Source organism: Urocitellus parryii, chromosome 5, assembly GCF_045843805.1.
Source record: "Urocitellus parryii isolate mUroPar1 chromosome 5, mUroPar1.hap1, whole genome shotgun sequence".
NCBI lineage: Eukaryota > Metazoa > Chordata > Mammalia > Rodentia > Sciuridae > Urocitellus > Urocitellus parryii.
Genome location: NC_135535.1, coordinates 182,291,576 through 183,417,459, shown reverse-complemented (window position 1 = coordinate 183,417,459; position 1,125,884 = coordinate 182,291,576). Strand labels below are relative to the sequence as shown.

General features: G+C 39.0%; 7 protein-coding genes, 2 non-coding genes and 2 pseudogenes across 15 annotated transcripts; 7 read left to right on the top strand and 4 right to left on the bottom strand.

The window, feature by feature from the left end:
• Window positions 1-12,955: 12,955 nt before the first annotated feature.
• Window positions 12,956-23,524, top strand: Slc25a28 (solute carrier family 25 member 28). Of its 4 annotated transcripts, XM_026394827.2 has the most exons (5): window positions 13,295-13,366; window positions 13,480-13,679; window positions 20,153-20,381; window positions 21,485-21,541; window positions 22,697-23,524. In XM_026394827.2, exons 3-5 carry the CDS (start codon window positions 20,159-20,161, stop codon window positions 23,212-23,214), a joined length of 798 nt encoding a protein of 265 aa, XP_026250612.2. In that variant the 5' UTR covers window positions 13,295-13,366; window positions 13,480-13,679; window positions 20,153-20,158; the 3' UTR covers window positions 23,215-23,524. The 4 variants fall into 4 exon arrangements, with proteins under 4 accessions (XP_026250611.2, XP_026250614.1, XP_026250612.2 ...); XM_026394826.2 differs by lacking the exon at window positions 13,480-13,679 and having other exon boundaries at window positions 12,956-13,366; XM_026394829.2 differs by lacking the exons at window positions 13,480-13,679; window positions 20,153-20,381 and having other exon boundaries at window positions 13,072-13,366.
• Window positions 23,525-80,189: 56,665 nt separating this feature from the next.
• Window positions 80,190-82,766, bottom strand: Nkx2-3 (NK2 homeobox 3). Its single transcript, XM_026394852.2, has 2 exons — window positions 82,421-82,766; window positions 80,190-80,926 (listed from the first exon to the last, which is right to left on the bottom strand). The coding sequence occupies exons 1-2, from the start codon at window positions 82,764-82,766 to the stop codon at window positions 80,190-80,192; spliced, it is 1,083 nt and encodes a 360-aa protein (XP_026250637.1).
• An 81,826-nt stretch (window positions 82,767-164,592) lies between these two features.
• Window positions 164,593-165,776, bottom strand: LOC113187148 (large ribosomal subunit protein uL3 pseudogene; annotated as a pseudogene).
• A 5,161-nt stretch (window positions 165,777-170,937) lies between these two features.
• Window positions 170,938-194,133, top strand: Got1 (glutamic-oxaloacetic transaminase 1). Its single transcript, XM_026394778.2, has 9 exons — window positions 170,938-171,166; window positions 179,984-180,165; window positions 185,812-185,935; window positions 186,391-186,503; window positions 186,757-186,861; window positions 188,635-188,785; window positions 188,872-189,037; window positions 190,047-190,189; window positions 193,342-194,133. Exons 1-9 carry the CDS (start codon window positions 171,049-171,051, stop codon window positions 193,479-193,481), a joined length of 1,242 nt encoding a protein of 413 aa, XP_026250563.2. The 5' UTR covers window positions 170,938-171,048; the 3' UTR covers window positions 193,482-194,133.
• A 4,897-nt stretch (window positions 194,134-199,030) lies between these two features.
• Cnnm1 (cyclin and CBS domain divalent metal cation transport mediator 1) lies at window positions 199,031-258,914 on the bottom strand. Its single transcript, XM_026394774.2, has 13 exons — window positions 258,588-258,914; window positions 246,260-248,024; window positions 225,545-225,688; window positions 222,648-222,788; window positions 221,418-221,587; window positions 219,508-219,607; window positions 219,016-219,063; window positions 215,540-215,602; window positions 207,675-207,838; window positions 202,036-202,219; window positions 201,733-201,882; window positions 200,150-200,251; window positions 199,031-199,110 (listed from the first exon to the last, which is right to left on the bottom strand). The coding sequence occupies exons 1-13, from the start codon at window positions 258,912-258,914 to the stop codon at window positions 199,031-199,033; spliced, it is 3,438 nt and encodes a 1,145-aa protein (XP_026250559.2).
• Window positions 258,915-268,238: 9,324 nt separating this feature from the next.
• Window positions 268,239-268,300, top strand: LOC113187170 (U7 small nuclear RNA). The gene has a single exon (XR_003301387.1). It is a non-coding gene; the product is annotated as a U7 small nuclear RNA (small nuclear RNA).
• Window positions 268,301-342,468: 74,168 nt separating this feature from the next.
• On the top strand, window positions 342,469-999,550 carry Hpse2 (heparanase 2 (inactive)). Of its 3 annotated transcripts, XM_026394810.2 has the most exons (12): window positions 342,469-342,758; window positions 345,824-345,981; window positions 424,334-424,495; window positions 744,671-744,844; window positions 756,478-756,649; window positions 777,978-778,025; window positions 848,133-848,226; window positions 862,825-862,931; window positions 867,813-867,927; window positions 973,770-973,915; window positions 980,983-981,129; window positions 999,385-999,550. In XM_026394810.2, exons 1-12 carry the CDS (start codon window positions 342,469-342,471, stop codon window positions 999,548-999,550), a joined length of 1,779 nt encoding a protein of 592 aa, XP_026250595.1. The 3 variants fall into 3 exon arrangements, with proteins under 3 accessions (XP_026250595.1, XP_026250596.1, XP_026250597.1); XM_026394811.2 differs by lacking the exon at window positions 744,671-744,844; XM_026394812.2 differs by lacking the exons at window positions 424,334-424,495; window positions 744,671-744,844.
• LOC113187171 (small nucleolar RNA SNORA18) lies at window positions 376,052-376,185 on the bottom strand. The gene has a single exon (XR_003301388.1). It is a non-coding gene; the product is annotated as a small nucleolar RNA SNORA18 (small nucleolar RNA).
• On the top strand, window positions 603,173-603,515 carry LOC113187104 (cAMP-regulated phosphoprotein 19 pseudogene; annotated as a pseudogene).
• Window positions 999,551-1,007,483: 7,933 nt separating the features above from the next.
• On the top strand, window positions 1,007,484-1,030,852 carry Hps1 (HPS1 biogenesis of lysosomal organelles complex 3 subunit 1). Of its 2 annotated transcripts, none has more exons than XR_003301381.2 (20): window positions 1,007,484-1,007,529; window positions 1,008,827-1,008,941; window positions 1,010,390-1,010,506; window positions 1,014,494-1,014,631; window positions 1,014,853-1,014,995; window positions 1,016,118-1,016,226; window positions 1,018,522-1,018,682; window positions 1,019,069-1,019,174; window positions 1,019,551-1,019,652; window positions 1,019,807-1,019,876; window positions 1,021,677-1,021,726; window positions 1,022,987-1,023,154; window positions 1,023,235-1,023,414; window positions 1,023,858-1,023,919; window positions 1,024,307-1,024,441; window positions 1,024,531-1,024,596; window positions 1,025,569-1,025,713; window positions 1,027,980-1,028,224; window positions 1,029,564-1,029,646; window positions 1,030,138-1,030,225. XR_003301381.2 is itself a non-coding variant. In XM_026394777.2 (20 exons), exons 3-20 carry the CDS (start codon window positions 1,010,390-1,010,392, stop codon window positions 1,030,298-1,030,300), a joined length of 2,112 nt encoding a protein of 703 aa, XP_026250562.2. In that variant the 5' UTR covers window positions 1,007,484-1,007,529; window positions 1,008,827-1,008,941; the 3' UTR covers window positions 1,030,301-1,030,852. The 2 variants fall into 2 exon arrangements, 1 of the variants encoding a protein (XP_026250562.2); XM_026394777.2 differs by having other exon boundaries at window positions 1,027,980-1,028,093; window positions 1,030,138-1,030,852.
• A 2,003-nt stretch (window positions 1,030,853-1,032,855) lies between these two features.
• Pyroxd2 (pyridine nucleotide-disulphide oxidoreductase domain 2) lies at window positions 1,032,856-1,058,237 on the top strand. Its single transcript, XM_026394806.2, has 16 exons — window positions 1,032,856-1,033,006; window positions 1,036,921-1,036,940; window positions 1,039,313-1,039,406; window positions 1,039,476-1,039,549; window positions 1,043,350-1,043,505; window positions 1,045,296-1,045,449; window positions 1,047,278-1,047,339; window positions 1,047,431-1,047,528; window positions 1,049,365-1,049,506; window positions 1,049,845-1,049,979; window positions 1,051,242-1,051,314; window positions 1,051,549-1,051,705; window positions 1,054,343-1,054,497; window positions 1,055,388-1,055,494; window positions 1,057,156-1,057,276; window positions 1,057,974-1,058,237. Exons 1-16 carry the CDS (start codon window positions 1,032,880-1,032,882, stop codon window positions 1,058,048-1,058,050), a joined length of 1,752 nt encoding a protein of 583 aa, XP_026250591.2. The 5' UTR covers window positions 1,032,856-1,032,879; the 3' UTR covers window positions 1,058,051-1,058,237.
• Window positions 1,058,238-1,125,884: the final 67,647 nt, after the last annotated feature.

Below are 1,125,884 nucleotides of genomic sequence, written 5' to 3'. Positions count from 1 at the left end.
TTTTACAAAATGAGAGAGAAATAAGAGAAGGCTTCTTTTCTTTCTTCCTGGTATAATCTTAAAGATATTGGGCCTTACAATCCTGGGAAGACAAGCCCGGGAAGAACAGAACACAAACACTGTATAGACTGAAAACTTAGGTCCTTGATTACATCATGGATTAAAGTTAGCAAAAGCTAAAGTGTTTAATAGTACAGCACACACTGCTAAAAGGTAAAAAGCACTTCATTCTTTCAGATGCTGAGGCCCAGAATCTTGGATTCATCCTCTCTTCCTCTCAGGCCCTCCTCACTTCCTCTCATACCCACATTCAGTCCATCAATAAAGCCTATTGGCATTAAAATGTATCCAGAATCCAGCTATTTCTCTCTAACCTCATTGCTACCATCCTGGTCCAAACTGCTACCATTTCTTCCCTGGATTATTGCAGTAGCCTCTGAACTGGTCTTGTCCCCTCTGCAGTCTGTTCAGAATTTTGTGATCAATATGAATCTTTCAAGTCCAAGCCAGATCATGTTGTTCTTCCAAACCCTCCAGGAGTTTCTCATCTCACTCAAACTAAAAGTCCTCATGATCTACAATCTGCAAGGTGCTATGTCATCTGTGGACCACATGAACTCTTACCTCTCTGACCTTATTTCCTACTGTTATTTCCTTCTCTCAATTTACTCCAGTCACACAGGCTTCCTTCCTCACTTACTTCCAGAACATGGCAGAACTTCTTGCCTGAAGTCTTTTGTGCTTTTCTTTCCTTCCCCAGAGACTCTATGTGTCTGTTCTCCCTACCTGATTCCAGGTTCCTTGACAAGAATGTGGTACCATGTGCTACCACATCATGAGGATACTTAGGCAGCTCCCTGGAGAGATCAACATGGAGAGGAACAGAGACTTCCTGCCAATAACCAGCATCAACCGCCAGTCATGTGAGTCAGCCCCAGTTGAGCCTTCAGGTGTCTGTAACCCCAATCAACTGTATCAAATTTTTCACCCACAGAAAGGATAAAAAATGTTTATTGGTGGGGGTAGTGTTCATGATAATAAATATTAATATCTATTTTTAAGTCATCATGTTTTATGGTAATTTGTTATGGAACAATAGATAACTAATGTGCAACCATGCAGGATTAAACAGAATAATGTGTAAATTTGGCTGGCAATAGAAAGCCCTTCAAAATAATTAGCCGTTAGTTACGGTTGTTGCATAATGCATGCGTGTCTTTTTTCACCAAAGATGGCAAGTCTCTTGAAAAGGAGGACTGCAACCCATTCCTTCCTTTTGTTGTACTCTCTGCCTCTTCTCATCCCTCTCTCCTACTTAGCACAGTGCTGGGCACACATATAACTGAAGCCTCTATCGGTAATTCTTAAGTTGGCTGAATTAAATCTAAAGGTGATTTTTTTTTTGTCTTGTCACTGTGAGGATAACTTCCCACTTCCTAAAATATTTGATGATCTCTTTTTGTGTAATTGATGTGTTTCTGGGCTTTTATGTGCTAGTTTGTAATGAGGAAGCTGTAAAGGCAAGGGAGATGAAGTGGTGAATAGGAAAGAACTGACTGGCTAAGAGAAGGCAATGAAGAAGTGAACATTGGACAGGACAGAAGACCAAGCAAGAGGGGCAGGGATGCGTCTGTAACAAAAACGCAATAAAAAAAAAAATAGGAATGGGGGTTGGGAGTGTAGCTCATTGGTAGAACTCTTGCCTAGCATGCATGTGGCTGTGATCACCACAGAGGGGTGAGGGCGTGGGGGAAGGACTGTGACCTGGAGAATAGCCAGAAAAATCAGAGAGAATATAGGGATTCAAGACTCATGGGTTTGAGACCCACATGTGCTGACATAATTAGTTTTTTGTTCAGATGGTGGTGTTGTGATTGTTGATGTCCATGACCCTGGCTAGTTGCTTTGATTATAAACATGTCCCATGTTTATAAAGGATTTAATACCACAAAGTATTAAAAGCATAACCAAACCAAACATCATCCCCTGCTGATAGCTTATCTTCTTTGTATGTCAAGGACAACAGACCATTACATTCTTTGATAACACTCTAGGAAAGATTTGTAATTCTAGCCTTTTAATTTAAGCATTTATTCTGTTCTTTATGATACAAATTTCATAGAATCAAGAAAGCCCCACACAACATGGGCCTGGAATTCAAGGATGTTATTGATAGGAGAAAAGTCCACTTATTTGTGAGATATTAAAAATTTGGAGTTGAGCAACAAGATAATTGTGTAAACAAGCAGAGGACAGTAACCAGTCACGGTCATTTTGGTTTCTTGCTTGGGAATAAAATATGCTGACACCATTGATTTCTGTGATGGCAGATGGGCATTCAAAACGGAAAATAACTGCAAATAATAATCAACATTAGTTGAGTTCTAACTATATGCTGGAATGTACTAAGCACTTAACATTCTTTTCCTAATTAATCCTCAAACAATCCAATTAGGTACCTGCTATTATTATTATAAACACCAGTTTACAGTTGAAGAAGCTGAAACTTAGGTCAAGCTAGGGAATCTCAGCTACCCTGGGCTATCCTCTTCACTCTCATTTTCTGATGGAAAGTCAGAACTCAAGCTAGGATGGAATGAGTTACATAAGGCTTTCTCCTTCTTTCCTTTCTTCTTTTAGTGTTTTTTTTTTTTAATAATTTGGACTAACTCTCTTGGCAGTTGATTACAAACCTGATCCAAGAGATAAGAGACTGTGTATCAAAGAGTTCATCCTCTGGAGTCAGGCAGACCAGTGAGTGAAACCTGGCTCCAACACTTCCTAGCTATGTGACCTTGAGGAAGTTATGTTTCCTACAGCTCATTTTCTTATCTTAAAATAAGAATGATGGCCCAACTTGTAGGGTTGCTTTCCTCAATCTTTTTCCACAGGAACCTAAATGACCTTTTCAAAATGCAAAACTGACCAAGTTGCCCAACTCCAACTTAAAATTTCACCATGAGATCTCATTGTTCTTAAAGATATAAACTGATCCCCTTCATGTGACTTTCAAAGCTTTTCCTGGTATGGCCCCTCTCACCTCCCAGAACCCATCTTCAGTGGTACTTCCCCTGGGCCCTAAACACTAGCCTATCCTGTCATTATAGGACTTTTGCCACATAGTGTTCTTTTTGTCCAAAAAGTTCTGCCTCCCTTCCTGGTCCACCATCCCTCCATCTCTCATAGCCTGAATACACGCTCCCTTCATTGCACACATCCCACTTATAATTTTACACGTTAATGTCTCTCTTCCCCAACAGACCCGAAGCCTCACCAGGGGAGAGACTATGGCTCTGATGGCTCATCTTTGTATCCCAGCTCCTAGATTAGGGCCTGGCACATAACATGTAGAACAATTAATGAATTGGCTACTAGCACTGTTAAGCTTTGCTGCTTCTACTGGGTCATAAATTTTAACTTATGAAACAAGATTATATGGAGATAACATAACAGAATTTCTCAATGACCACCATGTCAGAATAACCTACTGCTTAAATGTAGTTTCCCATGCTTCACTCCCAGAGATAAGATTTGTTAGGTCTGGGATAGATTCCAAAATTTTACATGTCTAATAATCTCACCTGAGTAATTTGAGAATCACTGGTAAGGAAAGAAGAGGAATAAACCTATTTACAGTCTCACTACGGTTTAATAAGCTCTCACAGGTAGTGGTAGGGGCTCCATTTCCAGTGCTGGCTCCTGTACTCACTGTAGAGCCTATTGCTTCCAAGAGAATTTCTTAGAAGTAAGGCCAAGATTAGGAAAGAAATTACTCTTTTCCCAGCTCTCTGCTGGGTGATGTTCCTGGCTACAACTATAAGATACCTAGGATATTAGACCTAGGACTGAGGGGAGAGGGTAAAGAAACTGGAATTCAGTAGACAAGCTATCGAGCCACATGGTGTTCTCTTTGTCCAGAAGGTTCTGCCTCCTTTACCCCTTCCACCACCTCCCCAACCAAAATAGCTTAATTATGCCTAATTATGGAGGTCCAGGATCCAGGAGTGTCTCATTCATTATTTATCAATTCAAATAAACTCTACTTCAAATATTTCAAGTACCATGCTTTTTTTTTTTTAAAGAGAGAGAGAGAGAGAGAGAATTTTTTAATATTTATTTTTTGGTATTCAACGGACACAACATCTTTGTTTGTATGTGGTGCTGAGGATCAAAGCCAGGCCACACGCTTGCCAGGCCAGCGGGCTACCGCTTGAGCCACATCTCCAGCCCCAAGTACCATGCTCTTCTAAAGATACAATGGTGCAGGAGGAAAGAAAGTTAAATGGATGCTTCCAGCCTACTGGTGAGGCAGTTACCATCTATTGGCAAAATAGATATTAGCGAAATGATTTTATAAACATATGCACAATTATAACTATGGAAACCCTACAAAAGACAAGACCTGCCAGGCGCGGTGGCGCATGCCTGTAATCCCAGCAGCTCAGGAGGCTGCAGCAGGAGGATTGCAAGTTCAAAGCCAGCTTCAGCAAAAACAAGGTGCTAAGTAACTCAGTGAGACCCTGTCTCTAAATAAAATAAAAAAATAGGACTGGGGATGTGGCTCAGTGCTTTAGTGCCCCTGAGTTAAACCCCTGGTATCCAAAACCAAAAAGGCCAGATCCGAGGCATGTGATAGGGGAACTGAACAATTGGGATACTAAGACAATATAACTATAAATAAGATTTTGATAAAGAATTACCTACATAAAAAGTAAAATTGTGATACACTGCACTCTTAATATATGGGTGGAGCTTTTAAAAACATTTAAAATTACATTCATCACAAATTATTAGATGATTATTATATTTTGCTAAAGTGATATAGAGTTCATCACCAATTCTATTCCTATTTTTTGTTATAAATGTAAGTGTCAGGGCTTTTTCACAACTAAGTGAATAGATGAGATTTCTGTCAAATCATCATCACTCTATTTTTCCATCTCCTTACATTTTGTGAGAGGATCAAAAACCCTCTCATTTGCAAAAAGATGTGCTACTCATGAAGTAATTACTTTATCTCTGAAAACATCACCACAAAGATTTTACCAAATATATTAAGTGCTGATTAATTGTTCTTTTTACTTTTTCACTTAGACACATCTTTATTTTGGAGCTAAAATTAGATGAAATTGTATTTTAAAATTCCATAAAAGTTGAATTTATGCATTTCATTACAGTTCTTTTTCTTTTCTTTTCTCTGTGTGTGTTGCTGGGGACGGCGGGGGTGGGGGGGTGGGGGGGTGCGCTGGGATTGAACCCAGAGCTGTTTTACCACTGGACTACATCCCCAGCTCCTTTTATTTTTTATTTTGAGACATGGTCCTGAAAACTTGACCAGGCTAGCCTCAATCTTGCAACCCTCCTGCCTCAGCCTCCTAAATTGCTGGGATTACAGGTGTGTGCCACAACACCTGGCTACAATTTTTCTTCTTTATTGAAAACAAAGTCCTATTTCAATTATTTAGACCATTTTAAGTACCTTAAGAAGATATTACAGATAAGCAGAAACTGGTATTATAAAATATGCAGATTTGTAATTTCATTTCAAGATTAAGCAATAAGTTTACAATTATATGTTGTAAATTGATAGAAGTAACAGAACCTATCAAAATCTGAGAAAGAGAAATTAACTCTAATGAAAAGAAATGGTTTCCTAAAGTCCATAGCATTATATCTCAGATTACATTTTGGGAACACTTTGTTTTTCCAGGTACAAAAATGAATGCTTTTAAGACAGCAAATTTATCTTCTTTATAAAGCAAACAAAAAAAGAAGATAATGTATTATATGATTAATAGTTGTAGGACTTACAAAGGTATAAAAATAACTGGGGGCATTATTTATAGAATTCAGATATAGTTCTATCAAGGCAACAAGGATATGATAGAAATGAAAAATGAACAAAATGAGTGTCAGTGAGATTCATGCCTAAAGAATGAACATGGATTTCCTATAGCATTATTACTCCTAACTATATCTGTTTCAGCTTAACTTGAGTGTGGTTATGAAGTGAACTGAAACTTCCTACTGAACAACAATCAGCAAAACTAATTTTCCTGGATTTTTTATTCTGTGAGCCCAAGATAACATCAGATTTGTTTCTCAGACCAAAACTGATAATTTTTCTTGTGACTTTTTCTTTTTTGAAATAAGATCTTCTAGGAGAAAACTTTTAAAAAGAAAGTGGTGGTGGTATGATTGCAGTAACCCTCTCCTCAGCCAAAAAAAAAAAAAAAAAAAAGATGTGCAAAAGGAAACAGTTTGTTGCTTAAAAAATAATGAAACTAATGTTTCAAGAGAGATACTTTCAACTTATCCCAAATAGACCTTTGCTTTTAAAAAAAAAACAGCTTTATTTAATTTTAATTCGTATAACATAAAATTCATCCAATTCAAGAGTTTTCTTTAGTATGTTCACAGGCTTATACACTACAATATAACTTTAAAACATTTTCACCCACACACACACAAAAAAAAAATTAGCAAATATTTCCCAGTCTTTCACTTTTGTCCAGGGTAGATTTCCTTGGAGTCTATGTGAGGCAACCCTGAGCTATATAATGACTGGTTAGAGCTGTTCTTTGGAGTTACAGAGGCATCAATGCTTGAGAGGATAATGAGATTCTAGCCTATTCAGCTTATCTATTTAGTGCTAGCCAATCTTTTCCTTTTTTAAATAGAGGTACAATTCACATAGCATAAAATTAGCCATTCTAAAGTTGATAATTCAGTGGTGGGGCTGGGGATGTGGCTCAAGCGGTAGCCCGCTCGCCTGGCATGCGTGCGGCCCGGGTTGGATCCTCAGCACCACATACAAACAAAGATGTTGTGTCCGCCGAAAACTAAAGAAATAAGTATTAAAATTCTCTCTCTCTCTCTCTCTCTCTCTCTCAAGAAAAAAAAAAAAGATAATTCAGTGGCATTTAGTACATCTACAATGTGCAACTACTATTGCTACCTAGTTCCAATATATTTCATCACCCCAGCAGGAAACCTTTTACCCATTCAACAGTTATTCCCTTGATGCCCTTGGATCACCAATCTGCAATCTTATAGAGCTACCTATTCTGGATATTTCTGGATATTTCATATAAGTGGAATTATATGTAACCTTTTGTATCTGGCTTGCTTTACCTAACATAAGATTTTTCAGGTTCATTCACATTATAGTATACATCAGTATCTACTTTGTTCTTTTTATAACTAAATTATTTCATATATATTCAACTTGTTTATCCATTTTTCTGTTGATGTACTATTTCCATTCTCTCCCTCCTTTTCCTTACACACACTCAGCACTGAAAGCCTAGCACAGTTTCATGACCTATTTTTAAATTTTTTTACTTTGTTATATATGACAGCAGAATGCATTACAATTCATATTACACATATAGAGCACATTTTTTCACATCTCTGGTTGTACACAAAATAGTCATACCATTCGAGTCTTTATATTAGGGTAATGATGTCCATCTCATTCCACCATCTTTTTTACCCCCTTGTCCCCTCCCTTCCCTTTCCTTCCCTTTACCCTATCTAGAGTTTGTCTAATCTTCCCATGCTCCCCCTCCCAACCTCACTATGAATCAGCCTCCTTATATCAGAGAAAACACTCAGCATTTGTTTTTTGGGATTGGTTAACTTTACTTAGTATTATATTCTCCAACTCCATCCATTTACCTGCAAATGCCATGATTTTATTCTCTTTTATTGCTGAATAATATTCCATTGTGCATATATACCACATTTTATTTATTAATTCATCTACTGAAGGGCATCTAGGTTGCTTCCACAGCTTAGCTATTGTGAATTGTGCTGCAATAAACATTGATGTGCTGTGTCCCTGTAGTTCGAGGTTTTTAAGTCCTTTGGGTATAGACCGAGGACTGGGATAGCTGGGTCAAATGGTGGTTCCATTCCCAGTTTTCCAAGGAATCTCCATACTGCTTTCCATACCGGCTGCACCATTTTGCAGTCCACCAGCAATGTACGAGTGTGCCTTTTCCCCAACATCCTCGCCAACACTTATTCTTGTTTGTATTCTTAATAGCTGCCATTCTGACTAGAGTGAGATGAAAAAGAGTAGTTTTGATTTGCATTTCTCTAATTGCTAGTGATGTTGAACATTTTTTCATATATTTGTTGATTGATTGTATATCACCTTCTGAGAAGTATCAGTTCAGTTCCTTGGCCCATTTGTTGATTGGGTTATTTTTTTGTTTTTGGTGTTTAGATTTTTGAGTTCTTTATATACCCTAAAGATTAGTGCTGATATCTGATATACAAGTAGTAAAAATTTGCTCCCAAGCTGTAGGCTCTCTATTCACCTCACTGATTGTTTCTTTTGCTAAGACAGTTTCATGATCTATAATAGAGTGAAGGAAAAACAATTGAGAAGCCAGTCAGGAAACTTTTTTTTCTTTTGTACTGATGATTGAACCCATGGCAATCTACCACTGAGCTACATCCTCAGCTCTTTTTATTCTGAGACAAGTCTTGCTAAATTGCTGAGGCTGGCCTTGAACTTATGATCTTGATGCTTAGAGTTGCTGGACTACAGGCCTGTGCCATAGCACCTGGCTTGTGATTAACTTTTTCATTATTTTTTAAAAATATAGATGGACACAATACCTTTATTTTTTTTTAAAGAGAGAGTGAGAGAGGAGAGAAAGAGAGAGAGAGAGAGATAATTTTTAATATTTATTTTTTAGTTCTCGGCAGACACAACATCTTTGTTGGTATGTGGTGCTGAGGATCGAACCCGGGCCGCAGGCATGCCAGGCGAGTGCGCTACCGCTTGAGCCACATCCCCAGCCCACAATACCTTTATTTTATTTATTTATTTTAATGTGGTGCTCAGGATTAAACCCAGTGCCTCACATGTAAGGCAAGTGCTCTACCACTGAACTACAACCCCAGCCCCTTATGTTTAACTTTTTGAGGATGCACCAAACTGTTTTCTATAGTGGCTGAACAATTTTATATTACCATCAGCAATGTATGAGAGTTCCAATTTCTCTATATCCTCACTAATGGTTGTTATTTTCAACTATGATTGTGTTTTTTATTATAGCCATCCAAGTAGGTATGAAATGGTATAGTCAATAATCTTTTGACAAAGGAAAAATGAAAATTTTTACAAGCCTGAATAAACCTTCATTAAAGCTAGGCACAGCAGTACACACCTATAATCCCAGCAACTTGGCAGGCTGAGGTAGCAAGATCTGAAGTTTGAGGCCAGCTTAGCAACTTAGTGAGACCGTCTCAAAATGAAAAATGAAAAGGGCCAGGGATATCTAGAGATAGAGTGCTCCTGGGTTAAATCCCCAGTACACAAATACAAAATAAATATTCAAGAAAATATAAAATGCAAATTTTCTTTTGACATATTTTCTTGAAGGAGTGTTAATCTCTGAAAATATATAAACATGTGCTTTCCCTAGCAATAATACAAAATATAAAATTGAGACCTAAGGTGAAGTTTGAGTAGATGAAGAGTGCTACAGAACTCTTTCTGACCAAAGAAGAGCACTGACTTCTTGCCCATTATTATTTCCTAACTCAAAAATAAAAATGATAAATATTTAATATCCTAGCCCAAAATAAGGTAAGCACAGAAATAATGAAATAAGGTACTACCACCTTTAATATTTCACATTACACTCTTTGATTTCAGGGATTACAGCAATGGATTCTTTGACAATAAACAGAGATTGGAATAGGTGACATAGTTAAATTAAAAACCCATGGCTCTGCTGTACAATATATAAGTATACAGAATATCCCACAAGGGCCAAAATAGCTATTCTTAAAAGCATGGCTTGCCTTTAACAGAAATATATGTAAACTAGGAAAGACAATCTACAAGTGTATCTTGATTAAAAGAGGCCTTGCCAATCAATACTAAGATTGTTTGACAACCTGGTTTTTATGCACCTGGGGAATGAATCATAGCAAGATGAAGGTTGAGTGAGGTCAGGAGTACAGATTGAGAAAGGAGGGGAAGAAAACTGCCTCAACTGCTTTTTCAGGAAGGTAAGTTTTATGAAAGAATACATGTAGATGAGAAATGATAATTGATTCCCTTGAAATTTCATTTTCCACATATTCCCTGGAAAATCTTCCTGTGTTCATTCTCCAATTTGAAAACTGCTGAAATATGTAATGCTAGCTCTTCATCCCTTTAATCCTCAGTGATTGCCCATCACTGATGGCCTATAAATCCCTACAGCTCTCATGGTCTGTTCTTCATTTAGGAATCAGTTTCTCCTTAAGTGACTACAAAGCAGTCAGCTTTATTTTCATGTGTGGCTGCTGGAATTTATCTCATTTTATACTATTGCACTCATACTTCATGCCAGGTACAATAGCATTTCAGGAAAAGATGATAATGAAAGTTTTAAACCATTAAGAATAAGAATTTTGATTTTTTTAAAAAGGAGGAATACATTTTAGGGAAGAGCATATATGTTTATTAGGCTATAAGTTCAGCTGTTGTAACCAAAATTGTTTAAACAAGCCCCTTTGGCCTTCTTTCCCTTTCTTAACATGCTTACCTTGTTCTCACCTGAGGGTTGTTGTACCTGTTTCTTTGCTGGAATGCTTTTCACCAGGTCTGTCCTGACTGGCTCCTGCTTGTCATTCAGAACTCACCAGGTCATCTCCTCAGGAAGGCTTTCCTTGACCATGCAAAAGTAGCCACCCAGTCATATTTTACCACATAACAGTGCTTGTCTTAGCCTGCATGAAGCCCTAAGTCCCATTCCCAGCACAGCCAACAACAACAAAAAAGTATGCAGAAAGGAATAGGGTGCCAATGAGGAAACCAGGTTTGACATGGCAAAGTTCCTCAAGGTGGGGGGTAGAGACAGATAAGCATCAAATCTTTATGAATGTCCCACCTAAGTGGTTAGAGAAGTGTAAAAGACCTTATAAGGAATCTAAAAGGTTGAATAGAGTGGTTCCTGAGGATAGGAAAAAGTTTCAGTGAAGGATGGGTCAATGGGGAGCAAGTGTTCACTCAGGAAAAAAATGGGAATAAGAAAAAGGCAATTGAATCTAGAAAGAGTATTTGTGACCACTGAATAAAGGAGTGAAAATGTAAAGCTTAAGGAAAGGACACAGTATGTATAGGTCATTGCTGGAGGAATTTGGCAGTAAGGGGAATTTGTAAATATTCTAGTGGGATTGAATGGGTTTCTTTTTGTGAGACCTATTCATGTCTTAAGGGAAATGAGCTATAGAACAGAGAAGACTGAACCGTGCTGTAGCTCGAAATTAATGGACCTCTAGGGAGTGCAAGAGTCACCTTCTGGAACTTTGAAACTCAGAAGTTATATGCAAAATTTAGTGCACGCATCAGGGGTTATAGAAACGGATTTGTAGCGTTACCATTTTCCAAAAGGTGGCGACCCAAAGGTTACTAACTACTACTGTACAGGAAGAGAACAGGCGAGTTGCGGGGGCGAGGGGGGCGCCCAGAGAAATCTAAGCTTTAAGAGAAAATGGAAAACCTCTTCCTGATCGAAGGAAATGCTATAAACAGATGGAAGGTTAGTTCATAATTACTTCATCATCTCATTAAAATAGGTAGTAAAGACTGAGCTGGAAACTGGGGAAACTTGTGCAAACACGCTCCAGCAAAGGAATACTGAGGAAGCCGGGCAGACCGAGTGAAAACGGGGCCTGCTGGAGTCTAGAGTTGTTTCCTTGCGCCTTAGTGCAGCACAAGCCTCTGTGCAACTTCTTGGCGCTGGAGTAGTCCTGAGGGCTGGGCATCACTAACTTTGTTCTACAACCAGTACGCGCCACTCTCAAGACTAACCGACCCCGACTGGGAGCAAGAGCGGTCTTATCACAAAAGGCAATCAACACGGTCCCTGAGGTTTGTCAGTGAGTCAGCTCGAGGGCAAGAAGCTGAAGTTTTAGACTCGGTACAAGCTGTATGTCCGAACTTCCCCATAATTGTCATACTTTCTTTGCTTTAAACGCTGCCTCCAGTCGACCTCTCCACCTGTCATCATCTCTGAATCATCCCGCCCTATTTCGACATCTCCTTCCCCAGCCTTTGGCTCTCGGCCTGGCGCAGAGCCCAGCCACTGCCGAGGCCCTGGAGAATTCATTCATTCAACCACTGCAGGGTTTACTGAGACTGTGTAAGGCTCAGTGCTAGAGATTGGGGTCTCGGACCCAACGGGTTATCCAGACCCTTCACCCCCGCGGCCGGACAGTCCAGAATCGACCCCGGCCTAACGGGCCGCCGCGGTCTTCCCTGGCAGTGGGGAGGGCTCCTGCCCACATGTCGCAATAACTTCCCAGATGAGCACGCTGGCACTGCCAGGGTGATGCAGGGTCCAGGCTGGCTCCGCCTCCCGCCCTCCACAAGATCCCGCGGGAATAGAGCTCTCGGTACCGGGAACGCATGTCTAGGAGCTGCGCGTCTGGGCACTCGGGTCGCGCGCTCGAGCGCCTACCGTAACGGCACCCGTCAGCGGTTGGACCTCGAAGGCCTGGCACCGCCCCCACCCTACGTTCCCGCCCGCAGTGCTTGCAGCCCCTTAGGTGCCAGTCTGGGCCCCAAAGTCAGTCCCTATCCTCTCCCAGCGCTTCGCTCTCTTTCTTTAGCCAATCGGAGGCAGAAGTGGTGCGAGCCAATGGCCACAGCCAAAGTATCTAGAGTGGTGGAGCCTATCAAAGTTCTACCTTAAGTTTCTCCCGCCCCTGAAAAGTCAGAGGCGGGCTAATCTTACATGTCGGCCAATCAGTGACCAATAAACAAGAAGCTTCCAAGATCAAAGGGGAAGGGGTGGGATCTAGGCGGCAGCAACGCCTCGGGGAAGAGGAATGACAGGCAACTTCGCGAATACCGCAGACATATTTCCCCTACGTGAGGAAAGGGGTGGGGCTAGGGTGGCGCCTTCACCAATGGTTGGTTGGGGGGCGTATCCGCGGGCCAAGCGGGAGCCGGAGGCCCGGGGCTCTCTGGGCCGCGCCTGAGGCGGAGGCAACGGGGCCGGGGGGCGGCGGCAGTAGTGGCGGCAGCGGCGCAGGTGTGCGCCGCGGCTGGCCCGGGTGGATGGAGTTGGAGGGGCGGAGTGCAGGCGGTGTGGCGGGGGGGCCGGCGGCTGGGCCCGGGCGGAGCCCCGGGGAGTCTGCGCTGCTGGACGGGTGGCTGCAGCGGGGCGTGGGACGGGGGGCCGGCGGTGGGGAGGCCGGGGCCTGCAGGCCCCCGGTACGGCAGGATCCGGACTCCGGCCCGGACTACGAGGCGCTGCCGGCTGGAGCCACTGTCACCACGCACATGGTGGCAGGCGCCGTGGCAGGGATCCTGGAGCATTGCGTGATGTACCCCATCGACTGTGTCAAGGTGAGACCTGGACTGGGCTCGGAACCCGACCTGGGGCTGACCCACCTTAGTCCCATCTAGAGCCAGGATCCTAGCTGAGAGCTGGAGTCGACGGGGTTCCTTCTTGGCTCCAGGCACTTCACACGATTCGAACCGGTACTCCGTGCAAGCAAGGTCCGGGCTGGGAGTTGAGCCCACTCAGGAGCCAGGACTTATTTCTAACCGTCAGTGAGATCTGAATCGGGACTCATGATCAAAAATCTGTCAGCCAAAGTCGGAGATCCCACCTGGGACTTAACAGGAATAGGGTGGGATTGGGGATCCCGAAGCCCAGGTAAGTGCTACTAACTCGATTAAGGTGACGCCAACTGGCGTGAATCAGATGGTAAACTGGATCTGATGGCTTGAGATGTTCTTCGGGTAGGTGCTTTTACCAGCTTCTTGCTGTGTCTTTCCTTAGAAGTGACGAGGCAGGAACCGGAATCTGGGATCTCTCAGCTAGATAAAGGACGTATTAAATCTTATCCCGTGAGTGATTGTAAGTCGTTGTGCAGTCAGAAATCAGAGTTTCAGACTGAAAGTAATATGGGAAAGATCGTGTTCAGGAAAAGGTTTCGATTTCTCTCTGAAGCAAGCATGATATCCCACCCATTTCCTGAACATGAAAATTGAACTGGGATTAAGATTGTGTATGTGCAGGGAGCACATCAGCCCCCACACAAGAGAGGAAACTTAGTGTATTTCTTTGGGCGCCTGAAGTTGACAAAAAGGGGAAAGTTGCCTAGAAGGGAAGTGTGACGGTATTAGAAAGTGGATGTAAGTGTGAAGAACGTGGAACAAGATCGACACAATTAGTGTGAAAGTAAAACTAATTGCATCCACAACCAAGCAGGATGATTAATGGATCCAGAAGTGAGATCCTTCTGAAGAAAGCTGAGTCTCCCCTCTGAAGATGGGAAAGATTGTTTTTACAGTTTTTATTCTCCACCCTTAGTAAAGATGCAAACCACTAAACTTGAGATCTAAATTGAGGGGGAAGTAAATCCGAGGAGACTGTTGAAAAAAATATGATGGAGCCTTGTGCTTCCTTTACATGTTAAGGGTAATAGTCAACAATATCCTGGCAGTTCTTTGTATGTTTTCTCCTCAAATTAGGAAAATGTTGTGTATTCAAAAGGAGGAGAGTGTCAATTTGGGCAATGCAAAGCAACCCTTTTCTGCTTGCTGCTTGTTCCAGTTACCATTTCATGTTTTCATAGTAATATGGATGAAGAAATAGGGAAAGAGCTCATGAAGCTTTGTGAATGACACTGAGTTGGTTCTAGTGCATTGCAAGGTTAACTCCTAACAAGGACCATAGCCACTGAAAATGTGGTTAAATGCACTTAACATGATTAGAATTTTAAATGCCCTTGTTGATTGAGAGAAATAAACCGGTAAATTCCATGAGAAAGAAATATAACCATTGAAATGTAAAATGAATAAATACTAATAAAAAAGAGCCAACATTTATGTAGTGGACTCTAGGTTGAATGGGAGTTGACAAAAAGGGGAAAGTTGGACATGCTACATATCCAAAAGTTAATATGATCTGGCTGCAGAGTAACCTCATTCTACTCAATCATGAGTAGAGTGCAGGATTTATGTTGCTATTTCAGGATGAGTATCAAATGGGAAACAGATAAGTGAAAGCAATGAAAATTATTTAATGGCTTGAAAAATACAGTGTAATAATGTGACAAAAATATTACTACAGCTTTCACCGTTATGCCATAACAACATAATGGGAGACTGTCTCCTTACACTGCATATTTTCATAATGCTATTGTTGCTTTGGACATTTTATAAATTCCCCTGTTAGAAATGCCTCCAGAATCTTTGTATGCATATCCTTAAAGATAGCAAATCTTTTTTCTGTACACACACACACACACACATACACATCTCAGAAGATTGGTTTAGGGGCTGGGGCTATAGCTCAGTGGCAGAGCACTTGCCTAGTGTGTGAGAGCACTTAGCACCACATGAAAATAAATAAAGGCTTTCTGTCCATACACAACTACAATTTTTTAAAATAATTGATTTAGTAGAAACAGAGACCACTCAAAATCATATACTATGAATAGGTGAGAGCTCACAATGGGAAGTACCTCTTGGGGTACTTAAAGATTAGGTGGAGCTGGAAAGCAAGGAGATGATTTACTCCTTGAGACCTGTGTACCCACTGGTTGTGAACAGTTGTGAAAGAGGAGTTCAAGAAATGCTTTGCATAACCACAGCAATACTGGAATAAGTCATTTCTAGCCTTCCAAGGCAGCTATTTGGAAGAACAGTTCTTATTCATTTACATGAACTTTGGAATTTTTGTTTTTGAAAAATTAGTCATGTAGGGATGGGGATGTAGCTCAGTGGAAGAACCCTTGCCTAATTTGCACAAGGCCCAGGGTTCAATCCATAACAACGCAAAAAAGAAAAAATTAGTCATGCAACATTATAGTCACGCCTCAAAACCGTACATCAAGGAAGTAATAATTTGATCTGAATGAAAAATATTCAGGAGTCTTCAAAAATACCAAGTCTTGTCTTTGAAGAATAATTTTCATTTGCCATTAATGCTGGGATTTAAATGATTAGAGGGGAGACCAATATGAGTTAGTGTCCATATGTCAAATGCTGTTGTGCTTGCATGAAAGTAAAATTCAAATCCCAGCCTGCCTGGTTCACTTGTCACCTGGCAGTTTTTCTTTTTACCATAATGCATGGTGGAGAGGAAAAGCAGGTCAATTTTACCACAAGACTGGAGGCAGGTATCCATGTTGTAGTCAGGAGGGCAACCACAGTGTTTGCAAATGAAAGCTAGTGTTGTTTCTTGGCATGCAAACCTGTGTATCCTCACTCACTTATCAGGGTCAAGTTGACTTAAAATATCCTTGGGAGGGACTATGGGAAGTCAACACAGCCTTGCTAGACCATGGCTATCCACCCATCTATTTCTGTGGTCATAATAAGGAGGTTTGGGAACCCAGATAAATCCCAGTTTCCTTTTCTAGGCCTCAGAAGCAAGCATCAGTCTTTATCTATAGGGATAGGCTCTGCAACCCAAAGCAGTGAGAACCCTTCTCAGAACCATCTGGCTAAGTCCCCACCTGCTTCCAAGGTACTGTTTTTGGTTCTGCAGTGGTGAAACAAGTTATCAACTTACATAACAAAGAGGGAAAGAGCAGAGGGAGAGAAATCTTTTCCATTCTAGATGTAAATTGATATCTATACACCAGTGAAAGGTTAAGAAATAGAAACAATGACATTTGATTTTCTTGCGTCTAATACTGATTAGTTAAGTGTTCAATAAATGCAAATTTCTTGTGTGCCAAGTACCTATCTCTTGTGTCCCACATACATTTAATCTTTGAAACAACTTCATGAAGTAGACACAATTTTCATTATTTTATAGATAAAGAAAGGAGGCTTAGAGGGCAGTTAAGTAACTTGTCCAACATGGTAGAATGTAAGAGGCAGGGACATCATTTGAATCCAATCTGTGTGACTCACAAATCTCCCTTATAGCCTCTCAAAAGAAGATTTACAGACCCAAGCAAAGCAAACAATCTCACAATAGAGCTCATCTCTGAATATGTGTCCTTCAGATTAGCAGCTGAACACTATATTCATTATAGCCACATAGAAACCTTAAAATAAACTTTTAAAAATGCAGAATTAAACCGGACTTATTAGGTTTAGGACCAATTGTCAATGCCTATTTCTGAAAGCTTTACACAAGAAACAATGCTGTCATAATTCTGTAACTTCTTGGATATAAGTAAATATACCTTAGCATATTTCTTTAAAAGAGTAAAAAGCCTTTACAGCACATTGTGAAAATTACCAGTGGTTTACATGTCTTATTTTTTTAAATTCCTCCAGCAGTCCCAAGAGCCAGCCATTCTTGGCCTCATGTTACAAATGACAGTTTTGAAGCTCAGAAAAAAGGTTAATACTTGGGACAACACATCTGGCAAACTGGGACTCAAACTCAGGCTTGCTTTTTTTTTTTTTTGTACTAGGGATTGAACTCAAGGGTGCTTAACCACTGAGCCACATCCCCAGCCCTTTTTTGTTTGAGACAGGGTCTCACTAAGTTGCTGAGGCTGGCTTTGAACTCATTATTCTCCTGTCTCAGCCTCCCAAGCTGCTGGGATTCCAGATGTGCACCACCATACCCTGCCAAACTCAAGCTTTTGTCTTTTACCAAACCACTTAGCTCCCTACTAGTTTGTTTTTCTTCAAAGCAAAGCATTCATAAATTCTTAAGAGATTTTATCTTTCTAAGAAAAGTAGATTTACTGGCTCCCAAATTTGGGCATCCATATTCATTTTTATATTTAGCATAGCTTATACTCAGGTCCTCTCCTTAAGGGAGAAGCATTGAGTAGAACCATTGTGTTAGATCTAGATGTGCATGTAAAATATTCAGTATAACTTACCCACAGTCTAGTTTTCCTCCGTCTCTCACTGGGGATTGAACCCAGGGCCTAGCATGTGCTCAGCAAGAACTCTACTACTGAGCTACACTCCCAGTCTTTTAGGTTTGTTTTTGTTTTAATCTTTATTTTTACTTATTTATTCTTATGTGGTGCTGAGGATCAAACCCAGAGCCTCACATATGCAAGATAATTGCTCTACCATTGAGCTACAATCCCAGCCCCAGCATTTTAGTTTTGAGACAGAATCTAAATTGCCCAGACTGGCCTTGAACTTGTAATCCTCCTGCCTCAGTCTCCCAAGTGGCTGCATTTGCAGGCATTCACCTCCTGGCCTGGCCCAGGTTGTTTTTTTTTGGGGGGGGGGGCGGGGGTAAAGAGTTCCAGGTTTCTGAGATCAGACCTTTCAGGACTGGCTGCCAAATAAGCCAATGACTGAAGCAGAGCAATGTGATTTCTAAATGTCCCTCCTGTACAAGGTCAGTTTTACACAAATTTTTGGAAACACATAATTGTTAAGCTGCCAGGCCAATTTTAAAACATACCCTTTGAATAAAGCACACCCTTTATTGGAGATTCATGGGGTCTTTTGGGGAAGTGGGAAAGAATGTGTCCTTTGTGATATCTGTATTTCTGATTGAACACCAGTAATTAGCCTTTTAAAAAAATATTTTTAGTTGTTGATAGACCTTTATTTATTACTTTATATGTGGTACTGAGAATTTTACCCAGTGCCCCACACATGCTAGGCAAGCACTCTATCACTGAGCCACACCCCCAGCCCTAACCTTTGAAGTGTGAAGTTTTTTTGTTATTTGTTTTGTTGTTGGTGGTGAAGACGATAGGAGGCAGGAAAAAATAACTCCAGGAATGTGGTTTACTTGTGGCTAACCAGGACCTGTTAATCTGGTTAATTTCTTTTTCCCATGCTCTTGAGAAAAGGCATTACTCTTGGATTCCAGATGACCAACAGGAAACTTCAAGCTTTTAAATCCAGACTGAATCTAGTGATTGGAATGAAGCAAGATTTTAAATTGTACTTGGACATCGGTTACCCCTTGTTGGTTCACCAGTGGCTATACTCATTACTTTCTGACCTGGTGCAGACATGGCTATGTGACAAAAGATTCATTCATTCAGCAAACAAATCTTAAGTGCATTCTGTGTGTCAGGCACTAGACATTAATTTTATTAACTTATTTTGAGGTACTGGGAATTGAACCCAGAGGTATACTACCAACCACTCAGTTATATTCTTAACCTTTTTAATTTTTTTTTTCTTTTAATTTTCAGACAGGATCTCACTAAGTTGCCCAGGCTAGCATTGAACTTGGATCCTCCTGCCTCAGCCTCCAGAGTTACATACATGTGCCACCATACTCAGCTAGACTGATTTTAAACTGTTAGTCTCCGTGCTACTTTAACCTGAAATGGTTCATAGACAAAAGAGATTTTTGTGGGAAGGCACACAATTCAGAGAAGGTCTGATTTGAGGGAGTGTTTCAGATGAGATTAATTGCCCAAATTTCAATAAAACTGTCCAAGAACATTATGCAAGTGTTTATAATACACTTTTCATTCCAATCATTGAATCTTTTTAGAAATTCCAACGATTGTGTCACAGAAACTGATTTGTATTTGCTGATGCCGATTTGGGGATTCAGTCAATTTAGATCAGAAATCTGAAAGACTTTTGAGTTTTAGAGACTTAGGTTGGCGTCCAGCTAGACTCTCCCCACTTTCATAGTTTCAGGGCAAACTCTTTCCCAGGGAGTTGCAGCAGCCTCTGTTAGGAATGCTCATTCTGCCAAGACCTAACTTGTACACCCAGTTGCCCATGCCAAACAGTCTGAAAAGGTATCAAGAGATGAGCACCCATCTCATTAATCAGTGTGTTGGGGTCAATAAGCAGCGCCAGGATAGGTCTTTAGAAATAAATGCAGTAAATACTTGAATTTAGAATTCATTTGTAAAACTGTTAGCCTGAATTTATTAAGGCACAAAAACAACTTCTGAATCAGAGGCTTGATATTTATTGCTGGGGCAATGAATCACCTTGGAGTTCTGGGAAATTACCAAGTGGCCATGTCCTTGGGGAAAGCCATGATGTTCCACTCTTGGGGTCATCAATGACTAGAAGAGGAAAGGTTCAAGACTTGGAGAGATGGGACACAGATTTGGAAAGAAGTAAAGCAGGGAGCTATGTATTGCCTCCACAAATTGGCATGGTTGCCTGTAGAAGACCAGTTCAGTGCCCAAAGCCTGGGTGTTGATGTGGGGCAGGATGTTGGCCTCGCTGACATTGCACTTCTCCTTGCTGTAATTTCAGACCCGGATGCAGAGTCTACAGCCTGACCCAGCTGCCCGTTATCGCAATGTGTTGGAGGCCCTCAGGAGGATTATAAGAACGGAGGGCCTCTGGAGGCCCATGCGGGGGCTGAACGTCACAGCAACAGGCGCAGGCCCTGCTCACGCCCTCTATTTTGCCTGCTACGAAAAGTTGAAAAAGACATTGAGTGATATAATCCACCCAGGGGGCAATAGCCATATTGCCAATGGTATTGAGCCTTCATGTGCCGGTTCCCCCATTTTCCCAACTCTTTGCACTTTGCCGCTTCAGTGCTTTCCAGAATCAGCTTGGTTTGGAGCTGCAGCTTTGGGCTGGGGTAGGCCAGTTTATAGGGGAGGGACTTCTAAACCTGATGTTCTCAGACAACGGGCTGCTGCAACCCCACCCCTCCTCTGGGGCACCTCAACAAAGGGTTACAGCATCCTCCCTTACCTACCAGCTTGACTTTTTCCTCATCTTCTCCCTGGCATCAACTTCTAATGCCTGGTATGGAGACACACACTGAACTACCCCTACTGTATACTTCTTGATAGTTGGGTGGTATATTGCTCCTCAGGACGGGATTGGAGGTGGAGGTGACCCAGCTACCCAAGGAAGACACTAACGGAGCCCCAGATCTTCGCCTCACCTTTTCAGGATCCCAGTTGACCACAGGCAGTTTGTGTCATTGAGGACACGACACAGCCTTGACAAGTGAAGGGGGGAAGGGCCAAGGGTCTGTGGAGAATCCAGAAGGTTGGAGGTTGGGTGGAATTAAAGGAAGAGATAATAGCCCAGGATTTCAGATTGTCTGAAAACCAAGTTGAGTGGGGAGAGGGTGGGGGATATAGTAGTTCAGGAATGAAAGAAAGGTCTGGATGGACAAACGTTGGGATCTGGAGATGGGCGAGCAGCACAGGGGCAGCAGGATGGAAGGCAGGATTCTGTGGTGAAGATCTGACTACCTGGCACCACATTCTCCCTGCACTGGTGGCAGTCAATATACTGGCATCCCTTGGCAGCAGAGGGTTTGCTTCCTAGCTGGGGCATAAGCTGAGGTTTTTCTTAGGACCATCTGTATTGATAAAAACTGGGCTGTTCTTGCCTCTTCTGAGATAGGTGTGGAATGTACATTGATGACCTTTCCTAAGTTTGTGAGAACAAATATCTTTGTTGAAGCTGAAGTTTAGGAGCAGCGGGTGCCCTCTTGGACTGGCTCCTAACATTCCCTTTCCTCACTGCTTTAGCACAGCCACTCGCCTTCACTTGGGCCTCAGTGAATTGGTCAGCCTCTCCTGGCCTTAAATGTGGCAGTTGTTCTCTAATTTGCAGGTGCAGCCGGGTGTGTGGCAACATTACTTCATGATGCAGCCATGAATCCGGTGGAAGGTAATGATTCTTCAACCTATCTCTCTGGGTAGCTGCAGCTGCCTGTCTGGGTTTTTCCTTTATTTTTGTTTGCAGAAAAAAGCAAGAGAGCATTTCAATTTTTGTGAGAAGTCCTCCCATGTTACTTTATTTTACCACCAGAGGGCGCTAACTCCATATGTTTAGTCCTCTAGGGGAACCCCTCAGACAGGAAACATTCATTGGGATTTAATCCATCTTTGGGGCTTCCCTGCAAAAGAAATACCTCTATCCGCTTATCCCTGGGCTTTTCTGGAAGTCCCTTTTGTAGTAAATTTGATCTCTTCTGAAAGTTTAGCAGATTATTTAATTTTTCTTCAAAGAGGTGAAGATGGATTCTGACATTTAAAATTCTTACCTTTCTTCTTGGAAGGAAGAACATAGTTGAGATAGGAATGAAAGATTAAATTGTAGAGCTCAGTCTCTGCATTTCTACCTGGCTCTTGGCTTCTCAGTTGGAGGGAAATTCTCCAAAAACTGTGCACTGAGAGCAAGGGATAGCAGACAAATAAGAGAGGATAGCATAGTTCTAGTTCTTTGACTAGGCAAGGCCATGCGTGGGTAAGGGCCACACCTAAGCTGGAGACTGACAGAACTCACACCATGTTGTCCACTTGAGGAAGTGGATGATGTCTGGAAACTAAATCCTGACTCTTTTTGGCTAAGAATCTTGTTTTCTTTTTGGTAGTACTTTTCCTTCCTCCCCTCAGGGAGAGTAACCATCCTCATGTTTAAAGAATAAGGTGCTTCTCATACCTGAGGATTAGGATTGTTGGTGTTCTGTGTTCATCATTACACAGTGAAAGGTCAAGATTCTGATAGATACGTACCCATTCCAAGGAGACCCTCTAGAGGTATTAAGCCATAGATATATCTTGCGTTCTAACTGGCTGGTTTTAAAGAAATCCTGCTGGGAGTGGGCCCATTATTTTTTGACCCTTTGCCAAGGCTTTGCCTACCTCCTGGCCTCAAGAGGGAAACATAAACTTATCCTGTTAACTGGTAGTTAGTTCATTTATACTATCTTCTCTCTCCATTCCATTGGCTGATCTGCTGATTTGGGACCCTGAATCTGGATACTCTTGGTCACCGGCTATTTGCTGTCTCCATTTTCCTCCTTGTTGATGGCACTCCCAGTGGTCAAGCAGAGGATGCAGATGTACAACTCACCATACCACCGGGTGACAGACTGTGTACGGGCAGTGTGGCAAAATGAAGGGGCTGGAGCCTTTTACCGCAGCTATACCACCCAGCTAGCCATGAACGTTCCCTTCCAAGCCATCCACTTCATGACCTATGAATTCCTGCAGGAGCACTTTAACCCCCAGAGACGGTACAACCCCAGCTCCCATGTCCTTTCCGGAGCCTGTGCAGGAGCTGTAGCTGCCGCTGCCACAACCCCACTGGACGTTTGCAAAACACTGCTCAACACCCAGGAATCCCTGGCTTTGAACTCAAACATTACAGGACACATCACAGGCATGGCTAGTGCCTTCAGGACGGTATATCAAGTAGGCGGGGTGACCGCATACTTCCGAGGAGTGCAGGCACGAGTAATTTACCAGATCCCCTCCACGGCCATCGCATGGTCTGTGTATGAGTTCTTCAAATACCTGATTACTAAACGGCAAGAAGAGTGGAGAGCCAGCAAGTGAAGGAGCGCTGTGTGCAGCCAGGGGTAGACGGCACCGCTGCAGCCTGCCCCCTCCAGCCGTGTTCTGCCTCCTGGCACACTCCAGCCTTGAGTGGAGTTGGGAGCAAGGGAGAGGGCTCTCCCTGGGCTCTCAGTGTTGTGGCTAACACCAGTTCCCGCCAGCCTTGTTGCCTCACCACCTCTCCTCCCAGGCCTTGAGCGAGTGCAGCAGAGCACCCCTCAGCACTTCTGTCAACCTCCATCATGGGCCTGGTGACCCGCTCTAGACTGTTATAGAGGGCTAAGCAGCACATTCCCCTGGTTCCTAATAAAAAGCCTTTAAATGAAATGGTTTTGTTCTGTTTGTCTTGTCAAAGGGGAAGTGAAATGCTGTCAGCTGTTATTTACTTGGCTTGAAGCATAAATCAGGGAACCCAAAAGGTTTATTGAGGATGGCTGTAAGTTTTTGTTTCTGCTGACGTTCATGATGGTTTCAGTCTCCCCGTCACCTTGAACACTGGGCCTCTGACAGACCCTAACTTGGCATGAGTGCTTCATGTTCCCACCAGTGCCTCTTCCCTTGGGCAGCAGTGGGCACAGCAGAGTCGATTTTTCTGCTCCAATTCTGAGCTCTGCCTGAGCAGTGGAACTTTGCACTCAGCCCTTTGTTTTCTGATGTAGTTTTGAAATTAAAATTATTCAGTGAAACTGCAAGTCCTGAAGATTGTGTGAGCAACAACACATTTTGTTTGACTTTAAGGTTTTTACCAAGTACTTGAACACATGTGATCACATCTGGTTCTCACGAATTAGTGAAGCAGGTGGTGCAATTGTCATGTCTGCATTATGGGATGGAATCGCAGAAAAGCTGTGACTTCCCTGAGACCTCACAGTAAGTGTAGAACAGAGTCCCCAGCCCTTTTTTTTTTTTTTTTTGGCCCCAGAATTGAACCCAACTGTGGAAGATAGGAAGTGAGCTGAGGCGTGATCCCCAACATGCAGGTTACTGAAGAAGCTTCCTGCTGATGTCCACCAGGGCTCTTCCTGGAGACCTTCAGAGGTGGGGCTTTCACAGTTATGTGAGTCAGGCTGTCCCTTTTCTGGCTACCATAGTTACTAGCAAGTTCTTCAGAACACAGAACAGGCATCTAGCCCCTGAAACTCCCACCTATCCTCCTTGTTATGTCATCTGCTCACTCATTCAGTAACTACTGAGGGTCTCTGGATCAGGTACTAGAGTTGGGGATACAATGATAAATAAAGCAATCCTGGCCCTCAGGGAGCTTATTGTCTGGAAAGAAAGATACATGTAGGGGCTGGGGATGTGGCTTAAGCAGTAGCGTGCTCGCCTGGCATGCGTGTGGCCCGGGTTCAGTCCTCAGCACCACATACAAACAAAGATGTTGTGTCTGCCGAAAACTAAAAAAAAAAAAATTAATATTAAAAAAAAAAGAAATGCCCATAGGTGGGAAAGGGGAATTAAAAAAGAAAAAAGAAAGATACATGTAAACAGGCAGTTATAAGATCAAACAATGAGACAAATGATGGGATAGACCTAGGATACACTTAGAGGGGGATACCAACCCAGCCTTGGGTGACAGCTTTTGGAAAAGGTGACATTTCTGGTGACATCCAATGAGATGAAGAGGGGAGGAGAGATGTTCTAGTAAACGACCTGGAAGTGGGACAATAAGAAGTGTTCGAGGTCCTGTGGGCAAGTGGTTCAGTAGAACTGAAACAATGTGGGCAAGGCTTGCAGCTAGACAGCTAAGCAGGTGCTGGGTCTTAAAGCAATGCTAAGGAGTTCAGGGTTTATCCTGAAGGCGATGCAGAAGCATTACAGGGGTTTAAGCAGAGGCAGGGTGTGATCAGATTTGCCATTTAAACAGATCACTTAGGCTCTCTGGAGAAAGGATTAGAGGAGCAAGACTGGGCAGGCAGGTTAGAAGGCTGCTGCACTAATCCAGGCAACTGCATGGTGGTCTGGGCCAGGACTGGCAAGGAGACTGGAGCTGTGTTAGAGTTGTAGAAGCAATAGGATTTGGTTACAGAATAAATCTTGTCCTCCTTCCATCTGACAGCCCTTCAAGTATCTATGGAGAATCATGTCTGAAAGCACTTGAAAAAAAAAAAAACTGTCAAGGAAACTTCAGGAGCTCCTATTCTCAACTTTATTCCAGTAAGCTAGGCTGCCCATCTGATTTGGTGATGGAAAGGAAAGACGTGAATAGTGTTGAACGGTGATACTGGAGTTTGGATCCCTGTGGAGAAAAAAAAAAAGTGTGATACCACTGTAGAGGCAATTTCAGAGGGTCTGCAAGTAAAAAATGTAAGTGGGAAGCTGCCTCCGGATGTGGACTAGGCAGGAGAACAAAGGATGATTCTCCAGACCATGTTCTTGCAGTCGACTTCACAGAACTACTGTTTGGCTTAGTATCCAGCACAAAATAGGCACCATGGCAATAAAGTTCATTTTTCAAAAGGAGGATGTGGAGAAATTTTTTTTTTGTACTAGGGATTAAATCCAGGGGCACTGAATCAATAAGCCACATCTCCAGCCTTTTTTGTATTTTATTTAGAGACAGGGTCTCACTGAGTTGCTTAGGGCCTCACTAAATTGCTGAGGGTAGCTTTGAACTCGAGATCCTCCTGCCTCAGCCTCCCAAGCCTCTGGGATTACAAGCATGTGCCACTATGTCTAGCATGGGGTAATTTTTGAAAGAATGGTAGCTGTTGAAGACCCCCTCAGGCTCTGCACAGTAGTTCACACCTGTAATTCCAGAAACTCAGGAAGCTGAGGCAGGAGGATCATAAGTTCAAGGCCAGTCCCCACAATTTAGCAAGGCCCTATGCGCCTTAGTGAGACTGTCTCAAAAAAAAAAAAAGGCTGGGGATGAAGCTCAGTGGTAAAGCCCCCTAGATTAAATCTACAGTACTAAATAAATAAATACCCACTCAGCCCTACCACTGATCACAAATGAGAAATGAATCCAGAGTGACCTTCCAACCTCCAATTATGCTCTAGCTACCAGAGGACATCTAGTTTGGAATGGGGGTGAGGTAGGAGGAGTCATTAGGTTCTGCAGGTCTCTTGGTCCAAGTCATTAGAGGAGATAGATGCAGAATACTTGACAGGGCTGCAGTCTAGAGTGCCAGTGACTGGATACCTGGGTCACTTTGTGGGGGCTCACCATACCCAGGAGAGCTGTGGGTGTTTGGTGGCCTCCTAGAGCCAGAGCCTTTCCAGAAAGCCAGGTAGCTTGTTGTTACCTTGAGGATCCAGTACCAACATACCAGCTTTTGGGAGAGGGCCAATTTAAAGAAAATGAGAAAATAACTTACGGTTTCCCCAGAGAAAGCTCTTTTTAGTGAATGAAACAATCTCATAACAACACAAGACAGTATCTGGCTGTACGCTGGATTATACAGAAACAACAATGAATTTTAGAAATAGAAAAGGAAAAGTGTAGATCAGATGAACAGAGAAGAGGGTGATTTTGATGAATAGCAGAATAAAAAATACTTTTGCAAAAGTAAAGTTGAATCATGTTAATTTTACAAAATTTCAGAAAATATTAATGAAAAGTAAACACTTCCAACCCCATCACCCAGAGAATATGACTTTTTTTTTTTTTGCAGATTGCAGATTTTTTTTTTTTTTTTTTTTTTTTTGTGATTGAACCCAGGAACGTGTACACATTAGACAAGTGCTCTGCCACTGAGCCACATCCTCAGCCTAGACAGGACATTTTTGATGTACACATCATCTGGTATTTTTATGCATAGATATTTTCTGTTAATTTTCAAAAATAAGATCTCACTGTAACCCGATTTCTTCACATAATAAACTGTGGTGTTCATCTTTCCATATTGCTAAATTTCCTTCCACCACTTTAATTGTAAATGGCCATACCACATCCCATGATATGAATGTTCAATGATACATTATTCTCTCAAGTCCCCTGGTGTGCCTTTTTAATAATTTATTATCAGAAATATTGCTGTGGTAGGTAGGATCTGAATAATCAAAGAAGAGTATTAAATTTAGACATATGGTTCAGAGTAGAGAGATATTTTGGCTGAAGAGATCTTACCTGAGACCAGGATACAGGTAATAGGTTGGTGGGGCTGAGCCTGGCCAATGAGAATGTCAGGGCTGGGAAACACCTTAAATATCATCTGGCTTCCCATGCTTTCTGGAGCCCTGCTTCAATTCTATAGCAACCCTGACAGGTTCACTAGCCCCTGCTCCAGCGTTTGGGAACCCACTGTTATGTAGGGCCATCCACATCATTGCTACCATCTCTTAGAAAGTCCATGGAGTCCTGCTTTACTCAGGGATCATGCACTAGCCTGCTTCTGTTGCCTTGGGAAAAACAGCCAAATTCTTCATCATGGCCCAAAGGACTTTATATAAGGAGGCCGTAGCCTCTCCAACCCCAACCTGCCACCTAATGGTGAGGCATTAAACACAAACGCCTATTTTCTCCAAGATCCAAGTCCTTCCTTCTGTTATCTTCATTCATTAATTTAGGAGACTTGCTAGGTCTGTCTAAACTGTCATAAACTTCACACAAGACGTTTAGACTGGTTGTGCATTATCGTGCTATTTCCTGCTACTTTAGACTGTTCATGGAGAACACGTCTCACAGGAGCTGTACGGTATTTCAAGCATTGTCAGAGCCCCATAAACACAACCTGACACCCCCACCACCATCACCACCCCTGCCACCCACCTTCACTTCACACACTTAAAATCAAGGAGAATGTTTCTTTATAAATTGAGGCACTTAAGTGTGTCTGTAATTTCCATCTCTGATGACACCTTCTGCCTGGCGGGGCAGTGCAGAAGCAGAGTAATCCTTCTTCTCTCTGACAGCCCTTCAAAAATATTAAGATGGCTGTCATGTCCCTAGGGAGGGGTCAGAGCACAGAGCACAGACAGAGGAGTTTAGACTTGACTTGGCAACTCATGAGAGCTCTCGTGGTTCCTGAGCAAGGGAGAGACTTAATGTCTGAGGATGATTCAACCTACAGCCCAGACACAGGACAATCGGAGACATTTACTCGTCTGAGGGGCTGTTGTCAACATCAAGACAAAGATGAACCTGAGGAAAAAATGTTACAAGATGAAAGTCACTTGCTGATTTAGACACTCATGTGGGAAGCTACCAGTTGGTTGTCTAGCACTCATCTGGCTGGGTTTTGCCTTCTTGGTTAGACTGGGGCCCAGAATCCTGCTTTTCTGGTATGACCTTCAGATGGAATGGTCACAGTCTGGTATGACCACAGTCCTCACAACAGGTGCCAATAACTACTTTCTCACCATGGACTGGTTGTGGCCTGACACCAAGATTTGTCTGCGAAAATGATGATACTGAGCTAGTCGTGAGCCATATCACTTCACAAACATGTACTGAACAGAGACGGCCATTGGGGTAAATGCTGGGCCTATGTCAATTTTATATGTTAACATGGAGAGGTTACTGTGAGGCTCTTATCTTCAGTTATTCAAACACAATCTAGGTGTTGTGTCACTTTGATGATGATGAAACCCAAGCAGAAATGAGGGACACCTAAACAACGACAGTGAGGAGAAGCGGAGGAAGAGACAGAGTGGAGGGATATTTAGGAGATAGAATCAATCAAACTTGAAAGTCAGATGTATTCAGGGTTATAGAGAAGTAGGTTTTTTTTCTTGTAATTTTCTAGGAAAGAAAGCAAGTTTTCCAGGGGGGACTAATAAACATAGTTATGAACTGGTTTGGAAGCTGGGACAGATTTTCAGGATCTGCAATATGGATGTAGGAGTCAACCATGCAGAGGTTAAACCTAAACTGTACAGTGAATGGAAAAGGTTAGCATTTAGAATAAGTACTCTTTCTTTTTTTAACCCCTTTAAAAAGTAACATACATAACTGTACACCTAGGTGAAATCTTACACATATTTGTACCTGCAGAACTGCTATGCAGATACACAATGCTTTCAAAACTCCAGAAGGCTCCTTTGTGTCCTCTCATAGTTAATACCACCCCTGCAAAGGTAACCACTATTGTGACTTTTGCCATTATAGATTAGTCTTGCCTGATTCTGAATTTCATAAAAATGTATTAATAGAGTATGTACTCTTTGTCTCGGCATGACACCTATAAGATTGATTGATGTTGAAGCATAGAGCAGTTGGTTGTTATTATGTATCAGTTATGTATTTATGGGTTATGTATCAGTCATGCTTCTCTAGAGAAACAGAAATAAGATAAGATATATAGATAGGAGAGAGAGATCCTTCTTAAAAAGGAATTAGCTCATGTTATTGGGGGATGCTGGCAAGTTCGAAACCTGTAGGGTAGTCCAGCAGCCTGGAAACTCAGGCAGGGTTTCTGTGTTAGTCTTAAGGCAGGCTCCTTCTCTGGGGAACTTCAATTTTATTTTATTTATTTTTTTTTATGTTTTAAGCTGATTGGATGAGACCCACCTATGTTATGAATAACCCTATTATGTGAAGTTAACTAATTTTAAATGTTAATCACTTCTACAAACTACCTTCACAGCAACATCTAGATTAGAGTTTGACAATAAAACCAAGTTGACATAAAATTAACCTTCACAGGTTGCTTCTAGTTTTATGTTATTGCCAGTTTTTAACAGAAGCACTCTTTTCTGTTGGGCAAATATAAAAGTAGACTTGCTAGGTCATAGGGATGTATGTGTTCAGCCTTAGTAGACATTACCAAAGTTCTAATATGGTTATATCAGCTTAGACTCCTTCTGGTAATGTAATTACAGTTTAAAGTGAGCATTCTTTATGCCACTTTTTTTGTTTAATATTGTTTTAGTTGTAGATGAACACACAGTATCTTTATTTATTTTTATACAGTGCTGAGGATCAAACCCAGTGCCTCACACATGTGAGGCAAGCACTTTACCACTGAGCCAGCCCCAGCCCCTTTGTGCCACTTTTTAAATTTTAATTTTTATATAATTTCATACTTGCAGAAAAGTTGCTGAAACAGTATAAAGAATCCCCAAATTCACTAATTGCCAACATTCTGCCCCATTTGGTCTATCATTGTATCCATCTATCCATCCATCTACACTCACATGTGGACACATGCATGCACACATACATGTACATACACATCCTTTTTCTAAATTCTGCCCCTATATCCTTTTTCAGTGCATATTTCCTAAGGACAAGAACTTTCTCTTACATAATCACAACACATTCATCAAAACCAAGAGATGTAACATTGATACAAGATTCTTATCTGATCCATAGCCCATATTTGAATCTCACCAATAGCTCCAATAATGCCTTTTATAGCTTTTTTTCTGACCCAGTATCTAGTCTAATAGTATACATTATATTTGCTGTTTATTTTTCTGTACTCTGGATCAAATACTAGCCTTCCCTTTTTTTTTCTTATCTTACAAAAAACTTGATTTTTTTTTTTTTAGATGACAGTCCAATTATTACATCAAGTGCCCTTCAGTTTGGTCTGTTATGCAGTTGTTCATGAGAATGACATTGATTCCTTTACAGAGTCCTTCTGCCATAGCAGAAGGCACAGGGGTCAGTATCTTCCTCGCCGGGCCCCATGCTGGAGATTAAACCCAGACCTTACACATGTGAGCAAGGGCTCTACCACTGAGCTACATCTCTAGACCTTTAAAAAAAAATTGTATTTTGAGTTTTGCTAAACTGTAGTGGCACATGCCTGTAAATCCCAGCTACACAGGAGGCTGAAGCAGGGTGATGGCAATTTCAAGGCCAGTCTGGGCAACTTAGTGAGACCCTTCTTGAAATTAAAAACAGAACTCAGTGGTAGAGCATTTGTCTAGCATGCATGAGACCTTCCTTGGGTTCCATCCCCAGCATTTCCATTTGTTCCATACCCCAAAAAAAGAAAAAAAAAAAAGAAGGAAGGAAGGAAGGACAAATGAACAAAATCTGGATGCCAGTTATGTTCAATGCTCCTGCCAGTCTACCTCTAAGCCTTTTAGCAAACAAAACTAAAGAATATGGATATTTGAATCTTCATTTCTTTCTATGTCTATAAGTATACATGCACACACACAGACACACCACACATACACACACACACACACACACACACACACACACACACATAGATACTTCCAATTCCAATCTAGCACCTTGAAATTCATTTTAGTCTTCCCTGTCTCCATATTCTGTTTTCCAACAGCAAGAACTGGGCTCCCATTATTCCCTGCATATTTACTTATTTGCTCAGTTTTATAGCACACAAAAAGTTATTTCAGCTTGTTAACCCATCACTACAGGGAAAATTCCTTCTAACCAGAATTCAGTGTTTATTGAGTTCACTTGTTTGTTTTAATGTGTTTGTGTGTTTATGAATGATAATACTATCTATTTGAACTAGAGTTAAATTCATTAGTTTCTATTTAAGGACTCCTCTATCCTTTTGACTTAAAAAAAAAAATCTATTCCTCTACTGGGGCTTATGTGTTTGGGAATAGGCTCCATGGTATTCATAACCATAATCCTCTGGAGTTTATGCCAAATATTAGGTATGTCTGCATGGGGGTGGTTATGGAGAATTCATAACTTTTACAAGATTCTCAGTGGTCTTTAACCTAAAACATTTAGTAGAACTAGAGAAAAGAGCAGGATCCAGGGACCCCTCCAGAGACCTAGGGATGGGAAGCTCTGACAGACTGGAAGATTCTCAGAGCAGGCAGAATCTTTTTTGTCTTATATTTTCAGTGCTGAGTACAGTATTAATATGGAGGGGAAAGAAACCAATAAAGGGAAGAGAAACTTGGGAGCAAATCTGTACCCTGAAGCAAACTCAAGATAGCTTTCTTAAGCATCTCTCCACCAGTGACAATGTGGCATCTTAGATTCCAGGCCCCCTGGGGCAGGCCTAGAACTAAACTGAGCAGGTAGTGGGGGTGGGAGCAGAGTACCGGCTGGACATCTGTCTGCAGGTGCAACTCTGAAACTAGAGGAAAAACTCCAGTTTGCACAGGAGACACTGACCCAAGGCCTTGATTTAACCCCTCAGGTTTTTGTGAGGCAGCAAGGTCTCTCCCAGCCAAACTGGAGAACAAGCCCAAATAAGAAGGAAGCTGAAAGTGAAAAAGGCTCTACCCACTGTAGGCACCAACCGAGAAAACTTTCTCCCAGGCATACGGAATTAGGGACCCACCAGGTAGCTGAAACAAACTATTTAATCAAAGGGCAGCACTGCTCTCCAGGAGCTCCTGTGCTGAAGGAAGACCTGGGAAGGCAGCCAATGAGGGGAGGGGCTCAAGGTCAAAGGACAGTGTCCCCTGAGAGCCTGCTCTGCAGGGTGCATTCTGCTAAGTGCTGGTGAGTAACCCAAAAGGAGTAGAGGACTGGATCCCTGCCACCGGCTTAAAGAATGTTTAGCAGATCAGGTGTGCGCCAAAGCGAAACAGAACCCATACTGGCCCAGGCCTCTGTGGCGCATGGTAAATCAAGAAGCTCCTTAAAGGAAAGGCTGATAAGAATTTTGAAGAAGGGTCTGGAATGAAGAAAGAAAAAAAGAGACAAGGGTGTTCCACCTGCCAGTGATGGTTCGGAAATAAGCAGAGGTGTGGAGAGGAGATGGCTTAACCCCAAGAGCAGAGAAGGAAGGGTGTTTCAAAGACCCAGCTGGTGGGTGCTGAGGTTTCAGGCCTATACAAAGCCCTGATCTGCAGGAAGGTCATAATGAAAACGGTGTTTGAGAAGAAGACTGAGTCCAGGGCTGAGCTGGGGGGAGGGGGTTGCCGAAAGCAAGGAGGATGGCAGGGGATAACTGAGGTCCCTTGAATGAAAGCAATTTGCCAGGCTGGAACAGCTGACAGTGGATCCTGTGTTAACTCTACGTACTAGCCAACAAAAGACAAAACTAAGAATTTTCATGTTACATTACTCTGCAACTTAAAATCACATTTGTACTTGGAGAGTTTTATAAGCAATAATAATTATTTATGATTACCATACTGAGCATCTATTGTGTGTCGATCATGTATATAACTCCTCAGAGAACCTCGCAGCCATCTCTGAGGGAGAGACATGTACTATCAATTTTGATATCATACATTATAAATTTGCTCAAGCAAATGGGGATCTCATGAGAACCCCAAGTAAAGTATAGCAGGAATTATTATCTCTATTTTATAGATGAAAAAAACTGATACTAAGAAAGCTAAGGCTCTTGCCCTCTGTCAAACAGCCACAGACTGTCAGCCAGCAATTTGGACCTGGGGTCCTTGCACCCGACTTTCATTCTGATTTCCTGTGCACAGTGTTAATAGAGACCTCTGGGTTTTAGTACAGCACTACTTTGGCCTACATCTGTTGCCCACTTTAGTTACATGCTCTGAATTCCTGGCAATGACATATCAGCTCATTCAGGGTTACTCAGCTGAGTCTGGTTGGCTTGGACAAAGTGTGCAAGGAAAGAAAGTTAGGGGTGAGGACAAGAGGATTAGTCCTGTCACCTCCCCATCTTTCAGAAGTGAACACTTCCTTTTTCCTCAACTGCCAACTTAGGGACTAGATTGCCAGAAGGCAGAAGACATGTTGGATCTGTGTGGGTCAGGTTGTGCAACAAGATAAAGGCAGACAGAGTAAGGACAAGTTCTCAAGGTCACATTATTGCTGCATGCCATGGTTGGGTTTCAAGAAAGCAAACAAAATACTGACAGGTGGCTGCTTAGAATCAGAGCAAGCAAGGAGACCCCCGGGAAGGTGCCTTCCCAATCTTGTCCATCACAATCTTTCCCAATCCTGCCAGCCTGCCTATTGTCAGAATTCTTTTGTAGCCAGGCAAGCACCAAGTTCTCTTGGAGAACTTTGAGGTGTCCTCCCCTTGTCCTTAACACCCCCCTTTGCCGGACTGTGAGCTTCTTTTCTAACCCACACAATTAAATGGCCAAGAAGGTTTTCAGTGGTCTCACCTTCAGAACACATGAACTTCAGGTGAATTTGTATCTGGCTGCATCCTGAGATCCCCGCTTTGTCTGCTACCCAGCTCACCCTGTTCTTTACACAACTGAGGTGGGGGCAAGGGAGTCCAAGGCCCACACACAGCTGGAGAGAGAGGGCTGGTGGGAGACCCTGTTCTCAGGAGCTGGAAGTCAGCCAAGCCTGGTCGGCTGGTGAGTGCACTGCTTCTTAGCTTCAGGCAAAGATCAGGCACTGTATCTGTGTATATCAAGTTAATGCCCTGACATGGCTTCCATCTGAGAACAAGACATTAAAACAGCTTGGGAGCAAGGAGTTAGATTAGGGATTTAGCTTGTCTCACAGGTGTTCCAAGACAGATGGCTCTATCCCTCTCAGGGGCATGCTCCAGGTAAGCTCATCTCTCCCCTTAGCAGCAACTCTAGGTATGAAACACTCCAGCATTTTCTTACGCCAGACTTCATATGTCACAAATTTGTTGAGCACTTACTCTCCACCAGGCATCCGGAATGTGGCTAGTGAGAATAATTTATACTCTTGATCCTACTAAGTGCTGGGCCCTGTTCTTTCTCACAATAGTCCCAGGAGTTAGCTCTGAAAATGCTCCTGTTTTACTGATGAAATAATGAGGCTCTAAAGGTAAGGAATGTACCTGAACTCACATGGCAAGAACTCAGCAGAACCAGAAGTCCAATTCAGGATCCCAGAGGCTGTGTGACTCATCACTGCCCCACAGGGCCCCTGGGGAATGAGAGACAGTCCTGCCTTCAGAAGTCCATGACCCACGGGAAAGACTGTCCAAATAGGCCACAAATTGTAGGTGCTCCTGGCTCTAACAGAGGCATGAAGAAAGTGTCATTTTCTTTTTCTTTCTGCCGGCTCCCAGCTAGTGCTCATAAGTGAGATCTGGGGACCTTTGGAAATGCCAAGTATCACACTTAAAAAAAAAATTCTAATTACTTACTTATTTATTTTTGGTACTGAAGATTGAATCCAGGGGCACTTAACCATTGAGCTATATTTCCAGTCTTTTTGATTTTGATTTTGATACAGGGTCTGGCTAGGTAGCTGAGGATGGCCTGGAACTTGTAACCCTCCAGCCTCAGGCTACCCGTTGCTGGCATTCCAGGCATGCACCACCACGCCCAGCTGCATACTTATCTTTCAGTAGCTGGTCACTTTGCTATCTGTCGGAAGATCAAGAAGCTAGTGAGGGGTGGCTATCTGGGAGGGTCTTTCTGTTCATATATGATGTCCAGATAGGACTGACCAGGGCTGTCATATCAACTATCTCACTTAAACTTCTCTCACTGCACTTGCTACTCCCCAGAGGCCACCTGGCTTACTCTCTCACTTTTTCCAGGTCTTGGCTCTGGTCTCCCTAGAGAGGTCTTCCCCAAATTCCCTATCTAATATAGCCTTCACTATCCCTCCATCCCTTTCACTTGGCTTTATTGCTTCTATTGTATCCGTGTCCAAAGTTTTATCATACATTTATTGTTTATCATCTGTCTCCCCTCCATGAAGCCCAGGACCTTTTCCATCTTGGTCACAGCCCTATCCCCTGCACACAGAATGGGACTTGGAAGACAACAGATGCTCAATAGGCAATTTGTTGGGTTAGTAAATTCATTTAAACTTTACAATGGTCCTTCAAGGTAGATATTGTTAAACCATTGGCCTCATCCCCAGTTTAGAAAAGGAAACAGGCTTAGAAGGGTCATCTGGCAAGTCCAGGTCACACAATGTGTGCACATCAGTCTGCATGCATGCCCGGGCCCCTCTCTTTCCCACACCACCCCCTTCACCCAGCACAGCGCCCTCTCCTCTGACTCAAACGTTCAATAGTCCTGTGGTCCAGAGACTGTTGGCTCATTGTAGAAAGGAAAGAAACTCAACAATACCCGGGAGAGCCATTTATAATTCCTGGGCAGGGCAGGGTCGTGTCCTCTGAGAAACACAACATAGCAAGGGTGTCACCAGCTCTTAAAGGACTGCCCTTCCAGTTTCTGCCTGGTGTCCAGCAGTGGGCCATTCCTCGAGAGCCCTCCAGATTGCAAGAGCAGCTCAACTCACCCCTTTTGTAAGGGACGCTTGCCTTCTCCGCACCCCCCCTTTCCCTAAGAGCCCTAGAGCGGTGCCCCAGTACTGTGTCTCAGCAGGCTCAGAACAGCAAAACTACTCTTGTCACATGCGTGCATACACATGGCCCATGTGGGCAGCACACACTGGCCCAACACAGTGCAGTCTTAGGACCCGTGAAGACTGACCCTGGATTCCTTCACGTGTGGGTGACCAGGACTGTGCTACGGAGAGGCCACACAGAGGGAATGGCAAGGGAGAGTGAGGGTGAGGCTGCAGATGTGTAGGTGAGGGGTTGGCAAATGCTCCCCAGTACGCATGTGCATGTGCAAAGTCTTAAAGCGGGAAGAAACAGTCAGAAGACCTGGCTTATGTCAAAGCCCACCTCATATAAACTGTTAGGGAAGTGATTTCCTCTGTTAAATGGGGATAATAAAGTAACACCTGCTCAGAGTACTTTCTATGATTTTTTTTGGTGGGGGGTGGGGTACTGGGGATTAAACCCAGGTGCACTTAACCACTGAGCTACATCGTCAGCTTTTTTTTAGAGACAGAGTCTCCCTGAGTTGCTTAATGCCTCGATAAGTTGCTGAGGCTGGCTTTGAACTCATGATCTTCCTTCCTTAGCCTCCTGAGCTGCTGGGATTACAGGTGTGTGCCACTGTGCCCTGCCAAAGTACATTCTATGATTTAAGAATATAATCTAGTAACAAAAATGTGAAAACATCTTAGAAGTCATAAAGTATCTATAAGCACAGAGAAGTGTTACATGCATATCTTTTCTGATTAAGAAAAGATACATTATAGAAAATATAATCAATATATAAAACGCTTAAAGAGAGTAAAAATATGTAGAATTACATATTTTATGTAATTTATGCTCATAATCACTGTTGCCATTTTGTATATCTCCTCCCATCATATATCCAAAGCACATATGTGCAAAAAGATATATTACATATGCTCAGCTCACTTACCACAAGACTGGATTATACAGACCAACCCCAGGAATTTCAGATTTTTTTTTTCAGTTCTGGGGATGCAATCCAGGGCATTGCACATGTTAGGCTAGTGTTCTGCCACTAAGCCACACCCCTAGTATAGAATCTTGCCATTAATTTCATTAAAATGATGATAACCTCAGTCTACACGGGAACTTTTTCATTGAATATGAATTTTTAGAAACTTGCTGTTAATAATTCCTCAGTCCTTGAGTTTAATAAATCCATAGTTAACTGCAACATGGCACAACAGGGAAAAGGGGATGTGAGCTCTTTTTCTGCATCTGCCAATAAAGAGCAGCAGATGCGCTAGTGAGAAACTTCTGTGGCTCAGTTTCATCGTCTGCAAATGAGGATGATAGTCTATGCCTTGAGGGTCAGATGAGATCAGGCTTGGGAAAGTGCTTAGAAACAGTAAAGAAACACCCACAGATGGGTACTATCTGTACCCATCTGCACACAAGTACAGCTAGAGAGACATAACACCAGAATTAATCCCAATTCCATTCAACAAGTCCCAACAACCTAAGGCAACCTAAGACTGCTGGTTCCTAAAAATGCTAATATGCCATTCCCTTTACATCCAGCACTTAATAATGAGTCATTCCACCTAAATGGAGCTAAAGTGGCTCCCAAAGTGGTTTACTGTTAACTCAGCAACAGTAAATCCGACTTAGAAGGGTAGGATCTGTGGGCCAAGTGTCACATAGAGTGTTTCTATTTGCAGACTGGCCACATCCTTGGTTCAAGAACAGAATCCAGGCTGGGGAAGGAAGGAGATCCATCTTCCCTCTCAGAGCATCATTCAGCCAGCATGCTGGGAACACCAGAGAGTCAACACCTGGTATCCTTTGACAGCCTGGCAGCCTTAGTAGGACATGCAGGGCCATAAAACGTCATCTCCCTGGATTTTAATGAGGTTTTGAATGGGTTCCCACTTAAGTAGTCCTTGAGAAACTTGGAGAATCTGGCTGAGTGTGAATGTTTTATTAAGCAGGACGTTGGGGGAAGTTGGTGATGCCATTTAGCACCCCCCAAAATCTTTGCTGGCATTAATTGGCTTTGCCCTAGATGGTCTACAAGCCTCCCTTATCTTATTTCCCTTCTGTTCTTTTCCTAATCTCAATGGTCCTTTAAAATCATATACCATCCTTCAAAGCACTTGTACAACTTGAAGCAGGGTTGTAAATCAGGGTTTGCATAAAAACTGGGGTCAAGGGACCTATACCAGAATGATTTAAGCAAACAAAGGCCACTTTATGTTCCAACCTAAGTGTCTAAAACATAAAACAATTCTTCAATATATGCCAACTGAGAATGGAGAGAATAAAACTTCCTTTTGAAAATAAACTTTGTCTTCTATGGTCAGTTCATTTGTGTATCACAGCAAAAGTGTGGTGGGGGCAGAGCGAAGACATTGCAAAGGCAAATTTTCAAAGGCAGGAATTGTCCAGTGGGTTCAGAGTCCAGGAAAGCCATGGTGGCTGCATCTTAAGGATATGAGGTGGCCAAAAGCTGAGAAATTGCTGTCTCTCTTCCTGGACAGTGAACCCCGTAAATTCACAGCTACCCACCTGTAAGCCCATGATACAGAATGGAGAAAATAATAACTATAGGTATTTACAACCTCAATTTACTGGGTATCTCTGAAAGGCAGAGGGCTGTGCTGAGATTTCTGCATGTGCTCTTACTTGACTTCTCCAGAAATTAAGCAAGGGAGGTATTATTCCTTACTTTACATGATCATCCAGCAAAGGTGAGATTAAACACAGCCTCAATACCACCATCCCAAAGTTCATATCCCTCTCTCCTTTTTTTTTTTTTTTTTTTTTTTTTTTTTTTAGTAAACTCCATGATAGAGAAGATGCACATAAGGGCTGTAATGGTGTTGACCTTGGCATTTCTCATGGTTTCCCATATTTATTGGTGTATTTTGTCTTTAAAAAACCATTTTGTTAAAAATATTCTTTAGTTGTTGATGGACCTTTATTTTATTTATTTGTGTGTGGCGCTAAGAATTGAACCCAGTGCCACCTGAATGCTAGGCAAGTGCACTACCACTGAGCCCCAGCCCCAGCCCCTGAAAAAACATTTTTTTAAGAAAATATATAAGTAATACACATTCAGTGCGTTCTTAGAAAAGCCAAACGATTCTGAGTGAACAGAATGAAAAGTAAGAATTCTCCTTAATGTTCCCTGCAATTACAAGTGTACTCTTAGAGGCTAGGAATGTGACTCAGTGGTAGAGCATGTGCCTAACATGTACAAGGCCCTGGGTTCCATTCCCAGCACCAGAATTAAAGGGTAAAAATCATATAATAAAAGCATATTGGAGAAAAAAACTTTTAATGGGAAAAGAAGAAAAATCTATAGTCCCTCCAAAAACTATTTTCCTCTGATCATGTCGTGGGCTTTCCTATGTCATCTGCCTGCTCTTCTCAGTCCTTGGAGTTAATGGCTGGGTAACAGTTAATTGATAACCATAGTGTGCTTAGTCACCCCCCCCCTCCATTGCTGGCCATTTAGGTTGTTTCTAATATTTGCTGTTATAAAGTGTGTTGTGATTAAGATCTCCATGCATTTTTTTTTTCTTTCTCTAGTTTGGATGATTTCCCTAGCATTCCCAGAAGTGGAATTACTGGGTCAAAGGGCGTGACCATTCTTGAGGATCTCAATCCATAGTGCCAAATTGTTTTCCAAAATGATTGAAGCAATTTTCACTATTTGGAAGCTTGCAGCTTACTCTGTGTGAGATGTTCTGGGGAAAGGCTTTGTTTGGGGCTTATTGTTCTGCTGCTTAGCTGGAATCCTACACTTTAATTTTGCCTTTTCGTATAGCCTCTGTCAAAGTCTGTTGATGATGTTTGGCCATCTGATTCCTGGGTGGAAGATTTATATTGGTCTCCCTGTCTCCAGGCTCTTCCTGCCTTCAGTCTGTTTTGCACATTTGGGCCACATTAGCTCTTTTGGAAGCATCCCTTGCCTCCTCTCACTGCCTCACTCAGAAGCTTTATTCTTTTTCCCTTCAGGATCAAGTCCAGCTCCTCTCCTAGGCCTTGAAGACCCTCCACAACAGGGTCCCACTCTCTTCCCCATTCAATCTGATCTCCTACCACGGCCTCAGCCACTTCCCCTCTAGTCCCCAAATTGTGTTCCTTCTGCTTCCCCTTTGACTTATGTTTTCACCCACCTGGAATGCTTCCCCTTCCTTTCCACCTAATCCAAACTCTCTGCTTTCAGGGTGGTTCAGTCCCACCCAGGCAGTGTCAGAACTCTGCAAAGAGAGGGATGAAAGTGTGAAATCAGGAATGCAGAGATGAAACTTGCCAGGGAAAGCAGAGAGGATGCCGTGCATGTCACTGGGGCTGGAGGACACAGGTGACCCCCCTACAAAACAACATTAGAGGCCTGAATGGATTTGCAGCAGAGATCAGAACAAGGCAAGGCTCTTTGCCCTATTGGTGACATTCAGGTTGTTTCTAATGGGTGTAAAGATGGGATCTGGGAGAGAATAGGATTGTGGGCTAATAAGATAATGATGACAATAATAATTATAATATATTAGATATGATTAGCTTCACTTTGAGAAATTAAGACCTGAAAAACAATGGCTTAAATAAAAGAAAAATTCATTTACAATTAATGAAAAAATATCTTCAGGAAGTCCAGAGCTGGAATAGCAGCTTCCTGCTTATCAAGAATCTGAGCTCTTTAGTTTTTTGCAATGCCATCCCTAAGGTGTGGCCCTCTTCCTCATGTTCCAAAATAGCAGCTGGGGCACAAGCCATCATATCTGGAGTCCAAATCAATAACAGGCAGAAGGATGATGAAGAGTATGTCCTCAATTTAGGGAGATTTCTTGGAAATCCCATGCAACGACATGTTCAAAACCCATTGCCCTTGTACAAGGCTGCACCTTGTTCCAAGGAAGTGCCTATGTCCAAATAAAATTCTGGACTATATTACTGAAAAAAAGAAGGGAATAGATGTCAGTATATACAGCCAACAGTCTCTACTTCCACTTATTGAGGTTCTCTGGTAATTGATTTATAATCTATCATGTCTTTTAATTTTTATGCCAATTCTATATCCAAGTACTTAGTGGAAGGCAGTGTAAGACCTGGAGACTGGGCTTTTTTCTTTTTCTTTTTAGGCTTCATATAAAATTACTTTTCATAATATAGAAACACAAGAATAATTGATAAACATATTTTTTTCATTGACCAAACACACATAAATCCACTTTTCAGAAATTAAGTCTTACGCTTGAATATCTTACTATGCAGAATTCACTCAGGGCGCTCCTTTAATATGAGATTAATTGTATTTTTGGTATATGGTGGATCTTATCTGTGAGAAATATACAAGACTTTTTCAAGCTGGAGGTGTAGTTCCGTGAAGAGCACTTGCCCAGCATGCATAAGACCTGGCTTGGATACCTAGCACTACAAAAAAAAAAAAAAAAAAAAAAAAAAATCTTTCTTTCTAAGTTGTAAGACACAAGCAGTTCTCAATAATTGATATTAAAACAATATCCTAAAGAGAAAAATAACTTATTTTCCTTGAGAACAGTTTTCATAAGTGGGAGATTCACTAAAATAGTTACGAACATGAACAAGGATAAGACAGATGAAGCTCTAGCTGGGTGTGGTAGTGCATACCTGTAATTGTGGTGACCCAGGAAGCTGACGCAGAAGGACTGCAAGTTCAAGACTAATCTGGGCAACTCAGCAAGACCCTATCTCAAAATAATAAAATAAAATAAAAGGGCTGGGATGTAGCTCAGTGGTAGAGCACCCTTGGGTTTGATCCCAGTTACTACGGGTGTTGGGAGAGACGAAATTCTTCACACCTTGGTTTATGTTTAGATTGTTATCCCAGTTTTTGGTAAAATAAATGACCAGGAAAAATCTCCACATACAGATTGGGCAGTGCTATGATGCTCATTCTGTGATTGCCTGGACATCTGGATTCTCGGAAGGTTGGACAAGTATCTCCGACCCCATTGCAGAGGCATGGGAGGGAGGGTCAGGGTGGGAGTGAGAGGACAAAAGGCATATTCAAGTAGGAAAGGAAAACTGTTTAGAAAAGACAACCACAGCTCCTGCTATGGTTGCAGCTCAGCGGCTGAGCACTTGCCTTGCACGTGGGAGGCACTGGGTTCCATCCTCAGCACATAAAAATAAATAAATAGAATAAAGGTATTGGGTCCATCTACATCTTAAAAAAAGAAAGAAAAAAAGACATGTAAGGCTGATAAAAATTACAAACAGTGAATGAAATGGTCTTGGCAGAGAATAGTTGTAAAAGTCCCACAGGTGTGGAATGGGGAGGTGGGTGGCCTACTGGAGCTGAAGTGTTGCAGATAAGGCAGCTACAGCTTGGTACTACTGATACCTTAGAACCTCCCATGGCCAAATTTTACCCAAAGACTGCAGCAGAAGAATGATCAGGCCACCATAACTTGGCACCTCTTGTCATTATGCCCTGGTCTGTGACTGTGTGACACTGAGTTATCTGCATATTGCAGAAACTGTATCCAGAGAAATGAGTGAGCCTGGGGGGTACAGAGCAGGAGGGAAGCTGGAGAAAACCACAGCCAAAGGCTCGTTCCCAGGATGTAAGCACCTGGAGGGCCAGGACAGGTCATGGTTGCATGATGTTCCACAGGTCAAGTGCAGTGCCTGCCCCACGGTTCCTTTTCCCCTCACCCACTGAACAGCTGTTGGATGAATGAACAAAAAAAGGACTGTGGCCCTAAGGTTACAAACTAAGTCATATTCATAAGTACCCTCCTGCAGTCCCTTAAGATAACCAGTTGGGAATGTCAGGAAGCCACCTAGGGGCGGCAGCCCAGGCCTATATCATCACAAGGACAACTGAAGGTCCAAGCCAGGGTTATGTCAGTGTGGTGAGTCTCTGGTGCAGGGTTAGGGACCCTCCATGGCAAAGACTGATACGTCACAGGGATTGGACAGAGGAGGATTTTGTCTTTTCTGTCTCTCTTTGTCCTCTTTCTACCATTTACGGAGACTTTACTATGTCCCAGGCATCGTCCCAAGTGCCAGACATGGATTACCTCATCTCATTTGATATCCCATCCATCCTCCCCATTTTTCAGATGAAGAAACTAAACAACCTGTCCAAGTTGTGAGAGCTCCTAAGTGGGAAAGCTAGATGCCAACCCAGCTTTCCCTGACCCTGCAGCCCTCCTCTTAACTACATCCTTCCCTCCCTCTCTCTGTTCCATGCTGTCCCTCAGGTCCTTAGTTACTTGGTTGTGAAACATATTGTATGTGTCTATGTAACATTTTATTTTGAGATATTTTCAGATGAACAGAAATTTTTCAGAGGAGAACAAATCCCCATATGTCCTTCATCTACTTTCCCCAAATGTTGGCATTTTTCTGCTGGGAATAAATATTGATTACATTTTCTGACTGTGTTTTTATATTCCCTTGGATTTAAATTTTCATTTGTTTTTTTTCAACAACCACAGACCTTGCCAAGGGCCAGGAAAAGAAGCAACGTGGCGCTGGCTCGTGGGCAGCAGGCTCCACTCTCCACATGGGAATCCTGAGCTACTAGAACAGATGGGCTGACTCCCAGCATTCCCCTAAAGGACAGGAGGGTCATCCAGTGACTCGCCTCATGGGAAGGCTTCTAAGGAATGTCCCAGACGCCAAGCCTTGAGAGATCCATTACTTCATAAGATGTCTAAGCAAGAGAAGCATCATCCGTGACAGTCCCTCCGAACAATTCTGCCTCCTCCTCCCTTGTGCTGTCAATTCAGAGCAGAAAGTCTTTCTGTGAACCTACTACGCGTTGGGCCACGGGATTAAGCACTGGGGCAAATGATAGTAATGGTGCTACCTGCATCAGAGAAAAAAACCAGGTGATTGACTAGAATAGAGATAAGAGAGCATCAGTAGGAATTTCCCCCACGAGTCCTTCAGGGACCCTGGGCTGGGAAAATACCTCACAAGTATTTTGGAAACAGAAATTAGGAGAGAGAGAGAAAGGGAGAGAGAGGAAGGCAGGAAAAGATACAACAAGTTCTTGCATGAGAACAACACTATCCAGATCTGCTTCCTGCCTGCCGCTGGTGGTCTTCAGAAGAGGTGGGGAGGGCTCCTGGGGAAGGAGGCTCTGAAGTGTGGCAAGAGAAACAGGGGGCCAGAGACTGCAGTTCTAAGTGTGAAAACCATTCAGGACACAGGAAGAGCCCCCAAGCAAATCTATAAACCCTGCAGAGAAGGGGGGATCTGGTTAAAGCTTCTGGGATGATGTCTGCATATGCAGCAGAGGACAGAGCCAATGGAGAGTCAGAAAGAGGCTCTGTCCCCAGGATTATTCACTGTACACACAAGCCTTCCTGGTCCTTTTTCCTGTGATGTCCTCTGTGCCTCCCTCACACCCAGTCTCATTCCAATTTTCATCAATCTGAAAAAGTCCAGTGGAGACCTATTGAGGCGCTCAAGTGAGACAGATTTGGTGGATTCAAGTCCAGCTGTGTGGGGCGGGGGGGGGGCGGGGGGAGAGGGGGTTACTTACCTCTTTGAGCCTCAGTCCATCATCTGTTAACCAGAGGTGCTGAGACTCTGCTCATGAGACTGATGCGAAGACGGGAGGAGATAAGTACCTAACATAGCTCCAGTGGTCCTCTCTGGGCTTTCACAGGCCACTCTTCCCAACCGCCTGCTTTCTCTTCATTTTTGCTACATTAGTGCCAGCCGGCTGCTCTCTCCTGTCCCATCCTTTCCATGTTACAGTAGGAAGCAGCACTAGACCTACGAGCCTGAAGATCTTGGTTTGATCCCTCATCCTCCAATGAACCAATGGTGTGACCTTGGACAGGTCAGTTTACCTCTCTGCGTTTCACGTTCCCCACTTTCAAAATGGAAATAACACTTACCTTGAATGAGATCGTATAGGGAAGTGCTTTGTGTTAAAACAATTTATGAGAGTCAGTTGAATTTTTGATACACTTCCCACCTCTCTCCCCAATAGTCCCCTCCATCCCCACCCACCTCCCCACCAAACCCAACCATGATGGGAAGGAGCACCAGATAGGGAGTTAGGTGCTCCGATCGGAGATACCAGTACCATCATCAATTTGGGATCCTTAGGCAAATTATGATCCTCCCAGGGCCTCCATTTCCTCATGCGTAAATTTAAAGTGTTTGCTCAGAATGTCTTTCATGGCCTCCTCTATTGTGAGGTTCCACACATAGTCATTGTTGAAGGGGTCAGGAGTTCATTTTCCAACAGGAATACCGTTGGGTTGCGAGGGCGTCACTACATCTGTGCTCAAATATGCTCCTGTTGGATTCTTTCTATTAATATGGCCATCATGCACTTCTTGGTCGTGTGTGAGCCTGAGGGTGTCTCCAATACTCCGTTTAGGAAAATTAGTCTTTTTGACCCTTAGCAGGGGAAATGTTTCCAGTTGAGGGGGAAATGAAGTTGTCAAACATAGTCCTTAAGAAAAGGGAGATTTATAGGGGATCACATACAAAAGCACAGGAATTAAACAAACAAACAGGGAAAGAGCACTTAAGAGCTCAGACCAAACAATATATACAGCACGCTATGTTCAGGCAGGTCAAGCAGTGGACTGAGGTCTCCCCAAGCACCACCCAAGCATAACAGCCCAGACAATTGTTCATCTTCCAAGAAGCCCTTCCCAGAAGCCATAGGGTTGCAGGAAGGTAAAGCCAATGACTTCACTGAGGGGAAGAAACAGAGGCAGTCAGTACAACCCACTGGTGACCATTCTGTTTCTTAAAACTGGCTTTTGGGTAGCTCAAGCTCTGGGCTCTGCCATCTCTCCTAGCCCTCTTCATGGCACCCAGTCACACTGGTACCCCAGTCACACTGCCCCTTCTTGTGCCCTTCCAGCTCTGCTCCCCCATTTGAACCTCTTACAGGTAGGATCCAAATACAAAAAAAAACAAGACATCTAGTTAAATTCAAATATCAGCTAAACCACAACATTATGCAATACTTGGGATATATTTATATTAAAAAATGTCTATGGTTTCACTGAAATTTAAATATAAGTGTGCATTCCATATTTGTATTTGCTAAGGTTTTATTTTCTGTTACCTCTGTCCCCAATACCCTCACATCTTCTCTTGGCTGGTTCCATGTCATTCAAACTCCACTCAAGCATCCTTCCCTTAAGAGGCACTCTGACTCACCCCCTAACTTCCCAAGGTAAAGGGAAGGGGAAGGGCCGTATGGAGCAGCCCAGGATACATTAATTAACGACGTAAAGTAGCTGTCCTGGCCCATGGTTCCTCTCTAGCACATTTCCCTGTATTACTGATACGCCAATTATCGGTGACAGTTCTGCTCTCTCACCTGTTGCAGTATAACATTAGAGAAGCTTGACGAGGCAAACATACAAAGCAGGGTTTATTTAAAAGGGGTAACATAGACTTTTCCTGGGAGGGAGAAGGGGGACATAGCTGGTATTCTGTTGTCCTCAAAAGAGAGGGTGTTTTGCCTTTTTATATGTCCTCCTTTGTTCTCCTGCTCTCTTCCCCTTATCTTTCTCCTCCTTGCATACATGACTAGGTCCAGGAGATGCTCTGTGGGATAGTCGAAAGGTGAGAAGCAGATGGACAGAGGAAGGGGAGGGGTCGTATAGAGCAGCCCAGGACACATTAATTAACAACTTTTACAGTTCCCTGTAGGGAGAGGCAATTCCTGGGACAGTTACCTTAGCAACAGTTTGGAGCAGGGACAGGTTATCTTGATAGGGTGGAAGAAGGGCTCTGAAGTCATTTCAATCCCTCAGGGGTAGTGTCCAACTTCCCTCCTTAATCTGACCTGACTTGATTTACCTACCTATCCTGACTGTCTAATTCTGGCTTCATTGCTGCCACTCTGAAATGAGTTTGTTTGTTTCTTGCTTACCATCTGTTCCCTCTTGCTAGAATGACAGACCTTGCCATTTTTTTTTTCTCTGACCCGTCTCCATCACCTGTGTATACCTGGCACACACCAGGCGTTTAATAATAGCTAAACGAATGACTCAACCAATCAATGGTCTATAGATTTTTTAGCAGGACTTCCCAAACTTTAATGAAAAACTGTATATATTTTGTTTAATTTTTATTCTCATTCTACCTATAGGGAAACTGAATGAAGCACATAGAGGTTGAGTCACCTGCCCAAAGCCACACTTGGATAGTGGACATGGAAATACCTGGTGTTCATGTCTGCAACATACTGCCATTAAGGGGGTTAGGGGTGTAGCAGTATAGCACTTGCCTAGCACATGTGAGGCCCGGGGTTTCATTCCCAGTACCAGAAAAAAAAAAGATACTTCCATTAAGACCATCCAAATAACACCGACTCTTCAAGCTCATGCTCTCCAAGCTTTCCTCAAAGGCAATGCTGGTCAAGAATCAGCCTACTGGAGTTCAAATCTTGGTTCTGTCCCAGTTAAGTTTCTTAACCTTTTCCTACGCCACTCTCTGAAATGGAGAGAACAACACCTGCCTTGCAGGGTGGTGAGAATAAAATGACAATATACTCAAAGCACATGGCAGAGAGCACCGTTTGGGAAACCCTCCTCGCTACTCATGATTACTAACCAGCTTAGTCTCCCCTCCCCTAAATCTTAAGAAGCCTCCTGAGTAGCAATGGCTCCTGTTCCCTGCGGGCTTTCCCGAGCCACACATTTTGCTAAGAGGATATCCTCTCAGTTGCAAGGCAGGTAAGTGTTAGCATCCCAGTTGAAAACATCTGAATTGTGGTTTATGCATTTGCTCCTTGTGAGTGAAACCATTTCCCCTGAAACAAATCTCTTCTGGGTAGAGAAACCAAACAGCACTTCTGAGCCTGCAAAGAGGAGGCCCAGATACCAGAGGGCTCTGCAGGGGGTGCCCCAGCTGGCCCCTTCAGGGTTATGGATAATCACAAACTATTAAAAATCAGTTCACTGTGTGGCCTTCTATATCTTTTCATATGTATACGTACATGTATTTTTTAAAAAAGTTTTGTAGTTGTAGATGGACAGCACGCCTTTATTTTATTTGTTTATTTTATGTAGTGCTGAGGAGCGAACTCAGTACTTCACATGTGCTAGACAAGTGCTCTGCCACTCAGCTACAGCCCCAGCCTGTACATGTTTTTTTTTTTTTTGTTTTGTTTTGTTTTTTAAACAAAAAATGGGATCTCAGCTGGGCATGGTGGTGCAGTCTTGTAATCCCAGTGACTCCAGAGGCCAAGACAAGTGGATCACAAGTTCCAGGTCAGCTTCAGCAATTTAGCAGACCCTAAGCAACTTAGTGAGACCCTGTCTCAAAATAAAAAATAAAAAGGGCTGGAGTGGGTTCAATGGTAAAGCTCCACTGGGTTCAATCCCCAGTACAAAAATAAATAAAGAAAGAAAGAAATAAATTTAAAAAATCTTATTTTAGATACTGTTCTTGCTTTTTCACTTAACAAATGATATAAAACTTTCCATGTCAGAATAGATAGCTCTATATCATTTTGCCAGTGTTTTGTAATGCTTCAATTCTGAAAATACATTACCTAAGTTAAAAGAGGTCATAAATGCTTCTTAAAAATGAAACCAGTATTGCAAAGCTAAAACCATAAAAGTAAATAGTTTCATTTTTGTTAATATTTTTTAAAGTTCTTGTCCATATATAAAAATTAGAACAGATTTTTGTTCTTAATTTTTTTTTTCCTGCAGTGCTGGGGACTGAATCCAGGGCCTTGTGCATGTGAGGCAAGCACTCTACCAACTGAGCTATATCTCCAGCCCCTTGTTTTTAATTTTTACCTAGCTTTAACTATGCTGAAAGACTCCCTTGTCACACTGCATTTGAAACGTCTGTCCATGTTTCTATAGAATTTCCTTAATGACATGTACGGAGTACTGGAGAGCAGAGGGGTGGGAAAGGTGATGGACTCTCCAGGGATGGATCCACCAGCAGTCAAGTGTGCCCCTGGGCCCTTGTCAACGTGTAAAATGAAATATGTAGGGTTTCCTACATATTTTATATATCCCTTCCCACTACTTTGATTGCATAAAATAGACCATGTAAGATTAGAAAACAATTCCACTGAAATATAATTATCAAAATAAAAATATCTAACCAGGTATCATGGTGCATATCTGTAATCCCAGCCAGTCAAGAGGCTAAAGTAGGAGCCCTGCAAGCTCAAAGGCAGTCTGGACAACTTAGCAAGATCCTGACTCAAAATAAAAAATAAGGTCTGGGGGTGTAGTTCAGTAGTAGGATGCTCCTTCATTCAATCCCCAGTGTGGCAAAAATCAAACAAATAAAAATAAAGCGTGTGGGCAGGGGTTGTGGCTCAGTGGTAGAGTACTTGCCTGGCACATGTGAGGAACTAGGTTCGATCCTCAGCACCATATAAAAACGAATAAAGGTATTGTGTCCATCTACAACTAAATAGGTATATATAAAAATAAAACGTGTGATATGGTAATACTCTATGTGCTTCTTTATGCATTAAGTAACAAGGTCTTGCAGTAGGTCTAATATCTATCATAATTTCAAAGTTGTCACATACATCTGACGATAGCTACAACACATCATTTGAAAGTGTGTGATTTCTACTGGTGACAAGTCTCAGGTTCACTAATAACTATGGTCCTGGCATTCACTGGTAATTAAAGGAAATGCTACCCTTCATCTGAAGTTAGCAGAAATATCATTGCCCCCCATGCCCTCCGACTCAAGTTCATAGACCTTCTGGATTCTAGCCTCACAGAAATATAGTCAGGGAGTTCTAAGTCAACAGAGCCCTGCGATGGAGAATTTCTACACAAATTAAGGAGAAGGGAGAGAATTATTTCCAAACTTTCTTTTCCCCTTCATTATTTTCCCATTCTTTCCACCCAAGCCACCAGTCTCTCCCACAGCTCCCACAACCATGGATCATTCAGAGTTAATTCTGGGCTTTCTCCCAGCTCTCACCATCTGCCTGCTCCCCACCCACTGCACTCCCTGCACATACATAGGAAGAAACCTGGCTTGCCATCTTCCAGCGCAGTTCACATTTGCACTAGATCTAACATGCACTCGCCACCTCCTTCCTTCCTGATGGTTATGAAGTTGTCCAACAAGTCCAGTCAGTTACGAACCAAGGAAGCTGGGTAATCCATCTACTTATTGGAGGCTGCCTAATCCAAATAGATGTTTTTCATCACTAAAGGTATTTCCCAGGACCCTGCAAATCCAGAGGATCAGTCTCCTTCCTTCACACAAGCATCAGCACTGGATTCATTTCTGAAATCATTGGCACCAACCAGGTTGTGGTTCTTAGCCAATGTTTCAGAAATGATCTGAGATTGTGCTCTCTTTTCCTTTTGCAAATAATTATAAGAATATTGCACTTGTATGGCACCTTAGATTCCTCAGAAGTAAAAATACTCTTATCCCAAAGCCAGGATGTGAACCCAGAGCTCAGGATTCCTAACCCAGTGGATATCCCAATACACCATGATTCTATTATTACTCTTTCCATTAACACAGGATTCCCTCACATGTGTTCCCTTTAGCTAAACATGAAAACCTCATGTTCTCAACTTAAAATTGGTTGACGGCATAGCTCGGGGGGAGAGCCTGTGCTCAGCATGCCCAAGGCCCTGGGTTTGACTTTCAGTAAATAATAATAATAATAATACTTAAAATATTGTGGCTAGAACCATATCAAAATCAATGGGAATTGAAAGAAACACTCTTTGGTTGATTTTTAATAATGACATAATTTAACTTTCAACCATAAAATCCCAGAATAGTGAAGTTATCTCAATTTGCCTGGACTGTTCCAGTTTTAAGACTGAAAATCCTATATTTCATAAACTTCATAGTCTCAGGAAATTCTCAGTCCTGGGCAAAATGTCAGTCCCCGGTATTTTTAATAAAAAGAGCTGGGGGTGTAGTTCAATGATAATATGCCCCTTGGTTCAATTCCCAGTGTGGCAAAAATTAAACAAATAAAAATAAAACGTGGGGCTGGGGATGTGGCTCAAGCGGTTGCGCGCTCGCCTGGCATGCATGCGGCCCGGGTTCGATCCTCAGCACCACATACCAACAAAGATGTTGTGTCCGCCGAGAACTAAAAAATAAATATTAAAAAATTCTCCCTCTCTCTCTCTCTTTAAAAAAAAATTTTTTAAAGTGTGATATAGTAATAATATATATACCTCTTTATGCATTAGGTAACAAAGTCTTGTGGTAGGTCTAATATCTATCATAATTTCAAAGGAGTCTTGAAATCAAATTTTGAGTTTGCTTTTCTGACAAATTCTTTATCAGATCAAACACAGCACACTTGATTTCTCTGCCATAGCTGTACTGCTTCACAAACAAAAAAATAAGAATATTTCTTTTTAACTAATTTAAAAACATTAATTGAATGACTCTTTCATTTTGAGATAACCTGAGGACTTAACCACTATTTTCAATAAAATTTCTTTTTTTCTTCTTCTTTTTCTTTCTTTCTTTTTTTTTAGATGGGGTCTTGCTGTGTTGCTCTGGCTGTCCTTGAACTGCAGTTCCTCCTACCTCAGCCTCCTGAATAGCTGGGATTATAGGTGTGTGCCACCATGCCTAGATTCAAAGGAATTTATATGAAAAATATATTTAAATGCTAAAAAGTTAGGCTTCTCTAGTTGTAAACAATGGAAGCCAACTCACTCTAACTTAAGCAAAACAAGGAATTTCTCCAATTTAATAATTTATATCAATAGACTGAGGGAGCTTTGGCTATTAAATACATTAGTAATTAAATAACAAGATTTTTTTTCTTCAAATAAAGTACAACTATGTACAAACTAAAAAAAAATAAGAATTTCTTAGGAAAGTATAGAGTGGCTCAGAGAATCCAAGGAAACCTTGAAAAAATGACTTTTTTTTTTTTTAAAGAGAGAGTGAGAGAGGAGAGAGAGGGAGATAGAGATAGAGAGAGAGAGAGAAAGAGAGAGAGAGAGAGAGAGAGAGAGAGAGAGAGAGAGAGAGAGAATTTTAATATTTATTTTTTAGTTTTTGGCAGATACAGCATCTTTGTTTGTATATGGTGCTGAGGATCCAACCCGGGCCGAACGCATGCCAGGAGAGCGCGCTACCGCTTAAGCCACATCCCCAGCCCCAAAAAAATGACTTTGAAATAAATAGGAACAAGATGCCTTCTGGGATCAAAGCAGCAGAATTAATTTAATGGGTGATCCCTTTAGGGCAAAGACAAGCAAACTTTTTCTGTAAGGCCAAGATAATAAAACATTTTAGGTTTGGTTGGGCAGATAGACTTTTTTTAAAAACATTTTTTTTTTTTAGTTGTAGGTGGAAGCAATACCTTTATTTTATTTTTATGTGATGCTAAGGATTGAACCCAGTGCCTCATGCATGCTAGGCGATTGTTCTTCTCTTGAGCCCAGCCCCAGCCCCAGAAAGACTTTCCATAACTACTTAACTTTGCCATTATAGCATGAGAGCAGCCATAGACAATACATAAACAAAAGATTGTGGCTATGTTTCCATAAAACTTTATTTATAAAAAGAGCCAGAGGGCCAGATTCCATCTGAGCCACAGTTTGCAACATCTGTTTTAGAGTATTTCCTTTGGCCTGGATCTGCTCTATTTCCCATCTTCATATCACTTGGCTCAAAATTCAAATTTAAGGCAAAGAGCATGTGATAGGAGGAAAGAACTTGGGTTGCTCACATGCTCTTTGGCCAGCAAGGGTGACCACCTTGCCTGGCCAGACTCTTAACCAATCTGGAATTTACTCTCCCAAATTCTGAAGAATCGGGAGTGGGTGCAGGCCCCGGTGAAACGATGGGTACTCTCCACATCGTCTGACTTCCTTCTGCATGTTGTTATTTCTCTACCACTATACTCTCTAAGGAAGGAATCAAAGAAACCCCTGGGGGCACGAGCATCAGAATGCAGTTTTCCCAACTACTTAACTACTCCCAGGTCAGTGACTAGAATTGCACCATAGAAATGTTAAGAATGGTAAAGGACATCATTACATTTAGTCCTTCATTTTACAGAGGAGGAGGTGGAGTGCCTGAGAGAAGGTGGCAGTCCCAATATTGTCAGCTGCAAGGGGAAGTGTTGGCACTTCACTGAATGACAGCTCTTAGAGTCTCGAGGAGAGGCTCTGGGAGAGGTGCCTGGCTTGGGGTTACCAACTTAATCCACAAAGGGATGGGATGAGAGTTTTGTTTTCTGACTTAATTCAGTCCTCTTTCCATTGCAAGGTTACATCAAGTCTGAGTAAGCCCATGGCTTGATTTCTCCAACCCACACAAACTTCTCTCCCCTCCCCTCTAAGTGGCAAAGGCCTGGCATTTTTGTCCTTGTGGATTTGGAGCCGGCTCCACACCTCAGCAGAAGAGGCCCAGTTTCGGTGGCAGGGTTTGAGCCTTACCTCCCAAGCCATATATCCTCACTAGTCATTGAAAGGTCTAAAGTGAGAAGCATTAGTGGGTGAGGAAGGCAGGGCTCTTTTACATTCTAGCAAGAAAGTCCTGGGGAGATTGCTTTGTGGATTTTTGTTTTGTTTTGTTTTAGTTCTAGAAGCAACTAACCCCAGACTCCAACGTCTTGGAGTCACTCTGCCTTCTGTTTTTGTGGGGCCCTATTCTGACCCCCACCCCTATGCCTCCTCCCCCAACACCTCCCCTGCTTGGGAATGGGGCTCTTTGATCCTGGCTCAGGTAGAAGCCAGAGGAAATCCTAGATTAGGCTCTGATGGCCAAAGAATGTCTCCCAGCCCTGGGGAAGGGCACTGTATTGGAATGAGATAAGAGCATGGATTTTATGTTTATGAAAAAACATGTATTTTGTGATATTTCTGTAAAACTTGAATTAAGTAATGTAAGAACTGAGTAGTATGGTTTGTTGATTTGTTTTTGGTCCTGGGAATTGAACCTTTATCACTGTGCCACATCTCCAATTCTTCTTATGTTTTATTTTGAGACAGGGTCACTCTAAGTTGCTAAGGCTGGGCTTGAACTTGCAATCCTCTGCCCCAGCCTCTGGTATTAGAGGTGTGTGAGTAGTATGATTTTGATAGAGGAAAAACAAACACAGATTCTTTTTTTTTCCTCTCTTTTTAAAATATTATTTATTTATTTATTTTTAATTGTAGTTAGACACAAACCTTTATTTATTTATTCATTTTTTATGTGGTGCTGAGGATTGAACCCAGGGCCTCACACATGCTAGGCAAGCGCTCTACCTCTGAGCCACAACCCCAGCTCCCAATCACAGATTCTTAATGATTGCACATGGCACCAAGGTTTAGGGTGATCAAATGCCCTGGTTTGCTCAGAACTGAGGAATTTCCCAGGACTTAGGGCTTTCAGTGATACAATGGGGAAAGTCCAGACAACAGGGATGAGTTGGTTACACTGGAATTAAATCATAATAGCAATGAATCAATAGCAGTTATTTATCATATATCAGGCACTTTGCATTCATTTACTTCTCAATCCACTCATTGAGAGAGGATCTATATTTATTTCTGTTTTATGAAGAAACGGAAGATTGGGTAAGACAGCTCACTCACCCAAGGCCCCACAGCTGAGTGTGGATTTGAGACTGAAACCCAGGTCTGTCTGATTCCAAATCCATGTTCTTAACCATCATGATAATTTTCCCCCTCAAATATATGTAGAAGGATTTCAAGGGTTATTGTATTGAATTGGTTGCTCTATACAAGTCATATCTATGACCATTTCCAAGTTGGGAAGAGGTTTAGAAAATCTTTTTCTTTTTTATACACATGTTTAAACATTCTAATAAATGAAACAGACTGTTCAGAAACATAAATACACACATGAAATAGAATGTTCAGAAAAATAAATAGAATTTACTATCTGATAAAAATGGAACTTCTAATCAGTGGCGGAAGTGAATTATTTAATAAATATTTCTGGGACAATTAGGTAGCCAGTTTGGAAAAAAAATAAAGATAAATCCCTATTTCATACATTATGCTAAAATAAATTCCAAATGGAGCAAAGGTTTATGTGTGAGAATGAAATCAAGAAATTCTGTAAGGAAACATGGGAATGAAGATCTTTCAGCCAAATTCAGACGCCATAAGAGGAAAATTGATAAATTCAAATACATTAAAAAATATTCTATATGTCAAAACGAAGATAAGAAGAGGAAACATTGGGGAGAATTGCAAAGATTAAAAAAAGGTGTGAAAATTCTGTATTGCTAGGGTTATAAATTAAGGTAATTGCCTTAGAGGGCAATTGGCAACATCTATCAAAATTTATAACAAACTGTAACCTTTGACTTGACAGTTTCACAGAAATACTCTCATAAGCAGGAAAATGACCTGCTTGGATTTTTGTTGCAGCATTTTGGTAACTGGAAGAAAGATCTATATCCACCAAAGGGAATTGGCAAAATAAATTGTGTTATGTCTGAACAGTGGCATGCTATGCAGCCATGGAAAAGAATAAGGAGACACTATCTATTGGGATAAAGAATGATCTCCAAGACATATTGTTAAGAACAAAATGCAGAACAATTTGTAAAGTATGTTATTGTTATGTGTATGTCCTGAAGGAAGGCAGATAATGCATTATATATATGCATGGTCATTACTGAATGAAAATCTCTGGAAAGATACACAAGAAACTGGTAATAGTGGTTCTATAGAAAAGGAAGCTAAAAGGCTGGGAACTCCCCTAGCATGGGCAGGACCTGGATTCGATCCTCAGCACCACATAAAAATAAAGGCATTGTGTTGTGTCCATCTACACCAAATAAATAAATAAATAAATAAATAAATGAAAGGAAGCTAAAGATTTATTTTTCAACCTTTTAAATTTTGGCCAGGCATGGTGGTACATGACTATAATCCCAACGGCTCAGGAGGCTGAGTCAGGAGGATGGGCAAATTCAAAGACTTCCTCAGCAATTCATCAAGGCCTGAGGCAACTTAGTGAAACCCTGTCTCAAAATAAAACATAAAAATGTGACTCAATGGTTAAGTGCCCCTGGGTTCAATCCCTGGTTGAAATCAATCAATCAATCAATCAATTTTGTAAGAGGTAAGCATCTTATTTCAATCAACCAATACATAGGGTAAAAAAAAAAAATTAAAACATAAGAGAGACCAGGGCCATCATGGACATGAAAACTATGCACTTGCAAAGGGCCCTGCCCTTGCTTTAAATGCTCTGATGTTGTCATATTGAAATTTCTTTTCAATGCTAGGGATGGGACCCAGGGCCTCTGCATGCTAGGCAAGCCCTCTACCACTGAGCCACTTCCCCAACCCTTTGAAAAGCTTAACTTTTGAATAAGGGTCCCTTCCCTTTTGTTTTGTACTGGATCCTATAAATTACTCAGCCAGTCCAGGAGAGACCCCTGCTTTACAAATGCTGTGTGAGACTGAGTACTTATTCAAAAGGAGATACTTGTAAAATTCAAACCCATTTTCATTTTCTTGAGGTTACTAATGACCATAATTGGAAAATAAATATCCAACTAAATCTTTGCAATTGCAGTGCAAACAAGGAAAGTCATCAGTATTTACCTGATGGATGAAAGATACACATTTGCTGGCAGGAACATCTACTGGCAAATGATGGAGTACACTTGCCCCAACTAGAACAGCTAGTCACAGCTCTTCAAAAACTACCTGACATTTTAGTTTTCTGTAAAAGGAAGCTGTACTCGATAACAATCTTGCATTGTTTCTGCCTGTCAAGCCGACTAAAGAAAAGCATGGTTCTGTTAAAACATATGCATGAACTATTTTGCTTTTAGGAATTTTGTTATGATAATCTTGGGAGGCAAACAAACAGAGCAACACTGGCTCTTAGTTAGCCAGAACTGTGCTGATCTCAAATTCAAAGCACACTCCTAATTTGGGCAGTTTCAGCTAAGGATGTTTATCCACAAATGAATGAATTATACATATATTTTATTCCAAGACTAGAACAACTCTCAAGGGATAAGGCAATGAAAAAGATGCAGTCTAGACAATACTAATGTGCATTTCTTGTGCATTAGTCTCTGGGCTGTAAAGTAGATAAGATGCTACCTGCTTCACAAAAGCATGCCATGGATTAAATGAGATAATGCATGTGAGCATGCTATGCAAATTACTAGTTACTAAGTTACCATTGTCCATATTATTCCAGGAGGACATTATTTGAGGTGAGTATCTGAGTTTTTACTGCTGGTGCCATTCTGAATGGGAGGAGATAGCCACATATAATATTTACATTAACAACAACACACACAAAAATACTTTTCTAAATTACAAAAGTAACACAGGATCTCACAGTATGCAATAAACAGCCCAGAAGTTAATAGAGAGGAAAATGAAAATCCCCTTTACCTTCTGACATAAACCCTACTCCTCTGTTGGCATAGTGTGAATTGTCCCAGGGGGTTCTTTTTAAAACATGCATCTGAATAATTTAAAATAAAACCATGAGAATATTATGAGACATACAACAATAGCCTTCTCAACTTTAGAGCTCCATCGTGGGACAAGATCCTTACTGCTGAACTCTTTGCAGAAGCAGAAATACCTGCGGAACCCCTAGTCTTGCCTTGCTAAGCTAGTTGCCATTGAAAATATTCAGAAGTAATTATTTTAAAAAGCAGACTCTTCCATTAGAATAATCACTTGACTGATTACTGGAAATATACTTAGGGCATGAAGTCTGGGGGGAGCAGACCCTTGGGTAACCCTAACCGTCCAGGAAAGTCATAATCTAGAATTGCCTGTTGGTATAAGAATTGAACATTTTACAAAGCACTTTAATATACTGCCTCTTCGATTTTCATGATCCTATCAGGTGGAAAGCATGATGGATCCCATTGCAGAGATGAAGAATCTGAAGCACAGGTGGGTTCTGGGGCTTGTCGCACGCTGGGAGTGGCAGTCTATACTTAAAGCTCCTGCCAGTGAAGGAGCCTCCTATAGCAGGGCTTTTGGAAAGCATGAACAGCCCCACCACAGAAGATCGATGTTTTTCTAAGACAACCTGCCCTCAAACCCCAGGGGCTTAAAAATGCAAATCTTAGGTCTACATCTCAAACCTATCGAATCAGTAGTATGGGACCCAGGGAGTCACACTTGAGACTTTCTCTCTCTCTCTCTCTCTTTTACTTTATCATGGTAAAATATACGAAACATGAAAATATACCAGTTAAATTCTACACGTGTTTGATTCAGTGGTGGTAAGTACATTCACTTTGCCATCAACCATTGTCACCATCCAACTCAAAAAAAAAAACAAACAAAAAACAAAAAACAAAAACAAAGATTTTGTCTCTGATCTTGGGTAGCCACTCGGAGTTAGGCAAAGGTGAGGAAAAGAGTCCTACATATCAGAGTTCCTCACTGCAGTCTTGGCCAATACTTTGAAATAATAGGAATTAAAAAGAGTTTCTTTCAGGAAATGTTTGGCTGAATAAATAATGAGGCCCTGCTGGAGCAGAACAGGTGAGCTGATGCCAGTTGAGACGAAGAAGAGGAAAGAAGGCAAGAGGAGATCCCATAAATGGGGAACCTGGAGCTTGTGACCTTGGGATTCCCTCTGCCTGAGGCTTCCCTGATGCTTAGGTTTGCATTCACACTCTGGGAAAAAAAGAGGCAGGATTTCAAGTGATGACAGTGTGCCCCCTAGTGGTTGCACTTTGAAACATTCAAGACATCTAAATTCCCAGACCCCTGCAAAGAGTAGACTGTGGAGAAGGTCCCAGGCTTAGTGGTAATTTATCTCAGTTGGTGGAATGGGGAGAATTTAGAAAACACTCTCCTCAACCCTGTTTCCTGTGGTAACTTGGATGCTGGCAGTACTGCCAAGCAGCGTGACATCAGCTGCATTCCTTCCTTCCTTCCTTCCTTCCTTCCTTCCTTCCTTCCTTCCTTCCTTCCTTCCTTCCTTCCTTCCCTCCCTCCCTCCCTCCCTCCCTTCCTTCCTTCCTCTCTCTCCTTGCTTGCTCCCACCTTCTTTCTTTCTTGTACCAGGGATTGAACCCAGGGGTGCTTAGCCACTGAGTAACATCCAAAGCCCTTTTTATATTTTATTTAGAGACAGGGTCTCACTAAGTTGCTGAGGCTGGCTTTGAACTTGCAATCCTCCTGAGTCACTGGGATTACAGGCGTATGCCACCACACCTTGTACCAGGCTCCTCCGCACCACACCAAGGGGTGGATTTTATTATTACACCAGGGGTGGATTTTATTACTGTTGTTTTCATTCCTATTCTCACTTAATGGGTGAAGATATGGAGGCTCAGAGAGATTAACGGACTTTTCCAAGGCCCTGGGTTGTGCTTTTGAACTGCACAGCCCCTCTCCAAATGGAAGCACATAGTAACATATTGGAGAGGAAACTGTGAGACTATGGGAGGAAGATCACACCTCCTTGCCTGAGTTCTCTGACAAGAGGAAAGCAGAGATATGCTTGAAAATAACTTTGTGCCCTTTGTCCTATACAGAAGTGTAACCACCTTGTGAAGAATTAAGCAACATATGCCTAATCTCTAGAATCTGATGTAGCCCAGAATAACTCCTCTGTCCATTAGGTGTCCCTGGAGGCAACATCAGAGATGCTCAAAAGATGGACCACAGCCCAGCCCTGTCTGCCATTTCTGTGTCTAAAGCACTTCTCTCTGGGGCCTTCAACCCTGCAGGGCCCAGCAGTGAGGTCTAGGGGCTGCCTGAGCTGTGCAGTCATTCCTCTTTCTCCCTGATACAACACTGCATTGGGCTCTGAGTGCAACCTTTAAATCTAAGGCCGTGTGTACTCTCTCCACGTCTAAAGGACAGGACTCTCCCGCTTGTAATATACAATTTAATATTTTTCAACCAGGGGTTATCTTACAATCAATACCAGCAGAAACCTGTCTACTACCACTTCCCAGGGCCTGGCCCTCGGGAGTGCTATTACATCGGTAGCATCTTTGATTGGAGAAATCATTGAGCCCCTCAAGGCAGGGATAAGAAGAAAAAAGAATTGCTGGGGGGAAGCAGCCGAGGCCTTTTAATGATCCTGTGACCCTGTGATTGGTGAAGTGATTAATCCTTGATTAAGGTACTGACCTCCCCTGGCACACAACTTAAATGAACATCAACTCACTGTCACACCATAAACTACAGACATTCAAGAGCTGACTGCACTTCTCCAGGTCTCTGGTACCTCCAAAGAAAAACTTAAACAAAAAAACATATAGGGGCCAAACATCTAAATCCAGAGTCCACTAACATTACAGAAAACCTCCCATGAACCAGTCACTCCTTAAATCCTTCTGCTCATTTAAGTTCTCACAACAGGCCTTTGGGGTATGGATTATGACTCACTTTGCCCCCAGGAAACAGAGGTTCAGAGAGACTGTTACTCATCTCAGAGCCACAGAGCTGTAGGGTACTTGGCAGTAAGAAAATAAGGAGAAAAAGAAATGCAGGTCTCCTATAATGTGCTGTCTCACGGTAGGTGAGGAGCAAAAAGAGACCAAGTATGGCCATCAAGCCAGACCCCGTCCCCTGTGGAGATCCTTCCCTTAGCAGAGTCACTTATCCTCTCACATCATCCCAGCACATCTAATTTGTCTCCATTTGAGCATTAATCTCATACTTTAAAATGACCGCAGAGAGATGCACTCTCTTCCCGTGATGGGGCAGAGGACCTCTCCACCTGTGCATGCTGCCCGTCCACGCCCAGCCCCAGACCACCTCCATCTAGTGTGACCGCAAGCCGAGGCTAGGGTTACTGCACTTAGCACTGAAAGGCCCCTCACTCCAGCCTTTCAGAGCCAGGAGGCTAATCACTCATCGCTTGACAGTTGGCCGGTGTATTTTAGGCTTGTTTGTTTCTGCCAGGGCTGAAGACAAGCAAAGGGTGAGGGCCCACGGGGGCAGAACAGGCTGAGCAGGGCTGGAGGACGGGGAATTCAGAGAACCAGCATTCCCGGGGTGTCAGGGCTGTGGACAGGTGCGAGGGTCTCCACAAGTGAATTGTGCCGTGAATTACTGAATGGCTCTTGTGCACGGTCCCCAACTGGGTCTAGGGGGCGGGGCTACTAGGTGCTAGGGAGTTTAAATGTGAACTTCAACACAGTCCCTGCCTTTGAAGGGAGCCTGGTAGTAGGGGGGATGTTAGGTGTCCCTCTAGTTTATTTCCAACACACCCGATCAACCTGTCCTCCCTTCTCCCCTCTTCTGCTTGGCTTCATGTATTTCTAATCTCCATGAAAGATACACTTGTTCTCCCTCTCACCTAGCCCAGGAACCTGGGGACCACCCTAGTGTGTGACCTTTCCTTCACCTGTTCTGATCAACTATCACATTCTACAAAGGTCACTTCTTCTTCTTCTTCTTTTTTTTTTTTTTTTTTTTTTTTTTTTTCAGTGCTGGGGATTGAACCCAGGGCCTTGTACTTGTGAGGCAAACACTCTACCAACTGAGCTATATCCCCAGCCCCCCAAAAGGTTACCTCTTTTCCTTTCCCATTTCTATGACCCAGGCTCAACTTAATCATCTCTCACTTGGACTCCTGCAATAGCCTCCTCACCAATATCCCTGATCTAGGATCAGTCCCTCCAGCCACCCCTCTCCACCACAGCCAAGGTGATCTCTCTAAAATCTATACTTGAGGGGCTGGGGATGTGGCTCAAGCGGTAGCGCGCTCGCCTGGCATGGGTGCAGCCTGGGTTCGATCCTCAGCACCACATACCAACAAAGATGTTGTATCTGCTGAAAACTCAAATGTAAATAAAATATTTTTTAAAAAATGATGACAAAATAAAATAAAATAAAATGCATACTTGACCATGCTAGAAATCCTCCCGCACATGTCCATCACCCGCAGAACAAAGCCCAAGCTCCCCATTCCTTCTGTCTCTCCAGTAAGTACTTGATGAGCACTTCTTTCTCAGAGCAAGCTTACAGAACAAAAGACACATAATCACTGCCTTTGGGAAGTTTGTAGTGGGGCAGACAAACAGAACTGATCAAGAAAACATAATACAATATCAAATTAAGGTAAGAGCTGCCTCTGGGGACTAGGATGGAGAAAAATGGGGTACCTACCTAAGACCAGACATTCAGGGAAGAAATCTTTTGAGAACTTAAAAATGAGGAGGAGGTAGCCAGGTGAGCACTGGGCAGAGCATAACAGAGCTTCATACAGTTTGGAGAAAGTAAAAAAAGTGGTAGGGATGGGGAGGTATGGAGGGTTTGGGGAGGAAGATAGGGTCAGACCATGCCTTGCAGGCCCTGGGAAAGATTTCTAAGCACATGCAGAAGTCACTGAAGGCTTCTAAACAGGTAACATGGTCTGACTTATTAGATCACTTGGCTGCATGAAGAATGGTTCAGAGGGATGCAAGAGTAGAAGTCAAGTTATATCCTAGATCATGTCCCTGAAAAAATCATATGTTGAAGTCCATATGCCTAGGACCTCAGAATGGGATGGTATTTGGAGAAAGAGAGTCTTTAAAAAGCCAGCACACCTACAATGCCAGTAACTTTGGAGGCTAAGGTGGGAGGATCACAAGTTTAAGGCCAGCCTCAGCCACTTAGGAAGAACTGACTTAAATTTTTTTTTAATTTTGTTTAAAGGTGTGGGTGGAACTAGGGATGTAGCTCAGTGGCAGAGTGCCCCTGGGTTCAAGACACAGTAAGAAGATGGCCACCTACAACCCAAGCAAGAGGCCTCAGAAGAGGCCGACATGGTATGGACGTCTTGATCTCAGACTTTCAGACTCCAGATTTGTGAAAATTTAAATTTCTGCTGTTCAAGCCACCCCACCACGGCACTTCACTGTGGTAGCCCTAGCACACTAATACAAGTGGCATGTCCAGCTAAGAGGACTCTAAGAAACTGAGCTGAAGAAGACCATTGTTCTGGAAGGAGGCAAGGAGGTGGAGTCCAGGGGTACAGAAAGCACAGGCTACAGGACAGGGCAATGGACAAGACATGGGGTGAGGGAGACAGAGGGATCCAGGATGACTCAGGTGTCTGACCTCTGCAACCAGGGGATGGTGTGCCCGTCACAGACACGGGAAGGACCCGGGGGATGCAGGTGGGAGTGAGAGCGGTCCCACATCCTGACCTCCATGATGTCATGTTCTCAAGGACAACTGAGATAACTTTGGCTACTCTCCCAAAATAAATAAATAACTTAACACCCCAACATAAGTTTTCTTAAAAATCAGTGTATTTTATTTTTTAGAATTTTTAGAGATAGAAAACCGAGCTGAAAGCATAGAGAGGTCTCCTGTGCTACTCTCCCTGGCAGCCCCCCTATTATTCTGACAAAAGGATCTGTTTAAATTATTGTTTTAATTGGCAAATAAAACTGCATCTATTTATGGTGTACAGGATGATGTTTTCATGCATGTATAAATTGTGGAATAGCTAAATGACGCCAGTTAACAAATTCATTACCTCACATATCTTTTTTTGTGGTGCGAACACTTAAAATCCAAGCTCTTGGCAATTTTCAAGAGCATAGTATATTGTTAATAACTATACTGTGGAATAACAGACTCTCTAGAACTTACGCCTCTTGTCTGCTATTTTATGTCCTTTGACCGACAGACGTCAATGTGACTCTGTCCTGTCCAAGACCCTCACCTGGTCTCCAGTAACCACCAGTCCACTCTCCACTCTGGGAGCTGGACTTTTTCAGAGACCACATATGAGTGAAATCACATATATATGTCTCTTTAATGTATGTTTTAAAGTCAAAGGAAATTGTTCCTAGAGTAAGCACAAAACCTGTGCATCTCTACTTGCTTCTCCTCAACACAGAAATGGTGTCCACATGGAAAACAGCACTGGCCCAGCAAGTGAGCACAACCTGCCTGAGCTCCCTCCTCTGCTTTCTCTCCTGCCAGCATCCTACCTTTCCTCTTACAGAACTAGTTTTCTTCTCTTCACTAGTCTGTGCATACTCCTTCCTATTCCTCAACATCTGGCTCAAATGTTACCTCCTCCCAGGAGTCTGTCCTGACCCATCCTTCGGGCCAACAGCACCCTGTCAACCCACAGGTCACCTCTTCCCATTGCAGAGGGAAGGAAATATTCTTTGTGACTCTGTCCTGACCCCCCTTCTTGATTCCCAGTGACATTCTAACCCCCTGGAGTGCAGGGAGCCTGGCTTACTGCATCGGTATCCCCAGTGCCCAGCACAGTTCTTGGCTATCATAAATACCCCATAAATATTTTTTTGCAACTGAACAAAAATGGACAGGTGCCATTGAACAACTACAAGAACAACCAAAGTGCTTTGGGAATCTGGAACTCAATCAATAAACTCAAAGCCACTGAGGAAGACTGCCTGCTAACTGCAGATCTACGCCTTCCCCGGGAAGAGGAATCACATGGCTTATTGCGGGAGAAGGTCCTTTGTGGGCATGGGAGGGCACACAGTAATGGGACTATGTACTTGTGGAAAGCTGCTGTCAGGCGCTTCAGTGAGCAAGACCCTGGGCATCCGTGAGAGTTAAAAGGAAAGCAGACCCTCCTCTGTATGGATGTGCATATCCCCGACCCTCCATTAGAGTGACTGATGGTGTGTGGATGTGAATTTGACATATAATCTATAGACTTTAGGGTTGAATCTGATTTTGTCCACCTGGTAAATGAGTGTGAGTTAAATGACCTACTTTCTCCCCAGAGGTCATAAATTGCCCTTAAGTGGTGACTGGGTCTGACTGAGGAGTCCAGCTCTGTTAGCTCCTACAGAGGAGAGCATAACATAGCCCATGTTGTGTATTTTGTTACATGAAGCCAATAGGTTCTTCTGAAGGTTTTACTGTGCCTTGGCTGGGTGAGTGGAGAAATCAGGTTACTCCTCTGGGCTTCCACTCTGTCTAGGGTAGGATGGGGAAGAGCCCAGCTCCAACCTTGCATCACCTGCATGGGCTCTCTCTCGTCCAGCGAGGAGGTCCACGGAACAGGGTAGAGGAGACTGTGGCTGCGGAGTTGTTAACCAAGATCTCCGGAGACCAAGCAGGAAGCAGGTCTGATTTTATTGCAGTTAGTGCATACACACACACACACACACACACACACACACACACACACACTCAGGCAGTAGCTAAGCTGATTACAGGCAGTCACCAGTGCAATTTTTGCTAACTGCTCTTCCAGCGACCAATCGAAGAGTGGGCCGTGGAGCAAACACTGGGACTGCAATACATGGCCTCACACCTAGGGATGTGCCTACGGGGTAAGCGGCCTGCTGCTCACTCGCCTAGCATGAAGGGAGTGGCCTGCCACTCAGACGCCCTTAATGTATGCCATGTATGCAGTACTCCATGTACATGTCCCCGCAATCACCCTAAAACTGTCCTGCTGCTGGCATCCTAGGGATCTTCCTTGGATACCAATTAGATGAGTGCCTCCCTGTTAGCTTCCCTGCCTTCCTTTGTATCATACAAAACGTGGTGAGGAGCATTTCTCTACCAAAAATCATTAGCCAGGCGTGGTGTTGCATGCCAACAATCCCAGCAGCTTGGGAGGCTGAGGCAGGAGGATCACAAGTTCAAAGCCAGCAACATACCGAGACCCTATGCAACTTAATAAGACCCTGTGTCAAAATACAAAATAAAAGGGCTAGGGATGTGGCTCAGTGGTTAAGCACCCCTGGGTTTAATCCCCAGTACAAAAAAAAAAAAAATCATTGATGTTCAGAAAAAAAGTGCTTGTGACTTATATATAAATAAAATATATTTAACATACCTGCCATTTTTATGAGAGAACTATGACTTAGTCAAGTTGTCAGTTGTCCAACTTTTAAAACATAATTTATACAATTTATAAAACTGTTGAATATTCTTTAATTCCATCTGTGATAAGTAAGTTAGTGGATAAATAGAGAACCCATGGGTGCTTTACCACTGGTCTACATGGCCAGTCCTTTTTTTTTTTTTTTTTTTTTAAAGAGAGAGAGAGAGAGAGAGAGAGAGAGAGAGAATCTTAATATTTATTTTTTTTTAGTTTTCGGCGGACAACATCTTTGTTTGTATGTGGTGCTGACTGAGGATCGAACCCGGGCCGCGTGCATGCCAGGCGAGCGCGCTACCACTCGAGCCACATCCCCAGCCCATGGCCAGTCCTTTTTATTTATTTACTTTTATTTTTGAGATAGGGCCTTGCTAAGTTGCTGAGACCGGCCTTGCACTTTCGATCCTCCTGTCTCAGCCTCCAGAGTCACTGGCATTACAGGTGTGTGCCACCATGCCTAACTACATGAAGAGGCTTTAAGAGGAATGTAGTATTTAGAGAAGGTGGCAGAGAGGAAAGAGAGAGAAGAGATGGGGGACGAGTTACAAAGGGGAGGAAAGAGAGAAGTGGAAGAAGAGAGAGATGACACTAGGGGAGAGAAGAAAATAGAGTCTAGCATTCCCCATAGGCCTTGGCCCTTACCAGGGCTGCCATCTTTCCTGGGTGGTGGTGTTCTCACTCATCCTCAGGCCTCGAATCCATTGCCGTCCACAGCCCACATCTGCATCTATAAGTCACCTACCTCAGTGACTAGGAATTATGGTCGGTTAAGAGAGAAACTCTTCTTTAGGCCTCAGAACTAGTGACAAGAACAATATTTTCCCCATGACTGAGAAAACATCAAGCAAACCCAGTCAGAGGACTGAACTTTTCCTCCCCCTAAAGAGAGTCAAGCCACCTACTTATTGCTCAGTTATTCCTAAAACAATGTTTGTTTAGTGTCATGTCAATGTGACCAGCAAACCCATTTAGGGCTGTGTTAGGGAACTGAGAGAGGAATTTATAGATGTATGTGACACCAAAACCACCATGTTCAGTCGTATGCATTGTTCACGAATAAGAGGCTTTGCCCCAAAGAAACTCATATCTACTCACAAAGCCAAGCACCTGGCAAACGCTGTGTCCATTTGGGGGAAGTGATGCTGTTTTCTAATTTCCCAAAGGTACCAGGAGTCCTATATGAGCCAGGGGCCCATCAGAGCTGTTGGTTTGTTTATCTGAGGGAAGACTGTGATCTTGTGGACAGCTCTGGAGGCTGGATATGCACACGGGCTCTGTTTCCCCAAGACAGCAATGGAAGAGGAGGGCGAACCTCCTTAACCCTCACACCTGCTCCGTATTTTCCCTCTAGCTTGATCCTCATCATACCCCAATAGGGAGGATGAGGCAGGATTTCCATTCTGTTTTCAAATGAGGGCACTATTCAAGGTCCGACAAAATAAATTCTGGAACTGATCACAATGCTAGGCTTAGGTGCATGTCCACAGAGGACTTGGGAGTTAAGAATAGACCTCAGCTACACAGAGAGATACCCTTGCTGACTCCTCAGATGGGAATTTGGGGCTGTTGCCAAGTTCCTTCCTTATCCGACTTTGGTCACTGTCAGGCATGGGTGGGTCTTCCTTAAAGGACTAGCAGAAGTAGGAACCCAGAGAATCTAGGACCTTCCTCAAGAAGGCCCAGGAGAGACTGGCCTCAGGTCCCTGGCTAACACCAGAGGGTGCTGACAGGTCCTCAGAGACAGTGCCTCCAAGAGCCGAGCATCCCCTTATGACCACCAGAGGGCGCAGGCAGGGCACTGCCTCTGAGAACTTTGGGATCCTAAACAGAGGGGACTATTGATGGAACCAACATATGGGAGCAGTTTTTAGCTGAGACAACACCAAGAGAAGCTATTGAGGAGGAAATGGGCATCCCATTGAAGTGACCAACAGAGTTTTGTAAAGAAAACAAATAGATCAGTTCAATTTCCTGTTCTGATACTAGCTGGGTGACCTTGAGCAGGTTGCTTCACCTTTCTGATCCTCAGTTTTCCCAATTATAACATGAAACTACTATGATTTGGGGTTGTTGTAGAGTTGCTGTAAGCCTTCTAGGATGCCTCGTATACTTCCTGGCATTTTAAGCAGTTGGACTATCGTTTATTATTATAAGAACCCCACAGTTTCTAGATAGAGGGAAATTCTGAGAGAGTATTTGAGTCCTGGAGGTAGCCCCTGAAAGAGATCCTGAATGGTAAATTCCTGGTGGAGGTTGTGTTCCTTCCAAAAATAGTCACATGCTATTAAAATGTGGATGTTCACAACCTCAAGGGTATTTTTTGCTTACATTCCCATCAGCACTGTGTACAATATTAAACACAAACTGGGGGCGTGTGGAATACAGAGCTGGGAGAGGGGATGTGGGAGAGGGAACTTTCCAGAGAGGAAGATGGGCTGGGGGTAGGTACAGGGACAGAAATTTGGAGGGGAAAAAAAGGAAGGTAGTGAAATGCAGTGGGGGAAACATTGGATTGAACTTGTGAAGAAACAGGACTCTAAGGACAGGTGACCCAGGGACAGATGTTCTTCTCTCTCAGGTCATTTCCTCATCTTTAAAGGAAGGTTGGCCTGGTTCCTCCATCTCTGACACTCTCTCATTCCAAAGGGGAGAAGGAAGAGAACCCCAAAGGAATTGGAAACGTGGGACAAGGTCAACCTCTGCTCCAGGTCCTACCTCCAGTTCTTCTCATTCTTCCCTCAACACATATCGAACATCCAAAAGGTGCAGGGCCCTGTACTAAGGTGCCTCTCTTTTCATATGTTCAGTCTGAGGGGGGCCGAGGGCACGGAGGAGGAGTAAATAGGAGGAGGAGGAACCCTTGCCTGTATTCTTTTCCTGTCCCTCCAGTTTCTGGGTTGGCTGAACCTGTACCTAATCCCAACCAAGACAAAAAGTTCTGCCAATGCTTAACACGTTAGTGATATTAAGACTGACATACTTTATTATTTATGTACTTTCTTAACATTTTATTATACTGATATTTACATTGCACTTGATTTTTTCTAAAGCTTTTAATCCTAAATTATTTCACTTATATTCATCTCTGTATGACAAAGGAAGCATAAAGCAAGAGCCTAACCCTCAAGAAGTTTATTTCCTAACTAAGGATAGAAATATAAGATAATAAACAAAACTATTTGGATTAATATATTCATCTATATTCAGAGAACACAGGATTGCTGTGGACTGTGGTGGCTGGAAAAGACTTCATAATTGGAAGGAATAGACTTAAAATCAGGAGGAGGTGTGTAGGGGTGGGTGGGTGTGTTGTTTGGTTCCTGGGGATTGAACCTAGGACCTCACACATGCTAGGCAAGCATTCTACCACTCACCTACATTCCTAGCCCCTTTTGTTTTGAGACAGGGTCTCACTAAGTTGCCGAGGCTGGCCTCAAATTTGAAATCCTCCTGCCTCAGTCTCCCAGTAACTGGTATTACAGGCAGGTGTCACCATGCTTAGCTGTTAGGAGGAACTGGACTAGAAAGAGCTGAGAGGCTCCTCCAGGAATGAGCATGGCAGGTGACGACGTGAAGGTAAAGGAGCATTAAAGAGATTATGTAAATCATCAAAAAATAAAGGAGAGAGAGAGAGAGAGAGAGAGAGAGAGAGAGAGAGAGAGAGAGAAATTTGATTGTGAGGCAAGGAAATAGAGGTTCACTAATGGTCTTAATGGATATTTGGTCTTGGGTGAGGACCACAGTACGGCTGAGAAAATATAAATGCCTTTAAGTAAGATGCATTTGGGGCCAGGTGCAGTGGCACACACCTGTAATCCCAGTGATTTGAGAGTCTGAGGCAGGAGGATTGCAAGTTCAAAACTAGCCCCAGCAATTTAGTGAGACCCTGTCTCAAAATAAAAAAAATAAAAAGGGCTGGAGATGTAGCCCAGTGGTTCAGTGCCTCTGGGTTCAACCCCAGTGCCAAATTCAAACATATCTACATTTGGAGAAAATGAATCTGGTGCCTGTGTGAGGCTGGGGCTTATGAGTGACATAGCCAAGTCAAGGGAACAAGTGCTTAGACTTCAGAATCAGAGAGACCTGGATTTGAACCCTGGATGCTGTCATTTCAGGGCGGGGTGTCATTCACAAAGTGTTCATGTTCTCACATTTTGATTTCTTAATCCATAACATGTGAATAATGGCACTTACTTTTCAGGTGGGTCTAGCATGCAATGGATCAGGCTATGCAGAGCCCCAGGGCTTGACAGGTATTAGGGTCTCTGCCAACTTTAGTTCTCCCACTCTTTCTGCTCAAGGGGCAGGGAGACTCTGGAGGAAAATATTTGTTGACTGATTAGCTTCAGACAAAGGGAACAGAACAAGGAAAGGCCAGGCCATTGGCAGAAGTTGAGATGTGAGCAGTTTGGGGACAGTGATGGCCTCAAGATAACAATAGTATGTATGTGTAGGATTATCCCATGAGAATGCAGAAGTAGGACAACAGAGGGGGACCAAGGCCAAAGCTGTAGACAAAGGGACTCTTAGTGTAAAAATGACAGCTGACACTGTGCAATGACAAGCTTTAGGACAAGGAGGGTGCAGAATATCTGCTAAGACTTGGAGAGTTCTAGTTAGAGGGGCTGAAGGAGGAGGAGTAACAACACTTTGAGAAAGAAAACGGTCAGGAAAATACAAGGTGTCAAACTCGTGATACAACTTTCCAGAAAAAAATAGTCATTATGCCAAACATTGGAAAGAAGTAATGAAGAAGCCAGGTATGGTGGCACACACCTGTGATCCCAGTGGCTCGGAGGCTGAGGAAGGAGGATTGCAAGTTCAAAGCCAGCTTCAGCAAAAGCAAGGCACTAAGCAACTCAGTGAGACCCTGTCTCTAAATAAAATATAAAATAGGGCTGGGGATGTGGCTCAGTGGTCAAGTGCTCCTGAGTTCAATCCCTAGTGCCCCACCCCTGAAAAAAAAATGGGAAACTTGACTAAGGCTGATATCAAAGGCTCAGACAATTAAAGACAGTGGTAGGATACTAACTTCCCAGGGATACTGCAGAGGGCACCCAGGCACTGGGGAGAGAGTTCAACCACATGACCATAAAGGCACCTTCCAACTGGGCATCAATATTCACCACTTGGGGGGTGAGCCTTGTAAGGCTTAGAGAAAGGGGAGAGTTAATGAGCATATAAATCCTATAATCCAACAGAAAAGGGGAGGAAAGATACCTGAGGAAGAAGCACCAACGTTAAGAGAAGATAATGGAGATATTGTTACATGTTCAAGGGTGATAGTATACAGGTAGAGAATACTGAATTACAGGATGGGTCTCAAATTCAAAATTAGAAGCATTATTCCTGGAAGTAGTAAAGAAATTCTATCTAGACTTTAAGGGTAGGTGTAACTTTGAGAGAGAATGGAAATATTCCTTTGAAGTCTGAGGAACAAGGACATAAAATGAGAGCTTGGGGTATAGTCCAGTGGTAGAGCCTTCACCTAGCATGTGCAAAGGCCTGGGTTTGATCTCAACCACCAAAAATAAAATAAATTGAGGAGAATGAGGACCTTGAGGCAGTCTCCCAGTTGGCCTCAGCCTTCTCAGAAAACTGGAATATGGCTTAGGAAGGGGAAACTACTGTGGGACAGTTTCTTGTCTAGAAAGCTGTAGACATAATCTGGCATCAGAGAAGAGTTGGATTTTGGTGATTTATTACTGAACTTCATAGCTGAATCTCTAGGCAAGTAACAAATTTAAGTAATCTCAGGGTTGGAAGCAATCATAATGGTCATGTCATCTGATAATCTATTTGACTCTTGAGGTCCCTCTGTGAGAGCCTCATCAAGTGACCAGAGATGAAGAAACACCGAAAATTAGTGGAGATCATGAACAGAGGTGGTCTCCATCACCAAAAATGATAAGGAAGATGATTCCTCATGTTTCTTAGTTAATGACAAAGTTTGTGCAGAATGTCTCCCAAGTAGGATGACCAGTCCTCCCAATTTTCTTGGAATATCCAGGTTTTAGAACTGGAAATCCAGGAAACCCCCAACAGTCAAACCAGGGCAGTTGGCACTGTACTCCAGATTTTTTTTTTTTTTTTGTACCAGCGATTGAACTCAGAGGCACTCGACCACTGAGCCACATCCCCAGCCCTATTTTTGTATCTTATTTAGAGACAGGGTCTCGTTGAATTGCTTAGTGCCTTGCTTTTGCTGAGGCTGGCTTTGAACTTGCATTCTTCCTGCTTCAGCCTCCTGAGCCACTGGGATTACAGGCATGTGCCATCATGCCCAGATACTCCAGATCTTATCAGTTGTGACTGAAGAACTCTAAAATTCCATAAACATAGAGGTCAATGCACACACATGACTAAAATATTACCAATGGGCTATGTGGTTATGTTCTCATTTCTCATTTCTCTGAGATGGCCAGCTCTGAGGTTCTCTCCATCACTGTTAAGCACACCCAATCTAAGTCTGAATCCACTAGTAGCCACTGGGGACAATGAGTTTCTAGTTAACTTATCATGAAGTTTGAGAACTAATCTGAGTACCTCCCTGAGAACTCACTCCCCAGATGGTCCAGGGGAAGTTTTCATAATCTTTCTCTGCAAACAAGGAAATACATATGAGATGTTGATGAATCTTTTTTTTTTAATTTTGAGTTGCTCAGTTGTTTATAACTTGGAACCCTAAACTTATAAAACATATGCTGACTTATTCATATTTCAAAGGGATCCTTCACGTCACAAAATAATTCACTTTGGGACACTTTTAGTGACAAATTCCAGTAATAAGCTTAAAATATACTCAGTTTTCCTCTCTATCCCCAAGTGAAAAGCTCTTTGCTCAAAACTTTCCAAGAATTCATGTGTTGTACAAAGTGAATTCCACTGGTATTGCAATGTAACAAATTCATCTGCTTAATTATCAACACACAATTAGTCAAGGATCAGTCTAAGTCCATCCAAAGGCAGGCTTAGTAGAGAGCATCTGATTTAATCTAGAATTTCAAGATCTCTTCCTGTAGGGCTGAGGCAGAAAATGAAGAGAAATAGAAAATGTCACACATGTTCTCAATGGCATTGAATCAGAAGTACTACTGGGTCATTGTTACTACTTACTAGATGTGGGTGTTGGGAGGTGTAACTTACCCTCTTGGAGCCTCAGTTACTACATGTGCAAGCAAGAAATTCTTAACTCACATGTTCATTCTGACAGGAGAGGACATCTATGAAGCAACACACACAGCCTGACACATGGCGGGACATCCCTCTGTTCCCTCCCCAGGTCTTACTTTGCTTTCCAATGTGTCAGTGAGGTAGTGTACGGAAGGATTGTTAAACTGAAACTGCAGCCAGAACAAAGCCTGGCTTCTCTGCCTGACTGCAGCTTGTCGGCAATCTCACCATCTCCTCTGGTGAGATATTCCAATAGGTAGTAGTAAAGGAAGAGGGGGCACTGACGTTAGGAAAGCTGATGATGCCCTGGATCCCCTTCCTAGAGGAGAAGGCTGATGGGTGAAGGTCTGACTGCAGGGGTGTGGTGGTAGAAAGGATACACTTTAGAAGTGTAGAAGGTCTCTCAGCTTCCAAGAAACCCTCCAACCACCACCACCAACAACACCACCATCTTTACTATAGCTACATGGCAACTTCATTCATAAAAGTGAATGAATGAAAGACTCTTTTAATTCCATGACAACCAAAATGACTAAAATGAAAGAGAAAGGAAAATGAAAATATTAAGTATTAAAGACCACGTATGCTACTGGGAGTGGGAGTGCAAATTGATACAACCAACTGTAGAAATGGTGGACTCTACCAAAGCTGAGGTTCCCACTCTGTGACATAGCAGTTGCATTCCCAGGTATATTCTGAATAGAGATGTGTTTTACAGTCACCAAAAGATGGACTAGAACTGTGCTGTCCAATACAGAAACCCTAACCACATGTGGCTATTTTAAATATAAATTTAATTAGAATTAAACTATAATTTTAGAAAATTAAAAATTCAATCTTCGGTCACACCTGTTACATTTCCAATGCTCAAAAGCCACACTGTGGCTAGAGAACATATTGAACGGCACGAATACAGAATATTTCCATTATCACAGAAAAGTCTATTAGATGTTGTTCTAGAATGTTCTGAGAATGTTCCAACCACAGCCCAAACTATCCCAATGTCTAGCAACAGAAGAATGAATAAAAGTGGCCTAGTGATGAATGGATGGATCAGCACATCTCATCCATTTTTTTTCAAAGCCAAGATAATGATTGGTATGTGAGTGCTTATACATACAAACATTCACACCATTAGTACCACATGGTGACTTCACTACTCAATGGATACTGAAAATGAACTGCATCCAACTGCACACAGCAATATGCAGGAATCTCACAAACGAAAGAGGCCAGGCATGTAAGAATACATGCAATATGATTCCATTTATAAAATGTTCCTCAAACGCGTAAAACTAATCCCTGGTTTTAGAAGCAGGGACAGTGATTACCCTGGGGGTGGGGGCTGTAGCAGTGACAATCAAGAAACGTGAACTGGGGTTGATAACGCTTTCTCCACCAGGCTGTCGGTTGCTCGGGAATGTTCCGTTAGTGAAGACTGAGCGACCCGTACTGTTACGCTTTTCTAGGTGTACTGCATACTTCAGAAAAATTATTTAGGCGCCCCTTAAGAAAACATTGCTATTATTAATCTCTTGCAACCTACAGTCCAGTTTGGGGGGACGGAGAGAAGGAGTTGAAATTTGCTATCTCAACATACCAAATGTGCTTTTGAGATCAGTGCTGGCTCCCCCAAACTTCCTACAGAGACCCGGTGGAGGCACCAAACCGCATCCCGGATGTCCTACCTCCGCGCAGTGCTGTGTCTGGCTCAGCGCCCAGGTTGGGATGGCCAGGACGGCTGGCTCTTCCAGTTCGGGCGCTCACGCCAGCAATGGTCAGGCTCTCCCGGGGCTAGCTGGTGCGCTCCTTGCCCAGCCGGCTTTGGCCGCCTGGGGCCTGCCTGGGAGGCGTTGCCTGGCGCCTGAGCCGCGCGTCCGGCGGCACCTGCGCAGCCCCTGGAGGTCGCGAGGGTCCTTCGGCTGCTCTCGGAGCCAGGCTGTGGCTGGTCACTGAACTTTGTCGACTCATCGACTCACCGACAGCTCGGGCCCCAGGAGTTGGGAGAAGGCGCCCGGAAAATCCCCTGTGGGCCCCTGACCCTTTACAGCGGAGGAGGAGGAGGAATGAAACCTTGAACCACCCCGCCTCCCGCACGCGCATTTCTCCAGGGAAGCCCCCGCCCACCCGACCCCACCCTGGAGGTGATGCGCGGCCCCAGATCAACCCGCGGTGCAGGTCCTGGAGAAACCCTTTCTGGGTCTGGTTTCCCTCCTGATCCTATGCTCGCTACAGTTATGGGCTAGCGGGGATTCATGGCCCCACCAGCAAATCCTTTCACCTTTCCCTTCAGTCGAATTCCTGAAGAATAGTCAAGGTCCAAGCCTCTGCTAAGTGTTCCTGGACCTGCAGGCAATCACTCGGGATGCCGCTAGCCCAGTTCTGCCAGTGTGACACTGTTGGGTCTCTGTCATGAGCATCTCTGCAGTGTTGGGGTTCTAAATCCTTAGGATTGGCCCACTGCTCCACGGCATCACGCGGACTTGGTTCTCAACATACACACAGCGCCAGCCCGCCTGATGAGTACTAGACTGCCTAAGCTTGTATATGGATCATCTCATTAAATTTTTCAAAGCCAAAGTAATTGGCACATGAGTATTTATATACCTAAACATTTGATAAATTGTACATTTAATATCTGTGCGTTTTATTGTAGGTTTTTTAAAAAGCCTGAGATGCACTTAGAAGGATACCCATTTATAGAGGAGGAAACTAATATTCAGAATGCTCCTAAATTACTCCAGGCACATACTGCTGCAGCCGGTGGTGGTGTTGAGATTAGAATGGAGGCAGTTCCTAACCTCTCAAAATCAGTCTCTTCAGGAAAAAAAAAAAAAAAAAAAAAAAAAAAAAAAAAAAAAACCTCTTGCGATCTGGAACCTATTCCATCTCTCCCACCAGTCCAGCCTACCCACCTCCTGAGCTGGTATGACACAAGTCAGCTTAATCTGAGAAGGAAGGAGGGCTTGAGCCAGAAGTGACCTCTGAAATCATAGACTTCACCCTTCCCCTCTGCCTTAAAGCTCAGAAAGCAGAGCCCAGAAAATTGACTTACTTTACTTGCTCTAAATCTCATGGAATTTTAGAAGGACTGCTTGATTCTTGCTGGCTCAAAGGACAGTCCCATGAAAAAGTAGTTTGGACTTGGGAGGGGGTGCCTAGGGAGGGAGCTCAGGGAAGATAGAGCTGTGCTGGTTAAAGGTTTCCACTCTATAATGTTCCTGGCCCTGGAACCCCAGCATTGACCAGTGCGGAAATCCTTGGACAAAGTGATGGGAGCTATTTATACCCAGAAACTGCAGGCTCCAGAGCAGGGTAGAGAACAGGGAGGGGGCTGGTCCAGGCTGGCTTTAAGTATCTTAAGACACGCAAACCACAAGGAAGCCAGTCCACAGAACCAGCTGTGTTTCCTCTATGAGGGTCACACGCTTCTTCCAGAACAGGAGAGGATGCAGAATGAAGGAAGAACTAATGTGGGCCAGGAGGAAACCAGGCAGGGAAGGTGAGGGTCTGATGCTGGGAGCACTGAGAGGCCAAGGCCCCGCAGGATACAGGACTGGGTTGGAGGAAAAAGTAGTTGCTTATTTACAAAAACCTAGGGTTGTCAGAGACTTCTGCTCCTATAGTTAAGGCACTGAAATTTGGCCTTGGGAATCATATGGCTGGGTATTGCTGACCTCCTATTCTCAGCACCTAGTGAATGTAGAAGAAGCCCAGTTGGGTCCCAGACCCTATCTCCAAGTTCTCCCCAAACTCCAAACTGTGTGTCCTGGGATCAAGGTCTTAACCAAGGTCTTATTCAGCTTCTTTTCCTAGATTTTGAGCTGTAGGGTAAAGTGTAACATCTGTGGGAATGGAGGAGAAGCTATTTCATCTTGTGGATACAGAAGGTGGGACCTGGTTCTGAGATTAGAATGGTTGCCAAGAGTCCTGTTCAGCATCTCCCTCATAGCTGGTGCCCAGTTCCACACCACTGGGGCCACCTAAAAGGCTCTGGAAAACCACTGAAGGGAACAATTGAAGGAGCCTGGAAGGAATCCCCCAACCGGCTTAGCTCCATGAGCTCCTACTGTGATATCTGTCCCAGAGGGAACAGATGCCAGCTAGGTCCTCCATGACTTTACATGGAGGGAAAGAGACAAATAAATCTTTGTACTATATTATGTCATGATATTGGAAAATACCTAAGGCTCCAGTGGTCCAAATGAAGGAGCGATTTCCTCTACTTGGGTGGTTCAGGAAAAAAGCTGGGCTTTGAAGCAGGAGCAGGAGTTCATCAGAAAGATGAAGGTAGAGGACATTCCAGACCAGGGAAAGTTGTGCACAGACATGGAGACAGAAAGAAAGCTGTTTTAGATTGGCTTCCTTTTTGTCATTCAGGTAGAACTTAAATGTCATCTTTTCAACAGGCTTTCCCTGACCACCTACCTACTCTCAAGGGTCCTCAGCTCTCAGCATTTGGTTCAATTTCCTTTTTAAAGTGTATCTAGATTTTTACACTTATTTAGTTGTCACACCCCACCCCACACACCTGAAAACAAGCTCCATGAATCTAGAAACACTATTTCCCCCCACTCTCCACCATTCCCAGCATCCAGAACAGTACAAAGAAATATGTGCCCAGTATATATCATTCAGTGAATTGATGGATGAATGACTTTCGCAGCCAGAGGCAATGAAGAGCCTCCCTAAAGCTTAGACTAAGCAACCCTTGGGAAGATGACTCTAGGAGAGGGAGCTTTGGAAGAGGGGGGTTTGGGATATCTTGGGGTAGGATAGTGGGAGGCTCTGTCCCAGCTCCAGCTCGGAGTGAGGGAGGAGGAAAACTGGCCTCGAGGAGCTGTGGGACAGGCAGTCTGGTGCACTAACTCACGCCCAGCTCCGAGGTCTTTCTGCCGGCTGGAGAGAAGAGGGAAGGGAGGGTCTTCGCCCCCCAAACACCGCTTCTGCAGTCTCCCGCTAGGCTCTTTTGGACTTGTCCAAGTCGCATCCTGGGCGGTCAGAGGGTTTCGCAGGGCTCCCTAGCCTGCCTCCCGGCCTCCCTCCCTCCCCTCCTCCTTTTTCTTCCAGCTCCTCGCGTCTCTCCAGCTCCCCAGCCGGGCGGCCCCGCAGCAGCTAGCAGCCCCCACCCCCTCCTGTAAGGGCGAAATTGCTAAACTTGTAGCAATAATGACCCTGCATTCAAGCCGCCGACTCCCGCTGAAAGTCTCCGCGCCCTGGCCGGCGCGGCCTAATCAGCGCGCCCCTCCCTGCTGCCCGCCCAGCCCCCGTCCCCTTGCCGCCCCTTCCCCCAGCGCACAAAAAATGGGGAACAAAACCCCCACGCATTTCTCTGTCCCTCTGTTGAGCAGACTGCTGCACAAAGCCCCCGCTCTGAGAAGCAATGGGGAGCTCGGGGGGGACGTCAATCCGACGCGCTGGGGTTTTTGTTCGCGCAGGGGACCTCGCCTTCCTACCACACCTTTTGTTCGGGACTCCAATAAAAAGCCATTCTTTCCGCACCTTCCCGGCCCGGAGCCGCCTTTCAGCGAGGCCCGGCCCCACAATGGCGCGGCGCTCTGAGGCCTCTCCATTCACCCGCCTTGGCACGCTCACAATCGGCCGTGTGGCAGCACAGGCCTCGCACAGGCATTCTCCGCAAGTGACAAGGAGCCGCATAAAGCCGCGGCCGCCGGGGGAGAAGGGAGGGCGGCCGAGGGGGAGAGATCGGCCTCGGCGGGGCGCAGTGCAGCGCCCCCGGGCGCGCTGGAAGCCCTGGCGGCGGCCAAAGAAGGAGCCGCCTTCGCGCCGCCTGCGGCTGGGCCTGGAGTCGAGGTTTCCTCGTTCCTGGCGACCCTCGAGGTGGGGCAGTCTAAACCTTGACCGAGGAGAGGAAGGTCCAGACAGTTATTTCAAGCATGTGGGTAAAACTGGGGGTAATACAAAGCAGGGACCTCAAAAGGCTCTGAGTCTGTGGCGGGTCCTAGCCACAACAGTAAAGATAAATTAATGAACAAAGCCCTGAAGAGAAACTTGCAGCCTGGGGCCTGGCTCGGGAGAGACCAGGCCTCCCATTGCCGAGGATACTGCTTTTCTTTACCACCTTTTCCTTCCCTTCCCTCCCGGTTTAAGAGATCCCTCCCCACATTTTTTTTTTTTTTTTTTTTTTTTTTGGCTAAAGAGTCTGTAGCCGGCCAATAGTTTGTAAGTATTGCACCTTGTTTATTGACTCCTGTAGTGTATGGCAGCGGGTGTGTACACGGCGTGTGGATATAGTTATATATAAAAATAATATGTGCTGAATACAGAATACGAAACAGAAAGGAAACCTGGTAACATCTCCAATGGGCCACCAGGTCCTGGATTAGCTCAGCGCCCCCTCCCCCAACTTTTGATCTCACTTGGCTGGTTTTCTTCGCGGAGTCCTGAGTCCCCTGACAATCTCTGGAGATCTGGGCCAAAGTCTCCCCTATGGAGGGGAGGCAGTTGGAAAACGAAAATCCACTGTAGTGTGGAGCTCTGAGCCCCGCAAAAGGGGCAGAGGGTCGGTAAAGCCTGATATTTCTCAAGCCACGATCCCCATTTTTCTCTTTCATGCCTTTCTGTTTTCTTTTTCTTTTAGGTCCGGGTTCCCCGCCAACGCTTTGCGGAGGCCACAGGAAGATGGAGGGAGAGAAACCCTTCTTGTTTTGGGGAGAACAAACGGCAGCCAGAGTCCCAGCCTCCTGCATTCCCCTCGGGGCCAGGGTAGGGGTTAGAGTCCTCCCTGACGCCCAGGCAGGGAGTTTCTGACTCGAAAAACGGTTTTGGCAACCGGACTCGGGCATCCTCCTTGCCCCTGAGTCGCCATCCCCAGGCCTCGAGTGGGCTGCGGTTCTGAGCCCTGGGGAGCGAGACATATGTATACATATATATTTTAACGAGGGGACCTGACCCTTGGGTCTGGCCTTTCTCGCGCTGCGTTCCCGCGGCTCCAGGCTGCGGTAGGCGCCCGCCGCGTGATCCGACTGGTCCTTACCAGGCCCGTATGCCCTGTAAGGTACCCTGTGCACACGCGGTCCCGGCTGTAGCACCCTGGTGCAATGGCTGTGAGCCGCCACCGCCGCCGAAGCCTCCCAGGTTGCTCACGTTCATGAAGGGGCCGCCTCCGGTCGCGCTACAGGCGGGTTGCATGGTGGTGGCCGCAGCAGAAGCCCCCCCACCGCCACTGCCGCCTGTGGGGTAGGCACAGCCATAGCTGCCGCTGTAGGCCGCGGCAGCGGCGGCGGCTGCTGCTGCGGCGGCGGCCGCCGCGGCGGCGGAGTTCCCATAGCCATACGCAGGGAAGCTGTTGTACGAGTAAGCGCCAGCGCCCACACTGTACGGTGCACCGTAGGCCGGAGCGCTGGGCGTGACGCACGGTTTGCCATCCCGCACCAGCACCGGTACCGCCACACGGCGCGGCGGCTGCGGCGGTGCATGTGCTCCCAGCTCCAGAGACTTGTCCTGCCGCTGTCTCTTGCACTTGTACCTGCGATTCTGGAACCAGATTTTCACCTGCGTGGACGTAAGCTTCAGGCTGCTGGCGAGGTGCTCGCGCTCGGGCGCCGACAGGTACCTCTGCTGCTTGAACCTGCGTTCTAGCTCAAAGACTTGGGCTTGTGAGAAGAGGACTCGGGGCTTCCTGCGGCTGCGTGGCTTTGGCCTCTCGCTCTCCTCCGCCGCCTTACAGTCTCCGGTTGTCTCTAGAGGCTTCTTTAGCTGACAGTTTTCTGCGAGAGAAGAAAAAACAACAGCATCCATTAGCTATTCCTGGTCTCTCCCGGGCTTCCCCTTATTTGGTGGCAGCTCGGAGCATATGGTATTAAATGCCTGGACTTTTTAGAAAGTTTGTGGCTCCTGGTGCCATGACACACTGAGGCGACAACCCGAGTTCCCAAAGAACACCCTCTGCGGGCCAAGGCACTTTTGATGGGATAGAGTAGTTAGTGCGCATTTATTAAAACTTGAGCATCAGCAAAAGAAGAGATTACCCTGTATTAAGTGTGCGACTCAACATGCTAATGACTATTTTCAGAATGAAAGCTACAAATAATACAGTATTTGCAAACTCGTTTGCCTTCCACAACACCATGCATAGCTGAAGGTGTGAGACATGCTGGTATTAGGTGACCCATGTACATGGGTTGCGCGAAAATCTTTCTTTTGGGAAATGCATTGCTCAGGGACAGTTCTTTGCTTATAAAAGACTGCATGCAAATGTGTGTTGTGTGTTACCTTAGAGAGAAAAAGAAGTTGATTAACTGATTTTAGACAGTTTCATGTCTATTTTAGGCTAGGGTGAGCTGTCAGAGTACAGGCCGTGGCCTCAGCCACATCAAACTTCCTTTTGAAGAAAGAGATTCTTTAACTCTGTCCCCTCGGAAACAATTCTTTGGGAGCTTTGTTCAGTTATCTGATCACCCCTCCTAATTCTCTTCTGGTTAGATATGAACGGCTAGATCTGACACTAAGTTCGGTGTGTTCTCTATTGGGCCTACAGTCTGAGACACAAAGCAAACGTTCGCCGGGGCCCCAGGGGTGTTAGAGCTACAGATCACACGGAATGAACTGTATTCTCATGAACTCTAGGACTATCCCCTCCTCTCTGCAGCCGTGAGAACGTTGATCTTTAAGCAGAGAAGTCAGAAAACCACCTAGGTGGTCTCTACCAAAGTCCTGCACCCTTAGGACACTTGAGACACAACCTGCTTGTTCTGTCTTTTTGGAGAAGGGTGGTCACCTGGCCTCAGAGAATTCATGTTGGAGGGAAAGTGAAAAACTAGGTCAGGCTCCATTTTTTTTTTTTTTTTTTTGAGAAGAGCCTTTGGGATGGGGGTCAGGGGTGGGAGGAGATAAAAAATATTTCTAGATGTTGGGACTCAACAGTTAAGCCTGTGTTGCTTATCAACATCAGGGCAGCAATAACCACTTTCCCTTCCCTAGGGGCTGCATCATTTCTGCCCCCATCTGGGGGAGTAATTGTCAGGGCCACCAAGTCCTTCTTCCTCCCCAGCGAGATCTCTCTCTCTCTCTCTCTCTCTCTCTCTCTCTCTCTCTCTCAGGTAGCTGCACTTTATTGAGCTGCTGTTAACCAGGACCCAGGCGTGACCCCAGCCAAAGGTTAAAGGGGCGAGTAACCTGCCTGGTAAGGTTTGTGGACTGATTGTGGGCGCTGTGCCATTGCTTCAGGTGTGCCGGTGCGTTTCTTTTCCCCCTCTACTCACTTTGGTTCCGATCTCTCACGACCTCCTCTTCATGTTCCTTGGGCCCGCTGCACGAGTCTCGAAGGACCGAGTGGACATAGCCCTGGTGACAGAGACCCGAATCCCCCTGGCCGTCGGCTGTGGCTAGTGAGTTCAAATAGGACAGTTTCTCCCTTTCTTCTTCCTCGTCCTCCTCCCCTCCGTCAGAAAATTGCGTTCCCTCAGCTGCGGCCAGCATACAGGGCACGGAGTGGAAGTGGTGCTCCAAGTCTGTCTGCAAGTGCGCCCCGTGTAAGTGCTGCTGCTCCAGATTCAAAATGTCTTTGACTGAGAAAGGGGTGGAGGTGACCGGGCTTGGTAACATCATCAGGGCCACTTAATTGTCCAGTCCAAATACTCAATAAATCCCGGCGGGGGCGGGGAGGCAGCGCGGCGACTCCCGCTCTCCTTCTGGACTCTGCGGTTGCTGCCCAGTCGGGTTTTTGACAGACGCGGTCCCGCTCCAGTCTAAATCGCCTCCATTGGCCGGGATCTGGGGGTCTGGGTTTTGTTACAGCCACTGCAGGGACTGGGGCCGGGGCTGAGAAGCCTCTGTCCGAGGGCCTTGCGTCACGTCGGAGGCGGGGCCGGCACTCCGGCCTCCCTCCTCATTGGCTGTGGCTCACTCGGGCCACGCCCCCGCATTCACCGAGTGGATTCTGGCAGCGCTAACCAGAAATAGACAAGGACTAGTATAGGGCCTTAAGTCCAAGTGGCTGCAGGAGAGGTTGCACCACCGACTCGAGTGTCCGAACCACCGACTCGAGTGTCCGAACCACCGATTCTCACTCCGCCCGACTGCACCTTCCCGACCTGGGCCAGTTCTGGGATGCCCACTGTCCACGGGAAGGATGCCACAACAGTGCGGTTTTTTCAGGTGCTGAGAGGACAGGAAGACTTCCTGGCTGGTAAATACCCGGCGCTGCATCAACAACCCGTGTTTCATCTATCTCTGAGCGACGGGTCAATTTCCTACTTCTTGTCTTTGCTCAAGAGATTCTTCCACATGGAACGTCTTTCCCGCCCTTGTCTCCAACAGTGGAAAGCTGTTCTTCAAGGCTCTACTCAAATACTACCTCCTCCAAGGAAGCAGTCCCTGTTCGCCGGGCCGGAAGTCCTCTTTCCCGCCTCTGAACTTGCAGCTCCTGTTAGCAAAGGACATTCGTGTCACTTATCATTTCCCATTTAGTTTATAGCTTTATGTGTCTGGTTGCCTCAGACTGTGAGCCTCCTGAGGGCCGGGTCCGGGTTGCACTTGCCCAGGGTCCAGGGTTGCCTTTGCCCTTGTAGCCCTTAGTTGGTGCACAGAGCAGGTATGTGAAAGATAGGATGATGGAGTTCTTGACTACATTTTGGTGTCCGAGTGCTCTTGCTTTGAATCTGGCCTCCGTCAGTCTGTGGTCTTGGATATTTGTTTCATCAGTTTCTTCCTCTTTAAAAGAGACAGTAATACTCGCTTTGGGTTATTGTTCTGATTAAGTAAGGTAAAACATTCCAGGAGCTTAGTGCAGTTTCCCAATGTTAATTTCTCAGTATATGTCAACTACTGCTATTCCACATCAGAGGTCAGCGCAGTGTTTGTTGACTGTATTAGGGGTGAGGTGGCTGGAGTGCTGCACACACTGGGTGGCTTCATATGGTTTGGAGAGCAGGATCTGTCCTCAGAAGGGAGGTTACCCTGCCGTGGCTACCGTTTTTTTTTCCAACTATTGAAATCAGGAGTCTGAGTCTAGGCCTTGAATCTTGGACACTTGTTTCTAATTTCTCTATCCACGGAGCTTCTGGCGCCCTCCTGAGATTCTGTTGTTTTCTGGGTAAATCAGTAGACTCCCTAGAGATTTTGGATTGTTCCACCCCTTAGGCTTTCACCCATTGCCAGCATAGTCCAGTGAGTAGGCCCGGGTGCTGCTATGAGCCCACAGAAGCACGCGTGGGCAACTGCTGGCCTTGAAAAAATTGGAACCGGTTCAAATCCAACCGTGGCGTCCTTCATCTGGTGGCCCCAAACTTTTTTTTTTTTTCTTTTTGGACCTGAATAGCTAAGTTGGGAGAAGCTGGCCTCAGCTAGAAGGAACAGGTGGAAGGTGTGGGGGCTGTGGACAACGTTCCCGGGAAGGGGCAGGCACCGTGTTCGAGTGGGGGGAATGAGGATTGAAAGTTGCCTTGCCGGGAACCGGTAATGCAGAGGAGTCGGTGCCCTTGGCCGGGGAACGAAAGTACAGCCTGTTGGGAGGGCAGAGAGGCGGGGCTATTCAGGAGAGAGCGGAAATGTTGAGGGGAGGCAGCCCCTGGGGGCGCCTGGGGAGTTGAGCTGCCGCCTGGGCCACAGCTCCGGGGAGTACCCTTAGGACCAGAGCGGTGGGGAGAGACCATCTGTGGGCAGGGCTCTCCTCCCCGAAGGCCATCCCTCAGCCACAGGACAACCGGTTAACTTTTGCTTAAATCCTGAAACTGTTGAAGCCTCAGGCGGAGGCTGATGTCTCCTAAACCGGCCGTGAATCCGCAGAGGGAAGAAGGCGCCCGGTTTTGCAGCGGATCCCGAGCTCTCGGGCTCAAAGATACCGAGAGAGAGGTGGGGGTGAGTGCGCGGCACTGCAGGGTGGGGGACCTTGGTGAATGTGCGTCACCGCGGCAGGCTAGTAGAAAGAAGGAAGCTGCGTTCCAGTCTAAGCCCTCCTCTACTCCCACTCCCCAAGGCAAAACCATTGAGGGGAAATGTTTCTGGTCCCTCTGTACCCACTTTTCTTAGTTCTTAGGTGATTTCAAAATTTAGACAAAAGAAAAAAACAAAACCTACCGAAATAATTTTTCTTTCATCAGTTTCCCACAGAAATCTGCTAGTTTTTTTTTTTGCTACATTCCTTGCTTCTCAGCGCGCTTCCCTCCTAGGCTTTACCCAAACTTGGTCCCAAGAACCCGTGTCTTAGAACCGTGATCTGGACAAAGCGCAGCTCCAGCGCCCTGAACACAGCGACACGCCCACACACCCGCTGCTGTCTCCCGAGCCCACCAGATCGCCCTCTCTCTGCATGTGCAGAAGACAGTCTCCTCCCCTCCCACGCGGGCGGGTCTCCACTGCCGCGCCTGACGCCCTCCGATCAGGCCTCGGTTCTCTCTCGTGGATCCTAAACAAGTGTCTTCTAGGCAGACCGCTGCGGGACGCAGTCACACCCCTAGTTATTCAATTACCGGTTAGGCCGAGAAAGTTAGAGGCCTGAGAGGCTCCCTGTGGAGAGCCACAACCTAGGGGCCTAGCCTGATGCTTCTATGACTATCCGGTTTCCTTTCTCCATCTTCAGACCTGAGCAGGGCTGATCCAACCATAGGAGGTTTGGACTTTCTATCCAGTCCTTAGGGTTGATCTTTGTTTTATGGCCAGAGCAGGGATCCCAGTCATCTCCAGCTACCCTTTCCGTATTGTCCAGGCTCCCTTTAGTCTGCCAGTAGCGGGGCTTCCCAGCATGGATCCCAGCCAGGCCAATCCCATCTAGGTGGCTTCCCTTTCCCGCTCAGGTAGCTTGTCCCCTGACGAAGGTGGGCCAGTGAGCCGCTGTCGGGGAGAAAAATTCAAGTGCGATGGATAGTTCTACAGCGGTGGTCGCTTCGCAGGAGTAGCTTATCAGCGTGTGGAATCTGGTTTGAACGCATATCCAGTTACTACCGTTCTGGGGCATTTACATTCTCTTGTCTGAAAAGGGAATCTTTGAAACCCCCGAGCTGTACTCAACTAATAAAAGATCTTCCTTCCAGACAGTTTAGCTAATTGCCGTCAGGTAAAGTAAATATGGCTGCATCCACAGAAGCGTTTCCTTTTATTTTAATCGGGTGTATCTGCACTGGTAGCTTTCGTCACATTATACATTTTATACACACACCCTATCACGTATTTGATTAAGGATCATAGTTAAATGGTGGCAAATTCCAGGAGGGGAAAGAACTATATAGGTGCATAAACAATAAATAGAATTATACCTTTAAGAAAATCCGTGTGCTCACCAATACAATAAATACATTATCAAGTGAAAATGTAATAATTATTCAAAAGCTGTAACGTGGTCCTATGTTATTCTTTACACCTTGCTTAATTAACTTTTTTAAAATATAGGCAGTTAATAGTTTTAGTTATGTATGCCACTGTTTATCTTGTTGCATAAATAGTCATTTAATTATGTAACCAAGTCCACAAAGAAGTTGAAAGTTGTCGTGGCTTCCTAATTTAAATATAGCACCACAGTCAGAAGTGATTTTCTATTAAAGCAGGAAAAAATCATCCTGTGATGAACTCAACTATCCAAAATTATATCACATTTCAGGTGAATTTTTCACTGTTTCTTAAAGCTGTCCTAGAAATTTCATTTTCATTGTATCTAACCAAAAAAGAAAAAGAAAGAAAGAAAAATATCCTTGTTAGCAACAGCACTAAATAGGTTTTTGTTAACGGTGGAGTGTGTATTTGTGGATTTTGTTCTTAATTGAGAGATGGCAGAAAACTATCCAGAAGTTCTGGGCAATCTGAGGCAATAACATTTTAATTGTGAGAAGACTGAATACACTTCCTACTTTTAAAGACATGTCAACTGGGTTGTTCAGTTCTAGAAAGCATTAAACTGATCTAATTTCTTGGAAGTATTTTTTCTTTGTTGAAGTAATTTCCTCTGAGGGATTCTTAAATGCTGCCGGGAGCTCGTAGCTTGTTTTGCATACGTTTGCATACTTGCCAGATTTTTCTAGATTTTTGTTTGGAGTTGAATCTGCTAAATGACCCACCGCTTCATTTTTTCTGGAAGAAAAATCAGTCCAAATTCAGCGAATCTCATAGTTCTGAGTAAATTACAGGCCCTTCCTAAGAAAGCAAGTTTCGATTTCTCAGCGAGAGGACTTTTCACGTCTACCTACGCATGTCTGGTCCCTTCCAACGATTTTAAAGATAAAAAATATAAATTTAAAATGTCTCACCAAACCAATTCTGTTGCCAATAAAGCACTTAACCCAGAAAGACTAACTGTATGTTTGTTGAATGAACATCAATTCAATATTTTTTTCCAAACATAAATGCCTAAATAAAGGATGCTTGCATTATACAGGCATGTATTTGTACTGATGTGTGTGCTATTTGGGAATGCAGCGAGAAGTTTTAACTAGGGGATTAAATTGGAATTCTGAACACATTCCTAACTTTTTAAAGAATAAGCGTCAGTTTAACTTCCTGTAGAGAATTTCAACGTCTGTAGACCTTTTAAAGTATAATCTTAACTTCAGAAGAACTGTTACAGTCTTCTGCAGAATTAATTCACTGAAACCAGAGCGCCTGCCTGCTCTGTGCGGGTGGCTGAGCAGAAGAGGGGAAAGAGAAATGTGTGTTCCAAGAATGTTCCAAGAAGCAGAGATTCTTCGTGTCCCTTCCTATCGCTATCTTCTCAGTATTGTCTACTCAACCGCAAGCCAGCTCCGAGGGACCTCGGACTCCCGGAATGTAGAAATCTTTCCCCAAGTTTCTCTGGGGGTTACTTTGGAACGCATATCTTCAAACTATTTGAGAACGAAAAAGAAGTTTCTTACTTGGAAATAAACGTTTGCCAGAGTTCTGTGGTCTAAATAATATTTTATCTGGCCCTCTCTGTGTTCAGGCTGGAGGTCCGGGACTTTGGTCCGCACCGGGAGAGAAGTTGCCGAGGTCAGGCAGTACTTTTGTTGTCAGTAGACAATGGACAACAGGGAGGGCATAGCCACCCACGGGCTCTCGGCTCCTGAAGTTGTGGGGGCACACAACACTTACTATTGCTCTGAGGCAGCCCTCGCTCGCCCGACAGGGCGCGGGTGTGTGGGGTGGAATGGAGCGGTGAGTTATGGGCTTCGCTAGGAATTGGCTGGGGACCCGACAAACAGAGGACCGAGTCCCCAGTTGCGCACGGTGCAGCGCAGCCCAGGGCACGCTCCCAGGGGTTAAAAGGGGCAAAGCGGCCCAAGAACCAGGTCCAGACCTGCAATTTGGGGCCATCCGAGTCCTACAGAGATTTCGGTATGTCAAGTCCAAGGACAGGGGTTTGCAGAGTACAGGCTTCGGGAACCGAAGGCCTTTCTCCCTGGAGCCGCGCGCTAAGCCGGTGACTTTACCCACGCAGACAGGGTTGCGAGTGCTGGGCTTCCTGCCGGGCAGGTCTCTCTCCACTACCCGCCCAGGTCCCGGACTCTAGCTAACAGGGCGGGGGAGATCTGGCTAGCCCGCGCGGGCAGCGTCTTTGTCCTTCCTTGAACATTCCTCTAGATTCCCGAACTGCCCTTCTCCCGACCTACCTGCGCCCGTGCCATCCCGTGGGAAGGATCTTACCTCTCTGAGGCTAGCTGCATCCAGAGACCTGGCACGGCATCTGAGCAGGTACCTCAGCACTCCAGTGGCTTTCCTCCTCACAGACCTCCTCCTCGCGCTTTGGGTCAATCTCACCCCTTTCAGCCCCCTCCTCTTTCACTGAGTCCATCTCTTTCTCGCCACCCCTTCCCTTCCTCACTCCCCCTTTTCCTTACTGCCCTACCCCCACTTCCTTTCTCTTTCACCTCCTCTTCCAACTCTCAGGCTTCCATTTTCACTTGGTCTCCTCCCTACCTTTTGCTTCCTCCTTTTCTCACCCCCACCCCATCTTTAGTTCATTCCCTCGCTTCTTAACCTCCTGTACTCTGATGCTATCAGGTTTTTTGATCCTGGTCCCCACAGGTGTTGAATAAAAAGAATCTGGGGTTGCAAAGTAGGGCTGCATAGGTCACACTAGTTGAGCAAGGTCCCACTTCTGAGCCCATCATTCCTTTCTACCATCCTCCCTGTGCCCTTGGGGCTGCTCATGACCACGCCAATGCATCCTTGGATATGTGAATGTTACTCTCTGCACTGCTTCAGCTCCTTAAACATTCCCTACCTCCCAGTCCCCTGGCCCTCAGTAAGGGGCCCTAGCTGGTCTGTGGGGCTCCAGGTGGCAGGTTGGACCACCCTCCTCATGGAAATCCCCACTTCAGGCAGATCCTGAGGAACCCTGTTTCCTTCTATTGTGGCAGTTTAGAGTAGACCAGAGCAGAGCTGGAGGTGAGCAGGAGGCCCTGGCCCCAGACATCCCTTGAGAGCAAGTGGGGGCTCAGAGACCAGTGACCACCCTCCTCCCCCACCACACACAGTGAGAGCAGACTGACCTTCCCTTCTTTCCTGCCAGTCTTATTTTAGACTGAGGGTTGTTCAGCCTTGAGATTACTCCTGCTAGGAGGTGACTCCTTGAAATGCATGGACTAAATCAGGGAGAGGAGAGTGCAGTCCTCAGCTTCTTACTTCAGCCACGGGGAGTAGGAGTTAAACATTCTGTAGCTGTTCCAGGCCCAGGCACAATCTCCTATTTCTCAGAGCTGCCAGGGATGTGGCCACTGTGTCACTTGTCTCCACGGAGATTGGCTTCGGGCCGCCCTTTCTTCACTGAGTGGGGCTCCCAATTGCATGCTAGACCACTGGTCACCCACTACTCCACCCTTTTCTCTTCCATCTGCAACAATGTTCCTGAGGTTGGTGGCAGTTGCATCACTCTGAGAAATATGGGTTTCCAATAGATGCATACAGACCTGACATACCTGTTTCTACAGACTTGACTCTCTCTCCTAGAATAAAAAGAAAGATCCTTTCCTGTGTGAACATAGTGTGTGCACATGTGGATATGTGTGGGGAAGCATATATTTAGGATTCATAAACGTAGACAGTACTCTGGTGCCTTGTTCTTTCAGAGGACATGGTCATCATAGGAAGGCTGAGCCAACACTCATTTTCAGCCCCTCCTTCCTCCTTTTTATTCCCCCACAGTAATGCAAATTACTGGTAGTGACATGAGATTTGGAGGGAAATGTTTACATGATCCAAGATGAAAACTGGCTTCCATGGCTATCAGATGCACCATTTCCATATAGGCTATTGATGGAATCCTTACAATTAATCTCGAACAAAGTAATCCCATAAGGACCCATCTAAGCTGCAGTTAGAGAAAAAAGAACAGGTTTTATTGCCAGAGTTGTAATGACTGTGGGTGTTCTTAAAAGTAATAAAATCACATTGAAATATTCTATTCCATGGGGCATGACCCAGCATTAGTATAGTAGAGAGAGTGGCCTGTGTTTTATCTATGCATTTATATTTAGTGCCCCTAACTGAATGAATATGTACCTGGACATGTGTGAATGTTTTACTCCTCTTTTAATTCATGAGCTAGTAAACATGTTTGTGGATGGATGCACAAAGACCTTAGGAGCAGGGATGTGTAAAAGCTGAGACCTGAGATACTCTCCACTGCATGCAGATCCCAGAGTGAGGAGGCTAAGTGTGGGATGGGGAGACTTGACTTTCTCCAAACCATAATCAGAGCCCATGGCTCTGTATTGGGACAGAGCACTAGCTCTGGAGTCCACTAAATTTAGGTTTTAAATGGAATGCAGCCAGTTTTATAGTCTTGTGACCTTGATCCAGTTCCCCAACCTTACCAAGCAGCAGTTTTCTCATCTATAAAAAAAAGATAATAATGGTATGGATTTTACAGGCCTGCAGTAAGATTAAAGAAATGATGGTAGAAAGGCACTTACAGAATGCTTTACAGAAAAAACACTAGGAAATGGAGATGCTCTTGTGGTGATGGCTGGGGTGAACATGAGGGGTGGTTGTTAGACACAGTCAGGGAAGCAATGAATCAGTCCTTGGTGGGGCAGAGAGCAGAAAGTAGGATTCCCAGGCCCTCCATTTCCCTCCCCGCCATAAAAAAGCATTATTTATCAATCACACTGTGTGCTTATGTGTGCTTTTATTATTATTATTATTTTACTTGCTGAGATACCAGCAGCCTCCTTTGGTCTCTTCTCTCCCTATTCCTGTCACCCCCACCTTCCAAAGCCCCAGCAAACAAATCCTGAACTCCGACTGAGTTTCCAGCTCCCACAAATGCATCATCTTCAGCTGCTGTAAACACATCCCCAGAGTCTCATGTCATTGTTATCGTGTTTAGATAAAAATCTGACCAATTAGTGTTTTTGCTGGAATGCAAATAAATCAGCTGTCCTGGACCTACCCCAGAGGTGGGCATCTCTCTCCCACCCGGGTCTCCAGTCTCCGGGTCTCATAAAGCATTCTGTTGCTTCTTTTCTCCTTTTAACTCTGGTTTTGGACAAAAATGTCTGGTTTTGGATACAATCTGGTTTGCAATTTCTCCACTATGCCTCAGACTGACTTTGTGACTTTAGGCTGTCTCTTCCCTTCTCTGAGCCTGTTTCCTTTTCCACAAGGGACTTAATGATGACTATCTCTTAGGATTGGTAGAAATCATAGAGTAATAGAAATGATACAGCTGACAACAAGAACAACAATAATCCCTCCCACCACCAGTGACCATATGGATAATACTAGCTACTGTTCATGGCCTCCCTACAAGCGCCATATGGCTCAGTGGTTAAGAGCCTCCTCTTCCCCCATCTCCCAGATAAACTGGGCTTGCTGCCTCCACAGAGCTAGGAGAATGAACTGACTCATGGGTATGAAGCTCCTAGAATACCACCAGGCTGCTGTAAACTCCTGCTAAGTGTCCACCATTGTTAGTGTTTCTGCTTCTTGCAGCCGCTCTTGTCTCTGGCCCTATTAATATAACCATGTCACCCAGGAGGAAACAGGATTGGAGAGGCAAAGGTTGTTAAAATTCCTTGCTTTGCACACCCAGCTTCCTCTCTGCCCTCCCCTCCCTCCCCTCAGCAGCTCCCCAGGAACCAGGCTGTGCCCCACTCTGGGACTGCCTTCCAAGGCTCCTGTTTTCTCTGCTTCTGTGATTCCTGCTCTGTACTGGAAGCCCTCCACTCCTTCAAATCATTCTGCCAGGACCAGACAGGGGTTCACAGCACCCAAGAAGAATGTGCTCTAGGGACAGGATTGACTGGAGTCTGCCCTGAAAATAAACACTGCGCAGGGTGGTTGAAGCCTCCTGAAGACCCCTCCAGGTCTTTGCCTTCCCCCAGCTGCTTCCTTCCTCCCCACCTGGTTCTCCTTCACTGTCTTCAGTCTGATCCTTGCCATCTGAGGAGTCTACGGTCAAGTTAATATTAATTATAACAACACATTTCCCACTAGCCAAGCATTTCAAATGTGCATCTTTTCTGATTGTTACAACAACATCCCTATGAGGCAAATATCGTTGCCCCCCAGTTGTTTAGAGCCATGGAAATTTAGGCCTTCAGAAGTGAAATTATTGTCTAAGATCAGGAAGCAAACGGGTTGGTGAAAGACTTGCAGGCCAGAGAAGCCGCTCCACACCCGGGTGGTTGAAGAGAGCATCTTGCCCCAGCCAGATTCCAGAAACCAGGCGTCCACTGTCAGCGGATCCCAGGGAGACCTTTCCCAGTGTGTGGACGTCTGCAGCTCCCACGCTATGGCTTGGCCCAGAGAATTGTCTGCAAGCATCGAGACCCGCACAGCGGACTCTCTGGGAATAGGTCACGGGGCTTTTTGAGGTTGCTCCCCTCCTGCCTTTACCTCTACCTCTCACACCACTCTGCCCATGCCCTCGGGAGAAGTGGGGACAATCCACCGGCAATCAAAGCTTGGGAACCCGGCATGTCGGAACCTTCGCCAGTGTCTATATCTCAGGTATGCATCATGCGCTCCTTGGAGCAGAGTTATGAGTTCAAGTCCTGTCTCCACTCGCTTTCCGGACAATTCCTTAAACTCTCTGAGCCCCGTTTTTTCTAATTTGTAGAACTGGGAATACTAAAAGAACCTACCTCATAGGTTGCCTGAGGCTTAAAGGAGATTACCTCTGTGAAGCATTTAAGGCAATGGTTGCCACAATAAACGCTCAATAAATATTAGTTTATTGTAATTAACTCCGGGACAAGTGGAGACTGACTTTCCGTTTCTGGGTGTGAGCTCTGGATCCCTGTGCGCGCTGAAGCTGCGGATGGGACCAGGTGGCGCCCTTGGGAGGAAGTTTTTGAAGAGCGGGGTTAACCCGGGTTGGGCTGTGTTTTGGGCAGGCTCAAGCAGTTCCATTAAGTTGAGTTGCGGCCGCGTGGCGACCTCGGTGTGTGCGTCTGTCTGAAGCTGCGTGCGTGTCGCTGCCTGCGCGTGTCAGGAGCAGGGGCCACGCTGACGCGCTTGCGGGGTCCTCACCTGCGTTGGATTTAGATTTCGGCCGCGACAAGAATTTCTGGTTCACCTGACGGATGCGTGGTGTCCACGCGGTGTACACAAACCCGAGCGAGGCTGGAGTACCGGGTGCTCAGTCTCCGGCTCATCGAACAATTTGCGCTATTAATGGTTATTTTATTTATATCGTTAGAATTGTCCCTCTGGGTCTGTTTACACCAACGTCTGGCTGTCCGGGCCGCAGTGTTTGGACAGGGGATTACACTAATGGATGGCGAGCTGGGAGGGGAGAAAGAGGTGCGGCTGGAAACGGGGGCTCCTGGACTCCGCGCGGGGTGGGCCTGGGAAGGGGGAGCAGACCGCTCCCGGGCTCGACCTCTGACCTTAGAAGGGAAGGAAACGTGTCTGTTCGCGATAGGAAGCCGGGGTGGTGGTGGAGGCTGGAGATGGCTGCTCCCCGGGGCCCCTACCCCTCTTCTCAAAAGGCCGACACCAAACTCTAGGCTGTCCAGTGTGGGTGCACACAGGTCAATAAGTAAACAAGACCGGGAGCTATGACGTTGGCGGGCGCTTTGATTCCCCCCTGTAGGTGGTGGCCGGTTTAGTGCTTCGGCCTCCAAATCCGGATTATGGCCGTGCCCCAGGCGCCTGGAGGCCGGCTGGGTTAGAGCCACCTTCAAAGGGAGGCTGCGCAACGAGTTTGCAGCTCCCGAAATTGGGCAGGTCCTGTAGCGCCTGGCTCCAGGTGCGCACCCGCACACCCTTGCACACACAGGAGTAAAATCTGGCTAGTGCAACCGATTAGACAATGGAAAGGCTGCCAGGGCAGGTGGCCCATTGGTGCCCAAGGCCAATGGAGGGAAGGTTGCCTGATCTTGGCAGCTTGCAGCAGAAAAAGACTAGGCCTGATTTTTTTTCCTGTTTTTGGAGGCAAGCATCTTTGCTTACAGGGCTAGGGGCTGATGGGGAAAAAAATAACTAACGTTTAATTAACATTTATTATGTGTCATACACCTAGTACTGTTATGTGAGTGTACTTTCCTCAAAGATCCTAGGAACTGTTATTCTCTCCTTTTACAGAAGCGGAAACAGGACATCAGAACTTGAACACCATCTCACAGTTAGTCAGTGGCAGAGCAAGAACTCTAACCATGCACTATGAACTCGTGGGTAGTGCTCCACGTCTTGGATTTGGAGTACTGGTTTGGGATCTTGGCAATAAACTATGAACCCTCTCCTCCAAAGAATGAACACAGGAACATGCATCCTATGGCAACAATTCCAGGGGCTTCTTGGAACTTCCTAGACCTATCCACAGACCTCTGGTTAATAAGTTTGGATTTGCAGGCTATATAAGTGGCATTTGATTTAACGTTAATTTTAAACACAGAGTAGAAAAGTGGTATTTTTATATCGTTTTAAACTATGGATTCTTGAAGCTCAGGGAGGTAAAGTCACTTGCTGGAGATCACACAGCTGGGAAAGGTGGAAGTGGGCTTTGGACTCCAGTTTCCTGACTACCATTTCTCCAGGGTCCCAGGTCCTGAATTCTCCTTTTCCTCCCCCTTGGCTCCATCTCACCCCTCTTGCTGGAGGAGAGGGGCCAATCCTTCTGAGGATCTGGAGGTTTCTTGGGGGAGGGGGGAGTTTGAAGGTGATTTGTTGGCAGGAGCACAGCGCCAGGCCTGGGTTGCCCTGAGCTCCGAGGACCCCACTGCCAGGACGCACGCTCCGGTAAACCGTTTATCTAAAGACAACTTCTGTTTCTCGTTGGCTGTCTGGAGTTGCCCTGCAGCCAGCAATGAAAAATGCCTCTTTTCCCGAGACTCTGGCGCTGGTGATTTATGTGGGAACCTTGCTGGCCCATGAGGCCTGGGCTGCTGAACCCTGCCTAGCGGGTGGAGGGCTGGGGCCTCCTGGAAGAGAACCTGGTACCTCGCCCATCCAACGCCGGCTTTCACGGCGCCCCCTTCCACTTCTAACCCCAGAACATTTTACAGGCGCTCCCCCAGGAAGCTGAGCGCTTTATCGCGGTCAAGTAAACACCATTATCCCAGGTCCATTAACACGGAGATTTTGGTGTTGTAAATAGACCGCGAAAGGGACAAGAACAGCCCTCGCAAACTCCTTGTAAATCGGTGAAGGGTCTCTAAGATTTATGGCTGCTGATTGGCCCCCCAACCTTCTAAGAAATCCCAGTCTTAGCCAAAGTCAGAGGTGGGGCATTCGCCCTAGCCTAGAAATCTTGCCCCCTGTCAGTACTGCAAGGGTGGGGAGTCCTCAGGTCGCGTCTGACCTAGTCATTAATTTTCTTTAAGTCACAAACCCAGGAATGCTGATTCCTTTCCGGCTGTGGATGCCTAGATAAACTCTTAGCAGGGAGCAGGCAGTGTAGATGGTGCCCACACCCTCCCCCTGCCCCTGCGCTGGGGCCAGGATGCCTGTGTTCCAGGCTCCTTCCTCGTTTGTAAATTGGATAGTGCTTTCGGCAGCAGCTTAGGCATCTATAAAGCGCAAGGCTTGTAGTTGGTGAGCACCGCCCAAGTACCCTGTGACCTAGGGCAGGCATTTGGCCAGCTTGCATGCCCTTGCTTCTTTTGCTTCTCTTTCCGAAAGGATATGCCCAACCTATTTACTCTCAGGCCGCTCTATTAATATGAAATCAAGTAAGGATGATGGTGTTGGCTCTCAACAGAGTGGGCAGTTCTAGTTCACCTCTCTCAGTTTCTATTTCTGATGAATATTGAGCGACCTATTCCAGGAAGTTTCTGGTCATCTGGAGTGTGGTTTTCTTAACCCCTCAAATCAGTGTTCATATCAAAAAGTGGATTTTGAAGGGTGACTCAGTTTGACTGGTAAAATAAAGGCACAAGTTCTCCCGGTCAAGGAAAGCAGGAGAACCCAGATTCTCTTAACCCTTGCCGAGGTTACTTTCAGGACACAGTTTACTAGGGAGATAACTCAGTCTTTAGCCCTGAAAATTCAGCAATTCTTGGGGAAGGGGTGAATCACCAACAGGCAGAAAGGGTGCTTTTGGGATGGGACAAGAAAGAGAAAACAGGAAGCAGAAGGGTGCTGGAATTTTTTTTTTTTTATTCTTTGGCATACTCATTTTGTCGAGAACAGTGGCTTTTAAACTGTGCATGCATGCTCACACATGTATGTACACACTCACCAAAGACCCCTTTGGCAGTTTGGTGAGGGCTATAGACTCCCCTTTCAGGATAGAAGCAAGATCTGGTGGTAGATCTAACAACCATAATTTCAAAATATGGGGAGTGTAAATGGAATTTTGAGGTATCTGTAGCAGCAATAATCACACTCACACAAAGCAGGTGGGTCTGTGTATGGAATTCAGAGTTTAGTGAAAATGTAGAGTGAAGAGTAGAAAGGGAGTAGGGCTTAGAGTCATATCTGGGTTTCAAATCTGTTTCTATAACTGAGGAACTTTGTGACTGGAGCAGGTGTGTTGTTTGAGTTTGGTTTTTATTGGTAATGAAGGCACAAATACTCTTAATAGTCCTGGGCTAGTTGCTTACATTCAGAAGGCATTCAAAATTATAAATTCACTCAAAATATGAGAATTACTGCATCTGGACTTCACAAATTAGCATCTGCATTTGAATGGGCTGCTTGGATGATGAAAGAAAGAAGATCCCCTTAAGAGCTGGGCAGTGGAGTGGGGAAGCAGGGATTCTGGACAGAAGCTCTTCTGCTGAGACTGCTTGGAAGTGGTATACATGAACTTGGTGGGTGCAGCAGGGTGGAGCATGCAAGAATACCAGTAAAGAAAGCTGGAATAGGGCATCGTGGTGAAGTGTTCCATGGTACTGCAAGAAGCTTCAGAAATTAACTGGTCCCCTATCCTCATCTATATTTGTACATAAGAAGGGAAACTTGTTGACTCCACATTGTTAGTGGCAGAGGTAGTCCACTTTACTGAAATGTCAAGTTTAATCCTCACACTTGCTGGCGGTGAGTTCGGGACATAACCATGTGGTCAGTGGCAAGCCACATATGTAATTTCTCTCTATACTCTAAGTATTGACTTCTTTTGCACTCTCAGGTGCTTCTGGGTTCTAAGGTCTTTCTGAGTTGGCACATTTGGGGATTTTATTCATTCATTCGTTCATTCACTCAGTGAGTAACTGCTTGTAATTGACCCAGCTTGTCCCTTAAATTATGAAGGATAAAAAAAAAATGAATAAACTGGGCACATGCCTCTAATTCTAGCAATTCAGGAGGTCGAGGCATGAGGATTGCAAATTTGAAGCCAACCTCAGCAACTTAGAGAAGCCTTAAAGATTTAGTGAGACTCTGTCTCAAAATAAAACATAAAAAAGGGCTGGGGATGGGACTCAGTGGTTAAGCAACCTTGGATTCATTTCCTGGTACAAAAAAAGAAAAAAAAAAGAAATGAATAAAGTGATTACTACCCTTAAGAATTTTCACCAATGTCTTTTCTCATCTCTACCAATTTTAAGTAATCCTGATATCCACCAAACTTTCCTTGACAAAGTTCTGATTTGATGTTTGTGCCTTTACCAAAAGGCACAGGCATATTATTGGAAGGGAGGAAGAGTGTTTAGAATATTAATTGGGGACCTCTCTTTTCTAGTGTAAAAGGTAACTAGTTAGACACTTTGATAAGTATCATTACAATGTTAAGTTGCTAAGCAAAATAGGGCTTGTGCCAAATGTTAAGAAATGTGCAAGACACACCCAACATGAATTTGCTAGTCCTAGATTAAGCAAGTGATTATAATTGACAGTGCAGAGTAAACACGGCTCTAATAAATTTTCACCTGGCATGAGCCTCTAACTCTAGCATCACTGTTTGCCTTGCCTCCCAGGTGTCTTCATGGGGACTTAGATCACACTCATACAAAGCAGGTGGGTCTGTCCGTGGAATTCAGAGTTTAGTGAAAATGTAGAGTGAAAGGTGAAAAGGGAGTAGGGCTTAGAGTTATATCTGGGTTTCAATTCTGTTTCTATCACTGAAGAACTTTGACTTGAGCAGGTGTGTTGTTTGAGTTTGGTTTTCAGTACAACTAGTATAGTAATGCCTATTTCACAAACTTATAGCTGGAGTAAGGTAATATATGATAAAAGTACTTTGTAAACTATATCGCTATATAATGTGCATAGTTATTACATGCTTTTGGAGCCAGACAGACCCTAGACTCTATGTCTACCAAGAACAACTTACTTGCCATTTGTTTAAATCATTTAACTTTATCTGCTTTAGTTTTATCTTTCATAAAATGGGACCCATTTCTCTGGATCAATGTTCTAATATTTAAATGAGATTATTATGTATAAAAATATCCATCACATTGTAAGGCACTCAACAGCCATTCCTAGGCTGTCAAGGTTGGGGTGGCAATGACCTTGTCCAGTTTACTGCTGTGTTCTTAGAACATGTCAGAGACTGCTGTACACAGTAGGTTCTCAATTTTGGTGAGTGAATGGCTAAGGAAGTTTGTATATGTATCCACATGCACAGCATAAGTTATGCTTACATTAAGTCCTCCTTGGCCAAGAAGAGCTAGTCCCAGGTTTATTTCAACCTCCACTTTACCTGGTGGGCCTACTGCATGCATCCATCTCCCTGGAGGAAGATGGGGCATGATGAGACTCAGTGTCTATAGTAGGAAAGAACTCCAGCATATGGCTTTGAGAAAAAGATACAAGTTCTAAAGTACATACCACTCATCAATCAAGCAGTCAATCAACAAATGTTCATTGAGCTACAACTGCATGTAGGAGGCACTATTCATCAAGATAGAGAAGATTTCTGTCACCAGTTCCTTTAGCCAGTACAAAGAATGACTCTAAAAATTTCTGTTTCTTTTGGAGATGAGTGGATTTGAAGATCTGAAGGGTGAATCATAGGGAGTTTGCTGCAGTCACTGAGATGGCCTCTGTTTGAGAAATTCAAGGATGAATAAACAGCTGGAGCGTCAAACATACAGTAGTCACATACATTAGTCAGTAAGGACAGAATTCACATACACATGCAGAAAAGGAGAGAAGGAGGGAGAGTAGGAGAAGAAGAAGGAGAGAAAAGAAGCGGAGAAGGGAGAAAGGAGAAATGTTTGCCAGGTGTCTTTCCCAGAAAAATAGACTTCCAATAACTGCACGTTTAAGACTTAAAGGTTGACATTTGAACACAGCTAAAGGTTGACATTTCCTAGTAAATTACATTTTACTCTTTGCTACACACTCAGCAGTTGTAGACATAACATAAGACACTCCGGGCATAAGCCGATGCTATTAACTTCTGCCCTCTCTTCTCATCCAGGAGTCTCCCGCTACAGGCAAGTTATTTTTGAGTGTACAGGAAATCAGCTCCTTGTTAACGGCACTTTAATCTTTGTTATATTTTCAGGTTTCGAAATGATGCAAGATGAGCCCCAGGCCAAGCTGTGGAATAGCTGAAGTTTGTCTTTGGTGCTACATATGTCTTTACCTTACCACTGAGCAGACTCTTCTACTTACACCTTACACACATGCACACATATTCTTTTTTTCTCTTTAAAGTTACATATAGAGAAAGACTGGAGGAGAGTACTCTAAAATGACAATATTTGTTAGGAGGAAAAATTATGGATTTCTTTACTATTTCTTTTCAAATATTAATTAATGTTCTTTGGTATGTATCAATAAATATGTATACTCACAAGTGTTAGCTATTTGATGAAGAATTAGTTTTGCTGAGAGTTGGAGGTCAACACTTAGGTTTTTTACTTTTGTTTATGAGGATGTAGGCTTGCTCAAAAAAGTGAAGAATATAAGAATCAGGCACATTGGGTTGGAATTCTAATTCCATATGCAACCTGATTGTCTCTGGGCAAGTGACTTAGTTTTCCTTAGCTGTGAAGTGAGGAAATTAAATAATTTTTAATTCATAGTGTTATTGTGAGAATTAAAGTAGAGATGCATGTGAACTTCTTGGCAGACTGTAGGCCCTCAATACACACTATTTTTATAGCTCAAACATTCCTAAGACCATCCATTAAAATGATGTCAAATCTATTCTCAGTGAATAGCAGGGTGGTCAGGTTTTCAATTTCTGAATGTGTCAATTATGCACAAATTGGGTGTTTTCATTTGAGAACCTTCAATTTGGATAAAAGCCTGATGTGACTTAGTCATACAGACAAACTATTTGTAATGAAGAATATTAAAGCAAAGAGTTAAAAAGTAGTCTTTCAAATTTATTTACCTATTACTTATGGAGAACTTGGAATTTTTTAGGTTCTTTAGAGACAAATTTCTTTCCCCAAGAACTTTAGCATAGGAAAGAAATGAACACACATAGCTCTAAATAAAGGCATAATAAGCTAGACAAAGTGGTGCACATCTATAATCCCAGCCTTTCGGGAGGCTGAGGTAGGAAGATTGCAAGTTCAAAGCCAGCTTTAGCAACTTAGTGAGTAGTGAGGCTCTGAGCAACTTAGCAAGACCTCATCTCAAAAAAAAAAAAAAAAAAAAGAAAGAAAGAAAAAGACTGGGCTGGAGATATGGTTCAGTGGTTAAGTGTTCCTGGGTTCAGTCTCTGGTAATAACTAACTAACCAACTAACTAAATAAATAAATGTAAAATAGAGAGAGCATGTGTTCTGTAAGCCTGAAAAAGTAAATTTTGATTCATTGTTCATAATTGCAGCACAACTTTTCATTTCTCTGGTTGTACACAATGTAGCATGGCACCACAGGTGGAGTCATACATGTACCTAGGGTAATGATGTTCATCTCATTCCACCATCTTTCCTGCTCCTATGCTCCCTCCTCAGCTCTCCCTCCTTTGCTCAGTCAAAGTCCCCTCACTTCCCCCATTATGGATCAGCATCCACTTATCAGAGAGAATATTCGGCCTTTGGTTTGGGGATTGGCTTACTTCACTTATCATGATATTCTCCAACTCCATCCATTTACCTGCAAATGCCATAATTTTACTGCCCCCGCTGACCTGCTAAAGAAGTTTTTTCTGAAGGTGGCTAGGGAAGGTGGTCATAGAGGAGATGGGGTTTGAGTGGACCTTGAAGGAAGGTGGGGTTTGGACAGGTGATAGGTGGTTGGAGGACATTCTGAATTATTTCACAAGCATCTTCAGATAAAAGCTTCTATCAACACAAAGATTCAGCCCATGCTATTCTCAAGAGTTGTGCCCTTTGAAACAGGGAAAATTTCAATGCAATCAGCTAAATGTGGTTGCATGTGCTGCAGTCCCAACTATTCAGTATGCTGAGGCAGGAGGATCACTTGAACCTCTAAGTTTGAAATCAGCCAGGGCAATGTAGCAAGACCTCATCTCAAAAAAATTAAAGAGAAAGAAGGAAAAAAAGATCAATGGAATCTTACAGGATTCCTAAATGATAAATATGTGAAGAATTCAATAAAAGATGCTTATGTTAAACAGTCTGTCAACAAATAAGTGTATCAAAAACGAATGCACAGTTTGATCTTGGTTCTATAAACTGCACAGAAAAAAGATGAAAGGAAATGTTAACATTCATTCATTACTAGGTGTTAGAATTACAGACTTTTCCTTCTGTATAGTTGCTGTGTGTATGTGAAGTAAATACTCAAAAAGGAGTGTATAAAACATATGCTCAGTTTTAACAATGACGGCAACAACAACAAACATAAAAACTTATGAACTCACCACCGAAGCAAAGAGATAAAACATTGTTGGGACTTAGCAGTCTCCTTCCCCCATTGTTATGTCTTCCTTTCACTTTCCCCTAGATATTATTGTGTCAACTATTTCCTTATTTTTTTCCCCTTAGGCACAACCTATGTGTGCCTCCCTAAACACCCTGTAGCTTAGTTTCATGGGAAAACTTAAGTAGGAAACACAAAACTAGCTGTGGAAATAAAGGACAATAGTTCCCAGCGACTCAGGAGGCCGAGACAGGAGGATTGCAAGTTCAAGGCCAGTCTCAGTAACTTAGCAAGGCTCTAAGCAACTTTGGGAGACTCTGTCTCAAGATAAAAAAAAAAAAAAAAAAATTAAAGGACTGGAAATGTAACTCAGTGGTAAAGCACCCCTGTGTTCCCTAGTACAAAAAGAAAAAAGATAAAGTCTCCCAGGAGGAGGTAAGGTGACCAGCTAGGATCTGGGTCATAGTTTAACTGCAGATTTTACCTGAACTATCTTGGAGATGTCAGTGGGCAAGCTCATAGCTGAGTTGAAGCTGAGGGTACTAGAACCAGGCGATCTAGAGTTTCTGTAGATTGGGATAAGATTTGTATGTTCAGTAGATATATAAATATAGGAAGTGGACTGCTTTGCATGGCTTCTTTCTGGGCATCCACAGACTCCCTATAATCCCCAAATAAAGTCAAAGAAGACTTCTGTAGGATGAAATGAATGTCTCTAGCTGGCCCCGTTAACTGGCATGGAATGGAATGGCTAGAATGGAATGGCTAGAATCCGGTCCCTACATTATCAGGGCAAAATAAGAATAGACAAGATCTGAGCCAGATTCACCTGTGTATTGTCTTCAGGTTAAAAGATGGTACAAGGATAGAGGAAATTCTGGTGACAACAGTGCTCAGAACAACTAGTCCTTGAATCCTACTGCCTCAATGTCTACTGAATGTCCTCTTCAGTGGGGGCAAACTGTTCTCTGGGGATCTCTATCACTGTCACAGGGATTGCCTTCACCCCTGAGTTGGGATGCTAGTTTCCTGTATCCCATGCCCTCTCGTGGTTACTGACTTATTTTGTAGGAATACCACTTCCAAGTTTTTGAAAAAAGAAGGTGTACGGGAACAATTTGAGACCTTGAGTATCTGAAAATTTTGTTGACTTCTTTGTTTGGATCTAGAATTCTTGCTTGGGAAATAAATTTCCTTCAGAATTTAGGACACATTGCTCCGTTTCCTTTTAGCTTTCCGTGTTAGTTTCAAGAAATCTTAATAATCTCTAAATCACATGTGTTTTCTCAGGAATCTTATAGAACAACCCCTTACCCCTCTGCCCTCCCCTCCAAAGGTGTGAATTTCTACAATAATATACTTTATTGTGGGTCTGTTTTCACTCATATGTGCTAAACACTTGGTGGACCCTTTCAGTCCCTCAATTCATGTCCTTTAGTTTTGTAATTTTCTTGGATTATTTCATTGATTTTTCCCTCTAGTTTCTTCTTTCTTCTGATATTAAATATTGGGGGATCTTTTGGACTATTATTTTTCTAATCTTTTACCTGTGACCTTTTTTTTTCTTTCTTTCTTTCTTTTTTTTTTTTTTTGGTACCAGGGATTGAACCCAGGATGCTTAACCATTGAGCCACATCCCCAGGGTTTTTTATTTTTTGTTTTGAGACAGGGTCTCACTAAGATGCTTAGATTAGGGCTTTACTAAATTGCTGAGCCTGGCTTAGAACTTGTGATCCTCCTTCCTCAGCCTCCCAAACAGCTGGGATTATAGATATGTGCCACCGTGCCCAGCTCCCTCTGACTTTTTGCTCAACTTTCTGGGAGATTTCCTGAACAGTAAACACTTAATCAAAAGCTGAATTTTTAAATTTTCGTTTTCATAAGCTCCTTTTTATTTTGTTCTCTGAACGTTATTTTGTTGAAATGCAGCATTCTGTTCATTTCATGATTGTAATATCTTCTGTTACTTCTCTGAATGTAATATTGTTTTGTTCTATCTGTAAACTTGTTGTATTATTTTTATCATAATTTTTTTTTTTTTGCCACACAGGAGACTGAACCCAGGAGTGCTCTTCCACTGAGCTACATCCCCAACCCATTTTGTTTTTTCATTTTGAGATGGGGTTTTGCTCAGTAGCCCAGGCTGGTCTTGAACTCATGATTCTCCTGCCTCAGCCTCTAGAGTTGCTGAGATTACAGGCTAGCACCAACATGCCTGGCTTACTTGCCCTGTCTTCTAAGTTTTTTTTTTTTTTCCTTTCAAGGCCTAGCACATACTAGGCAAACATTCTACTACTGAGCTACTCTCTCAGACCCGCAAATTTAATTTTCTCAGTGTATGTGCCTGTGTGTGTGAGTGTGGGGATTGAACACAGGGCTTGATGCGTGTTGAGCATACTCTGTACCATTGAGCTACATTCCAGCCCCTCTTTCTCTTTTTAATAATTGTAATTTGTGATAATGGTTTTCCTCAGATGTCTGATGATAGTTTAGGATCAGATCTAAATAAATGCTGAGCTCAGGAGTGATCTGAGAGCAGGAGTGATGCTTTTGACTCTGAGCTTCACAGTATTATGATTTGAGTGAACTATTGGTTTCAGAATCTTTGATGTCAGAACCTTTAGGTATTTCTGCTGATGCCAGTCAAATTCTCAGGGAAGAATCTTCTAGGTGCTGCCCCTTCTGAGCTTTAGGAGTCCATGGTATAAATCTGAGTGGTTCTTAGCTTTCCCTTTTACTAGCTAATGATTCAGCTTTCTTCATTCTGCTACCACTCCCTATCCTATAGCTTGGGAGTGAAAAAACTAAACAACAAACAAACGAGTAAACCTTTGTTTAAAGGTAGGGCTACTGAGCAAGGTTAAATTCAGGATCCTAATGTCAAACTTTTATTTCAGAAAGGAGTCAGACCTAGATAAGAGGATCCAAAAACCAAGTCAATTGTGCGTATCATAGATTTTCAGCTAACTCTGTAATTCCTTGGGTAATGGAAGGAATCTGATTCCAAGAATATCAGAATGTAGGAATTGAAAGGCACATTAAACCTAATTCAAGGTTGATACACATGCAGAGAGCCCTCAAGCCTTTGTCCTGTATCTTTTCCAGAAGGCCTTCTCTGTGCTCTGGGTTTGCTATCCTAATACACAGATTATTCCAGATCCCTAAGAATACATCCCACCCACCCAGGGAGGGGAGAGAGCTCGAAGTCTGGCTCTGGAGGGAAAGGAAACTTGTAAAGGCAATATTCCCAGCAAATTATATATTCAAAGATACACCAAAGCAAATTGTATAAGAGGTGCCTCCTTGGGTTTTGCCACCTTTGACAAAGCTCTGAACACCTGGAAAAAGCATGGTCTTGGAGGAGAGAGTCAAAGAATGATGAAGAATGATGAAGGAACACTTCACTTCTTGTCCTACAAGGGGCAATGCATTCTCTTGACTTACCCCTCCTTTCCTCTTATATGACATTTTGTATAACCCTGAGGATCGCCTTCCATTTCCATGCAATTTCCCTTCTCACTCGGGGAGGGGAGGGGAGGGGAGAGGGGATAGTAGACAATAGGACAGACAGCAGAATACATCAGACACTAGAAAGGCAATATGTCAATCAATGGAAGGGTAACTGATGTGATACAGCAATTTGTATACGGGGTAAAAGCGGGAGTTCATAATCCACTTGAATCAAACCGTGTAATATGATGTATTAAGAACTATGTAATGTTATGAACGACCAATAAAAAAAAAAAAGGGGCAATGCAGAACTAGAACTCAAATTTCCAACCCCATTGTTTAAACCCTTGCCATGGGGCAAGTCAATAAAAAGCGTTGTTCTTCGAAGCCTCAGTTGGCAGAATTGTAGTAAAAATCAAGAACTAGTGGGGTTTAAGGTGTTCTTAGATGTTATTCTGGTTGTTCTTTCTTTTGCAGTTTCCAACGGTGATTCCATTTATTTGCTTGAATAAGTGTTACATTCACGGTTTTCAAATTTCAAAGGGTGTAAATATTCTCCTCCCAGGTATCCAACCCTTATCTTTCTTTCAGAGGTAACCAATGTTGTAAGTTTTAAAATGTAACTTTCAGAAACATTTTATGCACATGCAAATAAATAAGTACATATTTTTTCTTTTGGGGCAGATGGTAGCATTCTGTGCAAGGTTTCTGCACCTATCACAGGATAGCACTTGTTGATGTTGAGCACACTGCTGCAGAGCCTGTATGGATGAACCATGAATTTAAACAATTCACTGTCCTGAACCCTTGGGTCATTTCACACTCCCTCCTTTTTTGAATGGTTTTATTTCCTAGTATTCTTTCTCCACTCTTTTTTTTAATCCTAAAAAAAAATGGGACATAAACATTTAGAATTTTAATAGATATTGCCAAATTTAGAGTAAAAGACTTTTACAGACTTAAATAGGTATAATAGTGTTTGGTTGGGGGTAATTTTATTAATATATATTATTCTCACCTCTGAAATATTCATCCATCTAATAAGTATTTTAAAAATTTATTGGTGTGGGGATTGAACCCAGGGACTCTTGCATGCTAAACAAGTGTTCTACCACCGAGCTAAACCCTTACACAATTCACAGGCTTATATATTTAAGTAGCATTTTCCACAGTCTGATTACACAAAAGGCAAGTAATTTTCCTTGGTAAAATCATTGGCATTTGGTAAAATTTACAAAATACAGTAAAACAAAATAACATGATTTTTCTTTCTTTTTTTTTCTTTTTTGGTGGTGCTGGGGATTGAACCCATGGCCTTGTGCATGCAAGACTAGCATTCTACCAACTGAGCTATGTCCCCAGCCCAAAGTAACATGATTTTAAAAATAATCATAAGCATAACCAGCAATAACCAATTTTACAATTTTGGGCATATTTACTGTCAATGTCAAAGTTTATATTCATTTTCTTCCCTTTTTGGGGAGTACAAATATAGTAACATCCCATATGTATTATTTTACAACTCACTCTTCTCACCTTTGAGGTTAATAACATGATGGACATTTTATATATTAGTCACTATTTCTTTAATATATTTCAATTCTTCTTTTAAAAATGTTGAAACATATGTAAAAGTAGATAGAATTTCATAGTGAACATCCATATACAAACTGCATAGGTTTAAAAGTCATTAACATTTTCCACATCTCACTTCATCTATTTCTTTTTCTTTACTAAGAACATACTTTGGGGGCTATCATGACCTTTTACTCTAAATATATTTTTCTAGATTGTAGTAGAACCAGTCTTCTTCAATTATCTCCTCATCTGGAATATATGGTGATCGTGTGTGCGCGCGCACATGTGTTTGAGTGTTTATATCAAATAAGCACTTATATGATAGAATTATATAAATGCTTATTTGATACATTTGTCCTGAGGCAAAATGGTGGGAGCAGGTAGATATCCATTCATGTCCTTCAGTGTCTGGCATTGTTGCCTTTTCTCTTAAGAAACCTAAAAAAGGCATTCATATGTGTGCAGTCTGGCTGGGCACAATTCACTTATCAAGCACGCAAACTTTATTTTTAGAAACACACGCTCCACCAAGAGAGCTCTTCAGGAATTCCCTCAGAGCCCAACTGCCACCACTGGCTTTTCCCAGGAGCACCTCAACCGGCACTCTTCCCACCCTTGAGGCTGATTGGCTGGGTCGTGTGGGCGGAGCCAAAAGAATCTCTTATGAGCGGCTCTGTGGTCTGAAAAGGCAGGGAAACAGCCCAATGAGCCTCACCCCAGAGGAGCCAATCAGCTGGAAGTTTGCTGGGGCCTCTTTGGCTGTGGCTCTCAACACACATGAAGTTGCTGAGAATATAAAGTAACACTTACTGAAGAGCACATAAGTTTATAAATTTCTCTTTAAAGCGCCATTAGTTACAAGCTAGCTAGGGGAGAGTTGAGTATCTTTGTTTCAAAGACTAGAAAACCAAATTAGGGACTTGCTATAGGTTATACACTAATGAATAGACTTGAAATTCAAATTTGTCTTCTTACTTTAAAACTAAGTATTCTTCCTCCCAGGAGTTTTGCATCTTAAAAAAGGATTGCAGGAGATAGTGATGCTTTACATGAAGTGATGAATTGGTGGTGTAGTATTTGGGCTTTGAAGGAAGACATTCAGTGAACTACCTTTCCATAAACTCTGGTCTCCTTGCCTGCTCTACTGGAAGTCTCAGAAGAACTGATGAGAGTCTGCCTTGGAGAAGGATTGAGCGGGGGAGATTTTGCAAAGGAAGATATGATGAGACTTAGGATTTATGGATGCTGGAAAAGAGGAAGAGACAGCAGGGAAGATGCCAATGTTCAAGCTTGGATTTGATTATTGGGAAAGGATGACAAGATCCATCCAATTTAACATATAGCCTTTGGAAAAACTTCTAGGTAAAGATCCAGAGTGATTATTTGGAGATTCAGGATCATAGTTTAGAAAAGGAATCTGTAAGGCTGTAGAGTAAGGAATCATTGAGGCAGAAGTGATGTTGGGCAGGAAATGGAGACAGAGAATGGAGAGTTAGTTGTGAAGAGGGCCAGGGCCAGGGATGAGTTCTTGAAATTACTCCTATTCAAGGCCACCAGGAGAAGGAAATGACATAAATAAAGGAAAAAGAAAAGAGGAGAGAGAGAGAGGGAGAGAGAGAGGGAGAGGGAGAGAGAGAGAGAGAGGGAAAGGGAGGGGGGAAAGAGAGAGAGAGAGAGAGAGAGAGAGAGAGAGAGAGAGAGAGAGAGATATGAATATTAGAGGAAGATAATGTCATACCAAAGACTAATGAAGAACCCCTCCAAAGGAGGCAAGGTTGCTCCACAGATAAAAGGTTGCAGGATGTCAAGAAGGATCATCACTGAGAAAAGATTATTGGATGTGATGAAAACTTAGAGCATGTTCTGAATTGAGAAGGTGGGGAAAAAATCAGGTTGAAGGAATGTGAATCGGGTGAAAAGGTAAAAACAACGAGGCACATTCTCCTCTTTCCGTGCTGCTCCAAGTCCCAGCTTCCATTCTCTCACGAGTACACATTACATCAAATCTACTGTTGCTCATTTAAACCATATTCTTCCTAAATACTGTCAAATGGGCCGGAGATATGGTCCGGTAATAGAGTGCATGCTGAGCATGTGCAAGACCCTGAGTTTGATCCCCAGCACCAAAAGAGAAAAAGAAAACTGACAGGAGGTTATAATACAAGGTTCTTTGCCCTCCATTTCCCTGTGCCTTACCTAGTTGTGATGTAAAACATTCATATTTAGGGTCCTGATAATAATGGTGGGGGCAGGGGTGGGAGAGAGAGAGAGAGAGAGAGAGAGAGAGAGAGAGATTAATATATTAATATAAGGTACAGGAAGGTGTCCATATCTTAAGTGTACAGGATGATGGAGTTTTACACAACATATAGTATGTAATCACTATCCTGCCCTGATGCATAATATTTCCAGCATTCTAAAAAACTCCCTCAGTGGCTCTGGCTGTGACTATAGAAAACAGGTTGAAGTCCAGAAAGAGCTCATGATGGGAAAGGGAAAGGGGAAATCCTTCGGAATAGTAGAGGGAATGATTTTTTAAATATACATTTACCTTTCTGAATTGATAGTCCTGAATTCAATGTTTTGGTTGCTCCTAAGGTGTAGGGTAGTATGATGGTACACTGTGGACACTGGGTCACTACCTGAATTTGAATATCTGTTCTCATTTCCTGGCTCTGTGACTTTCTGTGGTTTACTTTACATTTCTCTACCCCCATTTCCTCATCTGCAAATTGGAGCAATAAAGGTACCTGCTTTACAGGATGGTGAAGATTAAATGAGGCACTGAGAACAGTGCCTGGCAAATAATAAGCACTCAATAAATGTCAGATCTTGTAAAGCAATTAGTGAGAATCCCAGTTGCACTACCAGAGCCAATGGAGCATATATTTGGGATGAATCATGTTAACCCTTTACATCCCATCCTCAGCTCTATCCATCTTGCTTACAAAGAATCAGAGCTTCCCATAACATCTCCCCTTTTCTCACATATATACTCCTTTCAGAATTCAGTCCCTCTACATTATCTCTGTTCTGTCCCATCTCTAGTCTCTGCACACACAGCTGAGGGAGTAGAAAGGCCACGCCTAGCTCTGGTGGTGATTTTATCGAGACTTTTCCACCACACTGGCTGGGTCATCGGAAACCCTTGCTTAGTGTACATGTCAGCCAGTTCCCAAGAAATTCATCAGTGAGCTGAAGCTGAGATGTGTGTGTGACCCTCAGCTGCTCCCAGGGTTTGCGCCTTCCTTCTCCCACCCTGAGTTCGCCTCAGGAGTTGGACCAGTTCTCCATAATCACAGCCCGGAGTGACAGCAAGGTGTGATGGATGGATAAGGAGCCACGGAGTGGCACGGTGCTTGGTCAGGAACCCAAGGCTGTGTTTATGAGAAGGAAGAGGCTGTTTCCTGGAGCAAGCATAATGCAGCTCTAAAAAAGGCAGGGGAAATACATCATGCAAGGGAGCACAACCCTGGGAGGGCCGCTGGGAATCCGAGTACCCCAGCAGCCCTGGCGGGTCAAGGTGCCTCCGACAAGGCCTTTTTTTATAGGCCATTTGCGTGAGGGTTTGCTGCTGTTCCCTGCCCAGCTGACAGCCACTCAAGGTCTCAGTGGGGAGCTGGGAAGCTAATCTTAGCTGTTGCTTTCCAGGTCTTCTCCACTGGTCCTGCTGAAGCATTCAGAAAAGAAAGAAACTCTATTGTTTAAAAAAAAAAACTGCAAAAACGACAATTTTGGCTGTTGGCTCTTGAATTGATGCAAATAGATGGAGACCATCAGCTTCTTCCTTTCCCTCTGGACTCAGGGGGAAAACAGTTTAACTGGATTTTCCCAGTGATCAAGAGAGGCACCAAAATGTGTTTTCTCCAGAGTATTAATATATCCGCTTAAAGCCTAGCTTGGTGGTACTTGCCAGTTATCCCATCAACTTGGAGGTTGAGGCAGGGGACTCTGAAGTTTGAGGCCAGCCTCAGAAACTTGGTAAGACTCTCAGCAACTTACTGAGGTGCCATATCAAAAAATAAAATAAAAAGGACTGAGGATGTAGTTCAGTGGATGCAATCTTTAGTACCTCTCAAAAATCTATATTTATATATCCATAACTATTTATCCCTAAGGATTCTTTTTCCTCTGACTTCTTGAAGGTCCTGCTATGCTATGAAGGGGACTCAGGATAAAATGAGCACTCAGTATTAGCTTCACATGGCTACAGTAACAAAAGACCACAAGCTTAGTGGCTCTTCACAACAAAAATCTTCTTACAGTTCTGGAAATGAGAAGTCTAAGCTGAGTTTTATGAGGTTGAAGTCAAGGTGCTAGTTGGGCTAGTTCCTTCCAAAGGCTTTAGTCTGCTCCTTGACTCTTTGGGCTTCTGGTGGCTGTTGGCATTTCTTGGCTTTCAGACCCTACCTTCTTTTTCAAAGCCATTAATAGTGTCCTCTATCTCTAAATGTACATTCCCCTGCTTCTGTCATGTGATCTTCTTTTTTATAGTCCAATTTCCTTCTGCTTCCCTCTTATAGGACACTGTGGCTAATTTAGGGCCACCTGGACAATCCAGACTATTCTCCCCATCTCCTGGTGCTGCAAAGTCCCTTTTGCCATATAAGGTAACGTCCACAGGTTCCAGGGCTAGAACATGGATATCTTTGAGGGCCTTGTTGTTTAATTATATGTTTCAACTTGACTGCACTTAGGTATGATGATAACTGGTAAAATATTATTTCTGGATATGTCTGTGCAGATGTTTCTTGATTCAGTAGACTGAATCATGAAGATCTACCCTCACCCATGGTGGGGGCAGCATCATTCAATCTGTTGGGTGGCTGAATAGGACAAAAATGTGGAGGGAGGGGGAATTTGGTCTTTCTGCTTGAGCTGAGACACTCATCTCCTGTCCTTGAACATTGGACATCAGCACTCCTGGTTCTCAGGCTTTAGGACTCAGATCAGTACTTATACCAGTGACCTTTGATTCACAGACCTTCATTCTTGGACTGATTTCATGCCACTGGCTTTCCTAGGTCTCCAGCTTGCAGATGGCGAGTTATGGAACTAGTTGCATAGTTGAATGAACAAATTCCTGTAATGTATCTCCGTGTGTGTGTGTGTGTGTGTGTGTGTGTGTGTGTGTGTATAGAGAGAGAAAGAGAGAAGCAGGTACTTCTCATTTTCAGACAATAACAAATAATGTTCATTTCATTCTTGATTTGTGCTGCCTTCTCATCTTGGACCTTAGATGCCTTAACTCTTTTAACTTTTACAGCAACCTACAAGGTAGGTACCATTATTAACCCCATCTTAGAGTTGGAGAAATAGAAGCATAAACAGGTTAAGTAACTTGCTCAGGATTTCTAGCAAGAAGCAAAACTGGAATGTGAACCCAAGCACATAGCTATGGAGCTTTCTACCAGTTCCTCTCTGTTCTTCCTACATCCTAGCAGTAGAAAGTTTATGTGGCTTGTGATTATCCTTGTTTTACTGATAAGGTGAAAGTGATACTGTGAACTAAGGGTCATCTAGAAAGTCTGTTGGCCAAATATTAGTTGTTGTGTTTTTTTCATTGTCTAGGTGTGTTCTTTTGCGCTCAGTATTACTCTTTTAACTGAACAATCTTGGAGGCATAACGTGCTGTTGCTGACACCATTGTGTGAATAGGTTGACTAAGTAGTTTTTTGTAATAGAAAGAGAAGCATGAAATTGGAGAGTTAAGAAAGAGAAAGCTGAGATGTCAGGGTCAAAAATCGTGAAGTGGGTAGAAGGTTGGGGAATTAAACACTCAAGTTCAGCTCTGGGAAGAAGAGGTCATGGTGAAAACAAGGGTGAGATAGGGGAGGAGAAATAGAAAGGGAAGAAGAGGGAGAGGGAGAAGTGGGAGGAGAGAGAGAGAGAGAGAGAGAGAGAGAGAGAGAGAGAGAGAGGAATAGTGGGGCAGGTTTGAAAAGTGAGAACTGAGGGTGTCAAGGCCACTGAAGTTTACTTTGAAGTAACCAAGCTGGAAGTGTGGGAATGAATGAACAGCCAGGCATTGGAGGGGGCACTTATTGGGATGCAAGGTGGGGAAATAAGATGATGAAAGAGACTCACTCCACTGATTTTTGAGCTCAATAAAACACTAGTCCTTTACCATAATCCATTAATTTAGGAAGTAGCCATTGAATTACTGTATGCTCAGAACTTTTCTAAGAGCCACTGCCGGAGAGACACTGACCATAAAGAGTACAATCAGACATGATGCCTGGGTCCCAAATTGGCAACCCAAGGGACTAATTCTGGAAGTAATAATTTTGCCAGCAAAACATTTAAAAAACTTGATCTAGAATATTTATGTTTGTTTAAGCATGTACTTTCCAGTTCACCACACTTCTCACATTCTATATTGACATATTCCCAACCCACTTCATTCGTTGCTTATCCAACTCCTGAATAAAAAAAATGTTTGCAAAATTGGAGGTAAGGTCTTTTGCCCTGGAGTGGAGACTGCCAAACTTTCAGAATGAAAGCTGTTAAGCCAAGGAAAACCATACTTACGACCATCTTAGTAACTCTAGAAGGTCACATGCCTGACCTTTTAGCCTCATTTGCCCACTAAGTGTACCTCATTAGAAGATCTGTGTGTCATGAATTTTACTACCACAAATTATAGGGTCAGATCCTTCCCATTTTGCCCTATACCCCTGGCTCTCCTGGGAGCCTTGAGGCTTTTCTTATTTTGAGGAAATGGGAAGTGTGTGTCTCAGTGGTTTTAACGGGTGTGCAAGACTAATCTTTTTGCCTTCCCATGGATGTAGGTTGTATGGCAGAGAGGGTGGTTTAGGTCAGGACTCACTGGGTCCTGGCAGGGGCTGAGGAACTAATATTAAATCAGATGATTCTTCCCCAGCCTGGGAAAGTAGCTCAGTGACAGAGCACTTGCCTAGTACTTGATACTTGAGACCTTGGGTTCAATCCCCAACACCAGGGTAAACAAACAAGCAAACAAACAAACAAAAGACGTCAAAACAAAACCAAAAAACTGTCCATGTAGATGATTCTACCTCAAGTGATAGATAACAGACATAGGAAAGAGCTTAAACTCATTTACTAATTCAACAAATATTTATTGAATGCTAATATTTTGGTGAGTACTTGAGTCACAGCAGTAAGACAGTCTCTGCCTTTATGAAAGATCTAACAAAGCAGCTACTCAGAAATCGAGTACGTAGTTCAAGGCATTTATTACACAGACAAGGAAACTAGGACCATATTGAGCACATAGAACTTGTAAATGATAAAACCAGGACTGAACATACTTCTTGCCTCACATCCTCCTGAGTGATTTTAAATATGTTTTCATCTTCCACAATGATCCATCCATCCTACTGAAGTTGATCTTATTGTGGTTCCTTGGCCTTGATTGTCTATTGTTTCTCCTATTTTCAAGGATGAACAATTTACCCAGTATTTGTAGAGCAACTTCTCTCCCTCATTTCTACTCCTTCCTCTATTTATGTTACATTCAAAGTCTTCATCTTCATTGCTTTCTATACTAATGGATTAAATCTATAGGTGATGGAAATATTCCATCTCTTGAATGTGGAGATTAAATAGGCATATAAATTTGTCAAACTTGTCAACCTGTACACTTAAAATGGGTGTGGTGAGTGCCTGTAATCTCTGCTACCTGAGAGGCTGAGGGCAGAAGAGTCTTTAGTTCAAGGGCAGTCTGGGCAACATAGTGAAAACCCATCTCAAAAAAAAAAACAAAAAAAACAGTGTGTCTAATTGTGGGTTACACATCAATAAAGTAATTTTTTGAAAAGGTATCTTTTGAAATAAAATTGCCTCTGCAAAGAGGCAGATAGGATCTAAACAGCACAGAGTCAGGGCTTAAAATGCAAAGACTTAATGCGTGATTTTATGCAGACAGCCAGTGAGAATTGCAAAGGAAGATGGTCTCATCTGCTATATGTCTGTTATGATTCTAGTGTTTAAATATTTGTTTTATTTTTGTGTATTTTCTGGAAGGAGGAGAAAGAGGGGGACAGGAAACAACATAGTCTTTAATATTAAAGCCCAATATTCTGTCTATTACTCTATAAACTAAGCACTGTTACTTTATAAACTAAGCACTGTTCTTGACCTGGAGCATGACTTACGGAGGTGGCATCAGAGAGGCATGTAAATACAAGCACATCGATTCTATATTATAACTGATTTAAAGACTTTTCAAGCATAGCTTTAATTAAACATGATTTTCACAATCTGAGCTGACTTAAAACTTTATGATCCCAAATGAAAATCAACTCCACTATTTGCAGCCTGATTGGGGTCTAAAAGACAGAAATGGAATTTTAGGTCCACCACAGTCTAATTTCCTTCTGGGGCATTTGATAAGATATTTTTCTGGGGTCCTGGCTCAGTTTATCAACCTGCAAATAAGTTTGGCGCTTTCCACATCTCTGAATATGGACATCTGTGTGCATGTGTGCCTGAAGTTGGCAGTCTCCTTATCTCTTCTGTCAACTAAGAAGCATCTTCAAACTCCTGGAAATGAGACATTACATTCATTTTTACAATAGTATAAGTATGTACCATGGCTTCTGTGGTTACCTGATAGATCTTATTTCCTTTTCCTTTTCTAACCTCAAATTATAATTGAAATTTTATGCTTAAGGGGCTCAGTTAAATACCCTTGGTATGCCCCCGTGGAAGCACCATAGAGCTGGTGAACTCTTGACAGGGGGTCCAAACAATAACTAGTTCACTGAAGTCACCCAGTTTTTCTCCAGCCTCACCTCAGTCTCAGGATGATGGACATTGCATTTTGGTGAATGATTCATACAGGACGTAATCCTAATAATACCCTAGATTTGCTGGGCACTTTATGCATTTCATGGTACTTTCACATGCATTATCCTCATAACCAGTCTGGGAAGTATATTGGACAGATTTTTATCCCCATTTCATTGATGAAAAACCCAGACTCAGAGAATACTTGAGATTTGCCCAAGGTCATATGGTGAGTCAGCAGCAGAATTGGAACAAGGACCAGGAGCCATGGATGATTAACTAGACAAAGATGGAATAGAAAACCTTTATAATTATCTTATAAGGATTAAGCAGACAAACACCTAAGTAGGGAAGCCCAGTACCTACTCTGGGCCCAGCATTATAAGAGGTGCTTTATCAATGTTATCATATTTATGATCATAGAGAGTAGGTAGGGTTGTGGTTATGTAGGTAAAATGAATTTTTATTATTCCATTTTGCAGGAGAGGAAATTAAGGGTCCCAAAGGATGAGTAACTTGTTTAAGGTACTAGAAGGAAATCCATTCACTCTGCTCTTCCTTTTATTTTTTATTTATTTGACAATTAAAAATTATCTTATATTTGTATATATTTATGGTGTACAACATGACATATATATATATATATACACACACACATACACACACACATACATACATATATACACATACATGCATATGCACATTGTGGAATGACTAAATTAATCTAATTAACATATTCATTTACTCAGATGCTTGTTTTTTGGTGGGGAGATCACTTAAAAATCTACAAGCAGTCTTCAAGTATACAATGTGTTGTTAACTGTAGTCACCATGTTGTACAATAGATCTTTGTCCCTCCTATCTAACTGAAATTTTGTATCCTTTGACTGACATCTGCCCCTCTTCACTCCAGCCCCTGGTTATACCATCATTCCATTCTCTGCTTCTGGTAAGACTTTTTAGATGACACATATAAATGAGATCATGTCTTTCTGTGCCTGGAATGTTTCACTTAGCATAATGATCCCCAGGTTCATCCATGTTGTCACAAATCATAGGGTTTCCTTCTTCTTAAAGACTGAATAGTACTCTATTTTGTACATATACTATATCCATTTATCTGTTGATGAACACTTAGGATTCCATATCTTGACTATTGCAATGAACATGGAAATGCAAACATCTCTTTACACACTGAGTTGACTTCTTTTGGATATACCCAGGGGTGGGATTGCTGGATCATCTGGTATTTTAATTTTCAAGTGTTTTGTTTGTTTATTTTTGAGGAATGTCCCTACTGTTTTCCATAATGGTTGTACTAATTACATTTCCACCAACTATGGACAAGGGTTTCCTTTTTTTCTACATTCGCTCCAATAGTTATTTTTTATCTTTTTTATAATAATCATACTAACAGGTGTGAAGTGATTTCTCATTGTGGCTTTTATTTGCATTTCCCCAGTGATTAATAATGTTGAACATTTTTTCAAATGCCTTCTTTTGAGAAATGTCTATGCGTATCCTTTGTCCATTTTAAAATTGGATTTTGTTTTCTTGCTATTGAGTTGCTTAGGTTCTTTATGTCTTTGGGGTACTAATCCTTCATCAGATTTATAATTTGCAAATATTTTCTCAAATTCTGTTGGTGTCTCTTCACTCTGTTGATCACAATCCCTTTAATAAAAATATCCCCCAAATGCACAGATAACCAAGCCCTAGTCATTCCTTAAGCATAGCTTCAGCCTCTACTTCCTTCTCCTTAGCCTCTACCATCATTCTATATCTTCATGTTTACCTCATCTTCAACTTTATCCTCAATCTCAACCTCACTCATAGTCTTCATTTTATCTATATGATCAGATAGAATCAGTCTCAATAAATAGTATTGTCAATAAGGAATTTTATGTTTTCTGCATAACCCCACCTATTCTCCAAAATGATAATGCTGTTTCTGACACACCATCTTTCTCAGGCCAGTGTGTATATAATTGTTTTAAAACATTTTTGTTGAATAAACATGTGTGTTGTTTTCTTCATTAATTTTTAGGCTCCCTCAATATAGGAATTATGATTATACTTTATTATCTAGCTAAGAAGCTATCATAGTTATTTTTGCATTGTGAAAGGTTAATCTATGTTTGTTCCTGATAATGACACGATTAAAGTCACATTGGATACACAGGATTTCTTTATGACTATATTAATTTGCTTTTTGTATTGGGTCCGGAAGTTTATCATCTTTTCTTATTTTCACAATATATTATATACTATTTTCATTAGATTTCACTCAATGCATTTACTTACTCAACAAACATTTACCATGCTACATTACAGAAATACAAAAAGAACAAGACTCGATTTCAGACTTAAGTCTAGGGGCATTGACAAAATTTTTTCCATTTTAAGTGAATTTATTTATTTTGGTTTTGTAAGTAGTAATTTGACTTGAAAGAATAGCCAAAATTCTGTGAAAAATTGTTGGATTCTTCTTGCAAGAACTGGTAGGTTTTTTGTTTGTTTGTTTGTTGTTGTTTGTTTTTTGGTGCTGGGGATTGAATCCAGGGTCTTGTGCATACGAGGCAAGCACTCTACCAACTGAGCTATATCCCCAACCTGAGAACAGCAACTTTTGAAGTCATATATGATTCTTTTCAAATGGTCCTTTAATCGTGATATGGCTTAATTTTCTCCTATATTTGGTATGCTTTGCATTTCTCTAGCATTGAATTAGATTCCCCTACTTCTTTTTCATGAACAGGAAGATTAGGTTAAAAAAAGTAGCCCCTTAAGAGAGTAAGTTGCCAAAGAAAGATTAGGAACAACTACATAGAAAGAAAGAAAAAAAGAAAAAAAGAGAACCTTTCAGGATTCATGGTCTTTATCCTACAGAGAGACTGATTTCCTACCTTGGAATACCAAGGTAGACAGTTGCAAGGTGCCCATGGTAGGAGAAAAGTTGTGGGGCTCTGGCCAGAGTGAATCTTGGTAAAGGACGGTGTAGAGATGCGTGCTGCCCTTTCCTTTCAGTGTACTGATTTAGAACCAGGGTAGATCAGTGTGTGAAAGAAGAGAGGCTTTCTTTCCTAGAGTCTTCTAATTAGGAAAATGCTTTGTTGCATCTTTTAGAAAATATCCAACAGAATAAACATTGTTTTGTTTCTGAGAGCATAAAGACTAAATCTCAAAGTGTCCCTGCCTACATATTGAATCTATATGTATCATATAACTGATGATATTATTGTTGTAATTTCCATTGTTCCACATTGTTCACTATGGTGGTCTTACAGCATAGACCACAGTGATTAATATTTTCAAAGAATGAAGGTATTGGATATATTCTGTGATAATGAGCAGATAAGAAGTTGGAACATATCCTTTACCAAATATCCCGTCCTACACTTTTTTTCTAGATCCCTCATAATTAGGGGCTCCCTTATCTCCCTAAACTTATTTTCCATGTGGTTCCTCAATCAAAACTCCTCTCACAGGTTAGGTCAAGTTTCCTTACTTTTGTCCCTCCCCCACAGGATACAAATCCCTCTCTCAGTTCCCCTTGGGAGAAATGCCTTTTCTGCCTTTCCCAATCCTTTCCTTCCTCCAAGGTCCACTTTAGACCAACGTCCTCCATCAAGCCCTCCCTGACAGCTCCTGCCCAGTTCCCTCTTCCTTCTCTGGCCTCCTAGCACAATGGTATGTGATAATAATAGACTTCATTAGCCCCAGTGGTTGACAAAACACTGTACTCACTTTTGACTTTTGCAAGCTCCTGAGATTGGTAAAGAGGATTTTCTTGGCCCCTCAGAGAGAAACAAAAAGTAGACCAAGACCACATTGCAAGTGAACGACCAGTTTGCAACTGGTCCTTGAAGTGCAGAGCTTTTCGACTACAGTCTTTTGCCTCCAGTCTTGTATCTTTATACTTCAACAGTGCCTAGTTCAGTGTTGGGAAAAATTAGATGCTCCAGTAACTATTTGTGGGTTGCTCTACTGACCTTGCAGATCTTTGTTTTCCTTCCTATGTGCTACCTACTCCTAACTCAAAGTGGCTGCTTCTACACTTCATGAACCATGAGTGCGTATGAGTGAGAGTCTGCAAAGCACCAAAGGTGGAAGGTCTGCTTCTCCAGACAGCAGCTGGGAGGGAAACTGTCATTGGGGTGGGACTGGCATCTGTTCTCCAGGGACGTTGTCTATGAGGGGCATGGTCTCTCTAAAGGGCTGAAAGAGGAGCATCTCTCTAAAGCACAGCAGAATGCGGACATGATTTCACTTGTTTGTTATGAGGGTTTTTTTTTTTTAATTGAACCAAAGAAAAAGGATATTTAAAAAAAAAAACACTAGTAGAGAAAATCTCTTTCCTTTGACTGAGTGACATTTCATGTCTGTTCCTATCGTTATGTCAGTCTTTGAAAATGAAGAATTAAAACAGTCTCTTTTCTCACTAGACAAAAGTAAAAACTGGGTGTTTCCCTAGTAGGAGACCCAGATGTGATGAGTGAAGCGTTCAGATTGAAGCTGAGTCACTAGCAGTAGGAGGGGGGTGCGTCCCAGCTTTCTCCAGAGCTTTCAAAGCCAGCAAATGCACTTAGGGCCATAGTTACACACACCTGCTAGCTGCAGCCAGTGCTGGTATTGTCAGCATTGGGGACCTGGCTTAGGGAATATCTCTAGCTGCCTTTAGCTCTTTCAAAATGTTGGTTTTGTTGTTGTTTTTTAATTTAAAAACATTTAAAATTCACAAGAAGTTGTAAATTTTTTTATATTACAAAAGACATTAATGATGATATGGTTATAACTATATGGTAACTACAGTTATATGGTTGTTTGTTTTGGGTGTGGTATGTAAGCACACATAATTTATTATTATCATCTCTTATGGTTCTGAGTGTTAATGGACTCCCTTGGGTCATTCTCACATGGGGTCTATCAGTTGGCACAGTTGCTAGCAGAACTATCTCTACTCATGTGAGGCTGAGTCAAGCATCTCTTTTTCCATGCGGCCTGTCCAGTGGGAAGCTCAAGCTTCCTAACAGCAGGGCAGTCTCAGAGTGATCAGATTTCTTACCTGGTAGCTGGCTTACTCAAGAGTGATTGCTCTAAAGGCCTCAGTGGAAGCTTTAAAGCTCTACTGACCCAGTCTTGAAAGTCTCGGGAATCACTTCCACCACAATTCTATTGGTGAAGAAAGTCACTGAGGCCAGCCAGCCTCAAGGAAAGAGGAATTAGATGCCACATCAGAACAGGAGACATTAGGACTAAGGATTTAGCTCAGTGGTAGAGCCCTTGCCTAGCCTGCATGAGGCCCTGCATATCTCTGTCTCTGTCTCTGTCTCTCTGTTTCTCTCTCTCTCTCTCTCTCTCTCTCTCTCTCTCTCTCACACACACACACACACACATACACACACACACACACACACACAATGGATCCACAGAAGAAGTAAGAAAAAATTGACAACTATCTGCAGTCTACCACAATTTCCCTGCAGTTGGTTGGTTACCAAATGGGTTACCAAGAATGCTAAGAAAGAGATTAGAGCTGTTCAGGTCACTAGTAGGCTAAATCCTTATGTCTGATTAGTCCTCTAAGAACTTTCATCCAGTCACAGTGTCACAATACCATGTTGCCTGGCAGAGCAATCAAATTACTTTCTCAACCTACCTATAGTAAGTGGAAATAAGCAGGAAAGGAGTAATATCTCTGTGGACTTTGGGGTTCACCCTGGAATTGGCCTTGCACTGCCACAGCTCCCATTCTCTAAATAGGCTGGAATCCATTCTAAATATATATTTTGCTGTATTTGTGTCTGGTACAGAGGAATTGCCTGGAATAGATAAGGCATGGTGCTATGTGGACTCCCCAAGATGACTTAAGTATGGTTCCTGCTTTCAGGAATGCTGATGACAAACCTCCTCACTTTTCCACTAGGTTGTTCTTTTCCAGTCTAGACATTAAACATGACCAGAAAAATAGAGGGACCCTAGGAGATGAGCGGAAATGGTTAGGATAACCAGTTGAGCAATTGCCACAGTTATAGTGGTTAAAAAAAAAAAAAAAAAAACAGATGTATAATTATTCCAAGAAGGAATCGCAGCTTGTTCCTGAAGAGTAACCACCACATGACCCGTCTGCAAAGAACTATCTTTTCTGGTTTGTTTATAGGTGGAGAGCAGAGTATGGGGTTGGCATGCTAGATCCTGAATTTTTTTTTCTTCCCCTGAGAGACTTATCCTTGTCTCTGGTCCAGATATCAAATCATCTGGGGAACAATTCTTTGAACACGCATTGCCTGTGTGGAAGGAAATCTTCACTGAGAGGTGGGAAACAACCAGCCTATGGTGAGTGGAGTTGAGGAAGCCTTTTAGGCAGGAGCACAGTGAACTTCAGTGGGAGCTGGAAAAGCCAGGAGAGAGCCAAGAGGAATCGTGGGCTGCCTGGGGGAGGGAAGGACTCAAGGTGACCAACTAACAGGTTCGTGTATTGAACATGCTTCCTGTGATCCTTTTCCTCAGATTAAATATGATTCGAGATCCAGTCCTGAGGTTTGTGGGTGGAAATTCAGAGGAGAGGAAATTATGGAGGAAACATAAAATGGGCGTGTCTGACAATAGCTACAAAGAACTGGGTGAAAGGGCTCCACCTGCAGGCCCTTTCTGGCCGTGGGAGGGACAGTGGAACCCAGGTGTGTCTGGGCAGTGGTCTTCTAGCACCACCTATTTATTTTGGTCTTAGGTTTCTTTCAACATGGCTTTGCAGCTTAGTGTACAGTACTTTCACATTTTTTGTCCAATTTATGTCTGAGTACTTCATTTCTTTTGATGCTTTTGTAAATGGTATTTTTAAAAATCCTACTTTCCAATTATTCATTGCCATTGTATAGAAATACCATTATTTTTTGCAGTTTTGATCTTGTATCAGGCAGTCTTGCTGAACTTACTAGTTCTAGAATTTTGTGGTGTGTGTGTGTGTATGTGTGTGCACATGCATGCACGCACAGTCGCTTTTTGTTTGTTTTGTAGATTCTGTAGGGATTTTCTACTTAGAGAACCATGTCATCTGTGAACAAAAATAGTTTCACTTTTTTCTTTCCGATTTGAATCCTTGTTGGATATGCTAGATCCTCAGTGCAGTGTTGAATAGGAGTGGTAAGAGTACATATTCTTGTCACATTCCTGACTGTAGGGAGAAAGCATTCAGCCTTTCATCATTAGTATAATGTTAGTTGTAGATATTTCAGAAATGTTTAAAATATCAGGTTGATGATGTGCCTCACTATTCCTAGTTTGTTTAACTAAAAAAAAAATCAGAAATGGACATTGGATTTTGTTCAATGATTTCTTTGCATTTTTGAGGTGATTGTATTTTCTTTCATTGTTTATTAATATGCTGAATTAAATTCATTTTTGAATGTTAGAGCAATCTTGTATTCCTAGATTAAACAACTTGCTCATGATATATTATCCTTTTTATATATTGTTGGGTTCATTGATAAAATTTTGTTTAGAATTCTTGTACCTATGTTTATAAGGAACAATGGTCTGTAATTTTTGTTTCACCCCTAATCTCTCTAATTTATTTATAATGTCTATCTGGTTTTGGTATTAGGGTAATGGTGACCTCATAGAATGATTTGTGAAATGGTTCTAATGTTTCAATTTTCTGGAAGAGTCAGTGAAGAATTGGTATTATTTCTTCCTTAAATGATTTGTAGGATTCACCAGTAAGACCAATTAGGTCTGGAGTTTTCTTTGTGGAAAGGGTATTAACTACAAATTCAATTTATTTCATAGATAAAGGCTGTTCAGATTGCCTATTTCTCTATCTTTTTCAGTAGTGTTGGGAATCGAACTGGAGTCCTGTACACACTAGGGAAGTACTCTACCACTGAGCTATACCCCTAGCCCAGGTTGTCTTATTTCTTGTTGAATGAATTTTGATAGTTTATGTGCTTGTCTAGAACATGGGAGGCATTGGGTTCAATATTTAGTACCACATGAAAATAAACAAATAAGGGCTGGGGTTGTGGCTCAGCGGTAGAGTGTTTGCCTACCATGTGCGAGGCCCTGGGTTTGATCCTCAGCACGGCATAAAAATAAATAAATAAAATAGAGGTATTGTGTTCTACTACAACTAAAAAATAAATATAAAAAAACAAATAAAATAAATGCATGCTGTCCATCTACAACTACAAAAAAATTTAAAAGAAATTTGTCCATTTCATATAAGTTGTTACATTTATTTGCATTAAGTTTTCGTAAAATGCCTTTTTTTAATTTTTTGGTAGTACTGGGGATTGAACCCAGTGCCTCATGCCCCCTCCATCATTCTTTTAATATAGGTAAGATCTGTAGTAATGTCACCTGTTTCTTCATTGCTTACATTATCAATTTTATCTTCTCTTTCCCTGAATAGTTTATGTAGTTTTATTAATTTTATGACCATTTCAAAGAATCAGATTTTGTTTTTATTGATTTTCTCTATTGTTCTGTTTTCTATTTTATATTTATATGTAAATATATTTCTATTTTGTATTTTACATTTCTATAATATTTTATAGCTTCCACTTATTTTAAATTTAATTTGCTTTAATTTTTCTAGTTTCTAGAGGTAGAAGCTGATGTCCACTGATAATTCCATGCATTAAGACTTATTATTTTCTAATATAGACACTTTAGTGCTACAGCTTTCCACCTAAGTGCTGCTTTGGCACCATCCATTTTTTTTAATCCAACAAATTCTGATATGTCTTCATTTTTCTTCAGTTAAGAATATTTTCTAATCTTTCTTTTCATTTCTTATTTAGTTCATGAGTTATTTAGAAGTTGCCATTTAATTTCCAAATGGTTTTCCAGAGATTTTCCTAGAGATCCTTTTTTTTCTTTGTTTCTACCTTAATTCTAATATGGTCAGTAAACATAGTTTGTATGATTTGAATTATGTTAAATTTATTTAGACTGGTATGTGGGTGAACAAACTTGGTAAATCATTCATGTTCACATGACAAGTGTATGAATTCTGCTGTTGTGTGGAGTATTTTGTGAATGTCAGTTAGGTCAGGTTGATTGATAGTGTTGTTGAACTTAACTATATTCTGATTTTCTTTCTACTTATTCTATGAATTGTTGAGAGAGGGGTATTTAAACATCCGACAATATTGTGGATTATAAATTTCTTCTTGCAATTCTATCAATTTTTGCTTCATGTATTTTGAGGTTCTCTTATAATATATATTAATATCTAGGATTATTATGTTCTTTTGATGACTTGATGCTTTGTCCCTGATAATAGCCTTTTCTCAGGAATCTATCCTGTTTTATATTAACAGAGCCACTCCAGCCTTCTTTTGCTGAATGTTAGCATGGCATATTTTTCCTATCTTTTTATTCTTAACCTATTTGTTTATATTTGAAGTGCATTTATTATAGATAGCATATAGTTGGGTCTTGGGTTTTTTTTTAAGTCCAATCTGACAATTGAAGTAGTTAGACTATTTACATTTAATGTTGTTATTTATATAGTTAGGTTTAAGTCTACTATCTTGTTCTATGTTATCTATTTGTCCCATCTGTCCTTCATATTCCTATCCTTTTTTCCTGCCTTTTCTTTTTGATTTGATTTTTTAAAAAAAATATTTATTTTTTAGTTTTAGGTGAACACAATATCTTTATTTTACATTTATGTGGTGCTGAGGATTGAACCCAGTGCCTCATGCATGCTAGGCAGGCACTCTACCACTAAGCCACAATCCCAGCCCCTTGATTTAATTTTTTATGGTTCCATGTTGTCTCTCGTGCTGGCTCTTTTATTTTAGTGTTTGCTTTAGGGTTTTAATACACATCTCTAATATATTACAGTGTATTTTCAGGTGATGCTGGGCCACTTCATGTTCATTACAAGATCTTTAGAATGGTATACTTTCATTTCTCCCCTCCTGACTTTTGCACAGATGTTATATGCCTTATACTAGTGTTATTATATTTGTTTAGTCATTTAACTTTAAAGAGGCTCTAAAAATGACACAATAAAACATATATTTACCTATGCAGTTACCATTTCCATCTTTTTTTATTTTTTTCTGTAGGTTTATATTTCCATTTGTCATTTTTTTTTTATTGTTGGTCGTTCAAAACATTACATAGTTCCTCATACATCATATTTCACAGTTTGATTCAAATGAGTTATGAACTCCCAATTTTATCCCGTATACAGATTGCTGTATCACATCAGTTACCCTTCCATTGATTGACATATTGCCTTTCTAGTGTCTGATGTATTCTGCTGTCTGTCCTATTCTCTACTATCCCCCCTCCCCTCCCCTCCCCTCCCCTCCCCTTTTCTCTCTCTACCCCTTCTACTGTAAATCACTTCTTCCATTTGAATTATCTTGTCTTACCCCTCCTTTCCTCTTATATGTCATTTTGTATAACCCTGAGGATCGCCTTCCATTTCCATGCGATTCCCCTTCTCGTTTCCTTTCCCTCTCACCTCTCAACCCTGTTAATGAAAATCTTCGTCTCAAGCTCTTCGTCCCTACCCTGTCCTTGTTTCCTCCCCTTATATCAGAGGAGTCATTTGGTATTTGTTTTTTAAAGATTGACTAGCTTCACTTAGCATAATCTGCTCTAATGCCATCCATTTCCCTCCAAATTCTATGATTTTGTCATTTTTAAATGCAGAGTAATACTCCATTGTGTATAAATGCCACATTTTTTTAATCCATTCATCTATTGAAGGGCATCTAGGCTGATTCCACAATCTTGCTATCGTGAATTGTGCTGCTATGAACATCGATGTAGCAGTGTCCCTGTAGCATGCTCTTATTAGGTCTTTAGGGAATAGACCGAGAAGGGGAATAGCTGGGTCAAATGGTGGTTCCATTCCCAGCTTTCCAAGAAATCTCCATACTGCTTTCCAAATTGGCTGCACCAATTTGCAGTCCCACCAGCAATGAACAAGAGTGCCCTTTTCCCCACATCCTCTCCAGCACTTATTGTTGTTTGACTTCCTAATGGCTGCCAATCTTACTGGAGTGAGATGGTATCTTAGGGTAGTTTTGATTTGCATTTCTCTGACTGCTAGCGATGGTGAGCATTTTTTCATGTACTTATTGATTGATTGTATGTCCTCTTCTGAGAAGTGTCTGTTCAGGTCCTTTGCCCATTTATTGATTGGGTTACTTGTTGTCTTATTGTCTAATTTTTTGAGTTCTTTATATATTCTGGTTATTAGGGCTCTATCTGAAGTGTGTGGAGTAAAGATTTGTTCCCAGGATGTAGGCTCCCTGTTTATCTCTCTTATTGTTTCTTTTGCTGAGAAAAAACTTTTTAGTTTGAGTAAGTCCCATTTGTTGATTCTAGTTGTTAACTCTTGCGCTATGGGTGTCCTATTGAGGAATTTGGAGCCTGCTCCCACAGTATGTAGATCATAACCAACTTTTTCTTCTATCAGATGCCGTGTCTCTGATTTAATATCAAGCTCCTTGATCCATTTTGAGTTAACTTTTGTGCAAGGCGAGAGATAGGGATTCAGATTCATTTTGATGCAAATGGATTTCCAGTTTTCCCAGCACCATTTGTTGAAGATGCTATCCTTCCTCCATTGCATGCTTTTAGCCCCTTTATCAAATATAAGATAGCTGTAGTTTTGTGGATTGGTTACTGTGTCCTCTATTCTGTACCATTGGTCCACCCGCCTGTTTTGGTACCAGTACCATGCTGTTTTCGTTACTATTGCTCTGTAGTATAGTTTGAAGTCTGGTATCGCTATACCGCCTGATTCACACTTCCTGCTTAGTATTGTTTTTGCTATTCTGGGTCTTTTATTATTCCATATGAATTTCATGATTCTTTTATCTATTTCTACAAGAAATGCAGCTGGGATTTTGATTGGCTCCATTTGTCATTTTAAAAATAATTCTCTTAGTGTGGATCTGCTGGTGGTGAATTATTTCAGCCTTTGTTTTTTTTTTTAATTTTTTATTTGTTCTAATTAGTTATACATGATAGCATAATGCATTTTGATTCATTATACACAAATGGAGCACAACTTTTCATTTCTCTGGTTGTACACAATGTAAAGTCGCAACACACGTGCAGTCAAACATGTTCCTAGGGTAATGATGTTCATCTCATTCTACCATCATTCCTGTCCCTATGTCCTCTCTCATCTCTGCCCTACCCTTTGTACAATCAAATTTCCTCCATTCTCCTCACTCATCCCCCACATTATGGATCAGTATCTACTTATCAGAGAGAACTTTCAGCCTTTGGTTTTGGGGGATTGGCTTATTTCGCTTAGCATGCTATCATCAACTCCATCCATTTACCTACAAATGCCATAATTTTATTCTCTTTTAATGCTGAGTAATATTCCACTGTGTATATGTACCATAGTTTGTTTATCCATTCATCTGTTGAAAGGCATCTAAGTTGGTTCCACAGTTTACCTATTGTGAATTGAGCTGCTATGAACATTGATGTGCCTGCATCACTATATGCTGATTTAAAGTCCTTTGGGTATAAACTGAGGAGTGGGATAGCAGGGTCAAATGGTGGTACCATTCCAAGTTTTTTAAGGAATCTCCATACTGCTTTCCATAGTGGTTGCACTAATTTTCAGTGCTACCAGCAGTGTATGTGTGTATCTTTTTCTCCACACCCTTCATAACACTTATTATTGCTTGTGTTCTTGATAATTGACATTCTGACTAGACTTTAGCTTTTATTTTTTAAAAAATTTCATAGTATATAGAATTCATGGCTGATAACCCCCCTGATAGTTTAGTGATAATATTCCACTGTTTTCTCATTTGCATTATTTTTTAAAAAAATCTGCTAGCAACTGTCTTTGTTCCTCTGAATGCAGTGTCTGTATGTTCATCCTTTGTTTCTTCTTTCTTTCCTTCCTCCCTCCTCTTGCTTCTCCCTGCTTCCTTCCTTCCTTTTCTGGCTACTTTTAACATTTTCTCTTTATTCTTGCTTTTAATTAATTTGTTTATAATGTGCTTTGGTGTAGTTTTCACTTTCTTTATGACTGGATTCATTAAGATTCTTGGATCTCTGGATTTTCACAATGTGGAATTTGGGGGCCATTATTAATTATGTGTTTTTTGGCCCTTCCTTTTCTCCTTTCTTTTGAAGATCCCAATTGCATGTATATTGGGTACCTTGATAATATCCTAGGTATCAATGATTCTCTGTGTTTGTTTTTAATTGCTATATTTTCTCTGGATTGTTCTATTGCTATATTTTCAAGATCATTAATATTTTCTTCTTGTGTCTAATTTACCATTAATTTCATCCAGTGTATTTTTCATCTTACACATTGTTTTCACATCTACAAATGTGACTTGGATCTTTTAAAAATATGTATATCTTCTCTCTACAACTCAACAACATAACAAGCCCCAGATTATCCAATTTTAAAATGGGCAAAGGAGACCCTGGGTGTAGCTCAATGAGGCCCTTGGTTCAATCCTGCACCTCCCCCAACCAAAAACAAACAAACAAAAAAAAAAAAAAAGGAAAAAACAAAAGTGGAAAAAAGTTGGATAGACATTTCTCCAAAGATGTTATACACATAGCCAACAAGCATATGGAAAGAGGTAAATATCAATGATCATCAGGGAAATGCAAATCAAAACCAGTAAGGCAGCCAGGCATGGTGGTGCATGCCTGTAATCCCAGCAACTCTGAAGGCTGAGACAGGAGTTCAAAGCCAGCCTCAGCAATTTGGCAAGGTCCTAAGCAACTGAGACCCTGTCTCAAAAGATAGTGTAAAAAAGGGCTGAGGATGTGGCTTAGTGGTTAAGCACATCTGGGTTCAATCTCCAGTAACTCCCGCCCCCTGAAATAAAAAAACTCAATAAGGTATCATCACACAGCCATTAGGATGGGTACAAAAAAAATGAACAATACCAAGTGTTAGCAAGGATGCGGAGAAATTAGAATCTTTGCGTACTGTTGGTACAAATGTAACATGGTGCAGCTACTATGAAAAACAATATGGTGATTTCCCCAAAATTTGAAAATAGAAATATCATATAGTACAGAAATTCCACTTCATGGTGTACATCTTAAACAATTAAAATAAGGGTCTTAAAGACTCTTATTTATAGCAGCACTATTCACAACCAAGAGGTGGAAGTAATCCAAGTGTCCATTGAAGAATGAATAGATAGGCAAAAATGGATATATACATGAGATATCATTCATTCTTGAAATGAAATTATGACCCAGGATGTAGTATGGATGAACATTAAGAATATTATGTGAAGTGAAATAAGCCAGTTATAAAATATAAATAATGTATATTCAAAGTAGCCATATTCATAGAAATAGAAAGTAAAATGATATTTTTCAGTGGTTGAGGAGAAGAGGATATGGAGAGTTGTTATTTAATGGATAGAGTTTCAATTTTTCAAGATGAAAAAGTTCTGGAGATTGTGTCTGAAACCATGTGAATATATTTAACAATTCTGAATTGTACACTTAGAATTGTGGGAAGATGGTAAATTTTATGTTATGCATTTTTTACCACAATCAAGAAATCCATAGCAAAAAACAAAATACATTATAATACAAAAAGATAATAAGCAAGAAATCTATTAACATAATTCCAAATATTTTTGGGAAAAGAAACACATTATCCTTCTAAGAAAGTCTGCTTTTCAAACATATTTTTTTCCTAATCATATAATCAGAAACAAAATGATATTTTAAAAACCTTCTATGTCACTACTTAAATTTTACAACATATGTAATAGATGTAATAAATATTTGAAGTTTTCCTCTGCCAAATCTAACATCTGTATCTGTTTGATGTCAGTTTCAATACATTGTTTTATCTCCTAGCTATGGATTGTACTTTACCTGTTTTTTTTTTTTTTTTTTTTTTTTTTTGATGCTTGGTAATTTTTAAAACTTGATTCTAGGCATTTGAGTTTCATTTTGTTTGGTTCTTGGTGTTTCTGTGTTCTTATAAATATTCTAGAGCTTTGTCCTAAGCAATTTGCCTAAGCCACTTGGAAAGAGTTTGAACATTTTGGGACTTTGTTTTTAAGATTCATTAGGCAGGAGTAGAATAATTTTTTTTTTTTTGGAGTAGAATAATATTCAGTCTAGGACTCATTTGTCCTTATTACATTGAGGCCACACTCTGTTGCATGTTCTACCCTTCATGAAGCTTGAGATTTCCAAGTCTGGCTGGTGGGAACAGAGACTATCCCCAGTCCATTATCATTTGGATCATTTTGGATCATGCTGACCAATCCTCACCTGAATACTCAAGTGGAACCTCCCTGCATGCCTCTAGAACGTTCTCTCTCTATGCGGATCTCTCCTTTTTTTATACTCTGCCCTTAGAATTCCAGCAGCCTTGTCCTCCCCACACTCTGTATTCTCAAATCATGGAGTTTGCCTGCTCTTTATGGGCTCCCTCTTTTTGTGCCTATGTCTTAGAAACTTTCTCAAAGCCATAAACCTGGGGAAATTGTGGTACTTGCTTAGTTTGTTTCACATATCTCAGGGAGCACTGTCTTTCTTCTGATATCCCGTGTCTTTCAAACTGTTTTTAAAATATGTTTTCTCAATTTTTTGATTTGTTTTAGATGGGAGAGTAAAACAATACCTGCTATTCCGTCTTGGCCTGAAATAGAAGTTTGTATTTAAACTTTAAATCATGCTTCTATCATAAAAGCTATTTATGTGTTTTATAAAATTAAAATAATCAATTTATGTTTTGAATAAAACCATCATCTGTTCACCTGAAAATTGTTTCTGACCCTGTGAATTGCCCTTTGCTTTAGTAGCAACCCCATCGCTTACTCTGAGATGTTAGAGTAGAACTGCATCTGAATGTAAACCAAGCTGCATTAAATCACTGTGTGTGTACTTCACCATGACTGCTAAAACACAACTGTAGTTCTAGGTATAGCCACTTAAACCAAAGCAGCAGCATTAAATCTTTGCCTCACTCAAGTGTGGCCATTCTGTGGTTTGGTTTACAACTGACACGTCAAAGACATTATGAGGAAGAAGATGAAACTCAAAGGTAAGATTTATAAACACATGCTCCCTGCTCTTAGATTAAGTGTCCCTGAAGACTTCAACCTAAAGTGGATCTCTCTAAGTCAAAATCCTGATCATGCACATGCTGATGTCTTCTGCTTGGATCCCAGCGGGAACCATTAAGTGACTATGTAAATCTGACGACAGTGAAGCACAAGCATTTATTGGATAGTGTTGAGTGGAGGGAAGTACAAAATGTGAAGTAATAACAAATAGAAAACTTCCTGTAGACAGAGAGGAGTGATGAGGCGATTTCAGGCATGTACTGAGGTATTCAATTAAAGTGTCCTGCAAAAGTAATTTAGACTCTGGAGACTGGATTCAAATCCTGTGACAATAATTGGAGGAATCTTGGGGAGGTCACTTAGCTTTCCTGTCTTAGTTTCCAATGGATTACCTCACAGGGTTGTTGGAAGAATTAAATAAAATGATTTGTGTGAAACACGTAGAACATTAGCAAGAATTAAATAAGATGATGTATGTGGACACAGTGAGCTTGATGTGAATGGTGGTTATTCATATTTTCATATCACTCTTCTTATTATGGAGAATTACATGTACAAGGGCAGGAAGGGACATAGAATGTGTGGAGCATCAACAGGAAGGCCTCCCTGAGAAGGTAGAATTTGAGCTGGGTTTTGAAGCATAGAAAGGATTTCAGATGATGGAAATGGGCAGTGATTCAGTGTGGAGGAAATAGAATGAGCCAAGGCGGAAGGGGGAAAAAAAAGTTTGAGATCTGCTTTTGGTAAAAGTAGGTAGTCTGGCTAGAGGGTCTGATGTTGCTGGGCAGTAGAGAGTGATACGGCTACAAGGGGGGAATTACAGGATTTGATATTGTGATACAGCAAATGAGAAGAAGGTTTATGCATAACCCAAATATAAGCTGGCCCTCCACGTGGCTCAGTCTCAATGCAGCAATGAACCAAAAAATGTCTAATGACCAAAAGTATTTTAAAGTGAATTCAAAATTTTACTTGCCATTGTTTAAAACATTAAAAAAGTATTCAATTCTCAACTTTCTTTTACTCTCCTCATCAATTCTTAGATATCCTCAACTCTAGTGCTTTTCTCTTTTGACCTCTCACTTTCCAGTTCTCCTGCTTTGAAACTCTCCCAAAGCCTCACCCCCCACCCCAGGTCCTAGTGCTGTTCCCCTCCTCCTTTCCATCTGCCTCTTCAGTCTTGTCTTTGTTTATTTTTTCTCTTGATTTTTGAATCATGAAGCCTAGGGATTGTCTTGAAATAGTCAGAACACTCCTAGGAGGGCAGGTTTAGTCAAGTCATTGAAGGTGATATTCTCTTTATGGATGGGCGGTAGGGAGCTTGGGAACACTCTCGTGCTGATACATTTTTTTTTAATTGGTGCATGATAATTGCACATGTGGTGGGATTCTTTGATACCCTGCACTGAAAAGAAAAAGAAACAAGAAAAGAAAAAAGTTAAAGAGCTTCTGTTGCTGGCCTTGCTGGCAGAATCCTGAGGGAGCGTAGGGCATCACAGGCCCAGGGGCAGGAAGCATGTCCTCATGTGTCCAGTTTGGTCTCGCTCCCTATTCTTATAAATTTGCCAATTCTAAATCATGGGGATTCTACCCTGATGACCTTATATAATCCAAATTACCATAATCTAAACACCATAGTCAGATTACATTTTCACCCTTGCAAAAAATACTAATGGATACTCAACATGAGTTTTGGAGGAGATAAACCACACAGCACCTCTCTCTTTTCATTTCTCTTCTTTCACTCCACTCCTCTTTGCCCCAGCCCAAGACCTCTATTGCCCTTGTCCCGGGGCTTCCCTGCCTCATTTTCCAAAGCCATGCAGTCCTTCCAAGGGACATAACTAGCCTAGAGTAGACTCTTAGAACTGGTCCTGATTCCACTCTCAAGTGAGCCCAGGAGGAAGGGTAGCCTCTCCAAGAAAAAGGGAGGGGGCATCCTGTAGTTTGAGGTGCTAGAGGTGATGATGTTCTGACTTCTAGCACAGCCCCCTCCCAGGACTCCAGCAGCTCCTTCCATACTGTTTACAAAGTGGCGTCGAAGTCTGGGCTGTGGTGGGGAGTCCTGCCAGAGCTGACGAGGACACAGCATTTGTGGGAATTCTGTGACTCAAGAGGCGAAAGGTCAGTTTCTTTTCATTGACAGTATTCTTGCTGCCTGAGGGTTTATCTCTGGGAATCTTGACTGGTTTCCAGGGTCAGGCTTCACCTCCATTGTTATCTGGAAACACAGGAACAGCCCTTTTGTCGTGCCAGACCGGGTTAGACATTGGACCCCATTCCTCATGCCCTCCCCCCACAAGTAAATTTCTACACCCTTCAAAACATCTGGAAGAGTCTTTTTAAAAACACAACACTGCTCATACTCTCGCCTACACATGCATTTCTGCCTGATTTATCCTCCCTTCTGTATTTTATTTTCTCTCTGATGCCACAAAATTATCCTTGAATGTGATCTAACATTGGAATGCACCCTGGAGCTTGTGGACATGCCTGGAATCCCCTGCAAACACTTGTCTTTCACTCTTTGCTGTACACATAAAGGAAATGCACATATCCCCCCTGAACCCACACAGGGCTCAACCAGCCCACAGTCACACACAGAGTGGGTTCAAGTGGCACATGTGCTGCTTATATGTTGGCTTTCACAATCCCACCTGGAGGATTGTGTGCACAGGGCCTGTTCACTCCCAGCAGAGCCAGCGTGTGTACTCCCAGCTGCAGTAAAATCACACTTTTAGATTTCTAAGAAACAAATGGCATCATAGAAAGGAACTAAGGCAACTGAAAGAATGATGCTGTCTCTTTGATCCTGAAGCAAAGCAACCAGGATCTTTTGAGCTAACTTGGCATGCTGGGTTCTAGTGGAGACTCTTACAACAGGCCCTGATTCAACTCCAAGGCCAAGAACAGTAACCTCCTCCCCAACAGTGTCTGCTGGGTTCCTCCAGCTGTCTCCAGGGCAGTTCTCCCTGAATGCAAACTATTAGCATTTCCTGTTAAAACATTTCTAATAAATAAATGAATACATCATCTTCCTAACCCAAAGCAGGTCTGCAAGCAGCCTAGGAGCTACTCTGAACTGAGGACCGACATGGACCACCCAGCACCAGCCCACTGGACCAGGGCCAAGGCTGCTTTTGTTTGAATTCCTGTATGAGTAACTGCTCAAGCTGACGCCAGCCAAACTCAGTGAAATATTATTTTTAATATTAAATAAATAGATGGCGGGGTGTGTTGATCTTTTTCTTTCCTTGGTAAATTGCAGCATCACAATCCAGAAGCTGGCTCTTGTGTCCAGATTTCCTCAGATAGCAGAAGGAAGGTTGACATTCTCTTTGACCTTCCTCATGGAGCACTTATCCCCTTAGAGACAGAGAAGTCCCAGTTGGTGTTGACAGGACCCTATTTGGAGTAAGATGGAACTTCAAATGGTAACAAAACTTGTAAAGGATCACCAACCATTTTTTGTTAATTTTTCCTAACTGTTTCCTTTCAATATACAAAAAACACATGCTCTTTATATAAAAATCAGAAAGCACAGATAAACAAGAAGTTGAAATAAACTACCCAGTAAGAGATGATACTGCCAAATTTTGGTGAATACTCTTCCCAGCTTTTACATGTTTATATGAATATTTCATACTCAGTATATATTGGTTTGATGAAAATGCACTCATATTTTACATATGGTACTTTGAGGCATCTGTTGTGTGCCATTAAATACTCTATTAGAACTCTAATCTGAAGGACTGCATAATACCCTGCCATCAGACTATGCCACAGTGTACTCCACCAATCTTCTCTTGTTGGACTCTAAGGTTGTTTCCAAGTTTTGGCATTATAAACAAAGACTCAACGGGGAAAAATCCTGTAGCTAAATCTTTGCTTACCTCTTTAATTATTTTCTCCAGATGAGAAAGGCAGACACACACACACACACACACACACACACACACACACAATCTTCTTTAAAACTTTTGTTGTTGTTCTTTTTAGACAGAGAAAGGCAGAATTTTAAGGCTTTGGTCACATAGTGCCAAATTGCCTTCTGGAATGATAATACCAATTCACATCACCACCAGTAGGGAATAAAAATATTTCCTATTGTACCTCTGCCACTGCACATTATTTTCAAGAACCATCTTTGATACTCTGTTAAGGAAGAAGAAGAAGAAGAACAACAACAACAACCACAAAAAGATGGCTCAACTCAAATATTTAACAGGAGACCCTTTAAAACCAGGTGAAACCAGTGCTACCATGGAATTTCCCAAAGTGCAACCTCAATGCCATTCATTTATCTGGAGGGAGAAGACACTGAGGTCAAGACAGTTTGGGGAACCCTGGAATAAGCCAAGTTTGACCAGTTTCTTCACTGCAGAATTTCTCAAACCCTGTGGAATGCTAATGGACATGCCACAGCTTCAGGAGGGGGGTGTGGTCTGCAATGTTTCCTGAGCTCACTTAAATCCAGACCCCTCCCCCATGTTCTTTATTTTCCACAAAACATCTCATGAATCTAGTGCTGGGTGGAGCACTCTTTGGGAAATGTAGTCTGATGCCGTAAAGGAGAGATGTTTTTTTTTATAGAAAGAGAAGAGAATGGAAGAGAGGACAGAAAAGAAGGGATAGGGGAAAGAAGAAAATAAGGTGGGGGGAGAAGCAGGAGAATGGAAGGGAAATTAGAAAAACAAAGTCACAGGAAAAAAAAACACTAGGGGGAAAGGAAAGGAGAGAGATGCAAAGAGAGGGAGGAAAATTTTAAGATAACAAGGAAAAATATCCCTAGAGAGGCTATTATTTACCACATCCCCATTGCTTTTAGGAGAGGCCTGGGTCTTGTGGTCTCTCCCATGCTCATCTTCCCATGCAGGCCACCCCAAACCCCAACGTGTCACTCTCCAAGGTGCCTTTGTTTGTTTGTTTTACTGAAATGTTCCCATTTTATGGTTGTTACTTAAAATGCAAGAATTTATTTGCAAAGGAAGCTCAGAATAGAGAAATAAATGATGGACCTTCAAGAAAACCCGGAATAACAAAACACAGAGTAAGAAATGGCAAAATATTTAATCACCATGTCTTTTCTTCTGTGTGTAGCCTTCTGTGGAGCACAATAGGATAAGACTGACATGACGAACGTGACACAAATACCCCCTCTCAGCCTGAGGGCCGCCTGGCAAATGGATGGTGTTTAAATGCCAGCTCTACCTTTCACCCACAAGGGTCTGCTTCCAGTAAACTGAAAGCACCAAAGTGATCAAATAAATTCCTAAAAGTTTAAATGCAGCTTGCATACCCTTTAGAATTCCACAACAAAGTGACATTTAATTATTTAATAGAAGCTATTTGTTATTTTAGAAACATCTCAAGTAATGCATACTGCAGTCGAAGGAGGCATTTTTTTTTTTTAAAGTTAACTCATGTCACATTCATCGAAATCTGAAACCCCTAGAATTTTCAGAAATGTGGGGTAGGATTTGAAGATGTTATATTAGGATTCACATCAGATTTCATTAGACGAGTGATTTCCAACCTCTTAAGCCACTAAGATTCTTTTATTAAGTCTTGTTCCCTTACAGCAGGTCACTTATCATAGGTCATCGCTCTGTATTCACGTCCACAATTGTTTATGGATTCAATTGGCATACTGGACTGTCAAGTCAACCAATAACATTCCAGAGATTTCTGTGATTTCAACAAATATAAATCATAGTGACTAGCATGATACACCCAGGGTTAGTGACTAAAGTTGATAGTATTCAATCCAAAAGGAAAGAAACTTGACATTTAGTTAACCTAGTCAATACTATAACAGATAAGAAGCTGGGCTTTCATATCACAAAACTAAGACCTAAGTTGTTTTTAATTGACTTCGTGAATGTCATCAGGGTCCAAGATCTCAAGAATGGAAACCCCTATGTCTGACATTTTCATGAAGACCTTCTTCAGCTTTCAATTATTGCTGCGTTTTTTCCAGTAGATTCATCTTGGTCCTCTAAACCAGGGTAGCACAAGTGCTGCTGTTCTTATCCTGTGCCCAGGACAAACATCACTAACTGATCACTACAATCTTTCCCATCAAGTGGACTTTTTGTTTTTGTTTTTGTTTTGGGGCACCAGGGATTGAACTCAGGGGCACTCAACCACTGAGCCACATCCCCAGCCCTATTTTTATGTATTTTATTTAGAGACAGGGCCTCACTGAGTTGCTTAGTGCCTCAACATTGCTGAGGCTGGCTTTGAACTCACAATCCTCCTGTTTTAGTCTCCCGAGCCTCTGGGATTACAGGCATGCACCACTGAGCCCAACTCCCATCAAGTGGTTTTAACTTCCTAAAACAGTGGTATAAGCAACCAATGAATCTGTGCTGAAGATGAAGCCAACCTACTTTCTTGCTCTGCCTTTATTGTAGGTGATTGTTCATAGGGTTAGTATGAGTAATAGGCTCGGATTCCCCTGAGTAGGCAGCTTGAGATCCCTAACGAAAATATAGGATGTTGAAATGAGGGGAACGAAAAGATGTAGAAATACATGAGACTAAGAACTTGGGTTCTCTCCCATTCTCATTGACAACTCATTGTTGATACAAATCCTCATTCTTTTGCCTCCTATCCTCCTCTTCCTAGCACAAGTACAGGGTTGGACAAAAAGGCATCAGAGTGCCTAGGGTAGGTGAGGGCAAGCATGGATTATTGGGGCTGGAGAAACATCCAGTGATCTTGAGATAATACGGATGTCACCCTATATGGCCACAGGGTCAGGGTTTCCTGGTCTCCCAGGTTCTTTTTCTCACATTAGCCCCTTGGAGCTTGACAGCCTTATAAGAAAGACAGAGGAGTTGTCATTCTTCCTTACTCACGAGGAAAGATAAGCTTAAAGAATGCAAGTAAGTTTTCAAGGTCAAACATCCAGGAAGGGATGGAATTGGAAAAGGAACCTGGATTTAAGACTGTGAGTCTAGTGCTCTTTCTGATATACTTCTGCTTCTTGTCTTGGGGTGTGACCACCCCAAGGCAGTCAAGGTGGGACTAAGAAATTATTTCAAAAGTTTGGAAAAGGCCAGGTGTGGTGGCACATGCCTATAATCCCAGCGGCTTGGGAGGCTGAGGCAGGAGGATCACAAGTTTAGAGCCAGCCTCAGCAACTCAGTGAGACCCTGTCTCTAAATAAGACATAAAAAGAGCTGAGGATGTGGCTCAGTGGTAAGAGCTTAGTTGAACCCAGTTCAATCCCTGGAACAACAAAAAATAAAAAATAAAAAAAAAATAAAAGTTTGGGAAAAAAAGTGAATCTTCTCAAAGATTTTCAAGGAAAAAAGTCATGTGAAGGCACATTATGAAATTCAACACATAATTTGTATGACTTTTTACAATAAAATACAAGATCTCAAAGACTTGGCACTAACAGCAGTGGCCTTTCTGGCCAGACTCCCAGCCTTTCAGATGTGTGCTTTTTCTTTTCCCTTATTGCTCTGGTGAGTGTGGGTGACAGATACTGCTCTTCTCCATCCTATCTCTCACCTCTTCTTACCTCCTCCTCATTTTTTTTTTGTCTTCATTTATTTAGATGGTGCTGTCATTCTCCCAGCACCCCAAGGCCACTTGTTTGTGCAATCTTTTCAGAGGCACAGGGCTGCTGTCAGGACTGCAGTTATGGGAGGAGCTGACTTTCGGGGGAGGGGGTGTGATGCAGACACAGGGCTGGGGAGAGATTGAGTCATGCTCCAGGCTCAGTCACCCTTATTGGGTAAAGGTGGACCTTCAGCTGAACCACTCTGCTGCACTATGTATCCTAAGATGTCTGTGTTAGTTAGTATATTAGTTAGTGCCAGCCACCATAACAAAATACCATAGATGTAGATGTAGAAATGAGGGGTGGTTCAAATGATGGAATTTATTTTCTGTTATGAAGGATGAAAGTCTGAGATTAAGATGTCAGCATTATCAGATTCTGATGAGGGTTTGCTTCCTGGTTTGTAGACTGCTACTTTCTTGCTGTGTCCTAACCTGGCAGAGAGAGTTTTCTAATGTCTCTTCTTTTTTTAAAATTTATTTTAGTTGTAGATGGGCACAATACCTTTATTTATTTTTTTGTGGTGCCAAGGACTGAACTCAGTGCCTCACACACAAAAGGCAAGCGTTCTACCACTGAGCCACAACCCCAGCCCCTAGTATCTCTTATAAGGACACTAATCTCATCGTGAGGGCTGAATCCTCATGACTTCATCTAAACTTAATTACCTCCCAATGGCCCCATCTCCAAATACCAACGTATTGGTGTTAGAGCTTCAACGTAAATTTTTTGGGGGAGGGTCACAATTCAGAACATAGCAATTAGGATCATTTAAGTAAGAAGTAACCGAAGACCCAACTCAAAGGGGCTTAAATAAAAAAGGGCATCTGTTGGCCCAGATAACTAGAGGCAAATTAAGGTGGACCTTACGATCTGTTGATCTTGAACAGGATCAGGAACAACCTGAATTATGTCTTCAAAGGACTCTGACATTCATAATATTGCTTTCATACTAAGACTACATACTCTTTAATGCAGATTTTGTGCTTCCTAGTTTACCTCTAGAGGACTTGTCCCATCAGTTGGAATTATGTTGTGGGTCCATTCTCAAATCAATCACTGTGGTCATGGTGATGAGCCTTACTGATTCATTTAAGACAATTGAAGTTTCAAACTAAAGGCTCAACCCCTCCAAATCTCATAGCTGCTTCATAATCTAGAAAAGAATAGAGATGATGGGAAGCAATTATGTTGTCCACTACAATTTCCTCTTTAAAACTCTCACTTTAAATTGTTGACTTTGTCTGGCACACAGCAGATTCTCAGGAAATATGAGTTTTCTAACTCCCTGCCTGCCTATGTATTATGAGCTACTGTGAATGTTCTGGGAAGGGGAAATAATGGAGTGAGCCCTACAGAAAACATAAAGGGGAATGCTGTCAATCCTAAGGTCTATTATCTTGTGAACTCCTTTTGTGGCAACACAAAGGAATTCAAGAACAGGGCAGAAGTCCCTGGTTCTGAAAGCTGCATTTAGTTTCTTGTTGGGACCATATTACATCCATACCCCTCCCTCTTTCAGATTTGGGAAAGGCCTTCTTCATTCTTCTTCCATGTGGAAATTGGCATTGGGTCATGCCAACCTGGTAGCATCTGGGTTTTCACTTTACTGAAAACATTTACAATGACTAATATCCATAAATCACTTTGCAAATGACTTTGGAATATATCTAGTTTAAAAGCTGGGAGTCCACAATGCTGAGTGAAATAAACCAGTCACAAAAAGATAAATACTGTATGAGTCCACTTATACGAAGCATCCAGAGTAGCTGAATTCATAGAGAAGGGAAGTAGAATGGTGGAACTGGGGCTGGGAGGCCTGAATGGGGAGTTATGGGTGGTTTCAGTTTAGCAAGAGAGATGGATGGATTGCAAAACAATGTGAATGTATTTAACTTAAAATACATTAAAAAATCGTAAAGATGGTAAATTTTATGTCATGTGTAATTTACTACAATTTAAAAGGTATTAGAAGCCATGTGTGGTATTTCCTTTATTACCTTACTTTTACCATCATATTTTTTTTTTTAAATATTTATTTTAGTTTTCGGCGGACACAACATCTTTGTTTGTATGTGGTGCTGAGGATCGAACCCTGGCCGCACGCATGCCAGGCGAGCGTGCTACCACTTGAGCCACATCCCCAGCCCTTACCATCGTATTTTAAAAAGTTCTTTTCTATTATTATAAACATCTCTTACTTTTGACACTCAGCAAACAAGATGATTTTTTTTTTTTCACCCCGGGCACCAAGATTTTTTTTTTTTTTTAAGATTGAATTTAGACTTTATGTTGAAGCCTTCTAGATTATTTCCCAGATTTGCTGTGTGTTGTTTTTCTTCTTAAATCTTCGTTTCCATTTTTGCCTACTCTGATAATGGAATTCTTTTGCAGTTCCTCTTTCTTTTCCCCAAGTGGACTAACTTTAGTGGCTATTAGAGTTATCATCACCACATATTTTCTATTCAGAATAGCCCAGCCAAATTTTGGGTAAGATACAGCAAAATCTAAATTCTAGCACTTATTGGGCTGCAGCCTGAGTGTCCCATCCTTCCCCAGGTGTTCAGGTCACCTACTCTGCAAGGTCATTTATGAACAGATTCCATCGGTTGGGCACAGCTTTCCTGCTAGGTGTGCATAGCATCCCCATCCCACCCCATCCCACAGGGGGACACTCAGAGAAGTTAAGAAACTTACTCAGATCTCACAGCTGGTGTTCTTGGCTCCAAAGCTTGGCCATGTCTTCCTATGCTACCTGCCTCCACCCAGTCCTTCAGGAGGCATGGCATCTTTGACCGCCCTGCGCACTGCCTGCCTTTTGTGGGAAACTGGAAAACCTGCTGGGCAGAGCTGGTGGTGGGATCCCCTGGAGTGAGAGATGAATCTTCACAGCTTCCTGACTTGCTTTCACCTTCTCCTGCTCCACGCCTGGTTCCTCTGCTTTCCCCAGTTCCCCAGCTGACACCACCACACCTCACCCAAAGGACACGTTGGTCCTCCTCTTGAGCCAGCCTGGGTAGAGACAAACCCTTTCTTTCCTTTGCTCAGTAGAAACAAGGATTAGCACTACTCAAAAACAAAGTAATATTTACTACAAAAGTGAGATAAACCAAACCACGCTAGAATCAGAAAAGACAAAGGCATCAGAGTAGAAGTCCTGACAGGGAGGATCCTCTTCATCACTGCACTGGAGTCCTGCCAGGGTGGCTACAGGTTGATTTGGCTGCATTTCTACCAACCATCTGCGCCCTCAGATACAGAGGGAAGCAGAATCCTCATTCCCTCATCCTTCCTGGGCCACGAGTTTGTCTGAGACCATTGTCCCTCAGGGGGGTAACCTTTGTGTTTCTCCAGAGTTAAAGTGACTTGACTGATTTCCATAACTGAAACTTAGTATCCTTCTCTCTCATTGAAGGGATTGAAGGGAACACTTAGTGTGAGAGGAACTTGACAGAAGTTTAGCTTTCAAAGCTTCTCTCTCTCTCTCACCCCCCATAAAAGGTCTTGTAAGGAAGTGCTAGGGATGTGTTCAAATTCCAGCACTGTCTGCACTAGCTCTGAGACCTCAGCCCCTCCAAATTCCACTTCCCTCCTATGTAGAGTAGCAGAGAAGATCAAGAATGTCAGCACACACAGCCCCCTAAAAAGTTATTAGTGGCTCTCTCAGAGCGAGGTGGCAGCATCCATGAGGCAGGCTTTGAACCAGGTCTGACAAGGTCAAGGTTCATGTGCTTTCCATTTCCCTGATGCTGCAGCCCTCACCTGAGCCCTTGTTCCCACACTGTCTTACACCGTTAGCAGGCTGGGCATTTGTGGAGGCCCTGATAGCCCTAAGTAAACAACTGTTTGAATTGAATGCATGAATGCTCATGTGAGCAAAAGGAAAGGAAAGGATTTGAATTTGAGAGACAGCAAAAGTACAATACCAGAGGCTAAGAGATTAATTCATTTAGAAAGTTAGTTAATATTTACTGAGTATTCCTAGAGTATTTGGCCTTATTCATATAGAGTTCACCATTTTGGATGCCTGGAGGGAGTGGGAAAGGCAAAGAAGGGGTGCTGGAAGAATGGGGAAGTTGGTTTAAAAATTAAGTCTGAATTGTAACTTTTAATACATTTTATTATTTTTCTCATAATTATAATCCTCAAATTGGGCTAAAAAGTGTTGCTAGATTAGGTAAAAATAATAATATAATTTTAATAGCATATTAGTTGTTATTGTGTGAAAGCATTTCTATCCTCTTCTATCCCAAATCCTGGTTTTAAAAATAATATGCATCTCATAAAGTTAATGATTTTAAATTCTAAGTTTTAGTGGACAGTCTAAGTGTCTAAGAGAAAGGTTTTTGTTTTGTTTTGTTTTGTTTTTTGGTACCAAGGAATGAACTCAGGGACACTTGACCACTGATCCATATCCCCAGTCTTCTTTTGTATTTTATTTAGAGACAGGGTCTCACTGAGTTGCCAAGCACCTCACTTGCTGAGGCTGGCTTAGAACTTGCCATCCTCCTATCCCAGCCTCCTGAGCCACTGGGATTACAGTAGTATGCCACCAAGTCTGGCTCGAGAGAAGGCTTTCATTGGATTATTGGTTTGGGCAGAAAGCAGTTCAAAAGAAGATATTGTGCCTGGGATTGAAAGACAGTATTCAGAGAAAAGAACTTCCTATCTCAAAGATGGTTTCTGCACCTTGACATAGTAATTCATTTGATTTAAGAAGGGGACAAACAAAACAGGTAGGAATCCCCCAAGTCAGGGGCATTTGCTATTAGTAGGGGTAACATCACTATTGCTGGATAAAGCTTGATGTACAGTCAGGGCTATAGATAGATTGGTAGAGAGAGGGGAAGAGAGGGGGAGGATCTCAGGGCCAAGAATCCCTTAGTGTGGGCATCTGCAGGTTGAGACAGGTAAGAGAACAGACAGGTTAAAGCAGGTTGGATCAAAGTTGACATGGTGAGAAAGAGCTCACAGGAGTAGCTCCTGAGCACTAGTTCTTAAAATTAATGTTAAAGCAGGAGTGAGATGAATCTGGGAACCTCACTCTTGAGTCATTTAATGGATTCAATCTTGCAGTCAATCTTCAGTCATTAAGTGGATTCTGGTTGGTGCTGAGAGGGACCTGTGAAGAAAGCCTAGTAGTAAGGTGCCTCCAAACATATTTGAATCCCAGGCTGTCACAAGCTGAGTGATCTTGGTAAAATATTTAAATTTGGGACTTCTACTACCTCAGTTGCAAAGTGAGGATAAGATAACAGTATCTGGCTCATTGGGATGTTATGAGAATTATATAATTTAATGCCAGGCTTGTTTTTCTTATCCTCATTCCCTGAACATTAACATTCCCTTAACATTGTATCCAGCACCTAAAAAAGGTGCTCCATACCAGGCAGAGGTGATTATTATTGAACATGTAGCGTCTAGAACTGCCACATTTGGTTTGTGAGCTCAAGGACAGGTTCTATGGTCTTATCTTTAAGTACTCCTAAGTGACTTAGTTCATCATGGTTATTGTTGTTAATAAAATAACGCTCAGCTATTTTGAAATATGGCTTCTGTTTCCAGTGGTGACTAATGTCTGATGCCAAGCAACCTCTCTGTGGACCTGGAAACAACTCTTCCAGGTTTTTTCCATCAGCAAAGAGACGAGTCAGCCTTTAAGCTGTCACACGCATCATCCCTGTGCTCATCACATGTAGTTACACTATTCCCTGGTCCTCAGACCCCAGTAAAGGAGACAGCAAAGAAAGAAAGAAAATATAAATGTGAAAACAGATGTAGATAAATGTTGACTCAGAGGGTTGGAAGTGACCCTGAAGGTCCTTTAGACCCAAATACTCCAGTGAAACAATAAAGGTAATACCAGACGTGCAGAGAAGCAAGGGAAGACAAAGGGGTCATCCAAGAAAAGGCAGGTGTGAAGGTCCAAGGTGGTTTACCAGAAGCTTTGCTTCTGACTACATTGTGGCCAAAGGGTCTCCTTTTGTTTGGATGGGTAGGAACCTGGGGAATAGATGGGATAGTCTTCAGGTACTAAGGTCTCTGACCCAGAATCTCTTTTGCAAAGAGGCAGCTATCATCTCTTGTATTCTGGTGAGATAACTTGTTAAATTACAAATTGCAGTTGACTTCCTTTTTGCACCCTAATTGCTCTTTTGTGGATCTTTCTTAGAAAGAAGTTAACTTCTTTCTTTGCAATCCTCTCCTTTTGTTTAAAGCCTCTGTGCATCTCTCTTGCATTGAGTATAAATTTTTTCTTAAAAAGTACCCTTCATTTTCTTTTCTCCCCTACGGCCTCTCCGGTTCTCCATCTTCTACCCTTTTGCTCTTCTGTTCTTTTTTTATTATTTATTTCCTTTTCTGTCTTACTTGCCATTCATCTTGCTTCAGCACTGCACGAAGTTTCTAATTATAGTCAAGTCTCCATCATTGGCCTAAGAGTACTTCATTTTTTTCATAGGGAGGAAAAATCAGAGATTCTACCCTGAATTGGAAACCACAGTTCTGGATTCTGGCCCTTCTCTTATTTGTGTGTCTCTTCTGTTCCTTTAGTGCTTTCAATCCTTAGGTCTCAGATTTGAAGAGAGAGGGAATTAGTGCATTGCTCAGTAATGCACTCCATGAATCACCTTTCGACTGAGGCTTAGAAGACATAGCTTCACCATTTAAGGTGCAAGATGACTCGAGTTAAAATTATGCCATGATATTATGGCAGGCTGACATTATGCTCTTACAAGCCTAGGTGTTCTGGCCACAGTCCACTCTCTGATGTTCTATAGCCCACAAGCCTGGGGACACTCTGCAATGCTGGCAAGGCTTTGCTTTGGATCAGAAGCTTTGGGAGAAAAATTTATCCTTTAAAGTCATGTGGTCCATCCAGCTATCTGACAACTGAATCTCTGAATCCATGGAAGGGAAACTCACTGCTTGCCAAGGCAGCCCAAACCTTCCCATGGCTAAATAATAAGCTGAATTTTCAAAGAAAACACTCCTCTTTGGTCATGATGCTTGCTTGCTTAATAAACTCTCCTTCCATGAATGATAGTTATGTTTACAATTTTTTAGTTGATATGCTCATTCCTTTTCTATCAAGGTTTTTGTAAGAGAAAGGGCTTTAAAGTTACCAGAATACTGGATTATTTCTTTTTTTTCTTTTTTAAAAATTTTTTGTAGTTGTGTATGGACAGCAGGACTTTATTTTATTTGTTTATTTCCATGTGGTGCTGAGGATCGAACCCAGTGCCTCAGGCATGCTAGGCAAGTGCTCTGCAACTGAGCTACAGCCCCAGCCCATTTCTTTTTTTAAATTGCCAGATGTGGTGGTAAAAATATGTTGGTAGTGCATGGATCTATCCCTGTGACCCGTATCATCATGTCAATGATAATAATAGCTTTTACTTCTCTATGTGCCAGACATTCTGAGCATTTTTGCATACATTAATCAAGAAAATGTTCTATCTTTAAACAATTTTCCCTCTTTGATTCTAATTAGGAGCACAGAATATGATGCACACCATGAAAGAAGAAATCTAGATGTCATCTTGTCCAATTCCCAACTTCCCAGATAAGTCCCAGAGAGGGTATGTACCTTACTGAAAGCCACACAGCTGTTAGTCAGATCTCCTAGGCTCTGGTCCAGGAAACATCATGAGAACTTCAAATATCTTAACAAGAATAAACTGACCATTCATAGCTAGGATCACATAAGGTATTTTAGGAACCTGAAAATCATTTTGTTCTACATGAACACATTTCTTCCAGATATGCCAAGATTAAATTTTCCATGTTCCTACTTTTTTATCTTTAAAAGTAGGTCCTTCTTTGAATTTCCTTTTAGACACTTCCATCATCTCTCTTTCCATTTCCCAGGTTCATTTGTTTTCATTTTGACAGGGTCTTGCTATGTTGCCCAGGCTGGTCTGAAACTCCTGGGCTCAAGCAATCCCACTATCTACACCTCCAGAGTAGCTGGGACCCCGGGTATGTGACACCATGCCTGGCTCCCAGCCTCTTTAAAACTTTCCTAATGCAGCCAAGTAAATACTTCTTCATGTTGGAATGGGCTTTCTGGAGGGGGAAATCATTTGAACTTCTCTGTCATTGACTCTCTTATCAGAACACTAACAAAGAGATTCAAACTGTTTGAGACCTGTTGAGTCTCACTCCTGTGTGGTTTGTGGTAAAGGATGTAAGAAGCAGAAGGAAAGAAAGTGTCAGGAGGAGGGGAACCCTGGGTGGAAGGGTTGCAGACAGCTTCTTAGTTGGCTACAGGATAAACAGAACACCTCTCCAGCAGGTGAGAAGAGCTGGCTGCATGGTTGTTTGATTCCAAGAAAATTCATCTGAATTCTGTTTCTGGGGCAGTCCCTAACCTATTCTGGTACTGAACGGATCTTCCCAAGAACCCTGTGTCCCACCCACATTTGGAACTGGGTCTGGCAACAAAAGAGGAAAGACTTTGGTCAGATGTTTGGGGAATAGATGGGATAGTCTCCAGATATTAAGGTCCCTGACCAAGAATATGCCCATGTTTCATAGGGAGGAAAAATCAGAGGTTCCACCCTGGATTGGAAACCACAGTTCTGGATTCTGGCCCTTCCTTATTTGTGTGCCTCTTCTATTCCTTCAATGCTTTCAATCCTTAGGGCATATTATAAGTCAGTACATCTTTTCAGTAGGGATTTGAATTACATAGAATACTTGAAAAATTATATTTGCTTTTAAGCAAACAGATTCATAAACAGCACAGACATGGAAAAACTGCATCAAATTTAACTTAACATGATGCTAACACAATAGCAAAACTAAATAAATAATGAAATTTTGTTCAGAATTTGTTAATTGGATTTGAGCTTTTTATAAAATTACAAAGAAATTATAGCTCTATTTGTGGGGGAAAACTGTTGAAAAGAGACTGGTTTTTAAATTAAGTATTGGGTGAAAAGTATGTTTCCACTACTTGTCTGAACTTTCCTCCACATTAATAGCTAGAAATATGGGATTTATATGGGTTTTAGAGTTATACACACCTGGGCTCAATCTTTGTTGTATCACTTAGAATCGTGGGAGCTTGTTCATGCTATTTTACTCTCCCAGTTTCTGCTTCTTAACATGTGATGGCACTTATCTCACAAGCCCTGATAGGTTTCAAATAAGATGGTAAGTGTGGAATAAGTTTGCACAGTGCTAGGTATATAGACACTCAGTGAGTGTCAGTTGCCTTTTCTCTCTCTCGGTGTGTGTGTGTGTGTGTGTGTGTGTGTGTGTGTGTGTGTGTGTCTCCTTGGAGTGAAAAGGAGTTGAGTTGCTAAATATTGAAGCACTCTTCCAAAAAATAAAAGATCTGTAGATAATCATACGAAAAACCAAATACCAAGCCAGAAAGGATCAGAGGAAAGAAATAGAAAAAGAACTTTAGAAAAAAAATGTTATCAACAACAAATACTTATTAAACACTTCCTATTTGGCGAGCCCTGTCACGTAACCAATGTATGGGACTCTAGGACAGTTCTTGACCTCAAAGAGCCTGCAGTCCATTTGAGGACACATTGTTATTGCTACAGTCAAGCAAAGAGAGAAACTGTGTCTTTGGAGACCAAGCAGAAGTTCAGAAGTGCTGCAGGTAGGAGGAAAAGGCAGATGAGGACACCCTGAAATTGAAAGGTCAGCCATCTGAGCATGATGGCAGACTTGTAAGCATCCACATAAGGGAAGACAGTTGGCATTGTTCAAACAGCAGTGGTGAAAATTTATCTTAACATTCTCGGAAACAACAGAAAAATCCCCAAAGCTAAATGAGGCCCAGTAGCCATGTTGTGTGTATGCCAAGGGGGAAGGGGATGGGTGAAAAGCCGAAGTCATCCAGCAGCACTCTTCTGAGTCCCTTATTGGGCCTAAGAGACACTGATACCCTTTGTGGAGTTACTTATCCAGATCCTGCTTAAGGTCCATTTCTTTCTTTCCCCAGCAGATCCCTAGGGAGATGCCCTTTCAACCCTCCCTGTCTGCTGAATGCCTGTTGGATCCCAGCAGCAGAGCAGAGCACATTTGATGGCTGGATTTACTTAGAACAGACTATTAGGAAGGACTGAGAAGTATTGGCTCAAAGAATTCTAGCCAGACCTTCCAGGTTAGAAGAGACTTGACAGCTCCTCCCAGAGGAATTCCCGTGACCAAGCACAGCAACCATCCTACACAGGGTTAATATCCCCCCTGCACTGCCCCCCAACTTGCCGCCAGAGATCAGCTAATCTGATAATTACGGCAACAAACACAGTTTAGACAAACAAGACCTGACCCTGAGGGTTTGGAATGAAAACATTTACTCTCTCCCTCCCCAGAGAGACGGTGCCTGGAGCATACACACAGAGAGACACTGGGAAAATACCCTCGTGCTGGAGCAACAGGGTGAAAACATCTGTGCTCCTGCTCTGTGTAGAAGATAAAGCTAATGGGGGGAAGGCAGCGTGGGGGAGGGGGCGGGGCCAAGAACCCTGCCGTCCAAGGACGTGCATGTTTGGAGCAGATGGAAAATGTACCCATCCCCGGAGATGTAAGCGAATTGCAATTGATTTTGCAACAGAGACAAGAGTGAGAGGAAAGGTACAGAGGAGACGGACGGCTGCAGGATCCAAGTGAAAAACCTGGAAAGTGGCTAAAGGAGGAGAACCAGCTTAAAACACCAATGACAGATTTATTCCTGAGAGTCAGAGGTGGTTCGTGATGCGAAGAGAATTTAATATGCGCCTGCTGAGGGGAGACCCAAGTTCTAATAGTCTAAGTTGGTTGGTCACCCTTTCCCCCCAGTTTTGCTTGTAAACTAAACAACATGCTTCCCCTCCCCTCTCCCTCCCCACCCCCCTTGCCTGCCTCAGATTTGTTAAAACTATTTTCCTCCTTCACTTCTAAAGTGTGGTTTCCTAGATAAAACCTTTTTTAGTCTCTTAAACCAGAGACTCTGGCTTGGGCCTGCCTCAACCTGGAATTCCAACATTTACTTCGTTTCCACCTAGACCCTCAGGTTTTGCCTCAAGTATCCATATCCTAATGCCAAACATTTTTACTTTTTTAAACACATGGCTGGTGCTGTGTCACCTAGTAAACACTCAGTGTCCTTTAGAACTCTGCAAATTTCCTCCAAGCATCCATACTCTTGGGGGTATTTGCAGATCATGTGTATGGATGGCACCAAGCTAAGAGGAATAACTGCTGTGATTGATGATAGGATCAAGGTTTAAAATGAATCCCATAAGCTGAAAGATGGTCTTAAATCAATAAGAGGATGCACTAGAAATTAACATAAAGCACTGCATTTAGGTCCAATAATCAATAGCATGAGTATGTTTTACATAAACAACAATTTATGTAAAAACAAAGCAGTTTGAGTTTGGCAATTGGTACAATATGAGGCAGCAATGAATCTGTGAATATGATCACAGTAGGTATTAATAAAAACATTATGATCACATTAATATCTCTTCTTAACAAGAGAAAGTTAGGGTAGAATTGAATATATTCATAAAAACTGTTGACTGAACAAGCACGTGGTCAAGTTGGCAATACAGAACAATTTTCTTTCTTTGTGTTTTAACTTAATTTCACATTCAAATTCTGTATTAGCTGAGGGCAGCTCTTTAACACCTTCTTCAGTTGGTTCCACTTGCCTCTGTGTTTTGAATCTCATTAGGTCCACTTGGCTGCCCCTGGGCTGATCTGTTAGTGTGTCCCACACTAAAGAAGGGAGGTACCTCTTTCCAAACAGACCAGTCTTTCCACTGTTCCTCACTTACAGCATGATCATTTGTTCTTTCATTCATTCAGCCACTGAATAGCCACTATGTGCAGGCATTGGTCAGGAACTGGGGATTCACTAGTGAACAGAATTGGTCTCTGCCCTCATCAAGCTTACCCTCCCATGGAGATAGGCACACCCTAAAAATATTTATGTTTTTTAATGTCACTTAATAAGAAGGTAAGAAAATCCTACCATAGTTACCAGGCACTTGCAATACATTCTGCATTCTGCCTACCCTTCTCAGAATGTTACCTCCTCTTCCTAACTAAGCTCTAGTTACACTTTCCCCTTGGAGGCAGAGCTCCTGTCTTCCCTCACTGTAGCCCAGGGGCTTGGAGCACATAATTGAGCACTCAACTGCTTTCTAATTGCTTCCCTAATGCTCATTTTGTCTCCCCAACAGACTGCGGGAGACTCTTAGCCCTTTGAGGCTATAGGATATGCCTTCAATTTACATATATTCAGTCAATCTCTAGCTAGGATACTCTTTAAAGGGAAATGAAAAGCACAATTCAAACATGACTTGAGGTTTTTAAGCCGATTCCCAGATAACAAGAGAACTTCTTGCAGGGCCTCTGAAATCCTCTGAACTGAGAATATAAAGTTAGGACAATAGTTTGTTTATTTGCTGAGCTTACATCCTCCAAAGAGTCCTAGACTCTGTAAGAGGATCTTTAAAACAACAAACATAACTTAAACTGAATGGTGGCGAGATTAGAGGGAGCAGTAGCGAGGAAACAGCCAAGGAGCTCAAAGAGGGAGGAAAGGTAAGGACAAACAACGGCAAATCCAGAAAGACGCTTAGGCCAAAATGTAGCCCAAACAACATTCTTTTGGACCCCTCATAATCTGCAGAATAAAAGCAGGCCAAGAAAACCCAGAAACAATACAGATGGGCATCCATAGAGGATCTTTAAAGAAATAATGACTCATCTATATGTGAACTGATATGTGGAAAGAATAAAGTAGATAAAGCCACATACACCAACGTAAAATGATAGGTCACCACAGAGCCAGGAAGCAAGCCTCAGAACACCACAGATAATATGACCCGTTTCATTAAAAAACCTTATTTAGATATTTATATGAGGGCTAGAGATATAGCTCAGTGGGTAGAGTGTTTGCCTTGCATGCACAAATCCCCGACAGCACTAAATATATATTTATACGTGTAGAAAAATGTTTATAAGGGCTGGGGCTGTGGCTTAGCGGTAGCACACTTGCCTGGCATGTGTAAGGCATTGGGTTTGATTCTCAGCACCGCATATAAATAAATAAAACAAAGGTCTATCAATAACTAAAAAAAAGAAAAAAAGAAAAAGAAAAATGCATATAAGAAAATATTGTTAACAAGAAATATTTCTGGGGATGAGGTTATAAGTAATGAATGGGGTAGGGAGACTGAAAGAAAGAGGAATTTAATAACTTCTTTTTGGGGCTGGGGTTGTGGCTCAAGCGGTAGCGCGCTCGCCTGGCATGCATGCGGCCCAGGTTCGATCCTCAGCACCACATACAAACAAAGATGTTGTGTCTGCTGAGAACTAAAAAATAAATATTAAAAAAAATTCTCTCTCTCTCTCTCTCTCAGTCTCTCTTAAAAAAATAACTTCTTTTTACTTAATACACTTCTGAAATGTTTTATATCCTACATTTAATTATATATATATTATTTTAGAAAGAACATTTATTGTTTCAATAAAATAATAAAAAATCAATAGAGCAACCAGTGGTCATTAATTTGCTATATGGAGAAGACACTCTTTTTTTTTTTTTTTTTTTTTTTTTAAGGAGCAAGATCAATACGGTTATTTGGTTTGCTCCTTGGAGAACTGTGGATACCCAAGAGTGGCTCCTGGATCTGCATAGATGTCCTTGTGCTACAGAGCAGGACTTCTGAAGATAAATTCTGAATATTTGTCCCTGGACTATATACCCTGGGGGATGGTCCTTGATAAAGAGAGAACATATCCAAACTCAAGACAAGGCAGGGGACACAAGGAGAGAGATGAGCTGGCAGCTGGAAGCACGGTTTCAGAAATTTCTTCTTAATGCAACTCAAGAATGCACATAATAAATTTCTTGACAACTTTTTAAAAAAATTGTACTAGAAAAATACATATAAGTAACATTTTTATGTTGGTCATGATTTTAGACACTAAGGAAAAACAATATTTATGAGATACTGAGAGGTCAAGAGTGTGGTTTTGGAATATCAGAGACATTTTGAATTTTATGTTTGCTACTCACTAGCTGTGTGATCTTGGAGGATTTATATCACCTATCATTTCTTCCTCTCTTTTGGTCTCCTTCAGGGGCTCCTCCTTCCCTTTCCATCTCCAAAATGCTGATGCTCCTCAAGCTCTCTTCTGTCTTCTCTGGGTATTGCTATCTTCCCACTGCATGCCCATGACATACAATTCTGTGGATCTTGGCTACATGCTCTGCCTAATTCTTAATAGCTTTCCACTGACCACACATTAAAACTCTAGACGATGTTTTACAGGGTCCTTGGAAACCTGGTTCCAGTGTATCTTTCCAATTTTATTATTCACTCCTTTCCCTCTTTCCTCTCTTCTCCAGGCATAGCAAGCCACTGTTCAATTCTTAGATTAATATGCTATATATTTTCTTACTGCTTTTGATAAGATACTATGGTATCCTTAACTCTGAGCCCCCTTTCTCTTTCTTTTTCCTTGGCTAATTCACACACATCCTTAAGTTTCAGCTTAGACCTCATCAAACCTCTCTTGATCCTTGTTCGGGCTATCATGTTAGCACCAGACCTGGCATTTTCCTTCAACTGTGCCCTTGCTCTGCATTGAATGGCTCACTTACACATTTGGATTGCTAACTATATCATAAGCCCCATGAAAACAAACAGTATTTTCTTGTTTGCCACTGTACATTTAGAACAGAACCCCTAATATATTAAGCAAAAAATATATCACAATAAATACTTGTTGAATGAAGTACTATTACTACTAATATGAGCAAGGTGACATAATGTTTAAGCATTGGGCACTGAGTTCATATTTTTGCCCTGTTTAACAGCTGTATAAATCTTGGCAAGTAAATGAACTTCTCTGTGTCTCAGTTTCTTCATCTTAATCCGTCTAAAGCACTTACAAAAATCAATAAAATTTTATTATAGTTTCTATAATTTTTATAATGATAAAATAGCTCTAATTAATTTTAAGAGTTTAGGTTTTTGAATATAGATTTTTTAAAACCACACAGCAGCATATTTGTACTGGGTAAGTCAGGTAGTCTAATGCCTTTTCCACCTCAAAAAGTGTAGGAATTCCAGGGTAGAAAACTATTGAGCAACTGAAGAGGGCAAGTGATTGTGTTTAGTGTTAATAATGCTTTAGATTTTAGTTTTCTCAATACAGTGGTTGGGCTTTTAAAATGATATTGTTTCTTTGGTATATGCTTTTGTTTTAGAAGGCAATTCTCAAACTTTGGTGTATATGAGCACCCTCTGGTAACATATAAAACTATTGATCAACAGCTTCTGTCCTGGAGGTGGTTCTGAGGTGGGGCTTGTATATGTGGACATTTTACTCAACTCTCTTTGTGATTCTGACGCATAACAAGGTTTGAGAACTTAAGGGTTTTAATAAAAGATGATTGGTTAAAATTAGCAACAACTACGACAAAATCACTTGGTGGCATCAAGCTTAGCAGGAACTTCATTTTGGTAGTTGCCTACTACAGGGGGGCTCTGAGAGGTTGATACCGAGTGGTCTCTAGGAGATCTCTGCTGCTGGGGTGGCCTCTGGGGATTATTGTTACCTTCAGGGGAATCCAGGAGATGAAATGGCTCTACTTTAAGTGGGAGTACCGCTGGGATCCAGCTCTGGGTTTGGCAGGCAAGGAAGGGAAAGAGACTCCTAGCTAAGAGGTGCTACTATAAGTGTCACTAGGGGGTCATGCTAGAAGTACTGCCTGGAGCAGCAGCAGGTAGGAGCAGTCCTTCTAGGAGGGCCCAGAAACCTCATCCAGAATCAGCTAGAGAGTTTGTTGAAATGCAGATTCCTTGGCCCTCCTCAAGACTTGAATCAGGATCTGCATTTTAAACAGCTTTCCCTGATTTTTCTGGTGCATGTTAAAGTTGAGAATGAGAAAAGGCTGAGTTAAGAAAATCTTGAGATACCCGTATGTCCAACCCCCTCTTCTCTGGAATGGACAGGTGTTTTTATTTTTCTACATCCTGCTTTCTGGGAGTGTGGCAAAATTGGAGGCTCAGACCCTCTGTGTGGACCCCCAGATTGACTTCTCAGACCTTAAATAGTCACTAGTCCTCAAGGGCTGGGGTTGTGGCTAAGTGGTAGAGCATTTGCCTAGCATGCATGAAGCACTGGGTTGGATTCTCAGCACCACATATAAGCAAATTAATAAATAAAGGTCTATTAATAACTGATAAAAATAAAAAAAAATAGTCACCAGTCCTCAAAAGCAAGCTGGAGGGTATAACCTAGAAAATATTTTTGTAAATGAAAGTATCATTTTGTTCAAGTTATTCAGTGTGATAGGCACTTTTCTGAGGACAGCCAGAATGGACACTTGGTTTTCAGGAATTGCCTGGTTAAAGATGATTTTCTTTTGCAAGAAATCTCACCTGTAAATGGGCTTTGGTCTGGATTCTTCCTGTTGAGTCCTGTGAGGGTGACAGGATCATTCTGGCACACTTGGTTCCAGTGAGTGAAGCATTTTGTAGGTGACATGGACTCTCCTTATCTGTCAAACAAAGAGATGAGGCGGGAATTGGCCGCTGCTGCGGGGAACATCACTGCCTTAGGTCAAACACTGTCAGACGCAGTAACTTGAAGAAATAAAAGGGGAGCTGGAGAAAGACAGTTTCTAATGAGCTGTCGACCGTGGTAGGGGCCCCACCGCTGGCTGGAAGCCTCCCGCTGCCAGCCTGACTTTGTTCTGACCAATGCTATTAAGATAAAAAAATCCTTGAGTTTCTCTCAGAGAAGAAGAAGTGGCCTGGGGCTGAGAGGCACAGACTCCTAAGTAATTTCTCTTATTATATACTTCCAGTGCTTAATCACCATTTCACAGAGGAAGAGCCATCACAGCAGACTCCAAAATTTTGCCCTAGACAGGACGCAGATCCCTCGCACTAGAGCTTCATCAGTGCGTTTTCCTGGTTTGCCTAAGTCAAGGAGACCTGACTCAGCCAGACTGAGTGGTAGGTGGTCTTCTGTTCCCAGCGATGTTTTGGACTGAACCAAGGGAGACATTACAAAGTACTAATGCAGAGATCCTTCTAGAAGTGGTCTGCTTGCACAGGTGAGTTATCTTGGGAACTAGAGAGGTTGGCAGAATTGATGCCAAGTATAAAGTTGCATGAGGGGTACACCTAGAAACCAGAGCACCCGCTTCCAGTGATCCCCGGTGGAGAAGCTGACAGGTTAATAACAATAGCCACGAGTGCCCTGCAGCTTTTGTTTAGAGTAGATATAATAGATTTGTTTTATTTTTGTCAGCCCACTCTGCTTTTCACTATAAAATTATGCATTTAAGATTATAATAATTAGTTTGAATAGTTGATTATTTAGGATTACAGAAGGTATGACAGGCAATAGTCCTGGAAATAATCTTTGATGAGTTGCCCTGTAGCACATGAATACATTCTTGTAGAATATTTAGAAGTTTATACAGCAAAATGTCCCTTTCCCTCCTATTCCTTTTCCCAGAGGTAACTACTGTCAACAGTTTGGTAACCATCCTTCAGTGATCTTTCTAAACATTTACATACTTATGTATGTATACAAATATAAACATACACACACTTCTTTTTTCCATAAATGAGATCATATATCATGTATTGTTATGTAACTGTGCTTTGTTTTGTTATGCTTCATAGTAAATATCTCAGAGATATTTCATGGCAGTATTCATAGATCTGCTTCACTCATTTTAACTCAGCACAGAATTGCATTGTATGGATGTGTCCTGGTTGTGAAATCACTCACTCATTGGTAGACAGTAAAAACGTTCTCATTATGTTCACTATCACAGTGTTGCAATGAGACTTCAGGACATACATCTTTGTAAACATACTTTGGAAGGATAGATTTTTAGAGGTAGAATTGCAGAGGTGATGGCAAAGCTCAAGCCATTTTTCTTAGTTCATTACCATTTCTACATTTGTTTATTGCATGATGTGTCTAACTCGGCTCATCTCCCAATTCATTTCTATCAGGTTCTCAACCCTGGCAGTATGTTAGATTCACCTGAGGAACTTTCAAAATTACATATGCCCAAGCTGCACCCAAACCATTGAATCAGAATATTTAGGAGTGGAAATAGCTCAGGTTTTTAGATGTTCAGAAAAAAATTCTAAAAATTTTAACATGCAGCAAGGATTGAGAATCACTGTCCTGAACATTAAATAAAACAGAACTCTAGAGCATTTCCAGATAGTATAATTAATTATTGTGGAAAAAGAATCAGTTAATAGTTACTGGTTAATCGTTATTTGCTTACTCTGAAAATAGGTTGAGTAAATAAAATTGTGCAGGTGAAATTAAGTGTGATGTTTAATAATTGTACAGCATTTCATCTTTTGAAAAAACTGTCCTTTTTATGCCCTTCCCCTTAAAAAAAAAAAATTTAGATCATCTTCAAAGCTGTAAGCAAGGTGAACCAGGAATGACCTTGACCAGAAAGTTGATTGAGGATTTACTGTGTCTCAGAAAAATCTGAGGAGCTTCTTAAAATTCAGATTTTGATTTAGTAGGTCTGGGGAGGGACTTGAGATTTTTGCATTTCTAATGAGCCCATAGGTGGCACTATGCTGCTGGACTGTGATTAGTAAGCACCTAGATAAGAGGTAGCGAATTCAGTTCAATGGAGAACCAAATTCCATAGAAAAAAACTAGGTGTCATTGAAATGATAAACACTTTGTGTTTGAAATGATAAATACTTTGAGGAGCAAAAAAAAAAAAAGAAGTTAATAAAGGGTAGGGAAGAAAGAGGCATTTCCTCTACATCAGCTACATGGGGTTGCCCTTCATCCTCCAGACCATGTCCTAAACTGGGGCACCTCCTAAAGGGCATGAACAGCATTGCAAGGCTGCTGACATTATATCCTCTCTATATAAAACTGGAGCTTCCCCAGGATTGTCTCTTGCTTTTGATTATAACCTTCCATTCTTGGGGGCCTCGATGGGAGCCCTTGGACCCCTTGGTATTCATCCCACTGTCTTCTCTGCCTCAGCAACAATCTGGTTCCACCCTGGGGAACCAGTTTCCCACCCTGAACTTGACCTGTTTCTGCCCATCACCTCCTCCATTGGTACAGTGGTCTCCCAGAGAAGATTCTGTGGCCCAGCTTGGCTCCCATGTCATCACATACTGAAGAAATGCTGTCCTTTGTTGATGTCCACTTACCATCAATGGCAGGCTGTCCTCTTTGGGCAGTGGCAGTCACCAGAAATTTCCCTTCAAAATTGTATCATTTTTATCCATGTAGGGGTTCTTGTCCTACATGGATAAAAATAATACAAATAAATGTTTCCGGTTCCCTCTTTTGTTAATATTTGTATCTTTCTTTAACTTAGCAAATAACTTTGTTACACAGAGTATATCTCTTATTTTCTTCACATTTCTCAACTAGATAAAAATACCTATGTCTTACTAAATGCAAATTTAGATTTTTTTTTAAAGTGAAGTTTTGCACTTTTGGAACAAAGAGTTACAAGCAATTATAGAGTAAAACAAAATAAGTTAAAGATATTATTTTTATTTCTCTTGAAAACATTGGCTGTCAAAATGGATTTCAGAAATTCAGAATTAATGCTTCTAATGAGAAGGGTCTAAGAGGTGTGGCTAGGGTAGAAATTAGAACTGCAATCCTATCCCTGCTGGAGGGAACATTCTGAGGGGAAAAGAACTGGCCTCAACTAGATTAATTCCTTGTAAAAAATGCTGCCCTAGACCTTAGCTGTGAAGATCTGTAGCATGAAGTGAAGCTAGCCAATCCCTAAAAAACAAGTGCCAAATGTCTTCTTTGATATAATGAGAGCAACTAAGAACAGAGCAGGGAGGAAGAGCAGGAGGAAAAGATTAACATTAAACAGAGACATGAGGTGGGAGGGAAAGGGAGAGAAAAGGGAAATTGCATGGAAATGGAAGGAGACCCTCATTATTAGACAAAATTACATATAAGAGGTTGTGAGGGGAATGGGAAAAAAAAACAAGGAGAGAAATGAATTACAGTAGATGGGAGGGGAGGGGGGATAGTAGAGGATAGGAAAGGTAGCAGAATACAACAGTCACTAATATGGCATCATGTAAAAATGTGGATGTGTAACCGATGTGATTCTGCAATCTGTATTTGGGGTAAAAATGGGAGTTCATAACCCACTTGAATCTAATGTATGAAATATGATATGTCAAGAGCTTTGTAATGTTTTGAACAACCAATAAAAAAAGAAAGATTTGTAGCATGTAGCATCGCTGTATCTTAGTGATTTCATTTGCGCAATGTTCTTCTTATTCCTTATTAGATTATAGAATATGTTACTGTGTTATTCTTAGCACCTAGCATTCTTAGCACATGGTGATTGGTCAATAAATATTGATGGAATTAATGACTAAATCATAAAGATAAAGAAGCACTGGTATTAATTTATGAGATGAAGTTAAACTAAGGTTAAAACTAAAATTGAACAAAAACCAAACAAAAAGCAACATAAGCTCTCAAGAAGTCTTTAAAGCTTAGGAACAGAAGAAAGAGACCTGATCCAAACAACTGGAGAATCATTGCTCTAGTTACATGGAAGATAAATACACACACACACACACACACACACACACACCACCTTACCTCTTTAAGTAAGTTTGCTATGTAATTCTCCATATGCCTTCACTCCTCTTCCATTTACAGAACAAGATGTTTCTCTGTTCCAAACTTGGTTTCCATGACTGTTGTCATGGAAATTAACATGATATCATCATAAGAAAATCATATGTATGTCATGGAAATTAATGTGACCTCATAGGAACAAGGACCTCCCGCATTATTTTTAAGCACAATTAGTAACTTAATGATTTACTCTAAAGTTTTTTTTGTAAATATGTTGTATCTGAAAAGGAGATTATGGGAAAGATTTTCAAGCACAATTTGATATAAAATATTCTGAGTTCTCTGGGACAAAAGCAAAATATAAATTCAAAAAACATTACCATCTCGTTCATTCTATATTTATTTTAATTTTTTTCTGGTACTGAGAATAGAACCCAGGGGTGCTTTTCCATTGAGCTACATCCATCCCTTTTGGTTTTTAAGTTTGAGATCAAAAACACCTTCTTATAACTTCTGAAGTTTTAAATTGCTACATGTACAGTGCTTTGAAAAACTAAGTTTTCCATCCTTCTATTTATTGCTGTGAGCAGATATCTTAATTTTGTATTCTTGTGAAGTTTCTTTCAAACCTGTTTATTTTTAATAAAAACTTGATTTTTAGTTTATAAAAAGAATAGTTGTCTATTATTTTTCTATTAAAGCGATTCCACAATGCATAACTATATACCTATATATTTTTGTAAACTTGTACAAATTTCTTTAGGATGGATTCTTAGGGTAGAAATTCCTTGTTTAAATGGCATATGCATTTTGACTGATATTGTCAAAATGCACTCTAAGAAAAGGCTTTACCAATTGTCATTCTTCCCAAAAATGTGTATCAGTATTCTTTCCCTTAAATACAATTTTTATCAATATTTAAAATATTTGCCAGTCTGGTGGGAAAATTGATACATTGGTATGATTTCAATTTAATAATGAGGTTGATTTTGAGCACATTTATTGCCCAGTTGTATTTATGATTGATTGATTTATATCCTTAACTCGTTTTTCTAACAATACAATGATGCTACTATATAATAGATGTGACTGATAAGAATGTTGAAAGTACTTTCCCAAATTATTGTTATTTGCAAATTTTTATTTATGATGTCTATCACCATACAAAGTCAATTTTTTTTCTTTATAGTTTCCGAGATTGAGTCATGATTAGAAAAGTCTATTCTAACTGAATACCATGTCTAAAAAAATCTCCATTACTTTCTGTATTTTGTTTGTAATTTAAAGTATTTAAATCTTCTGTCCATCTAGAGTTTATTCTTGTGCTTATTGCAAAGGACAAGCCAGTTTTTTAAAAATCTCAAATGAATTTGACATAATTCACAGTTACACTATTAGAAGAAGGCCTGTGTTGAAAAGGGACATTGTTTCTAAAAACACTTATTGAAAGTTAAATATGGTCATGCCATACTCAGAAAATTCCAAAAACACATATATCTATAGCCAGTGAATCTTTTTGGGGGGCAAGGGAAGTTTCTCTCTGTAATACAGTCCTCGTACACACTAGCTAAATAAAAATACTACTTTGATAGCAGTAATGATTTTTAAAAATCCATTGTTTTCAGTAATTAATAGAAGTCAAATATTATGAAAATCAAATGATTGGCAAGCAAGTTTATATTTCAAACCTAATGGTTTCCTTCTCATAAATGTTTAATTGTATGCTAGACATAAATAGTCCATGAAAGCATTTTATAGAGGCACCTCCTTTCCTGAGATCCCAAGAGTACTTTCTTCTCTGTAGTCTGGAGGTGGGCAGAACCTCTATGAAGGGAGAAGGTATTAAAAGAGTGAAAGTGTTTTGATGACCTAGCTCCACATATCCCCTGCTACCCAGTAAAAGTCCTATATTCTTTTCTTGTTTTGTTCTATCAGTGAAACTCTTTGGAAAGCAGGGACTAGTGATGTGGAAGGCAGTGGTCCAGTTACTGAAGAGTTAATTCTGGATGAAAAAGTTCTAGAGATCTGATACACAACAATGTGCATATGATTAACACTCCTATACTGTACACTTAAAGTGGGTATGATGGTAAATATGTGTTTTTTACTACAATTTTTTAAAAAAGTTAAATATGCATTATAGTGCTTTTTGTTGTTGTTTGTTTTGTACTGGGGATTGAACCCAGGGGCACTCAAACACTGAGCCACATCCCCATCCCTTTTTTTTTTTTAAATTTTGAGGCAGGGTCTAGCTAAGTTGCTCAGAGCCTTGCTAAGTTGCTGAGGTGGGCCTTGAGCTTGTGATACTCCTACCTCAGCCTCCAGGTTTCTGGGATTACAGGTGTGCACCATCCTGCTGGGCTGCACTGTTGTCTGTTTTTAAATCAGTCCACAAATTTTTGAGTTCTATTATGTATCTTGTTACTGGATACCAAGAAATGTAGCTGATGATTTTAGGTCTTAAGAAACTAGCAATTAAGTTGAAAGAAAAGTTAAGTACACACAACAAGTAACTGACAACCGCAGGCAACATAATGATACCAAACAAGGGGGAATTTAGGAGTAGACAGGACTCTCTTTGGGCTATAATGATAGAAATATTTGTTAATTATTTAAATGGCCTTTGAAGCATTTTCTAAAGGGATCCTTTTAATACATTTAGGAGATATTATCTTTGTTTAACAGAGTAGCAAACAAAGGCTCAGAGATTGTCATTTACTCAAGTTTACACAGTAGAACTGGGAACTAGTCTCATTGTTTTTCAGCTCTTATTCTTGGTGAGAGTTGTTTAAATTGGCATTGAAGTTTTGCTGCCAGAAACATTTTCAGGGCTAGTATAGAACCCAAATGCACTGGGAATATTTGGTTATATATTTGCTACAATTAGAATAATTCATTCTTCTCTATCTTCCTGCCTTAGAGCATGGAGTGACTTTTAGTACAAAAATCACAATTTTTTTTCTCCAATCACACTGTGATACAGTGAGGACTAGCATAAAAGTATTCAATTCCACTGCTTTACACATAGCCCTTTTGTTGTTAGATGTTCCTTACTCATAATGTCTGACATCATTCTTCAAAATCATAACATATGTGCTATTTTTGAGATAGTTCTGATCTGACCCAGGTATGTCAGAAAGGAACACATGGATCAGAATAAAGATAGTAAGAATTCAGAAGCAGTCATTGGGGCTAAGCCCACATGCCTTACACACATTTAAAAAACCATATCCTGCTACTTCATAGGTTGACTTCTATCCAGAAAGTACAGGAACATTATGTGTGTTCACACAATAACCCTATCTGATTACCCAGGGTCAAGCTTCTGTTTACCTTTGTAGAAACCATATCCAGAGCCAGCGGGACAACTAAAACCTGTGCTTTTCACCAATTACCTTTTCTACCACTTCGAGGCAATATAAGCTCTGAAATTATTTCTACAATATCACCCAAACAATAAGAAAAAGCCTCTGTTCCTCCCCACTCCCAACCCTACCCCCAAAGTGTGTCCGGTTAAAGGTAACACACAGATACAACTGTCAGGGGCTTAGCATTTTGAAAAAGAAGGGTAGTGCTGCCCTCTACTGCTGGATGTTAAAAGTGTTAAAAATAAATCCTGCTGGTTTTGGGCAAGATTGACAATCTGCTACATTGTTCTAAACCATTTTTCACATGTTTTAAAGACAGTGTGTTCTTGGCAAACACATTGAATTTGTTTCTTTCATTATTTCTTCATTTATATTCATCTTGTACCAAAGCCAGGGATTTCAGGACAGCCCTTCCCCTGCAAAGGACATCACAACTTAGGGGGATGGAGCTTAAGACTTTGCTTTAGCAGCAAGACACTATCTGTGATAGATGGTTTAGGGAGCAGGGCAAGGAGGGGGAGATCTTTTCTGACTTTAAGGCCTATAGCCTTCCCATTCTTTTGTGAATTGGAGTGTCTTCATTTGCTTTTTTGCTCAGGTAATCCATTTCTTTCTCTCTTTTTTAAATATTTATTTTTTAGTTGGACACAATATCTTTATTTATTTATTTTTATGTGTTGCTGAGGATCGAACCCAGGGCCTCGCACGTGCTAGGCAAGCTCTCTACCGCTGAGCCACAACCCCAGCCCTCCATTTCTTTCTTTGTGTTTTTTGTTTGTTTTTGTTTTTGAGTAGAGATGACAGCTACTCTGCTGTTCTGAGTAGAGTGGAATTGTGTTTCAAAAACACTTTTTCTCCCCCACTGGAAAACAACTTTTATTAAGATCCTGCCAACTGCACAACCTGTCCCTGACATTAAGCACCTTCTTCCTTCTCAATCCTGTCTTTTTAAAGTGGTCCCATGAACACTTTTTTTTTTCCTCCTCCATTGTCTAGAATTGGCTGTGGCCAAACTTGGAATTGGTGACCATGAACTTAAGGTTGATCTTCTTTAGTTCTGTGCCTTATCAGCAAAGACATATGGAAGGTGAGCAACCGCTTTTTGGATCCCACCACACAGACTTTCAGGATGACAAAGTCATCGGGTCACTTCACCATTGTGGATAAAACCACCCAGAGAGTTGATGCTCTTTTCAGACAGGTATCGTCAGTGGAGGCATTGTTCTTGACCAGTTTGCTGTCCTTAATAAGGTAGCCTTGATCATTCTTGTAGATCTTGTTGATCTCAGTGTGGTGACAGTAGCCTTCTGTCCAACCTTTGCCATAGAGAAGGCCATATGGGCAGGGTGTCATGCTCCAATAAGGCAATCTAGCACAGCCCTCAGTGGGTCTTATGGGGCAGTTTCTTGATGTGCCAGTGACTGGTGACTCCTTTGTAGCGTTTGCCTTTGGTCACCCCAGTGACATTGATTATCTTATCCTGCCCAAGCACCTGGTTCATGGGGACATGCTGCTCCAGCCTCTCCTGAAATCAGTCAAGTTTATGGGCCACAATATCCCTTAATCACCTGGATCTCCATCAGGTGGGCCTTCTGGCATATAGTAAGCAGGTGCATCTGAGGGTGGGCAATAATGCAGATGATCTGGCAGTACTTCAAGCTGCTAAAGTCCTTCTTTAGCTGCTTCTTGTCCCTGTCATCCTGCCATTTCTTGCAGAATTTGGTGAAGGCCTTCTTCTTAGGTCTATGCCAGTTCTTATGTAAGTGATCGTGTGCACTAATGTACTCTGCAAAGATGGACTTGTAGGTCCTGAGGCCTCCAGAGGTTTCCATAGAACACACAGTTCCTACAATTGCCCCACGTGGCGTCTCCACAGTGGTCACAGCCTTTACAACTTCCTTCTTGTTCACTTTGGATCCTGGCATACAATGTGAGTCATGCCAACCTTGAAGCCCAGAAAGGCTGTGGGGTGGATGGACTTGGAATGGTCCATCTTCCAAGGGGAATCTCCTTACCTTTCCATGGTGCCTGATGCTGCACTGCCAAGTAAAGAAGCCCAAGGATCCACATTTGGGAGCAAAGAACTTCCTATGAGACATCAAAGCCCATAGATAAGGCTCTAAAACACTTTTTATTCTTCAGAAAAAGGCAGTATAGAATACAAAGGGCTAGTATTAACACACTTGCAAATTAATTAATTATATGGTCTTGTTACCTTTAAATTGCTTTGGGAATTTACAGATATCTACAAAGTTTTTCTTTTCTTTTTTTTTTAGGATTTTAGATACTTTAAAAATTGTCTTATCTGCTTTCTTTTTCATTTAAAAAATATTTTGAAGCGCATGACTGAAAGAGGCCAGATCAGATAGATTTCAAAGAGAGTTAGCCTATTACACCACAGTTAGGCAGTAAATGTAATATCTGTGACAATAATCGTAGTTTCTACAACTATGTGTATATCCCCCTGTCTACATATACATGTGTATTATACACACACATATATACATATAAACATGTATTTATATATATATGCATATATACATGTATATTATATATATATATATATATATATATATATATATATATATATATATAAAACACATATATGTATTACAATTTACAGGTAGGAATACCAAAACTGACATATAAGTAATTTACTCAGAGTTTCAAAACTAGTAAGAAGCAAAGTTACAATTTTATTTCAGGCCCAACACTATGTGGCTTATCATTCATTTAAAAAAATAAATAAGTATCAAAGCCAAGTGCTTGGAAACAATATTCATGATGATGATGAGGATAAGGAGGAAGAGGAGGAGGAGGAGGAGAAGTGGGAAGCTCAAATACTTATTGAAGTTTTATTAAGTATCAGATATAGTTTAAAGAGTTTTACATGAAATCATTTAATTATATGAATTCACTTAATCTTCATGACAAAACCATGGTGTAGAATTATTATCTTCATGTTATAGATGAGGAAACTGAGGCATACAGAAGAAATTCAGTTCCAGAGGCCATGCTTTTAACCATTATGCTATACTGTTTCTAAAGTAAAGTACAAAAACTCTACAGCACAACACTTTCTAAATGATGCCCTGGAAATTCATTGCAATCAACACTTAGGTGAAACCATCAAAAGTTCGGAATCCTGTTGATATCTGTTAAAAATCTCAGCACCTCCCCCTGCCACCCATCCTTAGGAAATGTGAACCCAGAGACGCTTTACCACTGATTTAAATCCCTGGTTCTTTTTATTTTGAGACAAGGTGTCACTAAGTTGTTGAGGCTGGCCTTTAATCTCGTGATCCTCCTGCTTCAGGCTCCCCAGTAGCTGGGAATTTATAGGCACACATCACCATGCCCAGCTCAGTAACTTTAAATAAAGTCATGCATAGGTGGGTTCCCAGTTTAAGAACTAACCTTAGACTTCGTCCATTCCAGGACTCAGATATGCCTTTCTATGAGACAGGAAGCAATAATCCTCGCTTGGTCCAGTTCCATGTGTGTAGATAGGGAAAGGGGTCATACATAAGGGAGGGAGGTAGAGAATCAAGGAGATAGGATTTCATCGAGACTCAACCAGGATATAAGCTAGTTAATTTTGGCATAGAGGTTGGTCATCAAACAAGTTCATCATCAAGATAATCCTTATTACAGTGGGAGAAAAATAACTCCTGAGTGGGGCTCTTACCGCCCATTATTTAGCCACACTATGACTCTTTTCTTTTCTTTCCTTTTGGTACCAGGGATTGAATCCAGGGGCACTTAACCACTGAGTTACATCCTAGCCCTTTTGTTATATCTTATATAGAGATGGGGTCTCACTGAGTTGCTTAGAGCCTTGCTAAGATGCTAAGGCTGGCTTTGAACTTTGCGTCCTACTGCCTTAGCCTCCTGAGCCAGTGGGATTAAAGGCATGTACCACCACACCTGGCCACACTACAACGCTTGAGTGGATTTCTTTCTTTTTTAAAAAAAATTGTATATGTATTTTTAGTTGTTGATGGGCCTTTATTTAATTAATTTATTTATATGCAGTGCTGAGAATTGAACCCAGTGCCTCACATATGCTAGGCAAACGCTTTACCACTGAGCCACAACCCCAGCCCCTTGAACAGATCTTTTATAGTATTTTTTTCCCCAGAACTGAACTTGAACCCAGGATATCACACATGCAAGACAAGCATTCTACCACTGAGCTACATCCCCAGCCCCCCCCTTTTTTTTAGAAATTGACAGTCATTTATCAATTATATTACAAAGATTTTTGTTGAAAAATACCTATTTTTCTCCAGAATTAAAAGAATTCAGTAAAGAAAAGTGTTTTGTCCATAGGATTAAAAAGAAAATTCTACAAAAATGGAGAAATAATTATTTTTATTTTTAGACAGGGTCTCTCTAAATTACCAAGGCTAACCTCCAATTTTTGATCCTCCTGCTTCAGTTTCCTGAGTAGCTGGGATTAGAGACATGTACCACCATACCCATAAAAAACTTTGTTTTTTAAAAGAAATATTTGTTCAGCCTACAACTCAGTTTCCAAATAATACCCTACCCTTAGTGACAGCATAGGCCCAAATATAACCATCCCCAAAGCATTATGTACTTGAGTGCAAAAAGTGTAAACTCCTCCCTCTCCTGACTTGTTCTTAAGTTTAGTAGACCTCCTGGGTATTTGTAGGGGCAAGACTGAGTAAAATAAGCTGGTATGAATTTGCTTAGAGGACCATGCAGTGCCCACTGCTGAGCTGCCTCTTATGTTCTGGAACAGCCCTGAAGGTTTCAGATTTCCAAGAGTGTATATCTAAAGAAATTCATTACAGATACAGCTATTGCTGTGTGGGCTCTTAGTTCCTGTTTTCCAGTTCTTGTGAGAAGAGGGAAACAAGTCAGAAGGAATATAGTAGGCAGAATGCTTGAAAAGATCGTTTTAAGGAAGTCAGGAAGCAATGAGAATGCCAGCCCCTTTCTCTTCTGACCCTTACTGCCCATTCCCTAGCCACTTTGCCAGGCTGCCTACCTGATTGTGTGGTATTAGACTCTGTGAGTCTTTTGTTTCAGCAAGGAGGCAGTGTTGAGTCAATTCTAAGTGTTAAATTTAGCCATGACCTAGAAGGCATTTTGTTTATTTCAAGATTGGTATTTTACTTAAGGGGACAGACTTAAGAGCTCAAGACAGAACAGTACTAAACTTAATCTCTAAAATCCTTTCATTCCTGAGGAAAAGAGTTGGAGACTTGGATCCCATATGATATATAGGATTCTCTCCTTGTCCCTACCCATCCTCAGTTACTGTCCTTTCTAAAATTCAGAGTGGATATTATGGGGACATGAAAAAAAAAAACAAAAAACCAAAAACACTTCATATGACACTTTGTCCCTATCAGCATTGGCTTGATTATGGAGCTGATTACTCTGTCAATAAGTTTTATTTAGTCTTATCACAACTGATAATATTTAGGCAAGCTAGGCTTGTTTTTCTTGCTGGGAATGACGCAGAGAGTGACCAGGATATTGTTGGCCAATACTGTGAAGATCATACTTATAAATCAAATTCTGGAAGGGCAAGGTTGTGGAACACCCCTCTCAGCAGTTGCCCTCTGCCTCTGCCTTTGGAGGCATCAAAAGTTCATTATCATTTGACCTTCAGTGCTACCTTGCAATCTGTGGAGGAAACTGTTATTAATGAAACACCGAGGGCAGTTACCTTTAGAACCAGAGGCAAAGTTTCCAAAAAAGAAGTAGATGATACAAAAGGTCAGCAGGTGTTACACTAAGTACTTTGGCTTATATTTTGAATGGAAAACTCATTTTAAGATTTATCATATTATCTGATGATTAGAGTCTATAACATTTTCTTCAGAGACAACAAGAGAACTAACTCCAGCATTTGTTGTTAGTAAGTACAAGAAACGGAGGGGGGACTTATACAGGTTAAATCCCTGGCCAAAAAGCATCTACATGGGGTGAGGCAGATGTGCAATAACAATAGTTAACATTTGTAGGGTGCTTATTATATGCAACTAAACACTTAATGTGTATTAACTCACATAATTCCCACAACAACCCTGAGGAAAATATTATTATTTCCACTTCACACAGCTGGAACAAAGAGGTTAAATAACTTGCCTAAACTTGCTTGAGTTAGTAAGAGATAACCAGAATGCAAACTCAGGTAGTCTGGCTCTGGAGCCAGGTTCCTCACCATAAGGATATTTCCTAAAATTGTAATATGGCTAACAAAGCACAGAAGCACAGGAAAACAATTTTGACTAGAATGAGGGTTAAGGGGAGGCTTGACATTTGGTGTTGGTCTTCAAGGTCACACAATAGGTGCAGAAGGAGACTGGCGTGGAAAGACTCTCAGGGAAAGGATTAGCCTTAAAAATGACAGCAATATCTGGCCCAGTGCATGAGTGGGAAGACAGCTGCCGAGGGAGGGTTTTTTTGGAAACATTTTTTTTAGTTGTAGATGAACACAGCTGAGGATGGAACCCAGTGCCTCACGTGTCCTAGGCAAGCCCTCTGCCGCTGAGCCAGGACTCCAGCCCCTTCCTTAGGGTTCCTGAAGGTCCCTTGAGGACCAAGACCCTCTTTGTAAGGAACTGCGGAGCAAAATTCTCAAACTAGAAGAGCGGTAGAAAGGGATTCGTGATCATCGCCCATTTTTAGAAAGATCTTCCTGTCAGCAACCAAGGCAGGGAGCACATCCACATTTCTTTCTGGGGGAAACACCCGGCAGGGACGGTCAAGGTCGCCCGCGTGGCCTCCCGAGCTGCACGTCTAGGCTGTAGACGCCCATCCCACGTACAAACGCCGGGGATTTGGCTGCCAGCCCGGCCCGGTCGGGTCAGGAACGTGCGCGCAGCCAGGCCTGGCAGTGACAACATCTCCTCAGCGGGAACAGAAGGACCCGTCCTTTGGATTTCCCGCTGGCCACCTCCCCCTCGTCTTCTGGTCCTGGAAGGTCAAGGAGGATGCCCCATGGGGACTGCGGCCGCTGGGTTCCTCCTCTCAGCCCCCAAGGAATAAAAGCCTCAGTGATTGGAACACGCTCTGCCAATCAACCCTAGTCTCCCCCCCCTTCTCCGTCAGCGTAAATAGCATTGGTTGCATCATTACCGGCCTCCAATAAGATTCTCTTCTTGGATTGGCTAATAACACCCCCTCCTTCCTCTCTGGTTTAGTCAGGAGCTTGTGATTGGTTATTCGCGTTGCCAAGCTCCGGACGCGGCTCGACTATTGGAGGCCGGGAGCCCGCCTCCGCCAGCTAGTGAAGGTGAGCGTCTCCTCCAGTCGCCGAACCGAGCCCCAACCGAGCAGCTAGCTCCAGGTCCCCTGTCAAGGCTCTCCGCAGATTCCTGCTCTGTATCCATGGCGCCTCCGTCAGTCTTTGCCGAGGTTCCGCAGGCCCAGCCCGTCCTTGTCTTTAAGCTCACGGCTGACTTCCGGGAGGATCCAGACCCCCGCAAGGTCAATTTAGGAGTAGGAGGTAAGGATGCTGTGCCCTGGAATGTGAGCAGCGTGGGAGCGGACCCAATCCCGGCCTGGAGTCTAAGGCCCGGCTGGACACTGCCTGGAGAGGGGCACCCTGGAGAGGAGGCAGGATCACAGAGTTTCGTTCAACGTGCCCATTTTACAGATGGGGATATGGAGGCCCTGGAAATGGGAGATGTGTTCAAGGTCATTCAAAATAGGTATAGTAGCCAGAACACAAATGCATTCTTTCTGATTCCCCATCCTGTGTTCTTTATACTACATCAAAGGATTGTAAAGAGAGGGAGGAAAATAGGCTTGGAAAATAGGGGGTGGAAATAAGCTTCGTAGGCTTGGGGTCCTAGTAGCTGGGGAGTGTGTAAAGGAGAACTGTTAGCCTTAGGGAGCTTTGGTCTGGTAAATATTTGAGTGATCACCAAGTGTTGAATATACCCTATTAAACTTTGTGGGGAAGACTGAGGCTTGGTTTTGTTTTCAAGGATTTCAAAATCAGCAAGTGTTGCACACCAGAGATCTGAAATGCTTCTGAGATGTGTTAATACTGCCTGGAGGGATCTAGGAAGATGGTTCTGACCCTCACAGATGTGGTAGGAATGGGTAGATACCGTGGAGTAGATCTTACTTTCCACACATCCTTGTCTTCATTTCTTTTTTCTTTTTGTTTTTAATTAATGTATTATAGTTATACATAGCCATATTCATACACACACATAATTTGATCATTCTTTTTTTTTTTTTTAAGAGAGAGTGAGAGAGGAGAGAGAGAGAGAGAGAGAGAGAGAGAGAATTTTTAATATTTATTTTTTAGTTCTCGGTGGACACAACATCTTTGTTGGTATGTGGTGCTGAGGATCCAACCCGGGCCGCATGCATGCCAGGCGAGCGCGCTTGAGCCACATCCCCAGCCCAATTTGATCATTCTTATTCCCAAGTACCTTTCCTTCCCTTGTCTTCATTTTTTTATTGTATTTCTTGGGCCTTGAACAACTCAGAGCATTGGCCTCAGTTTACCCATCTGTCAAGAAAAATATTTGTATTTCAAAGCCTCTGAAATTCCTTTTAACTCTAACCTTTTCTGGTGAATTTGTTATTCCAATCATTCTCATTTGTATGTTTGAAGTGCCACAGACACTTTCTTGATTTGTTTTTTTGCCACATAAAAAGGCCAGCCAGGAATATGAAAATGAGTAGGCTGATGTCCTGTGGGAGGAAATAGGCTTAGAATAAGAGGATTAGAAATTTTGGAAAGAAAAATTGAAATTATTTTGTAGTATAGGGTGACAAGAGGGATATTCAGAATTGTGCTTCCCATAGAGAGTATTTGTGTCTGTACAGAGTGCTTGTTTAAAAACGAAACAAACACAACAACAAAACTCCAAAGAGCAAAAGCTTCACCAAGAAGTAAAGGAGGAGAGGTGAGGGTAGAAAAATCATTAAAAAGTAATGGTTTTTTGAAGTTGGGTGGTAGGCACATGGCATACATGAATATTCTCTCAACTTTTGTATATGTTTGAAACCTTTCATAATAAAGCATTTTTAAAAAGTCAATACTGCATTGTCTGCCCATAGAAGGAATGTGATGTTTTTAGCAGACCTCAGACTGGGAGAAATAGTACAAGATTGTTTCAAATTAAATTTGAATGGGTACCATTCAAGCTTTTAATCCTGAACCTACCAGTATTTCTTTATTGATTAGTATTAATCTAAATATCTTAATCTCCTTTGAACAATCTTACAGTTTTCCCCCCCTTTCCACATTTTTTTTACTAGTGCATTATAGTTTTACATAATGATGGGATTCATTTACATATTTGTACATGCACACACTATAACAATATCATTTGGTCACAATCACTCTCCGTACTTTCCCTCTCCCTCCCCTCTTCCCACCCTCCTCCCTTTCTTCTATTGATCTCCCTTTGATTTTCATGAGATTCCCCACCCCTTCCCACCTTTCTTTTTCCTCTCTAGCTTCCATACATGAGAGAAAGCATATGACCCTTGACCTTTTTACAGGGTTTTTGTGAAGATTAAATGTGTTTAAAGTATTTAGAACCATGTCTGGCACAGAAGTGAAGGTTATATAAATGTTCACTATTGTTGTTTTGGCATTTCTTTGAATGGATCTTATAAAAGATGTTGAGTAAATATTTTCAGCACAAGAATTGAAAAATGAAATATGACATTGGTTCAGAAATAAACTGCTTATGCAGAGAAAAAGCTCCCAGTTCAGCCAGGAGTGATTGGCTTGGAATCCATCTTTAGCTTAGATGGCCACCTCATGTATTATTTTCCAGGAACCCAGGAACTGTGAACAAATGAGTAATGCATGTGATCTCATTTAATGCTCATAGCAAACCTGGAAGGTTGTTTATAACCATTACTCCTTTTTTTTTTTTTACATTTAAAAAAATATTTATTTTAATTAGGTATATATGAAAGCAGAATGCATTTTGATTCATTGTTCACAATTGCAGCACAACTTTTCCTTTCTCTGGTCGTACACAATGTAGCGTTGCACCATATGTGCAGTCACAGTGTACTGAGGGTAATGATGTCTATCTCATTCTGCCATCTTCTTACCATTTACTCTTTAGAAGTAAGGAAGCTGAAGCCTAGAAAGAAGAAAAGATTTTCCTGAGGTCATGTGACCACAAGTAGAAGAGCTGGAATTCCAGCCAGGTCTCTTAGACCCAGTCCTCTATTTAGGTTCCTTTAGATGGTCTGGGGACAGCCAGTGGACTATAGTGGGAAAAGCCAGGAGACCTAGGCCCAGCTCTGTGGTTCAGTGACATGACCTTGGGAGGATTATTTAACATCCTTCCAATTCAGTCTGTAAAATGAGAAGCCAGAAGTGAATGAGCTGTCTCTAAAATTTTACTCTCAAGATTCAACTCTACCATAAGTCTACTCCAAGATCCACTGACACATTCTGTGACTGTACTATAAGATGTTAATTTTGGTGACCTCATCAGTTAGTTGAGAAGGAAATGAATGAGGTTAGGTGTGAAATTTGATATGTAAATGAAAGATGTTATATCTAAATGTTTTTAATCGTTACTGTGAACCATCTTTTTATGAATGGTAGGTGCTCAGATAAGGATCTAATTGAAATAGAGTAGAATAAAGTTCTCTTTCCAGCTTTGGTATGTCCCAGCTTTACTTACACACATCCCCAAGTATATCCTTTTTGAAGGAAATGTAATTAATTGCTGACTTTGGGAAAGATGCTCCCCATCCTCCAAGTTAAGATGAAACCTAACGAAGGTTATTTAGCTGAGGTTCTAGAAATGTTGGGCATTTTTGATAAAGTACAACTATAATCTCATTAGCTAGTTCCTATTTGCAGATGGTTTCCCCAGGGAGTTTCTTCTTGCTGTGATGAGTTCAGTAGTTTCCTTATACTTAAATAGAGCAGAGTATCATATTTTCCACTGTAGCACAAGGCTTACTTTCTGAGTGGATCATTTTAGTGCTTTGCAAAACTGAAGACTGAAGTAGCTTTAAGGGTAGGGAGACAAGGATCTAACCTGATGCAGCCTGCAGCAGAAAATTTCTTTGAAGACTCTAGTACATTTTTTTCATGTAAATTTAGCTTCCTTTTGGCCCAGATAAACTGTGTTTGCTTTAATAGTTGTTGTTTTCAGTGTGGTTGTCTTAGTATCTTCAAATAAAATTGTTGGAAAGATGTACTTCAAACAAAATTGCTGGAAAGAGGTACTATCTTAGGTGTTTCTGAGGATCCCTGGTCCCTTCCTAGTTGGAGAAGGGTCTTGGAGGTGTACTTGCATAGGCTCTTGGGTGGGGATGGGTGAGGGAAGTGGAGAACTTGGGAGGAGGATGAGGATGGTAGTTGGATCATTTAGTTTTCTGTGTTCTTCTTTTCTTTCCTTCTGCAAAACAAGACTGCCAGGCCCACGTGAAAGCTGTGTGAAACCTCTGAAAGGCCAGGAAGAAGGGCATTAGTGCATGGAGCAGGGAAGAATGTTGATAAGAAGATTTCTGATACAGTTCCCTGGGGCTGCTTGCTTCATCTCTTACTCTTAAAAAAAAAAAAAGTTCTTGTATGCCTTCTTGCTTCTTGGATACTGTTGCAGTCTAATTTTTATTATCCTTATGATCTTGGGAAAATTAATTTTTTTGCCAAATAGATATTTTTGGGGTATTTTAAGAATTAAATGAGAGTCAAGAAATGTAAAGTATTAGTACCATGCCTAGTCTGTAGAAAGTAATTCGGAATTCCTTGTTCTATTACTGTGGCTTCAGCCACGGCAGTGTCTATAATGATGGTATCTTCCCATCCCAGCCCTTTTCTCTGAATGACCTTCATCTTTTCTTTTTATTCCCCTGTGTTCTGTGTTCTAGATCTTCATTAACTCTATCACCACTATCTACTTGTTATCCAGACTACCTGGGGACTTTGGAACCATTAGCAACCCTTTCCCCAGTTCCACATTTATTTGTTTGGTCATCGGGTTCTGATTTTTCTACCTCATAAGTCTGTTTTGAATATCTTTCCTTCTCTTTGTCCCCCTCTGCCTCTACCTTAATTCAAGACTTCATGATTCCCCTTCTGGATTGTTGCAGGAGCCTTCTGACTTAGCTACCTGCCTCTGTCCTCTTCAGTTTGCTTTCTGTGGTGTCACTGAAGTGATCCTGTCAAAATAGACAGCTGTTCACATCACAGTCTTGCTTCACTGCCTTTAGTGGTTTCCCCATGGAGAGAAGTTCCTTAGAAGTGACTCCTTGAGCCACTCCCTGCTGTTCCTCCATGGATACTATTTCCAAGCCATGAAAATGCACAACCTCAAAAACCCTGTGTTCTCCAAGCCTCTGGGACCTTGCACAGGTGTTCCCTCTGTCGGGAATACCCCTCTTCCTTTGCCTGTCTTTTAATCTGTCATCTTTCATACCTCATCCTCTGTAAAATCATCTCTGACCCTTCAAAGAAGAATTAAAGACTTAATGTACTGTGCTTCTTGGAAGGCAGACAGTACCTTATTTTATCTTTTCCATCTCTGTGTAGCTTTTCCTGATGTGTCTGGCTTATGGTAGATTTAGTAATTCTTTGTCAAGTGAATGAGTAAAGGAAAGGAAGAATGAGAAATGCATGGGTTCAACAGGAACGAACCTCCCAGGAGAGGAAAAATAGTGATTATTGATAATATAATACAGGTGTTGGACCTCCCTGCTCCAATCACCCTAGAGGAATCTGTGATTCTGCCTCCCTAGGGCAGTTAGGTGAGGTGGGCAGTTAGGTGAGGCATTGGGAACACATCTAGAACTGAACCTGGGAGGAACTGGGCAATGACAAAGGATGGGGAGGACTGAATTGGCCAACTTGTCTGTTGTCACGGTACAGAACCAATGCCTCTCCCCTCATCCCCACCCTCAGATGGTATTAGAGTTTTCTTGAGGATTTCACAGAGTATACAGTAGTGCTGAGAACAGCAGTACTATGGTCTTCCTCTTTCATATCTTATTTATTTAGAATATATTATTTATGAATACTATTACCAAAACATATAGCATAATTGTATTACATAATGTATAAACAACCAAACACAGACCCTAATCATAATAGAACTGGTTTTTCTATGAACATTTAAAATTTTGTACATCAAAATAATATCCTTTCTAGGTAGTCCAGATGTGCAGCTATTGCTAAAGATTTCTGGAAATTCTCTTTTGAAATGGCCTTTGAAGCAGTAAGACTCCCACGAGAAACCATCTCTTCATTATATCAGGCAGTTTGTTCACCCACCCTCTATGCTGGAGATAATGCAAGTTTCACTTCCAAAAATTAAATCAGTGTTCAAAGAATGATTTGGCACTGCTGAGGATGTTGCCAGTATTGAGATGCTGCCTCTAAAAACAATTCCACCAAAGAGCACCCAGAATACTTTGAACAGTGGTAACATTGTGTTCAGATAGGGCGATCTGCTTCAGGACAGCTGTTACTCGAAGTAGTTGTTTTGGTATGGATTTAAAGAAACCAGCTCAAATCCTACCTGGTGAAGGAGACTATTGGAACTTGTGGCAAGGGAGTTAGTTTGGTGGGTTGAGGGTAAATATGAGTGGTACGACAGTATTGTGAATTAGATTCATCAACCCAGGGACTGACTTTGGTTGTTTAGTGGTGTGTCAGTCTGGAGCTCTGCCCATGTTTTTATTGTTAGCTTGATATATTTCCAGAGTTGCAGATGTCACATTTCTGGAGGGTAGATTAGCTGAGAGAAGACAGACACAAGATTAAAATGATCCCACAAGGTCTTTCATGTGTTGTATACCTTCTGACCTAGTAGTTTTACATTTAGCAATATTTCCTATGAAGCCACTTATGAGTATGCATAGTAACAGCATTCGCCATGATGTTCATAATAGCAAATAATTAAAAGCAACATGATTAATTATGATGGAAAAGTACATTACCTTGCTACTAAAATATGTTGTAAATGGCTTATATGTATGAAAAATGTACAATTGCATTCATAATAAGTAAAATGCAAATTACTCATAAGATACATTTGCACTTTCATACTGGTAAAATTTCACTCAGTGGGTGAGGCCGTGGGGAAGCAGACACCTTTTTGTATTGCTGGTAGGAATGCAAACTGATATATTCCTATGGAGAATAATTCAGAAATAGCTGTTCCAATTACAAATATACTTACCTCTTAGCCAACTCTTCCATTTTCAATCCTGTAACTTGTAGATAGGTTTGCATACATGTGAGATAGCATACCTATAGGGTTGTTCACTGAAGTATTGTTTTAATAGCCAACAATTATAACTCAATGTTTAACAAGAGACTGGCAAATAAAATATGATTCATCAGTTAAGTAGCTATAAAAAAGAAGCGAAATATAAAAAAGACCTTTAGGTGGAAAAAGTATGAATAAAACAGTGTACAGTATATTATACACTACCTTTGTTTAAAAAGACAGATATAAGAAACTGTATTTGCTTGTGTATATGGAGGAAGATTCTGAAGGATACATATGAAACTGACAACAGTTGTTATTTATGGAGGGAGGAACTAGGAGAAAAAGAAGGATGGGCTGGGCGTGGTAGAATATGCCTGTAATCTCAGTGGCTCAAGAGGCTGAGGCAGGAGGAGCGCAAGTTCAAAGCCAGTCTCAGAAAAAGTGAGGCACTAAGCAACCCTGTCTCTAAATAAAATACAAAATAGGGCTGGGGATGTGGCTCAGTGGTTGAGTGCCCCTGAGTTCAATTCCCGGTAACACCCCCTCTCCCCCCAAAAAGAGAAAGAAGGATGGCATGGGAGTATGCAAGCATATCGCCTTTCAGAATAGTTGGTGAAAGATATTTATAATATAAATATAAATGGAAAAATGTATGGAAAATCCTGTGTACAGTAGGATTCATATTTTTATAAAAGAATATACCCATAGGGGGGAAAACCCAGGATGGTTTCACACCACATTTGCATGCCCCTTGTCTGAGTGCTTTTTACTTTTGGATTTTTCTAAATTTATTACCATTAACGTGTGTTGTTCAGTAAATATTAACAATACCTAAAATGTGATATTTTAAAAAGTCAGGGATTAGTGTTGAACAGAAATCATCAAGATAAACTTGATCAGAATTACTCTAAAATTTTAGCCAGGTGGTGCATTCCTGTAATCCTAGCAACTCAGGAGGCCGAGACAGGAGGATCATGAGACTGAAGGCTAGCCTAAGCAATTTAGTTTAGACCCTATCTCAAAAAAGTATAAAGGGTCGGGGTTATAGCTCAGTGGTAAAGTGTTCTTGGTTTCAATGCCCTGTGCTGAAAAAACATTTATATAGTTATATATTACGTTTCAGTTTTCCAAATACTACACCTTCCATGTAGGTGTAGTATTGTTGGAGACATATACATCCAAGCAGAGAGGCAAATGATCTCTCAGGAATTCTACTCAGTCGATTTGCTTGAGTGCAAGGCTAGAACAGCTGCCTCCTAAAGCTATAATCCCAGCACATCCATAGAATAGTGTAGGGTCAAAATCAGTGGATAGGATAACTCAAAGTGCCCTAAAAAACTTTCATTGTGGAGGAAATGTTTAGACATTTCCTATAAAGTAAGATTAAATATTGTGAAATAGATAAGTTTAGATCAATGGAAGGGTGAGGCAGATGATGTGGATAAACAGTCAAAATGGTAAACACTGGCTGCTGTCAAAATGCAGAGAGGGGACAAAGATGTGTTTGAGTGGGTCCTTGGGTGATTGTGTAACCGGTTATCAAACTCCAGTCCAGAGCATTTGTTCACTGTCCATCCTGTTTCTGCTTTTTTGAGACAAGAGGAAGAGATAGGCCTTCTCCCACCCTGTCTTTCTCCATGTTTAGGTTTGAAGGTGCAGAGTTCTTGTGAAGAGTACTTTCTTGAAACTCTTTTAGGGATATGAAGAAGGAAGAAGATTGCCGGGCCAGTGTCTGTAGAGACCGCAGTGCACTGGCAACAGGAACAGCATTTCCAAGACATTTTTTGCAAAGTGCTTTTTCCCTTCCACTTTCTCACTTGATCAGGCTCTGTGTTGTCCCAGTTTAGTTCAGCATTCTACTTTTTGGAAGACACACATTTCCAAGACTTGTAAGTTCTGTAAGGAAAACCACCATGATTGTCTTTCCATTTGCCCAGCATCTAGCCCAGGGCTTGGCCCAAAGCAGGTACTCAGCAAGTGAAGGTGCTTTACTTCAGTTTTGGTCACTCTTCTGACTGGAAGGTGCTGAATTCTGTTCACAGTTTTAGATTCTGACTTGAGTGAAGCCTGAAACTCCTCTGTCTGTATCTCTTTTCTGTGCTCAGCTTATCGCACAGATGATTGCCAGCCCTGGGTTTTGCCAGTAGTGAGGAAAGTGGAACAGAAGATCGCTAATGACAGTAGCCTCAACCACGAGTATCTGCCCATCCTGGGCCTGGCAGAGTTCCGGACCTGTGCTTCTCGTCTTGTCCTTGGAGATGACAGTCCAGCTCTCCAGGAGAAGCGGGTGAGTTTGGTTTGAGGATATATTTTCTCTTGAGAAATCATGAAAGTGAGAAGAGGTTGAAATTTTAATTTGTTGTAAAGTATTAGGTATTATGCCTAGTGAGCTGTCAATAAGTGTCTAAGTAGTGTGAGTTCAGAAACCTGAGGGTGCAGATAACTTGGCCATATCCAAAGCACAGTTTTTTAGTTGTTCAGTTTTGTCCAGTTGATCATCAGATTTCAGCTGTCAGGTTTGAGCCTGTCAATGGAGGTGCCAAGCAAAGGAAATTTAATGAAATCCTAAGAGACTGGAGTTCTAGACCCCCAACTCTGCCACTATTTTTGGCTACAGGAATATCATTTACCTCCTGGTCCCTACATCTATATGTTAGAAAAAGATTTATGGCTCATAGTCTCATAAGGAGTACTTGAATAGGGGATCATTTAAAGGGCTTTTCCTGAAATTATATGCAGAATTTTTTTCTGTGTACTTATTTCTGGGGAGTAGGTTTACAAGCTTTTTTATAAGATTTTCAAAAGATATCTATGGTTTCTAAAAGTTTAAGAACCACTAGTCTAGATGCTGTTTGAAGTCCCTGCCAGTTCTAATATTCCTTAATACTTCTAGTCTTGATCTCAGCATATCTCATTTAAGGGTTTATGTATATAACTAGAGACAAATGGAATGAGAACATGTTTGGAACCAGACACAGCAAAATAGGCTGTATGTAGCAGGAAGTGGTATGGGATAGGTACTTGGTGTTGTAAAAAGCCAAGGGGAGAAGGAGACCCTTGAGGACCGCAGGTGGTTCTTGAACTGAGCCTTGGAGAATGTGTGAACATGGCTAGGACACCCACCCTCAACTCTGTCATTTAGTAACACCTGGAGAGTATGTAACATGGACCCCGGGGACCTCACACCAAGGCAGTTAAATCAGAATCTTGGAGGGTACCACCTTCTACCTTTCTGTTTCTATTTCCTCTTTCCCTGCCCTCTATGGAAATATTTTTTTAAGTTCCCCAGGTAATTCCAATTTGAGAACCACAAAATACAGAGAAGGGGAAAACTGAGGGGTATTCCTCGAGACGGGGGAGTCCAGGGATAGAGGTGGATGGTAATCAAGTCTAGGTTGTAAAGAGACCTGCCTGATTAGAACTGGGAACCTGCTGGACAGACAAGGCAGGCCGATTTTGGCAGCCAGGGCAGGGGAAGCTGACTGAAGGTTTGAACAGAGAAATCACCCAATGAAAGTGTTGTTTGAAGAAGATAAGCCTGGCTGAATGGGTGGGAAAGGGAAGAGATCAGGTTTTTGCAATAGTCCAGTTAGGTGTGGTGCAATTTAAACCAGCTGCCCTTGTTGTCCTCCCAGGCCATGTTGTAGTCCATCGTGCAGTTCATGCATTGAAGGGACCACATCTTGGAGGCCTTTGAGGTATTCTTCACATGTTGCTTACAGCAGGTTTTTTCTTTTGTGTATCATGTTCCCCAGATGCTCTGCTAAGTGGAGAGGTAGGATAAAATAAAGGCTCTGGTGGAGAAACTGGAACTCAGGTCAGTGATTAGGCAAGTAACTAACTTAATTAGGGTTTTGAATGGATTGGTGTGCAAGACTGTCACTTATCTCGAGGAACTGAAGACATGTGGGTAGAAATGTTAGAGATTAGGTGTCACATGGGGAAGTTGCTCTGAAAAATCCAGTGTTTCCAGAGAGAGAGAGAGAGAGAGAGAGAGAGATTGGAAAGTTGTAATGAAGTTGGAAGGTGGGGAACTTTGGTAACTGGGGACCTGTCTTCCCAGATACTAGATAAATTAGATAAATTAGTTGGAATTAAGTTGTTGACAAATGAAAACAGATTCCATGTTGGGGAACTGCTTGCTTTAAGACTGTGCATTTCATACATAGTAACTATGTTGGCAGAGGCTTGTTTCTTCTGCTCATTGATTCCTATTTTGACCTCTTCACATTATAAGACTTGGGGCTATTGCTTGTGTCCTTGACCTGGCAACCCAGCCCTCCTTTGAAGTCCTATTCATCCTGTGCAGCGTTTTTTGATCATAGGATGTCAGTCTTCACCAGTATTCACACTGGATGCCAGTGAATATCTGAAGATCTTTGGACTGATTTAGGATACTCTGTATCTCCTTCTCCCAGGCACCAATTGCTCCTGAGCTCTGAGCCTTTCTTCTTTCCCTGGAAGTCCTTACTATTCTGAAACTACTTAGTTCAGCCCTCCATCATCTCATGTAGATCCTTCTATCAGCCTCCTCATTGATCTTCCTGTCTTTAGTCTCCTTCTCATTTTAGTATATTCTGCAAACTGCAGATAAGTGATCTTCCTTAGAAGAAAAGCTAATCGTGACACACGCCCTTTCTCCTGTAGTGGCTCTCCCATTTCCTGCAGGGTAGAATCCAGACTTTGAACTTGGCAGTGAATTTAATCAATAGTCTTTATCCTGTTCTTCCAGTTGCTTTCTTCTCATCCCCACCTGTCATTCTAAGTGCCTTGCTGTTTTTCAGACCCACCCAGCCTTGTCATGACTTAGAGCCTTGTCATGATTAGAGTATTATCATAACTTAGAGCCTTTGCCTGGCTTAGATTCCCCCTGCTCCAGATTCCCTCTCTCACTTCTCCAACTCCCTAGGCCCCATTTCCAAGTTCTTTAAGACCTGATCAAGGGTCAACTCTATGTTGAATCCTTAACTTTCTCAGGCAGGGCCAGTTGTGTGTGTCCTCTGAGTTATTCCAGCTTGGAAATAACAGTACTTACCATGTATAATTATTATAATAATGTATAGTTTTATAAGACTTTCTCTCCCACAAGACCATAACTTCCCCCCAGGGTGAGGATAATGGCTTGCTCATTTACCTGGCAGGTCTTCAGCATCTGGCTCCTATCCTGGGACCTTCCAAGATTCCTGGATGTTTGGATTCATCATTCTTCTGTTTAGTAAATGCTTGCCACAAGAGCCGGGCTCTCTGCTAGATTCTATAGTGAGCCTAGTGGAGATCAACACACAGAATCCCCTGCTCCTGCTGTTAGTTTTATGGAGACAGGCTATAAACACAACAAAGTGATCTATTATATTAAAATGAAAATGCTATTAAGAGAATCAGGATTGGGATATGTGGGAATAAGAGTGGATTCAGTTTTAACTACGGTGGTTCAGGATAGAAATACAAATGATATTTGAGCCAAAACTTGGAGAGGAGGCATAAAGAATAAATGAACCAGAAGACAAACAATAATGATGTCTTCCCTTAGATCATTCTTCTCAAGGTTTTAACATTACCAGGTCCTTTATCCATTTTGAGGAGACCTATTTTCTAGATTGCTCACTGCTTCTTATACTTTCCCATTTTCAGACTTTGGGATCTAGATGAAGTTTCCATTCTTCATCTCTCACCTAGTCATTTTCAGGTTCTGAAGTTTTGGAGCCATTGTAGGTAGCCATTGTAGGGCTCATGGGCCATAAATCCTTGTCATGTAATGACAGGCCAGTCTCTTGCTTTGACCATTGCCTCTGGGAGACCTGGGCCTTGCTGTGGTTCCATTCCACATCACCTTTCTTCAGCTAGGTGAGCACATGTTTATGTAGTACCATATACCAGAAACTGCCACAGGCACCCAGATGAACACAGCATAGCCTTGGCCATGAGTAACTCCGGTCAGCTCCCACAGTGAAGTCATAACATCAGCAAATTGTGATTCAGAAAAGGTTCTAGAGTCCAGCAGTTCTGTACTGTGTGTAGTAAACACAAAGTCCTGCCTTAGCTGGCTTCACACCAGGAAATCTGACTGGATTTCCCTTGTTCTGGATACTCCTCTTTAGCCATTCAGTTCCAGTGGAGAAGTCTGGACTTATTTACTTTGATATTAATGATTTTAGGACTTTGTTGGGCTCTAGATTAATTTGTCAAAATTAGTTCCTAGAATGACCAAATTGCTGCATTACTGATCCCAAACTTGTTTCTGTTAATTGCTGACATTTAGAGCAACTTGTATTTTGCTGAAACTATCCAGTGTTTAATACATTTTTAGGGAATGAGAATTTTTTTGAGAATTTGGTATTTCATATGTCATATATGTTATAAATGTCAAGGAGTAATACATGTTAGTGGAGTATCTGTTTCAAGCACTTTTTCAATCTTGTCTACTGACTTTCTGGCTTTTAATGAATTTACTTTCTGGATTAGGCAGAAGGTGGGGTTAAACATAAGGAGCCTGGTCTCTCACTTTTTGCCTTTGTCAACTTTTGACATCAATGTTAGGTTTTCAAAAAGACTTGAGAAGCTTCTCTAGGAAGATTTTTAAAAACCTTTTTATTATGTAAAAATTCAAATTTTTTTCTTGTGAAAGTAAGAAAAACAGTGTAATAAACAAATCCCATGTGTCTCTCACCTAGCTTCAACGTCATTTGTATGCATCATTCTTGTATAAGACTGACCCACTGTCAAAGCTGGATTATTTTACAGCAAGTTCCAGAATGAATGGTTTTAAAAATTACTGTAAAATTTTACAAATAATACTTGCACATATTCTTCTCATTAAAAAGAAAAATTTATAGATTTGACTACTCTTCCTACATCCTAGACCCCTCTTAAGAGTTTCCCCTATTAGAAGATTGGTATGTACCCCTCTTATTTAAATGTTTTCATAGGATCTTTTCCTTTCTCCTTATTCTCAGATACATTAGGTAACATGTCATTTATAATATTTGTCTACTGAGAGAATTATCCTGAAAATGAGAATTTTAAAGGGGCAGAATTAAAAGATAGATAGGCAGAATGACATACACAGGATATAGTGACCAGATGTGGGGGGTGGGTGGGAAGACCTGGATTTATTCTCAGTCCTGCCACTCACCACCTGTGTATCCTTTGGTAAACCATTTCTTTGGATCAGTCCTTATGTTTAAATGGGATATAGAATATACAGGGTGTGTGAGGATTAAATGTAAATGCCTGCAAAAACATTTAATAATGGTAAAACAGGGCTTTTATTATTGTCCATATTAGGTCACTTTTAAGATGAGAGAAGCTAAAGAGAGGAAAGTAGCATTCACATAGGGCCTTTGTTTTGTTAGAACATATCTCTATGGATTCATAAGCCTGAGTCCTAGACATGAGAGGGAGTATTACAGACTATGTCAGTGGCAGCTAGAAACACTGTTTTACAGGCTTCTGCTGGAGGGATCTTGATCTTGAGATGGGTGCTGAAGACATAGGGTTTGCCATCCAAGGCACGCAGTAGCATGGCTTAAATCTGCCCTTAACCTCTGTGTTCAGAAGGGAAGCTCCCTCCTAGAGTCAGACCTCTGTGTAAAAGACATGGTCCTTCTGCTCAGTAGCTGGTGCCTTTGCGCAAGGTGTTCCATCTCTTTTAGCCTCAAATTTCCTTATTTGCAAACACAGGCAAATAAAAGGACCTTCAAATAGTAGTTATGAAATTTTGTTTTATCTGCCCCCACCTGCCATTCGGGGGATTTGACCCAGGGCCTCACACATGCTAGGTGGTTGCTCTACCACTGTGCTACATTCCCAGCCCCCTGTTGTGAGGTTTTGATGAGACAATATAATTAAAGGATTAATTTAATTATAAGTGCTTATCATTACCTTATTTTGCTAATATTATTTGACCTCACCATTATCTGCTTTTTTTTTTCAGGTGGGAGGTGTCCAGTCTTTGGGGGGAACAGGTGCACTTCGAATTGGAGCTGATTTCTTAGCTCGATGGTACAATGGAACGAACAACAAGGATACACCTGTCTATGTATCGTCCCCAACCTGGGGTGAGTCTTTTAGTTGTGGTTAAGAGGAGAAGCTGAGAAGCCAGAGAGAATTATCCTCCTGATGTTCACTGGTTACAGAGAAATCATAATCCAGCCCTGGAATAGCTGACTTGGGAGTAGTTGAGCAATGGATTATGATAGGACTTGAGAAACCTGGAAAGCTCAAATTCAGATTAGGGACACTTTTTCCCAAGACTCTTGGTAGACTTGTATTTTAGTCTATGTTGAAACTTCCTAGAGGAGGCATAAAATACAGATGTAAATGATATAAGTTTGGCATTCATGTAACTGGTTGAACTTGTTCTTGTTTACAATCATTTATGTCTTAATGCCTACTCTCCATGATGCCAAGTGAGCATGAGCCTGGGAGGGCTCTGGAAGCTGATTTGTATTTTTTCTAATTATGTCTCCTAGTGTTTGTGAAAGCACTTAACATTTTACCCCTTTGCCTGCAGAGAACCATAATGCTGTATTTTCTGCTGCTGGTTTTAAAGACATTCGATCTTATCACTACTGGGATGCAGAGAAGAGAGGACTTGACCTCCAGGGTTTCCTGAATGATCTAGAGGTGGGTGATTTAGAACAAAAATTAAAGAAAATTCTTGGTGTCAGGTATAGTGGGGAAAATCTTTGGATGGAATGATAAGTGAGAATCTGAGGCATTGTCCCCAAACCAGATAGTAGATTCTAAAAGAGCATGTAAGAGAGGGATTGCTCAAAAGAAAACCATGCATAGGGATATGATTGCCTTTTGCTCTTCATTGCTGTGTCTCCTGATCTCACTGCTAGTGCCAAAGCTGATGTAGCTTCCTTTTCCTCAGAATGCTCCCGAGTTCTCCATCTTTGTCCTCCATGCCTGTGCACACAACCCAACTGGGACTGACCCAACTCCAGAGCAGTGGAAGCAGATCGCTTCTGTCATGAAGGTAAACTCCTCCTGCAGAGCATCTCTTTAAAAAAAAAAAGCATATATAATTGAATGTATTCAAAAGCAAAATCTGTTTACTGAAGAATTTGGAAAATGGAGAAAATTTCAAAGAAGATGATAAATATTAACTGTAAATTCTGTTACTCAAAAAAAGGTAGTATTAATGTTTTTGTAGTGGAATGCCAGACTTTGTGTGTGTTTTACAGGTGGGATCATTTGCCTGTAATGTTTTGTAACACACTTTGTTTTTCACTTGAAATTCTATATTTATATTCCATTTAATGTTTTTGCAGCATTATTTTTCATAGCTTTCATGGATATGTTGTCTTAGGGATTGGGTAAATGGGTCCATTTAAGGGATGGACATTTAGTTTCATTTCAGATTTCTTGGTCTTATGAATAATAATGTAATAAAACTTCTTTTTATTTATTTGAGATAACTTTCTAAATTGGAATTTCTAGCTCAAAGTGTGTATGTTCTCCATTAATGTGCTTATAGAATGCTTATTGAGGAACTGTTAGGTAGCTGGGTACCATGGGGATATAGTAGTGAACAAAACAGAAATGTTCCCAGCTGTCAAAAAGCACGTAGCCTACCTGAGGAGACTGATGAGTTCTAGGGCAGCTTCAATACTGTGAGATGCTGGGTTAATGTGGTAAAGAGCCCAAATTCTGGGCATTGTATGGAGGTGGTACTGGTGGTGGCGGAGTCTCCATGTGAGTCTTGGGAGGGAAGGAGTTAACAAGGCATTGGTAGGTAGGGGCTTGCAGGAGCAGAGGGCAGACCATGGTCAGAAACCCGAGGCAGAGATCATGGCCTATTTAAGGAAGTGACCATTCTTGTTATGGTCTAAAGTCCTGGGGACGTAGGGGAGCACAAGTGATGCAGCTGGAGAGTAAGTTAGGCCTTTCCCTGTGCTGAAGGCTTGGACTTCATTCTGAGGCCAGCAGTGAGCCACTAAGATCTGCAATGTCTACTGTGAATGCCCATCATTGTCTTAAGTCACCCTGACTATACAGCAGGAAATGGATCAGAGGGAGGCAACATTAGATGGGCCAAAGAGCATTAGGAAGCTACTGTCACAATCCAGGTAAAAGATGGTGACCTGAACGTAGGTAGCAGTGGGGATAATGAGATGCAAAAGGTCCTTGAGCTCTCAAGAAGCAGGATGGAGTGGACTTGGGGTGTGGTTGGATGTGGGGTCGAGCTGCAGAGGTCAGAGTCAAGAAACACCCTGGTCTCTGATTTGGACATTTTGGAGGAGGGAAATGGTGTCCACTCAGAGAGCGCAGCTAACAGTAGGAGCAGGTTCAGCGTTGGGAGCTCTTTGAGGCAATAAGGGTGCTTAAGGTAGAGACCAGTCTGCTTGTTTCATCCTGAGTACCTGTTAGCGTAGCCCTGAGGTTGATGCAGCCCTGGGGATGCTGAGCCTTACTTAACCCCAGGAATTCATGGAGAAGAATCCATTAACATAGGAGAGTACCTCCACACCTCAAAAATAAGCCTTGTTTACAAAGCTGCATCTTAACATTTCAGAATGGTATACTGTTAAAAAGTGAAGTTTACTGAAATCGTGATGTTTATTGGTTGGTGTTTAGCTGAACAGAGGAACAGATATAAAACAGTGGGGGTTGAGTGCATATAGACAATAAATAGGAGAAAGGTTAAGGGTCAGAAATTCCTTCCAGGCACCAGTTGAGAAAGGAAGGCCCATGTCTGAGGTTGGTTCCAGAAGGATTCCCTGCCTTGACTTGCTTTCCTTCCTCGCAGCGCCGGTTTCTGTTCCCCTTCTTTGACTCAGCCTATCAGGGCTTTGCATCTGGAGATCTAGAGAAAGACGCCTGGGCCATTCGCTATTTTGTGTCTGAAGGCTTCGAGCTCTTCTGTGCCCAGTCCTTCTCCAAGAACTTCGGGCTCTACAGTGAGTGCTCTCCAGCGTTGTAGCCCTACTTCCCCTTCCTGCCCCCAACAGCAGCCAAGCCTGATTCTCGCCCACTCTCTCTTTAGATGAGCGAGTGGGTAATCTGACCGTGGTTGGAAAAGAATCTGAGAGCATCCTGCGAGTGCTTTCCCAGATGGAGAAGATTGTGCGGATTACATGGTCCAATCCCCCTGCTCAGGGAGCACGAATTGTGGCCACTACCCTTTCTAACCCTGAACTCTTTAAAGAATGGTAAGGGGCTCAAAGCCTGATGGGCAAGGGTGGAAGGCAGAAATTAACTGTCTTGTTACATCTAACTAGGTCTCTTCCTTTTAGTTTGGCAGAGCCGGGACGCAATTACCTCTTTGAATCTCAGATATTTTGTAAAGTAGGGCTTATCCCTATTCACACGTGTGCAACACAACATCTGCAGCAGAGGAGGAGGAGGCATTCAATAAATGGCAGTTTCCCCACTTCTCTGCCACCCTGTCTTCTCCTTAAAGTTGGAAAACACAGGATAGAATTCCTGATTGGATAAAATACCAAACTTCAGGAAGTCTGCCAATTTGGGGGTTCCTCATTCTTATCTGTAATTCGCATATACAGTCGTTCCCCCCTCTTAGCCTAGTGGATGCTTGCAACCACAGATAGCACCAAACCCTGTCTGTGCTGTTTTTCCTGACATACATGCCTGTGATTTAGTCTAATTTATAAATTAGGCATAGTGAAAGATTAATGATAATAACTAATAATAAAATAGAACAATTAAAACAATGGTAATAAAGGTTTTTTACAACTTATGAATTAGTTCTAGAATGTCACATTTAATAGTTTCAGACTGTTATTGACCATGGATAACAATCCCTGGATGGGGAGTGGAGAGGCCTCTGTACTTTATCTTATTTTAAAGCAGAGTTATTTTTTGTAGACCAAATCTGCAATCTCTACTTAATTAGGTCTGATAAACTATCTTATTCTAAATATATCAGCATCTCACTGAAGGCTGAGTTGAAACATTAGTGGCATTACAGCCGTGTACTTATGTCTAGCACTAGACTCCGTCAGTATATACAGTCCTTGTCTTCTGCCTGCTAAGTCTATCACTCTGGTCTGCTTATTTGCCCATCCAGGGCTAACATACTATATTAGGCAGGTTGTGATACCACTTTCTGCTTATAGCTTAAATTACAGTTTTTTAACCTTTGTGTTTTCATGTACTACCTCCCCTTGATTGATGTTTATATCACTGTCTACACTTCAGGACAGGCAATGTGAAGACAATGGCTGACCGGATTCTGACCATGCGATCTGAACTCAGGGCCCGATTAGAAGCCCTCAAGACTCCTGGGACCTGGACTCATATCACTGAGCAGATTGGCATGTTCAGCTTCACTGGGTTGAACCGTAAGTGGTGCCTACTGCTTGGAGCACGCATGTGTGCGTGTAGATGCAGCACTCCTCTTAGTTACCAGTCAGGAACTCACCTCTGTTAGCTGTTACCCAATTGGTCTGTCAGTGCTTTGGGCCAGGACAAGTTAGGTTTCCTCAGTGTGTCTCACCATCTCCTGAATCCCTTGGGACTCAGAAGAGCATTGTTGTGGTCTGTTGTACTGATCCATAACCAAGATATTTTCATTACTGTGGGCTGAGAAGAGGCTCAGAGCCAGCTGGGAAGTAACAGGACTTGTAGCTTAGAGACTTGCTTTATGAAAGGTTTCTTATAAATCTTCAGGTAATTTTTGGCTTTACCTTAATCCTAAGTATAAATATTACATATAATTATTCATCCTTCTGTTACTGTAACAAATACTGAGACAGTCAGTTTATGAAGAGAAGAAGTTTATTTTAGCTCACAGCTTTGGGGGTTTTAGTCTGTGGTCAGTTGGCCCTGTTGCTTTCAGGCCTGTGGTAAGACAGCACATCATGGCAGGAAATGTGGTGGAGAAAAACCACTTACCTCATAACCAGGATTTGAAAGAGACAAAGGAAGAGACCAGGGTCCCTTCAAGTCCTCTTCAAGGGCATGTCTCCAGTGTCCAGAAGACTTCCCACTATTTCCTACCTCTTAAAATTTCTACCATCTCCCAACAATGCCAAGCTGCGGACTAAACTTTGACCATATGGGCCTTTGGGAGACATTCTGCATCCAAACTATAGCATTCAGGGGCCTAACTTCTTAACAGGTCTTTCCTGACCGCCAGGCATTTCTCTCAAGAGGTTTATAAGCTGGGGGCTATGGTATGCACCTCTGGTCCCAGCTACTCAGGAAGCTGAGGTGGGTGTAACACTTGAGTCCACAAGTTTTGAGACTAACCTGGGCAACATAGTGAGATCCCATATCAAAGAAAAAAAAAAAAAAAGAAGTAAGAAAGTTGTTTTTTTATTTCATAAATAAATAAGAATTTAGATTATAAATAGTTGAAATTAATAGCTGATTGCAAATCTTGTAGGTAAACATGCATGATTTTGATCAGCCATCAGTAGGGCGTATCAGTGAGCAGCAGTTCCTTCTGAGGATTCATGTATTTAATTAAGTGATACTGAGTACCTACTGGTCAAGCCACCAGTTGAATGATGCAGATGTGGCCACTTACCGGTGTCCTGGGGACTGTACAAGGGATGTGCACTGGTTTGGGCTAGAGGTGGAGCATCAAAGGTGCCAGGAGGTATGATAGCAAGTGGCAGTTTGAAACAGGCTCAGAAAAAGCCAAAGGAAATAAATATAAATTAGAGAGGTGGTAAGAGATTATATTGTAGACCCCTCAGAATACTTTGGGTAAAATAAGGCTATTCAAGAAAGTAAAAGAAATAACTTAATTGTATGTGTCCCTGGGACTGTGGAATTTAGAATTAGTTCACTAGAATAAGAAAAGCCATCTTTATATAATTGTAAAAATATCAAGTGTTAATAGAAATGGTCTTTAGTAGTAATATTCTAAAAGTTCACATGATGGGGATGTCTCCCCACAAAACAGCCTTGTCCTCCTGCTGTCCAGGATTGGAAACTAGTTTTGTCATGAATTGAGAGGTGATGAGAATAGACCTGTGCTGATAACATTGAAGTTAAATGGTTGGCACTTCTTGACATCATTTGTCCTTTTACAAAAACAGCATTTTCCCCCTCCTTCTCTTCCCAATCTTTTATTAGGAAAACATACAGAAAAATTGGAGGACTTGTATAGTCCCCATGTGCCCACCCCAGTTTCTGCAGTTCTCTTGGTATACTTCCTCTGTTACCCTTCACCTGTCAGAACAGGGCTTTGCACCTAGTCTGTGGATGTACTTTAGGAGATCTGTGAAGCCCCTGGAACTACAGTATCCAAATTGCATGGGTGGATATTGGCTATTTTTTTGGGGGAAAGAGCTTATTACTATTTATCAACTTCTCACATTTTTATTAAGAAGAAGAAGAAAACAAACAAACCAGGATGGGAGGAGCCCTGTAACAACACCTGCCTCCAGGGCTCTGGTTTTATAAACAGGGGTAAGCCTGTGGCTCTCTTGGCCCTGAGGTTTGGCTTTATCTCCTTGGATGACTATCATTCACACGGTTAAAGTCAGTCGGATGACTTCTGAAGCTTGCTTTGTTTGTTCGTTTGGAGGGGCATGTGGCAGCACTGCGTCCAGAGTCCATGATTCGTCTTCTTCAGAGAGGCAGCGGAGAGCCCAGACTCAGCCTTAAAGTCACACATCCACACTTACCAGCTGCCTTGGGAAGAACATTTAACTTCTCTGTGCCTCATCTATAAAATGGGGATGACAAAGTTATCAGAGTTGAAGTGCCTAGAAACTGCCTAGCACATATAGTATTTGCCCTTTTGATTATATTATGATTTTGTTATTATTACCCTCTTCACTCAGATTGGTGGTGTCTTCAATGTGCTAATTAGGCAAAATGGCTAGGGTTTCTATCATGGATCTGCAATAAAGGAAAACCATTCTAAGGCATCATAGCATCAAGGCTGTCCCTTCCTATTTCACACATGTGGCATTTCTACAAAATGGAACCCCCTTCTGCATCTGAGAGGAAGGGCTGAGAAATGAGGAGCTGGGGGTGCCAGAGGTGTAGCTTTCCGGCTTATTGGTTCCTTCACACAGCATTTATCAAGTACCCAATGCATGGTGCCTTGTCTAACGTACTGTAAAAATGAAATGTCAAAGAGAAGTTGCTGCTAGGTGCCCAGGAGCAGCCAGCAGGTTGGGGAAGTGGTAAAGGGAGCACCGTATAACCAGTTTTTCACGTCAGCAGAGTATTTTTAAGTCTGGTGGTTGTTTTAGTTTATGGGGGCTTGGTGGATGTTTGGTGGTGTAGTTCCAGGTTAAAATGCCATCAATAGTAATCATGTTGAACTTTCTGGGGACTAGGAAGTCAACTAATAGGAGTGCTTTCCAGAATCTGGCAAGTATATTTTTGTTTGTGATTTGGACAGAATAGCTCCTTTTGTCTTGCTTCTTTACGTTAAGAGCAAAGAAGGAAAATTGTCCTATAGTTACCAAACCTACACTGGGTAATGATCCCTATGACTCTGATTCTGTCTTCTTTTGGTTCTCAACAGCCAAGCAGGTTGAGTATCTAATCAACGAGAAGCACATTTATCTACTGCCAAGTGGTCGGATCAACATGTGCGGCTTAACCACCAAAAATATAGATTATGTGGCTACCTCCATCCATGAAGCAGTTACCAAAATCCAGTGAAGAAACCCCATCCAGTCCACACCACCAAAGCTGCTGTGTCACGTGTGTTCCCTGCCTGCGCAAACCTAGTTGTACATATCATGGATTAGAGATGACTGAAGAACTGAAAGGTTGCCCTGGTGAAGCCACCTCTATTTAGGTTGGCCCCACGTGAACAGAATATCCTTGAAAATAATTGGGGGCTTGAGATTAGAACCTTTTGAAGGCCAGAGAAAATTAAGGTTTTTATTTAAGAATAAATATTTTGATCATGAGACGTAGGTACCTTGCCCCCTTGCTAGAAGCGGGAGTGCTGTTTGTGTGCTTCTGCTGCGTCTTATCTGACTCTGAACAAAGTCTAGTCCCAAAAGAACATGTTGTCTGAAGGAGCCATGTGTGATTGATGGCTGTGGCATTAAAACTCATCATCTCCACCTTGTGTCTTGTCTCCCTGCTCCTTCTGCATGGTCTTGTTGCTAGTCTGCAACTAGTTCCGTAGGATGACCGTGGAAAGAAATGTATTTACATCATGACACAGAAACACACTTGCGCTTAATTGAAAAAAGTTTCACCACACAGTATCAACCCTTGCCATGTGTAGTGTATTCTAAGATTTTTCTATTCTATTCAATTGTGTTCTGTTTCATTGGAAAAATAAAAATGCTGATCAAGACCCATGGAATTGATTTTGTGATCCATTAATGGGTTGTGATGCACAGTTGAAAATGAAGACTTTAGAGGGATTCACTAGTGGCTAATGGAAAAACGAAAATGTATTTTCAAAATACAAGTCCCTTTTGGGGCTGGAGCTATATAGCTCAGTGGCAGAGCATTTGCCTAGTACATGTGAGTCACTGGGTTCGATCCTTAGCACCTCATAAAAATAAACAAAATAAAGGCATGCTGTTCATCTACAACTACAAAGAAATTTTAAACAAATCCCTTTAGTGAAATCACCTTATCCTCAAAAGTCTGTGTTGGCATCATGTACGACCACTAAGATAAGAAGTTATATTTCATGTATATCTGATATGTCAAAATACATTCTACTGTCATGTATAACTAAAAAGACCAAATTAAAAAAAAAAGTGTGTCAGTTTTGTGGGCTTGTCCTTCAGAAGCCAGCTGTCTTCTTGTATTAAGAAGTTGGACTTCATGGACTGACTCATGGGAAGGATAGCTTCACTCTGGGTGATTCTAGAATACTAGCCCCTTCTATTGAAGTTGGAAGGATTATCTGCTCTATCAGAAGGATTACAGCCAGTTGAACATAGATCACAATTTCCATGTGCCAGAAATCTCCAACTGGTGGTTTTGTAGAATTTGGTGGGGTTGTTTCTTAAGAGGTTTAGTACTTAGGAGTTTCAAAATAGTATTTTAATAGGATCTGTTCCTTTCTAGGGCTCCTATGAGTTATAAATTCCTAGCCTTGAAGGGTGGTTGATATTTTAGGAGTCACCAAGTCTAGCCTTTGTCCCCCTGTGAAATATTCTTTTCTGTATTGTCCCTGACTCATCATTCCACCTGGGGGGATGGATTCCTTCCATACTTGGTGAGGCATCCTGTTCTGTTGATGGAGTCCTTGGTTAAAAGGATCTTTTGCCTTGAACCAGAATTTGATTTATATTTGTCCTATTCCCCTGCTTTTAACCACAGTGAGTCTACTGACATGTGTAATGGATGACGTTTCAAGTATGTGAAAGCACTCATTCCTTGTTTCTGCTTTTCCACATGAGCCCCCTCTCCCCTCATTCTTCAGTGTTTCTCAACAGGCTATAGTTTCTGGATCCTTCAGCATCTGCCTGGCATCACCCTGCAGGTGTGTGACTGGCCTGGGGATATGGATGGACTGAAAGTGATCAGATGCTGTCATCTTCGTGCGTTCAGTTCTCATTTCCCTTTTACCAACATTTGTTCTTCCATTTTAAAGATGCTTATCATTTGTAGGGGAAGGAGCCAAAATAGAAGTTGAATGAGTCTACCTTCTGTCAGTCTTCTATCATTTTCCCCAAATGTGGCTTTAACCCATCCTGCATGAGGATGACAGTAAACAGGCAGAACTTGGTTCTTGGGAGCAAGGAAAGTTGATATTAAAATCATCTGTGGCCCTCCAGAATACAGTCCTATCCAACCAAATCTTAGTGTTTAATTTCTCTTGCTCAAATCATTAAAAATCATTAAGAAACTGCTTTAAGCCTAAGTGTCCGTACCAAAGCACTAAAATGTTATTATTTAAAAAATTTTTTAAAAGCCCAGTCTCAATGGGACTTTGGCTTTCTTAATTCTAACCTATATTTTGGTCAGTGTATCCCCACTATGTCCAGGGCTCTGTGTAAGTCTGGGGAAAGCTGCGGGACTTCTCAGGGCTGTGTGTGGTGAAGGTCAGAGGCAGGACTACTAAGCAGATGGTCCCTGTACATGAGCAGGGCGCTCAGACCTATGAGTCATCCAATCTCTCAGGAACACCGTGGAGAAAGAAGTGAGGCAATGGATACCTAAAGCCCAAAGTAAAATAGTTGATACTGTAATTCATCATTACTGTTAATAAAATGAAGAGCCTTCATCAAGGTTCCCGGCGTAGGCCAAGCTTGTTCGGGCACAGGTCATTCATTGTCTTGTTTGCTGGTTGAAGAAATGAACAGATCTCAGCTTTCCATTCAATGCCCAGGGACATCTCATTTGGCCGTTTGCTTTCCTGCACTGGTTTACAACTCACTGACAGGTCTGGCCCGCTGCTCCCCTGGTCCTTCCTCCAGCCTTGGGCTGGAAATGGCTGGAGTTGTGCCACTTTGACTCCTTCCTGAAGGGTCTGCAGAGGCAAGCCAGGATGACCAGTGCATAGCCTGGAGGTCTGCATCCGCACCCAGGACCTTGAATTTGGAGAGCTCCCACCACAGTGCCTCACCACCACATGCCAGCTCTCCTCATCCTTTTAGTGCTCCTTTCTTGTCTGGGTTTTACTTCCTCTATCTACCATTTGCTCCTGCAAAATCATCTACCTGCTTCTCAGAGTAGAGCACCAGGGCTTCCCAGTGACCTTCCTCAGCCTCACTCCTGGCCTTGAGAGGTACCCTTGTCAGCAGGTAGCCAGAGGTGGAGTTAGTTACACTTGTGCACCATCCAACCTGCAGCTCAAGTGAAGCCACTTTGAACTCCACTTCCAGGGGCAAAGAAAACAGCCACATTCCAGGAAATGCATTTTCATTTTATTTAAAAATTATTTACAATTTATTGAGCCTTCATAAATGCTTTATTTTAAAATCTTTTTTTTTTTTTTAACCTGAAGAAAATACTTGGGGGTGGGGATAGGGAGAGAAGTGGTGACAAGCTCCTCAGGGGTTCTGCCAAGGGATAGGTACAATGCAACAGGAGTGGGCTGAGCCTGGTGGAAGTCTGGCCAGCTGGGCAAGAAGACTGCAGGATGGCAGTTCTTGCTCAAAACTCACTATAAACAGTCTGGGTCTGAGGCAGCACTGAGGGCTTACCCTCTCTGTTCCAACCAGGCAAGAGCAGGTGAGGAGTAGGTGGCTGTGGAGTTAGCAAGAGAACACATGCATGCTGAGCCTCCAGCCAGGCCAGGCCAGGCAAGGGGTGTGTCAAAGTCAATAATGCTTTGCTGGAAGAGGCAACTCCAGCTCAATTCTTTACTCCCACATGCTGTGGTCCTCTGGTCTGCAATACCTGTTCTGGTTTGGTGGGGGTGATAGGCCAAAGTTATGTGGGATGGAAGTTGTATAATACTTTAGGGTGTGAATTTTTGAGGACTCTTGCTTCTTGGTAGATGCCAGCCTTTCCCATCAATTGAGGGACACTGGAGAAGACCACTTATAATTAAAAATGAACTGCCCAGTATTCACTCTGCATTGCAGAAAAGCTGGGCTGAAAGTTCCACTATTGAAAATAGTTTTTTAATTTTTATTTTTTAACCCTTGTGGGTCTGAGAACTTTGAGAAGTTTAAGCTTATGAAAACTTTCAACTCTCTGGAAAACACATACACTAAATTCTGACAGTTTTAAGACCTTCTGAAGGTTTCAGGAACCTTCTGAAGTCCAGCAATGGACCCCCCTGGGGTGATGGACCCCAGGTTAAGAACTCCTGAGTCAAAGGTTCCTGTGGGTAAGCATTTTCCTTTGAGATGCAAATAACCCAGAGGAATTGCTGGTCTCCTACTTCCCAGGAAACTGATTGACTGGGTGTGGAGAGGGAGTGGTGATTTGGAGAAAGGGGAGGGAGGCTTGAATGGTGTGCAACAGGGAAATGCTTGGGAATGGTTTGAATATTCATCAGGCAGCACAAGATCATTGGGCCCTAACTGAGGGCTTTCCAATGGGTGGGAAATAGATTGGAAAGGCAGACAGGTGTCCCACAGACAAACTGCACTTACTTCCAAGATTTTCCTAAGCTTGTGGTGGTTCCTGATCACAACTTGGAAGTGGGTATGTGCAGTCATTCTTCCACCTTGTGGTTCTCCTTAGAACTGCATGTGCCCCAACATTCAGGAGAAAACCCAGGTGTAGTTAAGTTCTTGGAATAAAGCACACTTAACTGACCTGCCGGTGTTTAGTAAGGGGTGGGGGAAATGGATGAAGAAGAAAAGTGATTTTTCAACATTCCTGTGTAATGCACACTGAAGTCCCATGCGCACATACATCCTTCTTGGCTGACCTGGGCACTCTTTGGTTTGTCATGGCTAAACTTGCTTTAATAGCTTAGAGCTTTTCCACATAAGTTTTCTGTTTCGTTTTTCTTTTTTTCACTTAAAACCTGAAATTCCATCTCTGGCTCCCAATTGGCTTTCTCCATTCACTGCTCCCCCTCTTCCAGAGCAGATTCATTGATCGATTAATGCCTGTGGATTGGGAGCCAAAACAGATGTGTCCCTGGGAAAAACAGTGACTTGAGATTCCATCTTACATTCTTTCCAGTCCAGCTGAGACACTTTGTCTCCAGGCTGTGAAGCTGCTATCTAATAGGAACAGTCACTGACAATTTTCTGTGCTGTAACATTAATCACAGCCCAACACAGCTCAGTCCCATTCTCCAAAGTTCTGGAGAAATTCTTGGTCCATTCCCTGAACTAATCTTCATACCTGCTACTCCAGCCTCCTATGTGCCTATTTGCCAGTGGCACCTTCTGAGTTAAGCTAAGCATGAGACATGGCACGAAGTTATCATTTTTTTCTGGAGGAAAGAATGGTGAACCCCAAGACATGGGTCTGCTATGGCACAGGGGATCCCAAAGAACAAAGAAGAATGTCAGGGGTCCCAGAGTGGCATTGTCAGCTTGGAGGTCATCTCCCAGACTGTGCTATGGACAAGACCATTTCTAGCATGTTCCATTAGAGGCACCTTCTTCTGTCAAGGCTCTGAGTCAAACTGGAGGCAACAAGGAAAAAATCTGCCAAAAAAAAAACCAAACAAAAAAACCAGCTAGGGGTGAAGAGGTGGAAAGGAAAGCAGAAATGTTCTGTCACCTGCGGGAGGCCCTGGGGGAAGCAGATGATGGGCAGGGCCGGCCTTCCCCCAAAGCCCTGGAATCTCACACATCCAGCAAATGCTCTTTGTCTGGTCATGTGATCAGAGGTGTTAAATTGGAGTTTTCCTCAGAGGTTCTCTCCCCATCTGCTGACCTCTTCCTTTTTCGACCACCTGAAAAACACAGTCTGTGAGTCTGAATCTGCAGGCCCAGAGGGCATTCATTCTCCCTCAGTGGTCTGAGCTTTCTTCAAAATAGAAGCAGAAATGGAGATAAAGCCCTTGAAGTTTGGCTGACATTCATGTGCATTCTATCCTGGTGCTGATATCAGCATATTTAAATCTTGAAGGATTAGGAAGTACCTTCCACATAAAGTGACATTTCTGAAAAGCCACAAGCCCAACTATTGCCTACAATGGACATTTCTTGGAGGGGACTGGGTGAATGAAGCCCATGTAACACCTTGACATTGTGCCTTTCTTCCCCAGAAAGCCCAGCCCTAGTTACTTCCAGACACACCGGCTTAGAGAGGACTGGTCACACAGTAGGACATCCCAGGAGCTCTGGTTGGTGGGCACAACTGGGAGTCATCCCCCAGGAACTCTAGTTCAGCACTGGGGAAGGTGCGGGTAGTTACATAATCTCCCTCAAGGATGGACGAATCATTTTTTCCAGCTCTGTTGTTTTTGGAAGGATTATTTTCACGTTGTTCTCTCTGCCTTGATGTCCACTTATGGAAGATAAGAAATTCTTGGTCCATTCCCTGAACTAATCTTCATACCTGCTACTCCTTTTATGGAATCTCTTGAACACAAAGTTTTTCTTTGAAGGATTACATGGTAATTATTATAGACTTTGTGAACCGAACCTTACAGACTCCTGTCACAACTACTCAACCTTCACCCTTGCCACAGTGGCCACTAGAAACAATGGGTCTATGATCCAATGAGTCTTTTTTTTTTTTTTTAAACAAGTGAAGGCAGGAGGTCAGAATTTAACCCAGGGGCCTGGTCTGCAGACTCCTGACTTAGAGGACCACTAACTAAATGGGACGGATTCCTACACTACCAAGGTACAATACTGACCTGAGCCCTATTATGGATTTCCACAACTGTACTGCCTTGGAGTCAACGGCTTCTTTGGGAGGGAGATCCCAGTATGTTTTCCTACTAAATTGCAGCGTGGCTTAGGTCTGGGTGAGGAGATACTCACTTAAGGTTCTCAGCAGCTTCTTGCCCATGGTTTCCTCAAAGTCACTACTGCAAGGGCTGGTCTCTGTGTCCAGGTTGATATTACAACATTCATTATCTGATGCTGAGAGAAATGAAAGGAGAGTGAACTCAAGTCAACCACCACATTCAGGGATCAAGGCTGGGGCATTCTGGGTAATGTCCCTCAGCTTTAAGACAAGAACCAAGACGGGGTAGGTGTGACAAAGGAGGGATCCCGAGAAAGGTGTGGCTCTGTTAGTTAGCAAGAGGCCTTTCAGTGCCACAAAGGGAGCAAAGAGATGGAGAATAGGCACAGGAATCCAACATTCCATGCCAAGTCAGAAATTATTCCCTCCTCAAACACATTTGAATACAGGAGAGGACAACCTCCTCCACTTGCACAAACCCTAGACAACTACAGGGCTCACTAACAACTGGACACATGCCCCTGGATTCTCCCTCATGACCAGTGGCTATTCAGAGAGCCACAGAATCCCAGAGCAGGGAAGGGGTCCAAGCCTTCCTACCAATTCAAAAGAAATGTAGCTGGGGAAGTGGGGTGCTGTGCTAGCAACTGCACTGCACCCAAAGTCATGGGGCTGATGGTGCAGCATGTGGACAGGTGTGAGTCATTCCCTTCACCTGGAACTCAGGGGTTCTCATGTGTCACCCCAGGATGGTGGACCAGATGTTCTCCAAACCCTCCATTGCCTCCATACTTATTTATTTGCTATGTTTTCTAGCTACATGCTTTAGCTACTAAATTTAGTGTTTGGGGGAGAAAAAGAACAACAGTTCTAAATTCAGGTCCTAGACTGGTAACTATGTATGTCCCAGATTTTCCAGGTTAGTGTTCATGATCTCATTGACCTTAAAAACTGATATGCCTTTTCAGGTCATTGCTTTGGACTGATAGGTCTCTAGCACTGCAAACTGGGGTATTCTCCAAGAGCAGGAGAGGAACTGTTGGCCTGGGGTGGGGAGGGGATGCTGCAAACTTGGTGAGGCAAGCACAGAAGGATCACAGGACTGCGGGGACACTGGGAGCTTGTCAAAGGGAGGTGATTGGAAACCTCAGGAACAAAGGAAGGGAAGAGTCCGCTCAGCAAGGTTGATGACTAATGTCAGTTTCCTAATCTGTAAGGTGGGTCTAATAACAACAACCTAATATTTATGGAAACACCCTGGTGTGCTCTTTAGATATGTTCATCATCTCATTTTTACAAAGCTACTTTATGAAATAGCTACTACAATTTATATCTACTATGATAAAAAAAAAGGAATCTTTTACAACTTGCCTAAAATTGCAAAGTTCCTAAATGAAGGAGGCAGGGTCTGAGTCCAGGCAGAAACACAGCTCCTCACACCTGCCCTACGTGGTTTTCCTGGGAGAATGAATTAGGCCAGGCTGGCGCATGGCAGGTGCTCTGTGTTAGTGTTTCCTTCATGGTTGTGTAAGGAGGAGAGAGTTTGGCTCAGGGGCTGGGGTCCTAGAGCTCCCCTCACCCAGCTTGCCCCTGGTCATCCTAGTCCCCCGGGGGCAGAGGCAGCGATCCCCCTTGCTCCTGGGGGCCCCTCCCTGACCTGCTGTTGTGGGAACAGCTGTAGGAGACAGGGAGAGTTGCTGTGTCTTCTGCTCCTCGAAGTCAGTCATTTCTTCTTGGGTGAAGGACATCTCCTCCATCCTCAGGTATACCACCTCGCCAGGGCTTCTCAGCCCATCAGAGCGGCTGCCTGGGGAATACAGTGAGCATATCACCTCTCTGCCTTGGAGGGCACCTGGGGCTTCAGGAGGCAGAAGATGGCAGCCCTGAGCAGGCCTAAGGGATGGAAGGCAGGGCCATTCTCACCCTGCAGAAGCCCAGCCCATTCGCCCGATTGACTTACAAGGCAGGCTGGTCCTGTGGTTCAGGAGCGTGAGGGCAGGGTCATCCTTGGGGGTTTGGGGTGTGCCCCGGGTTGTGGGAGCCTTGGTGGAGTCTCCGTCAGTGAAGGCCTCCATGTCTGGAGACTGGGGCGAGCTGTCCATGTGGCAGGCTGTGAGCGCATTCTGGTATTGCTGTCGTGTGACCTGGAAGGAAGCGAGCAGAAGCTCAAGAGAACTGAACAGAGTACTTCCCTGGATGCAGCCAGCTTTCCTAAGCTCACAAGTTACTCCTTTGGGGGTACTTGGAACCCCTGAGATATGTGAACTAAGGGTCTTACCAAAGCTGTACCAGCTGAGCAGCTGCAACATGGGGCTCTTTGTTTGCCACCAGTCCCCACTGTTCATTTTTATTAGCTTCACACTTTATAGGGCATCTGAAGAAGCCTAAGTTTATTTTGTGTTGCTATAATAGAATACCTAAGTCTGGATACTTTATAAAGAAAAGAGGTTTATTTAGTTCAATGTTCTGGTGGCTGAAAAGTCCAAACAGCATGGTGCTGGCATCTAGCAAGGGATTCCCTGGCTACTTCACAATTTGGTAGAGAAGCAGAAAGGAAAATGGCTGAGTACACAAGGGGCCAAGCACATGTGTGTGACCTTGCCTTAATACAACAGAAAATAACCCAGTCCTGAGAGAGTTCTACATTAATCCCTTCCATGGGTGGTAACCCTATTTCCTAATCACTTTCCACTAGGCCCCACCTTTTAAAAAATCCACCATCTCTCAATACATTACACTGGGGACCAAGGTTCCAGCACATGAAGCTTTAAGGGATACCCCAAGCCAAACCCAAATCATAGCACACAGTTATGTAAAACTGTCCAAAATCAGGGACTCTCAAACTTCAGCATCAGGACCACTTGAAGGGCTTGTTAAATAAGATTGCTGGGCCTAACAGTTTCTAATTCCCTTGGTCTGAGGTAGAAACAGAATTTGCATTTCAAACACAGATCCAGGTGATGCTAATGCTGCTGGAGATAGAAACCATGGACTTGAGACCTACTTAAAATCAGACACAGGTCCCACTCAAGTTTCTTGTTTTTTCCCTCCGAGGAATTTAAAGGATAAAGTAGCAGAGTGTTAGTACCTTGTGTTGATATTTTTCAGTTCAAAACTGTAGGTTCTATGCTTTATAAACGCTGGCATTTGTCCAAAGTCTTCAACAGGTTGGTTCAGTGTTGTTTTTTTTTTTTTTTTTTTTTTTAGTTGTATATTGACACAATACCTTTATTTTATTTGTTTTGATTTTTATGTGGTGCTGGGGATCGAACCCAGTGCCTCACACATGCTAGGTAAGCGCTCTACCATTGAGCCACAGTGCCAGCCCCCAGTGTTCTTTTTTTAATATGTGTGTGTGTGTGTATGTGTATGTATATATATATATATATATATTTGTAGGTGGACACAATACCTTTATTTAGTATTTTTCATGTGGCATGAGGGATCGAACCCAGTGCCTCAAGTGAGTTAGGCAAGAGCTTTACCCCTGAGCCACAACCCCAGCCCAGTACAGTGTTCTTGAGGACATCTCACACGTGTGAGGCACTGGTTTGATCCTCAGCACCACACAAAAATACATAAATATATAAATAAAGTAAAGTTATGGTGTCCATCTACAACTAAAAAAAAATTTCTTGAAGCAAGCTCTAAATTACAAAGGAAAAGTGGGTCTGCTTATCTAGAAATTAACAAAAAATAAGGTTAAATTTTTTGAACATTTTGACTTGGCAGCCGAGTTGCTGGAGAAGTTAACCTTGAGGCTAGTGTGTGATGTCTCCTGTCATTTTAGGATGTTTTGTTTGAACTTTCAACTTTCACGTGGTTTATTTCTCCCTCTAAATACAATCCTGCAATATAGGGATCCTGCCACCAGATGGTGATGGGGTATTTTGGTCAAATTACACAATCCAGACTGTAAGACAACTGCCAAATATTCTTAGTTTATAATAATACTTATACTACATTTTATATATATATATATATATAGTAGTATATCTCCTCATAAGGGTTCTTTGGTACCTTCATAACTTCATCAACAGAGGCAAGACCACCACCCAAGATTAAAACCCCAGACTGAAGCTTCTTTTTTTGTTTTTGGCTGCCTGATTGGAAGGCCCCACTCACACCTGGATGCCCAGACATTGGTGGCTGCCCCAGGCTTCCTTCACTATCCTAACATTAGTCAACTCCAAAGAGTTGTTTTGAACCCAAGTAATTCTTTTGTTTTAAGGAACAAATACAGGACAAACTCAGCTTAACAAACACATTAGATCATCCCATTATGGGAACAAGAAATTAAAATTGTACACTTTTGATTGAGTCAGAGAAAGAGAACAGTGAACTCCCCAATGAAAGATTAGTTTCTCATCAAAACACTATAAAGCCCCCAGGCAGAAAGTCCCCAACACTACTCTCAGAGGGTCCTCTTCCATGCTGTGGGAGCTTTCCTTGCTTGTTTCTAATAAATGTGCTACTGAATTCTCACCCTCAGACTTTTGCGTACTTCATTCTTTGAATATATGAGATAAGAACCCTCCATTGAGCCACACGTCAGCTCATTAATTACTATTAGTCATGGCTGTGTTTAAAACTTTTCCCAGATAATCACTAGATGCACCTTTCTATTTAATTTTGTAACTTGAAATCAAATCACTCCTGGATCTTGACACTTCTGGAATTTCGGTTCATTGGACTCAGAGAGCCCCCCATGGACCCTTCCTGCAGCCAGCAGCAGGGGCTTGAGCAGGGAAAACATTTCTCAAAACTCTTCTTGGAGTACAAAAGGAGGAAGCCTAAACAATGGCCCTGACAAAGCCAATTAAATCAGGAGGAGGTGATTTGCATCTTTATATAAGGTATCTTTTATTAAAAATCAAAAGACAAAAATCAAACCAAAACAAACGCATGTGTTAAAACAAGAGCTCTGAACTCACAGAGTTCCCTTGTGTAGGACTACAATTATAGTCAAAGTTTTTAAGAAAAGGAAGTCACAAGTTTGAAGAGGTTTTTGAATATGCTTTAATTGGCTAATCTTCTCAACTTCAAGATGCCTGGGTAGGCTCAGATCACAGCAAGGCCCTTTGATCTAACAAAAGGACAAACACCTGATCAGAAGATCGGATTTGAGGTTTCCCAATACTACTGCTACTGCTGTATCACATCCTTGTTATTTGTAGACTGTTCCTTTTCTTATGTTCTAGGGGTGGGGATACAGGGTCATTTGTAAGTGTTACGAAAATCCTTACAGCTTTTTGCAAGGTATTTGTCATAGCACATTCCTCCTTGAGGAGGGGACAAAACCCATCTCCCCAAAGTACTCTCCAACCTATGCAAGTCTAGTAATGTCTTGGAAAATCGTATGACTTTCTGAACTTAGGATGTAAATGATGTTATGGTCTGGATGTTTGTGTCTCCTCCTACTCCAAAAAGAACGTCTCTGTTGAAACCCAATTCCCCATGTGAGAGTATTTGGAAGAGGGGCCGTTGAGAGGTAACTAGGTCCTGAGGTGGAGCCTCATGGGTAGGATGAGTGCCCTCTAAAAAGAAGGTGGCTCCTTCCCTTTCTCTGCTTTCCATCACGTGAGGACACAGTGAGAAGGCTAGATCTGCTGGCACCTTGGTCTGGGACTTCCCAGCCTCCAGAACAGTGAGACAAAAAAATTTTTTTTTTTTTGTTCTTTAAGTCACCCAGTCAATTGAAATTTCTTATAGCATACTGACATGACTGTGACAACTGGAAAGACTCAAGAAATAAAGTTAACAAAATTCCCAATGTACTTGCTCACCACGGGCCAGCTCTCAGATCTTCTACCTACGAAACTTCTCCCTGTCTCTTGTTTTCATCTTGAACATTCTCCTCACCTCCCTTGTCAAGTCTCAGCAAAAGTGTCCATTTCTCGGCCTGCTCTGATAGCCATTTCAAAAGCAGAGGCCTCCTCTGTTCTCTGGTCTCCCTGACGATCACTGTTTACCCACAACCCTATTTCCTTCATGGCTTTTATTACGACCTGAACTCCCCTAGGTTATTTATGGGGTCCCTGTCTATCATCTTCTTCCCCTATTGTCACATAAGCTAGAGAATGGCAGCCACTTGCTGTCTTTGCCAGTTTCTCAGTGACAAGTGCAGAGAGGATGTTGATTAGATATTTATTGAATCACATACTTATATTTGGCTTTCCCTTCCTTTTCCTACAAGCCATGTGCCCCACAGAAACCAATAAAAGCTAGCACATTAAGGATTCCCTTCTTCCATTTCCCCTACTTCACCTCCAAGGACTGTCAGCAGTAACCATGAAAAGCCTTCAAGCCACAAGGCACTGGGAGGAGAGTCAGGAGCTATGGCTTTATAAGGTTTAACCTGCTAGTCTCATTAGACTGCACCTGTGGGTACTGCTCAGCTGGTTCTCCGTCACTTCTCTCTGCCTCTGATTTCCTACAACTCTCCTTAAAGCCATAGGATCTTATGCTCCTCAAGCCTCAACTTCCTCATCAATACAGTGGGAGTGACAGGAGTCTCTACCTCATAGGCTGGCAGGAGAGTGCAAGGATAATTCAAAGGACTCAGTAAAGTTTCTTGCACCTCGCTCCCCACACAATAGTTAATATCCCAACCCCTTCTCCACTAGTCACTGCCCATGGGTACTTCTTTTCATGGCTATGTTTATCCGCTGATGTGTTAGTTCAGGGTGTTGGCAGAGTTCTGGAACCCAGCTAGCCAGCCAGCACACACCATTCCAAATAATCAGGGTGGGTGTTCTGGACACTCGGAAAGGAATTCTCCCACTCGTGTGACTCCAGTACACTTCCCATCCAGCCCAACACTGGGACAACATTACCAAGTGGACTCACTGAGTATTTTGTTGGACTGGGATAAGTGGGACTTTAGCCAAGATCTTAGTCCAAAGTTTGTAATTGTTTGCTGAATGCTAGAAAAACAAAACAATAAAACCTAGTGAAGCAAGAGGAAGGAGGATAATTTAAAAGACTTCTGTATAGTACCAAGCCCCATGAAAGGTATGAAGAAATAGCTCCCTCCTCTTAACGAGCATGATTGCCTCACCCCGCAGCCTGTGCAGAGGGGGGTTTCTTAATAGCTCAGTGAAGCTAAGCAGATGTTAATTGTTCTTACAAGGGATTTCCCGTTAACACACACTTTAAATATTTAGTGGCAAAAATCTACTATCATACCTATAAATATATTATCATATAAAAACAGCACAGTTCCTTCTAAACACTTGGCTTATAAATCACCTGCTAATTGATCTTGAAAAAAAATGAGTGAAATTAACCTGGTGTTAGTGGTAGGGGATCCAAAGGAAATAGTTCTGTCTCAGGCAAAGCTCATTTCGCATCGCTTTGTGCCTCAGTTTCTCCATATGAAAAACAGGGATCAGGAGATCTTTCAAAAGTGACAACCACAATAAAGCTCCCTGAGAGCAGGGTCTTTATAAAGCCAAGGAGCTGCCATGCAGCATTATGCTGGAATAGGGAGACTGGGATGCATATTATGCCTGGGCCTGGGGGACTCCTGGTCCAGCTCCCCCAGCCGACCCTGCCCACTGGGAGAGGGACAGGTACTGCCCCCCCGGGGGGAGTTACCTTCACAAACTGCACATCGCTGAGGATGTGGACGGAGTAGTCTGGCGTGTACAGGTTGTTGCTGCTGCTGTACAGCTGGGTGTTGCTCCCACCAAAGTCACTGCGCTCTCGATTTGGAGACTCAGAGCGATTCAAGCCGCTGCAGCGAGAAGGGGACCGGTTTACTGCAGATGGTGAGGAAGGAGGAGAGGAGAGAAAAGACAAGGAGGGGTGGGTGGGTGGGGAGAAAGGAGAAGGAATGGAAAGAGGGAGAGAGAGAAAGGTGCTGTTCACTGAGGTCCCACGGGACTATCAGGCAAATGGTAATTCCGGGTGGTGGGAAGGTGCTCTCACTTTCCCATCAGCCCAGGATGGAGCTGAGCTGCTTTGTTGGTGTGGGTTCCTGGGAGGAAAAATATCCTACCCCCGTGACCTCTTGAATGAAGAGCTGGGACATTTGTTTCCCCGAGCAGCAGGCAGATGGGGGTCTACTGCCTTTCCTAGATCTTGTTTTCAGGGCAGGGGCAGGAGGATCTCAAAGGCATGAAGTGCTGTGAGCATGGTTTGCTGTCCCAGCCGATGAGTCCCTCTGCTGTGGTGAGGTCCTGTATGTAATCCCTTATTTAGGAAAGGCTGAGGCCTTAGGTTTGCCCTCAAACCATCTGTCACAGCATGGACAGCCACTTCTTCTTGTGTGGATACCTTTTATGGGGTTAACTCAAGGTCTGCCCCAACATTAGCAGGGCCTAGGACAAGAGTACAGAGGCCCACAAACAATACAGATATTTACAAATTATAAGACACATGACTAAACTGTTGAAATGTTGTATCCTTGTCCTTGACAAATGTTCATAGCAATCTGTAAGGCCAGTTTGTCTCCTTGGAGTTTTATAGTTGAATAGAGGGAGAGCCTGCCCCTGGCCCTAGGATTTCTGGACCTACTCACTATCCCCAGGACTGTTTGGGTGGGGAATTCTGGGATCCTGGGTACCTGAAACTTGGAAGCAGGAAGAACATAGGCTCTGGGTGGCACATCCTTAGGTCCTGTGAACTCCTTGCCTCCCTAGAGGGACAAGACTGATAAGGGCCAAAGTGGGGCCCTTGAAAGTGTAGGTCTGGACAGGGCTTGTTGTTGTACAGGCCTGTGTGTGAACTGGGATAATCCACAGGCTTTCTAGCCAAGACCTTAATATTCAATCAGCTTGTTTTTACATTTTTAAGAAATACTTTTTGGGAAAGTTCAATGAATATCATGTCACTTAGTTTCAAAATGGACTCTGTGAGCTACCCTCCCCAGGATCAATGGAAGAGAATGCTGAAGGTGACCCTAGCATTACCTCGAACATGGAACAACCCCAGTGACAGACTGTGAAGCACCCGCCTCCACTTCCCAACTAATCACTGTGTACTTCTTTCAAAAATGGGGAACAGGAAACTGTACGCCTCTTCTAACACAGATTTAGTTCAGGGGGTCTCAAATGAAGAGCCAAATTCTTCATAGATTTTGGTCCTAGCTCTTTCAGGTAGAACTTGGGGGATTTAATTCTGTCTCTTGAAACAATGCTGCTATAAATCAAAATACTTGATTAGAACCTATTTGGAGTGAGTCACGGCAGCTGACAATCTGTTTAGCTGCCAAACTATTATTGTCTGGCAAACTATGTAGCAGGAAGATTAAAATAACAATAGGTTGATCATTTTCTTGTTAGAACCATAATAATTACTGCCTTAGTATGACTTAGAATGAATGAATCCACTTCCATCTTACAATTCTCAGTGAATGTCATTCACCTATGTGCTTTTGTTAACTCAGAAACCTGGGAGTCACCCCTGACTCCTGCTATCTTCATTTCCAACACAAGTCCATCTCATTAATCTCTCTCCAGTAAAGCCCAGTTTCCAACACCTTCACCTGGACCACACTCTGGTCTCTCCACTTATCATCTTTTACAGTCATCCCCCTTATCTGAGGGGGATACATCTCAAGACTTCCAGTGGATGCCTGAAACTACCAATGGTACCAAACCTGATAAATGCCATGTTTTGTCCTATACATACACACTCATGATAAAGTTTAATTTATAAATTAGATTCAATAAGAGATTAGCAGTTATCTCCATTTATTAACCAATAAAATAGAACAATTATAATAATAGTCTATGATGAAAGTTATTTAAAACTTGTGAATTGTTTATTTCTAGAATTTTCCATTTAATATTTATGGACTGAGTAAATGAAATGGTGCACAGGGAAACTGTAGATGAAAGGGACCACTGGGTTCTGTTTTCACCTCAGCTGTCAGAATCATATTTTTAAAACACAAATTAGCTTCCTATTTTATCTGAATAAACCCAAACCTCTCACTGTGGCACCTGAAGACCCCAGACCTGGTCCTTGCTTTTCTGCCTGGTCTCCTCTCGGCGGCCCTTCCCCTCCCCTGCTTTGCTCTAGCCCCTGGTCCTTGGGCCTCTTCAACCATGCAAGCTTCTCCCACCTCAGCAGATCCCCCATCCCCCACCCACTGCCAAGGCTGCTTGCTTCTCAGGCCCTGGCTGTCACTGAGACGCCGCCTTCTCTGAAGACCTTGTCTGGCCATCCTTTGAAGATTCCCGTTTTCTTCTTTCACTGCCCCTATCATTCCTTCAAGCATTTAGTTAATTACACATTTATACTTATACATCAGGTCTGCTTAGCTCTCGATTCTTGAGTGCAGAGATCCTGTCCTTTCTGATCAGTAACAGTGTAGTACCTACCTAGCCCAGTGCCAGGCCTGGGGGAGATATTCAAAGAAAATTTATGGAATGAACAAATCTGTTTCTTTCAGGAGTCTTAATTTAGAATATAAATTTTGCTTTGTTTTTAAAAAAGATTTCAGAGTTCTCAAGTCATCCTGGAGTTGGAAAGCCTTTTCTCTGAAGGATAGAGTCATTCTGGGGAAACTGACCTTTCCAGGAAGCTGGGGTGGGAGCAGGACACCAGGAACACAGCTGGACAGAGTTAAATTGTGTGTAACCAGAATCCAAGAAGCCTCGGGCGTTGGCCCAGTAACTTGAGGGGGAGGCAACAGGGGGAGGACTCTGTTTGTTTGTCTGTTTAAGAGCAGCTTGTAAATCAGGAGTCCTGAGTTGATGTGAAGGGCCTGCTTATCCACTGGGTGAGGGGCACCAGGCCCTCCTTCAGAGGGCCTGAGGACTGACAGGACAGACCCAGTGCCACAGAGTACATAGTGAAGCACCCAGAAGGGTAGGTGGTGATAGTGTTGGGCAGACACTGGGACACTCCATTCCTGGTCCTGGTGCCTTGAAAACAAATTGATGAGTTCTGGCTTGGCTGGACACATTTTTGGGTGTTCAGAGTGATGGCTGGCTAAGAAAGTCAGTTTTCTCTCCTCCAGGGTAGCTGTGGAAGTGGGCAGGCAGCCTCCCAGGAGAGCAGTTTCTTTGGCTTATGAGTGGAGTCTGGAAAATTGGACCCTGACCCAGTGAATTTTGGCCTCAACTCAATTTGGTCATGACCTAGGGGAGAGGACATGAGAAGCGCCTATGGTTTCAGTTATCTGAGAAAGCCCAATCTCACCTTCATCCTCCACTTTGCCTGGCTGGACACGGGACTCACATACACCATGCCTATTGCTCCATACCTATGTCCCTTATGTCATGATTCAAGATGTACTCAGGGAGGATGGTGGGGAAACTGCCCTGTTTTATCTACTACACTCTTTCCATCCACAGAAGCTTCTGCATGATCACTTCCACTTCTAGTTGGAAACCGAGGTGACAACTACATCCCAGTTCCCCATAAAGCTCTCATCGTCTCCTGGGCACCCTGAAAAGATAGGCCATCTTGCTGCCACTCATGGGAACTCACAAAGCAAACACAAGCTACCTCCCTGTTGTGTTAGAAGGAGAAACATCTCTCTCTCTCTCTCCTCTCTCTCTCTCTCTCTCTTTTAAGTAAATACACTATTGAAGATTTATTCATAAAATCTCAAAGGGTTTCCAATACCAAAAAAATACAACTGTCTTATGAAGGTCAGCTTTATATAAGAAAATTTTAAAAGAAAAAGGAACCTTCGTTCCGTGACAAAGAACGTCTCGGCTCATCCGAGTGTTGTGCAAGATCAATGTCTCGTGTCCCAAAGCCTGACATTCCTCAATAGGTAGGATGCTGATGACTCGGCAGTTTGTAATTGTGCACATACACTCAGAGGTCTCTGAGCAAGGGAAATGGAAATGGAAATGCTTTTAATAAAAACAGAGAAGAAATCAGTAACAGACGAGTGTCCCAGCAGCATGGCAAACTAGTTCAAGTTGTATAATTCCCCTTGGCATTTTCGGAGAGCACGGAGGCACAGCTTGGGGGGTGAAGCAACAAGGAAAATCCTAAGTACAGTGCAAGGATTTCTGAAAGAAGACAGATCGAACAGCAATGCATAAAACCCACCACAGGACCTGTCAATGGAAGGTAAGCCAGGCAGCCAACATGTCCCTGGCGTGCTCTTGCTCTTACAATATACCTTCAATATACACTCTGGTGTGACTGGGTGGTAGGCGGGCAGGATTTTCTGCTCTGGACCCCTAGCTGCTGTGGAGGTTTGGCAGATCACATTCTTGTAGCCTTTAAGTAGTTAGTCTTCAAGAGATAGGTGTCCAGGCTGGCAGCTTGAAGTTACTGAGGTTAGGTAAAGACACTGGGGTAAAATTGGGGGAGGAGAGGAGGTGGGATGGAAAAGGTTTTCACACTGGAATTGAGGCCAGATGGAATCTCACTCTGCACTAATATGCAGGGGCCCCAAAACTTAAAGCTCTGGGACTCTTGTTTTACTTGTGACACCTTATTCAGGGAGCCTTCACAACCCTCTCCAGGAAACAGGACCCAAGACACAGAATTAGAATGCCCGACTGTTCCTTTAGGTATCAGGATCTGAGGCGAAAGTAGGGCCCAGTGGCTGCCTGTGTACTTCTTTTGAAACATCAGTGAGGGATCAGGGGCACAGCTTCCTTTGGTCATGGTCACTGTGCCATGGGCCATCTGTGTTCTCCGAATCGGAAGGGGTATTTAATTACATAGGCTTATAAGAGAACAAACTGGGATTATTAAAATTCATCATCCTGTGGTAGTATTCAACATCAGACAACCAAATGCCCAAAGCGAGGCCTCTGTCAAAGCTCAATGTGAACTCAGCAAGTCAGCCCAAGTTACGATCCCAGATGAACTCGCTCACGTTACACAGAGTTTAATGGTTCCCAAATGTTTACTACGCAAGAGCCAACCCAAAGGAATATTTCCACTTGCCACATTTTGCAAAGTAGAAAGATTATTTTTAGGAGGTCCCTGTATATTCATGAAGAAAACTCCATCATTTTGATCTCAGAGCGTGTTATAGATGGACAATTGAACATTGAAAAAGAACCTTTGGTTCCCATGTCTCTTCTGTATCTGTGATTGTGAGTTTGAAAAGACTATAACGGGGAACTCAACATTATCACTACCCCCCGGAGAAGAAATAAGAAATAAATCTGGGGAAAAGGAACAACAACCAATCAGAAGTTTCATTTTAAAATGAAAGCACTTTCAAAGTTGGCTAATTACACGACAATCTGGAGGTAATCCACAATCCACTTGGCTCTCCTTCTTCAAACTGAGACTCAAATAGAAAAGAATGCCCTATTGGTAATGATTTGCAACCATACACTCCTCAGTTTTGCAATATTTGGTGTGAAAACCCCTGGTCTCAATCCAGTGTGAGCAGCTTGTTCCTTAGCATAGCTAAAGCAAATACGTCACAGCCCTCTAGGGGGAGCAAAATGTCTACATTCAGAGGTGCAAAGGTCCCCAGCATAGGAGTTCTGAGGCTTGGGTTTCAGTCTTCACCCCTCTTTGTGCTTATTACACATACAAAACTGACTCAATGGCTTAATTTCTGAATCTCTTTCCTTAGTTACTATTTTCCAGTAATAATTCTTGCATATCTCTCAAGGTGACTGTGGGGATCAAATAAAATAAAAATAGATTTTATTTTAAAAACTTCAAAATCTTACTAATTTCTAGGATGTATTTTTTTTTTCCTGTGTAGATGGGGTTAAGGCCCTACTTCTTTTTTTTCCTGCTGTACCCAGCACCCTGCAGAGCTGAACCAAGAACAGAGAAAGGTTGACCTTGTTCTCATCTCTGTACCAGGGGGTTGCCTACTGGTTTGAACACCCACAGTTACAAAAAATGGGGGGAAGGTTGAAAGTCACAGAGAATGGGGGGAAAATTTGACTTTGTCCCCAGCCAGAGTCAAAGACAACTCAGCCCCTCCTGGGGGAGACTGCACAGCAAGAATGAGTCATTTTTAATCTCTTTCTGACTAGGTTGCCATGAAGTTTGTCATAATAAATATTGATGAACTTGAATTAACCTTTCTTAAACTGAGAAATTATGATTAACAGGATACTGGTTAACTGAATGTAATTTAAAAAGAAAATACAGCCAGGCAGGGTGTAGCACACCTGTAATCCCAGCTACTCATGGGGCGGAGATAGGAAGATTATAAATTCAAGGACAGCCTGTGCAACTTGGAGAGATCTTGTCTCAAACTAAAAAATAAAAGGTACTGGGGGATATATCTCAGTGGTTGAGTGCCCCTGGGTCTAATCCCCAGTGCCATGAAAAAAAAAATGAGAAAAAAAATGAGAAAATTTTAAAAAGGGAAATATGCTGCTGCTTTGATCCTTTCAGTAGAAAATCTTTTAAAAATGTGTTCCCTGCAGAACATTCACAGCATACTCTTGGCATTCTCTGAGATTCACCGCATGTTAAGGATCTTGATGGTCCGTGATGTGGTCATTTCTAATTTTGCAGGCATGCAGGAATAGACCACTTAGCTGGTAAGGGTGCCAGACTGGCATCTCACATTGACTGTATTACCTGGTATTCATCATGAAGGCATGAGCATGGAAAACTTTATTTCTTAGTGGAAAATCACCATCAAGTGAGAGAGAAAACTTTAGTGAAATTTGAGAAGGTGGTTAACTTGTCTTGAACAGATAAACATGGGAACCAGATGGTTTTTGATGGAAAAATGTGATTTGGGAGAAAAAAGAAGTTAACATAAATACTTATGAAGTTACAGACAGCGGGGTTTAAGGTCTCAGGACATAGCCCTTTTCAATGTTGAGGGTCTACGATCTAGACAGCAAAACATAACTGGATTCTTCATGATTGAGGGTCTGATGGCACATTGGGATAAGGGACACAGATGTAGAGGCTATAGGAAATTGGACTGCTTTCTAACAGCAAGGCAATTGAACAAATAAATTCCTGCTTTGGTCATTACTTGCTCTGTGGGCCTAAGAGAATAACCTCTGGAGAAGAAAACAATATAAACAGCTATTTGTTCAGATTCATTACATTCTATTCAGCCACTAAGTTCCTGTGTAGCTCTATGAGGTTTTACTTGATTAAAAACAAATCAGCAATCTTAATTAACATGAGAGGTTAAACCTAATGAAAAAATGTTTTGTAATTTTTACATATAGCATCCTATGAGCAGAGTCAGAGGGAATATGACTATTCCATGGTACATTACTAGTAAAAGAGGGATGGGTTAGCTCAAGGCAGAGATCTATCCCTCCAATCTGCAATCAGAAAAATGATAAGGAAAAACTCACAACTATCCTCACCCCCACCACTTCCCATGTATATACACAGATACATGCTGGGGAGGGAAATTCATAAATAATGCCATTGAACCAGAAATGCCTGGACTGTGTGTGCACTATGCTGAAGACATGGGAGTGCCTGTTGGGAGAGACAAGATCTCATGCAGGACAGGGACAGAGACCAAAGGCCTCCTGCAAACTACATTGGATCTGAAGACCTGAGACGCCATGCATGTTTACCTGGGGAGCCTGCCAGAGAGTCCCCTCTGCTGAAGGCGAAGGTACGAGACACAGAGACGGGCACTAAAGAGTCAGGGGCCAAGGATGTGTGAGAGGCGAAGGGGAAGATAAACAAAAGGAGAAAGACAAAGAGCAAAGTGGGTGAGACAGTCTGTTCCTGGATCTTCACAACATCACATTTCTCTGCAAAAAGGAATCTTGCCTCTGAAAACATGGGAGCTGCATCTGCTTACAAAGCCACTCTCCAGAAAGACAAGAAAATAAAATGGACTTTGCTAAAGTTCTTCTGAAAAAATGCACAATAATCTCAGAGGGAACCAGAGATGTCAATGACAAGCATTGACAGCCCCCGTGGGGAGTGCGTAGGCAGCATTCTCTCTCCGGTGCCCACCTTGAGCCAGCAAACGTCCTGGGAGCCCAGCACTGCATTCCCATGGGGCTTCCCAGCTGCCTTGTGTATCCTGCACAGCATTCATAAGCCTGAAAGCCAAGTGCATACTCCTGCTGGGGCAGCCCTGGAGGAAGCTTCACACTCCCTCTGTGGCCATGGTGCAGATAAGCAATGGTGCATCGCTTGCTAGAGGATGGGGACAAGGGAAGGGCAGAATTCTACTGGTTTCAATGTGAATCAACTTGATGAATTAAATCTCAGTAGCTTCTGAAATTCCCGTCTATCTCTTTTTTTTCTTCTCTCTTTTCCTAGTGTCAGAAATGGTTCTTGCTGGCTATCATATCACATGGTCCTTGTGGTGGGGGGAGTGGAGCTTGTAGCAACTTCCAGTCCTTTCCCCACCTTGAGAAGAAACTCCCCATCAAGAGGAGTTTCTTCCTGAGAATCTGCCTTTACCTGTCTTATCTGATTGTTCCCAGAGTCCCTTCCAAGGAGCCAAACAAAGTCAGTCTGCAGGTGGAGGCACACAGAAATGGCTTCTGTGGCCTTATTTCCTGCACCACAGGATTTTATTTGGAATTACTTACCCATGCAGGGCAGTGGGAAATGGAGCTTTAAGATCCCAGATAATCATTATTTCTAATGTGAAGTGTTAATTAGACACACTGGAGTAAGAAACCCCATAGACTCAAGAAGTACCATAGTTCTTGAATTAAATGTATACACCACCAAATAGATAGGAGTTGTGTTCTCTGCCCCCCCACACCTGTCCTGGCTGCCCTGAGCTCAGGTAAGATTCCTTCAGATTCAGGCTCACCATGGTCTCCTGGATTGCCAGAAATCAGAATGAAGATAAAGGAGACAGTGTGGGTTGTGTTCCCTTCACCCCACCCAGGAAAACCAGAGAGGCTTCCTTGTAATCTCAGTTCAACTTCAATGCATAGTCACAGGGCCAATGATCTGGCAAATTCCGTTTTACTTCTCAGCCTGAAAGGCTATTTAAGCTGCAAGCTGGCTTCAAGGACAGGGGAAGTTTGCTAGGCTAAGACCCTGCAAGAGTTTACTGCTCTGCAGCTTAGGATCATGTTGTCCTTCAACCTATCAACTAAGGTTCTGGGCCAGTGAAAGATATTGCTGGTGGCTGGGGGAAAAACCCTGGGTATGGGTAGCTTTTGCAATTATTTCACACACCACGCCCCTAGTAGGGAGGTCTTGGGAGAGGATGGAAAAATATCTCTCTTTACCCCTATTGGCTAATATCATTTCTTTCTATCTTTCTTTTTGTGGTGTTGGGGATTGAACCCAGGGCCTTGTGCATAGGCAGTAAGCACTCTACGAACTGAGCTATATCCCCAGCCCTATCATTTGGTTTTTGCTCTGGAAGATTTATGAAGGTACTCAGAAGCATAGGGAGGGAGTTTAATGCTTCCCTTTAGTAAAGGAGGGAGCAGTGCGAGTTTACTCCTGTCTCAGTGATAAGACTTAAGGATTTGACAGAAAGAATTAGAATCAGGAGGTAAGGAAATAAGGAAAAAAAGATAAGATCTTCCTATTAATTTTTTTTCTTTTTCTTGGCAGTGTCAGAGGACTTTTTAAATTTGTTTTCTTAAAGACAGGTCATTTAAATTGGGTGGGTGGGTTGAGAAGCCCCATGAAACTCTTTTTTTTTTTTCTCAGAGTTCCTATCTCTTTTTTCTTATAGAAGAGCAAGAACAGGGCCAACATTTCTAGGAACATATTAGAGTTCCAAGAGCAGTCCCTAATGTGATGGATGGTAGAAATCGCCTTTTGAGAAAGCAACCTGTTCCTCACCCATCTGGCATTCTTATGTTGAGTACTTGCTTCCTTCATCAACCTTGATTGAGATTTGTTGGCTTTTATAAGTATAATTATGTACCTTTTTTAAAAAACAGATCTTCAATTCGAGTTCTTTGGTGTGGCAGATACATAGACTTCACTTCAGCCATCTGCTGGGCTGGATAGTGAAATTACATGGCCAACTGTTCCACTGTTTCCACAATGCAATTGCATTCTGGAACATGATAGATCTAAAATCTGTATTTCATTGTGCTGCATGAGCTAGTCTGGACACCAGGATGCATCTAGGTAAGTCACCAACTTGCTGGGTAATCTGGAGCCAGTCATTTCTTTAGTTTCTCTCATTCTAAAATGGCATTTACCTTTCTGTATTTTGGGAACTATGATATCAAACTCTGGGACCCTCTAATAAATCCCAATAGAAGGCATATGCAAAATATTTGTTATGATGAGAGAAAACAAACACCCCATTTGGTATTTAAGTGGCCATCGTAAATACTAACAGCTGAATGCAATGCAAAATTCAGACCAGTGAATCAAAAGGAAATCTAGAGAAAGAATTCTTTCTGAATCATTGCTATTACAATAAATGCCATGCTCTCTAAACACATGTGCAATAATTGTACACAGGAAACAGCAAAAAGATACAGCACAGAAGGTACAGAGCAAACCAGCCATTAGCCCTGTGCCAGCTTCCCCCACCCCCTGCCCCAGCAGCATGCATGGCCAGCTGGTAGCCACCTTGTCACCAGCTGAGAGGTGGTGAGCAAGGAGAGAGAAGCAGATAAGCAACATATTGTACCAGCCTGAGATTTACATCCCCAAATCTCACAGTCACTCTTTACTGAGGACAAATATCACAAGACACAACAATAGCACATGAGGGTTTTCAAATAAAGGCCAGGGCGAATTATCATTTTGCGGAGAAGGAAAGACTGACCTCCACCAAAGCACACAAGTCACCCGCCTGCAATGCCTGGCAGGTGGCAATAAATGGTACCTCCATCACAAACCTACCCCCTACCACCATTCATTACTTGCATGTGAGCAGAGAAGCCACAGAAAACATTCCAGACACTCAGAACCTGAGCCCCCGTGGTCTGTGGGTACCTGGCAGGAGGCAGTGTTCCTGGCAGAGTATTACAAAGAGGCTGCCAGCATTTGTGTTAGCCCAGCCCAGGCTCAAAGTGCTTGGTCCAGGTCCCCAGAGTAGGCTGAGGCAGGACCACGGTGGGAAGGACGAGGAAGGGGTTTGAGAGATACATACGAAAGACAGAGGATCCAGCCAGACTTCCAACCTTCCGCACGTCATTATCTAAGGACAGAAGGATGCAGTGGGTTTCAGAGGCCATTCAGAAAACACACCTTCTGGGAATCTCTACTTCCATTCCACCCCCCACTGCCAATTAACCCTGTAAAAACCAGGCAAGCAAAGGGAAGGTAGGAAACAAGTATAAAAAAGCAAAATAAACTTGTCTTTCACACTGAGAAATACCACTCTCCATCCCCAACACTTGATAATGTGATTGCTTTTTCCAACTTCATTTTTCCTTCCTTATTTTTTTTAAGCATGAACAAAGTGAATGAAAAGTGATTTTTATGCCCATTTTTCAGAGAGGAAACTGAAGCCGAGGAAGTTGAGTTGCTTGTCCAGAGTCCATGACAGGAGTCAAAAGAGGAGTCAAGACTTGAGCCTAGATGATTTTTCTATGACATTCCATTGCTTCCCTAACAAGCCATGGCTTGGAAAATGGAATACCTGAGCAAGCAGTAGTCATGATGGCTGGGACACCATAGTAGGTAAAGGCTCCATTCTCAAATCGAAGGCCTTCCTTACCGACCTCCACTTCCACTTTACCCTGGAGAAAGAAGGAGGGTACTGAGGGCGTTGTGTGTATGAGCAATTCCAGGTCTATTATCAATTATGACCCTAAGGACTTTGGCTTGGACGACAAGTAGATTTTTGTTTTTATCACAGGGCAATATTAATTCTATCCAGATCTGTGCTGCAAAAACAGCAGCTCCAGCTTTGGTAGTTCTTCGCAGTAAACTCATAGATTCATTATTCATAAAGCAGCACCCAGTCATGAATAACCAAGCTCTCCTTGCATACAGTAATGGCCCTCCCATGACACAGGATCAAGAACCAGCTAAAAGTCAGAGCCCCATAAATAAACATTCCCCCAACTGGGTTAGTCTGAGATTAGACCATTAAAAAAAAAAAAAAAAAAAAAAAGGCTGGCTGAGATAAAATCTAATCATGGGGCTGAGGTTGTGGCTCAGTGTTAGAGCACTTGCCTACCATGTGTGAGGCACCGGGTTCAATCCTCAGCACCACATAAAAATAAATAAGTAAAATAAAGGTATTTATTGTGTTCATCTACAACTAAAAAAAATATAATCATGTGTGAAGCTTTTTGAATTATAGATGATAGTTATGGCTAATGTATAGTGTGTTGATGGATCTGATACTGGTTATATGCAAACATGGATTCTTTTTCAACTGACCCCACAGTCTCATGGGATCTTTACCATTTTTATCCCTAGTTTACATGCATCAATTTTGAGGCTCAGAGAAGTTAAGTAACAGTCAGGTTAGTTAGAAAACGGCAACATTGGAATTTTAAAGGCATATCTTTCCAATTTCTGAGCCTACCCTTTTGCTATAAATTTTGTTCCCTTCACATTTTATATGAGAACCAAGATTTTTTTGATTAGTGTAAGACAAAGGTTGTATGTGGTATTATGTTTTATAAATACTGTAACGGGACTCATCTCAATTGCCAACACTGAAGAACGTGACTTTTTTGGAGAAGAAAGGTCCTTTTTTTTTTTTTTTTTTTGAGGCTATCTAGAAAGATATTTGTGAAGCAAATGACAATGTCAGAGCAGAGAGGCTAAGGTAGACCACAACAAAGAGAGGTAATTTCTAAGTTCATTGAGTTTTATCAAGTTCTCAAGACCATTATTTTTTTAGGGTCCAAATGATTCTGTTGGGAAGAGACAGAGAATCAGAGACTGAGCTCATGGTGGGGCCAGGACAGGGCACCAACAGTGTTCCAGTAGAACCACATCTGACACTTATTCAAGTTAGGCCTGACCCAGGGCAGAAAGTGATCATCCTTGAATGAATACTGGGAAGATGCTGCACTTATTTTACTTAGTCATCTTCTCCTTTCCTGCTCCTCTGAAGGGGAGAAGATGCAAAGGTTGAATGTGAAATAGACAACAAATGCGTCCCATGTGCCTCCAGAGAACACAAAGAGGACCAGTGTGGAAGTCAGAGACAGTGAGATTTCAGCTTGACAGAGGAAAGGGTTTAAATAAGAATTGTCTAAAGTTTATGAGGCAGTAGACAGTTTCACTTTGAGGGATAAAGATAAGGAGATCCCTGGGATTGTGCAGGGTAGCAGTTTCAGAAGTTCAGTCCCACCTGAAATATTACTGAGGGGTCAGACTAAAGGTCAAAGATCTCGCCTCTCCCAGGACACTAGTCTTCTCTGCCTAGGCCCCTCCTGTAGGTCACACAGAAATGACTTCCCCAGGGGCCTTGCTCTCACGGCAGCCAGCCAAGGCTTGGCACCCGGCATGGAGGAAGGCATGCCATTCCCCTTTGCTCTACAGATGCCTTCCTCTTGCCCTTACAAGTTCCCTGACTTTCCTACTCACCTGTAGGAGCAGCACAAAGTAGTCCACAGGGCGGTTGCGCTGGTAGAGGTAGTGTTCTGGGGCCTTCTTGTTCTTCTCGTCAAATTTCAGCTCCTGGATCACGTTGGGATGTTTCAGGAGACGGAGCAGGATCTTCTCCGAAAGGTACACAGTCTTAAAAGGCTCCACTTCTAGGAGATAGTGGGAGGTAGAGAGGAGTGAGCCCCTCCCATGCCCTGCCCACTTCAGCAGTGGTAGCTGGGAGGAGTCAGAGTGGGTGCAGCTGAGTTCATGTAGAACACCCCCTTTAAACCCCCGGGCACTGGGCTGGTGGGCTTCTGTGATTCCTTGGGGATGAGGGATTCTAAATCCAAGTGTGCATCTTGGGGCCTTCCTCATGCCCTCTGGGGACTTGTGTCTCTGCAACAGCATCTCAGGAGAAGTAGGTCACCAGTCTGGAACTGTCAGTTTGTTATTAATTTTCTCTTTGATTTTTATTTAAAGTTGGGCATGGATAACTAAGCCATATAGAGAACAAAGACTTTAACACTAACATAGAATGAAATACAGAGAATTTATTCTGACTTATCTGCATGACATTTGTCTGATGAATGCAATGTAATCCCAAGTTTATAGAGACAGGTACTTATTTAAAATGATAAGTTGTCAATAATGTGAAGCATCATTGTATCACATTTATTTATTAATAGACATTATTATATATTTATACTTTAGCATATTATTAGATTACATTAAACAGATAGAACTGCTTTGCTCTGGGAAATGAGCCTGTGGTTGAAAGAAATCTGTATTCAGAACTGGATCACATGTTGAAAACCTGACTTTAAAAAAGCTCTAATTTAAAATTTTCTACTTTTCAGCACATGGAACTGTGCTTGCTAGCACACATCGTATACTCAATAAATACATGCTGTCTTAATAAAACACTGAAATTAAGATATGGATATGCTCATTCTAGTTCAGCACATTGATTCAGTATGGCTGAGAAGGTCAGAGAGTTCAAAGACAATTTTTACCTTCCTCACAAGGAGTTTATTTTTAGCTTCTCACCTCAGGACAGGGAGAGGCATTCTGTCACCCTGCAGAAGGCAACCTTCTTCCTAGAACAGTGGTTTCTTGGTGCCTCCACAAGTGGAGGTGAAGTTGGAAGGTATTACAGTGGGTGGTGCCTGGTCCCACCCTAGATTCTGCTGGGGCTGCTCTAGGCTGGAGACCAGGGCGGGGTCTTACCTGTGGCCATGAATCGGTGCGTGGCTAGCAGAAGCTGTGGCGAGATCTTCACTCTGATTTCCGAGTCGGAAAGCTTAAATAAGGAGAAGTCATGCCGCTTCCTCTCCCGGTGTGGGACCCTCTGCTTTTTCCGATTGTCAGCTGCAGGGTCACAGGGGACAGATTTCAACTATTTCAGAATCATTATTGATCTTTAGAGATTTAACAAGAGTCACAGCGGACACAGACACATCCTTTGGGACCACACACATTTCTGCAGGGCCAACTATTGTCTTCTGTTCTAGGACATCACAATGCCTCTTTGCCAGGAGAGGGGTGGCCAACATGGGGTAGAAGGTGGGAGATGGCTCTCAACTTCTCAGTGTGATCTACTCTTAGGTGGTAGAAGTAGCAAAGGGGAAAAGGCTGGCGTGGGGTTCCCAAGTCCGAGATTCTGGCGCTGGCTCCTCTACTTACCAGCTGTGCAGCCTCTCTAAGCACCAGAGTTGCTGTTTGCTTTAATCTATACAAGGAGGCAAGCATATTTAAACATAGCACTTCTACTTATCTAATGTAGTTATTATGAAACATCAACAGGAGACCTCACGTGAAAGCGCTTATACAGTCATACAAACCTGAAGGACCGACATTCTTGGGGTTGGTGGGGCCCTGGGCATTTCTGCTTCTGACCCCCTCCTTTCCCCCAGACTGAGTTCATCTTCCTGCTGATTTAAATCATGCTCTGAGCAATAGCAGAGGCATGCCACTTTCTTACCAGCCAGAGTTCTCATGCTTCAACCCCAGCCCCTCTACTGGGAAAACATCAGGGAAAATACAATAAAAAAGAAAGGAGAAGAAACAGAGTGGATCCATAATCTATAAATGCAGGGGACTTAATCAGGTCCTGGAGCCTCCAAAAGCCTGTATACTGGGCATGATGTGATTAGAGGTTGAGAAAATTTGCTTCCCCCAATTTAATTTTTTTTTCTTAATTTTTAAGGTTGTCTTTGAAAAAAAAATAGAGCTGTACATTTAGTGGGGATGTTTTCTGGTCATTTCTCTTGCTTTCCCTGAGCTTTGAAAACATTTTGAAACTGCTAGCGTATCTCACCTGTGCTAAGGGGAACAGGAAAGGGACCTGGGTTCTCTCTCCAAACTTGACCTGAAAAACAACAAGGCTACAGGGAACTTATTGTGCAAGTGGACTGGAGGCAGTAGAAATGGAAGGGGGTGAACCCGGGCAGGAAACAGGACTCCAGAATCTGACTCCCTCTTCTTTTGGAGCCTGCTTCTTCTGGATCCTTTAAATTTCCTTCTAGAAGGGAGAAAGTGCCCTTCCACCCACTTTTGTGGGTCTTTGTAGTCAGTGGGTCCCTTCTTTAACAATACTCCTTTTGCTTAGGTGTGGAGATGCAGGTGTCCAGATCACATAAGAAGTCAGGGTCATGTACGAAGAAACACAATATTCCTGGCTCATCGGTCTTTTCACAGTTCTTAAAGAATTGCACCAGAATTTTTTATTTAAGGGTAGAAAATCCCTGACCCTCTTCTGTAGAAAGAGGATCATTCAACATATGAGTAGCAAGTCAAGGTTCAGGACCTTCTGATTTGTATGACACGTTTGATTTGTATGGCATTCAAAATTTAGTCATTAGAGAAGCATTCCTCTGATCTCTCCCGTCATTTCTTTAATTAGAAATGAAACATTAAAGTTGTTTAAACAAATACACTGAGAGGACCTTACTCATTTAAACAACTCTTAGACACTAACACTCCAATGTGATGTTTTCACAATTGTCTCTACTGAGACACTTGGGAGTTCCAGAGCAAGGGTGTGGGCACAGGTGGAAAAGGGAGCTGGAAAGGCCATTTCTGAGCTCAATCCCTGTTCAAAGAGTCTGGCCAGCACAGCACAGAAAAAAAAAACAGGTCCCTGGAGGGAGGCACTGTGATACTCCCCCTAGATTTTGTCAAGTCCTGGCCCAGCTTTCAGGTTTGATCTCGTCTAGATCCAGAGGGGAGGCTCCCTTTCTGCACCATATGGAATCAATGCCTTTCCTCCCGGGAGCATTTCTCAAAGGCTACTTCTAGCAAACTAAGGACAGAGGTCTGAACTGAGATATCTGACGGGAAAGGGATGGCTGTCCCATGAGATGAAATTCTGAGGAGGAAACACTTCCTGGCCCAGTGACTTCCCTGGATTTAGAAAACATTCCCATCCCAGAGACAAAGCATGCCTTCATAATGTTTACAAGCAGAGTTTTGTTAAGGCTTGCAAGTCAAATAAGTGTCTGCAGAGAGGAGTCCATTTTGTTCCTGAGGTGGTAGGGTAGGAGGGTGAGGGGAGTAGGGGTAGGAGCCAGGCAGGCACTTGCTTCAGGGGCGAGCGGGGACAATGAGGAACCCAGGGTGGTGATGTCAAAAGGGGTCGGGGAGAAGAGCAGCATCCAAGAAGGGACATTTAAGTTTTTGGCTCAGGTGTGGAGAGGGCAATGCCACAACAGTCTCCACTGCAGTCCCACTGGTGGTCTGGTGTAAATGGAACTCCAAGGGGTCCTGGGATCTGCCTCCAAGTATACAAAAAGGCAATACAGGAACAACACGGGGCAGAAACAAGGACAGAAAGGCTCTAGCCACCCTATTGTGTACTCCATGTCTCCAAAGGCTGGGAGGTCTCCTTTCCCTAGTCTAGGCTAGTTCCTGGAGGTTGTCTCCTGATTCACACTTTGCTAGCACATGCCCAGAGTGACTCAGGCTGATTCAGGCTATGGTATCTTGCTGTACCAGCACCAGGCAGAGGTGGCTGTCACACATCAGTGCACGGGGCTTGCCCTGACACACTTTTACACTGTACACACCAAGCTAATTGTGAGGAAAATAAGATGACCTTGGAGAAACAGCCAAGGCCCTGAACTTACTGTAGAGGTCAGTTTCATCCAGGATCTCTGACTTGATGATCTCCTCTATGATGTCCTCCAGGGTGACAATGCCCATCACCTCATAAAAAGGGTCCCCTTCTCCCTCGTTATTCACCCGCTGGACAATGGCCAGGTGAGATTTTCCTAGAGAACAGATGAAATCATAGTTCAGTTTCCAGGACATTTTCAGAGAATTTTCCTCATAAGAAAATGATACCAAGTTGCTGCCTGAAGAATTCGAGGACTGAACTCATCCTTGGACTTCCTTAAAATATAAAATTTGTGTACAAGCTTTTGTATGCAATAATTTGTGTACAAGCTTTTTAATGCAAACCTCATACTTTTTAAAGAAATATACACTTTGTGTGTTGCTTAAAGATAGGGGCATGTTCTGAGACATGCTTTGCTAGGCAATTCCAGACCTAGTGGGTATGTGAAAAAGTTTTGTAAATTATAATGTGTCATGGCCAGAAAATTCATTTTTATTAGCTAGCAATGAAATAACAACTCTTCACATTCATTGAGCTCTTATTATGGTCCAGGCACTGTTTGGAGCACTTTCCATATGTCAATTTTTTTAATCCTCATAACAATGCCTGAGGATAACTACTGTTACCTGTATCTTACAGATGAAAGAACTGAGGCACGGATTACTTAAGTAACATGCCTAAGGTTGCACAGCTGATGAGAGGCACAGCTGGAGTGCAATCCTAGTAACTGATTTTGGTCCTAGCCTAGAGACTAAAGTCTTATCTAACTGTCCTGCTTCATGTCAATTCTACTTTCTTCTGTAATATAGACCCATTTCCTTGTCCTGTTCCTAAAATGTTAAACTGAGTGCTGGTTCTTTCTCTTGGCTATGAGATATTTAAGGAGAAAATCTGGCCTACTGACTCAGATGTTATTCTTGCAAAAAAATAAAAATAAAAAAAGAAGTTCATGCTTTATCAGCTCTTGCTTGGACTCTGTTAAAAGTACAAGAGGAGAGAAGTAGTCAGTTTGACAGATGCAAAATTAACTATTAAAATTGAAACACATAGCCACTCCTTGGGATTTTTAAATGAAATAAAATTGGAAAGATGATATTTTCATCATCTAACAATGGTCTTTAATTTTTTTCCCCCACCTTCAACTTAATCTTTGACCTCCTTCTATACTGATCATGACACAGTCCTACACAAAAATCCTCCATGGCTCCCTAGTGGTACAGAATCAAGTCCAAACTCATTAGTTAGACAAATTGAAGCTGCACACTGGTTTGATCCTGTCTTTCTTGCTGCATTCCCTACTACATCCCTTCATCATTTCAGGTGTTCCAGGTGGCCTCACTTCCTCAGTTTCCCCTGCATACCTTCTCTACCTCTGTGCTCACACGGTGGCCTTCCTGGACCCTATCTCTGTTGGCTCTTCAGGCTCCAGATCACATGCCAGCTCTTTGGGAAAACTCTTCCAGATTGGCCCCATTCAGAATCTGGACCAACCATTGCTTGCTTTGTGCTTCTAAGCCTTTGATAACTTCATGAGAGCAGGTATCAAAATTTGCTGCTTCTTCTAACTAGCAATGTATGTGTCCTACACTGGACACTGTCTCTCCTACAAATCATGAGCTCCTTCAGGACAAAGAATCACACCCTTGAACAGGGTGTGATTTCTCCGTGCATCTGGCAGCTGATACATGCCTGATGGACTGAACTAAGATGACGACTGAATGAAAATCCATAGCTAGTAGATAAATGACATAAAAATCAGATACATTAATTTTTGTACCAGGGATTGAACCCAGGGGCCCTTAATCATTGAGTCATGTCTCTAGCCCTTTTTATTTTTTTATTTTGAGACAGGGTCTCCCTAAGTTGCCTAGGGCCTTACTAAGTTGCTGAGGCTGGTCTTGAACTTGAAATCCTCCTGCTTCAGCCTCCTGAGCCACTGGGATTACAAGTATGCACCACCACGTGTAGCAAAACCTTCATTTTTTTTTGACAGAATACTATGTGTTTAAATTAAAATCTAAGCCCTGCATCAGCAGTTCTAAAATTATCCTTTAAAACAACTGCATCCTACCCAACCAGACTAAAGTGTTTTGTAGCTTAAATTAAATTATGTTAATTTTTAGAATGTGTGTGGTTTAAGGTTTCTTAAAAAATCTCCAACACATTTTTCTTAAACTTATGGCACCTGTTCTCACTTCTTTGCTAACATGTGCTAGAAGATGACAAAACAAATGACCAATATGGTAGAAAAACGATTTCTTAAAATCATCTTTTTGGGCTGGAGATGTAGCTCAGTTGGTAGAGTGCTTGCCTCACAAGCACAAAGCCCTAGGTTCTATCCCCAGCACCACCCCCCAAAAAATTATAATGGGTTATTTTTGGAATGTGGAGCCCAAATGCAATCTAGTAATATTTTCCACTATTAGTGATGATTGAGTCATATGATAGAATTATATAAATTAATACCTTTTGCTATTTTACAAAGAGTGCTATAATTTTTACATGAAAAAGTCACATTTGCTCTATAATTTATGAGGTCAGTCATCAAGGAATAGAGATTTTTAGGACCTACTTATATGATATTCAAGACAAGATAACATACTTATTAATCTATTTAGAAACATTTCATAATTTACAATTAGCCTTTACAATTCCCTTCAAAATCTGTACGGAGCTATGAACAAATAGAGGTGGATGTCCCTTCTTAGGTACAGAGTGGGACAGAAATCAGCAATCACATAGCGAAGTTCTGAGATGACACTCAACAAGGGCAAGAAAACTAGCTGCTTCCAAGATACACACACCTGAGGTCCATTCTCTCTCAAAGGCCCTGCAACCCTCCTCTTCCTGGGCCCCAGCAGTGTTTGTGAGTGACACAATCCGGAGACATGGAAAAGTCAGTCACCCCTTCCTCCACAACACTTCGTGCATACTTTAGGATTAACATTTATAATAATAATGGCCATTAATAACACTATTATCAGAGAAGGCACCATTTACTATTCACACTCTAGGGGCCAAGCACAGGGCCAGCATCATACACACACTATTTCACCATGTTATTTGCTATTTCTATTTAATTCCCCACACCACAAAGGTTAGATCTATGAAGAGCAACAGCTATGAATTATTTATCTCTGTTTTCCCAGAATCAAGAACAGTACCTGGTATGTTATCATAAAAAAGTCAGCAAAGGGCCAGGCATGATGACAGGTACCTGTAGTCCCAGCTACTTGGGAGGCTAAGGTGGAAGGATCACTTGAGCTCAGGAGATTGAGACCAGCCTGGGAAACATAGCAAGACCTTGTCCTCACTCTCACAAAATATATGTGACCAAGTATTCAAAATGATATTTCTTCAGGAAAATATACAACTGGTCCATGCAAATGAAGGAATGCTTAACACCATGAACTCAATAATTAATAGCTGGTAACTGAATAGCCACATGCAAAAGAATGAAGTTGAATAGAACCTGGAATCATACACAAAAATCATGTCAAAATGGATCAGACACGTAAAAGTGAAAATTATAGAACTCTCAGAAGAAAACACAGGAGTAAGCTTTGTGACCGTAGAGTAAACATGGGTTTCTTAGATAGGACATCAAAAGAACAATCAAAGAAAGGAAAAATAAAACAGACAAATATGATTTCACCAAAATTTTTGTCTATACCCCAAAGGATGCCATTAAGGAAGCGAAAAGAAGGAAAAACTCATAGAACAGAAGAAAATATTTATAGATAAAGAACTTATATCCAGATTATACAAAGATACTACAACTCAGGAGAAAATAACTCAGTTAAAAAGTTGACAAATAATTTGAAATGATGTTTCTCTAAGAAAGATATGTAATTAGAGAAGATGCTTAACATTATCATCATTAGGGAAATTCAATTTGAAATGTGAATGAGACACCACTTCATACCATGAAGACGGCTATAATAAAAAAGACACCCAATGACAAATGTTGGGGAACATGTGAAAAACTGAAAGTCTCAGTCATTGCTGGTGATATTCTGGTAGTTTTTCAAAATGTCAGACTCAAAAGTACCATATGATTCAGCCATTCCACTCCTACAGGAATGGAAACATATGTCCACACAAACACATGTAGTAGGGCATGCAGCAAGAAAGACAGGATCAAACAAATATTTTAGAGCAGCATTATTCTTATTTTAAAAAGTGGAAGCAACTCAAATGCTCCCAAATAAATGAAATGTGGTGTAGCCATACAATAGAACACAATGGACTTTTATCTGGTCATAAAAAGGAATAAGGTAAGATTTTAACATAAGTGAACCTTGAAAACATTATGCTAAGTGAAGGAAGCCAGACACAAAAGGCCACATGTTATATGATTCAATTTATGTGCAAATAAAATAGGCAAATCTACAAAGGAAGAAAGTAGATTAGTGGCTGTCAGGAATTGGGGAAAGAAGGGAATAGGGAGTGATGCTGATGATTTCAGAGTTTTCTTGGAGGTGAAGAAATGTCTGGAATTAGCTAGTAGTGATGGTTGCACAACTAAATGGAAATCAAAACTACTCTAAGATATCATTTCACTCCAGTCAGAATGTCAGCTATTATGAAGACAACAATAAGTGTTGGAGAGGATGTGGGGAAAAAGGCACATTCATACATTGCTGGTGGGACTGCAAATTGATGCAGCCAATATGGAAAGCAGTATGGAGATTCCTTGGAAATCTGGGAATGGAACCACCATTTGACCTAACTATCCTATCTCTCTCCTGGGTCTATACCCAAAGGACTTAAAATCAGCATACTACAGGGACACAGTCACATTAATGTTTATAGCAGAACAATTCACAATAGCTAAACTGTGGAGCCAACCTAGAGGCCCTTCAGTAGATGAATGGATAAAAAAATGTGGCATATATACACAATGGAATTTTACTCAGCAATAAAAGAGAATAAAATCATGGCATTTGCAGGTAAATGGATGGCATTAAAGAAGATAATGCTAAGTGAAGTTAGCCAATCCCAAGAAAACAAATGCTGAATGTTTTCTCTGATATAAGAAGTCTGACTCTTAGTAAGGTAGGGAGGGGGAGCATGAGAGGAATAGACGAACCCTAGACAGGGCAGAGGGGTGGAAGGGAAGGGGAGGAGGCAGGGGGATAGCAAGGATGGTAGAATGTGATAGACATTATTATCCAAAGTACATGTATGAAGACATGAATTAGTGCAAACATACTTAATATACAATCAGAGATATGTAAAATTGTGCTGGATATGTGTAATAAAAATTGTAATGTCATTTTAAAAAATCAATTAAAAAAGAATAGATTAAAAACATAAATTATGCATTTTAAAAGGTTGAATTTTATGGTGTGAGTTTTAGGACCTATTTATATGATATTCAAGACAACATGATTATGTAATCTACTTAGAAACATTTCATAATTTACAATTAGCCTTTACAGTTCCCTTCAGAGTCTGTAGGGAGCTATGGGACTGCTTCACAAGGAGAACAGGTTGAAATGAAAGAGCAGATCTGGTTTGATTAGGGATAATAGTATAGTATAAAATATTGCTTGAGAGCATACATCATTGTTTTGTGTTCTAGTATGTGGGGACCAAAAGGGGACACAGATTAGGCCATTGGGAGACCAGAAATGGGGGAGGGGGCACATGTTTTGCTTTTCTGTGGACAGGAAGTGATGGACAGGGAAGAGGGCTTGGCCACAGAGGGGAGGGGGGAATTTGAGGACAAACAGCTGTAAGGCTGAGCATAGGAGTTTCCTATCTTTTATTAGAGGTCTCATCAGTTCTCAGGAATGCAGCGTTTAAGATTCACAATCTGGGGCAAATTTGGAGCAGTAGGGGCTCTAATTTCCCCAGTGTTTCTATCTTTTTCTGATTTTCAAACTTTAGCCTGCATTAAAGCCACCTGTTAATGCTGGTTTCTAACCCGCATTCTTTCCCCTCCCATGGATGAGTGTGGTGCTTAGTTCCAATGGCATACTTGAGTGAGTGGCTTAAGTTTCAGCTATTTCCCTCTTCTGCCTTCCTATGAGATTCTGCAAATGGGAACTGTGGTCTTTCCTGTTGAGCCAACCCTTTGTGGACTATCATAAATTTTCAAATGCCTCCATATTATTTCATTAATTTGTTTTCCTCCAACTTTCTAGACAAGTGAACATTTTAGGCCAATATTGATGAATATCATTACCAGTCATGGAATTTGTGAGAGGATGTTCTTGAGAACTTCCTGCATCCCTCATCGTGTGAATTAGAAATGATTCCCAGGCCCTCAGCTTGCTCTAGAATCTACTGAGACACATGCGTCTTATGCATATTCTTAAACAACTTCTTTTTCAACTTAAATGGTCCTCTCTCATGTGGGGGCCATTTTCCTTGAGAGGGGATGTTCCTTTTGGCCCATCTCTGGGAGAAAGATGACATGTGCCAAACAGCAGAGCCACCCTGAGTTGCACATATGGAGCAGTAACCTAAGAGAAGTGGTTTGCTCTGCACACCATCAGCCAAGTCCAGAGCAATGGGACCCTGGCAGAATTAACCTTTCCAGTTCTAAAATAGTCAAGACTGCTAAGTCCATGGACATTATGATCTCACTAAGATAGAGCAGAGGCAAGAGGTAATCATTTGGATAGAAACTTCTTGAATGCATTTTTCATGGGCATTTTTATATGTCCCTTGAGCATACTACTGTGGCACCAAACACCAATAGATGGGAAACCTTGGGCTGAGTTGAAAGGTAAACAGTGGATTTTATGGCAAGGCACTTCCTAAAAATGAAGGCTACATCTGTCTCTGAGTTGTAAAAAGCACCATTTTCTCTGGGATCACCAGTGTCCCAGTTCTAAACTAGCAACTACAGACTCTCTGACATCTAGTTTGAATCCCTGACATGCTCCTACTATCCAGCCTCCACAGAAGCCCAGCCGTGTCCTGATGGCTTGGCTTGCTGACAGCTGCCTTTTCCTGATTTCTAGCAGCTATGGACTCCTTAACCCTCCTTGAGAGTTTGCTTCCCTCAAGCCTTGTCTACTTCCTCCCACTCTCTAATTTATAATTCAATGCTGCCCACATCCTAATGAGACATAAAGTGGAGAATATGCACCTATGGCTTGAACCTTGCTTAGAATATAGAGTTAGGATGGTTTCAGTTGGAACTGGAGAAGTAATCCTCAAGGAATCATCAGGGGTCTGAGTCATACCTCTGAAGGATTAAGCGATACTTACGTTGATCCATCTTTCCTCTATTAAATAGCACCATCTGGTAAGACTCTGCACTCCAAATGCTTTGGAATGTATTTCATGTAGCTCAGTGGTTCTCAATGCTGGCTGTACATTAGGATCATGTGTGTAGCTTTACATACATTTTACTGACTGAATCCCACACTCAGAAATTCCTATTTCATTGGTTTGGGATGGGGTCATGGCGTGAGTGGTTTAAAATTTCCCCCAAGTGATTCTGATATACAGTCAAAGTTGAGAATTATTATTATTTTGGTTTATGGAAATGGTTCTCAAAGTGTGGTCCTTGGACCAGCAGCAATAGCATCACTGAAGAACTAGCTAGAAATGAAAATTCCCAGGCCCCATCCGAGGCCTAGTGAATCAGAGTCTCTGGGGGTGCAGCCCAGTGATTTGTGGTTTAATAAGCTTTACAGGTAGTTTTGATGCAGGCTAAAGTTTAAAAACCACTGGCTTATGAGTAAGCTTCGTGTCATTCTAGTTATTTGTCTTATGATCCATGAGAAAGGGAAATAAGTACTGAGATGTCTAGTAAATCCTAGACCCTCAGGTGCACTGGTTAAGGCTCATAGGATGTTAAATATTCACAAAAAGACAGAAAAGAAACTTCTAGAAAAAAGGATAGCTGTCACAGCAAAGTGATTAAATGCTTTCTCCCAAATGATGTGGGTGGTTATGGTAGTTTTGAAGACATGGGCAGAAAGTAGTTGATAACTTTTAATGCTGGGCTTTGGAAGGGGTCTCTTGTGACTTTTATACCAAGCACCTTTGAGATAGACTTGAGGTACTGCACTGCAGTACTGCACTATTAGGCTCTTGGAGTGTCTGAGGTTGGCCACATTTTGCAATTTCCCACTACCAAAAGGTAAACTAGTTTTTGTTTTTGTTTTTTCCTGTTGCCACAAGAATCTTAGTACTGGTTACTGGTCTATGTAAAGTTCTGTCACAGCTCCATCTAGCATCAACCTATCCAAAGTTAGATTTCTTAGAAGGGTGACTACATTCTTAAAAATATTTTTTTAAAATTATTGATGGACCTTTATTTTTTATTTATGTAAATGCAGTGCTGAGAATTGAAGCTAGTGCCTCACACATGCTAGGGAAGCATTCTACCATTGAGCTACAACCTTAGCCCAAGGGTGACTACATTTTATTATTGATTTTAAGAGTAGTTCTCAACTGGGGGTGATTTTACCCCTCCAGGAACCATTTGGCAATGTCTGTAGACAATTTTGGTTGTCACAACTTGGGGCTAGTGTTTAGTTGGTAGAAACCAGGATTGAGCTTAAACATCCTAAAATTATAGCCTCCCCCTATCCCAACAAGAACTTGTCCAGGCCCAGATGTTAATACTGCTGAGGTTGGAAAGCCTGTTTTAAAGATACAGAAAATCAGGCAGTGACAGCAACATCACACTGTATTTAAAATTGTATATGAACAAATTGAAATATCCTTCAAGGCTCTTTAATAAATATAGCCTCATGTGCTCTAGATGGGTTAGGTATATCTCACAGAGAGCTCTCAAGGACCCTGTTAGCATATTTCTTATGCCTTGGGAAAAAATCAAATAATTGATTTGATTCCTTTCTTTCAAAAATAGCTACAGCACTTTGGCAAGGTAATTGTTTCCAAGGTAAAATATAGAAGCAAGGAGGGCATATTGCCTAGAAATAGAAAACTAAGGAAAGCAGAAATCGTTTGATGCTATCTGCCTCACTTATGACCTTCACCTTATAAAGTGTAGTGGTTTTGCTATGCTCTTCTTGGTGTCTCTGCAGCATCTTTGATTCGTTTGGTAGATAGTACAAGTACCTTTTTTTCCCTTACCTTGGATTTTGTGACTTGCTATCATTTCAAGCGTGTTCCTTGGAGTAGCAGCATGAACATCACCTGGGCACTTGTTCTGGTTTTTATTGTGTCAGAAAAATCCACTGTGGAATTTGTGTTTTTATTTTTCTTTGCAAAAAAAAGTGACATGGTCTGACTTATGTTTTAAAAGAAACTCTTTAGCTTTTGTGTTAAAAATAAACACAATGTAGGCAGAGGAGGAAGCAGAGAGACCTGATAGATATAGCTCTGCCTATAATCCAAAAGTGAGGTAACTGATGACTTGGACTGAGATGGCTGCAGGGGCAGTGGAGAGATGTCAGATTCTCTAGTCATGTTTAAAAGCAAAGCCTACATGAAGGGCTGGATAGGGGGTGAAAGAGAAAAGAGAAGTTTTGACCTGAATAACCAGAAGAATGGAACTATAGCTAATGGAGTTCAGGAATACTGTATGAAGGGTAGGTACTATGATTTAGATCTGGAATGTCCTCCAAGGGCTCATGTGTTGAAGACTTGGTTCCTAAGGCAGCAATGTTCAGAGGTGGAATTCTTGGAAAGTAACTGGAGCTCAAGGACTCTGATGTCATCAATGGATTAACCCAGGGATAGATTAATAATGTGATGATATTATTGAGAGGTGGTGGAAACTGTAGGAGATGAGATCTAGTTGCAGAAAGTAGGTCACTGAAGGCATGCCCTAGAAGGGTACATCTTGTCCTCAGCCCCTTTCTCCCTTTCTCTGCTTCCTGGCCACCATGCAGTGAGCAGCTCTTTTCCCTCTCTGCCAGGATGCTCTGCTTATCACAGGTCACAGCAGTGGAGCTACCCGACGATGGTCTGAAATCCCTGAAAGCATGAACCAAAATAAATATTTCTTCCTTTATGTCATTCTTTTTTCGTTTTAAAAAAAATTTAATTTTTAGTTGTAGGTGGACACAATATCTTTATTTCATTTTTATGTGGTGCCAAGGATTGAACCCAGGGCCTCACACATGCTAAGCGAACGCTCTACCACTGAGCCACAACCCCAGCCCCAGCCTGTTCGTGTTCTAACATAATAGGGATTCCACATTTCAAGCCAAATCTCAGGTATGCTCAGCTGATAAAGTATACAGGAAAACATACAGACTAATGCCCAGCACTCACAAGTGAGTTTATAGTGATGAAAAGAGCTTTGAATGGGCAGGGCAAAAGAAGTCAGAGTCCCACTTTCCAATGCTTTTAGGTCCAGCCTTTCCCATGTTTAGACTGATGTTTTTATTTTAGTGGACTGCTTAGAGTTTTGAATGGTTTTATTTGTAAGGATATGATATTTATTTATATTGTCATTTTTTTAAGCTTAAAAGCTATCTGAGGGAGGATAGAGAGATGGGGGAGGAAACCTAATTCTAACTGATGACAGGATAAAGAAATATAAGGAACCCGCCACAATGCAATTGTGGTCTCCTGGGCCTTATCCAGAGTCAAGCTCTCAATTTTATTTTCTTCTTATATATTGTGAGTTTTACATGGGTTAGATCAGAAAAAGGATTCGTTATACTCATGACTAACTAGTTATAATTCAGTTAACTAGATCAGGGAGGTACAAGGCAAATGGTGGAATGCTGTATCAGAATTCTCTTTACCCTTCACAGTGAACTTCAATGGAGTATCATGATTCTCCTTTCAAGAAGAAATAAAATCAGCCTCCGTGGCAGAGGGACCTGCCTTAATCACTCAGCTAGGAATCAGAGAGACTGGGGCCAGAACCCAGGCCTCCAGGACTCTCCATCTGTGCCTGTGTCTCCATGGACCGGAGCAGCGAGTCACAGATGAGGGTGCTGGTTCTATCTCCTGGACAGATGAATGTCCAGCAGGACACTGGAGTCTGGATCCCAGGTGCCTCACATACAAAGAGAGGGTGGAAAATGCTGCTCTTGCAGTCACACTGAGTAGACAATGAGTTACTCTTTTGAAAAGATCTTTGAAAATGTGAGGGCTTTGTAACTATGAGGGGTAATTGTTGCTGTTTTGATTATTGGCCTTTTCAGGGCCTCAGTTTCCTCCTCCTTAGAAGTAAAGATTGGGACCAGATGCTTTCCAAAGTTCCTTTTCTGGTTCTAAAGTTCTACACTTTTATAAGTCTAAATAGTCCCAGGCTATAAAAACAGTTTGGCTTTATAGGGTGGGTTTTTTTTTTTGTGTGTGTGTGTGATATATCATATATCTGAATTTTAACAGTGCCTCGGTGTTTATGGAAGAACTCCTCTGGAATAAGATGAGATAAAGCTAACCTAACAAGTTCTAGGGGGGTGTGTGTGTGTGTGTGTGTGTGTGTGTGTGTGTGTGTTTTAAATCTATATGACCATTTTCTACCAAATCAGGAGGAGAAACACAAAAATATTATCCTACCAATCCACCCTGACTTGGAAAAACAAAACTGTCTCTTTCTCTGGTTAAAAATAAAATTAAAAAAGAACTGCACTTTGTCATCACTGTCTCACTTTACTTTTTCGTAAATGGAGTAATTTACACCTTTATCACCAAAAAAAAAAAAAATTCTTGAGCTACTAAAAAGCAATTATAAAAAAGCCAACTGTGTCAGCCAGAGAACCATGGTAACCAACATCACTAGGGCATGAAAATATAGTTGTTAGTCACTAGAGTCTAAGCCAGTTGGCAATTTGGCTTGCTAAGCAACACTGCAAAAATAGCAGACTAACGACCCATTATCTGGAGGTCTGACTCTGCACCGATTTGAATCTGGTCCCAGAAGGAACTGTCCCAGGTCTCTCCCTCAACTTCATGCCTTATGCTTCCAATCAAAGCCTAAGTAATCATTCATTCAATCACCATTTATTGAAGCTTACTGTTTACCAGGTACATAATTCTCAACGTGTATGCTTACTTGGTTTCTCAGTAAAATAGAACTCATAAGTGAGATGGACAAAGTGGCCACTAAAGAGTATGGTGAGGCAAGGATTTGCTGGAGGCAAATGCAGACAGAACAGCTGATAGAGAACAGAAAAGGTTAAAAAGTGGACAGAGAACTGCTTTACAATACAGCATAAAATAACTACATTCTCATGACCATGATCCTGTGTCATTAAGAAAAGATGAAGTTATATTTAGGGTCCTTTATTAAGGAAAGCAGGAATGGGTATAAAACATTTTAGAAATAGCACTACCAAAAATGGTTAAAATATACTGCTTTGGCACTTGAAGGGAATAAAAATTATGTTCGACAAGTACTTCATTTTGCTTGGTTCCACATTTTGCTGGAAGAAAAGCAACATTATAATTGCTTTACCAGCATTCAAATATAGTGTCGGCTCCACTCTGCCTTTATTTTTCCAGCTCAGACTCCTGCCTCAGCTGGAACGCTCTTTCCCTTCATAATTGCTGATCACGGTCCCTCTCCTTTAAAGGCCAAACTGAAATTCTACTTCCTCAGAGAAGTTATCCTAGGTCAAACAGGGAATGATTTCCCCTTTCTGGCTGTCCTTGTGTGTACCCTAGGCTGCCTTGGATCAGCCTCTTCACCAGGGCCTCTCCCCTCTTCATGTTCCCACATTTACATCCCTGTCTGTCTGCTAGAGACCAGGTGTGCAATAATGTTACAGAACTGAACTGCCCAGATGGTCACAGAGGGGAGAGGGAAGTTTGGTTGGTGGAGAAGCACTATTCCTAATGGATATACCACAGCCCAGGAATCCAACATGGCACCCACACTGGCCTTCCTTCCTCAGAGCATGTCTGCTCTCTTCTGGAGAGCTCTTGATCTGACAAACTCCTTCTCTCCACCCTTTTGAGTTCAGACATAGGGAGGGAGAATCAACCCTCACCCACAAGACCAGTTCAGTACCCCCATTATATTCTCAGAGTTCCATATACTTTCTTCAAACTACGTATTGCAGTTTGTTGGTTAGTGACCCTCTCCCTCTTAGACTGCAAGCCCCAGGAAGGCAGGAAGGGTGTCTGTCTGGTCCACACTGTATCCCCAGTGCCAAGCACAGGCCTGACATAGAATATGGCCCTGTCAATACACAAAAAGAAGGAAAAAAGGAAGGAAGGAAAGAAAGGGAGGATGAATGAGGACAGGAAGAATGGAAAAGATTCTCAAATTGGAAAGGAACATGCAACAGAAAATAAAGAGCATTGAGAGTTGTTTACTGGAGGTTCAGATGTCCCCAAACACCAACCTGGAGATAAACCAGCTTAGGAAAGCAGGGACACTCACAGACCCTCCCCCAGAAAAACCCAAATGCTTTAAGGAAGGTAGAAACACAGCTAAATGCACCTGGGGGTTAAAACATGGAAACAAGGTGAGCGACAGTACTCTTCAGATAAAAGGAACCCAGGAAAGATGCTAAAAAGAGAAAATAGAATTTAACTGCAGATTGCAGGATTTAGATTAGATAAAAAGAAAGTCTGGCAATGAAGGCTGGTACGCCTGAAAAGAAGGCTAAATCTAAAAATAAGAAAGCCTGAGTTACAGATTTTCCCCCCTGAGGTTTTTGTGCCCCTTCTAGCTCAGATTCTATTGTTATCTAGCATTTCTTTTGCCAGACTAGAGAGGGGAAATAAAAAGATATTACATAACAACATTATAACAATCATAATGAAAAAATTTTAAAGAGAAGTAAACTTACAATTTTACCATCTTGTATAATTATTTTCATCTTTTGTTTCCTTTTGTTTTCTCCCTGTATATGAGAGACTATGCTTTGTCTACAGTTTGCCCTACTGTGTAGAAGGTAAACATCTCATTCTAAATATGACTAATTACTTAGCAATGTTTCACACACCTTAAGGCATATTACATCTAATTTTACCAGTGAAATGTAACTTTGAGTAAAAACAACTTTTTATTTTCTTTTATGGATGACAAAGAAGATAAATAGTTCAGATCAGAATTTGGAGTATACAATAAAACACTGACTTTTTCAACCAGATTATTCTTTGGTGGAAAGGTTACAGTGTGCATCTGGGCCGGGAGTACTTATTGGCTGGTTTGATATACTTTAGGTAACAGATCCCTTGCAGGAAGATCTAACATGGAAGAGAGTACCTTTTAGCTCCAAAATGGCTGGCCAATGTCTGTCGGGCTGACTACTGTATTCCCAGGCTCAGGTTAGTGCCTAGTCCAATGTGGAGTTTAAAAATATCTGAATGAATCAATAAATGAGCAAAGACTGAATATGAAAACTGCAATTGGCATTTTACAGCCAGCTAGTCTACAGGAAAGAGCAACCACGCACATGTGGGTTGAGTTGTCTTCAGTTTAGGAGGATGATATTACTAACTCAGCAGAGCTAGGTTATCTGAGTTACCTACCAGTTCTGTAGTTCCTTGGGCTTCAGAAAACAGACTATTCCTTTCCCCTGTTGTCTATACAGGGCTGGTTTTCTCCTAAAAATAATCTATTAGAAAAGTAAATTTTAGAAGTATAATAAGTCCCCAAAGGTTCCATTTTATAATTAGGCTTCTCCAATTATAGAGCTCAACCCTGAGGAAACTGTAGTGAAAATAATCCTAACGTACAGGATGATTACTCCAGGGGTTAGAATGGGACATTTGATTTGTGGAGGATGGTAGGATCACGAGTTTTCCTTTTACTTTCTTTTTAAGAATTTGATTAAGGTGGTTGTTCCATGTAATATATGTTTTGTTGAGAGCCACAACCAAAGAAGTTGTTTAATACAACAAATATTAAGAGTTATTATTTCATGATAGTGGTATGATTATTACTTCTTTTATCTACTGTTCTATATTTAAAAATTTTCTATATGAAGAATAGAAACTTATAAACTGCAATAAAAATTTTATAAAAGCAAAATATGTCACTTAAACATAGTTACTTTGTCCTCCACATTCCCACTGCATTTTACATTTCTTTTGTTTTTGTGTAGGTACAGGTCTGTCTTACCCATAGGCTCAAATATTAAGATTTTGAATTGCCATATCATTGGAAGTCATGGAGAAAAATGAGTCCTGCTTTAGGGGAGCAGTTTTTTGGGGGTATCATATGCCCAACTTTAGCACAATGCTTTGAACACACACACAAAAAGAATTGTTGCAATATATGAATGTACCTAAAGAGGCAGAAAAATAATACATGCAGCACTTTTCTTCAAACATCTAAAGTTTGAAAGTTTGATTTGTTCTGCTGCGTAGTCCAAAACAATTGGACTAGGGATAATGAATGATTCATTTACTCGAGCTCTGAAGATCCCTTTCAAGTTATTACAGTTTAACTCCTTCAGTTAGCTGTTCATAATTTATTGAAAATTCACTGAGTGTCATATTCATTAGGTGCTGGGGCTAGAGCTACAAAGAGATGGGACAGCCTTGCACTGCAGATGCTCATTACTTGGGGGCAGGGGCACTTGTAAACATACTGATAGAACAGCTTGTTAGTTCAGTAATAGATACAAATATACTGAACAAGGAGGTTGGCCAAAACTGAGGTCTACAAAGAAGTTTCCCTGAGCTGAGCGTTAAAGGAGGGGCTGAGGATGGATTAGTCAGGCAAAGCATGTTCCTGACAGAGTAGAGCATGAGTCATGGGACAAAAACAAGAAAACAGCACTGTGCAGCTACAGAATGGAGGGTTTCCAGAGGAGCAGGGCGCTGGGGGTGGGCAGGCAGCAGCAGGTCATGAAGGCATCGCCAACTCCATTCCCAGCTTAACTTTATCCTGTGGTTGGTGGAAGCTACACGAGGGTTTTAAACTGGGGATGTCATTATGAGAGATTATTTTAGTGGTACTGGAGAAGATGGATTTGAGGGAGATGAAGATTTGAAGAAGCATAACTTCTTAGGAGGCATTTGCACAAATGAGTAATAAAATTGTATTTATATTTAATAATCATGGCTAACATTTACTTAGCACTTAGAGGATGGCAGGTACTAAATATGCATTTTAATGTAATAGTCTTAACAAACAATCTTATGAGTAAATACTATTACTATCTTCATTTTACAGATAACAAGGTACACATAGAGTTAGGTAATTTGCTCAACGCCAGTATCAATCCAGGTAAATTGCAACTAAAGCTTAGGCTCTTACTCACCATCCCATTTGTTTAATTACTTCTTTTTGTATTAGAATGAAACCTCCAGGCAGACAGGAACCACACTAGTGTCTTTCCCTCTATGCTTACACAGGAGGAACCATGTAACTATTTGTTGAATAAAATTAATGAATAACCCACGTGGAGAAAATAGTGGACTAAATTATGCATAGGTTCCAAAAACAGGTTGGATGCAATACTGATAATTGCTATGATTTGAACGACAGGACTTTGGTGAGTATTATGGAGTGAAAGCTTGGGTTCCCAATGAATTCAAATGTAGAAGCCCTAACCCCCAGGGGAGCCTGTAAGGAAGCAATCAAGGTTAAATGAGGTAATAAATTGGCCCTAATCCAATAGGATGGATGGCTTTCTAAGAAGAGAGATTAGGGCTCTCTTGTTGTCTGCATATGCCCTCAGGGAAGGCCATGTGAGGATACAGAGAGAAGGAAGTTATTTGCAAGCCAGGAAAAGAGCCCTCACCAGAAACTGATTTGTCTAGAACCTCCATCTGTGACTTCTAGACTTTAAATTGTGAGAAAATACATTTCTTTTGTTTAAGCCACCCAGTGCATGGTATTTTGTTATGGCAGCTTCAGCAGATGAAGACAATCATTAGGATGAGGGTGGGTAGTGAAGGAGAGGTTTCTAGCCCAGGGAACTGAAGGGACAATGACACCACTAACATAGATAGAAACCTTGGGAGAAGAAGAGGTGATAATTTGCTGTGGTCAGTGAGACAACACTAATTATTCTGTATCTAGGGTTTACTCACTCAAACAGAAATACAGAAGTTAGCTATTCAAGAAATATGTTTATGAATGCATTCCCTCACCATGGTGAACCCTATGCTTGTCCTAAGAACACAAACTAAATAAGTTTCATTCTCTGCCCTCAAGGAATTCACAGTCCTGTGGGGGAGAAATATAGTTCCCTTTTGTGAAGCTAGCATGCCAACTTGAAAGGCCATTTTCCTTTTCCCTATTTCTAAAGACCTACAACTCATAAGACGTAGAGAAAATCCCTTATGAACAAAGAGCTCTGGAGTAGTGTAATCTGGTTTAGAATCTGGGTCTTGAAATATACAGGCTGGGTGATTATCTCAGGCAGGCCAAATAACCCTCTGGGTCTTAGGGTCATCTGCTATTTTAAGGATCAGACAAGAAAAGGGAGATAGAAATATTTTGTAAAGTTCAATGTGCATATTAGCAATTACTGTAATTATTATTAAACTATTTGGTACTGAGGATTGAACCCAAGGGTGCTTTATCACCAAGCTACATCCCTTGGTCCATTTTCCGAGGCAGGGTCTTGCTAAATTGCCAAGATTGATCTTGAATCTGTGATCCTCATGTCTCAGCCTCCCAAATTATGGGGACTACAGGTGTATGCCACCACATCTAGCAATTGTTGTAATTATTAAAGCTACATTTCTAATCCACAAATACTGAAGATGAATCAGCCATAGTCAGCAAGTCAGAGGCAAGGTCAGCTGAACCTTGTGGGTGGCAGGGATTCCAGATTGGAGGAACAAGACTGAAGTAGTCAGGAAAAAAGAACAGGCACTGGGGCTTTACAGACCTCACTCAATCACAATTCAGTCAGTTATTAGTTACAGAAAGCTGAACAAGTCATATTATTGATCTGAGCTTTAGTTTCTTCATCTGTAAAATGGAGTTAATAATACCTACCCAGGAGAGTTGTTCTGAGAATGCAAAAGGCTTGGCATGGTGCCTGGCAGAGTGGTCCTTCAATTAATGTTAACTGTTGTTCCTATTTATATAATCATTTTCCTCTTCTGCCTCCTAAGGGGTTTGTGTAGGTGGTTAAGTTACTGAGATACAAGGAAGTAAGCAAAATGGAAGAGCTATTAACGACTTACTTTAAAAGTTATTTTTAAAGGCAAAGAAAACCAGTTCAACTCGGTTTTCCTCTCCTAATCTATGGTACAAACTCTTACAGAAATTGACCACTGTATTATATAGCTTGGAGCCTAACACAACTTGGTTCATTATTCCTTGTCTTCCATCCTAAACAGATCTACCAAACACTATGAATAAAGGTCCTCTGAATGGAATGTTTCTCAAATTTTAATAGACACCTGAGCCACCTGAGGGCTTGTTAAAATGCAGACTTTCATGCAATTGCTTTGGGGTGGGGCATGAAGTTCTGCATTTCTAATAAGTTCTCATTGAGATTAATGCTGGTTCATGGACCACACTGAGGAAACGACAAGGCCAGGCTCTGAAAGGGTGTGGAAGTATCTTCCTTGGCCTGGTGTTCACCTTAATGGACAGCTTCTCTACACTGATCCACTAACCATAGAGTACTAACAGACACTAACAAGCTTGTTTCACCAGATTCAGAAGCTTCTGCACAGCCACTCATTTCAGATCAATGTTAACCCTTATGAACAGATTATTAAAATACAGGTGCCGGGATGCAGGGTTAATAAGATAACTCCTGCTTACAAAGATGATTCTTATTGTCATGGTAATTTCCACAGACTGTTAACTTACTGAGGGCAGTCTTGTCTCCATTGTTGTCTAAAATCATATAGATGCTCAATTAGTACTAACAGAAGGAATGAAGGGGTTCAAAATAATTGCATTAAAAAATGTCTTCTGGCAGTACTTTAACAACTATCTTACATATCACAGTGGTTATGTTAAAATGAGGCCATTAGATTGGGTCCTAATCTAAACTAGTGAGAAGAGGAAACTTAGACACAGAAGAAGACAACAAGGATGCAGTGTACAGAGGAAAGACCATGTCAAGAATTAAGAAGGTGTCCAGCTGTCTGCAAACCAAGGAGAGAGGCCTCAGAAGAAACCAAACATAGTGATACCTTGATCTTGGACTTCCAGACCCCTGATCTGTGAGAAAATAAATTTCTGTTGTTCAAGTCACCCAGTCTGTGGCATTTTGTTATGGCAGCTCTAGTAAACAAATACAGATTTTTTTTTCCATAGCTGTTATGCCCAGTTTCAAGACTCTACTTCTGCAGGAAATACAAAATGTAAGCATAGTTCTACAAACTGATGGATGGACCACAGAGTGCCGTGGGAACCAGTACTGCAAGGATTCAGGGAGACAGATGGGAGAAAGGGAGGCATTAGCCCAGACTGGGCTAAAATAGCTGCCATATTCACATTTCCCTCCCCTTCTCCTAATAACAACACAAAGTCTAGGGCTCCCACCATATCTGAGACTAAAAATAGCTTTTAGACTTTTTCCCCCTCCCTAGAATATGTTTTGATTTTTAACATAACTTCAAAATACTGTGGCAGGAGGAAGACCCTCGATTTTTATTTATACTCAAAAGTCCTAGAGAATATACCTATGATGATAAGGTTGAATTTTTGACAGAAAAAATGTATAAAAAATACAATCAAATGAGAGATCTTCTAGCCACAGGAAAGCTACATTTGAAGTCTGATTCTAAAGTCAGGGGATTGACTTTTGTTTGTTTATTTTTAGTAAGTATTACAAATGAGTGTGTCCTTCAAAACAGTTATTCTGTAAAGTTCTAAATTTATTCTAACCATGTGACTGTTCTTAAACCATGGCTGGAGTTGTTTTCAGGGTCTGTGAGATAGGCTTAAATGCTCTCAATGTGAATCCTCGAGGTAGATTTGATTTTCAAAAACAACCAGGGGCTCTTCTGGGCCCAATCTGGTGAACTGGGGTGGGAGGATGGAGGGCAGACAAACATAATCCCAAGGGGACTGACTCAAGTATCCAGGCTGACCTCTCTTGAGTGAACTGGTACTCAGTCTCAGATGGCAGTTTCTAAAGACAAACCCCAGCCATGGACTCAACATGTCATATAGCATGGTTTGACACCAAGCTTATGGTAAAGAGGTGAGGGAGGAATGGTGGCTGCGCTGAAGGAAACCCCTCTCATTTGGATATGCAAGTTTCTAAGGTCTCCTTTCTGCCGAATATTTCCTCAAGTTCAGATCTACTATGGGGCTGGAGTTCCCAGAAGTACAAGAATTCAACAGCTTTAGCCAACATCTAATCCCAACTCGAGTATTGTTTGGGTCCAATTAATGGTAGATGCTAAGTTAAATATGGAGGAAGAACTTGAAGGTGCCTGAGGCTTACTCTACCCCATATAACTAGGAGACTTTGGAGGCAGACATTTCTGCTCTGCGTAAGGAAGACATTGTCAGCAACTGGAGCTGTCCAGCAATGGAGTTAGGTGAGCTTCCAGTGCTGAAGGGAGTTTAACGCAAAGGGTGTTTGCTATAGGAACCTGTAGAGGTGCCCCTGTTAAGAGTGGGAAAATATGCAGTGACCTCCAAGTCCAGGGGACACAATATCTGGCATTTGGTAGGCACTGAAAAAATACTGGTGGAATGGAATGAATGAAGAATATGGTGCACCTGGTGAGCCTAGTAGAGGATGAGATCTGGGGCTCAGTGGGCTGCAAGGAAGGCTGGGAGAAGTGAGATGCAAACAGCCAGGGAAACATGAGGTATGGCCTTCCTTGAGTTTGGGGATAGCGTTGAGTATCTGAAGCCCTTCATCTTCCTGAAAGTGCAATACCTTTGAAGGGGAGAGGGATTAGGGGGAGGAGAAAGATCACTGCTCACCCTTCTTAAACTCCTCCAGCACCGTGTCCAGCCGGGTATCATTGAAGACGCAGTGCAGAGGCCTGTTGTAGAAGCGGGTGACAGTGAGAAGTGGGGTGCAGTCGTCGGGGTCCACGAAGGCCAAGTCCTTGACAAATAGAATGTCCACAATGTTGTGGCGCTGGTCGCCCTCGTACACCGGGATGCGAGTGTAGCCGCTGCGAAGTATCTCGGAGACAGTGGCAAAGTCCAGCACCGCGTCCGAGCGCAGCATGAAACAGTCCCCGAGGGGGGTCAACACCTCCTCCACCACCTTGGTGCGCAACTCCAGGGCGCCCTGGATGATGTTGAGTTCCTCTTTCACCAGGTCGTTGTAGGGGTCCGCTGCCCGCAGCGTCTCCAGCAGTTTCTCCCGTGTGTAGAAGGTGCTGATCTCCTGGCGCAGCGCCCAGTCTAGCAGGCGGCCCAACGGGTAGCACACCGGGAAGGCGGCCGCCATCAGGAGTCGGGTTAGGCACACGCTGTGCGAGGCGATGGCCAGCCCATGCCGCGAACACACAGAGTAGGGGCAGATCTCTGCCCCCAGGAACACGGCGCCAGTGCACACCAGCGCGGGCAGCCACGGGAAGTGAATGCCCGCCTCGCTGTAGTCTTCCCCCGACCCCCCGATGCCCGGCGGCAGCGAGGCATACAGCCAACCCGCCAGGGCGGCGTTGGCTCCGGCTTGGCCCAGGAGCAGGGTGCAGAGCAGATGGGTCCCCCTGCCGCGCACGGCCTGCACGCGGCGCGCCTGCTCCTGCTCGGCGGCCGAGCCACTGTTCCGCAGCACCCGTAACTCCACCGGGTCCAGCGAGAGCAGGCTCAGGCGCAGGCCGCTGAACAGGGCGGACAGGGCCAGCAGCAGGAGCGCCCCGAGCGCCCGCAGCCAAGCGGGCTGCAGCAGGTCCCCACCTGGGCCATAGAGCCGCGGGCGGACGCGCAGCAGGAAGCCGCCGGCGGCGCCGTGGTGGTGCCAAGCGCGCCCGTCCCAGGCGCACAGCGAGAAGAGCTTCCCGCCACCGCCCGCGCCGCCCCGCTCTGCCTCGCCCTTGCGCAGCTCTCGCACCCGCACCTGGACCAGGGCCGAGCCCGCCACGCCCCCGGGGCGCAGGGGCCCCAAGACCTCCACATCTGACGCCCAGTCGCTCTGCTCGCGGCAGCGCTGCGGTCCCGGGGGACGCGTGGGGACTGCGCTGGGCGCCACGCCGCTCCCGCTCGGGGGCTCCTCAATAAACACGAGCCGTGGGGCCCAATCGCCCGTGCCGTTCTCCCCGGGGGAAAGGGTGGGTGCGGGCACCGGCGCAGCCGGGGCCGCGGGACCAGGCTGGAAATAGACTCGCAGGAGGAAGCTGGTGCCTTCGGCAGCGCGCAGGGTACCCCCCTCCAGGGACACGCGGCCTCCAGCAGTGTCCTCAGGCCGCAGGCCAAGCAGCCAAGCGGCGGCGGCCGGGGGCCTTGGAGACAGAGAAAAGAAAAGCAGGAGTACAGCGCCCCGGCTGCAGCAGTCCCGGAGCCTGACACCCACCGCTGCTGCTGCTGCTGCTGCCGCCGCCGCCGCCATCCTGCACCCGGCGCGGCTGCACGTGATACTGCAGAAAGTCGAGCGAGAGCTGGAGGGAGGAGGAGCTGGAGCTGGGAACCCGGCCCCAGGCAGGTCACCACGTGTGCTGCCCTTGCGCGTGGGCCGGAGGCTGTGGGGGCTCAGAATCCGCCAGGGAGGGGGATCTCCGCGGGAGGCTGGAGGTGGCTAAGCATCACCGCACCCTGCATAGCGGGACACACTTTAGTATGTCTGAGCTGCAGCCTGGGGAAGGTTTGGCTTGGAGTGGCCTTCTACTCAAGCAGTAAGACACCTCTCCTAGAACTGCTACCCGGCAGTAATTCCCTGCCGGCCTCACCACTTTCCTATTGGCTCAGGAATTTTCCCACTGTCTCCCTTGTCTTGCTGCCACTTCAGTTTGTCTCTTTCGTGAGAAGATAACCTGGAAGCAAGCTACTTTTGAATCTGTGAAAACTTTTAAGATTTGTTCTCAACTCCAGCTGACCTTTGATATTGTAAAAATTTCCAAATTATTTAAGTTTTATTCCTTTTTAAGTTACGAATATCCATCCTTAAGAAACTTGAAATACATTGATACCATTATGTAATGGAATACTATGCTGCAAGAAAAAATAATGCAATGGATCCAATGTATTTGTGATATGAAAAAGTCTCTAAAGTAACAGCAGAAAAATATCAAGGTGCAGAATAATGCATGGAATTTGCTACCTTTTGCGTTCAACATCTTTATGAATAAATTTATATGTATACATATACACACATGCATATATGTAAATATTAGATTTAAAATGTAGAGGATACACAAGAAATGGAATAGTGTTTACCTCTAGGGAGCAGGATTAGGCTCTGGAAGTTCCGTTGAGACAGACTTTTAAAAACTTATGGAACTGAGGTTATAGCTCAGTGGTAGAGTTCTTGCATAGCATATTGGAAGCAATGAGTTGGATTCCTAGAACTGGGAGGGGGGAGGTTTATCATCTCTTCTCCCCTATAGTTTCCCTCTCCATAAATTGAATAATACAATATGTAGTCTTTTTGGATCTGGCATCCCCTACTATATTAGCATAATACATTTAAGATTCATCCCTATTGTTGTGCTTATCAGTACTTTAAAAAATATGGATGTGTAGTATTCCATTTTATGATGTGTCACAGTTTATTTAAATAAATTTGAGTTATTCTCCATTTTTGGCAATTATAAACCAAGCAGCTCTAAACAATTATGTGCAAGTTTTTGTGTGAACATGTGTTTTAATTTCTCTTGGGTGAATTTACTAGAGGTCATTATTTATTTATTTATAACAAAGTCATTTTTAAAAAATTTATTATTTTTTTACTTGTTCCACTTAGTTGTACATGACAGCAGAATGCATTTCAATTCATTGTACACAAATAGAGTGCATCATTAAAGCCATGGTTTTTATAAGTTTCATTTTATTTTGGTGCTGGGGATTAAACCCAGGGCCTCATGCATGCTAAGCACTGGACTCTACCAGTGAGTTATAACTCCACCCCCTTATTTTTGACATAATAATTTTGTATATTTATGTGGTACAATGTGATGTTTTGTTCCATTGTGGAATGGTGAAATCAGGAAAATTGTCATATCTATCACCTCAAATATGTATCTTTTCTTTGTGATGAAAATATTTGAAATCCACTTTTTAGCTATTTTAAAATTCACAATACATCATCATTAATGGCAATTTATTCCTCTCATCTAGCTGTAGCTTTATAGGCATTGGCCAGCTTCTCCCATTTCCCAGGCTACCCTACTCTCCAACCTGTGGTAAACATCAACCTACTCTACTTCCACCAGTTCAACTTTTTAGATTCCACATATGATGTGAGGTGATATGGCATTTGTCTCTGTACCTGGCTTATTTAACTTAACATACTACCCTCTGGGTTTATCCTTGCTATCACAAATAACAGATATTTCATGTGGTTTGAATTTTATTCATCTGTTGATGGACATAGCTTGGGTCCTTCTCTTGGCTATTGTGAGTAAGTCTGCAAGGAACCCAGGCATCTCTTTGGCATTCTGATTTCAAATCCTTTCAGTATATTCCCTGCGGTGAGATTGCTGGGTCATATGGCAATTCTGTTTTTAGTTTTCTATGGTACCTCCATACAGTTTTCCAAGATGACCATACTAACTTACATGAATGACATTTAAATATGTAAAAGTAACAACAATTTCACATACTACCTTTGGCACCTCTGGACAATGAAAATAATCATTACTATGTGTTAAATTTTATTTTCTGTAGCATTGGTGAGCCTGCAAAGAATTGGCCAGGAAAGTTTTGCAAAGAATAAAGCCTAATACACACGATCCTTGAAAAGGTTACCTCTTTTATTTTTTAGTTGTCAATGGACCTTTATTTTATTTTTTTATAGGGGTGCTGAGAATCAAACCCAGGGCCTCATATATGCTAGCAAGCACTCTGCCACTGAGCCACAACCTCAGCCCAAGAGCAACCTCTTTTCATCACAAATTTTTATAACCCACAGTGGAAATAGCTTCTTCCCTGTTTGGCATTAGATAGGCCTTAGCAATTGTTGGTCATATCCTATAGTTTGCCTTTCACATTCTGCAGGAAATGGGCCATAAACCTGCCATGACCTTTAAATACAGTAGATCCTGTCAGTTTTCTTAACTGTTGTGAAGATTAAAAGGAATAATGTATGTGGCATAGAGTAAGCCCTTCATATAGGAAAAAAGGGGCAGAAGACACAAAATATAATATTTTTCATGTTCTTCCTAATGTATAAGTTCTTCTATCTTCATTGCATCTCATTTTGGGGTTTTTTCAGACCCTTCTCTCTAGATGGTCCCTAAGTTGTATATCCTCACTAAAAACTCTTACTTCTCTCCTGATCTTAGATTTCTCTTCCCTCCCAACCTAAACCCCTCAGCACAAAGACACCGGTTATGCTAAGGATTCTTGCCCCTCTTTTAGGCCTCAGGATTATATCACCACAACAATAACATTTAACACTTTTATCAAAAATGAAGAGTTACAAAGAAATTTTACATTTTATTATCTTACACACATAAGAGCCCTGAGTAGATGTTATTATGTCTACTATCCAGGTCAGGTTAAATGACTACTAAAATGTCCTTGAAACTTTGGGTTGATATTCCTTAAAACCCTGTGGGTACCAAAATAAAATATTTCAAAAATAACACAAAGAAAAAACATAAATGAATTATGACACTATGAATTAGAGGTAAACACATATTTTGGTTTACTTCTTTTTATTTTCTACATAGATTAAATAATTAAGAAAACTACACAATGCTCTCCATATATTTATATATTTTATAATTGAATATATTATATGTACAATTCTAGTCTTCTGCCTCTTAACATGTCAAGAGTTTTACCCCTGGTATAATAAAAACTTCTTTGATAAACATAATTTTATAATGAGAAGAGAAAGAGAATAGTAAAAATGGTCTGATTGTATTGGTTGTATTATTAAGTATTAGATTTATGAAAACCAATTTTCGTTTCTGAGTCCAGTTCCTCACCTGTGAACTGAAAGACATTTTTCTGGTCTCTATTCCTTCATGGTTAAGGACTTACGTACCCCGAGTGAAAATCATCTAGAGAGACAAGTACTTTTCCTTTTGCTGAACAGGAGGTGCTGGAAAAGTACTGGGTTCCCAGAGCCCTGCTGCAACTGAAGGATTCCCAGGGACAGGTTCAGCCAGTCTGAATCTCCTAAGGAAGAGCTGCCAAAAATAGCTCCCCAGAATCTGAATGTTCTCTATCTTCCTAGTTTTATAAGATGAGCAATTTCTCAATTCTTAGATGGAGGAAATAATATTTGCCTCTAATATCATGAGTATGCTGTTTCAGAATGTATATGTTAAAATGCTTTTATTTCATTACTTATTCATCCATCCAATAAATATTTGTTAGTTGATAAAGTGCCAGCCCCTATGCTGGATTTCGGTGTATCTGATGCCATCCAGGATGAAGCTTAGATTTTATAGAGGAAGACAGATATGAACCCGAAATTGCTCGCTCCCTCCTGTGAAGGCTATGTTCAAAGTGCTATCAGGGGTGCATACCTGTAATCCCAGTGGCTCCAGAGGCTGAGGCAGAAAGATTATGAGTTCAAAGCCAGCCTCAGCAATTTAGCTGAGGCCCTAAGCAAATCAGCAAGACCCTGTCTCTACATAAAATATAAACAAAGGCTGGGGATGTGGCTCAGTGGTTAACTGCCCTGGGTTCAATTCCTGGTAGAAAAAAAAAAAAGGTTTTTATCAGGGTATATAACTTGGGACTCATCTAGATAGAGGGATCTGGATAAACTATTCCCCCAAATCAGTGTAATGAAAATAGTGTATACATTAGGAAGAACATGAAAAATGTGTTTTGTCTTCTATTCACTTTTTGTACTACCTTACAATTATTATAGTGTGTTATTTTTCCTAATAGTATTACTTAACATGTATTGAGTACTTACTACCTACCAAGTACGTTATCCCTTTAATCCTCACAATAGTTGAGAAAACTGAGGTTCTGATTGAGACTGTGAAAATCAACAATTAATGGGTAGTTGAGAACAAACAGATAAACAGTCTGAGTCAGAGCCTATGATTTTAAAAGTTAGAAATATTACAATACCAGGTAGCCCTTACAGAAAGCTTATCAGGCATAAACGAACTCATTTAATTCTCAGAAAAACCTTTGGAAGTACATATTATCATTTCCATTTTACACGAGGAAGCTAAACTACAAAGAGATTAAATACTTTGCTGGCCTGTAGCAGGGACACTGTCAATGAATGGCACTATTTTATATAAACACTACTTTAATAGATGCTTACTGTACTTTTGATCATTTGTGTACATTCTTTTACATAATTGCACTTCCCATGTTCCTACACTTGTAGTATTCTGTTTCTTTCTTTTCTTTTTCCATTTTTATAGTCTTAGAGATCTAACCCAGGACCTTGCACATGCCAAGTAAACTCTCTACCACTGAATACACCCCCAGCTATTTTTTTATTCATCATTGTAGCATAAATATTTTGCTTCATCAAAACAGTTTATAAACATGTTTTTCCTCTTTCCTTTCCTCACCCCCATCCCCAGTTGATGTTGTTTACTTGTTGGTTTTACCACAGGCACAGAAGATTGAGTTGGTTGCCTTTCTTGGTTGTGGGTTGGTGGTGTACTATCACTGTAGGCAGTTAAAGGCCTACTCCAGCCCATCATAATGCCCAATCTCATCTCTTCTCTTTTTTGGCAGCCACTCCAAATGTGAAATGACATATTAAGATATGTCCCCAAGCGTGTATTTATCCTTGTAAAATCCATAGTATTGGTTTGTCTTTTAATTAGTAATTCTCAGACCATAAAATTCACCCCAACTTTTTTTTTTAAAGTAATGGGGACTGAACCGAGGGCACTCCATCTCTGTACTCTATCCCATCCCCTTTTTAAATTTAATGTTGAGATAGAGTCTTGGTAAGTTGCCCAGACTGGCCTTAAAATTGCCATCCTCCTGCCTCAGCCTCTTGAGCATCTGGGGTTACATGCATGCACCATTACACCCAGTAAAGTCCATCCCTTTAAAGTATACAATTCTGTGAATTTTTGTATATTGGCAAAATTGTGTAACCTTCATCGCTATCTAATTCTGGTACATTTCATCATCCCTAAAAGAAACCCTAGACCCATTGATAGTCACTTCCCATCTTTTGTCCCAGGCTCTAGCAAGAACTAATCTATTCTCTAGCTATGTATGTTTTTATATTTTCACAAAATGTGCCATAGAACTTGTTCTCTTTCTTACATGTTCACTCAACACCATGTTTGTAAGATCTGTCCATGTTGCTAAATGTACTCTTGGTTTGGTGTTTCTAAATGCTGCATGGTATACCACTGTGATAGACACTACCAACTTAGGTTACAACCAACTTCCCATTATTACCAACAGAGCCACAGTGAAGTCCTTCATGGTGATCCCAGTGGACTTTGGGGGAATTCTTATAGGATGTACTCACTGAGGAATGGTTGGGTCATAATGTGTACATTCAGTACTACCAGATTACTCCCCACCTTTAGTGCCTCTTTTCCTACATCTTAGCCTACACTTGCCCAGGCAGATGGATATCTATGATTCCTAGTAACTTTTCATCTCTTCACATTTGTTAGCCTTTTATATATGAAATCAGAGGCTAAAGTTTTGGGTTGGCATTTCAGATACATCTGGTCTCTTTTATAGGATATTCCACAAATTCATATTTTACTCAGCTTGAATGCCTGGACCAAATCAGAAAGAAGATGAGAGAGAGTTTTCATCCCATGGTGTAGAGATGGTTGCTTCTATACCTGCCAGTAGAAGAGGTGTAAAGCAGTCTGGACTTATTAATGTACACAACAAACAATTAATTCTGTGCACTATATTTTTGAGATACAGATATTTCTATCAGACAACAAGAAAAACTCCCAGTCTAGTATAGGGAGGAGTTTTGCTTTGCCCAAAAAGATCCAAGTTTGTTTTTTTTTAAACACCTGAATCAGGTAATCCAGTGTAGAAGCCCAGACTGGGTCACAGAGAGCTGGAAGCAGAGGTGATAATCTTTAGCCAAACAGAGAAAGAAGAAAAAAAGATGTTTTCTTTACTGAGAAGAGATGGAAAAGTTGAGTTATTCATATGTGATTGACTTGAGTCAATGTTTTTTAGGATAATTGGATTCTTAGAAGGGTGGTAGTGGGGGAGTCACTTTGATTGAGGTAGCCTTTAATGCAATACTTATTCTTTTTCTTTATAGAACAATGATTAACATTTTTTTTCTTTACAGATTCTAGAATAATACAGGGAAAACTGATAACAAAGTTTTCTTCTTTAAAGATAAACTGATAGCTGGGGAACAGGGACAGAACAGTTTACTTTTGGTACAATTAGCACACATTTCCTATTAAAATAACTAATATTTAATTGTAAAATACATAGTCCTATCTCCATTTCTGTCCATGTATCAGGAATAGGACCCCAAATCTGTATCTTAATAAGTAACTCATGTGATTCTAATAAAACTAATCATTGGTTCATTCTTTGAGAAATATGTTATCAAATGGTGATTGTTAATTGTGTAAACTTCCTGGGTTTACACATTCCCATGAGATTCTAATGAGAATTATGGGCCTTTTCCCCAGAAAATCTCACATTTACTCAAGGACACAATGATGTGAATATATTATAAATACAATTGCAGGAGGTTCAGGGGAACCTCAGTGGTATCATGTTTGCAATCCTCAGGTTAGGGACTTCCAAAATAGAGGTTTTGTTTATGGCAAGTAGCTTTTTTGTTTTGATTGTTTATTTTTTGTTTCATATTTTTAAAGAGAGAGGTTTAGAGAATTGAAAACAGGGTGTGTGTGTGTGTGTGTGTGTGTGTGTGTGTGTGTGTGTAAAAAGCAGAGGTGAAGTCTGTTTTATTTTTTTAATTTTTTAAAACCAGTGCCTCACATGTGCAAGGCTAGCGCCCCACCGCTGAGCCACAACCCCAGCCCGTGAATTCTGTTTTTGATGAAGGGGTTCCTTCTCCATTTCTACCAGTACCTAACTAATAAACAAACAGAAGATAGGTCCCTCAACAATTCCTGTCTAGCTACATCCTGTCCATAAACATGTTAATGAAATTTTCAGATGATACTAACAGAAGACATGCTGCAAACAGGAAAGCCAAAGAAATTATATAAAACATTAGCAATATGGCAAAGAGAATGACACTCAACTTGGAAAACTTTCAAGAGGTATCTGGGGGAAAGTAATTGGAAAGAAATTTTTTCATGCGGAGGGCAACACCTGGAAAACAGTAATGGCTGTAAGAGGCCCAGGGGTGACACTAAACAGCAAATTAGCTACATGTCTGCTGTATAATATTTCAAGAAAAATATGACACTGGTCTCTTGTCATAAAGCAGGGAGATAATGGCTCTTTCTGTTTGGCCCTAGTGACAGATAGCACCTGGGATGCTGTTTTTAGTTTTGGACACTTCATTAACAGAAAATCACTGATTAGCATTTGGGAATTTGGAGGCAAGAAACAAGAACAATTAAAAGCATTTATTTAACGTGACTCACCCATTCAAAACTGATGGTGCAGAGGGAAAAAGGAATAACGAAGCTCTGTACTTTGTGTTGCTGTGAAATCAAAAATCTTTTCAGTTTCAGCAAAGAACCACTGATTATTGAAGCTGGGAGGGACTTTGGTGATGAATTTTAATGACCTTTTTATGTTCCTAGGCAGAGCTAAAATTTTGTTATTTGGGCAGTTTGCTCTTGGGCTGCATTGTACAGGGATTTAGAAAAGCTCTTCTTAAAATATAGATCTAGAAATATTATTGACCCACTTAAAAATATTTAATGATTTCTCATGACATTTTGAATAAATCTAGCTTCTTATTAAAGGCCCACAAAGTTCTACAGGAACTGGCTCTCACCTTTAGCTTTTGTAACTCTCCCCCGAGCTCACCAATCTTCAGCCTCACCACTCTGCAGAATCCTTCAAGCTTCTTCCGGCCTTGGTTTTTGCAACTGCTCTTTATTCCTCTGGTTCCTTGTGTTGTTGATTCCTTCTCACCTTTCTTCCTTTTGTGACCATCTTATCTGAAGTGTCTATCCTCAGCTCATCATCCTATTTATAGCATTATCACAATCTGTAATTATCTTTATTTACTTACTTCTTTATTACCTTTCCTTTTATTAGGTTATAAGATCCAGGAGAGCAAAGACCTTTTCTGTGTCACTCATTCCTATGATTCCAGTGCTTAGCATGTAGTAATAGCTAACACACTGAGTTCTTACTATATTCCTGACGCTTTTCAGTGTTTTACATATATTTAATCCTCACAGAAATCCTATGAGATAGAACAATCTTTTCCACCTTACATCAACTATATGGGTAAAGTGAAGTGCAAAGACGCTAAATTTAACTAGCCCAAGGATATATAGCAAGTAAGTGGCAGAGCCAGGATTTAATCTTGGCAGTTCAAGTTGCCCAGGTTATGGAGGACGGGCAATGGATCAATTACTTGAATAGTTGTGTGTTGTCTTTTCCCCTTTGAGAAATTCTAGTAAAGAAGAATTTACCTCCATGTTTGAGAACGTGTGATCTTAAGTCATTCCTTTTGGGGATACTCAGGAAAAGAAGAAAATTTAAGGAGAGTAATAGGAATAAAAACACGAGTTAGAACATATAGTAAGTCAAATTTTGAGTTTTTTGTGATACAATCTTGGGAGAGGCAAAAAAAAAAAAAAGCTAAGAGGATCTATTAGGATACAAAGAATTTGGCTGTTGTTAGAGGTGTTGAGGACACATGCCTTGGTATGAACTTATTTATCAAGGGTCAAAATATGACATATCTATAACTCTGTATTTTGAAAAGAGGTTTGAGAAATACCTGTTTAATTAGGCAACAGACTTAAGTGTGTCTAAGAGATTTTTTTTCAGGGTGGGGGATTGGGGATTGAATCCAGAGTCTTGAGTATACTAAGCATGTGCTCTACCACTGAGTTACAGTATCAGCCTCTCCAAGGTCTTCCTTATTGAGTATCCAAGTGACTGTGTCTGTGAATCTATGGAACCAAGGATATGGGAGTCAGTGACAACTCTGTATTATAAAATCTGAAACATCTATTTGGATAAAGGAGTCAACATGTTATACCATGTTAGTTTGCATATTATCTGCAGCCAAACAAATCAAATTTCCAAGTACCTTGTCAAAACTGAAAGGTTTTTTTTTAGGAAGTAAAGGATGATAAATTGAAATTATCTGGACATACCACTATTAGTCATGTAGGCAAATGCTAACATTAACTGCCTTTGCTTTTTTATTAGATAAAATGAAAATGTATCTGTAAAGGACATTGTTAGTTCACTCATAGTGACCTTGATTTTTCAAGCCTATGTTTCCTGACTCCACTCTTGTTTTGTTCTTTCCTTTTTTCCCAAGGCAGAGAGGATTTTTTTTTAACATGATGCCAAGGAATTGAACCCAGTGCCACAGGCATTTCAGGCATGCTAGGCAAGCGCTCTACCCCTGAGTCACGACCCCAGTCCTGCAGAGAGGATCTTTATGAAACATAAATCCAGCTAGTTAATCCCCTGTTTAAGCCCTATCAAAGGTTTTCTATTGCAGGGATGAAATGGGAACCTCTTAACATGGCTTATTAAAGTCCTTCTCAAGCTGCTTCCTTCAGTCTTTTGCTTCATTACTGTTTCTCAATGGTAGTAAGTGGCAGAGCTGGCTGCCCCCAGAGCCAATATTCTTAACTACTTCCTTGCATTTTCCCAGCAGTCAGTCATCTTGAATTTCTTTTTGCATCTCCCATGAGTCACTCAGTTTTGTCATTGGGTGTCACTACAGGATGCTGTCTCTGCCTGGAATTTTCTCTGCTCATTCTCCTGGCTTAGAAAATACCTCTGCATTTGTCCTGCAGACCTCAGCTTTGAAGTTTCTCCAAGAAGGTTCCATGGTCCTCCAAGTCTGGGTCAGAAGCCCCTGCTGTTAATGTTCCCACAGGTCCTTCACCTTCTGATATTTACTTCATCTGTTATACAGGTGGCCTCTGACTCACAATGGTTCAACTTACTTTCTTTGACCTTACGATAGTGAGAAAGCGATACATCTAGTGGAAACTGGACTTTGGAGGCCCTTGCTTGCTGGAGTATATGGGTATTTTGGCTGTGGGGCACAGCACCATACTCTTCCCACCCTCTTCACAGACCTGGAACCAAACTGTTCGCCTTCAGGCAGTTTCCCTGGGTCACGGAGAGTTCGGGAACTTCCTCTGTAGGTCATGGGCTGGGCAGCAGTCCTGAATGTTGTCTTCCTCTGCCGTAACGTTCGCCGGCTAGAACCCAGGACCCGAGCAGACAGAGCCCTGTGACAGGATGGTGGTCTCCAGGCCGCAGCCCTGAGGGGAGGACCACCAGGGCATCGGCAGCGGCCTTCGGAGGAGGAAGGAGAACTGAAGACTGACCTGGGGGTGGGGTCGGGAAGAGAAAGCTGCTCACCAGACAACTGGGACCCAGAGGGCATCCTTACCCTGTTCTCCAGGCCCTGGGCTGGGTGGGTAGAGGACGCTGCAGGCAGCGAGCAGCCATCCATGTGAATCCCAGGGACCCGGAGCAGCAGGTGGTAGCTGAGAACGCAGGTGAGTAGCACCCTACTCGAGGAGTCTTAAAGGACTAATCCGCAAGGACCAACCTCAGAAAATAAGCAGTCTGCCAATTAAGTGGCTGGGGACGAAGAGCGCAGGATTTGGGACGTGGCTGTGAAAGTATCAAATTTATACTGGCCCTTGGGGAAGCTCGAGGGAAATACTGATTATCTTTGGACTTGCAGGTGCTGCAACCTGGTGACCCTTTATGGAAATGAGGAAGAGAACGGAGTTGTTATAAAATAACCTTAGAAATGCTGACCTCAATGGCAATGAATCTCCAAGTTTTTTTTTTGTTGTTGTTGTTTTTGTTTTTTTCCTCTGAGCCTGAGCTCAGATTGAGATTCTTGATTGCCCTCATTCTATTCCTTCTTCTCCCTCTCCTCATTGCCCCTCCCCTGGCTGCCTCTTTTCTTCCTCATTCCCCTCGGTCTTTCCATTAAACCAGGAGTTCTGGTGGTCCCTGAACTAGGATGGAATAATACTATGTCACTTTAAATAAATAAATAAATAAATTACAGACAGACAGACAGACAGACACACACACGGAGGAAAGGGTGGGGGAGAGGGATGGGGTCTCACTGTGTTGCCCAGACTAGTGTCGAGTTCCTGGGCTCAGTCGTCTTTCTGCCTCAGTCTCCTGGAGCTCCAACAAATTTCTGGATGAAGAAAAGACTGAAGGTCTGAGGTCTCTCAAGACCAGTTTTGGTTTCTCTGTTCTCTAGAAGTGACTTTCTAGCAAACCTGGATTCTCAACCTCCAACTCTGCCCATATTGGCAAATGCCACAAAGAAAAACGTGGTAGTTGATGTGGGTATTACCCTCCACATTTTTACTCCTCCCTTGGTGTACTCAAAGTTCTTTTCTTTAGCTAGCCTTTGTTGACTGAGTAGTCATAGATTCTAGGAAATTCTACTCTACTTTTCTGAAGTTTTGGCTTATCTTTAGTGAAAGAACGACTCCTGACAAGGCTGGTTGTTGGAGAAGTGCCCATTTATTGAGGAACAGCTCTGCATATTTATAGAGGGGGAGGGGCGGTTTGACCGTTATGACAGTTTAACGGTTTAATGGTTTGACAGTTGGCACTGTTGCTTTCTGATTGGAGGATAAAGATCATGTGAGTCAGCAGGGCTCACCATTGGTCGGCTCTTCTGGGGGATTGGGGAGTTCGTAGTCTGATTGGTGGGAAGGATCATGAGAGTCAGGGGGGCTCACCATTAGGAGGCTCTCTTGGGGGATGGGGAAGTTGGTCTTTGGAGCCCGGGAGACTCCCAACATTTAGAATTCAGGAAATACTTTGAGAAGGAAAATTTTATTTGAGGCTTTCCAAAGCTCCAATTTTGTCACTCAAACCCAGGTAACTGTCAAGTTTTATTCATTTTTCTGTCCTATAGTAGCACTCCTGTGCTTGCTTCAATTCCAGAACTCAATCACCAGCTTGTGTTCAGAAAGGCAAATTACCCCCAAACACTGTGGACTCTTACACTAACTCTGGAGGCTTCTCTACTCTCTAGAATTTTGTTCCTTGTAGTTTTTACTGACTTTGCAGATCTTTGAAGTCTTTAAATGTATGATTTTTGCCATCTATCCAGTTTTGGTTGTAAATGATCATGTTTTCCTGTGTCAGACTTCCTCATTCTACATGGAAACATAAATGTTCAGAGATGCCTATTTTTAGAAAAAGTCTTTTGGAGGGTTGTGTGAGCCCCCTCCCCCAACAGAAAGCAGTTAAACAGACAACACCACAGTGTGGTCAAGTGTTGTGTTTAGTGGGGATTAAAGACTATGAAAGCCAAGGTTAAAGAAACTAGATCTGGGAAGTTAGGGGGATGCTTTTTAGAGCAGTGTTATATAAGATGATAACTTAGAAGTTATCCTGGCCCATACCTCACACTGCGAAATTGTTCTAAGTTGCTTTCCAATTTGTTTTCACATGAATCATTTTATTTGATCTTCACAGTAATTGTGGGATTTGTTTGTATCCACATTTTACAGATAAGAATAGATCTTCCTTAAAGGGGTAAAGTTGTGTGTTTCAGGTTTTTCAGCCTTAGGTTTTCATTCCACAACCATAATATTTATCTGCTCTACCTTCTTGCCTTATTATTATTTTTTTTCATAAATAAGTTTTTGAAAACAAAGTTTATCTTTGGGATTTATTGTTAGGAAAAGTATGGCTGTACTCTCCAGTTGTCTCTTGTGTAAAATAAAAGTTTAACTCAAGTATTATAAAGGTTTTGGAAAACGTGGAAAAGGAAAAGGAAAGGAAAATAATCATCTTTAATTCAGAATTTTCTTGTTAATTTGTTTTACATAGTTGAACTAATAACTGTATTTATGTCCAATTTGGGTTTTGCTTTTTTAAATTAAACTTTATAATGAAAGCATTTTCAAAGTTTAATACATTATTCATAAACCCAATTTAATGACTATTTAATAGTTTATTGTATAGTAAACCATACTCTAATTCTATTCTACTGAGAGGTGTTATAGTATGGTGGCTAATAACACTGACTCTAAATTATTTGTAAATTATTTGTGTTCTAATCCTGGTTTGAGCATCTCCTACCTGTATGATTTTGAACAATTTAGGTACCCCCAATTTCTCCATTTAAAAATTTTACAGTACCCTGTGATGAGAGGATTAAATGAGTCAGTATTTTACCTAATAGGAGCTAAATGCTGTTTAATTAAAGGCTATTATTACTGTTCATTTTTCCACTGATAAATGTTTAGGTTTTTTTTCACTTTATAATTTGATAAAATTCTTAGAAACATCTCTGTTATAGATTTTGTGGGGATTTGGTGACTTACTTAAAATAGATTTCTAGGAATGAAATTGCTGAGTCAAAATATATTTATTAAAGTCCTGAAGCATCTCTCAAATTTGTTTTCCAAATGGGTTGTTAATTTACAATTTACCCTCCCACTTACAGTATGTAGAGTGATTATTGCTCTGTCCTGTGAGTGCTATTGGTAAAGTATAACAAATGCAGTGTAGCTTTTCATATATATATATATTTTCATATATGATTTATTTTATTTGGGATGTGGCTGTGAAAATATTATATATATATATATATATATATATATATATATATAATATTAAATTAGAAGATTATGGGCAGGGGGTATAGCTCAGTGGTAGAGCGTGTGCTTAGCATGCGCTTAGCCTGTGCAAGGCCCTGGTTTCAATCCCTAGCACCACAACAAAGCAAACAAAACCCAAAAAAACTTCATCAGAGTGGGGATTAAACCATGGCAGTCAAAGTATGCACTCTTTACCACTACTCAATTGTGGAAATGGTAAGCTGTTAGTTATGGTGCAGACTTATTGAATTTAATTTTTTTGGTACTGTGGATTAGATCCAGGGGTGCTCTACCACAGAGCTATATTCCCAGCCCTTTTAAAAATTTTTTTTAAAAATTGTCAATGGACCGTTTCATTTTTATTTATTTATATTTGGTGATGAGAATTGAATCCAGTGCTAGGCAGGTGCTCATACATGCTAGGCAAGTGCTCTACCACTGAGCTATAACCCCAGCCCCCTTTTTACTTTTATTTTTGAAACAGGGTCTTGTTGAGTTGCTGAGGCTAGCTTTGAATTGGTGATCTTCCTGCCTCAGCCTTCCTAGTTGCTGGGATTATAGGTTTGTGTTATCATACCCTGCTTCAATATAATTTAAAAAATTCTACTGATTGACTAGACAATACTGTGGTATTCACCTGAGATGAATATTTTGAGGAAGGAGTATTCTTGCCTTAAGTAGTTTTTGCCAGGAGGTGAAAACTGAGGAGGAAACATGATCCTGATTTGGAGTTTACGGTGTTAGGTTAGGCATGTCAATCAGCGCTGGACCCGAACAAGCCTTTGCCCAGGCATTTGCACAGGGATTTAGGCTGGTGGAAAGTCACAAAAGTAACCAGGGTTTGGACTAAAAGAGACATTTATGCTTTTATTTGTAGGTCTTGCTCTGTACATATTTTCTTTTCCTTTCCCTCTCCTATAATTGTCTATAATCTGAGATTGAAGTTTTGAAAAATTATAATTGTTGTACTGTATTAAGTTGTAATATTGTTTTCTTCAATGAATTTTCAGTAACTTTCCTGTGGCTACATGCTATTTAAAATTGTTTTTAAGATTTTTCAGAAATCATACTTTTCTAGTGACTGTGTTTTCTTTTACAACTGACAAAGTTGTTTTTCACTTGAGCCTTCCTAGTTGCTGGGATTATAGGTTTGTGTTATCATACCCTGCTTCAATATAATTAAAAAAATTCTACTCACTGACTAGACAATACTGCTTAACTGACTGCCCTCTCCATTTTTATAGGAAGTACAAGATGTTCCTATCCCCTTCCCTAAGACTTATTCTAGGACTGGGTATACAGTCTTTTCAGACAAATTTAAAAATGTATTTTAAGCCATGACTCATACAGGTTTCAAATTCTTATTTTTATATGACAAATGCAAAGTATTTTAAATTTTATTTCAATGTGCCTTATTCATCTTTCAAGATGCAGTTCAAGTCCCATTCCCATGATAAAAGGGGTAGTTAAATACATATGTTGAAATAATATTTTGGATATATTGGGTTAAATAAAATGCAGTTAAGTAAAAAAAATGCAAGTCCTATTCCCTGACTGTTCTAGCCTGTCTAATATTTTTCAGTCCTAACCCAGAGCATTTGCTATATGATCATGACAGCTTTGTGAAATAGCTTATAGAGGTGGCTTTTTTCTTTTTGTTATTTACCTTCTCTGTTACTATTTTATTTTATATTTTATTCATCTTTAGATTTAATGGCAGTTCTCAAATAGTTTAGTTGTGGGGCTGGGGTAGTTAAATACATATTAGAACGTACAGGAAAAGAGAGTCACGTGTGCCTTGGAAAAGAATAGAACTTGCACATGCCTGTAATCCCAGTAGCTTTGGGGGCTGAGACAGGAGGATTGTGAGTTCAAAGTCAGCCTCAGCAATGGCAAGAGCACTTAACAATGGCAAGGCACTTAGCAACTCAGTCAGCCCCTGTCTCTAAATAAAATATAAAATAGGGCTGGGGATATGGCTCAGTGGTTGAGTCCCACTGGATTCAATCCCTGTTAAGTTCTAAAGCATAGAACTTTTGGCCCTCTGCAAAGTAAAGATTACCACCTGGGTGGGGATAGAATGGGAGAGGTGACAATGGAGAGAGAATTACTGCTTGAACAAAAGTTGAAGGGGGAGAGAGCCAGAAAAATATATACCAGAAATTTCAGAGGTGGGTAACATTTAGGTTTATCAAAAGAGGTTTGAGAAGGTTTGCTGTAGATCTGTACTCTAGAGTAGGCAACCACCAGCCAAGTGGGGATTTTAAACTCTTGAAATGTGACTAGAGTGAATTGAGATGTGCAAATATACACTGGGTTTCAAATTTATATGGAGAAAGAATGTAAAATATAAAATGTCTCAATTACTTTTAAAAAAAATATTTTGTTTTAGTTGTAGTTGGACACAATACCTTTATTTGATTTTTATGTGGTGCTGAGGATTGAACCCTGCGCCCTGCATGCACTAGGAAAGCACTGTACCTATGAGCCACACCCCTAGCCCCTCAATTACTTTTTATGTTAATTACATGTTGAAATAATATTTTGGATATATTGGGTTAAATAAAATATATTACTAAAATTAATCATATCCATTCTTTTTACCCTTTTTGATGTGACTACTAGATAGAATTTTAAATTACCTGTGGTTCTCATATCTTTGTTGGTTAGTACTGCTCTAGAATTTGAGTTCCCTGAGGGTCTCATTCATTTCTGTAATACCTAGTATGGGGCTAAACACTCCATGAATGCTCATTTAATCATATGTCTTCCCCTCCAATTAGATTACAAGTTCCCAATTTCTTGGGACTTCATTTTAATGTTTTGAGTGTCTCCCCCTAGGCTTCATAGAGTGACAAACTCATAGTTAGAACATATTTATTAGATGAATGAATAAAAGAAGAATGCTTCTCATGGAAATTTCCATCTAACTTCCTAACTGTTTAATTCTTCTGTTATTATCCAGTTTCCAGCTAGTTTTCCAACATTTCCAGTGTGATATGCCTGGATACTTGCCTCTTTCCTTTCTTTCCATCTTCTTTCTCTTTTCTCTTTCTCTAAACTTTTATTTCTTGGACACCTTCAAATCAATGTGATATGCAGGCCCTGACAACCTTTTATTTATTATCTCAAAAGCCATTTTGTCAGCCTCCTCTGACTTCTTACACTTTGTTCATCCTTATAAATTTCAATTAAATTTCACTGAAGGGGAGTGGAGCTTGCCAAGGGCTGAGTAGAAGAATCTAGATTTCCTCTCTTTGACACCTGCACAGGCCTTTCTCATTGGAGCTCACTACAGTGTGATTTACTTGGCAGATTGGAACCCTCTATAGACCATTATCTTTTATAATTAAATAACTAAATGAGAGTGAGAACAAGAGAGAGATATGAGCCAAAGAAGAAAAAGTACACAGACCCACAGACAATCTAAAGATCTGGGCTATGGTCTCAGCCCTAACACTTACAAAGAGCGTGATTTGGGGCAAATCTCTTGAGGCCTCAGGCGGGAAAAAGAAATAGGACACCAGATGTTTTCTATGGTCACTTCCAGAAAGAACACTAAGTGATTCTATAAGCAATAACTAGAGAGGGCAAAAAGGAGAACCAAAGGAAGACCAGACCATTGTGAATTCAGGCTGGAAACTCCATTGGTTTTGATCTACCCCTTGTGACACTGTGTGCTAATTCATATTATTCTAACATTGGCCTTGTTAATTCTCTTACCCTTTAATTCTGCTTGTGATTATTTCCTCCTTTCTATTACTTCTGGGAACAGAATACTCATAAACAAGAGATCACTTAGTTCTAATTACTTTTGGTTGTTTAACAGTTGCTTATAGCCTTTTCACTTACATCAGGCCAAAAACACTTTTTTTGGATGATTGCTAAAAGCCGTAAGTATCTTCAGGACTTAATTTTTTTGATTAGGAATGTTGAATAAATCCCCATATATCCTTAGAAAACTTCAGTTCTGTTGATTTGGCAGCTCAAGAAAGTTCTGGGACAACAGGGCATATGGCTACATTCCAACCCTAACTGGTCAGGATCATTGAGGGTCATGGAATGTTAGAGTTGGATGAGATCTTTGAAATTATTTGGTAGAAGAATGAATGGATATCAACACAAAGGCTTGGAGAAATTGTTTTTTCTTGACATACATAGTTTGGGGGAGGTTCATAACTAGAAATCAACCGTTCTTTTCCTTAACAACTCAGTGCCCCAAACCACTGGGATAACAGACCATAAATGAAGCAGTGACTAGAGGGAAACACTGATTTAATGTGGGGACTACATTCAGATTGGGTGCTTCAGTGAAGAGATGGATCCAGCAATAATGAGTTGCTCTGTTGTCATTTGAGCTTGAGTGGCAACTTCTGCCCAGGCAGGAGGAATGCCGAAAGAATCTTAAAATTCTTACAAGATATCAGGCATAGTGCTGAACAGTAGGGATGCGTAGATGAATGCCACAAAAGCTCTGCTCTTGGGAGTTCAGAATCTTTTTCACTCTAGGATTTGAGTTACTTAATTGTTTTTGCTCTGAACCCAAATAAAGGAAACAAGGCTTTAAGATGACGGCCTTCCCCTGCTCTCTACTCTTACACTGTTGTGTAAGATGTTAGCTGTGGGTTTTTCATATATGGCATTTATTATTTGAGGAATTTCTTCTATTTCTAGTTTATTGAGTTTTTTTTTTTTTGGTAAATCATGAGAGGGTGTTAGATTTTGTGAGTTACTTTTGGGGCATCAATTGAGGTGATTATAGGATTTTTTCTTCATTTCATTGATATCATTATAACATTTTATTTATATTATAACATTTTATATTATAACATGATTGACTTTTGTGTGTTGAAGCATCCTTGCATTCCTGGGATAGATCTCCCTTTTATCATGGGCAGTAATCCTTTTAATATGCTGCTGAATTCAGCTTGCTTGTAGTTTGTTGAGGAGTTTTACATTTATTTTCTTAAAGGGTATTGGTCTGTGGTTTTCTTTTCTTATAGTGTCTTTGACTCCAGAAACAGGTTATTCCTGATTTTACAGAATAAGTAAGTATTTCTTCTTCAGGTTTTTGGAATTGCTTGAGAAGATTAGTGTTGATTCTTCTTTAAGTGGTAAGAGTTGGTAGAATTTACCAGTGAAGCCATCTGATTCTGCATTTTTCTTTGTTGAGAGTTTTTTGATTACTAATCCAATTTCCTTCCTTATTTCAGATCTATTTTGAAGTTCTATTTCTTTAGTTAATTTGATCCTTTGTATGTATCTAGGGAATTATCTGTTTAATCTAGATTATCAAATTTGTTGGTGGTTTTTATAGTATAAGCCTTTTTAATTATATTATAACATAATATTTTTTTATTTTTGTAAAACCAGTAGAAATGTCTCCTCTTTAGTTTCTGATTTGAGTAACTTGAGTCTTCTCTTTTCGTAGTCAATCTAGCTAAAATTGTGTCAATTTTATTAATGTTTTCAAAGAACCAATTTTTAATTTGTTGACTTTCTCTTCTTATTTTTATTTCATTTACCTTTATCTTAATATTATTATTTTCTCCTTCAGATAGTTTCAGGTTTTATTTTACTCTTTTTAATTCTTTTTTTAGTATTTATTTTTTAGTTATAGGTGGACACAATGTCTTTATTTTATTTTTATGTGGTGCTGAGGATCGAACCCGGTGCCTCACACATGGTAGGCGAGCGCTCTACCTCTGAGCCAGAACCTCAGCCCTCTTTTTAATTCTTTAAGGTGTATTAGTAGATTATTGATTTGAAGCTACAGGGGACTGAACTGAGGGGCACTCCACCACTGAGCCACATCCCCATCCCTATTTTGTATTTTATTCAGAGACAGGGTCTCACTGAGTTGCTTAGTGCCTTGCCATTGCTGAGGCTGGCTTTGAACTCATGATCCTCCTGCCTAAGCCTCCTGAGCTGAGACTGGAAGACTGCAAATTCAAGGTCAGCCTGGGCAACACTGTGAGACATTGTCTCAAAACAAAATAAAAAAAGGGCTGGCAACGTGTCTCAGAGTACTTGAGTAGTATGTATGAGGTCCTGAGTTCAATTCCCAGTACCACACATACACACACCCACACGCAGCCACAAGTATGTGTCATTAGTGATTTAGCTCCTTAAGAATTTGTCTAGCAGGTTTTCTGGTTTTTGCTGGAAAATTCTCCTATAGGAAAAAGAGAAGAGTACTACTTAATTTCCTCGTATTTGTGAATTTCTAGTTTTCTTATGTTGTCAGCTTCTGTTTTTTTTCCTCTTGTGATTGGAAAGCATATTTGGTATAAATTCAATTTTTTTTTTGCAATTTGTTCTGTGCCTTAACATATGGTCTGTCCTGGAGAATATTCCTGTGTACTTGAGGAGAATGTGTTCTGTTGTTGTTGGGGAAGATGTTCTATATAATTTTATTAGTTTATAGTATTATTCAAGTTCTTTTCTTCCTTATTGATCTTCTGTTTGGTTGTTTTATCCATTACCAAATGCAGGATATTGAAGTCTCCAACTATTATCATAGAACTGTCTATTTTTTAAAAATGTTTATTTTTTAGTTGTAGTTGGACACAATGCCTTTATTTTGGTTATTTGTATGTGGTTCTGAGAATCGTACTCGCCCATGCTAGGTGAGTGTACTACCGCTGAGCCACAACCCCAGCCCAGAACTGTTTATTTTGATCTTCAATTTATATTACTTTTTGTTTCATTTATTTTAGGACTGTGTTTTTAGCTGCATATATGTTTATCATTGTGATATATTGGATATATTGATAAATTGAATCTTTTGTAAATATATAATGTCCTTGTCTCTTCTAATCTTTTTTGACTTAAAATCTCCTTTTTCCTGTAATAAAAAAGCCAGCTCATCTTTTTTAGTTACTATTTGCATGAAAATAGTTTTATTTCCTTTTACTTTCAATATCTTTAAATCTTTGTTCGTATAGTAAGTTTTTATAGAGAGTATATAAATGAATTGTTCTTTTAAAATCCATTCTGATAATTTTTTAAAAATATTTTTTAAATTGTTGATGGACCTTTTACTTTATTTATTAATTTATTTATATTTGGTGCTGAGAATCAAACCCAGTGCCTCACACATGCTAGGCAAGCACTCTACCACTGAGCCACAACTCCAGCCCCATTCTGATAATTTTTACATTTTAATTGCAGAGTTTAATCCATTTACATTTAAAGTAATTGCTGATAAGAAAGGGCCTTTGTCTGTTATTTAGCTGCAATGTTTGTTTTCTCTATTGTATTTGCTTTTCATTCTTTAATCTCCTCACAGGCCTCAAATTCTGAAGGAAATGAAACAATCATGATTTTAATACTTAATATTGAAAGCAGTTTTTGAATGAAAAATTTATATGAATTAATAATTATAAAATGTTAATCTTTAAGAGAAGCAGAATTTTTTTTAAAATTAAGTTTCTAAGCATTAATTTTTCCTTTTTTAAAAAATATTAATCTGTCATATATAAGGTTTTAATATATAGTCAGTGCGCATTGTAACAGTTTGTGTTAAATGTCAGTCAAGTTTGTCTAAAATGTAAACCTGGCTTCATAGCACATTTGAAGTTAATGTTTACATGAAAGAAAAACAAATTGATTTACAATAACTTTTGGATGTTTGATTCTTAACATTTCCATATACTTGCTCTTGAAAACAAAATACATCTTAAAAACATGTTTTCAGAGCATTATATGTTTTCAGCATCTAGTATTTACAAAATACAGTCTTGTCTCTGCAGATATAAAATAAAATAATACTGATAGATATCACTGTTTGTTGAGCAAAGACAAGCATAATGTTAAGTCATTTCAAACATCAGTTTAGTCATTACAAAAACCTTGTAAGTTAAGTAGTGTTATTATTCTCTTGTTCCCTAATTCCATCACCAATCTTCTTGGCTCCATTTGCAGAATATATATTACTTCAGATCACTTTTTGGCATGTTTGCTTCTATTACTCTAGTTCAAACCCCATAATTTCTTGTGTGATATACTGATCTCCCCATTTGCATTCTTTTCTTCGAGTGATCTACTTTCCAAATATCACCAGGAAAAACTAAAAAAAAAAAAGGCAAAAAGATTATGCCATTTTTCTTCATAAAATCTGTAAGTGACTTTCTGGTACATTTAGAGTAAAGTCCAAACTCTTTACACAATCTGTTCCTTGCTTACCAATTTTAATTTAAATGTGGCAAGCCTTTTTTTTAAAAAATCAGTTTAAAGTTAGTGGATTTAAGAAGTTGATTATAATTTTGTGCACACTTAGAAAAGTAATAGCATCACATTTGCAAATACCGAGGTTCTGAATACAGAAGGATAACAAGGATAACAAGACAGAAAGTTTTACTATTTCTGATTGACTTGGTTTTATTTTGTTGTTGTTGTTATTGATATTTTTGGGGGGGTACCAGAGATTTAACTCAGGGGCACTTGACCACTGAGCCACATCCATAGCTTTAGTTTGTATTTTATGTAGAGACAGGGTCTTCCTGAGTTGCTCATCACTTTGCTTTTGCTGAGGCTGGCTTTGAACTCGAGATCCTCCTGCCTGAGCCTCCTGAGCCACTGGGATTACAGGCATGCACCACTGTGCCTGGTTGTAACTTGTTTCTTTTAAAATAAAAATAATTATTATAATTTTATTAATTATGGAAAATAGGTGATTTGGTGGGAGAGAGCAGGAAAACAAGAAAAAGTAAAATACTTTTGAGTACACATTATCAGGAATTTCTCTTCTGTTTGTCAACAGCTTACCATTGTGCAAGTTAGTATTTCATTAGTAACAAGGCAAATACTTGATTTCTGGAGTATTTCAATCATTGTGATGTTAAAGTCAATGGAAACAAAATGATCTTCACTAAGATTCTGCATTCTTATTCTATCTCTTCATTTTCAACATGGAAGTAAAACTTTGATCTAACACTAGACAGTAATAACCAGATGAGATTCATTTACTCAGACTGAATTTTACCAATGGATTTGTTATTTGATGCAAACAGATAGTAGCAGAGAAAGATTAAGCTTTGCTTTGTGCTTTCTAACCTTGGTCCTGAATTGGGGAAAGTGATGTTTCTTCACCTAGAACAGGCAGGCATCCCCACAATCTTGGTCAGACATTGAGTGTCTTGGTTTTTTTGTGCTCATTAAAGAAAAACTGGACTGACTGACTTTTATCTGAAAAATTATTTTTCTTTCTTTTTATGAGTGCATTTCAATTCTGCAGAATAATGCGTTTCATTGTGATATATTCATACATGTGAATAACATACTTTGGCCATAACCACCTACATTATCCTCCCCTACCTTTCCTTCTCGCTTCCCCTGATTCATTTACTCTTCTCTAATAATCTCCCTGCTACTTTCCTGTCTTTTCCCCCACTAAACATGCAGTACCTGTATTCTCTGACTTATTTCATTGAACATTGTGATCTTCAAATTTATCTATTTTCCTGCAACTGACATGATTTCATTCTTCCTTGTGGCTGAATAACACTCCATTTTATACCACATTGTCTTTATCCATTCATCCATTAATGGATACCTGGGCTGATTCTATAGCTTGGATATTGTGAATTTTAGTGTGATATGGGTATGCAGTTATCCCTAGAGTATGCTGACTTTAATTCTCTTGGATATGTATTGAGGAGTGATACAGCTGGATAATATAATATTTCTATTTTTAGTCTTTTGAATAATCTCCATAATGGTTTAAAAATTTACATTCTCAATAGAAGTGTCTAAGGATTTTTTTTCCTCTTGCATCCTTACCAGCATTTTGTTATTGTTGTTGCTGTAGAATTCTTGATGATAGGGGTGAGTTGGAATATCAGTGTAGTTTTATATTTATATTTCCCTGATGGCTAAACAGGTTAAACATTGTTTCCTATAATTGTTGGCCATTCCTGCTTCATCTCTTTAAAATTTTTTTAAGTTTTAGATGGACAAATACCTTTATTTTGTTGATTTAGTTTTATGTGGTGCTGAGGATTGAACCCAGTGCCTCATGCGTGCCAGGCATGCGCTCTACCGATGAGGCACAATCCCAGGCCCTCCTGCTTCATCTTTGGAGAAATATCTGTTTTGTTCATTTGCCCATTTATTGATTGGGGTTTTGTTGTTGTTGGTTTGTTTTACGTTTTAAGATATTCCGTATATTAGTTTTCTTTGAGAAGATATGGCAAAGATTTTCTTCCATTCTATAGGCTGTCTTTTCACTTTGTTAATTGTTTCTTTTGCTCTGCAGAAGCTTTTTAATTTGATGCAACTCTACTTGTTTCTTACTCTTATTTTCTGAGCTCTTGCAATCCTATTCAGGAAATTGTTGCCTGTGCCTTTATTTTGAAGTATTTCTCCTATGTTTTCCTCTAGTTGTTTCAAAGTTTTAGGTCTTTGATCCATTTTGAGTTGATTTTTGTGGTGGTTGAGAGATAGGGATCTAGTTTCAATCTTCTACACATGGATATCCAGTTTTTCCAGCACCATTTGTTAAAGAAGCTGTCCTTTTTCCATTGTTTGTTTTTGGCACCTTTGCCAAGAATCAGATGGCTGCATGGGTTTGTCTCTGTGTCCTCTATTCTATTCCATTGGTTTATGTGTCTGTTTTTAAGCCAGACCCATGATGATGTTGTTAGTTTGTTTCTGTGGTATAGTTTGAAAGTGGGTATGCAATACTTTGCATTATTCATTTTGCTTGGGATTATTTTATTTATTCAGGGTCTGTGTTAGTTTTTTGTCACTGTGACCAAAATACCTGACAAGAACAACTTAGAGGAGGAAAAGTTTATTTTGGCTCACAGTTTTAGAGGTTTCAGAGGTTCAGTCCATGGTGGTTCTGTTTTATGGGCCTGAGGTGAGGCAGAACACCATGGTGGAAGGGCAGTGGTGGAGAAGTTGCCCATCTCATAGTGGGTGGGAAGCAGATAGATGGAGGAGCCAGGGAGACACCATACAATCCCCAAGGGCATGCCCCTAATGACCTGCTTCCTCTGGCTGTGCCCCACCTGCCCATAGTTACCACCCAACACAGTAATCCTTTCAAATTAAGATGGACCAATTAGCTTATAGCTCTCATAATCTAATCATTTCACCTCTGAAAATTCTTGCATTGACATAGGAGCTTTTTTGGGACACCTCATATCCAAACCATAACAGGATCTTTTTCTGCTTCCATGAATTTTAGATTTCCCCTTGTTTTATGAAGAATGTCATTGTTATTTTGATGGAAATTGCATTGAATCTGTAGATTGGTTTTGGTAATATGGCTAAAATATTATGTTAATTTGTGAATATAGAAAGTCTTTGTAGCTTTTAGTATCTTCTTAAATTTCTTGACTGTTCTGTCATTTTCACTTTAAAAGTCTTTAACTTCCTTAGTTGGGTTTATTCCTAGTTATTTTACTTGAAGTTATTGCGAATGGAATTGTTTTCTTGATTTCTTTCTGAGCAGGCTCATTATTAGTTTTGGTTTTTGTATAATTATTTTTTATCTTATTACTTTGCTGAATTTGTTTATCAGATCCAAACGTCTTCTGGTGTGTCTTTAGGATCTTCTAAGGATAGGATCATATCATCTGCAAATAGGGATAATTTGACTTCTTTTTTTAAGGTACTAAATGTTATTAATTTTAAAATTTTCCCCACATTTTAGGTGCATTATAGTTGTACATAATGATGGGATTCATTATTACATATTTGTTTTTGCACACAATATAACAATATAGTTTGGCCAAAATCATTCCCCAGTATTTCCCATTTCCCTCCCCTCCTCTTTTTCCCTGGTTGCTTTCCTCTACTCATACTCCTTCAATAATTTGACTTCTTCATTTCCTATTTATATCCCTTTTATTTCTCTGTTGTTTAATTGCTCTGGCTAAAATTCAGGTGGTAAAAGTGGACATATTTGTCTCAGAGAGACAGTCTCTTTTAATAAGGGATCCAATGGAATCAAGATTTATTATAAACATAACAATAGAGGGAAGGAAAATTTCAAAGATGGTTTTTCTTATTTAACAAAGAAACTTTCCCAGTATGATACTTTTCAAAGAATAGATAACAACTCAATTATTATAAGAGCAATAATTATTAAGTGAAACAATCAATCATAAATAGAAAAATTTAGGAGTTATAGGTTCATAGGACAAAACAATAAGTACTGATTTCTTGTGTTTTTACAAATAACACTTTTATAAAAACAAATACTGTGTTTTCAAATGTCTTTATAGTAGGTAGCACAGTAAGTGGGATAGTTTTGAATGTTCTCAATCTAATACTTTATTCAATATAGTGATTATAAAATTATAGGTAAACTTACATTATGTGGTATTATTCTGATTTCTTTCTTTCTTTCTTTCTTCTTCTTCTTCTTTTTCTTCTTCTTCTTCTTCTTCTTCTTCTTCTTCTTCTTCTTCTTCTTCTTCTTCTTCTTCTTCTTCTTCTTCTTCTTTTTCTTCTTTCTTCCTTCTTCTCCTTCTCCTTCTCCTTCTCCTTCTCCTTCTCCTTCTTCTTCCCAGGGACTGAACCCAGGAGTATTTTGCCACTGAGCCACATCCCCAGTCCTTTTTAATTCTTATTTTGAGACAGGGTTTCATTAAGTTGCTTACAGCCTAGCTAAATTTCTGGGCTGGCTTTGAACCTGCAGTCCTCCTGCCTCAGCCTCCTGAGCCACTCGAATTATAGATGTGCACCACCAATCCCAGCTTTATTTCTTTGTATTTATTAATTCATAATTCTCTGTAGTTCATGAGATAGGTATTATTATTATCATCATCATTATACAGATGATGAACTGAGGTACAGAAAGGGTAAGTAATATGCCCTGAAACACATATTTATTAAGGGGCAGGGCAGGATTTGAATCCAAGCAATTTGGTTCTAAAGTACATCTTTTTCACAATATAGTACATTGTTCTCCAAACATAGTATACTATATAGCTTTTTGTTTTAGAATAGAACCTTCTTTACTTGCAACTGTAGGGTTGAGACAATATTTTTCTTTGCACTGTGAATTTTTTTTTCAAGTAGTTTTTTTGAAGACTAGAGTTTTGAGGGTGAGCACTGTAATCCATTAAAATTGGGGGAAAAGGGGCTGGGGTTGTGGCTCAGCAGTAAAGTATTCACCTTGTACAATGCAAGGCCCTGGTTTGATCCTCAGCATCACATAAAAACAAACAAACAAATAAATAAATAAATCAAATAAAGGTATTGTGTCCAACTACAACTAAAAATAAATAAATAAATATTTAAAAAAAGAATTGGGGGAAAAGAGCAGATCTGAGAATCTTAATTTTTTTTTTATTGGTTGTTCAAAACATTACAAAGCTCTTGACATATCATATTTCATACTTTAGATTCAAGTGGGTTATGAACTCCCATTTTTACCCCGTATGCAAATTGCAGAATCACATCGGTTACACATCCACATTTTTACATAAAGCCACATTAGTAACCGTTGTATTCTACTACCTTTCCTATCCTCTACTATCCCCCCTCCCCTCCCCTCCCATCTTCTCACTCTCTATCCCATCTGCTGTAATTTAATTCTCTCTCTCTTTTTTCCTTTCCCCTCACAACCTCTTATATGTAATTTTGTATAACAATGAGGGTCTCCTTCCATTTCCATGCAATTTCCCTTTTCTCTCCTTTTCCCTCCCACCTAATGTCTCTGTTTAATGTTAATCTTTTCGTCTTGCTCTTCCTCCCTGCTCTGTTCTTAGTTGCTCTCATTATATCAAAGAAGATATTTGGCATTTGTTTTTTAGGGATTGGCTAACTTCACTTAGCATAATCTGTTCTAATGCCATCCATTTCCCTGCAAATTCTATGATTTTGTCATTTTTTAGCGCAGAGTAATACTCCATTGTGTATAAATGCCACATTTTTTTATCCATTCATCTATTGAAGGGCATCTAGGTTGGTTCCACAGTCTTGATATTGTGAATTGTGCTGCTATGAACATCGATGTAGCAGTGTCCCTGTAGTATGCTCTTCTTAGGTCTTTAGGGAATAGACCGAGAAGGGGAATAGCTGGGTCAAATGGTGGTTCCATTCCCAGCTTTCCAAGAAATCTCCATACTGCTTTCCAAATTGGCTGCACCAATTTGCAGTCCCACCAGCAATGTACAAGTGTACCCTTTTCCCCACATCCTTGCCAGCACTTGTTGTTGTTTGACTTCCTAATGGCTGCCAATCTTACTGGAGTGAGATGGTATCTTAGGGTGGTTTTGATTTGCATTTCTCTGACTGCTAGAGATGGTGAGCTTTTTTTCATGTACTTGTTGATTGATTGTATGTCTTCCTCTGAGAAGTGTCTGTTCAGGTCCTTGGCCCATTTGTTGATTGGGTTATTTGTTTTCATATTGTTTAATTTTTTGAGTTCTTTGTACACTCTGGATTTTAGGGCTCTATCTGAGCTGTGAGGAGTAAAAATTTGTTCCCAGGATGTAGGCTCCCTATTTACCTCTCTTATTGTTTCTTTTGCTGAGAAAAAACTTTTTAGTTTGAGTAAGTCCCATTTGTTGATTCTAGTTATTAACTCTTGTGCTATGGGTGTCCTATTAAGGAATTTGGAACCCGACCCCACTATATGAAGATCGGAGCCAACTTTTTCTTCTATCAGGCACAGAGTCTCTGATTTGACATCAAGCTCCTTGATCCATTTTGAGTTAACTTAAGTGCATGGTGAGAGAAAGGGATTCAGTTTCATTTTGTTGCATATGGATTTCCAGTTTTCCCAACACCATTTGTTGAAGATGCTATCCTTCCTCCATTGCATGCTTTTAGCCCATTTATCAAATATAAGAAAGTTGTAGTTTTGTGGATTGGTTTCTGTGTCCTCTATTCTGTACCATTGGTCCACCCGCCTGTTTTGGTACCAGTACCATGCTGTTTTTGTTACTATTGCTCTGTAGTACAGTTTGAAATCTGGTATCGCTATACCACCTGATTCACACTTCCTGCTTAGAATTGCTTTTGCTATTCTGGGTCTTTTGTTTTTCCATATGAATTTCATGATTGCTTTATCTATTTCTATAAGAAATGCCATTGGGATTTTGATTGGCATTGCATTAAATCTATAGAGAACTTTTGGTAATATCGCCATTTTGATCATTTTGATGATGTTAGTTCTGCCTATCCATGAACAGGGTATATTTTTCCATCTTCTAAGATCTTCTTCTATTTCTCTCTTTAGGGTTCTGTAGTTTTCATTATATAAATCTTTCACCTCTTTTGTTAGGTTGATTCCCAAGTATTTTATTTTTTTTTTGAGGATATTGTGAATGGGGTGGTTGTCCTCATTTCCATTTCAGAGGATTTGTCACTGATATACAGGAATGCTTTGATTTATGCATGTTGATTTTATATCCTGCCACTTTGCTGAATTCATTTATTAGCTCTAATAGCTTCTTTGTAGACCCTTTTGGGTCTGTTAGATATAGTATCATATCATCTGCAAATAGTGATAATTTAAGTTCTTCTTTTATGCCTTTAATTTCTTTTGTCTGTATAATTGCTCTGGCTAGTATTTCCAGAACTAAATTGAATAGAAGTGGTGAGAGGGCATCCCTGTCTTGTTCCAGATTTTAGAGGGAATGCCTTCAGTTTTTCTCCATTCAGGATGATGCTAGCCTGATGCTTAGCATATATAGCTTTTACAATATTGAAGTAAGTTCCTGTTATCCCTAGTTTTTCTAGTGTTTTGAACATAAAGGGATGCTGTACTTTGTCGAATGCTTTTTCTGCATTTATCGAAATGATTATGTGGTTCTTATCTTTAAGTCTATTGATGTGGTGAATAACATTTATTGATTTCCATATATTGAACCAGCCTTGCATCCCAGGGATGAATGCTACTTGATCATGGTGCACAATTTTTTTGATATGCTTTTGTATTTGATTTGCCAGGATTTTGTTGAGGATTTTTGTATCTAAGTTTATTAGAGATATTGGTCTCTAGTTTTCTTTCTTTGAAGTGTCTTTGTCTGGTTTGGGGATCAGGGTGATGTTGGCCTCATAGAATGAATTTGGAAGAGCTCCTTCTTTTTCTATTTCCTGTAATAACTTGAAAAGTATTGGTATTAATTCTTCTTTGAAGGTTTTGTAAAACTCTGCTGTATATCCATCCAGTCCAGGGCTTTTCTTGGTTGGTAGTCTTTTGATGGCTTCTTCTATTTCCTCCTTTGTTATTGGTCTGTTTAAATTGTGTGTATCTTCCTGACTGAATCTAGGCAAATCATAAGACTTAAGAAATTTATCGATATCTTCACTATCTTCTATTTTATTGGAATATAGGGTTTCAAAATAATTGCTAATTATCTTCTATATTTCTGTAGTGTCCGTTGTGATATTGCCTTTTTCATCCCATATGTTAGTAATTTGAGTTCTCTCTCTTCTTCTCTTCATTAGCATGGCTAAGAGTCTCTCAATCTTATTTTTTTTCGAAGAACCAACTTTTAGTTTTATCAGTTTTTTCAATGGTTTTTTTTGTTTCGATTTCGTTGATTTCTGCTCTGATTTTAATTATTTCTAGGGTTTTGAGATGAAGTGTGAGTTCATTTATTTGTTTTTTTTTTCTTTTTTTGAGGAATGAAATCCAGGCAATGAATTTCCCTCTTAAAACCTCTTTCATTGTGTCCCATAGATTCCGATATGTTGTCTGTACTTTCATTTATCACTAAGAATTTTTTGATTTCCTCCTTTATGTCTTCTGTAACCCATTGATCTTTTAGTAACATATTGTTCATTTTCCAGGTAATGCAGGATTTTTCCTTCCTTCTTTTATCATTGATTTCCAGATTCATTCCGTTATGATCAGGTATTATCTCCACACCTTTATATTTACTGAATTGCCCTATGGCATAATATATGGTCTGTCTTTGAGAAGGATCCATGTGCTGCTGAGAAGAACATGTATCCACTTGATGATGGTTGATATATTCTATATATTTCGGTTAAGTCTAGTGATTGTGTTATTGAGTTCTATAGTTTCTTTATTCAGCTTTTGTCTGGAGGATCTGTCCAATAGAGAGAGCAGGGTGTTGAAGTCACCCATAATTATTGTGTTGAGGTCTATTTGACTCTTGAACTTGAGGAGAATTTGTTTTATGAACATTGCAGCACCATTGTTTGGTGCATACATATTGATAATTGTTATGTGTTGTTGGTGGATGGTTCCTTTTAACAGTATATAGTGATCTTCTTTATCCCTTTTGATTAACTTAGGTTTGAATTTGATTTTATTTGATATGAGTATGGCCACTCCTGCTTGCTTCCGAGGACCATGTGAGTGGTATGATTTTTCCCAACCTTTCACCTTCAGCCTGTGTATGTGTTTTCCTATCATATGAGTCTCCTGAAGGCAGAATATTGTTGGATTTTTTTTTTCAATCCAGGTTACTAGCCTAGGTCTCTTGATTGGTGAATTTAAGCCATTAACATTTAAGGTTACTATTGCTATATGGTTTGTACTTCCAGTTATATATATATATATATATATATATATATATATATATATATATATATATTTTTTTTTCCTTTATGGTTATTTTTTTTTCTTCCCTTTACTGAGTTACCTCCCACTGTTAGTTTTGGGTGCTGTTTTTCATTCCTCTTCTTGTAGTGTTTTGCTCAAAATGCCTCGTAGTGCTGGTTTTCTGTGCTGCAAATTCTTTTAACTTTTGTTTATCATGAAATACTTTAATTTCATTGTCAAATCTGAAGTTTAATTTTGTTGGATACAGTATTCTTGGTTGGAATCCATTATTTTTCAGCATTTGAAATATGTTGTTCCAGGATCTTCTCGCTTTCAATATCTGTGATGAAAAATCAGCCATTAACCTAATTGGTTTACCCCTGAATGTAATCTGCCTCCTTTCTCTTGTAGCTTTTAATATTCTCTCCTTGTTCTGTATGTTGGATATCTTCGTAATTATGTGTCTTGGAGTTGGTCTGTTATGGTTTTGTATGTTTGGGGTCCTGTAGGCTTCCAGGACTTGGCAATCCATTCCATCTTTCATATCTGGGAAGTTTTCTAAGATTATTTCATTCAATAGATTGTTCATTCCTTTGGTTTGAACCTCTGCACCTTCTCCTATCCCAATGACTCTCAATTTTGTTTTTTTTTATGACATCCCATGTATCTTGGATGGATTGCTCGTGATTTCTTAGGATCCTTTCTGTGTTGACTATATTCTTTTCAAGTTGATAAACTTTGTCTTCATTATCTGATGTTCTGACTTCTATTTGATCTAGTCTATTTGTAATATTCTGGTTTGAGTTTTTATTTGGTTTATGCTTTCCTGCATTTCTAGGATTACTGTTTGATTTTTTAAAAAAAATCTCTATCTCCTGGTAGGGCTCATTCTTTTCCATTTGAATTTGCTTATGTAATTCGTTTTCAAAGTATACTTTCATTGTTTGGACTTGCTGTCTAAAGTCTTCTCTAAGATTCCGTTCCATCTGAGTTAGGTATGCCTTGAGTTCTTTTTCTGTCCATTTCTCTGATGCCTCTAGGTTCTCCTGTGAATTTAAGTTCTCCTGCATTGTTTGTAATCCTTTTTTCCCTTGTTTTTTCATGGTGCTCACGTTGATTTCCAACTCTGTTTGACTGCTCTATATCTGTTTTCTTCTTTAAATTTGTTTTGGTTTTTATAGTTCCAATATCTCTCCTTTGTGTTTGGAGACAATGTTTAGAGATGTTGGATTTAATTGTGATTTAAGGTAAATTCATTAGTTTCAATAAAGTCCTACAGATTTTGATGGCATATAGAGAATTGAGGTTTGAACTTAGGATTTTATGTTGAGGTCGGGCGATTTGATGGTATGGAGATTAGTAGATGTTAGATTCTTTGGGGGGTTGCTCAAATGCAGGCGGATATTAACAAGAGAATAGACAGGAGTACTTGGGGGTAGTTAAGGGCTTAGGAAGACTATAGACCAATTCGTAGTATTCATCTATTTGCATTTAGTAAGTTGTACATAATCTGGGTGGTCATGCTTAAGAGAAAAGATGCGGAGAAGGTAAGGAAGCAAACTAAGAAAGAGAGAGGGAGAGAGGAAAGAAAGAGAAAAGAATAGAAAAAAAGAACTGATAACAAAAAATAATAAAATGCAGTAAAATAAAAATTACAATTAAAAAAATGATATAATTAAAAAAATTAAAATTAAAAAATTAAAAAAAAAAAAGAAAGAAAAAGGGTACTGTTAGGCTTCTATTTTCTTTGCTTCCAGTAGGTGGTGCTGTGCCTTCCGGGCCAAGATTTTGCCCTCCAGCTGTAGGAAACAATCTGTGTGAGGCCACCCCCCCCCCCCCCCCCCCCCCCGTGTCTCTCAAAACCTGTTAGCTTAGGTTTATTCCTGGTCTCTAGTCACCTCACTTCTCCTGCCAGCCAGGCCTTTCCCAGTGTGATACCTCCCAGCAGTTCAAGCTACATTCTGGGCCTGCAGTTTCCTGGATGTGTAGGGTGGCTATTGGGAACCGCCCCCTATTGTTTTCATTTCCTCCGCTAGCCCCTCCTCCGAGAGCTGGTGAGACAGGTTTCCTTTTCGCCGCTGGTGGGAGGAGGGAGTTGGAGGTCAGGTGCCTTTACCTTTCCCCATGCCTCTATTCATGCTCACTCTGTTAATCACGCCCCTGGAAAGCCGGGGAGAGATTTTATGCGATTTCCCTGCTGTATGGGGGATGGTCTAAATGATACACACCTTTTCTATCACTGAACGTGCTGCAATCTGTTGAAAACTGGCGATGACGACATCAGCTCTCCAAGATGGTGGCCACTGGCTTCTTCGGTGGGCTGTCCGGTGTGGAGGACAGAACTGGACCGCTTCCTTCCCCCGTCTCAAACCCAGAACTTAGCCTGGAGCACAGTGACGGCACAGCCGGCAGAACCCCACAGAATCTGCAGCACCCTTCCTCTGTGTTGCTGGCTTGCCGTTTCTAGGCACACCATTTCCCGGTGCGCCGCAGTCTCTAGCAGCAGGGTGGTTCGATGAACAAACAGCCTGAGTCTCCAGGTGCACGGTTCACTCACGGTTGAGCCCCAGTAACCGATCCTCAGGCGATGGAAATCCTTCCTCTAGATTTTGGTGCACCCCAATTTTGCTGGAAATTCTTAATAAGATAGCTTTTGGCGATTCTAACTCATTATTCACCTGTGCAGTGACGGCGTACACGGGGGTGATGCTCTCTATTCGCCACCATATTCTGCATGATGTGTTTAGCTCTTAAGATTACTGAACTTCAGAGGGTGATCTGGCTTTCACCATGTGCGGCTTCGCCTGCTTCCACCTGGACATGTCGAGAATCTTAAATTTGATACAGAAAAGGATAGACTCATAAGAAGTGGGAGTATGAGATATGCAATATTTTATTCTCTTTTCTAATCTCTCTTTGAATTCCTCAGCCTCTGGTATGGTGACCTTTTGGTTCTTTTCAGCACACCAAACAGTGACTGCCTTAAGGCCTTTGCACTTGTTCTGATGTTTCCATTTTTTCCAGTTCTTCCAATTATGGACTTCTTGACATTTTGTTCTTTATTTGAATGTCACCTCGTTACCATCCCATCTAAAGTAGCTCTCGACAGGCCCAGCGGCCCACCAGCATGGTAGACACGTCACACCAATTGGAGGAGGGGCAGAGCAGAGCCGCCACCTGCCGCTCCCGCCTGCAAGGTAGGCAGACCTGCGACTGACCGGCATGATCAAGTAGGATTCATCCCTGGGATGCAAGTCTGGTTCAATATACGGAAATCAATAAATGTTATTCACCACATCAGTAGACCTAAAGATAAGAACCACATGATCATCTTGATAGATGCATAAAAAGCATTCGACAAAGTACAGCATCCCTTTATGTTCAAAACTCTAGAAAAACTAGGGATAACAGGAACATACCTCAATATTGTAAAAGCTATCTATGCTAAGCCTCAGGCTATCATCATTCTGAACGGAGAAAAATTGAAGGCATGCCCTCTAAAAATCTGGAACAAGACAGGGATGCCCTCTCACCACTTCTGTTCAGCACAGTTCTCGAAACACTGGCCAGAGCAATTAGACAGATGAAAGAAATTAAAGGCATAAAAATAGGAAAAGAAGAACTTAAATTATCACTATTTGCAGATGACATGATTCTATACATAGCAGACCCAAAAGGGTCTACAAAGAAACTATTAGAGCTAATAAATGAATTCAGCAAAGTGGCAGGATATAAAATCAACACGCATAAATCAAAGGCATTCCTGTGTATCAGTGACAAATCTTCTGAAATGGAAATGAGGACAACCACTCCATTCACAATATCCTCAAAAATAATAAAATACTTGGGAATCAACCTAACAAAAGAGGTGAAAGACTTATACAATGAAAACTACAGAACCCTAAAGAGAGAAATAGAAGAAGATCTTAGAAGATGGAAAAATATACCCTGTTCATGGATAGGCAGAACTAACATCACCAAAATGGCGATATTACCAAAAGTTCTCTATAGGTTTAATGCATTGCCAATCAAAATCCCAATGGCATTTCTTATAGAAATAGATAAAGCAATCATGAAATTCATATGGAAAAATAAAAGACCCAGAATAGCAAAAATAACTCTAAGCAGGAAGTGTGAATCAGGCGGTATAGCAATACCAGATTTCAAACTATACTACAGAGCAATAGTAACAAAAACAGCATGGTACTGGTACCAAAACAGGCGGGTGGACCAATGGTACAGAATAGAGGACACAGAAACCAATCCACAATATTACAACTATCTTATATTTGATAAATGGGCTAAAAGCATGAAATGGAGGAAGGATAGCATCTTCAACAAATGGTGCTGGGAAAACTGGAAATCCATATGCAACAAAATGAAACTGAATCCCTTTCTCTCGCCATGCACAAAAGTTAACTCAAAATGGATCAAGGAGCTTGATGTCAAATCAGAGATACGGCATCTGATAGAATAAAAAGTTGGCTATGATCTACATACTGTGGGGTCGGGCTCCAAATTCCTTAATAGGACACCCATAGCACAAGAGTTAATAACTAGAATCAACAAATGGGACTTACTCAAACTAAACAGTTTTTTCTCAGCAAAAGAAACAATAAGAGAGGTAAATAGGGAGCCTACATCCTGGAAACAAATTTTTACTCCTCACAGTTCAGATAGAGCCCTAATATCCAGAGTATACAAAGAACTGAAAAAATTAAACAATATGAAAACAAATAACCCAATCAACAAATGGGCCAAGGACCTGAACAGACACTTCTCAGAGGAGGACATATAATCAATCAACAAGTACATGAAAAAATGCTCACCATCTCTGGCAGTCAGAGAAATGCAAATCAAAACCACCCTAAGATACCATCTCACTCCAGTAAGATTGGCAGCCATTAGGAAGTCAAACAACAACAAGTGCTGGCAAGGATGTGGGGAAAAGGATACACTTGTACATTGCTGGTGGGACTGCAAATTGGTGCGGCCAATTTGGAAAGCAGTATGGAGATTTCTTGGAAAGCTGGGAATGGAACCACCATTTGACCCAGCTATTCCCCTTCTCGGTCTATTCCCTAAAGACCTAAGAAGAGCATACTACAGGGACACTGCTACATCGATGTTCATAGCAGCACAATTCACAATATCAAGACTGTGGAACCAACCTAGATGCCCTTCAATAGATGAATGGATAAAAAAATGTGGCATTTATACACAATGGAGTATTACTGTGCATTAAAAAATGACAAAATCATAGAATTTGCAGGGAAATGGATGGCATTAGAACAGATTATGCTGAGTGAAGCTAGGCAATCCCTAAAAAACAAATGCCAAATGTCTTCTTTGATATAAGGAGAGTAACTAAGAATAGAGTAGGGAGGAAGAACATGAGAAGAAGATTAACATTAAAGAGGGATGAGAGGTGGGAGGGAACGGGAAATTGCATGGAAATGGAAGGAGACCCTCAGGGTTATACAAAATTACATATAAGAGGAAGTGAGGGGAAAGGAAAAAAAATAAAAACAATGGGGAGAAATGAATTACAGTAGATGCGGTAGAGAGAGAAGAGGGGAGGGGAGAGGAGGGGAGGGGGGACAGTAGAGGATAGGAAATGCAGCAGAATACAACAGACACTAGTATGGCCATATGTAAATCAGTGGATGTGTAACCGATGTGATTCTGCAATCTGTATACGGGGTAAAAATGGGAGTTCATAACCCACTTGAATCAAAATGTAAAATATGATATATCAAGAACTATGTAATGTTTTGAACAACCAACAATAAAAATTAAAAAAAATTAAAAAATAAAAAATAAATAAAGTAGCTCTCTCTCCTTCACTCTATGTCACTTGTTCTTTGTTTTGTTTCCCTTATATCATTGGTTTATTTGTTTATCTTTTTCTTGCTGGTCACTTCATTATAGTACAACTTTCTTGAGGGCAGGGACTTAGTAGTTTTCATTATTTGCTATTGTGCCATCAGTATATAGGACTTATATATGCTCTCGGTTAATATTTGTTGGGTGAATGAATGAAATTCCACTTAATAAAGAATCTGGGGCTCCGGGAATTTAAGTGTCTAGTTCAAAGTCACATAGCTATTAAATGTAGGAGTCTGAATTTGAATTCAGAGCTAGAATTTTAAGAACTAGCTGTAGAGCCTTGCTTGTGAGACAAAGACATACTTAATGGGGAACTACAACATAGGGTGGCTGAAAGTGGGAGGCTGTGTTACATTATACAGGTAGGCAGTCATGATAGTGAATGGTTCTGAATTTGGCTAAAGGTGCTTTTATTGTGGTTGTTTCACTGTCCCCCAGAGTCTGGAGAAGGGAAGTAGAAAATTAGTGTTCATTTAATTGCTCCAGTGAATGGTGTGAAAGAGAAGCTGAAGTAATTATTTGGCAAATGGGGATTTGGGAAATCATATTAATATCCAATGTCCATTTTGATCCTTTTCTATATAGCTGAGGACGTTTGAGGCTTTATTGTACTTCTGTTGTTAGATAAGTACAGGTGTGTTTTAAAAGATGCGTTAGTGGGGTGGGGATGTGGCTCAAGCGGTAGTGCACTCGCCTGGCATGCATGGGCCGCTGGGTTCCATCCTCAGCAAAAACAAAATAAAGATGTTGTGTCCACTGAAAACTAAAAAATAAATATTAAAAAGTTCTCTCTCTCTTTCTCTCTCTTAAAAAAAAAAAGATGTGTTAGTGTTCCTATCCCTTCATTTTCTGGATAGACTCTCCCTTTCAACTTTTCTCCCATACCAAGTCCTTCTTTAGATGGTCTGATTCATTCATTGTCCCTTTAACAGACATTTCACTCTTCTTTTCCTCAGTGTTTGCCTAGTGAGGCCTATACCTGTTCTTGTGATAAATCTGGGCTAGTCACAAATTAACCATTTTGGAGTTGGAAAAGACTTTGAAGAAGGTCTACTCCAGAAATCTGAAGAGACTTGGCCAAAGTCATACCACAGTTAATGTCAAATTCAGTCAAGAACTCAGTTCTCCTGGATTTGTAGTTACAGGCTCTGTACACAGCCCCACTTCTAGCCTTTACATTGCTAGAAGCAGTTTTTAAAGAATATGTTGAGAGGGCCTCTGGACCTCCTCTGACATCAACTTCAAAATATGTGCCAGCGTGAATTTTCATATACAGAGTGTGGGATTTTTCGAGAAAGTCACGTCTGTTTTATTTACTCTGTGTAGTCCCTGACAGAAATATGCAAATATAGAATTTATTTAGTCTGCCTCCTCTGGTGACTTGCCAGTGTCTGGGGGTGGGAGAGGAACACAATTATTGTTTCCCATGGGTTTTGTTTGTCATAGTTTGATTTCCCCTAATGAAAAAGAGCCCTGGGTAGCACCATATGGGACAAAGCTGAAGGTTATTAAATGCTTCTGTCTTATGTACATAAGTACATATGTACTTATGCACTAAATTTAAAACTTGCCAAAACCTACCACTCAAAAATTGGTTTCTTTCTTTTTTTATGTTTTTTAAATTTTTTATTTTTAGTTATAGATGGATACTGTATCTTTATTTTACTTTTTTACTATTTTAAAAAAATATTTATTTTTTTAATTGTAGTTGGACACAATACCTTTATTTAATTAATTTATTTTTATGTGGAGCTGAGGATCAAACCTATGGCCTTCCTCATGCTAGGTGAGCGCTCTACTGCTGAGCCACAATCCCAGCTCTTTACTATTATTTTTTATGTGGTGCTGAGGATTGAACCCGGTGCCTCACACATGCTAGGCAAGCACTCTACCACTGAGCTACAACCCCAGCCCCAAAATTGGTTTCTTGAGTATTCTGATGAAGCACAATATTTGACAAAGGAATGCTAGTCTTTTACTTACAGTGTTAGAAATTGGAACCTAAATTTTATTTATAAATTAGAATCTCTTAGCTAAGTGTAATCCTTTAAGTAAAGAATTAAAGCCTTGATTCTTAGAACTGTAAACTTTTTTCAGCTTCCTTTTTCCTGTGCAACATGTTCTTTATCAGAATGGGTATTCTTGATCTAAGAATGCAGCATCATATTGCTTTCCTGTATATAATTTTCTTATAGAATTTTTCTGAGTATAGCTTATTTATGTGCTATCACTTTCCAAAGAACAATGTAACTTTTTCAGGAAAAGAAGCTGTTTTCTTCTTCCTTCCTAATTGGTTCTGTCATCTGTCAAAAAGAACAATTATAGGTCTATTGTTCTGAAATAATATTTCTTTTTTTCCTGATAATAAATGGATATCAGGAAATTCATATGAGCTTAGTAACTAGGAGAGTAATATAGTTTTGTAAATTGCTATTTTGATGACTCAATCAGTTATCTTTGGTAGTTTGAAGTCTAGAATCTAAGCAGGTATTTACTCGTATAAGAATTTCACTATTACTCTTTTTAAAAAAATTATATATGACAGGAAAATGCATTACAATTCTTATTACACATATAGAGCACAATTTTTCATATCTCTGGTTGTATACAAAGTATATTCACACCAATTCGTGTCTTCATACACGTACTTTGGATAATAATGTCCATCACATTCCATCATCAATAACCCCATGCCCCCTCCCTTCCCCTTCAACCCCTCTGCTCTATCTAGAGTTTCACTATTACTCTTATTCCATATTGCAGAATGCCTCTTTGTACTTTCAGAAAAGGAATGAGCTGAATCTTTTATTTATTGGACATCTATTATGTGACAACTTTTTTTTCATACTTTAACATTTAATTGCCTTAAAAACTTTAAGAAGTTGCTATTTTAACACTAATTTTACTGATGGAGTGATAGAAGTTCAGAGATCCTAAGTAATTTGCCTAAGATCACATTATTAGTGAAGTGAAACTAGAATTTAAACTCAGATTTGGTGACTTCTATAGCTGTGAAGGCCAATTGCCTACCCAATGTTTATCCTATTTTCCTTCTTATATGTGGAACTCCAATTTTATTTGAGACTTCAAAAGATGTACTTTCCAGACTCCTTTTTGGCTAGGAGAGGCCATAAAATATAAGTGGAAATTGTTCCTAGTGGAAAGTGGTTCCAGGTTAAACTTTTAAGAACCATCTACATTTATTACACTAGCTCAATACTGTGGTCTACCTTCCTTTTTCTGAATGGTTAAGAGGCTAACTTTGTTTGTTTTGCTGGGAACTGAATCCAGGGCTTTGCACATGCTAAATAGGTGCTCTGGTGCTTAGCTACATCCAACTAGTTAAGTTCTTTATAATTAATGTTCTTACTATTTTAAGTGTAGTGAGTAGACCAGCAGTATTAGCAACATCTGGGATTAGATCCTGCATTTTAATAAAATCCCCAGTGATTTGTGTGACTACTGAAGTTTGAGAAGCACTGGTTACTTTATGGTCACAACAAGTTCTTGACTGAAGGTGATTGAATTCTACAAAGTATACTTTAAGATATGCCTTGCTTTATGTAATAGCTGTATTTATGATAAATAGCAGAGCAAAGTTGTATAAATTAATTCATATTAAAAATACCAATATAGAGGGGCAGTTCCATTTTTTTTTTGGCAGGGGAGGGTGACATCTATGTGCCAGGCATTGCACTGAGCATTGTATTTGCCTTATTTCTATTTACTTATTTTTGGTACTGGGGGTACTTAACATAGCAATATACCAGCCTTTTTTAGTTTTTATTTTGAGACAGGGTCTTGCTAAATTGCTTAGGACCTCACTAAATTACCGAGGCTAGACTCAAACTTGCAATCCTCCTGCCTCAGCCTTCTCAGTCACTTGGATTCCCAATGCTCCTGGCTGCCTTATTTTTTATTTTATATATTTTTAGTTATAGTTGGACACAATATCTTTATTATGCTTATTTATGTGATGCTGAGTATTGAACCCAGTGCCTCACACATGTGAGGCAAGCACTCCCACCACTGAGCTACAACCCCAGCTTCCTGGTTGCCTTATTTCTTAAAACAATCCAGTGGATAGATGTAAATTATTGTTGCTATTATCATTGCCATTTTATGAGTGAGGAAACTGGTAAAGGGATGACTTAAATCTTTCATTTATTAAACACCTATTCTGTGACAACTACTTTTACATACTTTAACATCTAATCTCCTGAGCAAATTTATGAAGTGGCTATTTTAATACTAATTTTTACTAATGGAGTAATAGAAGGTCAGAGACTTCTTTGTAAGTAACTTGTACACTGTCAAACAATTAATGTATATCAGAGCTGGGACTTGACATCTGTCACACTCTAGAACCTACATTCTTAAGCATTTAAAGAACTCTTATGGGAGGAGTTAAGACAGCAAATTAGAGGTATGCTGCATTCCTAGTTCTGTGGCTCAGGATTCAAGCAGCAGGAGTACCACTTCTCAACAAGGTGGGTGAAAGAGGGAATTCACTGAAATTCAATATCAGAGTCAGAGTCTCTTAGAGAACTCAGAAATTTGGGTGAATTGAACAAAGAACAAGAAAGAGTACATTGGAGCCCAGCTGGTTATGGCAGTGACTGTGGTAGCAGCAGTGGCATTGCTTGACCACAGAGGTGAAGGATAACACACAGAAAGAAAAACACAATTGACAAATTTGGCATGGAAGAACCTGTAGATTAGAAAAACAGTATGAACTTAGCTAATCTGGAGGCTGTTCACTGAATTGGTATTTGAAAAGTGCTCTGAGTTTTGCAATCGGCAAGGGGAGAGCTGAGGCTGGGAGCCATCTTGAGGGGGCCGTGCCATAGCCTGCTGCTTTGGAAGCCTGGGAGATCATAGGAAATACTGCCATACTATCCCAGGAAACATCTACTGTGTGGCCTAGAGTGTACTTACTAGAATGAGTGAAACTGGAACAAAAGAAGATTATACCCAAGGGTTTCAAGTCAGAAATATGGAGGGAAGTGCAACTTTCTTTTCCTTTGTCTGGAGGCATAGCTGAAGATGGTGGGAAACTGAGCAGGTGTGCATGAATACATTCAGGGACTAAGCCTGGGAAGGCTGTATTTGTGGGCATTGGAGTGTGTGAGACCTGTGAAGAATTGGTTCCTATGTCCCATGAGTACAATTCTTGGCAGGGTCCTGAGATCCTGACTCCCATCAGAAATTGGCATTTTCCAGGCCCTAGGGGTGTGTTGATTTAATCTCTCCAAAGCAGATACCACCCAACAAAAGTCCCTAAGGCTTAGATCTAAGTACTAGCTGATGGAACTCCCCTTTTAGAACGTGCAGCATCCTGGGAGTGCATTGATCTGGACTGTCTGGACAGAACTCCAATTGACAGTAATCCCCATTTTGTCCTACCTCAGTATGGTAACAAGTGAAGCTGAGAGCTGTTCCAACCAACTTCAATTTGAGGCCACTCCAGCTAGCAGTTTGGTGAGGAACACAAAAAGAGGAATGTGTTAACAACCCCCAGCTCTTGCATGCACATGCACATGGTGCTCTGTCTCTTTCTCTGGGTACATAGCCCAAGAAGAAAATGGAAAGAAGGACAGTCAGACATAGGCAGTGACCATCTATCCTTGTTGATAGTTTAGAGCACCTCAGTGGCGAAGATTCTTTCATTTTTCATCAAGAATATTTTTTCCTCTTTTTAGTTTAATTTTTTATTGGTGTTATTGCTGTGCTGATTTGTACACACACAGATATACATACATACTTCTCTTTTCTCATTTTTAGCATTTTTTAATCATAGTTGTTTTTTCTTATTTTTTGAGGGTTATTTTTAATTTTGTCTCATTTCTGTTTGTTTCTTTTCCCACTAACAGCCAGATTCTCTTCTTTCCTCTTTCTCTGTTTACTGTATTTTTCCTCTTCCTTCTTTATAACCATTACTTGGTGCATCTCTTCTGCATTCTCTCTGTTCACATTTGAACATTCTAAAGTTTCATTTACCTTTCTACACATTTCCTTTTCTCCCAATAGTTCTAACATCTTTTAGAACTATTTGGTTTATATAATTCCTGAATCCATCATTGCTGATGTTGGCACCACTGACACTGTTTACTTTAATTTTAGACCTTGTTATTGGTTGGCAATTGCTGATTCAGCCATTCCTGTTTTTTTTTTAAGAGAGAGAGAGAGAGAGAGAGAGAATTTTTAAAAAATATTTTTAGTTTTTGGTGGAAACAACATCTTTGTTTGTATGTGGTGCTGAGGATCAAACCCGGGCCGCACGCATGCAAGGTGAGTGCGTTACCACTTGAGCCACATCCCCAGCCCCTCCATTGCTGTTTTTGTGTACTGTTCTGGATATCATAGCAGGCACTGGGTATTTATTTTATTGCTGTACATTGTTTGTTTTGGTTGTTGCTGTTGTTTATTTCTCCGTTGTCTGTGAGGTGCTTGGAATCTACAAGGGATACTGTAAGTTCACAGGGTAGAGATTCTGTTGCTGGTCTAAACTCAGCCAAGGGACAGTGTACCTTTCTTCTCAAATTAACCATACTTAAACTTCTGTGAAACTTTAATACAAAGAATAGAGACAAACCTCCGAAACAATTGACCATGCCCTAAAGAATGGCTATGGGGGCCTTCAGTTATCATTCATGGAATTAGCAGAAGTAACACAAAAGCTGTGGATACCATGACTAGGAGAGTTTCAATCTCACTTGGTGAGAGAAGGCTGTGCCTTAACAAGGCTCACACATAAGAATGGAAGAGAAATTTATCCCAACAGATGCATAAAACTCAATATAGGGATACAAAAAATATGAATAAACCAGGTAACATGATGCCTCCTGAAGTCCATAATTCAGCAGTAACTAATTCCAAATATATTAAAGTGGATGAAATATCAGATAAAGAATTAAAAAGACTTGTTATAAAAATGATCAATGAAGCCCAGGAGAACACAGAAGAATACCTGAATGAATTAAGAAAATCAGTTCAGGATATGGGTGAGAAATTCAATAAGGAGATTGGAATATTAAAAAAGAACCAAACAAGGGCTGAGGTTGTGACTCAATGATAGAGTGCTTGTGCTGCACATGTGAGGCCCTGGGTTTGATCCTTGGCACCACGTAAAACACAAATAAATAAAATAAAGGTATTGTGTCCAATTACAACTAAAAAAACCAAATCTTGGAAATGAAAGGCACAATAAATCAAATAGAATGTAGTTGAAAGTTTTTTTAATAGAATAGATCATGCTGAAGACAGAATCTCAGAGCTATAAGAAAAGTGACTGGCCTTGAACACTTGGACAGTATTAAAGAAAAGAAAATAGGGAAACATAACCAGAATATATAAGAACTTTGTGACAACATTAAGAGACAAATTTAAGAATCATTAGAATTGAAGAGGGTTGTGAGGTGCTGGTTAATGGCATGGAAAACTCTTCAGGGAAATACTAATGGAAAAATTTGTAAACCCTCACAATGAGAGGTACACCTAGATATGGATGACATTCAGAATCTCAGACTGATGAGATAGAAAAATAATTTTTCCACAACACAAATCATGATTAAAATGCCTAACATATAGAATGAGGATAGAATTTTAAAAGCCCCAAGAAAAAAAAAGTGTCAATTCACATTTAGAGGAAAGCCAATCAGAATTACTTCTGATTTCTTAGCACAAACTCTAAAATACAGGAGTGTTGAGAGCCACAGCCAAAGGGGCCCCAGCAAACTTCCAGCTGCCAGCAAACTTCCAGCTGCCGGCTGATGATTGGCTCACAGTGGCCCCAGCAACATCTAGCTGATTGGCTCCTCTGCGGTGATGTTCATTGGGCTGTTTCCCTGCCCTTCAAGCTGCCAGCTGATGATTGGCTCACAGTGGCCCCAGCAACATCTAGCTGATTGGCTCCTCTGCAGTCATGTTCATTGGGCTGTTTCCCTGCCCTTCAGACTGCCAGCTGATGATTGGCTCACAGTGGCCCCAGCAACATCTAGCTGATTGGCTCCTCTGCGGTCATGTTCATTGGGCTGTTTCCCTGCCCTTCAGACTACGGAACTGCTCATTGGGGGACTTCTTTGGCTCCGCCCACGCGACCTAGCCAATCGGCCTCAAGAGCAGGAGGATTGTGGGAGGTGGTGGTTGGTGTGTGGAGAGGCTTGTGGAAGCCGGTGGTGGCAGTTGGGCTCTGAGGGTTTTTCCTGAGGAGCTGTTTTGTTTGGCGTTTGTAGTTTTAAAAATAAAGTTTGTTTCTTTTGACAAGTGGCTCCTGAATTGTGCCCAGCCAGACTGCGGCATTTGGTGGCTCGCACGGGGAGCGACTGAGGGTAAGTAAACTGCTCGCCCCTGAGGGCAGGGCGAGAGGATGGGTAGCCATTCTAAGTTTACTCTTTTGTTTTGCTTCATTTTTGTTTTAAGTTGCCTGTCCCTGGAGATGAGTGAGACGGAAGAAAAACCGCTCACATCTGAGGAAAAACTATTTGCGTCTGAGGAACAGATAGGGAGAAAGGAAGGATGGACATTTCAGTCCCTGGAGATGAGTGAGACGGAAGAAAAACCGCTCACATTTGAGGAAAAACTATTTACGTCTGAGGAACCGATAGGGAGAAAGGACGGATGCACATGTCAGGAGGATAGAAAGGCTATAATGAAATTTTGTTGTTCCATTTTTATTGGATTCTGTCTCGGTTTGCTTTGGTGTTATCTTGCTGGGTTGTATTATAGTAGAAATACGGGATCAGCAATTAGTAAAAAACAAACCGAAAGAGTATTAAGTAAATTGTTAGACGAAGGAGGCATCCCAGTAAAATCAAGAGCAGTCAGAGCATACGTTGATACAATACAAAAATATAGCCCATGGCTTTTTAAGGAGGAGTTGTTAGATATATCACAATGGAACCATCATGGTGAAGATTTAAAAAGAATAGAAAAGTACAACCCAGGGACTCTGCCAGTTGGCACATTGACATTGTGGGCGAACGTATCTGGTTTGCTTAGTCCAAAGCCTTCAGTTCAGGTAGAGGAAGGAAGTTTAGAGCAGCAAAAGCCATCAGGGGAAAAGTTACAACAGGAGACTGTTAATAACATCTTTCTATTAGAGAGTGAAAGTCTCCAACCAACAGCACCACCTCCATATGCTAGGAGGCTCCCAACTCCCGCAGTTGATAGTTGGGATCCTGAGACAGGATCTCAAGTATGCCCTGTATTTGAGGTAGGAGGGCAGTGAATTCACCAGGGTTTATTTTACAAAACAGTGAAGGAGCTAAAAGAGGCTGTAACAACCTATGGTCCTCAAGCACCCTTCACTGTAAGCTTGATCGAATCCATTACCAACTTAAACATGACGCCAGCAGATTGGGCTAATATGTGTAAAGCTGTGCTAACTGGAGGACAATACCTGTTATGGAAGTTGCTAATGAGGAATTTTGCAAGGAGACGGCTATGGGAAATGCAGCAGCTGGTTATCCTCAGAGAAATCTAGATATGTTGTTAGGAAAGGGACCTTATGAGGATCGGCAGCAACAACTTGCATATGATCCTGGTGTATACGCACAAATTGCTGTAGATGCACTTAAGGCATGGAAGACTTTACAAGGACATGGAGGTTTACAAGGTCAATTATCTAAGATAATACAAGGAGCTAATGAACCTTATGCTGAATTTGTAGATAGGCTTATTCAAACAGCTACCAGAGTTTTTGGGAATACAGAACAAGCAATGCCATTAATAAAACAACTGGCTTATGACCAAGCGAATCGTTGGTGCAGAGATATCATTAGACCATGGAAACAGGAAGATTTAAACAAATATATTAAATTGTGTAGAGACATTAATGAACAAGAGCAAGTCATGGCAGCTGCAGTAAAACAGGCTTTAGATGCCAGAGACATTAATGAACAAGGGCAAATTGTGGCAGCTGCAGTAAAACAGGCTTTAGATGCCAGAGACATTAATGAACAAGGGCAAATTGTGGCAGCTGCAGTAAAACAGGCTTTAGATGCCAGAGACATTAATGAACAAGGGCAAATTGTGGCAGCTGCAGTAAAACAGGCTTTAGATGCCGGGCCAAGAACATGCTACAATTGTCAACAAGCAGGACATTTTAAAAGGAATTGCCCCATAGGAGGAGGGTTTAACAATACTAGGTATCAAAGGAATAGAATACCGGGTATTTGCCCACGATGCCGTAGAGGGAGACATTGGGCTAATGAATGCCGTTCTCAAACCACCATAGAGGGTACTCCATTATCAAAAAACGAGCAAGGACAAGGTTTTTATCCACAATATCGTGGACAAAGGCATCGGGCTCCATTGCCAAAAAACGGACAGGGGGCCCCAATGCTCCGGGGCCCCAAACCACAAATATACGGAGCTCTGGAGGAACCCAGCAACCCCAGCAACCCCATCAGGGTAGTGCCCAGGGCATCAGATCCCTCATCAGACAGACTAGAGGGAGCGCAGGGTTGGACATCTGCGCCTCCGTCAAATCAGTACTAACTCCAGAGATGGGAGTTCAAATCATTCCCACAGGGGTGAAAGGACCTCTTCCCAAAGGAACAGTAGGCTTATTATTGGGACGCAGCTCTTCTACTCTAAAAGGACTTTTGATAAGTCCTGGAGTAATTGATCCCGATTATGAAGGTGAAATAAAAATTATAGCCAGTTCTCCAAAGGGTATATCAGTAATTTCACCAGGAGATAGAATAGCACAGTTACTAATAATACCATGCCTACATGATAAATTTTCCAGTCACGCTGTAGAAAGAGGTTCCAAGGGATTAGGCTCCACAGGTGTAGATTGGGCTATGCTTTCTTTAAATTTAGATTCTCGCCCCATGCTAAAACTAAATATTCAAGGACATGAATTTAATGGGTTAATGGATACAGGTGCAGACCTTAGCATTATCTCTCGTCAAGAATGGCCAAAACATTGGCCATTACAACAAGCCACTCAAACGCTTCGAGGCCTAGGAGTGGCGAATAATCCCGATAAAAGTGCAATGGTATTAGATTGGAAGGATCCTGAAGGATGTGAAGGAACTATACAACCATATGTATTGGATCATCTTCCTGTAATTTTATGGGGACGAGATGTCTTAGATCAATTAGGTTTAACATTAACAAATAATATCAATCAAAATGCACCCACTATTATGGCTAGACAAGGTTTTAGGAAAGGAAAAAGATTAGAAAAACAAGAACAAGGTATAGCAGCACCAATACAAATAAATCAAGGAACAGACAGACATGGGTTGGATTTTCACAAAGGGCCACTGAGACAATAAAAATTACCTGGAAATCAGAAAGACCAGTATGGGTTCCTCAGTGGCCCTTGACTAAAGAAAAGATACAAGTAGCCCATGATCTGGTCAAACAACAATTAGTGGAAGGACATATACAACCTTCTGTATCTCCCCATAATACTCCCATTTTTGTCATCAAAAAGAAATCTGGTAAATGGAGATTATTGCAAGATTTAAGAGCCATTAATAATGAAATGGTCATTATGGGACCTGCTCAATCGGGGATTCCTCAGTTGTCTGCTTTGCCAAAAACTTGGTATGTTTTAGTTATAGATATTAAAGATTGTTTTTTTTCAATTCCAATTCATCCTGAGGATAGTCCACGTTTTGCATTTACTATCCCTGCACTAAATCATGAAGGTCCTGATCAGAGATATGAATGGAAAGTATTCCCTCAAGGGATGGCTAACAGCCCAACTATGTGTCAAATTTATGTTAACAAAGTAATCCAGCCACTTAGAAATCAAAATCCTGAGCTACAAATATTTCACTATATGGATGACATATTATTAGCACACAAAGCTAAAAACACATTGCTAGAATGTTATGCCACACTTACAAACTTATTAAAAAATTATAATCTAGAGATAGCAATAGATAAAGTACAATTAAATTTTCCAATTAATTATTTGGGAGTTCTATTATCCTCAACCATGGTCCGTCCACCAAAAATTCAAATACGAGTAGATCAACTCAAATCACTTAATGACTTTCAAAAGTTATTAGGAGACATAAATTGGATAAGGCCTTATCTAGGTATTCCAACAGGAGAATTGGGACCTTTATTTGATATCCTAAAAGGTCCATCAGATCCAAATTCACCCCGAATGTTGACGCCTGAAGCAAGAAAGGCATTAAAAATCATTGAAACATATATGGAAAATATGCATTTGGATAGAATTGATATAAGTTTGCCTTTATTATTTATTGTACTATCAACAAAAAATATTCCTACAGGAGTATTTTGGCAAGAAGGTCCATTATTATGGATACATTTATCTTATTCTCCTAACACTATTCTTACTAGGTATCCTGAGGCTGTAGGACAATTAATACTCAAAGGAATAAAAACAGCAAAGGCAGTGTTTGGAATTTCTCCTAATAAAATTATTACTCCATATACTATGAATCAAATTGATGAATTAGCTAATGAGTTAAATACTTGGGCAATAATCATGTGCAAATCTAATGTTTCATTTGATAACCACTTACCATCTAATCCTTTATTGTCTTTTTGGTCATTGCATCCTGTAATTTTTCCAAAAATGACAAGAAAAACACCTATCATGAATGCTCCAAATATATTCACTGATGGGTCAAATAATGGTACAGCAGCAATAGTTACACCTGATCGAACTTTTACATTTTTAGTACCCAAACAATCAGCTCAAAAGGTAGAGCTTAATGCAGTATTACAAACTTTTGTGATGTTTAAAGATTCTGTATTTAATTTATTTTCTGATAGTCAGTATATAGTTAATGCTATAGTATCCCTTGAAGATGCTGGTAGGATTTCGCCTTCTTCTACTGTTTTCTCTTTGTTTTCCACTATACAAAGTTTAATCTGGGACAGAAAAGATCCATTCTTTATAGGACATATCAGGGCACATACAGGATTGCCTGGAGCCCTTAGTTTGGGCAATGATTTAGCAGATAAAACTACACATGACGTACATATTTTCTCTATACTAGAAGAAGCTATAAATTTTCATAAAAGGTTCCATGTCAATGCTAATACTTTACAAAAGCGTTTTAAAATAACTAAGGAGCAAGCTAGACAAATAATAAAACAATGTCAAAATTGTGTGACCTTTTTACCACAAGTTAATCTTGGAGTCAATCCTAGAGGATTGATACCTAACCATATTTGGCAGATGGACGTCACACACTTGCCAGAATTTGGAAAATTAAAATATTTGCATGTTACAGTTGATACTTCTTCTGGATTTTTGATGGGCTCCCTTCATGCCGGAGAAAAAACTAAAGATGTTATAGCTCATTGCTTACAAAATTTTGCTACTGTGGGCATTCCAAAACAGTTAAAAACAGATAATGCCCCTGGTTATACGTCTACTTCTTTTAAACAATTTTGTTCATCATTTGGCATTACTCATATAACAGGAATCCCATACAATCCACAGGGACAAGGCATAGTTGAAAGAGCTCATCAAACTATTAAAATGTACTTATTAAAGCAAAAAGACGGAATTGGGAAGGGGTATATATTCCCCAAAGATAAACTTAAAATAACCCTTTTTACTCTAAACTTTTTAAATTTGGATTCATCAGGACTTAGTGCTGCAGAAAGGCATATGTGTCCAAAAAATGTACATAAGCCCAAGGTACTTTGGAAAGATATTCTAACAGGACAATGGAAAGGTCCTGACCCAGTAATTGTCTGGAGTCGGGGGTCTGTTTGTGTGTTTCCACAGGAAGAACAGCAGCCGATTTGGATTCCAGAGAGATTAACCAAAGTCCTGACCCAGTGATTGTCTGGAGTCGGGGGTCTGTTTGTGTGTTTCCACAGGGAGAACAGCAGCCAATTTGGATTCCAGAGAGATTAACTAAAGCGAATTCTACAGACCAAAAAGAAGATGATTTGGCTCAAATCAATAATAGCTGATATCCAAAACTCCAATTTGGCTATCCTTACATCTGCGACAGAACCAGGATGCTTTTTTCAATATCTGTTTTATTATTGCCCTTTCCCATATCATGAAGTTCTATTTTGTTTTTTGAGCTCATACAGACCTAGGTTAATGTTTTGCTGATCAGTTCTATTTGTTTTCTTTTTTGACTATTGAGTTTTTAAACATTGCAATGGAGATTTCACCTGTAAAAAGTTATAAGGCCTTTACTATTATGTTATGTGTTGTATGTATTATATTATGTGTGCACACTTGTGTTTTGTGTTATATGTTTGAATGTACATATGTCCATATATCATATATGATTGAGCGCTCATAAAAAAAAAAAATGGATCCAAAATTTTTTTTTATTCACGTGATTTAAATGGTTTAATTTAAATTGGGTAAATAACTGTTAAGAAGGTTAACAGATCTGTTTGTTTACTTTCACCTATTCTTTTCATTATATTTAATAATTCTTTTCAAAATAATGTAAATTGTTAAGAAAATTGTTTTCTTTTAGTGCCTTCTAGAATGTTACACAATTATTAATATTAACCATTATTGCCAAAATTCCTATCTTCATCCCAGTGCCGGTGAAGATAATGTAAATTGTTAAGAAAATTGTTTTCTTTTAGTGCCTTCTGGAATGTTACACAATGTTTTCTTTAGCCATTATTGCCAGAATTTCTATCTTCATCCCAGTGCCAGTGAAGAATTGTTAAGAAAATTGTTTTCTTTTAGTACCTTCTAGAATGTTATATAATTTTTTCTTTAGCCATTATTGCCAGAATTCCTATCTTCATCCCTGTGCCGGTGAAGACAAAGATAAAACTAATCTACAGTTTCTGCAATAGCCATCACTGAACCGCTTACAGAACTTGCCTAAACTATGTGTCACTTGTATGCATTGTAAACTCACTTGTATGCATTGTGAACTATCTGTTGGTGCAGCGACTTGTGGTAGTGTTGGAGTATTGATTTGGTATATCTTCCTCCCTTCTGCTTGTAATGATCGTTCAGCTATTTGGGGGCCAACAGAGGTGAGGCAAAGAACCTCACCCCCCCGCTGGTACCTCTCCACAGGTGTGGCTGTATACTGGACCGGTAGTCAATGACGGGTAAGATCCAATTACAATGGTACCAACCTAACACAGGAGGCTTGGAATGATGTGGTCCTAGGCCTTAAACAAAATAACTGTTAACTAAGATTGCTATATCCAGAAAAAGTATCCTTCATAATCCAAGATAAGCAGAAACTTAAAGAATTCATGACTACTAAGCTGGCATTGCAAGAAACACAGAATACAACAAAAACAAAACCCAAAAGTTCACAAATGAAAAAATCTCATTTGAAGTGTAATTAGGCAATTGAGAAACAGAACCAAAAATTAAACATTAGAAATTATCAAAATGTCAAGAATTAATAGACGTTTCCCTATAATATTGAATGTACACATCATCTCAATGCTCCTGTTAAAAGACACAGACAGTAAGTCTTGATTAAAAAAACAAGACCCAAGGATACATTGTTTGCAAGAGACTCACCTCATTGGCAAAGATAGACACAGGCAGAAAGTGAGAGGATAAAAATTGATATGCCAAGCAAACAGAGCCTAAAAACAAGCAGGCATAGCTTCAAGCCAAAATCGATCAGAAGAGACAAAGAAGGTCACTTCACACAGGAAAAGGGAACAATACAACAAGAAAATATAATAATAGTAAATACTTATGCCCCAAATGTTGGTGAACCTAATTTCATACAGTACTCAAATTAAAGACTCATATAAATTCCATTACAACAATACTGGGTGATTTCAACACACCTCTCTCACCAATAGATAGGTCTTCCAGACATAAATTCGGCAAGGACTCTTTGGACCTAAAATACTATGAATCAAAGGGACTTAATAGACATCTAGAGAATATTTCATCCAACAATAGCTGAATACACTTTTTTTTCTGAGCTACTCATGGAACCTTCTCCAAAATAGACCATATTTTAGGCCACAAAGCAATTCTTAGCAGATACAAAAAAAAGTTGATATTGTTCCTTGCATCTTATCTGGTCATAATGAAATCAAATTAGAAAGCAACTCTGAAAAACTCATACAGAAATATGGATATTGAAAATGCACTTTTGAATGATGACAGGGCAATAGAAGAAATCAGGGGAGAAATGAAAAAGTTCTTAGAATCAAGTGAAAGTATTGATATAGTATACCAGAACCTCTGGGACACTGTGAAGATGATTCTAAGAAAAAAATGTATAGCTACGAGTGCCTACACGAGGAAATCCAAGTAAACAACTTAATGACACATCTCAAGGACTTTGAAAACCAAGAACAAACCAATTCCAAAACCATTAATAAGAGGTAAATAATTAAGATCAGAGCAAAAAAGAAAAAGAAGACTGAAATTAATAAAATTAATGATGAAAAAGCAAAAATCACCACAGATACCACAGAAATCCAGAGGATCATTGGGGACCATCTTGAACAGTTATACTCTAATAAATTGGAAAATCTAGAATAAATGGATATATTTCTGGACACATACAACCTGCCAAAATGGAATCAAGAGGACAGAAAACCTAAACAGAGCAATATCTAGCAGTGAAATAGAAGCAGTAATAAAAAGCCTTTCAATAAAGAAAAGCCCAGAACAAGATAGATTTTTAGCTGAATTCCACCAGACATTTAAAGAAGAACAAATGCAAGTGCTTCTCAAATTATTCCATGAAACAGAAAGGGATGGAACACTTGCAGATTTATCCTCTGAAGCTAGTATTATCCTTGTACTAAAACCAGATAAGGACACATCAATGAAAGAAAACTACTGACTAATATCTCTAATGAAAGTAGATGCAAAAATCCTTAATAAAATATTAGCAAGTATTAATAAGATTATATATCATGACAAAGTTGGTTTTAGTCCCAGATATACAAGGATGGTTTAACAGTTGCAAATCAATAAATTTATTCACTTCATAAATAAAATTAAGGACAAAAATCATTTAGTCATACCAATAAATGTAGTGAAAGCCTTTGACAAAATTCAGCATGTATTTGTGATAAAAATACTGAAAAAACTACTGATGGAAGGAACTTTCTTCAATGTCATTAAGGGTATATATGACAAATCTAAAACCAATATCATAGTGAATAGGGAAAAACTGAAAGTATTTCCTTTACAATCTGGAACAAGACAAGAATGACCACTTTTACCATTCCTATTGTATATAGTACTAGAAATTTGAGCCAGAACAATTGGGTAAGGGAAAGAAATAAAAGGGATAAAAGTAGGAAAGAAGAAGTCATATTATCACTATTTGCAGATGATATGATCCCATACTTAGATGATCTAAAAATCTCCATCAGAAGACTTCTAGAATTAATAAATAAATTCAGTGAATAAGCAAATTACAAAAAAATCAACATACAAAAATCATAGCTTTCTAATACACCAGTAATGATTCTGCAAAGAATGAAATCAGGAAAAATAGTCTCATTCACAATAACAAAACAACAACAAACAGCCTAGGAATAAATCTAAGAAAGGAGGTAAATGACCTGTACAATGAAAACTATAGAACATTGAAGGAAGAAATTGAAGAAGGTTAAAGATGAAAGACCACCCATGTTCATGGATAGGCAGAATTGATATTGTTAAAATGGCTAAACTACCAAAAATGATGTACATATTAAATGCAGTTCCATTTACAATACCAATGACTTTTTAAAAATTTTTTAAATTTTTTTATTGTTGGTTGTTCAAAACATTACATAGTTCTTGATATATATATTTCACACTTTGATTCAAGTGGGTTATGAACTCCCATTTTTACCCCATATACAGATTGCAGATTCACATCAGTTACACTTCCATTGATTTACATATTGACATACTCAAGTCTGTTGTATTCTGCTGCCTTTCCTATCCTCTACTATCCCTCCTCCCCTCCCCTCTTCTTTCTCTACCCCCTCTACTGTAATTCATTCCTCCCTCTTGTATTATTTTTCCCTTTCCCCTCACTTCCTCTTGTATGTTATTTTGTATAACCCTGTGGGTCTCCTTCCATTTCCATGCAATTTCCCTTCTCTCTCCCTTTCCCTCCCACCTCTCATCCTTGTTTAATGTTAGTATTCTTCTCTTGCTCTTCTTCCCTAGTCTGTTCTTAGTTACTCTCCTTATATCAAAGAAGACATTTGGCATTTGTTTTTTAGGGCTTGGCTATTTTCACTTAGCATAATCTGCTCTAATGCCATCCATTTCCCTGCAAATTCTATGATTTTGTCATTTTTTAGCGCAGAGTAATACTCCATTGTGTATAAATGCCACATTTTTTTATCCATTCATCTATTGAAGGGCATCTAGGTTGGTTCCACAGTCTTGCTATTGTGAATTGTACTGCTATGAACATCGATGTAGCAGTGTCCCTGTAGCATGCTCTTTTTAGGTCTTTAGGGAATAGACCGAGAAGGGGAATAGCTGGGTCAAATGGTGGTTCCATTCCCAGCTTTCCAAGAAATCTCCATACTGCTTTCCAAATTGGCTGCACCAATTTGCAGTCCCACCAACAATGTGCAAGTGTACCCATTCCCCACATCCTTGCCAGCATTTGTTGTTGTTTGACTTCCTAATGGCTGCCAATCTTACTGGGGTGAGATGGTATCTTAGGGTGGTTTTGATTTGCATTTCTCTGACTGCTAGAGATGGTGAGCATTTTTCCATGTACTTGTTGATTGATTGTATGTCCTCCTCTGAGAAGTGTCTGTTCAGGTCCTTGGCCCATTTGTTGATTGGGTTATTTGTTATCTTATTGTCTAATTTTTTGAGTTCTTTATATACTCTGGATATTAGGGCTCTATCTGAACTGTGAGGAGTAAAGATTTGTTTCCAGGATGTAGGCTCCCTATTTACCTCTCTTATTGTTTCTTTTGCTGAGAAAAAACTTTTTAGTTTGAGTAGGTCCCATTTGTTGATTCTAGTTATTAACTCTTGTGCTATGGGTGTCCTGTTGAGGAATTTGGAGCCCGACCCCACAGTATGTAGGTCATAACCTACTTTTTCTTCTATCAGATGCCGTGTCTCTGATTTGATATCAAGCTCCTTGATCCATTTTGAGTTAAATTTTGTGCATGGCGAGAGAAAGGGATTCAGTTTCATTTTGTTGCATATGGATTTCCAGTTTTCCCAGCACCATTTGTTGAAGATGCTATCCTTCCTCCATTGCATGCTTTTAGCCCATTTATCAAATATAAGAAAGTTGTAGTTTTGTGGGTTGGTTTCTGTGTCCTCTATTCCTTACCATTGATCCACCTGCCTGTTTTGGTACCAGTACCATGCTGTTTTTCTTACTATTGCTCTGTAGTATAGTTTGAAGTCTGGTATCGCTATACCACCTGATTCACACTTCCTGCTTAGCTTTGTTTTTGCTATTCTGGGTCTTTTATTTTTCCATATGAATTTCATGATTGCTTTATCTATTTCTATAAGAAATGCCATTGGGATTTTGATTGGCAATGCATTAAACCTATAGAGAACTTTTGGTAATATCGCCATTTTGGTGATGTTAGTTCTGCCTATCCATGAACAGGGTATATTTTTCCATCTTCTAAGATCTTCTTCTATTTCTCTCTTTAGGGTTCTGTAGTTTTCATTGTATAAGTCTTTCACCTCTTTTGTTAGGTTGATTCCCAAGTATTTTATTATTTTTGAGGATATTGTGAATGGAGTGGTTGTCCTCATTTCCATTTCAGAGGATTTGTCACTGATATACAGAAATGCCTTTGATTTATGCGTGTTGATTTTATATCCTGCCACTTTGCTGAATTCATTTATTAGCTCTAATAGTTTCTTTGTAGACCCTTTTGGGTCTGCTATGTATAGAATCATGTCATCTGCAAATAGTGATAATTTAAGTTCTTCTTTTCCTATTTTTATGCCTTTAATTTCTTTCATCTGTCTAATTGCTCTGGCCAGTGTTTCAAGAACTATGTTGAACAGAAGTGGTGAGAGAGGGCATCCCTGTCTTGTTCCAGATTTTAGAGGGAATGCCTTCAATTTTTCTCCATTCAGAATGATGCTAGCCTGAGGCTTAGCATAGATTGCTTTTACAGTGTTGAGGTATGTTCCTGTTATCCCTAGTTTTTCTAGAGTTTTGAACATAAAGGGATGCTGTACTTTGTCAAATGCTTTTTCTGCATCTATCGAGATGATCATATGGTTCTTATTTTTAAGTCTATTGATGTGGTGAATAACATTTATTGATTTCCGTATATTGAACCAGCCTTGCATCCCAGGGATAAATCCTACTTGATCATGGTGCACAATTTTTTTGATGTGTTTTTGTATCCGATTCGCCAGAATTTTATTGAGGATTTTTGCGTCAAGGTTCATTAGAGATATTGGTCTGTAGTTTTCTTTCTTTGAAGTGTCTTTGTCTGGTTTAGGAATCAGGGTGATGTTGGCCTCCTAGAATGAATTTGGAAGTTCTCCCTCTTTTTCTATTTCCTGAAATAGCTTGAAAAGTATTGGTATTAGTTCCTCTTTAAAGGTTTTGTAAAACTCTGCTGTATACCCATCCGGTCCTGGGCTTTTCTTAGTTGGTAGTCTTTTGATGGTTTCTTCTATTTCCTCAATTGATATTGGTCTGTTTAGGTTGTCTATATCCTCCTGACTCAATCTGGGCAGATCATATGACTTAAGAAATTTATTGATGCCTTCACTATCTTCTATTTTATTGGAGTATAAGGACTCAAAATAATTTCTGATTATCTTCTGTATTTCTGAAGTGTCTGTTGTGATATTGCCTTTTTCATCCCGTATGCTAGTAATTTGAGTTCTCTCTCTTCTTCTCTTTGTTAGCATGGCTAAGGGTCTGTCGATTTTATTTATTTTTTCCAAGAACCAACTTTTAGTTTTGTCAATTTTTTCAATTGTTTCTTTTGTTTCGATTTCATTAATTTCAGCTCTGATTTTAATTATTTCTTGCCTTCTACTTCTTTTGCTGTTATTTTGCTCTTCTTTTTCTAGGATTTTGAGATGAAGTATGAGATCATTTATTTGTTAGTTTTTTCTATTTTTAAGCAATGAACTCCAAGCAATGAATTTTCCTCTTAGAACTGCTTTCAATGTGTCCCATAGATTCCGATATGTTGTGTCTGTGTTTTCATTTATCTCTAAGAATTTTTTAATTTCCTCCTTGATGTCTTCTATAACCCATTGATCATTCAGTAACCTATTGTTCATTCTCCAAGTGATGCATGATTTTTCCTTCCTTCTTTTATCATTGATTTTCAGTTTCATTCCATTATGATCAGATAAGATGCATGGTATTATCTCTACTCCTTTATATTGTCTAAGAGTTGCCCTGTGACATAATATATGATATATTTTTGAGAGGGATCCATGTACTGCAGAGAAAAAAGTGTAACTGCTTGATGTTGGGTGGTATATTCTATATATGTCAATTAAGTCTAGGTTGTTAATTGTGTTATTGAGTTCTATAGTTTCCTTATTCAACTTTTGTTTGGAAGATCTGTCCAGTGGTGAGAGAGGTGTGTTGAAGTCTCCCATGATTATTGTATGGTGGTCTATTAAGCTCTTGAACTTGAGAAGAGTTTGCTTGATGAACATAGCTGCACCATTGTTTGGGGCATATATATTTATGATTGTTATGTCTTGTTGGTGTATGGTTCCCTTGAGCAGTATGTAGTGTCCCTCTTTATGCCTTTTGATTAACTTTGGCTTGAAATCTATTTTATTTGATATGAATATGGACACTCCTGCTTGTTTCCGAGGTCCATATGAGTGATATGATTTTTCCCAACCTTTCACCTTCAGTCTATGTATATCTTTTCCTGTAGGAAAATGAGTCTCCTGTAGGCAGCATATTGTTGGGTCTTGTTTTGTGATCCATTCAACTAGCCTGTGTCTCTTAATTGGTGAGATTAAGCCATTAACATTTAGGGTTATTATTGAGATATGGTTTGTTCTTCCAGCCATATTTTTTTATTAATGTTACTAAACCTGATTTGTTTTCCTCTTTGATTATTTTCCCCCCTTTACTGTGCTACCTCCCACTGTTGGTTTTCATTGTTATTTTCCATTTCCTCTTCCTGTAATGTTTTGCCAAGGATTTTTTGAACAGATGGTTTTCTAGCTGCAAATTCTTTTAACTTTTGTTAATCATGGAAGGTTTTAATTTCATCTTCCATCCTGAAGCTTAATTTCACTGGATACACAATTCTTGGTTGGAACCCATTTTCTTTCAGTGTTTGAAATATGTTATTCCAGGATCTTCTAGCTTTCAGAGTCTGTGTGGAAAGATCAGCTGTTATCCTGATTGGTTTACCCCTAAATGTAATCTGCTTCCTTTCTCTTGCAGCTTTTAAAATTCTCTCCTTATTCTGTATGTTGGGCATCTTCATTATAATGTGTCTAGGTGTGGATCTCTTATGATTTTGCACATTCGGCGTCTTGTTGGCTTCTAGGATTTGGGATTCTGTCTCATTCTTCAAGTCTGGGAAGTTTTCTCGTATTATTTCATTGAATAGATTGCTCATTCCTTTGGTTTGGACCTCTATGCCTTCCTGTATCCCAATGACTCTTAAGTTTGGTCTCTTTATGTTATCCCATATTTTTTGGATGTTCTGCTCATGGTTTCTTAACAGTCTTGCTGAGCTGTCTATGTTCTTTTCATGTTGAAATACTTTGTCTTCATTGTCTGATGTTCTATCTTCTAAGTGTTCTACTCTGCTGGTAGTATTCTCAATTGAGTTTTTAAGTTGGTTTATTGCTTCCTGCATTTCTAGGATTTCTGTTTGTTTGTTTTTTATTACCTCTATCTCCCTGTGTAATTGATCTTTTGGTTCTTGGATTTGTTTATGTAATTCATTGTTGTGATCTTTCATTGTCTGATTTTGCTGTCTCATGTCTTCCTTGAGACTCCAGATCATCTGAAGCATGTATATCCTGAATTCTTTATCTGACATTCCATCTGTTGCAGCTATTACCTCTTCTAGAGTTGAGTTGACCTGCATTGCTTGTGGTCCTTTCTTTCCTTGTCTTTTCATACTGCTCGCGTTTCTTTCTGCTTGGTGAAGCTGTTGTGTTTTTGAAATTTTCCTTCTATTTATTTATATTGCTCTTGTATAGTTGAAAAATCTCCCTTGCAAGGCGGGTAGTGGCTGTGCTCCTCCTCCAATTGGGGTGATCTGTTCTGCTGGTGGGTCTCAGGTCCGCCTACCCTGCAGGCGCGTGGGGCAGCTCTGCCACTCCACAGGTTGCTGGGCCTGACCTGCTGGTGGGTCGCAGGTCTGCCTACCTTGCAGGCAGGGGGGGAGGGGGAGGCTGTGCCCCTCAGCAGGCTGCTGGACCTGTTTTGCTGGTGGGTTGCTGGTCCGCCTACCCTGCAGGCGCCTGGGGCAGCTCTGCCACTCCGCAGGTTGCTGGGCCTTACCTGCAGGTGGGTCGCAGGTCCACCTACCTTGCAGGCAGGGAGGGAGGGGGCGGCTCTGCCCCTCAGCAGGCTGGTGGACCTGTTTTGCTGGTGGGTCGCAGGTCCACCTACCTTGCAGGTGCGGGGGGAGGGGGCAGCTCTGCCCCTCAGTAGGCCGCTGGGCCTGATCTGCCGGTAGTCACAGTTTCGCCTACCTTGCAGGCACGGGGGGGGAGGGGGCGGCTCTGCCCCTCAGCAGGTGCTGGACCTGTTTTGCTGATGGGTCGCAGGTCCGCCTACCCTGCTGATGGGTGGGGCAGCTGCCACTCCACAGGTTGCTGGGCCTGACCTGCCGGTGGTCACAGTTTCACCTACCTTGCAGGCAGGGGGGGAAGGGGCGGCTCTGTCCCTCAGCAGGCTGCTGGACCTCTTTTGTGGTGGGTCCCAGGTCCGCCTACCCTGCTGGCCCGTGGGGCAGCTCTGCCACTCCGCAGGTTGCTGGGCCTCACCTCACCAATGACATTTTTGCAGAACAAGTAAAACAGTCCTAAAATTCATTTGGAAGAATAATAGCCAAAGCAATTCTACTCCACAAAAGCAATGCTGGAGGAACCACAATACCTGACTTCAAATGATATTACAGAGGTATTAGTAACAAAAATTGCTTGATACTGGCATAAAATAAGACACATAAACCAATTCCACACACTAGTAGACACAGAGACAAACCCACACAGATAAGAGTCAGTTGATCCGAACAAAGGTGCAAAAAACATACATTGGAGAAAAGACAGCTTTTTAAACAAATGGTGCTGAAAAACTAGTTATTCATATGTAGAAGAATGAAACTAGATCCTTATCTCTCATCTTGCACAAAAGTCAACTCAAAATTGATCAAAGACCTAGGAATTAGACCATAAACATTCAACTCCTAGGAAAAAAAATAGGGTCAACACTTCAACCTATAGGCACAGGCAAAGAGTTTCTTGGTAAGATCTAAAGGCTCAGAAAGTAATACAAAAGTTAATAAATGAGATGTCACTCAATTTAAAAGCTTCTGCACAACAAAGATAACAATTAAGAATGTGAGGAGAAGAACCTATAGAATAGGAGAAAATCTTTGCTACCTACTCTTCTGACAGAGGATTAATATCCAGAATATATAAAGAATTTTTAAAAACTGAACACCAAAAAACCCAAATAATCCAGTTAATAAATGGGAAAATGAACTAAAAAGAAATTTCTCAAAAGAGGAAATATAAATGGTCAACAAATATATGAAAAAATGTTCAACATTGTTAACAATTAGGGAAATGCAAATCAGAAGTACACTGATATTTCACCTCCAGTCAGAATGATAGCCATCAAGAATGCAAACAATAATAAATTCTGTAGAGATGTGGAGAAAAAGAAACACTCTTACACTGTTGGTGGCATTGTAAATTAGTACAACCACTCTGGAAATCAGTATGGAGTTTCCTCAAAAGATTAGGAATGGAATCACCACATGACCCAGCTATACCACACAGCAGTATTTATCCTAAAGAAATAAAGTCAGTATACTACTTTATGTATAAGTTCTCTCTTCTTTTTAATAAAATGCCTTGTGGTCTTTTTATTTATTTATTTATTTTTGATAAAGTGAAACAACCTATATAAAGAATCTAATAATTCCAAGCTATTAAGTATGAAGCTATTGTCATTAATAGCATTATTACTGGTAGAACTCCAATTAAACTTACATAAAGTAATAATGATAATACTCAGAAAAATTTCATTTTGAAAGTTCCTAATTACCTTTCTTTGACCTTTTATTTTTTAAAAGTGTTACAGTACTTTTATGGTTCTATAAGTAATGTTTTTATAGAACACATTGTCTATATAGAAAAGTGTAAAGGATGACATAAAAATCACTTATAAACCTAGAAATAGCTATGTATATTTTAAATACTTGTTTCTGACTGGAGATGAAATATCAGTGTACTTTTTTATTCATTGTCAAAGTATTGGGAAGAGTCCTCTGTGCCTAATTTATTAAGTTTGGAGTTTTGCATATTAGTTTATGTTAAAGTGAGGTGCACACTTATAAAACTGTTATGTACTGCATAAAAGTGATCTTTATGTTTCCATCCTTTTTAAAGGCATTTGTGAATTTATATTTAATTATATTGGATGTATGGCATTTATACTATTAAGAAATCCATCAGTGTTCACAAATACTATATATTTCTATTATTAAAAGCCTTGTAATATGGAGGGCAGGAATGGTATCTAAATGAACCTCAGGGGTAGAAGGGCTCATAGACCTCTCACCTGGTGAAAAACCAAGCCTCTTCTGTTATACTTATCTTTTCATAGCTTCATCTAGTAGGACTGCACTCATTCATAAGGAATCCATTTCATCTTTGTCAAACAGCTTTATTTGGTAGATTTTTCCTTAAACAGAGTCCAAAACATCATTTTCCTTTTCCTTTTTACTGTCAGTCCCAGCTTTGCTGTCTATAAAATCAAACAAAATAAAATCAAACAAAATACTTCAGCTTTTTTTGGGTTTTCTCAAAGTGGAGTGCAAGCATTTCAGGAGACTAAATCAATTTAGGTAATCTTATTTTTTGACATTTTTGTGCATTAAGATGTTCATTATTTTGTGAAGTTGTAAATGTATGTAATCCACACAATATGATCTGTTAAAAAGTTTGGGACCATTTGTATATGTGATAATCTTTCCAATTATTGAAAGACTCTCTTTTTATATTCCCTTTTCCAGCTAAGAAATCTGGATCTTTCTTCATGTGGCCTTTATTAGATGTTTTCAGATTTCTATTACATAAGGCCTTCATTAGATGTTTTCAAATTTTTCTCCTTCTAATGTCTCTAGTTTATCAGTGTTCTTCTAGATATAGGCTACCCAAGCAAAGCAAATTTTATGATGATAGATTCTGACATTATGGACATATACTATGAGTTATTTAACTCTCGTTTTATTGTTAGACATACAAATAATGTCCCAGGCTCATGTTGGTGTGCAATCAATGATACACTTCATGTGTATCATTCTGATTGTTTCCTTAGAAAAACATCCTAATAGGAAGTTAATAAATATGAGTGTTTCTAAGGTTTCTCCCTGTCTCTGTCTCTCTGTCTCTGTCTCTCTCTCTCTCTCTCTTTCTCTCTCTCTCTCTCTCTCACACACACACACACATACAAATGTATTACATTACTGTTTCCTCCTAGGAAGATTGTATGACTTTATTTCCTTACAAGAAATAGTATCCCTCTTATTATTTGCTTGGCAAAAATTAGTTATATTACTGGGCATTATTATTTTATTTTACTCCTTTCTAATTAGATGGACAAAAATGAAATTCATCATTGCCTTAATTTTGCTTTCTTTGATTCTTAATATTCTAATGTTGTATAATTCATTTATATGCACTGACTGTTGTCTACTTTGCATGTTACTGAAGTGTCCCCCTTTGTCTACACTTTGACTTTCTATGGTTTCAGTTACAGGTGGTCAAGCAAGGTACAAAAATACTAAATGAAAAATTCCCAAAACTCTTTCTTTATAAGTTTTAAAGTGCATGCTGTTCTGAGTAGCATGATAAAATCTTGTTCCATCCAGCTGTATCCAGCATGGGATATGAATCATTCCTTGGTCTAGCATATCCATGCTGTATATGCTATGTGCCTGTTAATTACTTAGCTATTTGAGGTATCAGAGTTGTTTCATGGTATCATAGTGCTTATGTTCACCTTTATTTTACTTAACAATGGTCACAGAGTTCAAGTGTAGTGATGCTGACAATTCAGATATACCAAAGAGAAGCTGTAAAGTGCTTACTTTAATAAAGTGAAAGTGCTCAACTTTTGAGAAAAAAGAAAAAGAAAAAGAAAAAAAACTTGTATGCTGAGGCTGTTATGGTAGAACGAGTCTCCTCTCTCCCTATTTTTCCTTGCCTCCTTGTTCTCCCTATTCTCCTTCCTCTACTGATCTTCCATTCCTTCTTTTATTTATTTCTGATTGGTGCTTTCCACATCTACATAAATGTGAAATTTCTGTGATATATTTATGCATATATATGGTTTTATTAAATTCATTCTGCATTTTCTCCCCTTTCCAGTTTCTTCTACCTCCCTCTGGAGTGCCTTCCTCTACTCCACTGATCATCCCTATGGCTCTGTCCCTATAGCTTTATGATATTTGACTCCTCACTCCTTTCCCTTATTTTGCTGTAGCTTAATATGAGAGAAAGCACTGGATGCTTGATTTTTCTGTTATTTCACTTAACATGATGTTCTCCATTTCCATCCATTTGCTGGCAAATGCTGTAATTTCATTGTTCTTTACTTGCACATTCCTTTTAAATCAGTACCATTATCTTTGGTTTAAAATTATTTATTTTTAACTAATGGAATGTTTTTAACTCTGTGACCATTGTTAAGTAAAAGAAAGTGTTTAATTTTAATTCATCTCTTAGCTTTGAACCCTAAACTTACCTTTCTGTAGTTTTTCAAAGTGGCTGCATCCTTAACCTTTCAGTTTATTAAGAAATACATTGTAACATTTCCTATAAAATGAAAGAAACTTGAAACAATATAATCCCTTTTAGCCCCCAAACTAAAAATACATGTTTTTTTGTGTTAATGATCTTCTTTAGTTGATAATTAGAATGGTAGCTTTGTTGACAAAAAATGAATCTTCTACCCATTAATTTATGAAAGAGGAAAAAGAAATTTGTGCCAGTTTTACTGTTGCACCTCAGACTGTAAAAGCTATTGTAACAGTGGGTGATAAGTGATTTATTAAGATATAAAAATCATTAAATTTGTATGTGTATGTATAGGAGAAAATATAGTATACATAGGATTTAGTATTCTCTCTGGGTACAGGTATCTGTTGGGAATCTTAGAACATATCCCCTGCAGATATAAAGGGGGCTTTGGATTAGTTATGAACATTATATGTTCACTATTTGCTAAATAGCTTCATTCTTGATTTAATTTTTGGGCCAACAAATAAATAAATGGAAAAATATTAAGTAAGACCTTCCATAAGAGGTAGATTTTGTCTCTGGAGGAATAAGTTAAAGAAGTCTAATATTTATAAGTTTGGGTTAGTGTACTCATGCTTTTAAAATGCAGATCAGCATATTTTCTGAAGAGAAGTATAAAAACATTTTGCTGGTTTAAAATTAGGGTCTAGATTCTTCCAGGATCCTAGCAAGATGTTTTTTCCCTCTGTCACAATATGTTGTTTCTCTCCCTCTCTCTTTTTAATGATTCAAGTTGTTCTGTACACCTTGGGGTAGGTGGATGTGTATGTGGACACGTGTGCACATTTGAACTTTGTAAAGCCATAAAATGATGGAGCTGGTTGTGTTTGTGCTATTTTGACCCCTGGGGAATATCTTGATGTATACTACATGAATGGAGATAAATGAACCCCCAGCAGTTTTCCAACATTTAAATATTTTCCCTGTAATTAGATAAAACCCCACAAGATGGCAGTCCCTGCCCATTAGCTCCTCTTCATTCCATTGTTTCAGAATTTATCAGGTAATTTAAAAATTTGAGTCGGTAATATAGCACCAAAACTTTTATTTTTATTCTGGGGGTGAGGCTGTATCTCAGTGGCTGAGCGCTTACCCAGCACATGTGAAGCACTGGGTTTAATCCTTAGCACCACATAAAAATAAGTATTTAAAATAAAGGTATTCTGTCCATCTACAATTTTTTAAAAAATATATTTTAAATATGTTGTAGTCAAAAGTTTTTGCTTTATTTTAAATTTACAAATATTTTTGCTATTATGGTAGGATTATATTTTTATGTTACAATATCCTTTCTAGTACCTAAGTCACTTCTCAGCTATGTAATTTAGTATTAAGATACTTCTACGGAACTAAATGACACTCCTGTGGCTTGAAAAAATGAATTTGTCTCTTGTACTTGTGTCACCATCACTGATTTAATAACCTCTGCAGAGAACAGAATTCAATATTGGTTCTTGTCTGCCATTACTAATAACAGCTTATCCTCTTTGCCAGTTATGGGATTTTCAAGACTCTAAGCACAGATTTGAAAAAAGATAACAACATTTTTTTAAAAAAACACTCTGGAATGCATAAAACCATTATAAGTATAATTTGGATGAGGCTATAAAAGCTTGAAAGCATCAGAAAAAAATAAGGGGACAATAGGTTATCTCTGATATATATATGAAAGAGATCAGTGTGTAGTGAAAAACACTGGACTGGAAGCAAAATTTAAAAAGTTACATATGTACCCGATTATGCAATGTTAACACTTCTTAATAGGGCTTTGTATTATAATGAAATAAAGGTATTTAGTAACACATGGAGTATTTCTTGGGATGTAGGATGAATAACCGTTAATAGAGAACATATATATGAAGCACTGAATTTAGCATCTGGCTCAATGTACTTACTGCTAAATGAGCTATTAAGACTATTGTTCCAAGTAATAATATTTTTCTATATGTGATAAATAGTTCAAAAATTAATTTTATTCATTTTAATGAATATTTTTTTGGCACTTACTATAGGCAAAGTACTATATGTGCCAATAAAATACTATTGTTTGGGGTATATAAGGTATCATTATTAAAGATTACTAATAAAACAAAAACTATTAGTATCTATATTTTGCTGAATTTTTTCATACTTGCATCCAATGTACCATTAACTTTTTTTTTCCTGTTTTTGATGGTGCTGGGGATTAAGCCAACAGCCTCATGCATGGTATGCAAGCACTCTATCACTGAGCCACATCCTCAGTCCAATACCATGTACTTTTAATCAGTCATTAATATTACCAGGATTTCATCATACATCATTATCATCACGTAACGGACTTTTTCCTTCACTCCTAGTAGAAAGGTTCTATTATAGTTCCATGTCCTAGATATTTTGGTCTCAGGGAGCCTAGTCTGGGCTGGTATCTGAGATTATGTTGACTGCCCTAGTGCCAATATCTTGCTGGAGAGAAAGGATGGAGAAGACCCAGTAAGGATGCTACCCTTGGAAAAAGGGAGGATTCAAAGAGAATGGGTTTTACATATGCCTGGAATGGAGCCTAGGATTGGGCAGATGCAATAAAATGGGTAAGGAGGGAGGACTGTTGCTGGGATTTTTCTGGCCCAGACAGCTGAAGCAGAGTGACCATAATAACGTTCCATTTTGTCTAGGAAAATCCAGGTTGTTTCTTGGTCATTATGCACTTATTAATAACATTCCCTTGAGCTCTCAGAAGTGTCCCAGTTTTTATGATAAATTATATGATCACCCCCACTCTATGGTGCTAAGGTATAGTGGTCAAGAAAGATTTCCTGGCTCTATGCCATTTACATGATTACCTACAGAGAGAACAGGGATGTGCTGAGGGGAAATGATAACAAAAAAGGTTAATGTTAAACAGTAAGATGAATTTTAAAGATATCACCTCAGCTTGTCTTAATTTTAATAGAAAAAAATTAGAAACTGAATACAAAACTACTATAATTCTCTAAAGAGCCATTGCTTCCCAGATTTTTTTGAAGGGATTAATACTGGGTTTTGGAGGAACTGGATTCTAGATATACCTGAGTCACTAACTTGCTATATGACTTTTCCTCTTTTGCCCTGCAAGAGCCCAAGTGTCTACATCTATAAAATGAAGGACAGAATTAAATTATTTCTTAGGTCTTTTGCAGTTTTGATATTAAATGGTTATTTTTTTCATGAGAAGTGGATTGTTAGGGAGCACCCTTGCAGAATTTTGTTCTAGTAAGAAGTCATACCAATGTTAATAAGATATTGAAGTCTATTACTGGTTTAGTATATTTTCCAGCTGAGTCTTGTGTAGTTTGATTTTATACTATGTAAAAATTTGCTCAAGTTTTCTCAGTGAAAATTGGAAAAAAAAAAGTTTTTCGGACAGCGGCAGTGCCATTCTTGTTAGAGAATCTTATTATCTGCATTTAGCCTCCTAAGAAATGAGACAGAATGAGAATCTCTGAAAGCATCCAGTTTTCTACTGCCATGAGAGATGTTATCTCTTGCCTAGCAGTTCTGATGCAGGAGTTCAAAGTCCCCTTTCTGTTTCTGTCATTGATTGATAGATTGCAGTGAAAGAACTCCAAGCATAATTCTTAGTTTTTGTTCCTGTCTGTCTGGACTCTTCCCTTAATAGGAATTTAGCTAGTTTTTATTTACGCAGATCTCATCAGAGAAGTTCTGTGTCAAGGGCTCACTTCAGATTGTATTTTAGTGCACATATTCTCAATGGCCAGAGAATATCATAGCTTTTGTTGTTGTTCCCTACTGGGAAAATGGCTACTCCCTCCCTCCTGTAGGGCTCATTTTTTAAAGGGTTCTGTCAATCACTGGATCATATTATCTGTCCCTCCATCTGCCTGTCCATCCATCATCCATCCATCTGTCCATCTGCCCATTTTATATGTGCCTTCACTAAATATCAGTATTAAGCAACTCTAGAAGTATCGCTTTTGTTTCTCTTGGTAACTAGTACCATAACTATAGAGGGGTTTATGTCTTGGAACTGATTCTTCCAAATTTTAGTGCCAAGATTTAGAACCCTATTTTCTCAGATCCCATTTTCCTTGTCTGTCATTTGTCTGTTTTAACATTTAGGCTAAAGGCAGAGAAGGGAGGAAAACTCTCAAACCTTGATTGACTGACTTTCGTTAGAAGCTGTCCATGGGTTGCATGTGGGTCACCGCACATGGAAGCCTCTTGGGTGGAGACATCTGGTGTCTGGAAATGACCAGCGGACATTTCCTCTGGTCAATTTCCCAGGGAGAATGTCAATCTCTATCCAGCATCTGACATGGGCGTGACCTGCCAAGATGTCAATCAACCTGCTGACTGCTAGACATCATGGAGTGAGACTCCGCCTTTGAAATATTATCTCTGCTTTTGATGTACCTCCTTAAATAAACCACCAGAGCACTTTGTCTTTGTCTACTTCGAGAACCCTTGTGGACTAGATCTATCAGGGGCTTCGCCTTTTGTACTTCTGAATGTTTGTGCTTTCTTATTCACTAATTATTTGAGATTTTAAGTTTTAGGGTGGTTTTACACCCTCCTGGGCAGGAAAAAGAAACCCCCAATGAGATGCTGGCCATCGACCCTCCCCCCATAGCCTTTCTTTCTTTTCTTTTCTTTCTTTCTTTTTTTTTTTTTTTTTTTTTTGTGTGTGTGTGTGTGTGTGATACCGGAGATTAAACACAGGGGTGCTTTACAACTGAGCTCCATCCTAGTCCTTTTAAATTTTTGAATTTTGAGATAAGGTCTCAAGTTACCAAGTTACCAAGGCTGGCCTTGAACTTGCCATCCTCTCACCGCAGCCTCTCAAGTCACAGGGATTACAGGCATGTGCAGTTGCATGTGAATCTTTCTTTTCTTTCTTTCTTTTTTACCACTAAAAACCCCTTTGTATTTAATTATGAGTATTTTCAAAAGACCCCCCCAAATAGAGTGGTCTACTAATCTCTGTGTATCTATCACCCATATTAAATAATTATAATTATTTTGAGAATCTTTTTTCACTTGTCCTACCTTCCTCTCACTTCTTTTTCCTAGAGTATTCTGAAGCAAATTCCAACGTATGGATTAGAATAATTTATGAATAGTTTTGGATGAATCTCTTAACTTATCAAGTCTTTATTATGTTTTTTAAAATAAGAACTATGACAGCATGAGTTTTGTTTCATCTTTGATGACTTAGTTTTTGCTTAAAGGGAATTTTCACAATAGGAAGATTTTAAGAAATGAAAGTTGGGGCTGGGGATGTGGCGCAAGCGGTAGCGCGCTGGCCTGGCATGCGTGCGGCCCGGGTTCGATCCTCAGAACCACATACAAACAAACATGTTGTGTCCACCGAAAACTAAAAAAAAATAAATATTAAAAAAATTATTTCTCTCTCTCTCTTAAAAAAAAAAAAAGAAAGAAATGAAAGTTGAAGTGTGTAGATTGGGGCAAGGGAACCTATTAATGAAGGTCAGTGTTGTTGTTAAAGGGAATTTTAGTCCTTTTAAAATCAGATATAGGTAATCAGATGATCAAACTCTGATTACTCCGTATATTGCCATATTATGTTTAATTTCTCTTACATGTAAATAGTCTTCTGGGCCTCCCCATCATTGGTCTAGGGCTTGAGGACATTTTCATAAGACCTACTGGCCTGATGATTGTTCCTAAGGTATTTCATTGCATAAAACTAGGAAATGTGATTTTATTTTATATATATATATATATATATATATATATATATATATATATATATATAATTATTATTATTATTACCAGGGATCCAGGGATTGAACTCAGGAGCACTCAACCACTGAGCCACATCTTCAGCCCTTTTTTGAATTTTTGCTTAGCACCTCATTAAGTTGCTGAGGCGGGCTCAAGATACTCCTGCCTTAGCCTCCAAACCACTGGGATTACAGTTTTGTCCTACCGTACCCAGCTCAGGAATTTGATTTTTTAAAAAGTTAAATACATTCTGAATACTTAGTATTAGAATTTCTGAACTCTTCGTCATACTCCCCATTCAATTTCAGAACTATAGGATTTTAACTTGACCTCATCTGTCTGATCTTTTATTTATTTTTTTTTATTTTGGTGGTACTGGAAATTGAACCCAGGGCCTCTCACATACTAGGCAAGCCACTTTACCATTGAGCCACATCTCAAACCTGTTTGTTTGATTTGTTTTGTTTTTGTTTTTCATTTTTTTTAGATGTAGATGGACACAATATCTTTATTTTATTTATTTATTTTTATGTGGCGCTGAGGATCAAACCCAGTGCCTCAGGCATGTGAGGGAAGCGTTCTACCACTGAGCTCCAGCCCCAGCCCTGTTTGTTTGATCTTTAATATTAGGTGTCGTTCTAATTATATTTCCTTTCTTATATGCTGAGGATCCTAGTTTTTGTGAATGCTGAATATGATAGAATAAAATAGAATGTCTCAAGGCAGGGGTTGTGGCTCAGTGGTAGAGCACTTGCCTTGCATTTGTGAGACCCTCAGTTCAGTCCTCAGCACCACATAAGAATAAATAAGTGAAATAAAGGTATTGTGTCCAACTACAACTACAAAATAGATATTAAAAAATAGAATGTTGCTTTAAAATTAATTTGCTTTATCCCACATTTTATATGTACACATACCAGTTTAAGAATAATACCAATACTACCACTAACAATTTTGATTACTAGACATGTATAATACTGGGCTTCACAACCACTTGTAATAGTTCTTCTCTGTGTGGTTATACCCTACCTGCATACACATTTGGGTTGCTTTATTTCATTTTATTTTCAATTTTTAGGGCTTACTTTAAAATTTGGTTTTCTTTCATATTTAAGCAAAATATTTATATGGTTCTAAAGTCAGTAAAAAAAGCTACATTTAAAATTTCAATATTTTTATTTAATTTCTTAGTCTACTTGTACTTTGCTTTTTCTCAGTTGGCTTCCTAATATTAGTAATATTAAATCAGCTGGTAACTTGCATTCTCTCATTCCTTTTCTCCCAGCATCTCATGTGAAGTACTGTCTTTTTGCTCCTGGTTAATGATTATGAGCCAGTCAGTAGACTTACTCTGTATTTTTTCGCTCTCTTTTCATTTTTTGATAGTTGTTTTGGATCTTCATTATTAGAGCATATAGCTGTTATCTACTATGTTCTATCTCATAACCATTTTAATTCTCTAAGTAGATATATAATTGATGCTTGCAATCAGTTCTTAGAAGTCTGTAAAGTCATTTGAATTGACTAGAGTTTATTTTCTAATGTATTTCCCTGGAAGGGCTTATGGGAACATTCTCTGAGTTCTTACATGTCCCTCATAGTTTTTCTGTGGCCTTTATATTTGAAAGTCACTTTGGCTTTGATGTAAAATCCTTGACTCACTTTTTTTTTTGTCCTGGAGTATATGTGTTATTTTATTATCTTCTAGAATAAAATATGTTTGTTGAGACCTAATGATAAATTTGATTTTTTTCCCCTCAGAAGTAATTTGGTCTTTTTCCTATCCCTGAAGGAATTTTCTTTTTGTCTGTATCCAGTACTTTATTAGAATATATTTAGCTATTGGATATTTTGTGATATAGTGTCCTTTCTATTTGATGTTTAGTTTTTTTGTGAGGAGTTTTATTTAATTATCATTTCCATATTTATTTTGTTCTTGGTTTTATTTTTTAGCAACTTCTTTTATGCTTATGTTAGATCTTATTAAATCTGTTTTCTTTACTTCTCTGAAATTCTTTTTTTTCAGAATCATAAACTACTCTATCTCTTTTTTATTGGTTCTTTTTAGTTATACATGACTGTAGAATCCATTTTGATACAATTATACAAGCATGGAATATATCTTGTTCTAATTAGGCCCCCAGTCTTGTGGATGTACATGATGCTGAGATTCACTGTATTCATATATGTACATAGAAAAATTATATAAGATTCATTGCACTGTATTTCCTTTTCCTATCCCCCTCCCTTCCCTTCATTTGAAATTATTTTTATCTTTTACTTTTCATTTTCATGTCTTTTTCTTTTTATCTATTTCTTTTAAGGCAATATATTTTTTATTGATTCAGTTCTTTTGAACTTCATTTCTTTTAATTCTAAATCTTTTCTGAGTAATTGTGATTTATGCTTTTTCATATATTTCATCATTTTCTTTTGTGTTTTAAAATATTAGTTTTAAGTCTTCGTAGTTTTCATGGGCATGTATTTTCTGACATGATTTTATCATTTTTGGGAGATTATAAACTTCTACTTCCTTTTTCTTATTTTTTTAATGAGACTGATTATGATTCTTTTTTATTATTCATTTTTATGCAAAATTAGATTCTCTGAATAAAAATTTAGAGAATCTTCCTGAAAGGAAGGAGTGGTGGAGACCCATTCTAGCTTTACAACTCTAGGGCTTCCTCATTTGTGTGTGTTTTTAAAAAGTTTGGCCTTTGGCCTAATGATTTTGTTTCCCTTCTCCAGTTTTATCTGAGCTTTCTATTTCCTTTGCTTCAGTTCTCTATGTACTGCCCAAAATAGACTCTATTCTTAAATGTTTCTCAGTATGTTGTTTTTTTAAAATTTGTGGAAGTTTTAGCTGGTTGGTTTTGAGTTCACAGGATGCAGAGTGCCTCAGGCCCTTCACATTTCACATGGATGCTTGAAACCACTCAAAAATCAGGGTATATAAAACCTGCCCACTTGTTTTGCTGTTATTTTCAAATATGTCTATTTTTCTTTCCAGTGGTGGGTGGGTGGGTGGTGCGAGTGTGTGTGCAGAGAGAAAGGAGAAGGAACATGAATAGGAATGTTAACACAAGTGATTTCTGGGAAGGTTTCTTGGAGTCAGATTCTCTGTGTCTTACTTTCTAACTATTTCAATGAAAAGTGCTCAATGAAAGTGAATTTAACTATTGGGGGAGACTTAATCTTTATGTATTAATATATGTTGTATATTAAATTAGAAATCTGTAGAGAAAATCAAATAATCAATTTTACTTTTGAAAAAGCAAATGAATTTTAATTTATTCAAAAAGAAATTTTAATTGTGGGGGGTCTTTCACTTTCTTAATTTATTCCTGAGTATTTTATTTTTGTGTATGAGGCCACAGTAAATGGGATTGCTTTTGTGATTTCTTTCTCAAAAATATCCAGAATATATAGAGAGCTCAAAAACTTAACAAAAAAGAAATCCAATTTAAAAATAGGCAAATGATCTGAATAGATAATTCTCAAAAGAAGAAATACTAATGACCAATAAAGATGTAAAAATGCCATCAGGGAAATAAAAATCAAAACTATAATGAAATGCCATGTCATCCCAGGAGAATACTTACTATAAAAAAGACAAAAAATAACAAGTGCTGGTGAGAATATGGAGCAAAAGGAACCATTAAACACTACTGGTAGAAATGTAAATTAGAATAGCTACTATGAAAACAGTATGGAAGTTCCTCAAAAAACTAAAAGTGCAACTACCATATGATCCAGCTATATCACTCCATGGGTTAATATCTGAAGGAAATAACAGACAAAGGAGATACCTGTATACCCATGTTTATTGCAGCACTATTCACAATAGCTATGATATAGCATCAGGATAGATGCCTGTCAACAGATGAATGGATAAAGAAGATATGAGATGTATACACAATGGAGTATTATGCAGCCATAAAGAAGTAGTGAAATCATGTCATTTTCAGGAAGACAGATGGAACTGGAGGATATCTTGTTAGGTGAAATAAGCCAGACACAGAACAAGTATCACATGTTCTCTCTCACATGTGGGGGAAAAAAAAGAATGCCTGAAAGTAGAAGAGAAATTACTAGGGGCTATAATGAGTGTTGGGGGGTGGGACTGGTGGAAGGAAAAGGGGAAAAGGGGAAGGGGAAACAAGGTTAGAAGAAGGGAGGATGGATATCACCAATGCAAAATGTATGCATGTATGGAAATCTCACAGTGAATCACATTATTTTGTACAATTAATATGTGTTGATAATAATAAAGAAGGGAAATAGAATTTGCTTTGTGCAGATGAGCCAAGTGTCATTTAGATATGGAAAGAAAGCTTAATAAAAATGTTAAAAAGTGAATTTCAACATTGTGTACATTGACAAGACTGGAATCCTAATTAGAATAAGGTATATAAGATATATTTTCATGTTTGTATAAATATATAAAAATAGAATCTAGTGTCAGGTACAACTGAAAATAACAAATAAAAAATTTTAAAAATGTTGCTGGGTGCAGTGGCACATGCCTATAATCCCAGCAGCTTGGGAGGCTGAAATAGGAGGATTGCAGTTTCAAAGCCAGCCTCAGCAACAGTGAGGCGCTAAGCAATTCGGTGAGACCCTGCCTCTAAATAAAATACAAAATAGGGCTAGGGATGTGGCTCACTGGTTGAATGTCCCTGAGTTCAATTCCCAGTAACCACCCCCCCCCATTTTTTAAATGGTAAAAAGACATGCTACATTTATTTAAATGTTCATTAACTCTAAATATAATCAGAATATCCCAGTGATTAAGAGCCTAGCCCCTGAAATAACAGACCTTGATTTGAATCCCCAAGCTTCTACTTACTAATCATTGACTTTCATTGACTTAATTAATAGATCCAGTTAGTTCCTTTTTTTCCTTTTAAAATTAGGCAATTAGTACCCATTTATGTTTTTATAAGGATTAAATAAGGTAATGCATTAAAATGCTTTGCATAGTATCTATACTTAATATGTGCTTTAAAAAGTTGAATAAGATGGGCCAGGTGGTACATGCCTGTAATCCCAGAAGCTGAGGAGTCTGAGGCAGGAGAATTGGTGAGGTAGAAAAATTGCAAATTCAAAGCTAGCCTCAGCAATTTAGGGAGGCCCTAAGCAACTCAGTGAGACCCTGTCTCAAAATAAAATACAAAAAAGGGCTGGGGATGTGGCTTAGTGGTCAAGTGCCCCTGAGTTCAATTCCTTGTACCAAAAAATTAAAAAAAAAATAAAAAATAAAATTGAATAAATATTATCATTAGTCTGTTGGTGGAGATGTATTTCCTATCTGAGATGATGGAAGAAGGGCTTATAGTGACATCAACTTTATTTTCATGTTGAATTTTCCTTCAGCAATAATAGTTTTTTTGCCTGCCTGCATGGTATTATACATATGTGCACTTCCTTCCTTTCTTTTCTTTTCTTTCTTTCTTTTTTTTTTGGTGTGTGTGGAGGTACCTGGAATTGAACTCAGGGGCACTCAACCACTGAGCCCTATTTTGTAATTTATTTAGATCCAGGGTCTCACTGAGTTGCTTAGTGCCTTGCTGTTGCTGAGTCTGACTTTGAACTTGAGATCCTCCTGTCTCAGCCTCCTGGTACGCTTTCTCTTTAATAATGACTTTGTTTTGATTTTATCATGCCTTGTACAGAGTAGGTACTAAATATTTGGTAAATGTTTTTTCTTTACAGAATATGAATAGCACATTACATGTCTTAAAATAATTTTGTTCTGGTGGAAATTTGGTTCTGGTGGGCCATGACCAATATTGTCTTTGTGAAGCTCATGCTTTTTCATCACCATGACTTTAGGACTTTCAGCATCTAGGATGGCTACTGCTCAATTTGAGATTGCTGCTTCAATTACTAGTACGTTTCACAAAGACACATACGCACATCTGTAGGCCTTGATTTTCTTTTTATTTATATATGCAGCCGAATGCATTACAATTCTTATTACACATATAGAGCATAATTTTTCATAACTCTGGTTGTATACAAAGTATATTTACACCAATTCGTGTCTTCATACATGTACTTTGGATAATAATGATCATCACATTCCACCATCATTTGTAATCCCATGCCCCTCCCTTCCCCTCCAACTCCTCTGCCCTATCTAGAGTTCATCTATTTCTCCCATGCTCCCTCTCCCTATCCCATTATGTATCAGCCTCATTATATCAGATAAAACATTTGGCATTTGTTTTTTTGGGGGGATTGTGTAGGCCTTGATTTTCATATTTCTGATTAATCTATTCTATATTTTACAAATGCTTATTTACCATCAGTAACAGAAACCCTGTAATTCCTTATTCTTAGAAGTCTTCATCAATTTCTTTTTTCTTTTGGCTTTGGAACATCATCTTGTTGATATATTGGTATTGCATATTTCTGTCTTCTTTCTACAGGGCTGTATTAAGTGCTGTGTGAAATAAAAAGATGAGTTTCAGTGGAATTTTAAAGAAATGAAGAAGTTTCAGTACTTAATTACTAAAACTTAGATAAATTTAGCTTAGAGAAGCAGAACAAAGATAGTTTTGTAAGGTCTTGTAAAATAATGGAGCTAGGTTCTGTTTAGCATCCAGATGATTCTGATTCTACTGGGTCTGTGGATGGAACTTAAATATCAAGACCTTAGAGCAGAATTATGATTTTCTGAGGTGTGTAATATGCTGTTAAAGTACATTTTTACTTCTACCAACACTTTTTATATGACTCACTTTTATAAAATGTCTCAGATCTGGCAAATTATTTGTATTAAATATAAAGATTAAAGAAAAATGAGAACAAGATTTATTTCCAGTTTTTAGCTTCATTGAGGATAGATTAGGAAGCATGTTTCAATTTCTTATTAAGGCTTTAGTTTATAATAACTATGTTCCTAAACATTTAAAGAATTTGGATTCAGAAAATTAAAAAATCAGAGCTTCTTTTTTTTTTAAGAGAGAGAGAGAGAGAATTTTAATATTTATTTTTTAGTTTTCGGTGGACACAACATCTTTGTTTGTATGTAGTGCTGAGGATCAAACCCGGGCCGCACACATGCCAGGCGAGCGCGCTACTGCTTGAGCCATGTCCCCAGCCCCAGAGCTTCTTAATACATAGGATGACTGAGATGAACTTATATCTGAACTGAGAGCTGCTTCTTTTTCACTGGAGTAAACTTCCTTCCTAAGATTGTTTTCCTGATAAATGGAGTTTATTTAAAGGTTTTAAAATGCTTTCTGTAACCCTTCAAAGGAGTTCTTTGGTGCCTACAGTAGTGATTGAATGTAGCATGTGCAAGTGCGAGAGCATGTTCAGGTGTGCTTCCTTTCCTTAACTGAGACGAAATCTTATTAGGAAATATTTCCTAATCTCTAAAACCAGGGGTCTGAACTTGATGATTTATAAAATTCCTTCAAGTCAAAATATTCTTCTATGGATAATGTATTTTTTAAAAAAAAAACAGATTGTGAAATAGGTAAAGAAGAACTCAAACTATCACTATTTGCTGATGACATGATTCTATATCTAGAAGATCCAAAAAATTCCACCAGAAAACTTCTAGAACTAATAAATGAATTCAAGTAGCAGGATATAAAATCAACACCATAAATCAAATGCATTCCTATACATCAGCAATGAATCTGCTGAAAGAAAAATTAGGAAAACTACCCCATTCATAATAGCCTCAAAAACAAAACAAAACAAAACAAAACCTGGGAACAAAAGAGGTAGAAGACCTCTACATGAAAATTACAGAACTCTAAAGCAAGAAATTGAAGAAAACCTCAGAAGATGGAGAGATCTCCTATGTTCTTGGATAGGCAGAGTCAATATTTTCAAAATGGCCATACTACCAAAAGGGTTATACAGATTTAATGCGATTAATATTAGAATCCCATTGACATTCTTCATAGAACTAGAAAAAGCAATCATGAAATTTATTTGGAAAAATAAGAGACCTAGAAAAGTCAAAACAATCTTTAGCAAGATAGTGAAGCAGGAGGCACCACAATACCAGACCTTAAACTATACTACAGAGCTATAGTAACAAAGATGGCATGGTATTGGCACCAAAATAGACTTGTAGACCAGTGATACAGAATAGAGGACACAGAGACAAACCCACATAAATACAGTTATTTCATACTAGACAAGGGTGCCAAAAAAATTCACTGGGGAAAAGATAGCTTATTCAACTAATGGTGCTGGGAAAACTAGAAATCCATATGTAGCAAAATGAAATTAAACCTCTTTCACCTTGCACAAAAATCAACTCAAAGTAGATCAAAGACTTAGGCACTAGAACAGAGACCCTGTGCCTAATAGAAGAAAAAAGTAGACCCAAATGTTCATCATATCAGCCTAGGATCTGATTTCCTTAACAAGACCCCTAAAGTGCAAGAAGTAAATTCAAGAATTAATAAATGGGATGCATTCAAGTTAAAAAGCTTCTTCTCAGCAAAGGAAACAATCAATAATGTGTAGAGAGAGCCTATAGATTGGGAAAAAATCTTTACCACATGTACCTCTGATAAAGAATTAATCTCTAGGACATATAAAGAACTCAAAAAACTTAATACAAAAAAACCAAATAACTTATTCAATATATGGTCCAAGGAACTGAACAGACACTTCACAGAAGAAGAAATGCAATCAATCAACAAATATATGAAAAAGTGTTTAACATCTCTAGCAATTAGAGAAATTAAAGTCAAAACTACACTAAGATTTCTTCTCTCTCGGGTCAGAATGGCAATCATCAAGAATACAGGCAACAATAAATGTTGGTGAGGATGTGGTGAAAAAGGTACACTCGAGAGCCACCCCCTGCGCCTGCAAGGTAGGCGGACCTGCGACCCACAATCAGAAGAGGCCCAGTGGCCTGTGGAGGGGTGGAGCCACCACCCCCCCTGCGCCTGCAAGGTAGGTGGAACAGGCCCAGAGGCCTGCAGAGGGGTGGAGCCGCCAACTGTGCCTGCAAAGTAGGTGGACCTGCGACCCACCGGAAGAACAGGCCCAGCACCCTCTAGCGTGGTAAACACATGGCCCCATGTGGGGGAGGGGCAGAGCCGCCACTCGCGCCTGCAAGGTAGACAGACCTGCAACAGAAAGACAGAACAGGCCCAGAGGCCCGCTCCTGTAAGGTAGGCGGAACTGCGACCACCGATAGAACAGGCCCAGCGGCCCGCAGAGGGGCAGAGCCGGCGCCTGCGCCTGCAAGGTAAGTGGACCTACTACCAACTGGCAGAACAGGCCCAGTGGCTTGCGCGTGGTAGGCACATTTCCCCAGTTGGAGGAGGGGCAGAGCTGCCGCCCGCGCCTTCGAGGGAGACTTTGCAACTATACAAGAGCAATATAAATATATAGGGGGAAAATTCAATAACACAACAGTTTCACCAAGCAGAAAGAAATGCGAACAGTATGAAAAGACAAGGAAAGAAAGGACCACAAGCAATGCAGGTCAACTCAACCTTAGAAGAGGAAATAGCTGCAGCAGATGGAATGTCAGATAAAGAATTCAGGATATACATGTTTCAGATGATCTGGAGTCTCAAGGGAGACATTAGACAGCAAAATCAGACAATGAAAGATCACAACAATGAATTACATAAACAAATCCAAGAAGCAAAAGATCAACTATACAGGGAGATAGAGGTTATAAAAAACAAACAGAAATCCTAGACATGCAGGAAGCAATAAACCAACTTAAAAACTCAATTGAGAATACTACCAGCAGAGTAGAACACTTAGAAGATAGAACATCAGACAATGAAGACAAAGTATTTCAACTTGAAAAGAACATAGACAGCTCAGCAAGACTGTTAAGAAACCATGAGCAGAACATCCAAAAAATATGGGATAACATAAAGAGACCAAACTTAAGAGTCATTGGGATACAGGAAGGTATAGAGGTCCAAATCAAAGGAATGAGCAATCTATTCAATGAAATAATACGAGAAAACTTCCCAGACTTGAAGAATGAGACAGAATCCCAAATCCTAGAAGCCTACAGGACGCCAAATGTGCAAAATCATAGAGATCCACACCCAGACACATTATAATGAAGATGTCCAACATACAGAATAAGGAGAGAATTTTAAAAGCTGCAAGAGAAAGGAAGCAGATTACATTTAGGGGTAAACCAATCAGGATAATAGCTGATCTTTCCACACAGGCTCTGAAAGCTAGAAGATCCTGGAATAACATATTTCAAACACTGAAAGAAAAGGGGTTCCAACCAAGAATTGTGTATCCCGTGAAATTAAGCTTCAGGATGGAAGATGAAATTAAAACCTTCCATGATAAACAAAAGTTAAAAGAATTTGCAGCTAGAAAACCATCTCTTCAAAAAATCCTTGGCAAAACATTACAGGAAGAGGAAATGGAAAATAACAATGAAAACCAACAGTGGGAGGTAGTACAGTAAAGGGGGGAAAATAATCAAAGAGGAAAACAAACCATGTTTAGTAACATAAATAAACAAATATGGCTGGAAGAAGAACCCATATCTCAATAATAACCCTAAATGTCAATGGCTTAAACTCACCAATTAAGAGACACAGGCTAGTAGAATGGATCACAAAACAAGATCCAACAATATGCTGCCTACAGGAGGCGCATTTGATAGGAAAAGACATACATAGACTGAAGGTGAAAGGTTGGGAAAAATCAAAAAATATCACTCATATGGACTTCGGAAACAAGCAGGAGTGTCCATATTCATATCAAATAAAATAGATTTCAAGCCAAAGTTAATCAAAAGGCATAAAGAGGGACACTACATACTACTCAAGGGAACCATACACCAACAAGACATAACAATCATAAATATATATGCCCCAAACAATGGTGCAGCAATGTTCATCAAACAAACTCTTCTCAAGTTCAAGAGTCTAATAGACCACCATAATATGATCATGGGAGACTTCAACACATCTCTCTCACCACTGGACATATCTTCCAAACAAAAGTTGAATAAAGAAACTATAGAACTCAATAGCACAATTAATAACCTAGACTTAATTGACATATATAGAATATACCACCCAACATCAAGCAGTTATATTTTTGCTCAGCAGCATATGGATCCTTCTCAAAAATATATCATATATTATGTCACAGGGCAACTCTTAGACAGTATAAAGGAGTAGAGATAATACCATGCATCTTATCTGATCATAATGGAATGAAACTGAAAATCAACGATAAAAGAAGGAAGGAAAAATCATGCATCACTTGGAGAATGAACAATAGGTTACTGAATGATCAATGGGTTATAGAAGACATCAAGGAGGAAATTAAAAAATTCTTAGAGATAAATGAAAACACAGACACAACATATCGGAATCTATGGGACACATTGAAAGCAGTTCTAAGAGAAAAATTCATTTCTTGGAGTTCATTCCTTAAAAAAAGAAAAAATAAATAAATGATCTCATACTTCATCTCAAAATCCTAGAAAAAGAAGAGCAAAACAACAGCAAAAGAAGTAGAAGGCAAGAAATAATTAAAATCAGAGCTGAAATTAATGAAATTGAAACAAAGGAAACAATTGAAAAAATTGACAAAACTAAAAGTTGGTTCTTGGAAAAAATAAATAAGATCTACAGACCCTTAGCCATGCTAATGAAGAGAAGAAGAGAGAGAACTCATAATACTAGCATATGGGATGAAAAAGGCAATATCACAACAGACACTTCAGAAATACAGAAGATAATCAGAAATTATTTTGAGTCCTTATACTCCAATAAAATAGAAGATAGTGAAGGCATCAATAAATTTCTTAAGTCATATGATCTGCCCAGATTGAGTCAGGAGGTTATAGACAACCTAAACAGACCAATATCAATTGAGGAAATAGAAGAAACCATCAAAAGACTACCAACTAAGAAAAGCCCAGGACCGGATGGGTATACAGCAGAGTTTTACAAAACCTTTAAAGAGGAACTAATACCAATACTTTTCAAGCTATTTCAGGAAATAGAAAAAGAGGGAGAACTTCCAAATTCATTCTAGGAGGCCAACATCACCCTGATTCCTAACCAGACAAAGACACTTCAAAGAAAGAAAACTACAGACCAATATCTCTAATGAACCTTGACGCAAAAATCCTCAATAAAATTCTGGCGAATTGGATACAAAAACATATCAAAAAAAATTGTGCACCATGATCAAGTAGGATTTATCCCTGGGATGCAAGGCTGGTTCAATATACGGAAATCAATAAATGTTATTCACCACATCAATAGACTTAAAGATAAGAACCACATGATCATCTTGATAGATGCAGAAAAAGCATTCGACATAGTACAGCATCCCTTTATGTTCAAAACTCTAGAAAAACTAGGGATAACAGGAACATACCTCAATATTGTAAAAGCTATCTATGCTAAGCCTCAGGCTATCATCATTCTGAATGGAGAAAAATTGAAGGCATTCCCTCTAAAATCTGGAACAAGACAGGGATGCCCTCTCTCACCACTTCTGTTCAGCATAGTTTTCGAAACACTGGCCAGAGCAATTAGACAGATGAAAGAAATTAAAGGCATAAATATAGGAAAAGAAGAACTTAAATTATCACTATTTGCAGATGACATGATTCTATACATAGCAGACCCAAAAGGGTCTACAAAGAAACTATTAGAGCTAATAAATGAATTCAGCAAAGTGGCAGGATATAAAATCAACACGCATAAATCAAAGGCATTCCTGTGTATCAGTGACAAATCTTCTGAAATGGAAATGAGGACAACCACTCCATTCACAATATCCTCAAAAAAAAAAAAAGTACTTGGGAATCAACCTAACAAAAGAGGTGAAAGACTTATACAATGAAAACTACAGAACCCTAAAGAGAGAAATTGAAGAAGATCTTAGAATATGGAAAAATATACCCTGTTCATGAATAGGCAGAACTAACATCATCAAAATGATCAAAATGGCGATATTACCAAAAGTTCTCTATAGGTTTAATGCATTGCCAATCAAAATCCCAATGGCATTTCTTGTAGAAATAGATAAAGCAATCATGAAATTCATATGGAAAAACAAAAGACCCAGAATAGCAAAAACAACTCTAAGCAGGAAGTGTGAATCAGGCGGTATAGCAATACCAGACTTCAAACTATACTACAGAGCAATAGTAACAAAAACAGCATGGTACTGGTACCAAAACAGGTGGGTGGACCAATGGTACAGAATAGAGGACATAGAAACCAATCCACAAAACTACAATTATCTGATATTTGATAAAGGGGCTAAAAGCATGCAATGGAGGAAGGATAGCATCTTCAACAAATGGTGCTGGGAAAACTGGAAATCCATATGCAACAAAATGAAACTGAATCCCTTTCTCTCGCCATGCACTAAAGTTAACTCAAAATGGATCAAGGAGCTTGATAACAAATCAGAGACATGGCGTCTGATACAAGAAAAAGTAGGTTATGACCTACATACTGTGGGGTCGGGCTCCAAATTCCTTAATAGGACACCCATAGCACAAGAGTTAATAACTAAACAAATGGGACTTACTCAAACTAAAAAGTTTTTTTCTCAGCAAAAGAAACAATAAGAGAGGTAAACAGGGAGCCTACATCTTGGGAACAAAACTTTACTCCTCACAGTTCAGATAGAGCCCTAATATCCAGAGTATACAAAGAACTAAAAAAATTAAACGATAAGAAAACGAATAACCCAATCAACAAATGGGCCAAGGACCTGAACAGACACTTCTCAGAGGAGGACATACAATCAATCAATAAGTACATGAAAAAATGCTCACCATCTCTGGCAGTCAGAGAAATGCAAATCAAAACCATCCTAAGATACCATCTCACTCCAGTGAGATTGGCAGCCATTATGAAGTCAAACAACAACAAGTGCTAGCTAGGATGTGGGGAAAAAGGTACACTTGTACATTGCTTGTGGGACTGGTGCCGCCAATTTGGAAAGCAGTATGGAGATTTCTTGGAAAGCTGGGAATGGAACCACCATTTGACCCAGCTATTCCCCTTCTCGGTCTATTCCCTAAAGACCTAAAAAGAGCATGCTACAGGGACACTGCTACATCGATGTTCATAGCAGCACAATTCACAATATCAAGACTGTGGAACCAACCTAGATGCCCTTCAATAGATGAATGGATAAAAAAATGTGGCATTTATACACAATGGAGTATTACTCTGCATTAAAAAATGACAAAATCATAGAATTTGCAGGGAAATGGATGGCATTAGAACAGATTATGCTAAGTGAAGCTAGGCAATCCCTAAAAAACAAATGCCAAATGTTTTCTTTGATATAAGGAGAGTAAATAAGAACAGAGTTGGCAGGAAGAGCATGAGAAGAAGATTAACATTAAATAGGGGTGAGAGGTGGGAGGGAAAAGGAAAGAGAAGGGAAATTGCATGGAAATGGAAGGAGACCCTCATGGTTATACAAAATTACATACAAGAGGAAGTGAGGGGAAAAGGAGAAAAAACAATGGGGAGAAATGAATTACAGTAGATGGGGTAGAGAGAGAAGATGGGAGGGGAGGGGATGGGGGATAGTAGAGGATAGGAAAGGCAGTAGACTACAACAGACACTAGTATAGCAATATGTAAAGCAGTGGATGTGTAACTGATGTGATGCTGCAATCTGTATATGGGGTAAAAATGGGAGTTCATAACCCACTTGAATCAAAGTGTGAAATATGATATGTCAAGAACTATGTAATGTTTTGAACAACCAACAATAAAAATTAAAGGAAAAAAAAGAAATTCAAAGAGGAAAAAAAAAGAAAAAGGTACACTCATACATTGCTGGTGGGACTACAAATTGGTACAACCACTATGGAACTCAGTATGGAGATTTCTCAGAACACTTGGAATGGAACCATCGTTTGACCCGGCCATCTCACTCCTTGGGTTATACCCAAAGGACTTAAAATTAGCATACTACAGTGATACAGCCTCATCAATGTTTATGGCAGCTCAATTCCAAATAGCTAAGCTATGGAACCAACCTAGGTGCTCTTCAACAATGAATGTATAAAGAAAATGTGGCATATATACTTAATGGAATATTACTCTGCAATAAAAGAGAATAAAATCATGGCATTTGAAGGAAAATGGATGGAGTTGGAGAATGTCATGCTAAGCAAAATAAGCCAATCCCACAAACCCAAAGGCTGAATGTCTTCTCTAATATGTGGATGATAATTCACAATAAGTGGGGGAACCAGAGAGGAATAGAGTTACCTTATATTAGGTAGAGGGAAGTGAGGGGAGGGGAGGGGATGTGGAGATAGGAAGAATAGTGGAACAAAAGAGACATTATTACTTTGTGTATATATATGGCTGCATGACTAATGTGATTCTACAATATATACCCTTAGAAAAATGAGAAATTATATCCCATATATGTATTATACATCAAAGTGCATATATATATTCTAGTGTCATGTATAACTAATTAAAGCAAATTTAAAAAATTAAAAATTAAAAAAAAGATTGTGAGGTTTATGGGTGGGGAGATTGTGGTGGCAGAATGTAAAACATTTCGCCAGCAGATGGCACTCTAACATTTCTACAGCAGGTAATCCTTAACTATTCCCAAATAAGAAAGTAGACAAAACTGTACACAAAGCATGAAACACTCCAGCCATTATTGTATGCAGAATTACATATTTATCAAGTAATAGACAAATTTATATTATTTCATAACCATATGTGATTCATACATTTTCCACCAAACCATTAATAGCACTTATTAAATGGATATATATTTTTTAACATGATCATTTTTCCATCCAAACTGCGAGGTTAAAAGAAAGAATGCTCTTATTTATCTTTAGATCTTAATGGCAAAAGGGAAAAGACAATATTTGGCTTACAGTTAGCACTCAATAAACATTTTTTTCCAGAAAATTTGTTAAGTATTGCTTTGAATGCAGGATAAAGTTTATGAACATTGGTCCATGAAAAGCATTTAAAAAATTGTTTCCGTCTCACAGTTACATCATAGGCATAAGCTCTAATATGTTTGATGTATGTATGTCTTTTGATATTTTTGTTTCATTGTAAAGGATGTTTTGTGTGTGTATTTAATTTGCATTAACATTATTGTGCTGTAGATACTGGGTTATTTTTGTGTTCCTCATGAATCATTGTATTTAAATCCTATCCATATTGTTGTATGTACATTAAGTTCATTGCTTTTAACAGCTACCATTCTCATTTTGCCTATCCATTTCTCTTGTGCTATATAGCTAGGTACCTTCAGTTCTCAGCTATTCAACTCAGTGCTTTACTGGTTATTCTCATTCAAGAACTGTATGAGCCTTTTGTGAGTTGCTTTGAGTTATGCACAGTAGTGGGATTTCTGGGTCTTAGGGAGCACACATACTTAATTTCATGAAATACTGCAAGATCTCACTCTTCAGAATGGCCCAGCCAGTCTACATTCCCCTTAATGTACAAAAAGGTTCCCATCTCCTTTTATCCAGAATTAGGCTTTATCTGATATTTCAAATTTTACCAATCAGGTGATGTAACATGAAATTATTGGGTGAAAATTATCTGTTGAAAATCTATTAAAACTAATGTGATATTTCATATTTACTTTCATATTTCTTACCCTTTGAGGATGGTTCCTCACTATCTAAGCTTTCACTGTGTAAATTTAGGAATGAAATAGATTTGAATATTTTTTAATACATTCCTTAGAATCTGAACTCTTTCTCTTCATTATCTTCTCAAAAACTAGGAATCAAATAGATTTAAATAACATGTATCCCTTGTCATCTAAATTTGCTGTAGGAAAGCAGAAACTGAATTGAGTTGAAGAGTGAGGGATCTAGGATATGTTCAGGTCCCATTCCAAATCAGCTTTAAGAAAACCTCAGGTGGGCTGGGGTTGTGGCTTAGTAGTAGAGCGCTTGCCTAGCACAGGTGAGGCACTGGATTCAATCCTAAGCACCACATAAAAAACAAATAAGGTTAAAAAAATCTCCTCAGGTGATTTTAATGTGCAGCCAGGACCTTGTGACCTAGACTCTCACTTTATTTTCTTATCCACCTCAAAGGGAAAAAGATGATGATGATGATGATGATGATGATGATGATGATTTTTGGATACTGGGGATTGGATTCTCAAGGGTACTGAACCACTGAACCACATCCCCAGCCCTATTTTGTATTTTTATTTAGAGACAGGGTCTCACTGAGTTGCTTTGTGCCTTAGTTGTTGAGGCTGTCTTTGAACTTGAGATCCTCCTGTTTCAACCTCCCGAGGTGCTGGAATTACAGGCATGTGCCCCGGTGCCTGGCAACATTATTTTTAAGTAGCACATAAAATACTATTTTAATGTTTTGACTAGGCTTCACAAAATCAGAAGAGGAACTTAAAATTTAAGTGTGTGAAATTAAACATACTTTCTAAGAGTCATCAGCATGTCATTGTTTCTAGGTGACTGAAAGGCCTAGAATTGGAAAATTTTGGTGAGAGTTAGGACTAGTAAGGTTTACTATAACTGGCATTGAATTAAGGAAAGTTTTGGATCTGCTTATGTGAAGACCTAACGACTCCAAAGAATTAGGAATATAGATGTTAATTCAGGTAAATTAATCAAAATGAGTAAGTATGTAACAGTAGAGTCTATCACCAGTTTTGATCATTGAGGAGAGGACAGGAGAAGTGGAAAGCCTGCTATTATCAAAATTTGTTTAACTCTCATTATGAACATGGTGTTATAAAATGTCAAAGTATGCCATTTACCTAGGGAACCAAAGAAAATACAATCACAGCTAGTCAACACAATTATGTTCCTGGCAAACATTTTATTTATACATCCAATTTCTAAATTTTGAGACTTGATATATATCTATATATCTTTATAAATATTCATGATTTATATATTTCACCTTCTTAGAAGTCATCTGTACCATTAATTAATACTTAATTGTCTGACTAGGAAAGTGGTATGAATAAATAATGAAGCTATAAGAAATGTGAAAGACCATCTGAATTTGTTTCTCTGGGACATTAAATATAAAAATGCTCAAATATTTTCAATAACAAACATAACAAAAACAGTAGTCATCAGAAGAGCTGACTTTAGTTTTAAATTCGTCAAGAAATAGCTTGAACTTTCTGACTCTATTTTCTTACCTGAATTATGAGGATTAAAACCTGTCCTAAGTACTATGAAAATAAAATTAAATAGTATTCATGTAATAAATAAGTAGTATGCATGTAAGTTATTACAATAATTGGGGTTAGCGAAGATAAATTACTTGTTTGTAAAAGTCATGCTAGCAGATAGTAAATTGTGAAATAGATTTTAATCCAAGTCTGTCAGCCTCAACTTCCTGCTTTTTCCAGTATGTGATGCATTTTCAAAACTGAACGGGTTAAGAAGAATATGATTGACTCTTCAATGGTCTTGACCAAGACGTAAGTAATTTTAATCTGTTTTCCTGTTTATTGGTTTTTCTACATACAGCAGTCCTTCAAACAACTGTCATCCCTACCCTCAAACCTGTTAAGGGATTCCAAACAGAGCTTATTAGAGTCAACTACATTTATTATGGTTATAATCTTCCCTACAAAAGTTTACTGCTTATTGGCAGTGATGGGATGAAAGATCATACAGCCTATTGGCTTATATAATGAGGTTGAACACCCGTGGAGTTACAAATTCCTTTCTCCTTCAACTTGCCATATGAAGCAAGTGGTGTCATTCCTTGCTCTTTCAGACAGGATGGAGGCAGTCTTTGATGATAATATAACACACTTTGTAACCAGTACTGTCCTTACCTATTCCTGTCCCTTTCTTAGTGGAAAATTGAAGAAGGCATGTAGAACCTATTTACCTTTTTTTCTTTTAGGTACAAATCATTGGAAGAGTCTGTGTGGTTAAAATGTGTGGTATTGTCTTGTTTAAACTGCTGCCTTCACTGACAATGAAAGTTAACCTTTCATTGTAAGCTTACCATTAAGATACATACATATTACTTTATTCTCACCCCAGTCATCAGTTAAAGTGGTATTTTTGTGGCAAGTGTGGGAAATAGGTAATAAGAACTAACAATAAACAAGTAGCACAATTGCATAATATATTAGAAATTATAAAGCACTTTCTTCCTACATAACCTTACTCCATTCTTATCCTGTTCTTGGATATTACATTAATTTTATGGAGCAGAGAGCTGAGTCTTAGAATGGTTTAAAAATTTACCCAAGACCACAAAGTCAGATTTGATAAAATCAGGACTTAAATTTAGGTTTTCCAACTCCTAGTTCAAGGCCCCTCCATACACTGATAAGTAGAGTGTGGTGATTATGAACACAATATAGGCTTTGGAGTGAGGCAACCTTGGCTTTCAATTCTTTGTTGCCACTTACTTGCTACCAATGAGAACATTGCATAACATCTGAGTCTTGATTTCTTTGTATGTATTCTGTATGTAATAAGGAATTATATCTACCTCTCAGAGCTTTTTGAAGAAGATTAACAAGATGGTAAATGTATAGGCCTGAGTGCCATGAATGACCCTAGGGTTTTGATAACAGTCATCATGGACATGTAGAAAGGCAGGTGAATGATGAGACACTGAACTGATGCTGTATCTTCATGCTTTCTAGTCCTGGTTACAGTGGCACATAATTTTTCTTGGTATTTAACAGCTAAGTACAATTCTTTCAGAAGGAGAAAACAGACAGAGATATCTAGGCTTTGATTGTTTAGAATGAAAGGGAGATGGCATATAGAATCAATTAGTGTGACAGGCTGAAATTGAGAAAAAGGAAGAGGAAAAAATCAGAAGAAATCATTTTAGTCAAGATGACCATTATTAAAAAGCACTTACATCTTGGAAAAAACTCTGGATGTTACCAAGTAGAATTAAGTCATAAACACAAGATATACTGGTAGTTCCAGTTACCAGTCCTAGTACCCATGTTGGTCACTGATTCAGTTCCACTTGTCAGATAAAATGATAATATAGTGATTTTTTGAATAAAGCTAAATTTGTTTGGTTTTAACACTTGCTCTCTATTTGGATGTAGCTTTTCAGCTTTTTTTTTAATGTAAACTGTTTTTTTTTTTTTTTTTGGAAAGTGATAGTGATAAGTAGTTGATAGATTTTTTTTAAGGTCCTTACTAGACAAAATAAAAAGTTGGCAAACTAATATGTTTCTCCCATTAACTAATACTTATTTTGAAGCCCCAGAGTCTAGAAAACAGTGAAGCAGTTAATCTTAAAGTTTTCTTTCAGTTCTGAGAATCTAGTCTCCTAGATGTCAAAGCAACCTATACAGATCATTAAAAATTAAGCAGATTGTCTCTAAGGAGATATCAACATATCTATTTCTTAACAGTTCATATTTTATACAGACATTATATTCTTGTCCCCTAGGAAATTATGTAAGATAGAGCAGAGTAGCAGATTGTTGTTATCCAACACACAGAAGATAGGGTAAACACACTAATCTAATATATAGATGATTAGCAATCATTAATTTAGGGCTAGATGACAGACAAAAACCATGATGGGGGAGAAGTAGATGCAAAGAGTAGCTGGGAGATCTATACCCAAAGTAGACTAAAGGCCCAATCAGATCATCTTGAAATCAACCAGGGCTATCTGGAACTCCTTAAATGTTATTGAATTGATTTCCTTCCCCTGATGTATTGAAGTTGGATATGACTATAGAATTTCAGTGGTTAGACTAGAGATGGTTTTCATCAGTAATTAAGAAAACAAACTTTTTGTTTTGTCGGTTTTGACTTCAATCCCATATAGAGGTTCTGATGTAAACATTAAATACAGGTTAAAGTAACTAGGCACCAAAATATTCTAGAGTAGTTGAGTCAGTAAAATTGTGAATATTTGTAATTAAGCAGGTTCTTATATATTCAAGTTCATCCTTAGTCACAGAAGTAAGTATTTTTGAGAGGAGCATTTGTTATAGACATCTAGTGGGCAAGTGATTTATTTCATTCTAATGATCTCTGCTGGTCTCAATTAATGTGGCTTGTAAAATTGCATTCACTTGAAAGCCAGGGAGTGTTTTGGCCTTTGGAAAATCTGGCTCATTGTTAAAAATAAGTAATTTGTTTCAATTCTGAATATAGCAAATGAACTAATGGCCTTGCAAAATAAGTATTTCTGAAGTAGATGGCCAGGAAAATGCTAATAACTGGGAAAACAAATTACCAAACAGAGTCCCAAAACAATTTACTGACAAATAAAAGTGTTTATTTTTCATATTCTTAAGAGCAGTATTTGACTTCAGTATGTTGAACATGAGTTGATTGCCCATTAATATATTTTACGGATATTTATTGAGTCCCTACTAAGTACCCAGGTTTGTTTGATACAAACATAAAGGTTATTTATTACTCATCAGGCTGTCACCGTCTCTGGGAAGTTCTCAATAAGCATTTAAAAATTAGCAAGTTTCTACTGGAACTTACACCAAATACCACACCTACAGACACACACATACACATATCTTAAAAGATCTGGGCATGTTCGAAATTTTCAGGAACTGAAGGAAGCAGGCATTAGAACTGGAGCCAACATCTAATACATGTTGTTACAGCTTGGTTTTAAAAATCATTTTAAAGTTATGACTTGGAGCTTCTTTTAACCTCATTTCATGTGGTCATGCTTCTAGAAGGTCCTCATGGTGCAATAAAACATTAACTTCTAGATTTCATGGTTATTTGGGTTGGTAGAGGTTTCTCGGGGAGTAAGCTGAAGGTCATCTACTTCAGCCCTTTTCAGGTTTGATCATACTATCTAGTTGAGGGAAAACGGAGACAGGTTGGTATTACAGTGTTTGCTGAACTCTGGGACTGCCCTTTGAACACCCATCTCTGGGGAAAACCTATCGAATTTGTTTTGTGTGTTTGATACCAAGGAGACCCTGGGATGCTTCTGTGTACTCATAACTGCATAGAGTAGTTCTCTTCATCTGCCAAGTAGAAGGCCTATTGTTTTCCAGAAAGAAGCTGAAAGTGGGGCCCACCTACCACAAACTCTGCCTGGCCTTTTGTCCACTTTGCAGGATGGACCTAGAGTGCAATCTGCTGTTGTGGATGGGAGTTCCGCGCTGAGGCGGAATCACGCTGTTCAGGGTTGGTCTCTGGCATCTGGGACCTGTGGACCAGCTTTGACTAGGGGCTGAGTTTAAAGCCTCTGTAGCAGCGTCTTTCTGTTCCTCACTGGCACCATACAGACTCACTTCCCTGCGAAAAGGCAAAACCCAAGGGTCGTCCTTAAGGAGGGGCAGATCTGCCTGTGCAGCGAAATAGCATGGCCAGAGAGCATCTCAAACGTATGCAGAGCTGCCCTGTCTTAGTGCAGTCCAGGTCACTTTGACTTAATCAAAGCCAGAGTATATTGAAGGCCTTAAAACCGTTAGTTCTTGGTGGCTGCAGGAAGAGCCCAGCAGAACTATGGCACAGATTGGGCATTTTTCTTTCTCTTTTTCCTTCCTTTCTCCGAACACAGAATCCCTTTGACTTGGATATTCTGTTTTTACTCTCTGACCACCCTTTGCCATATCAAGGTCAGAGGATGCTTCTGTGGGGCTGCCCGGTGCTTAGCGGAGGTCCTGGCTCCTAGTCACGGAGTTTCCCTCTGTGCTCTGTTCTTTGACAGGAATCACAGTCGCCTCCCCCAAATCCTTGCAACTTAACAACCCTTGCGTTTGCTGCTTCAGCCCAGAGAGAAGGGCCCGATCGGTTGCTATGCCTGATGCTGTCAGGACAAACAGACGTGCAGTCTGTGCAAACTCTTTGCGCGGTAGGAGCTTATGCTTAAACCGCTTTCTCCAAAGCCTCCCAGCAAGGGAAGTAAAAAGACGTTCCGCCCAGTGCCCAAGACGTACCACTGTACTGCATCGGTCCCACCGTCCTCTTTCCTGACCCTGGAGGGTTAAATCAGGAGGGTACAAAGCCACCCCTTCCTACTACTTCCCGCCTCCCCCAACCCCTCACCTTTAAAAAGTTAAAAAATGTCTGCAGTCGAAATCTCTTAAAGGGGCGGTGCTGGTGAACGAGTACTCTTGGCACGAGTTGCTGAGAAGGCTGGCTAGGGGCGTGAGTTCGCTCCACCAGCACCAAAACACTGTAGGAAAAAAAAAAAAAAAGAAAAAAGAAAAAAGAGAGAGAGAGAGAGAGAGAGAAAGCGCGAAAGAGAATGGGGGGGGGGAAGAGGGGGGAGGCAGACAGACACACACTTTAGATAAGGACAATTAGTCACCAGCGAGACCCAGTAGGGAGAGAGGTTTAAATCAGAGGGATTTAATGAGGGTGCTCTGTGCCTTCCCTGAAGACATGCCCTCCAGCAACTCCCGCCCCCCCTCGTGCCTAGCCCCGGTGGCTCTCTACTTGGCTCTGTTGCTCCATCTTTCTCTTTCCTCCCAAGCTGGAGACAGGAGACCCTTGCCTGTAGACAGAGCTCCAGGTTTGAAGGAAAAGACCCTGATTCTTCTTGATGTGAGCACCAAGAACCCAGTCAGGACAGTCAATGAAAACTTCCTCTCTCTCCAGCTGGATCCCTCCATCATTCATGATGGCTGGCTCGATTTCTTAAGGTAAGGCAGGGGCTTCGATGGATCATTTTTAATTTTAAGTAACCCCCACCCCCATTCTCTTTCTATCCTCCACTTCAAAGGGGGAAGAAGAAGAAGAAGAAAAAAAGACGAAGAATAAGAAGAAGGAGAAAATAAGTCAAGCGGATCTCTCTCAGAAGAGAAAAAAGGAGGTTTTCCTCCTCCTGGAATATTTGCTGTGAGGCTGTAACTAGTGATTGAGAAAAGCAGTGTTTTCTATTAAGATGCACATGTTTGCAATGCAGAAGGCATTTCAGAAACTTATCAGTTATGACTGAAAAAATGTTGTGCTTACATATATCCACAATTAGCCTCCCCTTCTCCTTCTGAAAAAGAAACATGAGGTTCAGGGCAGTTACGAAAGCGAGGAAAAGATCTGGAGCAACAAAGACCTGAGAGGAATGGGTGGGTGTGTGTGTGTGTGTGTGTGTGAGAGAGAGAGAGAGAGAGAGAGAGAGAGAGAGAGAGAGAGAGAGAGAGAGAGAGAGAGAGAGAGAGAGAGGGTTTTTTTTTTTTGTTTGTTTCCCAAGCCGGAATTGCACGAAAGTGGAATTTTCCACGGAAAGATCTTCGTCAGTTGTCTCCCATTCCCAGAAAGAAAATGAATTTAAGGAGAGGCTTGAGCAATTGCAAGTTGGATCATAGCTTTAAAATTTTATTTTATATCCTTCACTGTCATCTCCAGACTTCAGGATTTTGCAAGGCATTTTTTATAGACAGAATGCACACCCCACCCCCGATCCCCCTCCTTCAGTCTCCTGCGGTAACTTCATAGTTTTTTAAAAAAATCCTCGCGTGGGTCATAGCGTACATAAGAAGGGCGGTAAGGGTCCTAGAAATACTCGGGGGAAGTTTCGGAGGTTTGAACCCGGCACCGGCACCGGCACCAGCACCAGCGGGTTAGCCGACAGGGAGAGTGTGATCCCCTTGGAATCTAACTGGGCTCTCCCTCTTCTCGGTTATTACTATTAAGCAGTTAGGCATCCGCAGTCGTTTCCCATCAGGGACAAAGTTGCAGTGTTAAAAAAGAAAAGAAAAGAAAAGAAAAATAGAATAAATAAATCATCTAAAATATCAAATCCAAGTGTTGATTTTTTAAAAAATTCCCTCCAAATTGGAGCCTCAGCTGTGGGCTCCACCAGAGACTTGAGAGCTCTCCATGCCATTCCTCTGCCTCAGGGCCGCGTCCGCTGCCGGTCTTTCGTGAGTATTTTTCACTCCTTCGGAAATTCGAGTTTTGTTTCTCCGGATGCGTCCGCCCCTCAGCTTTCGGGCGTCTTCCTCTGGCCTCGGCGGAGTCTGCGGACGCGGCAGGTAGCTGGAGCCGCCACGTGGAGCGCTCCTTTCACGTGGGGGGAGCTAAGCCAGATGACTGAGTGGATGTTGCCGCCGCAGCGGAGGCCGTTTCGGTCCTGCGGGTGCTCCTATGGTGGGAGGGCGGGAACAGCTCTGCCCCGCCAGGCTTCCTCCTCGAAAGCTCTTCTGTGCTGTAGAGCGTATATCATCAGAATATGGGGTGCAGCAGGGTTTCCGAAATGCACGCCCCACTTGCATTGCGCTCCTCCAGCTGCGCAAACTCCTCCGGGTTTCCTTTTCTTCCTTCTTTTTTTCTTTAAAAAATACTAGCCCGTTCTCCCCAAGTACTTGCCCGCTGTAGAAAAACTACTGGAAGGCAGCTTTTCCGGGAAGAAACACGGACGGGAGGGGCGCATTTGCATTGGTAGAACAGGCTTCTTAGTGGAAGGTGGTTGGAAATGCCGCGTTTCCTTGGGGCCGGACTGGCGCGTACTTCTGCTCTGCCCGCAGCGGGTTCACGCGACGCCCTAACTGCGCGCGCCCTGGAACTGGATCCTGGAGTCCACTGCCAAATCGTCCTTCTTGCCACCGAAACTCTCAGGCTAGTTACGTCTCTTCTCAAAAATTCTCTATAAGCCGACTCTCCGTTTAGTCTCTCCTGTGTCCACCACCTTTATCATGCTCTTTAATTTCTGCATTTTGATTTAGAGTTTTCAGAACCGTAGCCAGCAAAGCGTTAAAAATAATTTACAGACCTGGAACTCTCGTTAACAGTATCTGCATGGTTCCTCACCTACTCTTTCTCAAAACAGCAGCGTTTAGTTTCTAAAAACCTGTTGGTGGAAATCCTGAACTTAAATAGATGTAAATGTTGTTTTGGTGGTGCCCCACCGAATTTCCCCCACTGGCAGTTCCACTTTTCTGCAAACTTCTTTACTCAGCACTTCCAAACTGACCAAGTGGGAAGGAAAAAAAGAGCCCAAATTAGGGTGTTTGAAGAAAAATGTTACCTTTCTTGCAGGCTGAGCTATCTCAGGGACCAAAAAGACATTGCTTTTACTGTGTGCGCGGGCGCTAGTGTTCTGGAAAGGCAAGGATTTACTCAGAGAATCTCTCCGCCCCGGGATTTGGGAAACAATGAAGTTGTTATAATGTAAAAGGAAAATAAAAATTTTCACTGAAAAAAGTCGGAATCCTCTTGACCTCAGGTGCTAGGCCTTCTCCGAGAGAAAAAAAAGTCAAGGTTTCACCTTAAGAGATTCCCATGCTCCTGGGGCAACGCAGGCTTGCTGTGTGAAAGTTTGGCAAAGGTCGGGGTCTTGCGTTTGGTGGGTTGCGCGTCTAGGTCTAGAGCGCTTTCCTGGCAGTGGCAGAAGCCAGGCAACTGCGCGTTGGCCCCATGTTCTCAGTACAAGCAAGTGTCCCTCTAGGCACATATACAAACGTAATCTCTAACCCTTTGGAAATCAGTACCTTGGGCATCCAGTGTCGGGTGGGAAGGGGCCATAGTGGACAGCCGGGCACCGGAGGCATAGCATGAGGAAGTTGTGAGGCCGAGGGCAAAGTGGACTAGGGCACCGGGCGCATGCAAAAGATGCCGCGGAGCAGCCCCTGGCCATGCGACCCTGGGCTGGGGCGGGCACAGAAAACCCGCCAGGTCTCCCTCAGGGAGTGAGAAGAGGGCCTTGCTGGTGTCATGCCCGCTCTAGCCTTCTCCTGGGATCCTTTCCTCTCTTTCTCTACCCTTGCAGCTCCAAGCGTCTGGTGACCCTGGCCCGGGGACTTTCACCTGCCTTTCTGCGCTTCGGGGGCAAACGGACGGACTTCCTGCACTTCCAGAACCTGAGGAACCCGGCGAAAAGCCGCGGGGGCCCGGGCCCGGATTACTATCTCAAAAACTATGAGGATGGTGAGAAACTTGGTCCCCATTCTTGCAGGGTGGGAGAAATTTGGGAGTTGGAATTGAGCACCCGGGTTGTGTGTGTGTGTGTGTGTGTGTGTGTGTGTGTGTGTATGTGTGTGTGTATGTAGGGGGCAGATTTGGAGGACGGCCTGTCCCCTGAAAAACTGGAAGTCGAAGGCCAGGGACACCCACAAAGTGAGACTCCTGACTGTGCAAACGAGGATCTCCAGGTCGTCCTAGTACCAGCTGCCTGGCTTTTGCTGGGTGCAATCTCCAAGGCCAGGAGCTGATAACTAAAACTTAAGGCAGGCTCTGGATCTGGGGGAGAAAGTGCAGCAGCCTTCTTAAGAAAATTCAGACAGGTTCACAGATTACTGAATTGTCAGAGTCATATTTCATTCCCTAAATTCTAGGCACACGTGCCTTTTTGTTTTTCTTATTTCTTGCCTTCCTGGAATGAGGATACAGAGATTTAGTCTTTTTAGAACCCACTCTAAAGTTTTCTGGAGCAATGCTTTGCCTTTTACACTCACCCCTTTTTGAGGAAGGTTTGAAAACCTCAGTACTGGATTATTCTCTGCCCTTCAAAGAGCCTAATCTTAGAGTCCTATTTCCTCCCTTAGATGAAAAAAAAAAAAAAAAAAAAAAAAGCACCGCAAATGTCAGCCTTCTTTCCTGCCAGAGTCAGATGAGTTGGGTGTTGGAAGGGCTTTGAAAAAACTACAAATTCTATTCCATGTGAGAGGCCGGTCTTTTTAGGTTTGAGCAGTCTCATTTTTTACTAAGGGAAAGATGAAAATGGTACTTAAAAATTTTTGTTTAGAAAGTTTGGTGTTAATATCTATCAGCATTCTGTGTGACTAGTGGGACATTCTTTCAAAGATGTGTGATGGGAATCCATGTGTCCAGCCACGGATGCTGTTAAAATTGGGTAGAAGATGCATTAGTGTTGGTTCTTGGAGGGTTATTTCCTGCTGTCCCTTCTCACAATTATGTAAGCCACAGTTTTATTTTTTAAGGGTAGAGGATCAGGTTTTCAGTTTTGTAAAAATCTTGTCCTTACACCAGCTACAAGGAAATATCATTGTGTTTCTAGGATTTCACTGAATGGGACTTCTGGAGAAGTTTTGGTATCTATTTAAAGAGTGGCTGAGAAACATAAAAGTTCAGAATAGAGACAGAGCAAGGCTGAGGCTTCTTGAGTTTGAAGCATGAGTAGTACTTAGTGTATTTTTTTTTTTTTTAAATAACATTTGCCAAAGAGTGGAGGTGTTTAAGGCTACATCTTTTCAAAGGTAAAAGTCATTGCCATAAAAATGTGGATTGCAAGTAGATTTTGCTGTCACTCAGCATAAAATACTGAAAGGAAAAAAGATAACCCTGAACAGCAGCTCTAATGGTAATTTGACCCAGAGCCTTATAGCTCCCAGGGTCACTGTCAGCTCAATATCAGACAGACACAAGAAAGGCTATATTAATGATTTTCCTGATGGGACAGTTTTTCTTTGAATTCATTTAAACTACTTCCCCTTTAGTTTGTGGAAAATCTTGTAAGAGCCTCTGGGATTGCTGTGGGAAAAACAACTTTGTAAATTAGAAATTGGCCTTTTTCTCCCAACTTCATACCTAAGATTATATTACCAATTCATTGAGAACAATGAAATTTGCTTAAAATGAAGGATACAATTTATTTCCCTTTGTAGAAGTAGAAAGTGGGCATTATGGGGAGAAAAGAAATTGGCAGAAGGCTGTGCCACATAAAACGTCATGGAATTAAAGCAAGCAAACAAACCAGGAATAGAAAACATCTAATAGGCCATCTTCTGTCTTCTTGCAACTTCAGGGTCCAATGCAGGATCGTTTCTTATTAAATCTTTTTTATAAAAATTTTTTCATCTAACTTCACCTCATATTAAATATCTCTAAGAATGTAGTTTTCACCACTCCTTGAGGAGAGAGTTCTGTTCCACAAATTTTTGCCTGGAATTTCTCCCGAATTTTCTTTTAATAAATATTCTCCCAAATATTTACAGTGATTCATTTGCATGTTTTAGACATCTATCTTCAAAATATTTTTTGTCTTTGGTGTGAATGTTAGCTTCAAATAAAGATTTCCTGTTAGCTGATTTTTTAAAAATCTAGACTACCTGGATTTAATTCTTAAAACTTTCTTTAAAGTCAGTCCTTCCAGACACTAATCTGTTTTATTGCTCCTTGCTGAACTCCTTTTGATTTATGTCCCCCTGGTAATAAGATGCTCTGAACTATATCAGTATTTGAGGCCTTAGCAGAGTTAAAGAGAGTAGGAATGACCTACTTCTGCCCTTTGAGGCTCACATATCTTTAAATCACCTATGTTGTCTTTGTTGTTGCATTGCAGAAATCAAGGCAAAAATGTTGTTGGTATAATCTCAACAATTTTGCAAACATTATATTTTCTTTTGACTTTTTATCCACTGGTAATTCTCATCATGAGCATCTAAAAATAATTTGGTTGTCTCAGTAAGTGGCCCTGTAATAGGCACTTTGGGCATCAGGGCACCTTATTAAAAACGTGTGTACTTATACCTAATACAGAATAACAGTGTACATTTTGAGTAGTAAGATACACCTGCTGGTATATTATGAAATTCAGTGATAGAACAAAGAGAATATGGAATTTTGGCTTAGTAAGTTTGCACTACAGGCCTGGCTCTATCATTTATGAATGTATGGTCCTCAGCTTGTTTACTTCTCTGTAACATGGATGATGATAATACCTGTTGTGCATTGCTTCTGTGAGGGTTCCAAGAGATAATGTGTGTAATGTGTTGACTGCAAAACACAAGGTGAAGGATTCTTACTTTATTAAAGACAACTTCTGGAAATTTGTAACATATCATTAATGTTTTAAAGTGGGATTAATAAGTGAAAAAGTTTAGGTAAGACTGAAATTTATACAGAATGAAGCTGGTTGATATAATGAATCATTTGAGAAAATTAACACAATATAGGAAGACTTTAAGGCACAGAGGTAAGAATATCAAGTGGCCTTTTTTGTGGAGATGAGAGAAGAGATTACTTTTTAGTTTTATATATTGAAATTGAAAGGAAGTGATAGTTTTAGCTTGGGCAAAAACTATTTTTTTCTCTCATTAATTCATTCATATTGCTTTCCTAATGTGATTTTTTTGTTGTTTTCTCCTGAATTAATAATGCAATTAATGACATGTGGCTTCCATTTTCCAAATACTTTTTGAGCACATTAAAGCAATTGCATTTTCTCTAACTTTGTAAGGCCACTGTTTATATATCACTTTGGCAGTTTCTCTGGTTACACCTTTAATTCAATTACTTATTCCACTCTATGCTTAGGCACTTTGGATTTCATACAAACATGGTGATGATCATAAAGGAAGTAAAAATAGGGTAGTTCTTCATACCCTGGGAGTTGTGCCTTTGCCTGACTTTCTGTCTTTTCTGTGGTATATTATGCTTTACTTTTTCCGAACAAAGAAATCTTGGGCTAATTTTTTGTTCTTAAGTTTATTTTGCTCCATCTGACCCTGCTTGTAATATAATCAGTATGCTTCATTTGTATGCTTGTCTCTTTATGGCCATAACCACATATCTAATTAAGATGTATAACATTTATTATATGCATCAACAACCAGCTTAATATTTCTAAAATTTTGTATCGTGTCACTCTTTTGCTCAAAAACCTTTTGGATTGCTTATAAAAATTTTTCAAATTCTTTTATGTGGCATTCACACCTTTCACATTTCACTCTTGGCTTACTTTGTTTTGCTCTATGTTTTCATTACTTTTAAATATAGGCCTCCATCATTAGTCACTGTCTCCTTATAACACCTTCACTATCCCAACCCCCTACTTAGGATAGCCTTTGTATTTCTGCCTTTAATGACATTCTCTTGACTCTGTTCAAATCTCAGCCTCAACCCACCAATTCTTAAAGGCCCATTGCAAATGTTTCTTATTTACATAAATTCTTTCATGAATAGGGTGCTCCAAGTAATCTTTTTCCCTCTGGACTGTTGAAGGTTTTACTCTGTGGTATTCATTTGGACCTTTCTGTGTTGTTTTGATATTTAACTTCTCATATTTATATTTATTTTGCCTTTCTAAATAATGTAAATTCGTCATGGTAAGGGACCACAACTAATTATTGTATAAATGTCTGGCATTATATATGATACATGGTAGGTCTTCAAGAAATAGTCTTGGGTACATAGTAGTTTAAGAATACAGTGGAAGGCCCTGGGAAAATGGAGGTAACCAATAAAGAAATGAAAGATCCCATTCATTTTTTGCCTTGAGGGTATATTCCCATGAAGTCCATTGTTGATGTTTATTTTAATAACATTCTTTGTTCTTCTTTTTTAAAAAAATATTTATTTTTTAGTTGTAGTTGGACTCAATATCTTTATTTATTTATTTTTATGTGGTGCTGAGGATCGAACCCAGGGTTAGTAATGTGCTCATCGAGCCATCTACCACTGAGCCACAACCCCAGCCCTGGCATTCTTCATTTTTTTAATCATATATTTTTATCTTTGATTGTCAGAGTTGTCTTGGTTTTGGGCTATACATTAAATTAACTTTACCATTCTATTTAAAGCTTTGCATTGGAACCACAGGCTTTAAAATTTTTTTCTTTTCTTTATTTATTTTATTAAAGCTTTATGGTTACACATAGTAGTTGGATTTGTCCTGACAGACTCATACATGCATGGAAATCGATTTAGTTCATGATCCTCCCTTTTCCCTCCCATCCTCCCTACTCGCTCCCCTCCTTCCACCACTCTATAAGGCTTCCTTTCCTTCATGTATTAATTTGTATTTGATTGGTTCTTTTGTAATCTTATCCTTCCCTCTCCCTTTTCTTTATTTTACTCTAGCTTCTGCATATGAGAAAAAACTCTAGGTTTGTTTTTGATTGTATCTGTTTTTGTTTTTGCCTTTACTTTTGCTTTTCTCTGTTAGCCTTCTGTGCCAGATTTTCCAATTCTTGATGTAACAGTGCTTTCCCACAATTTTCTAGTTTTTTAAAATCTTCATCTGAAGACTTTGTCTTGAAAGAGCTTCTGAAATGCTAAATGATGAATGTGGGTATACTTTGCAAACTTTAAAGTTTAAAGTTTAACAACTATTATTATTGTTCTCTTTAGGAAGTTTTCATGAAGGTGAAGTAATTAACTTTTTATTTCTATTCCCATTTTATCAATCAAGATGCGTCACATAAGAATAGCACAACTGCTGTCTTACGTATTTGCTTTGAATTTATCCACCTTTCATTATCTTATTTTATTTCACATGTTTCTTGAGATTCAGTTACATTTAAACATGTTTATATATCATCTATTCTTTATTTAGTTTTTATGCAGGACAGAGAATGGCAGAATATGAAATAAATAAAAGATATTGTCTCAAATCACCATTAGAACACAACAGTAATAATTATTTTAAACAAAATCTGCAAATCATTGTTGAAATTAGTATTTGAAATGTCAGAGAAGAACAGAATATTTGCATAATCTGAAAGCATATCCCCCGTGATATTTATTAATTAATTACTCTGATAGTTTTAGTACATGTTCATAAATTTTCTTCTTTGGTGAAGAAGAGTAACACAAAGAATGTATAGGATGGAAATAAGTGGAATACAATAGTTTATTACAGTATAACAAGAGATAAATCCTGTCAGATTTAGGTGGAAGTTGGGTTGGGCTTATGAAAGACGAATAGATTTGAAGAGGTAGAGACTGAAAGAGAGGACATTTAACTCAAGAGAAAGCCTGGGGCAAAGCCTGATATGTGTTTGTGCAGCAAAATTAACCACCCCCTGCATGTAACGTTCGTGTTAGAAATTATCTTTAGTTTATGTGCTACAACCACGTTAAATTCTTTTCTGTGGAAGCCTATTTGCATATTTTTGGTCATTCAGAAATATTTGTAATTAAAGAAAAATATGGAAAGTAAACTACATGTTAAAATTTTCCCAAGCAAAATTCATATTGCTAGAATTATGTCTTAATTAGGTTTTAAGATGTTCTAATATATATAATATATAATATATATTATATATATTTAAAATATTTTGTTAGTTGTTAATGGACCTTTATTTATTTATATGTGGTGCTGAGAATCGAACCCAGTGCCTCATACATGCTAGGCAAGCACTCTACCACTGACCCATAACTCCAGCCCCTCTAATATATTTTTGTTGGCTTTAAAATATGTAATTAAAAAAGGAGAGTCTGGCATGGTTGCACAATCCTATAATCCCATTGATGTGGGAGGCTGAGGTAAAATAATCACAAGTTGGGGGCCAGACTTGGCAATTTAGCAAGACCCTGTCTCAAAAAAAAGAGTTGGGGGGCCTTGGGGTGAAGCTCTGTGGTAGAGAACCCCAGAGTTCAATTTGCAATATCCCCCAAAAATGAAGTGGGAGGGAGAGGGAGAGGGAGAGGGAGGGGGGAGGGGGAGGGGATGGGAAGGGGGGGAGAGGGAGGGGGAGGGGGAGGGGATGGGAAGGGGGGGAGAGGGAGGGGGAGGGGGAGAGGGAGAGGGAGTAAATACATGTGTGAGTGAAAAAGTTGGTTGGGTAAATTCAAAACCAATTTTAGGAATCTAGATTTTAGGCATAGAAAAATAGAATTGATTCTACAGCAAAAAAAATTGTTTTATGACTTATTTTACTTCACTGAAGAAGGGAAAGGCACATTTTCAACATGAGCTTTCAATGTTGCTTGCCTTCCCTTATCTTCCCTTTCCCATTCATGTCCTCTAGCTAAAGGGTGTTATAATAACTGTACTTGAAAAGATTTAAGTTATGAAGCAATCTTAAAATATAGATAATTTAAAATTGAATTATTAATTAGATTCTTATAATGCAGGGTTTATAAAATAAAGGTTTTGGAATTTACTTGATACTTTTAATGTTATGCTTCCTTCTTTTGTACAGTTAAAACAGATTTGTACCAGGCACAGTGGCCCATGCCTGTAATCCCAGTGGCTTGGGAGGCTGAAGTAGGAGGATTGGGAGTTCAAAGCCAGCCTCAGCCAAAGCAAGGTACAAAGCAACTCAGTAAGACCCTGTCTCTGAATAAAATACAAAATAGGGATGGGGATGTGGCTCAGTGGTCCAGTGCCCCTGAGTTCAATACTGGGTATCCCATATCCAAACAAAACAAAACAAAAACCCCGATTTGTGTTTTCTAATATTCATTCATTCACTCACTGAGTAAGCATCTATTTCTGAGCTTCTAGTTGACACTGAGTCAGGCATGATAAATGAGGTCTGGGTATCATTGTCATATCATTTACTACCAACCTCTTATTACTTTATTGGTACCAGCCAAAATTAGTTTTAGAGACTTTCAGACAGACCTAAGAAAATCTTCAGCTCCATTTGGCATTTCATGATTTTTCTGAGAGTAACTTTTAAAGAATTTGACATAATTCAATACTGTGTTTATGGGTGATAGTAATTACCTAAAGTTTTATTGTATGCTGGAAACAAGATGGATTTATTTTCTGAAATATCATTGGAATTTGGTACCTGGGTCCTGAATATGAGTTGCAGTTTATTGTGCTTCTGTGAATCTGAATGTGGTATCTAGCTTAATTATCATGTCATTTAGTTATGTCATTTACTCATAGTTTAGTCATTGTGGTCATGTAGTGCTGGAAGTGGCAGGGACAAGGAAACATTAGGCTTTAGTTTTTTTGGGTGGCTTAATTTATTCCAGTGAATCAAAAAAGCCAGCAAATAACCCTTCAAACACAAACTATGCTATTTTCATCAGTATCAAATATCATTATTTCTCCTGCTAAATTCATTTAAATTCTCTCTCTTCCCAAGCACTATTGATGGTATGGGGATCTTTTGGTAAAAGCAGTTTCTTTCAAAATTTCCTGGGCCTATTTAGCCTGCTAGTCTCATGGTCTGGGCTCCTGGAGTCAGGCGGCTTTTCTGAGACTCTTTAATCAAAATAGATTAGATGTTAACAATCTTAGCTTCAGTCCTTCATGCCTTAGTTAATCTCTCAGCTGTCTCAATGGATTGGAACTTTGTGCACTGTGTGTACATGTATTTGGTGACAGGGAGAGGGAGAGAAAGGGCAAGAGAGACAAAGCAGGCAGGGGAAGTTTGGGAATGAGAGAATCTGGCATTTTATTCTCCTGTCCTTGTGTGTGGATGGTGATTTAGACAAAATGAATACAAATTTCCAGACAAGTGGCTAGTGCGTTTAAGGTATAAATATCCTGTACAAGTTTGTTGAATTCCTTTCTTCTTTCACTTTCATCCTCTAATTGAATTGGATCAAATTCTATTCAGTTTTCTTCACTTTAATACAGTGAAAAATAATAGTTTTGCTCAATTCAATAGAAGTTTTTTGATTATCAATGATATGCCAAGATTGTGCTAGATATTGGGGTTACCAACAGGAATAAAACGTGAACTGTATTCTTAAAGTGCTGTGGTCTTACATACACAACCTAATTTCCTAGTACTTTCCAGGATCATCTTTCCACCTCACTCAGACTACTCTTGGCTTAGTCTGTTCACTCTGCACTTTGTAAATGCTGTATCCCTCACCTTGAAACATACATCTTCCCCTCTTGAATTCAGTTTTTTTTTTTTTGGTCTTTCACAAGTCTAAGTACCCTTTGTGAAAATATGTTAATCTCTTCCTTTTCCCCTGTATTTCTCTGGAGTTCTTCTATAAATATGCAATTTTTGAATCCAAGTGCTTCAGAATTTATGTTTGACTCACTTAAGCACATGAATTTTGTCTTTAGAAATTTATAATGCAAACACACTGGCATTGATAAACATGAAAATTCAGATAGATATAACCATCATCATACTGCATGGAACAGACACAATATGTCAAAAAAAGTATTTATGTTATTTACATAGTTAATCCATTTGTTTTGTTTTTTGGTGGGGCAAATAATGAAGAGTGAAAGACAGGAGACTGCATATTTAGAAAAGATGAGGTGCATGTACCATCTGATAAGATGGTTTGAGAGAGAGATACAGTATTCACATAACTTTTATTATAAAGTATTGTTATAATGGTTCTATTTTATTATTAGTTATTATTGTTAATATCACTACACCTAATTTATAAATAAAACTTTTTTGCCGGTTTATATGTGTAGGAAAAAAATAATATATGTAGAGTTCCATACTACCCATAATTTCATGCATCTGCTGGGGATCTTGTAATGTATCCCCAGTTTGTGTTAAGGGAATTGGGGATTAAACTGGCACTTTATTTTCACTGCGTCTGGAAAGACAAAAGTGCCTTGAAAGATGAAAAATGAGGTTGGAAGGTTGTGAAATGCAAATTATCCAAATTTATGGCATTATTTCTGAAATAGTGCTAGGTAGTCTTAATTTATATACATTAACACTTCCCTTCAGTCCTATAAGAAATATCTTGTTTATTTCATTTTACAGGTGGGGGAACTGAGGTGCAGAGCAGTTAATTAAATTGCCCAAGGCCACCTATCTAATGAGTTGTGGGGCAGGGACTCAATGGTGTTGGCCATTAAATAGCAGGCTTAAATGTTGCTTATGCTATGAGCTTTGCAAGGAGACCTCAGTACCAATCTTGATTCAGCTGTATGTCATTGGGCTAGTTGTTAACTTTCCTAAATTCCTAAATGAAGAAAAATGATAACATTTTCTATACATAATGTCTAATTCTGATATTCTGTAAATTACAGATGTCAGAATCATAAGACACAAAGGAAGTAATGGTGATAAGACCAACATAGGAGATATTCAAAGGCTAGAGGATGTAGAAAAAGCTATAAAGGATGTGGAAATTCAGAGAAGGGGGCTAAGTGAGACTTATGCTAGTCAGGAGAGGAATCTTGGGAGAGGGATCTGGGCTGGCTTTAGGGAGGAATAATGATAATGCTAATAATAGCTACTGTTTGTTGAGATATTCTTATTTTACATTTGTTTTTCATTTAATTCTTTTTTTTTGGGGGGGTACTGGGTTCAATAACTCAGGGGCACTCAACCACTGAGTAATACCCCTGGCTCTATTTTGTATTTTATTTAGAGATAGGGTCTCAGTGAGTTGCTTAGTGTGTCGCTATTGCAGAGGCTGGGCTTTGAACTTGTGATCCTCCTGTCTCAGCCTCTTGAGCTGGGATTACAGGCATGTGCCACTGTGCCTGGCTCATTTAATTCTTAATCTATAGGAAATTTTTTTTTTTTTTGTGTGTGTGTGTGTGTGAGAGAGAGAGAGAGAGAGAGAGAGAGAGAGAGAAGAGAGAGAGAGAGACACGTACACAGACATAGAATAAACAGATACACATAAAAGACATAGGATTTTGATAGATGAGTATATTCACTATACTGTGCTTAGATAAGAGAGTGATCCAGTGTTTTATTCATGTATTGTTTGTATTGTTTAACTTATTCATCCATTCATTTATCTGGAACCCAAAAATCTTGTGAAACAAAAAAAGAAAAAAGAAATAGTGCTTTAGGTTTTCCCTTCAGTATATTCGAAGGTCTTACAGGATAGGACACAAAATCATTGTTAGATAAAACAGTGAAAGAATAATTATAAGGAGACACAAAAATAATTGAAAGAAGTGGCTGTCACATTTTTAAGCTTTATTAGAGTGGCATAATAACTGGCAATATGAGTTGAATAGAACTTATAGTTTCTTTTGGAAGGAGGTGTATTTTGGAAGTACACACATTGAAGGGGATTATAAAAATGGATCAACAGTGTGACTGATGTAAGGAGATTGGTGGGAAAAAACAGAAATAAGAACTTTTGAAAAAATGTTGGGGAAACTGAAAATATTTAAAAAATTTCTGGGTAATTTTAGAATTAAGCTATCTTGTATTTACTTACTGGAACCATATTCTACTTTTCTGTTCCTTCAAGTTCTAAGCCTAGAACTTATGGAAGGATAGGGGAGCTGATAAAGGTGATATTTCAAGAAGGCCCTTCCTTCATACTTCCTCCAAGTTCTTGAAGTCTTTGTCTTAAGATTTTGTTAAATTTAAGCAGAGAACCTTATAGTACTTAAAATGAAGTAAATTAAAGAACAAAGAGATTATATATTCTGCACCAAGTCTCAGGGGTTAAGTAAATGTGCTAGTAATCGACTGAGTTGTCAATGAATCCAGGACCATCACATTCCTAAGTTTGAAATTTTCACAGTTCCTGTTATAGCACAGTAACACACTGTTCCTTATTTCTCTACCAAGACAGATTCAAAGGCCTTTACTTTAGGTGAAATGCTTTTGTGTTTGCCTCAGTTTGATTTGAATATCTCTTTTAAAAAAGGGCTAAATGATAATTATTGTTGATTTCCCTGTGGCTGTTTCCATGTGGTTTGGACACTTATCATCGCAAACCTATTCTGTAGCCTCTCATCTGGGTCTCTATCTTCATATTCTCTCTACCTTACTGTCTGGTTAGTCTCTGAAGCTCTGCTTTCCTTCTGTCATTGCCTAGAGTGAAAACTTCAGGGTCATACATTCCTTGTCTACTAGATCAAGGCCTCCTTAACTGTCCACCACCTTTTGAGGCTCTCTGCAGTCAAGCCCACCCTCCTTGACCAGCTTCTTCCTTCAGTCTTTCCATAGGAACCTGAGTCCATTCATAAGCTGATGGTGTTGCTTTGTATTAGTGTTCCTACCTCTCTGCCATTCTCTTCATCTCTAACCTGATGAATCCCCTGCCCAATCATCCCTATGCCACTTTCTAGCTATTTCTAAATGTCACCTACTTTCAAAATCCTGCTTAAGTTTGTCTTCTTTCTCTCTGATTCTTCATTATCTCAGTTCAAGTAATTCTAATTATTATTATTTTTTTAATTCTTAAAACTCTTTTTGGGGCCTGAATGCTTAAAGCATTTATTGCCTAAAAATAATTCCTTTAGTTATTATAATATTCTATTTTTTTGCTCTCAGGTTTTTTTTTGGTGTATTTTTATGAAGACTTGTCTCTGTCCTTGGTTTATTGACCATTTGAGCAAAACAATTATATCAATTTCAGCAGTTTCTACAACTGCTAGAAAGGTATCTATATATACCTTTTGCTTAGTAGCTATTCAGTGAATACTCATTGACTGGTTATTTCCCACTTACTTGGCAGTTTAACATACTAAAGGAAGCAACATCTCTTTCATTCATTGTTCCTGCTTTTATTTATTTATTTTTAATTCATAGGATTTTTCTGGTTGATGTTTAACTTCTTTATTTATTTCTTTTTAAAGATTTATACTTTTTTATTCATTCTATTACTTACCAATGCAATGTATGCTCATTAATACAAACTCAATAATACATACATCAAATAAAAAGTGAAAGTCTCTCTTTTGTATTCTACTCCTAGTCCACTTCAGAGATATAATCATTTTTAATAGTTTGGCATATATATTTTAAGATCTTTTGTTCTTCATACAGAAGTGTATAGATTTTTAAATATACACATGGGATCATATTGTGTTATCTAGAAAAATTTTTAAAAAGTTTTATTGGCACATTATAATTATACAGAATAGTGGACTTCATGGTAACATATTCATACATGAACACAAGATAACAATATAATTTGGTTAATTTCCATCTTCAATACCTTCCCTTTTTTCTCCTCCTTCCCTTTTCTGGTCTCTTTGTTTATTCTACTGGTCTACCTTCTATTAGAAAACTCTTAGCTGGTAATTTTGGTCCATTTTTCATTGGCTAAAGAATAATCTGAATGTGAATGAGCTTTATTTATTTTTTTTCTTTCATTGGTACTTTTTTGTTTTTAAGAATTTATCTTTTTGCTATTTGTAGTGTCTAACAAAACGATGCTGAAGTATTACATCTCTCTTCAAATTAGAACTTGATCTAAATTTTTTTCCCCTAACATCTCTTTATATACCCTTATCCATCTTAATCCTTTTGCTATAATACATTCTTTGGGTAAATGAAAATGGCTAGAGCAAAACCAATCCTACCCATCAAAATATGTTTTCTTTTAATAAAACAAGTGCTTTGTAAAGTTATGGATGCAGATGGAAAGTGACACTAAAAATGTTTTGACCTCTTGTTCAAGTAGTATATCACTATGTGATTTGAAAGAAATCCTGGCTGGGGAGTTTTTGATTCTCTTTGAATGTCACTCATCTCATTAAAGCTGTTTTATAAATTTGAATACTACTCAGCCCATGAAGAGAGATTTATAAAGAGCTGGCATGTTTAATTAGAAACAGACTAAAGAAGACAGAAGGCAACCATTTTTGAATAGTTTCTGATCAGTCATTTGCATGAGAAAAATAATTATACTTTACATTTGTAATATTCCTTAAAGGTTAAAAAAAGAACTCCTTACATCCTCACAGCAACTATATATGGTAATCTTATTTCACATAGACATCTCAATTTAATAAATGAGAAAATAGACTCATTGAAGTTGTTCATAATAACATGGTTTTAAGTATCAGTGCTGGGATTAGAACTTCTACCTTCAGGCCTGACACTCTTTTAAGTATCACAGCTAAATCATCACAGAACACAAGTACCTATTCCCATTCAGTGGCCATAGGTATTTATGTTCTGTGGTGATTGATCCAATGTGAAACAGCTTATCTGAAAGGCTAGAATGGGTCTGTGGTTTCTGTGAAAGGTCACGTCTGCTTGTAGGAAAGCTGGGGTTCATTTTAATCATGGCTTCTTGCATGGTTTTGAACTATTCTCTATTGACAAACGCCTAAACAGTTTGTAGAATGCTATTCCTGGAGACCTAGAACTTGAACCCCAGACCTTCTTTAGACTGGGACCCAAACCTAAGATATTGTTAGAATCAGTCCACAACATGTAACAGAGGAGAATTTGAGAGTACTCTGTGGGATGCCAATATCACTGCTGAGACCTCCAACAAAGAAAAGATGTAAATGTAGACATTTATTAGCTATTACAATGCACCCAGTGAAAGTATGGAATTGTCTGTTTGACTGCTACAAAGGAGGCCCATAGTGAGTAAGCAGAGGAGCTGGAAATAGATCCAGAGCTTTCTGGTGACAGTCACTAAACCATGCACACTTTAAAAAATGCATATAGTCACTATTGAGATAAGTCTGTATATTTTTTCAGTGATCTTGATAGGCATGCTATTCTTGGCTGGGTGTTTATTTCCTTGTAATTTTTTTGGAAAACCATATTGTGGACTTATTTGCCTGACCATTGTGTACTGCCTGGGAAAAGTAGACTCAAGGTAAAATCAGTGAGATGTAGATTCAAAAGGAACTATGGTCCCAGGCTTAGCCAAGTTAAAATCCTTAGGTGAAATTAAACACGTAACCTAAAACCATTGAACAAATAAATGCTATTGTTTCATAGAACATTTGTAGACGCAAATGAATGGCACCCCAGTCCAAAGGTCAGGATTTTCAACAACTTGTAGCAGAAAACTTACACTTATTAAATGTCTTCACTAGGGGTTTTGTGTTAGTAGATGACTGAGGTCTTTTGTTTCTTATGTTTTCCTCATGGCAATAAAGTTGAAATTTAGCAAGCTTTCAAAATGAAATTTCTCATAGAAGTTATAACCACAAGTTTTAAGTTTTCATCACCTAAATGTGGAACACAACAATTGAAAACTTTGGGGGAGGGGAAAAGAGTTGATGACACATGTGGTGTGTATCAAGGACCAGTGTAAATCAGGAAGGTGTGGTAAGGGGGATTTCCTGTGTTACAGAACTGCTGAAATAAGGCTTGCCTACCCTCCACCAATAAATTCCAAATGAAGGTGTTGGCCTTTCAGACACCATGTAGACGTGGTTTGCCCCTTACCTGACACTCTGTTTCCTTGAAGCTGGGATCAACAGTTTGTAGCTAGGAAGAATTTGTCGTTGGGGATAATGTGTTCTTTGATTGTGGCAGGTGCCTACCTGTAGGATGGAGCCAGACCAGTACATTGGAGCCTGTTTTTAAAATTATTTTTGTTCTTTATTTTTTTAGTCCTTGCTATAGGAATATTCATTTCTAGATTTCCAGGCATGATAATAATAATTACCATTTATTGAGTACTTAAATGTCTCTATTGCTGGACCTAGAGCTTTTTAAAAGTGATAGGATTTAGTTCCCAGAACCCCATTAAGTTGTACCATTTGATAGATGCTTAGAGTTGTTCCCAATTCTGGCCGCCCATTAGAATTAGCTAGGGGAATTTTAAAACATATTGGGTTCTATCCCAAAGCTCAGGAAATAATGCCAAGAGTTAATAAATGGAATAGCATCAAATTAAAAAACTTTGACATAGCAAAGGAAATAAGAATGTGGAGAAGCTACAGAATAGAAGAATCTTTGCTAACTACTCTTCTTACAGAGGTTTAATACCCAAGATATATGAAGAACTCAAAAAACTTAATACCTAAAAAATAAACAACCCAATTAATAAATAGGCAAATGAACTAAATAGACATTTCTCAAAAGAGAAATGCAAATGGCCAATAAATAAAAGAAAAAAATGTTTAACATCATTAGCAATTAAAGATTTTCTTATTCCTGTCAGAATCATAGCCATCAAAAATATGAACAATAATAAATGCTGGAGAGGACATGGAGAAAAAAGGAAAATACTTACACTGTTCGTGGGATTGTAAATCAGTACAACTGCTATGAAAATCTGTACAGAGATTCCTCAGAAGACTAGAGGAACCATATGACCCAGCTATACCACTTGTTGGGATTAATCCTAACAAATCAGATACATGGATACCTATGTTTACAGCAACACAATCCACAATAGTCAAACTATGAAACCAACATTGGTGTCCACCATTGGATGTATAGATAAAGAAAATGTGGCATATTTACACAATGGAGTTTTATTCAGCCGTAAAAGAATAATGACATTATGTCATTTGTAGGAAAATGAATGGAATTTGAGAATATTACATTATGCAGAATAAGCTAAACTCAGAAAGTCAAGGGTCCTATGTTTTCTGTCATATGTGAAATCTAGAGAGGAAAAGGAAAAGAATGGTGTGGGGGAGATCTCATGAAAATTTAAGGGAAATCAGTAGACTAGATGAAAGGGACCAGGAGAAGGAAGAGGGGGTGGGAAAGGGGAAATACTAGGGAATGATACTGACCAAATTATACTGTTATATTGTTTGCATATTAAGAATATGTAACAATAGATCCCACCATTATGTACAACTGTAATATACCAATAAAAATATGGAGAAAAAATATATTTGGGTCCTAGACTAGTTAAATATATCTCTAGTATCAGCATTTCAATTTAAAAAAAAAAAACCTTCCCAGGTAACCCTAAAGTGCACACCAGAATAAGAACCTCTGGGTGAAGTGATTTGCCTGAGGCACCCTACCTGGTCTATGGTGGCATTTGGAGCTAGAGTCCAGGCATCAAGTATTTTAGTGATGCCTACACTTTTAATGTACATATGTATTATATGGTGATCTAGTAAAAATGAGATGCTGTATTTCTGACAAACTTCTAGGTGATGTCTATGTTGCTGGCAAAGGGGAGCAGCAAAGCTTTGCTACTGGTTACTAATATTAGCATTTATGGGAGCCCAAAGGAAAAAATGTTCACTGGAAGACAGTAGCAAAATGGGGAGCTGGGAGAGAATTCTCATTCATTTTGCTTTAGTGATGATGGCAGGCCAATTAAAGGCCAATTAAATAAACATCCCAGCATTTTCCTAGGGCCATCCTAGACTTTTCTAGAGCGAAATAATCTGTTGCAGGTAGTTTTTGCGTTCTTGAAAACCCTTTTAAATGTCAAGACTGTGAGATTTCATTTTTTTTTTGCTAAGATTTCATTTGTTTATCTGTCAGATAAGAGATGTGGTTGTAATTGTTAAATGGATCAGTTGTCAAACTTTTCGTCTTCTTGTTAAAGGGGGCTGAAACAGGAGTTCAGATCGATAAGAAATTTCAAGAAAGCCGTACATTTTCACAATTAAATGTTATTTTCCTTAATTGCCTACTATGTAATCAGCATTTTACTATGTTTCCCTTCTAAGGATACAAAAATGAATAAGACACAGTCCTTGTCCTGATACAACTTAGATTTTAGTGAAGAAAATGACATAAAATAGATAACGATATTGTAGGAATGTGAACAGACAAATTACTGAGGAAGAAGCAGTAATTGTAAGAAATATTTGAGGAACATTTTGTAGGTGTCCCAGACGAATTTATTGCTGATATTGTTTTTGATTATTGTAAACATTGGTTAGTGTTTAGATTATTAGAACATTGTTGATATTTCTAAAGGTTTCTTCTGTGTTTAGAATGGTTTTATAATTTTGAGATTAAAGATCCAGGTGATTCTCATCAGTTACATGCATAACTTTTTAAAAAATTAAATGTATTTCTTATGGAATATCAGTAACACCATCAGTTTGAATTTATTGAATAATTCCAAGGAGCTTGCCATTATGCTAAAAAATTTAAAAGCATTGGCTCATTTAAATTTTTTAACAAACAGCTTTATTGAAATATAATTCACATTCCATTTAAAATTTACAGTTCAGTGAATTTTAATATCTTAACAGAGTTGTGCAACATTATGCCACAATTTTAGAGCATTTTCATCACCCTGAAAGGAAATTTTGTACCCCTTAGCCATTTTCTCATAATTTGTCTTTCCCTACGACAATAGACAATCACTAATCTACCTTTTGTCTGTCTGGATATTTCATGTGAATGTAATCATACAATATATGGTTCTTTGTTTTTGATTTCTTTTACTTAGCATGATGTTTTCAAGGTGTATCCTAGTTGTAGTATGCACCAGTACTTAGGTTCCTTATTGCTGAATTACATTCCACCATATGGATACACCACATTTTATTTATCCATTTATCAGTTTAATGAACATTTGGGTTTCTACTTTTTGGCTCTTATGAATAATGCTGTTATGAACATTTGTGTAAGCTTTTGTGTAGACATATGTTTTCCTTTCTCTTGAGTCTATACCAAAAAGTGGAAATATATGCAGGGTCTAGGGTAATTCTGTGTTTTGAGGAACTGACAAACTTGTCCATTGGCTCTACCATTTTATGTTTGAACCAGCGAGGTATGAGGATTCCAATTTTTCTACATCTTTCCAACACTTGTTATTGTCTCTTTTTGATTCTGACCATCTTAGAGGGGGACATGAAATAGTATCTCATTATGGTTTTCATTTATATTTCTAAAGATGGGTAATGTTGAGCATCTTTTCCTTTGCTTTTTTGGTCATTTGTATGTCTTTGCCAAAATATTTATTTAAATTCTTTGTCTGCTTAAATTGTTATTTGTCTTTTTATTATTAAGTTGTTAGAGAATATATATATATATATATATGTATATATATATATACACACACACACACACACACACACACACACACACACATGTTTGTGTGTGTGTGTGTGTGTATTCCAGCTGTAAGTCCCTTATGAGATATATGACTTGCATACATTTATTTCCATCCCATGGTTTATTTTTCACTTTCTTGATTATGCCCTTTGAAGCATGATTTTTAAAAACATTTTTCGATAATGTTTCATTTAATTTTCGTGATATTCCCATTTTATAGAAGAGGAATTCAAGGCTTGGGAATGTTAAGTCTCTGCCTAAAGCTCATGTAGAAGCCAAGTATGTGATATATACATGTAATCCCAGGTCTGGGGAGGCCAAGGCAGGAGGATGGCAAATTCTAAGACAGCCTCAGCAATTTAGCAGTTACCCTGTCTCAAAATAAAAAATAAAGAAAAGGCTGGGGATGTAGCTCAGTGATAGAGCACTCCTGGGTTCAATCCCTAGTGAGGGAGATGTGGGAAAGCCCTTTATAGATAGTAGCAGAGCCAGGATATTATGTCCTCCCCTAACCCCGCCTATCCCAGCCTTCTCAGGCAGTTTAACTTTAGCACTTAGTTCCTTATGCCTCCTTCAGATTACTTTTTCTAAAAATGTGAACCCAGGGGACAAATGCTCATGGGAAAACATAAGCCTTCTAGGCCTCTTTTATTGGCTTTGCTTGTTGACAATGACATTGAATACAACATTTACCTCAATTTGAAAGTTGTGTTTGTGAGTACCTCAAAGGGAATTTTTTTTCTCTTGCTGAACTCAGGGAAATATGATGTTTTCCTTTGGCCATGGACTTCCTGTCTTGTGCAGCAGAAGACCAAGGCCAGAAGTGGTCTATTTAATCATTGTATGATTATTTATCAGAGATTATTTAAAAAGGAATTCAGTGCTAGAGACTTTTTTTAAAAATTTTAAACATCAGAAATTTATTGGTTGCTCAAAACATTACATTGATCTTGACATATATCATACATTTGTTTCAAATGGGGTATGAATTCTTATTTCCCCCGCCCCCCCGTGTACAGATTGCAGGATCACGTTGATTATACAGTCATGTTTATACATACTGCCAAACAAGTGTCTGTTGATTTCTGCTGCCCTTCTTATCCCCTTCCTATGCCCTCTCTCCTCCCCTCCCCTCCCCTCCTCTCCCCTCCCCTCCCTCTACCCCATCTACCATAACTCATTTCTCTCACTCTCTTTTATTTTTTTTCCTTCCCTTCGTCTCACATCCTCTTATATGTATTTTTGTATTACAATGCGGGTCTCCTTCCCTCTTCCGTGCAGTTTTCCCTCTCTCTTCCATTCCCTCCCACCTCTTGTCCCTGTTTGATGGTAATCTTCTTCTCATGCTCTTCATCCCTGCTCTGTTTTGAGTCGTCCCCCTTATATCAAAGAAGACATTCGGCATTTGTTTTTAAGGGATTGGCTGACTTCACTTAGCATAATCTGCTCTAATGCCATCCATTTCCCTGCAAATGCCGTGATTTTGTTGTTTTTTAGTGCTGAGTAATATTCCATTGTGTATATATGCCACATTTTTAATCCATTCATCTATTGAAGGGCATCTAGGTTGGTTCCACAGTCTAGCTATTGTGAATTGTGCTGCTATGAACATTGATGACGCTGTATCCCTGTAGTATGCTCTTTTTAGGTCTTTTGGGAATCATCCGAGAAGGGGAATAGCTGGGTCGAATGGTGGTTCCATTTCCAGCTTTCGGAGGAATCTCCATACGGATTTCCAAAATGGTCACACCAGTTTGCAGTCCCACCAGCAATGCACAAGTGTACCCTTTTCCCCACATCCTCGCCAGCACTTGTTGTTGTTTGACTTCATAATTGCTGCCTTTCTTACTGGGGTGAGATGGTACCTTACAGTGGTTTTAATTTGCATTTCTCTGATTGCTAAGGATGGTGAGCATTTTTTCATGTATTTGTTGATTGATTGTATGTCCTCTGAGAAGTGTCTGTTCAGATCCTTGGCCCATTTGTTGATTGGGTTATTTGTTTTCTTATTGTTTAATTTTTTAAGTTCTTTGTATACTCTGGATATTAGGGCTCTATCTGAAGTGTGAGGGGTAAAAATTTGTTCCCAGGATGTAGGCTCCCTATTTACCTCTCTTATTGTTTCTCTTGCTGAGAAAAAACTTTTTAGTTTGAGTAAGTCTCATTTGTTGATTCTTGATTTTAACTCTTGAGCTACAGGTGTCCTATTAAGGAATTTGGAGCCCGACCCCACGAGGTGGAGATTAGAGCCAACTTTTTCTTCTTTTAGACGCAGAGTTTCTGGTTTGAGTCCCAGCTCCTTAATCCATTTTGAGTTAACTTTTGTGCATGATGAGAGACAGGGATTCAATTTCATATTGTTGCATATGGCTTTCCAGTTCTCCCAGCACCATTAGTTGAAGATGTTATCCTTTCTCCATTGCATGCTTTTATCACCTTTGTCTAATATAAGGTAGTTGTAATATTGTGGATTGGTTTCTGTGTCCTCTATTCTGTACCATTGATCTACCCGCCTGTTTTGGTACCAGTATCATGCTGTTTTTGTTACTATTGCTCTGTAGTATAGTTTAAAATCTGGTATCACTATACCACCTGTTTCACTCTTCCTGCTTAGGATTGCTTTTGCTATTCTGGGTCTCCTATTTCTCCAGATGAATTTCATGATTGCTTTTTCTATTTCTGTGAGAAATACCGTTGGGATTTTGATTGGCATTGCATTAAACCTGTAGAGTACTTTTGGTAATATCACCATTTTAATGATGTTAGTTCTGTCTATCCATGAACAAGGTATATCTTTCCATCTTCTAAGGTCTTCTTCTATTTCTCTCTTTAGGGTTCTGTAGTTTTCATTGTATAGGTCCTTCACCTCTTTTGTTAGGTTGATTCCCAAGTATTTCATTTTTTTTTTTAGGATATTGTGAATGGGGTGGTTGTCCTCATTTCCATTTCAATGGAGAGACTTCTTCAGTGACTTTTTTTCTTTTTCTTACTGAAGGGTAATGATATTTTACCTTCAGGGAATCTTTTTCTCTTTTCTGCCTTTTGGATTTTCCTTAGAAGTCTCACTTTGCTTAAGGTGGGGGAAAAATCCTATTTTGATATCCAGTATTTTCCCTAAAAGAATGTTTCTTTTAGTTAGTTCATGAATATAATAAAGACTTTTTGATGCACCAACTTTCTTTCCTGCTTCTTTAACTCCTTTGTTATTTTCTACTTTGACTACCTGTTATTGTCCTATTCCAGACCTACTAAAATGGTAACCTCCTAAAATGACTCAGTGGCACTAACTTCTTTGAAAGGAAAGGAATAAACACTTCTTGAGCATCTACGTCTGCAAGGAAATTTATATATTATTTTAATTGGACAATTAGAAATTGTTTGTATTTATCATATACAACATGATGTTTCAAGATGTACATTGTAGAATGTTTCATTTGAGCCAATTAACATATGGGTTACCTCATACACTTATTTTTTGTGGTGAGAACACTTAACATCTGCTCTCTCAGAGATTTTAAAGAGTATAATACATTGGTAGTGACTATAGTCATCTTGTATGATAGATATTTTGAATTTTTTCTTATTCTAATCAAAATTTTCTATCTTTTGATCAACATCTCCCCACCCTACTACCCTTCATGTCACTCCTGGTAACCAAATTCCTGCTTTCTGTTTCTATGAGTTCAACTATTTTTAGATTCCACTTGTAAATGAGATCATGTTGTATTTGCTTCTCTTATCTCGCTCATTTCACTTATACCGTGTCCTCTAGGTTCATCCATGTTATCACAAATGACAGGATTTTCTTCTTCTTTTTTTAAGGCTGAATAATATCCATGTATATGTATATGAGATATATTTATATATATCTATATATCTATATGTCTATATCTCTCTCTCTCATTTTCTTTTATTTATCCATTGATGTATACTCAGGTTGAGTCTGTACCTTGACTATTATGAATAATGCTATAATGAACATAGGAGTCCAGGTGTCTCTTCAATATACTAATTTAATTTCCTTTTACTTTATACCCTGTGGTGGAATTACTGGCTCTTATGATAGTTCTATTTTTAATATTTTGAGGACATTTTATATTGTTTTATATATACGTCTATGCTAATTTACATTCCCACCAACAACGTACAAGGGTTTCCTTGTCTCCATATCCTTGCTAACACTTATCTTTGTGTCTTTTTTTTTTTTTTTTTTTTTTTTTGGTGGTACTGGGAATTGAATCAGGGGCTTGCACATGCTAGACCAGTGTTTTACCACTGAGCTATACTGCTGGCCCTCATCTTTTTGTTGTTGTTTTAGGTACTGGGGATTGAATCCAGGGGTGCTTTACCACTGAGCTACATTCCTGTCCTTTTTATTTTTTATTTTGAGACAGTTTTGCTAGGTTGCCCAGGTTGTCCTTGAACTTGTGATCCTCTTGCTTCAGCCTTCCAAATTGCTGGGATTATGTACGGCATGCACCATCATTCTTGGCAGCTCTCATCTTTGTGATTGGAAATAGTTTTTCCAGCAGGTGTGATTTCACTGTGGGTTTTAAATTACATTTTTCTGATTATCAGTTATGATGAACATTTTTTCATGTTCTTACTGGACATTTGTATGTCTTCAGAAATGACTATTCAGGTATTTTCCCTGTTTTTAAATTGTGCTATTTCCTTGCTTCTGAATTGAGTTACTTATATATTTTAGATATTTAACCCCAATCAGATGTATGTATGGTTTGTAAATAATTTCTCCTATTATGTAGCCTCTCTTTTCACTCTGTTGATTATTTTCTTTCCTGTAGAAGGAATGTACCTTAACACAATAAAGGCCATATGTGACAAAACCACACAGTAGAGAAAACATTCAACCTTTGGCTTTCTGAGTCTGGCTTATTTAATATACCAGAAAGTTCCATAATTTCATTATTCTTTATGGCTAAGTAATATTTCATTGTGTATACATACCACATTTTCTTTATCTATTCACCTGTAGAAGGACACCTTAATTGGTTCTATATCTTGGCATTTGTGAATCGTGCTGCTATAAACATTGATGTGGCTGCATTACTGTAGTATGCTGATTTTAGATCTTTTGGATATATACTAAGGAGTGGTATAACTGTATTATATGGTGGTTCCATTTCTAGTTTTTTGAGGAATCTCCATACTGCTTTCCAGAGTGGTTGCACTAATTTGCAGTCTTACCAACCATGTATTAGTTAGTGTACCTTTCCCCCCCACATTCTTGCCAACACTTACCATTATTTGTATTTTTGGTAATTGCCATTCTGACTGGAGTGAGATGAAATCTCAGTGTAGTTGTTTCTTTTGTTTTTTGAGGTTTTTTTTTTGGGGGGGGGAGGGTACCAGGGATTGAATTCAGGGGCACTTGGCCACTGAGCCACATCCCCAGCCCTATTTTGTATTTTATTTAGAGTCAGGGGTCTCACTGAGTTGCTTAGTGCCTCTCTTTTGCTGAGGCTGGCTTTGAACTCAGGATTCTCCTGATTCAGCCTCCTGAGCTGCTGGGATTACAGACATGTGTCATGTGCCCAGCTTCAGTGTAATTTTGATTTGCATTTCCTTGATTGCTAGAGGTGTTGAACATTTTTTTCATATATTTGTGGTTCACTTGTACTTCTTCTTTTGAGAAGTATCTGTTTAATTCTTTCACCCATTTATTATTGGGTTATTTTTTGTGTGTCAAGTGTTTTGAATTTTTTATATATTGTGGATATGATTGCAGTATCTGAGAAACAGGTGGCAAAGATCTCCCATTCTGTATGGCCTCTCTTCATGTTCTTAATTGTTTCCTTTGCTGTGCAAAAGCTTTTTAATTTGATTCCATCTCACTTATTGATTTTTAAATTTTATTTCTTATGCTTTAGGATTCTTGTTACAGAAGTTGGTTCCTGTATCAATATATTGGAATGATAGGCCTACATTTTCTTATAGTAGTTGTAGAGTTTCAGGTCTAATTCCAGTTTGATATATTTTAGGTTGACTTTTGTTCAGGATGAGAGATAGAAGTCAAGTTTCATTCTTGTACATATAGATTTCTAGTTTTCCCTGTACTATTAATTAAAAAGGCTATCTCTTTCTTCCCTAATGAATGTTCTTGGCACCTTTGTCTAGTATCAGATATTTGTATTTATGTGGATTTATTTCTGTGTTTTCTATTCTGTTCTATTGGTCATTGTGTCTGTTTTGGTGCCAGTAACATTCTGTGTGATGTCTAAAGCATCAATTTAATTTTTTTTCCCTCAGGATTGCTTTGGCTAGTCTAGGTCTCTTTTTTTTTAAATGAATTTTAGAATTGCTTTTTCTAGTTCTGTAAAGAATGTCATTGGTAATTTGATGGGATTACAGTGAATCTGTATAATGCTTTCAGTAGTATGGCCATTTTAATAATATTGGTTTGGCTTATGCAAGAACATGGGAGATCTTTTCATCTTCCAAGGTTTCCTTCAGTTTTTTTTCTTTAGTGTTCTGTAATTTTCATTGTAGAGGTCCTTGACATCTTTCATTAGATTAATTCCCAAGTATTATACTTTTTTTGAGGTTACTGTGAATGGACTTAGTTTTCCTAATTTCTTTCTTTTAATATTTTTAGTTGAGGATGGACACAATGCCTTTATTTTATTTGTTTTTATGTGGTGCTGAGGACTGAACCCAGTGCCTCACACATGTGAGGCAAGTGCTCTACCACTGAGATATGACCCCAGCCCTTCCTAATTTCTTTTTTCAGCAGACTGTTGGAAAACTGGATGGCCATATACAAAAGAATGGTATTATATCCTTATCTTAAACTGTACACAAAAATCAACTCAAAATGTACTGCAGACTTACATCTAATACCTGAAACTGTATTATTTATAGAATAAAACATAGGGTAAAATCTCTATGACATTGATTTTGGCAATGATTTCTTTGTTACACTACAGAAAGTATAAGCAACAAAATGAAACTTAGACAAATGTGCCTACATCAAACAAAATTTCCTGCACAAAAATGATACAACATCATGAAGTGGCAACCTATGGAAGTGGAGAAAATATTTGTAAATCATATATCTGAGAAGGGAATAGTATCTAAAACATAAAAGAAACTCCTTAAACTCAAAAGCAAAAAACCAAATAACTTGATTAAAAAAATTGGTAGAAGTCGTGCATAGACATATTATCAAAGAAAATGTACTTATGGCCAAGTACATGAAAAGATATTCAACATCAGGGAAGTGAAAATTAAACCATGATGAGCTATCAGATCATACCTGTTATAATGACTACTATAAAAAGATGATAATGAGTGTTGGTAAGGATGTAGCAGAATTGTAACACTACACTGTTGGTGGGAATGAAAGATGGTGTAGTCTTTAGGGGAAATAGGAAGACTCCTTAAAAAATTACAAATAAAACACCATATGATCCAGCAATCCTGGATTTTTATCCAGGGTATTTATCCAAAACATCCTTGGTACTTATCCAAGAAAATTGAAATCAAGATCTGAAGAAAAATTTGCAATATCATGTTCTTTGTAACAGTATTCACAATAGTCAAGATGTGGAAACAACCTTAGTATCCATTGATTGATGAGTGGGTAAAGAAAATGTAGTGTATACATATAATTAAATATTATTCAGTCTTAAAAAGGAGGAAGTTCTACCATATGTGATAACATGGATGAACATGGAGTATATTATGCTAAGAGTAATAAACCAGTCACAGAACAATATTTAAAGATTTTACTGACAAGGTATTTAAAATAGTTAAAGTCATAGAAGCAGGGTATCAGGGACTGGGAGGAAGGGCAAAATAGGAAGTGCTATTCAGAATAAAATTTTATTTATGCTCTCTGATTCAAGGTTCTAGAGATCTGCTGTACAACATTGTACATATAGCTAACAACATAGTATTCTATACTTAAATTTGTTTATAAGGTAGCTCTGATGTTAAGTGTTTTCACCACAATAATATAAAAAAGGTTTCAATCATAACAATATTATAAAATGCTAAATTTTATTAAATGTATATGTTAGGGGTTGAAAGTGTTGTTCCCTGTAACTGTTTTTGGCTCCTAAATTGTAAGCACTATGAAAATAGAATCCACATCTTTTATTTCTTCCATACCCCATCCTCTAAAAATGCTGAACCATTTTTTCATGTACTTATTGATTGATTGTATGTCCTCCTCTGAGAAGTGTCTGTTCAGGTCCTTTGCCCATTTATTGATTGGGTTATTTGTTATCTTATTGTCTAATTTTTTGAGTTCTTTGTATATTCTGGTTATTAGGGCTCTATCTGAAGTGTGTGGAGTAAAGATTTGTTCCCAGGATGTAGGCTCCCTGTTTCTCTCTCTTATTGTTTCTTTTGCTGAGAAAAAACTTTTTAGTTTGAGTAAGTCCCATTTGTTGATTCTATTTGTTAACTCTGGCGCTATGGGTGTCCTATTGAGGAATTTGGAGCCCGATCCCACAGCGTGTAGATCATAACCAACTTTTTCTTCTATCAGATGCCATGTCTCTGATTTAATATCAAGCTCTTGATCCATTTTGAGTTAACTTTTGCTAGCAGTCAGAGAAATGCAAATCAAAACTACCCTAAGATACCATCTCACTCCAGTAAGACTGGCAGCCATTAGGAAGTCAAACAACAATAAGTGCTGGAGAGGATGCGGGGAAAAGGGCACTCTTGTTCATTGCTGGTGGGACTGAAAATTGGTGCAGCCAATTTGGAAAGCAGTATGGAGATTTCTTGGAAAGCTGGGAATGGAACCACCATTTGACCCAGCTATTCCCCTTCTCGGTCTATTCCCTAAAGCCCTAACAAGAGCATGCTACAGGGACACTGCTACATCGATGTTCATAGCAGCTCAATTCACGATAGCAAGACTGTGGAACCAGCCTAGATGCCCTTCAATAGATGAATGGATAAAAAAAATGTGGCATTTATATACTATGGAGTATTACTCTGCATTAAAAAATGACAAAATCATAGAATTTGGAGGGAAATGGATGGCATTAGAGCAGATTATGCTAAGTGAAGCTAGTCAATCTTTAAAAAACAAATACCAAATGACTCCTTTGATATAAGGGGAGTAAACAAGGACAGGGTAGGGACGAAGAGCTTGAGAAGAAGATTTACATTAAATAGGGATGAGAGGTGGGAGGGAAAGGGAGTGAGAAGGGAAATTGCATGGAAATGGAAGGCGATCCTCAGGGTTATACAAAATGTCATATAAGAGGAAAGGAGGGGCAAGACAAGATAATACAAATGGAAGAAATGATTTACAGTAGAAGGGGTAGAGAGAGAAAAGGGGAGGGGAGGGGAGGGGAGGGGAGGGGAGGGGGGATAGTAGAGAATAGGACAGACAGCAGAATACATCAGACACTAGAAGGGCAATATGTCAATCAATGGAAGGGAAACTGATGTGATACAGCAATTTGTATACGGGGTAAAAGCGGGAGTTCATAATCCACGTGAATCAACCGTGTAATATGATGTATTAAGAACTATGTAATGTTATGAACGACCAATAAAAAAAAATAAATAAATACATACGTATATAAAAAAAAATAAAAATGCTGAACCATATAGTGGATAGTTGATACTTTTGATTAATAGATGGATCTATAATTTATGAAAAATAAGGACCTTAAAACTACACAGTGGAACTGATATTTTTAGTACTTTCTGTGTACCAGATACTGTGCTAAAGGTTTAATATCATTTGTTTCATTTAAATATTTATAGAACCCTGAAAGTTATTTCTCACCTTTTAATGATCAGGTATATATTTTCTTTTTCTTTATTCTTTAGTTATACATGGCAGTAGAATGTATTTTGACATATCACACATACATGGAGTATAACTTCCCATTCTCGTGGTTGTACATGATGTGGAGTTACACTGGTTGTGTATTCATATATGAACATGGGAAAGTTATGTCTGATTCATTCTACTGTCTTTCCCATTCCCATCTCCTCTCACTTCTTCCCATTACCTTCCATCTCCCTTCTCAAATCTGGTGAGTGTCCACTTCCCCCCAACCCCCATCATGAGTCAGCATTCACAAATCAGAAAGAACATTTGGCCTTTAGTTTTTTTGGGGATTGGCTTATTTCATTTAACATACTGGCAAATGCCATAATTTCATTCTTCTTTGTGGCTGAGTATGCCCTTGTGAAGATATACCACATTTTCTTTATCCATTCATCTGCTGAAAAGTATGAATTGAGCTTCATTGAACATTGAGGTGGCTGTGTCATGGTGGTATACTGATTTTAAGTCCTTTGTGTGTATACCGAGACATGGTATAACTGGATCAAATAGTGATTCCATCCCAAGTTTTCTGAAGACTCTCCATACTGTTTGCCAGAGTGGTTGCAACAATTTGCTTTCCTACTGACAATGTGTGGTGTAACTTTTCCCCCACATTCTTGCCAAAATTTATTGTTACTTGTATTCTTATAATTGTCATTCTGCCTGGAGTGAGATGAAATCTGTGTAGTTTGAATTTGGATTTCTGTAATTGCTAGAGATGTTGAACGTTTTTTTAAAAATATATTTGTTGACCATTTGTATTTCTGTGAAGCACCTGTTCAGTTTTTTTTTTTTGCTCACTATTTATTGGGTTATTTGGGTTTTTTTTGGTGTGAAGTTTATTGAGTTCTTTATATATCCTGGAGATTAATGTTCTATCTGAAGTGCAGATGGCAAAGATTTTCTCTCATTCTGTAGGCTTCTCTCTTCATGTTCTTGATTGTTTCCTTTGCTGTAAAGAAACATTTTAGCATTTTAGTTTGATACAAATCCATTTTAATTTGATACAATCCCATTTATTGATTCTTGATTTTACTTCTTGTACTTTCGGAGTCATGTTGAGGAATTTGGTTCCTAAGCTGACATTATGGAGACCTGGGCCTACAATTTCTTCTAGTAGGTTCAGGGTCTCTGGTCTAATGCCTAGGTCCTTGATACTCTTTGAATTGAGCTTTTTGCAGAGTGAGAGAGAGGGATCTAATTTCATTCTACTACATTGTGGATTTCCAGTTTTCCCAGCACCATTTGTTGAAGAGCCTTTCTTTTTTGGCACTTTTGTCTAGTATGGGAACCGAATTTGTGGGTTTGTCTCTGTGTCTTTTATTCTGTGCCATTGGTCTTTGTGTCTGTTTTGGTGCCAATGCCATGCCTTTTTTGTTACTGTAGCTCTATAGTATAATTTAAGGTCTGGTATTGTGATGCCTCCTTGCTTCACTTTTTATTTTTATTTTTTAGCTTTTTTAGCTTTATTTTTATATCTTCATTAAATGTATTTAATTCCATACAGATTACTTTCAAACCTTTTTAAAAGAACTAAGGTTATCTACTTGTTTCAACAGCCTTGCCACCGTTCTTTTTCCACTTTAATTATGGAATAATAATGATTTTACAATTCTCTGCCTAGGATATTTGGGATTTAATTTTCTCCAGTAATTGACTTTAGGATCCAAAGAAGAGAAAACAAATAGCCAGAAGCAATATAAACAAAGCCTTATACTTTGGGTATAGATGGATCTGCCTGGTTCTCAAGTACTGACACTTCTCTAAACATCAGTGAGTTCAAATCATATCCATTCTTATTATCACGTTCAGTAGTGCAAGTGTGGGATATACTGATACCTAAGATAAAAAGAAAAATTAGGTCTTTTATACTTTTTGTCTTGTACTTCCTTCCCACAGACCTAAAAAAAAGTCCTATGAGCAAAGCAAAACCACAGAATTACTCTATGAGGCATTTCCAGTGACGAGTGGCTCTAAGAGAAGCTCCATTGGGAAGAAGACCTCAACCTGTTTCACTTTTCTTGCTGAGGATTGCTTTGGCTATCCTGGGTCTCTTATTTTTCCAAGTGAATCTCATGACTGCTTTTTCTATTTCTATGAAGAATGTCATCAGAATATTAATAGGAATTGCATTAAATCTGTATAGCACTTTTGGTAGTATGGTCATTTTGACGATATTAATTTTGTCTATTTAAGAACAGGGGAGATCTTTCCAATTTCTAAGGTCTTCTTCAATTTCTTTCTTTGGTGATCTGTAGTTTTCATTGTACAGGTCCTTCACCTCTTTTGTTAGAATGATTCCCAAATATTTTATTTATTTGAGGTTATTGTGAATGAGATAGTTTTCCTAATTTCTCTTAGGTGATTCATCACTCTCATGCAGGAATGCAATTGATTTATGGGTGCTAATTTTATATCCTGATACTTTTAGGAATTCATTTATGAGTTCTAGAAGTTTTCTGGTCTTCTAAATATAGAATCATGCCATCAGCAAATAGGAATAGTTTGAGTTCTTCTTTTCCTATTTGTAATGATGAAGTATCTTAGTTTCAGAAATAAGTGAGTTGTGTGAGATGTCATTAGTAAGATTTGATTATTTTTTATTACTCCAGAAATATATTTCTTCGGCCTCCATAAATTGTTGTTAACCTGGAAAAAAATTTACAATTGTGAGCATTTTAAATGTATAATTTAGTGGTGGCATGCCTAGGTAGTATCCTCTTCTTAGGAAGAGGATATGTCCTATCTTTTTTTGCTTTTGTCAGATTAATACTTTACATTAGTATTTCTAAAATGTATTTACATGATATTTCACTGTTGGCTAAATACTTTGAATATACATCCATTCCTCTATATCCATGGGAATTGGTTTTAGGACCTTCTGCAGATACCAAAATTTGAAGATGCTCAAATTCCTTATAGAAAAACAGTGTAATGTTTGCATATAACCTGTGCACATCATCCTGTATACTTTAAATCATCTCTAGATTACTTATAATACCTAATATAAGTATATAATTCTTATATTAAGAAATAATGGCAAGGGAGTGTGTATATTTTCAGCACAGATACATTGTTTAAAAATATTTTCACCCAGAGGTTTGTTCAATCTGTGGATGTAGAGGTATGTGTCATTTAATCTTCAAAAAATTCTATTGTGTGGGTTCTCTTAGTATTTCAACAAAGAAGAAACCCATTTAGAAATCAGATGGCATACCCAGATTCACACCGCTATTAATTCAGTCAGAGAGAAATTTGAACTTGTACTTTAAACACCATGTTTAGTACTCTTTCTCTTGTAAGGAAGATAGATTGTACATAGACATGGAATGCAATGCTAATTAATGTTAACCAGAAAACATGAACATATTCTTGTGGTATAAAGTAGACTTGAAGAACTAACTCATTTTCAGCTAGAAAACAAATTTTCATCTCTTTTAATATATTTGTAGAGCAGTGTATCCCTAAATTTCTGATGACTCCTACAGAGGTGTGTGTGTGTGTGTGTGTGTGTGTGTGTGTGTGTGTGTGAATGTTTTTTTAAGTGTCTAGGATTTTTTTTACTAGAATTTTATAACTATGTGTTTCATTTTAGTAATAATCTAATGTTATACATTCTGATTCATCTGAATGAACACTTCTGTTATGGGATTTTATTATCTATATTATTGGCATTGGGATTGTGTTGGTGCCAAGTTATACTCCTTTAATTGTTTCATGTTCATGGGAAAACAGCAGGGACAGACTTAACACATGGACAGTATAATTAGATTGGAGCCTATGAAGGCAAAATCATGTCAGAGAAGGCTGTAGGAATGAAAGTTTAAAATAGTTCATATAAAGAAAAAAATAGTAGAGTAATTGAGTGATTCATACAGGTCTCTCCAGATTGATGATGATGATGATGATGATGATGATGATGACGACGACGATATGATTATGGTGAAGTTAATACTTATTGGTTACTTGCTTTGTTTAAGTTACTATTCTGTTCAGTTTATAAATATTAGCTCATTAATAATAGCCCTATGAACTAAGAAAAATAATTTTTGTTTCCCAATTTTTTGAGGAATAACTTGTGTCACAAGTCTTAGTTATAGTTAGAGTACAAGTGGTGATTTATTAATAAAATGGCACCATCTGCCATGTTAAGTTGCTGCTGATAATTTAAATATTATGAGTTTTTCCCTAACTTGTTTCTATTGAACTTACAAATTTGTTTGGTTTTTGGAGTTGCTTAAGAACTCTAGGTAAAGGCTGGTTTTTATGTTTTTTAAATGTTTAAGAAATATGATGATGAGAATAATTTATTTCTATCTTCAGGGAAGTCCATGAGAATTTCTTTTTTCTTTCTTCATCTTTAAAAAGGGGATCTGATTCTTTGGTTTGGAAGACATTGCTGGGGCATACCATAACTACTCTATTCTACTCTGCCCTCTGTTGTCCTCTATCATAGTGGCATGCTACTTCTTAGATCTAGAGACTGAAATAGTGGACTCTACACTTTAAAAAAATTTTTTTTAGTTGTTGATGGACCTTTATTTTATTTGTTTATTTATATGTGATCCTGGGAATCAAATGCAGTGCCTCACACAAATGAGACAAGTGCTCTACCTCTGAGTTACAACTCCAGGCCCTGGACTCTACACTTTTTGATAATGTTAGTAAAATCATTTTGAGCATATTCATAAATTTTTATTTGTATATTTAATTGTAAATTGTGTACTTACATTAGGATACTAATTATAATGTATATGCAAAATCAGAAATTATAACATATTAAACCATCTAAATAGATATTACATTTTTTCCTTTTCAGATTTCCCTGTGCACACATAATTCATTTTGGAGACTGTTACTATAGAAGACAGAGTTAGTTTAAGTCAGAAGATTAGATTTTGTTTCTGATGCCAATGGATAGGCCAAGTCATTTCTTGTACCTGACTCTGTTTATTTTTAAAATTTGAATTCCATAGGCTATTTTTTTTCTGGTAAACAACTTAAAAACTTTGCTCTTTCTTAAAATACTAGGATTTTAGGCAATGCCTAGTGTAAATATTAATTGTAGGAATTAGGCACTTGGACATAATCCTAGCCAACACTACCTACATTTTACTTGAGATGGATTAACTCCTTGGAGTTTTTAGCAAATGATGTTTCTGCAATTCTGATTATCTATGGAATTGTCAAATTGTGAAACATTGGGGGATAAATGAAGTTAAATAGACTTCTTCAAGGAGGTTTTAATATATTAATATGTAGTGCAAATCTCCAAAGGAGAGATAAAAGTATGTGATTTCATGAAATCAGAGTTCTACAGAACATTTTTTGAGAAAGTCTTTTTCTTAGATTTTTTTTTTTTTGTGTGTGGGGGTCATAGTGGTATAGCAGTTGAGGACTTTGACTTTAAGGTTAGGCCTGTATTTGAACTCTGCTTCATTTTAACTAGCTTGGACAAGTCATTTAAGCTTTCTAGGCCTTAATTTGTTGTTTTTTTTTAACCTGTAAAGCAAAAATGATATATGCTGATATTTACTGAGTATTTCATTTCACCTTCAGAGAAAGTTTATGAAATAGATTTTCTCATTATTTTCATTTTATAGATAGATGTGGAAAGTAAGGAACAAAGATTATGCAGCTTTTCCAGTGTCATTCAGCTTATAAGTAGCAAAGTAAAAACTCTAATTCAGGCTGGGCGTGGTAGCACATGCCTGTAATCCCAGCAGTTAAGGAGTCTGAGGCAGGAGGATTGGGAGCTCAAAGCCAGCCTCAGCAACAGTGAGGTACTAAGCAACTCAGTGAGACCTGTCTTTAAATAAAATACAACATAGGGCAGGGCTGTGGCTTAGTGGCTGAGGGCCCCCCGAGTTCAATTCTTGATGCTGCCCTCCCACCACCAAAAAACAATCCAATTCAGGTAGTCTGACTCTAGAACCTGTGCTTGTAAGTATTGCTCTATAAAACTGTCATGTTGAGTTATTGTAGAGTTATGTCATGTAAGTATTAACACAGTGCCCAATGAATAGTGGGTACTTAACAAATGGTAGTTATTGTGTCCTTTTAGATGAGTACCCACCTTGTTATCCTGTAAAGTGATCCTTGACACAAATGACTCTTTATTGAATAAAGTTGGAAAAACTTCACAGGTAGACAGACAGTGGGGGAAGGGTAACAGAAGGATAGCAGAAGGTAGGGCAGCAGAAGCATCAACCCAGGCTAGTTCTCAGGATTGGAAGTACTCTTTCTACTCCTGAAGCTTACCTCACTGACTCGTAGGCCCTCTTCTGTTAAGGAAGCAAGAACACTGTCAGGCAGAAGTGGCCAATTAATTCAAAGGAAGGTGATATGTTCTAGGATCTTTCTACTGTCTCAAAAATGATCCATGTGAGATGTACTGCCCCCTAGAACCAGTCAGAGCCCATTCAGAAGATAATATTCTACTTAAACAAAAACAGGCATCCAGGCAAATAAAACAACAGAAAAACCTTTTCCTAACATGGCATTGATTATCTGTGCCATGCAGTCAAGTAGGTACTTTCAAGAACTTTGCTTTGGTACTTCCATAATTTAGGGTTAAGATATGGGTCTGATATCATTTTTGAATAGCTCACACAAGGGAATCATCAAACTTTGCAACAGAGAGCACTTTATTAAAATTTCCATACAACTACAAAATGACAAAAATTAAGTTTGTGCTTTTTAATGAGGCCTTCTCCTATTCTCCCAAACTTACTCTTTTGCTCCTCTATTGTCTGCTCTGACATGTGGAAAAGGAAAAAGGTAGGTGCTTTTGCCATTTGGGGGAAGTGTGGGATCTTTCGTTTAAAATTGCTCTTATGTGTGTTTTGCTTTTTTGGCCTGTTTATATAACTGTAAGAAGCCAGAAGCCAGTGAAAACAAAAATCATGAAAATATCCATGAGACGTGCAGAAGCAGCCTCCTTGAACCATAAACAAGCTCAGCTGCAGGAAGATCTGTGGTCTGATACTCATTACTGAAAAACTTCCACTGGATGGACAGTTTGTCCCTTTTGAGTTAATTAACTTTAAGAGTTCTCTGTCCTCTTAGAAATATACCATTCCAGATTGGCTGAAAGCATGTTTATTTTGAACATTCATCAGTAATTCTGGGTCAGCTACATCACAGCTTGGTTTGCTTTGGTGCCAGCTGCATGTGGCAGAAGTTAATTAGATATCTTTGTGGTGTTAAAATGGGGAAAAGTCATGTGGTGGGAATAGGACTCTTGTAGAGAGAAGTGAGTGTGGAATTTCCAGCTTTCTTCAGGCCTAAGAAGTCATGAGCACACAAACTAGTTCATATGGGTCCACGAGAAATTCAAAGGCTTTTTCCAAAAATAAGTTTCTCATCTCTGCAAATGAATTTCCATTTCAATATTCTAAAAATATTTAAACAAATCATTTTTCTTGTCCTAAGACTCTTTTTCTAATCCAGACTGACTCTGTTATTCAACTTCTATTTGAGTTCTACTTTTGCTCTAAAATGGTCTCTTTGCAATGGCTCTGCTAAGCTTTCTCTTGTCTGGGGCTCCCCCGTCCCCGCCATGTATTATACTGTTTGTGCTTTTTCAAGTGTATTTGGTATGTGTCTCAATTAGATTTCGGTGAGAAATTACCTTGTGAGTAGATAGAACAAGTGACAGCTTTTGCAAATGATTTGAAAAAAAATTCTTCCTCCTCCTCACTTTTGGTCAGCATGATTCAGGTAAAATTTGCCTAATTTTAAGCATACACTTTGGTGAATTTTGACAGATATAGTCATTTGTTGACTCCTGCTACAATCACGATGATACATGATTCAGGAAGATTTGTATTCCTCAAAAGTATCTTCTATGCTTTTCATAGTTATTCGTCTGCCTGACTACTGGCCTTTTTTTTTTTCCACTTTGTATGATGCTTTGGAGATTCATCAGTGTTGTTGCAGTTATCAGAAATTTGTTCCTTTCTTATTGTTAAATAGTATTTCATTTGTTGGATATACTGTAAATACTTATTCATTTACCACTTGATGGACATTTGAGTTCTTTCCAGTTTTTGACTATTTCAAATAGAACTGCTGTGAACATGTGTTTTTTTTATTTCTTTGGGGTAAATGCACAGGAGTGGAATTGTTAGATTCTGTGGTGGGTTTTTTTTTGTGTGTGTGTGTGGTGGGGTTTATGTTTAACTTTTAAAGAAATTAACAAACTTTTCCCCAAAGTTCTTGGATTGTTTTGCATTTCCCCAATAACATTTGAGAGTTCTGATTGCTCCACATCTTAATCACAGTTTTTTTTAAAATATTTATTTTTTAGTTGTAGTAGGACACAGTACTTTTATCTATTTATTTTTATGTGGTGCTGAGGTTTGAACCAAGGGCCTTGATTGGGCTAGGAGAGTGATCTATCGCTGAGCCACAACCCCAGCCCTAATCACAGCTTTTTGTGGAGTCTTTTTAATTTGAAAAGTACTCTAGTGAGTGTACAGTGGTACCTCATGTTTTAATTTGCATTTTTCTAATAATTGATGATGTTGAGCATTGAATTATTTACTCATTTCTTTGGTGAAATTTCTGTTCAAATCCTTTCTTCATTGTAAATTGGGTTGTTTATCTTATTATCGAGTTGTGAAAGTTTTTAATGGAATTCAGATACAAGTTCTTCATTAGATATTTATTTCATAACTTCTTCTTTTGTATCTATTTTGTCTTTTTGTTTTATTTTTTAAAGAATTTTTTTTAGTTGTAGATGGACACAATACCTTGATTTTATTTATTTATTTTTTATGTGGTGCTAAGGATCAAACCCAGTGCCTCACATATGCTAGGTGAGTGCTCTACCTCTGAGTCACAACCCCAGTCGTCCTCGACCCCTGTAAAAGTTTTAAATTTTGATGATATCCAATTCATCATTAAAAAATAATTTGTGCCTTTTGTATCCAAGGACTTATAAGTAATCAGAGACAACTTTCAAATACTGTTTTACTGCTTAATGCATAGTGTAAATTTATTTCTTTTTCTATCCCTCATGCTGTTGATATAATTTCACCTAAACACATATGCTATATGTTTTTATTTTGTATTCAGTTATCTATTAGAGTAATTAAAAATAAGAAAAATTACTTTGTTTTACCTTAATTTATTCCCCTATGAATCCTATTTTCTTTCATATTTAGGTTTTTGATATACATCATATTTCTTTTGCCTGAAGATCTTTTCTTTAATATTTCTGAAAGAATAGGTATGTTGGCAAGGAATTTGTTTGGGGAAGCTTGTCTTCACTCTTGAAGGATAATGGAATTCTGGGCTAACATTTTTTATTTTAATTTTTACTCCATTTCTGCACACTCCTTTTTTTCTGGATTTGACTATGATAGGCCTACGGGGTGTGTGTGTGTGTGTGTGTGTGTGTGTGTGTGTGTGTGTGTTGTAATTGTTGTTGTGGTATTTATCCTGCTTAGTATTATTTGAGTTTATTGAATCTGGCTATGGCTTATTGTCTGTCATTAGTTTTAAAAAATTCTCTGCCATAATTTCTTTAGCCTGTTCCAGTTATGCATTTAACATCCCATTTAAAACTGGTCTGTCCTTAGGATATTTTGTTCTGTTTTTGGACTTCTTTTTCTCTTTGCATTTTATTAGTTAATCTCTATAGACCTATCTTCTCTTACTTGCATAGTTCTAATAAAATATCTACTCTTCTTATATATATTTTCTATACTTAATGTATACTTTGACTACTTTAAATATTTTCCTCTTTATCTCTAGTTTTTCAGCTGTTTGCTTTTGAAATGACTCAGTGTTGTTTTCTTTCTGTTTCTTCATCCTGGAACTCTCTGGGTTTATAGTTTCCACGTAATTTAGAAGGTTTTGACCATATTCTTTCAAGTATCCTTTCCTTCTATTCTCCCATCCCTTTTTTTGTTGTGGGCACCAATTATTTGTGTGTTAGGCCCTTTAGTATTGTCCAATAGCTCAGTGATGCTCTATTAAAGATTTTTAAGTATTTATTTCTCTCTCATATTTTGGATAGTTTGTGTTGCTATGTCTTCAACACCATTGATATTTTCTTCTGTAATAGCTAAATTGTTGTTAATCCATTTAGCATACTTTTCATTTCTCTCATTTATGTTTGTTTTTGAAATTCAGTTTTTTATATCATTTAGAATATTCATCTTCACTCTTGTACTTTATTTTCTTCTTGAGCATACATATTAAATATAATTTTAGTAGCTTTTTTTGTATCTTTGTCTACCACTTCCATCATTTGTGTCATTTCTATGTCTGTTTTATATTTCAATTTCTCTCCTCTGTGGATAATATTTTCCTGCTGCTTTTATGGCTTGTAATTTTAAATTAAATATCACATTTTGTACTTAATGTATTTAGATGCTGGATTTTCTGACAGTTCTTTAAAAATGTCTGTGGGTTATGAGGTCTTTTCAGTTGGCTGTCCAGACTGTGTACTGTGGTATGAACATGAACTATTCCTAGTCCTTTGTTAACTGTGATGATTGTTCTACTTAATCCTGCCTGGTAGTTCTTTTCCTTAACTTGGCAGTTTTCTCATATATGTGTATAGGTTACCCAAAGATGTAAAGGGACTCTTCTGCAGATCTCTGGACTCTAGAATTCAAGATCAAGGTGTCAGTCAGTTTCTTTCTTTTGAGCCTGACTCTTTGGCTTGTAGATGGCTTCTACCTTTTCATTATCTTATTACATAGTCTTTCTTCTGTGTGTGCATGTGTCTTTGACATGTGTCCTAATCTTTTTTATTTTTTTATTTTTTATTTTTTTAATTTTATTTATTTATTTATTTTTTTTATTGTTGGTCATTCAAAACATTACATAGTTCTTAATACATCATATTTCACAGTTTGATTCAAGTGGGTTATGAACTCCCAATTTTACCCCGTATACAGATTGCTGTATCACATCAGTTACCCTTCCATTGATTGACAAATTGCCTTTCTAGTGTCTGATGTATTCTGCTGTCTGTCCTATTCTCTACTATCCCCCCTCCCCTCCCCTCCCCTCCCCTCCCCTTTTCTCTCTCTACCCCTTCTACTGTAAATCATTTCTTCCACTTGTATTATCTTGTCTTACCCCTCCTTTCCTCTTATATGTCATTTTGTATAACCCTGAGGATCGCCTTCCATTTCCATGCGGTTTCCCTTCTCACTCCCTTTTCCCTCCCACCTCTCATCCCTGTTAATGTAAATCTTCTTCTCAAACTTTCGTCCCTACCCTGTCCTTGTTTACTCCCCTTATATCAAAGGGGTCATTTGGTATTTATTTTTTAAAGTTTGACTAGCTTCACTTAGCATAATCTGCTCTAATGCCATCCATTTCCCTCCAAATTCTATGATTTTGTCATTTTTTTAATGCACAGTAGTACTCCTGATCTGGATGTGGTCCTGATCTGGATGTGGGTGGCGGCTCTGCTGTTTCCCCACTCCAATTGGTGTGACGTGTCTACCACGCTGGCAGGCCTCTAGGCCGGTGGGTCGCAGTTCTGCACAGCCCCCACTCCCAATGGGTGTACCTGACTACCTCTCCAACAGGCCGCTGAGCCCCCTCCGGACTCAGGCGGCGACCCTGCTCCACCCCCACTCCAACCAGTGTGACGCGACTGCCTCGGTGTTACGTGTCCCCCACGCTGGCAAGCTACCTGGCCTGACTTGCCAGTGGGCAGCAGGTCTGCCTGCCCTGTTTGCTCAGATAGCAGCTCCGCACAGCCCCTACTCCAAATGAGGTAACTTGACTACCGCGCCTCGGGGTCGCTGGTCCTATTCTAGGCATGGGCGGCTGCTCTCTTCAGCTCCAGCTGCGTTTTGGGTGTCATGATACCACGCCGGCGGGTCACTTGGCCTGCTCTGGGCGCAGGTGGAAGTTCTACTCTGCCCCCACAGCACCCAGCAGAACCCTGATTGAGAAGCAGTCACCGCCGGTTCCCTAGCCTTGGGCCAAAGCAGCTTAGGTAGCCGGAACCCCACCTCTCCGATCCCGATACACCCTCCGCTGGGAGCTGGCTCCAGCGAGCGACCCCCACGGGTTCCCCAGCCCCAGGCCAAAACTGTTCCGGGAGTCAGAACCCAGTCGCCCCAAGCTCAGCGCACGCTCCACTTGGAGCTGGCCTCCACCGGTAGTCTCCGCAGTTTCCTCAGACCTGGGCCAGGTTAGCCCCGGGAACCAGAATCCAGCTGCTCAGTGCCCTGCGCACGCCTCTAGGAATATTCTCCACAAGATCCCCAGTCCAGAGCCTGAGCAAGAAATCTGTCTGCTAGACACAGGCAACTACCAGCCTGAAATCACCTGTTCCATAGCTGAATGAGCTGAGATCAGTAGAACATGGGGATGATTACATCATCTCTCCGAAATGGCGGCTTCTGTCCTCCACTGTGGTCCGACCGGTGTCTGGAACCAGGCTGGACTGCTTCTCTCCTCTATCTCAAAGCAGGAACTCAGCACTAAGGGCTGCCAATGTACCCCTGGCATGAGCCCCCACAAACCTGTTTTGATGTTGCAATCTGTCGGAGAGTGGTGGTGTATCCTTCAGCTATCCCAGATGGTGGCCGCTGACTGCCTGGATGGAGTGTCCGCTGTGGGGGATGGGACGGGACTGTATTGCTTCCTTCCCCTTCTGAAATCCCGTACTCGGCCCAAGGGTCCGTGTGGGCTTGGCTGGCGGGATTCCTCCTAATGGCCATGTGTCCTAATCTTTTCCTTCTTTCTAAGGAAACCATTTGGATTGAATTGGATTAAGACTCACCCTAAGGGCCTCATAATTAACTCTTTGTGGCTCGGTTTCCAAATACAACCATGTTCTTCTGAAGTACAGGGGTTAGGGCTTCAGTATATGAATTTGTCAGGGGGCACAGTTCTTCCTATAACAGCTAGTGTTTCCATAAACACAGCAATGACACACATCCATTTATTTACTACAAATATTAATTTCTGTAATTTGATTTATAAATGTTACCAATATAAGACTGGACGTGGCTGATCATAAGTATTGGTGCATTTATTAAATTTACAAGATAGAGCATAGCATGATGGTTATCACCATAACAGAGAGGCTTGCTCCCATAGTATGACCAGTATTGTCCATACATCCCTTCTCTGTGTATCTCTGTGGTAAGAGTTATAGAAGCTACAGAACTAGTTTATGCCATAGTCCTTAAGGAATTTAGATATAGTTGGAAATTTTTAACAGAACTTCCTTAAAACTCAAACAAATCATAATGGGAGAATAGTAAAGTATTACTTTAAAATAGTATTGGAATTCACAGGCATCCACATATGTTGGATATAATGAGGTCTGAAGAAATAAGACTTTGTGGCAAAGATGGAATTCAAGATTTTCTTTGAAAGACGGGAAATTTTAAATAAGCTAAAAAGGACAAAAGTAAGGGAAATAAAATATTAATCTTTGTTAAAAAATTTTCATTATCTAATGAGAGTGGATCAGAGTATCATTTGTGAAAAGTGGAATTGTTTCCACTTCCCTATCACTTAGGTATGCTACCTTATTATTTTCATAGTGATTATAATTCTTCTATGCTTTTTGAGATGCTGTAGTACAGTTGTTTTCAGTTATGAGTTTTAAAGATTCTTTTTAGTGTTTGTTAAACAAATCTCAGATCTTAATTTGTAAGCCAAATAAAATTTTCTGAAGTTTCTCTTTATCACTCATCCCTTCAACTTTTGTGGTTAACCTGCCTTGGTTAAGGACATCACTGTTCACCTAGTATCTTAAGGAAATTTTGAACTTATTTTTGACTTTTTCCTGGGACTAATCTCCATGTTAGTTTGGTCACCAGGTATAGCTGTTCTTACTTCTAAAATCCTCTTTCTTGCCACTGTCATGGTACTAGCTCTTCCTATGGCTTTTCTGAATTATCATAACAAAATAGGCTTCCTTATCTCCTAGTATGTTCCTCAAATTGCTGTCAAAGTTGTTCTAGTGAATAGCCTTCAGTAGGTCACTTCTGTGATTCAGAGCTTCTGACTTCTCTTCAGAGGCTAGAGGATAAAGCTCAAACCATAAGTTTGTTCTCAGCCTTTACCCCCAACTTTCTTTCTACTCTTCTATACTGTAGTCTTATTATTCTAAGTATGATGGCAAGTGGAAAGGGAGTATTCTCAGCAGGGAGCAGAATTAGCAAAGTCATGAAAACATATTAATGTATTTGAATTCTCCCAAGCACAACTGAGGACTTCAATTTACTCTTAAAGGCAAAAATGTCACCCCTTTTTATTACATATTTCCTGATTTCATCCACTTTTTCGATTTATGCAATTATAAGTACTTGCTATATTGTTTCAGAGTTATTCTTGTTTTTGTGTGTTTCCATAAGAGGCTATGATTTCCATGGAGGAGGGACAAATGTTTATTCAACTTTTTATTCCTCTGTCTAATATAGTACACTGTAGGAGCTGATATGTTTATTTGAATTGATCACTGGCATATATAACTAATATTTTCGCTTGAAATCCTAGTCCAAGCTTGCCCTGTAGGTCCCCCGAGGCTGCCACTAGGAGGCTCCAAAACCATCCACATGAAGAAATTTGATTTGCCTCCAGGTTAGTCAAGGAACTGATAATGCTTGACAAATTTTATCAAAAGTTTAGTTGTCTAATATCTAAACCTGTTGTTTTAACTTTTTAGAATTCTGTTTTTTTTGGTTAACTTTGGCATTGGTAGCTTTCATTGACAATATCCCTTTTTATAATTTACAACTAGATGTTGATAAAACAGTAATATGAACATTCTACTCCTAGCCAGTCTATTCATGCTATGGAATGAAATGCAATTCTCAAAGAGGCTAAGTGGGATATTTTTTTCTGGCACAGAACAAAGGCAAGGGATACTTACTTCATAATCCAGGACCTAAATATTTCTTGTCTTCTTCATCAAGAAGGATGTATTAAGGTTCTTTTCTATGCCTATCATTCATTTAACTTCCAAAGAATTTCAATATATAGAGTCCAACAAAAATTACCATCTAGGATTACTACTTGCTCAGTCACCAGAGATGTCAAGCTGTTGTCTGTAAGTGGCATTCATGACTGCTGTTTTGGTGTAGCCAATTTTAAATCATTTTTTAAAAGATTGTCTATGTAGTATATGCAATGGAATATTACTCAGCATTAAAAGAGAATAAAATTATGGCATTTGCAGGTAAATGAATGGAGTTGGAGAATATCATGCTAAGCAAAATAAACCAATCCCCCCAAACTAGGAACTGAGTGTTTTCTCTGATAAGTGGCTACTAATGGAGGGATGGGGCATGGGATGAGTGGAGGAACTTTGGATTGGGCAAAGGGGATGGGGGAGGGGGTAAGGGAATAGGAAAGATGATGGAATGAGATGGATGTCATTACCATAGGTACATGTATGATTGCATGAATGGTGTGAGTATACTTCATGTACCACCAGAGAAATGAAAAATTCTGCTCCATTTTGTACAAAGAATTGAAGAGCTTTCTACTGTCATGTATAACTGATTAGAACTAGTAAAATAAAAATATGTATTAGATGAATTAAAAAAGATTGTCTATGTAGGGTGCCATTGATATTGAGATAATTGAAGAACTTTTGAGTTATTTTTACTGTTGGAGGTGAACTTTCAGAGTTACAGCAATATCTTCACATATGTTTTTTCTTTCCAGATCTAAATTAAAGACTTAATGGAGGAGCTCATCTTCCTTGAGGGTTTCCCCAGATTATAACATCCACTCTTTTTTTTTCTAAATTTATAATAAGTAAATCTTAGAATTGAAAGATCTTTAATTCATGTAGTTCAGTCTTCCACCCAATGTGTGAATTTTTCCAAATATGGTTTAAAATGGCCTGGGTACACTTAGTGAACCAGGAAATGTCTTGGTTTTGACCTAAGCAGGTTATGTAAGGTATTCTTGTTTGAGCCCAGTCTTCTTCTAAGAATTAATTCTTTGCTTCAGGCTTTATATATCAGTGCTGACAGTAATTTATGGTTACTCTCAATTCTTTTATTTAACACTATTGTGAAGAATCAGTCAGGCCAAACAAAATAACTTTGTGGATGGAATCTCAGCAATTGCAGATGAAAGAAATGAAGTAGATGTGATACATACTGATCCTTTGCTTACATTAGTATTAGATTCAGTTCTGAAAAGACTTTCACTTGAAAATAGATTTCAAGTTGATTGGGCATAAGTTCTGGTATACAGATGAAAAAATCAGAGTTGTGGTCAATACTGTGAGGAGGGCCTTCAAAATATTTAGCAGATGAATGATTTATGCTGATTAGTTGTGGGAAGGCTCTGCTGTGGGTTCAGCCTCAAACCCAATTGTATTATATGTTTTCATGAACATTCTTGAGATGTAACTGTGATGTCTTCATCTGGGAATGATGCAAAACTAGAGAAGTAATGCAGACCACAGAGGAGGGAGCTGGAGTAGAGACTTGAATATTCATGGACATCTGCCAAGTATCCATATATATTTGCATACATTTAGTTGAAGTGGATAAAAATACTTGCTGAGGCAGATCCTGCCAAAGTGTCATTTGTTCTTCTGGTTGATGTAATGGGAAGAGCACCAGCAGTCAGGAAGCTTGGGTTCCAATCTTTGGTACAAAAGCAATGAAACCTCAGGCAGAGCTCTTCATTCCTGGTCCCAGTTTTTTTATTTGTGAAATTTAAATATATTTTACTACCTACTTTTTAGTCTAGTAGGGGAATCAGCAAAGTATAACTTGAAGACCAAATTTAGTCACCACCTGTTTTTAAAAAGCTTTATTAGAATGCAACCATGCCTATTTACTTATATATCATCTGTGGCTGCTTTTGCATATCAATAGCAGAGCTCAGTTGTAACAGAGAGCTGAGGGCCTAAAATATCTAAAACATCTACTGTCTGAGTCTTGTAGAAAAATGTCTGCCTGCCTGTGTTCTAGAGAACATTTGAAAAAATTGGGGAGTTTTCAAACATTAGGACTGAGGATACTATTGGTATTGGGTTGGTGGGGGCTGTCTTGGTCAGCTTTTTTTGTCATGGTGACAAAATACTTGAGAAAAGCAACTTTAAAGAGGAATGTTTATTTTGGCTCATGGTTTCCTAGGTTCATATTTGACTGACTCCATTGCTTTTAGGCCTATGGCAGAATATCATGGTTTGGGTTGTGGTAGGGCATGGTGGAGAAAAGCAGTTCATCTCATAGAGCACACACTCACATGTGTGAGCAAAAACGTGTGAGCAAAAACGTGTGAGCCACACAGACAGATTTGGGGATAAGATATATTCTCCAATGGCATGTCCCCAAAGAACCATTCCCTTCAATTAGGTCTCACTTCCTATAGTTTCCACCATCTCTCAATAATCCATTTAACTATTGATGAGGTTAAAGCCCTCATGATTCAATAACTTACTAAAAGCTGCACCTTTGAACATTGCTGCTTTGGGGACCAAGTCTTCAACACATGGGTCTTCTTTGGGGGACATTATAGATCTAAAGCATAACAGAGGCCAAGAATGTCAAATATTCTGTAGGACAGGGAATAATGAATTGCCTGAAATTCCAGTAAGTCCCTCATAAAGATTCCTTCTTCCATTTGATTCTAAGGAGAGGCACTTTGGAAAGCTACAACTCTTAGGCCACTAAAGTTCCCAGGTAGATATCTTATCTCAGGTTGATATCACTCTCAACCTGAGATAAGGTATCTACCTGGGAACTTAATAATTTAGTTATAAAATGTTATAAGCATTCCATTTATAATCAGGATGAAGCCAATGATGACTTCAGGTTATTTTTAGTTGGAGATTCTAGCCTGCACAAAAATGCTATCAATTGTGAAGGGTTTGAGATTTTACCTTACTTATAAGCTAACAGAGATAACTTGCCAGAATTTCATGTGTGTTGGCAAGAGAGATGAGACTCCTATGTCAGAGAAAAAATAATTTATTTTCACAAGAGCAAAGATCAGAGTATCAGCATTTGTTGTGCACTGGTTTCTTGAGTTCCAATTCCCACAGTGCAACAAGAAGAGGCTAGGTGATTGTCTTAGTCCATTTTGTGCTGTTATAACAACACCATAAGCTTGGTAATTTTAATGAACAGAAATTTGTTTGTTAACAGATTTGGCAGAATATCAATGTAATAATCAATGTACCAGCCTCTGGTAAAGACCTTTTTGCTGTATGAGAACATGGTGGAAGTCATCCTATGGTGGAAGGGCAAATAGAGGGCTAGAGAGGGAGTAAACTCACTCCTGTGATAATACCATTAGTTGATTCACGAGGGTAGTGCGTTTGTAACCTATATGTCTTTTAAAGGTCTCACTTCCAAATACCATCAGAATGGCAGTTGAATTTCAATATGAGTTGGGGGCATCAGATATTCAAATAATTGCTGCAATGGATTGTATTAAAGGAGGAGAACCTGGGTTTAGAGAATACAATTCTTTCATAATGGGTAGTAAACAGACCTTTCCTTTAAGGGAAACTTATCTGTATTGTATTGGACAGTAAGCATGTCTACTACCATTTTCCTGGAGGGAGACAATATGTTTATCTTGCAAGGCTGTTTACTATGCAGATATACCTCAATAGATAATCTGAGACAAAAGTAGTTGGTGTCTCTGGTTGTAAGATTAGGGTTCTATGTCTTCCAAGAAATAAGAAAAGTAAATAAAATATATAAAAATATATGAGGAAAAAACCAAATTGTTATTGTTAGCCAGATATATTGCCTGGATCATGCCTGTAATCCCAGAAATTTGGGAGGCTGAGAGAAGAAGACTGCAAGTTCAAGGCTAGCCTCAGCAACTTAATGAGGCCCTAAGCAACTTAGTGAGATCCTGTCTTAAAAAACAAAATAAAACAAAACAAAAACCAAAAAGGGCTGAGTATGTAGTTCAGTGGTAAAGTGCCCCTGGGTTAAATCTGCAGTACCCCAAACCCCCAGAAAACAACAAAAATATGTTCCCTTCCCACAGTGAATTTATGAACATTTAGGGACAAATAGCTGGAAATCAGAGTTTACCAAGATTGCTGGATTCCATCTCTATATACCCAAATTAGTTGATTTTTTTTGTAAAGTAGGGACAGAAATTTAGATCATATGTTATAAAAGTTATACCATTTGTAAAGGCAGCAAAAGCCAAAGTGCACATGAATAAATCTAACAAAAATTGCACCAAGTTTTAATAGAGGAAATTGCAAAACTTTGTTGAATAACATAAAAAGGACACTTACTTACAGATACATCATGTCATGGATAGAAAGACTAAGTATCTTGAAATTCTCTCCAACTTAATTTATAAATTGAATACAGTTAAATCTCCTAAAAGGTAGGTGTATGTATGTTTGTGTGTTTGTAATGTATTTAACAAGCAGACCATCTTAATAGATATAGAGAAAGCATTTGATAAAATTTACCACATTGGAAGAGTAAGGAAGTTCCCTAACCTGATAGAAAGTCTCTACTAAAAATTTACAGTTCTCTGTGCCTTCACTTCCTAAGTGGGCTACTAGGAATCCCTGCAGTTTACCTTTGTTTTTAATATTTCACTTTTTTTCTTTTTCTTTTTTGTCTTCTTATTGGTACACTGAGATTTTTAAATACCCCAGACCAAATTGCCACTTATAATCTACTTTTCACTAGATTTGTGGATACTCTGTGAGTCATTCTGGATATAGGAGTGAGACTGCAACACAGATTGGGGAGAAACTCAGGGTGATCGTGGCAGTTGCCGTTCTTATCAGTCTTCAGAACTGAGATTAAAGTTGGACAGGACACTTTTATTGGAAATGGTGATCTGATCTTTGGGATAAAGAGCATGGCTATTGGAGTGGGGTAGAACTGGACAGATCAGAGTCAGGTGGAAAACAGTGAACTCTGTGCATCACCTCCCCCATGCCCAGAAGAAGCTGGAGGATAAATTGATATGTCCCACACACCTCCCTACAGCACACAGACTTGAGGTTCTCTGGAGACTTGATTCAGATTGGTCTACAGGTGGAGCCACCAAAGGCTGACCAGCAGCCCTACCAGACTTATGCTCCTACCCCCACACACAATCACAAAGTCATATAGAGGGTAGAGGCTACTTTGAAGTAATCAACACTCCCTCACTAGAGGCTACCAGACAAGGACAGGGTGGAATTCATCATTCAGATTCCCCTAACAAGTTTGGCTAATTTGGATCAGAGCTGAGAATAAATAGCATGATAATTTATACACAAACATTCTCACGGTTGGAAGATTTTAAAATTGCACTCTTGGGAAAAAAGCTCTCCATTTCAAAAAACCTCAGCAAGAAGAAAATGAAATCTCTGTATGACAGCTATTGCATTAACTGCTTGATATTAACTGCTTGATTTTCAGTGTCTGCCCAAAGTTTATCATAGTTTATCTAATTTTATGTTTGGTCAAGCAATTAATTCCTTTCTCAGTACCTCTTTTCTTCTCTTCCATCTCCTCTGTTCCCTTCTCATTCATCCTTTATACTTTCCTCATTTTAGCTTCTCTCTTCTTTCTCTGACCCTTTTCCTTTACTTTTTTCTTTATTTTTATCCATTATTCCAATTCAATTTAGCATACTATCATTAATCTTTCATTCCATATTATTTGTCACATATCTCTTTGGTTAATAGAGTTGTAGAGATCATTAGTGATAACTTTTATAGTATATGTTGATGTATGGTTGCTCTTAAATTATTATCGTTACTGGTGGTTAGTCATTCCTTTCAAAGTGACACTGATAGTCAAAATTAACAATTTGATTACATTGGTCAGATATGTTGAAGCTAATTTATATCTTCATCCCAGGACTTATTATAAGAGATAACTACTTATTAAGGGACCTCAGTAGTTAGTAGGGTTAGGGTTAATGATTATCAATAATACAACATGAAAATGCAGGGAATAGCCCTATAAGCATGTGTTATAGAAATGTACTACAAAATGCCTTCCTAAGCAATTTAATGAAATGAATACTTCCCAAATAAAAAAAGAGAAGAAATTCATCTCAGCAGACACCCAGATATAGACCCCCTCCAAAATATGAGAAAACAGACCAACAAGACACCTCTAAAAATTTATAACCTCCTGTAAGTGAATCTACAGATATTGATGTGGATGAAACCTAAGAAAATTATAAAAGTTGATTTTTATGATGATCAGCCAACTAATAGAAGATCTAAGGAATGAACTAAGAATAAGAGAAAGTTGCAGGATGTGAAAGAATATTGCAATTAAGAGAGATTCTAAAAAAGAACCAAAAAGAAATCCTGGAAATAAAAGACTGAATAAATAAAATAAAAATTTCAGTTGAAAGTCTCACCAATATATTAGATCATGAAGAAGAGAGAATTTTAGTCCTTAAAGAAAAGTATATGAGCTTGAATGCTCAGCAATAAAAAAAAATCATTTTCAGAATGTACAGAAATTCTGGGGCAACATTAGGAAACTAAACATAAGAATCAATGGAATCTAGGAGGGAATTGATCTAATAACAATGATCACTTTTCATTGAAATAGTAGAAAAATTTCCCAACCTTGTGAATGAGATGGACATTTTATATACGTAACTCAAGAAAATCACGAACAGTGAGCTAGCATTGCAAAGGATACTTAAGGGAATACTATACACAGAATATAAAAACAAAGAGCAGAGCTTGGGAAAGCATAAATCTCATTAGAAGAGTAGATAAGCAAATGAGATTTAGGATCTAATTAAATGTTAGAAATAAACCAAAATGACAGGAAATAAGAAACACCTCTACAATACAATGATTATAAATGGTCTCAACTTTTCAATTAAAAGACATCAGCTGGCAGAATATACTAGCAAATAAGACAACTATATGTTGTCTTATATCTTCTCAGGCCAAGATATCCATAGACTGAAAGTGAACAACATATACCAAAGTCTGAAAGAAGATAGATGCCAATCAAGCATCTTATATCCAGCAAAATTAAGCTTCAGACTTGATTATGAAATAAAAACCTTCCATGATAAACACAAATTAAAAGAATTTACAATGAGAAAGCCCACACTACAGAATATCCTCTGCAAAATATTCCATGAGGAGAAAATGAAGAACAACAATGAAAATCAGCAAAGAGAGGAACTACACTAAAGGAGAATCTAATCAAAGGAGAAAACAAGTCAAGTTAAAAACCAAAAATAAACCAAAATAAACCAAAAATGACCAGGAATACAAACAATATCTCAATAATAATCATGGCATTTGCAGGTAAATGGATGGAGTTAGAGAAGATAATGCTAAGTGAAGTAAGCTAATCCCAAAAAACCAAATGCCGAATGTTTTCTTTGATATAAGGGCTGATTCATAATGGGATAGGGAGAGGGAGCATGGGAGGAATAGACAAACTATAGATAGGGCAGAAAGGTTGGAGGGGAAGGGAGGGGGCATGGGCTAATTAATGATGGTGGAATGTGATGATCATTATTATCCAAAGTACAGGTATGAAGACGCAAATTGGTATGAATATACTATGTATACAACCAGAGATATGAAAAATTGTGCTCTATATATGTAATAAGAATTCTAATGCATTCTGCTGTCATATATAAATTTAAAAAAATATGCTATATACACTGCCCCCCCCCAAAAAAAAGAACTCAAAAAATTTAATGCCAAAAAATCCAATCAATAAATGGGCTAAATGGGCTAAGGAACTGAACAGACACTTCTCAGAAGAAGATATACAATCAATCAACAAATATATGAAAAAGTGTTCAACATCATTAGTAATTGGATAAATACAAATCAAAACTATGCTATTATTTCATCTTACCCTAGTCAGAATGGCAGTTATCAAGAATACAAGCAGTAATAAGTGTTGGAGAAGATGTGGGGAAAAAGGTACACTCATACATTGCTGGTGGGACTACAAATTGGTGCAGCCAATATGGAAAGCAGTGTGGAGATTCCTCAGAAAACTTGGAATGGAACCAGCATTTGATCCAGCTATCCTACTCCTTGATCTATACCCAAAGGACTTAAAATCAGCATACTATAGTGACATACCACACCAATGTTTATAGTAGCTGAATTCACAATAGCTAAACTGTGGAATCAACCTAGATGCCCATCAATAGATGGATGGATAAAGAAACTGTGGTATATATACACAATGGAATATTACTCAGCATTAAAAGAGAAGAAAATTATGGAATTTGCAGGTAAATGGATGGAGGTGGAGAATATTATGCAAAGTGAAGTAAGACATTCCTCAAAAACTGAAGGCCAAATGTTTTCTCGATTAGTGAATGCTGATCTATGATGAGAGGGGATGGGAAGAATGGGGGAACTTTGGATTGGTAAAGGGGAGGGGAGGGAGGAGTTATGGGGGTAGGAAAGATGGTGGAATGAGATGGACATCATTACCCTAGGTACATGTATGATTGCACGAATGGTGTGTCTCTACGTCCTGTACAAGAAGAGAATTGAAATGTTGTGTTCTATTTGCCTATGATTTGAAATGCATTCTGCTGTCATGTACAACTAAGTAGAACAAATAAAAAAAGAAAAATATGATCTATAAAATAAGACATTGATAAATTAGACTTAGACTTTAAAAAATTGTTCTGCCAAAAAGACTTTTCTTAAGAGAATGAAAAGTTGAAGTCACAGACTGGGAATGAATATTGAAAAATCACAAACTGATAAGGGATTTGTGTCTAGAACACATGAAGAACTTTTAAAATTGAAAAGATTAGAACATAAATAACAAAATAAAAGTGAACAAGAGGTATGAACAGATAATTTACCTAATAATGTATATGGATGGGAAAATATATACATGAAAATAATGCTTAACATTACTGTCATTAAGAACATGGAAATTAAATCCACAATGAGATAACCACTACAAATCTATTAGAATGTCTAACAAATAAGCAAAACTGAAAATACCAAATGCTTTTGTGGAAGTTGAGGAACCCAAAGTGAACTACAGATTTGATAAATGAATCTAATAATATTGTGATCATCAACACAACCACATTAAAAGCTTGGAGAAGAAAGGATGTTACTTAAGTAACTATTTTGACTGGATATTTTATATTATACGAAAATTCTGTACTATAGTTGATAAATTTATTTCTTGGGGAGTTTGAGTTAGCAATTCTAAAACTATTTCCCATGTATACTGCTGTTGAATAAATAAGCAAATACAGTTAATGAGAACTAGGTCTCTCATTTCCAGAAGAAGAAATTACAAATAAGCTAATAGTAAGGCTTGAATGAACCTGTTAGTAATGAATTGGAGTTAGAGGCATTATGTTTTTTTATTTTAGTAGATATAAAGATACATTGATTCAGAGGTACAGATACATACATCTGTGTATCTATGCATACATAGATGCATGTACCTATCATTTAGTAAACATATAAACCTTTTTTAGCTGTCTCTATTTGAGAGTCCTGGAGGTAATGACAATAGCAATGAATACATGTTTTCCCTAGATCTTGTTTACTATATACCATTCTCCAACAAAAGAAACCATTCTTAGAGAAGTGGATGATTCTAGGGTGGACTGAGAAAATACAAGATAAGCCTGAGACATTTGTAGTGCCAGGAAGTGCTTTACAAATTAAAATGAAGGGCAGGCACAGAGGTGCATGGCTATAATTCCAACTACTTGGAAGGTAGAGGCAGGAAGATTGCAAGTTTGAGGCCAACCTTGGCAACTTAGCAAGACTCTGTCTAAAATGAGATAAGATAAAATAAAAAGAAATAGATCTGAGATGCACCGCTGTTGTCAAATGCCTCTGGATTCAATCCCCAGTATACTAAAAAAAAAAAAAAAAAAAAAAGAAACATGTTAAAGGTCACAGAAACCAATGTGAAAGAACTCCGAGTAGCTAAAGCTAAAAAGATAATGTAGATATATAAGTATACTATTTGATATATGAGTATACTATTTGAAGAACTTGGGATGGTGGTTATCTTTTTGAGTGTAGAGAAAGGAAGGTAGACTGTCATTGCAGAGGTAAGCAGAGTCGGGATGGGGGTGTAGCTTAGTAGTATAGCAGTTTGCCTACCATGCATGAAGCCCTGTGTTTGGTTCTCAGTTCTGCAACCAAACAAAAGAACAAAACTAGAGAGGTAAACAGAAGACAGTAGATGGGGTTGAGAGAGAAGATGGGAGGGGAGGGGAGGGGGGATAGTAGGGGATAGGAAAGGTAGCAGAATACAACAATTACTAATTGGGCATTATGTAAAATTGTGGATGTGTAACCGACGTGATTCTGCAATCTGCATTTGGGGTAAAATTGGGAGTTCATAACCCAGTTCAATCTAATGTATGAAATATGATATGTCAAGAGCTTTGTAATGTTGTGAACAACCAATAAAAAAAAACAAACAAAAAAACACAGAAGACTTCAAATGTTTCTGGACTACTTTATTTCTTTAAACAAACCTGAAGCATATATGGCAAAATATTTTTGTAAGGGAATAGCTGAGTATGAGGGTATATGCATGTATTGGGCATTCTTTGTACATCTCTCTGTTTGGAACTTTGTAATTCAAACTATGTAAAAATGTTTTTTTTCTAAAGATGTTATGATGAATGCCTCAGGGATCCATTGATCTGGATTTATGGATACTGTGCTGGACTCTTAATCATCCAGATATGAAGTAGATAGTAATAATTGGAGCTGAAAGGAAGGAGACAAATTTAGAGAAATTTCAAAGCCAAAGTAGGTAAACTTAGTGACCTAAAGAGAAAGGAATGAGAAATTATCAGGAATTAGAGACTGGGAAACTGGAGAAATTCAAAGACAGGGCAACTAGATGGAGGAAAAGGGTATATAATGAGGACTTGAGTGTGGGCCTGCAGGAGCTCTGTGAATCTTTTAGTGGTCTGAGGCTTCCTCAGGATCTCCCACATCCTGCAGTTGTCAGAGTGGCTTCATTGAGGCCTGGAGAGAGTGGGGTGGTTTTAGTCTCAACCTCTGTCAGTTTGTGTGAGGGCAGTCAACAAACACATTTTCTCTCAAGCCTGAATCTCATTTTTCTGGATTCAGTACTGCAATAGCAGCATAAAATATTATTTCAAAGTGGCAATAGCTAATTTCATATACTCTGAAGAGAAAACCACAATGGTATTGTGGTTCCAAGGTTGAAGATGATTTGTTTTATTTTATTTTTTTAGGCAGTTTCTTGTTATGTTGCCCTGACTGGTCTTGAACTTCTGGGCTCAAGCAATACTACCTCAGCCTCCTGAGTAACTGAGATTCCAAATGCATGCCACCATATCTGACTTAACTGGGGATTGAACCCAGGAGTGCTTTACCCACTGAGCTATATCCCTATTCTTTTTTATGTTTTATATTGAGACAGGATCTTGCTAAATTGCTGAGATTGGCCTTCAATTTGTGATCAGCTTGCCTCAGCTTCTGGAGTATCTGGGGTCCCAGGCATGCACCACTGTGCTTGCTGGGTTGCAGCTTGTTTTAATATTTGAAAAACCATGTAGTTCTATTACTTTTGTTATTTAATTTTTTAAAAATTATGGTAAAATGTATATAGTGAAATTTACTATCTTAACCATTTTTAGGTATATGGTTCAGTGTTATTAAATAGATTCATAACATTGTGTGATCATATCATCATCCATCTTTAGAATCATTTTTATCATGCAAAACTGAAACTCTGTACCCAATAACATAAAACTCCTATGCCCCACCCCAACCCCTGGCAACTACCATTTTACTTTCTGTATAAATTGAACCTCCTCTACGAACCTCATATAGGTAGAATCATAGTTTTTTTGTGTATGTGTGTGTGCATGACTGGATTATGTAATTTAGCATAATGTTTTCAATGTCATTCATTCATGCTGCAGCATGTGTCAGAATGTCTTTACATATAAGGCCGAATAATGTTCTGTTGACTATATATACCACGTTTGGTTTATCAGTTTTTTTTGTTGATGGACTCTTGGGTTGTTTCTATCTTTTGACTATTGTGGATAGTGCTTATATGAATATATTATTTTGTTTTTGTTTAAACAGTTTTTTTGAGGTACAACATAATACCAAAAAGTTTACCCATCTTAAGTGTATAGTTGAATTGTTTCCATGAAACATATCGTTTTATAACATTCTTATGCCTGTTTGTAATCACTCCGTAGTCCTGTACTAATCTAGGAAACTTCTGATATGATTCTGTCTTTAATGATTTGCCTTTTCTAGAAATTTTACATAAATGGATTCATATAATACACAATCCTTTGTGTTTGGCTTTTTAAACTTAGCCTAATGTTGAGGTTATCCCAATCTAGAATTTGTCAATAATTTGTTTCTTTTTATTGCTGAATATTATTCCATTTTGTGAATCTACCACTTTTGTTTATCCATTTACCAGTTGATGGACATTTGAATTGTTTCCAGTTTGGGCTATAATGCACAATGCCATTATAAGCATTCATGTATGAATCTTCATGTGGATATGTTTCATTTCTCCTGGGTAGGTTCCTAGGAGTGGATTTATTGACTTATACAGTAAGTTTTTTTTTTTTTTTTTTGGTAAAAAACTTCCAGAGTGCTTTCCAAAGTAGTTGTTCCATTTTACATGTTCCTCAGCAGTGTATGAAGGCTTTAACTTCTTAACACCCTTGACAGCACTTGGTATTGTCAGATTTTTGGATGATAGCCATTGTAGTGACTGTATAGTGGTACCTCATTGTGGTTTTAATTTGCATTTTCCTAATGATTAATAATGATGTGAATATTTTCATGTGTTTATTAACAATTTGCATATATTTTTTTCCTAAATGTCTATTCAGGTCTTTTGCCTTATTTTAATTATTGTCTTTTTATTACATTATAAAACTTTATATACTATTGTATTTACCACATAACATAATTTTCAAATATTTTCTCTCAGGGGCTTGTCTTTTCATTTTATTAATGATATCCTTATTTTGTTTTAATAATATATTTTATTTAATCAAATATCTCCAAAACAGTATCATTTTAACATATAAAGAATATAAAATTTATTAATTACATATTTTGCATCTTTTTTCATATGAAATCTCCTGAATTCGGTATGAATAAACTTGCAACATATTTTAATTCAAGCTACAAATTTGATCAGAAAAAGTAGATCTGTATTTATATTTCACGCAATACATAGTTGAAAAAGTTGTTTCAAACCCAATTAATAAATGGGCAAAAGAACTAAATAGACATTTCTCAAAAGAAGAAACACAATGGCCAACAAATATAGGGAAAATATTCAATATCTCTAACAAGCAGGGACATGCAAATCAAAACTACACTAAAATTTCATCTAACTCTAGTCAGAATGGCAATGATCAAGAATATAAACAATAATAATGCTGGTGAGGTTGTGGGGGGAAAGGTACACTTATTGGTGAAATTGCAGACTAGTACAATCACTCTGGATTATGGAGATTTCTTAAAAAACTGGGGATGGAACCACCATATGACCCAGCTATTCTACTCCTTGGTATTTTCCACAAAGATCTAAAATTGCTATACTTGAAATAGTCATCTCAATGTTTATAGCAGCCCAGTTCACAATAGCTAAATTATGGAATCAACTCAGATGCTCGTCAGTAGATGAATGGATTCAGAAATTGTGACACACACACACACACACAATGAAGTTCTACTTAGCCATAAAAAAGAATGAAATTATGGCATTTTCTGGTAAATGGATGGAAATGAATAATATCATGCTAAGCGAAATAAGTCCAACACAGAAATTCAAAGGTTGAATGTTTCTTTCATATGTAAAATAAAGGAAAGGGAGAGGGAAGGAAAGGATAACACAAAGAACCAATGAAATATAAAGTAATAGATGATTGAAAGGAAGTCTAGTTGAGTAGAGGAAGGAGAATGGGAGAGGGGAGGGAAAATAGTTTCCATGCATGTATGAGTTGTTGGGATGAACCCAACTACTATATATAACTATAAAACTCAAAAAAAGAAAGAAAAATAAAAAGTAGTTTTACATACCCAATTTATTTCTTACATACTTTAAAGTTTTCCAATAATTGAGTTGAGAGAACTACTTCTGAGTTGATAATTTTCTTTTCTTTTTAAAATATTTACATCCACATTGTCAAATTTAGTTATTACTTTATTTTAGAATTGATGTAACTTTGAAGCAAAACCCCATCAGTTTCAAAATTGTCAGTTTGAGTAATTCACTAACTTTTGTATCAATTCAGTAATTTTTTTTTTTTGTAGTATTGGGGATTGAACCCAGGGCCTCACACACACTAGGGACAAATGTTCTACCACTGAGTTATGCTTCCATCCCTTCTTTTTAATTTAGCTATTTATATTTATTTGTTTTAAGTTTTTGTTGGTGCATTATATGCATAATAATTGGATTTCATTTTGGTGTATTTGTACATGCACAGAGCATAACTTGGTTTATTTCATCCCCTGTATCTCCCTTTTCCCTTGCTTTGTCCCTTTGTCTACTCTGCTGATCTTCTATTATCCTGAGTTAATTTTTCTTTCCTTTTTTTCCTCTCTAGTTTCCACATGTGAAAGAAAATATATGGCCTTTCACTTTCTGATTTTGGCTTATCTTACTTATCTTACTTATTTGTCTCTAGTTCTGTCCATTTTTCCTGCAAATGATATAGTTTCATTTTTTATGGCTGAGTAAAACTAATAAATGCTGGTGAGGATGTGGGGAGAAAGGAACATTTGTACCCTGTTACTGGGATTGTAAATTAGTACAACCACTAATTTACAGGTTAGTATAGAGGTTCCTCATAATACTCCGAATGGAACCATCATATGACCCAGCTTTGGGTCAACCACTCTCTCAACCCCTAACAACCAATATTTTATTTTTCTGGTTGAATGAATTTGACTACCCTAGATGATTCATGTAAGTGGAATCACAATTTTTTTTCTTTTTTTTTGAGACTGGATTATTTCACTTAGCATAATGTCCTCAATGTTCATTAACTCATATTGTGGCATGTGTCAGAATTTCCTTCTTTTTAAGGTTGAAAATATTCTACTGAGTTTATACTCACATTTGGATTCATTTATCTGTCAATAGATCCTTTGGTATTTTCTGTATCTTTTGACTGTTATGAATAGTGCTGCTAAAAAGAATTAAACTTGGCAAACTATACCAAGATATCCATACACATGTTTATAGCAGTACAGTTCATAATGGTTAAGTTATAGAACCAATGTCCATTAACTGTTGAATGAATAAAGAAAAAGAATATCTTTCTCTCAATATACAAGATGGAATTTGTTTTGTTTGTTCTTTTTAGTTGTACATAGCATTAGGATTCATTTTGAAATAATTATAAAAGCATGGAATATAATTTGCTTGAATTCAGTCCCTAGTATTTCTCCTTTCCCTCTTCTCCCTCCCTCTGTTCCCTTCTCTTTACTGATCTTCTGCTATTTACATATAAATACATATTTATATTCATTTATTTATATATTATATATATTTAGGTAGTGTCTTGGGGATATACATGATGAAATTCACTGTGTTCTATTCATATAAGTACATATGAACGTTAGATCAGATTTGTTCTACTCTTCTTTCCTTTATCCTATCTTTCCTCCCTCTTCCTCAAACCCCTTCCTCTACTACATTGATATTTCTTCTATTTTGATGGAATTGCTCTCCATTATCTTCTCTCTTTTCCCCTTATTTTGGATTAGCTTCTACATGTCAGAGAAAACATTCAACCTGTGACTTTTGGGGGATGGTTTATTTTTATTAAGCGTGTTAGTCTCTAGTTGCATTTATTTGCCAGCAAATGCCATACTTTCATTCCACAATGGAGTTTTTAATGGTATTTTTTAAAGAGTAAAACCTTTTACTTTTGAAGTTCACTTTCCTTTTCCCCCATTAAGACTTACATTTTTGTTTTCACAACTATGGAATATTTATCTAACTTCTAAGAATGCAAAAGTTTTTCTCTTATGTTTTTTTTTTCTAGAAAATTTATAGCCTTTGTTCTTGTATTTATCTCTATGATTCTTTCTGAGTTAATTTTTTGTTTATATTGTGAGATAAAGGTCTAAATTCTTTAACAAATATTCTGTTATTTAACAAAATATTTAATAAATATTTTGAAATTATATTAGATTATAATCTTATACAACAGTTTTTACATGCACTAATTTCTTCTATGGGTATTCATATATATTTCTATGAAATTTTGTTGGATATATGAATTTGTATAAACAATATAATTCAGAATACAGAACTCTTCCACCACAAAAAAGCAACCTCTCCTATCTGCATTTTGAAAATCTTATGTAAATGGTATCATACCCTATTTTATATAATCTTGTGAAATTATTCTTTTCTCCTGGTTTTGATAATTTGAGATTTCTTTGTCATTTTAACTCAAGATTTTTCAATTATTTTGAATTTCTCAAGCAAAAGAAAAATTTCATTTTTTCCTCATTTTTTCTGTTTTGTTTCACTAATTTCCAATCTGATCTTTATTATTTTCTTTCTTTGATCAATGTGTTTATTTTTCACAGTGTTCTAATTTATAATAGGAACTTAGCTTTATTAGTTGGTTAGATTATTTATTGATATGAAAGCTTTATTCTTTTTTTAATACCTTAATTTTTCTTATCTATTTTTGTGTGGTGCTGAGGATTGAACACAGTGCCTCACACATGCTAGGCAAGCGCTCTGCCACTGAGCCACAACCCCAGCCCAGCTGTCTTCTTTTCTAGTATAATGCTATAAATTTCTCTCATAGCACTATTTAAGCTGTGTCGTGAATTGTGCTGCTATGAACATCGATGTAGCAGTGTCCCTGTAGCATGCTCTTTTTAGGTCTTTTGGGAATAGACCTAGAAGGGGAATAGCTGGGTCCAATGGTGGTTCCATTCCCAGCTTTCCAAGAAATCTCCATACTGCTTTCCAAATTGGCTGCACCAATTTGCAGTCCCACCAGCAATGAACAAGAGTGCCCTTTTCCCCGCATCCTCTCCAGCACTTATTGTTGTTTGACTTCCTAATGGCTGCCAATCTTACTGGAGTGAGATGGTATCTTAGGGTAGTTTTGATTTGCATTTCTCTGACTGCTAGCAATGGTGAGCATTTTTTCATGTACTTATTGATTGATTGTATGTCCTCCTCTGAGAAGTGTCTGTTCAGGTCCTTGGCCCATTTATTGATTGGGTTATTTGTTATCTTATTGTCTAATTTTTTGAGTTCTTTGTATATTCTGGTTATTAGGGCTCTATCTGAAGTGTGTGGAGTAAAGATTTGTACCCAGGATGTAGGCTCCCTGTTTATCTCTCTTATTGTTTCTTTTGCTGAGAAAAAACTTTTTAGTTTGAGTAAGTCCCATTTGTTGATTCTAGTTGTTAACTCTTGCGCTATGGGTGTCCTATTGAGGAATTTGGAGCCCGATCCCACAGTATGTAGATCATAACCATCTTTTTCTTCTATCAGATGCCGTGTCTCTGATTTAATATCAAGCTCCTTGATCCATTTTGAGTTAACTTTTGTGCATAGCGAGAGATAGGGATTCAGATTCATTTTGATGCAAATGGATTTCCAGTTTTCACAACACCATTTGTTGAAGATGCTATCCTTCCTCCATTTCATGCTTTTAGCCCCTTTATCAAATATAAGATAGTTGTAGTTTTGTGGATTGGTTACTGTGTCCTCTATTCTGTACCATTGGTCCACCCGCCTGTTTTGGTACCAGTACCATGCTGTTTTAGTTACTATTGCTCTGTAGTATAGTTTGAAGTCTGGTATCGCTATACCGCCTGATTCACACTTCCTGCTTAGAGTTGTTTTTGCTATTCTGGGTCTTTTATTATTCCATATGAATTTCATGATTCTTTTATCTATTTCTACAAGAAATGCTGTTGGGATTTTGATTGGCATTGCAGTGAACTTATAGAGAACTTTTGGTAATATCACCATTTTGATGATGTTAGTTCTGCCTATCCATGAGCAGGGTATATTTTTCCATCTTCTAAGGTCTTCTTCTATATCTTTCTTTAGGGTTCTGTAATTTTCATTGTATAAATCTTTCACCTCTTTTGTTAGGTTGATTCCCAAGTATTTTATTTTTTGGGGGGATATTGTGAATGGAGTAGTTGTCCTCATTTCCATTTCAGAGGATTTGTCACTGATATACAGGAATGCCTTTGATTTATGCATGTTGATCTTATATCCTGCCACTTTGCTGAATTCATTTATTAGCTTTAATAGTTTCTTTGTAGACCCTTTTGGGTCTGCTAGGTATAGAATCATATCATCTGCAAATAGTGATAATTTAAGTTCTTCTTTTCCTATTTTTATGCCTTTAATTTCTTTCGTCTGCCTAATTGCTCTGGCCAGTGTTTCGAGGACTATGTTGAACAGAAGTGGTGAGAGAGGGCATCCCTGTCTTGTACCAGATCTTAGAGGGAATGCCTTCAATTTTTCTCCATTCAGAATGATGCTGGCCTGTGGCTTATCATAGATTGCTTTTACAATGTTGAGGTATGATCCAGTTATCCCTAATTTTTCTAGAGTTTTGAACATAAAGGGATGCTCTACTTTGTCGAATGCTTTTTCTGCATCTATTGAGATGATCATATGGTTCTTATTTTTAAGTCTATTGATGTGGTGAATAACATTTATTGATTTCCGTATATTGAACCAGCCTTGCATCCCAGGGATGAATCCTACTTGATCATGATGTATAATTTTTTTGATATGTATTTGAATCCGATTCGCCAGAATTTTATTGAGGATTTTTGTGTCAAGGTTCATTAGAGATATTGGTCTGTAGTTTTCTTTCTTTGAAGTGTCTTTGTCTGTTTTTGGAATCAGGGTGATGTTTGCCTCCTAGAATGAATTTGGAAGTTCTCCCTCTTTTTCTATTTCCTGAAATAGCTTGAAAAGTATTGGTGTTAGTTCCTCTTTAAAGGTTTTGTAAAACTCTGCTGTATACCCATCTGGTCCTGGGCTTTTCTTAGTTGGTAATCTTTTGATGGTTTCTTCTATTTCCTCTATTGTTATTGGTCTGTTTAGGTTGTCTATATCCTCCTGACTCAATCTGGGAGATCATAAGACCTAAGGAATTTATCTATGCCTTCACTATCTTCTATTTTATTGGAGTATAAGGATTCAAAATAATTTCTGATTATCTTCTGTATTTCTGAAGTGTCTGTTGTGATATTGCCTTTTTCATCCCGTATGCTAGTAATTTGGGTTCTCTCTCTTCTTCTCTTCGTTAGCATGGCTAAGGGTCTGTCAATTTTATTTATTTTTTCAAAGAACCAGCTTTTAGTTTTGTCAATTTTTTCAATTGTTTCTTTTGTTTCAATTTCATTATTTTCAGCTCTGATTTTAATTATTTCTTGCCTTCTACTTCTTTTGCTGTTGTTATGCTCTTCTTTTTCTAGGATTTTGAGATGAAGTATGAGATCATTTATTTGTTGTTTTTTTCTTTTTTTGAGGAATGAACTCCAAGCAATGAATTTTCCTCTTAGAACTGCTTTCAATGTGTCCCATAGATTCCGATATGTTGTGTCTGTGTTTTCATTTAACTCTAGGAATTTTTTAATTTCCTCCTTGATGTCTTCTAAAACCCATTGATCATTTAGTAACCTATTGTTCATTCTCCAGGTGATGCTTGATTTTTCCTTCCTTCTTTTATCATTGATTTTCAGTTTCATTCCATTATGATCAGATAAGATGCATGGTATTATCTCTACCCCTTTGTATTGTCTAAGAGTTGCCCTGTGACATAATATATGGTCTATTTTTGAGAAGGTTCCATGTGCTGCTGAGAAAAAAGTGTAACTACTTGATGTTGGGTGGTATAGTCTATATATGTCAATTAAGTCTAGGTTGTTAATTGTGTTATTGAGTTCTATAGTTTCCTTATTTAACTTTTGTTTGGAAGATCTGTCCAGTGGTGAGAGAGGTATATTGAAGTCTCCCATGATTATTGTATGGTGGTCTATTAGACTGTTGAACTTGAGAAGAGTTTGCTTGATGAACATAGCAGCACCGTTGTTTGGGGCATATATATTTATGATTGTTATGTCTTGTTGGTGTATGGTTCCCTTGAGCAGTATGAAGTGTCCTTATTTATCCCTTTTGATTAACTTTGGCTTGAAATCTATTTTATTAGATATGAGTATGGACACTCCTGCTTGTTTCCGCAGTCCATATGAGTGGTATGATTTTTCCCAACCTTTCACCTTCAGTCTATGAATATCTTTTCCTATCAGATGCGTCTCCTGTAGGCAGCATATTGTTGGGTCTTGTTTTGTGATCCATTCTACTAGCCTGTGTCTCTTAATTGGTGAGTTTAAGCCATTAACATTTAGGGTTATTATTGAGATATGGTTTGTTCTTCTATCCATATTTGTTTATTGATGTTACTAAACCTGATTTGTTATCCTCTTTGACTACTTTCCCTCCTTTACTGTCCTACCTCCCATTGTTGGTTTTCAATGTTATTTTCCATTTCCTCTTCCTGTATTGTTTTGCCAAGGATTTTTTGAAGAGATGGTTTTCTTGCTGCGAATTCTTTAACTTTTGTTTATCGTGGAAGGTTTTAATTTCATCTTCTATCCCGAAGCTTAATTTCACCGGATACACGATTCTTGGTTGGAACCCATTTTCTTTCAGTGTTTGAAATATGTTATTCCAGGATCTTCTAGCTTTCAGAGTCTGTGTTGAGAGATCAGCTGTTATCCTGATTGGTTTACCCCTAAATGTAATCTGCTTTCTTTCTCTTGCAGCTTTTAAAATTCTCTCCTTATTCTGTATGTTGGACATCTTCATTATAATGTGTCTAGGTGTGGATCTCTTATGATTTTGCACATTCGGCGTCCTGTAGGCTTCTAGGATTTGGGATTCTGTCTCATTCTTCAATTCTGGGAAGTTTTCTCGTATTATTTCACTGAATAGACTGTTTATTCCTTTGGAATGGAGCTCTGTGCCTTCCTGTATCCCAATGACTCTTAAATTTGGTCTTTTGATATTGTCCCATATTTCTTGGATGTTCTGCTCATGGTTTCTTAGCAGACTTGCTGAGCTGTCTATGTTCTTTTCCAGTTGAAATACTTTGTCTTCATTGTCTGATGTTCTCTTTTCTAAGTGATCTACTCTGCTGGTAGTATTCTCAATTGAGTTTTTAAGTTGGTTTATTGTTTCCTACATTTCTAGGATTTCTATTTGTTTGTTTTTTATTACCTCTATCTCCCTGTGAAATTGATCTTTTACTTCCTGGATTTGTTTGTCAATGTGATCTTTCATTGTCTGATTTTGCTGTCTCATGTCTTCCTTGAGACTCCAGATCATCTGAAGCATATATATCCTGAACACTTTATCTGACATTCCATCTGTTGCCGCTATTGCCTCTTCTAAAGTTGAGTTGACCTGCATTGCTTGTGGTCCTTTCTTTCCTTGTCTTTTCATACTGCTCGCGTTTCTTTCTGCTTGGTGCAACTGTTGTGTTTTTGAAATTTACCCCCTATTTATTTATATTGCTCTTGTATAGTTGGGAAGCCTCCCTTGCAGGGCGGGTAGTGGCTGTGCTCCTCCTCTAATTAGGGTGGTCTGTCTACCACGCTGATCGGTCGCAGGTCTGCCCCCCCTGCGGGCACGGGAGGCGGCTCTGCTCTGCCCCCACTCCAATTGTGGTAACGTAACTACCACGCCCTGGGGTCATTGGTCCTGATCTGGATGTGGGTGGCGGCTCTGTTGGGTCCCCACTCCAATTTGTGTGACGTGTCTACCACGCTGGCAGGCCTCTAGGCCGGTGGGTCGCAGTTCTGCACAGCCCCCACTCCCAATGGGGGTACCTGACTACCTCTCCAACGGGTCGCTGGGCCCCCTCCAGACCCGGGCGGCAACCCTGCTCCTCCCCCACTCCAACCAGTGTGACGCGACTACCTCGGTGTTACGTGTCCACCATGCTGGCAAGCTACCTGGCCTGTCTTCCCAGTGGGCTGCAGGTCTGCCTGCCCTGCTTGCTCAGATGGCAGCTCTGCACAGCCCCTACTCCAAATGAGGTTACTTGGCTATCGCGCCGGGGGGTCGCTGGTCCTATTCTAGGCGTGGGTGGCTACTCTCTTCAGTCCCAGCTGCATTTGGAGTGTCATGATACCACGCTGGCTGGTCACTTGGCCTGCTCTGGGTGCAGGTGGAAGCTCCACTCTACCCCCACAGCACCCAGCAGGACCCTGACTGAGAAGCAGTCACTGCTGGTTCCCTAGCTTTGGGCCAAAGCAGCTTAGGTAGCCAGAACCCCGCCTCTCCGAACCCGATACACTCTCCGCTGGGAGCTGGCTCCAGTGAGCGACCCCCACGGGTTCCCCAGCCCCAGGTCAAAACTGTTCTGGGAGTCAGTACCCAGACGCCCCAAGCTCAGCGCACGCTCCACTTGGAGCTGGCCTCCACCGGCAGTCTCCACAGTTTCCTCCGACCTGGGCCAGGTTAGCCCCAGGAACCAGAATCCAGCTGCTCAGTGCCCGGCACACACCTTGCCAGGCACGAGCCTCTAGGAGTATTCTCCACAAGATCCCCAGTCCCGAGCCTGAGCAAGAAATCTGTCTGCTAGACGCAGGCAAATACCAGCCTGAAATCACCTGTTCCGTAGCTGAATGAGCTGAGATCAGTAGAACATGGGGATGATTACATCATCTCTCCGAAATGGCTGCTGCTGTCCTCCTCTGTGGTCTGACCGGTGTCTGGAACCAAACTGGACCGCTTGTCTCCTCTGTCTCAAAGCTAGAACTCAGCACTAAGCGCTGCCAATGTCCTAGCGCCAAACCGCTAGAGGCAGTTCACAGACTCAGGCCTGCGGGGCCCAGTCCAGCCGCCTCCGCAGCCGGCGGGAATGTGTTCCTTGTTCCGCGTTGCTCCGAACTGGCTGGGGGTGGGGTGGGGTGGTGGGAGTGTTGTTCCTAGCGCCAAGCCGCTAGAGTCAGTTCACAGACTCAGGCCTGTGGGGCCCAGTACGTTCATATGTTCGCTGCAGTTCAGCGGCGGCCGGCGGGATTGTGTCCCTGATCCGCGTTGCCGAGATTCACTCGCCTGGGACAAACTGACCCCTCACACAGACTTACTAGTTATCGGCAGGTCTCCTTTCAGTGGAATATTGTTAGAAGTTCCTCAGCAGGTCCCATGCAAGTGTATTTATGTGTCTCTCTGATCCCGTTACTGCGGAGGTATAGAAAATGCTGCCTGCTCGCCGGCCACCATGTTGGATCCCCCCTCATTTTAATTATGTACATTCTGAACTCCTTCTCTGACATTTTTTCTACTTTACTGTCAATGAATTATATTATTGTAGCATCTTGGTTTTTGAGGGGCATTTTCTTCCCTTGTTTTTTCAAGTTTTTCATGTGTCTTTCTCTCTAGCAGTATGGATCTGAGGTATTAGTTTCTACACTATAATCTTGTAGTGTCCCTGTAGGTTACCAATACCTCACCTCTGATGTAGTAAGGCCTGCAGGGACCTTGGTGATGGTCTTCCCAGTCCTGGCTGTTGTCTTTAGATGGAAGCGGGCAGGGACAGCCACAAGTTGTTAAGTGGATGGCTGCAGCACTGTCAGTTTTCTCCTCCATGCGTAGGGCCAGGGTTGGTCTCCTCCACCTCCTCCACACATTGGGCTGGGGTTGGTCTCTTGTCATTTTTCTCTGGCATCCTTTAAAGTTCTATTCTTATGGGTTGAGGTTGTAGCTCAGTGGTTGAGCACTTGCCTTGCATGTGTGAGTCACTGGGTTTGATCCTCAGCACCACATTAAAAAAGCAAATAAATAAAACAAAGATATCATGTCCATTTACAATTAAAAAATGTTTAAAAAATTTTATTCTTATTCTGTATGTTAGGTGTTTTCATAGTAACATGCCTTGGTGTAGGTTGCTGTAATTTTGTATATTTGGGGTCCTGTATGCCTCCTGTATTTGATTTTCCATTTCATTCTTAAGGTTTGGGAAATTTTCAGATATTATTTGTTTGAAAAGACTTTGCATTTCTCTGCTTTCTATCTATCTCCAAGACTTCATCTACCCTGATAAATCTTAAGTTTGTTCTTTTCATGTTATCCCATATTTCTTGGAAGTTCTGTTTATGGTCTCTTAACATCTTTCTCCATGGTCAACTTTATTCTTAAGATTATATATTTTGTAATCATTTTTTGAAAGGCTGTCTACATATTTGTACAAATGTATAAGTGTCCATTACTTATCAATCAGTGCATTCAAAAGCAAAACAAAACAAAATCAAAATAACAGAATAGTCAATGAGAGTGTGAGCATGTTGTCTGTGCCAAACTGTCTTTCCATGTCTCAGCTTCCCTTCTCAGCAGGATGGTGTGAGGTGCTGTGGAAGATACTTCTGGCTTCACTTCCTTGGTATAGTTGTGACTGGTTTGTAAGAGATGAGTTTCTGCAAATGAATCTTCCAGGGATGGGGATTAGATCTGGTATTGCCCCTGGTGTTTTTGTTGTGTGGGGAGTTTTCAGGCTGTTGTTGAATCAATGTACTTCTAGCCCTGGACCCCACTACTCTCCCCAGTGCATCATTAGTGGGGAGGAGGAGTTGGTCCTTCCCTGGCTCTGTTGTTTGGGAATACTGCCCTTTTTGCCCTCCCAAGGACTGTTTCTAAGCACTGAGCTCAGTCACTCCACCTATTCAGATTCTCCCTGTTGCTGGTCCTGCTGCTGCCAGCTTCAATGGAGCAGGGTAGGACTGGCTTTCTCTAACCTCTCTTATCTCTATTACACCCAGACAAAGTGATCTCTGTGCCAGAAATTCTCTGCGCTAGAGATTCTTCTGATTTGCTAGGCTCAGTTTAGATCTCACAGTTGGTGTCTGCTGAATTTATGTATTAGATTTAGCCCTGAACTCATGTATCTAAGTTCCTGGTCTGAGTTGGTGCTGTCATTGCATGGAGGTACCCAAATGTCTCCAGCTTAGGCTCCCGTGCACAACAGGCAGTTAAAAATAGACTTCATTAAAAGGATAGTGACTTTCTTCACAGTTTAATGAGCCAAATAGCTGCTGGGTTGGCCCAGGGCAGGCTGGCCCTCCAATCCTGGGATTCCCCAAGCTAAGGACTTCCCAGCAGTTTTTAGTCTTTTCTGACCTTGAGTATTAATTATCCCTGCTCTTGCCAAGAGCTCAGCTCCAATTCTGTTTCTTGTTCTTATCTTATGTACCTAAAACTTCCTAGTCTTCCAGGCTGTCTGTCCAATATTGAGTATCAGTGAAGTGCTTTTATCACTCTCTTCACAGAGTACTAGTTTTCTCATTGTTTGAGTCCCAAGTCACAGAGCTGTAAGAAAAGCCATTTCCTCCTAATCCACCAGCCTGCCCTGAATCTCTCTTTTTCTTGGCATCTCAAATCTACTTCTTAGCCCATCTGGTGCATTTTTCATTTCAGTTATTCTACTTTTCAACTATAGAATATCCATTTGATTCTTTTTAAAAAGTTTATATTTTTAAATTTTGGTTTTCTATTTATTGAATCATTTTTAATTTTTTCCTCATTAGTTAGTTAAGCATGGTTTATTTTATTTTAAAAAATATTTTAGTTGTAGATGGACACAATATCTTTATGTATTTTTCATTTAATTTTATGTGGTACTGAGGATTGAACCCAGTGACTCACATGTGAGGCAAGTGCTCTACCACTGAGCTACAACCCCAGCCCTATTAGTTTTTAAAAATATATTTATAATATCTTCTTTGAAGTCTTTATCTACTGGACTCACCTAGAATTAGTTCTATTAGATGCATCTGTTCTTAAGCATGGGTCACTCCCTGACTTTAAAATTTTTTTTTTTTTGGCATGGATTGTAATATTTTAACTGAACATGTTGAAAATGTCGTAGTCAACCCATTGTCTATTTTTTCCTATCCTATTGTTGTTCTTTTGCTATTTCTTTAGTGAATTACTTGGATTTAGTATGTCTTTTCTGTATTTTTTTGTGGTTTTAGAATTGTAAGACTGAACAAGAGTTGTAAACTGTATTCTTTACATATTTTAAAAATTCTTAATTTTACTTTAAGCTTGGCTTCCTATGGTTTGTTACTGAGTCTACAAGCTTAGTGATCAACAAATGAGTGTTCATAGAATCTATTTCAAACACTTTGAGCCCAGAAGGCTTCTACTCTCTACTGATGAATATCTGTGTGGTAAATACATTCAGTTTTATGGGGAACTTTATGTCTTCTTCAGTTTTTACCTTAGTCCTGGCCTCTTGGGTTTCCCCTGTTTGTATAAAGTCTTTCTGTTAGTCAGTTATGTGTGAAAAACTTAGGTTAATCTCCCCAGTGTGCACATAATCTTCTAATCGTCCAAGGTTGTATGGAAAGTTTATATAGCTTCTATACCTTTCAGAAAGTCCCTATTAAACTGTTTGGCAGGCCTGCCAGTTTGTTGATTGTCCCAAGTAGAACTACAACCTTAGGCTTGCACAAGTATGGGATACTAACTGTGGCATAACTCATGGAAAGATTTATGGAAGAAATAATAGAGAATGAAAATATAAATATTTTCATACTTACATGTCCAGAAGTATTTACAGACACTAACTTGATTCTAGGACATCAACTTTGGTGCAAGATACTCTCTTCCTTGTTGCCTCCATCTGGGTATATGTCAAGTCTTTTGGCACCCTTGGATTATATATCAGGGGTGAGATCACAGAGAGAGAGGGAGAAAGGAGTATGGATCGCTTTATATTTGGGCCAAAATGTAGAAGTACTTTGATTACAACAAATAATATCAGCAAGAGGGGAGAAGTGGTAGAGTGAACTATTAGAAGGTTAGTGATAATCCTGGTAATCAGCTTCCTAGTTTGATAGGCCAGGAAAGGAACTGAGGCTCAGTTTTAAATGTTGAGTCTGTAGTTTTATTTCTATTTGGTAAATTGGTTAAATTCACACCTAGGTCTTCTGGTTTTGAGTCTTTATTCTTTATTTTATATCTAGTAAAGAACACAAGAAAAGCACAGATTTTCATGGAGACATAAAACAAGAGTTAAAAATGACCTATAAGAATAATCATATATACCAATAATTACTTTTTGATATTATAATTATAGTAATATAGTATTGTTAACAACAACTAAAGCATGCTTAATATGTTTTTGCTACTATGATAAGTTTGCTACAAAAAAGTTAGTCATTTAAATTTTTTAAAATCAGGAAAGGCATTGAGAGAGAGACTCAGCTCGTGTTGTACAACTGAGGTCCAAACTTTGTCAGAATTCAAAACTTTACCTTTTAAATTTTTTTTTTAGTTGTAGATGTACATACACCTTTATTTAATTTATTTATTTTTATGTGGTGCTAAGGATCAAACCCAGCACCTCACACTTGCTAGGCAAGCACTCTGCCACTGGGCCACAACCCCCGCCCCAAAACCTTACCTTTAAACATAATGCTATCTTGCCTCACATAATAGTATCTAACCCTGTACCTGGCAGGCATGTATGCATGTATTTATTTACTTATTTATGGTACTGGGGATTGAACCCAGGCGCACTTCACCACTGAGCTACACTCCCACCCCCTCTTATTTTTTATTTTGATACAGGGTCTTGCTAAGTTGCTTAGTCCCTTGCTAAGTTGCTACACTCCCACCCCCTCTTATTTTTTATTTTGATACAGGGTCTTGCTAAGTTGCTTAGTCCCTTGCTAAGTTACTGAGGCTGGTCTTGAACTTGTGATCTTTCTGCCTGAGCTTTCTGAATTGCTGGGAATATGGGCATGTGCCACCTTTCCTGGCCCTGGCAGGTTTTAATGTCTGTTGTGGAATCATTTTATTGTACTTGTGTTACCTAATCTCTGCTTGAATATCTCCGTGGATGAAAAACTCTCACGTAGTCCTTTTCCTTATCTGATTGTGTCTTTTATAAGATTTTCTCATGTGGAAAGAAAGAGCCTGTTTATTCTTGTGTGTTTGCTTGTCTGGATATACACTCGATTGAATTACCCCTTCTGAATGAAACAAGTTGCCTTCCCCCCCCTTGATCAGGATCAACACTTGGTTTTTTCACCATTTTAAAAATCAAATTTATTTCCCATGTTTATGATTTTCTTTCAGTGCACTTGAGATAATCATTCTCTTTTTGAGACTATACAGCTAGAAATAGATATAATTCCACAAGTAGAATTAAAAAATATTTTGTTTTAGTTGTAGTTGGACACAATACCTTTGTTTTATTTTTATGTGGTGCTGAGGATCAAACCCAGCTCCCTCATGTGCTAGGCAAGTGCTCTACTTCTGAGCCACAACCCCAGCCCCCCTTCCACAAGTAGAATCATAATAACAGAAATAATAGCTACCCTTTATTGATTCTTAATATGTGGGATGAATAGTGCAAAATTCTTTGTGCTTTTACAGTAACTTATATGAAGAATTTGAGGCTTAGAGAGATGTTTTAATCTACCCTTCCTATGACAAATAAGTGACCACAAAGACAGAATCTGAAGCAAGTTCTGCTTGCAATTGAAACTCTTCACTATGTTGCAGTTGGCTTGCATTGAATGCAGTACCACTATGTTGCCTCTGGTATTCTGAATGTTCTAGTTCTATTAACTTATATTAAGACTGTGTCAATCATTTTGGTGATAGTAACATGTACTGACATATTAAGCTCATATACAACTAAATCCTGCAAATCTTAATAAGATCCTAAATATATGAGCTTCTATTTTTTCTGAACTTCCCATCTTATCTTTATATTTAATTTTCAATATAAACACAGTGTTTTATTCCATATTTTTTATTGGTGCATTATAGATGTACATAATGGTGAGATTTGTTGTTACGTGATTGTACATGCACATAATATAACAATATAATTTGGCCAATATCATTCCCCAATATTTTCTTTTTTCCTCTCTTTCTTCCTTTCTCTGGTATCTACTCTACTAATCTCCCTTTGATTTTCAGAAGATTACCCCCAACTTTCTTTTCCTTTTTCTCTCTTGCTTCCACATATAAGAGAAAACATATAACCCTTGACTTTCTGAGTTTGACTTATTTGATTTAACATAATGATCTCAGTTTCACTTATTTTCCTGCAAATGACATAATGTCCTTTATGACTGAATAAAACTATATTGTATATATATACACCACATTTTCTTTATCCATTCACCCATTGATGGACACAGCTGATTCCATAGCTTGGTTATTGTGAATTATGCTGCTAACATGGGTATGCATGTATCCTATAGTATGATGACTTTAATTCTTCAGGATAAAGACCAAGGGGTATTATAGCTAGATCATATGTTGGTTCCATTCATAGTCTTTTGAAGAACCTCCATAATGATTTCCATAGTGGTTATGCTAGTTTACAGTCCCACTAACAGTGTTAAAGTGGTCCTTTTTCTCCATGTCCTCTCCAGCATTTATTATTGTTCATATTCTTGATGGCTGCCATTCCGACTAGAATAAGGATGTCATTTCCCGAATAAACAGCTTAATGATGCATCTTAAGGCCCTTGAAAAATAAGAACAAATTCCAAAACCAGTAGAAGGAAGGAAATAATTCAGATCAAAAACAAAATCAATGAAATTGAGAATTTAAAAACCATGAAGGATCAAGGAAACAGAGAGTTTTTTCTTTGTAAAGATAAACCAAATTGAAAGCCCTTAGCCAAACTAACAAAATGAAAAGGAGAGACAGCTCAAATTAATAAATTTGAGTGTAGTTTTAATTTGCATTTCCCTACTTGCTCATGATCTACTGAATTTTGTGAAAGACTTTCTCTACATCTGTTGAGATGATTATGTGATTTTTGTCCTTAATTCTATTTATGAGATTAATTACCTATACTGATTTGCATATGTTAAACCATTCTTGCCCTCTTGTGATAAAACCAACTTGGTTGTGATGTAAAATATTCTTATATATTGTTGGATATGATTTGTTAATATTTTATTAAGGCTTTTTACATCTAACTTCATCAGGGATATTTGTCTGTAATTTTCTTTCATTGATGTGTCCTTATCTGGTTTTGGTTATTAGTTTGGTACTGACTTCATAGAAGTGTTCCATCCCTTTCTATTTTATGGAATAATTTAAAGATAATTGGCATTAGTTCTTCTTTAAAAGGCTGATAGAATTTAGCTGAGAATCCATCTGGTCCTGGGTTTTTCTTTTTTGGAAAAAGAATTATTACTGCTTTTATGTTAGTGCTACTTGTTGGTCTGTCTAGGTTTTCTGTTCTCTTAATTCCATTTTAACAGATCATATGTGCTTACATGTATCTATTTCTACTAGGTTTTCCAATTTGTTAGACTACATGTTTTCAAAATAGTCCTCAATGATCTTTTAGATTTGTGTGATGTCTGTGGTGATTTTTTCATTTTCATCTCTAATTTTATTAACTTGAGCTCTTAGCAGTAGAAGAAAGGAGAAAAAGAGAAATAGAAGTCAAGCCAAACAAAAATATACAAACCCAAACCTCTAACCCTCTAGACAAGGAAGAAAATAATAACTTTTGTAAAAAAAGAAAAGCTAAAAATGAAAAAAGAAACATATGTTTATATGTATTTATGAACCATTTAGCACAGCAAGAACACACACACATACACACCAAAAAGAAAAGAAAAGGTAAAAAAAAATTATTAATGAAAAATTAAGAAATAGTCTCCACAGAGATGGTCAAAAACAGTCAGTGAGAATAGATGGTCACTATCTGTGTCCAATTGTGTTTTCCATTTCTTGGGCGAGAGAAAGAGAGAGAGAGAGAGAGAGAGAGAGAGAGAGAGAGAGCGAGCGAGCGCACCAGCCCCCCCCCTCCACACACACAAGGGCTGGTGGTTGTTAACCTTTTCTTCTGTTTGTGTTGCTCACTGAGCTGCCAACTGGAATAGCCCCAAAACTGAAGCTGGTTGAAATAATTATCAGGTTCTCTCTTACCAGTATAAAGTAGCATGGAACGGGAATTACTGTGGATTGAAGTTTTGTCTGCATGGATGAGATAGATGTACTCCTTTGGTGGGGTTGTTGCAGAATTCTATGAGGGGAGTTCTGGAGCCTGGGGCTTAGATCTAATCTGGCTTTAGGGACTTTGTTGTGTGGTATTTGCTCTGGAGAGATTATAGCAACACATTTCTAGGAACAGGTAGATTCTGATCTTTGCTGGGAGTGTGGATCTAAGGGATGTCCCAAGAATTCTCCTTGAGGGGCAGGTGAGTCAATCTTTCACAAGCTCTGCTGTTGATGCATGCAGCCTCCCCAGACTTTGTCCCTCAGTGGATTCACACTTACCTCCTTATTTTCCTACCCTTTTTGGGTGATCATGTGAACTGCCAAACTTTAGAGGGAAAACAAGTTATTCTTTACTCTTACTTGAATCCGACTGGGTTTTCTGTGCCTGTTTCACTCATGTTTTCCTGGGTATACCATAGGCCACATGGTATGCGCTTGCTGGGAGACTATGGCAATGTTTGCTATGACCTCCCAGGTTTTCTGCAGTAGCAGTCTGCAGTGTGGCTTCCTCAAGATGGCTCCTGCTGTTGTGGGATAGATGGGGCTGAACATTGAGGAATTAGCAGAAAGCAGGTTTATTGGCTGCAGCCAGGTCCAGAGGGGAAAAAGGCTTTTGCTACAGTCAACCAGTCTCCCTGAACTCTGAGTTCAGAAAGTTTCAGACCTTTATATCCAGTGTGCAGGGTGAAGGCCTCAGAGTCTCACAATCTACAGATGTTTACTCCAAAGCAGCTTTTTCCCACTGTTCAGGGTATTGAACCCAGCCTGGAAACAAGAATGCAAACACCTCTGTGGAAGCCTTGGGTTATTCTTTCTTATCAAGTCCTGCTTCAGCAATACACTTCCACCTGTAAACTCTATTGCAGAAATTCTTGCTGATAGTCTAAGAACAACAGTTATGGTGAGGGTCTCTGGAGAAGCTTAATTAAGATTTTCTGGGGAGAAAGGGATGCCACTACACTTTCTTATCTGTTTGCTTGCCATTTGAGAAATAGAGAGGGCTTTTCAAACACCTGATTGCTATACAGCCCCTGGATCAGCTAAATTTTGGCTATTTTTCTGATCTACAGATTTTTCTGTACCAAATCTGTTCATTGTATTTCTCTCTCTGTGTTCTCTTCCCTCTGTGGTGAATGAGTGCCATTGCTGCTGTCTCAGCTGCTGTTGCAACGACTTAGCTCCAGAAACTCTTCTTTAGTGTTCACTCAGTGCACCTGAATTTCTGAGTCTCTAAGGCACTCTGTCCAATATTGAATTTTAGTGAAATTCCTCTTTCATCCACTTTTCTGAGAAGCAGTATTCCTGTTCCTTGAATTTGAAGCCACAGAACAACTGAAAATGCAGCCTTCCTCTAATCCACCATCTTGAATCTATAAATGCAGCAGTTTGTATTCATATCTTCACCTTCATTTTGAAGATTTCATCCCAAGGTTCAAGGTTACCAAGACAATTTTGAATTTTGAGTCTTTCATCTATGATATTAACTCTTCCTTCAGATATATGACCACGTACATCTTTGATAAGTATCCTTGCTTTGTGTTTATGTAGTCATTGATACAAAATTTCAAACAGGTAAGGTTGAATAAAGAATTTATACAGTATATCTGTTATCTTCCCAAATGTTTTTGAAAGGTACTTTTCTTAGATCTAGAATATATCTTTGACCATTTTAGTAATTTTCTTTTCTTAATATTAATGGTATGATAATATTGGCACTTTATTCAAGATTCTGGTTGGAATGATGGTGAGATCAGTTACAATTGTTGCTTCCTATGTGCTCTGAGCAATACATTTATTAGATGGGAAATAGAGTTTAGATTTCTATCAGAAGATACAAGGATAATTGATATTCTTCTTCACCATTTATGATTTAGTGTAATTTTTGTACCTTTTCTAAGAAACATTATATACATTTCTTTCCAGATAGTCTGCTATACTTTTTTAATAATATAATTCAGCTTTTCTTTTTAGTTCATCACTTTTGTTGTTTAATATGATTCCAATATTAAGCTCATGAACTATTAAAAAGGAGTAATTTCTTTTTTTCCAATTTTTATTGGTATATTATAATCATGTACAATATTGAGATTTATTATTTCATATTAAATATATACATAACATAGTTAAGCAATTTTATTCCTTAATGCCCTCCCTTTCCCTCTCCTCTATCCTCCCCCATCTGCTTGCTCTACTCTACCAATCTCCTATTGTTGTTCTTTTAATTTGTGTATTATAATCATATATATATGTATGGTATGTTCACACATAGATATAGCATAATTTGGTAGATTTCATTCCCCAGTACTTCTCCATGCCCTCTCCTCTTCCCTCCCTCTTGTTCCCCTTCCTCTACTCTATTGGTCCTCAGAAAGGAGTTACTTCTAAAAGAGCACTGGACTTCTAAAATTCCCATATTTGGTTATTGACCAGGCTGTGTGGATTTGAGCAAGTTACTTAAGGTTTATGGATCTGTTTCCTCATATGTAAAATAGGTATATTATTATTATTTATTGTTCAGGATTACAAAAACAGGTTAGGATTTACAAAGCAGGTAACTGACTATTAGTGACTTATGTGAATAGTGTTTGTCTCATATAAAAAGAAATCAAAAGATGGACAGTCTATTTAATATAGAGATTAGAGAATTTATGCTATTTTTAATGTATATATTTTTAGTTGTATATGGACACAATGCTTTTATTTTATTTATTTATTTTTATGTGGTGCTGAGGGTCGAACCCAGGGTCTCACAAGTGCTAGACAAGAGCTCTACCACTTAGCTACAACTCTAGCCTCAACTGTAGGCTCTTTTAATTTTCCTGTTCAACATCTGTTTTAGTCAGCTTTTTTTTGAGTTTCTGGGGCCAATGAACCTGATGAAAACAATTTTAAGGAGAGAAAGTTTATTTTGAAACTTATGGTTTTAGAGATTTCAGTTCAAAGACAGATGGCTCCCTTCCATGGGTCTTGAGTTGAGGCATCATGGCAGAAAAGTGTGGTAGAGGAAAGTGGCTCAGGATATGATCAGGAAGCAGAAAGAAGGTCTGCTCAACAAAGATAACATATATACCTCTAAGGCATGCCTCCAGGACTACCTTCTCCAACCACCCTACCTGCTTATCGATTCCACTATCCCTATCAGGGGATTAATTCACTGATAGGGTTAAGGCTTTCATAACCCAATCATTTCAACTCTAAACCTTCTTGCATTGTCTTACACATGAGCTTTTGGGGGACACCTCACATATAAACCATAAAAACATCCTTAGCATGTAGTTTTTTGGGTTCTAGCTTCTTGAATCATGGGGCACAAAATGTCTAGTAAAACCCTGGTCCTTATGTCTATGTTTCATGTATAAAGAATAGGAAGAACTAAAAAACTAAAAGACTTTTCTCTTAGTGAGGCTCTGACTCTTAATTTGGCAAGGGGGGGGGTTCCTCTTTAAGATGTCTTTCTGTAACTCATTGGCCAGAACCATGTAGCATAGGCACACTTTATTTCAAGGAAAACTAGGAAATTGTACACTGTACTTTTCAGTGTCTAGATTAGAAGAAGGCAAGGAAGAAGGGATTGTGTTTACAGTTTGGGTCAGACAATCAGCAATGTCTGTCACTTTCATAATATTTTGATGATGAATATGATGAGACAATCTAATTAAAAAATTTTATAAGGTATAATCTAAATACACTATTCCTTTTGCCTTCTGTTGGGAGGAAATGACCTTCATAGTCACTAGTATTCAAAGTTGTGTTATTATTCCCCATGAAAAAAAGGGGAAATGATATTAAGAAAAGGGCCCTGGAGATAAATAAGTCTTGGAGGTGAGCTAAGAAGGAGAATGTCTGAGTAGACTCTTTAATGAGGTCAGAGAGAGCTAAGAAACAGAAATCTCCAAAGAATTTGTAAATAACCAGAGGAACTTTGAGAATGTATCATGGAGTTGAAAACCCTGCAAGGTTAGTACTTCTGCATTTCTTTAGTTTGATGAAAACTCTTGTAGCTTACGAATTGTGTTATTTGGGGTAAAATAAACCTTTGAGATATATATATATATATATATATATATATATATATATATATTTTTTTTTTTTTTGTTGATGTTGTTTTATTTTAGATTTTGCTTTTGTTGCCAGTCTTCTTTCTTTCTTTTTGTAGACATTGTTCGAAGTGATGTTGCTTTGGATAAACAGAAAGGCTGCAAAATTGCTCAGCACCCTGATATTATGCTGGAGCTCCAAAGAGAGAAGGCAGCTCAGATGCATCTGGTTCTTCTAAAGGAGCAATTCTCCAATACTTACAGTAATCTCATATTAACAGGTAAGGCAACTGGAATCAGCTAGAATCTTAGAGCATTATATATTGATGATCTTCATCAGTTAGCAAATTGATGCTTGGGGGATACTACAGATGAGCCTACATCTGTCTCCACCCACTATATCACATTTTTAATTGTGGTGATTCTTGTCTTTCTAAAACAAATAGTTCTTATAGTTTTCAGATGTATTTTGGCTTGAAGTTATGGACAATTCAGCATGTGTTTTCTCAAAAGACAGAACCAATGACAACCTTGAAGCCTTATAAAAATATGACTTTCTAGATGTGTGCCAGTAGATTTGAGAGAATTACTAAATTTGGTATCTTTTAAGAAGCAGTTATTTTCCTCTTTCTGTGCATGCCCTTTCTATGAACCCAGTGAATATAAAGATGAAATGTTAAAGAGATAATAATCTTTAGGCAGAGCTGGGAATGTTCTATTCCTGATGGTGTTTGAAAATATTTGGGGAATTTGAATTTTTTTTTTTTTTATGAGTAAAGAGGCTATGAGACTGAGTCATATTCCCTTACTTCTTAGTTCTAGGATGAAAGTGCCTATGTATCAGAGCTGCAAGGAGAATCAACTTTTGGCAGGGTTGTCTGCAAACTTTGCTAGTAAAGAACATGCTTAGTTGCATGTCTTTATTAGGCTTTGGAGAAGACTATAGTAACAGATTTGAATGTGAGAATCATTTAGAATTTGAGATAAACTAAGAAGAGAAGTCCAAGTTACCTCCATCTTTTTTTTTTGAGAACATGCAAGGCAGATCTACATATTGATCTGAATGAACTTTAACACGTCAAAGGCATGTGTTTTGCCTTGTTTATGAATAGTTTAAAAACAAAACAAAAATAGAATGTCTGATAGGCTATGAACATTCACACTTACTTGATTTGTGAACTCTAAGTTAGGAAAATTTTAACTTTTTTTACAGGCTTCCTGGCATTTCACCAGGAATTGCTGAGTGGCAACCAAATTGTTTTGCTTTTGAAAAAGCACAAGATTCTTCCAACTTTTCATCTTGTACCTGGTGGAAAACCCAACAGCATGAGATGAAAGCCAGATTTAAATGTGGTTTTGGTGAGCAGAGAAGAGGATTATGGATTTCATAAGTATAGGCCCTGTTTTTTGCTCTTTGATAGATCATTAAGGAGGGCAAATTTAAAAGTGATTTATGGCCAATGCATATATTTCCCTAAATTGGTTAGTGAAACTGAGTTTAAGTTTAGATGTTTGGGAAGAACAGATTTTTCTCCAAGTTTCTTTACTCTACCTCAAATGTATACATGTATATATATTTACTATTCTCCAATTCCGGGATTGGAAATGACACATTTTTTTCCACTCTCATTTTAATATTTTTTGACATGTATTAGAGGGGTCATACCCTGTGTTCTTTAATGTGGCATATAAAGAGCTTAGGGTAATTCTAACCCTAAACTGTGGATCCAGAGTATGGCTTGAAGGCATATTATCTTTGAAAACACAAGTGTTCTATTGAGTTCAATGGAATCTTTTCTAATTCTCAGTAACATAATCCCTTTGGATGTTTATTCACAATTCAAACTGTTGGAATCAACATTGTCAACTTTTACCCTGACAACTTGCTTACTTTCTACTAAACAAACTTACCCTAGAGAAGAGCCTCTTTCCTGCTCTTACTTCTCCCAAGCTGCTTCAAAGAGTCCTCAGGCGTTTTCCACATTTTTCACCCAAATGCCTGTGCAGAGTGGTACCTTGCAGCAGACAGAGCATTTGGTATGCCCTGGTTTGTTTACATGAAAGTTCAAAAGGTTTTGGTTCCAGGTGTTGGGAAGACATGGAGTCATTTCAGTGTAGCACCAATGGTAAAACTATTTTAATGTCCTTTAACTAAGTCTTTGATTTTACACAGTGTGGTTTTCTAATTGTTATGAAGTTTAATCCTTGATTTCTTGTATAAATCTTGAGAACATGGTCTCCAGACAGCTAAACATAATATTTAAACATAACTAAACTAAGTTTTGTAAATATTTCCCTTTTCGGTGATGAATGTATATTGGTAAGGAGGGTGAGGTTGAAGGGGCAGGGACCTCAAACGAAGTGACTTTCTTTACCAACACATTTAGAACACCTACTCTAGGATTTCTACTTGGTGATGATCTACTTATTTTGTGTAAGTCTGGCATAATGTGTGAAATATTTGCAATGAAAGTATTTATATGGGAATATGATGAGGAAACTGGGCCACTAAAATCTAAGAAAACATGAGTTTTTCAAACCCTTCTTCCCCCCAACCTAGGTATTTACAGAATTTCATATATATGAGGAGAAGTGTGTGATTGTTTCCTGGTCAGCTTGAGGCATATTCTTTATTTTTAAGATGGGCCAACCAAGATTCCATGTGATTTAAAAGCATGTCCTCCACCTCACAAGCAAGTCCTTACACAAGCAAGTCCCACCCTCAGCTGACATGTCTCTCAGCTGCTGAGGTCAGAAGCATTTTCAATTCTACATTTTAACTAATAATTCCTTTTAAACAGATAAGGGCAAGTGATATTACAGCTTTAAAAGTCTTCTAACCACTTACAAAAAGGAGACAATTCTATAGACCTTGGTGATACCTAGTTAATAGAAAGTAATAAAAAAATCCCAAACTTTATCTTATTGAAATATTTCTTTTTACATCATATTTTTTAGAAAAGTAGATTGTTTTTATGTGTTTCTACATGGTTTTAGATTTGTTTTAATGTTCTCATGTGAATAATTTACCTGGTTTTGAAAATAATATTAGATTTGCCTAACTTAGGGAGTTTTTGAAATAAACTCTAAGGCTACTGGAAGGTGATGGAACTACTGGAATTATTTTAAATGGCTATGAGCCATGTGCTGTACTTTTCACACTGACTTGATGGCATGGATATGTATGCTTGTCCTGTAGATCCCTGAATATGAGAGTGTAGTCCCTGTGCATGTCATTAAAAGAGAGACTAATGAAAGGGAGAACTGGTGAGAGCCTTTAAGAAAGAGCAGGGATCAGATGTCACACACTTCTTCATGTTATCATGATTCTTAATATAGGAATGCTCTATAAATTTTCTGAAAATGTTACATTCATAATGAGTGAATTCACCTGAAGACTACTTTTTAAGGGATAGTGTTGATTTTTTTTATAACTTTTATAGATTCAGATTCAGTTATTTGTCTCCCCTCCTCCTCCCTCTTTTTCCCTTTTTGAAGGTATACATTGAATTTTTCTGAGTGATCCCTGTACCATAATCAAAGAGAAAAGATAAAAGGTAAGGCAGCCTTAAGGGGAATTACATTTTCTAGGATTTTTGCTTAGAAATTCTAGAAATTTAGAAATTATATTCCTGGAGTGCAAGGAATATCATATTCTTTAGTATTCTGGATAATATGTAGATCATCTTAGTGAATTACCATGAAATGAGTTTTTAAAAAAATATATTTTTTTCTCTGTGAAGTTATCTAGTTAGCCTCTGTAGCCAGGCAGCTTGAAGCCAGACATTATAAATGAGTGGCATTATTCAAGACACATTTTATTTTGTCATGTTATTGGTTGCCATTTTTGGTTTTATACCTTTCTTCAGTCATTAAACCCTCAACTAAAGTGATATTCCTAAAGTTGGCTTTCTGTGTAACTGTAGCATATGAATTGAATAAGAGATTGCATTTCCCTGTTGTGGCCTATTCTGTTAACTTCAGTGAAGCAAAGGAGCTCGCAGTGGTATAAAAACTGTTCTTTCAGTTTGCACAAAACAAATGCTCAGGGAACTATTTCTAGCTATGCCTAATGCTGCAGTAACCAACCAAGGACAAAAATATATTTTTGACTTAAATTCCTTCTTGGTAGCATCTTTTGTGATTATCCCAAACTAAAGAGCCCTTTTCTTCATTTTCACTGCGTTTACCAATTGTTTATGCCATTACGGGCAATTGATGGAAGTGTAAAATAATTTGTCAATGCATTTTAATTATGTTTCAGAATTAATTTTGTTAATGGTTTGAAAAACATCACTTCCCTTCTTTGATTGACTCTTATTAAAATGAGTTCAGTTATTGTTGTTCTTGAGATCTTGGGAGATCCATCTGCCTCTATATTTTACTAATTTCCCTACTTAAAGTGAATCTACTGTAAACTTATCTGCCCAAATTATATCATTAAATATTCTCTATTTTTTTCCACTCTACCCCATATGCTTGGAGCAGTTTCATGTCTCCCATTTGCCAAGTTTTCTTTTAGGGTCATTGAAAGCCATTTTAAAATCCCTTCATATAGTAACATCACATCTTAAATTCACGTGAGAGCACAAGGAAAGAAAGTATATTTGCCTATCAACATGAAGCCAGGTGGGTGTGATTGGATGTGTAGCAAAACCAAAACCTGAGGATAGCAGGGTTTTTAATATCAGGTTTTTTCCCCGATGGCATTTACTGCCAACTTTATCAAATAAAATGAAATAATGTTTAAAAATGACCTTGAAAAGTGATTAGTCTGTAGCACTGTGGGCATTTATTTGCATGTTTATCAACATTTTATAGAGGGATGTGAAGTAAAGTACCAAAGAAAATCTTCTACAGGGCTAGGATAGGTATATGATATATATCATACATGTATATACATGTATATATACCATATACACTGGGAGCTATTGATGTAAGTTCTGAAGTTCAGTGGTTGGAGAATCGGACCTCTGATGTCCAAGGGCAGGAGAAGAGGAATATCCCAGCTCCAGGAGAGAAAAAGAACAGAAATTGCCTTTCTCTGCTTTCTTCATTCTCTTGAGGCCCCCAGCTAATTAAATGGTGCCTGCCCACATTGAGGGCAGACCTTCCCCACTTAGTCTAGTCAGACTTACACACCAGTCTCCTCTGGAAACATCCTCAAAAACATACCTTTACGAGTTCTCTAGTTACTTCTTAATCCAGTCAAATTGACACATAAAACTAAACATCACACCCTCTATAATGTGATATATTTTATAAGTAACTTAGCAAACAAAATCTTTGTATTAACACATTCTTTATAAGTACTAAAAATAACCATCCTAACTCTTCAAGCACACTTGATGGGAATTTGTACTTTTGAAGTAATATATACATATATTCAGTCTCTCTGAATTCCTGATTGTGGTTCTGACTTCACAATTCTTGAATAAAAATTAAAGATTTAATTTTAAAGTCTGGTTAAATATAAGTGAATTTTTAGGATCTTTATCCAAAATAGTGATTCTCAGGTTTGGGAGGATAAAGGCTTCTTTATTAGGGATCAGGAGAAGGAGCTTATTTGTGTAATGAAGAGGCTTTTGTTGCTGCTCATTTTCTGCCTGGCAGGGAATGAGTAATCAAAAAAACTGGATTTAATTTGCAACAGTATTTACTAAGTGCTTACTATATACCACTATTTTCTGCTACCACTTACAAGTCAACCTTTGGGTACTTCCTCTTCAGACTTCCTAATGCTATTTCCAGGTCAGTTGTCCCCTTCCATCAGACCCAAGCCCCAGCAAGTCTACCCACTTTTGGATATTGGCTTATCTTCTCCAGGCCAAGCAGTTATGATCAGCATGTCACTGGCTCTGACATCCAGATTCTTCTTTATCTTGATAATTTCTTTCTTTACTTACTTTTCTCATAAGTAGGAGCTGAAAGGAATGGAAAACTGAAAGGAATTCTCTCATCCAAACTCTTCTGTACTAAGTATTTAATTAAACCTGTAGAATTATAAGCATGATACTGATTTTACAAAACAAATGATCTTCCTGTTCCCTTTTTCTTTGTTATAGAAAAAAAATTCCCCCAAAGTATATGTCACTGAATTTACCTGAGAAGTGCCTTTGTCTTAGAAATTAACTTTTCTCCCCAGTCATTAAAGTAATACATGCTCATTGATGAAAACTTTTGAAATGCTCAAACTTAGAGATAACAAATGATGTTCAGTCCTCTGTAGCAATATCCACAGATTTAACCAACTGTGAACTGAAAATATTTTAAAAAATTTTGTCTATACTGAAAAGGTGCAGATTTTTCTTGACATTATTCTGGAAACAATATAATGTAATAATTATTTATTACTGTGAAGTGTGTTCAGTTCCTTTGCCCATTAATTGATTGGGCTGTTTGTTCTTTTTTGGTGTTAAGTGTTTTGAGTCCTTTATATATCCTGGAGATTAATGTTCTATCTGAGGTATAGGTAGCAAAGATTTTATCCCATTCTGTAGGCTCTCTCTTCACATTCTGGCTTGTTTCCTTTGCCATAAAGAAGCATTTTTGTTTGTTTCCATCCCGTTTGTTGATTATTGACTTTCTTCTTGTGCTTTAGGAGTCTTGTTGAGGAATTCAGTTTTTCTAATCCAACACGATGGAGAGTTGGACCTACTTTTTCGTCTAGTAGGCAGGGTCTCTCGTCTAATGACTAGGTCCTTGAACCACTTAGATTTGAGTTTTGGAAATCCATATGTAGCAAAATAAAATTAAACTTCTCTCTCTCACACTTCACAAAACTTTTTAACTTTAAAAGTGTCAGCAGTATGTGTTAGTTCTAGTTCCTCCACATCCTGCTCCTAGTTGGTATTGACTGTCTTTTGAATTTAATAGTTTTTTAGTGTAGATAATGGTATGTCCTTGTGATTTTAATTAATTAGCATTTCTCCCTTATGATTAATGAGATTGGGCATATCTTCATGTCATTATGATCCGTGTGTCTTCTTTGTTGAATTGCTTGTTCATGTCTTTTATGCATTTTTTAAAAATTAATAATGAGTTTTGTTATTTCTAGGATAGAAGTCCTTTAACAAATATGTGATGTATAAATGTTTTACCTGGTCTATGATTTGTATTTTTATTTTTTAACAGTTTCTTTGAATCAGCAAAGCTTTTAACAGTGCTCAAATATAAAATTATGAATTTTTCTTTAATGGTTCATAATTAAAATTTTAATTCCTCTTGCCAGTTTTCAGAAAAGATTGTGGCAATTGCTGTTCCCATTATTCATGTGTGAGAGCAGTGGTTTCCCAGCATTCTCATTAGCACTGGAAGTTAGTGCTCTTTTTAATTTGTTCCAGTCCTACAAGTTAAAGCCATCTCAGTGTTGTGGTTTTATGACTATAGCCTGGTGAATTTATTTTCACATATTTATCTGTGATTTACATTTCCTCTTTGGTGAGTTGTTACCTATTCATTTTCTTTGCATTTTTTATTGGGTGTTGATATTTTTCTCATCTATTTATAATTGATTTTAGTGAATTAAAAATGTTAATGTATTGCAAACCATATTCTTCCCCTAGGTAATACTTATTTTTGTGTTCAACTTAGAACTTTCAATTTTTTTCTATTACTGGAATTTGTTTGTATACAATGCAATGTAGATAACATAATTTTCTTCCAAATGGCTATAACCACTTTTGTTTATACTGTTTTGCTGATATTTTTGAAACTGAATTGAAACACTATATATGTTACATATTTTACTTTCATATATATTTATACATAATTATGAACTTTCTTTTCAGTTATTTTGTATTCATTATTTCTGTGTCAATTCTATACTACTTTGATAAGGCTTATAAACCTTTTCTTTTTCAAGGTTTCTTGGCTATTCTTATATAATTATTTTTAAAAATGAATTTATGATTTTCTCTAGCTCAAAAAAATTCATCACTGGATTTTGATTAGAATTTCCATCAGTTTATATCCTAATTTGGACCTTTGTTTTTTATTTATTTACTTATATGAGGTGCTAAGAATTAAACCCAGTGCCTCACACATGCTAGGTGAGTGCTTTACCACTGAGCTACAACCCCAGCTTTATCCTAATTTGGAAAGATTAATATTTTAGAGTGTTATATTCCATTTAACTACATGTTATTCTTTCTGTTTGTTCAGTTCTTGTTTTAGACCATATGATAATAATCTATAATTTTATTTGTATGCCTTTCTTATTAAATTTATTCTTTAATGTATTATGGTTTCATTGATAGTAAGAGTGAATTTCTTTCTTTTTAGATTTTTCCATATTATATATTTATCTTATATATTTAATTCACCACATTTTATTATTAGTTTAGGTATTGAGTCTTTTGTGTGTGTGTGTTTTTTTTTTGTTGTTGTTGTTATTGTTGTTGGTTCTGGGGGTTGAACCCAGGGCCTTGTGCATGCTAGGCAAGCACTCTACCAACTGAGCTACATCTCTAGCCCAAGTCTCTTGTGTTCTATAGGTACACAAAAGTAGTTCTATTTCTTTTACAAATTTTAACCAATTATTTTCCTTTTAATATCTTAAAACCTCTAAAGCCTCTATTGAAAAATAGCACTTATGGTTGCTTTTCACATGATTTTAATGAAAATTGAATCATTATATTGTTTATATAGACTTCTGAATGTTTTCCCATTAAAACCAATATGTTAAAGTCAAAATAAATTTATATATTTATTTAAAAAATAGAAATGGTTTCTGTTATTTCTGATTATAATAGGTATAAAATATTTTATTAATATATTCCAGACTATGTTTATTCATACTTACATACAAATGCATACATAAGTCACCAACATAGAAACTCATTCGTACATGTACTTTTTTATACATATCAAAGTAATTAAATATGCCTGTTATTTTGTAACCATTTTCTCAGTAAAATTTTGTGGATATCTTTCTGTCAATAATTATAGGTACACATTATTGTTATTTTTTTATTAGAGCATTATAGTTAAACATAATGGTTGGGTTTATTGTCACAAAATTATACATGCATTTACTGCATTTTAGTCCCCAGTGTTCCCTACTTTCCCTCTCACTCAATCCTCCTCCTGTTATCATTCCTTTCCTGATCTTTCTTTCACTAATTTATTTGATTTTGATTGGTGCTTTATACATATACATAAATGTAAAATTCACTGTGGTATATTTGTATATTCACATAGTGTGATTTTGTTAAATTCATTCCTCATGTCCTCCTCCCTCCCTCTTTTTTTCTGGCTTTATTTATTTATCTTTAAAAAAGTTTTTAGTTGTCCATGGACCTTTATTTTATTTAGTTATGTGTGGTTCTGAGAATAAAACTCAGTACCTCACACATTCTAGGCAAATGCTCCTCCACTGAGCCACAACCCCAGCTCTTGATCTCCTTCTACTCCACTGATCTTCTCTGTATCTTTTTGATATCCAGTTCCCACTTTCTTTTCCCTTATTTTTCTCTAGATTCTGCATATGAGATAAAACATTTGACCCTTAATTTTCTGATTCTGGCTTGTTATTCAGTGGCTACATTTCAACTACATTATGTGTATGTGTCATAATAATTTAATTGTTCTGTTGACATATACCATAACTGCCTTTAATTTTTTATGACTATAAATAATGTTATGATGTACATCATTGCAAATATGTCTTTGCACAATTCCTAAATGTGTGATAGCTTTGTCAAAGGAGTGTTCAATTAAAATTGTAATATATTCAGCAAGTGGACTTCCATAAAGGTCATGCCAGTTTATATTCAACCAGCAACGCACAAGAGAGATCATTTATTTTGTCTCTTGATAATATTGATTATTTTCCAGTCTTTCATTTATGTCAATATGGTAGACAATAATTTATTTGACATTATTGCTTTTGATTATATATCATTCAATAGTAGTGAGGTTAACTGTCTTTTTACATTCTTTGGTATTTTTATTTCTTTTATGAATTTTCTATTTCTTTAGGTCACTTTTTTATTGAGGCATTTATCATGTCTTCCAGAATTATGAGATCTTTTTATGTATTAAGGATAATAATTTTTTGTCATGTTATTACCAAAAAAGTACTCTTGGACTTTTAAATTTTGTTTTTGCTGTATGTATTCTATGTATCCTTTCATAGCCTTTATGTTCCCGCACCCACCGCCCTTTTCTTCTTTCTTTACCTTTGCCTTGCTGCAGTTTGGGGATGGTCCTGCCATGTCCTTGGTGTATGTGGTCCAGAATTCGGTTTCACAGTGGTGTTTTGGGCTCCTGCTCTGTGGTGATCTTTGAGAGTTGCACACTCGTACACTGTCCCTGAGCCGCATGGCTTCTTGCCTTGTAGGTTGCAAGGATGTATATTTATCCTCTTGTCCTGCAGTTCTGCTCTCCCATTATCCCTGCCACTTCCTGTCAATGTTGAATCTGGAAGCAACCCAGCTGTACCTCCCCCTCCTCCATGTTTTCCAATTAGTGAGTCTGACTCTAGTTCTCCATTTCTCAGAGGGAACTTTTATCTACATTATCTCTTAGCAGTCAAACTACTGGCTGTTACTGTGACAGTGATGAGTTTGGCAAGTCTGGAGAAGGGACAGGTTTAGATATGGCAGTCAGGCAAGACCCTAACTGAGACTTTCCAGCTGCATAATCATTAGTATATTTTGAGCTTCAACATCTCCATCATTAATAGTTAGAGAGTAATATTTGCCTAACTTTTATCTTGGGGTTATTTTTGGGAATTATCATTTTAGACGGTGTCAAAACTGAATGAATAGTGTACAATTTTATTTCAATAAAAAGATGATGAAAGTGAAAATACTTCATAAAAGGTAAAAATATGCTTCATCACTTTATAAATGAAGGAATCATAGTGGTTACTTGGTGAAGAAATGTGCAGGTGGTTGCTAGCTTTAATTCCACATAGCATGCTAGTTTAACATGTGAGTTTTGGAGTTAGACTGTTTTGAGTTTGAATCTAAATCAGCCACTTATTAGCTCTGTAAGGAAAGCTATGGAAAAAAATTTTTTCAACCTCTCTGACTTTAATTTCCTTAGGAGTGAAATGGCGATTATATTAGTACCTACCTAGAAAATTTCTTGAGGATTAATTGGGGGTTATGTAGTTAATGCATTTAGCACACTGTTTGGCACACAGTAAGTATTCAACACATGTGAGATTTTATTATGGTTAATCTTAACCATGCTTCCAAATGTGAGTATTGCCCTTGGGTAGCTTAGCTGCTTTTCTAGTGCTAAAATCTCTCTGCTTTTAAAATCACAGTTGACACTGTGTGCTCAAGTGGAGCCAGTCAGAAACATTTTGAGTTCTGCTATTATCTTGTAATTTCATGATAGATAAATCTCCCACTACTCTGAGCCTTGGATTTCTCAGTAATTTAGGATGTTTGTAGGGATTCATGGAATAAAGCACGAAGAATCATCCAGTCCCCTGGAAAACAAAGATCTGAAAAATGTGTCATGTGGAAGCACTGTTTATGATCTTTTGGCTAAGCATTTTGAATTTCAAGAGGGCATAATACCAACTAGATGAACATGAGAATTGGAATTTTTTGGCTTACCTAAAATGAAGCTGAGAACAGAAATTAAGTGGTATTTTACAAATTTAGAATGAGCATATTGCTGTTATTAGCAAATGAAGTGTCTTCCTAAGTTAGTGGCCAGTCACAAATGCAGTCATAAGTTAGAAATTACATGGTTAGAAGTTTCTATTTTCTGTATCCACTTTATAGTGTTTAGGTAAAAATATATACTTTGTTGCTTGAAAGCCCTTTTACAAACCATCACATAACAATAATTTTTTAAAAATATATTTATTTATTTATTTATTTTTGAGTGGGGCTGAGGATCGAACCCAGTACCTCACAAGTGCGAAGCAAGTGCTCTACTGCTGAGCTATAACACCAGCCCCTGAATAATTTTTAAAAGATCAAATTCTTATTAGATTTTAACCTTCATACAACTACATTTTATAAATATGTTCAGAAAAAAACAACTTAGGAGCAAAAGATATATAAGAACAAGAACTGCAAGTTGTACATTAAAAGCATTGTGTGGGCAATTGATATAGAAAATCATTGAAGGATACATTTTTTAAAAAGTGCTCTTGTTCTGCTTTTCTTAAAATTATTCTTGTGAGCATTGATTGATTTATCTCCTAAGTTGATATAAAAAGTTTGTCTTTATGAATTCCAGAATGAGCTTCTTTGTTTATAAGAGCATTGGTTTGTTGGAGATGTTTTACTTCTCCCTTTCTACCTTAGTTTGTAAAAGATGATGTAGGAGGGAAGGAGTCCTTTGAGTTCACTTTAACCTTAGCTTTCATGTTCTCAGGCTGAGGAGCAGTTTCTTGCAGGTTTCTTCGTTTAGTTTGATGGCATTGTTTCAAAGCACCATTAAACAAAGTCAGCAAATTAAATGCAGACAGGTCTGGCTGAATCCAGAGGTGAATTTCAGAGTATTTAGGTCATTGCTTTCCAAGGTCAGGATGTGAGTGGGAGAGGATAAAGAGGTTTCCACAAAATATGCAAGGAAGTTCACTGGGTATGGGAATTTTGTTAATAATTATGCAAATTTTCAGAATATTACTAGTTTTGTATATTTCTGTTTTAGTCTGAGAATAGAGTGGGAATTTCCTAAGTCTCTACTTTCCAGTGTAGTTCAGCATACAGCAGTCCACATTTCCCAGCTAAATGGATTTAAAGGGATTTTTGAAAAGAAATTGGATTAAATGTAGTACTAATAATGTCAGCACAAGGAATAAGAAAATTGCAAATTTGATGGTTTGCTTTTTTATATGAACTCTATGTAAGTCACATAATGGAATAAAAATAATCTCACAAGGAGATGATCAAAAAATGTCTATATTATCAAAAAGACCATTTGAGATTTGGATTTACATATGCTGCTTTTAATGAGTCTTCCTGAATGCTTTTATAATGACCAGAACATAATTATTACTACTATTAAAATATAGGAACAAAAGAAGCTTTTGAACTTATTAAAATAAAACATGAAAAATGTAAAATATTGCATAATTTTAGCTGATTAATTTAAAATTTCTTTTTTTTAAAATTTTTATTATTAGTTGTTCAAAACATTACATAGTTCTTGACATATAATATTTCATACATTTGATTCAAGTGGGTTATGAACTACCATTTTTACCCCGTATACAGATTGCAGAATCACATGGGTTACACATCCAGTTTTTTACTTATTGCCATACTAGTGTCTGTTGTGTTCTGTTGCCTTTCCTATCCTCTACTATCCCCCCTCCCCTCCCCTCCCCTCCCATCTTCTCTCTCTACCCCATCTACTGTAATTCATTTCTCCCCCTTGTTTTTTTCCCTTTCCCCTCACTTCCTCTTATATGTAATTTTGTATAACAGTGAGGGTCTCCTTCCATTTCCATGCAATTTCCCTTCTCTCTCCCTTTCCCTCCCACCTCTCATCCCTGTTTAATGTTAATCTTCTTCTCATGCTCTTCCTCCCTGCTCTGTTCTTAGTTGCTCTCCTTATATCAAAGAAGACATTTGACATTTGTTTTTTAGGGATTGGCTAGCTTCACTTAGCATAATCTGTTCTAATGCCATCCATTTCCCTGCAAATTCTATGATTTTGTCATTTTTTAGCGCAGAGTAATACTCCATTGTGTATAAATACCACATTTTTTTATCCATTCATCTATTGAAGGCATCTAGGTTGGTTCCACAGTCTTGCTATTGTGAATTGTGCTGCTATGAACATCGATGTAGCAGTATCCATATAGTAGGCTCTTTTAAGGTTCTTTAGGGAATAGTCCGAGAAGGGGAATAGCTGGGTCAAATGGTGGTTCCATTCCCAGCTTTCCAAGGAATCTCCATACTGCTTTCCAAATTGGCTGCACCAATTTGCAGTCCCACCAGCAATGTACAAGTGTACCCTTTTCCCCACATCCTCGCCAGCACTTGTTGTTGTTTGACTTCATAATGGCTGTCAATCTTACTGGAGCGAGATGGTATCTTAGGGTGGTTTTGATTTGCATTTCTCTGACTGCTAGAGATGGTGAGCATTTTTTCATGTACTTGTTGATTTTATTTTGACTTGTTTATAATGTAATTATATAGTAACATAATTGGTGCCTGAATAGTGTGTGTGTTTATATGCCTGTTATATATGAATGATATCTGCTCAAAATTATTTTACTGATAAGTATAAGCAAGCAAACATATTAAGAGGTTCTTTAACAACCTGTGAGGTCCTTTGTTGGTCCTTTGTTTCTCAAAGCAACATAGGAGACTGACTATGAGCAGATCTGGGTTTGGATCCTGTACTTACCATGTACTAGTTGGGTGAACCTTGGGCAAACTACTTAATCTCACTTCCATTTTTAAAATAGGGAAAATAATATAAGGTTTTTAGGATGAGATTAAGTAATGTTACCTAGTGATTACTATAAAGCCATACACTCAATAAGTGGTAGTTGTTACTGTCATTATTATTATTAATATAATGTTTGCTCATACTTTAGGAAATCATCTATCATGTCTCAGATACTATCATAAAACAAAGTGAAAAAGAGTTGATTGAATTCCAAAGGATGTTAAGTCCTTAAGTTTTGTGGTTGTCAGAGCTATTTTCTGTGTATTCTGAATGGTGTGTGTGTCTCTCAGTGTAAGGATCTAGGCTTTATAGGAAATTTCATTATAGAGACTATGTGACTCTGGACACATGAACATAATGTTCTACACTTCTCCTGAGCAATTTTAGTCTCTGCTAAGGTTCTCAAGGGGAGAAATGCAGTCATTCTACAATTGTCTTTTTTAGTATTTTTCCTGTTCCTTTTGAGTATAATGGATTTAGCTGTTCTATTTTTCCTGTTCATTTTCTTAGTCTGAAGAAAATTTACAGATATGCAGATAAAGCTTCACATATAATCTGAGGTGAGAGTGGAAATTGATTGGAGTCAAAGTGATAAATTGTACTATGCAGCAGGGAAAAATAATTTTTCTTCATTTGGAATAACCGTCTTATACTCCTGTGGCTTATGTTATAAAATATTTTATTGTCACAGATTACAGTATTACTGTAGTAGAGAGAAATTGTTGGAGTTGAGAGATCTGGATCTCAACTTTTTTGTTTGCTTCATGTGTATTCTGCAGAAAGCCTCAGCTTCCTCATTTATAAACTTGGAATAATAATATCTGCCTTTTGTGATGTTTATTCAACCCATGTTTGAGTACCTGACTTGTGCTAGCACTGTGCCACTCACTAGGGACATATTAATAAGACTTGATCTAGTCCCTGTCCTAATGAAGGTGTAGTCCAATATGGAGATAAGTGTGCAAATGGTTCAAGTCCACTGTAATTTTAGCTGTCTTTAAGGGCCAGGAGTGTGAGTTGGCCTAGAGGAATTTGAAGGAAGTAGTGCTTAAAATTTCCCACTGTTACAATGAAATATTCTAGTTGGTAGCCGTTTTGAAAATTAAGAAAAGTTTTTGATAGTCTCTTATACCTTCAAATAAAAAAGTAGTTTACAGGCATTACATTTTTTTTTCAAAATTTTCAAGTATTTAATTTGATTTTTTATAGCTTTTTTTTAACCATACGATTTATTTTTATTTTTTTTAGTCATACATGACAGCAGAATGTATTTTGACATATAATACATACATGGAATGTACATACATCAATCATATTGTCTATTCTATTCTGCTGCCCTTCCTATCCCTTGTACTCCTCCCCTCCTCTCCCATTCTTTCTCTCTATCCAATCTAATGTGACACACTTTTTTTTTCTCATCACATCATATATGTATCCTGTATAACAATGAGGTTCTCCTTCCATCTTCCGGGCAACTCCCTTTCTCCCTCTTTTTCTCTCCCCCCTCTCTTCCCTATTTAGTGGTAATCTTCTTCTCATGATCTTCCTCCCTATCCCATTTTGAGTCACCCCCCTTATATCAGAGAAGACATTCAGCCTTTGTTTTTTAGGGATTGGCTAACTTCACTTAGCATAATCTGCTCTAATGCCATCCATTTGCTTGCAAATGCCATGATCTTGTTATTTTTTTAGTGCTGAGTAATATTCCATTGTGTATAAATGCCATGTTTTTTTTAATCCATTCATCTATTGAAGGGCATCTAGGTTGGTTCCACATTCTAGCTATTGTGAATTGTGCTGCTATAAACATTGATGTGGCTGTGTCCCTGTAGTATGCTCTTTTTAGGTCTTTTGGGTATAGTCCGAGAAGGGGAATAGCTGGGTCAAATGGTGGTTCCATTTCCAGCTTTCCAAGGAATCTCCATACTGCTTTCCAAATTGGCTGCACCAATTTGCAGTCCCACCAGCAATGTATGAGTGTACCTTTTTCCCCACATCCTCGCCAGCACTTATTGTTGTTTGACTTCATAATGGTTGCCATTCTTATTGAAGTGAGATGGTATCTTAGAGTAGTTTTAATTTGCATTTCTCTGATTGCTAGAGATGAGGTGAGCATTTTTTCATGTATTTGTTGATTGATTGTATATCCTCTTCTGAGAAGTTTCTGTTCAAGTCCTTGGCCCATTTGTTGATTGGGTTATTTGCTTTTTTGTTGTTAACTTTTTGAGTTCTTTGTATACTCTAGAGAGTAGAGCTCTATCTGATGTTTGAGGGGTAAAAATTTTTTCCCAGGTTGTAGGCTCCCTATTCACCTCACATATTATTTCTCTTGCTGAGAAAAAACTTTTTAGTTTGAATTCGTCCCATTTGTTGATTCTACATTTTTTTTATCACACTGAATTAGAAGTACTATATATATAAGTACCTTCAAATATGATTTGGAATTAGTATTGTTGAACGACTATCTTTTCTTCTTCTTTGTGCTCCTTTCCTTCATTTTTAAACAAACTTATTTATTCTTTTTTGTTGTACATGATATTATAATTTACTTTGTATATATTTATACAAGCATGGTATATATATTATTCTAATTAGGATCCCAGGTGTGTGGATGTACACAATGTTGATATTCTCTGTGGTGTATTCATATATGTACGTAAGAAGTTATGTCAGATTCATTCCATTGTCTTTTCTATTCTATTCCTCCCCCTTCCCTTCATTCTCCTTTGTCTAATCCACTGAACTTTTATTCTCCCCCCTACTCTTACAGTATGTTAACATCCACACAAAAGGAGAAAAAACATTTGAATTTTGGTTGTTTGGGATAGGCTTATTTCACTTAGCCTAATAGTCTCTAGATCCATTCATTTGCTGGCAAATGTCATAAAGTCATTCTTCTTTATGGTTGAGTAATACTCCATTGTGTATATATATTCATTCATCTGTTGATAGCATCTGGGTTGGTTCCATAGCTTAGCCATTGTGAATCATGCTGCTATAAACATTGATGTGCTGCATCAATGCAGTATGTTGATTTTAATTCTTTTGGGTATATACCAAGGAGTGGGATAGCTGGGCAAAATGGTGGTTCTACTTCAGGGATATCCACATTGCTTTCCAGAGTGGTTGCACCAATTTGTAATCTCACCAACAATGTATGTGTGTACCCTTTTCCCCACATCCTTGCCAACATTTATTGTTACTTGTATTCTTGGTAATTGCCATTCTGTTGGATGAGATGAAATCTCAGTGTAGTTTTAATTTGCATTTCTCTAATTGCTAGATATGTTGAACATTTTTCCATATATTGTGGATTGTTCATATTTATTCCTTTGAGAAATGTTTGTTTAGTTCCTTTGCCCATTTATTGATTGGGTTATTTGGGTTTTTTTTGTTTGTTTGTTTTGGTGTTAAGTGCCCCAGTCCGGCTGCAGCAAAATAGCCGGGGGGTGACAAATAACGTGTGTATGTTGATACAGCAGGAGTAGGAGCCGTTTATTGTAGGACAACAGAGGTATTTATACATTTTGCACAGCTTATCTTAATTAGCATAAACTAGATACATAAGTCAACCAATAAGGAATCTCCACACTTAATGGCTTGCTTTTGTTACTTCTCAAACCACTCCCTCTGGCATTTTGCCAGGCACCATCCAGACTTGTTTACGAACTCTAACATTCCCCTGGCAAAATGCCAGGTGTTATTTTGACTTGTTTACAGACCTTAACAGTTAAGCTTTTTGAGTTCTGTATATCCTGGAAATTAACACCTTATCTGAGATGTAGGTGGTAAAGATTTTCTCCCATTCTGTAGGCTCTCTCTTCATGTTCTTAATTGTTTCCTTTTCTGTGAAAAAGCTTTTAGTTTTATACCATCCCATTTATTGACTCTTGATTTTACTTCTTGTGCTTTAGGAGTCTTGTTGAGCAAGTCTGCTCCTAAGCCAACATGTTGGAGTGTTGGATCTACAATAGTCTCAAAAACAAAACAAAACATACACACATAAAACCTTGGGAATCAATCTAACAAAAGAGGTGAAAGACCTCTACAGTGAAAACTACAGAACACTAAAGAAAGAAATTGAAGAAGACCCTAGAATATGAACGATCTCCCATGTTCTTGGTTAGGCAGAATTAATATTGTCAAAATGGCAATGCTATGAAAAGTGCTATACAGACTCAATGCAATTCCTATTAAGGTTCCGATAATATTCTTCATAGAAATAGAAAAAGCAGTTATTAAATTCATTTGTAAAAATAGGAAACCCAGAATTGCCAAAGCAATCCTCAGCAAGAAAAGTTATGCAGGAGGCATCATAATATAGGATCTTAAATTTTATTACAGAGCAATTATAACAAAAGCTAGCATGGTATTGGCACCAAAACAGACATGAAGACCAATGGTACAGAATAGAAGACACAGAGACAAACCTATATAAATACAGTTATCTCATACTAGATAAAGGTACTGTAAGCATACATTTTAGAAAAGATTGCCTTTCAACAGATGGTGCTGGGAAAACTGGAAATACATATATAGCAAAATGAAATTGAACCCTTATCTCTAGCCCTGCAAAAAACTCAAAGTGGATTAAAGACCTACATATTTTTCTTTATTTCTTTCTTTTGTCTCTGTGAGGAGATTCATTAGAGTCTCAGCCCTCTTCCTTCTTAGGTCTTAATCCATACTATTATTCATTACTTGAACTGTCACACAGAAGTGGTTCTGGTTTTGTGAGATTTGTAGCTTACAGAACTTTTGAGGTTCTTTGTAAGAAAAAGCATACAAAATAATGAAAAAAATCTGAAAGCATATAGAAAGATCTTGATTACTGTAAAACAATAGTAATCAAGATTGTGTGTTAATGTGTGAAAAAAATAGACAAATGGACCAATGAATCAGAATGAAGAGGCCAGAAAAAAACATAATTAGCTGATCTTTGACAAAGGAGCAAAAGCAAATACATGAAGAAAGGATAGTCTTTTAAACAAATGGTCCTGGACAAGCAGGCATCCACTATGAAAAAAAAGAAAGAGTTCAGAAACAGATCCTGTTACTTTTGTAAAAGTAACTCAACACAGATCATAAACCAAGGTGTCAAAGGCTAAATTATGAAACTTTTAGAAAATAATATAGTAAAAAAATCTAGATGACCTTGTGTTTGGTAATGAGTATTTAGAAATTCATGATCCATGATGGAAAAACATTGATAAGTTGGACTTCATCAAAAGTTAAATCCTCTGCTGTATGAAAGACACTGTTAAAGAGAATGACTATTTAGGTCCAAAAATTCTTTATTTTTTGAATAAAGAACTCTGAATTCTATATTTTATTATTATTATTTTTATTGCTGTTGTTGTTTTAGTACTGGGGATTAAACCTGAGGACACTCTGCCTCTGAGCTAGACCATCAGCCCTTTTTACTTTTTATTTCGAGACAGGGGCTCAATAAGTTGCTGAGGCTAGCCTCAAACTTGTAATCCTCCTGCTTCAGCCTTCCCCAGTTTCTGGGATCAATTATTTATTTTTAATTTGGAATAAAATAATATTTTATGTTTGACTTTATAAAAAATGATCTTTCCTTTCTTTAAACTATAGTATATATTTCAAAAGTGAATTTATTTATCTTTTGTAAACTTATCAGAAATTTGTTTTATGAAAGGGAAAATGATCAATAATGATAATTTGAATGATGCTTTTGTGAATATTCTTGGTTCAATTTTTAGATTTTCTAATTTTAGGTTTTCTAGTCAATTTTTGGATTTCCTAATCCATTTTGGATTTTTCTAATCTGTTTATAAAAAGAGATGAAACTAAAGTAGCATTTTCTTCTGTCATCAGGATTTAAGTTTATTTTAGTCAATAAGTCTTATATTCAGTTGTCAATTTCCATTTACTCTGAATGGGATTACTGTTTCTTAACTAATTTCCTGAAAATTAGACTTTATACATTCTCATATAGATGAATCTTCCTTCTCCTTGAATCTTTACCTTTCCAATGCATAGAAATCATAACTGAAGAGAGGAGAATGCTTATTATTCTGTTCTTCTAAGGCAAGGAGGACATGGTATACCTTTCAATGGTGGGACATTTGCAAATACCCTGAAGAACAATTTTCACATTTATGATATGGCTGTTGCTCCATTCTCTTTAGAGGGCTCTTAGAACTGAAGAATCAACCAGGAGCTGAGAATGCAACCTCATTTTCAAGTGGGCTGAGCCAAAGAAGAGTATACTATGTAAGAAACAGTACAGTTAGCTAATGCTAATGAGCAGGCGTTCATTTAAAATAGCTTTAAATTTATATTCCCTTAGGAGAAAACACTCCCAGACTAACATCATTATGTTCTGGAATCAGATAATTCTGTTTATGTCATAGACAGATGTTTATTTTAATACAATTTTATTTCCTTGTATAATGATTTTTGGAAAACAAATTTATCTGTCTTTTCCTAAAAGATTTTAAAATGTATGCTTTCATAACCTTTATTGCATCACAGATTCCAGGCCTACACTTTTTGATCTTCCATTTGAGTAGATTCACAGAATCTGATTTTCATAGGACCTCACACAACTAAACAGTATCATACTCAATAGTGATGTTTACTGCTTTTATGTCTCCCAACTTAAATGTTGTATTTGTAATAACTCTTATGATTTTCTTTATGAGCTAGAAGTGCCTAACCTAGTGTTTCAGTTTTATTTTTAATTATTCATGGCATCTTCAAACTCTTTGTAGAAGGAAAAATGTAAAAGAAGAACAGGGCCCACATTGGTTGTACAGCTAAAAAGCAGTTTGAGGTATTAGGTGGGTAGTGAATGCTGCCATTTTTGTTTTTGAGAAGAACACTTTTCATGGGAAAAGGCAGTAAAGGGACAACCCCGTATAGCACAAGAGCTTCCTGTTTAGCATTATTATTCCATTATTGGAGTTGTCCCAGTTTCAGCTGGAAAATAATCTATTCCACCCCGTGATTGTTGGGAATGACCCTTGTTTGCCTCGATGAAGTTCTCATTTCAGCAGTTAGTACTTTGGGGAAGAATTTCAAGAAATTAATTTAAAAAAACTAAACAGATTGAAAAATCTTCCAAATTAAGTAAAATTTGTAGCTGAAAGAGTTATTAGAAATTAAGTCCAACAATGCCATATTGTGGTAAATAAACTGAGGCTCCTTGTTCAAGATGAAACAGCTAGTTGCTTAGGCCAGACTAAAATCCAGTCTTTGGTTTCATGAGTTCATAATTCTTACTAGTATACTGCAAAATGCTTTCTCTTCTGCATATGAAATATTATTTTTTCCCAACTGAAAAAGAATTACAAACTTAATTTGTATATATACTCTTAAAGTTTTGAGTCACCATTCTATTGGATGCAGAGGTACATACTCATAATACATACTCATAACATATTCTCTCTTATGTTAGTGTTCAGCCTTAGATGAGCCTACTTTATGGACACTATATTAAAAGTGTCTTATTTTCAAGAGTAGGGAAAATATGCCGTGGGACTCAAAGTAATACATTCTGGAGGATATGGAAGAATTTCACTAAAAGGGTATCTAACCTATTGTAAAATTTATGAGAGGATCCAGTTTAATTTTATTGAAAATGTGGCATACTTAATCCTTTAGGGCCTCTTGAAAATTTCAAATTTGTATAGTAAAAGTATCACTTATAAGAGTTTTTAGTAGAATTGTTCACCTAGGTGATAATACAAATTACCCATGAAATCTTAGGTATAGGGATTGGAAGAAACAGATTTCCAAATATGAGGGATATACTGTATGTGTTAGTCAGTTTTTTGTCACTGTGAAAAATACCTGAGAAAGTCAAATTTAAGGAGGAAAAATTTATTTTTGATTCAGTTTCAGAGGTTTAAGTCCATGGTCATTTGGACCCATTATTTTCTGCCTTTCTTGAAGTAGAATGTGATGACTGGGAGCACGTAGTGGAGCAGAGCTGCTCACTTCATGGCAGCCAGGAAACAGGAGAGAGAAATCAAGGAAATGTCTGGAGACAAAATATCCCCTTTCAGGGCATATCTTCAGTAACCTACTTCCTCCACCTAGGCCTTTCTGCTAAGGTTTCCACCACTTCTATTAGTCTATTCAATTATGAACCCAGTAATTCATTGATGAGGTGAGATCCCTCATGATTTAATCACTTTCCCAGAGCCCACCTCTGAACATTGCTGCATTAGGGACCAACCCTTTAATGAATGAGCCTTTGGGGGATATTCAAGATCTAAACTAAAATACAGTGTTACTAAAATAAACTGTTTTTATTTCTCTGAATAATGTCTTTTCTCTCTTTTTAACCCATCTCTCACAGGTAACTTAGTATGCCTTCTCTGTGTAGTTTATGCCTATTAGTTTGAAGTTACAGAATACCTGGTCAATACATTTTTTTGTTATGTTACCCTCTCAGAGTACACTGAGCTTTTTTTTAACTGATTTTTTAAAAAAATAAATGATAGCAGAATGCATTACAATTCTTATTACACATACAGAATACAATTTTTCATATCTCTGGTTGTATATAAAATATGTTGACACCAATTTGGGTCTTCATACATGTACTTTGGATAATGATGTCTATCACATTCCACCATCCTTGCTAATCCCCTGGCCCCTTTCTTTCCCTCCCACCCCTCTGCCCTATCTAGAATTCATTTATTCCTCCCATGGTCCCCATTCCTATCCCACTATGAGTCAGCCTCCTTATATCAGAGAAACATTCAGCATTTGTTTTTGGGGATTGGCTAACTTCACTTAGCATTATCTTCTCCAATGCCAGCCATATACCTGCAAATGCCATAATTTTATTCTCTTTTATTGCTAAGTAAAATTTCATTGTGTATATATGCCACATTTTTTTTTATCTATTCATCCACTGAGGGGCATCTAGGTTGGCTCCACAGTTTAACTATTGTGAATTGTGCTGCTATAAACACTGATGTGGCTGTGTCTCTGTAGCATGCTCTTTTTAAGTCTTTTGATATAGACCTGGGAGAGGGATAGTAATCTTCATCATGTGGGATTAGGCCCTAATTTCCTGATTAAGACTCCTATAGCGCAAGAATTAAAACCAAGAATCAATAAATGAAATGGAATCAAACTAAAAAATTTCTTCTTAGCAAAAGAAACAATCTATGAGGTGAACAGAGAGCCTACATCTTGGGAGCAAATTTTTACCCCTCAAACATCAGATAGAGCAATAATCTATAGGGTATATAAAAAACTCAAAAAGCTAAGTACCAAAAAACCAAATAATTCATTCAACAAATTGGCCAAGGACCTGAACAGACACTTCTCAGAAGAGGATATACAATCAGTCAACAAATATATGAAAAAAAATGTTCATTATCTCTAGCAATTAGAGAAATGCAAATCAAAACTAAGATACTATCTCACTCCAGTCAGAATGGCAGCTATTATGAAGACAAACAACAATAAGTGTTGGCGAGGATGTGGGGAAAAAGGCATACTCATACATTGCTGGTGGAACTGCAAATTGGTGCAGCCAATATGGAAAGCAATATGGAGATTCCTGGGAAATCTGGGAATACATTAAGCTTTTAATGGATGCTAAAATTCATTTCAGGTAGGTTTCTAACTTCCTGTTTTTTTTTTGTCTTTGTATTTCTTTGTTTTTATCTGTTTTCTTTCTAGTAGCTAAAAATAGCATGTCTTTTTTATTTTTTTAAACTCTACAGTAACTCTGAACTTTCCTTGGAAAATTCTTCATCTAGAGAAAAAGATAGACTGTTTTATTTTATAGGAATTAGGTCTGTGTTTTTTTATATCTTGCTTGAAAAAGAGAAACAGATTTAAGCTGCTAAAAAGATCTTCCAGTTACTGTCCTCTCACTTCTCAGTGGAATGTTAATATTTACAGAAGACTAATAGGATGCTCTCTTAGAATGACAAATCCAGGAGATACTTACTGTTTACTTTGTCCTCTTTCTTATTTAGAGAAAACCAAATATGCTAAATGAGCAAATCCTTGGGAGGCACATCTAGAAGTTTATGAGCTCCCATAAAAATTTCAATAATATGCTATTGTTATTTTGAATAGTTTTTTAAAAATCATCCATTTATTAACTGAAACACAAAGGTATGTAAAGTAAAATGCTTAGGTACCTTAGAGAAAAAGAAGTTGAATATGTGTTCTTGATTTTCAGGGTAGCTACAATAAAGCATTAAATATTGATCTAAAAATAAATGCCCATTTGAAAATATTACTTAAGATTCAAAGTTAATAGATAAATGTGAAATTAAATTATAATTTTACTTAGGGTTGGTTAGGGGAGGGGCAGTAAAAGAGTCTATGGTGAGACTACTAATTTACTTTTCAAATTAAGTGGGAAATAGGAAGATAAATTGCTAAGAAATGATAAAAGGGTAGAAAACCCATGGCAAAATTAAAAGAGTATCAGAATAGCTGATTAGTATTGGAAGATATGGTTAACCTTACAGAACTGAGGATCTCTGTAAGGGAAAACTTAAAAGATTTTATTCCAAAAGATGTCTAGTTTATTACCAGATTGATGTCAAAGTAAAATAAAATTTCTAAAAATGGTACACTTTCTAGAAAATTTAATGAAGAGTAGTGAATTATTTTTTAAAATTTTATTTTTATTTCTTTTTTTCCATTTTTATTGGTGCATTGTAGTTGTACATGATGTAGTTGTACATGTTACATATTCATACATGCACACAATATAAAAATATAAGCCAGCTAATATAATTTCCCATTATTTCTTTTTTCCTTTCCCTCTTCATTTCCCTGGTCCCTTCCCTCTACTGATCTCCCTTCAATTTTCATGTAGTTCTTCTTCTTCTGCCATCTTTTTATCATTTTTCCTTTCTTCTAGTTTCCACATATGATAGGAAACCTATGCCCTTTGACTTTCTGAGTTTGGCTTATGCCACTTAACATAAAGTTCTCAAGTTTCATCCATTTTCCAGAAATTGACATCATTTCATTCTTTATTGCTGACTAAAACTCCATTTTTTTTGTGTGTGTTTGTGTGTATGTGTGTGTGTATGTGTGTGTGTGTGTGTATCATATTTACTTTGTGCATTCATCCACTGCTGTACATCTAGGCTGGTTCCAGAAAACAGTAGTCAATTCAGAAAGTCTATTAGGTATAGAATCCTGGCTTTAACACCAACAGCGGGACTATGGAAGATAATCTCTTTAAGCCTTCGTGTTATTGGTATAGAATATGGATCATGGTAGTATCTCCTTTACAAGGTGGATGTGAAGATTGAGTAATATGTATGTGTAGGGCTTAGCACAGTGCCCAGCTTATAGTAAGCTCTGAAGCAAGTGGCAATCATTATAAATATTATAGAACAAAAATTTGGAAAAAGAGTAATGGTTTAAAATTGCCGCAGTCTGGCTGGGCACAAAATCACGAGCCACTCAAGCAGGAACAAACTTTATTTTTTGAAACTGCCGCCAATGCCCTGTACGCCCCCGGGAAGAATCCTGATCGACCCACACGTCATTCTCCTGGAACCCCAGAGGAAGTTCCTCCCCTGGAATTCCCTCCTACTGTACTTCCCCAACCGATGGGAACTCTCCAGGAGTCCCTAGCAGGCCAAGGTGAACAGCAGGAGTCCAATATCCATATGAATGCAAATCTTAACATAATCATATCATCTCAATGGCTAGCTGGTGTCACCTTTCAACCAAAAATGCCATGCATCATATTACTTGGCTGTGGCTCTTAGCATAAAATATAATAATAATACCACATTTTAGAGTTAACATTGTTTTACTACTATGTTAAGATTAGTATTGTTTTTATACTGACATTTTAGATAGCTTTTGCAGATTTTAAAAAAGGTGAAATATGGGGGGATCCAAGATGGCAGGCCAGAAGGAGGCAGCATTCTGTGTCACTCCATGACCCAGGTCTCAACTAGTGGGAATACTGCTTTGCTGAGAGTGATAGAGGACCCCTCCAAAGCTGATCCCATGCAGGAATCACAGCCGCTGTGCCACAGGGGGCCCCAGGCCTCAGTGTTAGAAAAGGACTCCAACTCCCAACTACTTGCCCACGTAGGTCTCATGGATGCCTTAGTGGGACTACCGGCATCAGCACTGGTGCAGAATTCCCAGGTGCTGCTCCCACAAAGGACACTCAGCTACCCATGTGTAGGAACTCTGGCCACCACTCCCATGTGGACCCCCATCTACTAACATAGGGCTCCCCTGGTCGCCTCCATCTTGAGACTCAGCAGCTACAGCCATAGTCCCCTACTCTCGATAGCCTGCGTGCACCTGGGGACATCACAGGCTCTAAAGAAAGCCAACAGCCACACACTGCATGCTACAGAGCTCATCTCTGAACACATTTCACAATGCCATCGCCCACTCCCACCACCTGACCCAACACCCCATCACTAAAAGCAGCCGCCTCAATCCTGGATCACCTCCATCATCATCTTCAGTTGGGGCAACTAACAGTTTGAACACTGGTTAGCCAGGTGAGGTATTGGAATGCTACAGGAGCACTATAAGCCTATAGGGTAAAAAACTATAACGCCTCAGATCCACAGAATGAGAAAGGAAGACACAAGTAACATGAAAAGACAAGGGAAGGAAGTGACCCAAACAAATCAAGATACTACATTGTTAGAATCCATGGCTAGCACAGCAGATGAAATGTCAAAGAAGGAGTTAAGGATGTACATAATTAAAATGTTCTGTGAATTGAAGGATGATATAAGAGAGCAAATTCAGGCAAAAAGAGCTACATAAACAAATACAGGAAACAAAAGATTACTTCAATAAGGAGAGGGAGGTCCTAAAGAAAAACTAAACAAATCCTTCAAATGAAAGAAACAGTGAGCCAAATTGAAAGCATCACCAACAGATTAATGCATTTGGAAGATAGGACCTTAGACAACGAAGACACAATATATAATCTTGAACTGAATGTAGACCACACAGTGAAGATGGTAAGAAACCATGAGCAGAACATTCAAGAAATATGGGATAGCATAAAAAGACCAAATTTAAGAGTTATTTGGATAGAGGAAGACATAGAGTTCTAAACCAAAGGAATGAGCAATCTATTCAATGAAATAATATCATAAAATTTTCCAAACATGAAGAATGAATTGGAAAACAAAATTCAAGAGGTGTACAGGACATCAAATGCACCAAAATCACAAGAGATCCACACCAAGCCACATTATACTGAAAATTCCCAACCTACAGAATAAGGAGAGAATCTTAAAAGCTATGAGAGAAAGGAATCAGATTACATATAGGGGAAACCAATTAGTATATCTGCAGATTTTTCAACCCAGACCCTGAAATCTAGAAGATCCTGGAAAAACATTCACTAAGATCTGAAAGAAAATGGATGCCAACTAAGAATTTTGTTTCCAGCAAAATTAAGCTTTAGATTTGATGATGAAATAAAACCTTTCATAATAAACAAAAGTTAAAAGAATTTACAACTAGAAAGCCTGCACTACAGAACATCCTTGCAAAATATTCTATGAAAAGGAAATGAAAAACAATAGTGAAAATCAGCAGAGGGAGGTATTACACTAAAGGAAAAGCTAATCAATGGAAAAACCAAGTCAAGTTAAATAACAAAAATAAACAAAAATGTCTGGGAATACAAATCATGTCTCAATAATAACCCTGAATATTAATGGCCTAAACTCACCAATCAAAAGACATAGACTGGCAGATTGGATTTAAAAAAAAATAAAATGGCCCAACAATATGCTGCCTCCAGGAGATTCATCTCACAATCTATTCAATGAAATAATATCAGAAAAATTTTCAAACATTAAGAACGAATTGGAAAACAAAATTCAGAAAAATTTCCAAACTTGAAAAATGAATTGGAAAACAAAATTCAAGAGGTGTACAGGACATCAAATTCACCAAAATCACAAAAGATCCACACCAAATGACATACACAGACTGAGGGTAAAATGTTGGGAAAAAACATACCACTCATAAGAAACAAGTAGGGGTTCCATCCTCATATGAAATAAAGTAAATGTCAAGCCAAAATTAATCAAAATATATAAAGAAGGACATCTCATAGTGCTCAAGGGAACCATACATCAACAAGACATAACAATTTTAAATATATATATATATATCCCAAACAATGGAGCATCTATGTTCATCAAACAAACACTCCTCATGTTCAAGAGTCAAAATGACTGCAACACAATAATTCTGGGTGACTTTAACACACCTCTTTCACCACTGGATATATCTTCCAAACAAAAGCTGAACAAAGAAACTATAGAACTCTATAATACAATCAATAACTTAGACTTAACTGACATATATAGAATATTTCATCTTTCAATGAGTGAATACACTTTCATTTCAGTAGCACATGGATCCTTTTCTAAAACAGATCATATATTATGCCACAAAGTAACTCTTTAACAAATACAAGAAAGTGGAGATACTACCGTGCATTTTATCAGATCACAATGGAATGAAATTAGAAATCAATGATAAAGCAAAAAATAAAAACTATTCCAACACCTGGAGACTAAATAATATGCTACTGAATGAACAATGGGTTGCAAAATACAACAAAGAGGAGATTAAAAAAATTCTTAGAGGTAAATGAGAACACTGATACAACATATTGAAATCTCTGGGAAACTATGAAGGCAGTACTAAGAGGAAAGTTTATTGCATGGAGTTCATCCCTTAAAAGAAGAAAAAGTCAACAAATAAATGACCTAACACCACACCTCAAAGCCCTAGAAAAAGAAGAGCAAATCAACACCAAAAGCAGTTGAAGACAGGAAATAATTAGAGACCACACTATCTCTAAAGTATAATTGATTATATTTTTAGATTATATTTTGAGATAAGCAGTGGTTTGTTTAGGTTTCCTATAGACTCTTAGTCTATGGAAATTTTGGTAGGTCAGATGTGTCTAGATAGTGTTCAATTTCTTATATATTTTCCAATTTATTGGAATATAGGTTTTCAAAATAAGTTCTTTATGGTCCTCTGGATTTCAGAAATATTTGTGATTTTTCCTTTTTCATTTCTAATTTAATTAATTAATTAATTTAATCTTAAAATTTAATTAATTTTAAGATTAGTTTGGGTATGGATTTATCAATCCTGTTTGTCTTTACAAAGAACCAACTCTTTGTTGTATTTGTCCTTTGTATTTTTTAATTTTAATTGAATTAATTTTAGCTTTCATTTTTATTATTTTCTGTCTTCTACTGATTATGGAATTAGTTTATTCTTGCTTTTCTATGGCCTTGAGATACAATATTAGATGATTTTCTTTCTTTCTTTCTTTCTTTCTTTCTTTCTTTCTTTCTTTCTTTCTTTCTTTCTTTCGTACTCATTGCTATATACTTAGGTACTCATTGCTATCTACTCCTATATACTTAGGTCTTTGTACTGTCCCAGATTTTTTGATATGTTCTATCTCTGTTTCCTTTGTCTCAAAGAATTTTTTGATTTCTTCTATGACTTATTCCTTGTTCAAAAACGTATTATTCAGTCTTCATATATTAAAAAGATTTCTGTTTTTGTCTTGTTATTATTTTCTAATTTCATTTCATTATTTTTCTGATAGGTTTTAAGGAATTATCCTTTCTTTATATTTACTAAGACTTTCTTAATTCCTAAAATATGATCTATTTTGGAGAAGGGTCCATGTGCACCTGAGTAAAAAGCAAATTCAATTGTCAGTGGATGATTTTCTATAGATGTTTATTGGATTCATTTTATTAACAGTGTTTTTTAGGTCTGAAGTATCTTTACTTAATGTATTTCAGGATGACCTGCCTATTTTTGAGAGTTATGTTGAAATCACCTAGTATTATTATATTGGGGTCTTTATTTATAATCATTGTATCATTGTTGTTGAATAGTTCCTGTAACTAATAAGAAGTGACTTTTTTCTCTTCTGTTTAATTTTGGCTTGAAGTTTACTTTGTCAGATATGAGAGTAGCTACTCCTGCTTGGTTTTGCTCTCCATTTGCATGGTATATCCTTTCGCCTTCAGCCTTTAGATATCTTTGCCTTTAAGGTGAGTCTCTTATAAACAACATATGGTAAGATAGTTTTTTAGACCACTTTGCTAGTCTATGCCTTTTAATTAGAGAGTTAAGACCACTTAACATTCAGTGTTATTACTGAAAGTGATTCAGCCTTGATGGTCTTTTAATTGGCTATTCTTCTGTTGAGATTCAAGCATTTGCTGGCTCTGATATTTTTTTTTATTCTTCTGCATGTAATATTTCACTAAATGCTTTCTGTGCCTCTAGTTTTGTAGTCATGAATTCTTTTAGATTCTGCTATCTCAGAAGATTTTTTATTTCATCCTCAATTCTGAAAAATAGTTTTGCCATATTATAGCAATCTTGGTTGGCAAACATTATCTTTTAGGGCTTAGGGCTTAGAATATCTTTTTTTTTTTTGGTACCAGGGATTGAATGCAGGGGACTTAACCACTGAGCTACATCCCCAGCCCTTTTTTATGTTTTATTTAGAGACAGAGTCTTGTTGAGAGTTGCTTAGAGCCTTGCTAAGTTGCTGAGACTGTCTTTAAGCTTGTGCTCCTCCTGCATCAGTCTCTGAGTCACTAAGATTACAGGTATGCACTACTGTACCTGGCTCAGGGCTTAGAATATCTTTCTTAGTCTTCCTGGCTGTTAAAATTTGGGCTAAGAGATCACAGAAAGTCTAATTTGCTATCAGTAAATGTGATTTGCTGTTTTATAAATCTTTGGACTGAATTGTGCAATCTCCTTCAATGTCTTTGATGCTTCTCTCCTGTTTTAACTTGGTCTGTTTTTTGTTTCAACTATTAAGGAAGCAAGCTTGTGAGTTTTCCTAGGACTATTGGTTTTAAAGAAATATTTAATGTCATTGATAAAAATGTTGGTCTGTAATCATATTTCTGAAGTATTATTAGCATAAAAAGAAAATATAGTAGCTTTTAGTGCTTTAAAATCTATAGTTAGGATAAAATCCAGTTCTTGATTTAAAAGATTATTTAGACCTAGGGAGAGCCCTGTGGAAGGGAGACATGGACAGAGATGGTCGGTTTGAGGACTGGTGGACTAAAGCAATTGTTCTCAAACTTAAGTAAGAATCTCCTGGGGAACTCATTAGAAAAATGGAAATAAGTAGACCATGGTCTCAGAGTTCTTGGTTGGAGGCAGAAAATTCCATTTTTAATAAGCACCTCAGATATTTGTGAATGCAGATAGGTCTTTGATAATATTGTGAAAAATTTGTGCTATAACCTATATAAAGTTAACATCATAATAATAGAATATGACATATAGAAGAAAGAATGTTTTTTAGAAAGTATTATTAATAATTTAAATACTTGGGCTGGGGCTATAGCTCAGTAGCACTGGGTTTGATCCTTAGCACCACATACAAATAAATAAAATAAAGGCGTTCTTACCATTTGCAACAACAACAACAACAAAAATTTAAAAATATAATTTGAAATATTTTATCACTATGTTAAAGTATCTTATTCTTTAAAGTATCTTTCTTATTTATACATTTACTGATTGGCTTATATATTTCTCACTTGAACATTTACACTTCAATTTGACTTAGCATTTATAGACTAATATTAAATTTGTAAAAGGAGAGTATTCTGATTATGAATTGCTGCTCTCAAAAAGCTTTGTTGCAGAAGAATGTCCCTAATGCTCTATGTTCTTCTTAGGCATATTCCCCTTATTTATCCTGAATGTATTTATTGAGGATCTGCTATGTGCCATGCACTGTTTTAAATACTGTAGAATATAATAATGACCTTTTTAGAAGAAAAGAGAAAATGTACTAAACAAACAAAACACATATTCTGTTAAATGATGATGATTGCTTTGAAAAAGTAAAGTAGGAAAGAGAGCTAGGGAATGCTGGGTAATTGTTCAGTTTTAAATAGGCTGCTTAGGGAAGAGCTCACTGAGAAAGTGACATTTGAAGAAGACCTAAAATAGTTGGGGAGCAGATCATAAAAGGTAATAGGGAGAAGTGTACCAGGCTGATAGAGAATCATGGGCAAAGACTCTGAGCCATGAGTATGTGTACTGTGTTCCAGGAACATATAAAAGCCCAATGTGCTTGGAGGGATGTAAACAAATAAAGTGTAGTTGGGGGATATGTTCAGAGAGTTAATGAGAAGAATTTGGGAATTTGGGAATGGGAGGGAACAGATGGTTTATGGTCTTGGGAATTTTTCAAGTGAGAATAATGATCTTAAAAATCACCAAAAGGCATCACAGCATTCTCAGTTGAGTTTTAATAGCCTGGTTAAGAATTGCCACATAGGACTATTGATGTAATAAAATAGTTTTTGAGGGTAAGGGTCATATTTATTCCTCTTTGAAAAATCCAGGGCCTGCTGAGTAAGCATTTAATACACATCAGTTGAGCCACATTTCAAATGAACTGCCAGAAATAGGGTTTAAAGTTGAATCTCAATAAGAATTTTTAGAAGAAATTAAATTGATTTTGATAATAAATGCCAAGTTCAACCAAGTTTTGGTAATCCATTCTTGATATAAACTCCTGTCCTCAAATTAAAGTTCAAGGCCTAACTAGTCACAAAACATTCCTTTTGGATAAAAGATATGTCTTTTTGTTAGTAATTTTGAAAACTGAAATAGTGCATGTTTTAGTTTTTTATTTTGCACTGCACATATTGCATTAAATAGCGCATGTTTATTGTCATTAAGAGATGTCGATGCATTAAAAATTTACAAGGAATCAGGGCTTAATTTAGCACTTCTTAATCTTATTGAACTCGATGGATAAGTTGGTAGAGGGATATAGATAACTATTGAATTTTCAGTTTGGGCGATAATGGGTTATCAGGTATTTCCTGAAGACAATGAGAAGCACTTGCATTTTATTAATGAGAGTTTCATTATCAGATTTAGAGTTTAAAAGGATCACTCTGCCATCTGTATGGAGGCTGCAGAGTATTCAAGTTAGGGAGACAGAAGACCAGAGTAATAAGAGACAATTGCAGCTGTCTAGGGAAAAAATAAACAGATCTAAAAGATTGTTGAACTTAAGAATAAGGAAAGAACCCAAGATATATTAAGGAGATAGATATGAGAAGTCTTGGTAACTGAATGCATACATGTATTTTTGTAAATGTATGTGGTCAAGATCAGATGGAGATCAGGCCAGGAAGAATGAAGAGCCTAGGATATGTCTCAGGTTTCTGAGCAGTTTCAGATTGCCATTCTATCTTTTTCTTCCATTTGTATTCAGGTGTACAAATGTCCTGGAATTACTAGAGTTTGCAGTAAAATTCAGAAAGTAATAAAAAACAAGAGAAAGCACAACAATTTAGTGGCTAAAGACTAACAGTCAAGTTTTAGAGTTGAATATAATTTTCATTCTAATACTATTAACTATTTTTAAGATTATCAACATTAATTGAAATATCAGTTTTATTTTTTATTTAACTAGAAGATAGTTTTATATATTAAAAAACCTCATTTGGTGTTGGTCACTGGGAATATTAGCAGACCCAGACACTTAAAAGATGTAAAATCTCATTCTTTGCTTAGGTTGAAAGGCCACACAGGATGTTACTCAGCTAAGTAGTTCTTCATTTGATCATAGCCTTCCTGCATCACTTCTAGTATTGTGTGCACATTTAAGAGAAAGAAAGCCAAAAATCAAACCAGTCTTAACAAATAGAATTTCAGCAGTCAGTTTAGGAATATGCAGAAGATGGTAGTCTGCCCTCACATGCATATCCAGAATTTCCATTGACGTCAATACTTATTGCTCACACGTATCCAAGGGCAAAATCTGGCCCTTAGAAATTAAATTAAATAATTCCCTCTGTGGGATGCCAGAAAGCATCACAGATCTGCTGAGAGGGACAAGCTACTAACCATGAAAGGGAAGTTTTTCTATGGTAATGTCAACAATGACAAATTAAAATGACCCAGGGATGCAAAATAATGGGCCCTCCCTATTACTGTGTAAGTTTACAAATATTATGATCTGCAAATGTGTTTTCAAGATACACATAATTTTTCAAATATGCAGGAGATGGTTTCAGCGATGTTTTTATCATTTGCCTGTTGTGTGTATTTAAATGTAATGATATTAAAATTCTAACCCCTAAAATTCCCAAATCACTTTTGTTCTATAATTTTTGACTTGGAGTAATACAGAGAAGACCAAACATTCTCTAAACTAGTGCTATATTTCATACACTGGTGGATACATTTTACATTATGGATGTATCTGGAGTTTAAGAACTACTGGGGATCTTAAAATAAGAAAATAAAATTCTGCAACATTTTCTGATTTGCTGGTTAGATGGAGGAAAATGCTTGTTAATACTCAGAAGGACAGAAATGATAAATGGGAGAGAGTCATCATTTATGTCACAAAATATGGCAACCACATTTGCTTTTTGATTGAAAGATGGAGTTAGGATAATATGTTTTATATATGAAATCCAGTTACAATATATTAAGAGGTCATCATTTAAGTTCTTTAGATAAAGTACTCTTCTTTATTATCATATATAGAATTTCTAATGCTTATTAATAATTTGTCCTTTCTCCTAAACCTTATATTAACAGTTACATTAGAATGTCTAACTCTTTTAGGCTAGTTTTAAGGATGAGACCCTAAGCTAAAAACCAGTCCCTACTGGGTAGTCAGCATCTGTTGAGGAGTCAGACATACTATACTCTGTACAGAAGACAGAGTGTTGTAAGTTCTGTGAAAAGACATGTAAACAAAATTCTGGGAAAGAATGAAGTGGGGAAAAGAGCTCAAATTTATCAACTGTTTTGCAAAGTTATAAAGTAATCTGGATCATCTTTGATGAGCTTTGGAAATGAATGAGGTTCTGATTGGTAACAGAAGTGTAGGCCAGATAATCTAAACTTACCAGTGGCTTGGGAGGCTGAGGCAAGGGGATCGCAAGTTCAAAGCTAGCATCAGCAAGAGCGAGGTTCTAAGCAACTCAGTGGCTGGGGATGTGGCTCAGAGGTTGAGTGCCCTTGAGTTCAATCCCCGGTCCCCCCCACAATATAAAAAAATAAAATTAATCCATCAGGATGCAATTCCAGTCATTTTGTAAAAAAAAAAAAAATGGTCTCACAGATATTACTTCCAAGCCTCTTATACTCACACTTGGTTTTTTTCATCTTCTATTTACACTTTCAGTTAATATGACCCTCCACCCATCAAGTAAACTGGTTTATGAACTATACGATGGATATCATAGAAGGGATTTATGTGAAAAGACTGATGTAAAAGTTCTTTGGATGAGAAAAAGACAAATGAAGGAGGAATAGCTTTCAGCTTGATCTTCTTGTTGGTGTTTTTCTGCTTAGATATGATGTAGGTTTCTAGCACAGGCAAGTAGCTAGTTCCAATCTGGCAAAATTTAGTGCTGGGAAATAAGCTTGGGCCTTGGTGTTAGTCCCAAATATATAGTCTTGAACAAATTACTTCTCTGGACTTTATTTTCTCTACTTTGAAAATGAGGAGTTGGTGTAAATAAGTTCCAGACTCCCTTCCTCTTTCATGATTTAATACTGAGCAATCATGGCTATACCTAGGAAGAGGTTTTTTCTTTGCAGCTTCTGGGATGCATCTCACCGTGGATCTACTGCTGGTGACATGCCCTCCTCCTTCCTTTTGTCTCACACCTCCCAGCCAAGTAAAGGCTGTTGGAGAAAGGTAGTAGAATTAAAGGAAATGAGAGTTGCTAGAGGTAGGGGGAAATTTGTTAGTCGAAGGTGTACTTTGAACTGGAGGTTTGATAGATAATAGGCCAGGAGAGGAAGAATGACAAAATAGGCAGGGCTGATCCTTCTCACTGCTGTGTTGCTTTTTCTTTCTTTATGTACTCTACCTTGTCAGGCAGTGTTGACCAGGGAGGGTTGGTCCATTGGTGTGTGTGTGTGTGTGTGTGTGTGTGTGTGTTTCTACTCTATTAACTTCTTTAGATGCAATCACTCTGCTGGCAACTAAAGGCACATATTTAGAAGGGGTGCTATCTCTGTCTAGGTTTTTGTTTTTTGCTTTTATTTTTTGTTTCTGTTTTTCAAAGTTTTGTCCCGTGAAAAGAAGAAATTTGAACTATTGACCTGGTACAAATCCATTTCTAACTAGTTAAGTCAACCTCTGCAGTAGAAATGGGTGGTGCCCAGAGAGGTTCAGCATTAGGGTTACTTGCTGAAGTGTCCAGCTTTAAAAATAATCCTTTGATATAAGGGAAAACCCACACCCTGAGAAGGTTTGGATTCTTCCTCTGTGAGGAACTTTGATCTACCTAAGAACTAATGTGCACCTGGTGGTTGATTAGTGAAAGAAGCATTGCATAAACAAAAGGCCATTTTATATTTTAGTTTTTCCCCAGAACTTTTTGTAGGGGAATAAATGCATGACATCATTGTTTTTCCCTAAATTCTCTGAAACTGAAAATGTGGACTTCAGTGCCCTTAAATACACTGGTTACCAAGAAAAGCAAATGCTTCTCTGTGGCATTCTGTTGACATTCTGAAGCATTACTCTGCTTAGCATTTATTTCAGGATGGGGAGGAATTGAATTTTATGATCTTCATTGCAAAGGGCACAACAAATAAATCCTAGACTTCTGACCTGGCTGTGAATGGCAGCCTTTTTTTCAATATCTGCATCTTTCATCACATTAAAAATGGGGTAACTAGGTCTGAAATGACTCTTGGGAGAAAATCTTGAGCAGTTACTTAAAAAAAGACTTTCACACATTCCCATAAAGCTTTGTGGGTCTTTAGTTCAAATTTGCATATAAACAATGCTTTCTGGCTCATAGACATTTTCACCCTTTTGCAAAATTCACATTTGTCTTCTTTGATTTTTGTTCTTCTTTCAAGGTATTTTCTTTCCATTATTGACACCCAAAGCATATTTATTGGAGGGAAAGCATGTCTCTCTTAAAAATTTTTTTTCTTAGAAAAATAAATGAAAAGATAGTGGAAACAGGATGAATAACTTGGTTAATTTTAAACCACTTCTGATCTGCACTCCTCCTTTTTAATCCTTTAAGCTTAGGCAGAAAATCTTGGGTGTGGCAGTACTTAAAAGAGGTAAAATACAGAAGGCTGGCTGCAAATTGTGAAATGCTATCTATCTGTAAGATTTTATAAAAATAAAAAGGGTAGGGCCTTAAAATACCTCCTAAACTTTCTATGTGATTTACTTTGGGTACTTGAAAATGCCCTATTTTTCACAGACATTTTTTATTTAAAAAATTGTAGGTTAGGGTCCTTGAGATATCTAGTTTACACTTTCCTTTGGGCAGAAATTCACTTAAATCATCTTAGAAAGATACTTCTGTTTTAATGAAAATCTGCTATTATGTTCTGCTGTTGGAGAAAGGTAGTAGAATTAAAAGGAATGAGAGTTGCTAGAGGTAGAGGGAAGTTGTTAGTCAGAGGTGTACTTTGAACTGGAGGTTTGACAGTTGCAGGTCAGGAGAGGAAGAGTGACAAAATAGACAGCTGATCTTTTTCACTGCTGAGTTGATTGTTTTGCTTTCTTTATATACTTTATTTTCCATTTCCCTTTTTGCAGGCTTTGCCAATATTTCACATTCTTTGAGATGTAATTCCAATTTTTGATGTAAGAATTTTCTGCCATAATTAAAGGATATTCCTTTTGCACCATTCTTAGTGGAAATAGCCATATCCTGGTATTTCTATAATGTCATTTAAATTCTTGAAGGCTCAGATTCTCTGGATGAAATATGCCTGATTTCTTTAGATTTTCTACGTAGTGTTTGTTCTCTAAAACATTATTCCTATAAATATCTTCTCAATTCCCCAAATAATGTTTTAGTTGTAGAACTCAAAGTAGAAATTTCTAATTAAGGCTTGCTTTAGTGTTGTAAGTTGAATTTGTACCTCTTTGTTATTCTTTTCTTTTATGTATTTATCTGTAGAGTAATTTTTCTTGCTATCAAATGACATAATTTACTTTTAGACAGTCAAGTATTTTAAAATTTTGTATATTAAGGCTCTAGGACTTAAATTAGGACCTGGGTAAATATGAACTCCAAGGTTTTTAGAATGTGGAGTGAAAATAATAGCAGAACCAATAATATTTTTGTTCACTGTGAATCCATTTTTTAATTCATCCAACAAATAATGTGTTTATAGTATGTGCCAGGTACTAGAGAGTTAACAGTAAGCGTAGAGAATAAAAACATCTGCCCTCCTCTAGTCAACATTCTAGTCAAGAATTTCTTATTTTCAAATGTTTTTGTGGACACTTATGAGGTCTAAGATTATAAGTAAGGCTACATATGTAAGGTGGGTGATGATAACATATCTGTGCAGCATACCTCTCTCAGTAATAGAGTTAAGTGGACCCTTAGCTATTAGTTTCAGGGAAAGCAATAGCAGCAGGCTGATTGCCCAATATTCAGGAGCTTAACTGTGTTGCTCAACCTCAGCAAAAACATGGAGCAGGCTGAGTGACAACTTTTCTCCCTTTATGTTTCATTTTTGTGTTCATGAATTATTCCATTGTAATTGTCTCCACTGTAATTGTCTTTTGGGAAGTTTCCAGGTGATATACAAAATACTTGAAATCTATTTGATTTTCTAGTGTGTGTGCATTTTATTTTTATTTATTTATTTACTTTTTATTTTATTTATTTTTTGTCACTGGAGATTGAACCCAGAGGCATTTAACTCCTGAGCCATATCCCCAGCCCATTTTTGTATTTTATTTAGAGAAGAGTCTCACTGAGTTAATTAGGACCTTGCTAAGTTTTGTAGGTGAGGACTGAGACTTAGAGAGGTTTTGAGTACTCAATTCAGCATCTAGACTAGATGACAGATGGTTATGTTGTAAGAGAATGAAGCACTGCATGGGAGAAGTCGGGCTGCCATTAGTCTTTATATTGTCTAATGCAAAGTTTTAAATACAAATATAAGAGCATTAAACCTGTATGTAGAACCACGGGAATTAAATGACTTGTATTGTGGTTTGTGTATGCATATATATTTTGTTTCTTTACCAGGGGATAGGCTGTACAAGTCTAAATCATCAGTTTTTTTTTAAATCATTTGATGTGTGCATACTTTTAGCTTACCAGTGAATAAGAGGCCTGAATGGATAAGGAACTTGGGGTTATACTATCTTTCACCTTTTTATGTCATTGTTTTCATTGCAAGTGCTTGGCTAATACAGGGAAGGATTTTAAATAAAAAAGGGTCTGATAGGGTTCCTTGATTGTTTATGTTTTTTAGAATGCCACTGCTTTCTTTCTGTGCTTGAAGAAAATTCCAGTTTGAATGAAAAGTGAGACCATTCATGCTTATTCAGTCATAGATGTTGCATGTTTATTTTGGACTCTGATTCTTACTAGATATCATCATATTGTGGATCTGTTGAGATTCGGTGCTCAAAAAAGATCATGAAGACCATATGTTAAAGGGTTAGAAAGGAATGTCAGAATATATGCATATTGTACATATCTCCTCTACTCATATTCATACTTTACTGTTGGATCTCACAAGACAAAAGTTCAAAGATACCATTATTAAGAATTTCAAGATGACAACAGCAGAGTATTAAACCAAGAATGGAGCCCATTTAAGCACAGGGCCTTGAGTATAAGGTAAGCATGTTATGGAAACTGCAGAGTGTATGGCATATGCTATATACTGATGGGACAGCAAGAAAAAGTGGAAAACATGCATATCATGTGCATCCTTTCTGTTCACATGCATGTTCTGTTGTCATATCAGTCATCACTTACAAAAGCTTAAAATATAAAAATATTATGAATTTTAAGATAGAAACAATAGAGAATTAAACCAAGCATGAGGTATTTTTGAGATAAGTCCCTGTGTGACTGCACATGTTGCATGACTATGAAGATTTTCCTAGTGTATATATTAGCATTTCTGATGCTTGGAATGATATGACTCAAAGGTTGAATTTAGTTGGGACTATTGACTTGTGCACCTATACCTGGCCTTTCAGTGTGACTTGGGCTTTTTCAGTGTGGTGGTTTGGTTCCATGTGATCTCTCCATTAAAGTGACCTTTCTGAGAGTAAGTATTCCAAACAACCAGGTGGAAGCTTTTTGGCTTTTAATTACCTAATTTTGATATTATATAACCTCATTTTTACTATACTGGAAGTATGATGGCTAATAATCAACTCAGATTCATGATTATGCAGATTTCAGATTCAAGGGAAAGAGACATGGAGCTCAATTATTGATGGAAGAATGTCAAAACATTTGGAATCATGTCTCAAAACTGCTTTAGTGCCTAAACTTATTAGGTGCTCAGGTGACTTAACACACCTCTTTATTCTTATTTCCATTCTAGTTTCTCTCATCTCTTCTCTCTTCCTCCTCCTCTTGGCATACAACATTTTTTATGCATGTTGAATAGGAGAAAATATTTAGAGATTTGGAGAGAGACAGGAAGATGAGTAGACATTAAGAAAGACAAAGAGAGGGCTGGGATTGTGGCTCAGCGGTAGAGCGCTCGCTTAGCATGGGCAGGACCCGGGTTCGATTCTCAGCACCACATTAAAAAAAAATAAAATAAAGGTCTCTCTCTCTCTCTCTCTCTCTCTCTCTTTCTCTCTATCCTTTAAAAAAAGAAGGGAAAGAGAGAAAGAGTGAGATTGGCATTCATGTCCTTATTTTCCTGTGTCAAGTTATGGCAGTAGTTAAAAACTTCAGACATGTAGATTATAGACATGACAACCCAACCTTCATTTTGAGACATATTCATGATTATTCACATTTCCATTTCTTCCTGTTTATTTTCATCTACATGTTTCTGAATATAAATACTTCTACTAACTCTCTTCTTATGTTCTGTGCTCTTTCTTCACTTCTCTACCAACCCTAATACATTTCCTGTCTTCTAGAATTTAAGCAACACACCTTCAGATATTCTATAACCAACATTTTATAAGAGATAGAAACTTATTCAAAATAAACTAAACCAGGATGTGGCTGTAAGAAGATTTTGGTCTATGTGAAAAAAATCTGATTGTATATGCTAAGAGAATGCATTTGGCAAAAGCATGGGCTTCAGGGGAAACTGATAGAACTGATTTGTATAAAGCATCTTTAACCCATCTGTCACTTGAATGATGACTTCTGACTCAGTCTCCTTATTTCAAAGGACATCATTTGAATGTTGCCCTGAATCTCAAATAACACTCACAAAACAGCACTTTGATTTGTTGAGTGGAACTAAATCAGAAATATGTAGACTTGGAATCACTCAGTTTACAAGATGACTGAGCATTGTCAGGGTAATTCCAAATAAAATGATATGATGGATTCTATATATTATTTTCCCACATACTTAAGACTACACAGTTCTAGGAATGTTACTGTCAATACCAAAGATGTCCCAACCCTAATAAGGCTTATGGCATTAAGAATCAATGTATACTGGTTTTGTATTCTAAGCAATTATTTCCCACATGCCATAGTCTCAGTTATATTATTTACTACATAGGAGGCAACAAACACAATTCATATTGCTGTTATTGGGGTTTTGGACAAGATAATTCAAACTAGTACATTAAAGAAGTTTCCCACAATGACTATTAAGCTAACAACTTAAAAAAATAAACAAAATCTCTTTAAAATAAAGAATTATTGATCAGTAGAAATGAAGCGTTAGGAGGGTCTGGATTCTTTTTTTTTGCCATGAACACATCAATTCAATAACAAAAGATGAAGACATCCAGAAAATAGTTGAGAGGCTATCATAACCTGTAAGAGCACGAACCTAGCCACATTAAAATGGTAGAGAAATTTAGGAAACCCTCTCACCAAAACTCTATGATGGCAGAACACCAAACAATTGAAAGGAAATTACCCCTGCCCCTCAAATTCCAGTTTGTCCTTGAGGAAGGAAAAAGTTGGATGGTATGTCCAGTATCCCAGCTTGTCTAGGTCTGTCCAAAGCACTAGCTTCTGTCTTGAATTTCCCAGGACACTAATAGAATCTGGTATACTCTTGCTGCCCAAGGCCCAGTGTGAACAAAGACAGCAGTTTGAACTAGCAGCCACCATATCCATCCACCTCATTCAGCACAGAGCAACAACCAAAAATACACATCCTAACTTCTCCCTGTAAAGGAAATAATTGGACAATTCATCCAATGATCTAGCTTTTATAGAGGCTGTGTAAGAGACTGGCTTCAATATTGGATGCTGACTGAACCCAGCATACTCTTATTTGTGGTGTCTTCTAAGAACAAAGAAAGCAGTTTGGATTAGTACAAATATTTGAAAATCCCCCAAATCTCTGGCTAAGCTGATTGGTGAGGCCATTCTCTAAACAAGGTCAATTCATAATGACTTGGAAAGGTAACTGTTTCCTCTAATGCACAGATACCATCACCAAAAAATAAAACAAAGAAACAGGGAATGTGTCCCAAACAAATAAGCTAGATAAGACTTGTGAAACAAATCTCAATTCATTTTATTTTTTATTTTTATTTTACATATATATATATATACATTATTAGTATTTGTTATATATATTTGTGTATGTATATATATGTGTGTGTGTTTATTTATTTATATATATATATGTATTCATTTTATTTTTATATATATATACATCATTAGGATTTGTTATATATATTTGTGTATGTATATATATATATGTGTGTATATATATATATATATACATATATATATATATATATATAAAATCTGACAAAGAATCCAAGATAGTCATGAAGAAAATCAATGGAATAAAGAGAACAACACATAAACAAAGTGAGAATTTCAACAAAGAGATTCTACATACAGAGCTCTTGGAGCTGAAGAATACCATAAATGAACTGAAAAATACTCTAGAGGGCTTTATCAGCAGATTGGATAATGCAGAAGAAAGCACAAGCAAACTTGAAGACAAAAAATTGGAAATTATCCAGTCAGAGAAACAAAAAGAAAATTGAGTGGATAAGATTGGACAAAGCTTAAGAGACTTATGGGACATTATGAAGAGGACCAATATACACATTATGAGTGTCCTAGAAGGAGGGAAAGGTGGAGAAAGAATGGGACAGAAAACTTATTCAGAGAAATAATGATCAGAAATTTCACAAATTAGGTGTAGAAAATGGATATCCAGATCCAAGACTCCCAGTGGGCCTCATGTTAGATGTATGCAACCAAATCCATACTGCGACATAATTTATCCAAATTGTTGAAAGTCAAAGACCAAGCATGAAGAAAAACAGCAATATAAAAATAACATGGCACATAAAAAGGAACCAACAGAAGACTATTAAAGATTACCAGTATATTTTCTAACAGAAACCTTGCAGGCCAGAAGGCAGTGATAGAATACAAAGTGTGTGGCGGGGGGTGGGGTCAGGGGAAGCCTCTGGGTTCCATGGTGCATGCCTGTAATCCCAGTGGCTCAGGAGGCTGAGGCAGGAGGACTGCGAATTCAAAGCCAGCCTCAGTAACTTAGTGAGGCCATAAGCAACTCAGTAAGTCACTGTATTCTAAATAAAATACAAAATAGGGTTTGGGATGTGGCTCAGTGGGAGAGCCCCCCTGGGTTAAACCCCAGTCCAAAAAAAAAAAAAAAAGGCCAATTCTGAATAATGTAACTGATGAAACTGTCCTTCAGAAATGAAACAAAGACTTTCCTGACGAAGAAAAGCTGAGAGTACATCACCACCAGACTTTCCCTTAAGAAATGTTAAGTTTTTTTTAATCTTAAAACACAAGAGTGCTAAACAGTAGTAGACATGCATATGAAAGTATAGAACCTGATGGCAAAGGTAAATATAAGACAAACACAGAACAATGTAACACTATAATAGTGTGGTTACAGTGCTTTTAATTCTGTAAAGATTAAAATATAAAAGCATGAAAAAAGTACAAATATAAAATCCATGAATAGTCATGCAAAATTAAAAGATGTAAATTGGGTCTTCAATAATGTAAAGTATGGAGGAAAGAGAAGAGAAAATTGAGCTTTTTATATGTGATTGAAGTTAAATTATGAGCTTAAAACAATTATATGTATAAGATATTTTATGTGTGCATCATGGTAAGCACAAAGAAAACACCTATAGAATATTTATAAGAGAAAGAAAAAGAAAAGCAACCAAAGCGTACCAATAAAAAAAAAGAAAAGAAGAAAAAAGAAAAACAAAGACAACAACAAAAGAAGAGGGAAAACAGAACTACATTCCAGAAAATAACAAACAGATTGGTAATAATAAGACATTTTGTGTAAATAATATATATGCAAATGGATTAAATTTCCCAGTCAAAATATATAATGTAGTTGAATGGATTAAAAAAACAGATCCAACTATATGTTATTTATAAGAGACCCACTTTAGATTTAAGGATACATATAGGGCCCAAGTGAATAATCTATGTAAATGACAACTAAAAGAGCAGTGATAGCTACACATATATCAAACAAAATAGACCGTTAGTTATAAACCATAACAAGAAACAAAGGACATTATATAAAAATTAAAGGGTCAATTTACCAGGAAGTTATGAGAGTAATAAGTGTGTATGCACCCAACATTAGAACACCTAAGTATTTAAAGCAAGCATTGACAGAACTGAAGGGAGAAATAGATGGCATTATACTATACTATAATATAGGAGACTTCAATATCCTACTTCTAATAATTGATAGTGGAAGGAGAAAGGGAGATGGGGCGGGGTTGGGGGCCAAGTTTCAAAACACTATAGACCAAATGAATCTAATGTACATATGTGGAACATTTGATCCAACAGCAGAATACACATTCTTGTTAAGCACACATTAAACATTCTCTAATAAGCCTTTACAAATATAAGAATATTGAAATCATACCAGTATCTTTTCTTACCATTGTGGAACTAAACTGGAAATCAATAATAGAAGGAAACTTTGTGATAATTAAACCACACACTCCTGAACTAGTATGTTGAAAAAGAAATCAAAAGTTAGAAAATACCCCCAGACAAATGCAACATGTCAAAACTTATAATTTGAAGAAAAAGTAGCAACAAAAGGGAAGTTTATGTCTACATTGAGGGAAAAGAATGATCTCAAATAAACAACCTAAATTACTTTTCAAGAACTAGAAAAAGAAGAATAACCTAAGCTAAAAGTTAGGAAGGGGGGAAATAAAGGCAGAGCAGAAGTAGAGAGTAGGAAAGCAATAGAAAAGATAATCATAATTGACAAAACTTTAACTGGATTAACCAAGGAAAAAAGAAGACTCAAATGAAATTATGAAAAGACAACATTACAACTAATACCACAGAGATTATAAAGGATTATAAGAGACCATTCTGAACAATTATATGATAACTAGTTTCATAATCTAGAAGAAATTGATAAATTCCTAGCAACATCAATGTATCGAGACTTATTCATGAAGAAATGGAAATGGAACAATAATGAATCAGAGGATTGAACTAGTAATCAAAAGCCTCTCAATAAAGATCAGATGGTTTCACTTTTGAATTCTACCAAACATGTACAGAGAATTAATGTCAGTTTTTCTCAGACTCTTTCAAAAAATTGAAGAGGAGGGATCACTTCCAAGCCCATTTTCTGAGACCAGCATTACTTTGATACCAAAGAAATACAAGCACACTATAAAAAGCCTACAAGATAACATTCCTGATGAACATAGATGCAAAAAATCACCAACAAGACAGGAGGGGTGGTGCATGCCTTTAATCACAATGGCTTGAGAGGCTGAGGCAGGAGGATCTTGAGTTCAAAGCCAGCTTCAGCAACAGCCAGGTACTAAGTAACTCAGTGAGACTCTGTTTCTAAGTAAAATAGAAAAAAAAAAAAAAAGGGCTGGGATGTGGCTCAGTGGTTGAGTGCCCCTGAGTTCATTCCCTGGTACCAAAAAAATTATCAACAAAATACTAGCAAACCAAATTAAATAGCACATGAGTAATATCATACACTATAAGCCAGTAGGTTTTGTATATGGGCTCTATGGATGATTCATCATACAATAATCAATTTATGTGATCCACTAGTTTAATAGAATGAAGGATAAAAATCACACAGTCATTTCAATAGATGCAGAGAAAGCATTTGACAAAAATCATCACCCTTTCATGATAAAAACTCTCAACAAACTAAAAAAGAAGGAAATTATCTTAACATTATAAATGACATGTATGAAAAGCCAACATCTAACATCTTGTTTAATGGTGAAAAAAATGACTGCTTTTTCTCTAAGACTGGGGACAAGGTATAACCTCTGTTCTCATCACTTCAATTTCACATAGTACTGGAAATGCCAGCAAAATAATTAGGAAAAAGCCATAAAGGGCATCCAAATCAGAAAGGAAAAATTTACAATTATATGTTTTTATATTACATGCTCTTACACATTGAAAACCTGAGGGACTCCTCAGAAACTTTAGAATTAATAAGTGAATTCAGTAAAGTGGTAGGATGCAAAATCATTGTACTAAAATCTGCTTTGTTTCTTATATTTTAACAATGAATTATCTGACAAGGAAATTAAGAAAATAATTACATTTATGAAGCATCAGAAAGAATAAGAAATTTAGAAGTAGACTTCCCTAAGGAGAAGATTTTCACACTGTATATTAAAACATTGATGAAATAAATTAGACAGAAGTAAATGAAGATATTCCATGTTCATATACTGGAATATTTAATATTGAAATGTCCGCATTACCCAAAGAAGTCTATAGGTTCAATAACATCTCTACCAAAGTCCCAATTTCATTTTGACATTTTTTATAGAAATAGAAAAAAACAGGTCTAAAATATGTAATTTACCACAAAGGACCCTGAAGAGCAAAAACAATCTTAAGAAATAGAAATAAAATTGGAGACATATCACTTCCCAATATCAAACTATATTACAATGCAGCTGTGATTAAAACACTATGGTAGGGCTGGGGACATAGCTCAGTTGGTAGTCCTTGCCTCACATGCACAAGGCCCTGGTTTCAATCCCGGGCACCACAAAAACAAAAAACAAAACAAAACAAAAAACCCCACTATGGTATTGGCATAAAGGCAGACATATATGTCAGTGAAACACATTTAAGAACCCTGTCAACCCATACCCGATCATCTGAACTTCACCACCTATGCCAAGAATATATAAAAGGGAAAGGATACAGTTTAACCAATGGTGTTAGGAAAACTGTATATCCATATATGGAATAATGAAATTTAATCTTTTACTACATACACAAAAATCAGAAAGTAAATTGAAGATCTGAAACTGTGTAATTAATAGTAGAAAACAGAAGGAAACCTTTGTGGCAATTGCCTTGTCATTGATATCATGGATAGCACACCAAAACACAGGCAACAAATGCAAAAAGAAATAAATGGTACTACATTAAGCTGAAAAACTTATGCACAACAAAGGAATTATAGAGTAAAATGTCAGCCTATGGGATGGGAAAAAATATTTGCAAACCTTATATTTTGATAAGTGGTTAATACCAAAAATATATAAAGAAGTCAACTTTGTAGCAAAACAAAAACAAACAACAAAACTGGATGAAAAGGTGAACAAAGGACTTGATTACATTTCTGAAAAGAATACGAGTGACCCACAGGTATATGAAAAGTTGCTCAATGTCACTAATCATCAAGGAAATGCAAATCAAACTACAATGAAGTGTCACCTCATTCCTGGTAGGATGGTCATTATAAAAGAAAGAAAATAAAAGATTAACAAATTTTGGTGAGAATGTGTAGACATTGGAACTCTTATACTCTTTGGGCAGGAATGTAAAATGATTGCAAGCCAATATTATATTTCCTCAGAATATTAAAAAATAGAAATATGTTATCCAGTAGTCCTGCTTCTGGGTATATATATAAAAATTGAAATCAAGATATTAAAGAGATATTTTTATTTCCATGTTTGTTGCAACATTATTTACATTAGTAAATAGGGAAACAATCTAAATACCCCAAAACTGTGGGGACAAATGCATGGAGTACTGCATACATGGCATACGTTAAGGGCGTCTGAGTGGCAAACCACTCCCCCGTGCTAGGCATGTGAGCAGCAGCCCCACTCCTCAATTGGTCACTGCAAGGACAGTTAGCAGAAATTGTATTGGTGGCTCCCTGTAATCTGCGTAGCTACTTCCTGAGTATATATACATGGTAACTGTACAATAAAATCAGACCTGCTTCCTGCTTAGTCTCTGGAGGTCTTGATTAGTGACTCCACAGCCACACACTCCTCTACCCACTTCCGTGGACCTCCTTGCTCGACAAGAGATGGCCCCCATACACAACAGATGAATGAATAAAGGAAATGTGGTAAATATATTCAATGAAATATTATTCTGCCTGAGAAAAGAATGAAGCACTGTAAGGTGCAACAATGTGGATGAACCTGGAGGACATTATGTGAAGTAAGCCAGTTATAGAAGGAAAAATAATATGATTCCACCTGTATGAAGTATCTAAAATAGTAAAACTCATGGAAGTGAAAGAGTAGAATGGTGGTTGGCAAGGAGTAGAAAAGAAAGGGAAATAAGGATCTACTTTACAATGAGTGTAAAATGTGATTTATGCAAGGTGAATAAGCTCTAGAGATCTGATATTTAATATTGTGCCTATAGTTAAAAATTCTGTATTATGTGGCCCCTTCCAGTCAACTGATATTGAACAGATTTTTTAAAAGACAGAATTTATAGCAAATATTCTTATTACAATCAAAAAGAAATAATTTTTTATCTCAATAGCCTAAGGCAGTATTTTCATTTTTGTTCTTTTTAGTTAATTACAATATTATATTAATACCATTTTGTCTTTCACTTTTCCCATGGACTGTAACAGAAGAACATGGCTTTCAGAGCCAGAAAGGTGTGGAATTAAATCTTGGTACTATCATATGTAATTTCTGTGGTTTGGGTCAAGAAAGTTACCTAGCATGGTTTTCAGTTTTAATTGTCTGTAAAGTGAGAATGACAACCGACACCCAAATATCCTTATATCAGAGAAGACATTCAGCATTTGGTTTTACTTCACTTAGCATTATATTCTCCAGCTCCATCTATTTACCTGCAAATGCCATGATTTTATTCTCTTTTAATGCTGAGTAATATTCCATTGTGTATATATACCACATTTTCTTTATCTGTTCACCTACTGAAGGATATCTAGGTTGGACCCACAGTTTAGCTAATGTGAATTGTGCTGCTATAAACATTGATGTGGCTGTGCCCTGTAGTATGCTGTTTTTAAGTCCTTTGGGTATAGAATGAGGAGTGGGATAGCTGGGTCAAATGGTGGTTCCATTCCCAGTTTTCCAGGAATCTCCATACTGATTTCCATATTGGCTGCATCAATTTGCAGTTCTACCAGCAATGAATGAGTGTGCCTTTTCTCCACATCTTCATCAACACTTATTATTGTTTGTGTTCTTAATAGCTGCCATTCTGACTGAATGAAATCTTAGAGTAGTTTTGATTTGCATATCTCTAATTGCTAGAGATGTTGAACATTTTTACATATATTTATTGATTGATTGTATAGCATCTTCTGTGAGGTGTCTGTTCAGTTCCTTGGCCCATTTATTAATTGGGTTGTTTGTTTTTTGGTGTTAAGATTTTTGAGTTCTTTATATATCCTAGAGATTGGTGCTCTATCTGATGTGATATGGTAAAAAATTTGCTTCCATTCTGTAGGATCTCTGTTCACTTCACTGATTTTTTCTTTTGCTAAGAAGAAGTGTTTTAGTTTGAATCCATCCCATTTATTGATTCTTGATTTTAATTCTTGTGCTATGGAAGTCTTATTAAGGAAGTGGCATCTAATTTGATATGATGGATATTTGGGCCTGCTTTTTCTTCTATTATGTGCAGGGTCTCTGGTTTAATTCCTAGGTCCTTGGTTCACTTTGAGTTGAGTTTTGTGCATGGTGAGAGCTTGGGGTTTAATTTCATCTTGTTGCATATGGATTTCCAGTTTTTCCGCCACCATTTGTTGAAGAGTCTGTCTTTTCTCCAATGTATTTTTTTGGCACCTTTATCTAATATAAGATAACTTTAATTATGTGGGTTAGTCTCTGTGTCCTCTATTCTGTACCATTGGTCTACAAGTTTATTTTGGTGCCAATACCATGCTCTTTTTGTTATTATTGTTCTGTAGTATAGTTTAAGGTCTCCTATAGTGATGCACCTGCTTCACTCTTCCTACTAAGGATTGCTTTAACTATTCTGGGTCTCTTATTTCTCCAGATAAATTTAATAAGTGCTTTTTCTATTTCTTTGACGAATGTCATTGGGATTTACTTGGAATTGCATTAAATCTATATAGTGCTTTTGATAGTATGGTCATTTTGACAGTATTAATTCTGACTATTCTAGAACAAGCGAGATCTTTTCATATTCTAAGGTATTCTTTAATTTCTTTCTTTAGTGTTCTATAGTTTTTGTTGTAGAGGTCTTTCACATCTTTCATTAGGTTGATTCCCAAGTATTTTATTTTTTTGAGGCTATTGTAAATGGGGTAGTCTTCCTTGTTTCCCTTTCAGAGGATTTGTCAGGGATACACAGAAATGCCTTTGATTTATGGGTGTTGATTTTGTATCCTGCTACTTTGCTGAATTTATTTATTAGTTCTAGAAGTTTTCTGGTAGAATTTTTTTGAATCTTCTAGGTGTAGAATCATGTCATTGGCAAATAATGCTAATTTGAATTCTTCTTTTCCTATTTGTATCCCTTTAATTTCTTTCATCTAATTGCTCTGGCCAGTGTTTCATGAACTATGTTAAATAGAAGTGGTGAAAGAGGGCATCCTTGTCTTATTCTGGTTTTTAGAGGGAATGCTTTCAACTTTTCTCCATTTAGAATGATGTTGGCCTGGGGCTTAGCATAGAGAGCTTTTATGATGTTGATATATGTTCTTGTTATTCCTAGTATTTCTAGAGTTTTGAACATGTATGGGTGCTGTATTTTGTTGAATGCTTTTTCTGCATCAATTGAGATGATCATATGATTCATATCTTTAAGTCTATTGATGTGATGAATTATGTTTATTGATTTTCATATGTTGAATCAAACTTGTATCCTTGGGATGAACCCCACTTGATTGTGGTGCACTATCTTTTTGATGTTTTTTTTTATTATTTATTTTTCAGTTCTCGGCAGACACAACATCTTTGTTTGTATGTGGTGCTGAGGATCCCCCAGCCCCTCTTTTTGATGTTTTTGTATTTGATTTGCCAGAATTTCATTGAAAATTTTTGCATCTATGTTCATTAGCAATATTGGTCTGAAGTTTTCTTTCTTTCATGTGTGTTGTCTGGTTTTGGAGTCAGGATGATATTGGCCTCATAGAATGAGCTTGAAAGTTTTCCCTCTTTTTCTGTTTCACTAAATAATTTGTAGAATATAGGTATTAGTTCTTCTTTATAGGTCTTATAGAAATCAGCTGTGTATTCATTTGGTCCTGGGCTTTTCTTGGTTGGTAAGCTTCGATGGCATCTTCCTTGCTTGAAATTAATCTGTTTAAATTGTATATATATCATCCTGATTCAATTTGGACAACTTATATACCTCTAGAAATTTGTTGATGTATTCAATATTCTTTATTTTATTAGAGTACAAGTTTTCAAAATAATTTCTAATTATTTTCTGTATCTCTGTAGAACCTATTGTGATATTTCCTTTTTCATCATGTATGTTAGTGTCTGATTTTTCTCTCTCCTTGTCTTTGTTAGCATGGCTAAGAGTTTGTCAATTTTGTTTATTTTTTTCAAATAACCAACTTTTTGTTTTGTCAACTTTTTCAATTGTTTCTTTCATTTCAATTTCATTGATTTTAGCTCTGGTCTTAATTATTTTCTGCCTTCTACTGCTTTTGGTGTTGATTTGTTATTCTTTTTCTAGGGCTTTGAGATGTAGTGTTAGGTCATTTATTTGTTGACTTTTTCTTCTTTTAAGGGATGAACTCCATACAATGAATTTTTCTCTTAGTACTGCCTTCATAGTATCCCAGAGATTTCAATATGTTGTGTCAGTGTTCTCATTTACCTCTAAGAATTTTTTAATCTCTTCTTTGATATGTTTTACAACCCATTATTAATTCAATAGCATGCTATGTAGTCTCCAGATGTTGGAGTAGCTTTTAGTTTTTATTTTATCATTGATTTCTAATTTCATTCATTATGATCTGACAGAATGTTGGGTAGTATCTCTACATTTTTTGTATTTGATAAGAGTTTCTTTGTGGCATAATATATGGTCTATTTTACAGAAGGATTCATGTGCTGCTGAGAAGAAAATATATTCACTCGTTGATGGATGAAATATTGTATATATGTTAGTTAAGTCTAAGTTATTGATTATATTATTGAGTTGTATAGTTTCTTTGTTCAGCTTTTATTTGAAAGATCTAACTATTGGTGAAAGAGGTGTGTTAAAGTCACTCAGAGTTATTGTGTTTTGGTCTATTTGACTCTTGAAGTTGACCAGAGTTTGTTTGATGAATGTAGATGCTCCATTTTGGGGGGGGGGAAATCTATTTATAATTGTTATATCTTGTTGATGTATGGTTCCCTTGATCAGTATGAATGTCCTTCTTTATCCCTTTTGATTAACTTTCGCTTGAAGTTTACTTTATTCTATATGAGGATGGAACACATGCTTGTTTCTGCAGTCCATGTGATTGGTATGTTTTTTCCCAACCTTTCACCTTCAGTCTGTGTATGTCTTTTCCTGTGAGACGAGTCTCTTGGAGGCAGCATTTTGTTGGGTCTTTTTTTTTTTAATCCAATCTGCCAGTCTATGTCTTTTGATTTGTGAGTTTAGGCCATTAACATTCAGGGTTATTATTGAGACATGATTTGTACTTCCAGCCATTCTTTTTTATTTTTGGTATTTAACTGACTTGGTTTCTCCTTTGATTATTTTTCCCTTTAGTGTAATACCTCCCTCTGCTGATTTTCATTGTTGTTTTTCATTTCCTCCTCATGGAATATTTTGCCGAGGATGTTTTATAGTGTAGGCTTTCTAGTTGTAAATTTTTTTTAACCCATGTTTATCATGGAAAGTTTTTATTTCATCATCAAATCTAAAGCTTAATTTTGCTGGATATAAGATTCTTGGTTGACATCCATTTTCTTTCAGAGCTTGGAATATGTTTTTCCAGGATTTTCTAGCTTTCAGGGTCTGGGTTGAAAAATCTGCAGATATTCTAATTGGTTTCCCCCCTCTATGTAATCTAATTCCTTTTTCTCATGGCTTTTAAGATTCTCTCCTTATTCTGTATGTTGGACATTTTCAGTATAATGTACTTTGCTGTGGATCTGTTGTGATTTTGTACATTCGGTGTCCTGTAAGCCTCTTGAATTTGGTTTTCCAATTCATTCTTCATGTTTGGAAAATTTTCTGATATTATTTCATTGAATAGATTGCTCATTCCTTTGGTTTGGAACTCTATGCCTTCCTCTATCCAAATAACTCTTAAATTTGGTCTTTTTATATCTATCCAATATTTCTTGAATATTCTGCTCATGGTTTCTTACCATCTTAACTGTGTGATCTATATTCTTTTTGAGATTATATATTTTGGCTTCATTGTCTGAGGTTCTGTCTTACAAGTGCATTAATCTCTCAGTGATGCTTTCAATTGAGCTTTTAATTTGATTTATTGTTTTTTTTCATTTGAAGGGTTTCTGTTTGGTTCTTCTTTAGAATCCCCTCTCCTTATTGAAGTAATCTTTTGCTTCCTGTATTTGCTTATGTAGCTCTTTATTGAAATGATTTTTTGCTGTCTGTGTTTGTTCTATTATATCATTCTTTAATTCACAGAAGATTTAAATTTTCTACATTCTGAACTCCTTCTCTGTAATTTCTTCTGTTGTGCTAGCCATAGATTCTAACAGTGTAATATCTTCATTTGTTAGGGGCATTTTTTCCCTTGTTTTTAAATTTTGTTTGTATGTCTTTTCTTCTAGCACTGCAGATACCGGAGTTATGATTTTTTAATGCTTTAGCCTTATAGTGCCCCTGTAGGGTTCCAATACCTCTCCTTTGAGGGGAAGTACAATGTTAACAGATCCCAATACAACCTTAAAACAAATGGTGGCTATTAAGGCATTTACAGTTTTGTCACAATATATAGAAATATTGAGTTCAATTAATTTCTATAGTATAAACAGTAGGTTTTTTTAATTCTATCCAATATTTCTTGAATATTCTGCTCATGGTTTCTTACCATCTTAACTATGTGATCTATATTCTTTTGCAGTAGGTTTCTGATGGTGGACAAAGAAATGAGGGTGAGGTGTAAGATGAGATATTGAGGAGGTAGAAGGTGAGGATATAGAGTTGTTAGATCTTGGGAAGTGTTAAAAAGGAATCTAAAGAAGATGTTTAGTAGTAGAGGAAGAGAGAGGAAATGATTTTGGGGAGATAAGTAAATGGGAGAATCATAGAGCATATAAAACAAACACATACAAATATTAAGAAAAATGAAAAATAAGAGATAAAAGAATGTACAACACAACTGTATAAACTATTTAGACATTCCAATCCTCAGTATCCTAATTCATGCAAAGTACTTGGTTTCACAAATACTGGGGGTGTGAGTGCAGGAGAATAGAGAGGGAGGGAAAAAATGTCTTGAAGAAAGAAATAAGGATTGTTTTGGTTGGAGTTCAGTATGTTTTCTGCTTTCCTTCTCATCCAATAGGTGATGTTTTCTGATATTTGCTGGTAACTCCACCCTCAGGATGTTGAAGGTTACCAAGGTGGGAGGGTTGGTCTTAGGTGCAGGGCATCTGGAAGTGGAGTATGACATCAGCCAGTCCCCGATAAAAGACTGCACCCCAAGGATCTCCTTTAGGCCTACTGTGTAATATGGCCTTATCTACATATATCGCCTATAGACCTCACAGTTCCTGGTCTCTAATTTAGTCTCTAAATTGTGTCTCTCTCACTCTCTCCCTTTCTGCTTCCTAATTGGGGACCCTTCTCTCAGGAGGTCTTGTGGGTTATACTCTGGGGGCTGCAAACCTGTCTTGAAGAGCCATTTTGTATTGGGTAGTCACTGTGCGGGGGTTAGTGCCTGCTTGGAAGAGGAGGGAGTTGGGGATTATGGATACCTGCCCAACTGGTGTTCCAACCTGGGATTTGCCATAACTAATGATGGCCACGAAGGTGTCCCTAGATGGAGACTGCTACTTTCAGTGTCAGATTGGATTGTGGGGGGCAGGGCAGTAGCATTGGGTGATGTGTTCAAAGATGCACCTCAGACCCAGTGTGGGCTCTGCAGGTGTAGGCAGGCCTGTCCTGGGCCTGCCTGTGCTCTGTGCTGGCTCAGTGGGGGCTCCCCAGACTCTTTTTATATGTTATTTTTAGACAGAATCCTGTTAACTTGCTCAGGGCCTTATTCAGTTGCTGAGGCTGGCTTTGAATTTACAATTCTCCTGTCTCAGCCTCCCAAGCCACTAGGATTACAGGCATGTGCCACCACACCCTGCAATAGTTTCTTTTTATTGCTGAATAATAGTCTTTTGTATCAATGAACTACAGTTGGTTTATTCATTTACCTGTTTATGAACACCTCGGTTGTTTCCAGTTTTTGATTATCAAAGATGAAATTGTAATGAATATTCTTATATAGATATTTGTATGAACATATGCTTTTATTTTTGGGCAAATATCTGGGATTGAGTTGGCTAAGTTTTGGTCTAACTTTTTAAGAAACTGAGAAACTATTTTCTAAAGTGCTTGTAGTCATTTTACATTCTACTAGTTCATATGGGAAATCTAGTTGCTTCACATTCCCACTAATACTTTATATGACCAGTCTTTGTAATTTTAGCCAGTCTAACAGATAAGTAGTGGTATCTCATTGTGGTTTTAATTTTCATTTCTCTAATAAGCAATTGTGGTGCACACTGTATCGTTTTTTTTTTTTTTTTTTTTTTTTTTTTTACAGAGCTGGGGCCTTCTGAAAAACCGAGGCAGCGTGAAAACCTCCTCTTTAGACCCTGATTTTTGTGATCAAGTCAGAAAGATTCCAGATATGTTGCTCAGAGTAACAGGCATGAGCTTATTGACAGGATAGAAAAAAAGAAAGGGGAAACTCTTAAGGGAGAGAATGGGTCCTCTTAGAGAGTAGAAGGACAGTGTGGCCTCCTGCACTCTACTTTTAATGGGGATCCCAGAGAAGTTGCAGAGAGCCTCACCCAGGAGCACCTCTTGACTGAAAGCAGGATGACATCAGACTTTAACTGTCATGACAACTCTAGGTCACTTTAGTCCAGTGCTAGTATGATTCTTAACCATAAATTCTTCTAGATTTTATGATTAGGAGGAATAATCCTTATATCTCTGAGTTTCAGGATCTGGTCTATGAAAAGGGTCACAAAAGACTCCCCCTTGAGGATAACTTGGGTTCCTCTTATTTATCTATCATTTATTTATTTATTTTAATGGATATTTGGGTACCTCTCATCAACATTATTTTGGGCCTGCATTTCTCCTACAGATAACAGATAGTTTACTAAGGAATGTAACATATCCTGTCCACTTAGGCCAGGTAGGGTTGAAGGTAAATTTCTTCTTGGAAAAGAAAGCATGTGGAGGTCAGTACAGTGGGCTCATTTATATATATATATTACTTTATAGAATTATTCCCTTAACCTCACCCTCCTACCACTTGCATTTGTCTGTCCTTTGTCAACATTATTCACCATTAGTAAGCTTCTTTGGTTTAGTACATATTCTCAGTTTTGATGAAGTCCAGTTTTTAAATAATTTTTTGTATGTGTGCATAATGCCTTTGGTGTTTTTACATTCTTAATTCTTTTTTTAAACATATTATTTGAGAGAGAGAGAGAGAGAGAGAGAGAGAGAGAGAGAGAGAGAGAGAATTTTTTAATATTTATTTTTTAATTTTCGGCGGACACAACATCTTTGTATGTGCTGAGGATCGAACCCGGGCCGCACACATGCCAGGCGAGTGCGCTACCGCTTGAGCCACATCCCCAGCCCCACATTCTTAATTCTTTTAAAAATGTTTTTAGGCATCTTTCTCTAAATTGCTCTGGATAATAGTAATACAAAACCTTGCTGTACACTTTCCCCACATCTCCAATACCTAGATATACAGACTCTACTTTTCCTACCTCTGTCCTACTTTTCCTCTTTGTTATAGACAAAATACCCCAATTTTGTTTCTCCAAGGAAGCAATTTTTTTCAGGTTACTAAAAAAAAAAGCTGCTATACTGATAGTAGTTATAATGTCTATAATAACCCTCTTTAAATGAGACTAGAAATGACCAGTGTGAGTATAAAATCAAATGATACATGAAAACACTGAGTACTAAGTAAAGGCTGGATTTTGCTATGATCACCATTGCCATTTCATGCTGACTTAATCACTTTGTAGCATCACTCATATCTGAATAAAATTGAGCATTGGTGTTCTATAAACATAATTAAAATGAGCATATAATTAAGGTAAGCACTAAAGAGGGAAGAAGAGAGGGAAGAAAAAGTACCTTTATGTGATATACTCTTTCTTAAATATGTATTTTTTTTTAAAACTGGAAAATAACTTCTTTTCCATAGAGATAATAACCTAACATACGAGTCACCTAAACCAATAAGGATGTCCAAATGCCCAAAATATGTAAAATAACTTGAGAATTGAGAGATATTTTAGATTTGATCCCAATATTGCCCTGTAAGCCAAAAAGTGTCCCATCTTTTCAGACCTTATAGCCTTTTCAGGTATTTCTTCTTAATTTCCCTGTGAGATGGTCTTAAATAGATAAAGGACTTCTGAGATCAAGGTTGGTTTTACAAGTTTCTTCCTTTTTTCCATATTTTTTTTGTTGGTGAATTGCAATTGTACATAATGGTGGGATTTGTTGTTACATATTTAGACACGCACACATTATAACAATATAATTTGGCCAATATCATTCCCCAGTATTTCTTCTTTCCCTCCTGTCTTCCCTCCTTCTCTATTCTTATCTTCCTTAGATTTCATGAAATCCCTCACCTCCCTTTTATTTTTTCTTTTCTAACTTTCACATATGAGAGAAAACCTATGATCCTTGAACTTCTAAGTTTGGCTTATTTCACTTACCACAATATTCTCAAGTTACATCCATTTTCCTGCAAATGACACAATTTCATTTTTTAGTGGCTGAATAAAATTCCTTTGTGTGTGTGTGTGTGTGTGTGTGTGTGTATACACACACACATACTATATATTCCATAGTAGCCAAACTATGGAACCAGTATATAGATATAGATATAGATATATCACCTTTTAAAAAATCCATTCTAGGCAGGTTCCATAGTTTGGCTACTATGAATTGTGCTGCTGTAAACATGGCTATGCATGTATCCCTATAGTATGATGACTTGACTTCTTTAGGCTACACACCTAGGAGTGATATGTTCCATTCCTAGACTTTTGAGGAATCTCCATACAGTTTTCATAATGGTTGTACTAATTTACAATCCTACCAACAGTATAAAAGTGTTCCTTTTCCTCTAAGTCCTCTCCAGCATTTATTAATGTTTGTATTCTTGATGTCTAGCATGTAAAATTTTCTTACGATGTATTAGGACAACATTTTAAGCTTCTTTGTTGGCCTTACTAATCCATTTGGAGCTGGGTATGGGGCACACTCCTGTAATCCCAGTGACTGAGGAGGCTGTGGCAGGAGAATTTCAAGTTCAAGACCAGCCTTGGCAATTTACCAAGACTCTTTTTTTTAAAAAAAAAGAAAGAAAGAAAGAAAGAAAGAAAGAAAGAAAGAAAGAAAGAAAGAAAGAAAGAAAGAAAGAAAGAAAAAGAAAAAAGAAAGGGACTAGTGATATAGCTCAGTGATAAAATTACACTGGGTTCAGTCCCCATTAATTTCCTCCCCATTAACCCACCAACCAACCAACAAACCAACCAGCCAACCATCTGGAACTCTATGGTTCTAGGTTTTGTTCAGAACAAGTATAGAGAGTATTCTCAGGGATCATAGAATGAGTAGGGACACATTTCCTCCTTCTCCGTTTAGTGAAAGAGTTTATGAAATATTGGCATTATTTCTACCTAAATGTTTAATAAAAGTTTGCCAGTAAAGCCAGTTGGGTCTGGGCTTTTCTTTAAATGAAGATTTTAATTACTAATTTAGGCTTTATTAAGTATTGGCCTGTTCAAATTTTCTGTATCTTCTTGAGTCAATTTTGTTAATTTTTGTCTAAGGAATTTGTCCATTTCTTCCAAATTGTCTAACTTGTTTATATAAACTGTTCAAATACTCCCTTGTTATATTAATAATTCTGTAGGCTCAGTGGTGATGTGTCCTTTTTAATTCCTGATTCTGGTGCTTGCTTACTTGTTCTCCTCTGACCTGATCACTAGCTCTTGTCAAAAGACTGAAAAATTTTGGACCATTTCAGCAGCATTTTTGGGTTTTATTTATTTTTTCTTTTCTGTCTTGTTTTCTGTTTAATTATTTTCCACTCCAGTGTTTATTATCTCCTTTCTTTGCTTTGGGTTGAATTTACTCCTTGTTTTCTGGGTTCCCAAGGTGGAAACTTGTGTTAATTTTGTGAGATTATTTTCCTTTTCTAATAGAGGCACTTAAAGCCATAAATTCCCCTTTAAGTACTGCTTAGCTAAAAATGGATAAATTTACTGCTGATTATTTTTACCTCAGAAGATATAGTAGTAGTTTCTAATCTTGGTTTGGCAGAGACTATCCAGATATTTATTCTGTTTGGACACTGTTGTTGAATATTTACTGCCCTGCCAAAGCTACAATCTTCAGTGGCATACACACTGTTACTAGGAATTCCATTTTGTCCTAAACATTTGTCCTCTAGTGGAGAATCTTAGAAAACCATTTCCCCAGCTGTCTGTTTATACTTATCCACTTTCTGACCTGCATTCAGGGTTTTCTATGACTTCTTATTTTAATAGTTGAATTATTTTCCATGATCACTTGAAGCTGAAGAGAAGTAAATAAGTGAGGGAAATAATATTCCAAATGATGGAAGTTACAAAGGTTGGATTTTGTTTCTAACTTCACTACGCATTAGTTTTGTTAAATTTTGTCTAAGAAATTTGTCATTCATCCAAATTATCTAATTTGTTATTATATTATTTATATTATATTATATTATATTAATTGGTGGGGAAGAGGTTACTGGGGATTAAATCCAGGGGAACTTTACCACTAAGCTACATCCCTAGTCCTTTTATTTTTGTATTTTGAGACAGGGTCTTGGTAAATTGCTAAGGCTGGCCTTGAACTTGAGATCCTCCTGCCTGACATTTGGATTAAGAGGGTAATGTGAATTCAGAGGCATCTGGAAGTTATTTGTCATACTTCCTTCCTCCACCTCCCACACTTTTGTCTGGTTAATGCCCATTCAATTTTGAAGACTTGGCTTGTATAGTTCTTCTAGAATTCTAAGAGCCTTTACACTTTGCTAGAACTCCTCTCTTATAACACCCTGTCTTAAACTCATCATGGCAATTACCATACTTCATTATACTGCTTGTTTTTTTATTTGTTCTCCATGTTCTTTGAGGACAGGGTCTATCAATTTGGTTTTCATTAAACCCAATATTGAGTATTAAATAAAAATAAATTTCTAAAATTTAACTTTATTCCTTTGTATATATTTTACTCATCAATGTAAATTTGTTTTTTACAACCTTTCCTGAAAGCAGATTTTGTTGGGAGGGAGTTAGGGGTACCTTGAGAAGTGGTACCAAATTGAACTGGGCACAGAAAAAGGAAATGGGCACACTGAAGGTAAACTTCACTCCTCTGAGTATGAACTAGTGCTGCTTCATTTACCTCCAAACTAAACATGATTTTTCATAATTCTTGTTCTTTGATAAAATTGTAACTTTTTATATTATTTTCAGTGACAAAGTTGAAATAATATATGTTTAATTTGCTGATTTCATAAAATTGAACTTGTAATCTTGTATCTGAGAGAAATATGTTTAAATTTAATATGATGTCAAAGATGGGTTTATGTTCTAGGAATAATATTAATATCCATTATGTGCTTTAAAATGATAATAATAATAGAAAAAAGGGTTTATAAGGAAATTCTCTCATTATATTTGCTGTGTTTGGATCTGGAATATTCCTCCAAAGGCCCATATGTTAAAGGCCTGGTTCCTAGTGTGTGTGGTGCTAGTGGAAGGTGAGGCCTAACAGATCTTCAGGTGAGTTGGGGCATGCTGTTGAGGGGATAATGGGATTCTGGCCTTTTTCTCTTTCATTTTTTGTTCTGGAAAATGAAGTGAGAAGTTTTGCTGTGCCACATACTTCTTCCATGATGTACTGCTTTGCCACAGACCCCAAACAACTGAGCCAATCAATCATGGAATGAAATCTCCCAAACTATAAGCCAAGAGAAATACTTTCTCTTTAAGTTGATTATCACAACTATTTGTTATAGTAATGGAAAGCTGAATAATATTATTCCTAAAGAAAGCTGTAATTCTATCTTTTAGACTGGAATTACCATACCATATTCTTATGCAAAATGAAGCCTTGTAATAACATTTTAAAAAATTTTATGGACTCTTAAATAATTTTAAGTAAGAAAATCTGGTGAAAAACAATACTTCACATTTGTATATCATCTTAAATTTATTTTGGTTGTTAGGTATAACTTTAGAATAATAACATCTGTAGTATGTTTTACAAAAATCAGCAAACATTTTTTTTTGTGTGTGAAATGGCTAGGCCACGTGATAAGTCAAAGATTATTTTAGAAACAGTCAAAGGGATTTTCAAAATAGCCAAACCACTTTACATGCTCATCACAGTATAGGAAAGTCACCATATGGTATATCTACACCAGCAATTGGCATATTACATCTTTTTAATTTTTAGGCATTCCTAAAATTGTGTAGAAGTATTCTCATTGAGATTGTAATTTTCACTTCCTTAATAGCTGAAAATATGTCCAGCATTTTTGAGGTGTTTATTTATAATCCCTACATGTTAACTATTGTATTTGGTCAAACTCTTTGACAAGTTGTAAAAATTGGGTTGCTTGTGGTTTTATTGGTTATATGTGATATTATAAACCTCAAATATGTTATTTGCAAATATTTTTCCCAGGCTTCAGTTTATCTTTTCCTTATTTTAATAGTGTCTAAGAACAAGTTACTAGTTTTGATGAAGTTCAAGTTAAACTTTATTTTTAACGGATCATGTTTTTGATAGGTATCTAAGAAATCTTTGCCTAATTCCAAATTACAAAGGTTCTGGTACTTCTACAAGGGGTATAATTTTGTATTTATTTTTTCTTTTTTTTTTACGAGTATGACAATATGTAAATCAATGGAAGTGTAACTGATGTGATTCTGCAATCTGTATACGGGGTAAAAATGGGAGTTCATAACCCACTTGAATCAAAGTGTGAAATATGATATATCAAGAACTATGTAATGTTTTGAACAACCAACAATAAAAAAGAAACATTTTTTAATTTAAAAATTATGATAGAAGTCTATGTTGGTTGGAGGAAACTATAGGACATACTGTATACATTGTATATCCTGATCGATTCTCCCCCTATTCTCTGCCTTTTTCCTCAGTTGTATTTACCTGGAATAGATGCCATTAAGAGTTGTATAAACATTTATACCTTTAACTTACCTGTTAACTTATAAACATATTTATGTGTATGTATGTATATGAATGTGTGTGTGTGTAATGTTATAGAAATACTAACCATATATATATAAAGTTATAGGCAAACTTCCTACCTAAATGATTTTTGCTCCCTCCCCCTCTGAATGTATAATTTTCCCTTATATCCTTTATATTATTATTATTAGCTTTTCAACTCCTGCCAAGCCAAAGAATGGTATCTCCCTATCTCCCTGTTTAGTGAATTTTTTTCATATTGATCTGAAGAAGTTTTTGAATTGTTAGGTATAGGAAAGTTTTTGTTAAATATTTTCTCTCAGTCTAATATTTATCTTTTTACTTCTGTAGTATATTGTTCAAAAATCATTTTTGTCAGTTCTCTAAGATATTCACACATATTCTCTTATTCTTAAAGAAAATCTGTGAGAGTAAGAATTATCATAATCATCACAGGGTTGAAGGAGCTGAGGTTCACAAAGTTTCAGTGACTTACCCAAGGAGGAATGGCTCACATCTAGACCTACATTGCTAGAAATGCACATTCCATCAGGTGAATAAGACTAGGTGAATAGAAATAAGAAGCCACAGAACTCAAAAGGCTTTAGTACCACCCTTGCTTCTTCCCAGATTGACTGCTCCTCTGGGCCCAGCCATTGGTCAGCAGTATTTAAGGACTGTGTGTCTAAAGCAGCAATAATAGTTTTACAGTGGCCTCTAGGTGATTCTGTTGATATTAGGTGTTTGTAACTCCTTTGGCTTTCATTTGACACCCATTTCCCTTCCTTGCCTCTTCTTGCCAACTGTGTTTTATGGCTCTTGGCACAGATCTTGGATATTAACTTTGCTTACTTCATAACTTCTGGCTCTGACCATTGGCTATTCCTATGGACAGATTACTGGCTGAAATCTCAGTGGATCCTCTGATTACAAATCTAAGGTTTTGGCACTGGTTGAAGGCCATAGTGCTGATACTGGTCTCTGAGGTCTTTGTATATATAAGTGGGTGACAGAGATGGAAAATTGGGAAAGAGAAAAATTAACTATTTTAAAATACTCTTAAAGTGTTCTAATGAGGAGATTTAGCTACTGGATACCAGATATCTATGAGCAAGTAGGTTAGGGCTGGAAGAGTCATACATTTCATTATTTTTTTGATTTAAAAGAACTAATTATAGGCAGTTTTTTTCAGCATGGATTGAAGTCATATAAATTCTCCTTAGTCATTCTGATATCTGAGGTTGAAGAGGAACAGGGAGATTAGAAGCCAATCTGAAATTTAGAAGGCAAAGTAAGACCCATGTGAAGAAGTTATCATCAAATGAAAAAAAAGAAAAGAAAAAGAAAAAGTAAGCTATTAGGCATCATGGATGGTACAATACTATTGTTGTAAAATAAAAAACACTACCCTAGAATATTATATTCATGAGGATTCTTACTTATAAGCAATAAAAACTAACTCTAGCTAATTGAAGGAGAAAACCTCTTTATAGGGATTTTGGAGGCAAATTTTTAGAGCAGTTGTATTTTGCTCATTCCTCCCTCTTCCATATTCCCTCTTTTATATTCCCCAGCTACCACCATGAGTTTATTGTTAGTCATATATTATTCACTGTCTCTTTCCAGCCATGGAGCAAAGTCAAAATGTTCTCCCCAATAGTGTTTAATAGGTGGAAATTCCTGGGTTTTTTTATTATTACAAACACTTGTATTTTAAAGCACTTTATGCAAAATATCTCATTTAATTCTTAGAACAACCCTATTTGTGGATAGAAAACATAAGACAGAGAGGACTTAAGTATGTTTTCTAAGCTCTGACAGTAAGTATCAGAGCAGGGGGATCCAGAGCCTATGCTCTCAACCTTCTTAACCATTATTCTATGTTGTCCCTCTTAGGTGAAAATATGGGAGAAAGTGGATGTTTTCTTCAACAATAGCTAGTTAACATGTATTATAGCTAATAGCTACTGAGTGTTTTTGTATTTCAGGACATGTACTATGTACTTTGCTTATAAAGTATTACTTAGTATTTATGATAGTTCTTTATAGGAGCAGCCATTATTATCTCTATTTTATATATGTAAAACGAGAGTTAGAGAGGTACAGTAGGTTACTCAAGCCCTTATACTCAGTACTGGCTGTGCTGGAATTCAAGCATACATCATTCTGATGCCTAGAACCTGTATTAATTATTCTGTGTGCTTATTTAAGAACAACAAAATTCAGCTGTAATTGTAATTGTAAAATTCCAAGTAAGCCTATAGTTATAAATTCAGATGTAAAAAAGAACCTTTAAGATATTTCTGAGACAGTAAAAACAGGAATGAAAACATATCACTTGAAGACTTGGTGTGGAACTAGTGTGTTTCAGTGGTCATCAAATTGGGCCATCTGGGAGACAATACACTAGGATAGAGTACTAGACCTGCTACCAATTCATTATGTGACCTTTTGCAAGTTAGCTCCCTCTCTGAACCAATATAAAATTAGTGCATAGGATTATATCTTCTTAAAGGAACTTTCTGATTGTAATGTTCATTGATTAATGCCATAGAACAATTACATGAAGGAGATGTCCGCTGTTTCAGAGTTTGACTTTGCCTGATTATCCAGTCTGACTTTGTGTTGTTGCTCTTTTTGGATTCTTTTTCCATTTGGTGGATTACCTTTGCTATGGCAGGCAGACACCCTTCCTATCCAAGTTTTCCTTAACATCCTCATTCTGTCTCTGATATGTCATCCTTTTCTTTCAATATCTGGATTTCTTCTCTCTAGGCCTCTGTACATGGGACCATGCCATTCTGTAAACCACTACTCCAGTCTACAGCAGTCTTTGATTTCTTTGAATTGTTATCTGTCACTAGATACTTAGTTACCCTTATTCTTTATTGTTGCCCTTTTAAATTTTTTTTCTGTAGAATTTTAAATACCATACATTTAACTTTTTAATACTCAGTTGACTTTAAACATAAAGATATATCCCTCAGTACATGTGTCATGGGCATTCTTTATGGCTCTATTATTTATTATATCCTTTGTTATTTGGTTCTCATGTTTTTGTATTTTTGTAATATACTACTATATGCTTTTTTTAAAAAGATACTCTTATATCTGTAGGCTTGTTTTGTTTTTTTGGAGGGGGAGGAAAAGAGAGGGTGGCATTTCATTATATTATTGCTTTTTCTAACCTTTTTCCAATTTTCTTCTAATTAGACAGGAAATTAAGTTTTCTCACAATTTCTCCAAGCTTTCATTTTTATTATATCAATATGGGATTCCATATTGTCATAAATTTTATATATGTTGAATTATGTGAACAATTTGTATTATTCTATTACTCTTTAATGTGTGTCTTATTCCTCCATGACTGAGAAGTAAGTTTGTTGAAGGCAGGATCGTATCCATAGTAGCAGTTCCTGATCTGGTGTCTTTATCTAGGTATGGCTTCTTCAGGAAAAACTGAAAAGCATTTGCCTGCCATGGCAAAGGGAAACCGCTAAATTGGAAAAGAATCCAAGAAGAGGCCAAACAGCATAATGTTAGACTGAAGAATCAGGCAAAGCCAGCAGTTACATCCAACTGTATTTTCTTTTAAAATGACATATGAGCCAAGGTGCCGTGGCACACATCAGAAATCCCTGTGGTTTGGGATGTTGAGGCAGGAGAATCATGAGTTCAAAGCCAGTTTAGCAACTTTACAAGGCCCTAAGCAATTCAGCAAGGCCCTATCTCTAAGGCCCTATCTAAGGGCTGAGGATATGGCTCAGTGGTTGAGTACACCTGGGTTCAATTCCTGGTACCAAAAAAAAAAAAAAAAAGACAAATGAATTCATTGTTCTTGGAAAATAGGTCTATCAAGATAAAGATGCTCATTTATTTTGGTGGATGTGTTAGTTTTTTAATTAAAAAAGAATGAGTGAGAGAATAGAAAGGTACTGATACCTGTATTATCCTTTAGCATCACCAAAGTAAAGCATTTCCAAATATTTAAGAATGTTCATGCTCATCAAGAAACTACCCTTTCTTGATAACAATGAGAATATAAAAGATATATGAAAAGGATAGGTAAGTAGAAAATTCTTGAAAGTTTTAAAGTGAGAAAGGTATTTATTTCATATACATCTATTTATTTAGACCTCTGGGCATCTGTTGTTACTGAGAATGAAGTTTACTAGTCCCTCACAGTTCAATGAAACACTTTGATTTTTTTTTTTTTAAAAATCTATCCTGAGTAAGGTACCATGTGACTCTTGCTGCAACCATTGTGCAGTTCTGGAAGTGAAACTTGGATAATGGTCTTTGCTGGTATAAAACAGAGATTGGTAAACTATGACTCAATCTGATCCCCTGTCTGTTATTGTACAGTCTGCAAGCTAAAACTGATTTTAACATTTTTTTAAAAAAAGAAGAATATTTAATGACTTGAAAATAATATGAAATCCAAATTTCAGTATCTGTAAATTGGCATACAGCTACACTCATTTATTTACATATTATCATTGCTTTTATGCTACAACTATAGATTTGAGCAGTTGTAACAGCCTCTACATAGCCTAAAGTAATTATTAACTGGCCTTTTAAATATAAAGAGAGGAGACAAAAAATAGAGAAAAAAATGAAGAAGAAGGTAGGGGGCATAAATGTGGATAGAGGCTAAATTCCTTTCCTTGTACCTTTTATTTCTTCCCTTGCTCCTGTTACCCAGTAAACTTTGTCGTCCTTTCTTTTTCACCCACACCCACTCAACTCCACCTTCATGATCACAAACTTTTGATTTTAGGTTTTGTGAAAGAAAACCAAAGGCTTCATTATTATGCAGGTTTGTGCTTGCTCTTAATTTTTAAATTATATTTTCCTTTATTGCTTTAAATCTGGAATTTAGACCATCTGGGAACGAAAACTGAGGATCTTCCTATGTAGGTTCTTCATTTGGCAACAGCTAAAAGTAGCACTAAGCCTAGTTAAGAGAAGTGAGACTGAAAATTAAGTTTTGCTGGCCTGAACTGAGAAATTTGGATCAGCTCAGACAGTTTAGAGCCTTTTTGACTACCATGCTGGGAATCCTATTTTGTTCCACTGTACAGAAAACTTGTAGAGCTCAAACTCCAAACATGCAATTCTTTGTGAGAAAACAATACAAAACTAGAGACTCAGTTTAGAGGAGAAGCTGAAACTGATTCAAATAAGATTTCATTAACTAATTTGGGGAGCATTTGAAGCTACTCTGAACTATACCTCCCCCTCCTTTTCTCATCTCCACTGGCACTCTGAGAATCAGATCACCTGGGGAAAGCAGATTTAAAAAATTCCAGATGGTGTGTGCGCTGCTCCAGCTGTGTAGAATCTCTCCCAGTCAGGCAATCTGCCTCTCTGCCGGAACCCTCTAAAACTGTGCTGCCCATTTGTCATGCTTCTCCAATTGCAGCCTTCTGGATAGCTTCTCTTTGCCTTGTCTGACTCTTCCTTTCCAGTTTTTATCATCCCCCTCCATGAGCTAATGTAGTAACATCTCTTCATCGGCTATAAATATAGTTTCATGAAGTGAAATTGGAAAACATCTGTTTTTTTACCCATAAGATTCAGTGTTCACTTGTCTCATATGACGACGTGACTATGCATGTGTGAAAAAGAGAAGAAACAGGAAGAGGGGAGGGAAAAGCTAGCATGAGGTTGAGTAAGAAAGAATTCATGCAGGTTTTTACAGCCAGCTGGACAAAATAAGTTCATCTCTATGTCAGAGTCCTAGGTTAACATCAGAAGGTCAATTTTATTCGCTTGAATGAACTTGCTGGGACTATCAAGGAAGCATTTGCTTCTGGGTAGGTCCTGGTCATTGCCTTGATGACAAGCTTTGTCTGGAGTTATTCCCAGCTTATGGTGCCAAAGCCTGAAAGGTTATAGTCTTTTTTTTCTGTCTTCAGAGGATTCAGGTTAATGTTCCCTAGAAGCTAAGAACTATGTAGATGAACAGGGAATAAGCAATTGGTAGATGAAACCCCCTGTGCTATTGGCTGCCTGCTGCCCTCATTGTGTCTTTCAGTTGTAAATATACCTTTCCTAATCTGTAGAAAAATAAATGAATTTTGGAAACTTTTGCTTAAATGAGTGTTGGAATACTCCATTTTAGCTATGTTATGATCTATAATTAGGTTCAGGGAAGGCATATGGGTCACTAGAATTTTATTTAACTTAATACTTGGTATCTTTTGAAATTTAGATGGAAAATTACATAAATTGGTAGGAACTGAAATTTCTTTTCCCATATTTTCACTTAAAAATTGAAGTACAATTTATATGTACTAAAACAATATTAAAGATTGAAGTACAATTTAAATAGGACAATTGGATATCTTGAATGTACAACTTGATCAATTTTGATAAAAGTATACACCTATGTTACCCACATCTCAATTAATATCTAAAACCTTCTATCACCTAAAAAGTTCCCTGTTATTCTATTCCAGTAAATTGTAAGCTTCCAAAGACATCCACAGTTCCACACATTATTTTTCCTGTACTTAAACTACATTTGTACTCTTTGTGTCTGGCTTTTTAAGGTTAAGATAATGTTCAATATTCATCCATTTTATTATGTGCATCAGCAGTTCGTTTAAAAATTTTTTCTAAGTTGTTTTTTATTGTATGAGTATCCCCAAATAGTATATGTTTTCTTATGTTAATTTATAATGTGTTTTCAGTTTTGTAGAGTAAAGGTTTTCATTATGATAAAGAACAATTTATCAAAATCTTCTTTTATGGTTCCGTGTCACATATAAGAAATCTTTGTCTACTATCCATGGGCACAAAAGTTGTTCTCCTCTGTTTTCTTCTAGACAATTTTATAGGCTGAACTTTCACACTGAGGGCTATGATCCATTTCACATAAATTATACTGAGGTCTATGATTTAGATTAACTTTTCCAGGGAGAGATTAATGTTTATTTTTGCAAATGTTTATCCAGTTGTTCCAGCAATATTTGTTGAAAAGACTATTCTTTGCTGACTAGTTATGTAGTTGAAGATTTAGGCTATTGGTCATTAGCATTTTTTCCCCTCTAATGTCCTTATCAAATTTTGGTAAGAACATAAGGTTTACAAAATGAGGTGTAAGCATTAGTTTTTTTCTTTATTTTCTCAAAACTTTTTTTAAAAAATTGATGTTATGTTTTCTTTGAAGGCATAGAATTCACTAATGAATCCAATTGTGTCTTAACAGGTTTGTGGGAAATTTTTATATAATTTAGTTTCTTGAACATATATAGGGTTATTCCGTTTTCTACTTCTTTTTTAGTTAATTTTGTTAAGTTATACATTTTTAAAAGTAGTTTTCTCATTTTACTTAATTTGCCAAATTTATTGGCATTGAGTTGCTCATAGCCTACTCTTAGGATTCTCTTAATGTCTGTAGAATCTGTAGTGATGTTTAAAAGAAACCATTAAAAAATTATTTTTTTCAGGCACCAATCAAATACTCAAGTTTTTAAAAATTTTGTAGACATTCAAATTGAGCATCGGGAGGTATTTTCAGTGCAGTGGTGTTATTAAGAATACACACCAGTTCAATTTGGTGGATTGAAAGACTTTGCTTTGAAAAGAGAGTATGAGGGTACTCTGCTCCCAGAGGGCTGCCTAGGGCATTGTTTTCCCAGGATTCGTTTCATCATATTCAGCCATCTAGGCACTGAGGCCATGCAGCTATGGTCTAATGGGGACTGGCTCCTGTTCCTGTTAGCAGCAGACCTTGGTATATTGCATATGGTGCTGGTATTGCAGGCATGAGAAATTCACAGATATAGGGTTATAGAAATTTCTACCAAGATTTCAGAGGAAGCCCTAGGAGGATAGGAAATGTGTCAGGGTCTGAATCCTTGTATATAGTCCCTGGGAGGGCATAGTGAAGTTGTAAGAGTGAAGCCAAGACTGGAATAATGACTCCTGAAATGTAGAGATGCCAGGAATATGGAACATCTACCAAGGAATGCATCAAGCAGGAAGAAGTACAAACCCAAGTGGTAAGCCATGTGGGCTTCAACCAGCAAACCAATAATCGCAAGGCCGCTCAAGCCCTTTGTAGTTCACATCTTGCTATGTGCCCTTGTTGTAAGACATGGAACTACTACAGGATTTAAAGTTTTCCCACTGCTTTGGTTTGATCCTTCCTTCCTATCCCTCTATTCCTCTATTTTGGATGGAAATGTTAACCCTGTTCCTGTCACACCTTGTATACTGGAAGTATGTAACTTGTTTTTGGCTTTTACAGGGGCTCACAAATTGTTTTGAGTCTTAGGAGACTTCAGACTTGGAATTTTGGATAATGTAGGAACTCTTGAGACTTATGAGACTATTGGAGATGGACCAAATGTATTTTGCATTGTGAGATGGACATAAGCCTTTGAGGTTTGGAAGCTATTATGGTTTGAATCTGGAATGTCCCCCAAAGGCTCAGATGTTGAAGGCTTGGTCCTCATTGCAGCAATGTTCAGAGGTGGAGCTTTTAGGAAGTAATTGAATCACGAGGGCTCTGACTCCCATTGAGGGATTCATCATTTGAAGGTTTCATTGGGAAGGAGTGGAAACTGTAGGATGTGGAGCCTACTTGGAGAAAATCAGTCACTTCGGGCATAGCCTGAAAGTGAATAGCTTGCACCTGGTCCCTCTCTGGTTCCCTACTTTCCTTTATTTCTTCCTTCCTTTTTCTCTGTTTCCTGGCCTCCATGAAGTGAGCAACTCTGCTCTGTAATGTGCTTTCTACCATGATGTTCTGTTTTAACACAGTTGCAGAATCAATCTAGTCAAATGACCATGGACTGAAAACTATGAAACCATGAGCTGAAATGAGTCTTTTCTCCTCTAAGTTCATTTATTAGATATGTTGTCACAGTGATGGAAATCTGACTCACACAGTTGTAAATGTATGAATGTATTTCTGGGCTTTCAATTCTCTTTCACTGGTCTGTGTGTCAAAAGTTAAGCAAGTACCATACTATTGCTTTGTAGTATATTTTAAAGTAGTGTGACTCATGTAGCTCTCTCTCTTTTTTTGCTCAAGATTGCTATGGGTATTTTGGGTCTTTTGTGGTTTCATGAAAATATTAGGGTTTAAAATTTTTTTTTCTGATTTCTGTGAAACACATCATTAGTATTTTGATAAACCTTGTGTTGAATCCATAGGTAGCTTTGATATGGACATTTTTAACAATATTCACTATTCCATGAACATGAGATGTCTTTGCATTCTTTTGTTCCTCTTCAATTTTTTGGATCAGTGTTTAATAATTTTTACTGTACAGATTTTTTACCTCCATGGTTAAATTTGTTTTTAGGCATTTTCTTTGTTTCAATTTCATTAATTTGCCTCTGATTTTAATTTTTTTCCAGTCTTCTAATGCTTTTGTTCTTCTTTTTGAGCTCTGAGATGTAATGTTAGGTTATTTCTTTGTTGATTTTCTATTCATTTAATGAATGAACTCAATGCAATAAACTTTCCTCTTAGCACTGCCTTCATAGTGTCCCAGAGATTCTCATAGGTTGTCTTGCTGTTCTCATTTACCTCTAAGTATTTTTTAATTTCATCCCTAATTTCTTCTGCTGTCCATTGGTCATTCAGTAGTTTAATATTTAGTTTTCAAGTGTTAGAGTAGCTTATACTTTTTATTTTATCATAGATTTACAATTTCATTCCATTATGATCTGATAGAATTCAAGGTATTATCTGTGTGTGTGTTTTTTTTTTTGGTATTTGCTATGAGTTGTTTTATGGCATAAGATATGGCCTATTTTGGAGGTAGATTCATGTGCTTCTGAGAAGAAAGTGTATTTAATCATTGATGGATGAAATCTTCTATATATGTCTGTTAAGTCTGAATTATTTTATTTTTTATTTCTATGGCTTCTTTATTTAGTTTTTGTCTTGTTGATGTATAATTCCCCTAAGCATTTTGTAATTCCCTTCACTTTTAAATTGATTAATTTTGGCTTGAAGTCCACTTTATCTAATATGAGGATAGAAACCCCTGCATGTTTACGTGATCCATGTGATTGATATGTTCTTTTCAATTCCTTTTACTTTCAGTCTGTAGATGCCTTTGTCTATTAGGTGACTCTCTTGGAGATAGCATATTGCTGGGTCTTATTTTTTAAATCCAGTCTGCCAATATATTTCTTTTTAGTGATGAGTTTAGACCATTTACATTCAATATTATTATTAAATGATTTTTTATTCCCTATCATTTTGATTTATTTCTGTTTTTAAATATCAATTAGATTCTTTTATGATTGACTATTCTTCTAATGATGTTTCTCCCTTTGCTGGTTTTTAGTTTTATTTTTTACTTCTTCTTTATGTAATATTTTGCTGAGAATGTTCTGTAGAGCAGGACTTCTAGATGCAAATTCTTTTAACTTTTGTGATTATGGAAGATTTTTATTTCATCCTCAATTCTGAAGCTTAATTTTTCTGGGTGTAGTATTCTTGGTTGGCAACCATTTTCTTTCAGAGCTTGGTATATATTATTCCAAGATCTCCTAGTTTTGAGAGTCTGAGTTGAGAAATCAGCTGAGATCTGGATTGGTTTCCCTCTAAATGTAACCTGTCATTTTTCTCTGGCAGGCTTTAAATTCTATTCTTATTCTGTATGCTGGACATTTTCATAATAATGTGCCTTGGTATGGGTCTGATATAATTTTGTATGGTTGGGTTCTTGTTAACCTCCTGTATTTGATTTTCCATTTCATTCTTAAGTTTGGGAAATTTTCTGATATTATTTCTTTGAAAAGATTTTACATTTATTTGGTTTATATCGCTGAGCTTTCATCTATACCAATAAATCTTAAGTTTGGTCTTTTCATTTTGTCCTGTATTTCATCGAAGTTCTGTTCATGGTCTCTTGACATCCTTTCTCCAAGAAAAGATGTCAAGATTATATATTTTGTCTTCATTGCCTGAAATTCTGTCTTCCAAGGAGTCTAGTCTGCTGATGATGCTTTCCAATGAATTTTTAATTTGGTTCATTGGTTCTTTCATTTTGAGTATTTCTGCTTCCCCCTCACCCCTGAATCTCCATGTCTTTGTTGAAGTAATCTTTTGTTTCATGTATTTTCTCCCTGAAGTCACCCCATACTTCTTTTATCTTTCCAATCAACTTAACTATAATCATTCTAAACTCCTTCTCTGACATTTCTTCAACTGTAGGATTGATGGATTCTATTATTGAATTATATTAGTTTGTTTGGGGTAATTTGTTCTCTTGCTTTTTCATCTTGTTTGTGTGTCTGCCCATTTAACAGTGTGGTTTTGAAGCAACGGAGTTTATATCTTGTGGATTTACAATGTCCCTGAGGTTTCTAGTACCTCACAGTTTAGTTTAGGGGGAGACAGATAATACCTACAATCAATGCAAACAGTTTACAGCTTTAAATCAAATAGTTCCTGCTTTGGCATCTACTATGTTAATTGTCACAATAAACAGAAATGATATGATCAGTTATTGCCAACAGTAAAAACAGCAAGTTTACATATTTTTTTTTTTAATTTTAAGTTTTGAACAGGAATAGAAAGAATTGATGTAGGATATCATGGTTGTGAGGGAAGAGGAAAGAAAATAGAAATAAAAAATAAAGGAAGAGTAATAGGGAAATTAATAAAGATTGGCTTTTATTTTTTTTATTTTTTTTTAAGTTCCCTCATATCCCTTTCATTTTTTTTTAATTTATTTTTTTTATTGTTGGTCGTTCAAAACATTACATAGTTCTTAATACATCATATTTCACAGTTTGATTCAAGTGGGTTATGAACTCCCAATTTTACCCCGTATACAGATTGCTGTATCACATCAGTTACCCTTCCATTGATTGACAAATTGCCTTTCTAGTGTCTGATGTATTCTGCTGTCTGTCCTATTCTCTACTATCCCCCCTCCCCTCCCCTCCCCTCCCCTTTTCTCTCTCTACCCCTTCTACTGTAAATCATTTCTTCGATTTGTATTATCTAGTCTTACCCCTCCTTTCCTCTTATATGTCATTTTGTATAACCCTGAGGATCGCCTTCCATTTCCATGCGGTTTCCCTTCTCACTCCCTTTCCCTCCCACCTCTCATCCCTGTTTAATGTAAATCTTCTTCTCAAACTTTCGTCCCTACCCTGTCCTTGTTTACTCCCCTTATATCAAAGGGGTCATTTGGTATTTATTTTTTAAAGATTGACTAGCTTCACTTAGCATAATCTGCTCTAATGCCATCCATTTCCCTCCAAATTCTATGATTTTGTCATTTTTTAATGCAGAGTAATACTCCATTGTGTATAAATGCCACATTTTTTTTATCCATTCATCTATTGAAGGGCATCTAGGCTGATTCCACAATCTTGCTATCATGAATTGTGCTGCTATGAACATCGATGTAGCAGTGTCCCTGTAGCATGCTCTTATTAGGTCTTTAGGGAATAGACCTAGAAGGGGAATAGCTGGGTCAAATGGTGGTTCCATTCCCAGCTTTCCAAGAAATCTCCATACTGCTTTCCAAATTGGCTGCACCAATTTGCAGTCCCACCAGCAATGAACAAGAGTGCCCTTTTCCCCGCATCCTCTCCAGCACTTATTGTTGTTTGACTTCCTAATGGCTGCCAGTCTTACTGGAGTGAGATGGTATCTTAGGGTAGTTTTGATTTGCATTTCTCTGACTGCTAGCGATGGTGAGCATTTTTTCATGTACTTGTTGATTGATTGTATGTCCTCCTCTGAGAAGTGTCTGTTCAGGTCCTTGGCCCATTTATTGATTGGGTTATTTGTTATCTTATTGTCTAATTTTTTGAGTTCTTTGTATATTCTGGTTATTAGGGCTCTATCTGAAGTGTGTGGAGTAAAGATTTGTTCCCAGGATGTAGGCTCCCTGTTTATCTCTCTTATTGTTTCTTTTGCTGAGAAAAAACTTTTTAGTTTGAGTAAGTCCCATTTGTTGATTCTAGTTGTTAACTCTTGCGCTATGGGTGTCCTATTGAGGAATTTGGAGCCCGATCCCACAGTATGTAGATCATAACCTACTTTTTCTTCTATCAGATGCCGTGTCTCTGATTTAATATCAAGCTCCTTGATCCATTTTGAGTTAACTTTTGTGCATGGTGAGAGATAGGGATTCAGATTCATTTTGATGCAAATGGATTTCCAGTTTTCCCAGCACCATTTGTTGAAGATGCTATCCTTCCTCCATTGCATGCTTTTAGCCCCTTTATCAAATATAAGATAGTTGTAGTTTTGTGGGTTGGTTACTGTGTCCTCTATTCTGTACCATTGGTCCACCCGCCTGTTTTGGTACCAGTACCATGCTGTTTTAGTTACTATTGCTCTGTAGTATAGTTTGAAGTCTGGTATCTCTATACCGCCTGATTCACACTTCCTGCTTAGTATTGTTTTTGCTATTCTGGGTCTTTTATTATTCCATATGAATTTCATGATTCTTTTATCTATTTCTACAAGAAATGCTGCTGGGATTTTGATTGGCATTGCATTAAACTTATAGAGAACTTTTGGTAATATCACCATCTTGATGATGTTGGTTCTGCCTATCCATGAGCAGGGTATATTTTTCCATCTTCTAAGGTCTTCTTCTATATCTTTCTTTAGGGTTCTGTAATTTTCATTGTATAAATATTTCACCTCTTTTGTTAGGTTGATTCCCAAGTATTTTATTTTTTGGGGGGATATTGTGAATGGAGTAGTTGTCCTCATTTCCGTTTCAGAGGATTTGTCGCTGATATACAGGAATGCCTTTGATTTATGTGTGTTGATCTTATATCCTGCCACTTTGCTGAATTCATTTATTAGCTCTAATAGCTTCTTTGTAGACCCTTTTGGGTCTGCTAGGTATAGAATCATATCATCTGCAAATAGTGATAATTTAAGTTCTTCTTTTCCTATTTTTATGCCTTTAATTTCTTTCGTCTGCCTAATTGCTCTGGCCAGTGTTTCAAGGACTATGTTGAACAGAAGTGGTGAGAGAGGGCATCCCTGTCTTGTACCAGATCTTAGAGGGAATGCCTTCAATTTTTCTCCATTCAGAATGATGCTGGCCTGTGGCTTATCATAGATTGCTTTTACAATGTTGAAGTATGATCCTGTTATCCCTAATTTTTCTAGCGTTTTGAACATAAAGGGATGCTGTACTTTGTCGAATGCTTTTTCTGCATCTATTGAGATGATCATATGGTTCTTATTTTTAAGTCTATTGATGGGGTGAATAACATTTATTGATTTCCGTATATTAAACCAGCCTTGCATCCCAGGGATGAATCCTACTTGATCATGATGTATAATGTTTTTGATATGTATTTGAATCCGATTCGCCAGAATTTTATTGAGGATTTTTGCGTCAAGGTTCATTAGAGATATTGGTCTGTAGTTTTCTTTCTTTGAAGTGTCTTTGTCTGTTTTCGGAATCAGGGTGATGTTGGCCTCGTAGAATGAATTTGGAAGTTCTCCCTCTTTTTCTATTTCCTGAAATAGCTTGAAAAGTATTGGTATTAGTTCCTCTTTAAAGGTTTTGTAAAACTCTGCTGTATACCCATCCGGTCCTGGGCTTTTCTTAGTTGGTAGTCTTTTGATGGTTTCTTCTATTTCCTCTATTGTTATTGGTCTGTTTAGGTTGTCTATATCCTCCTGGCTCAATCTGGGCAGATCGTAAGACTCAAGGAATTTATCTATGCCTTCACTATCTTCTATTTTATTGGAGTATAAGGATTCAAAGTAATTTCTGATTATCTTCTGTATTTCTGAAGTGTCTGTTGTGATATTGCCTTTTTCATCCCGTATGCTAGTAATTTGGGTTCTCTCTCTTCTTCTCTTCGTTAGCATGGCTAAGGGTCTGTCAATTTTATTTATTTTTTCCAAGAACCAACTTTTAGTTTTGTCAATTTTTTCAATTGTTTCTTTTGTTTCAATTTCATTAATTTCAGCTCTGATTTTAATTATTTCTTGCCTTCTACTTCTTTTGCTGTTGTTATGCTCTTCTTTTTCTAGGATTTTGAGATGAAGTATGAGATCATTTATTTGTTGGTTTTTTCTTTTTTTGAGGAATGAACTCCAAGCAATGAATTTTCCTCTTAGAACTGCTTTCAATGTGTCCCATAGATTCCGATATGTTGTGTCTGTATTTTCATTTAATTCTAGGAATTTTTTAATTTCCTCCTTGATGTCTTCTAAAACCCATTGATCACTCAGCAACCTATTGTTCATTCTCCAGGTGATGCTTGCTTTTTCCTTTCTTCTTTTATCATTGATTTTCAGTTTCATTCCATTATGATCAGATAAGATGCATGGTATTATCTCTACCCCTTTGTATTGTCTAAGAGTTGCCCTGTGACATAGTATATGGTCTATTTTTGAGAAGGTTCCATGTGCTGCTGAGAAAAAAAGTGTAGCTACTTGATGTTGGGTGGTATAGTGTATATATGTCAATTAAGTCTAGGTTGTTAATTGTGTTATTGAGTTCTATAGTTTCCTTATTTAACTTTTGTTTGGAAGATCTGTCCAGTGGTGAGAGAGCTGTGTTGAAGTCTCCCATGATTATTGTATGGTGGTCTATTAGACTGTTGAACTTGAGAAGAGTTTGCTTGATGAACACGGCTGCACCATTATTTGGGGCATATATATTTATGATTGTTATGTCTTGTTGGTGTATGGTTCCCTTGAGCAGTATGAAGTGTCCTTCTTTATCCCTTTTGATTAGCTTTGGCTTGAAATCTATTTTATTAGATATGAGTATGGACACTCCTGCTTGTTTCCGCGGTCCATATGAGTGATATGATTTTTCCCAACCTTTCACCTTCAGTCTATGTATATCTTTTCCTATCAAATGCGTCTCCTGTAGACAGCATATTGTTGGGTCTTGTTTTGTGATCCATTCTACTAGCCTGTGTCTCTTAATTGGTGAGTTTCAGCCATTAACATTTAGGGTTATTATTGAGATATGGTTTGTTCTTCTATCCATATTTGTTTATTGATGTTACTAAACCTGATTTGTTATCCTCTTTGACTACTTTCCCCCCTTTACTGTCTTACCTCCCATTGTTGGTTTTCAATGTTATTTTCCATTTCCTCTTCCTGTAATGTTTTGCCAAGGATTTTTTGAAGAGATGGTTTTCTAGCTGCGAATTCTTTTAACTTTTGTTTATTGTGGAAGGTTTTAATTTCATCTTCTAACCTGAAGCTTAATTTCGCCGGATACAGGATTCTTGGTTGGAGCCCATTGTCTTTCAGTGTTTGAAATATGTTATTCCAGGATCTTCTAGCTTTCAGAGTCTGTGTTGAGAGATCAGCTGTTATCCTGATTGGTTTACCCCTAAATGTAATCTGCTTTCTTTCTCTTGCAGCTTTTAAAATTCTCTCCTTATTCTGTATGTTGGACATCTTCATTATAATGTGTCTAGGTGTGGATCTCTTATGATTTTGCACATTCGGCGTCCTGTAGGCTTCTAGGATTTGGGATTCTGTCTCATTCTTCAATTCTGGGAAGTTTTCTCGTATTATTTCACTGAATAGACTGTTTATTCCTTTGGAATGGAGCTCTGTGCCTTCCTGTATCCCAATGACCCTTAAATTTGGTCTTTTGATATTGTCCCATAATTCTTGGATGTTCTGCTCATGGTTTCTTAGCAGACTTGCTGAGCTGTCTATGTTCTTTTCCAGTTGAAATACTTTGTCTTCATTGTCTGATGTTCTCTTTTCTAAGTGATCTACTCTGCTGGTAGTATTCTCAATTGAGTTTTTAAGTTGGTTTATTGTTTCCTGCATTTCTAGGATTTCTATTTGTTTGTTTTTTATTACCTCTATCTCCCTGTGAAATTGATCTTTTACTTCCTGGATTTGTTTGTCAATGTGATCTTTCATTGTCTTATTTTGCTGTCTCATGTCTTCCTTGAGACTCCAGATCATCTGAGGCATATATATCCTGAACTCTTCATCTGATATTCCATCTGTTGCAGCTATTACCTCTTCTAAAGTTGAGTTGACCTGCATTGCTTGTGGTCCTTTCTTTCCTTGTCTTTTCATACTGCTCGCGTTTCTTTTTGCTTGGTGCAACTGTTGTGTTTTTGAAATTTACCCCCTATTTATTTATGTTGCTCTTGTATAGTTGGAAAGTCTCCCTTGCAGGGCGGGTAGTGGCTGTGCTCCTCCTCTAATTAGGGTGGTCTGTCTACCACGCTGATCGGTCGTAGGTCTGCCCCCCCCTGTGGGCACCGGAGGCGGCTTTGCTCTGCCCCCACTCCAATTGTGGTAACGTAACTACCACGCCCTGGGGTCGTAGGTCCTGATTTGGATGTGGGTGGTGGCTCTGCTGGGTCCCCACTCCAATTGGTGTGACGTGTCTACCACGCTGGCAGACCTCTAGGCCGGTGGGTCACAGTTCTGCACAGCCCCCACTCCCAATGGGGGTACCTGACTACCTCTCCAACAGGCCGCTGAGCCCCCTCCGGACTCAGGCGGCGACCCTGCTCCACCCCCACTCCAACCAGTGTGATGCAATTGCCTCAGTGTTACGTGTCCCCCACGCTGGCAAGCTACCTGGCCTGACTTTCCAGTGGGCGGCAGGTCTCCCTGCCCTGTTTGCTCAGATAGCAGCTCTGCATAGCCCCTACTCCAAATGAGGTAACTTGACTACCGCGCCTCGGGGTCGCTGGTCGTATTCTAGACGTGGGCAGCTGCTCTCTTCAGCTCCACCTGCGTTTGGGGTGTCATGATACCCCGCCGGCCGGTCACTTGGCCTGCTCTGGGCACAGGTGGAAGTTCCACTCTGCCCCCACAGCACCCAGCAGAACCCTGATTGAGAAGCAGTCACCGCCGGTTCCCTAGCCTTGGGCCAAAGCAGCTTCGGTAGCCGGAACCCCACCTCTCCGATCCTGATACACTCTCCGCTGGGAGCTGGCTCCAGCGAGCGACCCCCACGGGTTCCCCAGCCCCAGGCCGAAACTGTTCCGGGAGTCAGAACCCAGTCGCCCCAAGCTCAGCACACGCTCCACTTGGAGCTGGCCTCCACCGGCAGTCTCCGCAGTTTCCTCAGACCTGGGCCAGGTTAGCCCCGGGAACCAGAATCCAGCTGCTCAGTGCCCGGCGCACGCCTTGCCCGGCACGAGCCTCTAGAAATATTCTCCAGAAGATCCCCAGTCCAGAGCCTGAGCAAGAAATCTGTCTGCTAGACACAGGCAACTACCAGCCTGAAATCACCTGTTCCGTTGCTGAATGAGCTGAGATCAGTAGAACATGGGGATGATTACATCATCTCTCCGAAATGGCGGCTGCTGTCCTCCACTGTGGTCCGACAGGTGTCTGGAACCAGGCTGGACTGCTTCTCTCCTCTATCTCAAAGCAGGAACTCAGCACTAAGGGCTGCCAATTTACCCCTGGCGTGAGCCCCCACAAACCTGTTTTGATGTTGCAATCTGTTGGAGAGTGGTGGTGTATCCTTCAGCTTTCCCAGATGGTGACCACTGACTGCCTGGATGGAGTGTCCACTGTGGGGGATGGGCCGGGACTGTACCTCTTCCTTCCCCTTCTGAAATCCCGTACTCGGTCCAAGGGTCCGTGTGGGCTTGGCTGGCGGGATTCCACCTAATGGCAGGCCCTAACCTCCCTGCTTGCTAATTAATGGCTTCTCTGAGGCGCCACGCCTTCTGTAGCCGCAGGGCAGGCCGGGCGAATCAGTTGGCCTGGATCTCCCGGGTCCTGCTGCTGGCTGTTGGGATCCCAGGCACTCTATCACTTTGATTTTTTCTCAAGATTGGCTTTTAGCAGAGGAAAAGAGAAAGAATCGAGGGAGACACATAAGTGTGATAAAAATGTATAAAGTAAAGTTTTTAAATAATAAAAAATAAAAGTAAAATAATACAAGAACCAAACTGATTATTTTCTAATCAAACGTCTTAGTTTTAAAATACTGGTATCTGAGAAATAACTACCTTCAAAAAATGCTGGGAATGAGAAAAAAGAAACAGGTATAAATATTTATAAGTGTCCATGAACCATTGAGGTCACAATTGAACAGAGAGTAGAAAAAGAAAGAAAGGAAGAAAAAAGAAGAAGAAGAAGGATATTGATGAAAAGTTAAAAGAATTGTTATTATTGAAGTTCAAGAGATTCTCAGCTTCCTTTCTTAAGTGTTTTAGGTGGATTTGCTGGTGTATGAAGGTAAATCCCATAGGCAGGACTCCTGGGGTTGGAATTTAAACTTAAGTGTCCTCCAGGATCTTCCTTGAATGGCAGATTGGGCTGATGTTTTTAAATCAGCACACCTCCTGGGCTGGGCAGTTGCTGGTCCACATTAGGAGATTGTCCTGCAGGAAACCCCCTGGATTTCACTCATGCAATGGAGGGGCAAATTCTTTTTCCTCTTAGTCACTCATCAACTTGGTGTTTTGTGGACTCTTGGGTTCAGACTTCAAATGCAATCAATTTCTCCTCTGCTCTTTTGAATTTTCAGCCAGCTGCATCTCTCCCAGCTAGGCACAACTCTCTCAGCCAATCTTTCTAGTGGCCATTCTGGAGAGGGATGAGACTGGCCCGGATTCTTTCCCTGACCAGTATTCCCCTTGTATAAACCCCTTCCCACATTTGATTTTCTCCTGGTCTCTTAGGCACACACTATGCTGTGTAGTGTGGGTTTGCCAAACCTATTTTTTTTGGGGGGGGGTTTAAGCACAGTTGTGAGGATTTGGTTCCCCAGCTGTCATTTCCCTCTGGTGGCACTTCAGAATGGTTCCTTTGATTTTTCTGGTAGCTGGGAGAAATGCAGCTTCTTTCCCACACAATAATGCTGTTCAGGACAACTTTTGGATTTGTCAGGTGTCTTTTATCTCTGATCTCTTTGTATCCAGACAAAGTTCAGACCTCCTAAAAATGTAGGTTCCTGCCAGGCGTGTTGGTGCACACCGGTAATCCCAGGGGCTTGGGAGGCTGAGACAGGAAAATTTCAAATTCAAAGCCAGCCCCGGCAACATCGAGGTGCTAAACAACTCAGTGAGACCCTGTCTCTAAATAAAATACAAGATAGGGCTGGGGATGTGGCTCAGTGGTTGAGTGTCCCCTGAGTTCAATCCCCGGTACCAACCAAAAAAAAAAAAATATATTGAGTTCCTTTAATTGACGTATTGCTCTACTATTTATCATAGGGGAGATCACATCTGCTGACACTATTTCAGGTGGCGGAAGTGCTGAGGATCTCTTCTTTATTTTATTATATACAACCACCTGAGTCTGAGATCTGCTTTGAATTTTCAAAACTAATTTCCAGAAAAGTTCCCCTTTCTCATCTTGCTGAGAAGCTGCATGTCTGAATTCTTGGTTCTGTGCCATGGAGCAATCAGGAAAGTGATCTTCTCTAATCCACCATTTTCAGTTGGATTTCTTAATTTCTTTTCATTTTTTCCTTTTTACTCTTGGGGATAACTTCAAATGTCCCATATTTGAGATTATTTGAGTTTTTTTTTAATAGAACCTCCTGTCTCCTGTGGAAACTTTCTATTGGATTTTTCATATTAGTCATTGTGTTCTTCATCTCTAGAATTTAAAAATTGTTTATTTTTTTGTCATTTTTCTCTCTTGTTTGTATATTGCCTTTTAAATTTAATTTTATTCATATATTCTTGTAATTCATTGGACTTCTTTAATAGGATTCCTCTGAAAACATTGTCATTTCATAGATATCCTTTTCCTTATTGTCCATTGTTATATCTTTTACTAGTTTGTTTTGGAGATGTCATGCTTCCATGCTTCTTTTTATTCCTTGTGTCTTCTCATTGATGTCTGAATATTTGATGACATAATCACTTTTTTCTGGTTTTTACAAGTGTTCTTTAGCAGGGAGGGACATTTACTAGTTTTTCTTGTGATTCTGCATGGGCCAGCTGTTAATGACCTCTTATATGAGAGGGCCTATGCCTGAATTATTCTGCTCAGGAAGACCACTGGCCTATCTCTGTAATTGTGTAGAACTGCTGCTTTCTTGGGTACTGCAATCACCTATGATTGGTTCAGACTACAGGGTGTATTTCTGGCCAGGTGGTACCGTCATTTGAGTTCTTTGATTGGGTAGAGTAGTTGCAGGCTGAGTCCCACATTTAGGCAGTGTTGTTGTTTGGGGGGATGGGACCAACTGCTATCTAGGTAGAAAGGCATGATTGTTGCCTCCCTGTGAAGGTGGAGAATTGTAGGTTTTTGGGTTGAACTAAATGTTGTTTAAACTCCAGGATAGGCTGAACTAGCCCATACTCTTTGATGAAGTGTGTTGCGTTGGTTGTTCTGGGTAGAATGTCATTTTAACTCCTGGGAGTGGCAGAATTAGCTTCTGTTTTTTTTTTCTTTTCTTTTTTCTTTTTTCCTTTTTTGCCAGATTGCACTGTGGTTGGTCTCTGTTTCTCCTGGTGAGAACCTAGGATAGATTCTTAGAGTATGAGGCTAGGTAGGCCTGTAAGATGACTACTAGGGATTCAACCATTTAAAACTTCCAAACACTTCTGGAAGTGACCACCTTGACTTTGTAGTTGGGTTGTCCTGTTGGCTGATTCCTCTAATCAGGTGCCACTGTTGCCAGGTACAGAAAGTTATCACCAAGATTCGCATGCTGGTCATTGAGAGTTCCCCTTCCTTGGTGTTTCCATCTGACTTCAGGTGTTCTATCCATGCATAACCTCCTGTGTTTCCTATGAGATTAGATTAGATTTGGCTTCCTGGAAAGTATTCTAGAATGCTGGGAAACCTGGATTTCTGCCTCAAATTGTCTTTGCTCACTGTAGAAATCATGAGCCCTAAGATTGTCTTGGAATGGCATACTCACTTGAGGGAACTCTTCTAATGTGACTTTATTCCAGATTATGCAACTGGCATGCAGGTATCTGTCTTATTCTTAAGTTTTAGGGTTTTCACAGGGTATTCTTGTCTGTGGTTAGTTATTAGTTGAACTTTTTGTGGACACAGAGAAGCCTGGTACATTCTATTCCCCCATTTTATTCATGACACTTCTCCAGTTTTGACCTTTGGAATATATACATTTGTGTGTATCCAGGTATGTGTGCACATATGTGTGCATGTGTATGTATACACTTAGAATGAATAAGAAGTTCATTCCTTACATTGTGCCTGTTTCTCAAGAACCACCCCTAGGACATCAAAGTTCTCTGGAAACTTTATAGTAATGCTTATTTCAAGTGTACCAATTCTACCTCATGAACACTAGGAAAGTGACATTAGAGTTATTGAAATAACATTTGAAAATTAGGGCACCAGTTATAGACTGGTCAGAGATAGACTGATTTTAAAGTGAGAATTATGGCACCTGGTTAAGATGTGTTTGTTACTTTTTATTAACATCTTCATTTTCCTTTTTTTTTCTTTTTACATTCTCAGGTGTTTTGTCTCTGGTGTTCTCTGAGTTATAGCTATCCTAATAGGGTTTGGGGACAATAATGTAAGTTAAGTATGAATAGTTTTTGGAAAATCTGGAAATTTAATTACTACATATATTATTTATATGTGTGTGTGTGTGTGTGTGTGTGTGTGTGTGTGTGTGTGCATATAAACAATCTACTTATAAGTTGGAGTGGCTCATTGTCATTAAATTTAGTCCACAAATGTTTATATCTATATAAAGTAGAATTATGTTGGGGAATTCTACATATGTCAATCTTGTATGATTATAAAAAGATACATGTGTGTGCATGCACATACATGTATATAGGGGTACTATTTACCCTCATTTTATGGAGAAGAATTTGAAAAACAAATAAAAATTCATGAATATTCCTTAATAAAAGACTTAAATAAGATCTTTAGCACATACATACTCTTTTGATATCTGACTTAAATATCAGCATTAATTTTTTTAAACTTCCATTCCATCTGCCATAAAAATAAGAATTATAATAATCTTACCTTTATTATTAATTATTTTAAGTAAAGTGATGCTGACTGACATTGTTTCTGACCAGCCTTATCTAAGTAGAACAACATTTATAGAAGAGGAAGATATAGATTCTCCTGTCAGAGAGATCTCAGTCTCAGTTAAAAAATTAGTAATCTAGAAAACAGAGAGTAACACAATACAGATAGCAACACAATTCAGAGTGCCTGATTTTGTTGTTGTTGTTCTTCAGTGTTATGACAGTACCTTTCCCTAATTATTTTAAATTATTCATAGTCCATATTTACTTTACTTATAGAATACCTCTTTTTGGAATATACTCCAGTCTAACCCAAAGAAACCTTAATAGCAAATGAATGGGTAAACACATGGAAACAGCCTACTCAGAAAACACCTGTAGCAAACACCAGAGGAATAGTAGACAACTTTATTAGCCTATTCACCTGACTTCCAAGGTTTAGTGATTCTAGTAAGATAAAACTCAAAAATCCATTGATAAAACTTATCTCTGAATAAGACTGATAGACCTCTCTCAGAAATGACCTGTCAGTCTCCCAGCAGAACAAAATGCTCTTATCACTTTCTGTCTTTCTTTTAATCCCACTTTATGGATTGGATTGGGGCCAATTAACATCCTTTTCTCAAATCAGAATCGGCTACTACACTTTTTGAAATTTCAAAGCTCAACTCTTAAAAAAATGCTACTAATTTAAGTTTTAAAAATGTGCTTCTTGGGTGATCTCAGAAGTGTTTGCCAGCAACTGAGTTATTAGATAAAACTGAGTTAGTCATCAGCAACAGCTTATTTTATATATTTTTGGTAAAAATTAATAATTCCCAATTAAAGGGACACACATAGAAAAAGATGAACTCAAATTGGCTCTATTTTCTGATTATATGATTCTATACGTGGGAGACCCTAAAACTTCCACCAGAAAACTCCTAGAACTAGTAAATGAATTCAATAAAGTAGCAGGATATAAAATCAACACCCATAAATCAAAGGCATTTTTGTATAACAGTGACAAATCATCAGAAAGGGAAATGAAGAAAACTACCCCATTCTCAATAGCCTCAGAAAACAAAAAAAAAAAAAAAAACCAAACAACACCTTGGGAATCAACTTACCAAAAGACCACATTTCCAAAAGCACTATACAGATTTAATGCAATTCCGATCAAAATTCCAATGACATTCCTCATAGAAATAGAAAAAGCTATCATGAAATACATCTGGAAAAATAAGAGACCCAGAATAGCTAAAGCAATCCTTAGCAGGAAGAGTGAAGCAGGTGGCATCACTATACCAGACCTTAAACTGTATTACAGAGCAATAGTAACAAAAACAGCATGGTATTGGCACCAAAACAGACTGGTAGACCAATGGTACAGAACAGAGGACACAGAGACCAACCCACAAAACTCCAATTATTTTATATTAGACAAAGGCACCAAAAAACCTGCATTGGAGAAAAAGATAGCCTCTTCAACAAATGGTGCTGGGAAAACTGGAAGTCTATATGCAACAAAATGAAATTAAACCCCTATCTCTCATCATGCACAAAACTCAACTCAAAATGGATCAAGGACTTATGAATACAACCAGAGACCCTTCATGTAATAGAAGAAAAAGTAGGCCCTAATCTATCATTTGGGATTAGGCCCCAACTTCCTTAATAAGACTCCTGTGGCACAAGAATTAAAATCAAGAATCAATAAATGGGATGAACTCAAACTAAAAAGCTTCTCCTCAGCAAAAGAAACAATCTGTGAGGTGAATAGAGAGCCTACATCTTTGGAGTAAATCTTTATCCCTCACACATCAGATAGTTCACTAATCACTAGGGTATATAAAGAACTCAAAAAGCTAAGCACCAAAAAACCAAATAACCCAATCAATAAATGGGTCAAGGACCTGAAGAGACACTTCTCAGAAGATGATGTACAATCAATCAACAAATACATGAAAAAATATTCATTATCACTAGCAATTAGAGAAATGCAAATCAAACCACTCTTGAGATTTCATCTCACTCCAGTCAGAATGGCAGCTATTATGCATACAAATAACAATAAGTGTTGGCAAGGATGTGGGGGAAAGGGTACATTCATATACTGCTGGTAGGACTGCAAATTGGTGCATCCAATATGGAAAGCTGTATGGAGATTTCTTGGAAATTTCGGAATGGAACCACCATTTGACCCAGCTATCCCTCTCTTCAGTGTATACCAAAGGACTTAAAAACAGCATACTACAAGGCACAGCCACATCAATGTTTATAGCAGCACAATTCACAATAGCTAAACTGTGTAACCAACCTAGATGCCCTGAATGGATAAAAAATGTGGCATATATACACAATGGAATATTACTCAGCAATAAAAGATTTTGAATAAAATAATGGCATTTGCAGGTCAATGGATGGAGTTGGAGAATATAATGCTAAGTGAAGTAAGCCAATCCTAAAAAACCAAATACTGAATGTTTTCTTTGATATAACGAGGCTGATTCATAGCAGGATAGGGAGCAGGAGCATGGGAGGAATAGACAAACTCTATATAGGGCAGAGGGGTTCAAGGGGAAGGGAGGGGGCATGGGGTAATTAATAATGGTGGAATGTGATGATGATTATTATCCAAAGTACACGTATGAAGACACAAACTGGTGTGAATATACTATGTATACAACCAGAAATAAGAAAAATTGTGCTTTATATATGTAATAAGAATTGTAATGCATTCTGCTGTCATATATAAATAAAAAAATTACATAAAATTAATAGTTTCCCACATTCTAATGTTGATTGGTGCCTTGACCTTTCCAAATATTTAACCTGTGAAGATATTTGAGAAGCCTAGGACTTGCTTGCTCTTTCCCTTTCTTAAAAATACTAGCTTCCACTTGAATTTACCAATGGAAGCTCACAACTCTTTATAGCTGCAAAGGGGCAGCTGTCTTAGCAAGTCCACAAACTTTTGGGACTTCCTATTATCTGGATGTTTTTAAGGTCTTAAAATTTGTAGAGAAAATGAAATTTTTGTTTATTTGTTTTTAAATGAAGAGTCTATATTATGATAATTGGCTTCACCTGTTTGGAATCAGCCCTTCCCATTTTTCACTTAACATGTTGCTGCACATGTTTGTTTAATTCCTCACAGAAATGTGAATGTCATCAAATAAGAAATGTATAATATTACCATTTAAAAATAAATAAGCAGTTGGCATTTTCAGGAGAATCATTTCCATGAAATTCCAAACTTTATGAACTAATTTTTAAATGTTTTCAAACCAATTGTTTCAAGGATTTGAAAAAAATATTGTTATTAAATCTTGGTTAGATGACTATTGGTAAAAGATTGTGTAGTTTCAAAAATTTTGTTTTGGATCATCAGAGATTAAGCACAGAAGAGTATTTTCTGTGAAATTGGAAGGAAGGCCAGGGCAGTATAATAAATGTTATATAAATGTTAGCAGTTCTAAAAGAGGTTGGTGTTTTGGAAAGATCTCATCAGAAATAGGAGAACAGATAATACCACTAAAATAGTGTGAGGCAAGTATTTCCTCCAAATGACAATTATAGAATTCTGCCACTTATGACTATAAATTACCAAATAATGACCATTGATCTCTAGTCAATCAGCTCCTGGGTAAAGATATGGAAAGAAGGAGCCAAACTGTTCAGGTTTCCTTGAGAACTTGTCTGGAATTTCTAGCTGGGCAGCGTAGCTACTCCTATACCCTTGAATGAAGAATAGTCCTCCTGAATCTGGGAAGGTCATCTTCTTCCACCAAGTGCACAGCTTCAGGAAGGGCACTCATAGAGAGCTGAGGGAGGATGGGGACACCTGCCTACCCAGCCAGATCAACAAAATCAACATTGGCAATCAATGGGGTGACAGATGTCATAGCCAGATCACCCTTACATCTTGTCCAGGTTTCTTTAAAGCTGCTTCATTTAATGATGATTCAGTAGAAGACCTGTCCTATGGACTCTTAGAATTATATGAAGATTTTTCATGAAAACTCTATATTCCACTATAAGGAAGAATAACAACATGTTAAATTGGGGGTTGCTACTAAGGCAACAATATACAATACATATTGCATATTAAAGCAAAATACCAGTCCAAGATGCAGAAGGATATGCTTGGAAACTAGTCATAGAATCTTTCTCTTCACCCTTATGAAGGATATTATAGTTAAATATTTGAAGAAAATTTTAAAGGAAGTTTTATTTGGAAAAAAGAGTATTGTGAATCTTTCCTAGGCGTGAGGTGAGAATGCTATTTCTTCATGTAAGGTCAAGAGAGAAGGGATGTTTGAAGTCATTGATATGAATTGTCTCCCATTGTGTGGGGGAGAGGGACTTAGTGAACTCACTTCTTGGTAGGAAATTTAGATAATAAACATAGGTAGGCTTTCTTTATTCATGGTGGGTTAAAGGAAAATTGTTAATGTATTATGATTGGCTTGCATTCCCAGAGTATTTGTCGGGGAGAATACAGAGTGTTTCTAGTGGATTTAATGTGTGGTTATAGGAACAGGAGCTAATGTAGAGACATACAGTTCATCAGAAAGTCCAAGAGTGTCAAATAAGAGCAAATAGCAGAGGTGGACTACTGTTTTCCTAGAGCTTGAGGAGGGAGCAAAGGATTTCCAAAATAGAATGCATTCTTCTAAGTCAAGGATATTTTGCAGGGGAGGAGAGAGAGGAAGTTTTAAGCCAAATAACAATGATAATAATAATAATAATAATAATAATTATTATTATTATTAAACAAGAATTTTCTTTCTTCCCCTACTTCTTCTTACCCTTGTGCAATTATTTGGACAGAAGATAGATATAATTTTGAGTGAAATGTGAAAGTTTCATTATAACCTGGGATCAGACATATTTGTAAATTTTGAGATTGTGATTGAGTATTTAAAATGACCATAGATTATTTTATTACCTGAGAGTGAGAGTCAAAAACCATGAAACATCTCAAGATTCTATCCCAGGACATAGGAAATGCTTGTCCCATGAAATGTATTTGGAAGGGAATGAAAGACAAAAGTTAGGATATTATCCTATTATCTCTCGAGCCTGCTTGTTCTGTTGGATGGTTTTAGAAAGTTTTTTTTTCTCCTTCAAAGTTTGAAAATCATGGCACAGAATCAATTTAGAAGAGAATAGTGTGATAACTAAGTGCATAGGTTCTTGAATTAGACTAGGTTCAAATCCTGGCTTTGTCACTTTTTAGCTTTGTGATTTTGGATGAGTTAGTTAACTTTCTTAGAACTGTTTTACTTGTGGGCAAAATGAGGATAGTAGTAGTAGCTACTGCAAAAGGTTGTTGCTAGATTTAGATTAGATAATGCAAGTGAAATTCATTCCCTGTTGTCTAGCTCAAAATGTTAGCAGTATAATAAGTTTAGACTTTGAAGAGATTAAATTTTGCAGTGAGGGCATTTGGTCTTATAGATTTTAAAGTAATACCCAATTGTGAGCTACACTATTTAAAAAACTTTTTGCTGTCAAAACTATTGTCAAGGGCCTGGGGTTGTGGCTCAGTGGTAGAGTGCTTGCCTAGCATGTGTGAGGCACTGGGTTCAATCCCCAGCACCACAAAAAACAAAACAAACTAAATAAACAAAATAAAGGTATTGTGTCCATCTACAACTAAAAATTAAAAAAAAACTATTGTCAAAGTATTTTTTCAATATAAATTATGAAGGATTATTATTTGTATTATATTTTTAAATTTGCCCATGCAAACCATTTGTGTGCATATACACATATATGTATATCCTTGTTTGCTGATGCATTTATTTTTGTAGATTTCTCAAGTGGGATTTCTGGTTAAAAGGTTATATGTATTTTTAAATGGTATCAATGTTATAAAGTCATATTTATTTAGATATACTTTACATGCAGCAAAAATGATGTTGACAAATTATAACTTAGTTAATGGTCATGTAACTACATCCACCATCAAGATATACAAGATTTTATTACCCTGAAAAATTCTCTTTTCTACTTTGCAGCCACATTTGTAGCCATGTTGTTTTTTTGTGTGTAAGAATGACAACTTGGTTTGTTAAAAAGCATTGTGGTAATAGACATTTACCCTTAAATTCTATAATATGCAATTGTTTTTCATTTGGTATTATAGAGAAGAACTATGACTTTGTTCCTTTATATATAATTTTTGTTTCTTGAATGATTCAAAGTAATTTTGTCTAAAATTGAAATAAATTTAACCAGAAAGACATGAAATCTAAACAAAGAGATTAGGAAAACTTTACTGAATCTCCTTAAACTAAATCTGAATAAATAGAGCAACATTTCATGTTTCTTGTGATGAAAACTATCATTTATTCCCAAATGCTGTGTATTTCATCTTTTATCATATCAGGAGAGATATACTTAGTTGCTATACCATTAATAATACAATTCTAATTTGAATCCCAGAAAGTTTTCAGGGGGTGAAATTTGGCAAGTTGATTTTAAAGTTCATTTAAAAAAATAAATACATGAGAGTAGCTAGAAAATGTTTAAAGAATAAAATGCTAAGGTCTTTAACATACCGGAATACTTAAGATTGGTGGTACAGAATATGGAAAAGGAAGCATATATAGGGATTTAATTTATAAAAAATGGATTATAACATTTCAGATTCATGAGGAAATGTAATTGCTAAATATTTGATTATGAAGCTTATATTTTATTTTCTACTTCACATCTTACACAAAAATCCCAGACAGTTTCAACTCTAAATTGAACTGCTCTTCTAATTAAAGAAACATGGAAGTATATTTTTAAACTTGTTGATAAATATGTACATCATAAAACTTAGAAATGATGAATGAAATGAGTAGCAGATTTGACTATATAAAACTGTTTTATAAAATGTTTATAAAAATGAATAAAAGATTAGAAGAAAATGCATGCAAATATAGAATACAAAATATTGATAAGTATGTGTAAAATGGCCACTTCTGGTGGGAATAGGAATTGGCATAAAAAATTAAGAGGCATACTGTTAATAATCCTTACTCTAGTACTCTATGGAAATACTATAGCAGTTAACAGATACTAGAAATAATTATATATGCATTGATAGAGGAATGATTAGATAAATCTGTACATCAATTCAGTTGAAATAAATATAACTGTTAAAAGGAATGTGGTAGAACTCTATATGCTGATATGGAAAGAGACCTATGATGTACTTGAAAATAAGCCCATGCCTGCCACCGCTGTCCTCACCCGCAGCGTGCATGTGCTCTGGCCTTCCCAGAGCTGCTCCTGCCTGGATCCCTGGGTCCTTGTCCCAGGGTGTCCCAGGTCCCTGCCTTGACTGCCCACTCTCCTGTCAGTGAGGTACAAGTGAGTTTCTTTTCATAAAGAGGGAGAAGAATTATCTCTTGGCTGTTGACTTTGTGTGGTAGCCCGTTGTCCAGGTGATTGTGCTCAGCTTCATTGCTCATTGTTTCTATATGAAAGAAGATTTTTAACAAAGGGGAAAAAACCCAGCATTTTCATTCATATCTATGGAGCAGCTAACCTGTCCCTCCCTGGCTTTGCTACAGAAATAGCCAGTGTAGAGCAGCTGACATGTAAATATTGTCTCATTTTATACCATTGTATTATACCCGTATATGGTAGATTCTTTTTCAGAAAATTTTCTTACTTGTTAGTTGTCTTATTTTCTGGGTTGTTTTTTAACTGAGGCAAAAAATGCTCATCTGCTAGCTGCTGCCTCTGGCCAGCCCTCCTGGCTCCCTTGGACCCAGGTCTCTGGGGCTTTTGCCACCCACACTCATCTCCTGGGTGGGGGAAGCACCCCTTCTCTCACTCTGTCAGGGTTCTCTTGTTTTTGATTAAGGAAGCAGACCCCACCTCTACCTTTATAACCTGTAACCCTCACCCCTGTGTCCTATGCTGCTGCTAATGACAATACAATGGCTTACTCTGCTATTGGAAAACCATTTTTTATGTAATTAGTGTGTGCTTTCTTGTTTATAAATGCCTGATTTTAAAAGGAAAAAAAAATGAAGTTTGGAGAAATATCTTTATGTCATGACCCAATTTTTAGAAAAAGGAAAACTATTTGTATGAAGATCTATGTGTATATAGATGTGTGTATATAATCTATAATCTACTTATATAATCATATAATTATGGAATCATACATATTAAAAAGTCAACAGCAGTTAGATTTAGTATATGGCTTTTAAGGTACAGGGATATTTATGATTAAAAATAATCTTTGAAGAAAAATTAAGGGTAAGTAAACATATAGTCCTGACTTAAGTTATTTTAGTTTGGCCAAGTCTAATGTGAGCTAGTCAGATCAAAGAGCTGACTTCTTGTCTTTCCTATCACTCTTAGCATTAATACTAATTAGTGTTAATACTAATTAATACTAATATTGCTTGATTCCACAACTTTCAGAGACTGTTTCCATTGAACTTTCTGCCTTTCACTTTTTCTTTAGATTATCGTTCAATATTATTATTATTATTTTTCTCAAATTGCCCCTGCTTTGATCTTTGGGAGCACCTTCAGGTTGACTCTGGCATCCTTTTGACATGTCATTTTTTTTTTTTGAGCACCAGTTGTCTTTCTAGCAACATAAGATGCCCAAGGCTCATCTGTATTTCCTCTACTCTTATTTTGTTGGTATTAACTACAGTATATTTTTCTAATATTTCCCTGGTTTCTTTTATTGAAGAATAGTATTTAGAGACCACTTACTGGATGCTAAGTGTGCTCATTGCTATTGGGATGTCACTGCTTCTAGTTCTGTCATTGAACAAAGCTTAGAAATGTATGTCTGCCCACTAATGCATAAATGTGCACCCATATACACATACACTCATATCTATGTTTATTTTTGTATCACATTCGTGTACACACACACATGCACACACGTACACATATAATACCCTTGGAAGTATTTGTCACAGTTTACATTCTATCTTCCTCTGACATTCTGTTTTTTTTTTAATGTTTGGAATCAATACAATTTACTCTTCATGGAATACAATTTTATGGACTTTCGTGAGGAATGCATACAGTCATGTATCCCACCATCACAACACAATTCAGAATAGTTCCACTACCCACTGAATTCCCTCATAGTGCCTGTTTATAGTTAATTTCTCTTCTACTCTTAACCCCTGGCAATTACAGATCTGCTTTTTTATTCCTATAGTTTGACTTTCTCCAGAATGTCATACAAATAGAATCATGCAATTATATAGCCTTTTGGATCTGGTTTCTTTCACTCAACAACATGCATTTATGATTTATCCAGGCTGTTGCATTAATCATAGTTTGTTCCTTTTAATTGCTAAATAATGTTGTATTTTATAGAAGTATCATAGTTTGTATATTCAGTTTATTTAGTGAAGAATATTCAGGCCATTTCCAATTTGGGCAATGATGAATAAAGTTGTTATAACCATGCACATATAGATATTTTGGTGAAAATTTAAAAAATTCATTGGCATTTGATTCAGTTAGTGGAGTAGGATTTATGGGTCAAATGGTAAGTGTGTGTTTACTTATGTAGGAAACTGTTTTCTAATCTGATTATACTATTTGCCTTTATACCTGCAGTTTTGAGAATTCCATTTACTCTGTATCCCTGCTAGCACTTTCTATTGCCGTTTGTTTCAAGATTTTAAAACAGGTTTATAGTGATATATCATTGTGTTATTTTGCATATTTCTAATGACTAAAGATGCTGTCTTATTATGTATTCATTTATTATCTATATATTCTTTTTGGAGATGTGTCCATCAAGACTTGGGATTTTAAATTGGAAATAATATTTTTCTTTATTTAAAAGTAATAAAAATTTGTTGAATAAAAATTAGCAGATACATTTAACCCTCCAAAAGTAAATAGAAAGCACCATTCTACTACCTGGTAATAATCATATTTTTGGACTTTTCTGTAACTTTTGCTGTTCATGTAGATGCAATATATATGTATTTAATCAAATTCATACTGTGTCTATATGTCTATTGTTTTCTAATATGCCTTTTTGAAACTTAAGTGTTAAATAGGTATAATAATGTCCCCCTCCCAGGATATCCATATCTCAATCCCCAGAAACCGTAAATATGTCACCTTTCATGAAAAGGGGAATTTAGATTGTGAATGAATTAAGGTTTTTAATCGTTTTTCATAAAATAGGGGGATTATTTTGGATCATGTAGGTAGACATAGTGTAATCACAAGGATCCTTAAAAGTGGAAGACCAGAGCAGAAGTATAAATCAGAGAGATTATATGTCTCATGAAAAGGACTTGACTTGTTGCTGACTTTGAAGATGAAGAAAGGAGGTCATGGGCCAAGGCATGTAAACAGCTTCTAGATGCTGAAAAAGGCAAGGAAATGGATTCTTTCTTAGGGGTTCCAGAAAGGACTGAAACCATCACAATATCTTAATTTTAGTCCAGCAAAACTCACTTCACACTTTTTGTTTCCATTAATGTAATAAAAAGTTCGTTTAAGCCACTCTTTAGGGTAGAGGGGCAATTTTTTATAACAGTAATAGAAAGAAAATCAGTATAAGTATCAAGATAATTCTTCTAAATCAAGTTTTCATCTACTATTGATTTTTTAAAATTGAAAAATCAGAAGCACAAGTAAATATTAAAATAGATAACATGAACTTGAAAGGGAATAGAGAAGGAGATTGTATGTGAGGATTCTGAGGTACTTCAGTGGAATCCTTAGAGTTTCATAGAATTCACTTTGAAAATGATTGATTTTTTAAATGATTGAATAGTAGTGTAATTTTCTACTTTTACGGACCAGTACCTTCATACGTGATGATGTTTTTTCTCTTTCTATCTATTTCTTCAAGCAGTAGGTCTCAAGAGCACAGGTTGAAGACATTTTCTAAACATTGCACCATGTGCAAATATGTGTATGCTAAACCTAGATACAACAGCTGTTTCTTACAGATGTGCTCCAAACGTTTAGCAGTGTCTATGAAAAACACTTCTAAAATTTCATATTTATGATGTGGAAAGTGGAGATTAAGATTTTTGTGCCTATACTTGAGTGAGATATATGTGCTGTGATTCATTCAAACAAAAAGTAGAAACATAGATTGATTTGTGAATATTTTGTGAATGTTGTCATTGATCTTTTATTTAATAAAACAGTGGGAATCCTGGGAACTGAAGTCAATAACAGCTTTCCATATTTGATCTCCTGGCATTTTCTATATAAGCCTAGAAAGTTCTGAGCCATTTTTTTTTCATTGCTAAAGTGTCACATTTAGATGGACCTATCAACTTAGCTTAAAACTATTTATCATTGAATTGTAGGACTTTTATGGCCTTACCTGTTTGTTTCTCAATATTGCCCTGTAAATAATCCAGATATTATAAAAACCAGTTATTTTCTTGTTTCTTTTTTTTTTTTATTGGTCGTTCATAACATTACATAGTTCTTAATACATCATATTACATGGTTTGATTCAAGTGGATTATGAACTCCCGCTTTTACCCCGTATACAAATTGCTGTATCACATCAGTTACCCTTCCATTGATTGACATATTGCCTTTCTAGTGTCTGATGTATTCTGCTGTCTGTCCTATTGTCTACTATCCCCCCTCCCCTCCCCTCCCCTCCCCTCCCCTTTTCTCTCTCTACCCCTTCTACTGTAAATCATGTCTTCCATTTGTATTCTCTTGACTTACCCCTCCTTACCTCTTATATGACATTTTGTATAACCCTGAGGATCGCCTTCCATTTCCATGCAATTTCCCTTCTCACTCCCTTTCCCTCCCACCTCTCATCCCTGTTTACTGTAAATATTCTTCTCAAGCTCTTCGTCCCTACCCTGTCCTTGTTTACACCCCTTATATCAAAGGAGTCATTTGGTATTTGTTTTTTAAAGATTGACTAGCTTCACTTAGCATAATCTGCTCTAATGCCATCCATTTCCCTCCAAATTCTATAATTTTGTCATTTTTTAATGCAGAGTAATACTCCATAGTGTATAAATGCCACATTTTTTTTTATCCATTCATCTATTGAAGGGCATCTAGGCTGGTTCCACAGTCTTGCTATCGTGAATTGAGCTGCTATGAACATCGATGTAGCAGTGTCCCTGTAGCATGCTCTTGTTAGGGCTTTAGGGAATAGACCGAGAAGGGGAATAGCTGGGTCAAATGGTGGTTCCATTCCCAGCTTTCCGAGAAATCTCTATACTGCTTTCCAAATTGGCTGCACCAATTTGCAGTCCCACCAGCAATGAACAAGAGTGCCCTTTTCCCCGCATCCTCTCCAGCACTTATTGTTGTTTGACTTCCTAATGGCTGCCAGTCTTACTGGAGTGAGATGGTATCTTAGGGTAGTTTTGATTTGCATTTCTCTGACTGCTAGCGATGGTGAGCATTTTTTCATGTACTTGTTGATTGATTGTATGTCCTCCTCTGAGAAGTGTCTGTTCAGGTCCTTGGCCCATTTATTGATTGGGTTATTTGTTATCTTATTGTCTAATTTTTTGAGTTCTTTGTATATTCTGGTTATTAGGGCTCTATCTGAAGTGTGTGGAGTAAAGATTTGTTCCCAGGATGTAGGCTCCCTATTTATCTCTCTTATTGTTTCTTTTGCTGAGAAAAAACTTTTTAGTTTGAGTAAGTCCCATTTGTTGATTCTATTTGTTAACTCTAGCGCTATGGGTGTCCTATTGAGGAATTTGGAGCCCGATCCCACAGCGTGTAGATCATAACCAACTTTTTCTTCTATCAGATGCCGTGTCTCTGATTTAATATCAAGCTCCTTGATCCATTTTGAGTTAACTTTTGTGCACGGCGAGAGATAGGGATTCAGATTCATTTTGATGCAAATGGATTTCCAGTTTTCCCAGCACCATTTGTTGAAGATGCTATCCTTCCTCCATTGCATGCTTTTAGCCCCTTTATCAAAAATAAGATAGTTGTAGTTTTGTGGATTGGTTACTGTGTCCTCTATTCTGTACCATTGGTCCACCCGCCTGTTTTGGTACCAGTACCATGCTGTTTTTGTTACTATTGCTCTGTAGTATAGTTTGAAGTCTGGTATCGCTATACTGCCTGATTCACACTTCCTGCTTAGTATTGTTTTTGCTATTCTGGGTCTTTTATTATTCCATATGAATTTCATGATTCTTTTATCTATTTCTACAAGACATGCTGTTGGGATTTTGATTGGCATTGCATTGAACTTATAGAGAACTTTTGGTAATATCGCCATTTTGATGATGTTAGTTCTGCCTATCCATGAGCAGGGTATGTTTTTCCATCTTCTAAGGTCTTCTTCTATGTCTTTCTTTAGGGTTCTGTAATTTTCATTGTATAAATCTTTCACCTCTTTTGTTAGGTTGATTCCCAAGTATTTTATTTTTTGGGGGGATATTGTGAATGGAGTAGTTGTCCTCATTTCCATTTCAGAGGATTTGTCGCTGATATACAGGAATGCCTTTGATTTATGCGTGTTGATCTTATATCCTGCCACTTTGCTGAATTCATTTATTAGCTCTAATAGCTTCTTTGTAGACCCTTTTGGGTCTGCTAGGTATAGAATCATATCATCTGCAAATAGTGATAATTTAAGTTCTTCTTTTCCTATTTTTATGCCTTTAATTTCTTTTGACTGTCTAATTGCTCTGGCCAGTGTTTCGAGGACTATGTTGAACAGAAGTGGTGAGAGAGGGCATCCCTGTCTTGTACCAGATCTTAGAGGGAATGCCTTCAATTTTTCTCCATTCAGAATGATGCAGGCCTGTGGCTTATCATAGATTGCTTTTACAATGTTGAGGTATGATCCTGTTATCCCTAATTTTTCTAGCGTTTTGAACATAAAGGGATGCTGTACTTTGTCGAATGCTTTTTCTGCATCTATTGAGATGATCATATGGTTCTTATTTTTAAGTCTATTGATGTGGTGAATAACATTTATTGATTTCCGTATATTAAACCAGCCTTGCATCCCAGGGATGAATCCTACTTGATCATGATGTATAATTTTTTTGATATGTGTTTGAATCCGATTCGCCAGAATTTTATTGAGGATTTTTGCGTCAAGGTTCATTAGAGATATTGGTCTGTAGTTTTCCTTCTTTGATGTGTCTTTGTCTGGTTTCGGAATCAGGGTGATGTTGGCCTCGTAGAATGAATTTGGAAGTTCTCCCTCTTTTTCTATTTCCTGAAATAGCTTGAAAAGTATTGGTGTTAGTTCCTCTTTAAAGGTTTTGTAAAACTCTGCTGTATACCCATCCGGTCCTGGGCTTTTCTTAGTTGGTAGTCTTTTGATGGTTTCTTCTATTTCCTCTATTGTTATTGGTCTGTTTAGGTTGTCTATATCCTCCTGGCTCAATCTGGGCAGATCATAGGACTCAAGGAATTTATCTATGCCTTCACTATCTTCTATTTTATTGGAGTATAAGGATTCAAAGTAATTTCTGATTATCTTCTGTATTTCTGAAGTGTCTGTTGTGATATTGCCTTTTTCATCCCGTATGCTAGTAATTTGGGTTCTCTCTCTTCTTCTCTTCGTTAGCATGGCTAAGGGTCTGTCAATTTTATTTATTTTTTCAAAGAACCAGCTTTTAGTTTTGTCAATTTTTTCAATTGTTTCTTTTGTTTCAATTTCATTAATTTCAGCTCTGATTTTAATTATTTCTTGCCTTCTACTTCTTTTGCTGTTGTTTTGCTCTTCTTTTTCTAGGATTTTGAGATGAAGTATGAGATCATTTATTTGTTGGTTTTTTCTTTTTTTGAGGAATGAACTCCAAGCGATGAATTTTCCTCTTAGAACTGCTTTCAATGTGTCCCATAGATTCCGATATGTTGTGTCTGTGTTTTCATTTAACTCTAGGAATTTTTTAATTTCCTCCTTGATGTCTTCTAAAACCCATTGATCACTCAGCAACCTATTGTTCATTCTCCAGGTGATGCTTGCTTTTTCCTTTCTTCTTTTATCATTGATTTTCAGTTTCATTCCATTATGATCAGATAAGATGCATGGTATTATCTCTACCCCTTTGTATTGTCTAAGAGTTGCCCTGTGACATAGTATATGGTCTATTTTTGAGAAGGTTCCATGTGCTGCTGAGAAAAAAAGTGTAGCTACTTGATGTTGGGTGGTATAGTCTATATATGTCAATTAAGTCTAGGTTGTTAATTGTGTTATTGAGTTCTATAGTTTCCTTATTTAACTTTTGTTTGGAAGATCTGTCCAGTGGTGAGAGAGGTGTGTTGAAGTCTCCCATGATTATTGTATGTTGGTCTATTAGACTCTTGAACTTGAGAAGAGTTTGCTTGATGAACACGGCTGCACCATTATTTGGGGCATATATATTTATGATTGTTATGTCTTGTTGGTGTATGGTTCCCTTGAGCAGTATGAAGTGTCCTTCTATATCCCTTTTGATTAGCTTTGGCTTGAAATCTATTTTATTAGATATGAGTATGGACACTCCTGCTTGTTTCCGCGGTCCATATGAGTGATATGATTTTTCCCAACCTTTCACCTTCAGTCTATGTATATCTTTTCCTATCAAATGCGTCTCCTGTAGACAGCATATTGTTGGGTCTTGTTTTGTGATCCATTCTACTAGCCTGTGTCTCTTAATTGGTGAGTTTAAGCCATTAACATTTAGGGTTATTATTGAGATATGGTTTGTTCTTCTATCCATATTTGTTTATTGATGTTACTAAACCTGATTTGTTATCCTCTTTGACTACTTTCCCCCCTTTACTGTCCTACCTCCCATTGTTGGTTTTCAATGTTGTTTTCCATTTCCTCTTCCTGTAATGTTTTGCCAAGGATTTTTTGAAGAGATGGTTTTCTAGCTGCGAATTCTTTTAACTTTTGTTTATTGTGGAAGGTTTTAATTTCATCTTCTAACCTGAAGCTTAATTTCGCCGGATACAGGATTCTTGGTTGGAGCCCATTGTCTTTCAGTGTTTGAAATATGTTATTCCAGGATCTTCTAGCTTTCAGAGTCTGTGTTGAGAGATCAGCTGTTATCCTGATTGGTTTACCCCTAAATGTAATCTGCTTTCTTTCTCTTGCAGCTTTTAAAATTCTCTCCTTATTCTGTATGTTGGACATCTTCATTACAATGTGTCTAGGTGTGGATCTCTTATGATTTTGCACATTCGGCGTCCTGTAGGCTTCTAGGATTTGGGATTCTGTCTCATTCTTCAATTCTGGGAAGTTTTCTCGTATTATTTCACTGAATAGACTGTTTATTCCTTTGGAATGGAGCTCTGTGCCTTCCTGTATCCCAATGACTCTTAAATTTGGTCTTTTGATATTGTCCCATATTTCTTGGATGTTCTGCTCATGGTTTCTTAGCAGACTTGCTGAGCTGTCTATGTTCTTTTCCAGTTGAAATACTTTGTCTTCATTGTCTGATGTTCTCTCTTCTAAGTGATCTACTCTGCTGGTAGTATTCTCAATTGAGTTTTTAAGTTGGTTTATTGTTTCCTGCATTTCTAGGATTTCTATTTGTTTGTTTTTTATTACCTCTATCTCCCTGTGATTGATCTTTTACTTCCTGGATTTGTTTGTCAATGTGATCTTTCATTGTCTGATTTTGCTGTCTCATGTCTTCCTTGAGACTCCAGATCATCTGAAGCATATATATCCTGAACTCTTTATCTGATATTCCATCTGTTGCAGCTATTACCTCTTCTAAAGTTGAGTTGACCTGCATTGCTTGTGGTCCTTTCTTTCCTTGTCTTTTCATACTGCTCGCGTTTCTTTCTGCTTGGTGCAACTGTTGTGTTTTGAAATTCACCCCCTATTTATTTATGTTGCTCTTGTATACTTGAAAAGTCTCCCTTGCAGGTGCGGGCGGCGGCTGTGCCCCTACTCCATTTGGGGTGATGTGTCTCCCACGCTGGCGGCTCTCTGGGCCTGTTCCGGGAGTGGAAGGCGGCTCTGCTCTGTGCCTATTCCGATTGGGGTGTCGTGACTACAATGCTGGCAGGACGCTGGGCCTGTTCCGGGCGTGGGCGGTGGGCTTGGCTGGCGGGATTCCACCTAATGGCAGTCCCTAACCTCCCTGCTTGCTAATTAATGGCTTCTCTGAGGCGCGACGCCTTCTGTAGCTGCGGGGCAGGCCGCGCGAATCAGTTGGCCTGGATCTCCGGGGTCCTGCTGCTGGCTGTTTTGATGTTGCAAGCTGTTGGAGAGTGGTGGTGTATTCTTCAGCTTTCCCGGATGGTGGCCGCTGACTGCCTCGGTGGAGTGTCCGCTGTGGGGGATGGGACTGTACCGCTTCCTTCCCCTTCTGAGAACCCGTGCTCGGCCCAAGGGTCCGTGTGGGCTTGGCTGGTGGGATTCCACCTAATGGCCTTCCCTAACCTCCCTGCTTGCCAATTAATGGCTTCACTGAGGCGCCACGCCTTCTGTAGCCGCAGGGCAGGCCACGCGAATCAGTTGGCCTGGATCTCCGGGGCCCTGCTGCAGGCTGCTGGGATCCCTGGCACTCTATCACTTTGATTTTTTCTGCTTGCCCCTCCCCCAGCGCTGGCTAGCCAGGTTTCCTTTTGGCTGCTACTGGGAGGAGGGGATGGAGGTCAGGTGTCTCTGGTTTCCCCCTAGTCTGTATGGAGGCTCAGCTTGATACTCCCTCTCCCGGCAAGCCTAGGAGAGATTTTATGCGAATTCCCGCTGTCTGGGGGGTGAGCTGAATGACACCGACCTGTTTTGATGTCGCACTCTGAAGGAGAGTGGCGGTGTATCCTTCAGCTTTCCCGGATGGTGGCCGCTGACTGCCTCGGTGGAGTGTCCGCTGTGGGGGATGGGACTGTACCGCTTCCTTCCCCTTCTGAGAACCCGTGCTCGGCCCAAGGGTCCGTGTGGGCTTGGCTGGTGGGATTCCACCTAATGGCCTTCCCTAACCTCCCTGCTTGCCAATTAATGGCTTCACTGAGGCGCCACGCCTTCTGTAGCCGCAGGGCAGGCCACGCGAATCAGTTGGCCTGGATCTCTGGGGCCCTGCTGCAGGCTGCTGGGATCCCTGGCACTCTATCACTTTGATTTTTTCTGCTTGCCCCTCCTCTAGCGCTGGCTAGCCAGGTTTCCTTTTGGCTGCTACTGGGAGGAGGGGTTGGAGGTCAGGTGTCTCTGGTTTCCCCCTAGTCTGTATGGAGGCTCAGCTTGATACTCCCTCTCCCGGCAAGCCTAGGAGAGATTTTATGCGAATTCCCGCTGTCTGGGGGGTGAGCTGAATGACACCGACCTGTTTTGATGTCGCACTCTGAAGGAGAGTGGCGGTGTATCCTTCAGCTTTCCCGGATGGTGGCCGCTGACTGCCTCGGTGGAGTGTCCGCTGTGGGGGATGGGACTGTACCGCTTCCTTCCCCTTCTGAGAACCCGTGCTTGGCCCAAGGGTCCGTGTGTGCTTGGCTGGTGGGATTCCACCTAATGGCCTTCCCTAACCTCCCTGCTTGCCAATTAATGGCTTCACTGAGGCGCCACGCCTTCTGTAGCCGCAGGGCAGGCCACGCGAATCAGTTGGCCTGGATCTCCGGGGCCCTGCTGCAGGCTGCTGGGATCCCTGGCACTCTATCACTTTGATTTTTTCTGCTTGCCCCTCCCCCAGCGCTGGCTAGCCAGGTTTCCTTTTGGCTGCTACTGGGAGGAGGGGTTGGAGGTCAGGTGACTCTGGTTTCCCCCTAGTCTGTATGGAGGCTCAGCTTGATACTCCCTCTCCCGGCAAGCCTAGGAGAGATTTTATGCGAATTCCCGCTGTCTGGGGGGTGAGCTGAATGACACCGACCTGTTTTGATGTCGCACTCTGAAGGAGAGTGGCGGTGTATCCTTCAGCTTTCCCGGATGGTGGCCGCTGACTGCCTCGGCAGAGTGTCCGCTGTGGGGGATGGGACTGTACCGCTCTATTTTCTTGTTTCTATAGGTTTCCATGATTCTACTTAGAATTCTCTCCCATCCTACCTCCTTCTTAATATACTGAAGGCCTCAGCATTTTTAAGTCCTAGTTCAAATTCTGTCTCTTTACATTAAACATCTTATTTTCTCTGAATAGGAAGGAAATTGTCTATTTAATGGATAGGACAGTACCATGTATTATGGAACTTTGAGTATATATATACTCTTTGAGAGGAAACTTCTAAATTATTTATTTTCATTCTTTTAGGACCTAATATAAATTTTAGGTTCTGAAGAGATATTGCATAGGGTTACATGAGGTTAATATTGGAGTAGAAAAACTAGGACCATTTACATGGACCCTCACACAGTTTTACACTTGAAATATTTTGGCATCTTAGTTTCAGTTTTCATATATATGCCTTTTATTTTTATTAATATATTTTATATTTTTACCATACCAGTTTTAGTATTTCATATTGAAGTGTAAATGCAGTGGACTGTGTAGAGAAAAATAAATACATCAGTCTCCTTGGTCAATTTAGAATAAAGAATGAAAAAATTTAAATGTACCAGTTATGACCTCATTGTATAATTGAAGGACATCTCAAAAAATTATTGTTCTCTTAAGTCTTGAAAAGCTAAGGAAAAAATGAAGATTCTTCCAATGTTTCTTGTTATACTATGGACAAATTCTTGTTAAACACATTTCTATTTCTCCCTTCAGCTGCTCAACATAAGCAAGAACTGACTTTCAAATGAAACCAGATGGGACTTTCACATATAACTTTCATCCCCACATTTCCACTTATTCATGGGGACTAAGGGATTGGCATCAGCTGTATTCATTCATTAAGTCATTCAACAAATGTTTGTTGAGCACTCAGTATAATGTCTTATCAATATATCAATAACTAATGCAAAATCCTTGTCTTCCCTGAGCAACCACTGTGTTGGGGACTTTTCTAGATCATTAATCTATTATTTTCTCATTGAAAGTTCATGCTTTCTTATCTTCTTTTCTTCCCAAATCTTTGCTGAACTCAGCTACCATAGTTTATTTACTTCTACCTTTCTTTGTAACTCTACCTCCTTTTTTCCTGTACATTGTACTTTAGAACCCATGTTTTCTGGATGCCTAACATTTTCGATTCATTCAAGTGTTATTCTTTGTCTCCATCTACGTATTGCCATTTCTCATCAGAATTTGGAAGTTGGTATCAAGAGTTTGGAGACTTTTGATTCCATCCAAGATGGAGTAATATCTACAATACCAGAAACTACCTGAAGCATCCACAATACAAGACAAAATACATGGGATAATGGTTTCAAAGGCAGCACATCATGTAATATGGAATAATGACCTATGAGAGAGGGGTAAAAAATGAGATAAATCCTATAGTTGTGCTAGCTTATTGCTTGGAGAGTTTAGATTTCAGTGCAGGGAGCAGGAAACAAGGTTTAGTCCAGTGCTTCTCCTAAGGTGAGAAAATTACTCTAGAAGTCCAGGGAAACCAAGGTAGCTAAGTTCACAGGTGAAGAGAGACAGAGACAGAGAGAGAGAGAGAGAGAGAGAGAGAGAGAGAGAGAGAGAGAGAGAGAGAGAGAGATGATGGGGGGGAGTGAGTGAGAGGGCTTCATAGATTTTGGAGAGTCCTCACTGTGTCTTTATCTAATTACTGACCAGTATGTGTGTGTGCTAAAACTGTCTGAGGGCAGGGAATTTCCTCCCTAAGACGTAGAGGGAATAATCTGCAGGGTTTGAGATAATAATATTAATAACTAGTTTATATTCTCACCAGTTAGAGTTAAAAACCTCATAATTATTGAGACATGGAATAAATTACTCAGCAGGGTGTTCCCTCATTGGTGGGGAAAATCATTATTAGACCAAAGTTTGTTCTGATGCTTCTTAAAACTAAAACTCAAGCTTTGAAAGAATCAAACTGATTACAGCAAGAAGGAACTCATGAAAGTTGTTGAGTTATTTAAACACTCTGGGGACTCATTTCTGAGCTAGGCATGCACGATCTAATTCTAAACACTATATGAAAAACTTCAAGAATCCAATTAAGGGATAGATCTTTCTAATTCAACTAAGAGATAAGACCATTGATCCAATATGATTGGTTGGGGGTACAACACAGAAATATTAAAACAGCACTTAAATGTTTTGAAAGCAGAACTATCATTGAAACCCTATCAAAGGAGAGTTGGTTTGAATTTATGGCCTTAACTCACTTTTTTAGATTGTCTACTAAATCAAAAAATATCAATATTCTCCATAAGATTAAATAAGATCCAGAAGTTTCATACTATTCAAAATTTCCAGGATATTATCCAAAATTATATGGCATAAAAATTACTAAAACAATCTCATCTTGTGTTGGAAAAAAATCCAATCAATAGATGCAAATGACAAGATGTGAACAGATGTTGCAATTATTTGGTAAAGACTCCAAGGTAGCTCTTAAAATAACACTGTAACAAATAAAGTGATCATTCTTAAAACAAATGGAAATATAGATTGTCATAAAGTTTAAGAAATGGAAAATATAAAGTAGAGGCAAATAAAAAATTTCAGAAATAAAAAATACAGTAATTGAAAATTTAAAAACATACTGTTGAAGCTTATTAGAAGAGTGGAGATGACAAAAGTGTCAGTAAATGTTAAGATAAATCAAGAGAAACTGTCCAATTCAAACAATAGAGTAGAAGGACTGAAAAAATAATTTGACAGAGCCTCAGGAATATGGGGGTCAATATAAAAACATCTAATATTTGTGTTATTGGAGTCCCAGAGGGAGAGGAGCCAAAGTGCAGTGTAAACAAATATTTAATGTACTAGTGTCTGAACCTCATCATAAACCTGCAGATTCAAAAAGCTCAAAGAACCCCAAACAGTATAAACTCAAAGAAATCTGCACCAGATACATCATATCAATCTGTTGGAAGCTTAAAGCAATGAGAAAATCTTGAAAGTAGTCAGAAGAACATGATGTATTTTTATGGGGGAACTACAATTTAAGTAACTGCAGATTTCTCATTTGAAACCATGGTGGTCAAAAGGAAGTAGAACACCATTTTTAAAGTACTGAGAGAGAACTGTCAACTGAAAATCCTATATCAAGTAAAAATATCCTTCAGAACAAAGATAAAATAAAGATATTCCCAGACTAATGAATAATTTATTGTCAGGAGATAACTATATTTATGTGGGTATGTTTCTTTGCCTTCTATTCTGTTCCTTTGGTCTTAATGCCTTTTTTTTTTGTATCAATACTATGCTGTTTTTCTTACCATAGCTTTGTTGTATAATTTAAAGTCTGGTATTGTAATGTCTCCTGCTCTACTTTTCTTGCTGAGGATTGCTTTTGTCTATTATGGGCCTTTTATTTTTCCAAATGAATTTCATAACTACTTTTTCTATTTCTATGAAGAATGTCATCAGAACATTAATAGGAATTGCACTAAATCTGTATAGCACTTTTGGTAATATGGCTATTTTGACAATATTGATCCTGCTTATCCAAGAACTTGGGAGATCTTTCCATATTCTAAGATCTTCAATTTCTCTCTTTAGAGTTCTGTAGTTTTCATTATAGAGGTCTTTCACCTCTTTTGTTAGATTGATTTCCAGGTATTTTATATTTTTTGAAGCTCTTAATTGATTTATCACTCATGCATAGGAATGATATTGATTTGTGGGTGTTAATTTTATATCCTGCTACTTTGCTGAATTCATTTATTAGTTCTAGAAGTTTTCTAGTGAAGTTTTTTTGATCTTTAAAATATAGAATCATGTCATCACCAAATAGTGATAGTTTGAGTTCCTCTTTCCTTACTCATATTCCTTTAATTTCTGTCTTCTAATTGCTCTGGCTAGAGTTTCCAGGACTGTGTTGAATAGGAAGTAGTAAAAGAGGGCATCCCTGCCTTGTTCCAGTGTTTAGAGGGAATTCTTTCAATTTTTCTCCATTTAGGATGATGTTGGCCTTGGGTATATATAGCTTTTACAATATTGAGGAATGTTTTTATCATTTCTAGTTTTTATAGTGTTTTGAAAATGAATGGATGCTGTATTTTGCCAAATACTTTTTCTGTATCTATGAGATACTCATGTGATTCTTGTATTTAAGTCTGTTGATGTGATGAATTATGTTTGTGGATTTCTGCATGTTGAAACTACTTTGCATCCCTGGAATAAACACCACTTGATCATGGCATACTATATTTTAAATATGTTTTTGTATGTGATTTTCCAGAATTTTATTAAGGAGTTTTTTTTATTGGTTGTTCAAAACATTACAAAGCTCATGACATATCATCTTCCATAATTTGATTCAAGTGGGTTATGAACTCCCATTTTTACCCCAATATACAAGTTGCAGAATCACATCGGTTACACATCCACATTTTTACATAATACCATATTAATGACTGTTGTATTCTGCTACCTTTCCTATCCCCTACTATCCTCCCTCCCCTTCCCTCTCATTTTCCCTCTCTACCCCATCTTCTGTTGTTTAATTCTCTCCCTTGTTTTTCCCCCCCTTTCCCCTCACAAACTCTTATATGTAATTTTGTGTAACAATGAGGGTCTCCTTCCATTTCCATACAGTTTCCCTTGCAGGGAAATGGATGGCATTAGAGCAGATAATGCTAAGTGAAGCTAGCCAATCCTTAAAAAACAAATGCCAAATGTCTTCTTTGATATAAAGATAGCAACTAAGATCAGAACAGGGAAGAAGAGCAGGAGGAAAAGATTATTAAGGAGTTTTGCACCTTTGTTCAATAGGGATATTGCTTTGGAATTTTTTTCATGTTTTCTTTGTGGTTGTGGTATCAGGGTGATACTAGCTTCATAGAATGAGTTTGGATGGGTTCTCTCCTTTTTTATTTCTTAGAATAATTTGAGGAGGATTGATGTTAGTTCTTCTTTGAAGGTCTGGTAGGACTCTGCTGAGAATCTGTGTGGTCATGGGCTTTTCTTTGTAGACTTTTGATGGCGTCTTCTATTTCATTGCTTGAAATTGATCTGTTTAAATTTTCTATGTTCTCCTCATTCAATTCTGGTAAGTCATATGTCTCTAGAAATTTATTGATGTTTTCAAGATTTTCTATTTTATTGGAATATAAATTTTCAAAATAGCTTTGGAGTATCATCTGCATTTCAGTAGTGTCTATTGTGATATTTCCTTTTTCATCATGAACTTTAGTAATTTGAGTTTTCTTTCTCTTTCTCTTCATTAGCTTGACTAAGAGTTTATCAATTTTATTTATGTTTTCAAAGAAACAACTTTTTCTTTGTTTTGATTTTTAAATTTTTTTGTTTAATTTTTGATTCTGATTTTAACTATTTCTTGTCTTATACTACATTTGGTATTGATTTGTTCTTCTTTTTCTAGGGCTTTGAGATGTAATATTAGGTTCTTTCTTTTTTAAATTTTTTTTATTTGTAGGTGGACACAATACCTTTTTATTTTATTTATGTGGTGCTTAGGATTGAACCCAGGGCCTCACACAGGTGAGATGAGTGCTCTACTGCTAAGCCCCAGCCCTAGCCCCTAGGTTATTTCTTTGGTGATTTTCTGTTATTTTAATGAATAAGCTCAGTGAACTTTCCTCTTAGAACTGCTTTCAAAGTGTTCCAGAGATTTTGATATGTTGTCTTGTTATTCTCATTTAACTCTAAGTATTTTTTAATTGCATCGCTGATTTCTTCTGCTATCCATTGGTCATTAAATAGCATATTATTTAGTCTCCAGATGTTAGAGTAGCTTCTATTTTGTATTTTATTGTCTATTTCTAAATTTTATCCATTATGGTACAATAGAATGCAATATATTATCTCTATTTTTTGTATTTGCCAAGAGTTGCTTTGTGGTGTAAGATATGGTCTCTTTTAGATGGATGGTGGCGATGGTTGTATGACAGTGAGCGTACTTAATACAACTCAACTGTATGCCAAAATATGGTTAAAATGATACATTTTATGCTATGTATATTTTAACACCATTTAAAAAAAAACTTTCATCAAAACTGTTATGCTCTGAAATAGTTTTGGTAGGCCTAGCTCATTACCAGACTGTATTCTTTGAAATAATCTGATAATGAACTAGAAGTCTTTAATCCTTTGATTTGTACTGTGATGACCAGTATATTTATTTCACAGCCAGGAACAAAAAAATAGAGTTGGTCACAATTTGTGTTATGTCCAGATACCAAAAATAAAAAATTACTTGGTTTCACATTAAAAAAAAAAGGTATAGTCTCTTTTAAAGAAAGATCCATATGCTTCTGGGAGAATGTATATTCGCTCATTGATGGATGAAATATTTTATATATGTCTGTTAGGTCTAAATTATTAATTTAGCTTTTGGTTGGAGGATTTATCCTATCATGAGAGAACCATGTTTAAGTTATCCAGTATTATGTTGTAGTCTATTTTATTCTTGAAGTTGAGAAGGGTTTGTTTGATGTACATAGATGTTCCACTGTTTGGTGCATAAATATTCATTATTATTATGACTTATTGTTGTATAATTCCCTTAAACAGTATGAAATGACCTTCTTTGTCCCTTCTGATTAACTTTGGCTTGAAAGTTAATCTGAAAGTTAATCTACTTTATCTGATATGAGGATAGGAACTCCTGCTTGTTTTCAAGATCCATGTGAATGAAATGTTTTTTCCCATCCTTTCCCTTTAGTCTGTAGATGTCTTTGCCTATGAGGTGAGTCTCTTAGAGAAAATATATTGTTGGGTCTTATTTTTTTGATCCAATTTGCCAGTATGTGTTTTTTGAGTGATGAGTTTTGACCATTTATATTCAGTGTTATTATTGAGATAGAATTTTTATTTCCTGTCATTTTGATTTATCTAGTTTTTAATTTGAATTAGTTTCTCCTTTGACTGACTATTCTTCTAGTGTAGTTTCTCCCTTTGCTGGTTTTCACTTTTATTTTTCACTTCTTCTTCATGAAATATTTTATTGAATGTTTTGTACAGCAGGCTTTCTGGATGCATATTCTTTTAACTTTTGTTTATATCATGGAAGGTTTTTATTTCATTGTTATTCTAAAGTTTAATTTTGCTGGACATAATATTCTTGGTTGGCATGCGTTTTCTTTCATTGCTTGATATATATTTTTTCAAACCACCTAGCTTTGAGGGTCTGGGTTGAGAAATTAGCTGATATATGGATTGGTTTTACTTTAAAAGTGACTTTCCTCCCCTCTGCCACCCTTTAAAATCCCATCCTTATTCTGTATGTTAGGCATTTTCATTATAGTGTGCCTTGGTGTGGGTCTGTTTTAATTTTGTATTTTTGGAGTTCTGTAAGTCTCCTATATCTGATTTTCCATTTTATTCTTTAGGTTTGGGAAATTTTCTGATATTATTTCATTGAAAAGATTATGCATTCCTTTGGTTTCTATTGCTAAGCCTTCATCTATCCCAGTAAATCTTAAATTTGGACTTTTCATGTTATTCCATATTTCTTGGAAGTTATGTTCATAGTCTCAACATATATTCTCTGTGGTCAACTCTAGTTTTAAGATTATATATTTTGTCTTCATTGCCTGAGGTTCTGTCTTCCAAGTGGTCTAGTCTGTTGGTGTTGCTTTCCATTGAACTTTTAATTTGGTTGATTGATTTTTTTCATTTTGAAGATTTCTGCTTTTTTCTTCCCAGAATCTCTAGCTCTATATTGAAGTGATTTTTCACTCCCTGTATTTTCTTTCTGATATTACTCCTTACATTGTTACTTACCTTGCAGATTATTTTAACTATGTACATTCTAAACTCCTCTCTGATGTGTCTCCACTGTAGTGGTGATAGAATCTGTTATTGGAGTATCTTGGTTTGTTTGGGGCAATTTGTTACCTTGTTTTATGTTATTTTTGAGTCTGCCTATCTAACAGTATGGATCTGAAACAGTAGAGTTTCTACCTTGTAGACTTATAGTCCCTGAAGTTTTCTAGTACCTCACTGTTTAGGAGGAGTCAAATAATAACAAAACTAATGCAAACAATTATACAGGATTATACCAAATAGTTCTTGCTGTGATGTCTACAAAATTGTCATAATAAACAGAAATGATATGTTCAGTTATTACAAACAATAAAAACAGTGAATTGTTTACAATTTTGAATGGTGGACTGGAAGAGAACAGAAGTAATGTAGGATGTCATAATTATGAGTGGGGTGGAAAAATGATAGAAGTAAAAAATTAAAGAAGAGTGAAAAAGAGAACAATAGAATTTGGCTGTTAGCAGAAGAAAAGAGAGAACAAGATTCAAAGGAAACTGATAATTGAGACAAAATATAGATACAGTAAAAAGTTTAAAAAATAAGAATAAAAAATAAAAGAATACAAACCAAAATTGAAATGTACTAATTAAACTTCCTAGTCCTCAAAAAACTGATCCATGAAAAATAACTGGTTTCAAAAATGCTAGAAATTAGAAAAGGAAAAAAAACAAATATGAACATGTATAAATTTCCATGAGCCATTAAGTTCACAGTTAAGCAGAGAAAAAGAAAAGATCTTGATGAAAAGTTTAAAAATTGCTTCCTTTGGAGTTCAGAATATTCTCACTTTCCCTTCTCAGCAGTTAGGTGGGGTTGTCTGTAGTATGATGTTTTCTCCACCCTCTGGGTGGGGTTGCTAGGGAGGTAATCCTATAGGTGGAACACTTGGAGGGGGTGTTTATGCTTAGGCAGGCTCTACTGTGGGGGTAATGGTCTGGAGATTCTAAATCAGCGCACCTCCAGGGTTCAGCAATTGCCAGTCTACGCTGGAAGACTGCACTCCAGGATCTCCCCTGGATTCCACTCATGTGAGAGGGGCCAGTTCTTAGTTCACTATGTCACCTGCAGACCCCAAGTTTCCTAGTCTAGGGTTCAGTCTCCAAGCTGTCTTTCCTGCCCCCGCCCTTCCGAATTCCAGGCCTGGTGCCTCTCTCACTGCTAAGCAATTGGATTAGAGAGGGAAGGGGTGAGCTGAGCGGATTTCCTTGACCAGTTGTCCCCTGTTTAATTTTCTCTCCATGTTTAATTTTCTCCTGGTCACTTAAGTACACTCTATGTTGTGCAGTGTGGGTTTGCTAGGCCTGTATTTTGAGCCAGGATCGGGTTTGCCAAGAATTGTCTCCTGCACAAGGGCTGCAAAATTGTTTCTTCCTCTATCTTCAGCATGTCACAGGTAGAGATGCAGTTTCTTTCCCATACAAGGATATTGTGCAGCACAGCTTTCATTTTAATCAAGCAGTATCTTTGATCTCTAAACTCTTCATACCCAGGCATGCATTGGTACTACCCAAAATACTGCTTCCTTTAATTTTGTTTTCCCTCCATTGTGCTGGTGGGACCACTCTGGATGATGCCTCTGGCTGCGACAGTGGCTTTTGTCGCTGGAGATTTCTTCCTTATTTTATTATTTACAGCCTCATGAGTCCCTAATCTGCTTGAGTGTTCAATATTAAATTCCAGAAAAGCCCCCCCGCCCGCAACTTTATTTTTATTCGCCCACCTTGCAAAGAAGCTACCAGTCTGCTTTCTTGGTTTCACACCATGGAGCAGCTAGGAAAGCAACCTGCTCTATTCCATCATCTTGAAACCACTCCCTTCACCTTCTGAAATCGCCAGAATTTAAATATTTTTCACTTAATGGTTTCCCATAAATCTCAGAGGCTGTTTTAATCCATTTTTTTTCCTCTCCTACAACTGCTGCTTCTTTTTCCTTTTGTTCTGGTTTGGATATTTCAGAAGACTTGTCTTCAAGAAGTTCAGAAATTCTTTTTTCTGTTTTAGTCTGTTTTTCAGGATTTTAAGTATATTTTTACTTGACTTACTTTATTCCAACATTTATTATTCTTTATTCCAACATTTCTTTTTGATGATTTTGTCATGATCTCTTTCTGCTGAGTTTTTTATTTTTATCATGATTTGTTTTTCTAATCTCATCACATTGTTTTTCTGTATTCTCTTGAATCTCATTGAGTTTTTCCATAACCATTATTCTGAACTCTTTATCAGGCAATTTCATCGGTATCATTTTCCTTGGCATCTCTTGCTAAGGAGTAATTGTGTTTTTTTGAAGGTGACATATTTTCTTGTTTCCTACATTGTGTTCCTACACTGAGATTTGCACATTGGTCAATTAGTTGTTTCTATGAGTTTCATAATGTGGATTTCATAGTAAATGCCTTTTGCCCTCAGGTCCAGCTGGGAGTAGGGTTGATTGAGGGACACAGCCTAGTGTCACCCACTACACTGCAGCATTGAGCATCTTGGGCTTTAGAAGTTGGTGGCAGAACATATAAATTCCCTGTTTGAAGCAAAGCTACAGGGTAGAGTCTAACTGGGCTCTAAGCCTATGGTAACTCAGAAACTCTCCTGTCACTAGGCTGCTTGTCTAAAATGATGAGGTCCATTTAGAGTCTTGTCTTCACCCTTTCCCTTGCAATAGGGTGCCTCCTTGCCTGTGGAGCAGGGGTTTCAGTTTGCATTGTGCTTTACTACACTCTCTATGCTGCTATCCCAGGACTCTGTGTCTTAAAAGTTCTTGTCCTCCCCTTTCTGGATTCCAGTGCCCCTTTCCTCAAAATGAAACTATTCATTTGTTGTTCTGGTTCTTTTTTGTAGAGGAGAAGGTGAGTTCCGGACATCTGTATTCAGCCACCTTGCCAGTGCCTCCCTTAGAACTTTTGAAGTTCAAAACAAACACTTGTTCCCCCACCTCCAATCCTTTTAGCATAAAAAAGCAATTGTAAAGGAAATATTGTTTTGAAAGAGTGAAAATAATACTGAGCCAGACAACTTGAAGCTTGGAAATGAGCCTTTCAGGATCTGAGGCATAGAGTTAGTGAAGAGACCATTGTGTGTACACCATAATGAACATAATATCAGATATAGAGATTTTGAGATAAAAAAGCTACTGGGGAACCATGAACTCATTTATATGAATGATGTGATACTAATATTCATTCTTTATGTAAACCTTAGGTGTTCTCAGCATATGTTTCCTCATTAATAAGATAGAGAATAATGGTAATAGCTATCTCAAATAGCTTTTCTGAGGATATAAAAAGATGATAATATAGATCACTATCAGACCTGATATAGTAAAGGAATTATAAATATTAGCTATTAAAATTAATACATTAAAGAAAGCAATTATGGATACTGGTAGCAGAAAATCTTTTAGAAAACATTTGGAAGTTGGGGATGGGAAGGCAAAAAGTGTACCTTTAGGTGGATATAAAGGACTTGGGGAAAAGAAAGATTTACTCATGGAAATTTATATGAAATGATATTAGGACTGCCAGAAGCACAGTCTGATCTGCACCAAAAGATAGGTCTTGGAAGAATGAGAGAGGAAATTTCTCTATTCCTACATAATCATGAAAGTAATGAGGTAGAGTATTCCCTGGATTTGGGAACAGAGACATGAAATGGTAACCCTATGTCAACAACCTTTAGGGATCAGTGGCAGGAATGGTTTCCACCTCTGAAACAGAAGTGCAATCTTGGGCCCTAGTTACAGCAAGCAGTTCTTTGTCTTCTGCTAATGGGCAGGGAGTTCTGGAGAATCACCTCTGTGTATTTCTGGGCTCTAGACTCATGGAGAAACCATGATTTTCTTCCTTTGATTTCAGATGAGTAGAAAATTGTTTACTTTGGTTGCTTTAACAATATACTCACTTCTAAAGTCTAGAAGATTGAAGATGATTATTCCTTTGCCTTTGAACATAGCTAGATTTGAAAGCATTTGTCAAATACTATTTGGAAGTGGCTAGGCAATGCCTCAGTTGATACAGTTTCTAGTTTTACTTATGATTTTGTTAGGATGTGTGGCAGTTACTATTAGTTTCCTACCTAACAGTTATTCCTTCCCTTATTTATTTTATTTTTTGGTATTGTGGAATGAACCCAGGGGCAATTAACAACTAAGCCACATTCCCAGCCCCTTTTTTATATTTAGAAACAGGGTCTTGCTGAGTTGCTTAGGGCCTCACTAAGTTGCTGAGGCTGGCTTTGAACTTGAGGTCCTCCTGCTTCAGCCTCCTGAGCTGCTGGGTGTGAACCACCATGCCCAGCCCCACCCTTCTTTTCTTCTAAAATCACCTCAGTTTTGCTCAGGAACAGGCAGCTATTAGTTTCAGAGGATGCTTATTCCTTTCTAACCTTAGGTAGGTAGATCTTGATCACTTTAAGTGAACCATGATTAGTTCTAATATCTTTATCAATGATTGGTTTGGAAACAGACAAAAAATTTTTAAAACAAAGAAGGCTAGTGTGGGGATTCTGGGAATGGGTTCTTTCTTTTAAAAAGAAATACAGGGGGATATATAGTTCATATTCTGCATCTAGACACACTGTGTGAGGAGGTGATGTCTGCAATTGTGGTAGGCATTATGCTGTTATTAAGGGACAAGCCTAAGGACAAAAGTCAACACTCTAAGGAGAGTACAACAAAAATTGGAAATTTGTAACATTGAAGATATCACTGAGCTACTCAATTAATGATCCTAAAAAGTGCCTTACCTCATCTTCTCTTTTTATATAAGACACTGCTATTTGTTATATCATTTTTCTCTGTTATTTTATGCCGAAAGTACACACATTACTTCAGAGGAGGACCCTTTAGTGAAATGCTCTACATGTTATCTGTTTAGACCTCCAAGGAAGCAATAAATATGGTGCTCAGGAGTATGAGATTTGAAGTGAATCAGACCTATGTTTAAATCTTTGCTCTTGTCTTTTGTTAGCTGAATAAATTTAGATAAGTAACTAAATCTCTTTAAGCTCTTATTTTTCTCACCTAAGAAATGGAAATAATAATAATAGATATCTTACAATGTTATAGTGATTAAGTACAAAAATGTATTCACAGCCTTAATATATTATCTGTCACAAACTAAGTTCTTTAGAATTATCATTATTAATGTTCAAAAATGCAGATTGATGCTATAGTCCATGCCATTTTTGCATTCAGGAAATATTGATTAGGTATGTAATTTGTAGTTTGAATATTGAGAACAGTTTTCTTTTCTTTTCTTGTCTTTTTTCCTGTGGGGACAGCAATCTGAGTTGTAAGTTGTCTTTATGGGAGAAAGTTTTACAGGAAGTTATAAAGCTTTTAGTGGAGGGATCAGGTAACTGACAGTTCTTTACTTCTGTCTCCTCCAAGATCTGTTGAGGAAAAAGGGTAATACCTGGTTCTGCAACTTTACTTTTGAGATAATGCTTAAGAGGCCCCTGACTCTACCCTTGAAGCCATCAATCATCCTTCTCTGCCATAAATGATTATTCTAGTTTGCCAAGTCATATCCTTGACCTCTGAATTCCCTGGAGCCCTTAAGCTGTTGATTCATCATTTTAAAACAGTACTACACACAAACACACAAAAATAAACACACCCTGTCCCTTTCTTAGGTATACTTCAGCAAATAGCAAACAATTTATAGTTGTGATAGGAGGTAAAAAAAAAACTTGGAAAGCCCTGTGTGGGGAAGCTGCTATAAGACCACCTTGGAAATAGAAAATCAGATCATTTTTCAGTCCAGGCAAAGAACACTGAAATGCACTGAAGAATACAGTAAAAGAGCTTGGCTGGGAACCAGGTGACCAGTTTTCTGTAATTGACTTACTCTGGAACCTTCAAAAGTCACTTTACATTTCTATGTCTACTTACTTATTCCTAATTAATGACTATACATTCATTGAATTCAAGTAATTCACTATACATTACTTGATTTATTTAACATTTTTGAACATTTAATGAATAGATTATATAGTCATTTGAATAATTATTTTAGTTAATATTTTGATTATTTAATTACATATTGCCAAGAGATCAGGGACTGTGTCTGGTTCTATTCACTATTGTTACTGCTTAGTGCAATGCCTAACAGAAAAAGTGCTATAAAAATAATTATGGAAAAAATTATGTAAAGTAATGAATCTGTAATATGATTTGGCTCTGGGAGAGGATTACTAATGTCCTTTCTTGTTATATAAATAAAGAGAATGTTATATCTCCTCATGCCCTCCTTAGTGTAAAACTGAATAATATCTTTTTTTTCCTGATAAGGATACAAATAACATTTTATTTGAGAAATGGGAAAACCACCTCAAGATAGTAAGGCACAAAGCCCGGTGCAGTGGTACATACCTGTAATCCCAATGGCTTAGAAGGCTGAGGCAGGAGGATCTGGAGTTTAAAGTAACTTCATCAATAGTGAGGTACTAAGCAACTCAGCAACACCCTGTCTCTAAATAAAATACAAAATAGGGCTGGGGATGTGGCTCAGTGGTTGAGTGCCCCTGATTTCAATCCCTGGTACCCCCTCCGCCCCTTATATGTGTGTGTGTGTGTGTGTGTGTGTGTGTGTGTGTGTGTGCCTGCACATGTGTATATGTGTATATATATAGAGAGAGTGAGGGAGAGAAAGAGAGTATAAGGCACTAGAAAGAAATTTTGAGAAATCTGGCTATTTTAACCTGACAAGAATGAATTTGGCAAGGGTTGAAAGTACCTGCATACGTGTACTTATCTTAGACTAAAGTAGGATCATATAAAGAAAGGTAAGGCCATTAAACTGGACTATTTGTTCTCAACAAGGAGTAAGAAAACGTTCAATTCTTTATGTGTTGAAATAAATTTGGGGATTTCTGTAAAGGACTATAGGGAAACTGAAGGATTCTGCAGGAGAAATCAACTCCTGTATGTGAGATGCCTCTGATGCAGAGTACATCTTGAAGTAATATGCAACTCTTGATGACACCTCTTCAACACTTAGTAAATCTGACCCTTCCTTTCATCTGTCATTATACTGAATCACATGGCCCAGCAAGCAACTAACACATTGCAACCAAACTTTAGAATTGCAGACTAGGAACATGTGCTCCCTCAAATTGATTAGTGATATTACCAGTGTTTAAACCCATTTCCTGTCACCTTGGAGGAAGGAGGTTACTTGACAGGAAGTCATTCTGCTGTCATCCAGCCAGGCTGCCAATGCAACTCTTAAAACTTGCTGGTGAGTAGAGAGGCATCCAGCTTTACTCTGGTCTAAAGCTTTTTACACATGTTGAGTATTGCAGATTTTATTGTATCATGGAAGTACCTATTTTGATACTAATGGAATGTGCATTTCCTTGTGATTTCTAAGTTCCCAAAAGTTTTAGCAAATGTTGACATGGAAACTGCTTTAGTTAAAAATGAGCTTATTTTATGCTTAAAGGGTCATTTTGCATTAGCTGTGTCTTCAAGTTGATTTTGAAAAATTACCACTTTGGGGAGTGGGCAAAAAGAAACCCCAAGAGGCAGCACATTTCCTCTAATAAATTCAAACAACTTTTTCTTTGTATTGAAGATATTATTTGTCATACATTTTCCTTGTCATATTGAGCATTCCCAGACCATCATTTAAAACAGATTGGTAATTTGGCCCTTAATTTTGGCACCTGTACATCTTTTAAAGCTCTGGGCTGTGTTTGGAGACTTTACTATTCTGTAAGTTAATACCCTTTTAGGGCCTAAACACCACCATTAACAGCAAATTGGCCTCTTAGGATGTTGGATAGAACCATTTTTTATATTTATTTGTTTAATCTTTATTAGCCAAAGGTTGTCCTGCAGCTCTAAGGGAATGATTTGCCCATGAGACTTAGAGGCATGTTTAAATCTTTCCTTATAACTTCAGGGTTAGGAAAGAGTTTGATCACTGTAAGTACTTTAGGCTGCTTGTGACTTCAACCTCTGTTTCTAGGCAGCCTTGAAAATCCAGCCTTAAACTGCTCCCATTCCCTGGCCTACAGGCCTAATGAGTCCTAGATTTTCATAGCTAGAGAGGACCATAGAGATCATCTCATCAAAACTACTTATTTTACAGGTGGGGAAACTGAAATCCAAAGAGAGGAAATGATTAAGCTGCTAGAATTTTAAGTTATTTCTCTTCCCAAAGGTTTATTTCCTCCTTTTTTAAAAAAAAATAGTGCTAGGGATCAAACCCAAGGCCTTGTACATGTTAGGCAAATGATCTACCACTGAGCTATACCCCCAGCTCAATATTTCTTCTTCTTCCTCCTCCTTGTCTTCTTCCTTCTGAGATTTAATCCAGAGGCATCCTTATTCCATTTTGTTTTTTAGTTTGAGATAGGTCATCTATAAGTTGCTAAACTGGCTTTGAACTTGTAATCCTACTGTCTCAGCCTCTAGAGCCACTAGGATTACAGGCATGCCCCACCAAGCCCAGTATTTGCTTCTTAATAGAAATCTTCCAACAAGCTTTAAGAACCAATAGAAAGAAGACCTAAGAGAAAAGATAGCTATTTATGAGGTTTCATGAACTGTTAGTAGGAAGAAACTATTCATAGACAGGGAAGCTCTTAAGTAGGTACCTATTTTTTCTACTTTTCCTTCTTATTAGTATTAAGTATTCTTCTGATTGTGTAGTTAGATTCCTTAATATTGAAGGTATTTCTTTTCACATAAGTCTGGTGTGTTTACTTCAGAACAACACCTGAGCACATTGTCTGGCAAGAAGTAGATGCTCAAAATGTGTATCGAAATATGCACCAAAGTGGCTTTAAAGAAGCATCCAATGAAAGGTGGTATTCTATTGAAAGAAGAAGGTTATACTGAGGAGTCTAGATTCTCAACTCCTGATAGTGACTCAGTCAAGCTTGATGCTTGCTAAGTTAGTTATCAGTATTCTGTAATTGTGCAACTAATACTCATCCTCTGTGGGGTTAAAGGTACATTCATACATTGTTGGTAGGACTGCAAATTGGTGCAACCACTCTGGAAAGGAGTATGGAGATTCCTCAAAAAGCTAGGAATGGAACCACCATTTGACCCAGTATATATCCAAAGGATTTTAAACCAGCATATTGTAATGATGCAGCCATATCAATGTTTATAGCAGCACAATTCACAATAGCTAAGCTATGGATTCAATCTGGGTGCCTTCCAGAAGAAGAATGGGTAAAGAAACTGTGGTATATATAAACAATGGGTTTTTATTTTTCCATAAAGAAGAATGACTTTATGGCATTGCCAGTAAATGGATGGATCTGGAGACTATCGAGTGAAATAAGCTTGTCTTCAAAAGTCAAAAATCAAATATTTTCTCTGATATGCTGAAGCTAGTCCAAAATAATGTGTGTGGGGAGACATAAAAAAGAAAATAATAGAAAAAAGATCAGTAGATTTGACAAAGGGGAGGAAGGGAAGGGAAGAGGGATGGGATTGGTAAAGGCAGTGGAGTGAATCTGACCTAACACTGCTCTGTACCTATATGAATATACCACAATGAATCTCACCATCTTGTACACATACAAGATGCTACTAAAAAAAAAAAAACAGCTATAAGTAAATAGTAGAAAGATCAGTAAATTAGAAGGAGGGGAACATCGGTAGGGGGAGGAAAGAGAGGAAAGGGAAATAGTGGGTACTGAATTAGAAAAAAATTCCATTCCATACTTCTATAACTATGTCAAAATAAATCCTAAAAAGAACCAATAAAAATGAATAAACATTATCAGATAAGCAAACCGTTTGAGAAAGTAAAAAAAGAACAGGCCATAAAGCAAAGTAATATTTTAAAAGTATAAAATGCTATTTTACTTTTAAATATATACAGTTATACTTCACAGGGAAAATGCTACAAAAATTTAAACTTTTGTGAATTTAACATAAAAGCCAATAAAAAATTAAAATCTTCCAATTTATCTAGGAAAAACATCAACTGAAAATACTATAAAGTCCTTTGTAAAGTCATTCTTTTAATTTCATCTTATGAAATCTATAGATCAATGATTTTTCAAATTTCACATGTAAAGTGGTGTAAGATCAGGGCTGGGTGTGGTAGTGCACAACTGTAATCCCAGCAGCTCAGGAGGCTGAGGCAGGAGGATCATGAGTTTAAAGTCACCCTCAGCAATTTAGAAAAGCATTAAGCAGCTCAGCAAGACCCTGTAGCTAATAAAATACAAAATAGGGCTAGGGATGTGGCTCAGTGTTGCATGCCCATGAGTTCAAACCCCAGTACCCTTCAAAAGAAAAAAGTGGTATAAGATCAATATAAATGAACCAAAACTTTTATATATTTAAAATTGAATTCAATATCTTCTCAAATTAAGTTCATACTTCTGCTGTCTCTTCTGAATATCTTTTCCTAGCCTGGTCAAATGTTGACAATCCTCCCAGTCCAGGTCAGATATTACCTTGTGTAACATGTTTTTCGTAGTCTCCAAAAATAAAACTCAGAGAGAGAAAAAAAGATTCATCCTCCCGAGGGCTTTGTTTATATCCTGAACTATTTGACTAATCTTTTGCTGACTCCTGACTAACAGTGAATGGAATGGAATGGGAAAGGAATTATAGATTCTTAGATGTAGATGGGATTTTTTAAAAGTAGTCTAGGCCCATCTACTCTTTGACCTTTTCTTGATTTCCTTTTGTAGTAAACCTACCAAACTGTTAGCCTGGCTTTGCTTAAACATTTCCAGGCTAGTGTGGCTTCCCATAAGATGAAGTCGCCAACTCTTTATATATATATGTATATATAATGCCATTGAACTTTCAATCCTGCCTCAGCCTCCTAAATAGCTAGAATTACAGGCATGCATCACAGTGTACAGCTGCCCAGTCATCTTTGAACTGACTTAGAAAGTTATGCCTTTAAAAGCGAGTTCTTATCTTTAGTTATGTACTGCTTCCTTTAACATTTCTACCCATTTTTGGTAGTTTTGATTTCTGAAATAATAGGAGTCATGTCTGAACCCTATTCTGAAATATTGCAAGTTAATGAGCCTATTTTTTTCCCAAGCTTGGTAGGGTTTATTATTAACAGAATTACTGCTTCTAAGGGAAGGTGATTTCTGAACAGGCTGATTCCATGTTCAATTTTCTTCCCAAGTATGTTTTATTTATCTCTTATAATGTTTTATGCTAAAAGATTTTTAAAAGAGGTAGCCAATAAATACATTTGGATTTCTTCCTGGTCTTTTGGCTTTCCAAAACAATGATTGCTTTATGTCTTGGTTTGTGACTTTGAATTATGGACAATTTTCATTTGATGTCCTCTTCTAGTAAAGAATCTCATTCCCTAAAGAATATCACTTGGGTTTTGAATTTTTTTTAATTGGATGACAGTTGTGGTCACAATAGAAAGGATTCTAAGGGTCTGTTACTAAAAATTGGTCTGTAGGTAATTCCACTTTTCAGTTCAAAATAATGAATAAATAGTGATATAGAGTAAAAATTCCCACCTAAATCTTTTTGTTGACCACAACTGGCTAAAATTCTTGTCTAAATGTTAGTAAAGTTTACAGTGCTACTCAGAGTGTGGCCCATAGATTGGTAGCATTAGTATCATCTAGGAACTTGTTAGAAATGAATTCCCAGGGTCTACCCTAGACCTACTGATCAGAATATTTGGAGAGAGCCCCAAGAATTTGTATTCTAATAATTTTTCAGGGGATTCCTAGGCAATGAAACATTGGTATGAATTAGTGTAAACTTTGTAGATCAACATTCAACATTCACTTAAATGCCCAACAATCATTTTTGTTCTTTCCTGATTATTCTTTAGCTTTGTCAAAATTCAAATACTTGACACTCCATCAGATGCTAAACTTAATTTTCTACTTAATTTTGCTCACAAAATTCACTGTATTATGAATACTACCTTTTTTCTGTAAGACTCAGCTCAAATGGGGCTTTTCTAAAGAAGACGTCATGAAGTCCTCTGCTGGAAGTGGCTCTTTCTTCCTTTGAAACTATCATAACATTTGTATTTCCCTACATATTGCATTCATTATTACTTGTCTTTTCTATAAATCTATATCCACCTCCTTACACATCCCTCATCTCAATAATATGTTTTTGTTTTGCTTTGCAGTGTTTGGGATCAAACCCAGGGACTTATAAATGCTAAGCAAACACTCTACCACTGAGCTACATCTCCAGCTTCTAACTATAGTTCTAAAGGAGAGATCTTTTCTATAAGTATGTAGTTAGAGATCAAGAAATGTTTCTAAATCAAATGAAATAATCTGTATGGATGGCAAAGCAAAATTTAGAGATCTGGGTTTTGGTGTAAGCTCAGCCATAATTCAGTTTGATTTCTTTATGTTAGTCTCTTCATCTCTCAGGAAGTCAGTGTTTTTATCAATAAAGTAAAAGAGTTGAACTAGTTGCTTGTTCTCAAACAATGGTCTATAAATGAATGCTAGTCTGTGGTGGAATTTTCAGCAACTTAGGATGAAATAAGAGTGAGGTTAAAGATATGTAATTTTCAAGTTTCAACTTTATGCTCTTTGTGTATGTTGTTGTTTTAAAATGTCATAACATTGTGATAATTTATCGTAGTTACCATTTTAAATGGCTTTACCTTACAAAAGTAAATGACAGGAATAGCAACCTTATTTTAGTTTCCCCCCAAATATCTGTATTTTAAAATATTACTGGTGCATGAAATCCATAGTATATGAATTTCTAGCTTCTGTGTTCTTCAAGTCTCCTCCCAAGATTAACATAACCCCCATGTAGAACCAGATACTATAGGAACTTAAGATGAAAATTCTTTAACAGACTGGCTGCCTCATTTCTCTGATCCACTGATGAATTTGTACTTCTGGGTGACAGAAAATCATGCAGCTGCCAGTAACTCTGCTCTGGGGGAGATTCAAAACTGGGCCTGATGCTTGGTTTTCTAAGAGCGTTCAAAAGAGCTATAAAGGCTCATTCACTTGAAAATTACATAATTGAACCATAATGGAGATTTTTCATAATTCCTTAGAGTTTTTGGCTCATATTTAACAGGGCAATTGGAATTTTCAGGTGTAAATTAAGAAAGTGGTGTTAATAGTAAATGACAGTTCTAAAATGGTGCATGTTTTCAGATACAGGGCTGAATTCTATTGTAACAATAAAGGGATCATTTAAGAAATGCTTATCAAACTCTCCTCAAGATTGCTTCATTCAGTTTCTATTTCGGTCCCTGTATTCATTCCAGTCTCCCAATATTGCTTTAGTGTTCAAACAGCCTCAGGCTTTCAAGGAACTTTCTGTATCTAATTTTACAGTAGCATATCTCTCGATTATTAACACATTAAAGGCAATATGCTTCTAACCTAGAAATCTGATGCTAATGGGCTTTGGAATATTTTATTTAAAAAACATTTTCCAAATGGGGCTGGGAATTGTTCAGTTTCTTTATTCAGAACTAAAGAAAACATAAAGTCTGCCAGGAAAAGACTGTATGGTGTGGCAGAAACATTAGAGTTTTGGAGTTTTCCTGTCAATCTTGCATTTTCATGTCTTTTGTCCAAACAAGCCTACAAACTAATTGACTTCTGTTCCTTTCTTCTTGGCCTCTTATTTTTCAGAACATAGAAACTCAAATTAAAACAAAGATAAAATTCCAGGAGAAGCTGGTATTGATCAAGGTTTGGATTAAATTAAATTAAGTGCTTTTTATTGAACTCAGCAGGATTAGTTATTAAATCCAGAAGGCTTTACCCTTGCTAGTGTAAAAAAAGAAAACAATGACTCATACTGTGGCACAGATTTTATTGGGAAATTAAAGCACTCGTTTTCTCTTATTCTATTAAAACTTTCGCAGACAAACTCATGTAAACAAGATTAGGAGATGGAAAGAAGTGAGGAGTCCTTCTGGGCTCTGGTGTTTCTTGGGTTCTACCTTTCCGTTGAGATAATTTTGGGAAAACATATTATTTGGGAAGAAAACAGGAAGGCATACTAAGATTGTTTTTTGTTGTTGTTGTTGTGTTGTTTTATTTTCTGTATTTTGAGGATGTAAGTTGCCAAAGTGCTTCTTTGTTTATGAAGGACTTTGTATTATGCAAACAGAGAAAAGGAGGGAGCATCAGTATAGTGTAGTATAAAGAGCATTAGCCAGGAAGTTGGAATCTCAACTTTAGGCTCACCACTTAAACATTTGGCCTTGAACAAGACACTTACCTTCATTGCTTCTGCTTTCTTGGCTGTAAAATAAGAGGCTAAACTAGATAGGCTTGAAAATTTCTGCTCTCATTTTGTTATCTATTTCTGTTTCTGTTTTGTGCCTGTGGGAAAACATCATGATCTCTAGTGTCTCTAGTAAATATGGCAGTTAACCCAGTTACCCAGACTGGAATGAGAAAACTATGATCCCTGGGTATCTTGAGATGTGTGTGTGTGTGTGTATGTGTGTGTGTGTGTGTGTGTGTGTGTGTGTGTGTACATACACATACATATATAAATAGATACATACATGTACACACATATATGTATGCATATTATATATAAGTACACATACATATATACATATTTTTTTCAAAACTGAATTGAAGTCCAGGCTGATATCAACAACAGGACAGAACAGGACTTATCAGTGTTCATTCTTCCACAGAAACATCAATTTGAGTAACTATCCATGCATGAAAATACCTTCACAAGACTAAGGAAACCAGGTAAGAGATTACAGCACCTAGTTATACCACAGAATAAGAAAAGATGCATTGAAGAGGATAGAAAGAACAGTTTTATGTTACCTGTGTCTCCTCACCTTCAAATCCAGTCAATACAACGTAAAGACAAATATCTTCCCTTTGAAGGAAGGACAGACAAGTGAGTACTAGATGATGCCTCAGACTCTAACATCAGGCCTCCACAGTAAAATTTGCCACACAGTTCCAGACTCCATAGTAGTATTTACAAACTGAGCTTCTGGGCCCATCCTAGTGCTAAACTGTTACCTGTTGACCGAGCCTTTATGGATATCTGCTCTGCTTCAAGCCTAAACTAGCACCGGGCCAGCTCCATGGAACCCTAAACATCAAGCTGGCACTTCTAGATCCAGCCTCCAAACTACCTATGGACACAGGCTCCAAGACCATTTATTAACAGGCCAGACTCTGGGGCTGATATCAGGCCAGTTCTCCCAGACTCAAATCAGATCATCACCTATGGACATAGGCTACAAGTCTGTCCATTGCCAGACCAGTCCCTGTAACCCCATTCTTCAGGCTAGCCCCTATGGTCCCATATTCCAGCAGATCCAGAGTTTAGGACTGCTCTAGCAAACCTTGGTGGCAGTCTATCTGCCACAAGGCACAAGGACCATCCCTATAGACTCAGAACCTAGGAATGCCCCATGGATTTAGGCCTCAGCCTCACCCTAGTGCCAGGCCAGCTTCTATAGATTCTTATTCTAGGTTTATTCAAGTGGACCTATACTCTTCACAGTAACTTGCTGATTCCTGCTGACTTAGGCTTAAGGCCCATCCCAGTATGCCAGGATCCAGTTTTCAGGCCATCCCTTAAGAATAAAAACTTCAGATCTACTCTTAAGGACCTAGGTTGCAGATCTATCCCTGAGGATCCAGGCCCAATCCCATGGATCTCTAAATCAGGCCTATCTAGAGGATGACTCAATTACTAGTTCAACCTGTCCAAAGACTTTAGCAGTAAGCCCACCCTTGGACTGATAAAGGATTTTCCCATACAAAGTCAGTCTGCAAAGAACAAGGGAACAAGTCCCTAGTTCTTCAAATGCACAGACATCATCATAAGGTAACAAGAAACACAAAATACCAAGGAGGTATAACACAGCCAGAAGAATACAATCATCTTCCCATAGCTTACCCTAAAGTAATGGTTGCAAACTGCCTGAAAAGGATTCAAAATAATTAAGTAAACTCAGCAAACTTCAAGAATATACAGAGAAGTATTTCAATAAAATCAGGAAAGCAATAACTAAAATGAGAAATTTAATAGATTAAAATTATTAAAAAATTAAGCAAAACTGCCAATATGATGAATAAAATGAAAAAAAATGCAATATAGACTATCAGTAGCAGGCATAATCAAGCAGAAGAGAGAGTATGAATGTGAAACAAGGCTGTTTAAAGATAAATAGTCAACGAAGAAAGAGAAAGGGAATTAAAAGAAATGAAGAAAGCTGGGATTTATAGGACAGCGTCAAAAGAGCCATTTTTTTGAGTTAAGGAAGTTTAAGAAGGAAAAGAGAGACATAAAGGAATAAAAACATTATTTAAAGAAATACAGAAAAATTTCCAAATTTGGCGGCAGATACAAATAATCAGATTCAACCCAAACAAGAATTCATCAAGACATTATAATTAGGGCTGGGGTTGTAGCACATTGGTAGAGCTCCTGCCTAGCATGTGTGAGGCACTGGGTTCAATCCTCAGAACCACATAAAAAATAAATAAAATAAAATCAACAACTAAAAAAAAGGACATTATAATCAAACTGTTAAAACTCAGTGACAAAGAGGGGCTCCTGAAAGTAGCAAAAAGAGAAGCAGATGACATATAAGGGAATTTCAATAATGGACAGCAGACTTCTCAGCAAAATCCTTATAGTCTGGGAGATACTGAAATGTTGTATTCAAAGAACCAGAGAGGTGGAGAGAAAACTGCAAACCAAGAATACTGTACCTGTTAAAGCTGTCCTCCAGAAATGAAGGACTAATAAAGACTTCCAAGCAAACAAAAGCTGAGGAAACTCATCACCACCAGACCTATCTTAAAAGAAAGGCTTAAAGGAAGTTCTTCAATATGAAAGAAAAGCACTCTAAATAGTGATATAAAAAACAAATGAAGGTATAAAGACCACTTGTAAAAGTAAGTATACAAGTTCTGGATACTATGCTACTATAAAAGGGATGTATAAATCATGTCTTTAATATAAGGCGTAAATGACAAAACTAATCAATAGTAGAGTAATTTTAAAGGATACAAAATACAAAAGTTTGTGACATCTAGAACATTAAATAGGGCAGATAAATGTGTTGAGTGTTTTTAAGTGATCAAAATTAAGTTATCAGGGGTTGGGATTGTGGCTCAGTGGTAGAGCACTCGCCTAGCTCATGTGAGACCCTGGGTTCGATCCTCAGCACCACATAAAAATAAATAAATAAAGATCTTGTGTCCAATTACAACTAAAAAATAAATATTTACAAAAATCAAGTTATCAGTTTAACCTTACCTGTTATAACTATGAAATGTCTCATGTAAGCCTCAGGTTAGTCACAAAGCAAAATCTACAGTTTATATACAAATGACCAAAAGTAAGGAAACAAAGCACACCACTAGAGAAAAATCACTTAATCACAAAGCAAGATAGAGAGGAAAGGAACAAGGAATCTCCAAAACAGCCAGAAAAAATTAGCAAAATGGCAGTAGTAATTCTTTATCTCTCAATAATTACCTTGAATGTAAATGGATTAGATTATGGAATCAAAAGACATAGGATGGATGAATGGATTAAAATGAATGAACAAAGCAACAACAACAACAACAACAACAAAAACAAGATCCAAGTATATGCTATCTGTATATCTGCAGATATCAAGTATATCTGCAGGAGACTCACTTCACCTCAAAAAGTATATGGCTGAAAATGAAGGAATGGAAAGATATTCTGTGCAAATGGAAACCAAAAGAAGCAGAGGTCACATCAGATAAAATAGACTTTAACTCAAAAATTATAAAAAGAGAAAAAGTAATTATATACAGGGGAAGGGGTCAGTTCACCAAGAGGTTATACTGGTAAAATATATGAAGTTAACACTGGAGCTGCTAAATATATAAAGCAATATTAAAGAATCTGAAGGGAGAGATAGACTACAAGTATAAACAGGGAACTTTAATATCCCTCTACTGCAATAAACAGATTAAGACAGAACATCAATAAGGAAGCATTGGACTTGAACAACATAATAAACCAAATATACCTAACATATATATAACATTCTCTTCACCAACAACAGAAAACACATTCTCAAGTTCACATGTATCCTTGTCCATTACAAATCATTGTTAGAGTACAAAATAAGCTAGAGATTGAGTAAAAAGATTAAAATCATACCAAATATCTTTTCAAGTCACAATGATATTTAAGTAGAAATCAATTAACAAGAGAAATGTCAGGAAATTCACAAACACAAAAATTAATAGCATGTTTTTGAACAACCAATGGATCAATGAAAAAAATTGAGAAATTAGAAAATATCTTGAGTCCAATGAAAAGAGACACACCTAATATCAAAACTTATAGGATGAAACAAGTTAGTTGTATGAAGGAAGTTTACAGCAATTAAAAAAATATCTCAACCTAATACAACATTTAAAGAAAACAGAAAAGAAAAGATATGCCTAAAATTAATAGAAGTAAGGAAATAATAGGCTAGAGAAACAATAGAAAATATCAACCAAAAGGAAGAGTTGGTTTTTGGAAAGATAAATAGACAAACCCATAGCTAGACTAAGAAGAGAGAGAGAAGACTCAAATTAGTGAAAAAGAGACATTACAACTGATACCTCAGACACACTAAGCATTCTAAGAGGCTATTATAAACAATTATACACCAAAAATATTGGATCACTTAGAATAAATGGATAAATTTCTAGACAATACAACACACTAAGACTTAATTATGAAGAAGTAGGACATCCAAACAGACCAATAATTAGTAAGGATATCTGGTCAGTAATAAAAAATAGACTCCCATTAAAAAAATGCCCAGGCCTTGATGATGTCACTAATGAATTCTGTCACATTTAAAGGACAACTAATACCAATACATTTCAAACTCTTCCAAAAAATTGAAAAAGAAGTAATACTTCCAAACTCATTTCAGGAGGCCAACCATTTCCCTGATATCAAAGGCAAACAAGGGTACCATAATAAAAGATAATTATAGGCTAATATCCTTTATGAAGATATATGCAAATATCCTCAATGAAATAATAGAAAACCAAGTTGAACAGCACATTAAAAAGATCATTCTCCATAATCAAGTAGGATTTATCTCAGGGATGCAGGTTTTGTTTAATATATACAAATCTGTAAGTATGCCATACCACATTATTTGAATGAAGATAAAAGATATAATTTCAATAGAGTCTGAAAGAGCATATGACAAGATTTCAACATCTTTCATGATAAAACTCTCAACATATTAGATATGGAAGGAATTTACCTCAACATAATAAATATATGATAAACCCACAGCTAACATCATAACCCATGGTGAAAAGTTCCTTTGAAAGCTAAGTAGATGAAGATGCCTACTCTTGTCTCTTCTATTCAGCAAAGTTTTGGAAGGCCTAGTCAGATCAGTTAAACAAGAGGAAAAAAAATGAAGGACATCCAAATTAGAAAGGAAGAAATTAAATTGTCCTGTTTGCAGATGACATGATCTTATATATAGAAACCCCCAAGGATTCTATCAAAAAGTTATCAAAACCAATAAAGGAATTTAGTAAAGTTGCTGGATACAAAATCAATATATAAAAATCTGGGCTACTTCAATACTTCAACAAAGAAATATGAAACAGAATCAAGAAAATAATCCCATTCATAATAGTTACCAAAAAAGTAGAAATACATTTTACCTTAGAGGTAAAGGACCTATACACTGAAAACTATAAAACATTGATAAAAGAAACAGAAGACACAAATAAATGGAAAGATAGAATTGATAGAATAAACATTGTAGTGATGCACAGATTCAATATGATCTCTGTTGAAATTTCAAGACTTTTTTTTTTAATTTATTTTTTTTATTTTTTTTTATTGTTGGTCATTCAAAACATTACATAGTTCTTAATACATCATATTTCATAGTTTGATTCAAGTGGGTTATGAACTCCCAATTTTACCCCGTATACAGATTGCTGTATCACATCAGTTACCCTTCCATTGATTGACAAATTGCCTTTCTAGTGTCTGATGTATTCTGCTGTCTGTCCTATTCTCTACTATCCCCCCTCCCCTCCCCTCCCCTCCCCTTTTCTCTCTCTACCCCTTCTACTGTAAATCATTTCTTCGATTTGTATCATCTTGTCTTACCCCTCCTTTCCTCTTTTTGCTGAAATAGAAAAAGCATTCCCAAAATTCATATGGAACCACAAAAAACCCTGAATAGCCAAAGTAATCTTGAGCAAAAAGACAAATGCTTCAGGCATCACACTATCTGACTGAAAAGACTGTAAAGCTACAGTAATCAAAACATCATGGGGTTAGTACAAAAGCAGACCAATGGAATAAAATAAAGAGCTCAAAAATAAATCATGACTGATTGATTTTTGACTAAGGTGTCCAGAACATAATGAGGAAAGGACAGTTTTTTTTTCAATAAATAGTGTTGGGAAAACTAGATATCAACATGCAGAAGGATGAAATGAAACCCACTTCTCATACCATATTCAAAAAAATCAATTCAAAATGGATTAAATAATTGACTTAGCTGGGTATGGTGGTGCATATTTGTGATCCTAGAGATTGGAAGACTGAGGCAAGAGGATCTAAAGGAAGCCAACCTCAACAATTTAGAAATACCTTGTCTCAAAAATTAAAAAAAAATTAATAAAAATAAAAAGGGCTGGAGATGTAGCTCAGTGGTAAAGTATCCCTGGGTTCATTCCCCTGTATTAAAAAATTAATTATTTAAACTAACTAATGATTTTAAAATGAGAAAAGGACCTGAATAAATAGTTCTTAAAAGAAGATGTAAGATGTCTATAAGGTATACAAAACAGTGTTTAACATCACTACTCAGAAAAATGCACCTTAAAACCACATTGAGATATCACCTCAGACCTGTTAGAATGGATATTATTAAAAAAGGTGAAAGGTAATGAGTGTTGGCAAGGATGCGGAGACAGGGGAATTCTTGCATAGTGTTGGTGAGAATATATATTAGTGTAGTAGAGCCATTTTGGAAAACAGTATGGAGTTTATTAACAAATTAAAAGTAGAACTACCAATTGATTTAGCGATCTCACTACTGGGAATATATCCAAAGAAAATAAAATTAGTGTGTTAAGGAGGTGACTTCACACTCACGGCCATTGCAGCACTATTCACAATGGCCAGGATACAGAATTAACCTAAGTGTTTACCACTGGTTGAATGGATAAAGAAATTGTGTTAATATGAACAATGGAATCCTTTTTAGCCTTAAAAAAAGAATATCCTGTCATTTGCAACTGCATGAACTTTTAAATTTATTTAATTATTTATTAATATCAGTATGGACTATGAGTATTTATTTATTTTGGGTATTGGGGATTAAACCCAGAGGTACTTTACCACTGAGCCATATCACTAGTCCTTTTTATTTTGAGACAGGGTCTCTCCAAAGTTTCTCTAAGAGGCTGGTCTTCAGTTTCTCCTACCTTGGCCTCCAGAGTTGCTGGGATTACAAGTGTGTAGAGGTGTGCCCAACAGGATATTTATTTTATATTTTGAGTTTTTAATCACTATTAATTTACATATTTCATTGTCTAAATTGTTTCAGCTTTGATTATGTGATACTTTTCCAGTTAGTTTCTCTGTCTCTTAGAAATACCTCATCATTGGAAGTTTTTGTTGTAGACCATATGGCCTGTAAAGTCTCAAATATTTTACTTATCTGATCTTTTATAGAAAAAGTTTATGAACTTTTTATCCAGACTCTTCTATGTTTTTTAGGAAGACCCTATAGCTATAACTTGATGCAGTATAACTTTCCAAGATTTTCATATTTAAATTCATGTTATGCTTTTTCACTCAGACCTTGAACTTAACCCTGCATTATAATAACCAATGATACCTCAACAAGCCTTTCTTAAACAATCATGGATTTGGGTGACTATGTTCCTTTGGTTGGCTGTTTCTTCACCTAAGTACTTGATTAGTTTTAAAGCGCCTTTTCTGTCCACAGTTTTTTTTCATTGAAAGGAAACATTTTAAAATTTAGATGCATCATGTCTTCATTTCTTTTACTAATTTGTACTAAAAGAATTCATACAATAACAGCCTAAGTTGTTTAAAGAGTTATGTATTTGAGAAATTTTTTGTTGATAGCACCAGGTCCACCATATAGAAGGAATTAAGTAGAAAGTTTAACATGAAGCAAAACATGTTGACTATAGAGTTCTGCACAAGTCCATCAAGCTTATTTCCTTGGTAAATTTAGTAAAATTGGAAACAAAGTTTCCAGTAGTGAAATGTGAGTACTTTAACCCACTTCTCCTAAGTGTTTACTAAGCCCTATGTATGCTGTGACCTGCAGTGAGAGAAAATAAATATCAGGCTCCATGGTGGTTTCATATGTCTCAACATCTGGGTTTAGGCACAAATCTTATTTTAAAATGGTTTTCACACTCCAACATGATCATCCTACCAAATTAGTAAAATTGTCAATGGAGAGTGATTAGAGAAATGGAGTGATTTATTTCAAATAATAAACATATTAAAGTCCCAATGAAGCAACATTAGTTTTATAAGTTCAAATTGTAGTTCACCCCTATAATGTCACAGATAGGTGGTGTGGATAAGGCTGACACTCATATACTTTCTCTGGTATATTGAGACCAATATTCTATATAACGCCATGTGCACAGGGGACTAGATTTGACCCACAGTATAATCTAATTCATATTACAGCATAGTGGTGCTATATAATAGAATTTTACTATAAAAATAAATTTTAAAATAATGGACTGAAAAGGTTATAAGGTTCTCTCAGGTACATTAAGCTTTAGCACATAATATACAGTTTTATTTTTTTCTTGCATTGCCAATCTTTTCAAATGAGTAGTCTGTCCCTTGACTTGCCCTTTTGATCTACACTCTCATTAGCTCTCTGAAATATGCCTCCCCTGTCATTACTTGCTTAAATCTGAACTTTGAAGTTACTATGAGCTAACTGCCAAATCCAATTTTCTTTTCCTAGTTGCAATTTTCTTGATTTGTATACACCATTTGTTACTGTTTCACACCTCTGAGTGTGTATTTTGCTTTGTATTTACATCTTAAAGTATTTTTTATTTCTTAAGTTTGGTTCTTGTCTCCTTAATGTCTTACTTCTATTAAGGAGCCTATTATCATCAGGGTTAGTAGAGTCCAACATTTGATTCACCTTTTCTCCTATTTTCGATAGCCAGTAAGTGAACAAGTTCTAATGATTCTTTTCTTCCACTGCCTTTTTATTGTGTGCTCTGCATTTTTGTAAGTATTAAGTGCTGTCCATTGTGTGTCAGGGATGTTTTATTTTTCTCTTCTTCTCCATTCTCTACTACTTTATTGTTCCACATCTGCACTGCTATGACAACCACCTCAGACTCTTTTCTCTGCTTTATTCTTTCTCCATTAATCTATTTTCATAACCCAGGACAAATGAAATTTCTTTTGGGGGATGGGGTGAGGGTGGTACCAGGGATTGAACTCAGGGACACTCAACCATTGAGCCACATCCCAGCCATATGTGGCTCAAGTGGTAATGCACTCGCCTGGCATGTGGGGGGTGCTGGGTTCGACCCTCAGCACCACATAAAAATAAAATAAAGATGATGTTGTGTCCACCAAAAACTAAAAACTAAATATTAAAAATTCTCTCTCTCAAAAAAAAAAAAGAGATAGAGACAGGGTCTTACAGAGTTGCTTAGTGCCTGGCTTATGCTGAAGCTGACTTTGAACTCACAATCCTCCTGCCTCAGCCTCCAGAGCCACTGGGATTATAGGCTGTGCCACTGCACCCAGCCCCATATGACATTTCTTAAAAGTGAATTTCATGACATACAAGGAACTGTAGTGGCTCCCCACTATTGAGAATAAAGTATAACTCGTAAACTTAATAGTGGAGTGATTCCATGATCTGGTCTAAGCCTGTCTTTAGTGTTAACTTCGTCCTTCCTATATAATTCCATTTTGTTCATAGAACTCACCTTTTGTTTGGCATTCTCTGATTGAAAATCATGGTAAAGTCTAGTTGAATTATTTAAAATGCCTTCCCTATTCCATTCCACTGCACATCTTTCAAGTCCCAGGTCACATCTCACTTCCAGTGAAATTGCTTCAGTAGAGAGTAGACCATGAAAAGGCAGCACAGTATATAGGAAAAAAATTAAGAGATTTAGAGATTTGAACTCAGGGGACTTATCTCTGCTGGTCATCTTATGAGTGACTTTGAATGAATCACTTAAGACTATACAATTACCATCATATGGATGTTGGGAAGATTAAACAAATGGAAACATGTAAACTCTCCAGGTATCGCATCTTGGCACCTGGTAATTGCCCACAAATGTTTGTTGCATCTGAATCTTTAAGAGTCAAATTGTTTGCATGTTTTTCCTTTGTATTTTTACTGCCTACTACGGTGAATGATCTCTTCATGATCTCTGCTTGCCTCACTCCAATCTACTTTGTTGCACCATGTGGCCAGTGATTAGTGATTGGTAGGCTTTTTTACGTGATGACATAAGCTTTAAATATAACCACTTTTCTCCTTTTCCCTCTACTTTGATCATCCTCAAAGGTCCCCATATTGTACACACCCATGTATTTAGAGTTGAGCAGTAATAGATAAGTCTATTAACTTGCATTAACTGGAATTATCTCTCCAACTTGTCTTGCCCTTTGGGCAGAACCAAAGGGAATAAAAACTTGTTCATCAGGCTGGGGATATAGCTCAGCTGGTAGTACTTGCCTCACATGCATAAGGCTCTGGGTTCAATCCCCAGCACCACACACAAAAAAATTGTTCACTGATAATGACAAAAGGGTTTTCAATGTTGGAATCACTCTAGTATCCTCTGGTATTCAGGAGATATCACTACAACCTTAAAGGCCTTGTGATTGGGTAGAGCATACCTTTCACTCCGGTTTTCTCTTACTGTGGTACAGAACTCTGAGTATTGGGTTATCCTTACTTGACCTTTCATATAATAAGTGCATGACTATCAAGGGAGAGGTATTGAAATTTAACACACAAATTCTTATGTAATTCTGAGACTGATGGGGGAATTAATGGAAGGCTGAGTGATCTCGTTCGATTACTTTGTTCAGAAAAAAATGATTTGAGGTCTAGCATCCAGAAGAGTTTGGAGCTAAATGAGGGAGGATCTATGTTTTCAAGCAGTTAAAGCCAAGGTGTGATGATTATTTACAGGTGTATTCATGTCCTTTTTATAAAAAGCTTTCACAGGCAGATAATACTGGCCCAAATTGTGAAGAATCTGTGGTGTTCTTTCATCTCTTCAACACTTAGAATTTCCTTCTAGGCTCAACAAAAACTAGGTGAGCCTCCATTAGGAAGATAATTTAGGGCAAAATTAAATAAAAACCCACTCAATTGTTCTTTTTTAATTTGGAAAAAAAGTTTTCAAAAATTACCTATAAGGAGAGTGTTTGGATGACAGTGTGTTTATCTGTGGTCTCCTACCTCAAATTAAAGATTTCTCTGTTCTATTTGCCTGTTACAAATGTATCCAACAAAGTGTTGGCATGACCTTCTGACATTAGAATAAAGACTTTGTCTAATTTCAGCACAGTTAACTTTGCATGTGGTGTAGTACCTGTAATGGAAACTTCAGGAAGGAATGGCTTGGTTGTGGCTAGGTAATACATTTTACCTATTGTATTAGAAATAAACTACTGCCCCTGATGGAAGGGAAAGATCACTGTGCTGTGTGACATGCCTTCTGTGAGACAAGACTCTGACCACTAATGACACTTGTGCTTTTCATTACTACAGAGGTGTTAACCACATCATGCTGGCTGTGCTCCAGTCCCAGCCATTGCAGCCTTCTGCTTCTGCAGCCTTCCTCATCTTTGCCTCAGTTGGCTGTAGAATTCTTCACTTCCTGTCCTAAACTTTTGTGAGGTGTCATGACTGTTAAACAGCTGCCATGTTGCAGGCCAGATGTGGCTGTACTTTAGTGTGCATGAAGTGTTCCTCCTATAAAATATTAGATAGTTTTTAAAAATCTGTTTTGAAGGTTTGTAAAACATGTAGGATTCTTTCAGATAAGAGGGCTATTTGTATATTCTTAATTGTGTATAAAAAATGTACCAAAGTATAAAATACAAATGGTGGAAATACTGTAGTCCTTTTAATCTCCTGTTTATAAGTTGCAGCTTCTTTGAGAGGAACAAGTGGATATAATTCAACTAGACTTTAAAAAAAAAAAAACTATAACAAGGGTTTTAATTCAAGGCCTCTAAAATGTAATAATTGCATTGAGTTTAGAGTGGGAAAAGTTTGTTTTGACTATAGGAGGGATATTATCTAGGGACAGGAAACAAAAGGAAGGAATAAATGTATACTTACGTTATTATGAAGGTATAATTTACACATAGTGAAGTACAAAGATGTTAAGTAAGCAATTTGATCAGTTTTCACAAGTGCATACCTTTGTTATCCTAACCCTACTGGCACCCAGTACATTGCCATCACAACCAGAAAGTTCACTTTTGCTTCTTTCCAATCAATGCACACCCATTCCCACCTTTAACCAACCACTGGTCTGATTTTTGCCACTATGGATTAAATTTGTGTCATGGTTTGGATATGGTGTGTCCCCTCAAAGCTCATGTGTGAGACAATGCAAGGTTAAGAGAAGAATTGAATGGGCTATGAGAGATTTAACCCAATCCATTAATTAATCCCCTGATGGGATTAATTGAGTGGAAACTGAAGGCGGAAGGGTGAGGCTACAGGAAGTAGGTCACTAAGGGGAGTGTGCCTTTGGGTTATACATTTTGTGTCTGGAAAGTGGAGTCTTTCTCTACTGCCTGATCATCATATGAGCCACTTCCTTCTGCCATGAGGTTCTTTCTGCCTTACCTGGAGCCCTATGGAATGGAGCCTGCTGCCTATGGATTAAGACCTGAAACTGTGAGCCCCAAAGTAGCTTTTAGTCCTCTAAAATTGTTCTTGTCAGGTCTTTTTGTCCGCAGCAGTGAAAAAGCTGACTAAAACAGAAATTCATACCAAGAAGTGGAGTTGTTGTTGTGACTAACCTAACCATGGGGTTCATAAGTTTTTGGAGCTTTTTGGAATTGGTGAGAGCAATTTTGAGATATTTAGTAGTGGAAGCTGGAAATGCTTTAGATTGTTGTCAGCAGAGCTTAGTGGGCGATTCTGGTGTGAGCTCAGAAGACCAGAATGCCAATAAGACTGTGCACAGTAAAGACTGTTCATGAGGTTTTAGAGGAAAAGGAGGACACTATTGGTTATTGGAGTAGAGGCCATTCGTGTTATGTTTTGGGTGAGAAGTTGTCTTTCAGTTTGCCTATGTCCTGAGACTTTCTCTGAGGCTTATTTTAAAAGTGATGAACTTTGTCATCTGGCAGAAGAAATTTCTAGGCCCCATAACATTCAGGCAGGGGCATGGATATTGCTGGTGACTTTTAGCCTAATTTATTGTGATATTCAGGAACAGAAAGCAGAGCAGAAAGATTTGAAAAACTGGGACTAGAAAAGCAGGAGTAAAACTGGGGCTAAGGAATTTGCAGTTGTTAAAGACATTACTGCCATTAAAGAAATGCTTAAGGCTTTGAGATTATAAGAAAGATGGCTTGAGGGCATCTTGGGAATTGGCAAGACAACACCAATCTCAGGCTTAAGGAGTAAAAGTAAAAATTCTCTTGAGAATAGAACAGTGGGACACTCTTCTTGCACAAGGGGGCCTAGGAAGTTTTGTCAATGTGCTCAGCCACTCAGACACTCAAAGGCTGCTGCAGCCAGGGTCCCTGAGGCTTGTCTACTGCTCTAGATGGCAGCAGACCTTGACATCAACCATGGGGTGCTGGTTCTGCAGGAATGTATGAAGTTGGAGTTTGGGAGTCAGGGAGACTTCCATCGAGATTTTAAAGGAAGGCCTGGGAGGCCAGGCAATGCAGCAGGGTCTGACTCCCTGTGAGTGCCCCTGAGAATGCAATGTGTGGAGATTTGAGGAGGAAGCTGAAGTGTCAGTGGAGACCTCTGAGATTAAGATATGTCAATAATAAATGAGGGACATCATGAGGAAAGATGCAGGAATTGAGCAGAGACAAGCCAACAGAAAAGCCACTTGGGCTACAACCAGCAAAGCCACAGAGATGGAGCTACATAAGCCCTTTAGAGAGAATGTCACAATGCCATGTGTTCCAGATGCCAGTCATGGAACTATAGGACTTATTGCCCAGCTGGATTTCTGTGTTGCTTTGGTCCTATCACTTCTTTCTATGTCTCTATTTTTCTGAATGGAAATATTTACTCTGTATCTTTATATATTGGATTCTTGTAAATTGCTTTTGATTTTTACAGGTGCTCATGAGGGAAGTTTGCCCTGAGTCTTAGAGGAGAATTTGAACTTGAACTTTTGGGCAATCTTGGAACTGTGGACACTACGGGGATTCTTAGAAATGGATTAAATGTATTTTACATTGTGAGATAGTCATGAACTTTTGGGACCAGGGTCAGAATGTTGTGGTTTGCATGTGAGGTGTTCCCCAAAAGTTCATGTGTGAGACAATGCAAGAAGATTTAGAGGAAAAATAATTGGGTTATAAGAACCTTAACCCAATCAGTGAATTAATATCCTGATAAGTATTAACTGAATGGTAACTGAAGGTGGGTAGGGTATGGCTGGAAGAGGTGGGTTATTGGGGGCTTGCCTTTGAGGTATATATTTGGTGTGTTGAGCCTAGTCTTTTTCTGCTGTTCGATCATCATGTGAGCTGCTTCTCTCCACCATACTCTTCTGTCATGATGTTCTGCCTCACCTCGCACACAGAAGAATGAAGCCAGCTGTCTATGGACTGAGACCTCTGAAACTATAAGACCCGAAATAAACTTTTCCTCCTATACCATTGTTCTGGTTAGGTCTTTCAGTCACAGCAGTGAAAAAGCTGACTAAAAATAATTTGATAATTCTAGATCTTTACATAGAGTCATGTAACATGTACATTTTTTTGTGTGTCTGGCTTCTTTTGGTACAATGTTTTTGAGATTCATCTGTATTGCTCTTTATATAAATGCTTCATCCATTGTTTTTTGATACTGAGCACTATTTCATTTTATGAATATGCCACAGTTTATTTATCCATTATCCTCTTATGAGCATCTGAATTGTTTATGATCTTTGCTACACTGAATCAATCTTCTCTGCCATTCTTTTTTTGGGGGAGTTACTGGAGGTTGAACCCAGGGGCACTTAACCACTGAGCCACATCCCAACCTTTTAAAATATATTTTATTTAGAAACAGGGTCTTTTTGAGTTACATAGGGCCTTGCTAAGTTGCTGAGGCTGGCCTGGAACTTGCCATCCTCCTGTCTCAGCCTCCTGAGTTGCTGGGATTACAGGTATGCATCACCATGCCTGGCTCTGTGGCCATTCTTAAGGCTTTTTTAGGCATAGGTTTTAAAATTCTTTTAGCTTACCTCCCTTTGACCAACTTGTAGGGTTAGATGTTCTCTTGGCCTCTGAAAAACATCCTGGCTTTTGCTCTCAGCAGGTAGAATGCTCACAGCCAGTCAGCTATTCTTAAATATGTCCATATACTTCTTTCAAGTTGAGCAGCATTCCAGCCAAGGCTTGGCTATTTTTATACCCATTCTGTGTCAATGTTGTGATTATTGTACTTACATACTTTGGTTAAATAGTATGTTAACAAACAAAACAAAATCCAAGGTTAGAATTGTGGAGTAATAGGGTAGTTAGACATAGGCTTAGTATTTTAGGAAACTGCCCAACCATTTTCTAAAGTGGTTCCATTTTATAATCTTACCAACAATGTCTGAGTATTATGATTGTTCCACATTCTCTTCAATACATATTAATTCCTTTTTATTTTGCTAATTCTAATTGGAGTATAGCTGTATCTCATTTTTTAAAAACTTTTATTTTTAAATAATTTTGGATTTACAGAAAACTTACAAGTTCCAATAAACTCTTCACACAGCTTCTGCTAATGTTAACATCTTACATTTGATCAAAATTACACAGTGAGACATTGATCAAAACAAATAAATTAACACTGTTTCAATACTAATAATCAACCTATAGATTTTATTTGGATTTACCCAGTCTTGCTGTTTCATGATGTAATCCAGGGTACTGCATTTCATTTAACATCATTATGGTTTTAATTTGTACTTTCCTGGTGACTAATGATGATCATATTTTCATATGCTCATTGGCCACTTATAAAGTTTTTTGGTAAAGTGTCTATCCAAATGTTTTGCATGATTTCATTTTGTTTTGATGGTTGTGGGTGTTATTTGCCTTTTTATTACTTATTTTTAAATATTTCTTTTGTGTTTTTTGTGTAGGTCCACTGTCAAATATTCATGTTGTTTTGTGTATTTTATTTCTGGTCAGTGACTCCTTTGTTTATTTTTTCATATTTTATTTGACGTATTTATTTTCTTTATGTTGTGTTTGAATAAGCAAAAGTGAACACTTAAGAAGAAAGTATAATATTAGAGTTCTCATACATCAAAAAGAAGACTCAGATTTGATATTATTAGAATTAATCTGGAGGGAAGAACATACAATGACTCCCTCAAAGATCTTATTTGAACTAAGTTTGTCTGGACATTGAAATATAAATGTAGAGTATATCAGGAGGAATAATAATAATAATAATAATGGTAATAGTAATTTCTGATTGTTTGTTGAGTACTTATTATGTAGCACATCCTTTGTATATTGCCTTATATGCATAATTTCATTTTATTCTCACAGCAACCCTATGAGGTAGGATTGTTTAATTTGCATTTAATGAGGACAAACCAAGACTTAAAGAAGGTAAATAATGTGTTCAATTATTGCTAAAAAATGGTGAATTCAGGATTTAAATACAGGCAGTCAGATTCCACAGCCTGTATGCTTAATTTATGTGCTATTCTGGCAAAAAAAAAAAAAGTAGTAGTCAGTGAGCTTCAGTGTGGCTACAAATATGGAAACCAGGAGATAGGGAATGCTGTTCCTGCTGTCATTTCTGTGGAAAAAGGAGTATGTTGATAATTCTCCAGAATATACTCTTTCATGTTTGGGTAGACCTGGTTCCTCTCTATCTAGGACACCATATACAACTTTTTTGTCACTATACTTCAAAACAATGGAATCAGAAAGGTCAGATAAATAATATAGCATGAGGAGGCATGATGGTGGTGAAGATATTCCACACTTCCATGTCTACAGATTGGAAGTGATATGTGATGCTGAGAGGGATGAAAGGACCATCCTTGAAGCTTCTTTCTTAGATGGGAGCTCAAGTAAAAGGAAATAAGAATTTTTTAACACAAATTCTGGAACTTCTTAATTGAATAGGTAGTGAAGGGTAAAAATGTCATTTTCAAAGGAAAGATTGAAAAGTTTAATGAATGGCAGTTCCATGAGTTATTTAGGGAATCTAGGAGAAGAGAGGAAGGAGAAATTCCTAAACTTTGAAATTGATATTCATCAGGACAACTATATGCAATTTTAACAATTTTATTATGAAAATTTAGGGAAGTTTATATATCTAAGCAACTGTCTTTCCTGGAATAGAAAGAAATTGTACATTTATATTTGTGGTTTTTTATATGCAGCTCTCTCTGCCTCAGATGTCCTAGCCCTCTTCATTCATTAAGACCTAGCTTGATACCTCTTTAAGTGTAAGCCTTACCCAACATTTCAAGAAGCTAGTTATTCCCTATTCTAACCTCCTTGCAGTTTTCTGTTTTAGCACTAATCATAAAATTTAGGTAATCTTAAATGCCTGAATTTTCACTGGCAAATGACTGGATGGAGTAACCATCATTCTAACTCAATATGGTTCTAACTCAAATCTTTAGAGGGATTGAAAAGATCAGAGAAGGCTATTGTGATTGGAGGCTTGGAGAAATTAGAGTTTGTTCAAGGGCAAACAGCTATAAAGAAATATATCCAGGATTGGAAACCAATGCCATTTTATTTTAAACCCTGTGTTTCCAACCAGTAAAATACACAGACATTTTGATTCTCATATCACATTTCAATTTATTCCACACTTGATTACTATTAAGAATACCTGCAGGAAGGAGGGATACTACTTTTTTTTCCCCTCAACTGCTTTGTGCCTCCTCTATAGGCATCATACTACTCTCCTAATATAGATACTAATTAAAATAGTATTATGTCCCCACAAAACCATCATGAATAGAAAATGTTATCAGTTGAAAATGTGCTTAATACACCTAACCTATCAAACATCATATCTTCACAGCACAGTATACTGTAGAGTATTGGCTGTCATGTGGCCAAGAACTGCAGTCTACTGTTGCTGCCCAGCATTGTGAGAAAGTATCCTATTGCATATTGTTAGCCCAGGAGAAGACCAAAATTCCAAATACAGTTTCTACTGGATGTGTATTGTTTTTGCATCATCATGAAGTTGAAAAATCATAAGTTGAACAATTGTGAGTCATGGACCATCTATGTTTGTTTCTTACATCATAAGCTTTTGACTGGAAGGGTTTTCTTGTTTCTCTTTATTTTCTCCTTGAATCTAGCAGAATGAATTGTACATAGTAGGTGCTCAATGATAAATTATTCAGTTGAATTAAATTCCATTTTGTGTTCTAATGATTTGATAAACAGGAAGGGCTATGGCTTGGAAATACAATCCTCATTGCCTCAGCTTCCTTATAGATTCTCCCAGTAAATGATTGGCAGTAACATGATTTCATGCTTGTCTTCTGGAATACATTAACATTTTCTATTTTAAAATGTCTTATTTTTGGCCTGTTTAGAGGATTATTCCTAAGAAGTTTTATAAAAAATAAAGAAAAGAACCAAGCTAGTTACTATAAAAAAATGGCTATTTAAATTATAAAATCAGTACTAAAGAAAAAGAAGAAAGTTAAAAGGGAAAGATATACTACTTCCCCAAAGCCCAAGGGAACAATAAAATAACATTTCTTTTTGAAAAGTAAACTTGACTAATATATGAGTTTATTTTGTATTTAGGAAGATGTGGTAAAATACTGTATCCTTTAAGACAGTAAAATGTGATTGGGAATGAAGATAAAGATGAAAATGAGTCAGTTTTACATGGGTATAAAGGCATCAGTGCTGTATCACTTTAGAGAAATATATGAGGAACTGATCAAACTAAAGAGATGGTTGAAGCCTGGAATAGTCAGGGAGTGTTTCAGATACAGTGGAGTCACTTGGGGGTAGTCTGCTTCTGAACTGTTCCCAAGCAGTTTAAGGATGTTGAAGAAAACTATACAACCTTGCTAAGTGGTCTCACTTTAATTTCATGAAGTTGAAAAGAATATATGAATGCAAGGATAAAATTAACTTTTTTTCTTTTTTTAATGGTTCTTTTTAGTTATGCAAGACAGTAGAATCCATTTTGATACATTGGACAAGCATGGGATATATCTTATTCTAGTTAGGATCCCATTCTTATGGTTGTGCCTGATGGTGGGATTCTCTATGATGTATTCATATAAATACATAGGAAAATTATTTGGGGTTCATTCCACTGTCATTCCTTTTCCTGTTCCCTCTATTTCCATTTGTCTAGTCTAGTGAATATCTCTTCTCTTCTTCCTGCTTATTGTGGGTTAACATCCACATATTGGCAAAAACATTCAACATTTGTTTTTTTGGGATTGGCTTATTTCACTTAGCATGATAGTCTCCAGGTCCATCCATTTACCTGCAAATGTCATAAGGTCATTCTTCTTTATGGCTGAGTAGTATTCCATTGTATATATGTATACACACACACATACACACACACACACACACACACACACACACACAATCACAGTTTCTTTATCCATTCTTCTGTTGAAGAGCACCTAGATTGGTTCCCATAGCTTAGCTATTATGAATTGTGCTGCTATAAACATTGATGCAGCCATGTCACTAGAGTATGCTGATTTTAAATCATTTGGATATAAACTGAGGAGTGGAATAGTTGGGTCAAATGGTGGTTCCATCCCTAGTTTTTTGAGGAATCTCCATACTGCTTTCTATAATGGTTGCACCAATTTGCATTCCAAGCAGCAATGTATGAGTGTGCCTTTCCCCCCACATTCTCATCAACATTTATTGTTACTTGTATTCTTGATAATTGCCATTATGACTGGAGTATGTGAAATCTCAGTGTAGTTTAATTTGCATTTATCTAATTGGTATAGATATTGAACATTTTTTTTTCATATATTTATTGACCATTTGTATTTCTTCTGAGAAGTGTCTGTTTAGTTCTTTTGCCCCTTCCTTAACAAGACTTCTAAAATGCAAGAAGTAAAATCAATAATCAATAAATGGGATGGCATCAAACTAAAAAATTTCTTCACAGCAAAGGAAACAATCAGGATCATGAAGAGAGAGCCTATAGAATGGGAGAAAATCTTTGCCACCTCCACCTCAGAGTGTTAATTTCCAGGATATATAAAGAACTCAAAAAACTTAGGAACAATAGCATTGACTTTTTAAAAAGAGTAGTGATGAGCACACAAAAATTGCTATAGAAATACATCACCCAGAAGGGCAATTAGTTTTAGATATATTGGAAATTGAGGGTTGGGGAAGGTCATAGAGAGATAAATAGCCACTAGACAAGGTCATGAATTAGATGAGATGTTAACAAAAGATATCAGTATTGGAAACAGAGTTTTTAACTTTCAGTAGTCTAGTGTTCTTTTACCTAAAAGCCAATTTGGATCTATTAGTAAGGCCAGAAAAGAGTAAATAGAAGAAATTAACATTTCTTAAACCTGTCATTAAATTAGACACTATGCTAGTTTTTCATAAATGTCATTCCAATAACTCTTACACTAAACTTGTGAGACTGGGAGCCCCACTTTCCAGATTAGGATGTTAAGGATCTTGTTCCAGATCTTACATTAATACATGGGTAGAGCCAGGGTTAAACATGCCTGCATCTGAAGCTCACGTTTTCCCCATTTATATCACACTGATTCTGACACCTAGAAAAGGGAACTTTGGACAGGAATTTTGTTGATAGAAATTTTAAAAATACAGAGGTACAGGGCAAACAGAGAGCATAAAAGAATAAAGATATCTAAAAAGAAAAGGGAGGAGCTTGGGCAGTCTTAGAATCTGTTTGACCAGTTATATTTTATTCAAAACCAGGTTATGTAAGTGTGAAGTTGTTTTGTCTTGTGGCTGGTGTACTTGAGTTTTTCTCTAAATATTTCATATTCTTAATATTGGTAAATTGCTACATAGCATAAACATATTCCCATCATTGGCTATGAGGGATAGCTACTGAAATAGTAGGGATTTGGAATGGTTCTAATACATAAACTTTTTTCCAGATTAGTAGCTAAACCACAGAAGGAATCGAAGCATAAAGGAAAAACATTTGACATGTCAACCAGAATGTACAGTTACTAGACATAAATAAATGTTATTCTTTTTATTTAACATTAAAAGTTGAACAGTGAAGTAATACTAGGTTTGATCATATCAAAGTGCCAATATTCTAGCACTGTTAAAAATTGAAACAACAAAACAATAATTTAGTGACAGTAAATCTTTATGGTGTGTTTCTATTAACATAATTTTCCCATTTAAGTGTTAAAGCAAAACTGAAAGAACCTTATCCTTTTAGAGATGAAGCTAAGAAATGTTGAGTTGTCCAATGGTGCTTAGGCTGCACAACAGCAGAGTTTAAGTCTGAGCTGGGATCTTTCTGACTCAAAAAAATCTGCCTTTCAGAAGATGAGGATTATAGTTATGGAGAACTACAAAAAGAAAGTGCTTGTAGTGATAATTACCTGTCTGTGGTGTTCATCTCACATGGAATGTATTATTTTCATTTGAATTAAGCCAAGCAAAAAGGGGTATTTTGCCTCCCTAGTTGCAGGTGACTTACTGGTTTAGAACAACCATCTTCATCTTTTCTGAGGCTAATCCATTTTAGCTTTCCCTCTTTCTACTTGCAGACTTCTTTTCTGGACATTTATGCTATTCAAATATTTTGGGGGTGGGGGTGGGAAATAGGGAGAATGTTTGCAACACATTGTCAGTAATAAAGGATTTCTTGGTTTTCTATTTGTTATTCCTTTTTTAGTGATTTCCTATAGTAGTTATTATCAATAAAGCTGCACAAACACTGAATGAATGGATACTGAACCATTACCACTGGGAATACAGGATTAGGTTTCTATGAACTTCCGATCACATCTTTAACAACCAGTTGATACATACCTTGTTTTATATATGTGTGTTTAAAGACATCTAATATACAGTAGTATAAGTAATTATATACATTATTTCCGTATAATATTAGCTGAGAGAGGTGTCCTATTTTCTTGACTGAGAGATTTGGATAATAAAGATTGTAAATTCCTTTAGTTTTCAGCCTCACAACAATGCTGTCCAATAAGCTTTTAGATGGTAGGTCATCATCTCATGAATCCAGAAATATGGTTAAATTTTCTTTCTCAGGTACAAATCAGCAAATTGTTTTTTCCTTTTTCTGGTTGTATATTGTTAATTCCTTACCATTGCATTCATGGCCAACAGCACTCCAGCTCATGACTGAAGGAAACTTCTCTTGCACACACATTTTTTTTTCCATAAGGTTCATCATAGCTTTCTTGAACTTAGGAACACTATACAGCACTTAAGCACTATGATTTGAATCCATAAAAAGTGAAAAATCATGAAATGAAGCACAAAAATATGAAAAATGTGGCACTAAATAGGTCAAGAAAAGGACACTTACTTATATTTTGAGAGCTGAAATAAGAAGGTACAGCTTCCCCTTGTTTGACATCAGTTGGGAACATGCATGTCTCCAATTTTTTGCCATTCTACAAATGTCTGAAAATGACCAAGAAAGCTCAACTAGTATTCACATTGAGGTTACAAATAAATTTTAAGCAAGTAGACAAATTTGCAAGTACTGGTTCAGGGAAAACAAAGATCAGCTATAATAGGATTTATTGCAAACCACAGTTTTTTTTATGTTTTGAAATTCTCAGGCCTTTTATGAATCTTTGAATGACTCAGGAAGAATTTAAAAAAGTCTTAAAGTGCTACATGCTTTTTTACTATGTATTTCACATAATAGCCTGTAAATAAAACTTGGAAATTTATGATCAGGTTACTATTAAGTGACCCACTTTTCCAAATATTTTGCTGAAGTTAGCAAAATATATTAATGAGAAGTGCAAATAATGCAAGAAGCTACTGGTTTGTTAAAATTTAACTGTGGCAAAACAGCACCAAATTGCCAGGTTAATTTCACCAGTTATCTTGCTACTACCCTATATGTCATTTTTTTTGAAGGCCTGCTGAAATAAGATGATTCATTTGAGACTATAGCTCTTTTTCCTTATGTTCACACAAAGGCACTTGTTTATTTAAAAAAAATTACATAAAAAATATACTTAATATTTGAAAAGTTTAACATTTGCATAACAAATTTGGTGTAGTGGCTAAACCTCAGGTTGTGGAATTAAGTCTGATTAAAAATCGACCTTTTATTAGCTCTGTGGATTTGGGCCTATTTACTGTTCTTGAGTCTATTTCTCCTTTGTAAAAGTGGTGAAATAATGGTATATTGTTTTATATATATTAGAAATATATAAAATATGTAATTATATGCATAAAATTTACAAAATGTATGGAGTCTATGTTTCATATATACTATAATACTTGACATATAATTCATATTCTTAAATAATTTTAGGTAATATGGATTAATTTGTAAAAATGCTTAACATAATATCAACTAAACATCAACATTTCAGAAAAAGTATATATATTTTTGTTTTTATATTTTGGTACCAGGGATCAAACTCAGGGGCAGTCAACCACAGAGCCACATTCCCGAGCTCTATTTTATATTTTATTAGAGACGGGGTCTCACTGAGTTGCTTAGTACCTCACTATTGCTGAAGCTGGCTTTGGACTCGCAATCCCAAGCTTCTGGGATTTCAGGCATGCACCACTGCACCTGGTAAGGTATATATTTTTATAAATAGCCTATTTTAAATGAGAATGCAGCAATTCTCTATGGAAGGAAAAGTGATTCATTCCTGTTTATTATTATTATTATTATTATTACTATTATTATTTGTTTTAGAGTAAAGTCACAGAGAAGTTGCTTGCTTCTCAAATTATACTGCCCATAAGTCTGGTTTAGGCATCCCTCTTATGAGTTTACAGTGAATCCTTTTTTGACAGTTCTGAAGGCCAAATTAAGGTGTCATCAGAGCTAGACTTTATTAGAAGGCTCTAGGGTAAATTCTACTCTTTACCTCTTATAGCTTCTGGTGACTTTAGGCATTCCTTGGTTCGTGACTGTTACTCCAGTCTCCACCTCTGGGGTCATATTGCCTCCTCTATTCTATTTATTTTCCTGTGTGTTTCTCTTATGAGCACACATGACATTGGACTGAGGGACCACTTATAATCCAGGATGATTTCATCTCAAATCTATAAGGACCCACTTTTCCAAATAAAGTAAGATTCAAAATTTTCAGAGATTTGAGGTGGATATTTTGAGCAGCCATTTTTAGCCAAGCACAGAGAGCAACAGCTGTCAAGTCCATTTTTATGATAGTATGAACAGTTCCTTACTTCAGGTGTGAGGAATGGTTATTTTGCCAACTTTCAACAGAGAAATGGCAGTGTGTACAGAAGCAGCTCAGTTAAACTTAAGAAGTTGTCATTTTAGAGTATATTACATTCTGAATATCTTCCCAGCCACCCAATTTTTCTTATTGAAAGCATTTAATATTCAGCTCTCACCCCATCCTAGAAAGATAGAAGGCAGGCTCTGGAACCCTATTGCTTAGTGGAATGCAGGCTCGGTACCCCATTGTTTACTAGCTATATGACCTTAGGTAAGTTTACCTATAAAATGGAAATCATAACAGTACTTACCTCATTAGGTTGTTGTAAGGATTAAATGAACTGAAACATGTAAAGCATTAGAACAGAGCTGACACACAGCAAGTACTTAACATGCAATAACTAATATTAGCTATTGTTGTACTTCCTTTCTTGGGGATACAGAGAAATATAAGACATTTTCCCTTTCCATGAGGTCTGTAATATCTTCTAAGAAAAAGGGACTAATATAGTTGAGTCTTGGTTGTAAGATGATAGAACAAAATTCTGTCCCAGAGGTTGTTGTCATAAATCTTTAATCAAATAAGGAATCCTGAACTTGGTAGGGGAATAAACTAGGCAATTGAAGAGTTTTAAAGAAAAAAAATGGACAAAATGTGGCAACTTTATTCTACCTTGTTATGATGGGGGAGAGGAAACCATCTTTTTCTTAGCTTCACTCTATTTCTAAAACCTACACTGGTTAAACTTTATCTTTAAGGCTTAAGGCGAATGAATTATAAGATTTGTTCCAAGTCTCAGGTTTTCTGAATCTGAACCTTCTAATTTTTGAAAAAGTATCCCAGGTTCAAGAGTTTGTTCTACTTATAATTGCTAACTGAAGACTGATTGCATAGATACTAATAACTTCTGCATAGATACCAGAAGCCTATTCTAATTTCAGTCTCTGTTGTCTTCTCAGGTAAATAATTTGCCCTTACAGGTGCTCTCCTGCTCTTCAATCTCTTGAAATACATGAATGAGGTCTCAAACACCTCTGATATGAAAGGGGAATTTCTTGAATAAATTACATATAATGATAGTTTTCTATAAATATTTTTTCTCCTTCTCATTCCTCCATATTATGGAAATACAAGAAAAAGCCAAGAAAGAAGAGCAAAGCCTTATGAAAAGGTGGCTGTTGTTTCTTTGAACAGATAGTGTGATCTCACAGTAGTTTTTCTCCTTTTCATGTATGCAGCAGAGTGCACACTGATCAGCCAAATATATTAGCATTATAATCTAAGCAACTGTTTCAGTTTTTCCATCAAAGCTATGAAAATTTTGTGAAAAGCCGTCACTCAAACACAAGTGAAACTGGAGTCCACTTAGGAAATAATGTTGAAGAAGATAAAATTGAAACTAAGTTTGAAGGACACTCTTATTTTTGAAGTTCAGACTTCATCTAGTTGTTGTTCATTCAAAGAAGAGAAATCTAAAATTTCATCTCCTATATTGAACACTAAAATGCTAAAACTGATATGGTGAGGATCAGAATGACAACACGAATAGCATTAAGTTTCCCTACTAATACAGATTTGGTTTGTCCTTAGTCAACATTAGTTCTTGCTTCCAGAATATTAGTATCTATGCAATCAGTCTTCAGTTAGCAATTATAAGTAGATCTTTATTAACAGCCAAAGAGAACAAGGGAATATAATTTGTGTAATTAATAGATTGTGCTGTTCATCAACATAATGGATATTCATGATAAATATATTTAAAGCATAAATATATGCTTAAAGTTGAATTACTATGCCTAACATACAACTCAAAATTTTCTACAATTTTAAAATATAATATTTATATGATTACCAGATAATATTTTTCTCTAAAGAGATGCATCATTCTTTTAAAATCCCACATTAAAGATAAAGATAAAACTATTTGGTATTACAAAATCATCCTATTTACTGGTTCAATTCCCCTTAAGTTTTGAATCCCTCTTTTGTCAGGGATTTTGTTATATTATCATGGGCATGGTGGTGTTAGTAGTAGCAGTAAGGAAGATAAAGTGATTGGATGTATTTTTTAAAAATTATTTCATGTTTTCCACTTCATACATTATAGGTAATTTGAAAAGTAGAAAAATAGAAAACATCACCCAAATATACTTTTGGAAAATTCCAACATAAAGCATAGGCTGCTTATTTTTTCCCCCTGAAAAAATGCTATATTCTTGTTCTTATAAGTTGTTCACATTTGGTAAATCTATAAACTATGAATTAGTAAAATGAATGGACAAATGAACATGACTAAACAGTGATAGCAAAAACATAAAATGTTTGGAGGCAAGGAAGTATCAGTGAGAGGATATAGGGGTGTTCATGCACTGCTAGTGGGACTGTACACCAATATAACCATTTTGGAAAACAAATGGAGTGTGTTGACTTTGAAATTCCACTATGAGTTTATTCCTGTATGGAAATTCTCATGTAAGTGTTTAAGGAGACACATACAAGGATATTTGTTGGAGTTTTATTCATGCAGGGAGTTGGAGCAATCTGCATGTTCATTTCCAGGCGAATACATAGATAAAATGTAATTGCATAAATAAGAGTATTATGCAGCAGTTGCAGGCAACCTATTTGTTGTTATATGTAGCTATGGTGAATGGATCATAAAAGCATTGTGAAAGAGACAGTGGTATATAATATCATTTACATAAATTCAAAATACATGTTTTCACAGTAGTACACATTTATAAAAACACATAAAAGGAAAATATATTAAAACATTTAAATGGTTTTCTTTGTTCAGGATGGGGGATTGAATGTGATATGGATATAAAAAGAAAAAAATAAATGAAAGAAGAACTGGTCTTTGCAATGATCAGTGAAGATAATGTGCCATAAACAGAGTATAATTAATAAAATCTTCTGCATTTTAAATCATGGATGAAATAAAACAACAAAAGCAATGTTATAACAATTACAGAAAAATTAAAATATGTAAATACTCTACAAATTCTAAATTGTTTGAAAGAATAGATTTTGTTTTTCTTGTTAGTCTTTGTAACTCTTGTGCCTGGCTCATAATAGTAATGTTAAGATTTTTGTCAATTAAATTAGTAAAAAAATGGACAAATGAACATGACTAATTATTTTTCATGAATTCTGCATTTCTTATGGTTATTATTATCAAGTTTTAAACTGCTCTGAATCAGGAAAGCCTCTTAGTTTTGGTGGCTTTGTGCACTGTATCACAAACTGTGCAAATGGGATCAGAGGCTTCTTTCTGAAATACAGATTTGATTACACCATGACTAAATGCTTTATTGGTTCCATCTAAACTTTTAGTGGGAAAATGGCTTTTTAAAACTTAACAAGAGCATGATTGACTTCTGACTACACTTATTTTTTATTTTTTCAATATTTCCTTTTTTATTAGTTCATTTTAGTTCTATATAATATTAGGGTTTATTTTGACATAATTATACAAATGTGGAGTATAATTTGCTCTAATTCAGTCCCCAATACTTCCCCCTTTCTCTTTTTTCTCCTTCCCCCTCTTTCCTTTCCTCCACTGTACTGATCTTTCTTCTATTTGTTTTAAGTTGTTTAAAAATTAGTGTCTGTGGACATACCTAAAGATGAGATTCACTGTGATAGATTCATATATGTACATAGGAAAGTTTGGTCAGATTCATACCACCATTCTTCCCTTTTCCAGTTCCTCTTCCCTTCTCCTAAACCCTCTTCCTCTACTCTTTTATTTTCATGCCCCTCTCCCTTTCTTTCTTCCCTAATATTGGTCTACCTTCTGCATATCAGAACAAACAATCAACCTTTGATTTTCCTGGTCTGGCTTATTTCACTCAGCATGAGGACCTCCAGTTCCATCCATATACTAGCAAATGCTATAACTGCATTCTTCTTTATGACTGAATAATACTCCATTGTGTAAACAAAGCACATTTTCTTTATCCATTTGTTGATGGGAACCTAGGTTGGTTCCATAACTTGGCTATTATGAATTGTGCTGTTGAAAATGTGGCTGCATCCTTACAGTATGCTGATTTTAGGGTTTTGGATAAATATTAAGAAGTGAGATTGCTGGGTCATATGGTGGTTTCATTTCTAGAATTTTGAGGAATCTCCAAACTGCTTTCCAGAGTGGTTGCACAGATTTGCAGTACCACCAACAATGTATGAGTGTATCTTTTTCTTATTCACATCCTCAACAACATTTATTATTATTTGTAATCTTGGTAATTGCCATTATTACTGGAGTGAGATGAAATCTTAATGTAGATTTGATGTACATTTTCCTGTTAAAGATGTTGATCATTTTTTCATGTTTTTTATTGTCCATTTGCCTTTTTTATTTTGAGAATTATCCATTTAGGTTTTTTTTTATCCATTTATTGATTGTTTTTTTGTGTGTGTGTGTGTGTGTGTGTGTGTTAAGTTTTTTGAGTTCTTTGTATATTCTGGATATTAATGTCCTATCTCAGAAGCAAGTGGCAAAGATCTTCTTCTATTCTGTAGGCTCTCTCTTCATGTTCTTGTTTCCTTTGCTGTGCAGAAACTTTTTAATTTGCTGTTGTCCCACTTATTGATTCTTGCTTTTATTTCTTGTGCTTTAGGAATCTTGTTAAGAAATTTGATGCCTGTGCCAATATGTTGGAGTGTTGACCTTAGGTTTTCTTCCAACAGTTGCAGAGTTTTTAGTTTTAGTTTTTAGAAGACAGTTGTCTTCTGTCTTCAGTTCCTTGATCTAATAGTCTAATAGTTCTTTGATCCATTTTGAATTGACTCTTTGTGCAGGGTGAGAAATAGGGATCAAATTTCATTCTTCTGTTTATGAATATCTAGTTTTTCCAGCACCATTTGTTAGAGACTATCTTTTCCCAAAGTATGTTTTTGAGACCTTTATTAAGTAGCAGATGGCTTTTTAAAACTTAACATGCACTTGATTGGCTTCGACACTTTTTTTTTCCCTCATCACTTTCCTGAAGCACCCTGTCCTCCCTGCCAAAGAGAACTTCTTTCATTTTGCAATATATGACTTTTTGTTGGATGACTTCTTGCCTCTCCACATCTGATCTTGCAATAATGCTTTTTCGCTCTCAAAATTATGGGATGATTGCAGGTACTTGGTACAATAAACAATCTATTTTAGGTGACTTATTTGTGATGAGCAGTCATTATTCATGGGATACAGTGATAACAGAAAAGGGTAAATACTTAAGTCAATGGGCTCTTTAAGTATCACCGTGTCCTTCATTTTCACTGTCCCTAATTAACTCTTACCTTTATTTCACTAAGTAGAGAGGCTTCAATAATTATAAAATGTCAAAGGTGACCTTTGAGGTCACTTTTGGTGTAAATTTCTAGGACATTAGTTAGGGACTGAAGGCAAGAGGGGAAGTAACTGGCTTAATGTCACAGTGTCTTCTGTCTTCAATTAAAGGTACTTTCCAGGAACTTATATCCCATTGCTTCTTAATTAACCTGAAGTGAGGACCCAACACAAACACTTACCTAGGAAAAATTTTAAAAAGAAACACAAAGAAAAAAAGGTTAAAGAGCAAACTTAACCATTTGCTACTTTGCAGAATATTTCTTTTCCTACTGAATAGGGGAAGTCTGAACAAAAGTAGTTGGCATTGGGCATCAGAAAAAAGCAACTGGCTTATCTGGTCTAGAAATGAAATATGGACATTTTCTTTGTGATGCTGACGAGCAGGTGGAAAAAAGAAAACGTAACAATATAAAATCCTTGGGTTACTAAGACTTGACTTAAATAAAATGGCTTTACATAGTTTTCTCTAAGCCAAGGTAAATTTTTCTTGGTGCATAAACATATATGATATGCTTATTCTTGAGTAGTTTGTTGTATGAGGAATGAGAAGATCAGACAGGAGCCTCATTGGAATTTGTGCTCTCTCATTTTTAAAAATTACAGATAACCATTTAATTATCCAGTAATGTAAAATGACTTTGATGTATGTAAAAACAGAAAACAAAAACCAAAACAACTTATCCCAGAGTTTCCACAATAGTAAGTTAAAGGAATTCAGGAAATAGTAATGGTAAGAAATCTGAACAATGTTGCTACAGGGATCCAGACAGTGCTAATTGCCCCCAAAGTAAACTAAGTATATACTTAGAGTGCCAGCAAAAATAGGGTCACCAGATTTTTTTAAAAAGAAGTTTTTTGTTTTAAAAGGCATAAAAATGGCATCCATGGAAAAATCAGAAATTTGTTAGGCTTCCTTTTTTTTCCTTTATAGCTTAGTATTGTTTTTATTTAATTACATGGTGGGGGATATGTAAGGAGAGAAAAGTTCATATTTTTCAGTGCTAAAAAGGTCTTAGTCCTTAATCTGAAAAATTCATGATTCAAGCCAGGAGTAAGTGAGTCATGTGTGATGCACTTTTTTCCAGTATTCCCCAGGAACTAAGAATGTTAATCTTGACTGGATCAGATATTCCTTCCCCTCTTGCTTCTAGCCCCTGGTCAATTTGGAAAGACACCCACCATAATTGGTTTGTTTCTGAACTCTTCCAAGTTAAAATCTTATGAGGCATCTACTCATAACAAGTGGTAGTTTGGGGTCACTAGTTGTTGCTCAACTGAATCATCATCCAAGTATTTTACTTTATTTGCTTTACCAGTTCATTATTTAAATTATTCTTTTTCCTAAACTTAGCTTAGCGTCCATGCAAGGCTTGACCACATGTGAAGTTTGACATTTTAAAGGTCAGCTGGTTTGAGTTATTTGTATGTAAGAGTCAACAGTTTTAGTTTTTCTTTTTAAATGGGGAAATGTCTATTGTTTTTTCCACTTGAAAAATTAAATAAAGCATACAAATATCTCATGAACTTTTCTCAGACTTTCCCAGAAGGAGTTTATATTTGTGCTGAGATAAATGACAGGGAATTTACAACCTCAGATGGTTTGGAGGCATTTCACATTTTATAGTTGAAGGGTTAAATAAGAGCAAACCTGTGGAAGGAAGACTTTCCTTGGTTAAATGCTGAGAAAAAAATATGACTAATTGGTGTCTGTGTTGTAGCATCTACAGTATCCAGCTCCAGAGAACTGACCACATTTGGGTTATGACTGAGGTTGGACTAATATGGTTGTATATGCTAAGCTATTTCTGAGATGTTCTGTTCCATCTGAGCTTACTTTAAGCTCCAGCATCCATATCAGTTTTTAGCTAAACCTCTGTGGAAACTGCCAGCTAAATGCTTAGAAGAAAAATGATTGGATTCTACTATCTTCTAGCTCTTTCCTCTAAATGGTGCTTCTGATGCAAAGGGTAATCTTAGAATGTAAAGCAGATATAAGCTTCCTATCATGAAATCCTAACTGTTCACCATACCCTGGAAGAACTTTTCATGATCTGAACTCTGGCCTGGAAGGATTGTAATGTCAGCTGAGTTGAGGGGGATGGCCAGAGAAGGAGCGGGGAGTATCTCCATTGGTTGGTAGAAAGCAGTGATCAAAATATTGCACCACCATTTAACTCTCTTCCCCTTTTGTCACCCTGGTAGTTTTTTTCTTTCTTTCTTTTTTCTTTATTTACTTTTTAGTTGTAGTTGGACACCACATCTTTATTTTGTTTATTTTTATGTGGTGCTGAGGATCGAACTCAGGGCCTCAAATGTGCTAGGCAAGCACTCTACAGCTGAGCCACAACCCCAGCCCACCCCAGTAGTTTCTGTGCTACTATGAGGTCTTTCATTATAGTAGCAACAGCTCATGTTCAATGCTATTATTGGTACCTTTAAAAAGAAGTTTGCCATTTGGTAGAATGTACTCAGGAGAAGGAACTGCTTCTTCCCCTTCTCTGCCATTGGACCTAGTTTTTGTTTGGAAAAAGTATAAAGGCAGCCGCACCCCAGAAAAAAAACCCCAACATGGCGCCAATAGCTTCTCTTCCTGCTTTTCCCTTTCCCCACTGGCGGGAACTCTCCTTCGGGCGCCAATATTTCAGATCTTGCTGGCGGGGAACCTTAGCCCCAATAAGAACTAATTTCCTGGGCTCCAGAACTGATATCTGGAAGAACTTGCCAATAAACGGATGACCTGTCATTTATCTAAGCCCTGCCATCTCTCCTTAGATCTATATAAGCCCACAGCCTTTTGCAGTAAAGCGGAACTTTCTCCGGTGATTTGTCTTGTGCGCTTCTTCTTTCAATTTTTGTCTAGTCCTTTTCTTTCTGTCTACCTCATCACCTTTTTAAAGTTACTTTAATTTGCTGTTATTTCTGTCCTTAGGACCTTCACATAAGCTATTCTTTCTGTTTGAAATTTCCTCCCTTTTCTTTGCCTTGCCAACTTCTCCTTATCCTTTGAAACTCAGTGTAACTCAGTCCTCATCAAGGAGGATATTGAATGAATAATGAATGAATGGGGAATAGAAAAAAATGACAATGCAGAATAGCAGCCTTCAAGATATATTCTGAATATGTAAAAAGTTCATAATGTAAGACAGCTAATATGTTAAGAGACTTGCGTGCTTAAGAGGAGGCAGTGACCACTTTTAGCTGAAGGTTTTTTTGTTGTTGTTGTTGTTGTTTGTTTGTTTTATATATAGGCCTCACAAAGTAGGTGAGTTTTGAAGCAAACTTGTTGGTAGTCTTTGAATAGGCATAGAAGAAGGGTACATACAAATGGAAGAATGCTATTTCAGAGGAGTGAATGTGGGAGTTGGACGAGTTGGAGAGGCTGGAGAGAGTGACTGAACTTTAGAGATGGAAGATACCTTATGTTCAGATTTCAATGGCCATGATTGAAAGATTAACCATCTGTTGCAGAGGTTAATTTTTAAATTTAGCATATATTTATTTCAAATATATAAAAACATTATTATTTATCTTTATAGTCTATGAAAACAAATTGAGATTCATAGAGGTTAAGTAACTTTACTGAGATTCATACAACTAGAAAATAGTATAAACTAATATTTGAACCCTTTTCCTTCTTACTAAAAGTCTATTTCTCTTTATATTTTACCATACTATTTCTTGCAGATAGTCCCCAAGTAAGAATCTTGGATTGGAAATAGATTATGGAGAACTTGAGGTGAAAATTGGAGCTTCTCCTTGGGATGACATTATCTATTAAAAATCTTATTTATGATCAGGGGAATTACATGTTAAAATATTTCTTATTGATCAGGAAAATAATTTATGGTAGGCGTGCATACCATAAATTAGAGGCAGAGTTTGTTGACAGAGATACTAGTAAGAAAGGTATTTCAGTGGTCTCTGCATGAGGCAATAAATGATCCTATCTGGAAAATGGAAACATGGGAAGCAGTTATGAATCTTAGGAAGAAGAGATAAGGTGTAGCTCAGTGGTAGAGTGCTTGCCTAGGATGCATGAGGCCCTGGGTTCAGTCCCAACAATACACACACACACACTTACACACACACACTTACACACACACACACAGAAATATTAGGAAGATCAAAGTAGAGTTAATTTATAAGGAATAAATATAAAGCTAAAGATGATATTGAGGTTTTGAGTGAGCTAAGGGAAACAAAGATAAACCAGGGAGTGGCATTGATCTGGAGGAAAATATAATAAAATTGGGTCATTCTTATGATGATAGCAAGATATGTAATTATAGATGTTCTGCAAGGGTGTTAGGATACTATTGAAGCTTGGAAGAGAAGTCAGTGCTTGAGAGATTCATTTAATAATTGATTAATAAAAGAGATAGCACATGTCTTACACTCAATTGAAATCACTGAGGAATACAGGGTTTTGATATAGAAAAGAGCAGAAGACTGAGGATAGATACTTAGGGAATACTATCATCTACAGAGAAGGGGAGGATGAGATACTTAAAACATAAATTGAATGATTAGAAGGTCTAAAAGCCAGACTAGAGGAATATTATGGAAAAGAAGGAAAAGCTTTAAGAAATCAAATGTAATCAGTAGGGTAACAGATCAGATGTTTGATATTTTCAGATAAAATGGCTTCTAAATTATTTTAAAACAATAATCTATTAGCTAGGAAAAGAGCTAAAATGAAAGTAATGCCAATGAATACCAAGTAACTCAAATCAATTTCATTTCCAACAAACTCCTTTATTTATAATGTGTAATTGTTGTTTTCCTTCAAGGAACTTAGATCTGTATACAAAAAAAAAAAACTTGAAATAGGAATTGCTTGTATTATACATTCATGAGAAGGAAAACAGAAAGTAACTTGAAATAAAATAAAATCTACATTAGGAAAGTATAGGCAGTTGAGAGAAGAGCAAAATCAAAATTCAGGAAGGTGACTGTCACAAGTCCTTGAATGGTCACTTTAGAGGGGAAAACCTTCTGTGTGGATTCATTGAGCTATGCGGGTATCCCTTGGTTTTTATTCCTTAAGTTGTGTGTACATTCACCTGTGTTTCCCATTGACTTACATTACGACATGAAATATTTTATCTCTACTTGACATTGTCTGGAATAAATCCTAATGAGAGTTCTTCCCTAGGTTAATAACTGTATCTTGACTTTAAGTCCCTAGCTTATAAAGGTATCTCTTAAGCCTTTTACAGTCTATACAGTTTATGGTTCTGTGACTAATTCTGTACTGGCAGTAGTCGCCATTGATGTTCTTCACCTAAAAACATTTGGACACATCTTTTATGAAACTCTTTGTTTACTTTTAAGTTATGGAATGCTTCTACCTGGACAGAGTCTGTAAGGGGATGTTGATACACATATTTCTATATTTCTCAATGTTTCTCCATTACTAGTAATTCATGTGGCTGATACATAGAAACCCAGTACAAAACAAGATGGCAGAAGAATGATAGGATGAGTGAGAAGATGAAAGCCAGGGACACTATTCAATATACAAACATCTTCAGTGCTGAAAATAAACAGAAGAGACTGGAAAAAAATATTCTACAATATTAGTGGCAATTTGGGGCTAGGGATGTGGCTCAAGCGGTAGCGTGCTCACCTGGCATGTGTGTGGCCTGGGTTCGATCCTCAGCACCACATACAAACAAAGATGTTGTGTCCACCGAAAACTAAAAAATAAATATTGAAACACTCTCTCTCTCTCTCTCTCTCTCTCTCTCTCTCTCTCTCTCTCTCTGTCTCTCTCTGTCTCTCTCTCTTTTAAAAAATATTAATGGCAATTATCTGAAAATGTGGGGACTGTGGAATTTTATAATTTTATTTTTATACCGTTTTTCCTTCACTTTTTGTATTGTCTAAATTCTCTGCAACTATCATGATTTAACTTTTAAGATCAGAAGAAAAGTTTAAAAAGAGCCTTGTTTATTTTATTCCACATTCCCTAAAGTGCTTGAACATGATAGAATGTTAGGAAAGCACATCTTGATTGTCTATTATCTGATCTTAAACACTGAGCAATGAAAATTGGACTATAAAGAAATCTCATTGCTTTGCTTGTTGTGGAGGTGTTTAAAGTTATTACTAGTATTCCACAAATGGAATTGAATTATGCTTCTAATTGTTCCCATATCAAACATTCCCAGAGAATGCATTCTGTATAACCTAAAGGACATCTTCAAAACAAGACAAAGCAAGGTCTCTGTCTTCCAGGAGCTTACACTCTATTTAGGGAAAATGAGAAATGTAGGTAGATAACTATAATTCAGAGAAGATGAATTCATGCTATATTAGAGGTTCAAAGATAGCTTTTGGATTGCAGAGGAGGGAGAGATTAGTTCTGCATTGGGGTAATATAGAGATACATTTTAAAATTTTCTGTTTTCAGATTATATAATAATTAGTATTTCCCAAATTTAATCATTCTTAACTCACTTTCATGTTTTTACTTATTTTCATACCATTTTATACTTGATACATCTTCTTTAATAGTTCAAATAAATGAATTTAGAAAGTTAACTTTATTTTACTTCTATAAATGGAAAAACAGTTTGCTCACCATAACTAAAAATAAAGACAGTATAAATAAAATGGTGTTGTTAAATTCTATCTAGGTAATGTTGCCTGTTCCTTGGCTCTGAGACTGAGTCCTTATAAAAAGAAAGCTTAGCAAGTGTTAGAGAGGTGCTAATGACATATTAGCATGGCACTGAGAAATGCTTCTTAACAAAAGAGAAATTCAAAAAGATCTGAAAATGGAATGACTTTCTTCCTGTGTGATTCAATGTTATTTAATGCCTTGCCCTACTGCTGTGGTACCAGTCTCACTGTTTTGGAAATACTTTGGTGGATCCACAGACCATATTTTAGGTTTGATGGATATGATCTCAGAAGAAAAGAGGCAGAGTTCACAAAAGAAGTGACATCAGAGGCTTTTTGTTTAGCAGAATCTGAGGCAAGGATATACCTGTGGAAAAACTGTGCAGAAACATACTGGCTTCTATGATGACAGTAGAAAGAGGAGAAAAGAAAAGAGGAGGAAGACTTGTATTTTGTGTTCTTATTTTCCTGCTCTTGTAGTTCCTTTTATTTAAGAAGAATGAATTGTGTCAGCTTTTCTGCATCACTAATGCCTTCTCCCTAGTTGCCTCAATCTAGAAGAAGCCCTCTACCTCCACCCCTCTGTGTATCCGCTTTAGACTATAAATGCCTCTGCAGATATGACTAATGGTGCCTTTTTGAATGCAGATAAAGTTTGTATACTGAAAATGGACTTTATTAGTGAGGTTTGTTGGAGTTTATCAGTTTAGAAATGCAACCTCTCAAATGCAGATCATCAAACACATTGGTATCATTTCACAAAATATCTTGGGCACAAACAGTGCTTTGATGCTTTGTAACCCAGATAAAGCTGTCAGTCAAGACAGAAAGTGTTATTTACTTTTTATGGGATAGACCTTTGAAGAGATATGGGTGTTTGGATTTGGCAGGACATCAGCAGCCACTGGGATTCCTTTCCCACAGGACATTTCACCCACCAGAAATAATTTTGACAAGAGACTAGAGAGAATCTCTCTTAGTTCTATGAAGAATGTGAAATTATTATATTTATAAGATCCATTTTGTTTATCTCAGAAGGACCCAACTTTAAACTTGTTATACTTTAGAGCAAAGTAATAATGAAAGCACTCTTTTAGAAAGTATAAATTCACATCTCACACTACTGTTCATGAAACGTGATCAATATCCTAGTTGTCCTCTTCTTGGAGTAATAATAAATATTACCTTCCATGCTTGCTATGTTAGACCCTGTTTTTTACTTTATATACAATATCTGTAATCTTCACAACAACTCTGTAAAGTAGGTATTTTCCTCACTCTCTGGTGAGGAAATTGAGGATCTTACAGAACTAGTTAGAGCTAGAAGTAGTGGGAGTCACTATTTTCTAACTCTAAGTCTGTGTCTTTAAATTTATTTACTAATTTGATATGATGTTTCAGGTTAAGCATGGCAAGAATATAGTACAATAGAAACATTATAAACTTGTAATATCAATGTAGCTTAAGTTTACATCTTCCTTTATCCTCCTTTCTACCCACTGTGGCATATAAGCATCACACAAATATAAAAAAGCTGTTAGAGTACAGGGTTGAGTTCAGTAGATTTGATTTGAGTCCAGCTTCATCACTTATTAGTTCTCAGGCACTGGCAAGAAATTCTATTTCTCTAGTACTCAATTTCTTTAGCTATAAGTCAAGTACAAATAATGCCTGTCTTTATGGTTGTTATTAAATGAGATAAGGTTAAGTAAAGTGCTTAGTACATTACCCAGCATATAGTAAGTACTCAATAATAAATAGCATAAATAATTATTGTCATCATTAATTTATTTAATCCATGTCCAACTTTTCTTTTCCATTAGATTCTTTTTTTTTTTTTTTTATCCTCCACAGGTCTCAGTATGGACTCTTGTGTTTAAAAAAATGTCTCATTATCTGTTCAAATAATCTTTTTACAATTTCCTCCCAGGTTCTACATATATATTCAAAATGTTTTCACATGCAAATTACTTGACCTGGTTTACCTTTTGTATATGCATATAAATAGGTGTATGTGTAATGTGTGTGTGGTGTTTGTGCAAGTGAGGGATCTATAGATACAATGAAAGCCCTCTGAGACACTACCATCCTTATAGGGCACTATTTTTGTTACAAACCTGCTGATCTCTTGGGAATAAAGATCCATCTTTAAACAGATGAACTTTTTAGAAGTTCAGTCACTGGAAGATCAGTGAATCAGATTGTTAAAGCTTACAGAGAACAAACGCTGGAAGGAGAGATAACCCTTCCAGTTGTTTCCTTTCTTTTCTTTGCCAATATGAGCACTCCCCATAAACCCCTGTATGGAATCTAGAGGAAACAGGAGGGAAACTGTTGAGGTGCTTATTTTATTGCAAACAAAGGTTAATATAGTCTTTTCTGAATATTTTTCTTGGAAGCCACAAATGTAATCTTACATTATTTGACTGATATGTTTATTTCGAGGGAATTTAAGATGTAACTACCTTGAATTGTATTTCTATTTTCCACAGGCTATATGATCTTCTTAGAGCCCAAATGCTTCAATGCAACAATTGGGAAAAGATGATAAGGAAGTTGGGGGAGGGGGAATGAGACTCAAGAACCAGAGCTGTTTTACTGATGGAATGTGTGGAATCAGTAGACAACTATGTGGGCATGCATTCACAATGAAGAGACTTAGGTAAATTGAATGTTTGATGGTCTCAGGCTAAAATGTCCTTATCCCAGTATGGATGACTCTTTCAAAGGGATTGGAAGAACTCTAATCTCTTACCATGACCTTTTATAAAATCTAACAAGACAACTTACTGACAACATTCTGTGCCATTCTTTTCTTCATTCAGTTTTTGCCAGTGCCCTTCTTTCTTTGGATTCCAAAGATACACAGAGTTCTTTCCCAGTACAGGGATTTTATACTTGTTATTTGCTTTTACTGAAATCTTTCACCTCCAGATCTTTCCATGGCTCCCTCCTTCCTAATTGAAGTCTCAAAGAGGTCTTTCCTGACCTCCCTCAGCATGAATTATAGTTGCTTCCAATGTCCTTCTCCTTTTCTTCTATTGTTTGGTATTGTCACACATTGAACACTATATTCTCTAGCCACCTGTGGAGTTGGTGTTGCCCTGTGATTAAGTTCTGGTCAATTAAATGTGAATCAAAGAGTAATGGGCTTTTGAAAAGCATCCTTAAAAGGAAAGGGTTCATTCTTTTCCTTTTTTCTGTCCTGTTACTTGTAACATCTGTTGTAATGACTCTGCTCTAGCTGCCATGTTGGAACATGGGAGAAATGTCATTGACTATATATAGTAAGCCTGAGTCCCAATGAATTTTTAAGTCCCTAAAGTAGCCCTGGACTGTCTACCTCCAGAATTCTTTAAATGATAGAGAAATAAACTTTGTTTACTTAAGCCATTGTTATTTTGCAGTCTTTTATATATTCAGACAAATTTACTGCAAACCAATTTAAGGTGTCCTTCACCTGACATAGCATTATTCTTGATTTGGATTCTACATGGCACTTTCAATAACTTGAAATTCTTCCTTTCTTCCTTTCATTTGTCTCTTCTACCTTGAATGTGAGTTCTGTAAGGAGAGACCTTATCTTCCTTGTTTATTGTGGTGTCCTTAAGGAGAAAAAATGCATAATAAGTACTTAATAACATTTTTTTTCTGAGTGAATGAATACTGTAGGCTAAAATTCCTTCTATTCATGTCTCTACAAGCATTTGTCTCTGTGATTCTGTTTTTAAGTTGACCAGTGAATCATACCTTCTTTTTTAATAAAATAGGTCTTTCTAGTCTTAGAGTTTAGTGCTACATATCACCAAGATTGTCTTAACCATCTCCCCTAATTCCTCAAGCCCCCAAATAGTCCATCTCATCTACATGCTCATTATGAAGTTTTGTCCTTTTGCTTTCAACCAAGCAGGCTCAAAAACCTTCAGTTAGGCTAAGTGAATGATACAGGGTACAACAATACAAAGACCTAGGCTAACGGTAGGGAGGGCCAGACCTAGGCAGAATGAAATGTAGAGTAAAGTGGCTGATAATATTCTTCCCAGGTACCTGCCATGGTGGACAGAAGCATGGCAAGGTAAGCCTGCATTGATAAGGCTGAAGGGTCATGAAAGAACTGGATTAGACATGTCTGATGTAGATAAGGCCAATCAACAAAGTGAAGAGTCTCCTATGCCAAGGACATCACTAATTGAATTTCACCGAAATCTTAGAACTGAAGCCTTTTGGGGGCCTCTCAGAATTGCCAGGTCAGCCTTCTACCAAAAAGAAGCCCAATTCTGATTGCTTAAAAAATATCCCTCTTGTCCATCAAGAGAAGACTTTGGCATCCCTCACCCCCACCCCATTAAGCAACAGTTTCTTACACTTATCTGAAGCTCTGGTAGAATGTGGAGAGGAGAAGGTATGAGTGCAGTGTCATGAATCATTCTTCTTTGTTAGAGCTTATTACCACTACTGCTGTGGACTGAATTGTGGACTGAATCTGTCTCCCCAGATTCATATGCTGAAGCCCTAACTCCAATGTGACTGTATTGATGATAGGAATTTTAAGAAGTAATTAAGGCTCAATGCGGTTATGAGGGTAGAGTCCTAATCCATTAATATTGGTGGCCTTAAAAGAACAAAGGGGAGGGTAGAGAGATAGAGATAGATTGATAGATCCATAGATAGACAGAGAAGGAGGGAGGAAGAGAGAGAGGGAGAGAGAGAGAGAGAGAGAGAGAAAGAGAGAGAGAGAGAGAGAGAGAGAGAGAGAGAGAGAGAGAGAAAGAAACATGCTGGAGAGATCCATGAACATGCACCAAGGAAAGGTCATAGGAAGGTATAGGAAGGAGGTGGATATCTATAAGCCATGAACAGAGCCCTCACCAGGACCCCATCACACTGGTACCCTGATCTTTCTTTCTCCAGAATTGTGAGAAAATTAATTTCTGTTCTTGAAATCACCCAGTTTATGGTATTTGAAGCCCAATCTGTGACCACATTATCATCAGAGCCTTTGTTCTCTGTGACTGATAATATTCTTTGGCCAGAGCAGTGGGAATTCTTTCTATCTCTAAAAGGAAAGCAAACATATCAAAGTAATTCACATTGATTTGTAAATGGCTGATAAGTTTAACCAAGAGAATGAAGGATTTGTTATTTTAAAATGAGTTTTGTTGCAATCTATCTCCCACTGTTTTTCACCCTCCCAATACTGACCCATCCCCACCCCACACACACTACAGATGTGTATAAACACACACACAGTTGCAAATCCTTTTGATTAAGAAATATTTCCTCAATAGCCCTTGGCTTTCTTGAGCACTTTCTTTTACACACAGGGGAGTGGTGGGACAAAGGAAAAAGAGGTGATCTGCGTAGCACCTCACTTATCAAAGAGTGCCTACCTCTGAATAATAGATTATTCTTTTCTGATCACAAAAAGTGAAAAACAAATTTCTATAAAACAGAATCAGAAGGAAGTCACTCATCACCCCCCTCTCAACCTTTATCAATCAAATAAGCAACATTTAGTGTAGGGCAAAACATTTGGTGTAGTGCTTATAATGTTGGAATCGGCTACCTGGCTTGAATTTTGGTGTCATAGTATGTCTGTATGAACTTGGGCAAACCATTTTACCTCTCCAAGGCTTTATTTCCTCATCTATAAGATGGGGCTTCTAATAATACCTCTTCAAAGGGCAGTAGGGATTTAGTTGTATAATGTGTGTTAAGTTTGTAGCAGAAAAATTTCACTTAAGTATGAATAAATGGTAGCTTTATTATTATTTTTAAACTAATCATCTCCTGTAGAGGACAGTATACTTGGAAATAAAAAGAGAAATAATATTTTTTCCTGTCCTCAGGGAGCTTACATGTATGAAAAACAGCATGCAGAATTCCTGTGAAATCAAGAGGCACTCAGAAACCAAATCTTTAAAGACATTCTCAAAATTCCTGTTTTCCAGTAAAGTTGCTGTCATGTTTTCCTGCACACACAGTTTATCTGTCTTCTTAAGCCTTTTGAAGTCAGCTACACTAGGCTTTTTTGCATCTTTCCTCTTGAACCTATATAAAATGTGGCCAAATATTATACTTCATGTATTATTTTTTTGTCACTTCCCTGGTGTTTCTCCAAAATAGACCCTTTTCTTGCATACAAAGTGGGGAGACTTCTTTGGAAGAACATCCAGTCCAGAGGATTCATGTATCACACATGCCAACTTTGTCATTTCTTCATAAAGATAGTATTTTTTTTTATAAAAGCAAAATGAAATAGTTCTGTAAGAATGATCAGAGAGTATCATAATGGTACCAATAAAAATACTTTTTCTATTATTCTCCATTAGAATTGACTCTATAATATTTCTGAAGTCAAACTGCTTTCATCCTTTGGATAAACAGGATTATTGCAGTATGATTTTTGGTTTTAAGAAAGAAAAAGGGCCAGAGTTTGTTTCCTTAAACTGATAAAATGGTACTTTCATCTTCTACCCCATCTTGCACCCCTGTTCCTTCTCTAATTAAACTTGCAGTATGAGAAAGGGGCTAACCACAACTTCTTTTCACTTATACTTTCAGGCCTGACTTGGATAGCCATCACATGGACTTTTCTTCATTACAGTCTCTGACCTAAGATGGCACAGAAAGGTAGACAGAGGTCAACATGTTTAAACAGTAATGCCAATAATTAGAACAAGTCAAGGGGGTTGGAATTATTTCTACTTCTTAATGGGCTCACTGGCACTTTGTAGTTTTTGGAAGAGATTTCATGTTATCATGTAATGATTTAACATTTGAACTGCTCATCTCTTTGAATGGATTATTTGAGATGGGAATGTTGACTTGTTTGTTGAGGATACTTATGACAAAATTGCACTGAAAATATAAAGGTGCTATATTTTCTCATATCACATAATAACATAGTGAAATGCCAGGTTAATTATATTGTCTCTGTGATTGCATCCTTTTTGAAAATCAATGTGAATGAAGTTGGTACCATCAGATATGGTCAGAAACATTTAGAAACATTGATAACATAGCAGGAAAATTATATATGTGATTGTTTCAGAAAGGATAGGAACATTTTACCTTTTTAATTTTGATCATTTGATGAACATTTACTGAGCACCTCCTACTGTATTTAGGTGAATCTAAGATTTCAGTTGTGGCTGCACCATTACTTTGAGTACAACTCAAATGTCTCAGGCAACATATTATATGGCTCTCACTGATTCCTGCATCCTAGTATTCGTTCCTTTTGGTACCCCTGAAGTGTAGGTTCAGCCCTAGTAATTTGCTTCCAAAGAAAAAAATATGGCAAAACAAAATATGGGAAAATATGGCAGAACAAAATATGGGAAGTAACTTCATGTAGATTACAAAAGACTATGATGTTAATCTTGCTAGGTGTTTCAAATTTTCTCACTGGTATGACCAAAACACCCATAAAGACAAACTTAGAGGAGGAAAAGTTCATTTGGGGATTATGGTTTCAGAAGTTTTAGTTGGCAGCACATCATGGTAGAAATATCCAGTGGAGGAAAACTGCTTCTCTCAAAGTAGCAAGGAAGCAGAGAGGGGTTGAGGCAGTGAAGGGGCCATAGAGAAGATGTACCCTTCCAAGGCATACCCCTAGTGACTCACCTCCTCCAGCCATACCCCACCTGCTTAAAATTACTATCCATTTAGTCAATTCAAATTATGATGGACTGATTAGTTCACAGCTCTCATAATCTAATCATTTCACCTCTGAATATTCTTGCATTAATAAGATCTTTGGGGGACACTTCATATCCAAACCACTACAAATTCTCCTCTGCTTGTTTCTGTGTGCTTCTCTCACTCTCTGTCTCTCTCTCCCCTCCTCCCTCCATCTCTTGCACTCTTCTTTGTCTTCTTGAATTTTTGTTCTGTTAAAGCAAGCTACCATGTTGTGTCTTGCTTTCAGGCAGGAAAGGCCCATATGAGGGACCCAGAAGCAGAAGGCCCAGTTAACACTAAGATGGAATCAGTTATTACTGAAGAGTCTCAAGAGTTTTGTTTTCTAAAATAATATAGAAAACCTGATATTTCTTTGGTTTCAATAGATAAAATATGGTTACACCTATCAAGTATTTTTATAATTTTTTTCCTCCATTTGCTGCACTTTGGCTTTCTTGTTATTATTTTTCTATTTGATACCTGCTGGGGAGTGATATTGGCCAAATTATATTGTTATATTGTGTGCATGTATTAGCATATAACAACAAATGCCATCATTATGTTCAACTATAATGCACCAATTTAAAAAATGTGAGAAAAAAACCGAAATGACCTTTTTATTTCAAGTGACAGAAATACAGCTCAGATCAACTTAGACAAACAAAGTAGAAACTTGTCTTCAGAAAGGGGTGAAATTAAGGCTAAAGGATTACTAACACCAAGGACTATAGTGTCATAAAATTGTCACTTTTCATGTATAAACTCTGCTATTCTCTGATCTGCTTAATTTATTAAGACTGGCTTTTACATGGCTGGAAACCTGGTTACAGCAGCTCCTATTTCTTACGTCTGTCACAGCTCTGCCACCAGAGTGGGACTGAATTTGTTTCCTGGCTCCTATTTAATAAATGCCAGGGAAAGACATTGAGTTACACTGGATTCAGGAAGGGTCAGGGGTCCACATTTGGCAACTCTCAAGTAAAACACCCTGGTTAGTAAGAGTGTTCTGCAGTGGGGAGTGGGGGGTATTGCGCTCTCTTTTTTAAGGAGTATTATTAAAGTTAGAAAAAATTCATCTGAAGAACTGGGCTATATTATGTTGTTATTTCTTTCTATGGCTTTAAAAGGAAGTCTCACCTATTTTTATCTAAAATAGAAACTATAATCCATCTTCTGTCTTTATCACTGGCCAATTTTGAGGATTGGACAGTAATGAAATATTGCAATGTAAATGATAAAAGCAAAGTAAGACAGTATTGCTTAATTGTTTCTCTTTCAGTATCTTTAAGTTTCCACTAACAAGAAAAAAAAGATTTAAGAAAAACTTTGAAAAGAGAAAGTTATTAACCCAAATCCCATTTACTTAATGTGTTTTTGCACATTCTGTTCTGAGTCTATTTCACAACCCCAAAATATGTATAAAGTTATAAACATATTTGCCTATCACTTTTTATTGTGCTTTTATTAGGATGCAAAAAGTATTTTCTGACTTTTTAGATGGCAATTAGAATGATCATATAATGACTATTTATTTATTCCATAATGTTAATAGTTTATAATTTATACTGTATTTGTTGGATTGAGGGTAAAGGAAGAAAGCAATGGAGAATCTTTCTGCATCAACTATAAATGTGATAAGTAAGGAAAACTATCAGTCAATAAAATGTGAGTAAAAGTTCATTTTTAAGGCAAAAAGAATGGATTCTGGAAACAACAGAGTGGTTTTAATGTTTCCATATCTGTAAAAACAATTTGAAGAATTATAAAGCTTGTGCTTTTTGATCATTTAGAACAAAAAAAATGGGGATCAATAAGAACCAATTTTGTTCACTAAGGAGAAACCCTATCAAACTAAGTTTGCTTCTTTTTGGGGTAGGGTTAGTGCCTTGATTTATCTGGAAATTCCATAACCAAAGGATATATTGATTTCAGCAAAGCAATTTTAAAAGGCTTCCATGTCATACATCTTGTGGCTAAAATGATGAATTTGCACCTAAGTGAGTTTGCAGTTGATTGAGCAACCATTGTAGTATGACAGCAAAACAATCTAAAGCAATCTTAGGCCCCATTAATAGATGTGTAATGTCCATTAAAAAGGGCATAATGGTTCCTTGGTTGTTAAAATTAATAGTGCTTGGTAAGGTCCTTGGCTGTCAGGTACCTTTTTTCTGTTCAAAGTCAGCACTATGGGGAAGATAAAAGAACAGATGAACAAACTTAAGAGGTCAAGGTGAAGCAACTTGAAGCTAACTAAGGATTTCAGATATGGATGAAGAGTGGATTTTAAACCAATTGACAGACATTGGTAAGAGTGTCAGACTAGATATAATTAGAATATTATGGTTTCTCTGAGGAATGGTATTGTATCTCATTGACTTTTTAAATTTCTTCTCATCCCTAAAGCCTAGAACAGAGAAAATACTCAGTAAACAATTAAGGAATAAAGGGTAAAATGTATATCACAAATTGGATTGCCTTCCCAGCTGAGAAGATGCTCTATGAAATTCCTCTGTATAATTCCTGTGAATTAGTATAAATGAATGCTACCACCTCTAACATTGTGAAAGAGAATGTTCCAATAGCGGAGTGTTCATAATCACCTTATCAAACTCTTCCTTTTTTTGATAAGAAACTGAAACCCTAGAGAAGCCAATGTTTGTTAAGGATCCCATAGCTAATTAGAAACATAATTGGTTAGGAAATGCTGGTATCTTAGACCAGCAGCAGCAGAGCTCTTTCCTTGCCTCCTTCCTGCTCTCTTACTCCATATATCAGCTGCTTTAGAGACCATTCCTTAATACATTTTCCATCTGATCACTTGATGTAAATGGACTCATGTAATCCCTGTCATTACACTTTGCCTTCCAAATTAATCTGCATTCTTATTGTTATACCTATTTAGTCACCAACATTCTCCCTGAACCCTTCATTTATCTGAAATTTTGGTCCTCAACCATATTTCTAGTTTTTTTTCTCTTAAAAAGCCAAAGATAATAGTTTCATTAGTTATCTCTTATTGTATAACAGACTACTTTAAAACTAAGATATTTTAACTACAAACATTTATAATCTCAGTTTCTATGGAGAAAGAATCTGAGAGCTACTTAGCTGAATACATCTGGTTTAAGCTCTCTCATGATGTTTCAATTAAGATATTGGATGGCTGCAGTCTCATCTGAAGGCTCAACATGAAACATCTATTACAAACTCATTAACACAGTTGTTGGCAGGCCTCAGTTCCTAAGTGACCATTGGCCAAAGGATTTAGTTCCTCACCACATGTACCTTTCTGTAGGTTGCTGAGTGAGATGGAAGTCATTGTCTTTTATTACCCAGTCTTGGAATTTACAAACCATCTGCAGTACATTATTTGTCACATATACCTTCTTGGTACAGTGTGAGTGGATGTGAATATCAAGAGTTAGTGATGGGGCTGGGGTTGTTGCTCAGCAGTAGAGTGCTCGTCTCACATGCATGAGACCCTGGGTTCGATCCTTAGCACCACATAAAAAATAAATGAGTGAAATAAAGGTATTGTATCCAACTACAACTAAAAAATAATTTTTTTAAAAAAAGTTAGTGATAATTGAAGTCTGGCTAAAAAGTTAGTGATAATTGAAGTTAGTGATCTTGAAGTCTGGCTCCCACAAGGGTATAGGAATGCTCTTTGTAGAAAAATTAAAAATTTATTTTAGAAGGTAATACATTTATGAAATCCAAAAAGCAAAATAATATAAAAATATTTAATACAATTTCCCATCTGGCCCTCATCCTTTCCCGTTTCCCAGGTAATCATTTAATAAAGTTTCTTATATATTGATTTAGAATAGATGCCGGAAATTTTTTTAAATAAAGAGTCAGGTATTTTAGGCTTTATGGACCATACAATCTCTCCTATAACTACTCAGCTCTATTCTTGTAGCATGAAGGCATTCATTCATTTGCAATAGTAAAGGAGAACAAATAAAACATGACAAATAAAATATGACAATAAAACTTTATGTATCAACACTGACATTTGAATTATTAAAAGTAACTTTCTAATTTCCTGTGTTGTAAAATATTATTCTTTTAATTTTTAACTGACATTTAAAAAATGTGAAAATCATTAGCTTGGAGGCTATATTAAGATAGGCTGATATTGCCCATTGGCAATAGTTTGCTTACCTTTATTCTAGACTTTCTTTATGCAAAGAATATATGAATATATAGCCAAGAATATATGAATATATAGTCTTACAAGAATATATGGATACAAGAATATATAATATATAGTCTTAGTTTTTCTCCATTAGGGTCATTAAATGATTCTGGATCTCTCTAGAGTAAGCCTGTTATCTATAGTCTCTGAATTTTTTGTTGCTGGAAATTCTGTTATTTGCCATAGGTGTTCATCAGCCATTCAAAATGCATACCTCTTTATAAGACTGGGCCTCTCCTCTTCCCCTTTTTCAGGATGAGGAAATGCTTAGTATATAATATCCTGAATCAATAGGGCCAAATCATATTTGGAGCAAATCTTGTAGACTCTATCAGGCGTTATCTTGTCCACCTTCCTATTCCTTTCTCTATTTTAGACAATGAATCTGAAGTATAGAGTTTAAGGAAAATTTTTATTTTACTAAGGGGAGAGGTATTACCACAACTCAGTCAAGAAGTCTTATGTTGGTATAGGTCATAAATAATGGGAAAATGAAAAATTAGAGAATTGCAATGTCCATTGTCATTGAAGCTTCCAATTTCTATTCCTTCGCCTGGTAATTGACAGTGGCATGTTTCTAGAAGCTTGTGTCTGCAATTTTTGTTTAAAAGACCATGTTGGATGAAACATGACTATTAATAGAAATGTGGCTAATAGGAAGTTGATGGCTTCTAGGGGACATCAGAAGTCAGAGAGGACCCAGGAGTGATGGGTTTGTGCTAGAAAGGGGGATTTGATGGCAACTGCATAAATAAAGCATAAGTTTCTGTGTCTGGTTCTTCCTTTTCTTTTCTCTTAAATTCATGGTTTGGGGCAGGGTTTTAGTGATATGGAAAGATAAAGGATGAGTAAGGGACAACATGTATTATAACTTTTCATTTAATGTGTCCTAATAACCGTCTTTTTTTCCACCTTGTGGGCTTGGTAGAAAAAGCATGTCTTGTATTTAATAGTACCTTGAAGACATGTTGCTGTTTTGTTGTTAACAACTGTTGTTGTCAGTGCTAGGAAGAAAGGGAAAGCAATAAGAAGCTAATAAGGCAAGTATGTTGGTGACAATTTGAGGAGACCAAACTTTTTGTACTATTCCCAAAGCTAATATGAAATATGCCTCCTTTTTCTCATGCTTCATGTAGTGATTGCTGATTGTGGAGGTGGGGATGGGGAGTAGACTATATCAGATCTGTGTCCAAGAGTGGATAATCCTGGCTGTATTACACCATTTTCTTCCTTCGCTTGAGCTGTATACTCTTTATATTTTACTATTCTCTAGTAATATTTTATTTAAACTTTGCTTCCTAACTTTAATTCTATTTTTTTGAGGAGGGGGGGAGGTACCAGGGATTGAACTCAGGGGCACTCGACAACTAAGCCACATCCCCATCCCCTATTTTGTATTTTGCTCAGAGAAAATACACTGTGTTGCTTAGCACCGCACAGTTGCTGAGACTGGCTTTGAACTCGCAATTCTCTTGTCTCAGCTTCCCAAGCCACTGGAATTACAGGCATGCACAACTATGCTTGGCTATCTTTAATTCTTATATAGTGATTTTCTTCCCTCCACCTATTCTTCCTACTGGCTTAGTGCCAATTTAAAAATCAAACTTCTTTTATTATTTGTTTTTTGGTAGCACTTGTTTTTTGGCTTCATAAATTCACTCAACAAGCTATTATGTCCAGACTAAAAGCATGACATTGAGGAGAGGGTACTGAGCTACATCTCCAGACCTTTTTACTTTTTTTATTTTAAGACAGAGTTGTTGTGGCTGACCTCAAACTTGCAATTCTCCTTCCTCAGCCTCCTGAGTCACTGGAATTACAGGCATATGCCACTATCCCAGTTAAAACATACATTTTGAGGCTCACTTTCTAGTAAGGAAAGGTATAACATAAAAATAGATATTATCACTAAATAAATATCATATTTTGAAAAACAGTGTCTCATCTCTTACTTCCAAGAAGATAGTATAAAATTTATTTTCCTTATTCCTCTTGACAACTCTAACTAAAAATCCCTGGATATTACATATATAATACAAATATAATGGAAAAGTGAAGAGAAGTTGTCAGACAGACCTCAAGGAATGACATGATGGTGAGTTCTCTGGAGTTTGTTTTCCCCTTATATATCCCAGACTTGAAACTGAAGCATCCAATAACCTGGAAGTACCAATGACTGTAGACCAAAGAAGCTCCCCTCAAAATTCACTTCTCTCTAGCCAAAGGACTAATAGAACAATGTAGCTAGACAAAAAACTTACAGAATAACTACTCTGTCTTAGCCACCACCACAAAAAATTTGCCCTACTGTTCATAATAACAAAGGCCAGGTGGAAAGCCTAGATTTCCACCTTCATGAGCATTTAATGTGGTTCCCCACCACTCTTGCCAGGATGGTGTCTAAGTAGGGAAACTGGACTTTCATTCCCATTGCCTGGTATTGATATGACTTTTTCCCCTTTTGCTGCAGTGTCACCGGAGCCTTTGAGCAACAATAACTAATACCCCTACCCAGAATTAATGAAGAGCCTTCCTTAGGCATCAATGTAGGCTTAGTGGTCAACTTGGACTTTTAACTACACTTGGCAATAATACAGTAGTGCCCTCACTTCCCATGCCAAAGCAATGCGTTTAAAAAGCCAGTAAAGTAAAAACAGGTTTAAACTGGGTGCAATGGCATGCATCTGTAGTTCTAGCTATTCAGGAGGTGTGACAGGAGGATCCTTTGAGCCTAGGAGTTTGAGTCCAGCCTACACAACATAGTGAGACCCCCATCTCCAAAACAAAATTAAATAAAACCAAGAGAAGCAACAATAACAAATCCAGAATGTTTAAATAAGATCTAGAGTTTTATAACATGAAAATTTCTAAGTTTCAATAGAAAATTGAAAAGAAATCAAGATCTCAAAATGAACAACAACAAAATAGACAATCTATAGATAAAAAATTAGATTTAACTAAGAAAAATATTATAATAGTCATGAAAGAAATGCTTCAGTGAGAAGCATTTCTCACTGAATTTTGAAACAAATGAAAAAAAAATATAAAATCCCTATAAAGTAATGAAAGGCATAAAGAGGAACCAAATGGAAAATTTAAACACTGAAAAATGCAACAACTGAAACAAAAAGCTTAGTTGATAAGATTAAGAGCAGAATGGAGAGAAAAGAGAAAAGAACTTAATGAACTGGAAAATATCAATAAAACATAACTTCAAAAGGGTGGAAGAGAAGAAGAGAACATCGTCCTTAGAGTTTTGGAGAGAACAGGATGAGGATGATAAAGTACTTGAAGATATAATGGTTGAAAATTGCTAAGATTTAAACCTGAAGATTCAAAAAGCTGAGTGAACTTCAAACTACTCTAAAGAATCCACACCAAGATACATCATGATTACAGAGAATTTGTGGTGAGCAGACCTATTCTAAACGAATGGCTAAAGGAAATTCTCTAAATGGAAGTGAAATGACAAAACAAGAAACTTGGAACATTAGATAGGGAGAACGTAGAAAGCAAAAATATGAGTAAATACAATAGGCTTTTCTACTCTTGAATTTAATTTTTTTTGCATATAAAGCAAAACTTATAACAACTCTGATGTGATTCTAATGTAGGTAGAGAAAATACTTGAAACAAAACAGAGGGGGGTAAAGAAATGTAAAGCGAGTAAGATTTCTTTATTTCACATGAACTGTAGACTAGAATAAGCCACATGTATGTATTTTAATTCCTACAACAACCAATAAAAAGCTATAATGAAGAGATACATTCAAAATCACTGTAGATATGGGCTAGGCAGAGGGATTGCTATGCCTGTGGAAGTCCCTGAGGCAGCCTCAGCAGAGGAGAAGTAGGAAATGAAAAATAAAATGACTAGTCTGGAGAAAACTGAAGAAGCAAAATTGAAGGCAAGATATCCTCATCCGGAACAAAAGTCTGGAAGTTCAGTTTTTTTAAGGAAATTATTGTAGAAAGGGCAAAAAATATTTTGACTCTGGGAATTGCAACATAGCAAAAGCAGCAATGAAAAACAAGCAACTTCCCACTGTAGCCCCAGATAATACAGAGGTCACTGGTGACCACATTCCCTCTCCACAGCAGCTTCCTCAATGGAAACCATCCCTTGTTGCTAGCAAGTGGCTGGCTGATTAAAAGAGCTGAACTGCATGAATTTTCTAATTCCCATTATTTCTCCTTCATATGTTATTTATTCACTTTTTATTTCCTTTCATTCACTAAATCATTTGAGACTGTTGGCTTTGCAGGTAGTGAGAGTATATGCTGTGATTGTAAGGGAAAATACATGCGAAGAGGTTTTGATTAGTTTTAATAGTACACTGATGAAAAGGATGCATTAGAGCAACATAAGTAATCTGCTTGAAAATATATATCAATGTATAAATCCCTGAGGAAAACTAACATAAATACCTATACATGAAACTAAATCAACATACAAGACATTGAAGAGGTGAAGATTACTGTATGATTAAGACCTGGCGTTTTGAATCTCAACACTTGGAAAAGGGAAACAGAGACTTTTCATATCATTAGAGAAAAACACAATCAATTTGGAGGAAAATAAATGTAAGAACAAGAACGACAACAAAAAATTGTATATATTACCTAAGTCCTAGTGTAGGACTGGTTCCAACAAGTAACAAGCAAATTTTACAATTTTAATGTTTGGGTCTTCCTCACTTCATCTTAATTATAGCTATGTATGTTTCTTTTATTTAATGTAACCATGTAACCTCTGTATTGATTTCGATTTTTTTTTTTTTTTTGGTACTGGGGATTGAACCCAGGGGTGCTTAACCACTGAGCCACACCCCCAACCTTTTTTAATATTTTATTTAGAGACAGGGCCTCTCTGAGTTGCTTAGGGTCTTGCTAAATTGTTGAGGTTGACCCTGAACTCAGGATCCTCCCACCACAGCCTCCTAAACCATTGGGATTACAGGCTTGTGCCACCATGCCTGACTGTATTGATTTCTTCTGTATTTTCCTTTTGGATTTTGTAAAGCAGAAGTTTAAGACCATAAGTTGGAAGAAAATTCACATAATTCAAACATAAATAGAAGGGACTCCAAAAGATTTGTATAATTGTGCTTGAACTTGAATGGCCTTAAGCCTGTTTGAGTTTTAATAATAGAATTTTGCTTGGGCAATATTTGTCCATTCTGGTGTGATTTATGTGACTTCAGTACTTAGCAGCTGCCCTTGAAGCTGGTATTCTTATTTAGTTCTGTAGTGTTAAAACCTTTTATTGTTGAAGATGTGAATGAAGTATGCATGTGCATCGACTGTTGAATTCACTTTTGTGCCATTTTTGTACATACAGTAGTTTTACACAAAAATCACTATAAATAAAATAGAATTCTTTTAAAAAAAGTTTAAGTAGGGGCTGGGGTTGTGACTCAGAGGAAAAGCACTCACCTAGCAAGCATGAGGCACTGGGTTCAATCTTTAGCATCCCATAAAAATTAAATGGAGGCATTGTGTCCACCTACAACTAAATGTTTAAAAATGTTTAAAATGTTTTAAAACAAAAATGTTGATAAATTAAAACAAAAAGTTTAAGTAACTAAAAGAAGGTAAGAAGAAAACAGAGAAACCAAAAATATAACAGGAAGTAAGAAATGAAATGGAAGGCTTTTAAGCCCTAAGATATCAATAAATACACTAATTGAAAGACAGAAACTGGAGCAATAGATTCTAAAACATGACCTAACAACATGTTCTCCAGGAAACTCATTCAAATGCAACAATATAGGCTGGTTGAAAGTAACAGAATGAAAAAACAAAGTATACCATGAAATATTTAATCAAAGGAAATCAGAACTAGTTATAATAATGAAGCCAGAATTGAAGACAGGCAGTCAGTGCAGATAGGCAAAGGTTCCATCCACAGAATGGAGGCCAGTTTGGGTCCAGGAGATGGGGTCTGAGGAATTGAAATGTCAATGCCTTCAGAGGCCTTCCTTCTACCCTTATCAAGATAACCTGCCCCTGCTCCAACCTGTTGCCAAGATAACCTATTCCAGGGATTGTCTCTCCCTACAGGGAGTTGTGAAAGTTATTGTGAAAGTTGTTAATTAATGTGTCCTGGGTCCCCTTCCTGCCAGGATCACTCCACCTTGGCCCCTCCAGCCCATCTCCTTCTCACGTTTTGGCCAACTCATCTGGGCCATCTCCTGGGCCTAGTTACATATGCAGGAAGGAGAGAGATAAGAGGAAGAGAGCAGGAGAACAAAGTAAGCCTAGGATATATAAAAAAAGAAAAATGCTCTCACTTCTTAGAATACCAGGATACCAGTGATGTCCCCCTTCTCTTCCGGAAGAAGTCTATGTTACCCCTTTTAAAATAAAACCTGCTTTATATGCTTGCCTCTGTGTAATCCTCTAATGTTACACTTCAACATGTGAGGATCAGAACTTGTTACTGTTAACCGGCAGTATCAATAATATCAGACAAAATAGACTGAAGCAAAAAAAATAAATAAATAAAAATTACCAGAAACAGAGAATACAGAGTGATAAAGGTTCAATACACCAAGAAAACATAACAATTCTAAATGTATATGAACCAAATAATGGAGCTGCAAAGATATGAAGCAAAACCTTATAGCACTGAAAGGAGAAATAAATTAATCCATAATTATATTTGGATACTTCAACACCCTCCTCTCAAAAATTGATGGAACAACTAGACGCAGAATCAACACTATATATATATTTCCATCAAAAAATATATATACACCTCAGCAGTACCTAACCAAGAGAATTTAATAGATTTTTAATAGACTTTTATAGAGCATTTCACCCAACAATAGTAGAACACACATCCGTTTCCACAACCCACAGTCTAGATACTCAAATATCAAGGTAGACCATATCTTTGGCCATGAAAAAACTAAACAAATTTAAAAGAATTGAAATTATACAGATTGTGGTATTCAGCTGTAATGGAAAGAAACTAGATATCAATAGCAGAGGGATGGCAGGCAATTTCCCGAAATTTTGGAAAAAAATCAATAAACAACACACTTTTAACAATTCATGAGTCAAAACGATAAGTTCCATGAAGTTTAAGATAATGCATTATTAAACTGCATAAAAAAGAAAGTAAATCAACGTGTGTTAGATGCAGCTGAAGCAGTACCTAGAGGAAGACTTACAGCGCTAAAATGCATACATCAGAAGAGTCTCCAGTCAATAATAATAATTAATAAAAAAACCTAGAGGGAGAGCAATATAAGCTAAAAGTTTAAGGAAGAAAATAATAAAATAAGTAAATCTGAAAAAGAAAAACAATAAAGACAAATCAGTGAAATAAAAAGCCAGTTCTTTGAAAAGAACAATAAAATTGACAGACTAACAGAAAAAAAAGAGAGAGAAAACACAAACAACTTTATATACATAAATTTGACATGTTAGACTAAGTGGACCAATTCCTCAAGAAACATAAATTACCACAACTCAACCAAAACAAAATAGCTAATTTGAGTATCTGCATAGCAATGGAGAGAATTGATATTATAATTTTAAAACTCCAAGACAAACATTTCTATTATCTGATGATTTATTTGGAGAATTAAATTGAATTAGCATCAATCTTACATAATTTTTCCAGAAAATGAAAGCATTTCGTATTTTATTTTATGAATATTTTTATTAAAACCAAAAAGTACAAATAATTTACAGAACAAAGTCTAAAATTAATATAGATGAAAAGAACTCCTTAATAAAATATTAACAAATAAAATCCAGCAATATATTTTAAAAATATACTTCAAAGACAAATGGGGTTTATTCCAGGGATGCAAGGCTCTTTCAACACTTGAAAAGCAATCAATGTAACCCACTCTATTAACAGATCAAAGAAGAGATTTGATTTATCAAGTGATACAAAATAGCATCTGAAAAAATCCAATATTGCCTATGATAAAACTCAGAAAAATAGGAATAGAGTGGAACTTTATTAACTTGATAAAAGATATCTACCTAACCTATATTTAATATACTTAAACCCATACTTAACAAAACCTATACTTAATATGCATTTAGTAATGAAAGACCATATGCTTTTACCCTGAGATTAGGAGCAAGTCAAAGATGCCTGTTTTTACCACTCTTATTCAACACAATGCTGGAAATTTAAAACTCTGCAATTAGGCAAGAGGAGGAAATAAAATCCATATAGAACATAAATTAAATAAATACTGTTCCTATTTACAAATGACATGCTTGTCTATGTAGAAAATCTGAAGGAATTTACAAACCAAAATCAAAATAAGACCTGAAAAATGGGCTTATCAAGGTTGTAGGATACATTGTCAATGTATAAAACTTTATTGTATTTATTTATATACACCAGCAATGAACATGTATACATTAAAATGAAAAAAATAGAGTATCATTTATAATTGTTTGAAAAAGTGAAATGCTTAGGTATAAACCTAACAAATATGTATAAGCTTTGTATATTGAAAATTATGAAATACAAATGAAAGAAATAAAAGAAAATCTAAGTAACAGAGACAGATACCATGTTCATTGATTGGAAAACTAGATATAATAAAGATGTCAATTTCCTACAATTTGGTGTACAAATTTAACACAATTTCTATCAAAATTTCAGAAAAAAATTTGTAGATACAAAAGAATTATTCTAAAAGTTACATAAAAATGTAAATAAAGTAGAATAAATAAATGAATTTTGAAAAAGAAAATAAAGTAGAAAGACTGACTAACTTCAAGATTCTTAGACAACTACATTAATAAAAAATGAGCAGTATTGGCAGAGGGAAGGACAATAAACCAGTGAACAAAAACAGAACCTAGAAATAGCCCCACACAAATATGCCCAATTGATTTTTGACAAAGGTGTAAAACAATTCAATAGAGGACAGGTTTTTCAGCAAATGGTGTTGGAGCTCTTGAGCATCTTAGGGAAAAAAAAGGACCTCAAACTTCATCTCATATCTTATATAAGAATTAACTCAAAATTGATTACAGAATTAAAGTGCAAAACTTAGAACCATACACCTTCCAAAACAAACAAAAAATCTTCAGGATCTAATATTGACAAAATCCAGAATCTAGGGCTAGGCTTGAAGTTCTTAGATTCAACACCAGAAACCACACCTAGAAAAATTGATAAATTGTAGTTGGAGTTTGTTAAAATTAAAATTTGTTCTGTGAAATGTCTACTTAAGAGGATAAAGAGACAAACTATAGGGAGATGTTTTTTTGTTTTTTCTTTCCTTCCTTTCTTTCTTCTTCCCCTTCTCCCTCCCTTTCTTCCTTTCACAGTACTGAAGTTTGAACCTAGGCTCCCACATGCTAGATAAGTGCTCTACCACTGAGCTACATCTCCCAGTCTAAAGAAAAACTGTAGGTGGGAGAAAGTATTTGTAAACCACATATCTGACAAAAGACTAGATTCTAGAATACAGAAAGAACTCTCAAAACTCACCAAACTAAGTTAGAAAACTATCAAAAGACAGATATTTAAACAAAGAGGAGATACAGATGTCAAATAAGCATGTGATATCTGATATTATTAGTCAGGAGAAAATGCCAATTAAAGCCACAATGGTATATTAATGAGATATCTGGACCCATCAGACTGGCTAAAATTTAAAATAATGATAACAACAAATGTTTGTGAAGATGCAAAGAAATACTAATTGCTGATGGGAATGTAAAATACACAGTCACTCTGGAAAATAGTTTGGCAGTTTGTTAAAAGAAAATTAAGCATGTTTTTTAATTTGGCAGTTTGTTAAAAAAGAAAAATATAAGAAATTTGATCCAATAATTATATTCCTGGACATTATCCTGGAGAAATGGAAATATATTCACACAAAAACCTATGCAAAATTGTAGTAGCTTATTTGTAATAGTTCAAAACTTTAAACAACCTAGATGTTATTCAGTAGGTTAATCTTTGAACTACTATGGTGCATTCAAACCACGGAATACTGTTCAACCCTGGAAATTAATGGACTATTGACACACAACATCTTGGATGACTTTTTGGAAAATTATACCAAATGAAAAAAACAACTAATCCTGAGAGGTTAACATATTGTGAGATTGCATTTACATAATCTTCTTGAAGCTAAATATTATAGAAATGGAGAACAGGTTAGTGGTTGCCAAGGGTGAAATTTTTGATGGAGAGCAAAGAAGAAAAATGGATGTGGCTATAAAAGGAGAACTTGAGGGATCCTTGAGATGATGGAAATGTTCTGTTTTATTTGTATCCATTGTCAGTGTTCTAGTTATGATGAAGTACTATAGTTATAAAATATATTATCATTAGGGAAATTGGGTAAAAGGCACATGGGATCCCTATGCATCAATTATTTCAATTACAAGTTTAGTTAAAATGAATTTATAATTTAGTTAAACAAACAAAGTAGTTCAAGGTAAAGGAGACTGGGGATTCTGGACTTATTTGAAGAAAGAGGGTATGATTTTAGAATGTTCAAAGAATGTCTAATTCAAACAGTGACATATGAGCTAGGACCATCATAGTTCATTTTCTGTTGCTAGTAACACAATGTTACAGACTAGCAAAATTTAAAGAAAAGAGGTTTATTTTGGCTCATAGTTCTGAGGGGCTAAATTTGAGGGGCCACCCTAACTAGTTTTCTCTATCAGCTTTCCATTACTATGACAAAATACTTGAGATGATCAAGGTTTCTGAAGAAAAGGTTTATTTTGGCTCACAGTTTGAAAGGTTTCAGTCCATGGTTGGTTGGTTCTGTTGATTTGGGGCCTGTGGCAAGACAGAACATCATGGTGGGAAATGTGTAGAGGAACAAAACTGCTCACTTCCTGGCAACTGGGAAGCAGTCCAGTATCCTATTATTCTCTTTTAAGAGCACATCCTCAGTGGCATAAGTTCCTTCCACTAGGTCCCACTTCCTAAAGGCTTCACCCTTCCCGATTGTGCCACAGACTAGAGATGAAGCTTTAAATACATGGGCCTTTGGGGAACCTTCCATATCTAGACCATAGAACTAGAGTATAGAAAGAAATAAAGGATAACAGGTAGCTCAGAGAGCCAGGTTTGGATTCTAATGGAAACATTATCCAAAATTGAAGTAGTTCCATAAGGCCCCACTTTCACTTCTACTGGCCATAGTTAAAGCAGAACATACCTGTATCCATGGGTTCTGAATATTAGACTTCAGATCACTCCTGCTGGTGCCCATTAAAACTACATGCCTTCTCCATCACTTCTACGAGAACACCAGTTCCACATACACAGTGCCACTCTCTTCATGCTTTTCTCTATATAATTCAAATCTCATGTGGTTGTTTCTGATTGGCCATTATTTGAAGGAGAATCTGAGAAAATCTATTTTCTTGAAATGAGATTCATAATGTGAAATTTCTCTTAACATAGGAAGAATTTTCAAAAGATGCTAAATGACAAACAACCATAACGGTAACCTGGTGTTTTATATAACCCTACTCTTGCCCAGTCCAGTCCCCCGAAGTGCACTATCCAATTTAGTAGCTACTAGCAACATGAACTTAATAAGCACTTGAAAATATTTATTTTGAGAATAAAACTTAATAAGCACTTGGCTAGTGTGTATTGAGATATTCTATAAGAGTAAAATACACATGGGATTTTGAAACTTGGTATAAAAAATTAAAATTTCACTAAAAGTTTTATATTAATTACATGTTGAAACAAGTTTTAGTTATGTTGGTAATTAATTTATATTGTTATTTAATATAATAATTCTTATTTTTACTTCTTGTGTTTAATAGAAATTTTAAAATTACAAACCTAAGTTGCATTTGTGACTCACCATTATAATTCTGTTGGACAGAGCAAGTCTGGAGTACAGATCTTGAATTTAGTGTTTCCTTATAGCTAAACACTGGCATGTAGTAAATTTTCGCTTTCTAGTTTATAATTACCAACTTTTACCTTAAAAGAGGAATAAAAGGGTAGATAATAGAACATCATGGAAGATATTCACTTAATAAATTTCCCTTCACTCAATGGAGAAGGACTGTGCACTGATTTCATAAAATTTCATCACAGGGCACTGGTCCCAACTCCTGAAGAATAGACTTTGAAAAAAGAATGTCTGTGCTGATAAGTGACGTCACAGTTGGGCAAAGGAATATGTGCTAATGAACCATGCAAAGCTCCAGTCACTAAAGTTTGGGGTTTACAGATGTGTTTTTATGGATCCTTATTTACCATGAACATTTAGATGGTAATTGGAGCACAAATCGTCTGTTAAAATAGTTATTTCAGCTTTCCCCTGACCATCATAATCTTCTGGTAATCCCTCTTTTGGCCCTCTCCAGCTGTCTGTCCCTTATTCAGAGAGAGGCCAGCTTCCCCTTTGCTGTCGTGAGTGAAGGCTGAACCTTAATGTGTGGCCACTTACATAGCTTCTCAGCTTTCTCGTCAAAAAAGAGGCCAAACCATTTTATATGACCACTGGCTTCTCCAAGTGTGGATAAGCAACTCTGTCCACATCCAGAGCAGATGCTTCTGCTAACAATGATGACATAAATAAATAATTTCCAGTTACTGAGTACTAAGTCCATGCCAGGAACTGTACTAAATGCTTTATCTGCCTTGGCAGATAGCAACAATCCTCACAACAAACATGCAAGAAAGGTACTATTACTATACTCAATTTACACACAAGTAAACTGATGATCAGAGAGAAGAAGGGAAAATGTTTCTGAAGTCACTCAGTTTGAGCATCTAATGGAGCCAGGATTTAAACCAAGTGTGTAGGAGAAGTATACTTAACTACTATGCCAGACTGCCTCCCTTGACTAGAATTCTTATGTGTTGACTTGAGGCAATGTCATCCAAATATTCTACTGGCAGCTGGACGAAGCTGCTTGCAGCAGGAAAGGCAAATTCTCCTGGGAGGGTAGATGAATGTGTACTCCGGAGGAGACTATGTTGTCTGCCTGTATTGCCTGTGCCCCTGGGGCTCAAAGAGGAGACTATGATTATTTAAGTTGAGAATTCACTCAGTTCAAAATAAAATTCTTATGGATAGAGTTTTCACTATTTTTAGTTCAATCCAGCTTTTATGGGAAGTTTAATCTAATTTAATTTAATTATATGAAATGTTAGTAAAAGATGTTCTGGAAGTTAGAATAGAACATATGACCCAAGGGAGGTGGGTAAGTCAATAATAAAATGTCTAATTGTGAGGGCTGTTGTAACACTGGGCTAGGTTGTATCTTCTTGGAAAACCCTAAGGATCAGTTAGATTTCTGTTTTCCAGGGGTGGTTTAGGTGTGAGATTCTCTGAGGAGGAACTCACATTTCCTTGTGATTCTTATTCTTAGTAAACTTACTTAAACTGTCAGTTCAGGTCTTTTGAGAAGCAGACATCAAAAAGGGTGTCTCTCTTGGACGTATGTGAATTTTATTTTGAGAAACATCCTGGCAGAGTTAAGTTTGAAAGGTGTAGGAATAGACAGCAAGAACTTTCAACTGGTGATGCACGTCTGACACCTATGGAAGGAGAAGGAGGAAGAAAAAGAATTGAGCAGAAGGAGCCTCAAGCCACAGTGAAGTTCTGAGTCCTGGCCAGGTGGTAGGGAGCTTTAAGCAAAACTTCTCCATTAGTGAAACCCCATATTGTAGGGGACTGGCCTAGCTCTACTGCACCTTCTGTGCTTAGTCATTGTCTGGGTCAGGGGGGAGGGGTTGGAATGGAAAGCCTGGCTTCAGTGTGAATGCTGCCATGAATCTAAAGGTATAGCAGCTGGAGCCCATCAGAAAGCTATGCTTCTAGCAGCAGGTTCTCTTGAAGGGATCTGAGCAGGGCATCTCAATGTCTGCCCAGTTACACATTGCCTTGCCAAACTAACATTGTCTTAAAATTTACTATCCGTGTCAAGTGAATCAAGAAGCAGTCTTTTCATTTCAGTGGAATTTTCTTCTAAAAGTAAATGCCCTAAAATCTAAGTCATTATCTATAAAAATCCCTTTATCTCTTCCTTTCTAGACACCAGATCCAACTTTCTAGACATTTTTTTAATCTGTTAAAACTTTGCCATGTTTGTATCTAATAATTTTTCTAAGTATTTCAAATTTCTATCCTTATGTGAGCAGAAAGAACACTCTTATACATACTTCTCAATTTTATTTTTCTATAAACATTGACTAATCTAAAATTATTGTTAATTTTGTCTCTTGAATATATTTAAAATTTATCTTTTCTCTGTTCCTTGTGCTGTTACATTAGCTGTTTCCTCATCCTCACTTTCTTACATTATTTTAGCAGCTTTCTATCTATCCTCCTTGCCTCTAGTTTTGTTGTTGTTTAGTTCACCTTCCAAACAATTACCAAACACAGATCTAACCTTTTTAGAGAATTTCAATGACTTACTAGCATTTAGAAGGAAAACAAAAAACAAAAAACATCCAAGCTCCCCAGCATTAGAGGCCATTCACAAACTTATTTCTGCACCCCCTTACTAACTTTTATCTTCTATTCCTGCTCCACTTTCTCTTCAGTGGCATGGAATCAATCTGCACACTGCCTACCTATATAAATTTCTTTCACAGGATATACTTATCTTTGTCCATTTGGCACACTACTACCAAAAATCTGCTCAGATACCATATTCTTTTTGAAGTTTTTCCTGATTTCTGGTCATCCACTCCTCTTCAGTCTGTAATTAGAAGCTCCATATTTTGTATTATAGCTAGTTATCTTCTTCTCTCAAAGGCCCAGGCTGAATTTAGTTTTATTTACCACCCTTGCAAATAGTGCAGTGCTTAGCCCATGAGGGGTATTCAATAAATATTGGTCTAACAGAACCAAAATTTAATTGCAGTATTTGTATTGCCCACAATGTCCACCACAGAGTCTTATTGAACAGATATTTGTGAATAAAATGAAAATATACCTAAGGAATCATAAGAAACTCAGTTTCAATATTCAGTAAATGAATTTGTTGACATTGAGGTTTACATCTTTTTTATTGGTGCATTTTAGTTATATAGACTAGGTTTCATTGTGGCATATTTATATATATAATAACACACTTTGATATCCACCCAATATCACCCTTTCTATCATCTTTACTCCCTTCTCCTGATCCCAACCCTTCCCCTCTAATAGTTTCCCTCTAATAATCTCTGCTACCATCATGTCTTTTTTGGTTTTTTTCCCATTTCTCTCTAGATTCCATATGTGATACTTGTCTTTATGTATTTGTCTTATTTTACCTAAATAATAATCTCCATTTTCCTGCAAATGTTGTTCTTCTTTTCCTTTTCTGTTTTCCTCTTTCTTCCTTCCTTCCTTTCTTCCTTTCTTTCTTTCTTTCTTTCTTTCTTTCTTTCTTTCTTTCTTTCTTTCTTTCTTTCTTTCCTTCCTTCCTTCCTTCCTTCCTTCCTTCCTTCCTTCCTTCCTTCCTTCCTTCCTTCCTTCTTTCTTCCTTTCTTTCGATTGAACCCAGGGACACTTAATCACTAAGCCACATCCTCAGCCCCCTCTTCTTTTGTTTTGAGACAAGTGTCTCACTAAGTTGCATAGGGCCTTGTTAAGCTGATGAGGCTGGCTTTGAACTTGGGATCCTTCCTCGTCAGCCTTCCAAGTCATTAGGATTACAAAATGTTCTGCTGTCTATGTACCACACTTTCTTGATCCATTCATCCATTGTCAGGCATCTAGGCTAATTTCATAACTTGGTTACTTTGAACTGTGTTTCGATAAACATGGGCATGCAGGTATCTCTATGCTGACTTTAATTCTTTTGGGTCTATATGAAACAGTGGAACAACTGGGTTATATGGTGATTCTATTTTTAGTGTTTTGAGGAAACTCCATAATGATTTTCCATTGTGGTCGTACTAATTTACAATTTTACTAATAGTGTCTAAGGGTTTCTTTTTTCCTACATCTTGGTCAGAATTTAGTATTTTTTGTATTCTTGTTGATAGCCATTCTGACTGGAATGAGATAGAATATCAACATAGTTTTGATTTGAATTTCCCTGATGACTAAAGATGTTGAACATTTATTTATATGATGATTGATGGTTTTCCATCTTCTTTTGAAAAATATCTATTTGGTTCACTTGGTTTATTGATTGAATTTTTTTCTGATGGTGTTAAGTTTTGACTTCTTTATGTATTCTGGATAGTAATTCTCTGTAAGAAGAATAGCTGGACAAGATATTCTTTCATTCTGTAGGCTGTCTCTTTACTCTTTAAATGTTTTCTTTGTGGGCAGAAGCTTTTAAATTTGATGCAGTCCCATTTGTCAATTCTTGCTATTATTTCCTGAGCTGTTGGAAACCTATTCGAGAAGTCGTTGCCTGTGCCTATGTCTTGAAGTATTCACCCTATTTTCTTGTAATAGTTTCAAAATTTCTAGATTATATTTACATCTTTGATCCATTTTGAGTTGATTTGGGTACAGGATGAGAAATAAGGATCTAGTTTCAATCTTCTAAATATGATTATCCAGTTTGCCAAGCACTATTTGTTAAAGAGGCTATGTCTTCTTCAATGTATGTTTTTAGCAATTTTTTTTCAAGAATAATATGGGTATATTTGCATGGGTTTGTCTCTGTCTTTTATTCATTGATATAAGTGCCTGTTCTTATGTTAGTACCATGCTATTTTGTTACTATGGCTTACCATTTTCATTACTTGAGAGCATTTGCCTTATTTGCTTTACTGCTGTGTCCACACCATTTATTTTTGTTATATATATATATATATATATATATATATATATATATATATATATATCATATATGTTATATTATATATATAATATTACATAATATTATATAATTGAGGGCCTGAGCAATTTTGCAAGAATGGCTATCATTTTTGTTTCTATGTAATCTATACTTGAACAGTTATACTGGGGTGTATCTGCAGAAAAATGTTCCTGGTGACGTTTGACTGTTCTTCATTAAAATACCTTATGGATTTTGCTATCGGAAAGACTTAAAGAGGGCTGGGGATGCGGCTCAAGCGGTAACACGCTGGCCTGGCATGCGAGGGGCGCTGGGTTCGATCCTCAGCACCACATAAAAATAGAATAACGATGGTGTGTCCATCGAAAACTGAAAAATAAATATTAAAAAATTCTCTCTCTCTCTCTCTCTCTCTCTCTCTCTCTCTCTCTCTCTCTTTAAAAAAAGAAAAAGAAAGAAAGACTTAAAGAAATGAAACTTCCTGGTTCTGTGCTTATCATTCTCTCTTATACAAATGTTGCTAGATGTTTATTTATTCATTAATTGTTCAGCTTATAGTGGTAAGTAAATAGTCCATGAAAAAATAATAAATAGTAATCATAAGAGTAGGTGCCTTTTATTGTGGGTTTATGAAGACACCAAATTAGTTGACTTAATCTCATAACAACTCTATGAGGAAAAAATATTATTTTTATTTTAAAGATGAAGAATTTGATACTCAGGGAAGTTAAGTGGTGGTGCTAGGATTTGAAGATAGACTTTTCCACAATTGAGTCTAGAATCATGTCTTTTAGAATAATTCCCACCCCACTCATCTGAATATTACTGATATAATTTATATTTGTTGAGTTTTTCTACTAGTCTAGGAATATGATGATAAAAACTACTAAATTAGATAATGCCATACAAAATAAAATTCTGGAATCAACATCATATTTACTGAAAACTAATACATATAGTTAGACTTATATAGAGCAGTTGTAGTTCTTCTCATTTTGCTCATGAGGATTATTACTATACATGCTAGTGTTTCTCAAATTCCTCCAATTTTCAACAAACTAATAGTGAATTGGTGTGGGCAGAATGTCTACATTTAAATTGACAGTGATAAAATAGTCTTGGGTAGATCTGTCTATTTGGATAACATTTATAAATGGCTTCCTCCTTTTCTGCTTCTCTTTCCGAAAAAAAGCAAGAATCAAAAAGCCTGGCATAATCTGGAATAGTTGCCAAGTCCCCATGTGAGGCCTTTATTTTGCTTTTAATAAAGACAGACCACAACACAGCCCAAGGGGGACTTCAGCCAGACCTATAGCAACCTCATTTCCTCCCAGTATTAGGCATGGTGAGGAACAAATGGTTCTGAAGATATAAGCTCTAGAGATGACTGAAGAGAAATTTGGACAAGAATAGCTGGGGCTGAGGTATGTATGGTGGCAGGGGCCAAGTCTATGTGCTAAGGTTAATCAGAACATTTGATCTGACTATCTCCTAGAATATAAACATCCCCAAACTTAATGGTTCTATTTATGTTGAAAGAAATCAAGAAACAAACTTTGTTATGTTATTTGGAATAAATTTGTGCAGATGGTAAGCAGAGCCAGACACTGTTTGAAGTTTTGTGACAAGCCAGGAGCATACATAAATATGATAACTTTTCCTTTTAGAAAGTACTTGATTTTATCAGCTTGTTTACCTATCTGTCACAATAGAGGATAAAACCAAAAGACACTTGCATAGACTGATACCTGAGAAATGTGTTTCTGGTAGCTGAGAAGCAACAAGAGAATCATATATCAGTTTCCTGCTCTTTGTTAAGTGCAGTAATAAACTAGTTCTTTGAAAATCATCTAACTAGATGTCAAATAGAATGTGACAGTGGACAGATTTATAGCAAAAAGTAGACATTGTCTGTGTAACAAATTGCTTTCTTGCACCAGTATTTCATGCTCTGTGCAGATAAATCAAAAGCAATTTGTCACATTCTCAAAATTCACTCCCATTAAGTTGTTAAACAAAGCAAGTAATTTCAGTACAGAGTTTTCCATTCTTTAATCTTCAGCCCAAGGACACCACTTAGGCCTCCGACAAACCTGGATAGTTATCGCAGCCGGAGCAGAACTGGTTAAATCTTATTCTTCCTTCCAACAGGGAGCTAAAAGTAATTGCAAAATATTTCATCCCCCTTGGCTCTGTGTGTAGATTTAAAATTAAATTGGTTCTGGTTAGCAAGCTAGAACAGGGCAACTAAATTGAATTTTCTGAGGAATGTTGTGAATCCTATGTGAAAAGAAAAAAAATTAAAGTTTGTATGTTTCCTGCTATCCTTTCGTTTTATTCTTTCTCCTGTCTATTACATTCTTTCTGTACTCTTCTTCCTATTAGGACAGCCTCCATATTACCTCCTTTGGAGATTTTTTTAAAATTATAATTTGTTCTTTTTAGATATACATGACAATAGAGTGTATTTTGACATACATACACGGAGTAAAACTTATTGGGATCCCATTCTTATAGTTGTACATGATGTGGCGTTTCAGTGGTCGTGTATTCATATATGAACATAGGAAAGTTATGTCCATTAGATTAGACAAAGGGGAATGAAGGGATGTGAGGTGGCATGGAAATAGGAAAGATAGTAGAATGAATCAGATGTAACTTTCCTTTGGAGTTTTATATGCATTTCTGCACATGCAAATTTCTGTGAAAGTTCCTCTCACTCTTTTTGGTCCACCTTTCCAAATATTTATTCTTTCCACAACTGCGAATTTTTCCCTTTCTCTTCTCATTCATACAGTTTCTATGGAATGAGATTTTTGTGAACGTTTTAGCAAGTTTGCAGAGAGGAAATGCAATGACAGAAAAGACCAGAGACTGGGGCATGTTAGTCTGTTGTTATGTTGGTAAAACATAGTAGCATACTTTTGATGATATTAACAGTCAGTAGATATGACATTCTGAAGAAAATTCTAGAATCATTCCCTTAAAACTGAATTTTTCCTTTTTTCCATTTTTTATTTTAAAATTTATTTTCTTACTGCTTGTTCATTGTATAACATGAAAACTTTAGAAAAGGATATAGAATAATATAAAAATTGCATGTAAATTTGTTGATGTACAAAGAAGTATTTAGAAGGCAAAATAATCTTGCCATCAAAAACAGAAGCTATTAGTGGTTTGGCACATTTCCTTCAGTGCTTTCTGTTCTTTTCAGAACATATTACTTTGTAAATTGTTGAGATTATACTGTGTATACACTTTTGGATATTGCTTTATAAATTCTATTAATTTTTTAAAGTTGATCTTTGACATAGGGTCAAAGTATGAAGCCTGTCACATTACCTCCCTGCCTTGATTCTCTGAATGCTTAGTTAGCAGGGCATTATGGAATGTGCTAAAATTCAATCAAGTTTGACAGCAAATGGATGTCCATCTTCTATTTTCCTTTTGCCTTTGAGTATAGAGGGAAGGTATCTTTATGTTCCTATGGTTCAGATTTCTTGGCTTCCACTAGGGTGATTTTTCATAGGACTGGGTAACTTTTCTTATTAAGCATTCATTCCTTATGTAAGAAGATACTGGATCAGACATACATCTGATGTTACAGCAAGTTACTAAGTGTGGCTGTCCTGGATTAAGAAGTGCTTGCTATTTGGCCTCTGGGCAACATGTTGGAGCAATCTTAGTTTTTATTTTATGGTTCCTTCCAGCAACATAAATGCCCCAATTGATTCTAAATTGTGTTGGTTGGAGAATTCATAGTGATTTTTGTTTTGTTTTGCCTCTTATTTTTATTGAAGAAATATTACTAGTTTTCACAATGATTAAATCTTCAGTTTTCACTTTCTAAAATTTAATTTCCCTCAAAGATCCTATGGGAAAATGAAAAAAAAATAAATTGACTTTATTCCCCTCAATTATTTATGGATTTGAGCTCTACCAATCATTCAGTTGATTGTTTATTTTTATTGAAGAATCTTCCTCTTACATTTTACTCCTTAGATACTTCCCTTTCAAAAGATCTGTTTAAAATTTTTAAAAAGACCCATCTAAGATGCCCCTAGTGACAACTTTAATTTTATTTCTTTTGCTCTGATTCATGTGTCTTCAAACCATGGCGCTCAATCAGTATTCTACATTCCTGGGCATTTTGAGTGTCGTTTGAACTGCTCATTTGGGTAGATTTTAGACTATTTTTCCTCAACAATGGAGAGTTTTTAGGTTGATATTTTCTGGGTTTTCAGGAAGAACCCCAAAGCTAGTGTTATGATTTAGATATAAGGTGTTCTCCAAAACCTCATGTGTGAGACAATGCAAGAAGATTTAGAGGTGAAATTATTGGGTTGTGAGAACCTTGACCCTCTCAGTGAATTAATCCTTGATAGGGGTCAATTGAAGGCAAGTAGAGTGTGATTTGAGGAGGTAGGTCTTGGGGATATCGCTTAGGGGAATATATTTTGTCTCTGGAGAGTGGAGTCTCTCTCTCTGCTTCATGGTGTCATGTTCCCAGCTCCTCCACCTCACTCTTCCACCATGATATTCTGCCTCACTTTGAGCCCTGAGGAATAAAGCCAGTCTTCTAAGGACTGAGACCTCTGATACTGTGAGCCCCCAAATAAACTTGTCCTCCTCTAGTTGTTTTTGCCAATCACAACAACATAAAAACTGACTAAAATGAATAGGAATATGTCACTCTTCTTTGAGGCCAGTTCTGTTTCCAAGTGTTGTTGGGCTCTGCTTCATCTCTGCTGTGCACTCATAAGATTTATACATAATTTACTTCACTACATGAAGAATAGTTTATGAGTGATTTCTGTCTTAAAAACTTATCTCAAAATTGCTTCCATTAAAAAGATGAACTTGGGGCTGGGGATGTGGCTCAAGCGGTATCGTGCTCGCCTGGCATGCGTGCTGCCCGGGTTCGATCCTCAACACCACATACAAACAAAGATGTTGTGTCTGCCGAAAACTAAAAAATTACCAAAACTCTCTCTCTCTCTCTCTCTTTAAAAAAAATAAAAAGATGAACAAAATATAATTTTGTTTAAATTTTGGGGACAGAGGCTTTAGTCATCTCATTTTGGTTTGAGCACTTCTCTGTGGGCTATTCAAAGTTTCCTTATAAAGAGATAGGGTTATTTTATCATTTTTGCAACTGATGTTGTTGCTATTTATATTACAACTCTACATTAAATCTGAGTTACTTAATATAGTTACTTAATATAGTTCTTTTTCTTTTGAGGATCTCAAATCTTTGAATGGAGAATCTTAACTATAGAAAGAGATATAAAAAGGGAGAATGATCAAAACTCACCTCAAATCACATTGCTAGAGGATTCTATTCTATTTGTCATGATGCTTCAGAGATAGATGTTCACAGTTCAGTGGGTTGACATTAGATGTTCACAGTTCAGTGGGTTGACATTAGAGGTGTTTTTTGTAGAGAACAAAGTACTTGTTGTATTTATAGGATTTTCCCTTCCTCTGCATCTTCCTTAAAATACCCATTCAATTCATCTCCAAATCCTGTTGATGGTAATTATCTCATGAGCACCCCTTGAATCTGCACTACCAATACATTTGTTACTAAAATTTATTAAATAATATCTAGTCCGATACTACAAAACATATTATCGGCTCTGAGTCATTGCCACTATGGTCAGTCAGTTGCAGGGAATCTAGGAGCTGTAGCAGTTGGAGAAATGGGATCATGGAAGAGGTGTCCAAAGATCACCAAGTGAAAAAACAGGTGGCTGCAGCCAACCAGAAAGCTCAGGCTGAAATTGAACAGTACCACCTGTGGAGGGAGAAAGAATTGAAGGCCAAGGAAGACGCTTCACTGGAATCCATGGCAGTTGTAATACTGAGGTGGAGAAGGAGACCTTTGAGAAGATGATCATCCTCCAGACAAGTTTCCCGCAGAACAAGTTGAAGTCTTAGATGACTTCTTGACCTTTGCCTGCAAAGGTCAGAAATCCATGAACTCTATCACATATATGGATGGAAGAAAGAAGTACCTACTTCATAGATTGGTATTGTATGTGTCCTCATGTAATATGAATCTTTAGCAAAGCTCATGTTCTTTTCTGATCAAAAGGCATTAAATTATTTATGTATGCAATATAGTTGGTCTCATCACTTTTTGGAGAGTAGCAAATCTAGCTTTCTTATACAGACTTAATACTCCAATATATCATCTTTTAATATATTTCTTAGATTTTTATTAATAGAGGCTGTCTGGTTTCCTATGACATTCAGCACAAATAACATATGTATTGAGTTTTTCTTTCTTAGATTGAGGAGAAAAATTATTTTAAGGAAGAAAGGGATTAAATAATTATTTTTCCCTTATGCTTTCTTGAAGGTTAGGGGATTTATCTAGAATTAAGTGTTAAATAGTTGTTTATAACTTGTGTGAAGCAGTAGCAGCTTTAAGTTATCCATTCTGACTGATTTGAACAATGCATACTAGTATACTTGTTTTGCCTGCTTTTAGGTGTTCTTTTAATCAAAATAACTAGGAGATAGAATATAAGAACTTGCTAAACATTATTATTTGGTGTACTGATAATCCACTTAGAAGTAAAGACAGTCAAGCAAAAATAAAACAAAACCCACATTATCATATTCAATCCTCATAACAGTTCTGCAAAAAGTATATTATTATCTTTATTTTACAGAAGTAGAAACAGAGGTCTGGGAATTATTTAAGTTGAATACCCCCCCCACACCAATTATTTAAATTAAATAAATTAAACACATTTAAGTGACAAAGCAGGTTTTAAATGCATATCCACTTGGCTCCACAACTACTTCAATATTGCCTTCTCATTTCCATAGCCTTCTAATTTTCCTGTTACCACCTCATTCTCATTTCTCTTTCTAGTCTTATTTTGCAGTGCTATTGTATATTAAAACATCAGTGAGCCTATTATTGCTTTTACAATGAACTTCAGACCTCTTGTTCATTTCAGCCTGATTCTAGCTGGACCCCTACTGCATCTTTGACTACTTTCCTTTCCCATTCACTATCTTACTACCTCCCAGGTCCTTATGCTTTAGCTGCACCAAACTTGTTGGCATTATCTGAATGGTTAATTTTATCTGCTGTTTATGTTACCTAAAACACATTCCACATGCCCATTATGATGTGGTAACTCCTATTCATCTCCCTAGACCAAGCCCCTATGTCACTTCCTTTATGAAACTAAAAGTTCCAGCTTTCCTAGCAGAATTAGTAACTCTGATCTCTGCACTTCCATTACACATGCAAAGAACTTTAGTTATCTATGTGTCTGTTCTCCCTCACTAGACTGTGAGCACCTTAAGGGCAGGAGTTATTTTTGTACTTCTTGCAGCTTCAAACATATTCTGCAATGGGCACTGATTAATGTACCATCCTTAGAAAACTTGGAACCACATCATGTCTTGGTCAAAGAAATAAAATTCAAAGACGAGAACAATGTTTGTCAAGGTCTTTGTTCCCCTCCAAACTACTTTTATGCCCAATAACTTGTTTCTCATTGCCATCTGATTTTTTCTACTCCTTCTTTTCCCTCCTTCTCTTTAAACTTGTCTTGCTTTTCTTTGGCCTTAATTCTGTCTTCCTATTCTAATGTTTTATAGTCCTCATCATAAAACCTCAAAGAATATTTTTCCAGCAGAGGTAGAAAGTTCTTCAGTGATACAGTGGCAAGGTGAAGCTGAGCAGGCAAAAACTCAATGCCTTCAATTAGGCAAAGTCTTAAAGGAAGACTATGAATAATACACCTTCATATCTGTAAAGATTTTTTCCCCCCAGTTCACAATGTGTTTTGTGTTGAATTTGGTCTAGTGGAAGGGTAACTGGATATGACTGGCTGACTTCAGTTCTAGATCTTGTTCTGAGTCATCCAGAGCCTTAAATGAGGTATGTAATATAAAAAGTACTTTGTAAGATACAAGAACATTGAATGATTACTGTTTCTCTGGGCCTGTTCTCAGTTGCATTGAGAATTCTCTCTTTCTACCCTGACTTCTTCTGTCTCATCTAGGAAGATGCTGCTGCAGAGATTTTTTTTTAAGTTTACATTTTGTTTAGCATACAAGCTGAAAAGTGCATAAAAACATGTACATATGATTTAGTAAATGAAACCATATAACTATCAAGAAATAGAACACTGCTGGCACTCCCCGTTGGCCTCCACATATCCTTTTGCTGATCTTTCAAACTTTTGGCACTGGCCTTTTTCTATTCCTTTCAGTCATAACTTCTCTTTCCTGATGACTCAGAATTCTTCTTGAGCCCGATGATGCATTGAGGTCAGTGAAGGTATTTGGCCAGGGAAAGTTTTGTCTAACAAAGTAGCTCTATCTCATTCCCCCTCTTCCTCCTGGGGTTCAGGGGCTACTCCTCTTTCCCTTCACAACTATCATCTTTTTTCCTTGTGCTGGGGAAGGTAAGCAGACCGTGGCTCACTGCCCTCCTGTTAGCCCTGTGGCATCAATACTATTGTGGTGCCTTTCTTTCAGCATAATTAGACACCATTTTTATGAGCACTTCTTGCTTCTCACAATAGCATTAGAGTCTCTTTTTTTGAAAACTTGAAAAACAAGAAGTATAAATGAGTGTGAAGTGATTATAGTAAAATAGTTTATATTTCTGTGCTTTCCATATTTGAACATATTTTAATCTTGCTTTTTTCACATATATTATAAGCCTTTGCTTATGCCATTTAAATTCTTTACTAAAATTATTTTAATAGTTGCCTAATATCCTGTCACATGGATATAGTTTACTAAACATTTCTATATAAATGACATTTGTGTTCTATCTTTTAATTTTATGAGTAGCCTCGAAGTAAATATCTTTGTGCTTAAGTTTTTCTTACATTTCAGTTTTTTGGCTTAAGTACATTACCCAAACTGAAATTATTGATTTAAAATGTAAAAGTTTCAATTTTTTAACCAATTGTAGAAGTATTAAATGTTCCTTATTGACATTCTGGAAAATAATAAAGAAAATTACAAAAGTTACCTTATCAGTTTCTGAAGTAACAAATAAATCCTGAAATATCAGTGGCTTGACACACAAAAAAGGTTTATTTTTCTCTTGGAGAAATGAGGATCAAGCCTTATGATCCAGGGACACAAGATACTTCTGCACGGGGACCAGGATACTTCTCTTTGTGGCTCCACCATTTTGTGGCCTTAAAATAATCTTGCTGTCACAACTGATAGTAGGAAAATGTTGAAGATCACACGTGTAATGAGGCTTAGAAGTGACACTGAGTTGGAGTATATATGGCATTGGTTTTTAACATGTCACTCAATTTTGTTTACTGGAAGTAACTCCTGTTAATATGTTTCATTTTAATCTCTTTATATAAATATATGGAATATTAAGCAAAGAAGTGATTACTTTGTATATACCTTCTTGTATCCACTATATTGCCTATAATTTTAGAAATCATTGATCTTTTTGTTATCTTTATAGCCTTGCCTTTTTCATAGCATTATGCATTTAGAATTCATTTATGCCTCTTGTATATTACTAACATATTTTAATCACTGAACAATATTCTACCATATGGATGTACTACGACTATTTATACATTCACCTATTGAAAGACAACTTGGCTGCTTCTAGTTTGGGTCAAATATGCATGAAGCTATTAAAACATTTACATGAAGGTGTTTTGTGGACAGAAATGTTCAAATTAGTTGGTTTAATATCTATGAATGTGATTTTCCTATTTTCTCCTAGAAGTCTTCATTTTTTCCTGTTTCTCCTAGAAGTTGTGTATTTTTTGCATTTTACATTTAAATTTATGATCCATGTTGGGTTAACTTTTGTGTAAGGAATAAGAACTGTATCTGACTTCAGTTTTATTGCATATAGATGCCTAGTTGTTCAAGCATTATTCATTGGAAAGACTATCCTTTCTTCATAGATCTGCCTTTGCTTCTTCATTAAAGATTAGTTGACTATTTGTATGAGTATACTTCTGGACTCTATATTCTGTTCCACTATTTTATGTGTCTATTCTTTTCCAGTACCATGCTTGTCTTGATTATGGTAGCTTTACTGGTCTTGAATATTGTAGGCTTATGCAGACATACTGTAGTCTTTAAAATGCATAGTGTGAGTTTTTTGACATTGTTCTTCAGTATTGTGGTGGCCAGTATAAGTCTTTTGCCTTTGCATGTACATTTTAGAATCAGTTTGTTGGGATCTACAAAATTCCTTGGTAGAAATTTTATTGGGATTGCATTGAATCTATAAATTAAATTGGGAATCTTAACAATGTTGAATCTTCAATCCATGAATGTGGAATATCCTTTTATTTATTAAATCTTCTATGATTTTTTCCTTCAGATTTTTGTAATTTTCAGCATATAGATCCTTTAAATATTTTGTTGAAATTTTTCCTAAGTATTTAATTATTGATGCTTTTATAAGTGGTATTTTTTTAAAATTTCAAATCCTGACTATTCATTGCTGGCATAAAGCAATTGAATTTTTATAATTCACTTTTGAATCCTGTGTCCTTGGTATCCTCACTTGTTATTTACAGGATTTTTGTTGTTGTTGACAACTTTTGGGATTATATACTTAGACAGTCATCTCATCTGGAAGCTTACATAGTTTTATTTCTTCCTTCCCCATATGTATGGCTTTTATTTCCCCTTCTCATTTTATTACAATGGCTTGGACTTCTACTATAATGCTAAATAGGAAAGCTAAGAAGGAACATTCTTGCCTTGTTCCTAATTTTAGCTACAGGAATTTTTTAGTAGATCAAGTTGAGGAAGTTTTCTTCTATTCATACTTTGCTCAGGTTTTATAAAGAATCACAAGTCAATATTTATTTTTTCTGAATACTTCTGTATAAATTAATATGATCATATGATGCTTTTTTCCTTTTCAGCCTGTTGATGTGGTAGATTACAGTGTTTTCTGAATATTGAGCTAGCCCTGTACACTGAGGGTGAATTCTACTTTGTTGTGATGTATATTTCATTTTGTGCACTTTTGTATCAATTGCTAATATTTTGTTCGGAAGTTTTGCATTTATGTTCATAAAAGAGCTTGACCTTTAGTTTTCCCCCCTTATTTTGTCTTTATATGACTGATGTTAAGGTAATGGTGACCACATAGAATGAGTTAGGAAGTGTGTCTCCTTCTACTGATTACAGCAAATTGGTATAATTTCTTCCTTACATGTTTGATAGGCTTTACCAAGGAAATCATGTCTATATGGTGCTTTATTTTTTTGAAGGACATTAATTATCAATTCAGTTTCTTTAATAAATATTGGTAAATCTATTTCTCTATCTGTGTTGGTCACTTTTTCCTCACTTTAGCCAAAATACCCAACAAAAACAACATAAAAGAAGAAGCATTTATTTTGGCTCATCATTTCAGAGATTCAGATCATAGTGGGCTAGTTCCATTGCTCTGGGCCCTCAGTAAGGCAGAGCATCATGATGGAAGCTAGAAGCCCCTGGAAGAGGAAAGCTACCTGTATTTCATTGCATATCATTGATACTGTATTAATACATACTCATGAGTATTCCATGCATTCTAATCTTTCACCAAAGACAGTTTAGTAATAAATGATTTTTAAGTAATGCCAGCACAGTTGTTTTTAAAAAAATAACTTTACATAATGGTCACATCTCACATTTTTGCAAGTAAATACAGCATAAAATCTGCTACAATTATGTGGTAAAATATAGGACTGACCTTATTGTGTGTGTGTGTGTGTGTGTGTGTGTGTGTGTGTGTGAGAGAGAGAGAGAGAGAGAGAGAGAGAGAGAGAGAGAGAGAGAGAAAGAGGTTGTAAGGAAGATGAACCCTTCTAGAGCATGGCTCCAGTGACCCACCTCCCCCAGCCATGTACTACCTACCTGAAGCTACCACCCAGTTAGTCATTCAAACTAGGATGAACTGATTAGTTTACAGCTCTCATATTCCTGCATTACCACTGGAGCTTTATGGGGAGACCTCAGATCCAAACCATAACACTTTCCTTGTATGGATTTTGGTAATTTGAGTCTTCCAAGAAATTAGTTAATTTCATGTCAATTATCAAATTTTGGACATAAAGTTTCACCTAACTTTCCATTATTATCTTTTTATTACTTATTGGTTTAGTAGATATACTCCCTTTTCATTTTATTGGTAATTTTTGTCTTCTTTCTTTATTTCTTAGTTAGTCTGGCTAGAGGTTTATCAGTTACTGATAATCTCCAAGAACCAACTTTTGGTTTCATTAATTTTTCTTATTGCTTTCTTGATTTCAGTTTAATTAATTTCTGCTTCAATTTTTATTTTTTCTTTTGTTTTCTTTAGACTAAAATTGCTCTTTTTTCCTCTAGTTTTATAAAATTGAAACTTGATTACTGATTTTAGATATTTTTCTCTTTTCTAATATATTTAAATTTCCCTTTAAATTAAATTTAAATTAGCACATTTTCTAAATCACCATTTTTTTTCCAGATTTCAGACAACCATTTGAACATGATTAGAACTACTCCCTGTTGCATTGGCTACTTCATTAAGTACAGCATCTCTGGTAGCATTCCCTATAGCCAAAAAATCAGCTGATTTTAAAAGTATTTTTCTCTCTCTCATCAAGCACACTAAGGATCTTTCCCCCTATATAGTTCCCCAAAAGGCACAGTTAACAAGGCTTTTGGTGCACAAACCTTTTCCTTTTGGATTCGACTTTGTAATTAATTGACCACCTGGAAATAAACTCAGATGTGTTGTGGGGAATGAGAGATATTTAGATGAGGCACAAGAAAAACTAATATCTCCTTTCAAGGAAATTCCTTTAGAAGAAATACTTGGATGAGTGTTTAAGCAGTTTGGGGTGATACTCAACATTGGGGTAAAGCTCCTCTAGTTAAGAGCATAGGCAGAATAGGTTTAGGAGAGATCCCGGTAAAATGAATTAAATGAAAAAGAATTGAACTCAGATTTCAACTACATAGACCTTGTGGCTCTAGTGTGATCTTTGAAACCCCAGTTAACAACTGTATAAGTTTAAAACATTGACCCTGTGTTGATAACCAACATTTTAAAATTTTGTTCAGCTTTCTCTATTATCTACAAGTATTGATTTCTTACTTGAAAAATGAGTTTATTAAAAGCCTTGTATTTTTTTTTTGTACTGGGTGAACTCAGGGGTGCTTAACCCTGAGCCACATCCTCAACCTCTCCCCATCTTTTTTAAAAAATTTGAGACAGAGTCTTGCCAAGTTGCTTAGGACCCTGCTAAGTTGCTGAGGCTGGCCTCAAACTTGCAATCTTCCTGCCTCAGCTTCCTGAATTACTGGGATTTCAGGTATGTGCAACCACCCCCAGGCAAAGCAGTGTACTTTTAATATATGGAGTTTTAATAATTAACTTTTTGTTATTCATAATTTCAGTGTTTTACTGTAAGAAATTGTGATGGTCTATAGATGGTAAACTCTCCTAGTTTCTTTCTCTTTTTTTGCCATCAAATTTATTTCATCCTCAGTTTTGAAAAAAATTGTTTTATTTTGAGTATAATACCAGGTCAGTAGTTATTGTCACTTTAAGGTATTATTTCACTATTTTGGTGGGGTTTTTTTTGTTGTTGTTGTTTTCTGCACCTGAGAAAGCCAGATGACAATCTACTTGAAATTTCTGTGTATTCCACCTTTTGGTTCTGCCAAACCTTTTCAGTCTAACCACAATGTTCTCAACATAGAAAACATATTTATCATATTTTCTTCCTGATAATTTCAATATCTGACATCTGGTTGGGTCTGATTCTGACATCTGTTGTTTTGCTCATTGCTTGTTGCTCATGCTACCCTATATTATCTTGATACTTATTTGGGGAGATTATTTCAGTCTTGAATTTTTTTTCCTCCAGAGAGCAAGTATTGTTTTTGCCAGATATCTTTGGGCATTACTAGTTCATGACTACTTAAAATAATTTCTAAAAATTGAGGAATTTTTTTCATCTATACCACTAGTGTGAATTTAGTTTACATGCTCATGTGAAAGCAAGTCTGTGGCATGTGTTTTCAGAAAAGATATGTTTTCCTCCATCTTTTCACTTCTTGTCAAGGTTACTTTGTTTTGCTGTCGATTTGGAGGGGAAGTATTATTTTCTGTTTTAATTTTTTTTCTCATTAACAATTTACAATGGTATAACCCTTGAACACCCCGGTTTTATGGAGGAATCTTCTGATTCTCTCCTTTGAGAAGCTCTAGTCATGTCCTTTGTGTTCTACTCAGCCATATCATATCAGGGCTCAAGGTCTCAGACGTTGGTGGATGTAGGGTTTATGGCATTAGTGCTTGCTTGTCATATTGGATCCCCCAATTTCTGCCCTTTTTGTGACTGTGTTTGAATTACTTAACCTTTTTAACTGCATTCTAAAACTGAAAGTGATAATGATACTTACTTCATTGCATTATTTGGAAGAGTTAAATGAGATTTTATACATATACTCTCTTACACACACACACACACACACACACACACACACACACAAGCTTCCCCCATCCCACCCTGTGCTAGTAGAGAACACAATTTTACAAAGGTTTAATGCTAAAAATAAAAGAGTGTTAATGGCTTTTACAACAGTGTACTATTCACTTCTGTCACAGAAGTTAGTCACAATTTTTGGCTTCAGGGATAATTAAAATCATTCAGGGGAATGAGAGACTTGTCACAAGGCAATTTATTTTAGTTGTCAGTTAACCAGTTGATGAATTAATTTGTGGTTTTAGGAAGTTGGAACTGAAACACAACTCAGCAGAAGAGAATTGTCCTAGTTATGTCTTGTTTGTTCCACAAGATATCTCTAAAGGATAATGAAGAGCTCTTTCTTCTGAAGTTCGTAGACTGGGATGTCCAGAGAGAAAGGTTCATGTTTGCTCATTTTAAATTGTTTTCTTTTAGCTACTCCCATCCCTTGCATTTGGTAAACACCCAGTAAATAGTTGTTGAATTAAGTAGAAGATGGACTTGGTGTGGTCAGGATACACTGAAGAGTTTTTATTCTAAATTTATTCTGAAGCTCATTTAGGATAATTAGGATTGCATGGGGGCCTTGGTTGTCATGCTAAGTGTTGGCAGTTAAGGATTTGGATAATAAAACAGAGATATAGTGCAAGTAATCCTGAGGACACTCATCTTTTTGATAACATTCATTTCTGTAATTTTTTCTTTTTTCCTCTTCCTTTCATTTAATTTTGAGATGATTTTTCAGTTTTTTCTTATCTTTTTCTATTCAACATTCCCAGTTTTGTGTCTGAAATATCTGTGACATAATGCTGGAAATGTAAATAATATTTTTTAAACTCTCAATTTAAGAATGTAACTGTTAAGGATTAACAACTGCTGACCTAAGACACCCCTGCTGTGCCCGGAGGTCTTTTCCCTGTGCATGGCCGCTGCTAACTCTGATGTTACCTGTGAGGTCTCTGCTGCTGACGCCCAGAGGTCTCTTCTCCAATCCATTGCCACCTACACTGCCACCGCCAACATCACTGTCTCTGATATTGCTGCTCCCACCTGGAAGTTGCCTAGAGGTTTTCTTTCTGGGCTGCAGCTGCCCTGCCACCACAGACACTGCTGCCACCACCCCCCCACCCCAGAACACCTGAGTGACACTGCCCCCACAGCTGCAGTTGCAGCCACTGCTGCAGCTACTGCTAATGCTCAGTCTGCTGCCACCAAACACCACGACTTCTGCTACCACTGCCTAGAGGAATGCTGTAGGGGAGACTCCAGGTCTGGTTGCACGTGGCCGCACCCATATTGGGACACTGGCCAGGTCCTGAGGCCAGAATGCCAGTAAGTTGACCACTACAAGAGCCTCTGTCTGTGGACTATGGCTGGGACCGACCTGCAGGTTCAGTGTGGGGGTGCCTGCGGATTTGGAGGTGCCTGAGGTTTTTCTGCTGGGAGTGCTGGTGGCCCCTGTCTTGCTGCTGCATCTCAGGGTTGCTCCTCTACATGGGCGTATCCCTGGTCTCTCTGAAACTAGGAGCATCACTGAGATCTTGGGACTGCAGGGTGGCCAAGCCTGAGGTATCTGAAGCCCAGATCAGTGGGATAGTGACTGGGTCTGTGAGGGCTGATGACAGACCCATGAGACGTCAGAGACAGGATAAGAAACTTCTGAATGCTAATGGAGACAGTTTGATTTTCCATGGAGATTTATTTTATTTTTTGATTCATTTATATCTCTACCATAATTAGAACAAAGTGTTTTTTATGCATCAGTGTGTGGAGGATAATGATATATGAACAGAGTTTTGCATTTTTGTTATATTCTTATGTCTTAATTTTTTTTCTTTGTTCATGTTCTTCCTCACACTTGTCTGTTTTTTTGGATTTTCTTCCCAACTTTTCTCCAACCAACAGCCAGTCTCTGTCAGCTCATCTTCCACTCTTCCTGTGAATTTTTGCTTTTAGCTTCTCTCTTCTACCCTTGCGAACATCGAGTACTTTGCTTCTTCTATTCTCTCATTCACCATTTGAAATTGTAAACTGTTTTAGCAAATTTCTATTTATACCATAGATAGTTATTGAACTTATAATTTTGGTTTAATGTGAGAAAGCAGGAGACACCTTAGTGGAAGCAATTAGGTTTAAGGCTATATATTGTTTATACTGGGTGCTGTTGATATTGGTCTCACCATTAAAGGTCAGGTGCTGGAAACCTTCAGGGACACTATAGGTCTACAGGGTAAAATTTGTGCTGTCTTAGATCCATACTACTAGATGGGAAAACACATGAACAACATGAAAGAACAAGGGAATAAATCACCTCAAACAAACCAAGATGCTCCAACAACAGAATCCACTAATAACACAGTAGAAGAAATGTTCAAGGAGAGTTTAGAATGTACATAGTTAAATTGGTCTGTGAATTAAAGGATAGTATAAGGAGTGAAATCAAAGAAAAATACAGGAAGTGAAAGAAAGATCACCTCAATAAAGAATTAGAGATTGTGAAAAAAAAACAGAAATCTTCAAAATGAAGGAATCAATAAACCAAATTATAAATTCAATGGAAAGAATCACCAAAAGACTAGACCACTTGAAATACAGAACCTCAAACAATGAAGACAAAATATATAATCTTGAAACTAGAGTTGGCCATGCAGAGAAGGTGATAAGAAACCATGAACAGAACATCCAAGAATTATGGGATAACATGAAAAGACAAAATTTAAGAGTTATCAGAATAGATGAAGGAGCAGAGATACCAACCAAAGCAATGCACAATCTTTTCAATGATATAATAACAGAAAATTTCCCAAACCTAAAGATTGGAATGAAAATCAAATACAAGAGGCTTACAGGACCCCAAATGTACAAAATTATAGCAGATCCACACCAAGACACATTATAATGAGAATGACTAACACAGAGAATAAAGATAAAATCTTAAAGGCAATTAGAGGGGAAAAAATCAAATTACATACAAAGGGAAACCAATTCAAATCTCAACTAATTTCTCAACCTACACTCTCAAAGCTAGGAGGAAAAGCTCTGAAAGAAAATGGGATGCCAACCAAGAATTTTATATCCAACAAAATTGTTTCAGATCTGAAGATGAAATTAAAACCTTCCATGATAAACAGAAATTAAAAGAATTCACAACTAGAAAGCCTATACTACAGAACATTCTCAACAAAATATTTCATGAGGAGGCAGTGAAAAAAAAAAGTGAAAACCAGCAAAGAGATGATCTACACTAAAGAAATATTCAACCAAAGGAGAAAAAAAACAGAAATAAAAATGACAGAGAATACAAATCATGTCTCCATAATAACTTTGAATGTTAATGGCCTAAACTCATCATTCAAAAGACATAGACTGGCCGATTGGATTAAAAAGCAAGAACCAACAATATGCTGTCTTTAAGAGACTTACCTCATAGAAAAAAACATCCACAGACTGAAGATGAAATGATGGGAAAAAACATATCACTAATATGGATTGCATAAACAATCAGGTGTTTCCATCCTTATCTCAGATAAAGTAGACTTCAAGCCAAAGTTAACCAGAAGAGACACAAAAGGACAGTTCATACTTCTTAAGGGAAGTATATATTAGCAGGACATAACAATTATATTTATGCCCCAAACAATGGAGCATCTATGTACATCAAACAGTCCCTTCTCAATTTCAAGAATCACATAAACCACAACACAACACAGTAATACTGAGTGACATTAATATATCTTTATCACTGCTGGACAAATCTTCCAAACAAAAACTAAATAAAGAAACTATAGATCTAAATAATACAATCAATAATTAGACTTATCTAAATTTAGACTTCTTAATATACAGAATATTTCATCCATCAATAAGCAAATATACTTTCTTCTCAATAGCACATGGCTCCTTCTCTAAAATAGATCATATTTTATGCCACAAAAATCTCTTAGTAAGTACAAAAAAATAAGAGATAATACCCTGCATTCTATCAAATCACAATGGAATGAAATTAGAAATCAATGATAAAATAAAAAAATAGAAGGCTACTTTAACAAATGGAGACTAAATAATACACTATTGAATGATGAATAGATAGTAGAAGAAATCAAGGATAAAATGAAAAAATTCTTAGAGGTCAATAAGAACACTGAAACAATGTATTAAAATCTCTGGGACACTAAGAAGGCAGTACTAAGAGGAAAGTTCATTTCATGGAGTTCATTCCTTAAAAGATGAAAAAGACAACAAATAAATGATCTATCATTACATCTCAAAGCCCTAGAAAAAGAAGAACAAATCAATACCAAAAGCAGTAGAAGACAGGAAATAATTAAGTTCAGAACTGAAATCAATGAAATCAAAACAATTGAAAAAGTGACAAAACAAAAAGTTGGTTCCTAGAAAAATAAATAAAATAGATAAAACCCTGGTCATGCTAATGAAGAGAAAAAGTGAGAAATTTCAAATTACTAAAATATAAAACGAAGAAGGAAATATCACAATGGACTCATCTGAAATACAGAAGATAATTAGAAACTATTTTGAAAATTTGAACTCCAATAAAATAGAAAATATCAAAGATATTGACAAATTTCTAGAGACATCTGACCTACCCAACCTGAATCATTTCAACAGATCAATTTCAAGTAATGAAATAGAAAACACCATCAAAACCCTACCAACCAAAGAAATCCCAGGACCAGATGGATTCTCCACTGATTTCTACAAGACTGTCAAAGAAGAATGAACACCAATATTCCTCAAAACATTCTAAGAAATAGAAAAGGAGGGAACCCTTCCAAACTCATTCTATGAAGCTGATATCACCCTGATACCAATACCAGACAAAGACACATCAAGGAAACAAAACTTCAGACCAATATTCCTGATGAACATAAATGCAAAAATTCTCAATAAAATTCTGGCAAATCACATAAAAAACATATTTTAAAGATAGTGCACTATGATCAAGTGGGGTTCATGCAGGATTGCAGGGTTGGTTCAACTTATGGAAATCAATAAATGTAATTCATTATAATAATAGGCTTAAAAGCAAGAATCATATGATCATCTCAATAGATGCAGAAAAGGCATTTGACAAAATATAGCACACATTCATGTTCAAAACACTAGAAAAACTAGGGATAGTAGGAACATATCTCAACATTTTAAAAGCTCTCGATGCTAAACCCAAGGCAAACATCCTTCTAAATGGAGAAAAATTGAAACCATTTCCTCTAAAAACTGGAACAAGGGGCTGGAGTTTTAGCTCAGTGGTAGAGCATTTGCCTTGCAAGTGTGAGGTACTGGGTTCCATCCTAGCACCAAATAAAAACAAATAAAGCCATTGAGTCCATATACACTAAAAAATAAAAAAATAAAAAAAACTGGAACAAGATAAGGATCTTCTTTTTTACTGCTTCAATTCAAAATCATCCTTGAAATTATAGCTAGACAATTAGAAGAAATTAAACAGATGCAAATAGGTAAAGAAGAACTCAAACTATCACTATTTTCTGGTGACATGATTCTATATCTAGAATATCCAAAAAGTTCCACCAGAAAACTTACACAACTAATAAATATATTCAGCAAAATAGCAGGATATAAAATCAACACCCATAAATCAAATACATTCCTATACATGAGCAATAATCCACTCCATTTACAAAAGCCTCAAAAATAAATAAATAAATAAATAAATAAATAAATAAATAAATAAATAAATATCTTGGAATCAATCTAACAATAGAGGAGAAAGACCTCTACAATAAAAATACAGAACACTTAATGAAAGAAATAGAAGAAAAACTCAGAAGATCTCCCATGCTCTGGGTTCAATCCTCAGCACCAAATACAAATAAATAAGTAAATAAAGTATTGTGTTCAACTACAAATAAAAAATAAATATTCAAAAAAATGCTCATACTGCCAAAAGCGTTATACAGATTTAATGCAATTCCTATTAAATTTCCAATGACATTCTTCAGAGAAATAGAAAAAGCAATCATGAAATTTATTTGGAAAAATAAGAGACCAGAATAGCCAAAGCAATCTTTAGCAAGAAAAGTGAAGCAGGAGGCACCATAATACCAGATCTTAAACTATTCTACAGAGCAATAGTAACAAAAACAGCATGGTATTGGCATCAAAATAGACTTGTAAACCAATGGTACAGAAGAGAGGTCACAGAGACAAACCCACTTAAATACGGTTATCTCATACTAGACAAGACTGCTAAAAACATTCATTCACTGGAGAAAAGATAGCCTGTTCAACAAATGGTGTTGGCAAAACTAGAAATCCATATGTAGCAAAATGAAATTAAACCTCTATCTCTCACCTGCACAAAAGTCAACTCAAATTGGACCAAAGACTTAGGCCCTAGAACAGAGACTCTGTGTCTAATAGAAGAAAAAGTAGGCCCAAATCTTTTGTCAGCCTAGGATCTGAATTCCTTAACAAGACCCCTAAAGTGCAATAAGTAACATCAAGAATCAATAAATGGGATGGATTTAAATTAAAAAGCTTCTCCTCAGCAAGGGAAACAATAAATAATGGGAAGAGAGAGCCTACAATGAGGAGAAAATCTTTACTACATGCACCTCTGATAAAGTAATAATGTCTAGGATATATGAAGAACTCAAAAAACTTAACACCAAAAAACAAATAACCCAATCAATAAATGGGCTAAGGGACTGAACAGACACTTCACTGAAGAAGAAATACAACCAATCAACAAATATATGAAAAAGTGTTCAACATCTCTCGCAATTAGAGAAATGCAAATCAAAACTACACCAATTCTTCATCTCACTCCAGTCAGAATGACAATCATCAAGAATATAGGCAACAATAAATGTTGGCGAGGATGTGAGGAAGAAGATACACTCATACATATTTCTGGTGGGACTGCCAATTGTTATAACCACTATGGAAAGCAGTATGGAGATTCCTCTGAAAACTTGGAATGGAATCACCATTTGACCCAGCTATTCCACTCCTCACTTTATACCCAAAGGACTTAAAATCAGCATAGTACAGTAATGCAACCTTGTCAATGTTTATAGCAGCTCAATTCACAATAGCTAGACTATGGAAGCAACCCAGGTGTCCCTCAATAGATGAATGGATAAAGAAAATGTGGTATTCAATGGAATATTACTCAGCTTTAAAGAAGAAAATGAAATTACAGCATTTACCTGTAAATGGATGGAGTTGGAGAATATCATGCTAAGTGAAAGAAGCTAATCCCCCCAAACCAAAGGTCTAATGTTTTCTCTAATATGCAGATGCTAATTCACAATAAGGGGGGACACGAGAGAAGAATAGAGTTACCTTAGATTAGGTAGAGGGAAGTGAAGGGAGGGGAAGGAAGGTGATGTGGAGATAGGAAAGATAGTAGAATGAAATAGACATTATTACTTTATGTATATATGTGACTGCATGACCAATTTGATTCTACAACATGTACACGCAGTAAAATGACAAATTATATCTCATCTATGTATGATATATCAAAGTATATAAATGCACTATACTGTCATGTATCACTAATTAAAACAAATTTAATTTTTTTTAAACTACTTAACAACTGCTAATATAATTTCTTTACATTCTATGAATCAGTTAGAAATGAATGATCCATATCTGTCATCTTTAAACTGAATCTATTCTATATGATTTGCATTATTTATTCATTTTATTCTTATTTATTTCATGCTTATGGGATCATTTTGAGGTTTTGATGATTTGCTATTCAAATGATTTTTTGTTAGTTATTGGTACTGATTTGGATATGGTTCTTGATATTGTATGGAAAACTCTGAGAAATAAAACATTTGGATGCACTCTAGAACTCAGATCATAAAAGCTTTGTCTGGAATTTTTGAAGTAATAAGATTTTATGAGACAGGGTAAGGTTTTTCTGATATTCATAAATTTTATTAATGTATCTATGTGAGAAAGTAGAGTGACAGTAAAATTAAGGAAATATTATATGCATTGAATATGCACGTGTGTGTTTATTGCAGTCAAATTACATCAAGAAAGTTACTAATTTTTATTTCTTTCTGAGTTCAGTTGACATTTGGAGTAAGTACTCTGGTGGATTGTCCAGAAAAGTTTAAAATCTAGCCCTGTCACTAAAATAGCCATATCAAAAGCATCTCCTATAAACATTGTGTGCACCCAGTGAAGGGATGTATAAGGTTCTGACTAGGTATTAGATTTGGTTGCTTTTGTAACCCCAACAGGAGTCAGAGCTTTCAGTTATTAAATATCCTTTACCTAGAAAGTTTTGTGCTGTCCTTTCTTTTCCTTTCCTTTCCTTTCTTTATTTTTATCTACTCAATTAATTTTAATTTTTTTTGGTGGGGACGAATACAGGGGATTGAACTCAGGTGCACTCAACCACTGAGCCACATCCCCAGCCCTAGTTTGTACTTTATTTAGAGACAGGATCTCACTGAGTTGATTAGCACCTTGCTTTTGCTGTGGCTGTCTTTGAACTCAAGATCCTCCTGTCTCAACCTCCAGAGTCACTGGGATTACAGGCATGTACCCCTGTGCCCAGCTCACTCAATTAATTTCAAAATGAATTATATAGCAATATCACATTAACCTTGAAACAATTTAAAAATAAAAACATGATAATTCAGTTTATTCAAATATCAACTAATTTCATTTTTCTGTGCTCCGTTTTTGCCCTCAAATATAAGAATGCGTATTTATACACCAAAATGTACAGTTTAGGTCATGCTTTTTCCACTTATAATTGTATTATATATATTTTCCCAAAATATCATCTACACTTTATAATAATCACTTCAATGGCTTCTTAATTCCTTATCAGGATTTTACACTTTTTGGTTGAACATTCTGATTTTTTTGCAGTTTTTTCACCCACTACAGTCAGTAATATCACAAACTATCTCATTAAATATCTTTGTTTCTTCTTTATAATTTTATCTTAAAAATAAATTCCCCAAAGCAAGGTTATTGGGTCAAAACATAATAAAAAGAATAGCTTACATATTTTTGGTACTTTCCAGCTGTCAGTTTCTGAATAGGGAAGGCTTTAAACTGAATTTAATTTTCACAAAACCCCTTTGAATAGCTACATTATTATCTTTAGTTTACAAACGGGATAACAATGTTAAACAACATAAGTAAATGGGCATTGGAACCATTCTATTCTGAAAACTAGAGATTGCATCTGGAACCACTGTGTGAATCTCATGTTCTGGATATATTTTACAAAATTGTTCTTCTAAAGGGCTTTATTACTTTATAGCAGTTCTGTAGCCTGTCTTGTCCACCCAAACTGTGAATGAGAGTACAGAATCTCATGAACCTTAGGAAGGGTTATACAGCCCCCTCACCCTACCACCCCCTACCCTACATTCTGCCCAGTGTTGTTAATTTAATAGAAGCCAAAGGTATCCCATGGCTAGTAATGGAATTTCAGAACTGAACAAGAACTCCTTGAATGCCATCTTACCAGTTAATAAACAGGATCAGAAAAGTGTAGCCATTTGTTCAAGACCAAACAAGATTGCTCAATTCCCTAAGCAAGGGCCTTTTGTAGTATACTGTGCTGCCATCCAACTGTTTGTGTCTTACTTCTTGGTCCTTGCCCACAAATACCAACCACAAATTTTGCTGAGTGAGCCCAAGAATAAAAGTTTAAAAGCCCAAATAAAACCTCATGTCTAAGACTGAATTGACCTCATTTTCAGTTCATGTATAAAATGAAACAAAACAAAAAACCCATTCATATTATTTTGAAAAGAGAATGTGGTTGATCTGACACTGATGAGACTGGCATGATTACTAATTCTGAGGATATAAATAAGTAGTTTTCACATATTTTTAAAGCAATTCCAGATTCAAAGAAATCTCAAATTTAATTGGCTTCTCATAATTCCTTTTTTTTGTTGGAGAAATCTATTTCATAGTTAGCAAGAGATTTACTTAATAAGGCCATATGGACTATAAATCCCTTTTGATAGATAGGCAAATTATGCATGTTCAATGTGTTTATACCAATAGGCTTGAGGAGAAAATGGAAAGGTAAATGAGCACTTAGTATGTACTATGGTTGTGCTTAGTATATCTTCCTTTATATAATCCCCACATAGAACATATTATTATCCCCATTTTACAGACAAAGCCCACAGAAGTTAACTGACTTATTCAAGGTCACAACATATAATTAGGAAGTGAGTTGGTATCTATATGATTTCACTACAATTTTTTCTCCCATTGAAACTCACTGATATTTTTCCTTAATTTTCAAGTCTGAAAATTGAAAGTTGACTATAATTATAATTTTAAGTAAATAGGCAAAAATATTTATACTTTCCTTTCCTCAGAAAAGGTATTTTTTGAATAATGTTCCTAAGAGTAATTCTGAAGCAATTTTCTTAAGTAGGAGAATATAAATTATCAATTATAACAACAGATTTTTATGGAAAATAAGTATAAATATAACAGAAGGTTCTGTTTACTGCATTCCTTATTGTCTGATTACCAGGAACTGTTGGACTTTATTGAGAGCATATTATCTTGGGGTAGGTTTGTATGTGTGTGTTTAAAGGCCTGTCCCTATTAATTTCTGTAATGGTTGTTTGTGTGTGTGTGTGTGTGTTCACACTTTCATTTTAAATTTCTTTAATTATATTTTCCTGTGTTACATTATTTTCACCATGGCTTAAATTTCCTGTTTTCCAAAGGATACATCTGACTAGGTTTGGTTAAAAAAAAAAAAAAAAAAAAAAAAAAAAAAAAACCTATTTTTTTAATCTCTTCCTCATGCAATTCCTCTTACTTTCCCCTTGCTGGGTTGTCCCTTTATGTCTCAATATTGCACCCCTTTTGCCCCTTCTCACTTTTTGCTATTTTTGTTAGTTTCTGATCTTCTGAATTGTTTTCTTTAAAGCACATCCTCATGAATATTTCTTAGATTAATTCCACTTTACTTTTGACACCTCTCACCCCCCCCACACACACACCTCAGTGTTCCTTCTTTCCTGATCCACGACTTTCATAATGTTTGTCTATTACCCTTCTCACTTCCTCATTTACTAGACTTGCTGATCCTGTGTTGTCCGCATGGTTCACATTTTTCAAACCAGAAACATCTGCATGGGGGAGGAGATGCTAATAATGACTAATTAAATTTAGCACATTTTATGTCTTAGACCTCTTAACCAGTGTGATTTAGTGCTTTCGTATAACAATTGAGCTAGTAGGTAATATAAATTTTTCCCCACTGTAGAAAAAGGGGCCTAATGATTTAAGGAAATGGAGGTAAACTGAGATTCAACTCTAGAATTCACTTGGCATTAAAACTGACATTATGATCCTTAGTCTTGCCCTGAAAAAATTAACATACTGTATGTTTTTGTTCTGAAGAGTATTTAATCAGAGGTGATAATGCAGATTTTGTGGTATAAGAAAACTCATTATTTGGTATGTTAATTATTTGAAATTTGTGGTATTTTGACACTCACTATTGAGCTCAGTACTTTGGTATCTCTATATACTTATAAACTGTTTACACTCAATTAATTGCTGCTGTCTTCAAAATTCAGTAGATTGAGAAAGATCTAATCATATTTCTTGCTAATTGCAAATAAAAACCATTGAAGTGGATATTACTTTTGAACAGTTAATTATACTATTAAATGTACCAGATACTTGATTTATTCTATCACTGCCCTGTTCAAAAAATGTTCTGGCTTCTCATTCCCTGCTGATTGAAGGAGGCACTCATAGAACAGCACCTGGTGAACTCTGCATTAAAATACATGCACATCCATTCTGTTCATGACATGGACTTCTTTGAGCTTCTCAAACTTTATCTTCTCTCCTATCTCCACTCATTTCCTCTTCCTCCTCCTTTCAGTACTGAGGATGGAACCCAGGGCCTCTCTATCACAGAGCTATAACTCACCCCTTTTTAAATTATTATTTTAAAATTTTGAGACAGGGTCTCCTTAAGTAGCAGAGGCTTGTCTTGAACTTAGGATCTTCCTGCCTCAGCCTCCTGGGTATTACAAGTGTGTACCACCCAGCCCAGTTCCTTATCACTAATTCTGATTAGCTTACTCCTCAGTTTATTCTGTTACCTATCACTAAACCTGTAATGTGTTAGACTTCATAACTTTGTTGAATGGATGAATCTTGATATCCCTCCTAATGAGTCCTTTGTTTTTCTCCTTTAAACTTTTCTCTTTGCATGAGCTTTCTCAAAAGCCTTGGTAGGCTTTGTATGTGAGTCATTAATATGTCTCTCTTTTGTCCCTTAGTAAACCTTTAACTCATGGCTAGACATCATATGTGTTATAGTGTTAAGAATCTATACATAACAGATAGAGTATAATTTATGTGATGATAGGTAAATGTTATGTTAATGAAATTATCTTTTAAAAAATTTTTATTAGGTTAGATTGACATGCCTTTTATTTAAGCAAATAAGGTAAAAGTGGTTTAACTTGTGTGTTTGGGATATGTCTTGTATATAATGCATGTATATAATACATATATAATATGTGAATATCTATTCTGTTTCCTCCAATGAATGAAACACCATGTGGCAGGAGATTTATGATTAAGAAATATGAGAATTCATTGCAAAAGTAGTCATATTGGAAATAATATTTTATCCATAAACACCTTTCTAGAATTATTTTATGTATCTTTATGTCCATACATCGTGTGATACTTTTGAGTGTCTTTGCATCCTGACGTTTTAACAAGATGCACATAGTTAGTTTACTCTTTTGTAAAAATTATGGCTACTAAGAATGTTTATTTTTCTATTGCAGGCCCTTCATTTAAAACTTTTATCATCTTTCAGGGTTTGTACTCTTGTCTCCAATTTCACCTTGATTATAGAGGTCAAAGTAATTTGATAGTTTGAATGGACAAACAAAACCCAAACCAAAAAAACTGCAGGTAGCCTTCATTTCACATGCTCTGCAAAACTGAGTAGATGTTTTCCAATTCTCTTATCCATACCAAAGCACATCATTTTTAGTCTCTCCTCTACTATTTTGATTATGTGCCTAGTTAATACTTTAGGGCTTATGAAAATGAAATCTATAGATATATAGATAGATATAGATATATAGATATATATCTCCATCCCACATATGGAAAAATAAACCACCCCCCTTTTGTCTACATCCCAGTATAAGTGATAGGAAAATCACTGGATTTCACATGGTACCAAGATAAAATCAGGTGCTTTCTCAAGATATGGAACCAACCTAGGTGCCCTACAACAGATGAATGGATAAAGAAAATGTGGTATATATACCCAATGGAATATTACTTAGCCATAAAGAAGAATGAAATTATGGCATTTTCCAGTTAATAGATGGAACTGGAGACTATCATGCTAAATGAAATAAGCCAGTCCTAAAAAACCAAAGGCAGAATGTTCTCTCTGATATATAGATGCTAATCTACAACAAATGAGGGGAAGACTAGTAGTTCACTGGACTAGACAAATGGGAATGAAGGGAAGTGAAGGGAGATGGGAATAGAAAATACAGTAGAATGAATTGAACATATCTTTCTGATTCTTATGTATAAATACATGACCAATTTACCTCCATATCATATACAACCACAATAATGGGATCCTAATTAGAACAAGTTATACTTATTCTATGTATGTATAGTATGTCAAAATACACTCTATTGTCATGTATATCTAGAAAGAACAAATTAAAAAAGCAAAGTTTAGTTTAAATTAAAATGATCTCTTCTTTGTTAGTGATGTTCCAAGATTTTTAATATGAAGTATATTTATGAATATTTAGCCACATCGTTATTGCAGTGCTAGTTATTACATAAATATGAAATGTCCAAATTAACAAGCTCAAATATTTGGAAGGAAATCTCATAGTTAGAATGAGGAAGAATTAATATTATGGGAGTTTTCTTAATGCAAACTAATTCAATCTGTTTAATGAGCAGTACTAACTTTCCTATACCCTTCACATGGTTGCTCAACACCTTGCCTATAGCAAACTCTAGGAAAAGAGGCCCTAGTTTATCTCTTCTGCCCGTCTCAAGAGGCAGTTCCTTTTGCTTCTTTGCTAAAAAGGACATCTGGCTCATTAATGACTCTGAAAAAACAACTGGCAAATGGTAAATCTAGATAAAAACTATAAAATCTTTTGTTTTCTGCCTATATTTTATCTTTGTGTACATGTCTAAATCATATTTTGTGTCCACATGGTACCAAATTGGGTCATAAATAAGTGTGTACACATAAAATTAAAATGATGGATCTTAAATGAGGAAAAAAAATCAGGTGCTTTCTTTCCCTGACCTCCACGAAAATGTTAATATTACTGGGTTCTGGTCTGTAAAAAAAAATTCTGTGTACTTTTTAGGTAAAATAACTTAGATTTGTAGGCATGTTGCCATGTTGGTCGGCTTCTACAACACTGACTAATAATAACAATTTAGAACTGGGAAAGTTTATTTGGTGCTCATGGTTTCAGAGGTCTCAGTATAGAGATGGCCAATTCCATAGCTTTGGGCCTGAGGTGAGGCAGAATATCTTGGAGGAGGGACCCAACAGAGAATATTCCTGCATGAAAAGAAACCTCAGAGCTACACTTAACAGTTGGTAATAGTTTAATAGCACTTAATTTATTTATAATTTAATGGCATTTAATAGTAAACATTTTAAGTTAAGATAGTTATATTATGTATTTTATTTTTGTTTAAAATAATTTTCCCCTTGATTAAAATATTTATTCACTTTGAAAACAAAATATTGTGGCATTTAATCAGAGCCTTGAAGAAGGATTTAGATATCAGATTTAGTAGGACATGCCATTCCAAGCAGAAAACAACCTAAGCAAAGGATTCTGGAAAACTCTGCACTATAGGCAAGAAGGTAAAATGTTGGCTGTTTTTGATAGAGTTGACAATTCTGTGATCAGGAATCCATTGTGCCTTATTAATAAAATTGGAGACTTTCTATTGTTAAGACATCAATAATAAACAGAAACTCACTGAAGATGCAAAATAGTAAAAGCGAAAGGGTAAACTGTTATCTAAACAATACAGTTCTACCAATGGACTTCTTTCTCTTTTTGTCTTACCTCTCTATTCAGGAGAGAAAAAATTAAATCTACAATGAATCATCTTCCCCTTCCATCACTGTTCTCAACTATTTGGGCATTTTGTTAAGTCTTTTCTGTGGACTAGGATTAAAGACTAATTAGAAAAGAAGTATGTAGGTAGATAAGAAGTAGGACTGTTTTCTGTTGAGGCCTTTTCCAAAACTAATAAATGTAATATAATCAAATACCTCTAAAAGGACTGGAACATAAGATCATCCTGTTCCACTGTCTCCTAATATCTGGGTAAAATAGAATGAAATTCCTCTTTTTCTTCTTACAATTATTAGGCCCATTTCTGGTAATCAGCAAAAGATAAAATCACTGTTATAAATTTTAACTATTCTTAAAAATAAGGAAAGTGAAAAATGAGATTTAATTATTATGAAGAGTAAACTGATAAAGAACTAAAATAACCAAAAATTAAATGTGCAATTTTTTGCAGTGAAAAGGATTGAAAATGCACTATTTTATATACTTCCAAAATCAATGTTATAATTTTTTTAGGATTTTCAAAGGCCTATGTCCTACTGTAGGTTAAGTAGCAAATATGCAATGATTGGGGATATTGTGGGGGCAGGTTTCATTCAACTTCTAATTTATACAGTGTCTACTGTATTCTCCACATGTTGCTCTGGGCACTGCATATACAGAATTAAACAAAACAAAGTCCTAGCCAATGGAAATTACCTTCTAAATTTAAGGGAGTTAAAGGGAAGAAGACTAACTTTAGGGAGAAGTAGAATCCAAACCACAGAGAATGCTAATATATAATAATTCCAAGGGAAAGTATGTGAGTTCTAGTCTTTAAAATTGACCTGGAACTTTCACTTCCAGCCAAGATGGAATAATAGGAACCAGAATTGCTTTCCTCATTTAAACAACTAAAAAGCTGGACACAGGATAAAAGATAGGTTTCAGACCTTGGACAACAGGGAGCTTAAGACTGTGATCACTAAGAAAAGGGAAACAAACTTCTTCCACTTGTTGCCTAGAAGTAGTTTTTAGGTTGCAGCCTACATATAGCATGCTATGGTAATACATAATGAAAAGATCTAATTTTTTCTTGTAGTCATTGAAAGCCTCCTAAAGGAAGCCATGTTTTTGCTGAGACCCAAAAGATTCATTAATTCATTCAGTAAATATTTATTGAGAGTCTGTCATGTGCATGCATTGTTCTAGGTGCTAGAATGGCCAAATAGAACAGAAAATTAGGTTCTTACTCTGAGGGAATTTATTTTCTGGTAGATGAATAAGATAAACAGGACAACGTGGTGAAGAGTAAAAGAATGTTCTAGTCTGAAGAAAGAATTTCAGTGAACCAGAAGCTATTGAGATTCTAGTATATGCTGGTGATTAAATATTTAGTTTGATTAGAATGGAACTAAAAGGAATTGGTGGTTAAAGAGCTGCCGTGAACCTGAAGAATGATGTAAGGACCAGAGCATGCCACAGCTTATAAGCCATATCCTAGTAGTAATGGGAATCTACCAATGCTTTCTAGGACAAAAATAGATTGGGTCTATTTTATATTATTAAAAGATCACTTGGAGTCATCCAAGTCTAGAATGAACTGGAATGGGCTAGAGGAAGGGAGCTTAGGAAACTAATACATATACCTCAGTGAGAGATTACAGAGACTGGATTACAGTTGCCAGTGGGATGTAAAAACATAGACAATCGGGTGATACATTAAATATCTAGGAAGAGATGAAGAGGAGGCAGAAAAGTCAGGAATGACTTTCCTGTTCATGTCTCTTCAACTAGGAAAATGATGTTCTTTATCAAAAGAGATAAGTCTGAAGAAAAGCATATTTGGAAGGAGGAAAAATAAGTGTAACTTTGAACATACTACACTTGAGATACCTCTGAAATATCCAAGTTGAGTTGTCACGGTGGGGAATACATAGGTCTAGTGCTCATCCATCAACATATGGGAGGCTTCACCATATAGATGATAATAGATGTCATGGATGTAGATAAAATTAGCCCTGTCATTCATGGTATGTCTAAGTATACTCATTTTGTTATTGTTGTTGGCTTCTCTGTATGCTCAGTAGTTCTTTTAAGGTGTTTCACACATGTCTGTATACTGTAAGAGATACTCCAACTCTTTGATTTCCTTCAGAGTACTTCTACTTTTTAACTTTTTTTATACATTTCTATACAGAGTGCTTATATCATCAATATTTTTAATAGAGTAACCAGGAAGCATTATTCCTGTTCAAGCTGATGACTGGTTTCTCTAACAGGTATATCATTCCACATTTGAGGCAATGGATTTCTTAGTAATTAGCAGGAATTCTGTAGGACTGTTGAAGTTTTTTTCCTGCTATGATGTGTATCCTGGCAAAATAAATATGCATTCTCTTATTGGAGGAGGCAGCCAAGAATGTAGAGATCTGGGAAATCCCTGAAGTAATGAGCTCCACAGTGTAAAGACCCATGTGAATCATTTTTAGGCACAAGTTGATTGAGCTTGTGCCTGGATTGGCAATGTTTATGGAGCAAACATCTATGACCTTGGTGAACCTCATGAAAATGGACTTATAGCTAACAGTTTTTGAGTTAATACTGGAAAACAACTGTAGCCAACCCCCCTCCCGTGCGTGCGTGCGTGCGTGCGTACGTGCGTGCGTGCGTGCGTGTGTGTGTGTGTGTGTGTGTGTAAGATGCATTTCTACAGAATTTGACTCCAACAGAGAACATGAGTTTTACATTATGGTTGTTTGCCTTTCTGTACATGACTTTGCCTTCAGTCTTGCTCTTGCTAAAGCTGCAGTGCTGGTCTACTCTGATGTTTCTTCAGTGCAGCTGGAGGCATGTCTTTTGGCAAGGTTCTGTGTTTATTATAATCTCTGTGATGTGCAAAAGTAAATTTCTTCTGTAACTTTCCCCTTAAATACTTAGAATTATGAATGTGGTTTTAATTAAGGATTTCAAATTGAAACATTTCCTTTTTCTTAGGACAGTTTTCAGTTAGAATATTTTAGGATTTTGAGAAATACCAGATCCCTGGCTCAAAAAGTGCAAAAATATACATATATGTATATCATCAGTCACTCTTTAAGCTGCCATAGTGTGGCTAAGGTCGTAGGGCATGGATTTAGATCACAGTTACAATTAAGTATTCTGTAATTAATTTTCCCCTTTTTTAAAAAAATTTATTCTAGTTTGTTATATATGACAGCAGAATACATTACAATTCATATTACACATATAAAAACAATTTTCATATCTCTGGTTGTATACTAAGTTTATTCACACCATTCATGTCTTTATACATGTTCTTAGGGTAATGATATCCATCTCATTCCACCCTCATATCTATCCCCATACCCCCTACCTTTCCCTCCCATCCCTTTGCCCTATATAGAGTTCATCTAATCTTCCTTTGCTCACCCTCCCAACCCCAAAAGGAACTATCTCCTTATGTCAGAAAAAACATTTGGCATTTGGTTTTTTGGGATTGGCTAGCTTCGCTTAGTATTATCTTCTGCAACTCCATCCATTGACCTGAAAATGCCATGATTTTATTCTCTTTTATTGCTAAGTAATATTCCATTGTGTATATATACCACATTTTATTTATCCATTCATCTACGGAAGGGCATCTAGGTTGCTTCCACAGTTTAGCTGTTGTTAATTATGCTGTTATGCTGATGTAAACATTGATGTGGCTGTGTCCCTGTAGTATGCTGCTTTTAAGTCCTTTGGGTATAGACCTAGGACTGGAATAGCTGGGTCAAATGGTGGTTCCATTCCCAATTTTCCAAGGAATCGCCATACTGCTTTCCATATTGGCTGCACCAAGTTGCATTCCCACCAGCAATGTATGAGTGTGCCTTTCCCCCCACATCCTCACCAACATTTATTGTTGTTTGTATTCTTAATAGCTGCAATTCTGACTCGAGTAAGATGAAATCTTAGACGAGTTTTGATTTGCATTTCTCTAATTGTTAGAGATGATGAACTTTTTTCATATATTTGTTAATTGATTGTATATCATCTTCTGAGAAGTATCTGTTCAGGTTCTTGGCCCATTTATTGATTGGGTAATTTGGTTTTTTTTTTTTTTCTTTTGTGTGTGTGTGTGTTTAGCTTTTTGAGTTCTCTATATACCTTAGAGATTATTGCTCTATCTGATGAGTGAGGGGTAAAAATTTGCTCCCAACATGTAGTCTCTCTGTTCACCTCACTAATTGCCGAAGTCTGGCTGGGCACAATTCACGAGCCACTTATCAAGCAGAAATGAACTTTATTTTTAGAACACACACGCAGCCCCACACGAGCTCTTCAGAAATTCCCTCAGAGCCCAACTGCCACAACCGGCTTCCCACAAGCCTCTCACCCCCCCCCTCCTCCTGCTCTTGAGGGCAATTGGTTGGGTCGCATGGGCGGAGCCAAAAAAAAGTCCCCCAGTGAGCAGCTCCGTGGTCTGAAAGGGCCGGGAAACAGCCCAATGAGCATCGCTGCAGAGGAGCCAATCAGCTGGCAGCTGGAAGTTTGCTGGGGCCCCTTCTGCTGTGGCTCTCAACAACTGATTGTTTCTTTTGCTGAGAAGAAACTTTTTAGTTTGAATCCTTTCCATTTATTGATTCTTGATTTTAATTCTTTCATTACAGAGTCTTATTAAGGAAGTTGGGGCCTAATCCCACATGATCAAGGATTACGGTCTACTTTTCCTTCTATTAGACACAGGGTCTCTGTTCTAATTCCTAGGTCCTTAATCCAATTTGAGTTGAATTTTGTGCATGGTGAGAGATAAAGTTTGATTTCATTTTGTTACATATGTATTTCCAGTTTTCCCAGCACTATTTGTTGAAGAGGCTATCCTTTCTCCAATGTATGTTTTGGGCACCTTTGTCTAATGTAAGATAATTGTAATTTTGTGGGTTAGTCTCTGTGTCCTCTATTCTGTACCACTGGTCTACAAGTCTCTTTTGGTGCCAATACCATGCTGTATATGTTACAATTGCTCTGTAGTGTAGTTTAAGGTCTGGTCTGGTATAGTGATGTCACCTGCTTCACTCTTCTTGCTAAAGATTGCTTTAGCTGTTCAGGGTCTCTTGTTTTTCCAGATGAATTTCATGACTGCTTTGTCTATTTCTATGAGGAATGCCATTGAGATTTTGATTGGAATTGCATTAAATCTGTAGTGCTTTTAAGAGTATGGTCATTTTGATAATATTAATTCTGCCTATCCAAGAGCGAAGTAGATCTTTCCATCTTCCAAGGTCTTCTTTGATTTCTTTCTTTAGGGTTCTGTAATTTTCATTATATAGATCTTTCACCTCTTTTGTTGAATTGATTCCCAAGTATTTTATTTTATTTTTTTTAGGCTATTGTAAATGGGTAGTTTTCCTTGTTTCCCTTTCAGAGGATTTCTCACTTGATATACAGAACTGCCTTTGATTTATGGGTGTTCATTTTATATACTGTTACTTTGCTGAATTCATTTACTAGTTTTCTGGTGGCACTTTTTGGGCCTTCTAGACATAGAATCATATCATCAGCTAATAGTGCTAATTTGAGTTCTTCTTTTCCTATCTGTTTCATTTTAATTTCTTTTTTTCTATCTAATTGCTCTGGCCAGTGTTTCAAGAACTATGTTAAATAGAAGTAGTGAAAGAGGGCATCCCTGTCTTGTTCCAGTTTTTAGAGGGAATGCCTTTAAGTTTTCTCCATTTAGAATGATGTTGGGCTGGGGCTTAGCATAGACAACCTTTATGATGTTGAGATACGTTCCTGTTATCCCTAATTTTTCTAGTGTTTTGAACATGAAGGGGTGCTATAATTTGTCAAATGCTTTTTCTGCATCTATTGAGATGATCATATAATTCTTACCTTTAAGTCTATTGATGTGATGAATTACAATTTATTGATTTCCGTATGTTGAATCAAACTTGAATCCCTGCAATGAATCATACTTGATCATGGTGCACTATCTTTTTGATATGCTTTTGTATTTGATTTGCCAGAATTTTATTGAGAATTTTTGCATCTATGTTCTTTAGAGATATTGGTCTGAAGTTTTCTTTCTTTGATGTGTCTTTGCCTGGTTTTGGAATCAGGGTGATATTGGTTTCACAGAATGAGTTTGGAAGTGCTCCCTCTTTTTCTGTTTCTTGAAATAAATTGAAAATATTTGTATTAATTTTTTTAAAAGTCTTGTAGAACTTGGCTGTATATCCATTTAGTCCTGGGCTTTTCTTGGTTGATAGGCTTCTGATGGCATCTTCTATTTCATTGCCTGATGTTGATCTGTTTAAATTGTATATATCATGTTTATTCAATTTGGGCATATCATATGACTTAAGAAATTTGTCAATGCCTTTGATATTTTATATTTTATTCGAGTACAAGTTTTCAAAATAATTTCTAATTATCTTCTGTATCTCTGTAGTGTCTGTTGTGATATTACCTTTCTCATCACATATGTTAGTAACTTGAGATTTCTCTCTCCTCTTCAGTATCGAGATAAGGGTCTGCCAATTTTATTTATTTATTAAATAGCAGATTTTTTGTCAATTTTTTCAATTGTTTCTTTTGTTTCAATTTCATTGATTTCAGCTCTAATTTTAATTATTTCCTGTCTTCTGCTGCTTTTGGTGTTGATTTGTTCTTCTTTTTCTAGGGCTTTGAGATGTAATGTTAGGTCATTTATTTGTTGACTTTTTCTTCTTTTAAGGAATGGACTCCATGTAATGAACTTTCCTCTTAGTACCGCCTTCTTAGTGTCCCAGAGATTTTGATATGTTGTGTCATTATTCTCATTTACCTCTTAAGAGTTTTTAAAATTTCCTCCTTGATGTCTTTTGCAACCCATTGTTCAATCCGGTGCATATTATTTAGTCTCCAGGTGTTGGGATAATTTTTATTTTTTATTTTGACATTGATTTCTAATTTCATTCCATTATGATCAGATAAAATGCAGGGTAGTATCTCTACTTTTTATATTTGCTAAGAGTTGCTTTGTGGCATATTATATGGTCTATTTTAGAGAAGGTTTCATGTGCTGCTGAGAAGAAAGTGCGTTCACTTGTTGAAGGATGAAATAATCTATGTATGTCAGTTAAGTCTAAGTTTTTGATTATATTAATGAATTCTATAATTTCTTTGTTCAGCTTTTGTTTAGAAGATCTTTCCAGTGGTGAGAGAGGTATGTTAAAGTCACCGAAGATTATTGTGTTGTGGTATGTTTGACTCTTAAATTTGAGAAGAATTTGTTTGATGAACATAGCAACTCCATTGTTTGGGGCATATATATTCATAATTGTTATGTCTTGTTGGTGTATGATTCCCATGAGCAGTATGTAGTGTCCTTCTTTACCCTTTTTGCTTAACTTTAGCTTGAAGTCTACTTTATTTGATATGAGGATGGAAACCCCTGCTTGCTTCTGCAGTCCATGTGAGTGGCATGATTTTTCCTAACCTTTCACATTCAGCCTGTGTATGTGTTTTCCTATCAGATGAGTCTCTTGGAGGCAGCACATTGTTGAGTCTTTCTTTTATTTTTTTTAAAATACAATCTGCTAGCCTATGTCTTTTGATTGGTGAGTTTAGGCCATTAACATTCAGGGTTATTATTGAGACATGATTTGTATTCCCAGCCATTTTTGTTATTTAACTCGACTTGGTTTCTCCTTTGATTGATCTTTCCTTCAGCGTAATACCTCTCTCAGCTGATTTTCATTATTGTTTTTTGTTTCCTCTTCATGGAATATTTCACCAAAAATGTTTTGTAGTGCTAGTTTTCTAGCTGTAAATTCTTTTTTGTTTATCATGGAAGGTTTTTATTTCATCATCAAATCTAAAGCTTAATTTCTCTGGATACAAAATTCTTGGTTGGCATTCATTTTCTTTCAGAGCTTGATATATGTTGTTCCAGGATCTTCTAGCTTTCTGGGTCTGAGTTGAAAAATCTACAGTTATCCTAATTGGTTTCCCTCTATATGTAATTTGATTACTTTCTCTCATAGCTCTTAATATTCCTCTTCTTATTTTGCATGTTGGGCATTTTCTTTAAAAATTTGCCTTGGTGTGGATCTGTTGTGATTTTGTACATTTGGTGTCCTGTAAGCTTCTTGAATTTGGTTTTCCAATTCATTCTTCATAATTGTGAGGTTTTCTGATATTATTTATTTGCACAGATTGTTCATTCCTTTCGTTTGGAACTCTATGCCTTCCTTTATCCCAATTACTCTTAAATTTGGTCTTTTTATGCTCTCCCATATTTCTTTAACTTTCTGCTCATTGTTTCTTGCCATTTTCACTATGTAATCTACATTCTTTTCAAGATTATATATTTTGTCTTCATTGTCTAATGTTCTATCTTCCAAGTGGTCTACTCTGTTGGTGATACTTTCAATTGAACTTTTAATTTGGTTTATTGTTTCTTTCATTTCAAGGATTTCTGGTTTTTTTTAAGAACCTCTATCTCCTTATTGAAGTAATCTTTTGCTTCCTGTATTTGTTTATGTAGCTTTGTTGAAATGATCTTTTTCTGCCCATATTTGCTCTCTTATATCATCCTTTAATTCACAGAACATTTTAATCATCTACATCTCATTCTTCTCTGTCATTTCTTTTGCTGTGCTAGCCATGGATTCTAATAATGTGATATCTTGATTTATTTAGGGCACTTTCTTCCCTTGTCTTTTCATGTTGCTTGTGTGTCTTCCCTTCTAGTGCTGTGGGTCCAAAGCATTATTGTTTTTACCTATAGTTTTATAGTCCCCCTGTAGGGATCCAATACTTCTCCTTTATGGGAAAGGACAATGTTAACAGATCCCAATATGAACAATGTACCACCTATAAAAAATCCATTGCTATTAAGACATTTGCAGTTTGGTCACAATGTACATAAATATTGAATTTGATTATTATCTATAATAAAATCAATAGGTTTGTAAAAAGGTTTACAGTTTCTACAGTGAACAATAAACTGGTAGTGAGGTATAGCATGATATGCTGAGGAGGTAGGATGTGAGGATATAGAGTTAGTATATCTTAGGAAGTGTGATAGGGAAATCTAATGAAGATGGTTAGTAACAGGAGAATAGACAGGAAGTAATTTTGGTTAGACAAGTACATGGGAAGACAATAGAGTACATAAAACAAACACACATATGTATTTAGAAAAATAAAGGATGTTAAAATAGTAAAAATTGGAGGAAAAAGGGGGCATATACAGCACAGTATAATATTCAAAGATGTCCCAGTCCTCAAAATCCTAGTTCATGCAAATATTTTGTTTCATATATGTTGGGGATATGAGGGTGAGAGAATAGAGGGGGAGAAAAAAAGAGAATAAATAAATAAATAAATAAATAAATAAATAAATAAATAAATAAATAAAATCTCAAAGGAAGAAATCAGAAATCAGGATTGTTAATTGCTTCGGTTATAGATCAGTCTCTTTCCTATTTCCCTTCTCCTCCAATAGGTGGGGTTTTCTGTTGTTAGTAGGTATCTCTACCCTCAGGATGGTGCAGATAACCAGGGTGGGAAGGCTGGTCCTGGTACAGAGCACCTGGAAGTGAAGTATGGCACTCTCCAGTCCCTGAAAGGAGACTGCACCTCAATGGTCTCTTTTTGGGTCTGCTCATATGACTTGAGTGCCAGATCCTATTTTCCTATCTTGCCTGAAGATTTCCTAGGTGGTGGTCTCTCTGTTAGTTTCCAAGATGTTGCACCTTCTTCTTCTAGGGACCTCTCTCTCTGGGGCTACCATATGCAGCACCCAGGTTGCACTGTGCACCTGTCTCACTGAGACCTGTTTTGTATTGGGTAGTTACTGTGCCAGGTTACCAGCCACTGGGAATAGGGGGGAGTTGGAAACTGGGTACATGGCCAGCTGGAGTTCCGATCTGGGAGCTGCTTTCACCAAAGATAGCAAGATAGAGGTGGATTGATTCCAGTGCTGGGGTGTCGGGTCAGGTTGGGGGAGCCAGGCAATGGTGTGCCATGTGTTCAGAGATGAGTTCTGTGGCATGCAGAATTGGGGCTTTTGGTCATCTTCAGAGCCTGTGGGATGTCCCCAGGTGTAGGCAGACTACCACTCACAGGGGACTTGGCAGGAGCTGCAGAGTTGAAAGATGGAGGCAACCAGGGGAGCCCCACATTGGTAGATGAGGGTCTACATATGAGTGGCAGCTGGAGTTCCTATGGGTGGGTAGCAGCTGATTGTGCTGCATTGGTGCAGAGCGGTGTCTGGAGGTTCTGCGCTGATGCTGATGTGGTGATCCTGCTAATGCACCTGCTAGCTCTGCATAAGTTGGGAGTTGGGAGTCCTGCTCTAACACTGAGGCATGGAGCCCTATGCACTAGCACAGTGCTGGTGATTTCTGCATGACAGCAGCTGTTTAGGAGTCCTTTATCACTCTCAGAGAAGCAGTGTTCCCACTAGTTGATACCCTGCTCACAGAGCAACACAGAATGCCGCCTCCCTCTGGCCCACGATGTTGGATTCCCTTGCCCCTTTTCAATAACTACAACCTATTTGCAGATTTGGAAAACCTTTCCTAAATTATATGATGGGTGTTTTTCCTTTATGTAACCTCATGCCTGTTAGGAATAGGTCTTACTATCCTAGTTTTTAGATCAGATACTGTCTTTTCATCTTACAGACTCTGAGAAGCTCAGGAGCTTCATATATGTAAATCAGATGCCCTACTCTTACCAGGTGCAAAATGAATGTTAAGTATTAAATGACTCCATTTGCTTTGCTTCCTTTTGATTATTAAACATATAAATAAATGTGCTTATTTTCTACATTGAATTTACTGCAGAGTTTTCACAGAACTCTTCTGGAAGTTGACTGGAGGTAAGGAGACTTGTTTTTCAGTATATTGCCTTTTATACCATTAGATTTCCCCTTATGTTTAATTTAAAAAACAACAAAGTTGTTGTTTAAAACAAAATCAATATGAATATAAGCATTTAGCTGATGAATTACGAGAAATAGTTTCTCTCCTTGGAGTTTGTCTTTTTGGATATTCCTGACATTGCTTTTTCAGCCCTAAGTGGTCAATTCTCTGTAACATCAATGAGAATAAAAAGAATTCAGTGTCAGAAATTAATGCTGGAAAAAGATTTGTACCCACTGCTGTTTCTGCTCTCTCTATTCCATAGTGCTGCTCCCTCGAGAACAGCTCTTTTGACCCAGTGATTTTTTTCCCAGGGGCATAGCTTCCTCTGATTCCGGGTTTGGGCCTCCACTTCCCTCTCTCTGTAGTCTCATGACCTCAGTACAGGCTGCAAGCAGCTGCTCAGTAAGAACACATAAAGAATGATGAATTCATAGAATTGCCTGGGTTTTCAGGAGGTCTACTCTTCCTGGAAGCAGTCAGCTCTGTGTTTATGGATAGGGGTTCTATAGCTTCCCTTAGTGGATATAGTCCAGTCAATTCATTACCTTTTGTACTGGGAGTATAACATTTCTGTCAATGACTTGGATGAAGGTAGATAATGTGTATGTAACAGAAAGGTGGGAGGGCTATACTGATTTTAAAAATCAATATTCCAATATTGTAACAATAGTTCACATTGCAACTAAATTCAGTATACTAAGATGGACTTAAATATACATATAACTAAATGACTCATTACTTGATGGAATAGATGATTTGAGTATGGTCTGTGTGGAAGAAAATGAGGGTTTTAGGTGGGGTGATGAGACTTAGAATATTAATGTTTAGGCTGGTTTGAAGTAAGAATACATAGAATGGGACTATGATAATCCCAACCAACCATACCCTATGTGAACTATTGATTTCTCTATTGACCTATTATTTTTGAGGGTAATACTTATAAACTACATTAATAGTAGGGTAGTAAAAGTTGAGAAGAACTTGAATCATTATGATGATGTTTAATTATGATAGTTGGTATTTATCAGTTTTTATATACCAAATATTCTATTGGGCACATGGATTAACTTTTGTTACGTAAAGGTGATAAATTATTGTTTAGCAAATATTCACTTCTCTCATCCCCTACATCCATTGGAAGATTCTGTTTCTCCAACCATTGATATTGAATGTGGCTAAGTGGCCATGTGACTTTTTTGGACTACAGAGTTTACTTCCCCTCCTCTTGATTTTGATCTTAGGCACACAGCTCTTTGACTTAACTTTTTGTTAAGCTAGCAAATGTGACAGAAAAAAACTTCACCTTTTTTTGTGTTTTCTTAGTTATGTTTACTTTCTTACACTTCTGCCTTTCACCTAGAGATGCATATGCCTTGGGAAGTTGCTGGCTTGAGAAAGATGTTCCTTTTCCTCCACATACTCTCCAGCATTTATTTTTATTTGTATTCTTGATGGCTGCTATTCTAATTTGAGTGATGAAATATCATTCCTGGACCAGACTCAGACCTCAGACCCAATCTGCAGCTTTTGGAATATTTTCCAGCCTAGAGCACCCTACATCAGTCGAACTACAGCCAAACTATAGACAAGTGCTAGGAGTAAATGCTTATTGTTACATTGAGTTTTTTAGATGCTTTATTATGCAGCACTATTGTGGCAATAATTAATTGATCAGTTGGCAACAACTTCAATGTCTCAATGGCTTATAGCATACACTGAATTGTTTATTTTTTTTCTCAAAAGTCTGAGCTTCAGTTGTAGCTTTGCTAGCTTTGGCTTCAGACTGAAGACTGGTTTCAAATCAGCTTTGTATATTTCATTATTTTCCTTGTTTTAATGACCATCTGAGATATAGTCCAGTATCATTCCTCAGTACTTGCCCTTTCTTGCCTCAATTCCTTCCACCTGCTCCTTTTTCTCTACTCTACTGATCTCCCTTTGATTTCCATGAGATCTCCACCAACATCTTTCTTTTTCTTTTTCCTCTCTAGCTTATATATATGAGAGAAAAACGTATGACCCTTGACTTTCTGCATTTGGATTATTTCACTTAATATAAGGCTGTCAAGTTTATCTATTTCCTTGAAAATGACATGATTTTATTTTTCTTTGTGACTTAATAAATCTTTAATGTGTATATATGCCACTATATATATTATGCTATCTTAAATTCTTTAAGATAAATACAGAGGAGTGGTATAACTGATTTCATTGCTAGTCTTTTGAGGAACCTGCATACTGATATCCATAATGTTCTATAGTTTTTATTGTAGAGGTCATTCACCTTCTTTTTAGATTTATTCATGGGTTATATTTTTTGAGGCTACTTTGAGTGGTATTGTTTTCCTGATTTCTTTCTTAGAAGATCCATTATTGGTGTATAGGCAAGTTATGGATTTTCATTGATTTTGTATACCTGTTACTTTGTTGAATTTGCTTATTACTTCTACCAGTTTTCTGGTGGAGCCTTTAGATCTTCTAAATATAGAATCATATTGCAAATAGTGAAAATTTGACTTCTTTATTTCCTATTTTTATCCCTTTTACTTCCTTCTCTTGTCTAATTGCTCTGGCTAGAAATTCAAGTACTATATTGAGTAAGAATGGTGAGAGTGGACATTATTGTCTTATTCCAGATTTTAAAGCATATGATTTCACTTTTTTTTAATCATTTCACTATGGTTTTGGCTTAGGGTTTGTCACAATAATCTTTATGATGTAGAGATAAGTTCTTTCTATCCCTACTTTCTTCAGTATCTTTATCATGAATGGGTACTGAATTTTATCAGACTTTCTCTGTATCTATAGAGAAGACTATATGACTTTTTGGCTGTAATTCTATTTATATGCTGAACTACATTTAGTGATTTGTGTATGCTAAACAATTCTTGCAACACTGGGATAAACCCAACTCAGTCATGATTTACATTCTTAATAATAGGATATTGAATGAAATTTACTAATATTTTGTTAAGAATTTTTGAATCTAAGATCAGGGATATTGGTCTGTATTTTGTTTTTGTTTGTTTTTTTGTTTTTGTTTATTTTGGATGTGTCCTCATGTGGTTTGGGTATAAGGGTGATACTGGCTTCATAGAATGAATTTGGAAGTGTTTCACTTCTTTCTGTGCCGCAGTCTGGCTAGGCACAAAATCACGAGCCACTCAAGCAGGAATAAACTTTATTTTTTGAAACTGCCGCCACGCAGCATTCTCCGGAACCCCAGAGGAAGTTCCTCCCCCAGAATTCCCTCCTACTGTACTTCCCCAACCAATGCAAACTCTCCAGGAGTCCTGTAGCAGGCCCGAGGTGAACAGCAGGAGTCCAATATCCATATGAATGCAAATCTTGACATAATCATATCATCTCAATGGCTAGCTGGCATCACCTTTCAACCAAAAATGCCATGCATCATATTACTTGGCTGTGGCTCTTAGCATTTCTACTTCATGGAATAATTTGAGGAAAATGGGCAATAGTTCTTATTTAAAGGTCTAGTAGAATTCATCGGAGAATCTATCTGGCAATGGGCTTTTTTCTTGGAAGGTTTTTATTACTGCTTCTATTTCATTGGTAGTTATTGGTCTGTTTAGGTTTTCTATGTCCTCTTGATTCCATTTTGGTAGGTCATATGTGTCTAGAAATGTAACCATTTCTACTATGTTTTTCAGTTTATTGGAGTATAAAATGTTCAAAATAGTCCCTAATGATCCTCTGGATTTCTGGGATATTGGTGGCAATTTCTCCCTTCTCATCTCTTATTTTATTAATTTGGGTCTTCTCTATTTTGCTTTTAGTTAGTTTGGTAAAGGGTTTATCAATCATTTATCTTTTCAAGGAACCAGCTCTTTGTTTCAATGCTATTTTTTTTCTATTTCATTGATTTTATCTATGATGTTAATTATTTCCTTCCTTTTACTGGTTTTGGAATTGGTTTGTTGTTGGTTTTCAAGGGTCTTGAGATACATCATTAGGCTGTTTATTTGGGATCTTTCTGATTTTCTTATGTAGGCATTCATACCTTGAAACTTTCATCTTAAAACTGCCTTCACAGTGTCCCAGAGGTTCTGGTATGTTGTGTCAACATTTTTATTTGATTTTAAGAATTTATAAATTTATCCTCTGATTTATTTTGTCACCCATTCACCATTCAAAACTGTATTATTTAATCTCTGCTGCCGAAATCTGCTTGGCTCCAATGTAGTCATTCTTGTTCTGTGTTCAGTGTACCTGAATTTGTGAGTCTCTAAGAGAGTCTGACACTCTCTGAAATTGAATATCAGTAAATTCCCTCTTTCAGAAAGCTCATCTTGCTGAGAAGCAGTTTTACCATGGAGAGCTGAATTTTGGACTACAGAGCAACTGGAAATGTAATATTCTTCTAATTTGCTATCTTCTGGGGATTATTTCTATAGAAGATCAAGATTAAGCAAACTGTGCAAGTATTTTTAAGTCTCTGATAATATCACTTCTGCTAACATTTCACTGAGTTAAAGCAAGTCATTTGACTAAACCCAACATTGTTAAGACAGAAAGGAATATTTCTCCCACATTGGTAGGCCCTGGACAGATGACAAAGAGCACACATGCATAATTCTAACCCAGACAGGGAATGAGAAGTTTGCATCAATGATCATTCAATCTAGCCTACTACTATACACAGATAATCTGAATCTTTAAAACAGAACCTTGGAATCAATACCATTACTATTCCTTTTTAGAGATGGAAGAAACAAATACAGAGAAGATAATAAGTGTCCAAATATCATACAGTCAGCAGGATGACTATAGAATTTAAACCTTCAGAGTATGATGCCAAACACTGAATGCTTTCTCACTATGATTCACCTCTTCCCAAATATGTTCTTTGAACAACATCTAAAGCATTCAACTGTTTTGCTTGGAAAGGAGAAGCCATGTGTTGACCATCCTCCTACTTCTGAAAGGCTATCATATGGCAGAGAGAGATAAGGTTCGTTTTATGTTTGCTAAAAATACAAGTACCCTTGGTAGGAGTAGTAGAGAGTGGGATCAAAGGGATATAAATCTGAGCACAATTTTTAAAAAGTATAATAGTCAAAAATAAAAAAAAACAACATTGTTCCCAAGCAAACACATAGGTGACCACTAAACTTGAGTATTACTGAGATTTCAATATTGTATGGAGAATCAGGTTAGCTTATGAAAGGGTTAATGCTTTAAGGATCCTTTCAGTCAACAAACTTTTTAATTATGTGAAAATTTAAATTATTCTTAAAGTAGACATTCTCCCTCAGTTAATAAAAGCTTTTGTTACAGTAGCAATAAGCAGAGTTTTCTAGTATTCAAAGATGGTAAGAAATGTTTTAGAGCTAGCTAATAATTAAGAATCTTATCTTGTGCTCTGAGTCAGCCACGCCCCATTTCATAGTATTCCAGATGTGTGGAACAGACTTAGACATAGATTATTTATGATACTAAAGTACAAAGGCAGTTCTTTGAACTGGAAGCCACTAACTTACCTTCTTGTCTCACTATGGACACCAGTTTCCTCTTAGTGCAATGGGAGTATTAGACAAGATACTCTCCAAGGACTTCCAACTTGTCTGTGAGTCTGCATACTAAATATAAAGAGCTTAAGGATTTTTTTGATCACTTAAAAAATAAAAGTAACTTAATGCATCCAAAATATACACTGTTGTTCTTTAAAAAAATAAAATAGCCTCATCCATACACAACCATCTGGTAGAACATCAAATGTGCAAAACAAAATATGATTTTATGTCTTCTAGATAATACACAGGAGTCTTTTTTCCTTTTCTTTATCACTTTCTCTGCTTATTCCTTCTCTCCACTGAATTTTGAGAAACTTTTCATTTTAAAGTTGATAATTGGAACAAAACTACAATAAAAAAGCATTTAAAGATTCTACTAAATATTTCAAATTAAAGAAATTTTAACAAGAAAATATGCTAAACTATGTGTCTGAGGCAGATTCCATATTTTCATGAAATTCTAGCCCAGCAGAATAATCTGTTATGTGATCTTTTCTTTTGTTGACAGGGTCACATGCTAATAACCCCCAGAGTTGCTATACATGACCTTTCCCTGTTACAGTCTTTTTCATTTACATATAACAGAAACAGTCAGCTGAAAGCCAGAGGATGTCACAAGACAAAGAAATGTTTGGTAGCAAAAAAAGCACTACTTTTTATATTTTTCGGGAGAGAGATCTTGAGATCGCCAATGCAATGACATTTCAACCTTTTGTTGCTACTGAATGTGTTTATTGGAATAGAAGTATTAATTTTTTTGAGCAGATGTGTTGTAAGGTTTAAGTAGCATCCTTAATATAAAAAACTTATTTGTTACAACAAATATGAAAGGGCTAGCCAGGCACAGTGGTGTACCAGGCTCAGGAGGATCGAGAATTCAAAGCCAGCCTCAGCAACTTAGTGAGAGCCTGAGCAACTTACAAAGACCTTATCTCTAAATGAAATATAAGAAAGGTTGGGGATGTAGCTCAGTGGTTAAGTGCTCCTGGGTTTAATCCCCAGTACCTAATAATAATAATAACAATAATTCCATTTACTGAAAGTATATTATGTGCCAGACACTAATATGTCCTATCATTTCATAGATGAGAAATCTGAGATCCAAAAAGGAAAAACTATGCCCTTAGTATCTTCTACACGTAACTCATTCATTCAGCACAGCACACTGCAGAGTATCAGTTGTTCATCTTTTTGATGACATGTCTGACTGGGACCTGCTACTTGCTGCTACCACCTCACATGTTGGAAGAGTTACTGCATGTTGCTAGCCTGGGAGAAAAGATCAAATTCAAAATTAAAAGTAGGGTTTGCAGGGAAATGGATGGCACTAGAGCAGATTATGCTAAGTGAAGCTAGCCAATCCCTAAAAAACAAATGCCAAATGTCTTCTTTGATATAATGAGAGCAACTAAGAACAGAGCAGGGAGGAAGAGCAAGAGGAAAAGATTAAGATTTAACAGAGACATGAGGTGGGAGGGAAAGGGAGAGAAAAGGGAAATTGCATGGAAATGGAAGGAGACCCTCATTGTTATACAAAATTACATATAAGAGGTTGTGAGGGGAATGGGAAAATAAACATGGAGAGAAATGAATTACAGTAGATGGGGTAGAGAGAGAAGATGGGAGGGGAGCAGAGGGGGGATAGTAGAGGATAGGAAAGGTAGCAGAATACAACCGTTACTAATATGGCATTATGTAAAAATGTGGATGTGTAACTGATGTGATTCTGCAATCTGTATTTGGGGTAAAAATGGGAGTTCATAACCCACTTGAATCTAATGTATGAAATATGATATGTCAAGAGCTTTGTAATATTTTGAACAACCAATAAAAAATAAAATATTATATATATAAAATAAAATAAAATAAAAGTAGGGTATCTAATGAATGATTGGGTTTCCTGATTTGTATATCATGTTGTGTTCTCTTGTTTCCATGGTTGTAATAAACATCTTTAATTCCCATTTTAGTCACAATTTTTAACATATAAATTAATTCAGTCAACTTCCCCATTTCTGAGTATAACTTTTAAACACAGAGTTAAGAATGAATCTATTTTTTCAGAAGTGAGATTTTGGAAACTTCACTGCTTTGGTTTGAATATGGTTACCATCCTCCTAAGGACCTTATGGTAAGGTCCTTGGATCCCAGGATGGAGCTATCAGGAGGAGCTGTGAATCTCTGAGAGTTGGAGCCTACTAGGAGGTTCTTAAGTCATTAAGGGCAAGGCTTTGAAGGAAATTGTGGGACCTTGGCCTATCATCCCTCTCTGCCTCCTGATTCAAGATGTAAGTGGTTTGTTCCAATATGTGCTTCTGCCATAGTGTATGGGCTCAAAGCAGTGGGACCACCTGATTTTGGATGGAACCTCCAGAACCATGAGACAAAATACACTTTCTCTCATTATAAGTTAATTTCTTCAGGTATTTCATTATAGTACTACAAAGCTGACTAACAAGCACATATGTAAAATTTACACCTCTGAAAGAGGAGCCTCATCTTCTTTGCTACAACTTCTTGTGAACCAGTGGCTCCAGTTTCTAGAGGCAGTTGGATAGATTATGGCAGGCTTCCTCTTGGAATAGTGGGATGCCATAAAATTATAGCTGTAAGTGACCTTACTGACTTTTTCATTTTGTAAATGTATAAACTTGGGCCCAGAAAAGTGACTTGCCCAAAGGAATGTACTGATTAGTACATCTACAAAATGAAATTGAGACTAAAATACCGTGTTTCTACTATGAAATCCTTCTTGTTAGTAACTACAGACTCTTAGAGGCTTTAGATAATGCAGTAAAGACAGAGTCCAGGATGCTTTACAGAATCTTAGAAACATTCTTGTCGCACATCAAGAGTAATGAAGGTGATAACTTGAGGTTATAATAAAGGAGATGTTTTGAAAAATGCTTATATAAATTTTAAAATTATATGAATGAAAACTATCCCTTTGTAGCATTTAATAATCATCCCTAAGATTAGCCATTTTTTACCTTGTCTCCAACTCACATCCCATGAGTGGTGGCAACCCTGTTATTGGAGTAATGGGAAGAGCAAGCTTGCTCTTAAGATCTACCCTATCAGTTTGGAAATATTTGTTTTTGTAGGGTCTACATAGTTAATCTTCTTGTGAGGTCTTGGGAACTTGTGATACATCCATGTTTGGGAACTGAAGATAGCCGTGTTCACATATGGCAGTTCCTTGGCATTAAGGATGCCACATATGTAAGTCAGAAATATAGCAAAACTGCAAAAGTCCTACGTATCTACTAAATCAGAATCTCCAAAAATGTGTGCAAGGGAACTCTAACTCCACAGAAATCTCCACAGAAAGAGGTTCAGACTTGAGACTTGCTACAAATTATATTCTCCCCTTGGAAATTTTTAATTCTTGTTCACGTATTACGGGGTCTGAGAAGTCCATTAATAAGAAATTTTAACTTTTTATTTACTGTTTTTCTCAACAAGTTTTGATGTTTGAACTTACTTTTTTTATCTCCACACATTATCTTTAACATTCTGTGAAATAAGCATACTACAGAATATATTTTGGGAAATAGTGAACTAAAAGAAATGTAAAGGCAAATTACTCTAAGACACAAAGGAATTTATGTAATAACCATGGGCACTATCCATTGATGTGGAAGTTAAATATTGATCCCCAAATACATACATGTCCTCATCACCAGATTCTATGACTTCTAACTTGTATGGCCAAAGGGAGTTTGCAGATGTAATTAAGTGAAGGATTTTGAGAATATTATCCTGAATTATTTGGGTAAAACCTAAATGTCATCATAGGGCCCTTCTTTATAAGAGGGTAGTAGAAGGAGGTTTGACACAGATTAGGAGGTAGGAGATGTGACAATAGGAGCAAAGTGTTGGAATGTTTTCAGGAAGGGATCATGAACCAAGGAATGCAAGTGACCTCCAGAAGCTAGAAAAGATAAGGAAAGAAAGTCAGAGCCTCCAGGAAGAACCAGCTCTGCCAATACCTTGATGTTAGCCCAGAGAAATTGATTTCAGACTTCCAAACTGTGGAACCATTAGAGACTATCTTTGTTATTTTAAGCCTCTAGGTTTGTGATAATTTGTTACAGCAACTATAGGAAACTAATATAACTGATAAAGAAAAGCAGAATATTAGAAAATTAGAACTAGTCCTAACCTGAAGAATGGTTAGCAAGGAATAGTAGATATTTTTGTTCCAAATACCATGCTTTAAATTGGGTGCCTGATATACCTTATCCCAATTCCAGTCTATTACACCCCTTTATAGACTCCTTTACTAAACCTCCTGATTTTTAGACTAGTTATTTCCTCCCAACATCAGATGGTAAGTGGAAAATATATGTGCATAATAATAAATATTAACATGAGAAATGTAATTTTATAAAGATGTTTTTGCATTCATTTGAGACCTCAGTCCCCCTATTATAAGATGTCCTCAAATATATATGGTTGATATTGGCTATGCACTAAACAAACAATATTCTTCTTACATAGATTTACTATTAAATTTTAAACATATATACATTTACTGTGAACATACTGAATTCTGAGAATCTTTTTATTTTATATGTTTCTTAATCAACAGACCTTAAAGTGTGATTGACACACACACACACACATACACACACACACACACACACACACACACACACACCCTCATCTATACTTAACATTAATAAAGCCTGTCTGAGTTTATGTCTTACCTTGGCCTTTTACTAGTTGTAAGGTACTTCAAGCTTCATATAACTCATTTGTAAAATAAGGAGATTAGTAATACCTATCTCTTTGCTTTGTTAAGGGATTAAATGATAAAATAGGTACAAAATGTCGATGATGGGACCCATACTATAGTAAGTTTTCAAACATGTCAGTTATTGCTAATAACTAGTTAGTACTCAGTAAACACCCACTAGTATTCAGAGCTCTTTTTGTTGACATTCAACATATAATACTGATTTCTAACTAGAAGTCATGTGCCTTTGTACTTATTGGGTGGTTGTTTACTAAGAATGATCTATAATATCACTTTAGTCACGAGAAATATGATACTTCTCTTTTATGTAATTATTTTTATAAAACTTTCCTTCTACTAACAATAAATTAAAATGTGGCATAAATAACAGATATAATGGATGATATGTTCCAAATTTATTCCCTTTGTGCATTTCAAATTAAAATTCCAGTTAAATTTTAATTCAATTTATGCATAAATCCAATTAAAACAGGGTGAGGTCTGCTGATCCTTTAGTTTTCTGAAATATCTCTTAGAAATAACTCCTTTTGGCTCATTTTCTAGAATAGAAGCCAATTAGAAATTTTTTTAAAAAGCATTAATGACAATTTAAAATATGGAATATATTTTTTTTACAGAAAGTAAAAACAAATATCATCCTGAAAGCTTAGTATCCCTCAATAAAGCTAAAGAAAAAAATTATTCTTATTTATTATCCTTTTTTTGCATAGTCATACTTTTTAAAATAAGGCAATATCCCTTATGAACATTATTAAACTGATTTTTCAAATTTATTTTGATTGCCTTTATTAGAAAAATACATACAAAACAAACCCTTGTTACTTAACAAATTTCTAATACTATTCTCAAAGTGCCTCTAAGGAAAGAAATAGTGCATTTATAGTATCTTACCCATCAACAAAGTTTTCTGCTAAAATTGTTTATGTATTCTTTTACCCACCTTAAGTGCTATTTATTCACATTTGTCTTTTTTGAAAACAATCTTATTGAGTTACATTAATTAACATAAGATAAACATAAATATCTAATGTGTCCATTTGATAACTTTGGATATGTGCATACATTCATAAAACTATCACTATAATAAAAATAGGGAATATGTCTATCGCCCCCAAAAGGTTTCTCTGGCCTCTTTTTCATCCTTCTGAATACTGGATGATCATGCCACCTTTGTCAAAGTCATTTTTCCATATATGTGCATTTATTTCCGGACTTAATGCTGTCCCATTGATGTAGTTGTCTTTGTAACAAGACCATACTGCTGTTAGAGTTTAAAATCATTCTGTGCATTGTCTAACCAGTTGTTAATCCCACCCACTGTGTTTTTCATCTCCCACATTGTAGATTTTATCTCTAGAAATTCAATTTGTCTTTAAAAAAATCCTTCATGTTTCTACTTAATTTTTTGAATACATAGAATACAATTACAGTAATTGCTTTGATGTTCTTCTTTGCTAATTCTAACATCTGTTAATTCTGGATTGTTTTGAACTACTTTTCTTTATTTTGGGTCATGTTTTTCTGTCTCTTTACATACTGACTAATTTTGATTGAATGCCAAACATTATGAATTTTATCTGTCAAGAGGTGTATTTTTGCATTCTCATACCTCATTTTGAGTTTTGTTTAGGGATAATTGAGTTATTTAGAGTTGATGTGATCCTTTCATGCTTTGCTTTCATGATTTGTTAGGCAGTTCTAGAATGTTAAGTCTAATCCTGATGTTCTCTATAATGGAGGCAAGACTTTCTGAGTATTCTATCTAATGCCTGTGAAGTGTGAATTTCCCCATTATAGCTGGTGTGAATAAGCTTTATCTTCAGTGTTGACGAGCATCAGGCACTGTTCCCCTTAGCACTTTTGGATGGTTCTTTCCCTGCTCTCAGGTAGTTTTTTTAATACCCATATGTTGATCTGTATTCTGAATATTTGAGGACCTTCTGCAGATATACAGTGTTCTTTTCTGTGTAGCTCTTCCTTTCCTAGTACTCTGAAGTGGGTCCCTTGTTCTCCCCAGACTCTCATCTCCATATCCTCAAGTCAAGAAGTCTATCAGAATCCCTCTTGCTCCTGCCTACAAGGCATGAACTGTTTTAAGGCAGAACACTGAGAAATTATAGTACTTGCCTTATTTGGCTCTCATTTTTCAGAGGTCACTGTTCCTTTCTTGCCTAATGTATACTGTTTTGAAAATCATTATTTCATATTTTGAATCTGGTCCTTAGTATTCCATACTGGCTGGATTCAAAAGACTCACATTTTCTTTTTCTTTTTTTTTCTTGAGAGAGAGAGAGAGAGAGAGAGAGAGAGAGAGAGAGAGAGAATTGTTTTTTAATATTTATTTTTTAGTTTTCGATTGTCACAACATCTTTATTTTATTTTTATGTGGTGCTAAGGATCGAACCCAGCACCCTGCACATGCCAGGCGAGCACGCTACGGCTTGAGCCACATACCCAGCCCTCACATTTTCTTTTAAAGTACACTTAGAGACTTGGAAATTTGGAAATATTTTACGAATCATTTCCATCTACCTCCTATTTTTAAAATCTATAATTTTATTTTATTTTTATCATCACTTTAATTATTTCTGTTTGAAAAGAAAAGCTTCACAATTATAATTCAATTCTTAGTTCTCTAATTAGGGATATGATTATTGTGTTTTAGTTGAGATTATTTCTTGAACAGTTTTTTACTGTTAATGTTTCATGCATCTATCTCTTGTGACATTGATAAAAACACTGTACAAAAATTTAAATTATTTAACAATTAAATATCATTGCTACCTGCTAAAATTACCCAAGAGTAAAACCTGTTCTTATACAGCCTCCAAGGAGTTAAAGAAGTAAATGGTCTGAGAATCACATATATCTTTAAATTATTTGGACTACTAAGAAATAAAAACTTTAAAAGATTTTTTGTGGGGAGTGGGGAGGGGCACTACCTGGGATTGAACTCAGGGGCACTCGACCTCTGAGCTATATCCCCAGCCCTATTTTGTATTTTATTTAGAGACAGGGGTCTCACTGAGTTGCTTAGTGCCTTATTTTTGCTGAGGCTGGCTTTGAACTCGAGATCCTCCTGCCTAAGTCTCCTGAGCTACTGGGATTACAGATGTATGCTACTACCTCAGGTTGAAGACTTTAAAACATTTTAAAATGTGAAGTTAAATAATTCACATTTATTCACAAATGTTGAAAAACTCTTTTACTGACAAGCCAACAAAGACTTTCCAGGCCTAATCAAATAATGAGTATCAAGAGAAAACCTAGCACTACATATAGCAGATTCTCCTAAAGCAGAACTCATGGCTTTCATACTGTCATTCTTTAAGGGCAACTTGTATTTGTGCATATCCTATTGGCTGGCATGGGGGAATTTAACATGTGTAGTGTTTCTATAGTCCTTGTGTACTATTGGTGGATCTGACATACTGAAAAAATTTGTTTAGCCTTTTTATATTAGTCACCTTCATATTACTACTCCAAAATACCTGAGGCAATTAGGTATAAAGAGAAAAGGTTTATTATCATGGTTCTGCATGTTTCAGTCCAAGATCTGGTGGCCCCATTGCTTTAGGTCTTTGGTAAGAGTGCCTGATAGCAATAATAAGGAGTGCATGTCAGAGGATACTGCTTACCTTATGAGCCAAGAAGTAGAAAAAAGAAGAGACTGGGATCTCACAATCCTCTTCAAGGGCATGCCCCCACATACTGAAAGCCTCTCATGAGACCCTACCTCCTAAAGGTCTACAGCATCTTCCAGTAGTGCCACCCTGGGGACCAAACCTTTAAACATGGACCATTAGGGGACACTCATCTAAAGAAATTATAGCAGACTCTCTCAACTCGGTGTGTTTATCTATTAAATGGGCAAAACAAAAGTCATTATAGTGTAAATGTTAAATAAAATAATGAATATAAAATTCCAATGAAAGCAATATAGCCCTCAAATTGTTTAGAAATTGTGGGAGTGTGTATGTGAAAAGGCTTAGTTATTACAGTGATCTGTAGCCCTCCAAAGGGCTATGGTATAAACAGTATAAAAGATATTTGTAGTATATATATGGTATTAAAATTTATGGATAAGGGAGGATGATTAAGAAAAATAAATGTCCAAAGGGCTTCTTGGGTCAGTGGTGGGGGTGGAAATAATTTTTAAAATGTTGAGAAGCACTACTTTAGTCCAATGTTTAGCTATTATCATTATTAATTTATTATTTGGTTGATCAGTTAGAACCCAGTACATTTTTTATGTGAGATTAATGTTATAAATCAATAGTTTCAATGTGGACTACAGGTTTCTGGAGCCCTCAGAACTAGAGGAGGTCTTTGAATCCCCTTACACAAAAATTCTTACCTATAGGCTAGGCAAATTTTATTTTTTTATATAGTATGTATAATATATATTAATATATGCACATATTTTGTAATATGTCAAATTTCAAGTGTATTTATTTCTATTATAATGACTAAAAACAAAATTCATTCAAAACTTTTGAGTTTATAGTAGCTTTCTTCTTGTGCATTTTCTTAAGAGATTTTTAAAAATCTAGTTATCATCATTTGAGAGCTTAACTATAATATGCTTTTCTATTAGAAAGGTCTCCTTATACTTGGTGTAAGTTTGGTAAGCACAAGAGTTTTTTAGGCCAGCCATTCAAGGATTACTTAACCCACAGGGTGGCTAAACTATCCTACTAATTGTAGGCTTGAGCACTTCTGAGCTAAGCCCCTTCTAAACTTGAAACAGGAGGCTACAGAAGAAATGGAGGCTGGCTGTAGGTTTCCTCTATTCTCTGGTGTTGAATAGGGTGAGTAGAAGAGCCAAGAAACAGCAAAGCAGCAGCTATATATGTATGCTAATAGTTACAGGGCAAATGTTCCTAAATTAGGACATGCACACATGCACGTGTGTTTTGTTGATTTTGTTTTTTGCCAGGTCTACTTCTATTCTCTAGCCACAGAATTACTGACAAGATCTATCAGAAGCAATATCAATGATTTGGTGTATTGGAATTTCCTATATCCTATTAACTGCTTTGCAATTTTCTTTTTCATATTTCTTCCAAGGCTTGAGTCTCATTGTCTGTGGTATTTGGGGAACTCTGGTCAACCAAAATTTCTTCTTTACTGTCTCTTTTAAACTAATGTCACATGTTGTGTTTCTAAAGGAATCAAGGATTTCCTTTCCACTTACAAATAGCATTGTTTTTATGCTGGTCCCAAGAATCCTAGTCAGATCTTCTTGACAGTGGTCTCTTCCTTACTCTATTCTTTAGGGACTTCATTGAATAATTCCAATGTTTTATTTGAAAATTTTCCATACGGATTCTTCTCTGTTTGCTGAACTCTAGTATATCCTTCCACAATCACTCTCCCTTAGGCAGAGAAGAGAATAACTGATGATTGATAGTAACTTTAAAGAGCTAAATATTTAGAATTTATCATACATATTTTAATAACAAGTTATTATTAAAGAAGTTATTATTAAAACTTTTATAACAAGTTATTATTTGCTGTGCTCTGTGTCCTAGTTCTACTGTACATAGCATAAAAGTTAAATAACTGGACATAGATCTAGTAAGTACAATTAAGTGCCAGGACTTCAAAACAGACTTTTTGAATCAAAAGTAGAAAAATTTTTAAAATTTTCTGGTAATTGAAATTTGAAATGAAATGTATGAGACCTCCAGCTGCTACCAATGTGAAGATCATACATAAAACCATTTAATTCTCTCCTATTTTCTCCCTCTTCTTCTCTTCTTGGACTTATACTGTGGGCCTGGGCTTATGGTATGCATGTGAGAGCCAGGGTACTAAAGAAGTCACCAAGTTCCACACAATGGTTGTCTGTCTAAGTCTTGGCTTCAACCCAGCTAATATTCCTGTTATGGAGTATTTCTTGAACCAGTATAAAATTAAGAACACATTTTTTTTTCAGTTTGAACATGTATTTTCCACCTTCATATTATAATGGACAATTCTCTATTCCTGCAAACACTGGAAAGCCTATGTTTCAAAGATCTACTCCCTCCAGGTGTTATTTGAATCATAAAACATCTTGCAGTAATAACTAAAAATTACCACATTCCTTTCCAGTGGTGATACAAGGTCAGCCTGCTGCCCTCTGAATCCTTCATTCTGTATCTCTTCTTGACAGTGCCTATGATCATTATCTTTTGACTGTCCAGTGACACTCTGGGGTGACTGCCCTATTATGTCTGTTTTATCCCAGATTCCACTAGATCCTTTCTTGACCTCATAGCTATCAAATTTTATCTTTTACGTTATGTCAACAGGCAGGGGTTGAATGCTGCTAAGGCCCTATCTTACTACAGAGATAACTGATGACATAGTAAGTAATAATAATGGATGAGTTATCATTTATTTCGATATTGTTTTCAAGGCTTTGCTGTGCTCTGTGTCCTAGAAGTCCTATGATAGAACCAGGGGTCTCTTAAAGATGAAAGAATTCTATAGTCCCCTTCAAAAGGGATGGTTTCATCTATTTTGTAAGTTGGATTTCCATGTAGGATTTCATAAAATAAAATATTCAGTGAATAAAATAAATGCTGGCTTATTCTCAAAGAAAGATGAAAGTGAAGCTTCTGTTTCCCTGGCTAGATCTTGTGTGAATAAAAGAACTTTTCAAGCTCCCTATTTGGCTATAAGTAAGGCTTGTTTCATTTGGTTGAGAGGGTCAGGAAAGATTACCTTGATTATGTTTAACTCTGAACAGCAAATAAAATCCAGTTATCTTTCACAATAAGAACGTGTTAGTGTCGTTGTCAGTTGAGGAATTGTTTCCCTTACAATGTTTCATTTAGTATCAGGAGCCAGCTGCCTCTTAATTTATCCACTCATCAGAATACATTTATCAAGAACGTATAATGTATGAAGAGTGAACCATATGCTTCCTGCCCTCAAAGAGCTTGAAATCTACATTTTATTTGTGTATCTGCCTGGGGTGGGGTGATCAGACAAACAAATTAGAATACAGAGTAAAATGAGCAGAGTGCTTTTATAGGTACACAGAGGGCTGGTAACATAATTAATGCAGTTATTTTGAATTTGTGGGTATAAGAAATCTGGGGAAAGACTGTCATCAGAATGTAGGCATTTGAATTGAGTCTTAAAAGTTGAAATTACTTTCATAAGTTGAAAAGGGGTTGCAGATGCTTCTTCATTTATATCCCAATAAGCTCACTGTAAGCTCAATGTATCCTACTTTGAAAATGCATCTAATTCACTTAGCCTATTGAACATCATAGCTTAGTCTAGCCTACCATAAACAGAATGCTTCCATTATTTTCAGTTGGACAGAATCATTTAATGAAAAGCCTATTTTAAAATACAGTAGTGAATATCTCATGTAATTTATTGACTCCCCATATCCAAAACATACCACAACATAGTACGCTGTAACATATCAATGTTTAACTTCATGATTGTATAGCTGGTAGAGCTGCACTCACCCAGCACCATAAAAGAGTATTGTACCACAAGTTGCTAGCCTAGGAAAAGATAAAAATTCAAAATGTAAACAATGTTTTCTACTGTATGTGTATTCATTCAAAAAGTCAAACCATAGTAAGTTGGAAACCATCTGTATGTCCTTGTGCTTAGTGTCTAAAAGCAAAATGTCTGAAATGGGCTAGGTTGCCAGTATTTATATCCTAATGCTAGCACTTCTTAGAAGTGTAACTATAATAAGTTATTTTACTTTTCTGGATCTCAGTCTTCAAAATTTTTAAGATTATAAATGTTAGTTCTTTTATTATTTTAATGTAGAGGGAGGGTATTTCAAATTGATTGAATAGCATAAGTGAATCCTTAGAAGGATTTGGTCTGATATTCAGAGCTTCCTCAACTAGAAGTGCTGCCAAAGTTCTCCAAAGAACTCGGAGCACAAACTTGGGATTCTATTAACACCACAGCACAGTCACATTTTAAATGTTATAGGCTTTTGTCCGTCAACCAGGGAATGTAATAATCCTTTATTATGAGAACGAGTATTTTAGAGTTCTCTACTCTAGAGGGAGAAAAATTTCTTATGGGAATTGTCTCACATGGTTATAGAGACTGAGAAGTCCCATGATACACTGTCTGTAAGTTGGAAACCTGGGAAAACTAATGGTACAATTCAGTTTGACTCCAAAGGCTGAGAACTATGGAAGCCCATAGTTAACCCCTAGTCTGATTCTGAAAGCCTGAGAACCTGGAATGGGTGAAGACAGATGGTATAAGTCCTGGAGCTCTAAAGCTGGGGAGCCAGGAGCTCCAGAGTCCAAGGGCAGGAGTATAAAGTTGTCCCACTTCAAGAAGAGAGAAAATTTACTCTGCCTTTGCTTTTTGTTCTATCTGGGTCCTCAAAAGACTATATGATATCCACCGACATTGGTGAGAACAGATCTTTATTTAGTCTACTGATTCATATGCTAATCTGTTCCAGAAATACCCTCATAGACACACCCAGAAATAATGTTTTACCAGCTATCTGAGCATCCCTTAGCCCAGTCAAATTGACACATAAAATGAACCATCAAGATCAACAAACTTTTAAAGTAAAGGGTCAGATAGAATGTAAATATATGTGTTTAGGCTTTGTGAGCCCTATGGTCTCTGTTGAAGCTCCTCACTTCTGTTGTTATATGTGAAAGCAACCATAGACAATACACAAATGAGCATGGATGTAATTCAATGCGATTTTATCAGTGGGCACTAAAAGTTAAATTCCAAGTTATTTTCATGTAACATGAAATATTAGTCATATATACAATTTTCAGCTACTTAAAAATGTACAAATCATTCTTAGCTTGTGGATTAAACAAACAAACAAATAAAACCCAAACAGGTGGTAGGCTTGTAAATCATATTGCTGATCCCTGTTTTGTAGCATGATTCCCATGGTGAAATGAATTATGCATAGTGAATAATTGACTTTGAAACAGAATTTCAAAAAACAACCTGTTGGTAAGTTGGGATCTGTGTGGCCTCTACACTAACTTCTTCCTGCACAGTCCCCTCTGCTAGTTGATTTTTATATATAGGCACTTTATTATGAACATAGATTTCTTGGGAATCATTCCACTCAGAAATAATCTGCAATACCAACTCAAATTTACTAGTAACACTGAGTTAGGGATCCTTCTGTAGAATTGCAAAGATGATTTTTCAGCAGCTTTGAATCTCCAGCTTTCAGTTTTTAAATATGGACCACTGTTTCTTCTCTAAATATACTTTAACTTCTTATTGATTTATTAATGAAATCTGTGGCTTTAAGTCTATGGAAGCCAAGCTACCAAATATAAGAATGCAGCTAGTTGCCAAACATAACACAGATCTATAAAGTTGCCAAGGAACCAAAGCTTAATAATTATGCCTCAGGTTTTTTGTTTGTTTTTTCTAGCTGCTAATTGCCAGCACTTATTACTCTTTTCCAGACTATTGGGCCCCAAAGCAGCAGAATTTAAAGTTTTGAGGTCTCAATACTTGAAAAAATAGCTGAAAAAGTCTTTCTTTTGCTTTCATATTTTTTTTAAAAATTTCGTTTGTTTTAATTAGTTATACAATAGAATGCACTTTGATACATCATATATAATGGAGTATAATTTCTCATTCTTCTGGTTGTACATCATGTAGAATCATACTTGTCATATAATTATATATGTACATAGGATAATAATGTCTGATTCATTCTACTATCCTTCCTACCCTTATACCTCACTCCCTTCACTCCCCTCTACCTAATCTAAAGTTACTCTATTATTCCCTAGCCCCTGCTCCACTGTGAAATAGCATCTAAATATCAGAGAGAACATTTGGCTTTGGTTTTTTGGGATTGGATTATTTCACTTAGCATGATATTCTGCAGCTCCATCCATTTACCGGTGAATGCCAGAAGAAGAAATACAATTGATTAACAAATATATGAAAAAATGTTCACCATCTTTAGCAATTAGAGAAATGCAAATCAAAACTACTCTATGATTTCATCTACTCCCAGTTAGAATGGCAATTATCAAGAACACAAACAACAATAAGTGTTGGTGAGGACGTGCAGGAAAAGGTACACTCATACATTGCTGGTGGGAATGCAAATTGGTACAACCATTATGGAAAGCAGTATGGAGATTCCTTAGAAGAGTTGGAATGAAACCACCATTTGACCTAGCTATCCCACTTCTTGGTTTATACCCAAAGGACTTAAAATCATCATATTACAATGATTCAGCCACACCAATGTTTATAGCAGCTCAATTCACAAGTGCTAAACTATGGAACCAATGTAGGTGCTCTCCTTCATAATTTTAAAGATAATTTTTATTATAGTAAAATAGTCATAACCTAAATTTCAATTTTAATAATTTTTAAGAGTACTGTTTAGTGGCCTTAAGTACAGGCACTTTGTTGTGCAACCATATATTTTGAAAGATGCTTTGCGTGTAGAATTTGAGGCTAACAATTCCCTTTTCATACCTTGTCTTCTGGTTTTCAGGGTTTCTGATAAATCTAACACTAACTTTGTTATTATGTAATACAATCTCCCCACCCCATCTGGTGCCTTTAAGATTTCTTCTCTCTTTGGTTTTCAGAATTTTGACTCTGATGTGAGTTTGAATAAATGTCTCTAGAGGTTTTTTTTGTTTGTTTTAATCCAATTTAATGATTTTTTAATCAATTTGTTCCTGCTTTTGTCCACCACTGTCACTGAAGCCTTTTATATGCTAATTGTAATTGTTTAAAATGTCCTATCTGATAATCCCAATATCCGAATCATCTCTGAGACTGATTGTGTTGATTTGTTTCTTGATAGAGGATTGCTTTTCTTGCTTCTTTGTCTCATTTTTTTTTTATTGAAAGCCAGACAATCATATGTAGGACAGTGGAGACTGAGCAAAGTAGTGTTCATGCTTAAAAATGGGTACACTTCTCTTTCAGCTAGGCCTTTAATATGAGTAGGGAGTGTTTCAGTCACTTTCATGAGGAGTTTAGCTAGGTTTGGATTTTATCATTGATGAGGCTACCTCATTATAACACTAAGGTCAAATTCCTGTAAAGATCACCAGCTCTTAAGTGATGGCTGGCTTACCTGAGGGAGTTTCTTAATGTTCTTCTTCTACCTTCAGCTTCAGTCTTTTCTTGTGAGCTGACACCTCAGAAAAGATCTTTCTGCCCATTCTTGCCTCCTCAAAAGTAGACTGTTGATATTTAGTAGTCAGTGTTTACTAGCTTAGTTGGGAAGGCAATGTGTAGGAAGTTCAGCCTGTTTCCCTGGTTCAACCTTAGTTTTGGGTAGGCACTCTGTTTCTGGGTGTCAGAGGCAGGATTTTCTCACTGATCATCTTGTTTCATTCCAGGTGATAGGAAATCTAATGGTCTAGATCCAGGATTGTTTTCCTGCTTCAGTGATGTGGGAGTGGGTATTTTCTATACTCTTTCCTCAGTTGCAATGAGTTTTCAGCTATGCCCTGAGAGTAATAGAGTATACTCCCCATCTCCTTGTAGCTGAGGACATTTGTACCTTTGAGAAGATAAGGCAGAAGAATATGAGCAGAGCTTTTTCAGAATATCTGTTATTCTCCCTTCACCTTCCAGGCCTGAACCACCAAGTAAGTCTCCTTTATTTCCTGCCCCATCTCCTTCCTCCCAGTAGTTAACCCCCATGCACCCAATCATTTTGATACATTCCCAGTGAGATACATTGAAGAAGAGCCCACAAATGAATGCAAAACTTCCTTTGTGTCTGAGTCTCCCAGGGGGTTAATACTCTCCACCTTTTGCAATTTGTTGAACTTTAGTTTTTAATTGAGCTCTTACAAGCTTCACATTTCCTATTCCCATGCCCTGTCCCAGGTCAGTAAGTGTAGGCAATTCATCTCTCCTTGGAAATGCCTGTGTTTCTGTAGAATTCATGCTTGCAGATTGCCCAGAGAGTCTTGAATTTTCTCTGATAGGTTCAAGAAACAATTTTGTCTATCATATGGATTTGCTTATCATCAGAATGGGAGCAAAGCTCTTGTCCAGCTTCTTGTATCTAAGCTGACATTAGAAGTATAATGAGTGAATTACTAAACTTTTTAAAAAGATGTTTAATAACTTAAGTTCTCTCCCTGTTAGCTTTATTTGTTCCTATAAGTAAATATGATATATAAGAATGATTTAGAATTATTTCCTATAAAACTAAACCACAAGTAAAAAAAGTCTGGCTTTATTTGCCCCTCAGCTTATAGTGAGTGTCCCTCCCTCTTAGTGTCTGTGGACACCAACACTAAGGAATGAATATATTCCTCAGTATGTTTCTTACAATCAGAGGCTCTCTTTTCTTCTCTCTAGTGAAAATTTCAGCTCTTTAAGGGCAACAGTTGTGTATCTATTATTCATATTTGTTCTTCCTCACTTCCCCCTAACATAGTGTCTTATGTGTAGTAAAGGTTCATACATGTTTGCTGAATTTCAATCAAAGAAATTTGTCCTCAATTATAGGTCACTGCACTACTGGGTCTTTTAGAGTGTCATTTTATTTTCTTAATGGAATGCTGAAAAGTCATGAGTTGGCCTTGACAGGCAAAGAAATGCTGACCTGCTATGGCTAATGATATATTTCAAAAAGTAACAGAAAAAAATGTATATTAGTCCTCTCTGTGTGAGCAGCACATTTAGCAATTCATAATTGAATTTCTTGTAAGTGAACCTTGAGACAGTTCTCTCCCTGCTTGATTATGCAGTAAACCATTTCTCATAAAACATCATCAATTCATAAAACAGTCTTTGTGATACAAAGTATGCATGAAACATGCAGCCTTGAGGAAATAAGAGGAAGAGCAGAGGCATTCCAGAAACCTTCACTTTTAGATTCTCATTCTTGTCTTTAAAACCTTTAATTCTCAGAGTAAAGGAAGACAGGCATTTTTTCTAGTTATATTATTCCAGAGCACTTTTCTTAATATAATTTTTAAATAGTTTTTTGAATTATTGAGATACATAAGTCTTGCCTAGTATCTTGGTAATATTGATTAGCTTACCTCAATAAAAGAACAGAGGGAAGATAATAATCCCTTTCACTTGTCTAGCCCTTTGCAGTTTAAGAATTTCACATACCAGAACATGGAGTAATACATGATTAAGCCACTCATACATTGGTAAGAAGTATGATTTGGACCATCTCTTCTGGCTTAGCATCATAAATTCCCTTTTCCAGTTGCTCTGTTTTTGTTGGGACTCATATATATTAATGTTTCAAATGTATTAAAATAGTTGATGCTGAGGAAGAGATTACTATGGGAAGATAGATGGGTTCATGAGGAAAATAGAACTTTGTTATGGTTTAGACATGTGGTATCCCCTACAAGTTCATGTGTGAGATAATACAAGAACAATCATAGGTGAAACAATTAGATAATGAGTGTTGTAATCTAATCAGTGGATTAATTCATTGATATGGATTAACTGGGTGGTAATTGTAGGTAGGTAGGGTATGGCTAGAGGAGGCAGGTTACTGAGGGTGTGTGTCCTTTTGGGGAATATATTTTGTCCCTGGTGAGCAGATTGCTCTCTCTGCTTCCTGGTCACCATGTCATGAGCAGCTTTCCTCCACTTCGCCTTTCTGCCATGCTGTTCAGCTTTATCTCTGGACCAGAGCTATGAAGTTGGCTGACCATAGACTGAACCTCCCAAAACAAACATAACCCTCAAATAAACTTTACTTCCTCTACATTATTCTTGTCAAGTATATTGGTAACAGCAGTGCAAAAACTGACTTAACATAAACTTACTTTTTATTTGCCATTTTAATCAAGACTATGCATTTCATTATACCAAAACATTTTTCCTAATGATATATGTGGAAAAGGGAGGAGGTGAGAGTAAAGGGGTAGTAATAAGAAAATGAGAGGAAATGAAGAGAAAAAAGAAAATGAGAATAAGATAAAGATGGGAAGCTTTATTTCTGTTCACTGTCAATATTAAAAGTAATATGGGAGGGGAAGGGAAGAGGCATGGGAGTAGGAAAGATGGTGGAATAAGATAGACATCATTACCCTAAGTACATGTATGAAAACACAAATGGTGTGACTCTACTTTGTGAACAACCAGAGACATGAAAAAATTGTGCTGTATATGTGTACTATGAATTGAAATGCATTCTGTTGTTATGTATAACAAATTAGAATAAATAATTTTTTTAAAAAAGCAGTATGTTGGCTTGAGACCTGGAATCAGAACTGAAGTATTAGAGAGCTTTGTTTGCAGATACACCTTACTTCTCAGAGAGGAATGGAACAAATGGACTCAATGCTTTATTTTGCTTTATGGCAAACTTAAGACAGGAAACTTTTCCCCTTTGAGCTTTCTTCAGAAGTCCTACACAAGTGCCTAGAACTTTGAGAGGAAACTTGGCTATTTCTTCTTGTTTAACAGTGAGAATAAAATGGCTTGGCCTTTCATCATTTGCCTTTTGCATAATAATTTTCAAAAAAGATTAATAACATGGATATTTTTGAAATTTTCTTTATGGATTACATTTCTAACTATTCAGATATGTGACTTTTACCATTTGTGCTTAATTTATATTTTAAAGCATTTGTTTTGGAGCTCAGCCAGATATACATATAGCCTGACAGAGGGCCTGAAATAGACAAACAAATAAATAAATGATAGGCAAATAAATGAGGCAGTGAATGTAATATGCATACGAGTGATTTCTCGGCTCTTTTTTAAGGAAATCAACAAGCCTCTACTTGCAGATGGTATAAGAGTTCATCTTACTTTTTACCAATTTATTTTTTCAGTTTCTTCCTTCAGTTTGTAAGTTACTAAGGGGGAAAAAAAGCAGTGCCATAAGGTTTACAAAACTGCCATTAAAGAGGGTTCGTTCTTTGAATGTAAATTTAAGTGGGGGATGCTGTAGCTGGGTATCAGTATTGTTTTCAAACTCAGTCTGATATGGATTCACAATAAATCCTAAATGTCAGAGTCATTTTTGTTGCTCCCCTTTGATTACCTTCTAAATTACAACATCTATTTCTCCCTGCTCTCTTGTAAGGCAATTTAAGGAAAAAGCATCATCTGATTGGTGCAGTTTAGCATTCGCTTTATTTGGACATAATTTGGCAGGCTTCAGCCTGGGATTGGCTGAGTGGTCAATTGCTGTGGTTCTCTGGGGCTCAGTTGCTTAGCTACAAGAATATATTCTTAGTTTAACTCCTCTATCCCTGGGTAAACCGCTTAATAATTCTCAGCGTCATCATATGCTGTTATTGAATCTGAAGGTGAATGGTGAACTGAAGGGATGACTTTGCTAGACTATGCAAGAATGGGCTTGGCTAACTTGACCCAACAGTTCTCTTCTTCTATAATTTATATTTGCTTGAAATTTCTTGAAGATTTTGAGGTTATTTTGCCTCTGTAGATTTACACTCTCTGACTTGCATAGATCAGTGTTATGGAATTCATCTCCTGGACTCATCAGTGTGAACTATGTCATTGAGAAAACAATGTGCCACTGTAATAATTGGCAACTGCCTTAACAAAACTCACTTAAAAGAAGCATTTGTTTACTTTAATATGCTTCTTTGTTGGCTCAAGTTTCAGTAACTTTTTGACTTTGCAGGTCTTGCCGAAAGATTTTTTTTTTTATTAGCGTTGAAGCTATTCAAATTGTGCATTCGTTATTCCAGAGAGAGTTCTAGCAGATGCTACCCGACTCCTGGATTTCCTGGATAACAAGAAATGGCTGTGTGCAGGAGATACGAAGCAAAGCATATCTTCATGGGTGGCATATTCACCTAAAGACTTTTGCTTTATTTTCCCCCATGTTTCTTTTAATCTAATCACAAACTTCAAACTCAATTTTAATTTTCTTCATAGTCAAGTAATTGTGTGTTGGATCTACATGGAACATTTTGCATTTTTATTTTTATTTTTATTTTTTTGGTACCAGGGATTGAATTCAGGGGCACTCAACCACTGAGCCACACCACCAATCCTATTTTGTATTTTATTTAGAGTCAGGGTCTCACTGAGTTGCTTAGTGACTCGATGTTGTGGAGGTTGGCTTTGAACTCTCAATCCTCCTGTCTCAGCCTCCTGAGCCACTTGGGATTCAAAATGCTTTTAGATAAATAGATCTGTGTAGTGATCCCAGGAAGTTGGCAGGCAAGGCATGACATAGTTATTAAAAATTTAAAGTTTGACTTCCTTCCCTTTAAAAATTAGCAAGTTGATATAAGCTTTTGACCCAGCTTATTTTCTTGTTAAATTGTAGAAAGGCAAGTCAGTTAGTTTATAATAATATCATATTCTCCTACAGAATCAGCCATGACAAAAAAACCCATCTGATGGTGAATAAACTCTAGCTGTACAAAGAATCTGTAAAGTTATCTTGCTTGATAGGAAACAGAAATCCCATACCACATGCCAGGCCCAAGGTCTCTTATTCTGCATCTGTTCAAGGGGAAAATACTCTGAATGGAAAAGAATTTCTATTGGTTGGGAAACAGAACTATTGATAATTAAAAGCTTTCATTCCTCTACTGAGCAGTCCCAAGACAATCAGTAGGAGCTTGTGCTCCAAAGACTCCAGCTGCTTTCAGCCTGCAAATGACCCAGTTCCCAACTTTATTTTAGTCCATAACACACCTGTGCCCTAGCCAGGACACACTGGAGAGTAGACGGGAAGTCGCCTGTCCAGCCTGCTCCCAGTCACATCAGAGACAGACACCAGGTGTGACTGGAAAATAATGAGGCTAACTTATAAGCAAAACAAGATGATCAAACCTAAAATGGGATTTATTCATCCAATTGAGGATTGTTCCTCAAAGTGATCACCATGGAAAACATAAAAATAATGCCATTGCTCATAATACTTTTTGAATGTCTCCTTGAGAATGGCCTTTAGAGATTATGGTCTTCTCATGAAAGTTTGCTCAATTTTATACTCAAATACCAATGAATAAAAAACATTGTGATTTATTCTGCAGATCTGGTGCTTAGAACAGAGGTAGACAGGAGATACCACTAAAGACATCATCACTGCCACCAACTACCTGTAATAAACAGTAAAAGTAGTTGAGAAACTGATAATGAAGGACACTTTGGGGATACTTATCCACTCTTCAGCTCTAGTCTTGATTTGATTTGAGCTCTCCTGCCCCGAGCCCATGCTCTTAACTCAGTTGTCAAGTTGCCTTTTACTTCCCTTTCTCTAAGTCTTTCTCATCCCTACTCAGGTCCAAGGCAGAGACAATTGCCCAGAATTATCCTCCCTGTCTTGTTCCGAGCTATCCCCTAACCTTTCCCTACTTAGTTATGACCCTGGAAGTTACCTTCACTTTACTTGTGTCACATTTGACAATGCTTTCAGCCAAGAAATTAGTCTTAATAGCATTTAGCAGTTGACTTATCTTGCATATAATTGAAATAAATATTTTTGATTTGATATAGTTTACTGATGGAGAAATGTGCTTGAAAGAGGTTGGGATTTTCAGTCAGAACACCAGGGCGAGGATGTTACTATTCTCAGTTAATGTCACTACTCTCAGCTTCAGAATTCTCACCTGTAAAATGGGAATAGTAATGCCCACTTCTTAAGAACCATATAATTTTTATATAGTTCCCAAATGTCTCCAAATATAAGGATTAAATATTAAAAATATGAGTCAGGTTTCATTATCCTAAGTACATGTATAAGACACAAATGGTGTGAAAATGCTTTGTGTACAATTAGTGACTTGAAAAATTGTGCTCTATATGTGTAATATGAAATGAATTGCATTCTGCCATCATGTATAATATAAATGAATAAAGAAAGAATAAAAATATGTTTTTAACATAAACCAATATAATGCCTGGAAAATATCGTACATTTAATTACCTAAATTAAAAACAAGTTCTTCAGAGAGGCTAAGTGATTTTCTTATATGACTGATTGATATCCTGCTAAAGACATGGATTCAAGTGCATTAAATTTGTATGATAATTACTAATCCAGGTGCCGACTTTTTCATTTCATTAACTTGCCTATGAACAAGTCAAATACTGACAGAAGTCTAGATTGTCTAATCTGTTGTCTAGTTCTAAGGATATTATTGTTGGAATACCAGTATCATTTAAATAATAACCAAAATCATATACAAAAATGAATACCATCATAAACTCAAGCATAGCCCACAATAAAATGCAAGAAGCTCTAAATGAAGATTCCTACAGTAGCGAGACGAGCCACTTCACATACATCTTCTTGTTCTTCTGGAAGCTTTAACCTTGCATGTGCCTTCTGAGGAGGCAGATCACGTCTGAGGCAACTCTCTCCCCAACTTTTATTCTACTCAATCCAGAGAATATCAAAGCTGGAAGAGACCTCAGAAATCATCTATTCCATTTCCTTAGTTCACAAGTGAGGAAACTTAGGCCCAGAGTGGGCAATGACTTACCTAAAGCCACATAGTTTACAGGTGGAACCAGATCAATTAATGAGTGATTTAAATGAGCCCCTGCCACTGCAGTCTTTAGAAGCACAAAGGAGTTCCAATTTTCTGATGAAACTACAATCCTAGGAATGAAAGAGAATCTGTCTTTAACCAGAATTAGACTTGAAGTAATAACACTTTCTAAAACTGGAAGATATATATGCATCTAAAATTAAGTCAGGAGACTCGGGGTTTTATTTGCTTTTCCTCACCAAGCAATAAGCTCTGCACTTGGAAGCTTTGGAATGGAAACATTCCAACACACTCTTCCCAACCTGGGAAAGGAGTAATGCACAAATACAGCCACTTAGAGAAGGGGAGATTTGTTTGTAGTTTTGTTGTAGAATGCTAGTTTTTCATGAGAAATGTTGTTATGTCTACTTTCAACAGTGAATATTGGGATGGGAATAGCTTTTAGCAGGAAGTAGTTTAGGGAATTTGAAGAACTTTCCATTTCTTTTCCTGTTATTTTTTATGTTATGGTTTAATTTAATTATTGAAATTTTATATAGTTCCCAAACGTCTCCATTTTCAAAAATAAGTGCCCAAATCCCAAAGCCAAATACAAATGCCTTTTGAATTAGCTATATCATTGTTTCACTCCAACTTTGTAAAATAATTGAGAATGTGTTGTGTTCTATCTTGGAGTGTCTTTTTTGGTACCATCCATTTACTATATCCCCCAATATAGTATTTTAACATACAACATGTCTTGTTGACATGACTATAAAATAGTGAGGCAGAGTATTTGACAAGTCTATCAAAAACATTTCATCCTACTGGACATTGTTCCTTGTAAGAGTAGCCTTATGAATATAGAAACCATAGTAATAACAAGCTTGGCGGCTGTACTGTGTTGCCTCTTCTAGGTAAGCATGCACAGGAAAAGGTAGTATCTCCTGATTACCTGCTCCATGTCTGCCTTTAGACCACACTGTTTCTGTATACTAGTTTCCATTGCTTTAATATATGCAAATATTTCGAGAAATCTGTAATTAGAGTCAGACAAGGAGATATAGTAGTGAACAAGGAAAATTAAATTCTGCCAACAATCATGGAATGTACATTCTAATAGGGGAAGACAATGTAATTTTTGCTATATCCTAAATGACTCTCATGATAGCATATTACATTAAAATTATTGCAAAGACATCCTTATTGAGAATATGCTTAGAGGAAGTGATTGTTAGTCCTATTTCACTCACTGCTACATTTCTGGAGGCAATGATTCTAAATGTGCACCCAGGGTGCATAGAAATTAGGATAAGCCTTACCAATACTATCAAGGGCAAACGGTAAGTTCCAGAAGATTACTTATAGTATGACTATAAAAAGTCTGGATATAAGCTGGGTGTGGTGGTGCACACCTGTAATCCCAGTGGCTCCGGAGGCTGAGGCAAGAGGATTTCAAACTTAAAGCCAGCCTCAGCAATTTAGCAAGGCCCTAAGCAACTTAGCAAGACCCTGTCTCAGAATAAAAAATGGGTGAGGATGTGGCTCAGTGGATAAGCAACCCCTAGTCAATCCCTTGTATATATAAAAAAAAGCCAGGATATATATTTTTATAAAAAAGTCCTGTGGAGTCTATTTCTGTCCATCTAACCCATCTAACCCATCTCCTCTGTTCCTACCAGAATAAACCCTACTTGGGCCCTTATTATCTTTTTCCTATTAAAATAGTCCCCAACTGCTATTTTTATTTTTAGGTCATTATCTCTGCCATCCTTTTTGTCCTGTGTTGTCAGATTAATTCTCCCTTTGTGTTTTAATATTTTATGGCATTCCTCTGCTCAATTATATACCCATAATATCTATGGGAATCCATAGATATTAAAAAGTTTAAACTCAATTGCTTGTTCTTTAGATCTTTTGCCATCTGCCTCTCCACCTATTTCTAACTATATTTTCTACTCTTATTTATCCATCCTATACTCCATCCCAGCTGGAGTATAATTCACTTTCCTTTGTAAATATCCTGTGAATTGCTGCTCCATCCTGATAGTTAGGAGATTTTCTCAATTAAAAGATAGTTTATTTACTGGAATTATTAATAGACATGAAATAAGACAACTTGAGTTTAAGATCACCAGCTGTAGGATTTTGGATTAGTCACAACTACAACTCCCAATAACCTTATCTAAAAAAAAAAAAAAAAAAGGAAATCCAACTAAAAAATTGTCATAAGGTTTTAATAAGAATGTACATATTTTTTAAATGCTTTAAAATATTTTTACATGTAATTAGTTTCTCCCATTTCTGCTTTTCATAGATAATCTTAACTGCTATTCCTGGAAATTTTGTTTAACCATCACCACTTCTTCCTCCATCTGAATGTAGATCTTCTTTGTGAATTATAGTAGCACTTTCACTATGCTTTAGTATATATGAGCTCCACAGATGGACCCATATTGGGCATTGTCAAATCTCTGCCTCATAGAGGTCAGTAAGGGTTCAGGAGGCCAGTAGTGGATAAGATGAGGAAAGGACACCTTCCCAGATCCCCTTACAATTGTTTGAACTCTTATTTCTGTGAGGAATGCAAAAATGAATCAGGTCTGATCACTTAACCTATATATTTCTTATTTTACTATTTATGTGTATGTTGTTTTCCTAATAAATTGTAAGGATTTGAAAGACTGGGTCCCTGGTAATTTCATCTTGGTTTCCCCCTTCTTCAATTTAGTATGGAATCTTGAACATTGTGAGTGTGCTTTTATACTTAATAAATGAATAATGAAGTCAAACTCATAATTACAAAAGTACTATTCGCTTTTTTATGCTCCATTTCTTTGTCTAATCTCCATCTTGTCTTTCAAAAACAGAATACTGGTGAGATTGTAGAAAGGGTTTGAATCTTATAAGATTCATAATCTATATCAAATACAATAGCAGTGCTAGGTGAGTTGAACTGCCAGTCATCAATATTATGAGAAAATTATCTCTCCTAAATTCTGCATTTAAATTTTCAGCCTTAATGTTGCATGGATATAGGTTACAGCTTTAGTTTATAAAGTTTCCATATTTTAATTATGTCTAGATGAATAAGTGAATGTTCTTTATATGGCTCATTTCCTACATTAGTAAAGACATATTGTAGCAAAATGTGGATCCCATATTTTTCACTGGCCTAGTTCTAGGGTTGATATATTACAGTTTTATATTAACTTTTCTAGATGGTTTATAAATTTTAAATATAAACTTTTTCATAAGTTTTCAATGACCTCTAACCTCATGAAGACTATATGGGATCCACAGGTGGACCCATATGTGTATTGTGGGGAGAGCTCTGCCTCATAGAGGTCAGCTGAAAGCTTAAGGGCAGTAGTATGGATAAGATGAGGAAATGGGCATCTTGTCATATTTCTTTTTTTAATATTTATTTTTTAGTTGTACACAATACCTTTATTTTGTTTATTTATTTTTATATGATGCTGAGGATCGAACCCAGGTACTCGCACGTGCTAGGCGAGCACTCTACCACTGAGCCACAACCCCAGCCCCATCTTGTCATATTTCTTTACAATCATTGGAATTCTTAGCATGGTTTTAGATGCTGTGAGGAATAGGAAAATGAATCATACCTGGATTCTTCTTTAAAAAAAAGAGAACAAAACTGTAAAAAAGGTAATGATGCTACAGAAGAGAAATAATACAGTGCATTCAGCTTTTATGTTCCCTATGCACATTATTATTATATTTTAGCATAGTCAATATTTACAATAAGAGGATTTCTCTGAATGTCAGCTTTCCATTTTACAGAATGGAAAGCTGACATTCAGAGAAATCATTTGTCTATGGTTACACAACCAGTAATCTTTGGATCTGTAATTTTTAAACCTAGTTATATCTGATTTGAAAGTGAATTATATATAGCAGGATTTGAGCTGCAGTAGTAGTACCAACTACTTCAGGAAATACTCCCAACTTGTATTTTTAGAAACATTTTCTAAAGGAAAAATGCCATATACTTTCTTAGCATCTTTTAAAAGTTATTAAATATTTCAAGCATACAGAATAACAAAGAATAATAAATATTCATGTATCTGCCATACAGCTTTTTCATATATTAGTATTTTACCAAATTAGCTTCAATTAGGTTTCTTTGTGTTCCTCTTTGATTCATGCTTTTATCTCTCCCTTGGGGTATTTACTTTCCTGATTTTGGTATTTATTCTGAATTTGATATTTTTATTCCTATGGATAGAAAATAGAAAGCAATAGTATTGCCAAGGAATGGCATTGGATGGCAGTTTTATTGCCTTCCATAATTTTTCAGTATCTGCCCTATTCTTTAAAACAGGCGATTGCTATTTTTTTTAACCTTATGTGAAGTTTAGCGCAAATGCTATTCAAGCTCCCATTCTAACCAGCTTCTGCTTCTAAGGCTCTCCCATACAAAAATTCTTGTAATCACTGACTGAAAATAATGCATCCATTTTTTTATGTTGCTGTTTCCATACTATGAGTATTAAAGACTGCTGTCTTACACTGTGACAGTATTTAATGGGTCAATTTAGTTAGGCTAAATTTTCCAGCTATTTAGTCACATACTAATCTATATATTTCTATAAAGATATTTTGTAGTTATGATTAAAGTTCATAAGCTACATACCTACATAATCTGGGTTGGTGTCCTCAGAGATGAAATTTTGTGGTCAGCAGCTTCAGTCTGCTCCTATGAGGTCCAGCCTACCTTTTCTAATGGTCTATCTCATATTTCAGATAGCTAGCCAGATCCCTTAATTATATGAATCTTGAAATAAACCTCTTAATATTCATCTCCTACTGGCTCTGTTTTTATGATAATTCTGATCGATACATATACTGTACTGAAAATTCTGGTAGGGTATCTGTTTTCTTCCTTTTATCTTTAATGATAGTTATGCCATTTTTATTTGTTAATAATTCAAAAATTATTATTTTGAGTTATTTGTCTTCTCTTTCACTTTCTTATCTTCTAATATTGAATAGTGTATTACATGTAATAAGTACACAAACATTTGCTGAATTGACTGTCAAGAGCCATTTCTAATGTGTTAGTTCTAAAATACTAGAAGCTTATAAGCAAGAACCAAAGAGTTTGTAAGAAAATAGCATGAGATATAAGAATAGATACTCTTAAATGAGGTTTGAAGGGAAAGAGTTAAGTGCATTAGCTTCTTTATATCTGGCCCAAAAATCTGTGAATTCTTATCAGAAGCTCTTTGAAAGTTTTTCAGATTCATGGGTTTCCCCAAACCCGCTGTGTGTGCCAATCTGCTGCAAAGAGGCAGATATACAGATAAATACAAGGTTTGGTGCTAGAAATTTGGATAGCAGACTTCAACAATCTGAAGGAAGGGAGGAGATCACTTTATAACTCAGGTCCTTTTCAAAGGTGGGTTTCAGATTATGTTAAAGAACAAAATTTCAAAAATGTGTTTTAAAGTCTTAATTGGCTTTTATTAGTGATTCATGAACTGTACTGCATTCCATCTGTGAAACAGAAAAGCACTTCACTGAACTTAGCAGAAGGCATGGACTTTAGAGGCAGAAAAAGGCTGAAGAAAGCAGAAAAGCAGAAACAAGGAACAGAGCAGACTGGTCATTTCAAAGTTACTGTCCTTATATGAGTTAGAGCAGAGGGACTTCTTTATGATACCAGCTCAGGTTGACTGGACTCTTTTTGAAGGTTTTCTGTGAATCTTTTTTTTTTTAAAACTGGCCTGTTTTTAGTTCTGTTTGATTATGTGCCACCTATCAAGAGCAGCTGTTTGATCTGGTCTGTTGGGGGCTAGTGTAGACACAAGGTCTAAAACAATGACCTCCATAAATTTTATTTAACAAATCCAAAGAAAAGGTGTGAGAACCGACGATTAGAAAGTCACAGATAGGGGCTAGGATTGTGGCTCAGAGTGAGAGCGCTCGCCTCGCACGCATGAGGCACTGGGTTCAATCCTCAGCACCACATAAAAATAAAGATATTTTTTTAAAAAGCCAATGGCTTTAAAAAAAAAAAAGTCACAGATATAGGAAACCAAGAGCTACATAACTGTTACCTAATCTTCTTTTAAATATGTGATTAAAGAGTAGTCTCTTCAACTTGTAATACATCTATCATTATAGTATAGTGGCTAGCCATACAGGCTCTGGGACACATTCCTCTATTTCCAAATGGCTGAATGACATGGTAACTTAACTTATTTTATTCATTCTAAGAAGGACTTTTTTGGCTTAATGTGTCATTATAAGGTAAACACCTTTAGGTCAAGTAGGAGAACAATTTAAGTCATCCTGAACCCCCCTCAGTGTTTTCTGCCCCAATTAACCTTCTCCTTACCTCTAACCACTTTCTTTTATTTCATTTTATTTTTATTACCCAAGTGTCCATACCCACACACTATAGTTTTTCTTGCTTATTTTTAAAAATAAATTTCATGTTTTTGATGTCTTTTAAGGTTTCTCTTCATTATTTTCTGTTCCTTACAGTATGTCTATGGAAGAATCCAGGGCAGAATGAGCTTCCCATAGTCTGATTCTGCTGACTACATATTTATATTGTAGTTCACCATGATTTCTATTCTCGGTATTTCCTGAAAATTGATAGCTTGATTTGGAAGATTGATCAGACAGAATTGATATATTTGTCCATATCAAAAATTCTCAAGCATAGTTTTAGTATTCTCTCTTTGAAGACTCCCCAAAGCTTTTGTTTATGTGATTATATTTATCAATATTTGCCAAATTAGAAATTAAAACAGAGATTTTAAAATATTTATGTAATCATTCATTAAAAGTAACCATAATAAACCATTACATACTAACAAATCATAATCATAAAATCATAAGTAATTTTGCAAAATGGGAAAAAGTGGCAAAAAGACTGACATTATTTTGCATTTTTTGTAAATTTCTTTAATGTCTGTTCTAATGGAAGACAGCTGGATTATCCTATCTACTTTTATATTAAATTTGTTATAGTATCTTATTTGAAGTATATGAAGAAAACCTGGCCTCACAGAGATGTGTACTGGAAATATAAGGACCCTAGAGATTTCTTAAAAGGGTTTCAGAGTCCTTAGACTTTATCTTGAGAACCTCTGAGAAAGTCTGTAGGTGGATTACAGTTTTTTCATCAAAGGAGATATGTCTGGTTGTCTCTCTTGTTTATGGTGAGAACAACTATTTATGCTCAGTGCCCAAATGCATTAATTCATATTCTGTGACTCTCTCTGTCTCTCTCTCTCTCTCCACCCTTCCTGGCCCATGAACAGAGCAGTTTCCTCTACCAAGCCCTTCTGCCATGATGTTCTGCTTCACCTTAGGCCCAGAGCAATGGAGTCAGTCCATCATGGACTGAACCTCTGAAACCATGAGTCAAAACAAACTTTTCCTCTTCTAAATTGTTCTTGTCAAGTATTTTGGTAACAGTGAGGCTAAGCTGACTAACACATGTTACACAAATAAGATTTATTTATTGTTTAAGTTTTCCTTAAAGCATGCTGGGAATCCTACTTTATCCTGTTAGATCATCTAAAACACTGGTCTCTAAGCTTACTTTTGCCAGGGCTATAAAAAAATCTGAGGATTTGAGGATTGTACCAGATGTTTTAAAGGTCTTGGTTCAAAAGTGGTTTCTATCACTTCTATTTACATTTCCCATTAGATGAATTGAATTACATGATTACAACGAAAGTGCAAAAAATGCTGGAAAAAAGCAATCTTCCATTGATCCTACAAAAAGGCGCTGGGATGAATACAGCAGTGCCTTAACATCTGTGTCTCAGTTTCCTCATCTATAAAATAAGGATAATAACAAGACCTACTTTATAGGGTCATGTTAAGTATTAAATAAACTAGTATATGTGAAATGTTTCATACAGTACCTGACATATTATAATTGCTCAATAAATGGTACCTATTAGTAACAATATCATTTCCATAGCAGTGTCTTAAAATGAATTCCTAATATGTTCCAGAAGTGTGAAGCATGGTTATTCCTTAAAAGGTATTCCTCAGAACATGCTCAGATTCAAGAAGCACAGAAGGTTTTGGCAGATATATCCGTACTCTAAATGATGTCCATAATGAGGACGTCTCTTTTGAATTCACCTTGCATTGTCAGGTCAAATAATAAAGATATCTAGGAAGAAAACTAGTTGGTAGTCATCTTAGGTTTGCTTTTTCCCCAAGGAATGAAGTTCCATTTTTCTCTAAGAGCCTCGTGAATTTTTAGGTGCTTGGAGAGCTGTCTGCTTCTTGACTATTTGAGAATGCTTTTAAAGTTTTCCAGAAACTGCTGTTTGTTGATAAATCAGAATAATCAGAAAGAAGAGTATTAGTGAAACTGTAAAAGTAAGAACAAGACTTTATGCAGTGGTGCCAGCTGTCATCCCACTTAGGAACACACATCATAGATTTCAATGCTTTTCAGACATCTGCTCTCTTAGCCATATAAAACAGTCGTTCTGTCAGCAAAAGTCCTGGCAAAAGAGCTCCATTATTTCAGAAATCACATTCCCAGGCCTGGTGCCTGTATTCCTCTCCATAGTTGTGGATATGGAGAAGTCACATAATATTCTCTTGCAAAATTAGCTCATGACCTAGTACTTGTATGCACATTTTCTTACCCCATAGCTGAAATTCAAGCTTCTTTCTACATTAGCTAAATATGTAGCACCAGATCAATGGTATCTGAGCACCCTCTCTCCTACTCTAAAAAAGAGTAGCCACCTTCTAAATCCTTTCCCACATGGATCATGACCACAAGTTGTCTCTAATCATCTGGTACAGATTCTTAGCTACCTCACCTAGACTTTTAGAATCCTCCAAGCTGAACTCATTCCTCATGACAATTATCTAAACCCTTAACATTTCAAGATTGAACACAGATCTTGCAGTTTATTTCAAGCTGTTTGTCAGCTTTCACTTGAACCTAGAAACCATTGTTGTCATTTGAACTCTTTACCATCTGACGATTGAAACCAGACCCCAGGCTGGTCTTCCAAGCTTTTTAATGACAAGAGATTGAACCCAGACCTCATTCCTGACATCCAAAACTCTTACCATTTGAGAATTAAACTCATTCCCAAATATTGTCCAAGCTCCATGCCATTTGGGGACCAAACTTTAGGTCTTAGAACTTTTTATTTAAGTTCTTCACAGTTTCTGGATTTAACCCATGATGCTCATATGTTATCAAAGCATTGTATCAATTGGATATTGACTACACACCACAAGGCAGACAGCCAGCTCTTTAGCAGTTAGATATTGAACCCAGACCTCACTGAGGATTGTCTTCCAATTTTTGTGCCAGCTGGATTTCCAGCCCAGTCTGTGGCTGCCTTCCAACCTCCTTATTGATGGGGGAGAAATAAAGGTCCCCAAACGATTTTAAGTATTCTATCCCAAGGGATCAAACGTATCTGTGGTCATTATCCAACCTCTTTACCAGCTGTGGATTGGACTCGGCTGTCAAAAACCAAGCGGAAAGATTGGTTGAAAGCCTATTTATCTTTTTCAGCTGCTAAAGATCCTGAATGATGATATTAGTAGCTCTGAGGAGCAGTACTTCTCAAAATGTGGTTTTCCACCACCTGCATCAGAATCACCTGAGGCTGCTTATTAAAAAGCAGATTTCTGGGTCCTATTCCAGATCTTCTGGCTCAGAATCGTCAGGCCTGTGGCCATGGAATCTGCATTTTTAGCACTCTATTTGATTCCCATGCATAGTAAAATTTGAGAACCACTGGCCTTTAGCAAGATCTCCCATATCTGTTGAAGAACAATCCCAGATCTCTCAGCTGCCATCCAGCTGCTCACCAGCTGGGTCTAAAATGCAGGTTCTTATTAATATACTCTATCAGTGCATTACTTTATTAGCTTGAATGTATAAGCCAAGTTTTTCCCAATGGTTACTCAGTTGTGCTAGTTTATAGGATGGGGCTCATTCCCCTGGTTCCATAAATATGGAGGGAGGGAAATATGTTGACTTTGGTACAGTACACCAACTCTACCACAGGGTTCTGTCCTGCTCATAGAGGACCACCAGTACTGCACTTTGCTTTGAGAGAAGCAAACCAGCAGGCCAGAATGTGTGTCCCTCAGGAATATCCCCTTCCACAAATTAAAAAAGGCTAGTATGGCTGCTGTAAAATTGAAAACTATTTCTCCCTCAGCTTCCCTCCAGTAGACAAGTTGGTCAAATTGGCATAGCAGGTGGGACCTTAAACTTCTTGCCCATCCTGTTTCTTCCTGTTCTCTTGTTCTACCCCTCCCCCAATATAAAAAATCAGAACATTTATAAATGTACTATTTTATAAGGAAATGCAGAGGAGTAGAGAATGAAAAACAAACAATCGAGATGTTAACATCTGGAGCAGACCAAATTAAGACATAAGAACTCATTACTGTGGCAATTACTTACTAGGTCTGGGAAACTTAAACCTAAATCTGGGTTGAAATTTTTCAGGCATGCCTTAATATAAAAATAACTTGGGAAAAATTTGCATGAACTATTGTGAATCAAATTGAATTTCATGTCCACTATTGAAAATGCATGGCCTGCTTTCCCATTGATTCTGAGGAGAGAATCATATTCTCCAGGGCCAAAATGTGTGTGTTTGCTTTTGACCAAGGGAGGTTAGGTTCAAGAATACTTTAAATCATAGTCTTTTTCCCACACACAATATGGCTGTTTTTTTAAAAAATATCTCTTGATTAAAGCACAGTTATAATTCTCATAATGTTAGGAGTTTTGTTAGTAAACCTTGCATGAGTCTACACAATGACTTTTCCTATAGGATTCAATTTAGTAGGTGTCAAACATAATTCTTGTAAATTCCTTGCCCTCTGCCAGGAGGATGTAACCACTGAGGCCCAGTGTTCTGTTATTGAACCCACTATTTTCAGGCTAAAGCTTTTTATTTCTAAATCATAGGTGTCCTTTTCTCAATAGGTATGATGGTCCAAAATAGTCCCCCTTAGGTCCTATTCTTTATTCTGGTTTCTTCTTTTTCTTCATTTTCCCCTGCTCGTTCACCCCTTCCCAATCCCTCAATTGCATTTATTATTGTTTTCTGTATTCCCCACTGGAGATATAATCTCCTTTATGACAGGGACTAAGTCTACCTCATTGATTTCCATTTCCTCAGGTCCTGGCACATAGTAGGCAATTATATTTATTAATAAACTTCCTGACAGCCTAATAAATTAATGAATGAATGAGAATAGTCAGAAAAGAAAAAAGTAATTTTTAAATTCCTGGTAGTTATCAGAGAAAATGAGAGGTAAAAATTTCACAAGCAAAGATCACATTACAAAAATCACTTTGAAAATGCAATCCAATCCTTTTACTAAAATTATTAAAGCTGAATCGGTTTTGTTTTTTCTATGAGGGGGTGTGTGTGTGTGTGTGTGTGTGTGTGTGTGTGTATGTGTGTGTATGTGTGTGTGTGTTTACTTTTTAAAATTTTTGCTTTTAACTGTGGTAAAAATATGCTAACATAAAACTTACCATTTTCATCATTTTAAGTGTTCAGTTCACTGATATTAAGTATAAGTGATTGTTGTACAACCATCACAATTTCCCATTTTCAAAATTTTTTTCATCTTATGAAACTGAAATTTTATACCTATTGAAAAATAACTCTCCTTTTCTATCTTCCTCCAGCCCTTGACAGCCACCATTCTATTTTCTGCTTCTATGAATTTGACTACTCTAAATACCTCATATAAGTAGAATCATACAATGGTTGTTCTTTTATGATTGGTGAATTTCAAGGAACATAATGTTTTTAAGGTTCATTCATGTTGTAGCATGAGTCAGAATATCTATCCTTTTAAAAGCCAAATAATATTCACACACACACACACACACACACACACACACACACATATATATATATATATCACATACATATATATCACATTTTTCAATTCATTTATCCATTGATGGTAATTGGATTGCTTCTACTTCTAGTTATTGAATAATGCTGCTATAAAAGAGTGTAAAAATATTTAAATTAATAAATAATTTAAATCTTTGCTTTAAATTCTTTTGTGTAAATGCTCAGAAATGGAATTGCTGGATCATATAGTAGGCAGAGGCAACATTCTATCACCGAGCCACATCCCTAGCCCCTAATTCTTCTCTACATCCTTTCCAGTTAACATTTGTTTTCTCCTTCTCCTTGTTCTTTTCCTTCTCCTTTTTTCTGACAACTCTCCTAATTGATATGAAATGGTATCTCACTGTGGTTTTGATTTTCATTTCCTAACGATTAGTGACATTGAACATCTTTTCCTGTGCTTACTGGCCAATTACATATCTTGAAAAAAAATGTATATTCAAGTCATTTGCCTATTTTTGGAATGAGTTGTTTTTGTTGTTGATTTTAGCAGTGCATGAGGCTTATTCGTGATAATGTATCAAAGTTAATACAGAGGGCAGGATAATATAGCACAAATAATCTGTATGAGAAATCACATGGTTATGAATTCTAGCTCAGGCTCTACCACTTCCTTAGTTTTGCAACTTTGGAAAAATTCTTTATTCTTTTTAAGCTTCACATCCTTGAAGTTTTCACTCTGCTTGACTTTCAAGGTTGTGGCCATCCCAGAAGGCAATATATATGAACATTCTTTGAAAATTACAAAGCCTTACCCAGAGAGGAAGTATTGTGTGTTAGGGTTCTTTAGAGAACTGGAACCAATAGAGTATGTGTGTGTGTGTGTGTGTGTGTGTGTGTGTGTGTGTGTGTGTGTGTGTGAGAGAGAGAGAGAGAGAGAGAGAGAGAGAGAGAGAGAGAGAGAATATATATAAAATATGACAGAGACAGAAAAAGTCAGAGAGAGACAGAGACAGATTTATGTTAAGGAACTGACTCGTGATTTTTAACTCCAAAATCTAGGATTAGACTAGTAGGCAGAACATGCAGGGAAGAGTTACAATTTAGGTTCAAAGGGAGTCTGCCAGCAAATTTCTATTTCTTTGGGAAGATCAGTCTTTTTATTCTGTTGAGGCCTTCAACTTGTTGGGTGAGACCCATCCACATTAAGGGAGGTAATCTGTTTTACTTAAATTTGCTGATTATATGTTAATCTCATTACCTTCACAGAAATTTCTGGACTGATGGCAGATATATTCCTTGGTGGTACCACTGCCCAGCAATCTTAAAGCAACTTATAACTGTTAATTTTTGCCACATGAAAAAAAAATCTGTAATTCACCTAGCCTTTCATTTCCCCAGTACTTAAATAACTGTCATTACTGTTTTCCCTTTGTAAGTATATTTAATCTGTCGTTTTCTCAGCAGCTTTCTGCCCTTTTCTGTTGAAGGTTGTTTCTTTTGCTGTATAACAAACCACTCTACTAAACCTAATAATTTCAAAGAATATAATAGTTAACAAGATAGACAAGGTCTTTGCATTTTTTTGGAGCATAGATTTTAGTTGGAAGATAAGTACATGAAATACTATAATAATATTTCAATGATTAAACTATAATGATGTGTTAAAAGACTGAAAATGAATGAATTCAGCTTTCAGGAACAGGTGAATTTAATTAAGCATAACAATTAATGAGGAGTTTGGAGTGGATAGTTCTGTATGGTTAATTTAGTGTTCAGGGACATCATCAAGAACATCAGGGCTTTCATCTTTTCCTTCTTATGGTCATACAGTGGCTATAGCTGTCTAGCACCACAAAGTGACTGAGTGAAATTTTTTTCAGAAATAGATTTTCCTCTTATTTCATTGATTACAATTGTGTTACATGCCCAGGGTTAAACTCATCCTGGCAATGGTAAAGAGCCACCTATAACTGACTTAGACCAATTAGGATTCATTGCCTGGGGCTGGAGCCGGTTTTCTCTTAAACACCAGTCTGCAAAGAAGGAAGATGAACTGGCTTCAATTTGAGAGATTAAACTTTAAGTTGGAGATTAGAGAATGCCTTTTCTGAATACATTTTATTTAAACTAAAATATGAATGGCAGGAAGCAACTAGCCTTTCTCAAAAAAAAGAAAGAAAGAAATAAAAAGAAACACTCAGGGTCCAGATAATTGTCTTCTTACCTAGTTCCCCAGCCTTTCCTTAAATCATTATCCATGTATCTATCCCAGATTTTGCCAATGAGATTCCCTTTAGCTATTCACTCTTTTCTCCCTTTCTTCTTCTGAGAATCTTTTCTACCAAGAAAACTTAGCTCGAGTATCACTTCTTTGGGAAAATCTTTACCTCTCCCCACCTCACAACCATCCAAGAATTAGGTCACATTTGTTTGGATTTATAAACTCTAAAGAGCCAGGCATCTCTCTTTCATCGTACTTATTACAGTAGCCGGGTTAGGGGTATGGTTGCTTGTGTTGTATCTACTACTGCTGACACTGCTGGCTGCAAGAACACAATTACCCTATCCATTTTTTCCTCCAAATTATGTCCCTAATGGCTAGCACAGTGCCTGACACAGTCAGCGTTTGATAAGTGAATAACAAAGGGAGGAAAGGAAGAATAGAGGTAATCACTATCCTTAACAAACATACAGGCTTCTGAGAAGATAGAGAAATTAGTAAATAATTGCAATGAGGGTTGCTAAGTGCTATACTAGAAGTAAGTCATTAAGAGTTTTAAGAGTAGAAGCAACAATTAACTCTGCCTGAAAACCAAGCAGACTCATTGAGTGGAATTGATGTGGCAGCTCATATCATTTAACTATGACCTCTGATGGCCCAAATTAATACTTTAGGGGAATAAAATAATTTTAGGAGAATAATTATAGGAGAAGCAGAATGTGACTAAACCGGTCTCCAGTTGATGGAATTATAAAAAAAAGATTTGAAATTAGAAAGATTTCTGAATCATTTAAAGATTAGCTCCTTCATTTTAAAGATAAATGAAGTAACACTTTTTTAACCTAGATAGCTCTCTATGATAGTAAGAGACATCAATACACACACCCCAATCTTCAAGTACCTTGAGAAACAAAAATGAAGTTGTTTGAAGTTATTTTAATTAAATTTTAAGAAAATAAAATAAACATGCAGAAAAGTAAACATACCTGTGTAACAATAGCCCAGGCGAGGAAACAGATCGTTACTAGCACTAAGCTCCCTTCATGACCACTCCCTCACAATGACCTTAATCTCCTGTTCAAAGACAGCCATTTTAAAAGCCACAGATTAGGGCTGGGGATGTAGTTTAGCAGTAAAGTACTTGCCTAGCATGTGTAAAGTCCTAGATTCCATCCCTAATACTGAGGGCGGGGGGGAAGAAACACAATACTTTTGAACATTATACACATGAAACACTGAGTATGTGTTCTCTCTTGTTGGGCTCTTTCACAACATTATTTTTTGTGAGATTCATGCACATTGTACCATACAAATATAGTTCTTTATGCTTGCTATGTTGTATTCTGTTATTTGAATATATCAAGTTAATATATTCTATCATTGATGAACATTTGGGTTGTTTCCAAATTGAGCTATTAAAATTGTACTTCTATATAAGAAGGTCTAGAGACATCTCTGGGTTTTGGTGAACATGTCTTCACATTTCTCTTGAGTAAATCCCTAGGAATGAAATTATCAAGGTATAATATGATACATCTATCAATCAGATATATAACCACTTTATCCATGGTTTTGCTTCCTGCAGTTTTAGTTAACCCACAATCAACCATGATTTAAAAATATGAAATGGAAAATTCCAGAAATAAACCATTTCATAACTTTTAAATTGAGTGCTTTTCTGAGCATTGTAATGAAATCAAATACCATTCCATTTCCTCTGGCCTAGGACATGAATCATCTCTGTAAGCATCCCATGAAGGCTGTACATGCTACCTGCTCATTCATCACTTAGTGGCCCTTTCAGTTATCAAATTGCCTGTCACAGTACTGCAGTGTTTGTGTTCAAGTAACCCTTATTTTACTTAGCAATGGCCTAAATTACAAGTGTAGGCATGCTGGCAATTTGCATATATCAAGGAGAAGCTGTAAATTGCTTCCTTTCAATGAAAAGGTAGAAGATCTCAACCTAATAAGGAAAGAGGTGGGGGGGGGGGAGCATATACTGAGGTTTCAAAGATCTACTATAAAAATGAAACAGTATATCTATTGTTTAGAAATTTCTGCAGTTTCAGACATCCACCGAATGGATGTCACCTGCACCTAATGCAGTGGACTACTGTATTAGGTTTTAGATATTGCCTAGTAGTTTCCCAAAGTAGTTATCTAGCTTACACACATTACCTCATGGTTTTTCTGCATCTTCACCATTGTTGGGTATTCCTGGTCTTTCATTGCAGCCATTCTGGTTATGTGCTCTTAATATCACATGCTCTTAATTACTGTAGATTTATAAGTCTCCATATCCAGCAAAATATATTCTCCAACTTTGTTTTACTCCTTTATGATTGCCTTGGCAATACTTGGTCCTTCATATTGCCATATAAATTTTAGCATTAGCTAATCAATTTCTACATAAAACCTGCTCATGATTTGATTTGGCATACATTCAAAACATAAATCAGTTGGGGAGAATTAATATTGAGTTTTACAGCCCATGAAGTGATTTGTGCATTCATTTATCTGCAGTATTTCATAGTTTTTCTGCAATAATATTTAGCAACATTTTGTATGTTATTTTTGTAGATGTCTTCTATATCTTTAAGTTTATTCAGGTAGTTTATATGCATTATTCTATTGGAAATAGTCTCATGTTTTTGTAATTTCATTTTCTAATGGTTGGTGGAATTATAGAAATAACAATTGATTTTTAAATATCCAGTGATCTTCCTTAATTCACTTACTCTAAAAAATTTTCTATAGTTTTTTTTCTTTGAATGTATACATCAGTGTCACCTGTAAATAATTACAGAATTTAATACCAATGGGCATCTTCATTTTATTTCTAATCTCGGAAAGAAATCTTTTACTTTTTTATCATTAGTTTGAGATATCTATAGACACTCTTAATCATGTTAAATATTTTTTTCTTCAGTTCTAGTTTGTTCAGAATTCTTATTATGAATGAGTATTGAATTTTAGCTATGTTTTTGCTTTAAGACAATCATGTAATTTTTATTCTCTATGGTGAATTACATGGATTGATTTTTGAATATTAAAAAGCTTGCATTCCTAGAATAACTTCAATTTAGTTTTGATGTATTATCATTATACAGTGCTAGATTTTGTGGGTTAAGCTTTTATTTGGGGTTTTTACATCTAGTTTCATGAGCCTGACCTTTATTTTTTCTTTCTTGTCATGTCTCTATATAAGGATTTGTATCAAGGTTATGTGGGTTTAATAAAATATATTGGGAATAGTTTCTTCTTTATTTTATGCTCTGATAGAGTCTGTAATACTGGTATTATTTCTTCCTTAAATTAACAGAAGAATTTTACCAAGGAAGCAATCTAGATAGAAATATTCTTTGTGAATAATGTTTTAAATTACAAATTGAACATATAAATGTAGAAGTATGAAAAAATAAACTAAAAAACAATCCCTTTTGCCATAAAATTTGAATTAGGACACATGTTAAGTTTTCAAATATAATTTTATGGATTAGAAGGCAAATATCAAAAAATTTAATAGAAGCCGGGTGCAATGGCACATGCCTATAATCCAGGCAGCTCAGGAGGCTGAAACAGGAAGATATCAAGTTCAAAGCCAGCCTCAGCAAAAGCAAGGCACAAAGCAACTCAGTGAGACCCTGTCTCTAAATAAAATACAAAATAGGATTGGGGATGTGTCTCAGTGGTAGATTGTCCCTGAGTTTAATCCCCAGTATTCCCCCTAAAATTAATAGATAATAACTACTCATTTTTATTTCTTTTTGTGTCTATTTTGATAAGTTCATTTTATAGGAATTTGCTCACTCATTTCATCCATACTTTCAAATAATTGAGATTATTAAAATTTTTTCTCATTATATTATTAATATATACAGGATCCACAGTGATGTGCCAATTTTAATACCTGATATTGTTATTTGTGTGTTCTCTTTCTCTGGTTTAGTGTTGCCAAGAGTTCACCAATATTATTAATCTTCTCAAAGAACTATCTTTTGGCCTTGTTTTTTATTTCATGTCTATTTTCTATACATTGATTTCTGCAACTGTGTTTATTACTTTCTTCATTGTACTTCCTTGGTTCTGATTTGCTTTTATTTTTGTAACTTTTTAAAATAGAAGCTTAGAAATTTCTTTAGACCTTCTTCTTTTTTGTTTTTGTTTTGTTTTGTTTATTTGTTGTTTGTTTTTGCTGACTGGTGATGAAACTCAGGGCCCCATGCATGCTAAATAAATGCTCTACCACACCAACTCAATTTTCTTATTTTCTGATATTCCATTTAACACTAGAACTTTTCCATTTCCTTCTGTACACTGGTTTAACTGGACCTCCCAAGTCTTAATATTCAATTTAACTTTTGCCCTTTGAAATATTCCTTAACTAGTGGACTATTGAAAAGAATTTAGCTTAATTTATAGTTACCTTTTTCATTTAATTCTACTGTAGATAATATACTCTTCAGTTTTTTCAGATTTGTTAAGGCTTGTCTTGTAATCTAGCATATGCTTTGTTTTGTAAATATTTATTGAAAAGCATATATTTTTCTGTTTGAAGTTCTATAAATATCAAAAAATGTGAATTTTATTGATTTTGTCCCTTAAACCCTATGTTTTTTATTGGTAGTTTATCTGTTTCTAAAGGTTTTGCCCACTCTCAATTTTGGACTTTATTTTATATCCTTTCAGGTTTATTAACTTTTGATTTATACATTTTAAGTTTATGTTTTTATTGACATGAACACTTAGAATTACTTAATCTTCTTGGTAGAAGATTAACTTTTTAATCTTTAGTTTTCTTTATTAATTATCCACTTTCTTCATTAATTGTCCATTTTAACAAATCATCACAAATTTAGTGACTTTAAACAAAATAAATTTATTATTTTACACTTCTAGATATCATAAGTCTAAAGTGAATCCCCCAGAGCTGTGTTATTTCTGGAGTATCCAGGAATGAATCTGTTTCCTTGACATGTCCAGGTTCCTAGAGTCTGTCTATATTTTTTGGTTTGTGGCTTTCTTAAGCTATAAAACCAATAGTATAAAATATTCAAGTCTGTTTCTTTTTGTGTTGCTGTTGCTTTTGTGACATTGCCTCCTAACTTTGACTCTTCTTACATTCCTTTCATGGGAATCTATGATTACATCAGGACCATCTGGATGGATACTCCAGAATAATCTTCCCATCTCAAGATTCTCAATTTGATCACATATTCATAATTCCTTTTGCCATATAAAGTAACATTATATGTTCCAGGGATTAGCATGTGCATATTTTGGTGGGGAAAGAAGAGTCATTATTCATTCTACCACACCATCTTTAAGTTTTCATTATCTGATAGACATACACACATAACTTTCTTTTTGTTAGCATTTGCATGACATTTATTTTTCCATCCTGCTACTTGTTTCTTTCCCTGTCCTTAAAATTTGTCTCCTTTTAGCAATCTATGATGAGTATTTTTTTTTTTGTCTGCTGTCAGTGTTGGTCTTTTGATTTAAATTCCTATTCCATTTACATTAAATGTTGTTGCTGATATATGTGGGTTTACAGCAATATCTTACTGTTTATTTTATAATAATCCTGCCTTTTTAATGTAAAATAAAATAACAAATGCTGGTGAGCATGTAGAGAAAAAGAAACACTAATACACTGTTGATGGGAATATAAATTAGAAAGTATGGGGGTTCCTGAAAAACTAAAAATAGAACTACCCACATGATCCACTTATACCAATTCTGGGTATTTATCCAAAGGAAATGAAGTCACCATACAGTAGAGATACCTACATGTCCATGTTTATTGTAGCATTATTCGCAGTCATCAACTTATGGAGCTAGCCTAGTTGCCCATCAACAGATGAATGGTTAAATAAAATATGGCATGTATATACCATGGAGTGTTATTCATCCAGAAAGGAGAATGAAATTATGACCTTTTTCAGGGAAGTGGATTGAACTGAAAAACATTATGTTAAGTGACATAAGTCAGACACAGAAAGACAAGTGTAGCATGTTTTTCTCTCTTATGTGGAAACTAAACTAAAAACGACCAGGAACTAGAAGAGGTACTATTAGGGAAGGGGAAGAGAACCAGGGGCAGTGGGTGGGAGGGAGGACAAAAGTGGATAGAAAGAAGGCCCAACATTATCTAAACATGATATATGCAAGTATGGAAATGTCACACTGAAACCCATTAATTTGTACAATTAATATTTATGAATAATTATAATAACAGTTAACCAAATAACATTTTTTTTAATTTTTATTTTTTTATTGGTTGTTCAAAACATTACAAAGCTCATGATATATCATCTTTCATACATTTGACTCAAGTGGGTTATGAACTCCCATTTTTACCCCAAATACAAATTGCAGAATCACATCGGTTACACACTCACATTTTTACATAATGGCATATTAGTGACTGTTGTATTCTGCTACCTTTCCTATCCCCTACTATCCCCCCTCCCCTCCCCTCCCATCTTCCCTCTCTACCTCATCTGCTGTTGTTCAATTTTCTCCCTCGTCCCCCCCCCTTAACCCTCACAACCTCTTATATGTAATTTTGTGTAACATTGAGGGTCTCCTACCATTTCCATATGCTTTCCCTTCTCTCTCCCTTTCTCTCCCCCAATTTGTCTCTGTTTAATGTTAATCTTTTCCTCATGCTCTTCCTCCCTGTTCTGTTCTTAGGTGCTCTCTTTATATCAAAGAAGACATTTGGCATTTGTTTTTTAAGGATTGGCTGGCTTCGCTTAGCATGATCTGCTCTAATGCCGTCCATTTTTCTGCACATTCCATGATTTTGTCATTTTTTAGTGCTGCGTAATAATCCATTGTGTATAGATGCCACATTTTTTTTATCCATTCATCTATTGAAGGGCATCTAGGTTGGTTCCACAGTCTAGCTATTGTGAATTGTGCCGCTATGATCATTGATGTGGCAGTATCCCTATAGAGTGCTCTTTTAAGATCCTCAGGGAATAGTCCGAGGAGGGCGATAGCTGGGTCAAATGGTGGATCCATTCCCAGCTTTCCCAGGAATCTCCATACTGCTTTCCAAACTGGCCTCACCAATTTTCAGTCCCACCAGCAGTGTACAAGTGTACCCTTTTCCCCACATCCTCGCCAACACTTATTGTTGTTTGACTTCATAATGGCTGCCAATCTTACTGGAGTGAGATGGTATCTTAGGGTGGTTTTGATTTGCATTTCTCTGACTGCTACAGATGGTGAGCATTTTTTCATGTACTTGTTGATTGATTGTATGTCCTCCTCTGTGAAGTGTCTGTTCAGGTCCTTGGCCCATTTGTTGATTGGGTTATTTGTTATCTCTAAGATTTTTTTTATCTCCTCCTTTATGTCTTCTGTAACCCATTGATTATTCAGTAACATATTGTTCATTTTCCATGTGATGTAGGATTTTTCCTTCCTTCTTTTATCATGGATTTCCAGTTTCATTCCATTATGATCAGATATGGTGCATGGTATTATCTCCATGCCTTTATATTTACTAAGAGTTGCCCTATGGCATAATATATGGTCTATCTTTGAGTAGGATCCATGTGCTGCTGAGAAGAACGTGTATCCACTTGATGATGGTTGATATATTCTATATATGTTGGTTAAGTCTAGGTTATTGATTGTGCTATTGAGTTCTATAGTTTCTTTATTCAGCTTTTGTCTAGAGGATCTGTCTAATGGCAAGAGCGGTGTGTTGAAGTCACCCATAATTATTGTGTTGTAGTCTATTTGACTCTTGAACTTGAGGAGAGTTTGTTTTATGAATGTTGCAGCACCATTGTTTGGTGCATACAAATTGATAATTATTATGTCTTGTTGGTGAATGGTTCCTTTTAACAGTATATAGTGTCCTTCTTTATCCCTTTTGATTAACTTAGGTTTGAAGTTGATTTTATTCAATATGAGTGTGGCCACTCCTGCTTGCTTCCGAGGGCCATATGAGTGGTATGATTTTTCCCAACCTTTTACCTTCAGCCTGTGTATGTCTTTTCCTATCATATGAGTCTCCTGAAGGCAGCATATTGTTGGATTTGTTTTTTTGTTTTTGATCCATGTTACTAGCCTATGTCTCTTGATTGGTTAGTTTAGGCCATTAACATTTAAGGTTACAATTGAAATATGGTTTGTACTTCCAGTCATGTTTATTTATTTATTTATTTTAGTTTGGCTAGTTTTTACTTTTTGGTTATTTTCCTCCCCCTTTACTGAGATACCTCCCGCTGTTAGTTTGGGGCACTATTTTTCAATTCCTCTTCTTGAAGTATTTTGCTCAAAATGCTTTGCAGTGCTGGTTTTCTGGCTGCGAATTCTTTTAGCTTTTGTTTATTGTGAAAGATTTTAATTTCATTGTCAAATCTGAAGCTTAATTTTGCTGGATACAGTATTCTTGGTTGGAATCCATTATTTTTCAGCGTTTGAAATACATTGTTCCAAGATCTTCTTGCTTTCAAAGTCTATGATGAAAAATCAGTTGTTGATCTAATTGGTTTACCCCTGAATGTAATCTGCCTCCTTTCTCTCGTAGCTTTTAATATTCTCTCCTTGTTCTGTATGTTGGCTATCTTCATAGTTATATGTCTTGGAGTTGGTCTATTATGGTTTTGAATGTTTGGGGTCCTGTAGGCTTCCAGGATTTGGCAAACCATTCCATCTTTCATCTCTGGGAAGTTTTCTAGAATTATTTCATTTAATAGGTTGTCCATTCCTTTAGTTTGAATCTCTATGCCTTCTTCTATCCCTATGACTCTCAAATTTGGTTTTTTTATGACATCCCATATCTCTTGAATAGATTGCTTGTGAGATTTAAGCATCTTTTCTGTGTTGACTATATTCTTTTCAAGTTGATAAACTTTGTCTTCATTATCTGATGTTCTGACTTCTACTTGATCTAGTCTATTTGTAATATTCTCATTTGAGTTTTTAATTTGTTTTATAGTTTCCTGCATTTCTAGGATTACTGTTTGATTTTTTTTTAAGATCTCTATCTCCTGGTAAAGCTCATTCTTTGCCATTTGAATTTGTTTGTTTAATTCATTTTCAAAATATACTTTCATTGCTTGGACTTGCTGTCTCATGTCTTCTCTAATATTCCTTTCCATCAGAGTTAGGTATGCCTTGAGTTCTTTCCTTATCCATGTTTCTGATGCTTCTAGGTCCTCCTGTAGATTTAATTTGTCCTGCATTGTTTGTACTCCTTTTTTCCCTTGTTTTTTTTTTTTTTATGATGTTCACATTACTTTCCAGCTCTATTTGCTCTCTTCTATAGATTTGTGTTTCTGCTCTCTTCTATAGATTTGTTTTGGTTTTTTATATCTCTGTTGTCTCTCCTTTGTGTTGGTAGACTATGCCTGCTAAAGTGGATTCCGCTGGGAAGGAATTCGGACGGCCGAGCTCCTGTGACGTCACCTCTCTGTTATGGTGGGCCCCAGGCTCCTTGCCAGGTGTCTGAATTGGGGGGTGGGACTGGACTGTCTCGGGTGTCTGAATTGGGGGGTGGGACTGGACTGTCTCTGGTTGGTTTCAGCTCCCAGTCGCTGGCGGGCGGGCATTCTTCAGCCACTCAGTTGCGCGGGTCTGGCCTCTAGTCCCCTGGTTTCTCCTGCTAGTCCTGGTTTCTCCTGCTAGACCAGATTTCCCTTGCCTCTTGGCAGTTCAAACTGTACTCTGGGCCTGCCGTTTGCTGGGTGTGGAGGGTGGCTATTGGGAACCCCGGCACTCTATTGTTTTGATTTTTTCCGCTTGCCCCTCCCCCAGTGCTGGCAAGACAGGTTTCATTTTCACCGCTGATGGGAGGGGGAGTTGAAGGCCAGGTGTCTCTAGCTTTCCCCGGGTCTCTATGCAGGCTTGTTCTGATAATCCATCCCCAGGAATGCCTAGGAGAGATTTTATGCAAATTCCCCGCTGTATGGGAGATGGGCTGAGTAACACACACCTGTTTTATTGTTGCAATCTGTCGGAGACTGGCGGTGGTTACTTCAGCTCTCCAAGATGGTGGCCACTGGTTTCCTTGGTGGAGTTTCCGTTGTGGGGGATAGAACTGTACCGCTTCCTTCCCCGTCTGAAATCCTGAACTCAGCCTGGGGCTCAGTGAGGGCTCAGCCGGCAGGATTCCACCGAATCCGTAGCAACGTTTCTCTCTGCTTGCTAGTCGATTCTCGGCGGTGCCCTGCCATCTGTAGCTGTGGGGCGGGCAGCGCGGATCAGTCAGCCTGGATCTCCGGTCGCACAGTTGGCTCATGTTTGAGACTCAATTACCGGACCTCGGTGCTGGAAATCCTTCCTCTAGGTTTTGGTGCACCCCAATTTTGCTGTAAGTACCTAACAAGATAGTTTTTTTGTCGTTCTGACTCCTTATTCACATGCGAAGTGGCATGGTACACGGGGTGTGATGCACTCTATTTGCGGCCATCTTGGAGTCCACCAAATAACATTTACAATTACAGCTTAAATCATGAAATGATTATAGATGTAACAACACAATATGTATAAGATCTGTAAGCTGAAAACTAAAAAATACTGATAAAATAAATCAAAGAATATTTGAGTAAATGGAAATATTTACTATGTTCTTGGTTTCAGTAATCACTGTTAAGATGTCATCCTGATCTTTAGAGTGATCTGTAGAGCAATCACAATTCTAACCCAAATTCAACAGGATTTCTTGTAGATATCAACACACTTATTCTAACATTTACTTGCTTATGGAATTGTTCTGAGGATCAAATGAGACAACTGTACATAAAGAGTTTACAGCCCAGCATTCATCAAGCAATAAAAATTATCTATTATAATGAAAGTTTTCATCATTCCCTTTGGCCAGTGGATGTGTTCAATCTTAATTCCCTGTAATACACAGAATTCTATCTTCTTGGTCATTAGTCCTCATTCATTTCTTTTTTTTTTCACTTTAAATTTTCTCCCTGTACATAATTAACAATGTCAAATATAGTTTTCTAACTACATTGTTTAACTTCAAGACTTGCATCATATTGTAGTTTGTTCTGTAGTGATAACCTTATTGTTTTTATAATGAATAGATGACTAGTATAAATAATTACAACAATACAGAAACGAATAAAAAATTGGTAATGATCATGAATAATCCCTATCTATAAATAACCAATGAATTTGGAAAAAAAGATTCCAGACATTTCTGTATGCATATACATAAATTCAGTGTCATGTTGTAGGAGTTTTTATAAGCAATGTTGTAGGAGTTTTAAGCAAGGTCAAATGCTTGCCTTTCACTCTTACAGTATAATGTGCATACCTTGGACTGAAGTGAGTAACCAGAAAACACACCAGAGTATGTAGTGTTAGCCCTCATTCATTTATGTCTTCATTAATTCTACAAATATTAATCAGGTACCTACTATGTACACAACATTGTGGTAGACTGAGAAAACAATAAACACCTTTGAAAACTACCTTCATGGAATTTTCATTCCATTAGCAAAATAGGTATTAAACTACTTTTTACAAACTCTGTAATTTCATTGTTGAAAAGCATATTGAAGAAGTAGGGAATACCATCAATGAGATGAGAAGGAGGTTTGACCTAGGCTATAAGTATTCCTTGAAAAATACATTTGAAATAGATGTATGGGTGAAGCTGGGAGGGAAGAAGGATCTAGGAAAACAAACGACCCAGGGGCAGGTCCTGAAGCACTAAGAGAAAGGCAGTACAGGAAATGAAAAAGATGTCCTTGGAGAGAAAGGCAAAGGCTGGATTAAGCAGTGCCTTTGTTTTGTTTTGTATCAGGGATTGCTAGCAGGGCACTTAACTACTCAGACATATCCTCGTCCTTTTTATTTTTTACTTTGAGACAAGTTCTCACTAGGTTACTTATAGCCTCACTAAGTTGCTGAGGCTGACCTTGAATTTGGGATCCTCCTGCCTCAGTCTCCAGGGTTGCTGGGATTACAGGCATGTGCCACCAAACCAGCAGTGCTTTTGAGCACTCATTATTTAATGAGTAATGGGCAGCCATTAAAGGGCTTATAGCAGGTATTTGATAAAAGGAGGATTAACCCATCTATCCCTGCCTTCCTGCATCACCGCCATATTTTGAGGACCCAGTATGTATAAGGCACTCGGTTGAGTGGTGTAAATAAAGCAATGAAGTCTCACATACATTTATATGAAGCTAATGAAATTTAGACTTCTAGATCCATCACTTGCACAGGCTTTATAAATACTTGTATTGGGAAGGGAAAGACTAGTTGCAAACCAGATACATTTCAGTGTGAACATTGCTGGTAAATTCTCTACAGACGCCTCAGAAGAGAGGGATCTTTGTCTCTAAATCATCAATGATCTGTTATGATTTATTTTCTCACTCTAAGTGTATATACATGTTAATGTTATTTGGTATTTGTAATTTTACATTCTCTTTTAACTAGGCTTCCTAAGTTGTATTTGTTTGAAGATCCACAAAACATACATTTACCCTGATTCCAACCCTTTTGCTGTCCTATGTGGGAGGCCGATAAGTAAAGAACTTCAATATAGTTTGACAGTGCTATGATAGGGAAAAACAAATGATCCAGATATGGGCAGCTGTGGGGATGATGGAGGGAGGTAGCAAAATGCAGGGAACATTGGACCCAAAGAAAGAATCAGCATTAGAAAAGCGAAGAGAATTAGGATAATTACAGATTCTACCTAGGGGAATAGTAGGCACATCTTTGGGCCAAACAGAATGTAGCTCTTGGTTGCCATAGAAATACAAATCAACTTCCATTACTATTTTACAGAAAATTATGAATCTGGACTAAACTAAAGGGCAAGAAAATCTTTTATGTTTTTTCTCCATCTGTTCTGCCTATAATGGGAAAGATCAAAGAATTAAGTAAAACCTTGCCAGGAAGTAACAGAAGGCAATCCTAGATAAGGCTGGTAGGAAAAGCACTTAGTTAAAGTCAGTGCCTTGAGAGAATAGGTTAGATGAGTGCATTGTGCCTTCAATATGTAGCATACTTTGAAATATGGACATATACTTTTTCTATTCCTTAGCATTTAATGCTCCCAATAATATAATTCTTCAAGTCCATGCAGTAGTAAATATTTTAGTTGTTAATATTATTTTTAAAAAATATTTTTTCAGGTTATTACAGTATATTGAAGAGTAAGGCATGATTGTTTACTCTTGTTTCTCCTTGTTGCCAGGGTTAGACTTAGTTTGGTTGGCCTGTCCAGTCATCTATGGATCTACAAACATGTATCCCTAAGTTCATAGACAGAAACAGCTTTCAAAACCCAGAAATGGAGTCTTATTATACTTATTGTTTATTATCTCACTTTATCTGTCTTATTTCTGTCAATATAGGTTGATCAATCTTAATTGTTTCTATTGGTTACATATATCAATAGTGTGTTAATTTCCAAAAGCTGAGAAAACATTTTAAACATTTGCAAATAAGCAAAGAGAATTTGTACAACTCAGGTATCACACAATATAAACATTATCAGTTTATGACAGTTTTGTTTCTTCTACATTCTCATCCTCTATTCTATCCATTTGAGAATAGACATTAAGGTTATGACTAAGATTTTCCCAAACAAATGCAACAATAGTAAATATAGTTGTAAATTTGCCTTTAGATGTTTATTACCAAAGCCTTGAGCCCCAGATCACTGGGGTCAATTAGAGTATTCTCCAAAGAATCATCTGGGAAAGTAGGTGTCTTGCTTATATGAGATTACAAGAGAAAAACTTAACAAAAAACTAAAATCTGAAATTTAGCTGTTTTATGTTGCTGGGGGCTTGGTTTTAATGGAAACCAGTCATTAGAGATAAATGTTCTCAGTTAAGATAAGCTGTAGCTTACATGTTAAACTAGTAAACTGGAACTTCAGAGCTATGTAGCTAGGATACTAATTGGAGACTATCAAGACTGGAACTTTATGGCACCTTTGAAGGGTGCTCTAAATGTAATTATGGGAATATAAGTTTTTATATAGAGACTGTAAAAATTAGGTAAATGTGAGCTGTATTTGTAAGAGTGCAGATTGCATTCAAATTTTGTTAATGCGATTTCTCTGAAGATTATCAGATGTTTGCATTATTCAGACCTAGTTATAAAATCACATGCTTTACCAATAAAGAAAACTTTGTATTTTTCTGGCTCAGAAAAAGAATTTATGTCTTTTAAAACTTTGTTGTTAGTTGAAGACTTGTAAGGCATAGCTCTTAATTCCTAGAGGAGTTCAAAATTCTGATTAAACATTATAAGCAACAAAATATATTTTATTGACTAAGTGAGCTATCGCCTTAGTTAGGTTGTGAAGTTATAATGCTTCAATTAGTGAAGTTGGGAAAAGAGCAGAGCAAATAAAAGAGACATTTTTAAAGAAGAATTACTCTTCTTGGAGTTGAGTTGAATGAAAAGAGAGCATTTAAAATATGGAAGAATGAGGCTATAGTTTAAGATAGATATCATCAAAAGAAAAGAAGATTTCTGGGAGGGTTAATGATGAGTTAAGTTTTGAATATTCTCCTTTTGAGGCTCAGGAGATTCTTGGAGCCAGAGAATTGTTGGCTAGAAATGTTGATTTTAGAGTACTTCATTTAGAGATGTAGTCTACAGTAATTTAAATAAGTCATCCAATGGAGCTTGTAAAAGTATTCAAGTCTGAGGAGTAGGTCTTGGAATATCTCCATGTGTAGGGCACAGAAAGTTAGGGTGAGTCTGAGAAGAAACTGTCAGAGATGAGAGAGTTTAGTGAGAGCAGTGATCCTCAAGAGTGTCAGCCCTTTCCTGTGTTCTTTGCAATGACTTTATCATTAAAGGGAAGTCAAAGGTATTTTTGATTTTCCCATTTGAATAAATAATTGCAGTGACTGGAGAAAATCCCTATTTAGGATACTGAGGCTTATTTTATTGCTTTTGTAATTATTTTATAATTAAATACTAACACTACGATATAAAGAACTCTTCATTTTTTCTACAAAGACCATTATCATATTAGAAATTTAACTAAGTTTATATGTCTCACCTAGATAAAGTACAAGGGAGCAGTAAAGAAATGTAAAGAAAATACTCCAAATAAAACTCCAGAGCCATCACATTCATAAAATGGAATCCATCAATGAGCACAAGTTCTAGGAATATGTGAATACTGGGTGCAGGGCAAGTGAACTAACATTTATTGAGTACTTGTGGCCTGATATTACAGAGTGTCCTTTAAATTTTACAAAAGAGGGGTTATATAATACTCATTTTTCTGAGGAAACTGAAGCTTAGATGCAAAAGAGTCACATCCTACTTGGATGAAAATTGAGGTGTTAGATGTTTGATGTAAAAAGTAAGATTCTCATAATCATTGAATGTGAGGGTCAGAAGAAGTTTAGAAGATATAAGAACAGTAAATACAATAGTGTGAGTGTACTGAATGCCATTGAACTATGCACTTAAAGTGGTTAAAATGGTAAGTTTTATTCATTTTTATTTTAAAACTCCCACAAAAAAGAGTGGCATATTTTTTTATAAAGGGAGAGAGAGAGAGAGAGAGAGAGAGAGAGAGAGAGAGAGAGAAGAGAGAGAGAGATTTTAATATTTATTTTTTAGTTTTCAGCGGACACAACAACTTTGTTTGTATGTGGTGCTGAGGATCGAACCCGGGCTGCGCGCATGCCACATGCCAGGCGAGCATGCTACCGCTTGAGCTACATCCCCAGCCCAAGAGTGGCATATTGAAATTGAAAAAAGAGTGAAAATATTGAAATTGAAAAAAGAGTGAAAATATTGAAATTGAATGTGGGAATTTTTTATATTTTTATTCATTTTATGTTTAAATTTACTTACAAGTTTAAAATATGTAATAATCTTTGAAAGCAAACTTAAAGGTTTACAAAATCTTTTTCAAAACAGAGAATTAGCGACATAAAATATCTATTGTACAATATCCATGTAATGGTATAGTTACTTGAGAAACTTCACCCCTCTAACCAAATACTGACCATGAGATCATCATCATAATAGATTCTAATAGTTTTAGTACTTAATGTTTTTTACAAAGCACTTTTATATTGAGTACTGTATATATGTAATATTTTTATGAAGTAGGTCTTATCTCTCTCCTTTTACTGCAGTGAATTGCCCATGGTCTCCTGGGAGTTAAGAGGCAAAGCTAGGGTTCAAATACAAATTTCTTGACTCTCATGTTCAATGCTCTGCTTCCTGCACTCCCTGCATGGTGTTAATTTTGTAGTGACATCTTTATGATTTCTCTTCCAGTGTTCTGGAGCTCTAAGCCTAAACTGTTTGCTCATCAGTCAAGTCTCTGGCAACTCAGTTAACTTTAATGAATTTTATTTTCCTCATTTGGAAACTGACAGCCCTGGACTAGATGAGAGTTTGGTTCTTCATTCCTAAATATGTGCAGATTTGATTTGATCATGATTTAGGCACTGTAGAGGTATCAGTGATCTTATGGGAAGCCGTAGTCCTGTGCATGTTCTAGGCCACATGCAGAGAGTTTTGTTTTTTATTTCTGAATATCTTATTTTAAGGGAGATATAGATAAGACAGTTTTACCAGAGAACAACCATAGTCCATGTCCTCAAGGCCATCATTATATGCTAGTTACATTCATGTTTTAGAAATTCATGCTCAATTCCTATACCCTTTCATTCCTTACGTTTTCTATATGAACTTTTTTCCCTAATATTTCCTTTTCTACTATTCCTATTGACAAAATTTCCAACCAAACTTTTTTTGTTTGCCTCTTTTTTGCTTTTATTTTCATGACCAAATAAATTATACAACCATTGAAGAAAAATAATCTTTTAGAGACCTTGTGATTGCCACAAATGAATTTAAATTTCCTAAATGTTTAACACTTTTTTTTCACATTGCCTAAATAAAGGCAACTTATTTATTTACCTAATTATTCCATGAATTTTCTTAATGATATAGATTTATATTCAAAATTAGTTATTTTTGTTAGAAGTATTTAAACATAATTTTTTCCTTATCATTAATAACTCACAATCTGTTTTCCTTCTCTTTTGTTATTTTTTTTTTTTTTTTTAGTAACTTGAGACTTTTTTCTCCCAAGGATGTATTCAGGATATTGAACAAGTACGGAAATCCTTCCTGTATTTGTATTTAATTCATAGAAATTAGCTTACATTTACTCTTATTTTTTAAATTAAGATATTTTGTCTTCTAAAACATTAACATACATTGTTTATTTCTAGAAACATAGATTTTAAAATTCCATCCCTCTTAGTATATTAGTTATGGAACAAACTGACATTCTGTACTTCCTTATATGAAAAGGAGACTAAAGAGGCATGAAAATTAAATGGAACATGTGATCTTGAGTTTGATCAATAATATTTCTATAAAGGAGATTTTTGGAACAAATAGCAAAATTTAAGATCTATAATAGAATATAATATCTATTTTTTCCTTGAGAATTATATTTATATTTAGAAAGTCTTTTATGGAGAAGCAGTATAAAAATCCAAATGTTTAACATAATTTTCTGATTTTGATCATTATCTTATGGTTATGTTAGTGAAAACTTCCTGACTTTGACATTTGTACTCCTGTAATTCTCCTTGATCTTAGAAAAATACACTAAAATATTTTGGGGTTGGGGGGCAAAAAGCCATTCATTTCACCTCCTGAGATCCCCCACTTATAATTTTTTCATGATCTAGCAGCCTCAGCCTGCTTCTGTGATTTTTTTAGAACTTATGTCCTACTTCCCACTTTTTTTCATTAGGATTCAACAACCTTGGCCTTCTTTTTGTTTCTCAAGCATTCCAAGCTTGTTCTGCCTTAAAGCCTTTGTACTGCTATTTTTTTCTGCCTACAGCATTCTCCCAGATCTGTACTTGGCTGGCTTCTCTTCATCATTGGGCCTTGGCTCAAATGTGACACTTCAACACCTCACCTCAGGGCTGTATTCTCTGACTACTCAAACAAAAGCACTTCTCAATTACATTAACCTGCTTTCCTGTCTTCATGGGATTTATCCTTATCTGAATTTATCTTGTTTATTTATTGCCTGTCACCTCCCTTACTTCCCATTCTTCCATCCTTACCTACTTAGAAAATAGGTCAATACAAGCAGGACCTTGTCTGTCTTAATAACTGTTATATACTCACTGTTCAGAACCATTCCTGGCACACAGCAGGTGCTCAATAATATTTGCTGAATAAATTTACATGTACAAAGACTAGAAAAATAGCAGCAGAAAGTAATGTAGGGAGTGTTTAAAAAAATTGAACGCAATTAGCCACCTGACTTCACAATGGAAAGTGCCGTGACTCCAGAAGAGTTAATTCCTAAAGTGCTGTCTGCCATACTGAAGGCAGCATCTTCTACCTAGAGGGAGGGCTGAAGGGATAAAGGCGTAAAAGGATTAGGGAGAATAGAATTTCCAAACTTAACCAGTGTGACAGTTAAAGGAGAACATCTAAAATCCAAACAATCCTGGGGTATATGGAGCAGTAGACAAAGGGATCTCCAGGTTTGAGGAAATAGGGCATTCACATACTTTGAGAACAACCCATTGGCCTGAGGGCTCATCCTAATGAAAAATTTCACATTCCAACTTATCTTTTGTCTGTGAAGTAGGCATGTCATTATTACTTTGCCACATTTTGAGACGTGCTGGAGAAGAGCTAAGGCAAGCATTTGTTTAATAAAGGCACTAAGTAACAACATTCCTCATTTCATCTTCTTCCGACCTTTTCAAAGCCCTCCTTCAAAGCTGTTCTCTTTGAGGCTGTATTTACTCCATATTAAATGTCTCTCTGAGTAAATTCTTTGGGTAAGGGCCAGTCTTCATGGTGTTCTTGCTAATGCAAGACTTTGGAGCTATCTATAAATGACAGGTCTCCTTTGTAACAATTGGTTGGAGCAGTAACCACCACTCTGACCCCTGGGTGGCAAGAACCATTTCCCATTCTTCATTTTTTTGGTAGGAATTTGTATGGAGCTGGGCTTCATTAGACTCTTTTTAATGCATAAAAATGCCAACCACACTTCGAAGGCATGATGTTTTCAGGCACTTGTAAGTTCAAAAATACCCTTTATTCTTTCCAATTCAGTAAGAAGGCTGTTCCCCATGGAGGCCTAGCCACAAAGCAAGTTTGAAGTTTTCTTTTGTTTGGTTTATGTGGAATTATTGATGAAGTAGCTATAGAAGCCCCTCCACCCTTTTTTCTATGTTTGGGGTCGGGGAAGTAAACAGGAACAAAGCTAAAACTGTCTTCATTTTATCTTTCCTTATGTTGAGAGGAATAAAACAAATTTTGCTTAGATTTATACAGATACAAAAACCAATACTATTTTCACCTTGATGACAAAAAGATACAAATGAATGGCTAAATATTAGATTTAGCTGGGAATGCAGACTCAATGGTAAAGCCCTTCCCTAGCATGTGCAAGGCCCTGGATTCAATTCCCAGCACACCCCCACCCCCATAAAAGAAAGAAGAGATTAAATTTATTGGCTAAAAATAAAGTTGTATTGCATGATGAGATTGTATTCTAGCAGAAATATCTTTCTACTTGAAATAATATGTATAGAATTTTGCCCATGTTTTCTTTTAACATTACATTATCTGAGATAGCATGGAAAATATTCAAACTAGTATAATTTCAAAGAGCCATCATCATTTTATACATGCTAGAAAAATAAAGTTTAAAAATAAGTAGAAAACTTAAACTAGATATTACATAACAGAAAGAATAATTCCATTAGAGGAGTGTGGAATTAGACATCAGAAAACTTTGTTCCATGAGTCTGTTTCTGTGCAATGCTAGACATATCTTGTGATCTTTCTAGACCTTGAGTCAGACATCCACTCAATGGGCAAAATAATATGAAAAAGTGGTATGGAAGTATTTTGGAAAGAAATAAGTGCTATAATACCAAGGGACTGAAGTGTTATTTAATTAAGTAGAAGTAGCTGTGTAACACAACTGCATTTGTTTCATAGAGGTAATTTTTATGTGAGATTATTGTTATTTAAATAATATTTTGATCAAATATTTTAAACTTATGTATAAGGCAAACAAACCCTTATTCACAAAATAATTCCTTAAAGAAAAAAGTCCACTTATTTTCCCTCCTTTTTTTCATAGTAGATGTACTAAACATATAGACTGTATTCACTGCTTTGTCTTTTGCAACACACTCAGTCCTAAACCTCAAACAGTCTGGCTTCCACTTCCATCACTGTACCTAGTTTTCTTGGAGTTCATTAGTCATCATCTGATCGTCAAATCAAACAGCCCTGTTAAAGCTTTATACTGAGTGTCTGCAATAGTATTGCATTGACTCCTTCTCCCAGGTTCTCATGCTCCCACCCCCAACTCTTGTTAATTCGGCACTGATTATATTTTCATGTTCTAATGGGAAAAACAATGATACATTGTGGGAAAACGATAAACCTGAAACACAATGCTATATATAATTTATGAAACATAAGATAGTCTCTTTGTTTTGTTTTTTAAATCTTTTTATCTTTTAGTTGTTTGTGGATCTTTATTTTATTTACTTGTATGTGGTGCTGAGAATCGAACCCAGTGCCTCACATGTGCTCAGCAAGCGCTCTTCCACTGAGCTACAACCCCAGCCCAATCTCTTTGTTTTATGGCAGTAAATAAAAATTTTAAAAAACAAAAAACCTTTCAGAATATTTGATAGAAACTTGAGAAAAAGAGGAACTATGAGTGCCATCTTGTGGCAAGGCATGCCCTACCACATTCAATTTGGCATACCTTGTCCTCTACCCCTAAAATTTCAGCAGTGTCCTTCCTGTCTCTGGGTCATCTGACACTAAAGACCACTAATTTTTAAAACTATTTTATCCCTAGTCTGTGACTAGTTCTCAGTCTTTATCTTCCATTTTGTTCTTTAGTTTTTCAAAATCCAATATTATATCACCTTGCTATTTTGAAAACCTTCTTCCTTAATATCACTGTTATTACCTCAACTTGGTTCTTCATTCTGACTTCCTGTTATGTGTTCTTGATAATTCCACTTGTTTCACTGTTTGCCCATGTGGCTTTATACTGATTCAGCCCTTAGTAGAGTTGCTAGATAAATACAGATGCCCAGTAATATTTGAATTTTAAATAAAGAACAAACAATATTTTAACATAATTATGACCCAACTATTACATGTCACGTGTTTATATTAAGAAATTATTTGTTGCTTATCTGAAATTCAAATTTAACTGGGTATGTAGCCATTAGTCTTGTCTTCTTTTCCCATTTGTGGTAAACACAAAGCGATAGTGCTCAGATTCCTCTTCATAGAAGTACTTGCTGCCCCCAGCTCTCAGCTCCTTCAGCGTCTGCCTCAGCTGCAGGAAGCTGCCTTATCCCAGGTCAGCCCTTTTCCAGGCACCCCATATCAGTGATTGAATGGGATGGGGCCATGAAGTTCCAACCGTTGTGGCCTGATTCAGGACAACTCTGACAGGCTATATATACTTCAAAGTTCCCCACCAGGTTGGACATTTTCAGTTTGCCTTGCAGTCTGAATTCTTCCTATATCCAACCTACTTTCCTACATTCACTTCCTTTTTTTTTCTTGTGATGCTGGGGATATAACCCAAGGCCTCACACATACTGAGTAAACACTCTACCACTGAGCTATATTCCCAGCTTTTACCTTCATTTCAAAGGTATTGATCATTAATAAACATTCAGACTCAGAGTTTGCTCTTGAAGAACTCAATCTGCAATACTCATCATCTTCCTCTTTCTTATGACTGTGACCCCCTCCTTTTTATTCCTCATCCAACAAGTATCTATTGAGTTCCTACCATGTTCCAAGAACCAAGAACCATATCATTTGGGTTATAACAGTGAGCAACACACACACACGCACACACACACACACACACACACACACACAAAGTCTAATAGAGTTCACGTTCTATTGGGGAAGACAAATAATAAAATAAACAGGTAAAATGTATTCTAAGTTGTATAGTGACAAGTGCTAATGAAAAAAAGCAAGAGAAGGATAAAAAATGTACATGTGTGATGTATGTGGGTATTTGTTTTCTGGGGTATCAGATGTGTGTGGACATTTTGGATATGGTATCAAAAGAAGATGTATTATTCAGAATAAGTTATGCTTTGCTATAACACTAAATCTAGGTATTAGTGGTTTCACCCAACACAAATTTAGCTTTTTTCATAAGAAGCCTGATGTAGGCAATTCATCACCTCGTTTGGCAACTCAGGAACCCAGGCTTCCTCCATATTGTGATGCTGCCACATAGACTGAAGGAAATGAAGATAGATCAGTATCCAATAAATGCCTTGGCCTGGGAATGATGCATCTCTCTCCTGCACACATTTCCATTTCCAAAACTAAGTCATGTGCTTCCAGACTAGCTATAGGGAAGCCAAAAAAATGTCCCCTTGCCTGCACGAGAAAAAGGAAATGGTACTGTGACTATGCCATTTTTGTTTCCTGCCACAGAAGGCTTTGCTGAAAAAAGTGACATTTGAGTAAAGACCTACATGAATTTTCCCAGAATTTTGGCTTTATTTTAAGATCTATTTCTTTCAAACTATATTATCACTCATGACCCCTATTCTATTGAATTATTGCAGTGCAGTCAACTTGCATTTTTTTTTTTCAGTTCATGATATTTATTATGGGGGGTTGTTTACAGTTGCATTCTTTTTTCACATTTTCTAACAATCAAAAGTCTATCTCATGTCTGTAATATTGCATTAATCTCCTATATTCTATTTCTGTCTCAAGTCCTTTCCCACTCTTCATCCCCCTGTCTATCTTCTGTGCCGTAATTGTAGTGAAAGTTCTGGAGCAAAAATCCTGATTTATGGTTTTTCTTAAAATGTATTTATTTATTTATAACAATCCAATGTATCTGTGATTTACAACTAACTACTATTATTTTTACATGTCTTAAAAGAGCAAGATTGAAAAAAATAGGAATAAATAACTTCCTAATTAAAGTTAGCTACTTATTAGTCCTTCCCAACACTGATAAAATTTCTCTAAGAATTAGAATTTTTTTTTGCTTGAATGTGGTTTGATTGTTAAATTTAAACACTTTGCAAATTTCCCTCAGCTCTTAAACTATCCGCCCATAATTTACCAGAGAAGACACTGCCTGCTTTCTGAGCACTCCGTAAATAGCTCTGAGAATCTCCTATCTTGCCTTCCTGTGTATACTTTCTTTCCCTTTCCCTCTCTATCCTATCCCTCCTTTTATTCTCATAGAGAAAACATTTTTAAAATATTTTTAATTGTAGTTGGACACAATACATTTTATTTATTTATTTATTTATTTATTTATTTAAATGTGGTGCTGAGAATTGAACCCAGAGCCTTGCATGTGATATTATTTCATTAAAAGATTGTGCATCCCTTTAGTTTGTGGTTCAGAGCCTTCTTATAGCCTAATGAATCTCAAATTGGGCCTTCTAATATTGTCCCAGCTTTCTTGAATATTCTGTTCCTGGCCTTTTAACATCTTTTTTCTCTATAAACCTCTTTTTAAGATAATATACTTTGTCTTTAAGGCCTAAAACTCTATCTTTAAAGTGATCTAGTCTATTGGTGATGTTTTCCATTGAATTTTTAATTTATTTATTGATTCCTTCATTTCAAGGATTTTCATTTGGTTCCTTTTCAGAATTTCTCTTTATTGAAGCAGTCTTTCAATTTCCTGTATTTTCTCTCTGATTTCACTCATTACATTGTCTTTTACCCATCGAACAGTTTAACTATGAACTTTCTTAGACATTTCCTCCATTGTAGTGTCAATGAATTCTATTTTCGAAGTTTTATGGATTGTTTGGAATGGTTTGTTCCCTTGTTTGTTTGTCTATCCATCTATTGGTATAGTTCTAACTTTTTCTTTTTAAGCAAAGAACTACTTTGTGAGCTTCTTTTTAAATAAGAGCCTTGGGTTGGGTGATTATCCAGATACTGATATTTTAATTCAGTGTTTGAACTCTGCTGATCCCAATATCAGCACCACTTTAAGAGATGCTACTATGCCCTATTTACTATAATCACTTCTGAGCCAAGCCTTGTTCTCTTCAACCTTATAAAAACAAAATCTTGTGATTGTTCTCTGTTGGTTCTCCAAATTCAGGTATAAATCTATAATAAAGTTCTGGAACAGGTAAAAAATTAGTTGTTAAATTTAGTTATCTCACTTTAAACTTAAGTGCGGGCTAAAAGGAGGAAGAAAATAATGGACAAATAGGAGAGGGAAATAGAAGGAAAGAATGGGGCAGGGAGGAAGGACGGACAGGAGGGAGGGAGAGAGAAACAGAAACTATAAAAGGGTAATTTACTCCAAGGTAGAAGGAGAAATAGAATTATCTAAGGTATTAGTGGATAGTACAAGAGGATGAGTAGAGACTAAGAGAAGCAGGTAAAAACTAGAGTTAGGTAAACAAAGATAGGAAGATTGAGTACAATTAATGCTTTCAACCATTAGATGAAATATATTCAAATGGGTTGAGGATACAATGTTAGATATTGGGTTAACAATTATCTTTCAAGTTAAGGAGTTAATTTATCTGATCAAAGTTGACAGAGTCCTTTATAGTATACCATGTCAAGGTGAAGAAAATTCTTGTTGAATCTGGGTTTGTGTTTCATTGGGGTTTGGACATTTAGCAGATGTCCATCAGTTTTTTGGCTACAGGTTTCTTCCAAGTTGCAGGGGCACAGGAGCCAGTTCCCTTGTTCCTATGAATCTCCTATGAGCAGCTTTGGGTTTGTCAGCTCGGGGGCCTGCAGCTGACTGCTCAGGGGGTGCAGTTTTGTGAGTTGGGCTGTTGGATGCAGGTTCTGAAAGCCAAAGCTGCTTCATTGTTGTCTGAATCCTGCAAGTGTACACTGCCCAAGGCTTTCTGCCCTTATCTGGGTTGCAGAGGCTGAGCAGGGTTAGGTGCACTTCCCTGGCACAGGTCCCCACCAACCCATTCATTCCACTTCACAGTGCATGAGAGGGTGGAGGGATTTCAGCAATTTATGGCTAGCAGAGGTCCTTCTAGAAGTTCTTTCTGGCTGGATTCTTAAGAGGTTCCACTGCAAGGGACTTCCCACTGGCTTAATTTGCAGCTGTCTGGCCGTGGAAAGATGCCATGCTGATTTAAGAGGGGGACTGGTGAACTGAGAGTTCCACAAGATGTCTGTGGACCCCGCTCAGCTTTCTTTTCACAATTTGGTTTTAAGCTGTTTGCGCTGTTTGAGGAGCCTTCTGTTACCTTTGTGCTTTAAATTTTGTCTGTCTTTCCAACAGACAAAAGTGGATGAGCTTAAGAGAATGTCTGCTTCCCCTCTTTCTCTCTCTTTTTTCTTTTATCCCTTCCCATCCACAGGTTCAGGTTCAGGTTCAGGATTAGGGCACCCTGAGTTTGTTTTCTACTCTGGTAACCTATCTTCCAGTCTCTCTACATCTCAGATGAAATAATAGAAAACCTTAGAGCATTTGTTTTTTCACCCACCTCTCAATTCTACTTTTCCTTCACTGCCTCCTTTCTGTGTCAAGAGGAGATCGGGACCCACTGCCTAGCTTGCGTCCATGATCTTCTTTACCCCAACAAGTTGTTTTGTTACGAGGAAGATGTCTCCTGGAAGAACAGTTTGGCAATGGTGACTGACTCCTCTCTCTCTCTTTCTCTCTCTCTTCTCTCTCATTCCCTCCAAAAATTTTTATTCTGAAAAATGTAAACCCTTGAGGAAAGTTGAAAGACTACATTCATCAACTGTGTACATTGTGCCACGGGTGCTTTCTCTCTGTAATTTTTCGCTTGAGAATAAGTTGCGGACATGACGACAGTTTTACTCCTACATACCTTAGCATGTGTCGCTTATCAATAACCACAGTTTTACCTTACTACACCTAAGAAGCCTAACATTTATGCTCAATATCATATAATATACAGTTTGTACCCTAATTTTTTCTATTTGTCCTAGTAGTGTCCATGGTAAATTTTCCCACTTCCTTCCCTGCCAATTCTAGTCCAGGATCATGCATGTATTTAATTTGCTTGTCTCTTTAGTCTTCTTTCAGTCTAGAACAGTTCTTCCAATTTTATTTGTCTTTTGTGACACTGATATTTTTGAGAACATTTTTGAAGAGCCCAGCTCAGTTTTCTTGTAGAATGTGCCTAAATATGGATTTGTCAGATTGTTTACTTATGGTTAGATTCTGTTTAAATATATTTCACAATACTGTATAGGTGATGTGTAGATGTGATTTTTAAAAAGCACCACAGGCAGCAGTATGGAGACAAGATTACTGAGTGCCCAATGGTGGGGGGCCACATGGAGTCTATTCAGGTGAATGATATAATGGTTTGAATGAGAATAATGGTGGGGGAACTTAAGAAGGTCAAATTCTGGGGAAGATTTGGAAGACTTAAAGATCAGTTTTCACTGTGGTAGGTGATAGGGAGAAACCTATGATCATTTCAGGGTTACTAAGAAATGAATGCATCCACCAGTTCAGGAAATATCAGAAAATAAATAGGATTATAGGCATGGCTGATGAGGGTTTTTTTTTCCTTTTTCTTTTTTCACATGTACCATTGGAAATGCCCATGAGTCATTTGGATGAGGTCATTGATATGACCAGTCTGGAGTTCAGAAGAGCCCTAGACTAGAAATTTAAATTTGGTACAAAAACACTAACATATATGTAGGAGGTAAAGCCATAGAGATGGAACAGATTGCCACACTGTGGGTGACAAAACATTCTTAATTAAGATTTAGCAGTCCAATGCTCCTAGTTTATGCTGTTTCCCAGTAGTTGTTGCTCCATTTTTCAGATTTTTTTAAGTTCTAAGGTTGTTCCATTAACTTGTGTTTTAGACATCAGCTAAATCCAGATTTATTGGGCTTTGTTGTGGATTGCATTTGCCCCAACAACTAGATAATCACTGGCTTTGACCTCTTAATCACAGTGATCCATGTTTCATTCAGGTACCCTTAGATAAGTGTGAGGCTGTTTCATTCATGAGAGTGACAGCTTGGTTAAAATGGAACTGCCAGACCTCCCCAATTTTGTTTGGTTCAATCCCACAATGTGCTGAGGCACATTATGCAAATCAACCAAACACAATAAAGATGATCATACATTCCCCATGCATGTGCAGATGTGTTTCTGCAATCTGGATTGCAATTCTATGATGGAATAGTTCCAGACTGACCTAGCAGAAGAAAGGAAGAATGTTCTCTCAGCTCCATTCAATACTTTATCAAATCTGACTGCTGTGTTTTTGCCTGGAGCTTTTAGCAAATGGAGAAGAGTCAAGATTCAATTGTTTCTCTCTACTCCAAGAAATTTTCTGTACTCTCTTCACAGGTGAAAACATAAGTCACCAACAAGACTTGAGAGTGTTTTATTTGACACTCGTGGATTCTATTACCAAAAACTTTGCCATTTCTAACACACCTAGAATCGTGTTGGATGAATATATTCAAAATGGAAATAATAATTATTATTCTCTAAAGAGGAGATGAAGGAGACTGGGCGATGGAAGAGGAAAAGAGAAAGCCTAAAGACTTCTTGCAGCAAAAGAGGAGGCTGAGTGTAGAGGGGAAGGATGAGTGTTCAGCTGCCAATACCTGTAACTTAACAGCTGACATTTTCCAGATATCACTTCATGGAAGGCAACACCTGATTTCACTTAAAACTGCAACATCTGTCCTGATGCTTTCCCCTGACCAGCCCCATGCCTGACCCGCCAGCACCACAAGGCTAAGAGAAAGGAGGATGCAATTATCGGGTGAATGGGGGTTGGGATGAGTGGGAACTTCTTGAGAGCCAACATTAGAATTCTGATCTTATTGTGCAGCTGACTTTGGAGGTTTCTCCCACATATTAACAATGCAGACAAGTGCCAAGAAGCAAGAAGAGCTGGAACAATCATTTCAACATAATTCGATTTTTTGTTTTGGTGGTATTGTTTTAATAGCTGTGGCTCTCTCACTTCTGCTTTCTTGAATCATCAATACTGCTTGATAATGTGGAGCAGTTAAGCATCTTTCTCTACAGTACTATATATACTTGCCAAGTAGAACTGAAAAATATGATCAGGGCACTATTATTCAGTCATTTTCTTCTTTCCTATTTTGGCCCTTACTATCATCTTCTCTGCTTTACACACATGCATAAACATAGCACATGCATGTAGGAATATATATGTATACATACAAACATATAAAATATTAAAAGTTCACATATATATGTATACATACACATACATATATATATATATATGTATGCATACATATTCATATATATATATATATATATATATATATATATATATTATCCAAAAGATGATCTGAATTTTCTGTTGATAGTTTTACTCTAAAAGATCTTCATTTTAAGGCTGGAATAAGACAAAAAGCCCAGAATTGCAGCCAATGCAGAAAACTTAAAAATCACAGAAATATTTGGTGATTTTTTACAACAAAAATATATTTGTTGTTTTGCAGTCTGCTGTTTTTCACTTAGCAATATTATCAATATTTTTCTCATATCCAAATGTTTTGCTCTAGTGCCTTTATTGAGTTCCATTCTACAGATTTATTTATTCACTCCTCTATTTCTGGAAATTTAGGTCCCTTCTTCTCCTCCTCCACTACTACTTCCTCCTCCTCCTCCTCCTCCTCCTCCTCCTCCTCCTCCTCCTCCTCCTCCTCTTCTTTTTCTTCTTCTTCTCTTCTCTCTCTCTCTCTCTCTCTCTCTCTCTCTCTCTCTTCCTCTTTATCATTAAACAAAGCTGTGATCAACATTCTTATGCACTCTTGAGTCTATTTCTTTATATTTCTTGTGACAAAATTTTTAGAAGTTGTGTTTTTTAGACAAAGGATCTGTACATTTTGAGAGCTTTTGGTACATATGGCCAACAATTCCTTCCCTGAGGAGTTCTTAAAGTCTTATTAGGATTATCCAATTTACAGTTTTCATATGTGGATCTTGATTACAAGTTACAAAGAAGATCATTATTATGTATCCTAAAAGTGTCTAAACTGGGGCGATTGGAGTACCCATCACTGAAGACTATGCAAGAGTAATAACTGTATAATCTTCTGGACTTGCTTAGAGAAAGAGAGCCCATCTAAGAATTAGGCCTCTGATTCTCTATTGCTGGCACACTAATTGGAGCATAAGTAGTGCTCATATCTAAATGAACCAACCCACAGGACATAAGATGCACAGTACTTAGATTCTCATTTGAAAAAAAAATCAGGAAAATAATATGGAGATAATATTATAGTAGAAAATAATATACTCTAATGAGATACATTCTTTCATATGTCCCTACTGCGTTAAATATTTCCAATATATAGAATGTACTTGACTGCTAGGTAGTAGTTCACTTATCTCTGGTAAGAATCTTAGAAACAGACTACCATATAAGTAAGTTTTTAAATGGAAGGCAGGCAAGTGGAAGTTAAGGACTTCCATAATAAGAGGAAGTAGATCTTCTCTAACCAAAATCTTCTCTTAATCAAAACTTTTCTTGGATTCATGAACTTACTTCAGCCTAATGAAAGAACTATCCTTACAATCTTAGTCTTTCCTAGAAATCTCCAGTATTTAACAAATTCTGTGTTCAGAATTTTAATCTTCAAGCAATAATTCTCATATTCAGCACTCTTTGTTAATGATGTTTTTGTCTTAAAAATTAGTACACACACATGTTCAACTGATATAATATTCCTCTTCCTTTTCCACACCCATTCTTGTAATGCGTCAAATCAATTTACAAATAACAAGCATCTAGTTTGCATTACACAATTCTAGGATTCCACTTATCACCTGACCTCTAGAAGTTCTACTCTAATAATAGGACAATGATGGTGCTTTGGGTCTCAAGGAATTATTGTCCATTCAGACACTGTGTTAAATATTACTCAAAATGTCTGGATGTTCCCTTTTCCTCAGTTTAGTCACATGAATAAATGGGCACAGATTCGTTTGGGAAAGGAGAATTATTATAATATGTAATATTGCAGCGTTCTTCATAGAGACATGGCTATGTCTTCAAAGGATTCTGTATATAAAAATTGGCTTTGGACCAGGAACTTAGCAAGAGATCAGGATTTTTCATTGGGGCAATGACACTCATATTCTTGCTCATCCATTTTTGACATTTTGTGATTGTGACATTAAGTAACACTCATGTTAGCTGCCCATCTTTTTGCTTCTATGGATATCATGCTCTGCTAACTATCTTCACTACTCCTTGCAATTCAAGCCCATTGGTGCCCCAACTAACCTTGCTAGCCATTATGGTAATTGGAGCATTTTGGCTTCTAGAAGTTAAGCATCAACATCTGAGATCTTTTGCTCTTTTCCCCCTGAAAATCATCCCGTAGTTATTGATAAGCCTACCCTTAGCCTGCAGATAGAAGCCATCACTGAACTTCTTAGTGATTTCACGCTCCTCTAACCAGCACAATCATAAAGGATGTTTTGGTGTGAATGGTATCCTTTGGGTTCTCTTCTCAGTTATAAATCTCTATTGGGCCTTCTGGCCTTATTAATATATCCATTCTGACCTTCCACGAGTGTCTTTTATATCTCCCTCTACCATCTGTCAGGGTATCTGAGGCACTTCTCCTTTGCACAATGTAGCCATTCCTTTTTTCAGGCTTCTAAGTCATGCTAGCAGCAATTTCCCCATCTCCTGATATTCTTGCCAGGGTACTAGCTCCCATGTCCAAGAAAGCAGTCCAAACCCAGTCTTATATCCTGGGCCCCTTGATCAAACACCTTTGAAACCCAGTTCTAGAAATACTTGCCTGGCTCCTATTGATGACTCTCAGAACCCCTCAACTGCATAATTTCTACATTTCATTAGTTGGGTTATTTGGGCTTTAATCTTAATTATTATCCTGGTAGCCAGAAAATATTCCTGGTCTTATAGATGGAGGCAACTCCTGAGGTGTCACCTGTTGCCTTTCAGAGGAGAGGATTCTGCAGTGTCTTCTCGCACAGGGTGGGTCCTATCTCTTATAAGGGAAGTAGGAGCCACCTTGTAAGCTTTGAGAGTTTAAGGGATCTTCAGCTTTGGTACCTGGAACTTGTACCCAAACATCCCTGTCCCATATTTCAGGGTACCAAGCATTTCAGTAGATACCTGATAGCATAACAAACCAGCTTTGATTGAACATTTAAACACCTCTGATCCTATAACTCCATCATATGTCCAAGTGTCTGCTTAGCTGTGTGCATTCTTCTACCACATAATAAGGAGCCCTTAATGACTAGGGAAGTCCTCTTTCACCTTTCCCATTATTTTACTTGTTAATTGCCCTCAGTTTTTTATTTTTCTTCATGGCCTCAACACAATTTTGTATAACCTGAAACTGCTCTCTGTACACATTTTTCACATATTTCAAGTCCCTGAGTTATCTCAGTTGCATCCCTCTACCTGGCTGTTTTCTTTGATCACCACCAATAAAATCCTTAGCAAATAAAATGTCACCTTTTGTTAGGAACTGTATTTATCTATCCCATTCAGGATAGCCTTATTTTTTGCCTGCTGGTTGGTAGAAGAGCCAGTCCCAAATCTTCATCTTACTTCCTGTTTTCTTGGACCATTTTCACTATCATATGCAGTAGTTTGTGTCTTCCAAGAAGTGGACACCAAGAGAGGATTATATATACCAAAGATTGGGGGCAGTGGAAAGTTGGTGATGATGAATAAAGCTTCAGACCAGTTTACTATGTATGGAGAGAGGAAAGAAAGGTGCATATGATAAAATGAGTCTTACAACACAGTTCCAAAATTGTCTGTAGGAAGAGTTCTGCAACTACTAGCCTACCTAAGGATACCTACCTAAGGATCCTTGGCTATCATGCTCAATCATTGACCGAAAGCAGCTCATGGGAAGTGTGACATTATACAAACACAGTGGTAAAGGCAGAAGAGTAGCAAGTGGAACCATTAATCAATTATGGGCTCTGCAGAAGGAGATCTGAGTGGTACATTTTCCTTGTGGCCCTATGCATGTGGGTACACACCACACATACATGCACAGATTGTTATAGGGATAAGACTCCATCATACCATTACTACTATAATTTCTTATTCAGAATGGGTTTGAATAACCATTCTTAGCAAGTCTAAATAAATGATCCCCTATTTGTGCCTTTGTTTCAAATGTGATGAGCATACAAAGTTTCCAATAGCTGACTGACAAGTGAATGTTTGGAATACAACAAAGATTGATATTGTCATGAGAGATGACTTTGACTTCGACAATTTCTGGGCACTGTGAGATACAAATTACCAAGTGTATGAACTACCACTATTTCAGTGTCTTGAGCAATGAGAACTTTTTATGTCCTTTCTGGAGAGATACCCTTTAATCTTAGCAACAATATTCTACTTTCACATCCAAAAGAAAAATATAAATGTGACTTTCATAGATGACCAATATGACCAGAGCATATTTTTGTCTCATTATTCTATCCCATGTTGTTAATCTGCTGGTTGTGTTCATGTTACTGTGACACAGCCTATAAATTCCTTGAAATTGAGGACCATGTCTTATTTTTTATTGCACTTGGTATTCCAATAATCAATTCACTGCCCCAAACTATTTGGTGACCTCTTTCTTTATCCCTCTTCTTCCTTCTATGGGCCAGATTTTTATAGTTTTAGAACCACACTCTTTGAAGAAATGCCCCATATCTCTGTATAATCATTGCTCTTCCCTGCATTATTTATGACTCACTTTCCTTGTTCATGGGAGGGCATAATCTGTCCTAGACCCTAAATGGTTTTAAGTAAAGTAAGAAGTGTTGTACTTCTTATTGCTCTATGGTAAAAATATCACTGTCTCAGTGGGACCTCTGCCAAAAGACTGGTCAGTGTGTCATAATGACATCTTAAGAAATTTTGTCTTAAGAAAATATTTAAATTTTTTATCAGGCATTTCATCAATATAATTTTCTTTGGCATTTGTTGCTAGTGAATTATTGAGTTCTTTTGGAAGTATAATATTACCTTGTTTTTCATTTTGTGTGTGTATGTATGTGTGTGTGTTTAATCTTGTGTTGAAATTTGTACATTTGGTGAATCAGTTATCTCTATCACTTTTGTGGGGTGACCTTCATAGTAAAGAGTTTTTTCTTGAAGATGTGTCTTGGGGTATCATATGGTATGCACTGTTGACTTTGATTTCAGCTGGGCACCAAAATTTTGTCTCTCTATAGCATCTTTGACTGTAATTTATGATTATGAGCATAGTTCATGCCATGTCGGAGTTGAAGAGACCCACTATCTCCAGAGGGTCCCCAGTGATAGTTACTCTAGTGACTCAGGCAAGTGTGTTACACACAGGAGTGGGAGTGGAATGCCCATTGCATAACCACTCTGACAAGGGGAGTGGTGGCACCAGTCAGATGATGGACATTTCCTTAGGCACTGTTGAAGCAAGCTGTACTTCTGGCTTGGGTATCTGGCACTGGCAGCTCCAGCAGTGGTGAGGGACTTGAAGCACATGACTTCAAACCAGAGGGTAGCATTGGCATACAGACTGCATGAGGCAAAGTGCCAGGGGAATACACATGTCCACTCTGTGGTGTCTGTGGTCATCCCTGACACCAGTGTGCACCAAGACAGAGCATAGGAGTGGGGCAATAATAACTAAGGTGCTGGCTCCCCACCCTGGCAAAATTCTGCACTTAGATATGTCATTATTTGTTTTGTCATTTAAATTATCTCAGCTTTGATCATTGGGGAAGGACTCCTTCAGACTAACTTCTATATCCTTTTGATATACTTCCATCATTTCTGAGCACTTCCTTAATTTTGGGTACCCTAAAATGTCTGAAGTACATCTTGTAATCTTGTATTTTCTCTGACCTAATACCCCTGGCATCAGCCATTTCCTTCTCTCTCTCTCTCTCTCTCTCTCTCTCTCTCTTTCTGTGTGTGTGTGTGTGTGTGTGTGTGTGTGTGTGTGTGTGTGTGTGAACTGTTAGCTCTACTGATGCCTGCAATTCTAACCCAACAGTACAGAGTTTATGCTGGCCTTCTCCCTTTGTAACATCTTTCTGCAATATAGATGTTTTTCTAATTTATTTATTTGGTTCCCATTTGACAGAGATTGTTAAAATTATTAGCTGTTAAAGAGAGCACTGCAATGATGTTCTTTGTACATCTATTTTGGACAACTTTTGCAAGTATTTATACTAGAAAAATGTCTAACAGTGAGTGGCTTTTCTTGGTCTCAGACTGTCCATTTAAAATTCTGATAGATATTTCTAAACTATCCTCTAGAACTACTATTCATATTTTTTAAAAAACTTGTTTCTTAAGGGTACATTTCATAAAAGCAGTATCAGTCTCTATTGTCTGTGTCTCTTATAATCTTCTCTTGTTACTTGGATGGGTTTCTAATGGGATCCAAAGGACCTACTATATTCACTGGCACTCAGTTTCCCTTTAATCTAGTTAATTAATGCAATAATTACTCTCAAGCACAGAGTCTTCTGATAATGTTGTAATTTTTATTCACACACATTTCCCAAATCTCATTCTCCTTCAAACAGCTTCAGTTAAATTATAGGCATTTATGCTGATCTCTTTATAACCTAGTTAAGGTTTTAGTGCCCTGACTAACTTGGAGACATTTTTCTTCCTATTAAAATTAGCTCTCAGTTTAGAGATATCTTCACTCTTTCTGAAATGATTCTGTTTTCCTCCTAGGCAATTTTCAAGCTGTTCTGTCTTAATAGCTACAATTAAAGTACTCCCTCCCTGCATTGGTTATACTCACTAACTCAAATGATTCCTTATTAACTGAAAGTTCCTCTCTGAATTACAAGAGGCTGAATTAGTTCAGTTTGCCACACTCTGCTTTCACTCTTGCATTTCTCTCACTTTTATGGCTTCCTCTGTTTTTACAGCCTTTTTGGATGTTCACCCATGCCTCACCAGTATTATTCACTCTAAATTGAACACTTAAAGCAATGAGTATATTATTTTAGAGCATTTAACAGCATGAGGTAATAGATACAATCTAAAGAGAATTTGCTATAATAAATATTGATAATTGAGGTTGGATAGTTTAGGGTACGAATTTTAAGTGGCATTGAATGGGCTTAAATAACACCTGTATGAGTTGGATATTTAATAAGGTTTATTAAGTAACAGACACTGAATTGGATGCTAAAGAGACAGAAGTGGTTCTTCTCTCTGGCAAAGGTTCCAGTTTGCCTTGAGACTGAAAAACAGGGCTGAACAATGGTAATATGTTTGGCTGTTGCTGTAATGTGAGCAGACAACGAATTGAGAGAGATCAGAGGAAGAAACCCCAAGGTCTCTGGCTTGGGGAGTCAGGGAAGCTCTCACAGAAGCCAGTGATCTAGGTTATGAAGAGTGAAAAGAAGAAAGACTATTCCAGGAGAGATAACAAGCATGGAGTCAAGGAAAATGTGGTTTGTCAAAGAATGACGAGGAACTCAAACATGTCCCAAATTTTGACTCTAGTGTTTGAGAAACTCTTTGGACCAAGGGCAAGCATGAATCACACAAAATTTACTTAATTTGTTTTAAGGATTCAGTTCAATTTGGTTTTTTTGTTTTGTGGTGCTGAGGATTTAACCCAGGGCCTCATGCATGTTTGGCTGGCATTCTACCACTGATCTACTGAACTACATCCCCAGTCCGTTTTTACATTTTTATTTTAAGACAGGATCTTGCTAAGTTGCCTAGGTTGACCTCAAACTTGTGATCCTCCTAAATCAGCCTCCCAAATAACTGGGATTACAGGCATGTGCGACTTAGCCACCAATCCTGTTCTTCTCTTAACTGGTAAAAAAGAGTATAGTATCACTCTGTGACTTTGCTTCTCTGAAAACTTTCACATGAAGGGAGATAGCATTTTTTTTTTTTTTTTTTTTGTGATTAAGGACTTACGCAGCTGATCCTTAACCTTAACTCTGGGAAGACAGTGCTGGTGATTCCAAAAAGAAAAATGGTTGCAGTAGTGTCCTTTATTCTACTTATGAGCACATGAGAATCTGAACAGGTTATCAAACCACATGAACAACAACAGGTAGAGCTTAAGGAGTCAGCTTCAGCTGTCTCCTAACCCCCAAGGAAAAAAAATTATGTAATGGAAAAGGGGTTATTTGGGGTAGGTTTAATGCTGGGAATGACTTATAAGTATTGAGTTATGAAAAATGTTTAAATGCCTCTTTTTGATAGAACTCAGGAAACAAAATTGGAAGCAAAAATTACTGAGAAATTTACTATTAAATTCCCAAAGGATACCTATGGCTCCATAATTTCTATAGAAAACAACTTAGAGTTGGTCATGAGAAATGGGGCCATGTCTATAAGCTTTGCTTACATAAAAGTTTTTGTAAAATAAAAATGTATGTTTTCTCTGTTAAAGTGGGGTTGGGAGCAAGGTAGCCATTGCTTTAAGGAAAATAAAAACAGGATGAAAGTGTGATAAGCTAATCCTAGTTAGGGAGTCAATGGAGATGAAAATTAGGAAAGGTTTAAATGCTCTGCAGAAAGAAGAGCAGGGGGCACAGTGGGGGAAAGATGAAGCTCCCTTGAGTTTGCTGCATCTATAAATTTAAGAAACCTTATGACAGCTATTTCCCTTCTTTACAATAAGAGTCTCCCTGCCTCTCCCAGTCTTTCAAAATGTTTTACTCAGTTTTATATCTTCAGTTGATACCTCTTCCCCTACCTCAGGATTTACATATTTTGTCCATACAAATTCTTTACTTATGTGTCTAAAAGCATCTCAAATTGATCATGTCCAAAGCCCAAATTCAGATCTCTTGGTTCTCCCAATCTTCCATATTTCCTTATAAATGTCAAGGTCATCTTTCTTTTGTCAAGCCAAAATCTTTTGGCCAAAAAGTTTTCCTTGACTCATTTTCTCCTCGCCTGATCCTACACATCCAACCCTTCAGGAAATTTTACTGGTTATGTTTAAAACATCCCTGGAACCCAAACACTTCCACCACTCCTGCTATCACCTGGCCCAAGCCGCTGTAATCCCTTACTTGAATTATTGCTAGAGACTCCCAACTCATTTCCTTGCTTTCACCCTTACTCTCCCCACCTCTTCCAGTCTTTTAAATGTGAGTGGGTCATGCTCAAAAACACCTAGTGGTATCTTGTGTCATTCAGTATCAGAGCCAAAGTTTATACAGTAGCTAATAAGGCCCTTCATGATCTGGCCCTCCTACTGCTGTGACCTCATCTCTTGCTATTTTTCTTTTATTCATTCTGGGGCAGCCACACTGGACTCTGCTGTTTTTAATATCCATCAGTCTCATATCTATCATTGGCCTTTTCCCTTATGGAATTTTTTCCATAGTTATCCGCTTGATTTACCTGTCTTGGGTCTCTGCTTAAATGTTACCTTGTCATGTGGTATTTACTTAAAATAATATTGAAGCCTGTCTTGGCTCTACCAATCCCCTTCCCTCCCTTGCTCCCACACTAAATATGATCCCCATGTGGGTAGGGCCTGTTTTCTGTTTTGCTCATTGCTACAGTGCTTGGTGCATAGTAGGTGCTCAGTATATATTTGTCAAATAAATTGATGAGTTAATGAATGTCCTACTTTTGTTTGTTGAATTATCTGTCTCTCTTTTTTCTGAAGTTTGAGGTCCTGAGGAAACGCAAAGAAATAATCTGTCACTCATATTTTAGTCTGAATTCATTTATCCTTGTCTACTTGGTCTTAATATAAAGCCTCATTGAAGAAACGGCTTTTTGCCAAAATAGGGCCTTGGATATTGAATTTTTAAAAATCAGTTTCTGGTGCTTCTCTAGTTACTAGTTTGTTCTTTTCTTCCTTTTAATGCCATAGAACTCTAATAAGCAAGTTGAAGATACAGAGTCTATACCTGGTTCTCCCTCTAGTCATTCTTTAAGTTCTCATCTTCACCTCACATTAGTCTGTAATCTCACTGCTTGATTAATGTAGTAGACCCCATCCTTTTTCCCCTATGTTTGTCACTAACACCTACTGTTATTGACCAGCACCTGCTTGTAACGCTTTTCTTTAGAGTTCTTAAAACTGGATTTCTGGATCTTCTTCTTTAATGTCTCCCCCCCCCCCACCCCGTTCTGACTCTTATGTGTGGACATTTCTTAAGGTTTTGGTTTTGGCCATCTTTCTACATGTCCTTCAGAAGTCTCAAGATCTTTCAGAAAATCAACTACCAGCACTATATAGATGGACCCAGAACCTATGCTGTCTTGTATCTGGCTTGCCTCCAGTTCTTCCCCTTCCCCTCCTGCTCCTCAAAAGTCTATCCTATGAAATATAAAGGTAGCCTAACTAGAAGACAGGGAGGCACTGGAATCCTGGTGGAGAGAGTAGAAAATCATCTTTAAGTATCTACTTGTTTGGAGGGAATCTGTATATTTGTTGAGCATCTACTAAATTTTCTATCTTCAAATACTTGTACTTCTCTAATGAACTCTAGATCACATCTCTTGCCCCAGCAATAGTTATTTCAGATCTCTCTTTCACTCCATTCAATTTTATAATAGATCACTTTTATGCAAAAAAAGTTATAAGAACTCTTCAGCATGACTTCAAGGCAGAAAATTGGCATGTGTGTTCTATTCTTTGAAAGATGATGAGATATAGCACCAGACTTAAGGATTTATCAGTTTAATTGAAAGAACAAGCCAAATCACTCTCGAGAAGTGAATGAATCAAAAGGCTAATCCCAAGATAAGACAATGTCTGTCACAGGAGATGTCACAAGGCAGATACCAACAAGTGGTATAGACCCTGTGTTTGAAGTCACTTTAGGGGGTTCATTGATTCTGAATGGTTTCACAGAAAAGGCAAAACATAAATTTATCCTTAACAAAGTATTCCCCAAGCTTTTAGCATTCTAGTTGTTGATTTTTGTCTTGTTAACAAACCATTTAAATAATTTCTCCACATTGTTCATTACATTGACTTTTATTTTTTTCTAAATTACATTTTCCTTGCCTTAAACCATCAAGTCATGAATTCACAGGTTTGGTGTGCTTTTGTGTTTGATGTACATTCACTTTCCTAACACACATGCAGTAAATATAGGCACTATCATTATGGTTTTTTAAAATTAATTTATTTTTTTCTTTAGAAATACATGACAGTAGAGAGCATTTTGACATACATACGTGGAGTATAACATTCTAATAGGATCCCATTCTTGAGGTTGTACATGATGTGGAGTTATACTGCGCATGTTTGCATATATGAACATAGAACACTTATGTCTGATTCATTCTACTATCTTTTCTATTTCCATCTCCCCTGACTTCCCTTCATTCTCTTTTGTCTGATTCAATGAACTTCTATTCTTTTTTATTTATTTTTTATTTATATATGACAGCAGAATGCATTACAATTTTTATTACACATAGAGAGCACAATTTTTCATATCTCTGGTTGTATACAAAGTATATTCACACCAATTCATGGATATGGATATTGGATAACAATGATCATCATATTCCACCATCATTAATAACCTCATGCCCCCTCTCTTCCCCTCCAACCCTCTTCCCTATCTAGAGTTCGTCTATTCCTCCCATGCTCCTGCTCCTTATTCCACTATGAATCAGACTCCCTATATCAAAGAAAAATTGGCATTTGGTTTTTTGGGATTGGCTAACTTTACTTAGCATTATCTGCCCTAACTCCATCCATTTACCTTAAAATGCCATGATTTTATTCTCTTTTATTGATGAGTAATATTCTATTGTGTATAAACTTCTATTCTTTCCCCCTGTCTCTTATTGTGTATTAGGATCTGGATATCAGAAAGGACACTCAGCCTTTGATTTTGGAGGATTCGCTTATTTCACTCAGCATGTTAGTAGTCTTCAGGTCCATTCACTTACCAACAAATGCCATAATTTTATTATTCTTTATGGCTGAGTAATATTCCATTGTGTACAGATATACATTTTCTTTATCCATTTATCTGTTGAAGGGCCCCTAGGTTGGTTACATAGCTTAGCTATTGTGAATTGTGCTGCTATAAACATCAATGTGTTTGCATCACTGGAGTATGCTGATTTTATGTCCTTTGGGTATATGATGAGGAGTGGGATAACTGGGTCAAATGGTGGTTCTATTCCAAGTTTTCTGAGGAATCTCCCTACTGCTTTCCAGATCAGTTTCACCAATTTCATTCCCATCAGCAAGGTATGAGTGAACCTTTTCCCCCGACATTCTCACCAACATTTATTGTTGCTTGTATTCTTGATAATTGCCATTCTAACCAGAGTGAGATGGAATCTTAGTGTGATTTTAATTTGCATTTGTCTAATTGCTAGAGATGTGGGACATTTTTGCACATATTTGTTCACCATTCATATTTCTTTTTCTGTGAAGTGCCTGTTCAGTTCCTTTGACCATTTATTGGTTGGGTTATGTGGATTTTTTTGGTGTTAACTATTTTGAGTGTTTTACATATCCTGGAGATTACTGCTCTATCTGAGGAGCAGCTGGCAAAGATTTTCTCCCTTTCGGTAGGCTCTCTCTTCATGTTATTGAGGGTTTCCTTTGCTGTGAAGAAGCTTTTTAGTTTGATATCATCCCATTTATTGATTCTTGATTTTATTTCTTGCACTCTAGGAGTCTTGTTGAGGGATTTGGTTCCTAAACTGACATGATGGAGAGTTGGGCCTACATTTTCTTCTAGTAGGTACAGGGTCTCTGGTCTAATGCTTACATCCTCCATCCACTTTGAGTTGAGTTTTATGTAGGTGAGAGGTAGGGGTTAAACTTCATCCTACTACAAACCGATTTCTAGTTTCCTTAGCACCATTTGTTGAAGAGACTATCTTTTCTCCTATGCATGTTTATGACGCCCTTTTCTAGTATAAATAACTGAATTTATGTGGGTTTGTCTCTGTATCTTCTATTCTGTTCCATTGGTCTTCATGTCTTTTATTCTGTGCCAATACTAAGCCTTTTTTTTAAACTATGGTTCTGTAACTATAGTTCTGTAGTTTAACTTAAGGTCTGGTATTTCGATGCCTCCTGCTTCACATTTTCACGCGAGGGATTGCTTTGGCTATTCTGGGCCTCTGTTTTTTCCAAATGAATTTCATGACTGATTTTTCTATTTCTGTGAAGAATGTTATTGGAATTTTAACAGGAATTGTACTAAATCTGTATAGCACTTTGTGTAGTATGGCCATTTCTACAATAATTCGGCCTATCTAAGAACATGGGAAGTTTTTCCATCTTCTAAGGTCTTATTCATATTTTTTTATGTTCCATAGTTTTCATTGTAGAGGGCTTTTACCTCTTTTTTTTAGATTGATTCACAAGTTTGTTTTTTTTTTTTTTGAGGATATCGTGAATGGGGTAGTTTTACTAATTTCTCTTTCAGTTGATTCATCATTGGTATATAGGAATTCAATTGATATCTCGGTGTTAATTTTGTATCCTGCTGATTTGCTAAAAGTGTTTATGAGTTCTAGAAGTTTTCCAATAGAGTTTTTTGGGTCTTCTAAATATAGAATCATGTCATTGGCAAATAGAGATAATTTATGCTCTTCTTTTTCTATTCATATCCCTTTAATTTCTTTCCTTTCCCTAATTTATCTGGCTAGAGTTTCAAGGACTATGTTGAATAGAAGTGGTAAAAGATGGCGTTCCTGTCTTATTCCAGTTTTTAGAGGGAATGCATACAATTTTTCACCATTTAGAATGATGTTGGCTTTGGGTTGAACATATATAGCTTTTACAATGTTGAGGTATGTTTCTACAATCCCTAGTTTTTCTAGTGTTTTTAACATGAATTTATGGTGTATTTTGTCAAATGCTTTTTCTGCATCTGAGATAATCATGTGATTCTTGTCTTTGAGATTGGCTTACTGACTTGGAGTTGGCTTATTGATTATCTATTGATGTGATTAATTACACTTATTGATTTCTATACATTAAACCAACTTCACATCCCTTGGATGAATTCCATATGATAAGCATAATGGTTTTACCCCTATGACCAATAGCCCTGATAAGAGCAATTTTAGAGAAAGCAAAGTTTTTTTGGTGCTTGTGGTTTCAGAGGTCCAGTTCATACACTGCCAGCTCCACTGCTCTGGGGCCAAGATGAGGCATAAATTCATGGCAGAAAGGTGTGGTGGAGGAAAACAGCTCAGGACTTGTCCAACCAGAAGTAGAGAGCTCTGTCTGCTCAAAAAGGATAAAATAAACCCAAAGGCACCCCTCAATCATCCACCTCCTCTAGCCATACCCTATCTGACCATAATTACCACCCAGCTAATAGAGTAAAATGGATTCCTGCATCAATTAAGTTAAAGCTCTTGTAACCCCCCTCTGAACATTTTTGTATTGTCTCACACATGAGCTTTGGGAAGACACTTAATATCTAAACTATAACACATTATATAGAGATAATTAGTTCTAGTAAAAAGCTACATAAAGCAAATTAATCTCCCTAAAATTAATATCAGTCATTCATATCAAACAAATCTGCCAGAATTTTAGTTTATAATTAAAACTAAAAATTATAAAAATAAGAATGTTTCAACACAGCTAACACATTATAAGCTATTATTGAAATTATGAAAAATTTGGATAAGCAAGATGTGATTTAATTGAACATTGAGTAAAATATCAAAAGTTCTGTGGCAAAAATATTAATGGACTTTAAAATGAACTTCTCCTGATCTTTAATATGAAAATTATGTTTGAGATCTATAATAGTTATCAGGTATTAGGGAACTCCTATTTAAAAGTGATCATATCTAAATCTCATGGTATATTAATATGAGTATTTAGTTGTAGGTATATTAATCCAATAATAATTACCAATTCTCTTTTATAGAGAGAGTAATATTTTCCTGAGAATATGTTTAGTCTGGCCAGTTTCTCAGCCTGTTCTTTTGTATGGTTTCACCACCTTCCTCTCCAATGGTCCCAACCTCATTGGTACAGATAAAAGAAAACTTTTTCTTTTTTTAAAAAAGAAAAGTTTTTCTTTTAAAAAAAAAGTTATATTTTTTTTGTATCTTACCCAAGTAGGCCTAAAAGTCTTATCAAAACTTTCCATTGTGCAAATAGTATTGAGGTATATGTAGTATATGTAGTATATTAAAGTACAGGTATAGGTTTTTTCCCTCTTCCTATTTAAATTTTAAAGAATTACTTTTTGTACAACAATTCTTGAAAAGAAAAAAAGTTGTTAACTTTATCTCTTGAAATTAGTCCAATTAGTTCCTTTCCATGAATTTGAGAATCTGATAAGGCAAATAAATATAAGTAGTGTTTATTAAGTAATTTGTTTAAACCAATATGAGTCACAATTTTTGATAGGTAGGTTTTTAGGTTTAATTTGAATAAAGTTTATAAATTTTCTTTAATTAACATTATTTTGAATATGAAAAATTTATTAGTGGCATTTAAATTAAATTATAGCCTATGATACAGTTTACACAAGACTTTTAAAAATGCCATTTTCTTACTGAGTTTCATGTATATAATTATAAAATTATTATACACATGTGTTGGTTTTATAATAATTTTAATAGGCCTATAAATGCATTTTGCTTTTGCTGTTTTGGAACTAAAAATAAATAAGTTTGTCTCTTTAATCTGAAACCTATGCTTTTTGTTGTTTTGCCTAGTTGCTCAATTCTGGGTAGAATGTGAGATAGTTCGAATGGATTTTATTTTCAACTGAAATGAGACAATTTCAGTGCTTATTCCTAATGCTTCTTAAAAAATGCCTTCTTGCACATGTAAGAAAGTGAAAGTCACAGCCTTACTGCATCTCACTTCAAACACTAATAATGAACTCAATCTAATGACCATAGTTCTACTTTAAAAGACTAAAAGACCTATAACAAAATTGCTTATAAAACAGCCTTAATCTCTATGCATCATCTTTTGCAAACCCCTGGTGACCTCTTGTGGAACTTTTGTGTTTCATGAACCTCATTTGACAAACTCTGTTCTAGGAGCTTGGATAATGAATATGAAGATAATGTTAACCCCTGTACATAATTATTAACCTAAAATATTTTTAACAATAACATATCACCCGAAGTCATGTTACCCATACCTTAGGAAACACTGCCTAAAAGAACAAGTAAAACCTGGATATGCTGCAAAACTGAATAAGGGCAAGCCAAGTGAGGAAAATATTTAGAGCAAAAGTCAACAGGTCATAGAATTCTATAATACATTGAACTGGTTGACATCAACAAAGAACCCTGAGAGAAACAGAAATGCCTAACATTGTAGGAAAAAAATAATGGTGATTCATAGAGATCTTGAACTGAGGAAGAAAACGGTTTTGAGAATATGCTAAGGTTTCGAGGGGTGAGTGAAACTGATAAGGGTGATTGAGAGAAGATTTATTGGCAAGATGGGAAGAATCTAGAAGGATACAGGAAAATACAGACACAGTTGTAATTCATTCAATTGGAAACAAGGACCAGACAAGAATGATGGCAACAAAAATGAAATGAGATGGTTATGAGACACGTGGGGTTATAGAGTTGATGTATTTGGGATCAGCTTGAAATGAGCATATCCTAGTAATGGTTATGGTATTTCCATACTCAAAAATATTAGAAACATGGACTTGACTGACATTTTTTGAAAGTCCTGATAGGCTTAGTTTTTTCCTAAGACTCATCAGACACTATTCCTGCCATGCCATGCAGGATATGCAACAGTGGTAGATCTTCTTATTTTTCCTGAAAAAGTTAAAAATCCAGCTACACTGGAATTGTTCCATTTTAAACACAGCAATTCAATTGTTTGTTAACAAAATAAGATGACAATAAGAGTAGGTTAGACATGATTGCCAACTTGCAGCTTCTGGAATTCTCTGGGGCTTTTTGATTGTTTTTATTTTTACTTTTTATTTTTTTTTGTTGATTTATTTTTGCTTGTGCTGGATATGGAACCCAGAGCCTCACACATGGTAGGCAAGCACTTTACCACTGAGCTACACCTCCAATCCCTTTTGTGCTTCTTTCTAAAATCACCTTAAACTGCATCTCACACCAAAAGGAAATTGTCCCTTTTAGAAGCCTGTCTGTGCAATTTCTTATTAGCAGGAAGCTCATAGAAAGGCCTTTTTTTAGCAGCTAATATTTTCCTTTTGTTGGATATTGATTTGAAAGTTATAAGCCTTTCTCTGCTTCTTCCCAGCCAGGTCTCTAGACAAACTTTATAACTTTGCTGATTGCTCTGGACTCCACCTGATATTTGCTCTAAATGCACTGCGTCGTAATCCCAATAACTCCTGGAACAGTTCTAGTGCCCTGAGTCTGTTGAAGTACAGCGCCAGCAAAAAGTACAACATTTCTTGGGAACTGGGTAATGGTAAGTAAGGATATTATTTCCTCTGAATTGACAAGATAAAGGAGAAGAAAATAAGTTGGTTTGGGATATAATCTCAATCATCAGACCATCTCTAGTATACTAGTCCAGAAATTATTTGGGATATTTAGTCCACTGAGTTAAATATGCATATAGTAAAAGACCATATAGTTAAGGACAGTAGACTTGGTGAAGCCATGCCATTTGCATTTACAGTTATCTTTCTAAAAGATAAGGAAAATGGCACAAAAATGGGGAAAATATGGTCAGTGACTTGTGACTAACAAGTTGATGTTAAAGTAGATACAAACTCTCAGCACAGCCTGAGCTTCAATGTACAATGTTCATTCTACAGAATATTGGCCTTACAAGATGATCCTTATAAAATCATAATTCAAAAGACCTATGCTCAAATATATTTGAGGAATGCTGTATGGTACAAGAACCTCTTGAGGGTTCACAATGTACATTAGCATGTAAAGTCTCTGAGAAGTTCTGCTACACAGAAATCTGTTCAACACTATTTTATTTTGTAAGCTGTTTAATCAGGGTAGGTTTTTCCCCCGATTGGTACCCAGGGGCTCATAATGACTGAGCCACATCCCCAGATGTTTTTACTTTTTATTTTGAGACAGGGTCTCGCTAAGTTGTTTAGGGTCTTGCTAAGTTGCTGAGGCTGGCTTTGAACTCTCAATCCTCCTGCCTCAGCCTCCTGAGCTACCGGGATTATAGACGAGTACCACCTCAAGACTGTTTTCAGGTGTATGTAACCTGTGTAGTCATATAGGACCCCTCAGAAGAGACTCATTCTTGATTTACTGTTCTGCTGTTGCCATCTTGAAATTTTTGATAACTTTTTAAAAAGGGGATTCACTCTTTTATTTTGCATGGGGTCCTGAAAATAATGTAGCTATTCCTGATTAACCACTGAATTATTTGTATGTGTGTGCGTGTGCATGCTCTATGCTATGTGTATGTGTAACATCTGTTATTGTTCTTTCCATGAAACAATAGTCCATGGCAGAGTTTGATATTTCCAAAATTATGTTTTCTCAATAATATGTTTGTGCATGACATATACACTATTCTGTAGATTCCATGACTCTCTAATATTGAGTCAATCGATATAAGTTAGTTAAAATTATGGACAGTTATAAATCTGAAAATTCTGTTTCTCTAATAAAAAAAAAAAGACTTTTTAGCAAAACTTAGACAAAAACAATTTGGTCTAACAAAAGACTTTTCTGAAAATTACTATTACAAATTTATTTCAACATTTTTGCTCATGGCCTTGCATGTCTGTAGCTAATTCATATTTGTTTGTATGTATGTGTGCACATGCACACATATGTGATTTATATTCACACATAAATTTACTGCATTCCAGAATGTGAAGTTCTCATAAGATGGTAAAGGAGAAGGGTCTTGTAGGGATAATGTCCTGTTTTCTTATCAGTAGGCATTAATTGGAATGCGGGGAATGTAGCTTTAATGTTTCCCCCCTCATTCTTTTTTCTTTCATCTTCCCTCAGAATGGGAGAAATCTGGGGAGAGTTCAGGTAGAGAGCTGTAGCCTCTGCTGAACAGCACAGTACATGGTCTGCCTTCAGTCTATCTTTATTTGTTTGCTTTGTAAAAATCCTGTGATACCTAAATAAAACTGTTTTGTAAAAAAATCTCAACTAGTTATAGATAAGTCTAAAGCAATTAAAACTTCTCTATGAGCAATTGATGGAAATGATTCCTCAGGTGTTTTGGGATCCCTGAGTGTGAGAGCTTGTTAAACTTAATATTCAGTTGATATACTTGGAGTAATTTGGTGTTAGGATGGGTTGAAGGACCCATCTTTCTATATACCTTTATCTCTTCTGAGATCTTACCCTTACCCATTCACCTTCTTCCCTCAAACTATGCTAAACAGCTCAGAGATGGAGCTAATTACTTTAAAAGAATGTTAGTCACTAAGCCCTTCAACACTTGATTCCTATCTTCACAAGGCCACTTCAGGCCCTTAAGGAAGAGAATCATTTATGAGTAGGAAAGGCTCTGTCATAGATAAGACAATAGGAATATAAATAAGAATAAATAGGAATATAATCAAATCCATTCAATGAGGTGGAAAGAATGCAGTAATGCTGTTGAGAGCATTCCTGTAGCTAATTTTCTGTCTGTAGTCAGGAAGCCTAGAGTTAAGCTGCATTGTCAAACCCCGCCCACCATCCCCACCACCTACTCTTTTAAAAACTTCATTTCTAATTTTTTATATGATTTCAATAAATTATCTGCCCATCTAAGCTTGCCTTTTAGGAACTGAACAATAATCATTTTGTTCTTTCTTTAATTAATTTATCAACTACTAATAGTTTTCCTTGTGCTAGAATCATATCCTTTCTGATATCCAGTGTATTCTGCCCACAGTTATTCCTGTCAGAAATGATCTGCATGGTCATCCTCTGGCCTAAACGTATTTCCCCAGTCTTCTTTCCATTTCTTCTTTGTAACCGTATTTTGTCTTGGTTAGAGGTAATAGTGTAATCTTTATGTTCCAATCTCAAGAGGGACAATAGAACTAGTCAGTCTTCATCACTCATTCTTTCCATATACTTATACCCTGTTAACAAGCATTTTATCTTTAGAGAATATCTGGTGTTGGAAAAGCCAAACAGACATTTCTTTGTTTGCTTTTCCTAGAGTGGCTAAATTTCAAGTGACTAACCTACTTTTTTTAATCCTTTGAAATTAGTGAATAACAAAGCAAGGTATATGTAATATCAAGAGATAAAGCTTAAGAACATTTAGGATGTCAAAAATCTATGAAAGAATGACTTTCCTGATACAATATTTCATTCTGTGGTAAAAATGTTTCCTTAAATATCCATAAATTATAAACTTTGTAACTGATTAATAGTAGGTGATGATTATAATCTTTTGTATTTCTGTTAACCATTAATGAATCAAAAATAAGGAAAAACTGAGAAAAATTTGAAGTGGAGACCCAAACTGTCGACATAGATAAGAATTTCAGTCAAACTCTCTTTAGAAGAGAGAAAATAATTAAAATTACCTTAAGATAATGTGAAAACTTTAATTGAATGACCACCACAATACATTATGAACTATAAATGTGCTTCTCAAACAGATCTGCCCATTTCTATAAGAAAGTAGAAATTACCATAATTAATTACTCAATCAGTATCATATATTTATACCTACATTGCACCTATATATATTTACCCATTATTCTCTGATTTTAATTGCATGACTCAGGTCCTTGGAGCCTGTCCTTTGAGTGATTTGATAAAGTAAAATTTATTACCTTAGCAATTTTAGCCCTTTAGAGATGATGATTCTGCTTATTCTGGAAGTCCAGTTTTATTTATTCACTCAACATCTATTGAGCTTTTACTCTGCAATTATGTGAATAACTGTAAAATATATTTATGCACATTTAAAATCAAATGTACATTTATGCATTTTGACCACATGTACTTGTGTATATATAACAATAATAGCCTTGTAAAAGCCAAGGGTTGAACCACAGTCCTCAAATACATTGGCAACTATTTATGAGCCTAAGTCACAGATCAGAGCTTTAGAGAACTGTCTTTTTAGAGGTGATAGTTTGATGGTTAAAGAAGGAGAGGAAGGGAAAAGAGGCTTACTCTTCTCCTTTCCCTCTTCCTGTGGGCTTCTCACCCCCTTCACCTTCTTCCTCTCAGTTCCTTCCCATACACTCTTGTCCACATGCATACTCTCATGGCATTTAGTCATTCTTGTGTTTCATATGTATGTATTGGATATGTGCTTTGCAAAATATTATGCCAAGATTAGGTGGAAATTAGAAGATATCCTTGAGCTTCTGCTCTGCTCTCTACTGTCTGGCTTGGCAGAGCACCCTGGGACAGAGTTAATAAACAGAATCAAGATTCTTGTCTCCTGAAGTTTATTACCTAAATGTAAAAGCAGGATAATCTTAAAACTGTTGAACTACATAAAGCTTCCTGTGCTAAAACTGGAGAGAGCATTTATACTTTGAAAGGAATAAATAATAAATCAGGGAAGTTGAAAAGCTGACAAATAATATATGCTAAAAATAAAAATTGATGCACATAATTTATGATAAATTCATCATTTACTTTTGTAAGCACCTAATTTAATTATCCTTTGGTTATTAAGGGAAGTTAGTAATATTTTAATTACATAAGTTCTTTATCTGAGTTTATTATTATAGTAGAGAATCTATATGAGATACCTAATTTAGGTATCTCACCTAAGTTCTGGTTAGTGTCATGGTCAGGTAGTTAAGGAAAATGTTTAAAAATTTTTTAAAAAATAGAAAATGACAAGTGTTGGAGACAAGAATGACAAGAATGTGGAGGAAGTAGAACCCTGACACATGGCTACTGGAAATGTAAAATGGTACAGCTGGCTACGGAAAACAGTGTGGCAGTTCTTCCAAAAGTTCAACAGAGTTACCATATAACCCAGCAGTTCTACTCTTAGGTGTACTTTTTATCCAAGAGAAATGAAAATATATGTTCACACACAAAGAAAAACTACACGTGACTATTTAGAGCAGTATTATTTGTAATAGCAAAGAGACAGAAATGGCCTAAATTTCCATCAGTTGGAATGTAAATAAAATGTGGCATAGCCATCGAATGCAATATTATTACTCCATGTTCTAAAAGGGTCATAATATTATGCATCCATCATTACAAATAGGCATGTCTATTTATAACCTATAAAATGTAATGAATTATGGTTGGACACATTCTATAATATGGATGAATCTGGAAAAGATAACATTAAATAAAAAGGACAGTCATAAAAAACCACATATTGTATCATTCCCTTTATGTGACATGTCCAGAATAGACAATTTATGTAAATAGAAAGTGGATTGATGGTTGCCTAATGGGAGGGAGGGAGGGAGGAAAGCAGGGGCATGGGGGTTTAATCTGGGATGATTAAAACGTTCCACATTTTGTTATGATTGCATAACTGTATAATATACTAGAAACAACTGAATTATATACATAGAATTTCCAAATTTTATGGCATGTGAATTATATCTCAATAAAGCCATCACCACAAAATTTCATCTGTTTATTTTTATTTTGAAGGGCATAACAATGCATATTCCTTACCACTGACTAGTGACAGAAGATTTCCTTAGGAGTTTTACATTTGTGATTATTAACTATCATCATCCTATAGTGCACAATATAGTGCATAGTATTTAGTTTATGTAGCACTTCCAAATAGACTCTTCTATTGGATCTCAAAATGCTAACTAAATAAGGTGCTGGATAAAGTAAATGTTATATAAGAAAAAATATATACTTCAGAGAAGTGAAGTGAATTTCTAAAAGCAGCAGTAAGTGTTAAATCTATACTAGGAACTTGAGAATTCTAATAGAAATCTTTTTCTATTACCCTATGATTTTTTTTGTTTGGGGGTAGAGGGTTATTTTGTTTTATTTTAATAGTATTAGACTCCTTGGCTTTCTTCATTTTGTCTACCTTTCATTCACTCAACAAATGTTTTTTGATTGTCTAGTATGTTTTTTAGGTTGGAGAGACACAATAGTAAATAACAGATATAGTTGCTTACCTCTTGGTAAAGGAGATAAATATTAAATAGCACTTGGAAACAATTGATTATTGTCTTTTCTCTCACACTATTTTTGCCCTTTAGTAATTCAAACTTAAATGTTCAATTTGACTCTATTGTTTTTCTAACAATAAATTAGTGTACATATGAAGATAGTTATGACCCCTTGTTTCCTTTTCTTACTATTAGAGAACATTTTTTGTCTACCATTTGTCTTTGTGTTAGTCAGCTTTTTATCACTATGACAAATACCTGAGAGGAGGAAAGATTTATTTGGGCTCATGGTTTTAAGGTTTTAGTCCATAGATGGCTGGCTACACTGCTTTGGGTTTGAGGTTAGGCAGAACATCATGGTAGAAAGATGTGGCAGAATAGAGCTGCTCACAGCACAACGGCTGGGAAACAGAAAGGGGAAGGGGCTAGGGAAAAAGTATAGTCCCCATAGTATGCCCCCAACGACTGGTTCCTGCAACTGGAGTCCACTTCCTATAATTTCCAGCACCCCCCAATAGTCTATTCAGCTGTGAATCTCTCAGTGGATCGATCCATGATGAGATGAGAGCCCTCATGAATCAATCACTTCCCCAAAGCCCCCCCTCTGAACATGGCTACACTGGAAACCAACCCTTAAACTCATGAGCCTTTGGGGGATACTTCATAACCAAACCATAACAGTTCCTTTACTTCCCATCCCTTCTTTTCATTTGATAATTAAATTATTCTTAATAAATTTAAAGATTTATACAATCATTTCCACTTCTGGAAACTTTCATCACCCTCAAAAGATCCCCATAAAGCTTTCATCTCTTTCTTAGGAAAATAACCTAAGAGGGGCAGAGTTAGTAGGTCTTAGGATAAATTTATTTTCATCTTTTAAGAGGTGGTCAAACTATTTTACAAAATACTTTTCCAAAGTTTATGAAGTTCCTTTTCACATTTCTGTCACCAGTGTATGAGGGTTCCAGTTTTCTACATCTTTGGCATGATTAATTATTATCTATCATTTTCATTATAGCCATTCAAGTAGGTTTGAAGTAGTATCTTAATATAACTTTAATTTGCACACTCCTGGTGACTAATGATAGTGAGTCCCTTTTCATGTATTTATTAATCATTTGCACTTTTTTGGTGTAATGTTGACTTAAAGTTTACCCTATTATTGAGTTGTAGGAATTCTTTTTGTTATTGTTGTTGTTGTTGTTGTTTTTAGTTGACAATGGACACAATACCTTTATTTATTTATTTATTTTTTATGTGGTGCTGAGGATCAAACCCAGTGCCTCACACGTGCTAGGCAAGGGCTCCACCACTGAGACACGACTCCAGCCCAGGAATTCTTTATATACTTTCAATATGTTTTTTAAATCAAATATATGACTTGAAAACAGTTTTTTTCTCATTTATAACTTATCTTTTCACTTAGCTAATGGAATCTTTGGGAGTACAAAAGCTTTGAATTTTGATTAAGTTCAGCTTATCAAATTTTAGAAAATTTATGGATCATGCTTTTGGTGTCATCTCTTTGCCTAACCCAAAGTCACAGAGGTTCTTTGCCTTATTTTCTTCTAAGTTTTATAGTTTGTAGTTTTGGCTCCTATATTGGGCATGAATCAATTAGGAGTTAAGTTTTGCATGTGATATGAAGTAAGGTTCTAAATTAGTTTTTTTTGCATGTGGATTTCAAGTTTCCCAACACTTTATTTAAAAGATAACCTCTTTCCCAATTGAATTACTTTAGCACCTTTATCAAAATTTAATTGACTTAAGTGGTTCTACTTCTAGACTCTTACTTTTGTTCCACTGATCTATATTTCTGTTCTTCTGTTAGGACTATATTGTCTTTTTACAACATCTTTACAGTGTTAAAATTGTCAAATGTTAAGTTCTCCAACTTTGTGCTTTTTTGAAATTGGTTTGGCTTTCCTGGATGTTTGTATTTCCATGTAAATTTTAGAACTAGCTTGTTAATATCCTCGATAAACCTTGCTAGGGTTTTAATAGAGTATTGAATCTACAGATCAATTTGGGGAGACTTACCATCTTAATTTAGTGTCTTCCTATTCATGAACCTAAGTTATCTCCCCATTTATTTAATTTTGGGGGGAGTACTAGGGATTGAACTCAGAGGCACTCAACCACTAAGCCACATGTCCAGTCCTATTTTATATTTTATTTAGAGACAGGGTCTCACTGAATTACTTAGCACCTTGCTTTTGCTGAGACTGGCTTTGAATTCATGGTCCTTCCATCTCAGCCTCCCGATTGATTAATTTTTAATTTCTCTAATCAATATTTTCTAGCTTTCAGCATATACAATTTGCATTGCTTTTGCTAGGTTTATTCTTAAGTATTATTTTTAATCCTAATGTGAATGGAATTATTTTCTTTTTTTTTTAATTGTTTATTTTCTTCATTCTTTTTTTTTTTATATATTTATTTTTAGTTCTCGGCGTACACAACATCTTTGTTGGTATGTGGTGCTGAGGATCGAACCCGGGCAGCACGCATGCCAGGCGAGCGCGCTACCGCTTGAGCCACATCCCCAGCCCCTGGAATTATTTTCTTAATTTCATTTTTGAACTGTGTATTGCTAGTATTTAAAAATAACAATTTTATAAATTGTTCTTATATTCTCCAACCTTGCTGAACTTGTTTTTATATATTTAAATTTTTTGCCCACACGTGTGGATCCCTTAGGATTTTCTGCAAAAAGGATCATGTTGTTTGAGAGTAACCACAGCTTTATTTCTTCCTTTCCAGTTAGGATGCTTTTAATTTCTTTTCCTTGAGAAATTGCACTAGCTAGAACATCTAGTACAAATGTTGACTGTGAGTGGCAAGAGCACATTTTTGCCTTGTTCCCAATCTTAGTGGAAAACATTCAGTATCTCATCATTAGGTATGATGATATTAACTGTAGGTTTTTTTTCTGATATCCCTTATCAGGCTGAGGGTTCCTTCTATTCATGGTGCATTGAGAGTGCTTATTGGGAATGGTGGTGTCTTTTTCCAGCTGCTTTTGTTCCCATCTATTGAGATGATAATGTGATGATATTGGTCTTTCATTCTATCAATAGAGTAATTTATATTAATTGGATTTTGATGTTAAGTCAACCTTGCATTCTGGCATAAATCCTATTGGGTCATGGTTTATGATACTCTTTCTGTGTTGTTGGATTTGATTTGTAAATATTTTTTTGAATGGGGATTTTTGCATCTATATTTAAGAGACATATTCATCTTTAGTTTTCTCATAATGGCTTTGGAATGGGAATAATATGAGTTGAGAAGTGTGACCTCTTTCTCTATGTTCTGGAAGAGTTTATGAAGGATTGGTATTTCTTCTTTAAACATTTGATGGAATTCACCAATCAATGTACCTGGGTCTGGGCTTTCTTTATGAAAAGATTTTTTAATTTCTAATTCATTGATTTTAATTGTTATATGTCTAATTGTTATATGTCTCTTTTCTCTTATTTTTCTCATTCTTACAGCAGAATCCTTGGTTGTTGGTTTGAGATCATTCCTCATTTCTGACTATAATATTTTCCCTAGCCACTGCTTATGCTGCATCCCATATGTTCTTATGTTATATTTTTATTTCACTCCAGTTTTTATTTCCTTGTGATTTCTTCTTTGACCCATGGATTATTTGTTTAGTTTTCAAATAAATTTCTCAAATTTCGGGTGTTAGATTCTAGTTTAATTCAGTTGTGGTCAGAGCATATACATTGCATGATTTTAATCCTTTAAAATTTGTGAGATTTGTTTTATGGTTTAGCATGTGGTATATATGGAAGCATGTTCTACCCTACATTGGAAGAGTGTATCCTGCTGTTGTCCAGTAGAATGTTCTATAGATCAAGCAGTTCATTAGCCAATGATGATACTCAACTCTTATATATCTTAGATGATTTTCTGTCCAGTTATGTTATCCATTATAGAGAATGTAGTACTAAGTATCCTTGTAATATTTTTGAATTTTCTATTTCTCCAATTTTTTCAATTTTGCTTCCTGTATTTTGATGTTTTTGTTAGGTATGTCTATATCTTCTTGAAAAAATTGAGGTCTTTATTCTCATTACCAGATACCCTTTTATCATTATAAAATGTTCTGCAATGTTTCTAGTAACATTTGTTCTTAAAGTCTATTTTGCTGATATTCAGAAGTGTAGTTGTTCCCACTGTCTTGATAGTTACTGTTTGCATGATATTTCTCCTTTCCCATCCTTTTGCTTTCAATCTATTTGTTTATTTGAATCTGAAATGTGTCACTCTGTTAGGATTTTGTTTTTGTATGATAAAGACCAACAACACTTTATCTATTTGTTTTGTGCAAGTGTCATTTAAGTCACTCAAGAGAAGAACGAAGTCATGTATATTCTCAACTTTTATATTTACCTATATAACTACCTATATTGATGTTGTCTATTTGTGTGGTTTTGAATTGCCATATGTGGCATTTCCTTTCAATCTGGACTTCCTATTTATTTATTTATTTATTTATTTATTTATTTATTTAGGTACTGGGGATTGAACCCAGGGCCTTGTGCATGCAAGGCAAGCACTCTACCAACTGAGCTGTATCTCCAGCCCTCCTTTTTAATTTCTTATAAGACAGATTTGCTCACGTGTTTTTCTTGTAATATATAAATTTTGCATTCAGTTCTGAAGAATACTTTGCTGCATGTAGAATTCTTGGTTAACAGGGTTTTTCTTTCAGTATTTTGAATGTGTCATCCCACTCTCTTAAGGCCTCCATTGTTTCTGGCAAAAACTCAGCCATTAATCTCATTGTGTTCTCTTGCTTATGATGAGTCAGTTCAATTCAAGAATCTGCCTTCTTTTCTATGGTTTATTTCTCTTATATTCCTATTTGATAAGTCAATAACATTATGCTTTCCTTTCATTCTTCATTATTCTCTTTAGTTCTTTGAATGTATTTATAATAGAAATTTTGAAGTCCTTGTTTGCCGAGTGTACAGTAAGACCTCTTAAGAAATAATTTCTTAGAACAGTCCTCCCCCTCCCAAAATTTGGGTTACACTTTCCTATTTCTATGCATGTCATAATTTTTTGTTGAAAATAATATATTTTAGATAATATGTTGGAGAACCTCTAAATTATAAATCCTCCATTCCAGAGATGTTTTTATTGTTTCTTTTTGTTTGTTTGCTTAGAAACTTACATGGACTAATTATATAGAGTCTGTCTCTCTCACATTATGTAGCTACTGATAATTCTACATTTTTTTAATTTATCATTTAAAAAATGTTTTTAAGGCCAGCTTCTAGGTATTCCCTCTAGCCCACTCTAAATTGAGGACTCTTCATCAAACAATGGAAGAAATTCTCATCTCTGCAGGCCTTCCAGAGTTAGAAGAGATGGTGTGAAGAAGGCATATCACAGTATAGCTTAATTGTGGGTCAATGTTTGATCAGAGATTGTGCTTCCATCTTTTGCCAGTAGATTGTAGGTGGATTGTGGAGTGGGGGGAGTACAGTCAACATTTAGGCAGTTTACAGGTCTGACTGGTATACTTGTGTGTGTGTGTGTGTGTGTATGTAAACTTCCTTCTCCTTTCTGTTATAAAGATAGCAATCAGTGAATTTAGGGCTGACCCTAATCCAGTGAGACTGCATATTAATTGATTACATTTTCAAGGACCCTATTTCCAGATAATGTCATGTTCTGAAGTTCTGGTAGACATAAATTTTGGGGGACACTATTCAATCCAGTATACCATTCATTATGAAGTATTGCCTGAAAATCAGCATGGTCTCCTTTGTGGATTAGGTGATCTTTTGTGAAGATTGCTTTGAAATGAGTGAAACGGTAAGAGGACACTGCTAAATTGACTTCTTTCCTGGGATAGTTCTTCAACTTAGATACACCACACTTCCTTTCTTTGGTTATTTTATTCATTCTGTTAAGGAAAAGGCAGAGGTCTGTGGACAGGAAAGGGTTGGCAGAGTCTGGCTCTTCTCAAAGCTAACTTACATGTCTGTTTTTAACCTAGAGCCAAATAACTATCGGACCATGCATGGCCGGGCTGTGAATGGCAGCCAGTTGGGAAAAGATTACATCCAGCTGAAGAGCCTCTTGCAACCCATCCGGATTTACTCCAGAGCCAGTTTATATGGCCCTAATATTGGGCGTCCAAGGAAGAACGTCATTGCTCTCCTAGATGGGTATGTCAGATTATTTAGGTTTCCTTATGACATTGTTCATTAAATGTAATGATCTAAAGTATTTGTACTTTTTCCTGGTTATATTCAATCTTAAGAGTAAAGGAGATTTTTTTTTTCCATAATGGCTTACTCCAGTCTAAACTAGGGATTATTCATCAAACAATGGAAGAACTTCCATGGTCAGAAGAGAGTGGCATAATGGGGGAGACACATCACAATCTCTAGGATGGATTGGAAGGGATGCATTGTTTGAAAATGACATTTAATTATAGCGTTACATACCATCATTTTGAATTTTATAAAAAGCAAAGCAGAGCAAAACAAAACTTTATTCTAACGGCCTCTATAAAAAGTAAAGTTTGACAAGCAGAGCTAGGTTAAAAAATTGAAAAGCACTAAAAATATTTGTAGATTAAAGAACAACTGAACTGGTAGATTTATTAGCAGATATTCTGGAGAATTGCTACCACTTGATTTCTTTGGTTTTGAATTAATCTTACAATCATTTTTTAAAGCACTGATAATAAGAGATACTGTTTAATGCTTCTTCCTCAATCCTGGTGGTGGACCAGACTTGATCTGGATAATCTGTGTACATTGGGACCAATCATTCAAGTCAGAGGAAATGCCTGACCATGAATTTATTACCAATAAACATGTAGAATTACATTACAGGGAGCCACTGTGGTATGAGGAAGGCTGAAGATAGATACAACTTTAATCAAGATCCAAATTAGAGACTAGAGCAGGAGGGGTGGGAGCAATGAGATTGGGGGATTTAGGAGCTCTTCTGAAACACAGTACCCTGTGTACCAAGGCACACATTGTAAATGGCATTTTGCAATAGTCAGGAATAGGAAAGGTTATTCCTACAAATCAAAGATAAATAAGACTTTTTCTAGTGATGTGTACAGACCAAGTGAAGTTAGAGAAATGATATACAAGTAGAAACAGAGATATTCAAGGAAAGGGAAAACTTTGTCTCCTGAATGGCCCTTATAGCTTGATGGCCCTTGTGATTTCTCTTTTTTTGGTTCTTGATAGAAGCTTATAAAAAGATTAAACATTACTGAAGGTTTGAAAAGTCAAAAGGATTCATACTGTAGCAACATTAACAAAATGAAATTTAATTTTAGGTGTTTTTCTCACTCACGTCCCTGGGGCTGGTGGAATTTGGGTTTCCTCTGCATGATGCAGGTTGGCTGTGAAATAAAGCTAAGAAAAGAAGGTGAAAAAAAAAAAAAAGCACAGAGAAAATACTTTTGAAAAGGGAGGGTGGATCGACTCTTTGATCTTAGGGGTGGAGCTTCCACACTGGAAAGAGAGAGCCCACGTTTGCTTTTTTATATGAGAGAAGCATCAAAGGTTTTTCCATAGAATGTTCTTTGCCTTTTAAGGTAGGAGGCCCAATGGGTCACGCCCAACTCTGGAGCTACTGCAGCTCTCTCCCAGGCCCAGCAAAGACTGAGGTCATGTGCATTGTGTAATCCATTAAGTGGGAGGAGCCACTACTGGGAGCTAGCTCGGTGGGTGACCTGAGCTGGGTCCACTAGCGCTGGCTACATCAATAACTAGAAAATGGGAAAGAAGCTCCCAACGCACAGAAATACCTTTTACTTGTAGGAATCAGGGATGGCTCTTGACCTTAAAGGTCTGTTGGAAAGAGAGAGACTATGCCACCATCCTATTTATTGAAGAAACCCAAATGAGGCAAGGGATTGGGTTTCAGGGGGGTGTAGCCCATCTCATTGAGTGACATCCACTCCCAGAGCTTCATTCCCAGGCTGAGCGGAGGTGAGGTCCACCTGAAGCCAGTTCAACACCTCCATCGCTCAAGGCTAAGGGTGTGTGCTTATCTCCTTTGTGGCTACCCACAAACTACAAAATAACTTGCAATGCCAAACCAAATCTCCTGGCTCAAGGTTGAGTGAAGACACTCAAACAGTTCAAGGGTAGCCACCCTTATTTCAATGCCGCTCTTCCCCACTCTTCTCTTCTTGCCTTCTGTTATGATTTAGATATGAGGTGTCCCTTAAAAGCTCATGTGTGAGAATGGACAAAGGTTTAGAGGTGAAACAAATGGTTTAGAAGAGCATTCACCTAATCAGTGTGTTAATCTATTGATACGAATTAACTTGTAGGCATGTGGGGTGTGGCTGGAGGAGGTAGGTCACTGGGAGCATGCCTTTGGGGTTTGTATTTTATCGCTTGTGAGAGGAGTTCTCTCTTTCTCCCCCACCCATTCCTGATTTCCTGATTATCCTGTCCTGCAGTGCTTTCCTCCTCCATGGATTTCTGCCTTCCCCCATGGATTTCTGCCTCCCCTCAGGCCCAGAGCAATGGAGTCAGCCATCTGTGGACTGAGACCTCTAAAACCACCTGTGCCAAATACAGTTTTCTTCCTCTAAAATTGTTCTTGTCAGGTCTTTTGGTCACAGCAGCAGCAGCAACAACAACAAAAACAAAAAGCTGACTGAAACACCTTTCATCTCAGGAGCAACTTCTACTTTTTTTGTAAAAAAAAAAATTCATGACCTTACCCACAGATCAGCTGAGCTTCCCTTTGCATTCTTTCACTGAAGTTTGAAATTATTCTGTGTATGTGTGTAGTGGAGGAGATGGACAGGTTGGTTTCATTTTGCCTATTGTAATTAGGGGATAAGGATCACGAGTGTAGAATGTTACTCACATTTCTTAGATAAATAATCAAGCAAAGCTAATGACTCTATCATTAAGTTCACATGGTTATTCTTTTAGATTATCGTTCTTTAATTATTAGATTAATATATTTTCACAGGACCTACAACATCTTTTCAGTAGCGTGACACTCTAGTACTCATACATTTGTTCTGCAGATGTTTCTTTTTTCTTTTTTTTTAAAGAGAGAGAGAGAATTTTTTAATATTTATTTTTCAGTTTTTGGTGGACACAACATCTTTATTTTATTTTATGTGGTGCTGAGGATGGAACCCAATGCCCCGCGCATGCCAGGTGAGCACACTACGGCTTGAGCCACATCCCCAGCCCCCTGAAGATGTTTCTTGAGAAGCTATATTCTGGGTACTATATTAGGAACTGGTAATAAAATAATAAAAACAAAAACATTCTCTACCTGCACAGAGTGATTTGCTGAGTTAAGGGAGACATAGGCATTAATCAACTAAACTTAAAACTAAGCTAATACCAAGGAGAGATACATGGTTCTGTGAGTGAGTATAAGTGCTGTACTTAAGTTAGGGAAGTCATGGAAGGGTTACCTCAAGTGACATATAAGGGGAGGATGAGAGGTATTTAAGGTCTAATTTAAAGGATGAATAGATGTTAACTACACAAAGTGAAAAGTATCAGTGTTTTTGTTAGAATGAAAAGCATGTGCAAAGGCCCTGAAGATGAAAAAATGGCTAGGTAGGCTAACAAAAGATATAGCTAGAAAAGAAACTAGGACTCATGTTATATAGGAGCTAAAAGGCATAATGAAGGGCTCGCAATTTCTTCTAAGCACATTCAGAAAAACGCTGAATGTTTTTAAGCTGGGGAAACAAATCAGATTTATTTATGATGCTCGCCTGGCATGCGTGCGGCCTGGGTTCAATCCTCAGCACCACATACAAACAAAGATGTTGTGTCCGCCAAAAACTAACTAAATAAATAAACAAATATTTTTTAAAAAAGAGCAGAGATAGTGGCTTAGGAGAGAACCCTGAAGAACTTGCATATTCAGAAATGAAAGAAAAGAGGAATGCTCTCAGTGTGAGATAAAATTGGAGGACAATGTGCATTAAGAAAAAAGAATTTTGAATATATAGAAAGTGCTTCTAGGAGGTCAGGAAGTCAACTCTTAGGAATATAGAAAAGTACCTTTTGGTTTGGCAATATGTAGATAGTTGGTGGCTTTGAGAAACAGTTCAGAAGAGTAGTGGGAACTGAACTTGGGTTGCAATAGTTTGAAAAGTAAGTGGAGGGTAAGAATTTGAAACCAAAATGTAGACAACCCTAGGGAGATTCTTTTTTTACTACGAAGAAAAATAGGAAAATAAAGGGAGAACTGTAGTCAAGGAAGATGATGATGTTTTTCCTCTTTAATGTGGTAAATAGTAGAATAGGAATGTAGGTTAAAGAGATAAACACCTGTTCTGGTTTGGATATGAGGTATCTCCCATATTTCCTGTGTTAATTCAGGAATATTCAGAGATGAAATTATTAGATTATGAGAGGTGTGAGCTAATCAGTCTATCATATTTTGAACAGACTAACTGGGTGTTGACTGTAGGCAGGAGGGGCATAGCTGGAGGAGACCGATCAGTGAGGATGTGCCCTGGAAGGGTGTGTCTTTTCTGCAGCCCATTCCCTTTCCTCACTCTGCTTCCTGGCTTCCATGAATGGAGCAGTGCTTCTCCACCATGATGTTCTGCACACCCCAGGCCCAGAGCAGTGGGTTTGACTCACTGTGGACTGAACTTTGAAACCATGTGCCAAAATAAATTTTCCTCCTATAAGTTGTCCTCATCAGGCATTTGGGTCACAGAGATGAAAACTGACTATTGCAACTTTTGAGAGGAGAAGAGCTAGATGACACAGGAAAAAGAGAATATAGCCAAAGTTAGAAGTCCTTTAGGATAGAAATGATGGAACCTAAAGGGACTGACTTTCATTAAATTAAAGGCAATTCCTCAAGGGTAAAAGAAATAGTTAAGAAACAAATGTTTCTTTATAATACAGATTTTTTAAGTCAGAAGAGAAACCTATCACCACTACATTAATTGTAGTTAGGGCATCCAGTTTGTGTACATGGTACAAATGTGAACACACAGATATTAAGTTTGTATGAATAAGTTAAGCAACTTGGATGCAATAATAAGCAAAGAGGAAAGAGATGAGCATGTGACTTGGGTGTCATGGTGGCAAAAAGTGGGCTCCACTTCCTTCATATCAAAAAAACTAAAGTAGGACCCAGAAGACTAGCAAAAATCTTCTAGGACAAGAAAAAATATTGATAAACAAGTTTCTTTTTTTAATGACAGAAAAAATGGAGAGCTATCTTTCTTGGTGTACATTACTAACTATATAGTGAAATATAACTAGAAACATATAAACATTCCCCTTGAACTAACAACAAAAATGTTAGCACTCTAAATTACCATCTCTTTGGTCTTTTCCAATCCTCCTGGTTACACAGATATAAATTTACATAGTTTTAATCATTGTATATGCATCATTTTGAGTTCTGCATTTTTTACTCATTGCTTCATATGGCCCTTTCCTTATTTCTACATAATTCTCATATTTGTCATTCTTAATAGCAATAAAATATCCCATTGCATTAATGTATAAAAGTCTACATAAGCATTCCCTCACTGTTGGGCATTTGGGCTGTTTCCAGTTTTTGCCTGTAATATATAGTCAAACTATAAACATCTTTATACAAATAGTTTTTTCTTTTGAATTATATCCTTGGGCTATATTCCAAAAACTTGGGTTTCTGGGTTAAAATAGATGATAATTTTTATGGCTCTCATATTTACTGCCAAATTTCTTCATAATTTAGGTTGTAGGGCAGCAAGGTATTAGGGGGTATGTTTTTCACCAATCTCCCACAGCAATGAGTATTGCTATCTTTATTAATTTATTTTTTTTTAAATCTGAGCTTTATTGTATATAATAGTTCGGTTTATTCCTACAAACTCATACATGCATGGAATTTGATTTCAGTTTATGATCTCCCCTTTTCCCTCCCAAATTTTTCTCTCCATTCTCCTTACTCCACTCTACTTCCTTTTGCTCATTTATTTATATTTGATTGGTTCTTTTTACATATGTATAAAGGTGAAATTCCCTGTAGCATATTTACATAGGTACATAACCCAATTTTTTAAGAATTCATTCTTTTTTTTTTTTTTTTTGATACCAGGGATTGAACTCAGGGGCACTTGACTACTGAGCCACATCCCCAGCCCTGTTTTGTAATTTATTTAGAGACAGGGTCCCACTGAGTTGGTTAGTGCTTTACTTTTGCTGAGGCTGGCTTTAAACTCTTGATCCTCCTGCCTCAGCCTGCTCAGCTGTTGGGATTACAGGCGTGTGCTACAATGGTTGGCTCATTCTTTTTTTTTTTTTTTTTAATTAATGAAAGATCATGCTGCATAGCTGTTTAAATTTGAATTCTGTTAACAATGAAAAGAGCTGAATATTCTCTAAATCTTTATATTGTCTTTTTTCATCCTATCCTGTTTGTTTCGTAACATGATAATGATTTTTTCTGAGTCCCAGACCAGATTATTTTAGATTTAGTCCTCTTCTTTGTTCACATAATTAATTAATACTGTTATTTCTGAATTCTTAGTATCACTCATAAACCATTTTTTTCATTTTATTTTAAATTTTATCATTTTTTCCTCTTAAACAATTTTTTTGTATCTGGTCTCAGATTCTAATAAATTCCCCATATAGATTTCTGAATAGTTTTTTGTTTGTTTTGTAAGGCAACATCTGGTGAAGTCATTTTTGTGTGAAATCAAAACCCTTTCAGGTGCATTCCTGGCCTTCAGGGTCTCTGCCTGCCTACATTTGTATCTAATAAGCAGTTGCACTCCCTTGTACAACCTGCCTGCTGGCTACATCAAAATGCATGTGAACTAGAAGACGCCATATTCTTTTTACCTTTGCACCTTTTTATTTTCTGTCATTTAGTTTGGAATATCAGCCCATCCTTCTTTCATCTTTCCCTAGACTTCCCTCACATCTTCTGGCAGGATTTCTGTGGTCCCCTTTGGCCTTGCAGGACTTATAGCATTTTATTTATTTATTTTTCTGTTATGGTATTTATCAAATTGATGATAATTTATATGTTTACATATTTGCCTTCCTTATAGACTGTGGACTAGGATCAGGACCCTGATACAATAGGCATTTTATAAATCTTATTGAATGAATAGTATTTATCTTATTCAACAACTGTCTCTAAGTTTATCTAACATGAAAAATAGTATGCATAATTGTGACTGAAAGGAATTGTAAATTGTTAGATAGTGATTCAATATATTATGGTGATTTGTATAATTCACAATGATTTGCTTTAGTTTATAGAGCCAAGTCAACTTTTAAGCTGTTTACTTGGATAGTTGAGGACTAAACAGGTCTATCTTCTTCCCCATGAGGATATGAACTCCATTAGGACAGAGAGAGAATCTTCATGTTTATATTTATAGGGAGCAGCATGTTGCCTGGAAAATGGGGAGGGATTAATAAAATGTTTGTTTTATTGTTTTCATTTCCTCATTCATGAACTGCCTATTCCTAGCTATTGTGTTTTATCTAAACACATAAGTAATTGTTCTTTAGGGTTACATCAGTTTCCTCTGTTTTTCTTTTGTAAACTTTTATGTATTATTATCCATATAATGACAATTTTATCTTAATTTATTACGCTCTCTCTGTCTTCTTTATTTTGTTTTATTTTTTATTTTTTGGTACTTAAGATGGAATCCAGGGACTCAGACATGCTAGGCAAGCACTGCCACTGAGGTACATCCTCACCCGCTTTTTAAATTTTCTTTTAGTTTGAGTCAGAGACTCACTAAGTTACCAGACTGGCCTGAAACTTTCGATCATCCTGCCTCAGCCTCCCAAATACCTGGGATTACAGTCACATGCCATCATGTTTGGTGCTTTTCTTTTCACCTTGAAGCATTTTTTTAATTGTTTCTGAAGTTTATTATAATTACTCCTATGTTGATCAGCAAGTCCTGTCCACAAAATAGAAATCCCAGTCAAAAAAAGAGACTTATAAAAATCTTGCATATTCAACAACAGAGAAAAATCTGCATTTTCGGCCTAGAAATATATCCTTAGTTCTTCACAATTTTAAAATATGAATGGATAGAAAAAGATCACAGATCAAAGAAAGAAACAAATAGCACAGATGAAAAAGTAAACAGAGCTGGGCACGGTGGTGCATGCCTACATGCCAGCAGCTCTGGAGGCCGAGGCAGTAGGATCACAAGTTCAAAGCCAGCCTCAGCAAAGGCGAGGTGCTGAGCAACTTGGTGAGACCCTGTCTCTAAATAAAATTCAAAATAGGGCTGGGGACGTGGCTCAGTGATTGAGTCCCCAGTACCAATAAAAATAAACAAATTTAAGTAAATTAAACAATTGACCTAAGAAGAATTATAATTCAGAGTAGTACTTTAAAAATATATAATTCATAAGACATTGTAAGATATTGCACTTATAAAATAAAATTAGATTTATATGAAAAGGTACAATCAGAACAAAAGATATTTTGGAAACTAAACATATACTTGCTACAATAGAGTCTAATACAAGTTAGGCAATGCTTTCTTAAATCCAACACTGTCTCGGTATGTTTTGTGCTTCTCTAATTCAGTAACTTATGAAGAACAGAAACTTAGTTTCTCACAGTTGTGGAGGGTGGGAAGATCATGGCACTGGCATCTGGTACAGACCTTCTTGTGTCACCCCATGGCAAAAGAGCAAAGAGAGGGATGAAGTCATCCTTATATAAGGAATCCACACCTTTGTTGATAAACTTGTTTCCTCAATAATAACATTTTAATCTGTTCACCTCTTAAAGGTCCCACCTCCAAAGATCCCTCACTGTTGCATTGAGAATTAAGTTTCTCAAGGTAAGACTTTTGGGGTACACATCGAAACCATAGTAAATACTTAAAAGCATCCAATAAGCATATCAATAGAATACTGATAAATTAGGTTTTATCAAAATTAAGAACTTTTGTGCATCAGACACTACCACTAAGTATCTCAACTGACAACTTAAAATATGGGAGAAAATATTTGCAAGTCATATATATGATAAGGGACCTGTACCCAGAATATGTATAAAGATCTTTTACAATTCAACAACAAAAAGACAAATAACCTAATTAAGGTATGGGCAGAAGTCATTTGAATAGACATTTTTTCCTAAGGAGAGAGAAATGATAAGCAAATAGATGCTTAACACTATTAGTTATTAGGAAAATGCAAATTATTTGTTTCTTCTTATTGTGACTAAATGCCACTTCACATCTATTAGTATGACTGTAACCAAAACAGCATCATATAACATGTATTAGACAGTATGTAGAGAAATTGGAACCCTCATACACTGCTGGTGGGAATATAATATGCTACAGCTGTCTTGGGAAACAGTCTGGTAGTTATTCAGAAGGTTAAATATAATTACCACATAAGTCAATAATTTCACTCCTAAGTACATATCTAGGAGAAATGAAAGCATATGTCCACATAAAACCCTTGTACACAAATATTCTTAGTAGCATTATTTGGAATAGTAAAAAGTGGAAACAATCCGAATAGCCATCAGTTGTTGAATGGATAAGTAAAATGTGGTATATCTATATAATGGAATATTATTAGACAATTAAGAAGAAATGAAATTCCAAGACATGTTACAAGCATTATGTGTACTGAAAGAAGGTAGTCACTAAAGGCCTGACATTGTTGATTGTTTTTATATGAAATTTTCAGAATGGGCAAACAAATAGAGACTAAGAATATATTACTAGTTGATTCTTATTAATAGGGATTGTAGGGAAATGAGGAGTGACTGCTAATGTGCATGCAGTTTCTTTTTAGAATGATGGATATCCTAGAATTAGAGTAGGTTTATGGCTGTACAACTCTACAAATATAATAAAAACTATTGAATTGTACACTTATATAAATGAATTGCATAGTATATAAAATATACCTCTAAAGGCTACTAAAATTTCCATAAAATAACTAGAAGATACAGTCAAGGATATATTCCAAACCAGAAGCTTTATACAAAGACAAAAAAAACTTAACATAAAATGCTACTGATACAGAGGATTGATTCAGAATACTCAAAACTGTCTTGTAGGAATATCTCAAAACAGGAAGAAAAATAAGGTTACAGAAACAGTGAAAATCTTACCAGCCTTGAAAATGAAAAGTAAAGAGACAGTTGATAGGAAATAGAAGGTAGAAATAGAGAGAAGAAATAAAACATAGGAAGCTGATATTCTCATGTTAAATATGGGGATTCAGAAATTACTGTCTAAGCCACTGGAATAATAAAAGGAGAGGTAGAAAATATGAGGCCCTGCATCTCAACACATGGAATTTGCTTAACTTTTGATTATAAGGATTTATGACATTACTTCCTTTAATGTTCCCTGGGGAATATTAGTTTTTCAAGATATTAATATTATCCAGAGGAGGGAAAATAAAAGGTTCTGTGGTCAAGTAAGTTTGAGAAATACTGGGATCACACATTTACTGAAATACTTTATGGAACTTTAAATACATTAGTTTGCATTGTGAATCTCCATGAAGCAGATTTAGGTTGCAGAATTTCCTAAATTTATCTGACCACAGAGTCATATTTTCAGAAGTCTTCTTGAGGGACTAGTATTCCACTAACATATTTGTACCACATCAATTGATATGAGCTCTGGTTTGGTCGAGAGTTTGCAATAGAGCAGAATAAAAGAATTACAATTTGGAGGATTCAGAGAACTTAGATGACTTCAATAGTTTTATTATTTTTCTATTGGCTTCTATCCTTGTCCTCCTTCAATCTATTCACCAACTCAGTCTCCCCCCAAAATCTTTTACATACATAATTCATTTGATGTCATTAACTTGCTGAAGATTTTTTAATGACTTCTCCTTCTTAGAATAAAATTTCATCTCCTTATTATGCCCCATGAGGCTCTATTGTGAATAATCTGGCTGCTGCCCAGCTCTTCGTTTTTATCTTCTACCACTAACCCTTTTTCTTATTTCACCCTGGCCTCACTGTCTTGGTACATGCTCAACTTCATCCTCAGATCTTCTGTCCGTCTGATACATGGTTGGTTTCTTCTTATCAAGAGTCCTTCCTTGAGTATCCTACCTAAATAATTCTGTATCAATATACATACACTGTTAGTCTTTTTATAGTCTTTATCACAACTTGTAACTCTACATTTACCATTTACTTGTGGGTTGTAAATTATAAGCTCTGTGAGGGCAAAAAGTACAGCTGTTGTATTTACCATTGTAGATTCAATACTGGCAAAAGGCCTAGTACATACTAGGTGCTTATATTTGTTGAATGGATACATGAATGAAGAATGAAATTTATTCCCACAGTCTACAGAATTGCTAGCAGAACATTCTAATGTGAACCTATGTTAGAACAGAAGGCTAGATATAACTTTCTGCTCCTGTGGTGGCACAGAGAGCTCTGGAAAACATGCAAATTTGAGGAAAGTGTATAGAAGCAGAACAGGACTGGGAAGCAAATAATGGTCTTTTCCAAAGTGATGTATGTTAAATGGTCAACAAACCAGAATAGAAAAATTATCCTTTTTTATCCAAAGTTTCTGTTTTGGGTTGTGTTTAATACCTCTGCTACATGTCTAGAGCCATTTTATAAACTCCACCTTGTACTCAAAACACAAATTCTTCTGAAGGCTATACAGGTGGGCAAGGATGGAAATTTCACAGTCTTCCATTGTGATTTTTGCAGGCCCAAGACACTTTGACTTCCTGCGTACCTTTCTTCTTAAAGTCATACTAACATCTACATTTTTTTACTTCACTGGTATAAAATATAAATACTCAAAACTCTTTCTTCAACTTAAAACTTCATTTTATTTTTTTCTTCTGATTTTGACTAGAGGCCTCTAAAAGTATTGCAGGCCCTCGGCATTGTGCCTGCTGTACCTAATGGAAAAGTTGGCCTTTCCTGTGCCCATTGAAAGGAGATTGTAATAGAGACAAAATTGTGGATATATATTTGCTATCACATCCACTCTAGACATCAGTCTCTTCATAGGGAGATAGTAACAAATTGTTTCTGAGGTACTTTTTCACTCCAACCATTTTAAATTCTCACATACTTAGTTTGGCGCACACACATACACACACACACACACACACACACACACAAAAAAAAAAAAACCCTTACAAAAACTTCCCAATTAATTTCTTACTACGTAACAACAGCCTTTTGTTTTCTCTTTGTTGAGTGCTCACTCACCACAACAGGATAGTGAATAGCATGTATTTTGGAACTAGATCAGATTTGGATTACCTACTATGTGGATCATTTTAAGGAATAAATTAATCTCTCTAAAACTTCTGATTCTTTGTCTGTAAAGTGAACTAATGAAATGTTGTGGAAATAAATGAGGTAATGAATTTAAAGTGCTTAGCACAGTTCCTGGCTCACATTGACATCCAAAGAAATGATAGTCACAGTCATTAAGAAAAACAGACATGTTTTAAAGGTGAAAAGGCAGGTTTTAGTCTGCTTTTCCCCTATTTAACTCTGATGTAGGCTGCTAAGCAGTTCAGAGAATTGAGTGAGGAAGGAAACTAGGAAGATTAGCTACAATAACATGTCAGTAGAGTGAGAGTGATTGCAGCTCTACTTCCTGCCCAGAAACCCACTTATGCCACATTCTTGCCTGGAGTGAGAAGATGCACAGCTGGGGACAATTTGGTGCACACAGTAATTATCACAATGTTATTTCTAATAATTGTTCTGTTTTATTTCAACTGTGAAAGTGTTATACGACTTCATCACTACAGGAGAAGTGTAGTTCATAAGAAGAGAATTTTCGTTGCTGCCTCAAGAGAGAGACCAAAGCTGTTTAGTGCTCATTAACAGGAAACACTGGCTACTGCAAGGGTCTACTCCCTAGTCAAGAATTATGTTGTGAATAGTTACTTATAAATTTAATGTATTTTTTTTCTAGAAAGGAGTTCTTTCCTAACTAGGGAAACAGCCTAATTCCTTACCCAACCTCAAGCTTATGAGTTTTTGCTATTATGAAGGATATTTCTCTCTGCCTCTAATATCAGAAAAGTCAGTCTGGAATGAAAGTTAGAACATTGGAGAAGGAGTATAGAGTCCTGGAACATACACTAACATTTGACATTTCACAAGTCAAAAATCTTGGGAAATATTCTTCCTTACTTCTTCTTTTCCTCATAACCATACATTCTCCTTCGAGAATGCTCTACCCTCACAGATGCTGCTAAAATCAGGATTTGTCAAAGTAGCAGTCCATGATTCTCCTGCACTAGAGGGACCTAGAAGGATTATTGAAAATGAAGCATTGATTTTTAGTATCCAGTTCAGACTTGCTGAACCAGAATGTGTAGGGATGGGGCTCAAATTTTGGCATTTTGAACAAAGATTTGTATACCAAAATATGAGAATGATTAGTCTGTGTGATAAACAGAGTAGGTTTTTAATCTTTATTTTGCAGATCAAGAAGTAGAGATATAAAAATGTTAAGCTCACAAGCCAGAACCAGGAAGAGGAAATTCACATTTATTGAGTACCAGCAGTATACCATGCACTGCCCTTGTCCATTCATGTATATTTTCTGGTTAATCCTCACAGCATTTGGGGGAAGCAGGTGCTTTTCTTTCCATGTAAAAGGCTCGAGGGTGGTTAAACAACTTACCCAAAGTTACTTGGCTAATGAGTTGTGGAGCCAGATCTCAAATCAGGTTATCTATCTTACCCCTAAGCCCAATTCTCTTTCTATTCTGTGATGTTGTTTTACTGAATTTTCATCTTTCACCTAAGCAGAACAGTGGAGAATACAAAGTAATAGAAAGTCCTCCTTTACCAGAAGCCCACAATGTTCATGTTCATAGAGTCAGCTTATTACCAGGGCTTTAACTTTTGGAAAGATTAGTTTTTCTCTGTGAAATTCATAATGACATCCTGATGCATTTTTCCTCCCTCCCACTGGGCTCCACAGCCAGGGAAAATCATATCAAGTCAGTTGTAGCCCTCTTTGCTTGAATCCAGGTCTTTGCAACTTGCTCAGCAACAGTATGGACTGTCAAGCCATGTCTGTCATGTTCTCTAACCAGCCTCTTACAGCTCCAGCTAGAGCCTTCCAGGTATGTTTCAGCATCTTCTCTCATCATTTCCCATTCACTGCCTTTTTCTTCATTCCAGTCAAGCAGACTTATTTGTCCTCCTCTGTGTGTTAGTCTCTGACATCTGCCTGTCTTATTCCAGACATTATCCTTTAGCCTTCTTCTTCCCAACCCCCACCCACACTGGAGCAAATTGGCTTCATCTTGGGGGTCAGTTCCAAGTAACTGTGCCTGGCACCCTATCTTGAGAAGGATTCTTAGGCCAATTCTCAGACAAGGGAGAGAATATTGAAATCTACTTACTACCAGTGTTTACTATGGACTCAGGAAAAGGAGCAGCCCCACACAGATCATAAATCTGACATCTCTGCATGGTTATAACAAGAACTTTAGAGTCAGAATTGGGTTTGAATTCCAGATCTGCAACATATTACCTAGATTTTCTTGAGGACAGTCTCTTCATCTATAAAATGAAAGTGATAGTATCAACCTTATGGGGTTGTTAAATATGTAAATTGCTACCAAGTACCTGTCAGCCAGTAAATAGTAGTAACTTATTTTTTCCTTTCTTCATTCAGGATCCTCCTTAAATTAAACCTCCTGGATGTAATTTTTATCGATAAGAGAGATTGGCTGAAGAATCTCATCATCTCTTTTGCACATTAGACTCCTATATTTATGAAATGAATGAAATATAAACTCCTAAAGATGAGCCTAAATAGAGATGAGCACTAGGCATCAAAGTCATCATAAAGCTATGGCATTTATCAGTCTACTGCCAGTGTGATATTCTATATAAATAGGGTAGGAAGGGGAGAGAGAGATAGGAATGAGGAACAGAGAAAAGAAGGATTGAAGGGAGGAAGGGAAGGAGAGAGAGGGAAAAAAGACAGATGTCAATATTTCATTTGTTCTTTGCAGTACGTAATATAGCTCAGAACATAATTAGCCATGGAAAAATAAGTGGACCAAATGGAAATGCCCATAAATTTACTATTTATCTAAAGTTCAATTCAGTTTACTCTAACCCAAGATGAATACTTTTCTTGCAAGCTTTTTCTAGACTTTTCTATAGAATGACTGTCAGATGTTATATTCATGTTAGTTATGTAACCAAAACATTCTCTTTGTGGACAAGAAAGTTCAGGCTGCTGTCCTTTTATTGAGGTATGTACTCATTTAGATCTCCAGTTCCCTCTGAAGGATTTATCCTCTTTCCTGGGAGCAAAATTCAGAATCCAGTTTTTAGGGTTGTACTCTGTAGTGCAGGAATAGAAATCAAACCCCCAAGACCATGAATAAAGATGGTCCTTATTATAAGAGAGAGTTGTGATATGCCCTGGGAGAGAAGGCTTGACGATATTTCAGATACGTCATATGTGCAGGTGGATAACAAAGGAAAGAAATTCTCCCAGATTTGGAGTCCTCTGGGGGAAGAAAGGAACTCTTGCAATGAAAGGGGATATTTTGTTCTTTTCTATAGCAGCAGATTGGCTCCAATAGGAAAGACCCCCAAATACTGAAATGTCTGCCTGGCACTGGTCAGTTTCTTTTGATACAGGTCCCTGTCCCCTTCCATCTGTTATCCTTCTTTGTATGACTAGAGGTCATCATAAGGGCATATACTCCTTCTCCTTTGGGATTATAATCCAGATTTCTGTCATAACAACTTAGGTATGGAAACATTTAACCTTGGAAAACCAAGATCTTCCCTTCTTCTTTAGCTGGTACATTCATAGGTCTCCATCAAGAGATTAGACTGGAAATGGGTGGTTGAAAATCCTAAACTAACACCAGACCTTAAACAGAAATTCACTTTCCCAGTGGTATTTTGCTCCTGGCAGCATTGTTCAGTGTTCATGTTATTCTACCTCTAACATTACTGTTGCTGAGCATTTTGCAGCTGTGTTGAAATTACTCATTTTACGTAGCTTAGGCCTGTTTCTGAGAAATAGCAGAATTAGAGAGCAGAAGAATCCATCAGCATTTGATTTGAACAAAGAAAATTATGATTTTTTTTTTACTTCGTGTCTTCCACAGTGCCAATGTAGATATAAAAATAAAGTATGGAAATAATATAGATACAGAGTTGATATTGAAAGCCATAATTTCTCAGAAGGATCATAGAGATGGGAAGAATTCCACGAACTTGATGTTGTCTAATCTGTTTCCTTCATTTATTTTATTTCTATGATTGTTTTTCCTTTTTCTAGTTTAAAACATTATATATATATATATATATATATATATATATATATATATATATATAAAGAGACTTTGGAAAACAGAATATTTGCACCTATGATGAGTTTTATACACTTCTCAAAAAACAAGCATTTAGCTATCTTGGTAGTATTTGGAAGTATATATTTTGTTTGACATTATTTGCAAATTTGAGTTTTCCTCCTCAAAATAAGTGTAGAAATGCTTCCAGATGTTTGGTCTCATCATTTTGCTAAAAAAGAAAAGGAAGAATATAGTTTATAACAATTTTCACATGAACACATAATTAATAATGATGTTTCCTCAAAGTTAGCTGAAACAACTTTTTTACTGCTTCAATTTACTACTGAAATTTAAAAACTAATATAACATATTAGTTTTAAATTAGTAAATATTTTTGCAATTAAAATATTTTTAAAACTATGTGAGGACATGACTTTAATTTCTTTTCTAAATAAACAACAACAAATCACATGGTACCATTAAAAAATGCCTCAGGTTTTTATATACTGAATTCCTTTTCATGCAATAAATTCTTAAATATAATTTCTTAAAAATCTACTCTGTTCCACAGATTTCCTTACTAATTACTAAAATAAAATGTTTTAATCTTTACAACTTTTATAGCATATTTTAATAAATGATGGAGTAAATAAATATCCCTTCATTATTTTAGTTTTTCTGAATTTTCTCGGTTTTTTTCCATAGGAAGATTGGGATGATTTTGTAAAGTATCAAAAAGATCTGCTGAGGCCAGGCATGGCGGTACATGCCTGTAATCCTAGCAACTTGGGAGGCTGGGGCAAGAGAATCACAAGTTTGAAGCAAGTCTCGGCAACTTGGTGAGGCGCTAAGCAACTTTGTGAGACCCTATATCAAAATAAGACATAAAAAGGGCTGTCAATGTTGCTTAGTGGTTAAGCCCTCCTGGGTTCAATTCCAAGTACCAAAAAAATAATAATTAATATATATATATATTTTTTTTTTATTATAATTTCATTAAGCCTATAATTTAGGAATAATAATAATTACTTTTCTTTTCAGGACCATGGTAGACCTTCCCCTGTATTTAATTTAAAACATTTCTCTACAAACTACTTAGTATTCTATTTATGAGTCAAATATTTCATATTAATTTATAGATGTTGTAGATTTTCCATAAAAGTTTTCTTCAAGGCATGTAAGGTATGGGTATAAAGAGAAATAATCAACATTACTTTAAATGTCACTAATATGATATTTTTCCCATTTGTTTTCTGTTATTTTTAAATAGAAGGTTATTTATGAACTTGGTTAACATCTAGAGCTGAACAAACCATCTGATGAATATGAGGATCTCCAAATAATACTCTCATGAGGAACTAGTTTCCAATTTCCAGCATGCCAAATTAGAAGCATTCTTAATTGCCAATCCACAGCCTTTTAGCCAAGCAGGACATGAATGATTTTTCTGTCCTAATTTTCTTGTGAATACATAGCTGTTACTATCAATGGCTATTTACTTCACGTTCTTTGAGGCATGCTAGAGAGGATAGAATATATTCACCAAAAACAGCATCAGAAGTCCTCTCTGGATCCCCCATGTTGGGCAGTTGCACTGCTGCCATTAGAACTTGAATGTCATCTCTTTCTTTAGCACACCAACATGTTTTTCAATTGTCAATTTGTGTGTGTGTTGTTCCCTACATTTCAAAGCCTCCCATCTCTCCGCAGTAATCTCTTGTCAGTTTATCTACACTAGTTCCTTTCATCTTACTTTTGCCAGAGTGATCTTTCTAAAACCCAAATTTGATCCTGATACTACTTTGGTTATGTTATAAACATATGGATGCTAATCATACAAAGAGAAATAGAACTTGGACTTGCATCTTGTGATTAATGGATAAAATCCAAAACCATTAGCACTATAGCCCAACTTCTAGAGGCCTGATCAGCCTGAACTTTTGCCATTCTCTACCTATTCCCTGACATCCATTCACTCTGGACCCTGAGAACATGGTTCATCTGACTCTCTCTGCTTTGTTCATGCTGTTCTTTTTTTTTTTTTTTTTGGTGTGTGCGGGGGGGTGGGGATCTGGAGTTTGAACTCAGGATCACGGGACCATTAAGCCACATCCTCTATTTAGTATTTTATTCAGAGACAAGTTCTCACTGAATTATTTAACACCTCACTTTAATTATTTAGCACCTCACTTTTGCTGAAGCAGACTTTGAACTCTGGATCCTTCCACCGCAGCCTCCGGAGCCATTGCGATTGCAGGCGTGGGCCAGTGCACCCAGTTTATTCTGTTCTTTGACTGGGCTTCTCTTCATGGCAAAATCCTCCTTTCAATGTCAAATTCAATACCATATATATGAAGCTTTTCTCAATCTGTATCCCATTTTCTAATACCACAGTACTAACTGCTCTCTTGACTGATCCCACAGCTGTTAGTTTGTTCCAGCAGTACAGCACACAGAAACTTTGATAGCCAAGTGTCTACATGTCTGTTTCTTGGGCTTCATTGTGGTTGTCTTATACCAGGGGCCCTGAGTCAATCATCTTTTGATAGTTGCATGCAGCATACTGCCTTAAAATAAGCACTGTAGTGCTCAAGTCTGTAAGAAAAGGCCAACAAGTGAAGAAAATAATCAGACCATTTATCTTTTTCTGATATTACCATGTTTCCTCAAGACAAAAATCAACTTCTTTTTTTGCATTTTAGAATTGTACTATTCTTCTTAGCCTCAGTGAATACAACTGAGGTAGCATAGGATGCTAGAAAGTAGGGAGGATTTGGAATCAGAACCTAGGTTTAGTCTACACTAGCTCTATGAATTGAGCATGTCAGATAACCTATATGAGACTCAGTTTCCTCCACTATAAAACAGGAATACCTTCCTAATGGGTTTTTGTGAAAAAAAATGGGTTTTTGTTGAAATTATACATATAAGAAGGTGAAAAAAATTTATAATGAGTAAGATCTATTAATATCATAATGAAAATGCATCTATTTTCACTCTGGTTATTTTATATGAATACAAAGACAGTTTTTAATAAAATATTTCTATTTCAGAGATTTGACAAATCATTTTAGAAGAGTAAATCTCATGTAGATTTATGTATATATTGAAATTTCTATTTGTTTTTCAAAATGATACTTCCATCTAAGATCATCTAGGTTTTCTAACTTTTATAATATCCTGGGACGAGGTACAAAATCTCATCTTCCTCTCTTTGTTTCTAGCTAATCTATTCTAAGAGCACTATTGGGTTTCCACTGCTTAGAGTGAATGTGTGACAGGGATAATGTTTTGAATACAGATTTTTTTTCTTTCTCCCAATTCCTTTTTTCTATTTCCTCTCTCTTTTTCCAGCAGGTATTTATTGTGTACTTAGTGATTCAGAATAGCACATGGCAGGATGGAAAAGACAAAGTTCACAAGCATGTCTGGCTGTTTAATTCCTAAGTGTAGGGGCAGAAGTAGTGAAGAGAGTGGAACTACTCTTCCAAACTAAAAAGAGATTTTTCTGAGCTGGGGAAGAGGAGATGAGGTGAAAAGAAAGAGAAGTCCATAGGTCACAAAGTAATGCCCCTGCTTCCCAAGAAGTGCTGCTAGGAGGGGTGGCATGACCCCATAAAAACTTGCCCTGTGGGGTGTCTGGAAGCTTGTAAGGAAGCTAGTCATCTATATAATGGGATAATACCCACATCGCCAAGCAAAGCAATTTTGAGAAACATAAGGAATAACTCATACAAATGGGTGATCCTAACTAGATACTCAGTAAGTGTTGTATTCCCACCAACCCACATTGACATTTTAGTCCTGTCCACTACACCAATTCCATTCCTGGATCATTTTCATGCTCTATTATTTCCCACATTCTCATTCTTGGACTGCAGAGTGATCCTGGAGAAAAAAGCAAAACCCCCATGCAGAACAGAGCCCAGCCAGGGCCTTCATGGTAGCTGACTCTTGCTCCTCCTCTTCTCTGTCCTCCTACTACTCCTCCCTTCCCAACCCCCCTCTTCTTCCCCTACTTTTATAAACTTTACTTTGTTGCTAACTGAAAGTCCAGGTATCTAGTCCTTATGCCTTCTCTGCTTATACTACACAGAGATTCATTCCTTTCCACCAGCATAGCAAAGCAGAGCCTGGAAAGTGACACAGTAACAACCCCTTTGCCCAGGCAACTGCCTGGCAAGATTATGCTGGGTTAGGGTAGCAATAGGGACTTCCAGACAAAACACAATGTCCTTCCATGGTGGAAGAGTCCTTTGGTTATGAGGTACTATTAAAGATTATTTCCTTTGAAGAAAAGCTCTTCTCTAGGGCCTCAGGGCCAAGGAATTAAAATGTTCCTTTGATTTCCTGTGCCTGGGTAGTAACTGTCTCAAAGAGTAATAATAGCCATGACAGCACATGGCCTCAGAACATGTGGACCAGAGAAGGATAGGCAGATAATTGAGTTATTCACAGACATGTGATTTATAATACTCTGTAGCATCTGGGAGTCCCAGATGCATCCTCCTGGCCTTCCTTCCACCACCAAGTACACAGGACACTGAGGAATTCCTAACAAGACTTTTCTGTGTGCTCAGATGCACAGAACCAGGTCTGGGTTTCCTTTTGAGCTGAGCATGCTCATCAGAGGACACTCAGTGCTCTTCATAGCTGCTCCAGAAGTGGATAAGTTCTCTTGGTTGGTTCAAGTTTCTACACTCAAACAAGTGTGGCAGTCCTTCATGGTGGTATATTTGATAGTGCCTTATAGTTACATAAATAAATTGGGGTTTCCCATGCTTTCTTCATCAGTTTTTCAAGGGCATCTATTGTGATGTTATCCTTGGGAAATGTTACTATTTATTTGTTTTCTAGCAAACTATAAGAGTCCTTAGAGAATTGGAAATGGTATAGATAAGTTTTGATTAAAGGAAAATCAATGTGAGAGCCAGCAGGCTTGGACATGGGAAGGTCGACACAGGTAGAATGGTATATTGAAGTCTTGATTTGTAGATGGTGAGGGATGTGTGGGGAGCCTAGCCTTAACCTTCTTTATTTGGGCCTTTAATAGCAATGGTTAGGCCATAATTATGACTGTGGGTCTCTTCAGAGAGCATAGCTGCTCAGGAATTGATCTAATCTATGTCTTGGTTTATCCTATTTTAACCTTGCGGATGTGGTTTACTTTATGTTACACTATCCTCTTTTTCTCTATTCTTTACAGATTCATGAAAGTGGCAGGAAGCACGGTGGATGCAGTTACCTGGCAACAGTAGGTATTCATCATTTTTGCTCTCATTACTATCACCTGTGTGAAATGAAAGATAATTAGTTGCAACCGAGTTCATAGCTGATGTTTAATAAACTTTTATCTTTTGAGAAAAAAAATGAAATTAATTCCAAAACTGTTCTAGTACTATAATTTTGTCTTCAAAACACACATACACACACACACACACAAAAATACTGACATATTTTGGGGAGCTTGGCTATTTTATGTACACTCTTAATCTGCTGTGAGTGAGAGGTAATGGAGGTCTAAACGTGCTACTGTTTCCCCCATAGACTTTTCTTTGGGGAATAAATGTACTTGTTTAAGAGAGAAAAATAGTTTTAATTGTTCATTATGTCATGTGAAAATAAAAACACTTCATTACATTAACAGCTGTGGTGTTAATTAGTGCTAAGCGATTCACTAATATGAAGTAGGTTAAAATAAAAAGAAAAATATAATGAGATTGTAGCAGCTTCAAAAGAGGAGATTAAACCCCGCTTTACAGGAAGAAGCCTGCCTATCCCAAGGGTACCTGACTTGTAAGGATAATTGTCTGATATATAAATTTAAACATTCTTTAAATTTCTGTTACTTGTGACAGGATGTCCAGTATTGTGCTACAGTGTCTCACCAATTTCATCCTGCTCCTCTCTGTTGAGAAATCTATCTGGTGTTCACAGCCCAGACATTTATGCTTCCATTCTGCTGGCACTGACTATGGCCATCTTTCTCCGTTACTCTAAATCTTCCTGCCCTCTTGTCTGTCCTTTGTTTTAAGTGGGTCGCACTGTCCATTGAGGATTCATGACTGGTGTGAAAGAAAGAAAAGTAGATGAAATCTTTGTTAAATATTACCAAAAGGATTTGGGGTTTATTGGTAACTTCAGTCATAATGGGAAATATTTGTATCTATATTTATACTTTTAGTCTATATTTATACTTTCAGTTTATCTAAAGAACGAATTCCAAATGTTTTCAGAAATTCTTAGCCTTCTTCAATTTGTTTTTGTGAGTCATGGATTAAGTCTAAAGATCTTGGTATTCCCTTGCCTAAAACCCCACAGTGTCTTCCTTGCTTTGCACTTAGACCAAAAGCTGAATTCTCTACTCTGGTATTTTGTGTTTGGTCTCTGTTGCTTTCTGATCTCATTTGTGCCACTCTGTCCTTATTTATTCTGACCCAACACACTAGTGGCTTTTCAGTCCTGTGACAGTTCCTATGCATGTCTACCTCAGGATCTTTGTGTATGCTCTTCCTTCCACCTGAGATTTTCTGTTCCCTCTGTGTGGCTGGCTTTTCCTCTGAAGTCTCATTTTATATGTCGTCTCCTCAGAGACTCCTTCCCGACAATCCTAACGCAAAATAGATCCCCATGTAATTCTTTTTTTTTCCACATTACATAATAATTTACATTTTTTTTTCTCATAACTTGTTTTTCTCTTTCACTAGAGTTGTACTTTTTCAGTTCACCAAGTGCCTATTCAGGAAATTCTTTATAAGGGATTTACTATGTAGAAAAATAACAATGACAATATTCAATAAATGTGTCAGGAACTGTTGTAGAACTTTATATGCCTTACCATATTTAATCCTCACAAGAGTCAAGTAAAAGGTAGACACTTTTTTTACCTCCATTTTCCTGTAGCAGAGGAAATTGTAGAAAATCCAAGGGTAATGAAGGAAGTGGCAGATTTTGAACTTGATGCCACGTCTGTGTCACTCCAAAGGTTCTTTCTTTTGTTGCTTTAACAAGACAATGCCTCTTACTGAAACCCTGCTCAGCATCCTCACCAAAGCTATCTGGATAATGTAGCATAAAGGTTGAAACTTAAAGAATTTACAAGATTTGTAGGGAGAGATCAGAGTAAGAAAATTATTGACTAGAAATGTATGGCTTCAATTACCATGGCTGACAGGAAGGGATCAGAGAAAGCTTTCTTCTCTGTTCAAGCACTCCCCCTGGCACAAATGGAATGAAGCATGTATAGTATATGTATATTTTTAATAATGGAGAGATACATTTTTAAAATACATTTCATTTATTACTACTAAAAATAATTAACCTCGTGTCAAGATAAATATCACATATTTGCAACTATGCCAAAAATACCCTCCAAACAGGCAGAAAGTTGTATTTCTTTTAGCTCCAGATCAGTCCTTATTTGGGGACAAATTATACCTGGAATGTACCATTTACCCCTCTCAACCATATTTTTTGGTCTAGATTTGGAAATCATGGAAGAATCACAGGAAATCCTAACTAGGAATTAGAAAGCTCAGCAAGAATTAGTGAGATAAAGTTCTTCTTTCCCATATTTTTATTGGTGCATTATAATCATACATAATAGTGGAATTCACTATTACCTATTTATATATGCACACAATATAAAATGTAACTAGTCAATATCAATCCCCAGTATTTCCCCTTCTTCATCTTCCTTCCTCCTCCTGGTCCTATTCTTTTGGTTTCTTTTCAAATTTTGGGAGATCCTCATTCCCACCTTTCTTTTCCTTTTTCCTCTCTAGTTTACACATATGAGAAAAAACATATGCCCCTCATATCCTGAGTTTGGCATTTTTACTTGACTAATGCTCTTAAGTTCCATCCATTATTCTGCAAATGATATAATTTCATTCTTTTTATGGCTGAATAAAATTCCATTGTGTATATATGCCACATTTTCTTTATCCATTCTTACATTGGCAGACACCTAGGCTAAATAATTGTAAGTTTGTCTATTATGAATTGTGCTAATAAAGATGGGCATGGAAAAAAAATAAAGCTGGGCATGCATATGTCACTATGGTATGATGACTAATTCTTTAGGATAAATATTGAGGAGTGGTATAGCTAGAGATTACATTCGTGGTCTTTTGAGGAGCCCCCATACTAATTTCCATAGTGGTTGTATTTGTACACTCCCACCAACAATGTAGAAATGTTCCTTTTTCTCCACATCCTCTCCAGTTTTTATTATTGTCTGTATTCTTGATGGCTGCCAATCTAACTGCAGTGAGGTGAAATCTCAGCACAGTTTTGATCTGCATTTCCCTAATTGCTAAAGATGTTGAACATTTTTTCAACTATTGATTGGCCATTTGTATTTCTTTTTTTGAAAAGTGACTCTTCAGTTTATTTTCCCATTTATTAACTGGACCATTTGTTCTTCTGGTAGTTGTTTTATTTCTTTTTTTATTAGTTACACATGACAGTACAATGATCTTGACAATTCATACATTTGAATCAAATGGGGTATAATTTCTCGTTTTTCTGATTGTACAAGTTGCAGAATCACATTGGTCATACAGTCACCTATACACATACAGCCATAATAATGTCTATTTTATTCTGCTGCCCTCCCCTCCCATCACATCTCTCTACCCAATCTAATGTGACACACTTCTTTTTTTTTTCTCTCCTCACAACATCATACATGTATTCTGTATAATGATGAGGGTCTCCTTCCATCTTCCATGTAATTCCCCTTCTCCCACCTTATCCCTTCCACCTCTATTCCCTATTTAGTGGTAATCTTCTTCTCATGATCTTCCTCCCTATCCCATTTTGAGTCACCCCCTTTATATCATAGAAGACATCCGGCAATTGTTTTTTAGGGATTGGCTAACTTAACTTAGCATAATCTGCTCTAATGCCATCCATTTCCCTGCAAATGCCATGATCTTGTTATTTTTTAGTGCTGAGTAATATTCCACTATGTATAAATGCCACGTTTTTTTAATCCATTCATTTATTGAAGGGCATCTTGGTATCGCAATACCAGATTTTAAACTATACTACAGAGCAATAGTAACAAAAACAGCATGGTACTGGCACCAAAACAGGCTGGTAGACCAATGGTACAGAATAGAGGACACAGAGACCAATCCACAAAATTACAACTACTTTATATTAGACAAAGGTGCTAAAAACATGCAATGGTGAAAGGAGAGCATCTTCAACAAATGGTGCTGGGAGAACTGGAAATCCATATGCAACAAAATAAAATTGAATCCCTTTCTCTCACCATGCACAAAAGTTAACTCAAAATGGATCAAGGAACTAGGAATGGAACCAGAGACTGCATCTAATAGAAGAAAAAGTTGGCCCTAATCTCCATCACGTGGGGGCAGGCCCCAAATTCCTTAATAATACACCTATAGAACAAGAGTTAAAACCAAGAATCAACAAATGGGATGAATTCAAACTAAAAAGTTTTTTCTCAGCAAGAGAAATAATATGTGAGGTGAATAGAGACCCTACATCCTGGGAACAAATTTTTACCCCTCACATTTCAGATAGAGCTCTAATCTCTAGAGTATACAAAGAACTCAAAAAGTTAAACAACAAAAAATAAACAACCCAATCAACAAATGGGCCAAGGACCTGAACAGACACTTCTCAGAAGAGATTTTACAATCAATCAACAAATACATGAAAAAATGCTCACCAACTCTAGCAATCAGAGAAATGCAAATTAAAACTACTCTAAGATACCATCTCACTCCAATAATAATGGCAGCACAAACAACAATAAGTGCTAGCAAGGATGTGGGTGGGGGGAAGGTACACTCATACATTGCTGGTAGGACTGCAAATTGGTGCAGCCAATTTGGAAAGCAGTATGGAGATTCCTTGGAAAGCTGGGAATGGAATCACCATTTGACCCAACTATTCCCCTTCTCGGACTATACCCAAAAGACCTAAAAAGAGCATACTACAGGGACACAGCCACATCAATGTTTATAGCAGCACAATTCAAAACAGCTAGACTGTGGAACCAACCTAGGTGTCCTTCAGTAGTTTTTTTTATTTCTTTATATATTCTGTCAGAAGAGTAGCTAGCAAAGATTTTCTCCCATTCTGTAGGTTCTCTTTTCACATTCTTGTTTCTTTTGTTATGCAGAGGCTATTTAATTTTATGCCATTCTATTTTTAAAGATTTTTTTTTAAAATATGGACACAATATATGTATTTATTTTGTTTGTTTATTATGTGGTGCTGAGGATCGAACCCAGTGCCTCACATATGTGAGGCAAGTGCTCTGCGGCTGAGCTATATCCCCAGCCCCTAATTTTATGCTATTCTATTTATTAACTCTTTGCATTATTTCCTGAGCTTTAGGAGTCCAATTTAGGAAGTTATTGCCTGTGCCTATATGTTGCTGACCCTACTTTTTTTCTTTTTTAAGGAGTTGCAAAGTTTCGGATCTAATTCCTAGATCTTTGATTCAATTTTAGTTGCCCTTTGTTCACAGTGAGAGAGATGTATTCTCATTCTTCTGTATATGGATTACCAGTATTCCAGCAACGTTTTTTAAAAAGGCCATCTTTTCTCAACATATATTTTTGGCTCCTTTTTCAAGTGTCAGATGACTATCTCTGTGGGTTTGTCTCTATGTCTTTTATTCTGTGTGTCTGTTTTTATACCAGTATCATTCAGTTTTTGTTACTATTGTATAATTTGAAGTTTCTGTTGTACAATTTGAAGTAGATATTGTGATGCCCCCAGCATTGCTTTTTGGCTTAGAATTGCTTTGGCTATTCTGGGTCTTTTATTCTTTCAAATGAATCTTAGGACTGTTTTTTCTAGTATTGTGAAGAATGCCATTGATATTTTGATGGGGATTACCTTGAATTTGTACATTGCTTTTGGTAGTATGATCACTTTGACAATATTCATTCTGCCTATCCATGCACATGGGAGGTCTTTCTTCTAAGGTCTTATTCAATTTCTATCTTCAGCATTCATTGTTTTCATTGTATAGGCCCTTTATCTCCTTGGTCACATTTGCTTCTGGGTATTTTATAAATTTTGAGGGTATTGTAAATGGGATTCTTTTCCTAATTTCTTTCTCAGCAGATTCATTATCAGGGTATAGAAAAGCTATTAATTTTTGTGTGTTGATTTTGTAACCTGCTACTTTTCTGAATTTATATATTAGCTTGAGTAGTCTTTGGTGAAGTTTTTTGGATCTTCTGGTTATTGGATCATACCATTTGCAAACAGTGAAAATTTGACTTCATCCTTTCCTGTTTTGGCCTATGCTGCCTTCTGATCTCACCTAGTACTATTCTGCCCTTATTCATTCTGTTGCAACACAGGGGTGTTTTCACTCCTGTGACTGAAGGCAAATGTTTCCTTCTCTTGCCTAATTGCTCTGGCTAGAATTTCTAGTACTATATTCAATGGCAGTGGTGAGAGTGGACATCCATGTCTTGTTCCTGATTTTAAAGGAAATTCTTTCAGTTCTCTCCCATTAACTATATTAGCTTTGGTTTGTTGTATGTAGCTTTTGTGATATTAAGGTAAATTACTACTATCTCTAGTTTCTTCAGTGTTTTTATGATGAATGCATGCTCAATTTTGTCAAAAGCTTTCTCTACATCAATTAAGCTATGTGATTTTTTTTTCTTGAACTCTGTATGTGGTGAACTACATTTATTAATTTGCATTAAACTATACTTGCATCTCAGAAACGAAACCAACTATCTTCTTAATATATTGTTTAGTACAGTTTTCTAACATTTTTCTTAAGAACTGTTGCATGTAACTTCATTTGGGATATTTACCTGTCATTTTCTTTTGTTGATGTGTCCTTAATTGGTTTTAGCTTTAGGGCAATACTGGATTCACAGAATGAATTTGAAAGTGTTCTACCCCTTTCTATTTCATGGGATAATTTGAGAAGCATTGGCATTCGTTCTTCTATAAAGGTCTGGTAGAATTCAGCTGAGAATCCATCTGATCTTGAGATTTTCTTTGTTGGAAACCTTTTTGTTACTGTTTCTTTCTGATTGCTTGTTATTAATCTGTTTAGGTGTTTTATATCCTCTAGATTCTGTTTATCCAGGTCATAAATGTATAGAAATGTATTCATTTATTTTATGTTTTCTAGTTTATTTTGAGTATAAGTTTTTAAATGATCCTCTGGATTTCTGTGATGCCTGTGGTGCTTTTTCCTTTTTCATCAGTATAATGAAATTCTTTTTTTTTTTTTTTCCCTTTTCAATGTTTTATTCACTCAAATCACTTAATACAGTTTCACTCTATAGGTTCTTAATCAAGGAAATGATAATCCTTTATGTTAGGCACTGCAATAGACAAAATCAATTCACAGGAAACAATTCTAGATTAATTCTAAGCACTGCAAACACACTTAATCATGACAGGCTCATAAGAGACATTTCCTCTGCATGCTAAGTTCAAGTGTCAGATCCAAAGTCTCAAGCCTTAGGCTTTAAGTCCAGCAAAGGCACACTCACTCAGACTGTAGTGATCAGATCAGGAACCAAGGCAGGCTTCTCCTGGGGAGGAGCTGACTGAGGAAGCAGTCATAGGGAGAAGTCCTTTGCTCATTAGAGTCAAGAGGCTGCTGTAGAGTTTGAAAGTGGTGAAAACAACGCAGAGGACGAGGCAGATGAGAAGAGTTGGGATGTTAGTCCAGGTCCTGATCAGACTTTCAGGCTTGTGTGCATCAGTATTGGCTGGCAGAATGTCTGTTCATTTGCTCCAATATTTATATCAAATTTTGGTGCTTTTGACACCTTTTCAATCCTTATCAGATGCCACCAGATTTCTCAGTGAAGTCATTTACCCTGGGGTTAAAAAAATCTAGTCTGGTGGTCCCCACCCTGATTTTCTCCCCCTTTCCCTCTTATCCAAGAAGGAGAGCCTGTCAGAGACTTCACTGTGGGTTTATCGGGGTGAGGAGAAGTGACTTGTTCGTGCCTGAGGGCCAAACTGGAGGGCTCCTTAGGCATGCCTGGTGAGACTGCAAGTTTCTTTTTTTTTTTTTTTTTTTTTTTTTTTTTTTATTGGTCGTTCATAACATTACATAGTTCTTGATACATCATATTACACGGTTGATTCACGTGGATTATGAACTCCCGCTTTTACCCCGTATACAAATTGCTGTATCACATCAGTTTCCCTTCCATTGATTGACATATTGCCTTTCTAGTGTCTGATGTATTCTGCTGTCTGTCCTATTCTCTACTATCCCCCCTCCCCTCCCCTCCCCTCCCCTCCCCTTTTCTCTCTCTACCCCTTCTACTGTAAATCATTTCTTCCATTTGTATTATCTTGTCTTACCCCTCCTTTCCTCTTATATGACATTTTGTATAACCCTGAGGATCGCCTTCCATTTCCATGCACTTTCCCTTCTCACTCCCTTTCCCTCCCACCTCTCATCCCTGTTTAATGTAGATCTTCTTCTCAAGCTCTTCGTCCCTACCCTGTCCTTGTTTACTCCCCTTATATCAAAGGAGTCATTTGGTATTTGTTTTTTAAAGATTGACTAGCTTCACTTAGCATAATCTGCTCTAATGCCATCCATTTCCCTCCAAATTCTATGATTTTGTCATTTTTTAATGCAGAGTAATACTCCATAGTATATAAATGCCACATTTTTTTTATCCATTCATCTATTGAAGGGCATCTAGGCTGGTTCCACAGTCTTGCTATCGTGAATTGAGCTGCTATGAACATCGATGTAGCAGTGTCCCTGTAGCATGCTCTTGTTAGGGCTTTAGGGAATAGACCGAGAAGGGGAATAGCTGGATCGAATGGTGGTTCCATTCCCAGCTTTCCAAGAAATCTCCATACTGCTTTCCAAATTGGCTGCACCAATTTGCAGTCCCACCAGCAATGAACAAGAGTGCCCTTTTCCCCGCATCCTCTCCAGCACTTATTGTTGTTTGACTTCCTAATGGCTGCCAGTCTTACTGGAGTGAGATGGTATCTTAGGGTAGTTTTGATTTGCATTTCTCTGACTGCTAGCGATGGTGAGCATTTTTTCATGTACTTGTTGATTGATTGTATGTCCTCCTCTGAGAAGTGTCTGTTCAGGTCCTTGGCCCATTTATTGATTGGGTTATTTGTTATCTTATTGTCTAATTTTTTGAGTTCTTTGTATATTCTGGTTATTAGGGCTCTATCTGAAGTGTGTGGAGTAAAGATTTGTTCCCAAGAAGTAGGCTCCCTGTTTATCTCTCTTATTGTTTCTTTTGCTGAGAAAAAACTTTTTAGTTTGAGTAAGTCCCATTTGTTGATTCTATTTGTTAACTCTAGCGCTATGGGTGTCCTATTGAGGAATTTGGAGCCCGATCCCACAGCGTGTAGATCATAACCAACTTTTTCTTCTATCAGATGCCATGTCTCTGATTTAATATCAAGCTCCTTGATCCATTTTGAGTTAACTTTTGTGCACGGCGAGAGATATGGATTCAGATTCATTTTGGTGCAAATGGATTTCCAGTTTTCCCAGCACCATTTGTTGAAGATGCTATCCTTCCTCCATTGCATGCTTTTAGCCCCTTTATCAAAAATAAGATAGTTGTAGTTTTGTGGATTGGTTACTGTGTCCTCTATTCTGTACCATTGGTCCACCCTCCTGTTTTGGTACCAGTACCATGCTGTTTTTGTTACTATTGCTCTGTAGTATAGTTTGAAGTCTGGTATCGCTATACCACCTGATTCACACTTCCTGCTTAGTATTGTTTTTGCTATTCTGGGTCTTTTATTATTCCATATGAATTTCATGATTCTTTTATCAATTTCTACAAGATATGCTGTTGGGATTTTGATTGGCATTGCATTGAACTTATATAGGACTTTTGGTAATATCGCCATTTTGATGATGTTAGTTCTGCCTATCCATGAGCAGGGTATATTTTTCCATCTTCTAAGGTCTTCTTCTATGTCTTTCTTTAGGGTTCTGTAATTTTCATTGTATAAGTCTTTCACCTCTTTTGTTAGGTTGATTCCCAAGTATTTTATTTTTTTGGGGGATATTGTGAATGGAGTAGTTGTCCTCATTTCCGTTTCAGAGGATTTGTCGCTGATATACAGGAATGCCTTAGATTTATGTGTGTTGATCTTATATCCTGCCACTTTGCTGAATTCATTTATTAGCTCTAATAGCTTCTTTGTAGACCCTTTTGGGTCTGCTAGGTATAGAATCATATCATCTGCAAATAGTGATAATTTAAGTTCTTCTTTTCCTATTTTTATGCCTTTAATTTCTTTTGACTGTCTAATTGCTCTGGCCAGTGTTTCGAGGACTATGTTGAACAGAAGTGGTGAGAGAGGGCATCCCTGTCTTGTACCAGATCTTAGGGGGAATGCCTTCAATTTTTCTCCATTCAGAATGATGCTGGCCTGTGGCTTATCATAGATTGCTTTTACAATGTTGAGGTATGATCCAGTTATCCCTAATTTTTCTAGAGTTTTGAACATAAAGGGATGCTGTACTTTGTCGAATGCTTTTTCTGCATCTATCGAGATGATCATATGGTTCTTATTTTTAAGTCTATTGATGTGGTGGATAACATTTATTGATTTCCGTATATTGAACCAACCTTGCATACCAGGGATGAATCCTACTTGATCATGGTGTATAATTTTTTTGATATGTATTTGAATCCGATTCGCCAGAATTTTATTGAGAATTTTTGCATCAAGGTTCATTAGAGATATTGGTCTGTAGTTTTCTTTCTTTGAGGTGTCTTTGTCTGGTTTCGGAATCAGGGTGATGTTAGCCTCGTAGAATGAATTTGGAAGTTCTCCCTCTTTTTCTATTTCCTGAAATAGCTTGAAAAGTATTGGTGTTAGTTCCTCTTTAAAGGTTTTGTAAAACTCTGCTGTATACCCGTCCGGTCCTGGGCTTTTCTTAGTTGGCAATCTTTTGATGGTTTCTTCTATTTCCTCTATTGTTATTGGTCTGTTTAGGTTGTCTATATCCTCCTGACTCAATCTGGGCAGATCATAAGACTTAAGGAATTTATCTATGCCTTCAGTATCTTCTATTTTATTGGAGTATAAGGATTCAAAATAATTTCTGATTATCTTCTGTATTTCTGAAGTGTCTGTTGTGATATTGCCTTTTTCATCCCGTATGCTAGTAATTTGGGTACTCTCTCTTCTTCTCTTTGTTAGCATGGCCAAGGGTCTGTCAATTTTATTTATTTTTTCAAAGAACCAACTTTTAGTTTTGTCGATTTTTTCAATTGTTTCTTTTGTTTCAATTTCATTAATTTCAGCTCTGATTTTAATAATTTCTTGCCTTCTACTTCTTTTGCTGTTGTTTTGCTCTTCTTTTTCTAGGATTTTGAGATGAAGTATGAGATCATTTATTTGTTGGTTTTTTCTTTTTTTGAGGAATGAACTCCAAGCAATGAATTTTCCTCTTAGAACTGCTTTCAATGTGTCCCATAGGTTCCGATATGTTGTGTCTGTGTTTTCATTTAACTCTAGGAAGTTTTTAATTTCCTCCTTGATGTCTTCTAAAACCCATTGATCATTCAGCAACCTATTGTTCATTCTCCAAGTGATGCTTGGTTTTTCCTTCCTACTTTTATCATTGAATTTCAGTTTCATTCCATTGTGATCAGATAAGATGCATGGTGATATCTCTACCCCTTTATATTGTCTAAGAGTTGCCCTGTGACATAATATATGGTCTATTTTTGAGAAGGTTCCATGTGCTGCTGAGAAAAAAGTGTAACTACTTGATGTTGGGTGGTATAGTCTATATATGTCAATTAAGTCTAGATTGTTAATTGTGTTATTGAGTTCTATAGTTTCCTTATTTAACTTTTGTTTGGAAGATCTGTCCAGTGGTGAGAGAGGTGTGTTGAAGTCTCCCATGATTATTGTATGGTGGTCTATTAGACTCTTAAACTTGAGAAGAGTTTGCTTGATGAACACAGCTGCGCCATTATTTGGGGCATATATATTTATGATTGTTATGTCTTGTTGGTGTATGGTTCCCTTGAGCAGTATGACGTGTCCTTCTTTATCCCTTTTGATTAACTTTGGTTTGAAATCTATTTTATTAGATATGAGTATGGCCACTCCTGCTTGTTTCCGCAGTCCATATGAGTGGTATGATTTTTCCCAACCTTTCACCTTCAGTCTATGAATATCTTTTCCTATCAGATGCGTCTCCTGTAGGCAGCATATTGTTGGGTCTTGTTTTGTGATCCATTCTGCTAGCCTGTGTCTCTTGATTGGTGAGTTTAAGCCATTAACATTTAGGGTTATTATTGAGATATGGTTTGTTCTTCTAGCCATATTTATTTATTGATGTTACTAAACCTGATTTGTTATCCTCTTTGACTACTTTCCCCCTTTACTGTCCTACCTCCCATTGTTGGTTTTCAATGTTGTTTTCCATTTCCTCTTCCTGTAATGTTTTGCCAAGGATTTTTTGAAGAGATGGTTTTCTAGCTGCGAATTCTTTTAATTTTTGTTTATCGTGGAAGGTTTTAATTTCATCTTCTATCCTGAAGCTTAATTTCGCTGGATACACGATTCTTGGTTGGAACCCATTTTCTTTCAGTGTTTGAAATATGTTATTCCAGGATCTTCTAGCTTTCAGAGTCTGTGTCGAGAGATCAGCTGTTATCCTGATTGGTTTACCCCTAAATGTAATCTGCTTTCTTTCTCTTGCAGCTTTTAAAATTCTCTCCTTATTCTGTATGTTGGACATCTTCATTATAATGTGTCTAGGTGTGGATCTCTTATGATTTTGCATATTCGGCGTATCAGAATCACCTTCCTATAGATAACAATGATAAAATCTACACACACATTTACAAAGACAAACAAACACTGGAGAGTGATCTCAAGGAGATGGAAACTAAAAGAAGTTATTCTATGACTTTTCCACTATGGGTCCTTAACAATTTATGGATCATAAAGTACCTAGAACTCACAGATTATACAAGGTTGTATTGACTAGAGGTGTCAGAAGGAATGAGAAGCTGGAACTTCAGGGTGAAAAATCCCAGACTGAAGGAACTACAGGAGAATGATACTAAACACGCACATAAACTTCCTCAAATCTTTGTCTGCTACCTGATCTCCCTCCATATTTGTGGAGAATCCAAGGAGTTTGTTGGAAGGCAACAACTGGAAGCCTGAAAAAGTTGAGTAGAGGTTTCAGCTGGTGTCACATGAGAGATAGAGATTGGAATTTAGACCTCACAAATTTAGAAAAAACTAACAAATGTCTTGTTCTTTCCAGTGAGACTAAAAGAGTTACAACTAGAAGTAAAGTCTATGTCCCAAGACTAAGGACTTTCCCTAAGACTAAAGTATAACAAACAAAACAGACTTGCCCAAAATGTAAATTGATGTCTCCACAAGAACAAGATGATTAGTCATTCTTCCATCTCCTACTAGGTCCAGAATCAAAGCTCCTCTGTCTCTGCATACGTGTTCCAGTACACAATTTAAAACTATTACTACACATATAATAAAACAGAGAAATAGGACCCATGGCCAAGAGAATAAGTAACTAATAGAAATGCTGAAGTAACCCAGATATTAGAATTAGCTGATAAAGATTTTAAAGAAGCCACTCTAAGTATTCAGAATTAAGGGGCAAATGTTCACATTGGTGATTACATAGGGAAATATTGGCAGTGAAGTGGAAACTATATAAACATTAGTGACCACTATTCTGTTGTCTAGTTTTTTCAGAACAACTTTTTAGCTTCTCCATGAGAATAGAGAATATGCATTATTTGCCTCTCTGTGACTGACTTAAGTTGCTTAACATATTGTCCTCCAGACTCATGTATGCTGCTACAGATGACATGATTTCATTGTTTTTATGGCTGAATAAAATTCCACCAGAAGAAATTCTTTAAAATGAATATGAAATAGAGATGCTTTTGATAAACAAAAGCTAAAAGCAATACTAAAGTTCTTCAGACAGAAAGGCAGTAAGTAACACCAGAAGGAAATTTGGATTTCTAAAAATAACGAAGAATATTGGAAATAGTAAATTTGTGGTTAAATATACAAGTCTATTTTTCTCTGACTTTATTTAAGAAACAAAAAAAAAACTCTAATACAAAAGTATAAGTTGTATTATTGGTTTTACAACAAATATAATAATATATGGCAAGAAAACCACAAAAGTTGGGAAAGGGAAAAGTCAATTAATGGACTCATACCATTCCAAAGGTTTTGGGGGCTTTAGTTTTTTTGTTTTTTTGTTTTTTTTTTTACAGGAAATAGTATAATATTTACTTTAAGAAGATTACAAGAAGGTAAAAATTGAATTCCTAGAAGAATCACTGTAAAAGTATTCAAAAAAAGTATAGCTAAAAATCCATATTGGAATTCTAATGGAACACTGAGGAATAGTGAGTTAACCTCAAAAACAGCAAAAATGGAGGAACAACGGAAAAAAAATAACTGGAAAAAATTAAAATACATTAATGGGAAAAAATAGATATCAAAGAGCAGAATAGTAGACCTAATCAGAATCAATAATTACATTAAGTAATTATATTATTTTTAATAATATTAAGTATAATTATTCTAAATAGTATAATAAAAGACAAAGATTATCAGATTGGATGCTATGGGAAACCCAAATGTGTCTACCAGAAACACATTTTAAATGTAAATACGCAGATAAATTGAATAGAAAATGATGCTAGTGATATTCATACATGCAATGATAATAAAAAGTGAAACTATATTGATATTAGACAAAACATACATCAAAAAAAGAGTGTTTTCAAAGAAAAAGAGTATTCATAATGTTAAAAGGTCAGTTTATCAGAAACACATAATAATCATAAATGTATTACCTGTGACAGCAGAATAATGGTCTCCCGCAAGATGTCTGTATGCTAATCTGTAGAACCTAAGTATGTTACACTGCATAGCAAAGGGAATTAAGATTACTAATCAACTGACTTAAATTATGGAGCTGATGCTGTATTACCTGGATGGATCCAGCATAAACACAAGAATGGAAAAGGGAACAGAAAAGAGGATGCGTAGGGAGACTTAACTATGAAAAAGGAGAGTATAACAATGCCATCCATGTAAGAGGCACTTGACCTCTTGGATTTGAAGACAGAGGAAGGGGGCTGTGAGTCAAGCAATGTATGTAACCTTGGAAGCTAGAAAGGCAAGGAATGGATTCTTCCTTAGCACTTCCAGAAGGAAAATAGCTCTCCCAAGCTCACTGAGACCCAAACTGATGTCTAACCTAGAACAATACATTTATAAAGTTGGATGTTTTAATCCACTGTGGTAGTTTGTTTGAAGCAGTAATAGAAAATTAATATGGTATTTAATAACAGAGATTCAAAAAAAACCTAACAACTAAAGAGGGAAATGAATCAGATTCCCTTTCATATTTGGGGATATACTTTTAGTAATAGGAAAACTAGATTAAAATAAAAACAGAAAAGAGAGAGTCAATTTGAACAGCACTATTAATCAGCTTGAATAACAGACATTTGTAGAATACGATTGAACATATTCTTTTCAAGTGTACATGGAATATTCAACAAGATAAACCATGTGCTTGCTGTTAAACAAGTCTCAGTAAATACAAAAGATTGAAAACATACAGTATAGTTTTTGATGACAAGGAAGTTACATGTTAATAATTTAAAAATCTGTAAAACATGTAAATGGGGGCTGGGGTTGTGGCTCAGTGGTAGAGCACTCACCTAGCACATGTGAGGCCCTAGGTTCGATCCTCAGCACCACATAAAAAAATAAATAAATAAAAATAAAGGTTAAAAAAAAACTAGTTTCCCTTCAAAAAAAAATGTAAATGTTGAGAAAACGACATTTAAAAAAATGTTCTATAGGCCAACAATGAAATAAGAGAATGTAGAAAATATCTTGAAATTATTATGGATATACATTATGTTAGAATTGATATGTAGCAAAAGCAGAATCTAAAGAAAAATTTACATCTAATATGGTTATAGTAGAAAAGAAGAAACATTCTAGTTTCTATCTGAAGAAGCTAGAGAAAGAACAAACTAAATCCAAACTAAGCAGAGTAAAGGATTGCTTTGAGTTTTTCCTAAAAAAAAAATGGGAGAAAAGCCTAAATTGTTAAAAGAATAATCTTACCAGTTATAAAACAAAATGTTGCTGTTAAATATTTGAGAAAAACATAAATGGGAAAATATAATTTTTGTTAAGTGATTAAAGTAAAATTTAAAATAAATCATATTTCAACAATATTAAAATTAAAATTTAAAATAAATAATATATCAACAACATAAAAATGAACATAAATATAAACCCAAAGAAAAGGCAACAATAGGTTAATAATATTAATCCCAAGATTTCGAGGATATGCAGATTCTTTTTTCTCATTTTTACTTCTCTGTAGTTTCCAAATTTTTAGTAATAAGCATATAATGCATTTTTGTTATAGTAAAAAAAAATCATTAGTGCCAAGCTCCATTCTTTACACCCTCAATTCCCTCATTCCACAAGCAACTTTCACAGTTTTGGCCACTTCTGCCATTGGTTCACATATTTCTAAATAACAACCTGAGGCAACTACTTCTTGATTTTTTTTTCCAATTCAAATATTCATTTATCGCCAAAAGATGAGAATTTAGCTCTCCTAGCTCTCTAGGTCCTCATGCACCCCAATGTTCTTACTCACCTGCCCTTGTCCTCCAGTATCTTATATCTTAATTAGCTCAGAATTCAGTGTTTACATGTGTATTACCATGTAAATTTGAGTCACAGCAGAGACTTGTGGTGTGCAATGGTTACATTTTCTTTCTTTCACAACTTTTTGTTTCCCTTGGAGTTAATAATTCTTTTTTTTTTCTATTTCTTAGTGTCCTTTAATTTATACCTAATGCATCCCTAACTTTACAAAGTGGTAAATCTCCTTTCTAGATGCAGACACCTTGTGTAACCATCAGTTTTATCTCCTTGGAGATCCCCTTCTGGAGCCATCCTCCTTCTGTTTCCATCTGGACCAGCTGATTTCTGTGCTTCCTGAACAGCTGTTGTCCTGGGATTCCCCTTCACCAGCGTCCTGTCCTGGGGATTCTTTTCTACTTTCTTATTTATTGGATTCATCCCCTTCTTTGAGGTTCACTCTCTCATTGTGGTGGAGTGTTTCTCCCAGGAACATCCTGAGAGAAGATAAATGAGAGGTAAACATGTTGAGACTTTGTATTACAGTTTGATTTATATTTGGATGCGTATAGATTTCCCTCAGATTTTGACACCTGTGCTCCATTTTATTCTAGCTTTCCTTGTAACTATTGAAAAATCCAGTGCCTTTTAAAATCTCCAGTCCTTTTTGCCCTTCTTTTTTCTCTCTTAACACATTTAAGATATTCCTATCCTGTGATTCTTTGCGCCTCTCTTTTTATTCTGTCCATTAGGTATGTGGTAGACCCTCTTAGTCTGAAATTCGTGACCATCAATTTAGGAAAAAATTTCCTCCCAATTTTTTCTTTGATGGTCTTCATTCCATTTTCTTGTGCTGTTTCTGGAACTGCTAGTAGACAAATATTAGTATTTCTCAAACAGTACTCTAATTTTTACATATTTTCCCTCATTTATTATTGTTCTGTTTTCTGATAAATCTCCTTAATGACCTAAATTGTCTGTTAAAATCTACATTTCTGTTATTACCAAAAACTCTTTTTCATTACAAAGAGCAACCTTTTTTGTTACTCCTTTCCTTGTTTCTGGAATGCAGTACCTTCTGTTTCCTCTCTAAGGATATCAATTTTAATTTTGTTTCTTTTCCTTCTTTTCTTTTTTCCTTCACTCAGCCCTTTTGTTTTTCCAGTAGTTTTTACATAGTCCTTTCATTACTGTTTCTCTATGTGCTTCCCTCCTCTCCCCATTTATTTTTCTTAGTCTCTAGCTTTCAAACTAAAGCTTTTTACCCAAATGTTTAATGACGTTTGAGTTTCAATTCTTATTTAAAAGAGAGGCATAACAAGCTGATTGGGTGATTTATTTCATGGACATTTCTTTTCAACTAATATATGGGATGATCTGGTTGTATCATTGGGGACCCCTTAACTGGCTGTATCTTCTCCTTTGAGCAATTCATTTGTTCTAGAGAAGAACTCTCTGTCCTCTCAACTTAGAAGTATAAATCTGCTAGCATCTTCACATTAGAGGGAAGGGGTTGTTTTCTCATTGTATAGAATTCCCTAGCTTTCAATATAATTGTCCTCCACCTCCCCTGTGCTTGGTGGCCTGACTGCAGCTCAACTTGTAGTACTTTGCTTTATTGGGGAAAAAATTATTGTGGTATTTTATAAGGCAGTTTTCTAATTATTTAGGGCAATGGTTCATCAACTCTTTTGAATTAGAACTCTGTTCACTCTTCAAAAATGTTGAGGACCTCAAATCCCCTTTTTTGTATATCACATTCACAGATAATTAGTGTATTAAAATTAAAACAATTTTAAAATTATTTATTTAATTAAAAATAAACCCATTATATTTTAACACAAAAATTTTCATAAAAAGTTAACTATATTTTCCAAAAACAAAAATAAGTGAGAAGAGTGGTGGGTTTTTTTTTTTTTTTGTATTATTACAAATCTCTTAATATCTGACTTAACTGAAGTCATATGGATTCCCATATAATGTTCTGTATTTTGTAGAAATATATTGCTTGGTTTAAGAATATGAAGAGGGCTGGGGATGTGGCTCAAGCGGTAGCCCGCCCGCCTGGCGTGCGTGCGGCCCGGGTTCGATCCTCAGCACCACATACCAACAAAGATGTTGTGTCCGCCGAGAACTAAGAAATAAATATTAAAAATTCTTTCTCTAAAAAAAAAAAAAAAAAAAAAAAAGAATATGAAGAAAATTTGGCCTCATAGAGAGATGTAGCTGGAAAAGGGAGGAGTATTTGAATGTCCTTTTCCAGATAATTTTATCCTTTCGTCCCAGATACTACAACAAAATTCAACAAATGATAGTTCCTTAAAAGTTATTTACACTGTGAATGACCTTCCCATACTCTGGTCTTATACTTCAAACAGATCTTTTACCCATGCATGATACTGTAACATAATGTAATCATTTGGAAAATTTTGCTTCACTGAGTTATGAGTTATATAGATCCTTAAAACCACCACTGACCTAACTGCAAGTCTTTATATTTTGGAAAGCTGACAAACTCATGGTGGCAAATACAAATCTACTCAAATTTTAATTTTAACTTAGCTCCAACAACCAGCAACAAATTCCGTCAAATATTTTCCTTGATATGACAAGCTCACTTAGTTCATTTTTGAAAAAAAATTGTCATCAAAATACTCAGTAAAAGTAACTTTAATTTTTCTTTTAAGTAAAGATTTTGTTCCATTACAAAAATAACTATTTCTATTTCCACTTCAATCATAGAAGTTTTAATCTTTGCTTTGGACCAGGGTATGGAATATTTCTAAAATATGGAATTACATGGAATATTTCTAAAATATGTATTCAAGGGTTGTAATTTAACAAGCCTAATTTTTATTACTTTATCAGGTATATGCTTAAGTGAAGCTTACAATTTTTGTTTTATCACAAACATGTGATAGTGACCAACAGTACAGTGTGGTGCTCCTGACCTGATTTGTGCTAAGGTACTAGCAGTTTTACCCATTGTTGCATTAGACCATCAGTTAAAATATCAGCAGTTTTTCCAGTGCAAATAATGAGAGTCAATTTATGCTTTATTCATTTCATTATCATTTGTATTTATTTTCAAGCAATCGTATAATGATCTTCATTGATGATGAGTTGCTGCTGATACTGAATAAATACAAGAAAAAAGCTATGTCTATACATATATGCATTTCTGAGGCAAAAGTACTTTTAATAATGTGATATTAATGTTTTTCTTCATATTTCCAGCAAAATCTTTAATTTAACAAGTTACTGTATTATTGGGGAGTGCTTTTGGTATGATTTCCTTTACTGACCTTTCATCCAGTGGACACTCAGCAATGTCCACTGCCTGGCTTTATTAATCTCTCAGTTAACCTCTCTACTTTTCAACCAATGTAGTTCAATAACATATCTCTACATTGTTGATCTACATTGGTTCAATATGCTTCCTAAACTTTTAATTTCAAAATAATTTTAAATCAAAACAAGATAACAAGGTGTTATTATTTCTCTGTAGGCACACAAAAAAACATTAGGTTTCACAATAACTTGTTGGATAATTATGAGGTTACAAATGTTATATCGGGTATAATAGAAAATAGCTTGTAAGAACAGAATGGGAAATATTGAAAACAAACTGATCTTTGAAAATATACATATGTGTACCCCCAAACCATGCCTCAGAAAAGTCTAGGAAGAATATACTAACACATCTTCCATTAACTGTCAGAGTATTGACATTTTCATGTCATATAGACTCTGAAAAATGCCAATCTACATTTCTGAGATAATCAGAGTAAAAAATGCAAATAATGACTTTATGTTGTTATGAAAAATAATTTTGATCTCAAAGACAGCTGAAGGGGTATTGGGAACCCCCACATATTCTTGACCATACCCTAAGAACTGATGATGTAGAGTGAGGATGGGAATCAGAGGGTCTAATTGTTCTCAGTTTTCCTGTTTCAGTCCATTTATCTCCTCCTTCTCAAAGGCACCTGATATTTTCAGCTGCTGGGACTTCCTGGGGTTCTGCAGCCTGATTTGAGGTTCCCTTCACCACAGGTATAGAATTCAGTGTTCTCTTGTCATTTCTGTTTATAGTCTCACCATTGTACTTCCTATTTTTTCTTGCACTTACCTTGTGAGTTAACACCTTTATATTTTATTTTTCTATTCTGTTACTGTTTTTGTGGGATTTAGGGAAGGAGCTTTAGTAAATGCCTATACTTAAACTACCATGTTTAACCTGATATCCAGCCGTTTCCCCCGTCTAGATTTACTTTTAATAAGATGAATTTAAAATTCAAATTCCAAAAAATATGAAATTCATTTTTAATACTAATCAGGCTAAACCTAAGTGTTCCCAATGCCTACGTCCCACCAGAGACCATAATAATAATAATTTTTAAAATCTCTGATTGTTTCAGTATTCTTATGAAGTTTGTCGGATAATTCTGAGGGTTGGTGAGGATTGAGAATTATCACTTCCCTGGAGTTTCCTGATTGAGCACAATAATCCTGGGGTGCTGACATGCCATAGAGCCACTCAAAGTGTGGTTTCCAGACCAGCTGCATCAGCATCACTTGGGAGCTTTGTAGAAATGCAGGCTTTCAGGTCCCCTCCCAGACCAGTGAGTCAGAAACTTTGGAAATGGGATCCAGCAGCATGTTTTTAACAAGACTTGCAGCTGATTCTCATGTGCTTGAGTGCTTGAGAACCACTGCCATAGCAGATGTCTGCCTGTATCTGATTTCAAGAATACATCCATGATTCTAAGAATTCTAAGATTCTAAGAGTACATCCATCACCATATTTTTTAGCATAAAACTTGCTTCAGTACCTTCTTTTCTGACATGTGGATAGGGGAAAAGATGAAAGAAAAATTGTCCTGGGAATTGGCCTTTAGAAATTTCTTTCACCTTGTTGTCAAAACCATAACTTCAGGCCACTGACTTTTCAATAAGTTTTTCTCTTATATAAAACTCAGCACTTTTTTCTCTTTGGTCTCACTTCACGCTTGTATATATCATTCTTTACTTCTGCTGTTGCAGAAAAACAAAATATGATGGCTATACTACAGCTGGAAGCTTAAAGAGATCAATTTTATAAGTTAGATTTTTAAGCTACATTTAAATGCATAAAATGAACATTTTAAAAAGTAACTGCAAGGGCAACTATGAATTTGCCCATAATAAAAGTAAATGTGAATAAAATGACTCTGAGAATACATCTATTGGAAATTCATGAACATTTCCAGAGGTAATGGAACATTAGAATGACTTCTTATGCAAAGATTCTGCAGAAAAGGGAAGGCTGAAGAATCTATCACATAAATAACAATTTTAAAGCAAAAATGCTAACAAAATGTAGACCTTATATAGAAAAAGAGTTAGAAAAAAAGGTTCGGCAAAGTGATTCACAGGACTGTTAAAAGCTGCTTAAAACACTATTTTGGAAGCAAAGAATCAAGAAGCCTATAAGGCTGTACATCAGGGTTTGGTAGAAAGAACAAAGCCTTTGAAATCAAACCGTCCTGGATCAAATCCCTCTCACCCTTAGTAGATGTGTGGCCTTGAAATTCTTCAGAGCTCAGTTTTCTCATTTATAATGTGGGATCAATGCCTTCCTCACAAAACTACTGTGAAGACTAAATGAGGGAATAATATGAAAATCACTATATACTAGTCCTCACAAACTGTGAGTTCCTTCTGTCTTTCTATGGTCCCTTATAATCTCTCTGTGTTTATGAAAGTAATCTCACTATGGAATGTATAGATAGATGTTCAGCATATAAAACTGAGTGATTCTCTTTGATGACTCTGTTATGTTTTATCAATTCATGCAAATAGTTTCTTGAGTCCCTACTATGTATAAGCACTGTGCTAGATGTTATGGATAGACAAGGGAACAAGTAAGAGATAATATGCTTTTTCCTGGGGAGCTTAGTGGGCTTCTAGATAGCAAGGAGTTTATCCCTCTAGTGACCACTTCTACAAGCAATTTCTTTCTTCTGGAAGATAGGGTAGAAAGAGAAAGGTGTTACTGATCATGCAAATAAGGACCACGATAGAAAGAGTATTCTTCTGGGTCCCCAAGACAGCTATTCCTAGACAAATACCTGCTACAGGGGACTTAAAAAGGAGAGGATAGGGAGGAAAGGGAGCCATTAATGGCATATGGAGCTTAGCTGAAGAGAGAGAGAGAGAGAGAGAGAGAGAGAGAGAGAGAGAGAGAGAGAGAGAGAGATATGCAGGGGAGAAAAAGGAAAAGAAATAAAGAAAAAAACCCAGGAAAATAAAAAAGGGAGAGAAAGGAGAGACAGTTTTCTAAAAGGATATTAAAGTATTAAAGAGCTATTTGTTTTAATAAAGGGAAGATTATACACATACACTCCTATATGTGTGTAGTTTATAGAATCTTTATGTATGATCCAGAACATGGCTTTTGCCATATAACAGACTTGAATTCAAGTCCTAAGCACCAACTGCCTGTGTAAACTTAGCCAAGTTGCTTGACACCTCATTCAGCCTCCATGGCTTTGTAAATTTGCTATTATTAATACCAGTGGCCTAGGTACTGGTCCCCCTTATCACTGGCACAAAGGGTTCTTGTAGCTTTCCTGCCAGCTTAATTTTGGAAGGCAATGGAGTCTTCATTGTTGCTCCCTTTACCTGAGTCATCTCCAAAGAAGCTGTCTCAGGTATCTGCTGTTGATATGGGTGAAAAAAGCTGAGCTCTTCTCATTTTAAAGTGGTTATACATACATAAAACTCCAAAGAAAACTCAATCTGGAATTACCTCCAAGTTCCCTGTAACAAAACTTTAAACCACATTGTCAAGGGAGTAAATATTGAACTTTGTGCCCTCTTCAAATTCACTTGGACCCTAAGTTCTAGATAGAAAAAAGGAATATCATGGCCCAAAATTATAACAGGTCTCCTATGGTGACTCCTTCAGTGAGTGAACAGTGTCCAACATGAACCAATCCACATCCTCTCAATCCTTTTACCTTTTTCTCCAGATTCTTGCCTTATACTTCATGCAGATGTTCAGATAGCCAAAAGAGAAAGATCCTACCTCATAAGCTAGTTGATCTTATTTTTTTTCTGGTTCATCAAGTAGCATAGTATCCTTAGGAAATTGTAATTATCCTTACAGAAGCGCCTGCCCAAGAGAACAGTATTTCATGGAGAACTAAATATTGGCCAGCAAGTATTCACAGACATAGGCTAAACAAGGTTGTATCTTCATGTAGATTATTTGAAGATGAAGAGTAAGTGAGCAGGGCCATCAGGCTATGTGAATGTCTAAAACTACAAAAGAGAGTTTGAGCAAGCTCCACCACTGTCCACAGGTATCTCCTGTCTAAAGAGAGAAAGTTTGAGAAATACTAGTCTCAGGCATTGCACATAGCTAATAACACTTGCCATTCTTTAAGGCTTTCTAAGCACATTATACACATTTTAATAGGGGCATCATTATACACATTTTAATAGGGGTTTGAAATCCCCATCATCTCCCCTTATATCTCTATGCCAGGTCCTAATTGTCCTTGTCTCTACAACCATGGAGCCCAGGTGAGAGATGCTGAGAGGTTCAATTTATCTGTCCTGAAACTTCATGGAAAATTAAGAGATACCAGTTTAGACTTAGAAATTACTAACTCTTTCTTTGTTCTTCTGGTAAACAAGTTTTGCACTTGTCTGGAGTCAGACTGTCTCGTTTTGAATCCTCTAACACTTGGACAAGTCATTTAACTTCACTGAATCTCAGCTTTCACATCTATGAAAGATATTCATTCACTCAAATAGTATTGATGGAGCATCTACTCTGGGTCAGGCATTGTTTCAAGTGCTCAGAATATGTCCATAAACAAAATAGAAGAATCCCTGCCTTTCGGGGCAGGGGGTTTGAGAGTGGGTAGGTAAAAAGACAATAAACAGTAAATATGATAAATAAATTATTAGTATATTAGAAGACCAAAGTCAGAATACAGGAAGTGCTTAAGGGAGGAAAATAGAATGCAGTATTAATAGATTAATCTTTTAGATGATAAGATGTGAGCCATGGTATAAGAGAAGTAAGTATATTCCAGGCAGATGGGGCACCTAGATCAAAGGCTGTAAGATGGTAGAGGGTCTTGGGTGTCATAATACTTTCCACACCCAGGGTTGTTGAAGAGATAAATGAGATGGTGAATATTTAGCATGACACTTGTGATTATGAATGTTTCACAAGTGTTAGTTATGATGCTTATCATTATTATGGAAGTCATATTTCTAAATGTCAATTAGTTGTAGAATCTTTAAAAATTATACACATAGCAAACTCATGCAATGTTGCCTTTTCGAAGTTGCTCTCTGCTTCTATGTGTATTATTGACTTTTAAACAGAATATCTTGAGATTGAAAAATATATTTACTATATCTATTAATATCTATATTATATTTCTATCTATCTATCTATCTATCTATCTATCTATCTATCTATCTGTATATATTTTCTTCCTTGGCAAAAAATATACAAAGAACTGTTTTATATTAAGAATTTTTATGCTGCTAGATGGAAACTGTGACTCATGTTCCTAGGTCTTTGGTTGCTTTTATCAAGCTCTCACTGGATTATTATTTTTTTTTTTTTGTACCAGGGATTGAACTCGGGGGGAAATCGACTACCTAGCCACATCCCAGCCCTATTTTGTATTTTATTTAGAGACAGGATCTCACTGAGTTGCTTAGCACCTTACCATTGCTGAGGCTAGCTTTAAACTCCCAATCTTCCCCTCTCAGCCTCCTGAGCCTCTGGGATTATAGGCATGCACCACCATGCCCAGCTCTCACTGGATTTTGACAATCACAGTCAGTTTCCAGAGATGAGTTTCCAATATTTCCAACAAATCTAACCATAATTCCTTTCCATTTCTCTTTACACTTTTGAATAAAAATGGGAGATTTTTTAAATTGATTTTATTTTTTAAATGCATGACAGCGCAATGCATTACAATTCTTATTACACATATAGAGCACAATTTTTCATGTCTCTGTTTATATATAAAGTATATTCACACTAATTCATATCTTTATACATGTACTTTGGATAATGATGTCCATCACATTCCATCATCATTGCTAACCCCCTGCTCCCTCCCTTCCCCTCCCAGCCTTTGCACTATCTAGAGTTCTTCTATTCCTCCCATGCTCCCCCTCCCCATCCCACTATTAGTCAGACTCCTTATATCAGAGAAAACATTCAGCATTTTTTTTTTGAGATTGGCTAACTTCACTTAGCATTATCTTCTCCAACTCTATCCATTGACCTGCAAATGCCATAATTTTATTCTCTTTTATTGCTGAGTAATATTCCATTGTGTATATATATGCCACATTTTTAATCCATTCATCTACTGAAGGGCATCTAGGTTGGTTCCATAGTTTAGCTATTACGAATTGTGCTGCTATAAACATTGATGTGGCTGTGTCCCTGTAGTATGCTATTTTTAAGTCCTTTGGTTATAGACCAAGGAGAGGGACAGCTGGATCAAATGGTGATTCCATTCCCAGTTTTCCAAGGAATATCCATACTGCTTTCCATATTGGCTGCATCAATTTGCAGTCCCATCAGCAATGTATGAATGAGCATTTTCCCCCACATCCTTGCCAACACTTATTGTTGTCCTTCATAATATCTGCCATTTTGACTGGAGTGAGATGATATCTTAGAGTAGTTTTGATTTGCATTTCTCTAATTGCTAAAGATGATCAGCATTTTTTCATATATTTGTTGATCGATTGTATATCCTCTTCTGAGAAGTGTCTGTTCAGGTTCTTGGTCCATTTGTTGATTGAGTTATTTTTTTGGTGCTTAGCTTTTTGACTTCTTTATATAACCTAGAGATTAGTGTTTTATCTGATATGTGAGGGGTAAAAATTTGCTCCCAGGATGTAGTCTCTTTGTTCACCTCACAGATTGTTTCTTTTGCTGAGAAGAAACATTTTAGTTTGATTCCATCCCATTTATTGATTCTTGGTTTTAATTCTTGTGCTTCAGGAAGTTGGGGCCTAATCCCACATGATGACGATTAGGGTCTACTTTTTCTTCTATTAGATGCAGAGTCTCTGGTTTAATTCCTAGTTCCTTGATCCACTTTGAGTTGAGTTTTGTGCACGGTGAGAGATAGGATTTTAATTTCATGTTGTTGCATATGGATTTCCAGTTTTCCCAGCACCATTTGTTGAAGAGGCTATCTTTTCTTCAATGCATGTTTGGCGCCTTTGTCTAATATAAGATAATTGTAATTTTGTAGGTTAGTCTCTGTGTCCTCTATTCTGTACCATTGGTCTACCAGTCTGTTTTGGTGCCAATATCATGCTGTTTTTGTTACTATTACTCTGTGGTATAGTTTAAGGTCTGGTATAGTGATGCCACCTGCTTCACTTTTCCTATTAAGTATTGCTTTAGCTATTCTGGGTCTCCTATTTTTCCAGATGAATTTCATGATTGCTTTTTCTATTTCTATGAGGAATGCCATTGGGGTTTCGATTGGAATTGTATTAAATCTGTATAGTGCTTTTGATAGTATGGTCATTTTGATAATATTAATTCTGCCTATCCAAGAGCAAGGTAGATCTTTCCATCTTCTAAGGTCTTCTTTGATTTCTTTCTTTAGGGTTCTGTAGTTTTCATTGAATAGATATTTCACCTCTTTTGTTAAGTTGATTCCCAAGTATTTCATTTTTATTTGAGGCTATTTGTAAAAGGAGTAGTTTTCCTCCTCAGAGGATTTGTCACTGATATACAGAAATGCCTTTGATTTATGGGTGTTGATTTTATATCCTGCTACTTTGCTGAATTCATTTACTAGTTCTGGGAGTTTTCTGGTGGAGCTTTTTTTGGGTGTTCTGTATAGAATCATATCATCAGCAAATAGTGCTAATTTTTTTTTCTTTTTTCCTATTCATATTCCTTTAATTTCTTCTGTCTGTCTAATTGCTCTGGCCAGTGTTTCAAGAACTATGTTAAATAGAAGTGGTGAAAGAGGGCATCCCTGTCTTATTTCAGTTTTTAGAGGGAATGCCTTCAGTTTTTCTCCATTTAGAAAGGTGTTGGCCTGGGGCTTAGCGTAGATAGCCTTTAGGATGTTGAGATATGTTCCTGTTATCCCTAGTTTCTCTAGTGTTTTGAAAAAAATTTGAGATTTTATGTTATTAGAATTCTGTTTTGTTATCTCAAAGTGCAAATCCTCAGAGGAACAGAAGCTCTTGCATGCACAGTGTTTTGTATGAGGATGAACTGATGAATATAAATAATTAAAAATTAACATAAACTGAAAACATTCCATGGGTCAAATATTGTTGTAGCATTTTTATATAAAGTTAAATCCTAAAGGGTGCTAAAGGGTGCTCCAGACCATCAGCACCATCATCACCAGGGAGTTTTTAGAAATGGAGACTCTAGGAATCCACTGAGTTAGAATATGCATGTTAATAAGACCCCCAGGTATTTAATATACACATTAAGAACTGCCCTAATAAAACAAATATCATTACCACCATATTCTTCAGATGAGGTAAGTTTGTTTCAGAGAGAGTACATACATTGTTTAAGGACTCACAGCTAGTTAACAGTGGTCCAGGATTTAATTGCAGTCTGTTCACAAGCAGAGTTCATGCTTTTCTTTTTAATAGGCATCCTTCACAATCTGTTTTATAGAAAAAAATAAAATAAATAGCTCAGCTTCCACTTGAATGCATTTTGAAAGATCTGCCCAGACAGGCTGTGTATAGACACCTGATCAAAAGAAGCAGGCTGGAAGAACAATTGAATGGGTGAGTTGCTGTGGGTGGAGTCATGTGCTCCCCTGCTCTTCTAAGGGAAACTGCCTTTCTGTTGAATTAGGGAACCCAAATGTAATTATTGGCAGGATTCTCCCAAAGTCCTACTCTGATGACCATATGAGAAGAACGAATGGGAAGGGCATAGCCTAAGGAGATGAGCAGTCTGGCATAGGAGACAGAGAATGTCTTTTTATGAGCAAGGAGGTATTTTTATGGTTTGCCCTGAGTGAATAACCTCTGATGTTGGGGAAACACACTGGGAACAGCTGGACCACACTTGGATCAGTTGCCACAACAACTTGATATATTTGTCTCTGGTGTCATTTGATCCCTTTGAAAGCTGTGTTACCTCAGTGTGGATATTTGACTTTCAGCCTTACTCTGTGCAATGAGCATGTCTGTTTGATTGTATTCCTCAAATTACATGGAGTGTTGGTTATATTCATTTGGGAGTTTGGATTCTACAATACAGAACACGTAAACCTCTCAGGTGATTGGAACCCAGGATTTCATACAACTATCATTAAATGGGGCAAGCTGTACCTGATAGCAACTGCAAAAATCATAGATATATTGGAAGTCACCCCAATTTTTCAATTTTGGTAATATATTTTAATTTCTCATCTCGGGTAAGCTTTGTAACACTTTTCAAATTTAATCTCAGGTTAAGTTAGTTTTAGTAGTTACTGTTAGTAGTTCATTGGTATCAGCTCTCCATGTTTCTGACCATTGTCTTTGTAGTGGATCACAGAACTAAGCCTCAATGCATACTGACACAATGACTTGTGTTTCAATAGAGATGCATGAGCTTGGAATATTAACTGCTTTATAGAAAATGAATGTTATTTATCAATGTAGTTAGATTTATTTTACTATTTTATTGCAATTATTATTTTCTACTTGTGCTCTGTATTTTATATTCCTATGTTATTCATTTTTTATTTGGGGGAACATATTGATTGAATTTTTTTATAATTATGAATTTCATATTAACTTTTAAAAATATAATTTAACTTTTTCTTGGAAAAATTAAACAAGAGACACTCACCATTTGAAGTTTTATAAGGTTAAATAGAATGCATGTATATGATAGCAACAGCAATTAAATTTTTTCTCCTGAGAAACTTTGTAGTGAAAGTTGTCTTGATGACATGAGTGTAAGCCTACCTACTGTCTTTAGAGAAAGGGCTGAGTACACTCTGGGAATCATCTACCCTGACAGACATTTGTTCTCATTAGGAAAATTGTCCAATTTTTTACTCTTTTTGGCAAAAAAATAGTCATGCATTCACATGTCGTCTTCCAAATTTATGGCTGCTAAAACTGGAGGTCCCAACCAACTTGCATTGCCATGTCTCTCCCCTCCATCTCTACTCTCATCACCTCTGAAACTTATCACTCTTTTCTGAGGAACAAAATCTAACTCAAATTAAGTAGCTCATGGAATTTGTCCTGAGGAAAGTTTTGCTGCCTTTAAACTTCAGAAAATTGTATAATTAATAAAATATGATTTTTATTAGTTGCTCAAGACAATACAATGATCTTGACATATCATATATTATTTTTAAAAGTAAAAAAAGAATAAAAGTGAAATAATCACAATGTCATTAGAAGATCCGGAGATGGTTTTTCGCACGTGCAGGATATAATTTCATTATTGTCTAGAGGAATCAGGCAGTTGCTTAAACAGAATATATTATTGTTAGATAGCAGCATAACTCTGGTTTTCTTCTGGTATTTTGGTGAGGGGTGGATAGCTGTTTCTTTTTTTCCCTTCCCACTTAATTTCATATAAATAAAAGGAAATAAAGTTAAGTGTAGCACAAGAGAACCATCACCAACAAACGTTTTTGTTAAAGATAGGTGCTTTCCTATAGAAGTCAAGAAATTCAAAATTTCTGTACTTTTTACAAAATAAGGCTGGGGATGTGGCACAGTGGTTGAGTGCCCCTGAGTTTAATCCCTGGTACCAAAAATAAAATAAAATTCACTTATATCGTGAGTAATTATAGTTTTTCCAATACATACTCAACTTTCACATATGATATTTTAATATGAATCATTTGAAAAGTGTGGCCAAATATTATGAGCACGTTATTTGCATTTCCTATTCTATGTGGCTAATTTTGTAAATTTGGAGTTAGCCTAATGGGCTTGGGGTGGGTAAGGGAGGGCCAGCTGGGTTTGGAAAGCACCTTCTCTTTTTGAGATTTACCATGAGCTGAGTGAAGGGATAGTTATTTCCACGTAGCATACAGGACATTTTCATTTCATAAAGAGCCAAGTTTTGCCATAAGGAAGGCACATAGCCTCTGTTCTACCCAGGGCACAACTGGGAGCATCCCCACAGCAGCAGACTTTCAATACTTGAGAAAACAAATTGACTCAGGCTAATCAATGGACAGGCTGTGGATGGTGGCACTCAGAATCCCAGGAAATCTTATCCCTTACCATAGGAGCCAAAAGTTCAGCACCACTTATTTGGGTTTAAAACATTCTTCAAGGTAATCAATCCTTTTCCAATTCTGATGAAAACTATTGATCTTAGAAAAATGCCTATATATGTGGGCAAAATTAAACACACACACACACACACACACACACACACACATAATTTTCCATAATTCTAAGGTTTTTATGGATTCCCTAGAGCCCATCCACAGATCTCATAAGGAATCCAAGGATCCTTATTAAGAGTTAGGATTGAGCATGGCTTTTTCCTGCCCTCATTCCTTCACACCAAACTACTAACTCTTAGGCCCCCAAGTTGCTTTGACAATGCTTTTGAAGTAGAACAACAGAAATATCTTATAATATTATTATAACAATTTATTCCTGAATAATAAGAAATACATAGAATGGGTTGTAGATGCCAGGCAAAGAAGAATCTTTCTAGTTCACTCCTCCTTTGTTTTAATTTTATATATAATTAGTGCTCAAAAAATAACTTAGAAGTCTAATTAGTAATGACACACAGAAGAGACACTTAAGACTGCCTGAAGACCAACTTCTGTTAGATGCTTTATTTTGCCTGGGACTGATGTTTGCCAGAGTTTGGATGTGAGAGGGAAGAAAAGGCAGTGAGCTATTTGTATAATTTCATAATCTGTAGTTTCTATGACTTTCTCCATCATAGGTTCTTGAAATATTGCAGGATGGCATATTCACCATCCCAGCACTTTGGGAAACATCTAGGGGACAAGCATTTTTACTACAATTATATTAAGAAGTTTAACTAACAGAAACTAATGTACACCTATATAGAAAGATCACAAAAATAAAAAATAAAAACCACTGAGTATTCTGTCACAGCATCCTTTTACAGAATTTATCCAACAATTGCTTTCTGTTCAGTTGCTTCTGTGTTTAACAAGTTTTCCCAGACTGCACTGTGTAGGAGTTTTAGCAGATAGAAAAAGGAAATAACAAATGTTACAGTTTTAGATTGAATCATGTGAAACTGCCAGTATTCAACTGTTTTGACCCACAAAAAGACAATTTCATATGCTTTAACCTAATACCAAACACTAACCATTGTAAGCAGGAAACAGTTCTGACAGTGCTAAATCTAAATCTATTTTATTTTGGGGGAAAATAGACCAATGATAATTAAAAAGGTTACATTTAAGAAAATGCCCTGATCATGGAATAAAATAAAACACATGCTTTATTCCTGAAGAACACTCTTAACACTAGTAGGAGATATTTCAAGGACTAACCTATATCATAACCTTCCCCTGATCATAAAATACAAAACGTTTCACAGTGTTACATAGCAAGAAGATTTTCAAGCCATTCTTAAAAAGAAAAAAGAAAGAAAGAAAGAAAGAAAATAAAAAGAAAAAAAGCACTTAAATAAAACTTAAATACAATAATTTTTAACTTTCCAACAGTTTAGACAAAATTAAATTATAACAAAAGTTATGTTTGTTATTAATCATGTTGCTTCTGGAACTTTGGATCAAAATATTGTTTTTTCTATATTGTGAATGATGAAATAGAGGTTGAGAAAGATTAGATAATTTAATAATATGTTGCAATTGTCATAATAATCAATCAATATATTTGGTAGTAAAGCCTTTACTAAAACCTAGTTTTCTAGAATTTAATTTTTTTTGTTTTAATTAGTTATACATGATGGTAGAATGCATTTTACACATCATACATAAACGGAGTATAATTTCTCATTCTTCTGGTTGTACATGATGTACATAATAATATATGCATGCAGAGTAATAATGTCCAATTTATTCCTCTATCATTCCTACTCCTGTACCCCTGCCCCTCTCTTCACTGCCCTCTTCTAATCCAAAGTACCTCTATTCTCCCCTAGACCTCTTCCCCCTTATTGTGAATTAGCATCCACATATCAGAGAAAAACTTTAGCCTTTGATTCTTTGGGATTGGCTTATTTCACTTAGCATAATATTCTCCAGTTCCATCCATTTACTGGCAATTGCCATAATTTCATTCTTCTTTAAGGCTGAGTAATATTCCATTGTGTACATATATCCTAACTTCTTTATCCATTCATCTGTTGACAGGCACCTACATTGGTTCCACAGTTTAGCTATTATGAATTGAGCTGCTATAAGTTTTATAGAATTTCATGTCTTCTTTCATTTCTTTACTGATTGGACAGATACTTAATGGGTACCTGGTATGTAACAGTCTCTATGCATCCACTGTTCAGTCCTAAGGTATGATTTATTGGTTTAAGCTGCCAATCCTGCTCTCCATCTGACCTTGAGCTCACCTTGGGCAAATCTCTCTCTTAGATTACTTCAAATTTGTAAAATTAGTTTATTTTTATTAAGTCATCTCTAGAGTCCATTTTTTTCTTGGTATAATTTTATTGTTTTAATCTTTTAGTTGACATGTAATATTTATACATATTTTTGAGATATGGTATGTTAATTCAGTATTGCTATTCAATATATAATGATATAACCAAGGTAATTAACATTTCCATCTCCTTAATCATTTTTCTTTGTATTGGGAACCTTCTAATTCCTCTCTTCTAATTTTTTACAAACTATATAATGAATCCATTTGAAATATATAATAAGTTAATGATAAATATATAATAAGTTAATCTTGTCACATTACTATGCTATAGAATATTAGAACTTATCTTCCTATGTAACTGCATTTTGGTACCTATTTTCCAATTTTCCTCTATTCCTCACTCCTCTATACTTCTAACCTCTACTGATGACTAGTCCACTCTCTAATTCTATGAAATTAACTTCATTAGCTTCTACATGTGAATGAGAACACACAGTGTTTGTCTGTCTTTGCTGGGCTTATTGCATTTAACATAATGTCTTCCAGTTCCATTTTGCTGCAAGAGACAGGATTTCATTTTTATGAAATTTTACATATTAAAAATAATTTAAAAGATAGACTTGACCAAGCTAAGTTCTGGTGGAAAGCAGGATTGACAGATTAAACCAATAAACCATACCAGGGAACTGAATAGTGGATGCACAGATACTGTCACATACTATGTCCTTAATTTATGTGTCCATCAGTAAAGAAGTGAAAGAAGACATGAAATTCTAGAAAACTAGGTTTTACTAAAAGCTTTGTTATCAAATATATTAATCAATGAATTATGATATAATAAAGATACATTGATTAAATTAACCTTTCTTAATCTCTATTTCATCATCTACAAAATAGAATAATAATATTGTTTTGATCAAAAACATATGGCTGAATAATATTCTATTGTATATATATACTACATTTTCTTTATCCATCATTGGTACTTTGGTTGATTCCATGTTTTGATTATTACAAATGGCACTGCAATAGACATGGTAGAAGTATGGAAATTTTCTGGACATTACTGATTTTAATACCTTTAGAATAGCTGAATCATATGGTAGTTCTATTTTTATTTTTTTTGAGGACCCTCCATGCTTTAGTCAATAGAGATTGTATTAATTTACATTCCCATTAACAGAGTAGGAGAGTTCCCCTTTATCCACATCCTTGCCAGCATTCTTTCCTTATCTTTTTGACTGTAGCCATTCTAACTGGGGTGAGATGATATCTCATTGTGGTTTTGTTTTGCACTTCCATGGTGATTAGTGATGTTGATCATTTTTTTCATATATAAGATGATCATTTGTATTTTGTTTTTATTTTTTCAGAAATTTCTGTTCAGGTCATTTGCTAATTTTTAGTCAGATTATTTATTTGTTTTTGAGCAGTTTGTTTTAGTTTCTTCTATGTTCTGGATTTTACTTGCTTATTGGATAAATAGCTTACAATTTTTTGTCTCATTCTGTATATTGTTTTGTCACTAAATTGAATGTTTATTTTGTTGTACACAAGTTTCTTTGATATAATTCCATTGGTATATTTTTGTTTTTATTGCCTATACTTTTAAGGTCCTATTATAAAGCTTATGTGTTGATATTTTGAAGTATTTCCCCTATGTTTTCTTCTAATAGTTTCATAGTTTCAAGTTTTACATTTATGTCCTTGATCCATTTTTAGTTGATTTTTGTACATAGTGAGAAATAAGGGGTCTGGAGTGTTTTGTTTGGTTTGGTTTGGTTTGGTGGTGATGTTGCTTTGGTATCAGGGATTAAACCCAGGGGCACTTAACTACTGCCCTTTGCTATTTTTTATTTAGTGACATGGTCTTGATAAGATGCTTAGGGCCTCACTAAGTTGCTGAGGGTGGCTTTGAAATTCCAATCCTTCTGCCTCAGCCTCCCAAGCCACTGGGATTACAGGTGTGCACCACTGTGGCCTGCTAAGAGTGTATTCTCATTTTTCTGCATATGAATGTCAAATTTCTCCACACCATTTGTTGAAGAGACTGTCCTTTCTCCAATGTATGCTTTTGATGCCTTTGTCAAAGATCAGTTGGCTACAGATGCATACATTTATTTCTGAGTTCTCTATTCTATTTCATTGGCCTATATGTCAAATTTTAAGCCAGTACCATGCTGTTTTTGTTAGTACAGCTTTGTACTACGTGTTGAGGTCAGGTATTGTGATGTCTTCAGCTTTGTTCTTTTGTTCAAGATTGATTTGGTTATTTGGAGTCTCTTATATTTCCACACGAATTTTAGAATTATTTTTTATATTTCTATGAAGAATGACATTGGTATTTTGATGGGGATTGCATTGAATTTGTTAATTATTTTGAGGAGTGTGAATATTTAAATAATATTGTTTCTTCCAATCCATGAGCATGGGATGTCTTTCCATTTTTTATGTATTCTTCCATTTCTTTCATCAGTGTTTCTTATGTAGAGATCATTATTTTTCTTGGTTAAATTTAATTCTCAGAATTTTTTTGTTTTGCAGCTCTCATCATTGAGGTTGCTATCTTGACTTCTTTCTCAAAAATTATCTTTTATTTCTTTCCCTTGCCTTATTGCTTTGGCTAAGACTTACAATATTATCTTGAATAATAGTGGTGAAAATGGACACACTTGTTCCTGATCTTAAAGGAAATGATTTAACTTTCTCCATTTAATATGATGTTGGATGTAGATTTGTCAGTTTTTATTGTGTTGATGCATGTTCCTCCTATACTTAATTTGTTGAGGGTTTTTATTGTGAAGTGATGTTGAATTTTTATCAAATGTTTTTTCTGCATCCATCGAGATGATCATATCATTTTTGTATTTTATTCTGTTGATGTGATATATTGATTTGCATATGTTGAACCATTCTTGCATTCTTGTAGTCAGTCTCAATTTATTGTGGTGTATAATCTTTTTGATGTGCCATTAAATTTAGTTTGCTAGTATTTTGTTGATATTTTTCTGTCTATGTTCATCAGAGATATTAGTCTGTAGTTTTCTGTTTGGTTGTATCCCTATTTGGGTTCTTTTTGGTTGTGTCCTTTTCAGGGTAATACTGGCCTCATAGAACAAGTTCAGAAGGGTTTTGTCCCTTTCATTTTTTGGAATAGTTTGGAAAGAATTGCTTTAATTTTTTTTGTTTTTAAGTCTGGTAAAATTCAGCACTAAGGCCATCTTATTCTAGCTTTTATTTATTGGAAGATGTTTATTATTGATTCAAGCTCATTATTTTAGTGGTCTGCTAAAGCTTTCTGTATATTAATATCTCAATTTTGGTAAATTTATATGTGTCTATAACTTTTTAAAATTTCTTCTGGGTTTCAAATTTGTTGGTATATAGTTGTTCAAAATAGTCCCTAATGATTCTTTGTATTTCTATGGTAACAGTTGTAATGTCTCTTTTTTATTTGGGTCTTCTCTCTTTTATTTATGTTTCACCTAGCCAAAGACTATCAATTTTATTTATCTTTTCAAAGAACCAACTCTTTTTCATTGATCCTTTGTGTTTTTTAGTCTCTGTTTCATTTATTTTTGCCCTAATATCTGTCATTTCTTCTCTTACTAATTTTGGGTTTGCTTTTCTTGTTTTTCTAGTTCCCTGAGTTGCATCATTAGGTTGTTTATTTCAAATCTTTCGTTTTCTTGACTTTTTCTTCTTTTTTTAAAAAAGTAGGCACTTATTGCTGTAAAGTTCCTTCTGCGTGCTGCTTTTGTTTTATACAATATGTTTTGATTTGTTGTGTTTCCATTTTCATTTGTTTTAAGAAATATTTTCCCTTTTGATTTCTTCAGTGACTCCATTGGTCATTTAGGACAATTAGGTCATTCAAATGCATGTATTTGTACAGTGTCTAAAGTTTCCTTAGTTGTTGGTTTTTTGTTTTATTCCAGTCTAGCCTGAGAAGATACATATGACTTTTTTTTTTAATTTATGGAGCCTTTTTTTGTGGCCTAACATGATCTTTCTTGGAACATATTCCACATGCTGGTAAGAAGAAAAAATGTGTATAATGCAGCTGTTGTGTAAAATGTTTTGTAAATTTCTTCTTTAGTATAGTTTTATTTGTTTTTCTTGATTTTTGTCTGGATGATCTGTCCATTGATGAAAGTCGGGTTTAGCAGTTGCCATTTATTACTGTATTGGAGTCTATCTCTCCCTTTAGATATAATAATAATTGGGTCCTCCTAAATTGGGTACATACATATTTATAGATTGTTTTTCCTCTTGTTGACTTTTTTGCTTGTGTGTGTGTGTGTGTGTGTGTGTGTGTGTGGTTTTCAATGTAAAGTCTATGTTAACTAAAAGAAATATAACCACTCCTTCTTACTCTTGGTTTACATTAGCAGAGTATGTCTTTTCTCGTCACTTTCAGTCTCTGTGTGTCTTTACCAGTGAAGTGTGTTTTGTAGGAAGCATATTTTGAGTCTTTCTTTTTAAATACAGTCTGTTGTGAGCCTGGAATGTCCAAAAGTCTCATGAGTTGAAAGAATGATCCTCAATTTAGCAAGGTTCCAAAGGGGGCTTTGGGGAAATTATTAGATTATGAGGGTTCTCACTTAATCAATGGGTTAATACATCAAATGGATTAATAATTTAAATGGATTATTGGCAGATGGTGGAAATATATGCATGTGAGGCCTGGTTATAGGAAGTAGATCAATGGAGGCATGCCTTGGAAACATATATTTTGTCCTGCATCTTCTCCTCTTCCTCCTCCTTGTCTTTCCCCCTCCTCCTTCTTCTGCCTCTTCCTCCCCTCCTCTGCTTCCTAATTTCCATGAACTGAAAAGCTTTTATCCACTACACCCTTCTGACATGATGATCTGCCTTATTTCAGGCCCAGAACAATGGAACTGGTGGATCACGGACTGAAACCTGTGAAATAATGAGCCAAACTAACCTTTCCTCTTCTAAGTTGTTTGTCAGATATTTTGGTTACAGTGACACAAAGCTAACACAGAATCTAAATCTTTTCATGGATGAATTTTATCCATTTACATTCAAGATTATTGGTAAGAAATATTCATTATTTTGTTAATTTTTTTCTGGTTAGTTTGTATATCCTTTTCCCTTTATTCCTCTTTTTTTCATTTTTATGGTTTGGCAATTTATGTTGATAAGGTTTAATTCTTTTTTATGTGTGCATCTGCTTTACTAGTGAAGTATTTTCATAGTGGTAGTTATCATTCTTTTGTTTCTAGTATAGGGCTTCCTTAAGAATTTCTTATAAGCCCAGTCTGGTGGTGATGAATTTTTAAGTTTTTTCTTGTCTTAGAAATACTTTTTCTTCATTTTTGAAGGATAGCTTTGCTGGTAATTTTTGCTAGTTGGTAGGGTTGTGGATTTTTTCTCCTCCTCCTCCTTCTCCTTCTCCTCCTCCTCCTCCTCCTCCTCCTCTTCCTCCTCCTCTTCCATTGTAACTAACTCCTCCTCCTCCCCCTCCTCCTCTTCCATTGTAACTCCTCCTCCTCCTCCTCCTCCTCCTCCTCCTCCTCCTGTCCTCATCCCATTCTCTTAAATCTGAAAAGGTTTTGCTAAGAAGTCTGCTCTTGGTCTAATGAGGATCATCCTTCATTGACCTTACACCTTTCTGTAGCTGTTTTTAGAATTTTCTTTTTATACTTTTGACATAGACTTTTTATGGTCAAATCTATTAGAGGTCCTTTGAGTTTCCTGGACCCGGATGTCTGTATATTTTTCAAGATTTGGAAAGTATCCATCTATTATTTTGTTGAATAAATTTTCTCTACTTTTCCTCTTCTTTTCTATTTTTGGAACACCCTTTTATGTGTGTATCTGCCTCTTCTCCTCTTGAGTTGAAAGAATTATCATATTCTTCAATATTAGAAGATTTGTTCATTTAATGATGTTTCATAACATCATTGTTGGCTTTCCTATTTTTTTTAAAATCATCACCATCACCATTACCATCATCACCCTGGCTGCTTCACAGGATAGAAGTGGATACTCTCACCATCATGTAGTACATCTCATCATCTAACTGGGTTATTTCAAAAGACTTATCTTCAAGCTCAGAAATTCTTCTGCTTGATCTATTTTTTTACTTAGGCTTTCAACTATATTTTTTATTTCATTTATTACTTCTTTAGTGCCAAAATTTGTTTGGTCTTTGTTTTATGATGTCTAACTCTGTGATGAATTTTTAATTTGAGATCATGAGTTGTTTTTCTAATTTCACTGAATTGCCTCTATTTTCTTGTATCTCATTGAGTTTCCATGAAAAAAAATCATTGTTTTTGCATTGCTTTTTGAGGCAACTCATTGATTTCCTTTTCTTTGGGCTCTTTTGCCAGATAATTATGGTGCTCCTTTAGATGCATATTATACCTTGCTTTTTCATTATTCTTGCATCCCTACATTGATATTTGCATATCTGGTAGATTAGTGGGTTTTACCTAATTTATAGGGCAGCTTTTATAGTAAAAGATTTATTTGCTCCTGGAAATGTGTCCTAGGATATTAATTGAAAAGGCTACGTTGGTTTGGTTCCAGGTGAGCTTGATAGGTAATGCCACCCATGGTACAGCTCTTTAGGCAGGATAGGTTTACCAAGGGATCTGGGTATGGTGTGACTGACTGCAGGTACAGAGTGCCCATCAGTTGCCATGGTTCATGTGAGAGTAAGCACAGTACACTTACCCTGGCCTTGACAGGATAAACCATTCAGAACAGACTACCTGGCTGCTTCCAGGTTGTGGTCAGGTGGACAGAGCCATCTGGCTACTTCTCAGAAGCATTGGCAAGCCAAGCTAATCAGATCAGGCCTGCATATCTGCTTCCATGAAGAGAACAATCTGCTGGTTCACAGGTGCAGGCCACTAAGTTACTAGGAGTGGTCCCCTGGCTTCTTCACAGGATAGAAGTGGATAGTCTCAACATGGTATTGTGCAGCAAGAGCCTGGATGAAAGAGGGCACAAATTGGGTTGGGCTCCTTCTCTGGGGAAACTCAGCAGTATGGGTTCCCCAGCAGTACCCGAACTGGTCTCTAGTAGCCCTTCATGTGTCCATGGTATTAGTGGGGACTACTGAGGGCCTTCTGCTTACCCTTTCCCTGCCAAGAGAAATCCATCCTGGTTGGGGATTGATTGTGACTAAAGAAACAGCATAGTAGATGCGGTGTACATAGTTCCCTTCTTTACCTTCACTTCTTAGCTTTTGCAATTTTATGACTTTGATATCATCTAGTAGACAAAATATATGTAAATCATATGATGCTGCAGGATAGTGGTAACTGTCTTGCAGATATCAGAGAGAATATTATACTCTAAAGTAAAATAATTAGTTATAGCAATTTTGGTGTTATTATTATTGACCTCTCGGCAAACAGAGCTAATTAGAAATGTAGAATTGTATCTTTGTTACATTAATTTTTCAAATGTCTATTTAATTCCCCTGGATATTATTTTTTTAAAAAAAATTAGCATTCATTTATTTGAATTATATTCAACAATCCTATTGCTAATCATAAACATCACTGTAAACCTGGCCTGCTTAGTCTCATCTAGACTGTCAATAACCAGCCCACTGGTCACCTTGTCTAATCTGTCACACTTCTCAATCCCTTCTCATCACTGCCACTAGTTATTTTTCTAAGATACTTATCTGATTATATCATTCTCCTGTTTTAATATAGTGGCTCATTCAATAGAAATTTTTTCAACACATATCATTACCAGGCCATATAATAGACACTAGCATACACTGGAGAATAAGGCTGACATAAAGACCTACTATTGAAGAGATTGTATTCTAGAAATAACTTCTTTTTTTACTGACAAGATTAACATGTAAAGCCTGTCTGTCAGAATCTGGAATCATTTACCTTCACAGCTTTATCTGTCTCCATTCTACTTCCTTCACCCTTGACATGCTGTGCTTCAATTGAGGCGGTCATTCTTTTCCCACAGTGTGCACTTTCATACTGATGCTAGGTTTTTTCCTCCTTGGAATGCTTTTCATTCCCTTTTCTATGTTATGAAGTATCACCTCTACTTTATATCTGAGCTCCTATATCAAACTTTCAACTTCTTTACTTAAGCCTTTCTTAACTAGGCTATGTACTTCAACACAGCAGCTATTCAACTGGAATTTCTTTGTTTTATTCCCTTAACTTTCTTGCTCTTTGAAACTGAAGGTTATTCTTAAGCACTTGATTTAAATATATATATATATATATATATATATATATATATATATATATATATATATAAAGAAGTAGTGGGGGAGTGAAGAATTGCAAAATTCATTTACAAATTGAATTCAGCACTAAAATCCCCCTAGATGTATTATTTGAGGATTGGTTGTTCACCATCAGTTGATAAACATTGGATGTGTGTAAGAATGTGAGATAAGATCTCATTTTCCAAGGGGTTCATAATACAGTGGGGAAGACGCAGTTCATTACATGAAACTGTAATGAACAATACAAAAGACTAGGTAATGGAGTGCTCATTTTTAGGCACAGACCAAACCAAATATATAGATCTTACAACTAAAGACACATAAAGAAATCACTTGACTTGGCTCTTAACCCCAAGCAAGGGGACTTCCTTTTATACATTGGTCAATAAGAACCAATATCACATGACCAAACTGTAACAGAGGATACCAGAACTCAGGATTTAGCCCTCCTTTGGCAGAACTTTATCCTATAGTTCCATCTGATAATCCATCATCAAACCTTGTTAATTCTACCTTTGAAATAGATTCAGATTCCAAACACTTCTATTTCTACTACCGTCACTAAAATTTAAAATGATTTTCATTCTTTCACAAACTATTGCAATAGACTCCTAGATGATTTCCTGGCTTTCACCTATTTCATGAGGGAACTGGAATGACCCTATTATTCCTCTACTCAGAGTCCTTCAGTGTTTCTTCATTGACTTCAAGTAAGAACCAAAGCCCTTAAGATGGCCTATATAAGTCCCTAGATTAACTGGTTCCCTGAACCCTTCTTCTGCTACCACCTTCCTACCACTGCCCAGCTCCACTCTGACCTGTTCCTCGTTCCTTAAAACATGAAGTCATGTTCTTACCTTAGATTTTTGCATTTGCTTCTCCCTTTGCCTAGAATACTCTTCCTCCAGAAATCTGATGATGCTCCACTTTTTTCAGGGTTCAGCTCCAATGTCACCTTATGAATGTGGCCTTCCCTGGCTGCCTTTTTTAAAAGATCAGTCTTTTCCCTCAGCTCAACACTCTCTGTAACCTTTATCCTCCTTTATTTTTTTTTTCTTCTTTGCACTTATCCCCATTGTGAAATGGTTTATTTTTCACTCTTCTAGAATATAAATTCTATAAAAACGAAAAGCTGAGTTTTTCATTGCCGTATCCCCAGTACCTAGAATGCTCTTGGTACATAGCAGTGTTTAATGATGACTATTGAGTGAGGGAACTAAAGAAAGAAAGATTGGTAAAGACCAGAGGCCTAGTCAAACTCATTTCCAGAACATGTTGTGTGTTTTCTTGTAATGTCTAACCCTCACACCTCTGGGGACTTATTTTAAGTCTTACTTTCTCTATAAATGTTAAATAACCTTTATCTGTCTCTGAACTCCAGTGGTCTTATCATGTCCTAACTCAATCTTATCCATTTTTTTCTTTATTGTTATTTCAATCTTTCCAAATGTATTTTATAGGTTTGTTTTCTCTCCCTAGATAGTTTTCTCACTGATTAAAGAAAGTCAAATAGTATTCATTGAGCTATAAAGTTCAAACATGTGTTATGTGCTGAATCTCTAAAACCTCTCTGAGTCCATAGCTGTTAAAATAAGAGGATGTTGGAGTTTCTTAAAGTATATTCTAAGGAACATTATTTCAATAGTATGTTAATAGTTGGGCCCTGAAAACAATGAGTCCGCTATTAAATAAATTTGTGAAATTCTGAATTAAATCATGTTGTGTGGTCTTCTCAGTCTAATATGTGTTGTCAATTTCCAGAAGGCATAGTTTGGGAAGAGTATTCCATGCACATGCTATGAGAAAATACTATATCAAATAGTTATTAAAATTCCTTCCATTTCTAAAAGGTCAAAATGCTAAATCACTTGCCCAAGGCCACATGGCTACACAGTATGAGAACTTATACTGAAATTTGGTTCTCATAGACAACCATACACAAGGTTACTTATAGTAGCAAAATATTTAAAATAATGAGGGTCTGGGGTTGCGGCTCAGTGGTAGAACACTCACCTAGCACTTGTGAGGTGCTGGGTCAATCCTCAGCACCATAAATAAATAAATGTATTGTGTCTAACTACCACTAAAAATTTTTTTAAAAAAAATTAATTATTTAGTTAGAGGACTATGGCTAAATAAAAATCATGGTATATGCATGTAATAATGCAGATTACAAAGATGGGAAGCTTTGTGTACACTAATATGAAATGATCTCAAAGATATTGTTTAGGGGAAAAAGGAAAGTCAAGAATGATGTGTATAAAATGTTGCCTTTGTATAAAAATATGTGAAGGAAAAATATATGCTCTGCTTATATGTGGTTAAAATCATGATAGGTAAGAAAGTGATAACATTTGTTTCCTCAAAGAAGGTGAATGAAGTCACCAGGACTTAGAAGTGGGAGGGAGAGTTCTCACCATATGTCCGTGGTTCCTTTTGATTTTCTGAGCCTTGTGAATCTATTAGCTACTCAAGAACTAAAATTAAGAAAATGAAAAGCAGTCCTGGGCAATTCTGATGCAACAGGGATTTGGAAACCACTAGACAATATTTTTTTCTTCTAGACCAGAATCCTTTGAGACTTCATTAGTTCAAGTTTTACCATACTGCCTCCACTGACTTTCTTCATGCATCCTTTGAAGAATATAATCATTTTCCACTCCCTTCACTGCTCCCCATACTTCTCAGCCTTCATTCAGGCTTGCAACTCCCAGGGGAACATTAGTGTAGGTTAGTCTGTGCCAAACAAGCTCATTTAACCTGTGAGGAGGCTGTGTCAGGGCAAGGAGGGACTAAGGAATGGCTAGAAGCCCAGATTCAAGGTGGGTGTCCTGAGATTAGCTCTTGCTTTAGTACCAATTTAGCCTACTCTCTTCTTACATTCTAGTTTTATTTTCTGGAAAACTGGGATAATGGAGCCTGACTTAGTTCTGAATTCTGAGGGTCATTGAAACTGTAGATGTAAAGTTGTTTGCCAAATACAGTGGGTTCCATATAGATGGAAGAGAAGGATTCCGTGTGGAGAGAACACTTCTCAAGAGTCATCCAATGATACTACCATATACCATGTGAGAGCATTGCAGCCTCTCTGATTGTACCACCACCCATCCTAAAGGAAGCAGAAGGTGCTTCTGTATCTTTTTCAAGCTCTGGAACCTAATCAAGAGGGTTTAAGGGTCATTATAAAAAAGCTGGAATGCAGAGACATAGCTGATGCCAAGAACTGCATTCCCAGTTCAAACTGGCTCCTTTTGCCAAGAGCTTTCCTATGACCAAGAGGGACTGTGGTATGCCAAGGTACCTATTTAAGCTGCCCTTTTGATAGTGGCGGACTACTTTAGAAATGGAACTTAGAATTGTTTTCAGAAGCATTGGAAGAAGGTCTAGTAATGAGTTGTATGGCCGTGGTAATGAGTTGTATTTACCTCTTTGGGTCTCAGTTTCCATGTTTATCATTGAGGACACCCTTAGGGTCATGTAGTCCCTTCCAGTCCTAAAATAAGAAAAAGGAAAGAAAGAAAGAAATCCCAAGCATTTGTGCAACTCTGCACACATACTGTCATCAAATTTAGAAAATAAATTTGTGGTGAGAAGGCTGTGCTGAGAACCCTCCAGCATCAGCTTCCTCTTACTCATTAACACGTGACTATTCTTTTCCCCTCAGGTGTATTTCAGTTTGATCATCTCCATCAGCAGTACTTCCTGTCTTTATTCAGACATACACACAACCTGGTAGCCAAAGATGAAATCAATATCAAGCAGAGCAGCTTAGTTTCAAAGATGCTGCAACCAAATTATAATTGAACAAGGACTCTAACTTTCCTTGTTCTCAGCCCACTTAATGCCTCACAAGTACTCAGTGAACTTTAGCCATGCTTCTGTCCCCCAGGGAGGAAAATACAAACCTCTTGGCCTCTATATTTCCAGGTCTCCTTTCCACCGGTAAAATGGACCTGTTGTGCTATATGATTTCATTTCATTTTGGCCCAGGTTCTGTTTGCTAGTTTTTATCTTTCAAAATTTTTGCATAGAATGTGCTCAAAGAGGACTCACTGACTTTTCCTGAGGTGAGAGGGTAGTTTCCATCCATAAGTCTCTCCTATTATAATCTTCTAATTAAGTCAGAAATGGAAGAAGAATTATACGAAAACACCCATGTATTCACATGCGTAATTTACAAGTTTAATATGTTCTTTCAGATTTTCATATATTTTCATGTAAAACAGAACATTATAAATATAAAATTGAAGTCCACTTGTTTCCCTGCCTAGTCCCATCATTTTTAAGAGGCAAATACTTTTATAATTTTAGTTTGTATCCTTCTAACCCACATTTCATATTTTTACCACATATGTAAGACTCTATAAACCATATATTGTCTCCTTTTATGTTTGAAAAACTATATAAATTACATGAATATAGAGTGATAGCACTTTACATAATTGGCAAATTACTATTTCAATCCACATGTTTTTAAGATCTAGCTATTGTTACATATAAATTTATTATGTCTGTTTTATAATATAATTAAAAATAATTTCTGCCAGGCACGGTGGCACACACCTATAATCCCAGCAGCTTGGGAGGCTGAGGCAGGAGGATCATTGAGTTCAAAGCCAGCCTCAGCAACTTAGCAAGATGCTAAGCACCTCAGTGAGACCCTGTCTCTATATAAAATACAAAAAAGGGCTGGGTTAAGTGCCCCTGAGTTCACTCCCAGGTACCCCACCCCTCCCAAAAAATTTTTCTTCCATTACAAAATAATAGGGAATTCTCTCACTTGTTTTTCTTAGAGTCTTAATTTTTTAATATTTGGGTCTAATTCCATCTGGGATATAGTTTTATGTGAATATGAATTAGGAATCTGATTTAGTAATTTTCTCTATATTTTTCTTATGCATTTGAATAGATTTGTTCCAAAGATCTTATAGTTTTGTTACTATAGTAAATATCATCTTTTAAATACATTTTATAATTAGTTATTTTTATTATTTTGGACTACTAAGAATGTCATATGTTCATTTATTATTTAACTACTATAAATTTCCTCTTGAGTTTCAAAATTTATAGTGTTTTTTAGTTTTTCTATAGGCTGTCATATTACTTTAAATCATAATGCTAGTTTCTTTCCAATAGTTATGTTTCTTCTTTTTCAAATTAGTTAGGACATTTAGTACAGTGTTAAATAGGAAAAGTGACAAAGGGCATTCTCATCTGTTCTTGACTGGATCAGAATGACTTAATTTTTTACCATAAAGTACAATTTTTGCTTTAGGTCTTTGGTAGTTAACTTTTACGAGGTTAAGGAGATCTTAACTTCTCAGCCTGTAAGGAGTTGTTTTATCAATTTTTTAGTAATGAAAGTATCATAGTGGATCCAATTCCTTTTCTGTGTCTATTGAGATCAACAGTTTTCTTCTTTAATATGTTGAAATAGTATATTGCATGAAAAGAGTTTCTGATGTTGCACTGTTTTTTAATGGAATAAACCCTACCTCAACTATAGTAATTTTAGTACTTGGTTGAATTCTATTTTCTGATATTTGAAGAATTTTGCTACCATATTCATCAGTGATATGATTTGGTAATTTTGCTTTCTGATGTTGTTATTTGCTGTTTTTAGAATAGGATTCTATCACCATGACATAGTGGCATAATATCTCTCTGTTCTTTGCATATATATAAAGGCAGGCTTCACCTAATTTGCACTTTGCTTGATTCACTTTGCTTTACTGCATTCATAGGTATTGCAATTTTTACAACTTGAAAGTTTGTAGAAACCTTGAATCAAAGAAGTTTTTTGTAACAGCATGTGTATGTGTCCTATCTCTGTGTCACATTATGATAATTTTCACATTTCAAACTTTTAAATTATTATTATGGTTTGGATATAGAATATTCTCACATGATCATTTGTTGAAGGTTTTGTCCCAGTGCCACAATGTTCAGAAGTCTAACTTTTAGGAAATGATTGGATCATAAGGGCTTTGATTTCATCTATAGGTTAATCCATTAATGGGCTCATAATTGAATTTACTATTGGGAGGTGGCAGAGACTGAAGGAGCAGGGGACTAGGTGGAGGAAGCAAGTCGCTGAGAGCAGGCCCTGGAAGAGCTCATCTTTTCTCTAGACCCTTTATCTTTTTCTCTTTTTCTGCTTCCCCATCACCAGGAAGTGAGTATATAGTGAACACACAAGTGATTAAGAAAGCAAAACAGCCTTATTGCAGATATGGAGAAAAATTTAGAGACCTGGATAGAAGATCAAATCAGCTACAACACTGCATTAAACCAAAGCCTATTTCAGAGCAAAGTCCTTTAGTTCTGTGAAGATTGAGAGAGGTGAAAAAACTGCAGAAGTTCATGAGGTTTAAATATTGGGGTCATTTCCATAAATTAAAAGTTCAAGGCATACCATCAAGTGCTGTTATAGAAACTGCCACAAGTTATCCAGAAGATCTAGTTAAAATAAGTGATGGAGATGGCTACCCTAAATAACATATTTTTAATGTAGATGAAAGTCTTATATTGAAATAAGGTACTTGGGACTTTCACAGAGGAGAAGTCAATGCCTAGCCCTAAAACTTCAAAGATAGGCTGATTCTTTTGTTAGGGGCTAATGCAGCTGGTGACTTGAAGTTTAAGCCAGTGCTCATTTAGCATTCTGAAAATCATAAGGCCCTTAAGAATTATGCTAAATCAACTCTGCCTGTGCTCTATAAATGGAACTAAGCCCAGATGACAGCACATCTTTTACAACATGTTTTACTGAACATGTTAAACTCATTGTTGAGAATCCTACTTGGAGGAAAAAACATTGTTTTTTGTTTTGTTTTGTTTTCAAAATATTACTGCTCACTGACAATGCACCTGGTCAACCAAGAGCACCAGTGGAGATGTACAGGGAGATTAATTATTTCATACCTGCTAACACAAAATCCATTCTGTAGCCCATGTTTTAAGGAGTCAATTTGACTTTTAAATCTTTTTATTTAAGAAATATATTTCATGATTTTGTGGATAGTCACTAAATAGATAGTGATTCCTCTGATGGATCCTGGCACATTACATTGAAAAGCTTCCGAAAAGGACTCACCATTCTAGATGCCATTAAGAACATCTGTAATTCATAGGAGGAGATCAATATTAACAAGAGTTTGGAAGAAGTTGATTCCAACTCTCATGGATGATTTTGAGGGGTTCCAGACTTCCGTGAAGGATGTAACCACATATGAGGTAGAAATAGCAAGAGAACTAGCATTAGAAGGAGAGACTGAAGATGTGATTTAATTCCTTTAATCTCTTGACAAAAGTTTAAAAGATGAAGAATTGAATCTTTTAGATGAGCAAAAGAAAGTGGTTTCTTGAGATGGAATCTATTCTTGCTGAAGAAATTGTCATTATTAAAATGACAACAAAGGATTTAGAATACTACATATATTTAGCTGATAAAACAATGGCAGGCTTTGAGAATATTGACTCCATCTTCAAGAGAAGTTCTCCTGTGGGTAAAATACCATCAAACAGCATTGCATGTTTCAGAGAAATTTGTGGCAAACTTTGTTGATATGTTATTTTAGGAAATTGCCACAGGTGCTCTAACCTTCATCCTCCACCACCCATCAGTAGTAGCCATCAGCAGGAAGGCAAGACCCTTCACCAACAAAAAGATGACTTACTGAAGATGCAAATGATTGTTGGCGCTTTTTAGCAATAAAGTGTTTTTAATTCAGATATGCACATTCCTTTCTGAGACATAATGCTACTACACATCTAATAGACTATAGTATAGCATAAGCATGACTTTTATATGCACTTCGAAACCAAAAACTTCATTTGACTGGTTTTATTGTGGTGATCTGAAGACAATCCCACAATATCTCTGAAGTACACCTGTATAAGGATTATTTGTTCTTTAAATATTTGTTAAATATGTTTGAGAGTGGAGCTGTTTGGGGCCATGTATCAACTGACCCTCCCACCAAAAACAGTTCTAAAGCTGATTAAATATATGAAACAACCTTTTGAAGGCACTGGAGTACAACTAATATAAGTACACCTGAGAAAATGGAAGTTCAGAAAGTCAGATCCATACTTCCCCCACAACCACCCATCCTAGACTTCTCCATGAGAAAATGAAAAAGTGTATTTTCTAGGTTATAACCATGGGCAAAAATGATCTGGGAGGACAGACTCGGTATTTAGGGCTGCCAAAAATGACTAGGTATTAAAGAGGAAAATCCCAGAGAGAAAGAGCTCCCAAAATTTGAATACAAATTATCCACAAGTTATTGGCCAACTCCTCATCATGTGTTATTGGCATATATATATGATGTGGCCCCAAGAAACCAAGCTGAAAACAGCAGATGGAAGACTAAAGTGTGATACTAAGATATCAGTGGCCACATAGTGATAGATAGAGTCTTCTCAAGGAGGGGGGTCTTTTTATACATGTTCCTGTCTTTGAGTTGAGATTCCAGAAGGCTCACACTTTTAAAAGTGACCAGACCCTAGAAGTATGGACAATGTCTCAGGAGTAAGGTCAATCTAAAATAGACCAAAATGATTAGTCATCCTTGCAGTCACCTGCTTCTCCATGAAATAGATCCAGAACAACAGGTGTGTGGCTACATGTTAAGGTAGGAGGACTTCAGATAGCACTGGCTTTCAACAGTAGAAAATAAATAACCAAGTGAAACCCAGAACTTGTGGACATCAGGATAATAAAAGAAAGAGAACACCCAGCGCCAAGTGCTCAGGGGCTCTGCATGGGGACGAAGTACCCTCTCAGAAGGGGTAGAGGTAAAAGAAAGAATCCTGGAAATCTCAAGAGCACCTTGCAAACAGATAGTCTAAACCGACAAGAGACCTAGGATCTGCACTATTGCTATAGAAATATTTCTGCATTTCCCTGCATCTTCATACTATGTCGTAACCAAAGTAATTTTGAAAAGGGTTCTATTTCCTACGCTTATTGCTAAAAGGAATCAGGAGCACCTGCAATTTTTCTGACCAAATAGCCTCTTTTTTCCACTGGCTCAGCTGACTCCCTAAGAGAAAGTTGGGGATTTTTTGTTGTTGTTTGTTTGTTTGTTTTGCCATAGGAGTGACTCTGACACAAACCCACTGAGAAATTTATTTGGTGGGAAGCATGAACCAACCGTGAAAGGTCCTTCCCTTTAAAATCAGTGTTTTGAGGGGGTTGGGGGTGGGGTTCAGTGGTAGAGCACTCGCCTAGCATGTGCAAGGCCCTGGGTTTGATCCTCACCACCACATAAAAATAAATAAATAAAATAAAGGCTTTGTGTCTGACTACAAATAAAAAATATTTATATTAAAAAGAATTTTTTTTTAAAATCAGTGTTTTGGGAGACATGCTGTCAGAGCCCAGAAGGAAAAACAACCCTATGAGATTTTACCTGGGATCCAAGGTTGGAGGCTTCAAGATAATATGTGGCAGATCACAGAACCTGCCACACATACCCCCGCCCAGAACAAATATTTTCAGTTTGGGTCTCACCCTATTGGGGAGGCATACCTGGGGAGCACCCCAGGGTTTGTGCTGTCCTTGGAACATACAGCCTAGGGAGCTCCAGAAGAAAACTCTTCTAGGTGACCTCAACATTCTCACAGGCTTGTTAACTTAATTGCAATGCCAGTGTTAGCTCTGCCTTTAGAGTGCAAAGCCCAGAAAGTTCTAGAGAGAATCTTAGCTAAGTGAGATCTACATTCTGAGCTGGTTCCTGAATGCACTGCAGCACAGGCATTGCCCCCCTTGAAGAGCACAGCCCTCAGGATTAAGGAGACAACTTTGCCAAGCAAGTTCCACACACCTTGCTAGCTCTATTAGCAGTGCAGAGCAGCTAAAAGGGACTCCAAATAGCTTCAGCCACAATTCACTCCCACCCATCACCTTGGCAAGCACAACAGAAGGAACCTGGTGGGCTGGGGGGTAAATCCTAGCCTTCATTCTATTTTGGTTTTCTTTTTCATTTTTCTTTGTAATTGATTTGCTCCTGCTTTCTCTGTCCCTTTTAAATCTTTTTATTTTCTTTTACTTATCTTTTTATTTTGCCCTACATTTTACTCTTCCTTTTCTGTTATTGTTTTATCTTTAAAATTTTTCTTATGCTTTCTTTTGTCATTTTATTTAATTCTTTATTTTCTTACCCTTTCTTTTCTGTTGTTGTTGCTGATATTTTTGTCTCTTTTTTCCTCTTGTGGTGATTGAGACTGGATTTTGTGTGGGTTAGAGAGGTGCTCTACTACTGAACTTTGCACCTCGCTCAGCTGAGAGGAATTGCAATAGCACCAGCTCTGACCTAGACCCAACCACATCTTAGCAGATACTTCAATTTAAAGAACAGGGTGGGGGCTGGGGATGTGGCTCAAGCCGTAGCTCGCTCCCCTGGCATGCTTGCGGCCCTGGGTTCGATCCTCAGCACCATATACAAACAAAGATGTTGTGTCCACCAAGAACTGAAAAATAAATATTAAAAAAATTCTCTCTCTCTCTCTCTCTCTCTCTCTCTCTCTCTCTCTCTCTTTAAAAAAAAAAAAAAAAAAAAAAAAAAAAAAAAAAAAAAACAGGGTGGATGAAAGCCCCCAACTTATGTTATACCCTAAAGTGTTCATAGTTAGGGGACTCTGACACTCTACTGCTGGAGAGTTGTTACCATGGTAATAGCAAAAAAAAAAACACACACAATTTCCATGGGCACCACACCCATGAGGGTCCTAGGCATCATTTGTTCCAACACCCTGTTAGGTAACACATCATTAACAATCATGAGTGTCATAGCTCTGATCCTGGCCCTTGCCTCTCCACTTGAAGCACCAGGAACTGCACTAGTGTCTAAACCTGTAATCAGAAGCGTGGTCTCTGTCCCCAATGCCAATCAATGCCAATTTAATAATGAGGACACAGTTTTGAGAAAAAGGAAAAAGTAGGTTTTTTGCTTTGCTAGCAAAGGAGAAACACAAGGGGACTCCTGTCCCATAGCTGTGACTCTTTACATCAGGAGGGACAGGGAGGTTTTAAAGGAACTCTTCAAGGGTTACATTCCAGGTGTGCTCTTGTAGGGGGTCCCAGGGCGCCCTGATTCACTTGTTAATCTGGGAGATATTCACTTCCAAGATCCTTAGCAGGCCTCTTCTTCCTGTAGTGGTGAGTTCAAGGGCAGTTTACTAGAGAAGAAAAGGTAACACTGTCTCCCGAATCTTGTTAGGGACTCGGAGATAAAAATCCTGAATATAAATGGTCTTAATTCTCCAAATAAAAGATGCAGACTGGCTGAATGGATTTTTTTAAAAAGATCTAACAATATGCTGCCTACAAGAAACTCACCTCACCTTCAAATCCATACACAGGACTTAAAGTAAAAGGATGGAAAATTATATTCCGAGCAAATGGAATCCTAAAGCAAGCAGGAGTAACTATATTTATGTCTGACAAAATAAGACTTTAAAACAAAATCAGAAAAAAATAATACTATATATTGATCAAAGGAACAATTTATCAAGAAGACATAATGATTATAAATATACCAAATAAGTACCAATTATATAAAATAAACACTACTGAACATAAAGGGAGAGACAACACCCCCATACAATAATAGTGGGAAACCTGAGTATCCCACTCTCACCAATAAGTACATCATTCAGACCAAAAAAGAAAAAAAAAAGAAACATCAGAATTAAATTATATTATAGATCAAATTGACTTAATAGATATATGTAGAATATTCTCTTTAATAACTGCAGAATACATATTCTTTTCATAGAACTGTTTCTAAAATATACCATGTATTAACTCCTCGTCCAGATGAGTATCTAATAAGTGAAAGTTCTGTTTGAGGAACTATTACTTTAGTTAGTACAAATGCAGATAGGATTAATAACTACTGGGTAAGGGATGGAACCCAGGTGACATTTTAGCTAAGACACCATTCACACAAAGCTTTGTGTGGAAAAGACTGATCAGGCAAAAGCCTCCAAAGATCAATCATGTGGACCTTGCAGTTTTGCTTAAAAGGGACTCACTGTCTAGGAAATGGAATTGGAGGTTGAGGTTGGTATTCTGACCAAGGCATAGATCATTCAGGAAGTAGGAGTAGAAGATAGGTAGTGGGAGACTGGGAGTGCAGGTTAAACATGAGTTTGTTGTGGCTTATTGATGGAGGTAGGATTAGGCAGGTGGTGGTATAGAACTAGCAGAGTATGGGAAGTTAAGGATTTGGGGACGAAAACTACAGACCAATATCTCTAATGAATCTAGATGCAAAAATCCTCAATAAAATTCTGGCGAATCGGATACAAAAACATATCAAAAAAATTGTGCACCATGATCAAGTAGGATTCATCCCTGGGATGCAAGGCTGGTTCAATATACGGAAATCAATAAATGTTATTCACCACATCAATAGACTTAAAGATAAGAACCATATGATCATCTCGATAGATGCAGAAAAAGCATTCGACAAAGTACAGCATCCCTTTATGTTCAAAACTCTAGAAAAACTAGGGATAACAGGAACATACCTCAATATTGTAAAAGCTATCTATGCTAAGCCTCAGGCTAGCATCATTCTAAACAGAGAAAAATTGAAGGCATTCCCTCTAAAATCTGAAACAAGACAGGAATGCCCTCTCTCACCACTTCTGTTCAACATAGTTCTCGAAACACTGGCCAGAGCAATTAGACAGACAAAGAAATTAAAGGCATAAAAATAGGAAAAGAAGAACTTAAATTATCACTATTTGCAGATGGCATGATTCTATACATAGCAGACCCAAAAGGGTCTACAAAGAAACTATTAGAGCTAATAAATGAATTCAGCAAATGGCAGTATATAAAATCAACACGCATAAATCAAAGACATTCCTGAATATCAGCGACAAATCCTCTGAAATGGAAATGAGGACAACCACTCCATTCACAATATCCTCAACAAAAAAAAAAAAAAAAACCTTGGGAATCAACCTAACAAAAGAGGTGAAAGACTTATACAATGAAAACTACAGAACCCTAAGGAGAAAAATAGAAGAAGATCTTAGAAGATGGAAAAATATACCCTGTTCATGGATAGGCAGAACTAACATCATCAAAATGATCAAAATGGCGATATTACCAAAAGTTCTCTATAGTTTAATGCAATGCCAATCAAAATCCCAACGGCATTTCTTGAGAAATAGATAAAGCAATCATGAAATTCATATGGAAAAATAAAAGACCCAGAATAGCAAAAACAACTCTAAGCAGGAAGTATGAATCAGGCGGTATAGTGATACCAGACTTCAAACTATACTACAGAGCAATAGTAACAAAAACAGCTTGGTACTGGTACCAAAATAGGCGGGTAGACCAATGGTACAGAATAGAGGACACAGAAACCAATCCACAAAATTACAACTATCTTATATTTGATAAAGGGGCTAAAAGCATGCAATGGAGGAAGGATAGCATCTTCAACAAATGGTGCTGGGAAAACTGGAAATCCATATGCAACAAAATGAAACTGAATCCCTTTCTCTCGCCATGCACTAAAGTTAACTCAAAATGGATCAAGGAGCTTGATATCAAATCAGAGACACAGCGTCTGATAGAAGAAAAAGTTGGCTAAGATCTACATACTGTGGGGTCGGGCTCCAAATTCCTCAATAGGACACCCATAGCACAAGAGTTAATAACTAGAATCAACAAATGGGACTTACTCAAACTAAAAAGTTTTTTCTCAGCAAAAGAAACAATAAGAGAGGTAAATAGGGAGCCTACATCCTGGGAACAAATCTTTACTCCTCACAGTTCAGATAGAGCCCTAATATCCAGAGTATACAAAGAACTCAAAAAATTAAACAATAAGAAAACAAATAACCCAATCAACAAATGGGCCAAGGACCTGAACAGACACTTCTCAGAGGAGGACATACAATCAATCAACAAGTACATAAAAAAATGCTCACCATCTCAGCAGTCAGAGAAATGCAAATCAAAACCACCCTAAGATACCATCTCACTCCAGTAAGATTGGCAGCCATTATGAAGTCAAACAACAACAAGTGCTGGCGAGGATGTGGGGAAAAGGGTACACTTGTACATTGCTGGTGGGACTGCAAATTGGTGCAGCCAATTTGGAAAGCAGTATGGAGATTTCTTGGAAAGCTGGGAATGGAACCACCATTTGACCCAGCTATTCCCCTTCTCGGTCTATTCCCTAAAGACCTAAAAAGAGCATACTACAGGGACACTGCTACATCGATGTTCATAGCAGCACAATTCACAATAGCAAGACTGTGGAACCAACCTAGATGCCCTTTAATAGACGAATGGATAAAAAAAAATGTGGCATTTATACACAATGGAGTATTATTCTGCATTAAAAAATGACAAAATCATAGAATTTGCAGGGAAATGGATGGCATTAGAGCAGATTATGCTAAGTGAAGCTAGCCAATCCCTAAAAAACAAATGCCAAATGTCTTCTTTGATATAAGGAGAGTAACTAAGAACAGAGTAGGGAGGAAGAGCATGAGAAGAAGATTAACATTAAACAGGGATGAGAGGTGGGAGGAAAAGGGAGAGAAAAGGGAAATTGCATGGAAATGGAAGGAGACCTCAGGGTTATACAAAATTACCTACAAGAGGAAGTGAGGGGAAAGGGAAAAAATAAAAACAATGGGGAGAAATGAATTACAGTAGATGGGGTAAAGAGAGAGAAGAGGGGAGGGGAGGGGGGATAGTAGAGGATAGGAAAGGCAGCAGAATACAACAGACACGAGTATGGCAATATGTAAATCAGTGGATGTGTAACCAATGTGATTCTGCAATCTGTATACGGGGTGAAAATGGGAGTTCATAACCCACTTGAACCAAAGTGTGAAATATGATATGTCAAGAGCTTTGTAATGTTTTGAACAACCAACAATAAAATTTTTTTTAAAAAAAGGATTTGGGGACAAGAAGAAGCAGATACCTGGAAGGCTGTATATGGGCTAACTGTTCAATGGTGAAGCTTAGTATTGTGCACCAATGTAAAGAAGAGAGGCAGTGATGGTGAACTGGGGGAAATGAAAATATGAGCAAAAAATACAATGTTAGTGTTCCTTCATTTGGCTCTTGCTTTCTTATTCTGTATTTGCCTTTTATCCTTCTTTTCTTTTTTTGCCTTTTCTTTTGCTTAAGTTATCCAAAACATGGAACCAGAATGTATTAAATGCAGTTTTATATGTATTAAATGCAGTTTTTAAAATCTTAATTTAGAAAGTAAGCTATCATTTTCTCTCTCAAAGAAAAAGAAACTGAATTTGTTTGCTTTTTATTTCTGTCTCTAGTTAGCATTCTTAAATGAAAATAATTCTTTAAAAGGAGGCTATTCTTCTGCCTAAAATACTGCAAAATGATAGCAGTCAGCTTGCTTTCTCTTTGTGTTCAAACAAAACCTTTCCTTAATCCCAGAAAAGAAGACAATGTGCTGATATGTTCTCTGATTCTCAGACCCTTTTGGGTTCCATAACCAAAGATTTGTAGGGTGTTAGAAGAAAATAATGGGAACTTTAGGGTACCACTATTTTAAATTCTTTGAGATTTTTCTCTAAAGGGAAGAAAGGTAAGCGAATGGAAACATTCTATTCTGAAGGGATGTGAAATTTGACTTTGAAATTATGACATTGAAATTCCTGATAGCTGAATAAATCTGATTATTTCTATCAGCTAGAAATAATATACATTCCAAACACTAGTCCAAGGAATTTAAACTCTATGTCCTGGTCCTGATGCAATTTGCCATATTTATTCATCTAGAAAAGCAGTGCATGTTATGCGTAAGCATTATTAGATCTGAATTCAAATATTGGCCTGTGATACTTACTTTTTTATTTTTATTTACTTATTTTTAAATTTTTTAGATGTATATGGACACAATACCTATTTGTTTATTTTTAATGTAGGTTCTGGGGATCGAACTCAGTGCCTCGTGCATGCTAGGCAAGTACGTTAGCGCTGAGCCACAATCCCGGCCCCAGTCTGTGATATTTGTTAGCAAGGTATTTAACTTCTATGAGATCCAGATTCTCTACATATAAAACATACACACTAATAGACCCTACCTAGAATCCAGAACATACCTGGCTTATATTAAACACTCTATAAATATTTGTTGAATAAGTTATTATTATATAACATTGTGAGGATTATATATGTGGTATCTGATACATAAGCATTCAATGTATATTAGCTTCTTCATATCATCATCATAATCCTTATCATTTACTTCCTTATTTAAAAGGGAACATTTACTAAAATGAAAGAGAGGGTTTTATTTGTTTCTAGGATAGTGACAACGTCTAAGCGTTTCTTCTAAGTAATCAGAACTGGCTATCTAATGTATACTTTAAACCTTTAATGTAATCAAAAGTACTTAAAATTTTAAATCTGATACTTAATATTTCTCATTTACTACAAACAACTATTGTTTCAATCAGTTATATACATCTCACTTGTTTTTCATATATAGAGACAGCAGCAGAAAGAAGTTTTTAAGCACACAAAAGATTAGGGAGAATTTAATTAATACACAAGGTATATAAACCATTTTGTGAAACAACCTAGGATGAAGCAGCCAACCATAAAATAGATCAAAACAGGAATCATGATGGAGAAATGGGGGTAAAAGGATTTACTATAAATATAAAAGCAATGTAAAATTTCTATATTTAACGATAAAGATTAAATAGCTATAATTATAGTTTAAAATAAATATTAAAACTTTTGCTTTAGGAAATATGGGGTACAAGTACACCAACATATAAAGACTGAAAGATGGAAAGAATAAGGCAGACTAAGACCCAGGGAACAACATGTGTAGTGAGTTCCATGGTTGCTGGCTTCTCATTGTTGTTTTTTCTCATATATCCTGTATTTGGTGTTAGAGAGGTGGTCACCTATAAGCACAGAGGGAAAAAATACCCTGGCAAAAGTCAGCCCTTTCTAGTTAAAGGATCAGAAATAGGAACAGTCAAGCAAAACAGAAAACTTTTGGACAATAACTATACTATTCTAGTCAAATACCATAGAAAACTGTGATCCCACCCCAATCCTAACCCCCATCAGCAAAGATTTCTACCCTCACAACACAATAAGCCACTTCAGTGTAGGCCAAATGAGGAGGACTGAGACTTTTATTCCTGCCAAACAGAAACATAGAATAACTCCCCACACTCCCCACTCAGATGTCAGAGGGGACCAAGTGGGGAGCCTGGACTTCTACTCCCAGCTGATGGTAATGAGGTGTCTTCTTCCCCGCCCAACCTAAGACAATGTCAGAAGAGGCCTAATAGAAAATCAGGACTCTCATTATCACAGTGGGAATGAGGTCATTCCCTGGCATCTTCCCTGTGACAGTGGAAGGCAGGTGGGGAGCAGTAACAAGACAGTGAGGGCCTAGTAGGAAGCTGCAACTCTCATGCCCGTCCACCAGTAATGAGGTTTCCAGACCCCGGAGTGTCAGTGGAGGCCAAGTTGGGAACCTGGAGGCAGTCTCTCTTCTTGACCTGCCAGAGTGGTATCAGAGGAGGCCAGCTGAAACAGAAGATGTCACAAGATCTTCAGACTCATAGCATAATACCTGAAATGTCCAGGTGTTATCTAGAAATCATTTGTCATACTAAGAACCAGAAAAATATAAACTGATGTGAGAAAAGACAATCAATATATGCCAATATTGAGATAAGAAATATGTTCAGGTTACCTGAAGATTTCAAAAGGTCATCATAAAAATATTTGAATGGCAACTACAAATACTTATAAAACAAATTAAAAATAGGAAGACTCTGCAAAGAAGTAGGAAGTCTCAACAAAGAAATAATAGATATAAAGAACCAAATGGAAATTTAAATTTTTAGTACTGAAAAACACAAAAACTGAAATAGAAAACTTGGTGGATGGCTTCAACAGCAGATTGGAAGAGATAGTGCAAAGAAATCAGTGAACTTGAAGATCAAATAACAGAAATCATTCATCTGAACAACAAAGAGAATTTAGACTGGGGGAAACCATGAACAGACTCAGGGATATGTAGGACTAAAGGAGCTAATATTTATATCATAGGGGTCTCAGAACAGGAAGAGAAATAGGGTAAGACTGAAAGAAGTACTCCTCCAGGAAATAATGGCTGAAAACTTCCAAATTTGGCAAACAATATAAACCTATAAATTCAAGTAGTTGAGCAAACCCCAAACAGATAAATTCAAAGAAATCCAAACCAATGCACATCAAACTTGTGAAAACTAAAGATAAGGAAAAATCATGAAAGGCTCTCTCTCTCTCTCTCTGACAACAAAAACAATTAAAGGATGCCTGCTCTCAAAACTTATAGACAAACAACAAGAGGGGTGCTACCAGGGAAACCAGGAAGAAAATCACAGTATTCCAGACCTCAGAGCAAGCTCACACAGCCCCAGACATTGAGGCAAAATCAAGGACTCTACCAAGCAGATACAAGTGGGCACAGAGAGGGAAAATGTCACTATCTCTATCGGCAAAAAAATAATAATAGTAATGATAATAATAATTATAATAATAATAATGATGAAAATCAACTCAAACAAAATCAGGCTTTTCTGTAAGAAACTATGGGCTAGAAGGAAATGACCGGACATCTCTTAAATGACAAAGGAAAAGAATTGTTGATCTAGAATCCTACATCCAGTGAAAATATCCTTCAGTAAGGATGAAGAAATCATGACTTTTCAGATGAAGAAAAACTAAAGGAACTTGTTAGCAGAAGAATGACTAAAGTTTTTTAAAAAGAAAGGAAATGGAAAAAGAAGGAAACCTGGAACATCAGATTGAAAGAAAGAAAAACAGAAAGGTAAAAACTGAATTGACACAATGGACTACTTCTCTTTTTTAAAAAAAAATATGTTTTAGTTGTAGTTGGACACAATATCTTTATTTTATTCATATATTCTTATGTGGTGCTGAGGACCGAACCCAGGGTCTTGCAGGTGCTAGGCGAGGGCTCTACCGCTGAGCCACAACCTCAGGACTACTTCTCTTGAGTTTTCTAAATTACGTTTGATGGCTGAAGCAAAAATTTTAACACCCACTGGTGGGTTGCCAATGTGTAGAGAAAGGGAAATAATACCATTATCTTTCACAACAGGCAGTTGGAATATAAAGTCTGAAGTTGAATATAATTAAACCAAAAGCTAGTGACTCCATCCTTTAAATTTTTTCACTAAAAAAATGCTTTCATGAACTAATATCTGATATTCATCAATTATTTTTGAAACTACTTCTTTTCTTGCTTTCAAATACTGTTACATTTTATTGTGAAAACAGCATCTATGGTATCATAACATTGTTCTAAAATTATTTATATCTTTTCATTGTGCATATATAAGTGTGTATATATAGCTATATGTATTTATACAAACAGATGTCTGTCATGATTTTACTAAGTGTTGGTAAAAGCATATTGGTGTGATTATTAAACTTTGTATTTTTTGTTATATGGTAGTTTCAAAATGCGTATATATTTTTGTTACAGGATCATGAAGTTATTCTATTTAAAATCAAAAGTTAAAAGAGTACAGCAATTAATCTAAAGGAAAATGTAATTTATTTTAGAATATTAATGATTCTCAAATTAACACAAAATTACAAATTCTGAAATATAAAATTCTAGCTATCCTACCAGAAATGGTTTCTTTGGAGGTCCATTCACATTCCAGGTCAATTCACATTCCAAACAACACAAAACCCAACTTTATATTTATCCTAGTCTTGAAACCTAACTGGTAAATGAATCTCTCACTCTTTCAGTCCCTCTCTCTCTTAGCACGTGTATAAGCACATGCATGTGTGATATACACATATATTCATAGCAAATTGTTCCTTAAAAGGTTTCATATAGTGAGAGCTAGGTTTTCTTTAAAAGCAGAGAAGTGGAAATTGTAATGAAATAATATTTATATAAGATTTTCTTTTGATTCAATATTCTACATAATGAACATCCATCAAGAAGGTAAAGCTGTATAACCTTGAGTTTTCTGGAGGAAAAAGTTATGTGCAGGATGTTGGTGAGTATAGCTAGAAAAAGGGGGCAGGTTGTGCCTTTATGAATACTGAGTGTCTAGATATAAGCATCAGAATGCGGAACGAACCTCTGGTTTTCCTGCATATATGATGCATGCAGGTTAGCACATGTGATTTATGTCCTCACTGAGAAACTGAAACAACCACAATGTCTCCATAAATCTACCTCAAACAGGAGATGTCCTGAGAGTAAAAACTGAGGTATCTAGAAGCCTAGTAGAGACTACTAGATGTAGAGTCAAAAATCTGTACTGGTATGTGACCTTTATCAATTGACCTCCCTTCCAACATTCTGGATCTCATGTCCTCTTTGGTCATTGGTAATCACCTGGTCAGTGTGTTTTTACCAAGGCTCAGTTTGTGTCTTTGTAGAATAAGAATGATCTTTCCCCTCAGTTAATTGTTCTTGTGTGGTATTGGAATGAATATTGTTGTTATTATTCAGCTAATCTCTGACAGACACTCATTCAGTTTGAACAAGAATTAGAAGTGAGTTCTCCAGGTTAACTTTTTTAATTTTCATACCAATAAAACCATATCCTCTCAAAGGAAAACCTCTTTATTATAAACTCTTGGCAAAACAGTGTAATGGAATTTTGCTGTAATGAATACTTATGTAGTACTTAATATAACAGGAATTACTTTCACAAATAAGTCCCCATCTTGTGGCTTCTCCTCAGACTTTTCCATTCATCAGGCAAAACAGGGAAATACACTATTAAGGAAGAGATAGCTTCTTTATCTCTGCTGAGAATGTCACACATCTCCAGCTAACTTGGCCCTGAAGGGACACATGACTTCTTTTCACATTACTTTGGCCTGTGAGAGGGGCAGAAAAATACAGGTTCAGACCAGGAAGCTTCTTTTTAGCAATAGCTCTACCCCATGGAAAGGAAGCACAAATCATTGATAGTCAGTAAACTATCTCCAACCTAGTCAAGGGAGCAAGCCCAGATGAATATAGAAGCACCTCATGTGCTTCCCCAACTCAAAATCCCAGCCCGAGTTGGTTGCTGTATAATTCTTACCAACAGTTTATATACACATTTTTGTCTTAGGTTTCTGGTTGTTTGTGCCAAATGGTAATTCCAATACCAGCTATTCTGTCATGACTGGACAGAAAGTACTTCTTAATTTGGTTTTAACCCAGAATTTTCTAAACTTACTTGACCACAGAGCCCCCTTTTCTTCACATAACAATAACTAAAATACATTGAACTATATTTGTGGGGGGAAAAAAAGTAGAGATACACTGCCTCCATGCCTTTGCTTAAGTTCCCCACATTTTTTATTCTGTCATTGTTTTGGTTTTGCTTTTATTGTGTTGCAATTGTTCTGCTTTCTTGAGAAATTTGAATTTAGTCCAATATTGTTTACGGGTCAAGATGGTTGAAATAGGCAAGACTATAAAGGCAGTTGAAAAGCAATTATACTTGATTTTAGGACAGAGTAAGCACAATGCTCAGATGTGCTCAGACACTTGCAGCTCAGAGTGCAGGGAGGGATTTAGGGTATTTGTTACTTAGCATCAACCTTATCTCTGGTTACCTACTGGTTACTGAATCTCTATGAGCCAGAGTTTCTAAGTATTCATGAGGATTAAATGACACTATATGTAAAATAGCTAGCAAATTAAAAGAAACTTGATACATTAAATGTTCCTCTCTCCATGTTCTTCTAGTTAGTATTGCACTAATTTAATTATAATTAAATTGTGCTATTCTGCCACAAACAATGACAATTATATGAAAAGAGGTCAGGGAAAGGATGTGGGTGGTAACTGTAAAAAACATACCGATTTACAAACACTGAATTTATAAAAAAGTACTACACATAGATGGTTGGATTCTGGCAACTTAGAACCCTGTTATTCCTATTATTGATACCCCACAGTTAAATTTACCAGAAAGTTAATGAAATAAGCTTCAGGCCCCTCTCTTGCTTTGATTCCTGAGTGTTGGCAGTTGCTAAGAATTATAGACTATTCTAAGGTGGGGGGAGAGATTGCTATCAGGAAGCATTTCTATGTACATATTTCTGGTAAGTTACCTAAAGGGCTCCCAGAAAGAAGAGATTTGATTCTTTAAGTTTCAGGGAGTTTGTTGATTTATTTTGTCATTCTATGTAAATATTTACTTTTAAGCCTAAGTTTGTATTCTGTACATCTTATCTCTTCTTAAAAAAGAACCCCACAAATTGTGTTTTAGACCCAAAACATAAGATCTGCTCCTGTCTGCAACTCTGGTGCCATTACCTGCTGCTACACTGAAAAACCCCAGAGGTGCCCTCCTCAGCGCCCACTCCCATGACAGGACTTCCCCACCCTGTTCTGTTCTCAACTTCCTGTACAGCTCTCCTCAGTACTGTTGGGATCAAGGTCCAGCTGTTTGAACCTCTGCCAAGACATAGCCTCTCTTCAGACACAACCCTGGATACATGAGGGGAAACAATCTGGACTTTAGGGTCAGCACCCAAAGTGTACAAGGAGTTGAGGGAGAGAAGATTGGGAGTGGGGCCCTCAGCACCGCACTTGAGCTTCAGAGCCATCCCTTTGGCTCCTGTGGCTTAAATCATACAGACACTCATTGTTTCATAAGTACAGTTTTGAGTACCCATTATTTGCATGTGGGATTGCCCATAACCCTGACCTTTACTTGTACCATTTGCCTACAACATTTTTCCAGAATACAAACTCTTTCAAATTCCTGAATTCCAACATTCTAGCCTGCTGTATGACTCCTGCATGGATTTACACATAGCGATTCAAGCAAGTCACAGAACACATCTATATTGTCTAGGATCTTTCTTTGTAACTTCATCATTTCATTTGAATTTCCAGCCCAAATAGTTCTCAATACAAGGTAGGAAGTTTGACCCATTGAAGAAAAAATGAAGAATAATGTAGCCTAAGAAGGAAAGCCCCATGGCCAGCTGGCCCATGAAGAATGTGCTCAGCAGGAGCCCAGGGTGATGCTTTTGGAGGAGGGGCAAGGGCAATTTATAAAGCTTTGTAGAGATTTAAATCAGCCTTCTCCAGTGTTGGACTTCGAGGTGTCAGAATAGGTTTTATAGGTCAACAGGGTTGTTCTAATGATTGTCCAAGCTTCTCCCCCTTCAGTGGGGAAAGCCCTGATTTTTATGGAATAACCTGCCCAGTCAGCAGGCTTGGTGTTAAAATTCTAAGCAGACTGCCCCCGCTCCTCCTTGAAAGCAGCAGGCAGCAAAATAAGTCCGGAAATTCCTAAGCATTGGGAAGCCAGCACTAATGTAATTACCTGAAATAAAAGAAGGGGTCAGAAAATAAGGGGCAAAGGTTTTTCCTCTTAAAGTAAAAGGCCAGGTAAACAAAACCAGCTGCCCGTGGAGCCAACAAACTTCCCTCATTAAATGTTTTAAGAGGCTAATGGGCATAAGTGGCTAATTGTAGCACAATTCTGAAGTTTGCATGTAGGGGATAGAGAAGGGGGTGGGTGAGGTGGCATTAGGATTAAAGCCTGGCTGACAGAGTCATAAAGAAGGTAAGACCTGAACCTGGTAGAGGATCCATAAGTGTCCAGAATAGAATTAAAATAAGAGTAAGATGCTTTGACCTTTCGTTCTTTCAGTGTCCCTCTAGATGGTTTTGGATATCTCAGATGGGGCAGTTTTAAGTTTATATGCTAATTGAAATAGGATCTGGAATAGATTTTTAAATAGCTAATTAGAGGAAATTTTATGTATTAACTTTGAAAGCTCTGGAAGGTTTTATAGAAAATTATGACAGTGGTTCTCTCTAGGTTTTGAGCTTATAGGTGATTTTTCATTTTATATTTCAATTTTGTGCTTATTTTCTAACTGGTGTACAATGAGCATTCATTTCTTTTATAATAAAAAATAAAGAGCACTATTTCAAATAAACCAAAATGAAGTGTATTATACAAGGAATAAAATTTAAATCTCAGATGGACAATAGAGTTGGTAAATAAATTGGAAGTGGTTAAACTTACTTTGTATACTCTGCTGTCCTTGCCACCTCCATGATGTATGCTTGATAAAACCTGCCAATATGGAGACAGAAATGAAGGTTGCTGTCATGAGCAAGACAAATTATTTGATCATGCATGAAGGTTTCAACCTTATTGCATTTGTAATAGTTGCCAAAAAGGTTATTACAGCACTGCCTTTCTTGGCTTCAGCTTTTAGTTTAACAGCTTAGTCACTAGTGGTGTGACTGTAAGAGATGCTGAAGTTTCAAGAAAACTTGAAGGAGGACCGTGATATACCTAAAAGAGGCAGTGTAGGTGATTCTAAAACCATTCTGTCAGGATTTATGTGGAAGTTGTCAGAACACCTCTAATTGATCATTCGTTTCCCTCTTCCTCCCCCCAATTTTTTTCCCTCTAATTTATTTGGTCTTCAGAGTCCTTTGTAGCAATTACTAAATTAGTTAATTAACTCTTGGGGAAACTAGAGATAAAGGTGAGATAAAGGTGAAAATCATGTTTATCTTCCCAATGAGAAAGAAAAGCAGAGAGAGTTGGTCCCAGATCACTGGATGTTCAGTCGTAATTTAGCTCACTTCCTTTTACACAGACTTTGTTAGAAATCACCATCATTGGAGCTAGGCATTTAGCTCTGTGATAGAGTATTTCTCTAGCATGTACTAGGACCTGGGTTCAATCCTCTGTACTCTCCCACCAAAAAAAAAAAAAAAGACAAGAAAAGAAAGAAATCACCAATATTATATTTTTTAACAAACTGTTACCAAATGGTCACCACAGACTACTTCACCTCCTTCATGCCCAAATCTAAGTGATATATTGGGTCCTCACTACAGGGAGCCACCATCAAAACCAAACCTCTGAAACAGGAAGGAATTTTTTCATAGCCACAGATTGCCCATACTGAATGTTTTCTTAGGAGCTTCACCATTACAAAGGATAAATTCAGAAAGCTAATTGTTCAAGAGTCAAGAAAGAGGCTTAGGAATTTATTAGATGCATACTCAATGCTTAAATCACCCCCTCTATTAAAAGTAATACCAAATTCTGGTAACCAAAGTTCCTATTTCCATACAATATAAATGTAAGTACAAAGTTGTAAAGAAAAGTTGCTGAATCTTATCAATATAATATGAGGTTTCCTTGACACCCAAATGTGAATTGAACTCAGATCAAGTTTATTTAAAAGATGCTGTGAGGGGCTGGGGTTGTGGCTCAGCAGTAGAGCACTCACCTAGCACGTGCAAGCCCCTGGGTTGCATCCTCAGCACCCATAAAAATAAATAAATAAAGGTATGTGTCCAACTACAACTAAAAATTTTTTTTTATTTTTATTTTTTTAAGATGCTGTGATGGGAAGGGATCCTTAACTGGGTAAGGGTGACAGCAATCCCCTGGGTTATACTTCAGAAGCATTTCAAAGGGTCTCTGACACCCCTGTTAACTTCCCTTATTTGCTTGGAGAGCGCCTCTGTAGCCATGGTTTATGCATTACATATAAGCTGGAGAAGAGCCCCAGGTCAACATTTCATGTCTCAATTTTTCTGTGTAACTCCTCAAAAATGCATTATCTTTGGTATCTCAAACAGAATCCTATTTGTCACCTCTGAAAATCTGTACCCCAGACTGACTAGCCCACATAAGCATATACCCCTGAGTCCTTTCCTTGCCCTCATCCTCACTAGGCAATGAGTTCTTCCTTCATAGCCTCTCACTTTTACTTCTTTTGTGATCTCTTATTGAGACCCAGATCACTACTTGCTTGCATTATTAAGATAACTTTGTCCACTGGTTTCCATACCTGTAGCTTTTCCTGCTGTTATCTAATTCACAGCATTCAGGAGTAGCTCAAAACCGACTGAGAATCATTGAATTCAGCTTGGTAGGTTAAAAAATAGGTCAAGAATAGGCTCTAAAACCTCAAGTCAAAGTTTTTATTGGTGCTCTTCTCTGAGGTGTACATGAAGGACGAATTGGACTTTTTCTGGGTCCAGAAAAACACAGTACCAGGCAATAGACTTCCCTCTGCCTCCCACCTGCTGGAAATCCTGCTCTGTTCTTTTCTCCTTCAAATCCTACAGTGGATAATTATGCTCCTCTCTGGAGAGAGGCTTCCCCTGCACACCCCACCCATTGCCTCTCTGAGTTTCTGCTACATTAATTGGTAAGGAACCTGACAGAGGAGATTTAGTTATTTGCTATTCATCTTTGATATGCCAGGCCCTGTGGCCAGCATTTTTCCTTATTTGGTCAGTAAAGTAACCCTGTGGAAATACTATAGGTCTGGATTCTTTTTAAACCCCTCTTAAAGAAAGGGAAATATAGTATCACATGGGTAAGTGGCAAAAAGATTGAGCCAGGATTTTTTAATTCTAGAGTCTATGTACTTGAGAAAAGTGATAAAAGAAAGGTGGAAAAAAGTGAAGGAAGCTGCACATTGGGCCATGTATTAGGTGGACTAGTGAGGGAATCCCACATACTGAAAAGCTACATCTGGCATTTTTTATCTCAATATATATTAAACTATATGTGTTGCTGGTGAAAATTATGAATTTTGACCCTTAATATTATTTACTGGGTAACTAACAAGAGGAAATTATATGTATCATTAAATAATAAAAGAATGATTACAGTGTTTGGCATATGCCTACTCACTGTATGATAGATAACAAATATTCATGTCTTCAACCATGTGTTAAATTAGTATTGCAGAAACTATTATTAATTTACACTGTCACAATATGCCTAGCTTTCATGTAATACACCATCTATCTCAACTTTAAAAAAAAATCAAATGTGCTAATATTGAAGACTAACAGGAAGAGGTTGTAAGAGGTCTTAAGGAAATGGCCATGCCTGGTACTGTGCGTTGCATATAATAAATATGTGTTGAATCTGAATCTTAGCTTACCATGGATAAGGTGAAATACCATATCATTGTTTGTTTTAGTCCCTAAGTAACCATTAAAAATTTTAGAAATATGTACCCTTTAGGACAGCATTTCCACTTTTTAAAAACTCTATTCTTACACATAATCTCATTAATCAGTTCTCTATTCCTTATAACCTCATATTTGTGAGCTGAAAACTAGAAAAAGTAGAAAAGAACTAAAAGCATTTGGGTATCTATTGTATGCCAGGTATTTTAGTCTTGTTATATCCTTAATTTGCAATTGATCCAGAGAAATAGATGTGTTAACCCTTTTTAAAAAATAAGAAAACTGAGTTGGGCATGATTCGGCACACCTATAATCTCATCTATGGGAGGTTAAGGCAGAAGAATGACAACTTAGTGAGACCCCCATCTCAAAGTAAAAATGTAAAAGGGCTGCAGATGTAGCTCAGTGTTAGAATGTTTGCCTAACATGTGTGAGGCTCTGGGTTTAGTCCCCAACACCACACACACACACACACACACACACACACACACACACATACATACATACACACACACACAGGAAGAAGCTAAGAAAGAAGAGGAGGAGGAAGAAGAAAAGAAGAAAACTGAGGCCCATAGATACTATGTAACTGTGTAAGGTCTTCTTACCAATGATTTAAACATTGAATACTGTGGAAATATCTTGAAGTGGTAAAGGAGGCCTAGGGGATCTCAGTAAGTGGGACTTACCCAAACACCTATTTTAGAAAAAAAAAAAGATTTAAAAATCTAACCATTCCAATATACCACATGTTGTTTGGGAATTTAACATTAAAAACAATTTTCACATAGTTCTATAATATGTACTGATGAGTGGATCTCCTATTAAAGGTGAAAAAAAATCTATCACTAGTCATCAGCCAAGGAGACCTTAGTGGGTCATAAAAGGCACCCAGGAATCATAAGTGTTTAGAAACTGACTCAATTCAGTTCAATTCAGTTTTGCAAAGATGAGGATGAGGGAAGGTTTGAGGTAATGAAGGTCACCATATCCTGGGCCAGTCTCAGTTTAGTTTTCAGAAAAAGAGACTCAAAAAGGAGGCCCCCATAAAGCTGCATAGGTCAACTGTTCACAATATCATGTCAGCACTTGATGTTTCACTTTAGCTAATAAAAACCCAATGGGCACCAACTGTTTACTATTTCAGAAGGGGGCTCTTGGGCTTTAATTTGTATTACTTATTTATTTGTATGCTTGTTCATTTATTCACTCATTCATTCATCCCAGCGGTAGTGGGAGAAGGTTGACTAAGGTATTTTGCCAGGGAAGCGAGCTGGAGATGTTTGAGACGCTCCTTGCTGCACTGAGTCAGATTGCTACTTTGGTGTTTATTTTATTTAAAGGTTTGAAAACCTATCAATATGTGTGAGTATTCCTTGGAAAGTCTTCACATATTTTATCACTTTAAGGTAGGGATAGGGATGAGAAAAGAGATGAGTAGAAAGTCACTTTCCCAAAGGAAAAAAATGCAGCTTTTTCCTGTATCCAAGTTGTATTATGGAATTCCTGTCAGTTCTCACAGAGCCAGCAAGGGACTTTCACATGACAAAGGTTGGGAAAAATATCACAGTATATCCTACAAATGAAAATGGAAATAGAGAGGATAAAAAGCCTATGATTGGTTTGAAAAGCACTCCGGATCAAAACCTTCCAGGATAAGAGCCAGGTGGAAGCCTGGGCTGTTTCCTCAGCATCCTCAGCAACAGAGACTTCTGACTAGCGAAGTGTACTTATAACCCCCCGCTCAAGATTTTATCTGATTCTTATTTTATTTTTATTCCAGTTGCTACATTGATGGCCGGGTGGTCAAGGTGATGGACTTCCTGAAAACTCGCCTGTTAGACACACTCTCTGACCAGATTAGGAAAATTCAGAAAGTGAGTAAAAGTATCCTGGGAAGAAGAGTGAGTTTGGGGATAAAGCAAGGAAAAGATAACAGGGTCTGAGCTGTATTTCAGCACTGTGGGAACCAGTATAGAAAACAGTACAATCTAGGGGCAAGAGCTCCCTCTCACAGTTGATGATTACTGTTTATTGTTTTTCAAATTCAGAAGGGTTTGTACATGCTACATCAAGGTTTCAAAACTTCTTTCTTTTAACAAATGTTGGTAAGGATATGGAGAAAAGGGAATTTTTACACATTGCTAGTATAGACATTTTGAACATGAATGTGAGGTTCCTCAAAAACTAGAAATACAGCTACGTTATGATCCAGCTAGCCCAATTCTGGGTATATATCCAAAGGAAATGAGATCAGCATATCAAAAAATTACCTGCACTTCCTATTTATTATAGCACTATTGACAGTAGCCAAAATAGGAAATCAACCTCGTATCTATTTATCCACCAGCAGATGAATAGATAGAGAAATTTTGTAGCATTCCATACACAACAGAATATCTTTTAGCCATAAAAAAATAATGAAATCCTGTCATGTATGGCAAAGTGGATGGAACTAAAGGACATTAAGTGAAATATGCCAGACCCAGAAAGACAAGGGCTGCATGTTCCCTCTTATTTGTAAAAGTTAAAAAGTTTATCTTCAACTAGAAAAGTATAGAATGATAACTACTAGAGGTTAGGAAAAGTGGAGAAGAAGGGGAATAGGGGAAGCTGCATAACAGGTACCAAAACACAGTTAAATAAGAAGAATAAGTTCTAGTGTTCTACAGTAGAGTGGGGTGAGCATAGTACACAACAATCTGTTATATGTTTTATGAAGACAGGATCTTGAAAGATCCAAACATAAAACAATGATAAAAAAATAGAAATGTTAATTACTGTAATTTGATCAGTACAGGTTTTATACATGTACTGAAATATCACACAGCACACAGTAAATATGTACAACTATTAAAAATTAATTAAAACAAAAATAAAATTAAGAAATAAATTGTCCACATGGGAAATATTTCAAAGTTAAAAAAATTAAAGTTTTCTGCATCCTCCAATTAATACTTCTTTCAAAATTAAATGCAATTATAAATTGCTTTAAAAAGTTCTCTATTTTAATAATACATATTTTAATAGTTTGTTTCTAAATTGTGAGTTTAGCAAGGGAAGAATAGGTTTACTATGTTGTTTTCTTCTTCTCAGGAATTTGTATATGAGATCTCTATATCTCATCTATACTAAAAATAGAGATCACAGAGATCTGTCTTTAATAATGGTCTAATAATTCTACATGCATATTGTTCTAGGGTCACATTTTGAGATACATTGGATTAGTTAATTCTGACTTCTGAGGATTTTATGCCTATAATTTCCACAAGTCTCTATAAGATAGCATATCTTTTGTTGCTCAGACAGTTTATTTTTTAGAAAATGGAGATTCTATGAATGCTGCACTGTCTTTTGAGCAAATAAAACAAATCTCAACAGGTAGAACTCAGTAAAGATGGAATGAATGAATAAATAAATGGATAAATGAATTAATAGTTCATGTCTAAAATTAGCTCTGAAAGAAAATTCTATTTGAAGCAATCATAGACAATCACTTTTGAAAGCTAAAGTGGAAGTCTGTACCTTGTTTTCCTATTCACACCAATAAATATCACACTTAGTTTACAAACAGTCTCTTGAGTCTTCTTATTCTCATGAGATTTTAAACCCCAGGACTTCTGATTTCTAGTCTAATTCCTCCTGGGACCACTTACATTGGCCAGCATCCTTTTTTGTCACTGCCTCCTGCCATTTACTAGGCAAGAGGAAGTAAATGATTTAAAATATTTCTACCAGTCTCTGTTTGACATTCAATTAGTGAAAATATGTATTAAACACTTAGCAAGTGCCAGGCAAAGTGGCAGATGCTAGGGATACAGAATTGAATAAAATGTGGCCTCTGCCCTCAAAGAACTCAGTTTTAAGTTTTAATATTTACTTTGAGCAACATGAAACATATTACCTACTGTAACAGAATGTCAACTTATTGAATATAGCAGCTTCCTAATCTCACTGTGCTAATCTAATATTCTATATTGCTCTCTAGAAGTAGGGAAAGATTTTCTTTCATTTGTTCATTAATTTGTCCTTTTTTAAATTCAACAAATATTTATTGGGTATGTACCATGTTTCAGGCACTATTCTAAGTGTTTAGAGTACAAAAATATACAAGATAGTCAATTCCCTTTATCTTGGCTTTTAAAATTCTGAGTCAAAGAGTTGTGATTAAGAAGTGATACCACAGTGCTAGAGTGAAGGTTTTACTGTGCTCGTGTTATTAGGTAAGTATGACTTTAGGTCCTAAGTAAGTCAGAGGTGCTGGAAGTTAGGTTCTTCTCTTTCTCCCCACTTTCCATCACTCTTCACCACTGCATATTCCTTAATGGTTACAGAACATTCAAACCCCGAAATTGTGACTAAGCTTACCTCCTGATTTATCTAGGGCTTGCTTTATCTAGAGGCTGAGAACCCTCAAGGCCAAAGGAAAAAAAGGCTAAATCCTGTGCACAATTGAGATTCAGACTTTTAAAAACATGTCTGATGAACTTTAAGTGGGAAAGCCCAGTGCCATTGCAAATAACTAATTAAAACAAATAAAAAATTTTTTAAAAAATGGAGCCCCTGAAAGATATGACCTATAGAAGACACCTGGAAGGGGAGGGCTTAGCAGCAGGCCCAGGTAACGTTTTGACTATTACAAAAGGAATGTGCCCAGAGATCCCCTCAAGCCAAGGTTCCTGTTCTAGTTACTTCTTGCTTGCAACAAATTAACTAAAAACTTAGTGGCATAAAACAAACATTTATTATGCCAATGGGTTATATGGGCCAGGAATTCCCAGCACAGGAATGGTTTGTCTCTACTCCACAATGTCTGAAGCCTCAGCTAGAAGACTTGAAGGCTGGGGTGAGACAAAGGTTGTATCAGAATGGCCAGAAAGCTCAGCCAGGCCACTCATCTAGCAGGTAATGCCAGATAACAGCTAGTACCTCAGCTAAGGCTGATAGCCAGAGAACTTGCATTTGAATTCTCTGTGTAGCGTAGTCTTCCTCCCAAGGTTCTAAATTCAGATGTTCAAGAGAGAGGGCCAAAAATAAATAAATAAATAAATGGAAATATATATGGATATATGTGTGTGTGTGTGTGTGTGTGTGTGTGTGTGTATATATATATATATTTCCTTTTATTGATTGATTGATTGATCTAGTTACTTGATCTCCCTGTTTGTTTATACACACACACACACACATATAACTAAAATAAATATTAACTCGTGCTACATGCTATGTAAGCAAGTTTTGCCTTGAAAATGTATATAAAATGTAAAGATAAAATTTTACGTTATCCCAACAACAGAATGGAGATTCAAGGGTTGTAGAGAAATAAATTGAATACATTTCAAAGAGAGAGAGAGAGAGAGAGAGAGAGCCAGGTGGTAACTCTATGACCTTTTCTAACTCAACCTCAGAGGTCACAGGACATCACTTCAGCCACATTCTTGAAGGAGTTGCCAAGATCTACAAAGTTCAGACAAGAGAAGAAATAAATTCCTCTTGATAAGCAAGTGGCAAGATTCTTGAAAAGCATATAGGACCAGAAATATTTTTGTAGTAATTTTTGCAAAATACTTTCTGCCACAGTCCCATCCTCCCTGTTTCATTTGCAAGCTTTAAATCATTCCCCTGACGCGTTTTAATTTCTCAATTCTCTTTTTCAAAGCTTTTGCCAGATATACCTTAAATAGGTATCTGTGGGAAGTGCTGCTGGGTCACAGATTCTCTGAGATTTGACTTCTTAGGTAACCCTCCCACTGGCCACAGTAGCCTGGACTCAGTTGTCAGAGCCTCCAGGATGAGAGTCTCACTCTCAAATTCCATAATGTGCCTGTCCTCAGGAGACAAGAGCTGGGACCAAAGCAGGGTCACCAAGCGTTTACTGATGAAAAATTATGTTGATTGTTTCTGACATCCTTGGGGTGGGGAAGTTGGGGAGGAGGTCTGGAGAATGGGAGCCCAAAGTGAAAACTTGGGCAGACTGGCTCAATGTTTTTCTTGAAAACTCACAAACCAGCTCAGAGATGGGCCAAGTAAGTTTTTAATGTCTGTATACCTGAAACCCCCACCCAAAAGCTAGAAGTGGAATCTTTGTTTCTTCTCTATTAATAGAAGTTATGAGAAGTCTTAATGACCATCCCGGCCCCACCCACGGGGCCATTAAGGAAGAAGCAGTTTGATAAATCTTTGCTGAAGCTGTTTAAATGGGAGATAGAGAACAGAATTTCAAGCCTGATGACCTGAGCTAGAACACAGACTTAGCTGTGTGGTCTTGGGCCAGTTACTTGATCTCCCTGTTTGTTTGTTTGGGGTTTTTCGTCTGTTTTCTTTCTCTGTAAGATTAAGAGGCTAAGAATCTTGTGTTCCCTCCCTCTTAGGGAGATTAAGAAGGTCACAGGAAGCTGTTCTGTTAATTCCAGTTGAATGCTAGTTCTTATAACTGTTATAGATATTCTTACAGTTCTAATAGTTATTTTAAATAATAATTTCTGTGACTAAAGAAGCTTCATGTTACCTTTATCCTTTACTTGTTCTTTTTTTCTCTCTTCCCTCCTACTTGAACCCTGGAGAATATGATAGGTGATATTTTTGGCACCTGAAACACAATGACTCAATTGATAAAAACAGCTGTGGTTTCCAAATTTGGACTGCCACTTAGAGAAGAATTCTCAGTGTTCTGAGCAGTGAACAAATTATCTGGTTATATGAAAATCTGCATGATACTTTTGGAAGCCAAACAGAGACATGTTTGGACAATGTTTGGACAACCCACTCCTTTGGATGTCTCCCTTCCGTTAGACTAAGGATAATCATCTGGACATGGGGATATGAGTCAAAGAAAGGCAGTGAGCATCTAACAATGAAGGGAAGAGTCAGGTGGGAAAGTGAGATATTTAGGACACAGTGCAGATGGTACAGTGTGGAAAGCTGGGCAGACTCCAAAATAATGATGTAAGAACCAAGAAGAACCACTTTGGCTTAAGTCATTTGGACTCTATGATTTGTGTCTTCATCTCCTAGAGGAATCAGAAGAGGAAGTAACACTTTTTGATATTATTTTCAGCAATTCAATAAGCACAGAAAAGAGTTGGTGAAATCCCAGTCACAAGGGAAGTATTTCCAAAAGTCCTGTCCATGTGATTGCATTTTGAATACTTAATAAACTGGAGTTGGCTTCCTGGATATTTGAAAAGTTCTTTCCTTCCTCTTTTTCTTCTTCCTTTCTTCCCTTCATTTATCAACTGTTCATAATATTGTTAGAATTTCCTTGGCCCCTGGGAATAAAATGGTGAGCAAACTGATGTAATGTTTATCCTCATAGACTTTATGATCTAGTGGGAAAAATAGTTAATAAAACAAGCAATGATAATAAAATGTGATGACTCCTATCATAGGGTGCTATGAGAGCCCATGGCAGGAAGTGTCCACCTTACTTTGTGAAGTCAGGGAAGCCCTCCCAAGAGAAGTGACACATGGGTTAACACCTAAAGGATAGATGCCTTCTCATTTACACAGTTCTTAGGGTGTGATCAGAGGATCACTGATGTGGATGTGCATTGGGAAGGGGGATGATTTATGTGATTCATAATCTGACTATTATTGTTTTGTTAACATCATCATTGCTTCTGGTCACTTATGATGTTAATGAAAGTCAACTCTTTTGAAGTCTCCATAAATGCAGTAATATTATGCTGCTTCTTCCAATATGTTAGTTGCAGGACCATGGAAGTAGGCAGAAAGATATGCGATTCTTTTAAATTAACTAATACATTAAAAAAGAAACCTTTTTCCTCATTCACACTTTCAGTTTACCCTTGTATTTGAGCCTCTTAGCTTATCAAAAGGCAGGAATAAATAACGGTTATTCTTGAAGATCATAGAATAACTAGAGGGGCAATTAAAGAGCAACTGAGGACTATGATAACATCAATCTTCTCTAATTGAAGAAAACTGGAAAATGAAAGCACATTATTAGGGTAAGAACAGTATTATCACCAAAAATTCAGTGTTTGACTTATTCATTTATTCACTCACTCATTCAATACTGTTGAATGCTAATTTTGATGTGACAGTGCCTATTATATCCCCTATCAATTGACATGCTAGAGGGAGGGGGCATAAATGAAGGGGCAGTGAATTGGCAGAATAAAATAGTAGAAGCAGTAAAGAAGCAATGTCTCATTCACATTGTATGGGCTCTCTGGTGTTCTTTCTGAAGAAGAACCTCAGGATGTTCCTAACTTTATACTATAGTGTTAAATAGCCCTGTAGGCTATTTCTACACAAGCATGGTAGGAGAATGTCTTCTATGTTTGTGTTTAGGGGAAAGGAAAGGTCTCTTCATGGCCCCAAATAACAATTCAGTCTGTTTGTAAATGCCAGATATTTCACTGTAAAAAAAAACATTCTCTACATTAGGAAAATGCTCTAAACTATAAACAGAGGTTTAGGACACTAGCTGAAATTCACACTGTTATTAATGTCAATAGAGGATCCTTTCCCAAGAGCAGATTTCAATGGAGGGGAAGAAGAACACAACCCAAGGAAGTACTCAGAGTAGGCAGAGGACTCCAAATACAAACTGTATCACATGGGGATGACATTCATGAGTGATTCTAAATTTTATAGGGCACGAGGCTTATACAATAGGGACCTCTGTAAGAAAAAGAAGACGAAGCAAATTTTCAAAATTTAAAGGTATCTAATCATGTGGGTACATTAATAGAGACCTTCCCAGGATATTGATAAAAGCCTGTGGGAGTGGGAGCTAAAACTTTAAGCTGACCTAAAGGAAAGTCTGGCTCTTTATTTTCATATTAAGACATTGATACTGGGGCTGGGGATGTGGCTCTAGCTGTAGTGTGCTAGCCTGGCATGCACGGAGCGCTGGGTTCAATCCTCAGCACCACATAAAAATAAAATAAAGATGTTGTGTCCACCAAAAACTAAAAATAAATATTAAAAAAATCTCTCTCTGTTTCTCTTTCTCTCTCTCTCTCTCTCTCTCTCTCTCTCTCTCTCTCTCTCTCTTTAAAAAAAAAGACACTGATATTACAGGGGATCTACCCTAAAAGTATGTTTATCACAAGAGATCCAGAGTTTTAATCATGAACCCTGATGTCCTTAATTCTTGGAAGTAAATATTCTCTTAATTCTTTTTTTTAAAATTCTTTTGGTAGTTATAGATGGACAGCATGCCTTTGTTTATTTTTTTAATGCAGTGCTGAGAATTGAACCCAGTGTCTCACACATGCTAGGCAAGTGCTCTGCCCCAGTCTTCTCTTGATTCTTAATCCACAAAAAATTATGGATTGCACCATCAATTGAATAACAGCTAGGAAGAAACAGCAAGCAAGTTTTGATTGATAGTGATGACAAAAACCATTCTGATTTCAATAGCATTAAAATGGAAAAATGTATCATCAACATACAAAAACATAGTAGACCTATTATTTGAGGGGGGTGTTTTTTATTGAGTGCATAGATGTTATTAATTCATTGAAGAAACCAATAATTTACACAAGGTTGCAGAGCTTACTAAGTAGTAAAATTAGAATCCAAACCAAGGCTCATTTAACCCCAGAACCTACCCTCATACCTTATACTATTCTATATCTCCCACCCTTATTAACCATTTCTTTTATAACTCATGTAATATTTATTTTTCTAACCACTCAGGATTAGAAAAGCTTTCAAAGAAGAATGCTAGCCATGCATGGTGGTGCACTCCTGTTATCCCAGCAGCTCGGGAGGCTGAGGCAGGAGAATCGTGAGTTCAAAGCCAGCTTCAACAAAAGTGAGGTGCTAAGCAACTCAGTGAGACCCTGTCTCTAAATAAAATACAAAATAGGGCTGAGGATGTGGCTCAGTGGTTGAGAGCGCCTGAATTCAATTCCCAGTATCCTCCCGCCCCCCAAAATAGAATAATGCTGAATTTTCTTGATGAGAGAACATCAATTTGACCCCACAATCAGTTGATAATCTGAAATGACTGCCCTAGAGGTGAGGATTGAAGGAAAATTGGGTATCAAGGTATTACACAAGTAAAGGTGGAAGAGGACAAGACTTCTCAAAGTTCGACTCTCATCCATTGGACTCCATCTATGTTTTAGGAACACAGGCTCTTGGTCAGTGTGTCACAAGGTCCTGCTATACTGCAAGGGAAGAACAATGAGAAGGAATGTGCTACTTAAAGCAATGGCCCTGGGAACCAATAGCTACTTGAGGGAAAATGCTTCTTCAGAAGGGAGAGGCAACCTGGAAGTGGGAGGATTATAGGGTTTGTCCTGAGCCAGAGCAAGATTACCACTGAGGCTGGTTGACACTGTGACTTATAAGTGGGCTAAGTGTGCAGTAAACTTGAGGAATTGATTAGTCACCAAAAAGAAAAGGGAGAGGGAGGAAGAATGATTTAAATGCAAATAGCTGCTTTCCAGTCTCTTTCCACTAGCACTTATCCCTTTGAGCGCAGTCATTGCTTTGGGCCTCTGAAACTTTCTTCTTCTTTTCTTGCATCTGTTCATAATTTCCTTACCTCCCTAGTGACTTTATCTTGTTTATGTATGTTCTTATTTTAATTTTATGTTTTGTTGCAATTACATTCAATTGCTTTTCTGTGGTTTGAGATAACAAGAAGAGAGTACAGTTTTAAATCTTAAAAGTGTCGTAGAAACAGAAGCCACAAATTAAAAATTGATCTGATACCAAAAGAAAATGGACAAATATGGCACAGCAGAACACAAAGATGATAAAAAGAAATTACACAGAAAAAAATTAATGAAACTGACAGAAAATACATTAGACAGAAGAAATAAATCAAGTGAAATGTGATGAGATATTGGAATGACTGTGCTCAGAATAGCCTGGCTGTCTAACCGAAGAAGGACATGTTAAATATGAAGGCAATTCAGTGAGCCAGACGCTTGTGGGTCTTCTAAAACAGGAAAATTCAATTAGAAAGTATCAGAACTCTGAACTGGAACTGTGAGCATTTGGTGTTTCTTTTTGTTATAGAGGTTTTTAGTTACCTTTTCTGAAACTTAGCTTTTTCAGCAATAAAATGCTGCCTCTTGTATGTTCTCATTTGTTTAACAAATATTTAATAAGCAAAGTAATCCAAAATGTCCATTAGATGTGACAAAATTTTAAAAAATAGAAAATTATAATTAAGTCTGATAAGGTCAAGATAAGATATAAGTTCAAAGAATTTTGGAACCCAGAGAAAAGAATAAATAATTTCCTGAAGGTTTGAGGAATGTTTCACAGAGGAAATAACTTTAAAATAATCCTTGAAAAAAAAAGATAGTGTTGGTGGGAGGAGGGGAGGGGAGAACATAACCAGTAAAGACTTAAAATAACATTGCAGAGTTGAAAGGTGGTAAGTTTACTCTGTGTAGTGAACCATAGGCCATGTGGGAAGGGATGGGAGAAGAGGTAGCTAAGAGGTAGTTCTGAAGGGTCTTAGATACCAAGTTAAATTAAGCAGTTGGCATCTTAACATGTGGGTCACTGAACATGGCTTTCAGTAAGACCAGAAACAAACTACTTGTAGCACATCTGCCAACTGATCAACCAGATCTTTCAGTGGGCAGGAAGAATTGAGTACTGTTACTGGTAATGAGGAACCATTAAAGGTTCTTAAACTGGGGAGGGATTTCTGTTAGCTTAATGGCATCAGTGTGGAAGAAAGGCTGGAGGAGAAAGAGTACAGGCAGGAAGACCAAGGAATAAATGATAAGCTGCAAATCACAGGAAGGAGCAGTGAGGAAGGAAAGGACAGATGAATATGAGCCCCTCCTGGTCTAAGATTGTCGGTAAGCACAGAGTCAAAACCTACACAAGAAGGCTGGAAAGAAACAACATAGAAACAGTAATACATTTTTTCCCCGGACCGTTTTTAAATATGATAAGGGAACAAGACTGTCAGAGGCAAGAAACAGCTGTATGGGTAAGGTTTAAGAAGCTTCCTGAAGCTATTCAGCTCTTTGTAACCAGCTACATCAAGGACCACTCTGGTTATGTAAAGAGCTGCTGCTCTTCTGAGGTCCTGAGGAAGGTCGATTTCCAAGTGGATGAGATGCTGGAATTAATGGACTCCAGCTTCTTTTGGAGGATGGGCCTCCTGCCAGGGCTGATTAGCCCAGCTGGCCTGTCCACTACTTCTGTTTTATTGCTTCCTTTCTCATTAAGGAAGGTGTTGGTGTGGATAACCGTAAACAACATGCCTGCTGTTACAGTGCTACCATCTCTCACACAGCCAGTGGCTGGAGCCAGGCTCTCAGGAGTCTTTTAAAAGACTTAGGTCACAGTATTAGAGGCAGGATATCAAGGAAATGCAGGAAAAGGAAGCCCAGTTTTGAAAAGGTGTCACATAAATGGTTATTTTCCTATTTTTCTTTTCCTTTTTAAAATTTGAAGTCATAGGGAAAATTAAACTTTGTTTTTGAAAAATCAAGGATGTTTTGCCTAAGTGCTCTCTTTTTCTTCTCTTACCCTCCTCCCTCAGTGTATCCACGTGAAACAGTTTTGACAGTCCCTGACCCTAAAATCTGAGGGAAGGGAGCTGGAAGAGATTGTCTTTATGCCATTCTACCTCAAGCAGGCCCAGGGGTTCTGAGCAGCCACTGGCCACTTACTGAACAGTTCTGTGGGTGCCTCAAAGCTCCTTTTACCACATGGGGCCAAGGACTGAAGTATTTAGCAACAAAAGAACTGATAAGGAACTAAAAGCCCCACTTCCCTCCACCCTCACTTAAATAATCTCCCCAGACAATGTATACCTTAAAATAATCTTCACTGGCACATCATTTCTCACCAGGAACACTTTTTCTTTCCAAAGTCCTCTAATTTTCTCTCTTCCAGCATAGGGAGAATCATATTCTCTCAGAAAACCACAGTGGTGAATTATGGCCTTTGGTTTCTTACAGTTTCACTTTCTAAGAGAATTTTGCAGCTGCTTCCATCTGTTTTTCCTAATTTGTTCTCTCTTCTTCTGCCCATACAGATTTCCTCCCCAAGCCCAGCCAGCACCCAACCTCAGTCTCTGTAGCTCCACCACACATCACCATGCTGGTCTTCTCTGCTCACGGAAGACACAGCTCATCAAGCCTCCCGCTATGTCCCCAACAGAAAATACTCCGAAAATAGTTTTTGATTTGCACTGACTGCTCCTAGAACCAGTCACATTAATGCTTTCTAGGACTGTTTTACCCACAAGATATTTCATATAACTGATGTAGGTTTTGTATCAAAGTTCTACCTCACTGTGATTTTTGTTTGTGTGGCTTGACAGGAGTTGTCTGTATTGAGAGTAGATAAGTGAACTACTCTGAATGTTAATTATGTTGATGTGAATTAGCTATATGTATTTTATATTCTAAAGTGGCCTTTTCTGCAGCTTAGCATACATCTGGGACATTCCCTATCATCCAGTATGGTGTGTGAAGGAAAATAACCATGGCTAATGTTAGATTCATGCAGACACAGTTACATGTGCCTTGGACAAGGAGAGTGATCTAGATAACATTTTGGTTTATATTTATACCAGATACTATTTCAAGTGCTTTGCAAATATTAAGTAGTTTAAATAACATAAAATCCTCTGAGGCAGGTAGTCTTAATATTCTAATTTTACAGCCAAGGAAACAGAAATGCAGAGTAGGTACTGTGCTATACTCAAGGGCACACAATGAATGGACAGTAGAACCAGAGTTCAAATGCAGGTGATCTGTCTCCAAAGACTATTCCCCTAACTACAACCATGCTGCCTCCCCACTAATAATTTGAGGAGGATGAGGCAACTGGGATTAAGCCCAGATCCATTAAGGGACTGGCTACTTCTTCACTCAGGTCTCAGCTCAGAGATCACCTTCAGGGGGTATAATTTATAGAATTACAATTTAAAGAATTATACCCCCCACCACCACCAAGTCCCCTTGACCACAGTGTAAGCCAATGAGAGCAGAGACCTATTTTCATTGCTGTATACCTGCTTGGCATTGAGCAGGTGCTTAATCAATATTTGTTGAATAAATAAATTAGTGCATTTGGTAACGCCTTAATATAGCTGGATAGAAATCCTGATTCCTTTCCTAGCCTCATTTTTATATGTTTTCATATTCTTCTCCGGCTTTTTCTACCATTCTGTGGACCTTCCTCTGATCTAGATCTTTGTTTCAGAGGTGACCAGTTTTCACCTATATTTGACTTTTTTTCCCTTTTATTGTTACTTGATTTTAACTTCCATAATCAAAGATTCTCTTTATCTTTGGGTGATAGGAGCCAAAGGGACTTATATTCATATCATAGAAACTAATATATTTTAATGTTTTATATTTAGAATGGACTTACAGTTCATCTATTCCAAATCCACATATTTAAATGTTGATGAAGAAATTGAAGTCCAAGATAAAGACTTCCAAAAGTCTCCAAGTTAGCATCTGTTAGAACCCAAAATTTCCAGCATATATATTTTTCCATATGATGGTTCACTGCACTCCTAGACTCTACCTCTCTTTTTGCTAGAGTGTTTATATATATATTAGATACAATACACATAACATTCACCCTTTCAAAGTATGAAATTTAATGGATTTTACTATATTCATAGAATTTTGATATCACATTACCAACTAATTTTAAAACATGCTCAATCCCAATCCCAAAAGAAACCTCACACTCATTAGTAGTCATTCCCTATGCTCACATACCCCCAAACTCCCTCCTCTTCAATCCTGTTATTATTTAGATGTGGTGTCCCCCAAAAGCTCACATGTGAGATAATGCAAGAAGGTTTGGAGGAGAAATGATTGGCCTATAGCCTTAACCTAATCAGTGACTAATCCCTGCTAGGATTAACTGAGAGGTAACTGGAGGCAGGCAGAGGTGGCTGAAGGAAGTGGCTCAATGGGTGCATGGCTATGGGGTATATATCTTGTATTTGGAGAGTGGAATCTCTTTCTCTCTCTGCTTTCTCATCAACCTGTGAGCTGCTTCCCTCTGCCACACTTTTCCACCATGATATTCTGCCTCACCTCGAGCCTCAAGGAATGGAGCCAGCCTTCTATAGACTAAGACCTCTGAAACTGTGAGCCCTCAAATAAACCTTTCCTCCTTTACAGTTGTTCTTTAGTTACAACAGCAAAAAAGCTGACTAAAACACTAAAAAACCACTAATCTACTTTCTCTCTCTCTGGATTTGCCTGTTCTGGATATTTTATATAAATGGAACCAGATAGTGTTTTGCCTTTTATGCCTCGCATCCTTCACTCAGCTTAGTTTTTTCAAGGTTTAACCATGTTGTAGAGTTTACAGTTTTGTTTTGTTCAACCAAATCCTCTTTCTCCAACTATCTCACTTTAACATCTGTCTTTGAACACAAAACTAAACTGTGAATATCCTGGAAGCCAAAGGCAAAAAGTTAAAAACAAATCTATTACTCAGTTAATTATAAAGGAAGCATGAAGTTTATCATATGCACAGATACATTCCTAGCACTGCATTTTAAGGGAGCTCACAGATGTCCTTTAATTTTACCTTGTGATCATTTAAGGTATTTTTCTTACTTTCCCATCATTATGATTTCCAGCTTCCTCTGGGTGGGGCACTCTAAGCAGTGTTGAAAAGGGTGAGAGGACTGTCTTGTGGCATCCTCAAATGACTCTTATTTTCCCCCTGCAGGTTTGGGGATTGAACTCATGGCTTTACACATACTAAGCATATGCTTTACCATGGAGCTTCAAACCCAGGCCCAAGGGTGAATTTTAACAGTATTCCAAATCAACCTCCACCGTTCATCCTCAGGATCTTCCTACCAGTTGCAATCCTTACTTCCATCTCAAACTTGTAGATCAGAGACTGAGCCACTTTAAAATTTTAGAGGGCAACATTTTGACAAGAGGCTTTGCCTCTGCTGGGAAGGCATGCAGCTGTGGTTGCTCCCTGAGTAGGATCTGACCTGTGGGTCAGTGACTTTTCTTTTTACACTTACTACAGTTATTTTCAAACTGTGGCTACAACATCCAAGCCATTGCTATTATAAAATAATTCTCTAAAACATCACCCTCTACTCTCTCATGATTAATGAATTCTAACATGTGGATAGTGCCTAACAGAATACTGAAAACTTTGCTTTTCAATACTTGTTAATATGGAAACATAATATGATTTTTATTTTGGGACCTGTACTGACAATGAACAGTGTTCTCATCCCTAAAGTCACCTCACATCCTAGAATATGCATTTGTTCTATCACATTGTCACTTAGGTCTTCCTGAGGAAAAACAATAATTTCTTTGAGGGGATATGTATCAATGTTAATGCTTTGGTGTGCTGTATGCCAACACAATTGTGTGCATCATCAGGGAAAAAAGTACCTGGGAGCAGGGAATCAGAGAAACTTCCTTTAGGGAATGTGTGTTGCTTCTCATCTGGGAATAGATTTTAAAAACTGATTATCCCCTTCTACTTTGTTGTTTGGCCAGGTGGTTAATACATACACCCCAGGAAAGAAGATTTGGCTTGAAGGTGTGGTGACTACCTCAGCTGGAGGCACAAACAATCTGTCAGACTCCTATGCCGCAGGATTCTTGTAAGTAACACAATTGCATTCCCAGGGACTTTCAGGAAAGAAGGACAGTGATGCTGTAACATGCTTGTTATTCTGCCCATTGCTGGGTAAAGCTTGCTTCCCATTGAAAGTTCTTCATCTGTTCATCTGTGAATACTTTTAACCACTTAACAGTTATTAGTTCCTTATCTAAATACTAAAATGTCAGACAAAGGTATCAGAGCAAGAATGAGAGAAGCAGGAGGAGGAGTAACAGTAACATAATAATGAGAAGAACTTTATTAATAAGTTTAAAGGTTTTTGCGGGAGGTGCCGGAGATTGAACTCAGGAGCATTCAATCACTGAGCCACATCCCCAGCCCCATTTTGTATTTTATTTAGAGACAGGGTCTCACTGAGTTGCTTAGCCCCTCGCTTTTGCTGAGGCTGGCTTTGAACTCAGGATCCACCTGTCTCTGCCTCCCAAGCTACTGGGATTACAGGCATGGCCCACCATTCCTGGCTATAAGTTTACAGTTCTGACCACAGAACGGGCAATGTACATATTCTCATCCAATTTTTACCATAATTCTGGGAGATAGTTAATAGAAGTCGTGGTTTTTGCCCTTCAGAAGCATATGATTGGATATACTAGGATTAGAGATAACTCTATCATAAAGTTATCAGAGATAAGTGCAACAATAATAGTAGCTTTAATTTACCATGTGCCAAGCACTTTCTAAAGTATTTTATATACATTTAATAATTTAGCAACCAGTAAAATTGATGTTATGGTTTCCATAATGAGACAGTAAAATAGGAACTATTATTATCCTTAAATTACAGATGAAGAAATTGAGTGACAGTTGAAGTAACACCCAACCAAGGTCACTTGCTTTAACAGCAGAGCTCAGACTTAAATCCAGATGGTCTGCTCCAGAGTTCAGCCTCTTCACCACTCTCTTTTTGTGTCACATGGTCTTTCCAAGAAAGTGACAGGCCTGTAAAGAAATAGAGAATTTCTCTGACTGGGAGTTTCAGGAAGGGTTTCATGCAGGAAGTGGCATTTGAGTGGGACATAAGATTACTCCAATTTCTGCAGGTAGAGAGTGACCCTGGCTTTCTGACTGAATAGTGTTCTCCTAAGAATTGGAGTTTTGCCCTCAGTTATGTGTTTTACTACTAACAGCTATTCATAATTGTCCAATGCAGTTCTCCTCTATTGAGCTAGCTTCTTATGTCCATGAGGGACAAATCAGGGAAGCCAACAGGATTGCCTTTATAGATGGAATCCTGTCCAATGTAGATGAGGGTAATAAATCAGTATGATTCATGGTGATACCTGGGGTCTTTCATCTCTTTATCCTTAGCATCCAGCATTGTGTGGCATAAAGTTATCAAGAAGCATGTTCAAATGAATAAAATGGAGTGAATCTGCATTTAATACAGACTTGCTGAGAGTTTTCTTTCCTATCAACACTGGTTTGATAGGAGCCGTGTTGCAAGTGAGCACCAGGTTGGCAGTCATTGGTGCAGGGTACTTCTTGGAGTGAGCAGAGGTAGGGCCATTGTTCAGCCATCACCAAATGACTCTGCTTTGGGGTCCATCAAGCAGCCCAGTTGTGCTGAGAGTTTGTATGAGCATTCTTCCCTTTAAGGAATGCTGTGAAATGAGAAATACAACAAACCTTTATGGAGGCATATAGAACTGCCTTTACATGAGCATCAGCCAAATATCCATAGATGTTTCTGTATTCACTGCACAGCACATAGATAAACATTGTTGTTTAGATTTGAGTTACCTTTCAGATAATAAATGTTTGATTGATGCAGATCAGATTAAACTAGTCCATTCTGCTCCTAGTCTTCTCTCCTATCTCTTTGTTACCTTTTTGGTCTCAGCTCTATCCGCATCCAGCAATATATCATTTGAATCTAGTTCTCCAACTGGCATAAATTGGAGAAAGGGAAAAAAAGGAAAGGATTCTAGGGAGGGGAGCTCCAAGGAACTAGTAAGAAATTGAATAGATGGTATTTTCTCAGTAATTTTTCAGTATATCACATAACTATGAGTTCACTAGGACACATACAAATGCATGCGTGAATCAGAATTTTCTGCTAACAAGTATTCAAAGGTAGCGTTTCCAGTCAGGGATTTGAGATTCTGTGGCATATGGCAGATATATCTTTGGCATGGTACTGTGTCTCCAGCACCTAGTGTTGTCTGGCACATAATAGATAGTCAATAAACATTTGTGGAATGGAAAACAGTGGCTGGGACAGCATCCTTGTTGGGATATGCAGTCATTTTACCATGTTTCTCTACCTGAGCATAGAAGGAAGACTAACAAAAAGCCCCTCTCCTGTGGCTTATCATTACATTATTATTATCATCTTCAGAAAGATGAAGATAACTTCAGTACACCATTCTACTGTGAAAGCCATAAGGCAGCAGTGGTCTTGGCCATAATCATTTTCTTCAAGAACTACCCATACACTAACAAAACATTAGGTTTAGTTATTGATAGTTATTTGCTTAGTACCTATTCTGTGCAAGTCCTGTGTTAGACTCTGAAGAGGTCACAATAAGAATGTGATACTGTTCCTGAAATGTATATGCACGGGTATTTACACACCCAGTGCTTTACTAATGATACAAATGATCACACAAGCATAAATAGATATCCTCAATGTTGAAAATAATTCCCAGGGTTTATAGTTCATTAATTAACACTATTGAATGAACAATGAATAAGGGAATAAATGGGATCTTTTCACAAATAAAATCACCAAGGTTCAACCCTGTATGATTACATAGATGCTGCTAGATGGAGGAGCTCTAGAATCTGTGATCACCTATTTACTCTTTTTTTTGTTTCTTTTTTCATCCAACAAGCTTAAGGCTAGAAAGGCTAGAGAGACATACTTCTTCTTATAGATAACTATTTGCTCCATAGAGACCCCATTACATGTGTACTGTTCCAACATGGAAAGAGCACTAGTTAAGAGGCATTTGCTCAAAATTCCACTATAACTCTACCACAGGACATGTTTGACAATTTAACTAACTGCCATCCCTCTATGCCAAGGGAAAAGCTCGACTTGTTATCCTGACTTCACAGGATGATAATAAGGCAAGTGACTTAGCCACGTGACATTCCAAAAGTAATTTCAGGTGTCTGGGTCACAATGTCCCAATTTGAACAAAAATAAACACAAAGAGGGTTCTGTTGTATTATAGTCAGATTTTCCTTTTGATTTAAAATTTTTGTTTTTGTGTTTTGCTTTGCTTTACTTTTTATTTTGTTTTTGTAATTCTATCAGTAAATTTGTGTTAGTTTTTATGAGAATAAAATAAAATTTAAAATGTGAAAAAGACTGTAAAGTGTGCATAATATTTAGAATATAAAAATTAGCGGCACTTTTTATTTTAGCAAGAAAAAATTTCAGTTCTTATACAAGTCATGGGTTTGGGGCTCCATAGGGTTTCAGATTTGGGAAATTATAACTGTGTAATTTCCCCCATGTGATGTATGGTCATTCTTAAGTTTCCTAGAATCTAATTTTATCCAGATTAAAAAAAAAAGAAAGAAAGAAAAAAATTCAACCTAAAGAGTACTGAGCACTTACAGTGTTCCAGGAACTGTGATGGGTGTTTGGGGTATAAGTTTAAGTATTGTGTCTATGCTTGATTAGCTCACAACTGGTGGGGGAAGAGGTGATAAGTGGTGATGATCCAGTGGGTTAGCAGAGGGCATGGCAGAAGTAAGAGTTCTGGAGAAGTCTAGAGGAAGGTGCTATTTTGGGGCAGCAGGGTTTAAAAGCAGAAACCAGATTTGGAGATTAATAAATGGGAAGAAATTTGCCAAATGGAAAGACATGGGTTGGAGGAGGACAGGAAGAGAATTCTAAGCAGAAGTAAACACACATATAAGGACTTGGGTAAGTACAAGAAATCGTGGTGCATTTGGGTAATCAAGAGTAGTTTTATGTGGTTTAGAGCCTTAAGGAATAGGGTTTAGGGTGAGAGAAGAGGGGAGATGAAGCCAGACACACATGTGCTAGGGACAGCCTGTGAAATGCCTCATCTTTCATCTGAAGATTGAAGTTTGAAGTCACGTTTATTACATATGCACTTTGTTGTTATTTAAATGTTTCCCTGAGTTTCAGAAGAATACAGAGTGAGAAAGGAAAAATGAATGCATTAGAGGATGAATGAATTGAATATATAAATAAATGCAAAGTCAGTGGTGACTGTTGGAGGAATCAAGAGGGCAGTATTTTTGAAGGATGACAGCCCCTGGGAAGTGGGTATAAGATAAGTGTGTGAGCAACGCAGGTCTTCCATTATAACACATGTGGAATAGTAGTATACTTGCATCCCTCAATGGTTGATTATAGTGCCAAATAAAATGTTACTGAATTGGCTGTTGGTGGGAATATATGAAAGATGCAAATGGCTGGACAACTGTTGTGTAGGCCACAGGTCTATATAGGATAGAGTCCCATGAAAGGTACATGTACAATGACAGATGTAAGCAGGGGAGTTTGAGGATGTTCTCCTGTGACTGCAATAGCCTGTGGCCATGGAAGATGACATCAGGTTCACAAGTGGCTAGGTTGTTCAGTTTTTAGTATTCTAGGAATAAAAGTCATTATCAACAGTGACTTTATGACCAAGGATTCATCTTACTTCCCAGGACCTCAGTTTCTTTTCTTATAAAATAAAGAGATTAAATTTGGTCATCTTTGAAATCTCTTACAGCTGTGTATTCAATGCATAGAATATTTTTCTCCTTTATAGTACTAGGTAAATTTGATGAAGGAATGTTAGTGTATATGTGTGTCGTAGTTAGTCTGTATAGATCTGTTGCATGCCATTTTAGAAATATACTGATGTAGCATTTTTCCTCTACCTTATAGATGGCTCAACACTTTAGGAATGCTGGCCAATCAGGGTATTGATGTTGTGATACGACACTCATTTTTTGATCATGGATACAATCATCTGGTGGACCAGAATTTTAACCCACTACCAGTAAGTGTGGCATAAAGATTCCCATTTTCTTTTCCATATCATTCAGTTCTTTGTAGAGAATATTTCTCCTTTTGCTGTTGCCAGTTAATTTCATAAATCAGACAGAAACATTCTTGTCTCTGTTCCCCTGACCTATTTCATAGACTTTGGGCTTCACCCCCCCACACACACACACCTCTACCTCTATATAGAGACTCACGCATACACATACATATGCATGGATGCATATCTACATATATATTTACATTATATTTATTAACATTTATTAAATATTTATGTATTGATTACATTATTTTAACAAACCTAGTGCAGTTGAGATTCCACGTCTACTTGTGGCCTGTTTGAACTCTGCTTGAGGGTGAATTTTTCCAGATTGTTTTCTTTTAATGCTAATTCGAGACATTAGTTAATGTCAAATGCAACATGTTGAAAGCAGATGGGGGAGTGTTAGCCAAGATTAGATACAGTAGGAGCCCATCTCTTAGGGAACGACTGAAGTACGCTTACAGTTAGATGTCAATCTCTAGATGACAATGAGGGGACTTATCCAGAGCACCATTTTCTCTAGGAAAGTAAATAGAAGAATAAAGTGAAATGGCAAAAGCAGAGTTCTGGATTTGTCTGGTGAACTCATTGATCAGTCAGAGAAATCCGACAAAAGCTGCTTTTCATAAATATTACGTAGGTTATTCTTTTACACAGATGTCATGGTTATGATGAAATGTCAGACTCCTCTCATCAACTCAAAGAATTTCTAAGTGGGGTCTCCCCTTCAAGATGATCAAGTTCTGCCTTATCAGGGACTGATAAGCAGGGGTGAGGAGGAGAAAGAATATAGAGCAGCCCTAGACTCTGTACCTATGCCTGGTCCAGTGTTCTTCCTACCACATTACTGTTGCCCTCGCATCCACAGGAAACAAACCCAAACTAGAAGTGATCCTGCCATTTGCCTCCCTGGTTCTAGCCCATTCCCTCCACCTTCTAAATCCTGAGCCAGGAGGTAACCAGGTCAAGAACAGGGAACAAACTGGCACCCAACAGCACCATTTCCACGTCTCCAAAGAATCATTCTGGGTTAGAGTACTCAGGAATTATTGTGTCACTGGATGCACATGACTCCAAGACTTCAGCTAAATCACAAATACTAAAACTAACTGGTACAGTTCCTTTTATTCACACAACAGGGATACCTCTTCCAAAATATGTGTGAGGAGCTGGAATGGGAAAGGATGGAGAGTAAATTTTCAGTTTGGAACCATAGGGGTTTGTTCTGTTTTCTTTTAGCTCAAATGTTTGTAGAAGTAAAACAAAATAATTAGAAAAGTGTCTATGAAATGTAAGCATTAAACGCATATAAGACCACATGTTCTATTTGAAATAAATATCTATGAGAACAACTATATGACATCTGCGTAAAAGAATAACGTAGTAATATTTATGAAAAGCAGCTTTTGTAGGATTTCTCTGACTGATCAATGAGTTCACCAGATATTTATTTCAAATATCTATTGAACATCAGGGGCACTAGTAATGGATAAATGAATAAATAAATTATAATAAAGTCCTGTGGAGGCTCCTCTAGAATACATGTGCAGGAAGGGCCCAAGTACAGTAAGAAGCCTGCTTTGCAGGTTTCACAGAAGAACCTTCCAGGCAGAGCAAGAATCTAACACAAGGCTCTAGGGCAAAAGCAAAGTTGGCATGTTTGCAGAAAGACAAACACCAGAGTGACTGGGTCCCGGCAGGGAAGGGGAAGACTGACTGGAAAGAAGTAGGTAGGTAAGGGTCAGATTATGCAGGGCAGTTTGGCTTCAATTATAAGTAGTAAAGAAAGCCTTTGGAGGGCTTTAATTATGGAAGTAACAAGATCCAACTTACATTTTTACAACCTAGCATAATTAATGCATCAAATATTAGTTACTTTAATAATGCATTTTAAAAAACATTTACATTTAAAAATATTTACAGATCACTTTTATAAATTGTGGATCAACAACATTCTAAAATTCTATCACCCCTTTCAATCTATCTTTCCTTCTTCCTTTCTATTCTTTCCTTCCTTCATTCTAATTTCATTCTCTCTTCTTGATCATATACTATGTGCTGATCGCTATTCCTGGCAATCGGTCACAGTGGTAAACCAAAAAGACAAGGTCCCTGAACTCTTGGAGCTTATAATTTAATGCTGTGTACTGAGAAGTGGAAAATACATAAACATATGAAAAAGATAATTGCAGTTTTCCAAAACTGCTGTGAAGAAATCCTGGTAAGTTAAATATAACTTTCAAATTTACTTTTCTGAAGAGAAACTAAGGTCCTAGGAGGTTATTAAGTGAAAATACCAGGCCAAACAAGTAGCCAGAGCTGGAAATCTCAGGATTTTCCAGCTTTAAATTTCCTTTTCTTTTCACTGAGCCATACTGTTTCTTGCAGCATTCTCTTAGGTGTCTTTGCAAGGGCCTAGAGAGAATTTTGCCTTTGAATTAAATCAGAAGATAAAAACAGGCCTATTGGGAAATTGAAAAGAAGAAACAGTCTAGAAAAGGTCTTTAGATGACTAGACAAGCTTCATTTCCAGAGTCAGACAATCCTGGATTCCTAATCAACCCTCCATCTACTTTTACACTGCCATATATACATTAAAGACGCAAGTTCCCATGGCTTTGTTCTCCCATAAGAGTTATTGCCAGTGACTTCCTTTAAAAGCCTGGCACAAAAGACCTCCAGTGATACATGATGGCAGCAGAGCTCATAGAACACCATAGGAAACTAAAACAGGTTCCATGGACTCAGCACAGAGTCTCAAATGAACTGAGCAGCTATATTTCTGGAAACACCAAGCTCTAATAGAGAAACCACATATAAAAAGCACTCTTAAAAAGTAGCAGGCTTTCTTTTCTTTCTTTCTTTGTTATAATAAATTCTGTACCTTATAAGTAGAGAACTTGGCAGCTGGGAGTGTGTCCTAAGTCTCGCCTGGACAGAATTTAGAAGGCTAGGCCCTGGGCACCAATCTGACAGACAGAGCCAGCAGTTCCCTGAAATGTGTAATGAACACAAAGCTGGGAACCCTATTGGTTGCCACTTCAGAGAGTTGCGCAGTTGATAACGCATACTGCCAATATAAACGTGTGGATTTTGTATCGTGATTAAATCTTAAAGAGAGTTTGTTAAGAGCTTAAGGAATTAGTGAGTTGTGTTTTGGTTGTCTCCCAGAATAATAAGTTAATTTCAATTCTGGTTCTTTAAACTCAGCTCAGTGCATTTCAGGAAAGGATCTTATTAACAAAAAAATGTCTTGTTTTTGTTTTTGTTTTTGTTAGAGCTCTTGGGTAAATTCAGAAAAAAAAAAAAGAGCATCTTAGCCTTGTGGCTCCTCAAGCCATATCCCAACTACCCCTCCCTAGTCAACTCTGATCCCAGTTTGTGGTAGTTCAGCACAGCTCTGGCGTAGCCCTTCCAATAGCACCAATCCAAGGTAAGAGAGGATGTGAGGACAGCCCTTTAAAAGAGAAACAAAAATGATGAGTGGTAGCCAGGAGTTAATGGGGATGGAGGGCAGAGCACAGAGGAGTTTTAAGGCAGTGAAACTACACTAATAATAATATCTCTGTGGATACATATTATTATACAATTATCCAAACCTGTGGAATGCACACTATGGGCGAACCCTACTGGAAACCATGGATTTTCAGTGTTAGTGATTTGGCCATGCTGGTCCATCAAATACAGTAAATATACCATTCTGGTGGGGAATGTTGATATGGAAGAGAATGTGCACCTGTGGGGACAGGGTTATGTGGGACATCTCTATACCTTCAGCTCAATTTTGTTGTGAGCCTAAAACGTTTTTAAGAATAAGTCTTAAAAGGAAAAAGAGAAAGGAAAAAAGAAAAACTTTTGCTCAGAAAAGACAATTTTCACCTACAACTCCTGCTCCACAGGGTTGTTCCTCTAGAAAAGTGGCAGCCCTCCCCCTGTTGTGAGACTTTGTTTTGCCTGGGAAGAGAAGAACATTTAGTTCAGCCATGCTTCATCACTCAACTCCCACCCGTTTCCCCTGACCCCCCTGCCATTGGGAAAGAGGGAACGCCTGAGTCTCCACAGCCAGCCAGCCAGTCACGGGCTCCCCTGGGAGCAGGCGATGTTTGTGCAGAAGAGATCTGCACATTCAGTGGACATAGTCCAGACCCCACCAGCCATGGGCATTTCTCCTCAGAGAGGGTTTTGGAATTTAGCTTGCTGCTTTTTTTAAAAGCTTGATTTACAGAGCCTTCAGGGAAAGGAATGGTGAGTTACTAGACAACATCTTCCTAACTCCCACGCCAGGCTAGCAAATGCAGTCTTCACACAAATATAATTCAATTCAGAAAACATCAACACCTGAAATCTATCTGGCTCCATGTTGGGCATTATACGAATACACACTTAAGTAAGATATAGTTCCTCCATCTGCAGAGCTAATGACGTGTGTGTGTGTGTGTGTGTGTGTGTGTGTGATTACAATTAAATCCTATATTTAGAGTAAGATAAAAGCTAGACAGATCATGTCATACTGCCTCTTCTACGCTGGCTTAGTGGTGTGGATATTTGCTGTTGGTTTTTTTTTTTTTTTTGCCTACTATTCTTGCTGAATAATAAATATTTAATTCAGCACCTTTTATGTACATTGCTCTAGAATACAGTCATTGGTCATGGATGGAGCACAACTCACTAGTCTATAGTGATATCGAACCTATTATTGTAGTTTCCATAGCATGAAAACATTCTTGAGCCAAATTATCACTATTTAGAGGTCATTTGGCCATTGGAAAGAAACTCTAACTCTTACTGTTGTTGCCTGCTTGGCTCTCTTAGTTAGCTTCTTATGAGATTCTAGCCCAAGATCCTACATGCTCCATCCTTGCTTCCTTTCAAAATGTTAGAGACAGTAACCCTGCTGCCCTGCATAGCTCCTGTGTGGACAGAGGGTCAGCTTAAATCTGTCCTTTTTCTCAGGAAGAACAGCTAGTAACAAATGGAGTTCCACTTATGCTCTATTGATGTGAGAATGCCAGCTAATTAGGAAGCATCAGAGGGAACAGCAAGAATTTAGAACTATGACTAGATTTGTGGATTCTAAACCTAACTCTGCCATTAATTATGAGTATTTGGTTCCAGTTTTCCATTGGTTAAATTGAGATAAAAATGTCTTCTCTATCTGCCTCCAAAAGTTACTGGTGGTTTCTTTGATAAAATTAACTATGGCAGTAAGTTTCTGATTTTTTGTATACATATACATGTGGAAAAGCATTGGAAGGGTCTATAGCTAAATGTTAAACATGGTTTTCTTTGAATAGTGGGATTACAGGCAGTTTTTATTTTTGTATGTAAAATTGCTGCAATCAGCAATATTTCTTTAAAAATCTAAAAGAATAAAGGCTAGTTTTAGAAGACAATGTAATGTTTTGAAAGGATTATTTTACATAGCTAAATAAATATGATATCAGACTCATTCATTGATCATTCATGTTTCATTCATTCATAAGCAGTTATTACCTCATCCTATGTGCTAAGATTCTATGCTAGACACTAGAGTCCCTGTCCCTACCCTCCAGAAGCTTACAGCACAGATGGGGAGACAGGTGAGTTATCAGGAAAGATGAAAGATACATTTTAAAAGGATGGAAAAGGAACACAGTGGCCAGAATGGGTGGAGGGCAACATGGGCTTCCAGAAAGATTTCTGGAGCAGGCAATGCCTGTGCTGGAGCCTGAAGAAGGTCAAGTTATCCAGAGGAAGAAGAGTTTGGGTCTGGAGAGTCTCTTCCCAACACAGGTAGTAACTTGTGCAAAGACATGGAGACATTACTTTTCTAGTGAGTCATGGTGGGATGAATTATGAAAAATTACTTAGGGAAGTTTTTCACATTGCTAAGAAGTGGCCACACAGGGTGTGCAAAAGTTAAAGAATTCCCAAACTACAAACCTGGAGGTGGTATGGCAGGGGAAGTACAAAACCCAGCCAAACTAGCCTGTGTCCTGTTTCTTGGTGTACCCTTTTCTCTCTTTCTTGTCTTTCCCGTGGGAGCCATCAGGAAGATGAAAGAAGCAAAGTGTACCTGTTTAAGGGGAGCTGTGATGTGAAACCCAATCCTCTCATTAGGGGCCCTGACAAAGACTTCTCCATGTGCAGCCTTCCTTTGTGGGAACCTGCGGCTGCTGAGAGAAGGGCATCTTTGGCTGCAGGATCAATCACTGAGACTCAGGCTGGCTCCATGTCAGTGGCCAAAGCACCTGGGCTGAATGCCCAGTGAACATGATTTGCTTCTTTTCTCCTCTGTGCCTCTAACACCTGGCTTCTCCTCAGAGCACCTTATGACCAGGCAGGCTGCTCTTTTGCCCCAAATGCTTTTACATAGAAGTGCCTCTGATATTTCTACTACTAGTTCTCATCCTTTGTTTATTTATCAATCTGAGCAATGTGCACAGTATGTCAGCAACCACACCTGCTGTCTAACAACTCACCCCAATTACGACTGCCTTGGGAAGTAGAGGAGCTCTGGACCTGAAATCAGAAGCTGCAGGCTCGTAATTCAGAGTGATAATTTTCTAGTCATAGGAGTCTTTGTTTTCTTCTCTGCAAAAAGGGGGAAGGGTCGTTGGAGAGCAGGGAGTATTTGAATGTGCTGCTGGCTTGGACTCAGACTGACCAGCATTTCAAACCCAGCTCTACCACTTACTACTTACTAACTACATGGCCATGGATTACTACTAGACTTCAATAAACATCAATTTCCTCTCATATTTTGGAGATAATAATAAGGTCTATCCCAGAGGGTTCTCAGAAAGGATTAAATGAGTCAATGCAGTGTATCTTTTACCACAGAGTAAATATTCAGTAAATGTTAACTTCTGTCATTTATGAAATCACTTTGTAAAATGTAAAATTATGTAAGTCATAATATAATTATCATTAATAACTTGAACATAACTGTGGTGAGGCAAATATGCATTTGAGTATTTGTGCAGATATCTGGAAATCAAGTAATGACTAAAATATGAAAAGTAGATTTTTTAGTGAAAGTTAAATTGCTAGAAAATTAAAAGAACCAAAAGGTACAATGGTGAGTCCTGAACTTTAGAGGAATTGACTGCAACTAGTTAAAGGCAAACTAAAAATTACATTTTATTTCCCTCCAGAAAAGATGCTGCCAACCTTTCCCAGTGAAAGCAATTAAGGCAGTAACAAAGCTGCAATACTAGCTCTAACACCTTCATTTGGTATTTATAAATGGCACAGTAAGCTCTGGAAACCATGATATGGCACATCAAAGTGGTAATGATAGCGCATTATGTGAATCACTGAGAAGCAACAATTGAAAATCTTACTCTGCCATCAACCATTTATATTTTTCCCAGACTGCAATACTGAGATATCACAGCTACAGCAAATTGTGCACAAGCTAAATAAATTAGTGAGAAGAAACAACTACAGCCTCACTGTGCCTGAGCTTAGGAGCATAGTTCACCATCCTTGAAGCAACCTGCAGGTGAGGAGGAACAAGGTCAGAATGAGAAGAGCTGCACCTCACCTACCTACCAAACCAATACAATTAATCAGACAAGAGAGGGAAGTACTATAAACATATGAATGCATGTATCACTACAATATTCTGATTTTAGTTCTTTTGACTATATACCAATAAGTAGGGTAGCGATTGGTTCATATGATGGCTCCATTCCTAATTTTTTGAGGAATCTCCATATTGCTTTCCAAAATAGTTGTGGAAATCTATTTCCAAATCATTGCATTTTCATCAACAGTATAATTGTACCTTTCCTTCACACTCTCACCAGCATTTATTGTTATTTTTATTCTTTTTTTTATTGTTGGTTGTTCAAAACATTACATAGTTCTTGACATATCATATTTCACACTTTGATTCAAGTGGGTTATGAACTCCCATTTTTACCCCGTATACAGATTGCAGAATCACATCAGTTACACTTCCATTGATTTACATATTGCCATACTAGTGTCTGTTGTATTCTGCTGCCTTTCCTATCCTCTACTATCCCCCCTCCCCTCCCCTCCTCTCCCCTCCCCTCTTCTCTCTCTTCCCCCTCTACTGTAATTCATTTCTCCCCCTTGTATTATTTTTCCCTTTCCCCTCACTTCCTCTTGTATGTAATTTTGTATAACCCTGAGGGTCTCCTTCCAATGTTATTTTTATTCTTGATGATTGCTTCTAACTGGAGTGAGATTAAATCTCAGTGTAGTTTTGATTTGCACTTGCACCTGATTGCTAAGGATATTGAACATGCTTTTACATATTTTTGGCCATTTGCATTTATTCTTTTGAGAAATGCCACTTAGTTCATTTGCCCATTTATTGATTGGGTTATTTGTTTAGTGGTTTTACTCACCCATAAAGAACAAAATTATGTCATTTGCTGGTAAATGGACGAAGCTAAAGAACATCAGGCTAAGTGAAATAAGCAAAACACAGAAAGTCTAATATTGAATCTTTTCTTTCATATGCAGAAGCTAGAAAGTAAAAAAATAAAGGAATAAAAATATGTGGACCTCATGAAAATAGAAGGGAGATCAATAGAGTAGAGGAAGGGGATCAAGAGGAGAGAAGGAGGAGAGGAGGGGAGGTCACACAGGAAGTACTGGGGAGCAAAATCTACCAAATTATGCCATGTCCATGTACAAACATACAACCATGAGTCATATACATAAGTATATATGTATATATATTTGTATATATATATATATAAATTAAATGTTATATATACATATATATATGGATATATGGATACATTCCATACCAAAACCATAATACTTTGTGTTATGTTAGAATGTATCCTAACTCCATTAAATTTTTCTTGCTGCTTGTTTAAATAAGAGCATTTATAAATATATATTTGTGCAGATATCTGGAAATATATATATATATATATATATATATATATATATAATGCTCTTATTTAAACAAGCAGCAAGAAATATATATATATATATATATATATATATATATATATAAATGAAAGTACACTAGTTAAAATAATAATGATGGTGATAGAAGGGAGATCAGTGGAGTAGAGAAAATGGATCATGGGGAGGGAAGAGAGAAGAGAAAGGGAAGGTACTGTGCAAATTATGTACATGTACAAATGTGACATAATGAACCTCACTATTGTGTATAATCATAATGCACTGTTATGGCTTGGATATGTGGTATCTTCCAAAAGCTCATGTGTGAGACAATAAAAGAAGGTTCAGAGTCAAAATGATCAGGTTATGAGAGGTGTAACCTTATCAATGACTTAATCCACTTGAATAGTTTAACTGAATGATAACTATAGACAAGTGGGGTGTGGCTGGAAGAGGTGGGTCACTGGGGGCATGCCTTTGGTGCTTATGTTTTGTCCCTAGTGAGGGAAGCTCTCTCTGCTTCTTGTTGTCAGTGTTCTGAGCTGTTTTCCTTCTGCCATGATGTTCTGTCTCACCTTGGGCAGAAAACAGTGAAGTTGGACCTCTGAAACTGTGAGGGCCAAATAAACTTTTCCTCTACTATGTTTTTCTTGTCAAGCCTTCTGGTCTCAGTGGTGGGAAAAAAAACTGGCTAAAACATGCACCAGTAAAAATAAATTTTAAAACTTTTAAAAAGAAAGAGGGAGGGAGGAAAATAGAAGAAGGGAGGGAGGGAGGAAGGAAGGAAAGAAGGAAGAGAGGGAGGGAGGGAAGCCAGGAGAGGGAAAAAAATAGAATGCCCTCTTATAGATTCAAAGGCTTTAATTATGAATGGCACAGTATGACAAATCTAAAGTTACTTTATATTATTTATTATATTTGAAAATTTTAAGAGCACAGTGATTCTGTATGACCTTCAGGAACCAACAAATAAGCCTCTGATAAGTGACCATGAGAACCAAAGTATTATGGTTTTGGTATGGAATGTATCCACAAGGCTCATGTGTTGAAAACTTGGTACCTTATGCAACAATTTTCAGAGGTGGGTCTTTTGGGAAATGATTGAATCATGAGGGCTCTGATCTCATCAATGGATTAGTCCATTAATGGGTTCATAATTGAATGAACTATTTATTGGAAGGTGGTGGAAAATATAGGAGGTAGGGCCTAGTTGGAGGAAGTAGGTCACTGGTGAGGGGTGGGTACCTTGTCCCTGGCCCCTTCCTTGCCTTTCTCTCCTCCCATCTGCAATGAGGTGAGCAGCTCTGCTCCATCATTCTTTCTCCACCACGATGCTCTGCCTCGCCACAGGCCCATAGCCATGGAACCAATCAAGGACTAAAACCTCTGAAACCATGAGCCCAAATAAATCTTTCCTCCTTTAAGTTGTTTGTCTTAGGTATTTTGTCATAGCAATAGAAAGATATCACACAAAAATCATTTTTCCTAACTCCATTAAATTTTTCTTGCTGCTTGTTTAAATAAGAGCAAAAGTGTTTTTAAAATAAAACTAGAACAAAGAAATTGAAATTGGTTTAAAATTCTTATTAAATGCACTATACTATCTATAAACTTTTTAAAAAATCTATCAGTCATTAGGTACCTCAGTCACTTTTAACTATTATCAATCTCTGCTTATTTTATCCCTGACTGGATTGAATGGATTGAAGCAGAGTATACCACATTCACTTACTCCAAACTTGACTTGAAAAGATCTGCTATCTACTCTAGAATTCATTGCCCTCATCTGAATATTGAAATCTTTATCTTTTCTGTATTAAAGCACTGGTTCTCAAGCCTGGCTACACATTGTAGTCATCTAGGGAGCTTTTTAAAAATAACTGTGCCCAGGCACCAGGTCCAGAGATCCCAATTCATTTGGACCATAGAGGATTCCAGGTGTTGGTATTTTTTTAAAGCTCCCCAAGTGATTCTAATGTGCAGCCAGGCATGAGAACCACTGAGTTAGAAGCTTTTATTTACCCTGGTTAAATTAGAAGTTACCTTTTCTCTTCTCTTTTGTACTCAACTCTTGGTTCAATTACTGAAATATTAACAAAATATTTAGTACTATCCTATCATTTATTTATTTGACAAATATTTATTGAATATCTGTTATGTGTCAGTAATCTCTAGTTTTAATGGAAATAAAGGTGAAAGAGAAAGACAAGATCCCTGCCCTCACTGGTGGTTATAATCTAGAAGGAAAGACTACAAATAAACTAAAAAGTAATTTATTACAAAATTCAGAATGTTATTCAGGAAACAAAAAGGTTGCTAAGTTGATAACAAAGAGGGGAGACTTAAAAGTGGAGTGAGGACAACATACATATGCCATCAGTCTGAGAGTGGATTTAATTACAGTCATAATACTGGAATAGCGGGATAAGAGTAACAACTGCATTCAGCTGGGGACAATCCACCATAGGTCTCCAGTTCCAGTTCTTCTGGACATGTAGGGCTGTAGACTGAGATAATGCACCTCTTACTATCTCTCTTTTAGAACTTAACCAATGCTGTGATTTCCCTTTCTCTTCTGGAACCATTTGGGATAGGCTTTGGAGGCTGATTCAGGAGTGATTTACATGCCCTGGTAACATGTGGTATCTGTCACATGTCCCTCTACTCCCCGACATGAGACTTTTCTCAATCAGGAGAATCTTTTCTGGATGTTATGAGCATTCACAGCACATCCTGTAAAATAGCAGTAAAAGCCACAACAGGACACTGAATTGGTTCAAAGGCCTTACCCACAAAGTCACATTCGATTTATTTTTCCTTCTGGGAAAGTTGCTTAAGCTTTATCAATTGGATTCAAGAGCACTCCTCACCAATAAAACTGGTAGGATAGTGGCTTGGATACCTTTATCCAATAGAGCCATAAAAGTTTTAGTTTCTTCATCCCAAAGTTTTCCTACATACTTGAACAGATGTACATTGCTTTTGGTCCTTCTTAGAGATAGGAAAACCTCAGCTTCACACCTAGTCATCTTTCTCCCTGAAACAGGTAGTGAGGGTAGAGGGAAGAGAAGGCTGTTGGCACTGAGAAAGCACAGCTCCAGGCCAGTAGGCAAGGCTCTACATTGACCTTAGTTTCCTCTTTTAATAATAGCTTTATTGAGATATAATTCATATACTGAAAATTTCACCCTTTAAAAATGGATCATTTTAGTGTATCCATAGAGATGTATAACTGTCATCACAATCTATTTTAGAACATCATCTGAAAAGTAAACCGCATGCCTATTAGTAGTTATTCCTATTCTTCCTTTTCCCCAGCCTCTGAAAACTATGAATTGACTTTCTGTCTCTACATTTCATGTGAATAGAATCATAAAACATGTGGCCCTTTGTGTATGGACTCAGCTTAATGTTTTCCAAGCTCATCCAAGTATCAATACTTCTTTCCTTTTATTGCTGAATAATATTCTATCATAGGGATATGCCACATCTTATTTGTCTATTCATCTATTGGTAGATATTAGGACTGTCCTAGCTTTTGGCTATCATGAAGAATGTTTCACTTAAACACTGTGTACAATGCATAATGTATGTCTTCATTTCTGTTGGGCATCTGTCTAGTGTTATGGTTGGAATAATGGTGTCCCCTCCAAAATACCTGCTGAAACTTAGGCCCCAATACAGCAGTATTAAGTAATGTGGTCTCTGGGCCTGGCATTGTGGTACACACCTGAAATCCTAGCTACTCAAAAATCAGTTGATTATATCTATTTATCTGTTCTGTCCCATTGATTTATTTGTCTATTCTTTCACTGGTATCAAACTGCCTAGATTACTATAGCTTATAGTAAGTCTTAAAGATGGATATTGCCAGTTCTCCAACTTCAATATTGTATAGGGTAATCTTGGTCTTTTGCCACTCTATATAAACTTTAAAATCAGTATGTTTATATGCACAGAAAAAATTGCTGGGATTGGGATTGTATTAAATATTATATCAAACTTGGAATAACTGATATCTCTCCATTTGTTTACAGGTTTTTTTTCTTCATCACAGTTTTGTAGTTTTCCTCATATAGCTCTTGTACATATTTTGTTAGACTTATACCTGAGTATTTCATTTTTGGGGTGCTAATGTAAATAGCAGTATTGCATTTCAATTTCAAATTCTACTTAGTCACTACTGGGATATAAGCAAGCAATTGGCTTTTGCATATTAACCATTTATACTAAAACCCTGCTACAATTGCTTATTAGTACCAGGAGTTTTTTGTTGATTCTTTTGACTTTTTCATATAGATAATCATGTCATCTACAAATACACAGAATTTTATTTCTTCCTTTCCAATCTCTGTACGTTTTATTTCCATTTCTCATTCTAGTGCACTAGTTAGGACTGTGGTATGATGTTGAAAAGTAGTGGTGATAGGGGATATCCTTGCCTTCTTCCTAATCTTAATGAGAAAGCTTCCAGTATTTCACTATTAAATATGATGTTTTTGTAGACATTCTCTATCAAGTTGAGGAAATTCCCCTCAATTCCTAGTTCACTGAAAGTTTAATATATATATATATATATATATATATATATATATATATATATATATATATAAAATGCATGGGTGTTGAATATTGCCAAATGCCTTTCTCTTCTGGTTCTATCGAGACTTACTTTTTATGTGTTAATGTGACAAATAAGATTAAATGATTTTCAAATGATCTGCATACCTACAATATATCCCACTTGCTTGTGTTAATAATTCTTTTCATATATTGATGGATTTAATTTAAGTGAGGATTTTTGTATCTGTGTTACTCATTCCATGAGTACATAACTAATCCCTGTCCTTCTATCCTCTGACAAAGACTATACAGAATTGGTACAATTTCTTCCTTAAATGTGTGATAGGATTTGCCAAAGCTGCTTTCTGTTTGGAAATGTTATTAATTATTGATTTAATTTCTTTAATAGATTTAGGCCTATTCGTGTTGCCTATTCCTGTGTAGTTTTTGGCAGATTGTATCTTTCAAGGAAATGGTCCATTCGATCTAGGTTATAAATTGAGTTGTTTGTAATTTTCCTTAATTATATTTTTAATGTCCACCAGATCTGCAGTGATGTCCCCTCTTTCATTTCTGATACTAATAATTCATGTCCTAATTCTTTTTTTCTTAGTTAACCTGGCTATAGCTTACTGATTTTATTAATCTTTTCAAAGAACCAGCTTTTGTTTTATTGATTTTTTTCTATTGATTTCCTGTTCTTACTTCCATTGATTTTTTTAAAAATTTCATTCATTTCTACTGTAATTACCATTATTTCTTTTCTTCTACTTACTTTGGATTTAATTTAATCTTCTTTTTCTGGTTTCCTAAGATGGAACTTTAGAGTATTGATTTTAAGATCTCCCATTTTCTAATCTATGCATTCAGTGCTACATATTTTTCTCTCAGCACTGTTTTCACTGTATCCCATAATTTTTGATACGTTGTGCTTTAATTTTTGTTTAGTTCAAAATATTTTTAATTACTCTCTACATATTTTAGGATTTTCAAGTTATCATTCTGTTATTGATTTCTATTTTAATTCCTTTGTAGCTTGAGAGCAGACATTGATTGTATGATTTCTGTTTTTAAATTTGTAAAGATGTGTGTTATGGCTCTGAATTTGATTTATCTTGATGAGTGTTTCATGTGAGTTTAAAAAGAATGTGTATCCTGTTGTCAGATGAAATTGTCTATAGATGTAAATTATATTCAGTTGATTGATGATGGTGTTGATTTCAACTATGTCCTACTGATTTTCTGCCTGCTAGATCTGTCCCTTTTGAACAGAAGATGTTTAAAAGTCTCCTTCTATAATATTGGACTTACTTTTTTCTCCTTACAGTTCTGTCAGTTTTTGCCTCCTATAATTCGACACTCTATTATTAAATGTATACAAATGGAGGGTTGTTGTCTTCTTGGATAATTGAACCTTTATTATTATGTAATGCTTTTCTTTATGCCTGATAACTTTCCATGCTGTGTCTGAAATTAACATAACTACTCCTAAATGCTTTTTTAAAAAATTAAAGCTTTAGAGTTATACTTAGCAGTTGGGTTCATCCTGACAAACTCATACATGCATGGAATTAGATTTCAGTTCTTCATTCTTTGCCCTCTTTTCCTTCTCATCCCTCTCCCCCATTCTCCTTCCTCTACTAGACTTCCTTTCACCTATTTCTTTATATTTGACTGGTTCTTTTTACTTACGTATAAAGATAAGGGCCTTGTTGTATATTTGTGTAGGCATATAACATGATTTTCTAAGAATTCATTCTGCATTGCCCCTCTTGCCCATCCCTCCACCCTTGAGTCTTGGTCTCCTTCTTCTACACTACTGATCTTCCCTTTATCTTTATGTTATGCTATCCTTCCCTCTCCCTTTTTTTTATTATACTCTAGCTTCCACATAATGAGAGAAAACTTTCAATCTTTGAGTTTCCGAATATGGTTTATTTCACCTAGCATGGTATTCTCAATTTCTATCCATTTACTGGCAAATGCCCTGATTTCATTTTTTTTTATGTCCTGATTTCTTTTGGTTAGTGTTAGTCTGGCATATTTTTCTCCTTACCCTTATTTTTAATCTATATGTGTCTTGTATTTAAATTGAGTTTCTGATAGACAGCTATAGTTAGGCCTTGTTTTTTGATCAACTCTGACTGTTCTGACAATCTGTCTTCAATTGGTGCATTTTGACTATTGACATTCAAAATCATTATTGATATAGTTGGATTAATATCTATTCTGTTTTCTTTTTGTTGCCATTGTTCTTTGTTTCTGTATGTTCACTCTTTTTCTTGTGGTTTTGAGAATTTTGTATGATTCCATTTTTTTCTACTTTCTTACAATATGAAATATATAATTTTAATCATTGCCCTAGAGTTTACAATATATATTTACAACTAATATAACCCCACTCTCAAGAACATTAAACTTCTTCATGGTAATCTGAGTGCCTTATAATAATATAATTTCATTACCCTCTCTTGTTCCCTGTATCATTGCTATTATTCATTTCACTTACTTTTAAGTATGCATAAGCTTATATGATATAAGCATAAGCTTATATGCATATACGTACCTAATCACATACATTATTGCTATTATTACTTTGAATGAAGTGTTATCTGTAGACAATTAAGAATAAGAAAAATAATGTTTTCATTTTACCTTCACTTATTTCTTTATTAATACTCTTCCTTTGTTTATATAAATCCAAGTCTCTGGCCTATCTTGTTTTCCTTGTCTCTAAAGAACTTCTTTTAACATTTCTTGCAGGGAAGATCTACTGGCAAGAATTCCTTCAATTTTTGTTTGTCTGAGTAAATACTTCTTAACTTTTGAAGGTTTCTTTCTCTCTCCCCCCACCCACCCTCCCATTTAAATATTTTGCTACACTCCCTTCTTGGTTTCTGAGAAAAGCTCAGATATAATACTTATCTTTGTTCTTCTATAGATAAGATAGATTCTTTTAGGACATTTTAATATTTCATTTTCAATAGTTTGAAAATGATATGCCTAGGTATAGTCTTTTTTGTGGGGAAGTTATGTCCATTTAACCTCTTCAGTGTTCTCTGAATTTACTGAATCTGCAGTTTGGTTTCTAACATGAATTTGGAGAAATTCTCAGTCACTATTGTTTAATTATTTCTTCTGTTCCTTTTTCTCTTTCTTCACCTTCTAGTATTCCCATTACTTACAGGTTATACTCCTTTTTAATTATTCCATAATCCTTGGATATTCTGTTTTATTTTTTCAGTCTTTATTTTCTTTAATTTTCTGTTTTAAAGGTTTCTATTGATATATCCTCAACTAAGTGATTCCTCAGCCATTCCAGTCTACTCATCAGTCTACCAAAGCATTCTTTATTTCTTCATTTGATTACAGTGTTTCTGACTTTAGCACTTCTTGTTCTAATATAAAGTCAAAGAAGGACACAAGGAGGAGGAGGAGGAAATTAAGAGGAAGAAGAGGAAGAGGAGGAGGAGGAAGAGAAGGAAATTACAGATAAATATCCCTAATGAACATAAATGTAAAAATTCTCAACAAAATACTATCAAACAAAATTAAACAGAACATTAAAAGTATCATTTATTTTGAACAAGTGGGATTTATACATGAATACAAGAATAGTTCACCATATGCAAATCTGTAAAAGTGACATGTCATATTAACAGAACTTATTACTTGATATGGGGCTTTGGATGGACTGAAAACATTGGAAGTTCATTTGGTTGAATTGGAAACAGCTGCCACACCTCTCAAGCCCCATATCAAGTAATAAGTTCATAATTACTCCCACCATCTATTTTATCTTGGGGAACCCTGGGGCTATATTGACTTGTTCTAATATAAAGTCAAAGAAGGACACAAGGAGGAGGAGGAGGAAATTAAGAGGAAGAAGAGGAAGAGGAGGAGGAGGAAGAGAAGGAAATTACAGATAAATATCCCTAATGAACATAAATGTAAAAAAAAATCTTTAAAAATTAAGTGTTAAAGTAATGTATTTCAGTATGATAAAGGGGCTGGGATATAGCTTATTGGTAGAGTACTTACCTAGCACATGCAAGACCCCAGATTTAATCCTCAACACACCCACACACACACACACACACACACATTAATACAATACAAGCTGTGTATGACGAACCCACATCTAACATTATTCTCAGAAGTGAAACAATGAAAACTTTTCCTCTTAAAATCAGGAACAAGAAAAGGATACCGACCTACTCTTACCATTTCTATTCAATATAGAACTGAAAGTCCTAGCCAGAAACTTAGGCAAGATAAAGAAATCAAAACATCCAAATTAGAAAAGAATAAGTTAAATTGTCCTTGTTTTAAGATAACATGATCTTATATATAGAAAACCCTAAGGACTTACCAAAAAACTATCAGAATTAATAAATGAATGAAGTAAATTTACAGGATATAAAATTTACAAAATCAGTAGTGTTTCTAAACCCTAATAATGAACTACCTGAAAAAGAAATAAAGTGAAGTCATTTGTAACATCATCAAAACAAATAAAATACTTAGAAATAAGTCTAAACAAGGTGGTAAAAGGTCCATACACTAAAAATAATCATTAATGCAAGAAATCGAAAGAAAAATAGAAAGATGTTCCATGTTCATGGATTGGAATAATGAATATTTTTTAAATATCCACATTACCCAAAGTGATATACAGATCCAGTGCAATTCCTATCAATCCAATGTTTTTTTCAAAGAAGTAGAAAAAAAAAAAACATAAAAGACCCTAAATAGCCAAAACAATCTTGAGCAAAAGAACAATGCTGGAAGTCTCACACTACCTGACTTCAAAGTGTACTATAAAACTGTAATAATCAAACAGCATTATACTGGCATAAAATAGACACATGGATCAATGGGAAAAAATAATGTGCCCAGAAATAAATCCATGCATTTATACAATTGATTTTCAACAAAATTGCCAAGAATACACATAGAGAAAGGACAGTCTTTACCATAAGTGATATTGAGAAACTAGATTTCCATGTGCAAAAGAATTAAAATAGATTTCTATCTCACATTATATATAAAAATAAATTCAAGGGCTGGGGCTGGGGCTCAGTGGCAGAGCACAGGATCACATAAAAATAAACAAATAAAATAAAGGCATTCTGTCCATATACATCTACCAAAAAAATTTAAATGAATTCAAAATGGATTAAAAAATTTAAATGTAATATCAAAAAATATAAAATTTCTAGATGAAAACATAGAGGAAAATCTCTATGACATTGGTCTTGGCAATGATTTTCTGGATATGGCTCCATAAGCATAGGCAACAAAAGCAAAATTAGATAAATGGGACTGCATCAAGTTAAAAACCTTTTGCACAGCCAAAGAAAAAAATTGGCAGAGTCAAGGACAACCTATAGAAATGGAGAAAATATTTGCAAACTGTACATCTGATGAGGGGTGAATACCCAAAATATATAAGGATCTCAGTTCAATTAAAAGTTACAAGTAACCCAATTTTAAAATGATCGAAGTATCTGAATAGACATTTCTCAAAAAAAAAAAGATATCCAAATGATGAACAGGTGTATGAAAAAAATGGTCAATATTGCTAATCATCAGAGAAATTCAAGTTAAAACCAAATGAGATATTACCTTAAACATACTAGAATGGGCATCAGCAAAAAGATAATAATGGAAAGGATATGGAGAAAAAGGAACCTTTCTATACTCTTAATGAGAATTTAAATTAGCTCAGCCATTATGAAAAACAGTTTGGAGTTTCCTCAAAAGATAAAAATATGACTATCATATGATCCTGTATACCACTACTGTAAGATGCATATCCAAGGGAAGTGGAATCAACATGTCCAGGAGCTATCTGCAGTCCCATGTTCATTGTAGCATTATATAGAATGGCCAAGATATGGGATTGACCTAAATGTCCCTCAGTAAATGAATAGAAAAAGAAAATGTGGTATGTGTCACAATGGAATACAATTGAAACTCATAAAAGAGGAAATCCTGCCATTTGTGACAACATGGATGAACCTAGAGGACATTTTGTTAAGAGAAATAAGCCAGCAACAGAAAGATAAAAGTCACATGATACCACTTATATGTGGAATCTAAATAGAATCAGAGAATAATTGTTACCAGGGGCTTCTGCTGCTGCTTCTGGTAGAGGTGAGATTTTAGTCGAAGAATACAATATTACAGTTAGCTGTAAGAAATCTTTTCAAGAAAGATCTATTGTGAAACATGGTGACTATAATTAATATAAACATTCTTAAAAATTGCTAAGAGCCAATTTTAAGCATTCTCACCACAAAAAAAATGTATGTAAGGTAATGTATTAGTGCATGTGTTAATTCCCTTGATTTAGACATTGCACAATGTATGCATATTTCAAAACATGTTGTACATAATAAATGTATACAATTTTGATCAATCAAAAAATTTGTAGCCTGGGATATAGTTTGATGGGCAAGTGCTAGACTAGCCTAGAATACATGAGACCCTGTGTTCAATCTCCAGTGCCACAGAAAAATTTTTTTAAATGTGAAATGAGCCAATAACAGACATTTATAGAGACACATATGAAAGACCTTTGAGTAAATACACCAAAGGTTCAAAGACCCAAGTAGCATAAATATTGAATTGTTCTAAAAATCCTAGTTTATGAACTTCATTATCATCCTTTTCTTCTAAACTACTATGAAAGGAAAATGTAGGAAGGAAGTGGGTAATTTTATACAATGTTTTTAAATCCTTAAATCAGGTAGAAATATTATATTCTATCTACTGTTAAGGGAATGAATACCTAGAGAGTGTAATCACTTTACTCAGAGATCACTCACAACCTATAATCTTCATATCTGGCTCATCTCTGAACAGAGTAGAGCCCATCACAGTGATACATCTCAAACTCAAGTCGCCCACTGTCATAACTCTAGTCTGTCATCATTCAGAGCCTTTCTAGCTCTTGTCTGGATCTTCACAGCAGTCTCCTAAAAGTTCCTCTACCTGTATTTTCTCCCATTTCCAATCTTTCTCCCACAATATCAGAATTAGAGATATGATCATGTCATTCCACTCTTGTTATATCCCTTCTGTCTATATAGTAACCCAAACTCCAAGGCCCTGCTCTATGGCCACCTTCTCTAATGTCCCCTGTAGAGATCTCTTAGCTTCCTTCTCTCATAGCACTTTGATTCCTTGTCACTTTTGCTTCTTGCTATACAGAGTTGGCTATCACAACTAAACAAAATAGTCTTTCCTTTTAAACAATGAGAAAATTGAAGGCAGGAAATATTTATGACTAATTGTACCCAGCACATAATAGGTACAGAATGAAAGATTATAAAATTGGCTGGAATTAAATTGAATTTGAACTTTGGGTAAATCAGGCATTAGAAGCTAGATTCCACTCTAAGAACAGTTACAGCTGTTGCCTGAAGGGACACTGATAATAAATTTTTAATCACCCTCTCTTCTGTAAGACATCTACTGTGTAGACAGTTGTGTATCAATTATAATGTGGACAGAATGTCATCTCAGATATTCAGGACTACTTTTCTACGTGTTTTGCCACTTCTGAAAAGCACCTGGGTGCAGTTGTGTACCAACTCAAATAAGAATTGGGAGGGGACTTGAAGGGTGAGAAAGAAGTAACTTGCCAAATGAAATGTCTTAGAAACACCAATTTAATGACTTATATATAAATTAATCATAAACACATGGATTAAATTTCCCCAGAAAAGGCATGTTTGGGCTCTCTCTGGACCAAAAATGATTGAAAAATGATTGGAGATATTTCCTGAGCCCAAAGACTGAGAAGGAGTGGGTCTATAGTTCTTTAACTACAAATATTAGTGCAATAGATAAATTATCCAGGGGGTCTGGGGAAGTTAGAAATATGGACAGGAAATAAGAAAATGAGATTTGGCTTGAAAATATGCTCCAGGTACATCTGAGACAAAATAATCAGAAACAGAGATTTTGTTTGAGAAAGAACTCAATGAAGTTATAAAGATTATAAGATATTAAAAGTGATCTCTAGTTTGCATGGCCCATGTATAGAAGGCTGGTAGTTGTTATTCCTGGAGGTACATGAGCAAAGGTCCCAGACTATGAAATATAAAATGGTACTCATCACCCACAGAGTGTAAACAAGATCTTTCATTTCTGATTTTATCAAGATTTACCTGAGATGAGAAAGGTTTATCTAAAATTGGACTAATTTTTTAATGAAAAACTCAAGGAAATAAATGACCAAAGTCAAGAGCATGGATTACAGAGGCAAAGTGGAATCTGAGATCCAAAGCAGGAAAAATCAAAGTTCAAGTTCAAACAGTTACAGCTGCTTCCTAAAGGGACATTGATAATAAATTTTTAATCACTGTCTCTTCTGTAAGACATCCACTGTGCAGACAGTTGTGTATCAACTATAATGTGGACAGGATGTCATCTCAGATATTCAGGAGTACTTTTCCACGTGTTTTGCCACTACTGAAAAGCACCTGGGTGCAGTTGTGTACCAACTTAAATAAGAGTTGGGAGGGGATTTGAAGGATGAGAGAGAAGTAACTTGCCAAATGAAATACTTTCTCTAGGAAAGGACACAATTTGTGTTTTAAAGCCCCAACCACATTATGGGCCATTCACAGGAGACCTTCCTAGAAGTGTTTTGACCTCCTTTATCATTTGGAAACACTTATTGAAGAGATCAAATATTCACCCAAAAAGGCCAAAGGGAAGTTTAGTCATTACAGGTAAGCTGTCTGGAAACTGGGCCATGATATGCAGTGTGGAACAGACAGACACCCTGCCTTGCTTTCTTATTTTTCTATTCTTGCTTTATAAAGAAGTAGCAACCAGGGGACTTGGGCTCGATAGCTAATTAAGCTCATCCCTTTGTTTAAATCTACCAACTTAATGGAGATAAGACAAGGAAAATTGTAAGTCTGTATAGTAGATTCAGTTTCCAGAAGGCCTTTTCCTGACAGGCTGGCTCAATTCTTCAGTAAGTCTATAAAGAGTTTAAGCAAAGATGAAGATTTAAGGGGAATGAAAAGAACTATTCCAACTGTGGATCAATGTGAAAGTGCAGTCTCATGAAGCAGTGATGTACATCAGTATAGAATTAGTGTGAAGGGAATACAGGTGACTTTCAAACACCTTTAGAGAGAGCAATCTGTATGGTGAAGAACTGTGGATCATATGATCTGATGATGGACTGGAAGTTCTAGAAAATAGTCTACGAAAAGGCAAGTTCAGGATATGCAAAGAAAGGCTGTCATGAACAGAGGTTTAGATTTCTTCTGAAAGACATAAATTTCTTATAAGGCATAGAACTGCAACTCTGGGTAGAAACTAAAAGGAGGATTTTTAATTCCTGTTAAAAAGTGCTGAGCCAGGATTTAAAACGTGAAGTCTGACTCTAAAAGCCCTTCATGTCCACTACTATTTTATCTTAACAGGAGTACTTGAATTCATACTCTACAGGTCAGATACTTTAAAATTTTTTATTTTATAAACTGATCTTTTTTGAACCTTGGTTGGGAGTAACAAAATCACAACAACAAAAATCAACTTTATGGATAAAAGCAACTCTATCTTTTCTTCTTGGTAATTTCTTAGACTTTGTTAAATTTTCATCTCTTTCTTCTTTTTTCATTCCTACATACCATCTGGACACAACGAGGTGCTTATACCATGTTCTGGCACTGGGGAGGGGTCTCTGGCTCATGTGCTGTCATCTGATGACCAGCGGACCTCACTCAGCCATACCATCTCCTGATAACTTGACACATTACCCTAATATTTAACCAGGTGTAGTGCGTACTTCCAGGTCTTTTGGTGTTGTATTGAGCACAGGCATTACCATTGCTACATATTAAGCTTCCCACACTCTGGGACTTCCTCATGCTGTCATCAGAATTCTTCCAGAACTCTTCCCAAACTCTCCTAGGCAGTTCTCTGGCCTCACAGAGCACATGGGGACTTGTGGATCTCTTGCAGTCAAGCACAGGTCATGACAGATGGGAAATACTGACTCAGGCCTTCCGTACTTAGAATCACACCAAGCCACCCTTTCTATGCCCCTGTAGCTGCCCTCAGTTGGTATACGAAGTCTCCCCACAAGTTCCAGATGAGAAGTAGGGCACTTGTGTCCTCTTCTTTCAGTTTCTCATTCTCCCTAGCCTGAGTGCTGGTGGGTATTGGGGTAGGGGGTTGAACACTGGATCTCTTTCTATGATGCAGGCAACTGCCTGACCTTGGTCTAATCCCCTCCAAGCCTTCTCTATATTGAATCCTCTGTCCTCTCCACAATACATTTCCCAAATGAAACTTTATATTCAGACCTATAAGCTTTGCCATGTTAGGAAAAACTTAAAGAATTTCAGTGGGGGGCTGGGGATGTGGCTCAAGTGGTAGCGAGCTTGCCTGGCATGTGTGCGGCCCGGGTTCAATCCTCAGCACTACATACAAACAAAGATGTTGTGTCCGCTGATAACTAAAAAATAAGTATTAAAAATTAAAAAAAGAAAATACAAAAAATATGGCCAGGGGGCTGGGGTTGTGGCTCAAGCGGTGGTGCGCTTGCCTGGCATGCATGTGGCCCAGGTTCGATCCTCAGCACCACATACAAAGATGTTGTGTCCGCTGAAAACTAAAAAATAAATATTAAAAATTCTCTCTCTCTCTCTCTCTCTCTCTCTCTCTCTCTCTCTCTCTCTTTCTCTTAAAAAAAAGAATTTCAGTGGGGGAAGGGGGCAAGGGAGAATTAACAAAATCTGTTTTCCAATACTTGTCCTTAATAAGTTTTTCTAGGCTAATTTGAAACTAAAAGCTGAGCACTGACTCTTTTGTTCTTAGTAGTATCTGACCAGCAGAAACTTGAATGTCTTTGATTTACTATATAAAGACTGGAGGGCAGCAAGATTTATAGAGAATGAAAACTAGATTCATTATAGAGAATGAAAACTAAATGGCTTATTTCATGTATTCTTTTATTTCAATGAAATGTTAGTAATACATTTTTAAAATATTAGTTTATTAAGATCCCCAAATATTATTCTCATTACATTTAACTCCCTTATGTGATAAAAAATAAATCAACTACAGTCTGTTGGCATAAGTTTTTAATAAAAAATGCCAGGCAAGAGAAGGTTCTGAGGAGCATTCTAACTTGGGAAAGGAAGGCAGAAGTTGTTACAGGACTTCAGCAGGAGAGGTTAGCTGAAGTTCAGCTGATTTCGGGAATTGTTGGATCAGGACAGTTCTCAGAAGAAGGAGGAATTGTACTTGAGAATTAGCAGCCATTGTTTGGGAAATTTGCATTTTATTAAGAGGAGTAGGAAGGAACAGCTGTGGGAGACAAGGACTTGCTGGGGACATAGTGGAAAATTCTCTGGCTTCAAGTGTCTCTTAATTTACAAAGTAGAAAAATATCCCAGTTGCTCTCTTCAGCATGTATGAGGCTATTTCCTGAGCAGTAGTTCCAATAACCATATTGGAACCATAACCAGCCTAAGTATTCAATCTCTTGATAGCTAAATTTGTAGTTTTTTTCCAAATTATGATATGGCTCAGAAAGCTTTGAATACAGTAGGCTTTCACTCAGTGTCTGCTTTCCTGGGCTGAGAAGAGGCTCTGGCTTTGAAGAATTCACCAAACACTAGTAAGATGGATATAAGCAAATTATTCTATCAAAACAAAGGTGTGTTCAGAGTATTGTGAAATTTCAAGGAAAGAAGTTGCATTTTTCCAAAGGGGATGCTTGATCCACACCTTGAAAGATGATGATGACAACGATAATGATAATGATGATGATGATGATGATATTAAAGATCCTATAAGCTACTATTCATTGAGTCTTATCATTTGTCAGCTATTTTATAAATATAGTATATTGAATCCTCCAAATATCCCACTGAGACAGAACTTACTCAATAAACAAAAAGGGAAGCTCACAGGGTATGTGACCTGTCTGAAGCCAAATTTATAAATGTAAAGTCTCAAATTTGACCCCAGAACTATGTGACTCCAAGGCTCACCATTGTTCTCTGCATCAGTATTTCCCAAAGTGTGAGATGCACACTACTGATTGAGGGGAGAAAATCCAGGCATGCTGACTGCAATCAGGAGAAATACACTGGAATATTATGTAGCATTGAATCCCACACGGAGAATTATTCCGTTTTCATTGTTCTGATAAAGTCAAAGAGGAAGTTTCAGCTTGATAAGTATAGTCTTACCTCTTTAATCTTGCCAGTTTCTCGTCTTACAAAGGGATTCAGATTCAGAGCAGTCGGTGACTTTCAGCTAGAACTTTTTCTAGCTAGTATTTTTTCATAATATTTATTTTATGATTATTTTCCAGTGATGGAAAATGATGCTTCTTGTGTTCTTACAAAATTTGATATGAATTTTCCCATTTATATACTTATTTAAGTTAAAAACTATATATTTACCTAAATATTAGGAAAATACTAGTGAAAACCGCTGATGGAGGTGTAAAAGCAACCCAAGTGAATGGCACTTAGGACACTAAAGAACTGTGCCTAGTGAATAGGAGTGAGGAGAGGAAGTAGTCATTGGATATAAGAAAAGAAAAGAGCACTCCAAGGAGGGAAAATAACTCAGAAAGCCAGAAACATATCACAATGCTGTGCATTTGGAAACAATGAGTAGCTTGGGGAGCTAAGATGCACGAGGTGGCGATTGAGGCAGGAACCTGGCAACGCCACAATTACATGCGAAAACTTTGCTTGCAGTTTTATAGGAGACATTTGATATTCAGTAGTGTCTCTTTCTGTAATCCACTGCGAGCTCTCCTTCCCTTGCTTGTAAAAAGTTGCCATCACCTTGGTTAAATATTAGGGAAGCCTCATTCTGGGCAGGTAGGTAAGAGATGAAGGCCTTTTAAGCAAATAAGCCCCCTGTCTCAGATTTCTGAAAGGGAATGTGCTTTTAGCTTTAAAAAATATGAGATATGCTATGTCTCCTTGAAAATATCTATTTTTAGGAAATTTTCTATTTTAAATCTTCTACCTCCAGTTGTTTCAAGGAAAACAATAGAGAAAAAAGTGAAAATGTAATGTAAAGTAAGTTATGTTCATTTCCTATCTGAGAAATACAGTATAAAAAGGTGTTTGGTGACACTTAAACCTTTGTAGATGGCAAAACCTGACAGAGCACTGTGCTTCCTGGAGCACACTGTTGTCTCATGCTTTATTTCTCTCTGTGATACACATAGAAAAGGAGGATCTTTGAAAGAATGAAGACAGGAAGGGAACTGAGAGGCTTCTCATGATTTAATTCAAACTTGTTAAGACAAGAAATAGGCAAACAGCAAACACCATGAATAAAGATATTCCTACGTGTTGACACTGAGCCAGCCTAAAGGTGAGGACAAAAAAGAAATAAAGCTATGTGCATGTATGAATATATCTCAGTTCATTACAATTTCATATATTATTATAATGCACCAATTAAAAAATAAATGGAAGGCAGTAGAGTAGAGGAAGGGGCTGGAGGAGGGAGGAAGGAAGGGAGAGAGGAAACACTGGGGGTTGAATTGGAGCAAACTACGTTACAGGCATTTATGAATATGTCAGAGTGAACCCCACTAACAGGTATGATAGAATGCACCAAAAATATGTAAAAATGAACTGAAAAAAAGAAGTAAAGCTTCAGGTCTTCAAGATTATGTCTTAACTCCAGGGTTGCTGCAACTCCCACTCTCATGATGTAATCATTAATAAATTTTCACTAACTAAATCAAGTAAAATATTACCTTTTTAATATAAAACATTTAGCATCAAATAAATATCAGGCAACCTTTTAAAAGATACCACATTGGAACAAATTTTAAAATAAAGAGGAATTTATGGTATGATTTGGCACCTTTCTTACTGATGATAATTTTTTACATAGTGACTAACCCCAGGTTTAGGGTAAACCATATGACTTAAGCCACCCTATCACCATCTGGTAGCAACAGACCTAACTGCAACTTTTTTTAAGGGATTGAGTAGTTAAATCATTGGAAACCTCTCAGAGAACCTATATCTTATAGAAAATTTAAATTATGGTTTCTATCTTTATTTTTTTCATTTTACTACAATATTTTGTGACAATTTTTAACACCCTCATTAGTAATACAGGATACTACTCAGTCCTAGGTAGTCTGATCTTCCAGATAGGGAGGCAAGACACCTGCTGGCTTTTTAACAATGATCTACTGTCAAATACTAGCAGCCCAGAATCTCTCCAAAGCAACCTGCTGAGAAGATAAAACTGAATTTTGTTTAGTTTTTATTAGTAGAGGAAACACTGCCTAAGCAGTCTTGGGGGACATCGCATAGCAGAAACGGTAAAGTCAGAATATTTGTGAGATTTTTGAAATCTGTAAAGGTGGGTCGTTCATTGTGGGGGATTGGTTAGGACTTGGTAAGGATAATGATGCAATAGTTTAGTACTGATGGACAGCCAAGTGGGGATTTTGAAGTGAGAGCTTCAAAGGAGTCTATTGTTTACTGCTTTCTGTTGAAGAATCAGTGGATTCTTTGGGAAGTTCCTGGAATGCACACTTAAATTATTTAAATTAATTTAAATGGGTGAATTTTATGATACATGAATTATATCTCAATAAAGCTGTGTTTTTTTAAGTCTCCTACAAAATGCAAATGTTCTGTGAAAGCCTTACTTTAAAGAAATGTGTTAGTTGACTGTTGAAAGCAAAATATTGAATTTGTGAAGGCTGAGGAGGGTGCTCAGAATGGGAGGAGCCTGAGAGGGGAGGCACAGGAGGAGTGATATGCTGGTACCACCCTCACCTGTTCCCTGCACCCCCTGGCCTTGCAACCAGCCAAGTCACACCAGGCATGATTGGTGTGATCCAGAGGGACACCCAGAGGGGAATCATATTTTAACATCCCTTTCCTCAATATGAAAAAGTTATTTGTAGTGATAGTCAGTAATAGCATTATTTTTTTATTTCTTTTACAGTATTAAAACAGTTGACAATTTGAAAGAGTGAATGCATTCCTATTTTAAACATAGTTCTATTTAAACATTGTTTAAATTCAGTAAAATTATTTAGTGTAAACTAAAATTTGCACTTGTCAAACAGAAATAGTATACCTCACAGCTCGTATTCTGTTTTACTGTGTGTTTTCTCAACACTGAGTCCAAGTAGTCACATAAGAAGGCAGAATCAACTCCAGTCCTGAAACAACTCTGGTTCTGTTTCCTCATCTTCAGGATCACCACACAATCGTTTGTTCAGACCCCTTTGTTTACATGTAGGAACACAGAGCCCTATAGGGGTTGGAGATGTGAGATGCAGCTGGGAGAGGGCCTGCACAGTGCCAAACTGATCACACCATCACAGATTATGCTCACAGGGAACAGTGAGGAGGGGACAGCTGACTACTTGGGAGTTCAAGGAATTAACTTTCATGTAGAATATGGTGTTTTCTAAAGGATAAGTTATTAAAATGTGCTAATTCGAAGCTTACACATGTATTATTAAAACTCAACAGTAACCACAGGGACTGTTTAGAAGTTAGACCAACAAAAGCCTTTTTCCAGGAGGAGTAGTGTATCACCGGCCGTGTTTAGAATTGTTGGCACATGGTGATAATAAAAAGCAGACTGATTCTTAATCAGTTTTATTATTGTTTGGAAATCTCAGTGCCTGCACTCAGGGTGGGTTGTTCCCACCACCTTACACGTGGGACACCTAAGATTGGAGATTCAATGGTATCCATGGTGAGTGGTTGCTTACATAATCTAACAGCTGTAATGACTATGATTTGAATATTTTAACTTAATAATGAAGAAAAGTTGTATCATTTAAATCTAAATTTGCTGTTAGCAAGTTATATGATCCTATTCCTGGAATTAATTTTTGATCAAATCTCTGAGCTTACTGAGGTTCTAATGCCCACACTAAGTCACAATAGATTTATCAAGGTAAAAATTGTTTGTTTGTTTGTTTTCCATTAAGAAGAAACAATTGATGGGCTGAGGTTGTGGCTTAGTGGTAGAGAGCTTGCCTGGCATGTGTGAGGCACTAGGTTCAATTCTCAGCACCACATATAAATAAATAAAGTCCATTGACAACTAAAAAAAAAAAAAAAAGAAAAGAAAATATTGACTTTTACAAATTACTTATAGTCTGATGTTGAGCTTTTGGAACACCCAACACACACACACACACACACACACACACACACACACACACACATTTTTGGACAGGTCTTGCTCTGTTGCCCAGTCTTGCCTCAAACTCCTGGGTTCAAGCAATCCTCCTGCCTCAGCCTCCTGGCTAGCTGTGACTACCAGCATGCTCCATAGTCTTCAGCTCACAAATATTATTTTTAAATGTTGAATATTTTAATATAAAAAAGTACGTGAAAGGAGGTGATTTTATCTATTCCATTTCATAAAAGCATTTGAAACTGTAGTTTATAATGATATACTGAGTTCTTTTCAACAGAAATGTGTAAAATATAAAACAAACTTTTGTAAGGAAATTAAGATCAGTTGACTCTATAACATGAATCCTGAGAGTTCTTAGAGACTTCTTATATAATTTACTGATATTTTAGAGGTCTAAAAGTTTGTTTGGAGAACTAAAATGTCCCATCATCCCATCCACCCATCCCTGGTCTATTCTCTCGCCGGCCTGCCTTTCTGCCTTCTCTCCTTCCATTTTTTGTCTGGTTCTCTTACACTCCAGGCACTGTGCAAAGTGTGGGTTACAAATAAGAATAAGTCATTTCTGCCCTCAAAAGTCTCTCTGTCTCATTGGCAAAGACAGACACATAAACAACTTGTTGTAACTCAGGGTGATTAGTGCTGTAACGTAAGAATGTACAAAGCACTGCGGAAACATCAAGGCAGGAGTAATTAGCTCTGTATGGGCAGGAAGAAACTCTAGATGGGAGCTGACATCCAAGCTGAGTTTTGAGGGCTGGGAAGGAGTTCTCCAGGAGGCGCTGCATGTTGGGGGTGGGGGAGGTGACAGTGGAGCAGAGAAGCCATTCTATGGTCAGAGGGCAAGACATGCTTTTCTTACTTATTTTATTGATTCTCAATCTTAAATTGAGGTAATTTTAAAATTATCATGGATTCAGTATTTTCATTGGCACATCATAAATTAATAGGAAATTTCCAAATTGTCATTAGCTCACCATCATTAACTGAATTTGGTAGCACAGATTGTCATTCTCACTTAATAGGATCTTCACAAATTTGAAATTTTACCCTAAAATGTCCCTTTATATCTTCTTGGCTCTATATAAAAGAGTGAGTTTGGATAAGCATTCTTTTTTTTTTAGTGTTTTAGAATTTTTCTTTATTAAAAATCATTTTTATTTCTGGTACACACAAAGGGCCTATCAATTCTTTTGAACTATCCTATAATAGAGATAATACAGTTCTGTGAGTTTTAACAAATAGAGTATGTAATCCCACCACCAACAATCTGCACATGGAACAGTTTCACCACTCTGAAATATTTCCTCCTAGTCTACCTTAATAGGGAGCCCTTTCCTGCAACTACACCCCAGGCAGCAACTGAACTGGTTTCTGTCACTATAGATTGCATTTTTTAGAATTTTATAGAATACGTATATACTTTTTGTCTGGTTTCTTTTGCTTAGCATGGATAAGCATTCTTAATAATTTTTCTCCATCTTCATCTTCCAGGTTTAAGGAGTCCTATTAATTCTAATAGTCTACAACTTATGTGTGAAACCTGCTTTACTTTGGTTGATAGCCCCTACAAAGCAATGTTAGGGAAGTCAGTAGTCCCCATAGCACTTCCTTTCCTCAGAAAGCTGTTTAAGGGACCTATTCACCGCATTGTAAGAAGCACCACAGGCCCATCCTAGAGGTACTTTCCCCACTCTGAAGTTCCCAATCAGAGCAAAATGAGTCAGTTAAGGAAGGGAAAGCTGCTTCTTAGAGTTATACTCAACTGGACTTAGAACATTAAACATTTGCTCAGAAATGTTTGCTAATGCCTTACTGTTTTCTAAGTGACCACAATATCTTCCATCTCACATGCCCTTCTTACACCCTCGCAGAGAGAGGAGGGCTCTGCCCCCATCCCTAGCCTTGGAATCTGGGCTGACATAGGCTGCCTCCACTGAGAGTCAGTGGAAGATCTACTGTGTGACTTTCTAGAGGAGATCATAAAATGCTGGGCACTTCTGCCTGTTCTTTCGGGATACTTGTTCTTGTATAACAACTTCCATGCTGTGAGGAAGCCCAAAGTAAGCCACACAGACCACATGGAGAGGTTGCAGACAAGGGTTCCAACCAATAGCCCAGCTGAGGTCACAACCAATAGACAACAACTACCAGACACCAGAGTAAAAGTGCTTCCAGATGGTTCTAATACCCAGTCCGTAATTATTTATTCATTTTGTTTTCTAAATTGATCTGATACTCTTAACCTATAAATCCATATGATACTCTTAACCTATAAATCCATATGTGCTAAAAAAGCTTAGAGGATGAATCTACCACGAAAAATATTTTGCTTCTGTGTATTGGGTGAATTTAAGAACTCACTGAAACAGAAAACATCACCTAAATATCTTTTTAAGGAAAATCCCTGTCTTCATATCTTCCCTGTTCACATCTGAAGAGAAGGGCAGGCAGGAAAAACCCTAGTCTAGTCATTCTGCCCCCTCCTGAGATTATAGTGCTTTCATTATGGCTGGGCATCTGGAAATGCAGATGGAACCCAGGAATGATTTAAGGTAACTCCATCCATCATACTATCAGCCCAAGATTGGAATTGGACACTACTCCATACCCCCACTTCCTGACTCTACTCAGTAGGCCATGTCATGCCATTATCTACCTGACTTCAACATAACCACAAAGTCATTCTGTTTTTCCTGATGGTCAGCCTAAGAGAATGGCCTAATGGATAGACATTTCAGGAGCTTAAAAGAAAGAGAAAAACTGGCATTTCTATGGTTTTGAGAAAAATAATAACCTAACACTTTGCCTATCTTTAAATTGATATTTCAAATGGCTTATAGTGCTGGTGAGGATGCAAAGAAATTCAACCTCTTATACAATGTTGATGGGATTGTGAGATAGCACAGCCACTATGGAAAAAAAATGGCAATTTCTTAAAACTAAACACACACTTACTTAACCATAACAATCCAACAATCATACTCCTAGGTATTTGTACCAAAGAAATTAAAATATCCACATGAAAACACATACACTATTGTTCATAACATCTTTATTAGTAATAGCAAAAACTGTTAACAAACAAAGTGTCTCTCAACGGGTAAATTAGTTTAAACTGCAATACATCCATACCAAGGAATACCAGCAATAGAAAGAGATGACCATTGTAACATTCAACCATCTAGGTAAATCTCATTTTAGTCTGTTTTGTGTTACTATAAGAGAATGCCAAAGACAAGGTAGTTTATAAAGAACAAAAATGTATTTATCATAGCTCTGGAGACTGAAGGGCTCCAGCAGATTTGATTGCCTGCTTAAGGCTGCATCCTCAAGCATGGGTGCGAAAGTGTGGACACTGGGTCCTTACATGGCAGAAGATAGAAGAGCAAGTGAGCAGACTGCTACATGGAAATGAAACCCAGGGCCTCACACATGCTAGGCAGGCACTCCACCTCTGAGCCATATCCCCAGCCTCTAGTCACTTCTTAAAGGCCAACATCAGAAAGTCAGATAATTTATAATTAAATTTAGATAACAATCTTGAAATGACAAAATTACAGAAATGGAGAATAGAGTCCCAGATTCCAAGGATTAGGAATGGTGGAAATTTATAATTCGGGAGTGACTATTAAGAGAATAGTTCTGTTCTTGATTGTAGTGGATATGCAGATGTACACAGATGACAAAATGGCATTTAGCTATATATATAATGTGCTACTGTCAAATTTCTGATTTTATTAAATATTTATTTTTTAGTTTTATCTTTATTTTATTTTTATGTGGTGCTGAGAAATGAACCCAGTGCCTCACGAATGCTAGGTGAGCACGCTAACACTTGAGCCACATCCCCAGCCCCCAAATTTCTGACTTTTCTGTTGTATTTAGCTACATTAAGATGTAACCGCATTAAGATAAAAACTAGGTAAACAGTATTTAGAAAGTGTGAAGTGAAGGGAGAGGGTGAGAACTAGGTAAGAAAGTCAGGACTCAATGTGAACAAACTAAAAGTTGATCTGATTTTCAGTGGGTGGTTTTCAATATGCAGAATATGCCTTTTGAATAGGAGTGGAAGATAGTCATTATTACAGAATAGATCATAATATTATTCATCCTTAGAAAAATAGGAAAGTAAATGCAGTTCACAGAGTCTGGGAGGTTAGGAGGTTAAAGATAGGAGGAGAGGTAGAGGAAAAGATGGGGAAAAAAAAACCTACTAAATGACCTTTTTTCACAAAGTGGAATTGAGTGGCAGCTTCCTGAAAATACCACCACAATAACCCAGCAATAAGGCAAAGCTGAGTGGCTTGCTTACCACAATTAACAGAAAACACTGCCGTGGCAATTCTTACTCTGTTTTTGTTCTAAGGCTCTTGTGAGATGGGGACTTCCGGCAATAGGACTCTTCCCCATTCTAGAGTTTGCTTGCCCATTAATTCCCATATTTCTGGTTTATGGCTATGCATAAAAAGTGAGGAGAGAACTGGAGGCTCCCCTGCTTCCGGATCTACTTCTGAACGCTGTCTAACAGTGCTAAAGAACTTACCCTGAAAGTCTTAAATGGACTCATACTTTCCTTGCTTATAGGACTGAATTAGTTTCCAATGCAATTCCAAGGCTTTGAAATCATCCTCAAGATCTTCTGCTTTGCCTTCGCTATCCATTTTTTTTTTTTTAATCTGAGGTTCTCACCCCCATATGAACTAATGGTTATAGATCTAGGAGTCCTAAATTATACATGATTAAGACTATTCTAAAGTCCTCTACAGTTCTCACAATAGCTTGCATAGGCTTTAAAAAGTCCTTTCAATGGCTCTCAGCTAAAATTAAAATACAGAGTCTTAGCCAGGCATGGTGGTGCACACCTACAATCCTAGCAGTTTAGAAACCTGAGGTAAAAGGATCAAAAGTTCAAAACCAGCCTCATCAACTTAGTGAGGTCCTAAGCAACATAGCAAGACCCTGTCTCAAAATATAAAAGGGGTGGGAATGTGGCTCAGTGGTTAAGTGCCCCTGGGTTCAATCCCTGGGACTCCCCACACAAAAAACAAAACAACAGGGTGTTGCCCATTCTGAGAGGTGTTTAACTTTCAGGGGTGGTTGAGTTTTGAGAGCTTCTGACCATCTAGGAGAGAAGGGAGAGGATCTGAAGAAGAAAGAGGCAGAGAAACATGGAAGAGCATAGAATGGGGAAAGAGGAACAGCAGGTAAAGTCCATTTGATTCAAGTTATGAGGTGTTGGAAGCATCAAAAGATTTTTTTTCCAGTTCCAGGCATTGAACTCAAGACCCCTCACATGTGCTAGGCAAGTGCTCTACCATTGAGCTACCTCCTGAGCCCTTTTTATTTTATTTTTGAGAAGTACAGTTTGTTCAAAAACTGCCAGTGAAGAACTTTCTGGACTTCTAAGTCCTGGAGACTAGCCTAAGGAACAGATTTTGGGTCTCTGTCTTCTCCCCTTTGAACTTTCTCTTAAAGATGTATGATAGGAAATGGCAAGGGCAGACACAAATAAAGAGTAGTGTTAATAATGAGGCAGGTTTCTATCAAGGAATAAAGTTTTCCCAAACTGATCAGATAATGAGAGTGTTCTTAAAGAGTTTCTTAATCTTGGGGTACAAAATAAACTCAGCATTTAGAGAGCTTAAAGAAGTGAAATAAAGTAATCCACCTATACTGGCCCTATACTGGTGTGGGATGGAAACTTCAATGCGAGGTCAGAGAGCTCCCAACAGGAGTCTGCAGAGCTCAGTAAACTGAGATCTTAGTTAGTGATGCCCAGGAGTTCTCTTACTACCTCCAAATTACCACTAAACTAACCTCTTGATAAGGCAAAACTAAGTTTATTGCCTACTGTGGTAAGAAAGAGGAAAAATACCTTTACAAATGTTAGTAGCCTCTCAGACCAGCAAGAACAAAGGCCGTATTTTGAGGACTGATTTAAAGTGGGTGTTTCATTGGGGGACGTGATTAGGAAGGAGTAAGAGTGATATACTAGTTTAGGATTAGTGGACATAGCAAAACAAAAATTTAGAGGTGGGGGTTTCAAAGAGGCTTAGAGAGCCAACAGTCATTTGATACTAATATTGAAAACGAGAGCCGTCTGATATTCATTTAAGTGGGGTTTCAGGAAATCCCTGAAACAAGCAATAAAGACAGTCTCAGGTTGAGCCCTTCTGAGTAATGCCTTCTTGGAATAGTACTCATGTTGATGAAGACAGAGAAACAACAGACATCAGTAAGCTGCTGGCCTGTGGATGATTTCTGCACCCAGTGGACTATCATACATAATTGCATGGTTGCTGGCAAAAGAATCATAGGTTCAAATATGTTGCTTGAAATTGCAGAGGTTTGAAAGAAAAAGTGAGAATATCATTTTATCATATTGGGAAAAGGAAAGAGGGAGTAGATGGTGAATACTTTTAAAAAGCTAAATCCTCAGCTTTCCGAATTCAGAGATAGTTTCTAAAGGTGATAATCAAGAAATAGTAACATCTTTGGTGTGGGAGGCAGGACTCTTCAGGATAAGGCTTTTGGTATTTTATCCATGTGAATGTATTACGTTGGCAAAAATGAAATATAGAAAAAGAGAGAAAGAATGATGGAAGGAAGGGAGAGAGGGAGGGGGAAGGCAAGGCAGGTATGCTGATAAGCAATTGAAAATTCAGTAGAATGTCTATAGGGAATAAGGGCTGTGAATCCAGATCACAGGGTTTTGTTGCTGACCTGTTTTCTCTGAGTGGTAGGGGGAGTGATGAGAGAGATTTTGGTGGGGGCAGGGGTGGGGTATGGAAGCAAAGGACACTGGAGATGTTTAGGCCTCAAGGAAGCAGAAAAATAGGATAGCTGAGGAGGGCACTCTGGAAAGGGAGGGCTCTGACAGTGACAGATGCAGAAAAGTGCCTGGGACCCTGCTGAGCTTCCTCTCTTCTTTCTCTGGCCCTCCCTCCCTCTCTGCTGCTTTTCCTCTTTCACTGGCTGTAACAGGGCCTGAACTAGTTTTTATTACAGTTTTTGGTGCATTTATTGAATATAGTTTTATGTTTCCTGTTCATAATTGAAAAAGCAGATGAGTTCAACATTTTTTGTTTCTCATGAAAAAAAAAATATATATATATATATATATACATACACACCAAATTGAGTTGCTTTTTATTTCTCTGTGGTCTTCAGTCAACTTCATTCTGTGGGTGAGTGGCCTTTCAAGACTCACCCCTCCCACTCCCCAGCCTACACAGTTCCCTGTGGTAAATGCAATCCACCTTCTCACATGCCAGAATTTTTATGGTTTCCCTGGTGATTTGTGCATTTCTGTGACACCTTAGATTTTTTTTAATCTACTCTAGGTTTTACCTGTGATAGCATAAATCGATCACTAAGTAGTTTAGTATATATTAGTCACATTATTTCTGATCTCATTTTTTATTTCATTTTTGATCTTTACCTATATTTCTTCCAGTAAAGAGTGAAGCAGAAGCTTTATTCCACTTAAAAATTAAGGAATCAATTTCAATTTTTAGCTAACTAGTAACAGTAAATACCTGAATTATAACTTTCCATGTATGAAAATACTAACTTGGTGAAATTTTATATTATTATTTACTCTTGTCTTTATCAGATGAATTTAGTTGAAATATACAATTAATGACAAGAAAAGATTAAGCAGTCTTCCCCAAATTGGAAATGCACCCTTTTAGAGGAATAGAAAGATGTCCTATATGCTGGTCTCAAGAATGAGGCTCACCAATTTTTTCTCATAAGTACTAAAGATGTCTCTAAAAGCTTTTCTTAACAGAAATGAGCTTCAGATTTTGTATAACTGACTCTAGGGTCCTAACTGTAAATGCTGCTATTATTCTTTTCTCCCCTTTTGGAGGTCTTCACTTTGATAATTTGGTGTGTATTTTTTCAGATTTCATATTTATGTACATATTTTAGAGAATTTTATTAAGATATACATATAGATATATACCCTTTTCTATTTTTTATTTTTTGTAATGAGGATTAAACCTAGGGTCCCTCTACGACTGAGCTATATCCTTATCCCTCTTTATCTTTTTATTTTGAAACAGGGTTTGCCCAGACCAGCCTTGAACTTGCAGTCTTCTTTCCTGAGCCTGCAAAATAGCTGGGATTATAGGTGTGCACCAGTTCAGTCAGTTTAGATTTTCCTAATTTTAAAGAATTCTCTATTAATCCACAGTTTGGTTGCACTTTGCTTCATTTAGCAATTCCCCTTTTGACAAACATTTAATATTGAAGTACTAAATGAAAGAAGCCAGTCACAAAGGACCATGTGTTGTATGATTCCATTTATATGAAATGTAAGAGCAAGAATCAAACAGGAAACAATGTCACCCTGTTTTACCTATGGTTCTAGAATGGAGGTCAGTAAACCTGTCCTTGTCTTCATCCTAAAGCAATAAGCAATCCAGAATGGTTCTCCAAAGGGTCCTCTCTCAGTTGCCCCATTGTAAAAAATGCACCCTTTTAGAGACAGTTCTATGTGCTGGTCTCAAAAATGAGACTCACCAATTTTTTCTCATAAGTACTGAAGATGTCTTTAAAAGCCTTTCTTAACAAAAAATGAGCTTCAGATTTTGTATAACTGACTGGAGGGTTCTAACTGTAAATGCTGCTATTATTTTTTAAAAGAATAGTAATAGTAAATAATGAAAAGCCATTTATTGAATGTCTTGTATATACCATCACACTGGCGAATTCTTACAAGAACTTCTGTGAGATAGGTATCATTGCCTTTTCCTGTTGAGAAAAAGGAGGTTAAGTGACTGGCCCAAGGTCAGGCACATCCCGTTGCCCAAAGCCAGTACCCTTTCAGCTACACCCTACACCATGCTGTCTTCTGCATGAGTCAGCCTTGAATATCACTAAGGACCATCAAGCTCTTTTTTCAGGATTAAGATCCATTGGTTCCTGTCCCATTCTGTACTCCTATCAGGGTTGTCAGCACATTGTTGATTCCTAGTTTATGTTGGGAGAAATGTGTTGTAAGACCTCTGGCTCACTTGGTCCTTGAGAGTCTTGTCTGAGCGTCTCATTGTACCACCTGAGGTGTCTGAGCCCTGTGGGGGGAGTTCACATAGGAGGCCATGCAGAACCTCTGAGTAACTCCAAGAAGAGATTTTCTTTTTAAAAAGAGGATGTTAGGAAGAGTCTAAAGGGAAATGTTAGGAAATTAAAATCTGTGGAATCAGCATGAAGTCGGCTTACGGATTGCATTAGTCATGGAAGGTGAGTTCACTCTCAAGAAAGCAGGAAAGTGGAGAGATGGAGAGAATGCAGTTGAAAGGATGCAAATAACAGGTACAAGAGTTCATAAAGTACCTTCAGAAGAAAGAACTCCACTCCAGGCATCCCAATGCACATGAGCATGTGTGGATCAGATTAGGAAAGAAAAAAATTAGAGCAAGTGGCCAAAGCAGAAGGATGCACTTTGAGATACGATTATATGTTCATAAAAAGAAATAAAATTGACCTCTGGAACATGCAGATGCTATCTCTAGAGAAAAAATAAATCATTAACTATATAGCATGTTGCCTCAGTGGAATAAATATACTATGTGTAGAAAGGCAGTTTTGTTTTGCAATTAGATGTAAGGTTCGATAAGAAAGAAAAAGAAAAAGGGAATTCTTTTACTCTGAATTAGAACTCTAAGGATTTAATGTCCCAGAGTTGACAGTATAGTAATTCTAGTAAGCCTCACAGTTATGAAAATAAGACTGGCCTAGCTACCAATGCCTGAAATGAATCGGGCTCACCCTCTCTTTCCTAACAATTATTTTGTGTGAGATTTTCATGGAATTTTGTCTTGGAGGTATCTTTGAATGCCCTCATTTCTGAACAGAATTTCATAATCTCATGAACTACATCAGTAATCCATGAAAGCTGTAACTTCAAAATTGGAAAATCTTCAGAGTAAGAAATGAATTAGGTCCCGAGTCTGGTAGGGACATCTTGGAAACAGGAGATAGTTGCTTCATTTTTCTGTTTCTCAGTTTCTCTTGTTGGAATAGAGAGAATGTGGTTTTATTGGCCAGTTATCTCAAGGTAAATGCTTTTTTAAAACATAAAATTATTTTACTCTTTTGAAACCGGGTCAACAGTCATTCATTAAATATTGGCCTCCTTTGTGCAGGGAACAGGGTTAGTCTGTGCAATATGATCCCCATGCTTAATCCACAGGATTATTGTACCAGGCAGTAAATGGACCAAGCGCTGATATACATTAGGTCTTTCTACTTTCTTTTCTAGAAATATCTCTCCTGGAATCTGGCTCTGGAATTTCCTGACTTTTCAAAGTTTAGATAATAAATCTTCCATTGCACTAGTATAACTTAATGCCTTTATTTGCCTGAATTATATTTTAAAAAGAAAGCCATATAGTCCCACTGCCCTTGGTGAGATCACAACAAGCTTATGTCATTAGATTTATACACTTGAGATTGTACACAGTACAGTACTAAAAACTATAAACATGCAAAAATTAACACTATGTGGTTGAAAACAGAATCTGGGAGGAATATTACTTTTTAAATTGGACAGGACAGAGCATTTCAAACTTTGAACTTATAGTCAGAAGATACAAAGTACAGTTTTAAAGAAGGGATTCCAATTCACCCAACCTAGTTGGTTGTCCACCCCTAGACCCTTCATCTGTGGCCATGGCCAGGATCATATTGTGCAAAATGTCTGTTTCTGTGGCCACCATCTGGCTTGCTTTGCTTTAAGTGAAAAGTTAAGGAAATCAGTAGGTGGGGACTGAGCAGGCATAACAATGTATCCAACTACCAAGGCACCATAACTGCTGGTTTTCCTATTCTAACAACCTGGTAAAAAGTAAAATAAATAAATAAATAAATAAAAAGAGAAAAGAAAATAAAGAGTGTGTGTGTCAGTGGCGGGTGGGGAGAAAAAAAAGAAAAGAAATAGTTTCCACATTGCCTAGCATATGGATAATTCAGAGCTAATTAAGTATTAATTTATTGTTAGGGAAAAAAAAAACTTTCCCTTTAGTCAAAAGGGAGAACTCTGAAGCACTATATAGTGTTTCTTAAAGGATAAAAGTCAAGGGGTTGAGGATGTAGCTCAGTGCTAGCATGCTTGAGGCCCTAGGTTCGATCCTCGGTGCCACAAAAAATAAAATTAAATTAAAAGTCAAGTCAGCAAACACCATTTGCATACCTGTTGGGAACAAAGCATCATACTGTACCGGTATAAAAGCCTTGCAATGCAGATAGTACTGGTGAGGGAAAAATAACAGACTATGAGCTGAACAGAAATATCAGCTAAATATCAGGTAAATGGAATGAGGCTCTTTAGGGGAGGACTTCCTGCAGGGAGAAGAAGTGTTCAGATCTGACTTTGGGAAGAGGCCAGGGGCAAGGAAGGAGTAGCTTGGGGAAGGATTCCACCTTCAGGAAGTACCCTTGCAGAGATCCTCCTTCCTAGAGTACAAGGGGTAACATGTTAGAAGCCAGAAATAAAACAGATTACTTAACACTTAGATGCACCCCACAAGAAATTGATGTTATATTGGGTTCCTAATTAGAACAACAAAGCAAATGGAAATGTTTGTATGAGGAAACTTCTTTCATGGAAGCTTTTTGGAAGTCACTGGAGTGGGAGGATCCAGGAGGCAGGGAGGCTTCCTCGGCCCCAGTCCTGGTCTAAGATGGAGACTGGGAAGCTGTCTTGAAAAGCTGAATGAGAAAACTTCTGAGCAGAGAAGACATTAAGAGTGGTATTGTTAATATCCTCCTCTACCTCTTCATCCCTGCTCCCAAGAGCATGTGGGACATACAGGAATAACTTAGCACAGACTTGATAAGTGATTCAAGTGGAGAGACCAGGAAATGTTTCATAAGATTTAAGTTGGATTTTGATAGATGGAGTAGTGCTTGAAAGGAAGAGGAATAGAGAAGGAGAGTGAATATGGACCTGGAGAAATAAGAGTGTTATTTAATCTTAGTTTGAAATGCTGCGTGGTATGTTATGGTCCTTTATATTTTAATTAAACTTATATTTTGTATTTTAATTAAATTATAATTTGCATTTTAATTAGAACTGGAGAGGGACAGAAGAATAGAAAGCTAACTAAATAGTCTGACTTGTTTTTTGTAACAGCTTTATTGAGATATAACTCACATCCCATAAAATTCACCCTTTAAAATAAAAAAGCTACACAATTCAGTAGGTTTTGGTATATTCACAGAGCTATGGAACCGTCATCACTATCTAATTTTAGGATGTTTTCACCACTCCCAAAAGAAGCCCCATGCCCATTGGTCTGACCTATTATTAATTTAAAATTCACACACGCAGTGAATGCAAGGCTCTGACTGCCAGGAATTCTGTCTCCTTTCGCTGGATGGAAACCTTGAAGGATCCTCATTAATCTTCAAGTCCCACATCACCTGCTGCTCTAAGGAAAAACATCCTGGTGTGGCTACGCTCTGGGGGTGGGAGTGAGATAAAGGACTTGGGGCCTAGAAAGGAAGGCTATATGAGAGGCCAAGGGAGAGAACAGAGCTGTTGTGCCCACAAAGAAAGAGAAGTCCACCTGTGTAGCAGAGAGGGCAACAAGGCAGCATGCTCCCAGCAGCCCCAGGAACCAGACAGTCTTCCACTGTCCTGCATCTCTGCAAACCCTGGGCCCTGCCTAAGAAGGAGATTACTTCCCTTTTTGGATCCTTCCCTGGAGCAGTATGCATTGCCCTCCTTTCTGCCAAGGTTCTTTGTGCCAGGCCCTGATCTAGAGGCTTTCTCTGTGGTGTCTCATTGAATCCCCACAACAGACCACTGAATAGATGTAGCTGTACCCTTTTTTCATAGATAACAAACTTAAGTTCATAGAAATTAAAGTAACTTGCTCAGAATGATTCAAGTGCCAGAATTGACTTTGAACCAAAGACTTCAACCAGGATTCATTTTGCTTCTGGATCTTTACTGTCACTGCCTCAGTAAGATCAATATGCTTTCTTTAAGAGTCCAATCCTTTTACATTTTTATTTTTACACTCCAGGGCAGAGAACCAGGGCACAGGAAAACCAACTGCCCTAGTCTGATAAAAGCAGCATGGCAACTAAGTATATAAAAAGCTTTGAGTCCTGCACTAATGTTTTTGAGAGCTATGTGGCCTTCCAGCAGTGTCTTTTCTATGTTAGTTAGCCCTTTGCACATCTGGCACGCTTGATCCCAGATGTGTGATTTTCATCCCATGGGGGGGGGGGCATAGTACTGGTGATCCTGCCGGCTCAGCTGTGCTCTCAAAGGCCTGTTTCTTTGACAGGACCTGCAGGAGGTGGCTAGTGGTGGTTTTGTAACCCCTGATTTATTACTGTCTCCAGCCAGAGACAAGTGCTGCACAATTTGGCACTTACACACACACACACTCTCTCTCTCTCTCTCTCTCTCTCTCTCTCTCTCTCTCTCTCTGTCTCTCTCTCTCTCCCTCTCTCTCTCACAGGCACACACCATCTATTTGGAGAGGAGCACAAAGAAGGAAGCATTCACAAGGCATCACCATTGATTTCTCTTTTCTCCCAGATCAACTGGTCTGACTTCTCCCTGTTGCCTCCTTTGCCTGTGGTCTGTCAGCTGGAGGTGATGACAAGGAATATTTCAGACTCTTTCCCCATCTGCTCCAAACACCAGGAAGCTGCAGGCCTGCTTCCCTCCAGGCCAGCTTAGAAATCCTGGTGTCAGGATAGAGCAGACTTCCAAAAGCCAACCACAGAACATTTAATACCTGTGCAAACCCCACGTAGAATTCATATGCCATGGGGTCATGGCTTTATGAGTGTTTCCATGACATGGTATTATTACACCCCAGATCTCTCACCTCATATGTCACTCAAGCATTCTCTGTCAGGAAACCAAGGAATAAACATCCAAAAAGAAGATTAATATTAGAAAGACTAAGAGAGAAAAGTTCACCCAACCATATGGTTCAGCTCAGAAGGGATGCATGTGAGCCCTTCTCCCTATCCCTTCAACCCTGCCTTACACCTCATCCTGTCTCACACTCCAACTGGAATCCCTTTACAGCAGTGTTGCTTGAGCTACCTGCATCAGAGGCTGCAGGGAAGCTTGTAAGAAATGCAGACTCCTAGGGATCATGCTTTCTGGACTATGGCTTAGGAATCTGCAATTCACTTGCTCCCCAAGAGATTTTTGTGCACTGCAGATGACCTAATTCCCTCCCTGAGAAGCAAAGTGTGCTGTTTGAGTACATTCAGTCATGTAGAACTCACTACTTTCTTGGGCAAAGTCTAATGAGAGACAATGGTAATGAGGTAATTGTGTAGCACTTGTCTCTGACTGGATTTATTGAGCTGAATTTTTCTTTCTATACTTTTATCCTTTTCTCTTTCCATTTTTCCTCTTCCCTCTGGAGCCACAGGGACTAAGTCACCTCCCCTTCCATGGGAGAGCCTTGTGTGTTCTACTTCAGGAAACAGGAAATTGAACTCCCCTGCTGGACATGAACACCAGGTCTCCAGGAGCAAGCTTTCCCATAGCTCACTGGCTCATGCTCTCTTCAGTCTCCCTAACCACATAGACAGGTCACTGATGGTCTGAAGCACTGCCTTTGCACAAAGGCTTGGAGAAAATGAGCAGAAGAACCATTCAACTATGGAAAATAAGCTGGACTTAAAAAAATAAAAGTGTGGTTGCTCCTAAGTACCTACATTTTTTGCATGGCCTCATAGAAAACAGGTAAGGACATGATAAGAGGCTTGGTTTGAAGGCCACTGGAAAGACTCTGCATCCTCAAATGCCTTCCATGCATGTGCATGGGGACTAAAATATCATCCTTCATGGTAGGCTTTGCTTTTACAAGGCTTCTCAGTTAAAATAGAAATACCCACCAGGATGATCACAGAGAAGAACATTGCCTGTTGATGAAAAAAGCAGTATGAGTTGAACCATAGGTCATAGGGCCACTTGCTCTCTGTAGAGTTTGAGTTTTTCTTCTGAGCCTTGATTTTCTTCATTTATTAAATGGGAAGAATGATAACCTTCATTGACCACCTCACGGAGTTGCAAGGATTAAAGAAGGTAATGTACATTTCATACTTTAAAGCATTCTGAAGTGTTCTCATTATAACACAGTATTATAGGGATAGCCAGGCTGGGCAGGGCACTGCAGCAAAAGGTTTTTGCTGCTAGGGTCATCCAGAAGGCTGGAGGTGAGCACCTTCACTAAGAGCTTGGCCTTCAGACCTTTCTTAGGGAAGATCCTAAGCTCTGTTGCCTTAGGTGAAACGTGCTTTCTCTCTGTCTCTCTCTCCCCCTCTTTCTTCATCCATAACACAAGGTTATATGATGATGATTGAACAGGTTTTGGTGAAGATTCAATGAAATAATACATGTGAAACACTCCCCACGTGTCTGGTATGTATTAAGTGCTCTATAAGTATCATCATCATCATCATCATCACCACCACCAAGTAGAAAGAAGACAAAAAATTTCTTCAGTTTTGCCTGGTTGAGCTTCTGCTTCTTTTTCCTCCTTTTCACAAATTGACAATAAAAAGTGTTTAAGAATATAAAATTGCTATGCAGACCATTGGAACCAGTCGTTTTTTTTCCTGTTGTGTGTAAGTAAAATGATATGGGCAACCCTCATAAGAAGAGGGACTGCCTGTTTGACCAGAACAGTCCCACCTTATTTCAGTGGTAATTATCCTGGTTTGGATGACAAATTGTAGAGTCACTCTAAACATTAGATTTTCAGAAGAACTTTCATAGGGTTTAGAAATATTAAGACAGGTTACTGAGAGAGCTTGTGAAATGTTCTTCTTTAGAAATATTTAAAACATGCCCATCTGGATGAGATGATTTAGAACCACTGCAAATAAGCACTCATTTATAAACTCCTAAAATGCTTTGTTTGGTTTGGTTTAACTAAACTGCCTTGCCCTGCCTCCAGGAGGTACATAGGTAATAAAATTAATGGAAACAACATTCTTAACTACTCAATTTGCCAAACAAAAATTGCTTTGTGCTGTGGGTTAGAGGATGTGGATGAGCAACAGTTATGCATTTCAAGCCAGTAAAATTCTGCTTCACATTGTAGGAAAGAAATATTGTCGTACAATTTCCTAGGTTTGGAAGTTAACAAATATTTGGACAACTGTATGTTTGAAAGAATAAAATATAGAATACTACATAAAGAAGTTTTAACAATAGTTAAAAAGGTGCCGGGTTGTGTAAATATATGAATATACTTCATCTCCAAAAAATCTTATAAATTTAGTTCTACAATTAAGCTTATTTACAGATGAGAAAACTAAGTCACAGAGTTAAGGAACTTGTTCAAGTTAATGACAAAATCAGAATTTGTCTCCGGCAGTTTGGATCTAGAGAAACAATCTTAACTACTGTGCTCTATTCTCTTAAGAAAGAGAGAACTCTTGAGTCTAAATGAAAGGTCAAGAGATATAGCAGTACCCACTAGTTTTTGTTCCTTTTTTTTTTTTTTTTTTTTTTTTGGCTACTGCTGAGAGTAGTCTGCCTTGCAACTGAGAACTAGCTGATCTTCACTAAGAAAAAAAAAAAAAGAAAAACAGTGTTTGTTAAATTTCATATTTAATCCTCATAGTATCTATGGAAGGTGGGTGTCATTATTTCCATCAAACAGTTAAAGAAAGGGGAGCTTAGAGAGGTTAAGGAGTTTGTCTAAACCTCACATAAGTCAGGAACAAAAACAAGATTCACACCAAGGAATTCTGTCTGGCATCTCTGGAAAGCATTTATGATTAATATTAAGTCAAACAAACATGTTTTAGAATTGAACATAGGAAATGACCCTAATTATGTGTGTATGTGTGTATGTGAATACACAAAAAAAGGATAAGAAGGCAGTGTAGCTAGAATATCAACAGTGATTGTCTCTGGGCGTAGAACAATGGGTTATTTGTTTCTTCTCTATGTCTTCATTTTCTAAGTTTTGCTTAGTGAATGTGTCATTTTTATAATAGCTTTATTTGATATTTTCATGACTACAACTCACCCATTTAAAGTGTACAATTAATGGTTTTGGTGTATTCACAGAATTGTGCAATAATTGTTTTTAGAACATTTTCATCACCCCAAAAGAAACCTCATAATCACTATCACTCACTGTTGTCTCTTTATCCCCAACCATCCCTAGCTAGGTAACACTAATATATGTTCTGCCTCTATAGAATTACCTGTAAGGCCAGTTCATATTAAGTAAATCATACAACATGTAATATTTAGTTAATGGCCTCTTTCTTACTTAGAATAATATTTTCAACATTTATCCAAGTTGTAACATTGGCTCTTATTTCATTTATTTTTGTTGCAGAATAACATTCCATTACATAGATATATACATTTTTTTTTTTTATCAATTCGTCAGTTGATGGACCTTTGAGTTGTGTCTACTTTTGGCTGTTGTAAACACTCATAAAGGTTTTGTGTGGACATATATTGTCATTTCTCTTGGGCATTCATTTAAGTATGAAATTTCTGGATCATGTGGCAACTTCCTGTGTAACCTTTTGAGGAACATGGGTGTTGTTTTTAAATTTATTTTCTTAAAATCATGTCCCAGGAACCCCTTATATGATAATTGGATGAGGGAAGTTTATCTTAAAATTAGAGGCTCCATATCAAGCCTCATATAAAATAAAATCATCCAAATAAGAAAAAAACAGAATAAAGAATAAGAAACTATTCCTCAAAAGAAATTGGAATGCACATTGAAACATTTTTTGCTGTTGTTCAAATTACAAATATTATATACAAGAATAGACAAATGGATTTTAAGTCAAAAGACCTGCTCACTGCTTTTCCATTTTTGAAGGGTGTCTGTGGGAATTCAGCAGGATCAAATACTTTGTACACTGAAAATGCTGTTCAACTCTGAAGAAGTTATAATAGGAGATCTAAGCAAAAAGGGAGGAAGCATCCTCTTGAGATGGGCTAGGAAAATATGCTCAGTAAAAGAAAAGAAAAAGAAAAAGAAAATGACCTGATTGTTCTCAGGTTATTCAGGGTTCATTAGGACATCCTAAGGACAACAGGGCACAGGACCTTCTGTGAGGTGCATCTTAGGAGAGGAACATGTTCTGTGTGGCTTTGCCCCCTCCTCCAAGTCACACTCTAAGGAGAACCATGGCTCATCAGCAAAGGTGCAGGAAGAAAGCAGGAGATGGTGACCATCATTTCCAGGAGCTAGAATTTGCTGTGCTGATTGGAGGAGGAGATTTTCTATGAGACTTGGGGATGATATTTTGGAGTTCTGGCAGGAAGAGCTTAAGGGAGTCAAAGAGACTGGATAGATGAGCATGGATGAAGCAGATTCTTCATCCTCCCAGCTCTGTGTCTTCATTGTCTGTGTACAATGAAGTCCTTAGTGAGACATCCACAGCCCTCCATGGTCTGACCACAGTTTAACTTTGCAACCTTACTTCCGCTCCCCTTTAGCACATGCAGCCACACCAACACATTTTCTCCCATGTGAAACAGAATCCAGCCTTTGTCTTGAATAAACTCCTTTACTCTCTGCGTATCCAAATCCAAATAACGTCCAGTTCTTCAAAGGGCACTCACAAACCATCTTGCACAAGGACTCTTCAAAACCCCAAGTCTCCTTCCTGACAGAATTAATCTAAAAATTAATCTGAGTTCTTATAATGATTTATCTATATAGTGACTCTAACAGGTTTTCTTTACTTCTCATCAGAGGGTAAGCCCTTTGGGGATAAAGATGGCTTCTTAATTCACCTGCCCTCGATACAGAATCTGTTACCTATTAGGTACTCAGTAAATGCTTGCCGTATCGGGGGGCAAATGAATTAATAGAATAGGGACATGAATACAAGAGAGAGAAAAAGAGTTGGGGGATATGAGGATAGATGTAGTTAAATGAGTGTCACAGCAGGCCAGGAGAGTGGAGTTGGGTAATGGAAGGGGGTAATGGACAAAGGAAGGAGTATTCATGCAAAGAGCAAGCTCCATCCGAGGGACTCAGATGTGAGCTGGAGGACAGTAGACAGATTGCTTTGTTTCCCAGAGACACAACTCAAACGCCTGTAGGGTCTGAGTAGGGAACACTAATGAGCAAAGTTGGTAGAGAGTGCTGCATCCTATCCGAAGGGTACAACTTTTGCTCAGCTCTAAAGGATTCTTGGAGGTAAGCCACCATGAACAGAGCTTCAAGATTTTTTAAGAAAAGTCAAAATATATTTTTGGTGAAATCCTCCATTTGTAAAATATTGGAAACAACTAAGATTTTAAAACTTTTAACTGAAATATCATATACAAACAAATGTATTTAATCCTAAGTAAATTTTCACAAATTGAACATGCCCACATAATCAGTATCATAATTATCAGAAGATAATCAGCAGCCAAGAAACCCCCAACCAAGAACATAGAACAACTTTGTCAGTTTTATGCTCTATATAAATGGAAGAGTATTTAATTTTTTGTGTGCCTGGGATTCTTTATTCAGTATTATATTTGTGTGACACATCTTTCTGGCTGGGTATAGCTGTGGATTGCTTGTTCTCACTACTGTACAGCATCCCACTGTGTGAATACCACAATCTATATATCCATTTTACTGTCTGTGGACATTTAAGAGTTTCAGTGTTTTAATTATTGCAGAGTGCTGCTCAGAACATCTAGTAGATGTCTTTTGATAAACTTATGCACCTTTCTATTGAGTATGCACCTAAAAATAGAGTGGTATCATACAATAGGTATATGTTCAGCTGTCACAGATGCCCAAGCCCACCAGCAGGGTATAAAAGTTCCAGTTTCTCCACTCAACACTTAATTTTTTTTTCCTTTTAGCCATTCTCATAGATGTGCAGAGTGACATTGGTTTTGATTGTTATTGCCCTTATGACTAATGAACTTGAGCACCTTTTCCTATGTCTTATTGGCCATTTGGATAGCCACTTTTAGAAGTGTTGGTTCAAATTTTTGCTTAGGTTTCTATCAGTTTGTCAGCCTATCAGTTTGTACATTCTGGTAGGGATCTTTTGACAGATGCCTATGCTCTGAATATCTTTCCCTCAGCCATTTGCCTTTTCATTCCTTCAGTGGTACCTATTGATTCACAGTCTTAATTTTAACATCACCCAATTTATCAATTTTCTCTTCATGAATTGTCTTATTTAAGAAATATTTGAACACTCTACTGTCACAAAGATATTCTTCTGTGTTGCCTATAAGAACTTTTTTGTTTTGCCCTTTATATTTATATCTGCAATGAATCTGGAACTGTCTTATTGACCTGTATAAGATAGGAATCAATAAACATTTTTCCCTATGAATATTCAGATGATTCAACACTGTTTCTTGAAGAAGATCATCTTTTCCACAAAGTTCTAAATTGGTGCCTTTGTCATAAATCAGACTATTATCAATGAGGAGCTGCTTCTGCACTCTGCATTACATTTAACTTGTCAGTTTATCATTTCTTTTTTTTTAATGTTGGTTGTTCAAAACATTACATAGTTCTTGATATATCATATTTCACAGTTTGATTCAAGCGGGTTATGAACTCCCATTTTACCCCATATACAGCTTGCAGAATCACATCAGTTACACTTCATTGCTTTACATATTGATAAACTCATGTCTGTTGTATTCTGCTGCCTTTCCTATCCTCTACTATCCCCCCTCCCCTCCCCTCCCCTCCCCTCTTCTCTTTCTACCCCCACTACTGTAATTCATTCCTCCCCCTTGTACTGTTTTTCCCTTTCCCCTCACTTCCTTTTGTATGTAATTTTGTATAACCCTGAGGGTCTCCTTCCATTTCCATGCAATTTCCCTTCTGTCTCCCTTTCCCTCCCACCTCTCATCCTTGTTTAATGTTGGTCTTCTTCTCGTGCTCTTCTTCCCTAGTCTGTTCTTAGTTACTCTCCTTATATCAAAGGAGACATTTGGCATTTGTTTTTTAGGGCTTGGCTAGCTTCGCTTAGCATAATCTGCTCTAATGCCATCCATTTCCCACCAAATTCTATGATTTTGTCATTTTTTACTGCAGAGTAATACTCCATTGTGTATAAATGCCACATTTTTTTATCCATTCGTCTATTGAAGGGCATCTAGGTTGATTCCACAGTCTTGCTATTGTGAATTGTGCTGCTATGAACATCGATGTAGCAGTGTCCCTGTAGCATGCTCTTTTTAGGTCTTTAGGGAATAGACCGAGAAGGGGAATGGCTGGGTCAAATGGTGGTTCCATTCCCAGCTTTCCAAGAAATCTCCATACTGCTTTCCAAATTGGCTGCACCAATTTGCAGTCCCACCAACAATGTACAAGTGTACCCTTTTCCCCACATCCTCGCCAGCACTTGTTGTTGTTCGACTTCATAATGGCTGCCAATCTTACTGGAGTGAGATGGTATCTTAGGGTGGTTTTGATTTGCATTTCTCTGACTGCTAGAGATGGTGAGCATTTTTTCATGTACTTATTGATTGATTGTATGTCCTCCTCTGTGAAGTGTCTATTCAAGTCCTTGGCCCATTTGTTGATTGGGTTATTTGTTATCTTATTGTCTAATTTTCTGAGTTCTTTATATATTCTGGATATTAGGGCTCTATCTGAAGTGTGAGGAGTAAAGATTTGTTCCCATGATGTAGGCTCCCTATTTACCTCTCTTATTGTTTCTTTTGCTGAGAAAAAACTTTTTAGTTTAAGTAAGTCCCATTTGTTGATTCTAAATGTTAACTCTTGTGCTATGGGTGTCCTATTGAGGAATTTGGAGCCCGACCCCACAGCATGTAGGTCGTAGCCAACTTTTTCTTCTATCAGATGCCGTGTCTCTGATTTGATATCAAGCTCCTTGATCCATTTTGAGTTAACTTTTGTGCTTGGCGAGAGAAAGGGATTCATATTCATTTTGTTGCATATGGATTTCCAGTTTTCCCAGCACCATTTGTTGAAGATGCTATCCTTCCTCCATTGCATGCTATTAGCCCCTTTATCAAATATAAGGAAGTTGTAGTTTTGTGGGTTGGTTTCTGTGTCCTCTATTCTGTACCATTGGTCCACCCGCCTGTTTTGGTACCAGTACCATGCTGTTTTTGTTACTATTGCTCTGTAGTATAGTTTGAAATCTGGTATCGCTATACCGCCTGATTCACACTTCCTGCTTAGTATTGTTTTTGCTATTCTGGGTCTTTTATTCTTCCATATGAATTTCATGATTGCTTTCTCCATTTCTACAAGAAATGCCGTTGGAATTTTGATTGGCATTGCATTAAACCTATAGAGAACTTTTGGTAATATCGCCATTTTGATGATGTTAGTTCTGCCTATCCATGAACAGGGTATGTTTTTCCATCTTCTAAGGTCTTCTTCAATTTCTCTTTTTAGGGTTCTGTAGTTTTCATTGTATAAGTCTTTCACCTCTTTTGTTAGGTTGATTCCCAAGTATTTTATTCTTTTTGAGGATATTGTGAACGGCGTGGTTGTCCTCATTTCCATTTCAGAGGATTTGTCGCTGATATACAGGAATGCCTTTGATTTATGCGTGTTGGTTTTATAACCTGCCACTTTGCTGAATTCATTTATTATCTCTAATAGTTTCTTTGTAGACCCTTTTGGGTCTGCTAGGTATAGAATCATGTCATCTGCAAATAGTGATAATTTAAGTTCTTCTTTTCCTATTTTTATGCCTTTAATTTCTTTCGTCTAATTGCTCTGGCCAGTGTTTCGAGAACTATGTTGAACAGAAGTGGTGAAAGAGGGCATCCCTGTCTTATTCCAGATCTTAGAGGGAATGCCTTCAATTTTTCTCCATTCAGAATGATGCTGGCCTGAGGCTTAGCATAAATTGCTTTTACAATGTTGAGGTATGTTCCTGTTATCCGTAGTTTTTCTAGAGTTTTGAACATAAAGGGATGCTGTACTTTGTCGAATGCTTTTTCTGCATCTATCGAGATGATCATATGGTTCTTATCTTTAAGTCTATTGATGTGGTGAATAACATTTATTGATTTCCGTATATTGAACCAGCCTTGCATCCCAGGGATGAATCCTACTTGATCATGGTGCACAATTTTTTTGATATGTTTTTGTATCCGATTCGCCAGAATTTTATTGAGGATTTTTGCATCTAGGTTCATTAGAGATATTGGTCTGTAGTTTTCTTTCTTTGAAGTGTCTTTGTCTGGTTTCGGAATCAGGGTGATGTTAGCCTTGTAGAATGAATTTGGTAGTTCTCCCTCTTTTTCTATTTCCTGAAATAGCTTGAAAAGTATTGGTATTAGTTCCTCTTTAAAGGTTTTGTAAAACTCTGCTGTATACCCGTCCGGTCCTGGGCTTTTCTTAGATGGTAATCTTTTGATGGTTTCTTCTATTTCCTCAATTGATATTGGTCTGTTTAGGTTGTCTGTATCCTCCTGACTCAATCTGGGCAGATTATATGACTTAAGAAATTTATCGATGCCTTCACTATCCTCTATTTTATTGGAGTATAAGGATTCAAAATAATTTCTGATTATCTTCTGTATTTCTGAAGTGTCTGTTGTGATATTGCCTCTTTCATCCCGTATGCTGGTAATTTGAGTTCTCTCTCTTCTTCTCTTCGTTAGCATGGCTAAGGGTCTGTCAATTTTATTTATTTTTTCAAAGAACCAACTTTTACTTTTGTCAATTTTTTCAATTGTTTCTTTTGTTTCGATTTCATTAATTTCAGCTCTGATTTTAACTATTTCTTGCCTTCTACTTCTTTTGCTATTGTTTTGCTCTTCTTTTTCTAGGATTTTGAGATGAAGTATGAGATCATTTATTTGTTGGTTTTTTCTTTTTTTAAGGAATGCACTCCAAGCAATGAATTTTCCTCTTAGAACTGCTTTCAATGTGTCCCATAGATTCCAATATGTTGTGTCTGTGTTTTCATTTAACTCTAAGAATTTTTTAATTTCCTCCTTGATGTCTTCTAAAACCCATTGATCATTCAGTAACCTATTGTTCATTCTCCAAGTGATGCATGATTTTTCCTTCCTTCTTTTATCATTGATTTTCAGTTTCATTCCATTGTGATCAGATAAGATGCATGGTATTATCTCTACACCTTTATATTGACTAAGAGTTTCCCTGTGACATAATATATGATCTATTTTTGAGAAGGATCCATGTGCTGCTGAGAAAAAAGTGTAGCTGCTTGATGTTGGGTGGTATATTCTATATGTGTCAATTAAGTCTAGGTTGTTAATTGTATTATTGAGTTCTATAGTTTCCTTATTCAGCTTTTGTTTGGAAGATCTGTCCAGTGGTGAGAGAGGTGTGTTAAAGTCTCCCATGATTATTGTATGGTGGTCTATTAGATTCTTGAACTTGAGAAGAGTTTGCTTGATGAACATAGCAGCCCCGTTGTTTGGGGCATATATATTTATGATTGTTATGTCTTGTTGGTGTATGGTTCCCTTGAGCAGTATGTAGTGTCCCTCTTTATCCCTTTTGATTAACTTTGGCTTGAAATCTATTTTATTTGATATGAGTATGGACACTCCTGCTTGTTTCCGCAGTCCATATGAGTGATATGATTTTTCCCAACCTTTCTCCTTCAGTCTATGTATATCTTTTCCTATCAAATGCGTCTCCTGCAGGCAGCATATTGTTGGGTCTTGTTTTCTGATCCATTCAACTAGCCTGTGTCTCTTAATTGGTGAGTTTAAGCCATTAACATTTAGGGTTATTATTGAGATATGGTTTGTTCTTCCAGCCATAGTTTGTTTATTAATGCTATTAAACCTGATTTGTTTTCCTCTTTGATTATTTCCCCCCCTTTACTGTCCTACCTCCCACTGTTGGTTTTCATTGTTGTTTTCCATTTCCTCTTCCTGTAGTGTTTTGCCAAGGATTTTTTGAAGAGATGGTTTTCTAGCTGCAAATTCTTTTAACTTTTGTTTGTCGTGGAATGTTTTAATTTCATCTTCCATCCTGAAGCTTAATTTCGCGGGATACCCGATTCTTGGTTGGAATCCATTTTCTTTTAGCGTTTGAAATGTGTTATTCCAGGATCTTCTAGCTTTTAGAGTCTGTGTTGAGAGATCAGCTGTTATCCTGATTGGTTTACCCCTAAATGTAATCTGCTTCCTTTCCCTTGTAGCTTTTAAAATTCTCTCCTTATTCTGTATGTTGGACATCTTCATTATAATGTGTCTAGGTGTGGATCTCTTATGATTTTGCACAATCGGCGTCCTGTAGGCTTCTAGGATTTGGGATTCTGTCTCATTCTTCAAGTCTGGGAAGTTTTCTTGTATTATTTCACTGAATAGATTGCTTAATCCTTTGGTTTGGAGCTCTGTGCCTTCCTGTATCCCAATGACTCTTAAGTTTGGTCTTTTGATATTATCCCATAGCTCTTGAATGTTCTGCTCATGGTTTCTTAGTAGACTTGCTGAGCTATCTATGTTCTTTTCAAGTTGAAATACTCTGTCTTCATTGTCTGATGTTCTATCTTCTAAGTGATCCACTCTGCTGGTAGTATTCTCAATTGAGTTTTTAAGTTGGTTTATTGTTTCCTGCATTTCTAGTATTTCTATTTGTTTCTTTTTTATTACCTCTATCTCCCTGTGAAATTGATCTTTTACTTCCTGGATTTGTTTGTCAATGTGATCTTTCATTGTCTGATTTTGCTGTCTCATGTCTTCCTTGAGACTCCAGATCATCTGAAGCATGTATATCCTGAATTCTTTATCTGACATTCCATCTGTTGCAGCTATTACCTCTTCTAAAGTTGAGTTGACCTGCATTGCCTGTGGTCCTTTCTTTCCTTGTCGTTTCATACTGCTGGCGTTTCTTTCTGCTTGGTGAAATTGTTGTGTCTTTGATATTTTCCCTCTATTTATTTATATTGCTCTTGTATAGTTGAAAAATCACCCTTGCAGGGCAGGTAGTGGCTGTGATTCTCCTCCAATTAGTGTGATCCGTCTACCATGCTGGCAGGCCCTAGGTCTGCTTTGCTGGTCGGTCAAAGGTCCACCTACCCAGCAGGCGCCAGGGGCACCTGTGTCACTCCGTAGGTTGCTGGGCCTAACCTCCCGATGGGTTGCAGGTTCACCTAGCTTGCAGGCACTGGGGGAGGGGCCGGTTCAGCCCCTCAGCAGGCTTTGGGCCCGCTCTGCTGGTGTTCACAGTCCCGCCTACCTTGCAGACACTGGGGGAGGGGACGGGCCTAGCCCTCAGCCGTCCGCCGGACCTGTCCTAGTGGGTCCGGTCCGCGTTCCCCGCAGGCGCGTGTAGCTGCTGTCACTTGGCTGGTTGCTGGGCCTGACCCGCCCGCCCGTGGCTTGCAGGTTCGCCTAGCTTGCAGGCACTGGGGGAGGGGCCAGTTTATCATTTCTTACACCAAAATCTCAATGTCTTAAAGACTGACTTTATAATAAATGTTCATATCTGGTGGTATAAGTCTCTCCTAGCTTTGTTTTTCGTCTTCAAGAAGATGTTTGTATGTTTGGTTATTTACATTTCCTCATAAATTTTAGGATCATTATATCCTTTTCTGCGAAAGAATCTGCTGAAATTTTGAAAAGGATTGCAATAAACCTGTAAATTAATTTAAGGTGTATTAATGCCTTTATAATATTGTCTTCCATTCAGTGAACACAATAAATCCTTTCATTCAGTTAGATTTCTCAGTTCCTCTCACTGATGTTTTATAATTTTCAGGGTAGAGGTCTTATCCACTTTTTTGTTAGATGTCTTCCTAGGTATTTGATATTTCTTGAAGTGTATCTTTTTTTTCCTTGGTACTAGGGATTGAACTGAGGGGTACTTAACCATTAAGCCACATTCCCAGGCATTTTTTGTATTTCATTTAGAGATGGGGTCTCACCGAGTTACTTAGGAGCTCACTAAGTTGCTGAGGCTGGCTTTGAACTCACAATCCTCCTTCCTCAGTCTCCCCAGCTTCTGGGATTAGAGATGTATGTCACTGCACCCAGCTAAAGTTGTGTCTTTCTTGAGCTTTTATTTTCTATGTAGTTGTTGCTAACGTATAATAATCAAATTGATTTTTGTAAATTGACCTTATATCCAGTGACCTTGCTAGGTTCACTTATTAATTCTAGTAGTTTGTAAATTATTTTGAATTCTCTATATACATGATAATATTGTCTGCAGATTCTGACAGTTGTGTTTCTCCTGATGATTATTATTCTGATGATTATTCATCTTTGACTGGGGCCATCTATTTGCTAAAGAGAAATGTATATGGGAGTGGTGTTCCATTTGTATTAGAATTCCATGTTCATAGCTCCTTCCACTAAGTTCATGCTTCTTGTGCTCTAGGAGTGTGTCCCCTCTTCTGTTCACTGCATTCTAGAGGTCAGTGTAGCTTACAGCAATTTTCCTCAGATGGACTGATAGGGAGCTGTTGCTGTCTGGTGAGTTCACTCCTCTCTATGACCACTGGTCTTTCTTGGCTAGAAAAGCATTTGGTAAACAATGCAAGTGGGAGAGCACTGTGTTCCCTCTTCAACTCAGTCTTTTTGGTGGGGAGGAACTAAATATCTAGGGATGCTACCGACTTCTCTTGTTCACCTATGCCCTCAGATTTCTCAGTGCTAGCATGAGTCTGCTTTCAAGGCTGTGACATTTTCTGGGACTCCTTATTCTTCCTCAAGCCAAGATGCCTAACACTTGGTAAGCGTGCTTTTTGTTTATGGTGCTTGGTATTGTGGCTATTTCCTTATTCCATCAATAATGAGCCTTCTTCTTAATACTGCTTTTCGTTCCTTTTCTTCTTGTCAAATGGGTTGGAGAGAGGAAAATCAAGTTAAAATGCCTTTATTCCATCATCTTGGATCAGTTGTCCTCTTTACATTTTTTAACTAAAATTTATGGGCTTTTTTATTATAAACTTTATTCACGTTCATTGTAGAAAATCTAGGAAGTAAATGGAAATACACAGAAGAATCATTCAGAACAAAATAGCGTGGACCGACTTGCTGGAGGCAAGAGTGCAAAGACTTTGGTATAACTGCAAGACAGAGGTGTTAATGGACAAAAGAATGCTCTAGAGAGCCAGACTGTGCCAGAATATACAGCCTCAAAGGGGAGTTTAGTTAGAGAAGTCCACAGGACAAGCCGAGTGTGCAAACACAAACAGCCCTCAGCGGGGAGATCTGGGCAGCAAACACATCCATGGCCCTGCAGGAAAACGGAGACTGCAAAAAAGACAGAATGCGCGAACAGCTTCAGACTCCGAGCGGAAGCATAAAGAAGGTGGGATCCTAGTCATCAGAGGTGCTAGAAGGCCTGTTAAGTGCCACTCTGATCCCTGGGGCTAATGCTTGGATCATTCTCTGTTAAAGATTCATTTAATATATTTTGTCAAATGGCTCAAGAGGGGGCATACCTTCCCCATGGGAGGCTTCAGGGTCCTTGGGACTGGAAGGGACCTCAGGGAAGTCTAGGTTGGCAGTGTCTCCTAAATCATGATTGGTGTGCCATTAGTAACAGAGGAAATTATTTTAAATGATACATAAGTTTTTTATCAGTATATTAGTTATATTTATTTTAACTTGTGTTAACATAAAAAAAATCCTAGCTACCACAATGGACCATAATTTTGTGGATATTCTGATGTGTAAGATGTGGCTATAGGGTAGAAATGTAAGGCCTGAGGTGATTTAAAGAAAACTGTTAGCAAATAAAGCACAGGTATTGTTCAAATATTTCAGAAATTAAGTTATGGGAAATACTGGTCTAGAGCAACTCCCTCATTCAGCTATGAGGAAACTATGCCAGAGAGAAAACATGACCTGCCCCAGGCTGGATCAAGACAAACACCCAAGCCTGTTATTTCCCAGACCAGTGTGCTTTCTTCTACAGCTGAGAGGCTTCCCTGTTAATTTCAGAGAATTCAAAATTGTAAGGTTTCTAGATATTCAACTTACCTTTTTTGACTGCTTACCTTTTTAGACTGCTGCTTGTAACAATGATACTTGTGTCTTTGTAAACAAGCTCTCTGCCTTAATGTAATCATTCATTTAATAAATATTCCAAAGCACTGTTGGGGTGATATAAGGATTAAGATAGGGTCACTGACCACAAAGAACTTATAATATTATGGATCAGTGGATATTTAAGTCCAACGAATTATTCAAGACACAATAAAGTAAGTATAGATACAGCAATGTGATAAAATTATTGTAGAAAACCAGAAAATTATTTTCAGGTGGAGACTGAGAAACTTCATAAAGAAGGTGCTGTTTGAGTCAGGTCAGGCTTGGGTGAATGAACTGGATTTCAATGGGCTAAAAGGAGGGAAGAAAATTCCAGCCTGAGATTCTAGAGTCTGTGGGGAGTTTAGTGAAGAGTCAGACCTGGCTGGAGGCCTTGGGAGAGGGAGCAGTGTGTAGGATGCTGAGAGAGGAAAGGCTTGGAGAGTAGGCGGAGCCTGAGTCTTGGTGGGCATAGCAAGAGAGACTGAGGAACCACAGATCTCCATGGTGATGACTACATGCTTATATCCTTATTTAATTAACACTAAGATGACACAAAGTACCCTAGGATCCTTCGTTAGTTCTGAGGAGGAGAAAGTATTAAATGAATAAGACCATGATGCCAGTTGAACAATAAAAAGATTCATGAGCTGCAGGCCTGACCAGACTAAGACTACCCCAACCATCCCACTGGAGAAAAGAAGTCCCAATGGAGATGAAAATCAGCTTCCTGACCAAGCATGCAAAGAGCCCTAGGGAGAAAAGAGAAACAAAATAGCAGTCATCAAAAGTAAATTCCTCTTTCCTATTGTGACACTGGAGAGACTTCAGCAAGCTGTAGCCTGGAAAAAATGGTGAGGCTGATGACTTCGTGTGATCTGAGGATCCAAGTGGTGAGAGTGAGATCAGGTCTTGAAACAACAGGATGGCAAGGCCAGATAGGAGAGAATAGAGGTAAGAAGTTCAGCTGGGACAGACCAAGAAGGTCTACCTGGCTGTGGCCAAACCTTGAGGTATGTTCTCTGCAGTGGGTAGGCTTGGGGAGGAAGTGAGCTCTTTACTTCAATTTATGTTGTGCATCTGAGCATGTAATTGACCCCTGGGGCTCCTGGGAGACTGAATACAAAGGTAATAGCCACATGTAAACCAGGGAAAGGACTAGAGCTTCCTTAGCAGGTAAAAAAAAAAAAAAAAAAAAAAAACACAATGCAAACTGAGATCACTCAGAAAGAATCTGCATCTACTGCAATTACACAGTTAATAAATAATATGTAATATTCATACACTAATATGTGTATGAATGTTGTTCTCTATTCTCAATGTAATTTTGTGGTAAGACTTTTGGTCCTATCTTAAATATTCCCTTAAATAAAGTATGCTTGAAATAGCTTAGATAATCAACTACCTTGGGAATTCACATGACAGATAATTTCTTTGAATCATGTGTAAAGTTAGTAACCTGAAAACAAGTGTGCATTCATGCATGTCAAATTAACTAAGAGATGGCAATAGCACTAGAACTAATTGCAAAATATCAGAATTTTTTTAAAAAATTTAGATCCTGCTTGGAATTCAGTTCAATCTGAACAATTTTATTGAGGTATCTCTGCAGACAGAGCCTGTTTTCTTGGGGAAACAAACAAAGTCAGGGATTTCTTGACCCTCAGGGACCTTTCAGTCTAGTACTTGATAGACAACTTTAATATAGGGTAGACTAAAATAAATATTAAGGGATGACTCATACAGGGTGTCTTGGAGATTCAAAGAAAAGAGATCACACTTCTCATATGTCTCATCAAATATAAGATCTAAGATGCTATGAATTGAAAGAAACACCATTGTATCATGACCACTAAAAAATAAAAAAAAAAAAAAGAAATCTGATAATGAAACTATTACATGCCTGGAATGTCATTGATGATAAGAGGCATCTCTTCTTCAGAGATATTAAAAATGTGGGGAAAATCATTGTAGAATCGTTGAAATGTGGCAATTGAAGGATTTTGACAGGTTGAAATAGGAGAAAAGCCCACAAAGTAGGGGTACTTCTGTTTTTTATATACCACACACATTCTTTTTTTTTTTTTTTTTTTTTTTTTTTTTTTATCATTTTTTTTTTTTATTGGTCGTTCATAACATTACATAGTTCTTAATACATCATATTACACGGTTTGATTCAAGTGGATTATGAACTCCCGCTTTTACCCCGTATACAAATTGCTGTATCACATCAGTTACCCTTCCATTGATTGACATATTGCCTTTCTAGTGTCTGATGTATTCTGCTGTCTGTCCTATTGTCTACTATCCCCCCTCCCCTCCCCTTCCCTCCCCTCCCCTTTTCTCTCTCTACCCCTTCTACTGTAAATCATGTCTTCCATTTGTATTCTCTTGACTTACCCCTCCTTACCTCTTATATGACATTTTGTATAACCCTGAGGATCGCCTTCCATTTCCATGCAATTTCCCTTCTCACTCCCTTTCCCTCCCACCTCTCATCCCTGTTTACTGTAAATATTCTTCTCAAGCTCTTCGTCCCTACCCTGTCCTTGTTTACACCCCTTATATCAAAGGAGTCATTTGGTATTTGTTTTTTAAAGATTGACTAGCTTCACTTAGCATAATCTGCTCTAATGCCATCCATTTCCCTCCAAATTCTATAATTTTGTCATTTTTTAATGCAGAGTAATACTCCATAGTGTATAAATGCCACATTTTTTTTATCCATTCATCTATTGAAGGGCATCTAGGCTGGTTCCACAGTCTTGCTATCGTGAATTGAGCTGCTATGAACATCGATGTAGCAGTGTCCCTGTAGCATGCTCTTGTTAGGGCTTTAGGGAATAGACCGAGAAGGGGAATAGCTGGGTCAAATGGTGGTTCCATTCCCAGCTTTCCGAGAAATCTCCATACTGCTTTCCAAATTGGCTGCACCAATTTGCAGTCCCACCAGCAATGAACAAGAGTGCCCTTTTCCCCGCATCCTCTCCAGCACTTATTGTTGTTTGACTTCCTAATGGCTGCCAGTCTTACTGGAGTGAGATGGTATCTTAGGGTAGTTTTGATTTGCATTTCTCTGACTGCTAGCGATGGTGAGCATTTTTTCATGTACTTGTTGATTGATTGTATGTCCTCCTCTGAGAAGTGTCTGTTCAGGTCCTTGGCCCATTTATTGATTGGGTTATTTGTTATCTTATTGTCTAATTTTTTGAGTTCTTTGTATATTCTGGTTATTAGGGCTCTATCTGAAGTGTGTGGAGTAAAGATTTGTTCCCAGGATGTAGGCTCCCTATTTATCTCTCTTATTGTTTCTTTTGCTGAGAAAAAACTTTTTAGTTTGAGTAAGTCCCATTTGTTGATTCTATTTGTTAACTCTAGCGCTATGGGTGTCCTATTGAGGAATTTGGAGCCCGATCCCACAGCGTGTAGATCATAACCAACTTTTTCTTCTATCAGATGCCGTGTCTCTGATTTAATATCAAGCTCCTTGATCCATTTTGAGTTAACTTTTGTGCACGGCGAGAGATAGGGATTCAGATTCATTTTGGTGCAAATGGATTTCCAGTTTTCCCAGCACCATTTGTTGAAGATGCTATCCTTCCTCCATTGCATGCTTTTAGCCCCTTTATCAAAAATAAGATAGTTGTAGTTTTGTGGATTAGTTACTGTGTCCTCTATTCTGTACCATTGGTCCACCCGCCTGTTTTGGTACCAGTACCATGCTGTTTTTGTTACTATTGCTCTGTAGTATAGCTTGAAGTCTGGTATCGCTATACCGCCTGATTCACACTTCCTGCTTAGTATTGTTTTTGCTATTCTGGGTCTTTTATTATTCCATATGAATTTCATGATTCTTTTATCTATTTCTACAAGATATGCTGTTGGGATTTTGATTGGCATTGCATTGAACTTATAGAGAACTTTTGGTAATATCGCCATTTTGATGATGTTAGTTCTGCCTATCCATGAGCAGGGTATGTTTTTCCATCTTCTAAGGTCTTCTTCTATGTCTTTCTTTAGGGTTCTGTAATTTTCATTGTATAAATCTTTCACCTCTTTTGTTAGGTTGATTCCCAAGTATTTTATTTTTTGGGGGGATATTGTGAATGGAGTACTTGTCCTCATTTCCGTTTCAGAGGATTTGTCGCTCATATACAGGAACGCCTTTGATTTATGCGTGTTGATCTTATATCCTGCCACTTTGCTGAATTCATTTATTAGCTCTAATAGCTTCTTTGTAGACCCTTTTGGGTCTGCTAGGTATAGAATCATATCATCTGCAAATAGTGATAATTTAAGTTCTTCTTTTCCTATTTTTATGCCTTTAATTTCTTTTGACTGTCTAATTGCTCTGGCCAGTGTTTCGAGGACTATGTTGAACAGAAGTGGTGAGAGAGGGCATCCCTGTCTTGTACCAGATCTTAGAGGGAATGCCTTCAATTTTTCTCCATTCAGAATGATGCTGGCCTGTACCACACACATTCTTTGATTTTTCTTGTCCATGACTTCAAACACTCCCTCTAGGATCCTAACTCACAAGTCCTTACCTCCCTCCAGAATGTCTCTCCTAAAATGTGAACTCTTATATCCAACTTTGCTTCACTTATTTCCTTAACACTTACGTAGTAGCTATCAGATGCCAGGCACAGTGTTTTATATTATGCATCATAAGAAATCCTGCCAGTATGTATTGTTGTTGTTGTTAAGCTAAGCAACATGCCTTATGTCACATATCTAATAAGTTAAATCACAAATTACTTGTTAAAATTGTCTCTAAAATGTCCTGTAATATATAAAAATCAACATACCCCCAACCCAAATTCACTGTCCCTCCATAAACATGCTTCTCCTCAGCTTCCACAGCATGTCCTCCTAACAATCCCTCATTCAACATCCAAATTTATCATAATGTCTGTCAGTTTATTCCTTTTTTTCCCCCACACCTTTGCCCTAGTTTAGAGTTGGATGAATTCTCCTTTTATTAAAACTTACTTAAGGCTGGGAATAGTGGTGCACACCAATAATCCCAGCAGCTCGGGAGGCTGAGACAGGAGGATCTTGAGTTCAAAGCCAGCCTCAGCAACAGCGAGGCTCTAAGCAACTCAGCAAGACCTGGTCTCTAATAAAATACAAATATTGGGCTGGGGATGTGGCTCAGTGGTTGAATTCAGTCTCTGATACCCTCTCCCCCCCCCCAAAAAAAAAAAAAACTTAAGAAAAAATTTCTTAAGAGTAAAAATTCCAAGATCCTTCCCCTGGAGTTTTTGATTCCGTGGTTTGGGTTGGGATGAGATCCAGAAATATGCATTTATTTATTTTAAATAGTTTGGTTTTTAGTGTAGTTGGCATTTTTTTATTTGTTTTAATTAATTACACATGACAGTACAATGACCTTGACATATCTTACATTTGAATCAGATGGGATATAATTTCTCATTTTTCTGAGTATACAGGTTACAGAATCACATTGGTCATGCATTCACATATATACACACAGTAATAATAATGTCTGTTACATTCTACTCTCCTTCCTATCTCCCCAACCCCTTCACTCCCCTCCCATCACTTCTCTCTACCTAATCTAGGGTAACGCTATTTTTTTTCTCACATCTTCATACATGTATTTTGTATAACAATGAGGGTCTCCTTCCACCATCCATGCAATTCCCTTTCTCCCTTTCTTTCCCTCCCACCCCTCTTCCCTATGTAGAGGTAATCTTCTTCCCATGCTCTTCCTCTCTTCCCCATTTTGAGTCACCCCCCCCCCTATATCAGAGAAGACATTCGGCATTTGTTTTTTAGGGATTGGCTAACTTCACTTAGCATAATCTGCTCTAATGCCATCCATTTCCCTGCCAATGCCATGATCTTGTTATTTTTTAGTGCTGAGTAATATTCCATTGTGTATATATGCCACGTTTTTTTTTTATCCATTCATCCATTGAAGAGCATCTAGGTTGGCTCCACAGTTTAGCTATTGTGAATTGTGCTGCTATAAACATTGATGTGGCTGTGTCCCTCTAGTATGCTGTTTTTAGGTCTTTGGGGTATAGTCCAAGAAGAGAAATAGCTGGGTCAATTGGTGGTTCCATTCCCAGCTTTTCAAGGAATCTCCATACTGCTTTCTAAATTGGCTGCACCAATTTGCAGTTCCACCAGCTATGAATGAGTGTACCTTTGTCCTCCGCATTCTTGCCAGCACTTGTTGTTTGTCTTCATCATGGCTGCCATTCTTACTGGAGTGAGATGGTATCTTAGAGTAGTTTTAATTTGCATTTCTCTGATTGCTAGAGATGGTGAGCATTTATATTTGTTGATTGATTGTATATCTTCTTCTGAGAAGTGTCTGTTCTGATTGGGTTATTTGGTTTTTAGTTGTAGTTGGCATTTTTAACAAGCACCTTAGATGATGTTTATATCACCTAAGTTTGGGATCTATTGCTGTATCCATTTATGGTTCCTTAGCAGTGGGCAACAGAAACCAACTCTGGTTAACTTAAGTGAAAAAAAAATGAACACATTGGAAAAATGTAGATAACACACAGTTTTAAAAGCTAAACAACCAAAAAAGGGTAGGAAATTAGATATCTGTGAGGACCTAGGGAGCAGTCACGAATGAACAGTCTCCTCAGAGGCCATAATTGAGATAAATTAGCTTAATTCTTTATGTCATTCAGTTCAAATCTCAGATTCCAGAGAGAGAATATTTGATTGGCTTAACTTGGATCATACTCCCACCCCTTGGTGGAAGGGCAGGACATCTCTAATGACAGTCCAAAAAATGGCATCCACTGAGAAGAAGGCACTCTTCCAAAAGGAAAATGGAAATGCTATTGCCAGAAGAAATGGGAGTTCATATTGGGCAGGCAAAACCAGCAGATGTTCATGACTAACAACCCAAACGTGTAGATGGAGAATTCATTCTCTGTCTCACCTGGGGAGATATACACCTCTCCAATATCTCTCTTCCGTAGCACTGTCAGTGTCATCTTCCTGAAGCATAACTCTAATTGGCTTACTTTCCTGATTAAAACTTAGTGGACCCACTCCCTCCAGCAGGATCTCATAACAAGGCATTTAAGGCCTGCAGTGAGCTGAGGGCCCCTGCATAACCTCTTCAGGTTGTCTTTCACAATTCCCCTTTCCCATCCCTTACTGTTTCCCAGATACACTTCAGTCATAGTCACCACTCAGCATCCTTCCACAGACACCAAAATCTACAGATGTTTCAAGTCCCTTCTGTATAATGGTGTAGTATTTGCATTTCCTCCTATATACATTGAATCATCTCTAGATTACTGCAATACCTAGTACAGTATAAAAAATGTGTAAATAGTTGTTATGCCATATTTTTGAGGTCATAATGATGAGAGAATTTTTTGTTCAGCACAGATGGATTTTTTTTCTCAAATATTTCTAACCTGCAGTTTGTTGAATCTGCAGATGTGGAACCTCTAACTAGAGAGGGTCCACAATATTTGTAGTTCTTCAAAAATACTATACTGTTTCATGCCTTTGAATTTGTTTATTACTTTGTTCATCAATGGATAGTTACTGAAGACTCACCAGTAGACAAGTACTGGAGGGAAAACTGGGAGCCAACATACTAGCCCTGCATCACAGAGCTTATATTTGGAGGATTAAATAGATGTTAAGCAAATAATCACAGAAAAAAATATAATAACCAGTTGTTTTAAGTGCTTTGAAAGAAATGTAAATATTATCATGAGAAAGTATTAATAAAAATGGGGGAATATTGAGGGTTACCCTTAGAAAATGATATTTTAAAAAAAAGATCTCACAAAAATAAAAGGGAGAACAATAGAGCAGAGGAAGGGAGAGAGAGAGGAAGCATGGGGGAATGAAATAGAGCAAATTCTATTCTGTTCCTGTATAATATGTTCCAATGACTCACTATTATGTGTAACTAAAATACTCTAACAAAAACAACAAAAAGTAAAGTGAAATTTTAGCTGAAGAAGTCGACGGGGCAGGAAAAAGAGGATGTTTCCAATAAAGGGAACACAGGCTGGAAATCGACACTTTAAAGGAATGAGAAGGCCAGCGTGGCTGGACCTTAGAGAGTGGGGATGCTACAAGAAAAGGTTGCTCCAACAGGAACAAGTAATTAAATAAGAAAATCTCCTTTCAAAGGAGGATATTTAAACTTGGACACATTTTTTAAAAGAAAAATAGATAATTTAATAATTATAATTAGAGATTTCAATCAATACCACCCTTTCAGTAATTGATAGAATAACTAGATAGAAAACCAGTAAAAATATAGAAATCTTGGATAACATCATCAACCAAATTGACCAACTGATATTAATAGAGCACTCCAACCAACAAACTAAGACTATATATTATTTATAGATACACATAGAATATTCTCCATAGACCATATGATAGGCTATACAATAAGTATCAAACAATTAAAAGATTTTATGTCATCCAATTATGTTTATTAGCCAAAGCAAAATTAAATTAGAAATCAACAACAGAGAAATAACTTGAGATATCTTTCTAATATTATAAAAATAAACAACATACTTCTTTTTAAACAATGGAACAAAATTGATTTATTAAATATATTTACCAATTTGTCTTTAATTTCTGAGAGATACAGAATAGTAAAAGCTTCTGTATTTGTGTTTTTTCCTCAGTATTTTTTTTATTTTGATTCGTTATACATGATGGCAGAATGCAATTCATTTCATATTACACATATAGAGCACAATTTTTCAAAACACTGGTTGTACACAAAGTATTTTCACACCATTCGTGTCTGATACATGTACTTAGGATAATGATGTTGAACTCATCCCACCATCTTTCCTACTCTCTTGCCCCCTCCTTTCCCCTCCCTCCCCTTTGCCCTATCTAAACTTCCTCCATTCCTCCCATGCTCCCCCCACAATCGCCATTATGCATCTGCATCCTTATGTCAAAGAAAACACTCAGCCTTTGGTTTTGGGGGATTGGCTTGCTTCACTTAGCATTATATTCTCCAGCTTCATTCATTTACCCGCAAATGCCATGATTTTATTCTCTTTTAATGCTGAGTAATATTCCGTGTGTATATACACCAAAGTTTCCCTATCCATTCATCTACTGAAGGGCCTCTAGGTTGATCCCATAATTTAGCTATTGTGAATTGTGCTTCTACAAACATTCATATGGCTGACTTGGACACATTTTTAAGCCAGAAAGACATGCAGGGGCAAATGACCTCTATTCAACTAGAAAGACTAGTGTGTAGATTTCATCAGCTATCATGCCAAGGATATTGATTCAGGAGTCAGAAGCGGAGCTGACTGTGGGAGTAGATGATTTTGCTGAGGAGTACATTGGGTAGAAGCAGATGAAGACACCTTGAGAGAAGACCGAAGATAAAAGAGAGAGAGAGACAGAGAGAGAGAGAGAGAGAAAGAGAGAGAGAGAGAAGGCACAGTCTGAAAAGTAAGAAGAGAACTCCCAACATTGTAAATATTTTTTTCAGGAAGTCTGTCAGTTCTCACAGGAAGAGCCACAGGACAATAACAGGAATGAGAAAACAGGGTTTTTAATGGAATTTTCAAGTAATGAGAGAATAGATAATGGAAATAAGTCAAGATATAAAGTGCAGATAATTAGAAGAGTCAACTTACAAATGAGACCAGAGGAAAGAGGACCCTTAACAAGTATGATATTTCTCTTCATTCTCAGCAGTGTAGAGAAATATGCTGTTAAAAAACAGCGATGAAAGAATAATAAAAATATTTATTAGTTTATATCTTTGTTAAGTATCTGGAACTATTCTAAAGGGTTTAAAAATATTTAATCTTATAACAACTCTAAGGTAATAAAGTTCCTAATTTTACAGATGAAAAACAGGCTCAGAGTCTCAAACAACTTGCCCAGGGTTTCAAAGGAAGTAAGTTGTACATAAATAAGGTTTAGTTCCAGGTAACTTGAATTCAGTATACATAATGGTAAATATTTTGAGATTGCTAACACGGAAGTTTAGGATACTCATTTCAGATGTTCTAAAACTTTGTAGGAAAATAGAATTTGAGAGCATCTACTGTAAATGGGCAAAAAAAAAAAAAGAAAAGGAGGCTTTGTGAAAATAGGGATGACTTGGGAATCTGCTATGTGAGAAACTCAAAAGCAACTAGTAAAAGATGAATCAGAAGATTGAATCTGTGGATCTTGCCTGCCCCTGGGAGAGAAATGCGGGTATCATTAATGTGCTGATTTTTCTTGACCCCTCAGAATGAACAGGTGCTTAAGCACCTACAAATAGAATTAAAGGCCAGGAATGGACCTGGCATCTCAACTTCCCACTGTACTCAAATGGGATTCCCACCATGATAGGCCTGTGTCAAAGGAGTTCTTGTTCTCCTTTCCCCAAAGTTGAAAATAATAAATATCCACCTCTGTTTCTCTGAAATTATGCAAGGAAGTAGAGGAGAAAGGAAGTTTACCAACCTATTGTTAACAATATATTTTTTCTAACATTATTCACTAAGTCATCAAAGAATCAAGATTACAGCCAAAGTATTATAAGAGTGATTAGAAATGATTAATATATTCTTCTTCTCTGTAGACATAGGGTTTTGTCCTCTTATTAAATATATAACTGGCCTTATAGTAGTTATTAGTGGGCATTTTCTGTCCCCTGTGAGATAACAACTTTGGAAATAGGGCTATGTGTTGTTTATAACTATATTTCTAATGCCCAGGACAATGCCTAGAATCTCAGAAGTTTATAAGTCTTTAAATTGGATTACTGTGGGGGAGAAAGACCTCTTGCCTAACTTCTTGGAAATTGTGCATAATTTGATAGTTCCAAATTTAAACGAATGCTTGTACATGGACAAATCAGTTTCAATAACTTCACTTTGGTTTTTATTTTAGTAATTTGTGGAGACAGTTGCAATGTTTTAGTAAATATAATACTTCTGTATAATTCAGATTTTGACGTATGCAACATATTTCAGAGTAGCAAACTTAAGCTTTGAAAAACTGAATTTTAACAATTAAATTCTAGTGATATACTGTAAGGATATCCTAGTGTTAAATGTTAAAACCTTTCAAATTATAATTGAAAATTGGAAAACTACTACAAGGATTCTAACACCCAAGTTAAATTATTACATTATTATACTGTGTTTTTTAATTATGTGAAAGTGAACTAATGAATAATTCTTTATTTAATGAGTCATCTGAGTCCTAAATAAAGACTATTTCTTAAAAAACAGCTATTTCTCTTCCTTACATTATACTTGTTTCTCCCTTTTAATTTGATACAGTTTATAGTATAGTCCTTAATTTCATATAACCTTAAATTTAATTATCTTGATTTTTCCTTTTTACATCTTGAATCCAATTATATCATGGTGAATGCATGTGAAATGACTATATATTTCAAACTTGCCATTTCCTAACTGGATTATAAGTCTTAATGTTCTGGGGATTCGTTGCTTTTGTTTACTTAATTTTCTTGCTGTTTAACTTTCCCTCCATCTTGCAAACTATATTTTCAGAGAGCAGACATTATCTATTTAAGTTATTTATGTGCTTTTGAAGGAGTTTATGTTTTATATCTTTAGTTTATTACTCCAAGACCTTTTGGATTCTGTTGTCTATTCATGCAGTCTTTTTAAAAATGATTATTTTTCTTTGTTCATATGCTCTTCATTTTCTCAAAAATGTGTTTAAGGCACACTTGTAAGTGGTTTTAGAGAATGGTCAAGCCAACCATAATTGCATTTGGCCTACTACCTCTTTACGGTCCAGTGATGGTCAAGGTCATAAGCCCTTTACCACATGGGCCAATTTATGTCACACCATTTACAGATGACAGACCTTACTTATGACCTTGTTCAGAATTCACACAAATGTATATTTTTATGCACCAGAGAAACTAGGAGAAAACACATGTATGAATAAATTCAAATCCAACCCCACTGCTTAAAAAAAGAGTAGTTTGATGTATGTACTCTGCCACTGATGACTTAAACAAGCAACAAATTTATTCATTTATTCAAAAAAAATATTGACTTCCTCCTATGTTCCTGGCCCTTTTTTAGTTGCTAGGGACACATACTAAACAGAAGAAACTATTCTTGTCCTCATGGAATTTTTACTATTGTAGACCTCTTTACCACCACCGTATATAATTAACGTGCTAAGTAAGATATTAGAAATAGATACTAAAGATAAAAAATCAAGTAGGGTGGTTAGGAAATATTTGAGGAAACAGTAAATGTTTTAGCATAGTGGCTAGGGAAGACATCTGTGAGGACTGCTATGGGGCACCTGCTCTGTTCCCCAGATCCAGTATGAGGAAAAGGCAGACACAGTTCCTTCCTTCAGGAAACTCACAGCCCAGTAGGGAAAACAGATAATGAACGCGCAATCACCAACCCAATGAGTGTCCTAAAAAGGGGAGAGTCTAGTAAAACCAGGTATTGCAAGGAGTGCTAACCTAAAGGTTTGGGAAAAGAAGCAACTTTTAAAATGAGAACCAGCAGATGATGAGTTAGGAAGGTGAAAATGAGGGACAGCATTTCTGGTGACTCACTAGTATTATCTCCTGAAACCAAGTCAAATGTATAGCATCAAAGAATTCAGAGAGCTCCCAGACATCACTCTTCCCAAAGGACTCATTTTATGTATGGAAAAATCAAGCCCTAGGAAGAGTAAATGCTTTACCCAAGTTGCACAACCAGGTAGGGCCAGGATTAGGGTTAGAACATCAACCCCTAGAAAGAAAGCTCAACAGGGTGGGGATTTTTATCTATTCTCTTTACTGCCATTTCTTAGTGCCTTAAAGAGTAAATATTTAGTGAATCAAATAATAAATGAGTTTCCTGTCTGGCTTCTTAGTGTTTCTTTTTTTTTCTTTCTTCACTCTGTCATAAAGCTCATATATATCATGAAACTGTACTAGGTCCTCAGGGCTGATTGTGATATGTGAGATTAAACAGAGATACTCCCCGTGTTCTCTCTATTGTACTAGAGCAATGAGTCTCCAACCTTTTGGTCTCAGGTCCCCATTACATTTTGTTAAAGTGTAATAATAAGAATTATTGAAGAATCCAAATATATGGCAATATTTATCTTACAAAAATTAAAACAATTCATAAATATTTATGTATAGATTCATTCAAAAATAACAATAATAAACCCCATTACATGTAAATATAAATAATACATCTTATGAAAAATAACTACATTTTCAAAAATAAAAAATAGTAAAAAGAGAGACATTGTTTTGTATTTTTATAAATCTCTTCAATGACTGGCTTAACAGATGACAGCTGAATTCTCATCTGCTTCTGTATTCAATTTGTTGCAATGTGTTGTTTTGTTTGAAACATATGAAGAAAATCTGTACTTACACAGATATGTAATTGGAAAAGGGAGGAGTACTTAAGAGTCCATTCAGATATTCTTGTTTGATAATACACCAAAACTCAGTAGATTGATTTTTCAAAAATTAATTGCAATGTGAAATCCAAAACCCATATCAATGCACTTTCAATACTCTTAGGTTAAAATCCACTGTTTGTCTTGTCACTTGAATGGCTCTTTTATCCACACAGTAACATCATTCATCAGTAATTTGGAAAATATTGGCTCAGTGAGTTATGTGGATCTTCTAAATGTTGTATAATTTCATTATAAAATATTTTAAATGACTTCATCAAAATCACCCCAAATCTCTTCAGAAAAAAAAAAAAACATTAATTACTGGGAAGTTGTGAAACTTACAGAGATAGATTTACATTTTCCAAAGTTCTAACTTTCACTTTGAAAACTCAAATTTTTATTATTGGCCACAACTACTAGCTGTTGTTTCCCTTAAAGTGACAAGATGACTTCATTAATTTTGGAGAAAATTTCTGCCAAAATACCCAAACCTGAAAATCATAGTTTGTCAATAATTTTTATTCATAAAAAAAGAGATGTTCCATGAAGAAAACAGCTATTTAGCTTACCACTCAAATGTCACATCAGTGCTTCTCAAGAAAACCATTGTTCCTCTGGAGGCACTGTAAAGCCTGCATGTGCTTTCTGTTTTGTCACAAGGAATAGTAAAAAGATGTGTGCCCAGGAAGTCAAAATTAAGAAAATAAAATTTTGTTACCACTTCATCAAGAGCATCATGAAGTGACACTGGCTTTGTTGTTTCCTTCGAGTGTGAGGCAGTGAAGACCATGAGAGGCTAGTGCATCTGGATGGCACTGCCTCAGCCTGGGCCTCAGCAGTTTCACCCCCCCTTGCTTTTCCACCATCAGCCCAAATGCCGACAGAGTAAATGAAGCAAGCAGCCTCCTAGAATTGCTGTGAAAATAGTTTTGAGTTTAAAGAACCCCAGAAAGGGTCTTGAGGATCCCAGGGATCTGTGGACTGTCCTTTGAAACCTTCTGAATTAGTCTAGTTGACCCCTAGCAGCTCTTCTCTACATCAGTAGTTCTGTAAACCTGGGATTGTTGGGGTTTATTCAACATTGTTAGCTTTTTATTCATGTCAGCATTTCTGGTTGGCCGTTACAGATGTGTACATGTATTTCCTTCCTGTGTGTCATTTGCCCTTTTGCAAGTCATTATTAATGTGATTTAATTAAATGTGATTTCCAGCCGATTCTTTCAGATTCCTTCTCTGTATCCTTAGTGCCATTTGTCCATTCCCCTTATTTACACTCAGCCTTAAAAACCAAGAACCTTGAAACTATGAAATTGGGAAGCTTCTCTAAAGTGGAGCCAAACTTGCTATGGGCAGAAGAAGATGGGATTGAATTTTGGAGTTTCTGAGCATAGTCTCCCTATACCTCACTAGCCAGAGAAATGGGACCTGGCCTTGGTTCCATCACCATGTATTCTGATTTTACTGATCTATAACGAGCTCCTTCCATTAGTATTTTTTAAAATTCTCTGTGCAGTCAGTATTGAAAACCACTGGTCCACACCAACTTTATTTTCTTGTGGAGAGGCCAAGGCCTGGATTGTATAAGTGGCTTATCGCAGGTAATACAGCTGTCACTGGCAGGGCAGAGCCTGAAACCTGTGTTTCATACTTCTCGACTCAATGGCCTTTCTCTCATAATGACTTTCCTTAAAGATGAAGGAGGAATGTTGAAGGGTACAGAAAGACGGTAGAAGACAGAGCTATGAAAGATGTGCCTCTGGGTGGGTAAAACCAGTAATGAGTATAGAGGTTACAAGAGGAAGAAAAAAGAAGAAGCAGTGTGCTTAGGGCAAAGTGCCAAGAAACTGAAAGAAAAGAAAAAGAGAAATAAACGCAAGTAGAAGGAAAGAATGAAGCAGGGAGGCATGGAGCAGAGTGAACCAGGAAAGAAGAAAGAAAATACAGACGAGATAAAAAAGAGGTCAGTGGGAAAGTCACTGGAGTAGAATGCCACCCACATGCTTTTCTAATAATATGAGTAAAACGTTAAAAATAGGATCATACAAACAGCTTTCTTAACACGCCTTTTAAGGAAGAGTAAGCATCAAGCCTTGCAGTTACCAGACTGTTAAATATTGTGGAGTTGATTTGTTGATAAAATGGCTTGACAAGAGAGAGCCAAAACCAGATTTCAACTTCTTCACCACTCTCCTGAGCTTAATATTAAGCTGCCACCTATTGGTTTCCCCCATGGAATAGCTCAATGACTCTGGAGAACAGTATTCCGATCCTCTGTTTGGTGCTATTACTAATAGGCAAGCCTATGCGGCTGGCCACCTGTACACAATTTAGACATAATGTGTCAAAGTACTTGACAATACTCATGAACCAATCTTCTACAGCCCTGAGTGTCCATAGTGTCCCCCAAATGAGTATGCTCATGCATCCACTCACTCACATCTCTCAAGAGCCTGCATAAACTTTTCACTTTTCACTTAATGGTAAGCTAAACAAATAGTTCTTAAGAGATTAATGTGTCCTTTATCAGGAAGCACTAATGCAAAATCAAAAACTACCTCAATTAAACAAGATCTAGGTCAGTTCTTCTCAAGCTTGGCTACACATTGAGGATCATCTGGGGAACTTCTTTAAAAAAATTCAATCTCCAAGCAGCATTCTAAGACCAATTAAATCATAATTTGGAAAGGATAAAGATCCAATTATGAGTATTTTTAAAGCTCTCCAGATGATTCCATTGTATAACCAAGGTTAAAAACCACTGACCTAGACCTTCTTAATGAGAGATATGCCTGGGGACATTACATAACCTTGGGGAATAAATAATGTGCTTTGTTTGCTCCCAGCTGCCCCAAGAAACTAACATAAAATATTCATAAGCCCATTCTCATAATAATTCCAGATTTACAGGAAGATGAAGAAAGTCCATTGGAAGAAGGGGCTAATAAGTTCTTGACTTTGAGCCCACCATTATTTCTTGTCTTTGGGCCTAACTCTCTGTCCACTCTTCATTTCCATTTGTAAGTTCTTCTTTCTCTATCCATCCTTAAATACCAATATTCTTTGGAGTTCTTTTGTAGACCTACTTCTTTTCTCATTCTACATATTCCTCATCCCCTAAAAAATCTCCAAATATCATACATTTGTCAGTTACTCACAAATACACGTCTTGCCCATTTCTCTTCTAACCTTGCTTCCTACTTCATATATCTGATTAAGCACTTCACAGGCATATCTAATGTAACATCTTCATTCCCCAACCCTTCCGTGTCCTTTCTTTTAGTTTGAATCTCCTCTAGTATCCATTTCTAAACAAATGGCACCATGTCCACCTAATTGCTTGACCTCAGTGCATCCCTTTCTTATACTCCAAGCCTCCTTAATTTCTGCTCTTCTGCTGTGACTCTCTTCAATCTATTTTTTCTACTGCAGTCAAATTGATTTTCTAAGACATAGTGCTTATTAACACCTGCTTAAAACTCTTAATTCATTTCCTCTGGAATAATATTCAAATTCCTTAAAATGGTCTCAGAGACCTATATGATTTCGCCTTTACCCACATCTCCACTGTCATCTCTTGTCATCCTTCTTGTACTCTGTTCTCTAGCCAAACTGAATTTATTCCAGTCCCTTAAATGTGGTTTATCTTTCTCTGGGTAAACTCATCATGTTAATTGCTATAACCCCAGTGCCTACTGCAGACCATGGTACAGAGTCAGCACCCAGGAAGTGCTTGTGAATGTGTGTGAGCAAATTCCTGTTAGTGAGCAAATTCCTCAGCACTAATCTACTGATTCAGATCTATAATGCTTTTCTTGCCTCATCTGACTATTTTTCTTGACTGTGGAGAGCAAACCTGACTCTGGACCCCTGTGCTAATCTTCGCTTCCTAATGTTTCACCGCCAGTCCTTATCCCCCTTTTCCTATCTCTGGTTTTCAGATTCATCTCTACTTAACTCTGCCTTAGTAGGTCAATGAGAAGGATCGCCAGTATTCTATACTCACATCAGAAATGTCTCATCCAGCATCACCCCATTGGTTTACACCTTACCTGCTTTTAAAGTAGTTTTCTTTGGATTCACCACCAATTCAAAACAAATCAATAAAGGAGTAATTATATCTGAAATGATTTTTTCTAATGATAAACTGTCTTTCAGCTCTGCCTTGGCTTTGATTCTCATTGAGTCTTTGCTTTTGTAACAAGTGGAACTTCCTTTGCCCACTTCTGTTGAGCCTCCAAAGCTGAGGTCAATGAGCATAAAGTGCTTGTTCATCTTAAAGAAATATTAGAGTTAGAGCATGCTTCCAGAACTTCCTGGATTTCCTTTTCATTTGGGTCCATTGCAATCTGGACCCAAATGAGAAGGGAATCTATTGCCCATCTACTGCTTACATGTAAGACACAGCTGGACAGCTGATGAGAGAGAAGACAGTATCTATTTCTAAAGAGAGCCCTGTTATCCCTACACAGGGACAGGAGGAAGGCTTTTGATCTCCACCCCTGGCCCAGTGATAGGTTCTTTGGCCTTAGAAGCACCACAGGAGTATAAGGAAAGTTCTTGGCATGTGTCCCCTGGAGTTTGATAGTTCAGTGCCTAAAGAAGAGGCAGGCTGGGATCTTTCAATTGTCCCCAATAATTGAATGAGGTAAGAGTATTGTGTTATCAAGTTATAGCTCTGCTGAGGACAGAGCAAGCATTCCTATTTCTCTTGGGCTAGAATGGAACCACACAAGCAAGCAAGCTTCAGTTGTCATAAAAGAATCACACCCCCACAGAAAGAACATGTGGGATACAGAGCATCAGTATAAGCCTAGAGGGGTGTAAGTGGTCAGCAATAGAGTGTATTGCCCGCATAAGAGAACAGCATAGGGAAGGGAGTATAGCTCAGTGGTAGACCATTTTCGAGGGCCTGGGTTTGATTCCTAGAACTGGGGGGAGGAAAAAGCAGTATAACAGAGATTCCCAGAAGGAATCCCACAAAAGAAGCATCCATGATTTGGCAGAGAATGCCCCCAAGCCAGTCAGTAAGGCATTTTTGTACCCATTTTGCCTTTCTTGTTTCCCTTTGCTCCTTCCAGAATAGGCTAGGAAGAGGATTAAAGAAAAACAAACAAAAGTATGTATGTCCTTCCCCACTACAATTTTCTGATATTTATTAAGACTGAACTAGCCAAGATATGAATTGAATTAGATTTAAAAAAAAAAAACTCAAGTCTTGATATAAGATTGGCCAGACTTTTTATACTTGAAAATAAAACTGTTCACTGGTATAGGAAAAGTTAGAAATTTACATTGAGATGACATTAGGTATAGGGAAGTGGGGTTGAAACAGGCAGTAGGTTTTTAAAAACTGTAAAATTGTTTTCTGGGGATTCCCACCAAGTTGGATCCTTTCGATAAACTGCTGCACTTATACTCTTACATCTAAGAATGGACAGGGTGTCAGCAGGTACAGATGACCTCACTTATAAGCTGAGGAGGTAGTATGCTAGATTTTTATAAAACATTCTGGATTTATATGCAAAAAAAAAGGAGTTCAGTTACAAGAGAAAAAAAAAAACACTCCAGAAGACTGCAGTTCTTGTATTGGTGTTGTGTTTGCTCAAAATATCTGGGAAATATTTTCTTTTCGGAATTGCTTTCCACATTCATGACATGTTCTTTGGTACCCTATCCATCACTAATCTTTATCCCTTAGAGGTGAGGTGGATTTTTTTTTTAAATGTCCAAAAGTTATCTGAAGCCAAAATTAATGAATATAATGGATCGTTAAACTGGGAAATTTTACTTGGGATTAAAAATAAATCCAAGGTTATGACTATGTAGTGGATTTCTTCCATGACTTTTACTGGCTCAAAAGGTAGTTCCAATTTAAATATCTCCTGGTAAGATAAACAGATGGTAGTTGTCAGATCTTCAGAGCAGATGCCCCCATCCCTCAAGGGCCAAGGCCTTTGCTAGTTCTTCTGCTTGTGATGCCCTGGCATTTAAAGCCTTATGTCTAGCCCTTATTTATGTTATTTTTTAAACTATAAATTTCTTCTTCTCCTGAAAGACTAAGTCATCTTCCAGCCTCCTTTTCTTCAGACAAAACAACAAGCACAATTGTTGGACACCAACAAAAAATCTGGTTAATTGCTCTCTGAGGACCAAGTGAAACTGTTTCACATCATTAGAAAAAAATGAAAATGGTCATTTTGAAATTCAAAATGACTATTAATGACCAACAAAATCAGTATGTTCTCCATCTGCATTTAAAGTCCCCACGAAAGGGTTCTCACATTGGCGTTCATTGTTCTATCCAATTTTCAAATTTCCAGATCCTACCAAAGTCTGCTGGACAGCTTCCTAACTCTCTCCATTCCTCAGAGTGAGCAGTATTCACTGAGCTGTCCCAGGCCTTCATTCCTTGCTTTGGGAAGTAGCCTTCCAATTTTTCTGCTGACCCCATTGCCGGAGTGATCTAAGAATCTCTCCCCATCTTGAATACCAATTAGAACCACCCCTGGAAAAAATCAGACCCAAATTTCATCAAAGAGTTAACTGGTGTTTGGAATCACACAGGTCTATTCAATATAAAAAACATATGTTTAAAATTGACATTTGGACCAATTTTTGCATCCATTAGATCCCAGATTTAGAAGAATTGCATGTGATTAACATTACGAAACATAAACACTGTGTTCCAGTGACTCAAAAGAAAGCCAGGAAATTTTGTATTAAGGTATTATTATATCTTCAGAATGTCCCATTGTGACTCCAATAAATACCTCTGAAAATCTATCTTTTATAAAATTCTGTTTTATGCTGTTTGAACCTCAAAATGTGGTGATGCTTCTTGACATCACAGATGCTTAATTTGCAGTCCTAGCCTATTGGCTGAAATCTTTGTCACCCACACTGCCCTTGAATGCATCCAGCTTTGTAGCAGTTAAGCCAAACATCAGCTGGAAAGGGTACCAGTTAAGATCCAGAGACTCATAGAATTCTGGAATTAGAAGGGAACTTAGATATCATAGTCCCTTCAACTGAGAATATTGAGGCTCTAAGAAGTGGCATACCTGGTCCTAGTAGATGTCAAGATATCAAGGGATCAGAGTAAGCCCAGAGCATCTGCTGAAATGGGAATGAACTCAGGTCCATTAAAAAAAGGAATCTTTACCCATCAATAAGGCCAGAAGCAATGAAGTTCAAAATAGACAGATGTGAGGAAGGTTTTCCAGAGTCTACAGTCCATTTTCTGATTCAGAGAGCAAAGACAGATCTGAAAAGATAGATCACAGCAACAACTACCAAGTTAGGAAGCTGGCAAATGCCCCTGGAAAGTAGGGCTGCATCTTGAAAGACGTGATGCTCTTGAGGGCACTATGTAAAAGCTTGGCGACATACTAATGCCCTTTCCCCACCCCTTCCCCTACTCCCATAGCACAGAAGGGCACATACTGATGGGAAAATCATTTTCTATTCCCTCATAAGCAGAGACTCCCATTTTCCTCTGTGGCCACTGAAACGGCACCCTTTTTTGAAGTATTCCCTAATTTCTTCATGCAGAATTCACTGTTCCTACCCCTGTGCTCCCTGTACTTCCATGTATTTGCATCTTAGTACCTATTTGCTTTTGATCTTCCACTTAGCTATCTGTCAACAGTTTAAAACCACATAAACAGAGGGTGGGGACTGAGTTTTCCACATTTGTTTTTCCTAACTCGCACAGTATAGTGCCTGGCATTGAGCATATGCTCAGTTAATACTGGAGGAATAAAAGGAAGGAGCAAGTGGGGTAGGGGACAAGAAAGAGCAGAAGCAAAGGGTTGACATATCAAGGCCCTTAACAGGGCCCAGACCCCTTTCTTCAGTAACTCATCCACATTATAGTCCCTTTGCTCACTCCCAGCCTTCTCCAGGAGATCACCTTTGGGACAGGAGACATGATGCTGGTCAGGGAATGAGGATGTAGGGACTCCCTTCCTACATCTGACATCTAAATCCTGCCAGAGGTAGGCATGGAATGCTGCACAAACACTGCAGGGTTGGGGGCTGGAACCCTGGAGACTCTCTGAAGCAGAGACATTCCCCACAGCCACCTCTGCCCACCTTTCTAAAGTAGTGATTGCCGGGAGCTCGTAAGGCAGGGAAATCAAAGGCTTTTGGACTGAAAGCCAACAAAAGGGAAGGATGCTGTCCTGTATGACCTCACAACACTTGCCACTTGTGCTTAGAGAAAAGAAAGACAAGGTTACTCCACTGAAGTAACATTTCTAAGTACAGCCTCAGACCTGGAAACTTGTTAGAAGTACAAATTCTCAGGATCTCTCCAGTTGTATAGAATTGGTGAGGATGGGACCCCAAATTTTGAGTTTTAACAAGCCCTCTAACTGATCCTTTATACATGCTAAAGTTTGAGAGCCACTAAAGGACTTAAAGGTCAAGTGTACTAAAGTAAATATGGCTTAGTACCTAAGAGCAAGAAAGAGCATAAACCCCACCCCACCCTCGTCCCCACATACATGCACTCTGCATCGTGTCTGTCTATAAATACAAATGAAGCAGCCAGAGGGAAACCAAAAGGAGCCAGTGGGCACCAATTTGGGCTGCAGATTTTTCCAATCAAAGCCCTGGCAGTTGGTGGGGATCCAGGAAATCTGTGCCAGAGGCACCAGGGATGACTCCAATCATCTACGCACTCTAACAAAATACTATATAACTATTTATGTATGGCATAGACCTTTTTTAAATATTATGTTCTGCAGTTTGCTTTTTTCACTTGATGTGTCTTTGTCAGCTTTCCATACCTGTGCAAATAGATCCACCTCTTAGTATTCCAAGGGTATGCCACAATTTACATAACCTTTCACTTATTAATAAACATTTTAGTTGTTTATATTGTTTGCTGTTATAACAATGCTATAACAAACATTTTTTTTGCATTCGCTCACTCATTTACTTACTCAAAATATTCCTCAATATATATTTATCTCCTTTTACATGTGATATATTATGAGCAGGGCTTGGCATACATATCAGATCCTTGCCTTGTATAATTTACAGTCTATCAGCAGAAATATATACAAAAAATGAGGGAGTAAACGTATGATTATAAGAGGGTGTTTTGAGAAGTAGATCAAAATGATGGTAGGACATTCTCAGCATGTGAAACAACAATTGCAAACCCCCAGATGGGAAAGCACTGGGCACTTTCAGGGAACTAAAAAAAGCCAATGTGGCTGAAAGGTGACAGATGAGGGAAAGTAGCATGAAATGACATTGGAGAGATGCAGAGACCAATCATACAAGATCTTGTAAGGAGTTTTGAGTTTTATCTGAAATGCTCTGGAAACCACTGGGGAATTTTAATCAAAGGGGTAATATGCACTACAGATTACTCAGCTATTTTTTTAAGAGAGAGAGAGAGAGAGAGAGAGAGAGAATTTTTTAATATTTATTTTTCAGTTTTTGGTGGATACAACATCTTTATTTTATTTTATGTGGTGCTGAGGATAGAACCCATCGCATGCCAAGCGAGCGCGTTACTGCTTGAACCATATCCCCAGCCCCAAATCTTTTTTTTTTTTTTTTTTTTTTTGTAGATGGACACAACACAATGCCTTTATTTTTTTGAGAATCAAACCCGGGTCCCACTCAGCTATTATTACAGATGGGAAAGGAGCACGGGTAGGTGTGAGGCCAAGCAGGAAACTATTTCAGAAGTCCACTCAAGATGATAATGGAGGGTTTGGACATGACAGTCAGTTTCAAAATATATTTAGAGGGGAAAACCGAACATGCATGACAGGAATAGATGTGGGGATTGAAGAAGAAAGACATAGAAAACTAATGAATGGGGAGCCATTCATTGTCATGAGGAAGTCTCGGAGGACAAAATAGTTTGTAGGAGGAAGGATGACTTAGGTTAACTTTGAACATGTTAAGTTTGAGATGTTTATGGATGTCCATGCAGAATATCAAGCATGCACAAGTCTGGGGCTCAAAGGAGATGTTTGAACTGAAGACATAAAAGTCTCAGTGTATCTAAAGCTCAGTGAAAGTAAGAGGAGTGACAATTCAGGGGAGACCACAGACACAGAACCTAAATGGGCTTGGAAGAAATAGCACGTACAACTTGTATAAGAAGAAAGAGAAGGGTAAAGAGGCAGCCATGCAAGGTTGGGCAGTGGGCCGAAAAGGGAGCTCCCAAACCATGGTTTATGGTATGCACAAGGCAGCCATTGACTAAGAGGAAGAGAAACGAATGAAAATGTTTGGGGAGGAAAAGAACTGTACAAAATAATTATCTCAGAGATTTGAAAAGCAAGCTGGATAAAGCAACTAGAGAAACATCATAGGAATACTGGCAAAATAGGAAGCACATTTGAAGTTTAAGATCACGTTAAAATTTAAAATCTGTCTGCTTGAATGTGTGCTTTTCTCCAGCTACATTCAGGGACTTGAGTACAAAAAAAGAGAAAATTAATTAAAAACAATACCTTTGTGTATTTTTACAAGTCTTTAGTAAAAATATTTAAAAATGGAATTCTAAACATACTAAAAGGGTATGAACTCGTCCATTTTGTGTTGCTGTAGCAAAATACCTAAGGACAGGTAGCATATAAAATAAAGAGATTTATTTGTCTCACAATTCTGGTGACTAGAGTCTAAATAGCCTGGCATCAGTGTCCTGGTGAGGAGCCCCTGGCTGCATCACAACATGTCAGAGAAATAGAAAAAATACCAGGTATATGCAAAAGGGGCCAGGTAGTGGGTTGGCCTCCCTTTATAACAACCTACTCTCTTGAAAACTAATCCAGTTGCAGGAGACCTAACCCACTTCAGAGACCCAGCATTAATCCATTCATAGAGGTGGGACTCCTATGACCTCTTTCTGACCTTTCATTAGATCCATCTCTTAAAGGTGTTACCTCCTCAAGACCACAACACTGGGGACCAGGCCTCTAGCACATGAACTTCTGGGGGACAAGCTGTATCCAAACCATAGCAGAATATGTTTATATAAAATATTGATAGATATCACTAGAATATTTGCAGATTTAGCTGGAAAATTATCAAAAATACTATTTTCATCCCTGTTAGCCTATTTCAGCACAACAAATATTAACTGGAAAATAGTATTATTAAGACTAATAACTCAGAAATTTCAAAACAGAAAGGTTTGATGCAATTTAAAGGAGGGAAACAGATTTTTATATGATCCATCTTGTGTGAAGCTGCTGCTACATGTGTGTTGCTTGAGTACCAGGCTGTGAATGTGTATGTGTGTGTGTGTGTGTGTGTGTGTGTTTGAAAAATTTGGGTGACCTACCTTGCCCTGAATGAACGAACCCAAAAACATCATGATTAAGATCAGGGTGCACCATAGGTGGTTTGCGGTTGTTACCACTGATTTTTCACAGTGCCTTCCCACTGTGCAAGTCTCTGTCAGGAAAATAGAGTGGTTTGGCTGGAGATGACTGGGATTTGCTATGAGTGGGGTGGAGCTGTCAGATTTATATGGCTTTTTCTCTTAAAAATATATGGCTTTCCTTTTTCATTTACAGTAACTGTAAAGCCCATTTGGAGCCATGACTTCCCAACTGGTTGGCTCCCTGTGTTCTGATGAATGCACAGCACATCTCTCAGGAGGGCTGCCCTTCCGGCTGATGCATCAGATGGTGGTTCAGTCCTGAAATTCGCTCTGGGTGTCCATGTTTCCATAGTTCTTTCCTTTCACTTACCAGTCAAAGGTTATTACAACTAATTGGGTGTCTGTTCTCCACTGGCTCTTATGGTTTGATCTGCACACACTTTGCTTCACTGATGGAATCACCATGTGGCCTGGGAAATGAGTGTTGATCAAAGTACAAGCCATCCTCTTGCTCTCTACTCTTCTCTGGAATTCCAGCTCTGCCTCCGGAAATGCCCTCTAAAACTTGCATCATGTGTTTTTTGATACTATAACACGACTCAGAATGTAAGCATCTTGAATTATAAATCTCGGCTTTCAAAACTTAAGTGTGCTTGAATCTAAGCCAGTCAAATGAACTGAAAGCTGGCTGGGGAAGGCACGGGACAATGGTGAGTGAGTGCCTCTGGGCTGAGCCGGGATGCCTGCTGGGAGGCAGTTGGGGATGAGGAACCCTTTAATTGTTGTTTCTGTCATCATCATTGGGGATCTAGAAAACAGATGTTAAAGCCACTTTATGAAAAAGTAAATGATATGAAATTTAGAGGCATTCCCAAGGCATAGAAAATGTAGGTGGGAAATATACAAAAGAAAAACCTTGTCTTTTCAAAACGACCACTGCTACAACAGAAAGCTCTGGGATCACAATACCCACCTCTCCCACCTCTAAAGAGCCTTACAGAAGAAACTTGGGAGTCAAAAATATAATTTTACTATCCAGGTACATTCATCGGCTTTGTGGTTTCAGACACAGGAATGACCATAGATTCAGAGGTCCATTTTTAAAATATTCTGGGTACTGCAGTGATCTTGTAACAGGAGACAGATTTAGTTATTCCACAAATATTTGCTGAGTGCCAGCCTTGTGCCAGCACTGTGCTGGGTTCTGGGAACATAGCTATGAAGGAAATAGACATGGGCTCCTGCTCTCAAGGAACTCAGAGTTGACGTAGGGCAGCAACAAGGAATAATAAGTAACTGAGTCAGTAAGGCATTGGTCCAGATAGTAGGAAATGTAAAATCACATCAGTACTACACAAGTCCCAGAGTGGGTTTAAGCCTATGGCAGGGGGAGTCGCTACCTCTACCCAAGCAAGAGTGGACTGGCTAAAGATCTTTGCAAGGGATTTGAATTGGACTCAGAATGTTATGTCCCAGAAATATATACTAGCTTAATTTCCCCAACCCCAGTAGGTCCTGATCCTAATCTGGTCATGAACACAAAAAGCCATCTATTTTATGATTAGGATGTTCTCTCCAGGCCTTTACCCTGTATTTATCCCTGTTTGGAATTCCTTCCCCACCCTTCTTCCCATTAGTTTCATCTGTAAACATGATAATGACCAGGCTTGTGTATTAGCCTCGGGTCCTTAAAAGCAGTGTTCTCTGTATTTATTTTTGAAGTCATGAGCAGATGGCCATGCTGCATAAGTACAAGCACTGAAATTTGAACCAAAGAAATGTGACTTTTGGAATGAGACTGGTTACCCATGACTATTGCTAAATTTTATATTATAGGATTTGAGTTTAATGTAGGCATTGCTGTCATAATCCAAACAAAATGTATATCCAAGTTGATCTGATACATCTAAAATATGTTTGCTGTTATGCTGTGAGAGAAATGACATTTGTGTAAATGACTTATACACATTTCTGTTTTATAGCAACACCAAAATTGTAGTTTCCTCTGTAATTATACAAATGCCAACTCATAGTAAAAGACAAAGATTCTATCTAGACTACTTCTAACAATTGTATACCCAGGGCTCACTTTCCATTGCTGGCCCAGACTTCTATGTATTCTTCCTGCATCCAGGTCCGTAAGTAGCACATATTACTATTTGCCACATCTGACCATCCTAGGAACCTAGAAGTAGCAGAAATCCTAGATACTTAGGCTGTGGGCTTTTTGTCTGAGGAACAATAACAATTGTCATTTCCCTGTTCTGTGGGATAACTAAAGTGTGTGTAATGTTGGGAAATGTATCTTAGACAATGCATTCTTAGATAACTCTAAGTTTTGGGAAGATGACGTAAGTTGGCCTTGCACTTAAAAAAGCATCTAATATACAGGATAGATTCTGTTTCTAAAGCATGACATCATTTGTAGTTGATGTTAAAAGATACCAACATGGGCTGGGGCTGTAGCTCAGTGGTAGAGCACTTGCCTAGCATGGGTTCGATCCTCAGCACCACATAAAAATAAATAAATAGAATGAAGGTATTGTGAAAAAAATTCTTAAAAAAAAAAGGTTCCAACACTACTTTCCTTGTGCTGCCAAATTTCTGAAACCTCTTAGGGTTAAATATTGAAGCGTTTTTCTCACAATCTCACCCTTCTGAATCCATGTGCCACCAACCATCCCACTCCTACGTTTCACTTTCTGCTCCTCTGAACTCCAGAGGTCACATGGGTAGACATTGGTCACTACAGCAGCCCATGGGCCTGCTTTGCTTTCTCTGGAACTCGTGGGTCTTACCCATAAAATTCTATTTTCCTTAATTACCAGCTGCCATCTTCCCCTGTATCAAAGGCCTTTCCTCTATTGTCAGAAAGCCATTGGAATCTCTCTTAGGCCTGTCCTCCCAGGAGGCAGTCCATAATTCTCTCTTCTGGTTTTTGGCCTATTCCATTTGATGGTATATGGCTGGAAAATATATAGCAAGAAGAAGGGGCGCACCATGATGGCATGGAGTTAAGAAAAGTGAGGACTGAACAGGACATGACAATATGGAAACTCCACTTCAAAAAAGGGCCATTAGATGCCAAATGACTCCTTTGATATAAGGGGAGTAACCAAGGACAGGGTAGGGACGAAGAGCTTGAGAAGAAGATTAACATTAAACAGGGATGAGAGGTGGGAGGGAAAGGGAGTGAGAAGGGAAATCGCATGGAAATGGAAGGTGATCCTCAGGGTTATACAAAATGACATATAAGAGGAAAGGAGGGGTAAGACAAGATAATACAAATCGAAGAAATGATTTACAGTAGGAGGGGTAGAGAGAGAAAAGGGGAGGGGAGGGGAGGGGAGGGGAGGGGGGATAGTAGAGAATAGTACAGACAGCAGAATACATCAGACACTAGAATGGCAATATGTCAATCAATGGAAGGGTAACTGATGTGATACAGCAATCTGTATACGGGGTAAAATTGGGAGTTCATAACCCACTTGAATCAAACTGTGAAATATGATATATTAAGAACTATGTAATGTTTTGAACGACCAACAATTAAAAAAAGGGCCATTAGAGATACTAAAATGTAGAGCTTTATTATTTCAGTATCTCTCTTGGTTTGTCATGGCATCTTTTTCTTTTTTTAAATTTTTTTTAGTTGTCAATAGATCTTTATTTTATTTATTTATATGCAATGCTGAGAATTGAACCTCAATTCTCACACGTGCTAGGCAAGCACTCTACCACTAAGCCACAACCCCAGCCCTGTCATGGTTTCTTTTATTTGCCATTTAATGCTATTCTAAGTAAAGAAAAATGAAGATTTTAAATAATTACTATGAATTTTTACCACTCATCTTTATAATGTGACTTAAAGATTTTAATTTTTATATAAGAGCATTTAATTCTGCAGTGTTAAAACACAGAACTACCAAAATTATATAACTTATATTTCACAGCTCTCATGTACATCTGTATTTTGTTCCACCAGACCAGTGGAAACACTGCACAAAACTAATTCAGCTGTTTTTACTTCGCTTCTTGATAGTGCACTTTCTGCCAACACTCCCTACCAACACTCTCTACCATCCAATTATTAAGTAAGAAAGTACTGGAAAAAAAGGATTGATGTGTGGCCCTAGCTTGCCTTTTCTTTCCCTGTTATCATTTTCAGCAAAGTGTGCGACTAATACAGAGAAGTAACACTAGTAAGAAAGGATTTGATCAGGTTCTTTGGTTATTTGTTTTTCTTAAAATGCCATTGCCTTCTTCCAGTATTCTTAAAAAATTCTGGCATGAACAGAAAGGGTGGCCTCCATTCCCACTTGCACACCTTCCCTTACATTCACTTGAGTCTCATGGAACTCCTATGCATTGTGGCTCCACCGGAACTCTGTGCCTCTGGGGCATGGCAAATGCTGCATATTAACTGGGTAGCAAGGAGCTCATGATAGTTTGTGCCCATCTCAACTCATATGCATATTCCATTGCCCCATTGGCCCTCACGTATCAACTACAAATTCAACCATAGTATGAGTGAGAATTTCACAGTGGCAACAGTAAAGTGTAGGCCATGGGCAGTGCTCTTTTGAGCACAGCCTTTCTGAGTTTGCAGCTGCACAGGTTGGTAGCATGCCATCAAGCTGGACCTGGGACTGAGAAAGGGTTATAATTGGGTGGCTGGGAGGAAAAAAAAAAAAAAAAAACAGGTGGAGCAGAAACCTTGGCTTTGGCAAAATAATAACAATAATAATAACAATGATAATAATAATTATTATTTTTAATTTTCTTATTAAGAAAGAACCCTAATCTGTTAGATTTTCTGGTCTGATTTCTCCCAAAAACATCTGAAAGTATTGTTTATATCTTGGGCTAACAGAGTAGGGAAGATTGGAGGTGTCTTTGCCATTTTTTTCATTATAATTGTTAAGGAAACTTCTCTGAAGTAGAAGCAAGAGACCTAATGAACCTACACTATATAGACTTAAATTCCTTATCATACAGGAAAATTTAAAATACATTTTCAGTACCCCGCTTGTACTTTTTAAACAACTACTGGAACTTAAAACTACAGAATGGTTATGAGAGTAAAACTAGAATAATATTTTCCATCCCACTCATTTTTTTGTAGAAAGTTTGTGAAATTCAAGACTTCTGCCATTATGCTTTTGCAAATGTCAGGATAATCAAGTTATATAATGAGATTTATAGTAATGTCTTCATTCAGAATTCAGTAAGCTATTTTCCAGCTTGCAGTTTACTGAAATTGGACTCTCCTTTGAATTTTGAAAATTTCACACATTTAAAAAGAGTTCATATTATATTTCATACTGGGTTTCTATGGCAAGATTGTTATTCTTTTTAACTTTTCCATCAACTACTAGTTTTTTATGCAAAGTCTGTGAAACCACATAAGTGAAGTTCTGTAGACTAATAATGATTGATTTTCAATATTGAGTAATTTATGAAAGTATCAAAGGTAGTTACTAAATTAGCACTGTGGCTTCCTGTTTGCAGTTATTAAGAATAAGAATTTATATTGGCAGAGTACCTGCTCCAAAGTGTTCCACAATTATGTCCAGAATGGTAAAAACAAAATGAAGACTGAAAAACTTTAAAACCCTTCCAATGGGGTATGTCATGCCCAACCAAGAGAATTACCTGTTGTCCCTGGCCATAGGTCCATATACATATTGGAAAAAATGAACCACAACCCAGAGAAATCCTGCTTTGACAGGATTTGGTTAATTTTGTTTCTAGTACATATTCCATTAGAAATGATTCAGTTTGATAGAATGTGTTTGCCGGTTAACTAGCAGTCCTCCTCACTTGGTGTCAATAACGGGTCAGTTATACTCAAGGCCCAGAACAAAAGCCAAGCTTTCTGCCTTTTCTCTCCACTGCTGCTGTCTCCTCCTGTCAAGATTCCTGATGGAGGCAGGCTCTACTCCATAGGCCTGTTTTCTCTCACCCAGCAACTACTTGAGCTTGAGCCTTGTAGAGTAGGGTCTGGAGTCCAGATAATCTTAGTGGACCCTAAAAAATCACAGGCAGCAAATTCTACATTTAAGAAGTGAAATGTGAAATAATTTGGGAACATTTACTGAAAATCTAGTTTTTAAATCTTTTGTAGGTGGCCATAGGTTCTATAAGCTGCAATATATATTCTGCTCAGGAGCAAGGGGAGAGATGGAGGGACTGGCCTTGTTATCTGTACCTAGCATTTCTTTTCCTCAGGAAAGAACTTAGACGTGCCTCAAGTATAAAAACTCCTTCTTTGGTGTTCAGAAAAAAAATGAAGGGATATGGCCCTGTCTCCTTGACCTCAGTAAGTTTTGGGCATATTTGTCCCACAGAGGGTGAATTGATAGGCAGAGCTCCTCTGGTCATGCTTTCCCACCAGTTACACATTGTAGCCATTTCAGGGTCATCCATGCGTGCCAGATTGAATTAAATGCTTTTTAAAAGTCTCCGAAGCAGGAAAACATCTTTCCCCAACTGGTATTTTTTTTTAACATATTTGTTAATGAATGTCTGCACAATAAAGATGTGGTCTGTAACTTGTTTTCCAAGAAAGAATCCAATTTGGCTCTTGTAGACGTTGCTGCTACTCAGATATAGTTTAATTCTTTAATTGAAGCAGCTGCAAAATAGCTCGTGGACAACGCAACGTTCCCCAGGTTTTCCTGGAGCTGTCTGGGTGAAGGCCACCTTCACTTGTGCATTCTGAATCCCTGATTTTGTCAGAGAAGCTGTCAAGAAAATATCTCCTCTGGGGCCATTGAGCCTGATGTTGGCCTACTAAAACTGTGGTTAAGTCTGTGGCTGATTTCACAGGCTTAATTCTACTTTTTGAACTCAGAAAGATGCTATCTTGATGCCACCCTGGACGAAGGAATCAGTCAACTTCTCTCTAACTTCCCTTCCAAAGATTTCTCCCCGACTCAGTTTCTATAGCCTATTCAGAAGGCAGTGTGTGACGTAAAATCTATTCTGCAAGCAACTTAAATGCATCTTAATTTTTCTAACTTATACAAGCACTTTTGGTGCAGCAAAGCTTAGATGGTAAAAGAGAGAAAAGGTGTCCAGGGAGAGAAAGGACCCATTATAGGGGCTTGCCCTTTTCTGTCCATGAACATCAAAAGGATGAGTCAGTTAAGGAAAGAAACATGGAACCTCAGAATTAGCTCAGAAACATCACTGGCCTTTGAAACCAAATTCTGAGCTCTTCAAAGTATGAGAATGTGTCTTAGCTGGTTCGGTGCATCACAAGTGCTCAGCAATGGTGGATGATGATGACAGTGATGGTGTTGTTGTTGGTGGTGATGGTGGTGGTGGTGATGGTATCTAGCCAGAAAATCCTTCTAAAATATTATCTGTTTATTTCTAGTCAAGGACTTTGTGGCACACAAACACACTGGTCCCTAGCTTTCACATTCAAGTTCCACTATTCACTTTTAATCTTTGTCTTTCTCCCCCATTTTCTCTCTCCTTTTCCTGCATATGCCCCTTTGGATACTTTATCCTCTGCTTGCTATCTTTTCATTAGTTAGCTGTTTCTCACATATCACCATTAAATATAAAATGCAAGTATGTCTGTATGTATATTTTTGAGAGCCTCTGTGATTTGTGTGGGAGGGGATACCCCAGTGTTTTCCATTTCCCACACTCTAGGTCAGTGGCTCTCCAAATCCAAATGAGAAGATAGAGAGTGCTGTAACCAGAGGAGGAAGAATGAATCTCAGAGCACAAAACTGATCGTGTCCACTCTAACCATCCTACAGACAAATCTTTGCATGTATCTATGATTATTTCTTTGGAATATGCTATGAGAAGTAGAATTATTGAGTCAAAGAGTAAGCAGCAATTTAAGGCTTGGGATGTATATTGCTAAGTTACTCTCAAATACATTGATATCTGGTAATTTCTTCATTCTTTTCTTTTTTAATTGTTGTAAAATATATGTAACACAAAATTCCATCCTGACAATTTTCAAGTCTATAATTCAGTGACATTATGTTCACTCACAATGTTTCGCATCAGCTCCATTATTTATTTCCAAAATTTTTCATCTCTCCAAATTAGTACTCTGTAACCAGGAAACAGTAACTCTACTCTTGCCTTTTCCAGCTTCTGGTAATGTTATTTTACTTTCTGTCTCTATGAATTTGCATATTCTATGTAGTTCATTTAAGTGGAATCATACAATATCTGTCCATGTGTGTCTATCTTATTTCACAATTCAGTATATTATTGTTGAACCACATATCAGAACTTTATTCCTTTATGTGACTAGATAATATATACTTTGTTATCCTAAGTGGGCATTTCAGTAAATTTCTATCTTTTGACTTTTATGAATAATGCTACTGTGAATATTCACATACAAGTATCTAAGTCCCTGTTTTCCATTTTTTTTCATTATATACCTAGGAGTCGAATAGCTGGGTCGTATGCTAATTCTGTGTCTAACTTTTTGAGGAGTGCCAAGTTTTTCCACATCGGTTACACTATTTGGTGATTCATGCTGGATACTAAACACTAAGGCTAAGAATGTGGCTTAGTGATAGAGTACTTGCCTAGCATGCCTGAGGCCCTGGGTTTGATTCCTAGTGCCACCCCAAAAAAGAAAAAACATTAGGAGGTAGGACATACTATACACCAGGAAATGCTTCATTGGCATTCTAAACCTCCATGTCTGCTATTCAAGTTGCTGAAACAAGAATAGTTCAGATGCATTTTTTTTGCCTGAAATAACTTTTCACTGAAAACTTTGGCATTTTTTACATGATATTTCCCAGTTCTGCCCTGACCTTTTGAGCCCAGACAGCATTGCCTGACTTTTCCCAGTGAGCAGATGAAGGCACATCTTCATGCAAGCTCATGATTGTTTTCAGTCACAGATGCCTGTAATTCTGATTTCATGTCCTGGTACTTCTGATGCCCCTGTATGAGGACCCTTTGGACTGTGGTTCTGGGTTGGAGGCTGCATGGATCTCCATATCACTCAATTCTCTGGCTTGGGCATCACCACCATTTGTATTGGGTTAGAAATTCATCATCACTACCTCTGGCTGCTCCAAAGAGCCCCCAACAGAACCAATCTCCAACCCTTACTAAGGCCTAGAATTGATGAGTCTGAATAAAGAAAATATCTTTAAATTTTTTTCAAAGTAAATTACCTGATGTCCAGTTATAGATTAGATTGTATGAAAGAAGCAGGGGATGAGATTAAAGGGAAAATGGGTACCTTTGGGTCCTCCTAATTTCACCCATTGATTGAGTACCTTTATGTTCTAGGTGCTGTGTTAGGCTCCAGGGATTTAGCTATAAAAATATATATTATGGTCCAATTATCATGGAATTAATAGTCCAGAAGAAAAGAGACATATGAGTCAGATAATCCTAGCAATACATTCTAAATACAAACTGAGTCAGGTGTCCTAAATGAAGGGAATGGTTCTTTAAGAACATGTAACACAGAATTGAAATGGCAGGGTGGCACAGGGGGGCTTCCTTGGAAAAGTAGCCCCTAAGGCAATTATCTGAGTTAACAAAGTATGTGTGAATTGAGGGGATTGGAATAGGAAGTAATTAGAGAAACAGACTCCATCAGTCGTGGGAAGAAAAAAATCCCCATCCTTGAGCATAAAAAGCCAGATAGAGAAAGATGAAGTGGGAAGGGGCAGTTTGGACTAAAACCTCTGGTTTTTCTTCTATGGTCTACAAGCAGTAGGAAGTAGAATAGTCAAACAATGGACCAGAGGGAATTTTTTTTCCCTAAGTAGCAAAGGAAGCAGAAAAATTGTAGCTTTTAGAATTTCTGAAGATGCCTCCCTTACATGGGAAATTTCTGGATCTGGCTGGCAGCTTTCTCTCTGTGGAGGAAGATGGAGCTATGGGGTTGCTTCCCCTACATGTTAGCTCTGGCAGCCCACCACATCTGGTATAAAACCAACAGTAATATTCCTCTCATTTCTTCTTGGCTCTCCACAGCCAAATATCTAGATGAAGGGTGGCTACTGGTGTAGCATCTGTGCCCACTTAGGATGAACTTGGTTTTTGTGACTTTGGAAGTAACACAAGAGGCTCCACGAGGAAAAATATTTGTAATTTTGCTCTCAAATGTCAGAAACAGAAAATACTGAGATTAAACAAGCTGAGGCACCTGCAACAGGGCCTGTCAGAGCTCAGGAAAACCAGGTTCTCTGAACTTTCTCAAGTTATCGTTTCACTCCTATTCAACCCTGGAAGCCCGCCATCAGCTCCAGGTGAATCCTATTTGATTTTCCACTCAAAGAATACCAACATCTAGGGCAATGGGGATTCAGGAGATCCCAGATCTCAAGGAGCTTCTTTCCAGCCGTACTTTACTTTCCCAACACACACACACACACACACACACACACACACACACACACACACACACACACAATATCTTAGGGGCAACCTGAAATGTAACTGTGTACGTGGAATATTTTCATGAAGATAAAAAGTCTTTAAAGGAATAAAGAGAAGAAGAAGCAACATTTATTAAATACTCTTTTAAATCAGGCAAAATGATAGATGTTTTCAGGTACATTCTCTCATTTAATCCCTAAGAGGACACTGAGGTTTAAGGGCAATCAATAGCTTTCCAGGATTTGAGTGTATATCTTTCAGCTCTAAGTAAATTAATTTTCTACTTTTGTTTCTCTGTGAAGCCTTCCCTGAATTTCCTAAGTCATTTAAAAAAAAAAAAAAGTTTCCCCTTCTGAATTCCCAAAATGCTGCAAGCAGTTTCTGCTCACATGATGTTTACCTTAGTCAACTTAATTTTACAGAGAGTTGTTTACATGTGTGTTGGCTCTTAAGTCCCCAGAGGACAGAAAGATGTTTCATCATCTTTGCACCCCTCAGGCTGAACAAAACACCTTGTACACCACTCGTATGTACTCATAAAATGCTTATAGTATAAAAGAATCAACTAATGTATTTACAGATCTCACTGGATTGGTCAGAGCCTAGGGCCACAGACCAGCCCACTCTTTTTCAACCCCAGCTCTTTAGTATATCATCAGAGGTCTCATGAGTACACAGTATAGGCAACCCCCTCCACAAACCCAATCCCTAATCACATTTGAATATGCAGGTTCCCTTGCCACCTTTCGACCTATTGGAACACACCCCAGAGCACTGGTCCACCAGAACTCACGTTCCAGGTCTGAAAGCCAGACTATAGTTAGCAGCCAACGCATGCTCTAGAAACATGAGAGAGGTTATCTGAGCAGAGAACACTTGGGGTTCTGGATACTTAGAACATGGTCTAGAAGAAAGGGGCTGTAGCTGGGGGGGAGGTGGTTGCACCCTTGAACTTTTGGGTCTCTCACCCCATAGAGAGGGCCTCATAGAAGGAGGGCCAGAGCTTGGCCTTCTGAAGCAAGGGTCCCCTTGTCTAGCTCTAGTTTATTGGAAATAGTAAATGTCAGAAATTCTGAGTGAAGTACATAGATATGTATTCAAAGTATGTATTAGATTAAGATGCACTAAAAATGATAAAACAAACCCAGAACCAAATCATACACACTGGTTCATCATTGTTATTGTTCTGTTTGACCCTTTTTTCCCTTTTTGGTGTTTACTTTCTTGCAGAATTTGCCATCACTAATTTTTAGTGAGCTAGGCTGGGTGAGGAGGAGGTGGGACTGAGGGTAGAAGGGAAACCCACGATTGCTGCTGGGCAACCAGTCGCCATCCCATCCTGCAGAACCAGCATGTGAGCATTCAGAAGCTACGAATCCTGGCCCATGCTCATTCTCTTGACCAAATCAATCACCAGTCCCATCATTGTTATCTCCTAAGTATATTTCAAATCCTTTTTCACTTCAATTTAACTTCCTCAACCAAAACTATCATCATTCTTTTAAATTAACCTCCTAAGTTTCCTCCAATCCATTTTCTGCGCAGTTGTGAAAGTCAACTTGCTAAATGTTAAGTGGAATAATCTCACTATTTCCCTTCAAATTTCAGTATGGTTTCCCATTTATTTTAAGATGAATTCGAAAATCCTTAAGTCCACATGAACTGATCTATCTTTCTCATCTTGTGTCACTCTTTGCCTTTGCTTGCCGAAAGCCAGCTGAATTGGTCTGTGTTCATTTTCCCAGACATGTCAAACTCTTTCCCAGGGGCTTTGTAAATTTTCTTTATCTTGCCCAAATAACTTTCTGTCCCCTCCCCTCTTTTCCTCAAATCTTAAAAATCACTCTATGAAAGATACCATCCCCAACCTCCTGAACTGGATCAAACCTTTTATTATGGGATCTCTTGGAATCTATCATTAGCACCATTGGCATTAATTAACTGAAGCCAACCAAGCCAATATGGTTTCATGCACCTATAGTCTAACTCATTGGCTTTAAGGACTGTCTTTCCTGCTAGGTTATAAGCTTACTAGTGGCAAGAACTGTATTTGACATGTCCAGTACAGTATCCTGAATGCCTAACACGGAGCCTTGAACATAGTAGGCATTCTGTGATTGAATTACAGCACCTCCTATAGCAACTGGGCTACAGGAATTGGCCCATTAGTTTCAGACCTCAAGGAATGAAGAACTCAGCAGTTAATCCAATCAACCCTGTAACCCTCTGTCAGTTCCTGTTTTCCTAGTTATTTTGGTTTTACTCACTTCATGTACTCTCTTGTCTAGCTTCCAGACAGCAATTGAATTTTTGACAAATATTGAAGAAAAAGAAAAGATTAAAAACCTCCATCTTTTTATTGTCATATGCTATTAGTTTTTCACCTCCAACTAATAAATGGACTCTGTTTTTCTTCAGCTTCTCATGTCTGATGCATTTAAGGAATGTCTGTCTTTGTCTCTCTTTGTCCCTTGAAAATTGCAATACATTTTCATTGGATAATTTTTTTATTATTGATATAAAAAGTCATTATATTTACATTTCTTATTAATAACTCACATTATCTGGTAACATCTCATTATGTTCTTTCATTCAAGGTCTTTTTTTATACATGTACCTATGTTTATTTTTCTCCTTTTTGTTTTAGGCATAAAGATATTCTTCCCACTTTTTCGTGTCTTTTCCTTAAAAAATATTCAGAAGTCATTTCATTTATTTAATTTTATTTATGATTATATAAATGACATATATAAATAACTAAAATTAAAAAATTGAAGGATGGGAAAAAGGGAAAGAAAGAAGACAAAGGGAGAGAAGGAAGCAGAAAGGAAACAATTCGATTCTGCTGAGAGCTAGTTTTCATGAGAGAGAGTTGAGAATAGAAAGAGAGGATGGAGTTTTTAAAAAGAGGCAGGATAAATGAGAAACTGAGGCAAGAGCAAGGATGAAAGGGGGTACGAAAATGGTCTCTGGCACTAAGTAAAAGTAACACTCTTCCATGAACTGGATCACCAATAGTCCTCCATTCCCCTGAGGAAGAGATGATAAACTAAGAGCAAATGACCACTAACCCATCTCTCTTGTGCAAAACAGTTAAAAGAGATGCCAGCCAATGGGCAGGTCATCAGTATCATTTGCCCAAAGGAATGTCTAATAAACAAATCATACAAAATGTTCCATCATTTATCTTTTTAATGTATTGCTGGCACATACAAAAGATTAGCTGTGCCAATATGTTATTTTTAAAGCAAAATGATACAATCAGAATTGTGAGTCCATCATGCAACCCCAAAACTACAACATTAGCAATAACTCCCCTCAATCTATGAATCCCTTCTCCATCCCTTCACCATTCCTGATTCCTCTTGTCACATCCTCAGTAACCATTGTCCTAAAGTTTGTTTATTCATATATAGCACACTCAATTTGACTACAGCTTATGTGTGCTTTAAAAATATATTTAAGCTAATTGTGAACTGATGTTTTCAAAAACATAAAGCAAGTATTTACCTTCCAAATGTGAGAAATCCAGTCATTGCCAGATCATAGGCTTCACCTGGGTACAGACCTTTGAATTGGAGGTGGGATGTAGGTAATGAGGGCTTTTGCACAGTGATGCACACTCTGGAAATGGAAGTGAAGAGATCCTGCACAGTTTTCATAGACTATCGAATGGATAGACAGGGAGAAGAGGAATGTAGAAGCACTTTGAAAGTGTTTTCTCTAGAGATGGAAAATCAGCAAATCTGCCAACAGAGCAAGTTTGAGGCTTAACACTGGGTTCTCTGTTTTGCTATGCTTACTACCAAATAGTTACCAGAAAACTCCTAAAAATAAACTTTTCTGGTTTCATTCACTGAGATAAAAAAAGGTTTACATGGCTTTTGTTTTGTTACAGATTTATTTTCTTTATAACATATCTATGATAATTTCTTAAGAGAAATTACATGATTGTGAACTTTTACCTTCAAGTAGAGGAAGTTTTTGATAGTTCTTTTTATATTATGTGTAAGAAGTTTTAATAGTCTAAAAATGTAAATTCTTTTCATCTGAGTTTTAAATGTAATGTGATTCCAAGGTCCCAATAGATTTTGTTAAGACACTGAATAATCTGATTCTGAAATGCCTTTGACTGAGCAAAGGCCCAAGATTAGCAAAGCCATTCCTAAAGAATAGGATAGGAGGACATGCTCTACCAGGTTTCACGATACAGAATAAAGCAGTAAGGAATAGTGCAGGGCAGTACTGCATTAGAGAACTCAGAAACAGACCAATGAATGTATGGGCATTATGCATCACTAAATAACAGAGAGACTAATTAATAGATGATGCTGGTATATGGAAAACATGAAATTATATACCTATCTCACAATATACCCCAGATCAATTCTAGACTGATTAAAAACTTAACCATAAAAGAAAAAATACAGTTTTAAATGAAAATATAGATTATCTTTCTGAGCTAGACATAAGAAAGAACTTATTTTTAAAAAATATTTTTTAGCTACACATGGACACAATATCTTTATTTTGTTTATTCATTTTTATGTGGTGCTGAGGATCAAACCCAGTGCCTCACATGAGGCAAGTGCTTTGCCACCAAGCCTTAATCCCAGCCCCAAGAAAGGACTTCTTAACACACAAAAAGAAAGTGATAACAAGTACACAGATACTTCTGGAAGTAGTTTGGAATAATTGATATCACTTTGAAAGGCTGTTAGGCATTACCCTGTAAAGTTGAATATTTGTATACCTATAATGGCACAATTCCACTCTTTGGTATAAATCTAAAATAAAGATTCTCAAACTTTAATGAGCATCACAGTTACCCAGAGAGCCACACTATTTGGGAGCCCCACCCCTGGAGATTCTAACTCAGTAGACCAAGAATGATTTATTTCTGTGGATTTGTATTTCTTCAAAGTCCTAGATGTTGAGGTTGCTGCTGGTCTCTAACACAGTTGCAATAATACTCCCCTAGGTTTTTTCATCTGTTTATTAAGAAATAGGAACAATAATTTTAAAGCCATGTTGCTTATACTAGCAAAAATTTGTACACAACTCAAATCAGCAAATGAATGAATAAATAAGTTATGGAATGTTCACACAATGAAATAATATACAACATTGAAAATGAATGAACTATACATGCATATATCAACCTGGCTGAGTCTCAAAACATTAAATGAAAAAAAAGACAAAATTATGCACATCGTGTTATCATTTTTAAAACATTAATATCAAGTACGTGTGATATATATCATCTATAAACTTGTATGATAAAGATGGACTTAAGGATAGCTTATTCACTATATGATACTATAGTAACCATTTATTAAGTTATTTAAAAATAATAAAGTTAGTTCCATATATCAAACCATTTCTAATGAATTAAAGGTTATATTTTTAAATTATATAAAAAAAGAACCAGAGGAAATTTAAGTGAAGATATATCTGATCCTTGCATGCAGAAGACTTTCTAAGAATAAAAGCAGAAGAAATCAAAAGAAAAACATTGATACATTTCTGTAAATTTTTTTTAATTCTTCATGAAAAATTATAAAAAGTAAACTAAAAATTTGACAAGCATGCTACACAGGGTGATGCACATCTGTAATCCCAGTGACTCAGGAGGCAAAGGCAGGAGGATTCGAGATGGACCTGTGCAATTTAGCAAGACCCTGCCTCAAAATAACAAATGTAAAGGACTGAAGATATAACTCAATGTAAAGCACCCCTGGGCTCAATCCCCAGTACCAAAAATAATTGAATATGATATGTGTATCATATACAACTAAAGGATTCTTACTACTAATATTAAAAAATATTTTGCAGAGGATTCTGGAAGATGATGGAATAGGAAGCTCTAAGAATCAATCTGTCTACCTAGATGACAACTGCACTGGCAGAATCTGTCTGATCTAACTATTTTGGTACTCTGAAAGCTTACAGTTGCAAGAGAAGGCTTGGATGATGAATTGCAGTTAATCTTGTCCAATTTCAGCTCTGAGTTCATCAGTGACACTACCCATTCCTTATCCCTTAGCCCTGTGGCAGGCATCTGTGCACAGTTCCTGAAGCAGCTGAGACACAGCTTGCAGACACAAGAAGAGGCCAAAAAGACACTGTCCCCCAAGTATCAGGGATGTCTCTGTCACAGGCAAATGAGTGAGCCAAAGCTCCAAGCCTCGGTTCCTGTGTCCCAACGAAATCAAATTTAGAGTTAGACATGAAAAGCCAAGCAAGAGAATTTTATTATAAGTCATATTAAGGTTCAAACAAAAAACACCCTCAAGAGGGAAAAAGAGTGGGTCATCTCTGAGTAGAAAACAACAAATGAAATTTAATGCTACTTCCAAATTTATTACCATTTGACATTCACAGGAGAACTGGAGTTTACCTTCTGCATTCTTCACCAATTCAGTGTTTAACTCCTGCTTCATGTTGGGTGTGGGAGTTTTGGATCCTAGTTGTCCTGTCTGTCAATCATCCCATTCAAGAGGCTTCATCTACAAGTCAATCCTATGTTAATGTGGGTGCTGGGGTCAATTACCAGGCAAACTTTATCTTATGGTGCCTGTACTAATAAAGAAATTTCCCTTTAGATATACACTGAGAAAAACTCAGCCATAAATTCTAACTTTACAATGATCCTTGTTGACCCTATCAGGAGTTAGCCCTGTAGGTCTTTTCCTTCTTGACATATTTCTTACTTGGTTCCCTTTGTTTCCATCTATTTATTCTCAGGGTTAGTACACCTGTTGTTTTCTTACAAGTTACTCAATTATTCATTAGGCAATTTAAAGAAATCCCAGGTCCCTGGTACATTATTGGATCACATTCCACTACTCATTACAAACTACTACCTAATATCTCCTCTGGTTGTTGATTGCTGCTTCAGATCTCTCCTCTGATGGCTGATTGCTGCTTCTGATTACAGAGGTATAGACAGAGAAACAGGCAGTCATTGTTTTTGTACCATTATTGTAAACCCCTCCCTCCCAACTGAAGTGACTACAAAGGATTTAAAAGATCTGTGCTTTTTTTATTTACCACCTTCATATTTTTTCTTTTTCCCTTTTGAGTAGCCAGACATTCAAAAAACAACTGCATATGCAGAGAAAATTAGAAATTAACTAACATGCCTAGGGAAAGGTACAGGATCAGATAAAAAACAAGAAAACCTTAAGTTTATATTTCAGGCTGATCCTTGGCACAGAGAAAGTCTACAACAATTTAAAGAAATAATGAAAACAGTAAAACAACACACTGTGGGGAAGAGGAGAATGTGATTTCTAGAATTACCACATTATTAGATTCAAATGTCTGGTTTTCAATAACAAGAAAATCACAAGGCATACAATGAAACACAGAAATTGGCCCATTTAAAGAATAAATAAATACATACTGTTCCTGAAAAATATCTGATGGAAGATTCACTAGACAAGGACTTTAAAATAATAGCTTAGGGTTCCTAAAAATGTGAAGAAAGTAAAGAAAATCATGTAAGAACAAAATAGAAATAGCAATAAAGAGCCTAAAAACAAACCAAAAAGAAATTCTGGAGCCAAATAATACAATAACTGAAATGAAAAAAATCAGTGGAGAAATTCAAAGGCAGATTTGAACAAGCAGAAGAAAGAAAAGCAAACTTGAAGATAGTATATTGGAAATTATCAATTCTGAGGAACAGAAAAAAAAAAGATTGGAGAAATGTGAACAGGTATCTATCTAAGGTATCTATCTGTGAGATACCATCAAATGTGCCAACATATGCATTACGGGAGTTCCAGAAGAAGAAAGTAAGTGATAGAATATTCAACAAAGTGATGACAGAAAACTTTCCATATTTGATGAAAGACATGAACATAAACATCCAAGAAGCTCCATAAAGTATAAGTAATAAACCTAAAGAGACCCATACCAATACACATTATAATGAAACTTTGGAAGCCAAAGAGAGAATCTTTTTTTTTTTTTTTTTTTTTTTTTGGTGCCAGGATTGAACCTGGGGGTACTTAGCCACTAAGCCACACCCCTAGCCCATTTTATATTTATTTTGGGACAGGGTCTTGCTAAGTTGCTTAGGGCCTCAGTAAGTTGATGAGGTGATGAGGCTGGCTTTGAACTTACAATCCTCCTGACCCAAAGAATGAATCTTGAAAACAGCGAAAAGCAATTCATAACATACAAGAGATTATCAGAAGATTTCTTATCAGAAACTTTGAAAGCCAGGCTGATCTATTCAGAGTACCAAAAGAAAAGAACTGTCAACCTATATTCATCATTTTTTTTTCAAAATTAAGGAAGAAATTAAGACTTTCCCAGATAAGCAAAAGTTGAGGAAGTTTGCTACCACTAAACCTGCCATTCAAGGAATGTTCAAAGGAATACTGCAGGTTGAAATGGAAGTACACTAGACAATAGCTAGAAGTCATACAAAAAATAAATATCTCACCAAAGGTACATACATGGGCAATGCTAAAAGTTAGTATTATTGTAACAGCAGTTTGTAACTCTGTTTTTTATTTTCTACATGATTTTAGAGACTAAAACATTTTTAAAAATAATTATTAGTTGCAAAATTTGCATTATTGTAATTTTGATTTGCAACCTATATTTGTTTCTACATAATTTTAAAAAACCTAGTTTTTAAAAAATCATTAGCTAATGTTTTAGAGAACACAGTGTATAGAATGGTAATTTTGTGATATAAGCCATTGAGAGGTAGGGACAGAGCAGTGAAGGAGCACTGTTGTTTTTTGTTTGTTTGTTTGTTTGTTTTGTTTTGTTTTTTGTGTTGCTGAAGTTAAACTGGTTTAAATGGAAATTAAAGTGTTGTAATTATGATGTTAATTGTAATACCAATAGTGACCACACACAAACATACACACACACACACACACACACATTATAGAATACACATGAAAAGCAATGAGAAAGGAATTTAAATATTCACTACAAAAAGTCAGTAAAAACACAAAAGAAGATAGTAATGCAGGAAATGAAAGACAAAAAGCTAAAAGACCTATAGAAAAGATTAACAAAATGATAGAAGTCATTCTTCATCAATGATTATTGTAAATATAAGCGGGTTAAATTCTCCAGTCAAAAGACAGATTGGCCAAAAGGATTCTACAAAAAAAACACAATCCAGTTGTATGCCATATATAAGAGACTTTAGTCCAAAGACAAACAGATTGAAAGAATGGAAAAAGAAAATTCCATGCAAATGGTAACCAAGAGAAAATAGGGGTGGCTATAGTAATATTAGACAAAATGATTTTAAATCAAAAAAGTTTATAGCAGACAAGGAAGGCCATTATGTAGTAATAAAAAAAAAGTTTGAATACAGCAAGAGAATTTAGCAATCATAAATATTCATACATTTAATAACATCAAAATTTATATGAGGCAAAACCTGACAGAAATGGGAAGAGAAATATACACAGTTCTACAATAGTAGTTGAATACTGTAATCCCCATTCTCAGTAGTGGTTAGAACAACCAGCAAGAAAATAATTAAGGACACAGAGAATATAAGCAACACAATAGACCAACTGGATCAAACAAAACATTCTACCCAACAACGGTAGCATAAAATTCTTCTTGTTGCACATGGAATATTTTCTTCAAGATAGACCACATGTGAGGTCACAAATAAAGCCAAAACATGGAACATAAAGAATGGAAATTTTGACCTAGGGTACAACATAGATGAACCTTGAGGATATTATGCTACAATACATAAGCAAGTCATGAAAAAGTAAAATAAGGTATGATTCCACCTATATGAGGTACATAGAAAGTAGGATAGTGTTTTCTAGGGGATTAGGAGAGAAAGGAATTGGGGAGTTTAAGTTTAGTGGGTATAGAGTTTGAGTTTTAAAATTGGTCAAGATGGTAAATTTAATTTAATAAGAAAAGCTGAGGGGAAATACTGGTCATTAAGAATTAATTCCATCAACTTGTTTTATGTATCGATTCAAAACCTCTTTAAGATTTTGCCCAAAAATCCTCAACTCTTCTTAGAGAATATTCTGGCACTTAGCTTTCCCATAGTTTGAAGTTAATATTAAACCTGAGTGAAAATTCAACCCTATCACTTAATAATGACAAAGAGTATTCATGTTGATTTCTCTGAAATATATATTTATCTTTACAAAATTATTGAGAATTAAACATAATATCTCTTTTTCCTAAATGTGAGTGACTTGCTATAAATGTGTCTTAAGTGAAAATCACCATGATGCAAAAATCACAGCCATTCCAAATGCAAAGTTTGAGAGCAAGCCTTTATAGCTTTTTAATATTTCCTAAATAAAAACCAGGTGTTTGTGGTAAGACATTGAAATGAAGGATAAGAAAAAGAAACATGCTGCAAGTGAGTTGGAATTGGAGAAATAGACATGTTTAAACATGCTGCAAGTGAGTTGGAATTGGAGAAATAGACATGTTTTGTACTTTCACCTTTCTTCGGAATGCTCTGAGAATGCAGGAATCAGAAATTGAATCACAGTAACTCCATATACTACAAATAACTGTCCCCTCCAGAGTACATAAATGTATTGTACAGCCATGGGGGGCAAATAAATCTCTGTTTGCTTTCACAGGTTAGCACTGACTAGTTTTGTGGCCTGAGATACACCTTTAAACATTCTCATATCTATTGAACAGGAATAATAATCCCTAAGAACCTTTATTATTTTTTTCAAAAGGCATGCTGTGAATCAGTAAGAAAAAGGTGGAAATTCCATTGGAATGTAATAGATATTTCACAAAGTAATTTGAAAAACAAAGAAACTATAACCAAATCAGAGTAAATTAAACCAATGATATTTTCTCCTTCTATGTGATTGACAATAATTGAATATTTGTCATTTTAGATATTAGGAGACCATATTTAACAGCCATCCAAGGGCCACTTAAAATTAATTAAGTTAAATAGTTGGGCAGGGCTTAGATCCTGCTACTCAGAGAAGATTTGGAGCTATTCTGGTGACAAGGAGCTTTGAGAATTTGTTCTCATTTATACAATTCACCAGAAATTTGGGGGCAACTAATGTTATAGATGACCACACAAGAAAAAAAACAAAGATGTAAAGATGAGGGCAGAGAAGATGAGGATGATGTCTTGAACACTCTAGAGTATGCACTGAATAATGTTCACTGAATTCCAAGGTAGGTGGGGCAAATGAATTAGGAAGCCTTATTTACATGTTATAAACAGTGAAGTCATTACTCCATAGTAGTTGTTAAGAGCTTACACAATAAAAATATAAATTTTATATGAAATATAAATTTTATATGTGATAATATCAACAACTGAAATTAAGGTGGTGATAGGCTTTTCTAAACTCACACACGCCCATGTTATAGAAAGAATATTTATTAAGCAGTTACATATGGAACCTGGAATGGTAAAATTATCACATTCTTTTTAGTTGAGAGTTATTCTTTTTATTGTAGAATACAAAGGATAACCAAGAATGGCATGCAAACATGATTCTGTTTGCCTATCTGGCTCTGGAATCAAGGACTCTGAGTTCCTTGCTGGAGAAGTTTCATCTCCCTCCCCTTTGGCTAGTGGGTCCCCATTGATGATATTTGGAGAATACTATTTTGGATTTTCATAATTGGTAGCAATCCTAGGGTTAGAATGCTTCCATTCTTCAGTTAAACCAAAGCTATAAACCACTTAAAGCCATAGGAAACAAAGTTGAAAATAGAAGGCCCTAGCTGGTTATTTCATATATGAAAAGCTTTGATTCATCTGTTGGTGTGCAGCTGTGGGTCCACTCCACTTCCCTTCCTCATTTAGTCAGTGAAAAGGGCCACTTTAGACAGAACCCAGTTCATTAGCAACCCAGAGCAAGCATTTCAGTGGGTGACCATGCTGGACCCCTGGTAGGAAGTGGTTTCTGATGTGTTTTTCATGTTCACTCAGAACACCTAAACATGAGGTCTCTCCCTGACTCTCCTCCACCTCTCTGTTCTCCTCAGGACTACTGGCTCTCTCTCCTTTACAAGCGCCTGATCGGCCCCAAAGTTTTGGCCGTGCATGTGGCTGGGCTCCAGCGGAAGCCAAGGCCAGGCCGAGTGATCCGGGACAAACTAAGGATTTATGCTCACTGCACAAACCACCACAAGTAAGTCTTAACAGAGAGGGAACAGAAAGGCCACCATGGCTCTGCCCCCATTTGGTATACCTTCAAGGAATATTTATGTTCATTATTCGTAGTTAAAAACTGCCTCTAGAATCACCATACTCTGCAGGTTTTAAATGATTTTTGATAAGTAGATTTTTCTCCAAGTCAACTCCCCTTCTCATATTTACAGGATTTATTCATAAAAGGTTAATAAAATACATGCTATTCATTCATTTGCTTATTCATCCAATAAATTTTTATTGGCCATTTTCTCTGTGCCAGTTGATATAATGCCCACAAGGTTTTTTCTGTGTGCGTAAGACTCAGGCAAGGTGAGTGGCCAAATCTCACCCTATGATCCACCAGCAGAATTTGAGAAAATAAGTTTCCATTTCTAAGATGTATGCTGGAGAGCTACACCACTAGAATCCTAGCCCTAGACCAGACTTTCTCAAACTGGAGTCCCTAGAACTAAACGAGTACCCAAAGGTAGTCATGTCAGCTTTAGAGCCATTTCAGTATTTCAAAAATCTTCTTCATTATTTTAAGTGTTAAAAGGCTAAATAAAATGTAGGCTTCTTTTTCGGGGGGATGGGGGTGCTCACATGTATAACAATCCAGTGAGGTAATATGGTGTTATCATTAGAGTTGTCTTTAAAATAAATAGGAAAATTAATTATCAGTAAATAAAGTTTGCCAGGTAAAAATTTTAAAACATTTAGACCATAAGGGAAAAACATAAAACTGGGCCTAAAGCAAAACTCATCTGGCCAAGTAGGTCTTTCTGACATAACTTCCTGTTTAAGGCAAAGTAAGCTGCTCTGGACAAGAGAATTCTTTCTCTTACTGCAGAGAAAAACCTTGGGGCAGGGACAGGTAGCTAGTGCCTCCTGCTAGACCTCCATTCCTGGGCCTATCAGGACTGATCAAGTGGAGGGGAAGCCAAAGAGCTGCCATGGTCAGATTACACCAGATGCTACTTCTCTGTCCTTGATGAGACAGGAGCCAAGCCAGTTAATTCCTCATGATAAGCTATTTCAAAGAAGCACTCTGAGCAGTGGGGGTTGGGGGCAGTTGTCATGCCTGTAGATACAAGTGCCTATTGTAGGTGAGGGGAGGCTGTTTGGGCAGAGGCCAGAAGCTTTCAACATCCCTTTTGCTCAGCAGGAAGCTCGATCCCATACCTGACAGAGAGTGACTGCTTTATGGCCTTGGCCTGAAGTTATCTGATCATCACACAAGGCAGCATTGTATTTCTTGTCTCTGCCTAGCCCTGAGGTAACCACCCAAAGGTGGACCCCCAGCCTCAAGACAGAAAAATTGATCTTTGCACCTTCGTCCCTGTTGGAAAACACACCAGGCTGTGGTCTTTTCCCTGAGGACCCAGGGAAAAACTGTCAGTAGCCTTATGGATTTAGCAGGCGTTGTATGTCCTCAGGGAGGGCCACTCACATGGTCTCAAGTCAATGTTCATTCCAGTGTTCTTTGACATTCTCATGGAAGTTGTTACAATATTCTCGGGATACCATGAACCCTGGGCCAGTGTCTCATTCATTTTTATAAACTTGATGTCAAATATAGTGACTGGCATGAAAAAGGTCTTATAAATATTTGATAAATAAAAGAAAGACTGGACAAATGTAGAAATAGGGCTTTGAGATGTTACTGCTGGTTAATGGCTCTTTCCTCTGTGGTGTCACCACATTAGCCAGGGAAGGTGGTGTGGTAGAATGGTTAGGAGTTCTCCCATTTACTACCATGAGACCTCGAACAAGTGAGTAAAATCATCAGGATTGGATCCTCTCTCTCTCCATCCTGGCTGACCTCCACTTTCTATGGGAAGTCACTGAGGAACCTTTCCGGGGAAGAGGTGCCACTAGGTTTCTATCAATTCCTCTTCCATTCCCTGTTAAAAAGAAAGAAAGAAAAAAGCTTTCATAATCCATGTCACATGTGATGCTAAGGATAAAAAAAAATGAGGCAAAGGTCTTCTTGTTCCTATTAGGTCTGGAAGGAAAGACCACAGTGGACCCACTGAGCCACAGAGGTTGCAGGTCTCCTCCCTGTGGTGGGTGCAGGTGCCTGGAGAGGTTTGTGCCCCCACATCCATCTTCCACAATCATCATTAGGAAGCTCTACTGACTCATTTAGTTCAGGTGTGGCCAAAAAAGCCAATCACAGAATTATCCCAAAGTGAGCATGTTCCTTTCATGCAAATCAGCCTTGACCAGTACTCTGAAAATGAATGTCCTGGGACAAAACAGGAATTGGATGAAAAAGTATAAACTTACTAGTAAAGCAATCCAAAGAAAGTGTCTATTAGAACAACAACTCCTACACTCCAGGGTGTATTGGACACTTGCTCTGTGACAAGCATCCTGCCAGATGTTTGCATTTACATTATCTTCTTGAGTTCTTAGGGTTCTGTGGTATCACCCCAGTACGTGAATAACAGCATTAATGATGCAAAGAAGAGAATTCTTAAAGGCCATTTGTCCCAATGCTCTATTGAACACAGGAGTCCTTTGTCTCCTTGAAATTCAGACATAAAACACTGACTTGGACACCTCACCACCTCTGAGGGAAGCCTCTTGCATTGAGGATCATTTCTGACCTAGCAGAACCTTGTCTCGTAATTGATTTAGGGAACAAAGCTGCTCATATCAACACCAGCAGGTGCTTTTCTGCTTTCTGCTCTGGAATTAACAAATTAGGACATGGGCAGAATGGCAGATCTTGTTCAGAGAACAATAAAGTTTTGACAGAGAAATCTTTTTATGAGCCATTCTGCTGAGACAATGTATGTTTCTGGGGTGGAATTGAGGTCCTTAGCCAAGTTTAGAACCAGTTGGAACCTGGTGGATGTTGAAGCAAACTTGAGCCTTTTGGGGTTCAAGTTCGTTTATTATTGGCAAAACACAACTTCCTGTTTTTCAGAAGAAATTTTTTTAAAGGCTCATAAAAAAGGTTCCTGAGGCTTCTTGGACATCAAATGACTGTTACAAAACAATATTTTGATGAGTTAAGTGTAAATGAATCAGAAACATGTGGATTAAATTTCCCTTAAAATACACAGGGGCTTTGAAATTAAGGGGAAAAATGTTTGGCAAAACAGGACCTGACTTTTACCGAACCCAAAACCTTTGAATTAGATTTGGAGACAATGGAGCAACCCAGTTTTCAAGCACATTGCCTTTCACTGGGAATGACCATGGACTGCAGAGCATCATCCTCTCTTCCTTTTCCCAGACTCCTAGCTTCACTGGAGATGTTTCTAGAACACAACTGTTTTCTATCTGGAACTCAAGATGCACTTCCCATATGACATCTCCCACCTCTTACTTTCAAGATATTCTGAGTACAGCCTCCCTTCCCTGACTCACTTCCTCCTCCTCCCATGGTAACACAGAGAAGATGTCAGGCAGGAAAGGAGCAGCCAGAAAAGATGAACTCCAGATACATGGATTGGCTGCTGGCGAAAAAGTTTCACCATGAGTGAGACATGGAGTAAGAGAGAAGTTCTATAGAGACAGTTTCTCTCTGGAAAGGGGCATTTACTGAGAAAACCAAAAGCCACCTAGACCTGACAACATCAGGAGTCAAAATGGCCTGCTGACCAAGCCTTCAGACACCAATTTCTTAAGAAACAGATACTCTCCAGGGTTAGTTTTCTATAGCAGAGAATATGCATTCTTCAAGAATCTGCATTCTCCACACATACTGTCAGGTTAATGTCATCCCCAGCCAAGCATGTGTCTTTGTAGCCATAAGTCCTCTGCTTCATGTCTTTGCCCCTCAGCCAGGCAGGGCGAGGGATGGCTGAGGCAGTGCCAATTCCTACCTTAGGAGGCTCCTGAGGAGTTCTGTGAGAGCCTGTGCACTTTAGTCCCCCAGGCTGTATGGGTTTGTCTCCCCCAGGGGATCTATGTAAATGGAAATCAGACCACTGCCAAGCAGCTTGAAAAGACAACTTTCCTGCAGCAATGCTGTGATTTCAGGTCTCTCTCCCACCCACCACTTCCCCACATTCCCACCCTTCTTTCTGAAGTCTCCAAGGGCTCGTTCTGCCCCAGCTCTGCAGAGGAGAAACTCATAAATGCAAGCATGTGGCTCTCTCCTCCTCCAGTGCTGGCTTTTGAGAGTGTTGTTTGATAGTTTGCAAAAGGGAATTACTGCAGTCTGGCAAAACTGGTGCCCACCATGCCTATTTTGCTCACACTCTAAAGCCCAGAGCACCTGCAGCTAATGGTATCTTCCTCAAGTTTCCATGTTAGCTAAGCTGAGTTGGAAGCCCAAGAGAAATCTAGTTGGTATTCTTCTTTAGTGATGGTCAGCACCAACACAGACCACCAATATCTTTCTTTAGAGCTCTGGTGACACAAGTCTGCTCACATCATTGATATTCTCTTCTGACTCATGTAGCTACAAAAGCTAGTTCATGTGCTCTAGGGGATTCCAAAAGACTGGCAGAGGAGGTACTACTGCATAGGAGAATCATTTAATAACTTATCAGAACATAAATGCAGTCATCCAGAAATCTTTGAACACAATATTGTTCCCTCCTAAGAATGCAAAAAGGATCATCTGATGCACAGCCAGCAGAATATTCTGGGAATTCTCCTCATAATTTTAAATGGAGTGTTCGAAGTGAGTGTAAGCGCATGACACACAAATGACAGAGGCATGAAGCAGATCCCAGATCAGCAAGCATCTCTTTATTCAGTGGAAAGGTCCATTTGACAAATACCTGGTGTGGCTCATTTTCAGGGATAAAATGGCTGCTGGCCACGAGGTTCTGGGCTTTATATACAGCCTTAGCAGAGCCAGGCCATGGGACCAGTTTTGGTGGCAGAATCATTCAGGCCAGGGTGGAAAGACAGGTAGGTAACCTTATCCTTTGGTAAGAGGTTATCAAACCTAAATCATTGACCAAATATCTCAGAAAGACTTTTTAAAATACAGGTTCACAGGCCACAAACCTAAATGGATTGAATCCGAATCTCTAGGGAATAGCCTTGCAATCTTGCATGTCTTTTAAAAATTCCAAGTTGACCTGCCCTTGACTGCTCAACTCTTAATTAGCACCTTTAGAAGCAGAGATGAGTGACCCAGGGAACCAGGGGTGCTACGTCGACAAGGAACACTGTTCTCCTCTGGGCAAAGTTGACTTAGAGTTTCTCTGAACTCCTTCTTTGAAGATGGGACTGGGTCATTTTTCTCTGTTTCCTCTCATTAACCCATCCAGATGGGGCCCTCAGGGACCCCTGAGAAACAAGGCTTTTTTTTTTTTTTTCTTTTTCTGCTGAGAGAAGGAAATCATTATAGTGTCATCAGTGCTTGCTGAAAAGTTCTTACACATAAGCATATAGCTCTTTTAGGCTTCTGGACATCCTGTGCAGGTTTAAAAGAAATCAAAATGGTGAATAGTTTATAATCTTGAGGCAGGTAAAATAGCAAAAGCAGGAGTCAACAAAGATAAATAAATTCAACTACACAAAATTTCTTAACTTTTATATATCAGAATACAATGTAAACAAACTGAAATGCTCAAAGAAAACTGGGTTAATCTGGGTTAATCTTGTATACAATGGTTTGCTGTGTTTAATAAGTACATAGTTTTCATAAATGAATAGGAAAATGGGCAAAAGACATGAACAGGCAGTTTACAAAAGAGGAAAGGCAAGGCAATGGAAATGGGCAAATGAAGAAATGCTGCACCTTACTATGAATTGGAAAAAATACAAATTAATAAAACATCAAGATCCCATTTTCACCTCTCAGGTTGACAGGGTATTTTAAAAGGTTAATATTTGATACTCTTAAAGTATGAGAAAATGGGTGCTCTCATTCAGAGGCTGGTAGAAACAAATGGTTGCAAAATTTCTAGAGAGTTAACATTACCAAAATGTGTGTACCCATCAGGATAAGTGAGGTTATGCTGTGATAACAAAGAACCCCCAAAATCTCCACAGCTTTCAATAAAGATGGTTATTTCTGATTCATACTATTTGTCCACCATGGCCCCCCTGTAGCTCTGTTTTGCATAATCTTTATTCCAACACCCAGGCATAGCCTCTGTCAAAACATTGTCAGTCTTCTGGCAGAGAAAAAAATTAGGGGCAAAAACATAGGCTGGCCTCTAAAGCTTCTGCCCAGAGGTCTTAGCATCCACTCGCATTTCACTGGACAAGGCAAATTATGTGATCACTTTGGGGTTCAGCAGATCAAGGACGTAAAATCTTCTCATGGGGAGGGCACCATTAGAAATAGACTGGAACGTTTGGTGACAAAACATACAATGTGCTTTCCCTTGGCCTAATATTACAACTTCTAAGAGTTTATCTATCAGAAATAATAATGATTTCCAAAAAGTTTATGTACAATTAAGCTTTTCATGACATAATTTATAATGGCAAAAAATTGAAAGCAACAGAAGTTCAAAAAAGTAGGGGATTAGCTAAATAAATGATGTTACATTTCTATGGTTGAAAAATTTACAAGTAGAAGAATATATAATAGCATGAGAACATGTTTAAGATTATTGTTAACTGAAAAAAGCTGTATGAATAATGTGATCCCAATTACATAAAAACTGAGTAATATATTTGTATGTGTCAATGTACTTAATAAATATTTTTCAAACTAAAAAAATACTGCAAGAATATTTTCCAAAATGTTGTCATATCTCAAGATTAAATGATTATGGGGAATCTTCATTGTATTTTTATATATTTTTCTAGGTTTGTTTGTTTGCAATAATCATGTTTTACTTCCATACTTAGAAAATATATGTATTTCTATATACATATATCTATATATCTGTTTTTTTTCTAAAATCATTGCAGTACATTTTTTAAAATACAAGAAATGTGGTGGGAAGCAGGTATCTTCTCAGGAAACCACAATATCAAGGCCTTCCTGTCTTGAAGGTCTGTTGTGACAAAGAGCCATAAAACCAGTGTCCTTTTCTGGGGTGGTCCTCTTTTGTAAAGCATATAAATAATTTAGGAGCATCTAACTGACCACTTTGTTTCCATCTTTTCCCTTCTGTCTTTTCTGGATCTCAGCCACAACTATGTTCGTGGCTCCATTACACTGTTTATTATCAACCTGCATCGATCAAGAAAGAAAATCAAACTGGCTGGAACTCTCAGGGACAAGCTCGTGCACCAGTATCTGCTGCAGCCCTATGGGCAGGAGGGCCTGAAGTCCAAGTAAGTGCAAACCTGGAAATAACTTAGGAGTAAGTGTGGCAGGAGCTGAGCGGGGAGGAAGCTGGAGTTAACCCATTGCTGATGGTAGTGGTTTGCTCTGGGCTTCAGTGGCATAGAGTAGAACAAAGAGTGGTCTAGAGTCAGAAAACTGCTGACTTTCAGCAGCGTGGGTCAAGCCCATCTTTGTCTCTAGGTTTAGTACAGTCAAGGCAAGTGGTGGACAAAATATTTATCAACAAGGGTACTCTTGAAATTTGAGCAAGGCAGTTCTTCATCATGTCAGGTTATCACACTGCCAGCTACTTAGCATCCTTGGCACCTGCCCACTACATGCCAATGATGCCCCTGGTCACGTGACCACCCAAAGTCCTGGTAGTTGATTACAGTGTCCCCTCCAGCTGTAACATTCTGTAATGTTATGACCCCTTTTCATCACCATCTACAAGCCTCATGAGTGTTAAAGGAAGAAGCATGGAAAAGGGGTCAACGGTTTTGTCCCCCACTTTACAACTTTGGGCACATCACAGCTCAATCTCAGTTTCTCCATCTAAACAAAAGCAGAGAGATTATATTCTGTAGACTCTGTGGCCCTTTCAAACTGTAAAATTCCATGAGACCTCCTACTTCCCTCAGTCTCTGCTACAGCATATTGACAACACTACTCTACCAACAGAAAGCAGTTCCCCCCAGAGTGAGAAGGACCTGGTCAAGGGCAAGGCCATCCCCAGCTCCCTGAGCAAGGCCTCTCAGGAAAGGCATGGGATGCTCTGCAGACTGGGGGCGTTCCTGTTCCATTTCTAATGTTTACCAAGTTTAACAAAGCTGTAAACTTGGAGCAGGTGGCTTGCACTCCCACAGCTGCCCACAAATATTTGTGCTATAATTGTTCACTGTTTCACTGCAACCTTGGTGGCTTGCATTTGGCTTCCAACTGTATGTGCAATGGGAACAAAACACAATCTGGGAAGTCACTTACTGAGTCTCTTTAGCCCACCCTAGATCTGTATTTTCACATACTGGCTTTTTTCCCCTGGCTTCACGTCCATGGCCTCCACTTTTCTTTCTTCCCAATTCTACCTATAGCAGCAGGATTTTTGAGTATTTTTGTCCCTTCTCTCTCAACTTCCCAGTAGTTTATGACTGGTATGCTTAATTCCCAGCCTTTATCCTAGGCAGGAGACCCAGTTCTAGTCCCAGTTTCACCATAAAATAATTGTATGACCTGAGCAAATCCTCATCTCTTGGCCTCAGTTTCCACACCTGCAAAATTCAAAGATTACTGTATATTTGGAAACACCCTTCATAGCCCTAAAACTCTCATCCTGGGCCTGATTTCCTGAGGACCATGAATGCATTAAAGTCTCCTGCTACCATTCAATAATGTCCTGCAAAGCCATTTCTGGCAGAATGACTGACTCATCTGCAGTGATTATAACAGGTTAAGGCTCCCAGAAATCAAAGAGCTTAGGAACTGAGCCTGCCCAGTGTCAGGAAGACCATGTACACTACATGGAGGCAACTGGCCAAGTGTTTTGGTCTAACAGGTCAAGCTGTCTAACAGGTCAAGAGTCCTAAACACGTCTCTAAGTCTGTTCCTCTCCTAAAAACTACTAATATATCACCTCTCCTGCTCTAGAACGCAGTGGCTTTACCCTGTGATATGCCATCTTGGGCTATAAGCTTCTGGGCAGAGACTGTCAGGTGCATGTCCAACACCATGTCCAGTGTTCTGCTCAGTAACTACTGAAGAGCAGGAGTCTTCAGTGGTTCTGGCTGGGGGTCTCTAGAAAGGGTGTGGTTTCAATGAAACAGACATGAAGAGAAAAATGAAAGGAAATAAAATAAAGTGGTTTCAGTCTTGGATGTCTCTTGCTTTTGTAAGCCTCTGGGGCCAAACTCTTTGTTCTAAGTCTGCTAGTTCCTTGAATCCTGAAGCCACATTAGTTCAGAAATGGATGGAAAGTTCTGGGAGTGAGGGAACATGCAATTGCTCCTATCCGGAGGCACCAGGAAAAGGATATAGACCAAGTAGTGCCCTATTCAAGCCACCAGTTAGGCATTTTGGACTAGGATTTCAGAAGTAGAAAGATACCTGAAAATGTTTTTGATTGGTTGAGGTAGAATGATTCTCATTTTCTTAGAATTGCCATCCAGGGTGTAAAGATTTGAAATCTCTGAAAGGGTTTCTCCATGTGAACTCAGAACTAAGGTATGTCAGCTCTCACAGGAAGCACCCTGGGCCACTAATCAGACACAGGCTAGGCATCTGGATTCACAAAGAAGGTTCCTGCTTCCTGTCTCAGTGGTGAGCCAGTCATAAGACCTCACACACAAATCTCAACTCTTTACATAAGAGATTTTTCTCCTTCTAGGAACCAGACAAAAGGTGGGTGCTTTTTACCCTAGAGGATAGAGGTTTTAGAAACTGCAATAATGAGTGCAAGAGAAGGGTATTCTGCATCTGGAATACATATTTGTCAAGGAATGGCTGACGGCAATGGGGATATTTTGTTCAGAGAAGAAAAGTAAAGTGACTCGTGAGGACTTCTTTTCAGATACTCACAGAACTGCCAGGCAAAAGTAAACAGATTTGGCCTAGAATACTCCAAAATGGCACAAAAACAAGGAGTTCAATTTAAAAGAGAGATTTTGCTAAAAAAAAAAAAAAATGAATTCATTTTCCAAAGGCTCACCTTGTCTGACCACAGAGGAGGCTTTGGGGAGGTGAGAAAGAGGGCAGTATCTCCAGAGGTGCTCTGATTCCTTCCTGGGTGGGAGGTTGGGTAGGAGTGCCACTCCCTTCCAGCTCTAGAATTATATAATCTTCTCTTCTATTCCCCTCTACACCTGCTCCCAGAGGAGAAGTCTCTCTGGTCACTAGCAAAGGAGCTTCTTCAAGCCACTAAAGGACCACACAAAGAGGTTGTGCTACAAGAGCAAATTGTGGTAATATCTGGCTAATTGTTTTTCTAGAAAACCCCCAGCTGTGAGTTCCTCCCTGGCCATGTTCCCTGGTTTCACACCTTTCTGGAAGATGGCCCCATTTGCACCAGGAAATAGTTTCATTATGGATAAGTCAGAGGAGAGGAGCACCTTTGGGGAAGCTCTATCATGTACAAAAGAGAAAATCATGTAATCACAAATCAAGAAACATCATCCTCTAGGGAATGAGTTCTACCTGAGACATAAATATCCCCTATGTTGTTCAACAAATAGAAGCAATATGAATCTGTACCCCCCCCCCCAAAAAAAAGCCAATTTATATCCAAAAATAGAAGACTTCTTGGTGCTCACTTTCCCAGGGAAAAGTCAAACCCAGAATAGATGGTAGATCAGATCCTAGGGTTCTTCCCTGTGTGTCTTGCTCAATCCCATTTGGTGGGAAAAATAATCCAAAAGATAAGGAAAAAAAGGAAACAACATTCATCACATTGGCTGTTGTAACACACTGACCTTAGTGGATGCTAAGTATTCTGAAGTGAAATGACATTTTGAAGTAATTGGTTCAATCCCCTGCCCTCAGACAATCTGTGAGAAGCTATCTGAACCAGAGGATGCTCTGTGTGTAGAGAAACTAGGGAATAGAGTGGCCATAATTTCAATCTATTTGAGTGCTTCATCATATAATAACACAGGGACCCACTATCCCTATGGCTGTGACTCTATGGATATTAGCTTTAATAGCCAGTATCTCACTGAACCTCTGAACAATACCATGAAGCATGTAGAATAATTCTTGTCTCCCTTCCAGTTAAAGAAACTTAGTCTTAGATCATTAAGTGACATATTCAAGCATTCAGTTCTCCTTACTTCTAATCCAGAGCACTTTCTTCAACAGTGTGTTACTCCAACAGTCCAGTAACAAAATTATAATTACAGAGGACACATAGTTTGGATAACTGAACTCTGTCACGACGTTGTCTGGGTTCATTTCATTGTAAGCTCATTAGAGAATGAGTACATTGGAAGAGTATAAGGTTGCCTCTCTTTTCTCTCCTCCAGGCTAATTCATTCTAGTTTCATTAAATTTTCTTCTCAGGTCCTGGTTTCTGATCTTTCTTAGAAGTTCTCTGAGCTGTTTCTAAAACTACCTTCCTGTCATGGAATTCTAATAAAAGCAATTTTTTCCCCTCAGCAAAACTGGGGAAGTCCTTTCTGTTTCTTCTATTCTGTTAGACAAAGGGATTATTAAATACCAGGACGTACTATAAAGCAGTTTAATATGAGGTCCATAAAAATCAATCTCAGTGTATTATATTCCAACCCCATACATACAGGTATTGCCAGCTCCCCTATACCTAATGGAACCACCCTCAGAGGTATATTTCTGAGAGAAAGACACCAATAGGGGAGACTTTGGGGGAAACTGGAAAGCATATATCTTCGTCCAAATATCAATTTTGTATTGAGATCCTATCTTATGCTAGACATGGTTTGTTTTTTCAGCAATCTAACTTGAAGTGACAGTTAACTCTGACTGCAATCTTAAAAGAATGGTGGTCTTATAACTTGAAGTGCTCAGGAATTATAGGTAGACAAATTGGGAGAAAAGTCTGAATGTCAAGTTCAATATGAATGCTCCAGATCAGTATGTCCCTTGATCTTCCTAATGCTAAATCACACCATCACCTGATCTGCAAGAGTTATTTAATGTGTAGTGCTTAGGGGTGAGGCTGGGGGAGTGGATTCTGAGGCCCCTACCTTCAAAGAACTTATCCCTATTATTAGAAACAAACATCTAACAGGAAGCAACTTGTGGGTGGTGCCATAATAGAGGCTCAGAATTTCTGCTTTTGGGCTAATAGGTTCCATATTAAGGCTTGAACTTGCTATCTGCTTGAGCCTCCTCTTCATCCACCACGAGTTTGGCTGAAAGACTCTCAAGGCCTCTATAAACCCAGAGCCTACTCTTGAAGAAATGAAAATTTTCTTTTTCTTCTTTTTCCACATACTGCTCATTTTTTCCATCTCTCTGAGATATATAACTTTTGCTTTGATTTCACCCTCATTAAATTCTATATCAAAGAAAAACATTGGCATCTAACTACATGCCATTAGAGAGGTGTCATATGATGTTAGCCAAACAGAATGGTTCTGAAAATACTCAAGTAATTCCCAGGTGCTAAGACTAAAAATATCTTTGTGTCCCTGTTGGAACAGACTATATTGTGATATTTCGTTTTTGGATTCAAAACTTGGCTATTATGAAAAGTCCTGAGAGCTGAACTGGTCACCACCTGATCCACCATAATCGCTCACTAGTAAAAGGAAGCACCATCTTTCATTTTTGGACATGGACAGACCTGGCAAAAGGAGCTTGGCCTTTAGTCCATTTATTTCTGCAGATCCAAGACATCTATGTGCCTGCATTCTGTACTGCTGGTAGTAGTTGGTATCTGGATGATTTGAACTGTGGTCAACCAGATGTCCTCCCTGCAGGTTTCCATTATCTTCACTTGTCTGGGATCATTCAAATGAGTTTCTTTTTAAAATAAACCTCTCTATTAAAGTTCTTTAGTTGTTAAAAGGCAGCTTTCTAGAGGAAAAATTTCAAAGGATGCCTACAGGTCAAGAAGTTTCTTCTACAATGTCCCTGCCAAAAAGCCTTTCAGCTTCTGTTTGATGTTTCTGAGCTGGCCCACTTTAGGACTAGACAGCTCTGATTGTAGGGAAGATCCTCCTTACATAAGGCCAAAGGGTGTTTTCTTGCCATTTCTACCCCTCCTTTAGAAAAATTAAGCAGAAAAAATTAAACTTTTATAACAAGTTTTCAATATGTCTCCCCCTAGATTGCTAGTCTCCACACTAACCACTCCAAGATCCTTCAACCATTCCTCAAATATTCTAGTTTCCAGCCTACTCACCTTGGATTCCTGATCACCCAGGAATCCATCACTTTATAGGATCTGATCTCACAGGATTAAGGTTTCAATTGTTTTATCTCATCCAGGCTAGTTTGAAAAGGTCAGAGAAGGAATAGGAAATTTAGTATAAACAAAAAGAACATTTTAGTATAATTCCCCTCACCAACACAGTAGAGAAACATTTTAACATCTCTGCCAATTTCGTAATCAAGAATGGTATTCTTATTTTAATTTATAGTCTTTGAGTATTTGTGAGATTCAAAGTTTTTTCATGTCCATTAGTATTGTGTTGCTTTTATGAATTTTCTATGTCCTTTGTTTATTTTTCTATGGGAGTGTTAGTCTGTTTTATTAATAATGTATAACTTTGACTATTATTAGGTGATTTTCCCCTTTGATTATTTGTATTGAACTTTTTGCCAAGACTTTATTTACTACTTTTCCAACTATTTTAATTTTCAGGTATTATCTTGACATTTAAAAAAAAAAAAAGTGTTCCCTTGAGCCAGGGATATAGCTCAGCATGAAAGCACTTACCTAACTTGTACAAGGCCCTGGGTTCAATTCAAACTTTTGTTTTTGAAAAACTTTTTTTAAAGTTAAATCTATTTATCTTTGGCTTTGTGGTTTCATCCCTTCCACTTATATGTGTATGCATTTATATTCCTGAAATCAGATAAATATGCATCTCTCTCTCTTTTTAGCTTCTTTTTGTTTCATTTTTTATATCTATTTGTTTCGTCCATTTAGAATTTGTACAGTTATGGTAAGGAACCTCAATATCTCAATAGTACTGATGTTCAAGCTGAGAGTGTGTGAAGAAACCTATTAACCCACACAGAACTTCAGGTATTTGTTTTAAAATATCAGGAAAAATAAAAGAATCCATTATAAAAAGCAAGGCTTAGATTAAAGACTTCTTTTACCTTGGGAGAAAAAAAGTCCTGCTGGGGCAGATGCAACCCTGTCAGCTGCAGCCCTTTTGAAAGGTCATTCAGAGCCCTCTGGAAGAAATACAAGCCTCAGAGCCAGGGCAGCACTGAATGGCAAGAAAAGACCGGAGATTTACAAGCTGGCTGAGAGTGAACAGGAAAGTGGTACTTATTCTAAACACTAACATTTCAGTTCATGTTCCAGTTCAGAGAGCCTGAAATAGACACTATAAAAAGCAGAAATGTAAATATATGTGAGCATATATATTTCTAAAAATGCTTACACTTAAGGTTCTGAGGCAGTCTGTAGAAAAAAAAAAGAGAAGTAAATATGTAAAGAAATGATCCTTAAACATCTTCAGATAATGCAAGCTTACTCATTGGAACGTAGACGAGTCCAGATCTTGTGCTAATTTTGGGGGATTTGGGGCTCACTAAGAGATAGTGGTTATAACAGTGTATATGATGTTATCTAAGTAAATGATTATATGCATAGCTGAAAAATATATTGAGGGTACCAAGGAATAGATTCTTCTCTGCCTAAAGAAAACTTGAACCACTCTATACACTCTCTAACACATCCCAGAATTTGGGAGAAATCGAAGAGGATTTTATAGAACTTGCCTGTCCAAAAAGAAAAGTTTTTATTTTCAGTGTTCAGAGTTTGTTATCAGTGCTAATGCTTCATCTGATTGGGTTCTTAATTCATCCTGTGATGTGCTGCCCAGGTACTTCCCTTGTATATACTGAGGAGCAAATTCATCTCCTGGTGGTGCGGTGGGGGCGCGGGTAGTGATTAAATGAAGTAGTTCTACTACAACAGCGAAAATTCTCATTTCAGTCAATTCAACCCAAACCAAAAACCCTTGCCATGAAAAATTCATGTCTTTCTTCTGGGTTAAAATATGTGGCCTCCTAATATGGTACTCTGAAAGAGTAAGAAAAGCATTTTTTTCTTCAAAATAAATTCAGAAGGTAATGGTTAGAAAGTTATTTGATTCCCTTCCACCCCCAGCTGCAAATATATTCCCACCCCTTCTTCTACCAGTGCTGCTCAACCTTGGCTGCACTTTGAATCACCTGGGGGCTTTAAAACCCCAATGCCCACATTGCACCCCAGACCAATTAAACCAGAATCTCTGGGCTGGGACCCAGGCACCAATATTTCTTAAAGCTCCCCAGGTGATTCAAATATGTGGCCAAGGTCAAGAACCACTGTCCCTCTATAAACCTCTGGAACAAGGTCCCAGATGATTTGCATCTTTGATTTTCCCCAGATTTTGTTCTTCATTCAGGCACCAAGCCATTTTGCCAAAGGTGTGAACATGCCATGAGCCCCTAGAGTTTTCTATGGCTGAGTGGAAGGATCAGTGCTGGCTTCCCAGAGGTTTTATTGTTTGTTTGGTTTTAACTTCCAGATTAGTAATGTGCAGATCACTGTGCAGATTAGAGGATTATAAAATGCTTTTATATTTTACAGAGACTTGACATCTTAAACCAAGACTTGACATCTAAAACCTCAGAGTTTTCACTCTTTTTGTTTTTCCCGAGTTTTCCATTTGTTCTCAGCTCCAGAACATATTTCCTTCTAGCTCGCTCCACCAGCTGGAAACTCTCTGCATAGCTGTCCATCAAGGTTGTGGTCTCTCATCCTCAACCCCCCTCACTTGGGGACCCTCTTTGGAGGCAGGATTTCCATTCTGTCCTAGATGACCCAGATCAACACTGGCAAATGAGCATTTTAGGGCACAGCTAGCATGTTTCTGCACAGTTGATTGTAAACTGAAAGGTAGGGAAGCAGAAAATATAGGCAGTTCTTGGGGACTGAGAAGTGGCCCTTATCTTCTTTCTCTTCACCTTCCAGAAGCTGTGGTTTAGTGGTGGACAAATGCAAACCTCAAGGAACTACAAAGTTCTGATGCAGCTCACCCCTATAGCAAGGCCTAGGCCCCGAACCAATGTTCTTTGGCTGCCAGGGCAGGATGTGGCTCATTCCAGACAGGGGGCCTGGAGCACAAAACTGTAGACCAACTGCCAAACATCAGCAATCACTTTGCAGACCACCCCTTCCCTGCTAATCTTTGCAAGAATGGTCCAGAGTCATCACACACTTTGATCTTTGATACCTGTGAACCCTGGAACAGAGCCTGTGCCACCTGAGACATCTTATTTTTTACTTTGGAGAGTATACCAAAGCCCCTGATGTTATAGGGAACACTTTATCAAAAGCCAATAATACCAAGGTATTTATTTCCTTTAACTGATTAGAATAGGTATCCTGGGAGCCATGGCCATAGAGTAATGGAACTGGTTTGGGATGTAGCTTATGGACTACCTCATATGCTTTTCATGTGGAAAACCTATCTGCACAATGTACACAAATCTTCCCTCCTCTCTTCACACCACCTGCAGACTGCCTATAAAGGAATGCTGTTTCCCCCACCCTGCCTCTTCCTGCTCCCTGCAAATAGAGCTGGGGAAACCAGGTCCCTCCCCACAGAATACACATTGACTCTTTACCCCATGAAGGTCAGTACAAGAGACTGGGCACAAGGGAAGGAGAGACAATTCTGACTTGGGAAATGGGAAGTTTTCAGTGCTGAAGGCCCTGATAGAGCTGGAAGGAAAGCTCCTAGGAAATGCTGTAGGGAAGGTCATTTGAGGCAGTAGGATAAGCTTACTCCAGGTTTGGAAGTACACAAGTTCAAGGCTCATTTTGTCTTGGAGGTGGAAAATCATCTCATATGATTGGAATATAGGATGTTTTGTGGGGTGAGAAAAAAGCCAAAAAGATACACTGGGGCCACACTGCTGAAGGCCTTGAAATCTAGGCTAAATTTGATTTTCCTTCTCTTCCTGCTTTTTGTGTAATGTTTTTATTATGGTGTGTTTGGCCAAGCATCTGTATGTTTCAGTGTTTCTGTCTTAGAGAGCAAGGACTAAGTCTGTTATAATTGAATTTGTACAACACAAAGAACAGTGGGATATGAGTAATGGCCCTTAAACACTGTTTGTGAATGTTGGTGATCATGGCACCAGTTCTTTACAATGGGAAGGGGACAGAGTTAACCACATACTAAAGTCTCCATGGTTTTTATAGCTGGTTCAGATTGTGTACTGTGGTTTGAGCATGATATGCCTATGACATGGAGCTTTGAGATGGTTGCCGAATCAGATTTCTTCCCAAACTGTCCCCAGATGATTCCCTCATCTGTTGGGAGTTAACAGTATCAGTATAAATCTAGGTTTCTTAACTAGGCTCTCATCTTGTCTGCCAAGTGTGCTAAGTTATTTTAAGCCATTAGAAGCACATGGTGGAATCCCATTATGGCTTGGACCATTATTACACAAACTTGGATAGAACGCAGATCAAATCATGACCCCTAACCTAACTACATACAAGAAAACCCTATATCCCTTACAACTTGCCTATAAACCCCCCAGCTCTGCTTGAACAAAGAAGTCCTAGTGTTTGCTCTGGTCAGTGATACAGAAGATAGATCAAAATTCTTCATTGTCTTGGTATGCCACTCAGAAGGTAGAATGCAGAGCATTTGATTTCATCAGCTCAAAAATATCTCAGTGGCCAAGAACTTCACACAGGGTGTGGGCCACTGGAGGGGTGAGGGGAACAAGAAGCTTTCTTTCCTCCCTCAGACAGTCTCCTCTCCCAACAGTGGTAGGAGATTGGAATGTCTTGCCAACCAAGTTCCCTAGGGTGAACTCAAGTGTTAACTGAACTACTGTGGTAGGCAAGAAGGCAATGAGCCAAGTACTATTGAAAATTAAGAAATGAAAACAAGTCAATCTGGCAGACAAAATGACTCAAGCACACAGATAAAATAAGGCTGAGGGGGACCCGTAGGTGCAGAGGATGTTCCCCTCTCTCTCCCAGTTTGGCTACCAGATAGGCCCCCGTGGAGGAGGTTACATCTGATGGCCCTGGAGGGAAGAAGCGGCTTTTTGATTGTTACGGACAAAAAATACACAGGGCATACTTGAAAGGAGGTCATTCTCCCCGTGACTGTTGAGGAGTGGGAGCGCCCAGAGAGGATCAGGCCTTTGCCCCAGCAGGGCCTGTGTGACCAGCCGGTGGTCTTGCGGTAGCCTTGGCTCAGGACAGTTTCTAATGAACTTCCTCCCTAAGCTGCCCCAGATGCGCAGCCTCCCCCAGAGCAGAGCGGAGAGGGGAGCAGAGCCCTCTGTCCGGAGACCTGGCTGGGCCCCTCGGGCTCTAACCTGCCCCTGACCCGGGGAGGGCAGGGCAGCTGCGCATACCAGCTTCCTCGCTCAGCGAGGGGCCGAGGCCTCCAGGGCCTGCAAAGCACAACCAGGTGCGGGCCGGCGGCCGCGGGGCCCCGAGAGCCTGGCGCGGAGTCGCACGGACGCCGACCCCGCACCTGCGCCAGGACCCCCCTCTCGACCCCCGGCCGGGAAGCCGCACCCCGGCAGGAATCGCAGACGGCTCCCACGTTTCCTTAGCTCTAGGCCCTATTCCAGGAAGGGGCCCTGCCACGCGGTCCGCAGTGAAGCTGCGGTTGGGATTTGACGGACTCTTGTGATTTGCTCCCGAGAGGCCAGGCGCAGGCTCGCTTGGGCCTTGCCGGGACCGCAGCGAGGACAGAAGGACGCCTTCCAGCTTCCTGGGAGCCGTCGCGAAGGCTCGCTCTCCAGGCGCTGTTAAGTAGAACAAGAGTGACCTCTGGTGGCCCACAAGAAAGGGCGCTGGGACTAGGAGGGTGTGCGACCCTCGGGCCTCTCCATGCACATATTTATCCATATCTTCATCCTGTGGCTGGTAACCAATCTAGACCAGCACATTTTTGTCCCGAGTCTGAACTAAAATTCAGCTTCTGGCCTTCTGGTCAGTTTCTTTTCCTTCTAGGTTGTAGTTCTTCCACCCACATATTTATTTCCAGTATGTCTTTTATTGACTTCCACCGTGTAAGTGGGTGGACAAGAGATGGAAGGGAAGACAGTCACTTGCTCTCCTACCTAGGGGACAGTCTGATGAGCAGTCACAATATTGGTGATGAGTAATAGGAAAACACTTTGGAGGAGCACTTAGTCCTGATCTGAAGAACAAGTAAGGGATAGCCAGGAAAAGGAAGCTAACACACAGGGCCAGAATATGGAGGAGGTTCAGGGAAGTGGGAACAACGTAGACAAAACCCTGAGACTAGAGGCTCTGACTGGAGGAGCTACAGAATGGGAGAAAGGAGTGATGAGTGATAGGGAGCAGGAGTGGGTGGAAGAACTTCTAGAGGCAGCCAGAAGTGGACAAAAGGTCCTGCTCAGGGGCACTTTGGACAATGTTCTAAGAACAACCCAAAGCCACTGAACATCATCATCAGATTTGTTTGTTCAGGATCATTGGTATTAAACTCTGCCATAGCCTACCTATTAGGTATAAGCCCCCTGAATGAAAAACAGTCAAGCAAGAAGGGACCTTAGGATTCTACTGATGGCACCTTTCCTCTCACAGATAGAGAAACCTAGGTTCAGAGAAGGCAAATTGTACATGGCTGAGGTAGAACTGGTTTTCTTCATCTCCCACTCAAGTCCTCCAAATCTTCCAGCATGTACAGACATCAACTACCAATAAAACACACACTTCCTTACAAAAGTCATCCTGGGCCAGTCCAGAGGCCAGCAAGTTATCTTCAAGATTGAGAAAGGACCTGATCATTAGACTTGTACCCCTGAGACTCAGAACAACCCCCTGAGACTCAGAACAGTTAAATCCTTGCTTAAATGTTCCTGGCTATTGAGAACCATGTTAAAACATGAAAACCAGAGATTACAGACAGGTTAGGGGTGGGTAGAGAGAGAATGGCCTGGCCAAGAGGCTCCCATGGAGTCCTGGAGAGCAGAGGTCTTGACTCCAGATGGACCCATCGAATCCCCTTTCAAATAGCATGAAAAATTAAGAAAACAAGTTTAGAAATTGGAAAGTAACTTAAACTTTGTAAAAACAGATGGTGATAAAATGCAGTTGTCCTAATATTTGGATAATTTAATTGCCCTCAGCAGCTCAGGCAAGCTAGGGAATTAAGAGAAATAGTTCAACCTAGGCTGGATCATTTAGCATTTGGTTTGAAAAGCCATAAGCCAATAAGGAGATCCAGGCATATGATGAAAATGTGATAAGAAATGTTTTCAAAGAAAGAAACATGATCCTGGTGAACACCACCTGGAACTGGAGAAACAACATGAAATAATAGCAGGAGGTGGTCAGGAGGCCAAAACTGAGACCTAGCTTAGCCACTTATTAGCTATGTGACCTTTCCTGGGCCACTTAACCTTTCTGATCTCATCTCAATAGTGAAGTTACAAAAATAGTAGTATTGCCCTACAAATCGCACAGGACTCTTAGCAATTACATGTGGCAATGGAGGCCAGATAGGAATGCACTTAAGGCATCAGTGCAGATCTCAGCCCTACCACTTCCTGGCTGTGTGACTCAGGTAAGCTCTAGACACCTCTGAACTTTGATGTGCTCATCTGCAATCTAGGAATACTAACACCTGGACTGAATGAGACAAAATCATAACACATAGTGCCTTTCACATAAATGGTGCTCCATAATCAGTGATTTTTTTTTTTTACCACTAATGTGATTGTGTGCAAGCTTACAAACTGTTCAGTGTATACCAGGAATTATTGGTATATTTAGTATGATTTGATTTCACTGAGTAATCAGATAAATAGTGAAAGAAAACTATAAGCAGGAAGAATAGAATGGAGACCATAAAGTACATTGTCTATCTTTAAAATAAATGTATTTCTAGATAAAGACATATAAAGACTTAAGGTCTCCCAAAACCTTACTCATAAAATTAACTCACATTGGTTTAGCTAAGAGATGATTGTATGGATCGTTTTTAAGAATGAAAAACACTAGCCATGACCAATGGTCTTGTGTCAGGTTGGGATAAGGTATCTAGTGAGTGATTGTGAGAATCGGTGATAATTCAGATTTTATCTAACACCTCCACTGAGCAAGAGTAATTGGACTATTAATGAAATCTGTAAAGTCACTCAGTGAACCTCCAGGGAGCCTCTTCAGAACTGAAGATATTAACTCAGGAAGACTAGAAATAATGCAAAAAGATTCCAAAGTTCATTCACTTATTCAGAAACTATTAAGCCCCTTCTCTGTTCTTTTGGGCACTAAGGAGTCACAGACCAGTGCAGAGTAGAGCAAGCAAATCACTACAAAGCAGTGAGAGAAGGGCCCTGGGTATAGGTAAGTGTTGGGCACCAAGACAGCCCAGATGTGGGGCTCCTGACCCAACCCAGGGGTCAGAGGAGGTTTTACAGAGGAGGAAACACCTGGGCAGACTCTGCAGACCCATTGCACCTAGTCTGACAGAGGAGGACTGGCAAGTCATTCCTTTTGGCTGTGCTGGCATAAGGGTGCCAGCCTCTCCCAGTGTGAGGATTCCTTTGAAGTGTCAGTGTGTGTCATGGCCTTCCCACTTCACATTAATTGTCCTTTTAAAATTTTTATTTTTCATCATTTTAGAAGTACTGGGAATTGAACTCCGGGGTGCTCTATCACTTAGCTACATCTCACCTTTTTTATTTTTTGAGAAAGTTCTCAGTGAGTTGCTGAGGCTAGCACAAATTTATAATCCTCCTGTCTCAGCCTCCCATATTGCTGGGATTACAAGTGTTTGCCACTGCTCACAGCAAAATCTTTTTTTTAAAAAAAAAAAAAAGATATGATATTTTTTCCTCCCCACCAAAAAAAAATCTATCAGTAATTTCATAAGAGTTTTAAAAGAACTCATGTCTTGTTAGTCCCAGTGTCAACTGATATTTATGCTAGAAAAATATTTACTGCACTTAAATGATGCATGTATTTTAATCCCCACAGTATATAGATATTTAACATTTTCACTTGAGAAATAATTATCTCATGTGAAAGACTTTTTTCCATTCTAATCTTTGCATATGGAAATCTTTACAATTTCCTCGATATAACCGTATGCAAAGATTAGAATGGAAAAAAGTCTTTCGGCAACTAAGGAGACTGAAGTAGGAGGATCAAAAGTTTTAAGGCCAGCCTCAGCAATTTAGCAAGATCTTCAGGAACTTAGCAAGACCCTGTCTCAAAGTAAAAAATAAAAAAGAGTTGGGATGTAACTCAGCAGTAAAGCACCTCTGTGTTCAATCCCTAGTATAAAAGGAAAAAAAAATAGAAATCCTTGTGATAACTGCCAATTCATCCCTTGCCCACTGCTGACATCTGTGGTCCATAGTTAGGTTGCAGCCTGGGGAGACTGGCAGGATCTGAGATTGGATAGGTGGAGCCAGCTCCATCATCCATAGTGAAGTAGAAGGGATGGCCAGTTGATAGGGAGTTTGAGGCATGCAGTGACAACAACAGATTGCTCTGTCAGAAAGATGGCACAGGGATAGAGTAGGAGGCAAGTTCTGAACTACCATCATTGCAGTGAATGGAGAAAACATTAACATTGAAAAACATGAAAAAAGAAAAATATGAACAGAATTGATTTGACTTCATGACATCAACTTTTTGACTTGGGTAATTGAATAAATGGTGGTACTATCACAAAGGTGTTCTAAAAGCAGAGATAAAGACAAGGCTTGAGGAGAAGATTTTGGATTTGGATTGCATGGAATCCAAATGGAACCCATGGAACTGCAAAGTAGAAATACGCAAGTCTGGAAGGAGGATGTAGACTAGAGAAATGGCTGTCAACAGCTGGATAGTAGGCAGAGTCACTGCACCCTGGGAGGAGTAAACAGTGTAAGAAGAGAGTCCAAGAACAACGTTCTGGAAACCCCCACATCTAAGAGGCAGGTAGAGGGGAACAACATCCAGAAATGAAGGATGAAAACCTAGAGAGAAAGATCATGGGAACTAAGGGGAGGGAAGATTTTCAGAAGGAAGCCAGGAAAAGGGTCAGTTCTACAGAGCAGTCAAGTATGATAAGTATGATAAGTGTATCTGTCTATAAAATGAAAAGAATAACAGCAGAAACACATCTCTTACTTACCTAGCTCTTTATGCTCGCAAAGCGCTTCCATATTTTTTTATTTCATTTAATCTGCACTATAGTCCATAGAACATGCTTACAGATGCTAATTCTGCAGGGCCATGAGGTTAAGGGATTTGCCAAAGCCATCTAGCAAGTTAGTGACTTAGCTTCTGGAATTAGAGATTTCAGTCCAGGGTCTTGAAGGTGCTCCCCAATCACCCACACTCAGGGACTTTTTAATCACCCAGGGAAGAAGTCAGAATAGGGCCTGTTCCAGAATAACTACTGGTTAATAGTTATTAGATTTTTAAAGACTTGCTTGTCACATTGTTTTGCTCTTCCCAGAACTCAAAGATGTCAGTGTTCTGGGACCTTCTGGATCTAAAAGTGCATTACCTAATTTCTTGCACCTAATTCTGTAAGTGAGAAACCATTGAAGGTTTGCAAGCAGAGAAGTGATACACATTGGAATGTGTTTGGGAAGGTTAATCAGCATTATTGAACTTGCATTTGACTGGGCTTATGCCTGGTTGTTGGATATTCACTTCACCTGAAATACACTATGAAGACACAACCTGTCTGGGCTTTTTTGCAAGTGAACCCTTCTCTTCACCCTGCTTCCCACTCCAGTGACAAGAAGAGAGCAAGAGCTGTCTCATATTTGGAAGCAAAAGCTCTTTGCGAATCTGATGATGCCAGTGCTGACTGTCAGCTCTCAATTCTCCCACACCATCCTGTCTGGAGGCAGCCCAGGAGTCCCCTGCTCACTCATTCATTCCTTAGTCATTCCATCAAGGGGTGGGCATGCTGCTCCCTCTGGCTTGGCAGGTCTGGACCCAGTCCAAAGTTATCCAGGTGGGACGAGGCCTGAACCTCTTCTCTGCCTAGCTGTTCATTGGGAGAAATTTAGAAACACACTTATCTCTGGGAATTCACTGCTCTCTTGGGCATGGAGATGATTATCTCTCTGTAAACCTGTCTATCATTTATAGCACAGAAGGAATACCAAACAAAGGCCTTTATATTAATCTATAATATTTTATTCTCCTTACGACTCAGATGATATCACTATAGTACTACCACCTTGGAGGCTGTGCAAGGCCCAGAGACAGACATCACTATGCAATGTCGATTTTCTGGGGATGACTCACAACCTTTTTTCCAGCTGCTAGCCTGAGTCTGGCCTTTTCGACTAATCCATAAAACTGAGATACCACCTGGGTGCATGGCTGTCAGGAATTTCTGGGAAATTGTCCGGAGTCTGCATCATAGGCATGACAGGTGGCATTTCTCTCCCATCCAGCCTAAGATTAGCTGTTTCTCTTTTCTCCCCAAGTTTGAAATGGATATGATCTCCTTTCTCTGACTTGAACAAAAAGCAAGCAGGATAGGTGAATTGTGACCATAGATGCCTACTTTATTGCCTACTTTTTTGTGGTGCTAAAATGAAAACACCTGCCCCATCCTGTTAAATATCAAATATAAAACTCAGATTAGAGAAAGTAGAGTTGCTAGGTATATCTCTGACCCCCTTAAGAATAACCCTCTGGGGCCTGCAGTTTGTGGCTCCAGGGTGAAGCACTTGCCTAGCATGTGTGAGGCACTGGGTTTTATCCTCAGCACCACATAAAAATAAATAAATAAAATAAAGGTATATAAAAAAAAAGAATAACCCTAAGCCAGTAACATGTACAAGTAACACGATGCCAGTTATCTAACCTGTCAAATTAATGAAAGATGAAGTAAATGGAAGATTTCGGAAATCATCTTGAGCTTGTGCATCATTCCACCAGGGAAAACTCTTAGAAGTTTTAGAAATGACAGGCTGAGCTGCAATTATGATTTTAAGACAAAAAGGCATGAATCATTTCCACATTTCCAGCTTCTGTATCAGAGACTTTTTTTTTTTTGTACCGAGGATTGAACTCAGGGGCATTCAGATACTGACCCACATCCCTAGCCCAATTTTGTATTTTATTTAGAGACAGGGTCTCACTGGTTGCTTAGCACCTCACCATTGCCAAGGCTGGCTTTGAACTCATGATCCTCCTGCCTCAGCCTCCTGAGCTGCTGGGATTTCAGGCGTCCGCCACCACATCCAGCCTGTATCAGAGACTTTTTACTGATCTAAATGATACATCTCTGGAGTTAGATTCCCTGGGTTCAAATCTTGGCTCCTGAACCTACAAGCTGTATGACCTTGGACAGGTCACTTGCTGCCCGAGATAAGTAGGGATGATGATAGTTACTTATCTCAGAGGGCTGTCAGAGTGTTTGACAAGTCATTATGGTACAACAACTAGGTCAGCACCTGGGCATAGCCAGCATCATGTAAGGGCTGGCAAAGCATGCACCAGACTGATTGGCAGGCAAGCTGGGCTGCAAGACTTTGTTGAGAAGTCTCCTTGATAATCCAGTAATGAGGTCTGTGCTGTTTCCCCACTGCAGGTCAGTGCAGCTGAATGGCCAGCCCTTAGTGATGGTGGACGACGGGACCCTCCCAGAATTGAAACCCCGCCCCCTGCGGGCCGGCCGGACATTGGTCATCCCTCCAGTCACCATGGGCTTTTATGTGGTCAAGAACGTCAACGCTTTGGCCTGCCGCTACCGATAAACCACCCCCCACTCAGGAGCTGCCGGGGGGGCCTGCTGGGCTGCTTTCTCCCTTCCACCCTAGTATCTGCCTCTGCTGCCCCATCCTGCTGGAATCAACATAGATTTTTCTCTCCAAAGAGACTAAATGTCATAGTTTGAGCTTAGCCTAGGTAGCTTGCATCCATCCCTAATGACATCCTCTGTACCCATGTAAGAACAAAGGTATGTGTCTAGAGCTGTATGTTTTCATTTACACGCACCATGAAAGCAGGCTGATTCCCCACTCCCAGGACAAATGTTTCCAAACAACTCCCCATGATTCTGGCCACACTACAGCATAACTACAAACCCCCAAGCTGAGCCTATGGCTACTGCCCGCAGCAGAAGATGAGGAAGGAAAATACTAGGAGGACCTGCAAGAACCCATTCCTCTTCTAACCCCTTCTCTCTTGTCTGTTTCCTGCTGCTGCCCTGGGTTTCCTGATACCTCTCTTCCTGTAGGAGAGCAAATGGTGAGTCAGCTCTGGCTTGCTGGGTGAGCTGTTTATGTAATTTCCTGGCTGATGTATGAGTGTGTGCATCTGGGTTTCTGACAGTGGCATCCATCACTGGCCATTCCTCCGGGAAGCGGGTGCTTCAAAAGTAGAATTACAGTCATACTCCAGATTCTGTAAGAAGGTTCTTTCTATTCCTTTGTGAATCCAGATTCCCCCAGGCTTGGACGGGAGTCAGGTAACAATATTCATTGAGTAGAGAGCAATGTATCAGGCACCACAAAAAGCAATCATCATCCTTCATGTTGCCAGGAGGACAGAGTTGTAGTGCAAAGGAGAAAGCACGAGGAGACATCACACATACCCTGGCTAAGCAAAGCCAATCAGACCTGCCCCAAACTGAAAACCAGCAGGGCCTGAAAGGGTAAGCCCTTAGTTGTTTGGTTAACCAAAAACCGTCCAGAAGGTGTGAATCAAAACTTAGCACTGTGAAACACGACGAGACATAGCCTTTCCGCCTCTTGCCACATAGAGGAGCCTCTCCATGGCACTGGCCAGGTGGAAATTCCAACAAATGTAGTCTCCAACAGTGCCTCCTATCCTAGGCCTGCTTCTTTGAGCAGAAAACAAAGCTTTGCATAGCCATATGGAGGAGAACAAGAGAGCTGCAGACAGGTCTGATGGCAACACTGTGGAATGTCGGTGGGAAGCTTCTGAGTGAAGTGATATAAAGTCACAGTAAGGACCTCTATGATTCAGGAAGCACACGAATCTTTGCAAAAAGTTGCAGAGACTTTCTTTTATGTGGATGTGATTGTCCTCAGGATAAATGACATAAATGATGCTTCTTTTAAAGGAGAAGATACTTGTCCCTATCCTAGGGTGCTGACAGCCATACAGCTCTACTGTTGTGAAAGGCTAGAAATGGGGTGGGGATGGGGTTGCTGAGGAAGCACCAGGGAGGCTGCCTAAGACAGCCAAGGAGTAAGGATTGGGGCCAAGTCTGCAAAGTGAGAGACGGAAGATTCAACAAGCAAGGTGGTAGTGGATTCTCAGCTTGGAGAATCAAGAACTTGGGAAACTTAGAAAGCCAACTAGCTAATTTTATGTAGGAAAGTAGTGGACTTGGTTTTTGACACACTTATTATTAGGCGTGGGATAACAGCACACTGGTGTGCTAGAGCAAGCAGGAAAGGGAGAGCCCAAGGATGCACTGGACCTGCTCAGTGCAGTGATTAGCATGGAAACCTCTGGAGAGAGCAGAGCAGACCCTGAGACTGCCCCCTGCCCCAGAGGTCCCCAGGGTGCTTCCCTTAGCAGGAACAGGCACCTCCTGCTGAAGCTTCAGCTCTTAGAGGACAGGAGAGAGAAGTGCCTAGACTAAGGATAGGAAGGAGACAGGTGGACAGGCCAAAGTAGGGAAGAGCAAGGAAAGGAGAAATGAGACAAAAAATTGTTTCCCCAGACTCTGGGGAAGACATCCGAATCTCCTCGAGATGCCAGTGCAGATGCCACCTCAGGGCTTTCTGATAATAACAGGTAACCACACCACGAGTCCTTAATAGCCAGGCCCTGGCCTAGTTTGCTTTGCATATATAAAGCCCCAAGATGGAGTTACTATTGTCATCCCTATTTTTCTTGAGGTCCTTAGCTTGCCCAGGGTCACCCAGGGAATGGTTACTAATCCAGAGCCTATCCACTTAATCAGCAAGTTCAGTGGTACCCAAGTCACAGACTCACCCCTTTCACCTCCTGGTATGTTCTCACTCAATACATCCAGGACTTTCAGAGCTCCATTCAGACACACTTGCTGTAAATAAGTGTTGATTCTTCACTAAGCCTTGCAGAATATAGGTAATTCCTGCTTCTTTTGTCTTTCTCTGTATATTAAATGCTGCACCCAAGAAGTTTAAGTTTTGTTTATTTTTTAGTTAATAAAAGGGGAAGAGGGAAGCACTAAAATTTATCTTTGGAATATTGCAGTTCTAATTCTGCAACTCTCTCATGAAGAAGTACTTACATTGTTCAAAGGATACCAAGAAATCCACTCTGTCATCACATTCCGTTTTAGCACAGGGCATCTGTCCTGGTGCCCTTGGGGAGTAGGAGGAGCAGTTACTAAACCAGTGGGGGTTGCTCCATCTAGGAATCCCCTTCACACACACCCCTGAAGACTGCCTGTGGCAAACAGCATCACAACCCATATCAAGAGAACCATTTTCTAGGCCAGCCAGAGACAAAAGAGCAAAGTGCGTGTCCCCCAGACTTTCCTTTTCCTCAAGCAGGACACTGTGGAGATCATCTGAGACTTAAGAACTGCTTTATTTTAAACCAAAGAATGGGCTGGTGGACATACTGATTTGAAAGAGTAATGATGCAGAATGAGAATCCGTGCCTTTTGTTGAGATGGTTTTGTGTTCCTTCTGCCTCTAGGAATGATTTCCTTTCTCATTTCTTATCACAAAGGCTCAGAATAAATTCTCATTGTTATTTGGAGAGAAAGTCCCAATTCTTCTAATGCCCTGTAAAAAAAAAAAAAACTGCAACTGTGGAATATTAGTATTATCGCTGGCTGGAGAAAAGCTTGAAAATACCAGTGGAGGGGGAGGGGGCTCCAGTGGGACTAAGGCCTAGACCTCCTAGAACCATGATTCCAGCCCCAGTTCCACCCCAGCAGGAGTGTGGGCAGTCCCCAGGCAGGGAGGCCCAAAGCCACACACTCTCAGGTAGGACAGAGAAGCCTGATGGATTCTGCTATTACCCACTCCCAGAATCAGGGGCCAGCACTCAGTGGGCTGTTAGCCACCGAGCTTCCTGCAGGCGGCATGGTTGGGGCCCGGCCCAGTGCCTGGAATGGATGTAGCTACAGGATTCACCTTGGAAACCCACTGAGAGTGGCTTTGTTTCTAAAAACAAAATGTCAGCATTTAATCTCTGCAGAAGCAAAGGCAAACCAGGTGGATCCCTCTGATGGTAAAAACACTAGGACAAGGAAGGACTTTCATATTTTGAAATATCAATAGAGCAACCAAAAAGAATCGAGATATGGCTCTGGGAAAGCCAGAGAAGGAAGGGCAGAGTCTTGTACCTAACAGTTTCCTCCACACCCCTGTCCAGCAGGGCACCCTTGGGCTGCTCTGGACACTGACTTGCTCTTCCCGCACTCGCTCTCCCGTTCCACAGCCCCTCCCCTGCCAGCCTCTCTATCCCCAACTCTTAAACTTTAATTTTAGATTTGTATGTACTCTTTTCCTTAGCATGTACCTGAGTTGTAAAGAAGATAGTAAGAAGTACTCCCAAGAGAGCCAATGCTAAAATACAGAATTTTATTGTACTATGAGGTCCAAACAACCGGAACACTTGGAATCCCTCCCTCTGAGTTCCACTAACAATGAAATGATTGCTTCCATAGCTGTCCTTCCTTTATTGAATGCCTTCTTCTCATCAGACATCTTATTTATTCTTCATTCTGGGTGGTGTGGTGAGTATTTTGACTCTATTAGAGATGGGGAGGATTAGAGAAGGAGCCTGTCCATAGCCATCCAGGTGAAGAGTGGCCGAGCTGAGGTTTGGACCCAGGTCTTTTGGGTTCCAAAGTTGGCTGTCACTACACTGTGTTGCCTCTCCTCTGTCTGACAATAGACAACCTTTTCTCATCTCTGTTTGCCCATAGCTAGCCTTCTTAATACCCTGTGCATGTCCCACAGAGAACCCTAGCATGACTTCCCCCAGTGCCTTCCCCTTGATCTCTGGTTTAAGGAAGCCAACTAACAGCCTTGGCCAAGTCCAGACTCATCTTGGCCCACCAGTGACTCTTCTGGTCTCCCCCTCTGTATTTTTCTGTGGAACAATCTAAGGACAATTCCTGCCAGCCACCACCATAGGTAATGAATGGTTCTTGTATTTCTAGATCCTAGGAGGTAAGTGACTGAGCTAATCAGAAACTAAACACACTTTGTCCTCCTCAGAGGATACCACTCACACTTTCCCAGACTAAATAATAAATCCATGGACCATTGACCAAGGGGGAGTATTTGCAAATACCACCCTAAAAAAGAGAATAAAAATACAACAAAGAACTACTTGGCACCATTTCCTTCTATAGGCCAGAGCAGTCCATGTAAGCACTGGGAGCATTGGGTGGGAGCTGAGAAAGTTCCATTCGACTGGCTCGTGAATCAATCGCATAGTCCCATGACCCAGCAGAGAAAAGAAGGCACTTCCAACAGCCCACATCAGGAATATTACTCTTCTCATTATTATGCATGAAAATATTCTAGGATTCTTTTTCAAGTTGTAAATATTATGCAATAAATTATAATTTTGGAAGAAGCAAAAAGAAATCTTAGTTTTATTCATCTGGAAGTTGGCAAAATGAGTACAGGACACCCCACAGGAAAAGCTTTGTCTCTATGGGGAGGATTTTAACAGGTGTTAATATTTCCTTCTGGAAAGCAGATTATGTTATGGTATATATGAGCCTGGCGATCGCAGGGATTTGGGTCCATGAGGTAGTTTATATTTGGAGGTAATGTTTTGTGAGTAATAAAATGTGACTACTCTAACTTTCTGTTCTCAGGGTTTTCTGTGGGGAGAGGGAGGCATCTGTTGTCCACGTTACACCTTGACCTTAAGACCTATTGCTTGATGAACCAGCATATGCTGGGAACCTTTGATTGAATGGTGTGTTGCCCTCCCCTCTCCTCCACAAGCTCTGTTTCAACTAGTCTAGGTAGAAATTAAATCCTATAATTCAAGTTAGTTGTCTTTGATTATATTATTTAACAGTTAAATATAATAATAAGTAAACCCTAGAATCTCCATGGCTTAACATAATCAAAGTTTATTTCTTTCTTATAACCCACATTCAGTTCATCTGGTGATAACAGGGAAGGGGGTCAGTAGCTTTATCTTCCCAAGTCATCACTTAGAAATCTGGACTGACACAGGCCGTCTGCCATCTGTGGACTTCCCTCCAAGCCTACTCTGGCATCAACATGCAGTTGATAGATGAGAGAAAGGATCACATGGGGGCAACTAGGGGCCTCACCTGGAAATGGCACATGTCCCTTTCCCTCAGTTCTATGGGCCAAAAGTTAGTCACATAGGCCCATCTAGACACTAGGGCTTCAGGAAATGAAGTCCTTAGCTAGCAGCTACTTCCCAAGTACATTTCATGGGAAAGGAACATAGAACTTAGGTGTTGGGAGGCCAGAGAATGAGTCAATGGTTTTAGGTCCCTGCAGTTGATTTGCTATCAAGTAACTGTTACATTTGTGTGTGGTAATATCTAGATCAGCAGGACGTTTTTGCAAACTCCAAAATAACCTTTTTTGATTAGGAGCTTTCTTCTCCTCCCCCTGAACCCCCTCTTTAGGTCCTGCCTTTTCTAGTATTTGGCTGATTTTTATCAAAAATCTATCTCTGAGGCTGGAATTGTAGCTGGGTGGAACACTCATCTAGCACGTGTGAGATACTGGGTTCAATTCTAAGCATCACATAAAAATAAACAGAGGTGTATCCATCTACAACTAAAAAGAATATTAGGGAAAAAAAAAAAAAACTTGTTCCACTACTATCCAGTTAGGATACAGGTAGTACTAGGTGCTGCGCCCTCTACTGGACACGTCAAAAATAAAATTTGAAAACTCAAATAGCAAAGCAGGTTATAAGATCACTTGTAGAATCAGAGGCCAGACTCCAGACCAAATAAACACCCACATCCAGAGATCACAGCAATGCTATCCCACTGATTCTGTGCATCTCAAAAGAAAATTCACTCAGCCTCTATGGTTCTCAGTGTCCTTATCTATAAAATGAGGACTTCAAATTAAGTGAAACCCACAGTTACCTTCCTGTTGTCCAATTCTATGTGAGATGGTCCCTATTTGATCTGCTGCTGTTTTTCCAGTTCCTCTCCATGTGGTCTTTAGATATATTAGATACAAAGTTAAGTCACTGTAAACAATAACAACAACAACAACAACAAACAGACATAGACTGCCAAAAGAGAAAAAAAGAAAATACCTGATAAAGTGGCTTATACCCAAATATATTAAAACGTCAAATAAACAATAAGAAAAAGAATTAAATTTTATTTTTTTCTTAGTTGTAGTTGGACATACTACCTTTATTTAATTTATTTATTTATCTATCTTTTTATGTGGTGCTGAGGGTCGAACCCAGCGCCTTGAAAGTGCTAGGCAAGTGCTCTACTGCTGAGCCACAACCCCAGCCCCAAGAATTAAAATTTTAAATGGTCAAAGGATTTGAACACTTTACCAAGGAACAGATAAAGGTAGCATATACACACATGGAAAGAAGTCATTAGTCATTAAGAAAATGATTAATTAAAACTACAATGAAACGCCAGCACATCCCTAGCATGGTTTAAGTTTAAAAAGGACCATATCCAATGCTATCAAGGGTATAGAGCATCTTGAGGGAACATAAAATGGTACATGCACCTTGGAAAATGGCTTAATAGTTCAACATAAAGTTCAGCATGGACTTACTATACGGCCCAGCAACCCCACTCCTAGGTGTTCACCAAAGTGAAATAAAAACTTCTGTTGAACCACCTCATACCCATTAGGATGCCTGCTGTCAAAGAAGAAAAATAAATGACAATGTTGACAGGATGTGGAGAAATTTGAACTTCATGCCCTTGTGGTGGGAAAGTAAAATCATGCAGCCACTGTGGAATACAGTATGTACCTCAAAAAATTAAATAGAATTACCATATGATCAAGCAATTTCTGAATATATTCCCAAAAGAATTGAAAGCAGGATCTCAAAGAGATACATGTTCATATTCACAACAGACTTATTAATAAAAGCTAAAATGTGGAAGCAACCCAAGTGACCATGGACAGATGAATGAATAAGCAAAAGATGATTATACACACATAAAGGAAATTATTTGAGTTTCAAAAGGAAGGAAATTTCTGTGGCACAGGCCTGTAATCCCAGCGGCTTGGGAGGCTGAGTCAGAAGGATCCTGAGTTCAAAGCCAGCCTCAACAATGGCGAGGCGCTAAGCAACTCAGTGAGACCCTGTCTCTAAATAAAATACAAAATAGGACTGGGATGTGGCTCAGTGGTTGAGTGCCCCCGAGTTCAATCCCTGGTACAAAGGGGGGGGGGAAGGAGGGACATTTCAATGTACACTACGATATGAATGAACCTCTAGGACATTATGCCTAGTGAACTAAGCAGTGCGGGATGTACAGCAAGTGCCTCGACCACAGACGCGTGCATGGGCCCAGCGCCCTCCTGGATGCCGGAGAAAAGCGGCTCGGCACCACAGGACGCCCAGCTCGACAGCAGAGGCTGCGGCCGCCCGCGGGCCAGGCAGGACCAGGCACGGCCAGGCAGGGCGGGGCTCGAACCCGCGGAGCACAGCTCCCGCCTCCCGCGCAGGCGATCACGTGGCGGGTCACGCGGTCTCACCCGGAAGCGCGCCCGGGTGCTAGCGCCGGCTGGGCCGTGGGGACCGCTATCCGGTACGTGGGCCTCGCGACAGTCCTAGTGCCGCCCCGGGTGGATCCCCCAGCGGGCGGCGGAGCTTCCTCCGGGACCCGGCGCAGCCCTCTCGGAGGGGACTCCGTGGGGGCCCCGAGAGCGGGCCCCACCTCCCCGTGGGCCGGGGACCACAGCCGTGCCTCCTCACCAGGGTCGCCATAAAGTTCGGGGGGAACCTGGGGTCTTGGGGGTGAAACCAGTAAGTAAACTGAAGTGCCTGGCGGGCAGGAAGGCCCGGCGGCTGCAGGGGGCTGGCTCAGGCTCTGTCCGGACACAGTGCAGGTTCTCTGCCCGGGTAGGGGCAAGGCCCGGCCCCAAGTCAGCTGACAGGACACAAGCCACAGGGGTAGTTTGCTGGAGAGGACTCCTGGTCCAGATGATGAAAGCGCGCTGGTGCCATCTTGAACTCCATTGCCAGAAAGCCCCCTCCTCTGAGTTCCTCTATAGAGCAGGATAGCAAGGAGAATAGGAAATTCCAAAATGAGATGGGTGAAGTTCACTTCCAAACAAACTCATCCTACAGGGAAGAGAGTAGAATCTAATGCCCACTGAAAAGCATTCCCATGTTTCTAGATTGGCATTAAGACCAACCATGCTGGAATGCAGCCCTTAGTCCCCAAGAGCCCTGCTGCTTCCAGTGGTTTCCTGTGTAGCTTTATATTGTTCCTGTCTTTTGTCAAAAATTGAATGATTCTGAAACCTGCATAGTTCATCCTGTTACTTGAAGAAGGACAACTGGAAAACAATAATGATCCCTTCCCCATTTATATAAGAAAGCTGAGTTTGCTGAGCTTTTTTAGCAACCTAGCTGGTTGCTTCCAAGACTCCTTGTAACCCTGTAGGCAGATTCAGCAGAAGGTTGTTCCCTCCTTTCCCAGTGGGAGTTTGAGGCTCAGAGTTTAACTGACCTGCCAAAGACAAAGCCAGAACCAGATCTCATGCCTTTTCAATAAATTTACTGCCCTTTGTGGCTTCCCCCAGGATAGCCACTTTCCATCTTTCACACAGGGACTGCTCACCTGCCAGCCTGGGATGTGCTGTGCTGTCTCCACTTAGTTACTCAGCCAGCTCCCTGGGGCTGCTCAGGATTTGCTGACCACACCTCCTTTCTGAGTGACCCATAGTGAAATGAGAGCTCTCAGGAGGAACCAATGTTTGTGGCTAGGCTCACCTGACCTTTCAAGCCATCCCTAGCTTGTCCACTCCTAGGAACAGGCAGCTAGTGGGACCAGAGCCTCTGCTTGCCCTTATTTTTTTTTGGGGGGGGGGGGTATTAAGCATTTGCAGGACTGAGAATGCTGTGCTGTTGTTCCATGAGCTGGTCATCGAGTCTACCTACCAATACCCCTTCTGAGCCTCTGGCTGCCTGGAAGCTCCACTGCTACTTACAAAGGTAGATGACCTTGCCCTCCGGGCATACAGGGAGGCTGGAGGCACCCACCCTGGGACTGTGGGAAGCAAACCGAAGATAGTAGACTGAGACTGAGCTTTCCTGGCTCTGCAAACCCTCCCCACCCCACGCCCCTTCCCCAGGTCTGCATCCTTATGCCACCTTTGCCCAGTCTTCATCCCCCACATCCTGGCAGTCATCCGAGCCTGCTAAATCTCTAAGCTACACCTCCTTAATTGGCTCCTTCCTCTCCACAATCCTGGCCTCCACCAAGGAGCAGGCCCTCGTTACCCCACACTCAGATGGCTGGTCTTCATGACCTTAGAGTGGCCCATCTCCAGCCAGCCTGCCACAGCCTAAAGGGCTCTCTTGCTGTCAACCATAGACTCTGATCATAGCTCACTTCCTTCTGGTCAGACCAACCCCACACAGTTCCAGAGTCCCTGAGCAGCCTCTTACAGGTCTCCTGCCCTCTCCCAGCAGCCTCTTCTTCACACCCCGTTGCTCTCCCAGTTTCTGTGGTAGTGTTTAGCAATCCTCTCCCCACTCTAACCTTGTAAACATCCTGGGGCCAAGTGCTTCAGAGCTGATAAACCAGCATGAGATTTGAGATGAACACAGTGAGGACCGCTGAGCTGCGAGCAGTTCCTGGAGACTACAGCAGAGGCCAGGACCTCAGGATGCTGTGAGCCTCCTGGGAAACTGGACACCTTCTCCTACAAGAGTCAAAGCAAAGTTTTCTAAGCATCATCACAGCTTAGCACTTTACAGCACAGTCACATCTGTGTAGCACACTGAGGTCCACGAGGGAATTTGAAGCCTAAACTAATGTAGCTGCAAACACTGGCCCAGAGCTCTGGCCTTGCCGGTCTTGGTCAGGTTACCCTACAGGTTGAGAGGATCCAGATCTCTGAACTCCAGGGCCAGGGTATCAAGCTCTGTGTTAAGAATCTTGTTGGTAACAAGAAGTGTTTCTTATTCTGAAGCATTAAAACTTGTGGCACAGAAGGTGCAAGTGTGGGCAATGGGGAAGAGTTTAGAAGGGCTGTAGACCCTGGAGGCGGTGGCTGAGCAGTTCAAGTAGGAACTGTGGACAGGGTCCTTAGGCAGTCCACTGTGTCCAGGCCAATGTTAGGGTCCCTTCCTTGTTTTTCAGTAGGCCCCATGGTGAGTCTGATGCTATGGGGACAGGGGTTCAGCATCAGACACACCTGATTGGTCCTAGCTCTTCCACTCAGGCTATGCCCCCGCCCTGCTCTGTAAAATGGCAGTAACTGGAGAGTCTTATATCAAGGTACAACAAAATACACCAAGAAGGCCCTCATGATAGTGGCTAGCATGCAGAAAGGGCTCAGTTAGAGTTTGCTGGGGTTAGGATGCTCTTCATTACTCAGGCTGAGCTCATGGATATCGGAGCTGGGGTTGACCTTGACCTTGCTTCTTCCTGGCAGATGAAGTGTGTCTTGGTGGCCACTGAGGGTGCAGAGGTTCTCTTCTACTGGACAGATGAAGAGTTTAAAGAAAGTCTCCGGCTGAAGTTCGGGCAATCAGAGAATGAGGAAGAAGAGGTGAGTGCAGCATAGGTGGTCCCAGGAGCTGGGGTGGCAGGGAGCAGCGTGGATTTCCCAGAATGCAAGGATACAGGAGGACCCAAGGAATTAGCAGGGTGTGTGCATGTCCAGTGTCCTTCACAGCCAGGTGCATATCCCTGGAAGTCAGCCTGTTGTTACTGTGGGTACAGAGACCTCAGTGCCTGCTCCCTACCAGGGCTTGCTGGGAGTGAGGGCAAGAGGAGATAGGATTTTTAACCATGTGACAGAGAAACTTAGTGTTATTAGTTTCTGTACCAAAAATTTTTAGAATAAACCATGCATTATTTTTTCATAGCTGTCTTAAGTTATCATCAACACACCATTATCTGTACATATTTAAGTATTCAGTTTGATCTGCTTCAGTGTGTGTGTATGTGTGTGTATACCCATGACTCCATCACAATCAATTGAAAAAAGTAATCTCTCCTTTCCCACCTCCTCCCCTTGCAACCACTGATCTGCTGTCCATCATGAATAGTTTGTATTTCATACAGTGTATATCTGAGTTTAGTTTTTTTATTTTTTTGTGTTTTTTTTCAATCTGGCCTCTTTTGTTCAGCATAATTCTTTATCAGTTCATCCACATTGTAGCATATATCATTCATTTATTTTCATTGCTGAGTAGTTGCCTATTATATCAATATTCCACAGTTTGTTTACTCATTTACCTCTTGATGGACATTTGGATTGTTTCCAGTTTTTGACTAATATAAATAAAGCAACTGTGTACATTCATGTACAAGTCTTTGGACAAATGCTTTCATTTTTATGTATGTGGGGGGTAAATACCTAGGATAGAATGACTTGCTCACATAGGTGTATGTTTAACTCTTTAAGGAACTACTAAAGTCTTCCAAATGGTTGGAGAGTTTCAAGTTTTGGAAGTTTCTGATATGTTTTGGATATAAGTCTTTTTATTAGATATGTTTTTCAAATATTTTCTTCCAGTCTGTGGTTTATCTTTGCATTCTCTTGAGAGTATTTTTCATAGAGCAGAAGTTCTTCAATTCTGATAACTCTAATTTTCCATTTTTGCTTTTATAAATCATGCTTTCTATGTCATGTGTAAGACATCTTTGCCTAACCCAAGAGTTTTCCAATGTTTTATTCTGGAAGTTTTAGAGTTTGGTGCTTCATATTTGGCCTAATGACCCATTTTGCACTTCTGAATATGGTGTGAGGTATGTATTAAAGTTTTGGGGTTTCTATTATTACTCATGGACATCCAGTTTACTACTTTGATTTCTGAAATTATTGTCATTTTCACTTATATTTCTGGTCTGCATTTTGAACAAGCGATTTATGTTAAATGTTTTCTTCATTAATTTTGAGTTCAAAAAAATTTAATTGGGGATGCAGTAGTGGGAGTTCTTGATCTTCCACAGCAGCAGAGAGCGAGCCTGCCTCTCTGCCCTCACTGCTATGAAGGGCTTGCCCTCCAGCTGAGCCCACTCCACTGATATTCTTATTAGTTGCTAAGAGAAAATAAGGTATTGGAGCTCAGGTACATTAGAGTGATTTTATTAGGGGAGCTTAACCACAGAGCCACATCCCCATCCCTTCTTTATTTTATTTATTTATTTTTTGTATTCTGAAACAGAGTCTTGCTAAGGTGCTGTGGCTGCCTTTCAACTTTTGATCCTACTGCCTCAGCCTTCAAGTGGTTGGGATTATAGGCACCACGCCTGGCAGGACATCTAATTTTTAAATTACGAATTTGTCTTAAGTCTAGAACTACTATTTCAACTAGATCAATTTAAGAAGCAAACTATTTTGTGCTCCCCGCCCTTATTAAAAACCTGGTACTGAAACAAACTCCTGATATTTCAGTTCCTAAGTATATTCCAGTTCCTAAGACTAGTGTAAAGGAAAAAAGTCTTTTTTGTATGCTACACTCATTTGTTCTGGTCATATAAATAACATGAGTTAATTGAAGGAAATTTGGAAAGCAAAGAGATAGTTTTTAAATGACCCATAATTCTGCTACCCAGAGCTATTAGCTCTTTAATATACTTGCTTTGAGTCAGTATCTTTTATATAGTAGGAATCATACCACATTTACAGTTTTATTTCCTGTTTTTTTTTTATTTCCCATTATATCAAAATCATTCTTCCATTTTGTTGAATGTTCCCAAAAGCATAATTCTTAATGGCATCATTATATTCTAGTACATGAACAAATGTATCATCATTTATTTAACCATTTTCTAATGCTGGACATATATATTCTGTCTAGTTAGCTATCACTTGCTGTATGGGGCATTTGTGCTTGAATTTCATCCCATTTCCGATTATTTGATATTATGATTATTCCTAAAATAGAAATGAGTCAAAAGCTATTCAAATATATTGTAGCACTTTATAATCCCACCAAATAGTATATAAGAGTGTCCCTTCCAACTCTACATATACCAAAAATTTTCCTTTCCCAATCATCAAAAGATTGTTCCTATGTCTGTAGAGAAAGCTATTCTTCACAGTGAGTTGCTGTATAGAATCAGATTTTAAGTGGCTTTTCTATTAGTAGAATTGGTGACAATTTAAGAAAATCATAGAATGTGAATAACTCAACAAGCATTTGTTCCTGTCTATGTGGGAGACTATCTATTCAGCAAATATTAACTGAGAACCTACTGTGTGCTGGCCTACGGGGATAAAGCAGTGACCATAGCCATGTGATCCTTTCTGTCAGGGAACTTAGGGTCTAAAGAGGGGTGATGTGCAGTGAACCAGACTGCAAAGAAATACTCCAGTTCAGGCTGTGGTAAATGGAGAGAAGACATTGAACAGGGTGTGGGGTGGGGAGTAGCTGGGGTGGGGTGGCCACCAGGAACGGAGCCCTCTGGGCTGGGATGGGAGTGATGTGAAGGAGCCACCATGAAAGCCCGCAGGACACACTGTTGGGCTGGGTGCCTGCGTGTTGAGAATGTCTGCAGAAAATGTGCACCGTCCTGCTGCACCCAGGCCCATTCAGGGCTGCACAGGACTCCTCGCCAGCCGCCTGGTTCTTTTTTCAAGTCGAGCACTTACTTAGCTCCTTGTAGGACGTGCCAGCTCCAAGTGAGGGTATAACTTTCCCCTTATTCCATTCCAGTCCCCTGAAGTCCCCTGGGGGAGCTCAGCTGGCTTTCTCCCACATTCATTCACAGGCTCTCAACAAATTTGCCTCATTCCTTTTTGCTTTTGTTTAGTTGTTTTGTTCCTTCTTTTGGCAGCCAGGAGAATGGATAGGGAGAGCGCTTATCAAAGCAAATACATGCTTGTTATGGAAAGCACAGAAACAAAATAGAGGAAAAAATCACTTATAATTCCTCTATCTAGAAGTAGTGACTTAACAGTGTTGGCTTTCTTAATATTTTTCAGTACTTTTTTCTAAGTATTTTTAAATACAGAGCATTCACATCTTTTAAAAATATATGCATAACCTTGTATAAGAGAAATTTTTCTTGTCATCGAAACATTAATATTTTAAGTGGTTCTGCAGACTCTCCCATCACTTAGACATACTGTTATTTATTTAACTCTTTCCCTAGTACTGGGCACTTATGTTTTTTACACTGTTTGCATCTATAAATTGTGCTATAATGAACATCTGCGTGCACATCTCCTATCACCAGTCATTTTCCTTAGGATAAATCCCCCATGCCAATAAACAGCATGGACTTTGGTAGGTGTTGTACTTCCTTAGAGTTGACAAGTTCTCAGTTAAATGCCCCAGACATTCTACTGTGGAAATGTGGCCAGTTCCTTGGTATTTCCTTCCAGATTCAGAGTCTGATCAGCACAGATATTGGGCTGACTCCCCACCTTCCTACCTATCACCCAAGGTGGTGGGGGCAGTTCTCTTTGTCCCCTCCCAATCATGACAGTGATTTCCCTCCCAGACAGGTCTAGTCTTATTTACTCCTTTGTCCTCGGCATCTGGCACACACCAAGCAGTGCTGTTTCCCTGACCCCCTGCAGCTTCCTGCCCTGGAAGACCAGCTCAGCACCCTCTTGGCCCCAGTCATCATCTCCTCCATGACGATGTTGGAGAAACTCTCAGACACATACACATGCTTCTCAACAGAAAATGACACCTCCCTGTATGTCCTTCACCTGGTGAGTGTGAGGCCCTGTGGCCCATGTTCCTGTTCCCTCAGCTCCATGGGGAATCCACATACCCTTCCTCATCTTGGATTGTAGACTTCCTTGGAAGGGCAGAAACAGCATATTATCAAAATCCCCTGGGGCTCAGGCCTCCCCTCCCTTGTCTGCTGAGATTATGGCAGATAAAGGGTGGTCCCCAGAGACTAGCTGACATTGCCTGGCTGTCCCTACAGTTTGGAGAATGCCTATTCATCGCCATCAATGGGGACCACACTGAGAACGAGGGAGATCTTCGGCGGAAGCTCTGTGTGCTCAAGTACCTGTTCGAGGTGCACTTTGGACTGGTTACTATGGATGGCCAGCTCGTCCGAAAGGAGTGAGTCCTTGAGTCTGGTCCCTTCCTTGTCCTCTGCTGAGTACCCTCATGGGGCCAGGCAGCCATATGCCTAGCCTCTGAAGTTGTGCTTCCATATTCTGCCCCACCTGTGGCCCTCAGAGGAGCAGAGCTCAAAAGAGCCTTGGAGATTAGCTGGTCTGATTGTTTCATTTACATATGGGGCAACTAAGGGCAGAGAACTTGAATATTTACTCAGAACCATCCAGCTGGTTGGCAACAGCATCAGCCTGGAAATCTGACTTTAGTACTCTCAACTCCCTACTTTGTCATTTCCACCCTGGTTTGAGCTGGTCCTCTCTCCCCTCTCAAAGAAGCTTTAGGCTCATTTTCCAGAAAAATGCATGCCTTCATACAGCCAAGCTTGTGTTATCTGAGGGGTCAGGCCCCCAAACCCAACTCTGGGCCTGCAACAAACTTGGCAAAAAAGATTGTTGGTTCAGAGTGTACACTGAGGTGAGAAGGAACCCAGAAAAGGGACTTGGTTGAAACATGGACCCAGAAGAGCAAGGTTCAGGGTGGAATCATCCCAATTCCCTAACACGGGAAACCCTGGAATCTTTTGGTTTTGAAGTGATGTAAGTAAGTAGCCAATTGAGTCATGTACCAAATTGTCAAACATGATCTCATGAGTCATTGCCCAGATGGTCACAAGTGTCGGCAGCAAGTGCTACAGGCAGCAGCTACCATTACACAAACCATCATTACCTGTGCAGCATTGAAGAGGGCTGCACCCCCGTGTTCTGCCCTGATGATAGACCAGAGTTGTCTGTTTCCAGGGCCTGTGGGGGGTGTGAGAAGCTTAGGAACTGCAGACACCTTCCTGGTTGCTTCTAGCTGCCTTTGATACACCTGTGTGAAGGAGACTAAGGAGTGAATTCATTTGTTCAAGGGCCTGTCTTCTGTTTCTCTGCCCACGTCATACCACAATGTAGCCAGGGCACAGTCTGAAACATGGCCTCTGGTCTCGGTGTGTGTCCCACTTAGATGGTCACATCTCCTGAGCTTGCTGACTCTTATGCTGACCTGAGATGGTGGTCCTAAGCTTGAATTGAAAATACTACCTTTCTCATGGGCTTCCACTCTCCCTGGTTCTACCCCCAGGTTACGGCCTCCTGACCTAGAGCAGCGTGTCCAGGTGTGGGAGCACTTCCAGAGCCTGCTGTGGACCTATAGCCGCCTACGGGAGCAGGAGCAGAGCTTCGCTGTGGAGGTGACTATGGGGCATGGATACTTTGGGCCTCAGAGGTGTTGAGTCACGGGGGGCATCAAGCTGTAAGACCTTGTTTTGGGCACAGGAAGACCCTGAAATTTACTCATTTATGTTGAGTCATTCTTTCTGGCCATATGGAGGGCTGGGTACTCTGATGGACCACTGGATTCTGGGTAAGAATTTTCCCAGTGCAGGTTTGGGATTCACTATGTATTACTGAAATTCCTGAAGATAATCTTTTGACCTTATCCCCACCCCACAAAAAGAGTGGGAGGCAGTGAACAAGTAGTGAACAAGAGTGGTAAGAAGTGGCAAGAGGCCCTGAGAGCGGATGATACCAACACCATAGCCAGAAAATAGCATCCAGCCAGCAGGATGTTGGGAGCTGAACCTGCCTCTTCCAGGCTGAGCCCAGGCCTGGGGGTTAGGGTAGCTTTGGTCAATAGCACTTCTTGATTGTTCATGGCAACAAACACACATTCTCTCACACTCTGGTGTGCATCAGAATCATCTGTCTCTGCCTGTCCTGCTTCAGCCTCAGCTCATGCCTCTCTTGTCCTTGCTCACTTTGCACTGGTTACCCCGGACTTCTTTCAGTTTCAGGAATATTGGATGAGTACAGGTTGCTGGGCCTCACCACCAGTTTCTCATTCATTGGGCCAAGGATCAAGGCTCTACAGTTTGCATTTTTCACAAGTTCCTGGGTGATCTTGAGTGTGCTGACCCAGGAACCATACCTGGGAAAACACTGCCTTAAAGGACAGACTAAGATCAAATAGAAATGAAGTCAGTTAAAGGAAGTCAGATACACAGGAAAATAAGCCATTATAACTTGAGAGTCAAGGGAAGTCAGGGAATCAGTTACCAACAAAGAAGCTTGCTATATTAGAATTATTAGGTTACAGAATATAAAATAACTAAAGTATACAAAGATATAACAATTAAAATTCCAAAAATGAACAAATAGCAAGAGACTAAAAAATGGCCAGGCAGATTTGAAAAAGAACCCATGTGGACATTTAGAAACAAAAGCATAATTAGTAAAATGAAAACCTTAATGGATGAGTTAAATATCCTGGGTGTCATCTTAGGTTTCTCATCAAAATATATGAGACATAGCTAAAGAGAGAATTAGTGAACTAGATGATGAAAGGAATTCATTCGCACATCCCTACTTATCCATTCCTCCAGTAAACGTATAATACCTGCTGTACACTAAGAGGTGGGTCAGGCCCTGATGAATGAAGACACTTTTCTTGCCCTTGGGAGAAAGGCATTCAGAATGTATATTAAAAATACAAGTATCCTGGGTATCATATTAGGTTTCTTATCAAAATTCATGGTGGCACAATGGATGGAGTAGTCAGTTGTTTCCAGAGATCAAGAAAGACTTCTTAGAGTAAATGACCCAATGGAGGTGAGAAAAAACCAAGACTCCTCCCCAGCTCCACCAGCTCCGTCACCATCTGTCTCTGCTTGTCCCACCTAGACCTCAGCTCACGCCTCTCTCGCCTTATTCACACAGGACTTCTTTCAGTTTCAGGAATACTTTATGTTTAGCTCTGTCCAGTCATTAGTGATTAACTAACTACATGTGGTTTTGAACACTTGAAATGCAGCTGTGAGTCATGCTGTATATGCCGTGCATGCCAGACTTTCATGTGTTAGCACACACACAAAAAAAGAATGTTAAGCATCCAATTCATGTCTATGTTATACATTGGTAATATTTTAGGTATGGGGTAGAATATACTGGTAAGATTAATTTCATCTCTTTATTTTTACAAAAAAAAAAAAAAACTTTATTATGCCTAGGACTTGCTTTCCATTTCAGCCGGACAGCCCTGCTCTGAACATCACCCCGCAGGGCCTTTGGATTTGCTTGGTCTTTGACTTGTCGCATTCCCCCTCCCACTCTCTCTAGCAGGCTTTCCAGTTCTTTAGGTGGCAGTTTAAAGGTCACCTCCATAGGGACACTTCTTTGAGCACACTACTCAAATAGGCCTCTGTTTACTTTCTCTGGCTCAGCCCTGTGTGTTTCCTACTCAGAATATATTACAATTGACGCTTATGTCTTTTATTTCCTGTGAATTATTGGCCTCATCCACCGGAGTCTGGGGACCAGCTTGTGAGCCCCAGGCAGGCTGGGGTCATGTTAGTCCGTCTCCATATTCCCAAATATCTGGCACCTAGTATGAACTTAGTTTGGACTGAGTGAACTTGCCCACTAGCCCTGGGCCCAGAGCAGGAGAGGTGGTGAGTGACATGGCTCCCTCTCCTGCCCACCCTGGCCAGGCTGTGGAGCGGCTGATTCACCCCCAGCTCTGTGAGCTGAGCATAGAGGCGCTGGAGAGGCATGTCATCCAGGCTGTCAACTCCAGCCCTGAGCGGGGCAGTGAGGAGGCCCTGCACGCGTTCCTGCTCGTTCACTGCAAGCTGCTGGCCTTCTACTCCAGGTGAGCCCGAGGCCCTGCTGCAGGAGGGCCTCCACATCATCCTTATTCCCTCCACCTGGGAGAGTGCAGCTGCCCAGCAAGCAAAGCTTCCAGGCCTGTCTCTTCCTGAAGCCCCAGGCTCAGCTCTTCCTCCCTCAGCCCACTCGCTTCTCTGTTATTTCTCCCTGGAACAGTGTGGAAGCCTGCATCTAGGAGAGCTCCTTTTATAATGTTATTGATCCCTGGGGCTTTCTCGTTGCTAATTTTTGTTTTTCTACACAGCCACGTTTTATTTTTAAAATAGAAGAGTTAGTTTTATTTGTACCTTGCCTGTCTCCTTGAGGGCAGAGCTGCCCCTGCTGCCTCTGGGCATGTGTTGATGAGATGCCCTTCTCCTGTCCCTACAGCCATGGTGCGAGTTCCCTGCGCCCAGCCGACCTCCTCGCCCTCATCCTCCTGGTTCAGGATCTCCACCCGAGTGAGAGCACAGTAGAGGACGACAATGATGGCCAGGTCTCATGGCAATGGAAGGGAGGCCATCAGGGAGATGGTGTAGAAAACCTGCCTTGAGAGTGGCAGGCAGGCCGGAGGGAGGCCGTGCAGTCAGCTAGACAGCTGGGCGTGTGGTTGGGCATGACTGTTTTCCTGCTCCTTTCAGATGAATGTGGGGTTCTAGAATGCATGTGGGTTGAAAATGCAGATTTGTGGAGCCAGTCCTGGTTTGAAATTTAGCTTCACCACTTAGTTGTGTGAGCTGGGCAGGTGCCTGTCCCCTCTGAGCTGGGTGGAGGGATGGAGGGCTTCTCTGTGAGGCGCTGGGATGCAGAGGATGGTGGGGAAGAGCTGGGTCAGATGTATGCTAACCAGCAGCTCCGCTGCCCTCTCACAGCCTTCCCCAGGGAGGAGGCCCCACAGAAGCCAGAACATCCCTGTGCAGCAGGCCCGGAGCCCATGTGTCTCGGGCCCAACCAAGGGGAGTTCTGCAGAGACGGTGTGTATCGGGCACTGCATGAAGGAGACAGGGTGGCCCTGTCTCATCCTGGGACCAGGCCTTTCCTGGCTCTCCCAGGAGAGCAGGGTGGGGGTTGAGCCCTCTGGGAGAGTCCCCTGTGCCCTGGGTCTGAGCTGCCTTCTTCCCCACCCAGGATACAGACAGCTTCTCTCTCCCTGAAGAGTACTTCACACCAGCTCCTTCCCCTGGCCAGCAGAGCTCAGGTGAGCCCTGAGGAGGAGCCTGGGTAGCAGCACAGTTGCTAGTCTGCAGCCCTGGGGATCCGTCATAGGGTTCAGTGGATCTCCACACTCAAGGGATCCGAGGGCCCGGGGCAGATATTCAGATTCCCAGAGCACAGGCTATGGGATACAGTCAGTGTTGGCGCTAGTGTGTGTTCACGGACTGCTGAGACCACTCAAATGCACCTTAAAGCATTTTGTGACAAGTTGATTTCATTTTAAAATTCTATATGTGTATCAACCTTATTTTTCTTTTTTGTAGTAAATAATTGTCATTAAGTAAAATTATGTAATTTTTTGATGTTAAGTACATTTTAAAATATAAATAGTCTCTATAATTTGTACTTTCCCTGTTTTTCCAGAATATGTGGGGAAACAATAAAATGTTTATCTTAACATTCAAAAATGTTATTAACAAAAAATAATACACATTGCTTAGGAAAGAAGATAAACTGAAATCTGTATTGTCATTGTTACCACAAATGAGCATCACATTTATCTATGAAGATTTTAGGATAAAAGGAAGGATCCTGTGGCTCACACCTTTTCATAGAATAAAGAAGGCCAGTGTTGCAGGAGGAGGAACTTGTTGGAGTCTGTTTTGAAGGATTCACTGTTTGGTTTCTTTAGGCCAGTGGCTCCCAGCTCTGGCTGCACATAGCATACCTGTGCCTCAAGTGGGGCTGGCTGCTGTGGGCAGTTAAGACTGCTTAACTGGACTCATCTTTCACAACTACTGAGGCTGAGCCTGTTCCTGGCAATTCTGACTTAATTGGTCTGAGCAGTGGCCAAGGTGCCAAATGATATTCATATGCGGCCAAGGTTGAACACCACTGGGTTAAATGTTCTCAATTTTCAGTCCTTGGACCAGCTTCAAGGAGCTTAGGAGCCCCTGAGATTGTGTGACAACTCATGCTTGTGCCTTTTTCTGAGACAAGGGTCCATAGCCATCTGCAGATTCTTTAAGCACCCCTTGAGCCAAGGGCACGATGAGAGGTGTGGCTTTTGGATGAACTTCCAAATTCCTTCTTATCACTCCCTTTCCTCAGTCATCAGAATCCTCCTTATGGTCTTTCTCTCTTGGTGGCTAGGTATTTTTATGCACCAGAGGTGTAAATGTTCATCCACTGAGAACAGAACTCAAGCCTTACAAACTATTGAGTTGTGCTATCCATTTGTAAATCAGGCATTTGAAACCTAGGAGCACACTTCCTACCCCCAAAGAAGCATGATTACAGATGAAGACTATTTGCAATTAAATACAAGAGAGAACAATTATTACTTATTGCAAACATGTAATATTTCAAATATATAGTGGGTTCCATGTGTTGTTGTGAGTTATGCTAGGAAGAAAATCTACTCAATTCCTGGCACGTAGTAGTGTTAAGTAAAAGACTGGTGAATGGAGAACTGGATGTCAGCTGTGTGCTGACAGAAACAAGGAGAAGATTAAGGGTTCAAGGAAGAGGTGCTAAGGAAAATGCACCCCCACACACACTGCCAGGTACATGCTAAGGAGCTCCAGTCCCAACAGCCAGCTCTTCGGGAAGCCTCTCTTCCCATCCCAGGTTGCTTTAGCCCTGGTAAAGCAGAGTTCACCCAGCACTGGTCAGTTTGGGAGAAGGTGGCTAATCTGGGGCTACAACCTGTGCTCCTACCTGGGGCTTAGAGCTGACTGTCAATGGACAGGGCCCTCTGGGCGCCAGTCCTTCTGACATGCTAAGGTGACATCATTCTGTTCTCACAGTATTTATGTTGTTTATTCTTACCTGTGGCCCACAGGTAGCACCATCTGGCTAGAAGGGGGCACCCCGCCAACTGATGTTCCCCAGGTGAGTCTCTGAAGGTCTACATGGGTATAGCTCCTCTGCAGTGTTGGGGATGCTGAGTGACCGCATGACTCCTCCAGCACTAGCCCCACGGCTGCCCCTCAGGCTGGTCAGTCCCAGCTCAGCCCAGAGGCAGACCCACCTGGGGAAGGGAGAGGGTATGAGGGTAGCTTCCTCCAGGCACCAGACCTCAGGCCTGATGAATTTTCTTTCCCTCCTCATTTTCTTGGGAGGGAAAGTTGAATATAAGTTTGATATTTTTAAAAAAAGAACTTAAGTTTTGATATTTAGGGAAAAAGAGAAACCTAAACATATTTATTCTAGAAAAACAAGAAATTCAAAATTCAAGTATGGAAAAGAGACCAAAAATCACTCTATCCTATCCACAAAGTGAAATTAACATTTTTATATGTTTCCTTAAAGTATTTTATTCCTTTGATTTTACAAACACACATTCTTTGTGTCTCTCTCTCTCTCTCTCTCTCTCTCTCTCTCTCTCTCTCTCTCTCTCTGTCTCTCTTTCTCTATATATGCGCACATACTATATATATTTTCCTTACATTTGGATCCTAATGTAGTTCATTATACTTTCTTGCTTAAGTATTTTCCATTTACCAAGCACTCTTCAACAGTATGGTTTTTAAGAATCGCTGAGAGTCCACCCGCGCATATGTTACTATTTATTTAGCAAATCCCTGGAACAAGCCACACATTGTTTTCAGTTTTTTGCTGTTATATATAACTGAAGTGACATCCTTACAGAGAAATTTTTTTGGCATCTCTAATGATTTCCTTAATTCTCTATAATTTTTCCAACTAAAGACTTTCCTTATTCAGAGCCCCCACTAAGGTGCGAGTCTTGCTCATTTAGTCGTCTTATGCCTAGTTACCCAGTTTGGAAGGTTGTCAGGAGATTCTGGACACTTAGACACTTTCCTCTAAGGGATGCAGGAGAGGGAGCCTCTCCCCATCCCCTAGCGTCCATCCATCCTGCCTTCTGTGCTCCTTCTTGCCCTGCGCCCTTTCCCACTGCCTTGCTTGGCATCCTGTCCCGACTGGGGCAGAAAGGCCCAGAAGAAGTTGAGAGCAGAAAACTGGAGTTGCTGGGGCAATGCAGGATTTAAGAACCAGCATTTCCTGCAGCTAAAATTTTGTATTCTTCATACACAGGTGGGAGAGGGAAGGGACAACTGACAGTGGATCCAACTTGGGGAGGAGGCCAGATTTCCTACCCACCTCACTAATAATCTCCTCCATCCACAGATAGCTGAGGACACCCTCCAGACAAAGGTTCCTCACTCCCCAGTGCCTTCCAGCCCCAGAAGAATCTTCCTGGATGCCAGTATAAAAGAAATTTATTGCCCTTTGGTGCCCCACACCATGTACTGCCTACCCCTGTGGCCGGGCATCAACATGGTGCTCCTGACCAAGGTACAGGATCTCCCACCTTGCCCTGGTGACACTTAGACCCGAACAGCTTCTCCCTATGACCCCTTTGCTCCTTCCCATAGAGCCCCAGCACCCCACTTGCCTTGGTCCTGTACCAGCTGCTGGATGGTCTTTCCCTGGTGGAGAAGAAGCTGAAGGAGGGCCAGGAGGCCGGCAGTGGCCTGCGGTCCCAGCCCCTCCTGGGAGAACTGCGCCAGAGAATGGACAAGTTCATCAAGAATCGAGGGGGACAGGAGATCCAGGTGGGACCCAAAGCCTGCATTCACCCAGCCTCAGAGGAGATGAGCAAGGCTTAGCGGCAAGGCCATCTCATCCCAGTAGAGCAGGGGCCAGTGGTACTGGTTCCTGTGCCTGCTCCCCACAGATCCACCTTCCTTGTTTTCCCCATTATGAAATGGGAACAGAAAGCAAACAGCCACACTTTACGTTTCCACAGCCTGTTTACGTAAGAGTGGCAGAACACGAATTGTAATGCCCACACGTGGCCTGTGGAAATGGCTCTTAAGTAAGGCCTACTGTGTGAATGGGACGGCGTGGGCTGTGGTGCTCAGAGTGCTAGTGGGGGCTGCCAGAGAAGCCCACCTGGGCTGTATAAGGGCGGAGCTTGTGTCCTCCCAGAGCCGCTCTTCTGGACCTCACTATAGGACATGTTTTGGAGGCTGACCTGCCACCGTCCTCCTTACAGAGCACCTGGCTGGAGTTTAAGACCAAGGCCTTCTCCAAAAGCGAACCGGGATCATCCTGGGAGTAAGTGGTGGGCCCAGAGGACAAGGGGAGTCTGGAACAGGGAGATGTTCCCCAGAGAGACTGCAGGCCCAGAGAGAGAAAAGGCTCTAGGGTCTCTGGGAAGCTGAGGGCCAGCCCACAGGAGGCCACAGGAAGCAGAGCTGGAAGTGGAGGGCCAGGGCATGAGGACCCGACACCAGGCACCCCAAGACCTGAGGCAGCTGCAGCACTGACTGGATGCCATCTTGGGCAAGTCCTTCCCCACATTAGTCAGCAAAATAATGAGGTGGGTGAGGTGCACAGTGGCAAGGAGCACCTTGTAGGGGAAGCGGGGAAGCTGTCTCCTGGCGCAGTGAGGGACATGCAGTGCTGCGCTCCCAGTCCCACTGTGACACACTCCGTACCCAGGCTGCTCCAGGTGTGTGGGAAGCTGAAGCGGCAGCTCTGCTCCATCTACCGGCTCAGCTTCCTGACCACAGCGCCCAGCAGGGGAGGCCCACACCTGCCCCAGCACCTGCAGGACAAAGTTCAGAAGCTTATGCGGTAAGTGGGGCAGAGGCCCTCACAGGCGGGAGCGGAGCCAGAGCAGGAGTGCAGGGCGCCCCTCTCAGCAGCCCTCGCTTCCCCCACAGGGAGAGGCTGATGGACTGGAAGGACTTTCTGTTGGTGAAGAGCAGGAGGAACATCACCATGGTATCATATCCTGACATCTGAGCAGCCAGCCCAGGGAGGCCTCTCTGGGGAAGAGAGGATGTGTATTCCACCACCTCAGCTGCTTCTCTCTGAAGAAAAATAATAGGGGATTGTGTCACAGTTGCCTCATCTATAGGACACCCCAAGGCTGAAGTTTCAGAAATGCCACTGTCCCAAAGGTAAATCATAACAGCCTTAAAGCTCCTTATGCCAGCAAAATGGTAATAGCTGTTGGGGGCAGGGACAGGGGTTGCCATGGGCTGGTTGGTTCACAAGGCCCCTGTCACCTTCCTTGGATTGCTACCAGGTACAGTGGCATGTGAAGATCCTGGGAAGGCCTGTGGTGAATGTGTATCTCTGTTTAAAGAGCCATTCCCAAGTTTTATTTGTCTCTTGTATTATGGAACACCAGTTTTAGAATACCAATTTTACAGGGAACTTCAAACACTTTTTCTGTATTAAAATTTCCAAAGTGTCACACCTCCATCTTATGGGACTTTGTTCTTCAGTAGGCAGGACAGAGGGATGCCTGGAGGCCTCTTGTTCACCAGCTACTGCCTGCCCTTCCATGGGGGTCAGTTCCCGTCACTGGGAACCTTCCCTACCTCTTAGGTGAATGGTGGAGAAGAACAAGATCACTGTGTGCTTGAGCGGTCAGCCAGGTTCTGCTCACACATAGCTTTAAGGTGTATATAATTTAAATTCACTCCCAAAGTGACCAACTGTGAAACCGCAGCGTTTCCATGGAGTCCAGAAGTGCCCGTGTTACTATGCTACCTGTGCAGGTATCCAGGATCTTGAGGGAGGTGGGACAGGTGGAGAGATCTCTGGGGCAGCAGGGATCCTGGGGGCTAGGCTGAAATGGAAGCCTATGAGGAGGGGCATCCTGGGCACTGCTTCTCAGAACCAGAAGCCCAGGAGCCAGACAGGGAGGCTTATAATCCCTGGCTCTATAAGCACCTTAACTCACCCTTCACCTACCTGGAGGACTTCCCAGGCTTGGTGCATTTCATCTACGTGGACCGAACAACTGGGCAGATGGTGGCACCTTCCCTTAGCAGCAGTGAAAAGACTTCATCAGAATTGGGCAAGGGGCCCCTGGCCGCCTTCGTCAAAGCCAAGGTAACTTTTGCTCCTCTGGTCCAGGCACTCTGCACTGCCCATTGGGTAGGATGTGCTGAGGTCTGACTCCCACCCAGGAAGAATGGACCCTGCTGTCCTCTGGGCTCCAGGGACTCTGATCACCCCCACCTTAACCCTTACTGTACCTGACTGCCAGGTATACCTGCTGCAAGCTCCTCGGGAACAGCACCTTGTCTTCCAGAGCTGAGAGGCCCAGCATCTGGGACCATGTCGGCCTCCGTCCGTGTCAGGCAGCACCTCCTAGCATATCAATGCACCTGGCATTAGCAGAGTGCTCTTTGCTGTTAGGTCAGAGGAGGAAATGGCCGGTGTCTGGCATAAGTAAATGCTCAGTAAGACTTTGTTGAATTAGCTGAAATGGAAAGAACTCTAGGGAAATCAGTTTAGGAGTCAGAATTTTTGTACATGTTTAGTTTTTGTAGTACTGGGGATGGAACTCAGGCAGGGCCTCACACATGCTAGGCAAGTACTCCATCTCTGAGCTACACCCCCAGACCCACCAGAATTTAAAATTAGGTGGAACCATTTCTACTAAGGAACCATTCTCCTAATTTAACTGATTCTTTTTCATGACAAACTTTTTTTGTTTGTTTTGTTTTTATGGTGAGTAAGGGCCTCTGCCACTTTCTAAAAACAATTTTTTGTGTTGTTCATATAAAGTATACCTACTAGTTAAAATAAGCAGGATGGCAGAAGGCCATGTTGGAAACCCATCTTGCCTCCCACTAACTATGTGGCCTTGGGCATGACTTAGTTGAAGTGTCAGTTTCAACTAAGGAGATATTAATAGTTACATCATTGGATCACTGTAAAGATGACTTGAGATGATGCATGTAAAATACTTAGCACAGCATGTGGCACAAAATATAGATATAAGCCATAGAGCATTGGCCAGTGGCCCAACCCCACCATCTTCATGGCTGTCCCTCTCTGGACAGCCAGGGCTCCCTGGCATGTTACTTTTTATTGTTTCCTCTTCATACTTTGTTACAGTTGAGCTCACTCTGCATGTGCAGTTTTATTTGACACGTTTTCACTTCACATTATGTTAGATGCATTTCCTTGTGCCATTAATTCATATGCTGATTTTTAGCAACTCTATAATAGTCCATTGTGTGAATGCAACATAGTTCACATAACCATTTCCCAATGTTTGAAGTTCTAGACTGTCTCCAGGCTTACCCTGTTATAAATAATTCTGCAGAACACACCTTTTGTGCATACATCTGGGTCCTCATCTCTGATTATTTCTTCAATATGGATTCCCAGAAACAGAATTATTAAGTTAGACGGCAGGAATGTTTTTAAGGATATTAATGCACATTGTCAAGTTGCTTTCTTGGAAAGTATAGCCAATCTGTGTATCTGTGGATTTTTTTTTTTTCAGAGAGAGAGAGAGAGAGAGGATTTTAATATTTATTTTTTAGTTTTTTCGGCGGACACAACATCTTTGTATGTGGTGCTGAGGATCGAACCTGGGCCGCACGCATGCCAGGCAAGCGCGCTACCGCTTGAGCCACATCCCCGGCCCTCTGTGGATTTAATTAGACAGTAAATTGTGATCAGCTGTGGAGTGAATCCTCCATCCCCCCACCCAGGCTTTTAATAAGAGAGTTCACGGAGTCTTTTCCCAGCCCTGGAAGTACGGGAAAGCTGAGTAGTTGGCCACCTTCCCTCTGGCAGCTCTCAGGCAGCTCCATGACAGTCCCTGCTTTAGGCAAGAGAACATCCCTGGAGGACAGGGACCTAAGGCAGGTGATCTCTCAGGTCCACTGGTCATGTCCACTCCAAGGTGAATCCTCACTTGGATCTTAACCCAGTAGCAGAGGACACGCCTGGCTTCCATGTATTGTGTGTCCAAACATGCTCCCCCCAGCTCCTGGAGCAGAGCTGAGCCATCACCTCTTAGCCCATGGGGGCCCCTGTACAGAGGAATTTTCTAGGTGGCCACACCTCAATCTCCTGTCATGCACATGACACTGTCCTTGGCCATTTTCTGGCCTGAAGTATGGGTTTACTAATTTACAACTTAAGTGTGCAGTAGTCCTATAAAGTCCTTAATCCTCACCTCAGCTGGAGGGGTGGCCGGGCAATCCCTCTGACAGGGATTGCTTCCAAAGCTCCTGCTCTGAGCCAAGGCAGTGCCCCTGGCCTTGGAGCTCCTCAGCCCAGCACTTCTGCTTCCTTCTTCCTTCACCTGAGCCATGTGGCCGCAGGGCAGTGCTGAACGCTCTTCCCTCCCCAGGTCTGGGCCCTGGTCCGGCTGGCGCGCCGATACCTGCAAAAGGGCTACACCACTCTGCTGTTCCACGAGGGGGACTTCTGCTGCTCCTACTTCCTGTGGTTTGAGAACGATATGGTGGGTGTGCCAGGGCCCTGGCAGGAAAGTCCTGAAGTGCTGTCCATTGCTGTCACCCTCGGATTCCTTTCTTCTGAACTGTGTTCAGTCTATCTGTCCCTCATCTCTTCTTGTCCCTGGTGGAATGACAGGTAAGTATAGCGATGGGGTCCCAGAACCATGGTCACATTGTCACGCCAGCATTTAAGTTTGCTTCGTGATCACCTGCTGCCCGGCCAACTTGTGCCATTGCTCAGGCAACGTCCTGATGAACACACGAAGAGATAGACTCCAGGTCCCCCGGAGATGGGCCCTCGGATCACAGCTGGTACCTCTGTAGTGCTTCACATTCTCGCTTCTGTGTAAAGTGGGGTGCGCCGTCACTCCCATTTGGTAGGTGAAGGTTCAAAGGGGTTAATAGCCTGCCTGAGGCGAAGCTGCCACAGCGTGGCGTGGGTCACAGACTCTGCTGTCCACAGCGCCTCTCTGTCCTTTCCTTTCCCTCTCTTTCTCTTAATGTTTTCTCCTTTCTTGTCACTTGGCATCATTATTCCAGCACCAAGGATCGTCCCCTCCACCCCACAGCCCCTTGGTTTCTTGTCCTCATGCTCCAGTCTCCTCCCTGCTCCAGGTTGCCCACCCACCCCTTCGGTAACTCAGTGTACTTTGGGGGCCTCCACCCCTGTTCCCTCCTTCAACCCTCACAGCCCCATGCAGTGGGTGGGGCAAGCTTCCTTGACCTCATTGTGTGATGCTCATGCTTCAGGGATCAAAAGCCATGGCCAAGGCCATCGAGGCCTCAGTGATGAAGCCAGAACCAGAAGCTACTCTCACAACCTGCAGGCTCTCAGCTTAGCTCTCTGCCTCAGGAGTGCTGGGGGGCTCCTTGACCTTTACCTGAGCTTCGAGAGAGACGAGGAAGCGTGTGCTGAGGGGGCCTCAGGAGTGGTAGAAAGCAGCAGAGCTGTGGGGTGGGAGGCCCAGGTCAGGCCACTGGCCACAGCACTCAACCTGGGCAGAGTGGACAGTCCCTTAACACTTCTGGGCCCGATTCCTCACCACAGGGTAGGCCTCTGATGCCAGGTGAGCATCATGTGAGGGCTGCTGTAAGAGCACATGGTGGTGCCTCGCTTGCTGTCCGTGTCTAAGGATCCCAGTTTCCTACCTTATCCTAGCATGGAATTCCTAGTTCCTTCAAAGCAGAGACTTGAGCCTCTTAAGAGCCTCAAAACCCTGCCCAACACCCCTGCCCCCACCTTGCCCTCCCTCTGCCTGCTGGGCCCTGATGGTCCAGGTGTCACACTGAGAACTCCACGAACATTCTCTCTGAGGTTCATGCAGGAATGTTCCCACCTCACAGGGCAGGAAACCAGGTAGAGAGGTGCATTCTGCAGCACTGAGCACAGCAAGGCCACGCGAGGCTCCCTCGAGCCGGGTTCCTCACTCAGCCCACCACCTTCTGTCCTCAAGACCCTCCTTTTCCTTCCACAGGGCTACAAGCTGCAGATGATTGAGGTGCCTGTCCTCTCCGATGACTCAGTCCCCATTGGTGTGCTGGGAGGTGACTACTACAGGTGACGCTGATTCAGGGTGCAGGATGTCCGTGTTCCCAGATGTCAATGATTTAGGGTATCCCAGTGGGGACAGTTCCTCCAGAATTGCCCCATTCCACCCCAAGAAGCTAAAAACTTGGGCTGGGGCTGGCACAGCAACCTGTGAGGGAGGAAGCACCAGGAGAGCCCCCTCGAGCCCACCCACCCTGATGCGGCACAGTCTTGGTAGCACAGGGAGACCTCCCTGTGGACCCAGAACTTCCCTGCTGACACCTCTTAATTAGAATGCAACCGGCTGAGGAGGGAGGACCTTGAAGAAGGGACCATGACCTGGGGCTAAGCCTAGAAGCTTAGGTCATAAGGAGCAGGAGACAGAATCACCGGCCTGGTGCTCGGGCCTAGTGAGAGGACCAAGGGTGGGTGTCCGGGTGCTTGTGTGGCCCAAGAGGCCCCTGGCCTGGGAGGACTGTCATCGCTCACTCCTGAGTCCTTGTCCTCCTTTTCCCTCTTAGGAAGCTCCTTCGCTACTACAGCAAGAGCCACCCCACGGAGGCCATCAGGTGCTACGAGCTGCTGGCCCTGCACCTGTCAGTCATCCCCACCAACCTGCTGGTGCAACAGGCCAGCCAGCTCGCCCGGCGCCTGGGGGAGGCCTCTCGTGTGCCCCTGCCCTAGGCCAGGTTGCAGGCTGCTGCCAGGGCACCTGTTCTGCAGCCATCCCTGCTTGCAAAAGTGCCCCCCCATAGCAGAAACTTTTCTTCTGTCCCCAGTAGCCTCCTGAGGATGCGAGGAGGCCCCAAGGTTTATCACACCCCACTTGGACCACCTCCACACGGGGTGGTGAACAAACCCCTAAATCCTGCCCTCTGGAGGCAGAGGCTTTGGGCTTCCTCTTTAAAACAGTGGTGACTGTGAGGTCAGAGACCGCAGCAGCTCCTCTTTCAGAGCTGCATCCCCACTTGTCCCCAGAAGAGAGGGAGGAAGATCCTAATGCTCAGACTGTCTGAAGACCCCCCTCTGCCTCTGCTGTTCTGAGCAGAAAAGCCTGTTTTCTGCCCCAGATAAAAGGTGCGCCATTGGCTGGTTGAGTTCCAGCTCTGTAGCCTCGTCTGCAACTCGGGGCATTTTCAACGCTGTTCCCCCACATTTCAAGTAATGACATCCCCCCTCAGGTGGCTGGGAGGGTCACCCAGCACATGATAGGTGCTTAATAAATGTCGGTTGTTGTCATCCTCCAAGCCCAGCATGTCTGTGCTTCAGGACCCTTTTGTCAATACTGAGAAACCTTGCTAGGGTCTGGCTCCTCCATGCCGGGCTTGCTTCTCCCTAGGGCTGTAGTTCTCGGCTCCAGACCCTGGCCCAGAGATTCAGATTCATGTGCTCAGTGTAAAGTCAAGACTGATGATTCTAGAAGCTCCTCAGGTAATCTGGTGTTCCCCAGACTGAACCCACTTCCCAGGGGTACAGCCCCTCTCTTCTAACCAAGAGATTCTTACCACAGGATGAGCACTGGGACACAGGTGTGGGCTCCTCAGGCAAAGAGGAGGCATTGGATTGAGAGAGGTGGCAGGGCAGAAATAAGCATCCACCCCAGAAGCAAAGGACACCCTGGTGTGCGGGCAGGAGCCCAGCCTTCTGCATCTCAGTCTTGGGCAGAAACTCTGTGAAGGACACTGGTCTTTCCCTTGCAGGGAACTGCTTTGGGGAGGACAGAGGCACTGAGGGTTAGAGTCCTTATGAGGAGGCGTGAGGACAGTGTCCCAGAGACAACCTGATCTGTATTCCTTAATATCGTGATTTTATGGGTGAGAATTAAAAATATCAAATGTGGAAAATACAGAAGAGCACAAAGGAAAAAGAACTTAGCCTATAAGCCCACCACTGTATAAGACACCTACTTTAAAAAAAATTAATGTTTTCCCTTGATTTTTAGCCTGTACATGATGTGAAGTATCTGGTTGAGCCAATCTGCTGACTGTTCTGTACAGTCATCCACAGGGGATTGGCTCCAGGACTCCCTGACAACAGGTGCACAGGCAGCCTATCAAAATCTGCAGATGCTCAAGTTCGTAAATAAAATGATGCAGTATTGGCTGGTAACCTTCGTTCTCCCCTACGCTTCAGATCATCTCTGGATTACTTACAATAGCCAGTACTATGTAAATGCAGTGTAAATAGTTATATTTTATTGCTTAGGGAATAGTAACAAAAACGTCTGACATGTTTAGTACAGATGCAGTTTTTTTCAAATATTTTCAATCTGTAGCTGATTGAGTCTATAGATGTGGAACCTACAGATGGGGAGGGGGAAACTATTATTAAAACACTGGGGCATATATCCTGAATCAGATTTTAGCAGATTCACACAGTGTGAACCTTGGTTGTGTGTAGAGGGGTACCTGTGTGAGAGAAGGGTTCTTAGAAAGCCTCCTTACTGGGACGGTCTTTCCTCTTCTGGTTCTGAGAGTCATTTAGTAGCAGGCTCCTGTGAAGCAGGGTGAGACTAGTGCAAGAGCCTTTTGCCTACAGGGGACCATCTGGGGAGGAGTGGCCAAGGAAGAAAGGGGCTCCTGACTGAAGACAGCCCAAAGGGACAGTAAGAAAGCACTTCAGCTGAGGATATTTGCAAATGTGAACTTTAACCCTTGAGGATTCTTGAGAAATGGGAAAGATGCCAACAGAAATGTGCAGACCTTAGGAAGAAAAAGGCAAACCCCAAGAATTACAGTGAACCTGGCCCTAAGTGGAGCAGACCGCAGCAGCCTGTTCAGTGGCCGGTGTTTAGGAGACCTGTACCTTCTGTGCAGCTGGCTGAAGGCCTCCTGCTAAAGGTGGCCCGAGGCTCTCCTGGGTGGGGAACTGTCCCTACCTCCGACTGTGACTCCACCCTGAAGCCTGAGGTCCAGGCGCCGGGGTGGACAGACTGGAGGGTCCCTCTCCCACTTGCTGTGCCATCCCCACAATCCCGACGGGGCACGCGGTGACAGCAGGGGAAGCGGGGTCCGCCGGGTCCAGCCCAGCGCCCCGCCCACGAGAGCCCTCGGGACTGTCTGCGGGTCCTCGCTTTCTGAGTCTGCACCGACTCCTCGGGGTTCCCAGGCAACGCCCCGGGGCTGCCCTGCGCAGACGCAGCGCGAGGAGGACCTGCCGGGCCGTGGCCAGGCCAGCGGCGCTCCTCCCCTCCGCCTCCCCACTGCCCCCGCTGCCTGGGGCGGCGCGAAGGGCGGGCCGCCAGCGGGTTCCTGGAGGCAGAAATGGCTGCGAGGGGCCGGGGTCTCGGTAGGGCCTGGGGTGCCTCTCGCTGCCCCGCTTGGAGACATGCTCACTGGGAAGCTGGCGGACGCCCGAGGCCTGAGTACGATGCGGTGGTGATAGGAGCAGGTAAAGAAGGCGGGAAGGCAGCGCTGCCCAGAGGCCCGGAGAGGCCCTTTTGCAGAACCCCACTTCTCCCTTCACTGTGGGCACGACCTGGTCACGAGTTTGGATGAGAGCCGGGGCTGTGAGGGAAGACCTTCTGGTCTCTGAGTAAGGCTCCTCTCCGTTCTAGTGCTGACTCTGCCGATGGCTTGCTGTGTGGTCTAGGAAAAAATTTCTTGCCTTTCTGGGCTTGAGTCTTGTCACCTAGAGTGGCATTAGGTGAGTGCAGAAGCTTCCCTTGTCTCCAGCTAGATGAACTAATGAGCTAGCTCTCACCACGTTCTTGGAAATCATGGTTCATTGAATAGAAAGAACCCTGGGACAACAGCAAATGTCACCACTACCTCACCATTGAGGTCAGCCATCCCTAAAGGAAACCAGAATCACTTCACAAAGGGGAGTTAAGAGAAAAACAGAACTGAATCCCAGAGACCCTACTGTATGTCCACAGAGGATGACAGCCATGTTTTCCTCTCAAACATTTGGGGACATGCTGTGTGGTCCTGTGACACTTTGCTGACCCTAGCCTCAGAGTACTCAAGTCTGCTGTGTGACTGGGTGACCTGTTCACACTCTCAGAAGGCCTGAAGGCATTATTTCCAACTGGGCTCATTTCAATGCGATGCAGATGCCCAGGATCCGTGCTGGGCACAGTCCCAAGGTGCTCTCTGCTTGGGCCTGGTCTCTGTTACCAAGAGCAGCCATGAGCTGGTGAAAGCCTCCGTCCGCTCTCCAGGGAACAAGTGTTCACATACACACATTTACTGTAAATACTGAATTAAAAAATGTGTAGCACACAGTTCTAAAAATCAAGAAGACAGTGCTCTTAATTAAAAGTCCATGTGGCCAATTGATTCTGATCCAGTACTCTCTGATTTTTGCCAAACTCAATTGCCGAGCTGTGGTCGCAGTTCCGGAGTGGTCATAGCTTGGAAAGGGATGCTTGATGTTTTCATTCACTTTGAAGAGTAGAACAAAAATGGGGGGGAAGTGAAACAGTGAAGATTTATGTCCCAGCTTCATTCCTTCAGGACTTTGCTCGGTCAGATAATATTTTTTTCTGATACTGGAAGAACATCTTCTCCATGTTTGGTGCTGTTTATTCCCAATGTAACGCCACCGACAGGCATTCCATTAAATTCCAACTGCATTGTTAGCATTTTCCCATCTTTTTCCTGAGCCTGCCAGTCCACAGTGCAGTAGATCAAGCCCTGCCGTGTCCCATGTATAAGTCCTCCCATGTTGTCCCACCCTTGGGAGGTCACCGAATGTGACTTAGGGGAGACATACAGTAGCAGGCCACATCCAGGCATGTAGAGGCAGGTGACCTCAAGAGCATAGTTATAGGCCAGTGTAGCAAAATGAAAGTGGTGATTTTAAGTAGTTTTGCGATCGCTTTTAGTATATTTAATAGGAATATACTATTTTATAGGATTTAATTTTTCACAATGGTCTGTTTGATAGTGGGCTCACAAACTTCCTGGAGTCCAGCACCCACGGGAAGCGCTCTGTGTCCTCTGAGCCTCCCCAAAGCCCCTCCTCCCCTCAGCTCTTGGTCACAGCCCCTCTGACTCCCATGGGCCAGCTGCCTTGGTGACTCTCCCACAGTGTGACTGCCTCAGTGAGGTGGCTTCAGTTACCTGATTTAGGGGCGTTCCAGACTGAGTGAGGAGCAGAGTAGCATCTTCTGAGATGAGAGTTATATCTGAGTCCCTGAAGTCATGCCTGGCCATCACCTCAAAGAGACCCGGGTTTTGTCATTTGACTACCAGTAGCTAAGAATGCCCTGAGGAGCTTGTTACAATGCAGATACCTGCGCTTTGTAGCTGGTGATTAGGGCTGGCGGAGGGGGGAGGGGGTGCTCCCAGCCATCAGCACATCTGCCCACCAATGCTGAGCAAATCTGATGCCAGCAGCACAGAGCCTGTGCTCAGGTCAGCTCATATAAGTCCCACACACCTGCTACCTGAGGATCCCCAGAAGTGGCTAGGGGTTCCCTGAGCCTGCAGCAAAAGACCCTTCAAGGGGACAGGTCATCTGAAGCCATAGGAGAATGCATCCAGGATGGGGGAGGGGGCAATTCTGGAACTCTGGGTCTTCCTGGGCCTTCATCCTTCTGGGTCTGTGCCCTTGGGAGTTTACACGCCATTGCTGGACTGGACTCTGTTGCCTGGAAGACTTGATTAGTTTTCCAGAATTGATGAGCACCACTAATTAAAGGCGAACAGCTGTTGTATTTATTGTGGGCCTTCGAAAGGCCAGGTGCTTTATGGATATTATTGGTCATCCTGCCCACACTGCGGCAAGATCCCCAGCACCCTTTCTGCCTCACCTCCTGGCTGCTAAATGCCTCTCTGTCAATGGCAGAGCTGGGCTGAGCCCCGGACAGCCTGCCTTCTTGAATTTGCTTTGTGTATTAAGAGAAGGGCTTCTGAAACTACAGGTTCAGGCAATATTTATAAGTCCCAGCATATTTTTTAAACTTTCTTATGGCAATTTTCCAGTGCTTTTTAAAATGAAATATAACCAAATAGATCATCACATGCTTATCACACAGTGAGAGTTAGTATTAGTACATGAAACCTTTTTTGCTGTGAAATGCATTTACTCATGTGGCATGTGCCAGATCATGTTGTCAGATTCTTCCTGTGGATCATAGTCAAAGGGGGTTGAAAAGCCCAGGTTCCATTAGGAATGGTAAGAATGCAGTTGTGACCTCTCACATCCTGGGAGGCCTCCATAAAGCAACTGACTCAGCCATGAGGAGATACATCACATGGGCCATCGCTGCCCCTGGTTAGGGACATTTGCCAGGCTAACAGCTGAGCAGTTCATTTGAGTCAACACTGGATTCAGGTCAGTGCTCAGGATCATGGTCATCCACTGACATCTAAAAGACTCAGAGTGGTGACTGTCACCAAGGAGAGAATAGACTGGGGGTCACAGGAGCTGGCGGACAACCACTGGGGCCTGTTCTCTGCCTGCAAGTGATTCTTCATCAACAGCCTCATTTCCTCCTAAGAGTGGGGAAAGGAGGAGGCAGGCCCCAGGGCCTGTGTGCTCAACATGTGGATCTCAGGTCACCTGGGTGGGAATTACCTGGGATTGAATGAGGAATCAGCTCTCGCACACACGTGCCCTCCCTGACCTGCTGAAGGACGCTCTGAGGAGGGGAGGTCTGGGAATCCATACTTTTGCCGGGTGATTCTGAGCTACTTAGAGCTGCACTCACCACCCACTTGGTGGGGAACACGAGATCCCAAAGCCAAATTCAGGGCTCATGGCCAGGGGCAGCCCTCCTAAGATTTTAGAAATCTTTTTAGAAAAAAGTAAGGTAACAAATTCCCCCAGCCAGCTAACACTGAGGCACACACCCGTAGTAGCTGAGTGTGTTTGATTACTTCATTTTTAACTATTCAAACTTCATTTTTAGAGCATGAGACTGACAGGGACATCCTGTGTGGATAAAGCCTTCTTAGGCCAAACTTGACAGCAACTCTGCCCCTGAGCAGTGCTCACCTGGGTGGCTGGTCAGTTATTCCAGGTGCAAAAGCGTACTGGCCACCTTTCTTTTGCTTCCGGTCCCCACCATGTGAACTATGCTGCTCCCTCGGTCACCTGCTCCTTGCCTAGTGATGGAAGCCCTTGTGACCGTGACTCTCTCCTTGACCCTCACTCCAGCATGGAGCCATCGGCAGAGCCAGGGGGCAGCACTTCTTTCAAGTCAGGGCAAATCAGGCAAATCCCTCCACCCAGTTCAGTGGGTGGGGCCATCAGGGATCTACCTGGGTGGGGCAGAGATGGGTCCCTCTCCCTCAAGGGATGTGCATCTGCCAGCTGACCAGTGATCTGTCCTCCCCTCCCCCCTCTCATTGCAGGACACAATGGGCTGGTGGCTGTGAGTATCTTCCCTGGGTCCCACTGCACTGACCCTAAAGCCTGTGGCTCTCAGCAGCCACAGGGAGAAGCGAGCAGGTGGCAGGAGAGAGGAAAGAAGCGTGCTCTGGTGCCGACCAGGAGCTGGGTTGAATGTGTATCTGCAGCCACTCAGGGAGGATATCATGGGCTCCCTTTCCTGTCCTTTCCATAATACTTGGGACCCCACCCGTGGCCTGTGGAAGAGTCAGGGAGCTTCAGAAGCAGGCTGGTGAAAATGTGGGGAAACGTCTATCTGGCACAGGGAGAGCAGGTGGGACCCTGGGGATCAGGAGCATGAGGCAGGTGGGGCCTCTGACTCCAGGTTAGGGGGTAGTCCTTGCTGGGACAAGTTCAGGTGACCCACAACCTGAAGCACACTGCTACTGCATCTCCAAGTGACAGCAAGAGCTCCCTAGCAGAGAGGCCAGGGCTCATGTACCCAGCAGGTGTCCTCTAGATCCCAAGCTCAGCCAGGCCAGAGTCACTCTGGGGCTCTGCTTCTAAACCCTGAGTCCAGGTACTTCCAAGAGGCCTTTGAGAGTCTTCAAGGCCATAAAACAAATATGGAACCTCTTCTTTAAGCAGTGGCAGCTCTAAAGTATCAACAAAGGGGGTGCCCAGGGACTACGGTAAGACCTTAATACCTTAAACAACATATCAGTTTTACCTGAACATTCTACAGGGGACCCTTTGCAGCTCAACCGATCGGTAATTTAAACACTGATTTGATATTAATGTAAGTGCAGGTTTGTCTCCCAGCTCTGTCACTTTCTATCTGTCAAGGTTTAAGTGAGTCACTCAGCCTCTCTGAGCCACATAAAATGAGAACAGCCGTGCCTACCCTCAAGAAGCCATTTGTGAAGGCAATAGTTAATGTGCTGCAGGGACCTGGCACATAAAACTTGACCTGAATGCTAGCTCTTACTATCGGAAGTTTCCAGCCCAGGGAGGGCTAATGTCAATGCCCTTCAGCCAAAGACCACCAGAAATGCACCTGGGCTTAATCAAGCCGTCTTGATTACTCTTGGCAGTGAGGGAGAACCGTGGGGTGTCTCAGCAAGGTGTTAGAAAGAACCTAATAGAGGATTTGAGCTTTGGTTGGATGACTTGGGAAAAGGCCTGAGAAAATAAGGATCTGGAGTCAGAGCCCCCACCTTGTAGGTTAGACACTGTCAGAAAGTAAGGACAGCTTTCTGACTGGGAACTCCAGTACCTCTTATCTGTAGGGAGCAGAGACTGAGATGAGGACATTGAAATTTGGTAAGGAAGTAGCAGTCACTCAATCTGGCCAAGAGAGGGGCACTTCATATTTTGTGGATGACACGGAGACCTTGGATTTGTTTGTACTTAAACAAAATTGTGCAGAGAACATTTTGTCATTTTGTCACAGTCTCCCAGTAATTATTTCAGGCCATTCTGTGAAGTAGCTTATGTCTAATTGGAGAATAACATGGCTTACCCTTGCATGTTAAGGCAGCTTCCAGATGTCATGCTCTGGGAGCTGGATTCAAGCTTAACCACACAGAGCCTCAGTTTTCTGATCTGTAAAAAAGGGAGAACCATTGTGCCTACCTCCAAGATGGTGGACTGTAATAAGGTGCATCTGATGTCTGGCACATAGTTGCCCAGTGAACCAAGGATGGTGACTTCTGAACTTCACCATTCCTTGGTATTAGAGGTAGTGGGAAGACGAGCACTGTAGGATTGTAGGCTCAGGACTAGCTCAGTTCAGCAAATATTTATTGATTTCCCCCTAAATGTGAGAAGAAAAGTAACAGAAACCCTTGCATCATTTGTTGCCCCCAATAAAGTTCTGCTGTAGACACAGCTTCAGTTATTGTGTGTCTCCTGTGCCAGGGACCAGCTCAGGGAATCCTCGCAGCAGCCCTATGAGATAGGTAGAGTCAGTCCTATAATATCAACCCCATTTTTGCACATGTAGAAACTGAGACAGGATGGATCAGGTACTGAGGCTGAGCCAGCAGAAAGGGATGCAGAGTTGAACCTGGGGTTTGGTTTCATATTCTCAAGTTCAGCTTCACTGTGCCCACCTCTCACTGGGCTTATAAGGGCAAGGAGGCTTTCTCCAGCCTGGAGGAGAGGGACATCTGGGACAGGGTAAGTAGGATGTGACGAGAATTCCTAGGACACCAGCCTTCTAAGGAGAGAAGGTCACCTTCAGCTGGGATGTGGAGGGGCAGGAGCAAGCCAGCAGGCCTTGGAAGACATCTGAACAGCATGAGCCACAGGGTGGTGTGTTGGCTCTGGACTGAGGACCCCAAGACCATGGGGCAGCCCCCAGGGATCTTGGATGTTCCAGAGGGATGAGAGAGGGCCTTATGTGACCCCCAGGCAGCATACCTGCAGAGACTGGGGGTGAACACGGCGGTCTTCGAGAGGCGCCATGTGATTGGGGGTGCAGCAGTCACTGAGGAGATCATTCCAGGTGAGCCCCAAGAGGTGGGAGGGGCTGAGGAGTGATCGCTGGTGACTGGTTTTTCTGATTTTGTTCCAGGGTTTAAGTTCTCCCGTGCATCCTACCTCCTCAGCCTTCTGAGGCCACAGATTTACACAGACCTGGAGCTGAAGGTAGAACAGCCCTGTGGCCGTGGTGGATGGGTGGTTGTGATCACCTCTCATCTCCCTGGCGGGGGGCAGGGGCTCCCTACCTTGTACCCAGGGTGATTCCCAGTGCCTGAGATTCCTTCTGTCCCAGGGTTGGCCACCCCCAGGATCTTCTGCTGCATGCCATAGATTGTGTCACCCACCCTACGTCTTAAAAACTCAGAAATCTCACACAAAACTCAGACCTCGTTTGAAGACTGAGCTTTGTCAGCATCAGGCCCTTGTTCTACCTGGTGGCACGTTCAGCCTGGTCCCTGTCATCTTCTGGCATCACCTGCCTAAAGCTTTCGGCTCCTGAGTTTGCAAAGCCACCTTAGACTGGGCCTTGTTTCCACCCTTATTAAACTTTGGAGCCTGGCAGCGTGAACAGGACGTTGAACCTGGACTTTCACCCCTTTCAGTTCCTGGGCTATCTGGAGGAGATCCTGAGAATTCTCCCCTGGCTTGTCCAGCTCTGCCCACTACCCTTCACAGGCTCCACCTCTCATGGCCTGTTTCATAAGCCACCAAGTTCCTGAGGCTGACTTGGCTCCCACCTGCTAGTGCCTCTGTCACCCACCCCTCAGGAAAAAGGTCCTTGGTGTCATGTGTACGAGCAGCTGCCGTGTACTTCAGTGCCAACTTTGCTCTGAATTCAAAGTTCAAAATTAATTAGATGCTCAGCCGCTGTTTACACCCCTTGGCTTCTGTAACTGGTTCATGTAGAGGAGTTCTGTGAGTTCGGTGACTATAGAAACCCAAATGAAGAAATTATTACTTGAGAGAAAGAATGTAAGCACCCTCAGGCCAGCACTGGATAAATTTAGCCAAGGCCCAAGGGTGTGTCTGGGATCCTCAGCCCACACCACACTACAACTGGAGGCAGTTTGTGACTGTACCCATAGTTGATGGAGGCAGATGTTGGGGACCAGCGGCAACTTCTGACCTCCCTTCCTCCCTTCCATAGGTCTCAGCTCTGTTCCCTCTGCTGGTGCTTTATTCTGGGAAATCTCCCTAAAGTGGGACTCTTGGACCTACATGTCTGGAAGAATGACCGGGGGAACTAAAGGGGAAACAGAGATGCCCAGGGGTTCTTGCTCAGAGGCCTGGTGCTGTAGGAGTCGTGGGGCCTGGGAACTGGCATTTTGTAGCAGTCTCAGGTTGTTGTGAAAGAGGAAGCCACCAGACACCTCTTAGAGAAACAAACCTATAAGTCCCCCTTGTCCATGATGTCTCAGACACACCTTGACCTCCCCAACAGTTCCCACCTGGGACAGCTGGCCTGCTGAGAAAACTCATGGGTAAACCAGAGGAAGTAGTCTGTTCTTGTTTTATTTGTGTTTTTAAAGAAAACTGGATACTTGAAAAAAATCTCATGGAGATAATCTCATGGCTGTTTAATGCTCCCCTTCTTATTTCAACTCCATGGAATTAAAACCATCAAGAACAACAAAGGTACCATTTTAAAAAATATTTAGTTGTAATGGACACAATACCTTTATTTATTTTTATGTGGTGCTGAGAATCGAACCCAGGGCCTCACACGTGCAAGGCTCTACCACTGAGCCACAGCCCCAGGCCCCCAAAGATACCATTTTTTAAGAGTGTCCTAGAGGCAGTCAAAAAAATGTTCATTTTTGATTAGTTATACTTGAAATAACTCCTGGGCTCCTCTCGGGTCCCTTATGTGGAGGGTTGATGGATTCCTTCATCCAGTCAGTGTTCCTAATCACCTGCTCTGAGCCACAGCCTGGAGAAGCCCTGGGAGACATGGGCTGGGTGGGGTGAACGAGGGAGGGAGACAAGGACCCAAGAGAACTCCGGGTAGAGGTAAGTGGCAGGAAGAAAGTGAAGCCATGTGATAGGGACAGGCTGGAGCTCCCAGCCTAGACTGGTGAGCAGGACCTCCTCCTTGAGGAGGTGACCTGGGAACTGACATTCTACTGTCAAGAAGTCACCAGCTTTGTGCCTTGTGGACCAGAGAGAGTTCTAGGCAGAGGGAAGTGGGAGTGGACAGGCCAAGGCAGACTTGAGAGGAAGGCAGGTGTGTGACTACCGCGGCTGTGAGGAGGGGACTGCATTTAACCCAGGTGCAGGGGGAAACCAGTGGAGGCATTTAATTAGGAAGGAGAGTATGGGATTTATGACCCTGTGAAAGATCAGTCCCCTGGATCATGGCAGAGGCGGGTTGCAGGTTGGTGGTTGAGGCAGCTCCTACAGTGATTCACAAGATGGCGACTTGGGCCAGGGGCAACAGACATAGAGGGAAGTGGACAACTTCTGCAGATGGAGCTGATAAGACTTGGCTGTGGATAGGAAGTCAAGGGGGAGGGAAGAAGAGGAACTCAGGATGCCCTCTAGGGTCAAGTTCTCTACATTAAGAAGCACCAAGCTGGAAGTTCCTCCAACTTGGAATCCAATTTCTCTATCTTAATGTTAGAAAGGACCCAAAGGTGTCCCAACCCAAACTCCTAGCCATGTTTAGAGTCTCCTGGGCAGCATGCTCAATGCCTGGGGATCTTGTCCATCTGGAAGGTCTCTGGTGTGAAGCCACACCAGCTATAGTGGTCAGGAAGGTCTGTTCTAGTTTCCATGTACTGTCCTAATACTTCTACTCACAGATCTCATTTCTGTCTCCTGGAGCTACACCTTACCTGCAAGATATAGTTTTCATCCACTCAAGTCAACAGCACACTTAGTGACTACACTGAATCTATACCTGGTGGACATAATAGTGAGCAAGACAGATAATGCCCCTGACCTCATTCTACTGTGGGAGGTGAAGAAAAATTGAATGTATAATTAGCCATGTGCTGACAAGTGTTTTGGAAAAAGAAAATGCAGGGAGATGGGACAGGAAGTGCTGGCATGGTTAGGGGAGCCCTTGCTCATAAGGATCACTTGAGCAGAGATCTTCAAAGAAGTGAGGAGACAGGCCGTGGATCTAGAGAAAGAAGTCTGTAGATGGCGGCCACGGTAAGCCTGTGTTAGTAGCCCAGGCCTCTTTGTTGTATCTATGGAGAAGTAGATGTGCTCTTAGAAAGTTCTGTGTGCTGGTCAAGCCCCTCTAAATCAAATCATATTTTAACTGCATCAAGGCAACTTCCATTTAAAGTGACCCTGGAGTAAATGAGTCTGTAAAGTAAATAAAAATTTTGGGTGTAAATAATTTATCTACCTTGTGCCTATGGATTTTCACATAACCATTGCTTTATTGTGTCTTTCTAAATTTTAATTATTTATTTCTGAAGTGGGACAGTTATAGATTAGGGCTGAGAGCCAGGGCCTGGGAGTCACAGAGATGTGGTTTGGAAACCCAGATCTGCCTCCTACAGGGACCTGAGACAAGTTATTTAACTTCTCTGAGCCTCGGTTATGGCATTTGTACCAAAGAGGATAAGAATACCGCCAGAGTTGTTGTGAGGTAGTAATTGTAGACCCCAGCACTGCCTCTGGCACAGGGTAAGCATGATATGGTGCAGCTTGATGTAGCAAGGTATGGCATACTGTGCTCTGGTGTGGCATATTGGTGAGGTGTGCTGGGCTCTGGTGTGGTATCGTATGGCAAGATGGTGCATGTGCGATACCGTATGGTCTTCTTGCGTGCCTGAGCAAGAGGGCTTTTATAAACCTATATTTTTTTAAAAAATGGGATCCAGGATCACATACCTTGGGAACCCGCCCACAGGCACCTAAATGGTCTCACAAACACAGTTGGAGAAAGGAGACTGGGGACGGAGACCACAGACCTCTAAAATGTTGCCTGCGTTGTTTGTATTCTGCAGAAACATGGACTGAGGCTTCATCTCCGAAATCCCTACTCCTTCACCCCCATGTTGGAAGAGGGCACAGGGGGCCACGTGCCCAGATCCCTTCTTCTGGGAACAGACATGACACAAAACCAGAAGCAAATTGCCCAGTTCTCACAGAAGGATGCCCAGGTAAGGACGGTGTCCAGAGACCCGGCTCCTCCTCCCTCGCCAGCCTGAAGGGGGCTTTAGAAAGGAAATGGGTCTGGTTGGAGCCATCCTAGAGCCATGTCCAAGTAGACGGGCTGCCTTGCCTTCCCTGAGGAGGGCTCCAGTCTGCACTTGCCTGTGATCTCAGGCTGTGAAGGAAAGGGACGGAGGATGGCATTTGAGACCAGTGGACACTGCCAGCTCTTGAACCTGCCTGTGCTCAGTATGGGGTCAGACCGTCTCCACCTGCTGTGTGTGGGTGTACTTTGTAACCCAAGTGGTTATCCATGTTAAAGTCGCGATGGAGGCTGACGGGCAGATCAGAGATCACTCAGAACCGACTGGACTGCGTCAGGAGGGCTGGAGTCAATATCGTTCAATTTGGCTTCATCCCGGGCGCTCCAGGCAGAAAGCGTCCATGAGGGTGCGCAGGTCTGGGGAAGGAAGCACACACACCAGAGAATGTGCAGTCTCTTGGGATTACTGCACAGGAATTCTTGGGCAGCCTTGTTCACGTGAGTCACTAGATGATGGGACAGCCTGGTGTGACAGGTTCCGTGGACACAGAAAGGAACTCTGGCCACTTTTGTACCCATCCTGCATACAAGCTAAAGGTGTAGCATTAAATCCATCTTGGTGGAGGCATTTTTATAAGAACCTAGGTGAATGCCATCCATGTGTGTTGCTTTCTGTGGCTTTCATGAAACACGGGGTAAAATCTAGAGAACCACGGGCCACAGGCCCAATACACATCTCTCCAACCAGTGCTTTCCAAATCTGGTGGAGGAGCAGGATCTCCTGGGGACTTAGCTTTTTCAGAGTATTTCTCTTGGATCTTTTTGTGCAGCGGGCTCAGGACCAGGGCCTCCACCCTCCAAATCCTGCTCGCCTCAGATGCACTAGACAGGAGTCAGCACAAGGCCTGGTCCCTGGGCCTGCAGGACACTGGTGGAGGCTCTGCCTTCTAATGACCACATAAACAGGAGACCAGGGCCTGTCTCCCATTGTGGAACCTAAGGAGCCTGATTTCTGGTTTTACAAGTTGTCATCTTAAAGGTCTGTCCTAGAGAAGGGTGTTTAATTTCATTTTTACCAAGACTTCTCAAATGTTCCTCAACACGGAACCTTTCTTTATGTGACACTTAAAGTCCATGTGTGTGCCCATGGGTACAGCTGAGCCCCAATTAAAAGTTCTGGGCTGAGAATCAAGAGAAGGCCTCTGGCGGCTTGGGCGTCTGCCCCTGCCCTGTCGCCTGTCCAGCGAAGGGCGTGTGGGAGTCAGAAACTGGCCGTGGACAATAGGTTCCGTGTGGGAGCTTGAGGAAAGAGGACGCAGGAAGAGGCGACATGTCAGTCTGATGGGGGCCACGAGAGAGCAGACGGTGTGCTGAGATTCTGGGGAAGAGGTCTAACTTCTACCAGTCACATGTGGAAGGACAGAAGGACAGAGAGCAAAGCTTCTTTGTGGTTTTATCACAGAGCCCAGACCCTGAGCAACTTGCCAGCTTCCCGTGGCTGGTGTTGGCCCACGCTGACCCTGTCCTCGGTGGCTCTCCTACTGCCCACCTGGCACTGACCTCAACTCTCAGACCTAGAAGTGGGTAGACCCAGCAGAGCCAAGCTGAGCCACGACAGGGGCTGAGGCCTGTGGAAGCATCCGGGCTCCTCTGTGGAGTGCAGCATCGATGTAGGAATGGTGTGGGGCAGAGTGTGAGAACCATATCTTCATGGGATTCCACACAGTGAAGCCTTGACCTAGATCTCTGTTCCAGGCCTTTCCCAGATACGAGGAGTTCATGAATCGCTTGGTATCGGCCATCGACCCTCTGCTGGACGCAGCCCCAGTGGACACAGTGGCCTTCCAGCGCGGCTCCGTGCTGCAGAGACTCAAGTCACTGTCCACCCTCAAGCCCCTGCTGAAGGCTGGTGAGTCCCGAGTGCAGGCTTCGGGGCAGGAGGAGTAGCCTTCACGGAGGAGAGGTCATGTTCTTGATGCCTGGACAGAAGGTTGAACCGCCATGGCAGCCTGCCAGTGGTGGCGGGTTAAGGCCATTAGGACTGCCCCAAGCACTTTACTGAGATCTCAGGCTGATGTGCCCTTAGAACCTGAGACAAAGGCCTAAATACAAGTAGCTGATTTAGAAATGTGGCCCCAGGGCCCCAAACTAGGGGAAAGGAGGAATGAAACTGGACCAAGGGAGAGCCACTGCCAGGGTGTGTCATTGCCCTGGCCACCACGATGGGCAACGAGGCACTGGACCTGCCTGGACCCTCTGTGAGATGCATTTGAGGACCATTCCTGGAGAAGGAAGGGTGATTTATCCAGCAGGCTCTGTCCCCCAGGGTCAAGGGTTGCCCCTTAGGATGTCCAGGTCAGTGGGTGACCTAGCATAGTACCAAAGGAGCCCAGGGAATAAATGAAGCAGCACACTTTATAGGACCGAGGTGACATGTGCTGCTGGGGTTTCAGTGTGTGAAGCTGATCAAAGCTGCAAAAGGTGCTTATCCTGCTGTGGCTGGAGTAAGATTGAGGGGCCAAGAGAATATAAAGAACTGTCTCCACAAAAGCTGGATACTAGGTTTGAGTGCAGCCAGGAGAAGTTCTGTGATGAATTAGTAATGTCTGCCATGGGTATGAGAAGGGACAGTCCACAGAGTGTGCTGTTGTTTACTGTGACCCTGTAGGATATACAGACCAAGTTAGTGTCAGTGTTCCTAGAAAAGTACTGAATCAGTTAGTTATGATCACAAGGGGGGAAAGCCCATAAAACCCCTGTGGCATGCATTTAAAAATAAACCCTTTTTTCTCCCTGGCATGTGTGGTTCAGCTCATCCCAGCTGGGTCAGCTGATCCAGTCTGATTTCATGCATGTGCTTGTGGCTGGGACAGGTCATCATGGGAAGCTGGGCCTCAGGTGTCTCATCCTCCTTATGGTAGCAGCATGCTAGTCTGGGTATGCACTTCTTATATCAATGGAAGACCACATGGGGCTGATTCCTGGTTCCCAGGCCTGTTATAAGCCTCTGTGTCCTATCTACAGACATGCCATTGGCCAAGCAAATCACATGAATAAGTCTGGAGTCAAGGCTCAGGTCAAACCAGCTGTAGGTAGAAGGAACTGCAGTTATACATCAGAGTGTAGATACAGGGACAATCTACCCTACATGCCCCAAAAGTAGATGTTCCTTTCAGACTTCCAGCCCAAGGAGTTTTGAACAATAAACTTTTGTGTAATAAACATTTATTGAGCAACTACTATTGTCAGACACCAAGCTGCACACAGGGACCACAATAGCTAAGACCATGATCTCTGCCTTCAAGGACTATTGGCCAGTGGCTCTCTGAATTGGTCATAGGAATGGTCCTCTCCCAGGGTATGGGCCTTACAGAGTTCAAAGTAAGAGAATAAGGTACAGGTTAATTTTTTTTAAAGTAGTACTAAGTGCTAAATAAAATCAGTGCCCCTGAACTTGCCAATGCTTTGCCTGTCTCATTGAATCCTCAGCTAGCCTTTTGGGGTGTGAGACATGACTCCCATTTTACAGATGGAGGAACAGGTTCAGAGATGTTAACCTGTGTCCAAGGCCGTGCAGTTGGTAAGGGAGGAAATCATAGCCAGCATCCACCCCGCTGCACTGCCCGCCGTTGGCAGATCTCAGTCTCCTGCCATCCCTTCATCCATCGCCTGGGACCAGACCAGAGTGTTTCCTCACAGCCCGTCTCTGTTGACGTTTTGGGGTTCCTGTCTTTCAGGTCGCACCCTGGGAGCTCAGCTTCCCCAGTACTACCAGGTGTTCACAGCTCCCATCACCAAGGTGAGCAGCTCCCGCCTCAGGCCCCGCCGCCCTCCGGGGACCTCTCCTGCCAGCCAGGCCCTGAGAGCTTCTCCCGCGGTTCTTCATCCAGGTGCTGGATCAGTGGTTTGAGTCTGAGCCCCTGAAAGCCACTCTAGCAACGGATGCTGTTATTGGAGCCATGACAAGTCCTCGCACGCCGGGCAGTGGGTGAGGGACAAGGGAGGAGGGCCGCGGGAGGAAGCTGAGGCTCTGCTGAGAGCCAGCAGGAAGGACAAGGGCAGAACAGCAAGCTGTCATTTACGGAGCTACCAGGAACCAGGCACTTAGCCAAGCACCTCACACATGGTGAACCTCAGAGCTCCATCCGAGATCTGTGGTTCAGAGAAGGGAAGTGCCATAGGCAAAGTCACACAGCTAGTAACTAGCAGAGCCCTTGGCTACCACTCTGTGCTCCCCTAGGAAAGGCCTCCCAAGGATATCAACATACTTCCTGCCTCCCGCCCTTCCCTTCTTCTCCCTCCTTCTCTTTCTCCCTCTCTCCCCTCCCGCCATGCTCTTTTCCCTGGGCTCTAAGACACTCACAGGCACCTTCTATGGACAGGAAGCTGCCTCTCTGAGCAGGGCACATGCCTACAGCCCAGTCCAAGGAGGGCATCACACACAGGAGGGCTGTGGTCATGGTTTGACCTAAGGATCCCCTTGTAGGAGTAGGAATGGAGGAGCGTGCACATGCGCACGGGTTGGGATGGAGGATACTGCCAAGTGCAGCCTTTCCAATGTACCGGAAGACGCAGCTAGAAGCTGTCAAGGTGGCTTTTTCCCTCAAGGGATAAGAGCATCCCTTGGAAGTAGCTTTTCAACACATATTGAGCCAGCCCCAACTCCCCCCGGGCCAGGGAGAAGAGGGCTGGCGGCAGCTGCTGCACCCTGGCCCAGCTCTGCAATCTGCCAGCCAATCAGTCTCCAGCTGGATTCCTGTCCTTTTCTCTGGGGAGTGGTGGTGGGGGAGACTGCTTAGAGACTGCTCAGTGGGCCTTGAAGTTACTGGTTCCTTCTTTCTTTCAACAACTGCTGATGGAGCGCGTGCCTGTGCGAGGTGCTGGGGGAGTGAACAACCAGAAACCCCGTTGGCAGAGAGAGACCCAGGGCTAGTGATGAGGAGGAGGGTTAAGATAGGAGGCCCCCAGGGAAACTCCTGCTGATCCAGATGAGACTCCTGATCCAGACCTGGGGGACAAGGAGGAATTAGCCAAACAAACCATGAGGGAGGAAGGGCTCCAGGCCAGCCGCAGCAGCTGGACAGGTGAGCAGAGTGCTCCATTCCAGGAACCGAAAGAGGCTCGAGGCTCCGTTCAGTGGGGGTGTGGGTCACAGGGCCATGGTGAAGGACAAGGATGGGAGGCCTGAGGCCACCTCATGAGGCAGGTGTTCCCCTAAGGGCAACAATGAGCCAGTGACGCTTAAAAGGAGAGGAGTGGTCGGAACTAGCTGGGTTCTGAGGTTGACTGCATGGAGGAGACTGTAGTGAGCAATGTGGGGAGAAGGTGATCCCCCTGGGGGGCCCTCCTGTGACAGTTTCAGGAAGACAAGAGCGAGGCACTGGGGGACAGTTGCCTCTAGAGTTGCTTGGAAGGAAGAGTTGACAGAAGTGGAATTGGATATAGAGGGTGAGGGACTGGCAAGGGTCAAGGTTGACACCAGAGTTTACTGGGTGGGGGATATCAGGGAGAAACAGCTTGAGGAATGTGGAGAGGTGATGCCTGCCAAGGAAGCAGGGGGTAGCTACTCACAGTACGGAGCTCAGGAGCTGGGGCGGCAGGTTTGGGCATTGCTGCCATGCCAGCAGCATAAAGCTCTGCTGCAGACACATTTGCATGAGAGGGACACAGATGAGAAGGCAAAGGGCTTTTCCAAACTCATTTGAAGTCTCATGGAAAGGGCTGGATGGGGGCAGAAGAGGCTGAAGGTATGGAAAGATATTTGCATCTAAAAACTGGGAGATGAGACCTCACCTCCAGCACCGATCCTGTGCTCTGCCCTCAGGTACGTGCTGCTGCATCATGTGATGGGTGGCCTGGAGGGGATCCAGGGTGCCTGGGGCTACGTCCAGGGTGGCATGGGTGCCCTCTCTGAGGCCATTGCAAGATCGGCCATTGCACATGGAGCAAATATCTTCACTGAGAAGGTGAGGGTCCCGCTCCCACTCCTCTGGTTGGCCTCAGATTCGGGTAGTCCCTAATGGACAGCTGGGCTCAGAGTCAAGAGATGACAGTTCTGTAGCCTGTCAGTGGCTGAGCTGTTGTCACCGAGGTCCCAGTTCCTCTGACCACCCTTTGGATTCACCACATTCAGCAAAGCTGGGGGTGGGGGGTGAAGGCTCCCTGAGTAGCTGCAGACTTGGAGGGTGGGACAGGGATGAGGAAGCTGGAAGCTCCCAGGAGCGGTGCAGACAGTGGAAATCCCACCTGATCCTACGCCGTTTCCTTCTGGGGGTTTCTGGGACCTCTTGCTGGTGGGCTTCAGACAGTGGCTAGGGTGCAGGTGAATGGCGAAGGCCGCGTTCGAGGAGTGGTGCTGCAGGACGGCCTGGAGGTGAGGAGCAGAGTGGTGCTGTCCAGCACGTCCCCGCAGATCACCTTCCTGAAGCTGACCCCACAGGTGAGGCAGGGTGCTGGATGGACAGGAGTGGAGATCTCTGCCAAGACAGGGACAGGAAATTGTGGGGGGGGGGGCTGCCTAGGGCAGGAGGTGCACTTGCCAAGTCTCCTTATTTGGAGAAATGAGAAGGTAATGGGCAGGTAGCAAGCAGGGAGGTGAGGAGGAAGAGCAGAGAGGTGAGGTGACCTAGGTCATGCAGCTGGAAATTGGAGGAGCCAGTGCTGGAACCCAGATCTGACTTCCTAACTAAAGTTATTTCTACAACTTTCCCATTCTCTGAATTCCTCCCCTCTTACCAACTCTAATTTCACTATCTTATGTCAGAGATCTGTTGCCATATTAATGCTGGGCATATAAGAAGAAATATTAGCTTGCAGATCTGGAGAATTCAGTCTCTTGGTTGAATTCAACTGATCTGGGCTTGCTTGTGCACCTGCCGTCAGCCCCGGGGCAGCCATTCAGCCCTGTTGATCTGGGGCTGGACGTGTTCATGTGCCTGGGAGCTGGTCGGCTGTGGCTAGTCCAGGATGGTTTCTGCTGGAATGACCAGGGTGACTGAGCTCTATTTCATGTGTCTTTCAAACTTCAGCATAGCAGTCCTGGCATGTTCTCAGGATCTGGCCAAGGACAAAAGCAAGCAAGCTCAATCATGCTCATGGTGTTGTTTGATAACTTTGTATCTTATTTGATAACTTTGTTTAAAACAAGTCTCAAGGTTCAGCCCAGAGTCAGAGTGGAATGCTACAAAGTTACATAGAAAAGGGGTGTGCACACAGCAGGGGCTGAGGATTTAGGGAAGGTATTGAAATTGGCCACACTTCCCTTGTCCCAAAAGAGAAGATAATGTGTTTATGAGCTTGGAGCTCCCAAGCATTACTGGGCTGTTCCTGGGGGCAGCACCACTTTTTTTTTAAAGTGTTTTCACTAAAAGCATTCCACCAAGATCAGTGCAACACATCTTAAGGCAATTCTGAGGTATCAAGACTTCCAAGAGCTTATAGACCAGAGAGAAAAGAGGCATGCATACCCTGGCCCTGGCCCATGTCGTCCAGGTGTGAGCTATGTACCCAGGACAGCTGGCAGAGCGCAGAGGAGAGGTGGTGAGCGTGAGTGGAAGGGGATCCAGGAAGGCTTTGCAGAGGAGGTGGTTTTGACTGAATGCTGAGGAATAAAGAGGGTTTCTAGAGGCAGAAGTTGAAAGACCAGTCTGAGCAGGAAAGGACGGCTGCTCTCTGAGGCCTTTCACAGACTTCCCCTTCCAGGAGTGGCTTCCAGAGGGGTTTGCAGAGAGAATTGCTCAGCTGGACACCCAGTCTCCTGTTACCAAGATCAATGGTAAGAGGCACCAGTTTGCAGACCTGTGTTTTTTCACGCTCTCTGGGTGGGAAATCCTCAAGTCTGGGAAAATCCACCCACACCATCACCTCCATGCCCTGCCCTCCAGCCCGGCCCCCTAGTTTGAAGGTGAAACACTTTCAGACTCCCCATCCACCACCCGGGGAAGCATGGCGATGCTCTAGAGAAAGGACCCTGGAGTGGGTGGGCCTGACCCTCTCTTTGGTCCCTCAGTGGCTGTGGACAGGCTGCCCAACTTCCTGGCAGCACCCAATACTCCCACGGGCCAGCCGCTGCCCCATCACCAGTGCTCCATCCACCTGAACTGTGAAGACACCCTCCTCCTCCATCAGGCCTTTGAAGACGCCATGAATGGCCTGCCGTCTCACAGGTGGGTGGCCCCCAGGACTTTACATCCCCTGGAGGGTCTGACACAGGGACCTGGGGTGAGGGTGACTGTTCAGACGCAGCAGGGATCAACCTCTTCCACCTGGGGCTGAACCTTTTCAGTGACCTGGAAACTGCCTCAACCCATACATGAGTTCCAAGGACAGGAAGTGCACCCCGGGCAAGAAAGTGTGGGCCAGGGCAGCTGGGGTGAAGAGTGGGCCATGTCCAAGAGTGTGACGGGTTAGCAGAAGGGCATAGCCCTCCAGAGGACTGCATTTGTGCTGGGAGAAGAGAAGGAAATGCTTTCTGGGAGAGAAAAGGAGGATTTCTGATTCTGTCCAATAGAGGGCACCCATTTGCTGAAACCCTGTTCCATGCCCTGTGTTGTGTCTTATAAGCTGTCTTCATGCAAAACCCCTAAAAGTGTTCCCATCTCCTGCCCCTGCTGAGTCTCCATCCTACCAGAGCAGGTGGGCCCACCCTTCCATCCTGTCCACTGTGCAATGGACGCTTGCTGAAATCTGTGGGTGCCAGGCTCGGTACTTGGCACACGGGGGGAACTGGGGTGTGAAGCAGACACAAAGCTTATGACGAGTGGCCACACAAACATTGTGACATAAGGTAAAGAAGACGTGGGGCTAAAGAGAAAGGTGCAGGGCAAAGTTTACCCATTCGCAAATGTTTTGAGGCCCCTATTCTGTGTCAGGTTTGGTTCAGGGACCTGGGCACAGAGCAGCAAACAAAGTCAACAAGGCCTCTGCCTGAGTTGCTGACCTTTCACTGGAGGGAGACAAGACAGTCAGCATCACATGCTGGTGATAAGTGCTAGGGAGAAAATAAAGGCAGGGGAGGGGAACGTTTGCTATATAAAAGGCTAATTCCTGTGATATTGGAGCAGAGACCTGAAAGAAGTTAGAATACTGGTTTTGTGGGTATCTGGAGAAGAGCATTCACATGGTGGGGTGCAAAGGCCCTGGGGCAGGAGTGTGCTGCTGTGTTAGAGACAGAGGAATGAGGCCAGAGTGACTGGGGAAAGAACCTGGGAGGGAAGGGGCTGAAAACCGCAGCAACTCCATCCTGTTGGGTCTTGTCACAGCTCCTGGCTTTCATGCCAGGAAAGTTTATGCTGAGCCTGACTTATAACCTCTGTCCTGGCCACTGTGTGGAGAAAAAGGGAGGGCATCTGTTGCAACTGATTACTGGTGCAGAATCCAAGGGAAAGGGGACAGTGGCTTGGACCAGGGTGGGAACAAAGGAAGTGATGAGAAGTGGCCAGATTCTGGTCATATTTTGAAGGTTCATTGATGAGACTTGCTGTTGAACAGAAATCGGGTGTGAGTGAAAAGAAGGGCAATTAGAAAATTATGGTTGCATTTATTGAAAAAGGGAGAGGCTTGGGGGGAGGGGGGTTAAGAGGATATCAGACGTTGAGGTTGGGACAAGGTCACTGGAGATGCTGGTAGATGTCCAAGTTCAGAGGGAAAGTTGAGGGATGCGGAGGAGGGGCATTTCAGATGGCCTGAAGGATGCTCACAAGGTTGGTATGCATGGGCACCTGGTTCCGGGACTTCCCTTCCTCATCCACGGGTACTGAAATCTCCAGAGGCTCAAGTCCCTATGTACAACTATTTTCATATAACCTATGCACATTCTGTGTACTTTAAATCACCTCTAGATGTTTTTTTTGTGTGGGGGTTACCGGGAATTGAACTCAGGGGCACTCAACCACTGAGCCACATCCCCAGCCCTTTTTTGTACTTTATTTAGAGACGGGGGTCTCACTGAGTTGCTTAGTGCCTTGTCGTTGCTGAGGCTGGCTTTGAACTTGTGATCCTCCTGCCTCAGTCTCCCGAGCCACTAGGATTACAGGTGTGCGCCACTGCACCCGCTAGATGTGTTATAATACACAATACAGTGAAATGCTATCCAAGTAGTTGTTATACTGTATTGGGGGAAAGCCTGTGCGTTCATACAGACGCGAGTCTTGTTTGTTGTTAATATTTTCAACTTGTGTTTGGTGAGTCCATGGAACCCTCAGATATGGAGGGCTGATGTTTTGGGAGGTCAGAGGGAAAATGTGCTCCGGGTAGAAAAGGTGTTGGTTGCAGGCAAAGGCGCTGGGGATGGACGTGGCTCACAGTCCACGGTTGGGTGCTGGAGCAGCCCCAGCAGCTCTGGTTTGTTGGGCCGACTCAGGAACAGGTTCTGGTCAGGTGGGGTTTGCCTGGTTGAAACCAGGCCACCTGGGCACCTGCTTCTGGGTCCTGGCACCTTCTTGTTCTCACTGTATGTCCAGACCCTGGAGACATCGAGTTGGGGGGCCCTGGTTAGAGTTCAAGGTGTCTGGGGAAGGAAGGAGATGACAGGCCACACATTACAGGGGGCTGGGGCAGACCAGCAACTCAGGGGCCTGAGGCCTGGCAGGGGCTGGGGCTAGGGCTGAAGGTGCTCCTCAGGGGTGGTCTGGACGGCCCTGGTGGTTGCTAAACCCAGTTGGGTACATTAGCCCTCTGGCCTTCCAGTGACAATGGGCCCCGCGTTGGTGTCATCTCAGGGCCTTCATTTTGTCCCAATTCATCTCAGAGTGGCTCCCCAGCCCCTTCTCTTCAGCCTGACCGTCTCCTCCCCTGCATCGCAGGCCCATGATTGAGCTCTGCATCCCTTCCTCACTGGACCCCACCCTGGCTCCCCCCGGCTGCCACGTCGTCTCCCTCTTCACGCAGTACACGCCCTACACGCTGGCTGGAGGCAAGGTCTGGGATGAGCAGGAGAGAAATGCCTATGCAGACAAAGGTAAAGAGGGCCACACCAGCCAGCCTCCAGGTGACAGCTGGTCATGTGACCAAGTAGACCCCTCCCCTCCTGACCACCTCATTCAAGATGAACACCTACAGGTGCTGTCCCAGGAGGAGAGAGGGTGGCCCAAGGGAGGCTCACGTCGGCATGGTGACCGTCTACTGGGTTGGGTGCTAGGCTAAGAAAGCCAAAAGATGTGGTTCCTGCCTCAAGTGCTGGAAGTCTAGTGGGGAGACCATTAAGAAACCAACCGTGAGGCTGGGATTGTGGCTTAGTGGTAGAGTGCCCACCTAGCCCGGAGGGGATCCGGGTTCAATCCTCAGCACCACATAAAAATAAAATAAAAATTAAAGATGTTGTGTCCACTGAAAACTAAAAATGAATATTAAGAGACTCTCTCTCTCTTTAAAAAAAAAAAAAAGAAACCAACCGCTATCGTTCAATATATTTTATTGAACAAAATGAGGAAGCCCTGAGCCAGAAAGAAAAACTTGCAAAGGAAGGGACTTTTGAACTGGGCTTTAAAGGATGAATAGGAGTTAGCCAGAGAGCAAAGGGCGTTTGCAAGCAAAAGAAACACCTTGAGCAGAGCAAAGAGGTGAAAAAGAGGAGGCAAGCAGCTTAGTCTCTGGGGTTGGGTAAGGAGTGGGGAAAGAGTGGGGCCTGGGCTGGCTAAGACCCATAGGCCTTTATGATGAATTTTTTATTTGCCTGTGGACTGTTTCTTGTTTTGCTTTGTTTTTTACTTATTAGGTATAATTTGCGTAGGATAAAATGAACCCTTTTAAGCATCAATTTAATGAGTTTTGGTAGATTTTCCAAGCTGTGTAACTCTAACGCCTCCCTCCTCTTCTTCCCAACACCATCTCATTCCCCTGGACACCCAGTGTTGGACTGCATTGAGGCCTACGCCCCTGGCTTCAAGGGCTCTGTAGTGGGCAGAGACATCCTCACACCTCCTGATCTGGAGAGAATCTTTGGGCTTCCTGGAGGGGTGAGTCTAAGCCTGGGTCTCTCATCATATTCCTCTTCCTGCACCCCACTTTGTGGCTCTGTCCCCTGGGCCTTACTTGGCCTTCTTCATATGGGAGGATAGTGGCAGAGACCATGGTTGAGAGAGGACAGAGAAGTGGTCAGACCTAGAGAATGGGGGAGGGATGGGGACATGGAGACATAGGTGCCACCTGAGAAGGCCACCAGGGTTATGGCCCTTCTGCCTCCTTATCCACATCATCCTGTCCCATCTGACTTTCTTCAGAAGGAGCTCCCTCCTTAAAGAAGCCCGTCCTTGCACTTCCCTTCAATTTATCAAATGCCAGAGGCCAGAGGCAGGGAGCCCAATTAGGAGATCAGCTTCAATATGGCAGCCACCAGCCCCAGGTGGCTATGGAACACAGAATGGTGGTGAGGCCAAAGTGAGATCTGCGGCAGGTGTGCAATGCAGAGACAGCATGGAAAACCATGCTACTGTCTCATTAGTGCCTAATGTTGATTGCACAATAAAATGGTGATATTTGGGATTAGGCTAAATAAAATTATCATTGTTATTATTTAGTTACTGAGGATTGAACCCAGGGCTTCCCACATGCTAGGCCAGCACTCTACCCCTGAGCCACACCTCACCTCCTTCTACTTTGTTTTAGGACAGGGTCTTGCTGAGTTGCTGAGGTTGGCCTTGAACTTGTGATCCTCCTGTCTCAGCAGCTGGAGTAGCCAGGATTACAGGTCTATGCCACAGTACTCAGATCAATAAGATAGTTTATCAACATTACTATTATGGACCAGTTTGCTTTTACCTCTTAAACGTGGCTACTAGTAAATCTAAAATTACCCGTGTGGCCCTCGTCAGGATTTTCCTGGGCAGCGCTGGTCCAGATGCAGCCGGAAGGAAGGAAATGGGAGGGAGAGCACGCCACGGGGCAAGTAGGGCTCTGTGGCCTTGGTGACAGTGCACTTGAGGAGGTGCAGGCAGAGGGAGGAGGTGCAGGCAGAGGGCGGAGGTGATGCCAAGGGTCCATCCTGGCGGCTGAGGAGAGGGGCAGACTTGGGGGAGAGCATGGCTCAGCTTGGGGCATGGTGAGGGGGCAGCGGGAGCAGCATCTCCAGCAGGGGTTGATGTCCTTGTCCAGGACTGACACATCTAACCTTGCCTTGTCCACTTCTAGCCCAGGGATGGTCTGACCCAGGCAGGTGGAGCAGAACCTCACTGGGTCCCATTGACCCTGGTCTGTCTTTGACAGTGATCCTGATGGAGCCTGGACCCCAGGGGTCCAGGGTGGCTTAGTCTAAGAAAGGAGGTCCCGCAGAAGCAGCCAGCAGTCAGGCAAATCAAATGCTCCTATTTTTCAGACATACTGAGGGAGACTCATGGTCTAAGGAAAATCCCTTACAACCCCCCATTTCTTTCCCATTCAGCTTCCTCGCCCTCTGAGGATGCCCCCCCTCCTGGCCTTCTTTCATCCTGAAAAATGTCTCTGGAAAACCTCAGCCCTAGCCCTCTCTCATCCTCATCCCTTTCTGCACTTTTAAGAACCCAAGAAAATATCTTGGAAGGAGAAGGACTTTCCTTTCAGAACAGGGGAAGGGAAGAAACTTTGCCGGGGCAATAAAGACGGCAGCACTCGGATGTTAATGGCCACGGCCCTGCCTCCACAGAACATATTCCACTGCGCCATGACCCTGGACCAGCTCTACTTCGCCCGCCCAGTGCCCCTGCACTCCAGCTACCGCTGCCCTCTCCAAGGCCTGTATCTGTGCGGAAGTGGGGCCCATCCTGGTGAGTGATCCCGCTTCCCTGTGTGGGCTGTGAGGGGTTGCAGGAAGAGGAGGAGGCTGCAGGATGAGGGCGAGAGGGGGCGTGGACCCCCACCCCACCCCCACCCCCAGCAAGCCAGGCCCGTGTCCAGAATTCTCTGCGCAGGGTGAGCACACAGGGTGCCTCTGCCTGACTGTCCACGACCCTCAGTTCAGCGCACACCGCCCGCTCCTTGGGTTTAGAATGTGTCCCACCTAAGGCATCTTGCCCAATTCCAGTTTTGTGTTAAGGGAGACCCATGTCCCTAAATTCCCAATCCATATATGAGACCAGAAAAGCTGACTAAAGTTCCTCAACTTTAAAATTCTTTCCTGTGCCACTTCAAGCTAACTGGTTGGGATGAGGCTGCTGCTTCCTACTGACACTTCCTCTGAGCTCTGCAGGCGCAGCCTCTTAGAAAGGGCTCCACTCACTGTCTTCCCCCTCCAACCTCCTGCTGGTATTTTTTATTTGCCTGCTAAGGGTCTCACCAGGTAGCCTAGCATTCGGACTGCAGAGCAGACTGAGGGAGGGGGTGGGAACTGTGGCCTGCCCCTCCCCTGCTGTGGCCGGAAGCCTGGAGGGAGCCCAGAGTCTCTTGGAGCAGTTGTCCCAGGGTCTCTGTACGCCCTGCCTCATCCCTCCCTGCTGGGTTTTTTGAGAAAAGCTTTGGTTCCAGGAGGAGGTGTGATGGGAGCCGCTGGACGAAATGCAGCCCATGTAGTCTTGCAGGACCTCAAGAGTGCGGGACGCTGAACCAACTCTGGGAGGATGAAAATTCAGCCCTGAGCCTCTCTGTCAGACCTGGGCTCGGCTGCCCAGGAAGCTGTGCTCCAGTGGACACTGCTTGAGGCAGCCAAGTTCACAAGACTCAAGCCATTATTTTAGAAGAAGTGTGCAAGTTACATGGAGCACAAGTTAACCAGTGCCCTGTGCCTCCATGAATGAGCTGGTTTGTTTTATTAAAAAAACAATGTTTTATACAAATTGTTGGCCTGTGCTTTGTTTCTCTGTGATAGCAGAACTGAATCATAAGAGGTGGGATGAGCTCATCTGAGACACGCGGTGTTCTCACACCTGTTCACATCAGAAGAGTGTGATCCCGGCATCCTCTTCTGCATGGCTGGGTCCCCTGACCAGCAGTTGGAGGATTGCCTTGCAGAGACCCAGTCAATGGCTACCACATTCCTGTCACTACAGGAAGGGTCCACATCCCCAGTGACCCACTAAGTCACCCACAGGGACATGGGCCTGAGCATGCTTGTCATCTCAAGCCATCAAAACCTCCAGTCAGGCAAATGGCAATCAAGGGTGACTTTGAAGTGGGTTCAGCGGAGGCCACCGCTCCTGATTCCAAAACACCCAGGCTTCTGCTTCCCACGACTTAGGCCTGTGCAGCACCAAAGCCTTTCAACATAAAACTATGTTGTCCTATAGCAAGTTGTTGTCAGAAAGACTCACACAGATATCCCCCTGGCAATGCACCCCTCCCAGCCACCTCTCAGAGGTCAGCAGACAAGGCCACCATCCAGAGCACCCCCCTCTGTAGAGGAGACACAAGCTTCCTGAGCATCGCCTCCCTTCTTTCCCCAGGCAAATTTACACAGGTGGAGTTGTCCTCATCCTTACTTAATGATGATAAACCCAGATTTCTCAAGTGTAAAGAGTTGTTTTAAAGATCCAATAAGACAATAGATCATGTTTTAGTTCAGCATCTGGAGCATAATGAGCATTCAGTACAGAGCAGAGGGATTGCTGCTGACCTTAGTGGTAAAGATGTCACGGTGGTTTCTGTCATCTTTTCCATCCAGCCTTGAAACTAGCCCATGACAGGCACTGTCACCAAGACAGTGCACAGCACTTTTTGGGTTCACCAAGCTTTCTCCAAATTTCCTTGCATTCAAAATAGGTGCAACAGATTTTTTATTGAAAATTCAGTTTGGGTCAGGATTGCTGGCTTGTTGAGATTTACTTTTCTCAAAAGATCTCTTGGGGCCCAAATGGGGGGGAAGATATAGATATAGATATAGATATAGATATAGATATAGATATAGATATAGATAGATATAGATATAGATATAGATATAGATATAGATATAGATATAGATATAGATATAGATAGATATAGATATAGTAGATATAGATATAGATATATGCTTGGGAAGAAAGAAAGGCTGGAAAGGGGGAAATGAAATAGACTCCCTTTAAAACCAGAAGCAACTTTGTAATAACACCTTTTTTTTTTTTTTTTTGTACTGGGGATTGAACCCAGGGGTGCTCTACCTCTGAGCTACATCCCAAGCCCTTTGTGTTTTAAATTTTGAAATAGGATCTTGCTGAATAGCTTAGGGCCTCACTAAGTTGCTGAAGTTGGCCTTGAACTTGTGATCCTCCTGCCTCAGCCTCCGGAGTTGCTGGGATTATAGGCCTGCGCCACTGTGCCTTTTCTACATCCAGCCCTTTGTACTTCCTCCTGCTGAGGACAGACACCAAGGAAACCGAAACTGACTAAATCTACATTAGTATACTTCCTGCCCTTTGTTCCCCTGAGCCTCCTCTTATGTCATAATAACTTTTCACACACCCCCGTACACTTCCCCTCAAGATGGAGATTTAAGACAGAAAGGTCTTTATCTTCCTCAAAGTGGGCTTTGAATAAACCCATTTTCCTCCCCAACCTGTCTCCCAAGTTTGGAGTGACAGTGGTAACGCTTTCCCCCACCGTGAAGGAGGGATGGGAGGAAGGGAGGGAGGAAGCAAGGTCCAGAGCTGACTAGTATCTTACGTAAGACGTGTTTTCCACCCTCCAGCAGAGCACTTATATGTCACCCTGGGCCCTCGCAGCAGATGGTCCTGGACGTGCCCTAACAGAGGAGAGAACAGAAATGAGTAACAAACAGGAGCTTGGGAAATTCTCAGAGGCCTGGGGTGGATCACATCAGACTTGGTCTTTAAAAACACTAGTGATTATTTCTCTGTAAAAAAAAAACTCACCGCAACTTAATGTGGGAACTTTTAAAAGTATAATAAAAAGAAATATAAAACTCACACAGGATCTGACCTGCAGAGAGAATCATGGCTACCATCTTATAATATTTCCAACTAGTCTTTCACACAATAGGGATCATATTCTCTATTCTATCTGTGGGCTTTACATGTCTTTCTTCCGTTTTATTTCATGTTGGAACCACTTTCCAGAATCACAAAAAAGTCTTTGAAAACATTTTTTTTAAACTGCTGAATATTCTCTAATAAGGATGAATCGTAATTTATGATGAGTTCATCCTTGGGCTTGATTGCTAATTACCACCAGCCAAAGGCTGGCCAGCTTCTCTTTTATGGTCTTAATTCTCTTTTATTGACTCTGATCACAAGGATGCAGCTGCTGTCCAGCCGAACATTCCTTCTAAAAGAGGAGGACCTTGGAGGAGGTCGGGGGAGAGGGAAAGAGCTGTTTTAGCACTGTGAGGAAGAACTTCCCACTGTTCAGTGACTTCCATCCTGTGTCTCATGTCTCTGAATGATAACATTTGGTCCAGATGGAGAGACAGGATCAGGCCTTTGCACTCTAGGGTGCCTCGTCTCCTACAAGCTCATGCCAACCCGCTGAGCAGGGTGGGTTCGTCTTACCCAAAGTGATGGTTCGGCAAATTGGCTATGAATCAAGCAAATGGGTCCCTTGCTGACTGCAGCACATAAAACTCTTACAAGGATAAATAAGTCAGGGCCATATCACTTCCTGATTTATGGTTGCCTGTTTCCCTGGAGCAGGAGGAACCCTTCTTTGGAGGCCCTCCTATAAGAGCCTGAGTGCTCAGGAAGCTCACCTGGCGAAATCATTACGCCTCAGAGTATTGCTGCACTGAAGGCCCCAGGATATGGTGACCAGAAGCTCAGGGACGTGCAAGGTTTACAGCTCTGGGAGGGGTTCAGCTGTCCTAGTGGGAGGAATGAGAGATGTGTCTGACCAGCTGTGGGCTTGAGTTGGCAAAGCTGTTGACATCCGCTGAGTTCTAAGGGATGCTGACTTCACTCTCATGGTACAGGCTGGCATGCAGAGGCCTGCAGGGCACAGGGTGGCATTCACTGGGGGAGAGGGGCACATGGGAAATTAATAGAAACACAAAGGAGGGAGGGGGGAGAGAGAGAGACAGAGAGAGAGAGAGAGAGAGAGAGAGAGAGAGAAAATGCACATGGGCAGCAAACCTGAAAAAATATTTAACTTCACCTGCAATCAATGAACTGAGATTAAAGGCAATCATGTTTTACCTACAAGATTATTTGTAATAGAAAATTACCATGGGAGGGGGGACACTCTTGTATGCTGTTAGCAGTGGAATAAATTTGTTTTGAGACTCAAAATCTGAGACATCCATGTACTTTGATGGGTTATTCCACATCTTATCACTTTGCCTAGAGAAAATATCATTGATGTCCCCAAGGATTTAGGTACAAGGATATTCAAGCAGTTTTATTTGCAGTGCTAAAATATTGGGGATATCCTAAATGTCCCTAAATAGAGAATTAAACTAAATGTGATAACTGCATGTGACAGGATAGCAAACAGCAATTTAAAATTTACATTTTGGAAGAAACTTTGTGTGATCAAATGGAAAAAATGTTAGTAAAAAGTAAGATGCGCCGAGATGCTAATTTTGCTGATTGGTTGGTAGATCTAGATAGAAATAGAGATAGAGATAGATGTTTTATACATTTGTAATTTTTGCATATAGATATACATACAGAGAGAACAGAAAAAAGGAAGGAGAGACAGGAAAAGATGGAGAAGAACAGAAATGGGGGAAACTGAGATGGAGCAAGGTACAGCCCAGTGTTAGCACTAACTCCAAGTCTTTCCAGCCACTTACCTGCATTTAACATGTTTTATCTCAAAATATTTAACCGCATTTAACCTGTCCTACCTGCATTTAACCTGTTTTATCTCAAAAACAAGCCCCAAGTGAATGGATGGGGTTTTGAAACTTTGTCTAAAATGATGATCGAGGCCTGTTCCAAATGATTTGTGCATTACTTGTGCTTTGATGTATATTAATTGGTCAGAAATCAGAGGATTCAGACGTGGTGGGATCTTGGAGACCCTCCGTGGAGGCATGGGTCCTTAATCACCTCCTGTAACGTCATCAAGGGGAAGCCTGGGATGGTGTCCGTGTTTCCACAGCCCACCAGGGATCCTGTGTTGCTGGAAAGTGATTGGAGAGGTGAATCCATGCCTGGATTTTCTCTGGTTTTATCTGAATCTTGTCAGTTCTGTAACGCAAGTTGTCCCATCAGTGGCTCCTCAGTTAGTTAAATATATCTTTGAGTAATAAGAGAACTGGAAGATGAATTAAATGATCCCAAGCAATGGACCTTTCCTCAGTATGCAGAAATCTTCCAAAGCAATGCTCATCTTAAGAAAAAGCAATAGTGAGACGGTATCTGAGCCAGACCTCCCCTTTGTCTTCTGTACCAGTTGGCCTTGCCTCCTGTTTGCTCTTTCAGGACCTGCAGAGAACATGTAGTTGGCTCAAATGCTGTTTTATATATAAAGATGGTGCCTTCCTCACAGAGAAGATATGAGGGTCATCTGTTAAACTTAGCTCACCCAAATTTGTATGCCATGTGACCGTATGCCCCAGAAATTCCACACCCAGGTGAGCAGCCACCAGAGTTATGCTTATGCGCTCACCAAGAGCTATGCACAGGTTAATTACCCCTCATGGGAAGTGTATGGTACTAAAGAACTTCAGATTTTGGAGTTTTCTAGATTTTGAAATATTTTCATCAACCGTACTGGTTGTGCATCCTCACTCTGAAAATAAAAAGTCGGAAATCTCCAAAAATCTGAAACTCTTAGAGCATTCACACTCAAAAAGTGTAGAATTCCAGAGCATGTTGGATTTCAGATTAGGAATGCTCAACCTATGACTAGTCTGTTTATAGCTGCAGTGTTGTTTGCAATACCACCAAACCAGACACTACCCAAATGGCCACCAATAGTGGAATGGATAAGAAGACTGTGGCACATTCACAAAATGAGATGCCGTTCAGCACTGGGAACTGGCTCTCCAGAACCAAGCCACAGTACTGTGTTGAGGCAGAGGCCAGATGCGGAGCAATTCATGCTGCAGGATCCATTTATAAAATGGACAAAAACAGGCTGAAGTAATCTTTCCTGTTAGAGGTTCCCTTTTGAGGGTGTTGGGGTCTAGAAGGGGGCCTAGGGAGGGTTTCTGGGTGCTGGTAATGTCTGCAGGCTCATCTCTCTGATGGTTACACTGCTATATTCAGTTTCTGAAAACTTGATCAGGCTCTACACTTGGCATATTGCAGCTTTCTGTATGTATGTTTTAAAAACCCTACTCGATGCCTGGAACATAGTGAGGTTACTTATTAGCATCATTACTACACAGCTCTCATTTACCAGCCAAGCCCTATGTCTGTGTCTAGACTCAGAGGGAGAATGAAGGAGGAGAATAAGAGGCGAAATAAAAAAAAGGGAAGTGGAGAACAGACCCTTAGTGCCTCATCCATGATCCCCACTTGCTAGAGTCCCTGCCCTCGTGTGCACCCCTGCCCCGAGTGTGGGTGAGATCTGTTGGTTAGACTGCTTCTAACCAACAGAATACAACCATGTGACGGAATGGAAATGATTATGTCACATAAGAGGACAGCACCCATCTTACAGGACTCTGGCTCTTACAGGACTCCTGGCTCTCTGTGAGGAAGCAAGTGGCCACACTGGGAAACCCCATGTGACAAGAACTGAGTGGCCTCCAGATGACCAAGGCTCTTGGGCATCGGCCTCAGAGAACTGGATTCTGCCCACAACCATGTGAGCAGAGACGTGGACACTTCCCCAGTTGAGCTTTCAGATGAGAACACAGACCAGCCAACCTTGGAGGACAGGCTTCTGAGACCCTCCACAAGGGATTCCTGACCTCTGGAAACTTTGGGATAACAAATGTGTGCTACTTGACATCACTAAGTCTGTAGCAATCTTACACAGCAGCCAATGCCTCCTATAAGGAGAAGGCCACACAGCCAAGCACAGGGTGGATGCAAGAGATGTCTAACCATTTAAATTAAAATTGTGCCCCTAAATTTCAAAGTATTCCCACTCACAATGGCCCTGTGTTCTGGAATTTGCTCCCTTAGTCCCTGGGCTCCATCCTGCAGAAGGGTGAAGCCTGGAGTCAGCCATCACTGAGGCCATGGAGCTGGACGGCCAGGGTTGACTTAGAGCTCTGTACCACTTGCCCTCAGGCTTTTCCCTCACTCTTCAGAGTCCCCACTTCTTCTGTGACTAAGGGGGTGGTTCTCTTTTGCTGGCACAAGATACATAACAGAAACTAGGGCTCTTCCTTTCTGAAAAAAAAAAACAAAAAAAACGATTTGTTACTCCACTCAAAAACAGACGGATCAAACAGAATGAGAGGCCTTTGGAATATTCTGGGACCACCTGATGCACCTGAAATGAAAGCCATCGCAAAAAGAGAATGGGTAAGATTCCCTTCCATTGAAGACACCAAACGTGCCTCCATGTGAGGGCCCCAAAGTTGGGAGCTTCCATTCTGTGCACGCACACACACACACACACACACACACCTCTACAGTCAACTACCAGCTCACACATACAGATCAATATAGCAGGGCAAGAGGGAAGGAAGCAGGCAGGGCACTTTGCCAAAGGCAGAGATCTGTGTGGGCTGTTGTGCTGTATTTCTGGTCCAATAAATCAGTCTGCTTGAAAGAGCTCCTCCAACTCTGTGACTGTAATTGGAACTACCTTCCTCAGAGGCTGTTTGTTGTATACAAGGTCAAAAGACAAGCACTGGTTTTCAGAGTCAAACACAGTTGCTCTTCACAGGCCTCCAGGGAAAGCTATGTGCTGCCTGGAGGGCCCGCTGAACACGTCAGTCTGCAGGCTGCTGAGAGGCTGGAGAAGTGGGATGTGTTAGCCTCTGATTTCTCTCCTTGTTGGATTTTCTAAAACTCATTTCAACATTCTCTCTTGAATGCCTCCCCTAAAACCAGCATCTCCATTAATTTGTTTTTGGTTGACTCTCAATGTAGCAAATACCAGCCCCCCCCCCAAAAAAAAATACTAATAATGATCACTGTTTCATGAGGCCCTGATTTTGGGTACCAGACCCACATGTCACATGCATTACTTCACTTAAATCTGCACAACCCCAGGTTCTTCACCATGGGTCTTCATTGTACAGATGAGGTATAAAGCATAATGATGTCACACAGTGTGTCCATAGTCACAGAGCTGACAGGTGATATAGTTAAGATTTGAACCTTGGGCTAGCGTTGTGGCTCAGTGGTAGAGCACTTGCCTAGCACGTGTGAGGCACTGGGTTCAATCCCTAGCACCACATAAAAAAACTAAATAAGCAAAATAAAGGTATTTTTAAAAAATAAAGATTTAAACCTTGGTCTTTCTGATATCAAAAGTCATGGTCTAAGCAGGAAGCTACAGTCCGGATCCAGTGAGGACACAGCTGGTTTGTGGCATTAAGTCCCATGATTGCTCACCACCTTCTGTGAAGGGTGGTCCATGAACCCAAAACTATGGTCCTGGGCCCCAGCGTTTACAGTCTAGAGGGGAAGAGGAGGCACCCATGTGAGAATCATGAACAGCTCCAGGGCCCTGACTGTTCACACACACTGGAGAGACAGGGAAGGAGGGTGGGCTGCCTGTGAACTGCTGGGCTGGAGGTAGTTCTCACAGCAGAGAAGGTGGAGCTGGAGGGAGCCTAGGAGGGCGAGGTGTGAGGGGCGAGGGCGTTGGTGCTCTGCCAACTCAGCTGGGGCAGGGACCCCAGTGATAAAAACAAGGAGGTGGGAATGGGCACACAGCAGGTGGGGTCAGGAGCTCACAGTGGGATGGAGGAGGATGTGTGAAGAGCAACAGCAGAACCAGGACTGGCCATGGTGCACTTCCCGAGCACCTGGCACCTGGCTGAAGGCAGGCTTCGTCTCCGGCCAACGTGGGGTTTGGGGGGATGTTGGAGATTTTACACATGGCCAATCCCTTGACCAGTTTCAGTGACTACTCATGGTCAGACTACTGAACATGAGTGGCCAAGAGGCGAACTCCTGGCACCCACCCTGGCTCTCCCAAGAACCCAAACGAGCTCTCCAGAGGTGGAAGTGACTTAGGAATGGGACCTTGTCATTAGGACACTAGAGCAAGATCTTCAGCACATCACACCCCACTGTCTGTCCTGGCCAGGAGCCCAACGCAGGGATGTCACCAGGAGGCCAGCATGGTCCACTGTCATCCCTATACAAGAGCCCTTCCCCCAGCAGCCTCAATGCAAATGCAGTTTGCCTCTGCCAAACAACAGGTGAGAGACCCTGGCCGTGGGGCCTGGATTTGGGAAGCTGTAATTGCAGCTCCTGGGAGCTTTTAAAGGTGTCTGCAAAATCTTGAAAGTAACAAACCCTGGGGCAACAGACATCTCTCCACCAGAGCCTTCTTGGGGACTGCAAGAATGACCTGCATTTTGTCAAGGGCTGGGAGCAGATGGGAACCCAGGGGCTGGGTTTGTACTAGAAAAGTCAGAGACTCATCTGCACTCTGCAGAAACTGGGGCAGCCCATATTTGGAGTTGGGAAGAAGTTTAATAATAGTATGCAGAGTTCCTCGGCAGGGATGGCCTAAAGAGGAACTGGTTATTAGGAGGGGAAAAAAAAAAAGCCAGCACTGTTTTTATACTAACCCTCCTCCGTCTAAAAGGAGAAAACCTCTCTTCTGTCTAGGGCAACGTCTTAAAGTGAGTCACCCCAAGACTCAGCTTCCAACCTCTGTCCCTCAGCCCAGGAAGTGGGGACATAATGGTGCAGTCAGGTGTGAATTATAGGAACCCATCAGGACAGGAAGCAGGGTGAGTTATAACAGTGGAGTAAATTCATCCCACCATAGTGGGATTAGCAGGTAAATAAATAGTGGTCCCAACACTAACACTAACTGGAATGCTATGTCTGTCCCCTGCCAGGGAACAGAAAAAGCTCTGGGCCGAGCAGGAATCAGGTCACAATATGGTCACCTACCCACTATTAAGGACAATTCCTCCAAAAAAAAAAAAAAAAAAAAAAGATATGGTAGACATTCTCCTGTGTTAAACAGATACATAAGTTAGGAGAAGGAGATGGTATGCAAAGGGAAACCTGCCTCCGGCTGATGTTCCGCAGCCTGTTATGGTGGCTGGCATGCTCTGTCCCCAAGAGCTGCCTCAGCAGTGGGCTTGGGGTCACCCAGGGTTTGAGGTAAATTGGGAGCAATGAATTCTAAGGATGGACCCGTGAGGAGCTTCCATCCCAGGCAGGGTTCATGTTGGTTTTATTTTTAAATGGTCAACCTCTGGTAGGTTGGTTTGTTTGGGCTTTTTAAGGCTCTGTGCCTTTCTGGTTTGAAAGTGACCTCTGCTCAGGTGAGTGGAGTCCTGGGTTCCCTGGGACCACAGCGGCAGCTGATCCAGGGGGAGAGACCAGGGCTTGAGGTGAGCCGTGTGGAGGAGGCAAGAAGGCCTGAATTTCAGTTCAGGTCCTGACCATCACCAGGGTGGACAGCAATATGTCACCGCGTTCTTCCGAGGACTAAGTTAAATTAAGTCAAAAGCCAAAACCCCTCACCCAGGGTCTGACACACTGAAGATACACATGTAAAAAAGGGAAGCTCTTTTGCCTCCACCCTCTCCTTCCTATGACCCCGCAGAGCCTGGTAAGACCACCCACAGTGGACACATCCCAAGGAAGCCGTCCTGGAAATCTTCCCAAGGCGGGGAGAGCTGCCTACCCTTCAGGGCCATCTGAGCAGGGACCTTGGGAGATGCTTCTTGAGGCTGATTCCTAGGTCAAGGTGTAAGCTGTGGGGTGGGGTAGAGAGGGAGGAGCACTCCAAGTCCTTTAACCAGCAGTTCCTAAACTTTTTGACTAGGCCCCTCACGGGGGATCAAAGGACACCAACATCCCTGCACCTCCCCCCACCCCCTTCCACTTCTCTCCTGAATATGGGAATTGGGTGGAGTGGGGCTGAGAATTGCAGAGGAATCAAAGGAAGATGTTGCCCTGAACCTGTTGATCACACAATTCACATGACTCACTTTCTATGTATGCTGAAGGAGAAGAGCCTGCCACTGGGCACTGATTTACATTATAGGTGAACTCCCTCTGATGGCAAAAATAACCCTACTCATTTTATCATGCTCACCTTGGTCGTAAGGTGAGAGTGATTTGAATAGTTCAAATCCACAGGTAAGCCAGCCATCGTTGTGATGCCCCTGTTAATAGAGTAACAACACATGGCAGTCACCCTAGGATTTTCCCTGTCTTAGCACTGATGCTCTGGATCCTGGCAAAACCCTCAGCCCTGGGAAAACTGAGACAAATGGTCACCCTGCCATACCAGCAAACTGTAAGTGGGTTATGTATCTATTTCCTTTATCAATAGGGACACATGAAAGATTAATTATTGAGCAGTGATTACTTTACATATCACATCTAAGTACTGGACAATCTTACAGACCAAAAACGCTCTAGAAGTAAACACTCAGGATTACCCACTCTAGGACAGACCAAAAACTTTCATCAGGCTACATGCATAATGAGGGCCCAGGACCAATGGTAATTTATAAATAAAAATATGAGTAACAGCGACCAAAACCCACAGCAGCTCAAAACAACTGCCAAAGAGCCCATTAAAAAGAAAAAAAAATCCACCTATGTAAAGTAGAGTGTAGAAAAAACAAATCTTGAGTCCTCAGTAAACTCTGGGAACTGCATTTTTAGTTTATGAATAGCAAATTCTTGTGGGTTGCTGGCTAGAAGCCCTTCATTGTACATAAGAGGAAGAGTCCGTGGAACACGTGTGAGCCACCTGTAGGAACTACACAGTTTCCCAGTGTAGCCTGGGAAAATAGTCCTGATGGAAGAACAGCATGCTATGAATAATACCACGGGAAAGATTTGTGTCCTGGGGTCAGTTTCTAGTCGTCAGAATGATGCTCAGTTCCAAGGCCAACATCTTGAAGGTCACTGCTTTAGTTTGGTTAATAAATTAGAAAACTGAGTCCAGAGAAGTCAAGTGACTTTTCTAAAGTTATAGTTATCATGGTCCCACTCCCGCCCCCACCCCCACCACTGCTTCCAGGAAAAAAAAAAAAAAAAAAAACTTTCTGAGGTGCTGGGCATGGTGGCAGGCGGTTCTAGTCCCAGAGGGTCGGGAGGCTGAGGCGGGTGGATCTCAAGTTGGAGGCCAGCCTGGGGAACTGAGTGAGTACCTGTCTCAAAATAATAAACTTTAAAAAGGGTCAGGGATATAACTCAGTGGTGGAGCACTTGCTGGGTGTGAACAAGGCCCTGGATTCAAGCTGCAATACCACTAAATAAATAAATAGAACAAAAAGAAAGAAAAGACTTTCTGAGGGCTCTGGAAGTGTGTTAGGGAAATTTATAGGATTTTCAGATATTTAATCTGTTCGATTTAGTTAATCCCTCCAGATACATCTGAAGTAGCAAAAGAGGCTTTCTACTGTAGTCCTGCTACAGGTTGAATTGTGACCCCCCAAATGGAAATTTTAGTCCCTAGTACCTAGGCATGTGACCTTACTGGGAAATAAGGCCTTTGTCCAGGTAATCATCAATCAGATGGACTCATGAGAGTGGACCCTACCCATATGACTGGTGTCCTAAAAAAATGGAAATTGGGACAGAGGCATACACACAGGAGTGCACACACACACAGACACCCACCCTGCCAGGCGGAGACAGACTCAGAGAAGATGGCCACTGACAATAGAGGCACAAGCTGAGGTCACCTGGGGCCACCAGAAATGGAAAAGGCAGGAGGGACCTGCCCCTAGAGGTTTCAGAGGAAACATGGCCCAAGTGACACTGGACTTTGACTTCTGGCTTTCAGAACTGGAAGAGAATACATTTTTGTTGTTTTAAGCACAACCCCCCCCCCCCCCAGATGGGCCCTTTGTTACAAAGCCCAGGGAACCAATGCAGGGCCTCAGTGGCTAGCAGCTCTCTGGGCTGGAGTCCCCCTCTTCCAGTCTCTACACCCAGCTGGGAACAGAGAGAGGCTTCAGGGGAGGAGCAGCCCTCACCACGTCTCTCCAGGTGTCCCTCCTGTCCCAACTGCAGCAGCATCAGGGAGCTGAGGGTCTCCCTTCCCTTTCCTGAGAGGAAATGAGCCCAAAGCCGGGGACATGGTGTCCGCTCCTGTGTGATGCACCAGCAGAGCCTCTGGGAGCCTGGCTGACACCCCCTTCTCAGCGAGGTGCTGGAAAGATGCAGGCCTGCTCCTGGTCAAGTGCCTCTGCAGGGCCACTTGACATTGGGCAAGGACCAGGGCTTCCCTGAGCCAGGTTGCCCTTCACTGCTTTGTTCTGGACAAAAGTGAAGAGCTCATCAGATTCTAGGGGAAGGGGCTGCCTCTGTGAAGCAGAGCAGGTCGTCCATCACATGGCTTTCTCCTCTTAACATCTGCTTTTGCAGCATAGAGACCAGGTCGGTCTGTGATCTGACCGCCCATGAACTTCCACCCAGAGGACAGGACGGTGCTTATAAATATTCATCAGCTACACAGTACCATCACAATCGAATAAAGTAAGTGAGCTGACATGTCTATCCTCATATTAAAATGTCAGGACAGAAAACACCAAGACAGTATCTCTCCAGGGTAGAATTATGAATGTTATTTTATTTTACTTTGGTTGATCTTTTTTCTAATATTGCTACAATAAAGAAGGACTGATGTAATAGAAACTAGCAAAAGAAAAAAATTACCCAAGGTTATATCTCTTGAGCACGAATGTTATCGATATTTTGATACCTGATAGTTAAATAAAAACATCTAGAGAGACCTGACTACATATGAACATAGCATTTACCCTCAGCCCAGAAAGAAAGAAAGATGGCTTTTTCCTGTGAGACACTTCTGTCCCCTGGTTTTGATCATCCTGGGTTGACAATTCCATGGTTTCACTTATATTCATAACAAGCATTCTCCATATTATTCTAAACCTCCATTCAAAATAAGTCATTTAATATACATGCAATAGCCCGTTAGGCATATATGACTTTCCATACTTAAAAAGTCCTTATAATGGTACATTTTAGCTTTAAATTTGAAATTTTAAAAATAGCCAATTTATATTTTACTTCTAACATCAAAATTTAGAGGGCCATGCAGTTTACAAGGTGTGTTACTTTTTATCCCATTGATTTATTTTGATTGATGAGCAATGGTTGTCTTTGTAATTCTCTGTGGTGAATATCCATAGTTATGTCTTAGCACAGTATTCTCTTCTCTTCTTCAAATTACAGCTTTTGAAATGGCTTCAACATTTAACGTCCCAGGACCCAGTTGATTTGTCCTCATGGAACCCCAACTTCCCTTCTGCTGGAGCTGAAAGAGGGTTTTGAAGGAACCTATTTGGAGTCAAAGTCCTCCTAACAAGTCTGACCCATAAAGTTCACTGTACCTGGCCCAAGAAAGAGGGGGTGGGAGGTTTATGACCTCCAGGTCCCCATGACTCCTGCTGACACTCAGGACGGGACTCAGCTGGAGTCCCAGGTGGTTGCTTCACTCGGGTGTGGATTTAGACTTGTTTTGCCCCAAACCAGTCATGTCAGGGCCAAGCATTCTTGTTCTTATTTTTCAATTTGCCACCAGCCTTGCTGGTTTGAAAGTGGTTTTGAATGTCAATTGATATTGAGTAGAATAAACCTATTTTTGCCATCAGGTTTCTATTTTCCTAAACTACCAATGCTCTTTTCAACTTGACTCCTGCCCTCTCTTCATCTGCAGCACATCCCTCCTTTCTGTAAGGAGGGCAAATAGATGGCCTATCCAGGAACTCCTCATCCCTCGCTGGTGGCCAGCGTCACCAGAGGATCACTGTATTCTTTCTGGAAAAATCTGAACACAGCATTGATTGGTGCTGGCCCCTGAGATAGAAAACAATAGTCCCTGGACTCAATTATGTTTAATATATCTTTTAACTCTAATATTCTGTGACCTGTTGTCCAAATCATTCCATTTTCATCTTTTTAATTTAAAATCTGAATTATGTATGAGTGCAAACAGGACCTAAGAAGGTCTTGCGATTGCTAACAGAAGAATCCTGGTAGGAGGAGCTGAACATTCCAGTACCGACCAGTGTGGGGCAGAAACAGCCTGGAAGGTGGGATCCAGGGACCAGCAACACCTAGAGGATCAATCCAAACCAGGTGGAAACAGAGTCACTTCCTTAACCGCACTGAGCTAAAGATTTTCATCAATCTTTGGGTGAGGAGTGACTGGGAATTAATCCCAGTCAGAATCCCACTGTGTATCTTTAGTTCACAGCATATAATTATGCTTAAGTTTATAGTAAACTGTATATGATTCTCTCTGTAGAGTGGGTTTAGACAGTCTCACAAGTCTGCTATTGTCTTTAGAAGCTTATGGCAAAAACCTCACTGGCTATCATTATAATTATAAATCTGTACTGGAAATTCTCCCAGGGAACTTGGGGGAAAAAAAGATTGCTATTCCCCCAGTGAGAAGGCAGGTAAATAAGATGCCTTCCAGAATGTTGCTTTAATAATGCTTAGTTTTGACTGGGGATGCTATATGTTACAGCAGCATAGGAGGACTTGTCCTTGCAGCGATTCATTCATTTCCCAAGCATGTACTGAGAGACTACTGTGTGGCAAGTACAGTGCGTGCTAGGTGCAGGGGGGGGAGGGGCAGAGCAGAGAATAACATGAAGTCCCTAACTTCGAGAAGACTCCGGAAAGCAAATAAGCAATGAAGATATGTGGGACTAGGCCTGGAGCAATCACTGAAGAACGTGGATGAGGAGGATCATGAGAAATTAGTAAAGGACTGGTGTAGTCCACACCCACATTGTTCCAGGTCCCCGGGTTCCATTTCAAACATTTGGAATAAAAGGAGGAGGGGGCCGCTTTTCCCGTTTTGTGCTCCAGCACCATAAATAAGACAAATGGCGAGGATTTGGGTTGATTTGATTTGGACGTCGAGGTGTTAGATGGCAAGTGTGCTGTAGCAGGTACAGATGGTTGGGAGTGGGGCACATGATCCAGGAGAGGAATCCACATGCACTGGGATCGGGGGGTGATGGAGTATTGGGGAGCCATGTCTGCATCACCTTGAAGCAAGGAGAAGCAGGGGGTAGAGGGGTGCATTTCATCAATTCCCCTTCCCTGTGCACTGCCACCCTGTGCAAGGGCAGAGGAAAGTTTGGAAACAGCCCACCCTGCAAGTGCTCAGTCTCAAGAGGCTTAATTGCTAGGAAGGGCTGAGCCATTGGGCTATCAGTAAAGAAGACAAAATTTAGACAGGACCAGTCAGGGCCTTGAAGACTACTGGTTGAATTTATAGTTCTTCCCAAGCGCCAGTTGGCCTTAGGGTGTGTGAAGGGATGTGGGGGAGCCTTGTTTCTTCCCAAGGCTTTAAGTGAAGAATAGTCCAGATGACTGCATTGCCAGGACTCCAAACCTGCGCTCCTGTTACCGACATTGGCCTCTGGCCTCTATTTCCTTTGTTCTCTTTCTTCTCTATCGTTCTTTTAATGGGAAGTAAGCAGTAGAAAGGAAATTGAAGCCCAAATTCTGCTAGATTCCAGTCTCTGCTGCCTCGTAGCTGAGGAATGTCTGATGAGCCGATTAACCTTTCTGAAAACTCCATCTCTTCACCAGGAAGCATGGAAAACAAGAATGTTACCTGTGTGTTGTCACCTGTGTGTTGTAAGGATTACATAAGAAAACACAAGAGGCTCTGGGGTAGGACATGACGTGTGGATCTTTCTCTCATTTTCTTTCCTTCAGTTCTAGTCCCTGGCCATCTCCCTGCTTGTTCCTCCACCTCCAACTCCTCCTTCTCAATTTCTCTCCTCTCCTCTTTCATCTTCTGTGTCTCCTTCCTCTGCTAAAGCCAAGCCCGTCTTCCACCTCCTACTCCCCATCCCTCACCAGATCCCCTCCGTCCCTCCCCTTCACCCTCTTGCTCTCATCAGTAGCCAGCACAAGGGTGACATTCAGGGCAAGGCCGCAACTCAACAATGAACGGTGAGTTATATACACATGGGACACTTTTAGTGGTGCTTTGATGGACAGATCATGAGGTACAGGTCAATTAAAAATAGCTCCTAAGACCAGTAAGACCAAGGAAGGAATTCATAAAGCTGAGGGCAGCTGTTTATCCCGGGGAAGAAGACGGAACTAGAGAAGGATCTCTGAGCCTCCCTTGGCCTGTAAAGGGGCATTGTTCTAGTTACTTTGTGAAGAAAAAAAAAAAAAGGGACAGGCCCAGAAATACGCTCTTCAAAGAAGAGTAAACATGGGGCACCTGGGCCCCGAGCGAGAAAAACATCCCCTTTCATTTGGGGATAAAGAGGGCACTGAGTTTGTGACCAGGCTGAGGGTGGTTGAGGTGAAGTCGGAAACCCTGGCTACATCAGGCTGGCTCCAAGTCAGCTGGCGAGGTCGGGGCTGAACAAGCCTCCCCTGTTGTGCATCTGCCCCAAGCTGTGTGTGCAAAGAAGGGTCACCGGGGCCATGCACAGGCCACTGAGCCTTCCCCAGAGGGACCTGTTGGTACCTGGGCTGTGATCAGGCCTCAGGATGTCAACAGGCAGCTCTAAGCCCAGGGCCTGGCTCTAGCTTAAAACGTGGAGCAAAGCCCAAAGCCAGACTGGACTGGGTCCTAGCATCTTGGTTGCTGTGAGCATATTGTGCTCAGTGCTCTCCACCTCCACCGGCTTCTGCCCGCATCCCTTTCCACTGAACTTGAAAACAGCATTTTTATGGGGGCTAGGATGATAATTAACCATTGACTCACCCCACCCCACTTCCAGCAGGCTTTCAGGCAGGAGCCTTTTCTGCCGGCCTCCAGAGGTTCTGATGGGGAGGGGGCTCCTCCTCCTGTGTTCTCAGCCAGAATTTCACTCCGATAACTCTTCCTAGATGATATTTAAAGCCCTTTTGATCTCTAATAGTCCATGACTAATGGCATTTGTTTTTAGATACAGTCGAGCGCCTGGAGTCCACGTTACTTGGGGTGGTTCAGAGGAGAAGAGAGGCAGGGATTATCCATTTTTGTCTGAATTTCTCACCCAGAAAACTGAGAAGTTTTGTTAGTCTGGTCTAGAATCCTCCCAAATACAAATATGCTGGCCACTATGAGCAAACAAACAAGCAAACACCCAGAAGACTCTGAAAACAATAGATACACAGGAAAGTCAGGACTGCTTCACATAAAACTCAGAATTACCTTTGGAAGGAAGAAGGGGTATTCAGCTAGTGAGGGCTTACAAGAGAAGCTAAAGTACTGGCAATGATCTGATTTTTGAGCTGGCTGGTAGGCACTAGGTGTTTATTTTATTACGATTTGTTTGGATTGGACATACACTTTTAAATGCATGATATATTTTTATCTGCATAGGCACATAAGCACGCATACACACAGAAATTATCAGGTCAAGTGAGAGAAATAATAGACTGGGCACAAAGCACAATGTTTTGCACTTTTAAGATCAAGTGTTTTCCTCCAGAGTCTCCCCCATCTACTTACTAGTTTAACAGTCCGTTTCCTACACGAATCTGTCATTTCCAGTGTTGTGTGCTGGTAAAAACCCGACTTGGAGATGCGAGAGCCTCTCTGCTGCTCATTAGTTATACCACATTTTATTTATGTTGGTATTATTGTATTCTCATCTGTAAAACAGGGATAGCAATCTCCTATGGTTGGCTCAGGGTAAAAGGGGATGAGGAACGCCAATGTTCTAGAAAGTTCTGTATTTTATCAGTGACTTCCCACATGGGTATGAACACCAACTCCAAGGATCCCATGATGTGCTTTTGTGACACTCGTGCATTCTTCAAGCCTCCCAATGTCCCAGTTTACCTCAAAGCTTTGGTATTGGAGTCATCAGACCAAGGTTGATATTTTTCTTCTGATCAAGCTGGGGAGCTTCTTTCTCAACAAAAGCTTTGTCTTCTGCAGCTCCTGGCTGTCAGAGAAGGGAACTTCTTCTCTGAATATTGTTTCCACATCTTTTGTTCCTATGTGAATGGTCAACCCGGGGCCTAGGGTCCCCAGAAACCAGGCATTTGTGACTTTTCTGGGTGACACCCTGATCCCTTTGGAAGACGTTCATCTCAGGCTCTCCATGCTTTCAAACCCCTTAGGAAAGCGCATAGTGATGGTCGCGACCTTAAGATCCACTTCCCAGGGCTCCAAAGACACCTGCCATCCCAATGGACTTAATTTACTCCCAAGAAGCTCTGGGACATGGGGGGCAAAGACTCAGCCCACCCAAGGTCACCCAGCCAGGAATGGTAGTCAACTTCAAAACCCTGGTTCAGCAGTCCTTGGAGTCTTTCTCCTTCCCAACTGCTGTATAATGGCTGCCGGACGTGCACGCCAGGGCTGGGCCTCCTCTACTCTGCTCTCCGTGCCACCTCCACCTGATCTCTCCCCACCCCGAAGGTACTAGGGACTGAAACCAGGGTCCCCCTGTCTCTGAGCTATATCCCCAGGTCTTGCTAAGTTGCCCAGACTGACCTGGAACTTGCAATCCTCCTGCCTCAGCCTCTGGGGCAGCTAGGATTATAGCCGTGTGCCACCGCACCCAGCTAGCCTGGTCATTTTAAAAATGAGCTTTCTTAAAACACTCAGAAACACATACAAAGGTGTCACCAGCATTAGTTTGCAGTAGATCCAGCTGCAGGACTTGGGTTGTAGATGCCTATAGCAAACAGGCCCAGCGGGATCTGTGTGGCTCAGTAATCCTTGTTGCTAAAGCACATCTCTAAGGCAATGAGCCGAAATTCAAAATATAACCCAATACATTTTTATTTGCATTTTATAGTTTATTTTGAATAGCTGAGCTCCTTAATAGTTCTCCAAAATATATTATTTTCTTTTAAAAACACACTTCAAAATATTTCACAGCATCAAATATGATTTTATTACATCTTGGACTCAAAATGCTTTCTAAAATTAATGTCTAATCTTATGACTCAAGACTATTAGAAAATAAGTCTAGTTACACATTCAAAAATTACATTACTGGATACTTTTATGCGTACTCATTCCAAAAAGAGGTGTCATCCACCTCTCCCTCTCTTCCCCTGCTGGATTTCAAAAACAGTCAGAAACTAACTAGCTGATGGTCCAAGAGACAAGGGCAATATTTTTGGCCCTTAAAGAAAATTAAAACCATTTTCAAACATTTGGTTCCTTGTACCTTTTGGAGAGGGAGAGATTTTGAAATCTGGGGCTTTTTCGCTATTTTAGCATTGGCCATTCAAAACAGCTACTGTTTTTCTCTTTTAAAACACACGTACCAAACCATAGGACCAGGGGTTGGGGCTCTGTGCTGTAGTCACCTCCATCCCACCTCCTAACCCCTGAGCATGTTATGTTTCTAGGGAGGACCAACATACTGAAAACCCAATTCACCTAGCAAAGCTTCAGGCAGACACAGAAAAGCAAATGGATCCAAGGCAGAGTGCCTCGTTTATTTTGCTGCATTTAGCTACTTCCTGGACCCATGTGGCTGACAAGTGCCTCCAGGACACAAGCTTTGGCTTAGAGAGATGCCTGCATCTCTGGTGGCCTTCTACAGAGGCAGACACACCAGCATGCCTCGCTTACACAGGCTAATTGGTGAGCCTGGAGGCAGCAGCTGTCCTAGACCAGACACCTTCCTGCCACCGGGTTTCCCTGCCTCCATTTAGACTCCACAGCATACACAGAATTTTCTGGAATGCCCACACTTCTTTTCCCAGCTTAAATCACTCTGATGGCAACAAAGGGAGACGATCAGATGTTATGAACCTCCTGAAGTAGTCTTAGGAGAAAAAAAATGTGAAGAATCAAACCTGAATCGGATGACATCTGTAGTTCAAACTCCCAATCTACAGGAAATAGATAGAGCGGCGTGTTAAATGATACCGTGAACACACATCCCCCAAGATCCAGACTGTGTGAATGATAGCACAAATGAGCAGGTTTTTTTTCAACAACAACAACAACAACAAAAAATGACAAGGAGAGAGAGAAAGAAGAGAGGGAGATGGGCACCTATGAATTAAGAGGGATTTAAAAAAGCAATGTATGGGTTCCATATGGATTCTAAATCAAATTAACCAACTGTTTTTTTTTTTAAAGTCATGAGACAATTAGGGAAATGTGAATACTTTTTGCTGGATATTTGGAAACACACCGACTATTTCCAGTTGGAATTATAAGACACCTAAGATAAGCATCAAAGTAGGGGTGATAAAGAGGTGAAGACAGCTGAAATGAGACTGGCTCTGGTTTGATCACCTTTGACAGTGAGACCCTGATGGGTCTCCCATGGTCTCCATCAGCAGTGAAGGCTCTGGATCTCATTGAGACCCTGATGAAATATACATTGGACATTTGCTCACCATTGAAGTCACAGATCCTTGACTCCCCCCGGCCCAACCTTAAACCTCTAGCCTTCAGAATCAGGTAGGAGTCAATGCCCTTTGTGTCTAGGCCAGCCATCTCCCCAGCCCGTCCTCACTGCCTGCCACAGGCTCTGCCCAGACCTGCTCCTCCATGCCCCTCCCATGAGGTCCCCTCTGTCTGAAGACCTTTTCTCTGTTCACATCAAATCCCAGCTCCTTCTATAGTTCTCCCTAGACAGCTGCACACCCACAGTCCTGGCTCCTGGCTCCTGGCTCCAAAGAGTGAGTCTCCTCCCCATCCCCATGCCCCCCTCTAGCATGCTGCTCGTTCGCCATCCTGGGGTGGCCCCCACCTATCACCAGCCTGGCTCACAGGTCTGCTCCTGATGCACCACCAGCTCAGGCTCCCATGAGGCCAGTTCTCTGCTTTCTCTGCTGAGCTGGTAGCTTTATACACAGCCCAATAAATGTTGGTTAAAATGAATTCAGTGGAAAATTTAAAGCCCCAGGGTCAGGGGAGAGCTAATGGGATCTCACAGCTCAAATGCCAATATTACCAATATGTCAGAACAAGGGAATAAAACGCTGAGCTCACCACGGCCAAGTCTTTGGTCACATTTGTCGGAACAGGAATCTGTGCCCTGGGGGAGCAGGGCTGGAGGCGGGGCCTCTGACAGGTTGATGACCTGCATGGCCTCAGCCCACAGGAACTTCGTCCTTGACCTGAGCTGAAAAGTGGAGGCTACCAGAGGGGGCCCCTTGACTTCCACATCTGGTATTTCATCTTCTCGTGACAGCCCCAGAGTATGTGTCTGTGGGGTTGGGGGTGCAGGTCCCCTAGGGAGAGAGGCAAAGCTATTGCTCCTGAACATGTGAGCTGGCCTGCACACACCGCACACCTACACACACCACACACCTCCACACACCTCCACACACACCTTCTGGCCTCCTGGGCTGCACACTTTCCCGGGGTGAAGCCTCCTCAATGGAGGAGCCGGCCCTCGTTGTGAATCAGCACAACCTCCCTGGAGATGGAGGAAATGGATATCCAGGAGGGAGTCGAGGCTTCTGGGACGGCTAAAGCAGGATGGGGAAGAAGGGCGCCAAAAGAAAGGGTCCCGCCAGGAGAGCTGGGCCAATGTTACATACAGGGTGGAAGCCACCAAGGCCCCGGAGAGGATGTAGGCAGTGTCAGGAACAGAGGGGGCCAGGGACAGGGCCTGAAGAGGCTGCTCAGCCCTCTGCACACCCACCTCGGCATTTTCCTGGCACTTGGTATTTCCTTAAAGGGGTTTGGCCTTTCCTGTTTTGTAAAAGGCACCAAAGGCACCCTTGGACTTGACAAAATGACAAAATGAGAGTAAGAGAAAGGGGAATGAGGCAGTGCTTTTTTTTTTTTTTTTTTTTTTTGCTTTGATGTCTAAGTGACAATGTCAGGGACAGTCTAGGCAGCTGTGAACTTGATTCTATCTGCCTCTCATCTTGGTGGCCCTTCATGCACTGGAAAAGAAAAGCTTATGGACGCATCTTGAATTTGACCCTGGGCATGTCACCTGCTCTCGCAGGTGACCTTCATTATCATCCTCCAAGCGGGGGCAACACCGTTCCCAGTTTATGGTTGAGAGTGGCATAGTTTGCTGGAGAAGGCAAGGACCCTGTCCATGGAGGTGCGGTTGGTAGGCAGTGGCTCTGGGCTCAGAAGCCAGGCCTGACTTGCTGGAAGCCCTGGGCCTGGTCAACCGTCTCCCTAGAGGACCTGTGGCTTCTTTGAGGTCACGGGGCTCCAGCCTTCTCCCAGCAGCATCCTGGTATCTGGAATCATTCCATTGGCTCCCACCACTAACAGTAATGCAGCCTAATAAGACATCTGCCCTGCTCTCAAGTGAAAATTCTTACCAATATAATATGGTATCATCAGGGGAAACTGGGCCCACTCCAGCAGGGGAGGGTGGGGTCACCTACCACTGCCACTTGGCCCACATCTGCTGTCTCTCTTCTGCTCTGCTCCTCTTCAGACAATGAGGCCATCACCAGCGAAAAAAGTCTTTAAGAAGCTTATCCATTCTGGAAGTGGCACTTCCCCCGCAGGGCTTCTGTGTCCCTGGGTGATATTTCTGCTTCTAAACCCCCCATTTCCTCTTCCATCGGCAGCTTCTTAGAGGCCACCCCTAAATTGGGTTCTAGTTTTGGTCATGCCCGTGTTTGTTGACAGATCTGGAAATTGCTCCCATTAACTTCTTATTAGATCCTCCATGGCTTGGTTTCAACTTGCCCCACTTTGTCGGTCCATGCTCCCCGCTCTTCCTTCCTATGACCTCCGCCTCTCACGTGGCACCATGGCAATGTTAACAAACATTCGAGAGGGCAATACGATTTTCAAAACCTGGCTGTTCCCAGGGAATCCTCCCAGCCACCCCAGGAAGGAGGTTTTGTTATTACCACCCCTATTTCCCAACCAGGGAAACTGAGGTTCAGAGACTCCCCCAGGTTTCCCGCTGGTGTCGAGGTGCCTGCTCCTTTCATCAGTCATCACCAGCAAATGCCAAAAGAGATGTGAGATGCAATCCTACCCCGTGGAACTTGTTGTAGACTTGTACAGATCTGCCAAACTGAATTCCTGAAGCATTGCTCCTTGTACATCGCCACCCCCGCAGTGGGAGGGCCTGCAAGGGTAGACTTTTGGCCAACTGTTTGTTACTTGTGAAAAGGAGGAGTATCTTCCTTCTTTAGCCTACGTTTCTGGGCTCCAGTTCTTCTCTTCTTTGCAGGGGACAAATGGGAGAAGAAATGGGGCCACAGCCCCTCTATATGCTTGTCTGTAGCCAAAGTTCTCCTCTAATGGGGGTGTCCTCTTACAGTTGCCTGCAATTCTGCTCTGCCCTTTCCTCCAACCATAGCAAAATCTGGAGGTGTCTCCTCTGCAGACAGCAGACCCCCTGACCTTTGCAAGCTGCCACAGACAAGTCCATCTTCAAACACTTCATCTCAGGTCCAAATGGACGCTTCTTGTGTGATCTGACTTGCTTGTGAACACCTTTGAGTAACGTGGCTCCACCTGACACCTCTCCACTCCTTCCTAAGCCTATCTGCTTCTCTTGGCTGCCTGTACTTCCTGGAATCTCACCCTGGTTCTTAGCACCCTGGTTTGGCATGGTGTGTTTGGCTCTGTGATGGAGACACCAGGACTACTGATCAAGCTCTCTGCCACTTACCAACTGAAACACGGTGAGAAATGAGACCATCTGGAGTTCATCTTCTGAGGTGTGAAGTGGAGACAGTTATGGACCCTATTTGGTAGAACAAGATCACACTTAGTATTGTACCTGGAACACCCTTAGGACCCAATAAAAGGAGCGACTATATTCTTTGCAGTGGCAGGATATGCTCACAGTGGTGGCTACAAAGATCTACATATGTTAGGAAATGGCCCAGGACACACACTGACCCAGTGTCCATGTCCTGGTTCTGATTTTGCACTGGAGTTGTACCGTTAGCCATTGGTGAGGCAAACAAGGGACATCTTGATCATTGCAGTTTTCTGCAAATCTGATAAACTCTTCATAACTGATGGCTTCTCTCTGGATTTGGACAGACATGGGCATTTTCTCATTCTCACTGGAAGAGATTCCCATGGCTCACACTACATCTTTTAAGACATGACTTTCATGGGGGGTTGTACTCATGAGCTCAGTCCCTCCCCACAAGTCACAGCCTGTGGCCACCAACAACAACCAAACTCCTCTGCTACCTTCCAGGGCCAGGCCTGTAGACGCAGGGAGAGCTGTGATCACTCGGTAAGTAACCTGATGGCATGGGACTCTCCCTGAATCTTGCTGAAGGCATGGAGACACACAGTGCATGTGTGTTGGGGAGGGCAGGGTGGAGCAGCTGTCAGTAAGAGTGACACACGGGAGCCTGGAACGTGTGCACAGGAAGGGGCAGTTCGATGCGTGTAGCTGCTGCGAGTCTCAGTCTCCTCTGAACACCACAGCAGTGATGCTGTTCAGAACAGGCTCCTGGGATGCCTCCCTCAATTCCCCATCAACTACTCCACTCTGTAAAGAACTTTCTACTTGCAGGAGATTTTGCCTCCAAGATATCAAACCTGCCTGCTGTATTACATGCCTTCTGATTCTAACCGGGTCTGAGAAAGGACCATAGACTGTAAACAACAATAGCACATTGGACCTAAAGGAAGATTCTCTTGAACAGTGAAAAAAGGAGCTTATTTGAACTCATCACGGGCAGACTTATGCATTCATAGTATGGACTTATGGATTCATCCCACCCTATCCAGGCTGTAAACTTGAATCCTTAGTTAACAGTGAAACTCTCCTCTCAGGAACATAAAATCCCCAGACTCTTTGCCACCCCAAGCCACTTGTGGGTCTCATCCCTGGGGCAGGTTCCCTCACAAGGCACAAGGTGAGCAAGGGATCCTGGCTTGCTGGCCGCTCACTGTTGCTGTCTTTGTTCTTTAACAATTTCTTTCTCTCCCACTCGGAACATCACTTGAGAATACAAGTGAGATGATGTTTACTGGAAGAATAATGTCCAATATGTTTTCCTTTTTGTTTTTCCTCTTTCCTTCACAGCATGATTTCTTTACCTTGGAAACAAATTAGTTGTAACACCTCACACCTGATCATGACCCTGCCGAGGAGCGCCAACCCCCGACATTCTCCCTGCAGGGTGTATGGCATTTTTTAAAGTCAAATGCAAGGATGTTTGAGACTGTGGTCAGGATTTCTAGTGAAGTCGCTTAGTGTGGCTCCGGGCAGAATGTCACCAATTTTGAAATGTTGTATGTCGGTGGATCAAGATGACTGCCGTTTAGTGAGATGGGGCTCTGGGAGGTAGCTTGATGTGGCCATTCATGCAGCCATTACTTGTGCATAACTTCTCTCCCTTCTTTTTTTATGGCTGCAACATTTTATAGTTACATGTTAATCACATTTCCTGCTTCCTTCTCCCCTAAGCTCAGGCCAGGCAGTGATATGTTTAAAGTCTTCTCTCAGCACGAGGCAAGGAGGCCGGAATGCTTAACTGACAGCAGCGTACAGACTTTCCCTTCTGTTCTCCTGGAGAATGTGGCTTGTTTGAGGTCAGGATACAGGAAGTGTCTGTGTTGGCCCAACCTGCAGGGTCCCCCAGGAGCCATATTTCAATGGCAAGAAAAATGTAGACCTGTCCCTCTTAGTTGCAAGTCCAGATGTGCACACACTGGAGGGGCTGCATGCTGAGAAGTGCTCCAGGCGAACACCCAGGGCAGCTGCTCTTCAGAAGCAAGGCCTGTAATTTGGCACGGAGGCCCCTCTCCTGCTGTTTGTCTGGAACTGAGGTTGCCAGTCAGGATGTTTGGAGATAAGCTCTAAATCTCTGCCTGCCGCTGATTGGATCTACCGGGCTGGCAACTGTGGCTCATGGGACTTGCAGGTTGGCTCCTCTGTGGGGGACCTCCAGCTTCCCTTCACAGAGAAGTCTCAGGGTGTGAATTATGGCCCCCGAGGACCCATTGTTAATTGGGATTTTGCATGTGGAATTGTCACCTGTGTCTGCCAGTCCCAGGAGGGCAGAAGGACTCAAATGTTCATCAGACTGGTTGATTCCCTTAGCTGTGATCCCAAAATTCCATGGAGAAGAGCATAGACTTTGTTCTTGGATGTGACACAGGAGACTTAGGAGATGCTGGTGCTGGCAGGAGATCAGTGTTCTGCTACCAACCTGAAAGGTAATTGAAAAACAAGTGGGACCTTCAAGTTCAATGTCCAGAGGAAGCGGCCTTCATGGGGGATGGGGTTTACCTTAAGGCTGATACTGTTTGTTTGTTTGCTTTCAAGTGATCACACAGAGAGAGACAGTCTTGCCTCCTTAAATCCTACATTTCGTAGGTGTCTTACTGTGCTGCAGACACCCCAAACTTCTCATTTGATTCTTATAATAGCTGTCAGGCTCTGAGAGGAGAAATAACCTGTCCCAGCCTCCTTGGTCAGTCAGCAGCAGAATGGACCTTCAAAGCATGTCTCCTCCTGCTAGAGGGGGTCTTCGTCTGCAGGTGCTGCCATAGCAGAACACCATCACTTTTCACAGTTCTGGAGGCTGGTTGAGCTAGCTCCTGGCATGGGCTGCCCTCGTGGCTAACAGAGGCTGCCTCTCCCTGTGTCCTCACATGGCCTTTCCTTAGCGTGTGCTTGGGAGAAAGGGAGAGAGAGATGGATGTCTCTTCTTATAAGGACACAATGCTACCAGGTTAGGTCTCCACCCTTATGACCTCACTTAACCTTAATTACTTCCTTACAGCCCCCCTTTCTACACACAGCCACACTGAGGGTAGGGTTTCAGTGAACTGGTATGGGGGGAGGCAGAGACAAAAGTGCGGTCCTTAACGGAGGGCTACCAATTCCTACTCCACGTATGCATCTTGAGGTCATGCATGAAGAGCCCTAGCAATTAGTGTCTTCCCTACACCAAAGAACACCCTACTGAACACTGGGGTGATGAGCTGAGGTCTAACCCCAGGCCATGTGTCCAAGGAGAAGCCTAGGTCTGACTGAAGGAGCATGTAGGTCAGGAGTTGTCCTGAGATGGGTGCTGAACATGACTGAGGTCCCCTGAGGGGGCCTTGGACCGAGAATGGAAAGGATCTTTAAGGAAGCAAAATGGCAGAGCTTTCCAACTCCTCCCTCTCCTTTTCCTACCCACTTTGCATTCATACTTATTGATTTATTTTGGACTTTGCCTCCAGAACCCTGCAGGTTATGGTTAAATGGGACCATGGGACCATCTACCTTGTGCAACACCATAGTTCTTCAGTCTGCGTACAACATTAGCACCACGAATTCATCCCATCTCTTCTTGAACATCTCCCCCCCTCAAGAAACTCATCTCCTTCTGAGGCAGCCCATTTTATTTTTAAAATATCTTTGACTGACATAAACCCCGGCTTCTTTAGGTCCCAGTTCCACATTCTGGGGTAACACAAATGGAGTCAGTCCTTTAGAAGACATTGAGAATGAATCTTCTCTCCCTGCTCAAAATTCACAGAGTCCCTTATCTGTTATTCATGCCCAGTGTTCCCTTCCACATTTCAGTCTCTAAGGAGCTAGTCACTTTCTAAGATACAGTTTATTTCTAAACCAGCAGCAAATTCTAGTTAAACAGATTGTACCCACCAGAACTAGGCCCATATTAACTGCTCCTGACATTGCTTTTTCTTCTGAGTCATAAATCTACCATCCATTTCCTCTAAACCACTGAATGAGCATTTCTTTGTGCCAAGACTCCTCAAGGTACAAGGAATATAGTTCTGAGTACCACGGACAGTTCCTGATCTCATAGGGCTTATAGTCTAATGGAAGAGGTGGGTATTGAACAGGCAAACAAATATGAATACCAAGTAGGAAATGCTATGAAATAATAGCATTTCACAATCCGTCTGCAGCTCTGAAGTCTAGTGAGAACTTATTTTAAACAAGACAATATCCAATTATGGAACTGATAATCTTGTATGCAAGTATAATTTTTTAAGAAATAAGATTTTTAGAGCTTTGTGTTCTCTGAGGCACACAAGGACCTTGTAAAGCAAATTAGATGTGCATTATTTTGACTATTAAGCCTGTTTTGCAAATGAGGAAACTGAGAATCCCCCAAGTGAACATGGGGAACACTGTTCTCTGACATCAGCAGTCTGTTCACAGAGCCTTGCTGTGCAAATTAACGAGATTGCCCGTGGCTTGTCCTTGTTTCCCAGGCCTGCTCTAGTTCCGTCACCAGCAGTGATGTCTGCTGGTGTGTAACATAGGTACGCTCTTTGTGGTTTCAAAAACATACCTTGCAACTTACTGTCATCTCCCACCTCCTAGGGAGGACCCTACCTTGATGCAGGGAGGCAGGAGGAGCCCCGTGAGCATCAGGAGACTCTGCCACAGTGCAGGGGCTGTTTTCCATGTGAGAAGTGCAGAGGTGACATCTGGGAAGGGCAGGTCACCCCTCAGTTAATAGCCAGGATTTGGTGGTGGAAAGACAAGGCCAATGCAGGTGGGAAGCCCCATGCAGGGGGTCACAGGGCACAGCTGTGGGAGAGCAACCACACTGAGCCAGTAGGTCATGAGGGCTTTGGGGACCTGCAGAATGAGGCTTCTCCCAGCAGTTAAGGAGGCAGCAGTGTTGAGAAGTCTGCTCAACGAGGTGGCAAAAAATGCTTCTTTCTGCCTCCTTGACTGAAGCCCTCCCCTGGCTGCTCAGTCCTCATTAGGACTCTCGGCAACTCTGTTCCTCCTCTGTTTGCTCATGAAAGGACAACCCCCCAAAAGAATGTACCCATCTTTTGTAGGGTTTCTTAGTCATCCTCTAATGAGTCCTTTCATCATTCCACGGTGTCACCTTCTTATGTGTATGTGCCCATCCCTGGTGCTTGTAGGCACTATCCAGTTACCTAGAACAAGGCCAAACAGGAAAGCTCGAGGGGGTGCAAGCCCTGGTCAAAGACAGCAGAGCAAACAGAGGAGTGGCAGGAAGCAGACTGCCTACAAGTAACCACATAAAATTGAAGGAAATTAACTTTGCATAGGAGAGTCATTTGATGCTGCTCCACAGAAGAGAGCTGAGGCTATTCATCTCTCTCCCTCCCGCCCTGACCTGCAGAAGGTCGTCCTTTCCAAAGTAGCCTGGTTGCAACAGCAGAGATTCAAGGGGTCTGAGCCACGGTAATCCTTATTATAAGGGCCCAGGGGCAGTTGAGTGAGCATCTTGCCATGTCCTCAATACTTACACTGAACTTCCAACAGTGACCAGCATGACTTGTCCTCAAAATGAAAGTGAAATAAAAACCAGAGAAGTAAAAGAACAAAGTAAAAATAGAAGCCAGGTTGTCCAATTCAGACAACCTTTGATGTGTCGGGTGGTGCTTTAGTCAGCTTTTTCACTGCTGTGACTAAAAGACCCGACCAGCACAATTGTAGAGGAGGAAGTTTATTGGAGGGCTCACAGTTTCAGAGATCTAAGTCCATAGAAGGCTGGCTCCATTCCTCAGGGCTGGAGGTGAGGCAGAACTTCAAGGCAGAGGGAACCAACTCACATGGTGATCAGAAAGCACAGAGAGAGGTCTCCACTTGCGTGATACAAATATATACCCTAAAGCCACACCCCAGTTCCCACCTCTTCCACCCACACCCTATCACTTCAATTACCACTCAGTTAATCCCTATCTGGGGATTAATTCACTAATTGGATTAAGACTCTCACAACCTAATAATTTCTACACTGAACCTTCTCTCATTGTCTCACATGTGAGCTTTTAGGAGACACCTTACATCCAAACCGTAACAGATAGCACTTGATTTGTTCTTCAGTCATGTGTGACTTTAGCCCTCTGAGCTGGTTTTCTGGTCTATAGCATGACAGGAATCATCCAAATGAACCCTATGATCCCATCAAGTGTGAAGATACTGAGAAGGCTGAAGAATACTTGTGAGGAATTCTTTAATTTGCACTGCTTTCTCAAATATTAGCTCCCTCATTTAATTCTCACAATAACTATGAGCCACCTTGCTTCTCCACTGATGATGTGGCTCCGCGGAACAAAGTGAGTTGTCCAAAGTGGCATCCACCACAACACCAGGACGCAAGCCCAGGAGGGCTGACTTGGCCGCCATGATTGTTTACCAGCTTGGTCTTGGACCCATCATGCCATCCTGCTTTGTTCTTCTTTCTTATCTCATACACCTTCAACCTCTTACCTTGGCTTCCTGCCTCTGGCTCATATTTGTCCCCCATTCACGTGAGACTGGTTTTATTCTCTTTTTGCCACCTCTGGGCTCCTCTCCCCACTGCCATCTCTACTCAGTCTTGGGTTGCCTCTGTTTTTGTTGACTCAGGTAATGCTCAGCTCAGAACCTGAGACTTTCCCCATGCTGGCTGATGGGACCAGGACCCACGAGATAGGAATTCAAAAATAGCTGTGTAAAAGAATTATGCACAGAAATCAGGAGGGTCTTTCTGCCATGTCTATGAACAGGAAAATCAATTCAACAAATATTTATTGGCACTTACTCTGTGCAAGGCATGGTCTGTATATTAAAAAGAGAAATGGTCTGGCCTTGAGGTGGTGGAAAAAATAAAAACATGCTTCAACCAATTTGTAAACGTCTGAGAGAGTGCAGGGAACAAGGTGGGCTCCATAAAGGGCTTGTCCAGTCAGACCAATATCTCTATTTATTCCGCGATAAGAATAATGACGGCTTGGAGGATATGTCATCCCTTGGGAGAGTGGTGTGACTTCCCTTCAGAAGTCAAACAATGAGCTACTTCAGGAAGTGGCACCGTGCCTGAGGGAATGAGCTGGGTGGGGAGACAGCCAGCCACCTCTGGAAAGTGGACAGACAAGCATGTCCTGGAGTTGAGCTCCACATGAAGTGGCCTGAGGGGTAAAGACTGGAGGTCAAGGTTAGCTGGAAAGGCCTGTGCTGACTGTCCCTGTATGTCTGGCCACTTTCCCTGGAGACTCATCCTCCTTCTACTCTTTTTATTAAATAAGATTCTAATTTTTTAAATTTTTTGGCAGTTATAGATGTACAGCATGCCTTTATTTTATTTGTTTATTTGTATGTGGTGCTGAGGATCGAACCCAGTGCCTCACATGTGCGAGGCAAGCGCTCTACCACTGAGCCCCAGCCCCAGGCCCTCCTTCTACTCTTAATATCTAATTGGACTGCATGTGGAATTCCATAGCTGCTGTTCCTACCTTCTGGGACTGTATTTGCCTGATGAAGGCTAAAGGTGGGAAAGGGGGAAGCAGAGAGTGACTAGGTCCCTTGGAGAATATCCCCTGAGCAATTGGGCTAAAAACATGTTCCTGGCAGGATATCACATCAGTCACAGAACTGCATGCAAGTCCCCTCCCTGACACCCTGCATCCCTGCCACCACTCCCCACCCCAACCTAGACCCTGCACTGACCATTGGTCCCTGCCAATGCAGCCCACCCGTCCATCTCCAGGCATCTGGGCTCACCAGCACCTCTCCCTGAATGTTCCTTTCTCTAGTAATTTCCACTTAGTGACCATAACCTCTGCTCCTCGATGCTAAAATGAACAGATGTAATCCCTAGAATTTTTAGCATCTGGGACCCTACTGCAAGATTAAGAGCTCCTGGAGGGTAAGGACCACATTATACATTTGGGATTCTTTATAAATTATGAAAGAAACACAAGCTCACTGTATAGAATTCAAAACCACATGGAAGCAGGCATGGTCAAAACATTCAGGTCTCTGTTCACCCCTCCCCAGAGACTCTATTAACCGTTTCCAGGCTCTTTAAGATACATCTATATATTAATCAGGCTGTGGTTCAGCCCTTTTAAAAGACTCTCTCTGGCTGCGAGGATGGAGGATGGACTGGAGGAGCCCAAGTGAAAATGGGAAGTGCCCCTGGCCAAGGTGGAAAACAAGGGCAGACGAGATAGGGGGACAGAGCCAAGTGGGCAGATTCTGTGTATTTGGGGGCAGTAGGACTAGTAAATAATTGCTGAGTGACTCACTGGACCCGTGTGTGGGGCCACCTTCCCATGGCCACGCTGCTGTCTTCCCCACACTCTCCCTGGCAACCACCAGAAAACCAGAAAGCTTTAAAAATAAACCCGGGCTCCCGTCACCTGCTGTCTAAACCCGGTCCCTCGTGGCCGAGCAGGACGCACAGGGAGCAGCCCCCAGACACAGCGGAGACGTTGCCTTTTAAATCCCTATTTTTAAACCCTGAGCACTTACTAGAAAGTGACCCTCCAAGGTCTATGGATATTTATTTCTTGATGGTTTCCAACCCATGTGTGGAAATTTGAAGAGGCCGGATATTTGGGGAACGAATGGACTCTCACCACCTTTTCAATTGCCCCAGATTTATCCCTGGGGTGAGAGCCTATTTGCAGATTTCTTTTCTCTTCCCACTTGTGTTTAAATTGCCGAGCCATCCCTATACATAGCCAGGGAAGCGGCTGACTGAAAATAGCTTTTTAGAGAAACAGAGCAATTTGGAATAAGCAAAAATAGCTCTTTGTGGTAACTCGAGTGTCTCATTTTCGATATTGATTTCCGCGCCCCCTTGAGTGTGGTTTTCTAGAACCGTGTGTGCGGGCAGGTGATGGCACGCCCTTGTGTATTTCCTGATGCCCAACGCAAAGTGGCTCTCTGGTCATTTGTGTTTAGAAGACTGAAATAAACCCAGGAAGAAGCCTTGTTTGCATGTGAGATCGTTAAACCTGTAGGCACAGGTTGAGCATCCCTAATCCAAAATGCTTGGGACCAAATGTGAATTTCAGAATATTTTCAGATTTGGGAATATGTGTATATGCACAATAAAATATCTTGGATGGAGACAGGACCCAAGTCTGAACATGAAATTCATGTGTGTTTTGCATATATCTTAGAGACATATCCTGAAGGAAATTTTATACAATATTTTTAGCATGCTTGTAACCAGTCACATGGGGTCAGGTGTGGAATTTTCCATTGGTGATATCATTTGTGCTCAGAAAGTTTAGGATGTGGAGGCATTTTGGATTTGGGATTTTAGATTTTGGATTTTGGATTAGGGATGCTCAACCTGTACCATAATCATACTATAAACCTCAATTGTCTTACGGGGTATTTCAGGCCACACTGAGCAGCCTACTCCTGCCAGGAATGTGGCTCTGACCATCAGGTGCTGTCTGATTTCCTTATTTTGCTTTAGTGTCCACTGAAAAGGTTATTTTTTTTAAATTAGAGGTACTAAGGTATTACTTGTTTTAAACGAGGTCACACCTCAGACCTATGAAGCCCTGGGGATGGGGTCTGGGCAGGGGCCATGAGGAAAAGCTGTTGCAAGATCCTGGGATGCTCTCTGGTAAGTGCTGTGGCTTTGGAACCATCTATGGGAGTATCAAAGTGCTCAAAATGCATGTCAGGAACCCCAGGCAGCTGCAAGCCCATAACTAGTAACACCAGCCACGACCCTGAAGAAGAACCCCCTTGGCCCGAGACTCTCGAAAGGAAATGCTTTGTCCATCATGTGTTGGAAAATAATATTTTAAAAGGTCAGGTCAGTAACAGATAGGATAGATGAATCTCAAAATAATTATGCTGAGTCAAAGAAGCCAGACCAAAACCAAGTGCATGTGGCATTTCTAAAAATTCTGGAAAATACAAGCCAATCTACAGCGACAGAAAGTCAATCAGCATTCATGAGGGGACAAGAAGGGGATACGAAGGATGGAGTACAAAGGACACAAGGACACTTGTGTGTGTGGAGGTGGGAATCTGTTCATTGTCCTGATTGTGATGATGTTTTCACAGGTGTGTGCCCATGTCAAAACCCATCGAATTGCACAATTCAGTGGGGGTGGTATCGGATGCACCAGTTACATCTCAACAAATCTGGTTATGGGGAGACTATTCCAAAAGAACTGGAGGAGCCATATTATTCCCGAGCCACAGAAAGAGCAGCAGGTGCAGGATCAGCTCATCTGCAGCATCTCGCCAGCCAAGCCAGGTGACACATTATCTCAGCTCATCCTCATCCAGCCTAGGAGGAAACGAGGTGTCTAGGCAATCAGTCGTTTCCACATTCCCTCAGTGAGTGGGTGGTGCAGTTGGGACTGGACCCACTTCAAAACAAACCCACAGCCCAAGCTGGTAAGTCCAAAGAGGCATTTAGTTCTGGCTTTGTGGCTAAATGGCCATGTGACTGAGCTGGGAGTGTCCCTAGGCAAATATTCTTTGGAGGGCTCAGATATTCCCCCAAACAATATCTCTTTATAAGACACTCATTTTTAGGGGATCACTGGATTGTTCCAAGAATTAGTCAAAACCTGTGGGTCTTAAATTATAAGACGGTTGATGCCACTTAATTATAATGTAGCCATTAGAATTTGGGAGTCACTGCTGTGCTTCAAACATACAAGTGCATTTGGCTACCAGCCGCATCCTGTTGGAGGATGGTGGATTATTTGTGCCCCTCTCTGGGGTCACTTCTCTGGGTAAATTGAGGTCGCCAACCATCCATACAGCTGGTGCTGCCTTCTGAGCTCATGCACGGAAAGGGTACTCCACTCCCCGCCCCCCAAAAAATGCATCTCAGAGCCCTGCACCTGTCTGGTCCCCGTGCCCCCACCCTGCCCAAGGAGGAGTGAGAAGCTTTTCTTCCTTTTCCTGGACCACAGGCTTGGGCCACCCACACTCAAGAAGTCACCAAGTTTTCTCCGACTCTGCTCCCTGCCTTAGTGGGGAAAAAAAAAAAAAAAAAAACTTGCAGCAAATTTCCCAAAACAAATATCCCTTAATCAGAAGGACCCCATGACCTTGGGTGAGGCACTGCTATCCTCCAGTTTCTTCTGATGTAACAAAAATAATAATTCATTAGTTAAGCGACATTGGGGAAATCACCTAAACTCTCGGTTTAGCCTCATTTTCCTCGTCTGTAAAATGAAACAAAAATAGTGCCTGACTCAGATGGTTGCAAGGACTGACTGAGACAGCAGGAGCCCCATACATACTGTCAGCTGCCATTGCGTTGTTGTATGTGCCATTTACAAAGAGCTTTAGGTGTTGATTTTGCATCCATTTTACAGAAGAGGGACCCCGTGTTTAGGAAAGTTAGGTAACTTGCTTAGAGTGCAGTTAGAATTTAAGCCAGGAACTGTCTCCACAGTGAAAAGATCCCTCCAGCACTCCACACTCCCACTCCGTGATTTTTTTCTTTTTCTTTTCTTTTCTTTCTTTTTTTTTTTTTTTTTTTTTTTTTTTGGTACCAGGGATTGAGCCCATGGGCTGACTCAGCCACTGAGCCACATCCCCAGCTCTTTTTATTTTTGATTTTGAGGCCGGGTCTTGCTAAAATTGCTTAGGGCCTCACTAAGTTGCTGAGGCTGGCTCTGACTTGCGATCCTTCTGCCTCAGCCTCCCAAATCACTGGGAGTACAGGCGTGTGCCACCACCCCTAGCTGATTTTTCTTCTTTTTTGACATCAGTTATGTGTAATAGCGTTCATTAAAAGTCTCCAAATCACTTACAACTCTTGGATTATCAAGGCTGCAGGGAGAGGGTGAGTATGCCGGAGGGAGCCCTCCGTCTGCAACCCTGCCATGTTAGCAAGAATGAGGAAGTGGGTGGGCAGGGGGATCTCCAGCTTACACTGCCCCCTGTTGGCAAACTGGTGACCCTCTCATTAGCAGTCGACGAGTGCCCTGGGGTCCATCGCCTGCTGCAGAAGGGGTTAACTTTCACTTCTACAAAAAAGCATCTGCTGCTGGTGGGTGTGCAGACTTTTTCTGATTTGGACTCCACAGTTCTTTGGAACTGCATGTAAAGCTCCCCAGTAATCTTGAACTAACAGCAATGCTGAAGGACACCCAGACACTTGATTTAGAGGGCATCTGTGTGAATCAGACAAAAAGAACCTAGAATAGCAATGCCAAAACTATAACTTCTGATTCTTCCTTATTTATGGCTGCAAAATCCCAAACCTTATCTGGCAATTCAGTGGTCTGCTTAAGAGCAGCATTTTTCAGGGACAAAAATGTTGAAAGGAGTTAGCCTTCAGAATCGAGAGGAAGAAAAGCAGCCAGTTTGTTCCTCATTGGTGCCCTGTGCTCAGAGAGCTGACTTCTGGGTGCAGGAAGTGGAAAACTACTTGGGCTAATTTCAATACAACAATTACAGAAAGGGCAAGGGACATCTAGGGTCTGTGGGCTTATCTACTCATTGTTGTGGCATGAGTGTCCCCAGTGAAATGCAAGTTGAAATTTAATCCCTGTTGTGAAGTGTTAAGACATGGTGGGAACTTGAAGAGGTGATTAGGTCATGATGAGGTTATTCGTGGATTAATGGATTATTTTGAGAGTGGGTCTGCTATTCTAGTTTCTTTTTGTCTGAGGCTGAGTCTTTTGCCATTAGATGCCTTGCAGAGACTCTGCAGAGTCCCCACCAGCATCATTGGATGCAGTCCCTCAAAATCCTGGCCTCCAGAAACATGTGCTGAATAAACCTTTATTCTTTATAAATTACCCAGCCTGTGGTGTTCGGTTATAGCAATAGAAAATGAACTAAGGCACTCACTTTTCCATTATTTTTCTTCAAAAGGATCTCCAAGATGTATAAGCTTCAGGTCCTGCAAAAGCTGGATCCATCCTGTGCTCCTTGCCTCAGTTCTCTCTGCAGATAGGCCCCTGCTGGACCACCCACCAGTATGCTGAAGGGCTTCTCAGGCCAGGCTCTCTGCTCAAGCCCCTGCTTCACTGCCTTAAGTCTCTGCCACTCCCAGCTCAAGCGCTTTACTAGAAAAGATTGAAATGGTGGCTGGTCAACCCATGCTTTGGCTGCCCCCTTCCAACGACCTGCAAGCACGGAGCAGTAGGGAGCCCTTGGGAATAAAAAGTGGTTCATCATTTTGTCATTGTCCGAGAATGAGCCTGGTGGCCTGAAAAGGTGACTTCAGATAGTGTTAACTACAGAGGAAACCAAGACAGAAAGACCCTGCAGAAGGCAGTCAGTCCCCAGGTCACTCTGCTTCACTTTTCCTGCTTCCTCTTTCTTCCCTTCCGTTGTAGGTAGCAATGGCCTCGGGCTCAGAGGCAGCAAGGCCAAGGAGCTGGCTGGTGGCCAGGGCCCAGGAAGCCTCAATGGGCTGAGATGGGCGTGGCGGGGGGGGGACCTGGGCATCCGAGGGCATTGTCAGGATGTTTGTGACATAAGGGGACTGGGCAGAGAAGTCAATAAATCCAGGCCGACTGGAGCCAGTGATTTTATCATGGAGAATGGAAAGAGAGAATCCAGAGGTGACAGGATGCGATGGGCGGGTCAATGACAGACAGCCGTGTGTTTACTATGCACACACGGATATGTAATACACACACACGTGATTCCTGGCTCTGTCTGGCAAGAGGCCCTGAAAACAGGCACACCCCAGGGTGTATTTGGTTTTAAACACCCTTCACCAAAAGGAACCAGAGCTCCTCGGAGAAATGGCTGCTTCCCGAGGCAGGGAAAGTACAAAATGAGGATAAAATCCCATGTTGTTCCAGAAAACTCGTTGGCATTCTTTGTGTCAAAGGGTGACAGACAGTTGTCAAAAGGACATAGGAGCCAGCATGAATGGACTCACTCAGCCAAATCGGGAACAAGTGAGCACCAAAACAGAGGGTGTGAGTGGGTGGCAACCCCACGGTCTGTACTGACAGGATAGGTAGGAGGTGGCTAGAAGTAAGTCATAGGGTAGCTCCTCTTTACCCTAGTGTCAGTGAAGAAATGCGGAAGGAATGATGGGAATCAATTGTCACCACGTGGCCACCCTTATTGGGTTGTGGGTGTTGGGTTGTGGATGCTCAGGCTGGGAGTTGGAATAGGATATTGCATAGCCTCAGAGGACCTCTGACAGAGGGCTTGTCAGTCACCAAGGGGGAATTGGTGAGTTCCCAGTAGAGATTCCTGGCAGACACTTTGTCCAGACAGATGATCAGGTTTACATCATGAGGGCCGAAAACAGTGGGTCCACTGCATGCGCCCCTGATGAGATGCACTGACAAGAGCCCAGCCTTTTTTCTGTGGTTTTCCTGTCCAAATCCCTGGCCTGAGGCTAGGCCTGAGGAAACCCTAGACAAACCCACTGAGAAACTGTGCCCGGTAACAGTGGTGCATACTGACAATTCCAGCGACTCAGGAGGCTGAGGCAGGAGGATTCCAGCTTCAAGTCTGGCCTCAGCAACTTGGGCAACCTTCAGCAACTGAGAAAGGCCCTTACTCAAATAAAAAATCAAAAGGGCTAAGGATGTAGCTCAGTGGTAAAGATCCCCCTGGGTTTAATCCTCAGGACCTAAATAAATAAATAATAAATAAAAACTGTCAAAGTCAAGAAACATGGGGAAAGACTGAGGGACTGTTCCACATTGAGAGAAAACAGAGAAACATGACACGCAAAAGCAAAATACGATCCCAGATTGGATCTTGAACAAGAAAGGGTGGGGAGAGGGAGGAGGGGGAGGAGCCAGGCAGGCAGACGTTGATGAGGCTGTGGCAAGTTCTGAGTAAGTCTGAATTGGATGGTCCTGTGTCCTTGTCACTTCCTGACGCGGAGGCTTTGCAGCTGTCCGCGAGGAGAGTGTCCTTGGCTTAGGGAAGCACACACTCTGGGATGTCCAGCCTGCGAGCTGTTCTCAAATTGTTCAGAAAAACAATGATGATCATGGATCAGGTAAACCACTGACCTCTGGGGATGTGAGCAAGGGACAAGGGGAGCTCTTGAACTTCTTCTTGCCACATTCCTGTAAGTTTGAAAGTATTTCAAAATAAATTATTTTTAAATTTTATAAAACAACCACTTCCTGAAGTTGCTCTCAGTGCCCCCAGACTCTTGACACCGGGGAGAGAGCTCTTCTTCACCATCAGAGCAGAGGCTCTGGAAAATTCCTTCCATTATCCACTTCAGCGAACCAAGCATGTCCCCCTCTTCTGCTGAGCACTGCAAAAAAAAAAAAAAAAAAAAAAAATGCAAAATAAAATGCATTTTTAAATCTCTCACAAGAATGAGAATCTAGTACTGCTTCAGTCAGACACGAGAAAGTAACCCTTTGCTTACAATCTCAAAAGCAAACAACTGATCCATGCCCGAAATAGAAAGTACTTAAAATTTTTAAATTAAGTGCCTCTGGCCAACAGTTGGGGGTCTTTGACAGTGCCAAGGCAAAAGCACTGTCCTGATCAATTTTCATAATTTATTAATAACAAATATTGGCACTGGAGGAGATCATCATGGTGGAATATTAAGGGGTCATTTTTGGAAATCAGAGTTCTGGGCTCAAAGTCTGTCTCCTTTGTGTTCTAGCTGTGTGACTTAAGGAAAATTACTCCACTCTTCGGAACTTTGGTCTCTTCTCCTATAGGTACTTCCTATGGTGCATAAGGCTTGGTGAGCTATGCAAAACATACTGCATCTGGGAGACCTCAATCTATCCTTGTTTCCTTTGCTTTCTGTAAAACACGTGGAGAGCTGGGCATGGTGGTGCATGCCTGTAATCCCAGCAACTCAGGAGGAAGAAGCAGGAGGATTGCAATCCCAAGGCCAGCCTTAGCAATTTAGTGAAGCCCTAAGCAACTTAGTGAGACCCTGTCTCAAAATAAAAAGTAAAAAGGGCTGGGGGTGTGACGCAGTGGTTAAATGCCTCTGGGTTTACTTCTAGGTATCAAAAAACAACAACAACAACAAAAAAAAAAAAACAGGAAAAACAATTGCATAGAGAAATTTTTTCAGTCCCACCTGCACCCCTGGGCTATATTTTAAGAACTATCCTAACAGACAATGAACCATTTGGCCAGCTTGATTCAGGCCTCTCCAATAGCCTTTCATTTCTTTCCTTCAGTCAAATGATATTTTTTTTCTGCCTGTCTTTATTTCAACCAGACATCCCTAATCTCACAGCACAAAGTCCAGGCAACATTTGTGATGTGCCAAAATGTATTCTTCTCCCTTGAAGACACGTCCCTTCACATCTCAGAGCTCATAAGCTAGAGAAACCAAGAGGAAAAATGTCCCCATGTCTTAGCCTGTCTGCAAAGAGGAGCAACATAGTAAGAAATTGGACTGAGATGAATTTTTCAAGGGCTGAACTTGATAGCAAAAAGCCAAATAAATCTCATGGAGTGTATACACTAGACACAGGGGCACTGCTTGGGGTCCTTGTCTCTTAGAAACTGCTTTATCCTGAGAAGAATGTGTCATTTTTTAAAAGCCAGCCTGATGTCAGGGGCGGCAATTGTTCTTGTTCTTGCCTCCTGTCATTTTTCACATCCGGGTAGGGTGCATCAGCCAGGAGCCAGCGTCTCAGAACGAGCCCCATAATCATCCCGCAGCTAATCCTTCACGATCGTGTCTGTGAGCCGGGGAGAGCGAGGGGAGAAGGATGGATAGGGGGACTCTGTGCTCTCATACCAATTGCTTCTAACTCAGGGAGAGACCAAAGGGAAAGGGCTTAGGAGACAAATGACCTGGAGATGCCCTCATTCAACCCAGCTCCTAAAACCAGGAGCTTTCCAATAAGCTCCCTGAAGATCCCCGAACACTAATGGTGTCCCTCCAGTTTTCCTCCAGAACACAGAACTGCGGTTTTTTTTTTCTTTTTTTTCTTAGTACCAAAGAAATACATAGTTCATACTAGAAACTTCAGTAAATACAGAGAAGACCCGAAGAAGGAGTAGGAAGAAATTCGCCTGTAATCCTAATGATAGATGCATTTTTTTTTCTTTTTTCAAAAAAATAGAACAGTCTTGTGCACAAACTTTTCACCCTGCACTTTTTGTCTAACAGGCCATAAAGCAGGAGCCCGGCCCTGGAGCCCTCCCAAGCCATCCTTTGTGATGGAGGCACTGCCTTCCCAGAGACCAGTGTGTGCATCTAGACGGCCAGTGGTGAATATTTAGGTGGTTCCCACATTTCCCCCATTTAGATGATGCTGTGAGCAATGTGTTACAGCCCCGGCTTCACGTGGAGCTGTGATTATTTCTTTAGAATGTGTTCCCGTATGGAGAAGGAATGTAGCGGGAGGCTGCAGGCTTTCGAGGCTTTTGCCACCAGAGGAGAGGTGCCAGCGAGGCAAGACGTTCTTACGTTCAGCAGGTCGCCACTGCCGTGAAATGAATGGCATGTGATTAATTGACACAGTTCAGAAAGGTGGGGTTAGATGGGGAAGCGTGTGAGGGAGGCAGATACAGGAACGAAAAGGGGGCTCCTGTCCTCCAAGTCTGATCCCCGTCCTCCAAGTCTGATTCCTGTCGGCTTGGAAAGGGTCAAGAACCATGGATTGCATCCTCAGGATGGCATAAGAACCTCTTTTCTTTTTTCTTTTTTCTTTTTTTTTTTTTTTCTATTTATAAAATTTTACCAAGTCACTGCAGAAGATATGAAAAGTTAAGGCAAAAACAACAACAACCAAAAACCCCTTCCAAATCCTCACCGTCCCGAGATCACCACCGTGAACTTTGGTGACTTTTTTCTTTCCTTCTTCCTTGGCACATGTTTTATTCATATCAATGAAATCATATGGTCATACTCCACTTGGCAGACTAGCTCTTCCTCCATGGAGGGCTTTCCCACCCTCCACCCACCCAGGACGCTGCCTCTCCTGGCTCTCAGGCTTCCAGGAGGACACAGTCACGTGGTCTCTGGCCCCAGAGTCCTTTCTCGGCCTGGATCCCAGGAAGAGAGCCACGCACCTCTCCAAGGCTTTCAGGGCCGGTGCCAGCGCTGGACTTGGGAACACTTTGAAGGCGGCCTGCCGCTGTAACAATCCATAAGCCATTAGCTGGGGCTGTATTAAATCTAGCAGGGTTCATCCCTAAGTCCGCAGCTCTTATCCAGGGTCGATATAATAAACGACTGTCTGAGGAATGTTTCTGCATCTTCTGCAAAAGTCTTTAAAGAAAGCGTCTATTATGTGCCTTCTCTGTCCCTTCTATTGAGATTCTAATGATAAATTTGTGCTCACAGAGAGTGTCAGAGAAAAGTTTGGCCCTCCTGACAAATGGCTATCCTTTCTTTTATCCAATAACTCATCATATTTCCCCTTTCGCTTTAGCTCAATTTAATGCGCAATTGCAGTAACTATCTTCTGCTAGGTTTCTGGTTTAATCATTTCCTCCCTTCATCCATATGACTTTGGATATTTTGTCTTTAATCTTGCTGTCTTGGGGCTTACATTTTTAATTGTCAGTCATCTCCAATTTGTTTGGAAGTTAGGAGGAATACAAATAGTAAATAACTATCGCCTTGACCCCAAGTCATCTCTTTAAAGTCACGCCTGCCTGAACACTTAATAATTCCCTTCATTAATCCCAGATTCCCTCCTGGTATTTCCAGGCAACTGCACCCAAGGAGCTATTATAAGATGCACTTGGGAACATTAGGCTTGTCAGAGAGGAATAGGGTTTTTTAAAGAATAGATTGCCATATATTGGTGTCATTTAGTCATTTTCCTGTGCAAGTGAGTCCTGGTAAGTGTCTCTGACCAAATGCACCCTCTTTCTGAGGTAACAGTGGTTCATTTCCCTGCAAGGATGAGAGCCCACTCCACCTTTATACCAGCACTCGGCAATTGATGGAGGAAAACAGAGAGGTCTTAGATAGCAGGGCTTTTTGTCAGGGCCCTGGGACCCGTGGGAGTGGACTCTGCCTTCTCCTGCAGCAGATCAGCCACTTAACATTCCCTGCCCGCGTAAGCTCCACCATGAACTTCCTCTGGGTATGTCTGCCCACTTTGGTGTATGTCCCCTTGGAGATCTCTCAGCTGTCTGAAAAGCCCCTCTCATTGGGGCCTGCTGTTCAAGTGATAGATCAAATTAAAGACCATAATTCTTCAGCCCTCCCTGCAACTACACCTTGCTGTGCCCTCAACATGGACAGAACACACTTCCCTGCTTCTTGACTTTAAGCTTGGCTCTGTGACTTGCTTTGGTCAATGGAATGGGATAAAATGTATGCCCTATAAGCCTAAACCTTAAGAGAACTGGTGAACTGATTCAGCTTGTTCCCTTGGGCTTCTACCAAAGCCATGAGCAGGTTTTCCACTGGGGAGCTGCTGCTCCTCCAGCCTGGGGTCCTTATGAAACAGAATGTCCACAGATGACTCTTACATTCCAGTAAAGCAAATACTTAGTGTTGCCTGCTGCTGAAATGCTGTGGTTGTTTGTTACACGGCAAAATCTGACTGACACACTCTCTAACAGTCTTCATGAAAGATCTGGTTCTGATTCTTGACCTTATCCTTTTGGCCCTGATTAGTGAAACCATTCAACTAATTTCCCCTAGAAATGAGACTCCACTCCTTTTGCAGTCCCAGCCTGTCCCAAGGATCACAGTTCAGGGATAGTCTTCATCCTCCAGCTTGTCCCGTGGGACTAGAATCTCTGGGGTATCCTAATGAGTAGGTATGAAATGTGTACCCACTTAGGCCCTGGAATTTGGATTCTAGACACTAAAAATAACCAGTACTTAAGTGAGCATGTGCTAACAGCACAATAGGCCCTTTGCTAAGTGCTGATGGGCGTTATTTCAGGTACCCCTTGAATTATGTGGCAGTTATTGTTATCATTGCTGTATCCACAAGGAGACTGATGTGCTCAAGCATTTACCCATGTCCCAAAGCCCTGTGGAGAAAGAATATGCACCAGCTGAGCCCACTCCAGGGCCCACACCTTGCTGCTGCCTGTATTTGCCTCAAGCGGATGAATCACTCTGTGTTCCACCAACTAGGTGAGCAGACAAAGCAATTCCAAGTGTAGCTGGGCTCTCTCTCCTTCTCTGTGTTCAGAGCCAGGAAGCAGGCCCTGGATTCCTGGTACCTGCCATTTTTGCCATTGTTCCCTCCTCCACAAGGAACCCACCTGCTCCATTGCAGGTGGCTTCCTAAACAGGAATTGGGGGCAGGAACCTGCAGATCCCCTGTGCTGCATCCTGCTGAGCAGCAGCAAAGCCTTGGGGAGCCCTTCTGTGGCCAATGAGACTGGAGAACTTGAAGCAAGAGCCATGAGATAACTGGGGTGATTTTCCAGAAGCTTCTGGGGGGAACTCTGTGTGGCTTATGGAAGCCTGGATCCTGCTGCCTCTCTAGGGCAAAGCCTGAGCTCCCCACTACGGCTGAAAATCACCAACCTGTGGCAAGGCAGGGCTGGCCTGGCCTAGAGAACTTTGTTTCCAACTCCCTCATTTTACAGATGGGGAAACTGAGGCCTGTTCTTTTACAATCTGATATTTCACTGCTCACTTCCCAGGAGTATCAGCCAGGGGGACAATGCTGGGACAGCCCACTGGTCCCTGCTATAGTTTGTGTGGAGTGTCCCTGAAGACCCAATGTTAAGGACTTGTTCCCCAGAGTGGTCCCATGGGCCAGCGGTGGAACCCTTAGGAGTGGTACTGCCAGGATGCCCTTAGTTCCCGGGGTGCCCTTCCTCTTTTCTTCCTGGACATGAGGTGGCAGTTTGCCCCACCATGCCCCCTCACATTTGCTGTCCGGTACCCCCACTGGAGGCCTAAAAGCAATGGGTGCTCCTGATCGTGGATGGAACCCCTAAAACCGTGAGCCCTCTCTCTTTATAAGTTAATTAGGTAGTGACATAAAGCCAGCTAACATGGTCCCCTTATTAAAATATTTCTACAGGGCTGTGTTCAGTTGAACCTGAGATGATGTCCCCTCACACAAATTCTGTATCTCGCACACGTATTGTGAGTAGTGTGCTAACTCATTCACCTGAGACCATGTGCCAGCGACACTGAACCAGACACGTTGAGGAATCTGTGTGATCAGAAGTGATGCATTTGCCTTTGAATGACCTTGAGGGACTTTTGTTGAGCCAGGTGGATATGTTCATATCAGGAGAAACTACCCGCTCTGGGCCCTCCTCACTCCACAGTCTCCCGGGACAGGTGAAGTTGTCCCTCCTAGAGACTCCCAAGAGGGGACTCTGTTGTGAGCAGACATCGCCACTGTTAACCTGCTGAGAAGGAGCCCTTGCCTCTGATAATGTTCCACACCCTCACAAGCCCCTTCCATATCCTGATGAGATGTTTCACGTGAGCAATGGTGCCCATGTTTTAAGAAATTTGCTCCTTGGGCCAGGTGGGATGGTGCATACCCTTCCCAGCGGCTTGGGAGGCTAAGGCAGGAGGATCCAGAGTTCAAAGCCAGCCTCAGCAACTTAGCGAGAACCTGTCTCAAAATAAAAAATGAAAAAAGGACTGGGGACATGGCTCAGTGACTAAACACCCCTGGGTTCAATCCCTGGTACCAATAAAAAAAAAAAAAAAAGAAAGAAAGAAAGAAATTTGCTTCTTGGGATGGATACCAAAGGTGGGCTCCATTTCTGGTAATAGCACTTTGGTTGTCTTACTGATTCCCTGGGAGCAAGGAAAAGTCTCACTCCATGCACACCTTTGCCCCCACCTGACACCCTAGAGCCTCCCGGAGAGACAGACTCAAGCTCTGCTCAGCAATGCCCCCCAGGGGCCGTTGCCCAGCTGCTGTGCCTCAGCAGGGACTGGATGTCCTTGCTGCCCTTCCACAAGTCTGCTGGAGGTGACAGTCGCACGGTCCTCTGGCCTGACTTTTGGAGCCACCGCTGGTGCCTCTCACACCTCCTCTGATGGGCGTAAATTGGTTCACAAATCCTGCAATTCGTTTAGCTCATGCTCCACCGAGTCTGCTCTGCGATTTTCTGGTTTACTGCCCGTTGCCTGGCTGCTGAGATTCCTGGTAAATCGCGTTGCCCTCTGCTCTGTTCTGCCCTTTGTCCAGGCCCAACGTGGAAGCTGTTGTCCCAGCACTCGCCTCGCCACGTGCTGCTCATGAATCGCTCCAAAACAAAAGCCCTGCCGCAGGCGGGCGGGCCACCTGAATGGCAAGGAGGCGGCACAGCCACACAAAGCCCAAGGGCACGGGAGCTAATTTATGCCACCAGGCAGAACTCATCTTTCTCTCCTGTCTCATTCCAGAGGAGGAATCAATATATTGAGGTGGTGGGATTGCTTGGTGCTCTTGAAGTGTATCTTGATGCCCTCACCCCCTAGGGACTGCAGATGACTGAGAAACAGCTGGACGGGCACAGAGACAGAGAAGATGTGACCCGGAAGAGGCTAAGGGTGCAAGCCTGCATCAGACCACCAAGGTTCAAATGCAAACTCTGCCACTTCTTGGCTGTGTGAACTTGGCTAAGTTACTTAAATTCTCTGTGCTTTAATTGCTCTTGTACAAGAGCACCTATGGCACTAGATTGTTGTGAGGTTTAAATGGAAGATCTATGTGAAGCATAGTCCCTGAGAATATGTACTCAGTAAATGTCAACTAGGATCACTATGGTCATCAACAACATCATCGTCCCAAAGTAGCACATCAGAAGCCTCGTCCCCTCCCCCGGCCCCTGTCTCTAGGCTGCGCACTGTTGCCCGTGACCTTTGGTGCTCCGTCTCCTCCCTGCCTCTCTGGTTGACACCGTGGCTTCGTACTCCTTCACCCTTTAATTAGGAAAGATGAGTCACTTGACGTGATGGAAAGGGGCCAGCCTCTTCAGAGCAGAATTGTGTGTTACACATCACATTTATATAGATGCCAGAGAGGTATGTGACTACAGCCACACTGTCCTCACACAGACCTATGGCTTTCCTATAGATGAAATCTTTCTGTAAGTCCCTACAGACAAGTCAGTGCCTGTCCTCGTGGCAAGGGCCACTTCTCAGTGTTCTCAGCAGCCTGCAGAGTCCAGAGTGTCGACGGGGGCCTTCTTCCAACTAGTCTTTTCAGCGGTCTTTCCAAAAGAATGTGGCAGGACACCAGGAGCCTTGGGGGACACTTTTGTGGAACTCTTTGCAGGACCGTGGAGGTGAAAGAGCCCTAAGAAGTCATGGAGCCCCTCCTACCCAGCCATGGGCACTGGGCGGATCCTGAGGGAGGGAGGCCTGCTCTGCTAGAGGGGCCCAGATATGAGAAAGTCGCTGCTTACATTGAACTGAAAGAAGTCCCTTTCCAGCCTCACTCCTCACCCTGTTCCTTCTTGCCCTTGGCCAACAGTGGGAAAGTGCGGCCTTCCTGGACATAACGGGCTTTTCATTTGTTGGAAGCCCCTCTTCCATCTTTCTTCATTCTCCTCTTCTGCAGGCTCAACCTCCCAAGTTCCCTCACTCTGGACTGTTCACCAGCGCCTCTCTGTCCTGTGCTTCCCCCCGACCCCTCTTGCTCTGTAAATACACCAATCTGGGCCTCTGGACCTCCAAGGCCTTGACTGAGACATGCCCAGAGAGCTCGCACCCAGTGACATGATCCCACAGTGCTCATTCTGTAACCTAAAACTGCATTGGCTGTTCCGTAGCACTGACAGCCACAACCGCTAGATCTTTTCCCCGGGGACCTAGCCAAGCCATGGCTTCCTTAACCTACACTTGCAAAATTGATTTTTTTAAACCTACAGGTTTTTCTTTGCAATTTTTCCCTTGTAGTCTTTGGTTTGTCATCTCCATTTCCTCTATCAAGCAGGGAAACGGGGAGGGGGCTCAACAGTGAAGCTTGAGTCTTTACAGGGACCCCGTGACAGTCACATTTCACCAGCATCTACTGTGGTACTGTGTCTAGAGTCAGCACTCAGCCATAGCTAAATCTGCATCCGATCTACTTCATCCCCTAAATCACAGGTTCAAATCTATGATACATGGGAAGAGCTCTTCAAATACTGTGCAGATAAAAGACCGTGCAGATATCAGTTAGCGCTCACGGTACTGTTACTACTAAGTTCATTGTAGGCAAGAGCTGGATTATTTCCCTCCATCTCTGTAGTACCTGGTGTGAGGTCTTTTACATAAAAGGAGTCCCATAAGTTCAGGCTGAACTTAATTGAAGGGGCTTGCACAATATCTTGGGTATGGGCTTAGGAGAAAGTTCAAACATGGGTGGAAGGCTCTGGCTAGGAAGGCAGGAGGAGGGCATAGGACATAAGAGAGAAGGAAAAGACCTCTTGAAGTTGAAGCAGTAGGGCTGTAAGGTGGGGCAGGGTCTGGAGAGCAGATCTTAGCCGGGTTTCTACTTTGTATCGGTTAGCTACTGCGACATAACAACATAACATACACATCGTCGCCACACATAGTTCAGTGGTTAAAAAGCCACATTCATTGTCACTCATGGCACTGTGGTTCAGTAGGGCAGATCTAAGCCAGGCATGGCTGACCTTGGCTCAGCTCACTCTTGTATCTGCTGGTGAGCTGAGGGGATGGGCAGCTCCAGGCCCCTCACCCACACGGGTGATAGCATAACTAGCCACGTATCTCATCACCAAGCCAGCTCACGCCTCCTCCTTTGGTGCTCCACAGTGTTCCAAAAGAACAAGCAGAGGTTCCAAGAGGTCTTGGGGCCTTGCCTTGGAACTAGTCCATATTCATTTCCACTATATTCCATCAGCCAAAGGAAGTCACAAGTGCAACCTAAGTTTTTAAGGGCTAAGGGGAAAGACCTTCTCCCACTTCATACAAGGAGCTGAAAGGCCACATTGAAAAAGATGTGGATCCAGAAAGAAATGGGGATGTTTTAATCATCCCCATACACTGTCCTTCCTTTCCTGTCTCCCAGCCCTCCTTCTATCCATCGGTCCTTCCATCTGATACACAGTGATCAGATACCTCCTGTAGGAAAGGATCATGCTAGGTGTTGGCGGCCTGGATGGAGAATGCAGATGTTGGGGACATTAGCTCTTGACTTTGGAAGGGGGGCTCTAACCACAGGAAAGTTGTCACTGACACAGATTAAGGGCGGGACTGGGAGGGCACTGCTGGTGAACAGAGTTGCTTCCATGGGCCTGAGTGTCGGGCTGTGGCCACGGGAAGGTGCTCCTTGAACAGATGCCCGTCGGTGCTCGTTTGCTTTTGTGACCAGGCTGTACCCCGCATTGCTGCTGCTGCTGGAATCCTGAGCAAGGTACAAATCCCATCAGTCGCCACCCACAGGGCCACTTGGCATGTCATACTAGCTCTGGGAAGGACATGAGGGCCTGACAGTCCCCTTGAGGATGGGAGGAGCCCAGCAGCTTTAATTGACTACAGAAATGTCTCAGGGTGACTTGGGACAAGATTGGGACCCCTGGGCCAGGGGCAGCCCAGGATAGAGAGCCCTGTACAGAGCTCTTGGCAGGACATGTTATAGCTCAGTTTTATGAGCTCTTAAATCTCAACATTTTCTAAAATGAGGGAGCCCGGCAGGAAGATTAAGCACTGCTAGGCCCTTTAAATCATCGGCACCAGCCATCCTGGGGGCTAGATTTGTTTTAGGCCCTGGCATGATCTCCGTGTCAAAGACCCAGGGAAATGAGCAGTGGTTAAGAGCCTGTGTTTCTGGCCATGTTCTACCACTGAGCAGCTGTGTGACCTTGAGCAGGTGATCCATTATCTCAGGGACTCGGTTTCCTCTTCTTTACATGGGGCTGTACGCACTTGAGAGTGAGCTCAAGAGCATTGTGCAGGGTCTAATGGGGACTCTTGAGGGCTTCTAGCTGCAAGAAGCACCCTCTACCCCCACCTCACCCCCAACTGCCCGGGCCCAGGACTGATGCTTCTGTAAGGAGCCTTCAGCTTGCAAATCAGCCAGAGTCAGAAAGAGACGGCCTGAGTCAGCTCAGACAACCCAGGCCCAAGAATATTCTGTAATTCCTTGAGGATTCCCTGAGCCCAGCCATTATCATGCTTCTAACTTGCTGAGTGACTCCAGACAAGTCACTTAGCTTCCCTGGGCCTCTGAGAAGCATCACCATGCTCCCGGGAACTTCAGTGGAATAAATGGCACATGGGGCATGCAAGTCCTTTGAGATCATAACTCTCTATGATACTTTCATTCATTCAACAATGACCCCCAGGCACCCAGAACTTTGCTGGCCCTGGAGCTAAAAGGTGAGTGAGGCTCCATCCTTGCTCACCAGATGCTGATGGCTGTGTGGAGAAGGAGGGGGCCAACAAGCTCTGCAAGATCAGAGTAAAGAGGACCATGTGGCCACCATAGATAGCCACAAACTGTGCCCTGGAGTCCGTACCAGCAGCAGGGAGGACAGGATGGAGGAGAGGGTAAGAGCCAGCCCGGGAAGGCCCCAGTGGCCCTGCTAAAGGGTCATGTTCTAAAACAAAGGCAAGGGGTGGGGACAGTTGGCAGCAGCAGCACCTTCAGCTATGGCAGGAGCCCACTTGCTCCAGGGAGGGAACCAAGGGGTGCTCGCAGCCAGCCCTTCCTGAGCTCCTTCCACAGCTCAAGCAGGAAGGGAGGCCAGCATTCACCGTGTTTTGCAGGTGAGATGACTTTGCTCCAAACCCGAGGTCACCCAGTGAATCAGAAGCAGAGCTGCCTCCAAGTACCTGCTCCTCATCTAGATGGTTTAGCATCTCTCCAGGAGCCAGGATGATATACAGACTCCCTGCTCTGCCACCCCCAGGGAGCCCCTAGAAGAGTCTCCCCACTTGGATGTGCAGCATAAGCTCGCCCACCTGTATCTGAGCACCCCCATTCCTGGCCCATCCGTCTCCTTCCCTGAGCTGGCACCACCTGCCCTGCACTCACCCTCTTCCCCATGGACGAGCAGGAGCCTGCCAGTAAGCCCTGTCCCCAGAGAGTCCACTCTGGAATCCTCTTCATTAGCCTCCTAATATGGGAAATTAAACTATGAGGTTGAAGCTTTTCAGGGCAGCAAATAATATTTACGGTCATACTGTTTTAGAAGATCAAATATTTATAATAGGGTCGACTCCATCATATTGCCCGTTGTCTGGGTGGCTGGGGCTGCAGCAGCTACATTATGAATGGGCCCAGTCATTAACATGCTTTCAAAACCATTTGTGCTCCTAGTAGCAAAGGGGGTTGGGGGGAGAGAGATGGTGTGTCCCAGGGTGGGAACTGCCGCCCAGGGCTAAGTCAGCCAGGGTTCCTTGTCTCCCAGTGATCACAGGGATGCCCCCACTCCCCTGATCTGGGGTAGATGACCCTTCTCACTGGGACCTTGGGTTTCCCACCACAGCCCTGGTCAACTGGTGTTGCAATCACCACCGTCTTACTAGATCACCCACCAAAGAATTTGTTCCTTAAAGGGCAAGACCTCTCTTCCAAGCAGCTGTTTCTGCAGGGCCTAGGACAGTATATATGGAAGGGTCTGAATAAACTATTGCTGGATGCACAGTATGTCCCCCACACTCACCATTTCCTTTAAGAGCCAGTTGTAGTTTCGCTGAAGAGGGATCCTGTTCAAGCTTCCCACCCACCTCTAGCTCAGGTTTCTGTTTGAGCTCTTGTAATATACTCCTTTGATTGATTTAAAGTCATCTTTTTCAGGTCTAAAGTGTATCCCTTGCTTTCTTGCTTTTTATAAACATTTTCTTCTTTCCAGTCCTTTTCTTATGATAGTACCATATTATTATTAAAGGGATCCTGTTATTACTGTATAGTAACTATTTTACTGTCTTCTTATCCCAAATCACAAACTTCTTCAGCAAACTTCTCCAAACTGTCCCTGGCTTGGGGATGTCCAGCGGCCAAGCAGTACACACATTGTAGTTGTGGAGAGTCCATTGCTGAGTTGAGAGGCAGAATAAGGTCTTCTGACAGAAGGCCAGCACCCAGGCTTCTTGGCCTTCGCAGAATGTCCTCCTGTCAATAACTGCAGAGACGTTCTCAGGGACTCCAAGTCCCCTCTGTTTTCATGCTCAGTAGGATGCAATTCAGTCAGGGAGACAATGGCCCTGGTCCCAGAATGGACCTTTCTCTTGGGAGGCCCCCCAAGGCAACTGAATGAAAGGTGGGCCACATGAATTCTGGCACCTGGAGCCAAGATCTGTGATGTGGCCTTCACACATACAACTTCTATTTGCATGGCCAAGCTGGGACAGACAAATCCAAGGGTGGCCATGACATCATGGGATTATGTTTGACTCATGATGTAATAAATCTGATTTTCTGGCCAAGAGAGTTCTAAGGCGTATTTTGTGTCAACCCTATTAGAAATGAAGGGTAATCAAATTCTTGTTTGAAAAATTCAAATAACTTACATTTATCAGATTGCCTATACAATCTCCCAGAATGCTGATAGATTAGTGACAAATGGCTGCTTTCAAACATCCTGCTTACTTATGTGTTCAATGATTTTACCCTTCATTATAGATCAGTGGTTCTCAAACTTGTCCATGTGGCTGAGCACCTGGAAGTTATGGGGCTTTTTGCGGAACACCATGAAATACTGATATATGTAATCCCATTATATGAGCCAGGAACAATTTTAGTAGCAGAAAATATGACTGTATTAATGTGTGCAATATAATATCACAACCACAAACACACGTGTCCTAGAAGAGGAAAAAAAAAAAAAAAACAAACACCAAGCTGAGGTTGGCTGTGTGAGACTTCTTAGCATTTGCTCATTCATGCTGTTACCTCCTAAGGCTGCCCAGTACGTATCAGAGCTTGAGGGAAAAAAATTATGGATTGTGGAAAATGACTGACAGTTGTGAGTAGGAATCCAGTCCTTGAGGGTTCAGAAAGCCACTTCCAACTGCCCAGACCTGGGCAGCTCCCAGAGAGCCACCAGCACCGTGCTGAAGCCCTGCAGCTCCTAGGACATCTGGCTGAAGTACTGGATTCCAATGGGACCTGGCTGCTGTTGAGGGGATGTCCCTGTGACCTCATGTTCTCATGCCTCCTTAAGTCACCTGGGCATGTCTCGTCCTTGTGACTGACCATGAAGAGCTAGGGAGCATAATTAGAAGGATGAGAAGTGAAGGTCACCCAGGAAGGGGCTCACCCAGGCCATCCAGGGTGACTCATCCCTGGCCTGAGCTTATTCTGCTGGAGGGTGAAGACAAAAGGCTCTAAATGTCTCCTCCCACCTTGCCCTCAACAGCCCACCCTGTCCCCTCTGCCTCAAAAGTTCCTGCCTGTTTAGGACCCACCATCTTCATGGGTTCAGCTTTTCAACTGATGTTGTCACCACTTAACTTCTTCTAGACCCATGTTTACATAACAAATTACCCCACACTTAGGATTAAAAAAAAGAGAGAGAGAAAAAAATTTATTCTCTCACAGCTCTGGAGACCAGAAATCCAAAATCTCCCTCACCGGGTGGAAATCAAGGTGTCAGTAGGACTGCACTCCTCCATGGAGGGGTTGGGGGAGCCGTCTCCTCCCCCACTTTCGGGTGGCCCCACCCATTCCTCAGCCTTTAATGGCATCCCTACGGGTTCTGCCTTTGTCCTCACAGGGCCACCTTCTCTCCTATCTCATGGAAGGACTGGGAGCCCTCTTACATAACCTAGGATGATCACACATTAATATCCTTAATTTATCATATCTGCAAAGACCCTTTTCTAAATAAGGTCACATTCTCGGGTTCCAGGGGTGAAGGTGTAGACATGTATGGAAGGGAGGGCCATCCAAGCCGTTCTGCCCACCAGGACAAGACCATCCTAGCGGGAAATCTCCGCACTTGGATGATGCTAGTTCACTCACATGACCCCCTCCTCTGTGGTTCTCATTCCTCATCCAATTCTTGCCCAGGATTACAATTCAGCATCGCCGCAGGGACAAGATCGGCCCTTGACTCTGTCAGTAGCACCACCAGCGGACAGACCTAAGAGTCACATTTGGCTTCAGTCCTGTCTCATCCTAAATCCAGCCCAGTTCACCTCCCAAAGGAGGGCCTCTACCAGACTAAACCACTCCAAGATGATACTTCAATTTAAAAAAAATGTGTTTTTCAAAGGTAGCTCCTAGCGGTGACCCTTTGGGGTACAAAGTTGACAATAGTAAAGACAAAATTCAAATTGATTTCTGTAAGTTGGGTCAGAGAGTAAGATGGCCACAGGTTTGATCAAAGCTGAGAATTTCATCCCTAAGAACAATATCACCCCTAAGATCACGAAGTCAATGAAGCAGGTGATGCTTAGGGACGGCTCTGCCTCTGGGTGAGTCTTTCAGGTGAACTGACCTAAATCTATACAGCTGTTCAGACCCCTCCCCCAGAGGAGCTGCCCTGAGCCAGGGTTGAGAAACCCACTTTACCCCACTTCACCCCCCCCCCATCCCTTTCTGCTTTGTTGCTTCCAAAATTCTTATCACCTGCCCAGGGATGCTCACTTCACGTGCGGCTTGTCATCACGCCGTTAATTTGCTAAACTTCTCGCTTTTATGTGTTCATTTGGGCCATTTGGATTTTCCACCTCATTGTTTCTTGTCTGCAGTGCAGAATTGTAGAGGGGCCTCAGCCTTCCTTCCAATCCTACAAGTATCTCTCTCTTTTCAAAAGGTGAAACCAATCACCAGCAAAGGTCGGGGTGCTGTGCTGGTTGGGCCCCACCCCCGGGGGGCTCAGGCAGAGGGGCTATTTGCTGCTGGACTCTGGATCCAGAAGAAGCCCAGAGTGACCTCCACATTTCACAGAGGGGGGAGACAGGAATTCTGACCCCGTCACTCGGAGGACCTTGGCCTCACTTCCTGGCCCGAGTCATTAGGAGATTATCTGCTTCCTTTAATGTCTGTGTCTCGCCAGTGAACTCCCAAGGACAGAGACGATAATAGCGCTAATAGCCACCATTTATTCTGCTCTCACCATGTGCCACGCACTGTCCTGAGTATTTAATATACATAAGCTCATCACAGCCCAGGGAGCTGGGTGCTGCTGCCAGCTCCAGTTCTGAAGCGAGGACACTCATTTCACAGAGAGGGTTAGTGACTTGCCCAGGGTGGAATTCGAATTCAGCCCAATAAGCTCCCCAGTCCCTGTTCTTCACCCTAAGCATCAACGACAGTGCCCGGCACACAGTAGATGTTTAATAAAATGTGCTAAGAGGAACAAGTAGGTAAGTGAATGACTTCTCCCCGCGTCCCCGGGCTCAGCCTGTGCAGACACCTCCACACCATCACTGCCCTAGCGGCTTCCTCCCAGCCTGGCTCTTCCAGCCACACCTCCCAACTGTGCCCTGACGTTCCCTGTGAGGTCCTGGGCCTGGGCCCTTGTGTGCTACAGCGTATCAGGAAGGGGCAAGTGGCTGTGAGCAGTGAATAGCAGGGTGTCGATTCTGAACAGGGAAGTGGCTAGAAGCCAAGAAGAAAGTCTCTGCAAAGACTGAGGGGTGCAGCCATCAAGGGGTCAGACGGGTGACGTGGTTCCCTGTTAACACATGTCCCCTTTTCTTCTTTCTACCTGCCTGTGCCCCTCGGCAAAAGCAAGTGGGCGAAGTCCCCTCTATTATGAGGATTCGTGTGATGTAAGTACGAAAGGGCCCACCTCTTCCTCTCCAGGCCTGGACCGGCCACTTCATTCCCTTGGGCCCTTCCAGGGACCCAAAACACCGACATGATGTAGAGGGAGATGGGCTCTGGGGCCAATCCTCTTGGGTTTGGGTCTCGGCTCTGAGGCTTGCTCGCTGCGTGGTGGGTGCTGCACGACCTTTCCCAGGCCTCCGTTTCCCTGTGAAATGCAGTGCTCTGCTGTCCCTCTCTCATAGCTGTCGTGAAGGTGAAATAAGATGAAAACAAATATCCCTACCACTAGTGATTTCTTCACCCGACACCCCCACCTCCATCACCGGGAGGCAGGAAGGACCATGGCCTGCAGGGCCAGCGTGAGAAGGCTGCTCTTCACTCCCCACGCCTCTCTCAGGGACACCTGACAGAAAGACCCCAGGAAAAAATCTGGAGCCCCTAGAGGCCTGTGCCCTTCTTGCACATCCCCTCCTAGTGGAGAATACTTCTTTCCTAGCAAAAAAATAGAAGAATTGAGGTCCGGAGCTCTAAAGAAAAACAGACCTGGGCAGAAATCCCAGTGCCTCACAGGTAACTTTAGCAAGCCACTTAACTTGGCTAGGCCTCAGCTTCCTCATCTGTAAAATGGGGAGAATGATATCTTCTCTCTTAGGGTTGATGTGAGTCTTAAGTGAGATAATGCATTCAGAACCGACTAGCAAACACTGAACACTTGTTAAGGTTTAGCTAGAATCCTTTCCATCTGCATAGCACTTTATAGTTTACAAAGCATTGTCACTTACTCATGACAATCCAATCCTAAAAACAGAGCCCAGGGGGTCTTTAAATTCCCCAAGTGGGACCTTCCAAGGTGGAAATATCCCTGTCCGCAGAAGAGCCCAAGGCTCAGAAAGCTTATGTGACAGCCCCAGGGCAGGACACAAGAGAGTATCCTCTCTGTCACTGTGCCAGGCTATTTCCCAACTAAGGAAAAATGTCACCACACCCATGAAGGCATTTAATTTTGCCACAGGCCTGGCAAGTTAAGTGACTTCCTTGCACTGCCGTGCTGGGTAAACAGCCCTAGCTACGTGTCACCTTGGAGAAGGGCCACAGTTATAAGGCACAGCTTGAGTGTTGTTGTAAACAGCTGCCCTCCCCCCCCCAGCCTGCAAACAAATGCCTACAGTCTGGCTGGTGGGTAGGGTGACCTCAGGAGAGATGAAAGCAGGGCTGTGGACCAAGCCCCCCTTGCTGGAGGCAAATGGTCCCTCCTCTGTTGTTTTCCAGTCTGTTCTTCTTATTAAAATTCAGGCTGTGTCAACACCCTGCTGGAAACTGTGCTCTTGCATATGTTAGGAAAGCCATGCCGGGACTCACGGACTCACATGCCCCAGACGCTTGTTTGGTGACCCGAGGGACCCCTTCGCCCAAAGGCTGAGCGGCCTGAGAATCCTCCAGTCTGGAAAGACACCCTTTTCAGAAAGCAGCCCCAGCTAAGCCCCGGCATTAGCAAACACTTTTTCTACCTAAGAGCAAAGAGAAATACTGACGACCCCCAACCACAGAACCTTGTGGTTTCCTGAAAGATGAGGATGTGTCCATCAGCCTGCTAGGCCCCCCCATGAGGCTGCCCACAGGCCAAACTGGACTCCATGAACTATTCCAAAGGTGCTAAGAAATAACTACCAGGAGCAAGAGGGCGCTGGGGAAGGGGGACCCATGGTCAAATAAGCTCAGGGAACTTGGACTGAAGGAAATCAAACCACTGTCCTTCCTTCAAAGGCCTCTGAAAATGCCAAAGCAGGTGATCTAGAAGAGAAGTGCCCAGAGGGTGGTGATGTCAGAAGTGCCCCAGCCCCACCCAGAGTGTCCCACAAAGGCAGCAACCTGGGTGCCTCATCTTTGCTCCCCCCCCCAAAGCACCTGGCTCAGGGTGGCAGCAATGAAAGTTTGCTGACTTTAATTGAATTCTAAAGCCCCTTTCTGGGTGTTTGTCAGCAGCTCTCCAAGGTCCTTGTCCTTGGAATTCTAGAAGGAGATTTCAATGCCCCCACATGTTCTTGGTCTTTTGGAGCAGTTTCTATCTTTGCCTGAATGTGACTTAAATTCCTGCCCTGGATATTTCTGGCTTCTGAGAGCTGCTCCCTGGGATCTACGGCCTTTATTAACAGGCAAAGGAAAAGCCATCGGCCACAGGAGCTCAAGACCCAGGTCCTGCCTTCCCCAGTGGGTGACCTCGGCAAGTCGCAGACTCTGTTTTCTCATCTGGAACATGAGCTTCATTCCTTCCTAGGCTCCTGCTGAGGATTTAATGATGGAAGTGACAGAAGGGATGCATAGTAGGCCCTTACTGAATAGAAATTCCTTTCCTTGGTTATACTTCTAACCTGAACAAGGACAGAGACTAGTTCAGCCTACAAGGCTGGGGAAGGATCCTGGCAGAGAGGGGAAGTGCAACCCTTCCAACCTTCCACAGCAAATACCAAGGAAGATTCTCAAGCATTGACTCCAGTGACAGTGAAGTCACACATCTTTTCAGAATCCCAGAAGTGATGTCCTGGCAGAGCCAGTGCAGCATGCAGAGGCCCCCTCCCTGCGGGAGGGCATTCACACCAAGTCAAAGCCACAGTGGGCCTAGTACTTGGCCTGAGGTTTGAGCAAATCCTTCACAGCCCTCCTCACCAGGCTGCTTCCCGTTCAGAGCACCTAAGCTTGGGCTGTGCAGCCCACAGCCCCCAGTCTGCCAAGAGGGGTGGAGGCTGGAGGGACAGAGAGGCAGGCTACCTGTGCCTGGCCCAGAGTCCCCACTCGGCCAGTAGGTAGTTGTGGGATTTGGAACAATCTAATGTTTTTGAGCCTCAGTTTCCTCTCCATAAAATGGGAATCTCGATGCCTGCCTCCTAAGAATGTCAAAAATGATCAAACGGCCTAGAGCAGATTGACAGGAGAGTAAAGACAGCATAGCATTCTGCCACTCAAAGACAGCTGCTAACTGTTGTTTCTGGAAGAAGCCTGGTGGCACATCAGACATCAGATGTGTCACGTGGACGACCCCCGGGAGGAGGCTCCTCTCTCTGTCTTGGATCCTGCAACATCCCCGTCCTCAGGGGGAGGGGGAGGAGCAGGGTGGACCTTAGTGGACCTTACTAACACCCCTGCCGCCTTGGCCCTGGGAGCAAACCCTACAGGGCATTTGCGGGGGGCACCCGTGGGTGCCTGCGGCTTAAGCTAGACCCTATATTCATTCTTCACCTACAGCTTAGGACTCAGGAACCGTGCACTCCAGTCAGCCTGGGTCATACCTGTGGCCCCTGCACATTTGTAACTAAAACTCCTTGTTACCCTCAGAAGCGCTCCAGTTTGGATGGTACTTCACAGGATCCCTGACTTAGGAGTTCACAATGAAGGAAATTAGAGCTGCCTCCAATCCCACTCCCCACAGAAAGCGATCAAATGTCACCCTGGAAGACACTGTGGTGACCTGCCGCTCCGACTTGCTGCCTTATACTTGAACAAACTGAGGCTCCAGTTTGTTTGGCTCTCCTCCCCCAGGCCGCCAGCTGTGAGCTCCAGACACCGAGTCTCCGTTCCTAGGCCTGTGCTTCTCTCCTGTGTGTTCTGTCCAGTGGGTGAGCAAGAGCTCTCGGGGACTCAGAGCCACACCTAAGCAGGCCACTCCTGGGGTCCCCTTGGCTCAGGGTGCTGGCGAGGGGCATCTGGTCTCGGGCCCTGTCTCCAGCCTGGCTGTGCCGCTGTGAGGTCATCAATAAATGAGGTTGTGTTGGATCCTAAAGGTCTTCTGGGTCTTGATCCACTGCTGCCCACTGCCTGGAGCTGGCTGTGGGGTCCCTTCCTGTGGCCATGACTTGAGGCAGAAATGAAATGGCCCACAGATGGGACCAGGGTTGTCTCTCCAACCACAGCCAAGGGGCTTCACCAGTAGGCCACTCAGGAACAGCCCAGGGACTTCAAACAGACCTGGGTGGACCTTTGCCAGGATTTGGCAGGTGGAGGCCAGGGACCAGGCAGACATTCACTCACAGTGCCCCTCAGGTGGACTCAGATTGTTGATGCATGATGAAGCTCACCCAGTCCTGGCCACTCTTCAAGGAGCACCTCAACTGTCACCTCCTCCCTGGAGATTCTGCAGATTTGCCCAGCCACCAAAGTGACTTCCACTGAGCACATACTACACGCCAAGCCTGGCACCAGGTGCTGTAGAGTATCCCTGTCCCCACACAGGGCCATGAGCTATGCAACCGTCTGCACTTCAGACTAAAGGAGGTAGGACCCAGAGAACATGTTGGGGAATGAGGGAAAGAGGCAAAGAAAGAAAAGGGAGTGTTTCTCAAGGGTCAATTACTATTTGGAAATGAAGGTGAGATGGGCAATTGTTCAGGAAGAGAAAGAAGAGAGATGGAGTCACTTAGGCTTTCTGTGATGAGCGGATCCTAGTGTGCTCTGCCTGCAATGTCACCGACCCTGGTGGAGTGGCTTGTGATAGCTTCATTTTGACATGCAGAAAACATTGAGCCAGAGAAGCTAAGGGATCTATCTAAAGTCACACAGCTTAGCAATGGTAGGGCTAGGGTCCAGACCTGAGTCCCCTGAGTCCAAGTCCAGAGCTCTTCCATGTACACCAGGCTGCCTTTTCCTTGAAAAGCCACCCAAGTACTAGATGCCGTGCCTGGGGACCCCTAGCATATCTCTCCCCAGTAAAGAGTCCACTGAAGATTCTGATGGGAGTCATTTCTGGGACAGGGATGGAATGAGACAGTGGCAGTGGAGGGCATGGGACAAGGTTGAAAGGGGAACACCCCCCACCTGGGTCCTGCCCTGAGCCCAGGAGTGGGCCAACGGTGCCTATTTCATCCCAGAGTCATTATAAAACCCTTCCCTCAGCAACCACTCTCTGAGCCCCCCAGAGACCAGCCCCAGGGGTGAGGAGGTGGTCCTGGCACTGTCCTGCCAACACAAATTCAGTAGCAGAACCTCTGCTCTTCCCTGATGTGCTGAGAAACTCTGAACTTGAACTTGCCCATCCAACCTAGACATGTCAGAGTTACCCATGGAGCAAACTTTACATTTGACTCCACAAGTGAGTACCTACTGTGTACAAGACACTTTGCCAGGCTTTGAGAGGGGCAGGACCCAGGATTCCCTGACTCTTGGGAATCCTGTTCTAATAGAAGGGACATGGAAAATGCATTTCCTAGAGAACTGTGATGCTGGGGGGCGGGGGGGGGAGGAAAATGCTGAGGAAATACTTTTAAAAGAAAAAAGTCTAAACTAGGAGTAGTGGCATGGGCCTGTAATCCCAGTGACTTGGGAGGCTGAGGCAGGAGGATCAAAAGTTCAAGGCCAGTCTCAGCAACTTAGCAAGGCCCTAAACAATTTAGTGAGATCCTGTCTCAAAATAAAAACCAAAAAAAAAAGACTTGGGATGTGGCTCATGGTAGGGCACCCTTGGGTTCCATCCCAAGTACCACAAGAAAAAAGAAGAAGAAGGAGGAGGAGAAGGAGGAGTGGAGGGGGAGGAAAAGGAGGAGGAAGCAGGGAGGGGAGGGGAGAGGGGGAGGAGGAGGACGTCTACATACACAAAATCATCTTTGAAACGGTACATTTGGTCATGCACATATTTGTGAATCTACCTCCATGATTTTTAAGTGTTTTAAAAGTACGGAATTTTTGCCAAATAAAATCTTTCCTAAAACACCCGCTGTCCCGCGGTGTTTCAACCACCATGATAATCAATGAGGCCATGAGAAGGGTAAGAACAGGGTTCCCGGGGTTGAATGGCAGTTGGGTGTCATCTCTCCGAGAGCCCTACACCCAGCTAAGAACCCCAGTACATACCACGATGAATCTCACAGCTGCTAAATCATCATAAGGATTATGCAGCAGCCGAATAAGACAATTGCTTGTCTTATTGATAAAATGATAATGATGAGAAAGGAAGACTTCAGTGTCAGGTGCAGGAGGCTCCTGCTAAGGAATTCACACCTGGGGGTGAGTCCTGGGGTCTGGGTGGCTTCTCCCATCAACAGTTGTATTCAGTGTAACTGTGTCTGGTCAGGGAGGGGGTCTGCTGTTGTGGAGAGGGCTGGGACAGGAGCCAGCCCTTCAAGGGAAGCAGAGACTGGGGACTGTCTGGTTCTGGGATTAACTGGAGCGTGAGGAAGGAGAGCCTGAGGTTAAACAGAGTTTGAGGAAGGAAATTGGGAGGTGAGAGACATAAGGAACCACAGCATAGGAGAGTCCATCACTCATGTCCTCTGACAACAGCCAACAAAGGAGGGAATCTTGGAGACATCTTCGTTTCCTGGTGGAGAGAGAATATAAAAGTCACCCACCAGGTGGTCCCAGGGGAGGGAGTTGTCCCAGCTCTGGGTGGAGTTGAGCCCACTGTCCGGCATCTCGGAGCCACAGCCCAGGACGCCCTTGCCAGGGTCATTGCCAAGCCCAGCTTCCCTAGCTGCACGCACAGGCCTGGGGCCTGGGAAGGCTCCTAGCAGAGACTGGTCATGGGCCGCCATAAGAGGGCAGGAGAGGCCTGGTAACAGGCCAGCCCAGGAGCCTCTGCAATGGGCAGGCACCCAGGGCAGCAGCCCACGGAAGACCCTGGGGGCCAGCACTGCACTGGAGTGGGGGGGGGGGGTAGGGAGAAGGGAGGAGGAGCAGGACTAACGGGACAAATGCCACTATGAGAACTGAACTGTGCGTGGGACTCCCAGGGAACCCCTTCCTGGCTGCGGGGGAACGAATGAACTGGCCTCCCTGGTCTAACAGCCTCCTTGGCAAACTGGGAGATGTTCAGAGCAGACTCAGGTTGATGGTCACACAGAAGGAGGTGAGGGATGATCCTGTACTCACCCCAAAGTGCTGGCCACATCTGTCCGCGTAGCTGCACAGCTGGGGTGTTGGAGTGGTCAGGGAGGGGAGCTCCCGCCTTTACAGGAGCACGGGGCTCCTGGGGCCTTTCTCTGCTGCTGGGTCACACTCCTGTCCCCCTCTTTCTCTCTCACTTCCATCACTTTCCCAAGCAACACCAGGAAACACCCCACCTCTCTGCCCTGATGCCAGGAGCCAGGTCATAGGCACATCATCAGGTGACTCTACGGCAACAAATATTTCCAGAGGATGTGGGGTTTAGGTGGAGAAAGGCAGAGGGCATCACCAGGTACAGGGGGGCCTCCAAGAACCCTGAGTGGGCCACTTCCCTCCCTCTGAGTAGGATGCACACACACACACACACACTGGACACACACAGGACACACACACACATACACACAGGATACACATAGGACACACACACATGACATACAGACACAGGACACACACACACACACACACACTCACACGCAGGAAGCCTTTCTGGGGAGCTGGGAGGCAGCTGAGGCCCCATTCTCCCTCCTCTCCCCCAACACTCCCCCATGTTTGTCCCTCAGGACTTTGCTCCCAAACTACAGGGCCAGGGAGAGAAGGTGCTGGACCCTCCTTTGCTGACTGCCCCTGGGAAGGGACAGAGGGGGGGTGGGGAGTGGTCTGAAAGGAGCCCCCCAACCAGAACAAATAGACCAGAACTTCCTTGCTCTCCCGTGTCCCCAGCCCCTCATGGCCCATCTCAGTGCACATTTAATCAATATTTGTTGCCGTCGAGTCAACATCTGATGGTGTGCCTATGACCTGGGAACACCTGGGAGCACAGAGTCCCACACTTGTAACCCTGTACCCTCCTCCTCCCCTGCCCTTGACCCAGACTGAAGCCGAAGCAGCTAGTCCTGGGACACTCCTTCAGCCAGGTCTGTGTTCTTAGAGTTGAGGGTCACGGACCCTGGGAGCTAAAACCCACCTGTGCACACTTCTCTGCAAGCAGTTTTACAGAATGTGTGGCTCTCCCCAGGGGCCACTCTGAGGCCTGCCTTCCCAGCACCAGCTCCTGGGCCAGCCCCACTCAGCCTGGGACTTGGGATGAGATTTGTACCTTGAGAACCTCATCTCTGCAGAGATGAGTTGGCCCCAGGGGACTGTTTCCTCGTCTGCCAAGTGCCCTTATTAAGCTGCATCAGAACCAGATGCACCCGTGTGTAAATCAGAAACACGAAGCCTTAGTGTCTATCACCAGCTTCCCTTCTAGGCCCTGGAGGAGCTCTGCAGCCCTTACCCTTGCAGGGCAATGCTAGAGGGCCAGCATCTCTTCTAAAGCACCAAACAAGTGACAGTATCCTTGGTCCCACTTCCTCATGCCCCAAGTTCCCTGTCTCCAGGACCATGGGCCACCCAGGCAGGAAGCATGGGCTCTTCTCCTGCATCCACACTATCGCGTAGCCTTGCTTGTTCTACCCCTGAAATGCCTCTTGAGTCTGTCCTGCTCTTTGATTCCCTTGCTGAGATGATTCCAACAGCTCCATCCACAGCTCTGTCCCTCCCATCCACTCCCAAATGGACATCAGAGGGTCTTCCTAAAACACCAAAATGGTCATGCCACTCTCCAACCTAACACTCTCTGTGGCTCCCCATTGCCTCCAGGATAAAACTCACACACCTTTGTGTGGCCTCTGAGGTCCACCCACCTCTCTAGCCTCATCTCTCCGTACTGCCTGAAGACCTCAGGCTTCCCAGTGTGAGCTGCTCTATCTGGCCTCTGGGCCTTTGCACATACTACTGTCCTTCCTAGAATGCTCATCCTCAGCCCCTTTCCACCTGCTTCCCGGCCAGCCCCTATGTCTCCCTCCTTTCTCCACCTAAACCTCACATCCTCTGGAAAACTCTTCCTGACCCCTTTCCCCTGCCCTGTGCCCCATAGCTGCACCTCTGAAAGCAGTGAGCATTCTGGGTGGGTTTTGATCACCCGTTGTCCCCCTCAGTTACAAGCTCCATAGACGCAGGGTCGGCCCCAACCTTTAGCCGCCCGTGGCCTGTGGAAGACGCGCGCTTCAGAAGTGTCAAGTGAATGAATGAATGAACAAATGCGCACACAGGGTAAGACCAGATGGCCTCGAGGATAGGAGGATAGGAGTAGTTCTCCTCTGTCCCCTTCCCTGCTCTCTCTCTCCCATGTGACACGTTCCTTTTTCTACAGAAAACCCTTGACCCCCCGCTGAGCTGAAAAGATTCTGGGAACCCAGTTACTTATGTGATGAAATAACCAGAGCTGGCACTTAAATGCCCCAGGCATCTTCTGAACCCTCTGCATGGGGCACTTTAATCCTTAATATGGAGCTGCCGTCCCCATTTCAGAAACCAAAGCACAGAGAAGGTAAGTGGTTTTTCCCAGGACCACCAGCTGGCTTTTGAATCCTGACAGTCTGGTCTGGGAGTCCACTTGCTTATCCCCCCACTCCTCTCCCTGTTCTTACCCAGCTTTATGTTTCTGATAAGGAAGTTGAGAGCCAGCCACCTGAGGTCATGTGGCACACTCGCTAGGGGGCTGGGACTGGAGCTCAGAGTTTCACACTCTGGGTCTAGGATGCTCGGCCTCACCACCTGCTTCCTCTGAGCAGCCCCCAAGCCAGGAAGATTCTCCCCTTTCCTTCTCCCTCACTTCCTGCCACTGCACACTCAAAAAGAGATGCTCCCCAGGCTGGGCACGGCGGTGCACAACTGTAATCCCAGCAGCTCAGGAGGCTGAGACAGGAGGGTGGTGAGTTCAAAGCCAGCCTCAACAACAGTGAGGCCCTAAGCAACTCAGTGAGCCCAGGTCTCTGAATAAAATACAAAATTGGGCTGGGGATGTGGCTCAGTGGTTGAGTGCCCCTGAATTCAATCCCTGGTACCCCAAAAAAGAGAGAGATGCTCTCCGGAAGCTGAGCTCCTCTCCTGACTCCTGAGAGGCCCCACAGACTCACCAGTTCCTGCACCCAAGAGCACAGCTGTTGGCGAGCTCCAGCTCAGGACCTGGCGAGCTCAGTTCTTCTTGAGGCTTGACTGGGACCGTCTCACAGCCAAATCTCATCCAAGACCCCTTTCCACCCATGGCCCTGCTTCTGCCTGTGTCCCATCGCCCTTTCTGTGTGCCCTCCTCTCCAGCTCCAGCTTTCTCTCTCCAGCTTGGGCTGTCAGAACTGGGAACCACGCTAAACCCCGAGCAGGTGGCTGGGCGGTGGGGCTGATGTGCAGGGGAAGGGTGCAGAGAGGGGTCCTGGCCCAATCTTCACTTCAACTAGAAACACAGCTGTCAATATGTTCCAAGTAGCAGAATTCCACATCTGCTTTTATTGAACAGAGGATTTGACTGCAAAGGTCTCTAAGCACCTGAAACGGGCCCAGACCCCCAGCAGACTTTGTGCTCCCTCCTCGCCGGGTCCTACAGTCGTACCCAGTGAGACGGATTTCACCCTCTCCCTTGTTGTCACCTTGCGGATATTTATAGCATTATCGTGTCCAGCAGAGAGCGTAATGGGCTTTTTAGGCTAAACCAATTAAACTCTCCTCCCGTAAGTCATGTCTCCTGGATGGCTTCTGCTGCCCTTCGGTGAACTTGTTCTATCTTCATTATCTCAGCTCTTCGTGGCGAGGGAGGGCACAGCCCGGGAGCTCACACGCTGGTGGTGGGGATGCCTGCCTCTCTTTTCAGCCCAGCCCGGTCCTTCTCACCCAACGTCCCCTCTCATTCCCTGAGCTGGGCAGACACCATCCAGACCTGGGCAATGCAGCCCACTGCCTTGTAAACTGGGAAGCAGAATAGACTCAAGAAGAGGTATTGGGTCTTTCCCTCTTTATTTTCTTTGCTCCCTCCAAATATCAAGCAATATCAACAATTATCTACAAATAGCAAGCATCTCAGCCTCCGTGCAGTGCACTGGGCTGGAAGCCAGGAGGCTGTAGTCTGCCAGATAACTGAGCTCCAGATGTGCCCCTGGTGCCTTCAGCCTGATGGAAAGTGGTGCTGGGAAGCACTTCCCGGGTTTTTGTTGGTGCTTCCCAAGGGCTCCTGATGATCTTGCAAAGCATTCCCCGGTGCTTAAAGGCAAAGATAGTTTGTTTCCATTTCTTTTCTAAATCAATAAAGAAATAATCACTTTTTCCAACTGAAGAAGGAGTGCTCTGAAGGCAGCCTTGAGCACCCTTCTGTGGGCCAGAGTGAGACCAGGTAAGTTTGGCCGTGACTCAGTCTCTAGCCCCTGAGTTCACCACTTGGCCAAACACCGCTAAGCATCCTGGTGAATTTCACCATCACGCGATATTAAATTCTTTTTATGTTGAGTCATAGTCAGTTTAATTTACACCCGGTATGGGCCATTGGTTTAAGACAAGAAACATAAGGAAAACTGAGATGGAAATACAATACCAAGTTAATGAGGAACATAAAAAATAGAATAATTCTAAAAATGTTCCTAGTACTCCATAAACCAATACTAAAAAAGGAATACACAACGGCAATTAGAGCCAATTTGGCCTTTTTATTTATTAAGAATAAAGATAAACTATTCCCATAATTCGGTTTTAAGAAAGGCTTGTAAACAGGGTTTTCAAACTTTCCCTTTAATCTCCATATCCAATGGGAAAAAACCATTTACATTAAAAAGAAAAAACCTGTTGGTTTTTCAAAACAAAAACAAACAAAAAATCAACAGCTCCAGATATGAAATTTGAAAAGTAGTTTTTTAATCTATTCTAATTTGTTATATATGACAGCAGAATGCATTTCAATTCATAGTACACATATAGAGCACAGTTTCTTGTGTCTCTGGTGGTACACAAAATACAGTCACACCATTTGTGTCTTTATACATGTACTTAGGGTAATGGTGTCCATCTCATTCCACCGTCTTCCCTATCCCTAGGCCCCCTCCCTCCCCCTCCATCTTCTTTGCCCTGTCTAAAGTTAAAAGCTGGTTTTGTTGTTGTTGTTGTTTCTTTGTTTGTTTGCTGTAACTTATCACCCCAATCTGCACTTAAAAAAATACATTTGGTCCTCAGTGAACCATAATATATCAAGTTAAGATTTGCCAAAATGTCTTCATGATTAAGTTAAAGTAAATTAAGTACTTATTGCTCACTTAATAGGGAAATGCCCCAATTCATCTTTATATATTATGGATATAATGAATAATTAAAATAAATTTTCTTGTATACTTTTAAATAACATATTGACTTAAAATAAAATTCTTATATTTAAAAACTACTTTATTACTACATAAAAGTTACAATATGATTTTTTTTAAAGTCATTAGTGTTGTTCTCTAATTTTTTTTTGCATTTCCTCTTTGTGGGTTGAATGGTAGATTTGCACTTTGGGGGCCCCTATGCTTGGATGAGGCTATATGAATAGCCACCTGCGTTTTTGTTGGTGGTGCTGGGGATTGAACCCAGGGGTGCTCTACTACTGAGCTACATCCCCAGACCTTTTTGGGATATGATAACTCT

Bases quoted from the DNA above. Each gene is read 5' to 3' on its own strand.
- Nkx2-3 (XM_026394852.2), bottom strand. From the start codon at position 82,766: ATGATGTTACCAAGCCCGGTCACCTCCACCCCTTTCTCAGTCAAAGAC. The intron at 80,927-82,420 runs GTGAGTAGAGGG...CTTCTCTCGCAG, and splicing joins CGTGAGAGATCGGAACCAAA to AAAACTGTCAGCTAAAGAAG.
- Hpse2 (XM_026394810.2), top strand. From the start codon at position 342,469: ATGAGGGTGCTCTGTGCCTTCCCTGAAGACATGCCCTCCAGCAACTCC. The intron at 756,650-777,977 runs GTATGTCAGATT...TATTCTTTACAG, and splicing joins GTCATTGCTCTCCTAGATGG to ATTCATGAAAGTGGCAGGAA. The intron at 867,928-973,769 runs GTAAGTGTGGCA...TGTTCTCCTCAG, and splicing joins AGAATTTTAACCCACTACCA to GACTACTGGCTCTCTCTCCT.
- Cnnm1 (XM_026394774.2), bottom strand. From the start codon at position 258,914: ATGCCCTCTGGGTCCCAGTTGTCTGGTGAGCAGCTTTCTCTTCCCGAC. The intron at 222,789-225,544 runs GTAAGTTCAGGG...GTGACCCTGCAG, and splicing joins GGATGAAACTGACCTCTACA to CTGACAATCGGAAAAAGCAG. The intron at 202,220-207,674 runs GTAACTCCCCCC...GCTTCCTTCCAG, and splicing joins GCGATGTGCAGTTTGTGAAG to GTCACACGACAGCAATACCA.
- Hps1 (XM_026394777.2), top strand. From the start codon at position 1,010,390: ATGAAGTGTGTCTTGGTGGCCACTGAGGGTGCAGAGGTTCTCTTCTAC. The intron at 1,014,632-1,014,852 runs GTGAGTGTGAGG...CTGTCCCTACAG, and splicing joins CCCTGTATGTCCTTCACCTG to TTTGGAGAATGCCTATTCAT. The intron at 1,016,227-1,018,521 runs GTGACTATGGGG...CACCCTGGCCAG, and splicing joins AGCAGAGCTTCGCTGTGGAG to GCTGTGGAGCGGCTGATTCA.
- Got1 (XM_026394778.2), top strand. From the start codon at position 171,049: ATGGCGCCTCCGTCAGTCTTTGCCGAGGTTCCGCAGGCCCAGCCCGTC. The intron at 186,862-188,634 runs GTAAACTCCTCC...CCTTCCTCGCAG, and splicing joins AGATCGCTTCTGTCATGAAG to CGCCGGTTTCTGTTCCCCTT. The intron at 188,786-188,871 runs GTGAGTGCTCTC...CTCTCTCTTTAG, and splicing joins CAAGAACTTCGGGCTCTACA to ATGAGCGAGTGGGTAATCTG.
- Pyroxd2 (XM_026394806.2), top strand. From the start codon at position 1,032,880: ATGGCTGCGAGGGGCCGGGGTCTCGGTAGGGCCTGGGGTGCCTCTCGC. The intron at 1,047,340-1,047,430 runs GTGAGCAGCTCC...TTCTTCATCCAG, and splicing joins TCACAGCTCCCATCACCAAG to GTGCTGGATCAGTGGTTTGA. The intron at 1,049,980-1,051,241 runs GTGAGGCAGGGT...TTCCCCTTCCAG, and splicing joins TCCTGAAGCTGACCCCACAG to GAGTGGCTTCCAGAGGGGTT.
- Slc25a28 (XM_026394826.2), top strand. From the start codon at position 13,076: ATGGAGTTGGAGGGGCGGAGTGCAGGCGGTGTGGCGGGGGGGCCGGCG. The intron at 13,367-20,152 runs GTGAGACCTGGA...CTGTAATTTCAG, and splicing joins ACCCCATCGACTGTGTCAAG to ACCCGGATGCAGAGTCTACA. The intron at 21,542-22,696 runs GTAATGATTCTT...TGGCACTCCCAG, and splicing joins AGCCATGAATCCGGTGGAAG to TGGTCAAGCAGAGGATGCAG.